Below are 1,153,433 nucleotides of genomic sequence, written 5' to 3' on the forward strand. Positions count from 1 at the left end.
GCATCATCATGATCCGTTGAAATGACACCATACAAGTTATGGTATGGGTATAAACCCTAATAGTCTTTTCTTTAAATTTTGGTCTAAGAGTTTATAACCAAAATCGGATGAATGTCTTTGTTGGTTATCCCAGAGATTTAATTGGGAATTCTTCCCACGAGACAAAGACAAAAGTTTTTGTCAATGTTTCTTATTTCCGAGAAATTGTTTCTAGTGAAATTTTTGAGTGGGAGGACAATATAATTTGATAAGGTTTATGAACCTGAGCATAATGATCAGAGTAGCGCAGCATCGGAAATTGGTTTCGGAAGCGGCCACGACGATCATGGCTCCCATGACTACAAAGTGTTTTAGCCATGGAGATCAAAGTACATATTGAACCTTGTAGGTATGGTTTACTTTGTGATCAAATAAATGATTTGTGGACAAAGGATTGTTTTTTGAACAATGATAAACCAACTACAAACAAAGAAGTTATGATGGGCCCTAACTCCGTTAAAATGGCTATACACCATGAAATCCAAAATAGATGAATACTTTTTGAAAGTAAATGGATCTATGAAATTGATGGACTTGGATGAAATATCCTTGAAGAAGCTCAATTTGTCGAAAAGTTCTTTACGACAAAGTTCAAAGAGTTGACTACGATAAGATTAGATCTTCTGTAGCAATGGTTATAGTCTATATGGATTATTCTAGTAATCACTACATATTTCTTTTATGAGATATGCTAGTAGGATGGCAAAATACACTACTTAACAGAAGTATGTATTAAAGGTGTATACAAGATACAACCAATTGTTTCGCTAAGTCCGTAGAATACTAGATAGGTATACGAACTTCAATTGGATGAAGTGAGTATCACGGAGTTGGAATCTTCACCAGATGAAATAGTCAAAGAGTTTTTGATTTCATCAGAAACGATGAAGAGGCTTGCATTTGCAAGAAATTAAGTGGGAGCGCTAAGACATATTTATAATACTTTATGTAGATGACATATAGTTGGTTATAAATGATGTAATACTTGATTAAAAGGTTTCATTGAAAATTAACTTTAATGAAAGGATATGGACTGAAACATATTTAGTGTCAAGATCTATGAAGATAGATTGAAACACATAATAAGTTTAGTCAAAGTACATAGAATGGATATTGAAGTAGTTCAATATAGAAATATTAAGAAAATGTTCTTGTCATGTGAAGGTTTAACAAGACTTGAGTGTATCTGACACTCAATGAGTAAAAACACATGAGTGATTATAGATCACAAATAATATGTACACAATCAGATGTCATGTGCTTTTAAAAATGTTATGAGCATGTACCAGAATGATTCATGTGATGATCATTGAAAAACAGTAAGAATATTCTTGAGTACTTAAGAAGAATCAAGGATATATATATATAGTTTTGTATGAAGAAATGACAAACAAATCGCTGTAAGGTGTTGCACCGATATTTATTTTGTCACATATGAAAATAAAATTTTCAATCTCAAATTAGACTAAGTGTTGTTTAAAAGATAGCACAAATAAGCTAGAAGTTGTCTATGCTAGATTTAGAAGAGTTCTAAATATTGTGACGGATTCTACAAAAGAAGGCAGAGTATGTCATTGTTTTGACAATGACAAAGGATGTTAAAGTCAAGAGGTTCTTTGAGAACTTGGTGTAGTTCCGACAGAGTCAGAACTTTGAAGCTATATTGTGTGTGATAATATTAGTGACATATTTCAGACCGCGGAATTAAGGTTCCACCAGAAAGACCAAACATGTTTAATGCCGACTCATTTGGAAATGAGTGATGCGTTGAGACGCAAATGAATTACAAAATACATACGTTTCTGAGCATGTCAGATCCGTTGACTAAAACCTCTCCCGTGAGCAAAACATGATAAAGCACCAGAAGGCCAAGGTGTTATATCTTTACAAATGTAAACTAGATTATTGACTCTAGTGCAAGTGGGAGACTGAAGGAGATATACCCAAGAGGCAATAATAAAAGTGGTTATTATATATCTTTATGTTTATGATAAATGTTTATATATCATGGTATAATTGTATTAACCGAAACATTGATACATGTGTGATATGTAAACAACAAAGAGTCCCTAGTATGCCTCTTAACTAGCTTGTTGATTAATGGATGATTAGTTTCATAATCATGAACATTGGATGTTATTAATAACAAGGTTATATCATTATATGAATGATGTAATGAACACACCCAATTAAGCGTAGCATAAGATCACGTCATTAAGTTATTTGCTATAAGCTTTCGATACATAGTTACCTAGTCCTTATGACCATGAGATCATGTAAATCACTTATACCGGAAAGGTACTTTGATTACATCAAACGCCACTGCGTAAATGGGTGGTTATAAAGGTGGGATTAAGTATCCGGAAAGTATGAGTTGAGGCATATGGATCAACAGTGGGATTTTTCCATCCCAATGACGGATAGATATACTCTGGGCCCTCTTGGTGGAATGTCGTCTAATGTCTTGCAAGCATATGAATAAGTTCATAAGAGACCACATACCACGGTACGAGTAAAGAGTACTTGTCAGGAGACGAGGTTGAACAAGGTATAGAGTGATACCGATGATCAAACCTCGGACAAGTAAAATATCGCGTGACAAAGGGAATTGGTATCGTATGTGAATGGTTCATTCGATCACTGAAGTCATCGTTGAATATGTGGGAGCCATTATGGATCTCCAGATCCCGCTATTGGTTATTGGTTGGAGAGAGTACTCAACCATGTCCACATAGTTCGCGAACCGTAGGGTGACACACTTAAGGTTTGATGTTGAAATGGTAGAACTTGAATATGGAATGGAGTTCGAAGTTTTGTTCGAAGTCCCGGATGGGATCCCGGACATCACGAGGAGTTCCGGAATGGTCCGGAGAATAAGATTCCTATATAGGAAGTCATATTCCAAGTTTGGAAATGATCCGGTGCATTTATGGTAGGTTCTAGAAGGTTCTAGAAAAGTCCGAAAGAATGATTCCTATATAGGATGTCTGTATGAACACTTTGCGCGTGCTCTCGAAAAAAGAAGAGCTCACGAATATGCACCTAAACCATGACACCGATGTTGTATGGACCTGGACTTGGAGCGGCAATGGGTCCTTCACATTCAAATCCCTTGTTGTGGCACACTACGCAGCCGCGGCACATTGTGACATGACTAACGAAATTTGAAGATCTTGGGCGCTATTACATTGCAAAATCGTTGTCTGGGTTAGAGGAAGAGTATGGACAACTAACAGACTTGCAAAACGAGGCCTTCCTCGAAATGAGCGATGCGTCATCTGCAACGGTACTGAAGAAGAGCCCCAACATATGTTCATCGGGCCGCGAAGTGGTCAACATTATAATGAACTCAGATCTTGAGTGGGATGGTTTACCCCAAGCTATGTCATTTAGTAAAGCCTTAAATTATGGTGCCAAGAAGTGACAACCAATCTTCAAAATATTGATAGGTAGAAGTTGAACACTCACCATCATAATCTCTTAGTTGATCTGGAGAGAAAGAAACAACCAAGAAGAAGATCAACAGTAATGGGCTGCCATGGGCTTTAACTGTGTGGGCCTTTTCTTATTTGAGAATTACCTAAAAATGACCAAGCATGATTTGCTCGATGCAATGTAACAGAATTGTATATACATAAAAAACCCAGAAAAGGTAAGTGAGGTGGCATGCTGATGATGTGGCATGCTTACATGTTGAGAGAAATCATGTAGTGAAGGACTCTTATATTTAGATATAGAAGACACACAACCAGTGTACACTACTCCACTAGTTCCCCTATGTAGCATTATCCATGAAGAGAGTGGACAAATGGAGGACGAGCTACATGTTGCTCCTTATTTTAAAAACAAATCATAAATTATATTTTTGAGCTTCAAAAAAATCTGATTTTTTTTTCTAGATGTAGCCAATGATGTAATCTACAAACATGCAAAATCTCAAATTTGAAATTCTTAGTAATTTAGGGTACACAAAAATGAAAAATATGTGGATCTAAGAATAGTGAATAGTGCACATTTCAAAACTATAAAACCTGTCAGATTTTGTCATTCTTGTGTAGTCTACAATAGAAAGAATTTCACATTAAGATTTTGCACGCTTGTAGATTTCATTATTGTCTATATCCTGGATTTTTTTCACATTTTTGGAAATTTAAAACTATGATTCCGATTTTTTGAAAATAAAGGGCTACAAGTGTATCTCGGCCACCGTTTGCAGTTTTCTATTCATGAATGCAATAATTGTTGACAACCAGTTAATGTTATATACTACCTCCATTTCGATGAATAAGACGCACACACATTTCAAGATAAACTTTAAGAAAAAAATTAAGCAATCAAATCTTGACCCTTTTTTCATTAGAGCCGTTAGGGTGACCGGGAGGTCGATTCTTGAAGCTCTCCTCTTCGCTGCCGGACTCCGACGAGGATGAGGCGATCCTGCTCACTGCCACTTGCAGTGGAGCCAGCATGGCCGGCCGGCCGGCAGGGTCCAGCTAGCCTGGCTCCGATGCTCCTGCTACACGCGCGTCACCGACGACGTCGCGACTTCGTACGGATTAGTTGGTTGCTGCCGCCGTACGCCGCCGCCTCCCCAACCAAACTCCTGCCGCCGTCTGAATCCGCGAAGCTGCCGCGCCACATAAACAATGGCGAACGGCCCGGCCTGACGCTCCATGTTACCCTGCCGCTGCCGTGCGCGTGAATTCTCACTGCTGCGAACGTCGCGTTTCGCCGGTGCTGTGATCTCCAATCATGTGCAGTCAACTCGCCGGCAGGTGTGGCAGTTACTGGCAGTTGCAAACGAGTGACTAAACTAACTTCAGGTGCAGGGGGTGGTTAATTCAGTCTCAAGATCGAGATGTCGAGTTTTGTAATGTCAATCGATGTCCATGCTGTTTGTTTTTGGTAGGAGTAAAATGCATTCAAGTATTCAAACTCTGGATTTTCGCTCTAAAGCCACATGCCCGTAGTTGACAAACATGTCACATGTGGAAAGGCCACACAAGTCAATAAGCTGCAACTTGCACATCTCGTAGCCGTTTACCATGTCCGGGAGAACGTCATGCTGGTATTGACGACATTAGCCGGGAGGGTAATTACATAGGTTAGGGGTGTAAACAGAGAGGGTAATTTCGCACTGAAACCGGTGCCAAATTTATTTAAGGTATCCATATCCGATTTAAAAGAATTCGGTGGATAAGGATATTCGATTTCGAAGTGGTGATACAATATATGATATATGGTATACTAAATAGCATGAGGATATGAATTATCAGAAATTTAATTAGAATAATTAAAATGTTTAAATCGAATAATCTGATTTTTGAGTCAAAAGCCAAGGCCAATCTTGCAAGGTTGGTAGTTATTGAGTTACCAAATTCCATTCGCGAGCATGCTTGGCTTTAAATTTCTATCAATGCTTCAGTTTTAGGATTTTTTTTGTTTAACTATACAAAACTGAAAGTTTAAATCTCGCTCCATCGAGAAAGAGAATTAATTAACGAATCCTAAGGCAAAAGGGCGAGAAACTCAAGGCCACTCTTCCTCCGGGTTTTCTCTGCACTAATATAGATAGTCAAATAATGAAAAAAATAACTATCTACCTATGAGATCATATATCCGACTATTTTTGTTTTCGGTTCGAGTCTGCTCCATTTCTGATTCGAAGCCGCATTCCAGTATATTCGCTTTCGAATCTAAAACCGATTAATATCCGATTCGATCCGATTCTGAAAAAAAAATATGGTAAAGGAAATGTTATGAGCAAAATCCGATCTGATCCGATTCATTTATACCCATAGATATAATGGATGATATGCGCATGGATGTAGCCACCTGTGCCCGTCTCGTGTGATCTTTTTCGGCATCTATACTCATACCTGTTAATGGTAAAAGTCTATCCTCGTATTCATCACACGGTAGGATAATGGCTACGTGTGGGTAAAATTATTTATGTTTACAACACATCAAATTGAGCAAAAAATAGTGGTAAACAACATGTAACCATAATTTATAAACAAGAACCCATTATAAACATCAACATATAGTTCAACAACACTTGCTCACCAACAACAATACATCAAAATATGATCACGACAAAAAATAGATATGGACCTACGGCCACCACGGAACAGAAGGTGAGGCCATCCTAAATAAGGACGTAATCCTAAGCAATGTACAACGATCATGGAACTCGGAAGCGTGAGGTTCGACCTAGCTATGTTGATGCCTAAATTTTTGTTCCATACCTGGTTGTTTACCTGTCAGGTACACGGTTAATGGTACCCGTTGCCATCCATGAGTACTTGCAATTTACAAGTTAGAACTTAGAAGCTAGCAACCCTTCTTGGTGAGAGACTGACAGGTAGATAGGCGCATGTTGAGACTTGACACACTTTGTACTCGGTTTAGACTTTAGCCAGCCAGGCAAGCTCCACAGCTAGCTGTGCAAGTCATGCCGGAACAAGCCACACTCGAATCAAGGTACAACAAGAACAAACCACACTCGAATGAAGGTACACTGTTTTTTTTTTCTATGCTTCTCTGGGAAAGCTAATTCGACCTTATCAAACATAGATCGCACACAGGATGCTTCCTCCCTCTTATTACAATATTATTACATGCATTATTGGCAATTTGGCAAATGTACGACTCAAGATTGCATCCAGTGTCTTTTCTGTCAGATTATCGACGTGATGTGAACACAATAGTTTTTGCTTATTCAACTCATAAACCATTCGTAAAAAGACATATATACCGGCATAAACTAGCTAGTAAACAACACTGTTTTGAGTTGTGGCTTGTGTCCTATAAATAACCCGTCCAAGTATCAAAGCACACCACCGAGTATCAAACCTTGCGTGACAAACTATCTCCGTCTCATCAAAGGGTCAAAGCAAAGGAAGAAGCTAGCTAGCTACTAGTCATGGTGAAGGCAGCGGCGAACAACGGCGGCGCGGCGGCGTGGCGGCAGCAGCTGGAAGGCGGGCATGGCAATGGCGGCAAGATGAGGACGTACAAGGGCGTGCGGATGCGGAGCTGGGGCGCGTGGGTGTCGGAGATCCGAGCGCCGGGGCAGAAGACGAGGACATGGCTCGGCTCCCACTCCACCGCCGAGGCTGCCGCGCGCGCCTATGACGCCGCCCTGCTCTGCCTCAAGGGCGCCGGCGCCGGCGCCGAGCTCAACTTCCCCGTGCGCTTCCAGTTCGACCTCCCGCCGGCCGCCATGTCGCCCAAGTCCATCCAGCGCGTCGCGGCAGCCGCAGCCGCCAGTTCCAACGCTCCCGTCGACTTCACCTGTTCCGGCAGCACCAGCCCCAGCGCTAGTGATAATTGCATCGCTCCGGACTGCAGCTCCAGCAATGCCTCGGTGGTGAGCTCCCCGGAGACGGTCGCCAGCTGCAGTGACACCGCCGACCACGACGGCTACGACATCGTAGGAGGCCTCCCGGATTACAGCGCGCTCGCGGACATCGACGCGTTCTTCCAGTCGCCCAAGTGCATGGAGTACGCCATGATGGACCCGTGCAGCTCCTTCTTCGCGCCAGCGCCGATGGAGATGGATGATGGATGCGGCTGGGAGGAGGAAGGCCACATTGCGCTTTGGAGCTTCTCCTCTTCTTTCTGAACTCTGAAGTGGAGCCGGAGCACTGAAGCAACTGACAAATTCGTTATTCAAGTGAGGACCACAATTGGTTACGCATGGCGATAACCCTACTTAATTTTATACATATGAAACTGTACATTATTTTGATTCAATGTATACAGAGACAATAAGCTAGTTAAGCATTGTGAGGGGAGCTCTCGTGCAGCTACATGTTTTAAGGCAGCTTCCATGGAGTTAACCTCCTTGCAGTAGCTTGTTACATTCATGTGTAGAAGCTGCGTTGCAATTGCAAGTATAAAATGAAGTATATAAGTATGGAATTCTATGTTAGATCTGGCTTGTTTCTTTCGAATAACCAGGGGATTTACTTCAACTTTCATGCTCATCCATAGAGATATATAGTTATGTTTGATGTAATTCCATTGGTAGGGGGTGTTCAAGGCCAGACTCCTTATGCTTATTAAAACCATAGCATTAAGACGAAGAATCCATTTGTTCTTCCAATATTCTGGTCGGTCGACAAAACCATCAAAGATCGGTATTCTACTTTAAGATCTGTGCTATGTAACTTGTATGTAACTCTTCTGAAACTCTAAAATCTCCTACCAAATAGTTCCCATTTAGTAGTGACCCATGTAAACAACCATTCAATCTACGGAGTTGTTCCCGCAGTCTTTAGTAGAGATGCAAGTGAGTCACTATTAGGATAATCTCTACCCTCTATATTTTAAAAAATCTAAATTGATGATGTCATTAGAAAATTTAGTTCATTTTTTAACAAATAGCATAGATGGTACCCTAATAACAGTGACCCATTTGCATCTCAAATCTCTCGGTTGTACTTTAATTGGTTATGGACGATGGTTTAAACTCTTTTGTTACTATATAAGTTTATATTTTGGCAAAGAAAAGCCTATCCAATAAGATACTCATTTAAAAGAAACAAGGAAACCAGATATGAGCCAAACGCCCAAACAAGCCTACTATAAGAAATGCTAGGAATGTGTTTTCTGCAGGTTGGGAGTATCTGCAAGGTGGGGCCTTTTGGCTTCTGGTACGCCAATAAGTACCTATCGGTGTACTGGACACCGGAGGGTTCCTATCGGCGTAGGAGATGCTGAGACCGTATTATTTTTTTGGAAATTTCTTAAATTATGTGCTATTTCTGAAATTTAATAAAAAAATATTATTTTAATTTTTTTAGCCTCCCTCATACCCTATTTATAAGATGTCTTTGTTTTGCATTATTAACTTTTACCATCAATTTAAAAAATAATATATGAGAAACACATTGGAAACTTTTATGATTATGAATTCAATGATATAAACTTTAGAAACACATAATCCATGTTCTGTTGGTTAGAGTTGAACCTCAGAAACGCGTATGGCATGCAGTAAGGAACAAAGTAGTAATCACAGAAGAGTGAAAATATTGTTTATATTCAAGCTCATTTGTCCTAGTAAATAAATTATTTTTTCATACATCCACAAACCTGCTGATGGGTTTTACTATCTAAACTATAATGGAATTGAGTACGACCCAACAATTCTCATGCAAACCGTAAATATAGAAAATAGTACAACTTTCATTGGGGTAACTCATGAATCTCAACCCTATCCATCGGCACGAAACGCCCTGCCCTCTCGATATTTCTTACTAAAAAAAACCTCCAGCATAAATGAGTACATTGATCAATCGAGAGATATTGCATATGCCTACCCATTTTATCTTTTATCGTGGACAATAACACTTGTTATCATTATCATTATCTAATTCTCGGATTAAAAAACCAAACGGTCCTGGTTTTTTTTTTTGAACCTGGATGAAATCCTGTTTGATAGAGAAAAGTAATTTGGCAACACCCTGTAAGGCTGTAACCGTGTTTCTCGGTGACCACGGTATTTGTGCTTACCGACATAAAATATTGATGTAATGATGTTTTACGAATTAACCCATCTTTTTACAAATATAAGCACTATTTCTGTGTTCCAAATGGCCCAATAAATGGCAGGCAGCCCAGTATTTTGAATGTTAGCAGCGAAGGTGTATGGTCAGGTAAGTACATTTCGGAAGGGTTAGATCTGTACAGTTTTTTTTTTTGTGTGTGATCAAGCTAGCTGCACATGAATCTTTGGGCTTCTCTTTCTGAAGAAATGAATTCGGGCTTCACTTTCTGAAGAAATGAATTTGGGCTTCTCGAGATGTGTCTGGAAACTCTGGATTCAAGCACACGTGCTAGCAGCGTTCAGCCCGCCATTTCTCAAACGAAAAAGGAGACGAAGAAGAAGCAAGCAGCGACGAGAACAAAGGACCGCATGATCGTCGGGCCAGAGAGCCCGGAGCTGGCATTGCCGCCGCCGTCATCAGCGCCGTCCTCCCCTTCCCTGCTCCCGCGCCGTTCAGCTCCATGCTCCCATCCTCCCACGCCCGGATCCCCCAGCATTAACAGCCACGCCAGAGGGCCCCAGCCGGCCATCAGCTGCCCCGGCGGCTCCCTCCTCTCCGCTCCTCCGTCGCCGTCGCTGCCGCCGCTGCCATCAGGAGACTCGCCGGTCGGCAGTGGCAGCTCCTGGCGGCAGACCGGGCAGGAGTTGTGGAGCCGGAGCCATGGCACGATGCAGTCGGAGTGGTAGGCGTGCTTGCACGGCAGCTCACGCGCGGTCTCCCCGAGCTCGAACTCCTCCTTGCACACGGGGCACTGCGAGCCGTCCGCCATGTGCGCCGGCGAGATGCGCACCGTCGGGAGCGAGTCGATGGCCGATGCCGGCGCCGGCGCCGGACCCGGGCGGTCGTTCTGCGTGAGCCCCTCGATGAGCGCGTTGAGGTTGGGGCCGGTGAAGAACTCTGCTGGGTTAAAGCCGGTGGCCGGTGGACCGGCATCGGCGCCGTCCAGGCCGCCGCGCGTGCCCGGGAACGGGGGTGGGGACGGGACCCGGCGACGGCGGCGTGGGCGCGGCGTGTCGCCGTCGTCGTCCTCGCCCCTGTAAATGACCCAGTGGCGAGGGGCGCCCTCGTACGTGGGCAATGGCGGCGGCGGCTGGAAGTACGTGGGCAATGGCGGCGGCGGCTGGAAGAGCTGCTCGATCGGTGAGTGCACCGGCGTCGGCAGCTCGATCTCGTGGAGGAAGCGGCCGAGGCAGCGCGGGCAGAAGACGTCGGAGGTGGGGGACGACACGGTGCGCAGGGCGCGGCGGCACACGTAGCACCAGTACAGGCGCCACCTCCGGCGCTGCCGCGGACGGGCGCCGGTCGCGCCAGGCGCTGACATGGCAGGCACCGGACAGGTAGAGGGAGAGCTGACTCGCTAGTTTCCCCCGCCGCCCTGTGGCTGCCGATCGAGGCGGTGCGCGATCACGACTTCAGGAGGATATGGTGTGTTTGAGCAGTAATGCTACACTTACGCGCAATTTACTTACGCAAAAGCAGGCCACGTTTTGTCCGTAACTCTATTCCGTAAGTTCACTCCGTAGGTGTAGGATTATTGGTGTTTGAGAGAGGGAAGGTGATCATGTATTCATGGCGGGAAGGAATGGCGTCTGCGGGGGGATAAATGCAGAATACGATTCTGGCATGAAGTGATGCACGTTTTCCTTCCCTTGGTAACTTTGTTCTCCTTCTCCACGCTTTCAGGTTGCGGGCTCCAAGCTACCGGCGGCGGCATGGAGTCTTAAAAGAAAGCTTGCTGCGTACCAGCTTACCTTGCCTTTGAGATTGTCTTCAACAAAAAAATTCAGAAGATATAAAACATGGCCTGTAATTTGTAGTGTCAAACCCACCAAGGCGGCTACCACAATGCGCTAGCACGGCCCGGGCCACGCAAGACCTGAAGGAATTCCGGCCTGGGCCACAGCTGAGCGTGGCCCACAAAAGGGCACCAGTTTTTCCTTTTTTCTTTTCTTTTTTTGTTTAAAATTTATTTTTCCTTTTTTAAATCATAAGAAGATTTATACGGAGTATTTGTGTAATGAATGAAATTAAATTGAAAACGTGTAGACTTATTTCGAATAGTGTGAACATTATTACCTTTATGAACAATTTTTGTTTGAAAAATATTGACCAAGTTTTTAAACATATCCATATAGTTAAAAAAATGACCGCGAGTTAAAAAGTTTTCTAGAGAGAAAAATACTCATACAATTGAAGAAAGTTTTCATGAGGTTAAAAAATTATCTTATTATACCATAAAAATTCATTTGACTTTTTAAAAGAAAATAAAATAAAAATGAAACAAAAATAAGAATGCGGTTGAAAATAGTAAAATATAAGGAAAATAGAGAAACTAAACAATAGGAAGAAAAAATGAAAATTCAAAAAATAAAAAAAATAAAAAAAATAAAACAAATGAAAGAAAAACATGAGGTCTAAGTGGGTTAGACCTCCACGAAGAGCTTGTGTGTCTAATTGTCTAAGGGTTTGTTCGGTTTGGGGATGGGGTGGAACGGAATGGAACCGTTCCGCACCCAGAGCCCGTTCCTGCGTTCGGTTGCAAACTGGAATGGAATGAAGTGGTTCCTCCAAATGGAATATTCCCTCTAGATTCGGAATGAAGTGGTTCCTCCGATTCGGCCGGACGAGGTGGAACGGGTGACTGTCACACGCTGATTAATTAAGTTTAGCAATAATTAACCAAGTTTAGCAATAATTAATCAAGTTTAGCACTACTTAATCAAGTTTAGCAAATAATTAATCGAGTTTAGAATAATTAATCGGTTGATTATCTCACCCATTCCATTCCATTCTCATCCCATTCCAAAACCGAACACAAGGATGGAACCGTTCCGTGATAAATTTTTTTGTCCAAACCGAACACAGGGATGGAACGGTTCCATTCCATTCCACCCCATCCCGAAACCGAACACACCCTAAAGGTGTCAAAAAGGGATTACCCATAGAGTCCCTAGGTTGAGTCCTAGCCAAAGGGTGCTCTTCTAAATGGCCCACATTTTACATGGAAAAATCTTTAAAAGTATATATTGATTTTCCAGAATATTATACATTTATTGTACATAAAACATAAATATTCACATAAGTCTATATAGATCTTGTAAGTATATGAATAAATGTTCGTATGTGTGTATCTAAAGCTTCATATGTAATTAAATAAATGTTCATGAGTTGGAAAAGCTCTTTCTATGTATAAGAAAAAGTCATACACAAAATAAAAAGAAAAGGTTCACTGCTGAACAAAATAAGGAAGATCTTTGAAATGTAAATCGTAAATTTCTTACACCGTCTTTATTGGAAATATGGCATGGACTAACATTAATATAATTCCAATTTTGTATGACAGTCTAGATGAAAAACATAGATCTAACAGATGTATACACATGAGATCGCATAGATGAAATCTAACATGCCACACATAACCGGCAAACACCTATATCACATATCCAAATTGCATACAAGCATAGATCACCAAAATGAATTCTTATGGCGGGGTTGGTGAAGACAAGATCACAATTGAGATGGACAAATCGATGGAGATTTGATGAAGTGGGTGGGTGATGAAGTCGAGGAAGACGAAGCAGCTGTGCTAAACGCTACCTAGACAATTTATCGTCCGAATCTCTCGTGCAAGACACCAATCGGCGGGAAAGTCTGGAGACTACTGGTTTCGTCGCCCCCTTACACACGATATGAAGAGGATGGATGAAGGTCTGCGGCATAGAAGAGAACTGTTTAGCGTTGTGCTTTCTCGTGTCCCCTATCTATAGGGATGTCTCTCTTTTATATACTCGATAGGATAACCCCCATGCAACATGTTCTGCCTATATTCCAGGATCCGCGCCCTGAAATATCTCTATCATGAACGAATTTATAAATGCACATAAACGTGCAAGTCTATTCCCAGTTCATCCAAGAGATAGACGCGAGTAGATAAGAACAAAAAACTGCTCGACGAAAAATTAAAAAGAGATGCATTTTCTAAAGCCACGGCCGTGGTCGCCAATACAAAGACAAAGTCACGAGTAACTAGACAAGACGAATAAATGTGAAATGTGAGCACGTGTAGAGTACACTTAGCTTAGCTGTCTTTAATGTTCACACTCAAGTGAGAACCAATCTGTGGTTAGATTGTTAGGAGGGTGTGGCACCCTAACCCACCAGGGATCACATCTTGGTTTGACGCTTTGGTATTTTGTAAAGGTGTTTCTAGTAGGAGGCAATATTCCAATCGATATTGAAGCATCTGTGGTAACTCTGTCAAGATTCAAGAGATTGGGTTTTTTAGACTCAATCTCTCAGAGGTGTTTATAGGGGTAAGGTATGCATACGTGCGTGCATAGAAATGAGGGTATGTACACATTTGTTAGTGTCTGCGTCTGCGTTGTGCTTTACAAAACAAAAATCTTCTCGGTCGTATGAGAAGCTTGAAATCTTTCGACCATAGCAGTCTTGGATTAAATCCTTGTATATTCATTGACTCTCCAATTTCTAAATTCTGCCGGCTCAAACTAATTAAAGACCCATTTCAATCGCCCAAGTAGCAGTACTGTAATGAGAAGATTGTAGTATAAACAGAGATGAAATAGGAAAAGAAAGAAAATAAGGAAACAAAGAAAACCCCCCAAAAAGAAAAAAAATAGAAAAAACACAAGAAGGAAAATCCATAGAAATCTGATGAAAACTAGAAAAAAGCTGAGAAAACCAAACCAATAGGTTCTAGAACCTTTGCAAAAAAAAAAAAGCAAAAACAGAAACACCAGGTAACATATTGGGCCGGTCCATTTGGCAAAACAATAATGGATACGTGTCAACACGCTCAGGTTTTTTTTTTTTTTTTTTTTGAGCGAGTGAACACGCTCAGGTTCAAGCGGACCCTCAAATGGGATCACCAACTCTCCGTCCATCTCTAATTTCAGGATTTTGTTGGCCCAAACTAACTAAAGGCTCATTAATTGCAACAGTAACAGAGTTCCTCCAAAAAAAAGGTACTATAACAGAGAAAATGCAGTATAAATAGCAAGCGAAACACACACCTACCCCAATCAAACAACCAGCCCCTCCACCAGCAGCAGAAGCCCGTTGCTGCTTTCAGACTATCTTCCCTATATGGACTTGGACATGGCAATGGGTATGATGAACCAAGAACAGCTCATGCACACCATCTCGCAACTAGACAGCGCCCTGGCTTACCTGGCTTCTCCATCCTCATCGCCACCACAACAGCCATCGGTTCTAGTTCCATCATGTACTGCTACAACTACTCTTCCTTCGGTAACGACGATGCCCGTGCAGCCGCCGCCGCCAGCCGTGGCTAACCCGGAGGCGCAAACGGCCACATCGCGGCTGCTTGTCGGCACAGTGGCCGCGGACGTGGAGAGGCCAAGGCGGCGCAACGGGCGCGTGTCGAGCGAGCCGCAGAGCGTGGCGGCGAGGCTGCGGCGGGAGCGCGTGAGCCAGCGGATGCGCGCGTTACAGCGGCTGGTGCCCGGCGGCGCGAGGCTGGACACGGCGTCCATGCTGGAGGAGGCCGTCCGCTACGTCAGGTTCCTCAAGAGCCACGTCGAGGCGCTCGAGCAGGCAGCAGCCGCGATGCAAGGCCGCCGCGTCGACGAAGTTGCCGGCGGCGACTTCTACCACCACTGCCCATACTATGCTTAGAAGGGAAGATGCTTACCATACATTAAGCGCGTTGTATATGGTGCGTGTAGGTGATTCTCTTGGCAGTAGCATGCTATAAATCTGTCACAAGGAGTGCAACTATGTTATGTTCTTACAGTTACATCGGGTGTAGCATTTGGAAATTACAACGTCCGTTTCATATTAATTGTTCGCACATTTGTCTACATTCTACACACTATCTGTGAATCTTAATATGAGACAGATGGAGTATTCTACTCGATCATATGAAGTTCATGTTCATCTATGTATTACACTTGATCGCTAAACGCATTCCATCCCGATTTTGCATTCACCTGTTCGTTCAATCTATAATTTGAAAAATAGACATATATATACATGCTAAACATGCACTTAATCGATCATAGTGTATACGGTGCTGCAGATCTATGTGGCTACACTTGGATCTTAGCACATGTTAGCATAGGATTCTCTCCAGAAATAGATCGATGGGTAATGCCACTAGCCAGTAACGTTCAATGCAATGCACAGTTTATCGTGCAAAGAAGCATGTATGCATTTGTCCACCTCTGCCCATTTTGAAGTTGGTACAAATGTGCAATGTACAGATTACAGAGAGCCAATCATAAATTTGCCAAGGGAGCCCACATTCCATGTGATGATAATATGCTGATGGTCCCTCCTCGTGCTACGAACTAACACGTATATAGTCAGGTAGCCATGGAAACATTGCAGTCCTCTCATCGAGTCATCGTATCATCTCATTCTCACAACTGGTAAACAACATGATGTCATGGAAATGGTGTTTTGTGTCACATGTGCATATATGATTATTTTAAAAAAATAAATTTAAAAAGTTACAAGAATTCAAAAAAGCTTGGTTGACGTCGTCGCTCGAGAGCCGAGAGTACGAATCACCATTTCTAAGGGCCTAGCAGATGGGACAAATATTGCGAGGATAAACCTTCCTTCGGCAACCATGAGAAAACATTCACAGTCGATCTTGCGAAGCAATATCTGAAGGTCGCAAATGAGATCTTGTCATCCAACAAAGGGTTGAAGAACACCTAATCTAATATGTTGAAAATCCTACTTTGTTTTTTCGTTAAAGAGTATATATCAATATCGAGGAGATATCAATTACACCTAGCCGCTGCAACAACGCATTGCTCTATTGGCAATATGGATCCACATATCCAAAAAAAATAAGAAATACAAAAAAAAGTGTCGCTACACTGATTTATTTCTTGAAACAACAACATTAACACCACCAAAACAGCACCACAACAACATAAGTCCATCTTCTCCATAAGAAATAATGCCTTCATAGATCTTAGGGTTTCACTCTAAGAAAGTCCCCACTCTCAAAAATAATGTCTTCAACAAGGCCATTGCCAGGCAGAACCAATTCAGGGCCAAACCTTGGATTTTCACCCTGAAAGGTAAGACTATGAATTTCTCCTGTGCAGTCTCCCACACTTGCATGCCACTGCTTCAAATCGGGAATCACCAAGACAACTCCACATCACTACCAAGACTCGAACCACCATTGCTAGTCCTTAGATCTCGGCTTTCATGACATTCTCGACCAGCACCATGGAACGAGAATGGGCTCCATGATATTAACAGCCAGCAGAGAGCTTTGAAGCGCTCCCTCTGAAACCAAACGGTCAGAGATAAAATATGGGTGCGCATGACCAAATCACACCAAATCAAGCAATCTCCAGACATGATTCGTCCAGAGGAATTCGCCGATAGACCCTTCCGGAACACGACAGTCCAACCAGATCGATGGGGACATGCATCTGGCAGAACATCATCTTGGCACGAGAAGGAACCCTAGGATGACCTCCATGCATATATCGGGTTCCCCACCCTTTCCAGCACCAACGAGGCTGGTTGGAAGATGGGGAACCGATCTATGGAGGAAGCGAAGGTCGAGATGGCGATGTTTTCTTAGAGGTGGCCACCGCCCACGAACGGGATACAAATTGCACAAAATACCACATAGGTTTCTGTTCATAATAATCATATATAACAAAGTATACAACTGTTCAGGATACAAATTGTTTTATTAAAAATGGAAGCATACAAAACGGGACAAAAATATTTCAATTTAAAGAATCATGGTAAAAATGAAGTCGTTGATTGAGCTTCTGAATGAACTTTGAGAATACGTGACTCAACAGATTGAACGACATACTAACTTGGACACATGGTCTCAAACGGGGGACCGGGTGTTCACGGCATCCTAAGAGCATCTCCAGCAGCCGAGTTCCCCAAATCGTTCCCAAACAGCGCCGGAGGAGTGTTTGAGGGACGTGTTTTATTTATGTCGTGTTTGGGGGATGTCGTTCCCTAGCTGCGTTCCCAAACGCCATCCCCAAATTTTTTAAAATATTAAAATACACTTTTTTGCATTTTTATTTCAATAGAAAGAAGAAACATTTCACAAACTAATACATAATTGGAAACATGGTTTACACAAACTAACATATAATTGGGAACATGATTTACACAAACTAACACATAGTTAGGCACATGGTTTTACACAAACTGATACATAGTTTGGAACATGGTTTATACAAACTAATACATAGTTCGAACCATGGTTGACACAAATTAAAATATTGCAAAATAACAAAACCTAACTAGTGTTAGCATCGCAGATTTCGTGTGTTCGCTGCCAAGAAAGAACACTCACAGGCACTCCTAGTCACCCAAACTGGAAAATCCAGCTGGTGACGGTACCCCTGTTGATTCTTTCGAGGAAGAAACAACCAGAAACCTTCGTGCCTATTTTGCTGCGAAGAAACAACACTCAATCTCCGCCCTCCTCAGTGATGTCGCCGTGGTAGTGCCGGCGGCAACACGTCTAATTGAACACCTTGACGCTCATGTCGGCCTCGCCAAGGTAAGAGAACGTGAGCATGAAACCGTCTTGGAGGTGGTTGTAGAGCGTGAACTTCTCCCGACCGGTGTGGAGGTACATCTTGCCGCGCGCGTTGAAGATCACGTCTACAATCCACCGGCATCAGCCGCAGACAGCCTCCCGCAAATGCAGCGAGGCCGGCTCGTCACCGGCGACGAAGTCGGCGAACTTGTCCGGCAGCCTCTTGATATCGAGTGGGTCGCCCTTGAGGATGACGACGAACTCGAACAACACTTGCCGCTCCTACTCCCGCAGGTACAACGATGAAGACGACGGCGTCGCATGCGATGGCTAGCGTGCAGCTCTGCCGCGGCCACGACCACGATCACGGCCGCGGCCTCGGCCTCCGCCTCTACCAGGCATGGCATCGACTCTTGAGATGGTGGCGGCTAGTGTTGGGGAGAGAGGCGCTAGGGTTCGTGTGTGAGAGGGACGATGAGAGAGCGACCCTTTTTATAGGCCGAAGGGAGGCGAGGGAGCGGTGGCGCTGATATCCCTGCTTTTGATAGAAAAATTCTATTATATAAACATTTGAGTAAGACATGCAATTCTATACAAATACATTGTTTTTATATTACTTTTGTCAAGATGACAACAATTTTCAATGTCATTTGTAGGTGTGGGCGCAAAGGCCCTATATCCATCAGAACCATCCATATTTCATCAAACCGATTCAAATTCAGATCGAATTCAGTCAAGACCTAGTGAAGTTAAAACAAGAGAGGGGGGTTTTGGGCAAGATCCCGAGAAATGTGGGGGCCAGCGTAACCAACCACTCCGGGGCTAATCTGGTGAAGATAAAAGGAGGATGAGAAGCAGGGGCACGCTCTCTCTCGCTCGCTCTCAACCACCACACCACCATCTTGTCGTGCGCGCCAAGAAGCTGAGAAGAAGGAGGACGCCAGTGGAGGAAAAAGGAGATCTAGATCCAAATCTCTCCCGGTCTTCCTCTCTGCTTCCTTTGCTGACCCGATCCGATCATCTTCGACAAGCGAGTGCCGATATCAAGGAAGAACGAACCAGAGCGCGGTGAAAAATCTGACCTTCTCCCTTTTTGTTGTTTCTTCGCTGGATAATAGAGTTCTGTGATCGTGAGATGAGAAAACTTGATGTGTGATGTCTACGCACGCTTCTATTCATGTAGACAGTGTTGGGCCTCCAAGAGCAGAGGTTTGTAGAACAGCAGCAAGTTTCCCTTAAGTGAGTCACCCAAGGTTTATCGAACTCAGGGAGGTAGAGGTCAAAGATATCCCTCTCAAGCAACCCTGCAATTACGATACAAGAAGTCTCTTGTGTCCCCAACACACCTAATACACTTGTCAGATGTATAGGTGCACTAGTTCGGCGAAGAGATAGTAAGATGCAAGTGATATGGATGAATATGAGTGGTAATAACAATCTGAAATAAATATGGCAGCAAGTAAACATGCAGTAGAACAGTAAATAAACGGTGATTCGATATTTGGAAACAAGGCCTAGGGATCCTACTTTCACTAGTGGACACTCTCAACAATGATCACATGATAAAACTACTCTACACTCTCTTGTTGGATAACAAACACCATTCATTGTGTAGGGCTATAAAAGCACACCTCAAGCCGGAGTAAACAAGCTCCACAACTTCCGGAGTTCATATTAAAGTAACCTCTAGAGTGCATAATAGACCGTTGCAATTTAGACCGAGTACTAACATAGCATACACACTGTCAACAATAGCTATGAAAGGGGGAATAGATCGCATCAATACTATCATAGTAATAGTTAACTTCATAATCTACAAGAGATTACAATCATAACCTATGCCAAGTACTACATGATGCACACACTGTCAACATTACATCATGGAGGAGGAATAGACTACTTTAATAACATCACTAGAGTAGCTCATAGATTAATAGTGATACAAAGCTCATGATCACATAAAGATCACATGGGAGAGAGATGAACCACATAGCTACCGGTAAAGCCCTCAGCCTCGGGGGAGAACTACTCCCTCCTCATCATGGGAGACAGCAACGTCGATGAAGATGGCGGTGGTGTCGATGGAGATGACTCCGGGGGCAATTCCCCGTCCCGGCAGGGTGCCGGAACAGAGAATTCTGTCCCCCGAACTTGACTTCGCGAGGGCGGTGGCTCTGGAAGGTTTTCCGTATCGTGGCTTATTGTTTTAGGGTTTTCGCGACGGAGGCTTTAAGTAGGCGGAAGGGCAACCTCGGAGGGGTCCTGGGGGACCCACACCATAGGGGGGCACCCCCCCTTGGCCGTGCCGCCATGTGGGGTGGGGCTCCCCTCTGGTCCCTCTTCGGTGCTCTGGAAGCTTCCGTGGAAAATAGGACCCTGGTCGTTGATTTCGTCCGATTCTGAGAATATTTCCTTTGTAGGATTTCTGAAACCAAAAACAGCAGAAAACAACAACTGGCTCCTCGGCATCTCGTTAATAGGTTAGTTCCGGAAAATGCATATAAATGACATAAAGTGTGTATAAAACATGTGAGTATCATCATAAAAGTAGCATGGAACATAAGAAATTATAGATACGTTTGAGACGTATCAAGCATCCCCAAGCTTAGTTCCTACTTGCCCTCGAGTAGGTAAACGATAACAAGGATAATTTCTGAAGTGACATGCTATCATAATCTTGATCAATACTATTGTAAAGCATATGAGATGAATGCAGTGACTCGAAGCAATGGTAATGACAATGATTAAACAACTGAATCATATAGCAAAGACTTTTCATGAATAGTACTTTCAAGACAAGCATCAATAAGACTTGCATAGGAGTTAACTCATAAAGCAATAGATTCTAAGTAGAAATCTTTGAAGCAACACAAAGGAAGATATAAGTTTCAGTGGTTGCTTTCAACTTCAACATGTTTATCTCATGGATAATTGTCAACACAAAGTAATATGATGAATGCAAATAAGCAAGTATGTAAGAATCAATGCACACAGTTGACACAAGTGTTTGCTTCTAAGATAGAAAGAAGTAGGTAAACTGACTCAACATAAAAGTAAAAGAAAGGCCCTTCGCAGAGGGAAGCATGGATTGCTATATTTGTGCTAGAGCTTTTATTTTGAAAACATAGAAACAATTTTGTCAACGGTAGTAATAATTCATATGTGTTATGCATAAGATATCCTATAAGTTGCAAGCCTCATGCATAGTATACCAATAATGCCCGCACCTTGTCCTAATTAGCTTGTATTTACATGGATTATCATTGCATAACATATGTTTCAACCAAGTGTCACAAAGGGGTACCTCTATGCCGCCTGTACAAAGGTCTAAGGAGAAAGCTCGCATTGGATTTCTCGCTTTTGATTATTCTCAACTTAGACATCCATACCGGGACAACATAGACAGCAGATAATGGACTCCTCTTTAATGCATAAGCATTCAACAACAGATAATATTCTCATAAGAGATTGAGGATTGTTGTCCAAACTGAAACTTCCACCATGGATCATGGCTTTAGTTAGCGGCCCAATGTTCTTCTCTAACAATATGCATACTCAAACCATTTGATCATGATAAATCACCCTTACTTCAGACAAGACGAACATGCATGGCAACTCACATGATATTCAACAATGGTGAAATAGTTGATGGCGTCCCCAGGAACATGGTTACCGCTCAACAAGCAACTTATAAGAAATAAGATACATAAGTACATATTCAATACCATAATAGTTTTTAAGCTATTTTTCCCATGAGCTATATATTGCAAAGACAAAGAATGGAATTTTAAAGGTAGCACTCAAGCAATTTACTTTGGAATGGCAGAGAAATACCACATAGTAGGTATGTATGGTGGACACAAATGGCATAGGTTTTTGCTCAAGGATTTTGGATGCACGAGAAGTAATCCCTCTCAATACAAGGCTTAGGCTAGCAAGGTTGTTTGAAGCAAACACAAGTATGAACCGGTACAGCAAAACTTACATAAGAACATATTGCAAGCATTATAAGACTCTACACTGTCTTCCTTGTTGTTCAAACCCTCACCAGAAAATATCTAGACTTTAGAGAGACCAATCATGCAAACCAAATTTCAACAAGCTCTATGGTAGTTCTTCATTAATAGGTGCAAAGTACATGATGCAAGAGCTTAAACATGATCTATTTGAGCACAACAACTACCAAGTATCAAATTATTCAAGACATTATACCAATTACCACATGAAGCATTTTCTGTTTCCAACCATATAACAATGAACGAAGCAGTTTCAACCTTCACCATGAACATTAAGAGTAAAGCTAAGAACACATGTGTTCATATGCAACAGCGGAGCGTGTCTCTCTCCCACATAAGCATGAATTTATTCAGAGAATGAAAATAACAAAACGAAAATAAAAACACACAGATGCTCCAAGTAAAGCACATAAGATGTGATGGAATAAAAATATAGTTTCACTAGAGGTGACCTGATAAGTTGTCGATGAAGAAAGGGATGCCTTGGGCATCCCCAAGCTTAGATGCTTGAGTCTTCTTGAAATATGCAGGGATGAACCACGGGGGCATCCCCAAGCTTAGAGTTTTCACTCTTCTTGATCATATTGTATCATCCTCCTCTCTTGATCCTTGAAAACTTCCTCCACACCAAACTCAAAACAAACTCATTAGAGGGTTAGTGCATAATCAAAAATTCACATATTCAGAGGTGACATAATCATTCTTAACACTTCTGGACATTGCACAAAGCTACTGAAAGTTAATGGAACAAAGAAATCCATCAAACATAGCAAAAGAGGCAATGCGAAATAAAAGGCAGAATCTGTCAAAACAGAACAGTCCGTAAAGACGAATTTTTATGGGGCACTTAACTTGCTCAGATGAAAATGCTCAAATTTAATAAAAGTTGCGTACATATCTGAGGATCACGCACGTAAATATGCAGATTTTTCTGAGTTACCTACAGATAATCCTACTCAAATTCGTGACAGCAAGAAATCTGTTTCTGCGCAGTAATCCAAATCTAGTATCAACCTTTCTATCAAAGACTTTACTTGGCACAATGACAAGGTATCAACTTGTCAATGCCTATGGATTGTAGGCTAGGGTTTAGTTGGAAGTAGAGGGCAAGTAGATCTCGAAGGTTTCAGCCGAAAAGTACTCGACGATTATGAAAACTAGGGTTTGTAGACAATGATTCGATGATTTCTGCGTCCCTCGACTCCCCCTTATATAGGAGGCGGAGCCGAGGGATTCGTGCCGTACAAGTTACAGAGTCCGGGAAGGTTTCTAACTCATCCCGCAAGATTACAAATAAAACTTTCTATTACAACTCTAGCTTTCCTTAATAATATCTTGGGCTTCCGAATCTTCTTATTCTTCGGGTAGTGGGCCTTCAGTAAACCCCGGGTACTATCTTCGGCAGGCCCATTTGGGATGCCTATGTCAGTAGCCGCCGAGATTTTGCTTGAATCGTAGGGTCAAGGAAAATCTCCACTGTTTATTTTTATTCGACAGCTTCGACTTTTCTATATTTCTTCTCATAAACATCTATATTGTACAGGGATAATGGTAGTTGGGGCTAGTTCATCTGACGGATCAGGTACTAGTTAACTGCTCTAGTGGCAATCCGCAAAAACCTACTTCAAGATCACGTCCCTGGACATGACGTCGGGATACCGGTGTAAACTTCGACAGGTGCCGCTTAAGGTCTTACCATTCTGTCGAGTCCCAGTAAAATTTATCGGGTACCTAACGCGTCCGTTAGGATTTTTCTTCGTATCTGTTGATACGGATAAAAGTAGCAGAGCGCAGTCTTCGGCGATGCCACGCCCAGCAGAACGGATCTGGGGTCTTACCTTCGCAAATTTGCGGTATTCAGAAATTGATCGCAACTTTGGCGTTCTGAGAATATATTGTCGAGTGCTTTTTCGGCTGTTGGAATGGCACATTTTATCGAGTCAAAGATGACTTATATTGCTCTCCCGATGGGAGTATATGTAGAGTTAATTATAACTCGAAATATACTCTTTTGCTCTTCTATCTTTCTTTTTCTCTTTCTTTCTTTCTTTTTTATAATTTCATCGGGCACGCGAACAGCGTTCCTGATGGGAGTAGCCCCCGAGGCTACAGCCAAGGACTTATACTTGGGTGTAGGCTCCACGCCTTATGCCGATATGTTTTCTTTTATCTCCCTAAGTTTTATAATTTCTCGGGTGCGCGAACAGCGCTCCCGATGGGAGTAGCCCCCGAGGCTATGAACAAATATTTGTATTTGGTCATAGGCTCACGCCATTTTTATTTTGTCTTTCTGGATCTTTTTTCTTTTTTCCAAAGTAGCCCCCGAGCATTTGATCAAAAACTTGTATTTGATCAAAGGCTCAGCATTATTTTTCCATGTCGCCTTTTATGAAGCTGTTGAGTCGAATTTTTTCCTCTGCCAAGGTGACGTTATTGCTGACGATAGCCACGATTGCTAGTCAAAAATTTGCGACAAGTCTTTTCTCGCTGCCATGCGGGCCCAATTAATCCACTGTCTTGACACGTCGTGCAAGTGGGGGACACACGTCCTCCGCTTTTTCTGGCGCACGCACCGTAACTTCCCCAACGTTGAATTACTTTTTTACCCTTGTTGCCACGTGGCTATCATCTGTCACACATTTTCCTTATCCAACGGTTCGTCGTTTCACCGCACCCCTATATAAGTTCGTCTTCTTCCTCCTTGAGCACTTCCGCTCGCGCCGTCCTCCTTCTCTCATCTGCAAATTCCTCCTGCGATCCACAGCCTCCTAAACTCCTCGCCTCCAAGCTGCAAACCCTGCGCCATTGTTGATGCCACCTTGTCGATTGACAAGGCACAGCACGCCGGAGTCCTCCATGGCCGCCGTGGATCTTGGGGCGGCGGAGTGGGAAAGATCAAAGATTTCCACTCAAGACATCAACATGCTCAAGAAGCTGGGGATCAGCAAGAAACCCAAGGCACTGTGCTTCCCCAAGGAGGAAAGCTACCCAACCCCTCCAATGGGGTACCGGGTAAGTTTTGTCGACCACCTCATCCGCGGTCTTTCCGCCCCCATTCATCCTTTTCTCCGTGGACTTCTTTTTATCTACGGTCTGCAACTTCACCACCTCACACCAAATTCAATCCTCCATATCTCTATTTTCATCACTCTGTGCGAGGCCTTCCTTGGCGTCCAGCCTAACTGGGCGCTATGGAAACGCATTTTCTTCTGCCGCCGTAATGGCTCGCCCAATGTCGCCTATAATATAGGCGGCGTTGTAATTTCTGTTCGGCCCACTGTCGACTACTTCGACGTCAAGCTTCCTGACTCTGTTCAAGGGTGGCGCAAGAAGTGGTTGTACATTCAGGAGGAGAACCATGGATGTGCGGAGGACAACATCCCTCCTTTTGATGGCGCTGAGAAAATCTTTCGCCGCCGCTCCTGGGACGCGGAGGCCACCGAAGAAGAAAAGGCGTCGACAGAAAGCTTGATGGCTCGTATCCACGAGTTGCAAAATACTCGCGGCAAAGAGTTATCGGGTGTCCAAATCACTGCATACTTTCTTAGGACTAGAGTGCAGCCGCCCGTGCTCGCAAATACCCTCTATGGAAATATGCTGGCGACGAGGACGTAGATCGGCTGTCGGTGAATTTGGAGGTCAAGGATTTAGAAAAACTTGTCCGAAAAATCTCGTCTCTCAGCAAAAAAGATGCTGTCCCTTCTTCTTGCCGTGTGACACCATTCAGCGCCGCCAATCCACTCCCCAAGGTAAGCTTTGTCTATTGTCTTGTTATTGCTTTGCTAACTTTTTTGTGACTTCGTTTCTGACGTCTTTCCCTGTTTTATTTTGCACAGAATCATCCAGACCTTGTCTCGCTTCCTCCTCTTCCTGAAGGTGGAGAAGTCGAAGAAAGGGCCATTGTCACTGATGACAATCAAGAAGCTCCGTCTTTTGTGAATGAACCCGTGGATTCTCGAAAATCTGCGGGATCTTCCGAAGGCACTGCGTCGGCACTATCTCCTCCTCCCGCTGTTTCTCCAAAAGGCAAAAGGAAGAGGAATGACGTCGAAGATTCCGGCACTTCCAAAGCCGAAGAAGTTGATCCTTCACGTCAGAAGGCAACTTATGATCCTTATCTTGAATCCCTCGTCAGCTCGTAAGTCATTTTTACTTCTCCTTATTTCTGTACTCGAAATTTTTGTCTTATCTTGCTTTTTATGCTGTCGATTTTTAATCACAGCGATGATGAGGAAGAAGTACCAACTTTTGACGTGGCTCCTCGGACGAGCACGTCACATACTTTACTTGCCTCGGATACGCCAGTTGAAGGAGAAGAAACCTCGCCTCCTCAACAAAACATCGTCACCACTACTCCGCCATCAAGCCCCCTTGCTCCTTCACCAAAAAGGACAAGGATTGAAACGATCATTGAGCCTGCCCCTCAATTGGGTAGCTCTTCTACTCTGCTCTTGGATGATGTAAGTGTTTTTTTTTAATTTTCTTGCCAATATCTATATTTCCTCTGTTTGCTTTTTTTTATGCCTTCATTCTTTTTTCATGCCGATGTTTCTCTTTCTTTGTTCTTCTTTGACAGCCCATGATCAAAGAGCTTATTCGCATCGGATCCCAATTCATTGGGTACCGTGAGTATGCCAGCAGAACAGAAGGTAATAACTCTTTTTTTTTGCTGTCGTTGTTTCTGACTTCTTGCTCTTATTTTTTGTCGCAATTTTGACCTTTCTTTTCTATTTTGACAGAGAAACTTCCAGAGGCCAACAAACTTGCCGACACTCTTGCTCAAAAACTGGAGCAAAGTGAAACGGCCCGCAAGAAAGCTGAACTTGTTGCTAGCGAAGCCAAAGCAGAGGCTGATGAAGCCAAGGCAAAAGCTGCTAGTGTCGAGGAGCTGCAGAAGAGGCTTGAGGATGCTGAAGCTGCATTAAATGAGCACAAAGCCGCACAAGCTGCTCGTGAAAAGGGAATCCTCAAGCGCCTGAATTCGCAAAGTTGGCGCTTCAAAGGTAATTTTATTGATCCCTTCTATTTTTTATAGGACCCGCTTTTTCTTACTTTTGACCAACGTTTATTTCTTGTGGCAGGCCAAACAAACCAAGAGTTTGATCTGGAGAATCCCGACAATGATCCTCTCCTTGACGCACTTTCTTATCTGGAGTTTCATGGATCCGAAATTCGTGAAGGCGTGGTGAATGCTGACGCAGGATTGTCAAAGCTATTCCCCTACTTCTTCCCGAAGAAAGAGGAGCCCAAGACTTTCCTTTCCCTTGCCCAGAGCTTCAATTTATCAGAGGACCTTGGGCTGAAAATGCGCCAGGAGAACATGAAGATTGCTGTCGAGAGCACTGTTGCCTTGGTCGCCGATGCCAACAACCGTTGGATCGGATGAAGGTTGGCGACACCGAGCAGATAGAGCAATCAAGATGGAGGTCGTTAATCAAGGCAGCCAAGCCCAACACGAAGAAAATCCTGGCCTATCTTGGGATCAAACCATCTTCAACTCCTAGCTCATCAAGGCCGGAGGTCTAGTTGCATGCCTCTTTGTTTTTTTGCTTTCTCTGTCTCTTTTGCCCTTGTCGCCAATTTAGCTGTGGCGACAATTATCCTGGTAGTCCTTTTGGAGAACTTCATTTGTAATGTCTATGTAAATTTTTCTAGAAATCAATGAAATTCCTTCTGGCACTATCATTGATCCTGTCGCTTTCTTTTCCAGTTAATATTTGATAACTATTCGACCAATCCTTGCTCTGCCGATGCTTCACCTGCTTCTTCCTTCTCGAAGAAAATGCTAGTTGATGACGACCCCCTTGAAGGTTCTTCGAGCAAACATTTGTCGGAGGATTTGCAAGAACTTCGACAACAACTTCAATCCATGAAGAAACAAACTTTGGCAATGATGGAACAGTCTCGGAAAGCATCCGAACAAGAAAAACTTGCTCTCCAACAAGCCAAAGAGGCTATGGCTGCCAAGGATACTGCTGTATTGGAAGCAAAGGAAGCCACTACCCGAGAAAATAGCATGCTCGAGCTAATGTTGGAAGCTAGCACAGATATGTTAGGTATGTTTTTCCAACCTCACAATGCCTCCTCTTTACTTTGTTGTGCCCCCCTTCAAATTTCTTGCCTTGTCGCTTAATAGGCTCGGTTCTTGATGCTGCCGCTGAAGATCGAAGAGTAAACGAGAGAACAAATCTTCTTGTCAATCTTTCCCTTAACCATGGCTGTTTATTCTGGGCCACCCCTGAACGAACCCAGCAAATTGTCAGGTTCCAAGATCGTGCTTGCCAAGTGCGCGAATTTCTCAATTTTTGCACGACAACATTAACCCTTGTTTACAAGACTTTGTTTCCTCGAAATGAAGTTCCCAAAACTCTTCCTGAATTGCTGGAGGTATTTAGAGATGCTCCCCGCATTCATAATTTTGTGCGAGCTCAATTGACTGCTGGAGCAAGGTTCGCCATGATTATGATAAATATTTGCCATCCAAAATTAGACCTGACGAAGATTGTTGCTGATTGCCTGGCCAAGAAATCGTGGCGAAAGAATGATATTGATACAATCAATGAGATGGTAACTCCTGTGGCCGAGTCGATGATAGATGAGCTTCTTCGGATGGACTCAGAATTCTTCGTCAAGGGGTCCTATGCTGAACATAAAACAACCAGAGGCTTATCCATAGATAGTATTTTAGGCTTTGACTGATTTGTACCATATTGGAAAACATTATGTCTGTATCTTTTTTTGATTTCCGAAGAAATTTGTTGTATCTTGTAAAATGCTCTATATTGTTGGAGCCCCCGAGCCTTCTGGCTAGAGTTTGTACTGTTTTTTCCATCTCGAAAATTTTTCCTCTTGCCGTAAGAAGATATCTTTATTTTTTCACCAAATAGGTTGCAAGCCTCCGGGTATCTTAATGTCGAAGTTCTATATTTTTGTTGCGAGGTCCTTAGACCAAAACAATAAGATTTTTGACGTGTAGACTATATTTATAATTGTTAGCTTCCGATTTTTATATTTGGCGAGGTATAACTGTACCAAGGCGAAATATTTCGGTAAGTCTAGTTTGTCTATATTGTACGTATTTTGAGACTTGAAGGCGTTGAGCCCCCGAGCGTGTCGAAGAATAAGAAATATATCTCCACTATTTTTATTATATTTGCAGCACCGCGAGCCCGCCTCATTAAAAACCTTTCCGGCCCCACTCGGTGCCCCGGAAAGGAAAAGAGTGCGTCTGAAAACTCGCGGGCGTTTCAGTACATTGTATTTTTACAGAGGAGGACTATATTTCAGCTCTAGGCGTAGAACCGCCTGAGCTGCGCCACGTTCCAGGGGTTTTTCTCGGGAGCCCCTGTCTTCTTGTCTTTGATCCTGTATGCGCCTCCTTCGATGACTTCCGTGACAACGTAGGGCCCCAACCATGGTGATTCGAGCTTCTCAGTACTTTTTTGATTTAACCGCAGGACCAAATCCCCAACTTGAAAAGATCTTGGTCTTAACCGTCGACTGTGGTAGTTTTTGAGGTCTTGCTGGTATTTGGTGACTCGTGAAAGTACTTCATCGCGAGCTTCGTCGAGTGCGTCCATATCATCCTCCCGAGCTTTTTGTGATGTTTCTTCGTCATACTCTGTTACCCTTGGAGAATCATGCTCTATTTCGATTGGTAGTACTGCTTCGGCTCCGTGGACGAGAAAAAACGGAGTTTCTTGTGTCGCCGTATTTGGTGTTGTTCGGATGCTCCACAAAACACTTGGCAATTCCTCTGGCCAAGTATGTCGAGCTTTTTCAAGCGGTCCTAGCAGGCGCTTTTTGAGGCCGTTGCAGATGATACCATCGGCTTTCTCGATTTGTCCGTTAGTTTGCGGGTGCCCAACTGACGCAAAGTGCAATTTAATGCCTACTTCTGCGCAGTATTCCTTGAATTCCTTGGATGTGAAGTTTGAACCATTATCTGTAACAATGCTATGAGGCACCCCAAACCGAAAAACGAGGCCTTTCACAAACTTTATTGCCGACGCTGCATCTGGGGAATTGATTGGCTTCGCTTCTACCCACTTGGTGAATTTGTCGACAGCGACCAGCAAGTACTCATATCCTCCAGGCGAAGCTTTGTGCAATTTGCCCACTATATCGAGTCCCCATTGGGCAAAGGGCCATGACAATGGTATTGGTGTTAATTCTGCCGCTGGAGAGTGAGGTTTTGCGGCAAACCTTTGACACGCGTCGCAAGTTCATACTATTTCCTTGGCATCCTCGATTGCTGTCAACCAATAGAATCCTGTCCGAAAAACCTTGGCTGCAATAGCTCGACTACTTGCGTGGTGGCCACATATTCCTTCATGTACATCCTTCAGAATTATTCTTCCTTCTTCGGGTGTGACACATCTTTGCAGGACGCCCGAAATGCTTCGCTTGTATAATTCCCCTTTGATCACTGTGAAAGCTTTGGATCGTCGAATAACTCGCCTTGCCTCAACTGGATCGTCGGGTATTTCTTTCCTGAGGATATATGATATATATGCTTGCATCCAAGGAATTTCTACCATCATCACAAGCTCTTGGTCCTCTTCGTCCTCCGTGGTTTCTTTGAGGGGCGCCGAAGTTTTCTCTTCTTTTGCTTTTTTCTGCACCTTTTTCGGCTTCGTGGATCTCTCCGCTATTTCTTCCCAAAATACTCCTGGCGGGATTGGGAGGCACTGTGACCCGATGTTTGCGAGAACGTCGGCTTCATCATTGCTCAATCTACTGATGTGATTTACCTCGCAACCATCAAACAGCTTCTCGAGCTCATTGTACACCTCCTTGTATGCCATCATGCTATCATTGACTGCGTCACATTGGTTCATAACTTGCTGAGCCACCAATTGTGAGTCGCCGAAGATTTTTAGTCGAGTTGCACCGCAAGCTTTCGCCATCTTCATCCAGTGTATGAGGGCTTCATATTCTGCTTCATTGTTGGATGCGTTAGGGAACGTCATCCGAAGGACGTATTTCAACTTGTCGCCTTCAGGTGATATAAGTACTACTCCTGCGCCAGCTCCTTCTACTCTCTTGGACCCATCGAAGTTCATGGTCCAAGTTCTCGACAAATCTGGGGGTCCCGTGTTTTGTAGCTCCATCCACTCTGCAATGAAATCTGGCAGAACTTGCGACTTGATTGCCTTTCTTTTTTCATACGTGATGTCCCGAGGGGAAAGTTCTATTCCCCAAAGGGAGACACGCCCTGTAGCTTCTGGATTGTTCAATATATTTGAAAGAGGTGCTTCGTTGACTACTATTATCGGGTGTGCCGAAAAATAGTGGCGCAACTTCCTTGCCGTTGCAATTACTCCATATGCTAGTTTCTGGTACTGCGGGTACCGCTGTTTGGAAGGCGATAAAACTTCACTAATGAAATATACTGGCCTTTGCACTCCATGGAGTTTTCCTTCTTCTTCTCTTTCAACAACTAGCACCGTGCTAACCACTTGGGGTGTGGCTGCAATATACAGCAGGAGAGGTTCCTTTTCCTTCGGCGCCACCAAGATTGGTGGTGTCGAGATTGTGCGCTTCAAATCCTCGAAAGCTCTGTCGGCCTCCTCGTTCCACTGGAATTTCTCTCCTTGCTTTATCAGAGCATAAAATGGCAACGCTTTTTCTCCCAACCTGGCGACGAATCTGCTCAAAGCTGCGACTCGCCCAGTTAGCTGTTGTATTTCTTTCAACTTTGTTGGCTTCCTCATAGTTACGATAGCTTGTATTTTGTCGGGATTTGCTTCAATCCCTCTTGCTGAAACTAGAAACCCCAGAAGTTCTCCTGCTGGGATGCCAAAAGAACACTTCGTCGGGTTCAGCTTGAGGCAAAAGTTGTCGAGGTTGTCGAAGGTTTCCTTGAGATCCTCGATCAGTGTTGCCCCCTTTTTTGACGTTATGACGACATCGTCGATGTATACTTGCACGTTTTTCCCAATCTGTGTCGCCAAACACTTCTGCATCATCCTCTGATATGTTGCTCCCGCGTTTTTCAGACCAAATGGCATTGTTCTGTAGCAAAACACGCCATAAGGTGTGATGAACGCTGTCTTTACTTCATCTTCTTCTTTCAATCTGATCTGGTTGTAACCAGAATATGCGTCCAGGAAGGAAAGACGTTCACATCCAGCCGTGGAGTCGATAATTTGATCGATCCTCGGGAGGGGAAAGTGATCCTTTGGACAATGTTTATTGAGACACGTAAAGTCGACACACATGCGAAGGACCTTAGTGTTTTTCTTCGGCACCAACACAGGATTTGCTACCCATGTGGCTTCTGTGTGCAACTCCTTGATAAAACCCGCTTCTCGTAGTCGATCGATTTCTGACAGCATGGCCTTGCGGTTTGGTTCCGAAAAACGCCGCAAAGGTTGTTTGATTGGTCTCGCTAGTGGATCCAAGTTTAGGTGGTGCTCGGCAAGTTCCCTGGGTACTCCTGGCATGTTAGCTGGACACCATGCAAAGATTTTCCAGTTCTCACGGAGGAACTCGACGAGCGCGCTTTCCTATGCGAGGTCCATGTCGTTTGCGATGGACGTCGTCTTTTTCGGGTCTGTCGGGTGAATCTGCACCTCCTTAGAATTTTTCTCGGTGTTGAAAGTTGATTCTTTATTTGGCCTTCCAACGTCTGGCAGCACGTCGTAGTCAGTCATACTCCTTGACGCCAGATACTCAGCTTGCATCCCGAAAGTTTCTGATATCCGATGAAAATCCTTATCGCACTTATCGGCTAAGGCGAAGCTTCCTTTGACTGTGATTGGTCCCTTCGGTCTAGGCATCCTCCACAACAGGTATGTATAGTGTGGCACCGCCATAAATCTAGCGTATGCTGGTCGTCCCAACAGAGCGTGGTACTGCGACGGAAAATCCACAACTTCAAATTCCAGCCTCTCGATTCTATAATTCTCTCGGGTTCCAAACTGAATGTCGAGATTGATCTTTCCCAATGGATAACTTGGTTTCTCCGGTGTGATACCATGGAACCTCGTGTCTGTTGGTTTCAAGTTTGCTAGGGATATGTTCATCTTCCTCAATGTATCTGCATACATAAGTTTTAAGCTGCTGCCGCCGTCTATGAACACTCGAGAGACATCAAATCCCGCAATAACTGCTGGTAAGATAAGTGCTGACTGCCCTGGTCGAGGAACTTGCTGCGGATGATCTGCTATTGTGAAGCCAATATCTTGCCCTGGCCAATTAAGATACTTGACTGTTGGTGGAGGCATTTTTTCTGCCGTGAACACCTGTCGTGAGATTACTTTCTGAGCTCTATTGGATGGCCTTCCCTTCTGAATCATCGACACCGCTCCGTTGGAGTTAGGATCAACGTAAGGTGGTGGTGGAGGTGCTACCGCTATTCTGAGCTGATGTCGATTGTCTTCTGTAATCGCGGGAGGAGGTGGCAAGTGAATCTCGCTCCTAGGTTCTCGAGGATTTCTCTGTGCTGCTCGAGCGTTAGCGTGCTCTGCCCACCTTAACATTGCCTGGAAATTGCGACAATCTTTCTGCAGATGTCCTGACTGTCTTTTTCCGTTGCTGTCGAGGAAAAAGTGCATCTGACACGGCCCGTTCATCATCTCTTCGGGAGACACGAAAGGCCTCGGGAACCTAGGCCCGCTATTTTGCCTGTTGTTTCGAGAATCGTCTCTATTATCGCTTCGCTGCTCATTGCTTCTCTGATAATCATCTCTGTTGTTTCCTCCTGTGTTTGCCCGAAAACCTGCCGAAATTTGTCCTGGAGCATCATAGTTCGGGTACTGCCGAGGAACTCGTCGCCTCGGTTGATAATTTCGACCACGGTCCTCCTCTGGCGACCTGTGCCGTTTGTTGTGGATGGCATCTTCTCCATCTGCCAATCTGTTTGCTATTTCCATTAACGCGGATACTGTCTTTGGGTTGGTCCTTCCCAAGTCTTCGACAAAATCTCCACGCCCGATTCCTGCGACAAACGCATCTATCGCTCTCTCATCAGATATATTTTCTGCCGAGTTTTTGATGATGTTCCACCTTTGGATATATTTTCTCATTGGCTCGTCCGGCTTTTGTCGACATGCTCTCAACTCCTCCAACGACGCAGGTTTTTTGCATGTGGACCGGAAGTTCTTGACGAACACGTCCTCGAAGCTTTCCCAGCTGTCGATAGATCCTGGAGGAAGTTTCTTTATCCAAGATCGTGCGGCTCCACTCAAATGCACCTGGATGCTTTGCATAGCTGTTGCCCTGGTTCCTCCTGTGAGCTTCACCGTCTCGAGATAATCAACTAGCCAGTCCTCTGGATCTTGAAGGCCGTCGAATTTCTTGAAGTTGTCGGGTAACTTGAATCCTGAAGGGACTCGTGTTTTTCGGACTCTCCTCGTGAAGCACGGCAAGCCACACATATCCTCGTTGTTAAGCTCTGGGGATTGCCGATGTTCCCTTCTGCTTTGCCGCGCTCTGTCGACCCTTGCTTGTGCTGCCGTGTCTCTTGCTCCACTTGGTCCTTCAGGGGTTGCCGCTGCTGCTGCTGCAGGTCGTGGACTATTTTGCCTTGCCGCTCCTTCGGGAGGCGTTGATACAAACGCTGTCCCCATAGCTCCAACTCCTGCTATCGCCATATTGTATAATGTTTCCCTTGGATCTCCTGGAGGTGGTTTAGATGCGAGGATAAAAGCATGTGTCGCCATATACCCAGCCTCTGGTGTCTTAGGGATGATGTTTCCTCTTGTATCTATCGACATAAAGGACATGTCGAGGTTTTGGACCAAGTGCTCTCTTTCTGCTTCGGGTACGTGTTGTAACCTTGATCTTGCTCTGTTCCGAGCCTCTCTGTGGCTATCACCCGAAGTTCTAGATTGTCGACTCAGCTCTGCTCTTCTCCTGCTGGATGCAGAAGCTGCCTCCTTTCTTCTGTTTAACTCAGCTGTCTGTTTTTCCAATTCTCTTGCAGCTCGTGCGAGCCTATATTGATATGCTTGCAATTCCTCTGGCGTGGCTGTGGTGGCCATTGGTTCTGAGCCGTCCATAGCTCTCGCGGCTCTATCCCACGCTGCTTGTGGGAGTTGAACTCTGTGTCGCGGCTGTGGCCCGACGTATTTATTGCCCAAGCCTCGTCGCAGATCGGAGGGATCGACGTATGGATTTCCCAGATCGTCGAAAGCCTCAGATGTTTCCTCTTGGTCATTGCTTGGCTCTCCAATGACATAAATCTGATGATATTTTGTGTTCAGATCTATGTTGGGTTTGGTGACACCATCATTGAGATTGGTGAAGACCTTGCCCACTGTAGTAGATTTGTCGATGAAGTCATAACTGTCGACACTGCTTGAGCCATCGCTTATATATGAGTCCGCAGATGACTCAAACGACATGTCGCTGAAGATTTTGGCGAGTTTCTCTCTTGCCCTGATGCTGATGTAGCGCGATGACGAAGTTTCTTCTTCTCCTGATTCGGTTGACGATGTATAGCTTGAAAAATCGGAATCGACCGCCGACGATCCCGACGAAATCGGAATTTCGACACGATACGATCCTTCCTTCTCGACGCGAAAGCGAAACCTTCCGATCGTCATCTCCATAGGCTCCGCCAGATACGCATATGCATCCAAACGGGAGGGTGGGTGAGGAACAAAATCGACAGGACCAGCAGCGATCTGTTTACCTCGATCCATTGCGTTGCTTGCGGTTGATGATGTCGAAGATCTTGAACGTGCCATCGAGATCAGATCCTTACGCCTCTAGTTCCCACAGAGGGCGCCAATTGACAAGGTATCAACTTGTCAATGCCTATGGATTGTAGGCTAGGGTTTAGTTGGAAGTAGAGGGCAAGTAGATCTCGAAGGTTTCAGCCGAAAAGTACTCGATGATTATGAAAACTAGGGTTTGTAGACAATGATTCGATGATTTCTGCGTCCCTCGACTCCCCCTTATATAGGAGGCGGAGCCGAGGGATTCGTGCCGTACAAGTTACAGAGTCCGGGAAGGTTTCTAACTCATCCCGCAAGATTACAAATAAAACTTTCTATTACAACTCTAGCTTTCCTTAATAATATCTTGGGCTTCCGAATCTTCTTATTCTTCGGGTAGTGGGCCTTCAGTAAACCCCGGGTACTATCTTCGGCAGGCCCATTTGGGATGCCTATGTCACACAACAATGCAATAAAATAAAGATAAGGAGAGGTTGCTACAGTAATAACAACTTCCAAGACACAACAAAACAGTAGCAAAATAAAAACATGGGTTATCTCCCAAGAAGTGCTTTCTTTATAGCCATTAAGATGGGCTGAGTAATTTTAATGATGCACTCGCAAGAAATAAGAGTTGAAGCAAAAGAGAGCATCAAAAGCAAATAAGAAACACTTTTAAGTCTAACCCACTTCCTATGAAAAGGAATCTTGTACACAAATAAATTCATGAAGAACAAAGTGACAAGCATAGGAAGATAAAACACGAGTAACTTCAAGATTCTCAACATAAAGAGGGGAAAGTTAATATTATTAAGATGCATATAACCATGTTTCCCTCTTTCATAATAACTTTCAGTAGCATCATGAACAAACTCAACAATATGACTATCACATAAAGCATTCTTATCATGAGTCTCATGCATAAAATAATTACTACTCCCAACATAACCATAGTCATTCTTATTAATTGTAGTGGGAGCAAATTCAACAAAGTAGCTATCATTATTATTATCATCACCATAATCATCAAATATAGGAGGCATAGTATAATCATAATAAACTTTATCCTCCATAGTAGGTGGCACCAAAATACCACTATCATTATAATCATCATAAATAGGAGACAAAGTATCATCAAAGTAAATTTTCTCCTCCATTCTTGGGGGACTAAAAATATCATGCTCATCAAAACCAGCTTCCCCAAGCTTAGAATTTTCCATAGCATTAGAAACAATGGTGTTCAAAGCATTCATACTAATAACATTGCCATTAGCATGCATATAAAGTTCCATAGGTTTTTTAATTTTCTCTTCAAACACCTCATGTCCTAACTCAAGATAAATTTCATAAAGATCTCTAATTTCGTTGTTGTTTTCCATTAAGCCTAACTAGTGAAAATAAAAACAAGAAACAAAAAGATGCAATTGCAGGATCTAAAGGAAATAGCTTCGAGCACTCACACACCGGCAACAGTGCTAGGAAATAGCTTAGTAGTCGAAGGATGTGAATACCTTTTACCTTACCTCCCCGGCAAGAATGACGCTTTAAAATAGCTTGATGTCTACGCACGCTTCTATTCCTGTGAGATGTTGTTGGGCCTCCAAGAGCAGAGGTTTGTAGAACAGCAGCAAGTTTCCCTTAAGTGAATCACCCAAGGTTTATCGAACTCAGGGAGGTAGAGGTCAAAGATATCCCTCTCAAGCAACCCTGCAATTACGATACAGGAAGTCTCTTGTGTCCCCAACACACCTAATACACTTGTCAGATGTATAGGTGCACTAGTCCGGCGAAGAGATAGTAAGATGCAAGTGATATGGATGAATATGAGTGGTAATAACAATCTGAAATAAATATGGCAGCAAGTAAACATGCAGTAGAACAGTAAATAAACGGTGATTCGATATTTGGAAACAAGGCCTAGGGATCCTACTTTCACTAGTGGACACTCTCAACAATGATCACATGATAAAACTACTCTACACTCTCTTATTGGATAACAAACACCATTCATTGTGTAGGGCTATAAAAGCACACCTCAAGCCGGAGTAAACAAGCTCCACAACTTCCGGAGTTCATATTAAAGTAACCTCTAGAGTGCATAATAGACCGTTGCAATTTAGACCGAGTACTAACATAGCATACACACTGTCAACAATAGCTATGAAAGGGGGAATAGATCGCATCAATACTATCATAGTAATAGTTAACTTCATAATCTACAAGAGATTACAATCATAACCTATGCCAAGTACTACATGATGCACACACTGTCAACATTACATCATGGAGGAGGAAAAGACTACTTTAATAACATCACTAGAGTAGCTCGTAGATTAATAGTGATACAAAGCTCATGATCACATAAAGATCACATGGGAGAGAGAGATGAACCACATAGCTACCGGTAGAGCCCTCAGACTCGGGGGATAACTACTCCCTCCTCATCATGGGAGACATCAACGGCGATGAAGATGGCGGTGGTGTCGATGGAGATGACTCCGAGGGCAATTCCCCGTCCCGGCAGGGTGCCGGAACAGAGACTTCTGTCCCCCGAACTTGACTTCGCGATGGCGGCGGCTCTGGAAGGTTTTCCGTATCGTGGCTTATTGTTTTAGGGTTTTCGCGACGGAGGCTTTAAGTAGGAGGAAGGGCAGCCTCGGAGGGGTCCTGGGGGACCCACACCATAGGGGGGCGCGCCCCCCCTTGGCCGCGCCGCCATGTGGGGTGGGGCCCCCCTGGCTCCCCTCTGGTCCCTCTTCGGTGCTCTGGAAGCTTCCGTGGAATATAGGACCCTGGGCGTTGATTTCGTCCGATTCCGAAAATATTTCCTTTGTAGGATTTCTGAAACCAAAAACAGCAGAAAACAACAACTGACTCCTCGGCATCTCGTTAATAGGTTAGTTCCGGAAAATGCATATAAATGACATAAAGTGTGTATAAAACATGTGAGTATCATCATAAAAGTAGCATGGAACATAAGAAATTATAGATACGTTTGAGATGTATCAATGTGCGGGTGAAATTGTTCATTGAGACCAAAACTATTATGATGGATTAGTGATCTGTGTGTGATTCCTTTTTCCCTAGTCTATTGCTTATGGTGCTAATCTGATCCTTGTCTCTCTTGCTTTTGTTATTGTGTGGTAGCGTTGATTCTTCGTTAGCCCTTTTTGCTGCTGATGTCATATCCTATAATAGAAATAGTTGCAAGGAATCTGTTCCCAGTAGAAGGAAAATCCAAAATATGTGTTAATCAAGCTGTTTGAAATTGGAAACTCAGTATTTCAATCCCTGTGGAGAATTGATATACCTCACACTATATTTGCAACAGATCAAATTTGCACCGTTGCCGGGGATTGAATATTGAAAGTTTGCAAGAGTACAATAGACTTGGTTTGTTTTCCTTTTTCTTTTAGTCACTCCGAGTCAGGGGACTTATAGAATTGAAGGTGATTTTTGGTCACTAACCTTTAACGGTTGTTGGTTGTGGTGTGATTATAGATTTATAACAGAGATTTCAGGAAACTGATGGACGCCAAACAGTGAAGTGTCATCTTTAGCTGATTTTGATCCAGAGATTGAGAGAACCTAGCTAAGGAGAAGGAGAGAGTTGACGCAGAGGGCAGCTGAGGTTACTGATAAGATGGGTGAGAAACTGTTGAGAGATTTATGGATACCAAGGGACCAAGTGGGTGGATCTGAGGTGGATTATGCCTGCCATAGCTGCAAATAATTTTGAACTGAAGCCTGCATTAATTAATATGGTGCAGTGATACGTCTCCGACGTATCGATAATTTCTTATGTTCCATGCCACATTATTGATGATATCTACATGTTTTGTGCATACTTTATGTCATATTTATGCATTTTCCAGCACTAACCTATTAACGAGATGCCGAAGAGCCAGTTGCTGTTTTCTGCTGTTTTTGGTTTCAGAAATCCTAGTAAGGAAATATTCTCGGAATTGGACGAAATCAACGCCCAAGGGCCTATTTTCACACGAAGCTTCCAGAAGACCGAAGGGAAGACGAAGTGGGGCCACGGGGTGCCGCCACACTAGGGCGGCGCGGCCCAAGGGGGGCCCGCGCGGACCTAGCGTGTGGGGCCCCCGTGACGCCTCCTGACCTGCCCTTCCGCCTACATATAGTCTTCGTCGCGAAACCCCCAGTACCGAGAGCCATGATACAGAAAACCTTCCAGAGACGCCGCCGCCGCCAATCCCATCTCGGGGGATTCAGGAGATCGCCTCCGGCACCCTGCCGGAGAGGGGAATCATCTCCCGGAGGACTCTTCACCGCCATGGTCGCCTCCGGAGTGATGAGTGAGTAGTTCACCCCTGGACTATGGGTCCATAGCAGTAGCTAGATGGTCGTCTTCTCCTCATTATGCTTCATTGTCGGGTCTTGTGAGCTGCTTAACATGATCAAGATCATCTATCTGTAATGCTATATGTTGTGTTTGTTGGGATCCGATGGATAGAGAATACTATGTTATGTTGATTATCAATCTATTACCTATGTGTTGTTTATGATCTTGCATGCTCTCCGTTATTAGTAGAGGCTCTGGCCAAGTTTTTACTCTTAACTCCAAGAGGGAGTATTTAAGCTCGATAGTGGGTTCATGCCTCCATTAAATCTGGGACAGTGACAGAAAGTTCTAAGGTTGTGGATGTGCTGTTGCCACTAGGGATAAAACATTGATGCTATGTCCGAGGATGTAGTTATTGATTACATTACGCACCATACTTAATGCAATTGTCTATTGTTTTCAACTTAATACTGGAAGGGGTTCGGATGATAACCTGAAGGTGGACTTTTTAGGCATAGATGCATGCTGGATAGCGGTCTATGTACTTTGTCGTAATGCCCAATTAAATCTCACTATACTCATCATATCATGTATGTGCATTGTCATGCCCTCTCTATTTGTCAATTGCCCAACTGTAATTTGTTCACCCAACATGCTATTTATATTATGGGAGAGACACCTCTAGTGAACGGTGGACCCCGGTCCATTCTTTTACATCGAATACAATCTACTGCAATACTTGTTCTACTGTTCTCTGCAAACAATCATCATCCACAGTATACATCTAATCCTTTGTTACAGCAAGCCGGTGAGATTGACAACCTCACTGTTTCGTTGGGGCAAAGTACTTTGGTTGTGTTGTGCAGGTTCCACGTTGGCGCCGGAATCCCTGGTGTTGCGCCGCACTACATCTCGCCGCCATCAACCTTCAACGTGCTTCTTGGCTCCTACTGGTTCGATAAACCTTGGTTTCTTACTGAGGGAAAACTTGCTGCTGTACGCATCACACCTTCCTCTTGGGGTTCCCAACGGACGCGTGCTGTACGCGTATCAAGCTCTTTTTCTGGCGCCGTTGCCGGGGAGATCAAGACACGCTGCAAGGGGAGTCTCCACATCCCAATCTCTTTACTTTGTTTTTGTCTTGCTTTGTTTTATTTACTACTTTGTTTGCTGCACTAAAACAAAACACAAAAACATTAGTTGCTAGTTTTACTTTACTTGCTATCTTGTTTGCTATATCAAAAACACAAAAAAATTAGTTACTTGCATTTACTTTATCTAGTTTGCTTTATTTATTACTGCTAAAATGAGTAATCCTGAAGTAGAAGTTCGTTCGTTTAAGAAAAAAGGGGGAGAATGTTAACAAGATGCTTGGTATAGAATTAGTGATGCCCATAATAGGTGCACTAAGAAACACTCCACCACTATCCTACTGAGGAATTTTTATGTTGGTATCTCTAGCTGGAATAGGTATGTTCTTGATTGTCTCGCGGGAGGTAACTTCCTAGGTACTCCTGCCTTAGAAGCTAGTTGCATTATTGAGAGTTTATTTGGAATACCACCTGTTAATGAAGTTAAAATTGAAACCTCTTTTGAAGATGTCATGAAAAAGTTGGAAACCATAGAGCAAAACCTTCCAAGTATTGATACTACTTTGGGAGCATTACTTGATGGCACTGATAAACTTGATAAATCTCTAGGTGGAATTAATGAGAAAATTGCCATTTTAGAATCTTGTGCTATTCATGATAATCAAACCCAAAGGATTAGTGAACTTGAAGAGGCTATGGGAACATTGGGTTCAACCTTTTCATCTATAAAGTTTAGAGAAAAAGCTTATGTGGGTAAGGAGCAAAAGTTCATGTATGTCTCTAAGGTGCCTAAACCAAAAAGTTATTATAGGCCTAAAATTGACAAAGCTCTTAATACCACTATAGATAATGGAGCATCCGATGCATCATCTCTTGATAATACTTGATACACACTTTCTGCGCCTAGTTGAAAGGTGTTAAAGAAAAGCGCTTATGGGAGACAACCCATGTTTTTACTACAGTACTTTTATTTTATATTTGAGTCTTGGAAGTTATTACTACTGTAGCAACCTCTCCTTATCTTAGTTTTGTGCATCGTTGTGCCAAGTAAAGTCGTTGATAGTAAGGTTCATACTAGATTTGGATTACTGCGCAGAAACAGATTTCTTTGCTGTCACGAATCTGGGCCTAATTCTCTGTAGGTAACTCGGAAAATTATGCCAATTTACGTGAGTGATCCTCAGATATGTACGCAACTTTCATTCAATTTGAGCATTTTCATTTGAGAAAGTCTGGTGCCTCTTATAAATTCGTCTTTACGAACTGTTCTGTTTTGACAGATTCTGCCTTTTATTTCGCATTGCCTGTTTTGCTATGCTTGATGGATTTTTCGATTCCATTAACTTTCAGTAGCTTTGTGAAATGTCCAGAAGTGTTAAGAATGATTGTGTCACCTCTGAACATGTAAGTTTTGATTGTGCACTAACCCTCTAATGAGTTGTTTTGAGTTTGGTGTGGAGGAAGTTTTCAAGGATCAAGAGAGGGAGATGATACAATATGATCAAGGAGAGTGAAAGCTCTAAGCTTGGGGATGCCCCGGTGGTTCACCCCTGCATATTTCAAGAAGACTCAAGCGTCTAAGCTTGGGGATGCCCAAGGCATCCCCTTCTTCATCAACAACATTATCAGGTTCCTCTAGTGAAACTATATTTTTATTCCATCACATCTTATGCACTTTGCTTGGAGCGTCGGTTTGTTTTTGTTTTTGTTTTGTTTGAATAATATGGATCCTATCATTCTTGTGTGGGAGAGAGACACGCTCCGCTGTTGCATATGGACAAATATGTCCTTAGGCTTTACTCATAATATTCATGGCGAAAGAATCTTCTTTGTTAATTTGTTATATGGTTGGAATCGGGAAATGATACATGTAGTAATTGCTAAAATTTCTTGGATAATGTGATACTTGGAAATTGTTGTGCTCATGTTTAAGCTCTTGCATCATATACTTTGCACCTATTAATGAAGAAATACATAGAGCTTGCTAAAATTTGGTTTGCATAATTGGTCTCTCTAAGGTCTAGATAATTTCTAGTATTGAGTTTGAACAACAAGGAAGACGGTGTAGAGTCTTATAATGTTTACAATATGTCTTTTATGTGAGTTCTGCTGCACCGGTTCATCCTTGTGTTTGTTTCAAATAACCTTTCTAGCCTAAGCCTTGTATCGAGAGGGATTACTTCTCATGCATCCAAAATCCTTGAGCCAACCACTATGCCATTTGTGTCCACCATACCTACCTACTACATGGTATTTCTCCGCCATTCCAAAGTAAATTGCTTGAGTGCTACCTTTAAATTTCTATCCTCTACCTTTGCAATATATAGCTCATGGGACAAATAGCTTAAAAACTATTGTGGTATTGAATATGTACTTATGCACTTTATCTCCTATTAAGTTGCTTGTTGAGCGATAACCATGTTCCTGGGGACGCCATCAACTACTCTTTGTTGAATATCATGTGAGTTGCTATGCATGTCCGTCTTGTCTGAAGTAAGGGAGATTTACCGCTAGAATGGTTAGAGCATGCATAATGTTAGAGAAGAACATTGGGCCGCTAACTAAAGCCATGATCCATGGTGGAAGTTTCAGTTTTGGACAAATATCCTCAATCTCATATGAGAAAATTAATAATTGTTGAATGCTTATGCATAAAAGAGGAGTCCATTATCTGTTGTCTATGTTGTCCTGGTATGGATGTCTAAGTTGAGAATAATCAATAGCGAGAAATCCGATGCGAGCTTTCTCCTTAGACCTTTGTACAGGCGGCATAGAGGTACCCCTTTGTGACACTTGGTTAAAACATATGCATTGCAATGATAATCCAGGTAATCCGAGCTAATTAGGACAAGGTGCAGGCACTATTAGTATACTATGCATGAGGCTTGCAACTTGTAAGATATAATTTACATAACACATATGCTTTATTACTACCGTTGAAAAAATTGTTTCTTGTTTTCAAAATCAAAGCTCTAGCACAAATATAGCAATCAATGCTTCCCTCTGCGAAGGGCCTTTCTTCTACTTTTATGTTGAGTCAGTTCACCTATCTCTCTCCACCTCAAGAAGCAAACACTTGTGTGAACTGTGCATTGATTCCTACATACTTGCATATTGCACTTATTATATTACTCTATGTTGACAACTATCCATGAGATATACATGTTACAAGTTGAAAGCAACCGCTGAAACTTAATCTTCCTTTGTGTTGCTTCAATACCTTTACTTTGAATTATTGCTTTATGAGTTAACTCTTATGCAAGACTTATTGATGCTTGTCTTGAAGTACTATTCATGAAAAGTCTTTGCTATATGATTCATTTGTTTACTCATGTCATTTTGTTGGGGGGATAACCCCCGGTATGCCAAAGGCATGCCAAACCGGATGGTTTGAGCCATCAAGATACCGGTTTAATGTTCTTACCGGAAGCCTAGTAGGAATCCGGGAGAGCAAGGCTAAGCCGGTATCCCCAAAGGGGTATGCCGGAACCCGGTATAGAAGATACCGGAAAGGAGAGCCTGTCGGCAGGACTGGTCAAAGATTCTCTTCAGAGCAAGAAGACAAGGATGAGCCAAGCAAAGTAACTTTATTCAGAGCCCTGGCGCCAAAGAGAGAGGTGACGTCCAAAGAAGCCGGAGGACATCAAAGAGCCCTGATAAAAGAAGGCCACGGTGTCATCTATGATTAAAGTAGCTTTGTACAGTAGCCTGTTAAAGTAGCTTTGTACAGTAACTCTGTAAAGTAGTTTGTCCAGTCAAAGATGCCATTAGGGTTTCTTGCAGTGTAAGCCACCCTCCCCCCTATATAAGGAGAGGGGGGAGCCCTTCTTCACGGGCAAGCAAGTATGTACGCGCGTGTGTAGGAAGGCAGAGCCTGTAACTTGTGTGAATCTATGAACATGGTGATCTAGAGGGAGTTCTTCCTTGTGTCTTTCTTCTTCAACCTCTGGCCTTAGCCAAGTTCTTGAGGAAACCATCCGGAACCTCTTCCCACCTGATCGCAAACCCTCCCCCGAATCCACTTGCGTCCATTCGGCCCCAATCTAAGCCATCCTATGGCATCTGCTCGTTCACCACGACGACAGTTGGCGCCCACCGTGGGGCATGAAGTGGCGCTTGATGGAGTTCACATTCGGGCGGGCGTCCTCGAGGTCTCCGGCGAGCGTACGGTGTCCGCGTTGGTGCAGAGCATCTACGCCATGGACTTCATCAACGACAACGCGGGCTGCTTCGCCAACGGCGGCGTCTTCCCCAAGAACGGCCGCATCATCGAGTTCGGCAGCCACCGCGTCTACCTCGGCACCGTCCCCGTGCGCCAGCGCCTCTCGCCGGTGCTGGTGGCACCGGACCCGCCAAGATGGCTTTGTGCTGGCCGCGCCGCCGGCAGTGTTGAGGTAATGATGACCGGTGTGGCTGGTGCAGGAAAGGAGGTTGCGGCTGAAGGTGCCGGTCGCGCGGTTTCGACCCGTGCGGCTAAGCCACCGCTGGAGCGTGGCGCAGGTGCAGCGGGAGCATCGTCCGCGCCACCGGAGACACCGCTCCAGGCGGCGATGAACGTCCTCGCCACCCCCATCGCGCAGAACATCGACCCGGCAGCGGCTCAAGCGGAGCTGGAGGCGCAGCGCCAGAAGATGCTGGAGAGCGGCAAGGACATCGTCAGGGCGCAGCGCGAGCTGAACCTAACCGTACGTGAGTACAACGCTGCCCATGGCTTTGCTTCTGTTAGCGCGCATGCTGCTAGGGTGCCGGAAAACCGGCTAAAAGCTCGCAACCTAGATCAAGATTTGCGCAAAGAGATTTTTGCCGGCAAGAGCGCCTCTGCATCTGTTAGCATCGTGGAAAAGCCTAAGTATAGCAGCCCGGATAAAACTATAAAAGCTGCTAAGGCTGCGGTAGAGCTATGTGAGTCGCTTTCCGGAGAGGCTTTGGTAAAGCAGCAAGAGCGCGTCAGAGAGCTGCTGGAAACCATAGAGCAGCAAAATGCTGAGCAGCTGGCTAAGCTGAACAAGGCAGCGGCCTCAAAATCTGCGCGTTCGACAAAGAATGCCGGTAGCAAATCCCATGGGCAAGCTTCGTCCCCCCATCCGGATAGAAGGAGAGAAAAAGAAGTGAATGCGCAGCAGATGACTGTGTACGATCCGGTTCTTGCCGGAAAGCAACAAGCCGGGCAACACGATGCCGGTAGAAAAAGCCAAGGGGCAGAGCGAGGCTACGCCAGAGGCTATGCCGGAAACAATCATGCCGGTAGATATGAGACCGGGCAAAACTATCGAGCTGCAAGGGCAGCGTACGACGAGGAGGAAATGGATCCCCCAAGGTACCGGCAGGCAAGGGCCGCGGTACCGGAATGTTACGATGAAGCCGATTCCACCAGACCGGCAGCATACCGGAACCCGTTGGGAGAACGCTTGGAAGAAAGATACTTACCGGAACGGGATGCGAGGCACCGTCTGGATAGAGTGTACTTGTCAGAAATGATCGAGGAGGAAGGTCCTCCAGGTCCAAAGTGTTTTGGCCCAAGGATCATGAAAGAAAAACCACCAGTTCGCAACTTTATGTTGCCCCGTGACACAAAAACATATGATGGCACCACAAAGCCGGAAGATTGGCTCGCGGATTACGTGACCGCGGTATACGTTGCAGGCGGTGGAGGAACCGTAGCAGGAGGAGGAAACCGGCGTTGGGCTGTGAGAATCATACCATCGTTTTTGGTTGGACCGGCAAGAATCTGGCTAAACAACTTGCCGGCAGGAAGCATAAATGGCTGGCTGGATTTTGAGGAGGCCTTTGTGAGCAATTTCAGCAGCACCTATCAGAGGCCAAACAGGCCGCAGCAACTTGCTTTGTGTGTGCAGCGTCCGAACGAAACAGACCGGGATTACCTAGCCCGGTGGAACACCACAAGGAACTCCTGTGAAGGGGTGATCGAGGCACAAGCCATTGCTTGGTTTAGCAGTGGATGCAGAAGAGGTTCACCGTTGTGGCAAAAGTTGCAGCGCAACATGCCGACAACGTTGGCAGAAATGATACGTGTGGCGGATAGCTATGCGTTGGGAGACCCAACGCAGCCGGCAAAGGCAACCGGAGCCGAACAACTGCGCCACGAACAACACCGGACAACCGGAATAACAAAAGAAGGGAAGATTTTCCGGATCGAAGGTACGGTCCGCAGCAAGTTGCTGCTGTGCAGGAAAATTTCGAGGCCAGCGACAGCCAGAGGCAAAAAACCGGATCGCAGCCATGGGCAGGTCCTAAGAAACAATGGGTGGAAAAGAAACCTTGGGTCCAGAAGAAGAACTGGCAAGAACCCGCAAAATACACCATGGAAGCTGCCATGGATCAACCTTGCCGGTGGCACACGCCGAATCCGGCACATCCGTCAAACCATCTGACAAAGGATTGTACCTGGACCAAGTACTTGATGCAAAAAGGAACAGTGAAAGATGCGCGGCCACCGCAAGACATGCCGCAGCAGCAACGATAGCTACCGCCACCACCACCACTTACCGGGGCAAACGCCTTACCGGTGCAGCCAAACCGGCAGCAGTACCAGCAAGTTAACCGGGTGGAGCAAAATGATAACCAGCCACCTCCACCGGCACCTTTAGGCCGGAATGTTTACGAAGATCCGCATCTGTGCTGTGTTGTCTTTGTCACTGAGCCAACAGACCGGCAAAGTGTACACCGGCGCTCCATGGAGGTCAATGCTGTGATGCCGGCAGTTCCCAAGTACATGATGTGGTCCAATCAGGAAATTACCTGGTCATCCAAGGATCACCCAAAGATCATGCCGAATCCGGGTGGATATGCTCTTGTTGTGGACCCGATCATGAAGGGGCCGCAAACTCGAGTGAAGTTCAGCAAGGTGCTGATAGACAATGGCAGTAGCATCAACATCATGTACAAGCACACCATGCAAACGCTGGGCATAACAGAAAACATGCTTCAACCAACGCGCACAACGTTCCATGGGATCGTTCCTGGCTTGTCCTGTGCCCCGATAGGAAAAGTTCGGGTGGACGTGGCATTTGGAGGACGTGACAATTGCCGGGTGGAAAATCTGGAGTTTGAGGTGGTGGATCTAGACAGTCCCTACCATGCATTGCTGGGGAGACCGGCATTGGCAGCCTTCATGGCCACCACTCATACGGCTTACCTCAAGATGAAGATGCCGGCACCTCGTGGGCCATTGACTGTGGTGGGAAACTATAAGATCTCGCTGGAAACTGCATCTGCCGGATCAAACCTAGCAGAATCGCTGGTGATCGCGGAGGAAAAGAAAAGAATGCAGACAGCTGTTGCGCTGGCTCAATCCTCACAAATGAGCTTAGCGGCGATGAGTGAAAACATGGGCACACCGGCATTCAAGCCAACCAATGAAACAAAGAACATTGTGCTGGATCCGGCTTACCCAGAGCGCACCGTTCGTATCGGTGCCGGCCTTGACCAAGCATAGGAAAGCGCGCTCGTCGCCTTCCTCCGTGAGAATCGGAATATCTTTGCCTGGTCAATCGATGATTTGGTAGGTGTTCCGAGGGAGCTGGCTGAGCACTCTCTAAACGTCCGGAAAGATGCCAAGCCGGTGCGGCAACCATCTGCGCCGGTTCGCTGAAGACGTAAGAAAGATCATAGGAGAAGAGGTAACCAAGCTGCTAGTTGCCGGGTTCATTGTGGAGGTCACGCTCACTGAGTGGCTGGCCAATCCGGTAATGGTTGAAAAGAAGAAAGATGAGAACCTGGAGGCAAAAGCTCCGAAGGTGTGGCGCATGTGCATCGACTACACCAACCTGAACAAGGCTTGCCCAAGAGATCCTTTTCCTTTGCCACGAATCGATCAAGTGATTGATTCAACTGCCGGTGTGAGTTGTTGTCCTTCCTGGATGCCTATTCCGGTTTCCACCAGATTCCCTTAAAAAAGGAAGATCAAATAAAAACTGCGTTCATTACCCCGCACGGGGCTTATTGCTATGTCACTATGCCTTTTGGGTTGCGCAACGCTGGTGCAACGTATCAGCGCTGTATGCAAAAATGCTTGTTTGATCAAATTGGAAAAAATGTGCAAGTCTATGTGGATGACATCGTGATAAAAACTAAGGTAAAGAACACTTTAATCGATGACATCCGGCAAACATTCGATAACCTAAGACGGTTCCGGATGAAACTCAATCCGGCAAAATGCACCTTTGGTGTCCCCGCCGCAAGCTGCTCGGTTTCCTAGTATCAAGCCGGGGCATAGAGGTTAATCCGGTAAAGATCCGGGCAATAGAAAGAATGGCTATCCCTCGAGAGTTAAAAGATGTGCAAAAGTTTACCGGAAGCTTGGCATCGCTGAGCCGGTTTGTAAGCAGGTTGGGAGAAAAAGCTCGCCACTCTATGCTCTCATGAAAAAATCCGACACGTTCGTCCTGGACCCTCAGTGCAGACGCAGCGTTTAAAGAGCTGAAAACAATGCTAGCCACAGCACCCATACTGGCTTCACCTCTAGAAAGAGAGCCTATGCTGTTATACATAGCAGCAACAAACCGGGTTGTGAGTGTAGTGGTTGTAGTTGAAAGAGAAGAGGAAGAAAACCGTCCGCAGGCCGGTATACTACTTGAGCGAGGTGCTCTCCCTCTCAAAACAAAACTACCCTCACTTCCAGAAAATGACTTATGGCGTGTACATGGCCGCCACCAAGCTCAAGCACTACTTTGAGGAGCACCCCATGAAAGTGGTGAGCGAAGCACCAATTTCCGACATCATGTGCAACCAAGATGCAGCGGCCGGATTGCGAAATGGGCAATCCAGATATCACCGTACGTACCGGTATATGAAAGAAGAGATGCCATAAAATCACAGGCTTTGGCTGACTTCCTTGTTGATTGGGCGGAGATGCAGTACAGCCGCCAGATCAGAGGATAGAATACTGGAAGATGCACTTTGATGGATCCAAGCTCAAGGAAGGTCTAGGTGCCGGTGTGGTGCTCACTTCCCCAAAAGGAGATCACCTCCGGTATGTTTTACAAGTGCATTTCAGGGCATCAAACAATGTCGCTGAATATGAAGCTTTGATCCATGGGCTTAAGGTCGCAAAAGAAATCGGTGCGCACCGGATCATTTGCTATGGAGATTCAGACCTTGTGGTACAAAGAGTGTTCCGGAGATTGGGATGCAAAAGATGCCAACATGGCCTCGTACCGGTTTCACGTGCAAAAGATTGCCGGATTCTTCGAAGGGTGTGAGTTTCACCATGTGCCGCGAGCAGAAAATGAGGCCGCGGATGCTTTGTCCAAGCTGGGCTCATCTAGGCAAGAAATTCCTCCCGGAATAGCTTTGGCTCACCTAAGAGTGCCATCGATCAAGCCGAGCCCGGAATCAGAATCAATTTTTGTACCAGAGTCACATGTAGTACCCATGGATATCGATGAAGGGAACCCGGGGACTGCTCCGGCAAGCTCGGGGACTGCTCCGCTAACCTCCGGGACTGCTGTACCCATACCGGAAGAAATGATGCTGGTGGATAGCATGGAAATAGATGCACCGGTGTTTCTGGTTCGAGAGATACCGTCATGGGTTAAACCTATTAAGGAATTCCTGATCAACGGCACCTTGCCGGCTGACGAAAATGAATCAAGGAGGATACAAAGAAGGTCCAAAGCTTACACATTCATCAATGGTGAGGTATACAAGAGAAGCGTTACCGGTGTCCTTCAAAGATGTGTGGAACCGGAGGAAGGAAAAGAAATGCTTGAGGAAATTCACCAAGGAGAATGTGGGCATCATGCTTCATCAAGGGCTTTGGTAGCAAAAGTGTTCCGGCATGGGTTCTATTGGCCCACTGCTTTGGAGAACGCTGAGGATTTGGTAAGAAAATGCAACGGCTGCCAGAGGTACGCCAAGCAAAACCATACCCCAGCATCCGGTTTAAAAACAATACCGCTAACATGGCCATTTGCTGTTTGGTGCCTGGACATGGTTGGCCCATTCAAAACTGCAAGAAGCAGCATGACTCACATCTTGGTCATGGTGGATAAGTTCACCAAATGGCTAGAAGTAAAACCTATCGCAAAGTGTGATGGGCATACAGCGGTGAAATTCCTAAAATATGTCATTTTGCGGTATGGATACCCGCACAGCATCATCACTGATAATGGAACCAACTTTGCTCAAGGTGAGTTCAAAAGGTTCTGTGAAGACAACAACATCCGGCTGGATTTGTGCTCAGTGGCACACCCACAAGGCAATGGCCAAGTGGAAAGAATGAATGCTTTGGTGCTTTCCGGTATCAAGCCTAGACTCATTGATGCGGTGGAAAAGTCACCGGGATGTTGGCTCGATGAGCTACCATCAGTACTGTGGAGTATAAGAACAACCCCAAACCGGTCTACCGGATACACTCCTTTCTTCATGGTTTATGGAGCAGAAGCGGTGATACCAACCGATATCATTCATGATTCACCAAGGGTACAGCTCTATACTGAGCAGGAGGTCAAAGAGGCCAGAGAAAACGATGTGGACTTGCTAGAAGAAGCAAGAGAGCTGGCTTTGGCAAGAACAGCCATTTACCAGCAGAACCTAAGACGCTATCATAACCGGAAGGTTAACCCAAGAGTTTTCCGGGAAGGAGATCTTGTACTTCGCCTGGTGCAGCGCACTGAAGGCCGGCATAAGCTCTTGCCACCATGGGAAGGTCCCTTCATTGTAAGCAAGGTGCTTCACAATGATGCATACTACTTGATAGATGCACAGGAGTGGAAGAAAGGAAAGGCGGACAGGTCCGGAGAGGAGAGCAAGCGTCCATGGAACGTAGCTCTGTTGCGCCCTTTCTACTCTTGAAGTGGTGGTGTAAGAAGTTCCTTTTTGTACCTTATATGCTATGAATAAAAGATGCCGGAACCTTCAATGAATCTCGGGGACTACCCCAACTTAAGTTGCATGTAACTTGTTTATTTTTTTTTCAGTTTACCGGTTGCTTATTGAATGTTTTTCTTTCCGGTTTAGTAGTGTGCTAAATCCTACCGGAGTCTTCGACTCTGCTGCTGTCCGCAAACCGGCTTCATGGCAAGCAAGATAAACCGGTAGGAGATAAGCACATGAACTGCGAAAAGGGAGAGCAGGAAAGAACAATCCGGAAAGTTTAACTAACCCCGGTTAAACCGGTTTTTTGCAAAATTTCAAAATTATTTCTAAGTTCAAGAAGATGTTTGTTTGGTGAAAGAACCTTGTGCTCATACGCCAAAGAACGCCCAGAGAAGGCAGGCAGAGCCAAGGCAAAAGAACCAAGTATGCATCAAATTGGATGCGGAAGCAATTGAGAAATCTTTGCAGTACAGGATAAAGTCAAAACCAAAAGCAAATTATGCTAAGGCAAACTCATAAATACTTAGCTACCGGTATAACTTACCGGCAGGAAATGTTGTAGCACAACCACAGGCGAACTTAAAGTTTTACATCATAGACCCCGGCATTCCGGGGCAGAATTTAACGAACATTGTTTCAAGGATAAGCAGGACCAACGAACAGATAGCAGGCAAACATTTCAAAGGGAATAATCACGCAGCAGGGGCTTCCGGAGGAGCAGCACCGGCATCAGCGTCATCCAGAAGCTCTTCTTCGGCTTCATCCTCCTCCTCGTCGAGATAGTCCGTGACGCCAGGAGGGGGAGAGATGAAGGTGCGCATGTCGGCATACTCCGCGATCCGGTACGCGCGATCCTGCCGCTTGGCGGAGAGGATCGGGTCCAGATCCGTTTCTGCGCCTTCGCGCACGCCAGTAAGGGCGTCCAGATTAAGATCCGGGTACCAGGAGCAGGCGACGCGGAGGGCGGAGTCCGCTCCAGCGCGGGCAGCAGAGCACTGCCACTCGCGGATCCTCTTGCCGGCACCTTTGAGGCGATCGCTGATGAGGGAGAAGGTGTCCGGCACCACCTCGCCAGGCCACAAAGTCCTGTATAGCTGGGTAGCTACATCAGGGATGTCCGAAAGATTGCGGTCTATGCAGCGCATATGGGACACCCGCGCGTTAAGCGCGACCAGATGGTCCTTGGGCGTCCATGGCACGGTAAGATCCGCTTGGCCCTTGTCCTTGCGCTGCGCGTCGACCTTCTTGACGGCATACCTCTGCGAGTCCGGAAAGAGGCCTGTGCAAAGAAAGAAGAAGCTTAAGAAAAAGAGACCGGAAGAAAAAGAGACCGGAGAGAAAAGAATCCGGAAGAAGAGAGACCGGACGGAAAGATAGCGGAAAGAAAAATGGGGTTGAAGGAAAAAAGGCTCGTATGCAGTAGTCAAAGTGTAAAAGAAAACAACTTACGGAGGGCAAGAGTGTCGGTCTGCAGGATCAGCTGATCGCACTCCTTGTGCCCCTCCTCCAGCCGCGCGGCCTTCTCCTCGGCACCCTTCCGGGCCTTGGCCATCTCCTCCAGCTCTGCCCGCAACACCACAGTGGCATTGCAAGCATCCTCCAGAGCCTCGTCCAACTTGGCCGCTGCGGTCACTTCAGCGGTTTTGAGGACCTTGGCGTGGTCAAGCCCCAGCTGAATCAGCTGAGACTTGAGCTCCTGGTAGCTGGTCTTGAGGGCGTTCAGCTCCTCCTGGTGCTGCCGGCTGAGCTCATCCTTCTCCCCTGTAACCGGAAAAATGAATGTTAGCAAGGTTACACTGGTAAAAATGAAAAGAAACCAAGTTCAAAGGAAGGAAAAAATAGTACGTTGGGCCTCGGCGAGCTGCTCTTTCAGAGCATCGATGGAAGCTTCCGGGATCACTGTTGAACAGAAATTGTGAATATCACAAGGAAAAAAGGCTTCCGGTAGCAAAGATGCCGGTGGAACAAAAACTTGCCTTGGCACTTGTCATGTGCCTCAGCGAGCTCCCGGTGCTCCCACAAAAGCTCCTCGAAAAGGGCCTTCCGAGTGTCAGCGGTGACCTGTTCAAGAAAAAGAAGAAATGAGTTAAGTTTTGCGTTAAAAACAAAGTACTTAACCCGAAACTCGGGGACTGGCAGTGCCGGTTTTGCGCGGTTTTAAGATAAGTTTTGCGCTAAGAACAAAGTTCTTGACCCGAAACTCGGGGACTGGCAGTGCCAGTTTTGCGCGTTTCTAAGGAAAATTATGTGTTAAGAAGAAGAGGCTTAACCCGAAACTCGGGGACTGGCAGTGCCGGTTTCACGCTAAAAACTTAAGTTAAGTTTTGCGCTAAGAGCTGCACTCTCACCACAAAACTCGGGGACTGGGAAGATAGACAAGAGAGAAACCGGCATGAAACTAAGGAAAAGATAAAGCAGAACCGGAAACAAAAAAGCCGGCAAAGGTTGAAAGTTAGTAGAACATACCGTCAAATTGTTCGTGGAGTCATACCACGCGCTGTCAAGCTCTTTTACGGCAGCCCGGAGCCGCATGAAGTGCTCCTCAGAGCTCCGATCCCCGACAGGATCAGGTGCCGGCAGCCGATCCTTGCCCATGCCGCGGGTCGCCGGAGTGATGTCCGCGGCGTTCCACTTTTGGGCATACGGCAGGAGGTGCCCCAGGTCCCGGCCTTGGCGCTGGAACTCCGTAATGCGGCCAAGGAGGCCGGTGGCCTTCATGCTGGCGCTTTTGGCAGCCTTGGAGACGTGCAGCACCAAGGGCTGCTGGCCGCCCGAAGGGGCGCTGGAGGCCGTCGCCTTCCCCTTGATGAGCTTGGAGGGCTTGGGCGGCGGCGCGGTAGAAGAGGCCCCGGAAGTCTTGGCCGGCGGCGCGCCAGGAGCGGCCTTGGAGGGCTGGGCGCGAGGAGCCTCAGGCGGAGGCATGAGGATGGTGCGTGGAGAAGGGGGAGCGCTAGGAGCGTCACCCGTCTTGGAGCCTTCCGGCGCGGAAGATTCCGGCGTGGAAGTTGTCTTTTCGAGGACGGGAGGAGCAAAAGGCTCCGCCCGCCCGGCAGCTTCTTCTTCTCCGGCGCCGGTGTTGCTGGCGCCGGTGTCTTGGTGTTCTGGGAGGAAGGAAAGATCCTCCTCCGTGCGGTGATCTGACAGTGAAGGGGCCGCACGCCCCGAATTGGTTGTGCCCCCCGAAAGGGAGGCAGAGGTGTTGCCGGCACCAGATGGTGCCGGGCTTGAACGAGGAGGAGGGGTTGAGGTCCTTGCGGATCCCTCAGAGCCCGATGGCCTTGGACCAAGCTTGAGAGCGGGGCTGAGAAAAAGAGAAAAGACAAGTGGTTGAGAAAAAGCAACCGGAAAAGGAACTTAGCAAAAAGGAGGCAAGCCGGAAAATGAAATTACCCGGAAGCGGTTGGCATCGCTTTGCGCCCGTAGCGGCGCACGCCACTTCTTTCTCCCCACGGGCTCCGTCCGGAAGCGCTTGGAGGGAGGAGCATGGCTGGAGCCGGCAGTAGATGCCGGCTGCTTGTTCTTCTGGCCCTGGGCCATGAGTTTGTCCACAAACTCAATGCCGGCCTCGGCGCGTAGGGGCGGCACGCGCTCGTGGATCTGTGAGTTGAATATGGCTAAGAAGCAATTCGCAAGAAAGCGATAATGGCAAAGTATAAGAAGCCGGAAAAGAAAATACCTCGAGCACAACCAGCTCCTCGGGGTTTCCGGTGGGCTCCGGCGGGTCCCGGCCAAGGCGCGCAGCCGGGGTCTTCCCCATCTTCAGGTCCTTCCAAAAGATGTAGGGATCCGGGTCGAAGGAGTCAAAGGCACGCTTCCGGAGAGGTCCTCGTGGCTCTACCTGGATAGAGGGGAAGCGGTCCCTGGCCTGAAACAAGGTAAAAAAGAAGGTTAGCAAAAGCAGAAACTTACCGGCAAAGACAACCCCAAGTTGCGCAATCTCTTACTTCTTGGGTCGGACGGTTAGAGGAACTGAGGGGAAGGAGGCCCCATTCCCAAGTAAAAGGCATAGCAGTTTGACAAATCTGCTTAGCCTTGAGAACAACATCTTTCTTGCTGAGAGCACGGCCGGTGATCTTGGTAGGATCGCCCGGCCATACATCTCGCTCATCCTATGTGCGCGGCGCTTAAGAGGAAGCACCCGGCGCGATATGAAAGTCCGGATGACATCGTCGGAACAGATGTTGGTCTCCTTCTTCAAAGAGGCCAAGAAGCGCACTACCCGATTGGTTTCGGCATGTTCTGTCCTCGGGTTGTAGCTCCAGTTGGCTCTGCTGGGGGGCCCCTCTTGGTATGGAGGAAGATTGATGCGATCGGCGCGGCCGGTGTTCTTCACGTAGAAGAAAGTTCCTTGCCAGGTGCGGCAAGACTCGAGGCCGGTAAACTTAAGAAAAGTGCTCCCTTGGCGGGAGCCGACGATGCAGGAGCCGCACTGCACGGGCGGCTTGGGCTTAGGAATTTCCTTGCCCTGGACGGAGTTGATCCGCAAGTTGAAGAAGCGGGCAAACGTCTCACAAGTGGGACGAATGCCGATGTAAGCCTCCATGAAGGTGGCATAACAAGAGAGGTAGAAAATGGCGTTGCCAGGAAGGTGGTGAGGTTGGAGTTCGTAGAAATCTAGGAACTCCCGGAAAAAAGTAGAGGCAGGAAGGCCGAAGCCACGCTCGAAGTGAGCAAGAAAAACAACAAACTCGTCGTCTTCCGGATCCGGTTCGATCTCGTCATCCGGAATCCGACAGGAAACTCCTTCCGGAATCCTTCGAGACTGGTACAGCCAATCAATCTCGAACTCAGTAACGTTGGAGCCCATCCAGGCTCCGCGAGTGGGTGGGGAAGGCTCCTCGCCAGAAGATTGGCTGGAGCTGCTAGAGGCTTGGCCAGAGCTGCTGGCCTCATGGCTACCGGAAGCTTGGCTAAAGCTACCGGATTCTAGGTTGCCGCCGGACTCTTGGGGGTTACCGGATTCCCGCTGGTTGCCGGAATCGGTTTCCATTGGATCTGAGGCCGTAGATTCACCGGGAGAAGGTCTACGGCGCTTAAGAGAAAGGGAAGAAGAGGATGCGGAGGAGGATTCCTCGTCGGACATCGCGAGGGTAGGTGGAGAAACAGAAATCCCAGACTCGAACCCCGCGTGAAGATCTACGAGTAAGAGGAAAACCAAAGAAAAAGGAGCAAATAAGAACACCAAAGGCTCAAGATCTGGAAAGCCAGCGAACGGCGAGTAAAGAGAAATTAGTACCAACCTTGAGCGGCGCGGTCGCTGGGGAAAGAAGTCGCTGGGGAAAGAAGTTGCTGGCGGAGAAGCGGGTCTACAGCCGCCGGCGAGCAGCGTCGACGGCGAGGCGGAGAAGCTCGTGAAGAAGCACAAATGCGGCAGACGCGAAGAAGTTGCTGCCGAAGATCTCCGCACAGCGAAGTCCGGCGGCGGCACGGCGTGAGTTCGCCGGGCACCGGAGCTCGAACGGGCGACGGCGGACGGAGAGCGGCGGAGGCGCAAAGGCGTGGAGCTCTGTGCGCGAAGGAGAAGAATGCGAAGAAGATGAAGAGGAACGGGCAGTTGCGTTTATATAAGAGAGAGAAAGTGGGCGTGGAACCGCTGGGCCGCGGCGGTTCGCCTCACGGCCCGCGACGGTTCGCGCCTTGGGCCACCACGTGGCGGAGGAATACACGCGCGAAAACGGAGGCCACACGGAGGCGCACGCGGGATCCCGAAGAGGTAGTGGGATCCGCTGCGGTGCATTAAATGCGTGCGCGGGAGTCGAAACGATGTGACAGCGGACACTGGCGCGTCAGTTACAGTGCGCATGTCACTGACAGGCGCGGGACCCGATATATTCTCGACTTCGCCGAGGAAGGAGTAAAGACACATGGTGCCGGAAAAAAGAGGTGCCGGAACAAGCCTTGCAAAGAGAAGAAAAGGAACAAGGGTAAAGGTGCCGGAACTAGGCTCAAAGGATGAGTGACTAAACCGGTATCTTAAAAAGATGAAAACCTGGCATGGTCTGTAGGACAGAATCCTCCAGACTATACCAGCTTCGGGGACTAATGTTGGGGGGATAACCCCCGGTATGCCAAAGGCATGCCAAACCGGATGGTTTGAGCCATCAAGATACCGGTTTAATGTTCTTACCGGAAGCCTAGTAGGAATCCGGGAGAGCAAGGCTAAGCCGGTATCCCCAAAGGGGTATGCCGGAACCCGGTATAGAAGATACCGGAAAGGAGAGCCTGTCGGCAGGACTGGTCAAAGATTCTCTTCAGAGCAAGAAGACAAGGATGAGCCAAGCAAAGTAACTTTATTCAGAGCCCTGGCGCCAAAGAGAGAGGTGACGTCCAAAGAAGCCGGAGGACATCAGCAGCCCTGATAAAAGAAGGCCACGGTGTCATCTATGATTAAAGTAGCTTTGTACAAAGAGCTGTTAAAGTAGCTTTGTACAGTAACTCTGTAAAGTAGTTTGTCCAGTCAAAGATGCCATTAGGGTTTCTTGCAGTGTAAGCCACCCTCCCCCCTATATAAGGAGAGGGGGGAGCCCTTCTTCACGGGCAAGCAAGTATGTACGCACGTGTGTAGGAAGGCAGAGCCTGTAACTTGTGTGAATCTATGAACATGGTGATCTAGAGGGAGTTCTTCCTTGTGTCTTTCTTCTTCAACCTCTGGCCTTAGCCAAGTTCTTGAGGAAACCATCCGGAACCTCTTCCCACCTGATCGCAAACCCTCCCCCGAATCCACTTGCGTCCATTCGGCCCCAATCTAAGCCATCCTATGGCATCTGCTCGTTCACCACGACGACACATTTACATTGTTTTGATCGCTGCATTCATTACATATGCTTACAATAGTATGATCAAGGTTATGATGGCATGTCACTCCAGAAATTATCTTTGTTATCGTTTACCTGCTCGGGACGAGCAGAAACTAAGCTTGGGGATGCTGATACGTCTCCGACGTATCGATAATTTCTTATGTTCCATGCCACATTATTGATGATATCTACATGTTTTATGCATACTTTATGTCATATTTATGCATTTTCTGGCACTAACCTATTAACAAGATGCCGAAGAGCCAGTTGCTGTTTTCTGTTGTTTTTGGTTTCAGAAATCCTAGTAAGGAAATATTCTCGGAATTGGACGAAATCAACGCCCAGGGGCCTATTTTCACACGAAGCTTCCAGAAGACCGAAGGGAAGACGAAGTGGGGCCACGGGGCGCCGCCACACTAGGGCGGCGCGGCCCAGGGGGGCCCGCGCGGCCCTAGCGTGTGGGGCCCCCGTGACGCCTCCTGACCTGCCCTTCCGCCTACATATAGTCTTCGTCGCGAAACCCCCAGTACCGAGAGCCACGATACGGAAAACCTTCCAGAGACGCCGCCGCCGCCAATCCCATCTCGGGGGATTCAGGAGATCGCCTCCGGCACCCTGCCGGAGAGGGGAATCATCTCCCGGAGGACTCTTCACCGCCATGGTCGCCTCCGGAGTGATGAGTGAGTAGTTCACCCCTGGACTATGGGTCCATAGCAGTAGCTAGATGGTCGTCTTCTCCTCATTATGCTTCATTGTCGGGTCTTGTGAGCTGCCTAACATGATCAAGATCATCTATCTGTAATGCTATATGTTGTGTTTGTTGGGATCCGATGGATAGAGAATACTATGTTATGTTGATTATCAATCTATTACCTATGTGTTGTTTATGATCTTGCATGCTCTCCGTTATTAGTAGAGGCTCTGGCCAAGTTTTTACTCTTAACTCCAAGAGGGAGTATTTATGCTCGATAGTGGGTTCATGCCTCCATTAAATCTGGGACAGTGATAGAAAGTTCTAAGGTTGTGGATGTGCTGTTGCCACTAGGGATAAAACATTGATGCTATGTCCGAGGATGTAGTTATTGATTACATTACGCACCATACTTAATGCAATTGTCTGTTGTTTTCAACTTAATACTGGAAGGGGTTCGGATGATAACCTGAAGGTGGACTTTTTAGGCATAGATGCATGCTGGATAGCGGTCTATGTACTTTGTCGTAATGCCCAATTAAATCTCACTATACTCATCATATCATGTATGTGCATTGTCATGCCCTCTCTATTTGTCAATTGCCCAACTGTAATTTGTTCACCCAACATGCTATTTATCTTATGGGAGAGACACCTCTAGTGAACTGTGGACCCCGGTCCATTTTTTACATCGAATACAATCTACTGCAATACTTGTTCTACTGTTCTCTGCAAACAATCATCATCCACACTATACATCTAATCCTTTGTTACAGCAAGCCGGTGAGATTGACAACCTCACTGTTTCGTTGGGGCAAAGTACTTTGGTTGTGTTGTGCAGGTTCCACGTTGGCGCCGGAATCCCTGGTGTTGCGCCGCACTACATCTCGCCGCCATCAACCTTCAACGTGCTTCTTGGCTCCTACTAGTTCGATAAACCTTGGTTTCTTACTGAGGGAAAACTTGCTGCTGTACGCATCACACCTTCCTCTTGGGGTTCCCAACGGACGCGTGTTGTACGCGTATCATGCAGCATCATCCTTTTAGTGGAACTGCATTAGAAAATCCTCATGAGCATATGATGACCTTCTTGGAGTACTGCAATACACTCAAACAAAATGGAGTTCCACCTGAAGCAATAAGGATGCAGTTGTTCCCATTCTCTTTGTCAGGAAATGCAAGGATGTGGTTCCATGCTCTGCCTCATCACTGCAGGGATATTTGGCAGAATATAATGCAAGCATTCTTTGAGAGGTACTTTCCACCAACAAAAGCTGCAGAATACAGAGATAGAATTACTAGATTTGTTCAGTTTAGTGGTGAGAGGTACCAAGGGTTGATAAGAATGTGTCCAAATCATGGGGAAGAACAATGGCTAATACTGCAAACCTTTTATAAGGGATTAACTGAACATACCAGATCATTTGTTGATTCAGCTGCTGGTGGTGGGATAATGAACAAGACCCTGGTAGAAGCTACTGAACTGATTGAGAGAATGGCAATTCACAATTTCTCTAGGTCAAACGAAAGGGCCATTCATCCTGTCCAACAAGGTGTGCACCAATTGTCGGGTAAAGATGCAGTAGCAGCCTATGTTGAGAGATTCACTAAGAAAATGACTCAAATGATAACATAAGGAAAATCTTGTGATGTAGTCTCAGAAGTGCAATCAACTAACATCTGCCAGATATGTGGAGAATTGGGTCACACAACACATGGATGTGGAGTCCTATTGGGTGCAGGCAGTCAAATTCAAGAAGTTAATTATGCTCAGAACCAAGGACCCTACTCACAGAATTATAACCCATCTTGGAGAAATCATTCAAATCTTTCATATAAGACAGGTGGTCAGCCAAGTTCATCAGCCCCAAGTATTTCAAGTTACAAACAACAAGCTTTGGCTTATCAACCAGCACAACAACCATTGTTTCAGACAGGAAGTGCTATTGATATTAGTGAAATGATGAAGCTTCAGAAAGAAATGTTCAGTGGCATGCAGGAAACTATGAAAATGCAGTCAAAATTGTTTATCAAGACTATGCAGCATTTGACCTTGGGAGTTTCAAATTTGCAAGTCAGCAACAATGACAACAAGTTACCCTCTCAAACAGAAACGAATCCTAAGCAATGCGGAGCAATTACATCGACTGAAGCTATTATAACAAGAAGTGGCAAGAATACTGGGCCAATCTTGACGGCTCCATATGTGGCACCTCACTTAAGGCAGCCCATGTGTGAATCTGAATCTGTTCAAAAGCCAGCAAAGGGAAAATAAGGGGAGTTAAGTGAAAATGTCCAAGAACCAATGAAGTCCACTATTGAAGTAAATGTTCAGAGAATTCCATTTCCTGAGAGATTAGAGAAAAGTAAGGAAGACAAGCAATATGCAAAGTCTCTTGAGGTGATGAAAGATGTGCAAATAACCATCCCTATCCTTGATGTTGTGACACATATTCCAGTTTATGCCAAGTTCTTGAAAGAATTAATAACCAAGAGAAGAAATTTAGATGAGCCTGAGGTAATATCCCTGACAAAGGAATGCAGTGCAGTAATACAAGACAGATTACCAGCTAAGCTAGAAGACCCAGAGAGTTTCTCTTTGCCTTGTGATGTGGGTGGAAGAAAATTTACTGCTCTATGTGATTTGGGGTCTTCAGTCAGTGTGTTGCCTTTATCAGTTAGTAAAGCTCTTGTACTTGGGGAATTAAAACCAACTCCCATTACATTGCAGTTGGCTGACAGAACTTTGAGGAAACCAGCTGGGATAATTGAATATGTACTAGTGATTGTTGGGAAATTCGAATACCCTGTTGATTTCGTGATCCTTGAAATGGAAGAGAAATGTGATGCATTAATTCTGGGAAGACCTTTCTTGGCTACTGCTGGAGAAATTATTGATGTGCAAGGAGGGAAACTTAAGCTGAGATTTGGTCAAGAAGAAGTGGAGTTTAATATGCAGCATGCGAGTAAATTACCTAAATGTCAAGATCAGTGTCAGGCTATCGATGTGATTGAACATGAAGTCACGGAATTGCTTGGAGAAAAACAGAATATAGACAACCCTGAATTAGGAGTGTTCATAACACCTGGACAAATGATAGTTTGTGAATCATGCAGCATAAGTGAGACTGGGGAGCTAGTATTAGAGGAAAAAGAATCATGGGATGCTAGGTGTATTGTGGAATTAAAGGCATTGCCACCTCACCTGAAATATGCTTTCCTTGAAAAGGCAAGGATTCATCCAGTTATCATCAGTGCCACTCTTACTACCCCTCAAGAAGAAGCTTTACTATCAACACTAAAGATGTACAAAAATGTGATTGGATACTCCATAGATGATATAAAAGGGATTGATGCTTCTATATGTTCTCATAGAATCCACCTAGAAGAAAATGCCAAGCCATCCAGAGAGGGCCAGAGGAGATTGAATCCACAATTACAAGAAGTGGTGAAGAAAGAAATACTAAAGTTACTGTCAGCTGGAATGATTTATCCAATTTCAGACAGTGAGTGGGTCAGTCCAATTCACATTGTTCCTAAGAAAGGTGGCTTTACAGTGGTTGAAAATGCTTTTAAGCAACTCATCACCATGAGACCAGTGACAGGTTGGAGAATGTGCACTGATTTCAGGAAATTAAACAAAGCAACAAGAAAGGATCATTTTCCTTTACATTTTATTGATCAAATGCTGGAGAGACTAGCAGGACAAGAATATTATTGCTATCTCGATGGATATTCTGGGTTTCTTCAAATACCCATTCACCCATCAGATCAAGAGAAGACTACATTTACTTGTCCATATGGCACATTTGCTTACAAGAGATTGCCTTTTGGATTGTGCAACGCTCCAGGGACATTTCAGAGATGCATACAATCTATTTTCACAGAATATATAGAGAAAATCATGGAGGTATTTATGGACGACTTACAGTATATGGAAAAGACTTTGAGGATTGCTTGAAAAAATCTTGCAACCATATTGCATAGATGCTCAGAACAGAACCTTATTCTCAATTGGGAGAAATGTCATTTTTTAGTCAAAGATGGGATTGTCTTGGGCCACCTTGTGTCTGCCAGGGGTATAGAAGTCGACAAGGCAAAAGTCGAAGACATTGCAAGAATGCCACCTCCCATTAATGTCAAGGGCATCAGAAGTTTTCTTGGACATGCAGGATTCTATAGGAGATTTATTCAGAATTTTTCCAAGATAGCAAAGCCTCTTACTAATCTTCTGAATAATGATGTGAAGTTTGAATTTGGGGAGGAATGTGTGCAAACATTTGATGCTTTGAAGCAGGCACTTATTACTGCCCCCATTGTCCAACCTCCAGAATGGGGGCTTCCATTCGAAGTGATGTGTGATGCTAGTGATTTTGCTGTTGGGGCTGTGTTGGGGCAGAGAAAAGGAAGAGAATTGCATGTAATTCAATATGCCAGCAAGACATTGGATGAAGCTCAGGTTAATTACACAACTACAGAAAAGGAGCTCCTTGCAGTGGTGTATGCCTATGACAAATTCAGAGTGTACCTGGTTGGTAATAAGAGCATAATCTTCACAGATCATGCTGCTATCAGATATTTGCTCAGCAAAAAGGATGCCAAACCAAGATTGATCAGATGGGTGCTTCTGTTACAGGAATTTGATATGGAGATAAGAGATAAAAAGGGAGTTTAAAATCTGGTAGCAAATCACTTATCAAGGATTGTAGTGGAGAATTCCACCCCTATAAATGATGAAATGCTAGGGGAACAGTTGATGGAAGTGAGCAACAAATCAGCTTGGTATGCAGATATTGTCAACTATATATCTGGTTTGTGAAATTGTACCCAAGGACTTCTCCTATGCCCAGAAGAAGAAGTTCTTGCATGAGGCAAAAAGATATTCATGGGATGAAACATTTCTATTCAAGCATTGTGCTGATGAAATTATGAGGAGGTGCATACCTAAAGTGGAAGTACATGATATCATTTATCATTGGCACTCTGGAAATTATGGGGGTCATTCAGGAATCATGAAAACTCAAGATAAGGTGTTGCAATCTGGTTTCTTTTGGCCAACCCTTTTCCATGATGTAAATGATTACATTAAGAAATGTGATCCATGTCAGAGAACTGGTAAAATCACAAGAAGAAATGAGATGCCACAACAGGGAATACTAGAGGTGGAGCTTTTTGATGTCTGGGGAGTCGATTTTGTTGGGCCACTTCCATCATCCAAAGGCTTCAAGCACATCTTAGTGGCATCAGACTATGTGTAAAAATGGGTAGAAGCAGTTCCAGTCACCAATGCAGATTCTAAGGCAGTGTGTAAATTGTTCAAGACAGTGATATTTCCAAGATTTGGTGTGCCCAGAGTTGTTATTAGTGATGGAGGAACTCATTTTAACAATGGAAATCTTGCATCCTTGCTGAACAAATATGGAGTACACAATCACAAAGTCACAACACCATACCATCCGCAAGCGAATGGTCAAGTGGAAGTGTCGAACAGGGAAATAAAACACATTCTGGAGAAAGTTGTGTCCAAATCAAGATCAGATTGGGCTGATAAGTTGCCAGATGCCTTATGGGCATACATAACTGGATACAAAACACCAATAGGAATGTCACATTTCAGGTTGGTGTATGGGAAAGCTTGTCATCTTCCTGTTGAATTGGAACACAAGGCACAATGGGCAATGAGAAAACTAAACATGGACCAATCAAAAGCTGGGAAACACAGAAAATTGCAGATGTGTGAATTGGAAGAGTTAAGGCACGATGCTTATGAGAGCTCAAAGATTTACAAGGAGAAAACCAAAAGGTTGCATGATAGGAATATTCAAAGGAAAAATTTCCAAGTTGGAGATGCAGTATTGGTATACGATTCTAGATTCCACTTATTCCCTGGGAAGTTTAAGTCCAGATGGTTTGGCCCATATACAATCAAGAAAGTGATAGGAAATGGAGTGTTTGAGGTACATATTCAATCGGAGGGAACCATGAAGATCAATGGGCAGAGATTGAAGCCTTATAGATTTGGTGAGAAGATGCCTGTTGAAATGGAGGAAGAGAATGAAGATGAGGAGACTGGGCAAGTTGAAGCTGGATAGTTCTTGAGGAAGCTAGGTCAAGCTAATGACCTAAAACAAGCGCTGCTCAGGAGGCAACCTAAGAAGATAATTATATATCATTTCTACTTAATTTAAAATAATATAACATTTACATATAAATATATATCTACATAGTAATTTCTGTTTTGCAATCACCTTTTTGTTCCTGTTATATTTAGATAGGTAAGATGAGTTAAATTATTCAGGAAGTGAAGGTGGATTTACATGACTTTCGATTTAAGAGAAATATCCGGTGAGCTGTTTCTTGTTCTTTTAGCTTGCTATTGCAAAATTTAAGTATAGAGGATTTTGCCGCAAACTCCCAGAATTTTGATCTCATTTTCAACTTGTGCAATGAAAACATAGATTAGTGCAAGATTCATGATTTTTCTATATAACTCTATGTTGTAGGTCTGTACTAATCATTCTCTGTTGACTATTGCCAATACAATTCATTCAGTTAACTTATGAAAAACTTCTCTGAAAGATTTAGAACAGTCTTTGCCTTGGAAATCCTGAAGTCGCTTGCTTTAATTTAGTGTTAATTATCACTAAAGCTAGTTGGACCCATGTGATCCCGGGATTGGATGTTCAAACTATGATGAAGTGATAATGGTGATGAAGTTGCTCACAAGCTAACATGCAATTAATCCCGAAACAAGTTGGACCCATGTGATCCTTGGATTGGATGTCTAACCTTGGTTAAGGATGCTAACAGATTTTCTAACCCATTTGTTTAACTTAGATTTCACTAATTCTCCTGTGCCCAGCTGGGTGTGGTGCTCCTTGGAGTGGATATTCGGTCTAGGAGATGGAGTCTAACATATTAAGACCCTTGCGCTCAGCTGGGTGTGTTTGTCTCTGGACCGATCACCTGGACTGAGAGATGGGGTATGACCTTTGTTCATTGATCATTATAAGTTTTTGTTGGCCAAAGGAAATAAGAAAATCTGAGTTATAAAAATTCTCTAAGGAGATGATAAAAGGCCAATTCAAAAAGGATCAGAAAATGCCAATTGAGTAAATCTTGTCGATTCTTTCTTGCTAACCTTCTGACTGAGTAACCTTGTTGACTACCTTTTTGCAATTTTCATGCCTGATATTTCTTTAAAACAGTGACTACATTTGTTCATGGCAAGACTGTTCTCTCTACTTCATTTTTCTTACATGAGCTAGTTGCATGATTCTCATTATTACGTCCATTTTGCATCACTATTTTATATCATAATTTATTCATTGATATATTTCATATTTAGAGGTGATACTTATGTTATTTCATCTATTTTGCATGTTTCATGATTGTTGGAGAATCGCACACCGGAGTCAGGATTCTGCTGGAAAAAGCGCCGTCAGAATGCAATATTTCGGAAGATCAACAATTGACGGAAATTATACTGAAAATCCTATTTTTCCAGAAGACGAAAGTAGCCAAAAGGAGGAGCCAAGGAGGGCCACCATGGGCACCCCCATAGGCCGGCGCGGGCCCATGCCTGGCCGCGCCACCATGTGGGGAGGGGGCCCACCGCCCCCTCTGGCCTCCTCTCCTTCGCGTACTTCTTCGTCCCGAAAACCTAAGCTCCAGATGATAGTCGCGAAGAGTCACAACCGCCTCTACGGGGTGGAAAACACCAGAGAGAAAAGCACTCTCCGGCAGGTGATGTCTACGGGTGCTTCTATTCTTGTAGACAGTGTTGGGCCTCCAAGAGCAGAGGTTTGTAGAACAGCAGCAAGTTTCCCTTAAGTGGATCACCCAAGGTTTATCGAACTCAGGGAGGAAGAGGTCAAAGATATCCCTCTCAAGCAACCCTGCAACCACAAAGCAAGAAGTCTCTTGTGTCCCCAACACACCTAATACACTTGTCAGATGTATAGGTGCACTAGTTCGGCGAAGAGATAGTGAAATATAGGTGGTATGAATATATATAAGCAGTAGTAACAGCACCAGAAAATAGTTTGATGCTACAACTGGCGTGTGGTTGATGGTGGTAATATTGCAGGCAGTACAGATGCAGTAAAACAGTAAACAAGCAGCGATAGCAGTATCTGGAAACAAGGCCTAGGGATTATACTTTCACTAGTGGACACTCTCAACATTGATCACATAACAGAATAGATAAATGCTATACTCAACACTCTCTTGTTGGATGATGAACACCACTAATTGCGTAGGATTACACGAACCCTCAATGCCGAAGTTAACAAGCTCCACAATATTCGATATTCATGTTTAAATAACCTTAGAGTGCATGATAGATCAACACAACTACACCAAGTACTAACATAGCATGCACACTGTCACCATCACACTATGAAGGAGGCATAGATCACATCAATACTATCATAGCAATAATTAACTTCATAATCTACAAGAGATCATAATCATAACCTACGCCAAGTACTACACGATGCACACACTGTCACCATTACACCGTGCAGGAGGAATAGACTACTTTAATAACATCACTAGAGTAGCACATATAATAGTAGTGATACAAAGCACATTGCAATCATAAAGGGATATAATTAAGCACTTCACTATGCTATTCATAACAGTGAATAAGTATTCTGTGAAATATAGCCTAAGAGACCCACACGGTGCACACACTGTCACCTTTACACACGTGGGACAAGGAGTCTCCGGAGATCACATAAGTAAAATTCCCTTGACTAGCATAACGACATCTAGATTACAAGCATCATCATATGGATCTCAATCATGTAAGGCAGCTCATGAGATCATTGTATTGAAGTACATAGGGAGAGAGATTAACCACATAGCTACCGGTACAGCCCTTAGCCTCGATGGAGAACTACTCCCTCCTCATGGAGACAGCAGCGGTGATGAAGATGGCGGTGGTGTTGATGGAGAAGCCTTTCGGGGGCACTTCCCCATCCCGGCGGCGTGCCGGAACAGAGACTCCTGTCCCCCAGATCTTGGCTTCGCGATGGCGGCGGCTCTGGAAGGTTTCTCGTACCGTGGCTTTTCCGTATCGAAGACTTAGGTCAGGGGCTTCTTATAGGTGAAGAGGCGGCGTCAGAAGGGGTCTGGGGCCACCATACACTAGGGCGGCGCGCCCCCCCTTGGGTTGTGCCGCCACCATGTGTGGGCCCCCTGTGGCCCCTCTCTGGCGGCTCTCGGGTGTTCTGGAAGCTTCATGCAATCCTAAGATGCTGGGCGTTGATTTCGTCCGATTCCGAGAATATTTCCTTACTAGGATTTCTGAAACCAAAAACAGCAGAAAACAGCAACTGGCCCTTCGGCATCTCGTCAATAGGTTAGTTCCGGAAAACGCATAAATATGACATAAAGTATGCATAAAACATGTAGATATCATCAATAAAGTGGCATGGAACATAAGAAATTATCGATACGTCGGAGACGTATCAGCATCCCCAAGCTTAGTTTCTGCTCGTCCCGAGCAGGTAAACGATAACAAAGATAATTTCTGGAGTGACATGCCATCATAACCTTGATCATACTATTGTAAGCACATGTAATGAATGCAGCGATCAAAGCAATGGTAAATGACATGAGTAAACAAATGAATCATATAGCAAATACTTTTCATGAATAGTACTTTCAAGACAAGCATCAATAAGTCTTGCATAAGAGTTAACTCATAAAGCAATAAATTCTAAATAAAGGCATTGAAGCAACACAACGGAAGATTAAGTTTCAGCGGTTGCTTTCAACTTGTAACATGTATATCTCATGGATATTGTCAACATAAAGTAATATAATAAGTGCAATATGCAAGTATGTAGGAATCAATGCACAGTTCACACAAGTGTTTGCTTCTTGAGGTGGAGAGAAATAGGTGAACTGACTCAACATAAAAGTAAAAGAATGGCCCTTCGCAGAGGGAAGCATTGATTGCTATATTTGTGCTAGAGCTTTGATTTTGAAAACATAAAGAGAGCATAAAAGTAGAGTTTTGAGAGGTGTTTGTTGTTGTCAACGAATGGTAGTGGGCACTCTAACCCCCTTGCCAGACAAACCTTCAAAGAGCGTCTCCCATTTTATTTTTATTTTTGTGTGGCACTCCTTCCAACCTTTCTTTCACAAACCATGGCTAACCGAATCCTCGGGTGCCTGCCAACAATCTCATACCATGAAGGAGTGCCTTTTTATTTTAGTTTTATTATGATGACACTCCTCCCCACCTTTGCTTTCTCAAGCCATGGCTAACAGAATCCTTCGGGTGCCGTCGAACAATCACATACCATGGAGGAGTGTCTATTTTGGTTAATTAATTTGGGACTGGGAATCCCATTGCCAGCTCTTTTTGCAAAATTATTGGATAAGCGGATGAAGCCATGATACGTCTCCAATGTATCCATAATTTCTGATGTTCCATGCTTGTTTTATGACAATACTTACATGTTTTGCTCGCACTTTATAATGTTTTTATGCGTTTTCCGGAACTAACCTATTAACAAGATGCCACAGTGCCAGTTCCTGTTTTCTGCTGTTTTTGGTTCCAGAAAGGCTGTTCGGGCAATATTCTCGGAATTGGACGAAATCAACGCCAAAGATCTTATTTTTCCCGGGAGGCTCCAGAATACCGAAGGGGAGTCAGAGGGGAGGCCTGGGGCCCCCACACCATAGGGCCGCGCGTGCTAGCCCCTGGCCGCGCCAGCCTATGGGGAGGGCACCCTGTTGCCCCTCCTGCGCCGCCTCTTCGCCTATATAAGCCCTTTCGACCTAAAAACTCGATACCAATTGACAAAACTCCAGAAAGACTCCAGGGGCGCCGCCGCCATCGCGAAACTCCAATTCGGGGGACAGAAGTCTCTGTTCTGGCACCCTGCCGGGACGGGGAAGTGCCCCCGGAAGCCATCTCCATCAACGCCACCGCCTCCATCATGCTCCGTGAGTAGTTCCCCCATGGACTACGGGTTCTAGCAGTAGCTAGTTGGTATTCTCTCCTCCATGTACTTCAATACAATGGTCTCATGAGCTGCCTTACATGATTGAGATCCATCTGATGTAATCGGTGTTGTGTTTGTTGGGATCTGATGGATGATACATTATGACTAGTCTATCTATAAAGTTTGTGAAGTTATTGTTGCTGCAATCTTGTTATGCTTAATGCTTGTCACTAGGGCCCGAGTGGCATGATCTTAGATTTAAGCTCTATAATTATTGCTTAGATTGTATCTACAAGTTGTATGCACATGTCGCTGTCCGGAACCAAAGGCCCCGAAGTGACAGAAATCGGGACAACCGGAGGGTAAGGCGGTGATGTGAGGATCACATGTTTTCACAGAGAGTTAATGCTTTGCTCCGGTACTCTATTAAAAGGAGTACCTTAATATCCAGTAGATTCCCTTGAGGCCCGGCTGCCACCGGCTGGTAGGACAAAAGATGTTGTGCAAGTTTCTCATTGCGAGCACGTACGACTATATATGGAAAACATGCCTACATGATTAATGAATTGATGTTCTTTCTTAATGCTTTATCAATCCTATCAATTGCCCAACTGTAATTTGTTCACCCAACACTTGTCACTTGTTATTGGAGAGTTACCACTAGTGTAGATCGCTGGGAACCCCGGTCCATCTCTCATCATCATATACTCGTTCTACATGTCATTGGAAGTAGTATCAACTATTTTCTGGTGCCATCGCCTCTGTGTTATTGCTACTGCTGCTGTGTTACTGTTACTACTGCTCTCATATTACTGCTACTTTCACATCACCCCTGTTGCTAGTGCTTTTCCAGGTGCAGCTGAATTGACAACTCAGTTGTTAAGGCTTATAAGTATTCTTTACCTCCCCTTGTGTTGAATCAATAAATTTGGGTTTTACTTCCCTCGATGACTGCTGCGATCCCCTATACTTGTGGGTTATCAAGACTGTTTTCTGGCGCCGTTGCCGGGGAGGCATAGCTCTACTCATAAGTTCACCTGGGGAGTACACTCTACCTCTCTCTCTGTTTTTATTTTATTTTACTTTGTTTTGCTTAGTTTACTTTTGTTTAGTTTATTTGTGCTTAGTTTATTTCTGTCTAGTATTATTTTTCTTAGTTTACTTTTGCTTAGTTTCTTTTTGTCTTGTTTTACTTTTCTTATATATCCAAAAATCCATAAAAATTTGAAAAACCTAAAAATTAAAAACTGCTATTATGGGAGAACCCATAACCTACTAGGAGCTTATAGAATATTATAATAATTATAGAGAATCAAGAACTGGTAAAGTAATGAGTGTTGTGATAGAAAATTGAATTCAATTGCTAAAATCTTGCTTAAACGCCATGATATAAATTGTTGCTCTCAACAGGATACTAAACATCTGAAATTTCGATGTTGCTTTAGTGAAGAAGTTTTAATTAAGAACTATAATTGGAATAGCTATATTCATCTTGGGTTCGAAGAAGTAGAACAATTTGTCATATTTATGGGAGCCTCTGAGATCGAATCCTTCATGTCTAAAAATTATGAAACTTGTGTTGTTTGTAAGGACCTTAAAGATTATGTCTCTTCTATCCTTAATTTTTGCAATGAAAGTTACATTGATAATCCTTATATCATTGATTATAAAGAGAGACTCATTAATGCACAAGAATGCACTCACAATTTGTAGGAACCTGTGAAAAAAGAAATTGATGAACCTGAAAGCTCATTGGATGAAAAAGAGGAGGAAATTGATGAACCTGAAAGCTCATTGGATGAAAAAGAAGAGGAGAGTGATGAACAAAAGGAGGAAGAATGGATTAGCTACCCATGCCAACCTTCTAATGAGAGTAACTCTTTATCTCTTACACTATTTGATTGTCCTCCATGCTTACCAAAGGAGGTTGAATGTTATGTTCCTGTGGATTCTCTTGAAATAGTACATATGAGTAATACTTGTGAGAATAATTATGCTACTGTTATTTATGATAATCCATGCTACTTTGATAAATCTTATGATAATGCTTTGTTTGTGCCTGATGTCGAAATGCATGGTACTAAAGAATTTTGCTTAGCAAATGTTTATGATAAAGCTCTAGATGATGGTCCTATGTTACTTGATAATATTAATTGTGCTACTAATGAAAATGGGATTGGAGAGTTCTTGACTTTATTTATGAGTCCCATATCTCTTGAGATTTATCAATCATCATGTTATATTATTGATAAAAGTGGATTTGAAAGTTTTGATCCTACTATTTTTGAGCGTGATAAAAATTATGTGTCTATGGATCATGAAAAGAATGCTTTATGTGATATTTATATTGTTGAGTTTGTTCATGAAGCTACTGAAAATTATTATGAGAGAGGAAAATATGGTTGTAGAAATTTGCATGGTACTAAAACACCTCTCTATACGCTGAAAATTTTGAAGTTACTCTTGTTTTATCTTCTTATGCTTGTCACTTTGTTCTTCATGAATTTATTTGTGTACAAGATTCCTATGCATAGGAAGTGGGTTAGACTTAAATGTATTTTGAATTTGCTTTTTGATGCTCTCTTTTGCTTCAACTCTTATTTCTTGCGAGTGCATCATTAAAACTGCAGAGCACATCTTAATGGCTATAAAGAAAGAACTTCTTGGGAGATAACCCATGTGTTTATTTTGCTACTGTTTTGTTGTGGTTTGGAAGTTGTTACTACTGTAGCAACCTCTCCTTATCTTTATTTTATTGCAATGTTGTGCCAAGTGAAGCCTCTAATCGAAGGTTGATGCTAGATTTGGATTTCTGCGCAGAAACAGATTTCTATCTGTCACGAATTCTGGTCAGATTCTTTGTAGGTAACTCAGACAAATCTGCCAATTTACGTGAGTGTTCCTCAGATACGTATGCAACTTTCATTAGTTTTGAGTTTTCTGATTTGAGCAACGGAAGTACCTCTTTAAAATTCGTCTTTACTGGCTGTTCTGTTTTGGCAGATTCTGTCTCTGTTTTTTTGCATTGTCTCTTGTGGACTTTAAGCAAGGCTTTCTAGACGTGGAGAGCTGTAGCTAATGTTTTATTGAGTTCTTTCAATGTGTCACTACAGGACTAAAAGTGGATTCAAGTTTTTTGAGTACTAACCCCTCTAATGAAGTTTATGAGAAGTTTGGTGTGAAGGAAGTTTTCAAGGGTCAAGAGAGGAGGATGATATATGATCAAGAAGAGTGAAAAGTCTAAGCTTGGGGATGCCCCCATGGTTCATCCCTGCATATTTCAAGAAGACTCAAGCGTCTAAGCTTGGGGATGCCCAAGGCATCCCCTTCTTCATCAACTTATCAGGTTTCTTCTATTGAAACTATATTTTTATTCGATCACATCATATGTGCTTTACTTGGAGCGTCTGTGTGCTTTTATTTTTGTTTGTGTTTGAATAAATTCGGATCCTAGCAATCCTTTTTTGGGAGTGAGACACGCTCCGCTTTTTCATATGAACACTTGTTCTTCGCTTTTACTTTTAATGTTCAATGGTAAAAGTTGGAAGCTACAATACTTATGGTTATTTGGTTGGAAACAGAAAATGCCTCATATTGTCTTGGATAATTTGACACTTGGCAATTTTTTTGAGCTCTCAAGTAGATCATGATTAAGTTCTTGCATCATGTAGTTTAAACCTATTAGTGGAGAAGTACCGTAGAGCTTGTTGAAATTGGTTTGCATGACTGGTCTCTCTTAAGGTCTAGATATTTTCTGGTAAAAGTGTTTGAGCAACAAGGAAGACAGTGTAGAGTATTATAATGCTTGCAATATGTTCTTATGTAAGTTTTGATGTACCGGTTCATACTTGTGTTTGCTTCAAATAACCTTGCTAGCCTAAGCCTTGTATCGAGAGGGAATACTTCTCATGCATCCAAAATCCTTGAACCAACCACTATGCCATTTGTGTCCACCATACCTACCTACTACATGGTATTTCTCCGCCATTCCAAAGTAAATTGCTTGAGTGCTACCTTTAAACAATTCAAAATGCTTCTCAATTTGTGTCAATGTTTTATAGCTCATAAGGAAGTATGTGGTGTTTTATCTTTCAATCTTGTTGGGCAGCTTTCACCAATGGACTAGTGGCTTCATCTGCTTATCCAATAATTTTGCAAAAAGAGCTGGCAATGGGATTCCCAGTCCCAAATTAATTAACCAAAATAGACACTCCTCCATGGTATGTGATTGTTGGACGGCACCCGAAGGATTCGGTTAGCCATGGCTTGAGAAAGCAAAGGTGGGGAGGAGTGTCATCGTAATAAAACTAAAATAAAAAGGCACTCCTTCATGGTATGAGATTGTTGGCAAGCACCCGAGGATTCGGTTAGCCATGGTTTGTGAAAGAAAGGTTGGAAGGAGTGCCATCCAAAAAAAAAAATGGGAGCCGCTCTTTGAAGGTTTGTCTGGCAAGGGGGTTAGAGTGCCCACTACCATTCGTTGACAACAACAAACACCTCTCAAAACTTTACTTTTATGCTCTCTTTATGTATTCAAAACCAAAGCTCTAGCACAAATATATCAATCAATGCTTCCCTCTGCGAAGGGCCTTTCTTTTACTTTATGTTGAGTCAGTTTACCTACTTCCTTCCATCTTAGAAGCAAACACTTGTGTCAACTGTGCATTGATTCTTACATACTTGCTTATTTGCATTCATCATATTACTTTATGTTGACAATTATCCATGAGATATGCATGTTGAAAGTTGAAAGCAACTGCTGAAACTTATATCTTCCTTTGTGTTGCTTCGATGCCCTTACTTTGAATTTATTGCTTTATGAGTTAACTCTTATGCAAGACTTCTGATACTTGTCTTGAAAGTACTATTCATGAAAAGTTTTGCTATATGTTATCTATTTGTTAGCAACTATAGATCATTGCCTTGAGTCACTTCATTCATTTCATATGCTTTGTAATAGTATGATCAAGGTTATGTAAGTAGCATGTCACTACATAAATTATTCTTTTTATCGTTTACCTACTCGAGGACGAGTAGGAACTAAGCTTGGGGATGCTAATACGTCTCCAACGTATCCATAATTTCTGATGTTCCATGCTTGTTTTATGACAATACTTACATGTTTTGCTCGCACTTTATAATGTTTTTATGCGTTTTCCGGAACTAACCTATTAACAAGATGCCACAGTGCCAGTTCCTGTTTTTCTGCTGTTTTTGGTTCCAGAAAGGCTGTTCGGGCAATATTCTCGGAATTGGACGAAATCAACGCCAAAGATCTTATTTTTCCCGGGAGGCTCCAGAACACCGAAGGGGAGTCAGAGGGGAGGCCTGGGCCCCCACACCATAGGGCCACGCGGGCCAGCCCCTGGCCGCGCCAGCCTATGGGGAGGGCACCCTGTTGCCCCTCCTGCGCTGCCTCTTCGCCTATATAAGCCCTTTCGACCTAAAAACTCGATACCAATTGACGAAACTCCAGAAAGACTCCAGGGGCGCCGCCGCCATCGCGAAACTCCATTTCGGGGGACAGAAGTCTCTGTTCCGGCACCCTGCCGGGATGGGGAACACTACAAGAAATGTTCAAATAGACAACGTCTCAAAATCGTCCGCTAAGGGGTATTTTTCGTTGCCTATGGGCCTAACCCGAAGATATGGGTTCTGTTGTCGAAACTGCGTCAGGCAAAGTCCTACCACGTATTTTTCGGTCCGTCGCGCTTGGGTGCCCTTCCGCCACGGAAAATCGGACCGTTGCAGAATTGTTTCCGGGAGCCCGTTGACTGCTGACATCATGCAAACTGCCACGTGGCAGACACCGTTAACTGGCAGTTAACGGCGTTAACCGCTGAAACCCCGTGGTAGATGGTAGGCCCACACGAGGCCTGCCACGCCTTAACCGGGCCGGCCCATTAAGTTTGCGGGCCGGGCCAGCTGACTTAGTTTGATCGGTCAACTATATAGCTGGGCTGGTCCATTAGTTACGTGGGCCGGGCCTAACCTCTAAGGTTGACTGGTCAAAACATTAATGGGCTGACCCACTAAGCATGTGGGCCGGGCCGAATGCACTCGTTTGACCGGTCAACAGGCAAAAGGGCCGGCCCACAAAACATGTGGGACCCACTTTCATGTTATCGGGCCGGCCCATTTACCAAGTGGGGTCCACCTTAAAGCAAGTGGGTCGGCCCAAGAAATTATTGGGCCGGCCCAATTAGCATGTGGGCCCCACTTTCCTGCTATCGGGCCGGCCCATTCAGTACGTGGGGTCCACATTAGATCAAATGGGCCGGCCCACCAAGCCAGTGGGCCGGGCCAAAAGCACAGGTGGGTCCCACTTTCCTGTTAACGGGCCAGCCCATTTAGTATGTGGGGTCCACCATATAGCAAGTGGGCCGGCCCAGCAAGATAGTGGGCCGGGCCAAAAGCACAGGTGGGTCCCACTTCCCAGTTAAAGGGCCGGCCCATTTAGTATGTGGGGTCCACCATATAGCAAGTGGGCCGGCCCAACACGCTAGTGGGCCGGGCCAAAACCACAGGTGGGTCCCACTTTCCTCTTAAAGGGCCGGCCCATTTAGTATGTGGGGTCCACCATGTTGCAAGTGGGCCGGCCCAACAAGATAGTGGGCCGGGCCAAAAGCAAAGGTGGGTCCCACTTTCCTGTTAAAGGGCCGGCCCATTTAGTATGTAGGGTCCACCTTATAGCAAGTGGGCTGGCCCAACAAGATAGTGGGCCGGGCCAAAAACACAGGTGGGTCCCACTTTCCTCTTAAAGGGCCGGCCCATTTAGTATGTGGGATCCACCACAAAAGCAATTGGCTGGCCCAACTAGTTAGTGGGCCGGCCCAGAATTGGGTGGGGTCCACCTTAAAGCAAGTGGGCCGGCCCAATTAGAGTGTGGGGTCCACCGTAAATCAATTGGGCTGGCCCAATAAGTAAGTGGGCCAGCCCGTTTAGTTGCTGTTTATATGCCGACATAATTGGCGCTTTAGAATTTTGCGGGCCGGCACATATGTGATTTCGGTTAATTGGGCCGTTTAAGGGATGGGAATTCGTGTTTTAGATACTGAGAATATTTACGCAGCAATGATTTCTGTCGGATAGCCTCACTTACCACAAGCAAAAAAGAAAAAATGCGCGAAAGAACTATAAAAACTAACTAAATATTACATCAGCTGCACGGCTTTGAAAAAATATTACAGAACCCAGAGAAATTGAATGGTAATTAAACCTAGCAATACAATGAAGCGATCCGGCAATCTTTTAAGTTGTCCATGCAGCACCTATATCTGAAACAAAGACATTACAAGTTAAGACAGCAACAATGGAAAGGCAAAGACACTACAATATTGTTTGCCAAAGAATTTGGAACTCATCATTTCGTCGTTATAACAAGATCATTGTAATGCGCACAATAAGCAAACAAAGAGTGCATGCCGCATACCAACAGCCAATATAACAGAGCATGTTAGAATGAAACATCAGACTTACTACTGTCGAGTCCCATGCGAACCAACATGTTCAGGGAGTACAAAATTGGCATGAACAACATAGTAGCAGGCTATAAATTTTGTAACAACGACTGAGCAAGATGAAGTTATGATGGCTACATCTACAGAGCAGGGAATGTAAACCAAAAATAGAAGTTACGATGGCAAAAGCTAAAGAGGAGGGAATGTGAACCAACATGTGCCAAGTGCAATTACTTCATTTTGGCTGTGAACTAAATAATACTCCTGAACTTATAGTGAAGGGGATGCAAATCAAGATGTTTCGGGATATAAACTTGTAATGAGTAACACATAGAGGATAGTTAATGCTGGAGCTTAGGATGGACCAGATACAGAATATAGTGGGATCACCTGTGAACTTGTATAAGAGGGAATGTAAACCAATATGTTCAGCATTCCATATGTGAGCGTCATGCCAAGTCAGAGAAACAAGTCAATAATGTAGCTTTTGAAGAACAAGATGTCACGCAAAATTATTATCTAGTAGTATGACAAGTTTATTTGTACTACAGGCTAGATAGCAGAGTGATAGCATGCCAAACTAAGTCCTTACTTTGTTAGCTTACAATGAACTAGATACAAAACAATGGCATCACCTGTAGTACAGGGAATGCAAGCCAACATGTTCATGGAGTAAAAAATTGGCGCAAACAACATAGTAGCAGGCCATAATTTTTGTAACAACGACTGAGCAAGATAAAGTTATGATGGCTAGATCTACAGAGCAGGCAATGTAAACCAAATATAGAAGTTACGATGCCAAAAGCTATAGAGCAGGGAATGCGAACCAACATGTGCAATTACTTAAAATTGGCCATGAACTAAATAATAGCAGGATGTTACTATAATACCTATAATTTTTGTAACAACGACTGAGCAAGATAGAAGTTATGATGGCTACATCTACAGAGCAGGGAATGCAAACCAAAATGTTCAATCGCTTAAATTTAGCAATGAACTAGAAAATAGCAAGGTGTTACGGTCATAGCTAGGAATGAACTAAAAGAGCTTCAGACAAACAAGCATCTGAACCCAGAACATGGCGCTAAAACAAGGGACTTACATTAGGAGAAGCACTCTGTGGGAGTCACAGCAGATCTTCCTGGGGTTGATAGATCCGGTGATGAAGTACGCAACATGTGCTACTTGGGGTTGGAGAGACGGCCATTACACTTCATGGTTACTCATCTCATCTGCAAAAACGTAACGGCGCATCGTTAGCACAAACAGGTTCCCCCAAGATTAAACAAGAACTTGCAGGCAAGCAATAGAAAAGCGACAGTAGAAGAGTTTAGATCATGCACGGCGCCGGTGAAGCAGATCCGGTTCATGCACATCGGTGTCGGTGAGCAAGATCCGATGCGGTGGACGACGGATCCGGCGAAGCGGCTCCGTTGGGGTGGACGATACCGCAGCTGAAGCGACTGCGGTCGACTGCTGGATGAACATATGGTTTCGAGGTTCGGCGGGGATGATCCGGTCCGGTTGATGACAGCATCGATGAAGCGGCTCCGGCAGGCAGCCGGATGACGAGGATCGCGAGGCCTCGGGTAGGCCAGGGAAGTCCGTCCGGCGGGGATGTTCCGGTGCGGTGGTCGTGGAGGTGGGAGAGAGGGACTTGGGAAATTCCGGTGGGTGGTCTGAGGGAAATGAATTTTTTGGGGAGGGTTTCCGGGCTAGGGAGGTGGTGATCCAAAAAATGACGGGCAGACCCCCCCACCAACTGACTTTGCTGTCATCTCCACAGGGGTAGAATGGGAATTTGGAACTGTTGTGGGTATACTTCATGGGTGTACCATCGACAGTGCCTAGATCCGGCAAGCCCGGGTGGCCCACAGACGGTGATGAGGCATGTGGCCCATCGGGCGGCCCAGTTGCTGTTGATCATGAAGGAAGAAGTCCAGCCCAGGATCAGTAAGCCGGATCCGTACCGACATAGGAGTAACCCGGATCCATGGAGGCCCATGAGGAACCCGGATCCAGTACGACGTGTATGGAAGGCGGATCCGTGACGTGCACGGCAAGATATTGTACCATAGCTAGGCTATCTGTAATCCGGCTAGGACTCTCCATGTAAACCCTAGATCCGTGCGCCTTTATAAGCCGGATCCCGGGAGCCCTAGAGGCACAACCACAACTCATTGTAACAACGCGAAAGCGCCCAGATAATTCCAGACAAGCAGCAGTAGGCCCTGTCATCGTGCAGGTGTTCCGAAGCTGGGTAACTCGCGTACCACCGTCCTGAGAGCACTCCGCCCTATGGCCCCTACTTCTTCTCCCCCTCGTGAGGATCCCTCCTCCGAGGTACCGTCGATTAGGCAACGACAGGAAGCGTGTGAATTTTTGGTATTTTGTGGGCGGGAAGTTTTGCCGCTATGAGATTTTGAATTTGGCTAAGGTCCAAGTATAATGATAAAAAATTGTGAGACCGTACTAGTACCTCTGTTCAAGGCCGAGTGCAAAATCAAATCATCATCACCTTGAATATCGGTCAGTACCATGATCATGATCTATCTCTGAAATTAGTGTATCCGCTAGATCTTGCAAAGTGTAATGATAAAAAGAATTGTGAGAACGTACTAGTACTTCTCTTCTAGGCCGAGTACAACATCAAATCATCATCACGTTGAAAATTTGTTACCAACTTACCATGATCATGATCTACCTCTGAAAATGGGCGCATCCGCTAAAACTTGCAAAGTATAATGATACAAATTTGTGAGACCGTACTAGTACTTATGTTCAAGGTCGAGTGCAACATCAAATCATCATTACATTGAAAATTGTGTTACCATGATCATGATATTTCTCTGAATTTGGCGCATCCGCTAAATCTCGCAAAGGATAATGATAAAAAAATTGTGAGATTGTACTAGTTCTTATGTTCAAGGACGAGTACAAGATCAAATCATCATCACGCTGAAATTTGTTACAATGATCATGACATATCTCTAAAATTGGTGCATCCGCTAAATCTTGCACGTGGCGCATCTCGGTGCGGAGCAACAGGTCGGTGCTATCAAGGTTGAGGCGTCGGTAGCGTCATCGGGCTCTCCTCTCTTGATAGATCTTCTACATGGCGCGGCGCACCACCCGCTGATAAGCAGTCACATGTGAGACCGAGGTGGAGACGTCCCCGGCATCCTCGAGGCGCATCCAAAAAAAATTAGTATAGCTTTTATTTCTGTTGCTTGCATTATTTTTAGTAAATGGCTACTCCTGAGAATACTAAGTTGTGTGATTTTATTAGCACCAACAACAATGATTTTATTTGCACACCCATTGCGGCCGCCCTTCTACGAGCCAGCGTCGACTCAAGGTATGAATCCATGTGGTGTCGCACCCCTTCTGCCGATGAAGTGGGTGCCTTAGATTTATTGTTCTTCTCTTATGATTATTTCGAGCCGAACATGTGTGCTCTTTCTCTGAATATATTGCTTGAAAATCTTACCAAGTTACTTAAATTCACTTCGTTCTTAATCTTGCGAGCTAATATTGTTATTTTTAATGAACGGTGGTGCGCGCAAGGAGAATTATTTGTGGGTGTGTTGAGCTGTTAGTCATAAGTCGAAATCCTCATCTAAACGAGTCCTCAGCTTAACACATAAAAAAGGTGTTCAATCTCGCCCACAATACCCTCTTCTTTCATCTCCCTTTATTGGAACTTGTTTTGCAGACAAGGAAAGTGGCACATGTAATGTGAGTAAAACCCTCTTAGCCAAAATCATCTACGAGCAAGATTTTCTATACTGTAGATGCCCCAATTGACTCTCATCCCCAAAGTGGTTTTTTATGTCAGTATAGACTTCTTTACTTGATGTATACTATCGTACATGGCATGCATTTGCCTAATGAGCAGCATTGTATTGCTATTCTAGCCAACCTGATCGATATGTCAAGCTTCATGCACGAGATGCCATGTTTAATTTACTCCCTCGCACTGATCCATATTTCTTGGTGTGAAATGAATGTGAATCGGAGGGAGTACTTTTCTTAGATAGTACTATATCATTTCAAAAAAAGTACTACTACATCACAAATGCATCAAAAGAGTACTACATCACAAGACCACCACGGTTGTACTAGTAGAGTTTAATGCTGAACTTCCAAAGGGATTAAGATTACACATATGAACTTTAAACATGACCAGGGGCATGAGGGCCAGCAGCAGGGGCGTTGACGTGGAATAAGCTAGGCAAGACATAATTCTGGAGGAAGAGGCCATATGATGCGTGCTTGGCCTTGGTTGCAGGGCGGTGCTTCCCCCGATGTAGTTAGGCCTACACCCATCGCATGTTGGATCAGGCTGCGGATGTCCTTCTGGAGAATTTTGCCACATAATGGGCAAAATAGCTCCCCGCGCATGCAGAAACGAATTTCACCACCCTTCAGCCGCTTGAGAACATAGCGGCTTTTCCGGTCCCTGCGCACCTTGTTGTTGTCCATGTCATCAGAATACTCCTATGAATTATTAAGTACTACATAATCAGGTTTTTATGACAGATCGAATAAATACTCCACTAACATAATCAAACCTTAGAAACCCTAAAATTAAATGTGTAGAACAAGTAAATGGAAGAAGAAATCGTAATAAATCATGAGAAACCCCATGAACAACCATGAACATAAGCCACAACAATTGCAAGTCCACTAAGTATGAACACATAAATTGATTATATGACTACATGGCAGATTAGTCGAAATTAAACTAGAATCTGATCTTACGAATCGTAGAATCAATTACATCTACAAGAACAAGGTAGGATATCAAATCAATCAAGAACTAGGCTTGTGCAAACCATGTGAACAGCAATATGACACAAAGAGGATTGGGACAGTTTCGATAAAAGAGTAGTACCTCCTCGTCATCACCCTCAACATCCTCCTGGAACTGAACGTTTGGGCCGAAATCGTCGAAGGGGTCGAGGTTCGCGTCCAGCACCAGGCCTAGGAAGACCTCGCCGTGGTGACCTGCAACGCCGTGCACATCTTCGGCGGGATCAACAACGTTGGTATCCACCTTCTGCTCGACGGCCAGGACGCCCGTTTCGACCGAGGTCGAAGAATCAGACAAGCAGAGGAGACGAGCGGCATGGGTGCCCGGTGAAGCCTCACCCGTCGTGACGGCCAGGACGTCCATTTCGACCGAGGTCGGAGAATCAGACAAGCAGAGGAGACGAGCGGTCTGGGTGCCCGGTGAAGCCTCACCCACCGCGACGGCCACTACCGTAGAGGCATCCTCTGCGCGGGCGGCCGCCGATTGCTCCGCCTCGTATGCAATACCTGTCTTCATGCTGCTGCGGTTGGAAACGGGGAAGTCGATGTATCAGAGGTGCGGTGAGTAGATGGGGTTTTTTCACAGTGTGGGGGAGGCAAGTTGGGGGAGTGGAGAGGACGAGCTCGCGAGAGATGATGAGGCCGATTATTTTATAGCCTCTGACTCTCTGTATCCAGTAGTGGACGCGTGAAGTCGTGCATGTACTCGACTTTCCACTTTCTGGGAAACGTGTACGAAACTTTTTTTTGGACCATTTAACTTCATGTGGGGCTCATGTACACCAATACTTCCAAACGTCATAAGTAATTCAAAATCATTCAGAATAATATGAGACCTTAACATTTTTTGTGTGTCAGATATTGTCTATGAAAAATAACATCCTTCAAAAAATAAATCCCCTATGCCAATCCGATCATGCCCGTCTACTCCAACTAGCTTCCTCAAGTAATTTGGCACCTTATATTCTTAAAATGAACCAAAAATCGGCACAGGGGTGCATCATCACATGGAAAATGATGATACCATTCTGTCTTCCCATTTTTGTTTGAATTTTTCAAAATTTTCATGCCCTAACGGAAAAAATGTACTCCTTCTAGGAAGCATGTATCAGAATGGCATTACCAAAACATAGGGGTGGGGTGGGGGTGAGGGGGCACATGGTGGTGTGATGATACATCACATTTGGACCACACAACACCATTTGGACCAACCAAAAAAAACCACCCTACACAAACCCTGGTCAAAACTAGTTTGACCAATATTACAAAAGTTGTACGGAGTACATAATTCAGAAACCGTCAGAAATATACGAAGCATTCAGGAGTCCCCCAAGTCAGTGACTTTGAGTCACTTACAATTGTGGTCCACATATCTTTTTTTTTGAGAGAGAATGGTCCACATATCGGTCACCCAAAGTCATGGCAAAGTCAGCTTGGCAAAGTCACCGACAGACAAAGCAAGCAAAGGAATGCACAACTCCGTAGCACCGAAAAGACATCTCACCGAAAAGGCTAGTACTACCTTTTCTTCCGGATAAGCAAAACTAGTTGATCGTGCACGATTTAAATGCACCAGGTCCGCAATGTACTCCAGCTATAAGTGAAGCATGCCTACCACTGAAGAGGAAATTCAAGATTCCACCAGATCCCCATATCACTCTTTTGCATAAAACACAGACATATCTTTTGCACAATTCACCACTTGTTGGTCTAATCTATCGCAGCTTCCATCAGTTGGTCATCTAACTAACAATTTAACGGATTAGAAAAATAAGCGGTGGAATTAGAAGTACTAGTAGCGAAATGTGCAAAATATACTGTCCTTCCCGAGGGGGTTTGTCCAGAAGAGGGCCGGATGACAATGTACCGGGTGCATCCAGGAAGGAGAGGGGTAGTTTCTAATACATGTAAGAAATTATTTTACAAAAAGGTACATACTAAGTAGTACAACTATTAGTACAGTACTACTATTTCGAGGGAAAATGCCATGTCGTGCGACCTCTAATCAATGAGTAGAAGTTGTAGGTGCGCATAACATGCATTGCTGAAAGCTGGTTCCGCTGGAATTTGAGCTCAGCCGGGGCGGATTCTGCGAAGTTCGCCCGACGTCACTCATGTATCCCACCAAACTGCTCATTTCTTTCAATGTCTCTTCTCTTTCACTGCAGCTCTCCAACATCAGGTGCATCAACTTATCTTGTGCCTTCTGCTTATCGAGAAGGGCAAGGATGGCGATGTCAGCATATTCAAGGATCAACTTTTGGAGCTCTACTTTATCCTGAAGAAGGATTTTGTACTCTATATCAGACTTGTCTCTTCCGAGGCACACAGTCTTGAGTATGCTGCTGGCTTCCTCCGCTGATGCAATGTTCCTCTCTTTCTGCTTAATCAGCTTGTTCTTCAACATGTCGCGCTCATTGCGAAGGCTGCAAATGAGCTCCACAAGAGTTTTCAAATTCTTCTTCTTGGCAGCCAAATCGTCTCGGAGGCGATCACACTCTAAGCTGAGCTCCTCGTTTTTTTCCATCAAGATGGCGACAGTGGTGTCGATAGTCGGCGCCGCTTCCTTCAGGGCGAAATCATCGGTAGCAAGTAAGCGCGAAGGAAGAAGAAGAAGAAGAAGATAACTACACAGTGCTTGGTGCTACCTCATTTCGCCAGGGTAGGGCCGGGTTGAAATCATCGGACGACGATGATTCCTTGGTCGTGGAAGTTGGTGCAGTACGGGCGTCGTTGGAACTTCCAACCCTTTAAGATGTATAACCATAGAGACTCTTAAAGAGCTTGAGCCCGGGAAGAAGAAACGAAAGTACATGGCGAAGGAAACTAACCCGGTGAGCACAGCACGGACGCGTTTCGGCGGCGGCGGCGGCGGCGACGGCGAGCCCACTTGGTTTCTGGAAGCGTCTCTCGAAATTTCGAGCCGGCGTTTTTTCTCCGCGTACTTGACCGCCGACGACCTGAATTTTGAAGACATTGCTGGAGGAGAGAGCGACGAACAAATGTTTGTTAGGTGGAGAGAGGAAGAAAGTGAATGGAACGAGAGAGTTTAGCGTTTTGCCCTTATAGTCATAGTCGCTAACCGTGACGCGGGAAGGTTGGTCGTCGGCGTTTAATGGTCTCCCGCGTGGAAACCGAGGCGGCCACGAGGCAGCGGCTGGCCACACGGCGTCCAGTCGCCTACGCCGCCGTAAATGAGGGTAGTTTCCTACCACCACCAGGTGACATGCACGTTTTGCATGTCAACGTGTGACATGCGGCCTAAATTCAAATTTTTTGACCGCCGATGAAGAGTTCCGTGCCATGCACTCTGGCACTCTGCGCCGTCTTGGATCAGAAAATGAGCGAAGAACAAGGACGAGGCACTAGTTCAAATTTAGGATGAAGTTTAAGTTTTATTTTGGTTTAAATTAGATTAGAGGGAGTAGTACTCTTACTTTATTATATTACTCGTACTTGTGTTGATGTAGTAGTATTATTATGGTGGTGTACTTGCGTTCATGTACTTGTTTCAGCTGTTTTGGTGAAGGAGACATGCATCACCTTTTTTGGTGATGTATCTAGTCGTCCTGTAGCCCTTGTCAAATTCCTCTGATATACTGATGGGAGGGCTTGTTCACCCCATACTGATGGGAGCCCTTGTCAAATCGTAATCATAGTTTTAAGTTTCGAAACCAATGAAAAATATCCTGCTACGTGCAAAATCTCAATGTGAAAATCTTAGTATATATTGTAGACTGCACAAAAATTAAGAAAATATGGCAGGTAAAATTATACTCCGTATTGGAATTGTGAACTACTCCCTCCGTCTCACTACTTACGGCGCATTTTTTCCCGATATTACTCGATGCTTAAGGCGCGGGTGGTTGTGGTTCAGTTATCTCCCTAATTTGCACCTGCTTTCCCGTTTCCACTAGTCAAAAGTCGAAACCTGGCCACATTAACCCAAGATCCTGAAAAACTGTTGGTCTATCCTGAGAAACGAGGAGGTTTAAGGAAACGAGGAGTCCAGCGCGTGCGGAAGGTGCTTTAATCGTGCGAGCATGCAGGGGCAAAATGAGGAAACTAGCGATTACTTTCTCTCTGCGGTCTTATACCTTAATAAATGGGCAACCGAGCACCATGTAGCTAAACCTGTTATTAATTAAGCAGCTATATTAGTCAATAAGATTGCCTTATGTTTTTCCTCAGTTTTCGCCAAGCCCTTATTTGCAACCCGAAGGAGCTCAGACGGGAGGATTCCAGTTTAGTTGACCGTTCCGTGCTGACGTGTGGGGCTAGTAGAAAGGGACCGCGTGGGATAGGACGAGACCGCGTTTGGTTGTACGTCAGCAGGAGCTGGGTTCTGTCTCTCTCGGCGCGAATTTGCATTTTTAAGAGCACCTTTTCCCCCTCTGTCTCTTTGTCTTTTTTAACCAAATTAGTATCAAATCTAGAGAAGCTTGCATTTCTGTCTTTCTTCAATTATTTGTGCCTTTTGGCCCTCGTTGTTTGCCCAATATGGCAGCAAATCTAGTACTCCCTCTGGTCCATATGTATGTAGTTAAATCTAGAAGCAAATCTCCAGGGTAATGAACGACAAATTCACAGTCATAGTAAATCAAGAAAACAAAGTAGGGCCAACAAAATATAGTAGAATAGGGATAGATAATAGGGATCCCTCCCTAGATAATAAGCTGCATACACAGCAGCCAACATAGTAACAGGTTCGAGGTTCTTCACAACACCATCATACTAACAACATAACAACAAGGGATCCCTAGCTAACAACAAAATAGAAGCTGCTTTGCAGCAGCAGCACACGTCCAGGACTCCGCCTACCCCATCAGCCTCTGCCTCCACTTGTTGCTCCCCTTGGGAGCCTTGGGCTTGAGCGGAGGCATGCGCCCGGCGGAGATCTCCACCCGCTGGACGCTGCGGAGGTGCATGCCGAGCGCCATGTGCTTGGCGCGGAAGGAGTGGGGGTTCACCGACGCGCCGACCTTGGGGTTGGTGTTGCCGATGTTCTCGGCATGCGTGAGGAGGCAGTTGAAGTCAGTGCCACCGAGTCTCCTAGTGCAGAAGGGGCACCTGTAGACACCCTTGGCGACGTCGAGGTAGGAGACGATCGGCCGACCTGCAGCCTCCGCAAGACTGGCGAGTCTTGGTGTCATGGTCCTCGTCGTCGCCGCCGACGTCGTCGCTGCCAGTACACCTGATCCATATCAAACTGGAACTTGAGTGAAGGAGTTGCAACGATGTCTAACGTGCATGATAACAAAGTAAGGAAAAACAGAGCCAGCCTCAGTTAGAGTGGAGACGATTATATGTCTACAGGGATGGTGTTAGCGAACCAAAGCTCATGCACAACAGATTTGTACACAGCAATGGTTCGCTGAACCCACTCTATAAAAATTTGTGCCCAACGATTCATCATAGGCAAAGAAACAGATTCCAGATCTAAATTTGAACAGATTCCAGATTATTTGCAAAATTAAACGGTTGATATCTTTTGATTCGTGCATAAAATAACTGATTGAGATCCCATGATTACTTGCATAAATTAACTGATTGAGAACTCATTATTACTTGCATAAATTAACCGAACGGCCGAACTCCAAATCTTCGACGAAATCAAGAAGGGGTCAAAGCAAAATGGAATAAAATCGGCGCAAATATCAACCCAATACTCATCCATCTACAGATCGGCACTAATAGTTACTAGGGAACCAGCAAAAATACGGTTCAAAGAGGAATGGGGAACAAAAAAAGGGAGCAAACCATAGTTACCTCGTTCCATGGGTCGTCCATGCAGGTGTCGTAGGGGTTCGGAGGCGGGATGTACGGCACCTCCTCATAGGGGTCCCATCCCGGCGGGATCCGACCGCCACCGACGGCGGCGACAGCCGTTGAGGGGACGGCATCGAAGAGGGAGGCGTCGTGCTTGGAGCCGACAATGTCATGGACGATGGGATTCGCATTCTCCTTGCACATCTCGCCGGCAGAGAGGGAGAGGGTTTTTCTCTTTGGAGAAGATGATGATGGGACGTGAGAGGAGGCGTTGCATGAGCTAGTGAGAGAGACAGAGAGAGTGCGAGGAGGCGTCTATAAAGGCGAGGGGTGGTTAATGCAACCCGCATCCTACGCGTCCACCATTGATCGTCTGCACGTCTTGGGCTTCTGCAACGCGACACGAGTCCACGATTGCACGTCTTCGACTTCTGCACCGCGACCCGCGTCTACGCGTCAACAATTGCACGTCTTCCACTTCTGCACCGCAACACGCGTACTCGAGTCTAACCCTGGAAATTTAGCATTTTTTGTGTGCTCAGTTTTCCCCTTGAGTACTAATACTGGCTAGTGCAATATACTCCGTACTCAGTTTCACCTCAAGTGGATGGTCAACAGATAGTCAACAAATGGGATTAACTAGTTAAATGAGTCAACAAATGGGATTATCAAGCTTACTTATTTGTTTTCACGTGTTAAACTTGTCTAAATCTTGGTCAAACCTAGGATTTGATCAACATTCAAAAGGGCAGAAAATTCCAAAAAAAAAACAGAAAAATGAAAAACCAAAGCACATAGTCTTGTTATGTCATATAGTAAGCATTACATTTGATAAACAAGGTCTAGACATATTCAAACCATACAAATCATGTATCTACCCTCTAACCCCTAAACTATGTCTTATGAAGTCAAGCATGAAGAGAAGTGGTTTTGGGTTTCAAACATGGAAATTTCAAACACCTCCCAATAACTTCATTTTAGAGTGACTAAGAAGGATACATGCTTCCCTTTTCATTTTCATGTTTTAAACTTGTTTAAATCTTGGTCAATCCTAGTATTTAACCAAGATTCAAATGGGCATCAAAATTTAAAAAAATCACAAAAATGAAAAACCAATGCACATAGTTTTTCTTATGTCATATAGTAAGCATTCAAGTTGATAAACAAGGTCTATACATATTCAAACCAGACAAATCATGTATCTATACCCCTAACCCCTAAACTCTGTCTTATGAAGTCAAGCATGAAGAGAATTGGTTTTGGGTTTCAAACATAGAAATTCAAAAACCTCCCAACAAGCTTCATTTTAGAGTGACTAAGAAGGATCCATGCTTACCTTTGCATTTTCATATTTTAAACTAGTTTAAATCATTGTCAACCCTAGGATTTGACCAACATACAAATGGGCACAAAATTAAAAAAATCAGAAAAATGAAAAACAAAAGCACATAGTCTTCTTGGGTCATATCGTAAGCATTCAAATTGATAAACAAGGTCTAGATATATCCAAACCAGACAAATCATGTATCTACCCCATGTCGATCTTATGAAGTCTAGCATGAAGAGAAGACGTTTTGGGTTTCAAACATGGAAATTTCATGAACATGTCAAAAGCTTCATTTTAGAGTGACTAAGAAGGATCAAGGCTTACCTTTTCATTTTCATGTTTTAAACTTGTTTAAATCCTGCTCAAATCAAGGATTTCACCAAGATTCATATGGACATAAAATAAAAAAATTAAAAAAATGAAAAACCAAAGCACATAGTCTTCTTATGTCATATAGTAAACATTAATGTTGATAAACAAGGTCTAGACATATTCAGACTAGACAAATCATGTATCTACCCCCTAACCCCTAAACTCTGTCTTATGAAGTCAAGCATGAAGAGAAGTGCATAGTTTGGGTTTCAAACATGGAAATTTGAAAAAACTCCCAAAAACTTCATTTTAGAGTGACTAAGAAGGATACATTCTCCCCTTTTCATTTTCATGTTTATACTTGTTTAAATCTTGGTCAAACCTAGGATTTTACAAGATTCAAATGTGCATCAAAATTCCAAAAAAAAGATAATTGAAAAACCAAAGCACATAGTTTTCTTATGTCATATAGTAAGCATTAAAGTTGATAAACAAGGCCTAGACATATTCAAACAAGAAAAATCATGTATCTACCCCTACCCCTAAACTTTGTCTTATGTAGTTAAGCATGAAGAGAAGTGGTTTTGGGTTTCAAACATGGAAATTTCAAAAACCTCCCAAAAGCTTTATTTTAGAGTGACTAAGAAGGATCCATGCTTACCTTTTCATTTTCATATTTTAAACGTATTTAAATCATTGTCAAGCCTTGGATTTGACCAAGATTCAAATGGGCATAAAATTAAAAAAGATCAGAAAAATGAAAAACAAAAGCACATAGTATTCTTATGTCATATATATAGTAAGCATTCAAAAGTTGATAAACAAGGTCTAGACATATTCAAATAATACAAATCGTGTATCTACCCCTAACCCTAAACTCTCTCTTATATATGAAGTCAAGCATGAAGACAAGTGGTTTTTGGTTTCAAACACGGAAATTTCAAAAACCTCCCACAAGCTTCATTTTAGAGTGACTAATTAAGAAGGATCCAGGCTTACCTTTTCATTTTCATGTTTTAAACTTGTTTAAATCTTGGTCAAACCTAGGATTTGACCAATATTCAAATGGGCATAAAATAAAAAATAAAAAACCAAAGCACATAGTCTTCTTATGTCATGTAGTAATCATTCAAGTTCATAAACAAGGTCTAGACATATTCAAACCAGACAAATCATGTACCCCCTAACCCTAAACTCTATCTCATATATGAAGTCAAGCATGAAGAGAAGTGTGGTTTTGGGTTTCAAACATGTAAATTTTAAAAACCTCCCAAAAGCTTCATTTTAATTAGACTTACTTTTAAATTAAGAAGGATCCGGGATTAATTACATTTTCATTGTCATGTTTTAAACTTGTTTAAATCTTGGTCAAACCTGGGATTTGACCAAGATTCAAATGGGCATAAAAATTCAGAAAAAAAATCGAAAGAATGAAAAACCAAAGCACATAGCCTTCATATGTCATATAGTAAGCATTCAAATTGATAAACAAGGTCTAGACATATTCAAACCAGAAAAATCATGTATCTACCCCTAAGGTCTAACCCTAAACTCTGTCTTATGAAGTCAAGCATGAAGAGAAGTGCTTTTGGGTTTAAACCATGGAAATTTCAAGAACATCCCAAAAGCTACATTTTAGAGTGACTAAGAAGGATCGATGCTTACCTTTTCATTGTCATGTTTTAAACTTATTTGAATCTCGGTCAAATCCTAGGTTTGACCAAGATTTAAACAAGTTTAAAACATGAAAATGAAACGGGAAGTCCGTATCCTTCTTAGTCACTCTAAAATGAAGCTTTTGGGATGTTCTTGAAATTTCCATGGTTGACTTCATAAGACGGAGTCTAGGGTTAGGGTAGACCTATACATGATTTGTCTGGTTTAATTATGTCTAGACCTTGTTTATCAACTTTAATGCTTACTATATGACATAAGAAAACTATTTGCTTTTGTTTTTCATTTTTCTACTTTTTTTAAAAATTTGATGCCCAATTGAATCTTGTCAAATCCTAGGCTTGACCAAGATAATTTAAATAAGTTTAGAACATGAAATGAAAAGGGAAGCATGTATCCTTCTTAATCACTCTAAAATGAAGTTTTTGGGAGGTTTTTGAAATTTCCATGTTTGAAACCCAAAACCACTTCTCTTCATGCTTGACTTCATAAGACAGAGTATGTGATTTGGTTTTTAATTTTTATGTTTTTTGTTCTTCCCTTTTGAATCTTGGTCAAATCCTAGGTTTGACCAAGATTTCAACAAGTTTAACACATGAAAACGAATAAGTAAGCTTGGATCCTTCTTAGTCACTCCAAAATGTACCAATTGATAGATGTGTTAACTTTGCTTCATGAAAAAATAATGTCATGTAAATGAGTTAACTTGGATTTCCTACCCTTGAATCCATAGGAAACTTTTTTGTAATGCACTATAATAATCAATCGAGTTTTTACACCAACAGGTCTGTCACTTACGTGTGGTGCCCACTTATGAGGTCCCACACTTCAGTGAGCACAAGTCACGTGCAATAGGTACGCAAACTCCCAGCCATCTTCTTTGTCAAGAGAAGACGCATCAGGATGCGTATCGGTTGTCCCTCTCACAAAAGAAAAATCCTATTAACAGAGGTTCGAGTGACGCCAAACATCCAAATCCAGATGCATCCCAACTTGCTACTATCTCCTTCCCTAATTACGATACATATATTTTTACAGCCAAGTCAAAATTCAAAAGATTGAGGAACTCTACATAAAAATATCAACATCTACAATTTAGAAGCACATACTACGAAAGTATTATTCAGAGGGGGTACTGAATAATACGTTTTTATCGAGTACAAATAATGTCAGTTGGAACTAGACTTGTAAGACACATGGCCACAAATCTTTCGTCAGAAGAGTCGAATCTGCAAATCAGTAGTTACAAAAGCGACCCAGCTTAGGGATGGATAATATGACTTAGGCAATATAAACGTTGAAATATATGTATCTTGACATATTTCAGTTGTAGATACATCCATTTTAACATCAAGTAATATGGATCGGAGGACTAGCTAAAGAATAATGAGAGTCAGTGCTTCTCTCCCCCAGCCTACCTGGCGGAGCGGCCCTCCATCAGGTCAGGTGGTGATTCCGCTTCTCTCCCTGGAACTCCTTATCCCCCAGCCTACTCGGCGACGTGCGCTCCTCAGCTACCTCCGCGAGGGCGCCTCGGTGACCTACGCAAAGGTGGCTGGACTCGGAGCACATCGACTTCCTTCTGCGGTGCCTGGATTGGATCGACCATCCCGCGCGTGTCCTCCACCATATTGTTTTTCTTCAAGATGCTGTCATCCATCATCTTCTTCACCGCATCATGTTGGGTGTTGAGGCTCCCGTTGAGAGCTTGAACGCACATGTTTGATAGCTCGACGTTTTCTTCGCGAAGAAAGCCGCACTCGATCTTAAGCATCAAATTCTCGCCCTTAAGCTTCTTGATGACAGTGTTCGTTTCCTCACTTGATGGAATGCTCACATCATGCAGCTTGCCCCGGCCGGTGACCTCGTCCTTCAAAGTATCGAGATCATCGCGAAAGTTGGAGGCGAGTTTCACAAGAGTTTTAAGCTCATCTCTGAAACACGCCGACGATGCCTGCATGGCAATATCATCAGTACCAAACAAAGTGACGAGAGGAAGACGAAAATGTCCAATCAGTGGTAACCTCTAAGCGCACGAGACACGGGTTAAAGTCGTCATGAGAAGATGGCAGGGTGCGTCGTGGGGCACTGAGATATGTATAAAAAGGAATAATACGGAATAAAGAGTTGGGACCTCCGGGCCAGGAAGAATCAAGAAACATGGCGATGGAAACTAACCAGGAATCTTCGACCGCACGACGGACGCCGTTCCGAGACGAGCGCGAAGCAGGGCCTTACTTTTCTGGCGGGTCCTTTCTCGCGGCCAGCATCTGGATAGACCGCCGGCGGGAACTCTCCGCGTCCCTGGTCAACACTAGATGGTGCTTCTTCAAGCGAGATGGTGGCCTTGACTTCGGAGGCATCGCGGGAAGTGGAAGGAGACTGGAAGTGAATCAAGAAGGGAATGGAAGAAGTACTCCCCCCTATTAAAACCAGACAGCCGTCTCCTGCCCTCGCTTCGAGCAACCTGGTCCGCCCATCCTAAATCAACGGCCGAGAGGGGGCTCCCTTGCGAACTCAGATCCAGTGACTTACCCAACAGAAGTTACCATGAACTTTACCTATACGAGCCATCAGATTAAGATCCAACGCACATGGTTGATCTAAAATTTGAAACTAAAATTTATGTTGCTCAGAAAAAAAATCCCTTTATCGAAAAAAAAAACTTTACATTAAGACGAAGTTGCATGGTGACTTCTCTTACTGGAGTCACTGGATCTCAGTCCCTGGTCAGGACTCGGGAGAAGAAGCAAATGAATCGAGAGCGGTCCGAAGTAGTACGTATGCTTCAACACAGAGACGTTCTATCCTATCCGTCCACCGTAAATCAACGGGACAGAGCGGCTACCTTCTCTTCGAAGGCTCTGGCGCGCAACCCGAGGAATGGAAATCTGTCGGCTAGTATAGAATTTTATAGCACGCCATTAATCGAGCTAGCAGCTGTACTACTGACTACTAGTACTACTCTGATGGACGTCCAAAGCTCTGAATAGTCAGTGGAAACAATGAACGCCAGGGTAGTACTATAGTAGTGAAGCAATGGGGATTATCTGGAGCAAGTACGGAGTACCGAGTACAGTACTACAAAAGTGCTGTTCGTTGTTTTCGCAGTTCATTTTAGCGTAATGTCCAGGTACAAAAATGTGGGTTTTCTGGAGCAAGTACTGCTGCGCATTGATATAGTTTGCACGTGATGTCTGGTGCCCAGCTGCATATAATATCACCATGGTACATATTTGATGGATTAAATTTAACTACTCCTACCTTATCACTTCTAAAATGATTGATATGGATTATCAAGATTTCCATATGTCATATAGTAAGCATTCAAGTTGATAAACAAGGTCTAGACATATTCTATCCTGAAAAATCATGTATCTAGCCGTAACCCCTAAACTATGTCTTATGAAGTCAAATATGAAGAGAAGTGGTTTTGGGTTTCAAACATGGAAATTTCAAAAACCTCCCAAAAGCTTCATTTTAGAGTGATTAAGAAGGATCCAGACTTACCTTTTCATTTTCATGTTTTAAACTTGTTTAAATCTTGGTCAAACCTAGGATTTGACCAAGATTCAAATGGACTTTAAAAAATCAGGAAGAATGAAAAACCAAAGAACATAGCCTTCTTATTTAATATATAGTAAGCATTCAAGTTGATAAACAAGGTCTAGACACATTCAAACCAAAAAAATCATGTATCTACACCTAACCATAAACTCTGTCTTAAGTGGTTTTGGGTTTCAAACATGGAAATTTCACAAACCTCCCAAAAGCTTCATTAAACAGTGACTAAGGAGGATCCAGGCTTACCTTTTCATTTCCATGTTTTAAACTTGTTTAAATCTTGGTCAATCCTAGGATTTGACCAAGATTCAAATGGGCATAAAAAATCAGAAAAATGAAAAACCAAATAACATAGCCTTATTATGTCATATATATAGTAAGCATTCAAGTTGATAAACAAGGTCTAGACATATTCAAACCAGAAAAAAGCATGTATCTACCCCTAACAATAAACTCTGTCTTATGAAGCCAAGCATGAAGAGAAGTGGTTTTGGGTTAATTTCAAACATTGAGATTTCAAAAACCTCCCAAGAGATTCATTTTAGAGTGACTAAGAAGGATCCATGCTCACCTTTTCATTTTCATGTTTTAAACTTGTTTAAACCTTGGTTAAACCTAGGATTTGACCAAGATTCAAATGGGCGTAAAAATTCATAAAAAATCAAAAAATGAAAAACCAAAGCACATATATAGTCTTCTTATGTCATATAGTAAGCATTCAAGTTGATAAACAAGGTCTAAACATATTCAAACCAGAAATATCATGTATCATATCTACCCCTAACCCTAAACTCTGTCTTATGAAGTCAAACATATGAAGAGAACTGAGGTTTTGGGTTTCAAACAAAAAAAAATTCAGGTACCTTCATTTTAGAGCTAGTGACTAATTAAGAAATGATTCATGCTTGCCTTTTCATTTTCATGTTTTAAACTTGTTTAAACCTTGGTCAAACCTAGGATTTGACCAAGATTTAAATGGGCATAAAAATCAAAAAAAATCAAAAAATGAAAACCCAAAGCACATATATAGCCTTCTTATGTCATATAGTAACCATTCAAGTTGATAAACAAGGTCTATACATATTCAAACCAGAAAAAGCATGTATCTACCCCTAACCCTAAACTCTGTCTTAAGTGGTTTTGGGTTTCAAACATGGAAATTTCACAAACCTCCCAAAAGCTTCATTTTACAGTGACTACTTAAACCCAGGATTTGACCAAGATTCAAATGGGCATAAAAATTAGAAAAAACAGAAAAAATGAAAAACCAAATAACATAGCCTTCTCATGTAATATAGTAAGCATTAGTTGATAAACAAGGTCTAGACATATTCAAACTAGACAAATCATGTATCTAACCCTAACACTAAACTCTGTCTTATGAAGTCAATCATGAAGAGAGAAGTGGTTTTGGGTTTCAAACATGGAAATTTCAAGAACCTCCCAAAAGATTCATTTTAGAGTGACTAAGAAGGATCCATGGTTACCTTTTCATTTTCATATTTTAAACTTGTTTAAATCTTTGTCAAACCTGGGATTTGACCAAGACTCAAATGGGCATAAAAATTCAGGAAAAAACAAAAAGAATGATAAACCAAAGCACATAGCATTATTTATGTCGTATAGTAAGGCATTAAAGTTGATAAACAAGGTCTAGACATATTCAAACCAGAAAATCATGTATATATCTGCCCCTAAACTTAAACTCTGTCTTAATTATGAAGTCAATCATGAAGAGAAGTGGTTTTGGGTTTCAAACATGAAAATTTCAAGAACATCCCAAAAGCTGCTTCATTTTAGAGTGACTAAGAAGGATCCAGGCTTACCTTTTCGTTTTCATATTTTATACTTGTTTAAATACCGGTCAAACCTAGGATTTGACCAAGATTCAAATGGGCATAAAATTCAAAAAATTAGAAGAATGAAAAACAAAAGCACATAGTCTTCTTATGTCATATAGTAAGCATTCAAGTTGATAAACAAGGTTTATACATGTGTTCAAACCAGACAAATCATGAATCTACCCCCTAACCATAAACTCGGTCGATCTTATGAAGTCTAGCATGAAGAGAAGTCGTATGGGTTTCAAACATGGAAATTTCAAGAACCTCACAAAAGCTTCATTTTAGAGTGACTGGAAAAGATCCAGGCTTGCCTTTTCATTTTCATGTTTTAAAACTGTTTAAATCTTGGTCAAACCTAGCTAGTATTTGACCAAGATTGAAATGGGCATAAAATTCAAAAAAATGAAAAAACAAAAAAACTAAAGCACATATCATTCTTATGTCATATATATATAGTAAGCCTTCAAGTTGATGAACAAGGTCTAGACATATTCAAAACAGAAAAAGCATGTATCTACCCCCTATAACCCTTAATTAACTATGTCTTATGAAGTCAAGCATGAAGAGAAGTGGTTTTGGTTTCAAACATGGAAATTTCAAAAACTTCCCAAAAGCTTAATTTTAGAGTGAGTAAGAAGGATCGAGGCTTACCTTTTCATTTTCATGTTTTAAACTTGTTTAAATCTTGGTCAAATTAACCTAGCTAGTATTTGACCAAGATTCTAATGGGCATAAAATTCAAAAAAATCAGAAAAATGAAAAACCAAAGCACATAGCCTTGTTATGTCATAAAGTAAGAATTCAAGTTGATAAACAAGGTCTAGACATATTCAAACTAGACAAATCATGTATCTACCCCTAACACTAAACTCTGTCTTATGAAGTCAATCATGAAGAGAAGCGGTTTTGGGTTTCAAACATGGAAATTTCAAGAACCTCCCAAAAGCTGCTTCATTTTAGAGTGACTAAGAAGGATCCATGCTTACCTTTTCATTTTCATATTTTATACTTGTTTAAATCCTGGTCAAACCTAGGATTTGACCAAGATTCAAATGGGCATAAAATTCAAAAAAATAGAAGAATGCAAAACAAAAGCACATAGTCTTCTTAATTATGTCATATAGTAAGCATTCAAGTTGATAAACAAGGTCTAGACATATTCAAACCTGGCAAATCATGTATCTACCCCTAACCCTAATTAAATTATGTCTTATGAAGTCAACCATGAATTAAGAGAAGTGGTTTTGGATTTCAAACATTGAGATTTCAAGAACCCCCAAAAGCTTCATTTTAGAATGACTAAGAAGGATCCATGCTTACCTTTTCATTTTCATCTGTTTTAAACTTGCTTAAATCTTGGTCAAACCTAGGATTTGACCAAGATTCAAATGGGCATAAACATTCAAAAAAAATCAAAAAATGAAAACCAAAGCACATAGCCTAGCTTCTTATGTCATATATATATACAGTACGCACTCAAGTTGATGAACAAGGTCTAGACATATTCAAAACATAAAAGCATGTATCTACCCCTAATCCTTAACTATGTCTTATGAAGTCAAGCATGAAGAGAAATGGTTTTAGGTTTCAAACATGGAAATTTCAAAAACATCCCAAAAGCTTAATTTTAGAGTGACTAAGAAGGACCCAAGCTTAATTTCAAGAACACCCCTCGCAAATCTTCATTTTAGAGTGACTAAGAAGGATCGAGGCTTATCTTTTCATTTACATGTTTTAAACTTGTTTAAATCTTGGTCAAACCTAGGATTTGACCAAGACTCAAATGGGCCTAAAAATTCAAAAAAAATCAAAAAAAAAAGAAAAATCAAAGCACATAGCCTTCTAATGTCATATATAGTAAGCAGCATTCAACTTGATGAACATGGCCGGCCTAGACATATTCATAACATAAAAAGCATGTATCTACCCCCTAACGCTTAACTCTGTCTTAATTATGAAGTCACGCATGAAGAGAAGTGGTTTTGGGTTTCAGACGTGGAAATTTCAAAAACTTCCCAAAAGCTTAATTTTAGAGGGACTAAGAAGGATCCAAGCTTACCTTTTCATTTTCATGTTTTAAGCTTGTTTAAATACTGGTCAAACATAGGATTCAAATGGGCATAAACAATTAGAAATAAACAGAAAAAAATGAGAAACCAAATAACATAGCCTTCTTATGTAATATAGTAAGCATTAGTTGATAAACAAGGTCTAGACATATTCAAACCAAGAAAAATCATGTATCTCTACCCCTAACCCTAAACTCTCGGTCTTATGAAGTCAAGCATGAAAAGAAGTGGTTTTGGGTTTCAAACATGGAAATTTCAAAAACCTCCCAAAAGCTTCATTCTAGAGTACTGTGACTAAGAAAGATCCATGATTACCTTTTCATTTTCATGTTCTAAACTTGTTTAAATCTTGGTCAAACATAGGATTTGACCAAGATTTTAATGGGCATAAAAAATTCGAAAAAAATCAAAAATGAAAAACCAAAGCACATATATAGCCTTCTTATGTCATATAGTAACCATTCAAGTTGATAAACAAGGTCTATACATATTCAAACCAAAAAAAGCATGTATCTACCCCTAACCCTAAACTCTGTCTTACGAAGTCAAGCATGAAGAGAAGTGGTTTTGGGTTTCAAACATGGAAATTTCAAAAACCTCCCGGAAGCTTAATTTTAGAGTGAGTAAGAAGGTTTATACATGTGTTCAAACCAGACAAATCATGTATCTATCCCCTAACCATGCATAAACTCGGTCGATCTTATGAAGTCTAGCATGAAGAGAAGTCGTTTTGGGTTTCAAACATGGAAATTTCAAGAACATCCCAAACGCTTCATTTTAGAGTGACTAATAAGGATACAAACTTCCCTTTTCATTTTCATGTTTTAAACTTGTTTAAATCTTGGTCAAACCGCCTAGGATTTGACCAAGATTCAAATGGGCATACAAATTCAGAAAAAAATCAAAAACCAATGCACATAGCATTCTTATGTCATATATATAGTAAGAATTAAAGTTGATAAACAAGGTCTAAACATATTCAAACCAGACAACTCATGTATATATCTACCCCTAACCCTAAACTTTGTCTTATGAAGTCAATCATGAAGAGAAGTGGTTTTGGGTTTCAAACATGGAAATTTCAAGAACCTCCCAAAAGCTTTATTTTAGAGTGACTAAGAAGGATCCATGCTTAACTTTTCATTTTCATGATTTAAACTTGTTTAAATCTTTGTCAAACCTAGGATTTGACCAAAAGATTCAAATGGGCACAAAATTCAAAAAAAGCAGAAAAATGAAAAACCAAAGTACATAGTCTTCTTATGTCATACAGTAAGCATTCAAGTTGATGCATTAACAAGGTTTGGACATATTAAAACCATACAAATCATGTATCTACCCCCTAACCGTAAGCTCTGTCTTATGAAGTCAAGCTTGAAGAGAAGTGGTTTTGGGTTTCAAACATGGAAATTTCAAAAACCTCCCAAAAACTTCATATTAGAGTGACTAATTAAGAGGGATAGAAGCTTCCCTTTTCTTTTTCATGTTTTAAACGTGTTTAAATCTTTGTAAAACCTAGAATTTGACCAAGATTCTAATATATGGGCATAAAATTCAAAAAAAAAATGAAAAACAAAGCACATAGTCTTCTTATGTCATATCGTTAGCATTAAAGTTGATGAACAAAGTTTAGACATATTCAAACCAGACAAATCATGTATCTACCCCCTAACCCTAAACTCGGTCTTGTGAAGTCTAGCATGAAGAGAAGTCGTTTGGGTTTCAAACGTTTAAGCCAAAAGCCCCTTTTTCAAATACTTCAAACTTATTCAAATTTGGTTCAAATTTGAAAGACATACAAGTTATAGCACACATAGTGCATACATATTCACACATACTGCACTAGATAGATGCTAACCCTATAGTTTGAGGCCATTTGGATGAAGTAGAAAAAAATCTTGGATTAGAATCGTGTTGTTCGAACCCCGTAGTTGGATTTTTTTGAACCTTGATCTGTAGTACTGGGCAAAACCCTAGTTTAACCTATTTAATTATAGTTTCGTATATTGATTTTTCTTCCTTTTTATTATTACTATGCAGCACATGTGTGTTTGCCCGTCTAGCTAGTGAAACTCGGAGGAAGAGGGATCACTCGGAAGGACAGAAGAAAGGGAGAGCATTATGGTGTCTCCCCTTTTTCGGGTGACGATGTTGACTATTGTGCAGGGTTTGTCAGTGAGCAGGAGGAGGTGCGAGCGAGCGAGCTAGCGAGTCGAGCGAGGCCGAGAATGAGAGAGATTTGTTTTTTTTGTGTGAGAGGGACAACCGAAGGATCCTGAAGGACCCAGAGACTTCCAATACGCATCCTGATGCGTCTTCTCTTGACAAAGAAGATGGCTGGGAGTTTGCGTACCTATTATTGCACGTGACTTGTGCCCACTGATGTGTGGGACCTCACGCGTGGGCACCACACGTAAGTGACAGACCTGTTGGTGTAAAAACTCGGTTGATTATTATAGTGCATTAGAACAAAGTTTCCTATGGATTCAAGGCTAGGAAATCCAAGTTAACTCATTTACATGAAATTATTTTTTCCATGAAGCAAAGTTAACACATCTATCAATTGGTACATTTTGGAGTGACTAAGAAGGATCCATGCTTACTTATTGGTTTTCACGTGTTAAACTTGTCTAAATCTTGGTCAAACCTAGGATTTGACCAAAAGATTCAAATGGGCATAAAATTCAAAAAAAAAACAGAAAAATGAAAAACAAAAGCATAGTCTTATTATGTCATATAGTAAGCATTCAAGTTCATGAATTAACAAGGTTTGGACATATTCAAACCATACAAATCATGTATCTACCCCCTAACCCTAAACTCTGTCTTATGAAGTCAATCATGAAGAGAAGTGGTTTTGGGTTTCAAACATGTGGAAATTTCAAGAACCTCCCAAAAGCTTTATTTTAGAGTGACTAAGAAGGATCCATGCTTACCTTTTCATTTTCATGTGTTTTAAACTTGCTTAAATCTTGGTCAAACCTAGGATTTGACCAAGATTCAAATGGGCATAAACATTCAAAAAAATCAAAAAATGAAAACCAAAGCACATAGCCTAGCTTCTTATGTCATATATATATACAGTAAGCATTCAAGTTGATGAACAAGGTCTAGACATATTCAAAACGTAAAAGCATGTATCTACCCCTAACCCTTAACTATGTCTTATGAAGTCAAGCATGAAGAGAAATGGTTTTGGGTTTCAAACATGGAAATTTCAAAAACATCCCAAAAGCTTAATTTTAGAGTGACTAAGAAGGACCCAAGCTTAATTTCAAGAACACCCCTCGCAAATCTTCATTTTAGAGTGACTAAGAAGGATCGAGGCTTATCTTTTCATTTACATGTTTTAAACTTGTTTAAATCTTGGTCAAACCTAGGATTTGACCAAGACTCAAATGGGCCTAAAAATTCAAAAAAATCAAAAAAAAGAAAAACCAAAGCACATAGCCTTCTAATGTCATATATAGTAAGCAACATTCAACTTGATGAACATGGCCGGTCTAGACATATTCATATCATAAAAAGCATGTATCTACCCCCCTAACGCTTAACTCTGTCTTAATTATGAAGTCAAGCATGAAGAGAAGTGGTTTTGGGTTTCAGACATGGAAATTTCAAAAACTTCCCAAAAGCTTAATTTTAGAGGGACTAAGAAGGATCCAAGCTTACCTTTTCATTTTCATGTTTTAAGCTTGTTTAAATATTGGTCAAACATAGGATTCAAATGGGCATAAACAATTAGAAATAAACAGAAAAATGAAAAACCAAATAACATAGCCTTCTTATGTAATATAGTAAGCATTAGTTGATAAACAAGGTCTAGACATATTCAAACCAAAAAAAAGCATGTATCTCTACCCCTAACCCTAAACTCTCGGTCTTATGAAGTCAAGCATGAAAAGAAGTGGTTTTGGGTTTCAAACATGGAAATTTCAAAAACCTCCCAAAAGCTTCATTCTAGAGTACTGTGACTAAGAAATATCCATGATTACCTTTTCATTTTCATGTTCTAAACTTGTTTAAATCTTGGTCAAACATAGGATTTGACCAAGATTTTAATGGGCATAAAAAATTTGAAAAAAATCAAAAAATGAAAAACCAAAGCACATATATAGCCTTCTTATGTCATATAGTAACCATTCAAGTTGATAAACAAGGTCTATACATATTCAAACCAGAAAAAGCATGTATCTACCCCTAACCCTAAACTCTGTCTTACAAAGTCAAGCATGAAGAGAAGTGGTTTTGGGTTTCAAACATGGAAATTTCAAAAACCTCCCGAAAGCTTAATTTTAGAGTGAGTAAGAAGGTTTATACATGTGTTCCAACCAGACAAATCATGTATCTATCCCCTAACCATGCATAAACTCGGTCGATCTTATGAAGTCTAGCATGAAGAGAAGTCCTTTTGGGTTTCAAACATGGAAATTTCAAGAACATCCCAAAAGCTTCATTTTAGAGTGACTAATAAGGATACAAACTTCCCTTTTCATTTTCATGTTTTAAACTTGTTTAAATCTTGGTCAAACTGCCTAGGATTTGACCAAGATTCAAATGGGCATACAAATTCAGAAAAAAATCAAAAACCAATGCACATAGCATTCTTATGTCATATATATAGTAAGCATTAAAGTTGATAAACAAGGTCTAAACATATTCAAACCATACAACACATGTATATATCTACCCCTAACCCTAAACTTTGTCTTATGAAGTCACTCATGAAGAGAAGTGGTTTTGGGTTTCAAACATGGAAATTTCAAGAACCTCCCAAAAGCTATATTTTAGAGTGACTGATACGTCCCCGACGTATCCATAATTTCTGTCATTCCATGCTTGTTTTATGACAATACTTACATGTTTTGCTTGCACTTTATGATGTTTTTATGCGTTTTCCGGAACTAACCTATTAACGAGATGCCACAGTGCCAGTTCCTGTTTTCTGCTATTTTTGGTTCCAGAAAGGCTGTTCGGGCAATATTCTCGGAATTGGACGAAATCAACGCCAAACCTCCTATTTTTCCCGGAAGGCTCCAGAACACCGAAGAAAAGTCGGAGAGGGGCCAGGGGGCCACCACACCACATGGCGGCGCGGGCCAGGCCTTGGCCGCGCCGGCCAAGGGTGTGGCGCCCCCAGGTGCCCCCCTGCGCCGCCTCTTCGCCTATAAAATCCCTTTCGACCTAAAAACGCAGTACCAATTAACGAAACTCCAGAAAGACTCCAGGGGCGCCGCCACCGTCGCGAAACTCCAATTCGGGGGACAGAACTCTGTCCCGGCACCCTGCCGGGACGGGGAAGTGCCACCGGAAGCCATCTCCATCAACGCCACCGCCTCCGCCATGCTCCGTGAGTAGTTCCCCCATGGACTACGGGTTCTAGCAGTAGCTATGTCGGTATACTCTCCCCCATGTACCTCAATACAATGGTCTCATGAGCTGCCTTACATGATTGAGATTCATCTGATGTAATCGGTGTTGTGTTTGTTGGGATCCGATGGATGATACATTATGATTAGTCTATCTATAAAGTTTGTGAAGTTATTGTTGCTGCAATCTTGTTATGCTTAATGCTTGTCACTAGGGCCCGAGTGGCATGATCTTAGATTTGAGCTCTATACTTATTGCTTAGATTGTATCTACAAGTTGTATGCACATGTCACTGTCTGGAACCAAAGGCCCCGAAGTGACAGAAATCGGGACAACCGGAGGGGATGGTAGTGATGTGAGGATCACATGTTTTCATGGAGTGTTAATGCTTTGCTCCGGTACTCTATTAAAAGGAGTACCTTAATATCCAGTAGTTTCCCTTGAGGCCCGGCTGCCACCGGCTGGTAGGACAAAAGATGTTGTGCAAGTTTCTCATTGCGAGCACGTACAACTATATACGGAAAACATGCCTACATAATTAATAAGCCTGATATTCTATCTTAATGCTTTGATTCCTATCAATTGCCCAACTGTAATTTGTTCACCCAACACTTGTCACTTATTGGAGAGTTACCACTAGTGTAGATCGCTGGGAACCCCGGTCCATCTTTCATCATAATATACTTGTTCTCTATGTCATTGGAAGTAGTATCAACTATTTTCCGGTGCCATTGCTCCCATATTGCTATTACTGCTGCTGTGTTACTGTTACTATTGCTCTCATATTACTGCTACTTTCACATCACCCCTGTTGCTAGTGCTTTTCCAGGTGCAGCTGAATTGACAACTCAGTTGTTAAGGCTTATAAGTATTCTTTACCTCCCCTTGTGTCGAATCAATAAATTTGGGTTTTACTTCCCTCGAAGACTATCGCGATCCCCTATACTTGTGGGTCATCAGTGACTAAGAAGGATCCATGCTTACCTTTTCATTTTCATGATTTAAACTTGTTTAAATCTTTGTCAAACCTAGGTTTTGACCAAAAGATTCAAATGGGCACAAAATTCAAAAAAAGCAGAAAAATGAAAACCAAAGTACATAGTCTTCTTATGTCATATAGTAAGCATTCAAGTTGATGCATTAACAAGGTTTGGACATATTCAAACCATACAAATCATGTATCTACCCCCTAACCGTAAGCTCTGTCTTATGAAGTCAAGCTTGAAGAGAAGTCGTTTTGGGTTTCAAACATGGAAATTTCAAAAACCTCCCAAAAACTTCATATTAGAGTGACTAATTAAGAGGGATACAAGCTTCCCTTTTCGTTTTCATGTTTTAAACATGTTTAAATCTTTGTCAAACCTAGGATTTGACCAAGATTCTAATATATGGGCATAAAATTCAAAAAAAAAATGAAAAACCAAAGCACATAGTCTTCTTATGTCATATAGTTAGCATTAAAGTTGATGAACAAAGTTTAGACATATTCAAACCAGACAAATCATGTATATACCCCCTAACTCTAAACTCGTTCTTGTGAAGTCTAGCATGAAGAGAAGTCGTTTTGGGTTTCAAACGTTTAAGCCAAAAGCCCCTTTTCAAATACTTCAAACTTATTCAAATTTGGTTCAAATTTGAAAGACATACAAGTTATAGCACACATAGTGCATACATTTTCACACATACTGCACTAGATAGATGCTAACCCTATAGTTTGAGGCCATTTGGATGAGGTAGAAAAAATTCTTGGATTAGAATCGTGTTGTTCGAACCCCGTAGTTGGATTTTTTTGAACCTTGATCTGTACTACTGGGCAAAACCCTAGTTTAACCTATTTAATTATAGATTCGTATATCGATTTTTCTACCTTTTTATTATTACTATGCAGCACATGTGTGTTTGCCCGTCTAGCTAGTGAAACTCGGAGGAAGAGGGATCACTCGGAAGGACAGAAGAAGGGAGAGCATTATGGTGTCTCCCCTTTTTCGGGTGACGATGTTGACTATTGTGCAGGGTTTGTCAGTGAGCAGGAGGAGGTGAGAGAGAGCCAGCGAGCGAGTCGAGCGAGGCCGAGAATGAGAGAGATTTGTTTTTTTTGTGTGAGAGGGACAACCGAAGGATCCTGAAGGACCCAGAGACTTCCAATACGCATCCTGATGCGTCTTCTCTTGACAAAGAAGATGGCTGGGAGTTTGTGTACCTATTATTGCACGTGACTTGTGCTCACTGATGTGTGGGACCTCACGCGTGGGCACCACACGTAAGTGACAGACCTGTTGGTGTGAAAACTCGGTTGATTATTATAGTGCATTAGAACAAAGTTTCCTATGGATTCAAGGCTAGGAAATCCAAGTTAACTCATTTACATGAAATTATTTTTTCCATGAAGCAAAGTTAACACATCTATCAATTGGTACATTTTGGAGTGACTAAGAAGGATCCATGCTTACTTATTCGTTTTCACGTGTTAAACTTGTCTAAATCTTGGTCAAACCTAGGATTTGACCAAAAGATTCAAATGGGCATAAAATTCAAAAAAAACAGAAAAATGAAAAACAAAAGCATATAGTCTTATTATGTCATATAGTAAGCATTCAAGTTGATGAATTAACAAGGTTTGGACATATTCAAACCATACAAATCATGTATCTACCCCCTAACCCTAAACTCTGTCTTATGAAGTCTAACATGAAGAGAAGTCGTTTTGGGTTTCAAACATGGAAATTTCAAGAACATCCCAAAAGCTTCATTTTAGAGTGACTAATAAGGATACAAACTTCCCTTTTCATTTTCATGTTTTAAACTTGTTTAAATCTTGGTCAAACCGCCTAGGATTTGACCAAGATTCAAATGGGCATACAAATTCAGAAAAAAATCAAAAACCAATGCACATAGCATTCTTATGTCATATATATAGTAAGCATTAAAGTTGATAAACAAGGTCTAGACATATTCAAACCAGACAACTCATGTATATATCTACCCCTAACCCTAAACTCTGTCTTATGAAGTCAATCATGAAGAGAAGTGGTTTTGGGTTTCAAACATGTGGAAATTTCAAGAACCTCCCAAAAGCTTTATTTTAGAGTGACTAATAAGGATCCATGCTTACCTTTTCATTTTCATATTTTGAACTTGTTTAAATCTTTGTCAAACCTAGGATTGACCAAAAGTTTCAAATGGGCATAAAATTCATAAAAAATCATAAAAATGAAAAACCAAAGCATATATTCTTCGTATGTCATATAACAAGCATTCAAGTTGATAAATTAATAAGGTTTGGACATATTGAAGCCATACAAATCATGTATCTACCCCTAACCCTAAACTCGGTCGATCTTATGAAGTCTAGCATGAAGAGAAGTCGTTTTGGGTTTCAAACATGGAAATTTCAAGGACACACATCCCAAAAGCTTCATTTTAGAGTGACTAAGAAGGATCCATGCTTACCTTTTCAATTCATGTTATAAACTTGTTTAAATCATGGTCAACCCTAGGATTTGACCAAGATTCAAATGGGTAGGAAAATAAAAAAAATCAGAAAAATGAAAAACCAAAGTACATATAGTCTTCTTATGTCATATATATAGTAAGCATTAAAGTTGATAAACAAGGTCTAGACATATATTCAAACCAGACAACTCGTGTATATATCTACCCCTAACCCTAAACTCTGTCTTATGAAGTCAATCATGAAGAGAAGTGGTTTTGGGTTTCAAACATGGAAATTTCAAGAACCTCCCAAAAGCTTTATTTTAGAGTGACTAAGAAGGATCCATGCTTACCTTTTCATTTTCATGTGTTTTAAACTTGCTTAAATCTTGGCCAAACCTAGGATTTGACCAAGATTCAAATGGGCATAAACTTTCAAAAAAAATCAAAAAATGAAAACCAAAGCACATAGCCTAGCTTCTTATGTCATATATATACAGTAAGCATTCAAGTTGATGAACAAGGTCTAGACATATTCAAAACATAAAAGCATGTATCTATCCCCTAACCCTTAACTATGTCTTATGAAGTCAAGCATGAAGAGAAATGGTTTTGGGTTTCAAACATGGAAATTTCAAAAACATCCCAAAAGCTTAATTTTAGAGTGACTAAGAAGGACCCAAGCTTAATTTCAAGAACACCCCTCGCAAATCTTCATTTTAGAGTGACTAAGAAGGATCGAGGCTTATCTTTTCATTTACATGTTTTAAACTTGTTTAAATCTTGGTCAAACCTAGGATTTGACCAAGACTCAAATGGGCCTAAAAGTTCAAAAAAATCAAAAAAAAAAGAAAAACCAAAGCACATAGCCTTCTAATGTCATATATAGTAAGCAGCATTCAACTTGATGAACATGGCCGGTCTAGACATATTCATAACATAAAAAGCATGTATCTACCCCCCTAACGCTTAACTCTGTCTTAATTATGAAGTCAAGCATGAAGAGAAGTGGTTTTGGGTTTCAGACATGGAAATTTCAAAAACTTCCCAAAAGCTTAATTTTAGAGGGACTAAGAAGGATCCAAGCTTACCTTTTCATTTTCATGTTTTAAGCTTGTTTAAATATTGGTCAAACATAGGATTCAAATGGGCATAAACAATTAGAAATAAACAGAAAAAATGAAAAACCAAATAACATAGCCTTCTTACGTAATATAGTAAGCATTAGTTGATAAACAAGGTCTAGACATATTCAAACCAAAAAAAAGCATGTATCTCTACCCCTAACCCTAAACTCTCGGTCTTATGAAGTCAAGCATGAAAAAGAAGTGGTTTTGGGTTTCAAACATGGAAATTTCAAAAACCTCCCAAAAGCTTCATTCTAGAGTACTGTGACTAAGAAAGATCCATGATTACCTTTTCATTTTCATGTTCTAAACTTGTTTAAATCTTGGTCAAACATAGGATTTGACCAAGATTTTAATGGGCATAAAAAATTCGAAAAAATCAAAAAATGAAAAACCAAAGCACATATATAGCCTTCTTATGTCATATAGTAACCATTCAAGTTGATAAACAAGGTCTATACATATTCAAACCAGAAAAATCATGTATCTACCCTTAACCCTAAACTCTGTCTTACGAAGTCAAGCATGAAGAGAAGTGGTTTTGGGTTTCAAACATGGAAATTTCAAAAACCTCCCGAAAGCTTAATTTTAGAGTGAGTAAGAAGGTTTATACATGGGTTCAAACCAGACAAATCATGTATCTATCCCCTAACCATGCATAAACTCGGTCGATCTTATGAAGTCTAGCATGAAGAGAAGTCGTTTTGGGTTTCAAACATGGAAATTTCAAGAACATCCCAAAAGCTTCATTTTAGAGTGACTAATAAGGATACAAACTTCCCTTTTCATTTTCATGTTTTAAACTTGTTTAAATCTTGGTCAAACCGCCTAGGATTTGACCAAGATTCAAATGGGCATACAAATTCAGAAAAAAAATCAAAAACCAATGCACATAGCATTCTTATGTCATATATATAGTAAGCATTAAAGTTGATAAACAAGGTCTAAACATATTCAAACCAGACAACTCATGTATATATCTACCCCTAACCCTAAACTTTGTCTTATGAAGTCAATCATGAAGAGAAGTTGTTTTTGGGTTTCAAACATGGAAATTTCAAGAACCTCCCAAAAGCTTTATTTTAGAGTGACTAAGAAGGATCCATGCTTACCTTTTCATTTTCATGATTTAAACTTGTTTAAATCTTTGTCAAACCTAGGATTTGACCAAAAGATTCAAATGGGCACAAAATTCAAAAAAAGCAGAAAAATGAAAAACCAAAGTACATAGTCTTCTTATGTCATATAGTAAGCATTCAAGTTGATGCATTAACAAGGTTTGGACATATTCAAACCATACAAATCTCATGTATCTACCCCCTAACCATAAGCTCTGTCTTATGAAGTCAAGCTTGAAGAGAAGTCGTTTTGGGTTTCAAACATGGAAATTTCAAAAACCTCCCAAAAACTTCATATTAGAGTGCCTAATTAAGAGGGATACAAGCTTCCCTTTTCGTTTTCATGTTTTAAACGTGTTTAAATCTTTGTCAAACCTAGGATTTGACCAAGATTTTAATATATGGGCATAAAATTCAAAAAAAAATTGAAAAACCAAAGCACATAGTCTTCTTATGTCATATAGTTAGCATTAAAGTTGATGAACAAAGTTTAGACATATTCAAACCAGACAAATCATGTATCTACCCCCTAACCCTAAACTCGGTCTTGTGATGTCTAGCATGAAGAGAAGTCGTTTGGGTTTCAAACGTTTAAGCCAAAAGCCCCTTTTTCAAATACTTCAAACTTATTCAAATTTGGTTCAAATTTGAAAGACATACAAGTTATAGCACACATAGTGCATACATTTTCACACATACTGCACTAGATAGATGCTAACCCTATAGTTTGAGGCCATTTGGATGAGGTAGAAAAAATTCTTGGATTAGAATCGTGTTGTTCGAACCTCGTAGTTGGATTTTTTTGAACATTGATCTGTAGTACTGGGCAAAACCCTAGTTTAACCTATTTAATTATAGATTCATATATCGATTTTTCTACCTTTTTATTATTACTATGCAGCACATGTGTGTTTGCCCGTCTAGCTAGTGAAACTCGGAGGAAGAGGGATCACTCGGAAGGACAGAAGAAAGGGAGAGCATTATGGTGTCTCCCCTTTTTCGGGTGACGATGTTGACTATTGTGCAGGGTTTGTCAGTGAGCAGGAGGAGGTGCGAGCGAGCGAGCGAGTCGAGCGAGGCCGAGAATGAGAGAGATTTGTTTTTTGTGTGTGAGAGGGACAACCGAAGGATCCTGAAGGACCCAGAGACTTCCAATACGCATCCTGATGCGTCTTCTCTTGACAAAGAAGATGGCTGGGAGTTTGCGTACCTATTATTGCACGTGACTTGTGCTCACTGATGTGTGGGACCTCACGCGTGGGCACCACACGTAAGTGACAGACCTGTTGGTGTAAAAACTCGGTTGATTATTATAGTGCATTAGAACAAAGTTTCCTATGGATTCAAGGGTAGGAAATCCAAGTTAACTCATTTACATGAAATTATTTTTTCCATGAAGCAAAGTTAACACATCTATCAATTGGTACATTTTGGAGTGACTAAGAAGGATCCATGCTTACTTATTCGTTTTCACGTGTTAAACTTGTTTAAATCTTGCTCAAACCTAGGATTTGACAAAGATTCAAATGGGCATGAAAATAAAAAAATAAATAATGAAATACCAATGCATATAGTCTTCTTATGTCATATATTAAGCATTCAAGATGATAAACAAGGTCTAGACATATTCAAACCAGGCAAATCATGTATCTATGCCCTAATGACCCTAAACTCCGTCTTATGAAGTAAGGCATGAAGAGAAGTGGTTTTGGGTTTCAAACATGGAAATTTCAAGAACATCCCAAAAGCTACTTCATTTTAGAGTGACTAAGAAGGATCCAGGCTTACCTTTTCGTTTTCATATTTTATACTTGTTTAAATCTTGGTCAAACCTAGCTAGTGTTTGACCAAGATTCTAATGGGCGTAAAATTCAAAAAAATTGGAAAAATGAAAAACCAAAGCACATAGCCTTCTTATGTCATAAAGTAAGAATTCAAGTTGATAAACAAGGTCTAGACATATTCAAACTAGACAAATCATGTATCTAACCCTAACACTAAACTCTGTCTTATGAAGTCAATCATGAAGAGAGAAGTGGTTTTGGGTTTCAAACATGGAAATTTCAAGAACCTCCCAAAAGATTCATTTTAGAGTGACTAAGAAGGATCCATGGTTACCTTTTCATTTTCATATTTTAAACTTGTTTAAATCTTTGTCAAACCTGGGATTTGACCAAGACTCAAATGGGCATAAAAATTTAGGAAAAAACAAAAAGAATGATAAACCAAAGCACATAGCATTATTTATGTCGTATAGTAAGGCATTAAAGTTGATAAACAAGGTCTAGACATATTCAAACCAGAAAATCATGTATATATCTGCCCCTAACCTTAAACTCTGTCTTAATTATGAAGTCAATCATGAAGAGAAGTGGTTTTGGGTTTCAAACATGAAAATTTCAAGAACATCCCAAAAGCTGCTTCGTCATTTTAGAGTGACTAAGAAGGATCCAGGCTTACCTTTTCATTTTCATATTTTATACTTGTTTAAATACGGTCAAACCTAGGATTTGGCCAAGATTCAAATGGGCATAAAATTCAAAAAATTAGAAGAATGAAAAACAAAAGCACATAGTCTTCTTATGTCATATAGTAAGCATTCAAGTTGATAAACAAGGTTTATACATGTGTTCAAACCAGACAAATCATGTATCTACCCCCTAACCATAAACTCGGTCGATCTTATGAAGTCTAGCATGAAGAGAAGTCGTATGGGTTTCAAACATGGAAATTTCAAGAACCTCACAAAAGCTTCATTTTAGAGTGTCTGGAAAAGATCCAGGCTTGCCTTTTCATTTTCATGTTTTAAAATTGTTTAAATCTTGGTCAAACCTAGCTAGTATTTGACCAAGATTCAAATGGGCATAAAATTCAAAAAAAATGAAAAAACAAAAAAAAACTAAAGCACATAGCCTTCTTATGTCATGTATATATAGTAAGCCTTCAAGTTGATGAACAAGGTCTAGACATATTCAAAACAGAAAAATCATGTATCTACCCCCTAACCCTTAACTATGTCTTATGAAGTCAAGCATGAAGAGAAGTGGTTTTGGTTTCAAACATGGAAATTTCAAAAACTTCCCAAAAGCTTAATTTTAGAGTGAGTAAGAAGGATCGAGGCTTACCTTTTCATTTTCATGTTTTAAACTTGTTTAAATCTTGGTCAAATTAACCTAGCTAGTATTTGACCAAGATTCTAATGGGCATAAAATTCAAAAAAATCAGAAAAATGAAAAACCAAAGCACATAGCCTTCTTATATCATAAAGTAAGAATTCAAGTTGATAAACAAGGTCTAGACATATTCAAACTAGACAAATCATGTATCTACCCCTAACACTAAACTCTGTCTTATGAAGTCAATCATGAAGAGAAGCGGTTTTGGGTTTCAAACATGGAAATTTCAAGAACCTCCCAAAAGATTCATTTTAGAGTGACTAAGAAGGATCCATGCTTACATTTTCATTTTCATGTTTTGAACTTGTTTAAATCTTGGTTAAACCTAGGATTTGACCAAGATTCAAATGGGCATAAAATTCAAAAAAAATCAGAAAAATGAAAAACCAAAGCACATAGCCTTCTTATGTCATAAAGTAAGAATTCAAGTTGATAAACAAGGTCTATACATATTCAAACTAGACAAATCATGTATCTAACCCTAACACTAAACTCTGTCTTATGAAGTCAATCATGAAGAGAGAAGTGGTTTTGGGTTTCAAACATGGAAATTTCAAGAACTTGTTTAAATCTTTGTCAAAACTGGGATTTGACCAAGACTCAAATGGGCATAAAAATTCAGGAAAAAACAAAAAGAATGATAAACCAAAGCACATAAAATTATTTATGTCGTATAGTAAGGCATTAAAGTTGATAAACAAGGTCTAGACATATTCAAACAAAAAAATCATGTATATATCTGCCCCTAACCTTAAACTCTATCTTAATTATGAAGTCAATCATGAAGAGAAGTGGTTTTGGGTTGCAAACATGAAAATTTCAAGAACATCCCAAAAGCTGCTTCATCATTTTAGAGTGACTAAGAAGGATCCAGGCTTACCTTTTCGTTTTCATATTTTATACTTGTTTAAATACCGGTCAAACCTAGGATTTGACCAAGATTCAAATGGGCATAAAATTCAAAAAATTAGAAGAATGAAAAACAAAAGCACATAGTCTTGTTATGTCGTATAGTAAGCATTCAAGTTGATAAACAAGGTTTATACATGTGTTCAAACCAGACAAATCATGTATCTACCCCCTAACCATAAACTCGGTCGATCTTATGAAGTCTAGCATGAAGAGAAGTCGTATGGGTTTCAAACATGGAAATTTCAAGAACCTCACAAAAGCTTCATTTTAGAGTGTCTGGAAAAGATCCAGGCTTGCCTTTTCATTTTCATGTTTTAAAATTGTTTAAATCTTGGTCAAACCTAGCTAGTATTTGACCAAGATTCAAATGGGCATAAAATTCAAAAAATATGAAAAAACAAAAAAAACTAAAGCACATAGCCTTCTTATGTCATGTATATATAGTAAGCCTTCAAGTTGATGAACAAGGTCTAGACATATTCAAAACAGAAAAATCATGTATCTACCCCCTAACCCTTAACTATGTCTTATGAAGTCAAGCATGAAGAGAAGTGGTTTTGGTTTCAAACATGGAAATTTCAAAAACTTCCCAAAAGCTTAATTTTAGAGTGAGTAAGAAGGATCGAGGCTTACCTTTTCATTTTCATGTTTTAAACTTGTTTAAATCTTGGTCAAATTAACCTAGCAAGTATTTGACCAAGATTCTAATGGGCATAAAATTCAAAAAAATCAGAAAAATGAAAAACCAAAGCACATAGCCTTCTTATGTCATAAAGTAAGAATTCAAGTTGATAAACAAGGTCTAGACATATTGAAACTAGACAAATCATGTATCTACCCCTAACACTAAACTATGTCTTATGAAGTCAATCATGAAGAGAAGCGGTTTTGGGTTTCAAACATGGAAATTTCAAGAACCTCCCAAAAGATTCATTTTAGAGTGACTAAGAAGGATCCATGCTTACCTTTTCATTTTCATGTTTTGAACTTGTTTAAATCTTGGTTAAACCTAGGATTTGACCAAGATTCAAATGGGCATAAAAATCCAGAACAAAATTAGAAAAAATGAAAAACCAAAGCACATAGTCTTCTTATGTCATATAGTAAGCATTCTAGTTGATAAACAATGTCTAGCCATATTCAAACTAGAAAAAACATGTATACCCCCTAACCCTAAACTTTGTCTTATGAAGTCAAGCTCAAGCATGAAGAGAAGTGGTTTGGGTTTTCAAACATGGAAATTTCAAAAACCTCCCAAAAGCTTCATTTCGGAGTGACTAAGAAGGATTCATGCTTAATTTTTCATTTTCATGTTTTAAACTTGTTTAAATCTTGTTCAAACCTAGGATTTGACCAAGATTCAAATGGGCATAAAAAAATTCGAAAAAATCAAAAAATGAAAAACCAAAGCACATAGTCTTCTTATGTCACATAGTAAGCCATTCAACTTGATAAACAAGTTATAGACCTATTCAAACCAGAAAAATCATGTATCTACACCCCTAACCCTAAACTCATATGTCTTATGAAGTCAAGCATGAAGAGAAGTGGTTTTGGGTTTCAAACATGGACATTTGAAAAGCCTCCCAAAAGCTTCATTTTGGAGTGACTAATAAGAAGGATCCATGCTTAATTTTTCATTTTCAAGTTTTAAACTTGTTTAAATCTTGGTTAAACCTATGATTTGACCAAAATTCGAATGGGCATAAAAATTCAAAACAAATCAAAAAAATGAAAATCCAATGCACATAGTACATCTTCTTATGTCATATACTAATTAAGCATTCAAGTTGATAAAAGCAAAGGTCTAGACATATTCAAACTAGAAAATCATGTATCTACCGGTAACCCTAAACTCGATTTGTCTTATGAAGTCAATCATGAAGAGGGTGTTTTGGGTTTCAAACATGGAAATTTCAAAAACCTTCCTAAAGCTTCATTTTGAAGTTACTAATTAAGAAGGATCCAAGCTTACTTTTTCGTTTTCATGTTTTAAATCTTGGTCAAACCTAGGATTTCACCAAGAGATACGTACAAATGGGCATAAAAATTCAAAAAATTAAAATAATGCAAAACCAAAGCACATAGTCTTCTTATGTCATATAGTAAGCATTCAGGTTGATTAACAAGGTCCACACATATATATTCATAGCAGAAAAGCATGTATCTACGTACCCCCTAACAACCCTAAACTCTGTCTTAGGAAGTCAAGGATGAAGAGAAGTGGTTTTGGGTTTCAAACATGGAAATTTCAAAAAAACCTCCCAAAAGCTTCATTTTGGAGTGACTAAAAAGGACCCATGGTTACTTTTTCATTTCCATGTTTTAAACTTTTTTAAATCTTTGTCAAATCTCGGATTTGGCCAAGATACAAATCGGCATAAAAAATCGAAAAAATAAAGAAAATGAAAAACCAAAGCACATAGTCTTCGTATGTCATATAAGTATTCAAGTTGATAAATTAAACAAGTTTTAGACATATTCAAACCACAAAAATCATGTATCTACGTACCCTAACCCTAAACTCTTTCTTATGAAGTCAAGCATGAAGGGAAGTGGTTTTGGGTTTCAAACATGGAAATTTAAAAAACCTTCCAAAAGATTCATTTTGGAGTGACTAAGAAGGATCCATGCTTACTTTTTCATTTTCATGTTTTGAACTTGTTTAAATCTTGGTCAAACCTAGGATTTGACCAAGATTCAATTGGGCATTAAAAATTCAAAAAATTAAAACCAAAGCACATAGTCTTCTTATGTCATACAATACGCATTGAAGATGATAAACAAAGTCTAGACATATTCAAATGAAAAAAATCATGTTTGGGTGGAATTAAGCTGGACGGTGTCCAACATGGTGCCAAACTACTTGAAGGGCTCTTCTCTAAAACACTAATGTGACATTCTGGTATTTTCCCTAGCTATGTACAAACTGATGAACAATCCATATTTTTCGATTGCCTTTTTGAACCACTTGTAGTTTGATTTCATATCTAGGAGAAATCACTGGGGGAGGGGGACGAATGTGTTATTTTTTGTTGCATCGCTCGTATCCTTCCCGCGTAGAAAAAGTGTTAGGCGAGTAGTAGAATGGCATGACCTACAAAGTAAAATTTTGAATATAACCAAAATATACCAATTGATTTTTTTCGAAATGGGGGAAAAATCGCCCGAGCTTCTGCATCCAAAGGATGCACACGACTTTTTTTATTATATTATTCACGAACCTTACAAGAAACAATACTGTACAAAAGATCAAACTCGAAGCAACCTTACTATACCTATAGTGGGATGAAGAGGGTGACAATTGATAGATGAGTTAACTTGGCTTCATGGGTGTGTGACCTGAGATTGAGCCATGGTACATTTTGCCAACAAAGTAGCAACTGAGTTGGCTTTCTACCTTAGCTGGCGTATACGTTGGGTACGTAGGCGTGCATTGGAAGGATGCATTATGCCGGCAAAGTTTTCAAACGTTCAAACTTTTCTGGTTTCTCATACAGTATTTGGCTCCTTGAGAATGCAAAACTTCCCCTTTCCCGTACTTGCCCGAGCACTCGACACCCCTCGTCCCATGGCGACTCCTCCAGCCTTAGCCCCATGCACCCAGGCTCCACGATCCAGGCTAAAAGCTCGCAAATATCTGTGTGCCACTGGTGTGCGATGAAGCAGGCGGCTCTGTGTCTTGCTGTGGCTAAACTCCTAGCGCCCTTTGATCTAGGAGAGGGAGAGGAGGGAGGGGGGTCCCATGAAGCGGCGGTGGCCCAGGTATCGGTGGCAGCCCAGGCAGCAGCGGCAAAGTGGGCTGGTCGGAGCAGAGGCATGCACCGGGGGCGAACCTCGCCGGGTGAGGATGCTTCCATTGTGAAGAGGCACGTGCCATCCAGGGCTTCGGGTTCGCCAACAAACTCAGCGCCTCGTTCCATGGCGATGCCGTCGTGGGGACGTCGGGGGCGTCGGCGACGTGCTGCAGCCCCAGCCTTTAGTGGGTACCAAAGTGCGACCGACCACATCACGGCGTCGGCAGCATTGGGGATGCCGATGGGCATCCACTGCCACACACAGATTTGGGAGGTTCTGGCCGGGCCGAGTTCCAAACTTCCACCATCGGAGCCGAGGGCTTGGTACTTCAAATTCCGAATCAGGCAATCCTTCGACCCCAATCAGCTTCTGCCTGTGGTCCAAATCCGAGATATTTTGGCGGCAGCTATGCTGGTTAAGCTTAGCCGGACAGCGGCAATCGACGATCTGCAAGACCTAGATGCCCTCCGAGGATTTGCAGCAGCCTTCAATGCACTCGTGGAGGCATCGCATGCTGGTAGCAGCGGCGAATGCGGGTATGTTGGTTTTAATCGCTTTGTATGCTTTTGTCATAGAAATCAATTTGCTAATTCTCATTCGATTGGAAATTAGACCCATTCACAGATACGGAGACTTGCTTCACATTTGGAATTACACAAAAAAGATCCATCAACTCTCAAACAGTGGACACTAGTAACGTGTAGAACTAGAAATTACACAATATTTCTGTACTCCTAGTACTACTACTTCGACGCTACATGTTGTTTACACGAGGAAATTGCTCAAACTACCGCTTATTGCTGCCTTCGTTGCGTAAACACTTATTTAAACTGTTATTTTTTTCGCACAAACCACCAACTATCGTGTTTACATTGGCAGTGGAGGTTCAAATTTAGGATTGAGCTGTTTAAGAGCAAATCAGATGATCGGGGATCACCAACTACTAGTTTTAATTGCAAATAGAATCGATTTTCCAAAATTATGAAACGCACTTAACGGTCGAATTACTACAATTATTTTGAAGGTTTGATATTTTCATCATTTTTGTGTGAATCTCACACCAAGTGACACAACTTTCAGACGGAATACAAAATATTTCAAACTTCATAGATTTGTTAGCTCAAATATTTTTAATTAATAGCTTTTTCAGTATTTTAGAAAGTCGAATCACTATATTTTGGCTGAATGTTAGAAAATATATTTCATGATTATCCCATATTAGTTAAGAAGTACATAAACTAGTAGTAGTAATAAAGAACAGAGGGAGTTTATGGAGATACATCCATTAAGGGCATGTTAGTGTGTGTTGGTGTATTACTTATGCCTTCTTTGGTTAATACACTTCTCAAGCAAACCCTCTATTCTTGCCTAGAATAAAAAAACTCCCCGTCACAGTATTAGTGCATTTTTTGGATGAGTATTCGAGAGGATTGGGTGAACACCAAGGATTTGCATAGGAAATTGGTAGAATTGAATCCTTGGCTGTTTGATTTGTAGGATTGTTTCCGATAGGAATTTTTCCTAAGGATTCCTTTGCACAGATTCCATAGGAAATTAAACATCTACTCATGCCTCTTTTTAAGAATCCTTTACATTTCCTATGGTGGAATCAAACAAAGTTTGGTTTCTATGAATTCCTATAGGATTGGAGTGGACATGACATTGCAATCCTACATTTTTCCTATTCCTACATCTTTCTGTAGGCATTTGCCTAGAATAAATAACCATGTGTATTAGCAATAAAATAGATGTTTATTTCTCTAAAGCATCTTGCACTGTACTACATGGCTTAAGAGACAATATTATTACGATAGTTACTACATTTTATTGGATGATGAAGTGATAGCCCTCATCAATGCATTGTTAATTATTAGGGCATGGGTCGCACGGATTGAGCTTCAGTGACTTTGCCAGCCCACAAAGTCACTGACTTTGTGTCACTTACAAGTGGGACAATGTGGGGCACATATAATGAAGGGTTCCACATTGCCCCACTTGTAAGTGACACAAAGTCAGTGACTTTGTGGGCTGGCAAAGTCACTGAAGCTCAATCCGGGTCGCACGTGATTTACGAGTGCACCGCACGATCGAGAGTCGCCGTTCCTCTTTGCTTTCTACCGATGCGGCGGAGCTCCTCCCCACACCGACGAACAACTGAAAGCCACAACTGCTGGGGAAAAGTCTTGCGCCGAGAAAATCTACAACCGTGGTTGAGTACATGTGTTTCTTAAGATACGAGTGCTCCAATGCATTTTTTCTTTCCTTTTACTAATTTACCTTGAAAATCCCGCATGTCCACTTATTTGTGGACGGAGGGAGTATCACGCCAAGAGGAAGTAGGACAATAGTGGGCGCTTGAGCATCCACAATGTATAGTATAACCCGCCTACGTGGCACTTTTGCCAGCTGTTGGCTCTTCTATTGTTCTTGCTCTGCCTTCCACAATGTAGCCGGTGCCCAATTGCTGAAAAAGCTAACACGTCACCACCGATCCCAAATAAAAGTTTTGAGGCACCGAGGTCACAACGTAGAGCATCGCTTGTCAGAAAGGAAGTGAGCCCACATTTGATAAAGAATCCATTCAGCTAACCATCGAGAGGGGATATTCCGCAACTAGTTGCGCCCGCACCCCATTTTTGGCTACACGTTATGGATGCTCTAAGAAACCCCGACTGTGAAAGGCCAAGGCGTACTTCTTTTGGTCACGCAAAATTCAAAATACTGCCATGGACATTGAATTGACATGACAACACAGAGCTTGGGATGTCCAAATTTGCACGTTAGACCAGTGACTTGTTCTTCACCTTTTCAGAGGGAACAGTGACTTTTTATTATGGGTCTATACACTTTCCAAGAAACAGGAGGAGATGCTGTAGAGTGTAGAGGAGCGAAGTCAAGCGCCCCGCCCCCACCTGCCCTATTTCGGTTCACCTCCATCGTCTACCTCTGCCCCCGCCCGCACCCACTCTCCAATCGACCACCTTCCATAGCACGCGCCAGTGCCGCCGCCATGCAGCCTTAGAATCAATTCCACTGCCCAGTTTGAGAGCCTCCGTTCTTCATCTTCCCCCCCCACCTGCCGCCATCGAACCCAAATTAAACTCCAATCAGTTGAACCCAAACCTCATAGACCCACCCCCTGCCCTGCGATGGCGGCATCGAACAAGGAAAATGATGACTCTGAACAGTTTCAGAAGGTCTTTTCCGAAGGTCCCCTTGAAGAACTCGTAACAAGATGCGACGTCATCACCGCCGCGAGCCTCATCGGTTCGTCCAAACTATTTTTCGACTCTGCAAATGATAGTGCAACTCTATCTGTTTCTCTCCCGCTTGGGCTCCCATGTGTTCTTCATTCTCACCCGACGAAGGTAGCACGGGATTGCAAGCTCACGCCGCTCGACAGGTTCTCCTGCGACGCTGTGATGCCAGACGGTACGGGTAAGCAGTGGGTAGGTGCCAATGGAGATTGGGTTGCCATGGTTGACACTGGCTTTCCTGCTTGCAAATGGAAACTTGTCAACGTCTACACTCGCCGTGAAATTCCTCTCCCTGTGCCGTTTTAAACCACCCACATTCCAAATATATACCACCACAACCTTCGTGCTATTATATTTCACAAGATATATATTTGCCAAGTTCCCACAGCTGCTGGGGGGTACACAAATTTCTCTCTTGTTGCTATTTTTGACATCAGAGTTGCCCTCCTTTACGGCGCTGATTCTGAATGGACAGTTCTTACAGAGCCCAAGTCCCACATCTTTTACGATTCTGACGATGCAATTCTCCACAATGGGATTGTGTTTGCCAGAACTCATACTGGCACTGTTCACGCATGGAAACCTCAGCAAGCTGGTAATTTTCCTCCGGACGTGGTGTATGATGAGCTTCATTATTCATGGCTGTAAAGATAATTTTAATGCACAAACTTATTAATTTTCGAACCTGACTGATCTGACTTGGGGCATATTTGCTTCGGATGAAATTTCATTGGTATTTAGACTTTTTATTCAAGATGATTACCATAGAAAAATTTGAGGATTGTATAATTAGGAGTTTTATTCTCATATTGAATTATGTTGGATTTTGACCTCTACTTGAATTTCTTGAAATGAATCCTTTGGTTTCCCATGTGATGTACTCAAATACACCAATATGCTGTATTATTGAATGGAAATGACATTATATCATCCCATCTGAATCCTAATGCGTTTTCCCAATTCTTACGTTTTCAGATTTGTGCAAACCAAACATGCCCTTCTTAACAGTAATTTCGTTTTCAAGCAGGTCCTCCGCTGATCGTAGAGCCACCATCCATTGTGTTTGAATGCCGGTGTGCACTTGATGATGCTCTTGGCCATGATCACGAGGTCGATTATGGTGTGTGGTGGTTAGCAAGATCTATAGATGGTTCTAGACTTCTTCTGATCCATACACTGGGCATTGCTGATGAAAGGGAATATTCATGTAAAGTGTGCCATACTGCTTCTGATCGTCATGTTCATCATGGTCGACCTTTGTTGGCAACTATGCTTCTGGGTTTGGCTGCCTGGTGTTCACGAAGGACACTAGTAAGTTAAATGAAGGTATTCCATGGGAAAAGATGGATGACCTTGGAGAATATTCTCTTTTCCTTGGAGTGAACTATCCGATTATGCTACCATTAGGCGGTGCAGATGTTGTCCCAGGATGTCTGACGAGAAGAAATTGTGTCTACACCTTGCCGAATGAAGCATGGCTTCGCAATTCGCAGCTGCCTGAAATATGCCGATTCAGTCTGAATCGTGATGATTGCGCCGTTGGTTTCCAAACCAACGCCTTGGAGAAAACATGCAAAACAAAAAAAGATAGGTACCTGGTAAAGACACCGCTTTGGTTCATCCCAAACTTCACCAACGCCCCGGATTGGAACAAGTGTGATGTTTAATTATGAAACAGGTCCTGCAGCCATTATAGCTACTGATAGTATGTAATTTCATAGCTAATGAACGAGGCACTTGTGGTCTACTAATTACAACTATTTTGTAAAGAGGTGGTCTATAAGTAATACCCCTCTCTTCATTGATGCATTTGTGGTCTACATGATGGTACTCTTAAATATATGGGTGTGGCTCCTCAACACATAATGTGGAGGTATTATTGTGTTAAAGTTGAAGGCTTGATCAACTATAGGTTCACTTCTCTAGTTACACTACTAGGTACTCCGGTTGGCTATGTTGTGATGAACACATTGTGTTCTGTTGTTTGGTGAAGACAAAAGTAGAACTATGGTATGCTTATGTTTAAGACCAAGCGAGGGTTTAGCTTGAGATGTTAAAAGTCAGATTTGAACTATTTTTTGATATGGAAATTTGAAATATATATGGTACTGCATATGATTATGTATAGCAACAAGTGACGAAAGGGCAGATGCTCCTATTCCTTGTCGGCGGGAGGGCTATGTGTGTGGCGACTTGAGCCAAATTAGAAGGCCATAGCTATATCGATTGGTCCTTGAAGTTGGAGGGGCTAGGATTTCGGATGAGCGGAGTGGGGGAATGTCGGGGGGAAGACCCCGGGTAGGGCAATGGACGCGGAGCAGCCGGCTGGCCACTGGCCGGCTCGCGGCAAAGGCCGGCTGAGGAGCAGCCGGCTAGCGCCGTGGCCGGCTGGTCTGGAAGCCGGCTGGCTCTAGGTCCTAGTCGGCCTGGCTACGGCCACCAATGCTGTAGCTGGGCCGGCTTCTACAAGCCATATCCGACTGGGGGTTTGTACCTCAGACCGACTCGAGGCTGGCGAGTCTTGCACTGGAAGGAACCGGGTTGGTGATCCGGGTTCCCAAAGTCCACGCTGACTTCATCCTCCGTAAAGCGCGGGGCACTGTGGAGCAATAGTGCCACGCGCCGGACAGGCCATCATGGTCTACGACGATCCGTATTGGCTACAGTGGCTGACGGCGACAGGGACACCTCCTCTCCATACCGCTGACCTTGGCAGCCGGATGGGACAGGCCATGATGCCTCAACGGCTCCTGACGTCACCGCCTCGGGAAGGAGCGGAAGCCGGAGCTGGCCAAGCCGGCCAGTAGACTATAGGGTCTTATATGTAAAGTGCCGGCGCCTATATAAGCCGCACTACCCCCTCTCGTGCAGGGGATCGATCATTCTCCCTCCACTCCACCCTTAGCGCTGCCCTGTGAGAGAGACCATCATCTCCCTTAGCCTCCCAGGAGCAGCCGGACACAGCTCTAGGAGCACCATTGTATTGTGTGATCATCATATACACTCTAGCAGGAGTAGAGGTGTTACCTCCATCGGAGGGCCTCGAACCTGGGTACGTCGCCGTGTCGCTCGTCCCCATACCCGCATCCGGATACCGCCGTGAGATCTCTCAGGAACCACTTCGATTAGCCACCCTATGGCATATGCCGTGACGATACCACGACATTTGGCGCCCACCGTGGGGCCTTCAGCATCCTCGGCCGGTGTCTTCATCCGGACGGGCCTCACCATCACCACCGGCGAGCGAGTCGCTTCAGGCTTGATCTGGAGGTTCGGCTCCCTCGACTGCGTCAGCGACAATGCTGGCTGCTTCGCCGACCGGCCCTTCCCAGCCGGCGGCAGCGTCATCTCCTTCGGTGGCCACGACGTCTACGTCGCCACCGTCGCACCGCCGCGCTACCCGCGGCAGGTGCTGCGCTGCGCAAGCCCTCCTCCGCGAGCCGGCAGCAGCGCTCCCGTCAGCCCCGCCGTCGTGCAAGTCATGATGGCTGGCGAGGAGCTCCCCGTCAAGAACCCGCGCACCCGCGGCCCCAACCTGGAGCGCAACATCGACCCCAACGCCTCCGGCTCTGGCGCGAAGGCGCCACCGCCACCGTCCCGGCTGGACGAAGTCCGGGCGAAACTGAGCACCCCGCTCACGCCTGGCGGCGACCCCACCGCCATCGAGGCGGATTTGGAGGCGCACCGCCAGCTCCTCCTCAAGCAAACAGAAGAACTGGCTGCTGCTAAGCGCCAGATGGAGATCACCCAGCGCGAGTACAACCGCGCCCACGGCCTCACCTGTGCGGCGACGAGCCAAGCCGAGCCGGCCAGATCCGCCGCAGGGGCCGCGACCTTGGCGCCGAGATCGCCCGCGACGGCGCTCCTTCGCCGGCTCCGTCCGCGGAGCTACCCGTCTACAACACCCCCGACAAGAACATGCGCGCGGCACAAGCCGCCGCAGAAGAGCTGAACCGCCTCGAAGGCGAAGAGTTACGCCGCCAGACCAAGCGGGTGACTGAGCTGCTCAACGCAGCCACCAGGCAGGCGGCCGACCCCAGGTATGTCAATGCCCCCAGAGCTTCTCACGCTCGTGGAGCTGCAGGCAACGACAGGGAAGGCACCAGGGACACGGCCGAGTCCGCCTCCCCAGTACCAAGCCGGCACCGTGACTCCCGGGCCACCCACGCAAGCTCGAGCCGGCCGAGCCACCAGCCAGGCGGCAGCAGCCGCAGCCGGCCTCCTCCAAGCCGGAACCAGGAGCAAGGCTCCGAGCCCCGCCGCCAGCACCGGCCGGCTCCAGAAGCAAGCGGCGCACGCCAGCCGGCACGCTCCCGGCTGGGCCCGCGCATCGAGCCCGCCGACGCCCGAGAATGCCTCGACCGGCTGGTCGAATCCTGCATTGCGGAAGAAGAAGCTCCAGCCGGCCCAAAGTGCTTCGGGCCCCGCATCGCCAACGAGCCCACGCTCGAGGGCTTCGTGCTCCCCCGCGACACCCCCAAGTACGACGGCACCGCCAAGCCGGAGGACTGGCTGCAGGACTACTCCACCGCAGTCGGCATCGCCAAAGGAAACAAGCGCTGGGCTGTGCGCTACTCCCCCCTCATGCTGGTCGGCTCCGCCCGCACATGGCTCAACAACCTGCCAGCCGGCAGCATAAACGGCTGGCTGGACTTCGAAGCAGCCTTCATCAGCAACTTCACCGGCACTTACCGCCGGCCCGGTCGGCCCCAACAGCTTGAGATGTGCAAGCAGGGCCCCGACGAGACGGATCGCGCGTACCTAACGCGCTGGTGCGAGATGCGCAACTCCTGCGAGGGCGTGCACGAGATCCAGGCCATCAGCTTCTTCATGGGAGGCTGTCGGCCCAACACCATGCTGTGGCACAAGTTGCGCCGCAGCGACCCCAAGTCGATGGCCGCCTTGATGGCCATCGCCGACAAGTACGCGCTGGCTGAGGAAGCCGGCAAGGCGCCGGCTGACATTTCGCCGGCCCCCGCCAGAAGGGACAACAACAAGCCGGCCGAGGGCGCCTCTCATGGCAGCCGGCGAGACAACTACCGTGGCAAGCGTCACAGCGACCAGCCGGACCGCCGGTACGGCTCCGCCCACATAGCCGCCGTAGCAGACAACGCGGCAGGCGGCAGCCGCCGCCAGAAGCAAGACCGGCAATGGAAGCCGAAGTACACCTTCGAGCAGATGCTCGACTCGCCGTGCAAGTACCACAGCGGCAAGAACCCCTCCAACCACACCACCCGCGACTGCCACTTCATGAAGCGGCTGACGAGCGGTGAACCTCTCCCGCCTCCACCCCCGCCTCCACCAGCCGGCGGGCCGGGTGGCCAAGCCGGCGCAGAGAACGCCAACCTCGAGCACCACGAGGCTAACCAATTGCACCATGGCGGCCGATATCTGGCCGAAGATGCTACCTACATCATCTTCACCTCCGAGCCCGAGGACAAGACGAGCCAGCAGAGCCGTTCCCTCGAGGTCAACGCGGTCATACCGCCGGTCCCCCAGTACCTAAACTGGTCAGAGCAGGCCATCACTTTTGATCGCCGCGACACACCGGCTGTCCTACCGAAGCCGGGCAGCTACGCCATGGTCCTCGACCCCACCATCGGCACAACCCGGCGCAGCGTGCGTTTTTCGCGCGTCCTCATCGACGGCGGCAGCAGCATCAACATCCTCTACCGCGACACCGCCCGCGAGCTGGGCATCCAGGAGGCCGAGTTGCGCCCCACTCCCACCGTCTTCCATGGCATCGTGCCAGGCCACTGCTGCCAGCCGATCGGCCGGATCACGCTGGAGGTGATGTTCGGGAAGCCGGACCACTTCCGCACCGAGAGAATCGAGTTCGAGGTGGTGGACCTCGTGAGTCCCTACCAAGTTCATGGCGGTGCCCCACTACGGGTACCTGAAGATGAAGCTGCCTGGCCCCAAGGGGGTCATCACCATAGCCGGCGACTATCGCCGCTCCATGGACTGCGCCACGCAGAGCTCCAAGATGGCCCAGACGCTGGTCATCGCCACCGAGAAGCAGCTCATCCACGACGCCGTCGCCCTCGCCAAGGCCGCGCAGACAGACATGCCGGCTGCAGGCAACCCGGCTGGGACGACTCACTTCCAGCCGGCTGACAACACCAAGAAGATCCTGCTGGACCCGGCGCAGCCGGACAAGTACGTCACCATCGGTGCCGGCTTGAGCAAGAAATAGGAAAGCGAGCTCACCAGCTTCCTCCGTGAGAATCGGGACATCTTCGCATGGACTCCAAGAGACATGCCGGGTGTGCCGAGGGAGTTGGCTGAGCACCACCTCCACGTCCGGCCTGAAGCCAAGCCGGTGAAGCAGCCTCTCAGGCGCTTCGCCGAAGAAAGAAGGAAGGCCATCGGTGAAGAAATCGCCCGGCTGCTGGCAGCCGGCTTCATCATGGAAGTGCTGCACCCGGACTGGTTGGCAAACCCAGTCCTAGTTTTGAAGAAGAACGGCTCCTGGCGCATGTGTATCGACTACACCAGCCTCAACAAGGCGTGCCCGAAGGACCCCTTCCCCCTGCCGCGCATAGATCAAGGTATAGACTCGACTGCCGGCTGTGAACTGTTGTCTTTCCTAGATGCCTATTCAGGCTACCACCAGATTCCTTTGAATCCGGCTGATCAAATAAAGACTTCGTTCATTACCCCGTATGGGGATTACTGCTACACGACTATGCCGTTCGGCTTGAAAAATGCAGGCGCCACCTACCAAAGGTGCATGCAAAAATGCTTGCAGGATCAAATCGGCAGAAACGTTCACGCATACGTGGATGATGTCGTTGTAAAGACCAAGGAGACGGTTACCCTCCTTGATGACCTGAGAGAAACCTTCACCAATCTGAGAAGATTTCGGATGAAGCTCAACCCGGCCAAGTGCACATTCGGCGTGCCATCTGGCCAGCTCCTTGGCTACCTCGTCTCTCAGCGAGGAATCGAAGCCAACCCAGAGAAGATCAGTGCCCTGGAGAAGATGGAACTGCCGTAGTGCCTCAAGGACGTCCAGAAGTTCGCTGGCTGCCTGGCTTCCTTGAGCCGCTTCGTCGGGCTGGGGAGAAGGCACTGCCCCTGTATCAATTGATGAAGAAGGCGGACAAATTCGTCTGGTCACCGCAGGCGGATGAAGCTTTCCGTGACTTGAAGCGCGTGCTCTCAACCGCGCCAATCCTTGCAACGCCGGCTTCAATGGAGCCGATGCTGCTGTACATCGCAGCCACCAATCGAGTGGTTAGCGTTGTCCTGGTGGTGGAACGCAAAGAAGACGGCAGGGAGCAGCTGGTCCAGCGCCCAGTCTATTACCTTAGCGAAGTGCTCTCCCAGTCGAAGCAAAACTACCCCCACTACCAGAAGGTCACCTACGGCGTCTACATGGCGGCCAAGAAGCTCAAGCACTACTTCCAAGAGCACCCCATCAAGGTGGTTGCCACAGCGCCCTTGGCGGAAATCATCGGCAGCAAGGATGCCAACGGCCGGGTTGCCAAGTGGGCCCTGGAGCTAGCCGCCCACACCATCCTCTACGAGCCACGCACAGCCATCAAGTCGCAGATCCTCGCGGACTTCTTCATCGACTGGGCTGAGATGCAATACCTGCCGCCTGTGCCGGATTCCACACATTGGAAGATGCACTTTGACGGCTCGAAGATGCGCAACGGCTTGGGAGCCGGCATCGTCATCACCTCTCCCAAGGGAGACCGGCTGGACTACGTCCTGCAGATCCACTTCGCCGCATCCAACAATGTGGCGGAATATGAAGCGCTCATCCATGGGCTGAAGCTGGCCAAGGAGATTGGCGTGCGTCGCATACTCTGCTTCGGCGACTCTGACTTGGTCATACAACAAGCATCTGGCGACTGGGACGCGAAGGACGCCAACATGGCCTCATACCGCTTCCATGTCCAGCAGCTATCCGGCTTCTTCGACGGCTGCGAATTCCACCACGTGCCACGGGCAAACAACGAGGCGGCTGACGCCTTGTCCAAGATTGGCTCAACCCGGCAAGCCATTCCGCCGGGCATCGCCTTGGCGGTTCTCAAGAAGCTGTCCATCATACCGTCACCCGACTCGGATTCAATATTCGTGCCGGCTGACCCGGGGGCTGCTCAGTCGAACCCGGGGGCTTCATCGCCCAAGTCGGGGGCTTCAAAGCCAAACCCGCCGGCTACCATGCCGAACCCGGGGACTTCTCAGTCCAACCCGGGGGCTTCATCGCCAAACTCGGGGGCTAGCAAGCCGAACCCGCCGGCTAGCAAGCCGAACCCGGCGACCATGCAGTCGAATCCGGAAGTTCCCATGCAGGAGGCCCTGTTGGTCAGCGTATTCGAGATAAGATGCGTACCTTCATGGGCACAAGAATTCCTCTCCTACCTCACCGACGGTGTGCTGCCTGACGATAGAGTCCAGGCCAGGCAGATTGAGAGAAGGGCCAAGGCCTACACAATCATCAACCACCAGCTGTACAAACGCAGCGTAAGTGGGGTGTTCCAGCGGTGCGTCGAGCCGGCTGAAGGGATTGAACTCCTACGGGAAATCCATCAAGGAGAGTGCGGACATCACGCCTCATCCAGAGCCATAGTGGCCAAAGCCTTCCGGCAAGGTTTCTACTGGCCGACTGCGCTCAGAGACGCAGAAGAGTTGGTGAAGAAGTGCAACGGCTGTCAGCGCTTCGCAAAAAAGAGACACCAGCCGGCTTCCGCCTTGAAAACCATCCCCATCACATGGCCATTTGCCGTATGGGGCTTGGATATGGTGGGTCCGTTCAAAACAGCGCGAGGCGGCATGACACATCTCTTGGTGATGATTGACAAATTCACCAAGTGGATCGAAGCCAAGCCAATCAAGAAGCTGGACGGCTCCACAGCCGTCACATTCCTCAAGGAAATCATTGTGAGATTCGGCTACCCCCACAGCATCATCACCGACAACGGCAGCAACTTCTCCCAAGGCATCTTCTCTCGCTATTGCGGGGAAATGGGGATCCGGATGGCCCTATCTTCTGTGGCGCACCCAGAGTCCAATGGACAAGTGGAAAAGGCTAACGGCTTAGTCCTAGCCGGCATCCGGCCCCGGCTGGTGGAGCCGCTTGAGCGAGCGGCCGGCTGCTGGATTGAAGAACTGCCCAATGTGCTGTGGAGCCTGCGCACAACGACAAACCGCTTAGTCGGCTTCACACCATTTTTCCTCGTATACAGGGCCGAAGCCGTCCTGCCGACTGATATCGAGCACGACGCGCCAAGGATCAAGCTCTACACAGAAGCCGAAGCCAAAGAAGCTCGCGAAGATGGAGTTGACCTGGTCGAAGAGGCCCGGCTGCTGGCTGCGTCTAGATCTACTATCTACCAGCAAAGCCTCCGACGCTATCACTGCCGGAAGGTCCAGCCCTTAGCATTCCGAGAAGGAGACCTAGTGCTCCTGCTGATCCAGCGGACAGCCGGACAGCACAAACTATCATCCCCATGGGAGGGTCCCTTCATCGTGAGCAAGGCAGTAGGCAACGATTCCTACTATCTCATAGATGCCCAAGAGGCTAAGAAAAACAAGCCGGACAAGGCTGACGAGGAGACTAAACGTCCCTGGAATGTCAACTTACTCCGCCCATTTTACACATGAGAGCAGGAATGTATGTATCCCTTGTATCCCTTTTGTAAGCTATGAAAAAGCACGCGCCAAGAGCGCCGTTTCCGACAAGTTTTTCGCGTACTCTACTTCGTTTCGCCAGTTGGCTTGAACCCTTTCACGCGGTTGGCTCAGTAACGTGATCCGGTTTCCGACAGCCGGCTTCCGATCCAGCTACAGACCGCAACCCGGCTGTCCGGCTGGCGGGAGTAAGGCCTAGGGAGCCGGCACGCGAAAAACGACTAAGGGAAAGAGTAAAAGTGAGTTGACTTGCAACTTTTCATAAAAGTGCCGGATTGCCGAATTCAGCTCGTTCGACCGAAATACTGTCGGCCTCACCCAGCGGCCCGCTCTTGATCCGGCGACGGATCGCAAGTCGGACGTACGACCGGCAAGAGCACAGCCAAAGAGTGGGGCGGATGGGAAAAAGCGAACGAGTCGAAAGAAAGCAACTCGGCACACAAATGATTAACAAACACATTAAAGTGTGACATAACGAAAGGACGATAATATTCATACATGTGCACCCGGCATGCCGGGGATTTAATAAATTGTCTTGCATGAGCAACAAAAGAAGCAGGTAAACTAAGCCGGAGGGGCGTCAGCGGAGCCGGCTGCCGGGTCGTCCTCGGGCGCGTCTTCCGCCTCCTCATCTTCCATATAGTCCTCATCGGATGGAGGGTTCGGGTTCGCGACGAAGACGCCCTTGTCGACGAAGTCGGCGATGGCGCTGGCTCGGGCAAGCCGGGCGGTCTTGTGTTCGGCTGGGAGCTTGTCCTCCACGCCGGCTCGCCGGAACTCGAGCTGCCCCAGGTCCACCTCGTTGTACCAAGAGAGGACGAAGGACAGCGCCATGTCGGCACCAGCGCGCGTGGCCGACTCCTTCCAGTCGAGGAAGCGATCCGGCGCCCGCTCCATCAAGGAGACGAGGTTGGACATATCTTGCGGCACCGCCTCCGCGGGCCACAGCATCGGCACCAGCTCCTCAGCCGCCTTCCGGAGCTCCCAGCCAAGCTTGGTGATGGGCTCGATGCGGGCAGCCATGGACGCCATATAGTCCTCCATGGTGAAGTACTCCGAGCTGCCCTCGCCAGTCACCCGCCTCCTGGACTCGCGCGCAACGCCAACGGCTGCTAACGCCGCATCCTGCGTTTCCGGGAAGGCTGCTGCAAGAAGAAGCAAGTCAGAAATCATCGAAGCCAAAATAAGCTGAAAAATGCAAATTTTCGAAGTCCTAAGACAAAAGGAAAAGCCTGGCGGCAGCCGGCAAGAACCGACTGCCCCTAGCCCAAAAATGGAGATAGCGAAGAAATCAGAAGTTTCTGCGTCACGCAAGCAACGAAAAGCCGGCAGCCGACAGCCGAAAGCCGGCAAAGGGAAAGGAACATAGAGATGCACTCACCCGACAAGCCGCGATCAAGCGCGCCAATCTCGTCCGTCCAGCGCTTGGCGGTAGCCGTCAGCTCCGTGGACTTGGTGGTGACCTCCTCCTGCAGCGCAAGCCGCTGCTTCTCCACCTCAGTCAGCCGTCGACTCAGATCCTCCACCTTCTCCTTCTCCGCCGTCCTAAGGGAGGCGAGCTCAGTGAGATGGTTCTGCTCCAGCAGGCGCAGCCGCACCAGCTCCCCCTCAGCCACCTTGAGCTTGGCGGCTGCAGATCGGCCCGCCTCCTCGCTCTCGGCGCACTGGGCGCGAGCAGCCCGGAGATCCGCCTCCAGCCGCGGGACCTTGGCGGCTTCAACTGCAAGACAGCCGGAAAGAAATGTCAGCCAACCAAGACTAAAAAGAAAGAAGACATCGAGTCGGGAGAAGCAAGATCTTACCCTTGACGGCCTCCAGCTCGCGAGCCAAGTCGGCGCGGTCCAGCTTGGCCTTGTGGTAGTGGGTCACGGCGCGGTTGTACAGAGTGGTGCGCCGATCCATCACAGCCTAAGGAAAAAAGAAAATCAGTCAGCTAGGCGAAACCCGGGCCGGCTCCAAGCAGCCGGCCCATGCCTCGGAGGGCTACCAGGATGATAACCAAATCAAAAAACAGATGAAGCTCACCTTGCCGGCTTCCTCCACCTTGGCGACGTTGGCCGCGGCCTCAGCAGCCCTGGCCTTGAGGTTGGCCTGCAGGCTGGAGAAGAACATCTCCACCGATGCTTGGCCGGGGTTCCCCTCCCGGCTGGTCACCTCGTAGGAGTCGGCGCGGAGCCACGCCTGCTCCATAGTGCCAGCCGAGCCAAGGCTGGAGTCGGAGGCGGACGGCACGTGCAGCAGCAGAGCACCCTTGGCCACATGCAGGCCCTGCTGCGGCGCCGATGGAGCTCCCGTCCTCACCAGCGCGCGCGAGTCGGCGCCCTCCGTGCGCGCCGGCTCATCCCTTGCCGGCTCCTGCCTGGCCGGCTCCTCTATCGTCGGCTCCGGCGGTGGCGACGCTCCGGGCGCAGCAGATGGCCCAGCCGGCGCAGCCGTCTCCGGCGCCTGAGGTGCCCCCTCCGGGCTCTCATCCAGCACCACCACGCTCGGCCTGGCTCCGGCTCCGGTCGCAGGCGGCGCAGCCTGCCGGCTCCGGCTCGGTCGCGGGCGGTGCAGCCCTACCGGCTCCGGCTCCGGTCGAAGGCGGCATGCCCCGGCCGGCCCCAGCGGCTGGGTCCGAAGACGGGTCCGGCGCGGGAACATGTCATCCAGCGTCGGCTGCCGCGTCGGCTCGGCCCGCGTGCCGCGATCAGGCGCTGAGGCCAGCGGCACGGCAAAGGAAGGCGCCCCTGAGGGAGGCGGAGTACCCGCAGGCGGCGGCGGCGTAGGTGCGCGCGAGGAAGGCTGCGGCGTCGGCTCCCTCCTTTGGCGCGGAGGCGGCGACACAACGCGCGGAGTCTGCCGGGAGCCGCCGCCCTGGGCAAACTTGATGGGGGCCCTAGCCGGAAAAACAAGGAGAAGATAAGCATATAGAGTAAGGAAAGAAAAGGAATCAAACAAGAAAGAGAAAGAGAGCTCACCCGGCCTGCTCCGGAACCTTCTTCGGCTGCTGCCGGCGGAGCTTCTTCGCCTTCGCCTCCAAGGCGGCGGTAGAGCGAGGCTCGCTGGCCCGCTTCTTCCCCTTGGGCGCCGAAGTCGCCGTGGTGCTTGGCGGCCTTGCGCGCAGAGGCACGGCGGGGATTGGCCCCGTGGCGGACGTCGCCGGCTCCTCGTCCTCCTGCTGCTCCGGTGAAGGGGGCGGATTGTGCTCCCCCTGGCCGCCTAGATCAGGCGCCTGCAGCAGGTCGTCGTCGCCGGCCTGGTCGCCGGCTTGGTCAGCCGGATCGACGTGATCCGGCGTCCACCTCCTCGTCGCCAGGTCGCCGTCCTCGGCGTTCTGGCGCTCAAAAAGCTAGAAAAACAGAAAACATGAGCAAACAACAAGCCGGAAGTCGGCCTCGCAGCCGCAAGCCGGAAGCCGGCGAAAACACAAAGCTTACCCGCTCGGGTTGGTGGTCCCTGTCGTGGGGCGCCAGCCCGTAGTACCATTCGTCCGGCATGTTCGCCTTGGTGATGTTATTCACCCGGCTGGCCACCTGGGCCTTGGAGAGCAGCGCCTTGGACGTCCGGTTCGGGTCGAACCGGCCGGACATATGCCCAATTTTGTGGGTGCGCATCTGGAGCGGCAGCACCCGGCGCTCGGCGATGGTGCAGAGGAGGTCCTCGGCGGTCAGCCCGTTCGAGACGGCCGCCCCCAGGAAGTCCCAGAGCTGATTCACTTCAGCGTCCGGGTCCGCCGTGCGGGCGTTGTAGCTCCAGTTGATCCGGCCGACTGGAGGAGCCGGGTTGAACTCCGGCAAGTTGATCCGGTCGACGAGCTGCCCCTCGTTGCGCACGTAGAAGAACGACATTTGCCAATTCTTCACCGAGTCAACGGTGGGGATTTTGGGGAAAGGCGTACCAGGCCGGGTGTAGATCGAGGCGGCGCCGTAGGCCCGCAGGCGGCCCTCGGTGGTTTGCGCCTTGAGGTAGAACAGCCGGCTCCAGAAGTCGATATCCGGCCACAAGCCGGCGTAGGCCTCCATGAATGCCACGTAGCAGCTGAGGAGGACGCAGGCGTTGGCCGGCAGGTGGTGCGGCTGCAGGCCGAAGTTGTCGAGGAACTGGCGGAAGAATGTGGAAGCCGGTAGGCCCAGCCCGCGATCGAGGTGCGCGCCGAAGACGACGCGCTCGCCGGGCTCCGGCTCGGGCTCCGTCTCCTCGCCGGGCACCCGCGTGACCACCGACCGCGGGATCTGGCGGAGGCGCACCAGCCGCTCGATGTCGTCCTCCCGCATGGACGAACCCCTCCATGATCCGCTGGCGGAGGCCATTGTCGAGGAAGAAGAAGAAGATGACCACGAGAGACGAAAGGGCGAAGAAGAGCCTTGCGACGGCGGCGGCGACGACGGCGGCTGAGGACGCTCCGTTGAAACGCGGGGCCCCGTGGCGCAGGCTCGACGGAGTAGCGGCGGCGGATCGGCGGAGATTCGCTCGCCGGAGTTCGCCAGCGGGAGGTGTTCGCCGGAGCAGCAACGGGCTCGGGCGCGAAGGAGAGAGCGAAGAGGAACGGGAGCGCGAGGAAGACGAAGTGGGGCAAGTGGCCGCCTCGGTACCCTCCCCCGCGGCATTTATAGCCGACCGCGGCGGACGGTTGGCCTCCAAGTGGCGATCGTGGCCACGTCACCCGGATCCTCTGCGCATTAACTTCCCCCACGACCGCTACTGTTACTGGAAACCGCCACACCACGTCGCCCACGACCGCATCGAATCCGGAGGGGACATTGATGTGACCAGATGAACCGACCGCAGAGCCCAGGCGTCAGACCGGTCAAGTCGGGTGCAGGACCCGAGGCGGCGGAGACTCCGGCGCGCCGCAAGCCGGAGCCGGACAATAAGTTCTACTCGGACAAAAAGCCATCCAGCAAGGCGGAGACACCACCAGAACTTGCGAGAAAGCAAAAGCTGCGTAAGTGTAAATAGCGGCCGGCTAGAAGCAGCCGGCAGGAACGAGCCGGATGAGGGCGCAGCCGGCTGAATGGAAATTCTCAGTCGGCCCCTCCAAGTGCCGTCAAGTATATTCGAGAAGCCAGGAAAACCTGCCTAGGTCCTTCTAAACGCAGGACCTTGCCAGCTTCGGGGGCTAATGTCGGGGGGAAGACCCCGGGTAGGGCAATGGACGCGGAGCAGCCGGCTGGCCACTGGCCGGCTCACGGCAAAGGCCGGCTGAGGAGCAGCCGGCTGGCGCCGTGGCCGGCTGGTCTGGAAGCCGGCTGGCTCTAGGTCCTAGTCGGCCTGGCTACGGCCACCAATGCTGTAGCTGGGCCGGCTTCTACAAGCCATATCCGACTGGGGGTTTGTACCTCAGACCGACTCGAGGCTGGCGAGTCTTGCACTGGAAGGAACCGGGTTGGTGATCTGGGTTCCCAAAGTCCACGCTGACTTCATCCTTCGTAAAGCGCGGGGCACTGTGGAGCAATAGTGCCACGCGCCGGACAGGCCATCATGGTCTACGACGATCCGTACTGGCTACAGTGGCTGACGGCGACAGGGACACCTCCTCTCCATACCGCTGACCTTGGCAGCCGGATGGGACAGGCCATGATGCCTCAACGGCTCCTGACGTCACCGCCTCGGGAGGGAGCGGAAGCCGGAGCCGGCCAAGCCGGCCAGTAGACTATAGGGTCTTATATGTAAAGTGCCGGCGCCTATATAAGCCGCACTACCCGCTCTCGTGCAGGGGATCGATCATTCTCCCTCCATTCCACCCTTAGCGCTGCCCTGTGAGAGAGACCATCGTCTCCCTTAGCCTCCCAGGAGCAGCCGGACACAGCTCTAGGAGCACCATTGTATTGTGTGATCATCATATACACTCTAGCAGGAGTAGAGGTGTTACCTCCATCGGAGGGCCTCGAACCTGGGTACGTCGCCGTGTCGCTCGTCCCCATACCCGCATCCGGATACCGCCGTGAGATCTCTCAGGAACCACTTCGATTAGCCACCCTATGGCATATGCCGTGACGATACCACGACAGGGAAGTTGTTGCTCATGGAACAAAAGTCCTTAAAATAATAATATTGGTATATACAAGGTATATACTTGTAATATTTTAGTACTATAATAAGTATATCAGGTTCATCAAAAAGAAAATTATCTCGGGTCACAACCACGTGGGGTCAAGGTGAGGGAAAGTTGGTCAATACCTCGGAATCTGTTACCACTATATCCCCGCCCCAAGTTCTAATGAGCAAGTGCAGTTATTTTTTTTACTCCGTAGAAGGGAAATAGTGGTTCCTCTCCCCCGGAAACATATGCCCCGCATCTCCACCTCCTAGTATCGTAGTACTACTGCATCTTCTCCAAAAAACCCTCTTCTGTCTCTTTCTCCCATTCACCCCTCTCTCCCTTGCATTAGATTACCGACTCCAATGAAGCAGAAGCGTAAGGTTGAGGAGATTCCTGATTGCTACCACCAGTCCATGGGGTGGGGCAACCTCCACTACCCACTGGTGGAGAACATAGCCGAGCGGGCGGATATCCTCAGCACTGGTCGCCTCGCTCGAGGCATGATCGGCATGCGGCATGCCATTCGCGGAGCGCATAAGGTTCTGTTCGGTGTACCGAGCCTGCTCCACTGCGACCCCGAGACATGGCCAGACGACCGCGACAATACTGTAAGAGTATTTATTTATTTACTCATCTCGTTTCAGGTTGTGTTTTTTCAATCAATTTTTCTTACTGCCAAACATCATGCATATATTTAGACTCAACATCATCACCTAATTTGGGAGTACTGTAAGGTTTGCTGCCTTCACTATGCACATGTACTCTTCGGAATTGCTTTATTTATCCATTGCATCTGTGCGTCAGTTCTGCACAATCCGCTCTTCATTCTGTCGAATACCTTGCATGCATAGACAATTTTAAAACAAATCCTATTTGCAGGGCATTCACGCGTTGCTGATGCCATTAGACAAGCCGACAGTTCCAGCATTTATCCATACCAAGGAGGAACTGGATGGACATGGACCCATGCACTGGGTGGGTTGTAACGGCGACTGGGTGGCATTTGTCCAGCAGGACGGGCACTTGACGATCCGCAACATATACATATCAGATACTATTATACCTCTTCCATCTCTGCAAGATGCAGGAATTTCTTTGGGCCCTACTCGTGAATGGTGGAATGCCAGCCGACCATTCATCTTCAAATACAAAATAGATAAAAGTTTGGAACTGCTCAAAGTACGGATCGTCAAGAGGCCGTACAAAGATGATCTAGCAGGGCCATGGCATTACGAGGTAATCGTTGTATTTGACTACTTGATCGCTATCCTACAAGCGCCCCTAGAAAAGGAGTGGAAGATCCTGGGAAACCCCAAATTCTTTGAAGGAACCAGCTATGTCGATGCCATGGGCATTCCTGGATATGGTACAAGTTCACACCTGCATCGTGTATACGCAGTTACATATCCGTATGGAGATGTTCTGGTTTGGGATCCATATACCTGGGGTGAGTCTTTGTTTTATGTCTTAACTAGTAAATGGCATGCTGCACATGTTGGACCAATTACGATTCACAATACTGATGTAAGTTGCGTTCTAAATGTTGTTCAAACTTTCAATACAACTAGTAATTTGGTTATACCATCAAAATAAGTGTGAGCATACAGTTTAGAAATATGAACAAAAAATTGGAACCTTTCTTAATCACTATCAAGTGGGACGTGTGATATCGGTGTGAGACTGCTCTGATTTTTCTTCATAATGGAAACATGACGGTTCTAGAAACACGTGGACACTGGTGTGGTATTTTTTTCACGCGAATACCTCTAATCCCAACCGTTAGATTTTGGACACCAACAGTTGGAATTGCTGCTACATGTCTTGTTCAAAACTGGTGCCTTATAGTAGTAGAAGATAGAAGATAGAAGATAGAAGAGAAGAGATAATTTACAGTGTAGTTCCTACTTGCTGCATTGTGGTTGATCTTTGTGCATTGCAGGGACACATGCAGCCCCGCGTCTCATTGAAGCCCCTGTCATTGAAGATGAAGAAGCAGAAGCGGCTGCAATTTTGGCTCAAATCGAGGGAGATGCTGTCATGGAAGATGATGAAAAAAATGTGGCTCAAGGCGATGGAGGTGCCAATGAAGATAATGATGCTGATGTAGAAGAATTAGAAGAAGAAGAATTAGAAGAAGACGAATTAGATGAAGAAGAATTAGATGATGAAGAATTAGATAATGATGGTGATAATCATAATGATGAAGATGAAGATGTATTTCTTGGATTTTCTGACCAGCGCACTTGGTTCCTGGCACCAATGAGAGCAGAGTCCATTACTGGTGAATCTGATCTCGCGTGGATTCAGGTTAAGGGTTATCGGCCCATCCTCGGTCCTCCAATATTACATATGGGTAACAAGCTGAGGTCTTATCCTTTGGTACGGTGCTACGTTTTCTTGAGATCTGCCCATACCTTGGACACTGTAGAAGAGGCAAGGTGGGAAAGATTGAACCATTTGAAGGGGCATTCTTTATTTCTTGGACTCAATCACCCAATTTTCATGCTACCCCCGCCAATCGACGCAGATGCTGCAGAACCAGATTTCCAATTGTTCAAACCTGACTGTGTCTTTGCTACCCACAATCGCGCCCGTGATACATGGATACGTCCAAGGCCAAATTGGTGCAGAATGCACATCAATGGAGGTCTTGCCATAGGCTCAAGATTGCAGTACAAAAAAGAGAAGATTGAACATAGAGCTGAAGCACCCATGTGGTTCGTCCCAACACTTCCACCTGTTTTTCCTTGAGAAATAAGAGACGGATGGTGACCTTATTTTATAGAGAAAACATAGTGTTCGTGAGCTTAACCTCATGAACATTCGCTGTTCGGTTTTTGGTGAAATCAAAATTTTGCAGAGATGAAGATCTTTGTTTGAATCCCGTGCTGAACATATTTTTCACAAATTAGCTACCCGTATTGTGATGAATACATGCTGGTCTGTTGTTTGGTGGAGTAGCAGACATGAAGATATTTGTCCTGAATACCACAATGGACATCTTTTTTTCTTCAAAAATTAGCTAAGCTCGCGCTATTAGGCGCAAATGCCTAAGAGATTTGGTGCTCTTGGGCACCAGTGCTCCTGCTATTTTAGAAAAAATAAAAAACATATTTATGTGTTTAAAAAAAATTAGAAAAAAAATCATGGTGTAGCTAATGAATTGTCCCATAAGCGTGCAAAATTTCAGTTTCAAATACAAAAAATTCTGGGCTACCCAAAAATAACAAACGTGTGGATCTGGGTATGCATATTTCAGATCTCCAAATTTCAACAGATTTTGTCTTCTTTGTGTAGTCTACAATATAAAGAATTTCATATTAAAATTTTACACGCTTGTAGGTTACTTTATTTATTATGTCTGCATTTATTTCCAGATTTTTTTGAAACAAATATGTATGATTTTTGATTTTTTTTAAACAGCAGGAGCACTGGTGCCCATGAGCCAAAGACACTTTTCGCAAATGCCTTCAGTAAAGGAACGGATGGTGACCTTATTTTATAGAGAAACCATAGTGTTCATGAAGTTAACGTCATGAACACACGCTGTTCGGTTTTTGGTGAAATTAAAATTTAGCAGAGATGAAGATCTTTGTTTGAATCCCGTGATGAACACATTTTTCCTAAATTAGCTACCCGTATTGTGATGAATACATACTGGTCTGTTTTTTGGTGGAGTAGCAGACATGAAGATCATTGTTTTAAATACCACGCCGGACATCTTTTTTTTCTTCAAAAATTAGCTAAGCTCGCGCTATTAGGCGCAAATGACTTCAGTAACGATCAGGGTTCCAGCGCTGCTCCATGTACCACATTTTTTTTTTGTAAGGGTACCCCTATGTACCACCTTACCAATAAAAAGTTCTCAAAAAAAACCTTACCAATAGAAAAAGGGCACGTCTAGCGAGCACACGCGTGCTCGTTGGTTAATCTTGGCACACCTTTAAATAAGGAAAATTCATGCCCCATCCTCCAAAAGATATAAAAGAAAAGATTATGTACACGGTGGTAAGTGTACCAGAAGGAAAGACGTGAAAATGTTCAAAATAGTATAATTTTGCACAAGATGTCGAAATTAAGATCCGCTTTCACTTTTGAATTTCTTGCGGTGAGCTCTTCAAAACTAGATCTCATTTCTATGTATTTTGATAAAGTTTTTTCTAAAGCAACTTCTACGTGCGACAAAGCAATTATAATGCAAGACGATGCAACTTTAGTGCGGGACGAAGCAACTTTGCTGCACAACGTAAATCTATATTCACAATGAAAGTTGCATCGCTGGATGCCAAAGTTGCTCATCCATACATCAAAATTTATTCGGTGGACACCAAAGTTGCTTTGATGGACGCCAAAATTAGACCATCACAAACCAAATTTGCTCTCTTGAGTACCAAAGTTGCTCTGCAGGACACTAAATTTGCTCGGTCGGACGCCAAAGTTGCTCTGCAAGGTTAAAAAACTACGTCGCCGGGCGCCAAAGTTGCTATGCAGGGCACTTAAGTTCCTTCGTCACACATTGAAAATGCTCCGATTGACACCAAAATTGTTGTCGGGCATCAAAGTTGTGACTTCGTGTACCCAAAAATGCATATGTTAGTTGCATATCAAAGTTGCTTTGTCACATACCAAAGTTATTTTGCTGCATAACAAAATTGCTTTGTCGCGCATCAAAGTTGCTTGTTTAAAAAATTCGTCGAAACATATGAAAATGTGGTCTAGTTTCGAAGCTCTCGTCGTGGGGATTGTAGAAGTGAAAACGGATTGTAATTCCGCCGCACGGTTTAAAAGATACATTTTTTCAGAAAACGGCACCTGATATCACATAGCTTACGCATCAGTTGTGCCCGGGACGTACGTCTGGCACGCGCCCGCCGGTTAGATTTCAGGATAGAAAAAAAGTACTCGTAATGTACGGCAATCTACATGATAATTTACGTGGGCCTACTAGCTCAGGAGATAACGGCCCAATACCTGCGTCCTCATCATTGAAATGCGGCCAGAGATCGAAAGAAAAAAAATCCAAGAAAGGAAACATTTATTCTACATAGAGGATGACATGTGGGACCTATTTTGCAGCAGTGTCCTCAACGTTGACAAGGCGGCAGGGGATCGAAAGAAACGGCAAAGTAGCCCGAAATCAAGGGTCAAATATAAATTCGAGAAAGGAAACGTTTATTCAACAGTCAGGCTGACATGTGGGACCTATCTTGCAGCCACGGCCACAACATTTATCATTCAGAGAGGATGACATGTGGGACCCACGAACCAGCATCGTTCTCGACGTTTCTCAAAGGGGGCAGGAGATCGAAAGAAAAAGGCAAGTAGCTCGAAATCAGGTGTCCAAAAAAAATCCAAGAAAGGAAAGGTTTATCGCACATAGATGCTGACATATTGGACCCAATTTGCAGCAGCGTCATCAACGTTTCAAAGGCGGTGGAGCTCGAAAGAAAAAGGCAAATAGCCAGAAATTAGGGGTCAAAAATAAATCCAGCAAAAGAAACTTTTATCGTACAAAGAGGCTGACATGTGGGACCCATGAGCCAGCAGCGTCCTCAACGTTTCTAAGGCGGCAGGCAATCGAAAAAAGGCAAATAGCCAGAAATTATGGGTCAAAAATAAAGTAGCCATAAATTAGGGGAAAAAACTCCAAGAAAAGAAAGTTTATTGTACATAGAGGATGACATGCGGGTCCCTAAGGCGGCAGCTTACTCAACGTTTCCAAGGCGGCAGGGGAACAAAAGAAAAAAGGAAATAGCCAAAAATCAGAGGGTGAAAAAAAAATCCAAGAAAAGAAACTTTTATAGTTCATAGAGGATGACATGCGGGTCCCACGAGGCAGCAGCGTCCTCAACGTTTCCAAGGCGGCACAGGACCAAAAGAAAAAGAATTTATCCCTGCTGGGGCTGCATGGCCATCTGGGCTTTCTAACCTGCTGGACGCCTTTTGACTCGTACAATTTCAGCCCACTCCAAAAACAGGAAAGTCCTATTCTTCGCAAAAACAAAACAAAAACAAGGAGATTCAACATATTAGTTTGTTTACGTAAAAATAAACAATATAATTTATCCGTTTGCAATAGCTCAGAGCGAAATACACTTTTTATTGTCTGCAAAATAAACAAGATATCACATGTTTCTTGTACGGGGAGGCTGACATCGGGACCCATGAGCCAGCAGCGTCGTCAAAGTTTTAAAAGCGGCAGGGGATCGAAAGAAAGAATAAATCAAAAATCAGTTGGTAAAAAAATCGAAGAAAAGAAACATTTATCGTTCTGAGGGGATTGACATGCGGGACCCATGTGGCAGCAGCATCCTCAACGTTTCCAAGGTGGCACGGGATCCAAAAAAAAAAGGCAAAATAGCCAGAAATTAGGGGTCAAAATAACTCCAAGAAAAGAATTGTTTATTGTTCATAGAGGCTGACATGCGGGACCCATGAGCCGGCAGCGTCCCCAACGTGTTAAAGGCGGCAGGAGATCGAAAGACAAAGGCCCAAAATCAGTTGGTAAAAAAATCCAAGAAAAGAAACATTTACCGTTCTGAGAGGCTGACATGCGGGACCCATGAGGCAGCAGCATCCTCAACGATTCCAAGGCGGCAGGGGATCAAAAGGGGTCAAAAATAAATCCATCATAGGAAACTTTTATTGTTCATAGAGGATGTGGGACCGACCAGCCAGTAGCATCCTCATCGTTTCAAAGGGGGCAGGGGATCAAAAGAAAACGGCAAATAGCCATAAATTAGGGGTAAAAAATAAATCCAATTTAGGACACTTTTATTGTTCATAGAGTATGACATGCGGGACCCATGAGCCAGTAGCTTCCTCAACGTTTCTAAGGCGGCATGAGATCGAAATGAAAAGGAAAGTGACCAAATATCAGGAGCCAAAAATAATCTAAGGAAAGAAACTTTATTGTGCATAGAGAATGACATCGGGTCCCATTTTGCAGCACCGGTCTGAAGGTTTCAAAGTCGGCATTAGATCGAAAGAAAAAGACAAGTGCCAAATATCAGGAGCGAAAAATAATCCAAGAAAAGAAACTTCTATTGTACATAGAGGATGACATGCGGGTCCCATTTTGCAGCCGCGGTCTCAATGTTTCCAAGGCGGCACATGACCAAAAGAAAAAGGAAGTAGCCAGAAATAAGGGTGTCAAAAAATCCAAGAAAAGGAATATTTCAATTGGGCTGCTTCTGGCCATCTGGGCCTTCAAACTATCCCGCTGGACGCCTTTTGATTCGTACAATTTCAGCCCATTCCAAAACAGGAAAGTCCTATGCCTCGCAAAAACAAAAAAAACAAGGAGTTCAACATATAAGTTTGTTTATGTAAAAATAAAGATTTAATTTATCCCTTTGCAATAGCTCAGAGCAAAATACACTATTTATTGTCTGCAAAATAATCAACATATCACATGTTTCTTATACGGGGAGGCTGACATCGGGGACCCATGCGCCCGGCGACGTCGTCAACGTTTTAAAGGCGGCAGGGATGGAAAGAAAAAATAAACCAAAAATCTGTTGGTACAAAATCCAAGAAAAGAAAAAATTCGTTACGAGAGGATAACATGCGGGACCCATGAGGCAGCAAGATCCTCAGCGTTTAATGTTAGAGGCTGACATGTGGGACCTGTGAGCCAGCAGCGTCCTCAACGTTTTAAAGGCGGCAGGAGATCGAAAGAAAAAATTAGCCAAAAATCATTTGCTATTCAAAATCCAAGAAAATAAACATTTACCGTTCTGAGAGGATGACATGCGGGACCCATGAGGCAGCAGCATCCTCAACGATTCCAAGGCTGCAGGGGATCAAAAGAAAAAAAGGAAATATCCAGAAATTAATTAGGGGTTCAAAATAAATCCATCAAAGGAAAGTTTTATTGTTCATAGAGGATGGCATGTGGGACCGACCTGCCAACAGCGTTCTCATCGTTTCAAAGGGGGCATGAGATCAAAAGAAAAAGGCAAGTAGCCAGAAATTAGGGGTAAAAAATAACTCCAAGAAAGGAAACTTTTATTGTTCGTAGAGGATGACATGCGGGACCCATGAGCCAGCAGCTTATTTAAAGTTTCAAAGGCGGCATGAGATCGAAAGAAAAAGGCAAGTGACAAAATATCAGGAGCCAAAGATAATCCAAGAAAAGAAACTTTATTTACATAGAGGATGACATGCGGGTCCCATTTTGCAGCAGTGGTCCCAACGTTTCAAATGTGGCTTGAGATCAAAACAAAAAGAAAGTAGCCAGAAATTAGGGGGTCAAAAAAATCCAAGAAAATAAAGTTGATGGACATAGAGGATGACATGCGGGTCCCATGAGCTAGCAGCTTACTCAACGTTTCCAAGGCGGCAGGGGATCAAAAGAAAAAGGAAATAGCCAAAAATCAGAGGGTGAAAAAAAACGCGGGTCCCATGAGCCAGCAGGTTCCTCAACGTTTCAAACGTGGCATGAGATCGAAAGAAAAAGGCAAGTGACCAAATATGAGGAGCCAAAAATAATTCAAGAAAAGAAAGTTTTATAGTACATAGAGGATGACATGCGGGTCCCATGATCCTGCAGGTTCCTCAACGTTTCAAACGTGGCATGAGATCGAAAGAAAAAGGCAAGTGACCAAATATCAGGAGCCAAAAATAATTCAAGAAAAGAAACTTGATTGTACATAGAGGATGACATGCGGGTCCCATTTAGCAGCAGCGGTATCACTGTTTGAGAGGCTGCACGGGATCGAAAGAAAAAGGCAAGTGACCAAATATCAGGAGCCAAAAAAAATCCAAGAAAAGAAATTTTATTGTACGTAGAGGATGACATGCGGGTCCCATTTTGCAGCAGCGGTCTCAACGTTTCCAAGGCGGCACAGAACCAAAAGAAAAATGAAGTAGCCAGAAATCAGGGGGTGAAAAAAATCCAAGAAGAAAGATTTCAATTGGGCTGCATCTGGACATCTGGGTCTTCAAACTATCCTGCTTGGCCTTTTGACTCGTACAATTTCAGCCCACTCCAAAACAGGAAAGTTCCGAATTTTCTAAAAAAACAGGAAAGTCCTATGCTTTGCAAAGACAAAAAAAACAAGGAGATTCAACATATAAGTTTGTTTATGTAAAAATAAAGATTTAATTTTCCGTTCGAAATAGCTCAGAGCGCAATACACTGTTTATTGTCTGCAAAATAATCAAGATATCATATGTTTCTTGTACGGGGAGGCTGACATCGGGGACCCATGAGCCTGCAGCGTCGTCAACGTTTTAAAGGCGGCAGGGGATGGAAAGAAAAAATAAACGAAAAATATGTTGGTACAAAATCCAAGAAAAGAAACATTTTCGTTCTAAGAGGATGACATGCGGGACCCATGAGGCAGCAGCATCCTCAGCGTTTATTGTTCATAGAGGCTGACATGTGGGACCCGTGAGCCAGCAGCGTCCTCAACGTTTTAAAGGCGGCAGGAGATCGAAAGAAAAATTAGCCAAAAATCATTTGGTAAACAAAATCCAAGAAAAAAAACATTTACCGTTCTGAGAGGAGGACATGCGGGACCCATGAGGCAGCAGCATCCTCAACGATTCCAAGGCGGCAGGGGATCAAAGAAAAAAAAGGAAATATCCCGAAATTAATTAGGGGTTCAAAATAAATCCATCAAAGGAAACTTTTATTGTTCACAGAGGATGACATGTGGGACCGACACGCCAATGACGTCCTCATCGTTTCAAAGGGGGCAGGAGATCAAAATAAAAAGGCAAATAGCCAGAAATTAGGGGTCAAAAATAACTCCAAGAAAGGAAACTTTTATTGTTCGTAGAGGATGACATGCGGGACCCATGAGCCAGCAGCTTACTCAACATTTCAAAGGCGGCATGAGATCGAAAGAAAAAGGCAAGTGACAAAATATCAGGAGCCAAAGATAATCCAAGAAAAAAACTTTATTGTACATAGAGGATGACATGCGGGTCCCAATTAGCAGCAGCGGTCTCAACGTTTCAAATGCGGCTTGAGATCAAAAGAAAAAGAAAGTTGATTGTACATAGAGGATGACATGCGGGTCCCATGAGTCAGCAGCTTACTCAACGTTTCCAAGGCGGCAGGGGATCAAAATGAAAAGGAAATAGCCAAAAATCAGAGGGTGAAAAAAAACACAAGAAAATAAACTTTTATAGCACATAGAGGATGACATGCGGGTCCCATGAGCCAGCAGGTTCCTCAACGTTTCAAACGTGGCATGAGATCGAAAAAAAAATGCAAGTGACCAAATATCAGGAGCCAAAAATAATTCAAGAAAAGAAACTTGAGTGTACATAGAGGATGACATGCGGGTCCCATTTAGCAGCAGCGGTATCACCGTTTGAGAAGCGGCAGGGGATCGAAAGAAAAAGGCAAGTGACCAAATATGAGGTGCCAAAAAAATCCAAGAAAAGAAAGTTTTATAGTACATAGAGGATGACATGCGGGTCCCATGAGCCTGCAGGGTCCTCAACGTGGCATGAGATCGAAAGAAAAATGCAAGTGACCAAATATCAGGAGCCAAAAATAATTCAAGAAAAGAAACTTGATTGTACAAAGAGAATGAAATGCGGGCCCCATTTAGCAGCAGCGGTATCACCGTTTGAGAGGCTGCACGGGATCGAAAGAAAAAGGCAAGTGACCAAATATGAGGTTCCAAAAAAAATCCAAGAAAAGAAAGTTTTATAGTACATAGAGGATGACATGTGGGTCCCATTTAGCAGCAGCGGTATCAACGTTTCCAAGGCGGCAAGGGATCAAAAGAAAAAGGAAGTAGCCAGAAATCAGGGTGTCAAACAAAATCCAAGAATAGAAAGAATTTTGGTTCATAGAGGATGACATGCGGGACCCATGATCCTGCATCGTAAACGGCTCGATCGGAGAGCGTTGAACGAGATGGCGCGATCGAGAAAAAAAACAATGCCAGAGAGGCTGCCATCTGGGCCCTACATCCCTCGGCGGTGCGGATTTGCGTTGACTCGGCCGGCGAACCCGAGAATTCGAGATGCACCACGTCCCGGGCCACCATACGCAATGTTTTGGCCGGTTTCGTCGGGCTAGGTGGCCTCAAAAACGAGAAAAAAAAACGTTTTGACATGCACAACGGACAGACCCAAAATCGTCGGCCATGGTACACCAACAACCACGGCGCGACTTCAACTTCGTCGGCCATGGCAACTTTTCTTGTAGTGGAAGTGCCCCTGGAAGCCATCTCCATCAACGCCACCGCCTCCATCATGCTCCGTGAGTAGTTCCCCCATGGACTACGGGTTCTAGCAGTAGCTAGTTGGTATTCTCTCCTCCATGTACTTCAATACAATGGTCTCATGAGCTGCCTTACATGATTGAGATCCATCTGATGTAATCGGTGTTGTGTTTGTTGGGATCCGATGGATGATACATTATGACTAGTCTATCTATAAAGTTTGTGAAGTTATTGTTGCTGCAATCTTGTTATGCTTAATGCTTGTCACTAGGGCCCGAGTGGCATAATCTTAGATTTATGCTCTATAATTATTGCTTAGATTGTATCTACAAGTTGTATGCACATGTCGCTGTCCGGAACCAAAGGCCCCGAAGTGACAGAAATCGGGAAAACCGGAGGGGAAGGCGGTGATGTGAGGATCACATGTTTTCACGGAGAGTTAATGCTTTGCTCCGGTACTCTATTAAAAGGAGTACCTTAATATCTAGTAGATTCCCTTGAGGCCCGGCTGCCACCGGCTGGTAGGACAAAAGATGTTGTGCAAGTTTCTCATTGCGAGCATGTATGACTATATATGGAAAACATGCCTACATGATTAATGAATTGATGTTCTTTCTTAATGCTTTATCAATCCTATCAATTGCCCAACTGTAATTTGTTCACCCAACACTTGTCACTTGTTATTGGAGAGTTACCACTAGTGTAGATCGCTGGGAACCCCGGTCCATCTCTCATCATCATATACTCGTTCTACATGTCATTGGAAGTAGTATCAACTATTTTCTGGTGCCATCGCCTCCGTGTTATTGCTACTGCTGCTGTGTTACTGTTACTACTGCTCTCATATTACTGCTACTTTCACATCACCCCTGTTGCTAGTGCTTTTCCAGGTGCAGCTGAATTGACAACTCAGTTGTTAAGGCTTATAAGTATTCTTTACCTCCCCTTGTGTCGAATCAATAAATTTGGGTTTTACTTCCCTCGAAGACTGCTGCGATCCCCTATACTTGTGGGTTATCAAGCCACTAGTCCATTGGTGAAAGTTGCCCAACAAGATTGAAAGATAAACACCACATACTTCCTCATGAGCTATAAAACATTGACACAAATCAGAGGTAATAAATTTTGAATTGTTTAAAGGTAGCACTCAAGCAATTTACTTTGGAATGGTGGAGAAATACCATGTAGTAGGTAGGTATGGTGGACACAAATGGCATAGTGGTTGGCTCAAGGATTTTGGATGCATGAGAAGTATTCCCTCTCGATACAAGGCTTAGGCTAGCAAGGCTATTTGAAACAAACACAAGTATGAAACGGTGCAGCAAAACTTACATAAAAGACATATTGTAAACATTATAAGACTCTACACCGTCTTCCTCGTTGTTCAAACACTTTACTAGAAATTATCTAGACCTTAGAGAGACCAATTATGCAAACCAAATTTTAGCAAGCTCTATGTATTTCTTCATTAATAGGTGCAAAGTATATGATGCAAGAGCTTAAACATGAGCACAACAATTTCCAAGTATCAAATTATTCAAGACATCATACCAATTACCACATGTAGCATTTTCTGTTTCCAACCATATAACAATTAACGAAGCAGTTTCAACCTTCGCCATGAAAATTAAAAGCTAAGAACACATGTGTTCATACGAACCAGCGGAGCGTGTCTCTCTCCCACACAAGCATTTATTCAAACAAAAACAAAAACAAACAGACGCTCCAAGTAAAGTACATAACATGTGACCGAATAAAAATACAGTTTCAAGGGAGGAACCTGATAATTTGTTGATGAAGAAGGGGATGCCTTGGGCATCCCCAAGCTTAGATGCTTGAGTCTTCTTGAAATATGCAGGGATGAACCACTGGGGCATCCCCAAGCTTAGAGCTTTCACTCTTCTTGATCATATTGTATCATCCTCCTCTCTTGACCCTTGAAAACTTCCTCCACACCAAACTCAAAACAAACTTATTAGAGGGTTAGTGCATAATCAAAATTCACATGTTCAGAGGTGACACAATCATTCTTAACACTTCTGGACATTGCCTAAATCTACTGGAAGTTAGTGGAACAAAGAAATCCATCCCACATAGCAAAAGAGACAATGCGAAATAAAAGGCAGAATCTGTCAAAACAGAACAGTCCGTAAAGATGAATTTCTAAGAGGCACCAGACTTGCTCAAATGAAAATGCTCAAATTGAATGAAAGTTGCGTACATATCTGAGGATCACTCACGTAAATTGGCAGAATTTTCTGAGTTACGTACAGAGAATTAGGCCCAGATTCGTTACAGAAAGAAATCTGTTTCTGTGCAGTAATCCAAATCTAGTATGAACCTTACTATCAAAGACTTACTTGGCACAACAATGCAATAAAATAAGATAAGGAGAGGTTGATACAATAGTAACAACTTCCAAGACACAAATATAAAACAAAATTACTGTAGTAAAATAAACACATGGGTTATCTCCCAAGAAGTTCTTTCTTTATAGCCATTAAGATGGGCTCAGTAATTTCAATGATGCACTCCCAAGAAATAAGAGTTGAAGCAAAAGAGAGAATCAAGAAGCAAATTCAAAACACATTTAAGTCTAACCCACTTCCTATGCAAAGGAATCTTGTACACAAATGAATTCATGAAGAACAAAGTGACAAGCATAGGAAGATAAAACACGAGTAACTTCAAGATTCTCAACATAGAGAGGGGAAACTTGATATTACTAAAATGCATATAACCATGTTTCCCTCTCTCGTAATAACTTTCAGTAGCATCATTGATGAAATCCACAATATACCCATCACTTAAAACATTCTTATCATGGTTCATATGCATAGAAGTATCATTAATTTTGGCATAAGAAGAGTTCTTCTCATTAATAGTAATTGGAGCAAGATTATTATCAAGAATTTGAACATGGTAAACAAGTTGCATATTAAGGGAATTGTTTTTGGCAATCCAATCATAACTATGACAAGTTTCATAAGGATAGTTATAACCTATATCATAGCATTCTTTATAATAATCATCAAAGATTGGAGGCATAGTGTCATCATAAGAAATAGAATAGTTATCTTTCATGGTAGGTTCATCTGTGACCATACCATCATTGTTACTAGAAGGAGATGTATCAAACACATAATGATCAGTAGCAAAAGGATTTTCAAACACCTCTTCCCCAAGCTTAGAGCTTTCTATATCATTATGGGAGGAAGCATGGATAGTACTGATACTATGCCAATTATTAACATCATCATTTTCAGAATTAGTTTCCCAGAGATTTGCAATATCAAAAGTAGTGTGCTCTTTCAAATCATGATCACTAATGTATGTAAAGGGCATAGGAAGATCATTGTATTCAGATTCATTATCATAATAATCATTAGGAGCAACATACTTACGGTTACCTAGCGTTATCTCATTCACGCGGGGATATGTCGTTACCTCTTTCTCTTTATTCTCCTTTTTCTTCTTCTTCTTCTTCTTCTCCGTTCCCTTCTTCTTCTTCTTCTTCTTCTTCTTCTTCTTCTTCTCTTCCTTCTCCTCGTTCCCTTCTTTAAGAGGAAGAGGCTTGAAGGGTGGCTTGTCCGCATAACCTGATTTACTTTCAGAAACAATAGAAGAAACTTGGGAGGATTCCTCCTTTTCATTAATTAGTTCAAAACACACAGCGGTCCTATCATATTTTGGCAAGGTGTCATCTTCTAAAATATTTTGTATGTAAGTATTTGTATGGCTATTATCAATGCAATAAGAAAAACACCCATGCAGGACGTCATCAATATCAAGATCACTCATATGTAACAAAGAGATTTTTCTTGAGAGCTCTTCACACCACAAAAATAAAGTAAGTTCATCATGCTGATTAGGAGTAATTTCATCATCACAATACCAATTTGTAGCACTCATGGGGTTCAAATTATCATTGGAGGAGCATTGAAAATTAAAATGACCCACTCCATGGCAAAGTTCACAAATAAAAGGATAGAGGGCACACACTTTTTTACCAAGATCATCTAGAGCCCTAAACCACTTTCTAGTTTTTTCATTAATATGATGGATACAATATTCATCTTTGATTTGATTAATTCCACAAGGTCTATGCATTCCACAAAAATTAACATGCTTATAGGAAATAGCATTCTTAGGAGTTTGAGCATGCTTATTGCAATCATTAACAACAATTTCATTCTTCATGCAAGCCTCTTTAAAAGGTTCATGATACTTATCAAAATTCTTCTTAGGCAATTCAAAATGAGAAGCAAAGGCTTTATAAAGATTTGCAGCAACTTGAGAGTCAAGACCATAAGTAGCACTCATATCTCGAAATTTATCAGTATCTATAAAAGCTTCAATGCATTCATAATCATAATTTATACCTGACTCTTAACCTTTGTTGTTCTCCCATCCTTCAGCGTTCTCCTCAATCCGATCAAGAAGATCCCACCTAGCTTCAACCTCCTTGCTTGTGAAAGATCCGTCCGAATAGGCATCCAGATAATCCTTGTGTTGTCCTGAAAGTCTTGCATAAAATTATTAATAATAACATTACGTGGGAGCTCATGAATGGGACATTTGAGCATTAGTGACTTCAATCTCCCCCACGCTTGAGAAATACTGTCTCCATCACGAGGATAAAAGTTATAAATATAATTCCTATCAATATGCACTTCATGAGGAGGATAAAATTTAGAATAAAAGAGTGATACAATTTCCTCCCAACCAAGAGAATGACTATTCTTCAACAATTTATACCAATGCGCCGCTTTACCAGACAGCGAAACAGAGAATAGCTTCTTCCTTACTTCATCCATAGAGATACCTGCACACTTGAATAACCCGCATAATTCATGCAAAAACAGTAAATGATCTCCAGGATGGACAGTTCCATCCCCTTCATAGCGGTTATCAATAACACGTTCAATAATTTTCATGGGTATCTTGAAAGCAGTACTTGCAGTTGGTGGATTTAAAATATCACAAGCATCATTAGAGTTATCGCATATGGGAGATAAAGCATTATCAGAGCAAATTTTCTCCCCTAAAGGTGGGAAGGTAAAAAGATCACAAAAACTAGCTTCCCCAAGCTTAGACTTCTCCATAGCATTAGCAGTGATTGCGTTCATACCAATAATATTGCTACTAGCATGCAAATGAGGTTCCATAGGTTCTTTAATTTTCGCATCACACAATTCATGTCTTAACTTAGGAAATAAATTAAAAAGCTCATAGTTGTTTTCCATTATGCCAAACTAGTGTAAAACAAGAAACAAAAAGATGCAATTGCAGGATCTAAAGGAAATAGCTTCGAGTACTTACAACGGCACCGGAAAATAGCTTAGTAGCCGAGATCCGGAGTGTGAGTACCTTTTACCTTTCCTCCCCGGCAACGGCGCCAGCAAAGTGCTTGATGTCTACGGGTGCTTCTATTCTTGTAGACAGTGTTGGGCCTCCAAGAGCAGAGGTTTGTAGAACAGCAGCAAGTTTCCCTTAAGTGGATCACCCAAGGTTTATCGAACTCAGGGAGGAAGAGGTCAAAGATATCCCTCTCAAGCAACCCTGCAACCACAAAGCAAGAAGTCTCTTGTGTCCCCAACACACCTAATACACTTGTCAGATGTATAGGTGCACTAGTTCGGCGAAGAGATAGTGAAATACAGTTGGTATGAATATATATGAGCAGTAGTAACGGCACCAGAAAATAGCTTGATGCTACAACTGGCGTGTGGTTGATGGTGGTAATATTGCAGGCAGTACAGATGCAGCAAAACAGTAAACAAGCAGCGATAGCAGTATCTGGAAACAAGGCCTAGGGATTATACTTTCACTAGTGGACACTCTCAACATTGATCACATAACAGAATAGATAAATGCTATACTCTACACTCTCTTGTTGGATGATGAACACCACTAATTGCGTAGGATTACACGAACCCTCAATGCCGGAGTTAACAAGCTCCACAATATTCGATATTCATGTTTAAATAACCTTAGAGTGCATGATAGATCAACACAACTACACCAAGTACTAACATAGCATGCACACTGTCACCATCACACTATGAAGGAGGCATAGATCACATCAATACTATCATAGCAATAATTAACTTCATAATTTACAAGAGATCATAATCATAACCTACGCCAAGTACTACACGATGCACACACTGTCACCATTACACCGTGCAGGAGGAATAGACTACTTTAATAACATCACTAGAGTAGCACATAGAATAGTAGTGATACAAAGCACATTGCAATCATAAAGGGATATAAATAAGCACTTCACTATGCTATTCATAACAGTGAATAAGTATTCTGTGAAATATAGCCTAAGAGACCCACACGATGCACATACTGTCACCTTTACACACGTGGGACAAGGAGTCTCCGGAGATCACATAAGTAAAATTCACTTGACTAGCATAACGACATCTAGATTACAAGCATCATCATATGGATCTCAATCATGTAAGGCAGCTCATGAGATCATTGTATTGAAGTACATAGGGAGAGAGATTAACCACATAGCTACCGGTACAGCCCTTAGCCTCGATGGAGAACTACTCCCTCCTCATGGAGACAACAGCGGTGATGAAGATGGCGGGGGTGTCGATGGAGAAGCCTTCCGGGGGTACTTCCCCGTCCCGGCGGCGTGCCGGAACAGAGACTCCTGTCCCCCAGATCTTGGCTTCGCGATGGCGGCGGCTCTGGAAGGTTTCTCGTACCGTGGCTTTTCCGTATCGAAGACTTAGGTCAAGGGCTTCTTATAGGCGAAGAGGCGGCGTCAGAAGGGGTCTGGGGCCACCAGACACTAGGGCGGCGCCCCCCCCCCTTGGGCCACGCCGCCACCATGTGTGGGCCCCCTGTGGCCCCTCTCTGGCGGCTCTCGGGTGTTCTGGAAGCTTCATGCAATCCTAAGATGTTGGGCGTTGATTTCGTCCGATTCCGAGAATATTTCCTTACTAGGATTTCTGAAACCAAAAACAGCAGAAAACAGCAACTGGCCCTTCGGCATCTCGTCAATAGGTTAGTTCCGGAAAACGCATAAATATGACATAAAGTATGCATAAAACATGTAGATATCATCAATAAAGTGGCATGGAACATAAGAAATTATCGATACGTCGGAGACGTATCAGCAGGCTGAAATCTGCCGGGGAAATTCCCTCCCAGAGGAGGAAATCGACGCCATTGTCACCGTCATCGAGCTGGACATCATCTCCATCATCATCACCATCATCTCCATCATCGTCACCGCCGTCTCCACCGCTGCACATCGTCACCGCTGTAACAATTAGGGTTGGATCTTGATTGTTTGATAGGGGAAACTCTCCCGGTATTGATTTCTACTTGTTATTGATGCTATTGAGTGAAACCATTGAACCAAGGTCTATGTTCAGATTGTTATTCATCATCATATCACCTCTGATCATGTTCCATATGATGTCTCGTGAGTAGTTCGTTTAGTTCTTGAGGACATGGGTGAAGTCTAAATGTTAGTAGTGAATTATGGTTGAGTAATATTCAATGTTATGATATTTAAGTTGTGGTGTTATTCTTCTAGTGGTGTCATGTGAACGTCGACTACAAGATACTTCACCTTTATGGGCCTAGGGGAATACATCTTGTACTCGTTTGCTAATTGCGGGGTTGCCGGAGTGACAGAAACCTAAACCCCCGTTGGTATATCGATGCAGGAGGGATAGCAGGATCTCAGAGTTTAAGGCTGTGGTTAGATTTATCTTAATTACTTTCTTATAGTTGCGGATGCTTGCAAGGGGTATAATCACAAGTATGTATTAGTCCTAGGAAGGGCGGTGCATTAGCATAGGTTCACCCACACAACACTCACCAAAACAATGAAGATTAATCAGCTATATGAAGCGAAAGCACTAGACTAAATTCCCATGTGTCCTCAAGAACGTTTGGTCATTATAAGTAAACAAACCGGCTTGTCCTTTGTGCTAAAAAGGATTGGGCCACTCGCTGCAATTATTTCTCTCGCATTTTACTTACTCTTACTTTATTCATCTGCTATATCAAAACCCCCTGAATACTTGTCTGTGAGCATTTACAGTGAATCCTTCATCGAAACTGCTTGTCAACACCTTCTGCTCCTCGTTGGGTTCGACACTCTTACTTATCAAAAATACTACTGTACACCCCCTATACTTGTGGGTCATCAAGAGTATTTTCTGGCGCTGTTGCCGGGGAGTGAAGCGCTATTGGTAAGTGGAATTGGTAAGGGAAACTTTTACTGTTCGTACTGATTTTATTTCTGCCTGCTGCTATAATTCATTATGGAGAGATCTTCTCTTGAATTTTTATTTGGAAAATCTACTACTACTGCAAAGGTAGTGGATGAGGCGCCAGGTGAGAAAGAGGTTCCATACAAAATACCTATGAAAATTATTGAACGTGTTGTGGATAACCGCTATGAAGGGGATGGAACTGTCCATCCTGGAGATCATTTACTATTCTTACATGAATTATGTGGTTTATTCAAGTGTGCAGGTATTGCTATGGATGAAGTTAGGAAGAAACTATTCTCTATATCGCTGTCTGGGAAAGCGGCGCATTGGTATAAATTACTGAATAATGGGGATTCTCTTGAATGGAATGATATTGTGCCCCTATTTTATTCTAAGTTCTATCCTCCAAGTGAAATTCACAAAGACCGGAACCGCATATATAATTTCTGGCCTCATGATGGAGAGAGTATTGCCCAAGCGTGGGGGAGATTGAAGTCTTTAATGCTCAAATGCCCCATTCATGAGCTTCCTGGTAATATTATCATTGATAATTTCTATGCAAGACTTTCTTTTCAAGATATGACCTTGCTGGATACTTCTTGTTCTGGATCATTTACACGCAACAAAGAAGAGTTTAAGAGGGACCTTCTTGATCGGATCCAGGAGAATACTGAAGGATGGGAGAACGACAAAGATAGAGAGTCGGGTATAAATTATGATTATAAATGCATTGAAGCTTTTATGGATACTGATAAATTTCGTAATATTAGTGCTACTTATGGTCTTGATTCTCAAGTCGTTGCAAATCTTTATAAAGCTTTTGCCTCTCATTATGAATTGCCTAAGAAGAATTTTGATAAGTATCATGAACCGTATAAAGATAAAATTGATTCATCTATAAATAAATGTGTTGTAATTGAAACTGTTGATCATGTTCTTCCTGAAGCTTATATTGAAAAAACTCCTTTCCCTGCTAAAATGAAGGAGTACTCTGTTATAAATAGTGCTGTTAATAAAAGTGAAAAGAAACCTATAGAACCTGAAGAGCAAATAAAGGTTGAACCTGCTATTTCAATAGTTAAAGATCTTGTGACTGAAAATGTTGAAGATGGTCATATTATTTTTTCTGAAGATGCTTCTAATATTGTTTCACATCCTAATAAGTCTAGGAAAACTAGTGTTCCTATGCTATCTGTTAGAATTGGTGATCATTGTTATTATGGTTTATGCGATATTGGTGCAAGTATTAGTGCTATTCCTTATGAGCTTTACACGGAGATTATGCACGAAATTCGTTCTTGTGAACTTGAAGATATTGATGTGGTTATTCGGCTAGCTAATAGAGAAACTACCTCTCCAATTGGTATTGTTCGAGATGTGGAAGTTCTATGTGGTAAGATTAAATATCCTGCTGACTTTTTAGTACTTGGTTCTGCTGCTAGTAAGTATTGTCCTATCATTTTTGGTAGACCTTTTCTAAATACTTGTGGAGCTGTTATAGATTGCAAGAAAGAGAAAATTGTGACTAAATTTGCTGGTGAATCTTATGAGTTTAATTTCTCTAAATTTGCCAAAACTCCTTATAAAGCTGATTTGCCTAATAATGATTTTAGAATTGAACAATGTGCATCTATTGCTCTTGCTCCTAATAATCCTTTGCAGCAACATTTGGAGAATAGTGAGAGTGAAGTTTTTAGGGAAGATAGAAATGAGCTTGATGAAATTTTCCTTCGTCAACCTATTCTTAAACACGATTTGCCGGTAGAAGATCTAGGAACAACACTACCACCAAAGGAAGATCCTGTTTTTGATTTAAAACCATTGCCTGATAATCTTAAATATGCTCATATAGATGATAAGAAAATATATCCTGTTATTATTAGTTCTAAGCTTTCAGAGATTGAAGAAGAAAGGTTATTGGAAATATTGAAGAAACACCGAGGAGCTATTGGCTACACTCTTGATGACTTGAAGGGGATTTCTCCCTCTATCTGCCAACATGCCATTAATAAGGAAGATGATGCAAAACCTGTTGTTGAACATCAGCGTCGTCTAATTCCTATGATGAAGGATGTGGTAAGAAATGAGGTATTAAAACTTCTTGAAGCTGGTATTATATATCCTATTGCTGATAGTAGATGGGTTAGTCCTGTGCATTGTGTCCCTAAGAAAGGAGGAATGACTGTTGTACCTAATGATAATGATGAGCTCATCCCTCAAAGAATAGTTGTAGGGTATAGAATGTGCATTGATTATCGAAAAGTTAATAAGGTTACTAAGAAAGATCATTACCCTTTACCTTTTATTGATCAAATGTTAGAAAGGTTATCTAAAAATACTTATTTTTGCTTTCTTGATGGTTATTCTGGGTTTTCACAAATTGCTGTTAAACTAAGGATCAAGAGAAAACCACTTTCACTTGTCCCTATGGAACTTATGCTTATAGACGTATGCCTTTTGGTTTATGTAATGCTCCTGCTACTTTTCAAAGATGCATGTCTGCTATTTTTCATGGCCTTTGCGAGAATATTGTAGAGGTATTCATGGTTGATTTTTCTGTCTATGGGAATTCTTTTGATAATTGCTTGCGAAACCTCGATAAAGTTTTGCAGAGATGTGAAGAAACTAACCTTGTTCTTAATTGGGAGAAATGCCACTTTATGGTTAATGAAGGAATTGTATTGGGACATAAAATTTCCGAGAGAGGTATTGAAGTTGATAGAGCTAAAGTTGAAGCAATTGAGAAGATGCCTTATCCTAGGGATGTTAAAGGTTTTCGTAGTGTTCTTGGTCATGCTGGGTTTTATAGGAGATTCATTAAAGATTTCTCCAAGATTTCAAAACCTCTTACTAATCTTCTTCAAAAATATGTACCTTTTGTTTTTGATGATGATTGTAAGGAAGCTTTTGAAACTCTAAAGAAAGCCTTAACAACTGCTCCTATAGTTGAACCTCCTGATTTGAACTTACCTTTTGAAATTATGTGTGATACTAGTGATTTTGCTGTAGGCGCTGTTCTTGGACAACGAGTAGATAAAAATTAAATGTTATTCATTATGCTAGTAAAACTCTTGATGCTGCTCAAAGAAATTATGCTACAACTGAAAAAGAATTGTTAGTTGTAGTCTTTGCTTGTGACAAGTTTAGATCCTATATTGTTGATTCAAAAGTTACAATCCATATTGATCATGCTGCAATTAGATACCTAATGCAAAAGAAAGATGCTAAGCCAAGGCTTATTAGATGGGTGCTTTTGTTGCAAGAATTTGATTTACATATTATAGATAGGAAAGGTGCCGATAATCCTGTTGCTGATAATTTGTCTAGATTGGAAAATATTGCTTATGATCATGTTCATGTTAATGATAGTTTTCCAAATGAACAATTGGCTGTAATAAAGGTGAGCTCGCGAGACAGTCCTTGGTATGCTGATTATGCTAACTTTATTGTTTCCAAGTACTTGCCTCCAACCTTTTCAAATTTCAAAGAAAGGAGAAAATTCTTTTATGACTTGAGGCATTATTTTTGGGATGACCCACACTTATATAAAGAAGGAGTGGATGGTATTATGCGAAGATGTGTTCCCGAATATGAACAACAAGAGATATTGAGTAAGTGTCATGGTAGTGCTTATGGAGGACATCACGTCGGAGACAGAACCGCGCAAAAGGTTCTGCAATCAGGTTTTTATTGGCCAACTCTCTTCAAAGATGCAAGGAAGTTTATTTTATCTTGTGATGAATGTCAAAGGGTTGGTAATATCTCCAGACGCAGTGAAATGCCTATGAATTATACTCTTGTTATTGAACCATTCGATTGTTGGGGATTTGACTTCATGGGACCTTTCCCTTCTTTAGAATGTAACACTCATATACTTGTTGCGGTTGATTATGTTACTAAATGGGTGGAAGCCATACCCACAAAAAGTGCTGATGGTGAGACCTCTTTAAGAATGCTTTTAGATATTATTTTTCCTAGATTTGGAGTTCCTAGATATATTATGACTGATGGAGGTTCTCATTTTATTCATGGTGGTTTTAGAAAAACTCTTGCTAAATATGGTGTTAATCATAGAATTGCTTCTGCTTATCATCCTCAAACTAGTGGGCAAGTAGAATTATCAAATAGAGAGATGAAATCTATCTTGCAAAAGACTGTTAATAAATCTAGAAAGAATTGGGCTAGTAATTTGAAGGAAGCACTAGGGCTTATAGAACTGCTTATAAAAATCCAATGGGGATGTCACCGTATAAAATGGTTTATGGAAAAGCTTGTCATTTACCTTTAGAACTAGAGCACAAAGCTTATTGGGCTGTAAGAGAACTAAATAAAGATCCTAAACTTGCCGGTAAGAAGGGGTTGCTACAATTGAGTTCTCTAGATGAATGGAGAAGTGAAGCTTATGAAAATGCTAAACTCTTTAAAGAGAAAGTTAAGAAATGGCATGATAGAAGAATAATCAAAAGAGAATTTAATGTTGGGGATAAAGTCCTATTGTATCGGTCTCGTCTCAGATTCTTTGCAGGGAAGTTACTCTCAAAATGGAAAGGACCATATGTCGTTGTGGAGGTGTATCGTTCAGGAGCAATTAAAATTAGTTCTCTCCAAGGCGATGCCACACAAGTGGTGAATGGACAAAGACTCAAGCATTATATCTCTGGAGATTCTTATAATGAAGATGTTGATGTTATTCGAGTGGTGACACCAGAAGCTTTCATCAAAGGTCAAATTGACAGTCCGGCAGAGTTCGACTTCGAATAGGTAACAGTACTGGTAATAAAAAGTTCGCGTTTTACTTTCCAAACAATGTTTTTGCTGTTTTTGGAAAATATGAAAAATTACGAGATCGAAACAGAGTGGAGGAGATGCACGAGGGCGTGCCCTCATAGGCCGGCGCGGGCCCCAGCCTGGCCGCGCCGCCCTATGAGGAGGGCCCCTCGTGGCCCCTCTCCGACTCTGGTTCGACCTGGTACTTTCCTTTTGTCGCAAAAATTTATTCTATATAATCCCCCGGACCCCTGGAGGTTCGTATATCGTTTTCTCGACGTGTTTTGTTTCGAGCTGTTTTCTGCCAGGATCTACTTTGGATCTAGATCCATCATGTCTTCGTCGGGAACTCCGAAGGACAGCTTCTTTGAGGACGTCATCAACCCGTACATGAACGAGCTGAAGATGCACCCCAAGTAATTGCTGCTCGTTGATGGAGAGTTGCAGATCAAAGATGTCCAGGGTCCTAAGGGAGAAGGAAGCTTGGAGGATAGGATGGAGAAGCTAGAACAAGAGGTCTTCAACTACAAGAAGATGGCGGAGCGTGAAGTGGACATCTTCCATAAGATTGTGTCTGAACTTATTGATGGACACAAGAAGGAGACTGCAAAGCTATGGGACGACATCCTCTCGCTTCACGACACCACAAACAAACTCCAAGCTCAACTCTATGATGTTCAGAATCAAAACTGTGAGTATGAAAACAGGTTTAAACACATAAGCTATGCTGCTAGTTTCAGGATTCCCAAAACCAAGATGTCGTTTGTTGATGGAGAGCCTCTTCCTTGGAAGTCTGATGATGGGAAAAATTCATCACCACCATCGCCGAAGGAGTAATTCATCATCGGTATTGGCATCCCCTTGGTTTGTTCCAAGCTTGGGGGAGTGCCGCGGTATCACATCATCACTATCTTTTACTTTTTACTATCAAGTAGTGTCATATCAAGAGTAGGGAAGTTATCATATAAGATGGGTTGCAGTGTGGAAGTATCTCTCCTTTAGTTGGTAGTCTATGTATCCCTTGGTGTGAGTTATCGTTATGGAATATTAATGAGAAGTCTTATCATTTACATATTCCACATCTTATTTTAGTATGCAATCTCTATATATGATTGATCTTGTTATTAGTATTGGTATCACCTTGGGAGCATTGAATAAATCTATTTGGTTTTGGAAAACTTAGCATTGGTCAATAGCAACAACACTTTGAGGTTTAAGTAGAAAAGAGAAATACATGTAGATATGTTATTGTCTATTTTTCTTGTTAGCTCTTAGCTTATTATTCTGAAGTTAAAATTGTTTGTGCTTACAAGGAGGATGCATGATTGTTTCTATCACATGTATATTTGTTTGTTTCCCTCAACAATTATGCTTGCTAATCAACCTTGCTAGCCAAGAACCTGTACTGAGAGGGAATGCTTCTCGTGCATCCAAACTTTAACCCAAACCTATGCCATTTGTGTCCACCATAACTGCCTACTACATGGTATTTTCTGCCATTCCAAGTAAATACTTCGTGTGCTACCTTTAAACAATTCAAAATTTATCATTCCTTATTTGTGTCAATGTTTTATAGCTCATGAGGAAGTATGTGGTGTTTTATCTTTCAATCTTGTTGGGCAACTTTCACCAATGGACTAGTGGCTTCATCCACTTATCCAATAATTTTGCATAAAGAGCTGGCAATGGGGTGCCCAGCCCCAATTAATTAACCTTCATAATTTTACAAATAGACACTCCTCCATGGTATGTGATTGTTGGAAGGCACCCGAGGATTCGGTTAGCCGTGGCTTGAGAAAGCAAAGGTGGGGAGGAGTGTCATCTAAATAAAACTAAAATAAAAAGACACTCCTTCATGGTATGAGAATGATTGGAAGGCACCCGAGGATTCGGTTAGCCATGGTTTGTGAAAGCAAAGGTTGGAAGGAGTGTCAACTAAAAATAAACTTTATGGGAGCCGCTCTTCGAGAGTTTGTCTGGCAAGGGGGTTAGAGTACCCGCTACAAGTCGTTGACAACAACAAACACCTCTCAAAATATTTACATTTATTCTCTCTACATGATTTCAAAACTGAAAAAGCTCTAGCACATGATTTAATCCCTGCTTCCCTCTGCGAAGGGCCTGTCTTTTACTTTATGTTGAGTCAGTAAACCTATTTCCCTCCACCTTAAGCAACATTTGAGTTGTTGCGATCAAATCATTTATATTGTGATCTGCTTAATCATGCCTTTTACTCTTCCTTGTTTAGTACAAGTTTTATCTGAATGAATATAGCTTTGAAAGTTATCAATGATTATAAGGAGATTATTATGATTGAGTATGCAAGTTGTGCCATATAAGCTTTAACATAAGAGCGCTGCTCGATAGATAAGTACAATCTGTTAATTGTTCTCTGACCAAGAACGAAGTTTGCCATCACCAATTATGATTTCTTATGCACCTTTATTTGTGATTACCTTCTACTTGTTTCAAGTTGAATTATATGAGGAAGTTGTTCACTAGAATGTCTTGTGTGAATTAATATGATGCTTCTTGTCCGTATTTGGTTTATCGACTCTTCACTCCATAAACATGTGGTCCTGTTTACCGAGTTCAGTTTCGCTTGGAGACAAGCGAAGTCTAAGCTTGGGGGGAGTTGATACGTCCATTTTGCATCACTATTTTATATCATAATTTACTGTTATTCATTGATATATTTCATATTTAGAGGTGCTACTTATGTTATTTTATCTATTTTGCATGTTTCATGATTGTTGGAGAATCGCGCACCGGAGTCAGGATTCTGCTGGAAAAAGCGCCGTCAGAATGCAATATTTCGGAAGATCAACAATTGACGGAAATTATACTGAAAATCCTATTTTTCCAGAAGACGGAAGTAGCCAAAAGGAGGAGCCGAGGAGGGCCACCATGGGCCCCCATAGGCCGGCACGGGCCCATGCCTGGCCACGCTGCCATGTGGGGAGGGGGCCCACAACCCCCTCTGGCCTCCTCTCCTTCGCGTACTTCTTCGTCCCGAAAACCTAAGCTCCACAGGATAGTCGCGAAGAGTCACAGCCGCCTCTACGGGGCGGAAAACACCAGAGAGAAAAGAGCTCTCCGGTAGGCTGAAATCTGCCGGGGAAATTCCCTCCCGGAGGGGGAAATCGACGCCATCGTCACCGTCACCGAGCTGGACATCATCTCCATCATCATCACTGCCGTCTCCACCGCTGCACATCGTCACCGCTGTAACAGTTAGGGTTGGATCTTGATTGTTTGATAGGGGAAACTCTCCCGGTATTGATTTCTACTTGTTATTGATGCTATTGAGTGAAACCATTGAACCAAGGTTTATGTTCAAATTGTTATTCATCATCATATCACCTCTGATCATGTTCCATATGATGTCTCGTGAGTAGTTCGTTTAGTTCTTGAGGACATGGGTGAAGTCTAAATGTTAGTAGTGAATTATGGTTGAGTAATATTCATTGTTATGATATTTAAGTTGTGGTGTTATTCTTCTAGTGGTGTCATGTGAACGTCGACTACATGATACTTCACCTTTATGGGCCTAGGGGAATACATCTTGTACTCGTTTGCTAATTGCGGGGTTGCCGGAGTGACAGAAACCTAAACCCCCGTTGGTATATCGATGCAGGAGGGATAGCAGGATCTCAGAGTTTAAGGCTGTGGTTAGATTTATCTTAATTACTTTCTTGTAGTTGCGGATGCTTGCAAGGGGAATAATCACAAGTATGTATTAGTCCTAGGAAGGGCGGTGCATTAGCATAGGTTCACCCACACAACACTCACCAAAACAATGAAGATTAATTAGCTATATGAAGCGAAAGCACTAGACTAAATTCCCGTGTGTCCTCAAGAACGTTTGGTCATTATAAGTAAACAAACCGGCTTGTCATTTGTGCTAAAAAGGATTGGGCCACTCGCTGCAATTATTTCTCTCGCATTTTACTTACTCTTACTTTATTCATCTGCTATATCAAAACCCCCTGAATACTTGTCTGTGAGCATTTACAGTGAATCCTTCATCGAAACTGCTTGTCAACACCTTCTGCTCCTCGTTGGGTTCGACACTCTTACTTATCGAAAATACTACAATACACCCCCTATACTTGTGGGTCATCACTCATCTTGCAGTAATCAACATTCTATGTCTAGCAATCCTATTCTACAGTAGAGTACAATATAGATTGCTCATGACTCGCACTGTTCATTTTCTTTTGCCGTTTCCGGTACCCAAAATTACTTGAGGACAAGTAAAGCTTTTAAGTGTGGGGGATTTTGATATCCCTTCTTTTGATACAAAAATTCTATTATATAAACATTTGAGTAAGACATGCATTTCTATACAAATACATTGTTTTTATATTACTTTTGTCAAGATGACAACACTTTTCAATGTCAATTGTAGGTGTGGGCGCAAAGGCCCTATATCCATCAGAACCATCCATATTTCATCAAACCGATTCAAATTCAGATCGAATTCAGTCAAGACCGAGTGAAGTTAAAACAAGAGAGGGGGTTTTTGGGCAAGATCCCGAGAAACGTGGGGGCCAGCGTAACCAACCACTCCGGGGCTAATCTGGTGAAGATAAAAGGAGGATGAGAAGCAGTGGCACGCTCTCTCTCTCGCTCTCAACCACCACACCACCATCTTGTCGTGCGTGCCAAGAAGCTGAGAAGAAGGAGGACGCCAGTGGAGGAAAAAGGATATCTAGATCCGAATATCTCCCGGTCTTCCTCTCTGCTTCCTTTGCTGACCCGATCCGATCATCTTCGACAAGTGAGTGCCGAGATCAAGGAAGAACGAACCAGAGCGCGGTGACAAATCTGACCTTCTCCCTTTTTGTTGTTTCTTCGCTGGATAATAGAGTTCTGTGATCGTGAGATGAGAAAACTTGATGTGCGGGTGAAATTGTTCATCAAGACCAAAACTGTTATGATGGATTAGTGATCTGTGTGTGATTCCTTTTTCCCTAGTCTATTGCTTGTGGTGTTAATCTGATCCTTGTCTCTCTTGCTTTTGTTATTGTGTGGTAGCGTTGATTCTTCCTTAGCCCTTTTTGCTGCTGCTGTCATATCCTAGAATAGAAATAGTTGCAAGGAATCTGTTCCCAGTAGAAGAAAAATCCAAAATATATGTTAATCAAGCTGTTTAAATTGGAAACTCAGTATTTCAATCCCTGTGGAGAAACGATATACCTCACACTATATTTGCAACAGATCATGCGCTCATTAACACCGGCACGCATAGCTAGGCGTGACGAGACGCTTCCCTGCGCCTTTGCGGGAATTGTACCGTTGTTGCGCACCAGTAACTTCCGTCGCGAGGTAGACGATAGTTAGGTTAAACTTCAATGTGCCGCTGACGTGTCGGTCCTGCCACTCCTTGATACCTCTCAAACGTATCTATAATTTTTGATGATGCATGCTTGTTTTACACCAATTCATATATGTTTTTCTTACACTTCGTTGCACTTTTATATGATTTCCGACACTAACCTATTAACAAGATGCCACAGTGCTAGTTCCTTGTTTTCTGCTGTTTTTGTATTTCAGAAAAGTTGTACAGAAAATATTCTCGGAATGGGATGAAACAAAAGCCGAAGTCAATATTTTACCGAAACGACGACGAAGTACAGAGGGGGGGAGGGGCGAAGAGGCGCAGCAGGTAGGCCAGACCACCCCTAGGTGCGGCCTGGACCTGGGCCGCGCCTAGGGTAGGTCTGGTCCCACTAGGCACCCAACCGACCTTAATCCTTCACCTATTTATACATCTTTTTGGGAAAACCCTGGATACCCGAGCCTCCATCGACAAAAAGTTCCGTCGCGGCCGCCATCGCCAAACCCATCCCGGGGGTTCTGAAGCTCTTCCCGGCACCCTGCCGGAGGGGGAAATCATCGCCTGAGGCATCTACATCGCCATGCCCGTCTCCGAAGTGATACGTGAGTAGTTCATCACTGGACTATGGGTCCACAGAAGTAGCTAGATGGTTGTCTTCTCCACTTTGTGCTTCATGTATCGATCTTGTGAGCTGCCCTATATGATCAAGATCATCTTTATGTAATCATATATGTTTGATTTTCTGGGATCCGATGAATATTGTATACTATGTTGAGATTGATTATATATTCATATCATATGTTATTTGTGATCTTGCATGCTCTCCGTTGCTAGTAGAAACTTTGATCAGGTGGATACTTGTGACTCTAAGAGGGGGTATTTATGCTCGATAGTAGGTTCATGTCTCTACTTTTCTGGAAGAGTGACTTTATAACTTCTAAGATTGTAGATGTGTTGTTGTTGCTACTAGGGAGAAAACAACAATGTTTTATTCGAGGGTAATTTTATTGTTTACTTTACACACATTGCTTAATACTGTTGCTTGCAACTTAATACTGAAAGGGGTTCAGACGATAACCTAAAGGTGAATTATTAGTCATAGATGCAGTTGGATTACGGTCTATGTATTATGTTGTAATGCCATATCAAATCTCATAGTAATCATCTTGTCATGTATTTACCGATATTCTATCAATTGCCTAGCTGTAATTTGTTCACTCAAGATGCTATTTCTTTATGAAGAGACACCTATAGTGAACTGTGGACCCCGGTCCTATTTTCTTTACTGATAAATTCAACTGCAATCCTGTTCTGTTTACTTTCTGCAAACATCTATTTCCATTCTATACGTCTAATCCTTTGTGTTCAGCAAACCGGTGAAATTGACAACCTCACTGCAAGTTGGGGCAAGGTACTTTGGTTGTGTTGTGTGCAGGTTTCACGTTGTTGCTGATGCCGGTAGGACGCCTGCCACTAGTCAACCAGCAACACTTTCAGAAGTCACTCCTTTCTCTTACTGGTCGATTACACCTTGGTTTCTCACTGAGGGAAATCTTGCAGCTGTGCTCATCACATCTTCCTCTTGGGATTTCCCAACCGCTTCCACAACAACTGCCAACAAGGTTGTCTGGCGCCATCATCGGAGCACCACACTACTCATCTCGCTTTTCATTGTATCCGACGTCCCCCGAGCGTCCCCTGTGTAGCGGGGATGGGCTCGGAGCGCCGAACACCATATTAGACCGCACCGGACAAAAAGAGGCTTTGAAGCACACGGCTGGAAATGTTTTTTCGTCCGGCGCATCCAAATCCCTTTGGGGGACGCGGCTGGAGATACTCTAACACCATTAGGAAGCAAAAAGAACTAAGCGAATATGATGATCAATAATTTAGCATAAAGTGAGGCATGTCAGCATACAGTACATGTGAAATTTTAAAACAGTTTAGTCTTAGACGATGTTTCGTGACAAAATTGAAGTGATCTTCCGAACTTATCCGGTAGATAAATCTGCGACATCTTTTATTTGGGACAGAGGGAGTACAAGGGGTAGATAAATTTGCGACATCTTTTATTTGGGAGACATCTTTTATTTGTGACAGAGGGAGTACAAGATGTGTGAGTCATGCGTGCGTGTATACTCCCGTGTTTCTGAAAAAACAAAACTTCTACAATAATATCCTCACAAAGGAGAAATGGATTGTGACTCTCGGATGCTACACACCTATACTTGGAAAAATAAAATAAAAAAGTTTAGAAAAGTTAAAAATTTGTTTTTTTTTGAAATCAAAGATGATCAGCTATTGTACTTGTATAAAAATATTTTACTAGGAAATTACTTTCATTGTATTCTGGGTAAAAAAAATCGAAACACCCCATAATTAGGTACTATTCACTTTATATTCGTCATAATTTTGCTTTTTTACACTCAACACCCTGGGAATCATTTCGTAGGGAAATATTTTTTTACGAGTACAATACCTGATCATCTTTGATTTCAAAAAAAAAGTTTGATTTTTTGGCTTTTTTCAAATTATGTTTTTATTTTTCTAAGTATGAGGGTGTGTAGCACCCGAGAGCCAAAAGTCCATCTCCCATCACATAGCTTTTTTTAGAATTTCCCCTCACATAGCTTAAATGATTTCAGGATTGCTTGTACGTGAGACTACATACAGAACGCTAGTTTTTTCCATGCACTGAGCCACCCCTGTATAGTCTCATAGCAGAGACGCGCGCGTCGTCAACAAGCTATGCAACAACACTAGGACCACGGCATACATTGCAGAGGATCTCTGGAGGCATGATTCGCGACCTGAACGACAGCTGGGTGACCACGCATGCATCTGTCCTAGGCGACTAGGCCAAGTGACAAACGATCGAAATGAACAAATAGTTGCGCCAAAGAGGTCACCTACATTCTCTCTACTGTACCAGAGTCCTGAAGCTTGCTTGTGCATTCCCTCCAGCATTTTCATGACCATGATCTTTTTTTTTTGCGGGCCATGACCATGATCTTACATATGTGTCTTTACTTATAGCCATGAAATATGGTTGGTACCTACAGCGTATATGCTACATACACACCCGCGTACAGTAGTGCTACATATATGTAGGGACCATTCAGAGTTCAATTCGATTTTTTTTTTGCTATAGCTAGCACAAATGTAGACATATTCACAACTTGTTGTGAACATATCACAGTCAGCTCGGGTTTGAATTGTCCGTGATTTTTTCCTTCCATGAATAAATGTATTTCTAGGTTTTGTCCTAAATTTTAAAAAATTAAATTAAATTAAATTTATCGAAAAAGTAGCAACACTTATGATACTAAATTAGTAACATTAGGCAAAAACTACAAGTGTAGCTCGGGCTACATGTAGGCCACTATTTTGAAAATATTGAAAATGATATCTTAAAGTTTTAAAATTTCTGAAAAAGGCTTGATGTTAATAATGATGTATTCTACCAGCATGTAAAATCTCAACTCCAAACACCAAATATTTGTGGCCACACAAAAATGACAAATCTAACAAGCTTTGGATGTTTCAAAGTTTGCACTATTCACCGCTTCAGATTTCCACATTTGTTATTTTTGCACTGGCTAGAATATAATGTAACACGAGCTGAATTTTGCATGATTGAAGAATACTTTATTACGGAAAACCTCAAACGGAGGCCGAGCTATGTATAGCTCTTTATTTGTAAACACTTAGAATTCGTATTTCTAAGTTTCAACAAATTCAAAACAAAATTCTAGAGATAGTCAATGATGTATACTACAATGGTGTAAAAACTCAATACAATCTGCTTCATATTCTAGGCTACACAAATATGATAAATTCTGGCAAATTTTATAGTGAATAGTGCACATTTGAATACTGTAAAATTTACAGAGTTTTTCATTTTTGTGTAGAATACATATCAGTCTGTACTGAGATTTCACACCATTGTAGCATTCATCATTGGTTACCCCTAGATTTTTGCTTCGGATTTTTTTGAACTTTGAAATACGAATTTTGAGTGTTCGAATAAAGAGCTACATGTAGCTCGGCCTCCAAAATGTCACACTCATTATTACCTACATCTAATTTTTTTGCAGGATTCTTTAAAACTTCAAAATACCATTTAGAAGTTTTTTTTTAAAACGAGCTACATGTAGCTTGGTTTACAAAACACCACACTCTAACATTAGGTCCCTTTTAAAATTGATGAAATTCAATTGTTTTTTACGCAAGACAAAAGGTAGAACCAGGCTTATTCTTATTCTTAGATGGACGGAGTAGCTAGCCCAAGATTTCCTGGTGCAACTTCATGCGCACCATTGCACGATTCGTCATAGCTATCTCTCGTGGGCTCCTGCACCCATAGCTCCAATCGCACTCGTGACGCTGATCGGTAGAACCGCGTGCTGCAATGTGCCAACACATGATTACGACCGGATTGATGTCCCTGCGCCGATGCATGCACCGGCGGCCGGAGTGGCGCCGCCTGGCCAGCCAGATAGGCAGCACGAGGCAGACCCGTCGCCGTCCGGGGTCTATGCGCGGCGGCATGTCGGGTTCTTCTTCTTCCCCGGCTGTACCGTTCAGCAGCCGGGCCTTTCTGCTCCTGATTTCGCAACATGGAAAACGATCGAGCGCTATTGGTGGTCAAATTAATGTTGGATAATACTAGGACAATGCCCGCGCGTTGCTGCGGAAGAGCAAAATATATTAACTTTAAAATAGAAAATGGACTAAGAATTCGTAGATTACACCTGAAAATATAAGTCAGATCGTGCGATCAACATGTTACATTGTGTATTAATTGGCTTTGACTCCAATGGAGCACTTATCAGAATCATTACTCCCTGAATATCGTAATACCAACATTATCTTTATGCACATCTCGCATAGATGAGGGACAGAAGAAAATCCCTCACGTGCGCGCCAGCATCACCTTTTTTTTTCGATAAAGGATGCTTTATTACTTCAAGAAGCAATTACATCCAGCCTCTGCATAACCAGGATGCACACAGCCGTTTGTTGTCTCAAGAGTCCAGAGTTACAAAAATAAATAGCCGATGTTAGCGCCACCGAGATCCTCCCCCTTCCTTGACAACAGCCACCCACGATGCCTGACTCGTGATGCTATGTACATCCTTCTCGCTCCCCGCATGAGCAGAGGGTGCTGCGGTGCTGGTCGCTGGGGCACGACGCCAGACGCGGCGGGGCAGCGGCGTGGCACGCTTAATCAAGTTGGCATGGCGATCGTGTACATCACTTACCTGTCATCTCACTATCTTAGTCCTTCCATCAGGAATGACATCTTTACACCAATGGTGTGGTCCCTATGGTGATGAGCCACGACCTCGGCTAGGGTCATGTCGCCGTTGTTGGCCGTCGACATCCCTGGAGTGCCGGGCCGTAAGAGGGAACCAGCCGGCGGCAGTCCGGTCTCGAGTATGAACACATGGTGATGTGTGATTCATGGTTGTGTTAACAGGATTCAATGGAGAAGTAGGCAGACCCTTTTGACCACGGCCATGTCCTACAGCCGACGGACCATCACTCGAGCGCTTTCTGCCTACCTCCATGAGCCACTGCCATTGATTCCTAGGGCGAGCACCATGCCCACTTGCCGTCGTCGGCCACTGTGTCATGTTTGGAGGTGGCGATGAGAGCTGGCTCCAAATATTTTGATCCAACAATACATAAACATGAACTAAAATTCTGATCCAAAATCCATAAAAAAGATACAAGATCCATGGAGAAAATTTCCATCAAAATACACATACGATATATATTCATGTGATTCAGTTTAGAAAATCCTTTGTTGTGGGGCTGTGTACGGGTGAGAAAGAGCAAAGAATTCCATTGGTTTCTGAGAAACCAGAAGCAGCTCGCGTGGCTCGGAGACTCGATGACGCCGAGTAGTCGAGATAAAGTGGTGAGTTCCACGGGCTCGGATTGAGCTGTGAGCTTGTTAAGATGGCCTTGTCAGATTCCTGATGCATAAAAGTAGTTGGTGCTTGGTGGAGCCTCGAAGCTGCATAGACTGTTGACCTGATGAAGCAGGGCTCTGCTTCCCTCCTTACGGAACTTGATGAACATGTGAGATTTATTATTACCCAGCCACCTTTATCTTCCATAAGCAAAAGAAGGAAAAAAAAGGTCTGATCCGCTGAACCGCATCCTTCGTTCAAGCCAATGTATGTCGACCACATCTCAGCTTCTATGTACTCATATATTGGTGCAATCCACATGTGCAGTTTGCTGAAAAAAACAATATTTAACATGCGTGTTTATCTCCTTGATGGCTCGAGCTCCCTTTGCCTATCTTAGTTTTCTGATAACTAACGAAGCGTTCTGTCACGCGGAATTTCTTAATTAGCGAGTACTTGATCCTGCTCCCAGTAATTGTGCCGCGACGCGCGCGCATGCCAACAAAGCCGGTAAAAATAATAATGGTGATAAGGGAAGGTACCAATCTCCCATTCGATTACCCCTCGGCCCTCGTGATAGCAAAAGCAGCAGCGCCTCGCAACCTTAATTAAGGGCAGAACAACGTCCACGACGCCACCTCCGGGCGCAGGCGGAACCAGAAGGTTGCGCGCGATGGATGTTGGAGCATGTGACTTGCGCGCGCGGCCGGAGGCTGTCCATGAGCATGACTGCATGAGTAGCTTTCACTCGAGGCGGCACTCCACCTCGTTGTGTCTATTCCCAAGGTTGGACGTCGTCTTTTTCTATACCTGTGATAATCCTCTCCCTGGCCAGCCATGGCGGACCATGATCCTTCGACATGAGGACGTGACCTCGCTGGTGCCCAGAGGGCCGTAGAGAAGATCTCGTTGCAACTTGCGAGGCTTGTCGCCGAGAACGTCTGGCGCAGGGGCAGCTCGAATATTGCCGTGATGGATGGAGCTTAAAGAGATTCGATTGAATCATCCACCTAGATGTTCTTTGTCGAGGGTTACAAGATCGATACGGAGGGGTCGTGGCGTGGTGAAAATATATATTGCTCTATGTTTTCCGGTACGATGCTACTCGGTCGAGTCCTCTTCGTACACGTTCTAGGCTCGAAAGATCATCGGGACTCTGAGTCTATGACTCGGCTAGGAAGCGCACGTGACGACGGACGAAAACATATTTTGACGGACGAAACCGTGGAAACGCTTCTCCCTTTATTATTAGGTATAGATTGGGGTTTTACATGTTATATCGAGCACGTGCACGCTACTATTCGTATAGAAGAATCCGTGAGTTTAGTCAGGGTGATGGCTAGGTAGTACATGCATGTACACAATAAAACACCATACCATTTTTTTGCGATAAACAAAACACCATACTCGCACCACCATGCTGCAGCACTATTTTCATTTTGACCTATCAGCCGTCACAGATGGACCATTCGATCGCGCCTAAATTTCACGATCGGCCTGGCATAATCGACTCTTTCACAATTACTATGGCCAACCAGGGCCTCGTATCATGGCCTGGTCCGCTACTCACAAAGGACTAGCAAGCATCCAGCGCCTCGCCTTATTCCTCCCTGGGCTAGAAAGCTGACTCAGCAATCGCGCAGACCTCTTGGATCCTTCAAGCGTGGTGACAAATATGGAGGCGCGCTTCCGAGACTATGCCAAGCCCAACAAGGAACAGGATTCATTTTCCTTTTTCATCTTTCGTTCTTTTTATTTTTTTCCCATTTGTTAAGAGCATCTCTAGCAGATACCGCAAAATGTGAAACTGCAAAACACGGATGCAATTAACCGCATCGTAGTTTTACGGAGCAAAAATCACAGCGGCATAACGGAAACCGTAAAAAAACATGAAATCCTTCGTGGGGCCTATCTATTTTCTTTTGTTTTCGCAATTTCCTTCTTTATCGTGAGCACAGGTAGATCGGCTCCCCGAGCTTGACCACGAGCGTCCAACGCCCTAGCTGTAATATCCCAGGATTTGAGGTTACAAAAATAGAGGAAACAGATATGTGCACTGCATTCATGCATAGAAAATCTGGGGTATTTTCGCTACAGAAATAAAAACAGTCCAGAATGGCGAAGTTTCACTTGACCTTGGTGGAATTGAAGTAGCTCATCAAGTCCAGTGCTATAAACCTGACTTTGCTAAAACCTTGTTTTGGGTAGACATAATTTGATCTAAAGGGTTAGATCAAATGGAATTAAAATCAACACAAGAACTTATTAATCAAGGATCAACTACTTGATCTTATTAAAGATCACAACATGGTATTCCTTGCAATAACATATGAACATCCATTTAATTGGAAATCAAGTAACAATAATTGGAGAAATTATTTTTCACTTATCTTTTCCATATCTTAAACTAATCCATGTTCCTATCATAAACCTTATGATATTCATCCTACTTTATCCTTGGAAATATGACAAGTACATCAACTCTAGAAGTATATATTCTTCTCTAGTCCAACTTATTATACATCAAACCTAGAGAAGTGAGAGTCTATATTATTAGAGAAGCCATGGTAAACCTTGAGCTAAACCTTGGATATACATCCAAGTATTCAAATCATCATCTTTAAGAGAAACTCTAGGATATTATCCAAGACAATCCCTAGAGAGAGAAACCATTTATGTTAAACATAGATATTGATGATCACATCAATCTCTATGGAGCCTAACCTCAGGTTAGTATTAAAGTCCTTCCCAAATGACAAAGACCATTCGTATTAATCCAAGCTTTACCTATTTAAGAATAAAGGACGGCCTTTGAACTAAAGTATTAGGTTGTAAACCATTTCCCTTGGAGTGGTGAGATAACCTAATATCACATGGAATAATACCATATCCATGAATTGATAAAGTAAGGAGGAGATTAATTCAACCAAGATAGCCAAGTGGAGTTTTAGACTTGATACCTATTGAGATATTGTGAGTACACCATAAACCCTAGAATAACTATTCCATTATGAAAGAGCTCAACCTATGGTGTTATACTCAAGATAGTTGAGGCAACCCTTAAATTTAAGGGGGAGAACTATCCATATACCAGATGATTATATCATCATTGTTTAAGTAGAACCCTAACAGAATATCTCAGGTATTCTCCTGGGATATAAATTATTGAGGCAACCATAGTAGTCCCATCCTAGAAAGTAAAATAGAAGTGTTATATCCTAGTTGATCAAGACAATGCTTCATCATGGAAGTGAGAACCCATTCCATGAGAGGTAACATTAAAAATTGAGTAATGATCATAAAACCTTAGAATTTGAGGTAGAAGATATTAAGAACAAGTTGATCATGCCTAAACCATGATCATGCTCTTGAGGTATGTGAGGATAAATTAAAATCCTAATAGGATTAGTAGATGTTATTCACCACATGAAAACATAGGGGGGTAACTAGTAAGCAACCATAGGCTTATATCCTAACCTTAACTTGTGAATCACTTGGTAATCATAAATAGAATCTTATCACATCTATATTCCACTTACTCCTCAATAAAAGAACATAAGAAAACCTTAGAGTCAAACTTTATACCTTATATGGTGAGAAACCATTCATCCATATAACCTAAGTTAACTATAAAAAGAACCATAACCACTTTAGTTACTTTAGGGATAAATTAAGGATATAATAGAAATCTATTGGTATAAGATAAAACCAATTCTCAAGTCCTTAGTAATTAAAGGAAAACATAAACAATTAAGCAAGTAACCATATTACCTTGGTTAGGGGAGATTAAACCCTAGCAAATGCAATATGATGTCATCCCAACCCTATAAACTAGAATTATATCTCAACCCTTGTTTATACATCACTATGGTAATCATAATATAAACCTAGGCCATAATTGAGATTCAACCCATGTGTCATTAGGTAAATAACATTTGAACCCTAATGGTTCATTAATCAAATCCTATGCTTCAATTATAAAACAAAAGAGCCACCTAATGCTAAGTCCTATAATTAAACCCATGTGTGGTTAACAACCATTTAACTTTGTAACCAAGATAGACCATGATGGAAACAATACCTACTTAGATACTTTCAAATATAATGATAGTATTACCCTTAATAAGAGGGGTTATGATAGAAACTATAAAACTCTAATAAAATTTTGCTCACATAAAATCATGTGCAATTGACCAATTCCTCCAATATGAAACCAAGTCCTAATAATAACTTCCAAAACATTTGGAATAAGAATAATCAACTCTAATTATTCGACAGGGAGTTATATCACAAATGAGAAAGGAAATTAAAATTAATACCTAAATTCTTGCCTAATTAAAAATTGCAACAAGGCCCACATATATATTAATGTTTATTCAAAAACAATGCAGTAATACAATGATCCTTGTATTAGTCCTCATGAAGGCCAAATTGATAAACAACTGCAAAATAGATAAGAATTCGAACTTGAATTAAAACGAGGATTTAAATAGAATTTGAAAACAGAAAATAGAAAAACAGAAAAAAAGGAGGAGAAAAGCCTCACATGACTTACTTGGTGTTATCACCAGATTTTGGTCAAATCAGGAGGTGGGCCGTAAGAGAGATGGGCGTGGAAGATTACACGTGGGAGATCTCTGAAGCGGCCTTGCACGAGGGGTTTGGGCTGGATTGCCCGTGTATCTTTAATTATGGTAGATTGTATCTTAGATTAAAAGTTAGAGTTTGTACCGTGCACGGTGGGGATTATTCCCACGTTAGAAAGTCCCCTGGACTATAAATATGTATCTAGGGTTTATGGAATAAACAACAACACACGTTCAACCAAACAAATCAATCTCGGCACATCGCCAACTCCTTCGTCTCGAGGGTTTCTACCGGTAAGCGACATGCTGCCTAGATCGCATCTTGCGATCTAGGCAGCACAAGCTCCACGTTGTTCATGCGTTGCTCGTACTGAAGCCTTGTTGATGGCGAGCAACGTAGTTATCATAGATGTGTTAGGGTTAGCATAGTTCTTCGCGTAACATGCTATCGTAGTGCAACCCTTGCATGTCTAGCCGCCCTCACACCTATCTTAGGTGTGGGGGTGGCACCCCGCTTGATCATTATTTAGTAGATCTGATCCGTTACGATTGCTCCTTGTTCTACAAGGATTAGTTTAATATCTGCAATAGTTAGGCCTTACAAAGGGGAGGATCCAGCGGCACGTAGGGTGTCGTTCGCTAGTCCTAAACAGGATGTTAGGGATCAACTTCGTGTTGGTTTTTAGGCCTTGTTTAGGATCGGCTTACGATCACCGTGCGTGGCCGCGAGGCCCAACCTGGAGTAGGATGATCCGATTATGCGGTGAAAACCCTAAATCGTCGTAGATCTCATTAGCTTTATCTTGATCAAGCAGGACCACCATATATTCGTGCACCCCGTACGAATCATGGGTGGATCGGCTCCTTGAGCCGATTCACGGGATAACCTGAGAGCCGATCGAGGCTCGTATTTAATGTTTACGTGTATGCCATGCAGGAAACTAAGCGAGGCATCTCCATCACCTTCCTGACCAGGTATAGGTCAGGTGGCACGCCCTTGCACTCAGCATCGGACGTGTGACCGAGAAGGCTTTGCGGGCCGTCGCTCGGAGGGACCTCGGCCAGCCGCAGCTCTAGGTTGTTCCCGGCTCTACCGTGTTGATCGTCGCTGCCCGCCGGTGGGTTTTGACAGTCAACACATTCTCGCACGCCCGGTGGGACAAGCTTCTACATCAACCACATCGCCATCTACATCCGAGATGGCGGACGGCACGCCCGATCACCTACGAGGAGCTGCCCGACGAGCTCAAGAAGAGGTATGACGAGATCAAAGTCACCCTCGAAGCCGACCTCATCGGCTCTTCTCGAGAACCCGTTCCCATGGCATCGAGATGGAAGGGGTTCTCACCGCAAGGTGCACTCGATGGGATAGACCTCTCGCCCCGTCGGAGGAACGCACCAGTCCCCGCGGTAGGAGATCAACTACTTGGTGGCTCACTCGCTACCGTCACTCGAGAACCTGGTCAACACGTTGGAGTGTGTCGCTCTTCGCGTGATCCAGGAGATCATGAGGCACCGTACTCGCCGTCGGGACCAGCCCTCGGGACGCATCAAGGAGAGTTGCCACTCCGGTCCCGTCCACCGCTGCCATATGCGTTGGCGGCACCGAGAAGTGCCGGCTACACCGGCATTCGTCGTCTACAAGATTGGTGGTGACCCTAGTGACTACCGGTTCTTGCCCGAGGCGCCTAAGGAGATCCCTCACGGGTACACGTGCACGTATGTGCCGGATTGTGGCAACCGGGCACTCACAAACCAGGCCACAACATCGGGGACTTCGGGAAAACGGGAGGAACGTCGGCCGACGAGCTTGAGAAGCAAACGTGGCTAACTAAGTACGCAACCCCGACGAACCTCCAGAGCTCAGCTCCTGCGGTTGGCTCGAGCTGGAAAAGCAAACATGGCTGGCTAAGTACGCCACCCCGGCGAATCTTCGAGTTCAACTCCTGCAGCCCGACACGGCGGATCAAATTAGTACCATCTTGAGAGACCAGTTCGGCATGGTGCCGAAAAGGAGGGCAATCGGCTATTCCAAGCCGTACCCCGACGACTACGAGATGATCCCGCTACCACCTAAATATCGGCTCTGATTTCTCCAAATTCGGTGGATCGGATGGTTCCAGCTCCATCGAGCACGTCGGCCGATATTTGGCGCAACTAGGACCGGCTTCGGTGTCGGATCAACTACGCGTGAGGCTCTTCTCACGGTCCCTCACGGGATCGGCTTTCGGATGGTATACCTCTTTGCCACCAGACTCCATCCGGACTTGGAAGCAGTTGGAAGAGCAGTTCCATATGCAGTACCATTCAGAGGCTTCCGAGTCTGGCATTGCCGATCTAGCACAACTACGTCAGAAGCGCGGAGAAACTGTGACAGAGTACATCCAGCGCTTCAGGAATCTTAGGAACCGATGTTATTCGGTTCGTATAACTGAAAAAGAAGCAGTCAAGTTGGCAGTAGCAGGCCTTGCAACACAGCTCAAGGACATGGCCTCCCAAGCAGATTATCCCTCACTGGCGCACATGGTTCGAAACCGTCGGCATATGAACAGCGCCACCCGGACCTGTACCAAGACAAGTTCAAGCGTGCAGTAGTCTGGTCGATGCGAGAGGAAGACGAAGTTCCTGCGGGAGACCAAGAGGTAGCGATGGCTGAATGGACTCGGGGAGGAACCCCGTGTCCTGCAAATGGGTAAAGCCACCAGGCCCACCTGGGGGATTTGATTTTGACGTGACCAAGACTGAGCAAATCTTCGACCTCCTGCTCAAGGAGAAGCAGTTGACGATTCCTGAAGGTCTCAAATTCCCCACGGTGCAAGAGCTGAACGGAAAGCCATACTGCAAATGGCACAACTCGCTCTCCCATGCCACCAACGACTGCAGGGTATGGCGTCAGCACATCCAAGCGGCGATAGAAAAAGGGCGTCTAATTTTCAACCAGTACGCCATGAAGGTCGACACCCAGCCCTTTCCCGCCATTAACATGGTGGAGTGCACTTACCCTGAAGGTTGCCAGCCAGGATCCTCGTTCAGCATCAACATGGTAGGACCTGGGAACCACTCTGGCAAAGATGGAGACGAGGGCAACTGCTCTCGTAGCAAGGACACAGAGGAGGCCGCTCCACGCGATCGGCTCCATCATGATGGCAAGCGCTACGTCACAGAGGGAGAAGTGAAGAACATAAGATATCAGCGACCCCTCTCTGATCACCTCCTCAACAAGTATGTAAGTCAGTATGACCAACGCCGACGGTCCAGCTATGATAATGAAGGAGATCGTCTGGCTAGAGAAGCCAGAGGATATCGTCGGCATGATCATGAGGAGGAAGAGCACGAGCGCCGTGCCACGGAAAAATCAAGGGAGCAAGATGACAGCGACAGACACTGGGACTGCCCCTTCTTCGTACACTGCTGGGATTCGGGAATGAGCCGATTGCCCACAATCGGCAATTGCCCGTAATGCAACCGAGAAAAGAAGGATGCAGCCAACGTGTCTGTGTTCAGGCGCTTAGGGCCTCTCCCGCCACAAAGCAAACGTGCTGAGTCCCCTCGGTGGGCAGATATCGAGGATTCCGAAGACGAGGGACAAGAAGAAGAAGAGGACAGGTACCACCGTCCAAGGTGGTGCCCTGACGGACTCAGCCGTTCACAAAAGCGCAGGGTTCAGCGATTGCGCGGCCTGGAGGAAGCCGAAAGGTTATACCTGCATACGCTAAGGAAGGCACGGCCTGATCTGGCTGCGAAAGTTCAGCGAACCCTGGATGAAGAAGGTCGTCCACGGAAAATGGAGTGGCGTCCCAAGCAAAAGAAAGCCGATGATGAAACATCGGCTGGCACGAACATGGTGCTCGTCCTTCCGACGGAGCTTAGTGCTCCACGATTCTATGATGCAATCAAGGCGGACGACAGCAGGCGCATCAAGTCAGAGGTTGGGTTGGTTTTATCCACCAACCTGACCGAGTAGCAAGATTAAACCAGTGAGCAAACAGGGCGAGGCTGATCCTTGTGATCGGCCCCATGAATTATGAAGGAGCATTACGGAACCTTCGATCGGCGCTCCAATGGATATGGAGGCCGATTCCAGCAATCGGCCAAAATTATCTTCACCACATGTTACGCTTGTGTTCAGCATCGATCCACCGGCAGCGGCCACGTCGGCGGATGAAAGTCAGCACGAATCCTCGCGGAGCCGACGTGCAAGCGCAGACCTGGCTAACCATAAAAGCCGATATCTGCAGTCATCTGGCAGATTCGGCTCGGGGGGCATATAGTCAGATGAACATGTGCAGATAAACATGTGTAAACATGCGTGCAGTGAAACATTGGGGGCCGATTAAGAAAAATCGGCCAAATAAAAAAAAACATTTTGCGCAAGAAGCGAAGCCGATGCGCAGCCATCGACTCTAGTACAGTTATACAAGACCAAGACCTGCTGGCTATGTGCTCAAAGTTTGCATCAACATCGACGTTCAGTAAAGAAAGCTGATCGGCGACACAGCATCCTCGCCTATATTCTCGCCTTGATTAAGGCTCGGGGGCGATTAACTTGGTAGGTGCTACGATTTGAGAGCCGATTGGAGTCACATCGGCGGCCTGTATTAGGATCTTCTCTCGAAGTAGTAAGGTGTTGCGAAGAAGACTACGAAGCTATGGAGAGGAATCGGGAAAGGAGGCCGTCGGCTTTACAGGTTTTGGACCGTCCTGTCGCTGCAAAAGGGACTGGATTCTCAAAATAGCCGATGAGTAGTCATCGGCTAAGGGATTGCGAAAAATTATGGTCAGATATCAAATCGCAGTCTGAGATTGAGAAGTGCTTGACCGACGGGCTAATCGGCATGTGAGTCCGGCTTCACGGGCGTCCAAAAGAAAAGAAAGCCGATACGTTGCTATCGGTCTTGGCATGACAGGCGGAAGGAATGAAATTGGAGTAATTGAAGGACGAATTAAAAGAACAATTTCATTAATTCAAAGGAGTGGCTTTACAAGAAAGAGCCGATGGCTCTCAAAAGAGGGATACGGTGCCTAGTGCACTGCTACTACTAGTCCTATTCTACTAGTCGTCGCTGTCCTCGCCATCACCGCCGTCGATGTCGTCGGCGCTGCTCCCAGGAAGCTCCTCGTCGCTGCTGCCCCAGCCCTTGGCCGGAGCCTCGTCCTCCTCGTCATCATCATCATCCTCGCTGTCCGCCCAGGAGCGGAAGCGCTTGGTCGGCGGGTACCCGATGGAGGAGGAGGATTCATCCTCCTCCTCTTCCTCCTCGTCATCATCTTCGTCCTCGCTGTCCGCCCACATACGGGAGCGCTTCTTCGGCGGGAGCTTGGCGGAGGGGGAGGCTTTGGCCTTCGCTACTTCTCCTTCTTTCTTCTCATTGTCGGAGGAGAGGGGGTTCACCTCGGAGTGAAGGTTGTCCTCGTTCTTCTTCTTCGGCGAGGATTGGAGGGGGAGGCCTGAGAGGGAAGAGGAAGAGGAAGACATTGCTACAGGAGGAGAGGGTTTTGTGGGTGCCGATGGCTGGAACAGAGGAAGGGGATGAAGAGAGCTAATCAATCGGCACAGTTAAATAATGAGAAGCCTGGTGGAAATTTAATGCCATTACAGTTTCCGAGGAGATAACGCCAGAGCTATCGAATTTTGCAGAGAAGCTGAGAATACAGGGCATAATGATAACGGATACTGCAACGGCTCTGCTCTGCCACGACATGACCCTTCAAAGGAAAAACAGAGTGGTTTTGGAATTATCATTGCCAAAACCAGGGGGGCATGTGTTATCACCAGATTTTGGTCAAATCAGGAGGTGGGCCGTAAGAGAGATGGGCGTGGAAGATTACACGTGGGAGATCTCTGAAGCGGCCTTGCACGAGGGGTTTGGGCTGGATTGCCCGTGTATCTTTAATTATGGTAGATTGTATCTTAGATTAAAAGTTAGAGTTTGTACCGTGCACGGTGGGGATTATTCCCACGTTAGAAAGTCCCCTGGACTATAAATATGTATCTAGGGTTTATGGAATAAACAACAACACACGTTCAACCAAACAAATCAATCTCGGCGCATCGCCAACTCCTTCGTCTCGAGGGTTTCTACCGGTAAGCGACATGCTGCCTAGATCGCATCTTGCGATCTAGGCAGCACAAGCTCCACGTTGTTCATGCGTTGCTCGTACTGAAGCCTTGTTGATGGCGAGCAACGTAGTTATCATAGATGTGTTAGGGTTAGCATAGTTCTTCGCGTAACATGCTATCGTAGTGCAACCCTTGCATGTCTAGCCGCCCTCACACCTATCTTAGGTGTGGGGGCGGCACCCCGCTTGATCATTATTTAGTAGATCTGATCCGTTACGATTGCTCCTTGTTCTACAAGGATTAGTTTAATATCTGCAATAGTTAGGCCTTACAAAGGGGGGGGAGGATCCAGCGGCACGTAGGGTGTCGTTCGCTAGTCCTAAACAGGATGTTCCGGGGATCAACTTCGTGTTGGTTTTTAGGCCTTGTTTAGGATCGGCTTACGATCACCGTGCGTGGCCGCGAGGCCCAACCTGGAGTAGGATGATCCGATTATGCGGTGAAAACCCTAAATCGTCGTAGATCTCATTAGCTTTATCTTGATCAAGCAGGACCACCATATATTCGTGCACCCCGTACGAATCATGGGTGGATCGGCTCCTTGAGCCGATTCACAGGATAACCTGAGAGCCGATCGAGGCTCGTATTTAATGTTTACGTGTATGCCATGCAGGAAACTAAGCGAGGCATCTCCATCACCTTCCTGACCAGGTATAGGTCAGGTGGCACGCCCTTGCACTCAGCATCGGACGTGTGACCAGAAGGCTTTGTGGGCCGTCGCTCGGAGGGACCTCAGCCAGCCGCAGCTCTAGGTTGTTCCCGGCTCTACCGTGTTGATCGTCGCTGCCCGCCGGTGGGTTTTGACAGTCAACACTTGGAAGGCCACCGAGCCCAGCAGCAGCCCATAGTCCAGCTCCAAGTCGCAACCCAACCAGCCCAGGGTACCTCTTCGCTCGGATAAAGACGAGACGGACGTCTTCGTCTTTGTCTCCTCCTTCACACGCACGGGAGATCGCCACCGAGCCGACCGTCGCCACGTCCCGCGGTCTCCGCCGCAGATGTTGACCACCAGCACACGCCGGTGGTGATATTAAAACGCGCGAAGCCCAATTTTCCCTCTCTCTTCTTCATTCTCCGAAAATTCCGAAACCCTAGCTCAACCGGCCACAATCACCGCCGTCGATTGGGGAAGCCCCGAGCCCCGCCGTGGCCACCATCATCCTCACCACCCTCGACATGCCCAACATGCGCAAGGAATCGAGTCAAGAAGAACTCAGACGCCGGTGGTTGCTCGTTCCCTTCCGCCGATATTTCACAGAAAAACGGGCAATGGCGTCGCCACCGTTGACAATCGCCGCCGTCGAGCCTTCCCTGAGCATCACTGTGAGCATATGCTTCTCTGGAGCCACTTATTTTGCCTTAGCATTCACCGTAGCATGCCCTGCGTCGTTCACCGCCGTGCGCTGCCGCAGTAAGAGCTCGCCGGAGCCCCTCCGGTGACCTTTTCGAGGGGGCGCCGCTACCTTATGACTCAGTGCGTCGCCCTGAGTCGAGTCAGCATACGCACGCGTCCGCGGGAACCTTGTACCGCCGGCGATCGTCGCCATCTGCCGCCGGTCACTGTGAGCTCTGCCACATCGTCGATTTTGACCATGGTCAAAGCCAATGTGGCAGCTGACGTGGTTCAGCCCCACCAGTCAGCGACTGAGTGGGTAGAGTTACTGGATAACTTTAGTAGTTTTCTGTTTTATTTCAAAATTCAATAATATCTGCAACTTCAAATAATTATAGAAAATTCATAAAAGCTCAGAAAAATAAATATAAGATATCAAAATTCTTATAAAAGTAAACTCTATCAAATAAAAATATAAAATGAAGTTTTTATTTTTAATAAAAATTCAATTATTCAATACTGGTTATTTAAGCCTTTAATTCTAATTGAAAATTCAATTAAAATTCAACAATTAGGAAAACCTTACAAATTAAACAAAAACCAGTAAACAAATAAGGAAAACATTAAAACTAAAATTTCCTTTACTAATGACTTGTTAAATCCTTATTAGGAAGATTTAAATCTAATTACTTATTTACCCTAATTATTAATTGTTTAAAAACAATAAAAGGCCAAATCCAATATTATTTTATTTCAAAGTTATTTATAACTTCAACTATAATAAATTTATTAACCTAAGAACTAAATAGTAATTATGAAACCCTAGTTCCATTATATATAACATTATGGTTTCATAATTTCATGTGAACACTAAAACCCTAATTCCATTAGGAACCCTAGCTCCACTATTTTATGTGTGAACCCTAAACTGCTTCTAAACCTAAAACCTAGGTTAAACATGTGATCATGGTACTTTGATTTTGATTCATATAACCATAATTAGCAACTAAATACTTTCCATGCCACATAATTTAATATTCCACGTATGCATACCTATTCAACCTAGTGGATCAAGTAGGATCAACCAAATCTAAACCCTAGCACCTATTCCCAAAACCATCATCCTTAATTAAGCTTGGTTAGCATCACACCATTGTGATGAACTCCAACAGCAACCATACCAATATTGTGCATCCTATTCCATACACACTAAACCCTATCAGGGTGAGATAATTATTAATCATCCTATTTAGGAAACCACCATTCCTTACTTAGTAGATCCAATAGGAAACCCTAGATACCACACCATTAATTGAAATCATTCTTATTACTTAAGAAGTATGTTCTTCAAAAGTTATTCTTTTGAAGTAAACAGAGAATCATCATCAACCTTGCCTAATAGGATCTATAAACCCTAGCCAGCTATCATCAGCAAGGTATACCAACCTTGATAGCACCGATATATAATGATTTGCTTAGATGTAATTCACTAAAACCATATGATCCCTAGCTATTGATGAATCCAACATTGTTGGGATCCATCTAATCCTTCCTCCAGAAACCAATTGGAATCATAGTAAACCATAGAAACTGATACGTCTCCGACGTATCGATAATTTCTTATGTTCCATGCTTGTTTTATAACAATACCTACATGTTTTGTTCACACTTTATGATGATTTTATGCATTTTCCGGAACTAACCTATTGACGAGATGCCGAAGTGCTAGTTCCCGTTTTCTGCTGTTTTTGGTTTCAGAAATCCTAGTAAGGAAATATTCTCGGAATTGGACGAAATCAACGCCCAAGATCTTAAAATCCCACGAAGCTTCCAGAACACCCGAGAGCCACCAGAGGAGGGCCCTGTGGGCCCCAGATGATAGGCTGGCGCGGCCAGGGTGTGGGCCGCGGCCCCCTACTATGTCGCCGCCTCATCGACCTTCCGACTCCGCCTCTTCGCCTATATAAATGTCCCTGACCTAAATCTTCGATACGGAAAAGCCACGGTATGAGAAACCTTCCAGAGCCGCCGCCATCACGAAGCCAAGATCTGGGGGACAGAACTCTCTTTTCCGGCACGCCGCCGGTACGGGGAAGTGCCCCTGGAAGGCTTCTCCATCGACACCACCGCCATCTTCATCACCGCTGCTGTCTCCCATGAGGAGGGAGTAGTTCTCCATCGAGGCTAAGGGCTATACCGGTAGCTATGTGGTTAATCTCTCTCCTATGTACTTCAATACAATGATCTCATGAGCTGCCTTACATGATTGAGATTCATATGAGTTTTGTATCACTATTCATCTATGTGCTACTCTAGTGATGTTATTAAAGTACTCTATTCCTCCTGCACGGTGTAATGGTGACAGTGTGTGCATCGTGTAGTACTTGGCTTAGGTTATGATTGTAATCTCTTGTAGATTATGAAGTTAATTATTGCTATGATAGTATTGATGTGATCTATGCCTCCTTCATAGTGTGATGGTGACAGTGTGCATGCTATGTTAGTACTTGGTGTAATTGCAATGATCTATCATGCACTCTAAGGTTATTTAAACATGAATATCGAATATTGTGAAGCTTGTTAACTCCGGCATTGAGGGTTCGTGTAATCCTACGCAATTAGTGGTGTTCATCATCCAACAAGAGAGTGTAGAGTATAGCATTTATCTATTTATTCTGTTATGTGATCAATGTTGAGAGTGTCCACTAGTGAAAGTATAATCCCTAGGCCTTGTTTCCAAATACTGAAATCGCTGCTTGTTTCTTGTTTTCTTGCATCTGTCTTGCTGCAATATTACCACCATCAACCACACGCCAGTTGTAGCATCAAGCTATTTTCTGGTGCCGTTACTACTGCTCATATATATTCATACCACCTGTATTTCACTATCTCTTCGCCAAACTAGTGCACCTATACATCTGACAAGTGTATTAGGTGTGTTGGGGACACAAGAGACTTCTTGCTTTGTGGTTGCAGGGTTGCAAGAGATGGATATCTTTGACCTCTTCCTCCCTGAGTTCGATAAACCTTGGGTGATCCACTTAAGGGAAACTTGATGCTGTTCTACAAACCTCTGCTCTTGGAGGCCCAACACTGTCTACAAGAATAGAAGCACCCGTAGACATCAAGCACTTTTCTGGCGCCGTTGCCGGGGAGGAAAGGTAAAAGGTACCCACACTCCGGATCTCGGCTACTAAGCTATTTTCCGGCGCCGTTGTAAGTACTCGAAGCTATTTCCTTTAGATCCTGCAATTGCATCTTTTTGTTTCTTGTTTTACACTAGTTTGGCATAATGGAAAGCAACATGGAGCTTTTTATTCTTTTTCCTGAGTTAAGACATGGATGGTTTGATGCGAGAATTAAAAAACCCATGGAACATATTAGTATGAACACTTTGAATACCATTGTTGCTAATGATATAGAAAATTCTAAGCTTGGGGAAGCTGGTTTTGATGAGCATGGTCTTTTTAGTCCCCCAAGCATTGAGGAGAAAATTTTCTTTGATGATACTTTGTCTCCTATATATGATGATTATAATGATAGTGGTCTTTTGGCCGCCTGTTATGGAGGATAAATTTGATTATGATTACAATATGCCTCCTATATTTGATGATAGCTACTTTGTTGAATTTGCTCCCACTACAATTAATAAGAATGACTATGCTTATGTTGGGAGTAGTAATAATTTTATGCATGAGACTCATGATAAGAATGCTTTATGTGATAGTTATATTTTTGAATTTGCTCATGATGCTACTGGACATTATTATAAGAGAGGAAAATATGGTTGTAGAAATTTTCATGTTACTAAAACACCTCTCTATATGCTAAATTTTTTGAAGCTACACTTGTTCTATCTTCCTATGCTTGTCACTTTGCTCTTCATGAACTTGTTTATTTACAAGATTCCTTTTCATAGGAAGCATGTTAGACTTAAATTTGTTTTGAATTTGCCTCTTGATGCTCTCTTTTGCTTCAAATACTATTTCTTGCGAGTGCATCATTAAAACTGCTGAGCCCATCTTAATGGCTATAAAGAAAGAACTTCTTGGGAGATAACCCATGTGTTTATTTTACTACAGAAATTTTGTTTTATATTTGAGTCTTGGAAGTTGTTACTACTGTAGCAACCTCTCCTTATCTTATTTTTATTGCATTGTTGTGCCAAGTAAAGTCTTTGATAGCAAGGTTGATACTAGATTTGGATTACTGCGCAAAAACAGATTTCTGTCTGTCACGAATCTAGATTTAATTCTCTGTAGGTAACTCAGAAAATTCCGCCAATTTACGTGAGTGATCCACAGATATGTACGCAACTTTCATTCAATTTGAGCATTTTCATTTGAGCAATTCTGGTGCATCTTAGAAATTCGTATTTACGGACTGTTCTGTTTTGACAGATTCTGCCTTTTATTTCGCATTGCCTGTTTTGCTATGCTTGATGGATTTTTCTATTCCATTAACTTTCAGTAGCTTTGTGCAATGTCCAGAAGTGTTAAGAATGATTATGTCACCTCTGAACATGTGAATTTTGATTATGCACTAACCCTCTAATGAGTTTGTTTCGAGTTTGGTGTGGAGGAAGTTTTCAAGGGTCAAGAGAGGAGGATGATACAATATGATCAAGAAGAGTGAAAGCTCTAAGCTTGGGGATGCCCCGGTGGTTCATCCCTGCATATTTCAAGAAGACTCAAGCATCTAAGCTTGGGGATGCCCAAGGCATCTCCTTCTTCATCGACAAATTATCAGGTTCCTTCTCTTGAAACTATATTTTTATTCGGTCACATCTTATGTACTTTACTTGGAGCGTCTGTTTGTTTTTTTGTTTTCGTTTTTGTTTGAATAAATGCTTGTGTGGGAGAGAGACACGCTCCGCTGGTTCATATGAACACATGTGTTCTTAGCTTTACTTTTAATGTTCATGGCGAAGGTTGAAACTGCTTCGTTCATTGTTATATGGTTGGAAACGGGAAATGCTACATGTGGTAATTGGTATAATGTCTTGAACAATGTGATACTTGGCAATTGTTGTGCTCATGATTAAGCTCTTGCATCATATACTTTGCACCTATTAGTGAAGAAATACATAGAGCTTGCTTAAAATTTGGTTTGCATGATTGGTCTCTCTAAGGTCTAGATATTTTCTAGTAAAGTGTTTGAACAACAAGGAAGACAATGTAGAGTCTTATAATGCTTGCAATATTTTTTATGTGAGTTTTGCTGTACTAGTTCATACTTGTGTTTGCTTCAAACAACCTTGCTAGCCTAAGCCTTGTATTGAGAGGGATTACTTCTCGTGCATCCAAATCCTTGAGCCAAATACTATGCCACGTGTGTCCACCATACCTACCTACTACATGGTATTTCTCCGCCATTCCAAAGTAAATTGGTTGAGTGCTATCTTTAAACACTTCAAAATTTATTACCTCTGATTTGTGTCAATGTTTTATAGCTCATGAGGAAGTATGTGGTGTTTATCTTTCAATCTTGTTGGGCAACTTTCACCAATGGACTAGTGGCTTCATCCGCTTATCCAATAATTTTGTAAAAAGAGCTGGCAATGGGATTCCCAGTCCCAAATTAACTAACCTTCGTAATTTTACAAAAAAAATAGACACTCCTCCATGGTATGTGATTGTTGGACGGCACCCGAGGATTCGGTTAGCCATGGCTTGAGAAAGCAAAGGTGGGGAGGAGTGTCATCTAAATAAAACTAAAATAAAAAGGCACTCCTTCATGGTATGAGATTGTTGGCAGGCACCCGAGGATTCGGTTAGCCATGGTTTGTGAAAGTAAAGGTTGGAAGGAGTGCCACCCAAAAATAAAAATGTTTCATGGGAGCCGCTCTTTGAAGGTTTGTCTGGCAAGGGGGTTAGAGTGCCCATTACCATTCGTTGACAACAACAAACACCTCTCAAAACTTTATTTTTATGCTCTCTTTATGTTTTCAAAATAAAAGCTCTAGCACAAATATAGCAATCGATGCTTCCCTCTTCGAAGGGCCATTCTTCTACTTTTATGTTGAGTCAGTTTACCTACTTCCTTCCATCTTAGAAGCAAACACTTGTGTGAATTGTGCATTGATTCTTACATGCTTGCTTATTGCACTTGTTATATTGCTTTGCATTGACAACTATCCATGAGATATACATGTTACAAGTTGAAAGCAACCGCTGAAACTTAATCTTCCTTTGTGTTGCTTCAATGCCTTTACTTTGAATCTATTGCTTTATGAGTTAACTCTTATGCAAGACTTATTGATGCTTGTCTTGAAAGTACTATTCATGAAAAGTCTTTGCTATATGATTCAGTTGTTTACTCATTGCATTACCATTGTCTTGAATCGCTGCATTCATCTCATATACTTTACAGTAGTGTGATCAAGATTATGTTGGTAGCATGTCACTTCAGAAATTATCTTTGTTATCGTTTACCTACTCGAGGACGAGTAGGAACTAAGCTTGGGGATGCTGATACGTCTCCGACGTATCGATAATTTCTTATGTTCCATGCTTGTTTTATGACAATACCTACATGTTTTGTTCACACTTTATGATGATTTTATGCATTTTCCGGAACTAACCTATTGACGAGATGCCGAAGTGCCAGTTCCTGTTTTCTGCTGTTTTTGGTTTCAGAAATCCTAGTAAGGAAATATTCTCGGCATTGAACGAAATCAACGCCCAAGATCTTAAAATCCCACGAAGCTTCCAGAACACCCGAGAGCCACCAGAGGAGGGCCCTGTGGGCCCCAGATGATAGGCTGGCGCGGCCAGGGTGTGGGCTGCGCCCCCCTACTATGTCGCCGCCTCGTCGACCTTCCGACTCCGCCTCTTCGCCTATATAAAGGTCCCTGACCTAAATCTTCGATACGGAAAAGCCACGGTATGAGAAACCTTCCAGAGCCGCCGCCATCGCGAAGGCAAGATCTGGGGGACAGAACTCTCTGTTCCGGCACGCCGCCGGGACGGGGAAGTGCCCCTGGAAGGCTTCTCCATCGACACCACCACCATCTTCATCACCGCTGCTGTCTCCCATGAGGAGGGAGTAGTTCTCCATCGAGGCTAAGGGCTGTACCGGTAGCTATGTGGTTAATCTCTCTCCTATGTACTTCAATACAATGATCTCATGAGCTGCCTTACATGATTGAGATTCATATGAGTTTTGTATCACTATTCATCTATGTGCTACTCTAGTGATGTTATTAAAGTACTCTATTCCTCCTGCACGGTGTAATGGTGACAGTGTGTGCATCGTGTAGTACTTGGCGTAGGTTATGATTGTAATCTCTTGTAGATTATGAAGTTAATTATTGCTATGATAGTATTGATGTGATCTATGCCTCCTTCATAGTGTGATGGTGACAGTGTGCATGCTATGTTAGTACTTGGTGTAATTGCAATGATCTATCATGCACTCTAAGGTTATTTAAACATGAATATCGAATATTGTGGAGCTTGTTAACTCCGGCATTGAGGGTTCGTGTAATCCTACGCAATTAGTGGTGTTCATCATCCAACAAGAGAGTGTAGAGTATAACATTTATCTATTTATTTTGTTATGTGATCAATGTTGAGAGTGTCCACTAGTGTAAGTATAATCCCTAGGCCTTGTTCCAAATACTGAAATCGCTGCTTGTTTCTTGTTTCTTTGCATCCGTATCGCTTTGCAATATTACCACCATCAACCACACGCCAGTTGTAGCATCAAGCTATTTTCTGGTGCCGTTACTACTGCTCATATATATTCATACCACCTGTATTTCACTATCTTTTCGCCGAACTAGTGCACCTATACATCTGACAAGTGTATTAGGTGTGTTGGGGACACAAGAGACTTCTTGCTTTGTGGTTGCAGGGTTGCAAGAGAGGGATATCTTTGACCTCTTCCTCCCTGAGTTCGATAAACCTTGGGTGATCCACTTAAGGGAAACTTGCTGCTGTTCTACAAACCTCTGCTCTTGGAGGCCCAACACTGTCTACAAGAATAGAAGCACCCGTAGACATCAGAAATCCACAAACCTAATTATCATACTTGTTCTTTACTAAAGAACATGTTCTTCAAAAGTTATTATTTTGAAGTATAGGATAAGTAATCATTAACCATATCATATAGTACCTAAACCAAAAAATGTTCTTTACATATTAACATTATGCCAACTACTTTCCCTTGTGTGCTACATTGATTACTATGCTTTAATATACCACTTGTTTATGGTTCTAAGGAAACAAAACCCTAATAAGAACCTTGTTTGTGGAATCACTCTAAAAGTGCAACACACTCTAAACCAATCATCTCAACTCACTAATCCTAAATCATCGGGGTTAGGTCGCGCTTAGAGCGACTACATCTTTTAAACATCGTCCTTACCGGACGATGATGCTATTTCAGAATTTGGAGTTATTGCGTATCGAAGACCTTGCCTGCATAATCTTGCAGTCAAGAAAGGCAAGTTCATCGCTTGCTCATGTCATTTGAATATTTTTACCAAATTACTTGCAAAGTACTATACTTATCACTCTTGCATGAAAATCAAAAGTACTATTTTCATAACTATGAATATGACTATGTGGTGGGCAATGGAACCATGGTATGTGTTGATATGGTGGAGGTTCCATTGCAAGGGTTTATATCCATCTAGGATTAATCAGAAAATGTCGTCCAGTGATTCTTGTGCCGTAAAACTCGTGTTAACCATAAGATATGGAATGGGACGGAGTAGTCCAATGTATTTCCACCTCTCGTTCATCAATGGATGCGCTTACCGTAAACACTTGATCCCGAGGGACAAGCGGTAGGGTGGGGAACCCACTCTAAATTCCCCACGGTAATGCGGTCTATGATGGGTTGCATCTACCGGCGAAGGAGTTTATGGTAGAGCCCAGAACTGTCGTCATGGTCGGGGGCCATCCTTAATTGGTATAAGAGCACCGGCGAGGACCCAGGGTCGGGGATTGCAACAAAGGGTGGGTGTGCGAGGTAGCGGAGGAATATAATTGGCTAAGACCTTATACCGGGCCTCACACCAAAGGAAGTGTGGACGAGAACTAGACTCGGTTGGCACAAAGGTTAAGATCTCTTATGGGTAAAGCAACACACCTCTGCAGAGTGTAACGAATCGTGACCTGTCACTCCCTGTTCCGGGTTTTGGAACTGCGAATGCTGCCGGAAAGGAACTTCATGAAGTTCTAGTAAACCGGTGAAGGCTGACGGACATAGTTCTTCTGAATAAAAGCAACCTTTTGAACAAATGGTTATGAAAACCTGCATTGGTGTTAGACTTTCTGGTCTAATGTTGTAGTTAGTGCATTAAACACCACTTTCCTATAATGAACTTGTTGAGTACGCTCGTACTCATCCCACTCTTAAATCCCCTGCTTAGATATGGAGGCATCGAAGGAGGATCTACAGTGCAACTCGAAGGCCGAGGAGACAACTACTTCACGGGACAGGACCCTGTCAAAAGAGTCAAACCTCACATCCAACAAGGATAAAACTTAGCTTAGCAATAGAAAGGAACTAGATCTTAAACCTAGCTCCTATTTAGCTAGAATCTATTCATAGCCTCTATAGCTAGTTAAATACTCTACAAATAGAGTTCGTGATAAGACTAGACTACGAGTCGTTCTTCTAGAGTTATTTGCAGTTTTACCTCATTGTAAAGTAGGAGGTTGCGATGATCTTATGTAACAGAGTCAATGTTGTAATTATATAAACATGCCTTGGACCCGCATATGTTTATGTTGTACCACTCTGAGCGATATAATACTAGTGGAACGATGTTTCATTGGTGTTATATCAGACTTGCATACTACACCATGCAGTGGTATGCCGGGTCACCACAGTTGGTATCAGAGCAAATGCTTTGACCCTAGGTTTAAAACCCTTTAAAGGAGACCCATAGGTTTGGTAGTGTCTATAGGAAATTGTCTTAGCTAAACCAAATACTTATTATGACTTGAGATGGATATTAACTTGAGAATAATCCTGACACACTTAAGTCAACCTTTCTTATCTATCTTTCCTAAGTCAAGTTAGTTAGATAATCCCAAATATGTAGCATACCCTTAATTACTTAAAACAATAGATGAGTACATCACAGTTGGTATACAATACATGGTAGTCCAAAGAGAGGATACAACCATAAGGGCGATATCCTATTGGAAGATGTGTACCAACAAATGTGATGGTTAAGTAAGAGGTATTCAGATCTATAATAGGAGAGATAACAAGTGATAAAGATAAGTATATCAGGAATATATCCTATTAGATGGCGTAAACCAATACAAGTAATGGGTAAGTAAATTATTCAAACTTGTAAAACAACTAATAGTAAGTAGTGAATATCAGTTATATGAGGTAGTATAAACCATGATGAGCCAATCATGGGAGAAAAGGAAGAGTGAGAGGAATGAAACATGTACACTTACATGATAGAGATAGTAATCATATATGATTCATTTGAGAATCATCATGTTAAGAATATCATAAATACTTAGGAGGAGTACAATAAGAAGCCAAAGGTTAAAAGATAGTGCAAGAATTATGTTCCAAAACCATAGGAACTGTGTCAAGCACATCAGGACCATAGTCTTATGGTAGAAACACTTGGAAGTATAGGAGCTATATCCTAATAAATATGTATTCAGAGTAAACATGTTAGAATCTAGAGGTATCATGTGATGTAGTCCTCAACAAAATGGAAGTAAAAGCTAATACTTCCAAAGGAAATTAGGCCAACCACAACCATTCTGGATCAATTTGTTTCAAGATTATCTCATTGCAAATGTGCAATTAAGGTAAAGGTGGAGACAAATAGTAGAATCCCATATTTTCGTGCTAAGTATCACGATATAAACCTATCATATGTGGTATTATATACTACACATCAGAGCCTGATGTTTAGAGATGTCTTACTCAACAATCATATCCAGGCTTATAATGGTGTGTATCATATGCACAAAGCTGAATTTTCTTGGATTTTATTGGATTTTCATTGTTTGACTAGATCCATACATGAAGTTTGAATTTGATATGCAAATGCATGTTGCAATATCAAGTTCTTACTTGATGCTATAGATCTAGAGGGTAATGGTATTCGTGTGAGGAAGTGACGAATTCTAAAGATTCTGAAGACAAGATGAAGGTTCATCAGAAGAAAGGAGTAAAGTTGTGGGAAGCAACCACAAAACCCTGAAGGAAATATCAATCAAAACTCATGCTTAGCCTCAACAGTGGAGTACTTTAGTACATAAGAAGCATGAAGGTGAGAAATATGATGATTATGGAGAAGTAGAAGTAGAACCATAGTCATTATGGAAGAGGGAATGCAAGAGAAATCACTTAGGATACTATATTCATAGTGTCAGCTAGTGGTTTTGTTGCAACAATAAACCCTCGAAAAAGGAAGATGACTTATGAAACCATAGAAAATATAAGAAGACCACAGTTGGTATCAGAAGACCACAGTGAGTACCACAACTGGTATAAGAAGATCGTAGTAGGTATAGGATCAATAATGGAAGATAAAGCAGAAGATGTCCCGACCCATTTGGTCAAAACCTATAATAGAGTACATCTCCAGATAACAAATAGCCACAAATGATATCAAGTAGTCCATAATTGGATTAATCGTACCAAAAAGTTGTGAACAAATAAAAGTTTGCCAGCCAAATAACTATGAACTATAATCATTTAGTCGAAGGATTCACATTGGATGTTCACAATTGAATGGATACACCACAGATATTCTTCGCAAGACCTTAGAAGAGTACAATCCATAAAATAGACCGAGACCAATACTCTAACCATAAGTCCAATGGTTGGAAAAAAAAGGAGTTGAAGACCATAAGAAAACTCCAAGGGGTAGAGTAAAGATTGAGATGGATGTACAATAACTCAATATTTTGAGCAAGATAGAAGAAGAAGGTCAGAACTGAGAGGAAGTTCAATCTTATTTTCATAAAATTATTGGACACTACTTTCAGAAGAATGTCAGACCAGAAGACGAGATTCATACCTCGAGAAAGTAAGAATTGGACTATAACTTGAGGAAGTGAGTAAGATTTACTCAGAAGTACGAAAGCTCAAGTAAGCTAAGCTTAATGAAGTTGGAAGAAGGAAATATAGGAGACCAAATATAGCTCAAGAAGGCCAAAGACCGAAGAAGATTGACCATACCAAAATTAAAGACTAATTGATAGATTCCTTTCATGGAACCTAAAAGAAATAAAATAGTTAGAGGTATCAACCATAATCCATGATTGGATGGACTAACTGAGTCTAATACATTATTAGGAAAATAAACCATCAAGACCATTTCCATGGTAAATACCTTACTAAGTACCATTACTATAGTTTTAGCTGGTAATGGGAAACAGAATCGACCTTAGACAAGTCTTGTAGAACCAAGTTTTTGGATATACCATTAGGAGTATGTTATCCAATTAGTCCTCAATTAAGACTATCAGTACAAGAAGAAACCCCAATCATTGAATCTTCAATGAGAAAGGAAACAAGATTATAGAGTTGGAAGAAATCAAGGAATCAAAGTTAGAAGCCGCTATGTCAGAGACAGATATTAATGGATTCCAGAAAGAACCTGGACAAGGGGTATATTCAAATATATCCAGTGAGATCACCACAGAGTTCAAGAAAAGATGTAGTCTCCACAAGTCAGATCCACATTCTGGAAATGTAAGAGAGTTCAAACTTCTAGGAAGAAGTTTAGTTTAAGGGGTAGAGACTGTAATATCCCAGGATTTGGGGTTACAAAAATAGAGGAAACAGATATGTGCATTGCATTCATGCATAGAAAATCTGGGGAATTTTCGCGTTGTAAAGTAAAACAGTCACAGTAACTGAAGTTTTACTTGAGCTTCGTGGAATTGAAGTAGCTCATCAAGTCCAGTGCTATAAATCTCAATGTGACTTTGCTAAAACCTTGTTTTGGGTAGAGATAATTTGATCTAAGGGGTTAGATCAAATGGAATTAAAATCAACACAAGAACTTATTAATCAAGGATCAACTACTTGATCTTATTAAAGATCACAACATGGTATTCCTTGCAATAACATATGAACATCCATTTAATTGGAAATCAAGTAACAATAATTGGAGAAATTATTTTTCAATTATCTTTTCCATGTCTTAAACTAATCCATGTTCCTATCATAAACCTTATGATATTCATCCTACTTTATCCTTGGAAATATGACAAGTAGATCAACTCTAGAAGTATATATTCTTATCTAGTCCAATTTATTATACATAAAACCTAGAGAAGTGAGAGTCTATATTATTAGAGAAGCCATGGTAAACCTTGAGCTAAACCTTGGATATACATCCAAGTATTCAAATCATCATCTTTAAGGGAAACCCTAGGATATTATCCAAGACAATCCCTAGAGAGAGAAACCATTTATGTTAAACATGGATATTGATGATCACATCAATCTCTATGGAGCCTAACCTCAGGTTAGTATTAAAGTCATTCCCAAATGAAAGAGACCATTCGTATTAATCCAAGCTTTACCTATTTAAGAATAAAGGATAGCCTTTGAACTAAAGTATTAGGTTGTAAACCATTTCCCTTGAAGTGGTGAGATAACCTAATATCACATGGAATAATACCATATCCATGAATTGATAAAGTAAGGAGGAGATTAATTCAACCAAGATAGCCAAGTGGAGTTTTAGACTTGATACCTATTGAGATATTGTGAGTACACCATAAACCCTAGAATAACTATTCCATTATGAAAGAGCTCAACCTATGGTGTTATAGTCAAGATAGTTGAGGCAACCCTTAAATTTAAGGGAGAGAACTATCCATATACCAGATGATTATATCATCATTGTTTAAGTAGAACCCTAACAGAATATCTCAGGTATTCTCCTGGGATATAAATTATTGACGCAACCATAGTAGTCCCATCCTAGAAAGTAAAATAGAAGTGTTATATCCTAGTTAATCAAGACAATGTTTCATCATGGAAGTGAGAACCCATTCCATGAGAGGTAACTTAGGAAGCCAAACCTTGATCATTAAAAATTGAGTAATGATCATAAAACCTTAGAATTTGAGGTAGAAGATATTAAGAACAAGTTGATCATGCCTAAACCATGATCATGCTCTTGAGGTATGTGAGGATAAATTAAAATCCTAATAGGATTAGTAGATGTTATTCACCACATGAAAACATAGGGGGGTAACTAGTAAGCAACCATAGGCTTATATCCTAACCTTAACTTGTGAATCACTTGGTAATCATAAATAGAATCTTATCACATCTATATTCCACTTACTCCTCAATAAAAGAACATAAGAAAACCTTAGAGTCAAACTTTATACCTTATATGGTGAGAAACCATTCATCCATATAACCAAAGTTAACTATAAAAAGAACCATAACCACTTTAGTTACTTTAGGGATAAATTAAGGATATAATAGAAATCAATTGGTATAAGATAAAACCAATTCTCAAGTCCTTAGTAATTAAAGGAAAACATAAACAATTAAGCAAGTAACCATATTACCTTGGTTAGGGGAGATTAAACCCTAGCAAATGCAATATGATGTCATCCCAACCCTATAAACTAGAATTATATCTCAAACCTTGTTTATACATCACTATGATAATCATAATATAAACCCAGGCCATAATTGAGATTCAACCCATGTGTCATTAGGTAAATAGCATTTGAACCCTAATGGTTCATTAATCTAATCCTATGCTTCAATTATAAAACAAAAGAGCCACCTAATGCTAAGTCCTATAATTAAACCCATGTGTGGTTAACAACCATTTAACTTTGTAACCAAGATAGGCCATGATGGAAAAAATACCTACTTAGATACTTTCAAATATAATGATAGTATTACCCTTAATAAGAGGGGTTATGATAGAAACTATAAAACTCTAATAAAATGTTGCTCACATAAAATCATGTGCAATTGACCAATTCCTCCAATATGAAACCAAGTCCTAATAATAACTTCCAAAACATTTGGAATAAGAATAATCAACTCCAATTATTCAACAGGGAGTTATATCACAAATGAGAAAGGATATTAAAATTAATACCTAAATTCTTGCCTAATTAAAAATTGCAACAAGGCCCACATATATATTAATGTTTATTCAAAAACAATGTAGTAATACAATGATCCTTGTATCAGTCCTCATGAAGGCCAAATTGATAAACAACTGCAAAATAGATAAGAATTCAAACTTGAATTAAAACTAGGATTTAAAATAGAATTTGAAAACAGAAAATAAAAAAACAGAAAAAAGGAGGAGAAAAGCCTCACCTGACTTACCTGGAAGGCCACCGAGCCTAGTAGCAGCCCATATTCCAGCTCCAAGTCGCAACCCAACCAGCCCAGGGTACCTCTTCGCTCGGATAAAGACGAGAAAAACGTCTTCGTCTTCGTCTCCTCCTTCACACGCACGGGAGCTCGCCACCGAGCCGACTGTCGCCACGTCCCGTGGTCTCCGCCGCAGATGTTGACCGCCAGCACACGCCGGTGGTGGTATAAAAACACGGGGAAGCCCAATTTTCCCTCTCTCTTCTTCATTCTCTGAAAATTCCGAAACCCTAGCTCAACCGGCCACAGTCACCGCCGTCGATTGGGGAATCCCCGAGCCCCGCCGTGGCCACCATCATCCTCACCACCCTCGACATGCCCAACATGCGCAAGGAATCGAGTCGAGAAGCTCTCAGACGCCGGTTGTTGCTCGTTCCCTTCCGCCGGTATTTCATAGAAAAATGGGCAATGGCGTCGCCACCGTCGACAATCGCCGCCATCGAGCCTTCCCTGATGATGGCGTGTATTTCACACGTTCGTTGGGCAACCCCAAGAGGAAGGTATGATGCGCACAGCAGCAAGTTTTCCCTCAGAAAGAAACCAAGGTTTATCGAACCAGGAGGAGCCAAGAAGCACGTTGAAGGTTGATGGCGGCGAGATGTAGTGCGGCGCAACACCAGGGATTCCGGCGCCAACGTGGAACCTGCACAACACAACCAAAGTACTTTGCCCCAACGAAACAGTGAGGTTGTCAATCTCACCGGCTTGCTGTAACAAAGGATTAACCGTATTGTGTGGAAGATGATTGTTTGCAGAAAACAGTAAAATAGTATTGCAGTAGATTGTATTTCAGTAAAGAGAATTGGACCGGGGTCCACAGTTCACTAGAGGTGTCTCTCCCATAAGACGAACAGCATGTTGGGTGAACAAATTACAGTTGGGCAATTGACAAATAAAGAGAGCATGACCATGCACATACATATCATGATGAGTATAGTGAGATTTAATTGGGCATTACGACAAAGTACATAGACCGTCATCCAACTGCATCTATGCCTAAAAAGTCCACCTTCAGGTTATCATCCGAACCCCCTCCAGTATTAAGTTGCAAACAACAGACAATTGCATTAAGTATGGTGCGTAATGTAACTAGTGACTACATCCTTGAACATAGCACTAATGTTTTATCCCTAGTGGCAACAGCACAACACAACCTTAGAACTTTCTCACACTTGTCCCGGTGTCAATGCGAGGCATGAACCCACTATCGAGCATAAGTACTCCCTCTTGGAGTTACAAGCATCTACTTGGCCAGAGCATCTACTAGTAACGGAGAGCATGCAAGATCATAAACAACACATAGCATAACTTTGATAATCAACATAACAAGTATTCTCTATTCATCAGATCCCAACAAACGCAACATATAGAATTACAGATAGATGATCTTGATCATGTTAGGCAGCTCACAAGATCCGACAATGATAGCACAATGGGGAGAAGACAACCATCTAGCTACTGCTATGGACCCATAGTCCAGGGGTAGACTACTCACACATCACACCGGAGGCGACCATGGCGGCGTAGAGTCCTCCGGGAGATGATTCCCCTCTCCGGCAGGGTGCCGGAGGCGATCTCTGGATCCCCGAGATGGGATCGGCGGTGGCGGCATCTCCGGGAAGGTTTTCCGTATCGTGGTTCTCGATCGGGGGTTTCGTCACGGAGACTTTTTATAGGCGGAAGGGCAGGTCAAGAGGCGGCATGGGGGCCCCACACTACAGGCCGGCGCGGCCAAGGGGGGCCGCGCCGCCCTATGGTGTGGCCCCTCCGTGGCCCCTCTTCGTCTCTCCTTCGGACTTCTGGAAGCTTCGTGAGAAAATAGGCCCCTGGGCTTTGATTTCGTCCAATTCCGAGAATATTTCCTTACTAGGATTTCTGAAACCAAAAACAGCAGAAACAAAGAATGGCACTTCGGCATCTTGTTAATAGGTTAGTTCCAGAAAATGCATGAATATGACATAAAGTGTGCATAAAACATGTAGATAACATCAATAATGTGGCATGGAACATAAGAAATTATCGATACGTCGGAGACGTATCAGCATCCCCAAGCTTAGTTCTGCTCGTCCCGAGCAGGTAAAACGATAACACAGATAATTTCTGGAGTGACATGCCATCATAATCTTGATCATACTATTTGTAAAGCATATGTAGTGAATGCAGCGATCAAAACAATGTGTATGACATGAGTAAACAAGTGAATCATATAGCAAAGACTTTTCATGAATAGCACTTCAAGACAAGCATCAATAAGTCTTGCATAAGAGTTAACTCATAAAGCAATAATTCAAAGTAAAGGCATTGAAGCAACAAAAAAGAAGATTAAGTTTCAGCGGTTGCTTTCAACTTGTAACATGTATATCTCATGGATATTGTCAACATAGAGTAATATAATAAGTGCAATAAGCAAGTATGTAGGAATGAATGCACAGTTCACACAAGTGTTTGCTTCTTGAGGTGGAGAGAGATAGGTGAACTGACTCAACATTGAAAGTAAAAGAATGGTCCTCCATAGAGGAAAAGCATCGATTGCTATATTTGTGCTAGAGCTTTGATTTTGAAAACATGAAACAATTTTGTCAACGGTAGTAATAAAGCATATGCATCATGTAAATTATATCTTATAAGTTGCAAGCCTCATGCATAGTGTACTAATAGTGCCCGCACCTTGTCCTAATTAGCTTGGACTACCGGGTCATCACAATGCATTGTTTTTACCAAGTGTCACAAAGGGGTACCTCTATGCCGCCTGTACAAAGGTCTAAGGAGAAAGCTCGCATTGGATTTCTCACTATTGATTATTCTTCAACTTAGACATCCATACCAGGACAACATAGACAACAGATAATGGACTCCTCTTTTATGCATAAGCATATACCAACAATTAATAATTTTCTCATTTGAGATTTGAGGATTGTTGTCCAAAACTGAAACTTCCACCATGGAGCATGGCTTTAGTTAGCGGCCCAATGTTCTTCTCTAACATATGCATGCTTAACCATATGGTGGTAGATCTCTCTTACTTCAGACAAGACGAACATGCATAGCAACTCACATGAAATTCAACAATGAAAAGTTGATGGCGTCCCCAGTGAACATGGTTATCGCACAACAAGCAACTTAATAAGAGATAAAGTGCATAATTACATATTCAATACCACAATAGTTTTTAAGCTATTTGTCCCATGAGCTATATATTGCAAAGGTGAATGATGGAATTTTAAAGGTAGCACTCAAGCAATTTACTTTGGAATGGCGGAAAAATACCATGTAGTATAGGTAGGTATGGTGGACACAAATGGCATAGTGGTTGGCTCAAGTATTTTGGATGCATGAGAAGTATTCCCTCTCGATACAAGGTTTAGGCTAGCAAGGCTTATTTGAAACAAACACAAGGATGAACCGGTGCAGCAAAACTCACATAAAAGACATATTGAAAACATTATAAGACTCTACACCGTCTTCCTTGTTGTTCAAACTCAATACTAGAAATTATCTAGACCTTAGAGAAACCAAATATGCAAACCAAATTTTAGCATGCTCTATGTATTTCTTCATTAATGGGTGCAAAGCATATGATGCAAGAGCTTAATCATGAGCACAACAATTGCCAAGTATCACATTACCCAAGACATTTATAGCAATTACTACATGTATCATTTTCCAATTCCAACCATATAACAATTTAACGAAGGAGAAACTTCGCCATGAATACTATGAGTAGAAACCAAGGACATACTTGTCCATATGCTACAGCGGAGCGTGTCTCTCTCCCATAAAGTGAATGCTAGGATCCATTTTATTCAAACAAAACAAAAAACAAAAACAAACCAACGCTCCAAGAAAAAGCACATAAGATGTGATGGAATAAAAATATAGTTTCAGGGGAGGAACCTGATAATGTTGTCGATGAAGAAGGGGATGCCTTGGGCATCCCCAAGCTTAGACGCTTGAGTCTTCTTGATATATGCAGGGGTGAACCACCGGGTGCATCCCCAAGCTTAGAGCTTTCACTCTCCTTGATCATGTTGCATCATACTCCTCTCTTGATCCTTGAAAACTTCCTCCACACCAAACTCGAAACAACTCATTAGAGGGTTAGTGCACAATATAAATTGACATATTCAGAGGTGACACAATCATTCTTAACACTTCTGGACATTGCATAATGCTACTGGACATTAATGGATCAAAGAAATTCATCCAACATAGCGAAAGAGGCAATGCGAAATAAAAGGCAGAATCTGTCAAAACAGAACAGTTCGTATTGACGAATTTTAAAATGGCACCAGACTTGCTCAAATGAAAATGCTCAAATTGAATGAAAGTTGCGTACATATCTGAGGATCATGCACGTAAATTGGCTTAATTTTCTGAGCTACCTACAGGGAGGTGGACCCAGATTCGTGACAGCAAAGAAATCTGGAACTGTGCAGTAATCCAAATCTAGTACTTACTTTTCTATCAACGGCTTAACTTGGCACAACAAAACACAAAACTAAGATAAGGAGAGGTTGCTACAGTAGTAAACAACTTCCAAGACACAAAATAAAAACAAAGTACTGTAGGTAAAAACATGGGTTGTCTCCCATAAGCGCTTTTCTTTAACGCCTTTCAGCTAGGCGCAGAAAGTGTGTATCAAGTATTATCGAAGGGTGATGCATTCTCAGCGGGGTGTGGAGTTTTCTCAACTAGGCATAATATATTAGATACATAAGTTTTAGCATCTCCCTTTTCATTAGTCTTAGGCGTGCTACTCTCATCAAACAAATTTTCAGGAACAAGCCAAGCATAGTTATTTTCTAGTGCATCATTCATAGCTAAGAGTTTACATGGTATTGGTGCTTTGATCTCCCCACCATCATCAATATTATTAGTGTATCTTATTCTATCCATGTCCATCTTTTCAAGGAGACTAACAAAATTAGTATGAGAACCAAGCATATTAAATTTAGCAAAGACCTTTCTAGCTTCTCTTGCTAGACCACCAAATTCTCTAAGAAGGGTTTCTAAAACAAAATCTTTCTTTTCCCCTTCTTCCATATCACCAAGTGTGAGAAACATGTGTTGGATTATAGGATTAAGATTAACAAATTTAGTTTCCAACAGGCGAACTAAATGCGCAGCAGCAATTTCATAAGTAGGCGCAAGGTCTACCAAGTGTCTATCTTCAAAATTTTCAATGGTACTAACATGATTGAAAAATTCTTCTATATTATTTCTCCCAACTATAGACCCACGTCCTACCGGTATGTCTTTCGTGGTAAAATTAAAAGGAAACATGATGAAATAAGTAAAGTAAATGCAAGTAACTAATTTTTTTGTGTTTTTGATATAGCAAACAAGATAGCAAATAAAGTAAAACTAGCAACTAATTTTTTTTGTATTTTGATTTAGTGCAGCAAACAAAGTAGTAAATAAAACTAAGCAAGACAAAAACAAAGTAAAGAGATTGAGAAGTGGAGACTCCCCTTGCAGCGTGTCTTGATCTCCCCGGCAACGGCGCCAGAAATTTAGCTTGATGGCGTGTATTTCACACGTTCGTTGGGCAACCCCAAGAGGAAGGTATGATGCGCACAGCAGCAAGTTTTCCCTCAGAAAGAAACCAAGGTTTATCGAACCAGGAGGAGCCAAGAAGCAAGTTGAAGGTTGATGGCGGCGAGATGTAGTGCGGCGCAACACCAGGGATTCCGGCGCCAACGTGGAACCTGCACAACACAACCAAAGTACTTTGCCCCAACGAAACAGTGAGGTTGTCAATCTCACCGGCTTGCTGTAACAAAGGATTAACCGTATTGTGTGGAAGATGATTGTTTGCAGAAAACAGTAAAACAGTATTGCAGTAGATTGTATTTCAGTAAAGAGAATTGGACCGGGGTCCACAGTTCACTAGAGGTGTCTCTCCCATAAGACGAACAGCATGTTGGGTGAACAAATTACAGTTGGGCAATTGACAAATAAAGAGAGCATGACCATGCACATACATATCATGATGAGTATAGTGAGATTTAATTGGGCATTACGACAAAGTACATAGACCGTCATCCAACTGCATCTATGCCTAAAAAGTCCACCTTCAGGTTATCATCCGAACCCCCTCCAGTATTAAGTTGCAAACAACAGACAATTGCATTAAGTATGGTGCGTAATGTAACTAGTGACTACATCCTTGAACATAGCACTAATGTTTTATCCCTAGTGGCAACAGCACAACACAACCTTAGAACTTTCTCACACGTCCTGTGTCAATGCGAGGCATGAACCCACTATCGAGCATAAGTACTCCCTCTTGGAGTTACAAGCATCTACTTGGCCAGAGCATCTACTAGTAACGGAGAGCATGCAAGATCATAAACAACACATAGCATAACTTTGATAATCAACATAACAAGTATTCTCTATTCATCAGATCCCAACAAACGCAACATATAGAATTACAGATAGATGATCTTGATCATGTTAGGCAGCTCACAAGATCCGACAATGATAGCACAATGGGGAGAAGACAACCATCTAGCTACTGCTATGGACCCATAGTCCAGGGGTAGACTACTCACACATCACACCGGAGGCGACCATGGCGGCGTAGAGTCCTCCGGGAGATGATTCCCCTCTCCGGCAGGGTGCCAGAGGCGATCTCCTGGATCCCCCGAGATGGGATCGGCGGCGGCGGCGTCTCTGGAAGGTTTTCCGTATCGTGGTTCTTGGTACTGGGGGTTTCGTCACGGAGACTTTTTATAGGCGGAAGGGCAGGTCAAGAGGCGGCACGGGGGCCCCACACTACAGGCCGGCGCGGCCAAGGGGGGGGCCGCGCCGCCCTATGGTGTGGCCCCTCCGTGGCCCCTCTTCGTCTCTCCTTCGGACACGGAAGCTTCGTGAGAAAATAGGCCCTGGGCTTTGATTTCGTCCAATTCCGAGAATATTTCCTTACTAGGATTTCTGAAACCAAAAACAGCAGAAAAACAAAGAATCGGCACTTCGGCATCTTGTTAATAGGTTAGTTCCAGAAAATGCACGAATATGACATAAAGTGTGCATAAAACATGTAGATAACATTAATAATGTGGCATGGAACATAAGAAATTATCGATACGTCGGAGACGTATCACCTGAGCATCACTGTGAGCATATGCTTCTCTGGAGCCACTTATTTTGCCTTAGCATTCACCTTAGCATGCCCTGCGTCGTTCACCGCCGTGCGCCGCCGCAGTAAGAGCTCGCCGGAGCCCCTCCGGTGACCTTTTCGAGGGGGCGCCGCTACCTTATGACTCAGTGCGTCGCCCTGAGTCGAGTCAGCATACGCACGCGTCCGCGGGAACCTTGTACCGCCGACGATCGTCGCCATACGCCGGTCACTGTGAGCTCTGCCACGTCGTCAATTTTGACCACGGTCAAAGCCAACGTGGCAGCTGACGTGGTTCAGCCCCACCAGTCAGAGACTGAGTGGGTAGAGTTACTGGGTAACTTTAGTAGTTTTCTCTTTTATTTCAAAATTCAATAATATCTGCAACTTCAAATAATTATAGAAAATTCATAAAAGCTCAGAAAAATAAATATAAGATATCAAAATTCTTATAAAAGTAAACTCTATCAAATAAAAATATAAAATGAAGTTTTTATTTTTAATAAAAATTCAATTATTCAATACTGGTTATTTAAGCCTTTAATTCTAATTCAAAATTCAATTAAAATTCAACAATCAGGAAAACCTGACAAATTAAACAAAAACCAGTAAACAAATAAGGAAAACATTAAAACTAAATTTTCCTTTACTAATGACTTGTTAAATCCTTATTATGAGGATTTAAATCTATTTACTTATTTACCCTAATTATTAATTGTTTAAAAACAATAAAATGCCAAATCCAATATTCTTTTATTTCAAAGTTATTTATAACTTCAACTATAATAAAGTTATTAACCTAAGAACTAAATAGTAATTATGAAACCCTAGTTCCATTATATATAACATTATGGTTTCATAATTTCATGTGAAAACTAAAACCCTAATTCCATTAGGAACCCTAGCTCCACTATTTTTATGTGTGAACCCTAAACTGCTTCTATACCTAAAACCTAGTTAAACATGTGATCATGGTACTTTAATTTTGATTCATAGAACCATAATTAGCAATTAAATACTTGCCATGCCACATAAAATGTAGGAGCCCTATTATCAATAATTTAATATTTCATGTATGCATACCTATTCAACCTAGTTGATCAAGTAGGATCAACCAAATCTAAACCCTAGCTCCTATTCCCAAAACCATCATCCTTAATTAACCTTGGTTAGCATCACACCATTGTGATGAACTCCAATAGAAACCATACCAAGATTATGCATCCTATTCCATACACACTAAACCCTATCAGGGTGAGATAATTATTAATCATCCTATTTAGGAAACCACCATTCCTTACTTAGTAGATCCAATAGGAAACCCTAGATACCACACCATTAATTGAAATACTTCTTATTACTTAAGAAGTATGTTCTTCAAAAGTTATTCTTTTCAAGTAAACAGATAATCATCATCAACCTTGCCTAATAGGATCTATAAACCCTAGCCAGCTATCATCAGCAAGGTATACCAACCTTGATAGCACCGATATATAATGATTTGCTTAGATGTACTTCACTAAAACCATATGATCCCTAGCTATTGATGAATCCAACATTGTTGGGATCCATCTAATCCTTCCTCCAGAAACCAATTGGAATCATAGTAAACCATAGAAACCCACAAACCTAATTATCATACTTGTTCTTTACTAAAGAACATGTTCTTCAAAAGTTATTCTTTTGAAGTATAGGATAAGTAATCATTAACCATATCATATAGTACCTAAACCAACAAATGTTCTTTACATATTAACATTATGCCAACTACTTTCCCTTGTGTGCTACATTGATTACTATGCTTTAATATACCACTTGTTTATGGTTCTAAGGAAACAAAACCCTAATAAGAACCTTGTTTGTGGAATCACTCTAACAGTGCAACACACTCTAAACCAATCATATCAACTCACCTAATCCTAAATCATCGGGGTTAGGTCACGCTTAGAGCGACTGCATCTCATACTTATGCATTATTTCATCCCTGCCAATCTTTTAAACATCGTCCTTACCGGACGATGATGCTATTTCAGAATTTGGAGTTATTGCGTATCGAAGACCTAGCTTGCCTGCATAATCTTGCAGTCAAGAAAGGCAAGTTCATCGCTTGCTCATTGATGACCCACAAGTATAGGGGGTGTATCGTAGTATTTTCGATAAGTAAGAATGTCGATCCCAACGAGGAGCAGAAGGTGTTGACAAGCAGTTTCGATGAAGGATTCACTGTAAATGCTCACAGACAAGTATTCAGGGGGTTTTGATGTAACAGTTGAATAAAGTACGAGTAAGCAAAGTGCGAGAGTAACAATTGCAGCGAGTGGCCCAATCCTTTTTAGCACAAAGGACAAGCCGGTTTGTTTACTTATAATGACCAAACGTTCTCGAGGACACACGGGATTTTAGTCTAGTGCTTTCGCTACATACGGCTAAATAATCTTCATTGTTATGATAAGTGTTGTGTGGGTGAACCTATGCTAATGTACCGCCCTTCCTAGGACTAATACATACTTGTGATTATACCCCTTGCAAGCATCCGCAACTACAAGAAAGTAATTAAGAATAAATCTAACCACAGCCTTAAACTCTGAGATCCTGCTATCCCTCCTGCATCGATATACCAACGGGGGTTTAGGTTTCTGTCACTCCGGCAACCCCGCAATTGGCAAACGAGTACAAGATGCATTCCCCTAGGCCCATAAAGGTGAAGTGTCATGTAGTCGACGTTCACATGACACCACTAGAAGAATAACACCACAACTTAAATATCATACCATTGAATATTACTCAACCATAGTTCACTACTAACATTTAGACTTCACCCATGTCCTCAAGAACTAAACGAACTACTCACGAGACATCATATGGAACATGATCAGAGGTGATATGATGATGAATAACAATCTGAACATAAATTTGGTTCAATGGTTTCACTCAATAGCATCAACAACAAGTAGAGATCGATACCGGGAGAGTTTCCCCTATCAAACAATCAAGATCAAACCCAAATTGCTACAGCGGTGACGAGGTGCTGCGGTGGAGACGGCGGTGATGATGGTGGAGATGATGATGATGGTGATGGAGATGATGTCCAGCTCGATGACGGTGACGATGGCGTCGATTTCCCCCTCCCGGAGGGAATTTCCCCGGCGGATTCCTGCCCGCCGGAGAGCTCTTTTCTCTCTGGTGTTCTCCGCCCCGCAGAGGCGGCTGTAACTCTTCGTGAGGTACCCTCTGTGGCTTAGGTTTTCGGGACGAAGGGTTTCGCGAAGAAAAGGAGGCGAAAGGGGCTGTGGGGCCCCCACACCACAAGGTGGCGCGGCCAGGCCATGGGCCGCGCCGCCCTATGGTCTGGGCCCACCTTGGGTCCAGCTGGCTCCTCCTTCTGGCTTCCTTCGTCATCTTGAAAAATAGGATTTTTGGTATAATTTCCTTCCACAGTTGATCTTCCGAAATATTGCGTTCTGACGGTGCTTTTTCCAGCAGAATCCTGGCTCCGGTGCTTGATCCTCCAATAATGATGAAACATGCAAAATAGATGAAATAACATAAGTATTGTATCCAAATATGAAATATATCAATGAATAACAGCAAATTATGATATAAAATAGTGATGCAAATTGGACGTATCAACTCCCCCCAAGCTTAGACTTCGCTTGTCCCCAAGCGAAATCGAACTCGATAAACAGGACCACATGTTTATGGAGTGAAGAGTCGATAAATAAAATACGGACAAGAAGCATCATATTCATTCACACAAGACATTCTAGTAAACAACTTCCTCATATAACTCAACTTGAAACAAGTATAAAGTAATCACAAATAAAGGTGCATAAGAAATCATAGTTGGTGATGGCAAACTTCGTTCTTGGTCAGAGAACAATTAACAGATTATACTTATCTCATTGAGCAGCGCTCTCATGTTAAAGTTTATATGGCACAACTTGCATACTCAATCATAATAGTCTCCTCGTAATCATTGATAACTTGCAAAGTTATATTCATTCAGATAAAACTTGTACTAAACAAAGAAGAATAAAAGACATGATGAAGCAAATCACAATATAATGGTTTGATCACAACTACTCAAATGCTTGCTTGAGATGGAGGGAAATAGGTTTACTGACTCAACGTAAAGTAAAAGACAGGCCCTTCGCAGAGGGAAGCAGGGATTAAGTCATGTGCTAGAGCTTTTTCAGTTTTGAAATCATATAAAGAGAATAAAAGTAACATTTTGAGAGGTGTTTGTTGTTGTCAACGACTGGTAGCGGGTACTCTAACCCCCTTGCCAGGCAACCTTCAAAGAGCGGCTCCCATATTATTTTCATTTTATGTGGCACTCCTTCCAACCTTTCTTTCACAAACCATGGCTAACCGAATCCTCGGGTGCCTGCCAACAATCTCATACCATGAAGGAGTGCCTTTTTATTTTAGTTTTATTATGATGATGACACTCCCCCCAACCTTTGCTTACACAAGCCATGGCTAACCGAATCCTTCGGGTGCCGTCCATCAATCACATACCATGGAGGAGTGTATATTTAGTTTAATTAATTTGGGACTGGGAATCCCATTGCCAACTCTTTTTGCAAAATTATTGGATAAGCGGATGAAGCCACTAGTCCATTGGTGAAAGTTGCCCAACAAGATTGAAAGATAAAACACCACATACTTCCTCATGAGCTATAAAACATTGACACAAATAAGAGATACTAAGTTTTGAATTGTTTAAAGGTAGAACATGAAGTATTTACTTGGAATGGCAGAAAATACCATGTAGTAGGTAGGTATGGTGGACACAAATGACATAGGTTTGGGCTAAGGTTTGGATGCACGAGAAGTATTCCCTCTCAGTACAGGTTTTTGGCTAGCAAGGTTAATTAGCAAGCATAAAAGTTGAGGGAAACAAACAAATATACATGTGATAGAAACAATCATGCATCTTCCTTGTAAGCACAAACAATTTTAACTTCAGAATAATAAGCTATGAGCTAACAAGAAAGAAAGACAATGAAACAACTACATGTATTTCTCTTTTCTACTTAAACCTCAAAGTGTTGTTGCTATTGACCAATGCTAAGTTTGCCAAGACCAAATGGATTTACTCAATGCTCCCAAAGTGATACCAATACTATCAACAAGGTAAATCATATAATAGAGATTGCAAACTAAAATAAGATGTGCAATATGTAAATGATAAGACTTCTCATTAATATTCCATAACGATAACTCACACCAAGGGATACATAGATAACCAACTAAAGGAGAGATACTTCCAAACTGCAACCCATCTTATATGATAACTTCCCTACTCATGATATGACACTACTTGACAATAAAAAGTAAAAGGTAGTGATGATGTGATACCGCGGCACTCCCCCAAGCTTGGAACAAACCAAGGGGATGCCAATACCGATGATGAGTTACTCCTGCGGAGATGGTGGTGATGAACTCCCGTCATCAAACTTCCAAGGAAGAGGCTCTCCATCAAGAAACGACATCTTCGTCTCGGGAATCCTGAAACTAGCAGCACGGCTTATGTATTTAAACCTGTTTTCATACTCACAGTTCTGATTCTGAACGTCATAGAGTTGTGCTTGGAGCTTGTTGGTGGTGTCGTGAAGTGAGAGGATGTCGCCCCAAAGCTTTGCAGTTTCCTTCTCATGTTCAGCAATGAGTTCAGACACAATCCTGTGGAAGATATCCACCTCACGCTCAGCCATCTTCTTGTATTTGAAAACCTCTTGTTCTAGCTTCTCCATCCTGTCTTCCAAGCTTCCTTCTCCTTTAGGACCATGGACATCCTTGATCTGCAGTTCTCCTTCAACGAGCAGCAACTCCTTGGGGTGCATCCTCAGCTCCTCCATGTACAAGTTGCCAACATCCTTGCAGGAGCTGTCCTTCGGAGTTTCCGACGAAGACATGATGGCTCTAGATCCGAAGCAAATCCTGGCAGAAACAGCTCGAAACAAAACACGTCGAGAAAACGATATACGGACATCCAGGGGTCCGGGGGATTATATAGCAAAGATTTTCACGACAAACGGAAAGTACCAGATCGAACCAGAGTCGGAAAGGGGCGACGAGGCGGCCAGACCATAGGTCGGTGCAGGCCCAGGTCAGGCCGCGCCGGCCTATGGTGGCACGCCCTCGTGCGTCCTTTCCACTCCGTTTCGAACTCGTAATTTTTCATATTTTCCAAAAACAGCAAAAATATTGTTCGGGAAGTAAATTGCGAACTTTTCATTACCAGTACTGTTACCTATTCAAAGTCGAGTTCTGGCGGACTGTCAATTTGTCCTTTAATGAAAGCCTCCGGTGTTTCCACTTGAATAATATCAACATCAACATTATAAGAATCACCTGAGATATAATGCTTGAGTCTTTGTCCATTCACCACTTGCGTGGCATTGCCTTGGAGAGAGCTAATTTTGATTGCTCCTGAACGATACACCTCCTCAACAACATACGGTCCTTCCCATTTCGAGAGTAATTTCCCTGCAAAGAGTCTGAGACGAGACCGATACAATAGGACTTTATCCCCAACATTAAACTCTCTTTTGATAATCCTCCCATCATGCCATTTTTTAACTTTCTCTTTAAAGAGTTTAGCATTTTCATAAGCTTCACTTCTCCATTCATCTAGAGAACTTAATTGCAACAACCTCTTGTCACCGGCAAGTTTAGGATCTTTATTTAATTCTCTAACTGCCCAATAAGCTTTGTGCTCTAGTTCTAAAGGTAAATGACAAGCTTTCCCATAAACCATTTTATAAGGTGACATTCCCATGGGATTTTTATAAGCAGTTCTATAAGCCCATAGTGCATCCTTCAATTTACTAGCCCAATTCTTTCTAGTTTTATTAACGGTCTTTCCCAAAATAGATTTAATCTCTCTATTTGATAATTCTACTTGACCACTAGTTTGAGGATGATAAGCGGAAGCAATTCTATGATTAATACCATACCTAGCAAGAGTTTTTCTAAAACCTCCATGAATAAAATGAGAACCTCCATCAGTCATAATATATCTAGGAACTTCAAATCTAGGAAAAATAATGTCTAAAAGCATTCTTAAAGAGGTCTCACCATCAGCACTTTTTGTAGGTATGGCTTCCACCCATTTAGTAACATAATCAACAGCAACAAGTATATGAGTGTTACCTTCTGAAGACGGAAAAGGTCCCATGAAGTCAAATCCCCAACAATCAAACGGTTCAATAACAAGAGTATAATTCATAGGCATTTCATTACGTCTGGAGATATTACCAACCCTTTGGCATTCATCACAAGATAAAATAAACTTTCTCGCATCCTTGAAGAGAGTTGGCCAATAAAAACCTGATTGTAGAACCTTTTGCGTGGTTCTTTCTCCGGCGTGATGTCCTCCATAAGCACTACCATGACATTTACTCAATATCTCTTGTTGTTCATATTCGGGAACACATCTTCGCATAATACCATCCACTCCTTCTTTATATAAGTGTGGGTCATCCCAGAAATAGTGCCTCAAGTCATAAAAGAATTTCCTCCTTTGCTGAGCTGAAAAGGTTGGAGGCAAGTACTTGGAAACAATAAAGTTAGCATAATCAGCATACCAAGGACTGTCTCGCGAGCTCACCTTTATTACAGCCAATTGTTCATTTGGAAAACTATCATTAACAGGAACAGGATCATAAGCAATATTTTCCAATCTAGACAAATTATCAGCGACGGGATTATCAGCACCTTTCCTATCTACAATATGTAAATCAAATTCTTGCAAAAGAAGTACCCATCTAATAAGCCTCGGCTTAGCATCTTTCTTTGTCATAAGGTATCTAATTGCAGCATGATCAGTATGAATCGTAACTTTTGAATCAACAATATAAGATCTAAATTTATCACAAGCAAAGACTACAGCTAATAATTCTTTTTCAGTTGTAGCATAATTTCTTTGAGCAGCATCAAGAGTTTTACTAGCATAATGAATAACATTCAGTTTTTTATCTACTCGCTGTCCAAGAACAGCGCCTACAGCAAAATCACTAGCATCACACATAATTTCAAATGGTAAGTTCCAATCAGGAGGTTCAACTACAGGAGCAGTTGTTAAGGCTTTCTTTAGAGTTTCAAAAGCTTCCTTACAATCATCATCAAAAACAAAAGGTACATCTTTTTGAAGAAGATTAGTAAGAGGCTTTGAAATCTTGGAGAAATCTTTAATAAATCTCCTATAAAACCCAGCATGACCAAGAACACTACGAATACCTTTAACATCCCTCGGATAGGGCATCTTCTCAATTGCTTCAACTTTAGCTCTATCAACTTCAATACCTCTCTCAGAAATTTTATGTCCCAATACAATTCCTTCATTAACCATAAAGTGGCATTCTCCCAATTAAGAACAAGGTTAGTTTCTTCACATCTCTGCAAAACTTTATCAAGGTTTCGCAAGCAACTATCAAAAGAATTCCCATAGACGGAAAAATCATCCATGAATACCTCTACAATACTTTCGCAAAAACCATGAAAAATAGCAGACATGCATCTTTGAAAAGTAGCAGGAGCATTACATAAACCAAAAGGCATACGTCTATAAGCATAAGTTCCATAGGGACAAGTAAAAGTGGTTTTCTCTTGATCTTTAGTTTTAACAGCAATTTGTGAAAACCCAGAATAACCATCAAGAAAGCAAAAATGAGTATTTTTAGACAATCTTTCTAGCATTTGATCAATAAATGGTAAAGGGTAATGATCTTTCTTAGTAACTTTATTAACTTTTCGAAAATCAATGCACATTCTATACCCTATGACTACTCTTTGAGGGATGAGCTCATCATTATCATTAGGCACAACAGTCATTCCTCCTTTCTTGGGAACGCAATGCACAGGACTAACCCATCTACTATCAGCAATAGGATATATAATACCAGCTTCAAGAAGTCTTAATACCTCATTCCTTACCACTTCCTTCATCTTCGGAATTAGACGACGCTGATGTTCAACAACAGGCTTTGCATCATCTTCCATATTAATGGCGTGTTGGCAAATAGAGGGAGAAATCCCCTTCAAATCATGAAGAGTGTAGCCAATAGCTCCTCGGTGTTTCTTCAATATTTCCAATAACCTTTCTTCTTCAAACTCTGTAAGCTTAGAACTAATAATAACAGGATATATTTTCTTATCATCAATATGAGCATATTTAAGATTATCAGGCAAAGGCTTTAAATCAAAGACAGGATCTTCCTTTGGTGGCGGTGTTGTACCCAGATCTTCCACCGGTAAATCATGCTTAAGAATAGGTTGGCGAAGAAAAATTTCCTCAAGCTCATCTCTTTCTTTCCTAAAAACTTCACTCTCGCTATCCTCCAAATGTTGCTGCAAAGGATTATTAGGAACAAGAACAATAGATGCACACTGCTCCATTTTAAAATCATCACTAGGCAAATCAGCTTTATAAGGAGTTTTGGTAAATTTAGAGAAGTTAAACTCATAAGATTCACCAGCAAATTTAGTCAAAAAAATTTCTTTCTTGCAATCTATAATAGCTCCACAAGTATTTAGAAAAGGTCTACCAAAAATAATAGGACAATAATCACTAGCAGCAGAACCAAGTACCAAAAAGTCAGCAGGATATTTAATCTTACCACATAGAACTTCCACATCTCGAACAATACCAATTGGAGAAATAGTTTCTCTATTAGCCAGCTGAATAACCACATCAATATCTTCAAGTTCACAAGAACCAATTTCGTGCATAATCTCCGTGTAAAGCTCATAAGGAATAGCACTAACACTTGCACCAATATCACATAAACCATAATAGCAATGATCACCAATTCTAACAGATAGCATAGGAACACTAGCTTGCTTGGGTTTATTAGGATGTGAAACAATATTAGAAGCATCTTCACAGAAAATAATATGACCATCCTCCACATTTTCAGTCACAAGATCTTTAACTATTGCAACAGCAGGTTCAACTTTTATTTGTTCTTCAGGTTCTACAGGTTTCTTTTCACTTTTATGAACCGCACTATTTATAACAGAGTACTCCTTCATTTTAGCAGGGAAAGGAGTTTTCTCAATATAAGCTTCAGGAATAACATGATCGGCAGTTTCAACTACAACGCATTTATTAATAGATGAATCAATTTTATCTTTATACGGTTCATGATACTTATCAAAATTCTTATTTGGCAATTCATAATGAGAGGCAAAAGCTTTATAAAGATTTGCAGCAACTTGAGAATCAAGACCATATGTAGCACTCATATCACGAAATTTATCAGTATCCATAAAAGCTTCAATGCATTTATAATCATAAATTATACCTGATTCTCTATCCTTGTCGTTCTCCCAACCTTCAGTATTTTCTTGGATCCGATCAAGAAGGTCCCTCTTAAACTCTACTTTGTTGCGTGTAAATGATCCAGAACAAGAAGTATCCAACAAGGTCTTGTCTTGAAAAGAAAGTCTTGCATAGAAATTATCAATAATAACATTACCAGGAAGCTCATGAATGGGGCATTTGAGCATTAAAGACTTCAATCTCCCCCAAGCTTGGGCAATACTCTCTCCATCATGAGGCCAAAAATTATATATGCGATTCCGATCCTTGTGAATTTCACTTGGAGGATAGAACTTAGAATAAAACCGGGGCACAATATCATTCCATTCAAGAGAATCCCCATTATCCAGTAATTTATACCAATGCGCCGCCTTACCAGACAGCGATAAAGAGAATAGTTTCTTCCTCACTTCATCCATAGCAATACCTGCACACTTGAATAAACCGCATAATTCATGCAAGAACAATAAATGATCTCCAGGGTGGACAGTTCCATCCCCTTCATAGCGGTTATCCATAACACGTTCAATAATTTTCATAGGTATTTTATATGGTATCACTTCCTCACCTGGCGCCTCATCCACTACCGTTGCAGTAGTAGTAGATTTCCCAAATAGAAATTGAAGAGAAGATCTCTCCATAATGACTTATAGCAGCAGGCAGAAATAAAATCAGCACAAACAGTAAAGGTTTTCCTTACCAATTCCACTTACCAATAGCGCTTCACTCCCCGGCAACGGCGCCAGAAAATAGTCTTGATGACCCACAAGTATAGGGGGTGTATCGTAGTATTTTCGATAAGTAAGAATGTCGATCCCAACGAGGAGCAGAAGGTGTTGACAAGCAGTTTCGATGAAGGATTCACCGTAAATGCTCATGAGACAAGTATTCAGGGGGTTTTGATGTAACAGTTGAATAAAGTACGAGTAAGCAAAGTGCGAGAGTAACAATTGCAGCGAGTGGCCCAATCCTTTTTAGCACAAAGGACAAGCCGGTTTGTTTACTTATAATGACCAAACATTCTCGAGGACACACGGGATTTTAGTCTAGTGCTTTCGCTACATACGGCTAAATAATCTTCATTGTTATGATAAGTGTTGTGTGGGTGAACCTATGCTAATGTACCGCCCTTCCTAGGACTAATACATACTTGTGATTATACCCCTTGCAAGCATCCGCAACTACAAGAAAGTAATTAAGAATAAATCTAACCACAGCCTTAAACTCTGAGATCCTGCTATCCCTCCTGCATCGATATACCAACGGGGGTTTAGGTTTCTGTCACTCCGGCAACCCCGCAATTGGCAAACGAGTACAAGATGCATTCCCCTAGGCCCATAAAGGTGAAGTGTCATGTAGTCGACGTTCACATGACACCACTAGAAGAATAACACCACAACTTAAATATCATACCATTGAATATTACTCAACCATAGTTCACTACTAACATTTAGACTTCACCCATGTCCTCAAGAACTAAACGAACTACTCACGAGACATCATATGGAACATGATCAGAGGTGATATGATGATGAATAACAATCTGAACATAAACTTGGTTCAATGGTTTCACTCAATAGCATCAACAACAAGTAGAGATTGATACCGGAAGAGTTTCCCCTATCAAACAATCAAGATCAAACCCAAATTGCTACAGCGGTGACGAGGTGCTGCGGTGGAGACGTCGGTGATGATGGTGGAGATGATGATGATGGTGTTGGAGATGATGTCCAGCTCGATGACGGTGACGATGGCGTCGATTTCCCCCTCCCGGAGGGAATTTCCCCAGCGGATTCCTGCCCGCCGGAGAGCTCTTTTCTCTCTGGTGTTCTCCGCCCCGCAGAGGCGGCTGTAACTCTTCGTGAGGTACCCTCTGTGGCTTAGGTTTTCGGGACGAAGGGTTTCGCGAAGAAAAGGAGGCGAAAGGGGCTGTGGGGCCCCCACACGACAAGGTGGCGCGGCCAGGCCATGGGCCGCGCCGCCCTATGGTCTGGGCCCACCTTGGGTCCAGCTGGCTCCTCCTTCTGGCTTCCTTCGTCATCTTGAAAAATAGGATTTTTGGTATAATTTCCTTCCACAGTTGATCTTCCGAAATATTGCGTTCTGACGGTGCTTTTTCCAACAGTAATCCCGGCTCCGGTGCTTGATCCTCCAATAATGATGAAACATGCAAAATAGATGAAATAACATAAGTATTGTATCCAAATATGAAATATATCAATGAATAACAGCAAATTATGATATAAAATAGTGATGCAAATTGGACGTATCACTCATGTCATTTGAGTATTTTTACCAAATTACTTGCAAAGTACTATACTTATCACTCTTGCATGAAAATCAAAAGTACTATTTTCATAACTATGAATATGACTATGTGGTGGGCAATGGAACCATGGTATGTGTTGATATGGTGGAGGTTCCATTGCAAGGGTTTATATCCATCTAGGATTAAACAACAAATGTCGTCCAGTGATTCTTGTGCCGTAAAACTCGTGTTAACCATAAGATTGGAATGGGACGGAGTAGTCCATTTTATTTCCACCTCTCGTTCATCAACGGATGCACTTACCGTAGACACTTGATCCCGAGGGACAAGCGGTAGGGTGGGGAACCCACTCTAAATTCCCCACGGTAATGCGGTCTATGATGGGTTGCATCTACCGGCGAAGGAGTTTATGGTAGAGCCCAGAACTGTCGTCATGGTCGGGGGCCATCCTTAATTGGTATAAGAGCACCGGCGAGGACCCAGGGTTGGGGATTGCAACAAAGGGTGCGTGTGCGAGGTAGCGGAGGAATATAATTGGCTAAGACCTTATACCGGGCCTCACACCAAAGGAAGTGTGGACGAGAACTAGACTCGGTTGGCACCAAGGTTAAGATCTCTTATGGGTAAAGCAACACACCTCTGCAGAGTGTAACGAATCGTGACCTGTCACTCCCTGTTCCGGGTTTTGGAACTGCGAACTCTGCCGGAAAGGAACTCCATGAAGTTCTAGTAAACCGACGAAGGCTGACGGACATAGTTCTTCTGAATAAAAGCAACCTTTTAAACAAATGGTTATGAAAACCTGCATTGGTGTTAGACTTTCTGGTCTAATGTTGTAGTTAGTGCATTAAACACCTCTTTCCTATAATGAACTTGTTGAGTATGCTCGTACTCATCCCACTCTTAAATCCCCTGCTTAGACATGGAGGCATCGAAGGAGGATCTACAGTGCAACTCGAAGGCCGAGGAGACAACAACTACTTCACGGGACAGGACCCTGTCAAAAGAGTCAAACCTCACATCCAACAAGGATAAAACTTAGCTTAGCAATAGAAAGGATGATATGGGGTGGCTCGATCTTCTCAGTAAGCAACGGTGGTGATGATGATCACGGGGTGATGGCAGCGGAGAAACACGACGATGTAGTGGATGATAACTTGTATGACGCAACGAGATCTCTCGATTGGTCCCTGTCGCCAATGCAACAACTCTCAACCCTGCAAGATATTCGCAACTCCACACACTTGCGCACGTAGCCGCCGACCACGAAGCGGTAAGTTGCAACCGTCTAATTCCCAATGGAACAACAGATCACACAAGACTTTTTTAGGATCTACACAATATCAAGCAATATGGTCTAGGGATTCAATAGTTTTGCTAGAGCAAACAACTAAGAACTAGGGTTTATCTTAAACGTGGTCTAAAGCAGCTAGGGGGTCGTCCAAGGCACTTATATAGGCGTCCGAGACGAGTTCTGGTCGAAAGATACAAGTAAAACCGACCCAGAATAGATCTGGTCGAGACAGACTCAGACGGATCCGGTCTGGAATCCGGTCAACCGGGCTAGGGACCGGGCCAGCTGGCGTGGCATCCGGTCAACCGGGCAGCAACCGGAAAGTTCGCAAAACTTCGTCCGGTTTGGCTCCGGTACGATGCATCCGGTTGGCGCCCGGTCAACCGGGCCAGGGACCGGGCTGGCCGGTCTGGAGGCCGGTCTAACCGGGTGCTGGACCGGCCTGGACGTCGACTTCTCCTCTCGCGCATGCCTCCCGCTCCTCCCTCGCACGTCCATGAGATATCTTCATGTCCAGCTTCACGTCCACCTTGACGTCCGTCTTCATGTCCAGCTGCTCCTCTACTCCTCGTGTGATGCTCGTCTCCTCTTGATACCTGATAATACATAAGTAATAGGACTTAGGTAGTATAAAGTTCTCATCAATCAAAGTATCGTTTAGAAACAAGTTCACCTGTTGTTTAAGTAGCTTCGCACGAGCCCTTGTCATTGGTCCAATCCAAACTTCATTGGACTTGAGCTTCACAGCAGGTTCATCATCATTTATTAGTGACGGAGGTAGTGGTGTAGTAGGGATGTCCTCATCATCTCCCCCCCTTCAAAAGGCGTCGACCTCGACGCTCCAAGGTCTTCTCCGTCATATGGTGTCAAATCAGCAACATTGAAAGAATTACTGACACCAAACTCATCAACTGGAAGATCTATCGAGTATGCATTATCATTGATCTTGGCAAGCACTTTGTAAGGACCAGCACCACGAGGCTTCAACTTAGACTTCCGCAGCGTTGGGAACCTATCCTTGCTAAAATGTACCCAGACCATATCACCAGGCTTGAACAACATCTCTTTGCGCTTCTTATTCATCCTTGCAGCATTGCTCTTGCCTTTCTTCTCTATCAACTCTTTAGTCTTCACATGGATTTTTCGCACAAAATCTGCCCTCTTGGATGCCTCCATATTAACTCTCTCATGTATAGGCAAAGGCAACAAGTCAAGTGGAGTAATGGGTTTGAAACCATACACCACCTCAAAAGGACATAGCTCCGTGGTAGAATGGACCGCCCTGTTGTAAGCAAACTCTACATGCGGCAAACACTCTTCCCACTCCTTCAGGTTCTTCTTGATCATGGATCTCAACAGTTGTGACAAGGTTCGATTCACCACCTCAGTTTGACCATCAGTTTGGGGATGACAAGTAGTACTGAACAGTAGCTTTGTCCCCAGCTTTCCCCAAAGTGTCTTCCAGAAGTAGCTCATGAACTTCACATCACGATCAGAAACAATAGTCTTCGGGACTCCATGTAGTCAAACAATCTCCCTGAAAAACAGGTTAACAATATGTGACGCATCGTCGCTTTTGTGGCAGGCAATAAAGTGTGACATTTTAGAAAATCTGTCCACTACCACAAATATAGAATCATGGCCTCGTTTAGTACGCGGCAAACCCAACAGAAAATCCATACTAATATCTTCCCAAGGTGTAGTAGGTGCCGGTAATGGAGTATACAAACCGTGAGGCTTCAGCTTGGACTTGGACTTGTTGCAAGTAATGCACCTCTTCACATACCTGTCCACATCCCGCCTCATCTTTGGCCAATAAAAGTGATCAGCGAGCATGAGTAGCGTCTTCTCACGCCCAAAGTGACCCATCAAACCTCCAGCATGTGATTCCTGCAATAAGAGCAAACGCACAGACGATTCTGGAACACATAGATTGTTAGCTCTAAACAAGAACCCATCATGTATGTGATATTTTTCCCATGCTTTACCAAGAGCACATAAGCGATATGGTTCAGCAAAATCATGATCAGTAGCATACAAATCACATAGTACTTCTAATCCAGGAATTTTAATATCAAGTTGAGTTAATAGCATAGTCTTCCTAGATAGAGCATCAGCAACAATATTATATTTTCCCTTCTTATGCTTAATAATGTATGGAAAAGACTCAATGAACTCAACCCACTTAGCAAGACGCTTATGCAAAGTAGATTGTGCTTTCAGATATTTCAAAGCTTCATGATCAGAATGTATGATAAATTCTTTTGGCCACAAGTAATGTTGCCAAACCTCAAGAACTCTAATTAAAGCATACAATTCTTTATCATAGATAGGATAGTTCAACTTAGCACCAAAAAGTTTCTCGGAAAAATATGCAATTGGGCGACCCTCTTGCATCAACACGCCACCAATTCCAATACCACTAGCATCACATTCAATCTCAAATTGCTTATTGAAATCAGGAAGTGCAAGCAACGGTGCAGAAGTTAACAATCTCTTAAGGTCATCAAAAGCATGATCTTGGGCTGCGCCCCACTCAAAAACAACACCCTTTTTAGTCAAGTCATTCAAAGGTGCAGCAATAGTACTAAAGTTGGGCACAAATCTTCTATAAAACCCAGCTAGACCATGAAAACTTCTAACTTGACTCACATTCATGGGAGTATGCCAATTTTGAATAGCTTCAATTTTAGACACATCTACTTCTACTCCATGCTTAGAGACAACATAACCCAGAAATATGACCTTATCTTTGCAAAATGTGCACTTCTCAAGATTACCATAGAGTTTATTATCACGCAACACTTGCAAAACATATCGAATATGTATAGTATGATCAGATTCGTTGCGGCTGTAGATTAATATGTCATCAAAATACACAACCACAAACTTGCCAATAAATTCACGCAAAACATGGTTCATCAGTCTCATGAAAGTGCTAGGTGCATTAGTCAAACCAAAAGGCATTACTAACCACTCATATAAACCAAATTTTTTTTAAAGGCTATTTTCCACTCATCCCCTTCTTTCATCCTAATTTGATGATAACCACTACGCAAATCAATTTTATAGAACACAGCAGCACCACTCAATTCATCTAACATATCCTCCAAACGGGGAATAGGGTGACGATATCGAATAGTGATATTGTTTATAGCTCTACAATCTACGCACATACGCCATGTACCATCTTTCTTAGGAACTAAAATAATAGGAACAACACAAGGACTAAGGCTTATGTGGATATAACCTTTGTTGAGTAGCGCTTGTACTTGCTTATGTGTCGTCGTGGTGAACGAGCAGATGCCATAGGATGGCTTAGATTGGGGCCGAATGGACGCAAGAGGATTCGGGGGAGGGTTTGCGATCAGGTGGGAAGAGATTCCGGATGGTTTCCTCAAGAACTTGGCCAAGGCCGGAAGTTGAAGAAGAAAGACACAAGGAAGAACTCCCTCTAGATCACCATGTTCATAGATTCACACAAGTTACAGGCTCTGCCTTCCTACATACACGCGTACATACTTGCCCGTGAAGATGGGCTGCCCCCTCTCCTTATATAGGGGAGAGGGTGGCTTACACTGCAAGAAACCCTAATGGCATCTTTGACTGGACAAACTACTTTACAGAGTTACTGTACAAAGCTACTTTAAGCGCTCATCGTACAAAGCTACTTTAATCATAGATGACACCGGGGCCTTCTTTTATCATAGAAGCCGACGTCCCCGGCTTCTTTCTCCGTCACCTCTCTCTTTGGCGCCGTGGCTCGAATAAAGTTACTTGGCGTAGCTCATCCTTGTCTTCTTGCTCTGAAGAGAATCTTTGACCAGTCCTGCCGACAGGCTCTCCTTTCCGGTATCTTTTATACCGGGTCCCGGCATACCCCTTTGGGGATACCGGCTTAGCCTTGCTCTCCCGGATTCCTTCTAGGCTTCCGGCAAGAACATTAAACCGGTATCTCGATGGCTCAAACCATCCGGTTTGGCATGCCTTTGGCATACCGGGGGTTATCCCCCCAACATTAGTCCCCGAAGCTGGTATAGCCTGGAGGATTTTATCCTACAGACCATGCCAGGTTTTCATCTTTCTAAGATACCGGTTTAGTCACTCATCTCTTGAGCTTAGTTCCGGCACCTTTACCCTTGGTCCTTTTCTTCTCTTTGCAAGGCTCGTTCCGGCATCTCTTTTTTCCGGCACCACGTGTCTCTGCTTCCTTCCTCGGCGAAGTCGAGAATATATCGGGCCCGCGCCTCGGTGACATGCGCCTTTGTAATCGACGCGCTGCCCGCTGTCACATCGTTTCGACTCCCGCGCACGCATTTAATGCACCGCAGCGGATCCCACTACCTCTTCGGGATCCCGCGTGCGCCTCCGTGTGGCCTCCGTTTTTCGCGCGTGTATCCGTTCGCCACGTGGCGGCCCAAGGTGCGAACCGTCGCGGGCCGCGAGGCGAACCGCCGCGGCCCAGCGGTTCGCTGCCCACTTTCTCTCTCTTATATAAGCACAACTGCCCGTTCCCCTTCATCTTCTTCGCATTCTCCTCCTTCGCGCACAGAGCTCCACGCCTCTGCGCCTCCGCCGCTCTCCGTCCGCCGTCGCCCGTTCAAGCTCCGGCGCCCGGCGAACTTACGCCGCCCCTCCGCCGAACTTCGCCGTGCGGAGTTCTTTGGCAGCACCTTCCTCGCGTCCGCCGCATTTGTGCTTCTTCGCGAGCTTTTCCGCTTCGCCATCGACGGAGCTCGCCGGCGACCGCAGAGCCGCTCCACCGCCGGCAAACACTCCCCTCAGCGTCCGCGCCGCTCAAGGTTGGTATCAATTTTGCTTTACTCGCCGTTCGCTTGCTTTCCAGATCTTGAGCCTTTGGTGTTCTTATTTGCTCCTTTTCTTTGGTTTTCTTCTTACTCGTAGATCTTCACACGGGGTTGAAGTTTGGGATTCCTGTTTCTCCGCCCATCCTTGCGATGTCTGACGAGGGATCTTCCTCTGCATCCTCTTCTTCTCTTTCTCTCAAGCGCCGTAGACCTTCTCCCGGTGAATCTACGGCCTCAGATCCAATGGAAACCGATTCCGGCAACCAGCAGGAATCCGGTGACCCCCAAGAGTCCGGCGGCCACCTAGAATCCGGTAGCTTTAGCCAAGCTTCCGGTAGCCAAGAGGCCAGTGGCTCTGGTCAAGCCTCTAGCAGCTCCAGCCAATCTTCCGGCGAGGAGCCTTCCCCAACCACCCGCGGAGCCTGGATGGGCTCCTACGTTACTGAGTTTGAGATCGATTGGCTGTACCGGTCTCGGAGGATTCCGGAAGGAGTTGCCTGCCGGATTCCGGATAACGAGATCGAACCGGATCCGGAAGACGACGAGCATGTTGTTTTTCTCGCTCACTTTGAGCGCGGCTTCGGCCTTCCTGCCTCTACTTTTTTCCGGGATTTCCTGGATTTCTACGATCTCCAACCTCACTCACCTTCCTGGCAACGCCCTTTTCTATCTTTCTTGTTATGCCACCTTCATGGAGGCTTACATCGGCATTCGTCCCACTCGTGAGACGTTTGCCCGTTTCTTCAACCTGCGGATCAACTCCGTTCAGGGCAAGGAGATCCCCAAGCCCAAGCCGCCCGTGCAGTGCGGCTCCTCGCATCGTCGGCTCCCGCCAAGGGCACTTTTCTTAAGCTTTCCGGCCTCGAGTCTTGCCGCACCTGGCAAGGAACTTTCTTTTACGTGAAGAACACCGGCCGCGCTGATCGCATCAATCTTCCTCCATATCAAGCGGGGCCCCCCAGTAGAACCAACTGGAGCTACAACCCAAGGACGGAACACGCCGAAACCAACCGGGTAGTGCGTTTCTTGGCCTCTCTGAAGAAGGAGACCAACATCTGTTCTGACGATATCATCCGGACTTTCATATCGCGCCGGGTGCTTCCTCTGAAGCGCCGCGCACATAGGATGAGCGAGATGTATGGCCCAGGCGATCCTACCAAGATCACAGGCCGCGCTCTCAGCAAGAAAGACGTTGTTCTCAAGGCCAAGCAGATTTGTCAAACTGCTATGCCTTTTGCGTGGGAATGGGGCCTCCTTCCCCTCAGTTTCTCTAACCGTCCGACCCAAGAAGTAAGAGATTGCGCAATTTGGGGTTGTCTTTGCCGGTAAGTTTCTGCTTTGCTAACCATCTTTTACCTTGTTTCAGGCCGGGGACCGCTTCCCCTCTATCCAGGCAGAGCCGCGAGGACCTCTCCGGAAGCGTGCCTTTGACTCCTTCGACCCGGATCCCTACATCTTTTGGAAGGATCTGAAGATGGGGAAGACTCCGGCTGCGCGCCTTGGCCGGGACCCGCCGGAGCCCACCGGAAATCCGGAGGAGCTGGTTGTGCTCGAGGTATTTTCTTTTCCGGCTTCTTATACTTTGCCATTATCGCTTTCTTGCGAATTGCTTCTTAGCCATATCCAACTCACAGATCCACGAGCGCGTGCCGCCCCTGCGCGCCGAGGCCGGCACTGAGTTTGTGGACAAACTCATGGCCCAGGGCCAGAAGAACAAGCAGCCGGCATCTACTGCCGGCTCCAGCCATGCTCCTCCCTCCAAGCGCTTCCGGACGGAGCCCGTGGGGGAGAAAGAAGTGGGCGTGCGCCGCTACGGGCGCAAAGCGATGCCAACCGCTTCCGGGTAATTTCATTTTCCGGCTTGCCTCCTTTTTTGCTAAGTTCTTTTTCCGGTTGCTTCTTCTCAACCACTTGTCTTTTTTCTTTTTCTCAGCCCCGCTCTCAAGCTTGGCCCAAGGCCATCGGGCTCTGAGGGATCCGCAAGGACCTCAACCCCTCCTCCTCGTTCAAGCCCGGCACCATCTGGTGCCAGAACACCTCTGCCTCCCTTTCGGGGGCACAACAACGTCGGGGCGTGCGGCCCCTTCACTGTCAGATCACCGCACGGAGGAGGATCTTTCCTTCCTCCCGGAACACCAAGACACCGGCGCCAGCAACACCGGCGCCGGAGAAGAAGAAGCTGCCGGGCGGGCGGAGCCTTTTGCTCCTCCCGTCCTCGAAAAGACAACCTCCGCGCCGGAATCTTCCGCGCCGGAAGGCTCCAAGACGGGTGACGCTCCTAGCGCTCCCCCTTCTCCACGCACCATCCTCATGCCTCCGCCTGAGGCTCCTCGCGCCCAGCCCTCCAAGGCCGCTCCTGGCGCGCCGCCGGCTAAGACTTCCGGGGCCCCTTCTACCGCGCCGCCGCCCAAGCCCTCCAAGCTCATCAAGGGGAAGGCGACGGCCTCCAGCGCCGCCTTCCCGGGCGGCCAGCAGCCCTTGGTGCTGCACGTCTCCAAGGCTGCCAAAAGCGCCAGCATGAAGGCCACCGGCCTCCTCGGCCGCATTACGGAGTTCCAGCGCCAAGGCCGGGACCTGGGGCACCTCCTGCCGTATGCCCAAAAGTGGAACGCCGCGGACATCACTCCGGCGACCCGCGGCATGGGCAAGGATCGGCTGCCGGCACCTGATCCTGTCGGGGATCGGTGTTCTGAGGAGCACTTCATGCGGCTCCGGGCTGCCGTAAAAGAGCTTGACAGCGCGTGGTACGATTCCACGAACAATCTGACGGTATGTTCTATTAACTTTCAACCTTTGCCGGTTTCTTCGTTTCCGGTTCTGCTTTATCTTTTCCTTAGTTTCATGCCGGTTTCTCTCTTGTCTATCTTCCCAGTCCCCGAGTTTTGTGGTGAGAGCGCAGCTCTTAGCGCAAAACTTAACTTAAGTTTTTAGCGCAAAACCGGCACTGCCAGTCCCCGAGTTTCGGGTTAAACATCTTCTTCTTAACACATAATTTACCTTAGAAATGCGCAAAACCGGCACTGCCAGTCCCCGAGTTTCGGGTTAAGAACTTGGTTCTTAGCACAAAATTTTACCTTATTTCTTCTTTTTCTTGAACAGGTCACCGCTGACACTCGGAAGGCCCTCTTCGAGGAGCTTTTATGGGAGCACCGGGAGCTCGCTGAGGCACATGACAAGTGCCAAGGTAAGTTTTTCGTTTCACCGGCATCTTTGCTACCGGAAACCTCTTTTCCTTGTGATATTTACAATTTCTGTTCAACAGTGATCCCGGAAGCTTCCATCGATGCTCTCAAGGAGCAGCTCGCCACGGCCCAACGTACTATTTTTTCCTTTCTCCTTTGAACTTGGTTTCTTTTCAGTTTTACTAGTGTAGCCTTGCTAACACTCATTTTTCGATAACTGGGGAGAAGGATGAGCTCAGCCGGCAGCACCGGGAGGAGCTAAACGCCCTCAAGACCAGCTACCAGGAGCTCAAGTCTCAGTTGATTCAGCTGGGGCTTGACCACGCCAAGGCCCTCAAGGCCGCTGAAGTGACTGCAGCGGCCAAGTTGGACGAGGCTCTGGAGAATGCCTGCAATGCCACTGTGGTGTTGCGGGCAGAGCTGGAGGAGATGACCAAGGCCCGGAAGGGTGCCGAGGAGAAGGCCGCGCGGCTGGAGGAGGGGCACAAGGAGTGCGATCAGCTGATCCTGCAGACCGACACACTTGCCCTCCGTAAGTTGTTTTCTTTTACACTTTGACTACTGCATACGAGCCTTTTTTCCTTCGACCCCATTTTTGTTTCCGCTATCTTTCCGTCCGGTCTCTCTTCTTCCGGATTCTTTTCTCTCCGGTCTCTTTTTCTTCCGGTCTCTTTTTCTTCCGGACTCTTTTCCTTCCGGTCTCTTTTTCTTCCGGACTCTTTTCCTTAAGCTTTTTCTTTCTTTGCACAGGCCTCTTTCCGGACTCGCAGAGGTATGCCGTCAAGAAGGTCGACGCGCAGCGCAAGGACAAAGGCCAAGCGGATCTTACCGTGCCATGGACGCCCAAGGACCATCTGGTCGCGCTTAACGCGCGGGTGTCCCATATGCGCTGCATAGACCGCAATCTTTCGGACATCCCTGATGTAGCTACCCAGCTATACAGGACTTTATGGCCTGGCGAGGAGGTGCCGGACACCTTCTCCCTCATCAACGACCGCCTGAAAGGTGCCGGCAGGAGGATCCGCGAGTGGCAGTGCTCTGCTGCCCGCGCTGGAGCGGACTCCGCCCTCCGCGTCGCCTGCTCCTGGTACCCGGAGCTCAATCTGGACGCCCTTACCGGCGTGCGCGAAGGCGCAGAAACGGATCTGGACCCGATCCTCTCCGCCAAGCGGCAGGATCGCGCGTACCGCATCGCGGAGTATGCCGACATGCGCACCTTCATCCCTCCCCCTCCTGGCGTCACGGATTATCTCGACGAGGAGGAGGGTGAAGCCGAAGAAGAGGTCCTGGGCGATGCTGGTGCCGGCGATGCTCCTCCGGAAGCCCCTGCTGCATGATGATTTCCTTTGAAGTGTTTGCTCATTATATCTGTTGGTCCTGTTGCTTTAAGACAATATCTGTTAAATTCTGCCCCGGAATGCCGGGGCTTATGATGTAAAACTTAAGTTTGCCTGTGGTTGTGCTACAACATTTCCTGCCGGTAAGTTATACCGGTAGCTAAGTACTTATGAGTTTGCCTTAACATATTTTGCTTTTGGTTCCGCTTTTATCCTGCACTGCAAAGATTTCTCAATTGCTTCCGCATCCAATTTGATGCATACTTGGTTCTTTTGCCTTGGCTCTGCCTGCCTTCTCTGGGCGTTCTTTGGCGTATGAGCACAAGGTTCTTTCACCAAACAAGCATCTTCTTGAACTTAGAAATAACTTTGAAATTTTGAAAAAACCGGTTTAACCGGGGTTAGTTAAATTTTTCAGATTGTTCTTTCCTGCTCTCCCTTTTCGCAGTTCATGTGCTTATCCCCTACCGGTTTATCTTGCTTGCCATGAAGCCGGTTTGCGGACAGCAGCAGAGTCGAAGACTCCGGTAGGATTTAGCACACTACTAAACCGGAAAGAAAAAACATTCAATAAGCAACCGGTAAACTGAAAAAATAGACAAGTTACATGCAACTTAAGTTGGGGTAGTCCCGAGATTCACTCAAGGTTCCGGCATCTTTTATTCATAGCATATAAGGTACAAAAAGGAACTTCTTACACCACCACTTCAAGAGTAGAAAGGACGCAACAGAGCTACGTTCCATGGACGCTTGCTCTCCTCGCCGGACCTGTCCGCCTTTCCTTTCTTCCATTCCTGTGCATCTATCAAGTAGTATGCATCATTGTGAAGCACCTTGCTTACAATGAAGGGACCTTCCCACGGTGGCAAAAGCTTATGCCGGCCTTCAGGCGCTGCACCGTGCGAAGTACAAGATCTCCTTCCCGGAAAACTCTTGGGTTAACCTTCCGGTTATGATAGCGTCTTAGGTTTTGCTGGTAAATGGCTGTTCTTGCCAAAGCCAGCTCTCTTGCTTCTTCTAGCAAGTCCACATCGTTTTCTCTGGCCTCTTTGACCTCTTGCTCAGTATAGAGCTGTACCCTTGGTGAATCATGGATGATATCGGTTGGTATCACCGCTTCGCTCCATAAACCATGAAGAAGGGAGTGTATCCGGTAGACCGGTTTGGAGTTGTTCTTATACTCCACAGTACTGATGGTAGCTCATCGAGCCAACATCCCGGTGACTTTTCCACCGCATCAATGAGTCTAGGCTTGATACCGGAAAGCACCAAGGCATTCATTCTTTCTACTTGGCCATTGCCCCGTGGATGTGCCATCGAGCACAAATCCAACCGGATGTTCTTTTCTTCACAGAACCTTTTGAACTCACCTTGAGCAAAGTTGGTTCCGTTATCGAGTGATGATCTTTGTGCGGGTATCCATACCGCAAAATGACATCTTTCAAGAATTTCACAGCTGTATGCCCATCACACTTTGCGATAGGTTTTACTTCCAGCCACTTGGTGAACTTATCCACCATGACCAAGATGTGAGTCATGCTGCTTCTTGCAGTTTTGAATGGTCCAACCATGTCAAGGCACCAAACAGCGAATGGCCATGTTAGCGGTATTGTCTTTAAACCGGATGCTTTGGGGTATGGTTTTGCTTGGCGTACCTCGGCAGCCGTTGCATTTTCTTACCAAATCCTCAGCGTCCTCCAAAGCGTTGGGCCAATAGAACCCATGCCGGAATACTTTTGCTACCAAAGCCCTTGATGAAGCATGATGCCCACATTCTCCTTGGTGAATTTCCTCAAGCATTTCTTTTCCTTCCTCCGGTTCCACACATCTTTGAAGGACACCGTAACGCTTCTCTTGTACACCTCACCATTGATGAATGTGTAAGCTTTGGACCTTCTTTGTATCCTCCTTGATTCATTTTCGTCAGCCGGCAAGGTGCCGCTGATCAGGAATTCCTTAATAGGTTTAACCCATGATGGTATTTCTCGAACCAAAAACACCGGTGCATCTATCTCCATGCTATCTACCAGCATCGTTTCTTCCGGTATGGGTACAGCAGTCCCCGAGCCTACCGGAGCAGTCCCCGAGCTTGCCGGAGCAGTCCCGGGTTCCCTTCATCGATATCCATGGGTACTACGTGTGACTCTGGTACAAAAATTGATTCTGATTCCGGGCTCGGCTTGATCGATGGCACTCTTAGGTGAGCCAAAGCTATTCCGGAGGAATTTCTTGCCTAGATGAGCCCAACTTGGACAAAGCATCCGCGGCTTCATTTTCTGCTCGCGGCACATGGTGAAACTCACATCCTTCGAAGAATCCGGCAATCTTTTGCACGTGAAACCGGTACGAGGCCATGTTGGCGTCTTTTGCATCCCAATCTCCTGAGCATCGCTGCACCACAAGGTCTGAATCGCCATAGCAAATGATCCGGTGTGCACCGATTTCTTTGCGACCTTAAGCCCATGGATCAAAGCTTCATATTCAGCGACATTGTTCGATGCCCTGAAATGTACTTGCAAAACATACCGGAGGTGGTCTCCTTTTGGTGAAGTAAGCACCACACCGGCACCTAGACCTTCCTTGAGCTTAGATCCATCAAAGTGCATCTTCCAGTATTCTATCCTCTGATCGGCGGTTTGTATTGCATCTCCGCCCAATCAACAAGGAAATCAGCCAAAGCCTGTGATTTTATGGCATCTCTTCTTTCATATACCGGCACGTACGGTGATATCTGGATCGCCCATTTTGCAATCCGGCCGCTGGCATCTTTGTTGCACATGATGTCGGAAATTGGTGCTTCACTCACCACCTTCATGGGGTGTTCCTCAAAGTAGTGCTTGAGTTTTGTGGCGGCCATGTACACGCCATAAGTCATTTTCTGGAAGTGAGGGTAGTTTTGTTTTGAGAGGGAGAGCACCTCGCTCAAGTAGTATACCGGCCTCTGGACGGTTTTTTCTTCCTCTTCTCTTTCAACCACAACCACTACACTCACAACCCGGTTTGTTGCTGCTATGTATAACAGCATAGGCTCCCTTTCTAGAGGTGAAGCCAGTACGGGTGCTGTGGCTAGCATCGTTTTTAGCTCCTTAAACGCTGCGTGCATCGAGGGGTCCAGACGAACGTGTCAGATTTCTTCATGAGAGCATAGAGTGGCAGAGCTTTTTCTCCCAACCTGCTTACAAACCGGCTCAGCGATGCCAAGCTTCCGGTAAACTTTTGCACATCTTTTAACTCTCGAGGGATAGCCATTCTTTCTATCGCCCGGATCTTTACCAGATTAACCTCTATGCCCCGGCTTGAAACCAGGAAACCGAGCAGCTTGCCGGCGGGGACACCAAAGGTACATTTTGCCGGATTGAGTTTCATCCGGAACCGCCTTAGGTTATCGAATGTTTGCCGGATGTCATCGATTAAAGTGTTTTTTACCTTAGTTTTTATCACGATGTCATCCACATAGACTTGCACATTTTTTCCAATTTGATCAAACAAGCATTTTTGCATACAGCTGGTACGTTGCACCAGCGTTGCGCAACCCAAAAGGCATAGTGACATAGCAATAAGCCCCGTGCGGGGTAATGAACGCAGTTTTTATTTGATCTTCCTTTTTAAGGGAATTTGGTGGAAACCGGAATAGGCATCCAGGAAGGACAACAACTCACACCCAGCAGTTGAATCAATCACTTGATCGATTCGTGGCAAAGGAAAAGGATCTCTTGGGCAAGCCTTGTTCAGGTTGGTGTAGTCGATGCACATGCGCCACACCTTCGGAGCTTTTGCCTCCAGGTTCTCATCTTTCTTCTTTTCAACCATTACCGGATTGGCCAGCCACTCGTGTGCGGGACCTCCACAATGAATCCGGCAACAAGCAGCTTGGTTACTTCTTCTCCTATGATCTTTCTTCTGTCTTCAGCGAACCGACGCAGTGGCTGCCGCACCGGCTTGGCATCTTTCCGGACGTTTAGAGAGTGCTCAGCCAGCTCCCTCGGAACACCTACCAAATCATCAGTTGACCAGGCAAAGATATTCCGATTCTCACGGAGGAAGCTGACGAGCGCGCTTTCCTATGCTTGATCAAGGCCGGCGCCGATACGAACGGTGCGCTCTGGGTAAGCCGGATCCAGCACAATGTTCTTTGTTTCATTGGTTGGCTTGAATGCCGGTGTGCCCATGTTTTCACTCATTGCCGCCAAACTCATTTGTGAGGATTGAGCCAGCGCAACAGCTGTCTGCATTCTTTTCTTTTCCTCCGCGATCACCAGCGATTCTGCTAGGTTTGATCCGGCAGATGCAGTTTCCAGTGAGATCTTATAGTTTCCCACCACAGTCAATGGCCCACGAGGTGCCGGCATCTTCATCTTGAGGTAAGCCGTATGAGTGGTGGCCATGAAAGCAGCCAACGCCGGTCTCCCCAGCAATGCATGGTAGGGACTGTCCAGATCCACCACCTCAAACTCCAGATTTTCCACCCGGCAATTGTCACGTCCTCCAAATGCCACGTCCACCCGAACTTTTCCTATCGGGGCACAGGACAAGCCAGGGACGATCCCATGGAACGTTGTGCGCGTTGGCTGAAGCATGTTTTCGGTTATGCCCAGCGTTTGCATGGTGTGCTTGTACATGATGTTGATGCTACTGCCATTGTCTATCAGCACCTTGCTGAACTTCACTCGAGTTTGCGGCCCTTTCATGATCGGGTCCACAACAAGAGCATATCCACCCGGATTCGGCATGATCTTTGGGTGATCCTTGGATGACCAGGTAATTTCTGATTGGACCACATCATGTACTTGGGAACTGCCGGCATCACAGCATTGACCTCCATGGAGCGCCGGTGTACACTTTGCCGGTCTGTTGGCTCGATGACAAAGACAACACAGCACAGATGCGGATCTTCGTAAACATTCCGGCCTAAAGGTGCCGGTGGAGGTGGCTGGTTATCATTTTGCTCCACCCGGTTAACTTGCTGGTACTGCTGCCGGTTTGGCTGCACCGGTAAGGCGTTTGCCCCGGTAAGTGGTGGTGGTGGCGGTAGCTGTTGTTGCTGCCGCGGCATGTCTTGCGGTGGCCGCGCATCTTTCACTGTTCCTTTTTGCATCAAGTACTTGGTCCAGGTACAATCCTTCGTCAGATGGTTTGACGGATGTGCCGGATTCGGCGTGTGCCACCGGCAAGGTTGATCCATGGCAGCTTCCATGGTGTATTTCGCGGGTTCTTGCCAGTTCTTCTTCTGGACCCAGGGTTTCTTTTCCACCCATTGTTTCTTAGGACCCGCCCATGGCTGCGATCCGGTTTTTTGCCTCTGGCTGTCGCTGGCCTCAAAGTTTTCCTGCACAACAGCAACTTGCTGCGGACCGTACCTTCGATCCGGAAAATCTTCCCTTCTTTTGTTATTCCGGTTGTCCCGGTGTTGTTCGTGGCGCAGCTGTTCCGGCTCCGGTTAGATCTTTGCCGGTTGCGTTGGGTCTCCCAACGCATAGCTATCCGCCACACGTATCATCTCTGCCAACGTTGTCGGCATGTTGCGCTGCAACTTTTGCCACAACGGTGAACCTCTTCTGCACCCACTGCTAAACCAAGCAATGGCTTGTGCCTCGATCACCCCCTCACAGGAGTTCCTTGTGGTGTTCCACCGGGCTAGATAATCCCGGTCTGTTTCGTTCGGGCGCTGCACGCACAGAGCAAGTTGCTGCGGCCTGTTTGGCCTCTGATAGGTGCTGCTGAAATTGCTCACAAAGGCCTCCTCAAAATCCAGCCAGCCATTTATGCTTCCTGCCGGCAAGTTGTTTAGCCAGATTCTTGCCGGTCCAACCAAAAACGATGGTATGATCCTCACGGCCCAACGCCGGTTTCCTCCTCCTGCTACGGTTCCTCCACCGCCTGCAACGTATACCGCGGTCACGTAATCCGCGAGCCAATCTTCCGGCTTCGTGGTGCCGTCATACGTCTTTGTGTCACGGGGCAACATAAAGTTGCGAACTGGTGGTTTTTCTTTCATGATCCTTGGGCCAAAACACTTTGGACCTGGAGGACCTTCCTCCTCGATCATTTCTGACAAGTATACTCTATCCAGACGGTGCCTCGCATCCCGTTCCGGTAAGTATCTCTCTCCCAGGCGTTCTCCCAATGGGTTCCGGTATGCTGCCGGTTTCGTGGAATCGGCTTCATCGTGACATTCCGGTACCGCGGCCCTTGCCTGCCGATACCTTGGGGGATCTATTTCCTCCTCCTCGTACGCTGCCCTTGCAGCTCGATAGTTTTGCCCGGTCTCATATCTACCGGCATGATTGTTTCCGGCATAGCCTCTGGCATAGCCTCGCTCTGCCCCTTGGCTTTTTCTACCGGCATCGTGTTGCCCGGCTTGTTGCTTTCCGGCAAGAACCGGATCGTACACAGTCATCTGCTGCGCATTCACTTCTTTTTCTCTCCTTCTATCCGGATGGGGGACGAAGCCTGCCCATGGGATTTGCTACCGGCATTCTTTGTTGAACGCGCGGATTTTGAGGCCGCTGCCTTGTTCAGCTTAGCCAGCTGCTCAGCATTTTGCTGCTCAATGGTTTCCAGCAGCTCTCTAACACGCTCTTGCTGCTTTACCAAAGCCTCTCCGGAAAGCGACTCGCACAGCTCTACAGCGGCCTTAGCAGCTTTTATAGTTTTATCCGGGCTGCTATACTTAGGCTTTTCCACGATGCTAACAGATGCAGAGGCGCTCTTGCCGGTAAGAATCTCTTTGCGCAAATCTTGATCTAGGTTGCGAGCTTTTAGCCGGTTTTCCGGCATCCTAGCAGCATGCGCGCTAACAGAAGCAAAGCCATGGGCAGCGTTATACTCACGTACGGTTAGGTTCAGCTCGCGCTGCTGCGCCCGACGATGTCCTTGCCGCTCTCCAGCATCTTCTGGCGCTGCGCCTCCAGCTCCGCCTGAGCCGCTGCCGGATCGATGTTCTGCGCGATGGGGGTGGCGAGGACGTTCATCGCCGCCTGGAGCGGTGTCTCCGGTGGCGCGGATGATGCTCCCGCTGCGCCTGCGCCGCGCTCCAGCGGTGGCTTAGCCGCACGGGTCGAAACCGCGCGACCGGCACCTTCAGCCGCAACCTCCTTTCCTGCACCAGCCACACCGGTCATCATTACCTCGACGCTGCCGGCGGCGCGGCCAGCACAGAGCCATCTTGGCGGGTCCGGTGCCACCAGCACCGGCGAGAGGCGCTGGCGCACGGGGACGGTGCCGAAGTAGACGCGATGGCTGCCGAACTCGATGATGCGGCCGTTCTTGGGGAAGACGCCGCCGTTGGCGAAGCAGCCCGCGTTGTCGTTGATGAAGTCCATGGCGTAGATGCTCTGCACCAACGCGGACACCGTACGTTCGCCGGAGATCTCGAGAACGCCCGCCCGAATGTGAACTCCATCAAGCGCCACTTCAGGCCCCACGGTGGGCGCCAACTGTCGTCGTGGTGAACGAGCAGATGCCATAGGATGGCTTAGATTGGGGCCGAATGGACGCAAGAGGATTCGGGGGAGGGTTTGCGATCAGGTGGGAAGAGATTCCGGATGGTTTCCTCAAGAACTTGGCCAAGGCCAGAAGTTGAAGAAGAAAGACACAAGGAAGAACTCCCTCTAGATCACCATGTTCATAGATTCACACAAGTTACAGGCTCTGCCTTCCTACATACACGCGTACATACTTGCCCGTGAAGATGGGCTGCCCCCTCTCCTTATATAGGGGAGAGGGTGGCTTACACTGCAAGAAACCCTAATGGCATCTTTGACTGGACAAACTACTTTACAGAGTTACTGTACAAAGCTACTTTAACTGGCTACTGTACAAAGCTACTTTAATCATAGATGACACCGGGGCCTTCTTTTATCATAGAAGCTGACGTCCCCCGGCTTCTTTCTCCGTCACCTCTCTCTTTGGCGCCAGGGCTCTGAATAAAGTTACTTGGCGTAGCTCATCCTTGTCTTCTTGCTCTGAAGAGAATCTTTGACCAGTCCTGCCGACAGGCTCTCCTTTCCGGTATCTTTTATACCGGGTCCCGGCATACCCCTTTGGGGATACCGGCTTAGCCTTGCTCTCCCGGATTCCTTCTAGGCTTCCGGCAAGAACATTAAACCGGTATCTCGATGGCTCAAACCATCCGGTTTGGCATGCCTTTGGCATACCGGGGGTTATCCCCCCAACATTATGTATCTCCTTCGTCTCTTCGGGGTTCGTTCTATATGGTGCCCGATTGGGTAGTGAAGCTCCGGGAATCAAGTCGATTTGATGCTCAATACCTCGCAATGGTGGAAGTCCTGCGGGTACCTCATCTAGAAACACGTCGCCAAATTCCTGCAAAACATTAGAAACACCAAGAGGAAGAGGGGTCATGTCGTTAGAAATCAAAACCGTAACCCTGTACAAGAGCACAAGAGGCATGGCTGTAGGATCCTCACGAAATTCTCTCATGTCTTCTTTGGTTGCTAATGAGACTAAATAATTCACTCTCTCACTTTTCGTTATATCACTCACAACATTACAATTCTCTCGCCTATCTAAAGAAGCATCCTCCAAGTTGACTTCAACTTTCTGACGAGACTCATTGACAATTTGCTGTGGTGTCATAGGCTGTAAATTAATTTTCTTGCCCTTGAACTCCAAGTGATATGTATTGGCACGACCATTGTGTTGCACAGAACGGTCATAGAGCCAAGGCCGACCCAATAGTAGGTGACATACCGTCATAGGAACGACATCAAAATCAATGCAATCCTTATACGGTCCAATAGCAAACTCCACACGCACCATGTGGTTTACCTTCATCTCACCATTGTCGCTCAACCACTGAATATAGTATGGATGTGGGTGTGGTAGATACTTCAACTTGAGCTTGGTACACAACTCCTTGCTTGCTAAATTGCGGCAACTCCCGTCATCAATAATGACCTTGCAAGCCTTGTCAGGACCAACTAAAGCCTTTGTTTGGAACAAATTGCAGCGCTGAGTAGATGCACTAGGCAATACATTAAGAGCACGCTGCGACATAACAATGGTGCGAGCATCAGACGGATATGCATCTTCACCATCAATGTCATAGTCATCATCTTCTGGAGCATTAGGATCAACATCATCTCCAGTCTCGTACTCATTTTCCTCATTGATAATCATGACTTTGCGGTTAGGACAATCTCTCTTGAAGTGACCCTTGCCACCACATGTATGACAAGCCATATCACGGTTACGCGCAGTAGACACATTAGAGCCACTCGTACTCGCAGCAGATTCGGACTTCTTTGTGTTAGACACATTGGAGACCGGCTTGCTAGGCGGAGTAGAGTAAGGGGCGGATTGCGTCGAAGGCGCTGGCGCCATAGATGGGGCCGCGCGGGGTGTGAAACGCCCAGCTCCTGTAGCTCGACCTTTGATCTTTGCTTCGTCAGCCAACTGTGATTCAGCTTCTCGTGCATGATGTAACAATTGATTCATATTGGTGTAGCTGTAGTGACGAAGAATGCCTTTGATATCATACTTCAAACCGTTGAGGAAACGCTGCATTGTCATCTCGAGAGACTCACGGACACGGCCACGCTGCATAAGCATCTCCATCTCCATGTAGTATTCATCCACAGTCTTCACACCTTGTCTCAATAGAGTCAACTTATCATATATATTCTGCAAGTAATTTGTAGGTACAAAGCGAGAAGTCATCGCCTCCTTCATAGCACGCCATGTGCGTATAGGTTGCTCACCATCCTCTTCTCGGTTACGAACAAAAGCATCCCACCAACGCAAAGCATAGCCATCAAATTCGGAAGAAGAAAGCTTGATCTTCCGATCTTCAGTATAATGTGGATGTAAGCTCCACAACTTCTCAATCTTGAGCTCCCAAGTGAGGTATTCTTCAACATCAGCTCCTCCTTCAAACTTGGGTATCGAAAACTTGGGCTTACCCAACCCATCTTCCTCATCTTGTCCACGACCATTGCGGCCAAGTGGAGCCCAACCGCGAGGACGATTACCACATGGCGCATCACGAGCTTTGTGTGCGTCATCTTGAAGCTCAGGATCTTCGTCATCTTCTTGTTGTTGTTGCGCGGTCAAATTCTCAACAGCTAAACGCAAATCAGCAAGACTGCGCTGTACATCCGTCATTTGATCTTGCATTGTAGTGACGGTCACATGAGTAGCATCCAGCTTTTGGGAGATCTCTTCAACCTTCCCATTAAGCACATCGTCCTGAGCGTGGAATTCACGTCGCATCTCATTACGAAGAGCCTCATACTCCCTCCATGTGATGATATCGGCAGCACTCTTGTTTTCCTGGTTAACAAGTTTATGATCACTAGCAGACATCGTTAGTAGATTAGTGCACTAAATCAAAAATATATGGTGGTACTCTCACAACTCACTCAAAACTGATAAGAAAAGGAGATCTTACCGTTCCAAAGTAAATTAGTGTTGCTTACCACTTGTAGTAACAACTAGTGCACGGATGTAGTGAAGCGAATATCAAGGGTATAAGAACAAATCACACAGCAAAGCAGGATATATGTGGGGCTGTAGGTAGGCTACCTATTTGCACCAATAACAAGCTCTAGCGCTGACCGTAGACAACCAATGATACTCACACAAGACGATATAATAGGGCAATGCAACTATCTGGAGGAAAGGTTGCAATGCACTAGAGAGACGCTAGCAAAGCTCAACGGGACAGGCACAAGATTGCTCAACTACGGGTGCAGTAAAGTAAACTTAGGCCTTTACTTGATTCAACTAGCACTTCACTTTTCTTTTTTGGAATTTTCTTTTTGTATAACACACGCAGCTATGTAGCTCTTTTTGCTTCTTTTCAATTTTCTCTTTTTTTTGATTATCTGACACAACTCCTTGATAACACGGCCAACAGAAATATGCAAAGCACCGATAACCTAACGAGCAGCCTGTCGAGCGGTAAAACTAGTCTCTTCTGGGGAAGTTCCTAGTCACTTTATATCAAAAGGCTGTGTCTATGGTTGGGAACAAGCACACTGTACGCTATGTGGACTTGGAGTAACAAAAACTGACACTAGACGACAAAGTAACACAAGATGATAGAGTAAACTCAAACCCTAAAATACTAGATGGAAAGAAAAGATACGCAAAAACAACTATGAAAAGTAACTAAAACTTGAAAGTAGTGCAATCTAAGGCTATGGCAAACCCTAACCCTAACTTTTTTTATATGGCTTTTTTCTGGATAGGAAAACACTCACAACTCAACTATGGGGTGGATTGTGGATGGCTTACCGAGGAAAACTGGAAATCTGATACCAAGATGATATGGGATGGCCCGATCTTCTCAGTAAGCAACGGTGGTGATGATGATCACGGGGTGATGGCAGCGGAGAAACACGACGATGTAGTGGATGATAACTTGTATGACGCAACGAGATCTCTCGATTGATCCCTGTCGCCAATGCAACAGCTCTCAACCCTGCAAGATATTCGCAACTCCACACACTTGCGCACGTAGCCGCCGACCACGAAGCGGTAAGTTGCAACCGTCTAATTCCCAATGGAACAGCAGATCACACAAGACTTTTTCAGGATCTACACAATATCAAGCAATATGTGTAGGGATTCAATAGTTTTGCTAGAGCAAACAACTAAGAACTAGGGTTTATCTTAAACGTGGTCTAAAGCAGCTAGGGGGTCGTCCAAGGCACTTATATAGGCGTCCGGTACGAGTCCTGGTCGAAAGATACAAGTAAAACCGACCCAGAAAAGATCTGGTCGAGACAGACTCGGACGGATCCGGTCTGGAATCCGGTCAACCGGGCCATGGACCGGGCCAGCCGGTGTGGCATCCGGTCAACCGGGCAGCAACCGGAAAGTTCGCAAAACTTCGTTCGGTTTGGCTCCGGTACGATGCATCCGGTTGGCGCCCGGTCAACCGGGCCAGGGACCGGACTGGCCGGTATGGAGGCCGGTCTAACCGGGTGCTGGACCGGTCTGGACGTCGACTTCTCCTCTCGCGCATGCCTCCCGCTCCTCCCTCGCGCGTCCATGAGATATCTTCATGTCCAGCTCCATGTCCAGCTTCACGTCCACCTTGACGTCCGTCTTCATGTCCAGTTGCTCCTCTACTCCTCGTGCGATGCTCGTCTCCTCTTGATACCTGATAATACATAAGTAATAGGACTTAGACAGTATAAAGTTCTCATCAATCAAAGTATCGTTTAGAAACAAGTTCACCTGTTGTTTAAGTAGCTTCGCACGAGCCCTTGTCATTGGTCCAATCCGAACTTCATTGGACTTGAGCTTCACAGCAGGTTCATCTTCATTTATTAGTGACAGAGGTAGTGGTGTAGTAGGGATGTCCTCATCAAAGGAACTAGTTCCTAAACCTAGCTCCTATTTAGCTAGAATCTATTCATAGCCTCTATAGCTAGTTAAATACTCTACAAATAGAGTTCGCGATAAGACTAGACTACGAGTCGTTCTTCTGGAGTTATTTGTAGTTTTACCTCATTGTAAAGTAGGAGGCTGTGATGATCTTATGTAACAGAGTCAATGTTGTAATTCTATAGACATGCCTTGGACCCGCATATGTTTCTGTTGTACCACTCTGAGCGATATAATACTAGTGGAACGGTGTTTCATTGGTGTTATATCAGACTTGCATACTACACCATGCAGTGGTATGCCGGGTCACCACACTAGCTCCGCTGTCCGCCCTGCTGTGCACCACCCTGCTGTCCGCCACCCTGTCGGGGAAGAAGCAGCCCGCCACCTCCTGCTCGCATCGGCCATGGCACGAGCCGACACTGGCTGGCCAGCCCCACCTTGCCCTGCCAACCGCTGCCACCCCCAGCATCCGTCCAGGTGCCGCCACCTCTGCCACACGCATGCCATGCCTTGGAAAACTTAGGCCCGTTGATGCATGGCACGAGCCTGCACCGTCCTACCGGACGCCCGTCGCCCGATCATCCTCCTCTCTGCCACCTCCCGCACCAGAAATTGCCTAAGGTTCACGTGAAATTGGCCGGCTTCATCGGCGGAAGGGAACCAACTTCCTGAAATTTCCCTCACGCCAACAATGCAGGGAACTGAATAGCTCGGCCCAAAATCCATGTATATGCAGCATTCCGCGGAGCAACGGGGTTTGTTGCAAAAAATATTCGGCTAGCGCATTTTTCCTGTATCTTTTTGGGACCATTTTCTGCCCGGTACCACATACTGGCGGTTATTTTGCGGGTTTCTGCCGGATAAGTATCTTATAGAGAGATGCTCTAACTTTTTCTTTTGGCCACCAGTCAAATATATGGCCGTACATTTCTGCATAAAGATCAGTGCTAAAAGCATCGGTGAGAGACTGCAACGAGCATCCTCGTCATCGATTTGTTCATCGTTTTTCCTATTTTATTTGTCGTTTTTGGTTTTTTCCACATATCGTTGGGTTTTCTCCCTTTCAAGGGTCTTCATTTTCCTTTTTTTCTCCGAGAGGACGCCACGGCGTACCATTTTTTTATAGAAGGTAGCCGTGGAAATCCGATCTTGTTAGAAAGAAACCCCTTCAAAAAAGGGATACAACTCCCTCAAATAGGGTAGCTTCTACTCCAAGTCTCTTCATTTCCATTTTCAGCCGGTCAGGGAATTTCTCCTGTCGGATAGGGAGAGAAGGGGTGGCATCAAAATCACCATTATCGGAAGGGCAAGGCAGCTCGACTCCAAGGCATGGGTCGATGTAAGGGTACACTGCCCCTATGTGTGGTTTTCGGTAATTAAGATAATCCCTATCGACTAATGTTTTCATTAAGTTACATACAAACGAATATTTCATAGGTATTGTTTGAAGACCATGTGTTGGATTTAAGTATGGATACAATGACGATAAAAATGTACCTTGAGAATTGCCATCAGGATCATCAATTCGAACAGATAAAGATGATATGATCAAGAAGAAAAACTAAGATGAAGTTGTGTGAAACTCAAATAAGTAATTGTCTAGCTTACGTGTTAAGAAATGGATGATCAAGATATTGCGAGTTCTTTTCCAAGAGAATAATTCAAGATATAACTCTATGTCGAAGTTATAATGTCTCATGAGTTGAGTCATGGTTGACCAAGACTTGGAGCATACAATAAAATGGATAATTCGTTATGTGCCTCAATATATTATGATAGAGCATTAGAAAATACAAGGTTGAGAAGAACAAGTTCAAGATGACAATCTCAAGAATATCATATACTTGAAGCTTTTTATCCGTTTGGTGATTATGGACATGTGAAGACATACCTTAATGAAGCTATCCCAGAGTGGTGTATGGGATGTAAATTATGAGTCTTCATGAAGCAACAATGACCAAGAATTAGCTTTCCAGCCCGAAATAGGCTTGAAGCATTGTCGTCACGATCAAGTGGGGTGTTCTAGACAAAGGTATGGCCTTGATAGATTTTCCTTTTCTGGATATCAAGGTGCTTGTTGGTTGACTAGGATATAGTATAGATACGCGGACTATCAAGGTGGGATTTCCGTTGGGTAACTTGATCATATTGTCTTAGGTAGGTCAATCATTTGCATACTTTTCTTCCCCTTAGCTAGGTCACAGGATAGATAGGCGCACTATCAATCAAGAGGGGCTTTTTGTTGGGTAACTTGATCACATTGTTTTAGGTAACTTGATATGATGGACATTACCCAATATGTAAGTACTGTAACGTGATCAAGTCACAAAGTTCAACGTTACGATGTTTACGAAAACGTAGTGACCTAATCCTTGGACTGTGAGATCATATCTAATCACTGTCACCAGAGGCTGCTTTGATTGCACCAACCGGCATACCGTAATAGGGTGATCATAAAGGTGTAGTTGGGTATTCCGAAGGGATGGGTTGAGGCGTATATATCAATAGCAAGATTTTTTCATCTGGGTGATGAAAAGATACACTAGGCCAACTCGGTAAGATTACATGCATAAAGCTACGCAGTATGATTAGGTCATGGGCATGGAATCACACGGAATGAGTTGATTAGCCTTGTTGGTAACGAGATCGAACTAGGCATAATGATACTGACGATCATATCTCAGACAAGTGCAGGTATCGAAGTAAAAAAAGGAACGGGACTCAACGTAATTGTTGAAACGACGAACATATATATCTTCGTTGGATACATGAGAATCATTATGGTTCTCCAGACCCCTTGATGATTATTGATCGGAGGGGCATCTCAATCATGTCTTTGTTGTTCATGAACCGTAGGGTAACACACTTAAGGGTTCAACGAAACTAAATATAATTTTGGATTCTTCGAAAAATAGAAAGAGAAAGCCGAAAAGAGTTCCGAGAGTCCGAAGGGTGTTCGGATCGAGTTTTCTGGAGGTTTCTCGGATCATTGAAAATTAAATAATATGTATTGCATATTTAATTAAGTGCATTAATATTAAATACAATTATTTAATTAATAATAAAAGGCTGCACACCCTACATGGTCCTCACCCGAAAGGGAGGCCCATGGAGGGGAGTTGCCGGCCACCCCATGGGCCAAGGGGCAACCGGCTGGGCCTTGGTAGGTGGGTGGGGGGCCAAGGAGGCCGGCCGGCCACACCACCTCCTCCGCCATCTCCTTTTTTCCCACCTTGACAAGCCATGTGCCCTACCCACTCCCTTTCCCTATATATAGTGGACACGTGGAGGGAGGAAAATACACAATTAAAATAGAGAAATCTTTCTCTCTCTAGTTTTCTCTTCCGCGCGGTTCCTTGAAGAGCTGCACCGGGAGGGAGACAACCCTACCCAACACGCGAGAGCAATGCTTGGATCAGGATCCGAAAGATCTAGTTCTGAAACTCCACTCGAACGAAACTAGGAGCATCGTTGGACACCGTACGTGTGCGAAACCTCCGAGGTGCGGCACTTGCACACTAAATGTTGGATGAGGAGATCAAACATGACCCTGAGATCGGCGGCGAGTACGAATACAACAAATTCCTAGCGGAACGTTAATGGTATACGAGGGCACGTCGCCGAAACCATCTCCTTTACAACATTGCTCTTAGATAGATCATGCACAATCGGAGTACGCTAGTTAGATTTTTTATTTTCTGCTACAAACCTCTAGAGCCGTGTGCTTGTTTGTATCAAGTCTATGTGTTCAGTGTTGTTCATGGCTTTATCTATAAAGCCTAGGCTAAGGCCTTATGTTTAAAAGCATATGGAATAAGCATGAATTACTAGGTAGAGAGACATGTAAAGGTAGTTTTTTATATAACTCAATTACTATTCAACATTATTTTAGAATATTATTCTTAGAACTAGCTAACATGATTTTTACATGTGAGGTGACCACGTTTTCATATAACTTGTCAAGCATTAATTACTACGTTACAAACATTTTGTATGATTTTTTACTAGGTTTCAAAAATTATTTACTTACATCCATTTAGTATGAATTTTCACATGTCTATCAACGACGTAACTCTCGGCAGTGAGTCATGTAAATTCACGTTTTCATATAATTTTTTGGAGATTACTTCACTACCTTACAGCCATTTAGTATGAATTTTACATTTCTAGCAATTAATGCTAGGAAGTGAGTCATTTAAGTTACTTGTTCATAAATTATTTAACAACTTACAACTAATTAGTAGTATGATTTTTACATGTCTAGCAACTACGAAATTCTTGGAAGTGCCGCATTTAAAGTTACTATTTCATACTCCCTCCGTTCCTAGATATAGGGTGTATAGTTTTTGGCACAGAAATAAAGAAATGCATATTGAAAGCAAGTTACACGAGTTTTAGGCAAGATTACCCCTGAATTATTGCTTTGAGAAAATAGAGGAGTTTGCATGAGATAAGAAAATGCAATTGAATCCGTAAAAAATATATCTAAATGAGTGGTTCTACGCAATACATCTTATATTTTGAAGTTTTTTCTCGGAAAAACTATACACCTTATATCAAGAAACGGAGGAAGTATAAGTTTTCGATATTTTTTTTTTACTTCCTTACAACCATTTAGTATGAATTTGACATGTCTAACAGCTATGTAATTCTAGGAAGAGTGTATTTTAAAGCAAGACTTTTCCTCGTCTACAAACCAGTTATAGTGAGCTTTGCATTTCTAGTGACTGCGTAAATACTAGGTGGCGAGCCATGTAAAACCTAGACAAGATACCATGTAAAATATTGTTGTAAGAGTTTTCAACTCACATGTAAAACATAGTGTAAGTCATGTAAATTTTAGTTCTGTGGGTTTTTCTTTCAAAACATTGGTTTACTATATATATTCAGTAATATGAGATGTAAAAGAGATCCAACCTTATTTTTCGAACTTACATCTATGGGTTTTTACATGCGTATTTACTATTCTAAAATATTTAAATTTACTATGTGTGGGTTTTTACATACTCATTCACCATCTAAATTGGTTATAAATGTAGGGAACATGATACGAGGTGATTTTTCGACACCTCCTCCTCAAGACCGACAAACCCTCCTCGTGGACCAATGACACGAGCTTGGGCCAAAGCTATACACCAAGAGGTGAATTCGCTCCTTTCCACGTATGCATTTGATACCTCATTGGATGACATGCTACTTCATGCAAATACCCTGTGTTCAATCAGGTACATCGATCAAGACGCAAGCCATGGAGACCAAGCCAATGGAGAGGGAGCTGAAGATGGAGAAGATGGAGACCCAACGCTCCAGCCGGAATTCCGCCCCCTAGGACCGGAACTTCCGGCCAGATACCTCCCAGATGCCGTCCAGCGCCCAGGAAAGAGGATCCAGCTGGAACTTCCACCCCCAAGGACCGGAAGTTCTGCCCGCCGGAACTTCCGCTCAAGTTCCGCTCCAGTTCTGAAAACGCGCCAAAACGCTCCGGGATGTTACTGCAAGCAAATCGGTCGTTTTCGGAACTATACCGGAAGTTGGCTGGAAGTACCGCCCCGACCGGAACTTCCGCCCCTTAGGACTAGAACTTCCGCTCGGCCGGAACTTCCTCCCCCGGGGACCGGAACTTCCGCCTGCACGAACTTCAGCCCAAAACTGCACGTTTCAGCATGTAACTTATCCCTTCGTCCCACCAACTATAAATAGCCTTGTTGGCTCAAATCTGAGATTTAGACTTGTTGTGAGAATAGACTTGAGCTTTGCTCCTCCCTATGGAAAACCCTTCTAGATCCAAATCTATGAAGTTATCAAGACTCTTCTAAGGAATTGGTCTCTTCCATTCTAGGAATTCTAATGTTTGTGGATCTTTTGCTTCTTGCAATTCTATCAATTTGCACTCTTTTCCTCTTTGGAACTCTACCAAGTGCTTGCCAGTCTTTTGTGAGAGATTCTACTCCTTGTGGGTCTTTGCCTTGCAATTCTACTGGGTTGGTATATCGGGCCAACGAAGAACGACCGATTGTGTGTGTGTTGCGTTTGTATCTTCGATCCACCCCGCTTTCCACCCGTGTTCTTCGTGTTCTTCCACCTCCCCCATGAATCCCATCCAAATCCGTGAAGATCGGGCTTCCCCTAGGGCTTAGCCCTTATCAGAATATTCCATGAAAGATAGTGGATGCTCTAAAAAGGAAATTGAAAGGTGATATTCACCACTAGGGAACAACAAAAACCAGTGCATGGGGAGTAAATGACCCTCCCTGATGATAGAAAGAACATCAACAACGAGGTGTGGGCAACGGTTGTTGCAACCAAATAGCTTGCAGATCGGCCAAGTTATCATTTTTATTGTTCCATTCTACCGGATAAAAGTTTGTTGCTACAAATGGCTAAAGATTACATTCGATGTTATCTGAAATGAAGAAAGAAGATGGATTAGGGGTGTGGTGCAAGCTTCTTTTTTGTCATGATATCTCTGCGCAGTTACTTATGTGTTTTTTTTAAATGGAGGCAAAAACTTTGCCTCATCCATTAATTAAGAAGAAGGTGTCCGATTTTTAGGAAAAAACCGGGTGAAAACCTACAACAACCGGGCCAAGCCCAGACCAACAACACACCCACATAGACCACAAGGCGACACTCAAGTGCCGCGCCGAAAAGACATGGAACGACATTGAGAGGCACCCATCAACCAACTACGGATCGAGGATATGCAATAACCAAGGTGGTGAGGAAGTCGCAAACCTCTCTAGCGATGACAGCTCCAGCCACAGTTGGCAACAGCCCAGACTTAGTGACCCCATCACCAATAAGAACCACCTGTCTGCCGGACTCAGGCGAGGGAGAGACTGCAACGGGAGAGACTGCAACGTCAACAACAGCACACTTCTCAGGTACCTGACACGGTGCAGAAGCCGCATCCGATAACTCGTGCGAACCAAACCTCACTTCCTCAACGGGGGGAGGCATAAGCACACCACCACACAACTCCAGGAGTTCAGGCATGATCTGCATAACCGGAGCCTTGATTGCCAAGCACTCCATAGCACGAGGAGAGAAACAACCAAGAAGGCCCTCTCCACTTGTGCCCACTTTGCCAACATCAAGAGGAACCAAAGGATCGACGGGAGTCTGGGAGAGCCTACCCAACACAGCTTCCTCCCGCTCCAGAAAGCCTCCAACCTCTAGCATCCAGCCGTGCAAGGAAACAACAACCTCTTGAACAGGACGAACGACCTCCTGAAAGAACTCAGCTTGCTTCTCCATAGTGGATTGCATCTCTATCGAGGCCAAAGAGTGGACAGGAGCAGAAACAACTGACTCCCAGGACCGACGATGAGGCACATCGGACGGCAGCGAGACCTCAACCTGGGCCCAGTGCGGAGCCTTCGCTTGGCAGGGCGACGAAGCGACAAGGCCTGCCAACAAGCTGAGAGGACGCCAAGTGTTACGACAATCATGTGCTCGATGAACGTTCTCAAAGCATCGAGAGCACCTCAAGGGGTCACGGCAAATCGCAGAACAGTGACCAGGGGCTAGGCACCTGCAACATCTCTACCTTTGAGCCAAGCAGGAATAGGACGTCGAGCAACTGACGGGGATGGCAGAGCCGGGCGACGGGGCGCGCGTCGCGGCATCACTTCCTGCCATCCATCAAGCGCGCTCGCCACACACTCCATCTCCCTGCCATAAACCTTGTCAACGACAACATCATCATTGAAGAACTTGGGGGCCGGCAGGGTCTGAGGAACCAACTCCTCTTCGTCGTCCTCGTCGTCGTTGTCCGAAGCGGACACCCAAGAAGCAGGCCACGACGCAACAGCGACAGGCAGCGCCCCTGCACTTGCCTCGTCGTCAACAGTAGCAGACCGCGGCGACTGGGGTGCAAGCTCTTCCTCATCCTCCTCGACGTCAGCTGCATCGGAGGTTCCGAACCAGGACGCGACGGGGGCAGCAGGCGAAGATGCAGACGGTGCGTTGAGGGCCGCAGGTGCAGCCTGCACATGTCGGCCACCAACCTGGCAAACAAGGAGGCCCAACGGAGTCGAAGAAGACATCAGAGTCTGGGGGGCCAAGACCTCTTCTTGCTCATCGTCGACAGCAGGAGCGGAAGACCAAGACGGAGCTCCATGTGGCAGCGGTATCGGCTTGCCGGGCGGCAACGAGGCAGGCGCTACAGCAAGCACGGACGGCGACGGGGCAGTTGCAGCAGCTGGCACAGACGGGAGGGGCGGCGCGCGAGAGCACAGCTCGCTCGCCTGCCCAAGCATGGAGACAGCCGCACCCGAGACAACCAGCCCGCTATTCTCCTTGTGAAACCTCCCTGCAGGAGGCAGCCGTGACGAGCGTCGAGTGGGAGCTGCACCCAGCACGGCAGCAGGGGCGGCGAGGCCGGAGAGGCGGCCGTCGCGGCCACGGAGAGGCGAAACTCCAGGAGCGACCGCGGGAACAGCAAGCCAAGCCCCTACATGGCAGACGGAGGGAAGGGAAGAGGGCTTCGAGGGAATTCCGGATCTGGTCGCAGAGCTTGGAGAGGATGCCGGAGGAGGGAGATTACGCGGCCGGCGGCGACAGGTCAGCTCTCGTCTCCATGGTCGCGGGTCGCGCTTGGTCGTTCAGGGAAAATAGTGTATTGTAATGCTAGCTGTATTTTGTTGACGGATCAGTTACTTATGTGTAATACCTACCAGGTTATCACTAAAGGTCACGTGCTACAGTCTCAACTACTTCCTATGTGTAATCCTCATGTGTGTTGTATGTTGTGTTCACTAGTGGAGAAGAGGCCTTTGGTCCCAAGCTTTAGTCCCAGTGCTGAACCAAACCGGGACCAATGGGGGGCATTGGTCCCGGTTCGTTTGGCCCAGGACGACCCCACCCGCTGGAGCCTGTCCGGTAGTGGCCTTTGGTCCCAGTTTGTACTACAAACCGGGACTAAAGGGTCCACCGCAGGGCGCGGCAGGCCGTGTCAGTCGTGGGAAACCCTTTAGTCCCGGTTTGTAATACAAAGCGGGTCCAAAGGCCCCGCCTCTGGCTATATAACCTTGCCCCTGCCCAAGTGTGAGCCACACTTGGCCATTTTTTCACTTTCTTCACAAGAGGGGTGTATTGCTCTCCTCTCTTCTTCACATGCACAAGAGGTGTTCGATGAAATGCTTAAGAGGATTTGCCACTTGAGTTTACACAAATCAAGCCACACTTAACTTGCTTTTTTATTCTTCATCGAGGTTAACAACTTTATCCTTTTCATCTGCAATTGATAAAATGCATGTGTATATATACATCGTGATGTTCTGTAATGGTTTTGATCAGCTTAATTATATCATGCAGATGAATCGGCAATGGATGTACATTGACCGACGGTTTGACGAGTTCACTGCGGGCCTGGATAATTTTATGGCCGTGGCGGAGGCAAACAAACATGGTGGCTTCATGTATTGTCCATGTGTGGACTGCAAGAATACCGTAAATTACGCTCACTCGAGTCTCATTCACAGCCACCTTCTGCGATCCGGTTTCATGCCCAGTTACTATTGTTGGACCAAGCACGGAGAAAGAGGGGTTATGATGGAAGACAATGACGAAGAGGAAGAGGATGATGACGGTTATCCCAATTTCCCTGAATACGATGATACTGCAGAAGGCAATGAAGACAATGAAGTAGAAGATCAAGAGGCACCAGATGAGCTTGCTGATGATGATCTTGGCCGGGCCATTGCTGATGCAAGGAGAGAATGTGAAACTGAAAAGGAAAGGTTGGCCTTCGACAAGATGATAGAAGATCACAACAAATTGTTATACCCAACTTGCGAAGATGGCCATAAAAAGCTAGGCAGCACACTGGAATTGTTGCAATGGAAGGCAGAGAACGGTGTCACTGACTCAGGATTTGGAAAGTTGCTGACAATAATTAAGAGGAAGCTTCCAAGGGGTAACGAATTGCCCGCCAGTACGTACGAAGCAAAGAAGATTGTCTGCCCTCTAGGATTAGATGTGCAAAAGATACATGCATGCATTAATGACTACATCCTCTACCGCGATGAGTACGAGAATTTGGATGCATGTCCGGTGTGCACTACATTGCGGTATAAGATCAGACGAGATGACCCTGGTGATGTTGAGGGCGAGCGCCCCAGGAAGAGGGTTCCTTCCAAGGTTATGTGGTATGCTCCTATAATACCACGGCTGAAACGCTTGTTTAGAAATAAAGAGCATGCTAGGTTGTTGCGATGGCACAAAGAAGACCGTAAGAAAGACGTGATGTTGAGGCACCCTGCTGATGGCTCCCAATGGAGAAAAATCGATAGAGAGTTCCCAAACTTTGCACAGGATGCAAGGAACTTACGGTTTGGTCTAAGTACAGATGGCATGAATCCTTTTGGAGAGCAGAGCTACAGCCATAGCACCTGGCCTGTGACTCTTTATATATATAACCTTCCTCCTTGGTTGTGCATGAAGCGGAAGTTCATTATGATGCCAGTGCTCATACAAGGCCCGAAGCAACCCGGGGACGACATTGAAGTGTACCTGAAGCCATTAGTTGAAGAACTTCTACAGCTGTGGTCTCTAGCAGGTGTACGTGTGTGGGACGAGCACAAGCAGGAGGAATTTGACCTAAGAGCGCTGCTTTTCGTAACCATCAATGACTGGCCTGCTCTTGGTAACATTTCAGGACAGTCAAACAAGGGATACAATGCATGCACGCACTGTTTACATGAGCTCGAAGGTGATTATTTGGAAAAATGTAAGAAGGTCGTGTACCTGGGGCATCGTCGATTTCTTAGGCTTACCCATCCCGTAAGAAAGAAAGGCAAGCATTACAACGGTGAGGCTGATCACCGGAGGAAGCCTCTCCATCGTGATGGTGTTGATATATTTGGTATGGTCAAGGATCTAGATGTAATATTTGGAAAGGGTGCTAGCGGACGGTGCATTCCGAATGACGATGCCGGACATGCGCCCATGTGGAAGAAGAAATCTATATTTTGGGATCTACCCTATTGGGAAGTCTTAGAGGTCCGCTCTTCAATCGATGTGATGCACGTGACGAAGAATCTTTGCGTGAACCTGCTAGGCTTTCTGGGCGTGTACGGGAAGACAAAAGATACACCGAAGCACGGGAGGACCAGCAACGTAGGAAAGACCCCAAAAAGCTGCATGAGAGAGTTAAAGGACGTCATTACTCCAGCTACGCTCTTACAAAAGCGAGAGAAGGAAATATTTTTGAATGTCTGAGCAGTATCAAGGTCCCGTCTGGCTTCTCCTCCAATATAAAGGGAATAATAAATATGGAGAAGAAAACATTCCAGAACCTGAAGTCTCATGACTGTCACGTGATAATGACACAGTTGCTTCCGATTGCATTGAGAGGGCTTCTACCGGAAAATGTTCGACTGCCCATTGTGAAGCTATGTGCATTCCTCAATGCAATTTCTCAGAAGGTAATAAATCCAGAAATTCTACCGAGGTTGCAGAATGATGTGGTCCAATGTCTCGTTAGTTTTGAGCTGGTGTTCCCACCATCCTTCTTCAATATTATGACACATCTCCTCGTTCACCTGGTCGATGAGATTTGCATTCTCGGTCCTGTGTTTCTACACAATATGTTCCCCTTCAAGAGGTTCATGGGAGTCTTAAAGAAATATGTTCATAACCGTGCTAGGCCAGAAGGAAGCATCTCCAAGGGCTATGGAACAGAGGAGGTCATTGAATTCTGTGTTGACTTTATTCCTGACCTTAAGCCGATTGGTGTTCCTGAATCGCGGCATGAAGGGAGACTAAGTGGAAAAGGCACGCTAGGAAGGAAATCAATGATATGTAGGGACGGGATTTCTTTGACTCAAGCACACTACACAGTTCTACAAAGTTCCACCTTGGTGGCTCCGTATATCGGTGACCCGCAGAACTTTCTACGCTCCCCGAGAACCAGGGCGTCGAACGATTGGATTAGACGTGAACACATGTCGACTTTTGGCGGTTGGTTGCAAAAACATCTCCTGAATAACAAAGATATTGAAGATCAGTTGTACTTGCTGGCCCAGACACCATCTTCGACTGTAGTGACTTTCCAAGGGTACGAGATAAATGGGAATACATTTTACACGATCGCCCAAGATAAAAGAGCACCAACCAAAACAGTGGTGTCCGGTTTGATGCAATAATGAATGAAGGCCCAAATGACACATATTATGGTTACATAGAGGATATATGGGAACTTGACTATGGACCTTCTTTTAAGGTCCCTTTGTTTAGGTGCAAATGGGTCAACAAAACAGGAGGCGGGGTTCAGGTAGACAAGTTGTATGGAATGACAACAGTGGATCTCAACAATCTTGGGTATAGAGATGAACCATTCGTCCTAGCCAAGGATGTGGCCCAGGTTTTCTATGTGAAGGATATGTCTACCAAACCAAGAAAAAGGAAACATAAGGAAACAAATACATCAAACGATGAGCCAAAGCGCCACATAGTTCTTTCTGGAAAAAGAAACATCGTGGGAGTGGAGGACAAGACAGACATGTCAGAAGATTATAATCAGTTTGATGAAATTCCACCCTTCAGAGTGAACATTGATCCAAGCATCAAGTTAAATGATGAAGATGCTCCATGGTTACGGCCGAAGAAGATTAAATGATGAAGATGCTCCATCATCAAGTTAATTGAAGAATGTTCATGGCATAAATGAGTATCTCAACATGGCAATCAATTTCCCATTTATTTTTGTGTAACCATGTAACTGTATGTAAGATATTAAAAGTGGAGATGCGCCACGGGAGATTTCCCAACCCTTTCCCCAACAAACATAGATGATATGTAGACGTTCGGGGCCTTGTCGGAAAAAATTCCAAGGCGCAGTTTCTGAAGATGCCGTAGGGCGTGTGCACCAACGACATCTTCGAGAAACTGCGCCACGGGAGATTTCCCAACCCTTTCCCCAACACTGTTAGATGAGATGTAGTCGTTCAGGGGCTTGCAGGAAAAAATTCCAAGGCGCAGTTTCTGAAGATGCCGTCGGGCGTGTGCACCAACGACATCTTCGAGAAACTGCGCCACGGGAGATTTCCCAACCCTTTCCCCAACACTGTTAGATGAAATGTAGTCGTTTAGGGGCTTGCAGGGAAAAATTCCGAGGAGCAGCTTCCGAAGATGTCGTAGGGTGTGTGCACCAACGACATCTTCGAGAAGCTGCGCCACGGGAGATTTCCCAACCCTTCCCTTCATCCATGGGAATGAAACTCTGCTTGGCTTGTTGATCTGCTTGGCAAGGCGTATCGATGCTCCTTTTATAGGCACGGCACCTCTTCTACTTTGTCTTGTTCCTTCGACAGGGCGTCGTGCGCTACATGCTTTATCTCATCGAGCAGTGCGTCCACCCATGCGTTCTTATCCTGCCGACATCTTTAGTCCCGGTTGTACCCACCAGCCGGGACTAAAGGTTACCCACACGTCCTTATCCCACCGACAGTTTTGTTAGATGACACAAAAAAGGATCTTTAGTCCCGGTTGTACCCACCAGCCGGGACTAAAGGTTACCCACACGTCCTTATCCCACCGACAGTTTTGTTAGATGACACAAAAAAGGATCTTTAGTCCCGGTTGTACCCACCAGCCGGGACTAAAGGTTACCCACACGTCCTTATCCCACCGACAGTTTTGGGCGCCACTGCATTCCCGCCTATTTTTCTTCCCGCGCTTTCCACTGCTTCCCGTCTCCGTCCTTCCGCCATTTTTTCACTACATATATGTTGGCTTGGCCTCCATTTACATATCACATCTAGACTCATATCTGCAAACCTCATCACCAGGTCACATGGCTTCCATCGTATCTCTAACCCTCTGGGAGGCGGAGGCGCTTTGCACGTCGAACTACCCCTGCCCGCCGGGCTACCGCGTCCCTACCGGCTGGTTGCTGAGCGTCGGAGGCGTACCGGTCCCTCCTGTCCCTCTAGGTGTGGCGCGCGAGATGGCCATCACGAACCACTACTACTTCGAGCTCACGCCAGAGCAGCGGAGGAATCCCCAGTGGCATCCCGACTACAGGCCGACTTGGGAAAACTTCTTCATCAATCGGCGTGAGAGGGCGCTCGCCAGGCACGAGGAGGGCGGCCCGCCTCCTTCGAACTTCAACGAGGCCGGCCGTCGGCTGTGGTGGCGCGACCGGACTCTCCAGGGCGTCATGGCCCACCATGGCCCCCGCCTGCGCTACCCTCAGTCCCAGCCCACGCGTGCTCTCCCGCCGAGGTTTGACTACCGCGACCCCGATGCCAGCGACGATGATGACGGCGACTACGACGACTACAATGGCGAGTACTATAGGGCTAGGCACGAGTATGACTGAATGACTCGAACAGTCGAATCTGGCCATGTATCTTAATTAATTTTCAGTTGAGCTAGGCACGAGTACTATAGGGCTAGGCATGAGTACTATCTGGCCATGTATCTTAATTAATTTTCAGTTGAGCTAGGCATGAGTACTATAGGGCTAGGCACGAGTACTATCTGGCCATGTATCTTAATTAATTTTCAGTTGAGCTCTGTACTTTAATTCCACATGTAATCTGGCGGGAAACTTTTCTCATCATCAGCGTCTGCCACAACGACTTTATTTAAAATACAATTAAAATAGATAATCAACTAGTCTAGTCGATCTACTCGTCGTCGGAGGTTGTCTCGGTCCAAATGTCGTCCCACCGAGGGTCGTTGTCGGCCCAAGTTGTATTCGGGTTGTCGAGCTCGAACACGGCGACGGCCCGGCGGTGGCGGCGACGGTCCTCGTCGTCGACGAGGCACGGCGTCGGCGCGAGGAACTCCGCCTCCTCTAGCGATTCGACGTCTGGGAAGTTCATGTCGCACCGTGGCCGCCGAAATCGCCATGCGGCCGCGTCGTAAGCGCGCGCCGCCAGCTCCGGGGTGTTGTACGTGCCGAGGGTGAGCCGGAAGCCACCGGCGCGCATCTCGGCGTAGAACCTACCGTTCGGACGCGCTCGGACGCCACGGAAGCCGGACGAGCCGCGACGGCGCGGCGGCATCCCGGCGACGAATGAACGGAGGCGACGGCGACGTGTGGTTCCGCGCGCACGCGGTGCTTTATAGCATACCGACGCGGCAAGTTTGGCGACAGGTGGCGCGGGGAAGTGGCGGGGCGTGGCACGTGGAAGCGGCGGCGATAGGTGGCGCGGGGAAGCAGCGGGGCGTGGCACGTGGAAGCGGCGGCGACAGGTGGCGCGGGGAAGCGGCAGGGCGTGGCACGTGGAAGCGGGATCTACACGTCGCACGGCGGTGGCGGCGGGGCGAGGCACGTGGAAGCGGCGGCGACACGTGGCACGGGGAAGGGACACGTGTGGCGGTGGCGGTGGTGGCCAGTACATGGCGGTGGCGGTGGTGGGCAGTACACGGTGGTGGCCCGTACATGGCGGTGACGGTGGTGGCCAGGCGGTGGCGGTGGCGACGGTGGCCTGTACATGGCGGTGGCGGTGGTGAGTGATACGTCTCCAACGTATCGATAATTTCTTATGTTCCATGCCACATTATTGATGTTATCTACATGTTTTATGCACACTTTATGTCATATTCGTGCATTTTCTGGAACTAACCTATTAACAAGATGCCGAAGTGTCAGTTGCTGTTTTCTGCTGTTTTTGGTTTCAGAAATCCTAGTAACGAAATATTCTCGGAATTGGACGAAATCAACGCCCAGGGTCCTATTTTGCCACGAAGCTTCCAGAAGTCCGAAGAGGAGACGAAGTGGGGCCACGAGGTGGCCACACCCTAGGGCGGCGCGGCCCCCCCTTGGACGCGCGGCCCTATGGTGTGGGCCCCTCGTGCCGCCTCTTGACCTACCCTTCCGCCTACTTAAAGCCTCCGTCGCGAAACCCCCAGTACCGAGAGCCACGATACGGAAAACCTTACTGAGACGCCGCCGACGCCGATCCCATCTCGGGGGATCCAGGAGATCGCCTCCGGCACCCTGCCGGAGAGTGGATTCATCTCCCGGAGGACTCTACGCCGCCATGGTCGCCTCCGGAGTGATGTGTGAGTAGTCTACCCCTGGACTATGGGTCCATAGCAGTAGCTAGATGGTTGTCTTCTCCCCATTGTGCTTCATTGTCGGATCTTGTGAGCTGCCTAACATGATCAAGATCATCTATCTGTAATTCTATATGTTGCGTTTGTTGGGATCCGATGAATAGAGAATACTTGTTATGTTGATTATCAAAGTTATGTCTATGTGTTGTTTATGATCTTGCATGCTCTCCGTTACTAGTAGATGCTCTGGCCAAGTAGATGCTTGTAACTCCAAGAGGGAGTATTTATGCTCGATAGTGGGTTCATGCCTCCATTGATATCTGGGACAGTGACAGAAAGTTCTAAGGTTGTGGATGTGCTGTTGCCACCAGGGATAAAACATTGGTGCTATGTTCAAGGATGTAGTTACTGATTACATTACGCGCAATACTTAATGCAATTGTCTGTTGTTAGCAACTTAATACTGGAGGGGGTTCGGATGATAACCTGAAGGTGGACTTTTTTGGCATAGATGCATGCTGGATGGCGGTCTATGTACTTTGTCGTAATGCCCAATTAAATCTCACTATACTCATCATAATATGTATGTGCATGGTCATGCCCTCTTTATTTGTCAATTGCCCAACTGTAATTTGTTCACCCAACATGCTGTTTATCTTATGGGAGAGACACCTCTAGTGAACTGTGGACCCCGGTCCAATTCTCTATCTTGAAATACAATCTCTTGCAATACTTGTTCTCTTGTTTTTACGCAAACAATCATCTTCCACACAATACGGTTAATCCTTTGTTACAGCAAGCCGGTGAGATTGACAACCTCACTGTTTCGTTGGGGCAAAGTACTTTGGTTGTGTTGTGCAGGTTCCACGTTGGCGCCGGAATCCCTGGTGTTGCGCCGCACTACATCCCGCCGCCATCAACCTTCAACGTGCTTCTTGGCTCCTCCTGGTTCGATAAACCTTGGTTTCTTTCTGAGGGAAAACTTGCTGCTGTGCGCATCATACCTTCCTCTTGGGGTTCCCAACGAACGTGTGAGTTACACGCCATCAAGCTCTTTTTCTGTCGCCGTTGCCGGGGATCGAAGAAAAGTTACACCACAAAGATTTCTATCTCCCACGTCAACTGCACGCCAGCAGCTCTTTTTCTGGCGCCGTTGCCGGGGAGATCAAGACACGCTGCAAGGGGAGTCTCCACTTCCCAATCTCTTTACTTTTTTTTTGTCTTGCTTAGTTTTATTTACTACTTTGTTTGCTGCACTAAATCAAAATACAAAAAAATTAGTTGCTAGTTTTACTTTATTTGCTATCTTGTTTGCTATATCAAAAACACAAAAAAATTAGTTACTTGCATTTACTTTATCTAGTTTGCTTTATTTACTGTCTTGCACTCTATATTAAAAATACAAAAAAATTAGTTACTTTTGTTACCATGTCTAGCTCTGAACCTGTTACTTCTTCGCCTGAAGAATTAGTCTTCACTTTTAAACAAGGGGATGAGGAGAGTTTTAAGGATGCTTGGTCTAGAATTTTTACTTCTTATCGTAAAACTGAACCTCAAATGACTCTAAGTTTGCTCCTTAGTAATTTTTATTTTGGTCTTATGATTCGCTATAGGTATGCTTTGGATACTTTAGTGGGAGGAGATTTCCTTCATTGCAATGGGGATCAAGCTTTTAATGCCATAAAGAAGTTGGTTGCATCACATGATTCAGCTAATAACTTTGATTCAGCCCTCACTAGCATTTATAATAGATTAAACAATCTCGAGATAAGTACATCTCGCTTGGATGATAACTATTGCCATGTTCGTAATCATCTTGAACAAGTTTTAGTGAACTCTAAACTTTCATTGTGGGATCCTACTGTTAAAATTGTTATCGGTGATCGAACTCTTCGTGCCAACTGTGATATTATGTCTGAATTTTGCCTTATACCTGAGAGCATTTATAAATCTTTGAAACTTTGGGGAATCGATGAAGGAGGAGAAGAAATAACTCTCATTGATAACTCTGTTATAATTCCTAAGGGAATAGCCGCAGGTGTGCATACAACCATTCTTGGAAGAACAATATCCATTGATTATCTTGTTATTGAATGCGTAGGGACAGGAAAAATCACACTCGGAAGATCCCTGCTGAAACTATTGGGAGCAGTCATTGATGTGGGAGAAGGCACCCTGGAATTCACCTCTACACCGGGAGGAAATCATATATTTCCTAAATCAAAGGGAAAGAAAAACAATAAGAAAGGTAAGGGTAAAGCCCAAGGTAAGGTTGACACACCATCTCTTGATAATACTTGATACACACTTTCTGCGCCTGGCTGAAAGGCGTTAAAGAAAAGCGCTTATGGGAGACAACCCATGTTTTTACCTACAGTACTTTGTTTTTATTTTGTGTCTTGGAAGTTGTTTACTACTGTAGCAACCTCTCCTTATCTTAGTTTAGTGTTTTGTTGTGCCAAGTAAAGTCGTTGATAGAAAAGTTCATACTAGATTTGGATTACTGCGCAGAAACAGATTTCTTTGCTGTCACGAATCTGGGCTGTTTTCTCTGTAGGTAACTCAGAAAATTATTCCAATTTACGTGAGTGATCCTCAGATATGTACGCAACTTTCATTCAATTTGAGCATTTTCATTTGAGCAAGTATGGTGCCTCGATAAAATTCGTCAATACGAACTGTTCTGTTTTGACAGATTCTGCCTTTTATTTCGCATTGCCTCTTTTGCTATGTTGGATGAATTTCTTTGATCCATTAATGTCCAGTAGCTTTATGCAATGTACAGAAGTGTTAAGAATGATTGTGTCACCTCTGAACATGTTAAATTTTATTGTCGCTAACCCTCTAATGAGTTGTTCTAAGTTTGGTGTGGAGGAAGTTTTCAAGGATCAAGAGAGGAGTATGATGCAACATGATCAAGGAGAGTGAAAGCTCTAAGCTTGGGGATGCCCCGGTGGTTCACCCCTGCATATATTAAGAAGACTCAAGCGTCTAAGCTTGGGGATGCCCAAGGCATCCCCTTCTTCATCGACAACATTATCAGGTTCCTCCCCTGAAACTATATTTTTATTCCATCACATCTTATGTGCTTTGCTTGGAGCGTCGGTTTGTTTTTGTTTTTTGTTTTGTTTGAATAAAATGGATCCTAGCATTCACTTTATGGGAGAGAGACACGCTCCGCTGTAGCATATGGACAAGTATGTCCTTAGGCTCTACTCATAGTATTCATGGCGAAGTTTCTTCTTCGTTAAATTGTTATATGGTTGGAATTGGAAAATGATACATGTAGTAATTGCTATAAATGTCTTGGGTAATGTGATACTTGGCAATTGTTGTGCTCATGATTAAGCTCTTGCATCATATGCTTTGCACCCATTAATGAAGAAATACATAGAGCATGCTAAAATTTGGTTTGCATATTTGGTTTCTCTAAGGTCTAGATAATTTCTAGTATTGAGTTTGAACAACAAGGAAGACGGTGTAGAGTCTTATAATGTTTTCAATATGTCTTTTATGTGAGTTTTGCTGCACCGGTTCATCCTTGTGTTTGTTTCAAATAAGCCTTGCTAGCCTAAACCTTGTATCGAGAGGGATTACTTCTCATGCATCCAAAATACTTGAGCCAACCACTATGCCATTTGTGTCCACCATACCTACCTACTACATGGTATTTTCCGCCATTCCAAAGTAAATTGCTTGAGTGCTACCTTTAAAATTCCATCATTCACCTTTGCAATATATAGCTCATGGGACAAATAGCTTAAAAACTATTGTGGTATTGAATATGTAATTATGCACTTTATCTCTTATTAAGTTGCTTGTTGTGCGATAACCATGTTCACTGGGGACGCCATCAACTACTCTTTGTTGAATTTCATGTGAGTTGCTATGCATGTTCGTCTTGTCTGAAGTAAGAGAGATCTACCACCTTATGGTTAAGCATGCATATTGTTAGAGAAGAACATTGGGCCGCTAACTAAAGCCATGATCCATGGTGGAAGTTTCAGTTTTGGACATATATCTTCAATCTCATATGAGAAAATTATTAATTGTTGTTACATGCTTATGCATAAAAGAGGAGTCCATTATCTGTTGTCTATGTTGTCCCGGTATGGATGTCTAAGTTGAGAATAATCAATAGCGAGAAATCCAATGCGAGCTTTCTCCTTAGACCTTTGTACAGGCGGCGTAGAGGTACCCCTTTGTGACACTTGGTTAAAACATGTGCATTGTGATGATCCGGTAGTCCAAGCTAATTAGGACAAGGTGCTGGCACTATTAGTATACTATGCATGAGGCTTGCAACTTGTAAGATATAATTTACATGATACATATGCTTTATTACTACCGTTGACAAAATTGTTTCATGTTTTCAAAATCAAAGCTCTAGCACAAATATAGCAATCGATGCTTTTCCTCTATGGAGGACCATTCTTTTACTTTCAATGTTGAGTCAGTTCACCTATTTCTCTCCACCTCAAGAAGCAAACACTTGTGTGAACTGTGCATTGATTCCTACATACTTGCTTATTGCACTTATTATATTACTCTATGTTGACAATATCCATGAGATATACATGTTATGAGTTGAAAGCAACCGCTGAAACTTAATCTTCCTTTGTGTTGCTTCAATGCTTTTACTATGAATTATTGCTTTATGAGTTAACTCTTATGCAAGACTTATTGATGCTTGTCTTGAAGTACTATTCATGAAAAGTCTTTGCTTTATGATTCACTTGTTTACTCATGTCATATACATTGTTTTGATCGCTGCATTCACTACATATGCTTTACAAATAGTATGATCAAGGTTATGATGGCATGTCACTCCAGAAATTATCTTTGTTATCGTTTTACCTTCTCGGGACGAGCAGAACTAAGCTTGGGGATGCTGATACGTCTCCAACGTATCGATAATTTCTTATGTTCCATGCCACATTATTGATGTTATCTACATGTTTTATGCACACTTTATGTCATATTCGTGCATTTTCTGGAACTAACCTATTAACAAGATGCCGAAGTGCCGATTCTTGTTTTCTGCTGTTTTTGGTTTCAGAAATCCTAGTAACGAAATATTCTCGGAATTGGACGAAATCAACGCCCAGGGTCCTATTTTGCCACGAAGCTTCCAGAAGTCCGAAGAGGAGACGAAGTGGGGCCACGAGGTGGCCACACCCTAGGGCGGCGCGGCCCCCCCTTGGCCGCGCGGCCCTGTTGTGTGGGCCCCTCGTGCCGCCTCCTGACCTACCCTTCCGCCTACTTAAAGCCTCCGTCGCGAAACCCCCAGTACCGAGAGCCACGATACGGAAAACCTTACTGAGATGCCGCCGCCGCCGATCCCATCTCGGGGGATCCAGGAGATCGCCTCCGGCACCCTGCCGGAGAGGGGATTCATCTCCCGGAGGACTCTACGCCGCCATGGTCGCCTCCGGAGTGATGTGTGAGTAGTCTACCCCTGGACTATGGGTCCATAGCAGTAGCTAGATGGTTGTCTTCTCCCCATTGTGCTTCATTGTCGGATCTTGTGAGCTGCCTAACATGATCAAGATCATCTATCTGTAATTCTATATGTTGCGTTTGTTGGGATCCGATGAATAGAGAATACTTGTTATGTTGATTATCAAAGTTATGTCTATGTGTTGTTTATGATCTTGCATGCTCTCCGTTACTAGTAGATGCTCTGGCCAAGTAGATGCTTGTAACTCCAAGAGGGAGTATTTATGCTCGATAGTGGGTTCATGCCTCCATTGATATCTCTGGGACGTGATGAGAAAAGTTCTAAAGTTGTGGATGTGCTGTTGCCACTAGGGATAAAACATTGGTGCTATGTTCAAGGATGTAGTTACTGATTACATTACGCGCAATACTTAATGCAATTGTCTGTTGTTAGCAACTTAATACTGGAGGGGGTTCGGATGATAACCTGAAGGTGGACTTTTTAGGCATAGATGCATGCTGGATGGCGGTCTATGTACTTTGTCGTAATGCCCAATTAAATCTCACTATACTCATCATAATATGTATGTGCATGGTCATGCCCTCTTTATTTGTCAATTGCCCAACTGTAATTTGTTCACCCAACATGCTGTTTATCTTATGGGAGAGACACCTCTAGTGAACTGTGGACCCCGGTCCAATTCTCTATACTGAAATACAATCTACTGCAATACTGTTCTACTGTTTTCTGCAAACAATCATCTTCCACACAATACGGTTAATCCTTTGTTACAGCAAGCCGGTGAGATTGACAACCTCACTGTTTCGTTGGGGCAAAGTACTTTGGTTGTGTTGTGCAGGTTCCACGTTGGCGCCGGAATCCCTGGTGTTGCGCCGCACTACATCCCGCCGCCATCAACCTTCAACGTGCTTCTTGGCTCCTCCTGGTTCGATAAACCTTGGTTTCTTTCTGAGGGAAAACTTGCTGCTGTGCGCATCATACCTTCCTCTTGGGGTTCCCAACGAACGTGTGAGTTACACGCCATCAGTGGGCAGTACACGGCGGTGGCCCGTACATGGCGGTGACGGTGGTGGCCAGGCGGTGGCGGTGGCGACGGTGGCCAGTACACGGCGGTGGCGATGGTGGCCAGTACACGGCGGTGGCGACGGTGGCCTGTACATGGCGGTGGCGGTGGTGGGCAGTACACGGCGGTGGCCCGTACATGGTGGTGACGGTGGTGGCCAGGCGGTGGCGGTGGCGACGGTGGCCAGTACACGGCGGTGGCGACGGTGGCCTGTACATGCATGGCGGTGGCGGCGGTGGACACGTGTGGCAGTGCGGTGGCTTTTTTTTCATTTGAAATAAGGCGGGAATGAAACTTTTTTTAAAAAGTGGCCTTTGGACCCGGTTTGTAATACAAACCGGGACTAAAGGCCTTTTTTGCGCGCGCAGCGAAAACGCAGCAAAAAAGACCTTTAGTCCCGGTTTGTATTACAAACCGGGACCAAAGGGGGGCCTTTGGTCCCGGTTTGTAACACGAACCGGTACCAACGGGGGGGGGGGTATAAGTGCAACCGCTTCGTCTCCGCGGAGATCAATCCCGCGGAGACGAAGCCGCAGACGCACAGACCGCGCCGCCAGGCTGCTGCTCTGCCGCGCGCCATCGCCGCCGCCGCCGCCGCGCGCCATCGCCGCCCTCCCATGCGCCACCGCCTCCGCCACCGCGCCCGCCGTCGCTGTCGCCACCGCGCTCGCGCCCGCGCCCGCGCCGCCGTCGCGCCGTCCAACCGCCTCCGTCTCCGCCACCGCGCGCCCGCCGTCGTCGTCGCGCTGCTGCGCCCGCCCACCGCTGCCGCCCGCGACCGCCTCCTCGCCGTCCGCCGCGCCCCCGGCCGCCACCTCCGCCGGTAAGCACCGGCCGCCGGCGCCTCCCCTTCTCCTTTTTTTTGCATTTTAGATTAGTTAGTTTGTTAGTGTTAGTTAAAAAGTTAGTGTTAAAATTACATTAGTTAGTTTGTTAGTGTTAGTGTTAGATAAAAAATTAGTTAATTAGTTTGTTAGTGTTAGTGTTAGATAAAAAATTAGTGTTAGTGTTAGATAAAAAATTAGTTAGTTTGTTAGTGTTAGTGTTAGTGAAAAAGTTAGTGTTAGATAAAAAAATTAGTTAGTTTGTTAGTGTTAGTGTTAGTGTTAGTTTGTTAGTGTTAGTGTTAGTTTGTTTGTTAGTGAAAAAATTAGTTTGTTAGTGTTAGTGTTAGATAAAAAATTAGTTAGTTTGTTAGTGTTAGTGTTAGTGAAAAAGTTAGTGTTAGTGTTAGTGAAAAAGTTAGTGTTAGTGTTAGTGAAAAAGTTAGTGTTAGTGTTAGTGTTAGTGAAAAATTAGTTAGTTAGTGTTAGTGTTAGTTAGTAAGTATGTAGTGCCACCGCGCCCCCGGCCCAAAATAAAGTATGTAGTGCCGGCGCCCCCCAAACGGTAGTGCCGGCGCCGACTAAGTAGTGAATTTATTTTTTAATTTATGTTAACGTTGGTACATATATATATGATTTGTTTTCGTAGCTACGATGCCGCGACAGCCGCCGCGCCGTGGTCTGACTCTTCTAGAGGAGATGGAGCAGATGGGGGAGGTCCGGGACTGGGCTCCGCCGGGGTGGCACTGGGAGGTCTTAGCTTCCGGGTCGCGCACCTTGGTGCGGAATCCGGGTCCCGTTGTCGACCCGGATATTCTTTGGTGGAGGTCTTATGGGCCACGGTCGTTTCAGAGGGAGTCGGCCCCGCCGGAGGAGGTAGCTCAGCGCATTGAAGCGGAGGACCAGCACGTTCGCCGTTACATGTACGCGTTAGACAACATGTATAGGACCGGATGGAGCGTTATGCGGGGATCTCATGTTAGCTATGCTCCCGTTGTTGTTCCGTGGCTTTGGGGGTACAGGCTCAGGACCCGGTCGGCGCCCTCTAGGACCCGGTCTGCGCGGTTGAGTGGTTGTAGTAGTGATTGATGTATTAGGGTTAAATAAACATGAACCCGATCTATGTATGCATGTAACTGCACTATCTGCTTTCAGCACTATATTATCGATCCTTAGTTAAGAACTACATATGTAACTCCATTTTCAGTTTTCTGCATTATCCTTAATTTGATCATATGATGGTGCCTATGTATAGCTTGCAGGTCGTTGTAGAAAGCATGGACAGAGATGAAATTCAAGAAAATTTCATGGAGAACTCATAGCAAACGGTACTCTGGATGATCGCGACGACGACGTTATTCCAGATGATGGCGGTGACGATGTCACCGCAACTTATTTGAATGACTCCGGTGAGGGAGCGGAGAATATTGAGGAAGAAGATCCTAGTGGCGCCAGTGAGGAACAAGATCATCATAATGGCTCCCGAACTGTAGTTATCACCGAGGTATATAAATTAATTAAGCCGCTGTTGATCGACTAGATGCATTAACTAATTAAATTGTACTGACTATGAATTATTTCTTTTTTAGCCCTCCGGATCGAGCACTTCTTCTGTAAAGTCGAGGAAGCGAGGCCCGGCCAAAAAGTTGGATGACGGTGTTAGGCACGACATCACCCACATCGAAAAGGATGGTAAACCGATTGCTCCAGAGAAAGGTGCAAAGGCATTTATAGCTCAATGCGGAGTGCTTGTTAGGGACCACGTCCCGATCACCGTTCGAGAATGGCACAAGCCGAAGGGACTAGTGCTGTCTGCAGAGGAAGAAGCTCAAGGTCTTTATATCGATGATGTAGCCAAAAACAGCATTCTGAACAAGCTCATGTCACATTTCAACATAGTACCCGAAGAGGGGGATGATGCTGAAAAGGCCAAGATGGAGCAGGCCCTCCGCGAGTTTGGCAAGAAGAAGATGGCCGAACTATTCAAGAACCACAAGAAAAGATTGCGCCGCCTTATCAAGATAAAGAAGACTCCGGACAGTGAGAAGGTAAAAAAATCACTGGGACGAATTCGTGAAGTACAGCACGGAGTCAGAAGAATTTAAGAAAAGGTCGGAAACAAATAAGGCAAATGCTGCGTTGAAGCTATATCACCAAATTCTGGGTCCAGGTGGATACAGGGCTAACCGTCCTAAGTGGCAGGCAGCTGAGGCGGAACTGACCAGGAAAGGGATCAGATTAGGGACACACGGTTGGATCGAATGGTGCAAGGAGTGGTTCTACGGGATTGGGGGAACGTTGCATCCAGAAACAGGGAAGTGCATCTATAAGAAAGCTCATCTGAAGTTTCCCATTGAAGCCCTGGAACAAGCACATAGGGACGTGGAGGCGGGGTTGTTCCAGCCCGAAAGAGAGAACGATGAGCTGACACGCGCCCTTGGGAACAAAGAACACACCAGACGAACACGAGGAACAGAAGGCTCCGTTCCGTGGAAGTATGGCTTTCCTGCGGAAAGGAAGAGATTTCCTGATAAAAGCCATGAGAGGAGAAAGGCAAGGGAAACAGACCGCCTAGCTAACTTAGAGGAGGGTATGAGCACCATGAAAGCCCAATTAACCATGGTAACCCAAGTACTTACATCTCAGATGGCTCAGGGGCAGGCTGTAGATCCTGCATTGCTCAATGCCCTCGCCCCGCTGCAATCTCAACCACACAGGAAAAGCAGCGTGGCTTCCTCTCAGCAGGTGGATAATGATGATGATGATGACCAGGTGGTCGAGCCTCCTCGCTACCCCCCGTGGATGATCTCACTGAGAGCCGTCCTTGTGAGCTGCATGTTAAAGTTTTCAACCTATCCTTCAAGGCGGCGGTCGGCATCCTCTTACCTACAAGGTCTTACCATTGCCGTCCGGTCCAAGACGACTTTGATGTTGTGATGGTGGATGAAGTGTTGAGAGATTATGAGGGGTTGGTGCTTGAGCACCCTGCAGGTGAAGATGGGGAAATCAAAGAACTGGGAGAAGCCCGTAGAACCACCGTGCAATGGCGGAAGGAGAACATTGTGTTTCCAGGTGAGAAGCCAACAAGCAGGCCACCTCCGCCTCCTCCGCCACCTGTGCAGTCTCCTCCGCATGATGATTCTCCTCTGCGCGATGATGATTCCCCTATGCATGACCAGTCTCCTCTGCGTGAAAATACTCCGCCGCCTCCTCCTCCTCATCAGGAGACTCCGCCGCCTCCACCTAAGCAAAAGAGGAAGCGGTCCGCGGCACCTCCTACAGCTCCGAAGAGATCATCAACTCCAATGAGGGCACAGACTCCAGAGTTGTTACCACATGAGCAGACTGAAGAGCAAAAGGCGTTTCTTGCGCCGAAGAAGATGTTTATTCCACCGCAGACAGTGAAGCACTTTGCCGAGACGAGAATGAAGAGACCTGAGCTGAGAGCTGATTATGACCGCTCTCTTGGACAGTCCTCTAGAGCGAGCAAAGAAGCAAAAAAAGTCGCCCATCTTGGACAGCAGGACATTCAAGCCGTACCCCACTTCATCGTGGAGCCCTATCATGATCCAGAGACGGCATCGATGATCGAACGGGCGGCTAGAGCTCAGGGAGCATCAGTTGAGTACGAAGATTACTATCCAACGGCTCAAGTGGTAAACAAGTATAGATACGGATCTGATCTCATCAAACCTGGCGAGCTCGCGCGTCTAGGGACTCAGATGCGAAGGTTGCATGAATGGTACTTGAAAGCCTGTCGAAGAGGTGATGCCTACCTCACGGTGTATCTTAGAGATGAGCATTACTTCCGGGGGAAAGACGAGATAAATCTTGAGTTAGAAGAACTGTTTCAGTTATTCAATCAAGACGCCCTCGACAAAGCTGTCATCAGTTGCTACTGCCTGTAAGTGATTTATTTGTGTAATTAAGTTTGTATCTCATTCATTTGCACTAACAATTATCCTCATTATATTCTTTGTGTACGCTATACATTTATGCAGAATGAAGAAGCTGGAATACAAAAGAGGCAAGCTCCTACCGCTGGGGTTCATAGACCCAAACACAGTTCATGAAGTTACGGTTCGAGACTTCGCCAAGGACACAGAGGACAACATCGTAATGTTTTTAGAGAAGCAAGCAGACAAAGAGGATATATTCTTTCCCTACAACTTCAAGTGAGTGTTATATATAACATACATTATGCTTGTGCACCTTCCACTTTATTCTCGTAATCATTGAGCTATGCTTGTGCAGATTCCACTTTATTCTCCTAATCATTGATCTTCACCTTGGAGTCGTAAAAATCATGGACTCGAAACGTAAAGAATATGCGGAATGGGCGGACATGGCTGCCATCCTCTAGAGGTAGTTTCAATCAATTTCGTATTGGCATCTTCATCTGCTCTAATTCGAAGATATCATCAACTAATCAATTACTCATTTACTCATTATTTTTTGCCGGGCAGGGCTTGGAAACGGTTCATCAATACTGTTCCGGGTAAATGGAAACCGGAGCTTACATTTGAAGATTACCCTGTAAGTAGTACTGTATATATAGCTATGTCCGTGAAACTTTATATATGATATTTACTTTCAATACGATGCTTGATTATTAGTTTGATCGAACTATTTTTTCGTAAAGTGTATGAGGCAGGAACCCGGGAATAACTTATGTGGATACTACGTCTGCACCTTCATGCGTGACATGGCCTGTCCCAAGGGTGGGGATGCCCAAATACACCACACTCGTGTACGATAACAAAATTTCACAATTAATCTTAATTAGTACCATCTATTGTATTGAGTTCCATTCATATATTGATCTCCTTTTTTAAATATAGATGACACGCCTGCGGGACACTCTCATAACGGAGGATTAAATAAAAGCAATTCAAGAGGAAATCGCGGGATTCTTTATTACCGAGGCCCTTACCCCAGGTGGAGAGCACTATCGGCAGATCGTGACGGCGGAGGATATTCGTCGAGGAGATGTTGTATTGTAAATATGCATGCATTACGTGTACTGTTGACGATGTCGTGTACTGTTGATGATGTCTATATATATTCATGAAGATTTTTTGTGGTTTGTTGAATGATATATATGCATTGCTGAAACTCTGCCGCGGCAGAGAAACGCCCTGTTTCTCTGCCGCGGCAGAGAAACGTTGGTACAGCCTAAACCTGTGTCGCGGCAGAGAAATAGCAATTCTCTGCCGCGGCAGAGAAACCTAGGCCCGGTTCATACCACGAACCGGGACCAAAGGCCTTCCACCGCGAGCTCCCTGGCCGCACCACATGTCGAGGCCTTTAGGCCCGGTTAAACTTTGAACCGGGACTAAAGGGCACCCCCTTTAGTCCCGCCTAATTGGTCCCGGTTTGGGAACCGGGACTGAAGGCCCAAATAGACCGGGCCTATTGCCCCTTTTTCTACTAGTGGTTGTGTAATTTCCAGATTAGGACATGTAATCTGTTTGCTGAATTTGTCATTTGGTTTGGATTTTTTTCATGAATCTAGTGATACTAATTTAGTGTCATAAAAGCTGCTACTTTTCTCTATAAAGCTGGTGTTTTTTAAAAAAAATTCTGACTAAGGACAAGGTTGAAACACATGTATTCGTATTCATGGACAGAGGTAGTGTATTCATTTTGTATGTTGATTTTTATTTCCGCCTCTTTTCGTTGCGTTTTTGTTTAAACTCATAAAAGTATTTTATATATTCACAAAACAATAATATTTACATGTATGATTTCCTTTTAATACTTTTTTGGAAATAATTTGTATGACAATTAGTTTTTGTATAAGTATGTGTAATGTACATGTAAGTGAACATTTATATTTACAACACATATTTTTTATATTATTAAATAGATTTATAAGAGGCACATATAATAATTAACGCTTATAATAAAAATGAAAACTATAGTACATAATAATGGGACACGCCAAATGCGGCCAATTTAGGGCATCATTATCTCCAGAAGTGTTGAATAAGAACTCCATAGGCAAGTGAACCGGGAACGCCCTGAAGGTCGGGATATAGGTACACAAGGTTAAAGGGCCACATACAATAACAAACAATGTCAAAAGAGTGAGCAAACAAAACATGGATAAGCAAATATTTTACATGGGACATATATTTCACCCCCATCAAATCATAGTAACACGAAATCAGTATCAATAGATCCATGATGAAATACATTTCCAAAGCTGTGCACGCAGCTTGCACAAACTTTAAAAGATTTGAATGAAGATAATCTATAGGCCATATAAACTGAAAGGTAGGGAGTAATTTTTTTTTAATAATTTTCTTCTATGAGATTCTTTTTGTAGGATTATGTATCGAGATGTCCTTGAGTATATATGGATGATATATGTGCATGCATATTGAAATGAAGGTAGAACAGCTTGCTGCTATCCATACTACCAAAATTGTGATTCAGTGCTACAAGTGGGATTTAGACAAATTTACTGATAGATGACTCTCTCAGATCATGTACCATGGTCTCTCGTTGGCTTATATGAAGTTCACTGGGTTATATTTTCATCTCCTAATCAACAAAAGTAGGGCTCCTATTGTAGAGTTGGAGATACATGCATTCACAACCACCAAATTTTTTTTTTGATCTTGCGACAATTTGTTATAAATTTCCCAAGAATGTTTAAGACCAATTCTAAAAACTTTTATCCATATTTTTCTTAAGGGGGCCTTACTTGACTCATATTTAACATACAAAACCATGAATTGAACTAATTAAACATCAGCACATCTAGCCCAATCTCATTAATTCGAAGTGTGTCAAGGTAGGAGGACCCATAACACGTCAAAAGTCTATGCCCTCATACCATTCACCCTCCATCAACATCTTAACTCGTTCATCGTCATACATCACCTTCATATATTTCATCAATAATGTAACTGATAACATATTTATAACAAAACTATGCATGCCAGTGGTACTAACCCACGTATAAAACACCAACCGACAACATATAATTGGAAGTTGTAAGTAAGATAAGACTTACACAAATAATAAGTGGCAAATAATCATGAATTAGAACATAACTATGATTAGCACGTGTTATTCACTTATTACCATAAAATCATAGCATAAAACCAACCCATTACATGGATTAGAATGGATTAGTACTAAAGTATCACTTATTAGGATATCACTAATTAGTGGGTAATAGTGTGATACCTTGTCCTATTAGTAGAGGGTCATGACTCATGTGGCACAAGTGGAGTTGCCTGGTGTGCTGTGCCCCTTGTCCAAAACATAAAGAAAGTTTGATCACCATATATATCATTATGCACCAAACTGTAGGGATTCGTAGCATAGAAAACAAAAATTCTACCGCAAGAAAAAATAACAAGCCAAGATCTAATCTTTTAGATGGTAGCAACGAGGTGAAGATCAACATACCCTCGAAGATCGCTAAGCGCTAACGAGATAAATCTCGTGGTGGATGTAGTCGATCACTTCCCGCTTTCAAAAGCGCGTAGAAGATCTTGACGGTGCCACAATAGGGCAGCACCTCTGCACTCGGTCACACGTACGGTGTTGATGAAGACGTCCTTCTCCCCGTTCTATCGGGCAGTGGATGTAGTAGATCCTCCTCGGAATCCCGCCAGCACGACGACGTGGTGACGGTGGTGGTGGAGATCTCCGGCAGGGCTTCACCGTAAGCACTGCGGAGAAATAGGAGGAGGGAGTAGCTAGGGTTTGGGAGAGAGGGGGCTTGGGGCGCCGGCCTGGGAGCCCCTTGGTGGTGCGGCCAACTTGTGTGTCCAGCCCCTCCCCTCTCCTCCCCTTTAAATAGGTGGAAACCCCCTAGGGTTTTCCCCAAAACCACTTTGAAGTCCAACTCCAAACTTACCAAATTTAGAAACCTAGAGGGAAAGGGATTTCTCCCTTTCCTTCTTTCTTGGCCGGCCAACTAGGTGGAGTCAACCATGGACTCCACCTTCCCACTTGGTGGGTTGGCTAGGGTTGTTGGAGTCCCTCCTGAACTCCTCCTTCCATAGTGATTTATTTCGGATGATTCTAGAAACTTCTACATCCTTCCATAAATTCACCGGGCCACTCCCAAACTTGGAATGTGACTTCCCATATATGAATCTTATTCTTCGGACCATTCCGGAACTCCTCGTGATGTCCTGGATCCTATCCGAGATTCCGAACAACATTCGAACTCCATTCCATATTCCATATCTACTTAAAACGACATCAAACCTTAAGGGTGTCACCCTACGGTTCGAGAACTATGCGAACATGATCGAGACTCTTCTCCGATCAATAACTAATAGTGGGAACTGGATATCCATAATAGCTCCCACATTTTCAACGTTGACTTCGTGATCGAAAGAACCATTTACATAAAATAACAATTCCCATTGTCTCGCGATATTTTACTTATCCGAAGTTTGATCGTCGGTATCTACATACCTAGTTCAACCTCGTTACCGATAAGTACCCTTTACTCGTACCGTGATATGATATCTCTTGTGAACCAGTCACATGCTTGCACGCTAATTGGATGTCATTCCACCGAGAGGGCCCAGAGTATATCTATCCGTCATTAGGATGGACAAATCCCACTATTGATTCACGTGCCTCAACCCTATACTTTCTGAACACTTAATGCCACCTTTATAACAACTCATTTACGCAGTAGTGTTTGGTGTCATCAAAGCATCCGGTGTAGGTGATTAACATGATCTCATGGTCTAAGGATTAAGTTGCTTGAAGCACAAAGAACTAAATGACTTGATCATATGCTACGCTTACTATGGGGTATGTCCATCACATCATTCACCTAATGATATGACCTTGTTATTAATAACATACAATATTCATGATCATGAAATTATGATCATCTATTAATCAACAAGCTAGTTTAACAAGAGGCTTACTAGGGACTCCTTTATGTTTACAAAACACACAAGTATTAATATTTTCGGTTAATACAATTATAGCATGGGATATAAACATTTATCATGAACAATAAGATATAACAATAAACGCTTTTAATATTACCTCTTAGGCATATCTCCAACACAAACATATATCATTTTATAGTTCACCCTTTTACGTGGAGGGAGTACGAAAGTGTAAGAGAGGTGCTATGTACAACTGGTCCCGCCCAATGGGTGGGGTAGGGCATTAAGCGAGTTTAGGCCAAAGTGATACAAATGTTATTCTTTTTTGCGAAATTATACAAACGGTATTCATACTAAACATGTGATGCATGGGACACATGTGTCTGCGCGCGTGTGTGCATGCAGATGAAGGACACACGACGCAAGACATGTACACGGAGATCCTAGACATCTTCTCGCTAGCGGTGTGATGCTAAGGGCGCTAGTCTTCAAAAGTGTGTGACTTGTGAGAGCATGTCTAGCAGGCCCCTCAAAACGCCCCCACCCCGTAAAGTTCCGGCGGTATACGGGGTGAGGCCAATTTGGGCCGTCTAGCAGGCCCGTATTCGGGCCGGTCCGTATTGGCGGAATATGGGGCCCGTTAAACCCACACCTCCACCCCCTACAAATACGGGATGTAGGTGCGAGTGAGGGGTTGGACCCCCACTCGCAACCCTACCTCCGCCGTGCGCCGCCGCCTACCCACACACACTCCGGCGAGAAATTCCGCGCCGCACGCCGCAGGATTAGCACCGCCGCCGGCCATGTCCGCACAAAGGAGTAGTAGCGAGTTGCCCACCTCCGGATCAAAGCGATCTCGCTCGTCGGACACGCTCGAGGAGGCGTGGCGGCGCCAGTGCAAGCTCTCCGCCGCTGGGAGTCGGCATGCGGCGTGCAGGTACGCCAGCACCCTCTACGTGCTGCCGAAGCTCCACGAGTTCGCGGAGGGCGCTACTACAAGGCCGATCCGCCGCTCAAGCCGATGAGCGGCGTCGAGTTCGACAGATGGCGTGCGGATTGGGAGCAGCAGCGCTGGTCGAAGGCGGCATGGGAGGCGCGGATTGGGAGCACCAGCGGCGGAGGAGCGCCGTCAGCCGGCGAGGAGGAAGAGGAGGCGGAGGAGGGACCCCCTCTACTTGCAGGCGGTGGCCGCATCCATGAAGGATGCCGCCGAAGCTGCTCGGGCAGAGGAAGACGAGGCGGCGCAGGCCATCGCCGCCGTGAAGGAGATGGAGGCGCGGGAGGCCGCCGCCAATGCGCCATTCGTCATCGTCGACGAGTAGATCGGTTCGTAGAAGTCGCGATCCATTAGGATCGCGCAATTTTGTAAAATCCCTATCTATTATCTATGTATGCACGTGATGAACTATCGAAGAATTTTCTCGGGGTTTGCAATTTTCAAAAATATGGGGTGAAATACGGGATCTGTTAGACGGAATGGTTCTTGCGTGAGCATTTTTTTTGATACAGGCCCCTCTACTCGCGTTTTACGGAGCAGAAAAATAGGGGGCTTGTTAGACATGCTCTGAGTGTAATACCCTGATCCATTAGTAGAGGCATGATGGCTCATTTAGAGTTGTGTGGTGGGTATAGTCTCACATGAAAAGTTTTCAGATAATTTAAAAATCATATATATCATAGTCTTGTTTATTAAAAAAGTACTTCCAGGTTATAACTCTTACATGAACCGATTGAGAAAGTGTAAAGAAGATCTAAGCACGTGCATGCTTGCCCTATGAATGGGCAGAACAACAAGCAAATTTAGGTTACAAATAGGGAGCCCCGGGCCACCCCACAATGATAAAGGTCCAAGTAGTGAATTGGGAGCCCCCTTGGATAGTTGGCCATATAGAGGGGCTAATATTTAGTGCGGATTTTGCACATATAGAGGACACAGAACCTACAAAATTTCTTACAGTACATCTTTTCTGGGAAAAAATTCAGGACTATCCACCTTAAAATATAGCTTGCAAAAATACGATCATATGTATGGTACAACAACTGATACAAATTCTTACAAACTGAGGGCGAACATGTAATATTCTGTTCACACATACAAAATTTGTGTTCTTTTGCATGGCGTATGTTTTCATATTTTAGCAGAAAAAAATATGTGCAAGTATACATGTTACATCACAATTAACGAAGCACCACTACAAGTGGCTAGTTTACCAGATAGATGTCCAAGCACTAGAATGGGAGCCCCTTTGGATAGATGACCGGCCAGATAGAGGGGCTAGTTCTTATTGGGCGCGGATTTGAGCACGCGCAGATTGGCATAGAACCTGAATTATTCCTCCTTCGCATTTCCTACTAATATTGAATCAAAATTTATTTTTTTGAAAAAGGGTTCACGGATGTTCATGCTGAATATGATATGTTAGCTTGCATACGTCTTGTGCAAAAATATGCTCTTCTGTGTCATAAAAAGAAATACAACAATATTTAGTGAGCTGTGAATAATATTCCATGCATTAACATATAAGTACGAAATTTGTATTCTTCTGCAGAGTTCATATTTTAGCACCAAATTTCGCCGGTGCACATGCTACACGTCGCAACAAACGAATAACCAATGTCAGTGGCAATGTGGCATGTATATAAAACATGTCACTTTGGCGTTTACCGGCTGCTGGGGATCTTTTTGATTTCCATATATACTGGGAGGGTCGAGTGAGCTGTTAGAGTTTTGCTCTGACCAAACACTGCCACGCGCATTAGTGCCCTAACCCTCTTGGCCATATATGATCGACCGACACTCACACTATAGCTACCTAGCCTGAGTTCCTTGTCCTTCCATAGTCACCAACCGATTCAAACATGTACAATTATACAAAGCGAACGGGGGTAGAACACGAGTTGCGTGTGGGTAACATGCGCGTTCATTTCTCAATATACAAATCGTAATGCAAAGGCCCAAAAATTGCTAGGATTGCGTCTTGTACGATGTGTCCAGTATCCACTTGGGAAGAATCAAACTGAGGAAACTGCTCGGAACGGCCCATGCACTCGGCTGACCTGGCTGCGATCGAGATTGTACACAGGTTGGGAATACTTTTGAAATGGCTAGGACAAGTGGAAAACAAGATCGACGAGGATGCGTGCCGTAGGGGCCACCGATACGCGATCACCATCACCGGGCTTGCTTTTGACCAAATACGTCCTTTTTACTACAGTATTATCGCCCAAATGGGACGAGGTTGCATGTATAGATTTTGACCATGGGCAATGTTGATTAAATCACACAAGACTTTGCTGGCCTGGTAGAAACCTGACCATTAGAAATTTTTAATAAATGAAATATGTTAATATCATGAAAATTAATTACACTCAGACTCCGCAACATCCGAAAAAAGAAGCTAAAAAGGAAAAAAAAAATCCGCTATATTGTTCCTGTCTTTATAACAACAGCAACACAAACACCACTATAATAATAACATCAAACCATTAGATACACATGTCTTTCTTTTTGTTGGGTAATTTTAATGTGAATATGTAGGAGAGACATAATGAAACTAGGATAAAATGCAGGAGTACCACACTTTCGACAATAACACAATGTTTCCTCATGCCATATCACGGTGCATGTGCGCCAAGTCAGCGTGGAATCGTTGTTCTTCTTCATTTCATTTTCAGATTATGGGTCTCGCTTTGTTCGGACTGGCGTCACGGTGGATTCTTCCTGGGACTTTGCATGGTCAAGGATTTCCATTGAAGGTTTTGACCTTATCGATCCATCAACTTGCAACGTGTGGGTTCTCTTGTCGCAGCTTGACAACCTATCTCTTGGGTGCATGTTCTGGTTACTTGGTGATCGCCATGTCAGGAATGTGAACAAGACCAATTATCTCCATGTACGTGTGTTATGGGCGGAGTGGATGTCCCTAGATTTCGGTGATTGGAGAATCGTAACATGACCATGTCATCCCAGATCAGCACGACAAACACTTCCAAAATTTGGCAATCCAAGTAGGTAGACTGACATGTCCAATGAAACACGTATGTAGGCGTAACAGTGTTTGCTTCATGTCCGCATGTCAAGACTGTGAGGTACGGTTATATATGTTGTCTCATCAAGCTGGGGTAGCAACACATTGTGTACTTCACCTGGTGGTGTTCTAGGAACACATTGTGTACTTCACCTAGTGGTGTTCTAGGAGTAATCTGGTCTCGATCTCCAGGGTGAAAATCCTAGGTCTGACCTATGTACAATGCTTGTACATAGAAATGATGATGTATGCTCGTTGTTTCCTTGTTGAAACCTTTGCTTGCAGATTGCACGGACTTCCTCTCTAGGATGAAAACCCATGAACTGGCCTCTATTGTTGGATTTAAAGACAACGACGCTAGTGTGTCGTATCCTTCCTAGAGGGGTCGTTTTGTAGAACTTTCATGTTGTCCATGTGTAGCCAATGGTGGTGTTGATATCGATGTATGTTCTTGCAGTCCTTTAATTGCTTCATCATGACTTTTAGGTTCTTTTAACAATTTGGTTGTGTGCATTCTTGATATTTTGACTATACTTATAGTGTGTTGTTGCAGAGGCCCGTGTGCTTGATGTTATATTGATATTATCATATTTTCCTTTGGTGGTGCATGTCTAAGTTAGTTTTAAAATTAAAACAAGATCTCAGAGCTTTGTATTATACTCACGAAGTAGTTCATTGGATTATTCCAAAAGATGGATCGGAGTAAAGAGGTCCCTGCCCCCATTTCATTTCCATGGAAATGACAAATAAAATACTAAGTTCCACTTTTTTTTTATTTGGCGAACTATCTGAGGGGCTCCTGATCATGTACTCCCTCCAGGCAAAATTAATAGATATTGTACTGCATTTTACAAGAACAACATTGAAAATGAAGAGTCCAGCAGATAGCTACCTACGATTGCATCAACCAACCAAAACCTATTACTCATGGCAGCACTCATTCGTCAGTATACAACCAATACGATCGCAAGAATAGTCCCAACCGTGCTTTAGATGGTGACTTGTTCAAGCTGATTTCCACTTTAAGTAGTTATGTGTTTCCAGGAAGATGTCTCATTCAAAATCACGTAGTTTTGAATAGACTAAGTAGTTTTGGGAGTTGAAGTACAGTGTCAACAAGAAAACTTCGCACGACAATCAGAGAAACCTCAGTAGCTAAATCGATGCCGTAATGCAAACAGAAAATCTGTGCACAGCCCGGAAAACCGCAGAAGAGATGAGCCATTTGCGTGCGACGAACACGAATTTGAACGCACGTGTTGAAAGGTTCAACCATTGATCTTGTCCTTAATTAACACACGGTAGCACACAAAAGTAGTTTTTACTTGGTAGTATACCTTTACCACCTAATGACCTAGTCACCATCATCTAATTCCTAGTTTGCTAACGACGACCAATACATGCGCGTTTACTAATGACATTGGCATTAGCACGCGCGCGCCTCTATCTTCTAATCAATCCTCCTATAAAATTGCTCCCTTCATGCCTGCAGAACATACACACACCTTGTGGTAGCTAGCTAGCTCTGGTTCATCGCTAAGCTCTAAGCGTGCTCTCTTGTGACATCGAACAGTTGACCGGCAATGGACGGCCGGGATGAATACTTCTGCGACTTCATGGAGCTGAAGCCGCACAAGGGCGGCGTCCGCAGCCTCCTCCACCTTCTGTGCTGCAGCGACATCACCGAGAACGACGTTGTCAAATGTCCCCCTGGCACGACCGAAGATCGGCCGTCGAAGTCGAACAGGTGGGTCATCTTCGTCTCCGTCGTGGCGCAGATGCTGCTGCTGTGGGTGAAGACGCCTTTGGCCAAGCTCGGGGAGGCCGTCGAGTACTGGATGAACTTCTTCACGGTCAACGGCGGCGGGGTGCTCAAGCTTATCAGGAACGCCATGGAAGGTAACTGATGAGATTTAGCATTATGTCGTATGGTCAAATTTTCAAAAGATTCTTCAGTAAGAACAACACTGAAATGGCCAAATTATCTCATACTAGCTGCTGAACGTATTTTGCAGGCAAAGTACGAATTCCAGACAGAGAATCTCCCAACTACCGATCGCTCATCGGGCTTCTGGACACGAGAATCGAGCTGGACGAGAAGATCAAGCCAGAGCATAGCAACTACCACGCTGCGCTCGGCATCATGGCCTCCAAAATTGCCTACGAGAACGAGGTCGTCATCAAGACCGTGGTCGAAAACCATTGGCAGATGAAATTTCTCGAGTTCTTCAACTGCTATAATGGTACGTAGGTCCAGGAAATGTGGATGCATCTCAAAAGTAAACGCATGACATGTGATGCCCATTTTCTTAATGAGCAACTAAGAAGATGTGTTCTTCGTTTCCCGGCAGAATTCCGAGGCGGACACACGACCCAAGCCTTCATGCTCGCTGACAAGGCGGTGGACGCCAACCTGGTCGTGGTGGCGTTCCGCGGCACGTCGCCATTCGACGCGGATGACTGGAGCACGGACGTGGACCTCTCCTGGTACGAGATCCCGGAGGTGGGCAGGGCACACGGCGGCTTCATGAAGGCGCTCGGGCTGCAGCCGAAGGGCTGGCCGGCGAAGATCGACGCGAGCAAGGAGCGGCCGTTCGCCTACTACGCCATCCGAGACGCGCTCAAGAAGGTCCTGGGGGCCAACCCGCGTGCCAAGTTCCTGGTCACGGGCCACAGCCTCGGCGGCGCGCTGGCGGTGCTGTTCCCGGCCATCCTCGCCCTGCCAGGCCAGCAAGACGAGAGCGACGACCTGCTGGCCAGGCTTCACGGCGTGTACACGTACGGGCAGCCCCGCGTCGGGGACCAGCGGTTCGGGGAGTTCGTGGAGCGGCTCCTGGACACGCCGGGGGCGAGGAGGAGGTACTTCCGGTTCGTGTACTCCAACGACGTGGTGCCGCGGGTGCCGTACGACGGCGGCGCGCACCTGTTCAAGCACTTCGGGCAGTGCGTCTACGTGGACGCGTTGTACAGGGCGCAGGGCATGAAGGAAGAGCCGAACAAGAACTACTTCTCGCCGGCGTTCCTGGTGCCCAAGTACGCGAACGCGGCGTGGGAGCTCGTGAGGGGGCTCGTGATCGGGCAGGTTGCAGGGTCGGAGTACGTGGAGGGGTGGGTGATGAGGATCTCCCGGGCGCTGGGGCTGCTGATCCCCGGCCTGCCGCCGCACTCGCCGCAGGACTACGTGAACGCTACCAGGCTCGGGGCCGCGTCGCTCGACCTGCTTCTCCGTGACCATTGATTTGTTCTTTAGAGGGCGTAGCCATTAATTTGTTGCTTCTCCGGGTTTTAGCTTTCAGCCCTTGTAAAATCCATCAGCTCTACAATTTTGCCCGGAAAAGAGGAAGCATCAATTTCTCCGATGATCGGCCACAAGCCCACAATGACTAGCAATACCACACGAGTTACCGGACTACCAAGGGATTCGATATTTCGATACCTCCGACAACCAGTAATGTTTGAACAGGCCTGCGACTTAATTAGGTATGTCTCTATATCCTAGTCCATTGTTTTTCAAGATCTCTTAGAGTATCTTCACCGGGCGCGCTCCATAGCGATCTCGACAGCCTTTTGGGGTTTGGTGCTGTTTTTGGACCGCACTGGCGTCCCATAGGTAGTCGGCCAGATCTCACGCGAGCAGGTGGCCACAGAGGAGGCGGGTCGCCGAGCGAAAGAGGTTGCTTGAGCTCAACGCTCAGCGCCAGGCCAAGGCGGCTGCACACGAGGAAGCAAGGCTCACCCAGAACGAGAAATCTCGCCAGTGGCGGATGGTGCTGAAAGCCCAGCGTCGCCGAGAAGCTCACGCCTATGGCGATACTGCACCGCTAGATGCGTGAAGCAAGGGGGAGACGTGGGCGCGGCTGGCGACGGCGAAGGAGAAGGACAAGAACGACGATGAGGCACACCCATCGCGCGTCCCAACCGACGGCTACTAAATTAGGTTTTATTTTAGTTTAGTTCAAATTTCATTCAAACTTTTGTAAATAATTCTAAATTGAATGAAATTTAGTTGTTTGTTTACATTTGTTTGTTCAAAAAAATAGTGGGTTTCTTATCGAGGTCGTCGCCCGTGTGCAACCTCTCCCCAAATTGTGGAGCGGATGCCGACATAGCCTTTAATGCATTGTCGGCGCTTTTTTAGAACGTGCCCGTGGCGATGCTCTTACCAGGATTATTATATGTTCCCTTGGATGCACATGTTTCCTATTAGCTCTCATGAAGTTTTCGATGGGACCCACAAAGATTCCTCCATCTCTATCTCTACTATTTTATTTATTACTAATACTAGGACAATGCACGCGCGTTGCCGCGGACGAGCAAAATACGTTCAACATTGCAACCGCGTCCCGGTTCGGTCGGCATCGACGGTTCCAACCTCAACCTGGAGCACCTCCACACGAACGCCACGCGCACTTGCCTTCTCGTCCTCATCTCTGGCGGTCCGCCACCCTCACCGATGACTCCTTCAACATCCGATGAGCACCACGGCCGTTTCCTCCGTTCACTGCTCGCTTTAGTTGACCCCCTTCTTTCCATCCGTGATGTCGGAGCTCGCCTCGCTGACTATGATCAATATTGTCATTGAGCTTTTACATGGGTAGGTTTTCCTCTCATTTTGGAGCTCCTTGTACAATCTGATGGTTACATCGATAACTTTGGTTAGTTTGTCGATCTGGTGACCGCATCGGCACCTGCATTGCACCGGTATGTGCAACCTGAGCTCGTTTATGTTGCTTTCCTGGCCACCATTATCATGCCCCTGCATGCTCCGAGAAATTGTTCATGTTCTTGCTTTACCGCCTTGTCTAGGTGGTTGTGCCACTGCTTCACGGGAACGGACCGCTTTAAGTGTGTGTTAATTTTTTTGGTAGTAGTTTTATTGTGGTAGAAGCATGAACGCTCCTGCCTTTATCTCTTCAGTATTGGCATGATGCCTTGATGCAGCATTCTGTCCTGTCCCTGCTGCCTTTGATTTCCATATTAGTTGAATCTACTATAGACCCTACCATCTCTCTTTCTTTTGTTCACGCAAGGATCAATGCCTTGCTTTACACTGAATTTTTGTACAGCTTGAACCCCTTTTGTCCTGTTGTAGTGCATTTGCATTAGTTTTGTCCTAAATCCAACGATGGAAAAAACCTTGGTGGTGTTTCTTTCTTCCTGAATGTCGCACGTTAAGCAAAGTAGTAGTAGCAAAGTTACAGATTCTACTTAAAGAAACCATGCCATGCCATCGTGCAGAAGGTAAAACTCACGTCGACTTTGTACGTGGCATGTTCTGGCAGCATGTGCTGCTCCCTTCTCCTCCCGCTAGCAGAGCTGCTCCCTCCCGTCTTAGCCACACGGGCCTCCCTGCCGACGGCCGTTCCTCATGCCGTCATGCGTGCTCGACGCCCGCACCGAGCTGATCTCCAACCCTCTGCTCGCGCACGTCCTAATCCCGCGCCGGCCTGCTGTGCTTACCTCGACCCACCTCCTTGCATGGTGCTCCGGCCGACATCCACTCTCGCGCCCTGTGCTCCCCCTGAAGCACTCGAGCCACGCCGCTCGGCTTCCGCTCATCCACTGTTAAGACCAGCCGACCACGCGTCTGGAGGATCAACGTGTGGCTTGCATCCTCGATCCAGCGCTAGGAGGAGAATTGCCCGGGGTGACGAAGACCAACAGGAAGCCATCAGGTCGATCCAGCTAGGAGGAGAGCTGCACACCTGCACGGGGAAACGAAAGCCGTGAGATCGTTCCTGAGCTAGGAGAGCTTTCCGTGGAGGAGCCCGATGGATATTGGCGGATTTGAGTTGTAAAGGCCGCGTGCGATCAGAGAGAAGCACCGGCCATCGCGTCCGCCTCTGGTGTCCTGTTGTTGAGCAGGGTATCGCTGGCGGTGGCGGAAAAAGCACGCGACACGATTGGGTTGTAGTGTCGCGGAATCGCTCGGAAGGATGTGCTTTTATGTGCGCGATTACTTTTGTTTCCCGTGCTACAGTTAGATTTCTGATTGGGATCGAGATGTATACAGATTGAATTAGGAAACTCTTCCGTTTAGAGATCGAAGGAACAACGAACCTTTTCAGCGGTCGATCCAAAGGAAAAAAAAAACGGACCAAACGAAACAGACCGAACTACGGAAACACTTTTTCCTTTTAATAGTGCGTTGTATGTGATTTGGTGGAAGAGCAAATCGGTCCAAAAAAGTGTTGGACCAAGGAAACAATCCTCCCTTTATTATTAGTTACTAGGACAAAACCCGTGCGTTGCTACGGGTCAACTCATGTGATTAAAATTCCTTATTTCAAAATGCTTTTCAGCTAGACTAAGATTTCAAAATTAACCATATCTGCTTGGTGCTTTGTGCATTCAGTTTTCTTCCCAACTAATATTGCACGGTTATGCAAAGAGCGGAGTAGAGCTACAACGACAATATGAGAGCATCAATAAGTTGGAAATTTTGAAATAAAAAATTACTTGTTGGATCATTATTTATATTATTTGCAAAGATAAAAAAATACATATTATATTGTTCGTAATATAGGAGTCAAAATAGGTAAAGTATTATAGAGATATGAACAAACATGAATACCTTAACAAACAACTGCTTTCCAGATCCTTAATTCAGTGCTGCAAGGGTGTGCTAAAAAAATCAAGTTGTGTACTTATTAAAGAATTTGTCCCCTAGCTGGAGCTTTTCTCTGTATTTTGCATGCTCTAGCTGGCTTTGTATCAACGAAAGACATGCCTGATCGCCTCATATTCACTCATTAGTCAATGGGCGTCATCGAGTTGCGGCATCCACTCTTGTGATGATCGGCGCCGGCTGCAGCATCGTCCTGCAACTACGGCGGCTATGTCAATGGCATAATCTGCACCACGTAACTCAGCATCACCCACATCTATCTTGTTTTACAGTTCACTGACTCAAGCACCAATGCCCTGGTACGTTTTCCAATGGAGTGCCCAATCCCTCCGCCGTTGTCCTTCCAGATCGTGCCTTCTCCCTTCACCGGTGACACCAATGTACTCGTTATCGATCCGAGGATGGCTCTTCGTCTCCTCTCGATCTCTTGGACGCGGGAGAGCGCAAACTTCGTCCGTGCTCAGCTGATGGTTGCGCCGGGAACATGATAGTCGGGATTGAGTGCAGTACATGTCGATATCCTCTCGATCTCTTGGACGCGGGAGGGCGCAAACTTCGTCGCCGTGCTCAGCTGATGGTTGCGCCGGAACATGACAGTCGGGATCGAGTGCAGTACATGTCGATCTCCTCTCGATCTGTTGGACGCGGGAGGGCGCAAACTTCGTCGCCGTGCTCAGCTGATGGTTGCGCCGGGAACATGATAGTCGGGAACTCGGGATCGAGTGCAGTACATGTCGATCAGCGTGGGCAAGACGTACTCGTGTGCTCCGCGGACCCTGCCCTGACTGCCACGTCGTGCGCCAGTCGGACCTCCTCCCCGTCCTGGCATCTGCGGCGGCGCCGGCCGGGCGCGTATATGCATAGCAGGTGTTGTACCAGACGATGTCCCCTGCCTAGAGATCGGTCGGGGAACTCGTCTCGTACTCTCGTATATGAGTGCCTTCCTCTTCATCAACGGGCAACGGAGTATATCGATCACGCCATGGCCGTCGGGAACAGAGTCCATATCAATGGATTCGGGTTTTAGGAATAGATCGATCGATCGGAGGAACGACGTGTGTCCGGCCGCTCCCCGTGCTGATTTTTATGACAACAACAAACATGGCGGCCTCTGAATTTCCTGTCCTTAATCCTCCGATGAATTTCTTGTCCTTAATCCCTTCTTCTTTTCTGTTGATGGAATTTGCTCTCGATACACTTTGACATGCGCGCGGTCTAGTCTGTTTCTTCGTCTTTTGCAACCTGGAGACGAAACTACCTCGCGATCCAATCTGCTTCTGTCGAACACCATAGCCTACCCGTGTATTTATAGTAGGTGATGGGCTAATACCTGATGGCAACTCGATGAGTCCTTTTACGATACGATGCGATACGGAGGGGTCCCGATGGGCGGCGGCAGGTCGGAGAGGATAAGAGACGAACAAAACGGTTCGGTGGCAAATGTGTGTATTATGCGGTTTAGTGGGAGGGTAAATCTGTCCAAAATAAAGTTGGACGAAAATTTTGGCAGAAACCTTACTTCCTTTATTATTAGGTGCGTTGCAACGGGTCCTCGAATTTCATTTCTCAATACGCATATAATTTTCAACTCACCATAAAAATTTAAAACAAATAAGGAATATCATAATATACTATAGCATGATAATACGAAACGCAATGACAAAATAACATTGTAACTCCAATGATGATAAATGCACAGGTGACGCTAACAAGCATCTTTGAAAAAAGGCAATCATCATCGACATGAGATCAAACACATGTACCTAATTTTGGCCACTTCAGATGCAAGAAGTTTGTAACAGTGGTGACACAAACAACACCGTATCAAATCACAACACCACACTGACATATGCAATCAATAGCTCTACCTTTAGGCACAACTCTATAAGAACTCAAAAGTCAAGGTACTTCCCTCCAGACTTCGTGTTCATGCCTACCGCCCTCTTGCTGTTGTTGGCGATGGCTACTAACATCATGTACTTCATGGAAGCTCTGCTTCCACGGGCCTTGGTACCTCAGGAGGCGTGCTGCAACGGATGAGAGCCCATTTCACGCCCTAAAAGAATGGATGTTGTTTTATCTCCGTCACACCCCTCTTCACACCGAGACGTTGCTCATCATCAACATGAGATCAAACACATCTACCTAATTTTGGCCACTTTAGATGCAAGAAGTTTGTAACAGTGGTGACACAAACATCACCGTATCAAATCAACACCACACCGACCTAACTCGACAGTATGCACGCAATAGCTTTGCCGCTAGGCAAAACTCTATAAGAACTCAAAAGTCAAGGTACGTCCCTCCGGACTTCGTGTTCATGCAGCTGCCGAGTCGATCTAGTATACCAATAGATTCTTTAAATTCTGGGAAATACTTTTGTGGAGATACACTTCCTTCTTGTATATCAGAATATGCAACAAAAAGAAGAATATGCAACAAAAAGAAGGAAGTGTAGGCCAACGATCTCATCATTTACACCCTGCTATATATGAAACAAACAGAAGAAAAATTTTCTCTCTTGATGTTTTCTGGACATCAATTGTAAGAGTTGGTCATTAATTTTAGCAGTCACCCTTAAGAAGATGTGAACTTTGTAAATACCAGGTATTGACGCCTTGAGCCGCTTACTCACCAGTTAGTCTGATTCTAATAACATTTAACTACTGGTGAAACTAATAGATAGGTTCCATCACTGTAATTATATTTATCCATAACTGAAAAATAATGGTCATACATTGGTTTCATCACTACACTTCAAATCCCGGTGATATGCATATTTCAATAAAAAAAACCTAAATCTTACTGAAATGTAGAAATATGCTCTAAACTTTTCTCCTTGTAAGGTTTGTTCTGCAAATTTGCTCTCCTATTTACCGTAAAACCATGGGCTTAACAACACACACCTGAATACCTCATCCAATAATTGGACAACAGAACATACAAAATGAAAAAATGATGGCATTTAGTGACCTTAATGCCGAACGAAGCTTGTTAATAATCAGCTGTCCAATGCGAGCATTCAAAAATAAATTGAAGCTTGTAGTTGTAAGGATAAATCAGAGAGCATACATATTCAGATCCTTCCATGTGTACATTTATCAAAATTGAGAATGATTTCACTATTCCACAGTAAGAGCATGAATGCAAGGGGATAGACAGAGATATCTGAACCAGGCCATCCACTGGAAAAAATTTAACCCTGGCTAGATCACCAATACTCTTTATCTGTTAAGAACACTCCGTATTATTCGGATTGAGAAGCATATGACTACTGAATTGCCGTGATAAACAGTACATTATCCAGACTGAATTAGTTTGAAGAACTTATACAATACGCACTGAGGATCCCGTTAAACCTTTTTTGGTTCAGCACTTCTCCCTGAAGAAAGTTGCGAATACCAATCCAACGAGTTAAAGCATGAAAATGTGGTTCTCACATGGAATTTTAACGCATGCATAAAAATGGTTCCAAAATTGCAGAAAATTGGAAAGAACTTCAACAGAATAGATAAACCAATATAGTGTCCAAATTGCTACAACAGTTTAACATGAAGTGAAAGGATATTTATTTTTAAGATACTCCGGTTAGAGAAAATGGGAGTTCATCTATACATAGAAACCTCCTACTCAATAAAAGTGTTCACGTGGATCAAGAGCAAAAAACACCTAGCAGCGCCTAGGAGATGGACGGAGTACTCGATGATCAGAGTGATTTCAAAGGTTTCGGGATGGATTATTAGATCTAACCTTGGGGAAATTGGCAGTTGTCATGGACAAATCAAATCGCGGCCCACCTCGCCAGGAGGCGGCAGATGCGACACTGGTTCTCCCCCTCCTCGTCTTTGTTTCAGGAATCGTCCACGACGGGGAGCGTCGTCTCCGGCATAGCGGTGGCGACAACTATTGACTCCCGCTAGTAGCCGCCCGCTTTGGGGAGGGTCGTCTCCAGTGGAGCGGCGATGTCCAGACGCCAGCCTCGCCATGAATTGACTTTTCGCTACAGCTTTGTAAGCTATGAGGAAGCAAATCGTAGATCAATCAGACTAATTGCGGCAACAAATCGCTAGCCAAAAGGAGCTGTTCCGTGAATTTGTATCAATTTGTTGGCCCAGATTTTTTATCTGGCAGGAGAGAGATGGTGCGGGAGGGGAAAGAGAAAAACAGGAGTAGGACGGGCCTTGGCCCCTCTTGCATCTCTTCTTCCTCCCCCTGCTCCTCGTCCGATCTTGATTCCGGCAGTGCATTTGAGCTCGATTTTAACTGTGGCGGCGCTGCAGCGGGTCAACCTTCGAATCCGCTCTCGGTTCCCTGGACCGGCCGTCCGCGTGCGATGCTGACGGTCTGGTGCGGGCGGCGGATGGAGCGCGCGGTGCGGTACGGGGACTGGGCCGGGCGTGGATGGGCGGAAGCGGTGGGGCGAGGTCGTGCGGGCTTTGGCAGGGCGAAGCGCGGGTGGGCAGCGGGCGGCGTTGGTGGTGTGCGCGCGGGGGTGGGTGGACCAGGCGGCGGTGGGGCGCGGAGGCGGTGGTCGGGGCTCGGCAGAGCAGTTCTCTGAAAAGACTACACGAACCGGTACGGTGGCAATGTCATGTATTATGCGATTTGGTGGGAGGGTAAAATGGTCCAATAAAAAGTTGGACGAAAATTTTGGCAGAAACCTTAGCTCCTTTATTATTAGGTATAGATTATTATTATTATTATTATATTATTATTAGGTATAGAAAAGCCCCAGAGGGGCTGATCCGGACAATCTGGGACGTACGATCACTTTATCCAACGCACCACATCGTCTCCATGTTTGATGGAGCGGAACACCTATTTCTATGCACAGACTGTGTTTTCCAATCGGTACACCCCACCCACAAACAACCAACCCACGCACGCCATGTCTAACAAAAAGAAACCACTCACGCCAACTGTCCCGATCGCTAGCACGCAGCGCTCCCGCTCGCCACCGCTCGTGCTCGCCGCAGCAGCACTCCCGCTCGCCGCCGCAGCACTCCTGCCCCCTGCCGAAGCTCTCCCGCTCGCCAGCAACCACAATCGCCGCCGCAGCACTCCCGCTGGCCAGCACTCCTGCTCGCCACCGCAGCGATCCCGCTCACCAACAACCACGATCGCCGCTGAAGCGCTCCTGCTCTCAAGCCTCCACGATCGCCGCCGAAGCAATCCAGCGTGACAACATTCCCGCTCGCCGATCGCCGTCGGAACACTTCCAGGCGCCGTGGAGACAACATTCTGCCGCACACACCTGCAATTCCTTTAGGTCAGACAACTTGAAATCTCCCTCAGTGCATGTATCTACAAGTTCATTCTTCTTCAATCAATTTCCTAGCTTTGTATACCTGTTAAGCATGGATGCCATCTAGAATCAGGAGAATCGGTTTTCACAACTGAATGTTCTCTTAACACTACAGGCAAAATAATAGGCAAAATAATAAGAATGAGTTAGAAACTATGAAAGGGAATTCTATAAGACAACTCTTCTATATATAATTGAGCAGTCAACTTCTGGTGTAATAGAATCAGTTTCATAACTGATTGCTCTCTTAGCACTGAAAGAACTGTATATATAATCGGTTTTCAGAACTAAGTGCTCTCAGTCAATATTGTCGTACTAAGAATTCAGATTCAGGAATCACCTTCAGTAGAATAGCTTCATTCGGGCTTAAACATATCAGTACTGAGTTGGCCGAGACTGTACCACATCGATTACGATTTTCACCAAACTACCATGCGCCCACGTGGATTTATAACTTTGTGAGATTTAAACAGATTTGTGGAGAAGCATTAACACTATCTTAACATGGACTACTATGTCAAAAAAAACTCCAAACACATCTAGGCCATAAGCTTAGGATGAGGATACAAATGCTGACTGCCAAAAACATACATGCCTTCCAATCACAACTCATCCACTTAGGCAAAATTTTAGAACAGGAGGACTGCAAGTTAGAGTCTATTGTCCATCAAGAAATATATGCCAAACAAATTAGTTCATCCTATGTGATGAAAAGGCATCAGAGTTCAGAAAAATGCAGAATTCACATTCGACAAATAACAAGCTTTAAATCTCACAAGTTTTAGCATGCATTTTTCACATTGAATATTTCATACTGATGTGTCCTATCCCTGCTACAATTTCATACAAATATCATGAAAGCATTGTGTAATTTTGTTAACGCAAACCAGGACTGCGCGAACTGATTACCTCAGATCAAATATTACCGGCTGAAACCAGAGAGGCCACATGGAATCTTTCTTATTTTCTACCCTGCAATGTATGGGAAAGACACATTGCGTCAGGTTCCAATATAAGTAAAAGGTAAAAAAAAAAAACTTCTGAGCATATCATGCCCTCCATGTTACAAAAAGGTAGCCTCAATCTTACTTCTTAAATGAAATGATACATAATTAAAAAATGAAATACAAAAGAGGGATGCCTTTTCAGATGAAAACGTAACGTTGTATTAAATCCAAAGCCTTTTTATTTGAAAATTGGACAGCATGGTACAGGAGTGTGTACCACGCTCAAAGCCATTCATCTAAGCAGTAGTTAAAAAAAATGTGGGAGTGCAAATAAAGACAGGCAGATAGCATACGGAGGTGCACGGTTACCATGCAAACATTACCAGAAACTATGAACCACATGACCATAAGGGGATGAATAATAAACATGCGCTGACCTGCAAACATTACCAGAAACTATGAACCACATGACCATAAGGGGATGAATAATAAACATGTTCTGACCCACCTGTATCTATACTACATGCTTAGCCCTCTTTATTGACCAGGTGAGGACCCAGAATATATACCCATTCTCAACAATCCCGACGAGAGTATTTTCACCCTTTCTACTGAATTTTTTGACTCTAACCTTCCATTAGTTGTTGCAGCCTGATAGAACGTTCAGATTTGTTACTCTTTTATCCAAAATGTATTAATGCAACTAACTCTGAAACAACCAAATGGGCTTTACGAAGGGTTTTGCAATATATGGTCATACTTTGTTTATCCTAATGATTTGCTACAATTGCAGGATAGTGCAATCAGATATCCATATGTCATCATCCAACCGCACTCCATTTCAAGATATAACCAACAAGCAAAGCCAGAGTAGGTAAAAAAAATTGCAACGGTGAGCACAAATTTATGGTGGTATACTAAAGTGTGCTCATATATTGACACACATATTTGAAGTAAATCTATTCTATCCTTTACTGATTGCACAAATTATAAGTAGGGTATCTCCCAAGTAAAATTACCATACCAAGAATAGACCGTCTCAGAAAGGTAATTAACCACAAACATCAGTTCAACAGCCTGATGACGGAAGAGTGTTAGAAATAGATACATTTATGAGAATAAAACAAAGTACATGAAAGTGCAGACAGTGGACATGCTCTTTCCGGGTTATAACAACAAATAGTAGATATCGTCTAAGTACTTTTTCTTGGTACTTGTCCTTATTTTATTAGCAGATTTATACAGATATCGTCTAAGTACTTATTTTCTTGATATCGTCTAAGTACTTATTTTCCGGGTTATAACAACAATCTAGCTAAATTTCTATAGATTCATAGCATATCCTGATTTTTTATCAAAACCAATTCACCCCACAATCTCACAAAATTACTAAGATGAGCGCACACAACAACCCAACCACAGGTACACACACAACACACTTGCACATGCTTGTGTGGATCTACACTTGCAGCCTTGCAGTTGAGAACGATTAAAGTACACACTGTCCAATTATCACAAAACTCATTCCTTGGTTTGACATGAACCAAGCACGAGAATAGACACTACAACAGCAAGTATTGTGATTATATAGCAATTTATCCAAGTAATTGGCAAGACTACAGGTCATAATGAATCATAATTAAAGGGTGAAGGACCAGTCAGAAATATATCTGCTCATCGTCGACCAGTGAGCTGCAGGGTGATCAATAGTTCAACACCATCAACTTGGAGGAGCCCTGACCATTCGCTGGAGCAAGGGTGTCGACCATTCACCGGAGAAAGCGTCCCTCCGCGATTGCTCCGGTTCATCTGCTTGTACAGCAGGAGGAGGAGGCGGGCTGTGTGGGTCAACCGAACGCATGGTGGCCGCGCAAGGTAATCTGGTGGAGAAGTGCCCGCGCCTACTCATCCATTGGTGCCTATGCTGGGTCACCCGCGAGCTTTCTGCCGAGCTCGAGCTGGCGGCGATGTTGGGGAGTGAGGACCAGACGAGCGAGGATCAGCGGGGAGAAAGGCGAGGGGACGCAGGACCACGCCGGGGCCGTGGGGAGGCAGGTGAGGGGGCGACGGTAAAATTGATGATAACCCCCCCAGTTGGCGCGCCTTTGATCATAACCCCCCTTTGTGTCGCTGACATGTGGGGTCCGGCCCCACATGTCAGTCACACAAGGGGGGGTTATGATCAAAGGCGCGCCAACTTGGGGGGGTTATCATCAAATTACCTCGCCGGGGCGATTTCGAGGCAGGTGAGGAGCGCAGGACGCCGTCGCTGGAGCGGCCTGGAGACAGTGAAGGAGACTAGGATCTCTCCGGGGCACGAAGGGCAAGATGAGGGTGAGCCGGAACTCGCCATCGCCGGAGCAGTCGGGAGACATGGGAGGTAGCTCAGGGCGTTGGTACTTGGTAGGTAGGTGAGCTGGATACGGTGATAAGTATGGTACTACCCAGTGGGGAGCGGGTTTGCATACAGATTGGTGTGTGGGGGATCTGCAAAAAAAAAAAAAAAAAAAAAGATTGGAGTGTGGGGCTTGTCTAATTTTGTGTGAGCGACCGAGGGAGATAATTGGAGTAAGGGGCGCGGGTTTGCGAATTTCTCTTCTCGGGAATTTTTTTGGAAGAGACCGGCACACATTTTTGATCGTATGCGCGTGCGTGTACTTTGAAAAACAAGGTGACATCATTTATTTTTTTATTCCGTGGAGGGCGACTTTTAAGGATTAAAAAATGTTAAGGTACGATTATTTGATGAATTTGAATCTCCTTGATGATATATGTAATGAATATTCTAAATATTTATTCATGGAGTACGTCACGTGAGATATTTGTACAATTCATACAGGGTTGTCGTTGCATTACACTTATTTGATCTATTCAATCCACAATGTAGCATTTCATACATGTGCGCGGCTCTTTACGGCTATTTGGTTTTTAATCTCATCACTCTTACATGAAGCGCCACATTTCCCAATACCCACGGCCAGCATTTTACACCATGCTCATTTGTACAAACTTTGCAGATCAAATTTTATGTCAACGTTGTACAAAGCATATGTTGGATGGTTTTGAGTCGCTGATAGTACATATTTTGAAGTGTGAAAGGAATGAAGCTATAAACAATAGACTGTATATCCCTGCCAACGAACGAAGCATTATTAATTGCATAAATAGGTGGACCTTTAAAAAAGAATTATAAAAAGTGAATAATAATGTTTGGTTGTTGATTTTAGTATTTTTTTCATTAAATTAATTTATAAAAAATTGTGCATTACGGATTTTAAGTGATGAGATGTCGAATCGTCGGTATGTTTACATCGCCGAGTCATCAAAACTATTTAAGTGGCATTGGTAAAAATACACGCCGAAAGAGAAGTAAGATTTACAAGGCATATTTGTATTGTAGATTTTTAAGACGTGCGTTGCATGTGCATCTTTACTAGTCTCAAATAAAATTGAGCAGCTAGTTCAGATCGGGTCTCTTAAGGTCTCCCGTGGCACACAAATTGTGAGGTTGTAGGGCCTGCAAGTATTACTCGTGAAACATATTCTGGAAGAATTCAGGAAAAGGAAACTGAACATCATAGACCACGTGCGTCTAGTGCACTAACTAAGCATTTACAAGGTGCGCCTTTCGGACCGTGTTTGGAGGACCGCGGATAAGAAGTGAGGGAAAAAGCTTTTCAGTTGCATCCCCTAAAGCTAAATGACGCCTCATTTTATAGAGTCTCTACCGGGGATGCTGTACACAAAAACAGCATCCACATACATGCATACTGCCCTCTAGTCCCCACATGTTATTCTCCTTTTCCATATTTTATCTCACATACTTTTCTTACATGGGGTGGTCCCCTTTATTAAAATGCATGCATCCGGATACTGAGGGGCACGATTGGGAAGGGCCTCTTTTTGTATAGATATTTGGTCTTTTTTTGTCCGACGTGGTCCCTAAACGTGTCCCAAATCATCGTGCCGGACCTTTTTTGAGGAACGCGACTGGAGATGCTCTTGGCCTTACGGACAAGGCAAAACTGACTTCTACATGGAGATGCGGTTAATGGAGAGGCAGTTAATGGATTTTCGTCGTGCCAATGGACTCTATTTCAAATGTGGGGATAAATTTTCCAAGGAACATCAGTGTAAACTCTCGAGATAACTATTAATGATTGAAGTTGGAGATTTTGGAGAAGCGTTGTCTGATGATGTTGTACATGCGTTGGACTTGCTTGAGGAATTACAGGCACCTGCTTGTTGTCATCTGTCAGTGGATGCATTAGCTGGCACAGTAGGGGAAGAAACAATCAGACTCAGAACAAGTGGGGATAATCAATTTTTTTCTATTACTCATTGATTCGGGCAGTACACACTTTGTTACAAAGAAATTCATGCTCATGTTGGATGTGTGATCTCCCCTGCCCTAGCTAGCTAATAGCTATGCTAGTCAAGGGGGGAATGGGCAGGTAATGATCTCTCATGGACATGAAAAAGGATTGAAGTGGTGGACTAAGGGCCATACCTTTGCCAGTGATATGACAATCCTACCTATTGGTGCTTATGATGCTATTTTGGGGATCAATTGGCCAAAAACAGCTATTGACTGGATTAACGAGAATCTTTTTTTCGAGTACCCATAGGAGTTGTGCGAGTTTTGTATTTAGCTTAGGAGGAGAAGGTCGAAAGGCCCATACAGTTGAAATCCACTCTTCCCAAAGACCACAGACGCCAGGGGAGATACGGCGCACGGCAAAGAAATTACAGTCCAAGGCTTTCGCGCCAAAGCAACATCAGAACTCTCTAAACTATTATTGGTACAACTTCAGAAGCGTGCAGTTAGGAAACTGCTCGGCTGCATGTGGAACCCCTCCTGTTTCGCGGACATCTTTAGGATTCTCCGTGTTCAGGTGGCGCAGTCCAAGTGGGTTCTTTGGATGGCGTGTGTCGCTCTTTGTTGGACGCTTTCGAACCTTAGGAACAAGTTTTCGATTGATGGGGTTTTCCCGTGCCAACTTGCTGATGAGTTATATAAAATGTCTATGTACTTGCAGGTGTGGAAGCCAGCGGCTAGGAGGAAGGATCACGAGGCAGTGGAGTGGACGATTGGCCGGATCCGCGCCCTCCAATCGACCATCAAGGACAGAGACTAGCAGCCCTCCCTCCTTGGTCGTGTATCTCCGGTGGTGGCTTTTGGCGGTGTTGGGAAACTAGCCTGCCATGTACTGTTTCATCTCTATATATTGGGCTGTAAAACTATGTTGTGTGTGTGTTGGAACTATGTTGTTGGTTGGTCGTGATGTACTCTGCCGTTGGGGTTTTATTAATTTAAAACAGGGCTCTGCTCGAGCCTTCTGTCTAAAAAAAGTGGATTCATGACAATGAAGTGCGGGCTCTAGCAGAACATGTAGTACCTAACTTAGTGACTTATAGTCACCGTTTCCTTAACAACGGGGTCTATTCTCTGAACCACCGGAATTGCCACCATAGCGGGTTTATCAAATGTGGCATGTAAAGATGTACACGCGAATTTTTCATTTTTCATTTTTTAATATTTCAAAATGTATCAAATGTAATTTTCAAAATAAAAATTGAGAAGGGAGAGAGAATAAAGCTGAGAGAAATGTGGTCCACACACGCTGTATATTTTTTCTGATAATGGGAATTTTATTATTCATAAAAAGTAATTACCATTACTATGTAAGAAGTCTCGAACCGATTAAATCTCGTCTAAATGTCATCTGCCATGGACATGGGGCTTAATCTCTTTTCAACCCAGCGTCTGCCTCCCCTCCCCATCCCATGCAACCCACCAGCAGGACTGCTACTCCTCACTTCCTCACATCCCCTCCCTCCGCCTCTCTCTGCCCGGGGCAGACGTGGACCTGTTGGATGGAGGGGTGAATCCGGGAGTAATGGCGCCCCCATTCCTCGGTGCTAGCGATGGATGCATTGACTCATTGGTGAGGCGGAGCGGCGGACGTGGGGGACGGAGGGGCGGCGTTGGAACAAGGGCGATGCGGTAGTTCGCGTCAAGTGGGTATACGGAGTGCGGCTTAATTTCTCAGAATCTAAGGGGCAAAATTGAAAACTATACTGCGACGTACGGACTACGACCCAATTGAAGGAGGGCCTAAGGGCATCTCCAGCGGCGCGACGCATTTCGGACGTCCAAACGGACGCGTCGTGTTCGTTTGCATCGGGCGAAATGGTCGAAAGTGTCCGGGTGTCCGTTTGCGTCGGGGGTGGCTCCAGCGGCACGACGCATAATTTTTTTTTCATTCATACGCCATAATTTACATGATAATAAAAAGGACATAAAAAAGCCAGAAATGGGTGCTAAAATAGGCGCTGTCTACTGGTCGTCGTCGCTGACGAGGTCAATCAGCTGCGGCGTCGGCCATGTAAGCGCGTACGCCGGCGGTGGAGGAGGTACCGCCGCACGGGCAGGAGGCTGTGGCCAGGGATCCCACGCTGGAGCAGCAGGCGGAGCGCGGACGTTGGAACGCGTCGGCGTGGCCGGAGGAGTCGCCGGCCTCCCCTGCGCGAGCGCTGACCCGCGGAGCTGGATTGCGAGCCCGTCCCACAAAGCGATCTCGTTGAGCTCGTCCTGCTCGCTGTTGGCTAGTGCCATGGCAATGGCCTCCTCCTTCGAAATGTCCGGCGGCTGGTTCTCCGGATCCCACGCCGGTCCGCCGTCGTCGTGGTCGTATTGCGGCATGGTCACGTCGCCGTCCTCGTCCTCGTCGCCGTCCTCGTCCGCGTCCTCGTGGTCGTTCTCTTCTTCTTCGGCGGCGATCTCGCGCTCGAAGTAGTCTACGTCGGCGAGGTAGGCAGCGCGGCGCCGCGCGTCGAACTCCCACACCCCAAAGGAAATCCAGTTGTAGGAGTTTAGCGCGTACGCCGGATCCTCCCGTAGATCCGGCGGCAACACCGCGCGGCGGCGCCGCACCTCGTCGTGCCGCTCTCGACCCGAGCGCGGCACGGGGGGGACCGGCACGCGCCGGGAGTTCAGGTACCAGCCCCCTCCCGGCAAGTTCGCGTCCGGCAATGGTACCGGCCGGTTTTCCTCCCATAGCTGCCGAGCGAGGTCAACGCGGACGTACCGGCTAACCCGTGCTTTCTTGCCGGAACGCGAGCCGCTAGCCTCCTGGTCGTTCTTCGTCTTCCGGAACGGCCAGCATTTTTTCCCCATGGCGTCGGTGTGGTGGCTACTGTGGGATTTTGCCAATGGTTTTGGTCGGGGAAAGGGGCGCCGGCAGCGTCCCTTTAAGGCTCCGACGCCATCTCGCCTTCAATGGCCTGCCAGTGCAATGCCTACTAGCTGCGCACGCTCGCGGAAGCCGAGGCACGCCATTAACGCGGCCCCTGCAAAGGCTACAACGCGCCGCCCAGAAGTAATACCGCGGAAGACGAAGCAGTTGTGCCGCTGCCAGGCGGGCCCGGTGGCAAAGCGAGCGGACACTTTGCGCGTCCGCCGAGCGTCCGCCGAGACACAAACCTGGCGCATATTTAGGCCAGGTTTGCATCTCCGCGGACAACCCGATCACTTTGCGTCGCCCCGCTGGAACAGGCCCCAGACGCATTTCCGGTCCCAGACGCGGCAGACGAAAACGGTCGCGACTGGAGATGCCCTAAATGCCAAAAATCGAGCCTAACCGAACTCAACTCTCTCCTCCGCCGCACCCGCGACCGCGCCTACCTCCCTCTCTCTCGGTTCCCCGATGCGCCACCGCCGCTTGCTGCGCCTTGCGCCCTACACCCGCGCCCCGCCGTTCCGCCCCTGGGCACGACGCTGAGGCTAACCCTAGTTGTGGGCTCGGTCGCCGCCGCGCCTCCTGGTTGTCCCCTTTGTGTCCCCGAAGCCATGCCGCCACCGCGGACCGGGCGGAAGCCTCTCCCAAAGGTATGAATCACCGTTCCCATCCTCTTTCGTGGTTGAATCAGAGTAGGCCCTCGCTCGATTGGAGCGGGCAATCGATTTTGGGGACTGCTTGAGGGGAATCAGAGGGGTCTCATTTAGGTGTGTACAGGAGGGGAAGATAGAATCCGTCCTTCTCTGAAAGCAAGTACACCATGTTGGCTAATTTATTCACCCATAATCCAAGCTACAAGCGTATCAGTAGGTGTATACAGTATTGATTACAGGGATCAACGCCAGCTGAAATTCCTAGTGAACTTTGTATCGAATCTACCCTTGGAAAGACAATTCCTTCAAGAGGCGGCCTGCCACTAAGACGACACCTTACTCTCAAGTCTGAATGCAGAAACATTGAACTAAAGAATTTCCTAATCTCCTCAAGTTCGTATGCCAGCATACAAAAAATTGGACTATACATTTCTGTTCACAGCTTTCGAGATTGGTTCCTGCATGTTTCACGACATTTACAATCTCCTGAATGCAAAATAAACTACTCTACTACTAGTGCATTCACTCCTGGATGTTGCACGGACAGTTACGTTCTGTGAAACATACAAACTTACATTCATTCAGACAGGCTTGCAAGCCGGCCAATCTCTCAACATTGACGGGATTACATCAAAATATTTTATCAATAATCGAAGTGGCATTGAACTGGCAGTTGAAACATTTCTCCCAGTTTATGTAGGGTGAGCAACTATTCTTGTCCTCGCAACGTGTATCGAAAAACATTGTTGATGTCTTATTCCACATAGTTATAAGTAATATGCCTCCTGTTTCACAGATTCCAGATCTTTTTTAATTTCTCATTATTTTTATGATTTTAAATGGAAGAAAAAGTGAGCGAGCTATGCTTGGCAGAAGATAGTCAGAAAACTCTTGAAGCCTGGAAAATAGTAGCAACTAAGAAAATAATTGTTTAACTATCATCTAAACTTTAATTTAAGCATTTAGCCTTTTACAATTATCTAGAGCTTAGTATTAAATTGTTGTTTGAATTATGTAATATTTTGCAGTGATTGCATGGATCTGAATGATATACTTGAGAGTTCTTGGAATGCAAATGAGTAGAATATATATCAGAGTTGAATGTACTTCATCAACCGATGTGAATGAACTGAATAAGTTAACTGCTCTACTCAGTAAGAAGGTACTCAGTCATTAAAAGTGCATTGTTATGTCAAAAGGCAATGGTTTAATAACCAACTCACTCTTATTGTTGAATACTGGTTTGCAAGCTATAAGTGTGTATGCATTCCTTAAGTAAAGTTCTCGAAGGAACGCGACCATTCTCCTCTTTAGAGAACCCCACTGTGTATTCTTTTCCATCACTGGAAGCCTGAAGGCACAATTTTCTTATATCTATCATCTACAACACTTCCCTATCATCGTCTGAGAGTGCAACGAACATAAGCTTCTGCCATGCAATTACTTACGTCAGGTCTCCTTCAGTATGACACCAACTCACTGAGTCCAAGCAAACCATTTGAATATGACAAGCCTCTTGCACTTGGTAATGAGGTCCCTTTTAATTCACCGTGATATCATTATTGTTATCCATCTAAGCAAAGCCTGCTATTGTATTTCATGAACTGAATGAAAGCATAATTTTCTCCAGAAAAATGTCTTTTCGATTTTGCACTTGTTACAATCCATATGAAACTTCTTAGATTTGGAATAACCATGGATCTAGTGTATCATGCTCTATTCATCATAGCTTATTATGCCTAGACAGCTACTTTCGTATCTTGCAATGCTGCTGCAATGCAATATGGTATAATGACAAGTAATGGCAAGTGTTCCATTCACTTCATATAGTGTTTACTTGGTTAAAACATGCTTTTTTGTAGTAAAATTTTCATCTCCGTTTTGTTGACTCAAATTACTACTCCCTCCGATCCGGAAAAATTGTCGGACCATCTATTTTGCAAAAACGTCCTTCATCTTTTTCTTTCATCAACCCGCACTCCACCCTTTTCCTCCGTGAGCCGCAACCTCTTCTCATCCACCACGTCATGAGCAGCGCGCGTGGAGGCCAGCTCCACCTTCAAGAGCGGCGTGCTCGTCTATGGCGGCGAGCTCGTCTGAGGTCATCAAGCGGCGAGCCCCCACCACGCCCAGATTTGCTTTCGCGGCCATGCGGGGAACCGCCGGATGGAGCACCACCCGGAGCCTGCACAGCAGGGACAAGAAGGGCCCATGGTCGACCGACCTGGGGCTGGAGGAAGGGGCGTAGCTGCTGCGCTGTGCCGGGCGGCCGGCCGGCCGGTGGCAGCTACAACCCTGCGACGGTCGTGGCTTACTAATCGGAGATCGATGGGATTGGGATCTGAGCAAGGACTGGAGTAGATTGGTTGTTCTGTACGTACTTCAGTCAATGAATATCCACTTAATTAGAAGGATTTAAATGCAAAATGTTAATTGTATTACCATCGGACACTTTTTTAGGATCGGAGGAAGTACTTCTTTCAAGGGACCATGCTGAATACTGAAGGCGATGCTGATCATTGATGCTGTACAGGAGCATATTCTTCTAAGTAGACAGGTTTGAAATTCTGAGAGATTTCCCTGCAATGACTTTTTAGCTGCTGTTTTTGCACTTCTAAAACGACGGATATTTCATTCATGTGTTTTAGGTTGGTGTGCCATCATTTGTTTGCTTCCTTAAATTCCTGTGGTTTGCAGCTTTTTTACACCCACTGAACTGTATGGTAATTTAGGACAGCCATCTACCAATGTAGAGTGAATAGCAATCACCAGCTGAACGTGCATTTGATATCTTTTACTTCGGTTTCATATGACAGAATATTGTAGAATCACAATTAGCTTATCCTGTTTTAAGTCTGCTGGTTTAACAATCGTTTTATTATAGATCTGTAGCCTATAGACTGAAACCTGGTTGCTTTGAGCGTAATGTGTGGGCGATGCATGGACCATGGTGCACCTCTTCTCAATTGTTCGTTAGACCCAGTGGCGAAGCTACAAACAAATACCTTGGCAGGCCTAACTAAAGAAGAGAAAAGAAATCACGCTCTAGCTTATAATTTGGGAAAGAAAAAGTATAAACATGCTAGTGTGTTATCTTTTCTGCAATCGAAGGGAGCTGCTCCATTAATGTGTGGGCTCGCCGCTGCTAGTCTACAACTGCAATGATCGGGCAGGGGAGTGGCAACCTGCCATTTGGATAGGATGAAGGAGGCAATGGAAACGGAAACGCCGGCGCAGCACAGCCCGAGCTGCCGCTAGCACCCCTACCACAGGCGAATACGGTGGTGTTGCTGGACAGGGGCAGGGCGTGAAGAAAGTTGGGCAGACGATTGGATTTGGTAGACAACAGCCCGTACGACAGTGGTTCACTGAAGCATGGATGCAGCTTGCTTGGATCTGGAGTTGGCTTGGGTCTCAGTGTTGCCATTGCCATGGCCCTCGGTTTCTGATTTCAGTACCTGTGTCTGACGACTTTGATGGTTTCTTAAGATTGTTCTTATTATTTCTGGGGCAATAAGCCAGCAGGGATGTGTTGTGAACTCGTGATATTCTGGTAGTACAATGTACTGCGCTTTTGTTGTTGTTCAAGTTTGTTTTTCTCCCCTGCCAACAACACATGTTGTTTTTAGTACAATATTCGTCTTCGTTTACTGAATTAAATTACTACTTCTCAGGGTACACTGCTGAAGACTGGGATCAACTGAAGGTGATGCTGTCACGTTGTGATGATGTTTGAATTGGAAACATGGTGATGATGTTCACAGAGTACATATTGAGATATTGTGCTGAACATCCACTACATACTATGTTGACACTGTGTTTACAGTGTGCAACTGATATTGGGTGATAATTACAGAATAAAGTGCACTAGATTAATGTGTTGGCACTGTGTGCTTATTCTTGTATGACAGTACATATGTTCATATTGTGTGCTTCTTCTATGCTGCCATTGTTTTTATCTGTTTATTCTTTTTGGGACTGCTCAAAGTACAACTAATTGGATTAATAAGGGGCATTTCTCGTAGTTCCACAAAATTGGTTTGAGGCATTTTTTAAGTGCCACAATTAGGTTTGGGGGCATTTTTAGAAGTGCCACAAATTTGGTTTTGGGGCATTTTTAGAAGTGCCATAAATTGGATTTAGTGGCACTTTGAGAAGTGCCCCGTGGCACTATGAGAAGTGCCCCTAATTAGATTTAGTGCTACTTTGAGAAGCGCCCCTAATTAGATTTAGTGGCACTTTGAGAAGTGCCTCTAGATAATGCCCCAAATACCTTTAGAGACGTAAGTAAATGTGGCACTTGAAAAAGTGCCCCTATAGCTAATTAGTGGCTCTTTGGTTTAAACTAGATGATTTCCCGCGCGTTACCGCGGAACATAAAGTGTGCTAAATAGCATAGGATTATCTTGCATTAGGAGGAAGAAAAAAGATACGAACATAACATCAACAAAAAAGAAGGGATCAACAAATACTGTAAATTAAATGTTATAAGTATAAGTTGAAAAATGTGTACCCTTATTAGGGTAAGGTGTGTGATCAAAGTGCACGTATACTTCCAGATGAACCCAGAGTAAATCAGGTCCGGTATTAGTAAGTAGAAGCGACCCTACAAAATTTTTATGGCTTGTGATGAAAGTAAAACAGAAAACCCTAAGCACAATTGAGTAAATTGTTAAGAAATTTTTTTGTCGCGTGGAATGTTCTGTTCTGTTGAGTAAATGTTTTAACTTCAGTTTACATCAGATTGTAGACCACGTGAGATTGCAATACGTAAGGTGAATATATTTTAAATCCATCTTAGAACGTAGAATAATAGACTAACTGTTTACGCAAGCCTTTATAGCTCACCAATATGATACCCCCTCCATCGGTTTCTTATAGCGGAACATATGAAGGCATGCATCTGCAGCGAGCCAACTTAGTGAATAATTGATCTAAAAATTAGCATGAGAAATAATATATCAAACAATTGCAAGCCGAATCACTTTATAATATGCCAACATGTGCAGTTTGTGGGATAGAAAAAAATTTATGAGAACGTAAATATATTAAAAGCAAACCAAGGCTATAGGGTTTGTTGCTTACCTAGAACCAGGAACCTGGACAATAGAAGTGAAATGAAATAGTATGAATGAAAAAAAAATGTTAATTGGATAGCATTGAAAGGAAATCACGGGAGGCTAAACTTGAGGTTCTAGAATCGTTACCATACTGAGGTGAGGAGGCAGTACTTTGAAGACTTCTTCAGAAAACAAAGGACGCGAGCCAGGTCCTGACACTTAAGATGAAGTGCATGGAACATACGTTTCTGGAAGCAAATAAAAACTGAACCATGAAGGTAAGTAAACAGGCTGGAAGGGAAAAAAATGAACCACAGTTCCTCACATCGAGTGAACCCTTACATCCAATCTATGGAAAAGACATAGACATGTTGAGTGGGAATGACCTCGTGGAATACAACATTAAGAGAAAGCGTATAAGAAGGCAAGACACTTTGGAAGGCTGCCCTGAGATGAATGCAATTCACCAGCGCAAGGAGAGTATTGGACACCAAGATGAGGCAAACGCGAAATTGATTCTGATCTTTATATAGGAGCCAAAAGAAGGCCGCTCAGCTACCTCCTTTGGCGGAGATTTTAGTGGACTCCCGTTCTTCAATTTTGGGTGCACAGTCATTAAGGTGTACTTATGGTGGAGGAGGTAAGATGGAAAGTTTAGGTGCACTTAAGCTAAAACGGACTGATCATGGCTGGGAGGTGACAGTGGAATACAGCTAATCACAAACTGATACAAATGATGTGGCATGTTTGCATGTTGAGAGATTTCAACTTAGTGGGTTGCTTCTATTTAGTTATTATAGATTAGGGGCACTTTGAAGTGCCACAACTCTTGTACCGTGATGTAGTGAGCGGCGGAGTTTTTTCTCGATCTAGATTGAGAGGGGGAGAGAGAAAAGAGAGAAAAACGAGAGAAAGATTCAGCCATTCATGGGATGGTTTGTGCCTTGATATTTATTTAAGTGAGCCAACCAGTATTCTATACGCATACAAGAATTGTTCTCTACAATCAGCAAAAGATACTAAACCAAAAAGAAAATATACGACGCTCCCAACCCCGAATCACGAGGACGAGCCAACGGCGGATGCTTCACCGGTAGTTACTGGCTCCGTTAAAAAAAAAAAGTCCCTAGGGCTCAGTAGTTAACTAAGAACTAGCTTAACTCTCAGTAGATTCGTGTCGACCGTATCAAACTGAACGGATCGATCAAATGAGAGTTGACTTATTGGCTTGCTGAAAGTTTCATGGGCTGTTGGGCAGTAGTTCTGGGCCAGGCATAGTGTAATTTAGACCTAGTCAATAATTATTGTGCTTTCCAAAAATATAGATGGTGGTAGCTCTGTAAATGGGTGTTTGCACATACAGCAGACGCGATGTTTCCCTAAATGAAAGCAGATGCAATGCACGAAGAGACAAAGTGAGCCTATCGATTAGCGATCACCCAGCGAGCGCGAGTGAGCCAGCCCAAGAACGAATCAGCTTTAAACAGCCAGCGAGCGTGAGTGAGCTAGCCCAAGAACGAATCAGCTTTAAAATCGGCAAACCAGCGCCAGCATCCAGTATAAATAAAATGGTTCACCAGAAAAGAAAGGTTTCAAAATTTTAAAATATTTACCAGGAAAAAGGTTCATAATCTAAAAGTGTTCACTACGAAAAAAAGTTCACTAGGAATAAGATTCAAAATTTAAAATTCATCACCGGGTAAAAATGTTCAAATATATCATGAGCTCTAAATCTATGACATAAGTTCCGTCTAACTATTTTATCAACAATCTTCTGATGTCCAACACTCAAATACATACTGTACATCTTTTTTGCCCTTTCTATCTAACTGTCCTTGTGCAAAATACATTCCTCCAACATAACCGTTGCTTGCTACTCCGTAGACCAACTTATGCCTCTCACCATATTATGTGTCAAACAATTGCATTTAATAGAATATAGAAACATTTATCTCTCAGTTGCAACTCCACTTGCATAACTATAACACCAATTTCAAAGCATTTGTGTCTAAAATGCAACTCCACTAGAAACTAGGAAAAAAATTAGGGTTTACGCGGATTCCGCATCATCTTTCTCTTAGCTGCAACGCCACTTGGAATTAGGACGACAAAAGTCAGTTGCAACTCCACTTGCAACTAGGAATAGAAGGTCATCTATAACCTCACATGCAACTGTGCAACAAAGGTCAATTGTGAGCCCACTTGCAACAAGAACAAAAGCGAAATTTAGGGTTAGCATGAATTCCCGAGCATTTCTCTTTCAGTTGCAACTGGCAACAGAAAGTCATTTTCAACCTCACATACAACTGGGCAACAAAGGTCAGTTGCCAGCTCACTTGCAACTAGGACAAAAGCGAAATCTAGGGTTAGCTCGGATTCCAGATTATTACTCTCTCAGTTGCAACCCCACTTAACAAAGGTCAGTTTCCACTCAACTTGAAATTGGACAACAAATATCAGTTGCGACTCCACTTGCAACTGGGACAAAGAGAAATTTGGCGTTACCATGGATTCTGGAGCATTTCGCCCTCAGTTGCAACCCCACTTGCAACTGGCCAAACTAGGGATCAGTTGCAACCCCACTTGCATCTAGGACAAAAAAAAGATGAACTATAGTTTCCCGCAGATTTTGGAGTATTGCGCTCTCACTTGCAACCCCGCTTGCAATTGGGCAACAAAGGATCAATTGCGACCTGACTTGCAACTAGAACAAAAAGGATGAAATATGGTTTAGCGCTGATTCTGAAGCATTTCGCTCTCAATTAGAACCCAATTGCAAATAGGATAAAGACAAACCGGGGTTTAGCACGGATTCTAAAGCATTTCACTCTCAGTTGCAACCTCACTTGCAAGTAGGAGGGAAAGATCAGTTGTGACCTGATACGTCTCCAACGTATCGATAATTTCTTATGTTCCATGCTTGTTTTATGACAATACCTACATGTTTTGTTCACACTTTATGATGATTTTATGCGTTTTCCGGAACTAACCTATTGACAAGATGCCGAAGTGTCAGTTCCTATTTTCTGCTGTTTTTGGTTTCAGAAATCCTAGTAAGGAAATATTCTCGGAATTGGACGAAAACAACGCCCAGCATCTTATAATTGGACGAAGCTTCCAGAACACCCAAGAGGAACCAGAGGGGAGCCACAGGGCCACCAGATGACAGGGCGGCGCGGCCCAGGGGGGGCGCGCCCCCCTAGTGTGTCACCGCCTCGTCAGCCCTCCGACTCCGCCTCTTCGCCTATATAAAGGTCCCTGACCTAAATCTTCGAGACGGAAAAGCCACGGTACGAGAAACCTTCCAGAGCCGCCGCCATCGCGAAGCCAAGATCTGAGGGACAGGAGTCTCTGTTCCGGCACGCCGCCGGGACGGGGAAGTGCCCCCGAAAGGCATCTCCATCGACACCACCGCCATCTCCATCACCGCTGCTGTCTCCCATGAGGAGGGAGTAGTTCTCCCCCGATGCTAAGGGCTGTACCGGTAGCTATGTGGTTAATCTCTCTCCCATGTACTTCAATACAATGATCTCATGAGCTCCCTTACATGATTGAGATTCATATGAGCTTTGTACCACTATTAATCTATGTGCTACTCTAGTGATGTTATTAAAGTACTCTATTCCTCCTCCATGATGTAATGTTGACAGTGTGTGCATCATGTAGTACTTGGCGTAGTTTATGATTGTGATCTCTTGTAGATTATGAAGTTAACTATTACTATGATGGTATTGATGTGATCTATTCCTCCTTTCATAGTATGATGGTGACAGTGTGCATGCTATGTTAGTACTTGGTATAGTTGTGTTGATCTATCATGCACTCTAAGGTTATTTAAATATGAATATCGAATGTTGTGGAGCTTGTTAACTCCGGCATTGAGGTGCTCTTGTAGCCCTACACAATTAGTGGTGTTCATCATCCAACAAGAGAGTGTAGAGTGGTTTTATTATGTGATTGATACGTCTCCGACGTATCGATAATTTCTTATGTTCCATGCCACATTATTGATGATATCTACATGTTATATGCACACTTTATGTCATATTCGTGCATTTTCTGGAACTAACCTACTAACAAGATGCCGAAGTGCCAGTTCCTGTTTTCTGCTGTTTTTGGTTTCAGAAATCCTAGTAACGAAATATTCTCGGAATTGGACGAAATCAACGCCCAGGTTCCTATTTTGCCCGGAAGCATCCAGAACACCCGAGAGCCGCCAGAGGGAAGCCCTGGGGGCCCCACACTACACCCTGGCGCGGCCAGAGGGGGGGCCGCGCCGCCCTATGGTGTGGTGGCCCCAGGCCCCCTCCGAGGCTGCCCTTCCGCCTATTTAAAGCCTCCGTCGCGAAAACCCTATGACGTTCGACGAAACCAGAGAAAACCTTCCAGAGCCGCCGCCATCGCGACGCCAAGATCTGGGGGACAGGAGTCTCTGTTCCGGCACGCCGCCGGAACGGGGAAGTGCCCCCGGAAGGCTCCTCCATCGACACCACCGCCATCTTCATCACCGCTGCTGTCTCCCATGAGGAGGGAGTAGTTCTCCATCGAGGCTCGGGGCTGTACCGGTAGCTATGTGGTTCATCTCTCTCCTATGTACTTCAATACAATAATCTCATGAGCTGCCTTACATGATTGAGATTCATATGATGATGCTTGTAATCTAGATGTCGTTATGCTAGTCAAGTGAATTTTACTTATGTGATCTCCGGAGACTCCTTGTCCCACGTGTGTAAAGGTGACAGTGTGTGCACCGTGTGGGTCTCTTAGGCTATATTTCACAGAATACTTATTCACTGTTATGAATGGCATAGTGAAGTGCTTATTTATATCTCTTTATGATTGCAATGTGTTTTGTATCACAATTTATCTATGTGCTACTCTAGCAATGTTATTAAAGTAGTTTTATTCCTCCTACACGGTGTAATGGTGACAGTGTGTGCATCCGTGTTAGTACTTGGCGTAGGCTATGATTATGATCTCTTGTAGATTATGAAGTTAACTATTGCTATGATAGTATTGATGTGATCTATGCCTCCTTTCTTAGCATGAAGGTGACAGTGTGCATGCTACGTTAGTACTTGGTTTAGTTGTGTTGATCTATCTTACACTCTAAGGTTATTTAAATATGAACATTGAATTGTGGAGCTTGTTAACTCCGGCATTGAGGGTTCGTGTAATCCTACGCAATGATGTTCATCATCCAACAAAAGAGTGTAGAGTATGCATTTATCTATTCTGTTATGTGATCAATGTTGAGAGTGTCCACTAGTGAAAGTATGATCCCTAGGCCTTGTTCCTAAATACTGCTATCGCTGCTTGTTCTTGTTTTATTGCGTTACTACTGCTGCGTTACTACTGCTTGTTTCTTGTCTGGGCAAAGCACTTTTCTGGTGCCGTTGCTACTGCTCATACTTATTCATACCACATGTATTTCACTATCTCTTCGCCGAACTAGTGCACCTATTAGGTGTGTTGGGGACACAAGAGACTTCTTGCTTTGTGGTTGCAGGGTTGCATGAGAGGGATATCTTTGACCTCTTCCTCCCTGAGTTCGATAAACCTTGGGTGATCCACTTAAGGGAAACTTGCTGCTGTTCTACAAACCTCTGCTCTTGGAGGCCCAACACTGTCTACAGGAAAAGGAGGGGGCGTAGACATCAAGCTATTTTCTGGCGCCGTTGCCGGGGAGGAAAGGTAAAAGGTACTCACACTCCGGATCTCGGCTACTAAGCTATTTTCGCCGTTGTAAGTACTCAAAGCTATTTCCTTTAGATCCTGCAATTGCATCTTTTAGTTTCTTGTTTACACTAGTTTGGCATAATGGACAAGAATGAGCTTCTTATGCTATTTCCTGATTTGAAACATGGATTGTTTGATGCGAAAATTTAAAAACCTATGGAATCTTATTTGCATGCTGGTAGTAATATTAGTATGAACGCTTTGAACACCGTTGTTGATAATGATATAGAAAATTCTAAGCTTGGGGAAGCTGGTTTTCATGATCTTTTTAGTCCCCCAAGCATTGAGGAGAAAATTTTCTTTGATGATACTTCGCCTCCTATTTATGATGATTATAATGATAGTAGTCTTGTGCCACCTACTATGGAGAGTAAATTTTGTTGTGATTATACTATGCCTCCTACACTTGATGAGAATAATAATGATAGCTACTTTGTTGAATTTGCTCCCACTACAACTAATAAAATTGATTATGCTTATGTGGAGAGTAATAATTTTATGCATGAGACTCATGATAAGAATGTTTCATTTGATAGTTATATTGTTGAGTTTGCTCATGTTGCTACTGAAAGTTATTATGAGAGGGGAAAATATGGTTGTAGAAATTTTCATGTTACTAAAATACCTCTCTATGTGCTGAAATTTTAAGTTACACTTGTTTTATCTTCCTATGCTTGTTACTTTGCTCTTCATGAACTTGTTTATTTACAAGATTCCTATGCATAGGAAGCATGTTAGACTTAAATGTGTTTTGAATTTGCCTTTTGATGCTCTCTTTTGCTTCAACTACTATTTCTTGCGAGTGCATCATCAAAACTGCTGAGCCCATCTTAATGGCTATAAAGAAAAGAACTTCTTGGGAGATAACCCATGTGTTATTTTGCTACAGTATTTTGTTTTTATTTTGTGTCTTGGAAGTTGTTTACTACTGTAGCAACCTCTCCTTATCTTAGTTTTGTGTTTTGTTGTGCCAAGTGAAGCCTCTAATCGAAGGTTGATACTAGATTTGGATTTCTGCGCAGAAACAGATTTCTATCTGTCACGAATCTGGGCTGTTTTCTCTGTAGAAAAATCAGAAAAATATGCCAATTTACGTGCGTGTTCCTCAGATATGTACGCAACTTTCATTAGTTTTGAGTTTTCTGATCTGAGCAACGGAAGTATTTATTAAAAATTCGTCTTTACGGACTGTTCTGTTTTGACAGATTCTGCCTTTTATTTCGCATTGCTTCTTTCGCTGTGTTGGGTGGATTTCTTTGTTCCATTACCTTCCAGTAGCTTTGAGCAATGTCCAAAAGTGTTAAGAATGATTGTGTCACCTCTGAACATGTGAGTTTCTGATTATGTACTAACCCCTCTAATGAAGTTTATGAGAAGTTTGGTGTGAAGGAAGTTTTCAAGGGTCAAGAGAGGAGGATGATATACTATGATCAAGAAGAGTGAAAGCTCTAAGCTTGGGGATGCCCCGGTGGTTCACCCCTGCATATATCAAGAAGACTCAAGCGTTTAAGCTTGGGGATGCCCAAGGCATCCCCTTCTTCATCGACAAATTATCAGGTTCCTTCTCTTGAAACTATATTTTTATTCGGTCACATCTTATGTGCTTTACTTGGAGCGTCTGTATGCTTTTATTTTTATTTGTGTTTGAATAAATTGGATTACATCATGCTTGTGTGGGAGAGAGACACGCTCCGCTGTTGCATATGAACACATGTGTTCTTAGCTTTTAGTATTCATGGCGAAGTTTCTTCTTCGTTAAATTGTTATATGGCTGGAATTGGAAAATAATACATGTAGTAATTGCTATAATGTCTTGGGTAATGTGATACTTGGCAATTGTTGTGCTCATGTTTAAGCTCTTGCATCATATACTTTGCACCCATTAATGAAGAAATACATAGAGCTTGCTAAAATTTGGTTTGCATAATTGGTCTCTCTAAGGTCTAGATAATTTCTAGTATTGAGTTTGAACAACAAGGAAGACGGTGTAGAGTCTTATAATGTTTACAATATGTCTTTTATGTGAGTTTTGCTGCACCGGTTCATCCTTGTGTTTGTTTCAAATAACCTTGCTAGCCTAAACCTTGTATCGAGAGGGAATACTTCTCATGCATCCAAAATACTTGAGCCAACCACTATGCCATTTGTGTCCACCATACCTACCTACTACATGGTATTTCTCCGCCATTCCAAAGTAAATTGCTTGAGTGCTACCTTTAAACAATTCAAAATTTATCACCTCTGATTTGTGTCAATGTTTTATAGCTCATGAGGAAGTATGTGGTGTTTATCTTTCAATCTTGTTGGGCAACTTTCACCAATGGACTAGTGGCTTCATCCGCTTATCCAATAATTTTGCAAAAAGAGCTGGCAATGGGATTCCCAGTCCCAAATTAATTAACAAAAATAGACACTCCTCCATGGTATGTGATTGTTGGACGGCACCCGAAGGATTCGGTTAGCCATGGCTTGTGTAAGCAAAGGTTGGGAGGAGTGTCATCATAATAAAACTAAAATAAAAAGGCACTCCTTCATGGTATGAGATTGTTGGCAGGCACCCGAGGATTCGGTTAGCCATGGTTTGTGAAATAAAGGTTGGAAGGAGTGCCACCCAAAATAAAATAAAATGGGAGCCGCTCTTTAAAGGTTTGTCTGGCAAGGGGGTTAGAGTACCCGCTACCATTCGTTGACAACAACATACACCTCTCAAAACTTTATTTTTATGCTCTCTTTATGTTTTCAAAATAAAAGCTCTAGCACAAATATATCAATCGATGCTTTCCTCTATGGAGGACCATTCTTTTACTTTCATTGTTGAGTCAGTTCACCTATTTCTCTCCACCTCAAGAAGCAAACACTTGTGTGAACTGTGCATCGATTCCTACATATTTGCATATTGCACTTATTATATTACTCTATGTTGACAATTATCCATGAGATATACATGTTACAAGTTGAAAGCAACCGCTGAAACTTAATCTTCCTTTATGTTGGTTCAATACCTTTTACTTCGAATTATTGCTTTATGAGTTAACTCTTATGCAAGACTTATTGATGCTTGTCTTTAAGTACTATTCATGAAAAGTCTTTGCTTTATGATTCACTTGTTTACTCACGTCATATACATTGTTTTGATCGCTGCATTCATTACATATGCTTTACAAATAGTATGATCAAGGTTATGATGGCATGTCACTCCAGAAATTATCTTTGTTATCGTTTTACCTGCTCGGGACGAGCAGAACTAAGCTTGGGGATGCTGATACGTCTCCGACGTATCGATAATTTCTTATGTTCCATGCCACATTATTGATGATATCTACATGTTATATGCACACTTTATGTCATATTCGTGCATTTTCTGGAACTAACCTACTAACAAGATGCCGAAGTGCCAGTTCCTGTTTTCTGCTGTTTTTGGTTTCAGAAATCCTAGTAACGAAATATTCTCGGAATTGGACGAAATCAACGCCCAGGTTCCTATTTTGCCCGGAAGCATCCAGAACACCCGAGAGCCACCAGAGGGAAGCCCTGGGGGCGCCACACTACACCCTGGCGCGGCCAGAGGGGGGGCCGCGCCGCCCTATGGTGTGGTGGCCCCAGGCCCCCTCCGAGGCTGCCCTTCCGCCTATTTAAAGCCTCCGTCGCGAAAACCCTATGACGTTCGACGAAACCAGAGAAAACCTTCCAGAGCCGCCGCCATCGCGACGCCAAGATCTGGGGGACAGGAGTCTCTGTTCCGGCACGCCGCCGGAACGGGGAAGTGCCCCCGGAAGGCTCCTCCATCGACACCACCGCCATCTTCATCACCGCTGCTGTCTCCCATGAGGAGGGAGTAGTTCTCCATCGAGGCTCGGGGCTGTACCGGTAGCTATGTGGTTCATCTCTCTCCTATGTACTTCAATACAATAATCTCATGAGCTGCCTTACATGATTGAGATTCATATGATGATGCTTGTAATCTAGATGTCGTTATGCTAGTCAAGTGAATTTTACTTATGTGATCTCCGGAGACTCCTTGTCCCACGTGTGTAAAGGTGACAGTGTGTGCACCGTGTGGGTCTCTTAGGCTATATTTCACAGAATACTTATTCACTGTTATGAATGGCATAGTGAAGTGCTTATTTATATCTCTTTATGATTGCAATGTGTTTTGTATCACAATTTATCTATGTGCTACTCTAGCAATGTTATTAAAGTAGTTTTATTCCTCCTACACGGTGTAATGGTGACAGTGTGTGCATCCGTGTTAGTACTTGGCGTAGGCTATGATTATGATCTCTTGTAGATTATGAAGTTAACTATTGCTATGATAGTATTGATGTGATCTATGCCTCCTTTCTTAGCATGAAGGTGACAGTGTGCATGCTACGTTAGTACTTGGTTTAGTTGTGTTGATCTATCTTACACTCTAAGGTTATTTAAATATGAACATTGAATTGTGGAGCTTGTTAACTCCGGCATTGAGGGTTCGTGTAATCCTACGCAATGATGTTCATCATCCAACAAAAGAGTGTAGAGTATGCATTTATCTATTCTGTTATGTGATCAATGTTGAGAGTGTCCACTAGTGAAAGTATGATCCCTAGGCCTTGTTCCTAAATACTGCTATCGCTGCTTGTTTACTGTTTTATTGCGTTACTACTGCTGCGTTACTACTGCTTGTTTACTGTCCTGGGCAAAGCACTTTTCTGGTGCCGTTGCTACTGCTCATACTTATTCATACCACATGTATTTCACTATCTCTTCGCCGAACTAGTGCACCTATTAGGTGTGTTGGGGACACAAGAGACTTCTTGCTTTGTGGTTGCAGGGTTGCATGAGAGGGATATCTTTGACCTCTTCCTCCCTGAGTTCGATAAACCTTGGGTGATCCACTTAAGGGAAACTTGTTGCTGTTCTACAAACCTCTGCTCTTGGAGGCCCAACACTGTCTACAGGAAAAGGAGGGGGCGTAGACATCAGTGATCAATGTTGAGAGTGTCCACTAGTGAAAGTATGATCCCTAGGCCTTGTCTCCGAATAGAAAAGTCACACCACAAAGATTCATATCTCCCACGTCAACTGCACGCCAGCAAGCATTTTCTGGCGCCGTTGTCACTGTTTGTTTACTGTTCCACTGCATGTTTACTCGCTGCCATATTTTATTCAGATTGCTATTACCACTCATATACATCCATATTACTTGCATCTCACTATCTTTTCGCCGAACTAGTGCACATATACATCTGACGAGTGTATTAGGTGTGTTGGGGACACAAGAGACTTCTTGCATTGTGATCGCAGGGTTGCTTGAGAGGGATATCTTTGACCTCTTCCTCCCTGAGTTCGATAAACCTTGGGTGATCCACTTAAGGGAAAATTTGCTGCTGTTCTACAAACCTCTGCTCTTGGAGGCCCAACACTGTCTACAGAAAAAGAAGCGTGAGTAGACATCATGACCCCACTTGCAGCTAGGACAAAAGAGTAACTATGGTTTAGCACGGATTCCGGAGCATTGCTCTCGTAGTAGAAACTTCTCTTGCAAGTGGGTAACAAAGGTTAGTTACAACCACACTTGCAACTGGGCAAAAAATGTCAATTGCGATACCACTTGCAACTTGGACAAAGAGAAATTTATTTGGGGTTTGGACGAATTCCCGAGCATTTCTCTCTCAGTTGCAACTTCACTTGCAACTGGCAACATAAGGTCATTTGCAACCTCACATGCAACTGGGCAACAAAGGTCATTTGTGAGCCCACTTGAAACTAGGAGAAAAGAGAAATTTGGGGTTAGCACGGATTCCAGATTATTACTCTCTCAGTTGCAACCCCACTTGCAACGGGGCAACAAAGCTCGGTTTCGACTCGACTTGCAACTGGACAACAAAGGTCATTTGCGACCCCAGTTGCAACTGGGACAAAGATAAATTTAGCGCTACCATGGATTCTAGAGCATTTCGCCCGTAGTTGCATCCCCACTTGCAACTGTCCAAACCAAGGACCAAGTTGCAACCCTACTTGTATCTGGGACAAAACGATGAACTACGGTTCAGATTCCAGAGCATTAATACGCTCTCACTTGCAACCCCGCTTGCAAGTGGGCAACAAAGTATCAGTTGTGACTTGACTTGCAATTGGAACAAAAAAGACGAACTATGGTTTAGCGCTGATTCCGGAGCATTTCGCTCTCAGTTACAACCCAATTGCAATTAGGACAAATACAAACTGGGGTTTAGCACGGATTCTAGAGAATTTTGCTTTCAGTTGCAACCTCACTTGCAAGTAGGCAAGAAAGGTCAATTGTGACCCCACTTGGAACTAAGAAAATAGACAAACTATGGTTTAGCATGGATTCTGGAGCATTGCTCTCTCAGTTGCAATTCCACCTGCAAGTGGGTAACAAAGGTCAGTTGCGATACCACTTGCAACTCCACCAGATTAGCACGAATACCAGAGCATTTCTCTCTTAGTTGCAACTTCGCCTTACATCTTGCAACAAAAGGTCATTTGCAACCTCATTTGCAACTGGGAAACACAAGTCAATTGCGAGCCCACTTGCAACTAGGACAAAAGAGAAACTTGGGGTTAGCATGGAGTCCAGATTATTTCTCTCTCAGTTGTAAACCCACTTGCAACTGGGAAATAATAGTCTGTTCCGACTCCACTTGCAATTGGGTAACAAAATGTCAGTTGCGACCCCACTTCCAACTGGGACAAAGAAAAATTTGGTGATACTTTCAACTTGACTTGAGAAATCTAATCTATGACTCGACTTGCAATTAGGAAAAAAATCTTAATTGCGACTTGATTTGCAAACAGCGAAAATCTCAGTTGCCACTCTACTTGCAACTGGAAAAAAAGTCTCTGTTGCAACTCGACTTGCAACTAGAAAAGTCTCGATTGCATCCACCATTTCTAGTGGAAAAAATCCCATTTGCAACCACATTTGCAACATGTTGCAACTGGAAAAGTCTCGGTTGCAACCACACTTGCAACAAGAAAAAGTCTCAGTTGCAACCATATTTGCAACTAGATAAAATCTTTGTCCCTTCTCCAGTTGCCGCTGTAAAAAAATCTCAGTCGCAACCATACTTGCAACTAGAAAGAGTCTTAGTTGTAACTCTATTTGCAACTTTAAAAAGGAAAAAAAAAACATGACGCAAATAAAACATAAACCCCATCAAACCAGGACAAACCGAAAGGCTCAAACATGATGCTGAATGGGCCAACAAAAACACCAAACTCGGAAGAAACACATATGCAAACAAAATTTTAACTTCACAAGAGTCTACTGAGCATGTGTTACGTTCTGAGTCTACTGAGAACTAAATCATAAAAATAAAAATGTACAAATAAACAGTATGATAAGAATCATTCAGAATACACTTTCATACATGATATCCAGAAGGACTTTAGTAGACAAAAAACAATATATTTATAACTTTACTACAATAATAAAAGGGATTTACCTTATAGTAAATAAAATAGTAAACTTTATACGTTGCACCGTCACATCCAGAGATGGTCTAATATTGAAAAAAAATTACAAAATATTTGACTGCGGGATAAAAAATATCAGCATATCTTGACCACCCTATAAAATACAGTCACGTCATATTGAAAATAAATAGCAATATTTTGTAGAAAGATCTCATAAGTGAAATTTTACAATATATGTAGAATTAATCATTGAGACATACCTATGCAAAGAGTTTGCAAGCTAACTACTAATGTGCATGCTAATACGCCATACATTATAAAAAATAATTACATGTACTATACATCTACGGATGCGCATGCATGGATTAGCCGGCACTGTGCCATTATTAAACGAACGCTCCTAGCTTGCTTGCTTTTACGTACATGCTGATAATGGGGTCCAACACTAGATTTTGGACTCCAACAGGCCCTAGCCGCAAATGTTCAAAAAAAAACAACGACCAGCACGGGCCAACACACACAAAAACGATTTTAATGCCACACATGATCAAACGGACTAGGATTTAACTGAGAAGTAGCAAACAAAAAAAAAAACGCATGCAGAACGCATCCCACTATAAAATAGAACACATCTGATGACAGACAATGTGTTGGTGGCTTATGAGTGTTTTCATGCACTCAAAGGGAGAAGATAGGGACAAAATGGATTTTGTGCAGTGAAACTTGATATGCAAAAGGCATATGATCGAATTGAGTGTGGCTTCGTGAGGGATATGATGAGGCGACTTGGTTTTACACAGCGATGGATAGATTTGATCATGGCTTGCGTCTCTAGTGTAAGCTACAGAATATGGTTTAATTCAGATGAGACGGAGACGATTACACCTACAAGGGGCTTGCGGCAGGGTGACCCTCTCTCGCCGTATCTATTTTTGCTTTGTGCCGAGGGACTCTCAAGCTTGTTAACACACGAGGAAGAAGCTGGGAATTTACAGGTAGTCAAGGTGTGTCGTGGGGCACCGTCGGTATCCCACTTACTCTTTGCCGACGATTCTCTGATTTTGATGAAGGCTAATGCATCTAATGCAACCACTCTTCGGAAAGTGTTGACCATGTATTGTGCCAGCTCGGGACATTTAATAAGTGAACCAAAGTCCAGTATTTTTTTCAGTCCGAATACACTGGCAGAGGATAAGGAGGCAGTGTGTAACATACTGGATATCAACGTGGAAGCACTAACCGATAAATATTTGGGGCTGCCATCTCATGTGGGAGTTGAACGGACAGATTGTTTTCAGTACCTAGTCGATCGTGTATGCCAAATCATCAATCGGTGGAACGCGAAGAATTTGTCTATGGGTGGCAAAGAAATATTACTCAAAGCCGTAGCCCAAGCAATCCCAACTTATGCAATGTCAGTTTTTAAACTTCCAAAAGGGATTTGTAAAGAAATCTCTTCAGCTATTGCTCGATATTGGTGGGGTGAAAAAGGAGGGAAAAAAAGCTATGCATTGGTATTCTTGGTGGAAAATGTGCACTCCAAAGAAGCATGGTGAGATGGGTTTTAGGGATTTGCGTTGTTTCAATCTAGCAATGTTGGCCAAACAGATTTGGAGGTTGATTGATGAACCTGAATCTTTGTGTGCTCAAGTGTTAAGAGCAAAGTACTACCCTTCTGGTGATATTTTGAGAGCTGAACTGAAGAAGGGGTCCTCGTTTACATGGCAAAGTCTGATGGCCGGCATGGGAACTTTCAAGAGAGGATATATTTGGCGTGTTGGGAGTGGCACAAGCGTCAATGTGTGGAATGATCCATGGTTGCCAAATAGTCCTACGCGGAAGGTAATTACAAGGCAAGGAGGGAGAATAATTAGCAAGGTGGAGGAGCTCATAGATCCAGTGACCGGTAACTGGGATACACAGATGTTGGTGGATAATTTTTATCCCGTGGATGTACAAAGAATACAAGCTATACCTTTGTCACCGTGGGATTCAGAGGATATAGTAGCATGGCACTACACAAAAAATGGCGTCTTTTCTGTTAAGTCGGCCTACCATTTGGAATGGCAACACCAATATGGCAGCCGAACACGAAGACGGGATGAGCCAAGTGGATCCACGTTAAACCCAGTTTGGCAGAATGTATGGAAGCTTACAGTACCGGCGAAGGTTAAATTTTTTGTTTGGAGGGCTCTGCATGGTATAATCCCGTGCATGTGCACCCTCGCAAACCGGCATATTGAAAGAAGTGGATAGTGTCCTGTATGTGCATGGGGAGCGGAAGATATTCTACATATGTCGTTCAAATGTGACCGTGCTCGTGAAGTCTGGCAAGCTCTTGGATTAGATCAACAAGTCCAATTTGCAGCACAGCTAGACCTATCGGGTAGTTCAGTATTGGAACATATGTTGAATACAAAACATGCGATACCTAGCTTGGGGTCTTTACCGGGGAAGGAGATACTAGCCACAGTTGCGTGGTTCATCTGGTGGAGGCGACGTGCGATGAAACATCAGGGGGAGGCTCCACCACCGAGCCGAATAGCTCTATCAATAAAAGCTATGGTGGCTAATGCTCTGAAAGTGAAGAAGAATAAGTCGGCCAGGATAAAAATGGGTTGGTCTAAACCACCGGCCGGGTTTATGAAGCTAAATACAGATGCAGCTGTAAACGTAGAAACTAGAAGGGCATCCACGGGATGTGTTATAAGAGATGCAAGCGGACAGTTTGTGGCAGCCTGTAGAAATGAGATCGACGGAGTGATCGATGTAACCACAGCTGAGGCGCAGGCAGTCCGTGATGGTCTACGCCTGGCTGAACGTGCAGGCTGCACCCGTATCTATGTCGAAACTGATTCCATGGTCGTAGTCGCAGCTTTTGAAGACCCAACAAGCAACAGGATAGTAGGCATGGTGTACTTGGATGAGTGTCGAACGATCATGGCAGGGTTCGCGTCGACACGATTGACCCACTGTCCGCGAGAAGCAAACCAAGCGGCAGATTTAATAGCAAAATCAGTAGATGTTTCTAATAGCAACTTTTGGCTAGAAGAGCCGCCTTTGTTTCTTGTTTCACAATTGGTGGAAGATGTAACTTTTTTTGTGTAACAATAAAGGTTACTAATTGTTTCAAAAAAAAAAAAACACATCTGATGACAAAATAAAAAAACACAAAAAAAGATATTGACTTAAAAAATAAAAATGGTACAGAAAAAATAAAATAAAAGAAAGCCTTGAAGACATATCTCACGTCATCACGTGGAAATGAAAGGAAGAAATGAAATGAATGCACGCCCCAGCCAGCAACCAGGTACTACTGCCTCACGTCATCACGTGGAACCAAGGAGAAAAACCATACGGCCATGTAAATGGGCCGAGCTCTGAATGAACCCAACATAACTAAAGCCCACATAAAAGCAATAACAGGCCAACAACGCCAACAACTTGACAGACACAAATCTTAAAGCACACTGGAAACGGACGGTTTTAAATTCTACTGGGCTCTAATTTATACTGAGAATAAGCAAAACCGTTAGAAAAATCGCTCCTGACAAATTTGCTGTCAATCTCATTTGGCCTCGGAACTATCCCTGCTGCTAGCACCTAGGCCTAGCTTCGACAAGCAACAATTGGACGCACCCAAATCCTGATCGGCTTCTAGAAATCCGACAAAGGCAACAACTGAAAATCCTAGAAAGACGCCGTCAACCACACCACCTGGCCAGTAAATCTGATTGAGAAGGAAGTCAGTCCTCAGTCGATCGAGAAATAGTGATGCCCAATAAGAAATTCACTCTAACGTTAGTGGTGACAAATTTGCTGTCAATCTCATTTGGCCTCGGTACCATCCCTGCTGCTAGCTGCTAGGCCTAGCTTCGACGAGCAACAATTGGACGCACCAAAATCCCGATCGTCTTCTACAGATCGGACAAAGGCAACAACTGAAAATCCTAGAAAGACGCCGGCAACCACACATCACCTGACCAGTGAATCTGGTGGCTGGTACCATGCCGGCACCGGCAAGGATGGCAGCAAGCATTCGTCGCATTCAGAACCCAGTCTTCTTTTAAGACAGGCCCAAAAGGCATTGCCGAACGCATCGATCAGTGCATCCCTATCTCGTACCAGTTCGAGGCAGCCGGCCATGGGTCACCAAGGAGCATCAAACGGCATGGGGGGCGACGACATCGGCAGCGCCGCTAAGGCGCACTTCGTGCTGGTCCCGCTGATGTACCAGGGCCACGTGATCCCGGCGGTGGACACCGCGATGCTGCTGGCCACACACGGCGCGCTCGCCAGCGTCGTGGCCACGCCGTACAACGCCGCGCGCATCCGCCCGACGATCGACTTCGCGCGGCGGTCCGGCCTGCCCATCCGGCTCGTCGAGCTCCCGCTCGACTGCGCCGCGGTGGGCCTGCCCGAGGGAGCCGACGACGTCGACAAGATCCCGCCGGCGCTCCACACGAACTACTTCGACGCGCTGGCGCTCCTCGCGGCGCCGCTCGAGCAACACCTCCGCGCGCACCCGCCGTACCCGACGTGCATCGTGTCCGACTTCTGCCACTCCTGGACCGTGGGTGTCGCGGCGAACCTGAACGTTCCCCGCCTCAGCTTGTACAGCATGTGCGCGTTCTGCCTCCTGTGCCAGCACAACGTGGAGAGGTTCAACTCGTACGACGGCGTGGCCGATGACAACGAGCCTGTGGTCGTGCCGGGTCTGGAGAAGAGGATCGAGGTGACGAGGGCGCAAGCCCCTGGCTTCTTCCGGGCACCCGGTTTCGACCACCTAGCCGACGCCATCGAGCGCGCGCGGGTCCAGGCCGACGGCGTCGTCATGAACTCCTTCCTGGAGATGGAGCCGGAGTACGTCGCCGGGTACGAGGCCGCCAGGAACATGAAGGTGTGGACCATCGGCCCGGTCTCGCTCTACCACCGGTACGCTGCGACGCTGGCAGCGAGAGGGAACACGACCACCGCCATCGCTGCCGACGAGTGCATCCGGTGGCTGGACGGCAAGGAGCCCAGCAGCGTTGCGTACGTCAGCTTCGGGAGTATCGTGCATGCGGACCCGAAGCAGGTCATGGAGCTGGGGCTCGGGCTGGAGGCGTCCGGCCACCCGTTCATCTGGGTCCTGAAGAACCCGGATCACTACGGCGAGGCGGTGCGCGAGTTCCTGGGGGACCTCGAGGAGCGCGTCGCCGGGCGCGGCATGCTGATCAAAGGCTGGTCGCCGCAGGTGCTGATCCTGAACCACGCGGCGGTGGGCGGCTTCGTGACGCACTGCGGCTGGAACTCCACGCTGGAGGCGATCGCGGCCGGGCTGCCGGTGGTGACGTGGCCGCACTTCTCCGACCAGTTCTTGAACGAGAAACTGGCCGTGGAGGTGCTGGGGATCGGCGTGAGCATCGGGGTCAAGGAGCCGTTGGTGTGGCGGATGGATAACAAAGAGATCGTGGTGGGGAGAGAGGTGGTGGAGGCGGCGGTCAGGAGCATCATGGATGGAGGAGATGAGGGGGAGGGCAGGAGGCGGAAGGCACTCGCGCTCTCGGAGAAGGCGAGGGCGGCCGTGCAAGAGGGCGGGTCGTCACTTGCTAATTTGCTTGATTTGATTAAGCGTTTCGAGGTGGACGCAGGAGGTTGCACGACTGAGTGAGTATCAAAGAGCGCCGAGAAAATTACAAAATACCATTATAGTTTGGGCCAGGGCTTTATAATCCCGCCATTTTACAAAACTTTATAAAAAGCCAGTGCTAGTCATCAGCCGGCTGTTAAAGAGCCACAAATCAGCCTCCGTGTGGACCGTTAGATTAAGGTAAGTGAGCGAATTCTGCACGTCCGATCGCGTGATACAAAAACAGTACGCATGTAATAACTATTTTCATAATATGTAACATCAGTCCCAATATTTTCATTTAGTCGCAAAAAATGGTACGGTTTTTTTTTCGCGAATGGTACAAAATATCCCGAATGTAACATTTCTCTTCGTGTATGTAACATTTCAAAAAAATACAGCATTATTATACATCATTCTCTGTGATGCATCTAACATTTTTGTCTAACTTATCCACCATTACACGATACATGTAACGTTGGTGTAATTTTCTGTATCGTACATAAAAAATTGCTATATCATTTTGCTCAGGTTTACACGTTTACACCACAAAACTTATACACGTATGTATCAGAATGTGGCACCATATGTAACATCGAAGGAATCTCAACAAAATCGACCTTCACAGCCACCATGGCTGATTCGAGCTTGCCAGCGCGGGACGAGCTCGAGGAGAACGCGTCTATCGCGACTGGGAGAGACAGGCCACTGGTTGGGGACACGACCGTGCGACCAGAGGGGCACACCCATAGAGATGCTTGCTAGATGGAAGCGCGGGTGACGGCACGCATCCATAGGGGAGCCACCGGAGGGAGGTGAGGTCAGAGAATATCGGCCATGAAGGCACGGGCAAAGGACATGCATCCGGAGGGGGGCCGTCGAAGGGAGGTGTGGCCGAAGTAGAGCCACCGGTGGGAGGTGCAGCCAGAGGCCCCGGTCAGGGGCAGGAAACACGATGGAGGAGGAAGGCCGGGTGGGATGGTGGTCAGCGGCGCAGTGGCGTCTGTTTTTGTCGCGGAGGAAGATCCACAAAAAATTCCGTGGGAAGAATTGCTTTCTCTCTAAACATGCGGTCCCACAGTTGGAGCGGACGTGGTTGTAAGTTGTAACCGGCTGATGCTACAACCAATGGAAGGCAAGACGGGCCCCCCCCCCCTCGCCCGCCCCCCCCCCCCCCCCCCCCCCTCCCCCCAATTAAATCTAGGCTGGCTGGCACCTCTCCCTCCCTTCTCCGGCGATAGCCGGCGTCGTGGTGGGTGAGGGTCCCTTCCTTTGTACAGCTATAGCTAGATTTTGGCGTTTTATGCTACGAGTTGGCTCTATGCCGGGGTGTCAGAGCTTGCTGCTGCCGCACTCGAGCTGCGGGTGGTGGTTTCTGGCGATGCTCTTCCTGGTCGTGGCGGCAAGGTGCTGCGAGCGGCCGGCGGGAGCAACGTCGGTGTCTCCGTTAATAAGCTCGTGTTTCGGCGGATTTGAAGGTTGCGGTCGTGTTTCAAATCCTGCTCCTTCCGCTCATCATGGAGGAGGGCAACTGGGCACATGTTGTTCGTGGCTGCTGCAGGTCGGATCCGCATCAGGGGAGAGTTGAGGCTTCTCTTTGCGGGAGTTCATCCACGGTGGCGCTGCGGTCGCCGCCGTCTACAATGGTCGAAGGGCGACCACTCCCACCACCGTCGGCGGCTTCGATTCACTCTGGCCGGCGACTGATGGCGATGTTCAACCTCCAGGCTGCCATGCCTACAAGGAGGCCCCTCTGCTCCAGTACAGCGGGCTCCCGCCACCCCGCCCCAAGTGGTTTAGTTGACTATGTTGTGTCGCGAAGCTTCGCTGGAGAAGGAGCTGGACCCGATGGCGTTTCTTTCTCTTCCTTTAGGGTCTTTAGTGCAAAAAGTGTGGACCTGATTGTACTTTTCTATTTTCTGCTGGTCCTTGTTGTTATTTGGTGCTCCACCGATGATCTGGAATGAAGCTTCTCGGTCCTACCGGACCGTTTCCCTGTTAAAAAAAAAGGAAGGCAAGACTTTTCCAACCCCACCCCCCCCCCCCCCCCCCCACACATACTCTTTTAATGGAGCACTTGCGGTAGGAACACTTCTAAAAGTAGGTCTAAAATTATCCAGCTTAGAGCACTTGTGAATAAATGCCCCAAATGTTGATCTAGGGCAATTTGTTAAAGTTCCTTATACCTTTTGTGGCACTTTTTTAAGTACCATTAAAGTTGTATACTTTATGTGGCACTTTTATCTAAGTGCCCCCAAAAAATTCTACCTTGTACCTTTTGAGACACTTCTCAAAATTCCCTAATTGATCCATAGTCACTTCATAACTATATTCAATAACACAACATACATTAATACGAAAAAGGACAACCCATATGCGGATCAAATCTATGTGAATATCACACTTTTACGGAGTGGCCGAGGGAGTGGTAACCTAGTCTCCTAGGTCTTAAATATTTCTCCGCTACTACTCCTCAATTCCAGCTCTAGCAGTAACAATATATCCAGCAGAGAATAACACCTAAATTACAGGATCTCCAGAAAGAGACACCTCAAAGAAGAAAACAGTGCACAAGCCCGTAATCCAATCAAAAGATCTTAGATTTTCACCTTGAAGATAGTTCCCGCGTAATCCAATCACAAGGTTATTGCCAGACAAAATCAGTTAAGGTCACACCTTAGATTTTCACCCTGAAAGGTAAGACTCTAAACTTCACCTGTGATGCTGTCCCATTTGCATAATGCTTCTGCGAAACCTCCAGAACACCAAGCAACTCCCTCAATAATACAGAGACTCGAACCTCCATTGCTAGTTCTCTAATCCGGCCTTCATGATATTTCCAGTGTGTGATTTCACCATGGACCAGAATGTCATCTGATGGCAACAGAGAACAGAGCTTCGCACCGCTCCCTCTAGAACCAAACGGTCGAAATAAAAGCATGTGTGCACACGACCGAATACCACCCGATCCAGCAATCGCCAGGCATAAGACGAATTGTTACATTCGCCGACGGAGCTTTCCGGAACTCATCACTCCAACCAGATCAAGACGGACATGCCCTAGACAGGTCTTCATCTTTGCATAAGAGAAACCCTAGGACCACCACCATTATTTATGTTAGTCCCAACACCGCTGACCATCCTAGGCCTGTCGAGGCATCGTGGCGAGTCGCCTTGCAGCCGACCAACCCCCCACCAGCGACAACCGGGATCACAGAGAGAATAAGGAGAAGACCTACCTAGGGCTTACACCCATCTGGCCCGTCTCACCCTGCAACTCTACCGCTGACATGTCCCGCCGCCGGAGGCCACCACCACCGTTACCAGGACGCCGCCTAGGCCGGCGCCCAGGTCGTCATCCGTCGCGCTGCCGCTGCTCCAGGCGCGTATCCTACCACTTACTATGCTGATGATGTGGGAGTCTTCACCAACCCAACAGCGGCAAAATAATCCTTTTGCAGTCTCACAGATTCCAATGCTTCAGCGAGGCGTGGTTTGAAAGTAAATGTGAACAAAACTGAAATCTAGCAAATATGTTGTGATGGCCTGAACTTGGAGAGCATCACTTATTCACTTCATCATTCCGAGCAAAGCTCGTCACCTTCTTAGGGAAGGTACCTCGTCTTAACTCTTTTTTTTTATTACATGCATGATTCACCATAACATTAAGGTGATTTGTGGATCGTTGATATCGTGCGCACGATCTCGTCTTAACTCTTCAATACCAGTGTCTAAGGAAGCTTGATTTCTACCCGCTCATTGAAAAATTTGGATCTCCAATGGGTTGTATGGAAGCGCACAGATGCTCGTTCGCTGTGTTGGACGCACCCTTGCAAAGGAATATCTGATCTGATTTGTACTGCTTTAATTGTATTTTCTTTTTTATTGAAATGAAAAATTCATACGTACATCTTCACGTGCTATGTGTTCACAAAGTCATTTCATGAAAAATAGACTTGTCGTGTGACGTGTATAAAAAGACAAAATTCAATGCCAAAAAATAAGGCTTTTCAGAAGATAAATTTTCTCATTTTACATAGACCAAAAAAAAATTGACTCCTCGCGAAACTTGATGAACATGTGTATATTGTGGAGTTGTACATGTAGAATTTTTTGTCAAAATTTTTTGACATTTCAAAACATAATTTTAATGTAGAGATATGCACCTGGGAGTTGAATTGAACTTCTAATCTATCTGCGCCTGAGCAAGCTATTTGATAAATACAGCATATGACCCCTATTTGATCAAAGATTCCAGTTTAAATTCAAACTTATCTGAATTTTTTTTGGCCGGTATGAGTGTTTCTCAGGGTAACGGATTTTCTATTTCCAGCTGGTTTCCAAATTCTCGGCCGAGGAAAAAAAAATCTTATACATGATACATCACACTTCTTTGAATAAACACACACATATAACATCACATGCAAAGGTTTATTTATTATGTGCATCCTTTCATGCATGGCAGGCAGCACACATCTACATCACACTCCTTTATAGTATAAAAATAGACACATGTAACACACACACACATGGAATGAACTCACCAATGAGCCATACATTCATCCTGGCATGCTAGACAAATTTACTACCTTCTGATGACGGATATATAGTTGGATCGGTGTTACCCCAGACTTTCTGGCAATCAGCCTTCAATTTGATTCGGCTGGAGCTGTTTTAAATGAATAAAAACTCTCTGTTTTAAATGACGGATATATAGTTGGATCGGTGTTACCCCAGACTTTCTGGCCATCAGCCTTCAAGTTGATTCGGCTGGAGCTGTTTTAAATGAATAAAAGCTCTCTGAATTCTCTGCAAAAGAAAAGTTCACCAGCGTGGCGCACTTCCAATGTACGTACGGGACGCGAAAGTACGCCCGCAGGGACTGCTCGAGAGCGCGCGGTGCACCAACTTTTCTTCGCCAAGGTCAGCCTTTTACGCAGCGATGCCCTTAATTAATCAGAAAAAGATGACACAATAAGTCAAGAAAATTAAAATAAACCAGCACAAATCTGTTTGTAGATGAGAAGAGAAGAGAGAATCTTTCTGTAGATGATCCAGCAAAAATCCACGACGGAGCATAAATTTTAACCGAAAGTAGCACATGCCATGAAAGTTGAGAGTCGAATGGGCCAGATAGAAGCTACAAACATGCCAGGAGGTCGCTACGCTAGGCGTTAGTCCCAGATAAGGGAGGTGCTATACACCACTCTGGTCGGTGCGAACCAGGTACCGCACCCCCAAGGGAGCCTGTTGGGCCGGCCCAGTCACATTTTTTTCTTCTGTTTTTCTCTTTTTCTCCTGTTTCATTTCTTTTCTTTTTTATAAATCTAAAATGCTAATGTGAATTTTTTTCGGAAAAATATTTTTTTATAATATGAACTTTCCAAAATCTGAATATTTTTAAATTCGTATATTTTCGAAAAATTGAACAAAAAATTCGAGTTTTTTTATTTTTTATATGAACAATTTTTGAATTTGAACAATTTTTGGATTTGATTTTTTTTGGATTTGAACGTTTTTCGAATTTGAACATTTTTTGGAATTTGAACAATTTTCCGATTTAAACATTTTTTATGTTTAATTTTTTTTTTCAAAATTTGAATATTTTTTTGGATTGAACATTTTTCGAAATTCGAACATTTTTTAGATTGAACATTTTTCAAAAAATTGATTTTTCCCAAAATTTGAACATTTTTATAAATGAACATATTTTAAATTTGAAAATTTTTCGATTATGAATATTTTTCGGATACGAACAATTTTTAGCTTTGAACATTTTTCGTTTTGAACACTTTTCAAATTTGAACGTTTTTCGAATTTGAACTATTTCCAATTTTGAACTTTTTCAATTTTAAACAAAAATAAAAATAAACAAAAAAGAAAAGGAAATAAAAAAGTAAACAGAAAAAGAAAGAAACGAAAAAAAGAAACAGAAACAGAAACCGGAAAAAAGAAAAAGAAAAAAGGTGAAAATGGGCCAGGCCCAGTACCCAACCAGGGTGTGCGGTGCCTGGTAGGCACCGGCCTGATCGGTGTATAGGATTTGCCCCCCAGATAACCAGTCTTTAGCGTGGGCATCAACCAGCCCACAAACTTTTACCTCTTTCCAGAAGAAGAGCCCATATATATACGGACTTGCACCGCGGGTCTGAAGTCCAAAAGGGGGGCCCGAAAGCACAATGCACAAGGCAGGCAGGCAGGCAGGCAGGCAGCTATGTAGGGAGTAGGGAGGCAGGCAAGACGCAGAAAGCAAGCAACGAATTGAGAAATGCCACAGCTCAACAAAGAAAAAATGACAGAAAACACAGACAATTCTTGTTAACTCTCCGCCCCCCATGTTGCGGTAACTTGTAAACTAGTGCAGGAATGCCTCCAGCTGTGGCGCCCGTACGTGGAGGCCTGCATGTGCCCGCCCAAATATTCTACTCCTTCGTCTTCCAGAAATTTCCCACGGCTTTTACCTACCTTCCGGTTAAGAAAAGGATATTCCCCTCTCTCCCTCTCTTCTTCCCCAATAGAAAACTCCGCAAAGCAGGGACCTGATGAAAGGCGGAAACCCACACTGGCCGCCCGCTGCTGGTCTCCAAGTGACGCAACGTTAGGTAGGTATCGACGGGGACGGAGACGAATGATCCCCTCAAGATCACGCAGCGTACGGCCGCCATTTTAATTCCATTCCAGGTCCGTGATTGTGCGGTGACCAGTGGCATCTGCGTAAACTATGTTTGCAGCTCGCTAGAAGGCGCGACGTGTAGCACGCTGCTCGTCTTGTTCCTCCCGTCGCCGCATTATTCAAACCGGGGCAGAGCTCTCAAAATGGCATGATAGGGTCCGCGCTGGCGTGGGGCGATAGGGCGCCGATGATACTATATTGAGGGGTGGTGATGCCGATGCCGCGGACAGGTCGGGCTTTCTATGGTTTGGCTTTGGCGAGACTGGATGGAGTGGCGCGGAGAGCGACCCGCTCCGACTCCGATCCCATGCAAAGCAAGCTGACGGCATGGGATGCTCCTGTGCAGGCACAAGGAAACAACGGAGAGCTGGCGAGTCTGAGGGGCGCCCATTTGGCCGTCACTCGTAGAGACATGTTTGTGGTGGAGATTGCTCAGGAATGGTGGGAAGCCCCGGCTCCTCTCCATGGCCACTGCTGCGTCAATCATGCCGTTTAGCCGCGTCTAGGAGGTGTCTTGCCAGTTTTATGCTATCCTACTCGTGCTGCATTAGAGCATCAAAAGTTCTACCTCTCTCTCCCTCAGTATAATCGCTCCGTCCGCCACTTCTTACTAAGTTACTAGATCGGTCGCTAACGAAATTCATTAGAAGCCCAACTTCTCACAAGCAAAACGAGACCTGTCGCCGGTATCACTTATAAGATAATCTACTGTGTTCGTAAATACTTCTTAATTTAGTAAAATATTGCTGGCGGATGCTCCTGGTTTTTACCTTTATTTGTTGAAGAGGGTTTTACACGCGTATGTTCTTGTTCGTAATTTTCTTGTTCGCATTTACAACACGTACGATGCACACAAAAAACTTATACCCGGTGAAAGTTCTAGCTCTCCGTAAGTATACTCCCTCCGTCCTATTTTTGGCACACTGGTATATCGCCACTGCTATACGTTATGGGCGGCATGTCATCCATCACGGCACTAGCTAGTAACTGCAACATCGACAACGTGCTAGACACCACGCCGCCGGTAGCTTATCTCAGCATATAGGGGCTCTGGAACATTGCTAACTAACGGTTTCCCGAAAATAAAACAAAAACTGCTGCTTTTGTTTAATATGACAACAATATTAAATAGCAAAATCACATCATAGTTCATACAAGCAGAGAGCTAGTCATACTTCATACAAACAACTAGCATAGAAACCCGATAGAATAGTTTCTATCTTGTTCTCTTGTTCCTCCTCGTACCTTTAGGTGCGGGTAGTGGGCGACTACTCGGACCTTTGGGAAGTGTTCTTTTAACATGAAGAGGGGTCTAGAAGGACCCCGAAAGCTGCATCAATTCATAGTCGGTGGACCTTTGGGAAGTTGAGATTTGCTTTATGGCCGAAGTGTTGCGCCGCCATAAAATCCTGGGCGTGTGCCGCCTCCTCTCTAGGCTTGGCCACGTGGCAAGGTAGCGACTCTTGTTACTGATGATGATGATCACCACCCCCTCCCCCCCCCCCCCCCCCCCACCCACCACCACGTGGTTTTTTGTATCCTTATTGTGCGCACTAGGGAACTTCCACTCCGACATGGCACGAACAACATCATGAATCAACATAATAAAAAACTAGCAATTTACACTACATTAGCAATTGACACTACACTAGCAATTTACACTACACTAACATCTAACAACTTACAACACGAGAAATGAGACTAGCTCACTTGGTGAGGAGAGTAGATGAACAGCCCGGTCACCTAGGTTCATGTCCTTAGGGATGTAGATTTGAATTCTTATTATTACAAAAAAAATGTTGTAGGGGTTTCCCCTACCATATTCATTTCCAAAAAATTACACCACAGTAACGTCAAATCTGCAACATATGGTGCACTGCCAATTTACAATACAATACACTAACATCACTAACAACTACAGTACACTAATATTTTTCACAACATAGGGGAGATGGTGGTGCAACACTCACCAAGGATGGAGGTGTGGCGAATCGACGGTGGCACAATGTGAAGGGGATGCGCGGATCCGGCCGGTTCGGGTGGCTGAGAAGTGACGTGGCGGCATGATGTATGTGGAGTGAGAGGGAGCGTGAGAGAGAGCGACGTGATGTGGGGGGATCAAATTTGCGTCGTGTGTGTGCGATGTGAGATAAGTTAAAATAAAAATCCATTGTGAATTTTAGTTTCATAACATAACAATTTAACGTCATAGAGGTTGCTACTATTTTTTATAAAGTTGGCCAAATTTAGAAATATTTGACTCAAGACAAAAGCTAGAAGTACACTCAGTACACTCATTCGTGGACGGGGGAGTACTACTTCGGTATAAATTACTCATAGCCTTATCCCATAATCCCTTCCTAGTTTCTGCTAACATGAGTACGAGGCTGCTAATAATTAAAAGTATGGCACCGCCAACTGTCGGTTGGCTGACTCAAGAGTGGGGTGACATAGGCATGCTGAATGGGCCTGCCGAATAAGGTACCTGAGGTCATCTGGAGGCCCACGACCCGAAGCTTTCAAGACCCAGAAGCCCAAAGAACCTCGATAAGGAATATAGAGTTGTATTAGGAATCACGAATCATGTAACAATACGGGAGAGACTCGGATGGCTTCTCGGAGCTTGTAACTTGTACGACACAAAATCCCTCGGCTCTTCCTCCTATATAAAGGGGAGCCGAGGGGAGAAGGAAGGATCGAATTTATTGTCAACACACACCCTAATTTCTGAGTCGAGCACCTTTTCGGCTGAACCTTCGAGATCTACTTGCCCTCTACTTTCTACGAAACCATAAGTCTACAATCCGTAGGCATTGACAAGTTAATACCTTGTCAATTGGCGCCGTATGTGGGAATTGGAGGCTGCAAGGAGGTGATCTCGATGGCATCGTCAACATCATCAACGGCAAGCAATGCGATGGATGGAGGTAACCGGATCCAACCTGATCTCGACGGTTTTGTTCATCACCCTCCCGCCCGTTTGCATGCATATGCCGATCTGGAGGAGTCGACGGAGATGACGTTCGGGAGTTTTCGCTTCCTCGTCAGGAAAGAAGGATCGCATTGTCTCGAGGCACCGATTTTTCCGGGACCGTTAGCGGCTGATTCCGATTTCTTGGGATCATCAGCATCATCAATCGAGTCAGGTGACAAGGAGGTTTCGCCACCAAGCTTCACCAAGCCTGCCGCCGGTGGGGAACTCGTCCCTAGTAGGAAAAGCCTTATAGGTGAGATCTTAGTTTTGTGGCGCACTAGCCAATTATGCGCCACAGAAAGTTTTTTTGTGGCGCACCAGGCACGGTGCGCCACAAAAATAGCTTAATTTTGTGGCGCACTACTAGACCATGCGCCACAGAAATAAGGTGGGGCCCACATCCTGCCACCACCAATAATTGGTGTCATTATTTTTGTGGTGCATAGGAGTGGGTGCGCCATAGAAATAAGTGTTTCTATGGCGCACTGGTTCTGGTGCGCCACAGAAATAAGTATTTCCGTGGCGCACGGGTGCTGGTGCGCCACAGAAATAGCGCCTTTTATATCATGTTGTACCCCCTCCCTCGCCCGTACCCCCTCTCTCCCCTCTCCCTACCGCCGCGCGCCGCCGCCTTCCATGGTGAGCGCTGCCATCGCCGTCGTCGTCGCCGCTGCCTTCCTCCGCGAGGGCCGCATGCCGCCACGCTCCACCCATCCCCGCCACCAGCAGCACAAGCCGCTGCGGCGTGGAGGAGGAGGGGCCGCCGCATCAAGGAGGATGGGCCAGCGCCGCGTCAAGGAGGAGGAGCCACCGCGTCCTCCTCCTCCTCCACCCCTACCGTCGTCGTCAACCTCCTCCTCCACCCCTGTCATCGGTGAGCACTCTCCCCTCCCCTCCCCTCCCCTCCCTCTTCCTCTCACGCGCGAGCACAAAGTGCTCGACGAAATGCTGCAGCTAGATGCATGCTTTGTTGCGTCCTCCTCCTCCACCCCTGTTGTCATTGCTTAATGTCATTGTTGCTGCAGCTATATGCATGCTCTTGCAGCTTCTCACCATTCCTAGTGAACTAATGTTGCTATTGCTTGTGTGTGCTGCAGCTGTCATTGCTTGATGTCCTATGCTATTGCTGTTGCAGCTATCATTGCTTGATGTCCTATGCTTGTGTGTGCTACAACTATCATTGCTTGATGTCCTATGCTATTGTTGTTGCATCTGTCATTGCTTGCTGTCCTATGCTATTGCTATGTCTCTGTAGCTTCTCACCATGTATTGGTGACCGCTCATGCTTGTAAAAGCATGCTGGAGAGTTTGGTGATGTGCCTGATGCTTCCATAGCATCCTGGTATGATTGTTGTTGCCTAATTCCATATCTTGGATGGAAGCCAACTAGTGTTGGGTACCCCAGCTTTGTTTTGAACTCAACTGAGTAATGATAAATTTCTATTTCTTGTTGGCTTGGATGAATTTATGGTTGATGTAACCTCATTAGTGGTTCACTGCTGCATCTGGTTGCTCCCACTGTTGTATGGCTTACTGTGGAAGGATTATTGCATACTGATGATCAATTCTCTATTACCAGTAGAATCTGATGATCCCTTTGGAGCATCTGCTCCATGCTATGTGTGTTTGAGCATGCTTATGATGAAAATAGAGATATCCACAGTAGGGGATCATGTAAATGAATGCCATTGTTGTATCCTTTGAAGAAAATGGACTGTTTCTGATGGTTTTAAAAGGCTAGGTGGTGTTAGGTGATTCAGTTGGCTACCAAGGACTTGTCTCATCTGGTTAGCTGGGATATGCTATGTGTTCTTGCTTATTTAGGCATATCTATCACTTACTGGATTTACTGGTTCTTGCTTGGCCTCTCTTTTGCCAGCATCACTTGGCTATACCAAGTGATGAATAATCCCTTTGGAGCATCTGCTCCATGCTATATATGTGTGTTTGAGCATGCTTATGATGGATTGCTTGCTTGTTTGTGTTGCTGGTTGCATCTCAAAGTTGGACATCTGGTTGGTTTTGATGAAAATAGATATATCCACAGTAGGGGATCATGTAAATGAATGCCACTGTGGTATCCTTTGAAGAAAATGGACAGTTTCTGGTGGTTTTAAAAGGCTAGGTGGTGCTAGGTGATTCAGTTGCCTACCAAGACTTGTCTCATCTGGTTAGCTGGGATATGCTATGTGTTCTTGCTTGTTTAGGCATATCTATCACTTACTGGATTTACTGGTTCTTGCTTGGCCTCTCTTTTGCCAGCATCACTTGGTCTATACCAAGTGATGAATAATCCCTTTGGAGCATCTACTCCATGCTATGTGTGTTTGAGCATCTTCACTTATGTCACCATGGTTGCTGGTTTGGTGGTGTTTTTGTACTTGCCGATGATTAGAATGTTTGGTCGATCACTACTCTCTAGGGTGGCGTGAGTGAACCTGGTGTGATGGCACAAATATCAATCTGTTGTGCATCCTACTTGGCTTCGCTTACGCCATCCCTGAATGTTAATATTTGTTTCGACCAACAAAGTATGAGGCATATGATATCTAGTTGATACCACTTGGCTCTTTCTTCCATTTTAGTGCCGATGATTAGAATGTTTGGTCACCTATACACTCCAGGGCGGCGCAAGCGAGCCTGGTGTGATGGCACAAATATCAATCTCTTGTGCATCCTACCAGCCTCGCTTACGCCGTCACGGAATGTGAATATTTGTTTCGACCAACAAAATATGATGCATATGATATCTAGTTGATACCACTTGGCTCTTTCTTCCACTTTAGTGCCGATGATTAGAATGTTTGGTCACCTATACACTTTGGTGCGGCGCAAGCGAGCCTGGTGTGATGGCACAAATATCAATCGATTGTGCACCCTACCGGCCTCACTTACGTCGTCTCGGAATGTGAATATTTTTTTCGACCAACAAAATATGAGGCATATGATATCTAGTTGATAACACTTGGCTCTTTCTTCCATTTTAGTGCTGACGATTAGAATATTTGGTCACCTATACACTCCGGGGTGGCGCAAGCAATCCTGGTGTGATGGCACAAATATCAATCTCTTGTGCATCCTACCGGCCTCGCTTACTCCGTCCCGGAATGTGAATATTTGTTTCGACCAACAAAATATGAGGCATATGATATCTAGTTGATACCACTTGGCTCTTTCTTCCATTTTAGTGCCGATGATTAGAATGTTTGGTCGCTCGTACACTCGGGGGTGGAGCAAGTGAGCCTGGTGTGATGGCACAAATATCAATCTCTTGTGCATCCTACCTGGCCTCACTTACTCCATCCATGAATGTTAATATTTGTTTGGACCAACAAAGTATGAGGCATATGCTATCTAGTTGATACCACTTGGCTCTTTCTTCCATTTTAGTGTTGATGATTAGAATATTTGGTCACCTATACACTCCGGGGTGGCGCCAGCGAGCCTGGTGTGATGGCACAAATATCAATCTCTTGTGCATCCTACCTGGCCTCACTGACACCATCCCGGAATGTTAATATTTGTTTCGACCAACAAAGTATGAGACATTCCATTTAGTTCATACTAGCTACTTGCCTCTTATTTGAGTTGGCACTTCTTAATTGCATTGGACGATGATTAGAATGTTTGGTCATTTGTACACTCTGGGGTGGGGCCAGTGAACCTAGTGTGATGGCACAAATATCAATCTCTTGTGCATCCTACTTGGCTTTGCTGACCCCATCCCTGAATGTTAATATTTGATTCGACCAAAAAAGTATGAGGCATTCCATTTAGTTCATACTAGCTACTTATCTCTTATTTGAGTTGGCACTTCATAATTGCATTAGCCTTTCTTCCGTTTTAGTGCCGATGATTAAATTTTGTGGTCACTACACACTTGGGGGAGGCGCCAGTGAGCCTGGCGCAATGACACATATATCAATCTCTTGTGCATCCTACCTGGCCTCACTGACGCCTTCCCTAAATGTTAATATTTGTTTCGACCAACAATGTATGAGGCCCTTGTCATTCCATTTGTTTTGGTATTTTCAAAATTCCGATGATTAAAATGCTTGGTCACCGTACATTCGGGGGTGGCGTAAGTGAGCCTGGTAAGATATCACAAATATCAATCTCTTGTGCATCGAACTTGGTCTCACTTACGCCATCCCTGAATGTTAATATTTGTGCTGACCAACAATGTATGAGGCATTCCATTTAGTTCATACTAGCTACTTATCTTTTATTTGAGTTGGCACTTCTTAATTTCATTGGTCTTTCTTCCATTTTAATCATAGGAGGAACCGGATGAAGACCCTGATGCAAGCGAGCCTGGCGGGTAGAGAGGAGGGAGCAAAGGAGGAACCAGATGAAGACCACTTTGTATCTCGAAATGGTGAAATTTGTATGAATTAAGAGTTGTATGTAAAACATTTGACACTTGCCACTATATATGTATCTCGATCGGGCTCTAAGTAATGTGATGATGATGTCTATATTATATATGTGCAATGTACATCTATTTATACTATATCTGCATATTTCTGTATAATATATGTATATTGATGTGTATAACCTGTATGTGTATAGCAGGCAGCACAAAATCGTGTATAATACGAGCAAATTTTGTGGCGCACTGAAAACTGTTTCTGTGGCGCACGGAGGTGCTGGTGCGCCACAGAAACCTTATTTTTGTGGCGAAGTTTCTATGGCGCACCACCCATGCGCCACAGAATAGGTATTTTGGTGTGCCACTGATACGTCTCCAACGTATCTATAATTTCTGATGTTCCATGCTTGTTTTATGACAATACCTACATGTTTTGTTCACACTTTATATCGTTTTGATGCGTTTTCCGGAACTAACCTATTGACGAGATGCCGAAGTGCCAGTTCCTGTTTTCTGTTGTTTTTGGTTTCAGAAATCCTAGTAAGGAAATATTCTCGGAATTGGACGAAATCAACGCCCAGCATCTTAGAATTCCACGAAGCTTCCAGAACACCCGAGAGGGACCAGAGGAGAGCCACAGGGGGCCCACACGTGTGCCCGGCGCGACCAAGAGGGGGGCCGCGCCCCCCTATTGTGTGGCGGCTCCGTAACCCTTCCGACTCCGCCTCTTCGCCTATAAGAAGCCCCCTGACCTAAATCTTCGATACGAATAAGCCACGGTACGAGAAACCTTCCAGAGCCGCCGCCATCGCGAAGCCAAGATCTGGGGGACAGGAGTCTCTGTTCCGGCACGCTGCCGGGACGGGGAAGTGCCCCCGGAAGGCATCTCCATTGACACCACCGCCATCTCCATCAACGTTGTTGTCTCCCATGAGGAGGGAGTAGTTCTCCATCGAGGCTAAGGGTTGTACCGGTAGCTATGTGGTTAATCTCTCTCCCATGTATTTCAATACAATGATATCATGAGCTGCCTTACATGATTGAGATTCATATGATGAGCTTTGTATCACTATTAATCTATGTGCTACTCTAGTGATGTTATTAAAGTACTCTATTCCTCCTCCATGATGTAATGGTGACAGTGTGTGCATCATGTAGTACTTGGCGTAGTTTATGATTGTGATCTCTTGTAGATTATGGAGTTAACTATTACTATGATAGTATTGATGTGATCTATTCCTCCTTTCATAGTATGATGGTGACAGTGTGCATGCTATGTTAGTACTTGGTATAATTGCGTTGGTCTATCATGCACTCTAAGGTTATTTAAATATGAACATCGAATGTTGTGGAGCTTGTTAACTCCGGCATTGAGGTGCTCTTGTAGCCCTACACAATTAGTGGTGTTCATCATCCAACAAGAGAGTGTAGAGTGGTTTTGTTATGTGATCAATGTTGAGAGTGTCCACTAGTGAAAGTATGATCCCTAGGCCTTGTTTCCAAATACTGCAATCATCGCTTATTTACTGTTCTACTGCATCTTTACTTCCTGCAATATTACCACCGTCAACTGCACGCCAGCAAGCTATTTTCTGGCGCCGTTACTACTGATCATATTCATTCATACCACTTGTATTTCACTATCTGTTCGCCGAACTAGTGCACCTATACATCTGACAAGTGTATTGGGTGTGTTGGGGACACAAGAGACTTCTTGCATTGTGATCGCAGGGTTGCTTGAGAGGGATATCTTTGACCTCTTCCTCCCTGAGTTCGATAAACCTTGGGTGATCCACTTAAGGGAAAACTTGCTGCTGTTCTACAAACCTCTGCTCTTGGAGGCCCAACACTGTCTACAGGAAAAGAAGCGTGCGTAGACATCAAGCTATTTTCTAGCGCCGTTGCCGGTGAACTAAAGGAACAAGACTCTACCTCCCTCGTCAACCACGCGCCAGTTATAGACAGTCAAGCTATTTTCTGGCGCCGTTGCCGGGGAGGAAAGGTAAAAGGTACTCACACTCCGGTCCCAGGTAACTAAGTTATTTTCTGGTCTCGTTGTAAGTGCTTGAAGCTATTTCCTTTAGATCCTGCAATTGCATCTTTTTGTTTCTTGTTTTACACTAGTTAGGCATAATGGAAAGCAACATGGAGCTTTTTAATCTATTTCTTGAGTTAAGACATGGATTGTTTGATGCGAAAATTAAAAAACCTATGGAACCTTATTTGCATGCTAGTAGCAATGATATTAGTATGAACGCTTCGAATACCATTGTTGCTAATGATATGGAAAATTCTAAGCTTGGGGAAGCTGGTTTTGATGAGCATGATATTTTTAGTCCCCCAAGCATGGAGGAGAAAATTTTCTTTGATGATACTTTGCCTCCTATTTATGATGATTATAATGATAGTGGTCTTTTGGTGCTGCCTACTATGGAGAGTAAATTTTATTATGATTATACTATGCCTCCTACACTCGATGAGAATAATAATGATAGCTACTTTGTTGAATTTGCTCCCACTATTACTAATAAAATTGATTATGCTTATGTGGAGAGTAATAATTTTATGCATGAGACTTATGATAAGAATGCTTTATGTGATAGTTATATTGTTGAGTTTGTTCATGATGCTATTGAAAATCTTTATGAGAGAGGAAAATATGGTTGTAGAAATTTTCATGTTACTAAAACACCTCTCTATATGCTTAAAATCTTGAAGTTACACTTGTTTTATCTTTCTATGCTTGTTGCATTATGCTTCATGAATTTGTTTATTTACAAGATTCCTTTTCATAGGAAGTGGGTTAGACTTAAATGTGTTTTGAATTTGCTTTTTGATGCTCTCTTTTGCTTCAACTCTTATTTCTTGCGAGTGCATCATTAAAATTGATGAGCCCATCTTAATGGCTATAAAGAAAGCACTTCTTGGGAGATAACCCATGTTTTTATTTTACTACAGTAATTTTGTTTTATATTTGTGTCTTGGAAGTTGTTACTACTGTAGCAACCTCTCCTTATCTTACTTTATTGCATTGTTGTGCCAAGTAAAGTCTTTGATAGTAGGGTTGATACTAGATTTGGATTACTGCGCAGAAACAGATTTCTGTCTGTCACGAATTTGGGCAGTGTTCTCTGTAGGTAACTCATAAAAATCTGCCAATTTACGTGCGGGATCCTCAGATATGTATGCAACTTTCATTCGATTTGAGCATTTTCATCTGAGGAAGTCCAGTGCCCCTAAAAAATTCGTCTTTACGGACTGTTCTGTTTTGACAGATTCTGCCTTTTATTTCGCATTGCCTCTTTTGCTGTGTTGGATGGATTTCTTTGTTCCATTAACTTCCAGTAGCTTTGTGCAATGTCCAGAAGTGTTAAGAATGATTGTGTCACCTCTGAACATGTGAATTTTTGATTATGCACTAACCCTCTAATGAGTTTGTTTTGAGTTTGGTGTGGAGGAATTTTCAAGGGTCAAGAGAGGAGGATGATATATGATTAAGAAGAGTGAAAAGTCTAAGCTTGGGGATGCCCCCGTGGTTCATCCCTGCATATTTCAAGAAGACTCAAGCGTCTAAGCTTGGGGATGCCCAAGGCATCCCCTTCTTCATCAACAATTTATCAGGTTTCTTCTATTGAAACTATATTTTTATTCCGTCACATCTTATGTACTTTACTTGGAGCGTATGTGTGCTTTTATTTTCGTTTTGTTATTTTCATTCTCTGAATAAATTCATGCTTGTGTGGGAGAGAGACACGCTCCGCTGGTTCATATGAACACATGTGTTCTTAGCTTTTAATGTTCATGGCGAAGGTTGAAAATGCTTCGTTCATTGTTATTCGGTTGGTTAAGGAAATGTTGCATGTGGTAGTGGTATAATGAAACACTTGCATAATCTTGTAGATCATTGAGCTTTGATAACTTGATTCTTTGCAAATGTTTTGAGGTATTTAGATGGTAAGGCTTGCTGGATAAATAAGTTAAAATTAGTAGTGGATTGTTGTCTTTAAGCTTGTGCCGTACTACAAACTCTATTTAAATAGTTGAAGGTGTAGTTGGACTTGATAGCTTTCCATGTCTGAGAGTTCATCGTAATAACTAAGTTGTGCTGAAGGTCGAGGGAGCTAGCGGGGTACTTGTGCCACCGTGAACGGCCCTCCTTGGAGTAAATTTTAATCATGCTCTTAATGTTGAACCTGCTAGATGTTTGCAATAAGCTTGTGAGTTCTTTTTGACTAATGTTAAGCTACGGTTTTTGGCACTTCCACCGTCCAAATTTGCTAGCCTCTTCGATACTGTGCATTGCCTTTTGCTCACATTGAGAATTGTGCATACTTCGCCGGTACATCCAAACCCGTGGGAGGACTTTCTCTTGTTCTCCTACACATAAGCCCATACATCTCCTCAAAACAGCCACCATACCTACCTACCACAGCATTTCCATAGCTGTTCCGAGATATATTGCCATGCAACTTCCATTTTACATTACATGCCATGTTGTCATTCATTATTTATATATTGCTTTGCATGATCATATACAGCTCATGTGTGGTTTACCCATGTTACGCTAGATCATTGCACATCCTGCTACACTGGCAGAGGCATACAGTTTTATACATCATGTCTTATTCATTATGAGTTATTTGTACCAAAAAGTGTGTTGTCATATTAGGATGTTGCCCCTAAAAGTGAAAAGAGCCATGGAGGCCATCAAAAAGAGAAAAAGAAAAGAAAGATAAAAAATAGAAAAGAAAAAGAAAAAGAAAAAGAAAAAGAAAAAAAAAGAAAAAAAAGAGAGAAAGAAAAAAAGGGGCAGCATTACTATCTTTTATCCACACTTGTGCTCATGTTTTAGCACCTGCACTATTCACAGTCATCATTTGTGCTTATGTTTAGCACCGACACTTCATATGAGAGAGTTTTCATGTTTTACTAGTATAACTATGTGGGGAATTTACACTATAGAACTTGGGTTGTATATTCCAATGATGAGCCTCCTCAAAAGTGCTCTAGGTCTTCGTGAGCAACCAAGTTGGATGCACCCCCACTAGTTCCATTGGAGAGCTTTCATACACATATAGCTCTATGTGCATCCGTTGCATGGCAATCACTACTCCTTGCATAGCTTCGATCATAAGGCTTCCTCTTGCTAATGATCACTTATAGCTTTGTAAGACTTTCTTCCATTTGGCCTTCCAAACCCCCATTAACGTTCTTTATGCCATAACATCCTGGTGCTAATACCAAATGCTTGCGCTCACCGGTTGAGTAGACTTCGAAATAGTTGATTCATGACATTCATGTTTATGTTTACTTGACTGAATCCTTCTTATGTTGTGAAAATTTACTTGATGCTTGGAATGAATGATAGAACTTCTACGCTGAATACTTAACACATCTTTAATGAACTTTGTACGGTTTCATGTCTTTGAAGCAATAGTTCATGAAAACTTCTATCTTGTTTAACTCTTGCATTATCATCTCTTATATCAATATAGACATTTGCTTTGAGTGATTTGATCTCACTTCACATGCTTTACATTATTATTGGATCAAGATTATGTTGGTAGCATGTCACTTCAGAAATTATCTTTGTTATCGTTTACCTACTCGAGGACGAGTAGGAACTAAGCTTGGGGATGCTGATACGCCTCCAACGTATCTATAATTTCTGATGTTCCATGCTTGTTTTATGACAATACCTACATGTTTTGTTCACACTTTATATCGTTTTGATGCGTTTTCCGGAACTAACCTATTGACGAGATGCCGAAGTGCCAGTTCCTGTTTTCTGCTGTTTTTGGTTTCAGAAATCCTAGTAAGGAAATATTCTCGGAATTGGACGAAATCAACGCCCAGCATCTTAGAATTCCACGAAGCTTCCAGAACACCCGAGAGGGACCAGAGGAGAGCCACAGGGGGCCCACACATGTGCTCGGCGCGGCCAAGAGGGGGGCCGCGCCCCCCTATTGTGTGGCGGCTCCGTAACCCTTACGACTCCGCCTCTTCGCCTATAAGAAGCCCCCTGACCTAAATCTTCGATACGAATAAGCCACGGTACGAGAAACCTTCCAGAGCCGCCGCCATCGCGAAGCCAAGATCTGGGGGACAGGAGTCTCTGTTCCGGCACGCTGCCGGGACGGGGAAGTGCCCCCAGAAGGCATCTCCATCGACACCACCGCCATCTCCATCAACGCTGGTGTCTCCCATGAGGAGGGAGTAGTTCTCCATCGAGGCTAAGGGCTGTACCGGTAGCTATGTGGTTAATCTCTCTCCCATGTACTTCAATACAATGATCTCATGAGCTACCTTACATGATTGAGATTCATATGATGAGCTTTGTATCATTATTAATCTATGTGCTACTCTAGTGATGTTATTAAAGTACTCTATTCCTCCTCCATGATGTAATGGTGACAGTGTGTGCATCATGTAGTACTTGGCGTAGTTTGTGATTGTGATCTCTTGTAGATTATGGAGTTAACTATTACTATGATAGTATTGATGTGATCTATTCCTCCTTTCATAGTATGATGGTGACAATGTGCATGCTATGTTAGTACTTGGTATAATTGCGTTGGTCTATCATGCACTCTAAGATTATTTAAATATGAACATCGAATGTTGTGGAGCTTGTTAACTCCGGCATTGAGGTGCTCTTGTAGCCCTACACAATTAGTGGTGTTCATCATCCAACAAGAGAGTGTAGAGTGGTTTTGTTATGTGATCAATGTTGAGAGTGTCCACTAGTGAAAGTATGATCCCTAGGCCTTGTTTCCAAATACTGCAATCATCGCTTATTTACTTTTCCACTGCATCTTTACTGTAGGATAACGTTGCATAGAAAACAAAAAAATTCCTACCGCGAACACGCAATCCAAGCCAAGATGCGATCTAGAAGACGGTAGCAACGAGGGGTTTATCGAGTCTCACCCTTGAAGAGATTCCAAAGCCTACAAGAGGAGGCTCTTGTTGCTGCGGTAGACGTTCACTTGCCGCTTGCAAAAGCGCGTAGAAGATCTTGATCACGATCCCTCCGGCGCCACGAACGGGCAGCACCTCCGTACTCGGTCACACGTTCGGTTGTTGATGAAGACGATGTCCACCTCCCGTTCCAGCGGGCAGCGGAAGTAGTAGCTCCTATTGAATCCGACAGCACGACGGCGTGGTGTCGGTGGCGGTGGAGAACTCCGGCGGAGCTTCGCTAAAGCACGCGGGAGCTATGGAGGAGAGGGGGCGGCTAGGGTTTGGGAGGGGGTGCGGCCAGGTGGTGGTCTTGAGGTGGCCGGCCCCCTCCCCTTGTCCCTCATTATATAGGTGGAAGCCCCAAGGGTTGGACTACAAGTCTCCGAATAAGACCCGAACCCAAAACCTTCCATAAGATAGGGAAACCTACCCAAGCTAGGACTCCCACTAGAGGTGGGAGTTCCACCTTCCATGGAGGGGGTGGCCGGCCCCCCTTGGGGGAGTCCACTTGGGACTCCTCCCCCACTAGGGTTGGCCGGCCATGGAGGTGGAGTCCCTCTGGGACTCCACCTTCCTTGGTGGTTTCTTCCGGACTTTTCTAGAACCTTCTAGAACCTTCCATAGAACCTTCCGCATCATTTTAATTCACATAAAATGATATCCTATATATGAATCTTATTCTCCGGACCATTCCGGAACTCCTCGTGATGTCCAGGATCTCATCCGGGACTCCGAACAAATATTCGAACTCCATTCCATATTCAAGTTCTACCATTTCAACATCCAACTTTAAGTGTGTCACCCTACGGTTAGTGAACTATGCGGACATGGTTGAGTACTCACTCCGACCAATAACCAATAGCGGGATCTGGAGATCCATAATGGCTCCCACATATTCAACGATGACTTTAGTGATCGAATGAACCATTCACATACAATACCAATTCCCTTTGTCACGCGATATTTTACTTGTCCGAGGTTTGATCTTCGGTATCACTCTATACCTTGTTCAACCTCGTCTCCTGACAAGTACTCTTTACTCGTACCGTGGTATGTGGTCTCTTATGAACTTATTCATATGCTTGCAAGACATTAGACGACATTCCACCGAGAGGGCCCAGAGTATATCTATCCGTCATCGGGATGGACAAATCCCACTGTTGATCCATATGCCTCAACTCATACTTTCCGGATACTTAATCCCACCTTTATAACCACCCATTTACGCAGTGGCGTTTGGTGTAATCAAAGTACCTTTCCAGTATAAGTGATTTACATGATCTCATGGTCATAAGGATTAGGTAATTATGTATCGAAAGCTTATAGCAAATAACTTAATGACGAGATCTTATGCTACGCTTAATTGGGTGTGTCCATTACATCATTCATACAATGACATAACCTTGTTATTAATAACATCCAATGTTCATGATTATGAAACTAATCATCCATTAATCAACAAGCTAGTTTAAGAGGCATACTAGGGACTTCTGGTTGTCTACATATCACACATGTACTAATGTTTCGGTTAATACAATTATAGCATGATATATAAACATTTATCATAAACATAAAGATATAAATAATAACCACTTTATTATTGCCTCTAGGGCATATCTCCTTCAGTCTCCCACTTGCACTAGAGTCAATAATCTAGATTACATTGTAATATACCTAACACCCATGGCATTCTGGTGTTGGTCATTGATGGCGTGTAACTCACACGTTCGTTGGGAACCCCAAGAGGAAGGTATGATGCGCACAGCAGCAAGTTTTCCCTCAGAAAGAAACCAAGGTTTATCGAACCAGGAGGAGCCAAGAAGCACGTTGAAGGTTGATGGCGGCGGGATGTAGTGCGGCGCAACACCAGGGATTCCGGCGCCAACGTGGAACCTGCACAACACAACCAAAGTACTTTGCCCCAACAAAATAGTGAGGTTGTCAATCTCACCGGCTTGCTGTAACAAAGGATTAACCGTATTGTGTGGAAGATGATTGTTTGCAGAAAACAGTAGAACAAGTATTGCAGTAGATTGTATTTCAGTAAGGAGAATTGGACCGGGGTCCACAGTTCACTAGAGGTGTCTCTCCCATAAGATAAACAACATGTTGGGTGAACAAATTATAGTTGGGCAATTAACAAATAAAGAGAGCATGACAATGCACATACATATCATGATGAGTATAGTGAGATTTAATTGGGCATTACGACAAAGTACATAGACCGCCATCCAACTGCATCTATGCCTAAAAAGTCCACCTTCAGGTTATCATCCGAACCCCCTCCAGTATTAAGTTGCAAAGCAACTGACAATTGCATTAAGTATGGTGCGTAATGTAATCAACAACTACATCCTTAGACATAGCATCAATGTTTTATCCCTAGTGGCAACAGCACAACACAACCTTAGAACTTTCTGTCACTGTCCCAGGTGTCAATGCAGGCATGAACCCACTATCGAGCATAAATACTCCCTCTTGGAGTTACAAGCATCTACTTGGCCAGTGCATCTACTAGTAACAGAGAGCATGCAAGATCATAAACAACACATAGATATAACTTTGATAATCAACATAACAAGTATTCTCTATTCATCGGATCCCAACAAACGCAACATATAGAATTACAGATAGATGATCTTGATCATGTTAGGCAGCTCACAAGATCCGACAATGATAGCACAATGGGGAGAAGACAACCATCTAGCTACTGCTATGGACCCATAGTCCAGGGGTAGACTACTCACACATCACACCGGAGGCGACCATGGCGGCGTAGAGTCCTCCGGGAGATGATTCCCCTCTCCGGCAGGGTGCCGGAGGCGATCTCCTGGATCCCCCGAGATGGGATCGGCGTTGGCGGCGTCTCTGGAAGGTTTTCCGTATCGTGGCTCTCGGTACTGGGGGTTTCGTCACGAAGGCTTTAAGTAGGCGGAAGGGTAGGTCAAGAGGCGGCGCGAGGGGCCCAGACCATAGGGCCGCGCGGCCAGGGCAGGGGCCGCGCCGTCCTATGCTCTGGCTGCCTCGTGGCCCCTCTTCGTTTCGTCTTCGGACTTCTGGAAGCTTCGTGGCAAAATAGGCCCCTGGGCGTTGATTTCGTCCAATTCCGAGAATATTTCCTTACTAGGATTTCTGAAACCAAAAACAGCAGACAAAGAATCGGCACTTCGGCATCTTGTTAATAGGTTAGTTCCAGAAAATGCACGAATATGACATAAAGTGTGCATAAAACATGTAGATAACATCAATAATGTGGCATGGAACATAAGAAATTATCGATACGTCGGAGACGTATCAGCATCCCCAAGCTTAGTTCTGCTCGTCCCGAGCAGGTAAAACGATAACACAGATAATTTCTAGAGTGACATGCCATCATAATCTTGATCATACTATTTGTAAAGCATATGTAGTGAATGCAGCGATCAAAACAATATATATGACATGAGTAAACAAGTGAATCATATAGCAAAGACTTTTCATGAATAGCACTTCAAGACAAGCATCAATAAGTCTTGCATAAGAGTTAACTCATAAAGCAATAATTCAAAGTAAAGGTATTGAAGCAACACAAAAGAAGATTAAGTTTCAGCGGTTGCTTTCAACTTGTAACATGTATATCTCATGGATATTGTCAACATAGAGTAATATAATAAATGCAATAAGCAAGTATGTAGGAATCAATGCACAGTTCACACAAGTGTTTGCTTCTTGAGTTGGAGAGAAATAGGTGAACTGACTCAACATTGAAAGTAAAAGAATGGTCCTCCATAGAGGAAAAGCATCGATTGCTATATTTGTGCTAGAGCTTTGATTTTGAAAACATGAAACAATTTTGTCAACGGTAGTAATAAAGCATATGTATCATGTAAATTATATCTTACAAGTTGCAAGCCTCATGCATAGTGTACTAATAGTGCCCACACCTTGTCCTAATTAGCTTGGACTACCGGATCATCACAATGCACTGTTTTAACCAAGTGTCACAAAGGGGTACCTCTATGCCGCCTGTACAAAGGTCTAAGGAGAAAGCTCGCATTGGATTTCTCGCTATTGATTATTCTTCAACTTAGACATCCATACCGGGACAACATAGACAACAGATAATGGACTCCTCTTTTATGCATAAGCATGTAACAACAATTAATAATTTTCTCATTTGAGATTGAGGATATATGTCCAATACTGAAACTTCCACCATGGATCATGGCTTTAGTTAGCGGCCCAATGTTCTTCTCTAACAATATGCATGCTTAACCATAAGGTGGTAGATCTCTCTTACTTCAGACAAGACGGACATGCATAGCAACTCACATGAAATTCAACAATGAATAGTTGATGGCGTCCCCAGTAAACATGGTTATCGCACAACAAGCAACTTAATAAGAGATAAAGTGCATAAGTACATATTCAATACCACAATAGTTTTTAAGCTATTTGTCCCATGAGCTATATATTGCAAAGGTAAATGGTGGAATTTTAAAGGTAGCACTCAAGCAATTTACTTTGGAATGGCGGAAAATACCATGTAGTAGGTAGGTATGGTGGACACAAATGGCATAGTGGTTGGCTCAAGTATTTTGGATGCATGAGAAGTATTCCCTCTCGATACAAGGTTTAGGCTAGCAAGGCTTATTTGAAACAAACACAAGGATGAACCGGTGCAGCAAAACTCACATAAAAGACATATTGAAAACATTATAAGACTCTACACCGCCTTCCTTGTTGTTCAAACTCAATACTAGAAATTATCTAGACCTTAGAGAGACCAAATATGCAAACCAAATTTTAGCATGCTCTATGTATTTCTTCATTAATGGGTGCAAAGCATATGATGCAAGAGCTTAATCATGAGCACAACAATTGCCAAGTATCACATTACCCAAGACATTTATAGCAATTACTACATGTATCATTTTCCAATTCCAACCATATAACAATTTAACGAAGGAGAAACTTCGCCATGAATACTATGAGTAGAAGCTAAGGACATACTTGTCCATATGCTAGAGCGGAGCGTGTCTCTCTCTCATAAAGTGAATGCTAGGATCCATTTTATTCAAACAAAACAAAAAACAAAAACAAACCGACGCTCCAAGAAAAAGCACATAAGATGTGATGGAATAAAAATATAGTTTCAGGGGAGGAACCTGATAATGTTGTCGATGAAGAAGGGGATGCCTTGGGCATCCCCAAGCTTAGACGCTTGAGTCTTCTTAATATATGCAGGGGTGAACCACCGGGGCATCCCCAAGCTTAGAGCTTTCACTCTCCTTGATCATGTTGCATCATACTCCTCTCTTGATCCTTGAAAACTTCCTCCACACCAAACTCGAAACAACTCATTAGAGGGTTAGTGCACAATAAAAATTAACATATTCAGAGGTGACACAATCATTCTTAACACTTCTGGACATTGCATAATGCTACTGGATATTAGTGGATCAAAGAAATTCATCCAACATAGCAAAAGAGGCAATGCGAAATAAAAGGCAGAATCTGTCAAAACAGAACAGTTCGTATTGACGAATTTTAAAATGGCACCAGACTTGCTCAAATTAAAATGCTCAAATTGAATGAAAGTTGCATACATATCTGAGGATCATGCACGTAAATTGGCTTAATTGTCTGAGCTACCTACAGGGAGGTGGACCCAGATTGGTGACAGCAAAGAAATCTGGAACTGTGCAGTAATCCAAATCTTGTACTTACTTTTCTATCAACGGCTTTACTTGGCACAACAAAACACAAAACTAAGATAAGGAGAGGTTGCTACAGTAGTAAACAACTTCCAAGACACAAAATAAAAACAAAGTACTGTAGGTAAAAACATGGGTTGTCTCCCATAAGCGCTTTTCTTTAACGCCTTTCAGCTAGGCGCAGAAAGTGTGTATCAAGTATTATCAAGAGATGAAGTGTCAACATCATAATTTGTTCTCATAATAGAATCAAAAGGTAACTTCATTCTCTTTCTAGGGAAGTGTTCCATACCTTTCTTGAGAGGAAACTGATATTTTATATTACCTTCCTTCATATCAATAATAGCACCAACAGTTCGAAGAAAAGGTCTTCCCAATATAATGGGACAAGATGCATTGCATTCAATATCCAAGACAACAAAATCAACGGGGACAAGGTTATTGTTAACGGTAATGCGAACATTATCAACTTTCCCCAAAGGTTTCTTTGTAGAATGATCAGCAAGATTAACATCCAAATAACAATTTTTCAGTGGTGGCAAGTCAAGCATATTATAAATTTTCTTAGGCATAACAGAAATACTTGCACCAAGATCACATAAAGCATTACAATCAAAATCTTTAACCTTCATCTTAATGATGGGCTCCCAACCATCCTCTAGCTTTTTAGGAATAGAGGCTTCGCGCTCTAGTTTCTCTTCTCTAGCTTTTATGAGAGCATTTGTAATATGATGCGTGAAAGCCAAATTTATAGCACTAGCATTAGGACTTTTAGCAAGTTTTTGCAAGAACTTTATAACTTCAGAGATGTGGCAATCATCAAAATTCAAACCATTATAATCTAAAGCAATGGGATCATCATCCCCAATGTTGGAAAAAATTTCAGCAGCTTTATCACAGACAGTTTCAGCAGTTTTAGCAGTTTCAGGCAGTTTCTCGCGCTTTGCATTAGAAGTGGAAACATTGCTAACACCAATTCTTTTATTATTATTAGTAGGAGGTGCAGCAATATGTGTAGCATTAGCATTACTAGTGGTGGTAATAGTCCAAACTTTAGCTACATTCTTCTCTTTAGCTAGTTTTTCATTTTCTTCTCTATCCCACCTAGCACGCAGTTCAGCCATTAATCTTATATTCTCATTAATTCTAACTTGGATGGCATTTGCTGTAGTAACAATTTTATTATGATGATTCTCATTAGGCAAAACTTTTGATTTCAAAAGATCAACATCAGCAGCAAGACTATCGACTTTAGAAGCAAGTATATCAATTTTCCCAAGCTTTTCTTCAACAGATTTGTTAAAAGCAGTTTGTGTACTAATAAATTCTTTAAGCATGGCTTCAAGTCCAGGGGGTGAACTCCTATTATTGTTGTAAGAATTCCCATAAGAATTACCATAGCCGTTGCCATTATTATGAGGATATGGCCTATAGTTGTTACTAGAATTGTTCCGGTAAGCATTGTTGTTGAAATTATTATTTTTAATGAAGTTTACATCAACATGTTCTTCTTGTGCAACCAATGAAGCTAATGGAACATTATTAGGATCAATATTAGTCCTATCATTCACAAGCATAGACATAATAGCATCAATCTTATCACTCAAGGAAGAGGTTTCTTCGACAGAATTTACCTTCTTACCTTGTGGAGCTCTTTCCGTGTGCCATTCAGAGTAGTTGATCATCATATTATTAAGAAGCTTTGTTGCTTCACCAAGAGTGATGGACATAAAGGTACCTCCAGCAGCTGAATCCAATAAATTCCGTGAAGAAAAATTTAGTCCTGCATAGAAGGTTTGGATGATCATCCAAGTAGTCAGTCCATGGGTTGGGCAATTTTTAACCAGAGATTTCATTCTTTCCCATGCTTGAGCAACATGTTCAGTATCTAATTGTTTAAAATTCATTATGCTACTCCTCAAAGATATAATTTTAGCAGGGGGATAATATCTACCAATAAAAGCATCCTTGCATTTAGTCCATGAATCAATACTATTCTTAGGCAGAGATAGCAACCAATCTTTAGCTCTTCCTCTTAATGAGAAAGGGAACAATTTTAGTTTAATAATATCACCATCTACATCCTTATACTTTTGCATTTCACATAATTCAACAAAATTATTAAGATGGGCAGCAGCATCATCAGAACTAACACCAGAAAATTGCTCTCGCATAACAAGATTCAGTAAAGCAGGTTTAATTTCAAAGAATTCTGCTGTAGTAGCATGTGGAGCAATAGGTGTGCATAAGAAATCATTATTATTTGTGGTTGTGAAGTCACACAACTTAGTATTTTCAGGGTTGGCCATTTTAGCAACAGTAAATAAAGCAAACTAGATAAAGTAAATGCAAGTAAACTAATTTTTTTTGTGTTTTTGATATAGTAAACTTGATAACAAATAAAGTAAAACTAGCAACTAATTTTTTTGTATTTTGATTTAGTGCAGCAAACAAAGTAGTAAATAAAACTAAGCAAGACAAAAACAAAGTAAAGAGATTGAGAAGTGGAGACTCCCCTTGCAGCGTGTCTTGATCTCCCCGGCAACGGCGCCAGAAAATATGCTTGATGGCGTGTAACTCACACGTTCGTTGGGAACCCCAAGAGGAAGGTATGATGTGCACAGCAGCAAGTTTTCCCTCAGAAAGAAACCAAGGTTTATCGAACCAGGAGGAGCCAAGAAGCACGTTGAAGGTTGATGGCGGTGGGATGTAGTGCGGCGCAACACCAGGGATTCCGGCGCCAACGTGGAACCTGCACAACACAACCAAAGTACTTTGCCCCAACGAAACAGTGAGGTTGTCAATCTCACCGGCTTGCTGTAACAAAGGATTAACCGTATTGTGTGGAAGATGATTGTTTGCAGAAAACAGTAGAACAAGTATTGCAGTAGATTGTATTTCAGTAAGGAGAATTGGACCGGGGTCCACAGTTCACTAGAGGTGTCTCTCCCATAAGATAAACAGCATGTTGGGTGAACAAATTACAGTTGGGCAATTGACAAATAAAGAGAGCATGACAATGCACATACATATCATGATGAGTATAGTGAGATTTAATTGGGCATTACGACAAAGTACATAGACCGCCATCCAACTGCATCTATGCCTAAAAAGTCCACCTTCAGGTTATCATCCGAACCCCCTCCAGTATTAAGTTGCAAAGCAACAGACAATTGCATTAAGTATGGTGTGTAATGTAATCAACAACTACATCCTTAGACATAGCATCAATGTTTTATCCCTAGTGGCAACAGCACAACACAACCTTAGAACTTTCTCACATCGTCCTGTGTGTCAATGCAGGCATGAACCCACTATCGAGCATAAATACTCCCTCTTGGAGTTACAAGCATCTACTTGGCCAGAGCATCTACTAGTAACGGAGAGCATGCAAGATCATAAACAACACATAGATATAACTTTGATAATCAACATAACAAGTATTCTCTATTCATCAGATCCCAACAAACGCAACATATAGAATTACAGATAGATGATCTTGATCATGTTAGGCAGCTCACAAGATCCGACAATGATAGCACAATGGGGAGAAGACAACCATCTAGCTACTGCTATGGACCCATAGTCCAGGGGTAGACTACTCACACATCACACCGGAGGCGACCATGGCGGCGTAGAGTCCTCCGGGAGATGATTCCCCTCTCCGGCAGGGTGCCGGAGGCGATCTCCTGGATCCCCCGAGATGGGATCGGCGTTGGCGGCATCTCTGGAAGGTTTTCCGTATCGTGGCTCTCAGTACTGGGGGTTTCGTCACGAAGGCTTTAAGTAGGCGGAAGGGTAGGTCAAGAGGCGGCGCGAGGGGCCCAGACCATAGGGCCGCGCGGCCAGGGCAGGGGCCGCGCCGCCCTATGCTCTAGCTGCCTCGTGGCCCCTCTTCGTTTCGTCTTCGGACTTCTGGAAGCTTCGTGGCAAAATAGGCCCCTGGGCGTTGATTTCGTCCAATTCCGAGAATATTTCCTTACTAGGATTTCTGAAACCAAAAATAGCAGAAAACAGCAACTGGCACTTCGGCATCTTGTTAATAGGTTAGTTCCAGAAAATGCACGAATATGACATAAAGTGTGCATAAAACATGTAGATAACATCAATAATGTGGCATGGAACATAAGAAATTATCGATACGTCGGAGACGTATCAGTCATGCTTTGCCCTAGGGAGAGCTTTAGTCAACGGATCTGCTACATTCAGATCAGTGTGTACTTTGCAAATCTTTACTTCTCCATCTTCGATGTACTCGCGAATCGAGTGGTAACGCAGCTTGATATGCTTCAGCCTCTTGTGTGACCTTGGCTCTTGTGCATTGGCGATGGCACCCATGTTATCACAGTAAATGATTAATGGGTCCAATGCACTAGGAACCACACCGAGCTCTACAATGAACCTCTTCATCCATACCGCTTCTGATGAAGCCTCTGAAGCCGCTATGTACTCTGATTCTGTTGAAGACTTCACCACCGTGCACTGCTTCGAGCTTGCCCGACCCATGCTGCAGCACCATTCAATATAAACACGTACCCAGACTGTGACTTAGAGTCATCAGGATTAGTGTTCCAACTTGCATCGGTGTAACCACTTACAACGAGCTCCTGGTCACCTCCATAACAAAGAAACATATCCTTAGTTCTTTTCAAGTACTTCAGGATATTCTTGACCGCTGTCCAGTGTTCTATTCCTGGATCACTTTGATATCTGCTAGTCAAACTAACAGCATGTGCTATATCCGGTCTAGTACATAGCATGGCATACATGATAGATCCTACTGCCGAGGCATAGGGGATATTACTCATGCTTTCTCTTTCTTCTGCCGTAGCCGGTCCTTGAGTCTTACTCAAGACCTTGCCTGGTAACATAGGTAAGAACCCTTTCTTACTTTCGTCCATTCTAAACTTTTTTAGAACCTTGTCCAGATATGTACTCTGTGATAGCCCTATTAGGCGTCTTGATTTATCTCTATAAATCTTGATGCCTAATATATACGATGCTTCACCAAGGTCTTTCATTGAAAAACTATTATTCAAATAACCTTTAACACTGCTTAATAGTTCTATATCATTCCCGATCAATAATATGTCATCTACATATAATATCAGGAATGCTACAGAGCTCCCACTCACTTTCTTGTAAATACAGGCCTCTCCATGACACTGTATAAACCCGAAGTCTTTGATCACCTTATCAAAGCGTCGGTTCCAACTTCTTGATGCTTGCTTCAGTCCATAGATTGAACGCTGAAGTTTGCATACTTTGTCAGCACTTTTAGGATCGACAAAACCTTTGGGTTGTACCATATACAACTCTTCCTCAATGTCTCCATTAAGGAACGCCGTTTTGACATCCATCTGCCAAATCTCATAATCAAAAAAAAACAGCTATTGCTAACAAAATCCTCACAGATTTTAGCTTCGCTACAGGTGAGAAAGTCTCATCGTAGTCAACTCCTTGAATTTGTCGGAAACCCTTTGCAACAAGTCGAGCTTTATAGACAGTAATATTACCATCAGCATCTGTTTTTCTCTTGAAGATCCATTTATTCTCGACAGCCTTTCGGCTATCAGGTAAGTCTACCAAAGTCCATACTTTGTTATCATACATGGATTCCATTTCGGATTTCATGGCTTCTTGCCATTTGTTGGAATCTGGGCTCATCATCGCTTCTTCATACGTCGCAGGGTCCTCATCATTGTTATCCACAATCATGACATTTAGACAAGGATCATACCAATAAGGAGTGGCACGTTCCCTTGTCGATCTGCGAGGTTCAGTAGTTTCCTCGTTCGAAGTTTCATGATCATTATCATTAGCTTCCTCTGTTGCCGGTGTAGGCGGTACAGGTACAACTTCCGTGCATCGCGCTACTCTGATCAACGAGTATAGATTCATCAATCTCATCGAGTTCTACTTTTCTTCCAGTCACTTCTTTAGTGAGAAATTCTTTCTCAAGAAAGGTTCCGTTCTTAGCAACAAAGATTTTGCCTTCGGATCTGTGATAGAAAGTGTACCCTATAGTTTCCTTAGGGTATCCTATGAAGACGCATTTCTCCGCTTTGGGTTCTAGCTTGTCCGGTTGTAACTTCTTTACATAGGCTTCGCAACCCCAAACTTTAAGGAACGACACCTTAGGTTTCTTATTAAACCATAATTCATACGGTGTCATTTCTACGAATTTAGATGGTGCTATATTTAAAGTGAATGCGGCTGTCTCTAATGCATAACTCCAAAATGATAACGGCAAATCAGTAAGAGACATCATAGAACGAACCATATCTAAGAGAGTTCGATTACGACGTTCGGACACACCGTTTCGTTGTGGTGTTCCCGGCGGTGTCAATTGTGAAAGTATTCCGCATTTCTTTAATTGCATGCCAAACTCATAACTCAGATATTCACCTCCACGATCAGATCATAGAAATTTAATCTTCTTGTTACGTTGATTTTCTACTTCACTTTGAAATTCCTTAAACTTCTCGAAAGTTTCGGATTTATGTTTCATGAAATAGATATACCCATATCTACTCAGATCATCTGTGAAGGTTAGAACATAACGATAACCACCGCGCGATGCTACACTCATTGGTCCGCACACATCGGTATGTATGATTTCCAATAAGTCAGTAGCTCGCTCCATCATATCAGAAAATGGAGTCTTAGTCATTTTACCCATTAGACATGCTTCGCATCTATCAAGTGACTCAAAGTCAAATGATTCAAGTAATCCATCAGTATGGAGTTTCTTCATGCGTTTCACTCCAATATGACCAAGACGACAGTGCCACATATAAGTAGAATTATCATTCAATTTAATTCACTTAGCATCAATGTTATGTATATGCGTATCACTACTATCGAGATCTAACAGAAATAAGCCATTCTTTTCTGGTGATCGACCATAAAAGATATTATTCATAAAAATAGAACAACCATTATTCTCAGACTTGAATGAATAACCGTCTTGCATTAAACAAGATCCAGATATAATGTTCATGCTCAACGCGGGTACAAAATAACAATTATTTAGGCTTAAAACTAATCCCGAAGGTAGATGTAGAGGAAGTGTGCTGCGGTGACCCAGCATACCACTGCATGTTGTAGTATACAAGTCGTTGATATGATCTTTGCGAAGGGACTTCTTCACAATTTGCCATATCCCTCAGAGTGGTACAACAGAAACATTGCAGGTCATAACACTCCATACTTTATTACAAACATTGTCTTAACAAGTTGGTATTCTCACAGGTCCTATGAGAACACCCTAAGATACTACTTAAGTACGATTACAACTCATAACAAATATAAATAGAGCTCAACAACTTATTTAGGTAAGTTCTACGTTGCTCGGCTCTATGATGCTAGGGTATGTCACTACTCCTCCACCTCCGTGTCATCTGATCCATAGACTATCCCATAGTCTACTCCTTCCACTCCGCCGGTAAGATCAGGTTCTTCGTAGACCAGCTCGTAACTTCCTTCTGGTGCTCCATCGTTGATGGCCTCCACTTCCGTATCACAGTCTAGCAAGGGTGTCGAAAGAAAGTGAGTACAGGGGTACTCAGCAAGTTCTAAAAGAATAAAAAGGTGTTTGATGCACTAGCTACGACCATTGATCAGGAAATCGCAGGTCAATGCATGTTTTGAAATCATTTCTTCAAAAGGTTGCTTTTATTATGAAAACTATGCCCGTCAGTCTTCACAGGTTGACTAGAACTTCGTGGAGTTCCTTTCCTGCCGCGTTCGCAGTTCCCTTCCCGGAACAGGGAGTGACAGCCACAATTTGATACACTCTGCAGAGGTGCGTTACTTTTCCCACAAGAGATCTCACCCTTTTTGCCATCCGCAGGGACTTGCCCCCGTTCACACTTCCTTTGGTGTGAGGCCAGGTATAAAGATCCAAGCCCACACCGCCTTCTCCGCGACTGCAAACCCACCCTTTTGTCCAACCGTACACCCCCAGTAGACTTCTCCCGATAATACGGCTTTACTCACGGTGTACTCCGGACAATCCTTCATAGATCGTAGAGCCATCATCACTAATGGATGGGGATTTAAAAGGCTATCCCAACCTACGGCAGTGCCTCCAACACCCCGCCGGCTCTACCAATCCGTTGGCATGCAGAAGGGAAAAGATACGACTGGCTTCCCCAGAGCCATTATAGATCTCATGGTCAACGCGATTTGTACGGCGCTAGAATCACTGGACGGCATTGGTAATTTAATCCTAGGGTGATATAACCCATTGCAATGGAACCTCCACCATATCAACACATACCATGGTTCCATTGCCAGCCACATAGTCATATTCATAGTTGGAAAGTAACATTTCATTTGTGATGCAGGAATGATAAGTATATAGCTTTGCATTAAAGTAGTAGAAAATACTCAAGTTGACATGAGCAAGGGTGAACTTGCCTGTGGACTGCGAGATAGTGCAGTTCAATGCAGTTGATGGAACCTGGACCTCGGGTTCTGTAAGAAGCATCATTGTCCGGTAAGGACAATGTTATAAAATCCAAATAATGCAATCATGGATGTATTATTTTATGTTGTATCCCTTTACCCCGCTGAGTCATATTAATTTAGGGTTGCGTTTAAGATTTATGTCTTTGACAATAATTTCCAATTGATTTAAAAGTATTAATCATTGTAATTCACACAAAGTACAACAATTCAAAGTAAAACTATTTTACTTGATGATTCCCTTAATCATTCCAAAAATAATGTGAAATTATAGAGTTACCTCTATAGTTTTTGGAATAAAAGGAATATAGTATTTTTTTCTTGGAAAAATACCTTTTTCAATAGAAATGACTTGGAATATTAGAATTTCATTTTGAAATGTCTGAAAATAAGTATTTGAACTTATTTGAGATTTTTCCTTGAATTTTTAAATACAAGGAAATAATAGTTTAAAATTCCAAGTTATTATTTAAATTCTGAAAATTCATAATTTTGAATTTGTTTCATAAATTCCATTTCATATTTTATTCTTGTTAAGGTTTATTTTTCATTCATTAATCCAATTTTTAATGGATTTTTAGAGTTGTATTTGATTTATTAAAATTTGGTAAAGTTTTGGCTTTTTATTAAATGTTAAAAGACTAAAATACCCCCCTGGATCTTATTGGGCCCAGCCCAATAACCTAAGCCCATGGGACAGCCCACTAAGGCTTGCCCCATAGCGGCTCGGTGGAGCCGAACGGCCCACCGCTCCCACTCACTCGGCCCTCTCGCTTTTCGTCTCTAACCCTAGCTTCTCTCTGCGATGCCCTGGCGATGGCGTCGCCGCCATGGCCGCCGCCTCGCTCCGGCCATCGCCGTGCTCCTCCGCCGTAACCACCTACCGATCTAGAACCGCCGCGTGCAGATCTATCGATCTGTCCGCGTAGTTTTCCCCTTCTCTTCCTCTCCTGGCGAATCGCCTCCGTGTTGAATCTCGGGAAGAATCGCCTCGACGAACTCCGGCGAGATCTCGTCCTCGCCGACGATGGGTGCGTTCCTGGGGTTGGCTTGGCGCGGGTGCTGCTCGCAGTACTCGTGTCGTCGCCTCAGGTGCATCTGCTACGGTGGTGCTGGTTCGTGTTTTTGGGTTTCGCCGGCGTAACGTCGGCGCCTTCCCTGGACTCGCAGCTGTTAGGGCCGCGCGAGCACTGCCTCGCCATGCCCTAGCTTCTGCTTCCAGGCACAAGTAAGTGTTGCATCTCCTCCTTCTCTTCTGTGCGCCTCCCCTTGTTACTGTTCTTCTTCCTCCTCATGCGCTGTTGCTCTCTGGTGATCCTGTGATCACGCAGAGCCATGCTATTGCTGTGCAATTTGCCTGTGCTTCTGTTTACTGCAAGCTCATGGCCCAATTACCATTTACTGGTACTGGCACATGCTGTTTTGCTTGCTATTTATGCTGTGCTTGCTTCTCTGCTGCTCCTAGCATGCTCTGTACTTGCCATGCTCTGCTGTGCTTGCTCAAAAGCTAGCTATGCCATGCTATGCTTGATTGTGGCTTGCTTATTCTTACTGGGATATCATACTTGCTTGTCTAGGTGTACTTGTGATGCATCAGTGACACTTGTGTGTGTGCCAGTGGTGCCTGTGATATGCTTCAGTGCTTCCTATGCAAGCCAATGATCCATTGGATCATTCCTTGCTTGTTGGCTAACCTCTCTGTGTAGCTTGGCTTGCTATAATTGATCCATTTGATCAATTCAATTATCAGTGATAGCTTACTGGCTAATACTGTGACTAAGTGATTCAATTATCTTGTGATGCTGATGCTCAAGCATCACTATGTTGTTGCTTACTTAAGCTACTGGACTTGCTCCAGTGGTTATGGTGCAGTGAGTAAATTGTGTTGCTTAATAGTGTGCTACTGTCAGTGCTAAGCATGGATATGTGATAAATTCATGCTTGTATTAATTAAATTATGATGAACTGCTTATGCAGTAATGATTTAAATGATTTGCTTGCAAATGACTTAGCTGTTCATGATTATCTGGTAAGCAATTGAATCTGAATCCATTCCTGGATAATGATGTGATATATTTGGCTTTATTTTAATTGATGCTAAGTGTGATGTGACCTCAGTAGCCTTGCTACTGATTGGTTGCTCACTTAGTTAGTTGGATTTTGTGGCTACTCAACCTTTGCTTACATATTTGGGAATCATCCTTGAGATGAATGCCAATATGCTTGCCTGATGAAGATCTAGGGTTTCTGATGGTTCATAGCTTAGGATTTACTGTGTAGTCTTAGCTGCTAATCCTTGCAATCCATCTACTGGTGCTATCTGTGCATGTGATCTGGCTATGGTGTGCATCTGTGCATATGTGCTAGTTTCTGTGTACAAGATCTGTACCTAGATGCTTTCTTTTATAGTAGCTTTTGACTGGCACTAATCCTTGGTGAAAACCAAGTGATGATCTACCCATATGAGCATCTGCTCATTCCCATGCTTATTTCATGCATATGTGATGGATCGAATCCATTGGATCTGTCCAGGAACTTGGTATACCTTGTTCCAGCTCCTAGTGTGAAATATTTGGTTGATGCAGACTTGGGGTTTCTGTACTCAGCCCTTCACCTCCAATCTCTGGTTGATCTTCTCAGGTCACCATGATTCCTGGTGGCTAAGTTGGTTGTGTTGGTTTCTGTTCTTGGTTATGAACTGGATGAACTGTGCTTGTTCTTGCTTCACCCTTACCTGGTGATTTGCATTTCTGGTCGACTGTCATGGTTCTAGGGTTTGTGTGCTATTTATATGGCCTCTACTTCTTCCCTGGCCATGACACACAGGCTCATTTACTTTATGACTCATCCTTTGCCTTGCCTTGCTGTTGCTTGCCTAGCAACAGCCTTGCTATGGTGAAACTTGAGCCCTCTGTGGCTGCTCAGGTTTGGTCTGCCTGATCCTATCCTGTGCTGTCCAGGTTTTGGACAAGCACAAGTGTACTGTGACAGTTTGCACTGTCCAAACTGAATTTCCTGTGATTTTTACTAACTGTCTAAACTGAACTTTGCTAACACTTGTATTCTGGTTAGTATCTGTTCTTTGTTTTGTTTTGCAGGTTTTGAAGTTGAGTATGACCAGAAGATGTCCTTCAAGCATTTAGTCTAGGTTTTAGTTTAGGAAAATCTTGTAATTTTCCTTTTTCATTTCTGTTTATTATTATACATCAATTCTTGTATCAAAAATATTGTAAAGACTATGTATTCTGTGTTGATGATCAATAAAGCTCAAGTTTTGGTTTATGAGCTTTGTATTATGCAATGTTTATATTCTTGATGAAATATTATTTGATATTCACTTTGAAATTCAAAGTGATTTGAATTTTATCTCTTGTGTTTGAATTCTAAATTCATTGTTTATATGGTGTGATGTTTATAGTTAATTGTTTAACACTTATCAAATGCAAACATTCCCCCAAAGTAACAAGTTACAAAAGAGATCATGTCGAAATTTCCCTAACTCACATTGCCTAACCCTAAGTGCAAAATGAGAGAGAACCTCGATCCCTCTTAGGTTTAGTTGCAATAAGGCGCGAAAATTTCCCCCGTTTTGCGATGAAATGCACATCCCATTTCTAAATCTACCCTTCGTTGTTCCTATGTTCTGGGTTATTACAGCCTCTCCCCCTTAACAGAAACTTCGTCCCGAAGTTAAGATTGGTACCTGAACATCTCGGGGTAAGACTTCCTTAATTCTTCTTCCGTCTCCCAAGTTGCTTCTCGCTCAGGATGATGTTGCCATTGAACTTTGCAGTATTTGATTGCTCTATTTCTTAACTTCTTCCACTGTACTTCTAAGATCTTTTCTGGTCTTTCCACATAAGTTAAGTCAGATTGCAATTCTATTTCTTCATATGTAATGGGATCATCTGGTGCCTTCAAACACTTTCTGAGTTGTGAAACATGAAACACATTATGAACTTGACTTAGTTGTGCCGGTAACTCCAACTCAAAAGCTGTTCCTCGATTCTGACTGAGTATCTTAAAGGGTCCAATATATCGAGGACTTAACTTTCCTTTCACTCCGAACCTCTTAAGTCCTTTCATTGGGCTAACCTTTAAATAAACCATGTCTCCCACTTTCGGTTCCCAATCTCTTCTCTTTAAGTCGGCGTAACTCTTCTGACGACTCTGAGCTATCTTGAGTCTATCCCGGATCACCTCGATGACGTCTTGTCTCTCCTTGATGTAGTCCGGTGTAAACTCCTTGTTTTCTCCGGTTTCAAACCAACAAATTGGTGATCGACACTTTCTTCCGTACAATGCTTCGTACGGTGCCATCTAGATGCTACTCTGATAACTATTGTTATATGAGAACTCCGCTAAAGGTAAATGGTCCTCCCATGAGCCTCCAAAGTTCAGAGCACAAGCTCTAAGCATGTCCTCAAGTATCTGATTGGTTCTTTCGGTTTGTCCTCCGGTTTGTGGATGATAAGCGGTACTGAAATCCAATTTGGATCCCGAAGCTTCTTGTAGTCGTTTCCAAAATGCTGATGTGAAAATTGAACCTCTATCTGAGACTATCTTCTTTGGTACTCCATGTTTACTCACAATCTCCTTCACATATATATCCACAAGCTTTTCGGCAGTATCTTTTGTGTTTACGGCTATGAAATGAGCACTCTTGGTAAGTCTGTCCACTATTACCCATATCATATCCTTCTTCTTACTAGTCATTGGTAGACCAGTAACAAAATCCATTCCGATTTCATCCCATTTCCATTCCGGTATCTCTAGTGGTTTGAGTAATCCCGCAGGACTCTGATGCTCTGCCTTCACTCGTTGACATGTATGACATTCCGAGACATATTGTGCTATTTCTCTTTTCATGTTGTTCCACCAGAACATCTCCTTCAAATCCATATACATCTTAGTACTTCCTGGATGTATTGAATAAGGGGTTTCATGTGCTTCCTTTAATATGATTGACTTCACTTCTGGATCATCCGGTACACAGATCCTTTTCTGGAAGTATAATGAATCAAAATCCCCTAGATGGAATTCCGATGGTCTTCCTTCACCAATCCTCTTGATTTCCTCTTGTATGAACAAATCATCCGCTTGCTTCCGGATAATCTCATATTTCAAATCTGAATACATCTCATCCATAATCCTCATGGTTGCTATACTTCCCTTATCATCACCTTGAATAAACAAGATCTGAGCCTCCTCTAACTCTTTCCGAAGTTCCTTTGGAATCTCCCATTCCGTAGGTTGATTCTCCGTACTCTTCCTACTTAGGGCATCTGCTACTACATTAGCTTTGCCTGGTGTATAGTTGATCTTAAGGTCGTAATCCTTAATCAACTCTAACCATCTCTTCTGCCTCATGTTTAATTCCTTCTGAGTGAAGAAATATTTCAAACTTTTGTGATCGGTGTATAACTCACACTTGGATCCATATAGAAATTGTCTCCAACTCTTCAGAGCATACACAACTGCCGCTAACTCTAGATCATGTACTGGGTAGTTGTGTTCATGGGGTTTCAACTGTCTTGATCCATAAGCTATTACCTTCCGATCTTGCATAAGAACACATCCAAGTCCATTCTTGGAAGCATCACAATACACCGTGTAATCCTTTCCCGGTTCAGGAACTGCTAACACCGGTGCTGTGGTTAACTTATCTTTGAGTGTTTGGAAGCTGGCTTCACACTCATCTGTCCACACAAATGGAGTATTTTTCTTGAGTAACTTGGTCATTGGTCCTGCAATCTTCGAAAATCCCTCTATGAATCTCCGATAATAGCCTGCCATACCAAGAAATCCTCGTATCTCCTTAGCATTTTTAGGTGATTTCCATTCCAATACGGACTGAACCTTGCTTGGATTCACCGCTATGCCTTCTTTGGTTATGACATGTCCAAGAAATTCAACACTATCTAACCAAAATTTGCACTTGCTAAACTTTGCATATAGCTGATGTTCCCTCAAAGTTTGCAGAACTATCTTCAAATGCTTGGCATGTTCTTCGTTATCTTTGGAATAGATTAGAATATCATCTATGAACACTATCACAAACTTGTCCAAGTACTTCATGAATATCTTGTTCATCAAATTCATGAAAATTGCTGGTGCATTTGTTAGTCCAAATGGTACAACCAAGTATTCATGGTGTCCATACCTTGATACGAATGCTTTTTTTGGTACATCCTCCTTCTTGATCTTGATTTGACGGTATCCTGACCTTAAATCTATCTTCGAGAAGACTCCCGCTCCTTGAACTTGATCAAAAAGGTCTTGGATTCTAGGTAAAGGATACTTGTTCTTGATAGTTACATTGTTCAAATTTCTGTAATCTCCACACATTCTCTTTCCTCCATCTCTTTTATCCACAAAAATAACTGGTGAACCCCATGGTGATACACTTTCTTGAATGAATCCCTTTTGTTCTAACTCATCAATCCAAGCCTTCAGTTCCACTAATTCCTTCGGCCCCATCTTATATGGTGGTTGTGCTATTGGTGCTGTGCCTGGAATCAGATCGATTGTGAATTCTATCTCTCTATCGGGTGGCATTCCCGGTAGTTCCTTAGGAAATACATCCTTAAACTCATTCACTACATGAATATCTTCAATTCTCACTTCCTTCAGACTATTGAGTTCCAATCCAATCTCCAACTCACTGTACTTATCTCCTTGGAACACTATTCAACCTCTGATGGAGTTGCGAAGTGATACTGTTTTGTCTCCACAGTTAATCACCGCTCCATTTTCTGTCAACCAATCCATCCCTAGGATGACTGATATGTCCTTCATGGGTATGATGAATAGGTCCGCGAAATACACACAGTCACATATGGTTAGGACTTGTGCTTCTTTCACGTGGGTTACTAAGATCGTCCCCCCCGCGGATAGAACAGTTATAGGGGTTTCTAACTTAGAACATCTAAGCCCGAATCTTTCCACAAACTCCAATGCAAGAAATGATGTGGTTGCTCCAGTATCAAATAATACTTTGCAAGGATGAGTAAGAATGCTTAGCGTACCTAAGACTGTTTGATCCGACTCTTCCGCTTGTTCCAAAGATGTGCAATTTAGCTTTCCATAAGGCTTTCCCCTCTTGTTGTTGTAGTTGTAGTTGCGGTTGTTGTTGTTGTTGTTGTTGTTGCGGTTGTTCTTGTTGTTGTTGTTGTTGTTTCCACCTCGTCCTCCAGAGCTCTGTCCGCTCCAAGACGCCTTGTTTGGACACTCCGGCTTGATGTGTCCTTCCTTCCCACAACCATAACAAATGATTCTGGGTTTCTGACAATCCTTCTGCAAATGACCCTTTAGGCCACAATTGTTGCAGATGATTTGGCTGATTGGATTCTGACTCTGACCTCCCCGGTTGTATTGATTACCAGTAGTAGGTCGGTATCGGGATTTGAAACTCCGATCAGGTGTTGGTTTACTGATTGGGTACTTCCTTGGCTCTATACAAGCCCTCTTCCTTCTGTCCTCCTGGACTTGCCTATAATCATCCTCGAAAGTGATTGCCGAGTCAATCAGTTCCTGGAATTCGGCAGTCCGTGCCAACCTCAGTTGCATCTTCATGTATGGATTCATGCCTTTCATGAACCGCTTCTTCGCTTCTCCTCTGTATCTACATCCTCAGGTGCATACCTGGATAGCCTATTGAAATCCCGAACATACTGCATAATGGGTGCAGTATTCTGTCATAATTCGTCAAACTCCCTCTTCTTCAGCTCCACCACGCTGTCCGGAACATGAGCATTCCGGAACTTCTTCTTGAACTCCTCCCAGGTGAACACCTTATCAGGAGGGTGTACTGCTAAAAGGTTCTCCCACCATGACGCTGCTGGTCCTGACAACAGATAAGTAGTATATCTGATCTTCTCCTCATCGTTGCAACCAACGGTCTTCAGCTTCCGTTCCGTATCCATAAGCCAATCCTCAGCGTCCATTGGTTCTGGAGCTGATGTGAATGGTAGTGGTCTTGCATTTTGGAAGTCCGATAGAGTTACTCCCTTGCCTTCATTACCCCTATCATTGATGACGTGGGTAAAGAAATCTTGCATATTTTTGCTCTGGCTTTCCTGGTAACGCCTCCTATCTTCCTCCATTGACCTCATATACTGTTGGAAGTCTGGGTGCATCATTGGGTGTGGTGGTGGTGGTGCATTCTCTGCTCTAGCTGCTGCATCTGCCTCCTCTTTTTCTCTTGCTTCCCGCTCTCTGCGAGCCTCTTCGGTTTCTACTAACGCCATTTTCCCCTAGTCCTGTAACAAAGAGCGATTACTCATAATTACACCATGCAAATGCTTTCTGAGCTCAACTCAATGCCCAGAACTAGTCACACAATGAAATCAAGAAGCAAATACAAAACAAACATTTATTATGCATATACTTTGTATAATACATAACACACTCACAAACTTATATTACATGTGGTACATATAAACCACTTATTTGGCTCAAAGCCCAAGCCAACGGGAATTTAAAATACGCTCTATTACAATACCACCAAGATTACTTTATTCTTCCTCGGAGCTCTACTCCTCGTCATCATAGCTCGCCTCCGCGTACATCCCTGGGGTCCATCCGGTACAGCGGTTTGTCCTCCGAACACCGTCCGGAATGAAGGTTCTTCCCGTAGGTATGTAGTCTGAATCGGACGAAGTGCCGAGACAGAGATCTGTCATGCCAAAGTAACTAGATAAAGACTCATATATATCCCCAGTGGGATACAACTCATCTTCTCCTGTCATCCATGGAGGATTCCTATTCACCTGACCCCTCATCTTCTTCTTCTTCTTTTTCTTAGTTCCAGAACTCTCACCTACGACGTACTGGGATGTTTTGGGTAACCCCATCTCCAAATCTAAAGAAATGGAGTTGGTGTCTTTCTCTTCCTGCCCAAAGCTTTGGTTAACATTCTGGTTAACCGCGCCTCCTTCATCCTCTGACTCACAAGTGATGGGTTCTCCTTCATCTCCAAATGGTTCCCCGAAACGCCAACCAGTCGAATTCTCAATTGGTGACTCCGAGCAGTTTAGGTTCCTGGAATCATCTCCCCCATATCCAGACTCGTATGATGCTGACACATGTGGATAATGTGGAACAAAGTTGGGTGTGAGTGGATCTTTATGGGATAACTGGTCACTCAAATCTACATAGCTGTCTAGGCTAAAGAAAGGTGTAGTATGTTGTGGTTGTGCCCTCAAATCACGCATCCGAGTTTGGACTTTATCAGGGTCCGTGAACTCAGCTAGCATGTGGTCAATCTCACCTCTCATCTTCATGTGTAAAAGGTACATCGTGGTCAATAAAGACTTACAGCTATCCATGTGCTGTGCTGCAGCTTCAGGACTTCTGTGTGCTAACACCAAATGATTCAGAGTGGGATCCTCATCTTCCTCGGCATGAGGTATATGAGAAAACTCTGAACATAGCAGTTCTACGGACTTATGCTGCCTTATCTCAAGGATTGCCTTGAATAGGCCCATGTGGTAGGCTGTGGTGATAGTTTTGGCTTCTCCGTATGGCATTATACGACTCATCAGCAGTTTTTCCGGTAGTTGGACCGATACTCTGCACTTGGCTAGGATTTCCCCATCATAGTAGGTATACTTGATAACAGGTATCCGTGGATCACAATGAAGTTCCTTCAGCATCCCACACAGGAGAGCTGTTATTGGTCCATCATAATCACCAAGCCATCCCTCAACCTTCCTCAAAGTCCTCTTAGGAAAAGTGTTCGCCATAATGGCTGTATACAAAAGCAGAATATTAGTAGTGATAATGTATCATAATAGCTATAATAAAGAATTATCGCACTAAAATATATGGTTTTGCTATTCTCAAGTGAATAATCACCATATTTCTAGAGAATCCTTTACTATTTCTACTAGACTCCTACAGGTTTCTTCCCTATACTAGGTTTTTCCAACCTAAGGTCGCAACATTTGCTACGATACCACTGCGGTGACCCAGCATACCACTGCATGTTGTAGTATACAAGTCGTTGATATGATCTTTGCGAAGGGACTTCTTCACAATTTGCCATATCCCTCAGAGTGGTACAACAGAAACATTGCAGGTCATAACACTCCATACTTTATTACAAACATTGTCTTAACAAGTTGGTATTCTCACAGGTCCTATGAGAACACCCTAAGATACTACTTAAGTATGATTACAACTCATAACAAATATAAAGAGAGCTCAACAACTTATTTAGGTAAGTTCTACGTTGCTCGGCTCTATGATGCTAGGGTATGTCACTACTCCTCCACCTCCGTGTCATCTGATCCATAGACTATCCCATAGTCTACTCCTTCCACTCCGCCGGTAAGATCAGGTTCTTCGTAGACCAGCTCGTAACTTCCTTCTGGTGCTCCATCGTTGATGGCCTCCACTTCCGTATCACAGTCTAGCAAGGGTGTCGAAAGAAAGTGAGTACAGGGGTACTCAGCAAGTTCTAAAAGAATAAAAAGGTGTTTGATGCACTAGCTACGACCATTGATCAGGAAATCGCAGGTCAATGCATGTTTTGAAATCATTTCTTCAAATGGTTGCTTTTATTATGAAAACTATGCCCGTCAGTCTTCACAGGTTGACTAGAACTTCGTGGAGTTCCTTTCCTGCCGCGTTCGCAGTTCCCTTCCCGGAACAGGGAGTGACAGCCACAATTTGATACACTCTGCAGAGGTGCGTTACTTTTCCCACAAGAGATCTCACCCTTTTTGCCATCCGCAGGGACTTGCCCCCGTTCACACTTCCTTTGGTGTGAGGCCAGGTATAAAGATCCAAGCCCACACCGCCTTCTCCGCGACTGCAAACCCACCCTTTTGTCCAACCGTACACCCCCAGTAGACTTCCCCCGATAATACGGCTTTACTCACGGTGTACTCCGGACAATCCTTCATAGATCGTAGAGCCATCATCACTAATGGATGGGGATTTAAAAGGCTATCCCAACCTACGGTAGTGCCTCCAACACCCCGCCGGCTCTACCAATCCATTGGCATGCAGAAGGGAAAAGATACGACTGGCTTCCCCAGAGCCATTATAGATCTCATGGTCAACGCGATTTGTACGGCGCTAGAATCACTGGACGGCATTGGTAATTTAATCCTAGGGTGATATAACCCATTGCAATGGAACCTCCACCATATCAACACATACCATGGTTCCATTGCCAGCCACATAGTCATATTCATAGTTGGAAAGTAACATTTCATTTGCGATGCAGGAATGATAAGTATATAGCTTTGCATTAAAGTAGTAGAAAATACTCAAGTTGACATGAGCAAGGGTGAACTTGCCTGTGGACTGCGAGATAGTGCAGTTCAATGCAGTTGATGGAACCTGGACCTCGGGTTCTGTAAGAAGCATCATTGTCCGGTAAGGACAATGTTATAAAATCCAAATAATGCAATCATGGATGTATTATTTTATGTTGTATCCCTTTACCCCGCTGAGTCATATTAATTTAGGGTTGCGTTTAAGATTTATGTCTTTGACAGTAATTTCCAATTGATTTAAAAGTATTAATCATTGTAATTCACACAAAGTACAACAATTCAAAGTAAAACTATTTTACTTGATGATTCCCTTAATCATTCCAAAAATAATGTGAAATTATAGAGTTACCTCTATAGTTTTTGGAATAAAAGGAATATAGTATTTTTTTCTTGGAAAAATACCTTTTTCAATAGAAATGACTTGGAATATTAGAATTTCATTTTGAAATGTCTAAAAATAAGTATTTGAACTTATTTGAGATTTTTCCTTGAATTTTTAAATACAAGGAAATAATAGTTTAAAATTCCAAGTTATTATTTAAATTCTGAAAATTCATAATTTTGAATTTGTTTCATAAATTCCATTTCATATTTTATTCTTGTTAAGGTTTATTTTTCATTCATTAATCCAATTTTTAATGGATTTTTAGAGTTGTATTTGATTTATTAAAATTTGGTAAAGTTTTGGCTTTTTATTAAATGTTAAAAGACTAAAATACCCCCTGGATCTTATTGGGCCCAGCCCAATAACCTAAGCCCATGGGACAGCCCACTAAGGCTTGCCCCATAGCGGCTCGGTGGAGCCGAACGGCCCACCGCTCTCACTCACTCGGCCCTCTCGCTTTTCGTCTCTAACCCTAGCTTCTCTCTGCGACGCCCTGGCGATGGCGTCGCCGCCATGGCCGCCGCCTCGCTCCGGCCATCGCCGTGCTCCTCCGCCGTAACCACCTACCGATCTAGAACCGCCGCGTGCAGATCTATCGATCTGTCCGCGTAGTTTTCCCCTTCTCTTCCTCTCCTGGCGAATCGCCTCCGTGTTGAATCTCGGGAAGAATCGCCTCGACGAACTCCGGCGAGATCTCGTCCTCGCCGACGATGGGTGCATTCCTGGGGTTGGCTTGGCGCGGGTGCTGCTCGCAGTACTCGTGCCGTCGCCTCAGGTGCATCTGCTACGGTGGTGCTGGTTCGTGTTTTTGGGTTTCGCCGGCGTAACGTCGGCGCCTTCCCTGGACTCGCAGCTGTTAGGGCCGCGCGAGCACTGCCTCGCCATGCCATAGCTTCTGCTTCCAGGCGCAAGTAAGTGTTGCATCTCCTCCTTCTCTTCTGTGCGCCTCCCCTTGTTACTGTTCTTCTTCCTCCTCATGCGCTGTTGCTCTCTGGTGATCCTGTGATCACGCAGAGCCATGCTATTGCTGTGCAATTTGCCTGTGCTTCTGTTTACTGCAAGCTCATGGCCCAATTACCATTTACTGGTACTGGCACATGCTGTTTTGCTTGCTATTTATGCTGTGCTTGCTTCTCTGCTGCTCCTAGCATGCTCTGTACTTGCCATGCTCTGCTGTGCTTGCTCAAAAGCTAGCTATGCCATGCTATGCTTGATTGTGGCTTGCTTATTCTTACTGGGATATCATACTTGCTTGTCTAGGTGTACTTGTGATGCATCAGTGACACTTGTGTGTGTGCCAGTGGTGCCTGTGATATGCTTCAGTGCTTCCTATGCAATCCAATGATCCATTGGATCATTCCTTGCTTGTTGGCTAACCTCTCTGTGTAGCTTGGCTTGCTATAATTGATCCATTTGATCAATTCAATTATCAGTGATAGCTTACTGGCTAATACTGTGACTAAGTGATTCAATTATCTTGTGATGCTGATGCTCAAGCATCACTATGCTGTTGCTTACTTAAGCTACTGGACTTGCTCCAGTGGTTATGGTGCAGTGAGTAAATTGTGTTGCTTAATAGTGTGCTACTGTCAGTGCTAAGCATGGATCTGTGATAAATTCATGCTTGTATTAATTAAATTATGATGAACTGCTTATGCAGTAATGATTTAAATGATTTGCTTGCAAATGACTTAGCTGTTCATGATTATCTGGTAAGCAATTGAATCTGAATCCATTCCTGGATAATGATGTGATATATTTGGCTTTATTTTAATTGATGCTAAGTGTGATGTGACCTCAGTAGCCTTGCTACTGATTGGTTGCTCACTTAGTTAGTTGGATTTTGTGGCTACTCAACCTTTGCTTGCATATTTGGGAATCATCCTTGAGATGAATGCCAATATGCTTGCCTGATGAAGATCTAGGGTTTCTGATGGTTCATAGCTTAGGATTTACTGTGTAGTCTTAGCTGCTAATCCTTGCAATCCATCTACTGGTGCTATCTGTGCATGTGATCTGGCTATGGTGTGCATCTGTGCATATGTGCTAGTTTCTGTGTACAAGATCTGTACCTAGATGCTTTCTTTTATAGTAGCTTTTGACTGGCAGTAATCCTTGGTGAAAACCAAGTGATGATCTACCCATATGAGCATCTGCTCATTCCCATGCTTATTTCGTGCATATGTGATGGATCAAATCCATTGGATCTGTCCAGGAACTTGGTATACCTTGTTCCAGCTCCTAGTGTGAAATATTTGGTTGATGCAGACTTGGGGTTTCTGTACTCAGCCCTTCACCTCCAATCTCTGGTTGATCTTCTCAGGTCACCATGATTCCTGGTGGCTAAGTTGGTTGTGTTGGTTTCTATTCTTGGTTATGAACTGGATGAACTGTGCTTGTTCTTGCTTCACCCTTACCTGGTGATTTGCATTTCTGGTCGACTGTCATGGTTCTAGGGTTTGTGTGCTATTTATATGGCCTCTACTTCTTCCCTGGCCATGACACACAGGCTCATTTACTTTATGACTCATCCTTTGCCTTGCCTTGCTGTTGCTTGCCTAGCAACAGCCTTGCTATGGTGAAACTTGAGCCCTCTGTGGCTGCTCAGGTTTGGTCTGCCTGATCCTATCCTGTGCTGTCCAGGTTTTGGACAAGCACAAGTGTGCTATGACAGTTTGCACTGTCCAAACTGAATTTCCTGTGATTTTTACTAACTGTCTAAACTGAACTTTGCTAACACTTGTATTCTGGTTAGTATCTGTTCTTTGTTTTGTTTTGCAGGTTTTGAAGTTGAGTATGACCAGAAGATGTCCTTCAAGCATTTAGTCTAGGTTTTAGTTTAGGAAAATCTTGTAATTTTCCTTTTTCATTTCTGTTTATTATTATACATCAATTCTTGTATCAAAAATATTGTAAAGACTATGTATTCTGTGTTGATGATCAATAAAGCTCAAGTTTTGGTTTATGAGCTTTGTATTTTGCAATGTTTATATTCTTGATGAAATATTATTTGATATTCACTTTGAAATTCAAAGTGATTTGAATTTTATCTCTTGTGTTTGAATTCTAAATTCATTGTTTATATGGTGTGATGTTTATAGTTAATTGTTTAACACTTATCAAATGCAAACATTCCCCCAAAGTAACAAGTTACAAAAGAGATCATGTCGAAATTTCCCTAACTCACATTGCCTAACCCTAAGTGCAAAATGAGAGAGAACCTCGATCCCTCTTAGGTTTAGTTGCAATAAGGCGCGAAAATTTCCCCCGTTTTGCGATGAAATGCACATCCCATTTCTAAATCTACCCTTCGTTGTTCCTATATTCTGGGTTATTACATGTGCCGACAGCGATCACATCGACTTTGGATCCGTTTCCAACGCGCATCGTCACTTCATCTTTCAGTAGTCTTTGTTTATTCTTTAGTTCCTGTTTCGAGTTACAAATATGAGCAACCGAACCAGTATCAAATACCCAGGTACTAGAACGAGAACCAGTGAGATAAACATCTATAACATGTATATCAGATATACCTTCTTTCTTCTTCTTGACAAGGCCGCTCTTCAGATCAGCCAGATACTTGGAGCAATTACGCTTCCAGTGTCCCTTCTCCTTGCAGTAATAGCACTCAGCATCAGGCTTAGGGCCGTTCTTAGGTTTCACAGGAGGCGTGGCAGCTTTCTTGCCACCCTTCTTGAATTTTCCCTTAGACTTGCCCTGTTTCTTAAAACTGGTGGTCTTGTTGACCATCAACACTTGGTGCTCTTTCTTGATCTCAATCTCAGCAGCTTTTAGCATGCCAAAGAGTTCAGGTAACTCCTTGTTCATGTTCTGCATATTGTAGTTCATCACAAAGTTCTTGTAACTTGGTGGCAGTGATTGAAGGACACGATTAATCCCCAGTATGTTAGGAATCACTATTCCCAAGTCACTGAGTTTCTTCGCATGCCCGGTCATGGCGAGCATGTGCTCACTAACGGAGCTGCCTTCTTCCATCATGCAGCTGAAGAATTGTTTCGATGCTTCATAGCATTCCACGGCCGCATGAGTCTCAAAAATAGCTTTCAGCTCTTTCATCAACTCATGAGGATCGTGGTGCTCAAAACGTTTTTGAAGATCGGATTTCAGACTGCACAGGATGGCACACTGAACTTGAGAGTACCGAATTTTTCGAGTCTCGTAAACAGCTTTTACTTCATCGGTTTCAGTTTCTGCAGGAGGGTCACCTGGCGGTGCATCAAGCACATATTGCAGATTTCCGCCAGAGAGGAAGATCCTCACATAACGGAACCAGTCGGTGAAGTTGCTACCGTTGCTCTTAAGTTTTTCTTTCTCTAGGAACTGGTTAAAATTGATTGGGGACGCCATCTCTACAACATATATTTGCAAAAGTTTAGACTAAGTTTATGACAAATTGAGTTCAAATTTTAATTCAACATAATTAAAAATCTAGGTGAACTCCCACTCAAAACAATATCCCTCGCATTGTCTTAGTGATCACACGAACCAAATCCACCGCCCCTAAGTCCGATCATCACGAGACAAGGTGTGATTTCAATGGCGAACACTCAAAGTGTTCATCATATCAACCATATGATTCATGCTCTACCTTTCGGTATCACGTGTTCCGAGACCATGTCTGTACATGCTAGGCTCGTCAATGCCACCTTAGTATCCGCATGTGCAAAACTATCTTGCACCCGTTGTATGCACTTGTTGATTCTATCACACCCGATCATCACGACATGCTTCGAAACGACAAGTCTTGGCAATGGTGCTACTAAGGATGAACACTTTATTATCTTGAGATTTTAGTGAGGGATCATCTTATAATGCTACCGTCGCGATCTAAGCAAAATAAGATGCATAAAAGGATTAACATCACATGCAGTTCATATGTGATATGATATGGCCCTTTTGTCTTTGCGCCTTTGATCTTCATCTCCAAAGCACGGACATGATCTCCATCATCTTCGGGCATGATCTCCATCATCGTCGGCGTAGCGTCAAGGTCAATGGCGCCATCTTCATGATTGTCCTCCATGTAGCAACTATTACAACTACTTTGAAATACTACTCAACATGAAATTTAAAGACAACCATAAGGCTCCTGCCGGTTGCCACAATACAATAATGATCATCTCATACATATTCATCATCACATTATGGCCATATCACATCACCAAACCCTGCAAAAACAAGTTAGACGTCTCTAATTTGGTTTGCATATTTTACGTGGTTTAGGGTTTTCGAGAGAGATCTAATCTACCTACGAACATGAACCACAACGTTGATACTAATGTTTTCAATAGAAGAGTAAATTGAATCTTCACTATAGTAGGAGAGACAGACACCCGCAAAGCCTCTTATGCAATACAAGTTGCATGTCGAACGAGGAACAAGTCTCATGAACGCGGTCATGTAAAGTTAGTCCGAGCCGCTTCATCCCACTATGCCACAAAGATGCAAAGTACTCAAACTAAAGATAACAAGAGCATCAACGCCCACAAAACCATTGTGTTCTACTCGTGCAACCATCTATGCATAGACACGGCTCTGATACCACTGTAGGATAACGTTGCATAGAAAACAAAAATTTTCCTACCGTGAACACGCAATCCAAGCCAAGATGCGATCTAGAAGACGGTAGCAACGAGGGGTTTATCGAGTCTCACCCTTGAAGAGATTCCAAAGCCTACAAGAGGAGGCTCTTGTTGCTGCGGTAGACGTTCACTTGCCGCTTGCAAAAGCGCGTAGAAGATCTTGATCACGATCCCTCCGGCGCCACGAACGGGCAGCACCTCCGTACTCGGTCACACGTTCGGTTGTTGATGAAGACGACGTCCACCTCCCGTTCCAGCGGGCAGCGGAAGTAGTAGCTCCTCTTGAATCTGACAGCACGACGGCGTGGTGTCGGTGGCGGTGGAGAACTCCGGCGGAGCTTCGCTAAAGCACGCGGGAGCTATGGAGGAGAGGGGGGCGGCTAGGGTTTGGGAGGGGGTGCGGCCAGGTGGTGGTCTTGAGGTGGCCGGCCCCCTCCCCTTGTCCCTCATTATATAGGTGGAAGCCCCAAGGGTTGGACTACAAGTCTCCGAATATGACCCGAACCCAAAACCTTCCATAAGATAGGGAAACCTACCCAAGCTAGGACTCCCACTAGAGGTGGGAGTTCCACCTTCCATGGAGGGGGTGGCCGGCCCCCCTTGGGGGAGTCCACTTGGGACTCCTCCCCCACTAGGGTTGGACGGCCATGGAGGTGGAGTCCCTCTGGGACTCCACCTTCCTTGGTGGTTTCTTCCGGACTTTTGTAGAACCTTCTAGAACCTTCCATAGAACCTTCCGCATCATTTTAATTCACATAAAATGATATCCTATATATGAATCTTATTCTCCGGACCATTCCGGAACTCCTCGTGATGTCCGGGATCTCATCCGGGACTCCGAACAAATATTCGAACTCCATTCCATATTCAAGTTCTACCATTTCAACATCCAACTTTAAGTGTGTCACCCTACGGTTCGTGAACTATGCGGACATGGTTGAGTACTCACTCCGACCAATAACCAATAGCGGGATCTGGAGATCCATAATGGCTCCCACATATTCAATGATGACTTTAGTGATCGAATGAACCATTCACATACAATACCAATTCCCTTTGTCACGCGATATTTTACTTGTCCGAGGTTTGATCTTCGGTATCACTCTATACCTTGTTCAACCTCGTCTCCTGACAAGTACTCTTTACTCGTACCGTGGTATGTGGTCTCTTATGAACTTATTCATATGCTTGCAAGACATTAGACGACATTCCACCGAGAGGGCCCAGAGTATATCTATCCGTCATCGGGATGGACAAATCCCACTGTTGATCCATATGCCTCAACTCATACTTTCCGGATACTTAATCCCACCTTTATAACCACCCATTTACGCGGTGGCGTTTGGTGTAATCAAAGTACCTTTCCGGTATAAGTGATTTACATGATCTCATGGTCATAAGGATTAGGTAATTATGTATCGAAAGCTTATAGCAAATAACTTAATGACGAGATCTTATGCTACGCTTAATTGGGTGTGTCCATTACATCATTCATACAATGACATAACCTTGTTATTAATAACATCCAATGTTCATGATTATGAAACTAATCATCCATTAATCAACAAGCTAGTTTAAGAGGCATACTAGGGACTTCTGGTTGTCTACATATCACACATGTACTAATGTTTCAGTTAATACAATTATAGCATGATATATAAACATTTATCATAAACATAAAGATATAAATAATAACCACTTTATTATTGCCTCTAGGGCATATCTCCTTCATTTACTTCCTGCAATATTACTACCGTCAACTGCACGCCAGCAAGATATTTTCTAGCGCCGTTACTACTGATCATATTCATTCATACCACTTGTATTTCACTATCTCATCACCGAACTAGTGCACCTTAACATCTGACAAGTGTATTGGGTGTGTTGGGGACACAAGAGACTTCTTGCATTATGATCGCAGGGTTGCTTGAGAGGGATATCTTTGACCTCTTCCTCCCTGAGTTCGATAAACCTTGGGTGATCCACTTAAGGGAAAACTTGCCGCTGTTCTACAAACCTCTGCTCTTGGAGGCCCAACACTGTCTACAGGAAAAGAAGCGTGCGTAGACATCAGCCACTAATGAGGCTTTCTCTACTAGTGTGTCGATCTTTTCGGCAACATGACTTTCGGGTTGTTCACAGATTTCGATCTAGATAGCGACTCAAAAAGCATGAAGATGATGAAAACAAAACTACAATATATCACCAAATATGCGCAATCGGGGAAGCAAGCCGCCAAGAAGACGAAGCGCGGGAGGCTTTCGATGATTTGGGAAATCCATACATCGATCCCGCAGATCTTACGTGTGAAACAGGAAACAATTACATCGGGGCGATGCCGCGAGAAAAAATACAGCTGTCGCAAGAAGCTTGGGATAGAGCTCAGAGAGCCATGAACGGTACAGAGCCGATGACTACCGCGGCTACACCGGAGGCGTTGCAAGCATATCAATATAAACTCACTCGTGCTGGACGAGAGCTAGAAAAACAAAGAAAGTTACTCGACGAAAGAAGAGATGTAGCTTCTGTGTCAAGTGTGCGCAGGGCCAACCTGAGTCGACAATCAGGAACTTTGGGAGATAGTCACAGAGACGCCCGTGCAAGAGCAAGATCTCGATTGGCAAATGTGCCCGAGCATGAACGGGAAAACCTGATCCAAAACCTCGACATGTACTTTATGTCGATAGACACGAGAGGGCACATCATCCCAAAAACTCCGGAAGCAGGATATATGGCGACACATTCCTTCATAATGGCATCTAAACCACCTCACGGAGATTCCAGGAAGCACTGTACTAGATGGCTATGGCAGGAGTCGGCGTTATGGGGGCAGCGATAGCAGGCTCGAGTACACCACAACCCAAAAGTGCTCCACGAAGAAATAGTCCAAGGCAAAATAGTCCTCGACCCACTACGGTGGCAGCGCGAGATCCTCCACGAGAAGGTGACGCGAGGAACACGGTGACCCAGGCCCGAGTCGACAGAGCGCGGGACGAGAGGAACCGCGAAAACAGAACACGAGAACGTCGACACTCACCGGAAGTTAGTGAGGAGGATTTGTGTGGAATCGCTTGCTTCACCCGACGACTTCGTAAAAGTAAAGTACCTTCTAGCTTCAAGTTACCTGACAGCTACAAAAAATTTGACGGATTGCAAGACCCTGAGGATTGGCTAGTTGATTACTTAGAGAAAGTAAAGTTGATGGGTGGAACCAGGGCAACGACCATGCAGAGGATTCAGGTCCACCTTAGCGGAGCCGCAAGATCCTGGATGAAGAAGCTACCGGAAGGATCCATCGATAGCTAGGAGACTTTCGAGGACTTGTTCGTAAGGAATTTCCGTTCCACGTTGATGACCCACAAGTATAGGGGATCACAACAGTCTTCGAGGGAAGTAAAACCCAAATTTATTGATTCGACACAAGGGGAGGTAAAGAATACTTATAAGCCTTAATAACTGAGTTGTCAATTCAGCTGCACCTGGAAAAGCACTAGCAACAGGGGTGATGTGAAAGTAGCAGTAATATGAGAGCAATAGTAACAAGAATAATAAAGCAGCAGAATAGCCATATGAGAGCGATGGCACCAGAAGATAGTTGATACTACTTCCAATGACATGTAGAACAAGTATATTATGATGAGAGATGGACCGGGGTTCCCAGCGATCTACACTAGTGGTAACTCTCCAATAACAAGTGATAAGTGTTGGGTGAACAAATTACAGTTGGGCAATTGACAGGAATCAAAGCATTAAGAAAGAACATCAGGCTTATTAATTATGTAGGCATGTTTTCCGTATATAGTCGTACGTGCTCGCAATGAGAAACTTGCACAACATCCTTTGTCCTACCAGCCGGTGGCAGCCGGGCCTCAAGGGAAACTACTGGATATTAAGGTACTCCTTTTAATAGAGTACCGGAGCAAAGCATTAACACACCGTGAAAACATGTGATACTCACATCACTACCATCCCCTCCGGTTGTCCCGATTTCTGTCACTTCGGGGCCATTGGTTCCGGACAGTGACATGTGCATACAACTTGTAGATACAATCTAAGCAACAATATAGAGCTTAAATCTAAGATCATGCCACTCGGGCCCTAGTGACAAGCATTAAGCATAACAAGATTGCAGCAACAATAACTTCACAAACTTTATAGATAGACTAATCATAATGTATCATCCATCGGATCCCAACAAACACAACACCGATTACATCAGATGAATCTCAATCATGTAAGGCAGCTCATGAGACCATTGTATTGAAGTACATGGAGGAGAGAATACCGACATAGCTACTGCTAGAACCCGTAGTCCATGGGGGAACTACTCACGGAGCATGATGGAGGCGGTGGCGTTGATGGAGATGGCTTCCGGGGGCACTTCCCCGTCCCGGCAGGGTGCCAGAACAGAGAGTTCTGTCCCCCGAATTGGAGTTTCGCGACGGTGGCGGCGCCCCTGGAGTCTTTCTGGAGTTTCGTCAATTGGTACTGCGTTTTTAGGTCGAAAGGGATTTTATAGGCGAAGAGGCGGTGCAGGGGGGTGCCTGGGGGCTCCACACCATAGGGTGGCGCGGGCCCAGGCCAGGCCGCGCCGCCTTATGGTCTAGTGGCCCTCTGGCCCCTCTCCGACTCTTCTTCGGTGTTCTGGAGCCTTCCGGGAAAAATAGGAGGTTTGGCGTTGATTTCGTCCAATTCCGAGAATATTGCCCGAACAGCCTTTCTGGAACCAAAAACAGCAGAAAAACAGAACTGCACCGTGGCATCTTGTTAATAGGTTAGTTCCGGAAAACGCATAAAAACATTATAAAGTGCAAGCAAAACATGTAAGTATTGTCATAAAACAAGCATGGAACGACAGAAATTATGGATACGTCGGGGACGTATCAGCATCCCCAAGCTTAGTTCCTGCTCGTCCCGAGCAGTTAAATGATAAAAAGAATAATTTCTATAGTGACATGCTACTTACATAACCTTGATCATACTATTACAAAGCATATGAAATGAATGAAGTGACTCAAGGCAATGATCTATAGTTGCTAACAAATAGATAACATATAGCAAAACTTTTCGTGAATAGTACTTTCAAGACAAGCATCAAAAGATTGCACAAGAGTTAACTCATAAAGCAATAGATTCAAAGTAAAGGCATCGAAGCAACACAAAGGAAGATATAAGTTTCAGCGATTGCTTTCAACTTTCAACATGCATATCTCATGGACATTGTCAACATAAAGTAATATGATGAATGCAAATATGCAAGTATGTAAGAATCAATGCACAGTTGACACAAGTGTTTGCTTCTAAGGTGGAAGGAAGTAGGTAAACTGATTCAACATAAAAGTAAAAGAATGGCCCTTCGCAGAGGGAAGCATTGATTGCTATATTTGTGCTAGAGCTTTGGTTTTGAAAACATAAAGAGAGCACAAAAGTAAAGTTTTGAGAGGTGTTTGTTGTTGTCAACGAATGGTAGTGGGCACTCTAACCCCCTTGCCAGACAAACCTTCAAAGAGCGGCTCCCATTTTATTTTTATTTTTGGGTGGCACTCCTTCCAACCTTTCTTTCACAAACCATGGCTAACCGAATCCTCGGGTGCCTGCCAACAATCTCATACCATGAAGGAGTGCCTTTTTATTTTAGTTTTATTATGATGACACTCCCCCCAACCTTTGCTTACACAAGCCATGGCTAACCGAATCCTTCGGGTGCCGTCCAACAATCACATACCATGGAGGAGTGTCTATTTAGTTTAATTAATTTGGGACTGGGAATCCCATTGCCAGCTCTTTTTGCAAAATTATTGGATAAGCGGATGAAGCCACTAGTCCATTGGTGAAAGTTGCCCAACAAGAATGAAAGATAAACACCACATACTTCCTCATGAGCTATAAAACATTAACACAAATTGAGAAGTATTTTGAATTGTTTAAAGGTAGCACTCAAGCTATTTACTTTGGAATGGCAGGAAATACCACATAGTAGGTAGGTATGGTGGACACAATTGGCATAGTGGTTGGCTCAAGGATTTTGGATGCATGAGAAGTATTCCCTCTCGATACAAGGCTTAGGCTAGCAAGGTTGTTTGAAGCAAACACAAGTATGAACCGGTACAGCAAAACTTACATAAGAACATATCGCAAGCATTATAATACTCTACACTGTCTTCCTTGTTGCTCAAACACTTTACCAGAAAATATCTAGACCTTAAGAGAGATCAATTATGCAAACCAATTTCAACAAGCTTTACGGTAGTTCTCCACTAATAGGTTTAAACCACATGAAAAAAACTTAATCTATTTGAGAGCTCAAAACAATTGCCAAGTGTCAAATTATCCAAGACATTATGAGGCATTTTCTGTTTCCAACCAAATAATAATAAGTGCTATAGCTTCCAACTTTTATCATTGAACATTAAAAGTAAAACGAAGAACAAGTGTTCATATGAAAAAGCGGAGCGTGTCTCTCTCCCAAACAAGGATTGCTAGGATCCGAATTTATTCAAACACAAACAAAAATAAAAGCACACAGACGCTCCAAGTAAAGCACATATGATGTGACCGAATAAAAATATAGTTTCAGGGGAGGAACCTGATAAGTTGATGAAGAAGGGGATGCCTTGGGCATCCCCAAGCTTAGACGCTTGAATCTTCTTAAAATATGCAGGGATGAACCACGGGGGCATCCCCAAGCTTTGACTTTTCACTCTTCTTGATCATATATCATCCTCCTCTCTTGACCCTTGAAAACTTCCTTCACACCAAACTTCTCATAAACTTCATTAGAGGGGTTAGTACTCAAAAAATTTGAATCCACCTTGGTCCTGTAGTGGCACATTGCAAGAACTCAATAAAACATTAGCTACAGCTCTCTATGTCTAGAAAAGCTCGCTTAAAATCCACAAGAGACAATGCAAAAAACAGAGACAGAATCTGCCAAAACAGAACAGCCAGTAAAGACAAATTTTAATAAAATACTTCCGTTGCTCAAATCAGAAAACTCAAAACTAATAAAAGTTGCGTACATATCTGAGGAACACGCACGTAAATTGGCATATTTTTCTGATTTCCTACAGAGAAAACAGCCCAGATTCGTGACAGATAGAAATCTGTTTCTGCGCAGAAATCCAAATCTAGTATCAACCTTCGATTAGAGGCTTCACTTGGCACAACAAAACACAAAACTAAGATAAGGAGAGGTTGCTACAGTAGTAAACAACTTCCAAGACACAAATATAAAACAAAGTACTGTAGCAAAATAACACATGGGTTATCTCTCAAGAAGTTGCTTTCTTTATAGCCATTAAGATGGGCTCAGCAGTTTTGATGATGCACTCGCAAGAAATAGTATTTGAAGCAAAAGAGAGCATCAAGAGGCAAATCCAAAACAAGTTTAAGTCTAACATGCTTCCTATGCATAGGAATCTTGTACACAAATAAATTCATGAAGAACAAAGTGACAAGCATAAGAAGATAAAACAAGAGTAGCTTCAAAATTTTAAGCATATAGAGAGGTATTTTAGTACCATGCAAATTTCTACTACCATATTTTCCTCTCTCATAATAATTTTCAGTAGCTTCATGAACAAACTCAACAATATAACTATCACATGCAGCATGCTTCTCATGATTTCCAAACACATAATTTTTATCAAGTTCAAGAATAGTGGGATAAAAACTTTCAAACTTACTTTTATTAATAATATAACAAGGTAGTTGATCAATCTCAAGAGATATGGGACTCATAGAATAAGTCAAGGACTCTCCAATCCCATTTTTATTAGTAGTACAATTAATAGTATCAAGTAACATAGGACCATCATCTAGAGCTTTATCATAAACATTTGCTAAGCAAAATTCTTTAGTACCATGCATTTCGACATCAGGCACAAACAAAGCATTATCATAAGATTTATCAAAGTAGCATGGATTATCATAAATAACAGTAGCATAATTATTCTCACAAGTTTTACTCATAGGGAATATTTCAAGAGAATCCACAAGAACATAACATTCAACCTCTTTCGGTAAGCATGGAGGACAATCAAATAGTGTAAGAGATAAAGAGTTACTCTCATTAGAAGGTTGGCATGGGTAGCTAATCCATTCTTCCTCCTTTTGTTCATCGCTCTCCTCTTCTTTTTCATCCAATGAGCATTCAGGTTCATCAATTTCCTCCTCTTTTTCATCCAATGAGCTTTGAGGTTCATCAGTTTCTTCTTCCACAGGTTCCTGCAAATTGTGAGTGCATTCTTGTGCATTAATGTGTCTCTCTTTATAATCAAGGATATAAGGATTCCTATTGTAGCATTCTATGCAAGAATTAAGGATAGTAGAGACATAATCTTTAAGGTCCTTACAAATAGCACAAGTTTCATAATTCTCAACCATGAAGGATTCTATCTCGGAGGCTCCCATAAATAAGACAAATTGTTCTACCTCTTCGAACCCATAATGAATATAGCAATTCCGATTATAGTTCTTAATTAAAAATTCCTCACTAAAGCCACATTGAAATTTAAGATGTTTATCCTGTTGAGAGCAACAGTTTATATCATGGCGTCTAAGCAAGATTTTAGCCATTGTATTCAATTTTTCTATCATAGCACTCATTATTTTACCAGTTCTTGATTCTCTATAATTATTATAACATTCTATAAGCTCCAAGTAGGTTGTTGGTTCTCCCATAACAGCAGTTTTTAATTTTTTGGTTTTTCAAATTTTTATGGATTTTTGGGTATATGAGAAAAATAAAACAAGACTGAAATAAACTAGACAAAAGTAAACTAAGCAAAGTAATACTAGACAGAAATAAACTAAGCACAAGTAAACTAGGAAAAAGTAAACTAAGCAAAACAAAATAAAACAAAATAAAAACAGAGAGAGAGGTAGAGTGTACTCCCCAGGTGAACTTATGAGTAGAGCTATGCCTCCCCGGCAACGGCGCCAGAAAATAGTCTTGATGACCCACAAGTATAGGGGATCGCAACAGTCTTCGAGGGAAGTAAAACCCAAATTTATTGATTCGACACAAGGGGAGGTAAAGAATACTTATAAGCCTTAACAACTGAGTTGTCAATTCAGCTGCACCTGGAAAAGCACTAGCAACAGGGGTGATGTGAAAGTAGCAGTAATATGAGAGCAATAGTAACAGTAACACAGCAGCAGTAATAGCAATATGAGAGCGATGGCACCAGTTGATACTACTTCCAATGACATGTAGAACAAGTATATTATGATGAGAGATGGACCGGGGTTCCCAGCGATCTACACTAGTGGTAACTCTCCAATAACAAGTGATAAGTGTTGGGTGAACAAATTACAGTTGGGCAATTGACAGGAATCAAAGCATTAAGAAAGAACATCAGGCTTATTAATTATGTAGGCATGTTTTCCGTATATAGTCGTACGTGCTCGCAATGAGAAACTTGCACAACATCTTTTGTCCTACCAGCCGGTGGCAGCCGGGCCTCAAGGGAAACTACTGGATATTAAGGTACTCCTTTTAATAGAGTACCGGAGCAAAGCATTAACACACCGTGAAAACATGTGATCCTCACATCACTACCATCCCCTCCGGTTGTCCCGATTTCTGTCACTTCGGGGCCATTGGTTCCGGACAGTGACATGTGCATACAACTTGTAGATACAATCTAAGCAACAATATAGAGCTTAAATCTAAGATCATGCCACTCGGGCCCTAGTGACAAGCATTAAGCATAACAAGATTGCAGCAACAATAACTTCACAAACTTTATAGATAGACTAATCATAATGTATCATCCATCGGATCCCAACAAACACAACACCGATTACATCAGATGAATCTCAATCATGTAAGGCAGCTCATGAGACCATTGTATTGAAGTACATGGAGGAGAGAATACCGACATAGCTACTGCTAGAACCCGTAGTCCATGGGGGAACTACTCACGGAGCATGATGGAGGCGGTGGCGTTGATGGAGATGGCTTCCGGGGGCACTTCCCCTTCCTGGCAGGGTGCCGGAACAGAGAGTTCTGTCCCCCGAATTGGAGTTTCGCGACGGTGGCGGCGCCCCTGGAGTCTTTCTGGAGTTTCGTCAATTGGTACTGCGTTTTTAGGTCGAAAGGGATTTTATAGGCGAAGAGGCGGCGCAGGGGGGTGCCTGGGGGCTCCACACCATAGGGTGGCGCGGGCCCAGGCCAGGCCGCGCCGCCTTATGGTCTGGTGGCCCTCTGGCCCCTCTCCGACTCTTCTTCGGTGTTCTGGAGCCTTCCGGGAAAAATAGGAGGTTTGGCGTTGATTTCGTCCAATTCCGAGAATATTGCCCGAACAGCCTTTCTGGAACCAAAAACAGCAGAAAACAGGAACTGGCACTGTGGCATCTTGTTAATAGGTTAGTTCCGGAAAACGCATAAAAACATTATAAAGTGCAAGCAAAACATGTAAGTATTGTCATAAAACAAGCATGGAACGACAGAAATTATGGATACGTCGGGGACGTATCACATGTGCAAGAAACCTGCATCAATAGAGCAGCTAAGGACTTGCAGGCAGAAGTCAGACGAATCAATGAGGATGTACATCCATATGTGGACCATCATAAGGCTGAGAACGTGTCCGATGAAAGAGGAATTGACGCGTTTGTTGCAGGAATCCGACGAAGAGATCTAATCGAGGAATTGGGAAGGTCCAACCCAAGAACAATAACTAACCTCATGGAGATAGCGAATCGCTGGGCTAATGGGGAAGATACCGTTCATAACAAACGGCAGAGGTCACCCGAGGAGGACCGCAACAGAAATAGCAATCAAAATAGGCGGCGATTTTGCCACTTCACAGATTATGAAGGTCCCAGTCAAGTGGTAGCTGGCTTCCGAGAAAACAGTGGAGGAAATCATAGGGATGATTACCAGCGGAACAATGACCAACACAACGATCATAAAGGTGTGCCGAGTTCTAGTAGGCAAAATAATCGGCCTAGGTTCCTAATGTCATACAACATGTCAACCGAAGATCCGTTGAACGAGCCATGCCAGATGCACTTCTACCTCGACAATGAGGGAAAGAGATAGTCGGATCATCTTCAGAAGGACTGCCGAACTTTTCAAGCTCTGTTAAGATATGCGGAAAACACCAATACGCAAGCAGCAAACAGGGGTACGTGCAGGGGCCAAGGAGTGAAATTCACCTACCACCACCCGCAATTACCAGCGCAAACCAACATCAGCTGCAACTTGCGGGACCTCTGGGAAATAACGACAACTTCATAGACACAACGGGAGCAGTGTCGATGATACAGAAAGGCAGACCCTCGAATAGAGCGTAGAAGTTAATTTCGCGACAGGTGTTCATGGCAGAAAAGTCGCCTCCACCAACCATCGAGTACCTCAATTGGTCGGGACATGCAATAGGATTCACCCAAGAGGACCACCCACCTCAAGTTTCACGACCAGTGCAGTCAGCTATGATCTTACGAGCGGTGATCGCAGGATTTGAGGTCTCCCGCATATTCATAGATGGAGGAGGCCGTTTAAATCTCATATACGCGGATACCTACAGAAGATGAATATTTCTTTGTCAAATTTGACACCAACAGATACACGTTTTCATGGCATCACACCTGAGAAGCCAAATTATCCTCTATGAAAGATTCTACTAGATGTGCAGTTTGGAACATGAGAAAACTACAGGAAGGAGAAGCTGGAGTTCGAAGTTATCGATTGGCCATCACAATATCATGCTCTCTTGGGACGACCTGCATATGCCAGATTCATGGCTGTGACGCATTATACATACTTGTTATGGAGGATTCCCGGATCCAATGGCCCAATCACAGTCAAAGGAAGTTTTGCTCTGGCAGATAAGTGCGGCAAGGACTTTCACAAGCTTTCCGAAACCTTCAGGATGCAGGCTGAGTACGAAGCATCCAAGCTCACCACCAACTACGATGTGTTACCCGACGGAGGTAGATCCTTGCAAGAGCAAGCTTTCGACACCTCCAAGAACTCTAAGGAAGTGCAGATCCACCCGATAGATCCAAAAAAAAGATGGCATCCATCGCGTCCAACTTGGACAGAACATAGGAAAGCGTGCTCGTCGAGTTCATTGATACGTCTCCAACGTATCGATAATTTCTTATGTTCCATGCTTGTTTTATGAAAATATCTACATGTTTTATACATACTTTATGTCATATTTATGCGTTTTCCGGAACTAACCTATTGACGAGATGCCGAAGTGCCAGTTCCTGTTTTCTGCTGTTTTTGGTTTCAGAAATCCTAGTAAGGAAATATTCTCGGAATTGGACGAAATCAACGCCCAGAATCTTAAAATTCCACGAAGCTTCCAGAACACCCGAGAGGGACCAGAGGAGGGCCACAGGGCCACCACACAGGGTGGCGGCGCGGCCCAAGGGGGGGGGGGGCGCCCCCCTATTGCGTGGAGCCACCGCAGCCCTTCCGACTCCGCCTCTTCGCCTATAAGAAGCCCCCTGACCTAAATCTTCGATACGGAATAAGCCACGGTACGAGAAACATTCCAGAGCCGCCGCCATCGCGAAGCCAAGATCTGGGGGACAGGAGTCTCTGTTCCGGCACGCTGCCGGGACGGGGAAGTGCCCCCGGAAGGCATCTCCATCGACACCACCGCCATCTTCATCACCCCTGTTGTCTCCCATGAGGAGGGAGTAGTTCTCCATCGAGACTAAGGGTTGTACCGGTAGCTATGTGGTTAATCTCTCTCCCATGTACTTAATTACAATGATCTCATGAGCTGCCTTACATGATTGAGATTCATATGATGAGCTTTGTATCACTATTAATCTATGTGCTACTCTAGTGATGTTATTAAAGTACTCTATTCCTCCTCCATGATGTAATGGTGACAGTGTGTGCATCATGTATTACTTGGCGTAGTTTATGATTGTGATCTCTTGTAGATTATGAAGTTAACTATTACTATGATGGTATTGATGCAATCTATTCCCCCTTTCATAGCCTGTCGGTGACAGTGTGCATGCTATGTTAGTACTCGGTATAATTGCGTTGGTCTATCATGCACTCTAAGGTTATTTAAATATGAACATTGAATGTTGTGGAGCTTGTTAACTCCGGCATTGAGGTGCTCTTGTAGCCCTACACAATTAATGGTGTTCATCATCCAACAAGAGAGTGTAGAGTAGTTTCAGTTATGTGATCAATGTTGAGAGTGTCCACTAGTGAAAGTATGATCCCTAGGCCTTGTTTCCAAATACTGCAATCATCGCTTATTTACTGTTCTACTGCATCTTTACTTCATGCAATATTACTACCATCAACTGCACGCTAGCAAGCTATTTTCTGGTGCCGTTATTACCACTCATATACATCCATATTACTTGTATTTCACTATCTCTTCGCCGAACTAGTGCACCTATACATCTGACAAGTGTATTAGGTGTGTTGGGGACACAAGAGACTTCTTGTATCGTGATTGCAGGGTTGCTTGAGAGGGATATCTTTGACCTCTTCCTCCCTGAGTTCGATAAACCTTGGGTGATCCACTTAAGGGAAAACTTGCTACTGTTCTACAAACCTCTGCTCTTGGAGGCCCAACACTGTCTACAGGAAAAGGAGTGTGCGTAGACATCATTCCTCCGTGAGCACTGAGAAATCTTTGCATGGTGTCCAGCTGACATGCTAGGAGTACCCAGGGAACTTGCCGAGCACCCCCTCAATCTAGATCCAAGAGCTAGACCAATTCGAAAACCTTTGCGGCGATTCTCCGAGCCAAACCGCAAAGCCATGTTCTCTGAGATCCGTCGGCTCAAAGAAGCAGGTTTCATCAAGCAGCTGCACATTGAGGCCACGTGGGTCGCTAACCCAGTGCTGGTCAAGAAAAACACTGAAGTCCTTCGCATGTGCGTCGATTTCACGTGTCTCGATAAACATTATCCAAAGGATCACTTCCCCCTCCCGAGGATCGACCAAATTACCGATTCCACGGCAGGTTGCAAACGTCTTTCCTTCCTTGACGCGTATTCTGGTTACAATCAGATCCGCTTGAAAGAAGAAGATGAAGTCAAAACAGCTTTCATAACCCCTTATGGTGTGTTCTGCTACGGAACAATGCCCTTCGGATTGAAAAACACGGGAGCCACGTATCAGCGGATGATGCAGAAGTGCCTTGCCACGCAGATTGGAAAAATTGTTCAAGTGTACATCGACGATGTCGTCATAAAAATAAAGCAAGGATCATCCCTGATCGATGATCTCAAGGAAACCTTCGACAACCTCGACAAGTTTCGTCTCAAGTTGAGCCCAACAAAGTGTTCCTTTGGTGTTCTTGCAGGAGAACTCCTCGGATACTTAGTGTCAGCCAGGGGAATCGAGGCCAATCCAGAGAAAATAAAGGCTATCTTGATGATGAGAAAACCAACCAAGCTCAAGGAGATACAGCAGCTGACAGTCGAGAAATAGCAGCCAAAGCTTTTCGAGCAGGATTTTATTGGCTGACAACAATAGATGATGCAAAGGACATAGTGCACACCTACGATGCTTGCCAGAGATTTGTGTCAAAACCTATTCTCCAGCAGCAGAATTAATGCCAATACCATTGGCTTGACCTTTCGCACAATGGGGGCTCGACATGGTGGGCAAATTGCACAAGTCCTGGCCAGAAGGACACGTGTATTTGCTCGTGGCTGTCGATAGATTTACCAAGTGGATCGAAGCAGTACCAGTAACTTCGGCAGATGCAACATCAGCGGTGAACTTCATCAAGGGGATAGTTTGGCGGTTCGGCGTCCCCAACAGCATAGTTACAGACAACGGCAGGAACTTTACCTCTCGAGAATTCAAGGACTACTATGAAGGTGTGGGCATCAAGCTACAGTTCGCATCGATGGCGCACCCGCAAACCAACGGCTAAGTCGAAAAAGCCAACGGTCTCATCTGCAACGGCATCAAGAAACGTCTGCTGACACCACTTGAGAAAGAACGACACACCTAGGTTGACGAGTTTCCCTACGTGTTGTGGAGCCTACGAACAACACCGAGCGCAGCAACCCAAGAAATACCGTTCTTCTTGGTCCATGGAGCTGAAGCAGTACTCCCGATAGAAATAGAACACAACTCTCCCAGAATCGTGGAATATGAAGAAGAAGTTGTACAGAAGGCGCTGGAGGATGATGTCGATGCACTCGACGAAGCAAGATACGTGGTGTTATCACGAGTAAGCGCGTACCAGCAGAACCTCAAAAATTACCACACCGACGTTTGCGGCCCAGGTCTTTCGAAGTTGGTGATCTAGTGCTTCGACTCAAGCAAGATGGACACGAGAAGTTCGAATCCCCATGGTTAGGACCATATATCGTTACTGAAGTTATTCCGGGAGGAGCCTATTTGTTTAAGGACGAGAAATCAGGCAAGGACGAACCAAATCCGTGGAACGTGGCGCAGCTACGACGCTTCTACGCTTAGAAGAAAGTCAATATAGTACCAACTACATATGTAAGCATACATTGTATCTGAAGAGCTCGCAAGTTTTCAGACGCACTCTTTTCCTTTCAGGGCACCGAGTGGGGCTGAAAGGTTTTTAATGAGGCGGGCTTGCCATGATGCAAGATAGCATGGTTGAAATAAAAACAGTGATGGCATATACTTTTTTCAAGCTAAGCTCGAGGGCTTGAACCCGAGAAATTTACAATATATTCGACTTCGAAACATCTATCAACTTACATGCCTTGGTTCCATGAAAAAACCTCGCGCACAATAAACATAGTCACGCCAGCCGAGATACTCGAGGACTCGAAGGAAAAATCATAACACAAGAATTTGTCTTGACTTTACACAAGTCTCGCGATGATAGTTACAATATAAATGACTTACAGATACGTACACACAACTCCATGTTTTGGCTCAAACCTAACGCATCTGGGAGAAAAGAAAAAGAATTCCTATATCAAGCTATCTATGTTTATGTTCTCCCCTGCAACACGAACATTTTGAGTGGAATCAGTGTATCGAAATTCCTTGAAGAAAGCAGTATCTACCCGTAGAAGTTCGTCAACCATTATCTCGGTGACAGGGGATACAATCACATCATACTTGTCAATCTTCACTCTCCTCTTCAACGCTTTGCGGTAAAAAGTGTCAATAATCGTGCCAAACTCCAACTTTGAATGGCGTATCTTCAACCAGATTAAGGAACACTTAGCACCAGCAATCATCTGAGCCTTCACAAAGTCATGGATGCTGCGCACATCCTTAAATTTACCTATAAGGTCAGGAAGATTATTGGGGTGAGGGTTTTGAGGAAACATGGCATTATATACCATGCCCAAGGTACTAGTGCAGAAGTCAAGGAAATCCCGAACTCGGGCAGCTCGATCCTGAAATTGCACAATTCAGCGAGTGCGATCTTCATCTGCCCAGAAATCAGTGTCATTCGCCCGAGCAAGTCGAACAAGGGCCTCGACCCGCGAGTTTACTCTTTGTTCTTCGGCGGCAGCATCCAGAAATGAGCCTGTGAGCAACATAAAGGAAAAAAAACAATATAGCGCAAGAAGGGATACGGAGAATATCAAGGAATCAGCAAGATAAAAGTAACGTACCAGCCATATCCTGACTTGCATCAGTCATCAAGTCAAGAATATAGCTTTCGCGTTGGGCAGATCGCCAGACATTAGCAGTCGCAGACTCCTTCAATTCAAGAGCCTCCTGCGCTTGTCGAAGAGCAGCTTGCTCGCGATCCGAAGATTTGCGAGATTGATCCATAACCGTTACAATCCGCTTCTTCATCGCTTTCAATTGTTGTCATAGATCGGCCATCTCTTGGTGAGTTGAATCTGCACACGATGTAACATCCAAGGAAATGCCGCCAGGAGCTCTCGCAGAATCAGAAGTAGCGGGTGTAGCATTGGAAGGTCCAGATCCAGTATAGTTATCAAAAAAAAATTGGAAGACAAGAAAGATCAACATCAATCATCGGGTAAGGCACATCTTTTCATTCATATTCAGCACATTTACATAAGGCGAGTCCTTATAAAATACAGCTCCTAGAGAGCCCATACAAATCGTCGGAAGAAACAAAAGGGGGCAATAGCTACAAAAAGGAAAAAAGAAAAAAGAGACGCAAGTTGGTCTACTTGACCTCCGTCCGAGTAGTGCTAGCAGAAGCGGAGGACGTTGGGTCAAGGAAGGCGATGAGTTTCTTCGAGAAAGCCTTGGCATCCTTCACCAGAACCTTCCACTTCTCCGAGTTCAAGCCCTTGGGAGTGCCAGCTTTCACCCAGTCAACTTTCTGGCCGCTGGCTGCGATAGGGGCGATGGTCCCTTCAACTCCAATCTTCAAGCTAGCTTGACGGTAGGCCAAAGCTAGATCATCCTTCATCAGGAAATTCTGGGCGAGCTAGGAGAAGATCTCCGGCTGGATATCCTTCGGGAAGAAGTGGGGGAAGATGCGCTTTAGTGCAGCCCGTGTGGAAGAAATGCACTTGCGCGCCAAGTCGCAATTTAGCTCAAGAATGTCGAGAGCGTCAATAAGATGGTCATTGGATTCTTGGTTCAAAGTATACTGCTCACCCATTTTCCCTGCTGGAGAAAAGCAGGAGTTCGTCAACACCAAAGATAATTAAAAACAAGCAAAAGCTGAAGGTAAATGAAAGCACGGCTTACTCAAAAATCTCCGGTTTTGCGTTTCGAAGTGCTCCACTATACCATTTTTGCGCTCGACTTGCTGGGCCTCTTTGTCGCTCAAAGCGTCTTCAGCGGCTTGGCGAAGACCTTCGACAGCAGCGGCATCCTTTTCAGCCTTCTTGCGAGCTGTCTCGCTGGCTTTGAGCTTGGCTTCCAGGTCATCAGCGCGTTCCTCGGCACGGCGAAGTGCATCTTAAAGGAAAAGGTTAGAGGACACAGAATCAAGATAGGAATATGTAAAATGTCAAGAGCAGCAAAGTTTTACCTCTTAAAGTGGTGGCCTCGTCACGGAACCCGATAAATCAGGAGCCCAGGTTGACCAGCTCTTTCATCAAGGGCTGCAATAAATCGACAAGACAGAAAAACAACGTCAGGGGAGGAAAAATATTTCGGGCTAAACAAAAAAGGTGACAATGAATGAAAGGAACCTTACATCCTTAAGGAGAGGACCTGAAGTAGTCCCAGCAGTAAGCTCTTGTGTGCTACCAGCCCCGGTTTTCGCTTTCTTCTGCTTCGGTGCTCGGGGGTTGGGCACTGGAGTCTGTGCTTCTGAGTTATGCTGTGGAGGAGGCGAGGCTTCTGAACCAACACGGCGTTCCTCGGAAAGAACCAGCGTATTGGAGGTGCTCGTGGGAGATGGCCCATGAGCTTCGGGTTCTTCCTCCTCTTCCTCCTCGTCAGCTCTTTCAATATAGAAGTAAAACAAAATATAAGGGAACCAAAAGAAAAAGAGATAGGAAAAAACAAGAATAACTTACGAGTTGACGTCGCCGGTCATGTTGAAGGGGTCGAAGACCTCTTGGTCATCCGGCGAAGATTCCTCGGCAGCTGAATCGGCGAGCTTGGATGCGCCGGAATCTTTGTCGTTGTTTCTCTTCCTCTTGCGCCCATCTGGAGAAGTGGCAGGAGGAGGAGACACGGAGTGGGCAGAGTCAGAACATTGCTCCGACTCTGTGTCTTTGTCAGAGGAACCCACAGATCTTTGAAACCCTGTGGGTTCACTCTCAGGAAGGGATGATTATTATTAGTCGTCGGCAACAACGACCCACTCATCCACTTCCCCACCTTCAGGTAGTGGGGGAAGAGAAGAGAGAGTTTGGTGCTTTTGCAAGGTACAAAGCAAGAGAAGACAATAAAATAAATACACAAAAGGGAAAACAACAACTATCGAAAAACAGGAAATACAACTCGAAAGAAAGCACTTACTTCGGGAAGGGCATGGCTACCACTAAATGGCTCCACGCGACAGGATGAAGGGACTTCATGGTTTTTGTTCAAAGAGGTGAAGCGGCGGACGAGTTTCTCCAAATCCTTCACAGAAACATCATCGGAAATCCGGTCGGCATCTTCAGCACCCGAATACATCCTGAGAGGATTTTTGCGAGCCTGCAGAGGCTGCACTCGAATCCGAAGGAAATATGCAATGATTTTCACACCCGAAAGTTCTGCCCCGTCGGTATTTTGAAGCTCATGGATGCGGGTAATCAGGGCGTCAGTGGCCGCTTTTTCTTCGGTTGTGGCCTCCGCGTCCCAGGACTTGCGCCTCTGAATTTCTTCGATACCGTCAAAGGGCTCAAGATCGTATTATTGGGCAGAAGAAGACTCATCCTTGATGTAAAGCCATTTCCTGCGCCAGCCTTGGACGGAGTCGGCGAACTTCACGTCGAAGTAGTCGACATCGGGACAGATGCAGATGCAAACGCCACCCATGTTGTAGATGACGTTCTTCGAGTTGTTGCGCCGGAGGAAGAAAATGCGTTTCCAGAAGCCCAGTGAGGGTGGATGCCTAGGAAACACTCACAGAGGGTGATAAAGATGGAGATATGGAGAAGGGAGTTTGGGTTCAGCTGGTGCAGCTGGATCCCGTAAGTAAAAAATTAAACCACGAAGGAATTCGTGGATAGGAACAGCTAGGCCGCGAGTGAGGAAGTCGACGAAAGTTACCCGGTATCCAATGGGAGGATGAGGAGAGCTCTCGTCTCTAGGCATTTTCATGGCCTCCTTCTTCAGCATGCCCATCTTCTTCAGAAGCTTGTGGTCTTGGGCGGAAAGCTTCGACCTTTCCCAGCCGGAGATCTTAGCTTTCTCCACGAGCTCGTCGGTGCCTGGGGCACGGTTCTTGCATTGCTTGGTGCGCGGAGCAATGGAGGGCAGTTCGGTGGAGAAAAAATGAGAAGAAGGAGAGCGTGTGCGCGAAGAGCTCGAGAAGCAACAATGGCGGAGAGAGAGAGGGGAGTTGTGCGGCGCAGCGAAGGGGATGAATGAGGAGTAAGAAGTGGATTTATAGGAAAAAGACGATGCGTCCAATCGTCGGATGAAAAGGGGGAGAGTTCCGAACCCTACGCGTGTCCAAAGGGTAAAATGGTCTTACCGCTCCAAATTTACTGAAGGGAAGTTACTTCGCGCGTGCCGGAAATTCCGGAGGACGTGTGCGCCCCACTTGCGCGACGTGTCGACGGTGCAGATTTTTGGACCCACGGCCCAGTGGGTTGACAGGAGTCGTGGCTGTCCAAGGTGGACGTACGTGGCTATCGTCAGCAGCGACGTCATTCAAGAAAGCTTCGAGTGGTATAACAAAATATAGCGACAAGAAAACTTCGAGTTCTAAAAAAGTGCATGGTTCAAAAGAAAAACTTCGAGAGCCTATGATCAAATGCAAGCGTGTGTTCATATGCTCGGGGGCTACTCTTATCAAGAGTATTGTCTATACTTCTGATAAGAGGATGAGTCAAAAGAAAATATACAGAGTTAACCAAAGTAGCAAAAGTTGAGCCTACATCCAAATGCAAACACTCGGTTGTAGCCTCGGGGCTACTCCCATCAGGAGCGCTGGTCGCGCACCCGATGATTTATGAGGAAGAAGAAATAAGAGAACGACAAGGCAATATAGAATTGCAGACGAAGTATTTTTATCGTACATCTTCGAGTTACACATAACTCGTCATGTACTCCCATCGGGAGATCAAGATATTGTCATCAGACAACTCGAAGAAATTCACAATTCCAGCAGCCGATAAAGGCACTCGACAATACATTCTCAGAGCACATCTGCCGCGGTAAAAACTCTAAATGCCGTAACTTGAAAGAGTTTACGAAGATAAGTCCCGAGGATCCGTCCTCTGTGGCATGGTATCGCACCCGAATGCGCTCCCCCACTTCATCCGTATTAACAAATGTGAAGAAAATCCTAGCAGACACGTTAGGTACTCGATAAAAAATAACTGTGATTCGATTCACGATAAGTCCTTAAGCGACGCATGTCGAATTACGCCAGTATCCCGAGTTCAAGTCCAGGAACATGAGCTTAAAGTAAGTTTATGCGGATTTGGCACAAGAGCAGTTAACTGGTACCTGATCCGTCGGATGAAACAGCCCCACCTACCAATATCCCTGTACAAAATAGATGTTAAGCAAAATATTCGACTCTATGATATATAAAGATGCGACTCAATTCTACGATGGAGATTTTACTTGATTCTATGATTCAAGCAAAATCTCGGGGCTACGGACATAGGCATGCCGAATGGGCTTGCCGAATAAGGTACCAAGGTTATCTGGAGGCCCACGACCCGAAGCTTTCATGACCCAGAAGCCTAGAGAACCTCGATAAGGAATATAGAGTTGTATTAGAAATCACGAATCATGTAACAATGCGGGAGAGACTCGTATGGATTCTCGAAGCTTGTAACTTGTACAACACGAAATCCCTCGCCTCTTCCTCCTATATAAAGGGGAGCCGAGAGGAGAAGAAAAGATCGAATCTATTGTCAACACACCCTAATTTATGAGTCGAGCACCTTTTCGGCTGAACCTTCGAGATCTACTTGCCCTCTACTTTCTACGAAACCCTAAGTCTACAATCCGTAGGCATTGACAAGTTAATACCCTGTCATGGGGGGGATCGACCGTCTTCCCGCCGTCTGATCAACCATGTAGGTCAAATCTAAGTAGTTCCGTGTTTTGCAACATATGCCCCACCCGCGCACCCAAAAAATAGTATTGCAACAAATCGTCTTAAAAAATGTTACAAAAAATATAAAAAAGCTTTGCATCATTTTGAAATAGTAATGCAATAAATTAATAGTTATGCAAGTAGTTTTTGCAACATTTTTACAAGAAGATTTAGTTACTGTGCAAAATAGTTTCACAACATTTCAAAAACTGTAATGCCACAATAAGTTGGTTACACAACAAAAAATAATTAGGAAGATATTAGAAAACCGTACGCACAAAAAATTGCAGTATTTTAATTATAGTAATGTAGCAAAACAAACATATGCATGGAGAATTTCTGAAGCACATATGCATGCATTGAATATCCAAGAAAACACAAACTTGTAGCAAAGGAATCGCGCATGTGCTTTCGCAGCAAAATGCATACGAGTATGTTAAATTTCAACGCACACACACAACATCGAAGAAACTAAAACAAATATAACCTTGTACTCGAGCACCAACCTTGCCAGATCGCCATAATCGGCAACAAAACCGACACGTCGGAATCTTCTTGGAGCTAGATCCGGTGACCTCGAACCCATTCACCTCAAGCCAACCCTTCCCCAAGCACTGCACCATGAAAATCATTTAGATCTGAGCTCCCCATTATGTCATCCATGTGAAGGAGCCGAGGAGGTTGGACCTAGATTCTAGCGGGAAGGACCGACGTGGCAGAGGAGCTTGCCCCTGAGACGCATAACAAGGAGCCTGTTCGTCGACTCACAAAGCCTCGTTGGTGATGGTGCTTTTTTGGATCTTGCAATGGTGGAGGCTCGACGTCTGTTCTTGTGTTCGTCTCGGCGACGCTGGAGTTGGGCGGCGGCCGCTAGCTATGGTGGCTGCATGAAACCCTAGGGATCGTTTTGTATTTCTCGATCTTACAAAATTTTATGTGCAAATTCAAGATAATCATTTTCCCGGTTTGTCTTTTAGTTTTCACATATGTTGCTTTATTTAACTTGATTTTCCATTGATGAAATATGTGATTGCTCTCAAAAAACAAGGAGTAGCTTGGTTGGGGCAGCAGGGGGAAGGGAGATGCTACAAATGGTAGGAGAAAGAATAAAGAGAGGAAAGTAGGAAGGGCACACACAACGAAGGCAATCCATCGACTCTGAACTTTTTTTATGAAACACAGAACAAACGTAGACGCTTACATATACTTATCCCTATGAACGCACGTACGTGCAACCTACCCTATTAGCACCATCGAGAGACTAACTCCAAAAAAATCTTTCCGACGGGTTTTAAGATAGAGAAGTCCGTTTTTCTTGGGTGAAGCTTGGCAAAACAGAACTTTGTAAATTTGTCAAAACTGACGGCGGTGCAAGCAACCAAGGCTGAAGCCTGGGCCGTTGTACTACCATTTTGGTGAGTTCGTTTTCAGGTGACCTAACAGGTAAGAAGCACTTTGTACTTTGCAGTTCGTTTCAGGTATGGGCATTTGCCCAGATAAGACGGCGCCGGAGAGAACAGCGCATGCTCCATGGCTCCATGCCGTTGCTCGAACTCTTTTCACACACGGTAGTCGCTAGCACACGACCGCGGGTGAGCTCTCCCACGTGAAACGATGGGTCTGATGATGTGATCCTGTCCGTCCGTTCGTACTGGTCCTGATGGGTCCAGCTTTCAGGCTCCTCTTGGGCGCGTTGAAAGGTCGCTAGCTCTCTGCGACCGACACGTCGCGTTATCGCCTGGTCCCCTGTAATCTGGGCCACTACTATTCTAGTTACACCAACTGAAAGCCAAGTGCACGCACCAAAAGCTACACCAAGGAACGGTTCATGAAGACAACAATGTCGCACACATAATGTAGAGCACTACTTGCCGACTTGTCTAACATGTTTACTCCCTCCTTCACAGTTTATTAGGCGCGCGCGTACCCCTAGGTCACCAATTTAACCTATATAATTTAAATTATATAATATAAAAATTATATCATTAGAAAATAGAACATCTGAACTTTCTAATGATATAATTTTTATAACATATAACTAATGCTAACTTGATCAAATTTGCAATTTAGGGGTACGTGCGTGTCTTATAAACTGTGAGAGAGGGAGTACCAAAAATAAACCTGTCTATAAATGGAAATAAACAAAAAAAGGTTCGAATAATTTGAAAAACTCTTCACAATATATGGAGTTTGGTGTGTAATATTTGACTATTGTTGTTACAAAAGATTTAACATGATTTACTCATCTAAATGTATAAACCTATAATAAAGAAAATAAAGAAGCAAAATATGTTCCATTTTACCTATTTTCTTCCTTTAGCAAAATATATGTGTATGACTGGTTGCCTCAATTGTCATACTTTCACAATTCTACCTAATATTTTCCATATAGGTGCTCATATGTTTTTCTCTATCAGCGTTGTGCATGCATATCTTCTCGTACTACGATAACACACCAGTAATTTAAAAACTTTGTTGCCCCAACTTGCCACTATGTATATAATGAGATTGAATTTAGGGGTAGATTCCGATTTTGTGTGACACCACGTTTCTACGATGATTAAGCCTCACCATGAATTTTGTGGGCAAGACTTGGATTAAATAGCCAGTTTTCTTCATGAGTTATTCATCGTAAATACATCTTTCATTATTTGATTTTGCAACTAATCATTGCTACCATATACATGTGTTTTTTACTTACAAGGATAACGATGTGAGTGTATATATGGCTCACAAGCGGATAATAGAGTTTTAATATCCTATATTGGTTTCTTACTTACATTGTTGATATTCCTATTGGTATTTCTATATCAAAGGATGAAGACGTGATTATTTTTGAAGTTTGTGGATCACACCAGTGGCTTGGTAGAACTATGATAAAGTTCTTATTTTTTTCGAAAAATATGTTGTTTTTGATTTTTAATAATTAGTCTTCACTGTAAACTTTGACTACACGCCTCATTTGATGAAGCCGTCAATCCAAGTGAAACAATCTACAAGATACATTATCAGTCTACAAGATACATTATCGCAATCTACAAGATACATTATCACGTGGGACTATCCGCCCGTTTCGGTCCACTTGCGTGACGCCAACTCGTTTGGAATGACATTGGCCAAGCCCTGTCATTTCATCCCTATCTTCCTACGCTCCCGAAGGATTGCTTACGCAACCGCTTCCGTTTGACCTTTTGCATTTTCTTGTATGCATAGCTGTAACGGACGCGACAATGCCGCCTGCCTCGACACTCAATTAAGACCGCCCACCGTATACAACTTTGCGAGGTTCTCCATGCGCCGCGCTCGAGTCTTTAATTTTGAGTCACATTAAGAGCTATTAAATTCAACCCTATAAAATATCTTTTCAGATCAATAGCAGCACAAGAAGGAATTTCATGTTATTATTCAGTTAAAAATCTATGAAAAGATCTTTTTTTTATTTATTTCTGAGACCCAAGGCTGTTGTTGTTTGTGTGTGTAGAGCGTCCGTGTGCGCGGTGCAGCGGCGTGCGCTGCCCGGCGCAGGGCAGAAATCTAATCCTCTGACCGGTTTGCTGGGCTTTGTCGTTCTCCGGCGGCACCCACTTTAATGGCCCCGAGGCGACACCTGTCCTCCCTCCCCACTCTCCCCGGCGGCGATCGTCTCCCTCAAAGCCGCACCAACTCCCTCGCTCGCTAGCTACACAGCCCCCGATGCTCCCCCGCTCCTGTTTTTCTAATCCTCCTTCTCTTTCTCCCACTAAACTAAAGATTTCACCTTGCTAATTCGGGCATAATTGGCCCAGCTAATCACACTCCACCATCAGTCGCTTCCCTTCCGCCGCTGCTGCAGTATAAGTCAAGCTCCCCCCTCCCTCCGCTGCTCGCCCTTGCTTTCTTCGTCGGTGCTGTTGGGGATAGAGACCGGCCGAGGATCTTGGTTGCCGGAATTTCGGTGAGATTTGGGGGGAATCTTTGTTTGTGCGCGAGAGATGGAGATGCCGGGAGGGAGCGGGGGCGGCGCGGCGCTGGCCAGGCAGGGGTCGATCTACTCGCTCACCTTCGACGAGTTCCAGTCCGCGCTCGGCGGCGCCGGCAAGGACTTCGGGTCCATGAACATGGACGAGCTGCTCCGCAACATCTGGACCGCCGAGGAGTCCAACGCCATAGCCGCCGCCCCTGCCGCCGCCAATGTCGACGCCCAGCCGCAGCAGCCCATCCTGCGCCAGGGCTCCATGACGCTGCCCCGCACCATCAGCCAGATGACCGTCGACGAGGTCTGGCGCGACCTCATGGGCTTCTGCGACGACGAGCCGGATGCCCCCCTGCCGCCGCAGCCGCATCCTCAGGCGCAGCCGCAGCGGCAGCCGACGCTGGGGGCCATGACGCTGGAGGAGTTCCTCGTGCGCGCCGGCGTCGTGCGGGAGGACATGGGGGGCCAGACCGTCGTGGTGCCGGCGCGGGCGCAGGCGCAGGCACAGCATCTGTTCCCTCCTCAGGCCAATGTGGTCGCCACGACCATGCAGATGGGGAACGGAGTCGTCGGGCAGGCCGCTGGCGGAGGGATGACGGTGGCGGCGCCGACCACGCCGGTCGTGCTCAACGGCTTCGGGAAGATGGAGGGCGACGATCTCTCCTCTCTCTCGCCGGTGCCGTATCCCTTCGACACTGCGATGAGGGCCAGGAAGGGGCCCACCGTCGAGAAGGTGGTCGAGAGGAGGCAGCGGCGCATGATCAAGAACCGGGAGTCGGCCGCCAGGTCCCGCCAGAGGAAGCAGGTGAAACTTATCTTCTTCTTCTACTGCACTATCCATTTGCTCATCTGCCTTTTGCTTAACTATTCTGAAATGTTATCTGAAGTAGAACTCAGGGTGTCTATATTGGGTATGCCTCTCGCTACTTTATTCCTTCGATCTGATCCGACACTCCCAGTTTAGCTGCTCATATTAATTTATGCCCTGCATATAGCAAGTTGGACTTGTTAATTGTCGTGAAACCCAAGAGGAGAAGAATCTATGTGGATCGTCATTCAAGTTGACACTCCCAGTCCCAGATTCAGGAACATAGTGGATAGCTTTTTTCATTTCGGAAATGAAGTTTAGGCATTGCAACGTTATGTGGGATATGATAAATATATAGTACTATTTGATGAATGTTATCTTAGGCTATGTAGGATAGCAGACCTCTTCTATGTGCCACTGCTACATCGGCTATAAACTTCTATGTTGCAAGCACAACAATCTCAAGCTTACTGGATAGCACTGACAGATTGTAATTGTTCCAGTTGGTTCTGTATATTGATGTATCTTAAATCATATCTCAGTTTGTATACCCTTAAGCTTGAGTCTTTTGATGTATTTCAGGCTTATATAATGGAGTTGGAAGCTGAGGTAGCAAAACTGAAGGAGACCAATGAGGAATTGCAGAAAAAACAGGTACAATTAAAATTCCCTTGATGATTGAATGCACATTCTTTATTTACTGACCTTGCAATTCATGCATTCAGTTAGTAGTGCTTGGTAATTTCTTGACTCTAAACAGTTCTAAAGTTTCTAGCCGCAGTTCTCATACTTGTCCGGTGGCTTGGTCTCATCTATATGACCTTTTACTTCTCCCCAGATGATGCTTGTTGGTGTCATGACAACCGATTGTTGTCATGATCAGAATTTGCTGAATGTCTTGTCCTAGCTGTATATGTTTTGCATGGCCTTGACTGGCTCGAGTAATCATCGGTGACCACATAAAAATATGTCCTTTTAATTTTCAATATTCTTGTGTTAAATCAATCTGATAGCATTTTTATTTTGGGCACCTTGTCTTGTAGGAGTAATACTTACCACTTACTAGTGATTTTCTGTGCACTTGACTTAACTGTTGTTATTGCCAGATTGTTGTCAGTTGATTATGAACTATACATGCACATTGTATCAGGTTTCCTGTGATTAACAGAAGTAGCCTTTTGTTTCACATGGATACCTGACATTATCTATATGTTCTTAGTATCACATTCTTCAACATTTAGTTATTATTCATGTGATTTGAGAAAAATGTACCATTTTTTATTAGTTTAACTTCAACATGCAGTTGTACACTCTAGAGTTTAGATCCACGGGTTACGTTAATTTATAGTACACTTTTTCCTTCTACATTCCTTCCTGATAAGAACTCCAAGGAGTTATATTCACTTTGGTTGCACTTTTTATTTGCAGGTGGAAATGCTACAGAAGCAAAAGAATGAGGTAATGAACTTACATTTGGTAGAAAATATTATTGCTTTGAATACATATCAAGTTCGGTCTCATTGTTGTGGAAGTTGTACCATGCAGTTCTGCTATCCACACTGTGTTTTTTGGATTTTCACTGGTGCAGTTGGTAGTTGAAGTGCAAGAGTGTAATACTCCCTCCGTTCCTAAATATAAGCCATAGTTTTCGCACGAAATTAAAGAATGCATATTTTGGAAAAATTACACCATGTTTGGCTAGGATTAACCCTAGGCAATTGCCGTGAGCTAATAGAGGACTTTGCATAAGATAAGTAAACCTAATCAAATCCCTAAAAATATTGTCCATATAAGTGGCGCAACGCAATGAACCTTATATTCTGTAATTTTTCTCAATATGGCTTATATCTAGGAACGGAGGGAGTATGTTTTTTCATAGGTTCATGGATTGTTAACCTCATGCATTGTTCATTACTAAAGGTGCACAATCGATAGCGAAGTTAGTCATGCATGCATAAGTGCATACGTTGAAGCGCTTATAGCCTTTTGTATAAAATAAATGCATGTCTGCTGAATTTTTTATTCCAAGACTTCAGGAGTCTGGTGGCTGTGAGTTGATTTTAAATACATTTTGTGTATATACTAGTTTTCGATATATTAGTTATGGCTAACTTGTATGGTCCTAACAGATACTATATGTGGCAATAGTTTCCACACTCACCTCATCCCCTGGTGCAACACCTCGTGCACAAGTAGATAGTGTTCTCGTTGGTATGGTATACACATGGACAAATGAAGATAGCTATTGAAGCCGTGAACTTCGTTAGATGTAGCTTCAGGAAATGTGGAGATTACTCATTTGATATCATTCTGGCTTTAGGATGAAATGTTTCTAACTATCTCAGGTTATATTTAAGAAATCCATTTTCGCTCAACCTAGTAGCGATTATACGGGTCATCGGCCTTGTATCCAGCCTTATACATTGTTTGAGAATAACTGGTGAAGTTACCTACTTTGAGAATATTGCGAAGTTAAGACCTGGTAAACCTAGTTTCACTATCTTGGGCGATGTAGACATGTGATTTGCCAATTCTTCTGATATTAACTACTCTCTTCGTCTCCTGAAAGTTGAGGTAGATTTATCTAAATTTGGATGTATTCGTACACTAGATAGTGTCTAGATACATCCAAATTTTGATAAATCTAATACAACCTTGATGGGACGGAGGGAGTACTACTCTTTGCCTTAGAGGTTTTGTTTAAGATTCAAATGCTCTATTACAATTATCTGGGAGTGTTACGATACTGTAGGACTTAGGTTTCGATGGAACTTTTGAAATTAACCATTATTCTAAGATGTGTGAACCTGAGCACAAAGAAGCCATGTAAGTCATGCTCGGATACAATCTAATACTCCCTCCGGACAGTTTTAATCGACACGGACACCCTACTACCTACATGCATGCATTGAGCTAGCTGTGCGTTGATTAAAACAGACCCGAGGTAGTAGCTTTTTGGCTGGGCAGCCAAAAGGATCTATCAACTGTCAACTCTTATTTGATGGCAACTCATGTCTTCAGTCCCCAACACCTGTTCAAGATAAGAAATCATCAAGTCACATTTGGAAACAGGGGTTTGCTTCTGTATCAGTACATTACGTGTAAAACACAAATTATACCATGCCAATGCTGGAGATTAAATTTTTGATAAGGGAAAATGTATTAATATCAGGAAGATATCAATTACACCTTGGGCTCTGTACCAACTCAATATCAAGAACAAGTCAAGACACTGAGGATGCACCCAGCCTAATTATTGAAGAAAAAAAAAATAGTAGCATCCAAGTGTCAAGCCAAGCTGGAGGTTAATACTAACATACGTCATATGCTCTTTTTGATTATAATAACCTCGGCTATGATCAGCCCAAACCCAGCCAAAAATGAACTATATTTCAACAGCATAGCATCGTGTGATTTTAGATGTGCACATACATGCAATTGTCAGATTTCAAAAGAAGCCAAAATAATATTTCTCTGTCCTACAGCTCTCCCAAAATGATGTTTTTAATAAGAGAAGTGACTCTCCTAAAAGAATGTATGCTCCTGTGGCATCATGCTTGTTAATAGTGAATAAAGAATTGGGTTACCGAGTCTTGTTTAAGAGTTGGTCTCTGGATATGCCACATATTCTAGGTTGATTCGTGTTTTGGAAGGAGGGTGTTGGCTACCAAAATCCCAGTGTCTCTCACCTAAGATGCTAATGGTCACTTGATCATTTGTGTAATCTGAAAGCCTACAGTTTGCAGTAGTATTGTATGCATATCAGCAAAACACTAATACCAAATTCTAGAGGTGATAGTATTGCCCCATAATAATATCTCCATGATACATTCATTTGCCAAGACTCTTCACTGAAACATTTGAGAAGTTGCATCATTTTCATTTACGCATGGCTATGTCCTTAATCTATTTGGGTGAAACTCATTTCTACATGTTTTTTTTTCTAGGTTCTATATTTATGAGTCACATATTGCGCAACTGTGGGTGTGGGGTAAAAAGTGGAATTCACTCCTTTAATTTTATTGTCAGCCAAGTTTTGATTAAAGTATGACCTCTCTAGTCAGTCAGTGATGACTGGAAGTAGAATTCTAACCCAACACAGTTTAATGCTTGTCATGGGGATCTATGGTCTGGCACAACTCTAGAGTCTATAGTTTGTCTATTCAAATCTTAACCGGGATAAGAACACATTACTCCTGGTGCCCCTCCTCCCTGAAGTTTAGATAAGTTTCTAGTTTTTATACTCCTTCCAATCCAAATTAATTGACTCAACTTTGTCTAAGATACGAATGTATATAGACACGTTTGTTGACAAGATACATCTGTCTCTAGACAAAGTTGAGTCAATATCGGAAGGAGTATTGGTCTGTACAAATGATTTGAGATTTGTGTTCATGTTTCACTTTCACCAATTGTTTTGTAGCTCTATGGTCCTCACGAATTTTACGATTTGCAGTTCAAAATGGTTTATCCTTATGCATCCGTTTGCTCATGGTAGTTTATTATAAATGTATTTGAAGTTCATGGTTTATCCTTATGCATCCTTATGCATCCTTATGCATCCGTTTGCTCACAGGTTATAGAGAGAATTGAAGAGCAACTTGGACCAAAGGCAAAGAGATTTTGCTTGCGAAGAACACTGACCGGTCCATGGTAGGCTGAAGCTCATACAACGTTGAGAGCAGTTGAGATGGCTGTCTTCCCTAGATGCAATACCAGTGTACATATCAGCTGAAGTCAGAATTCCCAGCTACCCCCTCCAGACTGCAGCTTCACTGCTACTCCTTGGGGTGATCTTTCAGTTTATTTAGTTGATTCCCCGTGGCTCTTAATTCATAGGTTTAGCTTTGCTGTTTCCAAATGAACAAAAGCAAAGTATCTAATCTCTTTAACTCCCTATCTAGCGGCATGTTCATGCATGCCATTTGTGTTGCTGGATGCAGCCGTGCAGCTGCTAGCTGTGTATGTTGTTGAGTTGCGACACCATCCTGTGGTAGTGCATCAAGTGGTAGAGCATTTGGTTTCGCTGACCTGCCTGTGATTTCAGTTTACAGTTCCCGTTTACTGGGCTATATGTGTTTGCTACTAATAAAAGGAGACGCTGACATCCTGTAATTTGAGTTCGCAGTCCACTTTGTGGGCGATGTTACTGGCCTGCGCTAGGAAGTGTGCCTAATACTCATGCTTAATAGGCACGAGGAAGTGACATTTTGGCCCAAATTTTAAGTGTGATCTCCTCGCACCAGTCAGAATCGCTCCGCACGCGATGCTAGGAGCGAACCCTAGCACCAGCCGCCCGCAGATCAGTTCACAGCCGCTGGCCTCAGCTGGGGCTTCCGTGAGCTACCATCATCTGACCCCAGGTAGGCATTTCATTTTCCGGTTTTTATCAGCGGCCTGTCCAGCATAAGGAATGTTGAGGGGTGGGCACCGAACACAACATTCTTCCATATTTCTCCTCGAAATAGGCTTTCGCCTCGCTTTATAAATAAAGCAACCACATCCATACAGAGTTCAGATACAACACAACGAGCACACACCCCACATCAATAATCTGCTGGGGCAACAGCACAACATGCCCACACGAACGAGAGAAACGATACACCACCCCACAGAAGAGGGCCACTCAGAGGCTGGACGGTGTAGATATGCGACGGGCAGCCGTAAGAAGATCCTCCAACATGCCGTCCAGACGCTCCCTGTCTCGCTGCCTACATAGCGGGTACCACTGCTGCAACAAAGCTGCTGCAATAAAGCCAAGAAAGAGTAGACAGAGTCAGAAGCGAGTCGAGGTAAGATACGCTCAATGACCAGCTTATTGCGCACAGTCAACAGAGTCCAGGTCAATGCCGCGAACAATAACCAGAAGAGGCGCCTCCTCCTACCAGTGTTGTTCGCACGGGCCTCAATGAACTCCCCGAAGGGCTGAGGCCTGCCACTCAGGCCCAGCGCCTCCTGCAGGAAGCTCCAAAGGAAACGGGTCGCGGGGACGTCGTCTCCGGGACCGCACACAATGGGCAAAGACCGTTGCCCAGCCCGTGCCTTTTCGCAACCTCCACCCCAGAGGGGAGGCGATCTCTAAGCAACTGCCATAAGAAAATCTTCGTCTTAAGCGGGATAGGCACTTTAAAAAGCGGGGCCGTCCAGGGAAGCAGAGGGGCCCTAAACATGGCCCTGTAGGCTGACCGCACGGAGAACGAGCCGGATGGCGTTAAGCGCCACGAAGGCGCATCTAATCCTCCCGGCAAAGCGTCCGGGAGGAGGTTCCGCAGCGAGGCTAGACTCAGGGCCTCTCCCTGGGTTAGACCGCGGCGGAACAAGATATCCCAGCCCCCCTCGCAACGTCGGCAACAAGGATAGGTGGGTTCGCGCAAATGGCGAAGAGGTCCGGGAAGTCAAGACAAATGGGGCGATCGCCAAGCCATGGGTCGAGCTAGACCATGGTCCCTCTACCATCGCCTATGGAGAGGGATAGTCCCGCTCTAATCTCATGCTTAATGTCCTGGAGGGCTCTCCAAAACTGATATCCCTCCCGGCGGTCACAAGCAAGGAGTGGCCGACCCTGTAGGTATTTAGCCTTAATCAGCTTAAGCCACAGGCCCCCGTCGTCAGAAAGTATCCTCCAAACCCATTTCAGCATGAGGGCCACATTCATGTGGCGAGAGGAGATAATCCCTATGCCCCCACGGTCCTTTGGGGGCGCACACATCGGTCCATTTGACCATGTGGTATTTCTGGTGGCCTGTCCTGTCTTGCCAAAAGAAGCGGGAAAGCTCTTTGTCAAAGGTAGCATGTACCCCTTCAGGAAAGATGTACAGACCCATGATATACATGGGGAGACTAGACAGACACGAATCAATGAGAACCGTCTTGCTACCCTTGGAGGTGAACCTCCCGCACCACGGTTCAGCCTTCGCTCTAACTCGTCCCATCAGGGGGGCGAGATCTGTAATAACGATCCTAGAATCCCTAACGGGTACTCCCAGGTAGTTCATAGGAAAAGATGACAACCTGCAGTTGAGGTTGTCAGCGATCCGATGTTGAGTTTCCGGAGGATACCCCAAGTGGGTGGGCCATGAAGTCTTTCCTCTTTCTTTGGTAGGGCCTGGCCTGATCCCATCATTTTTCTTTGCTTCCAACATTGTTGTTAGATGCTTCGCCCTGAAGGCTAGTTCAGAGTTAAGACCATGCACATCACTCGGACCGGACCACACTGCTGGATGCGTCTTTAGAGCATCCCCACTCGTCTCCCCGACTTGGCCCCCGAGCGTCGTTTTTCTCATCCGGACATCGAATTTTGGCCCAATCGCGCCCCCGATTCCTCGTTTTTCTCCAGATTTGGACCAAAATACATCCAGCGAGCCCACGCCATCCCCGGTCCCCCGAGGCGCGCTCGGAGACTCCGGACGAAGCGAAAGCGCGCCAAACGCCGAGATTTCTCTCCCGCGCTTTCGCTTCGGCTTCCGCGCGAGAGATGGACCCGGCCGGTCAGCGACAGACGCATCGTATTTCGCGCGGAGTAAAGGCTGCCGCCGGTCAGCTCACCGCGGACGCGTAGCATCCACGCGCGCGGCAATAAATCGCCGGTTCCTGGCTCGCCTAAATACCCCGCTCGCCGCGACGCGTCGCACCACTCTTCCTCTTCCTCCTCCTCTTCCTCTTCCTCGACCTCGACGAGATCCATGGCCTACAACGACGAAGACGGCGCCGCCAACAACGGCTTCCCTCGCCGGTCCCTCCACGCGTGGGAGGGGCACCTCCTCCACCAGGCGGGGTACCCCTGCCCGCCAGACACGAGGCCTCCCGGTGGCGGGTGGCGGCTAAGTGCGGGCAGCGTGCCAATCCCGCCGCCGCCCCAGGGACGCTACCTCGAAGCCGCCATCGAGGAGGTCCGACTAACGTTGTCGGACCAGGACCGCGCCGAGCCGCGCTACCACCCCGACAACCTGGCGGCGTGGAACTTCGCCCTCTATATAGTAAATATCATTAAAATTAGTCCAAATTCAGTCGTTTTTTGCCGTATTTCATCAAGTTTACGTTTTTCAAAATTAAATCAATGGCTACGCCTGAGGTCGCGGCTGGAAAACTGGCCCTCCCCACGCGAATTTCGGCGTGGGGAGGCCAAACGAGTGGGGATGCTCTCACGTTTTCATTATAAAGGGATGGGTGGGCGCCCGGGACCGGAGTTCGGTTCAAGTTGGCGTCACGGAATACATCGTGGTTCTTGCAAGATACGGGAATATACCATGGTCAACGTCAAGGTGGCACTGCACCATGCAGGGAACCTGTGCTCTGTTTGTGCTCGCGTGGAACAGCGATCGTACGCCTGCCATTTTCGTATTTCAGTGTGGGTGAAATATCTTTGTTGCATCGCTGATTGTTTTGCAGGAAGCTGCATTTCATTTTTTTGGTGGGACCGTGGGAGGAACTGCACTACAGATACTCGTTCCATTTTTTTGGGGGTATGGATAGAATCGATGGATCATGGCCCACCCACTTTCTCGGCCCATTTTGTTTTGGTTGGGCTAGCAAGTGTCAGAGCGCGAATGTATTAGAAAAGTTGGGCCCAATTCCTACGAAATATGTTTTCACTTTCTCCCTGCTACAGCTCATAAAAAAATCGGTTTAGCACAGCAAGAGAAAAAAAAAAGCACATCAGGAGAAACCTGCTCTCCTCGCCGGGTTTGCCGTGTCTTTTTTTTTTAAAACGAGGGATGGCTGTAGCCTCTGAATCAATTGATGCACACAACCAGCATTTTATTGCACAGTTCATGTATCAACTTATTACATCAGAAATCACAAAAAGGTTTCAAAAATCAACCATCTAAGAATAATCAACCTAAAAACTCTAGGTATATCTATCAATCTAGTAGTAACCCATCAACCACCCCGGCAGTAAAATATCATGTGGGACCGTCAGCAGACGATTGCATCAATATCCATTAAGTTCTCGTCGATCCTCCGGAAACAGAAAGGACCATCGTGGAACCCAGTTTTTAATCATATGGATAACCTCCAAAAGTTTGAGACATTAGCTTTGTTAAAAATAGTATTGTTTCTACATTTACATATCAACTAGCACAAAGCAGAAACACCAATGCGTATTTTAGCTTTAATTTTTTTTTATCGATTCTATTTAGCCAATTTCCAAACATATTTATGATAGTGGTAGGCGGTAAGAAAAACTATACGCAAATGGACATGAAAGAAAAAAGATGCACCCGTTTGTTTGACACAAAAGCAACACTTTTGATATCCATTTCATTGCCTTCTTTGTCAATTATCTTTCGTCAACAAAACTTTTTCATGGAGGAACCACATAAATATTTTTATCTTGAGCGAGATTTTTACCTTCCATAAATATTTCATACGAGAACAACTATGCCCATTTATTAAATCTTCATACATAAATTTAAATATGAAATTCCTTTAGTGGAACCAGGGGAAAAACCCTTTTTTTTATCTAATACAAAGACTGTTAGAGTTCTATTACCTGCAACATCGTCCCCACAGTCGAAATATTGTCATTAAGGACAACGAAATTTATATAAATCAGTTTTTGCCATCAAATGGTCGCCAGTTAGAAAATGGCTATTTAAACTTCTATCTAAAGAAGGGATGTGGCAAGAGTTGATAATACGTATCTTTGATTTAAAACTCTGTCACAAGTACAAGTTAAATCAGCGGATTCACCATTTGTAAAATGCCTTATGCGGGTAAAAAGAGATTTCTTTAGTAGAGGTACTTTTAAAATTGGTAACGATAAGACAACTAGATTTTGGGAGGACGTTTGGCTAGGTGAGATATCCCTGACCAATCAATATCCTTCACTATATAGTATAGATAGTATAGTCCAAGGGAAAAATGTTTCTGTCAATGTCATGATGTCTCAATACCACTAAACGTCGGCTTTAGGAGAATGCTAACAGCATCCAAATGGGTTGTGCGGCTTCTTCTCTGCCAACGGTTATGCAAGTGTTTCAAGTTTACAACATCAAGATTGCATCTAGGCCAAAGCCAACCACATAGCTTCGACAGGAAACAAAAAGGAACCCAGAATATGCAAGCAGAAATTACAATCCAAGCGCTTCATGAAGTCAGGTTTAGCGAAGTCATCACCACGCAATATGCAAAAGCTTGCCTCTGGTTCTTTCTAGGAGCAACATGTTTCTGTCCAAAAGAGAAGCGTGAGCATCCTTGTAGAGAAACCGCCATCTTCTGACGTTTGTGATTACTTTTGACAAAACAACTTCCAGCCTAGACCATGTTTTCCCATAAACAATACGTATTAGTTTTGTGGAGTCCACAAATACTAAATTGCAGAAAAACTGAAGGTATTCAACATTGCCTTTCTATCATTACTAATCCACCATCTAGAATAGATAGGAAAATCAGAGCCAATGCTTATACCAAAAATATCAGAGATCATTTTCCAAATTAATTGAGCTACAAAGCACTTAAATAAAAAAAATGATTAGACGATTTATGTTCAGGAAAACATAATCATATCCTCTGCATGGCGCCGCTTACTCAGATTATCTCTGTTGAGGATTTTGTTATTAGTAACTATGCACATGAACACATGTATGCGAGGAGGTATCAATAGTTTCCAGACAACCGGAGTATGAAAGGGAATAATTCCACCATTGTTAACCACACCATAGAAAGACGGAACTGAGTAAACCCTAGAAGGGTGGAACATCTAGATTGGTATGTCATAATTGATATTCAAATGCAGAGAACTAACCAAGTTAGTCAAATCCAGCCAACAATCATATAACGAACACTAACAATTCTCCGAGAACAAATTTTGAGTTCCTGACCATCCCAAATACTAGCAATAGTGTGGTCATGTTCATTAGCAATGACATATACATCCCAAAAAAGGACAACAAGACTATAATGGCCAACCCAAATGTCCTCCTGGAACAACATTGTACCCCTTTACTAATATTCCAACGAACCCCAACTTTAGCAGCATGTGTTGCCCAAATAACCCCTTTCCCAAAAAAGGGAGCAGTGAGAAGGGTTATCCCAAAAAAAATTTTAGCAGAAAGGTCATATTTTGATTCAACAATAGTTTTCCTGATTTTTTAATTATCCAAATGATATCTTTTAACCCATGATGCTAGCAAACAAAGGTCAAAATCTCTAAGATTATTGATACGCATAGTATGCAAGATGATATTTGTGGTTCTCAAGGGTGCAATCCTAGAAAAAAAATTAGCCATTTGGGAACTAATAGCTTTAATAGCACACTTGGGAATTTGATAATTGACAAAAGATACAAAGGTATACTAGCAACACATGTTTGCAACAAGATAAGGCAAGCTCGATAGAACAAAAGCCTACCACGCCACCCATCAATACCTTTGATAATCTTATCAATGACTGGATGAAGGTCCTCTTTTCTAAGTTTAGAGTAGGGAAGAGGAACACCCAATCATTTGGAGGGAACTCGACAAGTTGACAACATAATACTTGTGCAAGCAAGTTAATTTCCTTCGTAGGAAGGTTAATGGCCATGAGGTCACTTTTATGATAGTTAATACACATGCCTGGCATCTGCTCAAAGCAGGTCATCAACCATTTCGAATGTTAAGCCATGCTCAGGTCATTCTTCAAGAAAAGAACAATGTCATTAGCAGATTGGAGGATGATGATACCACCAGGGATAACCCTAGGAAGAAGACCTTTGATCAAACCTTGTTGCACAACTTTAAGTAACATCTTTGAAAAGACATCAACAAAAAAAATGAGAAAGAATGGGTGACAGGGGTATGCTTGTTTAAGTCCTTTTCTAGGAATGAAATAAGAACTATTTTCATCATTTATTTGAACACATAAAGAATCCTGTGCAAGATAGATTCAACCCACCTTCTCACAACTAGGCCGAACCCCCTAGACATTAACATTTTGTCAAGGAAAATCCAGCTAACTCTATCCTAGGAATTTTTATAGTCTAGTTTCAAAACGAGACCACAATCACCACTAGAATACATAGAATGAATAACTTCATGGCAGAGACAATACTCTCAAGAATGAATCTCTTCTTTATAAAAGTATTTTGATTCCAGGAAATAATTCTATGCCCAACTGGAGCCATCCTATTAGTGATTACTTTAGTGATAATTTTTAAGCTATAATTACCAAGACTGATTAGAATAAACCTTTTCACATCCTTAGCATATGATTCTTTGGGCGAATAATTGCATAGCTGAGTCTGGATACATCCAAGGAGCCTGACTCAAAATCCCTCACCAGAGCCATGAAAGCATGCTTAATCACATGCCAAAACTTCTGGCTGAACATAAAAAATAATCTATCTAGCCTTGGGACCCACATGCGTAAGAGCCCATGATGGCATTCTCAATCTCCTCTTCTGAAAAGTATTATTTATGGAGAGCCTCTCCTCATCAGCGAGGGATCACTCTCATCCTAGAAATTAAACCCCAAAATAATATTAGGATTATCCTCACATGAGAACTAATCCTGGTAGAACGAAGCAACTATATTAGGCATACTTTTAGTGTCATTAATAGGACCATCAGGACCATTTAACACATTAATCTCCTTCTTCCTACGACATTGGTTAGCTATCGCATGGAAGTAAACCGTGTTACGCCTCCTTCCACAATATAACGATCCCTAGAGCCCTACCAGGATTTTTGTTTCTTCCACAATCAAATTTAGCTCCTATTTAATTTCGCCCAACCAATTTTTATCAAGGTCAAAAAGAAGATTCTGTTCAGAAAAGACATCTAAAATGTAAAATTCGTGTAGGAGATATTTCTTCCTTTTCTTAGAAGCAGACTCTAGGTTAATACTACAACCTTTAGTTTTTTTTCCTAAACAATCCGAGGCTAAATTTCCAAATGTCAAAAAAGCAATGCATGGACAGGGGCTGACCATATTGAGAAAATTAGATCCGTAAAGTCAGGCATGACCGAGCCACGACTTCTCAAATCCGTAAAGCTTTTGAGGAGGGGGCAAATTATGGCAGTATCTAAAAGAAGGGGGATACTTAGGAAGAGCTTGAACAAAAGAGAGGGGAATGAAGTTCCCAATCAATAGTTGCAAGCACCTTACATATGTGTTCTAATGCATCTATCGTGGACAATACAGTTAACATCCCACTAGGCAAGGCATATGGGACTGGCCCACTCTTTTTGGGTGTGCAATCAATGGCGTGGGGATTATGGTAGGCTACTAGTAACTTGTTACTGGTGTTGTAATGTCGATGTTGCATGTAATAAAATTCTAACGGCCATATGAATGTATTCCCATGTGTCTATCGTGGTCAATGCTGTAGGGATTCGTTGCATAGAAAACAAAAAATTTCCTACCGCGAGAACGAAAACCAAGCCAAGATGCAATCTAGAAGACGGGAGCAACGAGGGGATGATCGAGTCTCACCCTTGAAGAATTCCAAAGCCTACAAGATGAGGCTCTTGTTGCTGCGGTAGACGATCACTTGCCGCTTGCAAAAGCGCGTAGAAGATCTTGATCACGGTGCCACAATCGGGCAGCACCTCCGTACTCGGTCACACGTTCGGTGTTGATGAAGACGACGTCCTTCTCCCCGTTCCAGCGGGCAGCGGAAGTAGTAGCTCCTCCTTGAATCCGGCAGCACGACGGCGTGGTGGCGGTGGCGATGGAGAACTCCGGCGGAGCTTCGCTAAGTGCTGACGTGGGAGTTGACGTGGGATCAACATCGCCAGAAAGTAGCTTCCTTGTGACGGTAAAGCACTCGTCCGTTGGGAACCCCAAGAGGAAGGTATGATGTGTACAGCAGCAAGTTTTCCCTCAGTAAGAAACCAAGGTTTATCGAACCAGTAGGAGTCAAGAAGCACGTTGAAGGTTGATGGTGACGGAGTGTAGTGCGGCACAACACCAGGGATTCCGGCGCCAATGTGGAACCTGCACAACACAACCAAAGTACTTTGTCCCAACGAAACAGTGAGGTTGTCAATCTCACCGGCTTGCTGTAACAAAGGATTAGATGTATAGTGTGGATGATGATTGTTTGCAGAGAACACTAAAACAAGTATTGCAGTAGATTGTATTCGATGTAAAAGAATGGACCGGGGTCCACAGTTCACTAGAGGTGTCTCTCCCATAAGATAAATAGCATGTTGGGTGAACAAATTACAGTTGGGCAATTGACAAATAGAGAGGGCATGACAATGCACATACATGATATGATGAATATTGTGAGATTCAATTGGGCATTACGACAAAGTACATAGACCGCTATCCAGCATGCATCTATGCCTAAAAAGTCCACTTTCAGGTTATCATCCGAACCCCTTCCGGTATTAAGTTGCAAGCAACAGACAATTGCATTAAGTATGGTGCGTAATGTAATCAATAACTATATCCTCGAACATAGCATCAATGTTTTATCCCTAGTGGCAACAACACATCGACAACCTTAGAACTTTCTGTCACTGTCCCAGATTTAATGGAGGCATGAACCCACTATCGAGCATAAATACTCCCTCTTGGAGTTACTAGCAAAAACTTGGCCAGAGCCTCTACTAACAACGGAGAGCATGCAAGATCATAAACAACACATAGGTAATAGATTGATAATCAACATAACATAGTATTCTCTATTCATCGGATCCCAACAAACACAACATATAGCATTACAGATAGATGATCTTGATCATGTTAGGCAGCTCACAAGATCCGACAATGAAGCACATGAGGAGAAGACAACCATCTAGCTACTGCTATGGACCCATAGTCCAGGGGTGAACTACTCACTCATCAATCCGGAGGCGACCATGGCGGTGTAGAGTCCTCCGGGAGATGATTCCCCTCTCGGCAGGTGCCGGAGGCGATCTCCTGAATCCCCCGAGATGGGATTGGCGGCGGCGGCGTCTCAGTAAGGTTTTCCGTATCGTGGCTCTCGGTACTGGGGGTTTCGCGACGGAGGCTTTAAGTAGGCGGAAGGGCAACGCGGGGGGCCACACGAGGGCCCCACACGCCAGGGCCGCGCGGCCTAGGGCTTGGCCGCGCCGCCCTGTTGTGGCGGCGCCTCGTGGCCCCACTTCCTTCCCCCTCGGTCTTCTGGAAGCTTCGCGCAAAAATAGGACCCTGGGCTTTGATTTCGTCCAATTCTGAGAATATTTCCTTACTAGGATTTCTGAAACCAAAAACAGCAGAAACAAAGAATCGGCTCTTCGGCATCTCGTTAATAGGTTAGTGCCGGAAAATGCATAATAATGACATATAATGTGTATAAAACATGTGAGTATCATCATAAAAGTAGCATGGAACATAAGAAATTATAGATACGTTTGAGACGTATCAAGCATCCCCAAGCTTAGTTCCTACTTGTCCCGAGTAGGTAAACGATAACAAAGATAATTTCTTAGTGACAATGCTACCAACATAATCTTGATCAATACTATTGTAAGCACATGTAATGAATGCAGTGATTTGAAACAATGGTAAATGACATGAGTAAACAATTGAATCATAAAGCAAAGACTTTTCATGAATAGTACTTAAAGACAAGCATCAATAAGTCTTGCATAAGAGTTAACTCATAAAGCAATAATTTAAAGTAAAGGTATTGAAGCAACACAAAGGAAGATAAAGTTTTAGCGGTTGCTTTCAACTTGTAACATGTATATCTCATAGATATTGTCAATGTAAAGTAATATAACAAGTGCAATATGCAAGTATGTAGGAATCAATGCACAGTTCACACAAGTGTTTGCTTCTTGAGGTGGAGAGAAATAGGTGAACTGACTCAACATAAAAGTAAAAGAAAGGTCCTTCAAAGAGGAAAGCATCGATTTCTATATTTGTGCTAGAGCTTTGGTTTTGAAAACAAGAAACAATTTTGTCAACGGTAGTAATAAAGCATATGTGTTATGTAAATTATATCCTACAAGTTGCAAGCCTCATGCATAGTATACTAATAGTGCCCGCACCTTGTCCTAATTATCTTGGACTATCGGGATTATCGCAATGCACATGTTTTAACCAAGTGTCACAAAGGGGTACCTCTATGCCGCCTGTACAAAGGTCTAAGGAGAAAGCTCACATTGGATTTCTCGCTATTGATTATTCTCAACTTAGACATCCATACCGGGACAACATAGACAAATGTGATAATGGACTCCTCTTTTATGCATAAGCATGTAGCAACAATTATTTTTCTCATATGAGATTGAGGATATATGTCCAAAACTGAAACTTCCACCATGGATCATGGCTTTAGTTAGCGGCCCAATGTTCTTCTCTAACAATATGCATGCTCTAACCATAAGGTGGTAGATCGCTCTTACTTCAGACAAGACGAACATGCATAGCAACTCACATGATATTCAACAAAGAGTAGTTGATGGCGTCCCCAGGAACATGGTTATCGCACAACAAGCAACTTAATAAGAGATAAAGTGCATAAGTACATATTCAATACCACAATAGTTTTTAAGCTATTTGTCCCATGAGCTATATATTGTAAAGGTAAAGAATGGAAATTTTAAAGGTAGCACTCAAGCAATTTACTTTGGAATGGCGGAGAAATACCATGTGGTAGGTAGGTATGGTGAACACAAATGGCATAGTGGTTGGCTCAAGGATTTTGGATGCATGAGAAGTATTCCCTCTCGATACAAGGTTTAGGCTAGCAAGGTTATTTGAAACAAACACAAGGATGAACCGGTACAGCAAAACTCACATAAAAGGCATATTGTAAACATTATAAGATTCTACACCGTCTTCCTTGTTGTTCAAACTCAATACTAGAAATTATCTAGACCTTAGAGAAACCAAACATGCAAATCAGATTTTAGCATGCTCTATGTATTTCTTCATTAATAAGTGCAAAGTATATGATGCAAGAGCTTAAACATGAGCACAACAATTGCCAAGTATCACATTATTCAAGATATTATACCAATTACCACATATATCATTTTCCGATTCCAACCATATAACAATTTAACGAAGAAGAAACTTTCACCACGAATACTATGAGTAAAGCCTAAGGACATATTTGTCCATATGCAACAGCGGAGCGTGTCTCTCTCACACACAATGAATGCTAGGATCCATTTTATTCAAACAAAACAAAAACAAAAACAAACCGACGCTCCAAGCAAAGTACATAAGATGTGACGGAATAAAAATATAGTTTCACTAGAGGAACCTGATAATGTTGTTGATGAAGAAGGGGATTCCTTGGGCATCCCCAAGCTTAGACGCTTGAGTCTTCTTGATATATGCAGGGGTGAACCACCGGGGCATCCCCAAGCTTAGAGCTTTCACTCTCCTTCATCATAGTGTATATCATCCTCCTCTCTTGATCCTTGAAAACTTTCTCCACACCAAACTCGAAACAAACTCATTAGAGGGTTAGTGCATAATAAAAATTCACATATTCAGAGGTGAGACAATCATTCTTTATACTTCTGAACATTGCACAAAGCTACTGAAAGTCAATGGAACAAAGAAATCCATCTAACATAGCAAAACAGGCAATGCAAAATAAAAGGCAGAATCTGTCAAAACAGAACAGTTCGTAAAGACGAATTTTTAACAAGCACCAAACTTGCTCAGATGAGCAAACTTAAAACTAATGAAAGTTGCGTACATATCTGAGGATCGCGCACGTAAATTTGCATAATTTTCTGAGTTATCTACAGAGAATTTTACCCAGATTCGTGACAGCAAAGAAAACTGTTTCTGCGCAGTAATCCAAATCTAGTATCTTACTTCTATTAGAGACTTTACTTGGCACAACAATGCAATAAAACTAAGATAAGGAGAGGTTGCTACAGTAGTAAATAACTTCCAAGACTCAAATATAAAAACAAAAATACTGTAGTAAAAACATGGGTTGTCTCCCATAAGCGCTTTTCTTTAACGCCTTTCAGCTAGGCGCAGAAAGTGTGTATCAAGTATTATCAAGAGATGAAGCATCAACATCATAATTTGTTCTAATAATAGAATCAAAAGGTAACTTCATTCTCTTTCTAGGGAAGTGTTCCATACCTTTCTTGAGAGGAAATTGATATTTAATATTACCTTCCTTCATATCAATGGTAGCACCAATAGTTTGAAGAAAAGGTCTTCCCAATATAATGGGACAAGATGCATTGCATTCAATATCCAAGACAACAAAATCAACGGGGACGAGGTTATTGTTAACGGTAATGCGAACATTATCAATTCTCCCCAAAGGTTTCTTCGTAGAATTATCAGCAAGATTAACATCCAAATAACAATTTTTCAATGGTGGCAAGTCAAGCATATCATAAATTTTCTTAGGCATAACAGAAATACTTGCACCAAGATCACATAAAGCATTACAATCAAAGTCATTGACCTTCATCTTAATGATGGGCTCCCAACCATCCTCTAGCTTCCTAGGAATAGAAGCTTCGCGATTTAGTTTCTCTTCTCTAGCTTTTATGAGAGCATTTGTAATATGTTTCGTGAAAGCCAAATTTATAGCACTAGCATTAGGACTCTTAGCAAGTTTTTGTAAGAACTTTATAACTTCAGAGATGTGGCAATCATCAAAATCTAAACCATTATGATCTAAAGCAATGGGATCATTGTTCCCAATGTTGGAAAAAATTTCAGCAGTTTTATCACAGGCAGTTTCAGTAGTTTTAGCAGTTTCAGGCAGTTTTTCGCGCTTTGCATTAGAAGTGGAAACATTGCTAACACCAATTCTTTTATTATTATTAGTAGGAGGTGCAGCAACTTTTGTAGCATTAGCATTACTAGTGGTAGTAATAGTCCAAACTTTAGCTATATTATTCTCTTTAGCTAGTTTTTCATTTTCTTCTCTTTCCCACCTAGCATGCAGTTCAGCCATTAATCTTATATTCTCATTAATTTTAACTTGGATGGCATTTGCTGTAGTAACAATTTTATTATCTATATCCTCAGGTTTAGCAGCCATTTTATTAATTAAAGAAGATTGTGACGCAGACATGTATGAGATTCGGGTTTCAGCATTTGCAAGTTTAGTTTGCAACCCAGAGATCTCCATATTCAGATTTTCAAGTTGATTTCCTATATTCTTCAACAAGGTAGATTGCTCATTCATAGTTTTAGTAAACAATTTATTTTTCTCATATTGTGATTGCATAAAGTTCTTGGTGGATCTTTCAATTTCTAACATCTTTTCCTCATTAGGTGAAGCATATCTACCATAAGAGTTACTATTAGCAGGATATGGCCTAGAATTATTATAATTGTTATTTTTAATGAAATTCACATCAACATGTTCTTTTTGAGCAACCAATGAAGCTAACGGAACATTATTAGGATCAACATTAGTCCTATCATTCACAAGCATAGACATAATAGCATCAATCTTATCACTCAAGGAAGAGGTTTCTTCGACAGAATTTACCTTCTTACCTTGTGGAGCTCTTTCCGTGTGCCATTCAGAGTAATTAATCATCATATTATCAAGAAGCTTTGTTGCTTCACCAAGAGTGATGGACATAAAGGTACCTCCAGCAGCTGAATCCAATAGGTTCCGAGAAGAAAAATTCAGTCCTGCATAAAAGGTTTGGATGATCATCCAAGTAGTCAGTCCATGGGTTGGGCAATTTTTAACCAAAGATTTCATTCTTTCCCATGCTTGTGCAACATGCTCAGTATCTAATTGTTTAAAATTCATTATGCTACTCCTCAAAGATATAATTTTAGCAGGGGGATAATATCTACCAATAAAAGCATCCTTGCATTTAGTCCATGAATCAATACTATTCTTAGGCAGAGATAGCAACCAATCTTTAGCTCTTCCTCTTAATGAGAAAGGGAACAATTTTAATTTTATTATGTCACCATCTACATCTTTATACTTTTGCATTTCACAAAGTTCAACAAAATTATTGAGATGGGCAGCAGCATCATCAGAACTAATACCAGAAAATTGCTCTCGCATAACAAGATTTAGTAAAGCAGGTTTAATTTCAAAGAATTCCGATGTAGTAGCGGGTGGAGCAATAGGTGTGCATAAGAAATCATTATTATTTGTGGTTGTGAAGTCACACAACTTAGTATTCTCAGCAGTATTCATTTTAGCAATAGTAAATAAAGTAAACTAGATAAAGTAAAAGCAAGTAACTAATTTTTTTGTGTTTTTGATATAGCAAACAAGATAGTAAATAAAGTAAAACTAGCAACTAATTTTTGTGTGTTTTGATTTAGTGCAGCAAACAAAGTAGTAAATAAAATAAAGCAAGACAAAAACAAAGTAAAGGGATTGGATTGTGAAGACTCCCCTTGCAGCGTGTCTTGATCTCCCCGGCAATGGCGCCAGAAAAAGAGCTGCTGACGTGGGAGTTGACGTGGGATCAACGTCGCCAGAAAGTAGCTTCCTTGTGACGGTAAAGCACTCGTCCGTTGGGAACCCCAAGAGGAAGGTATGATGTGTACAGCAGCAAGTTTTCCCTCAGTAAGAAACCAAGGTTTATCGAACCAGTAGGAGTCAAGAAGCACGTTGAAGGTTGATGGTGACGGAGTGTAGTGCGGCGCAACACCAGGGATTCCGGCGCCAACGTGGAACCTGCACAACACAACCAAAGTACTTTGTCCCAACGAAACAGTGAGGTTGTCAATCTCACCGGCTTGCTGTAACAAAGGATTAGATGTATAGTGTGGATGATGATTGTTTGCAGAGAACAGTAAAACAAGTATTGGCAAAGAGATTGTATTCGATGTAAAAGAATGGACCGGGGTCCACAGTTCACTAGAGGTGTCTCTCCCATAAGATAAATAGCATGTTGGGTGAACAAATTACAGTTGGGCAATTGACAAATAGAGAGGGCATGACAATGCACATACATGATATGATGAATATTGTGAGATTCAATTGGGCATTACGACAAAGTACATAGACCGCTATCCAGCATGCATCTATGCCTAAAAAGTCCACTTTCAGGTTATCATCCGAACCCCTTCCGGTATTAAGTTGCAAGCAACAGACAATTGCATTAAGTATGGTGCGTAATATAATCAATAACTATATCCTCGAACATAGCATCAATGTTTTATCCCTAGTGGCAACAGCACATCCACAACCTTAGAACTTTCTGTCACACCGTCCTGCATTTAATGGAGGCATGAACCCACTATCGAGCATAAATACTCCCTCTTGGAGTTACTAGCAAAAACTTGGCCAGAGCCTCTACTAACAACGGAGAGCATGCAAGATCATAAACAACACATAGGTAATATATTGATAATCAACATAACATAGTATTCTCTATTCATCGGATCCCAACAAACACAACATATAGCATTACAGATAGATGATCTTGATCATGTTAGGCAGCTCACAAGATCCGACAATGAAGCACATGAGGAGAAGACAACCATCTAGCTACTGCTATGGACCCATAGTCCAGGGGTGAACTACTCACTCATCAATCTGGAGGCGACCATGGCGGTGTAGAGTCCTCCGGGAGATGATTCCCCTCTCCGGCAGGGTGCCGGAGGCGATCTCCTGAATCCCCGAGATGGGATTGGCGGCGGCCGCCTCAAAGTAAGGTTTTCCGTATCGTGGCTCTCGGTACTGGGGGTTTCGCGACGGAGGCTTTAAGTAGGCGGAAGGGCAACGCGGGGGGCCACACGAGGGCCCCACACGCCAGGGCCGCGCGGCCTAGGGCTTGGCCGCGCCGCCCTGTTGTGGCGGCGCCTCGTGGCCCCACTTCCTTTCCCCCTCGGTCTTCTGAAAGCTTCGTGCAAAAATAGGACCCTGGGCTTTGATTTCGTCCAATTCCGAGAATATTTCCTTACTAGGATTTCTGAAACCAAAAACAGCAGAAAACAGCAACTGGCTCTTCGGCATCTCGTTAATAGGTTAGTGCCGGAAAATGCATAATAATGACATATAATGTGTATAAAACATGTGAGTATCATCATAAAAGTAGCATGGAACATAAGAAATTATAGATACGTTTGAGACGTATCACTAAGCTATGCGGGAGATGTGGAGGAGAGAGGGCGGCTAGGGTTTGGGAGAGGGAGAGGTGGCCGGCCACTTGAGGGGGTGCGGCCACAATGGCTTTGGTGTGGCCGGCCCCCTCCTCTTGCTCCTCATTATATAGGTGGAACCCCCAAGTGTTGGACTACAAGTCTTCGAATAAGACCCCAACCCAAAATTTCCATGTAGTAGGGAAACCTACGAGTAAAATGCATGAATAGTCCACCAACTTGTCTTCGCAACTCAGATTAGTCATCGTACATCTGGAATACCATTTTACGGTCACTAAAGACGTTCCCTATGTTTTCTACGGTCACCGGTTGTAGGAGCTGCTATGTATTTGCCCACGTGGCACATGCGAGACCCCACTTGTGTGTTTTTGCAAACAAAACTGCCAAGTAGATGGGGTTATATGCAAAAGTGTCGTTGACTTCTCGTTTCTCCCCATCAAAATCAGCTCACCCTCTGCCCCTCCGCCGCAGAGTCCAGGACGCCTCCGACGCGTGCAACCTCCCCTCCCTCCGCCTGGCCCCAGCCCGCCACCGCCGCGGAGATCTCGCCTCGCCGGGAGCAGGTAGCGTCGTGGGATTTGGAGGTCAGGAACTCGCCGGGAGAAGCGCATCGTGGTGCCCCCTTCGAGGATGGCCTCATGCCGCTCCAGATCGACCTCATGTGTGAGTGCTAGCACGCTGGCCATGAGATCTTGCTCCGCTGCGTCCTCTGCACTGGCATGACTGCTCGAAGGTGGCATCAACTTCCCTCGACGAAGTGGGAGTCGGGCGTTGGAAGTGGCAGACCGGCGGAGGGGACGCCGGCAGCGTGGTCATGTGCTGAAGGCGGGTCGGCCCTGCCTTGGCCGAGGTCCACGGGTTCGGCGTTGAGGCGGCCGCCATGCTGCTCGGTCATGGACGGCGCCAAGCTGCTCCACCTAGCGGCGGCCGGCCACCCGCGCTTCGCTCTCGTCCGCGGAAGAAGAGATGGTTCGCCTGCAGCACTGACTGCAGGGTGAGCCTGAGCGCCGGCCGGTCGGTACCACGCATAGACCCTGACGAGCTAGGGGCAGGCAGGGTGCTGGGGCGTGGCTCGGGTGTGTTGCCGCCTTAGGGTAGCTGCTCCTCACGTTGCTCAACATCCTCCCCGTCGCCGAGATCAATCTCGCCGACGACGTTGCCGACCTCGCTGCGTTCACATTCACATCGCGCCAGTACAGACGCCACGCGCCCAGGGACCAGAGGACGTGATGGAGCAGGAGATCAAAGCCAGTGTGCTAGCGCGGTGGACACCGTCGTCCTGGTCGGAGTAGGTGGACGCCGGAGTTTGCTATGAAGAATGCGGTTGTGGGGCATGAGTTGGGGTCGGGCGGCCTCGATCCAGTCGGCGGTAGGGCGCGATCGCGATGGGCAGGCAACCCCTTGATGGAGATGAGGACAAAGGAGAAAACATTGGAAAAATAACCAGATGAGTGCATGACAGGTGGGGAACCAATCTTGCAGATTTAGTAGGGGCGTTTTTTGCAAAAACCGCGGCGGAGACTAGTCAACACATTGCCATATCACCAAATACATCGTTATACCAGCGAGCAGTGACCATAGGTGCACGCTGACGCGTATTTGATGACCGTAAATAGGTATTTTCAATGTACAATGACCAAAGTGAGCCTGGTCGACAAGTTCATGGACCAACCATGCATTTTACTTGAAACCTACCCAAGGTGGGACTCCCACCCAAGTGGGATTCCCACCTTCCCATGGGGGGGAGGTGGCCGGCCACCTTAGGTGGAGTCCACCTGGGACTCCACCCCTAGGGTTGGCCGGCCATGGGTGGTGGAGTCCCTTCGGGACTCCGCCTTCCAAAGTGATTTCTTCCAGACTTTTCTAGAACCTTCTAGAACCTTCCATAAATGCACCGGATCATTTCCAAACTTGGAATATGACTTCCTATATATGAATCTTATTCTCCGGACCATTCCGGAACTCCTCGTGATGTCCGGGATCCCATCCGAGACTTCGAACAATACTTCGAACTCTATTCCATATTCAAGTTCTACCATTTCAACATCAAACCTTAAGTGTGTCACCCTACGGTTCGTGAACTATGTGGACATGGTTGAGTACTCTCTCCAACCAATAACCAATAGCGGGATCTGGAGATCCATAATGGCTCCCACATATTCAACGATGACTTTAGTGATCGAATGAACCATTCACATACGATACCAATTCCCTTTGTCACACGATATTTTACTTGTCCGAGGTTTGATCATCGGTATCACTCTATACCTTGTTCAACCTCGTTTCCTGACAAGTACTCTTTACTCGTACCGTGGTATGTGGTCTCTTATGAACTTATTCATATGCTTGCAAGACATTAGACGACGTTCCACCGAGAGGGCCCAGAGTATATCTATCCGTCATCGGGATGGACAAATCCCACTGTTGATCCATATGCCTCAACTCATACTTTCCGGATACTTAATCCCACCTTTATAACCACCCATTTACGCAGTGGCATTTGATGTAATCAAAGTACCTTTCCGGTATAAGTGATTTACATGATCTCATGGTCGAAAGGACTAGGTAACTATGTATCGAAAGCTTATAGCAAATAACTTAATGACGTGATCTTATGCTACGCTTAATTGGGTATGTCCATTACATCATTCATATAATGACATAACCTTGTTATTAATAACATCCAATGTTCATGATCACGAAACCATGATCATCTATTAATCAACAAGCTAGTTATACAAGAGGCTTACTAGGGAATCTTTGTTGTTCACATAACACACATGTATCAATGTTTCGGTTAATACAATTATAGCATGGTATGTAAACATTATCATAAACACAAAGATATATTATAATAACCATTTTATTATTGCCTCTTGGGCATATCTCCAACAGTCTCCCACTTGCACTAGAGTCAATAATCTAGTTTACATCTGTAAAGATATAACACCTTGGCCTTCCGGTGCTTTATCATGTTTTGCTCACGGGAGAAGTTTTAGTCAACGGATCTGACATGCTCAGAAAACGTATGTATTTTGCAATTCATTTGTGTCTCAACGCATTACTCATTTTCCAAATGAGTCGGCATTAAATATGTTTCGTCTTCTGGTGGAACCTTAATTCCGCGGTCTGAAATATGTCACAAATATTGTCACACACAATATAGCTTCAAAGTTCTGACACTATCGGAACTACACCAAGTTCTCAAAGAACTTCTTGACTTAACATCCTCAATCATTGTCAAAACAATGACATACTCTGCCTTCTTCTGTAGAATCCGTCACAATATGTAGAACACATCTAAATCTAGCATAGACTTATTCTAGCTCATTGTGCTACCTTTTAAACAACACTTAGCCTAATTGAGATTGAATTTTTTTTATATGTGACCAAACTAATATCGGTGCAACACATTACAGCGATTTGTTTGTCATTGCCACATACAAAATTATATATATATCCTTGGTTCTTCTAAAGTACTCAAGGATATTCTTACTGTTATCCAATGATCATCGCATGAATCATTCTGGTATATGCTCATAACTCTTTAGAGCACAGGACATCTGATTTTGTACATATTATTCGTTATCTAAAATCACTCATGTGGTTTTACTCATTGAGTGTCAAATACACTCAAGTCTTGTTAAACCTTGAAAAGAACACCTTCTTAATATTTTATATTGAACTACTTCAATATTCATTCTATGTACTTTTAATCTTAAACTTATTATGTGTTTTAATCTATCTTCATAGATCTTGACACTAAATATGTTTCAGTTCTTATCCTTTCATTGAAGTTAATTCTCAATGAAACCTTTTTAATCAATTATATAATTACATTATTTACAATCAACGATATGTCATCTACATAAAGTATTATAAATATGTCTCAGCGCTCCCACTTAATTTCTTGCAAATGCAAGCATCTTCATCGTCTCTGATGAAATCAAAAAACTCTTTGACTATTTCATCCGGTGAAGATTCCAACTCCGCGATATTTACTTCATCCAATTGAAGTTTGTATATCTATCTAGTATTCCACGGACTAGCAAAACTTTGGTTGTATCTTGTATACACCTTTAATACACCCTTCTGATAAGAAATGTATTTTGCCATCCTACTAGCATATCTCATAAAAGAAATATGTAGCGATTACTAGAATAATCCACATAGACTATAAGCATTGCTACGGAAGATCTAATCTTATCGCAGTCAACTATTTGAACTTTTGACGTAAACAACTTTTCGACAAGTCGAGCTTCTTCAAGGATATTCCATCCAAGTCTATCAATTTTATAGATCCATTTACTTTCAAAAAGTATTCATCTATCTTGGATTTCATGGCGCATAGCCATTTTAACGGAGTCCGGGCCCATCACAACTTCTTTGTTTGTAGTTGGTTTATCATTGTTCAAAATTAATCCTTTGTCCACAAATCATTTATTTGATCACAAAGTAAACCATACCTACAAGGTTCAATAAGTACTTCGATCGCCATGGCTAAAACACTTTGTAGTCATGGAAGCCATGATCGTCGTGGCCGCTTCCGAAACCAATTTCCGATGCTGCGCTACTCTGATCATTATGCTCAGGTTCATAAACCTTATCAAGTTCTATTGTCCTCCCACTCAAATACTTCGCTAGAAAACAATTTCTAGGAAATAAGCAAGTAACATTGACAAACACTTTTGTCTTTTTATTTCATAGTGGAAAGAATTCCCAATCAATTCTTTGGGATAACCAACAAAGACATTTATCCGATTTTGGTTGTAAACTCTTAGACCAAAATTTAAAGAAAGGACTATTAGGGTTTATACCCATGCCATAACTCGTATGATGTCATTTCAACGGATCATGATGATACTCTATTCAGTGTAAAAGCGATAGTCTCTAAAGCATAATCCACAAAAATATAATGGCATCATTTTATTTTTATCTCATCATTAACCCAACAAGGTTTGGATACATCTCTTGGATACTATATCACTATGATACTCCAAGAAATGTGAGTTGTAGAACAATTTCATAACTCTCTTAGATGTTTGCTAAAACTCGTAATTCAAATATTTTCCCAATGATCCAATCATAGATATTTGACTTTTCTATTACGATGATTTCCACTTCATGCTGAAATTTATTTGAATCCATTCAAATGTTTCAAACTTCTTCCTTATCGAATATATCCACATATATATACTCAATTCATTGTTGGAAGTTTTCATGAAGTAGAAGAATGTCAACACCCGGATTTTTAAGTCCGAATGCCTATTATGTCATACATCGCAATCCCAGGAATATTGTTGTTGCGAGGCATAATAGTTAAGTACCACAGTCATCATTCATTACAAACCATAAATCTTACAAATTGGAATCACATGATCCATATTACACGAATAGTTGATCTATTGATCAACGAACAAACACAAATTCATAGTTCAACATAGCGGAAGCGTAAGATACAAGGACTCTCGAGTCCACAGGCCAACGCTTGACGTCGGAAGGCGCTTAGTTGTCGTAGGCGTCCTGCTGGTCATCTCCTTGTTCATCTTCATACTCTGGCCATTTGAATAGCCAGGGACAAAGCCGTGAGTACGTTGAGTACTCGCAAACTAATACTAAGGTAAGTGCTAGACATTCTAGTAGGGTTTGCTAAGCTCTAGTTTATTTGCATAAAGCTAGTTTTAGTTCACAAAGTTTTGAGAAAAAAAAAACTTACTCAAGTGCTAACTAACTCAAGGGGGAACATTAGTGTCATTCCCACCATTCAAGTGGTGATTTCAATTCAATCCACCACAAGTCATTTCACCATCACCTTTCAACATCATTTTCAAAGATATGACATCGGAAACTGTATGGCCCTTCCAACCGTCCGTAACCGTGGACGCGGCTATTCGAATAGGTTTACACTCTGCAGAGGTTGCACACTTGTGCCACAACATTTGATTTCATCCGTCGGGATTTCCCCGAATAATCGTAACACAAAGACGCGGATCATCAACCATAACCTTTCACTTACGAACCCTAGTATGAGCACCTCTCCCCATGAGCTTGGCCTCCCGGTGAAGACCAACTGTCAACCTCGGGAACCGCACAGGCTTGGGCCGGACATTCACCTCATTTCGCATCATATCGTATCGTTTCTTTTGTGGTAGAGGCAGCTTTCGGCATAACCCCGATGACGCTTGTTTAGAGGGAACCCATACTAAGACGCATAAACTTCCAGTTAAGCCCTACCCATAATCAGGTATTGTGGGGGTACTTGAGAATTGGAAAGGTATCGCATTCAAACCAACATCATGTTTTATCAAAAATCACCATCTTCTCTTGGTCATATTCACCTTCAAAAATCATTCAATGGAATGCATCTTCATTCCAAGGTTTCAAAATCCTTCCAAAAACATGTTGTTCCCATCTAGAGTAGTCAAGTTTAGTTCATTTGCACTAGCTCTAATTCATGAGGGGTGCTACCTTGCTTTGCTTGGAAAAGACTAACTCACTACTCTACTAACCAACTTGTACTTTGACCAAAGTTAACTATAAAAGTAACTCTTTTAGAAAACAAGTACAAACTTGTAAAGTAAAACTTGGGAGGGGTTCACATAAGAAAAGGTAAGAACATGGTGCCTTGCCCAAAGGCTTTGCACGTTACAAGAATGTTAGCTTGCATAGTAATTTAGCTTGCCTTGGTAGTTCTCAAACTGTTCCTCCTCCTCCTCCTGGTAGCAACCTTCTTCTTCGGCGTACTCTCCGGTGCTACCGTCTAAATTTTGAATACGAGTATAATTACTCACTAATTCAATGGCTATTCCACACATCACAAATAAACACACAAACTACTCTATGCACACACATAAATAAACTAGGGTGCATGGGTTGTGGGATTTAAATAGAATTTGTATTCCAAAAGTAAATGATAGTTTCCTTAGGGTTCTTGAGAAATAATTTCCTCTTATTGAACTCTTCTTAAGATTTAATTTCTCCAACAATCATGGATGAACTCATCTTGACCTAAGTCAAATGTTCATCATCATCATCATTTGGGAGAATGATTTAAATGAGGTGGAACACCTCATACCATTTAAATAACACTACATTTGATTTAAATCTCAAGAATTTCATATAAGAGAGTTTGGAACCAGGGGTCCAAACATCCCATGAATTCATGTGAGACAAGTTTAAATGAAGTATAAGACTTCACACAATTTAACTTTAATAGTTTTGGATAATATCAACTAGTTAAACTAGTCAAAAATATCCATTCACAAAACCATGGCATGATCATGCAAAGTGACCACACCATTTTATTGCATAAACAATTAGTGTAAGTCAAATGTGAGCTATTAGAGTTGGAATTAACTTAATATCTATTTTGGTGGATTTTTAAGAATTATTTGAATAGGGAAAAGTCCCTGTCTTGTTATTTTTATCACATTTATTCTACAAAGAATCTGACCATGGGGCCAGTGGCATTTTGTAGAGAATTTCCGTGGCTTTCCAACAATGTCAAATTCACTAAATTTGGTTTAGCCAATTTGAAACTATGTAATTTCAAAGTTTGGGCAGTATTGGATTTAGATGGAAATGATTTAAACGAAATTTGAATAAAAGGGCCGGCGGGAAACGCTAACGGGCCGAGATGGTTTAAAACAAAGAAAACGGCCCAGCAGCGCATCCAGTGCGCGCGGGCCTGCTGACAGGGTGGGGGCCACCCGTCAGTGGGCGTTTAAACCCGAAACGGTACGGGGCGACGTGGAGCGTAGGATTAGAGGGTAGATCGACGGCTCAGAGCCATCGTCTTCTCCGGCGAGAAAGGGTTGCGGGCACGGCGGCGCTAGGGGGTGGGAGAGCTAACCAGGGCTCCCGCGGTGGCTGGCAGTGTGCGTGATGTCGATGTGGACGACGGCGAAGCTCCTGGCACCGGCGGCAACTCCTGGATCAGCTCCAATCGACGGCGGCGAGGTGCGGTACTGGCGGGCTCCGACCTTCAAATTGGAGCAACTCCGGCGACAATCGAGTGAGTGGTTGGGTGGAGGAGAAGCAGTGGAGGATGGTGAACGAGATGGTGTGCTCAACTTCGTCCAGGGAACGCTGTATTTATAGATGGCCAAGGGTGCGGCGTGGCCGTGAAGAGGTCGACCGAGGTGCGGCGGTTCCGGCGAGGTGTTGGGCTAGGCAAGGGTGCTACGGTGTTCTCCTCGTCCAGGCGAATCTGTAGGTGGCGATGGCACGGTCGGGCGGCGTCTGTGGGCGAGGCATTGCGTCCGTGTCTGCCGTGTTGGTCGCGGGATCGCGTTGTCGTCTCCGGCGACGGCGGGCACGGGTCGGGGTCGAGGGCGTGTCTGGGAGCGTTGCGGTGTCACGGTGATGCTCAACGTGCTCGCAGGGGGTCCAGGGGGTGCTCGAGGTCGTGGCGCGGCGCGTGGCCAGTGTGTGTCCGCGTCGGGCACACGCGCGACGTGAGCGGCGTCCAGGGCGTCGTGGACGCGTGCTGGTCTGGGCGTTGTCGAGCTCCTCCTCGACCAGGGCTGGGCTAGGGTGGCGTAGGAGAGGCGGTGGCACACGGTGGCGAGGTGGCCAGGGTTGGGGAAGCAAGGGGAGAGGGGGTGGTGCGGCATGGCCGGCATGTGGCCGGCATGGCCATGCCATGCTCTCTCTCTCTCCCTCCTTAGCTCCACTATGTTGCATTTAGGGTTAGAGGGGGCAGGGGAACCATTTGGTGCAAGTTGGGGTAGGTTAGTTCTAGTAGATCACTATTTGCTATAGTGTATGCATAGTGTTCAAATTTGGAAAATACAAAAATATCAAAAAGGGAAATAATTCAAAAGGTGAAAGTTTGTGATATGTGAAGGTTGAGATAAGTTGTAATTGACCAGAGATGAATTGAGGTGGTGGTGGAAAAATTATATTTCAAAATTTGGCCAAAATGGCTAAGTGAAGATTGTTGAACTTGTTATAAAGTTGCCACTTTGGATGAGCATAGCTAGTGATCAAAGATAAATTTGGCAGGGTGGTCTTCATCAAAGTTGTTCACCTTGATGTTGACTTTGAAATGGTGCAAAGAGTTAGCAAAGATTGGTTTGGGAAAATTGAATTGCAGGGGCTCAAAGTGGTGATCAGACTAAAATTGGCAGATTTGGTCATCATCACATGTGAGGGGGAAAAGTGTTGGAAATTCATTTGAATTGTGAACCCTTGATTCCAAAAGTTGTAATAAGTGTTTAACAACATTATTCAACTAATGGTGAAGACCAAATAGATCTAGGGTCAAAATTTATAAAAATGCCATAGGGCATAAGTGAGGGTTTTTAGGGTTTTGCCCCTTTTATTTGATTTTCTTCCTCTTTGATTTATTTGGTTGGTGATCTTCCTATGATCACTCTAGGGTTTTAGAGCACATCAAGATACAAGTAATAACAATCATCATGGCATATCACTCAAATGCACAAGTCCTATGCATGGTACTATATGCAAAAGAAAAGTTTTTGTTGGTTTGAAATTTTGTATTCTGGAAATCTCTACTTTCTTTTCATTGAAATTTGGGGTGTTACAAACCCTTCCCCCTTACAAAAGATCTCGTCCCGAGATCGAAAAGAAAGTTAGGTACTAAAGAGATCTGGGTACTCCTTCTTCATGAAGTCTTCGCGTTCCCATGTGGCTTCATCCTTGGTATGATTGCTCCATTGGATCTTTAGAAACTTGATGCTTCGGGTGCGGGTGGTTCTGTACGCTTCTTCTAGGATGCGAATCGGCACTTCGCGGTAAGTCAGATCCTGGTTGATATCCACCGATCGGTGATCGATGTTCTTGAACACTTCGGTCTTCTCAGGGACTTCAAGACATTTCCGGAGAAGTGAGATGTGAAAAACGTCGTGCACAGCCGACATTTCTTCAGGCAACTCCAGTTGATAAGATACTTCACCTCGGCGGCTGAGGACTTGGAAAGGTCCCACATAGCGAGGTGCAAGCTTTCCTTTCAGCTGAAACCTTTGCATCCCTTTCAAGGGGGATACTTTGAGATAGACGAAATCTCCGATCTCAAAGGTCATCTCCCGACGTCTCTTGTCGGCGTAGCTCTTCTGTCTGGATTGCGCAGTCTTGAGATACTCGCGGATCTTGTGCACCTTCTCTTCGGCTTCACGAAGAACGTCTGGGCCGAAAACTTGACTCTCTCCGACTTCTGACCAATTCAGAGGGGTACGGCACTTCCTTCCGTACAAGGCTTCAAAGGGGGCCATCTGTAGGCTGGCTTGGTAACTGTTGTTGTAGGAGAATTCTGCGTAAGGTAGGCAGTCTTCCCACTTGGATCCGTATTCCAGTACGCATGCTCTAAGCATGTCTTCCAGTATCTGGTTTACTCTCTCAGTCTGTCCGTCGGTCTGAGGGTGATAGGCGGTGCTGAAATTTAGGCGAGTGCCTAGTCCTTCATGCACCTTCTGCCAGAACCTTGAGGTGAACTGTGATCCTCTGTCTGACACTATCGATTTGGGGGTTCCGTGCAAGGTGACTATTCTGGAGATGTAGAGTTCAGCTAACTTGGGGCCTTGATAGGTGGTTTTGACGGCGATGAAATGGGCGACTTTGGTCAATCTATCGACCACTACCCATATAGAATCATTGCCTTTGCTGGATTTGGGCAGTCCGGTGATAAAGTCCATTCCTACGGAGTCCCATTTCCATTCTGGAATCTGAAGGGGTTGCAACAGTCCAGCGGGTCTTTGGTGTTCTGCCTTGACTCTCTGGCAGATGTCACACTTAGCGATATAGCTACCGATCTCTCTCTTCATTCCGTGCCACCAAAATTGTTCCTTTAGGTCCTGGTACATCTTGGTACCTCCGGGGTGGATTGAGTAAAGGGTGTCATGGGCTTCTTGCAAGATGACTTGTTTCAAGTCAGAGTCCGATGGTACGCAGAGACGTTCTTTGTACCAATAAAGACTCCGGCTTCGTCTACGGTGAATCCGGGGGCTTTTCCTTCGGCTATCTGTTTCTTGATTCCGTCAATGCTAGCGTTGTCTTTCTGGGCTTCCTTGATCTGACCAACCAAGGTGGGTTGCAGTGCTATGCTGGCTAGGAATCCTTCACTTACAAGTTCAAGTCTGAACTGTTCAAACTCTTGGTGCAAACTGGGCTGTTCGGTTGCGAGCATGGAGTTCAACTGGCACGGCAGTCGACTCAAAGCATCCGCTACCACATTGGCCTTGCCAGGGTGGTAGTGAATCTCCATGTCGTAATCCTTGATCAATTCGATCCATCGGCGTTGTCTCATGTTCAACTCTTTCTGGGTGAAAATGTATTTGAGGCTTTTGTGGTCGGAGTAGATCTCGCATCGATTACCCATGAGGTAATGACGCCAAACCTTCAGGGCTAAGACCACGGCTGCAAGTTCGAGGTCGTGGGTTGGGTAATTCTGTTCATGTTGCTTGAGTTGTCTTGAAAGATAGGACACAACCTTGCCTTCTTGCATAAGCACGCATCCAAGTCCAGTCTTGGAGGCGTCGCAATATACGTCAAAGGGCTTTGCAATATCAGGCATGATCAGGATTGGGGCTGTTGTCAGTCTACTCTTGAGCTGTTGAAAGCTCTCTTCACACTTGTCGGTCCACTCAAACTTTCTGTCCTTTTTCAGCAGTTGGGTCATTGGTCGAGCGATGCTCGAGAAACCTTCTACAAATCTGCGGTAATATCCGGCTAATCCAAGAAAAGCACGGACCTCGGTTTGTGTGGTTGGGGCTTTCCATTCCATAACAGTTTTGATTTTGGCGGGATCTACGGCAATTCCTCCTGCAGACAAGATGTGTCCGAGGAATCCCACTTCTTCCAGCCAAAACTCACACTTGCTAAACTTGGCGTACAACTGGTGCTGTCTAAGGGTTTCTAGGACAATCTCCAAATGCTGTTCATGTTCCTCTTCGGACTTGGAGTAGACCAGAATGTCATCGATGAAAACAACGACAAACTTGTCCAAGAAGTTCATGAAGATCTTATTCATGAGATTCATGAAATAAGCGGGGGCATTGGTCAATCCAAACGACATGATGTTGTACTCATACAACCCATATCTGGTGGTAAAGGCAGTTTTTGGAATGTCGGTGGCTCGGATCTTCAGTTGGTGGTATCCAGTTCTAAGATCAATCTTCGAGAAAACTCGGGATCCGGTGAGTTGGTCGAACAAGTCTTCGATCTTGGGTAGGGGGTATTTGTTTTTGATGGTGACATCGTTAAGCTTACGATAGTCTGTGCATAAACGATTTGCACCATCTTTCTTGTCGACAAACAAGACGGGGGATCTCCAGGGGGATGCACTTGGTCTAATCAAACCTTTGGCTAACATGTCATCTATTTGCTTCTTCAGCTCCATAAGCTCGGCTGCGTTCATGCTGTAGGCTCTCTGGGCGATGGGTCCAGTTCCGGGGATTAACTCGATGATAAACTCGATATCCCGGTCCGGGGGCATACCGGGTAGATCATCCGGAAACACATCAGGGTAGCGACAAACGACCCTGATTTGATCCAGAGTTGGCTTGGATACACTTTGGTTGCAGGTAAATTTTCTGGGTAGTTTTTCAGAGACGTGCTCAACTACGATACCGGTGCTGCTAGTCATGGTTATGGCTTTCTTGGCGCAGTCTATCAACCCATTGTGCTTGGACATCCAGTCCATTCCTAGGACAACTTCCAAACCTTTGGTTCCAAGTATGATGAGATTTGCAAAGAAATCTACATCATGGATTTTGATTGGCACATTTTTGCAAAATTTTCTGGCTTTGGTGGTTGATCCGGGGATTTGAACTATCATAACATGCTTCAAACTGAGGGGTTGAATTTTACTTGTTGATGCAAAATCTTCGGTGACAAAGGAATGCGATGCTCCGGAATCAAACAACACTCTAGCAGGGGTGTGGTTGACAGAAAACATACCCAGCACAACATCTGGTGCTTCCTGGGCTTCTTCGGCGTTCATGTGGTAGAGGCGGCCGTTGCGATTGTTGGGGTTGTTGGGGACGAACTTCTTGCCGGTGGAGACACGGCGTTGCTGCTGAGCAGGAGCAGCGGTGTTGCCGGCGAGCTTGGCAAGACGCTTGGGACACTCGTTGGAGTAGTGCCCCACTACACCACACTCATAACAAGTGATAGTGCTCTTGTCCTGCTTGTTCGCAACGGGAATGGCATTGCTCCCGGTTCTGGGGTTGGTGTTGGTGTTGGTGTTGGTGTTGTTGGTGTTCGGGGCTCGGGGTGGAGCGCGGTTGTAGTTGTTGTTGTTGTAGTTGTTGTTGTAGCCTCCTGGCTTGGAGTTTCCTCCACTCCGGTTCTGATAACCGGGGCGAGAGTTCTGCATCGGGGGTTTGTTGTGTCTCGGATTGAAACCTCCGCTTGAGCTAGGGCGAAACTTTTGGGGGTGGCTTGATCCACTCGACTTGCCATGCGGCGCTATGCGGTTCTCATTGGCTTGGTTTAACTTGCCCTCCATCTGGATGGCGGAGTCAACAAGGGCTTCGAGGTCGGCGAAGGGGATGTTGACGAGGACAGTCTGCATCTCATCATGCAGTCCGTTCAGGAATCTCTCCTTCCTCTTTTCAACGGTGTCAGTCTCATCAGGTGCATACCTTGACAAGGTGAGAAACTTGTCGCGGTACTCAACCACCGTCATGCGACCTTGTTTCAGTTCACGGAATTCATCCCTCATCTTCTTGATAAGACCCGGGGGTACATGGTACTTGCTGAACTTGAGTTTGAAATCCTCCCAAGTCATGAATTGACCTCCGTTCATGGCACGGGTACTTGTCCACCAAGCGCGAGCTGGTCCAGCGAGATAGTGAGTGGCGAACAACACCTTCTCGTTGGCTTCCACTCCAGCTACTTCCAGATTGTTCTCCATAGTCTGGAGCCAATCGTCGGCGTCGAGGGGCTCCTCGGTCTTGCTAAATACCGGAGGGTTGGTGTTCTGGAAGTTCTTGAGCTTGGATCCGGGATGGTCATGATTTCCATGGCCTTGGTTGGCGATGTTCTGCAGGGCGATGATGTTGGCTTGGCGCTCGGCTCTCTCGGTTTCCCGGTCTGCAAGCAAGGTTTGCAGAAGTTGCATCATCGCGTCGTTGGTGCGATTCGGAGGGGCCATCTGAAGATATAGAAGATCATGAGATAAGAGGGAACATTCTATGGTTCATTTTGGGTTAAGTTTGGAAAACATTTGAAAACCTGTAATCTTTTCATGACAAACATAACATTCATTCATTCATGCAACACATAGTACAAACTACACATACTCCAATGGTTTTAAGAACCATTCTCATGCTACGATACAAAGGACGGGATACAACTCACACCTACTATAAGTGAGACTAGTGCAACTACTCCTCATCATCTATATCGATCGGGACGTAGTCATCCTGTCCGGCCTCCAGGAACTCGTAGTCCTCCTCCTCGGTGTTCTCGTCCTCCTCAAAGTCATCGTCATCGCTCAGAAAGGCGTCTCCTCCCTGAACGTCGATGCCTTCCTCGTCCTCCTCCATGTGACGAATCTGATCCTCCTGGGCCTTGACAGTGGCCTCAAGTGACGCGATCCGGTCGCGAAGGCGGCGAATCGTAGCGTCCTTCTTGGCACGCTGCTGGCGAAGGTTCCTGCGGTCGTTGTTGAGTAGCTTGATCGCCTCACCCTGCTCGATGATGTGAGCATGGGTCTGGTTCGCGTAAGCGCGAGAGGCGTCGAGGTCCCTCTGAGTCTGGTAGAGCATGAAGTCCAAGTGATCCACATGGTGCCTCAACTGGGGGTGGAGTGGCACATCCATGGGTCTTCCGTCAGAGTTACGCCGTGCGAGATGCGCAAAGCGTTCCTCACGAAGGGCTTCGGTATTCTGTCCGCACAGACGAGCAAGTGCTTCCTGAAGAGCACGTGCAAGCCCGTCGAGCCAGTTGCTTTCCCTGAAAGAGAAAAGGATCCTCTCCGAGGTGGGAGGCTCCAGCTTGCCCCTCAAGTCGGCAGTGATAATCCACTGCAGTTCCCCTCCCGGCTGGTCGTCCACTTGAATCCCGTGAAACTCGGGGTGTGGGCGGCCAAAGTGATCCGACAGGGAGTCGAGGTCATGCTCGAAGATCAAGCTTCCTCCGTTTCCAAGCTGATAAAACTTGGTGTTGAGGGGTTCATTCGGCTCCATCTGAAAGAGAATTGGATGAGTAAGTTAGAGAGTGCAAAGTGTGGCAAAGTTTTAAGTTGATTTAAAATAAGATAGAACATGATTCATCAAATTTTGGCAAAGTCTCAAAGACAAGAGTGTAGTAAATTTTCACAAATAAGTTCTTTCATTTGATTTCAAAGTTAAATTTTTCAGAACGCCCATTCTAACTAAGGTCTTCTAAGGTCAAACAATGGCTCTGATACCAACTTGTCAACACCCGGATTTTTAAGTCCGAATGCCTATTATGTCATACATCGCAATCCCAGGAATATTGTTGTTGCGAGGCATAATAGTTAAGTACCACAGTCATCATTCATTACAAACCATAAATCTTACAAATTGGAATCACATGATCCATATTACACGAATAGTTGATCTATTGATCAACGAACAAACACAAGTTCATAGTTCAACATAGCGGAAGCGTAAGATACAAGGACTCTCGAGTCCACAGGCCAACGCTTGACGTCGGAAGGCGCTTAGTTGTCGTAGGCGTCCTGCTGGTCATCTCCTTGTTCATCTTCATACTCTGGCCATTTGAATAGCCAGGGACAAAGCCGTGAGTACGTTGAGTACTCGCAAACTAATACTAAGGTAAGTGCTAGACATTCTAGTAGGGTTTGCTAAGCTCTAGTTTATTTGCATAAAGCTAGTTTTAGTTCACAAAGTTTTGAGAAAAAAAAAACTTACTCAAGTGCTAACTAACTCAAGGGGGAACATTAGTGTCATTCCCACCATTCAAGTGGTGATTTCAATTCAATCCACCACAAGTCATTTCACCATCACCTTTCAACATCATTTTCAAAGATATGACATCGGAAACTGTATGGCCCTTCCAACCGTCCGTAACCGTGGATGCGGCTATTCGAATATGTTTACACTCTGCAGAGGTTGCACACTTGTGCCACAACATTTGATTTCATCCGTCGGGATTTCCCCGAATAATCGTAACACAGTACGCGGATCATCAACCATAACCTTTCACTTACGAACCCTAGTATGAGCACCTCTCCCCATGAGCTTGGCCTCCCAGTGAAGACCAACTGTCAACCTGGGAACTGCACAGGGCTTGGGCCGGACATTCACCTCATTTCGCATCATATCGTATCGTTTCTTTTGTGGTAGAGGCAGCTTTCGGCATAACCCCGATGACGCTTGTTTAGAGGGAACCCATACTAAGACGCATAAACTTCCAGTTAAGCCCTACCCATAATCAGGTATTGTGGGGGTACTTGAGAATTGGAAAGGTATCGCATTCAAACCAACATCATGTTTTATCAAAAATCACCATCTTCTCTTGGTCATATTCACCTTCAAAAATCATTCAATGGAATGCATCTTCATTCCAAGGTTTCAAAATCCTTTCAAAAACATGTTGTTCCCATCTAGAGTAGTCAAGTTTAGTTCATTTGCACTAGCTCTAATTCATGAGGGGTGCTACCTTGCTTTGCTTGGAAAAGACTAACTCACTACTCTACTAACCAACTTGTACTTTGACCAAAGTTAACTATAAAAGTAACTCTTTTAGAAAACAAGTAAAAACTTGTAAAGTAAAACTTGGGAGGGGTTCACATAAGAAAAGGTAAGAACATGGTGCCTTGCCCAAAGGCTTTGCACGTTACAAGAATGTTAGCTTGCATAGTAATTTAGCTTGCCTTGGTAGTTCTCAAACTGTTCCTCCTCCTCCTCCTGGTAGCAACCTTCTTCTTCGGCGTACTCTCCGGTGCTACCGTCTAAATTTTGAATACGAGTATAATTACTCACTAATTCAATGGCTATTCCACACATCACAAATAAACACACAAACTACTCTATGCACACACATAAATAAACTAGGGTGCATGGGTTGTGGGATTTAAATAGAATTTGTATTCCAAAAGTAAATGATAGTTTCCTTAGGGTTCTTGAGAAATAATTTCCTCTTATTGAACTCTTCTTAAGATTTAATTTCTCCAACAATCATGGATGAACTCATCTTGACCTAAGTCAAATGTTCATCATCATCATCATTTGGGAGAATGATTTAAATGAGGTGGAACACCTCATACCATTTAAATAACACTACATTTGATTTAAATCTCAAGAATTTCATATAAGAGAGTTTGGAACCAGGGGTCCAAACATCCCATGAATTCATGTGAGACAAGTTTAAATGAAGTATAAGACTTCACACAATTTAACTTTAATAGTTTTGGATAATATCAACTAGTTAAACTAGTCAAAAATATCCATTCACAAAACCATGGCATGATCATGCAAAGTGACCACACCATTTTATTGCATAAACAATTAGTGTAAGTCAAATGTGAGCTATTAGAGTTGGAATTAACTTAATATCTATTTTGGTGGATTTTTAAGAATTATTTGAATAGGGAAAAGTCCCTGTCTTGTTATTTTTATCACATTTATTCTACAAAGAATCTGACCATGGGGCCAGTGGCATTTTGTAGAGAATTTCCGTGGCTTTCCAACAATGTCAAATTCACTAAATTTGGTTTAGCCAATTTGAAACTATGTAATTTCAAAGTTTGGGCAGTATTGGATTTAGATGGAAATGATTTAAACGAAATTTGAATAAAAGGGCCGGCGGGAAACGCTAACGGGCCGAGATGGTTTAAAACAAAGAAAACGGCCCAGCAGCGCATCCAGTGCGCGCGGGCCTGCTGACAGGGTGGGGGCCACCCGTCAGTGGGCGTTTAAACCCGAAACGGTACGGGGCGACGTGGAGCGTAGGATTAGAGAGTAGATCGACGGCTCAGAGCCATCGTCTTCTCCGGCGAGAAAGGGTTGCGGGCACGGCGGCGCTAGGGGGTGGGAGAGCTAACCAGGGCTCCCGCGGTGGCTGGCAGTGTGCGTGATGTCGATGTGGACGACGGCGAAGCTCCTGGCACCGGCGGCAACTCCTGGATCAGCTCCAATCGACGGCGGCGAGGTGCGGTACTGGCGGGCTCCGACCTTCAAATTGGAGCAACTCCGGCGACAATCGAGTGAGTGGTTGGGTGGAGGAGAAGCAGTGGAGGATGGTGAACGAGATGGTGTGCTCAACTTCGTCCAGGGAACGCTGTATTTATAGATGGCCAAGGGTGCGGCGTGGCCGTGAAGAGGTCGACCGAGGTGCGGCGGTTCCGGCGAGGTGTTGGGCTAGGCAAGGGTGCTACGGTGTTCTCCTCGTCCAGGCGAATCTGTAGGTGGCGATGGCACGGTCGGGCGGCGTCTGTGGGCGAGGCATTGCGTCCGTGTCTGCCGTGTTGGTCGCGGGATCGCGTTGTCGTCTCCGGCGACGGCGGGCACGGGTCGGGGTCGAGGGCGTGTCTGGGAGCGTTGCGGTGTCACGGTGATGCTCAACGTGCTCGCAGGGGGTCTAGGGGGTGCTCGAGGTCGTGGCGCGGCGCGTGGCTAGTGTGTGTCCGCGTCGGGCACACGCGCGACGTGAGCGGCATCCAGGGCGTCGTGGACGCGTGCTGGTCTGGGCGTTGTCGAGCTCCTCCTCGACCAGGGCTGGGCTAGGGTGGCGTAGGAGAGGCGGTGGCACACGGTGGCGAGGTGGCCAGGGTTGGGGAAGCAAGGGGAGAGGGGGTGGTGCGGCATGGCCGGCATGTGGCCGGCATGGCCATGCCATGCTCTCTCTCTCTCCCTCCTTAGCTCCACTATGTTGCATTTAGGGTTAGAGGGGGCAGGGGAACCATTTGGTGCAAGTTGGGGTAGGTTAGTTCTAGTAGATCACTATTTGCTATAGTGTATGCATAGTGTTCAAATTTGGAAAATACAAAAATATCAAAAAGGGAAATAATTCAAAAGGTGAAAGTTTGTGATATGTGAAGGTTGAGATAAGTTGTAATTGACCAGAGATGAATTGAGGTGGTGGTGGAAAAATTATATTTCAAAATTTGGCCAAAATGGCTAAGTGAAGATTGTTGAACTTGTTATAAAGTTGCCACTTTGGATGAGCATAGCTAGTGATCAAAGATAAATTTGGCAGGGTGGTCTTCATCAAAGTTGTTCACCTTGATGTTGACTTTGAAATGGTGCAAAGAGTTAGCAAAGATTGGTTTGGGAAAATTGAATTGCAGGGGCTCAAAGTGGTGATCAGACTAAAATTGGCAGATTTGGTCATCATCACATGTGAGGGGGAAAAGTGTTGGAAATTCATTTGAATTGTGAACCCTTGATTCCAAAAGTTGTAATAAGTGTTTAACAACATTATTCAACTAATGGTGAAGACCAAATAGATCTAGGGTCAAAATTTATAAAAATGCCATAGGGCATAAGTGAGGGTTTTTAGGGTTTTGCCCCTTTTATTTGATTTTCTTCCTCTTTGATTTATTTGGTTGGTGATCTTCCTATGATCACTCTAGGGTTTTAGAGCACATAAAGATACAAGTAATAACAATCATCATGGCATATCACTCAAATGAACAAGTCCTATGCATGGTACTATATGCAAAAGAAAAGTTTTTGTTGGTTTGAAATTTTGTATTCTGGAAATCTCTACTTTCTTTTCATTGAAATTTGGGGTGTTACAAAGAATCTCCCGCACACAACTATGCCCAGTGAACCACATATATCATGTATGTTTTCACTAAGTTAGTTGCCCGTTTAACTCTTGGCCTATGAATGGTATTTTAGTCATTCTCTTTAGAAAAGATTTGCAAGCGCCAAACGATTCAAAAATAAAATGACTCCAAAAATCCATTTGCATGGAGTTTCTTCATGCGTTCCTTTCTAACATGGCCTAAATGGCGGTTCCACAAATATGTGGAATTCAAATCATTTGCCTTATGGCATTTTAGCGTCAGTATTATGTGTGTGTGTTTCACCATTAAGATTTATAATAACTTATCCATCGTACATGGAGTAATGTCATAATTTGAACAACTCGTTGTTTTCATTTGACCAGAGCAAAATAACAATTATTAAGTTCTTTATTATAAATTCTAAGGGCTAGATAGAATGCCAACGATGAACATAATAACACTTTATTTTCGTTCCAGACGTGCATTCCTATCATATTCCTTGTCAGTCACTTAGGCCATTGTATTCTTGTATTGCGTTGTTTTGTATGACACTTCATACCAACCAATATGGTACAAATACCCAAGAATTTCATTGTGTGACCAAACGAGGAATACATCCATAACATGTATATCATTTATATACACCTGAGCTAGACTTTCTAGTATTTTCTTTCTTTTTGCCAAAATATCTTTTGTAGTTTCTCTTTTAGTTTTCCTCATTATTCAGAAAACACTTCATCTTTAAAAAAATTCTAGGTTTGTTGGTCAAATACCAATAACCATGAAGTTCTTACTTTGAAGTTGATCATCATATGACAAGTGTTCCAGATTTCACTATTAGTAACTTTGTAATGTGATGAACAATTTCACTCATAATTTTATTCATCAATTCATGACGACTTTCTGAGACCATGTCTGTACATGCTAGGCTCGTAAAGTTTTAACCTTAGTATTCGCATGTGCAAATCTGGCTTGCACCCGTTGTAAGCTCACGTAGAATCTATAACACCCGATCATCACGTGATGCTTCGAAACGACGAGTCTTAGCAACGGTGCATACTAAGGACGATCACTTCATGGATATGCGAATATCGTTAGTGCCCCAATAGTTGGAGAATTGGGACGCCTTGCGTCTTCAACCTTCGTACATTCCCATAAAACTTATGAGTTTATGTAGTCTCACCAAATTATATTCTATCATCTTGCAATAAGGTCTTAGATATCACATATATCTCATACCTTGATTATTTCAGAAAACTAAATTTTCAGCTCCTTACTTTTCAAACAGATTTGAACTTCAAGTTTCACGGAGACAAGATAACTTTAGGTACTAATTGAAACCATAGTTCTTTGAATCAACAATGTGAGGTTTACTAAAAGTTTGCAATAGGACTTTAAACATTTCTTGATTCTTTAACAATACGGTACCAGTCCGTAAAGTTTCTAGTCAGATTTTAACAGTATTTCTATCTCAATAACAAGACTAGCGCTTGGTAGAAAAATGGATGCCAATACTACAAATTAATTCAACATACTACTCAGACTATGTTTATGATAATTTGTTCATGTTTTAATCTAATTACTAATGAACTCCCACTTAATACAGCATCCCTCATAGTTGTTAAGTGGTACACGATCCAAATCCACTACACCAAAACCGATCATCACGTGAGATGATGTAGCTTCAACGGTGAACATCAACATGTTGATCATATCATCCATATGACTCGTGTTCAACCTTTCGGTTTCCGTTGTCCCGAGGCCATGTCTGTACATGCTAGGCTCGTCAAGCAAACCCAAGTATTCCGCGTGTGCAACATGGCTTACACCCGTTGTATATGAACATTGAATCTATCACATCTGATCATCACGAGATGCTTCGAAACGATGAACTTTGGCAATGGTGCATACGAGGGGAGAACACTTTATTATCTTGATATTAATGTGAGGGATCATCTTATAATGCTACCATTGTGTTCTAAGCAAAATAAGATGCATAAAGGATTAACATCACATGCAATTCATATGTGATATGATATGGCCCTTTAGTCTTTGCGCCTTCGATCTTCATCTCCAAAGCACGGACATGATCTCCATCGTCAACGGGCATGATCTCCATCATCGTCGGTGTAGCATCAAGGTCCATGGCGCCGTCTTCATGGTTGTTCACCTCATGTAGCAACTATTACAACTACTTTGAAATACTACTCAGTCATGAAATTTAAAGACAACCATAAGGCTCCTGCCGGTTGCCACAATACAATAATGATCATCTCATACATATTCATCATCACATCATGGCCATATCACATCACCAAACCCTGCAAAAACAAGTTAGACGTCTCTAATTTGGTTTGCATATTTTACGTGGTTTAGGGTTTTCGAGTAAGATCCAATCTACCTACGAACATGAACCACAACGGTGATACTAGTGTTGTCAATAGAAAAAGTAAATTGAATCTTCACTATGGTGGGAGAGACAGACACCCGCAAAGCCACTTATGCAATACAAGTTGCATGTCGAACGTGGAGCAAGTCTCATGAACGCGGTCATGTAAAGTTAGCCCGAGCCGCTTCATCCCACCATGCCGCAAGATGCAAAGTACTCGAACTAAAGACAACAAAGCATCAACGCCCACAAAACAATTGTGTTCTACTCATGCAACCAATCTATGCATAGACACGGCTCTGATACCACTGTAGGGATTCGTTGCATAGAAAACAAAAAATTTCCTACCGCGAGAACGAAAACCAAGCCAAGATGCAATCTAGAAGACGGGAGCAACGAGGGGATGATCGAGTCTCACCCTTGAAGAATTCCAAAGCCTACAAGATGAGGCTCTTGTTGCTGCGGTAGACGATCACTTGCCGCTTGCAAAAGCGCGTAGAAGATCTTGATCACGGTGCCACAATCGGGCAGCACCTCCGTACTCGGTCACACGTTCGGTGTTGATGAAGACGACATCCTTCTCCCCGTTCCAGCGGGCAGCGGAAGTAGTAGCTCCTCCTTGAATCCGGCAGCACGACGGCGTGGTGGCGGTGGCGATGGAGAACTCCGGCGGAGCTTCGCTAGGCTATGCGGGAGATGTGGAGGAGAGAGGGCGGCTAGGGTTTGGGAGAGGGAGAGGTGGCCGGCCACTTGAGGGGGTGCGGCCACAATGGCTTTGGTGTGGCCGGCCCCCTCCCCTTGCTCCTCATTATATAGGTGGAACCCCCAAGTGTTGGACTACAAGTCTTCGAATAAGACCCCAACCCAAAATTTCCATGTAGTAGGGAAACCTACCCAAGGTGGGACTCCCACCCAAGTGGGATTCCCACCTTCCCATGGGGGGGAGGTGGCCGGCCACCTTAGGTGGAGTCCACCTGGGACTCCACGCCTAGGGTTGGCCGGCCATGGGTGGTGGAGTCCCTTCGGGACTCCGCCTTCCAAAGTGATTTCTTCCGGACTTTTCTAGAACCTTCTAGAACCTTCCATAAATGCACCGGATCATTTCCAAACTTGCAATATGACTTCCTATATATGAATCTTATTCTCCGGACCATTCCGGAACTCCTCGTGATGTCCGGGATCCCATCCGAGACTTCGAACAATACTTCAAACTCCATTCCATATTCAAGTTCTACCATTTCAACATCAAACCTTAAGTGTGTCACCCTACGGTTCGTGAACTATGTGGACATGGTTGAGTACTCTCTCCTGATGGGGTTCGTAGCATAGAAAACAAAAAATTTCCTACCGCAAGACGAATAAATCCAAGATCTAATCTATGGAACACCCAAGATCTAATCTACAAGATCAGAGCAACGAGATTGATATGAGACTAACCCTCGAAGATTTCCAAAGCCTACGAGATTAGATCTCGTTGTTGGTGTAGACGATCATCCCCAGTGCTGCAATCCGGCAGCACTTCCGTACTCGGTCGCGCGTACGGTGTCGATGAAGCCCTTCCTCTCCCCGTTCCAGTGGGCAGCGGAGGTGTGGTAGATCCCCTCGGAATCCCAGCAGCACGACGGCATGGTGGTGGTGGTGGAGGAGAAAAGCTGCAGGGCTTCGCCTAAGCCGGAGCAGTTTATCGGTGGGAGAGAGAGGCGGCTAGAGCACACGGGATGAAGGAAGGGCTGCGCCCCCTGCCCCCTCCCCTCTTTATATAGAGGGGGGTGCGGCCAGGGGTGCCTTGGCCCCTCCTCCAAGCTCATGGCCGGCGGCCCAAAAGGGGGAAGGGGGAAAACTTCCCCCCCAAGTTGATCCCCCCTAGGGTTTTTGGGGAAACCCTAGGGGTTGGCCGGATGGGCCTTGGGGGGGCATGTGCCCCTGGCCCATTAGGCTAGGGAGCATCCCCTCGGCCCATGCTAGGCCTCCTAGGGTCGTGGGCCCACTGGTGGGAACCCTGGAACCTTCTAGAACCTTCCCGGTCTTCCGCCGGAAAAATCCCGAACTTTTCCGAAACCTAGAAATCAACTTCCCTTATATGAATCTTATTCTCCGGACCATTCCGGACCTCCTCGTGATGTCCTGGATCCTATCCGAGACTCCGAACAAACTTCGGTCTCCATCTCATATTCCGAATCTACTTATGCGACATCGAACCTTAAGCGCGTCACCCTATGGTTCGTGAACTATGCAGACATGGTCGAGACTCCTCTCCGAGCAATAACCAATAGCGGGATCTGGAGATCCATAATGGCTCCCACATATTCAACGATGACTTAGTGATCGATTGAACCATTTACATACGATGTCGATTCCCTTTGTATCGCGATATTTTACTTGTCCGAGGTTCGATCATCGGTATCTCCATACCTTGTTCAACCTCGTTACCGACAAGTACTCTTTTCTCGTACCGTGGTATGTCATCTCTTATGATCCAATCATATGCTTGCAAGCTAATCAGACGACATTCCACCGAGAGGGCCCAGAGTATATCTATCCGTCATCAGGATGGACAAATCCCACTATTGATCCATATGCCTCAACTCACACTTTCCAAATACTTAATCCCATCTTTATAACCACCCATTTACGCAATGGCGTTTGATGTAATCAAAGTACCCTTCCGATGTAAGTGATTTACATGATCTCATGGTCGAAGGACTAGGCAACTATGTATCGAAAGCTTATAGCAATTTGAACTTAATGACTTGATCTTATGCTACGCTCATTTGGGTGTGTGTCCATTATATCATTCACCTAATGACATAACCTTGTTATTAATAACATCCAATGTTCATGATCACGAAACCATGATCATCCATTAATCAACAAGCTAGTTATACAAGAGGCTTACTAAGTACTCCTTGTTGTTTACATAACACACATGTACCAATGTTTCGGTTGATACAATTATAGCATGGGATGTAAACATTTATCATGAACACTAAGATATAACAATAACTAATTTATTATTGCCTCTTGGGCATATCTCCAACAGTCTCCCACTTGCACTAGAGTCAATAATCTAGTTTACATTTGTAAAGATATAACACCTTGGCCTTCTGGTGTTTTATCATGTTTTGCTCACGGGAGAGGTTTTAGTCAACGGTTCTGACACACTCAGAAACGTATGTATTTTGTAATTCATTCGCGTCTTCACGCATCACTCATTTTCCAAATGAGTCAGCATTAAATATGTTTGGTCTTCTGGTGGAACCTTAATTCCTCGGTCTGAAATATGTCACTAATATTGTCACACACAATATAGCTTCAAAGTTCTGACACTATCGGAACTACACCAAGTTCTCAAAGAACTTCTTGACTTAACATCCTCAATCATTATCAAAACAATGACATACTCTGCCTTCTTTTGTAGAATCGGTCACAATATTTAGAACTCTTCTAAAACTAGCATTGTGCTACCTTTTTAAACAACACTTAGCCTAATTGAGATTTGAAATTAATTTTTATATGTGACCAAACAAATATCGGTGCAACACCTTACATCGATTTCTTTGTCATTACCCCATATAAAACTATATATATATCCTTGGTTCTTCTAAAGTACTCAAGGATATTCTTTACTGTCGTCCAATGATCATCACATGAATCATTCTGGTACATGCTCATAACACTTTAGAGCACATGATATCTGATTTTGTACATATTAATCGTGATCTAAAATCACTCATGTGTTTTTACTCATTGAGTGTCAGATACACGCAAGTCTTGTTAAACCTTCATATGGAAAAGAACACCTTCTTAATATTTTTATATTGAACTACTTCAATATTCATTCTATGTACTTTGACTTAAACTTATTATGTGTTTCAATCTATCTTCATAGATCTTGACACTAAATATGTTTTAGTCCATATCCTCTCATTGAAGTTAATTCTCAATGAAACCTTTTTAATCAATTATATAATTACATTATTTATAATCAACGATATGTCATCTACATAAAGTATTACAAATATGTCTCAGCGCTCCCACTTAATTTCTTGCAATTGCAAGCATCTTCATCGTTTCTGATGAAATCAAAACTCTTTGATTATTTCATCCGGTGAAGATTCCAACTCCGCGATACTCACTTCATCCAATTGAAGTTCGTATACCTATCTAGTATTCCATGGACTAGCAAAAACTCTTGGTTGTATCTAGTATACATCTTTCATACATGCTTCTGGTAAGGAATGTATTTCTGCCATCCTACTATCATATCTCATAAAAGAAATATGTAGCGATTACTAGAATAATCCACATAGACTATAAGCATTGCCACGGAAGATCTAATCTTATCGCAGTCAACTCTTTGAACTTTGTCGTAAACAACTTTTCGATAAGTCAAGCTTCTTTAAGGATATTTCATCCAAGTCCATCTATTTCATAGATCCATTTACTCTCAATAAGCATTCATCTATCTTGGATTTCATGGCGCATAGCCATTTTAACGGAGTCAGGGCCCATCATAACTTCTTTGTATGTAGTTGGTTTATCATTGTTCAAAAACAATCATTTGTCCACAAATCATTTATTTGATCACAAAATAAACCACATATACAAGGTTCAATTAGTACTTTGATCTCCATGACTATAACACTTTGTAGACATGGGAGCCATGATCTTCGTAGCTGCTTCCGGAACCAATTCCGATGCTGCGCTACTCTGATCATCATGCTCAGGTTCATGAACCTTATCAAGTTCCATTGTCCTCCCACTCAAATAGTTCGTTAGAAACAATTTCTTTGAAATAAGTAAGAAACATCGACAAACACTTTTATCTTTGTCTCCATAGTGGAAAGAATTCCCAATCATTTCTCTGGGATAACCAACAAAGACATTCATCCGATTTTGGTTGTAAACTTATTTACTTATGCTATGCATACCAAAATTTAAGAAAGGACTATTATGGTTCATACCCATGCCATAACTCGTATGGTGTCATTTCAACGGATTATGATGATGCTCTATTTAGTGTAAAAGCGGTAGTCACTAAAGCATAATCCACAAAAATATAATGGCATCAATATTTTATCTCATCATTGACCCAACAAGGTTTGGATACATCTCTCGAATACTCTATCATCACTATGATACTCCAAGAAACGTGAGGTTGTAGAACGATTTCATAACTCTCTTAGATGTTTGCTAAAACTCGTAATTCAAATATTTCCACCATGATCCAATCATAGATATTTGACTTTTCTATTACGATGATTTCCTCTTCATGCTGAAATTTATTTGAATCCATTCAAATGTTTCAAACTTCTTCCTTATCGAATATATCCACATATATATACTCAATTCATCGTTGGATGTTTTCATGAAGTAGAAGAATCTCCCGCACACAACTATGCCTAGTGAACCACATATATCATCATGTATGTTTTCACTAAGTTAGTTGCCCATTCAAATCTTGGCCTATGAATGGTATTTAAGTCATTCTCTTTAGAAGAGATTTGCAAGCGCCAAATGATTCAAACATCATATGACTCCAAAAATCCATTCAAATGGAGTTCCTTCATGCGTTCCTTTCTAACATAACCTAAATGGCGGTTCCACTAATGAGTGGAATTCATATCATTTGCCTTATGGCATTTTAGCGTCAGTGTTATGTATGTGTGCTTCACCATTAAGATTTATAATAACTTTATCCATCGTTCATGGAGTAATGTCATAATTTGAACAACTCATTGTTTTCATTTGACCAGAGCAAAATAACAATTTATTAAGTTCTTTATTATAAATTCTAAGGGCTAGGTAGAATGCCAACGACAAACATAATGACACCTTATTATGTTCTAGACGTGCATTATTACCATATTCCTTATCAGTCACTTAGGCCATCGTATTCTTGTATTGCGTTGTATTGTATGACATCTCATACCAACCAATCTGGTACAAATACCCAAGAATTTCATTATGTGACCAAACAAGGAATACATCCATAACATGTATATCATCTATATACACCTGAGCTAGACTTTCTAGTCTTTTCTTTCTTTCTGCCAAAATATCTTTTGTAGTTTCTCTTTTAGCTTTCCTCATTCTCAGAAAACACCTTACCTTCAATAACTTCTAGGTTTGTTGGTCAAACACCAATAACCTTGAGGATCTTACCTTGAAGTTGATCATCACATGACAAGTGTTCCAGATTTCACTATTAGTAACTTTTAATGTGATGGACAATTTCACTCACAATTTTATCCATCAAATCATGACGACTTTCCGAGACCATGTCTGTACGTGCTAGGCTCGTGATGTTTAACCTCAGTATTCGCATGTGCAAATCTGGCTTGCACCCGTTGTATGCACACGTAGAATCTATAACACCCGATCATCACGTGATGCTTCGAAACGACGAATCTTAGCAACGGTGCATACTAAGGACGATCATTTCATGGATATGCGAATATCGTTAGTGCCCAACTAGTTGGAGGATTGAGACGCCGGGCGTCTTCAACCTTCGTACATTCCCATAAAACTTATGAGTTTATGTAGTCTCACTAGATTATATTCTATCATCTTGCAATAAGGTCTTAGATATCACATATATCTCATACCATGCTTATTTCTAAAAACAAAATTTCCAGCTCCTTACTTTTCAAACGGATTTGAACTTCAAGTTTCACGGAGACAAGATGATTTAAGGTACTAATTGAAACCATTGATCTTTGAATCATCAATGTGAGGTTTACTAGAAGTTTGCATTAGGACTTAATCATATCTTGATTCTTTAACAATACGGTACCAGTCCGTAAAGTTACTTGTCAGACTTAACAGTATTTCTATCTCAATTACAAGACTAGCGCATGGTAGATAACGGATGCCAATTCTACAAATTTAATCCAAAATACTATTCAGACTATGTTCATGATAATTAGTTCATGTTTTAATCTAATTACTAATGAACTCCCACTTAATACAACATCCCTCATGGTTGTTAAGTGGTACACAATCCAAATCCACTACACCAAAACCGATCATCACGTGAGATGATGTAGCTTCAACGGTGAACATCAACATGTTGATCATATCATCCATATGACTCGTGTTCAACCTTTCGGTTTCCAGTGTCCCGAGGCCATGTCTGTACATGCTAGGCTCGTCAAGCAAACCCAAGTATTCCGCGTGTGCAAACATGGCTTACACCCGTTGTATGTGAACGTAGAATCTATCACATCCGATCATCACGAGATGCTTCAAAACGACGAACTGTAGCAACGGTGCATACGAGGGGAGAACACTTTATTATTTTGATATTAATGTGAGGGATCATCTTATAATGCTACCGTCGCGATCTAAGCAAGATAAGATGCATAAAGGATTAACATCACATGCAATTCATAATATGTGATATGATATGGCCTTTCTTCTTGTGCTTTTGATCTCCATCTTCAAAGCACACGATCATGATCTCCATCATCACCAGCATTGCACCAAGGTCCATGGCGCCGCTTCATGGTTGTCCATCACTTATAGCTACTATGACAACTACTTGAAATAAAGCTATTACATGATGAATAGACACGCAGGTCTTTAACAAAAATTAAAGACAACCATTAGGCTCCTGCCGGTTGCCATAATACAACAATGAACATCTCATACATCAAATATAATCATCATCACATCATGGCCATATCACATCACAAAACCCTGCAAAAACAAGTTAGACTCCTCTAATTTGGTTTGCATATTTTACGTGGTTTAGGGTTTTCGAGTAAGATCCAATCTACCTACGAACATGTACCACAACGGTGATACTAGTGTTGACAATAGAAAGTGTAAATTGGAATCTTCACTATGGTGGGAGAGACAGACACCCGCAAAGCCACTTATGCAATACAAGTTGCATGTCAAGCGTGGAGCAAGTCTCATGAGACGCGGTCATGTAAAGTTAGCCCGGGCCGCTTCATCCCACCATCCCGCAAGATGCAAAGTACACAAACTAAAGCAACAAAAGCATCAACGCCCACAAAACCATTGTGTTCTACTCGTGCAACAGATCTATGCATAGACATGGCTCTGATACCACTGATGGGGTTCGTAGCATAGAAAACAAAAAATTTCCTACCGCAAGACGAATAAATCTAAGATCTAATCTATGGAACACCCAAGATCTAATCTACAAGATCGGAGCAACGAGATTGATATGAGACTAACCCTCGAAGATTTCCAAAGCCTACGAGATTAGATCTCGTTGTTGGTGTAGACGATCATCCCCGATCGCAATCCGTACACTTCCGTACTCGGTCGCGCGTACGGTGTCGATGAAGCCCATCCTCTCCCCGTTCTAGCGGGCAGCGGAGGTGTGGTAGATCCCCTCGGAATCCCAGCAGCATGACGGCATGGTGGTGGTGGTGGAGGAGAAAAGCTGCAGGGCTTCGCCTAAGCCGGAGCAGTTTATCGGTGGGAGAGAGAGGCGGCTAGAGCACACGGGATGAAGGAAGGGCTGCGCCCCCTGCCCCCTCCCCTCTTTATATAGAGGGGGGTGCGGCCAGGGGTGCCTTGGCCCCTCCTCCAAGCTCATGGCCGGCGGCCCAAAAGGGGGAAGGGGGAAAACTTCCCCCCCAAGTTGATCCCCCCCTAGGGTTTTTGGGGAAACCCTAGGGGTTGGCCGGCTAGGCCTTGGGGGGCATGTGCCCCTGGCCCATTAGGCTAGGGAGCATCCCCTCGTCCCATGCTAGGCCTCCTAGGGTCGTGGGCCCACTGGTGGGACCCCTGGAACCTTCTAGAACCTTCCCGGTCTTCCGCCGGAAAAATCCCAAACTTTTCCGAAACCTAGAAATCAACTTCCCTTATATGAATCTTATTCTCCGGACCATTCCGGACCTCCTCGTGATGTCCTAGATCCTATCCGAGACTCCGAACAAAATTCGGTCTCCATCTCATATTCCGAATCTACTTATGCGACATCGAACCTTAGGCGCGTCACCCTACGGTTCGTGAACTATGCAGACATGGTCGAGACTCCTCTCCGAGCAATAACCAATAGCGGGATCTGGAGATCCATAATGGCTCCCACATATTCAACGATGACTTAGTGATCGATTGAACCATTTACATACGATGTCGATTCCCTTTGTCTCGCGATATTTTACTTGTCCGAGGTTCGATCATCGGTATCTCCATACCTTGTTCAACCTCGTTACCGACAAATACTCTTTTCTCGTACCGTGGTATGTCATCTCTTATGATCCAATCATATGCTTGCAAGCTAATCAGACGACATTTCACCGAGAGGGCCCAGAGTATATCTATCTGTCATCAGGATGGACAAATCCCACTGTTGATCCATATGCCTCAACTCACACTTTCCAAATACTTAATCCCATCTTTATAACCACCCATTTACGCAATGGCGTTTGATGTAATCAAAGTACCCTTCCGATGTAAGTGATTTACATGATCTCATGGTCGAAGGACTAGGCAACTATGTATCGAAAGCTTATAGCAATTTGAACTTAATGACTTGATCTTATGCTACGCTCATTTGGGTGTGTGTCCATTATATCATTCACCTAATGACATAACCTTGTTATTAATAACATCCAATGTTCATGATCACGAAACCATGATCATCCATTAATCAACAAGCTAGTTATACAAGAGGCTTACTAGGGACTCCTTGTTGTTTACATAACACACATGTACCAATGTTTCGGTTGATACAATTATAGCATGGGATGTAAACATTTATCATGAACACTAAGATATAACAATAACTAATTTATTATTGCCTCTTGGGCATATCTCCAACATCTCCAACCAATAACTAATAGCGGGATCTGGAGATCCATAATGGCTCCCACGTATTCAACGATGACTTTAGTGATCGAATGAACCATTCACATACGATACCAATTCCCTTTGTCACGCGATATTTTATTTGTCCGAGGTTTGATCATCGGTATCAATCTATACCTTGTTCAACCTCGTCTCCTAACAAGTACTCTTTACTCGTACCGTGGTATGTGGTCTCTTATGAACTTATTCATATGCTTGCAAGACATTAGACGACATTCCACCGAGAGGGCCCAGAGTATATCTATCCGTCATCGGGATGGACAAATCCCACTGTTGATCCATATGCCTCAACTCATACTTTCCGGATACTTAATCCCACCTTTATAACCACTCATTTACGCAGTGGCGTTTGATGTAATCAAAGTTCCTTTCCGGTATAAGTGATTTACATGATCTCATGGTCGAAAGGACTAGGTAACTATGTATCGAAAGCTTATAGCAAATAACTTAATGACGTGATCTTATGCTACGCTTAATTGGGTGTGTCCATTACATCATTCATATAATGACATAACCTTGTTATTAATAACATCCAATGTTCATGATCACGAAACCATGATCATCTATTAATCAACAAGCTAGTTATACAAGAGGCTTACTAGGGAATCTTTGTTGTTCACATAACACACATGTATCAATGTTTCGGTTAATACAATTATAGCATGGTATGTAAACATTATCATAAACACAAAGATATATTATAATAACCATTTTATTATTGCCTCTTGGACATATCTCCAACAAATGCGTTCTCTACCAACGTCCTGACACCCAATGCTAGTAGTACTTGCTCCGTTCACACAAAAGAATATCTTAACTTTGGTAAAATAGGCGTGTATCTAGATTTGTTTTAGTGTGCACATAAATATAAATTTAGATAAAGTTGAGACATTCGTTAATGGACCGAGGGAGCAATATTTTCAACACGTCACTAATAAGCTTTTTGGTACGTAGTCTTATTAATAAATGACACACTCACACTCATAAAGTGTGTAGAAGAACATGATGCAATTGTCTCTTAATCTACTGTCAGCTTCTCTTCTTTTTTCTTTTATCTCCTTTAACTCAGCTTAAATATGTTATTTTAGATTTCTTATGTCACCTTATTATACTCGCTCTAAGAGGTTGATCTTTTAGTACCTTGTTTCCATTGACTTTTACTTATTTAATTAATTTCTTAAAATCGTGTTTGACATTGACCGAGTTGTAATAATTGGGTCTTTGCCCCCATAAGTATAGAGAGAAAGAGTTACGATCTCCTCTTTATATATGTGGTGTCGTCAAACCAAGGACCAAAACTAGTTGGTTTGGATACCCCGATCAGGACATTAGTTAGGTCGAGGGAATGAACGTTGGTTCACTTCCACACCTGTTAACGTTGGTTACCTCATCGCTGCTAATAATTTTCTTGGTATGCAAGCCAACTTGTAGAACGGACGAAGGTCGGTCGTCGGTGGGAGACCGTTTGTATTTTTTGTTTTGTTTAGGGCGACCGTTTGTAAACAGCGTCGTAGCGTTTCCACCGATCTTGAAAGGAGGTGTGCGGGTACTTAGTGTGCATGCGCACAACAACAATACAATTGCATTCAGATTACAGTGAGAGGTTACATATATGGAGAGAGTTGAGGCAGTAGCTGCAGATCCTAGCTACAAGGACGGGGAGAAGTGGCGCACGATCCATGCGGTGCATGGATAGACACTATGACTAAGTACAGATAAGTGCAGGACTAAGTCTAGTCTAACATCCCCCGCAGTGTCGATGGTAGCCTGTCGAACGGTGAGACTGGAACGGAAATATCTGAAGGGGCCGGAGGGCAATCCCTTGGTGAAAATATCTGGAAATTGAGAGCTCGTGGGTATGTGAAGGACATGAACTTCTCCGAGCTGTTTGTCCCTGACAAAATGAATGTCCACTTCAATGTGCTTTGTGCGGCGGTGCTGAACAGGATTGGCAGACAAATAAACTGCAGAAACATTGTCGCAATATACCACAGTAGATCTGTCGATGGGTCGGTGGAGTTCCTGCAAAATCTGACGAATCCAGCACATCTCGTCAACAACATGGGCAACAACACGGTACTCCGCTTCAGCACTTGACCTGGACACAGTTAGTTGGAGTTTGGCAGACCAAGAAATAAGATTATCACCGAGATAGACACAGAAACCGGTGGTGGATCGACGGGTATCGGGACAACCTGCCCAATCAGCGTAAGAGTAAGCGATGAGAGAGGAAGGAGGAGAAGGAACCATGTGAGTACCAAGATCAAGAGTTCCTTTAATATAGCAAATTATTCGTTTTACAAGATTAAGGTGAGTGGATGAGGGGCATGCATGAGCAGACATGCTTGATGAACATCATATGCAATTTCAGGTCGAGTTAGAGTTAGGTATTTTAAAGCACCCGTGAGAATGTGATATGAAGTGTGATTGTCGAGAATGTCACCATCATTGATGCATAATCTGGAGTTGGTGTCGATGGGTGTGGAGGCTGGGTTGCAATCAGTCATGCCATCTCGTTGAATGAGGTCAAGATCATATTGCTTTTGGGGAAGATTGAGACCAGAGGAAGATCGAGTGACAGATTCCTAAGAAATGGCTAAGTGGTCCTAGGTCAGTCATAGAAAATTCAGAAGTAAGGGTGGAGATGATGTGAGATAGAAACGCCGAAGAGGAAGCAGTGAGGACAATATCATCGACATATAAGAGTAAATATGCAGTATGTTCGGAGGAGCGATAGATAAAGAGAGAAGTATCATTTTTGGATGCGGAAAAACCCATGGCCGTGGCAAAGGTTGCAAATCTAGTGAACCAGGCTCGAGGGGCCTGTTTTAGGCCATAGAGAGATTTATTGAGGGGACAAACGAGAGAAGGATTAGATGGATCATGGAAACCAGATGGTTGTTGACAATACACCGTTTCGGAAATTGTACCGTGAAGGAACGCATTTTTGACATCGAGTTGATGAATGGGCCAGTGAGAGGAGATGGCTAGAGAGAGCACAATACGAATAGTGATGGGTTTTACGACGGGGCTAAAGGTTTCATCATAGTCGATTCCATATGCTTGTGAAAAACCCCGGACCACCCACCTAGCTTTATAGCGAGAGAGAGATCCATCAGAATTATATTTGATTCAAAAAACCCATTTTCCACTAACAATGTTGGCGCCGGGTGGAGGAGAGACGAGGGTCCACGTGCTGTTATGAACAAGGGCATCATATTCGGATTGCATGGCAGCAAGCCAATGTGGATCATTCATGGTCTGTTTGTAGGATCGAGGAAGAGATGGGGAGGTGGAGGTGACGGAGAGATCAAACGAACGACGTGGTTGGACGATGCCATCTTGGAGACGGGTGCGCATGGTGCGTGTAGGAGGCTGGAGTTGATCAGTGGAAGAGGAGGCAGACGGTGTGGGCGTCGTGGTTGCGGGGAAAGAGGATGGGGGAGATGGCGGGGTGCGCGTCAGGGAAGGTTGGGTGCACGTAGCATGGGCTGGGGAGGGTGTTTTCCAGTGGGCTGTAGAGGCCAATTGAAAGGATCATATGCCGCACCTAGAGGGGGGGGGGGGGTGAATAGGTGCTAACCAATTTTTAGTTCTTTTTCAATTTAGGCTTGACACAAAGGTAAATTCTCTAGATATGCAACTATGTGAATTTACCTATATGACAAGGTTAACAACTAAGCAACATATAGCTACGCAATATATAGGAGATAGAATAGGATAGAGGTAACCGAGAGTGGAGCACGCGGAGACACGGAGTTGATTCTCGTAGTTCCCTTCCTTTGCAAGAAGGTACGTCTACGTTTGGAGGAGTGTGGTTGCTACGAAAGCTAAACCAACGCCACGAAGGCCTAGCCCACTTCCACTAAGGGATTTTCTCGAGGCGGAAACCGGGCCTTTACAATATTCTTGGGGCACACATCCACAACCAAATTGGAGGCTCCCAAATCTGTAACAACACAACAATCAACAAGAATACATCAACAACAAACAACTAGGGATCCAAAGAGGAACACTAGCAAGATGGCCCTCAAGCATATGAGGGGGAAATGAGAATCGCTTCGGTGAGGATGTAGATCGAGGTCTTCTCCTTCGAATATCCAAAGATCAAGAGCTTTGGTTGGGTGGAGGAGGAGATCTTGCAAATCTTGTGTTCTTGAGGTGGCTCTAATGGTGGTGAAGCTTGGCAGATTTTTGTGCAATGATTGAGCAACTTGTCCCAATGGAGAAGAAAGCTATTTATATGAATGGGGCTTTCAGATCTGACCGTTGTGGAAGTTTTTGTGTAACACCGGAAGTTCCGACAAGGAGGGCCGGTAGTTCCGGCTGGATGCTTTCGCATCAGCCCAGCTGAAGACCTGAAAGAGGGCGCAACTAGGGCGGAACTTCCGGTGACCGGAAGTTCCGGCCAAGTTACGGCCAACCTCCGGAAACTCGAGAGAAAGCATACTGGACATACTGTGGCACAAACATGCAGTTTTCGGAACTTGACCGGAAGTAGGGCGGAAGTTTCGCTGACCGAAACTTCCGGCCTACTTCCGCCGAGCTCCAATGTGAGCGGCGCTGAGATTCTTCTGCCTTGAGCATCTGGGCGGAAGTTCCGCCAGCTGGGGCCAGAACTTCCGGCTGAAGTGAAAAACCAGCAACGAGAGCGGCGATGAGATACCTCTGCCGGGAGCATCTGGGCAGAAGTTCCGCCAGCTGGGGCCGGAACTTCCAGCTGGAGTGAAAACCAGCAGAGTCTTCAGAACTGACATATCATTCCACCAGCCATGTATAAATAATGAGACCATGTACCTGTCTACATCAACACACATAAATATATACCTATTGTTGACATCAAACACACAAAACCCAAAAGGGCGGGAAATGTTCTTTCAGGGGTGCGCGTAGCGTGGGCCGAAGACGATGGGTGCGCGTGGGCTGGTGACGGCTGGGTGCGCGTAGCAGAAGCCGGGCCATGCAGATCGTCGTGATCAACGTGCGCTGCTGCATGGTGATCGACGTGAGATGTCGGATGATGAAAAAAAGAGATAGAAGAGGGAGGATCGATTGGAGAGGATGGGGCGGGAGACTGAGAGGCAAATGGGAATATTGTTTCATCAAACGTAACGTGGCGAGATATGTAAACGCGCCGTGAAGTGATGTCGTAGCACCGGCATCCTTTGTGTTCGTGACCGTAGCCAATAAACACACAAGGGAGAGATCGTGGAGCAAGTTTGTCGGGTGCAGTAGAGGAAAGGTTTGGGAAACAGAGACAACCATAGACACGGAGATGATCATAGGAAGGAGGTGTGCCGTAGAGGAGTTCATGTGGGGTTAAAAGGTTTATTGGCTTAGAGGGTCTAATGTTGAGAAGGAGAGTGGCGGTATGAAGGGCTTCTGCCCAAAAACGTGATGGCATGGAGGCTTGGATTAGCAATGTTCTAATTACATCATTTGTTGTACGGATTGCGCGTTCGGCTTTGCCATTTTGGGAGGAGGTGTATGGACAAGAGAAACGGAGTTTTGTGCCGTGGGGTGTTAAGAAATTGTGGTTTAGAAGATTGTCAAATTCTTTACCATTGTCACATTGGATTGTGGCTATGACACGGTGAAAATGTGTGCGAATAAAAGCATGAAAATTAGTGATAGTGTGTACATCAGATTTAAAACGAAGAGGAAAAGTCCACATGAAGTGTGTGAAATCATCAATAATAAGTAAATAATATTTCATATCAGAGTTGCTAGAAAGGGGAGCAGTCCAAAGATCACAATGGAGTAGCTCAAATGCAGCGGAAGAATGTGTAGTAGATGGTTTAAAGGGAAGCCTAACATGTTTACCAAGTTGACAAGCTTGGCATAAATTGTCTAAATTATTACAAGGAAAATTCTTATTGAAGCTAGAGGAAACGCCGGGGTGGCCGAGGCGTCGATGCCACAAATCCTTCGACGGAGTGGTGGGCGGGAGAGCATAACTTGGTGTTGACGGTGGATAGATGGGGTACAAGTCGCCTTGGCTGTCACATCTGAGAAGAGCCGCCCTGGTCTGAAGATCCTTGATGGTGACGCCGAAAGGAACAAATTCCATGGAAAGAGAATTGTCAGTAGTGAATCGACGTACATATAAGAGATCATGAATAATTTGGGGAGCAACGAGCACATTGTTGAGATCCAGTGGTCTGCTAGATGAAATAGGTAATGATGTGTGGCCAACATGAGTAATTGGAATAGAATTTTCCATTGCCAAGAATAACCAGAGGAAAAGAGCTTGATGGAGTAGAGGTGTGCAATGTACCTTTGTTGGCCGTGAAGTGAGAGGAGGCGCCTGGGTCTGCGATCCAGCCACCTTGATTGTGCAGCGACATCTCGTGTAGTGCGTTGATCAGGGCCTGCTGCTGAAAGCTCGTGTCCGGTGGCGCGGGAACGGTTGCAGTCGGAGGAGCGCCGAAGGTGGCGGGCAGCATGTACGATGGTGGCGGCGGCGGAGGCTGCCCGTATCCAGGGGCGTTGGCGACGGAGGGAGGCGCGTAGTAGTTGGGCACGCCGCCAAATTGGGCAGGGGCGAATGCGGTGTGGGCCTACGGCAGAGGCGCCAGGCGCGGCCCAAGGATGTTGCGGATCGGCATCTGCCAGGCCTGGACCATGCTAGTCCAGGTGGGCCGCTGCTGCGTCTGATGCGGCGACGCCTGCGAGGTGGAGCCGCTGTTTGTAGCCACCATGGTTGGAGAAGCGCTTGCGCTTCTGGTTCCCTTGGTTGGGGGAGGGGGAACCAGGCGAGCCGAAGGTGCCCTGGCCGCCGTGGGTGGGGGCGGGAGCAGGCACCCGCGGCCGGTAGGAGAGGAGCGCGGTGGCCGTGGCCGGGCCAGTGGGCGCGTTCCCAGACATCTTCTCATCCATCGACAATTTGTCGACGGCGGCGGCGAAGGTGAGCGTCTCGGCGTCCTGCTGAATTAATTTGCCCACGATCTCGTGGTGCTGATGCACACCAGAGAGAAGTTGAATGAGAAGGGTGTGAGTGGAGAGGGGGTACCCAAGGTCATGTAGCTCATCCGAGATCGCCTTGAGCTCGGCGAGGTAGACGCTCAGCGGATGATCGAGCTGCTTGGTGAGGTGGAACGCCTTGGTGAGGATCATGGCCCGTGTCATCCCGTTGTTGCGGAAGATGGATTCCACGGCCAGCTAGATCGAGCGTGCCGACGCGGAGGCGGCATGGATCGTGGCTTGGAGATCGAGGGAGAGGACCTCGAGGAGCCACGACTGGATGATTGCTTCGACGGCGAGCCACTCAGGGTCGCCTGGGCGCGTGACGTCCGTGTGGACGTGATCCAGCACCTGGTAGATGGCGAGCTCGATGCAGATCGAGCTCCGGTATCTGGCCTTTGAGAGAGAAGCCAGAGAGGGTGAAGGAGTTGTGGCGCGGGGGAAGGGCGCCATGGGAAGAATTCTCGGAGGTGGTGGAGGAAGAAGTGGCATAGTTGGTGCTCGCGCTAGTGGCGGCGGTGACGGCAGTAGCGACGGTGGTGCCAGTCATGATTGGATCGAAAAAGCTGATACCATGAAAGGAGGTGTGCGGGTACTTAGTGTGCATGCGCACAACAACAATACAATTGCATTCAGATTACATTGAGAGGTTAGATATATGGAGAGAGTTGAGGCGGTAGCTGCAGATCCTAGGACGGGGAGAAGCGGCGCACGATCCATGCGGTGCATGGATAGACACTATGACTAAGTACAGATAAGTGCAAGACTAAGTCTAGTCTAACAGATCTGTCATTTAACAACTGATTCCCTGCAACGAATTGAGCAAACAAATCACACAGCCCAATGGGCCAAGTACGAAGCAGCTAGTAGCAGTGCACGGTTAACCATCACGCTAACATGGCTACTTGGAGTTTTTCTTAATCTTGGTACTTGCGTTTACTTCGTGATGATGATGCCAAGTATAGTATCATTCAGAAGGTCAATACAGCATCATCAAGTACAGAAATCTGTACCCGTCAACCTCCAAAAAAAGAAATCGATCTGTACCCGATCGAATGCAAGACGTGTATTTAATTTACATTGCAGAAACTGGTTTGTTACTGAAGTGAGAGTTCGCTCGCATTTCAAAACAAGAACGATTCAGAGACGTCCATAGCTAGGAGCCACTACAAGTGAAGTATCATCTGACGAAGCTAGCCCAAGATGAACACCGATGGCAGCAGGGGAGGGCCGGACTTGTTAGAGATTGAGGAGGCAACGTCGTTCACGGTTAAGAAGGCGAAGAAGCCGTCCATTGTCTGCGTCACACGATGGAGCTCGGTGGTGAACGCCGTGGTGGTGGCCTTGATCATGACGCTGCCACCCGTCCTCCTCATCTTCAGCGGCCACCTCGACGATCCGGCGGTATGGATCAAGTCCGCCGTGGCCGGCTTAGGAGCTCGACGAGGTAATTGCAATTGGGAGTGGTCACCGTCGGCATCCAAGCGACATTGGTTCACCTCGATCGGTGAATTAGCATGTCCTGAAATTCTGCTGCATTTCACTTGCAGAATCAAGGAAGGACGTGCTTCTGGGTGGCCTGGTCCTTCCAGGATTCGACGAACAGTCCTGCGCCAGCCGGTACCAGTCCGTGTACTACCGCAAGAACATGACGCGCTCCCCGACGCCCTATCTCATCGAGCGGCTGAGGGAGCAGGAGGCGCTGCAGCGGCGGTGCGGCCCGGGCAGTGAGCCATACATGAGAGCTTCGGAGCGGCTGAAATCTGGGGAGAAAAACGTGGACACCGTCGACGGCTGCAGCTACCTGGTGCTGCTAGCATACCGCGGCCTGGGCAACCGGATACTCGCCACCGCCTCGGCCTTCCTCTACGCCATGCTCACAAACCGCGTGCTGCTCGTCGACCGGGCCAAGACCCTGGGCGACATCTTCTGCGAGCCGTTCCCGGGGACGACATGGCTGCTCCCTCTCGACTTCCCGCTGGAGGGGTACAGCGACCTGGGCGAGGAGGCGGCGGAGAGCTACGCGAACGTGACGCTGCGCAACAACACCGGGCCGGCGTCGGAGCACCGCTTCGTGTACATCACCCTCGACCACGGCGCCAGCGCGGCCAACAGGCTCGCCTACTGCGACGACCACCGGCAGTTCCTCCACCGGGTGCAATGGGTGGTCCTGAGGACGGACTGCTACATCGCGCCCAGCCTCTTCCTCAACCCGGCGTACCAGGAGGAGCTCCACCGGATGTTCCCCAGGAAGGACGCCGTGTTCTACGTCATCTCGCGGTACCTCCTCCACCCGACGAACGACGTCTGGGGCATGGTCACGCGGTTCTACGACTCCTACCTCAAGAACGCCGACGAGACGCTGGGCATTCAGATCAGGGTATTGGACGAAGACACGCCGCCCCAAAACATCTTGGATCAGATCCTCGCGTGCACGTCGCAGGAGCACCTGCTTCCGGGCGTGGTGGTGGCGGGCGCCGGAGGAGTGCCGCCGCCGCTCCAGACCCGTGCCCGAACTAAGGCCGTCCTGGTCACAGGGCTCAGCGGGTGGCACCACGACAGAATCCGGGAGATGTACTGGCAGTCGGCGACCGCTGACGGCGAGGTGGTGAGCGTGCACCAGCCGAGCCACGAGGAATTCCAGGAGTTCTTCCTGGCCATGCACGACATGAAGGCGCTGGCCGAGATGTACCTGCTGAGCATGACCGACGCCATCGTCACCAGCGGCTGGTCGACGTTCGGTTATGTTGGCAGCGGGCTCGGCGGGCTCACGCCGTACCTCATGATGAGGCCTGTGCACCGGAAGCTGCCCGACACAAGATGCAAACGGGCCATGTCTATGGAGCCGTGCGCTCAGGGGCCAGCATACTTCGAGTGCACCAGGAGAGAATACAATATGGTCTTCCACACCAATAATATGGTGCCTCATGTCCAGGCTTGCGAAGACATGGCTTGGGGACTAAAACTCACTGAGCCCATAGCCGAGAAGGAAGTGTAGACATTTGGACCAGTACACATAGATCGCTACTTTTTTTTGCGAATCAACACCTTTCATTCATTACTCGTTGGGCTTACAATCGTTCTGAAGACAAACAACTAAGAAATTTGGAATATAATTAATCCATAAACATCTATGAGGCCTGCTTTGCACAAAGGTGTGCCGCTTCATTTGCCTCCCGCCCAATATGCTTCAGCTGGAAAAACTCCATATTAGAGCTCAAATCTTCAATTTCTTGATAATTGATGCAACTGTAGATAAATCCTTGTCTCTGTCCTTCCATGTTTGACAACTTCGCTTGCATCCGTCTCTACTTCAATACGGGAGAAACCCAGATCGTTAGCTAGTTTGACTCCATCTAGTTTGACTCCATCTCCTACAGCTAAAGCTTCCATACTAAGAACATTAGCAGCATGACCGTACAACAGGCTTGACCTCTAATCAAGACTCCATTATTGTCTTGGAGTACTATCCTGATGCACCCTCACCTGCCTCCCCTAAAAAACTTGCATCAACATTCAGCTTGAGATTTCCTGCCTCTGGATATTGCCACTTCAGATGTGCCTTGACCACGCGTTGAGACTTTTCACGACCTTTAATAGATAGGTCCATCGCCACCTCTACTGCCCACTTCACTGACTAGAGATTGATCTCGTTTGTTCTCCGTGTTTTCTTGCAATCCTCTCCGACCAGACTGGCCATGCACCACATAAAATTACAGCGGCATCTCGAGGATGTAGCAAATTACTGTCAATGATGTCCATTGACAAGGAAGTAGGATGAAGCTCTGGGATTTTCACCCCTGTGACTTCCTTAATCTCTTGCCAAAACAGCTTAGCCCAAGTACATTCAAACAAAGCATGTCTGATAGTTTTCTTGTTTCCACAGGAATGACATAAATCAATTTTTTCCATATGCCTCTCCTTAACACAGCCCGAGATGGAATAAAACCCTTCGTTACTCTCCACCAAAAGTTTCGAACCTTCAGAGGCACAATCATCTTCAACAACTTCTTCCAGTATGATTTTCATTGCCACCAGATCCCAGAATTGGGTTGTTCAACTGTCGTGCATGAACTAAAGCTCTATAGGTCAAACGAATAGAAAATAACCCATTCCTCTCTAAATTTCAGGCCCAAACATCATCATCAAGACCACCAACTGGTATCTTAAGAATAGCTTGAATATCCACCCCCGCCAATTTTGTTGCTAAGATCTCCTCATTCCATCCTCATGTGAAGGGGTTCAATAGCTCATGAACCATTGTCACACCTGAATTCTGGTATCTCACAATTGGTTTCAGACCTGGATTTGTAGGAATCCATGGGTCATCCCAAATTCTAGTGTTCCCTCCATCACCAATCCTCTTGATTAGTCCCAGATTAAGGGCCTCTCTCCCATACAAAATTGCTCTCCAAGTATGAGAAGCATTCCTTCTATTTCCAGCTGTCAGAAACTCTCCATCATGATAATACTTACCTTTCAACACACGAGCACATAGTGATTCTGGATTTGAAATCAAATGCCACCCTTGTTTCGCTAACATAGCTTTATTGAAGAGAGTGAAATCCTTGAAACCCATACCACCACAAGATTTAGGAGTGGCAAGATTATCCCACTTAACTCAATGCATCTTCCTTTTAACGTCATCTCCACCCAATTCTGTTATCATCATCAAACATCATCATCAAGTCCCAGATTTAGGAGTGGCAAGATTTAGGAGTGGCAAGATTATCCCACTGCTGTTATCTTTTTTACATAGCTTCTTAGATAACTTGAAACAACTCATAGAGTAAGTCGGAATGGCTTGACATATCGATTTTATCAATACTTCTCTTCCAGCACTGTTCAACAATTTTGGTGCCCATCCATTAACCAACTTCTTAATTGTTGCAACTATATGATCGAACTGATCATTTGAAGATCTTCCTAAGGCCGTGGGAAGCCCCAAGTACTTTTCCACCAAGGCCTCAATAGGAATATCAGTACCTTGGTGCACCACCTGCTTCATGTCCTCATCTACATTCCCACCGAAGAAAATAGCAGATACCAGTTGACCCGATCCTCTTCTGTATCTCTCTAATATTTCTTTTAGCCTATTGGCTCCATCAGATGCTGCCTGAGTAAAAACCATACAGCTGCAAATAGCAAATGAGAAATCCAGGGGCAACCACCCTTACACCACAAGATAGATGTCCAGCCTCAAAATATTTCAGCATACAAGAGAAGCCTTCCCCGCATAACAAGAATAAGTATGGGGATATCGGATCTCCCTGTCTTATACCTCTCATAGGCTTGAGTATATCTGAGTAATTGCCATTTACACGGATAGAAAAGGAAACTGTCTCCACACAGCACATGACTCAATCCACTGACTTGCAAAGCCAAGTTTGTGCATTATGGCCCTTCCCTAATATAAGCTTTTGCCATATCAAGCTTTACAACACATGCTTCTGATTTTCCTTTCTTCTTTTTCAAATAATGAATGCAGAGCAGCACATTATCCGTAATTATTCGACCCGTAACAAAAGCACTTTGTTCCTCAGAAATAATGTCGTCTAGAATTTCTCTTAACCGAAGAGCTAGAACCTTGGACGCCAATTTATATAGAACATTGCATAAAGAAATTAGTCTATACTGAGATAGATCTTGTGGTTTCTTTACTTTTGGGATAAGAACCAATACCGTTGTATTTACAATTTCTGGCATATCTCCTCCATTTAAGAATTCTCTTACCGCCGAGCAAATAGATGTTTTCAAGATATTCCAGTGCCTAATATAAAAACCAACAGTAAATCCGTTAGGTCCAGGGGACCTATCTGGGTGCATCATAAAAAGAGCTCGCTCAATTTCTTCATCAGTTATTGGAGCACACAACCCATCATTCATTCAATCAGTAACCTTGTTCACCAACCATTCAGTTACCAGGCTTGGATTCGTATCAACCTGTGTCGAGAACAGATTCTGATAGAATCCTATTGCTTCATATTCTAAACCTTCTTGGGAAGTGATGATCGAGCCATCCCCTCTCCTTAAGAGTTTAATTTTATTTCTTTGAGCTCTTTCCTTGGTTTTTGCATGAAAAAGTGAAGTGTTCCGATCACCATCTTTCAGCCAAAGGGCCCTAGACCGTTGTTTCTCTAACGATTCCTCTCTTGACATCAGCTCTGAAATTTTTGCCATTAGACTCTTCTCTTCTGCAGAAGGTCCCGCCATTAGACTGTTGAATCTAACTGATTCCAATCTATCTCTCGAAGAATTCAGTTGTTTTCTCACCGATCTAAACTCCGATCTACTGCAGCGCTTCATGCCATCTTGCACACCACCTAGCGCATCATACACCTCTTGTAAGCTAGAGCCAGCAGCCTTCCACGATTCCTCAAATGTCTGGGAATATCGATCATGCCTAGTCCATGCATTCTCAAAACGGAAGGGTTTATTTTTCATGCCCTATCCATTCCGATTTCCTCACATAAATCACCAAAGCGCAATGATCTGACTCACAACATTGAATATGATTGACAACTGTATTATCTAAGCATTCAACAAATTTATCATCCCCCAGTCCTCTATCAAGTCGCACTTTAATATTCCTCGCTCCTTGTTGTTTGTTATCCCAAGTATATGGTAGGCCAAAGAATCCTAAGTATTCAAACCTATAAGCTTCTATCATATCCCTAAAACCTTCCATCTTCCACTCTTGTCTCTCAACGCCACCAGACTGTTTCGAAGCATGGAGGATCTCGTTAAAGTCTCCTGCACACAGCCATGGGTTGTTATATTCCTTTCTCATATATTCCAGAAGTTCCCAGCACCTATTCCTCTTAGACCTCACCGGATCGCCATAAAAACCAGTGAACCTCCACTGAAGATCGCCGACGGCATCGTTCTGGATCAAAACATTGATGTGAGACTTACTGAAGGATTTCACTTGTCACCTGAGAATCATTATTCCAGTACATGCACAATCCACCACTTAAACCAACACTTTTGACTCCAAACGCATTGGAAAAGCCAAACTTCCATCTTAGATCTTGCGCTCTCTTGTCCGACATCTTGGTCTCCGAGAGAAAGACCATACCAGGGCGTTGCAATCTAATAAGATCACTGATTTCGCGAACTGTCTCAGGCCGCCCACCACCTCGACAGTTCAAACTCAGGATATTCATTGATCTAGAAAAAGAGTTACTAGCTTCCGAATTGTCCACCGCAGTACCATCCACTACCCTGAGCTTCTTCTTGTTGGCGTTCTTTTGAGGAGAATCAGCAACCTTTGGTATCTTCCCTTCATCAAAAACACCAATCATATTTGCCACATTCGATTTTCCATCAGCCAACACAATCTGACCTGCCAGGTTCTGATCATTCTCACTTCCCCCACTCAGCCCAAAGGCCATTCTTTTCCTTGCCGCATCACCTCTCAGACTATTAACATCCTCCATATTTATATCATTGCTTTTTCCAGCACCCTTATCTTGCTCTGATGTAGACATTGCAGGATTACCCTTATTAACCATAGCGTTCCATCTCTAGCTCCCCTCTTCAGAGAAATTTCCTCTTTCTTCACCTCTTATACCTCGTCCAAAGGGTACACTTCCTCTTCCCCGACCTGTGCCCCTGCCAGTACCACGTCCACTTCCCCGACTTTTCCATTCATTCGCTATTATAAAATTTCCCCACTCAAATTTGGTGGCATCATGTTCACCAGTACCGCACTCCTCATACCAGTGGCCAATTAGGCCACAATTATTACAGAAAGTAGGTATTTTTCTCATACTTAAGCTGGTACCAATCTTTTTTACCTGCTCTCGTAATTGACACAAACCTCTCCAACTTGTTTGTTTACGTCCAGATTAGCTCTTACTCTCACATAAGCACCAACATAGCCCACTGGGAGTTGAATTTGTACCTCTGATATATTCCCCATATTTCTGCACATACCTTTGATATGCCTTATCCAGGTAATTATCAGGTAATATGAGCACCCTTGCCCATACCACTACTCTACCGAGAACAATCGATCTAGGGTTTGTGAACCCGTCATACTCCTGCAATATCACAGCCTGGTTACGAAACAGCCACGGACCTTCGCTTGTGGCTGTATTCCAATCCGCTAGGCATCCAAATTGTACTGTAAAGAGATTGCTCTCAACCTGCCTCCATCTCACTTCTTTCGCGGGATTCCAAGCCGATCTCATATCAGCGTACACCGCAGACGGGCTAAAGCCCTTATCTGTATGAACCCTAGCAATTGCTAGCCACTTTGCCTGGACTTCCGGTTGGTCAACTTCTTCCTCCCAGACGAAGTCATCTCCATCATCATCATGCAGATCAAGACGACGAAGCAGATCGTCCACATCTTTCTCTTCCTTTCCTTGACCTCCTCTTTCCTCTCCTTCCTTAGCCATGATCTCACGAGCGATCGTTTATACGGATGATCGGAAGAATTACTCTTGGGGCGTTCACGCCGCCAGAGGAATAAGAAACCCTAGCTTCGCTGGGTACTAATAGTCCTCAGGTTGCTTCTAGATTGCTACTGTTTTGTCACTTGAAAATGACTTGTCTATCACTAATTGTGAAAGTCGCGCTTAATCTCTCACTCCTCCCGCCGCAGCCGGCAAAGCTCAGCCGTTTGCCGATTTTCTAAATTAATTTTTTACTAACTAGTAAATTTCGGAAATCGGCCCAGACCAGAAAACTCTAGCCGTTTTCCAGTTTTGAGTGAACAATCCCACGACAATAGCATGACTAACGGCTCTGCCCCTCCGTCGTCACCACAACAGTTGTACTCACCAGGCATCACTCGGTCTTACTCGACTTTGTAGCATCTGTCTGCGGCTCTAGCGTCACCTTCTTCGCTGTCTTCCTCACCTCACGGTGGTGGCATCCCTATTGGAATCAGTGATCAGTCTCCGCCTTCTTTCAAGCGGTCTCCACCACTGCCTACGGGGCGTCGAACGAGAGCTTGGGTATGCAGCACCATCAGCTAAAACAGGAGCAGTGGGGGTCATGTGGAAGGAAAGGAGAATTAGGTATGATTTTGGTTTATCTCACTGCTGGAGTGCTGGGGGGAGTCTAGTTGAGCGCCTGATGCAAGAAATTTTCCCGCGCAGGAAAAAAAGATAAGAAAAGACTAGGTCAATGTGCCTACTTAAGCCTTGGTATTGGAATACGGCTGAAGCCGTGCACTTGTGCACTTGGTAGTGCACTTGGATCTACCAACGGTGAACCCTAGCACCTGCTCGGATCAGTTCCTCGAGCATGAACGCAACCATTTCTCTCTAGTCCTCTCGATAAGTAGTGAGATGCTAACAATAGATGGAAAACATATAGTAATAATACACAATCGTTATACATTCAGCATCAAATCACTTCAAACGACGACATCAGTAACAATCTACACGCAGCAGATGATTACAAGAACAGGTCGGCCAACACATTCCCTATCCACATCGTACATGTTTACCTATATCAAACCCTGTAATGAATACACCCTCTATATTTGCCAACTCGTCATTTAGCTACAGTAGAGAGGAACATTCACAGGCTTGTAGAGGAATGTCTTGACGTTGTGCGAGTTCCCTGACTGTTTGTTGTATGTGAACTTGACCCCAGAGTGTGCATCGCCCCTCCTGGTGCAATGGTGGTGGAAGCTGCTGATGGGCCTTGCCAAGCATGACTCCCACCGGTCGCTCTCCGGCATCGTCTCTGCAATACTATAGATACCCTTGGAGTTTGTGAATGCCTGGTAGTTGATGACCTCACCAGATTTTGTAATGCACAGAACAGCAACTTCGGCACCTATAGCGCCACAAAGACATACATGAGCAAGAGGAGAATATGAATGATTGTCTTACAGAAACTTGGATTGCGCACAACGTAATGTGCAATCCAAAGCTAATAAACGAAAATGGGATAAGAGAAAGACTAACTAGCAGTATGGGAGATAAAGTTCAAGATATGAGGGGAGAAAGAAGCAGTGTCAGCAGTGGGATGGAGAGGCCCAGAGGGAACCAAAGAAAGCTTGACTCAACTCTAGGAAATGGACACCGGCGACTCGGTGATAACTCTAGGAATGGCCACCGGGGAGTGCTGGACCGGCGGTGTTAACAGACCAGTGGAGTAGCAAAATATAGGCATCTCAATATGTTCATACTGATACTTTATATTTTGGCTCATAGACTTTCCTTCTCGTTGGCGTTCATGCGTTTTCTGATTCATCACTCGACAGGACCAGAACAAGCAGATCTTTTCAGATTTCTTCCTAATCTAAAGATTTTTTTGTTTGATGAGCAAAGACTGAAGGCTCTCTTTAGTATATGATTTTGTGTGCATTAGGACAGGTGAAATATAACTTACACGGTAGGAGTCAGTATCCTAGCCTTGATTACTTGGTGCAGGCTATTATATAAGTCAGTACGTGATAGGAAAATGTCAAACCCTATGCAAGTTTCAGAGCCTCTAAGCTTCAGCTGGGACAATACCAACTGAAGCCTGGAGGGCCGCCTCCCCACTTTTCCTTCTGATCAGTCCCTGTTCCGAGGAGTGCCTTGAACCACCATGTCAAACCCTATGCAAGTTTCAGATCCTCTAGCTGGCACAATATCAACGGAAACCTGGAGGGCAATTATTCGCTTCCCACTTTTCCTTGTAATCACTCCCTGTTCCCAGGGTAACTTGAATCACCGCTAACCAAGTTTCAAATACCACACCATTCACATGCCATAGAAAAGGCTCCAAAAGCATCTACAATGTAGTTAAGGTATCCCCAATCTCCTTGCATCAGAAGTACTCCCTTTGTTCCAGTTCTACTGGAATTTTTTTCTCAGAAGCAGGACAAGCTCCAGATAAATTACTCACTAAAGGTACTACTTCCTCTGATCCATATTACTTGACCCTAATATAGATGTATCTAGACACATTTTGGTTGTAGATACATCCATTTTAGCATCAAGTAGTAGTAATATGGATCGGAGGGAGTATTATATTGCAGGCGGTACATTTTCATATTTAGCCATCCCTAATTCCCTACTTAGCTCAAGAGGCAAGAACTCATTTAGTTATCATAGAAATTAGAAAATTCCAAAACAGTGGAAACTGTAAATCTGGAACATGCGACCAACCGACCTAGACTAGGAAGACTCCTAAAACTTCCCAACCTTTATTTAAGGGAATTCTGCAGTAAGTTCCCTACAACCTGACCAGTTGGGAGTTAAGTTCACCTCAACTTCAAAAATGTTTTGAGTTAACTAGATGCTTCTAGTTTGATTTGTTCCGATGACCAAAAAAAAGCAGTTCATGCACCTGCGTACATTCAAAGAACCTGTACATACCAGAAGTCAAAACTTTTTTTCCTTGTTTCTTTGCGTGCCTTTTTGCTCGAAAGATCAGTACATATAACGAGCCTGCATGAGGTCCAACCAGGCCCACCAGATGCAAAATTGGGTGTTTGGTTGATTGCATGAGAGGTCGGGCTACTCCACCATGCATGGTGATGTGGTGGATTTGCTGGGCAATGATGTTCTTGAGGCTTGCATGCATACTGTGTGTGTGCCAATGATGTTGATGGTTGTATGCTTGTTGAGCATTGTTCCATGTTTGAGCACGTTTGTTTAATAAGGCTGTGATGAAAAATAGCTCATCCAATTTAATAAACTATGATATGTTTTTGTGTTTGCTATGTCATGGTAATTGATTACAAACTGACCTTAACCCAGTGGAACTGCTATCTCCATGTTGATAAATAGCTTCCACACTACTAGTACTACTCAAGATGAGCTTGCAGAGTAAGAAATGGATCAGAGTCTACATCAATTCTTCTTGGTCTTTTGGATGTCAGTAAGCTGTAAACAAATCCAAATGAACCTTCTAATAAATCCTTTTAGCCCAATTCTCTCTCACACACCCCTTCGGATGCTAATTCTCTACTGACCATCGCTTAGCAGTTTGGCAATGAAGTGACAATGTAGACATAACAACCTAGTGTTGGATAAATCCTTTTAGCCTCATTCTAATATTCCATTGCCTCTATTTTTTAGGTATTGGTGGATTATGCATGATTATTAAAATAAACAGTACACCTGACCTGAATATGGATGCTATTTGGGTGCCAAGAGACATGGTTTGAATGGGCATCTTTGTCTAGTGACCTGATTACAAAGATATTGGTTTGCTGCGAAGGGTACAATTATTTAACACGGAGGGCAAGAAATGTGCATGGTATGATGACGAGGGTATGCTTTTGTGTGAGGTGATATGTGAATTGATTATGATTGATGAATATTCATTTGAATTGCGCTTAATGGGTCTGCAAAAAAATTTAGTTGCAGAGAAGTGCCGTAGTTGACAAGCAAGGGTTTTTGGTGCTTGACTGCTCACAGCAACATCTGAGGTAAAAGCTCCTGCTTTTTAAATTGAATCTCCAATAGCTATTGCCTGCAATTTGTTGCTGCTTCTGGTTATGGACAGTAAAGCAACTATTTTATTGTTTTCTTATTAGTGACTCGTGACTGTGATGCTGTAACTAGGTGCGTCTGCTCCAAGGTTGTCAGTTGTGATTTTGGTCACTTTCAAGCAGAGAAGCATGATGAAAATTGGTATGAACCACTTTTTGGGTTTCTCTTCTAAAAATGCACTTCAGTGGTTAAGTTTCTTCAATGTTGTCTTGCTAGCCAATAAATTTGAATGCATAAAGTTGGTTTCTACTATTGAATTCTTGTTCTATAACTGCAGACTTGACATGCTAAACTTGTCTGGGGTTAAGGTAGGATTTGGGTAGCTGGGACATTCTAGTATTCTACACCAAGTGTGACAATGGCAAGCAGGATGTGTACATAGTGTGCCTTGTTTTTTTTTTTTTTTTTTTTTTTTTTTTTGACTCTTTTGGTCTTGGTTAGAACTGATGGTGGTTGCTCTCTCCTTATTTTTGTGGTAAAACCGTAAAAGCGACACTTAGCTTGGTTTAATGGTTTGATCCCCCTGGGTCATCACTGATTTTTACCTATATATTTTGTCGGTTGCTTTTTGCTTACCTTATTTACACGGAAATGAAGATGTCAATTACAATCCAGATGTGCACCATTAGACTAGAACTGATTATATGTTTACAATCCGGAAATGAGTATTAGTGATTTTGGAGGGCTGTTATAAGCATTGACGAGGCAGCTGCAAGGACAAGTGTTTGAGGGTTGGTTTGAGGGCACTGATTTGCGCCGGCTGTTTTGGGCCTTCAAAATCACAATTTCTCGGCCCTCAAACTGGTTTTGAGGGTTGCAAGTATGAGGGCACTGCTAGTGATGCTCTTAGGGAGTGGAAGTGTGTCCCTGCGGGAACAATACATGTATAGTTGCATACATATGTAAGCCTCTTGTGCGCCCGTTATATTTATGGAAGTTATTTCACTTCAACATTTTCGCTGAATTCATTTATCACCTAAGTGTGTCTTTTGCATGTGTGCAGTTGTTTCTTTGATTAAAGAGTGTGTTTACCCACTGATTTATCCATGCGAAAGGTGGACCTACAACCTAAACTCTGCTTTTCATATTCACCGTCATAAGGAGCCTGTCTTTCTATAGGGAGATGCATTAGCAGTTCTTACGAGCGCTTGAATAATAAATGGGTGGTCCACATGTCCGTGGCTCAGTTGCTTGCGGTTAACAGAGTTAGTCAGTGAATCTCAATTGCATATAGTGACATGGATAGCAAAATAAGATAAAATTATGGCTTGAATTCTGCCCATCCCACCAATGGCGCAACGGGTCTGGACCAACAGGAATAAGAGTATTCCTTCTATTATAGTTGTGTATGCAGCACCCACATTTTGCGAAACAAAAGAACAACCAAAAGGAGAAGTTGTTGAGCTGAGAGTCATGACAGCCTGTAGCATGGGAGCGGGACTTCAAGTATAGGAGTGCGACCTTTTGATTCTATCTTCTGTGTTGTATGACGTATATTACTACTGGTGATTTAACCTGGTGTACAGAAAACGCATCAATTGTATCCTCTGTGCTATGTGGGCTATTTACTATCGGTGCCTTTGCGTTTTATTTCTTGCTGAATATCACCATGTACTGATATTACTGATAAGACATATGGCTTCAATTCCAGCAACCTACGACAGACTTCACGTTCGCTTCCTATACGCCTAACAAAGGCTAACAGTTCAATCACAATTCCCCACAGGAAATTTCCACGGAACAATACCAAAGCACTCTGGGACTCACCACGCAAGAATTTCTCCACTAGAGCACAATTGGCCTGCTCAACGTTGCAACCCCTGTACCAGGTAAACCAACACCTAAATTTCGAGATACCAAACAGCTGAACCAGGTTCCGTAGGATCCAAATCTAGCTCGGTGACAAGGTGAGCTCAGAGGACGGCGATGGAAACTAGATAAATCCGAAGGAGGAAAGGTTCGTTGGGCTGACCTTCGAGGATGTGGTCCTCCGGCCCGATGGCAGAGTCGGCGCAGACGTCACAGACAACGCGGCCGCGGATCTCCCCCGTCCACGCATCGGCCGCCGGGGCCGCAGCCAAGAGGAACGCGAGGAGAGCCAGGTGGAGGAGGAACAGACACCTGTGAGGGAGAGGACACGGCGCCGTCGCCATGGATTCGGTTGGTCGTCGAGCTACTCTTTCCTGGAGCGGTAGGTGTGGAATGGAACTGTGACTACGCGGCCGGTCGGTGGCGGCTCCTAGATGAAGAGGAAGAAGAAGTAAACTTTTTGAGAATTGTGTTAGATTAGGGGCGTGTTTGGTTGTTGGCAGGATTTTATCAGACTAGAAATAAATAAACAGGCACATGACTCCTTGAACTTAGAGCATCTCCAACACGAGTACCCCAAATCAGGCACGCTCTATATTAACCGTCGATATGCAACATCGGAGGCAAAAAAAAAAAAAATGTTCCTCCAACAGACGATATAAACCATGCAGCGCTATAAAAAAATTTAGGCGCGAAACATTTTACACTATCCTGAGCGGTATAGTTTGGACGACGGCTGCAGTACGCGGCATCACTCCACCCGTGCGTGAAGAAAACCTGCCAAGAACTTTCCCTCCCGCGCGTCGCTGCCACACCGCCATATCCTCGCCTCCGCGCGGCCACCGACGCAATTCCCACCATGAGGGGCTTAGGGTTGACGGAAGGCGACGAAAGAGATTCCGGGAGCGAGAGAAGGTACGGCGTACCCAGGTTCACGTCCCCGCGGTGGAGGATCGCTACGTCCTGCTAGCAATCTACTATATGAATTCATGTATACATGGGCCGCCGTTGGCGGAATTGTTGTATCTAGTCTAGTTCTAATCTGCGGGTTGCGATGTCTAGGCGTATCGCTGGGTTGCGATGTCTAGACGTATCGCGTATATGCTTTCTGTTTTCGAATCTCATCAAAAGGGGTGCCCTGCCTGGCTTTATATATGCAACCAGACTAGGGTTTACAAGAGTCCTAGTAGAATACAAATTGGAGTCTTCTTTCTTGTAGTCCAAGTTGATATTACGTGTGGGTCCAACTTGTCGAGTCCTTGTGCTGGTCCATCTTCATAATCTGCATCGGGTATAGCAATGTCGGATATCCCAAGGGTAATGCCCACATCAGTAGCCCCCGAGTGTCTGGCCGAAGTGAAGCTTCGGGCAGGGACTAAAGTTGTCATCATCCGAATGTCTTGATCATCCGAAGAATGTTGAATCTTGTGCTTGATGTAGAGTCGAAATTGTTTTTATCGGGTACGCGAACAGCGCTCCCGATGGGAGTAGCCCCCGAGTCTATGAGCGGGTGCTTACAACCGTGCGTAGACTCAAGTTGTACTACTCGAGGATCTTGATGTTGATGTCGACGGCTTCGAATTATTCCATCATCCGATACTTTTAAATCTATCGGGTCTTCGAAAAGGTGCAAGCTTAGAGAGAAGCCGAAGAGCTAGATTGTTAGAACCTTCAGGTATGTTCTTCTTCATTGAGGATGCTTCCATCTTTTTATCGGGTGCGCGGCCAGCGCTCCCGATGGGAATAGCCCCCGAGTCTGTAGATGAATATGAAGTAGTCATGTATAGGGTGTAAAATGATGAATTGAATATCATAAACTTCTTTGAGTTCCGAGAACATTTGGATGCTTTTTACGATGTCGATGATTTTGATGATGTCACGGTGGAGTTGATGATTTTGATGATGTCATAGAGGAGTTAATGATTTTGATGATGTCTGATGCGTGTAGTTGACACGTCCGTTGGGAACCCCAAGAGGAAGGTGTCATGCGCACAGCGGCAAGTTTCCCTCAGTAAGAAACCAAGGTTTAATCGAACCAGTAGGAGTCAAGAAGCACGTTGAAGGTTGATGGCGGCGGGATGTAGTGCGGCGCAACACCAGAGATTCCGGCGCCAACGTGGAACCTGCACAACACAACCAAAGTACTTTGCCCCAACGAAACAGTGAGGTTGTCAATCTCACCGGCTTGCTGTAACAAAGGATTAACCGTATTGTGTGGAAGATGATTGTTTGCAGAAAACAGTAGAACAGTATTGCAGTAGATTGTATTTCAGTAAAGAGAATTGGACCGGGGTCCACAGTTCACTAGAGGTGTCTCTCCCATAAGATAAAAGCATGTTGGGTGAACAAATTACAGTCGGGCAATTGACAAATAGAGAGGGCATAACAATGCACATACATGTCATGATAAATATAGTGAGATTTAATTGGGCATTACGACAAAGTACATAGACCGCTATCCAGCATGCATCTATGCCTAAAAAGTCCACCTTCAGGTTATCATCCGAACCCCCTCCAGTATTAAGTTGCTAACAACAGATAATTGCATTAAGTATTGCGCGTAATGTAATCAGTAACTACATCCTCGAACATAGCACCAATGTTTTATCCCTAGTGGCAACAGCACATCCATAATCTTAGAGATTTCTGTCACTTCCCCAGATTCACGGAGACATGAACCCACTATCGAGCATAAATACTCCCTCTTGGAGTTAAGAGCAAAAACTTGGCCAGAGCCTCTACTAATAACGGAGAGCATGCAAGATCATAAACAACACATAGGTAATAACTTGATAATTAACATAACATAGTATTCTCTATCCATCGGATCCCAACAAACGCAACATATAGAATTACAGATAGATGATCTTGATCATGTTAGGCAGCTCACAAGACCCGACAATTAAGCACAATGGGGAGAAGACAACCATCTAGCTACTGCTATGGACCCATAGTCCAGGGGTGAACTACTCACTCATCACTCCGGAGGCGACCATGGCGGCGTAGAGTCCTCCGGGAGATGATTCCCCTCTCCGGCAGGGTGCCGGAGGCGATCTCCTGAATCCCCCGAGATGGGATTGGCGGCGGCGTCTCCTGGAAGGTTTTCCGTATCGTGGCTCTCAGATGCGGGGGTTTCGCGACGGAGGCTTTAAGTAGGCGGAAGGGCAGGTCAGGGGGCCACACGAGGGCCCCACACCACAGGTCGGCGCGGCCAAGGGCCAGGCCGCGCCGCCCTAGGGTTTGGCCGCCTCGTGGCCCCACTTCGTCTCCTCTTCGGTCTTCTGGAAGCTTCGTGGCAAAATAGGACCCTGGGCGTTGATTTCGTCCAATTCCGAGAATATTTCGTTACTAGGATTTCTGAAACCAAAAACAGCAGAAAACAGCAACTGGCTCTTCGGCATCTTGTTAATAGGTTAGTTCCAGAAAACCTTTTATGCAGGATTGAATTTTTCTTCGCGGAATCTATTGGATTCAGCTGCTGGAGGTACTTTTATGTCCATCACCTTAGGTGCCGCAACAAAGTTTCTTGATGATATGATGATCAACTACTCTGAATGGCACACGAAAAGGACTCCACAAGGTAAGAAGGTAAATTCTGTTGAAGAAACCTCCTCCTTGAGTGATAAGATTGATGCTATTATGTCTATGATTGTGAATGGTAGATCTAATGTTGATCCTAATAATGTTCCTTTAGCTTCATTGGTTGCTCAAGAAGAGCATGTTTATGTGAACTTCATTAAAAATAATAATTTCAACAACAATGCTTATAGGAATAATTTTGGTAACAACTATAGGCCATATCCTTCTAATAATGGTAACGGTTATGATAATTCTTATGGTAATTCTTTACAACAATAATAGGAGTGTACCCCTGGTCTTGAAGCTATGCTTAAAGAATTTATTAGTACACAAACTGCTTTTAACAAATCTGTTGAAGAAAAGCTTGGTAAAATTGATATTCTTGCTTCTAAGGTTGATAGTCTTGCCGCTGATGTTGATCTTTTGAAATTGAAATTTATGCCTAATGAAACTAAAGATATTAAGTCATTTGCTACAGCAAACGCTATCCAAGTTCGAATTAATGAAAATATTAGATTGATGGCTGAATTGCATGCTAGGTGGGAAAGAGAAGAAAAATTTGCTAAAGAGAATAATGTAGCTAAAGTTTGGACTATTACCACCACTAGTAATGTTGATGCTTCACATGTTGCTAAACCTCCTACTATCAATGGTAAAATAATTGGTGTTAGCAATTTTTCCACTCCTAATGCAAAGCGTGCAAAACTGCCTGAAACTGCTAAAACTGCTGAAACTACTTGTGATAAAACTGCTGAAATTTTTCAAAATATTGGGGACAATGATCCCATTGCTTTAGATCATAATGGTTTAGATTTTGATGATTGCCATATCTCTGAAGTTATAAAGTTCTTGCGAAAACTTGCTAGAAGTCCTAATGCTAGTGCTATAAATTTGGCCTTTACAAAACATATTACAAATGCTCTCATTAAAGCTAGAGAAGAGAAATTAAAACTTGAAACTTCTATTCCTAGGAAGTTGGAAGATGGTTGGGAGCCCATCATTAAGATGAAGGTCAATGATTTTGATTGTAATGCTTTATGTGATCTTGGTGCAAGTATTTCTGTTATGCCTAAGAAAATCTATGATATGCTTGACTTGCCACCATTAAAAAATTGTTATTTGGATGTTAATCTTGCTGATAATTCTATGAAGAAACCTTTGGGGAGGATTGATAATGTTCGCATTACGGTTAACAATAACCTTGTCCCCGTTGATTTTGTTGTCTTGGATATTGAATGCAATGCATCTTGTCCCATTATTTTGGGAAGACCTTTTCTTCGAACTGTTGGTGCTATTATTGATATGAAGGAAGGGAATATTAAGTATCAATTTCCTCTCAAGAAAGGTATGGAACACTTCCCTAGAAAGAGAATGAAGTTACCTTATGATTCTATTATTAGAACAAATTATGATGTTGATGCTTCATCTCTTGATAATACTTGATATACACTTTCTGCGCCTAACTGAAAGGCGTTAAAGAAAAGCGCTTATGGGAGACAACCCATTATTTTACTTCTGCACTTTTGTTTTATATTTGAGTCTTGGAAGTTGTTACTACTGTAGCAACCTCTCCTTATCTTTATTTTATTGCATTGTTGTGCCAAGTAAAGTCTTTGATAGTAAGGATGATACTAGATTTGGATTACTGCGCAAAAACAGATTTCTTGCTGTCACGAAATTGAGTAGCCCCCTCTGTAGGTAACTCAGAAAAATCTACCAATTTACGTGAGTGATCCTCAGATATATACGCAACTCTCATTAAATTTGAGCGTTTTCATCTGAGCAAGTTAAGTGCCGCTAAAAAAATCGTCTTTACGTACTGTTCTGTTTTGACAGATTCTGCCTTTTATTTCGCATTGTCTGTTTTGCTATGTTGGATGGATTTCTTTGTTCCATTAACTTTCAGTAGTTTTATGCAATGTCCAGAAGTGTTAAGAATGATTATGTCACCTCTGAATATGTGAATTTTTGATTATGCACTAACCCTCTAATGAGTTTGTTTTGAGTTTGGTGTGGAGGAAGTTTTCAAGGATCAAGAGAGGAGGATGATACAATATGATCAAGGAGAGTGAAAAATCTAAGCTTGGGGATGCCCCCGTGGTTCATCCCTGCATATTTCAAGAAGACTCAAGCATCTAAGCGTGGGGATGCCCAAGGCATCCCCTTCTTCATCGACAACTTATCAGGTCACCTCTAGTGAAACTATATTTTTATTCCGTCACATCTTATGTGCTTTACTTGGAGCGTCTGTATGTTTTTGTTTTTGTTTTTATTTGAATAAAATTGGATCCTAGAATTCTTTGTGTGGGAGAGAGACACGCTCCGCTGTTGCATATGAACACTGGTGTTCTTAGCTTTACTTTTAATGTTCATGGTGAAGGTTGAAAATGCTTCGTTCATTGGTATATGGTTGGAAACAGAAAATGCTTCATGTCGTAATTGGTATAATGTCTTGAATAATTTGATACTTGGCAATTGTTGTGCTCAAATAGATCATGTTTAAGCTCTTGCATCATGTACTTTGCACCTATTAATGAAGAACTACCATAGAGCTTGTTGAAATTTGGTTTGCATGATTGGTCTCTCTAAAGTCTAGATATTTTATGGTGAGGTGTTTGAACAACAAGGAAGACAGTGTAGAGTCTTATAATTCTTGCAATATGTTCTTATGTAAGTTTTGCTGTACCGGTTCATACTTGAGTTTGCTTCAAACAACCTTGCTAGCCTAAAGTCTTGTATTGAGAGGGAATACTTCTCGTGCATCCAAATCCTTGAGCCAAAAACTATGCCACTTGTGTCCACCATACCTACCTACTACATGGTATTTCTCTGCCATTCCAAAGTAAATTGCTTGAGTGCTACCTTTAAAATTTCATTCCTTGTCTTTGCAATATATAGCTCATGGGAAAATAGCTTAAAAACTATTGTGGTAAAGAATATGTCGCTTATGTATCTTATTTCTTATAAGTTGCTTGTTGAGCGGTAACCATGTTTCTGGGGACGCCATCAACTATTACACCTTTGTTGAATATCATGTGAGTTGCTATGCATGTTCGTCTTGTCTGAAGTAAGGGTGATTTATCATGATCAAATGGTTTGAGTATGCATATTGTTAGAGAAGAACATTGGGCCGCTAACTAAAGCCATGAATCATGGTGGAAGTTTCAGTTTGGACATTAATCCTCAATCTCTTATCAGAATATTATCTGTTGTTGAATGCTTATGCATTAAAGAGGAGTCCATTATCTGTTTTCTATGTTGTCCCGGTATGGATGTCCTAAGTTGAGATGTATCAAAAACGAGAAATCAAATGCGATTTATCTCCTTGGACCTTTGTACAGGCGGCATACAGGTACCCCTTTGTGACACTTGGTTGAAACATATGTTATGCAATGATAATCCATGTAAATCCAAGCTAATTAGGACAAGGTGCGAGCACTATTGGTATTCTATGTATGAGGCTTGCAACTTATAGGATGTCTTATGCATAACACATATGAATTATTACTCCTGTTGACAAAATTGTTTCTATGTTTTCAAAATAAAAGCTCTAGCACAAATATAACAATCCATGCTTCCCTCTGCGAAGGGCCATTCTTTTACTTTATGTTGAGTCAGTTTACCTACTTCTTTCCGTCTTAGAAGCAAACACTTGTGTCAACTGTGTGCATTGATTCCTACATATTTGCTTATTTGCATTCATCATATTACTTTGTGTTGACAATTATCCAAGAGATATACATGTTGAAGTTGAAAGCAACTGCTGAAACTTATATCTTCCTTTGTGTTGCTTCAAAACTTTCTACTAAGAATTTATTGCTTTATGAGTTAACTCCTATGCAAGACTTATTGATGCTTGTCTTGAAAGTACTATTCATGAAAAGTCTTTGTTATATGATTCAGTTGTTTAATCATTGTCTTTACCATTGCTTCGAATCACTTCATTCATCTCATATGCTTTACAATAGTATTGATCAAGATTATGATAGCATGTCACTTCAGAAATTATCCTTGTTATCGTTTACCTACTCGAGGGCGAGTAGGAACTAAGCTTGGGGATGCTTGATACGTCTCAAACGTATCTATAATTTCTTATGTTCCATGCTACTTTTATGACAATACTCACATGTTTTATACATACTTTACATCATTTATACGCATTTTCCGGCACTAACCTATTAACGAGATGCCGAAGAGCCAGTTGTTGTTTTCTGCTATTTTTGGTTTCAGAAATCCTACAAAGGAAATATTCTCGGAATTGGACGAAATCAATGCCCATGGTCTTATTTTTCCACGGACCTTCTAGAAGACCGAAGAGCATACGAAGTGGGGCCACGAGGTGGCCAGACCATAGGGCGGCGCGGCCAAGGAGGGGGCCGCGCCGGCCTATGGTGTGGGCCCCTGGTCAGCCCTCCGACTCTGCCCTTCCGCCTACTTAAACACTTCGTCGCGAAAACCCTATTACCGAGAGCCACGATACGGAAAAAGTTCCAGAGACGCCGCCGCCAATCCCATCTCGGGGGATTCAGGAGATCGCCTCCGGCACCCTGCCGGAGAGGGGAATCATCTCCCGGAGGACTCTACATCACCATGATCGCCTCCGGACTGATGTGTGAGTAGTTCATCCTTGGACTATGGGTCCATAGCAGTAGCTAGATGGTTGTCTTCTCCTCATTGTGCTATCATGTTAGATCTTGTGAGCTGCCTATCATGATCAAGCTCATCTATTTGTAATGCTACATGTTGTGTTTGTTGGGATCCGATGAATATCAAATACTATGTCAAGTTGATTATCAATCTATCATATGTGTTGTTTATGATCTTGCATGCTCTCCGTTGCTAGTAGAGGCTCTGGCCAAGTTGATACTTGTAACTCCAAGAGGGAGTATTTATGCTCGATAGTGGGTCCATGCCTCCATTAAATCTGGGACAGTGACAGAAAGTTCTAAGGTTGTGGATGTGCTCTTGCCACTAGGGATAAAACATCAATGCTTTGTCTAAGGATATTTGTGTTGATTACATTACGCACCATACTTAATGCAATTGTCTGTTGTTTGCAACTTAATACTGGAAGGGGTGCGGATGCTAACCTGAAGGTGGACTTTTTAGGCATATATGCATGCTGGATAGTGGTCTATGTACTTTGTCGTAATGCCCAATTAAATCTCATATTACTCATCATGATATGTATGTGCATTGTTATGCCCTCTTTATTTGTCAATTGCCCAACTGTAATTTGTTCACCCAACATGCTATTTCTTATTGGAGAGACACCACTAGTGAACTATGGACCCCGGTCCATTCTTTTGCATCTGAATACAATCTACTGCAATCATTGTTCTCTATTATTCTTCGCTAGCAAACATTATTTTCCACACCATACATTTAATCATTTGTTTACAGCAAACCGGTGAGATTGACAACCTCACTGTTAAGTTGGGGCAAAGTATTTTGATTGTGTTGTGCAGGTTCCACGTTGGCGCCGAAATCCCTGGTGTTGCGCCGCACTACACTCCGTCACCAACAACCTTCACGTGGTCCTTGACTCCTACTGGTTCGATAACCTTGGTTTCTTACTGAGGGAAAACTTGCTGCTGTACGCATCACACCTTCCTCTTGGGGTTCCCAACGGACGTGTGCTTGACGCGTCATCATGGATGCATAACCATATAGATCTGGCAAAGCGACATTGGAAGAACAAGTGTTTAATCATCTCATTGTGTTGATAAAAAACACACTGCGTACTCACATGCCAATTGCGTTTCACAAGATTATCTTTGGTTTGGATTACTCCTCGACGCAAATACCAGCAAAAAAATCTTAATTTTGAGCGGTATCTTCATATTCCAAATCTTCTTGTTTTTATCAACTGGTATTTGCGGTTGAATAATGACATTTTACAATGAACTTACAGAGAATTTTCCATTAGATTGTAAGTTCCAACGAAATTCATTTTGCCCTTCAGACAACTGGATGGATTCCAAACACAACAGTAAGGCATTCCATGCAAGAAGTCTCGGACCGATTAAATCTCGCCTAAACATCATTGTCGAAGGTGAGGTTACCATTACTAATGCAATGGTATCACTTTTGCGACAAATAGTGGTGTATAATGCTGGATATTGTTCAGAGAGAGGTCTACTCCCTAGCCATGTATCCTCCCAGAACCGTACCTGCGATCCATCCTTAATAATAAAGTACCATATCTGAAGAAACTTTCTCTGTTGCCATTAGGCCAGCCCAAAAATATGAGTCTCCCGGTTTCGAAAGGATCTAGGATAACCCTTTGTTACTGATGTACTTTGTTCTAACTATGGTCATACGCCTTCTTTGGTTAGTAGCTTAAAAAACCACTTACCGAATAAAGGCTGAGTTCTTGACTTCAAGGTCGTGAACTCCTAGCCCACCCATATCTTTAGGTCGGCATACGACAGACCACTTGACAAGTTGATTTTTTTTCACTATCCCCTTGCCAAAAAAAATCTCGATCTATAATAATCGAGCTTGTGTAATACACATTTTGGCAAAATGAAGAAGGATATCATATACAACACCATATTGATGAGTACTGAATTAATGAGACCAATCTTCCTCTAAGAGATAGCATTTTACCTTTACAACTACTAAGTCTCTTCTGAAGTCTTTTCTTGACTAGTTTCCACTCAGCCATCGTTAATCTACGATAATGAATCAGGATGCCCAGATAGTTGATAGGAATCTGGCCTTGCCACAACCAAACAATTCCGAATATTCGGCGACTGAGCCCTGAGCGTCGCCAAAACAGAACAATTCACTTTTAAGGATGTTTATTTTGAGTCCTGATAAATGCTCAAAAGTAGGCAAAATCAGCTTTAAATTTTGAGCTTTATCTGGATCATGTTTCATAAATAAAATTATATCATGGGCGTATTGAAGGATTGATAAACCTCATCTACAAGATGTGGGATCACTCCTTCAATTTGACCATCAGATTTAGCTCGTTCGATCAATATAGCGAGCATATCCGCCACAATGTTGAATAAAAGTGGTGATAGATGGTCATCTTGGCATAAACTTTTTCGAAAATGAAATGAGCAGAATATAAGTGTGTAACATTGCTCGACCTAAAAATGAGTTGATCTTGAGCGACCACTAGCTCGCTTGATTTGAGCTTGTTAGCTTGAAATAATATAATTATGTCTAATCACTAATATTTTAAAATAAATAGAATACTTGCTACCTTATATGATGTGAAAATGATACTTTCCTTCCTTCTATGTGCAACAGAATCGAAGGTTAATTTGGTGAGCAGTTAGTTTTACCCAATTTCTAATACGTGCTATAGCACTGGCTTGTCTTACACGGTGCTCACCCGTCCGCTCCGTCCGATTTAGATCCTACGGCCAGAAGCAATTTCCGACAAGTATCATGAAACCGAAGCGAATCCCCTTCCTCCCGTGATTCTCTCCGCTCGCTTCGCTTGTTTTGCTCGCTTCCGCTCTCTCCTCCGCCGTACTTCCCCGCGTCGCCCACACCAAATCAGACCTCACCGTCGACGAGTTGGTCTCCGGGAAGCCGTCTGCGAGGTCTCATGTAGCATGGGGCACTAGGGGAGAGCAGAATCGGTGGTGGGAACCAGTGGATCGGCTCGTCCTCGCCCGATTTCGGTGCATTCGAGGTGGTGTTAGGTCTGGATTTGGTGTCGTCTGCCTGATCTCTGGATTCTGCGTCTGCTTCTCATCGGTGTTCTTCGTCAAGTGCTGGTGAGTGCTTCGATTCGGCGCATTTGAGCCTCTCATGTTTCCGATTTGGACGATTTCGCGTTTTCCTGTGATGCGCGCTCGGTTTTTTTGCGGGTGGAGGTACATCCCCCATCCCCGGCTAACTCCTGATGGCAATCCTCACATATTCGCCTTAATTTCATGTCCCCCGTGAGTCCGTTCTAGTTCCCCCACCCACGAATTTTTGATTATACTGTTAGTTTCCCCACCCATGAATTGTTGATTAATGTTGTTTCTGCAATGCTTCATACATGCTATCCATGTGTGTCCGTACTTGTTTGGTATTTGTAGGTGTTGATTATGTGAACGAATAATCTCCAGAGTATATTGTTCAGCTTTTAATTCAGTTTTTGTTCAGGTTGTATTCAAATAATTTTGAGATTCATATGGCAGACTAGTCAAATGTTGTAGATCTGGTTTGTAGGTTTGATAGGTTTTTGTGATTTTTGCACTCATGTGTTTCATTGTAGCATGTATAAAACCTTGTAGCTAAGTACTTCTCTGTATTGTTAATTTTTGTTGTTGCATGGCATAGGATTTATATTTTTCATGCATGTAATGTATATTTTTAACTGTCTGTTTTTCCAGTGTATATTCATCTGCAAAATATATATTCCCAATTGTAGGATGTATATCCTTATACTTATGATGTATATCTGCGTGTGGTATTGAAGCCTTGTACTACCTTGTTTGGTTTTAGGAAAAAATTATAGAACGGAGGGAGTAGTACTTGTATATCTGAATCTAGTACAGTAACATTTCGTTCCTAGTACAGTTTCCTTTCAAGTAGCAGTTCTCCATCCCCACACAAAAAAAAGAGTAGCGGTTCTTCATGCTCGAATGTTGCTGGATATGATCAAATGTGATTGAAAGCATGGTGATAGCGCAAGTGGAGCACAAACAGGGGAGGGGGTAGCACTCCCATTTGCTGCTTCTTGATCACTCACACAAAAGTTGGTTGTCATTAGCTGTAGTAAAAGGTTTAGCTCTTGGTCACCCAGAAGTCGCACAGCCAAACCCTACAACAAACTGAACCCGCCGCCGCCACGGCGCCACCGCCTCCATCCCATCGCCATTCAACTAGTTTTTGTCTTTGCAAATGTACATCATATTTTGTGTAGATGTATATTTTGGGTAGCATGTACAATTTTTATGCTTAGGATGTACATTTTCATATTATTGCATCATGTAGGATGTATATCCTTATACTTATGATGTACATTTTATATTTATGGGTTTTGTTTTTCAAGTTTTAGCTGTCTTGCCAGTGTATATTCATCTGCAGAATGTATATTCACTTTTTATAGGATGTACATCCTTTACATAGCTGACCACAAAGTATTGAACAATGTTTATGCTTAGGATGTACATTTTCCCAACTTTCTGATTTTACTCAAGCTTTTTTAGCAAACTATTTTGTCTAAGTGCTGTATATTTCAACTGCATAGGATGTAATAATATATAGATAACTTCTGTTTTGATCTATGCAGGGTTTTTTTGGACGATTTTACGTTATTTGATCATCTAAGTTGTAATGAAACCAGTCAATCCAATTGTAAGTTCTGTTGCCTCAAAAAAAATTTCATTCAATGTTGACTAGGATGATTTAGGGGGGTGTAATACTTATGGTGCTTTGTTTTGTTTTGTTTTCTTTTCTCTTTGCAGATACGTTCTAAGACCCCAAAGAGCCGGCAGAAAAGTACCACTAAATTCAAAAGGATGAAGCAGAGGTTACAGTATAAAAATGTGTCTGCGGGTAACGAGCATGAAGAGCAATCACCATTGCAGAGTGTCCCTCCTTTGCATGATGTGCACCCAATTGCAGTTCAGCCAGCTGAAACAGTGGATTGCCCATCAGTTGAAGAAGAAATCCCTGGGGTAGAGACTACTGTTGCTTCCAAGAAACCGAAGGTACATGATAACAAACTTGCTTCTACTTACCGTTTCCTCTTTTTTTATTTGCATGCATTTGGTGGGTGTGTGATACGTCTCCGACGTATCGATAATTTCTTATGTTCCATGCCACATTATTGATGATATCTACATGTTTTATGCACACTTTATGTCATATTTATGCGTTTTTCGGAACTAACCTATTGACGAGATGCCGAAGTGCCAGTTGCTGTTTTCTGCTGTTTTTGGTTTCAGAAATCCTAGTAAAGAAATATTCTCGGAATCGGACGAAATCAACGCCCAGGTTCCTATTTTGCCCGGAAGCATCCAGAACACCCGAGAACCGCCAGAGAGGGGGCACAGGCCCACCAGACCATAGGCCGGCGCGGCCTAGGGGTGGCCCGCGCCCCCCTATAGTGTGGTCGCCCCTTCGACCTCCTGATGCCGCCTCTTCGCCTATATAAAGCCCCTGGACCTAAAACCTCGATACGAAAAAGCCACGGTACGAGAAACCTTCCAGAGCCGCCGCCATCGTGAAGCCAAGATCTGGGGGACAGGACTCTCTGTTCCGGCACGCCGCCGGGACGGGGAAGTGCCCCCGGAAGGCTCCTCCATCGACACCACCACCATCTCCATCAACGCTGCTGTCTCCCATGAGGAGGGAGTAGTTCTCCATCGAGGCTCGGGGCTGTACCTGTAGCTATGTGGTTCATCTCTCTCCTATGTACTTCAATACAATAATCTCATGAGCTGCCTTACATGATTGAGATTCATATGATGATGCTTGTAATCTAGATGTCGTTATGCTAGTCAAGTGAATTTTACTTATGTGATCTCCGGAGACTCCTTGTCCCACGTGTGTAAAGGTGACAGTGTGTGCACCGTGTGGGTCTCTTAGGCTATATTTCACAGAATACTTATTCACTGTTATGAATGGCATAGTGAAGTGCTTATTTATATCTCTTTATGATTGCAATGTGTTTTGTATCACAATTTATCCATGTGCTACTCTAGTGATGTTATTAAAGTAGTTTTATTCCTCCTGCACAGTGTAATGGTGACAGTGTGTGCATCCGTGTTAGTACTTGGCATAGGCTATGATTATGATCTCTTGTAGATTATGAAGTTAACTATTGCTATGATGGTATTGATGTGATCTATTCCTCCTACATAGTGTGAAGGTGACAGTGTGCATGCTATGTTAGTACTTGGTTTAGTCATGTTGATCTTTCATGCACTCTAAGGTTATTTAAATATGAACATCGAATATTGTGGAGCTTGTTAACTCCGGCATTGAGGGTTCGTGTAATCCTACACAGTTAGTGGTGTTCATCATCCAACAAGAGGGTGTAGAGTATGCATTTATCTATTCTGTTATGTGATCAAAGTTGAGAGTGTCCACTAGTGAAAGTCTAATCCCTAGGCCTTGTTCCTAAATACTGCTATCGCTGCTTGTTTACTGTTTTACTGCGTTACTACTGTTGCGTTGCTACTGCTCATACTTATTCATACCACCTGTATTTCACTATCTCTTCGCCGAACTAGTGCACCTATTAGGTGTGTTGGGGACACAAGAGACTTCTTGCTTTGTGGTTGCAGGGTTGCATGAGAGGGATATCTTGGACCTCTTCCTCCCTGAGTTCGATAAACCTTGGGTGATCCACTTAAGGGAAAACTTGCTGCTGTTCTACAAACCTCTGCTCTTGGAGGCCCAACACTGTCTACAGGAAAAGGAGGGGGCGTAGACATCAAGCTATTTTCTGGCGCCGTTGCCGGGGAGGAAAGGTAAAAGGCACTCATACTCCGGTTCCAGGTAACAGTACTTTTTTTTGGCGCCATTGTGTTTGTGCTCGAAGCTATTTCCTTTAGATCCTGCAATTGCATCTTTTTGTTTCTTGTTTACACTAGTTAGGCATAATGGAAAACAACAAAAATATGAGAGATCTTTATGAACTTTATCTTGAATTAGGACATGATGTGTTTGAAGAGAGAATTAAAAAACCCATGGAACTTTATATGCATGCTAATGGGAATGTTATTAATATGAATGCTTTGAACACTATTGTTGCTAATGCTATGGAAAATTCTAAGCTTGGGGAAGCTGGTTTTGATGAGCATGATCTTTTTAGTCCCCCAAGCATTGAGGAGGAAATTTACTTTGATGATACTTTACCTCCTATTTATGATGATTATAATGATAGTAGTCTTTTGTTGCCACCTGTTATGGAGGATAAATTTGATTATGATTACAATATGCCTCCTATATTTGATGATGAGAATAATAATGATAGCTACTTTGTTGAATTTGCTCCCACTATTACTAATAAAATTGATTATGCTTATGTGGAGAGTAATAATTTTATGCATGAGACTCATGATAAGAATGCTTTATGTGATAGTTATATTGTTGAGTTTGCTCATGATACTACTGAAAGTTATTATGAGAGAGGAAAATATGGTTGTAGAAATTTTCATGTTACTAAAATGCCTCTCTATGTGCTGAAATTTTTGAAACTACACTTGTTTTGTCTTCCTATGCTTGTTACTTTGCTCCTCATGAACTTGTTTATTTACAAGATTCCTTTTCATAGGAAGCATGTTAGGCTTAAATTTGTTTTGAATTTGCTTCTTGATGCTCTCTTTTGTTTCAAATACTATTTCTTGCGAGTGCATCATTAAAACTGCTGAGCCCATCTTAATGGCTATAAAGAAAGAACTTCTTGGGAGAAAACCCATGTGTTTATTTTGCTACAGTACCTTTATTTTATTTTGTGTCTTGGAAGTTGTTTACTACTGTAGCAACCTCTCCTTATCTTAGTTTTGTGTTTTGTTGTGCCAAGTAAAGTCGTTGATAGTAAAGTTCATACTAGATTTGGATTACTGCGCAGAAACAGATTTCTTTGCTGTCACGAATCTGGGCTGTTTTCTCTGTAGGTAACTCAGAAAATTATGCCAATTTACGTGAGTGATCCTCAGATATGTACGCAACTTTCATTCAATTTGAGAATTTTCATTTGAGCAAGTCTGGTGCCTCGATAAAATTCGTCAATACGAACTGTTCTGTTTTGACAGATTCTGCCTTTTATTTCGCATTGCCTGTTTTGTTATGTTCGATGGATATTTCGATTCCATTGACTTTCAGTAGCTTTGTGCAATGTCCAGAAGTGTTAAGAATGATTGTGTCACCTCTGAACATGTGAATTTTTGATTATGCACTAACCCTCTAATGAGTTTGTTTCGAGTTTGGTGTGAAGGAAGTTTTCAAGGATCAAGAGAGGGAGATGATACAACATGATCAAGGAGAGTGAAAGCTCTAAGCTTGGGGATGCCCCGGTGGTTCACCCCTGCATATTTCAAGAAGACTCAAGCATCTAAGCTTGGGGATGCCCAAGGCATCCCCTTCTTCATCGACAAATTATCAGGTTCCTTCTCTTGAAACTATATTTTTATTCGGTCACATCTTATGTACTTTTCTTGGAGCGTCTGTGTGCTTTTGTTTTTATTTTTGTTTGAATAAATGCTTGTGTGGGAGAGAGACACGCTCCGCTGGTTCGTATGAACACATGTGTTCTTAGCTTTTAATGTTCATGGCGAAGCTTGAAACTGCTTCGTTAATTGTTATATGGTTGGAATTGGAAAATGATACATATAGTAATTGCTAAAATGTCTTGGATAATGTGATACTTGGCAATTGTTGTGCTCATGTTTAAGCTCTTGCATCATATACTTTGCACCTATTAATGAAGAAATACATAGAGCATGCTAAAATTTGGTTTGCATATTTGGTCTCTCTAAAGTCTAGATAATTTCTAGTATTGAGTTTGAACAACAAGGAAGACGGTGTAGAGTCTTATAATGTTTTCAATATGTCTTTTATGTGAGTTTTGCTGCACCGGTTCATCCTTGTGTTTGTTTCAAATAAGCCTTGCTAGCCTAAACCTTGTATCGAGAGGGAATACTTCTCATGCATCCAAAATACTTGAGCCAACCACTATGCCATTTGTGTCCACCATACCTACCTACTACATGGTATTTCTCCGCCATTCCAAAGTAAATTGCTTGAGTGCTACCTTTAAATTTCCATTCTCCACCTTTACAATATATAGCTCATGGGACAAATAGCTTAAAAACTATTGTGGTATTGAATATGTACTTATGCACTTTATCTCTTATTAAGTTGCTCGTTGTGCGATAACCATGTTCACTGGGGACGCCATCAACTACTCTTTGTTGAATTTCATGTGAGTTGCTATGCATGTTCGTCTTGTCTGAAGTAAGAGCGATCTACCACCTTATGGTTAGAGCGTGCATATTGTTAGAGAAGAACATTGGGCCGCTAACTAAAGCCATGATCCATGGTGGAAGTTTCAGTTTTGGACAATATCCTCAATCTCATATGAGAAAATTAATTGTTGTTACATGCTTATGCATAAAAGAGGAGTACATTATCTGTTGTCTATGTTGTCCCGGTATGGATGTCTAAGTTAAGAATAATCAATAGCGAGAAATCCGATGCGAGCTTTCTCCTTAGACCTTTGTACAGGCGGCATAGAAGTACCCCTTTGTGACACTTGGTTAAAACATGTGCATTGCGATGATCCCGGTAGTCCAAGCTAATTAGGACAAGGTGCGGGCACTATTAGTATACTATGCATGAGGCTTGCAACTTGTAAGATATAATTTACATGATACATATGCTTTATTACTACCGTTGACAAAATTGTTTCTTGTTTTCAAAATCAAAGCTCTAGCACAAATATAGCAATCGATGCTTTCCTCTTTGAAGGACCATTCTTTTACTTTTATTGTTGAGTCAGTTCACCTATTTCTCTCCACCTCAAGAAGCAAACACTTGTGTGAACTGTGCATTGATTCCTACATACTTGCATATTGCACTTGTTATATTACTTTACATTGACAATATCCATGAGATATACATGTTACAAGTTGAAAGCAACCGCTGAAACTTCATCTTCCTTTGTGTTGCTTCAATACGTTTACTTTGAATTATTGCTTTATGAGTTAACTCTTATGCAAGACTTATTGATGCTTGTCTTGAAGTACTATTCATGAAAAGTATTTGCTATATGATTCATTTGTTTACTCATGTCATTTACATTGTTTTGATCGCTGCATTCATTACATATGCTTACAATAGTATGATCAAGGTTATGATGGCATGTCACTCCAGAAATTATCTTTGTTATCGTTTACTGCTGGACGAGCAGAAACTAAGCTTGGGGATGCTGATACGTCTCCGACGTATCGATAATTTCTTATGTTCCATGCCACATTATTGATGATATCTACATGTTTTATGCACACTTTATGTCATATTTATGCGTTTTCCGGAACTAACCTATTGACGAGATGCCGAAGTGCCAGTTGCTGTTTTCTGCTGTTTTTGGTTTCAGAAATCCTAGTAAAGAAATATTCTCGGAATCGGACGAAATCAACGCCCATGTTCCTATTTTGCCCGGAAGCATCCAGAACACCCGAGAACCGCTAGAGAGGGGGCACAGGCCCACCAGACCATAGGCCGGCGCGGCCTAGGGGTGGCCCGTGCCCCCCTATAGTGTGGTCGCCCCTTCGACCTCCTGACGCCGCCTCTTCGCCTATATAAAGCCCCTGGACCTAAAACCTCGATACGAAAAAGCCACGGTACGAGAAACCTTCCAGAGCCGCCGCCATCGCGAAGCCAAGATCTGGGGGACAGGACTCTCTGTTCCGGCACGCCGCCGGGACGGGGAAGTGCCCCCGGAAGGCTCCTCCATCGACACCACCGCCATCTCCATCAACGCTGTTGTCTCCCATGAGAAGGGAGTAGTTCTCCATCGAGGCTCGGGGCTGTACCGGTAGCTATGTGGTTCATCTCTCTCCTATGTACTTCAATACAATAATCTCATGAGCTGCCTTACATGATTGAGATTCATATGATGATGCTTGTAATCTAGATGTCGTTATGCTAGTCAAGTGAATTTTACTTATGTGATCTTCGGAGACTCCTTGTCCCACGTGTGTAAAGGTGACAGTGTGTGCACCGTGTGGGTCTCTTAGGCTATATTTCACAGAATACTTATTCACTGTTATGAATGGCATAGTGAAGTGCTTATTTATATCTCTTTATGATTGCAATGTGTTTTGTATCACAATTTATCCATGTGCTACTCTAGTGATGTTATTAAAGTAGTTTTATTCCTCCTGCACGGTGTAATGGTGACAGTGTGTGCATCCGTGTTAGTACTTGGCATAGGCTATGATTATGATCTCTTGTAGATTATGAAGTTAACTATTGCTATGATGGTATTGATGTGATCTATTCCTCCTACATAGTGTGAAGGTGACAGTGTGCATGCTATGTTAGTACTTGGTTTAGTCGTGTTGATCTTTCATGCACTCTAAGGTTATTTAAATATGAACATTGAATATTGTGGAGCTTGTTAACTCCGGCATTGAGGGTTCGTGTAATCCTACACAGTTAGTGGTGTTCATCATCCAACAAGAGGGTGTAGAGTATGCATTTATCTATTCTGTTATGTGATCAAAGTTGAGAGTGTCCACTAGTGAAAGTCTAATCCCTAGGCCTTGTTCCTAAATACTGCTATCGCTGCTTGTTTACTGTTTTACTGCGTTACTACTGTTGTGTTGCTACTGCTCATACTTATTCATACCACCTGTATTTCACTATCTCTTCGCCGAACTAGTGCACCTATTAGGTGTGTTGGGGACACAAGAGACTTCTTGCTTTGTGGTTGCAGGGTTGCATGAGAGGGATATCTTTGACCTCTTCCTCCCTGAGTTCGATAAACCTTGGGTGATCCACTTAAGGGAAAACTTGCTGCTGTTCTACAAACCTCTGCTCTTGGAGGCCCAACACTGTCTACAGGAAAAGGAGGGGGCGTAGACATCAGTGTGCTCTGATGTGAAGTTTATATTTGATGCAGGTCAATTTATTCAATTGTTCTTCTCCAATGAAGGTTGTGAGGGTTTGCAAGGGAATGACGAGCAAGCAGCGTACCTTGATCAGTGAAGCAGAATTTTCTGCCATCCTAAGCATGAAATGCTCCAAGCTAATACCTGAGTTATGCATTTTCCTGATGGAGCACTTCGATCCAGTCGCATGTGTTCTTGATTTTGGTGATAGGGGGAAGATACCTGTTGATGTCCAGTCAGTTGTCAATGTAATGGCAGTACCCATGGGTAATTTCCCTGTCCCATACAAGCAAAATATTGAAGCAACAAGTTCTGTTCTCGAGATGATGGGGATCAACAATGGCAAGCAACCAACTGTCGCAGCTGTGGAGTTGCAATTAGGGGAAACATATCCTGCTGATGCTGCTTACTTGAGGAAATTTATCATTTACCTAATCTCTTATGTGTTTGCTCCTACTACTGGAATATATGTCAGTCCAAAGTGTTACCCGACTGTTATTAACACAGAAGCAATCCCAAGGTTGAACTGGGCAAGATTTATTATTGACATCCTCATTCAGACCGCGAATGCCAAAGGAAGCAAGAATTGGTTTAAGGCTTGCATGCCATACCTCATGGTTAGTTTTTTGTGATTTTGACTGTTTTTTCTTTTTCCACACATTTCTCAATGGCTGTAGATAACACATACCGATTTGCACTTTCTAATTTGGTTTCTAGGTCCTATATGTTGATTCATTGCAAACAGATGCCGTAAAGGTACCAGTTGGTGGACCTCGCATATGTGTCTGGACAAACAAGCTCATAAAGCGTGTCGTAGAGCTGGACACTAACACGGATGGATCGTTTGGAAAATTACCGGTACTACCCCGCTTTTTCCTTATTCTGGTGAAATTTTCTTATAGCATAAGATTTTGGTGAAAAGTATCTCTCTATTTTTCGATATTTGTTTTGCCTGCATATGATGTATATTTTATACAACTTTTCTGATTTTGTAGATGTAGCTAAAAAAATGTTTCTTAAATCTATTTTGATATATTTCATTAGAAGCAAACAAATGCTTTATACATTTGATGTTTTTATTTTTGTACCTTTAACCCTATAGCTAATTTGTGTCTCTGGTTTCGATTTATATATAAGAAAGAGAATTTGATCCATATAAAACTATAGCTAATTTTTTCACCTTTTTGCTTGGTCAGAAGAATGGAAGGACAACGAGAAGATGGTTCGGTTGCTCCTGCTGGAATATTCCATTTATTTAATACTCCGACTCGCGTAACCGGATAGAGCAGATGGTCCAACTACAGAACTTCTTCTTTTTCATTACTTCCATGGTCATGCCCGTGGCACGGCAGCACCCGTACTATTGAAATGGTTCGTCAGTAGAGATGTTCCCACTGGTGGGAGAAATATACACTGAAGTTTCAAATAAGTTCCAATTGTTACCCTTTTTGCAAATTTACATATAAACTGTGCTATTCCATAGGTTTTTTACCCTCCATACGTTCCATCATATGATGATTTATAATTTTTATTGATAGCATGTATTTTTATATCACTTGCATGATCTCATTTGTTGACCATTTTTCTTTTAAATGTCCCCAACTCAAGGCTTGCTTCAGGAACAAGTGATAACCCACAAGTATAGGGGGTGTATCGTAGTATCTTCGATAAGTAAGAATGTCGATCCCAACGAGGAGCAGAAGGTGTTGACAAGCAGTTTCGATGAAGGATTCACTGTAAATGCTCACAGACAAGTATTCAGGGGGTTTTGATATAATAGATGAATAAAGTACGAGTAAGTAAAGTGCGAGAGTAACAATTGCAGCGAGTGGCCCAATCCTTTTTAGCACAAAGGACAAGCCGGTTTGTTTACTTATAATGACCAAACGTTCTCGAGGACACACGGGATTTTATTCTAGTGCTTTCGCTGCATACGGCTAAATAATCTTCATTGTTTTGATAAGTGTTGTGTGGGTGAACCTATGCTAATGTACCGCCCTTCCTAGGACTAATACATACTTGTGATTATACCCCTTGCAAGCATCCGCAACTACAAGAAAGTAATTAAGAATAAATCTAACCACAGCCTTAAACTCTGAGATCCTGCTATCCCTCCTGCATCGATATACCAACGGGGGTTTAGGTTTCTGTCACTCCGGCAACCCCGCAATTGGCAAACGAGTACAAGATGCATTCCCCTAGGCCCATAAAGGTGAAGTGTCATGTAGTCGACGTTCACATGACACCACTAGAAGAATAACACCACAACTTAAATATCATAACATTGAATATTACTCAACCATAGTTCACTACTAACATTTAGACTTCACCCATGTCCTCAAGAACTAAACGAACTACTCACGAGACATCATATGGAACATGATCAGAGGTGATATGATGGAATAACAATCTGAACATAAACCTTGGTTCAATGGTTTCACTCAATAGCATCAACAACAAGTAGAAATCGATACCGGGAGAGTTTCCCCTATCAAACAATCAAGATCAAACCCAAATTGCTACGGCGGTGACGATGTCCAGCGGTGGAGACGGCGGTGATGATGGTGGAGATGATGATGATGGTGATGGAGATGATGTCCAGCTCGATGACGGTGACGATGGCGTCGATTTCCCCCTCCCGGAGGGAATTTCCCCGGCGGATCTCAGCCCGCCGGAGAGCTCTTTTCTCTCTGGTGTTCTCCGCCCCGCAGAGGCGGCTGTAACTCTTCGTGAGGTACCCTCTGTGGCTTAGGTCTTCGGGACGAAGGGTTTCGCGAAGAAAAGGAGGCGAAAGGGGCTGTGGGGGCCCCCACACCACAAGGTGGCGCGGCCAGGCCATGGGCCGCGCCAGCCTGTGGTCTGGCCCCACCTTGGGTCTTCTCAGCTCCCCCTTCTGGCTTCCTCCGTCATCTGGAAAAATAGGATTTTTGGTATAATTTCCTTCCACAGTTGATCTTCCGAAATATTGCGTTCTGACGGTGCTTTTTCCAGCAGAATCCTGGCTCCGGTGCTCGATCCTCCAATAATGATGAAACATGCAAAATAGATGAAATAACATAAGTATTGTGTCCAAATATGAAATATATCAATGAATAACAGCAAATTATGATACAAAATAGTGATGCAAATTGGACGTATCAACTCCCCCCAAGCTTAGACTTCGCTTGTCCCCAAGCGAAGCCGAACTCGATAACGAGGACCACATGTTTATGGAGTGAAGAGTCGATAAATAAAATACGGACAAGAAGCATCATATTCATTCACACAAGACATTCTAGTAAACAACTTCCTCATATGACTCAACTTGAAACAAGTATAAGGTAATCACAAATAAAGGTGCATAAGAAATCATAGTTGGTGATGGCAAACTTCGTTCTTGGTCAGAGAACAATTAACAGGTTATACTTATCTATTGAGCAGCGCTCTCATGTTAAAGTTTGTAAGGCACAACTTGCATACTCAATCATAATAGTCTCCTCATAATCATTGATAACTTGCAAAGCTATATTCATTCAGATAAAACTTGTACTAAACAAGGAAGAATAAAAGACATGATGAAGCAGATCACAATATAATGGTTTGATCACAACTACTCAAATGCTTGCTTGAGATGGAGGGAAATAGGTTTACTGACTCAACATAAAGTAAAAGACAGGCCCTTCGCAGAGGGAAGCAGTGATTAAATCATGTGCTAGAGCTTTTTCAGTTTTGAAATCATATAGAGATAATAAAAGTAACATTTTGAGAGGTGTTTGTTGTTGTCAACGACTGGTAGTGGGTACTCTAACCCCCTTGCCAGACAACCTTCAAAGAGCGGCTCCCATTTTATTTTTATTTTGTGTGGCACTCCTTCCAACCTTTCTTTCACAAACCATGGCTAACCGAATCCTCGGGTGCCTGCCAACAATCTCATACCATGAAGGAGTGCCTTTTTATTTTGGTTTTATTATGATGATGACACTCCCCCCAACCTTTGCTTACACAAGCCATGGCTAACCGAATCCTTCGGGTGCCGTCCATCAATCACATACCATGGAGGAGTGTCTAATTAGTTTAATTAATTCGGGACTGGGAATCCCATTGCCAGCTCTTTTTGCAAAATTATTGGATAAGCGGATGAAGCCACTAGTCCATTGGTGAAAGTTGCCCAACAAGATTGAAAGATAAAACACCACATACTTCCTCATGAGCTATAAAATATTGACACAAATAAGAGATAATAAGTTTTGAATTGTTTAAAGGTAGCACATGAAGTATTTACTTGGAATGGCAGAAAATACCATGTAGTAGGTAGATATGGTGGACACAAATGGCATAGGTTTGGGTTAAGGTTTGGATGCACGAGAAGTATTCCCTCTTAGTACAGGTCTTTGGCTAGCAAGGTTAATTAGCAAGCATAAGAGTCGAGGGAAACAAACAAATATACATGTGATAGAAACAATCATGCATCTTCCTTGTAAGCACAAACAATTTTAACTTCAGAATAATAAGCTATGAGCTAACAAGAAAGAAAGACAATGAAACAACTACATGTATTTCTCTTTTCTACTTAAACCTCAAAGTGTTGTTGCTATTGACCAATGCTAAGTTTGCCAAAACCAAATAGATTTATTCAATGCTCCCAAAGTGATACCAATACTAACAACAAGGTAAATCATATAATAGAGATTGCAAACTAAAATAAGACGTGCAATATGTAAATGATAAGACTTCTCATTAATATTCCATAACGATAACTCACACCAAGGGATACATAGACAACCAACTAAAGGAGAGATACTTCCAAACTGCAACCCATCTTATATGATAACTTCCCTACTCATGATATGACACTACTTGACAGTAAAAAGTAAAAGGTAGTGATGATGTGATACCGCGGCACTCCCCCAAGCTTGGAACAAACCAAGGGGATGCCAATACCGATGATGAATTACTCCTTTGGCGATGGTGGTGATGAACTCCTCCCGCGCTTCTTACAGATCTCCTTCAGCTTCAGTTTCTCAGCTTGGCAATTCTGCACTAAGACTCGAAGAGATTCATTGTTATCTGAAGTTGGCGATGATGACCTTGTGATGTGAATCGAGTGGTATTCCAGCATTCTACGGAGACGGCAATTCTCCTCCTGGAGTATCTCCACTTCTCTTCTCAGAGCCCGATATTGATCACAAAACTCATCGGTAGTCCGTAGAGCTTCTTCCAACATAGGGAATGAGTCGAGGCTAAGAGCGGGTGGTAAGGGTCCCTGCAAGTTATGAGAAAAAGAACGTCGAGTGTCAACAGATCCCACCAAGATTTGCTTGCTCCCAACGGCTTGCTGCTCTTGTTTTGATGGCACCCTCTTCACTTCTTCCTCTGAAAGCCCCTTTCCCTTGTTGTTGGAGGCCATGGTGCTTCTAAACTGAAAACAGATCCTGGCAGAAACAGCTCGAAACAAAACACGTCGAGAAAACGATATACGGACCTCCAGGGGTCCGGGGGATTATATAGCAAAAAATTTCACGACAAAAGGAAAGTACCAGATCGAACTAGAGTCGGAAAGGGGCGACGAGGCGGCCAGACCATAGGGCGGCGCGGGCCCAGGCCAGGCCGCGCCGGCCTATGGTGGCACGCCCTCGTGCGTCTTTTCCACTCCGTTTCGATCTCGTAATTTTTCATATTTTCCAAAAACAGCAAAAATATTGTTCGGAAAGTAAATTGCGAACTTTTCATTACCAAGATCTTATTACCTATTCAAAGTCGAGTTCTGGCGAACTGTCAATTTGTCCTTTGATGAAAGCCTCCGGTGTTTCCACTCGAATAATATCAACATCAACATTATAAGAATCACCTGAGATATAATGCTTGAGTCTTTGTCCATTCACCACTTGTGTGGCATTGCCTTGGAGAGAGCTAATTTTGATTGCTCCTGAACGATACACCTCCTCGACAACATACGGTCCTTCCCATTTCGAGAGTAATTTCCCTGCAAAGAATCTGAGACGAGACCGATACAATAGGACTTTATCTCCAATATTAAATTCTCTTTTGATAATCCTTCTATCATGCCATTTTTTAACTTTCTCTTTAAAGAGTTTAGCATTTTCATAAGCTTCACTTCTCCATTCATCTAGAGAACTCAATTGCAATAACCTCTTATTACCGGCAAGTTTAGGATCTTTATTTAATTCTCTAACTGCCCAATAAGCTTTGTGCTCTAGTTCTAAAGGTAAATGACAAGCTTTCCCATAAACCATTTTATAAGGTGACATTCCCATGGGATTTTTATAAGCAGTTCTATAAGCCCAAAGTGCATCCTTCAATTTACTAGCCCAATTCTTTCTAGTTTTATTAACAGTCTTTTGCAAGATAGAATTAATCTCTCTATTTGATAATTCTACTTGCCCACTAGTTTGAGGATGATAAGCGGAAGCAATTCTATGATTAATACCATATCTAGCAAGAGTCTTTCTAAAACCACCATGAATAAAATGAGAACCTCCATCAGTTATAATATATCTAGGAACTCCAAATCTAGGAAAAATAATATCTAAAAGCATTCTTAAAGAGGTCTCACCATCAGCACTTTTTGTTGGTATGGCTTCCACCCATTTAGTAACATAATCAACAGCAACAAGTATATGAGTGTTACCTTCTGAAGAGGGAAAAGGTCCCATGAAGTCAAATCCCCAACAATCAAACGGTTCAATAACAAGAGTATAATTCATCGGCATTTCATTGCGTCTAGAGATATTACCAACCCTTTGGCACTCATCACAAGATAAAATAAACTTCCTTGCATCTTTGAAGAGAGTTGGCCAATAAAAACCTGATTGTAGAACCTTTTGCGCGGTTCTTTCTCCGGCGTGATGTCCTCCATAAGCACTACCATGGCATTTACTCAATATCTCCTGTTGTTCATATTCGGGAACACATGTTCGCATAATACCATCCACTCCTTCTTTATATAAGTGTGGGTCATCCCAGAAATAATGCCTCAAGTCATAAAAGAATTTCCTCCTTTGCTGAGCTGAAAAGGTTGGAGGCAAATACTTGGAAACAATCAAGTTAGCATAATCAGCATACCAAGGACTGTCTCGCGAACTCACCTTTATTGCAGCCAATTGTTCATTTGGAAAACTATCATTAACAGGAACAGGATCAGAAGCAATATTTTCCAATCTAGACAGATTATCAACACCTTTACTATCTACAATATGTAAATCAAATTCTTGCAACAGAAGTACCCATCTAATAAGCCTAGGCTTAGCATCTTTCTTTTGCATAAGGTATCTGATTGCAGCATGATCAGTATGAATAGTAACTTTTGAATCAACAATATAAGATCTAAACTTATCACAAGCAAAGACTACAGCTAACAATTCCTTTTCAGTAGTAGCATAATTTCTTTGAGCAGCATCAAGAGTTTTACTAGCATAATGAATAACATTAAGTTTTTTATTTACCCGCTGTCCAAGAACAGCGCCTACAGCAAAATCACTAGCATCACACATAATTTCAAATGGTAAATTCCAATCAGGGGGTTCAACTATAGGAGCAGTTGTTAAGGCTTTCTTTAGAGTTTCAAAAGCTTCCTTACAATCATCATCAAAAACAAAAGGTACATCTTTTTGAAGAAGATTAGTAAGAGGCTTTGAAATCTTGGAGAAATCTTTAATAAATCTCCTATAAAACCCAGCATGACCAAGAACACTACGAATACCTTTAACATCCCTGGGATAGGGCATCTTCTCAATTGCTTCAACTTCAGCTCTATCAACTTCAATACCTCTCTCGGAAATTTTATGTCCCAATACAATTCCTTCATTAACCATAAAGTGGCATTTCTCCCAATTAAGAACAAGGTTAGTTTCTTCACATCTCTGCAAAACTTTATCGAGGTTCCGCAAGCAATTATCAAAAGAATTCCCATAGACAGAAAAATCATCCATGAATACCTCTACAATACTCTCGCAAAAACCATGAAAAATAGCAGACATGCATCTTTGAAAAGTAGCAGGAGCATTACATAAACCAAAAGGCATACGTCTATAAGCATAAGTTCCATAGGGACAAGTGAAAGTGGTTTTCTCTTGATCTTTAGTTTTAACAGCAATTTGTGAAAATCCAGAATAACCATCAAGAAAGCAAAAATGAGTATTTTTAGATAACCTTTCTAACATTTGATCAATAAAAGGCAAAGGGTAATGATCTTTTTTAGTAACTTTATTAACTTTTCGATAATCAATGCACATTCTATACCCTACAACCACTCTTTGAGGTATGAGCTCATCATTATCATTAGGCACAACAGTCATTCCTCCTTTCTTAGGAACACAATGCACAGGACTAACCCATCTACTATCAGCAATAGGATATATAATACCAGCTTCAAGAAGTCGTAATACCTCATTTCTTACCACATCCTTCATCTTAGGAATTAGACGACGCCGAGGTTCAACAACAGGCTTCGCATCATCTTCCATATTGATGGCGTGTTGGCATATAGAGGGAGAAATCCCCTTCAAGTCATCAAGAGTGTAGCCAATAGCGCCTCGGTGTTTCTTCAATATTTCCAATAGTCTTTCTTCTTCAAACTCTGTAAGCTTAGAACTAATAATAACAGGATATATTTTCTTATCATCAATATGAGCATATTTAAGATTATCAGGCAATGGTTTTAAATCAAAGACAGGATCTTCCTTTGGTGGCGGTGTTGTACCCAGATCTTTCACCGGTAAATCATGCTTAAGAATAGGTTGGCGAAGAAAAATTTCCTCAAGCTCATCTCTTTCTTTCCTGAAAACATCACTCTCGCTATTCTCCAAATGTTGCTGCAAAGGATTATTAGGAACAAGAACAATAGATGCACACTGTTCCATTTTAAAATCATTACTAGGCAGATCAGCTTTATAAGGAGTTTTGGTAAATTTAGAGAAGTTAAACTCATAAGATTCACCAGCAAATTTAGTCAAAATTTTCTCTTTCTTGCAATCTATAATAGCTCCACAAGTATTTAGAAAAGGTCTACCAAAAATAATAGGACAATAATCACTAGCAGCAGAACCAAGTACCAAAAAGTCAGCAGGATATTTAATCTTACCACATAGAACTTCCACATCTCGAACAATACCAATAGGAGAGATAGTTTCTCTATTAGCCAGCTGAATAACCACATCAATATCTTCAAGTTCACAAGAACCAATTTTAAATTGCATAATCTCCGTATAAAGCTCATAAGGAATAGCACTAATACTTGCACCAATATCACATAAACCATAATAGCAATGATCACCAATTATAACAGATAGCATAGGAACACTAGCTTGCTTGGGTTTATTAGGATGTGAAACAATATTAGAAGCATCTTCACAGAAAATAATATGACCTTCCTCCAAATTTTCAGTCACAAGATCTTTAACTATTGCAACAATGAGTTCAACTTTTATTTGTTCTTCAGGTTCTATAGGTTTCTTTTCACTTTTATGAACCGCACTATTTATAACAGAGTACTCCTTCATTTTAGCAGGGAAAGGAGTTTTTTCAATATAAGCTTCAGGAATAGCATGATCAACAGTTTCAACTACAACGCATTTATTAATAGATGAATCAATTTTATCTTTATATGGTTCATGATACTTATCAAAATTCTTCTTAGGCAATTCATAATGAGAGGCAAAAGCTTTATAAAGATTTGCAGCAACTTGAGAATCAAGACCATATGTAGCACTCATATTACGAAATTTATCAGTATCCATAAAAGCTTCAATGCATTTGTAATCATAATTTATACCTGATTCTCGATCTTTGTTGATCTCCCATCCTTCAGTATTTTCCTGGATCCGATTAAGAAGGTCCCTTTTAAACTCTTCCTTATTGCGCGTGAATGATCCAGAACAAGAAGTATCCAGCAAGGTCTTGTCTTCAAAAGAAAGTCTTGCATAGAAATTATCAATAATAACATTACCAGGAAGCTCATGAATTGGGCATTTGAGCATTAAAGACTTCAATCTCCCCCAAGCTTGGGCAATACTCTCTCCATCATGAGGCCAAAATTATATATGCGATTCCGATCCTTATGAATTTCACTTGGAGGATAGAACTTAGAATAAAACCGGGGCACAATATCATTCCATTCAAGAGAATCCCCATTATCCAGTAATTTATACCAATGCGCCGCTTTACCAGACAGCGATATAGAGAATAGTTTCTTCCTCACTTCATCCATAGCAATACCTGCACACTTGAATAAACCGCATAATTCATGCAAGAACAATAAATGATCTCCAGGGTGGACAGTCCCATCCCCTGTATAACGGTTATTCACTACGCGTTCAATAATTTTCATAGGTATTTTGTATGGTATCTCTTCTTTACCTGGCGCCTCATCCACTATCTTTGCAGTAGTAGCGGATTTCCCAAATAAACATTCGAGAGAAGATCTCTCAATAATGAATTATGGCAGCAGGCAGAAATAAAATCAGCACAAACAGTAGATATTTCCCTTACCAATTCCACTTACCAATAGCGCTTCACTCCCCGGCAACGGCGCCAGAAAATAGTCTTGATAACCCACAAGTACAGGGGGTGTATCGTAGTATCTTCGATAAGTAAGAATGTCGATCCCAACGAGGAGCAGAAGGTGTTGACAAGCAGTTTCGATGAAGGATTCACTGTAAATGCTCACAGACAAGTATTCAGGGGGTTTTGATATAACAGATGAATAAAGTACGAGTAAGTAAAGTGCGAGAGTAACAATTGCAGCGAGTGGCCCAATCCTTTTTAGCACAAAGGACAAGCCGGTTTGTTTACTTATAATGACCAAACGTTCTCGAGGACACACGGGATTTTAGTCTAGTGCTTTCGCTGCATACGGCTAAATAATCTTCATTGTTTTGATAAGTGTTGTGTGGGTGAACCTATGCTAATGTACCGCCCTTCCTAGGACTAATACATACTTGTGATTATACCCCTTGCAAGCATCCGCAACTACAAGAAAGTAATTAAGAATAAATCTAACCACAGCCTTAAACTCTGAGATCCTGCTATCCCTCCTACATCGATATACCAACGGGGGTTTAGGTTTCTGTCACTCCGGCAACCCCGCAATTGGCAAACGAGTACAAGATGCATTCCCCTAGGCCCATAAAGGTGAAGTGTCATGTAGTCGACGTTCACATGACACCACTAGAAGAATAACACCACAACTTAAATATCATAACATTGAATATTACCCAACCATAGTTCACTACTAACATTTAGACTTCACCCATGTCCTCAAGAACTAAACGAACTACTCACGAGACATCATATGGAACATGATCAGAGGTGATATGATGATGAATAACAATCTGAACATAAACCTTGGTTCAATGGTTTCACTCAATAGCATCAACAACAAGTAGAAATCGATACCGGGAGAGTTTCCCCTATCAAACAATCAAGATCAAACCCAAATTGCTACGGCGGTGACGATGTCCAGCGGTGGAGACGGCGGTGATGATGGTGGAGATGATGATGATGGTGATGGAGATGATGTCCAGCTCGATGACGGTGACGATGGCGTCGATTTCCCCCTCCCGGAGGGAATTTCCTCGGCGGATCTCAGCCTGCCGGAGAGCTCTTTTCTCTCTGGTGTTCTCCGCCCCGCAGAGGCGGCTGTAACTCTTCGTGAGGTACCCTCTGTGGCTTAGGTCTTCGGGACGAAGGGTTTCGCGAAGAAAAGGAGGCGAAAGGGGCTGTGGGGCCCCCACACCACAAGGTGGCGCGGCCAGGCCATGGGCCGCGCCGGCCTGTGGTCTGGCCCCACCTTGGGTCTTCTCAGCTCCCCCTTCTGGCTTCCTCCGTCATCTGGAAAAATAGGATTTTTGGTATAATTTCCTTCCACAGTTGTATCTTCCGAAATATTGCGTTCTGACGGTGCTTTTTCCAGCAGAATCCTGGCTCCGGTGCTCGATCCTCCAATAATGATGAAACATGCAAAATAGATGAAATAACATAAGTATTGTGTCCAAATATGAAATATATCAATGAATAACAGCAAATTATGATACAAAATAGTGATGCAAATTGGACGTATCAACAAGCCATTTTTGTTTTCTGCTGAACCCTCTGTTGTAGACATGTTCATCAAACGACATGCACTAGTATCTCCAAATGATGAAGTAAGGCTTACCATTTTTTGTTACTTCTAGCGGCATGTTCTACTTGTTATTACAAATACACTAGATTTTTCACTATCCTTTTTTTATCTTTTCTTATGTAACATCAACTGGTAATATACAGAGAAGCTGTTTCTAGCATGTGCAATGTGTTTGAGGATGGTCTTGCAGAATTTGTGAGGTCATTTGCAGTTAATCAAGGGAAGGAAAGCTCTGAAAATCCTCACCAGGCAGAGGAAGATGTGCAGATCATTAGCAAGAAGAGACGTCGTACAAGGCAGAAGGTGACAGAAGCTAGGAATGAGGAGGAGGTGTTACTGGACCACATGGAGGTACCACAGAAGTGCAGGTTGTTCCAGAAATGGGGATTGCTGCAAAGTCTAAGAAAAGAAAGCCAGATGACAGAATTATTGCTACTGCAAGGCCTAAGAAGAAGAAGATGAGAGGCTCTGAAATTAATCCGGAAGAGCATGTTGTCATTGAAGATCATCAGGATAATTTTGGCACTAAAGTGCTGATAACCCACAAGTATAGGGGATCGCGGCAGTCTTCGAGGGAAGTAAAACCCAAATTTATTGATTCGACACAAGGGGAGGTAAAGAATACTTATAAGCCTTAACAACTGAGTTGTCAATTCAGCTGCACCTGGAAAAGCACTAGTAACAGGGGTGATGTGAAAGCAGCAGTAATATAAGAGCAATAGTAACAGTAACACAGCAGCAGTAATAGTAACACAGAGGCGATGGCACCGGAAAATAGTTGATACTACTTCCAATGACATATAGAACGAGTATATGATGATGAGAGATGGACCGGGGTTCCCAGCGATCTACACTAGTGGTAACTCTCCAATAAGTGACAAGTGTTGGGTGAACAAATTACAGTTGGGCAATTGATAGGATTGATAAAGCATTAAGATAGAACATCAATTCATTAATCATGTAGGCATGTTTTCCATATATAGTCGTACGTGCTCGCAATGAGAAACTTGCACAACATCTTTTGTCCTACCAGCCGGTGGCAGCCGGGCCTCTAGGGAATCTACTGGATATTAAGGTACTCCTTTTAATAGAGTACCGGAGCAAAGCATTAACACTTGGTGAAAACATGTGATCCTCACATCACCGCCATCCCCTCCGGTTGTCCCGATTCTTGTCACTTCGGGGCCTTTGGTTCCGGACAGCGACATGTGCATACAACTTGTAGATACAATCTAAGCAATAAGTATAGAGCTTAAATCTAAGATCATGCCACTCGGGCCCTAGTGACAAGCATTAAGCATAACAAGATTGCAGCAACAATAACTTCACAAACTTTATAGATAGACTAATCATAATGTATCATCCATCGGATCCCAACAAACGCAACACCGATTACATCAGATGAATCTCAATCATGTAAGGCAGCTCATGAGATCATTGTATTGAAGTACATGGGATAGAGAGTACCAACTAGCTACTGCTAGAACCCGTAGTCCATGGGGGAACTACTCACGGAGCATGATGGAGGCGGTGGCGTTGATGGAGATGGCTTCCGGGGGCACTTCCCCGTCCCGGCAGGGTGCCGGAACAGAGAGTTCTGTCCCCCGAATTGGAGTTTCGCGATGGCGGCGGCGCCCCTGGAGTCTTTCTGGAGTTTCGTCAATTGGTATCGATGTTTTAGGTCGGGACGACTTAAATAGGCGAAGAGTCGGAGTCGGAGGGGCCACGGGGCCTCCTCACACTAGGGCGGCGCGCCCCCTCCTGGGCCGCGCCGGCCACACGTGTGGGGCCCCCCAGGGCACCCCTCTGGTCCCCCCTCTGACTTTCTGGAAGGTTCCGGGAAAAATAAGATGTTGGGTCTTCGTTTCGTCGAATTCCGAGAATATTGCCCGAACAGCCTTTCTGGAACCAAAAACAACAGAAAACAGCAATTGGCCCTTCGGCATCTCGTTAATAGGTTAGTTCCGGAAAATGCATGAAATCATCATAAAGTGCAAGCAAAACATGTAAGTATTGTCATAAAACAAGCATGGAACATCAGAAATTATGGATACATTGGAGACGTATCAGCATCCCCAAGCTTAGTTCCTACTCGTCCTCGAGTAGGTAAACGATAAAAAGAATAATTTCTGTAGTGACATGCTACTTACATAACCTTGATCATACTATTACAAAGCATATGAAATGAATGAAGTGACTCAAGGCAATGATCTATAGTTGCTAACAAATAGATAACATATAGCAAAACTTTTCATGAAGAGTACTTTCAAGACAAGTATCAAAAGTCTTGCGCAAGAGTTAACTCATAAAGCAATAAATTCAAAGTAAAGGCATCGAAGCAACAAAAAGGAAGATATAAGTTTAAGCGGTTGCTTTCAACTTTCAACATGTATATCTCATGGATAATTGTCAACATAAAGTAATATGATGAATGCAAATATGCAAGTATGTAAGAATCAATGCACAGTTAACACAAGTGTTTGCTTCTAAGATGGAAGGAAGTGGGTAAACTGACTCAACATAAAGTAAAAGAATGGCCCTTCGCAGAGGGAAGCATTGATTGCTATATTTGTGCTAGAGCTTTGGTTTTGAAAACATAAAGAGAGCATAAAAGTAAAATTTTGAGAGGTGTTTGTTGTTGTCAATGAATGGTAGTGGGCACTCTAACCCCCTGGCCAGACAAACCTTCAAAGAGCGGCTCCCATGAATTATTTTTGTTTTTGGGTGGCACTCCTTCCAACCTTTCTTTGACAAACCATGGCTAACCGAATCCTCGGGTGCCTGCCAACAATCTCATACCATGAAGGAGTGCCTTTTTATTTTAGTTTTATTATGATGACACTCCTCCCCACCTTTGCTTTCTCAAGCCATGGCTAACCGAATCCTTCGGGTGCCGTCCAACAATCACATACCATGGAGGAGTGTCTATTTTTGTTAATTAGTTTGGGACTGGGAATCCCATTGCTAGCTCTTTTTGCAAAATTATTGGATAAGCGGATGAAGCCACTAGTCCATTGGTGAAAGTTGCCCAACAAGATTGAAAGATAAACACCACATACTTCCTCATGAGCTATAAAACATTGACACAAATCAGAGGTAATAAATTTTGAATTGTTTAAAGGTAGCACTCAAGCAATTTACTTTGGAATGGCGGAGAAATACCATGTAGTAGGTAGGTATGGTGGACACAAATGGCATAGTGGTTGGCTCAAGGATTTTGGATGCACGAGAAGCATTCCCTCTCAGTACAAGGCTTAGGCTAGCAAGGTTGTTTGAAGCAAACACAAGTATGAACCGGTACAGCAAAACTTACATAAAAACATATTGCAAGCATTATAATACTCTACACTGTCTTCCTTGTTGCTCAAACACTTTTACCAGAAAATATCTAGACCTTAAGAGAGACCAATCATGCAAACCAATTTTAACAAGCTCTACGGTAGTTCTCCACTAATAGGTTTAAACTACATGAAAAAACTTAATCATGATCTACTTGAGAGCTCAAAACAATTGCCAAGTGTCAAATTATCCAAGACATTATGAGGCATTTTCTGTTTCCCACCAAATAACAATAAGTATTGTAGCTTCCAACTTTTATCATTGAACATTAAAAGTAAAACGAAGAACAAGTGTTCATATGAAAAAGCAGAGCGTGTCTCTCTCCCACACAAGGATTGCTAGGATCCGATCTAGCTTATTCAAACAAAAACAAAAATGAAAACACACAGACGTTCCAAGTAAAGCACATATGATGTGACCGAATAAAAATATAGTTTCAATAGAAGAAACCTGATAACTTGATGAAGAAAGGGATGCCTTGGGCATCCCCAAGCTTAGACGCTTGAGTCTTCTTGAAATATGCAGGGATGAACCACGGGGGCATCCCCAAGCTTAGAATTTTCACTCTTCTTGATCATATATCATCCTCCTCTTTTGACCCTTGAAAACTTCCTTCACACCAAACTTCTCATAAACTTCATTAGAGGGGTTAGTACTCAAAAAACTTGAATCCACCTTGGTCCTGTAGTGACACATTGCAAGAACTCAATAAAACATTAGCTACAGCACTCCACGTCTAGAAAGCCTTGCTTAAAGTCCACAAGAGACAATGCAAAAAACAGAGACAAAATCTGCCAAAACAGAACAGCCAGTAAAGACGAATTTTAAAGAGGTACTTCCATTGCTCAAATCAGAAAACTCAAAACTAATGAAAGTTGCGTACATATCTGAGGAACACGCACGTAAATTGGAAGATTTTTCTGAGTTACCTACAGAAAATCATACCTAGATTCGTGACAGATAGAAATCTGTTTCTGCGCAGAAATCCAAATCTAGCATCAACCTTCGATTAGAGGCTTCACTTGGCACAACAATGCAATAAAATAAAGATAAGGAGAGGTTGCTACAGTAGTAACAACTTCCAAGACACAACAAAACAGTAACAAAATAAACACATGGGTTATCTCCCAAGAAGTGCTTTCTTTATAGCCATTAAGATGGGCTCAGCAGTTTTAATGATGCACTCGCAAGAAATAAGAGTTGAAGCAAAAGAGAGCATCAAAAAGCAAGTTCAAAACACATTTAAGTATAACCCACTTCCTATGCATAGGAATCTTGTACACAAATAAATTCATGAAGAACAAAGTGGCAAGCATAAGAAGATAAAACAAGAGTAACTTCAAAATTTTCAGCATATAGAGAGGTGTTTTAGTACCATGCAAATTTATACAACCATATTTTCCTCTCTCATAATAATTTTCAGTAGCTTCATGAACAAATTCAACAATATAACTATCACATGCAGCACGTTTTTCATGATCCATAAACTCATAATTTTTATCAAGTTCGAGAATAGTGGGATTAAAACTTTCAAACACACTTTTATCAATAATATAACAAGATGATTGATCAATCTCAAGAGATATGGGACTCATAGATAAAGTCAAAACCTCTCCAATCCCATTTTCATTAGTAGTACAATTAATATTATCAAGTAACATAGGACCATCATCTAGAGCTTTATCATAAACATTTGCTAAGCAAAATTCTTTAGTACCATGTATTTCGACATCAGGCACAAACAAAGCATTATCATAAGATTTATCAAAGTAGCATGGATTATCATAGATAACAGTAGCATAATTATTCTCACAAGTTTTACTTATAGGTAATATTTCAAGAGAATCCACAGGAACATAACATTCAACCTCTTTCGGTAAGCATGGAGGACAATCAAATAGTGTAAGAGATAAAGAGTTACTCTCATTAGAAGGTTGGCATGGGTATCTAATCCATTCTTCCTCCTTTTGTTCATCACTCTCCTCTTCTTTTTCATCCAATGAGCTTTCAAGTTCATCAATTTCCTCCTCTTTTTCATCCAAGGAGCTTTCAGGTTCATCAATTTCTTCTTCCACAGGTTCCTGCAAATTGTGAGTGCATTCTTGTGCATTAATGAGTCTGTGTTTATAATCAATGATATAAGGATTATCACTGTAACTTTCATTGCAAAAATTAAGGATAGAAAAGACATAATCTTTAAGGTCCTTACAAACAACACAAGTTTCATAGTTTTTAACTATGAAGGATTCTATCTCAGAGGCTCCCATAAATATGACAAATTGTTCAACCTCTTCGAACCCAAAATGAATATAGCTATTCCGATTATAGTTCTTAATTAAAAATTCCTCACTAAAGCCACATTGAAATTTAAGATGTTTAGTGTCCTGTTGAGAGCAACAGTTTATATCATGGCGTTTAAGCAAGATTTTAGCAATTGTTTTCAATTTTTCTATCACAGCTTTCATAACTTCACCAGCTCTTGATTTTCTATAATTATTATATAATTCTATAAGCTCCAAGTAGGTTGTTGGTTCTCCCATAACAACAGTTTTTAATTTTTAGGTTTTTCAAATTTTTATGGATTTTTGGGTATATGAGAAAAAATAAACAAGACAAAAAAGAAACTAAGCAAAATAATACTAGACAGAAATAACTAAGCACAAATAAACTAGACAAAAGTAAACTAAGCAAAACAAAACAAAATAAAATAAAAACAGAGAGAGAGGTAGAGTGTACTCTCCAGGTGAACTTATGAGTAGAGCTATGCCTCCCCGGCAACGGCGCCAGAAAACAGTCTTGATAACCCACAAGTATAGGGGATCGCGGCAGTCTTCGAGGGAAGTAAAACCCAAATTTATTGATTCAACACAAGGGGAGGTAAAGAATACTTATAAGCCTTAACAACTGAGTTGTCAATTTAGCTGCACCTGGAAAAGCACTAGTAACAGGGGTGATGTGAAAGCAGCAGTAATATAAGAGCAATAGTAACAGTAACACAGCAGCAGTAATAGTAACACAGAGGCGATGGCACCGGAAAATAGTTGATACTACTTCCAATGACATATAGAACGAGTATATGACGATGAGAGATGGACTGGGGTTCCCAGCGATCTACACTAGTGGTAACTCTCCAATAAGTGACAAGTGTTGGGTGAACAAATTACAGTTGGGCAATTGATAGGATTGATAAAGCATTAAGATAGAACATCAATTCATTAATCATGTAGGCATGTTTTCCATATATAGTCGTACGTGCTCGCAATGAGAAACTTGCACAACATCTTTTGTCCTACCAGCCGGTGGCAGCCGGGCCTCTAGGGAATCTACTGGATATTAAGGTACTCCTTTTAATAGAGTACCGGAGCAAAGCATTAACACTTGGTGAAAACATGTGATCCTCACATCACCGCCATCCCCTCCGGTTGTCCCGATTCTTGTCACTTCGGGGCCTTTGGTTCCGGACAGCGACATGTGCATACAACTTGTAGATACAATCTAAGCAATAAGTATAGAGCTTAAATCTAAGATCATGCCACTCGGGCCCTAGTGACAAGCATTAAGCATAACAAGATTGCAGCAACAATAACTTCACAAACTTTATAGATAGACTAATCATAATGTATCATCCATCGGATCCCAACAAACGCAACACCGATTACATCAGATGAATCTCAATCATGTAAGGCAGCTCATGAGATCATTGTATTGAAGTACATGGGATAGAGAGTACCAACTAGCTACTGCTAGAACCCGTAGTCCATGGGGGAACTACTCACAGAGCAGGATGGAGGCGGTGGCGTTGATGGAGATGGCTTCCGGGGGCACTTCCCCGTCCCGGCAGGGTGCCGGAACAGAGAGTTCTGTCCCCCGAATTGGAGTTTCGCGATGGCGGCGGCGCCCCTGGAGTCTTTTTGGAGTTTCGTCAATTGGTATCGATGTTTTAGGTCGGGACGACTTAAATAGGCGAAGAGTCGGAGTCGGAGGGGCCACGGGGCCTCCTCACACTAGGGCGGCGCGCCCCCCTCCTGGGCCGCGCCGGCCACACGTGTGGGGCCCCCAGGGCACCCCTCTGGTCCCCCTCTGACTTTCTGGAAGGTTCCGGGAAAAATAAGATGTTGGGTCTTCGTTTCGTCGAATTCCGAGAATATTGCCCGAACAGCCTTTCTGGAACCAAAAACAACAGAAAACAGCAACTGGCCCTTCGGCATCTCGTTAATAGGTTAGTTCCGGAAAATGCATGAAATCATCATAAAGTGCAAGCAAAACATGTAAGTATTGTCATAAAACAAGCATGGAACATCAGAAATTATGGATACGTTGGAGACGTATCAAGTGCATAAGGAGGAAGCGACTGCAAATTTGTTTGAAGAAAAGGCATTTGGTTGTCAAAATGACCACATAGTAGGAAACTCTGAACTTGCTGAAGATGAACAACAAACACGAAGCAATGTACAAATGGAAGAACCTGCAGAAGTCAACAAGGATGTGTCAGCTGTAGCTACTCAGGAGACTCAACAGACCAACATGGGTGATGCACTGAGGAATCTCCAAGTTTATGGTACAGGATCTCAATCAAGCACTGAAACTCCTCCAGCTGTTAATAATATGGAAGGAAGTAAAGGGAGCCAAGAGGAAGAGGGTAGCCAAGGTTCAGGCCAACTTAGAACAAGGAGAAAGAAACCAGATTCTTGTAGCCCGATTGGCAGGAGGCCTGTCACTAGATCAATGTCACCCATTAAGCAAGATGTTTCCGCCAGCCCGATTGGGAGGAGGCTCACAAGATTTGCTATTGCTGAAGCACGGGCCAATGCTAGCATGAACAAGGTTTACAACTCACCATCAAGCGATCAAAGTCACAACCCTATTCACGCTGCAAAGCTTGACAGAGGGAAAACCAAGGAATTGGCTGTTCAAACTGCAAATGAAACAGATTATCAGAGAAAGGTGAGAGAGCTGGCGGAACATTGCCCATCGTTTGATCTTGGTTTCAGTCAAGTGGAAGAAACACTAAATGAGCAAAAAGACAGTGAACATGGAGTAGATGCGCAAGCAGTACCTGAGAGGGCAGTAGCTGAACAAACAGTGGGTCAGCAACCAGTAGCTGAGCAAGCACTAAGTGAGCAAGCACTAACTGAGAAGACAGTAGCTGACCAAACACAAACTGAGAAGACAATAGCAGAGCAAACCATACCTCAGAAAACAGTAGCTGAGCAAGCTCTACCAGAGAAATCAGTACCTAACCAGCAAAATGTCATGGAAAGACCGGAAGAAGATTCAGAGGTTCAAGAACTTGTTGTTATTTCCAGCAATGATGATAGTGGTGACTCACTGGATAAAATATATGCTTCTATTGAGATGCCTTCCTCATCAGGGAAGGGCATTGTGTTGCAAAATGCAAGAACTTCTCCAAGGACGCCTGGTAGTACCACACCTATTCCGCAAACGAGGAGGGTAGTCAAGCTAGGTCCACATCAGAAGTCTCCATTCATTGCAAACGCAAAGAAACCGTCTGTTCCTAAGTCAGATTCTGAGTTATACGACAAGGTTTGCATGTATGGAGGGAAAACTAAAGATACATTGAACGACGAAAGGATTATTGATTATGGAGACTTCTTCATTTACCTCCGTGATTTGGCTGACTCTGTCAAGCTTGGGGGTTGGTTAAGTAACTCCACTTGCGAGATCGCGTTGCAAGCACTTTCTACAGAGATGGCCAAGCAGAAGAAGTTTGTCATGCCACTTAGGATTGCGGTTAGTGCATTACCACGCTTTTTGTTTCATTTCAATGCTTGCATTTTCCAGTACTGCCATTGGCATCAGTAGTGCCATTTGTTTCAGTAGTGCCATTTTCCAGTACTGTGATTGTGTTCTTCAATGAAGTAGTGCCATTTTGCAGTAGTTCCATTTTATCAGTAGTTTCACTTTTTTTAAACGTGTTATCCTCTTGTTTCCTTCCACATGCAGACAAAACTCAGAAGTGCTGCCACTTGTTTGACGGATAGATCAGTGAAGAAAGCATTCGAGTGTTCTCCTAATCACCGTCTTGATCACAAAGACATGGTAAGTCCCAGGTTGTTTCTTCAATTATTACTTTTCACATATAAACTGTAGTTTTAGAGGAAATAGTTTTAGAGAAAAGATGTAATTACTGTCTGGTTCACTTCGTTCTTTTTGGCGAATCTTTTGCAGTGTTTCGATGTAGTTACATATTTTATAGGCGATACAAATCTCGAATGTGTTGATGTTTTATACATTTAGGCTTTAATTAAAATTGAGTTGCAAACCTCTTGTTTAGAACAAATTGAGGTATTCATGTTTTTTCAAAACCATGCAGGTAATGTTCTCAGTTTTGCAAGACTTGACACCTGACTTGGATGTCATGACTGGGCACTACTACCTTATCGTGCTGAACTTGAAGTCCGGTAGGTTTGAAGTGATGGACTCAATGAGACGCGAGAGTGATCGTGGACTCATGAAAGATTCTCGAACAATCATCGGAAGTATAAAGCATTTGTGGGCAACGAACTACAGTGAGTCAAAAATTGATATCTCAAAATATCAAACAATACACATAAGTACGCCAATGCAAGACACTTTGTAAGTTCTAACATATGCTTTTTAATTGTTCATCTCAATGTATTCTATTACTTCTTTCTACAAGAAAGTACATTCACCTTACTAACATTCTTTTTTTTCAAGGTATGACTGTGGGTACTTCGTTCTAAAGTTCATTGAAGAATGGAATGGGAGAAAGATGCTAGCATTTAGAGGTTCAGACATGCCAGCTCTCAGGAAGCTTAACTTGAAGAAATGGGTGGACTTTCACAAGAACACAATCAACTGGGAGGAACTTCTCTTCTCATAAGAAGTTAACCAGTGGTACATTCTTCATGTATGGCTCAAAGGTACTACTTTTTGTGGAGTACAAAATGTATTTTTCATGTTTTACATGTAAATTCAGAATTGGATATATATTTTTCTCTCAATGATTTGTGATGACCAATCCAGCAAGTACAAAGCATGTATTTTTCAGCATGCAAATTCAGATTTTATGAATGTTTTTAAGCATAATCAGTGTGAATGATTGATGTCCATGATTAAGCACCGAAATTACATGAATGTAATTAATTCACAGAACTTGGATATGAGACACCAAATCATAATTCCCAGTGGAACAGATAGTTTAACATTGGGCAATGTATAAAATAAATTTTTCACAAAGAACAAATCCACCAGTACTTGATAACATGAACAAAATATGAATTCCCTTATGTGATTACACCATTTCACGGAAGAAGTCAAATTCTTTGGGCTCTGGTGCTGGTGTTATCTTATCTTTGCACATGGCCGCAGTGTGTTAATTGGACCCGCATAAGCTGCATTTGACAACTTTGGATGACTTCAAATGCAAACCAGACTGTTTTCTTTTCTCTGCTGGACGACCTTGCTTTGGAACATATACTGGATCCTGAACATGATCAAACTGCGGAAAACTATCAAGCCCACCATCATTTGCCCCTTCTCCATCTTGAGCAGTAGTAGCATTTTTTCTTTTCTTACGTTTAGCAGACTCCGAAGCTTTCATGTCTAACAATTCTTTCCCTAAAGCTTGCATGTATTTATCTGCTAGCGCCTTCCCCTTATCAGATGTTGATGAAATTTTGGCTACTTTAGTGAAATCATTGCACATAGTTCCATAACGTAGCTGCTGCCTTTCTTTGTTACTCATTTTTCTGTCTACTGGTACCTTTGGCAATTCCAGTTTCTCCTCCACGATAATTTCCTCTGGTATTCTCCACCTCTTGAGGATGTACTTCTCTGGAATTCTGTCAATGTTACCCAATTGCATCATCACTCTAAAAATATGGCAGCACAACAACCCATCCCTGCTGAACTTGCAGCACTCGCAGTTGTAATTTTCAGCTTCCAAATTAGCCTCTACCTTGTAGCTTCTACTACCATAGCCATAAACATAATTCTTGATAGGGCTAACATCGTACGTTTCATGACCAACATGTTGTACATTATAAGATGTCACTTTACGAAGCTCCGCACGAAAGCGCAAGTAAATGGGCCGTGTATACACCTGCAAGGCTTGCTCTTCAACTGGAAAATCTCCCCACGCCCTAAGAGTCTTGTCTTCATCCTTGAATTCAACTGCATCCTCCGCTACATCAATCTTTTCTTGCAACTTCATGTACTGAAGGAAGAAATGATGCAAATTGTTGTGTGGGTCAATGTAAGTTTTCAAAACAGCGTTGAACCCCTCACTACGAGCAGTAGTCTGTAGGAACGGAAAGAACCTTTCTTTGAAGTAGGTTGGCACAAAAGTGGCTCTAATATGATATAGATCATAGAGATGGGTGTTGTCCACTACATTGTGTTTGGTAATCATTTGTGCCCACCTAGTTTCGAACTCTTCAACCGACATGCTGTAATCAATTATCTCGTTCAACTCTGTCCTTAACTCCTCATGTTTTGACAAGAAGTTGCCCAAAATGGCCTGCGCATTTTGCATAATGTTCCACCTACAATTTCTGTGGCAGCAATTTGGAAATGAGACGAGAACTGCACTTCTCATTGCCGCATCTTGATCAGTTATGAAGTTATCTGGCTGCAGACCACCCATAGCCTCAAGAAACTCCTGAAACAACCAGACAAAACTCTCGATGTTCTCATTATTTAGGAACCCACATCCTAGCTGGATTGTTTGACAATACCTATTGATTCCAACGAATGGTGTGAAAGGCATATTGTACATGTTGGTCATGTAGGTGCTGTCGAATGAGAGGCAATCACTGTAATTTTTGTAAGCAGCAATCGCTGGCCCATCTACCCAGAATATGCGGTCCACTTTGTCCGCATGATCTGTATGTATGTTGAAATAGAAATCTGGGTCTTCTTTTTTATCCTTGCAAAGTGAGCTAGCAACAGGGACATGTCTTTGTGCATGTGTTCTTCATCAATTTTAGCCATGAAATTGCTCACATCCTTACTGTCATAGGGTACATTTGCGAGACCGCCATAGACCTCTCCCATAATCCTCATTACCCTGCCAGCTGATAGATTCACCTTATGCAATAGCTGAACAAAATCCTTCTGTTCCTTAGGTATACCTTTATGAGATCTCAAATACTTTTTCAAGGAAAACTTCTTCATCAAACTGTGATTGTGTTCTTCAATGAAGTATGTGACATACCACTTTGTTCCTCTCCTTTTAATCCTCAATTTTGCTTTGCATTCAGTTTTCTTGGTGATGTTTCTGTTCCTTTGCCTAACAGGTGGTGCTTCTAACTTATTGATGTCTTCATTTTTTCCACTCTTGTTGCAAACAAATAGCTGTTTGTCTCTTTGATCATCAATTTTCGAAACCTTGGATGTACTGCATTTGATGGAAAACCCAATCTTCTTAGCATATCGGTTGTACTGCATCTTCGCATCCTCCCATGAATCATAGATCTTCCCTTTGAAAGGGGTTTCAACTTCAGTTTGGCTGCATGGTGTTGACTGGACTTCACCCTCATCTTCATCACCGCCAGAATCATCAGTTGATAGTGTTTCACCAGTTTCCGGGTTTGTGTCAGCAGAAGCACCAGTGTTGCTTCCACTCACATGCTTGCTATGTTCTGAGCTTTTGGTCACATCTGGATTGCTCAAGGTCCTTTGTATGCTGCCTGTTACTTCTATTTGCAAATCATGGAACAAACTGACATCTTCGATTACCCTGTCACCTTCAATTGCTGGTTCATTTAGATCTAGTGCTCCTGTAGAACATTTTGGATCCATATCTGCAATCAAAGTTGTGTATGTCTTAGTTCACATTGTACAAAATATTTAAGTCTGCCAAAATCACTTGAGCATAGCAATTACATTTAAAAACCAGGGTTCCATAATTTCTTTTGAGCATTTTCACTTGAGCATTTTTAGATGTAAACTAACCAGCTTATTACAATCGAATACACAGGTTCTGGAGTGGTGCTGCATGGATTTTTGGAGTGCTTTTAGGGGTAAATTTCATGATGGCTTCAGAAGTGCTTCTTTTTTATGTCCTGCTCCCAACTGAAAACTTCATGGAATGATGCAAACAAGCAGATGTATAAATCATGCAAAACAGAAGTGCTATTTGGGTGTATAAACCTAGTTTCCGGATCAGTATGTTTGCTATGTTAAGTATGACACATATCTAGCTTAGTTTTCCATGTTCTTTTGTGTTCTGGATCATTACATCTGATGCATGCACTGGTATGTACATGCCAAGTTCTCTTTGGGTGTATAAAATTACTTCCAATGCAAAGGTCTGGATCAATTTGATGCTGTCTTAAGTTAGACGGGTCAGTAGCTTAGCTAACTTTGCATGCTTTTTGTTCATGTTCCTACAAAAATAACATGCTTTTCCTGAACATGAATACTTTTTCATGAATAGAAGTTTTTCCATCCGAATTCCTGATGGCTCAGTTGTTCTAGATCTTGGGCAATAGAAGTAAGAAACACATGTACTGGAAGGTTTGGGAGTTTTGGGGAGAACAGGGGGTGAGATAAGAACAATTTGTTACCTCCAGGTTCTTTGTCCCCAGAATTTTTCTTCAGATCTGCCCAGGTTTGTTCCCAGAATCCTGTTTTCTTCAGATCTTGTAGAAGTACTAGGAGGTGGATGGAGAAGTTGTGTTTCTTGATGAACTTTGGATGAGGAAGATGTATATTCCTCTATTGCTGGAAGAAGTTTGTCCTCCAGCAATGGTGGTAATCTTGGTAGAAGAGTTGGTAGAACCTCTCCTGGCAGCAATGGAGGTAAGATCTGTAGCCGTCGTGAGGAAGAAGGTAGGAGCTAGGGTTTCAGGGAGGAATTGGTCGGGGGATGTCTATTTCTCCCGTTGGCATATATATTTATTTCTGTCGTGAGGCGTTGTGTGGTCGTGGGGATGTTCTTTTTCCTGTTGACCGAGTCAAAAAAACGGCGTGCAAGTTGGCATGTGAGGCCCAGGGACCACTTTCTATTTCGGGACAGGCTGGCGGGACCACATGCTATTTTGGGAAAAAAATGATTCGGACATGGGGGCAATGTGGTAGACTATATGGTGCTATAGCACTGTGTAGCCACGTCCTTAGTTTTAGGCACTAATGGTTCGTGGCATGCCCCTATAAATAAGCTATCATAGGCCTCCCGATCAAAGTTTGACTGCATAAATTTTTATTATCTTAATTTTAATTGGAATAATATTTTCTAATGTTTTGTTATGGTGTTATTTTGTGCCTTACTAGTTAAAAATTGCATTCAAATATAGGAAATTTCCTTGTCATTTTTAGCTCGAAACTAGCTCGAGATCGACTCGACATTGTTACAAGCTGTTTATGAGCCAACTTTACGGCTCGACCTTTCGCTTGAATCAGAGTTCGTTCGATTTTTAATATGAGCTGAGTTGAGCCTAGTTGAAGCTCTCAAACTCGACTAGCTTGCAGCCCTAGCTAACCCTAGATCTCACAAGACGATAGGGCGTCCCTTGAGAGAAAAGGCTAGTCAGGGATAAGAGCAGAGGTAGCGTTGTAGGACCAGTCACTGTGAAGGGGAATCAAACAAGCCCATAAGCAATAAGAGAAACACTACATGCAAGGTGTTGCTTGATGGATGTCTCTTAGTTTCTTGGCATATCATCATAGATGTGTTCGTTGCCACTGTCAATACGTTTTTCTTTTGCCATGGGTGACTTTTTTGTCAGTGCCTTGTAGGAGTATCGTGTTGGGACCGTATGTATGTTCGTCCCTGTGATCATGTGAGATCATCTCTTGGGAGTAGGTTGCTTGTCTCTTGGGTTGTGTTTTGGTTGTCTTTCCTGACTACGTTTGTAACGGTTTTCGTCTAGTTTTCTCCAAATTAAATGGAAAATCTCTTCTTCTTAATTAATAGTCGAAGCAATTCTTTTGCCTCCGTTTTAAAAGAAGAAAAGCAATTCAGTGTTCTTTCCCTTCAATCTCAGCAGGCCCATATAACACACTGAGATGTCCGCAAAAAAAAGGTTTCACTATAGTTTGGAAATGTTATACATTGATATCATCATGATAAAATTGTCAACTAGCTCTCGCCGAATAAGATAAAATCATGAACATATCCTCAGAAAAAGAGACCAGAAGATCGACCAACATACCATGCCCAAGGGAGCTTCTATTTTCAAATATCATCTTAAATCGCTTACAGGGTGTAAAACAACACCAATATTGACCTATAAAATTATCAAAATCTTAGGAGCATGCACCAACTGGGTGCACAATACACACGTACGGCCGATCGAGATGACCTACATATTATGTATTGGAACTTTGAAATCAGCTAGCTAGCATGGCTTTATTAATTTTTTATTTCGTCTAATAGCATCTGGATGAAGCCATGGCACGTCGTCATGCACGACGTAGGTAGAACACCCTATGGGTCAAATTAGCTTCACCTGTACCTACGGCCACCGCAGGTGCCCTCCCTTTGGCAGATGAAATAGACGGCCGCTACCGGACCACCGAGGCTGTAACACTCGTCCAAGTCCCGTGTGATGAAGTTGGAGCGCCATCCTGGTGCCGAGATCGCCTGGCGCACCGCCTGCCGGAACACCACGAACGCTATACGGTGGATCCCCGCCGTCGGCTGCGGCCTCTCGTACGCCACCACTTCAGTTCCTGCGCACACAAAAACTCAATCAGAACAGTTGGGGAGGACAATTGACACATGATACATATACTCCGTAAATTGAATTCTTACCATGACGCACGTCACGTCCTTCTGGTATGTCTGTGACCAACCTAATATATGTATGTATGCAGAAGCAATTAGCTTAACTGGCTGGTATATATACATAAATTAATGAATGGTTTCGTCGCCCCAAAAGGTGGCTCGCAGTTGTGTGCAATGTGCAATTGTGCATTTCTGCATCCATGGATGAAAAACGAAAGCATAGCCAGCATGCACTTACCAATGGAGGTACTCCCTTTGGGAAGGGTTGCTTGGGGTAGGTGCATCAGGGTCTATCATCACCTAGTAACAAACATGAACAAATAAACATAGTATATTTATGCATTAATCTGTCATGAAAATTGTCAAAATATAGATGTATCTAGCTATTATACATCCAAATTTAGATGAATACTAGCATAATACCCGTGCGTTGCTACGGAACAGAAAAATCATATAAGTATCCGTAGATCGATTGTTTCCTTTTTTAGTCCAGTAAGTCAAGAAAAATACATAAACATCTTGTCATGACTAAAATTTATGACTAAAAAGCCTTATACGTATTTGTAGATTGATTGTCCCCTTTTTAGGCCCACTATGTCAAGACAAACATGTGTTGCTATGGAATTAAAAAAAGTGTCTATATGAGTAGAGCGTTTTTTTTAGGCCTAGTAAGTTCTAACAAAAATATCTTGTCATGACTAAAATTTATGACTAAGAAAACCCTATAATTATTCTTAGATCGATTGTTCAGGGTTTTTTATGCCCAGCAAGTCAAGACAAGCAAGAGTTGCTACGGAAAAAAACCCAAGTCATGAGAAACACAAAAACATCTTTTCGGTCTAAATTTATGACTTAAGAAACCCTATATGTATTCTTAAATTGATTATTTTGTTTTCTTGACGTCCGGTAAGTCAAGACAAACACATAAACATCTTGTTATGACCAGAAACCCTATAATTATTTGTAGATCGATTATTCCCTTTTTTACGCACGGCAAGTCAAGCCAAACATGAATTGGTAAAAAAATAAAAAAACTATAGAAGTATTTGTATAGCCATTGTTCCCCTTTTTAGGCCCAGTAAGTGAAAACAAACTCAAAAAATATATTATCATTACTAAAAAACTCAATAAGTATTGTTAGATCGTTGTCAAAATGCCTTTTAGTTTAATTTTGAATTTGGATTATTTATAGTGATAGTAAGTCAAGAAAAATAGAAAAACATCTTCTCATGACTAAAAAACCTATAAGTATTCTTAGATCAGCTTTTTTTGTATATTGTGTAAGTCAAAACAAACACGGAAACATCTTTTCATCACTTAAATTTATCTATTTCTCCAATTTTTTGAAGTTGTGAAAATGCTTTTTATTATGTACATCGTACAACTTAATTGTGTCTAGAATATTCTCGTAGTTTTTCAATTTAGGTTAGGACCCAAGGACCCGGATCAATTTTCTGCCCATCTAAATCTTTTAAGTACATGCGCTATATGTCTCTTCGTGCATATTGAATTGGAATCGGTCTTAGTCACATATGGACTCCATAGAGTTCAATGTAGCTTCCAGTGGAGTCTTTCATCTCTTCAACCAAGTACAGATGCAGTCTAAAATATGTTATGTCAGCACTTCAGCAAATACTGTATCAGCCGTGGGCTGCTGGATACATGGATTGCTAGGGCATGGAGACATGCAGCTGGGGGCGCGAACGGAGCTGATCGATGCACGTGACGTACCATATACTAATTAGTTGCAGATTTCTTACCACCATGGAGGGTAATCGGTACCTAAATCCCATCGAAACTTCCGCTAGACAACGAGCAATATTTTCCCTGCCGATCTCTAACGTAATCCCTGCTGGCTCTTGACCGTGCACGATAAGGCTTCGCCATGAAGCAGCTGGAAACTTGCATGCTGCGATTAACACTTTGGGCCTAGCAAGCAAAATTAGCGGGTAAGGTGTTAACTTAGGCCTGGCCCATGTGTGACACCAACCACCACCTATTGCAATTTAATAGTAAAGATATAAGATAAGTATGGAAAGGAGGGAGTAATAGTTAGTAATGATGACCACTCACGAGCGTGTAGTGTGATCCGGGCAGCCCCGTGATGTGCACCGTCGGCTGGTTCGCCACCTGCGACGGCCTCAGCTCGGACCCATTAGTGATCTCCCGGTTGCTGTACAACACCCTCAGCCGCGCCGACGCGTCGAAGTAGTCGACGACGGTGCCGACGATCCCCCCGACGATCAGCGGATCCCTCGACATATGGTCGCCACCGGTCGCGCGCCTGTTGCCTATAAGCTTACTTATTAGGTTCTAGACGTACTGCGTGGCGCTGGCTACTGCTACGTGAAAGCAAGCTTGTTGATACTCCTATTTGCAGCCGTGGACTGCTATTTATAAGCCTAGGTTCCACTACTGAGGTCCCCATTCATTTTCAATGTTGACTACTAATCAGAACTTGACAGACACTATACTGAACTTCCCAAGATACGAGACGTCTGCGTTTTCGCCATCCTGAACTAATCAGAACTTGACAGACACTATACTAAAAGTCTTGACATGCGACATCATGGAACCTGCTGACGTACGTGGCTACTACGTGAAAGCTTGGTGTGGTAATCTCATTTGCAGTGGTATACGATATACTGCGAGCCTTGGCTCCAATGAAGTCCCCATTCATTCTCAATGTTGACTACTTTACGAATGATACGACGTCTTCGTTCCTTTCCGCCGTCCTAGACTAAATCAGAACCTGTTGCCGCTCCCTGATCTCTGATCGGGCGGCTGAAGTGTTGCCGCCAGAGTATGGATTGAGATCGGACAGCTGAACTGTTGCCACTGGGCAGTTGGTACAAAGTTGGAACCGAAAATTGTTGATATATATAGTGTACTATATGATTCCTCGTGTTTTGAGGGGCATCTAGGGGCGCGTTTGGTAGGTTGCATGCAATTTCTGGCTCACTGCACCAACGAGATGGAACTCACATCTCGTTCCGGACGAGATCCGGTACACAAAATGCACTTCGTTTGATAGTATGTGTTGCATCGGGTGATACTCAAGTGACACTTTGATTGGTTGGTTGCACGCTTTTTCTAGCCTCACCTATATGGCAACACGGTGATCTTACCTCACCTATCACAAGACCACAATAGCACCGTCTTTCACAAGATTCGGCACATCGGCGATGGCACCGCCGGTCACGCCGGTAGCATCACCATGTCGCCAACCACGAAGACGAACACCACCATGGCACCATGGGTCACGCCGGTCACAAGCATGGGCACATCACCGACCACGAAAATGAAGACCACCATGGCACCATCGTTCACGCCGGTCACAAGCATCACCACGTCGCCGACCACGAAGACGTACACCACCATGACACTGCTGTTCACGTCCGTCTCAAGCATCACCATGTCGTCGACCACGAAGACGAAGACCACCAGGACACAACCGGTCACGCCGGTCACAAGCATCACCACATCGCCGACCATGAAGACAAACACCACCATGACACCGCTATTCACGCTCGTCACAAGCATAACCATATCGCCACTAACGAAGCTAAATACCACCATGACAACGTCGGTCACGCCGGTCACAAGCATCACCACGTCGCCGACCACGAAGACGAACACCACCAACCCACCACCACCATGGATTATCACCTCTCACGTCTCACACATCATCACCACATCGCCATTCATGAAGATGGCAAGCGAGAAGTTGAGCAAGAGTGCTCCAAACTATACTCACACATACATACACATTACATTATACAAGCGAGTCATTTATCTATTCGTGTATGTTCACCGAAACAAAAATCCGTCAACATGAAAGTCATGCGGAATGGTGAGGTGAACCTATTTCTCAAAGGAAATTTCAAACGGTTGAGCGTGTGCAACAAATTTGACAAAATTCGCTTAAAACTTCATACAAGAAATTGACGAATTACGGCCGACGAAACTCGAAACCGATTGTGGGAATTGATTCGTATCATCGACACACATATTTTTCGTGTACAACTTAGGATTCAGAGTATGTTTGTGTTGGTTTGAATAGAGCGTGTGTGGAGTAGTGTAAGTCAGAGTGAGCGTAAACAAGAGGACATGCAGGTGTGGCATAGCTGGAGCCCAGGAGCGCGAGAATGGGACATGTCCGATAGAAACTGCCGAACTGGGCGTTCTTCCAAAGACTATCTCAAGGATGTTTTGAGAACCGATTAATGCAAAAATACGAGTGAGCCTAGGCAACCAAACAGCCCGTTTTATTTTTCCAGCCATGCAAAAAAGGCCCACCCAACATACTAAAAAGCCCCTACTCTCAATCTAATTTTCTGTTAAGGTCTATCTGAGGCTACGCAAGACAAACAAAGCCTTTTGTGACCGAATGCATGGCCATGACAGACTCTCCCTACCGCCGCACATCAGGGAAACCAATGACCACACACATCCACTACGATTTTACGTAGGAGTACGTGAGCGGAGGTTCGTTACCGACAGAAGCCCAGACTATACCAATAATCCTAGGCCTACGGGCAAAACCTACGAAATGTACTTACGGAAAAACGTGCCTGGTTGTGGTTGGATAAGTATTGAGATGCGGTTGTTTTTAAGCAAATTAGGATCCACCACTGCTAACCACGTCAGCCCGTAAGTGTTTTACGTAACTAATTGCCCGTAAGTGTAGCATCAGACTATACAACAGGCGCGCCAGCTGATATCCATCAATCCAAGACGAACAAGCAGCTACAGCTGATGGCGACGGAGAATGATAAGATCGCCCCAGTACACAATAATTTGATCGGATAGCGCGAACAAGATCCGATAGCGGCCGCAGGGGTAAAATAAGTAGCGCTGCAATATCATCAATCTACGCATGATCGCGTGATTGGCACTTAAAGTGTGTACGCAGGTCACAGGGCATGCAGCAGCTAGCTAACAGCTCCCCCGCTTGAGCGTAATTTGCCGACGGTTTGGTCGACACGTGACCCATAGGAATATTCCGTACATGTGTCCTGGTCGCCTTGCGTGAGAATAACGGCAAATGGGTTACATTATCATAAAAAGTTCACAAGACTAAAAAACGTCGCAGGTAATAATATTGTTCAGAGTTTACATATCAACCTTTAGACAATTAAACGACTCACAAACACATGGTCCGCGCCACATTTTTTTTTTATATTTTGAGCCAGAGGCAAAAGTTTTGCCTGACCTTATTGATCAGAACAAAGTCCGGTCCCAAATATTGACCCACCCATTTTAAACCGTGCGTGCGTGTGTGTGTGTGTGTGTGTGTGTGTGTGTGTGTGTTGGGGGGGGGGGGGGGGGGTAGTGACCCAAGTAAAAATTCAGGGGGGAAATATGAGCCAAAGTGAAAAGTTTAGCATGGGGATAGATTTTGTTCTATTGTTTAAGAACTTTTAACAAGGTTCTTGTGTTGGGTCAAGAGAAAGAGTGCACCGCCACAACAAAAGCCTACTCTTGCAACATATTACAGTTAAAGTGCTTAGCACCCACTATGATTCAATGGTGGGCCTCATCTCTAATTTTCTTAACTACAGTAGTAGGTATGGCGGACAAGTTTTAGAAAACTCTCGCCTTTTTTTCGTTCCAAATTTCCACACCATGAAAATGACGAGGGATACCATTGCTTTCTTGCTATGGTCCATCGAGAGGGTGATGTGCTCCCACGAATCTTTGATGTTGGGTCATTGAATAGTGGCATTTGAAGAGGAGATGAGCCGCAGCTTTTCCCTCTCTTTTGCAAAGTTGGCAAGGACCAGTATTTGGCCAACCCCTTCTCTCTAGGCCGTGCGAAATCCAAACTCTGTTTTGGACGATCAACCACATGGAAAACTTGCACTTGGGAGGGGGCCAATTATTCCAAATCACTGGCTACATGGAAGTGGTGATTTGTGCCTAAAGCTGAATATTATAGGCCGAGAAGGACCAATATCCATGGTTGGTTGTGAGGTTCCAGGGGGTCATGTCCGGGGAGTTCTCTACTAGATTCTCAATTGGATGCTTTGAACGGTGATGCCTTCTCTAGGTATGTTTATTTTGGGCACCCATTTGTTTTCATCTGCTAATTGTTACAATGCAAGATTTAAAAGTTGATGATGTGTTTAGACTTTTTCATGGTCACCAAGATGCAACTATCATATTTAGCTGAATCTGTACACCATTTTTTGGTACCTGAGTACCTACTACTTCACTTTATCTTTTGAATTCTCCATTTATTTACTTAATTGTCACTTAAAGGAATAGAAGCATCCTTCGCTCGGTGGACAGTGAGCTGTTAGAGTGATATCCAGCTTCATAAATATAGGATACATGCAACTTCAGGCAAGCTTACTACCGTGGTCCTCTATCCAGTCGTCCAACTTCATATCTGCCAGGTGGGATCTTGCGGGATGGTTTTTGGATACCTCCTAGTTCTTGGCCTCGATGGGAGGCTTGTTGGGATAGGTATAATGGAGGAGTGTCCTTCGCGGTAGCTAGGTGGGCGGCTAGGTGTAGGTGCCTCTCTCTATCCTGGGCAACGGGCAAGGTTGGTTCTTCAAGAACTTTTAGGCGGTGGCCTTAAGTGGTGGGCCCGGAAATGTCAGGACCCATTGTCTGTTGTCGTCGTGGTGAACAGACAGATGCCATGGGATGGCTTAAGTTGGGGCCGAATGTGCGCTAGAGGATTCGGGGGAGGGTTTTGGTAAAGATGGAAAGGATTTCCGGATGAACTGCTCAAGAACAGGGCCTAGACAAGAGGAAGAAGAAGAAGAACACAAGAGCGAACTCCTCCTCAGATCTTTCTATTACTTGCTCAAACAAGGTTACAGGTTTCTCTCCTTATCTCGATCGTATCGTATCTCATCTGCCTCTCATCTACCATGCCCGCGAGGGGCCGTGCCCCCTCTCCTTATATAGGGGAGAGGGTGGCTTACAGGGGAAGAAACCCTAGGAAACCCTAATGGCATCTTTGACTAGACAAACTACTTTACAAAGTTACTTTAATCACAGGTGACGCCGGTATCTTCTTTAATCAAGGAAGCTGACGTCCTCCGGTTGCTTTTGGCGTCACCTTCCTCTTTGGCGCCAGGGCTTCGTTTAAAGCTACTTTGCTTAGCTCATCTTTGTCCTCTAGCTCTGGAGAGAATCTTTGACCAGTCTTGCCCACGTGTTACAGTGCACATCTTACCGGTCTTCCGGTGTCTTCTTAGCTTATAACGGTACACCCCTCTTTGGGATACCGGTATAGGCTTACTTAGGCCAATGCTTAACTTCAAGCTCCGGAATAAACATTAAACCGGTATCTTGATGGCTCTAAGCATCCGGTTTGGCATGCCTTTGGCATACCGGGGGTCATCCCCCCAACATTAGTCCCCGAAGCTGGTATAGTCCGGTGGATCCTATCCAACGAACCATGCCAGGTTCTATTTTCTCAAGGTACCGGTTTAACTCTTCCGGAACCCGGATCAAGTTGTTCGGCACCTTTACCTCACTTGTGCCTCTTTTCGGTTTCTCCGGTATCTCTCTTATTAAATGTCTCCTCGGTGAAGTCGAGAATTTCTCGAGTACAGTGCCTGTCAGAGACATGCGCACTGTTTCTGACGCGCCTGTGCCAGGGGTCACTTCCCTTCGGCTTCTGCGCCCGCATTTACTGCGCCACACCGGATCCCGGCTGCCGTTCCGGATCCGTGCGGCTTCCCTGTGGCATTCTATTTTTCGCGTGTGTATCATCGTGCCATGTGGCGGCCCACGAACTGAACCGCCGTGGCCCAGTGGTTGCCAGCCCACTAACTCCTTCTTCTATATAGAGGGAGTGCGGTTCCACTTCATCTCTTTTCCCCGCACTTGCCCACTTTCCAGCGCTTCGAGCTCTTCGCCTCTTGTAATCTCACCGCCGCCGGTCGCCGCCAGAGCACTGCTCCGACGAACCTGCGCCCTTGCTCTTGCTGCGCTGAAGGTCTCCGCCGCGCAGAGGTCCACCGGTGCTCCTTTGCCGCCGCTGCTTTGAGCTTTCTTCAGCGACTTTCGCCCTTCTCCGTCGCCTGCTTCCGTCGACTCTCACGAGCTCGCCGCGCCTTCGGTGACCTTCCCCCTCAGCGCCTCCGCCGCTTCAGGTTAGGCTCAATGTGCATTTGCCTCCTTCTTCTTTGCTTTTCAGATCTTGGGCCGGTAGGGTATTTATTTTGGCTTTTCTGTTGCTTTTCTCTTACTCGTAGATCTTCGCGCAAGGGTAGATCTTGGGAAACCTGTTTTTTGGGTAGAAACCGGCATCGTTCAGTCCTTATGTCTTCCGAATCCTCCTCGAGTAGCCGCCAGAGTGAAGCCTCCGACGGTCTCTCCACCGAACTCTCCCGGATGGAGTCTGACACCGGAAGAGGTCAAGAGGCCGGCAGCTCCGGCCAGGGTTCCGGGGTGGATCTTTCCGGTATCACCCGCGGAGCCTGGAAAGGCTCCGATGTGACGCAGCACGAGATAGATTGGCTATACCATTCCCGGAGGATACCGGCAGAAGTTTCCTGCCGGCTTCCACGCGACGAGATCGAACCGGTGCTCGAACCCGGTGAGTCCGTCGTTTTCCTTGCTCATTTTGAGCGTGGCTTCGGCCTTCCTGCTTCCGATTTCTTTCGCGAGTTCTTGGATTTTTATCAACTCCAGCCTCACCACCTTCCTGGCAACGCCATTTTCTACCTTTCTTGTTATGTTTCCTTCATGGAGGGCTACATCGGCCTCCGTCCCACTAAGGAAACTTTTGGTCGCTTCTTTAGCCTTCGAATCAATTCGGTCCAAGGCAAAGACATTCCTAAGCCCAAACCCCCCGTTCAATGCTGGTCTTGCATCATCGGCTCCCGCCAAGGGAGCCCCTTTTTTAAGTTTTCCGGTCTCGAGTCATGCCGGGCATGGCAAGAGACCTTTTTCTATGTGAAGAACACCGGCGTGACGGATCTTATCAATCTGCCGGCTTTCAATCCGGTGGTGCCCACGAAGGTCAATTGGAGCTTTAATCCGAAGACTAATCACATCGAGACCAACCGGATTATCCGCTTCAAGGATAATCTGATGAAGGAGACGAACATTAGTTCTGACGATATCATCCGCACCTTCATCTCTCGCCGGGTGCTTCCCCTCCAGCGTCGGGCGAACAAAATAAGTGAAATGTATGGCCCTCGCGATCCCACCAAGATCACCAGCCTCCCTCTAAGCAAGGAGGATATAGTGCTTAAGGCCAGGCAGATCTGCCAAACTGACATGCCGATGGACTGGGAGTGGGGCTTCGTGCCTCTCAGCTCCACCAACCCTCCAACTGATGAAGTAAGAGATTATGTAATCCGGGTTGTTGTACCGGTAGCTTTTGCGTTGTGGCTAACTGTCTTTCCCTTCTTTTTCAGGCCAAGGAGCGTTTTCCTCGCATCGCTGCGGAGAAACGAGGCCCTAAGCAGAGGCGGGATCTTGACGAGGTTGACCCTGATCCTTATATTCATTGGACATACCTCAAGATGGGCCGCACCCACACCTCGCGCCCCGGTAACTTTTCATCCGAAGCTCCCGGTTCCGATGATGAGGTCGCTATCCTTGAGGTAGTTTTCTCTTCCGGTTTCTCATGCTTTTTTGTTATTTCTGTTCTGTAGATGCTCCCTCAGCTAGCACCCAACCACAGGTTCATGAGCACGTGGCTCCTCTGGAGGCCGAGGCTGGCCACGAGTTCCTGGAGAAGCTCACCTCCCAGGGCAAGAAGAACAAGGCTCCGGCACCTGAGGCCGGTTCGGGCCAAAGCCCTCCTGCCAAACGCTCCCGGACCGAAGTTGTCGGAGGGAAGACGGTAGGCAAGAAGCGCTACCAAGGAAAACAGATGCCGGTCGCTTCCGGGTAAGCTTTCGTTTCTCTTTTCGCTTTGTTTTACGAACTTTTTCTTCCGGTTGCTTTTTCCGACCCCTTCTCATTTTCTTGTTCAGCCCTGCGCCCAAGCTCTCCAAGGGCGCCAGCGGCACGAGGCCGGAGAGCTCTGAGGGAACCGCAAGGACCTCATCTCCTCTTTACTCAAGCCCGGTACCATCTGATACCGGCAACGCTTCTGCCTCCCTTCTGGGAGGCACTCCAAGTGCGGGGCGCGCGGCCCTACACCTCCAGATCACCGCGCGGAGGAGGAGCACGTCTCCCCTCTAGAAACACAAGACACCGGCGCCAGCAACATCGGCGCCGATGCTGAAGCTGCCGGGAGGATGGAACCTCAGGTTCCTCCCGTCCCGAAAAGAAAGAAGAAGAAGACTACAGATTCTTCTCCCTCGAAGTCCGTGCCGGACTCTTCCGCGCCGACAAGCTCTACTCTGGGCCAGGACGCACCTGACGCCCCTTCGTCCCCCAAGACTTCTCCCGCGCCGCCACCGGAAGCTCCCACCGCTGAGCCAGCTGGGGCCACATCGACGCCGCCGCCAGAAGGCACCAAGCTCCTCAAGCCGGAACCTTTCAAGGGGAAGGCTACGGCTTCCGGCACTGCTACCTCTGGCTCGCAGCAGTTGGCGCTGCACGCCGGCCGCGCCGCTGTCGCAGCCGGAGAAACGGCCACTGGCCTGCTGGGCCAAATCACAGAGTTGACGCGCGGAGGCCACGAGCTGGGCCATTTGCGCGAGTACGCTGAAAAGTGGAATCGAGCGGATGTGTCCGCGGCTACACGCGGCTTGGGGAAGGACTGGCTTCCGGCGATTGACCCCGCTGGCCCCCGGTGTACCGAGCAGCACTTCATCCGGCTGCGGCGCGCGGTGAAGGAGCTCGACAACGCGTGGCACGATGCCACCAACAACGTGGTGGTAAGTTATACCAACTCTCTGCAATTTTTTTTCCAGCTCATGCCGGTTTCTCTTTTTCCGGATTATGCACATCCCCTCAGTCCCCGAGTTTCGTGTTCAGAGCGTAGCTCTTAGCGCGAAACTTAGTTAAGAACAAAAAGAAACTGGCTTCTTCTTATAGTCATTTTTACTTGAACAGAGCACGGCGGACGCCCGGAAGCGCCTCTTTGAGGAGCTTCTGTGGGAGCACCGGGATCTTTCCGAGGCCCACAGCCACTGCCAAGGTGAGCTCTTTTACCTCCAGCTTCTTTTCACCGGTTGGTTTTCCCTTTTCGTTACTTATAAAATTTTGCATAACAGCCATCCCGGAAGCCTCCATTGAGGCCCTCAAGACCCAGCTCCGCACCCTTCAAGGTATCTCTCCTTTTCCGGTTGACTTGCCTTTCTGCGTTTTACCAATTTTCTTTTGTTAACATTTCCTTCCCGGACTCTAGATGAAAAGGAGCAGCTCATCCAGGAGCATCGCAAAGCTCTGGACACCCAGAAGCTCGTTTCCAGTGGGCTGAAGGATCAACTCATCCAGTTTGGGCTCCGGCATGATCAGGAGCTGAAGGATACCAAAGCTGCAGCTGAGGCGAAGCTCAATGAGGTCCTGGAGGATTCTGTCAACTCCACCGCGGTGCTGCGGGCAGAGCTGGAGGAGGGAAGCAAGGCACGAAAAGCAGCCGAGGATCGGGCCGCCCACCTAGAGGCGGAGCAAAAGGAGTATGACCTACTGGTCATGCAAACCGACGCGCTCGCCCTCAGTAAATTTTTTCTTCTTTCTTTTCCGGCCTCTGCTTATAAGCTTATATCTTCCGGTAGCATGTTCTTATCTTTTTCTTTTGTCTTGCAGGGCTCTTTCCGGACTCACAGGCATATGCGCAGAAGAAAGTGGCAGAGCGCCGGGTTCAGCAAGCGTTCAAGAATCCGGATGCGCCCTGGGATCCTTATGACCACCTGATCGCGCTTTCTGCCCGGGTCTCGCACATGCGCGCGGTGGACCGGAATCTTGCCGACATTCCCGAGGTGGCGATCCAGCTCTTCAAGGTGCTATGGCCTGAGGAGCAAGTGCCGGCTAACTTGACGCTCACCTCCGAACGCCTGAAAGGTGCCGGCCGGAGGATCCGCGAGTGGCAGTGGTCAGCGGCTCGTGCCGGAGCAGACGAGGTGCTACGCACCGCCTGTTCCTGGTATGAGGACTTGGACCTGGACGCCTTCGCCACCGTGCGCCAAGATGCTCCCACCGACATGGATCCGGCCCTCACCGCCCAGTGGAAGGATCGCGCCTACCGGATAGCTGAGTATGCGGCAGTCCGCACCTTCATTCCTCCTCCTCCTGGCGTCACTGATTATCTTAGTGACTACGAAGGAGAGGAAGATGAGGATGAGGATGCCGGAGAAGATGCGCCTCCGGAAGGTCCTGACGCCGGTAATGTTCCTCCTGAAGCTCCTGCTGCTTGAATGTGCCTACTCTGCGCTTGTTGCACCCTGTTGACTTAAAACAATGCCCGTTAAATTCTACCCCGGTATGCCGGGGTTATGATGTAATATAATACTTAGCCATTCTTTTGGCTGTGCTACCATATTATCTGCCGGTATGTTTTACCGGTAGGTTATTAAGTTATGTTTGTCTTATTGACTTAGCACTTTGCTCATGGTTTGCCTTTTTTATCTCGCACTGTGAAGATTCCGAAATTGTTTCGGCATTCAATCCGATGCACACTTGGTTCTTTTGCTTTGCCTCTGCCTACCCTCTGGGTTTTTTGGCGTATGAGTCACAAAGTTCTTTTGCCAAGCAAGCACTTTCTTGAACATAGAAATAACTCAAATTTTTTCACAAAAAACCGGTATAACCGGGGTTAGTTAAACTTTCCGGATTGTTTGTTCCCATTCCCTCTTTTCGTGGTTCGCGTGCTTAATTCCTACCGGTTTATCTTGCTTGCCATGAAGCCGGGTTTCGGACAGCAGCAGAGTCGAAGACTCCGGTAGGTTTAGCACGCTACTAAACCAGAAAGAAAAGATGTTCTGCAATCAACCGGTAAACTGAAAAAATAAACACATCGCATCCAATTTCGGTAGAGGCAGTCCCCGAGATTCATTCGAGGTGCCGGCATCTTTTATTCATAGCATATAAGGTACAAAAAGAACTCCTTACAGTACAACTTCATGCATAGAAGGGACGTAAAAGAGCTATGTTCCATGGGCGCTTGGTTTCCTCTCCTGACCTGTCTGCCTTTCCTTTCTTTGCTTCCTGTGCATCAACCAAGTAATAGGCATCATTGTGTAGAGCCTTGCTCACAATGAAAGGTCCCTCCCATGGGGGTGATAGCTTATGCCGGCCTTCAGTGCGCTGCACTAGGCGCAACACCAGATCTCCTTCCCGGAATACCCTCGGGTTAACCTTCCGGCTATGATAGCGTCTCAGGTTCTGCTGGTAAATGGCTGTTCTTGCCAAGGCCAGTTCTCTTGCTTCTTCTAGCAAGTCCACATCATTTTCTCGGGCCTCTTTTACCTCTTCTTCGGTATATTGCTGAACCCTTGGTGAGTCATGTATGATATCGGTTGGAATCACGGCTTCTGCCCCGTAAACCATGAAAAATGGAGTGTATCCGGTAGACCGGTTTGGAGTCGTTCTTATGCTCCCCAGTACTGACGGTAGCTCATCGAGCCAGCACCCCGGTGTCTTTTCAAGAGGTTCAATGAGCCTGGGTTTGATACCGGAGAGCACCAAAGCATTTGTTCTTTCCACTTGGCCATTGCCTTGTGGGTGCGCGACTGAGCACAGATCCAACCGAATATTGTTATCCTCACAAAACCTTTTGAACTCACCTTAAGCAAAGTTTGTGCCATTGTCAGTGATGATGCTATGCGGGTATCCATACCGCAAGATAACATCCTTTAATAACTTTACCGCCGTATGCCCATCATATTTTGCGATAGGTTTTACCTCAAGCCACTTGGTGAACTTGTCCACCATCACTAGGATGTGGGTAAAGCTTCTTCTTGCGGTTTTGAATGGACCAACCATGTCAAGGCACCAAACGGCAAACGGCCAAGTTAGCGGTATGGTTTTTAAACTGGATGCCGGGGTATGATTTTGCTTGGCGTACCTCTGGCACCCATTGCATTTTCGTACCAGATCCTCAGCATTCTCCAAAGCAGTGGGCCAATAGAACCCATGCCGGAATACCTTTGCTACCAACGCCCTTGACGAAGCGTGGTGCCCACATTCCCCTTGGTGAATTTCCACAAGCATTTCTTTTCCCTCTTCCGGTTCCACACATCTTTGAAGGACACCGGTGACACTTCTCTTGTATACCTCGCCATTGATGATGGTGTAAGCTTTGGACCTTCTCTGGACTCTTCTTGATTCATTTTCGTCAACCGGCAAGGTGTCGTTGATCAGGAATTCCTTAATAGGTTTCACCCAAGTTGGTGCCTCTCGAACCAGAAACACCGGTACGTCTATCTCCATGTTATCCACCAGCATTGCTTCTTCTGGTATGGACGCAGCAGTCCCCGAGCTTGCCGGAACAGTCCCCGGGTTTGCCGGAGCAGTCCCCGAGTTTCCTTCATCGATATCCATTGGTACAACATGTGATTCCGGTACAAAAATAGATTCCGATTCCGGGCTCGGCTTGATCGATGGTACTCTTAAGTGTGCCAAGGCTATTCCGGGAGGAATTTCTTGCCTAGACGAGCCCAGCTTGGACAAAGCATCCGCGGCTTCATTTTCTGCTCGTGGCACATGGTGAAACTCACAGCCCTCAAAGAAGCCGGCAATCTTTTGCACGTGAAACCGGTATGAGGCCATGTTGGCATCTTTTGCGTCCCAATCTCCGGAACACTGCTGTACCACAAGATCTGAATCACCATAGCAAATGATCCGGTGCACACCGATTTCTTTTGCGACTTTGAGCCCATGGATCAGAGCTTCATAGTCAGCCACATTGTTTGATGCTCTGAAGTGCACCTGTAAAACATACCGGAGATGGTCTCCCTTTGGTGAAGTAAGTACCACACCGGCACCTAGAGCTTCCTTGAGCTTGGACCCGTCAAAGTGCATATTCCAGTATTCTATCTTTTGTTCCGGTGGCTTATATTGCATTTCCGCCCAATCAACCAAGAAATCAGCTAAAGCTTGAGATTTTATGGCATCTCTTCTTTCATATTCCGGTACGTACGGGGATATCTGAATGGCCCACTTGGCAATTCTGCCACTTGCATCTTTGTTACACATGATATCTGAAATGGGTGCCTCGCTCACCACCTTCATGGGATGTTCTTCAAAGTAGTGCTTGAGTTTTGTGGCTGCCATGAACACGCCATAAGTCATTTTTTGGAAGTGAGGGTAGTTTTGTTTTGAGAGGGAGAGCACCTCGCTCAGGTAGTATACCGGTCGCTGCACGGTTTTTCCTTCGTCTTCTCTTTCAACTACAACCACCACACTCACAACCCGGTTTGTTGCTGCTATGTACAACAACATGGGCTCCCTTTCCAAAGGTGAAGCTAGTATAGGTGCAGTGGCTAGCATTGTCTTTAGTTCTTTGAACGCTGTGTCTGCCTGAGGGGTCCAGACGAAGGTATCAGATTTTTTCATTAAAGCATAAAGGGGCAGAGCTTTTTCTCCCAACCTGCTTATAAACCGGCTTAGCGATGCCAAGCTTCCAGTAAACTTTTGCACATCTTTGAGATCGTGCGGTATGGTCATTCTTTCGATGGCCCGGATTTTTACCGGATTCACCTCTATGCCCCGGCTTGATACGAGGAAACCAAGCAACTTGCCGGCAGGGACACCAAAGGTGCATTTTGCTGGATTGAGTTTCATCCGGAACCTTCTTAGGTTATCAAACGTTTGCCTCAGATCATCGGTCATGGTTTCCTTGACCTTAGTTTTTATTACAACGTCGTCTACGTAGACTTGCACGTTTTTCCCAATTTGATCATACAAACACTTTTGCATATAGCGCTAGTACGTTGCACCAGCGTTGCGCAAACCGAAAGGCATAGTGACATAGCAATAAGCCCCGTGCGGGGTGATAAACGCAGTTTTTATTTGATCTTCCTTTTTCAAAGGGATTTGGTGGAAACCGGAATAAGCATCCAGAAAAGACAACAGTTCACAACCGGCAGTGGAATCAATCACTTGATCGATCCGGGGTAACGGGAAAGGATCTTTTGGGCAAGCCTTGTTCAGGTTGGTGTAGTCGATGCACATGCGCCACACCTTTGGAGCTTTTGCTTCAAGGTTCTCTTCTTTCTTCTTTTCGACCAGCACCGGATTGGCTAGCCACTCAGTATGCAGCACTTCCACGATGAAACCGGCAACCAAAAACTTTGTCACCTCTTCTCCAATGATCTTTCTCCTGTCTTCAGCAAACCGGCGCAGCGGCTGCCTTACCGGCTTAGCATCCTTCCGGACATTCAAAGAGTGCTCAGCCAGCTCCCTCGGAACACCTACCAAATCATCAGTAGACCAGGCAAAGATATTCCGATTCTCACGGAGGAAGCTAATGAGCGCGCTTTCCTATGCCTCACTGAGGCCAGCACCGATACGAGCGATACGCTCAGGGTAAGCCGGGTCCAGCACGATGTCTTTTGTTTCATTGGTTGGCTTGAATGCCGGTGTGCTCAAGTTTCCACTCATTGCCGCTAAACTCAACTGTGAGGATTGATCCAGCGCAACCGCAGTTTGCATTCTTTTATTTTCCTCTGCGATCACCAGCGATTCGGCCAGATTTGATCCGGCGGAAGCGGTTTCCAGTGAGACTTTGTAGTTTCCCACCACGGTCAAGGGTCCACGAGGTGCCGGCATCTTCATCTTAAGATAGGCTGTATGAGTTGACGCCATAAAAGCTGCCAGTGCCGGTCTCCCCAGCAGTGCATGGTAAGGGCTTTCTAGGTCCACTACCTCGAACAGGAGATTTTCCACCCGGCAATTATCACGTCCACCAAATGAGACATCCACCCGGACTTTTCCCATGGGCGAACAAGACAACCCCGGAACGATTCCGTGGAAAGTCGTGTGCGTCGGTTGCAGCATGTTCTCAGTTATCCCAAGCGTGCGCATAGTGTGCCGGTACATGATGTTTATGCTGCTCCCATTGTCTATCAGCACCTTGCTGAATTTGACTCGAGCTGTTGGCCCATGCATGATAGGGTCCACAACCAGAGCGTAACCACCCGGATTTGGCATTATTTTCGGGTGCTTGATGTCTACGCGCGCTTCTATTCCTGTAGACAGTGTTGGGCCTCCAAGAGCAGAGGTTTGTAGAACAGCAACAAGTTTCCCTTAAGTGGATCACCCAAGGTTTATCGAACTCAGGGAGGAAGAGGTCAAAGATATCCCTCTCAAGCAACCCTGCAATCACGATACAAGAAGTCTCTTGTGTCCCCAACACACCTAATACACTTGTCAGATGTATAGGTGCACTAGTTCGGTGAAGAGATAGTGAAATACAGGTGGTATGAATGTATATGAGCAGTAGTAACGGCACCAGAAAAGTGCTTGCTGGCGTGCAGTTGATGTGGGAGATATTGCAGGAAGTAGAGATGCAGTAAAACAGTAAACAAGCGATGTTTGCAGTATTTGGAAACAAGGCCTAGGGATCATACTTTCACTAGTGGACACTCTCAACATTGATCAGATAATAAAACCACTCTACACTCTCTTGTTGGATGATGAACACCATTAATTGTGTAGGGCTACAAGAGCACCTCAATGCCGGAGTTAACAAGCTCCACAACATTCGATGTTCATATTTAAATAACCTTAGAGTGCATGATAGACCAACGTAATTATACCAAGTACTAACATAGCATGCACACTGTCACCAACAGACTATGAAAGGAGGAATAGATCACACAATACCATCATAGTAATAGTTAACTTCATAATCTACAAGAGATCATAATCATAAACTACGCCAAGTACTACATGATGCACACACTGTCACCATTACATCATGGAGGAGGAATAGAGTACTTTAATAACATCACTAGAGTGGCACATAGATTAATAGTGATACAAAGCTCATCATATGAATCTCAATCATGTAAGGCAGCTCATGAGATCATTGTATTGAAGTACATAGGAGAGAGATTAACCACATAGCTACCGGTACAACCCTTAGCCTCGATGGAGAACTACTCCCTCCTCATGGGAGACAGCAGCGTTGATGAAGATGGCGGTGGTGTCGATGGAGATGCCTTCCGGGGGCACTTCCCCGTCCCGGCAGCGTGCCGGAACAGAGACTCCTATCCCCCAGATCTTGGCTTCGCGATGGCGGCGGCTCTGGAAGGTTTCTCGTACCGTGGCTTATTCGTCCGAAGATTTAGGTCAGGGGGCTTTATATAGGCGAAGAGGCGGAGTCGGAGGGCTGACGGGGCAGCCACACAACAGGGGGGCGCGCCCCCCTGGGCCGCGCCACCACCATGTGTGGTGGCCCTGGGCCTCTCCTCTGGCCCCTCTCTGGTGTTCTGGAAGCTTCGTGGAATTATAAGATGCTGGGCGTTGATTTCGTCCAATTCCGAGAATATTTCTTTACTAGGATTTCTGAAACCAAAAACAGCAGAAAACAGGAACTGGCACTTCGGCATCTTGTCAATAGGTTAGTTCCGGAAAATGCATAATAATGACATAAAGTGTGTATAAAACATGTGTGTATCATCATAAAAGTAGCATGGAACATAAGAAATTATAGATACGTTGGAGACGTATCAGCATCCCCAAGCTTAGTTCCTACTCGTCCTCGAGTAGGTAAACGATAACAAAGATAATTTCTTAAGTGACATGCTATCATAATCTTGATCATACTATTGTAAAGCATATGAGATGAATGAAGTGATTCAAAGCAATGGTAAAGATAATGATTAAACAACTGAATCATATAGCAAAGACTTTTCATGAATAGTACTTTCAAGACAAGCATCAATAAGTCTTGCATAAGAGTTAACTCATAAAGCAATAAATTCAAAGTAAAGACATTGAAGCAACACAAAGTAAGATTAAGTTTCAGCGGTTGCTTTCAACTTGTAACATGTATATCTCATGGATATTGTCAACATAAAGTAAAATAATAAGTGCAATAGGTAAACATGTAAGAATCAATGCACAGTTAACACAAGTGTTTGCTTCTAAGGTGGAAGGAGATAGGTAAACTGACTCAACATAAAAGTAGAAGAATGGCCCTTCGTAGAGGGAAGCATGGATTACTATTTTTGTGCTAGAGCTTTTATTTTGAAAACATAGAAGCAATTTTGTCAACGGTAGTAATAAAGCATATGTGTTATGTATAATATATCCTATAAGTTGCAAGCCTCATGCATAGATTACCAATAGTGCCCGCACCTCGTCCTAATTAGCTTGGATTTACATGGATTATCATTGCATAACATATGTTTTAACCAAGTGTCACAAAGGGGTACCTCTATGCCGCCTGTACAAAGGTCTAAGGAGAAAGTTAGCATTGGATTTCTCGCTTTTGATTATTCTCAACTTAGACATCCATACCGGGACAACATAGACAACAGATAATGGACTCCTCTTTAATGCATAAGCATTTAACAACAGATAATATTCTCATAAGAGATTGAGGTTTGTTGTCCAAACTGAAACTTCCACCATGGATCATGGCTTTAGTTAGCGGCCCAATGTTCTTCTCTAACAATATGCATACTCAAACCATTTGATCATGATAAATCACCCTTACTTCAGACAAGACGAACATGCATAGCAACTCACATGATATTCAACAAAGTGAAATAGTTGATGGCGTCCCCAGGAACATGGTTATCGCTCAACAAGCAACTTATTAAGAAATAAGATACATAAGTACATATTCAATACCACAATAGTTTTTAAGCTATTTTTCCCATGAGCTATATATTGCAAAGACAAAGAATGGAATTTTAAAGGTAGCACTCAAGAAATTTACTTTGGAATGGCGGAAAAATACCATGTAGTAGGTAGGTATGGTGGACACAAATGGCATAGTTGTTGGCTCAAGGATTTTGGATGCACGAGAAGTAATCTCTCTCAGTACAAGGCTTAGGCTAGCAAGGTTGTTTGAAGCAAACACAAGTATGAACCGGTACAGCAAAACTTACATAAGAACATATTGCAAGCATTATAAGACTCTACACTGTCTTCCTTTTTGTTCAAATCCTTACTAGAAAATATCTAGACCTTAGAGAGACCAATCATGCAAACCAAATTTTAGCAAGCTCTATGTATTTCTTCACTAATAGGTGCAAAGTATATGATGCAAGAGCTTAAACATGATCTATATGAGCACAACAATTGCCTAGTATCAAGTTATTCAAGACATCATACCAATTACCACATGTAGCATTTTCTGTTTCCAACCATATAACAATGAACGAAGCAGTTTCAACCTTCGCCATGAACATTAAAAGCTAAGAACACATGTGTTCATATGAACCAGCGGAGTGTGTCTCTCTCCCACACAAGCATTTATTCATAAAATGAAAATAACAAAAACGAAAATAAAAACACACAGACGCTCCAAGTAAAGTACATAAGATGTGACCGAATAAAAATATAGTTTCAAGAGAAGAAACCTGATAAATTGTTGATGAAGAAGGGGATGCCTTGGGCATCCCCAAGCTTAGATGTTTGAGTCTTCTTGAAATATGCAGGGATGAACCACGGGAGCATCCCCAAGCTTAGAGTTTTCACTCTCCTTGATCATATTATATCATCCTCCTCTCTTGATCCTTGAAAACTTCCTCCACACCAAACTCGAAACAAACTCATTAGAGGGTTAGTGCATAATCAAAAATTCACATGTTCAGAGGTGACACAATCATTCTTAACACTTCTGGACATTGCACAAAGCTTCTGAAAGTTAATGGAACAAAGAAATCCATCCAACATAGCAAAAGAGGCAATGCGAAATAAAAGGCAGAATCTGTCAAAACAGAACAGTCCGTAAAGACGAATTTTTATGGGGCACTAGACTAGCTCAGATGAAAATTCTCAAATTTAATGAAAGTTGCGTACATATCTGAGGATCACTCACGTAAATTGGCATATTTTTCTGAGTTACCTACAGACGGGGCGACTCAAATTCGTGACAGACAGAAATCTGTTTCTGCGCAATAATCCAAATCTAGTATCAACTCTACTATCAAAGACTTTACTTGGCACAACAATGCAATAAAATAAAGATAAGGAGAGGTTGCTACAGTAGTAACAACTTCCAAGACTCAAATATAAAACAAAATTGCTGTAGCAAAATAAAAACATGGGTTATCTCCCAAGAAGTGCTTTCTTTATAGCCATTAAGATGGGCTCAGCAATTTCAATGATGCACTCCCAAGAAATAAGAGATGAAGCAAAAGAGAACATCAAAAAGCAAATTCAAAACACATTTAAGTCTAACCCACTTCCTATGCATAGGAATCTTGTAAATAAACAAGTTATGTAGGCATAATGCAACAAGCATAGAAAAGTAACACAAGCGCAACTTCAAGATTCTCAACATAAAGAGGGGAAACTTAATATTATTAAGATGCATATAACCATGTTTCCCTCTCTCATAATAACTTTCAGTGGCATCATGAACAAACTCAACAATGTAACTATCACATAAAGCATTCTTATTCACATGCATAAAAGTATCATTACTCTCCACATAAGCATAATCGATTTTATTAATTGTAGTGGGAGCAAATTCAACAAAGTAGCTATCATTATTATTCTCATCAAGTGTAGGAGGCATAGTATAATCATAATAAAATTTACTCTCCATAGTAGGTGGCACCAAAAGACCACTATCATTATAATCATCATAAATAGGAGGCAAAGTATCATCAAAGAAAATTTTCTCCTCAATGCTTGGCGGACTAAAAATATCATGCTCATCAAAGCCAGCTTCCCCAAGCTTAGAATTTTCCATATCATTAGCAACAATGGTGTTCAAAGTATTCATACTAATAACATTGCCATTAGCATGCAAATAAGGTTCCATAGGTTTTTCAATTTTTGCAACACACCATTTATGTCTTAACTCAGGAAATAGATTAAAAAGCTCCATGTTGCTTTCCATTATGCCTAGCTAGTGAAAAACAAGAAACGAAAAGATGCAATTGCAGGATCTAAAGGAAATAGCTTCGAGCACTCACACACCGGCAACAGTGCTAGGAAATAGCTTAGTAGTCGGAGGATGTGAATACCTTTTACCTTACCTCCCCGGCAACGGCGCCAGAAAAGTGCTTGATGCCCAGGACTGGCGCGTGGTTGACGAGGGAGGAAATCTCTGTGTGTAGCTTTTCGTTCCCCGGCAACGGCGCCAGAAAAGTGCTTGATGTCTACGCGCGCTTCTATTCCTGTAGACAGTGTTGGGCCTCCAAGAGCAGAGGTTTGTAGAACAGCAGCAAGTTTCCCTTAAGTGGATCACCCAAGGTTTATCGAACTCAGGGAGGAAGAGGTCAAAGATATCCCTCTCAAGCAACCCTGCAATCACGATACAAGAAGTCTCTTGTGTCCCCAACACACCTAATACACTTGTCAGATGTATAGGTGCACTAGTTCGGCGAAGAGATAGTGAAATACAGGTGGTATGAATGTATATGAGCAGTAGTAACGACACCAGAAAAGTGCATGCTGGCGTGCACTTGATGTGGGAGATATTGCAGGAAGTAGAGATGCAGTAAAACAGTAAACAAGCGATGTTTGCAGTATTTGGAAACAAGGCCTAGGGATCATACTTTCACTAGTAGACACTCTCAACATTGATCACATAATAAAACCACTCTACACTCTCTTGTTGGATGATGAACACCATTAATTGTGTAGGGCTACAAGAGCACCTCAATGCCGGAGTTAACAAGCTCCACAACATTCGATGTTCATATTTAAATAACCTTAGAGCGCATGATAGACCAACGCAATTATACCAAGTACTAACATAGCATGCACACTGTCACCAACAGACTATGAAAGGAGGAATAGATCACATCAATACCATCATAGTAATAGTTAACTTCATAATCTCCAAGAGATCACAATCATAAACTACGCCAAGTACTACATGATGCACACACTGTCACCATTACATCATGGAGGAGGAATAGAGTACTTTAATAACATCACTAGAGTAGCACATAGATTAATAGTGATACAAAGCTCATCATATGAATCTCAATCATGTAAGGCAGCTCATGAGATCATTGTATTGAAGTACATAGGAGAGAGATTAACCACATAGCTACCGGTACAGCCCTTAGCCTCGATGGAGAACTACTCCCTCCTCATGGGAGACAGCAGCGTTGATGAAGATGGCGGTGGTGTCGATGGATATGCCTTCCGGGGGCACTTCCCCGTCCTGGCAGCGTGCCGGAACAGAGACTCCTGTCCCCCAGATCTTGGCTTCGCGATGGCGGCGGCTCTGGAAGGTTTCTCGTACCGTGGCTTATTCGTCCGAAGATTTAGGTCAGGGGGCTTTATATAGGCGAAGAGGCGGAGTCGGAGGGCTGACGGGGCAGCCACACAACAGGGGGGCGCCCCCCTGGGCCGCGCCGCCACCATGTGTGGTGGCCCTGGGCCTCTCCTCTGGCCCCTGTCTGGTGTTCTAGAAGCTTCGTGGAATTATAAGATGCTGGGCATTGATTTCGTCCAATTCCGAGAATATTTCCTTACTAGGATTTCTGAAACCAAAAACAGTAGAAAACAGGAACTGGCACTTCGGCATCTTGTCAATAGATTAGTTCCGGAAAATGCATAATAATGACATAAAGTGTGTATAAAACATGTGTGTATCATCATAAAAGTAGCATGGAACATAAGAAATTATAGATACGTTGGAGACGTATCAGTGATCCTTAAACGACCAGCTGATTTCTTGATCAGACCAGAGCATGTATTTTGGAACTGCCGGCATCACCGCGTTCACTTCCATGGAACGGCGTCGCAGGCTTTGCTTTTCTGTTGGTTCAGTAACAAACACAACACAGCACAAGTCCGGATCGTGATAAATGTTCCAGCCTAAAGGTGCCGGTGGAGGTGGTTGGCCATTGCCATCTCCCACCTGATGGACTTGTTGTGGTGGAGGCCGGTTTGGCTGAGGCTGTACCGGTATGGCATTTGGTCCGGTAAGCGGGGGTGGTGGTGGTAGTTTCCCGGCATCTTTTGCTGTGCCTTGGCCCATCAATCTTTTGGTCCAAGTACAATCTTTTGTCAAATGGTTTGCCGGCCTCCCGGGGTTTGGTGTGTGCCACCGGCATGGCTGGTCCATAGAGGATTCCATGGTGTACCTTTCATCATTTTGCCACGGCTTCTTTTCAACCCATTGTTTCTTTGGACCCGCCCATGGCTGCGATCCGGTTTTCTGCCTTTGGCTTCCGCTGGCGCCGGAATTATCCTGCACCGCGGCTACTTGCTGCGGACCATACCTTCGATCTGGAAACTCTTCCCTTCGTTTGTTTTGCCTGTTATCCCGGTATTGTTCTTGGCGTTGCTGAGGCTGGTTTGTTTGTTCCGGCTCAGCTTGTACTGCCGGTTGCATTGGGTCTCCCAATGCGTAGCTATCTGCCACACGTATCATTTCTACCAAAGTTTTTGGCATGTTTCTCTGTAGCTTTTGCCACAGAGGTGAACCTCTTCTGCACCCGTTGCAAAACCAAGCAATGGCTTGTGCCTCGATCACCCCTTCACAGGAGTTTCTTGTGGAGTTCCACCGAGTTAGGTAATCCCGGTCTGTTTCATTGGAGCGCTGCACGCATAAAGTGAGCTGCTGCGGCCTGTTTGGCCTCCGGTAGATACTGCTGAAGTTGCTTACAAAAGCTTCCTCAAAGTCCAACCAGCCATTTATACTTCCTGCCGGCAAATTGTTTAGCCAGATGCGCGCTGATCCTACCAGGAAAGATGGTACAATTCTCACGGCCCAGCGCCGGTTTCCTCCACCAGTGACGGTTCCTCCGCCACCGGCAACATATACTGCGGTCACGTAATCCGCGAGCCAGTCTTCCGGCTTGGTGGTGCCATCATAAGTTTTATTATCGCGGGGCAACGTGAAATTGCGAACCGGTGGTTCCTCTCTCATGATCCTTGGGCCAAAACACTTGGGGCCTGGAGGACCTTCCGCCTCCACTATCTCAGACAAGTACACCCTATCCAGCCTGTGCCTCGCATCCCGGTCTGGTAGGCATCTTTCGCCTAACCGGTCTCCCAATGGATTCCGGTAAGCTGCAATTCTCTCAGCTCCTGAATCAACCTCTTCATATCTTTTCGGTACCGCGGCTCTTACCTGCCGGTACCTTGGCGGAGGCATTTCCTCTTCCACATACGCTGCTCTTGCAGCGTGAAAATTTTGCCCACTTTCTTCTCTGCCGGCATAATCCCTTGCGGCGTAACCATTTCCGGCATAAACACCTGTTGCCCCTTGATTTTTTCTACCGGCCTCGTACCGCCCGGCTTGTTGTTTTCCAGCAAGTATCGGATCGTACACAGTAATTTGTTGTGCATTCGTTTTTTCTTTTCTCTTGTCTGGATGGGGGGACGATGCCTGCCCATGGGACTTGCTTCCGGCATTCTTTGTGGAACGCACAGATTTTGATGCCGCAGCCTTGTTTACTTTTGCGAGCTGCTCAGCATTTTGCTGCTCAATCATGTCAAGCAACTCCCTAACACGATCTTGTTGTTTTGCCAACGCATCTCCGGTAAGCGACTCACACAGCTCTACCGCAGCCCTAGCAGCTTTGATGGTTTTATCCGGACTGCTGTATTTTGGTCTCTCTACGATGCTCACAGATGCAGAGGCACTTTTTCCAGTAAGAATTTCCTTGCGCAAATCCTGATCTAGATTGCGAGCTCTAAGCCTGTTTTCCGGTTGCCTAGCCGGATGAGCGCTAACAGAAGCAAAGCCATGGTCAGCGTTATACTCACGTAGGGTTAGGTTTAGCTCGCGCTGCGCCCGGATGATGTCCTCGCCCTTGGAGAGGAACTTCTGGCGCTGCACCTCCAGCTCCGCCTGAGCCGCTGCCGGATCGACGTTCTGCGTGATGGGCGTGGCGAGGACGCTCATCGCCGCTTGAAGTGGAGTTTCCGGTAGCACCACGGAGGCGCCCGCAACCACTTGGTCACGTTCGGTCGGCGGCTTGGCCGTGCGCGTGGACTTCGTCGGTCCAGCGCCCTCCGCCGCAGCTCCTTTTCCAGCGTCGCCTGCGCCAACGACCAGCACCTCGACGCTGCCGGCGGCGCGACCGCTGGGAAGCGCAGATCTTGGCGGGTCCGGAGCCACCAGCACCGGCGAGAGGCACTGGCGCTCGGGGACGGTACCGTAGTAGACGCGGAAGCTCCCGAGCTCGACGGTGTGTTTCTTCTTGGGGTACTTACCGCCGCTGGCGAAGTAGCCTGTGTTGTCGTTGATGAAGTCCATGTCGAGGACGCGGTCGATGAGCGCGGTGACGACACGCTCGTCGTCGATGGTGAGGAGGCCCGCCCGAATATGAACTCCAGCAAGCGCAGCTGCTGGCCCCACGGTGGGCGCCAACTGTCGTCGTGGTGAACAGACAGATGCCATGGGATGGCTTAAGTTGGGGCCGAATGTGCGCTAGAGGATTCGGGGGAGGGTTTTGGTAAAGATGGAAAGGATTTCCGGATGAACTGCTCAAGAACACGGCCTAGACAAGAGGAAGAAGAAGAAGAACACAAGGTTACAGGTTTCTCTCCTTATCTCGATCGTAACGTATCTCATCTGCCTCTCATCTACCGTGCCCGCGAGGGGCCGTGCCCCCTCTCCTTATATAGGGGAGAGGGTGGCTTACAGGGGAAGAAACCCTAGGAAACCCTAATGGCATCTTTGACTAGACAAACTACTTTACAAAGTTACTTTAATCACAGGTGACGCCGGTATCTTCTTTAATCAAGGAAGTTGACGTCCTCCGGTTGCTTTTGGCGTCACCTTCCTCTTTGGCGCCAGGGCTTTGTTTAAAGCTACTTTGCTTAGCTCATCTTTGTCCTCTAGCTCTGGAGAGAATCTTTGACCAGTCTTGCCGACGTGTTACAGTGCACATCTTACCAGTATTCCGGTGTCTTCTTAGCTTATACCGGTACACCCCTCTTTGGGATACCGGTATAGGCTTACTTAGGCCAATGCTTAACTTCAAGCTCCAGAATAAACATTAAACCGGTATCTTGATGGCTCTAACCATCCGGTTTGGCATGCCTTTGGCATACCGGGGGTCATCCCCCCAACATCTGTGGTGTTGGATGGATATTGTGGCTGTTTGGGAGTGATGACCCATAAGTATAGGGGATTGCAACAGTCTTCGAGGGAAGTAAAACCCAAATTTATTGATTCAACACAAGGGGAGCCAAAGAATATTTATAAGTTTTAATAGATGAGTTGTCAATTCACCTGCACCTGGAAATAGACTTGCTCGCAATAGTTTATCAGGATTAACAATTTTATAGCAGTGGTAGTAGTGAAGTAATAACAATAATGAAATGAAAACAGCAGTAGCGATGATTACAATAGATAGCAGGATTAAAATATTGTAGGCATAGGGATGGATGAACGAGCGCTGCATGAATGAGATAGTTCATATAATAAGCAAGACGTGGGCATTTGCATGTAACAATGATAAAAGCATCCTAGTATAAGATAACCATAGGCATCTATTCCTATTTAGTCGTGCGTGCTCGCAATGAGAAACTTGCACGACATCTTTTGTCCTAGCAGCCCGTTGCAGCGGAGCCTCAAAGGAAACTACTGGTAATTAAGGTACTCCTTTTAATAGACTACCAGAGCAAAGCATTAACACTCCGTGAACACACGTGATCCTCACATCATAGCCACCCCCTCCGGTTATCCCAATTATTATCACTTTGGGGCCTCGGGTTCCGGACAATGATATGTGTATACTTGCAGGTATGATCAAAAAACAATAATTATCATCATGAATAAATAATATGTTCAGATCTGAGATCATGGCACTCGGGTCCAAAGTGACAAGCATTAAGCACAACAAGTTGCAACAATGTCATAAATACTAACAACTGATACTAGGCACTATGCCCATAACAATCTTATGTCTATTACATGAACAATCTCATCCAACCCCTACCATCCCCTACAGCCTACATCGGGGAATTACTGACACATGGATGGGGGAATCATGTATGGTTGATGGAGAGGCATCGGTGATGGCGATGATCTCCTCCAATTCCCCATCCCGGTAAGGTGCCAAAACGAAGTTTCTGGTGGCGACGGAGCAGCAGAACTCTTTCTGGAAAAACGTCGAATCCCCCGGTATTTTCAGGTCAAGGGCTTTATATAGTGTGAAGGAGAGGCCGAGGGAGTGGCCGAGGCGGCCAGACCAACCCTAGGCGCGGCTAAGCCTGGCCCGCGCCTAGGGCAGGTGTGGGCCCCTCGTGGCCCCCCTCCGTCTCGTATTCTGGCTCCGTGAGTCTTCGGGTGAAATATGGATTTTGCGATATTTTCCGGGAATTTTCCTAAAAGTTGGATTTCTGCAAAAAAACGACACACAAGATAGAGGACAAACAACAACAAAAATGTTCGGGAAAGTAGATACGTTTTGGACGTATCAACTCCCCCAAGCTTAGCTTATTGCTTGTCATCAAGTAATTCAGTGATAACTGAGTGCAATAAAAGAACTTTCACGAACCTATTTGCTTCATATGATGTATATATTCTCATTACATGATCAAATACTTAGGCAATTCATAATAAGAAGCATGTAGCTAAGGCTACCCAATAGTTATGCAAGCTATGGAAAGATACCAACACAATAATAAGCAACATGAAACATAAGTTTATGTAGGATTGCCATGTTCATAACGTGATATGATAAAGTAGTATCTCGCTTGCCCTTATTTGTGGGTCAAAACATAAATTCCAGGGCACCTCTGAAGTTCAAGAGAATACTAGAAGTAAAAATATCGAAAGATTCAAGCATCATAGTTATACCACAATTAATATTATTCCGGGACAAGCATATTACACTAAGAATGACAGATATGCTTTCAAGAAGGTGCTCAAAGAAAGGATGGTGACTCAACATAAAAAGTAAAAGATTGGCCCTACGCAGAGGGAAGCAAGATTACGCATGTGCTAGAGCTTTTCATTTTAAATGCAATAGGAGTGTTGAAGATATATATATTTTGAGAGGTATGCATGTTGATACGTCGTAAACGTATCTATAATTTTTGATGCAACATGCTTGTTTTACACCAATTCATATATGTTTTCCTCACACTTTGTTGCACTTTTATACATTTTCCGGCACTAACATATTAACAAGATGCCACAGTGCCAATTCCCTGTTTTCTGCTGTTTTTGTATTTCAGAAAAGTTGTACAGGAAATATTCTCGGAATTGGACAAAGCAAAAGCCAAAGTCAATATTTCTCCGTAACGAAGAATGAGTCCAAAGGGGAGTTGAAGGGGGGCAGCAGGGCGGCCACGCCAGCCCTAGGCGAGGCCTGACCCTGGCCCGCGCCTAGGGGTGGTGTGGGCCACCCTGGCCTCCACCGACATCGCCCCTCCGCCTATTTAAGCATGATCTCGGGAAAACCCTGAATACCCGAGTCTCCATCCACAAAAAGTTCCGTCGGGCCGCCATCGCAGAATCCATCTCGGGAGGGTTCTGAAGCTCTTCCCGGCACCCTACCGGAGGGGGAAATCATCGCCGGAGGCACTACATTGCCATGCCCGCCTCCGAAGTGATGCGTGAGTAGTTCATCCCTGGACTATGGGTCCATAGAAGTAGCTTGATGGTTGTCTTCTCCAATTTGTGCCTCATGTTTAGATCTTGTGAGCTGCTCTACATGATCAAGATCATCCTTATGTAATGCTACATGGTGTGTTGGCTAGGATCCGATGAATATTGTATACTATGTTGAGGTCGATTATATATTCATGTGATATGTTATTTGTGATCTTGCATGCTCTCCGTTGCTAGTAGATACTCTGGCGAAGTAGATGATTGTGACTCCAAGAGGGGGTATTTATGCTCGATAGTAGGTTCATGCCTCTAGTTTTCTGGGAGAGTGACAATAACTTCTAAGATTGTAGATGTGATGTTGCTACTAGTGTCGTCGTGGCGAACGAGCAGATGCCATAGGATGGATTAAGTTGGGGCCGGATGGACGCTAGAGGATTCGGGTGAGGGTTTGCGGTTGGATTGGACGAACTTCCGGATGCCTTCCTCAAGAACACGACCAAGGGCAGTGAAAACAAGAAGAAGAACACAAGGAAATACACCGCACCAGATCTTTCTCTTTATTGCTCTCAGCAAGATACAAGTTTTGGGTACAGCATTTCTGCTCTATTCAGCTACCAGATCCTAGTTCTTTGTTCTTCGCTCACACCTCTCTCTGCATAATGGGCTACCCCCTCTCCTTATATAGGGGAGAGGTGGCTTACAGGGCAAGAAACCCTAATGGCATCTTTGACTAGACAAACTACTTTTACAAAGCTACTTTAATCATAAATGGCGGCGCCGGCTTCTTTAATCAGGGAGGCTGACGTCCTCCGGTTGCTTTTGGCGTCACCTCCACCTTTGGCGTCAGGGCTTCGTTTAAAGTCACTTTGCTTAGCTCATCTTTGTCCTCTAGCTCCAGAGAGAATCTTTGAGCGGCCTTGCCGGTACGCTCTTCTTACCGGTAGCCCGGTGTCTTCTTTATCCGGTTCCGGTATACCCCTCTTGGGGATACCGGCTTAGCTTTACTTAGCAAAACATCTAACTTTGTCCTCCAGCTTAAATATTAAACCGGTATCTTGATGGTCCAAACCATCCGGTTTGGCATGCCTTTGGCATACCGGGGGTCATCCCCCCAACATTAGTCCCCGAAGCTGGTATAGTCTGGTGGATTCTATCCGACAGACCATGCCAGGTTCCCATATCTTAAGGTACCGGTTTAATCTTTCCAGTGGACAACGTGGATCACGGCATCTTTGCCGGATTCACGCCTTCCGTTCTTTGCAAAGTGTACTCCGGTATCTCTTTCCCCGGTATCTTAGACATTAAACCTTTCCTCGGCGAAGTCGAGAATTTCTCGGGTACAGTGCCTGTCAGTGACATGCGCACTGTACCTGACCGCGCCAGTGTCAGGGGTCACTTCCCTTCGACTCCCGCGCCCTCATTAAGTGCAGCACACCGGATCCTGGCTACCGTTACGGATCCGTGCGGCGAGCCTGTGGCCTCTTCTTTTTCGTGCGTGTATCAACGTGCCACGTGGTGGCCCACGAGGCGAACCGCCGCAGCCCGGCAGTTGCCAGCCCACTAAGCCCTCCTCCTATAAATGGGGGAGTTGCTTCTTCTTCCTCTTTTCTTCGCACTTCTCCAGTTCTTCGCGCACAGAGAGCTTTCGCCTTTTCGCGCCCTTCGCCGTTTTCGCCCTTCGTTCGAGCTCCGCCGCCCGGCGAACTCCACCGGTGCTCCGCCAAACTTCGCCAAGCCTCGCTGTGCGGAGAGCCGCCGCAGCGCATTAGTTGCGGCCTCAGCCCTCGTGCTCCGACGAGCTCTTCTCCGCCTCACCGTCGCCGGAGCTCTCCAGCGACTTCGAGCTCTCCGCTCCACCGGCGACTTTCTCCTTCTGGGCCTCCGCCGCCTCAGGTTAGGCTAGATTGGCTTTTATCCCTCTTTTCCTCACTTTCTAGATCTCGGGCCGATAGCGTATTTATTTCCCCTTTTCTTTTGCTTTTTCTCTTACTCGTAGATCTTCGCGCGAGGGTAGATCTGGGGAAAACTGTTTTCCGGTAACATTCTCATGTCTAGCGAGCAATACCTTTCCGAGTCCTCCTCCAGTAGCAAACGAACCACATCTTCCGACGGGCTGAGTGCGGAACTGGCCGGGATGGAAATAGATACCGGCATGGATCAAGAGGCCGGCAGTTCTAGCCAGGCTTCCGGACACGATCTATCCAACATCACACGCGGAGCCTGGAAAGGCTCCGACGTCACCCAACACGAGATAGACTGGCTTTACCGGTCTCGAAGGATACCGGAAGGAGTTTCTTGCCGGCTTCCTGGCGACGAAATCGAACCGGTACTCAATCCCGGTGAGTACATCGTTTTTCTTGCTCACTTTGAGCGCGGCTTCGGCCTCCCCGCCTCTCCTTTCTTCCGGAGTTTCCTTGATTTCTACAAACTCCAACCTCATCATCTTCCTGGCAACGCCATTTTCTATCTTTCTTGTTATGCCACCTTCATGGAGGCTTACATTGGCATCCGCCCCACTCGCGAGACTTTCGCTCGCTTCTTTGCTCTTCGGATTAACTCCGTTCAGGGCAAAGACATTCCTAAGCCGAAACCCCCCGTACAATGCGGGTCTTGTATCATTGGCTCCCATCAAGGGAGCCCCTTTTTTAAGTTTACCGGTCTCGAGTCATGCCGGGCATGGCAAGATACCTTCTTCTACGTGAAGAACGATGGCGCCGCGGATCTCATCGATTTGCCGGCTTTCGATCTGGCGCCGCCCAGGAGGACCAACTGGAGCTACTTCCCCGGATCCAATCTTTCCGAAACAAACCAGGTAGTACGCTTCATGGAGAAGCTAAGGAAGGAAACCAACATCAGCTCCGACGATATCATCCGCACATTCATTTCACGCCGGGTGCTTCCTCTTAAGCGCCGGGCTCACAAGATGAGCGAGATGTATGGCCCTGGCGATCCCACGAAGATCACCGGCCTTCCTCTGAGCAAAAAGGACGTGGTCCGCAAGGCTAGGCAGATCTGCAAGACTGCAATGCCACTTGATTGGGAGTGGGGCCTCCGGCCTCTTAGCTCCACCAACCCTCCGACTCAGGAAGTAAGATACTGCGCAATCCGGGTTCTTGTACCGGTAACCTTTGCGTTGTGACTAACTTGTTTTTCATTTGTTCTCAGGCCAAGGACCGCTTCCCGGGCATCGAATCGGATCGACGAGGCATTTGCCGGAAACGTCCCTTGGACCGGGTTGACCCCGACCCTTACATCCTTTGGAGTGACCTTAAGATGGGCCGAACTCATACTTCGCGTCCCGGTAAATCCTCGTCGGAAGCTCCTGGCTCCGCTGACGAACTCCCTTTGCATGAGGTAGCTTTTACTTCTCGGTGTCTTATGTTTCTTGTTACTTTTCCTCTGTAGAGGCCCCCTCAACTGGCGTGCAACCGCAGGTCCATGAGCATGTTGCGCCCCTGCGAGCCGAGGCCGGCGATGAGTTCGTGGAGAATCTTGCTCCGCGGCTCAAGAAGAACAAGGCCCCGGCACCCGATGCCGGCTCGAGCGACAGCCCTCCCAGCAAACGTTTCCGGACGGAAGTTGTCGCAGGGAAGGAGTGTGGCAAGAGGCGCCACAAGGGCAAACAGATGCCGACCGCATCCGGGTAAACCCTTGCTTCACTTTTTGCCTTGCTTTCACCAACCTTTTCCTTCCGGTTTCTTTTTCCCATATTTTCTTCTGGTTGCTTTTTTCAATCTTTAGCTTGTCTTTTGCTCAGGCCCGCGCTCAAGCTAGGCCCAAGGCCTGAGAGCTCTGAGGGAACCGTAAGGACCTCATCTCCCTCACACCCAAGCCCGGCACCATCTGGTGCCGGCAACACCTCTGCCTCCCCTCTGGGGGACACAACAAGTTCGGGGCGCGCGGCCCCTACACCTTCAGATCACCGCGCAGAGGAGGAGCAAGCCTCCCCTCTTGAGAAACAAGACACCGGCGCCAGCAACACCAGCGCCAAAACAGAAGCTTCCGGGTAGGCAGAACCTCTGGTTCCTCCTGCCCCCAAGAAGAAGAAGAAGAAGACGACAGAGCCTTCCCCCTCCATGACAATGCCGCCGCCGGAAACCCCCAGCGCCAAGCCAACCGAGGCCGCGCCGATGCCACCGCCAGAGGCCCCCAAGGTCGCCAAGGAGCAGGGCACAGCCTCCGGTAGCTCCTCCGCCAACCCGCAGCAGCTAACGCTGCACGCTGGCCGCGCCGCTATCGCTGTTGGAGGGAAACCTTCCGGCGTCCTTGGCCGGATAACCAAGCTGACGCGGGGAGGCCGCGACCTGGGGCACCTTCTCCCTTATGCTGAGAAGTGGAACGCTGCGGATATATCCGCGGCTACACGCGGCCTCGGGAAGGACCGGCTCCCGGCGCCGGACCCCTCTGGCCCTCGATGCACGGAGGAACATTTTGCGCGGCTGCGGCGCGCGGTGCGGGAGCTGGACAACGCGTGGCACGATGCCACCAACAACCTGGTGGTAAGTTTAACCAAACTTTTTAACTTCCTCAATTTTGTCGATTCATACCGGTTTCTTTCTTTTCGGATCTTATCTATCTTCCCAGTCCCCGAGTTTTGTGTTGAGAGTGCAGCTCTTAGCGCAAAACTGAAGAAACCACTTAAAAAACCGGCATGCCCAGTCCCCGAGTTTCGGGTTGAGAACGCAGTTCTTAGCGCGAAACTTAGGTAGGAGCATTGAGAACAACGACTTCTTTTTCTAACTTCTTTTCTTGAACAGAGCACCGCCGATACCCGGACGCATCTTTTCGAGGAGCTTCTTTGGGAGCACCGGGACCTTGCTGAAGCACACAGCAAGTGCCAAGGTAAATTTCCACGTTTCCGGCAACTTTTTCCGGTGAGTTTTCCTTCTTAGCTCTTACAACTCTTTGTTCAACAGCAATTCCGGAAGCTTCCATCGAAGCCCTCCAGAAGCAGGTCGCTGCGCTCCAAGGTACGGTTGCCTCTTTTCCGGTTAACTCGTCTCTTCCTTACTTTTTCAACTTCAATTTTGTTAACATTTTCTTTCCGGGCTCTAGGTGAAAAAGAGCAGCTTATCCGGCAGCACCGCGAGGCTCTGGACGCCCAGGAGACCTACGCCAGTGGGCTGAAGGAGCAGCTGATCCAGCTCGGGTTGAAGCACAGCGATGCCATGAAGGCCGCCCAAGCCGCCGCTGAAGCTAGGCTAGACGAGGCCTTGGAGGATGCCAACAACTCCACCGCAGTGCTTCATGCTGAACTGGAGGAGGGAGCCAAGGCGTGGAAAGCAGCCGAGGATGAAGCCGCGCGCCTCAAGGCGGAGCAGCAGGAGTATGACCTTTTGGTCATGCAAACTGACTCGCTTGCCCATCGTAAGTTTTTCTTTTTCTTTGCCGGTTTTGCTTATAAGCTCATCTTTCCCGGTAGCATGTACTTATCTTTGTTTTGTGTGGTGTAGACCTCTTTCCGGATTCTCAAGCCTATGCTGAAAAGAAGGTATCAGAGCGCCGGGTTGCGCAAGCCTATAAGAACTTGGGCGCCCCTTGAGACCCCTATGACCATTTGGTTGCCCTGAACGCGCGGGTCTCCCACATGCGTTCTGTGGACCACATCACCGAGGTGGCGACCCAGCTCTGCAAGGTGCTCTGGCCTGAGGAGGAGGTGCCGGTTGATCCCTTGCTCGCCAATGAACGCTTGAAGAGCGCCGGCAGGAGGATCCGGGAGTGGCAATGCTCCGCTGCCCGTGCCGGAGCGGACGCGGCGCTGCGCGTGGCCTGCTCCTGGTACCCCGACCTGGACTTGGACGCCCTCGTCGGCGTGCGCGAGGAAGCTCCCACCAATATAGATCCGGTCCTTACCGCTCAGCGCGAGGACCGAGCCTACCGGATTGCTGAGTACACCGCGATGCGCACCTTCATCCCCCCTCCTCCAGGTGTCCAAGATTATCTCAGCGACGAGGAAGACGAGGAAGATGAAGATGCCGCAGCTGTTGCCGCGCTTCCGGAGGCTCCAGATGCCGGTGCCGTCGACAGGAGGATCCGGGAGGCCCCAGATGCCGGTGCTGCTCTCCCTAAGGCTCCTTCCGCTTAAATCCTTGCTGTTCTCCGTTGCCTGTTATGCTTATCTTAAAACAATGCTCGTTAAATTCTACCCCGGTATGCTGGGGTCTATGATGTAATATAAAACTTAACCTTTTGGCTTTTGGATGTGGTACAACATTTTATGCCGGTATGCTATACCGGTATGTTATTAAATTGTGTTTGTCTAAGACTTAGCACTTTGCTTATGGTTTGCCTTTTTATCTTGCACTGTGAAGATTCCAGAATTGTTTTGACATTCAATCGGATGCACACTTGGTTCTTTTGCTTTGGCTCTACCTACCCTCTGGGTTTTTTGGCGTATGAGTCACAAAATTCTTTTGCCAAGCAAGCACTTTCTTGAACTTAGAAATAACTCGAAATTTTTCACAAAAAACCGGTATAACCGGGGTTAGTTAAACTTTCCGGATTGTTTGTTCCCATCTCCTCTCTTCGTCGTTCGCGTGCTTAGTTCCTACCAGTTTATCTTGCTTGCCATGAAGCCAGTTTTCGGACAGCAGCAGAGTCGAAGACTCCGGTAGGTTTAGCACGTTACTAAACCGAAAAGAAAAAATGTTCTGCAGCCAACCGGTAACTGAAAAAATAAACATATTACATGCAATTTCGGTATAGGCAGTCCCCGAGATTCAATCGAGGGTGCCGGCATCTTTTATTCATAGCTTATAAGGTACAAAAAGGAACTTCTTACAACACAGCCTCATGCATAGAAGGGACGCAAAAGAGCTACGTTCCATGGGCGCTTGGTTTCTTCTCCTGACCTGTCCGCCTTTCCTTTCTTAGCTTCATGCGCGTCAACCAAGTAATAGGCATCATTGTGTAGAGCCTTGCTCACAATGAAAGGTCCTTCCCATGGGGGAGACAGCTTATGCCGGCCCTCAGTGCGCTGCACTAGGCGCAACACCAGATCTCCTTCCCGGAACGTTCTCGGGTTAACCTTCCGGTTATGATAGGGTCTTAGGTTTTGCTGGTAAATGGCTGTTCTTGCCAAGGCTAGCTCTCTTGCTTATTCTAGCAAGTCCACATCATTTTCTCTTGCCTCTTTTGCCTCTTCTTCGGTATATTGTTGAACTCTTGGCGAATCATGTATGATATCGGTTGCAATCACGGCTTCAGCCCCATAAACCATGAAAAATGGAGTGTATCCGGTAGACCGGTTTGGAGTCGTTCTTATGCTCCACAACACTGACGGTAGCTCATCGAGCCAACACCCCGGTGTCTTTTCAAGAGGTTCGATTAGCCTGGGCTTGATACCGGAAAGTACCAAGGCGTTTGTTCTTTCCACTTGGCCATTGCCTTGTGGGTGCGCAACAGAGCACAAATCCAACCGGATATTGTTATCTTCACAAAATCTTTTGAACTCACCTTGAGCAAAGTTTGTGCCATTGTCAGTAATTATGCTATGCGGGTATCCATACCGCAAGATAACATCTTTCAAGAATTTTACGGCTGTATGCCCATCACATTTTGCGATAGGTTTTACTTCCAGCCATTTGGTGAACTTATCCACCATCACTAGGATTTGGGTAAAGCTGCTTCTAGCGGTTTTGAATGGACCAACCATGTCAAGGCACCAAACAGCAAACGGCCAAGTTAATGGTATTGTTTTTAAGCCGGATGCTGGGGTATGATTTTGCTTGGCGTACCTCTGGCACCCATTGCATTTTCGTACTAAATCCTCAGCATCCTCCAAAGCTGTGAGCCAATAGAAGCCGTGCCGGAATACCTTTGCAACCAGTGCCCTCGATGAAGCATGGTGCCCACATTCTCCTTGGTGAATCTCCACGAGCATTTCTTTTCCCTCTTCCGGTTCCACACATCTTTGGAGGACACCGGTAACACTTCTCTTGTATACCTCGCCATTGATAATGGTGTAAGCTTTGGACCTTCTCTGGATCCTTCTTGATTCATTTTCGTCAGTCGACAAGGTGCCGTTGATCAGGAATTCCTTAATAGGTTTAACCCAAGATGGTGCCTCTCGAACCAGGAACACCGGTACGTCTATATCCATATTATCCACCAACATTGCTTCTTTTGGTATGGACACAACAGTCCCCGAGTTTGCCGGAGCAGTCCCCGGGTTTACTTCATCAATATCCATTGGTACAACATGTGATTCCGGTATGAAAATTGATTCCGATTCCGGGCTTGGTTTGATCGATGGTTCTCTTAAGTGTGCCAAGGCTATTCCGGGTGGAATTTCTTGCCTGGATGAGCCCAGCTTGGACAAAGCATCCGCGGCTTCATTTTCTGCACGCGGCACATGGTGAAACTCACAACCCTCGAAGAAGCCGGAAATCTTTTGCACTTGAAACCGGTATGAGGCCATGTTGGCATCTTTTGCATCCCAATCGCCGGAACACTGCTGCACCACAAGGTCTGAATCACCATAGCAAATGATCCGGTGCGCACCGATTTCTTTCGCGACTTTGAGTCCATGTATTAGAGCCTCATACTCAGCCACATTGTTTGATGCTCTGAAGTGTACTTGCAAAACATACCGGAGATGATCTCCCTTAGGTGAGGTAAGTACCACACCGGCACCTAGACCCTCCTTGAGCTTGGATCCGTCAAAGTGCATCTTCCAGTATTCTATCTTTTGCTCCGGCGGCTTGTATTGCATTTCCGCCCAATCAACAAGAAAGTCAGCCAAAGCTTGCGACTTTATGGCATCTCTCCTTTCGTACTCCGGTACATACGGTGATATCTGGATTGCCCATTTTACGATCCTGCCGCTAGCATCTTTGTTACACATGATATCGGAAATGGGAGCCTCGCTCACCACTTTCATGGAGTCTTCTTCAAAGTAATGCTTAAGCTTTGTGGCGGCCATGAACACGCCATAAGTCATTTTTTGGAAGTGAGGGTAGTTTTGTTTCGAGAGGGAGAGCACCTCGCTCAGATAATATACCGGTCTTTGCACGGTTTTTCCTTCCTCTTCTCTTTCAACCACAACCACTACACTCACAACCCGGTTTGTTGCTGCTATGTACAACAACATGGGCTCCCTTTCCAAAGGTGAAGCCAATATAGGCGCAGTGGCCAGCATCTTTTTTAGTTCTTTAAACGCTGCATCTGCCTGAGGGGTCCAGACGAAAGTGTCTGATTTTTTCATCAAGGCATAGAGGGGCAGAGCTTTTTCTCCCAACCTGCTTATGAACCGGCTTAGCGACGCCAAGCTTCCGGTAAACTTTTGCACGTCTTTGAGATCGTGCGGTATGGTCATTCTTTCGATTGCCCGGATTTTTACCGGATTCACTTCTATTCCCCGGCTTGATACGAGGAAGCCAAGCAACTTGCCGGCTGGGACACCAAAGGTGCATTTTGCCGGATTAAGTTTCATCCGGAACCTTCTTAGGTTATCAAATGTTTGCCGGAGATCGTCGATTAAGGTTTCTTTTTTCTTAGTTTTTATCACGACATCGTCTACATAGACTTGCACGTTTTTACCGATTTGATCATACAAACACTTTTGTATACAGCGCTGGTACATTGCACCAGCGTTGCGCAAACCGAAAGGCATCGTGACATAGCAGTAAGCCCCGTGCGGGGTGATAAACGCAGTCTTTATTTGGTCTTCCTTTTTCAAGGGGATTTGGTGGAAACCGGAATAGGCATCCAGGAAAGACAACAGTTCACATCCAGCGGTGGAATCAATCACTTGATCGATCCGGGGTAACGGGAAAGGATCTTTTGGGCAAGCTTTGTTCAGGTTGGTGTAGTCGATGCACATGCGCCATACCTTTGGAGCTTTTGCTTCAAGGTTCTCTTCTTTCTTCTTCTCGACCATCACCGGATTGGCTAGCCACTCTGTGTGCAGCACTTCCACGATGAAACCGGCAACCAACAACTTTGTTACCTCCTCTCCAATGATCTTTCTCCTGTCTTCAGCAAACTGGCGCAGCGGCTGCCTTACCGGCTTAGCATCTTTCCGGACATTCAAACAGTGCTCAGCCAGCTCCCTCGGAACACCTACCAAGTCATCAGTAGACCAGGCAAAGATATTCCGATTCTCACGGAGGAAGCCAGTGAGCGCGCTTTCCTATGCCTCAGTGAGGCTGGCACCGATGCGAACGGTGCGCTCAGGGTGAGCCGGGTCCAGCACGATGTCCTTTGTTTCATTGGTTGGCTTGAATGCCGGTGTGCCCAAGTTTCCACTCATTGCCGCTAAACTCAACTGTGAAGATTGAGCCAGCGCAACCGCGGTCTGCATTCTTTTCTTTTCCTCTGCAATCACCAGCGATTCGGCCAGATTCGATCCGGCGGAAGCGGTTTCCAGTGAGACCTTGTAGTTTCCCACCACAGTTAAGGGTCCACGAGGTGCCGACATCTTCATCTTGAGATAGGCTGTGTGAGTTGATGCCATAAAGGCTGCCAGTGCCGGTCTCCCCAGCAGTGCATGGTAAGGACTATCCAGATCCACCACCTCGAACAGAAGGTTTTCCACCCGGCAACTATCACGACCACCGAATGAAACATCCACCCGGACTTTTCCCATGGGCGAGCAAGACAGCCCCGGAACGATCCCGTGGAAAGTTGTGTGCGTTGGCTGCAGCATATTCTCAGTTATCCCAAGTGTGCGCATGGTGTGCCGGTACATAATGTTTATGCTGCTCCCATTGTCTATCAGCACTTTGCTGAATTTGACTCGAGCGTTTGGCCCATCCATGATTGGGTCCACAACCAGAGCGTAACCACCCGGATTAGGCATTATTTTCGGGTGATCCTTGAACGACCAGCTTATTTCTTGATCAGACCAAAGCATGTACTTTGGAACTGCCGGCATCACCGCGTTCACTTCCATGGAACGGCGCCGCAGGCTTTGCTTGTCTGTTGGCTCAGTAACGAACACAACACAGCACATATCTGGGTCATAGTAAACATTCCGGCCCAAAGGTGCCGGTAGAGGTGGTTGGCCATTGGCGTCTTCCACCTGATGAACCTGTTGTGGTGGAAGCCGGTTTTGCTGAGGCTGCACCGGTATAGCATTTGGTCCGGTAAGCGGGGGTGGTGGTGGTAGTTTTCCGGCATCTTTTGCTGCACCTTGGCCCATCAACCTTCTGGTCCAAGTACAATCTTTTGTCAAGTGGTTTGCCGGCCTTCCGGAATTTGGTGTGTGCCACCGGCATGGCTGGTCCATTGCGGATTCCATGGTGTACCTTTCCTCATTGTTTTGCCACGGTTTCTTCTCAACCCATTGTTTCTTAGGACCCGCCCATGGCTGCGATCCGGTTTTTTGCCTTTGGCTTCCGCTGGCGCTGGAATTTTCCTGCACCGCGGCTACTTGTTGTGGACCATACCTTCGATCCGGAAACTCTTCCCTTCGTTTGTTATACCGGTTGTCCCGGTGTTGCTCTTGGCGTTGCTGAGGCTGGCTTGATTGTTCCAGTTCAATTTGTACAGCCGGCTGCATTGGGTCTCCCAATGCGTAGCTATCGGCTACATGTATCATTTCCGCCAAAGTCGTTGGCATGCTCCGCTGCAGCTTTTGCCACAACGGTGAACCTCTTCTGCACCCACTGCTAAACCAAACTATGGCTTGTGCCTCTATCACCCCCTCACAGGAGTTCCTTGTGGTGTTCCACCGGGCCAGGTAATCCCGGTCTGTTTCATTTGGGCGTTGCACGCACAAAGCGAGCTGCTGCGGCCTGTTTGGCCTCCGGTAGGTGCTGCTGAAATTACTCACAAAAGCTTCCTCAAAGTCCAACCAGCCGTTTATGCTTCCAGCCGGCAAATTGTTCAGCCAGATTCTTGCCGGTCCCACCAGGAACGATGGTATGATTCTCACGGCCCAGCGGCGATTTCCTCCTCCGGCTACGGTTCCTCCGCCACCAGCGATATAGACTGCGGTAACATAATCCGCGAGCCAGTCTTCCGGCTTAGTGGTGCCATCGTATGTTTTTGTGTCACGCGGCAACTGGAAGTTGCGAACTGGCGGTCCCTCTTTCATGATCCTTGGACCAAAACATTTTGGACCCGGAGGCCCTTCTTCCTCAATTATTTCAGACAGATACACCCTGTCCAGACGGTGCCTCGCATCCCATACTGGTAAGTGCCTTTCTCCCACGCGCTCTCCCAACGGGTTCCGGTACGCCATGGGTCTGTCAGCTGTTGAGTCAGCCTCATCATAAGGTTCCGGTATCGTGGCCCTTGCTTGCCGGTACCTCGGAGGAATCTCATCTTCCTCTTCATACGCAGCCCTTGCCGCTTGATAATTTTTCCCGGTTTCGTATTTACCGGCATGATTGTTTCCGGCATAGCCCCTTTTGGCGTAGCCTCGATCTGCCCCTTGGCTTTTTCTTCCGGCGTCATGTTGCCCGGCTTTTTGCTTTCCGGCAAGGACCGGATCGTACACAGTCATCTGCTGCGCATTCACCTCTTTTCCCCTTCTTTTATCCGGATGAGGGGACGATGCTTGCCCCTGAGATTTGCTACCGGCATTCTTTGTTGAACGCGCGGACTTCGAAGCCACAGCTTTGTTCAGCTTAGCCAGCTGCTCAGCGTTTTGCTGCTCGATAGTTTCAAGCAGCTCCCGGACACGCTCTTGCTGTTTTACCAGAGCATCCCCGGAGAGCGATTCACACAGCTCTACCGCAGCCTTGGCAGCTTTTATAGTTTTATCCGGGCTACTGTACTTAGGCTTCTCTATGATGCTTACAGATGCAGAGGCACTTTTACCGGCTAGAATTTCTTTACGCAGATCTTGATCTAGATTGCGAGCTTTAAGCCGGTTTTCCGGTATCCTAGCGGCATGTGCGCTAACAGAAGCAAAGCCATGGGCAGCGTTATACTCACGTAGGGTTAGGTTCAGCTCGCGCTGCGCCCGGATGATGTCCTTGCCGTTCTCGAGCAGCTTCTGGCGTTGTGCCTCCAGCTCCGCTTGAGCCGCTGCCGGGTCGATGTTCTGCGCGATGGGGGTGGTGAGGACGTTCATCGCCGCTTGGAGTGGTGCTTCCGGTAGCGCCGAAGATGCTCCCGCAACGCCAGGGTCGCGCTCTAGTGGTGGCTTGGCCGCACGGGTCGATGCCGCACGCCCAGGTTCTTCTCCCACAGCATCCTTGCCGGCAACGACCGCGCCAGCCATCATCACCTCCACGCTGCCGGCGGCGCGGCCAGCACATAGCCACCTTGGCGGATCCGGCGCCACCAGCACCGGCGAGAGGCGCTGGCGCACAGGGACAGTGCCGAAGTAGACGCGGTGGCTGCCGAACTCGATGATGCGGCCGTTCTTGGGGAAGATGCCGCCGTTGGCGAAGCAGCCCGCGTTGTCGTTGATGAAGTCCGTGGAGTAGAAGCACTGCACCAGCGCGGACACCGTGCGCTGACCAGCGACGTCGAGGAGGCCCGCCCGAATGTGAACTCCGTCAAGCGCCACTTCTTGCCCCACGGTGGGCGCCAACTGTCGTCGTGGTGAACGAGCAGATGCCATAGGATGGCTTAAGTTGGGGCCGGATGGACGCTAGAGGATCCGGGTGAGGGTTTGCGGTTGGATTGGACGAACTTCCGGATGCCTTCCTCAAGAACACGACCAAGGGCAGTGAAAACAGGAAGAAGAACACAAGGAAATACACCGCACCAGATCTTTCTCTTTATTGCTCTCAGCAAGATACAAGTTTTGGGTACAGCATTTCTGCTCTATTCAGCTACCAGTTCCTAGTTCTTGGTTCTTCGCTCACACCTCTCTCTGCATAATGGGCTACCCCCTCTCCTTATATAGGGGAGAGGTGGCTTATAGGGCAAGAAACCCTAATGGCATCTTTGACTAGACAAACTACTTTTACAAAGCTACTTTAATCATAAATGGCGGCGCCGGCTTCTTTAATCAGGGAGGCTGACGTCCTCCGGTTGCTTTTGGCGTCACCTCCACCTTTGGCGTCAGGGCTTCGTTTAAAGTCACTTTGCTTAGCTCATCTTTGTCCTCTAGCTCCAGAGAGAATCTTTGACCGGCCTTGCCGGTACGCTCTTCTTACCGGTAGCCCGGTGTCTTCTTTATCCGGTTCCGGTATACCCCTCTTGGGGATACCGGCTTAGCTTTACTTAGCAAAACATCTAACTTTGTCCTCCAGCTTAAATATTAAACCGGTATCTTGATGGTCCAAACCATCCGGTTTGGCATGCCTTTGGCATACCGGGGGTCATCCCCCCAACAACTAGGGAGAAAACAACAATGTTTTATCGAAGGGTAGTTCTATTGTTTACTTTACACACATTGGTTAATGCGATAATCTGTTGCCTGTAACTTAATACTGGAAGGGGTTTGGACAATAACCGGAAGTTGGATTAATAGTCATAGACGCAGTTGGATTACGGTCTATGTATTATGTTGTAATGCCCAAACAAATCTTATAGTAATCATATTGTCATGTATGGTCAATATTCTGTCAATTGCCCATATGTAATTTGTTCACCCATCATGTTATTTATCTTTATGGAGAGACACCTCTAGTGAAATGTGGACCCCGGTCATATTTCTTTTACACTGGTAAATTCATCCACTGCAATCCTGATCTATTTACTTTCCGCAAGCAGTATTCTCTTTAATTACTGTAAACATCTCCTTGCACTCGATACATTTAATACTTTGTGTTCAGTAAAACTGGTGAGATTGACAACCTCACTGTAAGTTGGGGCAAAGTATTTTGGTTGTTTTCTGTGCAGGTTCCACGTTGTTGCTGACGCCGGTAGTGCGCCCTACCACTAGTCAGCTAGCAACACCTTCATAAGTCACGTCTTTCTCCTAGTGGTCGATTAAACCTTGGTTTCTTACTGTGGGAAAACTTGCTGCTGTGCTCATCATATCTTCCTCTTGGGGTTCCCCAACGGTGTGCAATCTACGCTCATCAAGCTCTTTTTCTTGCGCGGTTGCCGGGGAGAAAGAGGATTTCTGCAAGGGGAGTCTCTCATCTCCAATTTCTTTACTTTGTTATAGTTTTGCCTTGTTTATTTTATTTTGTCTTGTTTGCTTTATCATATCAAAACACAAAAAATAGTTTCGTTTATAGTTGTCTTTATATCAAAAACACACAAAGAAATTAGTTTTTATTATAGCTGTTATTTCTGTTGCCTAGTTTTAATTTTCGTAAAATGTGTTCTGTTGAAAATACTAAGTTGTGTGACTTTTCTAGCACAAACAACAATGATTTTATTTGTACACCTATTGGTCCACCTGCTCCTGAAGCAGCCTTCTATGAAATTAAGCCTGCTTTGTTAAATCTTGTTATGAAAGAGCAATTTTCTGTTGTTAGTACTGAAGATGCCGCTTCCCACCTTAATAATTTTGTTGAACTTTGTGAGATGCAAAAATATAAGGATGTAGATGGTGACATTATAAAACTGAAATTGTTTTCTTTCTCTTTGAGAGATAGAGCTAAAGATTTGTTACTATCTTTTCCTAGAAATAGTATTGATTCTTGGGTTAAATGCAAAGATTCTTTTATTGGAAAATATTATCCTGCTGCTAAGATTATATCTTTGAGAAGCGACATAATAAAATTTAGACAATTTGATAATGAACATGTTGCTCAAGCTTGGGAAAGAATGAAATCTTTGGTAAAGAATTGTCCCACTCATGGACAAACTACTTGGATGATCATTCAAACTTTTTATGCAGGACTAAAATTTTCTTCAAGAAACCTTCTGGATTCAGCTGCTGGAGGTACCTTTATGTCCATTACTTTGGGGGCTGCAACAAAACTACTTGATGATACTAGTAAGCTTGCACTTGCAACACACGTTCTTTGTTGACGAAGAAAAGACATGCATGATACTAAAAATCCAAAAAATCAAAGAACATATTTATATCTTAGTAAGGTAGTAAGGTGGAACATGAACATACAAGATTTTTCATTTAGCTGTTTGTTTTACGCTTGTCGAACATCAGAACATGCATCTGCATGCAACCTCACAATCTACAAGTTATATTGAAACAACTGTGTCTTGATTGAACAAAATCTTTGTTAGAAGGATCCCGAGATAGTATAAATCCTGTAAAATTTCAATATTGAACCTTCTATGAAACAACCACATCACCAACTCACTGGGACAATAAATTCAGATAAGTACATAATTTGGGCAACCTGTTTTGAACTATAAATTTCCTGTATTACTCATGCAAGCACTTACTGACCCCTTTAACATCCCAAAACACTACCGCAGTGTAGAGCACATTTGTATCATACATGACAAGGAGGGAGCATCATACTTTTCGCAACAGATGTATAATAGAATTGCCCATGGTCCGTTGGTAGGAGCATACACTGCCTACGCGGGAACAAGTTAGAAGTGATGAGTTAAGTACTAACCTAACATACATAGAAAAACACAAAGTACCACAGAACTGGGAGTAAAAAAAATGGAGATCAAATCCACTTACACTACATCTTCTATAAAAGCAAACTGGAAAATGCACTGCCCTGTTGGCCTGGTCCCAAGAACCGCCATGACACTTGTACTGAAATAACAAAGCACCATAGTAAGTATCCAAGAATGAAATCATGTTGCATTTACAAAATAAGCCAAATGCTAGCATTCACATGTCTGTAATTTATGTGGGGATTATTTCACTTCAATTACGTTGAAGTTACTAAAACTAAATATAATAATACCAAAAATACAGGAAAAGTACATGTATGGATTGTGTGAGCGGGGTGGGGCGGTTTATGTTGCCTCTCACTTCTAAGGTGATTTCTTGAGCGACAGATATGTCATTTACTTGCTATATTCTAAATCCAGAACAACAAAAACAAACTAAATAGTGAATTTGAACGAAAGTTTGGAGAGAATCAAGAAGCACATATTTCCTCTATATATTAACCAAAAGGTAGCCAAAAATCATAGAATCATCCCATGCGTCCACTTTCAAATATTTGGGGCACCTAGGATTGCAGCAGCCCACACACACAATTCTGACAATATTTGGGGCACCTAGGATAATATAGAAAACAAAAAAACAGCTATGATCAACACATATCTGCAGCGAGTAACACTTAGAATTTTGGTACATCAATTATAACAAAATAAAATCTGAGAATATAATTTTCTTTACTACCTATATTTCCTTCTCTGGTGTATAACTGCAAATGGCAGCCAGATCTACATAGAAATGACAGAACCAGGTAATGATTTACTATGTTGATGCACCGAATATTATGTATTTGAACATAATGGACCCTAATCATTAAGCAACTGTCGTAATCCCATTAAGCTAGACTAATACTACCCCATTTCATGCTTAATCTGTGAAAGAAAACTGATTATCCAATAGCCCTTCACAAAGTTTTTGCATAAAGAAAAATCTGATGAAAACACCAGCAAATTTAACATACAGCTATCTGCCGAGTTGTCCTCAAGCTCGTCATTATATGCATGTCTTCAAGAGTGCTACAGAAAAGCTGAAAATAGCAATGCTAAATCAACCATCTAGCCTGCATGAGAAGACAATTTCTTGCTTAATCTGCGTAAGATAGCTGGGCATCCAATTAATAGCTCTTCACAAAGGCTTTGCAGGAAGACAAATCTGATGAAAAACAACAACGAACTTTACATACGCCTCTCTGCAGTGTTGTCCTCGTGCTCTCGTCATTAATTATATGCATATGACTTCAGGAGTGCAACAGAAATGTTCAATTTTGGTTTCGCTTTCAACTTTGAGCTGAAAATAGGCATCATGAGCAGGCTTTAAAATTCTTCGTTGCTAATGATGGTAAACTATTTTTCTTCCAACCTATATTTTTCCTCTCCATGTAATGTATGCAATGTTGGACAAGCTCTTGAGAGCTAGGATCGTTGTTCAACATACCATGTCTTGTGATTCTCCGATCATTGGCCATGTGTATGTGCTATTTACCGGTCATATTATCACTTTGAAAATATCATTCAAACAAATTATCCATCACTGACCTATGAGTTCAGTTTTTTAAGTATATTTTGCACTCTTTTCAATAGTCATATGAGGAGCTACGATCATGATAGTAAATAGAACATAATGGAAGACAGTGCAATATGAAAATAATTCATAAGACATAATGGTATTAAAATCTTGCAAAAATAGACATGAACATTATGGGGAGAAAAGAAGTGCTTGCAAGTTTTCTCATTGCAACAACGTCAGTCATGCTGGTGTGGCTCAACCGTCTAGCCTGCATGTCAAGACTATTTGTCAATGTGAATAATTAACCCCAGCCTGAAGGCACAAAATTCTGACCTAAAATATTTACACTTGCTCGATTGATCTGATGTTGCCAAAAAATGATGGATGAACCAATAGCTAAAAGGGATTCAATGAAAAGAATCAACACTTCAATATCAGTTTCACGCCTAATATCAACCAATCAGACAAGCCAATGTCCTATTCATAAAATCTCAACGTATTTATCTATGTGCCTGCTTGAACCCAACATTTGCAATCCCTACTGCCTGAACCCAAAATTTGCAATCCATAAAATTTGTATCATTGAGATGAGGTAAACCTGAAATACGGCTTGGGTTCCTTGCCTCAGCGATTCCATGCATCCGGGCAGTGCGTTGGCGAGGAGTGGGGCTCTCCTACTCTCCTGCATGATCCTGGTTACGATCTGGTGGTCCGGTAGAGCGGACGGCTGGGCGGCTGTACTGCAACGGGGCAAAGATGTCCAGTGATATAGGAGGAGAGGACGACATGTGATGCGGCGAGCTCAGCTCCATCCTCAGCTATGCTTGCGTCTCCATAGTAGCAGCGATGCGGGGCTGGTATTGGACGTGCCTAAGACGGCTGGTGTAACGCCCCGCTTTTGCAAACTTGTTTATTTGTCCTTATTGCAAAAATTAGGGGGAACAAAAACTTTTTCTTAAGACTAGATAGATGAATTGCCTTGATCTGTTGGTTATGATGTAATGCTTTGATCTGTTGGTTGATGTATTGTCTTGTTTTGCTTGTTGAGTTTTGTCTTGAGTTACCTCAAAGAACAACACCTCTAGTGGTCCGCCAAACAACTCACCTAATAAAACACATGTGTGACTTAGGAAAAATTGTTTTCCTTTTTACTACATCAAACTCTTCTTCTGATGGCAACATGAGTGTGCCATCTTGTTTTTTTTTTCTCTTTGTGGTACAAGATAGTTCAATCATCCTTAATTCAAAACTTGGGATCATCTACCCCTAGCTACATCCCTCTCTTATACCCACTCATCCTTGTTGGTTTTGAGGCCTTGTCGACCATCTGTGTTGACAGGCTTAAAATGTCCAGACTTGGGCAGTTAATCTCTAAGCAACCACAACTGTTATTGGTGGCCTCAAAACATGGATCTCATCTATGCAGCACCCTCTTCAACCTCCACGTCTTGCATGTCCCATTCTACCATAACAACTCTTACATTCACCCTGATCTTGTACCCTATCCAATGTTCAACACTAGATCACTTCCTCCTCTTTTATCTCTGGTATTTATTCAAGTTTAATCTTCACAAGACTAAGAGTGGGAATGATGGGTACATTTTGTAGCCACCATCTACCCTTGAGAACACTCCTCCCTAAATTAGTTTTCTTTCTCAAAAACCCTATTGTTTTCCTTCTCTAGTTTTGATCACAAAACTACTTCTAGTTTTATAAAATCTTTTCAGGATATTTCTTCAAAGAAAACACAGAACTAAAATGGGTTTTGTTTTTCATCCCATTTCTACCAAGTACTGATTTCTAAAACATTACTTTCTATTTTGTTTTCATTTTTACAAAAGGCTTGCTTATGGTACTTATAGCATTTCTTGTTTTTCTCTTGGTTATTTAAAATTGAGAAAACTCCACCTTACTTGATAAAGTAAGTAGAACATTTTGAATCCTATGTTCTACCTAACTTCTCTCAATCCTTTTCAAAGTCCTTTTTTTTAAATTAATTTTCTTCCCAATTGTCCCTAGACAATTGAGGTGTTTCGAATACCTTTCAACTGAATTCTATTTCAAATGGCAACACTTGCACATCTTATGCACATCTCTGATCCACCACATTGTATCCCCCATCATCCAATTCTTGATCGTATGGATGATCATTTGATACTTTCAAGTGGAATCCCTTCAACAAAACCCTAGACTCAGGGAGTATTTCAAACCACTCCCAATTGACCTCTTATTTGAAGCGCAACTTATATTTCATCATACCCATCTCAATCCTTTATTATTTTCCATCATCACCTTGACATCATGAATTGATGATTTATGTCACCATATTCATCCTTGTGAGTATATGGTTACTTCACTCACCATCTCTCATAGCCTTGCTCTACCATTGTCTAAATCACCATCACCACCATCATCTCTTGGACACATCTTTTATCAAGTCAAAATGTCACCACCATCTACTTTAGCACCCTTGTGCATTAGTATCACTTTGCCTAAAATTCTATATCTTTTTAGGCCACCATTTTAGTAATTTGTGAGGCACTCAACCTTGGGTGTCATGCATGTGTAGCAATTATCTCTTGTTGATCACTTGTGCATGGCTAAAAATATGTGGCCGGCCATGCCATGGCACACATGCATCATGCCTCTCCATTTCCCTCTCTCTCACATAATTACTCCACCTTGGGAAGCCTCTCCTCCTTTGTCCCTTCCCAATGCCACAAATAAATTCAGCTTGGGTCAAATATCTCTTCCCCAAACCAGCCTCCCAACTAACCCAATCAATGAAGAGGCTACCTCCCAACCAACCCAATCAATGAGGAGGCAGCCCACCCCCTCTCCCTCTATATAAAGGGGCTTGGCAGCCCACCCCATCCTCACTTGCTCTCACTTTTCCACTCCCCACTCTTTCCTCCACTCCCACACACCCTCCTCCTACCTCTCCCCACGAAATTTCTGCTCCTCCTAGCTTCATGGCCGGCCATGGCCATGAAAAGCTCTCCAAGATGAAGCTCCCCCCCTCCCTCAAGCTCCCCCTCTCCATGAGAGCATCCCTCTCCTTCTTCTCCCCAATCCTAGATGGTTTTCTCTCCTCTTCTTCTTCCTCCCTAGCTAAGTTTGGATCTTGATGCAGGTGCATGTTGGTCCAAGCATGGAGAAGCTTCACCTATCCTCAGATCTGAAGTTCTTGACCAAAATTCGTCCAAAACCTTGCAGTAATTTCTTTCATCTTGCTGTTTCAGATTCTGGTACGAACTTGTAAAATCCACCAAAACTCGTGTACAGCTCCAAATCGAGTGATCCAAAGTTCCACGGTTAGCTTATGAAAAGATCTACAACTTGGAGTTGGTTTCATCCTCAAATTCGTAGCAAATATTCCTGAGTAATTAAAGTTCTGAAAACATGCTGTTTCGCTGTTTGTTAAATTTGTTTTGTTTTACAAAACCTTTTGGAGCAAAATCAACTGGGGATGAAAGCCCTCTCCAGTAGCTTCATTTTGACGTCGGTCTCACCTCAAATAACCACCTAGAATTGAAATGGTTCACTGATCAATTTCTAGTCAGATCTGACTTTGTCTGTTTAGGCCATGAGCTTGGAGATGAATTTGCGAGTGCAACCAATTGCATTAGAACCGTATTGTCAATACCTTTCAGATGCAACTGACCTCATATTTTTAGGATTTTTCTACAATTTTTGGCATATAGATCTTTTTTTCTGTACAGTCAGATTCAAGCAAGGTCCTAAAATTGTAGGTTCAACCTTTTTGAGTGATTCCAATTGGGTTAGTCTTGTATTAGTACTGGCCATCTAGGAAAAATATTATTAGTCTCTGTTCATTAATTTTTGTTACTGTTAGTAAGGTATATGTGTGACATGCATTGTTGGACCAAAACTTGTTAGTTTATTTAAAACCCTTGACCAACTCTTTTTAGTAGAGATGGGCAACCTTTGTTTTATGCTTGCAAAACAAAACCTCTGCAACATAACATTAGCTCTGTTGTTTTGCTTAAGTTTTCAAATGATGTGGAATTTGGGTTGCTTCCTACTTTGGATGTTGTGTTATGTGAGCAAACTAAGTTAGGGAAAACTGTTTTCTACCTTTCCAAAAATGTTTGAAAATGTATTGTGAATGTTTGTGATGCCAAACTAATGCACTTGTCCTCTTTATGATGTTACCTACCAGGGGATACTTAGTTTGTGCCATGGTGATAGCTAGAGAGGCAATTTCTAAGTCGTGGCACTCTCATACCTTTACTAGGTAAATAAATTGGGTTCTCTTTTAATTGCTTTGTAGTATCTATAAGTCCTCGATACCTTAGCTTTAGTAGAGTGGTTAGTTTTTGATTGATGATTGTTGTATGTTTGTTTTGTTGGTACGATGTGATTGATTATGTTCCTTTTATATTTTCCGGCGATAGATGCGAACAATTCCGGAGAAGAAGAAGAAGAAGTGGAATCAGACAAGGATTTTATTTATGTTGTTGGGATTCTTATATTGATGGAGTTGAAGAAGTCCAGGGACAAATAAGCCAAGGCAAGCCATCTCTTGATCTCTGATTGTTGAATCACACATTGTGGTTACTTGTGTTATTCTTGTCTCTCGTTTTATCTTGTGTTGTTTCTACTTATGTTGATGGAGCATGCTCACCGTGAGCATGTTGATTCTCTTTGACACCTCACCTACAATTCCCCTTTTCGGGAATGATGATCATAACCATTACCTTGGTGTACCCTCTAAGTGTGAGGGTATGCCCACCTACCTTGAGTGTGTCGACCTCTCGACACCCTTCTTGCACCCCTTAGTGGTATGATGGTTAGTATCATGTCCTTGTGATGCCTTCTAACTCTTTTTGATGCTATACATACTTACTCCCAAGTATGTTGAATCTCTTGTTGATGCTAGGCATACTTACTCTCAAGTATGTTGAACCCATTGTTGATGTTACGCATACTTACTCTCAAGTATGTTAAAACCCTTGTTGCTTTTATGCATGCTTACCCGAAGCATGTATGCCCCCCTTGACCACCTATTTTATCTTCTTCTTCATGGTATGATGATTAACATCATGACCCTTGTCGAGCAATCCTACCTATGTTGTTCCCATGCATGCTTATCCTAAGTATGTATGATCTTCCCCCCCCCCCTTGACGCTTCAATTGTCCTCTCCTTAGTGGTATGATGTCTAGCATCGTGCCATCGATATACCTTAGCTCTTGCATAAAACTTTAGGTTGGGAACCCCTCAAGGTTTACCTTGTTGTAAAAGTTTTTGAGAAAACCTTGGGTGATTTGACCTTACCCGAGTGTATGGTTGATGAAAGGAAATGATCTGGACAAAGATGGTTGGAAAGAGGAAAGTGTGTGTGACTTGGGTTTTTGAGAAAAACGACACACGTTTCTTTGTATTCGCCCGGAACAACTAAATCGCGCAACCACATTACCCCAACATTGGCACGGGGCTTAGCCCTAGTTTGTTGAAGCTGGCATGAGACACCTTCACAACTCTCTAGGAGGGTCACGATGACCTCTGACACCGGGTTGCGCTCTGGAGGAGGCAATACACTGTCTTAACTGATAGCCGGACGATTACTGAGGGTCTTCTGTCATGGCGCCGGAGATACGCTCAAAAGGAGGTATGCTGCCGGGGTGCCAGGAAGGGGTAAGCCCGCAGGGAAGGACTCATGTCAGGGGAGATAAGCGAAAGGTTATGTCCGAGTTTCTGTCATGGCATAGTTGATATGCAGGGATGATGCCCACATGATAGACTCGCGGATCTTGTGGGGAAAGTGTGCAAACTCTGCAGAGTCAAATCTATTTGAATAGCCGCGTCCGCGGTCATGGACGGTTGGGATGGCCGTTACCAAGCTGTGTCGAGTTTTGGTTTAGAAAATGATTTCCAAAGGAAATGGGTGTGTTGGATGTACCGGAAGGATACAGAAAGGCTGGTGCCGACCATATGGAGATGGTCGAGGAAAATGAAACAAAAATTGGGTGACCCTTCCTAGTGTTTTATGTTGAAGAATTCTTTTGAAGTATCTTCTTTAACAAAGATATAGATATGTCATAGGACTTCCCTAGTATCCCCATCACCTGAGATGGCGGTATGCTAACTCTTCTTCAATAAAGATATAGATATGTCATAGCTATCTTTTGAAGTATCTTCTTCAATAAAGATATAGAGATGCCATAGTACCACTTTAGTGTCTCCATCAATTGCGATGTCGGGATGCTATATCCACAAGAGAAACCGATTCTCTTTCACATGCTATATCCACAAGAGAAACTATTCTTCCTCTGTTGTCTCTTTTAGCTAGCTCTGTTAGCATCTTTCTTGATGGTTTGCGAGTACAATTCCAAATGTACTCACGGCTTTGTCCCTGGCTATTTACTTGGCCAGACTTGGAGGAACACGACGGATGAAGAAGGAGTTGGCGACGTCTATGCGAGCTAGGAACGTCTTCCTAGTCAGTTGCATTTAGGGTTATGGCAGATGACTTGGGTACTGCGCTACTGAAGTGATGACGCTACTCTGATGTTTAGTTAGGCCCTTCGTGGCCATTATGTAAAGATTGGTCATGTGACCTTATTGTAATTTTCTTATTCCGCTTTGTAATGGATGGTGTAATTTGATATCAGTTCAGCTATGTGTTCACGGCACACTGATCATGGGAACGTGAACTGTATACATAACAGGGAATTTCGGACAGCTAGTCCGGGGTCCCCACAGCTGGCCTCGGTGGTGGCCTCCTTCAGCGAGCGGCGATGGCCGAAGAGTGGAGGAGGCATCTGCGTCCGCGCCGGAGGGACCAGATTTGCGGCGGCTAGGTTTTCTTCCTGAGGGGGAGCGTGGCATCCAGGCCTGGGTCGAACGATTGATGTGTGTGTGCGGGGCTGTTTCATTGTTTGAGGCGTGATTTTTGGATCCAATTCCAGAAGTTGCGTGTGGTTAGGTTGTTGAGTGAGGGGAGATTACACGATTGTGGACCGTGTGATCTACCTATGTGGATGGTGTAGATTCGATTTTCCTACGGCACTTTGTGCCTTTATAAGTAGTAGAGATGATGATAAATTATTCTGAATGGCACACCGAGAGAGCTCCACAAGGTTAGAAGGTAAATTCTGTCGAAGAATCTTCCTCCTTGAGTGATAAGATTGGTACTATTATGTCTATGCTTGTTAATGGTAAAGCACGTGTTGATCCAAATAATATTCCGTTAGCTTCTTTGGTTGCTCAAGAAGAGCATGTTGATGTGAATTTCATTAAAAACAATAGTTTCAACAACAATGCTTATAGGAATAATTTTGGTAGCAACAATTATAGGTCATATCCTTCTAATAATGGTAATGCTTATGACAATTCTTATGGTAATTCCTACAACAACAATAAAAGTGCACCCTCTGATCTTGAAGTCATGGTTAAGGATTTTATTAGTAACCAAACTTCTTTCAATAAAACTGTTGAGGAAAAGCTTGCCAAAATTGCTATTCTTGATTCTAAATTTGATAGCCTTGCTCATGATGTTGATTTTATTAAATTAAAGGTTATGACTCACGATGTTAAAGAAAGTAAAACTTTGAATTCCATTGAAGTTAGAATTGATGAAAATATTAGGATGTTGGCGGAATTGCATGCTAAGTGGGAAAGAGAAGATGAAATTGCCAGAATGAATAATATGAATAAATTTTATACCATCACCACCACAAGTAGCAATGAAGTATCAAATGCTAGCCATGTTCCTACTATTAATGTTAAAATAAATGGTGCAGGAAAAGTCTCCACTCCCTCTACAAAATTGCCTAGAACAACTGAAACTACTCCTGATAAGTGTGCTGAAATTTTTCGGAGTATGGGAGACAATAGTCCCTTCACCTTTGGTAAAAATGAGTTTAATTTTGATGATTGCAATATCTCTGAAGTAATTGAGTTCTTACAAAAGATTGCTAGAAGTCCTAATGCTAGTGCTATAAATTTAGCTTTTACAAAGCACATTACAAATTCTCTTATGTAAATTAGAGAAGAGAAATTAAAGCATGAAGCTTCTATTACTAAAAAGTTAGAAGATGTCTGGGAGCCCATCACTAATATGAAAATAGATGGCTTTGATTGCAATTCTTTATATGATCTTGATGCAAGTATTTCTGTTATGCATAGAAAAATCTATGATATGCTTGATTTGCCACCATTGGAACAATGTTATTTGGATGTTCATCTTGTTGATATTGCTGCAAAGAAATCTTTGGGGAGGGTTCGTAATGTTCTTATTATGTTTAAAAATAAGCTTGCCCCGTTGACTTTTTTGTTCTGGATATTGAATGCAATGCGTCTTGTCCAATTATTTTGGGAAGACCGTTCCTTAGAACTATTGGTGCTGCTATTGATATGAGAGATGGGATTATTAAATATCAATTCCCACTCAAGAAAGGTATGGAACACTTCCCTCGAAAAAGTAAGAAGTCACCTTATGACTCTATCATTAGAACAAATTATGATGTTGATGCTTCTTCATTTGATAATACTTGATGCTAGCTCTTTTTCTGCGCCTATCTGAAAGGCCTTAAAAAAAGCACTCTTGGGGAGATAACCCATGTTTATTTTCTGTAATTTTTCTTTTTTGTTGAGTCTTGGAAGTTATTACCTCTGTAACAACCTCTTCTTATCATTTTTATTTCGTTTTTGTGCCAATAATAGCCTCTAATAGGAAGAAAGTAAGATTTGGGGAAGTTCTGTCCAAAAACAGATTCTGTGTTGTTACCACAAAAACTCATATAAATAGAGAAAGTGGAATTGTGAGCTGCCATTTTTATGCATATTCCCCGGGTTATTATCTAACTTTCGTTAGTTGACCACTTTTCGAGATGAGTAACAGAAGACTTTCGAAAAAATTGTTCTTTACCTACTGTTCTGTTTTGACATATTTTTGCACTATTTGCATTTGCTTCTTAAATCTCTTTCTTTTTGAGTTTTTATCAAAGAGCTTTTTGAAGAGTTGCTACAGTAGCTAATGCTTTAATAGATGTTTTCTATATGTTATAACTGAACCCAAGTGGATTTGTCTATTTTGATTGTACTAATGCTGCTAATAGAGAATTGTGTGAAGTTTTGTATGAAGGAAGTTTTCAAATGTCGGGAGAGAAGAATGATGTTGTGAGATGAAGTATGGACAAAAGCTCAAGCTTGGGGATGCTCCTGCACCCTAAGAAATATTCAAGAGGTACAAGCGTCAAAGCTTGGGGATGCCTTGGGTATCCCCTCTTCATCAACAAAACAACATGTCATCTCTCTATGCGCTATATTTTTATTGCTTCATACGCTATGTGTTGTTCTTGGAGCATCTTTATTTTTGTTTTTTTAGTTTAGTTTAGTTTTATTTTATGTAGCATATGTTGGATCTCGGCACATCTGTATTGGAGAAAGACCCACTCCGTTTTAATTGGATAGAACACTCCAGTTTTCGCTATTATTGTTCTGCGAGTGTGATACGTCTCCAACGTATCTATAATTTCTGATGTTCCATGCTAGTTTTATGACAATACCTACATGTTTTATTCATACTTTATATCGTTTTGATGCATTTTCTGGCACTAACCTATTAACGAGATGCCAAAGTGCTAGTTCCTGTTTTCTGTTGTTTTTGGTTTCAGAAATCTTACAAAGGAAATATTCTCGGAATTGGACGAAATCAACGCCCAGGGTCCTATTTTCCACGGAAGGTTCCAGAGCACCGAAGAGGGGCCAGGGGGAGCCAAGGGGGCCCCACCCACATGGCGGCGCGGCCAAGGGGGGGGGGGCGCCCCCTATGGTGTGGGTCCCCCAGGACCCCTCCGAGGCTGCCCTTCCGCCTACTTAAAGCCTCCGCCGCGAAAACCCTAAAAACATAAGCCACGATACGAGAAAAGTTCTGCAGCCGCCGCCATCGCGAAGCCAAGATTTGGGGGACAGAAGTCTCTGTTCCGGCACACCGCCGGGACGGGGAAGTGCCCCCGGAAGGCATCTCCATCGACACCACCGCCATCTTCATCGCCGCTGCTGTCTCCTATGATGAGGAGGGAGTAGTTCTCCCCCGAGGCTGAGGGCTCTACCGGTAGCTATGTGGTTCATCTCTCTCTCCCATGTGATCTTTATGTGATCATGAGCTTTGTATCACTATTAATCTATGTGCTACTCTAGTGATGTTATTAAAGTACTCTATTCCTCCTCCATGATGTAATGTTGACAATGTGTGCATCATGTAGTACTTGGCGTAGGTTATGATTGTAATCTCTTGTAGATTATGAAGTTAACCATTACTATGATAGTATTGATGCGATCTATTCCCCCTTTCATAGCTATTGTTGACAGTGTGTATGCTATGTTAGTACTCGGTCTAAATTGCAACGGTCTATTATGCACTCTAGAGGTTACTTAAATATGAACTCCGGATGTTGTGGAGCTTGTTTACTCCGGCTTGAGGTGTGCTTTTATAGCCCTACACAATGAATGGTGTTTGTTATCCAACAAAAGAGTGTTTGAAGTAGCACAAGTGAAGAGAAGTTATTTATTTATGTGATCATTGTTGAGAGTGTCCACTAGTGAAAGTAGGATCCCTAGGCCTTGTTTCCAAATACCGAAACACCGTTTCCAACAAGTTCTGTTACATGTTCACTTGCAGCCATCTTTATTTCAGATTGTTATTACCACTCATATTCATCCATATTACTTGTATTTCACTATCTCTTCGCCGAACTAGTGCACCTATACATCTGACAAGTGTATTAGGTGTGTTGGGGACACAAGAGACTTCTTGTATCTTAATTGCAGGGTTCTTGAGAGGGATATCTTTGACCTCTACCTCCCTGAGTTCGATAAACCTTGGGTGATTCACTTAAGGGAAACTTGCTGCTGTTCTACAAACCTCTGCTCTTGGAGGCCCAACACTGTCTACAGGAATAGAAACGTGCGTAGACATCAAGCTATTTTCTGGCGCCGTTGCCGGGGAGGTAAGGTAAAAGGTATTCACATCCTCCGACTACTAAGCTATTTCCTAGCACTGTTGCCTGTGTGTGAGTGCTCGAAGCTATTTCCTTTAGATCCTGCAATTGTATCTTTTTGTTTCTTGTTTACACTAGTTAGGCTTAATGGAAAACAACAAAAAAATTAGAGATCTTTATGAACTTTATATTGAATTAGGACATGATGTGTTTGCAGAGATAATTAAAAAACCCATGGAACTTTGTTTGCAAAATAGTTGTAGCAATGTTATTAGCATGAACTCTTTGAACACTATTATTGCTAATGCTATGGAAGAATTTAAGCTTGGGGAAGCTGGTTGTGATATTTTTAGTCCCCCAAGTTTTGAGGAGAAAATTTTATTTGATGATACTTTGCCTCCCATTTATGATGATTATAATGATAGTGGTATTTTGGTGCCACCTACTATGGAGGATAAAGTTTATTATGATTATACCATGCCTATAATTTATGATGATTACAATGATGGTTGTGATAGTTTTACTCCCACTATTACTAATAAATTTGATTATGCTTATGTGGAGAGTAATGATACTTTTATGCATGTGAATAAGAATGCTTATTGTGATAGTTATATTGTTGAGTTTATTCATGATGCTATTGGAAATTATTATGAGAGAGGGAAACATGGTTCTATGCATCTTAATAATATTAAGTTTCCCCTCTTTATGCTGAAAAGTTTGAAGTTACTCGTGTTTTATCTTCCTATGCTTGTCACTTTGTTCTTCATGAATTTATTTGTGTACAAGATTCCTTTTCATAGGAAGTGGGTTAGGCTTAAATTTGTTTCATACTTGCTTTTTGGTGCTCTCTTTGCTTCAACTCTCATCCTTATGTGAGCATCATTAAAATTACTGAGCCCATCTTAATGGCTATAAAGAAAGCACTTCTTGGGAGATAACCCATGTTTTTATTTTGCTACTGTTTTGTTGTGTCTTGGAAGTTGTTACTACTGTAGTAACCTCTCCTTATCTTTATTTTATTGCATTGTTGTGCCAAGTAAAGTCTTTGATAGTAAAGATGATACTAGATTTGGATTACTGCGCAGAAACATAATTCTTACTGTCACGAAATTGAGCAGCCCCGTCTGTAGGTAACTCAGAAAAATCTGCCAATTTACGTGCGTGATCCTTAGATATGTACGCAACTTTCATTCAATTTGAGAATTTTCATCTGAACAAGTTAAGTGCCCCAGAAAAATTCGTCTTTACGTACTGTTCTGTTTTGACTGATTCTGCCTTTTATTTCACATTGCCTGTTTTGCTATGTTTGATGGATTTCTTTGTTCCATTAACTTTCAGTAGCTTTGTGCAATGTCCATAAGTGTTAACAACGATTATGTCACCTCTGAATATGTGAATTTTTGATTATGCACTAACCCTCTAATGAGTATGTTTTGAGTTTGGTGTGGAGGAAGTTTTCAAGGATCAAGAGAGGAGGATGATACAATATGATCAAGAAGAGTGAAAACTCTAAGCTTGGGGATGCCCCCGTGGTTCATCCCTGCATATTTCAAGAAGACTCAAGCATCTAAGCTTGGGGATGCCCAAGGCATCCCCTTCTTCATCGACAACTTATCAGGTCACCTCTAGTGAAACTATATTTTTATTCCGTCGCATCTTATGTGCTTTACTTGGAGCATCTGTGTGCTTTTATTTTCGTTTTGTTATTTTCATTCTCTGAATAAATTCATGCTTGTGTGGGAGAGAGACACGCTCCGCTGTTTCATATGAACACTGGTGTTCTTAGCTTTACTTTTAATGTTCATGGCGAAGGTTGAAAACTGCTTCGTTCATTGCTATTTGGTTGGAAACAGAAAATGCTTCATGTGGTAATTGGTATAATGTCTTGAATAATTTGATACTTGGCAATTGTTGTGCTCAAATAGATCATGTTTAAGCTCTTGCATCATATACTTTGCACCTATTAATGAAGAACTACCATAGAGCTTGTTGAAATTTGGTTTGCATTATTGGTCTCTCTAAAGTCTAGATATTTGCTGGTTAAGGTGTTTGAACAACAAGGAAGATAGTGTAGAGTCTTATAATGCTTGCAATATGTTCTTATGTAAGTTTTGTTGTACCGGTTCATACTTGTGTTTGCTTCAAACAACCTTGCTAGCCCAAAGCCTTGTACTGAGAGGGATTACTTCTCGTGCATCCAAATCCTTGAGCCAAAAACTATGCCATTTGTATCCACCATACCTACCTACTATGTGGTATTTCTCTGCCATTCCAAATTAAATTGCTTGAGTGCTACCTTTAAAACTTCATTCCTTGTCTTTGCAATATATAGCTCATGGGAAAAATAGCTTAAAAACTATTGTGGTATTGAATATGTCGCTTATGTATCTTATTTCTTATAAGTTGCTTGTTGAGCGATAACCATGTTCCTGGGGACGCCATCAACTATTTTACCTTTGTTGAATATCATGTGAGTTGCTATGCATGTTCGTCTTGTCTGAAGTAAGTGTGATTTATCATGATCAAATGGTTTGAGTATGCATATTGTTAGAGAAGAACATTGGGCCGCCAACTAAAGCCATGAACCATGCTGGAAGTTTCAGTTTGGACATTAATCCTCAATCTCTTATGAGAATATTATCTGTTGTTGAATGCTTATGCATTAAAGAGGAGTCCATTACCTGTTTTCTATGTTGTCCCGGTATGGATGTCCTCAAGTTGAGATCTATCAAAAACGAGAAATCAAATGCGATTTATCTCCTTGGACCTTTGTACAGGCGGCATAGAGGTACCCCTTTGTGACACTTGGTTGAAACATATGTTATGCAATGATAATCCATGTAAATCCAAGCTAATTAGGACAAGGTGCGAGCACTATTGGTATTCTATGCATGAGGCTTGCAACTTATAGGATGTCTTATGCATAACACATATGAATTATTACTACCGTTGACAAAATTGTTTCTATGTTTTCAAAATAAAAGCTCTAGCACAAATATAGCAATCCATGCTTCCCTCTGCGAAGGGCCTATCTTTTACTTTATGTTGAGTCAGTTTACCTACTTCTTTCTGTCTTAGAAGCAAACACTTGTGTCAACTGTGTGCATTGACTCCTACATACTTGCTTATTTGCACTCATCATATTACTTTGTGTTGACAATTATCCATGAGATATGCATGTTGAAAGTTGAAAGCAATTGCTGAAACTTATATCTTCCTTTGTGTTGCTTCAAAACTTTCTGCTAAGAATTTATTGCTTTATGAGTTAACTCCTATGCAAGACTTATTGATACTTGTCTTGAAAGTACTATTCATGAAAAGTATTTGCTATATGATTCAGTTGTTTAGTCATTATCTTTACCATTGCTTTGAATCACTTCATTTCATCTCATATGCTTTACAATAGTATGATCAAGATTATGTAAGTAGCATGTCACTTAAGAAATTATCCTTGTTATCGTTTACCTACTCGAGGGCGAGTAGGAACTAAGCTTGGGGATGCTTGATACGTCTCCAACGTATCTATAATTTCTGATGTTCCATGCTAGTTTTATGACAATACCTACATGTTTTATTCATACTTTATATCGTTTTGATGCATTTTCCAGCACTAACCTATTAACGAGATGCCGTAGTGCCACTTCCTGTTTTCTGCTGTTTTTGGTTTCAGAAATCTTACAAAGGAAATATTCTCGGAATTGGACGAAATCAACGCCCAGGGTCCTATTTTCCACGGAAGGTTCCAGAGCACCGAAGAGGGGCCAGAGGGGAGCCAAGGGGGGCCCACCCCACATGGCGGCGCGGCCAAGGGGTGGCGCCCCCCTATGGTGTGGGTCCCCCAGGACCCCTCCGAGGCTGCCCTTCCGCCTACTTAAAGCCTCCGTCGCGAAAACCCTAAAAACATAAGCCACAATACGAGAAAAGTTCTGCAGCCGCCGCCATCGCGAAGCCAAGATTCGGGGGACAGAAGTCTCTGTTCCGGCATGCCGCCGGGACGGGGAAGTGCCCCCGGAAGGCATCTCCATCGACACCACCGCCATCTTCATCGCCGCTGCTGTCTCCTATGATGAGGAGGGAGTAGTTCTCCCCCGAGGCTGAGGGCTCTACCGGTAGCTATGTGGTTCATCTCTCTCTCCCATGTGATCTTTATGTGATCATGAGCTTTGTATCACTATTAATCTATGTGCTACTCTAGTGATGTTATTAAAGTACTCTATTCCTCCTCCATGATGTAATGTTGACAGTGTGTGCATCATGTAGTACTTGGCGTAGGTTATGATTGTAATCTCTTGTAGATTATGAAGTTAACTATTACTATGATAGTATTGATGCGATCTATTCCCCCTTTCATAGCTATTGTTGACAGTGTGTATGCTATGTTAGTACTCGGTCTAAATTGCAACGGTCTATTATGCACTCTAGAGGTTACTTAAATATGAACTCCGGATGTTGTGGAGCTTGTTTACTCCGGCTTGAGGTGTGCTTTTATAGCCCTACACAATGAATGGTGTTTGTTATCCAACAAGAGAGTGTTTGAAGTAGCACAAGTGAAGAGAAGTTATTTATTTATGTGATCATTGTTGAGAGTGTCCACTAGTGAAAGTAGGATCCCTAGGCCTTGTTTCCAAATACCGAAACACCGTTTCCAACAAGTTCTGTTACATGTTCGCTTGCAGCCATCTTTATTTCAGATTGTTATTACCACTCATATTCATCCATATTACTTGTATTTCACTATCTCTTCACCGAACTAGTGCACCTATATATCTGACAAGTGTATTAGGTGTGTTGGGGACACAAGAGACTTCTTGTATCTTAATTGCAGGGTTGCTTGAGAGGGATATCTTTGAAATCTACCTCCTTGAGTTCGATAAACCTTGGGTGATTCACTTAAGGGAAACTTGCTGCTGTTCTACAAACCTCTGCTCTTGGAGGCCCAACACTGTCTACAGGAATAGAAGCGTGCGTAGACATCAGAGTGTTCTAGTTTTCTAGTTCCGCGTTTAGCTCTTGTTCTTTAACTTGAATTATGTTCAGAGCTCGTTAGTATTGTTTATTCATGTATGAATAGCTCTGTGGTCCATATTGTTTTTCATCTCTGAGAGTTATTTCAAATAAGTTGATTGGTGTTGGATACGAGTAAAATGTTTCATGCTATTGAAAGAAGCATGTGTGTTTTCATCATAAAAGCATAATATTGTGGTATTCTCCTTTGATGCTTTATTGGGTTGACTTGGCACATGTTTAGATCATGTTATGACTATAACCAGTCAACTAAATCCTCTATGATCATTTAATTTTTGACTTGTAATATCACTTTGTGCTTTGATTGATAATGTTTTGTCGCTATGCATGATTATGGCCATTATTGCTCTCTTAGTTGGTGATAGCGTGTATACACACGTCCGTTGGGAACCCCAAGAGGAAGGCGTGATGCGTACAGCAGCAAGTTTTCCCTCAGTAAGAAACCAAGGTTTATCGAACCAGTAGGAGCCAAGAAGCACGTTGAAGGTTGATGGCGGCGATATGTAGTGCGGCGCAACACCAGGGATTCCGGCGCCAACGTGGAACCTGCACAACACAACCAAACTACTTTGCCCCAACGAAACAGTGAGGTTGTCAATCTCACTGGCTTGCTGTAACAAAGGATTAGATGTATAGTGTGGATGATGATTGTTTGCAGAAAACAGTAGAACAAGTATTGCAGTAGATTGTATTCGATGTAAAAGAATGGACCGGGGTCCACAGTTCACTAGAGGTGTCTCTCCCATAAGATAAATAGCATGTTGGGTGAACAAATTACAGTTCGGCAATTGACAAATAAAGAGAGCATGACAATGCACATACATGATATGATGAATATTGTGAAATTCAATTGGGCATTACGACAAAGTACATAGACCGCTATCCAGCATGCATCTATGCCTAAAAAGTCCACTTTCAGGTTATCATCCAAACCCCTTCCAGTATTAAGTTGCAAACAACAGACAATTGCATTAAGTATGGTGCGTAATGTAATCAATAACTACATCCTCGGACATAGCATCAATGTTTTATCCCTAGTGGCAACAACACATCCACAACCTTAGAACTTTCTGTCACTGTCCCAGATTTAATGGAGGCATGAACCCACTATCGAGCATAAATACTCCCTCTTGGAGTTAAGAGCAAAAACTTGGCCAGAGCCTCTACTAATAACGGAGAGCATGCAAGATCATAAACAACACATAGGTAATAGATTGATAATCAAGATAACATAGTATTCTCTATCCATCGGATCCCAACAAACACAACATATAGCATTACAGATAGATGATCTTGATCATGTTAGGCAGCTCACAAGACCCGACAATGAAGCACAATGAGGAGAAGACGACCATCTAGCTACTGCTATGGACCCATAGTCCAGGGGTGAACTACTCACTCATCAATCCGGAGGCGACCATGGCAGTGAAGAGTCCTCCGGGAGATGATTCCCCTCTCCGGCAGGGTGCCGGAGGCGATCTCCTGAATCCCCCGAGATGGGATTGGCGGCAGCGGTGTCTCTGGAAGGTTTTCCGTATCGTGGCTCTCGGTACTGGGGGTTTCGCGACGAAGGCTTTAAGTAGGCGGAAGGGCAACGCGGGGGGCCACACGAGGGCCCCACACGCCAGGGCTGCGCGGCCAAGGGCCCGGCCGCGCTGCCCTGTTGTGTCGGTGCCTCGTGGCCCCACTTCCTTTCCCCCTCGATCTTCTGGAAGCTTCGTGTGAAAATAGGCCCCTGGGCGTTGATTTCGTCCAATTCCGAGAATATTTCCTTACTAGGATTTCTGAAACCAAAAACAGCAGAAAATAGCAACTGGCTCTTCGGCATCTCGTTAATAGGTTAGTGCCGGAAAATGCATAAATACGACATATAAAGTGTATAAAACATGTGAGTATCATCATAAAAGTAGCATGGAACATAAGAAATTATAGATACGTTTGAGACGTATCAAGCATCCCCAAGCTTAGTTCCTACTCGTCCCGAGTAGGTAAACGATAACAAAGATAATTTCTTAGTGACAATGCTACCAACATAATCTTGATCAATACTATTGTAAGCACATGTAATGAATGCAGCGATTTGAAACAATGGTAAATGACATGAGTAAACAATTGAATCATAAAGCAAAGACTTTTCATGAATAGTACTTCAAGACAAGCATCAATAAGTCTTGCATAAGAGTTAACTCATAAAGCAATAATTCAAAGTAAAGGTATTGAAGCAACACAAAGGAAGATGAAGTTTCAGCGGTTGCTTTCAACTTGTAACATGTATATCTCATGGATAGTTGTCAATGCAAAGTAATATAACAAATGCAATATGCAAGTATGTAGGAATCAATGCACAGTTCACACAAGTGTTTGCTTCTTGAGGTGGAGAGAGATAGGTGAACTGACTCAACAATAAAAGTAAAAGAATGGCCCTTCGCAGAGGAAAGCATTGATTGCTATATTTGTGCTAGAGCTTTGGTTTTGAAAACAAGAAACAATTTTGTCAACGGTAGTAATAAAGCATATGAGTTATGTAAATTATATCCTACAAGTTGCAAGCCTCATGCATAGTATACTAATAGTGCCCGCACCTTGTCCTAATTAGCTTGGATTACCGGGATTATCATCGCAATACACATGTTTTAACCAAGTGTCACAAAGGGGTACCTCTATGCCGCCTGTACAAAGGTCTAAGGAGAAAGTTCGCATTGGATTTCTCGCTTTTGATTATTCTCAACTTAGACATCCATACCGGGACAACATAGACAACAGATAATGGACTCCTCTTTTATGCATAAGCATGTAGCAACAATTAATTTTCTCATATGAGATCGAGGATATATGTCCAAAACTGAAACTTTCACCATGATTCATGGCTTTAGTTAGCGGCCCAATGTTCTTCTCTAACATTATGCATGCTCTAACCATTAAATGAGTGGTAAATCTCCCTTACTTCAGACAAGACGGACATGCATAGCAACTCACATGATATTCAACAAAGAGTAGTTGATGGCGTCCCCAGGAACATGGTTATCGCTCAACAAGCAACTTAATAAGAGATCAAGTGTATAAGTACATATTCAATACCACAATAGTTTTTAAGCTATTTGTCCCATGAGCTATATATTGCAAAGATAAAGAAATGGAAATTTTAAAGGTAGCACTCAAGCAATTTACTTTGGAATGGCGGAGAAATACCATGTAGTAGGTAGGTATGGTGGACACAAATGGCATAGTGGTTGGCTCAAGGATTTTGGATGCATGAGAAGTATTCCCTCTCGATACAAGGTTTAGGCTAGCAAAGTTATTTGAAACAAACACAAGGATGAAGCGGTGCAGAAAAACTCACATAAAAGACATATTGTAAACTTTATAAGACTCTATACCGTCTTCCTTGTTGTTCAAACTCAATACTAGAAATTATCTAGACCTTAGAGAGACCAAACATGCAAATCAGATTTTAGCATGCTCTATGTATTTCTTCATTAATAGGTGCAAAGTATATGATGCAAGAGCTTAAATATGAGCACAACAATTGCCAAGTATCACATTATTCAAGATATTATACCAATTACCACATATATCATTTTCCAATTCCAACCATATAACAATTTAACGAAGAAGAAACTTTCGCCATGAATACTATGAGTAAAGCCTAAGGACATATTTGTCCATATGCAACAGCGGAGCGTGTCTCTCTCCCACACAATGAATGCTAGGATCCATTTTATTCAAACAAAACAGAAACAAAAACAAACCGACGCTCCAAGCAAAGTACATAAGATGTGATGGAATAAAAATATAGTTTCAGGGGAGGAACCTGATAATGTTGTCGATGAAGAAGGGGATGCCTTGGGCATCCCCAAGCTTAGACGCTTGAGTCTTCTTGATATATTCAGGGGTGAACCACCGGGGCATCCCTAAGCTTAGAGCTTTCACTCTCCTTGATCATAGTGTATATCATCCTCCTCTCTTGATCCTCGAAAACTTCCTCCACACCAAACTCAAAACAAACTCATTAGAGGGTTAGTGCATAATCAAAATTCACATATTCAGAGGTGACACAATCATTCTTTATACTTCTGGACATTGCACAAAGCTACTGAAAGACAATGGAATCGAAAAATCCATCAAGCATGACAAAACAGGCAATGCAAAATAAAAGGCAGAATCTGTCAAAACAGAACAGTTCGTAAAGACGTATTTTTAACAGGCACCAGACTTGCTCAGATGAGAAAACTTAAAACTAATGAAAGTTGCGTACATATCTGAGGATCACTCACGTAAATTGGCATAATTTTCTGAGTTACCTACAGAGAATTAGACCTAGATTCGTGACAGCAAAGAAAACTGTTTCTGCGCAGTAATCCAAATCTAGTATCATCCTTCTATTAGAGACTTTACTTGGCACAACAATACAATAAAACTAAGATAAGGAGAGGTTGCTACAGTAGTAAACAACTTCCAAGACTCAAATATAAAACAAAATTACTGTAGTAAAAACATGGGTTGTCTCCCATAAGCGCTTTTCTTTAACGCCTTTCAGCTAGGCGCAGAAAGTGTGTATCAAGTATTATCAAGAGACGAAGTATCAACATCATAATTTGTTCTAATAATAGAATCAAAAGGTAACTTCATTCTCTTTCTAGGGAAGTGTTCCATACCTTTCTTGAGAGGAAATTGATATTTAATATTACCTTCCTTCATATCAATGATAGCACCAACAGTTCGAAGAAAAGGTCTTCCCAATATAATGGGACAAGATGCATTGCATTCAATATCCAAGATAACAAAATCAACGGGGACAAGGTTATTGTTAACCATAATACGAACATTATCAATCCTCCCCAAAGGTTTCTTTATAGCATTATCAGCAAGATTAACATCCAAATAACAATTTTTCAATGGTGGCAAGTCAAGCATATTATAGATTTTCTTAGGCATAACGGAAATACTTGCACCAAGATCACATAAAGCATTACAATCAAAGTCATTGACCTTCATCTTAATGATGGGCTCCCAACCATCTTCTAACTTCCTAGGAATAGAAGTTTCAAGTTTTAGTTTCTCTTCTCTAGCTTTTATGAGAGCATTTGTAATATGTTTTGTGAAAGCCAAATTTATAGCACTAGCATTAGGACTCTTAGCAAGTTTTTGTAAGAACTTTATAACTTCAGAGATATGACAATCATCAAAATCCAAACCATTATAATCTAAAGCAATGGGATCATTATCCCCAATGTTGGAAAAAAATTCAGCAGTTTTATCACATGCAGTTTCAGCAGTTTTAACAGTTTCAGGCAGTTTTTCGCGCTTTGCATTAGAAGTGGAAACATTGCTAACACCAATTATTTTACCATTATTAGTAGGAGGTGCAGCAACATGTGTAGCATTAGCATTGCTAGTGATAGTAATAGTCCAAACTTTAGCTATATTATTCTCTTTAGCTAGTTTTTCATTTTCTTCTTTTTCCCACCTAGCATGCAGTTCAGCCATTAATCTTATATTCTCATTAATTCTAACTTGGATGGTATTTGCTGTAGTAACAATTTTATTTTCATTATCCCTATTAGGCATAACTTTCAATTTCAAAAGATCAACATCAGCAGCAAGACTATCAACTTTAGAAGCAAGTATATCAATTTTCCCAAGCTTTTCTTCAACAGATTTGTTAAAAGCAGTTTGTGTACTAATAAATTCTTTAAGCATAGCTTCAAGTCCAGGGGGTGTGTTCCTATTATTGTTGTAGGAATTCCCATAAGAATTACCATAGCCGTTGCCATTATTATAAGGATATGGCCTATAGTTGTTACTAGAACTGTTCCGATAAGCATTGTTGTTGAAATTATTATTTTTAATGAAGTTTACATCAACATGTTCTTCTTGTGCAACCAATGAAGCTAATGGAACATTATTAGGATCAACATTTGTCCTATCATTCACAAGCATAGACATAATAGCATCAATCTTACCACTCAAGGAAGAGGTTTCTTCAACAGAATTTACCTTCTTACCTTGTGGAGCTCTTTCCGTGTGCCATTCAGAGTAATTAATCATCATATTATCAAGAAGCTTTGTTGCTTCACCAAGAGTGATGGACATAAAGGTACCTCCAGCAGCTGAATCCAATAGGTTCCGTGAAGAAAAATTCAGTCCTGCATAAAAGGTTTGGATGATCATCCAAGTAGTCAGTCCATGGGTTGGGCAATTTTTAACCAAAGATTTCATTCTTTCCCATGCTTGTGCAACATGCTCAGTATCCAATTGTTTAAAATTCATCATGCTACTCCTCAAAGATATAATTTTAGCAGGGGGATAATATCTACCAATAAAAGCATCCTTGCATTTAGTCCATGAATCAATACTATTCTTAGGCAGAGATAGCAACCAATCTTTAGCTCTTCCTCTTAGTGAGAAAGGGAACAATTTTAATTTTATTATGTCACCATCTACATATTTATACTTTTGCATTTCACAAAGTTCAACAAAATTATTGAGATGGGCAGCAGCATCATCAGAACTAACACCAGAAAATTGCTCTCGCATAACAAGATTCAGTAAAGCAGGTTTAATTTCAAAGAATTCCGCTGTAGTAGCGGGTGGAGCAATAGGTGTGCATAAGAAATCATTATTATTTGTGGTTGTGAAGTCACACAACTTAGTATTTTCAGGAGTACCCATTTTAGCAACAGTAAATAAAGTAAACTAGATAAAGTAAATGCAAGTAACTAATTTTTTTGTGTTTTTAATATAGCAAACAAGATAGCAAGTAAAGTAAAACTAGCAACTAATTTTTTTGTGTTTTGTTTTAGTGCAGCAAACAAAGTAGTAAATAAAAGTAAAGCAAGACAAAAACAAAGTAAAGAGATTGGATTGTGAAGACTCCCCTTGCAGCGTGTCTTGATCTCCCCGGCAACGGCACCAGAAAATATGCTTGATAGCGTGTATACACACGTCCGTTGGGAACCCCAAGAGGAAGGCGTGATGCGTACAGCAGCAAGTTTTCACTCAGTAAGAAACCAAGGTTTATCGAACCAGTAGGAGCCAAGAAGCACGTTGAAGGTTGATGGCGCCGAGATGTAGTGAGGCGCAACACCAGGGATTCCGGCGCCAACGTGGAACCTGCACAACACAACCAAAGTACTTTGCCCCAACGAAACAGTGAGGTTGTCAATCTCACCGGCTTGCTGTAACAAAGGATTAGATGTATAGTGTGGATGATGATTGTTTGCAGAAAACAGTAGAACAAGTATTGCAGTAGATTGTATTCGATGTAAAAGAATGGACTGGGGTCCACAGTTCACTAGAGGTGTCTCTCCCATAAGATAAATAGCATGTTGGGTGAACAAATTACAGTTGGGCAATTGACAAATAAAGAGAGCATGACAATGCACATACATGATATGATGAATATTGTGAGATTCAATTGGGCATTACGACAAAGTACATAGACCGCTATCCAGCATGCATCTATGCCTAAAAAGTCCACTTTCAGGTTATCATCCGAACCCCTTCCAGTATTAAGTTGCAAACAACAGACAATTGCATTAAGTATGGTGCGTAATGTAATCAATAACTACATCCTCGGACATAGCATCAATGTTTTATCCCTAGTGGCAACAGCACATCCACAACCTTAGAACTTTCACATCCTTGTCCCAGATTTAATGGAGGCATGAACCCACTATCGAGCATAAATACTCCCTCTTGGAGTTAAGAGCAAAAACTTGGCCAGAGCCTCTACTAATAACGGACAGCATGCAAGATCATAAACAACACATAGGTAATAGATTGATAATCAACATAACATAGTATTCTCTATCCATCGGATCCCAACAAACACAACATATAGCATTACAGATAGATGATCTTGATCATGTTAGGCAGCTCACAAGACCCGACAATGAAGCACAATGAGGAGAAGACGACCATCTAGCTACTGCTATGGACCCATAGTCCAGGGGTGAACTACTCACTCATCAATCCGGAGGCGACCATGGCGGTGAAGAGTCCTCCGGGAGATGATTCGCCTCTCCGGCAGGGTGCCGGAGGCGATCTCCTGAATCCCCCGAGATGGGATTGGCGGCGGCGGCGTCTCTGGAAGGTTTTCCGTATCGTGGCTCTCGGTACTGGGGGTTTCGCGACGAAGGCTTTAAGTAGGCGGAAGGGCAACGCGGGGGGCCACACGAGGGCCCCACACGCCAGGGCCGCGCGGCCAAGGGCCAGGCCGCGCCGCCCTGTTGTGTCGGTGCCTCGTGGCCCCACTTCCTTTCCCCCTCGGTCTTCTGGAAGCTTCGTGTGAAAATAGGCACCTGGGCGTTGATTTCGTCCAATTCCGAGAATATTTCCTTACTAGGATTTCTGAAACCAAAAACAGCAGAAAACAGCAACTGGCTCTTCGGCATCTCGTTAATAGGTTAGTGCCGGAAAATGCATAAATACGACATATAATGTGTATAAAACATGTGAGTATCATCATAAAAGTAGCATGGAACATAAGAAATTATAGATACGTTTGTGTCAACACCCGGATTTTTAAGTCCAGATGCCTGTGATGCCATACATCGCAATCCCAGGAATATTGTTGTTGCGAGACATAACAGTTGAATATCATAAGTCATCATTCATTACATATCATAGTCGTCTTACAAATAGATCACATGATCCAATATTACAATAATAGTTGAACTATTGTTTCAACACACATCACAAATACATAGCGGAAGCGTAGATAGAAGGGGACTCTATAGTCCACAGGCCAACGCTTGACGTCAGGAGTAGTCCTAGTTGTCGTAGACGCCCTGCTGTCCATCCTCTTCATACTGCTGCTCCTCTTCATAGTCTGGCCATTTGAATAGCCAGGGACACAGCCGTGAGTACTTTAAAGTACTCGCAAACTAATACTAATATAAGTACGAACATTTCTGGTAAGGGGGTGCTAAGCTCTAGTTTCTTTTGCATAAAGCCAATTTTTGTTCACAAGTATTTGAAAATCAAGACCTTTCATGTGCTAACTAACTCAAGTGGGAACATTAGTGTCATTCCCACAACATTTGTTGTAATTCCAGTCAAATTCAACATTCACCTTTCAAATACAAAATCACAAGTCATATGTCACATTTTTGAAAACGGTCTGATGACGGAACAGTATGGCCTTTCCAACCGTCCTTAACCGTGGACGCGGCTATTCGAATAGGTTTACACTCTGCAGAGGTTGTACGCTTGTGCCACAACTTTTGATTACATCCGTCAGGGGTAACCCTGAATAATCGTAACTCAGTACGCGGATCATCAACCATAACCTTTCACTTACATATCCTAGTATGGGCATCTCTCCCCATGAGCTTGGCCTCCCAGTGAAGACCAACTGTCAACCTGGGAACTGCACAGGGCTTGGGCCGGACATTCACCTCATCTTTACGTCGTTTCTTTTGTTGTGGAGGCAGCTTTCGGCATAACCCCGATGACGCTTGTTTTAGAGGGAACCCATACTAAGGCACATAAACTTCCAGTTAAGCCCTACCCATAATCAGGTATTGTGGGGGTACTTGTAAATTGGAATGGTATCGCATCCGAACCCAACCATCAGTTTTCGTAAAATTCACCAAGTCATTCACAAGTCATATTCACCTTCAAAATCTTTCAATAGAATGAATAATCATTCCAAGGTTTTCAAAGTCATTTCATTTCACAAGTTCCCATCTAGAGTAGTCAATTTTATTTGTTAGCGCTAGCACTAGTCATGAGGGGTGCTAACTTAGCTTATAGCTTTCTAGGCTAAGTTTGATGCTCTTGTAGTATTCTATCTCTAGACCAAAGTTAACTATAAAAGCAAGCTATAATCATCAAAATAAAATCTGGTAAGAATAAAACTTGGGATGGGATCATGAAGCATAAAGTAAATTGTGGTAGTGCCTTGCTCTTGTAGAGCTTTGCACTTAGCAAGAATATTATCTTGCAAGAATATTAGCTTGCCTTGGTTGGTGTATTGATCAAAATGTTCCTCCTTCTTCTCCGTAGATGTTCTCGTCGTCTCCTTCGTAGCCTTCGGCACTAGCGTCTATAAATACGAATACGGGGTATACAATCACCACACAAGTTCAAGAGATATAAAAAGCACACACATAAATCACACCAACTATTCTAGCATTATCACATTGTCATCATGTGGGTTGATATGGTTTTATTCTTAAAAATAATTTCCTCTCATTATATATGTAAATGATAGTTTCCTTTTAATTCTTGAGGAATAATTTCCTCTCATTGAATCTTCTTAAGATTTAATTTCTCAAACCATCACACATGAATTTATGTTGACCTAAGTCAACCATTCATCATCATCATTTGAGAAAATGATTTAAATGAGGTAGAGATACCTCATACCATTTAATAATGCCTATTATGGTTTAAAATCTCCAAGTATTTCATGTGAGAGTATTTGACCAGGGGTTTAAACTTCATATGAAAATACTTGGGACAAGATTTAAATGAAGTGAAACACCTCATATAATTTACACAAGTTAAATTAGCATCACACATTACTGTTAAGTGGGTAAATGTGTTGTTTTCTTATTTAGAAAAAAATAATTTCCTCTCATACTAAATAAGGTGTTTCTTTTAATTACTTAGAGAAATAATTTCCTCTCATTAACAATATATGACCTAGGTTGACCCAAGTCAACCTCTTCATACTTATTATTTGAGAAAATGATTTAAATGAGGTTCCATACCTCATGCAATTTAATACTAACAGGGTAGTGATTTAATGTCACTAAATAACTCAACATGAGATTATATAGAATAGTTATTACCTCATGTTAAATTACTTGAGAACAAGGTTTAAATGAGAGGATTACCTCTCATATGATTTAACACATAGTTGTAACTAATTTAATAGAAACTACTATTGAGGTGATTTAATATTCTCAAATAACAGGAATGATACCATGTTGACTAAGGTCAACACTTCACATTTATTATTTGAGGGAAGTGATTAAATTGAGATTCATCATCTCATGTGAATTAAATAACTAATGTAATTTAAATACTATGTTGATTTAAATTCTACAAGTGAGCAAGCATCAACCTAAGCATTTAAGGGTCAACACATTACTTCATATCACTTGTGAGAATGATTTAAATGAGGTGCTACACCTCATAGATTTAAATTCCTAAAATTTGAAATAGTTTAAATGAGCTAGTATTGACTACATAGCCAATATTCTGCTTCTAGCCCATGATCATATACAGAACATATATCATATTTTTACATAATAAATTAGAGTTTGTTAAATGTGAATTATGAGAGGTGGAATCACCTCAAAATTCAAAAGGGTTGATTTTTAATAATTATTCTAAGTCAGAAAAGTCTATGTCTTGTTTAATTTTCTACTTTAATTCTACAACAGATATTGGTTTGAATCTAGTGGCATTGGATAGAGGAAACTCTAGGCTTTCTAACAATACCCATTTCATAAATTTTGGCCCAGTAGATTTGGAGATAAAGAATTTCTAGTAATGCATCTGAAAGCAATTATCACAGAAAATAAATAAACGGATTTAAATTTAAACAATGGCGGAAACGAGATTGGGCCAGGGAGAGGTTAAATGGGCTGGCCCAGCTGAGCTGCCACGCGGGCGTGAGTGGCCTGACAGCGGGACCCGCCCATCAGTACCTATTTAACCACACCGAAGGGGTACGCGATATAAGCCGTTGGATCAAAAGGAGATCGGACGGTGGTGGTGTCGTCCTCGTCGGAGACGAGCTCCGGCGAGCTCAAACCCTAGCCGGTGGCCATGGGGGTCCAGGGAGGGTCCTTACCGGGGTCCAGAGGGGTCAGCGAGGCGGGCAAACGGCCGAGGAAGCTCCGGCGAGTCGAAGGAGGGTCGCGGCGGCTCCAGGGAGGCTCGGGAACTTCAGCTCGGTCTTCGGCGTCTCCGGCGGCCTCCGGTGGTGAAATTGGGGCGGCGTGGTAGCTAATTGGGAAGGGCGAGGGCTCTAGAAGCTTCACTGAAGAGAGGAGAAGAGGATGGAGTGCTTGGAAGAGGCTGGGAGTGGCTCTATTTATAGGGTCGACGAGGAGGGCCGTGTGGCACGGGCAGGTCGATGCTCGGGATGGCGTTCTGGGCCTCGACAGGTCAATTCGAGCATGGCATTCGATTCCTGGCATCATTGCGAGTAGCATGGAGGTCGTGGCGCAGCGAGAGGAGCTCTAGAGTACCCCTGGTTGACGTGCGCGTCCGGCGGGCATGGGCGGACTGCGGTGGCGAGAAGGGCTGCAGGAGGGCACGCGGGGAGCAGTGGAGCTGTCCTTGGGGTTCCTCTTGTCCCGGCGCTTCGAGGGGTCATCGTCGGGGACGCAGAGGGAGGCCGTGCTGGCGAGGCGCAGGGGGCGTCTGCACGCGCGCGTGCGTGCCCAGGACGATGCCCATGTCGATCCTGGCGCGCCCGGGCGTCGTGGGCATGGGCTAGATAGGACTGTGTGGTGCGTCATTTGGCAGGGGAAAGGCACTGGCAGCTTCCTGGGAGTGAGGAGGGTCTACTGGACATGGTGTGGCAGGGCTGAGGTGAGAGGAGGAGAGGATGGCATGGTGGTGACTAGGGTGATTGGCATGGGCTGGTTTTGGTCATGGTGACCAAGGTCCAGTGCTTGCAGGTGCTTGGACTGATGATGGGAGGTGTGATGGAGTTCCAGGGCCTCAGAGATGGTCAGGGTTGGACTTGGTCCAACCAAAATCCTAGCATGGGCACATATTTGGTTTGTGCACACAAGGTGTTTGTAAATATGGCCGAAAGAGAAATGTTTTCAAATTTTGGAAATTCCTTTGGTGGATCTCATTCATATAATATTTGAAGTAGATTGGTGGTGGTGGTGGTCAATTTGGTGTTGTTTTGCAAAGTTTCAAAAAGTGGGTCATCTTCTCTTTGTTTCAAAGTCTCCACTTGTCTCCTCTATTCTGGTCAACCTAGGCAGAGTCAACCCTAATGGTCAACATCAAACTTGTTCATCTTGATGAGGTCTTGGATGACATGGCAAGAGTTGGTCAAAGTTGGTTTAGGAAAACTCAAAACCAGGGGTGCAAAGTGGTGAAGAAAATTATAAATGTGACATATGACCATTATCATATGTGAGATGGTTTTGAGATTTGCTTTGATTTGATTTTGGTTTCTTTGATGCAATTGTGTTTGTTTATCATATATAAGAGTTTTACAAACAATAGATCAAGCATTGGTGGCCTTGGTTGAAGATTTGCAAATTGGGCTAAGTGTATGTGAGTGAATTTTGGGGAATTTCTCCCTATTTGATTTCTCTCCATGTGCTTTGACTTTTGTTGACTCTAATGTGATTCTTATTAGTTTAGAAACATTTTCAAACCATTGAATCCATTTCAAAAGGTCTTGATCAAAGATTTGCAAAATTGGCCATAACACATAAGAGGTGAGGTTCAAAATTTTCTATTTTTGTAAATTGTTCCCCTTGCTTCACTTGGACATGGGTTAGGGTCAATTTAGTGTTATATTAGGTTGAGAGATGGTTTCCCATCATTTGGTCAAGGTTTAAAGTCATAGGTCAAAGTTGGGTGAAATGGCTATGTGTCACATATGCCTCTATGCATATGTGGCATTTGATTTTTGATTTGAGTGTTCTTGGCCCATTTGATGTTGTTGAGTGTTGAAATGGTATATGGAAGTGATCCAACCATTCACAACAAGTCCTAGGGTCAATCTTCTCAAATTCACAAATTTGCACTTTTCTCTCATATGCCTCTATGGCATTTTTAGTTTCTTTTTAATTTCTTTGGAAACCACTTGGATTTGGTTTGATAGGTACTAGGTAAGGTGTATGAAGGTTTTCCAAACCTCTAAGCAAAGTAGAAAGGCTTAGGGTAAAGTTTTATAAATATAGCCCTAGGCACATATGCCTCTTTCTTATTTAATTTCCTTTTATTTTAATTTAACTAGGGTGGTGAAAAGAGGGGTGAGGTTTAGGGTTTAGTGGGGTTCACAATGGTTCACCACCATTTAGCATAAATAATAAAGGTAGGGTTCAAGATTTACCTATTAGGGCTATATGCCCCCATATGTCTTTTATTTTATTTTGGTTTCTCAAAATAGATCCAAATGATTTTTGGAGAAGATTAGGGTTTAAGGTTTTTCTTATTTGATTTCTTTCTCTTTTATTTTATTGGGTTGGTGACCTTCACTTGATCACTTTAGGGTTTTAGGGTTTAGCACATAAGCATAATAACACTCATCATGGCAAAACACAAGATTTAAGCAAGATCACTAAGCATCAAACTTAATTTTGATAAAAGTTTTTGTTGGTTCCAAAATTTGGAACTAGGGAAATTCATTTTGTTTGTTTTGAAATTTTTGGGTTGTTACAAACCCTTCCCCCTTAAACAAATCTCGTCCCGAGATTTTAAGAAAAGTTAGGTTCCTAAGAAAGATTGAGCAGTGAGATTAACAGGGGAACATACTTGGCATGGCCTGGGGTGCTTCCTGTGCTTCGGTGGTATTCAAGCGGTAGTAACGACCGTTGCGGTTGTTTGGGTAGTTTGGGGCAAACTTTCTTCCAGTTGCGACACAGCGCTGCTGCTGGGCAGGTGCAGCGGTATTGGCGGCAATCCTGGCAAGCTTTTTGGGGCACTCATTGGAGAAGTGACCCACAATTCCACATTCATAGCAGGTTACCGTTGACTTGTCCTTTTGGGCAATGGGTACAGCATTGCTTCCAGTCCTTGGGGCATTGTTGGCGGCTTTTATCGGGCACTTTTTAGAGTAATGACCAGTAACACCACATGCATAGCAAGTCACAGTGGACTTGTCTCTGGGGGCATGGTTGGGTAATGGGATGAGTTGCTCCAGTGATGCTATCCTCACGCGGAGGCGAGCAATGAGGTAGTCCTTCTTGGCGTGCTGATGACGAAGTGCCTTGCGCTCCATTGCAAGGATGTTGATGGTGTCAGTCATCTTGGCGTGCTTAATGTGCATCTGGTTGGCTTGGGCACGGGGGTTGTTGCGGGTAGGAGGGGCCATCTGAACAATGAGGTAGATCATAAGATAAAGGGGGAATTTCTATGGTTTGGTTGAGATAAAATTTGAAAAGTTCCAAACTTGAATAGTGTTGAGGGGGTACAACCAACAACACTTTTTCATTCATACCAAGCATCACACATTACAAATCTAACACACCGTTGGTTTGAAGAACCATTCATCGCTCTACGATACAAGGGGGATCCTGATACAACTCACACCTACTTAGGTGCTGGGGTGATACTACTCTTCCGGGTGGATTCTTCTTCTTCACGGGTGAGGTGCTTGGCGAGAGGTGAGGGCGTTGTCCAAATCCCTGCGGGTTTTGTACTGCCTGAAGTCCTGGTGTGCTACATAGTGGTTCATCTCCGTGAGCGGGGGCATGGTCATCGGTCTTCCCATGGAGTCATGTCTTGGGTAGTAGATGAAGCGAGTGTTCTTGATCTTGTCCTCATTTTGTCCACACAGACGGGAAATTGCTTCTTGCATAGCTTTGTCTAGTCCTTCCTTCCAAGTGTTTCCCGTTACAGAAAACCATATGGTTTCCCATACCGGGGCATCAAGCTTCCTTCGTAGATCAGTAGAAACGTCCCACCGAGGTGGTTCTCCTAACTGAGCTTTGAGGGGTATTCCGAAGAACTCGGGATACGGGTGTCCTAGATAGTCCACTAGTTGCTTCAACTCCTTTTCGAACCTTAGGTCGCCTCCGGAACCAAGCTGATAGGACTCCCATTGGTACTTCATCTGTGAGCAATTAGGATAAGTAAGTTAAAGAAGTAGTCAAGTGTGCAACATTTTAGGTAGGCTTGTAAAGAAGTAAAGTATAGATTTCTTATCTTTTTGATAAAGGATCTCAAGGGTAAGAGTGAGAATAAGTTTTTCACAAATATTCCCTTCTTTGGTTTTTGAAACTAAGTTTTGCAGACGTCCATTCTAACTAGGGTCTCCTAAGGTCAAACAATGGCTCTGATACCAACTTGTCAACACCCGGATTTTTAAGTCCAGATGCCTGTGATGCCATACATCGCAATCCCAGGAATATTGTTGTTGCGAGACATAACAGTTGAATATCATAAGTCATCATTCATTACATATCATAGTCGTCTTACAAATAGATCACATGATCCAATATTACAATAATAGTTGAACTATTGTTTCAACACACATCACAAATACATAGCGGAAGCGTAGATAGAAGGGGACTCTATAGTCCACAGGCCAACGCTTGACGTCAGGAGTAGTCCTAGTTGTCGTAGACGTCCTGCTGTCCATCCTCTTCATACTGCTGCTCCTCTTCATAGTCTGGCCATTTGAATAGCCAGGGACACAGCCGTGAGTACTTTAAAGTACTCGCAAACTAATACTAATATAAGTACGAACATTTCTGGTAAGGGGGTGCTAAGCTCTAGTTTCTTTTGCATAAAGCCAATTTTTGTTCACAAGTATTTGAAAATCAAGACCTTTCATGTGCTAACTAACTCAAGTGGGAACATTAGTGTCATTCCCACAACATTTGTTGTAATTCCAGTCAAATTCAACATTCACCTTTCAAATACAAAATCACAAGTCATATGTCACATTTTTGAAAACGGTCTGATGACGGAACAGTATGGCCTTTCCAACCGTCCTTAACCGTGGACGCGGCTATTCGAATAGGTTTACACTCTGCAGAGGTTGTACGCTTGTGCCACAACTTTTGATTACATCCGTCAGGGGTAACCCTGAATAATCGTAACTCAGTACGCGGATCATCAACCATAACCTTTCACTTACATATCCTAGTATGGGCATCTCTCCCCATGAGCTTGGCCTCCCAGTGAAGACCAACTGTCAACCTGGGAACTGCACAGGGCTTGGGCCGGACATTCACCTCATCTTTACGTCGTTTCTTTTGTTGTGGAGGCAGCTTTCGGCATAACCCCGATGACGCTTGTTTTAGAGGGAACCCATACTAAGGCACATAAACTTCCAGTTAAGCCCTACCCATAATCAGGTATTGTGGGGGTACTTGTAAATTGGAATGGTATCGCATCCGAACCCAACCATCAGTTTTCGTAAAATTCACCAAGTCATTCACAAGTCATATTCACCTTCAAAATCTTTCAATAGAATGAATAATCATTCCAAGGTTTTCAAAGTCATTTCATTTCACAAGTTCCCATCTAGAGTAGTCAATTTTATTTGTTAGCGCTAGCACTAGTCATGAGGGGTGCTAACTTAGCTTATAGCTTTCTAGGCTAAGTTTGATGCTCTTGTAGTATTCTATCTCTAGACCAAAGTTAACTATAAAAGCAAGCTATAATCATCAAAATAAAATCTGGTAAGAATAAAACTTGGGATGGGATCATGAAGCATAAAGTAAATTGTGGTAGTGCCTTGCTCTTGTAGAGCTTTGCACTTAGCAAGAATATTATCTTGCAAGAATATTAGCTTGCCTTGGTTGGTGTATTGATCAAAATGTTCCTCCTTCTTCTCCGTAGATGTTCTCGTCGTCTCCTTCGTAGCCTTCGGCACTAGCGTCTATAAATACGAATACGGGGTATACAATCACCACACAAGTTCAAGAGATATAAAAAGCACACACATAAATCACACCAACTATTCTAGCATTATCACATTGTCATCATGTGGGTTGATATGGTTTTATTCTTAAAAATAATTTCCTCTCATTATATATGTAAATGATAGTTTCCTTTTAATTCTTGAGGAATAATTTCCTCTCATTGAATCTTCTTAAGATTTAATTTCTCAAACCATCACACATGAATTTATGTTGACCTAAGTCAACCATTCATCATCATCATTTGAGAAAATGATTTAAATGAGGTAGAGATACCTCATACCATTTAATAATGCCTATTATGGTTTAAAATCTCCAAGTATTTCATGTGAGAGTATTTGACCAGGGTTTAAACTTCATATGAAAATACTTGGGACAAGATTTAAATGAAGTGAAACACCTCATATAATTTACACAAGTTAAATTAGCATCACACATTACTGTTAAGTGGGTAAATGTGTTGTTTTCTTATTTAGAAAAAATAATTTCCTCTCATACTAAATAAGGTGTTTCTTTTAATTACTTAGAGAAATAATTTCCTCTCATTAACAATATATGACCTAGGTTGACCCAAGTCAACCTCTTCATACTTATTATTTGAGAAAATGATTTAAATGAGGTTCCATACCTCATGCAATTTAATACTAACAGGGTAGTGATTTAATGTCACTAAATAACTCAACATGAGATTATATAGAATAGTTATTACCTCATGTTAAATTACTTGAGAACAAGGTTTAAATGAGAGGATTACCTCTCATATGATTTAACACATAGTTGTAACTAATTTAATAGAAACTACTATTGAGGTGATTTAATATTCTCAAATAACAGGAATGATACCATGTTGACTAAGGTCAACACTTCACATTTATTATTTGAGGGAAGTGATTAAATTGAGATTCATCATCTCATGTGAATTAAATAACTAATGTAATTTAAATACTATGTTGATTTAAATTCTACAAGTGAGCAAGCATCAACCTAAGCATTTAAGGGTCAACACATTACTTCATATCACTTGTGAGAATGATTTAAATGAGGTGCTACACCTCATAGATTTAAATTCCTAAAATTTGAAATAGTTTAAATGAGCTAGTATTGACTACATAGCCAATATTCTGCTTCTAGCCCATGATCATATACAGAACATATATCATATTTTTACATAATAAATTAGAGTTTGTTAAATGTGAATTATGAGAGGTGGAATCACCTCAAAATTCAAAAGGGTTGATTTTTAATAATTATTCTAAGTCAGAAAAGTCTATGTCTTGTTTAATTTTCTACTTTAATTCTACAACAGATATTGGTTTGAATCTAGTGGCATTGGATAGAGGAAACTCTAGGCTTTCTAACAATACCCATTTCATAAATTTTGGCCCAGTAGATTTGGAGATAAAGAATTTCTAGTAATGCATCTGAAAGCAATTATCACAGAAAATAAATAAACGGATTTAAATTTAAACAGCGGGCGGGAAACGAGATTGGGCCAGGGAGAGGTTAAATGGGCTGGCCCAGCTGAGCTGCCACGCGGGCGTGAGTGGCCTGACAGCGGGACCCGCCCATCAGTACCTATTTAACCACACCGAAGGGGTACGCGATATAAGCCGTTGGATCAAAAGGAGATCGGACGGTGGTGGTGTCGTCCTCGTCGGAGACGAGCTCCGGCGAGCTCAAACCCTAGCCGGTGGCCATGGGGGTCCAGGGAGGGTCCTTACCGGGGTCCAGAGGGGTCAGCGAGGCGGGCAAACGGCCGAGGAAGCTCCGGCGAGTCGAAGGAGGGTCGCGGCGGCTCCAGGGAGGCTCGGGAACTTCAGCTCGGTCTTCGGCGTCTCCGGCGGCCTCCGGTGGTGAAATTGGGGCGGCGTGGTAGCTAATTGGGAAGGGCGAGGGCTCTAGAAGCTTCACTGAAGAGAGGAGAAGAGGATGGAGTGCTTGGAAGAGGCTGGGAGTGGCTCTATTTATAGGGTCGACGAGGAGGGCCGTGTGGCACGGGCAGGTCGATGCTCGGGATGGCGTTCTGGGCCTCGACAGGTCAATTCGAGCATGGCATTCGATTCCTGGCATCATTGCGAGTAGCATGGAGGTCGTGGCGCAGCGAGAGGAGCTCTAGAGTACCCCTGGTTGACGTGCGCGTCCGGCGGGCATGGGCGGACTGCGGTGGCGAGAAGGGCTGCAGGAGGGCACGCGGGGAGCAGTGGAGCTGTCCTTGGGGTTCCTCTTGTCCCGGCGCTTCGAGGGGTCATCGTCGGGGACGCAGAGGGAGGCCGTGCTGGCGAGGCGCAGGGGGCGTCTGCACGCTCGCGTGCGTGCCCAGGACGATGCCCATGTCGATCCTGGCGCGCCCGGGCGTCGTGGGCATGGGCTAGATAGGACTGTGTGGTGCGTCATTTGGCAGGGGAAAGGCACTGGCAGCTTCCTGGGAGTGAGGAGGGTCTACTGGACATGGTGTGGCAGGGCTGAGGTGAGAGGAGGAGAGGATGGCATGGTGGTGACTAGGGTGATTGGCATGGGCTGGTTTTGGTCATGGTGACCAAGGTCCAGTGCTTGCAGGTGCTTGGACTGATGATGGGAGGTGTGATGGAGTTCCAGGGCCTCAGAGATGGTCAGGGTTGGACTTGGTCCAACCAAAATCCTAGCATGGGCACATATTTGGTTTGTGCACACAAGGTGTTTGTAAATATGGCCGAAAGAGAAATGTTTTCAAATTTTGGAAATTCCTTTGGTGGATCTCATTCATATAATATTTGAAGTAGATTGGTGGTGGTGGTGGTCAATTTGGTGTTGTTTTGCAAAGTTTCAAAAAGTGGGTCATCTTCTCTTTGTTTCAAAGTCTCCACTTGTCTCCTCTATTCTGGTCAACCTAGGCAGAGTCAACCCTAATGGTCAACATCAAACTTGTTCATCTTGATGAGGTCTTGGATGACATGGCAAGAGTTGGTCAAAGTTGGTTTAGGAAAACTCAAAACCAGGGGTGCAAAGTGGTGAAGAAAATTATAAATGTGACATATGACCATTATCATATGTGAGATGGTTTTGAGATTTGCTTTGATTTGATTTTGGTTTCTTTGATGCAATTGTGTTTGTTTATCATATATAAGAGTTTTACAAACAATAGATCAAGCATTGGTGGCCTTGGTTGAAGATTTGCAAATTGGGCTAAGTGTATGTGAGTGAATTTTGGGGAATTTCTCCCTATTTGATTTCTCTCCATGTGCTTTGACTTTTGTTGACTCTAATGTGATTCTTATTAGTTTAGAAACATTTTCAAACCATTGAATCCATTTCAAAAGGTCTTGATCAAAGATTTGCAAAATTGGCCATAACACATAAGAGGTGAGGTTCAAAATTTTCTATTTTTGTAAATTGTTCCCCTTGCTTCACTTGGACATGGGTTAGGGTCAATTTAGTGTTATATTAGGTTGAGAGATGGTTTCCCATCATTTGGTCAAGGTTTAAAGTCATAGGTCAAAGTTGGGTGAAATGGCTATGTGTCACATATGCCTCTATGCATATGTGGCATTTGATTTTTGATTTGAGTGTTCTTGGCCCATTTGATGTTGTTGAGTGTTGAAATGGTATATGGAAGTGATCCAACCATTCACAACAAGTCCTAGGGTCAATCTTCTCAAATTCACAAATTTGCACTTTTCTCTCATATGCCTCTATGGCATTTTTAGTTTCTTTTTAATTTCTTTGGAAACCACTTGGATTTGGTTTGATAGGTACTAGGTAAGGTGTATGAAGGTTTTCCAAACCTCTAAGCAAAGTAGAAAGGCTTAGGGTAAAGTTTTATAAATATAGCCCTAGGCACATATGCCTCTTTCTTATTTAATTTCCTTTTATTTTAATTTAACTAGGGTGGTGAAAAGAGGGGTGAGGTTTAGGGTTTAGTGGGGTTCACAATGGTTCACCACCATTTAGCATAAATAATAAAGGTAGGGTTCAAGATTTACCTATTAGGGCTATATGCCCCCATATGTCTTTTATTTTATTTTGGTTTCTCAAAATAGATCCAAATGATTTTTGGAGAAGATTAGGGTTTAAGGTTTTTCTTATTTGATTTCTTTCTCTTTTATTTTATTGGGTTGGTGACCTTCACTTGATCACTTTAGGGTTTTAGGGTTTAGCACATAAGCATAATAACACTCATCATGGCAAAACACAAGATTTAAGCAAGATCACTAAGCATCAAACTTAATTTTGATAAAAGTTTTTGTTGGTTCCAAAATTTGGAACTAGGGAAATTCATTTTGTTTGTTTTGAAATTTTTGGGTTGTTACAGTTTGAGACGTATCAGTTGGTCGCTCCCAGTCTTTTGCTAGCGTTCGCCTGTACTGAGTATGAGCTCTACTCGTGCATCCAACCACCATTAACAAAAGTTTGCCAATTGTGTCCACCACATCTATCAATTAGCATTATTTCTATTCCAAGTAAATTCATCATGCTTTTATTTATCTTCCAATTAAATTTTGGCATGAGAAAATTAGTTAGTAAAGCTCTCACGAACTTGATGGCACATTTACTTTCTTGTACTTAATAAACTTGATCATTGTGAGTATCTTATGAAGTTTATATGTCTGCAAATTGCAAGTTGGGAGTTAGCATTACCATGCTTTCATGGTGAACGCTTTCGACATTGCACTTATTCATATTTAGTTGATGTCATGTTCTTTTGCTTATGGATGCCTAGCGGTGCGAAATAAAATGGAAACTTGTAAGTCCATGGAATTTGTATATGAGTTAGAGAAACGCCTGGGCCGCTAATCTAATCCATGCATCATTCATGGTGGAAATTTACAGTGAACCATAGTTAGCATTCTATGAAGCATTTTCAATAAAAAGCTATACCCATAGTAAATAAAAAATTGCTGAGATACTCATTGTCTATTTGTCTTGTCATTTTGGCATGGGATTGCTCCTACAAGAGTACTTCCATATCATCGGACGAGAGGTACCCCGTTGGAGGTTCTTGATGATACATGTATACTTACACTGACAAGAACTTATTTGGGACCTAAGTTGAGTAGAATGAGGTTTAGGTACTCATATTCAAGGGGCATGAGATTTTAAACTTGTGATTTGTCAAGCATATAGCTCATATTTGCATCACATTAACTTTAACCATTCAAGATGCTTATGATAGGGGAAATTAGAGCTCAAAGCTAATAAGTACCATTCTTTTTGGAAGATTTATAAAACTTGTTAATCTTGCTTGCTCTGCAAAGAGTCTCTCTTTTACTTTTATGTTGAGTCCTCATCTTCTACTTTATGCACCAATTAAGAGAGCATAGTTGTCATTCTTAGTGCAATGTGCATAGTGCCAAAATTATTATTCATTGATTCATGGTTATGCTATTTCTTGTTCTTTAATTACTTGTATCTAGTCACCTTCTGAACTTTGAAGGTGTCCTAGAATTTATGTTTGCTATTCCATAAAGGACATGTTGAGTACCACTTTGTTATGTTTACTCTACGCTCATAAACAAACAGTTGCTTTCAATGCATTATTATTCATGATCCTTTGTTTGAGTTACTCTTCATGATATAACATAGTTGTTAAGTTCTATTGAATTATATCTATCATGCTTATGTTTAGAGTACTTTGATCCCAGCTCACAATTCTTTACAATGCTTGATCAATATTGTGTTGACTTCATGTCACCTCAAAAATTATTTTGCTATCACTTACCTACTCGAGGATGAGCAGGAGTTAAGCTTGGGGATGCTCCATGCTTGTTTTACACCAATTCATATATGTTTTGCTCACACTTCGTTGCACTTTTATATATTTTCCGGCACTAACCTATTACCAAGATTCCACAGTGCCAGTTCCCTGTTTTATGTTGTTTTTGTATTCCATAAAAGTTGTACAGGAAATATTCTCGGAATTGGACGAAACAAAAGCCGAAGTCAATATTTCTCCGTAACAAAGACTGAGTCCAGAGGGGATCGAGTTGAAGGGGAGCAGCAGGGCGGCCACGCCAGCCCTAGGTGTGGCATGATCCTAGCCCGCACCTAGGGATGGTGTGGGCCACCCTGGACCCATCGACATCACCCTCCACATAGTTAAGCACGATCTTGGGAAAACCCTGAATACCCGAGTCTCCATCAACGAAAAGTTCCACCGCGGCTGCCATCGCAGAACCCATCTCGGGAGGGTTCTGAAGCTCTTTCCGGCACCCTGCCGAAGGGGGAAATCATCGCTGGAGGCATCTACATCGCCATGCCCGCCTCTGAAGTGATGCGTGAGTAGTTCATCCCTAGACTATGGGTCCATAGCAGTAGCTAGATGGTTGTCTTCTCCAATTTGTGCCTCATGCTTAGATCTTGTGAGCTTTCCTACATGATCAAGATTATCCTTATGTAATGCTACATGTTGTGTTTGCTGGGATCCGATGAATATTGTATACTATGTTGAGGTTGATTATATATTCATGTCATATGTTATTTGTGATCTTGCATGCTCTCCGTTGCTAGTAGATACTCTCGCCAAGTAAATGCTTGTGACTCCAAGAGGGGGTATTTATATTCGATAGTAGGTTCATGCCTCTAGTTTTCTGGGAGAGTGACAATAACTTCTAAGATTGTAGATGTGTTGTTTCTACTAGGGAGAAACAACAATATTTATCCAAGGGTAATTTTATTGTTTACTTTACACACATTGCTTAATGCGATAATCTGTTGCCTGCAACTTAATAGTGGAAGGGGTTCGGACGATAATCGGAAGGTCGATTATTAGTCATAGATGCAGTTGGATTACGGTCTATGTACTATGTTGTAATGCCCAAACAAATTGTATAGTAATCTTCTTGTCATGTATGGTCGATATTCTGTCAATTGCCCAGCTGTAATTTTTTCATCCAACATGTTATTTATCTTTATGGAGAGACACCTCTAGTGAACAGTGGACCCCGATCCTATTTCCTTTACACTGATAAATTCATCCACTGCAATCTTGCTCTATTTACTTTCCGCAAACAATTAAATTACTGCAATCATCTCCTTCCACTCGATACATTTAATCCTTTGTGTTCAGCAAAACCGGTGAGATTGACAACCTCACTGTAAGTTGGGGCAAAGTATTTTGGTTGTGTTGTGTGCAGGTTCCACGTTGTTGATGACGCCGGTAGTGCGCCCTGCCACTAGTCTGCTAGCAACACCTTGAGAATTCACACCTTTCTCCTACTGGTCGATTAAACCTTGGTTTCTTACTGAGGGAAAACTTGCTGTTGTGCTCATCATACCTTCCACTTGGGGTTCCCAACGGTGTGCAATCTACGGTCATCACATGTTGTCAACGATTGGCATTAAATGATTTATCATCCCTTTATATAGTGACCTCAAGAGCGGCTCCCATGTAGTTCTCCAATGCACACCATTATTTAGGATCTCTCCAGTACATAATGTGTGGAGCAGTGTTTGTTTATTTATTCATTTAATATTTTATTTGGGATGGGTACCTGGTTGCCTAGCTCTTTTTGCAATATTATGGACCAACACTGATGAGGACATCCCTACCTCACTACTACCTCCGTCATTGCAAGTTGAAGATGAACCTGCTGTGAAGCTCAAGTCCAATGAAGTTCGGATTGGACCAATTACAAGGGCTCGTGCGAAGCTACTTAAACAACAGGTGAACTTGTTTCTAAACGATACTTTAATTGGTGAGAACTTTATACTGCCTAAGTCCTATTACTTATGTATCATCAGGTATCAAGAGGAGATGAGCATCGCACGAGAAGTAGAGGAGCAGCTGGACATGAAGATGGACGTGAAGCTGGACATGGAGCTGGACATGAAGATATCTCATGGACGCGCGAGGGAGGAGCGGGAGGCATGCGCGAGAGGAGAAGAAGAAGTCCAGGCTGGTCCACAGCCCGGTCAGACCGGTCGGCACGCCGGCCCGTCCGGTCCCTGGCCCGATCAACCGGGCGGCAGACCGGATTTTCCCCGGCGCTAATCAGGCTCGTACCGGGGTCCAACCGGACGAAGTTTTGCGACGTTTCCGGTTGGCACCCAGTCGACCGGACCCCAGACCGGCCAGCCCGGTCCCTGGCCCGGTCAACCGGGTTCTAGACCGGACCAGTCCGAGTCTGTCTCGACCAGATCTATTTCTGGGCCGGTTTTACTTGTATCTTTCGACCAGAACTCGTCCTGGACGCCTATATAAGTGCCTTGGACGACCCCCTAGCTGCTTTAGACCACGTTTAAGATAAACCCTAGTTCTTAGTTGTTTGCTCTGCAAAACTATTGAATTCCCTACACCATATTGCTTGATATTGTGTAGATCCTGAAAAAGTCTTGTGTGATCTGCTGTTCCATTGGGAATTAGAAGGTTGCAACTTACCGCTTCGTGGTCGGCGGCTACGTGCGCAAGTGTGTGGAGTTACGAATATCTTGCAGGGTTGAGAGCTGTTGCATTGGCGACAGGGACCAATCGAGAGATCTCGTTGCGTCATACAAGTTATCATCCACTACATCGTCGTGTTCCTCCGCTGCTATCACCCCGTGATCATCATCACCACCGTTGCTTACTGAGAAGATCGGGCCACCCCTTATCATCTTGGTATCAGATTTCCAGTTTTCCTCGGTAAGCCATCCACAATCCACCCCATAGTTGATTTGTGAGTGTTTTCCTATCAAGAAAAAGCCAAAAATATTAGGGTTAGGGTTTGCCATAGCCTTAGATTGCACTAATTTCGAGTTTTAGTTGCTTTTCGTAGTTGTTTTTGCGTATCTTTTCTTGCATCTAGTATTGTTAGGGTTTGAGTCTCTATTATCATCTAGTTTCAGTTTTGTTACTCCGAGTCCACATAGCGTTCAGTGTGCTTGTTTCCAACCATAGACACAGCCTATCGATATAAAGTGACTAGGAACTTCCCCAGAAGAGACTAGTTTTACCGCTCGATAGACTGCTCATTAGGGTTTTGGTGCTTTGCATATCTTGTTGGCCGTGTTATCAAGGAGTTGTGTCATATATCAAAAAAAAAAAGAAAATTGAAAAGAAACAAAAAGAGCTACATAGCTGCGTGTGTTACAAAAAGAAAAATCCAAAAAAGAAAAGTGAAGTGCTAGTTGAATCAAGTGAATGCCTAAGTTTTCTTTACTGCACCCGTAGTTGAGCAATCTTGTGTCTGTCTCGTTGAGCTTTGCTAGCGTCTCCCTAGTGCATTGCAACCTTTTCCCACATATAGTTGCATTGCCCCATTATATCGCCTTGTGTGAGTATCATTGGTTGTCTACGGTCAGCGCTAGAGCTTGTTATTGGTGCAAATAGGTAGCCTACCTACAGCCCCACATATATCCTGCTTTGCCATGTGATTTGTTCTTATACCCTTGATATTCGCTTCGCTACATCCGTGCACTAGTTGTTGCTACAAGTGGTAAGCACCACTAATTTACTTTGGAACGGTAAGATCTCCTTTTCTTATCAGTTTTTGAGTGAGTTGTGAGAGTACCACCATTTTTTTTGATTTAGTGTACTAACCTACTAACCATGTCTGCTAGTGATGAGAAAATTGTTAACCAGGAGAACAAGAACTATGCGGATTTGATGACATGGAGGGAGTATGAGGCTCTTCGTAATGAGATGCGACGTGAATTCCGCGCTCAGGATGATGAGCTTAAAGGGACGGTCCAAGAGATCTCCCAGAAGTTGGATGCTACAAGTGCGACCATCACAAGGATGCAAGATCAAACGACGGATATACAATGCAGTCTTACTGACTTGCGTTTACTTGTTGAGAATTTGACCGCACGACAACAACAAGACGATGATGAAGATCCTGAGCTTCAAGATGACGCACACAATGCTCGTGGTGCGCCTCGTGGTGATCGTGCTCGCGGTTGGGCTCCACTTGGCCGCAATGGTCGTGGACATGATGAGGAAGATGGATTGGGTAAGCCCAAATTCTCCATACCCAAGTTTGAAGAAGGTGCTGATGTTGAAGAATACCTCACTTGGGAGCTCAAGATTGAGAAGCTATGGAATCTACATCCGCACTACACTGAAGATAGGAAGATCAAGCTTGCTTCTTCCGAATTTGATGGCTATGCTTTGCGTTGGTGGGATGCATTTGTTCGTAACCGTGCTGAGGATGGTGAGCAACCTATACGCACATGGCGTGCTATGAAGGAGGCAATGAATTCTCGCTTTGTGCCTACAAATTACTTGCGGAATATATTTGATAAGTTGACACTATTGAGGCAAGGTGTGAAGTCTGTGGATGAATACTACATGGAGATGGAGATGCTTATGCAGCGTGGCCGTGTCCGTGAGTCTCTTGAGATGGCAATGCAGCGTTTTCTGAATGGTTTGAAGTATGATATCAAAGGCATTGTTCGTCACTACAGCTACACCAATATGAATCAATTGTTACATCATGCAAGAGAAGCTGAATCACAGTTGGCTGACGAAGCAAAGATCAAAGGCCGAGCTACAGGAGCTGGGCGTTTTACACCCCACGCGGCCCCATCTACGGCACCGGCGCCTTCGACGCGCTCCACCCCTTACTCTACTCCGCCTAGTAAGCCGGTCTCCAATGTGTCTAACACAAAGAAGTCCGAATCTGCTGCAAGTACGAATGGCTCTAATGTGTCTACTATGCGTAACCGTGATATGGCTTGTCACACATGTGGTGGCAAAGGTCACTTCAACAGAGATTGTCCTAACCGTAAAGTCATGATTATCAATGAGGATAATGAGTATGAGACTGGAGATGATGTTGATCCTAATGCTCTAGAAGATGATGATTATGACACTGATGGTGAAGATGCATATCCGTCTGATGCTCGAACCATTGTTGTGTCGCAGCGTGCTCTTAATGTGTTGCCTAGTGCATCTACTCAGCGCTGTAATTTGTTCCAAACAAAGGCTTTAGTTGGTCCTGACAAGGCTTGCAAGGTCATTATTGATGGCGGGAGTTGCCGCAATTTAGCAAGCAAGGAGTTGTGTACCAAGCTGAAGTTGAAGTATCTACCGCACCCGCATCCTTACTATATTCAGTGGTTGAGCGACAATGGTGAGATGAAGGTAAACCACATGGTGCGTGTTGAATTTGCTATTGGACCGTATAAGGATTGCATTGATTTTGATGTGGTTCCTATGACGGTGTGTCATTTACTATTGGGTCGGCCTTGGCTCTATGACCGTTCTGTGCAACACAATGGCCGTGCCAATACATATCACTTGGAGTTCGATCAAGCGCAAGAAAATCAAATTACATCCTATGACACCACAACAAATTGTCAATGAATCTCGTCAGAAAGTTGAAGTGAACTTGGAGGATGCTTCTTTAGATAGGCGAGAGAATTGTAATGTTGTGAGTGATATAACGAAAAGTGAGAGAGTGAATTCCTTAGTCTCATTAGCCACCAAATAAGACATGAGAGAATTTAGTGAGGATCCTACAGCCATGCCTCTTGTGCTCTTGTACAGGGGTACGGTTTTGGTTTCTAACGACATGACCCCTCTTCCTTTTGGTGTTTCTAATGTTTTGCAGGAATTTGGCGACGTGTTTCCGGATGAGGTACCCGCAGGACTTCCACCATTGCGAGGTATTGAGCATCAAATCGACTTGATTCCCGGAGCTTCGCTACCCAATCGGGCACCATATAGAACGAACCCCGAAGAAACAAAGGAGATACAGAAGCAAGTACAAGCGCTACTCGACAAAGGTTATATCCGCAGAAGCCTTAGTCCTTGTGATGTTCCTGTTATTCTAGTTCCTAAGAAAGATGGTACATGGCGTATGTGCGTAGATTGTAGAGCTATAAACAATATCACTATTCGATATCGTCACCCTATTCCCCGTTTAGAGGACATGCTAGATGAATTGAGTGGTGCTGCTGTGTTCTCTAAAATTGATTTGCGTAGTGGTTATCATCAAATTAGGATGAAAGAAGGGGATGAGTGGAAAACTGCCTTTAAAACAAAATTTGGTTTATATGAGTGGTTAGTAATGCCTTTTGGTCTAACTAATGCACCTAGCACCTCCATGAGACTGATGAACCATGTTTTGCATGAATTTATTGGCAAGTTTGTGGTTGTATACTTTGATGACATATTAATCTATAGCCGCAATGAATCTGATCATAGTATACATATTCGACATGTTTTGCAAGTGTTGCGTGATAATAAACTCTATGCTAATCTTGAGAAGTGCACATTTTGCAAAGATAAGGTCATATTTCTGGGTTATGTTGTCTCTAAGCATGGAGTAGAAGTAAATGTATCTAAAATTGAAGCTATTCAAAATTGGCCTACTCCCATGAATGTGAGTCAAGTAAGAAGTTTTCATGGTCTAGCTGGGTTTTATAGAAGATTTGTGCCCAACTTTAGTACTATTGCTGCACCTTTGAATGACTTGACTAAAAAGGGTGTTATATTTGAGTGGGACGCAGCCCAAGATCATGCTTTTGATGAACTTAAGAGATTGTTAACTTCTGCACCGTTGCTTGCACTTCCTGATTTCAATAAGCAATTTGAGATTGAATGTGATGCTAGTGGTATTGGAATTGGTGGTGTGTTGATGCAAGAGGGTCGCCCAATTGCATATTTTTCTGAGAAACTGTCTGGTGCTAAGTTGAACTATCCTATCTATGATAAAGACTTGTATGCTTTAATTAGAGTTCTTGAGGTTTGGCAACATTACTTGTGGCCAAAAGAATTTAACATACATTCTGATCATGAAGCTTCGAAATACCTGAAAGCTCAGTCTACTTTGCATAAGCGTCTTGCTAAGTGGGTTGAGTTCATTGAGTCTTTTCCATACATTATTAAGCATAAGAAGGGAAAAGATAATATTGTTGCTGATGCTCTATTGATACGTCTCCGACGTATCAATAATTTCTTATGTTCCATGCCACATTATTGATGATATCTACATGTTATATGCACATTTTATGTCATATTTATGCGTTTTCTGGAACTAACCTATTAACAAGATGCCAAAGTGCCAGTTCCTGTTTTCTGCTGTTTTTGGTTTCAGAAATCCTAGTAAAGAAATATTCTCGGAATCGGACGAAATCAACGCCCAGGTTCCTATTTTGGCCGGAAGCATCCAGAACACCCGAGAACCGCCAGAGAGGGGGCACAGGCCCACCAAACCCTAGGCCGGCGGCCAAGGGGGGGCCCGCGCCCCCCTATAGTGTGGTCGCCCCTTCGACCTTCTGACGCCGCCTCTTCGCCTATATAAAGGTCCCAGACCTAAAACCTCGAGACGAAAAAGCCACGGTACGAGAAACCATCCAGAGCCGCCGCCATCACGAAGCCAAGATCTGGGGGACAGGAGTCTCTGTTCCGGCACGCCGCCAAGACGGGGAAGTGCCCCCGGAAGGCTCCTCCATCGACACCACCGCCATCTCCATCAACGCTGCTGTCTCCCATGAGGAGGGAGTAGTTCTCCATCGAGGCTCGGGGCTGTACCGGTAGCTATGTGGTTCATCTCTCTCCTATGTACTTCAATACAATAATCTCATGAGCTGCCTTACATGATTGAGATTCATATGATGATGCTTGTAATCTAGATGTCGTTATGCTAGTCAAGTGAATTTTACTTATGTGATCTCCGGAGACTCCTTGTCCCACGTGTGTAAAGGTGACAGTGTGTGCACCGTGTGGGTCTCTTAGGCTATATTTCACAGAATACTTATTCACTGTTATGAATGGCATAGTGAAGTGCTTATTTATATCTCTTTATGATTGCAATGTGTTTTGTATCACAATTTATCTATGTGCTACTCTAGTGATGTTATTAAAGTAGTTTTATTCCTCCTGCACGGTGTAATGGTGACAGTGTGTGCATCCGTGTTAGTACTTGGCGTAGGCTATGATTATGATCTCTTGTAGATTATGAAGTTAACTATTGCTATGATGGTATTGATGTGATCTATTCCTCCTACATAGTGTGAAGGTGACAGTGTGCATGCTATGTTAGTACTTGGTTTAGTTGTGTTGATCTTTCATGCACTCTAAGGTTATTTAAATATGAACATTGAATTGTGGAGCTTGTTAACTCCGGCATTGAGGGTTCGTGTAATCCTACGCAATGGTGTTCATCATCCAACAAGAGTGTAGAGTATGCATTTATCTATTCTGTTATGTGATCAATGTTGAGAGTGTCCACTAGTGAAAGTCTGATCCCTAGGCCTTGTTCCTAAATACTGCTATCGCTGCTTGTTTACTGTTTCTTTGCGTTACTACCGCTGCGTTACTCTTGCTTGTTTACTGTCCTGGGCAAAGCACTTTTCTGGTGCCGTTGCTACTACTTCATACCACCTGTATTTCACTATCTCTTCGCCGAACTAGTGCACCTATTAGGTGTGTTGGGGACACAAGAGACTTCTTGCTTTGTGGTTGCAGGGTTGCATGAGAGGGATATCTTTGACCTCTTCCTCCCTGAGTTCGATAAACCTTGGGTGATCCACTTAAGGGAAAACTTGCTGCTGTTCTACAAACCTCTGCTCTTGGAGGCCCAACACTGTCTACAGGAAAAGGAGGGGGGCGTAGACATCAAGCTATTTTCTGGCGCCGTTGCCGGGGAGGAAAGGTAAAAGGCACTCATACTCCGGTTCCAGGTAAAGTACTTTTCTGGCGCCATTGTGTTTGTGCTCGAAGCTATTTCCTTTAGATCCTGCAATTGCATCTTTTTGTTTCTTGTTTACACTAGTTAGGCATAATGGAAAACAACAAAAATATGAGAGATCTTTATGAACTTTATCTTGAATTAGGACATGATGTGTTTGAAGAGAGAATTAAAAAACCCATGGAACTTTATATGCATGCTAATGGGAATGTTATTAATATGAATGCTTTGAACACTATTGTTGCTAATGCTATGGAAAATTCTAAGCTTGGGGAAGCTAGTTTTGATGAGCATGATCTTTTTAGTCCCCCAAGCATTGAGGAGGAAATTTACTTTGATGATACTTTACCTCCTATTTATGATGATTATAATGATAGTAGCCTTTTGGTTCCGCTTGTTATGGAGGATAAATTTGATTATGATTACAATATGCCTCCTATATTTGATGATGAGAATAATAATGATAGCTACTTTGTTGAATTTGCTCCCGCTATTACTAATAAAATTGATTATGCTTATGTGGAGAGTAATAATTTTATGCATGAGACTCATGATAAGAATGCTTTATGTGATAGTTATATTGTTGAGTTTGCTCATGATGCTACTGAAAGTTATTATGAGAGAGGAAAATATGGTTGTAGAAATTTTCATGTTACTAAAATACCTCTCTTTTTGCTGAAAATCTTGAAGCTGCACTTGTCTTATCTTTCTATGCTTGTTGCATTATGCTTCTTGAATTTGTTTATTTACAAGATTCCTTTTCATAGGAAGCATGTTAGGCTTAAATTTGTTTTGAATTTGCCTCTTGATGCTCTCTTTTGCTTCAAATGCTATTTCTTGCCAGTGCATCATTAAAACTGCTGAGCCCATCTTAACGGCTATAAAGAAAGAACTTCTTGGGAGATAACCCATGTGTTATTTTGCTACAGTACTTGGTTTTATTTTGTGTCTTGGAAGTTGTTTACTACTGTAGCAACCTCTCCTTATCTTAGTTTAGTGTTTTATTGTGCCAAGTAAAGTCGTTGATAGTAAAGTTCATACTAGATTTGGATTACTGTGCAGAAACAGATTTCTTTGCTGTCACGAATCTGGGCAAAATTCTCTGTAGGTAACTCAGAAAATTATGCCAATTTACGTGAGTGATCCTCAGATATGTACGCAACTTTCATTCAATTTGAGCATTTTCATTTGAGCAAGTCTGGTGCCCCTTTAAAATTCGTCTTTACGGACTGTTCTGTTTTGACAGATTCTGCCTTTTATTTCGCATTGCCTCTTTTGCTATGTGGGATGGATTTCTTTGTTCCATTGACTTCCAGTAGCTTTGAGCAATGTCCAGAAGTGTTAAGAATGATTGTGTCACCTCTGAACATGTGAATTTTTGATTATGCACTAACCCTCTAATGAGTTGTTCTAAGTTTGGTGTGGAGGAAGTTTTCAAGGATCAAGAGAGGAGGATGATATACTACGATCAAGAAGAGTGAAAGCTCTAAGCTTGGGAATGCCCCGGTGGTTCACCCCTGCATATTTCAAGAAGACTCAAGCATCTAAGCTTGGGGATGCCTTGGGCATCCCCTTCTTCATCGACAAATTATCAGGTTCCTTCTCTTGAAACTACATTTTTATTCGGTCACATCATATGCACTTTACTTGGAGCGTCTGTGTGTTTCTATTTTTGTTTTTGTTTGAATAAATTCATGCTTGTGTGGGAGAGAGACACGCTCCGCTGGTTCGTATGAACACATGTGTTCTTAGCTTTTAATGTTCATGGCGAAGGTTGAAACTGCTTCGTTAAATTGTTATATGGTTGGAAACGGAAAATGCTACATGTGGTAATTGGTAAAATGTCTTGGTTAATGTGATACTTGGCAATTGTTGTGCTCATGTTTAAGCTCTTGCATCATATACCTTGCACCTATTAATGAAGAAAAACATAGAGCTTGCTAAAATTTGGTTTGCATATTTGGTCTCTCTAAGGTCTAGATAATTTCTAGTATTGAGTTTGAACAACAAGGAAGACGGTGTAGAGTCTTATAATGTTTTCAATATGTCTTTTATGTGAGTTTTGCTGCACCGCTTCATCCTTGTGTTTGTTTCAAATAGCCTTGCTAGCCTAAACCTTGTATCGAGAGGGAATATCTCTCATGCATCCAAAATAGTTGAGCCAACCACTATGCCATTTGTGTCCACCATACCTACCTACTACATGGTATTTCTCCGCCATTCCAAAGTAAATTGCTTGAGTGCTACCTTTAAATTTCCATTCTCCACCTTTACAATATATAGCTCATGGGACAAATAGCCTAAAAACTATTGTGGTATTGAATATGTACTTATGCACTTTATCTCTTATTAAGTTGCTCGTTGTGCGATAACCATGTTCCTGGGGACTCCATCAACTACTCTTTGTTGAATATCATGTGAGTTGCTATGCATGTTCGTCTTGTCTGAAGTAAGGGCGATCTACCACCTTATGGTTAGAGCGTGCATATTGTTAGAGAAGAACATTGGGCCGCTAACTAAAGCCATGATCCATGGTGGAAGTTTCAGTTTTGGACATATATCCTCAATCTCAAATGAGAAAAATTAATTGTTGTTACATGCTTATGCATAAAAGAGGAGTCCATTATCTGTTGTCTATGTTGTCCCGGTATGGATGTCTAAGTTGAGAATAATCAATAGCGAGAAATCCGATGCGAGCTTTCTCCTTAGACCTTTGTACAGGCGGCATAGAGGTACCCCTTTGTGACACTTGGTTAAAACATGTGCATTGCGATAATCCCGGTAATCCAAGCTAATTAGGACAAGGTGCGGGCACTATTAGTATATTATGCATGAGGCTTGCAACTTGTAAGATATAATTTACATGATACATATGCTTTATTACTACCGTTGACAAAATTGTTTCTTGTTTTCAAAATCAAAGCTCTAGCACAAATATAGCAATCGATGCTTTCCTCTTTGAAGGACCTTTCTTTTACTTTTATTGTTGAGTCAGTTCACCTATTTCTCTCCACCTCAAGAAACAAACACTTGTGTGAACTGTGCATTGATTCCTACATACTTGCATATTGCATTTGTTATATTAATCTATGTTGACAATTATCCATGAGATATACATGTTATAAGTTGAAAGCAACCGCTGAAACTTCATCTTCCTTTGTGTTGCTTCAATACCTTTACTTTGAATTATTGCTTTATGAGTTAACTCTTATGCAAGACTTATTGATGCTTGTCTTGAAGTACTATTCATGAAAAGTCTTTGCTATATGATTCATTTGTTTACTCATGCCATTTACATTGTTTTGATCGTTGCATTCATTACATATGCTTACAATAGTATGATCAAGTTTATGATGGCATGTCACTTCAGAAATTATCTTTGTTATCGTTTACCTGCTCGGGACGAGCAGGAACTAAGCTTGGGGATGCTGATACGTCTCCGACGTATCAATAATTTCTTATGTTCCATGCCACATTATTGATGATATCTACATGTTATATGCACATTTTATGTCATATTTATGCGTTTTCTAGAACTAACCTATTAACAAGATGCCGAAGTGCCAGTTCCTGTTTTCTGCTGTTTTTGGTTTCAGAAATCCTAGTAAAGAAATATTCTCGGAATCGGACGAAATCAACGCCCAGGTTCCTATTTTGCCCGGAAGCATCCAGAACACCCGAGAACCGCCAGAGAGGGGGCACAGGCCCACCAAACCCTAGGCCGGCGCGGCCAAGGGGGGGCCCACGCCCCCCTATAGTGTGGTCGCCCCTTCGACCTTCTGACGCCGCCTCTTCGCCTATATAAAGGTTCCAGACCTAAAACCTCGAGACGAAAAAGCCACGGTATGAGAAACCATCCAGAGCCGCCGCCATCGCGAAGCCAAGATCTGGGGGACAGGAGTCTCTGTTCCGGCACGCCGCCGGGACGGGGAAGTGCCCCCGGAAGGCTCCTCCATCGACACCACCGCCATCTCCATCAACGCTGCTGTCTCCCATGAGGAGGGAGTAGTTCTCCATCGAGGCTCGGGGCTGTACCGGTAGCTATGTGGTTCATCTCTCTCCTATGTACTTCAATACAATAATCTCATGAGCTGCCTTACATGATTGAGATTCATATGATGATGCTTGTAATCTAGATGTCGTTATGCTAGTCAAGTGAATTTTACTTATGTGATCTCCGGAGACTCCTTGTCCCACGTGTGTAAAGGTGACAGTGTGTGCACCGTGTGGGTCTCTTAGGCTATATTTCACAGAATACTTATTCACTATTATGAATGGCATAGTGAAGTGCTTATTTATATCTCTTTATGATTGCAATGTGTTTTGTATCACAATTTATCTATGTGCTACTCTAGTGATGTTATTAAAGTAGTTTTATTCCTCCTGCACGGTGTAATGGTGACAGTGTGTGCATCCGTGTTAGTACTTGGCGTAGGCTATGACTATGATCTCTTGTAGATTATGAAGTTAACTATTGCTATGATGGTATTGATGTGATCTATTCCTCCTACATAGTGTGAAGGTGACAGTGTGCATGCTATGTTAGTACTTGGTTTAGTTGTGTTGATCTTTCATGCACTCTAAGGTTATTTAAATATGAACATTGAATTGTGGAGCTTGTTAACTCCGGCATTGAGGGTTCGTGTAATCCTACGCAATGGTGTTCATCATCCAACAAGAGTGTAGAGTATGCATTTATCTATTCTGTTATGTGATCAATGTTGAGAGTGTCCACTAGTGAAAGTCTGATCCCTAGGCCTTGTTCCTAAATACTGCTATCGCTGCTTGTTTACTGTTTTACTGCCTTACTACTGCTGCGTTACTACTGCTTGTTTACTGTCCTGTGCAAAGCACTTTTCTGGTGCCGTTGCTACTACTTCATACCACCTGTATTTCACTATCTCTTCGCCGAACTAGTGCACCTATTAGGTGTGTTGGGGACACAAGAGACTTCTTGCTTTGTGGTTGCAGGGTTGCATGAGAGGGATATCTTTGACCTCTTCCTCCCTGAGTTCGATAAACCTTGGGTGATCCACTTAAGGGAAAACTTGCTGCTGTTCTACAAACCTCTGGTCTTGGAGGCCCAACACTGTCTACAGGAAAAGGAGGGGGCGTAGACATCATCTATCTGGGAAGAATATGCTATCAACTCAACTTGATGTTAAAATTCCTGGATTAGAAGTACTATGTTATTTATATGCTACTGATCATGATTTTGCTGAACCATATCGCTTATGTGCTCTTGGTAAAGCATGGGAAAAATATCACATACACGATGGGTTCTTGTTTAGAGCTAACAAACTATGTGTTCCAGAATCGTCTGTGCGTTTGCTCTTATTGCATGAATCACATGCTGGAGGTTTGATGGGTCACTTTGGGCGTGAGAAGACGCTACTCATGCTAGCTGACCACTTTTATTGGCCAAAGATGAGGCGGGACGTGGACAGGTATGTGAAGGGGTGCATTACTTGCAACAAGTCCAAGTCCAAGCTGAAGCCTCATGGTTTGTATACTCCTTTACCGGCACCTACTACACCTTGGGAGGATATTAGTATGGATTTTGTGTTGGGTTTCCCGCGTACTAAGAGAGGCCATGATTCTATATTTGTGGTAGTGGACAGATTTTCTAAAATGTCACACTTTATTGCCTGCCACAAAAGCGACGATGCGTCGCATATTGCTAACCTGTTTTTCAGGGAGGTTGTACGACTACATGGAGTTCCGAAGACTATTGTTTCTGATCGTGACGTCAAGTTTATGAGCTACTTCTGGAAGACGCTGCGGAGAAAGCTAGGGACGAAGATGCTTTTCAACACTACTTGTCATCCTCAAACTGATGGACAAACTGAAGTGGTGAATAGAACATTGTCACAACTGTTGAGATCCATGATCAAGAAGAACCTGAAGGAGTGGGAAGAGTGTTTGCCACATGTGGAGTTTGCTTACAACAGGGCCGTACACTCTACCATGGAGCTGTGTCCTTTTGAGGTGGTGTATGGTTTCAAACCCATTACTCCACTTGATTTGTTGCCTTTGCCCATACATGAGAGAGTTAATATGGAGGCATCCAAGAGGGCAGATTTTGTGCGTAAGATCCATGTGGATACTAACGAGTTGATAGAGAAGAAAGGCAAGAGCAATGCTGCAAGGATGAACAAGAAGCGCAAAGAGATGTTGTTCAAGCCTGGTGATATGGTCTGGGTACATTTTCGCAAGGATAGGTTCCCGAAGCTGCGGAAGTGTAAGTTGAAGCCTCGTGGTGCTGGTCCTTACAAAGTGCTTGCCAAGATCAATGATAATGCATACTCAATAGATCTTCCAGTTGATGAGTTTGGTGTCAGTAATTCTTTCAATGTTGCTGATTTGACACCATATGACGGAGAAGACCTTGGAGCGTCGAGGTCGACGCCTTTTGAAGGGGGGGGAGATGATGAGGACATCCCTACCTCACTACTACCTCCGTCATTGCAAGTTGAAGATGAACCAGCTGTGAAGCTCAAGTCCAATAAAGTTCGGATTGGACCAATTACAAGGGGTCGTGCGAAGCTACTTAAACAACAGGTGAACTTGTTTCTAAACGATACTTTTATTGATGAGAACTTTATACTGCCTAAGTCCTATTACTTATGTATCATCAGGTATCAAGAGGAGACGAGCATCGCACGAGAAGTAGAGGAGCAGCTAGACATGAAGATGGACGTGAAGCTGGACATGGAGCTGGACATGAAGATATCTCATGGACGCGCGAGGGAGGAGCGGGAGGCATGTGCGAGAGGAGAAGAAGAAGTCCAGGCCGGTCCACAGCCCGGTCAGACCGGTCGGCACGCCGGCCCGTCCGGTCCCTGGCCCGGTCAACCGGGCGGCATACCGGATTTTCCCCGGCGCTAATCAGGCTCGTACCGGGGGCCAACCGGACGAAGTTTTACGACGTTTCCGGTTGGCGCCCGGTCGACCGGACCCCAGACCGGCCAGCCCGGTCCCTGGCCCGGTCAACCGGGTTCCAGACCGGACCTGTCCGAGTCTGTCTCGACCAGATCTATTTCTGGGTCGGTTTTACTTGTATCTTTCGACCAGAACTCGTCCCGGACGCCTATATAAGTGCCTTGGACGACCCCCTAGCTGCTTTAGACCACGTTTAAGATAAACCCTAGTTCTTAGTTGTTTGCTCTGCAAAACTATTGAATTCCCTACACCATATTGCTTGATATTGTGTAGATCCTGAAAAAGTCTTGTGTGATCTGCTGTTCCATTGGGAATTAGAAGGTTGCAACTTACCGCTTCGTGGTCGGCGGCTACGTGCGCAAGTGTGTGGAGTTGCGAATATCTTGCAGGGATGAGAGCTGTTGCATTGGCGACAGGGACCAATCGAGAGATCTCGTTGCGTCATACAAGTTATCATCCACTACATCGTCGTGTTCCTCCGCTGCTATCACCCCGTGATCATCATCACCACCGTTGCTTACTGAGAAGATCGGGCCACCCCTTATCAAGCACATTATGCATGCTAGTCACGGTATGAAGTCATGAAAGGACAATAAAGCACTTAATACTTCCTCATGAGCTAAAACAAAACACAAAACATGTGGTAATTTTGAAGGTTTAAAGGTATCACACAAGTAATTCACTTTGGAGTGGTAGTGAAATACCACATATAGGTATGTATGGTGGACACAGTTGGCACTTTGGTTTTTGGTAGTTGGATGCATGAATAGAGCTCATACTCAGTACAAGTAAAGGCTAGCAATAGACTAGGAAGCGACAATCAAGAAAGCAGTAACTGTCATAATCATGCTTGCGACAGAAGAAATTAACGGAAGCATAAAAGTAATACAAGAACTCCGAGGCAAGATAAATCATCAAGGCTTAAATGATTTTTTTAGTCTTATGCATGCTTGATCATGTGCCAAGTCGATTCAAATGAAGCATTCAGAGGAGGATACCGCAATGCCATACGTTATATGAATAAAGCAATACAAGCAAACATCTATATGACATGTTACCTACTATTAGTAAATTGGAACTAATTATGAGAGAGCATAAACTACTAAGCATCATTAACTAGAATACACCTTACACAAAAAAACTAAGCATGCCCACATAAATGACTATATGTACAAAAATGAAAACAAATAGAGTTCATACTAGCCTCTCACCACATCTCGAATTGCCGTGACCGTCATTATTGCTCTTTACTTGTTTGGATTGAATAATATGAAATGATAACCAAGCTTCAATGAAATCACGGAAGACCGTTGAACCCTGCAGCAACTATACAAAACCAAAGAAGTACAACAAATATTTTTGGGTTTCGATTTTTAATCAACACACAAAGAAAAATCTTTTTGGATTTTCGAATAGCAAACCAAAAAGAGAAAATAAGGCAAACTAAAGAAGCAATTGAAAAGAAACAACAGAAATATTTTTGATCTTTTTGTGTTTTGGAAAGTAGAAACAAAAGCAAGATCAAACAAAAAGAAAGAAAACTAAAATAGACACGCAAATGCAACGAGTGGCAGGAATCTGCCAACACATAACAGTAGGCAAAGATCGATTTTTTTGTAAATGTTCTGTAGATCAGAACGCAAAGTGCTCAGCCACTAGTAGAAAAAGAGGCTTCCGTCGACCCGCATTAGTCGCCAAAATATAGGAACCGCGACTAAAGGGGTCTTTAGTCGCGGTTCGGGAGGCGACCCGCGACTAAAGACCTGGACCCAGCGCGCTCGGTGGCCAGCTGGTGGACGGGAGGAGCTTCAGTCGCGGTTAGACAGGCCAACCGCGACTAAAGGTCCTCAGGCCTGGCCCGAAGGCCTTTAGTCGCGGTTGGCCAGGCCAACCGGGACTAAAGGTCCATCCCTATAAAAGGCAGCTCAGCTCACTTCACTTAGCCATTTGGTGCCATTTCTCTTCACAATCTTCACAAGGGGTGGTGGGTTTGCTTTTGGTTCCTCTTATGCACACAAGGTGTTCGATGAAATGCCCGAGAGCATGAAACAAATATCATATGAAGTGTCCGAGCCACACTTGAGGTTTCTCATTTATTTTTTCTCCTCGATCGCGGTTAGCAACTTGAACCTTTCATGTGTCATTGATAAAATATGCATGTGTGTAGTTCATTGTTTAATTTCTATTGTTTGTAGCTAGTTAGTTTAACAAATGCATGATGGTTAATTTTATATTTTATATTATAATAATGCAGATGAATCAGCAATGGATGTACGGTAACCGACTCTCCGGCGAGTTCATTACGGGTTTGAAAGATTTCCTCGTAGTGGCTAATGCGAACAAGCAGGGGGGTTTTGTTATCTGTCCATGTGTTGGCTGTAAGAATCAGAAGGGTTACTCTTCCTCAAGAGATGTTCACCTGCACCTGCTTCGGCAGGGTTTCATGCCAAGCTATAATTGTTGGACCAAGCATGGAGAAAGAGGGCTTATAATGGAAGAAGATGAAGAAGGGGATGATTTCATCGATGACAACTATCTTGATTATTTTTGTGATACTTTCATGGAGGATGCTGAAGGTGGGGAAGGTGAAGGGGAAGGTGAAGAAGAGGCACGTGATGAGCCCACTGATGATCTTGGTCGGACCATTGCTGATGCACGGAGAGGCTGTGAAACTGAAAAGGAGAGGAAGAATTTGGATCGCATGTTAGAGGATCACAAAAAGTCGTTGTACCCCGGATGCGATAATGGTCTTAAAAAGCTGGGCTGCACACTGGATTTGCTGAAATGGAAGGCACAGGAAGGTCTATCTGACTCGGGATTTGAAAATTTGCTGAAAATGATGAAGAATATGTTTCCAAAGAATAACGAGTTGCCCGCCAGTACGTACGAAGCAAAGAAGGTTGTCTGCCCTCTAGGTTTAGAGGTTCTGAAGATACATGAATGCATTAACGACCGCATCCTCTACCGCGGTGAATACGAGAATTTGAATGAATGCCCGGTATGCACTGCATTGCGTTATAAGATCAGAGGCGATGACCCTGGTGACGATGTTGAGGGCGAGAAACCCAGGAAGAGGGTTCCTGCCAAGGTGATGTGGTATGCTCCTATTATACCACGGTTGAAACGTCTATTCAGGAACAAAGAGCATGACAAGTTGTTGCGATGGCACAAAGAGGACCGTAAGTCGGACGGGGAGTTGAGACACCCCGCAGATGGAACGCAATGGAGAAAGATCGACAGAGAGTTCAAAGATTTTGCAGCTGATGCAAGGAACATAAGATTTGGTCTAAGTACAGATGGCATGAATCCTTTTGGTGAGCAGAGCTCCAGCCATAACACCTGGCCCGTGACTCTATGCATCTACAACCTTCCTCCTTGGTTGTGCATGAAGCAGAAGTTCATTATAATGCCAGTGCTCATCCAAGGTCCGAAGCAACCCGGCAACGACATCAATGTGTACCTAAGGCCATTAGTTGATGAACGTTTACAATTGTGGGGCAGACCTGGTGTACGTGTGTGGGATGAGCACAAAGAAGAGGAATTTTACCTACGAGCGTTGCTTTTCGTAACCATCAACGATTGGCCTGCTCTTAGTAACCTATCGGGACAGACAAATAAGGGATACAATGCATGCACGCACTTCTTACATGAGACCGAAAGTGTGTATTTGCCAAATTGTAAGAAGAACGTGTACCTGGGGCATCGTCGATTTTCTTCACCGACATCATAACGTAAGAAAGAAAGGCAAGCATTTCAACGGCAAGGCAGATCACCGGCCGAAGCCTGCGGAACGTACTGGTGCGGAGGTATTTGATATGGTCAAGGATTTGAAGGTCATCTTTGGAAAGGGTCCTGGCGGACAATCAGTTCCGCAGGGAGCTGATGGGCACGCACCCATGTGGAAGAAGAAATCTATATTTTGGGAGCTAGAATATTGGAAAGTCCTAGATGTCCGCTCTGCAATCGACGTGATGCATGTTACGAAGAATATTTGCGTGAACCTGCTAAGCTTCTTGGGCGTGTATGGGAAGACAAATGATACAAAGGAAGCACGACAGGACCAGCAATGTTTGAAAGACCCTGATGACCGGCATCCGGGATGGTTTCAAGGTCGTGCCAGCTACACTCTTACCAAAGAAGAGAAGGTTATCTTTTTTGAATGCCTGAGCAGTATGAAGGTCCCGTCTGGATTCTCGTCGAATATAAATGGAATAATACACATGGCAGACAAAAAGTTGCAAAACCTGAAGTCTCACGACTGCCACGTGATTATGACGCAATTGCTTCCGATTTCTTTGAGGGGTCTCCTACCGGAAAATGTTCGAGTAGCCATTGTGAAGCTATGTGCATTCCTCAATGCAATCTCTCAAAAGGTAATCAATCCATAAGATCTACCACGGCTACAGAACGACGTGGTCCAATGTCTTGTCAGTTTCGAGTTGGTGTTCCCGCCATCCTTCTTCAATATTATGACGCACCTCCTGGTTCACCTAGTCGAAGAGATTTCCATCCTCGGTCATGTATTTCTACACAATATGTTCCCCTTTGAGAGGTTCATGGGAGTATTAAAGAAATATGTTCGTAACCGTGCTAGGCCAGAAGGAAGCATTGCCAAGGGCCATGGAAATGAGGAGGTAATTGAGTTTTGTGTTGACTTTGTTCCTGACCTTAAGCCGATTGGTCTTCCTCGATCGCGGCACGAGGGGAGACAGAGTGGAAAAGGCACGATCGGAAGGAAATCAACGATATGTATGGACGGCCATTCTATGACTGAAGCACACCACACAGTTCTGACCAATTCCAGCTTGGTGGCTCTGTACTTTGAGAAACACAAGAATATTTTACGCTCAGACAACCCGGGGAAGCCTGGATCCTGGATTAGAAAGGCCCACATGGAGAATTTCGGCAGTTGGTTGAGAAAACATTTAATGAATGACAATGATGTTGGAGATCAACTATACATGTTGGCCAAGACACCATCTTCGACTATAACGACTTTCCAAGGGTGCGAGATAAATGGGAATACATTTTACACGATCGCCCAAGATAAAAAGAGCACCAACCAAAACAGTGGTGTCTGCTTTGATGCAGCAACCGAGAATGGGCAAAAGGTCACATATTATGGTTACATAGAGGAGATATGGGAACTTGACTATGGACCCTCCTTTAAGGTCCCTTTGTTCCGGTGCAAATGGTTCAAGCTAACAAGAGGTGGGGTAAAGGTGGACCAGCAATACGGAATGACAATGGTGGATTTCAACAATCTTGGTTACCTTGACGAACCATTCGTCCTAGCCAAAGATGTCGCTCAGGTTTTCTATGTGAAGGACATGAGTAGCAAACCGAGGAAACATAAAGATAAGAAAATGATCAGTACATCATGCGATGATCCAAAGCGCCACATTGTTCTTTCAGGGAAAAGAAACATCGTGGGAGTGGAGGACAAGACAGACATGTCAGAAGATTATAATATGTTTGGTGAAATTCTGCACTTCAAAGTGAACACCGACCCAAGAATTAAGTTAAATGATGATGATGCTCCATGGATACGGCACAATCGTCAGCAAGCAGGGACACAAGGGAAGAAATGATGTGTAATAATTTATTGTACCAAACTTTGTTGAATGGATCATGTGAATTATATTATCTGTGATGTGTTTGGTGTCCATTTTCGAATGATTCGATTGATTCGAGATACCACTGATGATACATGAAATTTGGAGTGACTTAGTCATACTCCTGCCTAGGCGTATAATATGCATACTCGTAGTCTTCATAGTCGCCGCCGTTGTACTGGTAGTCGTCGCCTTCTAAGTTGCCTCCGTCGTCGTCGCTGTCATTATCGCTGTCGTTGGGCGGCGCTCGTGGCTCGAACTGAGGGTAGCGCAGGCGGGGGATATCGCCGGCTGTGATGTAGTCCATGACGCTCTGTACAGTCCGGCCGTACCACCATAGCCGATGGCCGGCCTCGTGGAAGTTCCCAGGAGGCAGACCGTCCTCCTCATACCTGGCGAGCGCCCTGTCACGCCAATTGATGAAGAAGGCATCCCAAGTATGCTGGTTATCGGGATGCCAGCGGCGATTCATCCGCTGCTCTGGCGTGAGGTCGAGGTAGTAGTGGTTCGTGATGGCCGCCCGACGCGCAGTATCCTGAGGGACGGGAGGGACCAACACGCATCTGGCGCTTAGGCTCCAGCCGGCGGGGACGCGGTAGGCCGGTGGGCAAGGGTAGTTCGAGGCACAAAGCTCCTCCACCTGCTGGTAGGTTAGACTGGGTACGGTGGAAGCCATGAGAGAGTGATGAGAGATTGTAGAGATGTGATCATAATGTTGGCCAAGCCGGGCTACATATATGTAGTGACAAATGGCGGGAAAAATTGGAGCAGGAAGAAAGTGGCGGGAAGAAAGAGGCGGGAAGAAAGAGGCGGGAAGACAGGGAAGAAATGGCGGGAAGAAGAGGAATCCAGAGCTGGTCATCTAACCTTTAGTCCCAGCTGGTGGGTGCAACCGGGACTAAAGGTGGTTTTGTATCATCTAACAAAACTGTCGGTGGGATAAGGACGTCTGGGTAAGCTTTAGTCCCGGCTGGCAGGTGCAACCGGGACTAAATGTGGTTTTTGTGTCATCTAAGAAAACTGTCGGTGGGATAAGGACGTTTGTGTAAGCTTTAGTCCCGGCTGGAGGGTGCAACCGTGACTAAAGCTGTCGGCAGGATAAGGACACGTGGGTGGACGCACTGCTCGATGAGATAAAGCATGTAGCGCACGACGCCCTGTCGGAGGAACAAGACAAAGTAGCAGCGACGTCGTGCCTATAAAAGGAGCATCGTACGCCTTGGCAAGCAAACCAACAAGCCAACCTAGCAGGTAGGGAGAGTTTCATCCCCATGGATGGAGTAAAGGGTTGGAAAATTTCCAGTGGCGCAACTTCTCGAAGTTGTCGTCGGTGCACACACCCTACGGCATCTTCGGAAGTTGCTCCTCAGGAAATTTTTCCTGCAAGCCCGTGAAAGACTCCATCTCCTCCAAGAGTGTTGGGTAAAGGGTTCGAAAATCTCCCGTGACGCAGCTTCTCGAAGAAAATTTTCCTGCAAGCCCGTGAAAGACTCCATCTCCTCTAACAGTGTTGGGTAAAGGGTTGGAAAATCTCCCGTGGCGCAGCTTCTCGAAGATGTCGTTGGTTTACACGCCCTACGACATCTTCAGAAGTTGCGCCTCAGAATTTTTTCCTACAAGCCCATGAAAGACAGAGGCGGGAAGACAGAGGCGTGAAGAAATGGCGGGAAGACATAGGCGGGAAAGAACTGGCGGGAAGACGGGCCGAGAAGAACTTGTGGGAAGACAGAGGCGGCCGGGATGAACTGGTGGGAAGCGGGGGGCGGGAAGACAGATGAGGGAAGAAATTGGATTTTTCTGATTTTTTGATATATTGTTTGTATTTTTAACATTTTGAAATGAATTAGTTCTAATTTTCTGATTTTTTTGATATATTATTTGTATTTTTTGACATTCTGAAATGAATTAGTTCCATTTTTCTGAATTTTTTGATATTTTTTTATTTTTAACATTTTGAATTGAATTAGTTTTATTTTTCTTAATTTTTTGATATATTATTTGTATTTTTAAGATTTTGAAATGAATTAGTTTTATTTTTCTGATTTTTTTGATATATTATTTGTTTTTTTAAGATTTTGAAATGAGTTAGTTTTATTTTTCTGCATTTTTTGATATATTATTTGTATTTTTAAGATTTTGAAATGAATTAGTTTTATATTTCTGAATTTATTGATATATTATATGTATTTTTAACATTTTGAAAATGAAAAGTATTTTGAAAAAGACCTTTAGTCGCGGTTGGCCTCGCCAACCGCGACTAAAGGGTCTTTCCGCGGGAACCAAAATTCCGACTAAAGGGGTACCGCTGGAGCGCGCCACGCCGCCGTTCGTCTTCGCGCTGCCCTTCTCCGCCCTGCGCCCCTCCTCCTTCTCCGTCCTGCGCCGTCTGCCTCTCCGCGTGCTTTAGCCGAGGCCGCCGCGCGCCTGTGGCGCTCGCGCGTGCTCTCTCGAGGCCGGCCGATTACTGAGGCGCCGCCCCCTTCTCCGCCCTGCGCCGCGCCTCGCCTCCGCGCGCGCTCGGCCGGCCGCTGCCCTGCGCCGCCCTGCCCCGTTCCGCCTGCGCCGCCGTCTCCACGCCGCGCCGTTCGCCATGCATGATGGCCGGCGGCGGCGCTGCCCGCGCGCGTGTATCAGAGAGAGAGGGAGAGATCAGAGAGGAGAGAGGCCGATTTTTTTTATTTTTTTAACTAACTAAAATTGTAACTTGTATCAACATGTTACGTGCGCAAATGTTTTGAAATGTAACTTGTATTAAAATTGTAACTTGTATCCTACCACCGAAAAAATATTTTGAAATGTTCAAAAAATTCGAACAAAAAATTTCTCGCTTACGTATCAACATGTTACATGCGCACATCAAGTCTTGTGAAAAACCGACATTTCTTGTGACTTGTATGAAAAAGATAAAAAAACCAACATTTCCTGTGACTTGTATAACTAAAATTTGTAACTTAAAGTTTTTTTTGTTTTAACTTAACACAAATCGGAGAACACAAACCCCGCGCGTATACGGAGGGGGCGGTGAGGTGCGCCGCCCCCCTCGCCGCCCCCTCCGTATACGCGCGGTTTTTTTTTTGTTTTTTTAGGGGAGAGAGGAGAGACATAAACACACCAACCCCGCGTGTATACGGAGGGGCGGCGAGGGGGCGGCGCACAATTGTGCGCCGCTCCCTCGCCTCCCCCTCCGTATATGCGCGGGGTAGTCGGTGTTTCTCTCTCTGCTCTCTCTCGATCCATATGTTTTGTCGTCGGCACCGCCACGACCCTTTCGCCACCGCCGCCCCCATTTCGCCACCGGCACCGCCGCCCCCCTTTCGCCACCGTCACCGCCCACCTTCCACCGCTCCCTTTCGCCGCCGCCACCGTCCCCTTCTTTACTTAATTAATTAGTTTTTACTACATGTTTTCAGGACTGACATATGGCGGACGATAGAGCTGACCCGATTATGGTCAACTATGACCGGATGCTGAAGAACATATAATGGGCATCATAAACGGCGATGTTCCTTATGTGCCGACCGAACAAGATGAATAAGAGGATATCTCTTCTTATCTGAACCTTGACGGTGAAGATGAAGGTCGTCAGCGAGGTGATGACGAAGGAACGAACATTGTCGATGGAGGTCAACCATCGATAAACGACGATCTTCAATTGCAAGTAGCAACCACCTCCGGCGAGGTATATATATACATTGAGCCTCTAGTGATACAAACTTACTGATTTGAATAAATATGTGTACTAACGCGCGCGCGACTCTATTTCTTATTTTAGCCCTCAGCCGGATCGTCGAAACAATCGAGTACGTGTCAAAGCGTGGCGCAACCAAGATACTGAAACAAGGAGAAACATATACCATCGAGGTTGTCAGTGCAACCGGCAAGCCGCTGGAGCCTGCTTGCGTGGGAGTTGACTTGCAACGTCGCTAGAAAGTAGCTTCCTTGTGACGGTAAAGCACACGTCCGTTGGGAACCCCAAGAGGAAGGTATGATGAGCACAGCAGCAAGTTTTCCCTCAGTAAGAAACCAAGGTTTATCGAACCAGTAGGAGTCAAGGAACATGTGAAGGTTGTTGGTGGCGGAGTGTAGTGCGGCGCAACACCAGGGATTCCGGCGCCAACGTGGAACCTGCAAAACACAATCAAAATACTTTGCCCCAACTTAACAGTGAGGTTGTCAATCTCACCGGCTTGCTGTAAACAAAGGATTAAATGTATGGTGTGGAAAATGATGTTTCTATGCGAAGAACAGTAGAGAACAATGTTTGTAGTAGATTGTATTCAGATGTAAAAGAATTGGACCGGGGTCCACAGTTCACTAGTGGTGTCTCTCCAATAAGATAAATAGCATGTTGGGTGAACAAATTACAGTTGGGCAATTGACAAATAGAGAGGGCATAACAATGCACATACATATCATGATGAGTAAAGTGAGATTCAATCGGGCATTACGACAAAGTACATAGACCTCTATCCAGCATGCATCTATGCCTAAAAAGTCCACCTTCGGGTTAGCATCCGCACCCCTTCCAGTATTAAGTTGCAAACAACAGATAATCGCATTAAGTATGGTGCGTAATGTAATCAACACAAATATCCTTAGACAAAGCATTGATGTTTTATCCCTAGTGGCAACAGCACATCCACAACCTTAGAACTTTCTGTCACTGTCCCAGATTTAATGGAGGCATGAACCCACTATCGAGCATAAATACTCCATCTTGGAGTTACAAGTATCAACTTGGACAGAGCCTCTACTAGCAACGGAGAGCATGCAAGATCATAAACAACACATATATGATAGATTGATAATCAACATAACATAGTATTCCATATTCATCGGATCCCAACAAACACAACATGTAGCATTACAAATAGATGATCTTGCTCATGATAGGCAGCTCACAAGATCTAACATGATAGCACAAGAGGAGAAGACAACCATCTAGCTACTGCTATGGACCCATAGTCCAGAGGTGAACTACTCACACATCAGTCCGGAGGCGATCATGGCGATGAAGAGTCCTCCGGGAGATGATTCCCCTCTCCGGCAGGGTGCCGGAGGCGATCTCCTGAATCCCCTGAGATGGGATTGGCGACGGCGGCGCCTCAGTAAGGTTTTCTGTATCGTGGCTCTCGGTACAGGGGTTTTCGCGACGAAGGGTATAAGTAGGCGGAAGGGTAGGGTTGGAGGAGTCATGAGGGGCCCACACACTAGGGCGGCGAGGGCCCCCCTTAGGCCGCGCGGCCCTAGTGTGGCGGCGCCTCGTGGCCCCACTTCGTAACTCCTCGGTCTTCTGGAAGCTTCGTGGAAAAATAAGACCCTGGGCGTTGATTTCATCCAATTCCGAGAATATTTCCTTTGTAGGATTTCTGAAACCAAAAACAACAGAAAACAGCAACTGGCTCTTTAGCATCTCGTCAATAGGTTACTGCCGGAAAATGCATATAAATGATGTAAAGTGTGTATAAAACATGTGAGTATCATCATAAAAATAGCATGGAATATAAGAAATTATAGATACGTTTGAGACGTATCAAGCATCCCCAAGCTTAGTTCCTACTCGCCCTCGAGTAGGTAAACGATAACAAGGATAATTTCTGAAGTGACATGCTATCATAATCTTGATCAACACTATTGTAAAGCATATGAGATGAATGAAGTGATTCGAAGCAATGGTAAAGACAATGAATAAACAACTGAATCATATAGCAAAGACTTTTCATGAATAGTACTTTCAAGACAAGCATCAATAAGACTTGCATAAGAGTTAACTCATAAAGCAATTGATTCTTAGTAGAAAGTTTTGAAGCAACACAAAGGAAGATATAAGTTTCAGCAGTTGCTTTCAACTTCAACATGTTTATCTCATGGATAATTGTCAACACAAAGTAATATGATGAATGCAAATAAGCAAGTATGTAAGAATCAATGCACAGTTGACACAAGTGTTTGCTTCTAGGATAGAAAGAAGTAGGTAAACTGACTCAACATAAAAGTAAAAGGAAGGGCCCTTCGCAGAGGGAAGCATGGATTGCTATATTTGTGCTAGAGCCTATGTTGCAAGCCTATTTGTGCTAGAGCCTATTTTGAAAACATAGAAACAATTTTGTCAACGGTAGTAATAATTCCTATGTGTTATGCATAAGACATCTTATAAGTTGCAAGCCTCATGCATAGTATACCAATAGTGCCCGCACCTTGTCCTAATTAGCTTGGGTTTACATGGATTATCATTGCATAACATATGTTTCAACCAAGTGTCACAAAGGGGTACCTCTATGCCCCTATACAAAGGTCTAAGGAGAAAGTTCGCATTGGATTTCTCGCTTTTGATTATTCTCAACTTAGACATCCATACCGGGACAACATAGATAACAGATAATGGACTCCTCTTTAATGCATAAGCATTCAACAACAGATAAAATTCTCATATGAGATTGAGGATTGTTGTCCAAACTGAAACTTCCACCATGGATCATGGCTTTAGTTCGCGGCCCAATGTTCTTCTCTAACAATATGCATACTCAAACCATTTGATCATGATAAATCACCCTTACTTCAGACAAGACGAACATGCATAGCAACTCACATGATATTCAACAAAGGTGTAATAGTTGATGGCGTCCCCAGGAACATGGTTATCGCTCAACAAGCAACTTATTAAGAAATAAGATACATAAGCTACATATTCAATACCACAATAGTTTTTAAGCTATTTTTCCCATGAGCTATATATTGCAAAGACAAAGAATGGAATTTTAAAGGTAGCACTCAAGCAATTTACTTTGGAATGGCAGAGAAATACCATGTAGTACGTAGGTATGGTGGACACAAGTGGCATAGTTTTTGGCTCAAGGATTTGGATGCACGAGAATTATTCCCTCTCAATACAAGGCTTAAGCTAGCAAGGTTGTTTGAAGCAAACTCAAGTATGAACCAGTACATCAAAAATTACATAAGAACATATTGCAAGCATTATAAGACTCTACACTGTCTTCCTTGTTGTTCAAACCCTCACCAGAAAACATCTAGACTTTAGAGAGACCAATCATGCAAACCAAATTTCAACAAGCTCTATGGTAGTTCTTCATTAATAGGTGCAAAGTACATGATGCAAGAGCTTAAACATGATCTATTTGAGCACAACAATTGTCAAGTATCAAATTATTCAAGACATTATACCAATTACCACATGAAGCATTTTCTGTTTCCAACCATATAACAATGAACGAAGCAGTTTCAACCTTCGCCAAGAACATTAAGAGTAAAGCCAAGAACACATGTGTTCATATGCAACAGCGGAGCGTGTCTCTCTCCCACACAAGGAATGCTAGGATCCGATTTTATTCAAACAAAAACAAAAATAAAAACATATAGACGCTCTAAGTAAAGCACATAAGATGTGACGGAATAAAAATATAGTTTCACTAGAGGTGACCTGATAAGTTGTCGATGAAGAAGGGGATGCCTTGGGCATCCCCAAGCTTAGATGCTTGAGTCTTCTTGAAATATGCAGGGATGAACCACGGGGGCATCCCCAAGCTTAGAGTTTTCACTCTTCTTGATCATATTGTATCATCCTCCTCTCTTGATCCTTGAAAACTTCCTCCTCACCAAACTCAAAACAAATTCATTAGAGGGTGAGTGCATAATCAAAAATTCACATATTCAGAGGTGACATAATCATTCTTAACACTTCTGGACATTTCACAAAGCTACTGAAAGTTAATGGAACAAAGAAATCCATCAAACATAGCAAAACATGCAATGTGAAATAAAAGGCAGAATCTGTCAAAACAGAACAGTACGTAAAGACGAATTTTTCTGTGGCACTTAACTTTCTCAGATGAAAATGCTCAAATTGAATGAAAGTTGCGTACATATCTGAGGATCACGCACGTAAATTGGTAGATTTTTCTGAGTTACCTACATACGGGGCTGCTCAATTTCGTGACAGTAAGAATTCTGTTTCTGCGCAGTAATCCAAATCTAGTATCATCTTTACTATCAAAGACTTTACTTGGCACAACAATGCGATAAAATAAAGATAAGGAGAGTTTGCTACAGTAGTAACAACTTCCAAGACTCAAATATAAAACAAAAGTGCTGTAGTAAAATAATGGGTTGTCTCCCATAAGCGCTTTTCTTTAACGCCTTCCAGCTAGGCGCAGAAAGTGTGAATCAAGTATTATCAAGAGATGAAGCATCAACATCATAATTTCCACAACTTGTCACAATAGGTATCTTAGATGTTCCATTATCTATAGTGGCACTAAGGGCTTTGTCAATTTTAGGCCTATAATAGTTTTTTAGCTTAGGCACCTTAGAGACATACATGAACTTTTGCTCCTTACCCACATAAGCTTTCTCCTTAAACTTAAGAGAAGAAAAAGTTGAACCCAAGGTTCCCATAGCTTGTTCAAGTTCACTAATCCTATGGGTTTGATTATCATGAGTAGCACAAATTTCTAAGACGGCAGTTCTCTCATTAATTCCACCTAGAGATTTATCAAGTTTATCAGTGCTATTAAGTAATATTCCCAATTTAGTATTAATACTTGGAAGATTTTGCTCTATGGTCTCCATCTTTTTCATGACATCTTCAAGAGAGATTTACATTTTAGCTTCCTTAACAGGTGGTATTCCAACTAGACTCTCAATAATACAGCTGGCTTCTAAAGCAGGAGTGCCTAGGAAATTACCTCCTGGGAGAGTATCAAGAACATACCTATTCCAGCTAGGATAATAGTGGAGTGTTTCTTAGTGCACCTATTATGAGCATCACTAATTCTATACCAAGCATCTTTTAAACATTCTCCCCCTTGTTGCTTAAACGAACGAACTTCAACTTCGGGATTACTCATTCTAGCAATAGTAAATAAAGCAAACTAGATAAAGTAAATGCAAGTAACTAATTTTTTTGTGTTTTTAATATAGAGAACGCAAACAAGATAATAAATAAAGTAAATGCAAGTAACTAATTTTTTTTTGTGTTTTTGATATGGAGAACGCAAACAAGACAGTAAATAAAGTAAAGCAAGTAACTAATTTTTTTTGTATTTTGATATAAGAAAGCAAACAAAGCAGTAAATAAAGTAAAGTAAAGCAAGACAAAAACAAAGTAAAGAGATTGGAAGTGGGAGACTCCCCTTGCAGCGTGTCTTGATCTCCCCGGCAACGGCGCCAGAAAATGAAGGTGCTGGCGCGTAGTTGACGTGGGAGTTAGAAATCTCTGTGGTGTAATTTTCCTGTTCGATCCCCGGCAATGGCGCCAGAAAAAGAGCTGCTTGCGTGGGAGTTGACTTGCAACGTCGCCAGAAAGTAGCTTCCTTGTGACGGTAAAGCGCACGTCCGTTGGGAACCCCAAGAGGAAGGTATGATGAGCACAGCAGCAAGTTTTCCCTCAGTAAGAAACCAAGGTTTATCGAACCAGTAGGAGTCAAGGAACAGGTGAAGGTTGTTGGTGGCGGAGTGTAGTGCGGCACAACACCAGAGATTTCGGCGCCAACGTGGAACCTGCACAACACAATCAAAATACTTTGCCCCAACTTAACAGTGAGGTTGTCAATCTCACCGGCTTGCTGTAAACAAATGATTAAATGTATGGTGTGGAAAATGATGCTTGTATGCGAAGAACAGTAGAGAACAATGTTTGCAGTAGATTGTATTCAGATGTAAAAGAATTGGACCGGGGTCCACAGTTCACTAGTGGTGTCTCTCCAATAAGATAAATAGCATGTTGGGTGAACAAATTACATTTGGCAATTGACAAATAGAGAGGGCATAACAATGCACATACATATCATGATGAGTAAAGTGAGATTCAATCGGGAATTACGACAAAGTACATAGACCGCTATCCAGCATGCATCTATGCCTAAAAAGTCCACCTTTGGGTCAGCATCCGCACCCTTCCAGTATTAAGTTGCAAACAACAAACAATTGCATTAAGTATGGTGCGTAATGTAACCAACACAAATATCCTTAGACAAAGCATTGATGTTTTATCCCTAGTGGCAACAGCACATCCACAACCTTAGAACTTTCTGTCACTGTCCCAGATTTAATGGAGGCATGAACCCACTATCGAGCATAAATACTCCCTCTTGGAGTTACAAGTATCAACTTGGCCAGAGCCTCTACTAGCAACGGAGAGCATGCAAGATCATAAACAACACATATATGATAGATTGATAATCAACATAACATAGTATTCCATATTCATCGAATCCCAACAAACACAACATGTAGCATTACAAATAGATGATCTTGATCATGATAGGCAGCTCACAAGATCTAACATGATAGCACAAGAGGAGAAGACAACCATCTAGCTACTGCTATGGACCCATAGTCCAGAGGTGAACTACTCACACATCAGTCCGGAGGCGATCATGGCGTTGAAGAGTCCTCCGGGAGATGATTCCCCTCTCCGGTAGGGTGCCGGAGGCGATCTCCTGAATCCCCCGAGATGGGATTGGCGGCGGCGGCGCCTCAGTAAGGTTTTCCGTATCGTGGCTCTCGGTACAGGGGTTTTCGCGACGAAGGCTATAAGTAGGCGGAAGGGTAGGGTTGGAGGAGTCATGAGGGGCCCACACACTAGGGCGGCGTGGGCCCCCCTTAGGCCGCGCGGCCCTAGTGTGGCGGCGCCACGTGGCCCCACTTCGTAACTCCTTCGGTCTTCTGGAAGCTTCGTGGTAAAATAAGACCCTGGGCGTTGGTTTCGTCCAATTCCGAGAATATTTCCTTTGTAGGATTTCTGAAACCAAAAACAGCAGAAAACAACAACTGGCTCTTCGGCATCTCGTCAATAGGTTAGTGCCGGAAAATGCATATAAATGATGTAAAGTGTGTATAAAACATGTGAGTATCATCATAAAAGTAGCATGGAACATAAGAAATTATAGATACGTTTGAGACGTATCAGAGCCCCAAAAGCACTCCACCAAGTTTATCAACCAATGCGGAGCCGTTGTTAGAGACAACGTCCCGATCACCGTCCAGGAGTGGAATGAGCCAAGGAAGGCACGTCTTGGTTTCAGTTTTGTCGACAAGAGAACAAAAAAAGATTGCTAGAGAAAGCTTATGGACCATTTTGTTCTACCTCCGGAATACAACAAAGTCGATGAATTCGGTAACGAGATTCCGGGTGGACGTGAGAGGAGGAGGCTAGTCAAACAGTTCGCTCTTCATAAGATGGCCGACGCATTCCGGAAATTCAAGCAAAATCTAGCCCGTGACTATGTCAACAAGAACAAGACTCCGGATTTCAAAGGACAATATGAGAAAGTGAAAGATGATTGGCCAGAATTTGCGAGGCAAAAGAAATCGGAGCATTTCATTGAAATATCGAAAAAATAAGGAAAATGCGGCTAAGAAAGAGTACAATCATATTATGGGGCCAGGAGGGTATCACCTTTCGGAGCCTAAGTGGGAGAAGATGGAGAACGACCTGAGGGCGCGAGGAATTCCTCTAGGTACAGAGGGATGGGACCCAAGGGCCAAAAGCTGGTGGTACGGGCATGGGGGATCGCTAGACCCGGAGACAGGGGTGTGTGTTCACCAGAAGAAAGCGTTTAAACCCACCCAAGCCCTTATTGACGCAATGAACGCTGCTCAAGAGGGAAAGATCAAGTTCAACAGAGAGAATGATGCGCTGACAAAAGCCCTCGGGAATCCTGAACACGGAGGACGTGTACGAGGCAAAGGCGCCATTCCGTGGTCTGTCGGGTTTTCCCAGGACGATGACCCATACGGTTACAGAAGCCGTAAGAGAAAGACAGATCGGGATGCAGATTTTATGGGAAAGTTGGCATCGGAACTCCATGAGGTGAAGCAGATGGTGTATGAACTAGCAAAAGAAAGATCGGCTGCTGCAGGGCCGCATGAAGATCTCGGTAGCCAGCAGTGGAGAAGCAGTGTGGCTTCCACGGAAGTCCCGCCTGGTGCTAATGCACCCTTGCTGGCCCCGGCTGGTGCTACCTCGGCTGGTGCTAATGCACCGACGATCGAGATTCGTGTACCGGAGCCTCACTACCCCGTGGATGATGTAAAGGAGATGAAAGAATGTGATCTGCATTTTCCAGTGGGGAGCATATGTTCCACGAAGGTAGCTAGCGGCAGTGCTTTACCCTGTACACCTGGAGCACTCCACCACAACAACCCCATTGAAGATGGCTATGCTCGTGTCACGGTGGAAGAATTAGTCCAAGGGTTTGAGGAGACTTGGAGATGTCAAGCGCGAGTTCGTTCTATGGAAAAAGAAGTACATAGTGTTTCCAGGCGAGGCGCCAAGGCTAGCGAGTCCACCCCCCTCCGGTGGTGGTGGTGGCGGCGGCGGTGGTGGTGGTGGTTCACCTACACCTCCTTCACGTCAGCCGACGCCGCCCCCCAATCCACAACCTCCGACGGGTGATCAGCCGCCGCCCCCCAGTCCTCGTCCGGCGGGTACGCCACCCCCCAGTCCACCTCCAGCGAAGAAGCGGAAGCAGGCGGACAGCAAGGCAACCTCCTCCTGGACTATTAACCCGGACCCTTATGTACCTAAGACCACAAAGGTACCGGAGCCATCACTGAAGCCTCTCCTCCCAAGGCCTTGGGAACTAAGTGAAGAGCAAACCAACTTGGCCGCGGCTGCTGATTATGAGAAATGGAAGGCGGATATGAAGGCGAAAAGAGAGCCTGAGCCCAAGCCAGTATTTTCTAAGAAGGAAAAGAAGTGGGCTAAGTCATTTTTGAGCACACCGTCCCAAGCCGAGAAGAATATGCCTGACGACTATGCACGTGAACTTCGTAGGTAAGCACTCATGTTGAAGGAGAAGAAAGACTTGGCGGAGAAGAAGGAGAAAGCCTTGGAGGAGGCCGAGAAAGAATTAGAAAGTAAAAAAAGCGGGAAACGAGTTGCCCAGCTCGGGGAACAAAGTAAACAATCGACCCCCCCGCTCATAGTGAAAGCCGCCGGTCCGGATGCTGAACTAATGGACCCCACAATCATAGCAGCTGCGGCAGCACAAGGAATGACTGTAACGGGTGCCAGAGAACAAGCGGCCCAGATCGGTATGACTCTTCGTGCAGTGTTAGGCCTTGAGGAGGCGCCAATGAGTGAGGTAGCAATTACATATGTGCCGAATGGGCCTCTCGTCGAGCCTGCGCAGGAAGAGGATCTACCTCCACAAATGCAAAATCTGCTACGTTGGTACAAGGGTTACATAAAAACTAACACCGGCAAAGAATATATTTATGCGGAAGTTAGACAGGAGCATCACTTCAAACATTACTATGTAACAGTTCATCTGAGTGAATTGTTCCAGCTGTTCAATCTGCGCGAGCTCGACAAATCTATCATCAGTTGCTACGTTCTGTAAGTGATTTATTTCTATCCCATCTCGTTCATTGCCTGCACTATATATATATATTGTCCTAACTATATTGTTGTGTACGCTATTATGCAGAATGAAGATTAGGGAATGCAGAATAAGGAACATCCATGATGTTGGGTTCATTGACCCGCACATCGTTGATGGATATGTGTTAGAAAAACACCCCCGCGACATGGAGCAAGACCTATTTGATTTTCTTAGAAAGCAGCAGCTCAAAAGTGAAATTCTATTTCCTTACCATTTTGGGTGAGTGTTTCTTTCTTGAGCACATTCTCTTTTGTTTACTCCATGCATGGTATGTCTAATCGATGAGTTATGCATGACTGTGCATTGTATCGTGTCCGCAGGTTCCACTGGATTCTGCTCATAATTGAATTTCACACCTCCAGAGTTCTCGTCATCGACTCTCTGAATATGGATTCAAAGCTTTGGGTCGACATGAGAAGAATGCTGCAAAAGTAATTATTTTCATTCATTTGCGCTCTATATCGATCGGCCTCTTTCGTTCATTTCCTAATATCAAGTAACTAATAACTCTCTTGTTCATTTAATTTTCTTTGCCTCGTAGGGTTTGGAGACACGGTTCACAGATGAAACGGTCGGTGAATTCAAAAAAGAGCTAGAATTTAGAAGGTCACTGACTGGGGATATTCAGCCACCGGGGACCAATCTATGTGGATACTATGTTTGTGAGTTCATCCGGAGATACACCTCTAAGTGGAAGCCGTCGGATAACAACGTCAAGAGGAATAACTTCCGGAAGACACTTAGTCCAGAAGATCGCTTCCGACCAATTCAAGAGGAACTAGCAGGATGGTTCATGAGGGAATTCCTCCATCCTAAAGGAGAACACTATTACGAGGACGTAGAACTTCTGATGCCGTAAATTATGTATGGAAAGTTGTTCAAAATTGTATATGGTCATCCGATATTGAATATATATTGTATATTCCTCTTGAATTCTTCTTGGTTCTAATTTCAAATTTGTTTGAAATTGTACATTCATATGCATGTATATAGTACCGTAGAATATGTGTACTAAAACTTCTTCAAAATTAAAATAAACACAAAATAAAATATAAAAGAAATAAAACAATACAAACTAAAAAGAAACCAGATTTAGGGGGGGCCTTTAGTCGCGGTTGGCCAGGAGAACCGCGACTAAAGGTCCTCCGCCCCGACGGACTACTGGCGGCCACATGGACGTGCCTTTAGTCGCGGTTCGTAAGCAACCGCGACTAAAGGGGGGCTTTAGTCGCGCATAATTAGTCCCGGTTGCACAACCGGGATTAATGGCAGTTGCGAATCGGGACTAAAGCCCCTTTTTCTACCAGTGAGCTAACGAAAATTAGAAAACAGCCTGGGGCATATTCTCCAAAATTGGCAGCTCAAAATTCTGTTCTTGCTGGGAATACGAATTTTTACGGTGATAGCACAAAATATGTTTTGGGACAGAAACTTCCCCAATTCATACCTCCTTCCTATTAGAGGCTATCCTCGGTATAAAAATGAAATAAATAAGCTAAGGAGAGGTTATTACAGTAGTAACAACTTCTAAGATTCAATAAAAGAGAAACTACAGAAATAAACTAAACAAGAACAAAAGAAAATGAAACATGGATATGCAAAGTTCCGACGGAATATGATGTATAGATGAGTGAGATATCGGTATACCTCCCCCAAGCTTAGGATTTTGGCCTAAGTGGAGATCAATCCCAGGAGGACCAAGAAGTGGTATCTCCATAATACGAAGATGAAGCACCTTCGTGCCGGTATGAACTCGAGGATGTCCCGGCGTATTGCGGGGCGTAATCATTAGTGGCCGCCTCCTCCTGGTGCTGCCTGTGGAATCCAAGCAGTTACAACTGCTCGCCCAACTCTTTCTTTGAGCACGACCATGACATCCTGTAAACACTAAACAAACCAGATTGTGGTAGGGGAACCTATGGAGACTTGCAAGAGGACTAAACATGCATCAAAACAACTTATCTAAGCATAATACAAGGATGCAAGCTCACTTAGCATGTCATCTACAGTAGCAAAATACTCAAGATATACTCCACCAAAGAAAATTCTACTTGGATAGTCGAAGAAGTCATATACCAGAGAGCAAATGCTCTATATTTCAGCAGGAAAGATGGGCTGAGCAAGAAGATTGAAAATCGCGAGCACGAACAGCAAGAACATGGGTTTGAGCAATGCTGATGTGTTTTTTCGGGAGAGAGAGTCAAATGCCAGAGGAGGCAGCAAGTGGAGGGCCACGGGGGCCCACACTAGGCCTTGGCGTGGCCTGGGTGGCAACCGCGCCACCACATGGTGTGGTCGGCTGGTGGGTCCCCCTGGGATGCCCAGGTGCCTCCCTGCTCCTTTTCATGCGTAGAAGTTTTGCGTATGTTTTCTGGATTTTTTCGAGAAACTTTATTTCTGGGCAATTTTCAGAATTTGAATAATGATTCTAACACAGGAAAATAAATATGGAATGATGAAAAATAAATTCTAAACCAAATATATAGAAACTCTAAAACATTCTAATATGAAGTTAATAAGTGGAACATAGGTGAAAACATAGTTTCATTCATTCAAAATTACTTTGTTAATAAGGTTGATCAAGTCTTGCTACCAAACAATTTTATATGAAACAAAACATTGCATTTCACTAAATGATTATGTTACCTCAATCTCGACGGGCATAGTTCCAATCATGACAATATCATTCTCTTTCTTTGGCTTGGGCAAAGGAAAATGAAATTTCCCAATTTAAATGGTATCAATATTAATAATCAAATTTAGACCATATTTCTTATCAATCTTCTTGGAAAATAAAACGTACGCTCTTTGTCCGGGGGTAACCCCTGGTAGGCTAATCGGGGCTTAAGTTAGCCAGCATAAGATGAATATGTTAGGTTTAACTTGAGAATGAAACCGGGGTACGGCATAGAGTTTACCGGAATATGAGGGAACCCGGAGATCACTCATCCGAAATATCAACAGGAGATAGGGATCTTTATCTTAAAGGAACCCGGAAGTAAATCCGGCATAAGAGTACGAGATGCGGGTTACTAAAGCCCGGGATACCATAGGTATGCCGGAACTCTGATCCGGGAAGAGGCCAACGGTCCTTTGCAGGTCAAAGATTCGATCGTCCGGTGCAAAACCAAAGTGATGCATGCGGATCAGCTTTAAACGAAGCACTGAAGCCAAAGAAAGTTGATGACCCTTAAACAGCCGTAGGACAACCAAGAGGTGTCACTAGACCAATGATGCAGAAGAGAATGTCACGGCCTAAGCCAAAGGAGCTTTATAAAGTAGGCTTAGTTAGGAGCATATTCCCTTGGAGTTCCTTCCCTTGTAAGCCTCCTCTCCCCTATATAAGGAGAGGATGGGCTCCCTTATGCACGACAGACGATTGGATAGACAGAGTGGGCAAGATAAGCCGTACGTCTTCTACCTCTGGAATTTGGCTAAGTTCAAGCCTTGTAGCTCCCTGGTTGAAATCGAATACATAGAATACTTGGGGCTAGATCACCTTGTTCGTGTGCTTCTCTCCTTAATCCTCCCCTCCTCCGGATCCCCTTGCATACATCCGGCCCCAAGATAAGCCTACCCATGGCATATGTTGTCACCACGACGACACTCTTTGTCATCAACATTGAAGTTACTTTTCCTTCGTTGCAATAAAAAACAACCCCTGCAGTGTTAAGAAAAGGTCTCCAAAGAATAATAGACATATTATCATCTTCAGGCATTTCCAGCACAACAAAGTCAGTTAATATTATACAATTATGAGCAACTTAAACAGGAACATCCTCACATATACCAACAGGAATAGTAGTAGACTTATCAGCCATTTGCAAGGATATATCAGTTGGTATTAATTTTTCTAGATCAAGTCTCTTATAGAGAGAAAAAATGCATAACACTAACTCCTGCTCCCAAGTCACATAGAGCAGTTCTAACATAATCATTTTTGATGGAGCATTGAATAGTGGCTATACCTGGATCACCAAGCTTCTTTGGAACCTTACCGTTAAAAGAATAATTAGCGAGCATAGTGGATATTTCCTCATTAGGAATCTTGCTTTTATTAGAGACAATATATTTCATATACTTTGAATAAGGAGGCAGTTTAATAACATTAGTCAAAGGAATTTGCAAAAACAAAGGTTTCATCCACTCACAGAACTTGTTGTAATGTTCTTCTTCCTTTGATTTATGTTTCTTATCAGGAAAAGGCATTGTTTTTGCACCCAAGGTTCTCTCTCACTACCATGTTAAGTAGCAATAAAATCTTCCTTAGTGTACTTTGTATTCTTAGTATGCTTTTCAGGTTCCTCTTCAATTTCTTCTTTACCGGAAGCATTATTTTTATCATTACCACTTTCAGTTTCAACATCAGAGATAGATATACTATTAGGATCTTTAGCAAGTTCATAGGATTCTACAATAGTTTTATGTTTCTTCTTTTTTTTCTTAGACTTAGTCCTAGTATCATTAGCTTGTTGAGAATCTTGTTCAATTCTCTTTGGATGTCCTTCAGGATATAAAGGATCCTGAGTAGAAATACCGCTTCTAGTTCTTATTTTATAAGCATGTTTTTTCCTGGAAGCATTAACTAGCAAATCTTTTTGCACTTTAGTGAGCTGATCAATTTGAGTTTTAACCATATGGAAATGTTTAACAAGCATTTTAACACCATTAGAGGTTCTTTCCACAATATCATTCAAATTATTGATAGCTTTAGAATTTTCCATTAGGTGATTTTCCACCCTCCTATTAAAGTTATCTTGCTTAACAATATAATTATCAAATTCATCTAAGCATTGATCAGGAGGTTTAGAGTAGGGAATATATCTACTATCAAAGCGTTGGAGAGAGTGTACCTTAATAGTGGAAGAACGAGAGATTGACTTACATAATTCTTCTATAGGTGTTAGATTCTTCACATCTTCAGATTTAATACCCTTCTCCTTAAGAGATTTCTTGGCTTCCCTCATCACTTCATCATTTAATTCAATCATTCCCCTTTTCTTCGATGTTGGTGTCGGCTCGGGTGTAGTCCAATCATCATAATTTTTGCTTATTTTCGCCAATAATTCCTCAGCTTCAGTAGGAATTCTTTTCCTGAAAACACACCCATCACAACTATCCAGGTATGTCCTAGATTCAACTGTTAGTCCATAATAGAATATATAAAGGAGTTAATTTTTTTAGCTAATAGATGTTTAGGTAGTGCTCTAATTAAAGAAAAAATCTTGCCCATGATTCAGGCAATTTTTCTCCTTCTACATGCACAAAGTCAAAGATTTTTTGCAAAACAGCATGTTGAGCACAAGCAGGGAAATATTTCTGAAAGAAAGCATTAACCAAACCAATAGGACTATCAATAGATCCAGGAGAAAAATTATCATGCCAAATTTTAGCAGCTCATTTTAGAGAGAAAGGGAAAATTTTAGTGACAAAGTAAGTGTGTATCTTAATATCACCGGAGAATAAATTGCTCAAAGTAGATAGTTCATTCATATGCTTCATAGCACTTTCATTTTTAGTACCACAGAAAGGTTCTTTCTCAACAATAGATATGTAAGATAAATCCAGAGAGAAATCATAATCCTTATCTCACTACTAGAAAATGGCTATTCAGTGGCGCACCACTATTCCCCATCAGTGGCGCACTGCTGGTGCGCCACTACTATCACGCCACTGCTAACTTTTAGTAGTGGCGCACTAGTGGTGCGCCATTGCTATTTGGCTTAGCAGTGGCGCACCAGGTGGTGCGCCACTACTAGCTTCATGGTGCGCCACTCCTAAATGTCTGAGGTGCGCCACTGGACAGAAACAAGGTGCGCCACTACTAAAATTTGAAATTTCTAGATCTGGATCTGGATCTGGATCTAGATCTGGCACATTTTTTTCGAATTTTTTTTGGCTGTTATTTTTTCTCGTTTTTGTTGCTAGAATTATTTGTGCAATGTTCATTCTCATTTTTCTTAGCCTAACCGCCGGTGAGGATGGATGAGAGAGGTAGGAGAGGTGAAGAGAGGTGAGGAGATGGAGGATGTAGAAGAGGATGAACAAGAGGACGAAGGCTAGAGGTAATGGAGGCCAGAGGGTCGCCGGAGGGTCGCCGGAGGATCGTCGGAGAGTAAGGTCACCGGAGGTCACCATAGCGGAGGAGCTTGCCGGAAAGTAAGGTCACCGGAGGTCGACATAGTGAGGAGGTCGCCGGAGGTGAAGAGAGGAGGAGAGGAGAGGAGAGGAGGAGAGGAGAGGGGTAGGAGAGGTGAAGAGAGGAGGAGAGGAGAATGAGAGCAGGAGAATGTGTGGAGGAGGAGGGAGGAGGGAGGAGGGGGTAAGTGGCTGGCTCCTTCCACTTTGAATCCCGGCCATTTTGAAATTCGTGGGCGGGAAGCTTAGCTGTGGCGCACCAAGGCATGGGTGCGCCACCGCTATTTTTTTCTATTTTTTGAAATTTTTTCATCAAAATCTAAAACCTGAAAAAAGTCCTGTTTCTGTTTTCCAATTGACGAATCCATTTTTTGTCCAAACGGCCATAGGCCGTTGAATTCGAATAGGAAATTTCGAGTAGATCGATTTTGATATAAAAAAGTTTTTCATCGGAGGTCGTATGCAACCAGAAATCCCGTTTTACCGAAACATGACGCCATTTTGCATAATACATCGAAATTCAAAATTTCAAAGTTTCACTAAAACTAGATCACATATTACATGGGCATCTCGAAGGATTTTTTTTTTGAAATTTCTATCTATTTCTTTTATTTTTTCCAAACCCGAAAAGGCGGGTGCGCCACTGCTAAGTGATGCCCAAACATGTCCATCATCCCTTTTACATAGCAATGGCGCACCATGTAGAGGTGCGCCACTGCTACATAAAATAGTTGTGGCGCACCTCTACATGGTGCGCCATTGCTATGTATAAGGCTGGGTCAAACCCATGGTCAAACTTAGTGGTGGCGCACCACAGAAGAGGTGCGCTACTACTACATTTTTTATAGTGGCCCACCACTTTCCGGTGCGCCACTGCTAAGTAGTAGTGGCGCACTGCCCTCCTGGTGCGCCACTAAGACCCATATTACGGCTAGGCCTTTTCCTAGTAGTGTCTCTAATGTTCATGGGAGATGTGGCAAAATTTAGAATCAGAAGACAGTTTATATCCAACAGATCATCGTGCAAGAAGACTTTTAATAGCACTTGCATCTCTAGTAGCATGACATTCTTCAATGAAGTCATCAACAAGTTCAATATAAGTTTCATCAAGATCATAATTAGGATTCCCCCTAGCTTCAGGTGAACTAACAGCTGTAATAGTATTTTTAGCATTTTCAATTTGTTTAGCTCTAGGAATGGTAGTATCTAGGAAAGAACCTAACGAACCACTCTTATCAAGAACAGTAGAAGCATCATCATAATCATCTGGAGCATTATCAGATTCAGCAGAAGTAGCAACATGCGTAGCATATGTGGGTGTCGAGGAGTAAGAAGCTTACTCATAGCAGATGGCGAATCAAGAGCAACAGAGGTGTTCAGAGTTGTACCTCTTCTTTTAGTGAATTCTAATATAGGGAACTTCGATTCAGGAGCTTTCCTCATAATAAATAAATTGCAGCGAACAATATCACCTTCAAGTGGGCTTGTAAATAAAGCTATGTTCCCCTGCAACGGCGCCAGAAAATAGTGTTGATGACCCACAAGTATAGGAGATCGCAAGAGTCTTGGAGGGAAGTAAAACCCAAATTTATTGATTCCACACAAGGGAAGCCAAAAAATATTTATAAGCTTTAACAGATAAGTTGTCAATTCACCTGCACCTAGAAATAGATTTGCTCGCAACAGTTTATTAGTAGTAACAAGTTTATAGAGGTGGTAGTAGTGAAGTAAAAGCAGTAATAAAATGAAATCAGTAATAGTGATGATTGCAGTAGACATCAGGATTAAAATAATGTAGCTATTGGGATGGATGAACGGGCGCTGCATGAATGAGATAGTTCATATAATAAGAAAGACGTGAGCATTTGCATGTAACAATGATAAAAGCATCCTACTATAAGATAACCATAGGAGTGTGTTCCTATTTAGTCGTGCATGCTCGTAATGAGAAACTTGCACGACATCTTTTGACCTACCAGCCCATTGTAGTGGGGCCTCAAGGGAAACTATTACTACCTCCGATTCAAGGAATAAGGCATCCTCGTTTTACGTGCTTTTCGTTTGACTAAGTATTACTTCAAATATATAAAGATTGTTTGTATAAAATTAACATAATTAGAAAGTTCTTTTCAATACGAATCCAACGATACTAATACATGTAATATAACCAAGATTTTGTTGCTCAATTTTTATGATCAAAGTTCATCTTGAAATACGCGTGCGCCTTATTCCTTATGACGGAGGTAGTAGTAATTAAGGTACTCCTTTTAATAGTGTACATGAGCAAAGCATTAACACTTCGTGAACACACATGATCCTCACACCATAGCCATCCCCTCCGGTTATCCCAATTATTGTCACTTTGGGACCTCGGGTTCCGGACAATGATATGTGTATACAACTGGAAGGTATGATCAAAAAACAATAATTATCATCATGAATCAATAACATGTTCAGATATTTGATCATGGCACTCGGGCCCAAAGAGACAAGCATTAAGCACAACAAGTTGCAACAATGTCATAAATACTAACAACGGATAGTAGGCACTATTCCCATAACAATTTGATAGCTATTACATATGAACAATCTCATCCAATCCCTACCATCCCCTACAGCCTACAGCGGGGAACTACTCACACATGGATGGAGGAATCATTGATGGTTGATGGAGAGGCGTCGGTGATGGCGATGGCGATGATCTCCTCCAATTCCCCGTCCCGGCAGGGTGCCAGAACGGAGTTTCTGGTCCCGGATTGGGGTTTCTGGTGGCGGCGGAGCAACGGAACTCTTTCTGGAAAAACGTTGACCCATCCCTAGTATTTTCAGGTTAGGGGCTTTATATAGTGCGAAGAAGAGGTCGAGGTGGTGGCCGAGGAGGTCAGACCACCCCTATGTGCGCCTAGGGAAGGCGTGGGCCCCTCGTGGCCCCCTCCGTCTCGTATTCCGGCTCCGTGAGTTTTCGGGTAAAATGTGGATTTTGCGATATTTTCTGAAAATTTTCCTGAAAGTTGGATTTATGTAAAAAACGAGACACCAGAGCAATTCTGCTGAAAACAGTGTTAGTCCGTGTTAGTTAAATTCAAAACACACAAGATAGAGGGCAAACAACAGTAAAAGTGTTCGGAAAAGTAGATAAGTTTTGGACGTATCAGGGAGGCATGGTCACCACCCATCATGGGTCGGTCGTGATCGGGTGCTTCTGCTCTCATCCAAATCTACGACCTCGCCTATTATGGCCACCTTTGTCTGGCCTTGGAGACTGTATTTAGACTTCGACGTCATGCCCCTCCTTGGAGCCATCGTATTAGGTACTTGTGTTCATGTCCTTGGGTGTCAGACGAAAACCTTTGGTCTATCAACGATACTTTGGTGCCAATCCCTTATTGTACGGACCGTCTCAGGCACTTAGAGTCTACCGGTTGACTAGTGTGGTTGGTGGGCGTTTTTGGTGGTGATCTCTTCTTGTGAACTTGGTTCCGGTTGCGCAGTTTCTTACTTGTCTCTCCGATCTTGGTATTTTGGCTGTCTCCTATCCATTTTTCTAGCCAAAGCGAGGGCGCATGGGTCCCTCTTCCGGAGTGGAGGCGAATGGTGATGGGGTGACAGAATGCTATTCATGCAGTAGACGTGGAAATGACTTCTCTAGTGGCTCATATTCTCCGACATCAAGATCTTGCTTCCGATCCCCTTGGGAACATGGGACTGTTGCGACGGACAAGGCTAGAGCTTCTTTCAAGCGGCGTTTCTAATTTATCTTTTGTTTGCTTGTTTTTTTCTTTTTTGTAAGATGATTACCTCAGCACCTTGTAAAATCTAGCCATAAGAGGCTTTATTAATTTAAAGGCATGCATTTTCGCCTTTAATTCAAAATTGCATTTCTAAGCAATATATAGGAGTACTAGGGCTGAAAGATGATAGGCAAAAAATGATGGAAAAATATGGTAGAAGTGGTCTTTTGTCGTGTGTTTTCAAAATACACTTGGAAAAGCTACCTTTGCCAACTGTTTTATTTCGTAAACACACGACAAAGCTCCGGACGGGAAACTCCCCATGCACGGGAAACAAAGGGTAGGCACCTGGATGTGCGTAAAAGTGTTGATATGGGCCTAAATTTTTGCCGAGTGTTCATTAGGTGACACTTGACAAAGAGATGCTGCCATATTGGCTCTGTGAAATGCGGATACCACGGCCACATGTCCCTGGTGGCGATTTACACAGAAATAACCCAAAAGTGAAAGAAACCCTCCAACCAAACTATTTCACCTATCTAATCCTTTTGTGTGGCGCCCCTCCCATGGGCGCCACACATGCCAGTGTGGCACCCGTCCTGCCGGCGCCACTCTCCCAGCCGACGTGGCGCACTCGACGCTGAGCTGGTGCGCCAATCCGACGTGGCAGCATGTGTGGCGCCCCTCCCATCGGCGCCACACATGCATTTATAATTGCCCAAACATACTGTAGGACAAATCGCCTGGGACTTAGCCGTTTTGCGAGGCTGTTTGTGCGGCGCCGATGCCACGGGCGCCACACATCACAGTGTGGCGCCGATGCCACCGGCGCCACACGTCCACTTAAGTGTGGCGCCCGAGCCGCCCCCAGCCCGACCCAAGGCTTCCTCTCTCTCTTTGTTTGGGATCAGAGCTTAAGAGATGAGCAGCATGTCGGACCGTTGCGGCATTTCATTAAGGTACGATCACCAACTTTTGAATGTTCGCTTTTATGTTCGGGTGGCTTTGGAACCAAGACTTCCATGACGCAGAACACTGCACGAAAGATGCGGCGGTTAGCCAACTTGCTAGGTTGCCGTGACGCCGAAATTCGTACATCCTCTTTTGAAGAGGTGGAGGTATGGACTATTTTGTTGCTGTCAAACATGTGCTTACTAATTTCAACTTTTGTAATCTCATGTGTTCATGTTTGTGAAGATTCCTGAAGACGACGAAATTCTGAGTCAAAGCATACCTCGAGGCAAGAAGCAAGCCACACGGTCTGCTTACCAGTTGAAGCCAAGGGGCAATGCTCCAAACCGATACACTCCGGAGGATTATGTCAACCGAGGAAAGAAGGTTGTGATTGAGGAGGATGAGGCGCCGCCGCGGAGATCATCTTTGAGGAGGATGAGGAACGATGAGCCGTTATCTTCAGAGGAGTCAGAGGAGCAGGAGGAGCACGAGCAAGAGCAGCAGCAACAAGAGCCACGGCAGCGGACGAAAAGGATGGCTGTCTGGAAGCAGCCCGTGAGGAGGGGACGTCGAGGATAGATGGATTTGTGTTGTGAACTCTATCTTCATTGCTACGTGTTCTAAACTCTATGTCATTGCTACTTGTTGTGAACTATATGTCATTTTAAATCATGTCTATTGTTGCTACATGTTGTTTGAATCTATGTGCTTCGATGTGAGCTATGATGTGTGCTATGTGCATGATGTGTGTAAGAAATTCCTATTGAAATTGCTATTGTTGTGTTCAAAACTGTTGGAATATGGCAGGATTTTTCATGGTTTAACACAAGTCAATGTGTGGCGCCCTTCCCACTGACGCCACACTGCACTGTGTGGCGCCCGTGGCATCAGCGCCACACATGTCAACTTATATTAACTTTTGGGTCGAAAATATCCAAGGGCTCCGGACGATCAGTCCTTAGCCGTTTTGGCGAGCCTCTTTCTGTGGCGCCCGTGGCATCGGCGCCACACAAACAGGGTCGCGAAACGGCTAAGTCCCAGACGATTTGTCTTACAGTATGTTTTGGGCAACTACAAATGCATGTGTGGCGCTGATGGGAGGGGCGCCACACATGCTGCCACGTCGGATTGGCGCACCAGCTCAGCGTTGAGGGCGCCACGTCGGCGCCGGCAGGACGGCCGCCACACTGGCATGTGTGGCACCCATGGGAGGGGCGCCACACAAAAGGGTTAGATGGGTGAAATAGTTTTACCGGAGGGTTAGTTTGTGCTTTTCTTTCACTTTTGAGTTATTTCCGTGTAAATCGCCGTCTCTGGTGGTTGCCATGAGTGGCATTTTGGCATGTGTTTTCGTAGGGATTTGCAGTGAAATAGTTATTCGTCGTGTGTTTTCCGAGAACATTGCCGTGTCCCATTGTTCGCCGTGTGTTTTTCTCAATCTTTGATGTGACCGGGGACATTGCCGTGTGGTTTTGGGGCCTAACTCGGAGAAGCATGTGCTTGTCGATTTCAGATTTCGCACATCGGCAGTTTCTTCGGTAGTGCTCCCTCCCTCTCTTTATCACTCGCCTCACATATGAAAATGTGGATTTCCCCTTGACAGGAAAACAATTTTTGTTTATTTCCCCTCTGTTTTTCTTTAAAAAGAGAATGTTTATTTAATCAACTAACGAAGTCCGTCAAAGGAACGCTATAATTGACAGCTGCATGTTATGCACACACGTCACCGACTCATTAGTGATGACACCCCTGTCCTGTTTATTCTCGGCAAATCTTTATTTATTCTCGCTAGATCTTTAGAACTGTTGACGCCGACAACGTTCTTAAGCTCGCAACAAGAATGCCATTGTTGTTCCCTGTTCGACAGATGAAGCAACTACCAAAGACGGTCGAAAATCCATTTTGTCGTCAGTGCTGCATTGTACCCCGACGTATCAAATCCCCTTCAATGGTAAACATTACAAGTGGTTGTATAATCATGACATCGGTCTCTACCGTCAGCGGTGCGGAAAACACGTCCATCATTGGTAAGACATTTTCTCATAGTGAGACATCACAGGTAAAAAGAATCCATGAAAAGAAACGTTTATTGTGTAGAGAGGCTGATATCGGGGACCCATCAACCAATATCACAAACGGCTCGATCGGGGAACGTCAACCATGTCGAAATAGAGGGCGCGACAAAAAAAGCGCAAGAGATGCTGCCATCTAGGCCCCACAGTGCGCGGGGTACCGATTTTCGTTGACTTGGCCGGCGTACCCAAACCACCACATACCAGTTGACCATGCGCGACCTTTTTCCCGAACATGGTCTCAAAAACGAGATTTTTTTTTTGCGATCTACCACCGGAAGAGAAAAAATTGCAAGGGATGGATCATCATCAACCATGGTAGACACCCAGCTTCGTCGCCCGTGGCAACTTTTTTTGTAGGTTGTTTGCTCAAACAACTATACTATATCACTTCCCTTGTACTCTCTTGAATACACATGGCTAAGGTTAGTATCAATAACCTCTCTTCCTTAGGAATGACTTGAATTATAGCCTAGGGTTAGATGATGATGTGATTATCTAAACAGATGCATAGTTACCTCCCCTTCTGAAGTTTAGTGAAGATAGCTTTGGATAGAGAAGGGTAGAATAAGAAAATACTCGATGATAAGCTTCTGTGGATGTCATTGTCAGGGGTTCAAGACTTTAGTTCAACAAAAATACCATGAGAATCATGGTAAGAACAATTATTTAGTTACAGACATGGAAAAGATAAGTCAATAGTGGCTTCTTAACTTTCTTGTTCTCTTATTTGTAGTTGAATGGGTGTCCATATGTTGTGGCAAGGAATACCATATTATGCCCCATTAAAAGATCTGGTATTTAATCCTAACACAAGGTGTTGGTGTAATAGTTTTAGTTTCATTTAATCTAACCATAGATTAATCACGTCTATCTAAAATATGATTTTAGCAAAGGTCACATTGAAATGTATATGGCTTGACTTAATGATCTACTTCAGTTCGATCACTATGATAAGTTTTTTCTTGAGATCACGAAAATTCTCCAAACTTTTTTATGCGTGAATGCAATGCACATATCTATTACAAATTGATAAAAACATGTATATTTTTGGATTTTCTTTGTCATTCGTGTCATGTTGTGAGTTTCACAAGAGTTGCGATAGAGATTTTTTTGTCACCTTAAACTCAATTTATTCATTCACCTATTTGTACACCAAGGTTCATGCCTTCATTCCAAATAGAGGTTTTCATCTAACAAAAGTGGAATAAAAAAATTTAGGGGACTAGTGAGCTAAACTTGTTTCATTGATTGTGAGTAAAAATATTGAAAACTATCGGAAATTCAATTCGGCTCCTAGGTGCGTACACTCCCTATACCAAAAAATTATATTTCGAGTTGTCGAAAATTTTTGATAAAAAATTCTACATGTACAACTCCATAATATATGTGCATTCGTCAAGTTTCACGAAAAATCAATATTTTTTGTGGCCTATGTAAAAAAGAGAAAATTTATCTTGTAAAAAGCATTATTTTTAGCACTGAGTTTTGTCTTTTTTGCACACGTCACATGACAAATCTATTTTTTTCAAACAACTTTGTGAGCGTGTAGCACGTGAAGATGTACGTGCGAATTTTTCGTTTCAATTTTTTTAAAATTCAAATTATGTGTAAGATGAATTTCAAAATAGAGGGAGCATACGCGTCCATGTTCCAAAACACCACTCCCAAAAACTATCTCTTAGAAATTCAATAGTTAGATAGTAGCAATCATCCATAACCGATGCCGCAATACCGAGAAAATTGTAGTTCATCCGTTGGTAACTTTGTACTAAATCTGAGTAACTTTAGCGGCGATCAAAATCTGAGTGGTCTCCCTCTCTCCGTCCCCTTCTCTCTCGTCCATTCCAATATTTCACTGAGAGAAATGATTCACTAGATCGATGATTAGCATTTTATTGCATGCTTAAGAAAATTGCGGATTTCTCCTTGACACGAGAAGAATTACCCCTCTGTTTTGTGACATTTTTCTGAAAAAAAAAAAGAAAAATGTTGATCTAATCAACTAACTTAATCCCTCTGGGTAGATCCTCACACACCTTGATGTGCCGGGCCAGCTCCTCCTTGTCCACTGTCTTGCCCTTACACTTGACCTTGAAATTCATGAGGTGAGAACACGGCTCCATGGAGACGGCGCGTACGCAGGGCGTCTCTGGCACCGTCTGGTTGTTGGCGACCATGAGCATGGTGGAGCGCAGGCCGGCGAGGCTGCTGCTCATGTAGCCGAAGGTGGACATCCCGGTGGTGAGCAGCACGCCGGAGAAGCTGAGGAGGTAGATCTCCGCGAGCGCCTTCTGGTTGTGCGACCTCTGCGCCCTCTCCTGCCGCTCCTCGTGGCTCGGCTGGAACACCCCGACCCCGCCGCCGCCCTTTGCCCCGTGCTTGTAGTAGGTCCACCTGATCCGCTCGTAGTAGTCGGCGTGCAGCGACACGACCAAGATGGCCTTGTTAGAGCTCGCCGCGCCTTCGGAATCGACGGCGCTAGTTGTGTTGCCCGGCTCAGGCTCATGCTCGTCGTCGATCTCGGGCAGTATGCCCTCCTGCCGCGAGCACGCCAGGATCTGCATGTACATGTCGTCGGCCGGGATGGTTGCGAAGGGGAACATCCTGACCTGCACGCCGATCATCTCCTCCGCGTGGGCCAGGTACGAGCGGTGGTACCTGGTCACCATCCCCCACACGGAGTTGGACGGGTGGAAGAGGTAGCGGGCGAGGAAGTGTGAGACGCTCTCCTTGGCCGGGAACATCCTCCGCAGCTCGTCCTCGAACTCGGCGATGCCGTAGAGCAGCGGCACGAAGTAGAGGTCGTTCTGCAGCAGCAGCCATGTGACCTTGGCGAGCACGATCTGGTCGTCGTTGCAGTAGAAGAGCTGGTCCGTGACCCGGAGGCCGTGCGCCAGGTGCGCGTACACGTACGGCGGCACCGGCTGCGACGCCGCCCGGTCCAGGTGGTTGGATATCCTGCCGTGGCGAAGGAGGTTCCCGTACGAGTCGTCGGACTGCACCCCGAGCTGTGACATGTTGGCGACGGGAAAGTCCGGCGGGAGGCTCCAGGTCGTGTCCGGGAACGGCTCGCAGAAGAGGTCAGTGAAGTCGTCGGTGTTGCGGACGAGGAGGACGCGGTCGGTGAGGAGCGCGTAGAGGAAGGTGCTGAGCAGCGACAGCATGCGGTTGCCGAGGCCGTTGTAGGGGAGCCACACCAGGTACCTGCACTCCGCCGCCTCCGTGTTGCTGCTGCCGGACCGGAGGTTGTCGACGGACTTGGCGTACTGCGGCGTTCCCGGGCCGCACTTCTTGTGGCGCGCCTCGTAGTCGCGTAGCTTCTGCAGGAGGTGGGGCGATGCTGCGAAAGGGGAGTGCTTGTAGTAGCGCGGGGATTCGTACCGGCTCCGGCACGCGCGGCGGTCGTATCCCGGCGCCAGCAGACCGCCGAAGAGCTCGTCGGCGCCGGTGCCGCTTGGACGTGGACTAGAGACGTTGGCTGTTCCTGGGAGAGATTGTTAAACATGAGAACTTGAGAATTTTACTGAAACGAGATAAGATCAGACCGCGATCGAGATGATAATTCTTTTTTCACGTATCTAAATGCTATATTGTCAAGGATGGAGTCAGAAATTGGTGATTGGGGTTGGGGGGATCCTCTAACTTTGAGGAGTATGATTAAGGCTAAAATGATTTAAATTATTCTACATAATCCAAATTATATGTTATGAAGTTAGAGTAACTACATACGTACAAAATTATGATGTAATAAAATTTAGTCCAAACGTTTTATGCCCAAAACAACTATAGCGCGGCTATAGCCGGCTATCTAAAAACTTTGACACGTTTAGCCGGGCTATAGCGGGACTATAGCTCGGCTATAGCCGACTATTTTAAACAGAGGTGTCTACTAATTTGAAGTAAAAGCACAATTTAGTACTAATGCTCACAAATTATCCAATGAATAATAATTAAGAGACAATCAAAATTTCAGACGACAGACAAGTAAACAACCTTTCTTCCTTGCCGCGGCACCGTTCAACCTAACCATGCGTGCCCGTGTAGCTATCGATCACCGCCATGATCGTCAGTTTGATAGATGGATCCATCGGGATGGGCGGCGAAGGCAGCAGCCAGCGGCAGAAAGCTAGAAACGGAATAGCCTGGTTGTTGGGCCAATATTCACTATTTTCTAATAGCGGCAGCCCATGCTAGTCCCCCTTCCTCCATCCCTGGATATTGCAGTTACTTATCTGGCTCTGGATAATTTCCTAATTAATCTAATCTTGGGAGTTCAAAAACATTTTTTAGGGTGCTACTAATTCTTCAGTCGACTAAGAATTATGCCACAACATTGGTAGAGTCTTGTGCAAATGAGTCGAGGGATCCGCAACCCCATGCGGCGTCGCAGCACCCTCCGGGGGATACTGCCGCAAACCACTCTATCGTCCCTTCCCACCCTCCTCTCCTCCCTCTATCACCGCCGGAAGCATCGCTGGCCAAATGTTGCACGACGTGGCGGCAGCTGGGCGCCAGCTAGGAGCGACCTAGGGTGCGAGGCGGCACCCTCCTCATCTATGCAACCGCTATGATGTGTGGTGACGGTGGCCGGACGCAACGACAGCCAGGCTGCTGCATCATCTGGGCCCCGAGGTGGTGGCTTCGGACATGGCTGCGGTGACTCCCTCCCCAGAAGGTAGATGGCCACATTGGGATTTGGTGTGAGGGATCTTGGGAACCCACTACGATCTCCGGAAGTGAAGATCCAGTGGTTGACGAGCTTGGGTTGACGGGACAACCGTGAAAACCGTGTTCCTACCTCTGCCTTGGTGGATGATGGCGGTGTCGCTTGGCGTCGTTACTTTGTGGATGAGATCGTCTTTGCTTGTTTCTTCATTACACTTGGAAGAGGCAGATCTTGCAGGTTGACAACGGGTAGCGTGGGGGCTACTTGCTTGGCTTGAACAAAGTTGGTGGTCCTACGGTCCCTTTCATTGATGTGGCCAACACAGAGATCTGATTGATGGATGTATTCATTGATCTGGTTGAAGTGTTACGTTTCGGAAGGCTTTGCCGGCGAACCCCACTAGGTGACCCATGCATGAAGATTGCCAGATGGGGTGGGATTTGGATGCGTGCAACCTTGTTTTTCTGATCGTTTGGTTTTAGAGGGAGCGACACGAAACTCTGCAGTATGTTGCCATCGTGGAACATGTCTTTAGTTCCATGGTGATGCCAGTGGCGAAGAATGGCATGGAAGCCGATATTTGAAGACTAGTAATTGTGGTTCGAGTTCTGGTGGACATGATAGATTGACGTGGTGATTCCCGACTTGATGCAATGGCAACAACAAGTGGGGTGAGAACATAGGAGAAGTTCAGAGTCTAAACTTCAGGGTGAAAACCCAAGGTTGTGTGCATATGTCAATGACATTGTTAAAAACATTGTTTTTGAGAGCGCGGACCTCCTCCAGGGAGAAAACTTATGATTTATGATCAGGGCGACAACGATGCTTGTGCATTGTTCCCTTCTTGGAGGGTTCACTTTTGGAAAAAAAAAAGATTTTGGGTGTTGTCTTGATGGTGTTTGGCCTCCCGCTAGGTAGCAGGACTTTTCATTTTATAATTCTTTTTTTGTTGTTGTGTGCCTCCGCATTGATATTAGGGCACTGCGTTGTTGTAGAGGACCGGTGCAATTATATGTTCGCAATATTAATATATTTTGTTTATCAAAAAAGTTAACTTAGTTATCAGTTAAGAGATGTCAGCGATTTTTTTTTTTTGAGCAAGAGATGTCAGCGGTTTTAAAATGTCAACTGCAACTCGACTCGCCACGGGAAAGTTACAACAATGGTTTTGAATTGAAGTTTCGAAAGAATTTTGGCACCTACTAAAATCACCGAAATTCAACGAATTTAACTGATTTTAGTTTTCATTTCAGCCCAAGAAGCAAAATTTTGTCTCGAAATTCATGAAATTATTTAAAAATTGAAAAGTATTTGTTTTTTTTTTTGATCCACGTGTATTACTGAAATGTCTAAAATATTTCAACCGAAAAATAATTATTTTGAAGTTCACCAAAATCATTGAAATTATGTGCATTTTGTTCAAGCCTCAAGCGAACTCCGCAGCTGTAACTCGTATTGCAACTAAAAAATCTTAGTTACAACTCCACTTCCAACATAAACGTGGGATGCAAATCTATCAGGCTACAGATGCGTAACATGTGCTACACGGTTTATCAGCTAATTACAAGAGGACTAAACAGGGGTCGATGATGAGTACCTCCACACATCGCGGTTAGCTTCGCGGCGTTGTGCCACGCCGCCGGCGTGCCGGTTCTTCCGCCGAAGAAGAGCACGAGAAACAGCAGTGCCATCACGCACACCATGAGCACCACGCCCGCCCTTCCCATCTTCTCCTTCTTCTCCCTCCTCCTCGCCGCAGCGGCGGCTCTCACCGGCCACGCAACCTCCGCCACCGGATGATCGTCCGTCTTCTTGTTGTGGTCAATCATATCGCTAGCACGTACAGCTATATACATTTACATGGTCGATCGAGGCGCGAAATTCCCATGGTTTTAACAAGACCAGTAGCTTCTCATCACAGCAAAAGTACATGTTATTATGCGACGTTGGAGTGCGGTGCGGTGTACGTACGTGCTCCGTCTTTTGGCTCACTAGCTAGCTATAGTTGCGTTGCACGATCCTTGGTGTGATTCCGTTCCTTTGGATGCAACTTTGCGTACACTGACGTGCAGCTGCCGGTTGACTTTGGGTAGCTGAGCCACCATGTGGGGTAGCATCGGGATCGGAGCTAGCTAGGCATTGTGCCGTGCGGGTCGGTGTGCCTCGCGTGCATGAATGAGTTTTCTGTGGGTCAACGCGTGGAGTGCAGGACACAATGTGACGAAGGGGACTTTATTTTCTTGTCAGTTTCGCCAATTCTTTATTCTTCATAATCCTTGAAAATTTGAAATCTAGTTTACCAGTAGGAGTATCTTCTTTTTTCACTTTGTGGATCAAACGGGGTATATATTAGGACGTGTTCACACCGACAGAGATTTGGTGCACATGAGCACCAGTGATCTCACTTCAAAAAATAAATTAAAAATTATATTTCTAAGCTTCATAAAAATCTGAAAATAAATCATGATGTAGCCGGTATTGTATCCCTCAATCGTGTAAATTTTCAACTGAAAATAATGTGTATTTTAGGCTGCACAAAAATAACAAATGCATAGATCTGAGTATAGTGATTCAAATCTACAAAAAGAAAACAGATTTTGTCATTTTTGTATAGGTCAAAAAACAAAACATTTGAATTTGAGATTTTGTAGGTTAGTGGGGTACATCATTAGGTACTTTCACTAGTAGAAAAAGAGGCTTCCGTCCAGCCCCTTTAGTCGCGAAAATATAGGAACCGCGACTAATGGAGTCTTTAGTCGCGGTTCGGGAGGCGAACCGCGACCAAAGGCCTGGGCCCAGGGCGCTCGGTGGCCAGCTGGTGGACGGGAGGAGCTTTAGTCGCGGTCATGGGCGGTCCTAGAAGTTTCTAGAAGCCTGGGCAAACATGCCTACCATGCCATTTTTGAGACAAAATGCTATAGAACATCACATGATACTAGGCGTGCCGCCGCCGCCAAGCCCGGGCGACCGCCCGGGCTGGAGGGATGGTGGATCCGCCCATGGTCGCGGTTGGTCTGGCCAACCGCGACTAAAGGTGCCCGAAGGCCTTTAATCGCGGTTGGCCAGGCCAACCGCGACTAAAGCCCCACCCCTATATATACCGTTCAGCCCACTGCACTTAGCCATTTGGTGCCACTTCTCTTCACAAACTTCACAAGGGGGTGTTAGGTTTGCTTTTGGCTCCTCTTATGCACACAAAGTGTTTGATGAAATGCCCCAAGAGCATGAAACAAACATGATATGAAGTGTCGGAGCCACACTTGAGCTTCCTCATTTATTTTTTCCTCCTCGATCGCGGTTAGCAACTTGAACCTTTCATATGTGTCATTGATAAAATATGCATGTGTGTAGTTCATTGTTTAATTTCTATTGTTTGTAGCTAGTTAGTTTAACAAATGCATGATGGTTAATTATATATTTTATATTATAATAATGCAGATGAATCGGCAATGGATGTACGGTAACCGACTCTCCGGCGAGTTTACTACGGGTTTGAAAGATTTCCTCGTAGTGGCTAATGCGAACAACCAGAAGGGTTTTGTTATCTGTCCATGTGTTGACTGTAAGAATCAGAAGGGTTACTCTTCCTCAAGAGAAGTTCACCTGCACACTACTAGGGAAAGGCCCATTGGCGGCGCACCTAAAACCCCCATTGCCGGCGCACCACGAGCCCGCCGGTGCGAACGCGCCGGTGATAAACGGACACTGCCGGCGCACCAGATAGTGCGCCGGCGATATATCAGCTACTGCCGGCGCACCACCCTGCTTCGCCGGCAAAGATCTATTCCACCGGCGCACTATCAGGTGCGCCGGCAGTAGTGCTTCCAGCACTGGCGCATGCTACGTGCGCCGGCAATGTTTCATTTAGGTGCGCCGGCAATTAATTGTTGGACCAAGCATGGAGAAAGAGGGGTTATAATGGAAGAAGATGAAGAAGGGGATGATTTCATCGATGAAAACTATCTTGATCATTTCGGTGATACTTTCATGGAGGATGCTGAAGGTGAAGGGGAAGGTGAAGTAGAGGCACGTGATGAGCCCGTTGATGATCTTGGTCGGACCATTGCTGATGCACGGAGACGCAGCGAAACTGAAAAGGAGAGGGAGAATTTGGATCGCATATTAGAGGATCACAAAAAGTCGTTGTACCCAGGATGCGATAATGGTCTGGAAAAGCTGGGCTGCACACTGGATTTGCTGAAATGGAAGGCACAGGCAGGTGTAGCTGACTCGGCATTTGAAAACTTGCTGAAAATGTTGAAGAATATGTTTCCAAAGAATAACGAGTTGCCCGCCAGTACGTACGAAGCAAAGAAGGTTGTCTGCCCTCTAGGTTTAGAGGTTCTGAAGATACATGCATGCATCAACGACTGCATCCTCTACCGCGGTGAATACGAGAATTTGAATGAATGTCCGGTATGCACTGCATTGCGTTATAAGATCAGAGGCCATGACCCTGGTGACGATGTTGAGGGCGAGAAACCCAGGAAGAGGGTTCCCGCCAAGGTGATGTGGTATGCCCCTATAATACCACGGTTGAAACGTCTGTTCAGGAACAAAGAGCATGCCAAGTTGTTGCGATGGCACAAAGAGGATCGTAAGTCGGACGGGGAGTTGAGACACCCCGCAGATGGAACGCAATGGAGAAAGATCGACAGAGAGTTCAAAGATTTTGCAGCTGACGCAAGGAACATAAGATTTGGTCTAAGTACAGATTGCATGAATCCTTTTGGCGAGCAGAGCTCCAGCCATAGCACCTGGCCCGTGACTCTATGCATCTACAACCTTCCTCCTTGGTTGTGCATGAAGCGGAAGTTCACTATGATGCCAGTGCTCATCCAAGGTCCGAAGCAACCCGGCAACGACATCGATGTGTACCTAAGGCCATTAGTTGATGAACTTTTACGGTTGTGGGGCCGACCTGGTGTCCGTGTGTGGGATGAACACAAAGAAGAGGAATTTGACCTACGAGCGTTGCTTTTCGTAACCATCAACGATTGGCATGCTCTTAGTAACCTTTCGGGACTGTCAAATAAGGGATACAATGCATGCACGCACTGCTTACATGAGACTGAAAGTGTACATTTGCCAAATTGTAAGAAGAACGTGTACCTTGGGCATCGTCGATTTCTTCCGAAAATTCATCCAGTAAGAAAGAAAGGCAAGCATTACAACGGCAAGGCAGATCACCGGCCGAAGCCTGCGGAACGCACTGGTGCTGAGGTATTTGATATGGTCAAGGATTTGAAAGTCATCTTTGGAAAGGGTCCTAGCGGACAATCAGTTCCGAAGGGAGCTGACGGGCACGCACCCATGTGGAAGAAGAAATCTATATTCTGGGAGCTAGAATATTGGAAAGTCCTAGATGTCCGCTCTGCAATCGACGTGATGCATGTTACGAAGAATATTTGCGTGAACCTCCTAAGCTTCTTGGGTGTGTATGGGAAGACAAATGATACAAAGGAAGCACGGCAGGACCAGCAACGTTTGGAAGACCCTGATGACCGGCATCCGGAATGGTTTCAAGGTCGTGCCAGCTACGCTCTGACCAAAGAAAAAAAGGTCATCTTTTTTGAATGCCTGAGCAGTACGAAGGTCCCGTCTGGATTCTCGTCCAATATAAAGGGAATAATAAACATGGCGGAGAAAAAGTTCCAAAACCTGAAGTCTCACGACTGCCACGTGATTATGACGCAATTGCTTCCGATTTCTTTGAGGGGGCTCCTGCCGGAAAATGTTCGAGTAGCCATTGTGAAGCTATGTGCATTCCTCAATGCAATCTCTCAGAAGGTAATCAATCCAGAAGTTCTACCACGGTTACAGAATGATGTGGTCCAATGTCTTGTCAGTTTCGAGTTGGTGTTCCCGCCATCCTTCTTCAATATTATGACGCACCTCCTGGTTCACCTAGTCGAAGAGATTTCCATTCTCGGTCCTGTATTTCTACACAATATGTTCCCCTTCGAGAGGTTCATGGGAGTATTAAAGAAATATGTTCGTAACCGTGCTAGGCCAGAAGGAAGCATCGCCAAGGGCTATGGAAATGAGGAGGTAATTGAGTTTTGTGTTGACTTTGTTCCTGACCTTAAGCCGACTGGTCTTCCTCGATCGCGGCACGAGGGGAGACTAAGTGGAAAAGGCACGATCAGAAGGAAATCAACGATATGTATGGACGGCCATTCTTTGACTGAAGCACACCACACAGTTCTGACCAATTCCAGCTTGGTGGCTCCGTACTTTGAGAAACACAAGAATATTTTACGCTCGGACAACCCGGGGAAGCCTGAATCCTGGATTAGGAAGGCCCACATGGAGACTTTCGGCAGTTGGTTGAGAAAACATTTAATGAATGACAATGATGTTGTAGATCAGCTGTACATGTTGGCCAAGACACCATCTTCGACTATAACGACTTTCCAAGGGTACGAGATAAATGGGAATACATTTTACACGATCGCCCAAGATAAAAAGAGCACCAACCAAAACAGTGGTGTCCGCTTTGATGCAGCAACCGAGAATGGGCAAAAGGTCACATATTATGGTTACATAGAGGAGATATGGGAACTTGACTATGGACCCTCCTTTAAGGTCCCTTTGTTCCGGTGCAAATGGTTCAAGCTAACAGGAGGTGGGGTAAAGCTGGACCAGCAATACGGAATGACAATGGTGGATTTCAACAATCTTGGTTACCTTGACGAACCATTCGTCCTAGCGTAAGATGTCGCTCAGGTTTTCTATGTGAAGGACATGAGTAGCAAACCGAGGAAACGAAAAGATAAGAAAACGATCAGTACATCATGCGATAATCCAAAGCGCCACATTGTTCTTTCAGGGAAAAGAAACATCGTGGAAGTGGAGGACAAGACAGACATGTCAGAAGATTATAATATGTTTGGTGAAATTCCACCCTTCAACGTGAACACCGACCCAAGCATTAAGTTAAATGATGAGGATACTCCATGGATACGACCCAATCGTAAGCAAGCAGGGACACAAGGGAAGAAATGATGTGTAATAATTTATTGTACCAAACTTTGTTGAATGGATCATGTGAATTATATTATCCGTGATGTGTTTTGGTGTCCATTTTCGAATGATTCGATTGATTCGAGATAGCGTTGATGATACATGAAATTTGGAGTGATTTAGTCATACTCCTGCCTAGGCATATAATATGCATACTCGTAGTCTTCATAGCCGCCGCCGTTGTACTGGTAGTCGTCGCCTTCTAAGTTGCCACCGTCGTCGTCGCTGCTGTCGTCGGGCGGCGCTCGTGGCTCGAACTGAGGGTAGCGCATGCGGGGGATATCGCCGGCCGTGATGTAGTCCATGACGCTCTGTAGAGTCCGCCCGTACCACCATAGCCGACGGCCGGCCTCGTGGAAGTTCCCAGGAGGCAGACCGTCCTCCTCATACCTGGCGAGCGCCCTCTCACGCCGATTGATGAAGAAGGCGTCCCAAGTATGCTGGTTATCGGGATGCCAGCGGGGATTCATCCGCTGCTCCGGCATGAGGTCGAGGTAGTAGTGGTTCGTGATGGCCGCCCGGCGCGCAGTACCCTGAGGGACGGGAGGGACCGGCACGCCTCCGGCGCTTAGGCTCCAGCCGGTGGGGACGCGGTAGCCCGGTGGGCAAGGGTAGTTCGAGGAGCTTTGTTAGAGTGGGTACGGTGGAAGCCATGAGAGAGTAATGAGAGATTGTGGAGATGTGATAATGCTGGCCAAGCCGGGCTACATATATGTACTGAGAAATGGCGGGAAAATGGGAGCGGGAAGACACGAGGCGGGAAGAAAGTGGCGGGAAGAAAGTGGCGGGAAGAAATTGGCGGGAAGAAAGAGGCGGGAAGAAAGAGGCGGGAAGAACTGGCGGGAAGAGGGGGGCGGAAAGACAGAGGCGGGAAGAGGGGGCCGGCGGAAAGACAGAGGTGGGAAGAGGGGGCCGGCGGAAAGACAGAGGCGGGAAGAGGGGCCGGCGGAAAGACAGAGGCGGGAAGAGGGGGGCCGGCGGAAAGACAGAGGCGGCCGGGAAGAACTGGTGGGAAGAGGGAGGCGGAAAGATTTTTAAATGAATTAGGTTTATTTTTCTGAATTTTTTGATATATTATTTGTATTTTTAAGATTTTTAAATGAATTAGTTTTATTTTTCTGAATTTTTTGATATATTATTTGTATTTTTAAGATTTTTAAATGAATTAGTTTTATTTTTCTAAATTTATTGATATATTATATGTAATTTTCAGATTTTGAAATGAATTAGTTTTATTTTTCTGAATTTATTGATATATTATATGTAATTTTAGCATTTTGAAAAAGAAAAGTAATTTGAAAAATACCTTTAGTCGCGGTTGGCCCCGCCACCCGCGACTAATGGTTATTTTTCCGCGGGAAACGAAAACCCGGCGAAAAATACCCTTTGGTCGCGGTTGGGGTCGCCAACCGCGACTAAAGGTACCCCTTTAGTCGCGGTTGGGGTCCCCATCCGCGACTAAAGGGGGGGGTCCGATATATACTGGCGGGCGCGAACGGCCGCGCCAGTTCTTCTTCTTCCTCGTTTTCGCCGCGCGCCCTCGTCACTCCGTCGCCTGCAGCCGTGCGCCCTCGTCGCCGTCCTCGCCGTACGTCGCCGCGCCCGCGTCGTCGTCCTCGCCGCCGTACGTCGCCGCGCCCCCGTCGCGCCCTCGCCGTACGTCGCCGCGCCCGTCTTCCGCCGTGCACAAACATATACCGGCACCGCGCGCGTAAACAAACAACCGCCGCCGCGCCCTCGAGTCGTCGCCGTGCCCGACAGCCGCCGCCGCCGCCACTCTAACGCGCCGCGCCGCCGGTACCTCCGTCCGTAGAGGGGCGCCGCCGCCGCGCCGCCGGCCAGAGAGCGAGAAGGAGGGGGCCGGGGCGACGCGCGCGGTGAGAGAGAGAGAAGGGTGCCGTGGGCCGTTTTTTTCTTTTTTTTAGTTTTTTTTCTTGTTAATTTTAAAGCAAAAAATAACTAAAATTTGACTTAAAAATGATTGTGTAAAAAAAGAACTACAATTTGACTTAAAAAAACTAAAAATTGACTTAAAATTTTTGTCTCAGAAAGAACTACAATTTGACTTAAAAAGGATTGTGTAAAAAAAGAACTAAAATTTGACTTAAAAAAACTAAAAATTGACTTAAAAATTTTGTCTCAAAAAAGAACTACAATATGACTTAAAAAGAACTAAAATTTCACTTAAAAAAGAACTCAAATTTGACTTAACCACCGCGCGTATACGGAGGGGGCAGCGAGCCCCTCGTCGCCCCCTCCGTATACGCGCGGTGTTTGTTTTTGGGATCGAGAGGGGGCGGCGAGGGTTATGTGTGTTGTCCTCGGCACCGCCACTGCCCTTTCGCCACCGCCGCCCTTTCGCCACCGCCACCGATATCTCGGTCACGCAGTCGCTTCGAGGCGAGGGTTATGTATGTTGTCCTCGGCACCGCCACCGTCCTTTCGCCACCACCGCCCTTTCGCCACCGCCCTTTCGCCACCGCCACCGGTCTCTCGGTCACGTGGTCACTACGAGGCGAGGTCGATCGTCCGCATATACACATCTAATACGCGTCCCCCCTCTCGTCTCCCTCGTCGCCCTCTCTCTTTATATGTAGAAGAGATGTGATAATGCTGGCCAAGTCGTAGTCGGACTCCCCTTTTGCCACCGCCCTTTCGCCACCGCCACCGCGCCCCTTCTTCACTTAATTAATTTGTTTTTACTACATATTTTCAGGACTGACATATGGCGGACGATAGAGCTGACCTGATTATGGCCAACTATGATCCGGAAGCTGAAGAACATATAATGGGCCTCATAAACGGCGATATTCTTTATGTGCCGACCGAACAAGATGAAGAAGAGGATATCTCTTCTTATCTGAACCTTGACGGTCAAGATGAAGGTCGTCAGCGAGGTGATGACGAAGAAACGTCGATAAACGACGATCTTCAATTGGAAGTAGAAACCACCTCCGGCGCCGAGGTATATATATACATTGAGCCTCTGGTGATACAAACTTACTGATTTGAATAAATATGTGTGTACTAACGCAAGCGACTCTCTTTCTTATTTTAGCCCTCGGCCGGATCGTCGAAACAATCGAGTACGTCGTCAAAGCGTGGCGCAACCAAGACGCTGAAACAAGGAGAAACACATACCATCGAGGTTGTTAGTGCAACCGGCAAGCCGCTGGAGCCCCAGAAGAACGCCACCAAGTTTATCAACCAATGCGGAGCCGTTGTTAGAGACAACGTCTCGATCACCGTCCAGGAGTGGAATGAGCCAAAGAAGGCACGTCTTGGTTTCACTTTTGTCGAGAAGAGAACAAAAAAAGATTGCTTGCAAAAGCTTATGGAACATTTCGTTCTACCTCCGGAATACAACAAATTCGATGAGGAGGGTAACAAGATTGAGTAAAACAAGGAGAGGAGGAGGCTAGTCAAACAGTTCGCTCTTCAAAAGATGGCCAGTGCATTCCGGAAATTCAAGCAAAATCTAGCCCGTGACTATGTCAACCAGAACAAGACTCCGGATTTCAAAGGACAATATGAGAAACTGCAACATGATTGGCCAGAATTTGTGAGGCAAAAGAAATCGTAGCAGTTCACTGAAATATCGAAAAAAATAAGGAAAATGCGGCTAAGAAGGAGTACAATCATATTATGGGGCCAGGAGGGTATCGCCTTTGGGAGCCTAGGTGGGAGAAGATGGAGAACGAGCTGAGGGCGCGAGGAATCCGTCCAGGTACGGAGGGATGGGACCCAAGGGCCAAAAGCTGGTGGTACGGGCATGGGGGGAACGCTACACCCGGAGACAGGGGCGTGTGTTCACCGGGACAAAACGTTTAAACCCACCCAAGCCCTTATTGATGCAATGAGGGATGCTCAAGAGGGGAAGATCAAGTTCAACAGAGAGAACGACGCGCTGACAAAAGCCCTCGGGAATCCTGAACATGGAGGACGTGTACGAGGCATGGGGAACATTCCGTGGAAAATAGGGTTCTCCCAGAACGATGACCCGTACGGTTACAGAAGCCGTAAGAGAAAGATGGATCGGGATGCAGATGTTGTGGCGCGGTTAGCATCGGAATTCGATGAGATGAAGAAAACCGTGAGTATACTAGTACAAGAAAGATCGGCAGCTGGGACGCATGAAGATCATCCAGCGGATCTCGGAAGCCAGCAGCGGATGAGAAGCAGCGTGGCTTCCACGGAGGCCCCGCCGGCTACTGCTAATGCACCGACGATCGATATTACTGCACCGGAGCCTCCTCGCTACCCCGTGGACGATGTAAAGGAGATGAAATAATGTCATCTGCATTATCCAATTGGGAACATGTCCACGAAGGTAGCCATCGGCAGTGCTTTACCATGTTTACCTGGAGCACTCCACCACAACAACCCCATTCCAGATGGCTATGCTCGTGTCACGGTGGAGGACATAGTCCCAGGGTTTGAGGACCTGGAGATTGACATTGCTACACCCGAAGGGGAGAGAAGACTTGGAGGTGTCAAGCGCCAGTTTATTCTATGGAAAAAGAAGTTAATCAAGTTTCCAGGCGAGGCGCCAAGGCCAACAAGTCCACCCCTCGGGTGGTGGTGGCGGTGGCGGTGGTTGTGGTGGTGGTGGTGGTTCACCTACACCTCCTTCACGTCAGCCGACGTCGCCCCCCAGTCCACAACGTCCGGCGGGTGATCAGCCGCCGCCCCCCAGTCCTCGTCCGGCGGGTGATCAGACGCCACCCCCCAATCCACCTCCAGCAAAGAAGCAGAAGCAGTCCTGGACTATTAACCCGGACCCTTATGTACCTAAGACCACAAAGGTACCGGAGCCATCACTGAAGCCTCTCCCCACAAGGCCTTGGGAACGTAGTGCCGAGGAAACTGACGCGGCCGCGGCTGCTGATTATGAGAAATGGAAGGCGGACTGCAAGAAGAAAAGAGAGCCCGAGCCCAAGCCAGTATATTCTGACAAACAAAAGAAGTGGGCTAAGTCATTTTTGAGCACACCGTCCCAAGCCGCGAAGAATCTGCCTGACGACTATGCACGTGAACTTCGTAGGCAGGCACTCATGTTGAAGGAGAAGAAAGAGCTGGCAGAGAAGCAGGAGAAGAAAGCCTTGGATGAGGCCAAGAAAGAATTAGCAAGTAAAAAAAGCGGGAAAGGAGTTGCCCAGCTCGGGGAACAAAGTAAACAATCGATCGCCCCGCTCATAGTGAAAGCCGCCGGTCCGGATGCCCCCGATATCATAGCAGCTGCGGCAGCACATGGATTGACTGTAACGAGTGCCAGAGAACAAGTGGCCAACTTAGGTATAACTCTTCGTGCACTGTTAGGCCTTGATGAGGCGCCAGTGAAGGAGGTAGTAATTACATATGTGCGGAATGGGCCCCTCGTCGAGCCTGCGCAGGAAGAGGATCTACCTCAACAAATGAAAAATCTGCTAAATTGGTACAAGGGTTACATAAAAAATAAAAACGACAAAGAATATATTTATGCGGAAGTTAGACATGAGCATCACTTCAAACATTACTATGTAACAGTTAATCTGAGTGAATTGTTCCAGCTGTTCAATCCGCGCGAGCTCGACAAATCTATCATCAGTTGCTATGTTCTGTAAGTGATTTATTTCTACCCCATCTCGTTCATTGCCTGCACTATATATATATATATATATATATATATATATATATATATATATATATATATATATATAGGTCTGCTATTCTCGAACCGGTTCGAGAATAGCTATTCTCGAACCCTTTCTGAACTTCCCGCTTTTTTGCGTGTGAACTTCTTGACGGAACTCTGAAATTCCATGTTTTGGCGGACAATGTTTTGAGGCTGATATTCTAAGTATTTATCGGAATGATGCATATGATATACCGTTGGAAAGCTATGGAAATTTCGAAACTTTTTCGTTCAGAAACTTTTCCCAAATTCTGAACGGTATAAAAGTAATTTCAAATATACTAAACTCTGTTTCGCGGAATTCACATTTTTCGTATAGTATTTTGGCTGTCATTTCCGAACAGTTTGTCACATTCATGCATGCGATATACCGTCTAAAAGGTATGAAAAATGCGCATGTTTTTTATTCATATTGTTTTCCCAAAATTTTCTCGGTTTAAGAGCAGTTTTAGAAATACTCAAATCTGTTCTCGCGAACTTCTCCAATTCCGTACTGTTTTTGGGTGTTGTTTCCAAACTGTAAGTTGGATTCACTTGTATGATATACCGTCAGAAACGTGTGGAGAATGCGAAGGTTTTTCATGTTGTACACTTTTCCAAAAAAAATTACGGTTTAAAATTAATTTTATATATACTAAAAATTGTGATGGTCACCGGTACACAAACGGTTCAAAATTAACGCTCCTTCCGTAGTCAGGTGAGGGGGGCTAACATGTTGGGGTGAAATTAGGCTCATATTGGTGTCAACTACTCAAGGAGAAGATCGATTTCATCAATCGGCGCTCGTATGGATGAATTTAATAAGTAGGATTTCCGCCCGTGAAAAATAGGTTACGTGAACTGCCTCCTACATACACGTGAACTTTAGAGTAATTGGTGGTGAACTTCCGGTCGCGAATTATGATATAAGAATCTACGTTTTTTTTAACTCGTGTTTTTGCATAGTATTTTGAAGGGTACTTTTGAGATTGTAGGCACTGAACAAACTTCTGAAGCTGGATGTTGAATGCACTGAACTTGTAATGGTCATAAGGTGAACTTATATTTTATGTTTATACAAAACTAAATGGTGATACAAAAATGAACTTCAGGACAATGAAACATCAACTGAACTTCAGGACAATGAAACATCAACTTTTTCCAAGATACAGACTTCCAGGATTGAAAATAGTGAGCTTCTTTTTACCTTTGTGGGTGAATTGAATTACTAATGCCAAATATGTGTATAATCGCCAATAGACCATTTGAACTTTTAACAAATAAAGTGAACTCTCCTGATAATAAAACTGAACTTCAACCAAAAAATTGGTTTTCACATGATAGTAAATAAACGGATGAAGTGTCCAAAATAAACAAGCCTACCACAAAAAATAGAGCGTTAATTTCGAATAAAATATAAAGTGAACTGCAATTTGTTCGAGTATACCATCACTACAATTTCACACAAAAATTTCGAACACACTGAACTCCACTACAGAAGAAGACGAACTGCCTGAATGGAATAAGCTTTCTAGACAAAGAAGTTAAGTGTACTTTCTCAAAAATGTTGAAATGTCACAGATACACACAACTGAACCGTCCAGATACAAAAAGGTGAACTGTCCAGATGCAGAGCTGAGCTCGTCCGTTGCTGCTGGCCTGGACAAGCAAGTCTACAACCAACCGAATGCAAGAGCAGCTTGAGAAGATGCCAGCGAGAGGGATCTGGGGCAAGCAAGTTCATGGCGACGTTCGTGTAGGTTCAGAGCGGCAGTGGCGCCATCTAAACTTCCATCTCACACGAACTGAACTTCAAAAAAGGAAAACGAACTGCCCAATATTCAAAAAGGGCTCATTCTTTCTCATGTGAAATAGCATCTGATGTAGTTTGTATCTTGCATGTATGCCTGCATATAAAGTAAAAATAAAGTAACTAACTGTCATCAAAAAATAAAAGGCAAGGATAAGGAAAAACACAAGGAATCCAGTAGAAGATGTGCAACCTACTCTGAATCATCTAGTGAAACTCGCATAAATGTAAAACAAGCAATATCTATACCTCGGCAAATGATACGGAAAAGAAAGGTAGCTTATAAGTATTAATTTTGGTTTTAGCACGGTATATAAAGGCAATAAATCAAGTAATATATATGGACCAGAATTTAAATAATAGTGAAATTTTGCTTTCATGCACTGAACCGTTTAGAACAAAGAGTGAACTTTACCTATTTGAAATCGAACTTTTTGTAAATTAGGAGAGTGTCAAAATAGACAGATATATTTCCTGTGGAAATTATGCTAGACATATATATTTTTTCTTTGTAGACATAAAAGCAAATTTTAATGAAGTGGACATCGGCTTTTCAGTAAACAAACCTCTATAGCTTTGTCAAGTGGTCTTTATGTCTTCACAGTAAATCAAACTTCTTTTGCAAATCAAATCGAATTGTTTCGGCCCAAAAATTGTATAATAAAAAAGATTAGTTTCCTGGTAACATAAATCTGAACTTTCAAGTAGACAAATGTTCACTTCCAAGCAATTACAATGCAAACTTGCCAAGAAAATGGAGATTCCCTGCGCAGACAAATAGAACCATTTTTGCACAGAATTGAACTTCTGCTAATAGACAAGTCGAACTCCACACAACTCCACACAAAATAGAACCAAAACTTCCTCACTCTGTTCATTTCTTTTACTCCTCCGTAATCGATTTTGAGTGGAGGAGCAACAAACACTATCCATACCTCGGCCAAATGATTCAATAAACAAAGGTAGCTTCTAAATATCGGTAGATATGAAGTCAATCCATTAAGCAATTTTGATGCACCAGAATTAGAACAAGAGTGAAGTTCACTTTTTCATGTACTGAACCGCTCTAGAACAATAAGTGAACTTGTGTAGCAATTGCAAGAACTTTTTTGTAAATTATAGGAGCATCAACACATTCAACAATATTATTGCAAATTCTCTATGAATATTGGGCAAACTTTTCACTTACCTTCACGGGACATGGCGGGGAGGAGTTCAGAAGCGCCTCGGGGAGAGTTCGGACAAACGCTATGGGGGTGTCCAGCTATTATTCACACTTCAAGTGGTATGGACTCCCAATTGCCCCAAGGTGCAGATAAAAACTTCAAACTACAAAATTCATAAAAAGACGACACAATTATAAGTCTATTTGGTTCAGGCATTCAAGGACTACCAGATTGTAAGAATAAGGTTCCATTGACACACACCTGCAGCTGGTGAAAATCCTCTCTAGTAAGGAACTGCACAAATCAAGGAACATCACCTGACTGGATAGCTTCTTCGAAATTTTGGCATATCATTAAGAAATTATATTTTTCGATCTTATCACTGGAGTGCAACATCAACTCAAATTCACGCCTTGTTTTTGTTTAAACGGCCAAGCAGACAAAAGAGCTCCTGGAATATAAAATGTGAACTTCACATGTGAACAATATGAACTTCTTATTTTTCTGCTATATCCCAAATTATAGTACTTTTTCAAATATAAGATACCAATCACAGCAATCATCTTTTGTAAACAGAAATATGAATGGACTTCATTATTTATATAAGGCGAACTTCCAATGTGCAAAGAGAAAACTGCACCATGGCCTACGATGAACTGCACCATGGCCACTGGGTCACAGACGATACTAAGGAGAAGTGAACTAGAAGGATTAGAAGAAGTGAACTTCACCCATCATGTGCCCGTCCCGGCGAAGCCTAGGAGGAAGGTTATGAGAGAAATATGAACTTCACTTCATTGAAATGGTGGCAGTTGAGAATATTAATTAGCAGCAGTTCAGAAGTGAACTAGCTGCATTTAATAACCATTAGCAGTCCAAGACCGCTCTAGCAAAAATTCATTCATAAAAGAATCGAATTTGATTTTTTTGTGTTGCAAAAGTTAACTCCTGTACAGATGGAAGTGAACTTTCCCGTTGATATAAAGTGAAATTTTTGTCGGAGAAAAGTGAAGTTTAAAACAAAGAACAATGGAAGGTAATTTCACGGAACTACACTGCTTATGCCGTATAAATAAACTTCTCGACATTAATAGGTGAACTTATGCTCCACTGGATATCAATAAACCGTGTTGTTGCTAGCTGTTAACCGTGTTCTTACTAGCTGTGCACTCCGCCCTGGCAGAAGCTGCTTCCCGCTCTACCGGAGAGGCAAGCTATGGGTGCACACCCTACTGCCTGACCTATGCCATGTTTAACCTCCAGTTAGCTGGAACTTGGAGCATGCAGAGAACGAAAATGGACAAGGCTAACTCCCAAGAAAAAAGGAGGTGAACTTCAAGCATGATTATAAAACAAACATCAACAGATTCATATATTTTTTACCTCCAGAGATGAAAGTTCACAGCATATGTAACAAAAAAAAATTAAGACGACAGCTGCAATACACACATAGCAGTTCACTATTTCAATAAACGAGTTCGAGAGCAACTTAGCCTGGGAGTGGACTAAACTGAGAGCGAACTTGATTATTTATGTAAGGTGAACTTCCACTGTACAAACAGAGAGTTGTTTTTCTGTTTATATAAAATGGATACTTTTATAGTAAACAAAACACCAAACTTCGGCATGCTGGTCCACTGCATTTCACGATTAAAAACATATACTTTTTCGAAGAGTTGGTGTTTGCTTTTAAGGTTGAGGAAAACAATACTATGTGTGCACTTCTCAAATGCAAATAATTAACTTATATTTTCAAAGCAATCGTAATGTTCTATAATCAGTACATGAAAATGGTAAGTTGTCCTCTAAACTGTTTGCATAAGCATACATGTGTAGAGTAATACAAGGAAATAAACAAGTGAGCTTCCCCTCATAGAAGAACTGAACTTTTAGCAAACTCTTGAATGGATAAGTATTGAGAGGAGGAGGAGCTGTGGTGTAGCAGCAGTACCTGTGCTTTAGATGATACGCTCAACAACACCGGTGGCCCCTCTCTAGCCGCAATTAATCAGACATCAAAATCAATCAATAAGCTAGCCGCAATTGGCGTTGCAAGCAAGAGCGAGATGAAACTGACATGCATTTATTTTAGCACGTTGCCACTAACTGAAATTAAACAAGTAGCAGCAGCGAGAGCAACGAAGCATCGGGGAAGAGGATGTTGGCAGACCTGCTTGTGATTACCAACAGTGGGGCAGAGAAACTCCCTGATGCAGCCTCCTACATATGAAGGAAATTGCAGTGAGGTGCAGATGCTGCTCCCAGAGCAGCAGCAGCAGCAAATCATAGTTGATGATGGTGATGAGTAAATCGGAAGAGGGCCAGCGTGGTGAGAGCTGCCTCTATCTAGCAGGAATATATAAAATGAAAATAGCAGTAGATGTGAACTTCACAAATTAAGAGAAGTGAGCTTCACAGATTTGGAGAAGTGAGCTTCACGGATTAGAAGAAGTGAACTTATTGAACACCATATTCTATCTTTAATCATGGACTTATTGAATTTCCCCATAAAAATGAGTTTTTTTGTGTGAAAGGAGTGAATTTTGTGTTAACTAAAGTAGTATTGAACAAACAAAACAAACTTCTGTCAATACAAGAGCCTACAAACTGAACTTCAAGCGCCCAAGATCTGAACAATGCCAAGAAGTAAAATGAACTACAGCCAGATACATGCTAAAAAGATACAACGTGCCCAGCTGTTGATGTCTAAGGCCATCTGTGGTGCTAGTAAATTTAAATATACAAAGTGTACTATCGAAATGCTCGATTGTCATAAATTACTCTCTACTAAAAACGAAGAAACTCCCCAAAAAAATCTTTTTTTTATCCCAGCCACCCATCAACACTTTCATCCGGATGAACTGAAGTTTGTTTCTATTGAAGTAACTTCTTGAGATTTTATGAGTGAACTACCGGAGCTAGTCAATTATTCATCTGCCATACTGTCCCGAATATGAGTATATACTGTAACACTTGCTACACAATCTTACAATCACCAGAAAATTAATTTAAAGAGAAACAGAAAATAGAGATAGCAACATTTTGAGGAACCACGGCAGGCAGAAAGGTGAACTTCCATTTTTAAAGTTACCGAATCACACCATAAACAATTGATGCAAAAGGATGTCCCGTGTATAAACTAATTAGGGAGACACATAATCCTATTTGAAAGTCAAAATTATCTTTGAATAGAACGTATATCTTTGATCTGAACTGAACTTCATTAATAAACCAGGAAAAAGTTGTTTCTGCTTGTTAGTAGGTAAATGGTGCAAATAACCCGCACGGTAATGAAATTTATGATTAGCCATTTTCCAAATAAAATTTAATGAACTTCGACTGTACAGAGGGAACTTCGGGGTTGTTTGAAGTGCACTCCCTAGCAAAATAATATGAATTGCGACAAGTCCAATGTGAAACTTATGCAGTGAAATCCTAGACCAATCAAAGTAAACTTCCAAGTGAGACGAAACATGCCGCTTGTGAGCGACCCAATCAGATAGCACTTCCAACCCTGTTAACGTTTTCACTGTCAACAAAAATTACACAGAAGAATAAAAACCTTCCCAAACAGCCCAGTCTATTTCCCCAAACTGCTCAGGTTACTCTCTTTTTATTTTTACAGTGAGTACGATCACTATTATTGACAGAAAAAAAAACAGATACTGGCCAGAACTGAGCTGGGCTTTTCTCTATCACACGTTTCTAACTTTCTATGTTATCCTCACACCACCATCGCATACACTCCTCTCTCTCCATAACTGCATCTTTCTTTGTAAGCAAACTGAACTTCTACCTTTTTATATAGTCAGACACGCATCAGGACAAAAACATTATGAATGAATCCACAGTCCATATGTAGTGAACTACCCAACAATGGTTTCTTTTAACATGGTGAACTTGCACGACTCTACTTCATGCAATTTTTCCCAGTTCTATTTATCGGTCTTAGGAAATCTAACACAATTGAATTGATCTATGATATCAACTTGTGAGCTTCTATACAAGCGGAGCAAGGGAAATGAAACAGAACAGAGATGCTGCGCGAGGCCATACTGCACAACAGGACGGTAGCAAGCTTGTGGACATGGACTCTGAACTTGCAAACATATTTTTCTATGTTGCGATCGACCAAACTTTGCCAAAACAAAAGTGTGTTGCTCCGCGTCTAACTGCAGGATGCATAAGGGCTGCACAGTACAGATGAGTAGACCGAGTTTGAAGAACCAAATATTCAGAATTTCAGAGCATCACATGGTACATTAATCATCATCCTAGTTCTTACAGAAAAGAAACAACAAATGGAAGAACATTTTCAGAAGTAAACTGGTGTAATACACACACGCACCAAACTACTCTTTTTCTGGAAGTGAACGACTTTGTATTTCTTAAAATTTATGAGTCTATTACCGAAAAAGTTTCATATATGTATCACCACAAGTGCACTTCTCATAAACTAGCACTGAATATCTCTCTCTCGCTCTCGTTTTGATGAACTTCTCTAACTAAACGTCTGATGTAAACATCCAATCTAAACCTCATGGGTGCTCCTGGCAGCTTGCGTTGCTTGCTTAGCTAGAGGTCTGAATCGAGAGCATGTAATAAATGATGAAAATTAGCAAGACGTGGAGAGGAATAAGTTGAACCTGGGATGTCGCACTTTCCCATATGTGAACTTCTCCTGGAGCATGGCATCCCGTGAACGTCGGAGGAGCTAGACGGTGACTTGTTCCGTGGCGAGGTGAACAAAACTGCACTAGTGACTGAACTACATTTTCAGAATAAACATTGAAAATCAGAAAAGTAATGAACTGAACTTGGGTGAAGGCACCAATACCCGGGAACACTACTGACACAACAGAGAGCAAGCAGGCACGGAGCAGGAGAACAAGACCTTGACCACTACCGGGAGACCAGGGCCCAGCGACGCAGTTCACATGGGAGCAGGAGCAAAAAAGTTCAGACACACCATCAGTAGTTCAGTAGAAATACACCATAATCGGAAATTCGAAAATCAACCAGCAGCAGAATCAATACAGAAATGAAGTGAACTTCTAGGACGAAACCAGGGCCTTGCCACCTTGGACACATATCAAGAGAGACGGGGGCGGTACTAGCATCTGGAGGAACTGTTTAAGAAGCAATAAAAGAAACAGGGAAAAACGAAAGTGAACTTCAACCGCCGAGACGGGGCAGAGTTCGGGAGGGCAAGGCCGTCGGGGTCCTGTGCAGCAATGAGGAGTAGAACTGGGACGAGTAGGACTAGCACGGGCCCGATCGACTCCCGTGCCGGGGATTGGGAACTCCCGCGGCGGTAGAGTTTAGGGCAAGGACGCGAATCGGCCATGGCATCCTCTGCCTCGACGGCGCGGGTTGCAGCTGCGGTGTAGGGCGCCGCCGGTAGAGACGAAGTGGAGGAGCAGGGGGCGACTTTGTGCGAGCTGTAGGGGACAAGATCGGCGGCTCGAGAGCTGCAGGGGAGGGGATTTGGCGGCGCCCGAGCTTCAGGGGAGGAGATGGGCGGTGCGCAAGATGGGAGGAGGGGCTCCGCCGGGCTGGTAGGTTCGCGGGTGGCGGCGCTTGCGTGGTTGGGAGCTCCCAGCGCCGGCGGTAGGTGGGATTCGGGCGTGGGGTTGGTGGAAGATGGGGGCGGTACGGGTGGGCGCCTCGTTGTTTTGTTTGCGGGTTCGAGAACAGGAGCAGGATGCTCAGGTCTCGCTCTGATGGCGCCATGGCGGGATGCTACGGCCGTGGAAGGAGGCGGGGGTTGGGATGAGGGCTTCCGCCGGGGAAAAAGGTGGGGCGCGGATGCGATGCTGCCGCCGAAGATGCTGGAGCGGGAATTGGGGCCGGTCGCCGGGAAGAAGGCGGGGCGGGAGTTGGGGCCGGCCGCCGGGAAGAAGGCGGGGCGGGATTTGGGGCCGGCCGCCGGGAAGAAGATGGCGGAGTTCACACGCATGCGGGGTGCAGGTTGGGACCGGTGGTTTTTCTTGCGCCGGGTTAGTTCGGATGCTTTTAGTTGGTTCGGCACGGGGGTTCGAGAATAGTTATTCTAGAACCCCTCTTAAGGGGGGTTCGAGAATAGTTGGGCTCTATATATATATATATATATATATATATATATATATATATAGTCCGAACTATCTTGTTGTGTACGCTATTATGCAGAATGAAGATTAAGGAATGCAGAGTAAGGAACATCCCTTATGTTCGGTTCATTGATCTACACATCGTTAATTCATATGTGTTAGAACACCACCCCGCCGACGTGGAGGAAGACCTGTGGCGGTTTCTTACAAAACAGGAACTCAAAAGTGATATTCTATTTCCTTACCATTTTGGGTGAGTGTTTCTGTCTTGAGCACATTCTCTTTTGTTTACTCCATGCATGGTATGTGGCTAATCGATGAGTTATGCATGACTGTGCATGTATCGTGTCCGCAGGTTCCACTGGATTCTGCTAGTAATTCAATTTCACACCTCCACAGTTCTCGTCCACGACTCTCTGAATATGGATCCAAAGCTTTGGGCCGACATGAGAAAAATGATGCAGAAGTAATTATTTTCATTCATTTGCGCTCTATATCGATCGGCCTATTTCGTTCATTTCCTAATATCAAGTAACTAATTAATAACTCTCTTGTTCATTTAATTTTCTTTGCCTCGTAGGGTTTGGAGACGGTTCGCAGATGAAAAGGTCGGTGAATTCCAAAAAGAGCTACAATTTAAAAGGTCAGTGTCTGGGACTGGGGATATTCAGCCACCGGGGACCAATCTATGTGGATACTATGTTTGTGAGATGATCCGGAGATACACCTCTGAGCGGGTTCCGTGTGAGAACAATATCAAGAGGAATAACCTCCGGAAGATGCTTAGTCCAGAAGCTCGCTTCCGACCACTTGAAGAGGAACTAGCTGGATGGTTCGCGAGGGAAGTCGTCCATCCTAAAGGAGAACACTATGTAGAGGACGTAGAACTTCATATGCACTAAATTATGTATGGAAACTTGTTCAAAATTGTATATGGTCATCCGATATTGAATATATATTGTATATTCCTCTTGAATTCTCTTTGGTTCTAATTTCAAATTTGTTTGAAATTGTACATTCATATGCATGTATGTAGTACCGTAGAATATGTGAAACTCCTTCAAAATTAAAATAAAACACAAAAGAAATAAAACAATAAAAAGAAACCAGGTTTAGGGGGGGGGGGGGGCTAAAACCCTAAACCTGCGGCGGCCTTTAGTCGCGGTTGGCCAAGAGAACCGCGACTAAAGGTCCTCTGCCCCACGTGGACGTGCCTTAAGGAACCGCGACTAAAGGGGGGCCTTTAGTCGCGCTTAATTGATAGCGGTTGCGCAACCGCGACTAATGGCAGTTGCGAACCGCGACCAAAGGCCGTTTTTCTACCAGTGTTTTAGAATTTTGTTACATAATTTTTTTAAACGTATAAATATAATTTTCGAATTTTTTAATCTGGCAAGAGCACTGGTGTCCAGGATCCAATATGACTTTTCGGTGTTCACACAGGAGTATTTTAGCACCCAACGAATCTGCTCCGCAGAGGTAGATCCTCAAAACTGGGCTATTTTACCAAATATGAAGAAAAGGTTCCGCAGCCCCGCAGAATTGGAAAAGATGAAGCAGCTTATTTCTTTGGTAGCCGAGGTTTTAGCCTATTCCGAGCAAGCTCTAGGTCACTTTTGGCAAGTTGTTTGGTAGCCGATGAAAGAATCTAGTGTACTGGTTGGGCAACAAATTTCAGTTCATTTGGTGTCTTACACATAACTAGAAAAATCTCGAGGGTTAAGAACACCGTTGGGTGCACTGTCCTACAGAAACGTCAAGATGTCTCTAGCAACAAGATTTGAGGAAGGTGGTCCGCTTCAAAATTGAAAGGTATATCAAAGCAAAATCCCTTCTCTGTTCTTTCCGCTAGCACTTTAATTAATATGGCTCACGCTGTTGGTGTGGCCATTACTGATTTGGATGAGCGTGAGTTTGATGATTCTAATGCTAAATCTCTAGATATAGTAACTCTAGCACTACTGTTGCTACAAATCCCCTGATGGGGGGAAGATTATGAATCTCATTTTTCTGATGCTGTAGGCTGACTTTCAGCTAATAAAATAAGGCGGGGCAAGCACCCCATGAAAAAAGGTTTATCATGAATTGTTGCTTTTTGAATCCTAGGGGTATTCATGCCCCTGGTAAGAAGAATGCTCTAATTGATCTTTTTTATAAATCTCATGCCAACATAGTGGGGTTTATGGAAACTAAAATCGAAACTATTGCAGGTAGCTTCTTGAAATCCATAGTTGGCACGTACCTCTTCGCTCGTACCTCAGGCGATTAGGGTAATCTGCCTCCCGTCGGCGGCCGCCTCCGATCTGGCCGCCTCTGTGGCCTTCGGGCCATGGAGGTGGGGCAGATCGCGGCCCTCGTCGGCGGGAGGGCTCCGTTTCCCAGTTTTGGGAGCTTCGTTTCCCGTCTTTAGGGCTTCTGTTTGTAGGGGCGGCGCTCAGGTGGTGGTGGCGGCGCCTCGTGCAATAATATTTCCCCGGCTTCAACCCCATCTCGACGGCTACGTCGAGAAGCTTGTGGGTATGGTGTGGTCTTCGAGGATTTCGTCTGGCTGTGGGGATCTTCGGATCGTCAAGGAGCTTCATCGGCAGTTCATCCTACTTCTTCGTCTCCGGGACGGATGTGGTCTTTTCGACCCGTTCGGCGACTTCCCGTCCGCAATCAACAACGTCAGGCTAGCTCAGGGAGGAGCGGCAGCGGCGGCGCGCCGTCGACACGGTCTGGAGGTTGAAGATGAAGGGCTTCTCAAGGATCTCGTTGTAATTTTCGTTTTTCTTGAGCTGCTTTGTACTGTTCGGTGTTTCTTTTAATGCCAGTGTCCTATTCGCAAAAAAAAAAAAAGAAATCCATAGTTGGCAATAGAATTTTTGAGTGGAAATCTCGTCCTGCTATAGGCTCTGCTCGTGGCATCCTTGTAGGTGTAGATTTATACTTCTATGATATTATAAGATGGGAGGTTAAGGACTTCATATGATGAGGAGATCCCAGCAGATCCTCCTACGGTGTTTCCCGATCTTTCACAGCGAGAACCCGGGTAGACAGATACATCCAATTACGTGCGGAACGCAACCTGAAGTAGGGGATAAATCCAGCAAGCAACGTGATGGAGATCACCACGCCTCAAGATCAAAGCACGACAATCCTTGATGAACACAAGAACCTCCGCAACAACTATAATAGATAAACGGCGGCGGCGTCCCTGGAGGGATGCTTCACCAAGCACACACGCGATAGCGTCTAGACTTAACTCAAACTGGTTCTAACCTAAACCCTAGCCACACCCACCCTTATATGAGGGGGTGGCCGGACAACCCCTAGTGGGACTCTCTACCTTGGTTTGGACAGGCCCAAACCAAACTGACTCAATTCAATAAAAGCCCTAATTGGCCCACATATATGACCATAGATATAAAATACGATAACTAAGATAACTAGCTAGGTGGAGTCCAGAAATTGGGCTTCACCTTGTCCTTCATACCCGTATCATCATAGTTTCAGTGATTGTTAAGATCAGATCTAATGGCTATGTAGTTAGAGTGACCACTGTTTATGGCTCCTCTCGTGAGGAAAGACATGAGGCTTTTATTTTTGAATTACGCAACCTCTTTTTGAATTTTCATGGTCATTCTCTGACTGGAGGTGACTTCAATCTTGTTAGATTCTAGGGTAACAAAAGTAATTATATTATTGATCACAAATGGGGTGATAAATTTAATATTTGCGTAGAAATTTGGAGCCTTTTAGAAGTCAAAATCAACAACATGAGATTCTCCTGGGGTAACAACCAAGACATCCTAATCATGTCTAACATTGATAGAGTTTGTTGTAACGTTTAGTTTGATCAAAATTTTCCCCTTGCATCTATTATAGCTCTACCTAGACTTGGAAGTGACCATAGAACGATTTTGTGGGAATCTGGTGTTGATGTCATAGCCAGGTCTCCAATTTATAGGTTTGAAAAATGGTGGCTAATGAGAGCTAGCTTTAAAACCCTTGCTGAACACAATTGAATCTCCCCACTAGGGGGAGGTCTGCCATTGACAGATGGAAAGAGAAAGTTAGGAGGTTCAGAAAATGGTCCAAAGGTTGGAGTAGGAACATTCATCTGGGCTTAGAAACCTTAAAAAGGATCTCATGGAGGAGTATGATGCCCTAGACATCAAAGTTGAGTCTGAGGAGCTCTCTATGGAAGAGCAAGCCATGCTTATGTTTATTTACTATGGGATGCAAAACCACTGGCGTAAATAAGAAATTAAAGCTAAGAAGAGGTCTAGGGATAGGGATATCATGCAAGGAGACAGGAACATTGTATACTTCCATGATCTAGCTAGCCAAAGGAGAAGGAAAATGCTTGTGCATTCCCTTGATGGACCTAATGGTCCTGTCAATTATGCACCTGGCATGGTAGAGATTTCTACTAGTTTCTATCAGGATCTCTTTAGAAAAAGTGAGAGTACGGGTTGTACTCTTGCTAATGGTTTCTTTTCTCATGAGGAAAATATTCCTGATGCTTAAAGTTTGCTCCTAGAAGCTCTATTCTTTGTAGAAGAAGTTAAAGCTGCTATCTTTGGTTCCTACTCTGATGGAGCTCCTGGACCTGATGGTCTGCCTTTCTTTTTCTAACAACATTTTTTGGGAAACTATTAAACATGATATCATCGCCATGTTTGCTGAATTTTTCTCTGGAAAACTAGACATCCATAGGTTGAATTATGTTGTTGTTTCACTCATCCCTAAGGAAGATGGTGCTAGTAACATAAAAAGTTTCGGGCCTATTAGCCTAATCAACTGTTCCTTCAAATTTTTCTCCAAGTCCATGACTAATCATTTCACACTTATTATGAATGACATTATTGGTATTAATCATTATGCTTTTATCAAGGGCGGGTTTATCTTGGAAAGTGTGGTAAGTGCCCATGAAATAGTTCACTCAGTTAAACAGAGTAGTTCTAGTGGGGTTGTGTTGAAGCTTGACTATGAAAAGGCTTTTGACACGGTTGACCTAGATTTTCCCCTTGACATCATTAAGAAGAGGGGATTTGGTTGAAAAACCATTTCGCTAGTTAAATCTCTTAAACATGGTGGCTCTATTGGAGTCAAGTTAAATAATGTCATGGGAAATTTATTTTGCACTAGTAGAGGTCTTAGGCATGGGATCCTTTTTCTACTCTTATTTTTAATTTTCTGGTTTATGTCCTCACAAAAATGCTTATTAAGGCAGCCATGGCTGACTAGATCAAGGCCCTTGGCTATGAGCTAAGATCCGGTGGTGTTATCTGCTTGTATTATGCAGATGATACCATCATTTTGTCTGATAGTAGTCCATATTATGCAACTAACCTCAAGTGGGTATTAACCTGCTTTGAGAAGGTCTTTAGCATGCGCAATAAATATAGTAAAAGTGAACTCATCACAATTTCTACCGAGGATGAGGCCATCTCTATTTTTGCTAATATCCTTGGATGTGTTGTGGGAACTTTCCCCGGAAAATATCTAGCGTTACTTTAAATTTTAATAATCTTAGGAGAGTGGACATCCAGCCTCTAATTGACAAAATTCTTAAAAGAATTTCTGGTTCGAGAGGTAAGCTTCTTTCTTATGCAGCGAGGATCACCCTAATTAAAGCCTATGTAGACAGCATTCCTATTTACCTTATATCCTTCTTCAAATTTCATTAATGGGCTCTTGATTTGATCAACTCCTAGATGGCCAATTGCCTTTGGAATGATTTTGTTGACGGATAGAGGAAGCTGCATCTAGAAAATTGTAAACTTATCTCAAAGATTTTTTTTTCGGTGGACTTGGAATTCCAGACCTAGCCAATGTTAACCTCGTCGTCCTTAGTTCCTGGATCAAAAGACACACCCTTGATGAAAGGCAGCTTAGAAAAATATGGTGGATGCTAAATACAACACCAGAAACCATAAGATCTTCTGTAGCAGATCCGTAGGGGTCTCACAATTTTGGAAGGGGGATATGGGGCCATCAAAACTATTAAGATTGGTTATAGATGTAAAATTGAGGATGGTGCAAAGGTTAGGTTTTGGGAAGGACACCTGGTTTGGTACATCCCCTTTAGCTATTCAGTGTTTTGATATTTATATTCTGTGTAATGAGCATAATAAAACTGTCCAGTAGGTTTGGGATGGTTCCTAGTTAAAGCCGTATTTTAGGAGGAACTTTAACATTACCCTCATGAATATTTGGTATGAATTGGAAGCTATAGCTTAAAATTTCTTATTCCAACACTCTTGATGCTCTGATCTGGCAATATGAAAACAAAGGGGTGTACTCCAACTCTTCTTTATATTCTATTATAAATTTTGGTGGAGTTAAGCCCATTTTTATCCCTAATGTCTGACAATTACACATTCCACCCAGGGTTCACATTTTCCACTGGCTCTTGTCTCAGAACAAACTTATGACTAGAGATAACCTGAGAAAAAGACACCTAAACAAGCCTGGAGATTGTATTTCGTAGTGATAAGGAGTCCATTCACCATGTCTTATTCCAGTACATTGTAGCTAGCCAAGTTTGGCAAACCATCTCTCAACACTTTAACATTGACGTGGTAGGTGATTATATATTTGTTGCTAAATTTTGGATAGCTAACAAAAACATGCAACTCCTAATGCTCTTTGTGTTGCAATTTTATGGCATCTTTGGAAAATGCGAAATGACATGATCTTTAATGGTCAACCTTGGTTGAAAATTTGACAGGCCTCGAGAGAATGATCTTGCTTTCGATGAAAATATGGAAGCTCATCTTCAAAGCACACATGGAGCCTGAAGTGGAGCTCTTATGCGCAAAGGTTACATTGATCTTCCGATCGCTCCCACCACTGACAACATGTGGGTCAGTCCTGATCACTGTACGTCTCCCGATGCCAAGAGGTTGGTGATCTAAGGCACCTGGAGCACACCTACATGCGTGTTGGAGCCGGCGGCGCTCAACTCCCCCACTACTTCTTCAGGGAGGCGCTTTCCTTTCTTTGCTCTGTATTCGGTTGTCGTGGGTTGTAGTCGAGTATATGTAGCAAATGCTTTTGCCTTGTTCTCGTTCCTAGCCGCAGATGGTCCTAGTTGCTGCTGCTTTCCCTTGTTTCCTTTAGAAAAGACATGCTTATGTGTGATGTATGTTTTTGAACTTGCTTCTGCCAGGGTTTCGTTGAGCTCATCAATGGAACCGGGGATGAGATATCCCTGTTGTTCTAAAAAAATAACCCTATTTGGCTATGCATTTTGCGTGTGCTAATGCAAGCTATTCCTGTTTGGTTGCACACACGAGGCTACCATACTCCTAGCATGGTTCAAATACGGTGAGATTGCCATTGCATGTTACATCCTATCATAGCACGACAAATAGGAAGACGATGACGAACATATAGAAGAGGCGGTTACTGATGAGGCATTGCCAACTAATGCATTGGCAGATGAGGCATTGCATGCTGATGAATTGGATGATGATGCATTGGTTGATGAGGTATTGAAAGCATAAATTTCGAGTCGAGCGACTAATCGAGACTAGTCGACGACTAGTCTACGAGTCACAATTGAAAGGTCGACTCGATGTCTCGACTTGACTCATTTGATGAGTTGAACGACTCCTTCGACTAATCAAGGTGTTATAGTCATGCAACTGAAAAAAAAACCACCTGTCATAATATTTTCTTAATATTGCCTCCCCTTCCTAGTTTCCCCCGTGGAAACCTAAATCAAGGCTCCCAGTTCCCCCTTGAACCCAAAAACCTAGAGGAAGGTCTTGGACATTAAATTATATCACATTTTTTACATATGAGTATTAGATATGAGTCATAACTAGCCGACATGAGTCTTTTCTAGTCACGAATAGTCTCTGAGTCGCTGCCAAGAACGACTCGTCGACTCGAAATCCATGATTTGTAGATGATGCACTGACTGATGCCATATCATTATCAGCCAATAAGCTTTGGTACTCCTCTTATGCTTCTTGAAAGTGCCCTCTATAGTTGTTGTTGGGGAAACCATTAACTTGCTCTTGGCACATCCTCCGTGTATTGTAGATTCCTCGATGCCTCCCTTTTAAGACCACATACCACTAGCATGGCAGAAGAACAAGTAATGTTATTTATCTCAGGCATCAAAAAAGTCATACAAAAGCATCATAATTTTCGTACCAGATCATATCCTAAGAGGAGCAAGCATGATCATTTACCAAAAGAACATAACAAGTTCTTCCTACAACTACTATTATGGTGTCAACCCACGACCTTATCAAACAGAGGGTGTCATCCACACATAAAGTTCACCATCACATTAGTGGTTAGTATATACCACCTCATGATAATTACATGACAAAAGAAGTTTTTAAGCCCTAGCTACACCAAAATGCGGATCATCATCATCAAGTCATGAAAATCATCATCACCATCACCTCGATGCATGCCTGACCACCCCCATGGCCCCAAGGAACCACTACAGTGTAGTAGTACTTGGCTAGGTAGGTCCTGAGGCAGAGAACCATGTTTTGCGGCACCATGCCAACAAAGCTGGTGCCCTATGCCTTGTGGTCGACGAGGAGGCTGAGTGCCACTATGAGAGACTCCTCATCAAAACCAACACTATCCACGACTTCTTGGTACAAGTCAAGGGGCATATCTATGGGATTTTTGTCCCGGATGCATGGCCTCTACGATGTCCCTCACAAAGAAAATCATGTTTGTAAAGGACACGAGCTCATGTCGGCAAAGGCACCCCTCTTCCTCTTAAATGCATCAGGAGCATCATCATGCTTCTCAAGGATGCCATCGCCGGCCATCCCATCGAACTCCAAGGTGTAAACATCCTTAATTAGTTTAAGTACCAACTGGAGGTGTGCCAAGGGCCTCCCTTAACCTCATGGTGTACTGATACGTCTCAAACGTATCTATAATTTCTTATGTTCCATGCTAGTTTTATGACAATACCTACATGTTTTGTTCACACTTTATGTCATTATTATGCATTTTCCGGAACTAACCTATTGACAAGATGCCGAAGTGCCAGTTCCTGTTTTCTGCTGTTTTTGGTTTCAGAAATCCTAGTAAGGAAATATTCTCGGAATTGGACGAAATCAACGCCCAGTATCTTATTTTTCCACGAAGCTTCCAGAACACCGGAGAGAGACCAGAGGGGAGCCAGGGGCCCCACACGCCAGGGCGGCGCGGCCAATGGGTGGGGCGCGCCCCCCTAGTGAGTGGTCCCACCAGGGCCCCTCCGAGGCTGCCCTTCCGCCTACTTAAAGCCTCCGTCGCGAAAACCCTAAAAGGATAAGCCACGGGACGAGAAAAGTTACGCAGCCGCCGCCATCGCGAAGCCAAGATTCGGGGGACAGAAGTCTCAGTTCCGGCACGCCGCCGGGACAGGGAAGTGCCCCCGGAAGGCATCTCCATCGACACCACCGCCATCTCCATCGCCGCTGCTGTCTCCTATGATGAGGAGGGAGTAGTTCTCCCTCGAGGCTAAGGGCTGTACCGGTAGCTATGTGGTTAATCTCTCTTCCATGTACTTCAATACAATGATCTCATGAGCTGCTTTACATGATTGAGATTCATATGATGAGCTTTGTATCACTATTAATCTATGTGCTACTCTAGTGATGTTATTAAAGTACTCTATTCCTCCTTCATGATGTAATGGTGACAGTGTGTGCATCATGTAGTACTTGGCGTAGTTTATGATTGTAATCTCTTGTAGATTATGGAGTTAACTATTACTATGATAGTATTGATGTGATCTATTCCTCCTTTCATAGTCTGTCGGTGACGGTGTGCATGCTATGTTAGTACTCGGTATAATTGCGTTGGTCTATCATGCACTCTAAGGTTATTTAAATATGAACATCGAATGTTGTGGAGCTTGTTAACTCCGGCATTGAGGTGCTCTTGTAGCCCTACACAATTAATGGTGTTTGTCATCCAACAAGAGAGTGTAGAGTGGTTTTATTATGTGATCAATGTTGAGAGTGTCCACTAGTGAAAGTATGATCCCTAGGCCTTGTTTCCAAATACTGCAATCATCGCTTATTTACTGTTTTACTGCATGTTTACTTCCTACAATATTACTACCATCAACTACACGCCAGCAAGCTATTTTTTGGCACCGTTACTACTGCTCATATTCATTCATACCACTTGTATTTCACTATCTCTTCGCCGAACTAGTGCACCTATACATCTGACAAGTGTATTAGGTGTGTTGGGGACACAAGAGACTTCTTGTATCGTGATTGCAGGGTTGCTTGAGAGGGATATCTTTGACCTCTTCCTCCCTGAGTTCGATAAACCTTGGGTGATTCACTTAAGGGAAACTTGCTGCTGTTCTACAAACCTCTACTCTTGGAGGCCCAACACTGTCTACAGGAATAGAAGCGTGCGTAGACATCAAGCTATTTTCTGGCGCCGTTGCCGGGGAGGTAAGGTAAAAGGTATTCACATCCTCCGACTACTAAGCTATTTCCTAGCACTGTTGCCGGTGTGTGAGTGCTCGAAGCTATCTCCTTTAGATCCTGCAATTGCATCTTTTTGTTTCTTGTTTTACACTAGTAAGGCATAATGGAAAACAACTGTGAGCTTTTTAATCTATTTCCTGAGTTAAGACATGGATGGTTTGATGCGAAAATTAAAAAACCTATGGAATCTTATTTGCATGCTAGTAGCAATGATATTAGTATGAACGCTTTGAACACCATTGTTGCTAATGATATGGAAAATTCTAAGCTTGGGGAAGCTGGTTTTGATGAGCATGACATTTTTAGTCCCCCAAGCATTGAGGAGAAAATTTTCTTTGATGATACTTTGCCTCCTATTTATGATGATTACAATGATAGTGATCTTTTGGTGCCGCCTACTATGGAGAGTAAATTTTAGGGATTTCTATTTTCGTGCCCTCGGGTCCTTAGTTGTACTCAGTTTTCCCCAGCTCCTTAGTTTTTCCTCAGTTTTCCCCAAGCCCTTGTCTGTAACCCGCAGAAAGAGCTCGGACGGAAGGAATCCCGTTTAGTTGACGTTGGTTGGTGCTGGCAAGTGGGGCCGCTGTTGGTGCCCCGCAGTGGACACGTCTCCACTTATCCAGATCATCGTGGGACCCACAACTTGTCCACGTTAGCGCGCCAGACCCACAGCTTACCCAGGTGACCGTTGCAAAATGGGAGCCCGAGCCAGCCCCGCGCCCGTGCCCGTGCCATTGCTTCCCCTTTCTTTCTCCGCGCCCCATTGTTCTTCTTCTCCGCCAGCGGCAGCCCTTCTCCGGTAGGCGGGTGATGTCTAGTTTCTCTTCGACCTCCCGTTCTTCATGGCCGCAGTATGGACCCGTGCCTTTGACAAGATGCCCTTACTGCCCACGCCAGGAGCCTCTGAAGCGGTCGATCTGTAAGACGGACGAGAACGGCAACCGTGGACGTGAGTTCGTTGCATGCGAGAGCTTGCCATATAGAGAGGGGATAAGGTTAGATCTCGCTCCAATTTCTCTGTTTTCTCTCGATTTTCTTGTTATTCCCTCGAATTTGGGATTTAGGGTTCACGTTGTTGTTTTTAGATCTTGAAGAAATGCAGGCATTTTGAGTGGATCGATGTGTACGTTCAGAGGCTTCAGTTGCAGGAATCAATTGGCGCTATTGGGGGGCGCAATTTGGGAGGGGGGACTTGCTGTAGAGAATGCGGCGGAGAGAGGAGCCGTTCCGATTATGCCTAATGCTCCCAATGCAGAACTGGTGGAAGTGAAGGGAGAACTGAAGAAAATGAACAAGCAGTTAAGGCAGCTGATCGAGTTGAAGAAGCAAGCTAACCTGATGGCTGGTTTTTTTTTTTGTTGTATAATTACGATCGGATTCTTATCATTGCTCACCAGGCGCTAGAAGTTGTTACAAGGGATACCTTACAAATCCATTATTCAGTTACATGTACTTGTAGTTGTTTTCAAAGTTAGTGTGTGCATTCACCGAAATTACCAACTATATTCCCTAAAAGAAAAGGAAAGCTAAAGATAGTTGATAATTGTTAGAGGGGTGACAAATAATGCAATCACCGAAATCCGCAAATATGTATGCCTCGTGTTTATACCAAAATTATACCACTTTTAGGCCGTTTCAAAATACCAATACCATATCCCAAACTATATTCCCTAAAAGAAAAGGACAGCTAAAGATAGTTGATAATTGTTAGAGGGGTGACAAATAATGCAATCATCGAAATCCGCAAATATGTATGCCTCATGTTTATAACAAAATTATACCACTTTTAGGCCGTTTCAAAATGGGATCCCTTTCAAAATAGGGTCCCTTCAAAATACCAATACAATATCCCAAACTATATTCCCTAAAAGAAAAGGACAGCTAAAGATAGTTGATAATTGTTAGAGGGGTGACAAATAATGCAATCACCGAAATCCGCAAATATGTATGCCTCATGTTTATAACAAAATTATACCACTTTTAGGCCGTTTCAAAATACCAATACTATATCCCAAACTATATTCCCTAAAAGAAAAGGACAGCTAAAGATAGTTGATAGCAATCACCGAAATCCGCAAATATGTATGCCTCATGTTTATAACAAAATTATACCACTTTTAGGCCGTTTCAAAATACCAATACTATATCCCAAACTATATTCCCTAAAAGAAAAGGACAGCTAAAGATAGTTGATAATTGTTAGAGGGGTGACAAATAATGCAATCACCGAAATCCGCAAATATGTATGCCTCATGTGACAAGGTATCAACTTGTCAATGCCTATGGATTGTAGGCTAGGGTTTAGTTGGAAGTAGAGGGTAAGTAGATCTCGAAGGTTTCAGCCGAAAAGTACTCGACGATTATGAAAACTAGGGTTTGCAGACAATGATTCGATTGATTCTTCGTCCCTCGACTCCCCCTTTATATAGGAGGTGGAGCCGAGGGATTCGTACTATACAAGTTTACAGAGTCCGGGACGGTTTCTAACTCATCCCGCCAGATTACAAATAACACTTCCTATTACAACTCTATCTTTTCCACAAATACATCTTGGGCTCTCGAATCTTCTTATTCTTCGGGTAGTGGGCCTTCAGTAAACCCCGGGTACTATATTCGGCAGGCCCATTTGGGATGCCTATGTCAGTAGCCCCCGAGATTTTGCTTGAATCGTAGAGTCAGGGAAAATCTCCACTGTTTATTTTTACTCGAAAGCTTTAACTTTTTTATATTTCTTCACATAAAATTCTATATTGTACAGGGATACTGGTAGTTGGGGCTAGTTCATCTGACGGATCAGGTACTAGTTAACTGCTCTAGTGGCAATCCGCAAAAACCTACTTCAAAATCACGTCCCTGGACATGATCTCGGGATACTGGTGTAAACTTCGACAGGTGCCGCTTAAGGTCTTACCATTCTGTCGAGTCCCAGTCAAATTTATCGGGTACCTAACGCGTCCGTTAGGATTTTTCTTCGTATCTGTTGATACGGATAAAAGTAGCAGAGCGCAGTCTTTGGCGATGCCACGCCCAGCAGAACGGATCTGGGGTCTTACCTTCGCAAATTTGCGGCGTTCAGAAATTGATCGCAACTTCGGCGTTCTGAGAATATATTGTCGAGTGCTTTTCCGGCTGTTGGAATGGCACATTTTATCGAGTCAAATATGACTTATATTGCTCTCCCGATGGGAGTATATGTAGAGTTAATTATAACTCGAAATATACTCTCTTACTTTTCTATTTTTCATTTGATAATTTCATCGGGCACGCGAACAGCGTTCCCGATGGGAGTAGCCCCCGAGGCTACAACCAAGAACTTGTGCTTGGTTGTAGGCTCAACGTTGTAGTCCATCTTGTCGCTATATTGTCAATATTTCCCAATATGATCTCTTTCTTTCTTCTCTTCTCTTTTTTTTTATCTCTCGGGTGCGCGAACAGCGCTCCCGATGGGAGTAGCCCCCGAGGCTACAGCCAAGGACTTGTGATGACGAGGAAGAAGTACCAATTACTGACGTGGCTCCTCGGACAAGCACGTCACGTACCGTACTTGCCTCAGACACGCTAGTTGAGGGAGAAGAAACCTCGCCTCCTCAACAAAACGTCGTCACCACTACTCCACCATCAAGCCCCCTTGCTCCTTCACCAAAAAGGACAAGGGTTGAAAAGATTGTTGAACCTGCCCCTCAGTTGGGCAGTTCGTCGACTCTGCTCTTAGATGATGTAAGCTTGTCGACATCTATATTTTCCTTATTTTGTTTTTTCACACCTTTTCTCTTTTTCATGCCGATGTTTCTCTTGCTGTGTTCACCTTGAACAGCCTATGATCAAAGATCTTCTCCGCATTGGTTCCCAATTTATTGGGTACCGTGAATATGCTAATAGAGCCGAAGGTAACGACTTTTACACTTGCTGTTTTTCCTTGATTTTTTACTCCTGTTGCTTGTCGCGATTTTTGATCTTTCTTCTCTCTCTTTTCCATATCTCGACAGAGAAACTTGCAGAGGCCAACGAACGCGCCGACGCACTTGCTCGAAAACTTGAGCAAAGTGAGGCGGCTCGCAAGAAAGCCGAACTCGCTGCTAGCAAAGCCAAGGCCGAAGCTGATGAAGCCAAGGCGAAAGCTGCTGGTGTCGAGGAACTGCAGAAAAAACTTGAGGATGCTACAGCTGCCTTAGATGAGCACAAAGCTGCGCAAGCTTCTCGTGAAGAAGGAATCCTCAAGCGCCTGAAAACTCAGAGTCGCCGCACTTTCGGTAATGTTGCTGATCCCTTCTATCTTTATGAGAATCGTTGTTTCTTGTCTTTTCACTAATGCTTTGTTTCCTTGACAGTCCAAACAAACCAGGAGTTTGATCTGACGAATCCTGTCGATGACCCGCTCCTTGACGCGCTTTCCTATCTGGAGCTTCATGGGTCCGAGATTCGTGAAGGTGTGTCGAATGCTAACGCAGTATTGTCGGCGTTGTTCCCCTACTTCTTCCCGAAGAAAGAGGAGCCCGCGACTTTTCTCAACCTTGCCAAGATGTTCAATACGCCGGAAGACCTTGGACTGAAGATGCGCCAAGAGAATATGAAGGTTGCCGTTGAAAACACTGTCGCTTTGGTTGCTGAAAGTCGACAGACTATTGACTGGATGAAAGTTGGCGACACCGAGCAAATAGAGCAATCAAGGTGGAAGTCGCTGATCAAGGCAGCCAAGCCCAACACGAAGAAGATCTTGGCCTATCTCGGGATTAAGCCAGCGTCGACTCCTAGCTCGTCAAGGCCGGAGGTCTAGTTGCATGCCTCTGTTTTTCTTTCTGTTTCTTTTGCTCTTGTCGCCAAAGTAATCATTTGGCGACACGTATTTCCTTAGCTCCACTGTAATGCCCTTGTAATTATTCCGAGAGATTAAATGAAAAACTCTATCTTTGCTTGTCGTTTGATGTTGTCCTGTTTAAATTTCAGTTGATATTTGATAACTATACTCCAACTTCCGCGCCTTCCAATGTTTCGCCTTCTTCTTCTCGCGCGAGGAGAGCTTTTGCTGATACTGCACCTGTCGACGATACCTTGTCGCAAGAACTAGACGAACTTCGACAACAACTTCAGTATGCGAAGAAGCAAACACTTGTGATGATGGAGCAATCTCGTAAGTCATCTGAAGCCGAAAAAGTTGCTCTCCAGCAAGCTCGCGAGGCCGTGGCTGCTAAGGAAATTGCTGCTTCCGAGGCTGAAAAGGCGACTACTCGAGAAAATTTCATGCTCGAATTAATGAATGAAGCCAGTGCAGATATGTCGGGTATGCCTGTTTCATCCTCTGATATCTTTCATCTTTCATGCTATTGTCTCTTAAAGGTTTCCACTTCTTTGTTTTGATAGGTGCCTTTACTGATGCTGCTGCCGAGGAAGAGAGGGTAAATGCTAGGACAAACCTCCTTGTTAATCTTTCCCTGGACCATGGTTCTTTGTTTTGGGCTACCCCAGAGAGGACCCGCCAAATTGTCAGATTTCAAGATCGCACCTCTCAAACTCGCGACTTCCTTGACTTCTGTACCAAGACCTTGTCCATGGTTTACAACTCCATGTTTCCTCGGAACGTCCAACCAAAAACTCTTCCTGAATTGATGGAAAGGTTCAAGGATGCTCGCAGTATCCATGATTTTGTCAAAGCTCAACTATTAGCTGGCGCCAGATTTGCTCTTATCATGCTCCAGATCTGCCACTCGAATCTTGACCTTACCCAAGTTGTCGCGAAGGTTCACCAAAATGTAAAATGTCGGAGAGTTGGTGTTGACAGGATTAACACGAAGGTTACGCCTATAGCCGAAGAAATGATTGAGGACCTTCTTCGGATGGACGCCGACTTTTTTGCCGATGGCCATTATGCCGATTTTCTTGGTGCTGCTCCTGAAGAAAACAGAGTTACTCTTGATGACATATTGAATCAAGACTAGTTATTTTCTTCTTGTAGATATTTCTTCTTTGTAATCCATGACTATATTGTAAAGCAATCATTATATTTTTCTGTTTGTCTAGCCCCCGAGTGTTTCGGTGACTCTTTACTGTATTTGTATATTTGCGAGGTTTTGAACCAAGGCATTTATATATTTATGGTGAATATGAGCCCCCGAGCTTTTTATTGAGTACTATTTTGTATTTTTGTTGACTCACGAGGTATTTGAATACCAAGGCAAGGCTTTTCTGTTGTCGATGAACTATATTGAAATTCGTCGGAGCAAAGACTTTGATCATGTCGATAAAGAAGAAAAGTTATATTGTCACTATCTTTATTATATTGCAGCACCGCGAGCCCGCCTCATTAAAAACCTTCTCCGGCCCCACTCGGTGCCCCGAAAAAGGAAAAGAGTGCGTCTGAAAACTCGCGGGCGTTTCAGTACATTGAAGTTTTACAAGGACTATATTTCGACTCTAGGCGTAGAACCGCCTAAGTTGCGCCACGTTCCAGGGGTTTGGCTCCTCCACCCCTGTCTTCTTGTCCTTTATCCTGTATGCTCCTCCTCCGATTACTTCCGTAACAATGTAAGGGCCAAGCCATGGTGACTCGAGTTTTTCATGAATTTTGCGTGAGCCGAAGAACTAGGTCTCCCACCTGAAAAGATCTTGGCCGCAAACGTCGACTGTGGTAATTCTTCAAGTCCTGTTGATATTTGGTTACCCGAGATAATACTTCATCTCGAGCTTCATCAAGTGCGTCGACGTCGTCTTCTAGCGCTCTTCTCGACGTTTCTTCATCATATTCAGCGACACATGGAGAGTTGTGCTCTATCTCGATTGGTAGTACTGCCTCTGCTCCGTGAACCAGGAAAAACGGAGTTTCCTGCGTTGCTGTGTTTGGTGTTGTTCGGATGCTCCACAACACGCTTGGTAGTTCTTCTGGCCAGGTATGTCGAGCTTTTTCCAGTGGTCCTAACAAGCGCTTCTTGATGCCATTGCAGATGATGCCATTGGCTTTCTCGACTTGCCCATTGGTTTGAGGATGTGCAACTGACGCAAAGTTCAGCTTGATACCCACCTCTTCGCAATAATCTTTGAATTCATGGGATGTGAAGTTATCGCCGTTGTACGTGACGATCTTGTGGGGCACTCCAAATCTGAAGACAAGGCCTTTTACGAATTTTACTGCGGATGCTCCATCTGGTGAATTTATCGGCTTCGCTTCTATCCACTTTGTAAACTTATCGACAGCTACTAGCATGTACTCCTTTCCTCCTGGCCAGGATTTGTGTAACTTACCCACCATATCAAGTCCCCATTGAGCAAAGGGCCATGACAATGGTATTGGTGCTAGCTCTGCTGCTGGAGAGTGAGGTTTTGCGGCAAACCTTTGACACGCGTTGCAAGTTCTTACTATGTCCTTGGCGTCCTCGATTGCTGTCAACCAGTAGAATCCTGCCCGAAAAACCTTGGCTGCGATAGCTCGACTACTTGCGTGGTGGCCACATATTCCTTCGTGTACATCCTTCAGAATTATTCTTCCTTCTTCGGGTGTGACGCACCTTTGCAAGACGCCTGAAATACTTCGCTTATACAATTCTCCCTTGACCACCGTGAAAGCTTTGGAGCGTCGAATTACTCGCCTTGCCTCAACTGGATCGTCGGGTATTTCTTTCCTTAGGATGTATGATATGTACGGCTGCATCCACGGTATCTGTATCACCATGACCAGGTCCTGATCTTCTTCTTCGTCCTCTTGCTTTTCCTTGGTAGCCCCCGAGGGTTTTTTCTCCTTCTTTTTTGATTTTGTCGACTTAGTGGATCTATCTGTTATCTCTTCCCAAAATACACCTGGCGGGACTGCAAGGCATTGCGACCCGATGTTTGCAAGAACGTCGGCTTCGTCGTTGCTCAATCTACTAATATGATTTACTTCGCATCCATCGAACAACTTCTCGAGCTCGTTGTACACCTCCTTGTATGCCATCATGCTATCATTGACTGCGTCACATTGGTTCATAACTTGCTGTGCCACCAACTGTGAGTCGCCAAAGATTTTTAGTCGAGTTGCACCGCAAAGCTTTCGCCATCTTCATCCCGTGTATGAGAGCCTCATATTCTCGCTTCATTGTTAGATGCGTTAGGGAACGTCATCCGAAGGATGTACTTCAACTTGTCGCCTTCAGGTGATATGAGTACTACTCCTGCGCCAGCCCCTTCTAGTCTCTTGGACCCATCAAAGTTCATGGTCCAGGTTCTCGATAAGTCTGGGGGTCCTGTGTTTTGCAATTCCATCCACTCTGCGATGAAGTCCGGCAGAACTTGCGACTTTATTGCTTTTCTTTTTTCATACGTGATGTCCCAAGGGGAAAGTTCTATTCCCCAAAGGGAGACACGACCCGTAGCTTCTGGGTTATTCAATATATTTGACAAAGGAGCTTCATTGACCACTATGATCGGATGTGCCGAAAAATAGTGGCGCAATTTTCGTGCTGTCGTGAACACTCCATATGCTATCTTTTGGTACTGCGGATACCTTTGTTTTGAGGGCGATAAAACTTCGCTAACGAAGTATACTGGCCTCTGCACGCCGTGGAGCTTTCCTTCTTCTTCCCTTTCGACAACTAGCACCGTGCTCACCACTTGGGGCGTGGCTGCGATATACAGCAGGAGAGGTTCCCTTTCTTTTGGCGCCACCAAGATTGGTGGTGTCGAGATTGTACGCTTCAAATCCTCGAAAGCTCTGTCGGCTTCTTCGTTCCACTGGAATTTATCTCCTTGTTTTATCAAAGCGTAGAACGGCAGCGCTTTTTCTCCCAACCTCGCGACGAATCTGCTCAAAGCAGCAACTCGCCCAGTTAGCTGTTGTATTTCTTTCAACTTTGTTGGCTTCCTCATTGTTACGATAGCTTGTATTTTATCGGGATTTGCTTCAATCCCTCTTGCTGAGACTAGGAACCCCAGAAGTTCTCCTGCTGGGACGCCGAAAGAACACTTCGTCGGGTTCAGTTTGAGGCAGAACTTATCAAGGTTGTCGAAGGTTTCCTTGAGATCCTCGATCAGCGTTGCCCCCTTTTTTGATGTTATGACGACATCATCAATGTATACTTGCACGTTCTTCCCAATCTGTGTCGCCAAACACTTCTGCATCATCCTCTGATATGTTGCTCCCGCATTTTTTAGACCAAAGGGCATTGTTCTGTAGCAAAACACGCCGTAAGGTGTAATAAACGCAGTCTTTACTTCATCTTCTTCTTTCAATCTGATCTGGTTGTAACCAGAGTATGCATCCAGGAAGGAAAGACGTTCACATCCAGCCGTGGAGTCGATAATTTGATCGATCCTTGGGAGGGGAAAGTGATCCTTTGGACAATGTTTATTGAGACACGTAAAGTCGACGCACATGCGAAGGACCTTAGTGTTTTTCTTCGGCACCAGCACAGGATTTGCTACCCATGTGGCTTCTGTGAATATCTCTTTGATAAATCCAGCTTCTTGTAGTCGATTGATTTCTGACAGCATGGCTTTGCGGTTTGGTTCCGAAAAACGCCGCAAAGGTTGTTTGATTGGTCTCGCTAGTGGATCCAAGTTTAGGTGGTGCTCGGCAAGTTCCCTGGGTACTCCTGGCATGTCAGCTGGACACCATGCGAAGATTTTCCAGTGCTCACGGAGGAACTCGATGAGCGCGCTTTCCTATGCGATATCCATGTCGTTTGCGATAGATGTCGTCTTTTTTGGGTCTGTCGGGTGAATCTGCACCTCTTTTGAATTTTTCTCGGTACTGAAAGTTGATTCTTTGTTTGGCCTTCCAACGTCTGGCAGTACGTCGTAGTCAGTCATGCTTTTTGACGCCAAGTACTCAGCTTGCATCCCGAAAGTTTCTGACAACCGGTGGAAATCCTTGTCGCACTTATCGGCTAAGGCAAAGCTTCCTTTGACTGTGATTGGTCCCTTTGGTCCAGGCATCCTCCACAACAGGTATGTATAGTGTGGTACCGCCATAAATCTAGCATATGCTGGTCGTCCCAACAGAGCGTGATATTGCGACAGAAAATCCACGACTTCAAACTCCAGCCTCTCGATTCTATAATTTTCTCGGGTCCCAAACTGAACGTCGAGATTGATCTTTCCCAATGGATAACTTGGTTTCTCTGGTGTGATGCCGTGGAACCTTGTGTCTGTTGGTTTCAAGTTTGCTAATGATATGTTCATCTTCCTCAATGTATCTGCATACATAAGGTTTAAGCTGCTGCCGCCGTCTATGAACACTCGAGAGACATCAAATCCCGCGATAACTGCTGGCAGAATAAGTGCTGACTGCCCTGGTCGAGGAACTTGCTGCGGATGATCTGCTATTGTGAAGCCGATATCTTGTCCTGACCAATTAAGGTACTCAACTGTTGGTGGAGGCATTTTTTCTGCCATAAACACCTGTCGTGAGATTACTTTCTGAGCTCTATTGGACGGCCTTCCCTTCTGAATCATCGACACTGCTCCATTGGAGTTAGGATCAACATAAGGTGGTGGTGCAGGTGCCGCCGCTATTCTCAGCTGATGCCGATTGTCTTCTGTAATCGCTGGAGGAGGCGGTAAGTGAATCTCGCTTCTGGGTTCTCGAGGATTTCTCTGTGCTGCCCGCGCATTAGCGTTCTCTGCATACCGCAACATTGCTTGAAAATTTCGACAGTCTTTCTGCAAGTGCCCTGACTGTCTTTTACCGTTGCTGTCGAGGAAAAAATGCATCTGGCACGGTCCATTCATCATCTCTTCAGGGGACACGAAAGGTCTTGGGAACCTAGGCCCACTATTTTGCCTGTTGCGTGAATCATCCCTTTTATCACCTCGCTGTTCATTGCTTCTCTGGTAATCATCTCTGTTGCTTCCTCCTGTGTTTGTCCGAAAACCTGCCGAAATTTGTCCTGGAGCGTCGTAGTTCTGGTACGTCCGAGGAAATCTTCGCCTCGGTTGATAGTTTCGACCACGGTCCTCCTCTGGCGACCTGTGCCGTTTGTTATGGACAGCGTCTTCTCCATCTGCCCATTTATTTGCTATCTCCATTAACGCGGATACTGTCTTTGGATTGGTCCTTCCCAAGTCCTCGACAAAATCTCCACGCCTGACTCCTGCGACAAACGCATCTATTGCTCTCTCGTCAGATATATTTTCTGCCGAGTTTTTGATGATATTCCACCTCTGGATGTACTTTCTCATTGGCTCATCTGGCTTTTGTCGACACGCTCTCAACTCCTCTAACGACGCGGGTTTTTTGCACGTGGATCTGAAGTTCTTGACGAACACATCCTCGAAACTTTCCCAGCTGTCGATGGATCCTGGAGCGAGTTTCTTTATCCAAGATCGTGCGGCTCCACTCAAATGTACCTGGATGCTTTGCATGGCTGTTGCCCTGGTTCCTCCTGTGAGCTTTACCGTCTCCAGATAGTCGATTAGCCAATCCTCTGGATCTTGAAGGCCGTCGAACTTCTTGAAATTATCGGGTAACTTGAATCCTGAGGGGACTCGAGTTTTCCGGACTCTCCTTGTAAAGCATGGCAAGCCACACATATCTTCGTTGGTCAGCTCCGGAGATTGCCGATGATCCCTTCTGCTCTGCCGCGCTCTGTCGACTCTTGCTTGTGCTGCTGTGTCTCTTGCTCCACTTGGCCCTTCAGGTGCTGCCGCTGTTGCTGCTGCAGGTCGTGGACTATTTTGCCTTGCCGCTCCTTCGGGAGGCGTTGATACAAACGCTGTCCCCATAGCTCCAACTCCTGCTACCGCCATATTGTACAGTGTTTCCCTTGGATCACCTGGAGGTGGTTTAGATGCAAGGATAAAAGCATGTGTCGCCATATACCCAGCCTCTGGTGTCTTAGGGATGATGTTTCCTCTTGTATCTATCGACATAAAAGACATGTCGAGGTTTTGGACCAAGTGCTCTCTTTCTGCTTCGGGTATGTGTTGCAGCCTTGATCTTGCTCTGTTCCGCGCCTCCCTGTGGCTATCACCCGTAGTTCTAGATTGTCGACTTAGATCTGCCCTTCTCCTGCTGGATGCAGAAGCTGCCTCCTTTCTCCTGTTCAACTCAGGCATCTGTTTTTCCAATTCCACGGCAGCTCGTGCGAGCCTATATTGATATGCTTGCAATTCCTCTGGTGTGGCTGTGGTAGCCATTGGTTCTGTGCCGTTCATAGCTCTCGCGGCTCTGTCCCACGCTGCTTGTGAAAGTTGAACTCTATCTCGCGGCTCTGGCCCGACGTATTTGTTTCCCAGGCCTTGTCGCAGATTGGAGGGATCGACGTATGGATTTCCCCGGTGTCGAAAGCCTCGAATGTCTCCTCTTGATCTTCAATGGCGTAAATCTGATGATACTTTGTACTCAGATCTACGTTGGGTTTGGTGACATCATCGTTGAGATTGATGAAGACCTTGCCCACTGTGAGAGATTTGTCGATGAAGTCGTAACTGTCGACATCGCTTGAGCCATCGCTTATATATGAGTCCGCAGATGACTCAAACGACATGTCGTTGAAGATCTTGGCGAGTTTCTCTCTTGCTCTGGTGCTGACGTAGCGTGTCGCCGAGGTTTCTTCTTCTCCTGACTCGGTTGACGATGCATAGTTTGAAAAATCGGAATCGACCACCGACGATCCCGACGAAATTGGAATCTCGACACGATACGATCCTTCCTTCTCGACGTGAAAGTGAAACCTTCCGAACGTCATCTCCATGGGCTCCGCCAGATACGCATATGCATCCAAACGGGAGGGTGGGTGAGGAACAAAATCGACAAGACCAGCAGCGATCTGTTTACCTCGATCCATTGTGTTGCTTGCGGTTGACGATGTCGAAGATCTTGAGCGTGCCATCGAGATCAGCTCCTTACGCCTCTAGTTCCCACAGACGGCGCCAATTGACAAGGTATCAACTTGTCAATGCCTATGGATTGTAGGCTAGGGTTTAGTTGGAAGTAGAGGGTAAGTAGATCTCGAAGGTTTCAGCCGAAAAGTACTCGACGATTATGAAAACTAGGGTTTGCAGACAATGATTCGATTGATTCTTCGTCCCTCGACTCCCCCTTTATATAGGAGGTGGAGCCGAGGGATTCGTACTATACAAGTTTACAGAGTCCGGGACGGTTTCTAACTCATCCCGCCAGATTACAAATAACACTTCCTATTACAACTCTATCTTTTCCTCAAATACATCTTGGGCTCTCGAATCTTCTTATTCTTCGGGTAGTGGGCCTTCAGTAAACCCCGGGTACTATATTCGGCAGGCCCATTTGGGATGCCTATGTCATCATGTTTATACCAATACTATATCCCAAACTATATTAAGTGGCAAACTCGTTATTGCACATAAATAGAGGGGTGGGCATTCTCCACCGACAGAGAGAGAGGGGTGGCCACGAAGAGAGAGAGAGAGAGAGAGAGAGAGAGAGAGAGAGAGGTTGCCACGAAGAGACGGATAGGGGTATACTGCCCGTTAGATCAGTGGATCAACGGTTCATGGAGTCGATCCGTGTGACAACGGCTCAACCAATCAGGATAAGTTTGGGCTTCTCAGAGCATTTGTGACAGTACTTGAGGGCAAAACTGAGTAGTACTAAGAATCCAAGGGCACATAAATAGTAAATAGACTAAGGGATTCAAACAAAAGAATTACAAAATGAAAAATGTGTGTTTTGTACAATATAATTCATATTGGGCTACATCAAATTATTTGCAATTCAAATATACATGAGTGTGACAATTATGGCATCATTTAGACAAACTATGTTTTGGGAAAGATGTTTTGCAAAGGGGTTTGGGTGGAAAACCAATCATCTTCATAGCTACACTAGTGATTCTGAGAAGTGGCAATTTGTGGTAAAACTTGATTTATATATGTTTGTTAAGGTTTTCTAGGTGGCAGGTTGCGTAGGACGACTCCATGAGTAGTTGCCACTATGTTTTTATTTTTTTGGATTTTTTTGCGCATGAAATGACTCAATTAGCTATGTTAATCTCATTTGTTGACTCTCTATTGACCAGCTACTTGAGGGTAAAACTGAGTATATTGCACTTGCCGGTCTAAGTCCACGAGGGGAAAACTGAGTACAGATAAAATTTCTGTATAAGGCCTGAGGTTATAACTGAGTACACCAAACGTCCCAGGGTTAGACTCGTGTAGCGGTGCACGCTGCAGCCGTGCATAGCAGACGTGTGTTGCGGTACACGCCACCTTCGTCTTTATAGAGCCCCTCTTTCTCTCCCTCGACGCACGTTCTCACTGGCTCACTGCAACCGCCTCTCCTGTCCCATCATCTTCTCCACAACCGAAGAAAAAACCCCGAAGAAAACCGCCGGCGATGGAGAAGAATGAGATGCCCATTGTCGGCACATCAGCCGCCGCCCCCGTCCAGGCCCCTATCGCTGCTTCCAATGTAGCAGCCGGCGCATCGGCCGCCGCCCCCGTCCAGGCCCCTGTCGCTGCTTCCAACGTAGCAGCCGGCGGATCGGCCGCCGCCCCCGTCCAGGCCCCTGTCCCTGCTTCCAACGTAGCAGCCGGCGGATCGGCCGCCGCCCCCGTCCAGGCCCCTGTCGCTGCTTCCAACGTAGCAGCCGGTGCATCGGCCGCCGCCACCGTCCAGTCCCCCGTCGCTTGGGACCCGTACGAACCAGTGCAATACAACGCGCCGGAGAACCCCTACGACACCAGCATCGTCAACAACGAGCCGGAGGTAACCCTTTGTTCCCTTGTTCTTATCTCATTTCAATCATTTTGTGTTAGATCTAGCGTTATTACGGTTCGTCTGTTCCTAGTTCAATCCTTTTGTGTTAGATCTTGCGTTATTACTGTTCGTCTATTCCTAGTTCGATCCTTTTGTGTTAGATCTTGCGTTATTAGTGTTTGTGATTTGCTTTTGTTTAAGATTTGTGCCGATGATGATGAATATTTGGGCATAAATTGATTCAGGGTTTGGTCAGTAAACAATTGGTGTGTACAAATTTGTTGTGCATGATCTTTGGTTTGCTGACTCAAATCCTGGATATAAGTGTGTCCAATGTAACTGAGGCTACCTCTTTTTTTCGAGCCCATATTATCATGCATGATTTTTTGTTCACTCTCTGTTCCATCATCGTTGCAATTGACTCCGTTTTTTTTGCACGATCTTTGGTGCTATGTGACAAGTGCAGAGCAGCGACGTCGACAGCGACGACGAGTCCTTCCACACCAAGACTCGTGACGTCCTCAGGAGGCTGCAGTCCGGCCATTACGATGGCCCCTTTGCTCGAGGCATTTACAAGTGCCCCTTCTGCAACAGGAAGCTCCGCGCCACCGACTTCAACTCCCTGGTGAACCATGCTGAATCCATTGGCAGATGTGGCGCTAGAGTTGGAAGGACCGTGAACGTGCATGCGTACATGGCCAAACACAAAGCACTTGGGATTCACCTGCGCAACCTCCAAGCGAGTCACACGCGCTACCTGGAGGCGTTGAACGTGCCTACTGCACTCTCTGTATGTGACTGCTCTATCTGTAGAGCAGCTTAAATTCATGTAAAATGTAGCTTATGTTGGATCTATCGGTACTACTTTTGGATCTGTCCTGAATATATCTATGCTATGTTGGTTGCTGTATGCAGCTTATCCTATATTTTCTCTCTGGATTTGTGCCCTAGATTTCCTACCTGATTGGGTAAAAACGAAGGCATAAAGAAATGAATGGCGTTAAAAAACAGAAGGACAAGCTGCTCTAGATTTGCTACCAATTTGGGCTATCAAATATGAATGAGATCGAGCGAGAGAGAGGAAAAAGGTACATTGAAAACTGCTAATCTGGGCGAAAGAGACAGAAACCACTCGTGCTCCCGTCCCAGACCCACACGGCTCCACACGCTACGGCCCCACAAACATGGTCTCGTCCTGTCCCACGCGGTCCCTTCCTACCAGCCCCACACGACGCGGTCCCACACGACGCGACCCCACAAACGACACGACCCCACTCGTCAGCACGGAACGGTCAACTTAACGGATTCCTTCCGTCCGAGCTCCTTCTGCGGGTTCAGACAAGGGCTTGGGGAAAACTGAGGAAAAACTAAGGAGCTGGGGAAAACTGAGTACAACTAAGGACCCGAGGGCACGAAAATAGAAATCCCTAAATTTTATTATGATTATACTATGCCTCCTACACTTGATGAGAATAATAATGATAGCTACTTTGTTGAATTTTCTCCCACTACAACTAATAAAATTGATTATGCTTATGTGGAGAGTAATAATTTTATGCATATAGCTCATGATAAGAATGTTTCATGTGATAGTTATATTGTTGAGTTTGTTCATGATGCTACTGAAAGTTATTATGAGAGAGGGAAACATGGTTATATGCATCTTAATAATATTAAGTTTCCCCTCTTTGTGTTGAAAATCTTGAAGTTACACTTGTTTTATCTTTCTATGCTTGTTGCATTATGCTTCATGAATTTGTTTATTTACAAGATTCCTTTTCATAGGAAGTGGGTTAGGCTTAAATTTGTTTCATACTTGCTTTTTGATGCTCTCTTTTTGCTTCAACTCTCATCCTTATGTGAGCATCATTAAAATTGCTGAGCCCATCTTAATGGCTATAAAGAAAGCACTTCTTGGGAGATAACCCATGTTTTACTTTGCTACTGTTTTGTTGTGTCTTGGAAGTTGTTTATTACTGTAGCAACCTCTCCTTATCTTTATTTTATTGCATTGTTGTGCCAAGTAAAGTCTTTGATAGTAATGTTGATACTAGATTTGGATTACTGCGCAGAAACAGATTTCTTGCTGTCCCGAATTTGAGTAGAATTCTCTGTAGGTAACTCAGAAAAATCTGCCAATTTACGTGCGTGATCCTCAGATATGTATGCAACTTTCATTCAATTTGAGCTTTTTCATCTGATCAAGTTAAGTGCCCCAGAAAAATTCGTCTTTACGGACTGTTCTGTTTTGACAGATTCTGCCTTTTATTTCGCATTGCCTGTTTTGCTATGTTTGATGGATTTCTTTGTTCCATTGACTTTCAGTAGCTTTGTGCAATGTCCAGAAGTGTTAAGAATGATTATGTCACCTCTGAACATGTGAATTTTTGATTATGCACTAACCCTCTAATGAGTTTGTTTCGAGTTTGGTGTGGAGGAAGTTTTCAAGGGTCAAGAGAGGAGGATGATATACTATGATCAAGAAGAGTGAAAAGTCTAAGCTTGGGGATGCCCCCGTGGTTCATCCCTGCATATTTCAAGAAGACTCAAGCGTCTAAGCTTGGGGATGCCCAAGGCATCCCCTTCTTCATCAACAATTTATCAGGTTTCTTCTCTTAAAACTATATTTTTATTCGATCACATCTTATGTACTTTACTTGGAGCGTCTGTGTGCTTTTATTTTCGTTTTGTTATTTTCATTCTCTGAATAAATTCATGCTTGTGTGGGAGAGAGACACGCTCCGCTTTTTCATATGAACACTGGTGTTCTTAGTTCTATCTTTAATGTTCATGGCGGAGTTGAAAACTGCTTCGTTCATTGTTATATGGTTGGAAACAGGAAATGCTTCATGTGGTAATTGGTATAATGTCTTGAATAATTTGATACTTGGCAATTGTTGTGCTCATATAGATCATGTTTAAGCTCTTGCATCATGTACTTTGTACCCATTAATGAAGAACTACATAGAGCTTGTTAAAATTTGGTTTGCATGATTGGTCTCTAGAGTCTAGATATTTTCTGGTTAAGGTGTTTGAACAACAAGGAAGACGATGTAAAGTCTTATAATGCTTACAATATGTTCATATGTGAGTCTTGCTGCACCGTTTTATACTTGAGTTTGCTTCAAACAACCTTGCTAGCTAAGCCTTGTATTGAGAGGAATTCTTCTCGTGCATCCAAAACCTTGAGCCAAAACCTATGCCATTTGTGTCCACCATATCTACCTACTATGTGGTATTTTCTGCCATTCCAAGTAAATACTTCATGTGCTACCTTTAAACAATTCAAAAGCTATTATCTCTTATTTGTGTCAATTTTTTATAGCTCATGAGGAAGTATGTGGTGTTTTATCTTTCGATCTTGTCATTTACTTCGGACGGACTTTCACCAATGGACTAGTGGCATATCCGCTTATCCAATAATTTTGCAAAAAGAGCTGGCAATGGGGTTCCCAGCCCCAAATTAATTAACTTGCATTAATAATTATCTTCACATGCTTTGCCCTGATCTATCAGTAAGCAACTTAATTTTGCAAATAGACACTCATTCATGGTATGTGAATGTTGGAAGGCACCCGAGGATTCGGTTAGCCATGGCTTGTGAAAGCAAAAGGTTGGGAGGAGTGTCATCAATAATGAAACTAAAATACATGTGTAAACAAAAGAGAAGAGGGATGATCTACCTTGCTGGTAGAGATAACGTCCTTCATGGGAGCCGCTCTTGAAAGTCTGGTTGATAAGGTAGTTAGAGTACCCATTACCATTCGTTGACAACAACAAACACCTCTCAAAACTTTACTTTTATGCTCTCTATATGATTTCAAAACTTAAAAAGCTCTAGCACATGATTTAATCCCTGCTTCCCTTTGCGAAGGGCCATTCTTCTACTTTATTGTTGAGTCAGTTTACCTATTTACTTCATTCATCTCATATGCTTTACAATAGTATTGATCAAGATCATGTTGGTAGCATGTCACTTAAGAAATTATCCTTGTTATCGTTTACCTACTCGAGGGCGAGTAGGAACAAAGCTTGGGGATGCTTGATACGTCTCAAACGTATCTATAATTTCTTATGTTCCATGCTAGTTTTATGACAATACCTACATGTTTTGTTCACATTTTATGTCATTATTATGCATTTTCCGGAACTAACCTATTGACAAGATGCCGAAGTGCCAGTTCCTATTTTCTGCTGTTTTTGGTTTCAGAAATCCTAGTAAGGAAACATTCTCGGAATTGGACGAAATCAAAGCCCAGTATCTTATTTTTCCACGAAGCTTCCAGAACACCGGAGAGAGACCAGAGGGGAGCCAGGGGGCCCCACACGCCAGGGCGGCGCGGCCAAGGGGTGGGGCGCGCCCCCTAGTGTGTGGTCCCACCAGGGCCCCTCCGAGGCTGCCCTTCCGCCTACTTAAAGCCTCCGTCGCGAAAACCCTAAAAGGATAAGTGATACGTCTCAAACGTATCTATAATTTCTTATGTTCCATGCTAGTTTTATGACAATACCTACATGTTTTGTTCACACTTTATGTCATTATTATGCATTTTCCGGAACTAACCTATTGACAAGATGCCGAAGTGCCAGTTCCTGTTTTCTGCTGTTTTTGGTTTCAGAAATCCTAGTAAGAAAATATTCTTCGAATTGGACAAAATCAACGCCCAGTATCTTATAATTCCACGAAGCTTCCAGAACACCGGAGAGGGGCCAAAGGAGAGGCCCAGGGCCACCACACATGGTGGCGGCGCGGCCCAAGGGGGGGCGCCCCCTGTTGTCTGGCTGCCCCAGACCCCCTCCGAGGCTGCCCTTCCGCCTACTTAAGGACTCTGTCGCGAAAACCCTAAAAGAATAAGCCACGGTACGAGAAACCTTCCAGAGCCGCCGCCATCGCGAAGCCAAGATCTGGGGGACAGAAGTCTCTATTCCGGCACGCCGCCGGGACGGGGAAGTGCCCCCGGATGGCATCTCCATCGACACCACCGCCATCTTCATCAACGCTGCTATCTCCCATGATGAGGAGGGAGTAGTTCTCCATCGAGGCTAAGGGTTGTACCGGTAGCTATGTGGTTCATCTCTCTCTCCCATGTGATCTTTATGTGATCATGAGCTTTGTGATCTAGTTGAATATCATCTATGTGCTACTCTAGTGATGTTATTAAAGTAGTCTATTCCTCCTTCATGATGTAATGGTGACAGTGTGTGCATCATGTAGTACTTGGCGTAGGTTATGATTGTAATCTCTTGTAGATTATGGAGTTAACTATTACTATGATAGTATTGATGTGATCTATTCCCCCTTTCATAGTGTAATGGTGACAGTGTGTGCGCTATGTTAGTTCTCGGTCTAAATTGCAATGATCTATCATGCACTCTAAGGTTATTTAAATATGAACATCGAATGTTGTGGAGCTTGTTAACTCCGACATTGAGGTGCTCTTGTAGCCCTACACAATGAATGATGTTTGTCATCCAACAAGAGAGTGTAGAGAAAGTAGTATTTGTTTATTCAGTTATGTGATCAATGTTGAGAGTGTCCACTAGTGAAAGTATGATCCCTAGGCCTTGTTTACACCACAGAGAATTGCCTACCACGCCAGCAAGCTATTTTCTGGCACCATTTATTTACTGTTCTGCTACATGTTCGTTAACTGCATCTTTACTTCCTGCAATATTACCACCATCTATACCACCTGTGTTTTACTATCTCTTCGCCGAACTAGTGCACCTATACATCTGAGAAGTGTATTGGGTGTGTTGGGGACACAAGAGACTTCTTGTATCGTGATTGCAGGGTTGCTTGAGAGGGATATCTTTGACCTCTTCCTCCCTGAGTTCGATAAACCTTGGGTGATCCAGTTAAGGGAAAACTTGCTGCTGTTCTACAAACCTCTGCTCTTGGAGGCCCAACACTGTCTACAGGAAAAGAAGCGTGAGTAGATATCAATAAGCCACGGGACGAGAAAAGTTACGCAGCCGCCGCCATCGCGAAGCCAAGATTCAGGGGACAGAAGTCTCTGTTCCGGCACGCCCCCGGGACGGGGAAGTGCCCCCGGAAGGCATCTCCATCGACACCACCGCCATCTCCATCGCTGCTGCTGTCTCCTATGATGAGGAGGGAGTAGTTCTCCCTCGAGGCTAAGGGCTGTACCGGTAGCTATGTGGTTAATCTCTCTTCCATGTACTTCAATACAATGATATCATGAGCTGCCTTACATGATTGAGATTCATATGATGAGCTTTATATCACTATTAATCTATGTGCTACTCTAGTGATATTATTAAAGTACTCTATTCCTCCTTCATGATGTAATGGTGACAGTGTGTGCATCATGTAGTACTTGGCGTAGTTTATGATTGTAATCTCTTGTAGATTATGGAGTTAACTATTACTATGATAGTATTGATGTGATCTATTCCTCCTTTCATAGTCTGTCGGTGACGGTGTGCATGCTATGTTAGTACTCGGTATAATTGCGTTGGTCTATCATGCACTCTAAGGTTATTTAAATATGAACATCGAATGTTGTGGAGCTTGTTAACTCCAGCATTGAGGTGCTCTTGTAGCCCTACACAATTAATGGTGTTTGTCATCCAACAAGAGAGTGTAGAGTGGTTTTATTATGTGATCAATGTTGAGAGTGTCCACTAGTGAAAGTATGATCCCTAGGCCTTGTTTCCAAATACTGCAATCATCGCTTATTCTTGTTTCTTTGCATCTTTACTTCCTGCAATATTACTACCATCAACTGCACGCCAGCAAGCTATTTTCTGGCGCTGTTACTACTGCTCATATTCATTCATACCACTTGTATTTCACTATCTCTTCGCCGAACTAGTGCACCTATACATCTGACAAGTGTATTAGGTGTGTTGGGGACACAAGAGACTTCTTGTATCGTGATTGCAGGGTTGCTTGAGAGGGATATCTTTGACCTCTTCCTCCCTGAGTTCGATAAACCTTGGGTGATTCACTTAAGGGAAACTTGCTGCTGTCCTACAAACCTCAGCTCTTGGAGGCCCAACACTGTCTACAGGAATAGAAGCATGCGCAAACATCATGTACGTACCATTGGAGAGGCCAAAGGAGAAGATGTTATGCATATCATGTACGTACCGTTGGAGAGGCCAAAGGACATCATGTACGTACCGTTCAGAATGGGCATGTTTAGGAACCTAGCGTCCTTGGGGTGATCGTACGATGGGACGACAATGTGTTAGTGAAAGTGCATGGAGCCCCCATGTGTGGTTTTGGTAATTAATGACAATCCCTATGGACTAGTGTTTGCATTGAGTTATATTTGTAGGGGTTATCCATGGGCAATTTTTGAACCATATGTTGGCTTCAAGGTTGCAATAAGAAGAAATGAAGTGCAAGTTCAAGATGAACCAACTCGAAGAGATCTGAAGCTTGCCATTCATATGGTGTTCATGGATATGTGAAGATGCACCAAAGAAGGAGTTCTCTCATAGTGGAGTATGGGGAGCAATCTGCAAGACTTCATCAAACATTACATCTTGTTGCGGTCAATATATATCGTCATCATCGAGCTCAAGTGGAATGCGCAAGGTTAAGGTTTGCTCTTGCTAGGGTTATTTTCTTACCAGTCTCGAGGTTTAGTTGGGAGACCGGTTTATAGGATGGTGGCCGTACTATCAAGAGGGCTCTCGAGTGAGTAATTCGATCATATCGTTCGGAGAGAGCTCAAATCTTTGCATCTTTGCATCGTATTTCATGGTTGTTGTCTGGATCTTATCCATGTGGTGTTGTAGAGCTTGTGGTTATTTCCATGACAAGCTCTAGGATACTCGAAAATGGATTTCGCGTATATCACTTGTTGTGTCTTCAATATTTGAGTTTTTCTTGGTTCTCCGTGTTTAGAGGTTTCACTCTAAAAATCATAGAAAAATCTTCCTCGCTTGTTTTCAAAAAAATGATTTCATCACATTCAGAGTTCCCTAGCTCAAGTTATTGCGATTCTAGTTTGGCTCTTATTTCACTTGAAAAAGGAAAAGAAAAAGGGGACTCAGTTTTGGGCCAAGCGGTAGTACTGTTGGCAGTGTCAGCCCACTACCGCGCCCGACATCCCGCTCCCTGGAATCGGACCGGTACCAGACCGGTACTGGGCCGATAGTACCGACCCAACCCTATAGGCGGTAGTACCGCTGGGTGGGCTGGTACTACCGTGCCGGCCCAGGCTGCCTTTGCTCGCCTTGCCTGGCCCATCTCCCACCTCCACACGGCGCGTGGCGCACGCTCTCGCCCTGCTCGCCCGCGGACATGGTCTCCCGCTCATTGCGTGCCTCCTTCCTCTGTTCCCCATGTCTCTCGCTTGCTGAGATTGGCTCCCCTATTTTTACTCTCCCTTGGGTTGTCACACTCGTGGGCTAGGCGGTAGTACCGCCTCCCAGGCCGGTACTACCGGCCCAAGCTGAATCTTTCGACCCCAACGGGAAGAAATAATATTACCACTATTTAAGCGCCCATTTCTCTCTCTCTTGCTACTTCTTCCTTCCTTTGCTCTCCTCCATTGACAATATTTGAGAGCTTCCTCTCCCTCTCATCCCTCCATGATTCTTACTCATAATTGAGGAAAAAAGAGAGGAGATCTATATCTACAATCCCACCAATCAAATTCCCCTCTTTGTGAGGGAATCCTTAGATCTAGTTCTTGGAAGAGAAATTTGGTGTTCCTCATCTTATTTGTTCTTCCTCTCTTATTCTCCCAATAGCTTTTCTAGCTTTGTTGGAATTTTAGAGAGGACTTGAGCATCTTAGTGGTGTTCTTGCCATTGTATTTGGTGCATCGGTTTGAATTTTCCACGGTGATTCGTGGAAGTGAAAGTGAGAAGGTTGTTACTCTTGGGTTCTTGGAACACTATACGGCTTAGTGGTCTTAGTGGTATTCTTGGGTCCTCCAATGAAGTTGTGGAGATTCCTCAAGCTTTGTGAGGCCTTTGAAGTGAATTTCTTGGGAGCCTCCAATTAAGTTGTGGAGATTGCCCCAAGCTTTGTGCGGGTTCGATGACCACCCTCAAGGTTGCACAGTGGATCGAGGACTTCCGTTTTGGTGGGAAGGCTCGAGGAAACTATGGTGAGACCTTCATGCCTTGTGGAGTGATTTGTCCTCCACACCGCCCCAATGGATAGTAGCACTTGCAAGAGTGTGAACTTCGGGATACATTATCATCTCCGTGTCATCTTGGTTATTCCTATACCCGAGCTCTTTACTTATCCACTTTACTTTGTGATATCCTTCATGCTTGAAGTTATATATCTTGCTATCGCATAGTTGCTTGTATTGCTTAGCATAAGTTGTTGGTTCACATAGGCGAACCTTAGTTATATAGGTTTTGTGCTTGACAAATTAAACGCTAGTTTTATTCCGCATTTGTTAAGACCATATCGTAATTTTTTTAAACCGCCTATTTACCTCCCCCTCTAGGCGACATCCATGTCCTTTCAGTTAGTTGTGCAAATAAGCGAAGAATGACTAAGTGCTGCAATGGTAGAGGGTATTGTGCTAACCGCAACATGTCCGCGGTAGTTCTCAGCCTCTAGGTGGATGCATTTGCTCTCCTCGCACCATTGAGCTCCGCTTAGATCGCGGAGCTTGCTAATGGTGAGCCACCTCACCCTCCACTTCCTCATTTTGTTGTACACCTCTGTGGAGCTAACGCCGACATCGCAGTGCTCCAGGAGGGCCTTGGCCACGATAGTGAGATGGATTTCCTTGAAGCCCTTTTCAGTTCGGACGCTGTTCTAGATCAGATCGCACATCTTCTCCAGAATGAAGATGGACATGGAGGGGACCCATTTCATGTCCCCTTCTGCGTAGCCTTCCTGGCCTTCTTTGTGTCAGTGTGGTTCTTGGCCTTCGTCTTCTTGGTGGTGGCCATCCTTACCACCACCTCTGACCTTGGCCACGAGGGAATTAAGCCAGGGGACCCACGTCGGCTGACACATCTGACACCGATAGATGGGACTCAGTAATGAGCTGCAAATCCGGCGCTTATAAGGGGATCTAAGAATCCCCAATGCACACCATGGCCTGGCTGAAGTCATCACAGGATGAGTCCTACAATCACCACACAACACAGATCATTGCAAAAACTTACAGATCATATGAACATCCAATAATCTAGAATACATAAGGTGAATCAACATACCTTTCGACAGTGTGGCCCTATATTAAGCAAGCGGAGTGAAAAATTTATCCTAGAAGCACTACATTTCAATACTACCTACACTATATCACCGATTAGCAAGTTATTGTCATGTAAATCATAGATAGGTCTAGATCACGATCTAACACTAGGAAAGAAAGTTGGAGGTGAGGTTACTTACAATCATTGTTGGTGCCAAAAAAAAACTTGACGAAGAAGCCTCGCTACCGTCACCGTTTCCGATCGGAGATCTGCGCTTACCTGCTTGGGAACCGAAGGTGGACCTCGAAAATTGGGGGTGAAGGCAATATGCCCGAGAAGAAATAATAAAATGGTTATTATCATATTCCATGTTTATAATAGATGTTTATTTCTCATGCTAGAATTGTATTAACCGGAAACGTTAATACTTCTCTGTTTAACAAACAAGCAAGAGTTCGTAGTAAAGTCTCTGTTTTAGCTACCTATTTGAATTGAACAAGGTTTCCTGATCATGAACATTGGATGTTGTCAATAACGGGGTCACCTCATTAGAAGAATTGACGTGGGCATTACCCTTCGGCTAACCAATGTTGCCCTATCCTATATTTCCTAATTGGAGGCCCATGAAGGCACTCGATGGCGAGGCGGGCCGCTAGGGTGGTGTGGCGGAAGATTCCTTGAAGTACAAGACACGGAAGGAGCCGAACAAGGAAAGTCTGGAGATAGATCTACTGTAAACCTAGTCGTACTCGATTGGACCTGTTGAGACCTGGCCTCCTATATAAAGGCCAGGAGAGGGGCTGTCGAGGGACACAATCAATCTTAGCAACCTTAGCCAACAAAAACTTAAAGCTAGGTTACCCTAGTACTTAGCCATCTCGACGAGATCTCAGCCGAACTATTCGGCGCCCCATTGTAACCCATTATCATCATAATCAAGAACAGACATGCAGGACGTAAGGGTTTTACCTCATCGAGGGCCCCGAACCTGGGTAAATCGCTCTCCCCGCTTGTCTGTGAACCGATGTCTCGTGTCAGCTTGCAGGATTCCATCAACCCTAAGCCCCTATCGGAGGGCATTGCCGAGGAGCACCCTCGACAATTGGCGCCGTCTGTGGGAACCCTGTCGGCACAAGGCAGGTCATCGGCAATATCAGTCACGTCTGCAGCGTTCGTACTCGAGTCGCCAACGCCACCAGATCCAGAAGACCCGATCCGCTGCGGATCCTTCGAGTTCATACCACATCTCGAGCCGCCACATCCGATCTCTGCAGAATCGCATGACAGCATGACCACAACTTTTGGAGGCGTTCACTTCATCATCGACTCCGGAGGCTTTCTTCGCCTCCCTAGGGCAAGTACATCTGGCTCAAGAACCTCAGTCTCGGCAGGTGACGTCCCGGCGGCAACCTTGGAGATCCCGCCCAGAAACGCGCAGGAAGGCAGCCGAGGAAGTTTCGACCTTGCAACGGGACGAAGGAAAAGATGAAGGGATTCGCACCGTGGAGAGGAAGAACGAACAGCGACTTACCCTCGCCCGTCTGAACGAGGGCAGCAGGACATGCAACCGATCCACGGTCGCACCCGTTCACCATGTTTATCGGCTACAGAGCAACTGGAGGCACCATGTTACCTCCACTCCTACATTGATCCGAAAGATGGTCGAGAGAAATCCAGTCACCTACTAAGGAACTGCCGACACTTCTTGGAGATTCGACTGTTCTGCGATGATCTTAGAGCCGAAGCCATATCAAGAGTTCACATGATGGAGAAGAGGGCAAGATCTTACGGCCATCCGCCAGAACCGTATGTACCAGAGCCGTACGAACCAATGGAGAGAGAGGAGTATGTACCAGCCGAAGCATTCCCAGAGCCACGCGGACAGGTCAACATGATCCATAAAACCAGCTTTTCAAAAAGGGAAATCAAGAAATTCTCACGAGAAGTGAAGTATGCAGAAGTAGCTATGGTTGACACACCCGAATTTATCGACTGGTCGGAGCAAAGTATCTCCTTCGACAGAACAGACCACCCGAAAGCCGTCCCTAGACCAGGTCACGCAGCCCTTGACCTTGAGGCGCAGATTGGAGGGTACAACATGAGCAAGGTATTCATGGATGGAGGAAGTGGCTTGAACCTGCTATTCGCAAACACAATGAGAGCAATGGGTTTAACAGTCGACATGCTAAGAGAGTCTGACACAGGGTTCCACGGCATCATACCGACTCGACCCGCTTATTCCCTTGGTAAAACATCACTGGATGTAGTCTTTGGAGCACCCAACAATTTCAGGAAGGAGAAGATCGAGTTCGAAGTAGTCGAATGGGAGTCTCAATATCACGCCATCCTCGGCAGGCCCGCGTTTGCCAAATTCATGGCCGTACCTCACTATGCGTACCTAAAACTAAAGATGCCAGGCAACAACGGGACCCCAATAACCGTACATGGGAGCTTTGCTCGATCAGACACCAGCGATAGGGAGTTCCAGAAGATCGCTTCGAAGTTCGGTGCCAAGGAAGAACTCAATGCAGTCGACGCTGCCACAGATCATATGCAACCACCAGCCGACAATCGAAACGTAAGATCTGATGAATTCAATGCTACAAAGGAAGCCAAATAGCTGCAGGTGCATCCCACTGACCCGAAGAAAACGGTCAATACGTCGGCTGACCTTACGGTCGCATAGGAAGGCGCGCTCATCGAGTTCCTCCGTGAGCGCTGGGAGATATTTGCATGGGAACCGTCCGACATGCCAGGTATCCCCAGGGAACTCGCTGAGCACGCCCTTAATGTTGACCCGACAGCCAAACCAGTGCAGCAGTCAATGCGCCGATTTTCTGAGCCTAAGAGAAGAGCAATTGGCGAGGAAGTCAATCGACTCCGTAAAGCAGGATTCATCCGAGAGCTCAAGGAATCTGAGTGGGTGGCCAACCCCGTTATGGTGCCCAAAAAGGACACCACCGCTTTGCGTATGTGTATCGATTACACCAGCCTCAACAAACACTGCCCGAATGACCACTTCCCTCTGCCTCGCATTGATCAGATAGTCGACTCCATAGCCGGATGTGATCGCCTCTCCTTCCTTGATGCGTACTCCGGATATAATCAGATCGAGCTGAAGAAAGAAGACCAGGAGCTAACCGCGTTCATCACCCCACACGGCGTTTTCTGTTACAACGTCATGACATTCGGATTAAAAAACGCGGGAGCAACTTATCAACGTTGCATGCAGGCTTGCCTTGGAGAGCAGATCGGGAGAAACATCGAAGTCTACATTGACGATATTGTGGTGAAAACAAAGCACATTGCCACTCTCGTCGATGATTTGCGGGAAACTTTTGACAACTTAGACAAGTATAAAATCAAGTTGAATCCCAAAAAATGTTTCTTCGGAGTGCCAGGAGGGCAAGTACTAGGGTACTTCATCTCGGCCAGGGGGATTGAAGCCAACCCTTTGAAGATCAAAGCTATTCTCGATATGGAGCCGCCAAAGAATCTGCACCAAGTGCAGCAACTGGCAGGACGATTAGCAGCGCTCAGCAGGTTCATCGCCAAGCTAGGAGAAAAAGCTTTGCCCTTCTACAATTTGATGAAAAAATCAGAAAAGTTCGAGTGGACAAAGGAGGCGCAGGAATCCTTCGACAATCTGAAGAAAATCTTGTCGACATCTCCAGTCCTTGTAACCCCACGGGAGAAGGAAACACTGCTAATGTATATAGCTGCGATAGCCCAAGTCTTTAGCAGCGTCTTGGTCGTCGAGCGAGAAGAAGCAGGGAGAGTTCATGGCGTGCAAAGGCCCATTTACTACCTCAGTGAAGTGCTCACACCCGCACGACAGAGGTACCCCCATCATCAGAAGCTGGCATACGCAATATGGAGGTCAGCTCGCAAGTTACAGCACTACTTCACAGAGCACCCGATTATCATCGTGAGCGAAGCACCACTGAAGAACATAATGACCAACCCAGAAGCCACAGGTCGAGTGTCCCAATGGGCTATCGAGATAGCACCACACGATATAACCTACGTCAATCGAACAGCGATAAAATCTCAAATCCTCCCAGATTTCGTGGCAGACTGGATCCAATCACAGACACCAGCAGCACCCGACATGTCGGGATCGTGGATAATGTACTTTGACGGGTCAAAACGAAGCACAGGTGCAGGAGCAGGAGTGGTGCTGATATCACCGCAGGGAGATAAGATGAAGTACATACTACGTATGAATTTCTCACTGCCGACGAACAATGAAGCAGAATACGAAGCGCTGCTGCACGGAATGAAAATGGCAAAGGCATGTGGGGCAACTCGTCTAGAAATCTATGGAGATTCAAACTTGGTGGTGCAGCAGTCGATGAACTTGTCCGACGCGGTCAGCGATAACATGATCGCCTATCGGCAGCTGTATCAAAATATGGAAGCTAAATTCGAAGGATGTGAGCTCAAGCATATTGGCAGAGCCAGCAACGAGGAAGCCAACACTTTGGCAAACATCGGGTCCATGTGCTCCCCTATTCCAGACGGAGTGTTTTACGAAGTGATCACTCAGCGATCAATAAAAGAAAAGAAGTCGGAACCTCCAGAACCGTCGGTTGATGAATTGGAGGCAAGCTCGCAGCAAGCTGCCGAAGGATCTCCAACTCCTCCTGCCGAACAAGTCCTCCTCCTCGAGCCACTATGGACCAAGCCGTTCCTAGCGTATCTAACGAAGCAAGAGTTACCAGAGGATTCGGTAGAAGCAAGACGAATCGTTAGGCGATCGAAAGCCTTCACCATAGTAAACGGTGAACTTTACAAGCGCAGCATTTCCGGTATTTTCCAAAGGTGCATTGCCATTGACGACGGAAGAGCACTGTTGCGCGAGATACACGAAGGAACTTGCGGACATCACACAGGAAGCAGGGCCCACGTGGCGAAGGCCTTCAGAGCAGGATTTTACTGGCCAACAGCAGCGTCGGATGCTCGAGATCTGGTCATGAAGTGCGATCCCTGTCAGCGATTTTCACTGAAACCACACGCCCCTGCCATAGACCTGATGACGATACCTATGGCGTGGCCGTTCGCTCAATGGGGACTCGACCAAGTTGGACCACTGCCAAGATCATCGCCTGGAGGACACACGTACCTATTGGTGGCGGTCGACAAATTCACAAAGTGGATCGAGGCAGTACCGGTGCGAAACCAGAAAGCAAAAACAGCAGTACAATTCTTCAGGGGAATAACATGTCGATTTGGTATGCCTCACAGTATCGTCACAGACAACGGAACCAACTTTGACTCCAAAGAGTTTCGGAAATTTTGCGATGATGGAGGAATCAAACTAAAGTTTGCATCAGTGGCCCACCCACAGACAAACGGCCAGGTGGAAAGGATCAACGGTCTCATAGGGGATGGCCTCAAGAAATGCCTTACAGGTGCAGCTGGAGCTTGGGTCGAAGAGTTACCATCCGTACTTTGGAGTTTGCGTACTACGCCTAACAGGTCGACTCAATACACCCCATTCTTCCTGGTGCATGGAGCCGAGGCAGTCCTACCAGCCGACGTTCGGTTCGAAGCACCTCGGGTGACAGCATACACGGAGTCTTCTTCCAATATCGCGCTACAGGACGCTGTGGACCTCCTCGATGAGGCGCGAGACATTGCCTTGGCAAGAACGACGGTATACCAGCAGGCGCTGAGAAATTATCACAGTCGACGAATACGCAGCCGAAGCTTTAGCGTCGGGGATATGGTGCTTCGGCTGAAGCAGGAGAGACCCTTGAAACTTGAATCCCCGTGGGAAGGACCGTATATCGTCACTGAAGTGATACCAGGAGGAGCCTACCGGCTCAAAAACCCAGCTTCAGGAAAAGACGTTGAGAATCCATGGAACATCGCACATTTGCGACGGTTCTATACATAGGATACGATTGTTTTTAATTACTCGACAGCCCTTAAGGTTGCTTTTGCATTATGAATAAAAGTTCTAATCAGGTTTTCTACCTTTTTTCTTGCTCCCGGCCCTATCATCCGAACATACCGTATGAGGCCCTATCATCGGCTCTTACTCCCATCGGGAGCGCTGGCCTAAAAAATACGCTTACACAGTATCATTAATTAAATACTCTCAACGGGAGCTAAGATTAATGACGCACAAAAACAACCAATCCAAGCCTCGAGAAAATACACGAGTGCTGCAGTCGATGGTTACATTATCACAAAATAAGGCTCAAACCGGTGCACCGCGTGACGAAGCCAAGCATCTAATTCCCTCGGTTAAATCGACGGGTCTCGCTCTTACAAAATAAACATACAGGCTTCGCAATAACATTGCATAAATTCAACGAAGTCGTCGAGAGAGCAGGTTGAACTGATCACTCAGCCGCCCTCGACAATATCAATCAAACTAAACATAGCGTGCAATGTACGCAGTAAATTTATGCAAACAGTTCTATACAGGTATAAGGCTATTACATTCATGATCGGGCTCCCCGGTCCCAGTGGGCCTTCAGATCCTTTTCCAGGCATGACTCCATCCGAGAAACAATGGTGTAAGCAGGACCCCTGGCAACATCATAATATTGGCCTAAATCCCTCTCAGTATCTGCTATGGCTTTCAAGTCTAAAGACGGATGGCATGCCAATATCGAAGCAAAGGCAAGCTCAGCACCAGCCAGAAGCTCTTTCCGCACCAGCTGTCGAATCCTTTCGGGAGACTTGAATCGGGTGAACAAGGCAGATAAAGTTTCAGGAGCTTGGTCCAGAGGGAACAAGGTGTTCCAAACCATCGTGAGATGAGCGTGGAACTTATCAAAATAATAGTGCGCCTTCCCCACCCGGTACTTAAACTTCGCCATGATAACAGCCTTCGGACTATGCAGCCATAAATCGTGCTTCGGGTGCGCAACGTCAGTCATCGCCTCGACCTCTTCATGGATCTTCTTGTTCTCCTCAGTTGCATCTGAAGCTACGACTGGAAAAGGAACGAGTGTCAGTTAAAAGAACATTCAAGATATGTCAGAAATCAGAAGATGGGCTAACACTTACAGCCCAAACTTTCGGTAGCAACATGAAGACCATCGAGAGCGTACTGTTCGATAGCGGTTGCTATCTCCCCCTTTTTCTTCACCAAGGCTGCCATCGCGCGAAGTGAAGCAATGTCTTTATTTAGACAAGACACTTGGTCACGTAAGCGGCGAACAAGGTCTGATTCATCATTACTCGAAGGGTTTGGAAAAAGTTCGGCACGGGAAGAAGATGAAGGAATCTGCAGTATAATCCCCAGTTCAGGCCAGCATTAACATAAAAAACTCCCATCGGGAGCGTTGGGCATATATATTACATTCAAAAGAGCGTTTGAATTGGCAACAGAGCCGAAGTAAAACGGGTCTAAATTAATGTTCAAGTAATCCCGATTACAAATATTTAAAGCAAAAGTTCAGGGAGGCACTGATGACGACTCAGGAGCAGCTTCGGAAGTTCTGTTAGCCTGTGCTTCATCTACCAACTTCAGGAGTCGGTTGGCGCAAGTCACTGCCGATCTTTTAAAGGGTTCAAGGTCGATTACATGGTTGTTGTCATCCACAGGCAAGGCCTTAGACAAATCCTCCAAACTAGATCCCATCCCGTGGCCCATTAGAAGCTGAAAAGTAAGAACCGCCCCAAACAAGCGAGAACGGCGTTTCAATACCTCCACTGGATCGGGAGAATCGACAAGAAAAGCATCCGCCATTTCGCCAAGGGTCTTGTCCTGCTTCAGCTTTGGGAAGATCATTGAGTACAGCCTCGACATTGCTCCTCTAGTCTTTTGCAGAAGCCCGAGGACTTGGACATTTGACTCAGCAGCAAGCGACAAGGCATCGGATGTGGAGTCTACCCGAAGCTGATGGCATCGAGTAACGGTTATATCGGTGGCCTCTGAAAGAAAGAAAGATCAGCAGCTAAAAAAATGGAAATTATGTGTCATGAACCTTACCCAATAAATCTTTGACGGATTCACGGAGAACACCTTCCTTTTTATCGACTGCAGCCGCTGTCGCACGCCTGGCATCCTGCTCGTCCTTCATCTGCTTCTTCAGCTTCGTCAGCTCCTCCTTCAGCAAGGCGTTTTCCTTCTTGGCATCGGTGGCGAGCCTGTTAGCCTCCAGCACCTGATCAGCCGAAGATTTGACAGTCTTCCGAAGCTGGACGTTTTCAGCCTCTAGTCGGGTAAACTGTTCGGCGAAATCAATCACAGTATCGACTGTAGCATAAACCGGCTGCCACAAGGAAAATCAGGGAGATTCAGTCGACATGAGGAAAATTCGGTAAAAACAAGGCAAAATAAATACTTACATGATCACGACCAGCCGACGGAGTGGGAGCATCGCCAGGAGGAATAACTTTCGACACTGGAATCTTCTCTACACCCGTTCGCGACGGAGGCGTCGACTTGGCGGGAGAGGGGTTCGATTCCTTAGCCGATGTTGCTCTCCCAGAGGTTAATTTGACCCTCTTCGCAAGAGGAACTTCATCATCATCATCAGAGCTACTTAAGTGCAGTGCACTATTAGCGTACAAAATTGTAGGAAATAAATCAGGAAAAAAAGTATAGATGCTCACAGGTCCAGATCATCTTCGCCTGCGAAGAAACTTGTTGAGCTCTTCTTAGTAGGAGGTGGCGAAGCAGTTTCATCGGCATCATTATCTCCTCCGCTAGGACTTGATTCAGCCGTTGTAATGAGATCGTCGTGTATCTGCTTGCGACGCCTGCTCCTGATGAAGGCATCATCCTCGGCAGCTTCTTCCTCTTGGACATCGCTGTCCTCAAGGGCATGCTGGACGTCCTCGGTCTCCTCCGAGTCGTCATCATCATCCTCCGGTACCACGCCACTTTCGGGTGGAGGAGGGTAGCATTGAGTAACGGAGGGGGCCTGTCAAAAGAAGAAGGGTTTATAAAGCACAGTTAAAGATAGAAGCAACAATAAAAAGAAAACAACGGTGAAAAATTACCTCAGTTGGAAGATGGTGAAGATCGTAAGGAGGACGAGCCGATGTCAAGATAATGTTATCTTTCATGCTGAGGCATGTCAGACGACGGACTTCGTCTCGGAGCTCTTCAGCCGAAAGGTCGGCAGAGATAACCCTGGACTTGTCACTTTTGCCAGTGTAAAGCCATAATTGGTGGGGACGAGACATTAGTGGCTGTACTCGACGTTGCAGGAACACTGAGACTACTTCAGTGCCGCACATCGTCAAGCCCCCCGTGTTCTTCAAAACGACAACTTGGTCGAAAAGCCTGTCGGCTACCACCTTCTCTTCGGGAGAAAGGGTGTTTCGCCAGGACTTCTTCGGCTTAGCTATAAAGACATCTTCAAAAGGGGGAAGGTTTGAGCGTCGCCTAGGCACCATGGGATCACGCAGGTAAAACCACTTATTGCGCCAGCACTGGACAGACTCCTTCATTGGATAGTCGAAGTAATCAACCTCCTTCCTAACAACAAAGCCAACGCCACCGACGACGGGGGGGCCATTGCTGTCATTGTGGCGCTTCACGTAGAAGATCTTTTTCTAAAGACCCCAGTGAGGGTCAATGCCGAGGAAGGCCTCGCAAACAGTGATGAAGATAGAAAGATGGAGGATGGAATTTGGGGTCAGCTGCCAGAGTTGGATCCCGTAAAAGAAAAGAAGAGAGCGAAGGAACTCGTGGGCCGGAAGAGAAAGACCGCGGACCAGAAAGGCGACGAACATGACAGTGAAACCCTTCGGGGGCTTTGGGCGAGAAACCGCACCTGGAAGACGAATGTCATCCTCAGATACGGAGATGAAGCCGAGGGTGCGCAGTTTGTTGATGTCGCGGTTGGAAATGGCGGAGGCACTCCAATCACGGCTAACTTTGGCCGCGTCTGAGGAGCTGGCACCCTTCTTCTTGCCCAGGGCGTCTGAAGCTTTTGAGGTAAGAACAAAGGAAAACAGGAAAGGATGGGCGAAGAAGATGAGCAGTGGGAGGCGTAAAAAAGTAAAAACGAGGAAGTCCTCTATTTATGTCATGAAGAATTAGTGTGGGATCGTGGCCATAACTCCACAGACGTCGTGGGAGGTGGAGCGGATCTGGCTGTACACGTGGCGCTTGAAACGGGAAAGGAACCGGCGGCCCATTATTCCCACGTCGCGCGAAAATCGAGGAGACGCCTCGGTCACTGCGCGTGTACTGGTCAAATCCTAAAACTTGCCCGCGCAGAACTAGGGTGGGCCCGTTAGGTCAAGTCTTGTCAATCGAGCCACGGCAGCGGCGCGTCATCAATGACATCATGGGCGCTGTCAACAACAGTCGAAGGAATGAAGAAAGCGAGTTTGAGCCTATGCACAGCTTGCAAAGCATCTGCACTTAGGCTCGGGGGCTACTCCCATCGGGAGCGCTGAACGCGCACCCGACAAAATGAGGACTCGAAGAAAGTGAAAAGAAGGCCTTGCAAGCACCCGTGCCCAGACTCGGGGGCTACTCCCATCGGGAGCGCTGGACGCGCACCCGACAGAACTCTTTTCGCACTCCAGGATCATGCCCGGGGACTTGATTCTGTGTAGGGTAACGTTGTTTTGCCATCGGCAGTTAACCAGCAAAAAGTTGGGCACGTTACTCATTATCCCTTGCATGAGGAAAATATATCGGATGACCTACGAAGACTTGCAGAAAAACTTCGGCAGAGAAAAATGTTCGAGTGGTACAACTTGAGTCTATGCACGGATTGCAAGCATCCGTACCTAGACTCGGGGGCTGCTCCCATCGGGAGCGCTGACGCGCACCCGACAGAAGAAGATGATGCAAATTCAAGAAGAACAAGAACAATCAAGGAAAAGAGCATTGGGTGGAGGCATGTTTGAGTCTCTATCCGAACTACCTTCGGCTAGACACTCGGGGGCTACTGACGTGGGCATTACCCTTCGGCTAACCAATGTTGCCCTATCCTATATTTCCTAATTGGAGGCCCATGAAGGCACTCGATGGCGAGGCGGGCCGCTAGGGCGGTGCGGCGGAAGATTCCTTGAAGTACAAGACACGGAAGGAGCCGAACAAGGAAAGTCTGGAGATAGATCTACTGTAAACCTAGTCGTACTCGATTGGACCTCTTGAGACCTGGCCTCCTATATAAAGGCCAGGAGAGGGGCTGTCGAGGGACACAATCAATCTTAGCAACCTTAGCCAACAGAAACTTAAAGCTAGGTTACCCTAGTACTTAGCCATCTCGACGAGATCTCAGCTGAACTATTCGGCACCCCATTGTAACCCATTATCATCATAATCAAGAACAGACAGGCAGGACGTAAGGGTTTTACCTCATCGAGGGTCCCGAACCTGGGTAAATCGCTCTCCCCGTTTGTTTGTGAACCGATGTCTCGTGTCAGCTTGCAGGATTCCATCAACCCTAAGCCCCTATCGGAGGGCATTGCCGAGGAGCACCCTCGACAAGAATGATGTGATAAGAACACACCCAAGTAGGTGTAGCAATACGATCAAGTCATTAAATTCACATTGCTGTGTCAAACACATACGAAGTAGCTCTATTCCTAAGACCATGAGATCATGTCAATCACTAACACCGAAATAGTACTTTGATGAGATCAAACGCCACACTTTAACAGGGTGGCTATAAAGGTGGATTTGGGTAGTATGAAAGTATTAGTTGAGGATCATGGATCAAGCGAGTGCAATTTATCCATCATGATGACGGAGATATATACCCTGGGGCCTCTCGATGATATCACATTGACACTGTTTTCAAGCACGTGACTAGATCACATGAATGTCATATCACGGAACGAGTAAAGAGTACTTGTCCGTAACAGGATCGAACTAGGTATAAGTTGATATCGATGATCGGATCCCGGACAAATAAAGTATCGAGAGATAAAAGGAATTGGTCATGATGTTTATGGTTCTTGCGATCACACATTTCATCGTTGAATGAGTGGGAGTCATTTCAAAGTTGGCGATGGTAGTTCGGTGCGTTTTTTAGAAGATGTCTGGTTAGGGGATGTTCCTCTTTCACAACAATATCCCTCTCTTTATAATATTGTTCAGCATAGAGATGTTCTAGTCTCCATAGTGTTGGCTCAAACTCTGTTGAATATTACCTTCAGGAGAGGCCTAAATGATCACAAATATATTGAATGACTGCATTTGTGTCAACGACTCATTACCATCAACCTTACTGAGGAACCTGATAAGTTTGTATGAAAGCTTAGATTCGGGTTTGTTCACAGTTAAGTCTATGTACCTTGATTATATGAATGGTCATACTAGATTTCTGCGCAAATATTTGTGGAAACTCAAAGTTCCTTTAAAGATAAAAAATTTCATGTGATTTCTTACTAATAAAGTCTTACTAAGGACAATTTGGCAAAACGTAGATGGACAGGATCTCAAAAGTGTTGTTTTTGTGATGCAAATGAAACTGTTGATCATTTGTTCCTTGCATGTCCTTTTGCTACTATCATTTCGCGGATGATTTATTTTGCCTATAATATTCCGCCACCCAGAAGTATTAATAATATGTTTGGGAACTGGTTGTATGGAGTTCTGAAGAAAGATAAAAATAAAATTAGAATTTGTATATCTGCTATATGCTGGACAATATGGAATACTAGAAAAGATATGATTTTTAATAATCAGAAGGGTACTAAATTTTTGCAGGTCATTCATCGAGCAGTGCATTGGATACAGTTATGGGCTTTCTTGCTTCCGGAGGATCAGCGCAAGGATATGGATACTGGCTGCAACAAGCTGCTGGTGGTTACTCAGGATTTCTACTACCGGGCAACTAGGTGGCGACACAATAATAGGATAGAGTATGGCTAGCCTATTTAGGCGTCTTTTGTTCCGTTGGTTGATTCATGTTGCAACCATGTCGGATCCATGATTGTACCTTATTTTACTATCATACTCGTACTTGATACTTTGTGATCTTTAATAAAGGGCCGTGTACATCAATTGATGCAGAGGCTGGGGCTATTGCTCCTTTATCTAAAAATTACGAATCTCTAGATCCCGCTGATGATTATTGATCAGAGAGGTGTCTCGATCATGTCCACATTATTCACGAACCGTAGGGTGACACACGTAAGGTTTGTCGATGCGTTTTTGAGTGGATACGGAACACCGGACAAAAGTTTAGACAACATAGGGACTGTTTCGAGAATCACCAAAACTGTTTCAGGATATCAAAATAGTTAAAGGGGTTGAATGTTAGTGTTTTTTAATTAAAATAATTAACAAATATTAAGTAAAAGAATAAAAAACAATTTATTATTTTATGGGAGAAAACCCCTTCATTTTTTCCTGGAATTTTAATGGGACTTTTGAGTGGGTGTGAGTGGAGTGTCCACCACATAATGATGGAAGAGGTGCGGCCACATCTCATGGCTGGCCAACCCCCTTGGGCTTCTCCCCTCTCCTCCTGCTATATAAGATGGGTAGAGCTCCTCTTACATAGTGGCTCATCTCTTGACCCTTTTGTTGGTCCCTTCTCCCTCTTCCTGCTGATCCACCATACAAGCTATGGCTTAGGTGAAGCCCTGCTAAAATTGTTTCTCCACCAACACCACCATGCCGAAGTGCTCTTTGATTGTCCCGGTGGATACTCTACTTCCGCTGCCCCACCAGAGCGAGGGATCGAAGATCGTCATCAAGCCGAATGTGTGACGATGTACGAAAGTGTTGCCCATTGTAGTGCTTGTCTTCTTCGCGATCTTGAGATCAGCAAGTGATCAACTACATCAACCATGAGAATCGTTCTCGTTAACGCTTTGTGTCTTTAAGAGTGAGTTATTCTCAACCACGGGTTATCGGGCTTTAGAAAATAGATAGCTTACCTTCAGCTCCTCGTGGGTTCGACACTCAAATACTGATCAAATTGTACTACGGTGATCCAACTGTACTTGGGGGTTATCAGTAGCCTATCGTCAAACTTCTCCCATCCCATCACACTTAACTTTTCCGTTCCTTCCGGGTGAGCTTTCGGCAGAGGAGTTATTCTTTGTTGACAATACTACCCTATGAATCCTATTAACCCTTGGGCCATGACATCACACTTATTTATTACCTGAATTCCAAACAATTATTTGACTAAACCCTAGTGATTGTCGAAAGAGAACATGGCGACTCGGCCTAAACCCTAGTGCTTGTCGCCGGTGATCACCGGGGATCCTTGGCGATTGGATCCTTCTGATCCGATCATTGTGATCTCCTCCTTCTCCCCTCCAAGGTAACTGGTCTCTCATCTCTTTTCCACGATGTCTTCTCCTGCAAGGATCTGGAATGTGTCCTATTCGTTTGTGGACGATCTGGATAGTGGTGTTCGGAATCTGCTGGATGGTGAACTGCACATTTGGCCTGCCAAGCGATGGATTGCTTTAGTGGATGCAGAAGGATCTCCTATCATTGGCAAGTTCATGCGTAGATAGGATGATGTGTTAGAGGTTGGATCTGTGGTGGAGTTCTCGGTTTTTCATGCGTTAGTTGATCATTGTATCATCTCTCCTCCTGAAGCTAAGTTTGGGGTTGGTGCTGATCAGCAGTTTGACAATTCTAAAACCCTAGATCTGGCGAGTGACGAGGGAACACCTCGGCAATGCCTACGTATTGTAGACTAGGGTTTTCGGGAAGAGCGACGATGGAGATTCCGGGGACGAGATTAGGCACACGACGTACCCAGCTTCGGGTCCCCTCGGTGGAGGATCCCTACGTGCTGCTAGCAATCCACTATATGATCATAAGTCTGTTTTACAGGGTGCCGCCATAGGCGGAGCTATGTTGTCTATCTATATTGGCCTCCTTATTTCGGGTGCCCTGGCTAGCTTTATATATGCAACCAGCCTAGGTTTTTACAAGAGTCCTAGTCGACTACTCTTTCGGGTTGCCTTGTTGGGCCTTCTCCATATTGGGTCTTCTCCATATTGGGCCTTCTCCATATTGGGCCGAGCTAGGTATACTAATAATGGGTACCCGGAGGGTATACCCATGTCAGTAGCCCCCGAGTGTCTAGGGAAGTCGAAGACTTGCGTAGAGACTCCAAGCATAATCATCTCCAAAGGCGAGGTCCATGTCGTAGATCATGTGTAGCGTAGATGATGTCGACGATTCTTGAAATTTTCTATCGGGTGCGCGGCAGCGCTCCCGATGGGAGTAGCCCCCGAGTCTATGGGTAAGTGCTTGCACTTAGGCATAGACTCAAGTTGTACTACTCGATGAAGAACTTAACTATATTTCTGGAGGACTTGATGAAATCCATGTACTCCCGATGGGAGTAGGCTCCACTCGAGTTGTAGAATCGAGTTGAGTCTACAAACCTTGATTGTCATAAATGCTGTCGAAGTTATTTTTCTATCGGGTGCGCGACCAGCGCTCCCGATGGGAGTAGCCCCCGAGGCTACAGCCAAGTGTTTGCACTTGGGTGTAGGCTCAACTAGCTTTTAATCGACTCCACAATTTTTCCTCTTTCTTTTATCTTATCAGGAGTGTGAACAATACTCTTGATAAGAGTAGCCCCCGAGCCTATGGGCAGGTGCTTGCACCTAGGCATAGGCTCGAGTTTTACTACTCGATAAAGAACTTGGCGCAGCCCCTCTTTTTATCGACTCCAGGCCGTTGCTATTTTTATTTGACATCCATATCTATATTGTACAGGGATAATGGTAATTGGGGCCAGTTCATCTGACAGATCAGGTACTAGTTAACTGCTCTAGTGGCAATCCGCAAAAACCTACTTCAAGATCACGTCCCTGGACATGATCTCGGGACCTGGCGTAATTCGTCACGTGCTGCTTAAGGACTTACCATGATCCAAATTCCAGTAATGTTATCGGGTCCACAGTGCGTCCGCCGGGATATTTCTTCACATCTGTTGATGTGGAAAAAAGTAGCAGAGCACAGTCTTTGGCGATGCCACGCCACACAGGACGGATCCCGGGGTCTTACCTTCGCAGAGTTTTGCGGCATTCAGAGATTATTCGCGACTTTGGCGCTCTGAGAATATTTTGTCAAGTGCCTTGTTCGGCTGATGCAATGACCGATTTTGCGAGTTCTTCTATTTTTCTCTCGGTCTTGATGAGACAACCGAATATATTGGTTCTTCAATATTGTCAGGTACATCACTGATGCTCTTGCTCGGAACAATATGACCGAGTTAATGAACCCGAAGATTTGTCCACCTTTTTTTTTTTGGGTTCCTCCTTGATGAAAATTTCGTCGAGTTCCTCCTTCAGAAAAATTTCTTCGGGTCCTCTTTGAGGATAATTCTTCGGGTCCTCCCTGAGGACAATTCTTCGGGACCTCCTTGAAGATAATTTTTCGTGACCTCCTTGAGGATAATTCTTCGGGACCTCCTTGAAGATAATTTTTCGGGACCTCCTTGAAGATAATTCTTCGAGACCTCCTTGAGGATAATTCTATGAGACCTCCTTGAAGATAAATCTTCGGGACCTCCTTGAAGATAATTCTTCGGGTCCTGTTCTTTCTTGAAGACAATTTCATCGAGTTCTCCCTGTAGACAATTTCGTCGGGTTCTCTTATATACTTTGAATTTTGCTTTCTCCTGCACAAATAAACAAACTTTTTCTATCTTTCCCTTGACTCTCTTTTTCGCATGCGGTGTCAGATGCTCAGATTCGATGATATGTAAAGTGAATATATGTCGCGCAGCCCCCAACTGTCAGGTGCGACGAAAGTAAATGATAATCAACTTTGTGCAAAATAAAAGAACACTTAGCTTTTTGGACACGACGAAGTCGATGCATGATGAAGTCTTCGAGTGTAGATAAGAAATCTAGCCAAAGTAGAAACCACCAAATAGCAAAAGTGGATGCCGCGAAATTGTTGATGAAGACATAGCCGAGCCCCCGAGCATTGCTGAGGTGATGTCATGATTGTTGTGTCGCAGTCGTGACCCGAGGCGAAATCGTTGTCGAGCCCCCGAGCGTTAGGCGTGACGTTGAAATAAGTTGATGGAGTCGCGGCGTCATATTTGGTGAAGCCATTTAAGATGAAGCCATAGACAATAATATACGAAGATGAATCCCAGATGAAGTATTTTAGATGAATCCATATTGAAGATGCCATTAAATATAGAGCATATATTGAAGATAAATCCGTCGATATCATAGAAGATGAATCCATTGACCCCAAGAAAATAAATCCTGTAATGGCCATAGAAGATGAATCCATTGACCCGGAAGCTCATCAGGTAGTATTGTATAATAGTAAATTTAGTAGTATCCATATAGATGAATCCGGAAAAAATAAATTCACTGACCCGAAGAAATTAAATCCAGTAATAATCATAAATGATAAATCCATTGACCCGGAAGCTCATCGGGTAGTATTATATTAGAGGAAACCAATGATAACTTTATAAGATGAATCCGACGAAAACAAAATCCAGTAAGCCGAAGAAAATGAATCCACTGAGCCGAAGAAGGTAATTTCACTAAGCCGAAGAAAATAAATCCACTGAGCTGAAGAGAATAACTCCACTGAACCGGAGAAAATAATTCCACTGAACCGGAGAAAATATATCCAGAGCCGAAGAAAATAAATTTACCAAGTAACCGAGTATATTTGTGGTAACGAAGTAATGGCACGGCCATGAGTGTCGGGTGTATCTGCTGTAATGATGTAATGGCGCAGGCCCCGGGTATTCGGGTGTAGCAAAAGTAAATAATAATTGATTCTTGGGAAAGGAACGCTTAACTTTATTGTTGGATAAGGCGAAGTAGTCGGCATGGAGGAGAAAATCGTCGCGTTCGCGGCGGGAGAGCCCCCGGCGAGGCCAGTGCGCGTTGGCGGGCAAGCCCCCGAGCGTGGCGACTGTGCGCGGCGAAACAGTTGAAACTTGTTCCGATCTGTAATTGTATTAGGGCGCAAAAATCTGCGTGCGAATAATAGCACGAGCCAAAAATATTTGGCCAAATAAATTTTACAAGTAGTAAGTAATTGAAAACATAGCACCTGATAGTTGTTGTGTCGGATGGATGGTCAACGACAATTGATTCCCGAGCGCAGCGTATTCGTGATGATGGTCGCTGAATTTTTTCGGCTCGTTGGTCCCCTTCGAATGTAATATTACTCCATCGCTTGAAAAAAACATTCAATACAAGATAACGATTCTCGTACGTGGAGGGTTAGATTCTAGAAATTAATGCATAGAATAACCAATGAGCAAGACTATAAACTTGAATAAGAAAAACGAAAATCAGGCAAGGGGAAAAATCGTGTGGTAGATTGCAATGATGGATGACGCCTCGCGGTTATTCCTGTCTGGTAGGATGAGGACTCTTTGGAATTTGTCGGGCACGTGACAAAGTATGCTTGTTCCATATGGTTGTAGCTTCCACGCGATTTTCCTTCTTCTCTGGTTCTTTATCCAAGCACAGATTGATGTACTGTACGCGTTTGACGTGCCTTTGCTCAGCTCCGTAGAGCTTCCTTTGCTTCGAGGCGCAACTTTTTTTTTTTCCTTTTTTCGCTGATGCCGAAACTTCTGGTCCTCATGCCGAAACTTCTGATCCTCGTTCCAGTAGCTCAAGCCGATGCATAGGTCTGGTAAGAAAATTGAGTACCGCTGCTTGCTGTTGACGAATCGAGATGCAATCTGGACGAAGTCGTTGAAGACGATAGATCTCGCCCGGATAACGAAATCCAGTCGTCGCAATCCCCACGGTCGGCGCCAATTGACGAGGGAACACCTCGGCAATGCCTACGTATTGTAGACTAGGGTTTTCGGGAAGAGCGACGATGGAGATTCCGGGGACGAGATTAGGCACACGACGTACCCAGCTTCGGGTCCCCTCGGTGGAGGATCCCTATGTGCTGCTAGCAATCCACTATATGATCATAAGTCTGTTTTACAGGGTGCCGCCATAGGCGGAGCTATGTTGTCTATCTATATTGGCCTTCTTATTTCGGGTGCCCTGGCTAGCTTTATATATGCAACCAGCCTAGGGTTTTACAAGAGTCCTAGTCGACTACTCTTTCGGGTTGCCTTGTTGGGCCTTCTCCATATTGGGTCTTCTCCATATTGGGCCTTCTCCATATTGGGCCGAGCCAGGTATACTAATAATGGGTACCCGGAGGGTATACCCATGTCAGCGAGTCTGATTAAGTTATGGAAAATTACTTATTCCACGACTGAGGATTTGGATCGAGGAAGAATGAAGGCCTATGATGGCTCATTATGTCTATGCATGGATAATTATCTCAGATTATTTAATGCAAAGAGTGCTCTGATTGGATGCCAAAGGGTTTCATCTCGAGATCTGTTTCATGTTGGTGCCAAACTCAAGTTCACAGATTATGTGGTCAGAATGGGGAAATTAATCAAGTCTAATCCAGCTATTGATGATATACCTCTTGTGGGCATGACAGCAGTGATCGAATCTTGCAAAGATAAGTCTGTGATGCAACCTACCACCCCTTTGTTGGCATAACACAATTCACCTGATAAGATAGCTCCGCCTCAGCAAGTTCTGTACATGCAGCTCTCTTTATGAATTTGGATTTTTCACATGGCATTAACTTTGCTAAGGATGTTAAAGGGAAATTCCACCAGGAAGTTCACCCTTCCTCTTTTTCTGGTCATTTTACTATGGTAGTGGCTTAGATGGAAGAAGACCTGGTGGGTATTGCTTTAGAGGCTGTCACTGGTGGGTTTTGTGGACAATTGAAAGTGTCCTCGTTGCATGATCGAGTTTTCTCCTTCTCTGTCTCAAGTAAAGAGGTTGGTTTTCACATTTTAAAGCTCAGGAAATTTTCGTGTTCACAATTTAAGTGCTTTTTCTACCTCTAGGGCCGTGGAGGGCCCAACTGGAGATGGGAATTTCAAAGATGGTAGAGGGAGGTTGAGGAAGAATGGACATTGGTCAGTCCAGCCAAGAAAATCTTACAGCATGGTTTAGCAGCCCTGAAAAAGCAATTGCCTAAGCCAATATTAAATCAAGGAAATAAAGTTAACAAGAAATTGGTGTTTGCTCAGAATTTAGGTTATGAGGCGTGCATAGGATATCAAAATTCAAAGGTGTCTGTACCAGGACCAAGGGTGGAGACTGAAACGTTCGTCACCTCCTCTGAACCTAAGATTGCTTTTGCAGCTGCCAAGGCCTTTCCTTTTGTGCAACAGAAGTCGGATGAGGATATGTGTGTGCAACCCAATGCTTTGGATCATGAGGGGGTACAATCTGAATCTACAATGAGGGAAGAGGATACTTTTGTAGGATAACGTAGCATAGAAAACAAATTTTTTTTTACCGCGAACACGAAATCCAAGCCAAGATGCAATCTAGAAGACGGTAGCAACGAGGGGATTATTGAGTCTCACCCTTGAAGAGATTCCAAAGCCTACAAGATGAGGCTCTTGTTGCTGCGGTAGACGTTCACTTGCCGCTTGCAAAAGCGCGTAGAAGATCTTGATCACGGCGCCACGAACGGGCAGCACCTCCGTACTCGGTCACACGTTCGGTTGTTGATGAAGACGACGTCCACCTCCCCGTTCCAGCGGGCAGCGGAAGTAGTAGCTCCTCTTGAATCCGACAGCACGACGGCGTGGTGTCGGTGGTGGTGGAGAAATCCGGCGGAGCTTCGCTAAGCGTGCGGGATGTGGTGGAGGAGAGAGGGCCGCTAGGGTTTGGGAGAGGGGGGCGCCGGCCACTAAGGGGTGTGGCCACCTTGTGGTCTTTGGGTGGCCGGCCCCCTCCCCTTGGCCCCTCATTATATAGGTGGAAGCCCCAAGTGTTGGACTACAAGTCTCCGAATAAGACCCGTACCAAAAACCTTCCATGTGATAGAGAAACCTACCCAAGGTGGGAATCCCACTTGAGTGGGATTCCCCCCTTCCATGTGGGGGGGTGGCCGGCCCCCATAGGGGAGTCCACTTGGGACTCCTCCCCCTTAGGGTTGGCCGGCCATGGGAGGTGGAGTCCCTCCGGGACTCCGCCTTCCTTAGTGGTTTCTTCCGGACTTTTCTAGAACCTTCCATAGAACCTTCCAGATCATCTTAAATCACATAAAATGACTTCCTATATATGAATCTTATTCTCCGGACCATTCCGGAACTCCTCGTGATGTCCGAGATCTCATCCGGGACTTCGAACAAATATTCGAACTCCATTCCATATTCAAATTCTACCATTTCAACATCCAACTTTAAGTGTGTCTGTTTTACGCGAGACAAATATTTAGTAAGCTTTCTCGCGGTTGACAGTATAAAGTGCGGGCGTGCCAGTATACGATTGTATACAATTTAAATAACACAAACACAAAGATCATGCGAAGGAAACTTGTAGTTTTCATTAACTTTTTTTTGCAGATTACATACAAGTCATATTACATATCTCTGTGTAGCATCTGACATACAAGAGACGATTGTGTAGTTCTCAACTCCTAGAGCCTCGAGAGGACTTCTAGTTAATTACATCCACAGTTTATATCTATGGATAACCTCCGATTATACTGCATCAAGTGGTCATCATCATCATCAACTCTAGCTCACATCTGCCAAGGCATATGACATGCAAATATTTGACAACTTAATTCAATTGCAGCCGCATCAACAAATCATGGATGCAACGCCAAATCTGGCACCATATTCAGAAAAAAGCTTCAACGTAGATGTTCGGCCTCGTCGGTCGCGAACAATATTTGTCCCGCCTCGTCGGTCAGGATATATGTGTAGATTGTGTGTAGATTCCGGCCTCGTCGGTCGCGGAAGAAGAGTAGGCTGTACTGAATCACAGGCCTGATATGAATCGTCACTCTATAAATTGTTGATCATGGGTCTTTGCTTATTCCAATGTAGATGACCCTGCTTTTATTCAAACGTCACATGCATATGCCCTTTCCAGAAAAACTTGAGGACTATCTGACGCATGTACATGGGAGCCTCTCAAGAGACAAATACACTTGTATTTTGAAGATTCGCTCATGTAGCATTATGAATACAGGGCGGCGATGTAAATCGCGTGGAGCCATGTCACGACACCATCTTACACACCGAATCATAAAATGTATGCAGCGGCGATGTAAATCTCGTAGAGCCAAGACACTGTCCATTTTGCATATTAGATCATGAATATCATCGGCGGCGATATAAAAATCACGTAGAGCCGAGACAAAACCAGTTTTGAAGATTTTAGGGGGCGACGATATAATCGTGTAGAGCCCGGACGACATCAATTTCATGAATCGGAATGATCGGCACCCGTGGCGGTGATATAAATCACGTAGAGCCGAGACAAAACCAATTTTGAAGATTTTATGGGCGGCGACATATATCGCGTAGAGCCCGGACGACATCAATTTCATGGATCGGAATGATCGGCACCCGTGGCGGTGATATAAATCACGTAGAGCCACAAACAAAAATCAATGATTTCACCGGCGGCGACATATATCGCGTAGAGCCGGGACAACATCAATTTCGTGGATCGGAACAAGCGGCATCCGTGGCGGTGATATAAATCACGTGGAGCCACAAAACACCATGAACCTGAAATACTGAAAAAAATATAAAAATGTTGCATGCTACCTCCATGCACTATACTCACCAAGTGACGCCATTGACTTGTGACTTGAAGAAACCAGCCGGTGGAGATCGGAGATCGGCAGGGGCAAGATGTAGATGCGGGGCGTAGGGTGAACTGGAGTGTAGGTGGATCGAATCTGTGTTTATGGTGGTGGTGGCGAAATCACGTATCAGTATGTTGCAAGTGTGTCTCCAACCTCTTCTGCGCTCACATTGTGGGGCTTTTTATATTACCAGTCTACGGCCAGTCATAGATGGAGATGAAGAGATAAGTATCACCTGCGCCCCGGCCGCAGTTGTTAGCGAGAAGTTTGAACTGCTCCGCTTGGTGAGGTACTGGCCGTTTCCATCGTTCTCTCTCTGTTTAGGCGTGAGCCCAAAATTTAAATGTGTGCGTGCTCCGAACTGGCTAGCTGGCCAGCTGATACAAGTTCCTAACATCTGAATTTTCTTGCTATTAAATAAATAAATCAACCGTCCGACATATTGCATGCAGCTGCTGCCATGCATCGCATGCATATCACGGCTGATGGTTAGCCAAAATCACCTTGCTAGGACAAAACTGTCACGTGATTCCTTTGCTCCCTTTTGACCATTAAATATTTACATATATACTGCATCAACAAATTTATATTACTCTAATTTTTCTGTCAGCAGTGATGTATGTCAGATTTCATAGTACCCTATGACCAAAACACCATCAAACAAATGCCCCTCACCAAGTTAAGTTCAAACGCGGAGCAGTTTGTACTTTGCTTGGTGAAATAGATTGATTCGTATCTCACCGAAAGTGGTCGATCCCAACTGTTCAAATGACCCAGAAATATCGCTGCCGTAAAGCCAACAATCTCCTCTCTCAATCATACAGAGAACTTTTATCCTCGCGCTGCCTTATATGCAAAGTCCAATCTGTAACAACCAACAACCAGGCCGGCCGGCCGATTCCGTATCTGTTACGTACCATCGTAATCCTAACCGTCTGGCTTATAAATACAGATACGACCCAGGGTAAAAGCTTCCAAAGTCTCTGCCTCCAAGCTCTCTGCATACGCCGCCGTGAAACAGAGCTTGGCTTAACTCCATCGTAATCGTCCTGAGGTGCAGCTGATTTTCCTCTTCTTTTATTTTGTGTTTTCACTTGTATCGTCTTTCCCTTGTTAGCAGGATACATAGAGAATTCTACTGAGCCTAAAGATCATCATCATTGAGCCATGCGATGTAGATCGATCTATACCAGGGTTAACAACAGTACACGCCATTGGTGACAAAGAAAGAGTCGACCAATTTTCTTCAGTGGGCATCATGCCTGAATCATTGGTACTTGTTGTGTAGTAGTCTTCGCTAGGTACTGCTGGAGTGGAGCCTAATCATGGCAGCTTTACCGCGACCGCACCGTCAGTCTCGTCGTCAGTTGGCGCCAAGGCATGTTAAATAGTCCTGGTTAGGATAAACTCGAGCTGGGGCAGGATTTGATCATGTTTCATACTTCACGGGAGCATTACGCTTGCTCTTCACATCACCACATTCGATTATCCTATAATCTTGATCAGGTTCCAGCAACTTTCTGAATGTCAAGGCATCAGACTACCGCCAGATCGAGAAAATTGCAGCAGTATAATCTTCGCTAGGATTGATGTATTAGTTGTAGTGAAGAAGGCAAGTACAAGCTTCAGTGTTATATCGGTTAAGCATTATGGAATACAATGACATCATCTGTATGCCATGTGTAGTAGTCTTCATTAGGCTGAGTTAAAGCTGTGTTTTGGTCTTGTGGCAGCGTTGGCAACCTTTGATCATTTTTTCTTTCATGCAGCAAAGCTACGCTGCCGTCAAGTTGTTCTCATTATGATAAGAAGAGTTAACTTCAGAGAATTGTGTCCACTATCTGTTACTGTTTCAGTCACTCACTAGATACATCACGTTGCAGTATCCCTTTTATTTTCATGTTTTATGCATGTGAGTCAGTCGATGGTGGCCGAAATTCCATCCGTATTACAACTATTGATATGCTGATTAGTTCCAGTGTCGGTGCTGTAACACATACCAGGTGTCAGATTCATAACAACTTGGTGTACTGTCCACACCGCTTTGCTCGCATGCACGCGTGCGATCAAGATGTCCCTGACTTTTTTATGGAAGGGTCAAACGGTCAATTTCTCCTGCAGTTTCCTACCTATTTACAAGGTACTCGTGAGGAGACTATTGAACATTTGCAGAGGAGGCACCTGGCATATTATTTTCCAACGGGTCATCAGTTCCATTTACAACCTCTCTCTCGACGGAGCAAGTGTTCTGTTGAGTATATAAAGTGGTGCATGTCAGCATTGAGCTTCCTCACCAACGCTGATGTTATCTGTTCTGGGCAAGAGCCATTATGTGTTGTTCAAACAGACCAGGTCAAAGCTGCGTCCATGATAGGTGAGCAGCAATTTTCATTTTATTCGTCATCTGACTCAAGTAGATTGACACCAGTATGTCTTCTTCTTGTAGCCTCACATGCCCCGAAGAAAGAGAAAAAGAACTTGGCACAGACAGCTGCACCGGTTTCCATCACCAACAAAGACACTGAAACAGCTGGTGGCTCAGGTAAATGGCATTCACCCTACTATTTCTTTTGTTCCATGCTGGTTTAATATACTTCTTTTATGCAGACCCAGGTGTAACTACTGTCGGAGCTACTCTCTTACCGAAGAAATCTCAGGCTATTCCAAAAGCCAATACAAATGAAGCCTCCAAACGTGAGCTATATCACCTTTTATAAGCAAAACGAAAGTGAGTTGGCATGTGTACTGATTTTGTTTACCCTTTTTTTTTTTTTTTTTTTTTTTTTTTTGCAGCTTCTTCTGTGCCAGCGGTTACCCATTTGTCGCAAAAACAAATTCGTGTTTCCAATAAGAAGGGAAATACGACTTCTGATGAAAAGAGAGTTACGGCTTCCTCCAAATTGGGTAATAAGGAATTCCTTTTGTTGGCTCTTGACTTACTGCCCCTTACTCCTGTACATGAATACATTTGTAGTGTAAACATGAACTTCTTATATCACAGGTGCCCCGAATATCAACCCATCGGTGGGCGAAGTTTCTGTTGAAAAGAGAAGTAGTCCTAAAGAAACAGCTGCTCGATTCCTAAAGGTGTATCATTCCGTTAAAGCTGGTGGCAACAACAAAAAAAATGTGACAACCGTTGAAGCTCATGTTCCTGTCCCTGATGGCAATTTGGTCTCTTCACTAGAAGAGACCGCTGTTCTGCCAAAGAACAGGGGAAAACGTTCCTCTCCTCAACCTGTAAGAGGAGAGGGAAAGACGGACTTAGTGAAACCCGACGCCGAAGATAAAAAACTTGATGTACCGTCTGAACAGTCGGAAGACCATCCCGACAAAAGTCCAGTGAAGAAACAACGTCTGGGTCGGCCAGGTAATTAAATGAAGCAGACTTTATCTTAGTACAAAACTCCAACATAAACGTGTAGACTGCTTCTCTTCAACTTCTCTTTTTTTTGTCAGGCGATGAACAGGATTTGGAAGCGGCATTATCCAAGGCCGCGACACTGAAGTCCACCATCGATCGGACAATAGATTGCTATTTGTCAAATGTTGGTGATGACTTCACTAAGCTTAAACGTAACTCTGATCAAAGTGGGATCAACAAATATGAAGAACGTACTGGGATTGTGGTGCCCCAGTTTGCTGACCCTGGTTTAAGAAGCATGATGGGCTACGTCCAAACTGATCTTAAACGTATCCATAAGTGGATTGCCGCGCCGATTTTGGACAAGGTTGCTTTATACACCCGGATTGGAAAAATCCTGAACAACTGGAGGGCCATGTTGCGGGACAAAATCCCAAAAGAGGTACAAGAACTCATAAATGAATTAGAGCATTTGTGTGAGAACCTGAATAGTAAGGTGGAACAGGCGGTCCCTTTTAGTATTTCTCAACTGAGGGCAGATGAAGAACATGTCAAGGAGCAGCTGAGTATTGGTCAGAAGTCGCATGGATCTGTCATGTTGGGCTATAATTCACTCAAGGGCTATGGCAGCGTCTGGCGCGGCCTCAAGGATGAAGTGAAGCAGCGGAAGGAAGAGCACCTCGTGAAGATCAAGGAGCTCAATGATGCCCTAGGAATTGCCAGGGCTAAACTCTCCTTGGAGAAAGAATATGAGGAGAAAATCAATGAACTCCATAGTCAGTACGACGAAGTTTTAAACGGGGCATCCGGTGCCCTTTCTCGTTTTGAAGAAACATTGGCGCAGGGGAGTTCTTGCTTGGAGAGCATCAATAAGGCCATCGAGGAGACCGGAAGCCTAGGCGATTCTGAACTCCCCATTGGTCTGCGCGAACAGCTCAAATTTATGGAATCATGCATGATCGAAGGTGTTGAAGAAAATGACGAGTGATGCTCACCCAACTGTCCGCCCATTTTCTTCTTTAGGGTCAGAGTTTACAAAGACAAGTCTTCCATTCCTTTATTTCTTAGTTCAGAACGCCATAGTTTGCTTTGTTACTTGTTAAAGTTCTTCGTTGTAATCGGGACCATTATTCATCAATAAAGGGCGACAGTTTTGTTTCGTATCCATGCTGTACGATCTTTTATTTACTAACACTGCATATTTCTGCCTAAAACTTGTGAGATTAACCGGTCTTGAGCACTTATATTTTCAGTCATGACGTTTTGAACCTGTGTGTCCCAGCTTGAGCGCCATGAACAAACCTCCTTGCTCTATACATGCAAATTAAATTCTCGAGCAGCCTATCAAGCCACCATCAAAGTTTCTCTGTTTCGTTAGAAAGTAGTCATTGTCTTGTATTTTGGTAGTTTGTTTTATGTAGAACCTGAAACTCAAAGTCTGTGAAGCCATCCTTTATATATCGTGGAACCTAAAAACTCAAGGTATGTGAGGCTATTACAGATCAGCTCATTTCATTATTCTTTACGATTCTGGTACCGCAAGCAGTGTAGTCCACCTGATTATTTCCCATTGGTAAGATCAATATTCATCAAGATCACAGCGAAAGTCCTTGCTGTGTATAGTATACAGGATTTCATAGCGTCATTCTATACTATAAGCTGATCATATATATATTGTCCCAGGTCAGCTTACTCCTGAATTTGAATGAGCCACAGCGAAAGTCCATGCTGTGTCCATGTCATAGCACAAGAATCAATCCCACTGCGACCATGATGGTGCCAGCCATATGGGTTGCCGATGTAATGATTGGCATATAGATTCTGAGTTCTGACGAAGTACCATGTCTTCACCACAGAACTTCTCTGCGACCAAAGCTGCTCGGTGTCAACCAGAGAATTTCACGCCAAGTCATTTTTTTTTTTTTTTAAATCTTGAGACAAGGCGAAAGGACCTGCCGTTCCTCAAGAAGTTTCATCAACCCTACTGCGACTGTTATACAGTGCCAGCCAGTGGAGTTTCAAAAAAATATGTGTCAGCGGGTTATGGCGAAACATCATGCCACTTTACCCCTTCAATTTTAGTGCACATTATAGAATTCATCCAAAAATTGACAAAGGCATGAAAACAATCACAAAAAGAAGTTAAGTGAAAGATGTGATGAAGACCAAAAACAAAATCTGATATCTTTTTTTGCTTTTTTTTTTGTGGGCTCCGCCTTTAAATTGTTAGACTATGGTGTGACCCATGAGTAGTGTTGCAAGAGTTATTTGTATCTTGGACGATTGTATATGTCTCAGCATAACTCTATGCCCCTGCTCGTGGGGTTATTCGCCCATAGTTGGTCTTCAAGAGATTGCATGCTTATGATGCAGCAGTCATCATGGGATGAGAAACATATTTTGCGAGTGCTCTCGCCTTGCATGGTTTCTTGTAGAAAGTGTTTCTTCCGAGCTGTGTACCAGCACAAATCACTATTTCGCCCCACTTTGCCGAAGAGATCAAACCCGTATGCAACTATACTCATGTGCCACAGTCAAACATCGGACAAGGGGAGCCCTGTTTTTTTTATATGGGGCGGACTATGACCCTTTATTTATTTCATTTAATTTTTACAAGGAAAGAGAAAAATAATGCCATATCAGCAATGAGGATGCTGTATGGATTCAACCCTCTTTTTTTTTTTAGCTTCTAAGCAAAATACTTCTTGAGGAACTTGCCATTGATAGGTGGCATTGGGTGCTGGCCCTCTTGATCAATTAGCTGATAGGCACCGCCATCATAGACCTGTTCAATGACATATGGCCCCTCCCATTTGGGCTCTAGCTTGCCTTTACTTTTTCCCAGGAGTACAATTGGACGTCGGAGGACTAGCACTAACTCCCCTTTTCTGAACACCCGTGGCTTGACGAGTTTATCATAGGCGCGCACCATATTCTTACGATAGAGCTCAAGATTTTGAAGTGCATGTAGGCGCTCTTCTTCAACAGAGTCCAACTCCTGATACCGTAACTTGACTTGCTCATCCTCTGTGAGTTCATCATGTATCGCAACTCGGAGCGAGGGTATTTCAACCTCAAGTGGTAGAACAGCCTCACTACCAAAAACAAGAGCATATGGCGTGCTCTGTGTGGGTGTGCGAACGGTAACACGATATGCCCATAAAGCTTCAAAGAGGCGATCATGCCAATCTCTTTTATGCCTCGCCACTGTTTTCTTCAATATCTTTCCTAGGGTCTTGTTGAATGCCTCGATCAATCCATTGGCCTGTGCATAGTACCCCGTGGTAAAGTTCCACTGTATTTTATACTTTGCAGCAAACCTGTACATCTTGTGTGATTTAAAAGCTTTGCCATTATCAGAGGTGATGTGATGCGGGACTCCAAAGCGATAAATGATATTTCGCTCCAGGAAATTGATAACATTTTCGGTTTTCACCTCAGGTAACGGAACTGCTTCAGCCCACCTCGAGAAGTAATCTGTAGCTGCCAATATGAAACGATGACCCCCGGCGGATGGTGGATCAAAAGGCCCCATCACATCGATGCCCCAAGCATCAAAAGGCCAAGAAGGGACTGTAGGGTGGAGTGGTGCTGGCGGCCTATGCTTGAAGTCTCCATGAATCTGGCACATATGGCATGCCTTAGCGACATCTAAGCAATCTTTCATGATGCCTGGCCAATAGTACCCAGCTAGCCTCACGCTATGGTACATTTTCGCTCCACTTTGGTGTCCGCCACACACCCCAGAGTGCACTTCATTCAACACCATCTTGGCTTCACTCCGTGACACACAACGAAGGAGAACTCCATCAAAGGATCTTTTGTACAACACATCAGCTTTCAACCAATAGGAGGGAGCTCGTCGTAGCAGTTGTCTTCTCGTCGCGTGATCATCTGGAAGGCTGCCATGATTGAAATAATCTAAGAAAGGCTTACGCCAATCACTTTCTTCAACATTAGCGACGATGATGATATTTACCTCATATTCCTCTTGGACAAGTTCAAGGACAGCCGGGAGTAGCCATCGTTCTTCAACTCTTATTTGTACATGATCATCCCCAGGGAAAACAAGTGATGATGCTAGCTTTGCTAATGCGTCTGCAGATGAGTTCTCCCCCCGTGGAATATGATCAACCTGAATATTTTCAAATTTTCTCATTAATTTCTGGGCAGCCTGGCAGTAAGGTGCTAACTCGGGTTTGTGAACCTCATACACACCATTAACTTGTCTAACAATTAATTGGGAGTCACCAAATGCATGCAAAGTGTGTATGTTCATTGAGAGTGCTAAAAGCAAACCAAATATGAGAGCTTCGTACTCTGCCTCGTTATTAGAGCATCCCTCTTTGAGAAGGGAAAATGAATGATAGAAGGTTTGACCCATCGGACTTTTAAACACCAGCCCTGCACCAGCTCTCCTTCTAGGCGCACCATCGAGATCCTTCTCCGTGCGGGCAGCACCGTCGAAGTGCAGCTCCCACGCCTTTGAACTAACGGTGAACACCTCCTCGTCGGGGAGGTCAGTTATCAAGGGAGAATCATCAGGCACTGGATGTGCTGCAAGGAAGTCAGCTAGAGCTTGCCCCTTGACCGCCTTTTGTGGCACATACGTGATATCGAACTCCATCATCAAAACAGCCCATTTCCCAAGCCTTCCTAGGAGTGCCGGTTGGTTCAGAACATACTTCACCGGATCTGCTCTGGCAATTAGTTGGACCTCATGAGACAATGTGTAATGTCTTAGTTTCTTCAAGGAAAAGATCAATGCAAGGCATAGCTTCTCAATACCTGTATAATTTTGTTCTGCGCCCACCATGGTTCGGCTGAGGTAATAGCATGCTACCTCCTTCCCTTTCTCGTTGTGTTGTGCAAGGAGGGCGCCTAGGGAAGACTCCTGGGCTGAAATGTAAAGGATAAGTGGCTTGCCCTTAACAGGTGCTGCTAGAATAGGGGGGTTCAACAAATACCGCTTAATGTTCTCAAAGGCATTTTGGCATTGCTCGTCCCAGACGAACGGTGCGCCCTTCTTCATGAGTTTGGAAAAGGGTTGTATGCGCCCTGAAAGGTTTGATATGAACCGTCGAATGTACGCCAACTTTCCCTGCAAAGATTTCAACTCTTTCAGATTTTGAGGGGGCGGCATTTGAATAATTGCCTTAATGCTCTTTGGCTGAATCTCTATACCACGATTGTGGACAATAAAGCCCAGGAACACACCTGATTGGACGGCAAAAGCGCACTTAAGGGGGTTCATCTTCAATTGGTGCTTTCTCAATCTCTCAAACACGACACGGAGATCTTCTGGATGACCTCCTCGTTCTCTACTTTTTACCACTATGTCATCAACATAACATTCAACCGACTTGTGTATGAGACCATCAAGCACGTGCGTCATGGCCCTTTGATAGGTAGAACCAGCATTTTTCAATCCAAAAGGCATTACCGTATAATGGAAATTTCCTCTGGGTGTTCTAAAGGCTGTGTCAATGGCATCATATTCATCCATTTTAATTTGATTGTACCCTGAAAATCCATCCATGAATGATAGAGCACCGTATCCAGTGGTAGCATCAATCACCATCTCAGTCACGGGTATGGGAAAATCATCCTTGGGACAAGCACGATTGAGGTCCCGAAAATCCACACATACTCGTACTTGATTGTTCTTTTTCATGACTGGTACAATATTTGCCAACCAACGCGCATATTGCACTTCTTTTATGAAACCAGCAGCAATCAACTTGTCCACTTCCGCAATTATTTGATCCTGTAACTCGGGACGAAAACGCCTTGGCAGTTGTTTTACTGGCCTAAATTGTGGGTCAATCGCAAGTTTGTGTGTTGCGACTTGAGGGTCAAGTCCGGGCATTTCTCTATATGACCAGGCAAAACAATCCCGATATTGCATCAGAAACGTCCTGTATTCTTCTCGCTCTTCCTTGCTGAGGGCTGCGCTAACATATGTAGGCCGGGGATCATCCTCTGTCCCTAGATTGACTTCAGTTAGCTCATCGATGGTAAGTTTGACTTCATCCTCTAGCTGTTGTGGAGCCGGGGCAGCCTCAAGAACTTCCCCATGAGCTATCGGCATCGCCTCATGTATTCTGGAGAGGAGATATTGTTTATTTCTTAGCCCCTGGCATGCATTGGCTGCAGCTTCAAAAGATCGAGGTTGATGTTCAGATGGGTATATTGATACCAAACCCTCTTCATCTGAAGACTCTGCCTCTTCTAGGTCGAAATAATGTCCCTTTGTAGTTGCAGAAGTAGTGCAACTGTTAACTCGATGTTTTTCATATAGTTCTTCTTCATCGTCTAAGGGATCCACATCATGGTAACCAAGACCGTACTTTGGGCGGAATGATGTACCATTCCTAATCAATCTCTCTGCCTGCTCCCACCATTCTTCACATATAACAGGTGGCGGGGGTAATCTACTATTTCCTTGGAGGAGGATCCCTGCCTTCTTCAACAAAGGGATCAGTCTCTCTTCTACCTTCATTGTCACAAGTGCTCGGTCTACTTTATTATCCACACTTAGTTGGTGATATTCAAGATCACATGGTTTCTTTTGTGGAACCTTGTAAAATAGAGTGGGAAAAGTGCGCTCATGTACATCGTGAATAGCAAGCACATCCAATGGTGTAGTGACCGAAATGTACAACGCGGGTGGTTGTGAAAGAGTGGTTGAACTTGATGCCCCAGATACGGTGTCTGAAGATTCTATGATCTGCCCTGTTGGACGAACCGCGGGGTTTTTGCAGATTTGTGCCCTTAATAGGATAGGAGTCGTAGTTGACAATGTACTATGTCCCAGACTTTCCTTTGTTGATGAGATTTGCGCCGAGGAGGTAGGAACGTCAGCCTTCAATAAGATTGGCTTAGATGATGGTAACCCTTGTTCGAGAAGCTTGGGTGTGGATCCTCTTACCTCTAAACTATTGTGACCATAATGTGCGCCTTCTTGCTTCCTTGGCAAACTATTATTTTTTAACTGACTCTGGCAAGGTGCAATTAGGAATTTCATCTCTGTCATAGTAGGGGCAGCATCGCTTGACGGAACCATTATATCAGCATTAGGCGTTGTTCTCCCCTCATGCTTTCCTTGCTCAATACTTGGGAAGTAATACTTTGCATCGGCATGATGCACTTCTTGGATTGTATATGGAGCAGTATTTCCGGAAATACGTTGTTGTTCTCCATGGCTATCCATAAATTTCAGGCACTGATGTAACGTTGAAGGTACTACTCGATATTTGTGTATCCATGGCCGCCCCAAAAGTGCAGAATATGAGGCGTTGGCTTCTATGACGAAAAATTTCACTTTGAAGCTATATGATGACATTTGAAGCTTTAGTGTGATAACACCCAACGCTGGCTTAGCATGATTATCATACCCACAAATCACCACTTCGGTGGGGCTTAGGTCGTCCATTACATATCCCGCTCGAACCAAGCTTCGGATGGGCAAAATATTCACCGCAGAACCAGGGTCAATAAGTATCCTTCGAAGATGTGCGGCTCCAATATTTCCCTCAATGTAGAGGGGGCGATTATGATCACCATATTCCAGCATTTGATCCTCATCAGAAAATGATATTTGATTGGCATATAATAAATTTTCGAACAACCTATGTTTTGCCATCGCAGCTTGGTAATGCTCAGGTTTTTGTAGAGCCTTGATGAGAGCCTCTCGGAGTTCTGGCAGCAGTACCAATGCATCATAAACACTTAGAAGAGCTGGGATACGTTTTAGGTGAGCAATGACATTATATTCTACATCATGTTCTTTTTCAGGCTCTTCTCTCGACTTATCTTGCTGGCTTTTAGATATTATTGCCTCCCTGTTCATTGTTGGCTTATCTTTCTCTATTCTGTATTGCTTTGTTTTAATGGGCTCAGATACTTCTTTCCCCCCACGCAAGTTCATGTTTACCTCCCTCTTATCTTCACTTGGTGATGCATCGCCTTTCAACGTCTGACGTTCTTGCTCTGTGAAGATTACTTCTCCTTCCGAGTCATATGTCTCCTCATTCGAGACAACCATATTACATGAAGCATTTCTCGTACTAGATTCTGGCATATCCGATGACTCGCTCATTAAAGCCTGAGATGTTTGTTCCCAATTTTGTGGGAAAAAATGGGCTAGAGTATGCTGCGTTGGCCTTGATCGAGGGAAGGAATCGTCCCCTTCAGACCTGGGAATAAACCTTGGTGGCATACGCCGGCGACTAGGATCAGGCCTTGCCCTATATAGCAATGCAGGATGCGCTGCAGGGGGTGTGTGTGATCCAAGGAGAGAAGATGAGGCTTTACGGTGTCCATTCCCCTGATAGCGTCTATGATGCACTTGATTCCACGATTGTGTGGTGTGGTTGGACAAGATAGGGGTAAGACAAAGTCCCTCAAACTGAGACTCGACTTGAGAAAACGGCATCCAATACGTTTCTTCGGTGCTTCTGTTTCCTGATGCCTCTCTATCTCCAATTGACAACATGTTTACTTGTTGAAAATTAGGATTTACCGCCTCTGGGTCCAAGTTTAATTTCTTTTCATCAATTGCCCTTTGCAACCACTCTTTAAAGGCAACACAATCCTCAATTACATGGCCCACGTACCTATGGTATGGGCAGTATAGAGGATTTTCTGTCATCCCTGTTTGATCTGGTCGCCGCGGTTCAGGCAAGTTTAATGCCCCTTGTTGTAGCAATTGATTGAAGAAAGTTTTCACCAAATCTCTTCGAAATATGTATTGCTTTTTGAGTAATTCATGAATACTAGGGCGTGCTCTCTGTCCATGCCCCTGTTCATTCCTGCTTCCGAGGATATGCATGTTTGGACGAGGTCCTGTAGACATTCCAGACAACCTGGTAGTATTACTTTCAGCTTTTTGTACTTTAGGCTTGTTACCATTGTTAAATGGTTTGGTCGTGGACTGAAACTTCTTTGTGTAGTCTGAGGTGCCTGCATTCCTGTATAATTCCATGATATGTGGAGCCTTTTCAAACTCTAATTTAGTAGCAGCTACAGCACTACCAAGAGCGCTAAAGGTTTTTGGCTCACGCCTAGACACCTCCAATGACCAGTGTTGTTGCATTCCATGGACGCACATATCAACGGCATCTTCTGGATGCATCTCTCTAGTCAAGCGCACATAGCTGTTGCGAAATCTAACAATGTAGTCATCGATATTTTCATCTCTTCCTTGCTTCATTTGTGATAGTTCCAGCAGGGACGTGTCTTTGCTCATGCTAATGAAATGAGATTTGAAGAGATCCTTCATTGTCTGCCAGTTGCGCACCGAACCTGTGGGAAGACGGCTATACCAATGAAAAGCCGGACCCGTCAGTGATGATGAAAATTGGCGAAGTAAAAGAGAGGGTGTGTTGGCCGTGTCGCCACAAGATGCCTCGAAATATACAAGATGCTCCCTTGCATCCCCATTTCCATCAAACTGCCTGAATGCGGGCGGATGCCATCCGGCCGGGAAAGCTACTTTATCATGCCATGCTGCATATGGTTTCTCTAACTCATTCTCAAGAGCTCTAGGAGCTTGCTCTTCTGCTATGTGTTTCATTTTTCTATCGATTATCTCTTCGGCTATGTCGTGATAATCTCTTAGTGTGCCTAGCGGTGCAGGCGCCGCTGTTGTTGACTGTGTAGGCATCACTGGGGCATTGATATGTATCCCTCCCGTAGACTGAAGTTGTTCAAAACCCCCATGTGCTCGAGGAGTATGGTGAGATTGTGCCATAGCCTCTAGTTCGGCAACTTGTGGGTCTACGACTTGTGGAGGCGGATTCGTGTGTTGCACCCCATTTACTGCAAGGTTCGCGATCATACTAAATAGTTGGTCGATCTTTGAATCAATCGAATCTATTCTTCTACCATAATCTGCCCCTCGTGCTTCTGCATGTTGAGCACTTGAACTTGATTCAGGATTGTGGGAGGGTTTAACTCCTTCTTTCCCTGTCAAAACCGGTAATGTTTCTTGCGGAAGGCCATGTTGGTGCTCATTGCTGGCTCGTGCGGCAGCGCTTAGGTCGTCCTGACCAGAATGAACTTGCACCGATGCGAGATTCATAGCGCTTATTATGTCTTCGTCATCCGAAGGTTCTGAGGCCGCCAATTCCTGATGACTAGACATACCGACTACTTTTTGTGATGATGACGAGGACTCTGTGCCTGATTCTTCGTCACTTGTGTACTCATCCCTGGAACTATCGTGTGAAAATATCGTGGTTCCTTGAGCTACTTTTCTCAACCGCGTGACAGCTCCACCTCGTTCTGCAATTTGTTTAACCTGGTGTTGATCAGCGGGCAGTCGAGAACTGATACTAGCATATGGTCTGATGTACTCTCCTGTGCGCAGCAAGATTTTGTCTTCAGGAGTTTGGTCGCCTTTTGACGTCAATGGAAGGCATGACGCTGATGCTATTGCCTCTTTCCTTCCATTTGCTAGAGCACCTTGATACCCCTTTGGGTACATCGAATTTCTCATGAATAACGGAGTAGGATTTGGCAATATTTCCTCATCTGAGGAGTAGGACAATTCGTGAAGAACCACTGGCGGTTCCCACTCCGTGTCTGGATATTGCCTTGATTGTACTGATGTCATACTACATGTTGCGGTATTTACCCCTTGTACTGTCTTGCGGTCTCGCCTTGCTCTGTTCTCGTCATTCTCAGACCTGGTAAAACGGGACTCTTGCTTGGTTCCTTGAAAAGTATCCCTTCTCCTTGTTGTAATGTCATTGGTTCGTTCAGCCCTCCGGGGTTTTGGGGCTAAATTTTCTATCAGGAAATTGTATCTTTCATTAATTTCCAAGTTTGGAGAGATCTGGAGTGTCACTCGTTCATTATCTTGGTATATTCGACCGTCAGCCCGAACACGGACATGCACATGTTTCAATACCAGATCTTGTAGCTCACGATACATTGCCTCACGGGTTCTCCTGCGCCTCTCGCGCTTGCGCTGATTAATCGTCGATGCATAAGGAACCCTTGGAGGCATGCTGGCAAGTGGCGCCGCCCGCGACGGCATTGGCTGCGCCCATCGTGATGTCGGTGAAATACCATCACGCTGGTTTGATGAAGCAAACCGTCGTGACTCATGGCTTCCAGGCAAAGGGGTTTTCACTCGCCACTCGGGCTTGTATCTTCTTGTCTCAGAAGGTGGGTAGCGGCAACCTTGGTGATTTCCATGTGAGGGAGCATAAGTGCTTCTGTGATAATGATTAGATATTGTTGGTGATCTATGTCGAGGTGGCATGTTCTGACGTGCCGGTCGGGGATAGTGATCATTAAACCTCGACGTCTCTTCGCCATGATCGTGAAGCTGCCTTTGCATTCCTCTAAGTTGGTGTTGCATTTGCTCCAACTGATGTCGAAGCTCATCTGCTCTAGGTGCCGGAGCCTCATTGGCCAAAACGGCATACTGGTTGTTTTGTGAAGTGAAACTTTGTCTTCCCGAAATCTGGAAACACGGCACACATATCTGCTGGTCTGGGCTGATGGAATCCCTTAGAGAAAATGACTTCCTTCGCTCTCTGATTGTACGTCTCCAGAATTCATTCATGACAGTTTCTTTGACGAGCTCACAAGCCAATTCTTTTTGCGGAGCCCATTGCTCTGAAGAAAGAACAAAAGGTTCGTGTTTGAAATCAGCCTGTTGGCGCTCCTGGGATCGACTCGTATTGGAACCATCATATGATTCATCCGATCGAGCAGTGCGAGCACTTAGCTGCGACAACAACTTTTTTACTTGCTGTCTCTTTCTCCTGTAGTTGCGATGAGCAATCATGTTACCTACGGACCGAGCATGTGAAATATCAATGTCTAGGCGACGTTTGATCATTTTCAACCCTTGAAGGAGCTCGACTTCACCAAAATGAGACGTTAACTTCTTAGGAGCAGCTGGGAAGCTTAAAACTGATGGGTTCCATTGTCGCTCGCAAACGTCCTTAACAACTTCATTGTGCTTCAGTAGTCTTCTAGCATCACTTGTTAATGCTTGGTACTCTTCCCTAGCTCTTGCAGTTGCGTACGTACACATCTTTTTGGTAGTGTTCGGCTGAGAGGAGTGCAATGCCTGATATACATGCATGTTGGAACCAACGCTTGAAGTAACAACTGGTGGCATTGAACCAAAGTGAAGGACATATGATTCTGACTGCTTTGCAATATCCTTCGAGCCAATATTGGTGAAGCTCTCACCTGCACGAGATGTACATTGATTAGAACTTCACCGTACCAAAATTGTCAAACATACTTTGCAACTGGAAAGGAGCCGAGGAGATGGAGCATGAGCAGATTCTGACGACCGATGATGAGCAGCGAAGATGGGAGGAGAGCAGTGTCCCACCGGGCGTGCCATTTGTTTTACGCGAGACAAATATTTAGTAAGCTTTCTCGCGGTTGACAGTATAAAGTGCGGGCGTGCCAGTATACGATTGTATACAATTTAAATAACACAAACACAAAGATCATGCGAAGGAAACTTGTAGTTTTCATTAACTTTTTTTTGCAGATTACATACAAGTCATATTACATATCTCTGTGTAGCATCTGACATACAAGAGACGATTGTGTAGTTCTCAACTCCTAGAGCCTCGAGAGGACTTCTAGTTAATTACATCCACAGTTTATATCTATGGATAACCTCCGATTATACTGCATCAAGTGGTCATCATCATCATCAACTCTAGCTCACATCTGCCAAGGCATATGACATGCAAATATTTGACAACTTAATTCAATTGCAGCCGCATCAACAAATCATGGATGCAACGCCAAATCTGGCACCATATTCAGAAAAAAGCTTCAACGTAGATGTTCGGCCTCGTCGGTCGCGAACAATATTTGTCCCGCCTCGTCGGTCAGGATATATGTGTAGATTGTGTGTAGATTCCGGCCTCGTCGGTCGCGGAAGAAGAGTAGGCTGTACTGAATCACAGGCCTGATATGAATCGTCACTCTATAAATTGTTGATCATGGGTCTTTGCTTATTCCAATGTAGATGACCCTGCTTTTATTCAAACGTCACATGCATATGCCCTTTCCAGAAAAACTTGAGGACTATCTGACGCATGTACATGGGAGCCTCTCAAGAGACAAATACACTTGTATTTTGAAGATTCGCTCATGTAGCATTATGAATACAGGGCGGCGATGTAAATCGCGTGGAGCCATGTCACGACACCATCTTACACACCGAATCATAAAATGTATGCAGCGGCGATGTAAATCTCGTAGAGCCAAGACACTGTCCATTTTGCATATTAGATCATGAATATCATCGGCGGCGATATAAAAATCACGTAGAGCCGAGACAAAACCAGTTTTGAAGATTTTAGGGGGCGACGATATAATCGTGTAGAGCCCGGACGACATCAATTTCATGAATCGGAATGATCGGCACCCGTGGCGGTGATATAAATCACGTAGAGCCGAGACAAAACCAATTTTGAAGATTTTATGGGCGGCGACATATATCGCGTAGAGCCCGGACGACATCAATTTCATGGATCGGAATGATCGGCACCCGTGGCGGTGATATAAATCACGTAGAGCCACAAACAAAAATCAATGATTTCACCGGCGGCGACATATATCGCGTAGAGCCGGGACAACATCAATTTCGTGGATCGGAACAAGCGGCATCCGTGGCGGTGATATAAATCACGTGGAGCCACAAAACACCATGAACCTGAAATACTGAAAAAAATATAAAAATGTTGCATGCTACCTCCATGCACTATACTCACCAAGTGACGCCATTGACTTGTGACTTGAAGAAACCAGCCGGTGGAGATCGGAGATCGGCAGGGGCAAGATGTAGATGCGGGGCGTAGGGTGAACTGGAGTGTAGGTGGATCGAATCTGTGTTTATGGTGGTGGTGGCGAAATCACGTATCAGTATGTTGCAAGTGTGTCTCCAACCTCTTCTGCGCTCACATTGTGGGGCTTTTTATATTACCAGTCTACGGCCAGTCATAGATGGAGATGAAGAGATAAGTATCACCTGCGCCCCGGCCGCAGTTGTTAGCGAGAAGTTTGAACTGCTCCGCTTGGTGAGGTACTGGCCGTTTCCATCGTTCTCTCTCTGTTTAGGCGTGAGCCCAAAATTTAAATGTGTGCGTGCTCCGAACTGGCTAGCTGGCCAGCTGATACAAGTTCCTAACATCTGAATTTTCTTGCTATTAAATAAATAAATCAACCGTCCGACATATTGCATGCAGCTGCTGCCATGCATCGCATGCATATCACGGCTGATGGTTAGCCAAAATCACCTTGCTAGGACAAAACTGTCACGTGATTCCTTTGCTCCCTTTTGACCATTAAATATTTACATATATACTGCATCAACAAATTTATATTACTCTAATTTTTCTGTCAGCAGTGATGTATGTCAGATTTCATAGTACCCTATGACCAAAACACCATCAAACAGTGTCACCCTACGGTTAGCGAACTATGCGGACATGGTTGAGTACTCACTCCGACCAATAACCAATAGCGGGATCTGGAGATCCATAATGGCTCCCACATATTCAACGATGACTTAGTGATCGAATGAACCATTCACATACGATACCAATTCCCTTTGTCACGCGATATTTTACTTGTCCGAGGTTTGATCATCGGTATCACTCTATACCTTGTTCAAACTCGTCTCCTGACAAGTACTCTTTACTCGTACCGTGGTATGTGGTCTCTTATGAACTTATTCATATGCTTGCAATACATTAGACGACATTCCACCGAGAGGGCCCAGAGTATATCTATCCGTCAACGGGATGGACAAATCCCACTGTTGATCTATATGCCTCAACTCATACTTTCCGGATACTTAATCCCACCTTTATAACCACCCATTTACGCAGTGGCGTTTGATGTAATCAAAGTACCTTTCCAGTATAAGTGATTTATATGATCTCATGGTCATAAGGACTAGGTAACTATGTATCGAAAGCTTATAGCAAATAACTTAATGACGTGATCTTATGCTACGCTTAATTGGGTGTGTCCATTACATCATTCATATAATGATATAACCTTGTCATTAATAACATCCAATGTTCATGATTATGAAACTAATCATCTATTAATCAACAAGCTAATTAAGAGGCTTACTAGGGACTCATTTGTTTGTTTACATAACACACATGTATCAATGTTTCGGTTAATACAATTATAGCATGGTATATAAATATTTATCATAAACATAAAGATATATAATAACCACTTTTATTATTGCCTCTTGGGCATATCTCCAACAGTCTCCCACTTGCACTAGAGTCAATAATCTAGATTACATTGTAAGGTACCTAACACCCATGGCATTCTGGTGTTGGTCATGCTTTGCCCTAGGGAGAGCTTTAGTCAACGGATCTTCTACATTCAGATCAGTGTGTACTTTGCAAATCTTTACTTCTCCATCTTCGATGTACTCGCGAATCAAATGATAACGCAGCTTGATATGCTTCAGCCTCTTGTGTGACCTTGGTTCTTGTGCATTGGCGATGGCACCCATGTTGTCACAGTAGATGACTAGTGGGTCCAATGCACTAGGAACCACACCGAGCTCTATAATGAACCTCTTCATCCATACCGCTTTTGATGAAGCCTCTGAAGCCGCTATGTACTCCGATTCTGTTGAGGATTTCGCCACCGTGCACTGCTTCGAGCTTGCCCAGCCATCGCAGCACCATTCAATATAAACACGTACCCAGACTGTGACTTAGAGTCATCAGGATCAGTGTTCCAACTTGCATCGGTGTAACTTGTTACAACGAGCTCTTGGTCACCTCCATAACAAAGAAACATATCCTTAGTTCTTTTCAAGTACTTCAGGATATTCTTGACCGCTGTCCAGTGTTCTATTCCTGGATCACTTTGATATCTGCTAGTCAAACTAACAGCATGTGCTATATCCGGTCTTGTACATAGCATGGCATACATGATAGAGCCTACTGCCGAGGCATAGGGGATTTGACTCATCCTTTCTCTTTCTTCTGCCGTAGCCGGACCTTGAGTCTTACTCAAGACCTTGCCTGGTAACATAGGTAAGAATCCTTTCTTACTTTCGTCCATTCTAAACTTCTTTAGAATCTTGTCCAGATATGTACTCTGTGATAGCCCTATTAGACGTCTTGATCTATCTCTATAAATCTTGATGCCTAATATATATGATGCTTCACCAAGGTCTTTCATTGAAAAACTATTATTCAAATAACCCTTTACACTGCTTAATAGTTCTATATCATTCCCAATCAATAATATGTCATCTACATATAATATCAGGAATGCTACAGAGCTCCCACTCACTTTCTTGTAAATACAGGCCTCTCCATGACACTGTATAAACCCGAAGTCTTTGATCACCTTATCAAAACTTCGGTTCCAACTTCTCGATGCTTGCTTCAGTCCATAGATTGAACGCTGAAGTTTGCATACTTTGTCACCATTTTTAGGATCGACAAAACCTTTGGGTTGTACCATATACAACTCTTCCTCAATGTCTCCATTAAGGAACGCCGTTTTGACATCCATCTGCCAAATCTCATAATCGAAAAATGCAGCTACTGCTAACAAAATCCTCACAGATTTTAGCTTCGCTACAGGTGAGAAAGTCTCATCGTAGTCAACACCTTGAATTTGTCGGAAACCCTTTGCGACAAGTCGAGCTTTATAGACAGTAATATTACCATCAGCATCTGTTTTTCTCTTGAAGATCCATTTATTCTCGACAACCTTTCGGCTATCAGTTAAGTCTACCAAAGTCCACACTTTGTTATCATACATGGATCCCATTTCGGATTTCATGGCTTCTTGCCATTTGTTGGAATCTGGGCTCATCATTGCTTCTTCATACGTCGCAGGGTCTTCATCATTGTTGTCCACAATCATGACATTTAGACAAGGATCATACCAATCAGGAGTGGCACGCTCCCTTGTCGATCTGCGAGGTTCAGTAGCTATCTCATTTGAAATTTCATGATCATTATCATTAGCTTCCTCTGTTGCCGGTGTAGGCGGCACAGGAACTTCTTCCAGTACTGCGCTACTCTGATCAACGAGCAAAGATTCTTCAATCTCATCGAGTTCTACTTTTCTTCCAGTCACTTCTTTAGTGAGAAATTCTTTCTCAAGAAAGGTTCCGTTCTTAGCAACAAAGATCTTGCCTTCGGATCTGTGATAGAAAGTGTACCCTATAGTTTCCTTAGGATATCCTATGAAGACGCATTTCTCCGCTTTGGGTTCTAGCTTGTCCGGTTGTAACTTTTTTACATAGGCTTCGCAACCCCAAACTTTCAGGAACGATAGCTTAGGTTTCTTATTAAACCATAATTCATACTGTGTCGTTTCAACGGATTTTGATGGTGCTCTATTTAAAGTGCGGCTGTCTCTAATGCATAACTCCAAAATGATAACGGCAAATCAGTAAGAGACATCATAGAACGAACCATATCTAAAAGAGTTCGATTACGACGTTCGGACACACCGTTTCGTTGTGGTGTTCCCGGCGGTGTCAATTGTGAAAGTATTCCGCATTTCTTTAAATGCATGCCAAACTCATAACTCAGATATTCACCTCCGCGATCAGATCGTAGAAATTTAATCTTCTTGTTACGTTGATTTTCTACTTCACTTTGGAATTCCTTAAACTTCTCAAAAGTTTCGGATTTATGTTTCATGAAATAGATATACCCATATCTACTCAGATCATCTGTGAAGGTTAGAACATAACGATAACCACCGCGCGATGCTACACTCATTGGTCCACACACATCGGTATGTATGATTTCCAATAAGTCAGTAGCTCGCTCCATAATACCAGAGAATGGAGTCTTAGTCATTTTTCCCATTAGACATGCTTCGCATCTATCAAGTGACTCAAAGTCAAGTGATTCAAGTAATCCATCGGTATGGAGTTTCTTCATGCGTTTCACTCCAATATGACCAAGACGATAGTGCCACATATAAGTAGAATTATCATTCAATTTAATTCACTTAGCATCAATGTTATGTATATGTGTATCACTACTATCGAGATCTAACAGAAATAAGCCATTCTTTTCAGGTGCTCGACCATAAAAGATATTATTCATAAAAATAGAACAACCATTATTCTCAGACTTGAATGAATAACCGTCTTTCATTAAACAAGATCCAGATATAATGTTCATGCTCAACGCGGGTACAAAATAACAATTATTGAGGCTTAAAACTAATCCCGAAGGTAGATGTAGAGGAAGTGTGCCGACAGCGATCACATCGACTTTGGATCCATTTCCAACGCGCATGGTCACTTCATCCTTTAGTAGTCTTCGTTTATTCTTTAGTTCCTGTTTCTAGTTACAAATATGATCAACCAAACCAGTATCAAATACCCAGGTACTAGTACGAGAACCAGTAAGATAAACATCTATAACATGTATATCAGATATACCTTCTTTCTTCTTCTTGACAAGGCCGCTCTTCAGATCCGCCAAATACTTGGAGCAATTACGCTTCCAGTGTCCCTTCTCCTTGCAGTAATAGCACTCAGCATCAGGCTTAGGGCCAGTTTAGGTTTCACAGGAGGCGTGGCAGCTTTCTTGCCACCCTTCTTGAATTTTCCCTTAGACTTGCCCTGTTTCTTGAAACTGGTGGTTTTGTTGACCATCAACACTTGGTGCTCTTTCTTGATTTCAATCTCAGCAGATTTCAGCATGGAGAAGAGTTCAGGTAACTCTTTGTTCATGTTCTGCATATTGTAGTTCATCACAAAGTTCTTGTAACTAGGTGGCAGTGATTGAAGGACACGATTAATCCCCAGTCTGTTAGGAATCACTATTCCCAAGTCACTGAGTTTCTTCGCATGCCCGGTCATGGCGAGCATGTGCTCACTAACGGAGCTGCCTTCTTCCATCATGCAGCTGAAGAAGTGTTTCGATGCTTCATAGCATTCCATGGCCGCATGAGTTTCAAAGATAGTCTTCAACTCATTGATTAACTCATGTGGATCGTGGTGCTCAAAACGTTTTTGAAGATCGGCTTCCAGACTGCATAGGATGGCACACTGAACTTGAGAGTACCGAGTTTTCCGAGTCGCGTAAACATTCTTTACTTCATCGGTTTCAGTTTCTGCAGGAGGGTCACCTAGCGGTGCATCAAGCACATATTGCAGATTTCCGCCATTGAGGAAGATCCTCACATGACGGAACCAGTCGGTGAAGTTGCTACCGTTGCTCTTAAGCTTTTCTTTCTCTAGGAACTGGTTAAAATTGATTGAGGACGCCATATCTACAACATATTTGCAATAGTTTAGACTAATGTTTATGACAAATTGAGTTCAAATTTTAATTCAACATAATTAAAAACTAGGTGAACTCCCACTCAAAACAATATCCCTCGCATTGTCTTAGTGATCACACGAACCAAATCCACCACACCAAGTCTGATCATCACGAGACAAGATGTAACTTCAATGGCGAACACTCAAAGTGTTCATCATATCAATCATATGATTCATGCTCTACCTTTCGGTATCACGTGTTCCGAGACCATGTCTGTACATGCTAGGCTCGTCAAGGCCACCTTAGTATCCGCATGTGCAAAACTGTCTTGCACCCGTTGTATGCACTTGTTGAATCTATCACACCCGATCATCACGAGATGCTTCGAAACGACAAGTCTTGGCAACGGTGCTACTAAGGATGAACACTTTATTATCTTGATATTTTAGTGAGAGGGATCATCTTATAATGCTACCGTCGTGATCTAAGCAAAATAAGATGCATAAAAGGATTAACATCACATGCAGTTCATATGTGATATGATATGGCCCTTTTGTCTTTGCGCCTTTGATCTTCATCTCCAAAGCACGGACATGATCTCCATCAACAACGGGCATGATCTCCATCATCGTCGGCGAAGCACCAAGGTCAATGGCGCCGTCTTCATGATTGTCCTCCATGTAGCAACTATTACTACTACTTTGAAATACTACTCAACATGAAATTTAAAGACAACCATAAGACTCCTGCCGGTTGCCACAATACAATAATGATCATCTCATACATAGTCATCATCACATTATGGCCATATCACATCACCAAACCCTGCAAAAACAAGTTAGGCGTTCTCTAATTTGGTTTGCATATTTTACGTGGTTTAGGGTTTTCGAGTAAGATCCAATCTACCTACGAACATGAACCACAACGGTGATACTAGTGTTGTCAATAGAAGAGTAAATTGAATCTCCACTATAGTAGGAGAGACAGACACCCGCAAAGCCACTTATGCAATACAAGTTGCATGTCGAGCGTGGAGCAAATCTCATGAAAGCGGTCATGTAAAGTTAGCCCGAGCCGCTTCATCCCACTATGCCACAAAGATGCAAAGTACTCAAACTAAAGATAACAAAAGCATCAACGCCCACAAAACCATTGTGTTCTACTCGTGCAACCATCTATGCATAGACACGGCTCTGATACCACTGTAGAATAACGTAGCATAGAAAACAAAAAATTTCCTACCGCGAACACGAAATCCAAGCCAAGATGCAATCTAGAAGACGGTAGCAACGAGGGGATTATCGAGTCTCACCCTTGAAGAGATTCCAAAGCCTACAAGATGAGGCTCTTGTTGCTGCGGTAGACGTTCACTTGCCGCTTGCAAAAGCGCGTAGAAGATCTTGATCACGGCGCCACGAACAGGCAGCACCTCCGTACTCGGTCACACGTTCGGTTGTTGATGAAGACGACGTCCACCTCCCCGTTCCAGCGGGCAGCGGAAGTAGTAGCTCCTCTTGAATCCGACAGCACGACGGCGTGGTGTCGGTGGTGGTGGAGAAATCCGGCGGAGCTTCGCTATGCGTGCGGGATGTGGTGGAGGAGAGAGGGCCGCTAGGGTTTGGGAGAGGGGGGCGCCGGCCACTAAGGGGTGCGGCCACCTTGTGGTCTTTGGGTGGCCGGCCCCCTCCCCTTGGCCCCTCATTATATAGGTGGAAGCCCCAAGTGTTGGACTACAAGTCTCCGAATAAGACCCGAACCAAAAACCTTCCATGTGATAGGGAAACCTACCCAAGGTGGGAATCCCACTTGGGTGGGATTCCCCCCTTCCATGTGGGGGGGTGGCCGGCCCCCATAGGGGAGTCCACTTGGGACTCCTCCCCCTTAGGGTTGGCCGGCCATGGGAGGTGGAGTCCCTCCGGGACTCCGCCTTCCTTAGTGGTTTCTTCCGGACTTTTCTAGAACCTTCTAGAACCTTCCATAGAACCTTCCAGATCATTTTAAATCACATAAAATGACTTCCTATATATGAATCTTATTCTCCGGACCATTCCGGAACTCCTCGTGATGTCCGGGATCTCATCCGGGACTTCGAACAAATATTCGAACTCCATTCCATATTCAATTTCTACCATTTCAACATCCAACTTTAAGTGTGTCACCCTACGGTTCGCGAACTATGCGGACATGGTTGAGTACTCACTCCGACCAATAACCAATAGCGGGATCTGGAGATCCATAATGGCTCCCACATATTCAACGATGACTTAGTGATCGAATGAACCATTCACATACGATACCAATTCCCTTTGTCACGTGATATTTTACTTGTCCGAGGTTTGATCATCGGTATCACTCTATACCTTGTTCAACCTCGTCTCCTGACAAGTACTCTTTACTCGTACCGTGGTATGTGGTCTCTTATGAACTTATTCATATGCTTGCAAGACATTAGACGACATTCCACCGAGAGGGCCCAGAGTATATCTATCCGTCATCGGGATGGACAAATCCCACTGTTGATCTATATGCCTCAACTCATACTTTCCGGATACTTAATCCCACCTTTATAACCACCCATTTACGCATTGGCGTTTGATGTAATCAAAGTACCTTTCCAGTATAAGTGATTTATATGATCTCATGGTCATAAGGACTAGGTAACTATGTATCGAAAGCTTATAGCAAATAACTTAATGACGTGATATTATGCTACGCTTAATTGGGTGTGTCCATTACATCATTCATATAACGATATAACCTTGTCATTAATAACATCCAATGTTCATGATTATGAAACTAATCATCTATTAATCAACAAGCTAATTAAGAGGCTTACTAGGGACTCATTTGTTTGTTTACATAACACACATGTATCAATGTTTCGGTTAATACAATTATAGCATGGTATATAAACGTTTATCATAAACATAAAGATATATAATAACCACTTCTATTATTGCCTCTTGGGCATATCTCCAACAACTTTCACTTCTATGATCGATGATATGGCGTATAAGGTGTGGTCTTGTGGTCGGTGTCTAAGTATGGGACATCCTACTAAAGATTGCACCAATGACATACGTTGTTGGTCTTGTTTTAGCTATGGACATGTAAGGAAACATTGTTTAGCTGCCAAATCGAGAGGCAAAGCTTGGGTGCCAAAGAAAACTCAGTTGGCTACGACTTCGAGTACGTGTACAGATAAGGACAAGGTTATCCCTGAGGTTGTCGATTCGGCTTCTACTTCTTTTAATGCTAGTCCAGGTTCATTGCAACAGTCGATTGAGCAAATTAATTCTGTCCCTCCGCCTGTCTCGAATAGTCCGTTTTACTCCCCAGCGATGGCGGTATTTGAGATTGATCCTACTCCATGGCTTCCATGGGGGCATGAGCTCGTCGACGGCGGCCTGACACGTCTGCCGCGCACCTACTACTTCGTATCGCAGGATCCACCGCCTCGCCATCTCGTCCACTGCATTGCTTTGGTCGACTCGCCGCCGCCGCCAGCGGCGTTAGCTCTCTGGAGGGAGCAAGTTCGTGACTTCCTCGTCGGTCCGCTCCAGCGTAATGTGGTACGATCTCAGCCTAGTCTTTTTGGTGTGGGTCTCTATCAGATGAGCAGTCCGAATTCGGTGAACGCGCTCGTGCAACACGGCCAGTACCAGATTCAGAATCGACTGTTGCGGTTTGTGCATGTGGGTGAGGCGCCTCAGAATCATTGTGCAACGCTTGGATTTCGTCGTGGATGGTTGATGTTCCTTGGGGTTCACCCAGATTATCGCAATGATTTTGACATTGCGCAGGAAGTGGCGACGTTTGGTCAGTACCATACTTGGAACAGCAATGATCGGGTCACTGATAGGGTGCTGGTGTATGCATCTTTCCCCTCGCCGCAGCTGGTGCCTCGTGATGTTGTTTTTGGTAAGTTTGCTACAGTAGGTGGAGCTAGGGAGACTTGGACAGCTCCAGTATATATCCTCACCGCAGATTTTGCGGATGCATTACCAGCTGATGAGGATCAGATGACACCTGATGGGAATCCGCATCCTTTACCAGGGGAATTGCAGCCCAACAATAACTTGTTTGTCAACCCACAATACCCAGAGATTGGATGGGATGCAGTGCAGGATCTTGGACATGAGCAACAAGGAGGGCAAGCTGGTAATTTTGGGCAGCAAGGAGGATGGGGTCAGATGGACTATGGTCAGCCTGATGGCTGGGATCAGGGGGATATTGAGCAGCAGGTGCAGGGGCAAGGTGTGTTGCAGGAGATGCAGGAGTCCATGGTCATCAATTTATCTGACACCTCTAGTTCATCTGTCAATATGATGGAAGTGCAGCAACAACATCAGCAAGATGGTATGCAAATGCTGCATAATGTGCTCAACATTGGGATGGCTTGCACTATTTTTGGGCCTGCATTGCCTCCTAGGATGATGTGTGCAAAGGCTCTTGACATGGTTGTTCCTTCCCTATATAGTAGACATGTGCCTAAGACCAAGTTTGTCACCCCTTTTGCTTTTCTGAAAGAATTGTCTGGGGCAAGCTTGTCAGTGGTTAATTTCATGTTGGGAGACAAGCAGTTGAAGAATTTAACTGAGGCAACTAGTTCCCAGATTGTGCTGTCCACTAGAAGTAGTGAGAGGGGTAGCTCTGACCTGCAGCAGGGGACAAGTATTTCAAAGAATAAAAGGAAAAAATATAAAGTCTGCATCATCTCTAGTTCAGCCTACTGAAAGGAGATTCACTAGGAGTTGCCTCAAAACTGATGGGTACAGACCAGCTCCTATCCTGGCTGTGCAGCCCAAGATCAAGAAGAAAGTTAGAGCCAAGAATTTGTTATTAGATATGGAGAAGGAGGCAGATCAGCAGGAACAGGAGGAAGGGCAAGGCCAAGAGGAGCAAGAACAAGTACCAGTACCACCTATTCCATTGGCAGTGATGCATAGAGTTGGTCAGTCTTTGGGAATTGCAGTAGAGAAGTTGAGCAAGGAGCAGCTTGAGGCTCCACCTGATGATAAGAAAGGAGGAGAACCAACTGATGATTAAGGAAGTCTTGTTACTCAAGTCATGGCAGTGTGGCTGCTTTGGGTGTCATGCTTTTGGTAACCTAGGAGGGCATTTAGTTGCTTTTTTCAAGGAGAACTGTGGTGTCTATGTCACTGTGGTGGCTTTTGTTATTATATGTACTTATGTTACTATGGTGGGTTTCTTTGTCAGTGTTGTTGCTCTAATGACTGAAGTATTACACTACTGTTCCATTATAAGTATGTTTGGCATTATGTGTCAACTTGGTGATGATACATATGTGGTTCTTAATGAGTACAAACTATAAGAGAAAATGGCGTGTGTTTTGTTGGAATGTTCATGGCCTAAATTCTGACAATAGACAAAGATAAGTGAGATCAAAAATTGAGGAAATTGAGTGTGATATTATATGCTTGCAAGAAACTAAATGTGAATCTTTTGATTGGAAACTTATTAGGAAATTTTGCCCAAAGAGATTTGATCATTTTGCTTTTGCTCCATCTGTGGGTGCTTCTGGTGGTATAATTATTCTTTGGAACTCCTCTATGTTCTCTGGATTGTTGGTACAGTCAGTTAGGTATGGGGTGCAAGTGAAATTCACATCAGTTCATAATAATGAGTCCTGGAACTTGGTTTGTGTCTATGGTCCTTGTCAGGGTCAAGAAAGAGACAATTTTGTGTCTCGGTTATATAATCTGCATATTCCTGCTAAAGATAATTGGATAATTTTGGGTGATTTTAACTTTGTGAGATCACAAGATAATAGGAATAAACCTGGGGGAGATATCAATGACATGTTCTTGTTCAATGAAATAATTGGTCACTTGGGTTTGTTAGAGCTTCCTATCAAAGGTAGAGCTTACACATGGTCTAACATGCAAAAGGATCCATTGCTTGAGCAATTGGATTGGTTTTTCACCAGTGCTAACTGGATTTCTGACTACCCAAATACAATGGTGTTCCCTCTTGCAAAAATTGGATCTGATCATGTTCCTTGTGTGCTCAATGTGGATACTAATATACCCAAGGCTGCTATTTTTAGAGTTGATAATTATTGGGTTAATATGCCTGGTTTTATGGAGTGTGTTCAAAAGTCTTGGGACATGGGGTCTACAAGGACCTATAGTTCAGCTGTATTGACTGACAAGTTAAAAACCTTGAGGCATGAACTCAAAAAATGGCATGTAAGTTTGGCCAAACTAAAGCAAGTTATCAAGAGTTATAATAATGTGATCCTCTTATTAGACTCTTTGGAGGAGCAGAGGCCTTTATATACAATGGAATTTAATTTTAGGAGAATTGTGAAGATTCATCTAGATGATTTGCTTTTAGCTGAGTGTAATTATTGGAGAAACGTTGCACCATACGTTGGATCAAGCTTGGGTAAGATAACACAAAATTCTTTCATGCAATGGCCACTGAAAGGTACAGGAGAAATGCTATTGCCGTGATAAGAGATAATTATGGGAATGAAGTAACAGATCATGATAGTATGGCAGGGTTTTTTGGAGAGAATATAAAGAGAGAATGGGTAAATCAGAACCTATTTCCATGCAATTTGATTTGGATAAAATCATTTATAGAGTGGATCGATTACATGACTTGACTAGGCCTTTTGAGGAGAAGGAAATGGATGAAATCATCAAGCATATGCCAATTGATAGAGCTCCTGGACCGGATGGATTTAATGGGATGTTTTTGAGAAAGTGTTGGCCCATAATTAAGAAGGATTTCTATAAATTAGCTGCTGATTTTCATGATGAATCCATTCAACTGAGGAATATTAATGCTTCTTTCATTACCTTGGTGCCCAAGAAACCTGTGCCAGTGCAAGTGAATGATTTTAGGCCTATCTCATTAACAAGTGTGTGTGTGAAATTCCTTACCAAGTTGGCTGCAAACAGATTGCAAGACAAAATTCTATCATGCATCCACAAAAACCAGTATGGGTTCTTGAGAGGTAGATCCATCCAAGATTGTTTGGCATGGTCATTTGAGTATCTGTTTTTGTGTCAAGCCTCAAAAAAGCCAATCATAATTCTTAAGTTGGATTTTGCTAAAGCTTTTGATACTATTGAACATGAGGCAATTTTACAAGTGATGAAGCATAAAGGCTTTAATGATAAGTGGATCAGTTGGGCTAAGATTATTTGGTCCACTGGCACATCTTCTATTCTTCTGAATGGTATACCTGGGAAGCAATTTGAGTGTAAAAGAGGTGTTAGGCAAGGGGATCCAATATCTCCTCTGTTTTATCTGTTTGGTTCTGACTTGCTTCAGTCAGTTCTCAATGATTTAGTGCAGGAGGGTTTATTGTCCTTGCCCATCATTACCAATGACCCTGACTTTCCTATTGTGCAATATGCTGATGATACTTTGCTTTTTTTGCCTGCTGAAAAGGAACAATTGTTGCTGATAAAAGAGGCTTTGAGGAAATTCTCCATGTCAACTGTTCTGAAGATAAATTTTGATAAATCATAGATGCTTCCAATTAATGTGCCAGATGATTTGCTCCAACAGTTGGCTGCAGTGTTTGATTGTCAGGTTGGTAAGATGCCTTTTACCTATCTAGGTTTGCCAGTGGGAACTACCAAACCTACTATCACTGAACTGTCTCCTTTGGTTTGCCGTTTGGAAAGGAAGCTGTCATCTAGTTCTAGTTTTTTATCTCAAGGAGCACACCTACAGCTTATCAACTCTGCCCTGGCCTCCATGCCATTACATTTTCTATGCTCCTTGCAGTTGCCTGTTGGTTTGACTAATCAATTGGATAGAATATTGAGGCAGTGTTTGTGGACGGATAAGGATGGTATGCCTAAATAGTCCCTGGCAGCTTGGGATATGATATGTAAGCCTAAGCTAAAAGGATGTTTGGTTATTGTAAACTTTCAGAAGCAGAATGCAGCCTTGTTGATCAAATATTTGGACAAGTTCTATAATAAGAAGGACCTGCCTTGGGTGGACCTGCTGTGGTTTGCACACTACCAGGATAAGGTACCTCATGAGGAGAAGCTATGTGGATCTTTTTGGTGGCGTGATGTTATGAAACAGGTGGATAATTTTAGAGGAGTGGCAGCTGTAATCCATGGCACAGGAGATACTATGCTATTCTGGTCGGATAATTGGAAGGTTAATGGTTCATCTCTGCCCATGAGTCAAAGATATCCTAGGTTATTCTCCTATGCATTATTCCCTAATACTTCTTTGGTGAAGATGTTTAATGAGGAGGATTTGGATTTGATGTTCTATTGGCCACTCTCTACACAAGCACATCAGGAGTTAGTGGAGGTAAAGCAAATTATGCAGTCTAATCCATTGACACAGGCAAAGGATCAATGGGTATATGTTTGGGGTGATCAATATGCTTCTGCCAGTTTTTACAAGCACATCCATGACTATATACAAGTCCCTAGTGTGTACAGATGGCTTTGCAAGTCCTGTTGCATTATGAAACATAAGGTGTTTGCCTGGCTATTAATCTCAGATAGACTAAATACACGAGATTTGCTCAAAAGAAGACATTGGCATGTTACTGAGGATGAGCACTGTGTTCTCTGTCCAGGAAGAGTCTTTGAGGATCGTATTCATCTATTTTTTGAATGTAATTTCAGTGTGAGAATTTGGAATTATCTGCAAATTCAATGGACTGGAAATGATGATATGCAGCAAGTGTTAGCAGGGGCCAGGAAAAGTTTCTCTAAGCCTTTTTCCATGGAAGTGCTCATTTTGGCCTGTTGGAATATCTGGCTACTCAGAAATGGAAGGATCTTTAATGATGAAGTCTCCTCTTTCACTAGATGGAAGGGGAAGTTCATTCATGATATATCATTGCTGCAACATAGGATTAAAGTGAAACACAAGGATAGGTTGCTCTCCTGGATTAGGTCTCTGCCTTAGAGCCTTATTCCTGATTGTGCCTTCTATTGTACATACTTTCTTTTTTCTTTTTTCTTAAACTTTTGTACATAGACTCTATGTTTTAATATAATAAATTACTGTGGGGCTTTTGCCTCACAGTCCTGGGTTTAAAAAAAATTATTTGACTAAAGAACAATGAGTACATTAAATTTTTTTAATAATAAATTTTGAAACAATAATTAAAAAATTCATCAAAATATAAAAGCTGAAAAAGTCATATTTCTTTTTATTTTTATTTTGAGGAATCTAAAATATCAGTAAATGGCCATAGGTCGTTCAAATCGGATGTCAAATTTTGCGTAGATACATTTTCATATAAAAACATTTTCATCGGAGGTCGTATGCAACCAAAAAAGTCGTTTTACCGAAACATGACGCAATTTTGCATTATAAATCAAAATTCATGTTTGTTAATTTTCCTAACAACTAGACCACATAATACATGGCCATATAAAAAAATGTTTTCGAAATTTCTATCATTTTGTTTTTTTAAGAACTGAAAAGGCGATTCCGGGCGGGGAGGGGGGGTTGGAAAGTGAAAAAAGAGAATGACATGACTGTTGGCACAGTCTTGACGCCGTTGCGCTGTTGCCTCACCGTCAAGGCGGAGACCCATGTGCCAATGGCTTTCCTATGCCAACAGCCAAACCGGGCAAGTGCCAATGGTGGCTGTCAACACAGGTTGCCCTTTTTATGCTCGATCCATGTGCCGACGGTCCCGACAAAAAACCGTTGGCATAGATCCTGGCCGTCGGCACCTTGTTGTTTTCCCGTAGTGATCTATTAGTGCAACTCTTCTTCCAATAGTTCTACTATGCCTTCAAAAGCTTTCCATGATGCACCTTCACAATTTTCGTGAAGTTGGTCTCTGGAAGGGATACCATTCTTTCCTCCTCCAAGTTATCAAAGAATATGACGACCAAATTGCATTTTTCAATTAGTAGGTTTAACTTGGAAAGACTCATTCTCCATTTCAATTTAGCCGTTGAGATTTTAAATTTTTTGACTAAAAGATCAGAAGTAGATTCTTCATTAACTGGCCTCGGCCAGACATCCTTAATTTGACACACATAAAGAACCCCTTTTGGTGTACCCACAAAAATTTAAACCGAAAAAGTTGAGCCCTTGCGATGATAGTATCAAACTATCAATACTCACAAGGTGCGTTACATGATCTAAGGTAGGCTTAGCCATTGTAGTGACTACTGTGTGTTCGGATAGGAGGTGATCCAGTTGAAGCTAGTAAAAAACTAGTCGAGCTGTTCCAGAAGATGATCCTGCTGCATGTTCGAGATCGTTCACTTGGTCGAACATTGCCGGCGACGGGTGATCCCGCTAGCAGCAAGGCATTGTGTGTGTAGACATCGGAACAAGTGTGCTAAATATGTCTTTTGTGATTCGTAGAAAACAATTGCCCATCTTTTTGTTATTTTTTTTGGTCTTGTTTGGAGAGTTGTACATTTTACGTACTCCCTCTGTTCCAATATACATAGTTCCTCCGCTTGTATGGATAATATTTTTAGGGATTTGATTAGGTTTTCTTATCTTATGCAAAGTCCTCTATTAGCTCGCGTCAATTGCCTAGGGTGAAACCTAGCCAAACATGATGTAATTTTTTTCTAAATGTGCATTCCTTAATTTCCGTGCTAAAACTATATGGCTTATATCTAGGAACGGAGGGAGTATAATATGAAACGATGTGATATTAAACAAAGTACCAAACCAAAATTATTGCAGATTATTCATAGAGCTTCTTCACATATGGTCCTACATCTTTCCTATGGAGCATCCAGGACATATGGATATTGGATGGTATTGGCGGATAATGGTCGTTCGAGCTATCTTTAACTAGGGTAGGGTGTTTGGCTACATATCAAACGAGCTCAAGATGCATAGAGAATTTTTGAGTTCCATGTTTAGATGGCTAATTTATGCCGCCACTTTGTGCAATCCTTGAGATGTGAACTTTTTATACTATTTGCAACTTTGCAATAAAAGTCATATGTATCACATTGACGTAGAGGCTAACCTTTCATTTCCAAAAATATTTTCTCCTAACAAGCGGTATGTATGCATAATGCATATCGGTAACCAGAGGCGTATTAGAGCATCTCCAATCGCGTCCCGTAAGGGGATTTGAGACGCGCCGGACAAAAAAATGTTCCCAGCCTCGTCCCCCAAAGCCACTTTTTGTCCGACGCGGCCAGATACGGTGTCCGGCGCCCCGAACCCGTCCCCGCCCCACAGGGGACGCTCCGGGCACGTCGGACACAACGAAAAGCGAGGCGAAGCGACGCGGGCCCGACGCATCAACGACACATTGAATTTTAACCTAACTGTCGCCTACCTCGCGAAGGAAGTTATCACGCGCAGTGACACACGACGGCATCTTTGCCTTAATGGCGACGGAGGGGAAAGCGAGACGTCTCGTCGGTGCTGCGCAGCCTCCACGCGGCGCCGGCGTTCGCACGCCACCGCGCGTTCCCGCGCTTTCTTCCCGACGCCGGCATCTATAAAAGGCCCTCCCGGCTCAATGGCAGCCACCACAGCCGCCGGTACCCCTTTCTCCGCCACAAGCACAACCCTCGTCGCTCCACCTCCGTCTCCTCCACCACCAGTTCGCAATGACTGGCGATGGCCAGTTTCCTCCACCGTCGTCTTCTCCAGCACCACATCCACTATCGGATTCGCAGTTCGGCATCGACGTCGCCGCCCGTGAAGAGCGGCGGTGGCGAGGGACGGAGAATGGCGTGCACATAGTCAGGAGCGGCGGGAGGCACTCGAGCTGCTGGCCCGCCAGCAGCGTGAGGCGGCGCACGTGGCGGATGTAGCGGCGTTCTACGCCCCTAGCCCCGCAGCTGCCGAGAGCGCGGCGGCAGCAACGTGGCAGGAGGAGGCGCTGGCGGACACCATTGCGGCGCTCGACGCCTCCACGGCAGAAGAGGCGCTGCGGCGCCGGACAGAGGAGATGAGCCGACGGTGGGGTGATGAGCGCCGGCGCCGGCGCGAGGAGCGGGATGCGTAGTACCGTGAATGGCGGGTGGCGATCGAGTGCTGGCGGCTGGATTCGCTCGAGCGCCGGCGGCTGGAGTCGCTCGAGCGCCAGCAGCAGCTGGAGGCAGAGGAGCGTCAGCAGCGGGAGGCGGCGCTGGCGGCAATGGAGGCGGCCTGGGGGAGGCGGGCGGACGAGTTGGCGGCGGAGGCCGACGCGTTGGCGGCGGCGATGATGGAGGCGCCAACGGATGAGGAGGAGGCGCCAATGGAGGAGGAGGAGGCCGAGGCGGAGGAGGAGGAGACCGAGGTGGAGGACGACGACGAGTTCGAGTGGTCCGACGACGACGGGCCGTACCCGAACGAGACGGCCGATCAGCAACGCGCGCTCGTCGAGTCCTTCGAGTCGGAGAAGGAGCTCCAGGACGCCGCCCGTGCCCTCAAAGAAGCGCAGATTCACCACGCCGTCGAGCTCTCCCTCCAGGCGGCCCAGCAGGGGAGGGCAGGCGACGACGCGCTGCTGGATCAGCGGCGTCTGGCCACCGCCCTACGAATGGAGAGGCGACGTGCGCAGCAGGAGCTGCGGCGGAGGGGAGGCGACGACGGGGCATGCCCGTCGAACGCACCGTCGGGCGGTCAGTAGGCTAGGGTTTAGATGAAATGTAGCCGTTTTCATTCAAACTTTATAATATATAATCAAATTTGAATGAAAACCTTTATTTTCATGCACTAATATTTATTTGGGGATTTTGTTTGGGGGACGCGACTGGGGAGTGTGGAGCGACGTCCCCCAAACGCGGCACTAACAAAACACGTCCCCAAACGCTCCATCCGACGCGTTTTGTGGGACGTGTGCTCTTAAACTGCATGATTTATTGCCACTAGTCGGCTGTTCCGATGCCATGTAAAGTTGCAATGATGAGTCTTCAGTCTTCACAACGTGCCCAATGTTTAAAATGTCAGGCCTAGAACATGTACAGCCGTTTACTTAGTACTACTACAGTAGTAGGGTCGAGTTTTTTTTACCATCCGTGGATTCCAGTTCTGTCTTCCAACTAGTAATTGAAATCGATTACAGGAAAAATGAATTCATCGGAATCGGAATAATCTCAGAGTCAGATGGCTGTGGTTTACTACTGGATCTAGCAGTTTGACAATCACTTCAACTAGTAATTGAAAATCGATCACAGGAAAAATGAATTGATCGGAGGAAAATCTCAGAGTCAGATGGCTACTGGATCTACTCCGTAGTAGTTTGACAATCACTTCAAGGACCACGTCAACAGAAAACAAGCATGCAGCAGGAAGCGGCAGCTTCTGCGAATCCTGCAAACCGTAGGCACTGAGAGCAGCCCCAGCCGCACGGGCGTTGCGGCACGCAAGAGAGCGGCCAGCCCCAGCAGCTAGCTCACGCCGCCGCCGGCGATGACGAGGATGAAGACGACGCAGCTGGCCGCCCGTTGCAAGCGGTGGATCCCGGCGGTCAACGGCGTTCTCGTCGCCTTCGTACTGGTCGTGCCTACGCTAGTCATCCTCTTCGGTGGGCGCATTGGCGAGCAGCCAGCGGTCTGGATCAAGACGGCCGTTGGCGGCATACGGCGAGGTGAGACTGGTAGCTATGGTTTATGACTCTGCTTCCAGTTTTGTACTCTATCATGCACGTCTGGACTCTGCAATACCGGTTTATTAGTCTGCTTGGGCGAAATTGGATCAGTGGCACCAATTTCATGGCAAAAAGAATATGGGAGTTTCAAAACATGACGAAATACCTCTGCAGGTGGAGACGATGCCTTCCTGCACCGGGAGACAACACGCGACGAGGATCTTCTTGGCGGCCTCTTGGTCGAAGGATTCGACCAAGAATCCTGCCACAGCCGGTACCAGTCCGCCGTGTACCGAAGGAACCCCGGCAGGAAACCTTCGCAGTACCTCGTCTCCAAGTTACGGAACCATGAGGCCCTGCAAAGACGGTGCGGCCCGGGCACCGCCGCCTACGCCAACGCCTTGGAGGAGCTCAAGTCCGGCAAGAGCCCTACGTCGCCGGACTGCAGGTACGTGGTCTCCATCTCGTACCGCGGCCTCGGCAACCGGATCATCGCCACAGCGTCCGCCTTCCTGTACGCGGTCCTCACCGACCGCGTCTTCCTCGTCGACCCCAGCGCAGCGATGGACGACCTGTTCTGCGAGCCGTTCCCCAACACGTCATGGCTGGTGCCTCCGGGCTTCCCGGTCTGGTACCAGAGCTTCTACCTCTCCACGCCGGAGCGGTACGGTAGGATGCGGGAGGACGGAGTGCTGAGAACCGACGCGGAGAACGGCTCCGCGGCCTCGGGGGAGCTGCCGGCGTTCGCCTACATCCACCTGGACTACAACCAGACGGCCCACGACAAGCTCTTCTTCTGCGACGACGACCAGCGGCTGCTGTCCAACATCCAGTGGCTGCTCATACGGACGGACGGCTACATCGCGCCGGGCCTCTTCCTCGTGGAAGCGTTCCAGGATGAGCTCGACCGGATATTCCCGGAGCGCGACGCCGTGTTCCACCACCTCGGCAGGTACCTGTTCCACCCGACCAACCGCGTATGGGGCCTCATCACGCGCTACTACGACGCGCACTTGGCGTGGGCGCGGCGCGTGGTCGGGATCCAGGTGCGCGTGGGGTGGTCCGAGTCGCCGGAGACCCTGAAGCAGATCAAGATGTGCACGCAGAACGAGGGGCTGCTCCCGGCGGTGCTCGGCGAGAAGGACGAGGAGCCGCTGGTGGCGCCGCGCGGTGTTGGTGCCAAACCCACCGCCGTTCTGATGACCTCTCTCGGGGTCTGGTACTACGACAACATGAAGGGGATGTACTGGGAGCGCGCGACGGCGAGCGGCGAGGTGGTCGTCTTCGACCAGCCGAGCCACGAAGAGGTCCAGCGCTACGGCGTCAAGTCGCACGAGCACAAGGCCTGGGCCGAGATCTACCTGCTGAGCATGACGGACACGCTGGTCACCAGCGGCGAGTCGACCTTCGGCTACGTGGCGCAGGGGCTTGCCGGGATGAGGCCGTGGGTGCTCGACATGGGGATGGTCAACAGCACCGTGGGCTGGCCCTGCAGCAGGGACATGTCCATGGAGCCGTGCTACCACGTCCCGCCGACGTACGGCTGCAAGCGACGGGAAGACACGGGCAAGATCGTGCCGCATGTGCGACACTGCAAGGACAGGCCCACGGGGTTGAAGCTAGTAGACACAAAGGATTGGTGAAAGAGGACAAAAGGAACGTATATGCAAACATTTTTCAAATATAGTAGACTGCACCAATTTCACAGTGTAATGAGATATTGTTGTTTCACGAGATATTGTTGTTTCACATTGGAGTATCAGTGTATTTTTTTTCACACGAAACCCACCTCAGTGGGATCGACTTCCATTACTTAGCATAACGGAAGAAACATACACACGAGCATCCAGGTGCAAGAAGCAAAGTACGAAAACAAAAAAACGCCGCCTACTACTGCTAGGGTTCTGGACTTCCACCGCAAACACTTTGGAAACTAGAAGTACTTGAGCCTAGCTGACTACTGATCATAGAAGGCAAACCCCAATCGAACAAGGTGGGAGTTTGCACACAACACCAAAACATAAACTTCTTCAAGCGCAGAGGAGGATCAGTTATCATGAGTAGCACATCATCTGATGCATCTTGGTTGGGAGAGGAAGTCCCAGGACCCAGTCTAGCTCTGTCTCCAGGACGAGGAGTTGCGTCGCGCGCCGCCATGGCCACATCGGTAAGGGATTCCGCACCAGCACGAAGGGCAACCTGATATGCATAGTTATTCAAACATGCCCAGTAATTCATAAAAACAACAGAATAGAAAATTAGCTCAACAGAGGATTTGATAAGTTTTCCGTCGAAACAGGCTTTGTTGCACATCTTCCAGATCGCCCAGCAAATGGAAGCTATGCCGGCAATCTAGACGTTGCGGCTGGCAGGGACATGCCGAGGTAACCATCGAAAGAACCGAGAGAAAGAGGCAGGCCTCACTGTAACACCAATGGACCTGGCTACATGCCTCCAAACATTTTTAGTTGCATCACATGTGAAAAAAAAAGATGATGGATAGTTTCCTCTTCATTGCAAAATTGACACTTTGTATTCCCACCCAGTTTCTTTTCACCATGTTATCTTTAGTGGCAATAGCATGTGCCAAATCAGCTAGAGCCAAATTTTGATTTTTAGGGGGATTTTGGCTTTCCATAAGTGTTTAAAGGATCTATCAATCACATTGCTGCAGAGTTGTTTGTAGAGGGATCTCACAGTGAACACACCATCTTTGGTCCATCTCCACACATGCTTATCGGGAATAGAGGTGAGATGGATGGAGCACAGAATCCTATGTAAACCATCCATTTGGATCTGGAGATCAACATACAATCATCTTCTAAGAGTGAATCTCTAGTCTCTGGAAGCAGCAGCTGCAACAATCAAATCTTGCTCATTGCAAATATCAAACAAGTCATGGAATTTGTCCTTGAGGGGTGTAAATCCCCACCAGGAATCTCCCCATAAATGGTTTTTTTTTCATCCCCCACAGCCATTTTTCTGCCACTGATATATATATGCCCTTAATATGAAGCACATGAGCCCACAAGGCAGAGTCTTTTTGTTTATGATTCGCCTAAAAACACAAGAGTTGGGGAGATATTTCCTCCACATGAAATCTTGCCAGATCCCCTTTGTCATGTTCTAGTTTCCACCACCACTTGCACATCAGACTAATATTAAACGTGGAGAGATTCTTTATCCCCAGACCACCTTTACATTTTGGTTTACAGATAAGCTTCCATTTGACCAAGTGATACTTTTTTGTTCCTACCATTGCCTGCCCAGAGGAATCTTTTAATGGGTTTCTCTAAGCCTTTAATATTTGTTTTGTGTAAAAGTCTCAGTGACATTTGATACACAACACTGTTGGATAGACATGCATCTATTTTTGTAACTCTGCCACCAATTGACATGGTACTGCCCATCCAGCCATCCATGCCTTTCTTCATCTTTTATTGCATGAATTTCATCTCAGCCACGGGTGTTCTCCTGGCACACACAGGGGTGCCCAGATACTTTATGGGCCAAGAGCTTGTCTAGCAATTGAACAAGCCAACATATTGATATAATTTATCATCATCAGATTGTATCATGAGCACTTCACTCTTTTCAAAATAGATCTTCAGTCCAGACATTGACTCAAACAAATACAAAAGAAGTTTGAGATTAATGGCACTATCGATGTCATCTTGTATGAATAGAATAGTGTCATCATCATATTGCAGAATTGTAATCCCCCCATCTACCAAGTTTTCAGCAACACCTTTGATCAAATGATTCTGCTGAGCTCTATGAATCATTTTAGCAAGGCAGCTAGATTAAACAAAGAAGGAGTAAAGGGATCACCTTGTCTCTCTCCCTTGAAACTGCCAAAGTAGGGACATGTTTGATCATTTATTTTTACACTCAAAGTTTCACCATCAACTGCATTTTTTTATCCAAACCATCCAATTATCACTGAAGCCCATGTGTCTACAGCAGTCAAAGAGGATGTCCCAGTTCACCTTGTCATAGGTTTATTCAAAGTCTATTGTCAGTACAACCCCCAACTGTTTTCTGAATTTTGTTTCCCTAAGGATCTCTTGTAGCAGCATCACACCCTCAGAAATATATCTCCCTTTGATGAAGGCGTTCTGACAATTATGAACAAGCTTATGCATAACAGGATCAACTCTGATAGTCAAGGTTTTTGTACCAATTTTGAACAAAACTTGGAGCAGGCAAATAGGGCTAAATTTCCTAATCACAGAAGCATCATCACTTTTGGGGATCAGGGTAAACCCTATAGTTAATCATATCCAAGGAAATCTTATGTTGATGGAAATCAACAAAGAATCTCATCATGTCAATCTTTATGAGGTCCTAGAAATTTTGGAATAACTCAATAGGAAAACCATCAGGACCTGCAGCTTTATTCTTCTCCATCCGGAACACAACCTCTTTTATTTCTTCTTCTGTAAAAGGCTTGTCAAGCTCAATCCTGTCTTCCTCACTCAATTTATCTCTACCAGACAACATATCATATCTCAGTCTAGTTGCAGCTTGCCTGAGGTCCAAACAAGTTCTTGTAGAAAGAAGTAGCATGTTGATACGTCTCTATCATTTTTGATGCTCCATGCTTGTTTTACACCCATTCATATATGTTTTGTTTACACTTCGTTGCACTTTTACATGATTTCCAGCACTAACCTATTAACAAGATGCCACAGTGCCAGTTCCTGTTTTCTGTTGTTTTATATTTCAGAAAAGTTGTACAGGAAATATTCTCGGAATTGGACGAAACAAAAGCCGAAGTCAATATTTTACCGAAATGAAGACGAAGTCCGAACGGGAGTCGAAGAGGCGCAGCAGGTCGGCCAGACCTACCCTAGGTCCGACCTAGACCTGGCCCGCGCCTAGGGTTGGTCTGGACCCACCAGGTGCCCCACCGGCCTAATTCCTCCGCCTATTTATACATCTTTTCGGGAAAACCCTGGATACCAGAGCCTCCATCCACGAAAAGTTCCGTCGCGGCCGCCATCGCCGAACCCATCTCGGGAGGTTCTGAAGCTCTTCCCGGCACCCTGCCGGAGGGGGAAATCATCGCCGGAGGCATCTACATCGCCGTGCCCGCCTCTGAACTGATGCGTGAGTAGTTCATCCATGGACTATGGGTCCATAGCAGTAGCTATATGGTTGTCTTCTCCGCTTTGTGCTTCATGTATCGATCTTGTGAGCTGCCCTACATGATCAAGATCATCTTTATGTAATCCTATATGTTTGGTTGCTGGGATCCGATTAATATTGAATAATATGTTGAGATTGATTATATATTCATGTCATATGTTATTTGTGATCTTGCATGCTCTCCGTTGCTAGTAGAAACTCTGGCCAAGTGGACAATTGTGACTCCAAGAGGAGGTATTTATGCTCGATAGTAGGTTCATGCCTCTAGTTTTCTAGGAGAGTGGCTTTATAACTTCTAAGATTGTAGATGTGATGTTGCTACTAGGGAGAAAACAACAATGTTTTATCCAAGGGTAATTCTATTGTTTACTTTACACACATTGCTTAATGCGATAGTCTGTTGCTTGCAACTTTATACTGGAAGGGGTGCAGACGATAACCTGAAGGTGGATTATTAGTCATAGACGCAGTTGAATTAGGGTCTATGTATTATGTTGTAATGCCCAATACCAAATCTCATAGTAATCATCTTGTCATGTATGATTGATATTCTGTCAATTGCGCATCTGTAATTTGTTCACCCAACATCTTATTTCTTTATGGAGAGACACCTCTAGTGAACTGTGGACCCGATCCTATTTCCTTTACTGATAAATTCAACTTCAATCATGTTCTGTTTACTTTCTACAAACATCTCCTTCCATTCGATATGTCTAATCTGTTTTGTTTAGCAAACCGGTGAGATTAACAACCTCACTGTAAGTTGGGGCAAAGTACTTTGGTTGTGTTGTGTGCAGATTCCACGTTCTTGTTGACGCCGAAAGTGCGCCTCAGGGATGGAATTCGAGCCGAGCCGAGCCAGCTTGGCTCGACTCGCTAAAGCTCGGTCAAAAATCGAGTTAGCTCGACTCGACTCGTTTAACAATCGAGTCCAGATTTGAAACTCGGCTCGACTCGCAAAGCTCACGAGTAACACACGAGTAGCTCGTTTAAAACTATCAAATAGAACATGTAAAATGAACAATGCATTTTCCCCAAATATTTGGGCATGAATGATGAACAACAAGCATTATGATTATGGTATCAAAACAATATAAACCACAACGATCAATATATAATTAGAATAAGATTGCCAAGTTGAGAAACCACAAATATAGCTGCCCATTTTGGTGGGCTTGGGCCAACTTCATTTTTACCAAGCTAAACGAGCTACTCGCGAGTTCGATGAACTCGACTCGTTTAGCTTGAACTTGTTTAACGACAAAATATGAAATTTGGCTTGGCTCGTTATACACCGAGTTTGAGTCGAGCCGAGTCGAGTCACGAGTTACTCATTTAGCTCGCGAGTTTCGAGTTTTAATTCCAGGCCTAGCGCCCTGCCACTAGTCAACCAGCAACACCTTCAGAAGTCACACATTTCTCCTACTGGTCGATTAAACCTTGGCTGTCATCGCGCGTGTGTGTATCTCTCCCCGAGAAGAGGCGCATGGTTTCATACTGAGGGAAAACTTGCTGCTGTGCTCATCACGCCTTCGTCTTGGGGTTCCCCAACAGCGTGTCTGCGTACGACGAGCACACACCATCAAGCTGTTTTCTGGCGCCGTTGTCAGGGGGAAAGATGATTTCTGCAAGGGGAGTCTCTCATCTCCAATCTCTTTACTTTGTTATTAGTTTGCTTAGTTTACTTTATTTTTTTTTGTTTGCTTTTATCTATTATATACTAAAAGCAAAATAATGGTGTTTTTCGAAGCATCAGGTTAATCCACATATGCTAATAAAATATAAGCCGATGATATTAATCTTAACGTCTGAGATTAAAAGATGATAAGTGTTACGTACAACAACATACATGTACAAAAACTAACATGTGACACGTAACCCATAACCCATATAATTGTGGTTTAGATTTAATTGAAAACCAATCGTGAGTCGTATAGTTTTGTTTCACGTTACGGACGTTACAGTAGCTATTTGCTTCCATTTGAATTTTTTTTTTTTTTTTTGCGAAACACAGTACAATCAAAGACGCTCATACATACGCGTACACACTCACCCCTATGAACGCACACACGCACACCCTACCCCTATGAGCACCTCCAAGAGACTGCGTTGAATAACTGATCCGGCGGGTCTTGAGATTGACGAAGTCACCACAGGCGCCTCGCTGTCGACGGGAACGTCGCCTCCCACTGAAGAATATTCCGCCTTTTATGAGACACCAAAGTGTCAAATCTGGGATTTGAACTCTGGTGGGCTGGGGGTGCCACTGCCCTCCTAACCATCCAACCCGTGGTTGGTTCTCCGCTTCCATTTGAAATATAGGAAGCCATCACGAAAGAAGAAAGAGAGATGCTTTTATAGATAGGTGACAAATCACGTGAAGGACTCCTAGGGCTGTACGTCATGTATAGATATATGGAAATCAGATTCCTTTTTTTCCTTAAATAGAACGGTTAATTATTCCAAAGGAGCAGCACATGCTACATTATAGATGGAATATACGTGACCAAAACTATACTACTTAACTGTATTACTTATTGAACTATAAAAATAGTGAGACATCCAAGTGTATCCAAATTTCCTAACCGCATTTTCATGTGTTCACTCAATTTTTTTTATGATCCACTTTCAGATGTATCTATAAATAAAATGCATATTTATACTTTCGTATTTAGATAAAGTGGAGCAACTTATTTTGAAACGGAGGGAGTATGTAAGAAAAAAGTAAAGACGAAAAGATCAAAAAAGAAATCTCATATTAGAGGCACCATGTTAAGCAATATCATCCAAGTTATTTAATATTTGGATATAAATTATATGGTTAGGATTTACTGAGAGGTTATTTAGTTTTACTCCCTTTTCTCATGAAATATGTCTTAGATTTTTCTACATTTTAACTAAACACTAAATATTATCTAGAGACGGAGAGAGTACTAAAATTAACCGTGTCAAGTACCATAGCATGCACTTTATCAAGTATCATGTACGCTACTTCTTCAAACGAAAAATAAATACACGTAAACAATTTTAGAACGACAGATCATGCAACATAATCCAACTTTGCGAGACGACATATCATGTGAAAATTGAGTCCCATCTCATTCACACATTGATTCATTATACACACGCGTTACGATGGTTCCTTCCGTGGATGCGACGAACAAAAGCTCCCCAAGATGTCTTGCGCTAACCCGAGTATGATTGACGTCAGATCAAACCACATGAGCAGCACTAACCTGGTCGATCATCACTCCTAGGACTTAATCTTCAGCGGATCACCGAGCGGCCGCACCTCGTCATCTTCTTGCCATCGTCAGCCAACGCGCCAACCATGGTTAATGAAGGCGATTAAATCTTTTTATTCTAAAATATTTAATGGGTATTGGTTTTGCAATATTATATGAGCAGTTTTCTCTAGATTTAAGCAAGTCATGTCACTGACATGGATATTGATGGATATGGCACGAACATCGATAGTTGAGCCAAAAATACGTAGAAACTGTTCTAAAAAATACGTAAAAACTCAAAACAATTCATTTGAGTAAATTCATTATATAATAGGTTAGGTAGTTTTAATAAATATATAACATTACTTCTATAAAGTTAAAACACATAAAAGGTAAACCAATAGATGTATAGCTTTTAAGATGTTGCCCTCGCATTTGCGAGGGCCACCTTGCTAGTTATAACTACTGTATTAAACCTTAACAGATCCGATTTTTCTCAGATTTTTGGTTAATTTTGTTGCTTAGGCTGTTTGCTGACACGTGTGATTTAGTGCATCCAGTTGATTTCGTGTACACATATGGGGACGTCCTGCTTTTCCTTTTGGGTTTGTCTGTCTCCTTCGCGATTTCTTTCCTTTGATCCCTGTGTGCCTAAACTTTTTTATGCTGGTATTGTGGGTCCGCACTATCTCTGACCAGACCCATATATTCCTACCGCTGTTACATTGTGGGGCCACGCCATTAGGCTAGTACCAATGCACCGCCCGACTCCCGCCCCGCCACGTCAGCTTTTCTCTCACTCTCACCCCACTCTCACCCCACCTTGCCAATGCATGGGCTATAGTCCCCACTCTCACTTCTCTCTCCTCCACATCACCATTTCTTTTCCACATTAAGTTATTTCACTCGATTTTGTTTAGACATTCAAAATAATGCAAGAAATTATTTTATTCAACTTAAAATGTTACCGATTACATAATAATTAATAAAATTGCATAATAAATATTAAAAATTACATAATAAATAAAAATTCTACTCTTCTTCCTCTTCCTCTCCCTCTTCTTCCTGCTGCTCCTCCTCCTCATCATCTGCCAGACCAAGCTCTTTTTCGCACATCTTGATGGCCTTCGCATGTAAGCGCTTTTCTGCTTCGTTCATGTCGTCGGTTGATCGATCTTTCATTTTGTTCCATTGTTTGAATAGCTTAGCCTTCACTAAACCCTTCATCATGTTCCTCATGGCGAAGGATTTGCTTCCTACCTCACTGCTTGATGAGGTTGCCTTCCCCTTCCTCCTTGCAGATCGTACCGCGGCCTTGGCTCTATCGCGCCCCGGTGGACGCTCCTCCTCCGTAGTCGCGTCGCCAGGGCTGTACTCACCAGAAACTCCCAGACGGCTTCTCTTCGAAGTGGAATCGGATCCACTACCAGGACCATGTTGTCCTTTCCACTTCGCTTCATTGCGAACAGCTTGCCACCAGTGGTGCTTTCTGAATGGCTGAGTCACTCTTTTGTCATTCGCGTACCTCTCCATTGCCGACTTCATGACCATATCATCGTCTGCTCCACTCTGACGTAACCGCTCTTCTTGGATGTAGTATCCATTGAACAGGGACACCTCCTTGTTGTAGGCGTTCCAATGATCCTTCAGCTGCTTCGAGGTCCGATGACGGGCAGGATCCGAGGTAGAGTTGAAGGTTGCAGCTATCCCACCCCAAAAAGTTGTGCCGGTCTTGCAATTACCGGCAACAGAGTCCTTGGAGTTAAGAAGCCAAGCATTAACCTACCACGAAATAGATATTGTTAGTGACAAATCCAAGCAACAACCAACCCCGAAATAAATATGAGATGGGTAAGTAAAGTACCAGTTTCTCCTCTTCCTCAACAGTCCAGTCAAGCCTCTTTGGACGCGGTGGTACGATTGTTTCCGCAACATTGGACTCGGAGCTTGGAGCTTCGGAAGGTGGTGGGGGGTACGGACCATATGGCGCGTATGGATACGGAGGTGGAGGGTATGACCCGTACGAAGGTGGTGGGTACGGGGGTACAGTGCCACTCCCGCTACCTACAGGTGGAGCATTTGGAGGTGCTTGGGGGTATGGATACGGAGGCGGAGGATATGAACCATATGGCCCCGGAGGCGCCGGAGGTGGAGCGTATGGGCCATATGGCCCCGGAGGTGGTGCGCCGGGGGACCATAAAACTCGGGGAATCGGCGAAGAAGCTACATTGGTGCGACGATGTGTCGGAGAGACACCTTCGAGGTCTATTGGTGACCCGTCTTGCATCAGATCCGTGAACGTGGTGAAATCTGGTGGAGTCCAACCGGACATGGTGGAGAAGTTGAGAGAGGGAAGGTGATGAATGGAGATGAGATGGGTGTGGAGTGAGTGAAACATATGGGGGGTATTTATAGGGGTGGAGCTGAAATTTTGAACCAGCAACGGCTAGCTGACGTGGACCAATCGCGTCGCGCCACGTCAGCTAGCCGTTGGGCACTCCCGCCCCACTCCCGCCCACTCTCGCCCGCCTCTCGCCCGCATCCCGCCCGCCTCCCGCCCCACTAACGCCCGCTCTCGCCCGCCCTAGCGCCCGCCTGCCTCTCGCCCCACCCCGCCATCGCGCCGCCCCGCCTCTCGCCCCTCTCCCGCCTCCCTCTCGCCGCCAACGCGCGGGCGCCAACCGGCGGGAGCGGGCGCTACCGCCGGGCGCCCCCGCCGGCGCCCCTCCCTCTCGTCCCCCCCGCCTCCCGCCCCTCTCCCGCCCCGTCGCCGCCGTTACCGCCCCGCCACCCGCCCGCGTTGGCACCGGCCTTAGCGGTGGAGCGGTGCCGTTCCGCTGCGTGTCCTCTTCCCAGGTATTGTTCTTAACCCCTGTTTTCCTCCGTCCTCCGTCCGCCTCTTTCCTTTCTCTGAATTTCTCCTCTTCTTCTCCGCTTGGATTTTTCTGGGATGGTCCGTCCGCCGTGTCGTCCACTGGTTTGGCCTGCCAGTGGAGGGCTTGCTCATCCTTCTTCTGCCTCTGTTCGTGCTCATGGAGGGGCGGTCCATGGGGGCTGCCCGCTGTTCCTGGCCGCCGCGGTGGTCGGCCGGCTGGTCGCGGCCGACATGCCCCCCGGTTGCCACCGCGTACAGGCCGCCGTGCTACGTGCCAGCGCCAGCCTTCGTCTTCTTCTGCATCTGCTGCGCATCTGGCCTTTTGAGTACACCGGCATCCATCTTCTCCTTTGGGTGACTCGCCGGCATCACCGGCAAAACATAAGCTCTCCCCAGTACGAGCTTCCCATGGTCCGCGGCCTCCTCTCTCTATCTCTGATCTAGATCCTGGAGAGGGAGCAGAGGAGGTTGTTGGAAATCAAATTCTACAGATTGGTTAGACCATGAGGAAACCAGGCCCGCCCTTGGCCATGGAGTGCTTCACGGCGCTGACCCGACTCTGGAGCTCGATGAGGCCAACATCATATGGGGAGCGGGAGAAGCTACGGCGTCCTCGCGTCGACGCCCACCTCCAAGGCCTCTAAGCCGCGCGCCACCAGAGGCCGCCGGTGACGGTGGTGTTGGCCTCGATGCCCATGAGATCTCAGAAGGTCCAAAATCAGCCGCGGAGTACGGTGAGTAGCGCCGGTCCGGGGCGGTGGCCGTACACCACCACGGCGACGCGTACGGCTTACCTGGTGTGCGGCGACGGCGGGTGGGTGCTGCCGCAGTTCTTCTCCATGTGCGAGGGCGCGGTGCACACGCTCAAGGGCTGCAACCTCCCCTGTGTCTGCAACGCCATATTGTTGCCGCTAGCTTGGTGAGCAGGGGAAAGTGGGTCAAGCAGCCTGGAGCCAGGCGCCGCCGCGGATGGTCTGGTCATGTCCCCTTGATCTACACCACGCCTTGTACATGCGAATTTGGTGAGTTTTGTCTGAGCTCTAACTGGTAATTTATCAGCTTATGAAAAATTGTTTGGTAATTACTGATTGCAAATGTAGAGGCTGGTGTAGCTCCGCGTGGGCGGCGTGGTACACCGACGGCACGTCCCGGCTGATGACGTGCTGGCTTGCCGGTCCTCTTTCCGGTCTGCTGCTTGAAGCCGCCACTGTTTCTCCACGTGCCCGGCGTGGTAGGGCACCAGGTCGTATCTCTCGAGCCCGTGCCAGTCGTCGGTCTTGCCTGCTGGTTTGCCTCCTTCGTTCTCGTGTTTAACATGTACAGTAGCAGAATTACAATGTCTACTCTGAATTTCAAGGTTAGCTCACAGGGGCTGCAAGTATGTTCTCTCTTCAGTTTAAGGAACATGTGCGTTATTGTGATTCCAGTGACACTTACAAGATGTCAGTTAAGTAGTGCAATATTACTTCATTAGATTTCTATGTTTCGATTTGTACATGTATGTATTCTCTTTACTGTATTTATATGAGCACGTTGAAAGCTACAGTCTTTCTCCTTTCGGCTCTCTGTTTTTTATCTGTCTAAAAGTAAAGCAAGGAAAATTAATCCCTCTTCCTCTTGATTTTGCCCTGTTAGAATTGACTGAAATGGAATTTTATAAGAAGCCCGTTGTATCCACGAAGCGGAATTGGCTTTCAACTCTTATATGCTTAATTATATACTTAGGAGGTTACTGTCAACAGGTGACATTACCAGGGTTCATGCTTCTCCTTCTGTTCCTTCTACATACTCTGCTATGAGATTGCTAAACCACATATGCCATGTGGTAGGGTTCATGCTTCTCCTTACCTCTTGACAAAATTTTCCTCTACATGTGAATATAAACAACACCACAGGTTTCTCATATGAGTCTTTTATGGTGTTCACGGATGGCTAAAGCTTTTTGTAGCTATGGAATAGTGACTGTACATTCTCCAGTCTTCACTCTGGATTGTTTCTCTTTACATGAAGTGTAGATTTTCCCAGGTAGGTATGTCGCCTTCTAACCTTTAGTTGCAGCTTGTGTGTGGCATGCACATAAGCAACTCTTGAGCCTAGATGGTCCTAGACTCATTATTTCACTGTCTGCTGCTTCATAGTGTGCATGCTCTGAGTTTGATAATTGATCTTCTTTTTCTCCAGGACTACAACAAAAGTGAGTGGAGTGTTGAAGAATGTTAATACAAGTAGTGCCCTTTCAGCATCTGTTAAAATGGTGGAAAGGGGTGTTCACTAGATGATCTGATCTTTTGTAATGCAGCTCTGGCCAACAAGCAATCCATGAGGATATATGAACTATCATCCACACAATCTGGATCGACATAGTAGAAAGATGAATCGGTGCCTCGAGAACTACCTTAAGATGCAGGATGTGCACACGGTAATCTTCTTTCTTTTTTGCCCAACCCCAATCATTACTTAAGAGTTTCTTCTGTTACAAGGTAGGTTAGATCTTCATTTATATTTCAGAATTTCTTGGGCGATGTAGTTGGTGTCTAAAATATGCACAGTTGGTGCGCTATACTCATATAGTTCAATGTAAGCTAAATGGGTAAAGGAGTTTTATGTTGTGTGTCAGTGGGCTGACGGTTGCAACTACAGCAAAATTATTATTGCTACCACGTACTTTAGCCATCATTTTAAGTAGTTCTAATCGGAGATTATCTGATCTTTGGATTCATGTGTAGTAATACAAATATTTCAATGCAAGAAAATATGACCAATCTAGCATCAGTGATTAGTCTCAATAACAGTACACTGTTCTAGCGGGCTAATTAAAATGCTGACAAATGGAATGAGGCCTAAGTATTATTTGAAGGCGACGTTGACATACTGAGTAAACGATTCAGTGTTTAGATTCTAATATTATAGGTCTTCTTGAGTAATTAAGTTGCCACAAAGAGTCACAATTTACTCAACACACGCTGCTACAATATTTACATGATGTATTGGACGGTGTGTTCCTTCTGAACTAATTTCTATTTCGGTTAATATGATACATGTCACTTACATTATTACGACATGTGCATATGGGTATAACTGATTTATTTTCATGTAAGATATTTAATAGTTCATGTTTTATTAATTAATGTCCGTTTCCTTTGCTTTGTTTTGCAGTGTTTGTTTTCCACCATAATTATGTGAGTTGATTGCTCGGCATTATACGAATTGGTTCATGTATATACTCATCTTTCTCTTCTTATATATTCCACTTACATGCTATATCTGCTTCGTTCATTAATTTAATTCCTCATTCTTTTGTTTTCCAGGGTTTGTCCTCTTTGGAAAATACCAAACTTGCTCCTCACTATACTACTGTATGCCGTGCCAGGTGTTGAAATTTCTGGGTACACTATTGTTTAGGATAACTTTCTGCTTATATTCTGATGCTTTACCTATAACCAACTGTTTCTACTCGAAGTCCTTTGTGGTTGATGAGATTCTAGATGATGTGCTTTCTGATTAGGTGTTACTGAGGTGAGTTTGTATGAATTTCTTAATGCAAATTTTTTCAGTCCAAGAAGCATTAAAATCTTGCTTCCGTCCCAAGGGAACATGATGAAAGGATGTGCACCAACTAATCGTATAGATTAATTAAAGGCACAGGTAAAAAAGGTTCAGTTTACACCTTAGAAAATTCATCATTGTTGATGTGCGGAATAAATACAGAGTAGCAGATCATCCTTACAGAATCAAAATTACTCAGTGCTCAAAGGTTCAGGAAATCACTCCACAACCTGATAACCTTCCTCTATTTTCATATAATGCAACTCGATTGAGGTCCAGCAGATACGTGCAGTCGACAATAGTCCTGTCAGGTATTCACTTCACTGCACATGTGATCGAGTGCTTATATTATTTATGCTACTCAGTTATCTATTATTGTTTCTTCTTATTTTTCTACTCTGTATTTATTTCTGCTCTATTAGGTATTCACTTCAGTGCACATGCTAGATTAAATTACACACTACCATTGCGGCACACTGATCTTACTCTGTTATTTCCCCCAGCAAGCAGTTCCAACTACCCGAGACAGAGATGAAGCACTGTCGATGTCGTTTTTCGTTGTTATTTTCTTTCAGCTTTCTACTAGAAGCATTAACTTCCCTGCTCATTTTTCCGTTGGAGTTCCTCGCAGCAATAGGCTTAGGATAGCAGATACCGATACTGAAGTGCACATGCTGCTGGCCATCCTCGCTGAGCTCTGTTAAAATTCTTTTTCAGTGCAACTGTTATTTATTAAGTTTCTCATGCCGCTAAATTTGAAATGACTGATTCCGAAGTGCAAGCACTATCTGTGGTTTCAGCTGAAGTATATTGTAACTACATGTTTTATGTTTGTAAATGTTGTTGAAATGTTGAAATTCATTATTCCAGTTTGGACATGACACTTTGTTTTAGTTAAGTAGTTTTTGTTACTGAATTTATTGTCAATTCAGTGAGCTAGGCGGATCACAAACCAGTTTCAGAACATTCAAATTACTTTGTCCTGCTTCCTGCTGGCTTTACTTCTTTTGATCCCTTACTTTTTTGTTTCCTGGAATACTATGGTATAAGTTAATATGCACACACGATAATTTAGTTATAAACAACTGCATATTAAGCTAGGGAAAAAAGCTTAAGTAAATTTATAGAATTGTTAGAGCAATTATCAAACCCTATAGTTTCAGTTTCAGATTCGGAGTACTCTAGGAGTTCCCGCGCAGAAAAGATTCATTTTCAGTATATAGCCTCATAGTAGATATTTAAGAAACCCTGACATACCAAGGTCAATCCCCAATCTTCGAGGGGGTACTAGCTTGAAGCGGGCCGCACGAGCATATACGGCGACGGAGTAGAAACCATTATTATTATTATTACTCATCAACTTTGTATTTTACATAAATATGATGCTTTGTTTCAGGTTCCCATCGGACTAGTGCTAGGACTACGATTATAGCTTCCCATCGGACTAGTGCGATTGATTCCTTCTGGTACGTCTGATGGCGCAGTAAAAAACGTTGGCCCACCCCACCCTGGAGTTTCCAAAACGAAATTAATTCCATATACACCGGTTGAATTTGCTCCCGCTAACCTCTCTGGATTGCTGATTTCTAGGAAACTAATTCTGGTATTTAGAGTAATTAATTAACTGCCTTAGACCGGATGAGTTTTCATATCAGTTAGTTGCTTCCTTATATAGAAAATTTCTTTCCAGTGTTAATAATATACTACGATTCACATGCAACTGAGGTTTGTTTGAAGCCCAACGAAATTTTATGTTTGTTGAGTCAGTTAAAACTATAATATTGTTTACTTACTAATGAAGCACATTGTGCTTCCAATGCTACTCAGCTTTGCTTCCCCTGAAACTAAAATTTTGCTTCAAACGAAAAAAAATTGTTTGTGGCTAAGAATTTGCTTCCAAGGGTGTTAAAATTGCTTCGGTTTAACGAAAATTATCAATATAGTCTGCTTCTTTATTAAGCATATTTTGTTTCCAATGTCGCTGTACATTGCTTCTTACACAAATAAAGTTTGTTTGTATGAAGAAATATTATAACCGGAAATACATACGTTACATTGTTAATGTTACTTGCTTCATACATAGGGGATAAAAGTTCGCTTCTATAACCGGAAATAAAGTTGGCTTCTATGAAGAAACAATATAATCAGAAATACATACGTTACATTGTTATTATTACTTGCTTCGTACATAGGGGAGTTTTCGTATATGTCTACATTGTGGAAACAACCAAGCGACATGCTTGCGAGGAAGGTTGGCAAAGTTTGATGCTATAGCTGTCGATGGGGAGACTGCACCACGTGCGTGTATTGAAGGCCACTTGCAAAAGAATGCAATTACATCATCACAGACCAAACGAACACGGCTGCGGAGGTTTGTCCCACAGAAACCTTCACCATGCCGGAATCATTATGATAGAGTACGGTCACACATATTGGTCCACTCGTTCCATCTTCATAACGTGCTTTTGCTACACGTCCGACGTGCCCGAGATCGCCTGCTATACAAGGGAAACTTATTTGAGAAACATAGAAGCATGGCCGGCATCATATGAAGCACATCTTACGTACATTAGAAGAATATACCCCAAAAAGAAAATATTGATGAACCAATGGTTGCCGCCAAATTAACCCAATGTCTCATTGATATATAATGCTTCAGAAGCGTGGACTAATTGAATCATAAATTTCATGCTCACAGGGTATACCAAACAATATGCCTAGGATAAACATGGATGGCAAGATAATAATTCATACAATGGCACTAGTTGAAGAAAATCTAGTAGGGGAATTTGCCTTTTGTAAATTGGCATGCTTCTGGATAAATTTTAGTAACATAAATTTGTGATTCAAGTGATGCCACAGAACAACTCTATATTAGAAGCATAAGTTAGAAAATCAAAGATATGTGCTTGAAAAGAAGTGAAATTATACCTTTCGAATTGCCAAATTTGTTTGCTTGCGGCAGAGCATGCATTAGAAGCACATGTAAGGAACAAATGAAGCATTAGTAAAGTAACATGAAACAAAAAAATATCTTGTGAAGCATGTAAAAAATTGAAGCATAAATTGATGACCATACATCATTGGAAGAAGTATGTCGAAAAACTTTTTAAATCCTCAAATTAACAATGATTTCTCCAGAGATTATGTAATACATGCGAAGGATATAAGGATACTATTTAAATCTCATCCGGTCGTGTGTGCTTGAAGAAAAATTACCGAGACAGAGATTATTAGTGGAAGCAGAGCCACCTCCTTCTGTTGATCCAAGGAGGAGAGAAGGGCGACATGGTTGGCTCCAGTATACACCGCCTGCAACCCAAACAAACCGGCCCCCGTCAAGCAGGTCGGCGCCACTGACGAATCCCCGCGGCAGAAGGGCATGGCGTAGATCTTGGAGGGAAAGGGCAGGCTGGCGTGAGTGCAGGTTGCAGGCAACGGGGATGGCCAGGCCGGCGCACCGGGGAGATCAGCTGGCGGACGTGGGAGAGGAGGGTGAGAGGTGATTTGGAAACTAATACGGAACGGTTGCAGAAAATCCGGCTGGAGATAGCTTCCTGTCAGGCGTGATTAATGGGTGTGTTTTATGAACGGCGGAAACTACGAGCCTACGACTGAGAGCCGTGCGATCAAATAACGATGTACGTTGGTCGATACGTCCGATAATTTGTTTCCAATCGGGCTCTGATATGTAGTGTTTACCTTGTCTTATCCATCGCTAAGCGTACTTGGCGTGGGCTGCGGGTCCCGCGTTTCAATGATTGGTAGCACCAACGATTAGCGAAATCATTAGCGAAGTGTTGTTAGTGCTGATGTGGTTTGCTAACCCAACAGTGATGGTAACAGTGGATTGCTAGATGTGACACATGTCAACTAATGGATGCGTGCTCACGTATGCACCCGGTCACCAGGCTTCTTTTGTTTGCTAAAATGTATGCTCCTGTTACTATGTCGCCTGAGGAAATGATTTTCACTTTCAAACAAGCGAGTGAGGAGAGTTTCAAGGAAGCTTGGTCTAGAATTAATAGTTCTTATATTAAAACTGAACCGAGAATGACTTCAGGCTTGCTTCTTAGTAGCTTTTATTTTGGTCTTATTCTGCGTTATAGATATGCTTTGGACACAGTAGCTGGAGGAGATTTCATTCTTTGTGATGGAGATCAAGCTTTTAATGCCATAAAAACATTGATTGCAACATATAGCTCACCTAGTAATTTTGATTCATCCCTTGTGAGCATTTTTACTATATTAAACAATCTTGAGACAAGTACAACTAGATTGAAAGAATGTTATAGTATGCTTCGGGAGAAATATGATCAAGTTGCAATAAATTTTGAACCCACAAATTGGCTCCCTTCCGTGAAAGTTGATATAGGTGGTGAAATTTTTTATGCTTGTTGTGATATTATGTCTGAATTTTGCCTTATGCCTAGAGATATTTATGAGTCTTTAAATCTTTGGGGACTTTCTGAGGGAGGAGAAGAAATATCTCTTACCAATAATGTTTTTATATTACCCATTTGAATTGTTGAAGGAGTGCACACAAAAATCTTAGGGAGTATGGTATCTACTGATTATCTTGTCATTGAATGTGTAGTAAATAGGACAAATCACGTTTGGGCGATCGCTGCTAAAACTCCTGGGAGCAAGGATTGATGTTGGGGAAGGTATCATGATCTTCACCACCCCACAAGGTGGTTCTCATCGTTTCTCTATGAGAAATCTTAAAAAGAGGAGAGGTGTGCGCAAAGCTCCCGCCATTTATAATGTTGATGCTTAATCACTTGATAATACTTGATGCTCGTATTTTTACAGCGCCTAGCTGAAAGACGTTAAAGAAAAGCGCTTATGGGAGACAACCCATATTTTATTTACAGTATTTTTTATTTTTGTTGAGTCTTGGAAGTTACTAATACTGTAATTACCGCTCCTCATCATTTTTATTTGAAGAAAGTAATGTTTGGGAAAGTTGTTGTCCTGAAAATAGATTCTATGCTGTTACCATAAAAATTCGTAAAAATATCTAGATTGGAATTTTGAGCTGTCATTTTTTATGCATATGCCCCAGGTTATTATATAACTTTCATTAGTTGAACACTTTTCGAGATAATCAACATAGGATATTCTGAAAAATCGATTTTTACCTGTTGTTCTGCACTATTTGCATTTGCCTCTTAAATCTCTTTATTTTTGAATTCTTTTGATCAAAGAGCTTTTTGAAGGGTTGCTACAGTAGCTAATGATATAATAGATGTTTGATATATGTTAGTACTGAACACAAGTGGATTTTTTTTATTGTACTAATGCTGCTAATGAAGAATTGTGTGAAGTTTTTGTATGAAGAAAGTTTACAAGTGTAGGGAAAGAAGAATGATGTGATGAGATGAAGAATGGGCAAAATCTCAACCTTGGGGATGCCCCTGCACCCCAAGACATATTCAAGAGGTACAAGCGTCAAAGCTGGGGGATGTCAAAGCTTGGGGATGTCCAAGGCATCCCCTCTTCATCAACAAAGCAATAGGTCATCTCTCTATACGCTATATTTTTATTGCTTCATACGTTATGTGTTGTTCTTGGAGCGTCTTTATTTTTGCTTTTAGTTTTGTTCTCTGTAGCATATGTTGGATCCCGGCAAATTTGTTTTGGAGAAAGACCCGGTCCTTTTTAATTGCATAGAACGCCCTAGTTTCCGCTGTTATTGTTCTGCGAGTGTTCTAGTTTTCTGGTACTGCGTTTAGCTCTTGTTCTTTCACTTAAATTTTATTCAGAGCTTGTTAGTATTCTTTAGTTATGTATGATTAGCTCTCTGGTCCATAATGTATTTCATCTCTGAGAGCTATTTCATGTAAGTTGATTGGTGTTGGATAGGAGTAAAATATTTCATGACTATAGTGATGCAAAAGGAAGCTTGTCTAGACTGTGGCATAAACTTTGGCATGTCATGTTGAATGTTATTTTGTCATATGCTTAGTATTTTTCGTTGTATCATGACTTGTTTCAAATGGCTAAGAGTGCATAATGTGTCATTGAAAGAATCATGTGTTGTTTCTATCATAAAAGCATAGTATTGTGGTATTCTCCTTTGATGCTTTATTGGGTTGACTTCGCGCATGCTTATACCATGTTATGACTATAAGCAGTCAACTAAAGCCTCTATGATCATTTATTTTTTGATTTGTAATATTACTTTATACTTTGATTGATAATGTTTTATCGCTATGCATGATTATGTCCATTATTGCTCTCTTAGTTGGTCGCTTCTAGTCTTTTTGCTACCCTTCACCTGTACTGAGTATAAGCTCTACTCGTGCATCCAACCACCAAACACCAACGTTGCCAATTGTGTCCATCATATCTACCTATATGTGGTATTTCGCCGCCACTCCAAAGTAAATTGCTTGTGTGCTACCTTTAAACCTTCAAAAATTATCACCGGTTTTGTGTAATTTATAGCTCATGGGAAAGTGGTCTAAAAAAACTATTATGGTAGGTATTATGTCTTATGCATTTTTAGTTCTTATAAGTTGCTTGTTGTGTGATAACCATGTTGTCATGGGGAAAACCATCAATATGCTTTTGTTGAATATCATGTGAATTACTATGCATGCTCATCTTGTTTGAAGTAAGGGACATTTACCATGAGTTGCAAAGATTGGAGTATGCATATTGTTAGAGAGGAGCATTGGGCCGCCAACTAAAGCCATGTTCACATGGTGGAAGTTTCAGCTGGGCAAAAGTCCAAATATCAGTTGTCCTTGTTTTCCCGGTATGGATGTCCAAAAAGTTGAGATTCATCAAAATTGAGAAATCAAATGAGATTTATCTCCTAGGACCTTTGTACAGGAGGCAAGGAGGTACCCCTTTGTGACAATTGGTTAAAACATATGTATGTGATGAAAATCCATGGAAGTCCAAGCTAATTAGGACAAGGTGTGAGCACTATTGGTATATTATGCATGAGGCAAGAAAACTTATAGGAAGTAATCATGCATAAGCCATACTATTTATCACTACCGTTGACATGAGTTGCGTCTCTCAAAATAAATATTTTCAACACTCCTATTGCTTTCAAAATAAAAAGCTCTAGCACATGGGTAATCCATGCTTCCCTCTGCGAAGGGTCTTTCTTTTACTTTCATGTTGAGTCTTCATCTTCTACTTTATGCACCTATTAAGAGAGCATAGTTGTCATTCTTATTGCAATGTGCATAGTCCCAAAATTATTATTGATTGATTCATGATTGTGCTATTGCTTGCTCTTGAATTTGTATCTAGTCACCCTCCGAACTTACCCTCCGAACTTTGAAGGTGTCCTTGCATTTACGTTTTGCTATTCCATAAGGACACGTTGAGTACTACTTTATTATGTTTACTCTATGCTTATAAACACACAGTTGCTTTCAATGCACTATTATTCATGATCCTTTGTTTGAGTTACTCTTCGTGTTATAACATAGTTGCTAAGTTATATTGAATTATATCTATCATGCCTATGTTAGAGTACTTAGATCCCAGCTCACAATGCTTTACATGTTTGATCAAAATTGTGTTGGCTTCATGTCACCTCAAAAATTATTTTGTTATCACTTACCTACTCGAGGACGAGCACGAGTTAAGCTTGGGGATGCTGATACATCTCAAACGTATCTATAATTTTTGATGCTCCATGATGTCTACGGGTGCTTCTATTCTTGTAGACAGTGTTGGGCCTCCAAGAGCAGAGGTTTGTAGAACAGCAGCAAGTTTCCCTTAAGTAGATCACCCAAGGTTTATCGAACTCAGGGAGGAAGAGGTCAAAGATATCCCTCTCAAGCAACCCTGCAATCACGATACAAGAAGTCTCTTGTGTCCCCAACACACCTAATACACTTGTCAGATGTATAGGTGCACTAGTTCGGCGAAGAGATGGTGAAATACAAGTAGTATGGATGTATATGAGTGGTAATAACAATCTGAATAAAATATGGCAGCGAGTAAACATGCAACAGAACAGTAAATAAACGAAGATTCGATGTTTGGAAACAAGGCCTAGGGATCATACTTTCACTAGTGGACACTCTCAACATTGATCACATAATAAAACCACTCTACACTCTCTTGTTGGATGATGAACACCACTAATTGTGTAGGGCTACAAGAGCACCTCAATGCCGGAGTTAACAAGCTCCACAACATTCGATATTCATATTTAAATAACCTTAGAGTGCATGATAGATCATTGCAATTACACCAAGTACTAACATAGCACGCACACTGTCACCATCACACTATGAAGGAGGAATAGATCACATCAATACTATCATAGCAATAATTAACTTCATAATCTACAAGAGATTACAATCATAACCTACGCCAAGTACTACATGATGCACACACTGTCACCATTACACCATGGAGGAGGAATAGACTACTTTAATAACATCACTAGAGTAACACATAGATGAATAGTGATACAAAACTCATATGAGTCTCAATCATGTAAGGCAGCTCATGAGATCATTGTATTGAAGTACATAGGAGAGAGATTAACCACATAGCTACCGGTACAACCCTTAGCCTTGATGGAGAACTACTCCCTCCTCATGGGAGACAGCAGCGTTGAAGATGGCGGTGGTGTCGATGGAGAGGCCTTCCGGGGGCACTTCCCCGTCCCGGCGGCGTGCCGGAACAGAGACTCCTGTCCCCCAGATCTTGGCTTCGCGATGGCGGCGGCTCTGGAAGGTTTCTCGTACCGTGGCTTTTTCGTCTCGAAGATTTAGGTCAGGGACCTTTAAATAGGCGAAGAGGCGGAGTCGGAGGGCTGACAGGGGCTCCACACAGTAGGGGGCGCCCCCCCCCCCCTGGGCCGCGCCGCCCTATCATCTGGTGGCCCTGTGGCCCCCCTCTGGTGGCTCTCGGGTGTTCTGGAAGCTTCGTGGATTTCTAAGATGCTGGGCGTTGATTTCCTCCGATTCCGAGAATATTTCCTTACTAGGATTTCTGAAACCAAAAACAGCAGAAAACAGCAACTGGCCCTTCGGCATCTCGTCAATAGGTTAGTTCCGGAAAACGCATAAATATTACATATAAGGTGTATAAAACATGTGAGTATCATCATAAAAGTAGCATGGAACATAAGAAATTATAGATACGTTTGAGACGTATCAAGCATCCCCAAGCTTAGTTCCTACTCGCCCTCGAGTAGGTAAACGATAACAAAGATAATTTCTTAAGTGACATGCTATCATAATCTTGATCAATACTATTGTAAAGCATATGAGATGAATGCAGCGATTCGAAGCAATGGTGAAGACAATGAGTAAACAACTGAATCATATAGGAAAGACTTTTCATGAATAATACTTTCAAGACAAGCATCAATAAGTCTTGCATAAGAGTTAACTCATAAAGCAATAGATTCAAAGTAAAGGCATTGAAGCAATACAAAGGAAGATATAAGTTTCAGCGGTTGCTTTCAACTTCAACATGTATATCTCATGGATAATTGTCAACACAAAGTAATATAACAAGTGCAATAGGTAAACATGTAAGAATCAATGCACACAGTTGACACAAGTGTTTGCTTCTAAGATAGAAAGAAGTAGGTAAACTGACTCAACAATAAAGTAGAAGATTGGCCCTTCGCAGAGGGAAGCATGGATTACTATTTTTGTGCTAGAGCTTTTATTTTGAAAACATAGAAGCAATTTTGTCAACGGTAGTAATAAAGCATATGTGTTATGTATAAGACATCCTATAAGTTGCAAGCCTCATGCATAGTATACCAATAGTGCTCGCACCTTGTCCTAATTAGCTTGGATTAACACGGATTATCATTGCATAGCATATGTTTCAACCAAGTATCACAAAGGGGTACCTCTATGCCGCCTGTACAAAGGTCTAAGGAGAAAGCTCGCATTGGATTTCTCGCTTTTGATTATTCTCAACTTAGACATCCATACCGGGACAACATAGACAACAGATAATGGACTCCTCTTTAATGCATAAGCATTCAACAACAGTTAAAATTCTCATAAGAGATTGAGGATTAATTGTCCAAACTGAAACTTCCACCATGAATCATGGCTTTAGTTAGCGGCCCAATGTTCTTCTCTAACAGTATGCATACTCAAACCATTTGATCATGAAAATCTCCCTTACTTCAGACAAGACGAACATGCATAGCAACTCACATGATATTCAACAAAGGTAAAAGTTGATGGCGTCCCCAGAAACATGGTTACCGCTCAACAAGCAACTTATTAAGAAATAAGACACATAAGTACATATTCTTCACCACAATAGTTTTTAAGGCTATTTGTCCCATGAGCTATATATTGCAAAGACAAAAAATAGAGTTTTTAAAGGTAGCACTCAAGTAATGTACTTTGGAATGGCAGGGAAATACCATGTGGTAGGTAGGTATGGTGGACACAAATGGCATGGTTATTGGCTCAAGGATTTGGATGCACGAGAAGAATTCCTCTCAATACAAGGCTAGGCTAGCAAGGTTGTTTGAAGCAAACTCAAGTATAAAACGGTGCAGCAAGAATCACATATGTACATATTGTAACTATTATAAGACTTTATATTGTCTCCTTGTTGTTCAAACACCTCAACCAGAAAATATCAAGACTCTAGAGAAATTGATCATGCAAACCAAATTTTAACAAGCTCTATGTAGTTATTCATTAATGGGTACAAGGTACATGATGCAAGAGCTTAAACATGATCTATATGAGCACAACAATTGCCAAGTATCAAATTATTCAAGACATTATACCATTTACCACATGCGGCATTTTCCGTTTCCAACCATATAACAATTAACGAAGAAGTTTCAACCTTCGCCATGAACATTAAAAGTAAAGCTAAGAACACATGTGTTCATATGAACCAGCGGAGCGTGTCTCTCTCCCAAACAAGCATTTATTCAGAGAATGAAAATAACAAAACGAAAATAAAAGCACACAGACGCTCCAAGTAAAGTACATAAGATGTGACCGAATAAAAATATAGTTTCAAGAGAAGGAACCTGATAAGTTGTCGATGAAGAAGGGGATGCCTTGGGCATCCCCAAGCTTAGATGCTTGAGTCTTCTTGAAATATGCAGGGATGAACCACGGGGGCATCCCCAAGATTAGACTTTTCACTCTTCTTGATCATATTGTATCATCCTCCTCTCTTGACCCTTGAAAACTTCCTCCACACCAAACTCAAAACAAACTCATTAGAGGGTTAGTGCATAATCAAAAATTCACATGTTCAGAGGTGACACAATCATTCTTAACACTTCTGGACATTGCACAAAGCTACTGGAAGTTAATGGAACAAAGAAATCCATCCAACACAGCAAAAGAGGCAATGCGAAATAAAAGGCAGAATCTGTCAAAACAGAACAGTCCGTAAAGACGAATTTTAAAGAGGCACCAGACTTGCTCAGATGAAAATGCTCAAATTGAATGAAAGTTGCGTACATATCTGAGGATCACGCACGTAAATAGGCAGATGTTTCTGAGTTACCTACAGAGAATCATACCCAAATTCGTGACAGCAAGAAATCTGTTTCTGCGCAGTAATCCAAATCTAGTATTCACTTTACTATCAAAGACTTTACTTGGCACAACAATGCAATAAAATAAAGATAAGGAGAGGTTGCTACAGTAGTAACAACTTCCAAGACACAAATATAAAACAAAATTGCTGTAGTAAAATAAAAACATGGGTTATCTCCCAAGAAGTGCTTTCTTTATAGCCATTAAGATGGGCTCAGTAGTTTTAATGATGCACTCCCAAGAAATAAGAGTTGAAGCAAAAGAGAGCATCAAGAAGCAAATTCAAAACAAATTTAAGCCTAACCCACTTCCTATGAAAAAGAATCTTGTAAATAAACAAGTTCATGAAGCATAATGCAACAAGCATAGAAAGATAAAACAAGTGTAACTTCAAAAATTTCAGCATATAGAGAGGTGTTTTAGTAACATGAAAATTACTACAACCATATTTTCCTCTCTCATAATAACTTTCAGTAGCATCATGAGCAAACTCAACAATATAACTATCACATAAAGCATTCTTATCATGAGTCTCATGCATAAAAGTATCATTACTCTCCACATAAGCATAGTCATTCTTATTAATTGTAGTGGGAGCAAATTCAACAAAGTAACTATCATTATCATTCTTATCATCAAATATAGGAGGCATAGTATAATCATAATAAGCTTTATCCTCCATAGTAGGCAGCACCAAAAGACCACTATCATTATAATCATCATATATGGGAGGCATATCATAATCAACATAAACTTTCTCCTCAATACCCGGAGGGCTAAAGAGATCATTCTCATCAAAACCGACCTCCCCAAGCTTAGAATTTTCTATATCATTATCAACAATGGTGTTCAAAGCGTTCATACTAATATTACTACTAGCATGCAAATAAGGTTCCATAGGTTTTTTAATTTTTGCATTAAACCATTCATGTCTTGACTCAGGAAATAGTACAAAAAGCTCACATATGTTTTCCATTATGCCTTACTAGTGTTTAACAAGAAACAAAAAGATGCAATTGCAGGATCTAAAGGAAATAGCTTCGAACACTCACACAATGGCGCCAGAAAAGTACTTAGTTACCTGGGACCAGAGTATGAGTGCCTTTTACCTTTCCTCCCCGGCAACGGCGCCAGAAAAGTGCTTGATGTCTACGGGTGCTTCTATTCTTGTAGACAGTGTTGGGCCTCCAAGAGCATAGGTTTGTAGAACAGCAGCAAGTTTCCCTTAAGTGGATCACCCAAGGTTTATCGAACTCAGGGAGGAAGAGGTCAAAGATATCCCTCTCAAGCAACCCTGCAATCACGATACAAGAAGTCTCTTGTGTCCCCAACACACCTAATACACTTGTCAGATGTATAGGTGCACTAGTTCGGCGAAGAGATGGTGAAATACAAGTAGTATGGATGTATATGAGTGGTAATAACAATCTGAATAAAATATGGCAGCGAGTAAACATGCAACAAAACAGTAAATAAACGGAGATTCGATGTTTGGAAACAAGGCCTAGGGATCATACTTTCACTAGTGGACACTCTCAACATTGATCCCATAATAAAACCACTCTACACTCTCTTGTTGGATGATGAACACCACTAATTGTGTAGGGCTACAAGAGCAACTCAATGCCGGAGTTAACAAGCTCCACAACATTCGATATTCATATTTAAATAACCTTAGAGTGCATGATAGATCATTGCAATTACACCAAGTACTAACATAGCATGCACACTGTCACCATCACACTATGAAGGAGGAATAGATCACATCAATACTATCATAGCAATAATTAACTTCATAATCTACAAGAGATTACAATCATAACCTACGCCAAGTACTACATGATGCACACATTGTCACCATTACACCATGGAGGAGGAATAGACTACTTTAATAACATCACTGGAGTAACACATAGATGAATAGTGATACAAAACTCATATGAATCTCAATCATGTAAGGCAGCTCATGAGATCATTGTATTGAAGTACATAGGAGAGAGATTAACCACATAGCTACCGGTACAGCCCTTAGCCTTGATGGAGAACTACTCCCTCCTCATGGGAGACAGCAGCGTTGAAGATGGCGGTGGTGTCGATGGAGAGGCCTTCCAGGGGCACTTCCCCGTCCCGGCGGCGTGCCGGAACAGAGACTCCTGTCCCCCAGATCTTGGCTTCGCGATGGCGGCGGCTCTGGAAGGTTTCTCGTACCGTGGCTTTTTCGTCTCGAAGATTTAGGTCAGGGACCTTTAAATAGGCGAAGAGGCGGAGTCGGAGGGCTGACGGGGGCTCCACACAGTAGGGGGTGCGCCCCCCCCCCCGGGCCGCGCCGCCCTATCATCTGGTGGCCCTGTGGCCCCCCTCTGGTGGCTCTCGGGTGTTCTGGAAGCTTCGTGCATTTCTAAGATGCTGGGTGTTGATTTCGTCCGATTCCGAGAATATTTCCTTACTAGGATTTCTGAAACCAAAAACAGCAGAAAACAGCAACTGGCCCTTCGGCATCTCGTCAATAGGTTAGTTCCGGAAAACGCATAAATATGACATATAATGTGTATAAAACATGTGAGTATCAGCATAAAAGTAGCATGGAACATAAGAAATTATAGATACGTTTGAGACGTATCACTCCATGCTTATTTTACACCAATTCATATATGTTTTGTTTACACTTCGTTGCACTTTTACATGATTACCGGCACTAACCTATTAACAAGATGCCATAGTGCCAGTTTCCTATTTTATGCTATTTTTGTATTTCAGAAAAGTTGTACAGGAAATATTCTCGGAATTGGACGAAACAAAAGCCGAAGTCAATATTTTACCGAACGAAGACGAAGTCCAAAGGGGGGGTCGAAGAGGCGCAGCAGGTTGGCCAGACCTACCCTAGGCGCGGCCTGGATCTGGCCCGCGCCTAGGGGTGGTCTGGGCCCACTAGGCACCCCACCGACCTAATTCCTCCGCCTATTTATACATCTTCTCGGGAAAACCCTGGATACCCAAGCCTCCATCCATGAAAGTTTCCGTCGATGCCGCCATCACTGAACCCATCTCAGGGGGTTATGAAGCTCTTCCCGGCACCCTGCTGCAGGGGGAAATCATCGCAGGAGGCATCTACATCGCCATGCCCGCCTCCGAAGTGATGCGTGAGTATTTCATCCCTGGACTATGGGTCCATAGCAGTAGCTAGATGGTTGTATTCTCCACTTTGTGCTTCATGTATCGATCTTGTGAGCTGCCCTACATGATCAAGATCATCTTTATGTAATCTTATATGTTTGGTTTGCTGGGATCTGATGAATATTGAATATTATGTTGAGATTGATTATATATTCATGTCATATGTTATTTGTGATCTTGCATGCTCTCCGTTGCTAGTAGAAACTCTGGCCAAGTGGACACTTTGTGACTCCAAGAGGGGATATTTATGCTCGATAGTAGGTTTATGCCTCTACTTTTCTGGGAGAGTGACTTTATAACTTCTAAGATTGTAGATGTGTTGTTGCTACTAGGGATAAAACAAAAATGTTTTATCCAAGGGTAATTCTATTGGTTACTTTACACACATTGCTTAATACGATAGTCTGTTGCTTACAACTTTATACTGGAAAGGGTGCGGACGCTAACCTGAATATGGATTATTAGTCATAGACGCAGTTGCATTACGGTCTATGTATTATGTTGTAATGCCCAATACCAAATTAATCTCATAGTAATCATCTTGTCATGTATAGTCGATATTCTGTCAATTGCCCAGCTGTAATTTGTTCACCCAACATGCCATTTATTTATGGAGAGACACCTCTAGTGAACTGTGGACCCCGGTCCTATTTTCCTTACTGATAACTTCAACTGCAATCATGTTCTGTTTACTTTCTGCAAACATCTCCTTCCATTCGATACATTGAATCCATTGTGTTCAGCAAACCAGTAAGATTGATAACCTCACTGTAAGTTGGGGCAAAGTACTTTGGTTGTGTTTTGTGCAGGTTCCACGTTGTTGCTGACGCCGGTAGTGCGCCCTGCCACTAGTCAGCCAGCAACATGTTCAGAAGTCAAGCCTTTCTCCTACTAGTAAGGTTGCACGTGCCACTCACGTCTCAAATAATGCAAATATATACACTAAACAAGTCATGTTTTCTATATTTAAAGTGATAATTACTCTAATATCGCCACCTGAATTCTTGAAAAATATCTTCTTCATTTTAGATAGCAATATAAATATTTTAATCCATTACAAAGATAAATCTCATATAATGGAATAGATTTACATGGCGTATAAGAAGAATTTCACATCATGAACCAGAAACGAAAGTTGTGTGGCATACAAATAGCAAACAGTAGTAATGAAATCATATACATTTCTTACTTATATATTATGATGAATAACCCTGAAATTTACGAAACTAAGTCAGCAAGCATTGTGCGGCAAGATTACTCATACATCTTAAGACATCGAAATTCATATGAAAAAACATGTTTACAAATCCCCTAATTCGATTGGCATACATAACCATACCTGCCATCGTCATATAACTGCAATCTCTATGTCATCAAAAGGATTTTCTCGGTCTTGCAATCTGCACATGAGAGAACATATATCACTCTCTGCCAAGTTTGATACTTTTTCTCTATTAGAAACGAAGTGTATATGTATAAAATAATGGTTTGACAAACCTGCACAGTGCACACAAACATGCACTTGTTGGTGCTCAAAAGAAATAACAAAGCTAGAAGCCACAAGTGTTGTTTAAAGTGATAGACAAAGTAGCTTTATATATAAGAATAAAGAGTAACATCAGTATTGATTTTGTAAGATACCTCCCATGTCTATATACTATATAAAAGAACAAATAGTAACATCAGTCAGATTCTTTTGTGCAAAAATTCAGGATATGTTTTAGGCATGAATGGTAAATCTAATTCTTGCTCCCATTCTGAGAATAAATACTCTCTAATTATTATGAGAAGTAATTGTGCACGTGCAAACCAAATGTTAGGTAATGCAACTTAAATCATGTTACTAAAAACAAAAGAAATATAGAAGGTAAAATGTTTGCATTCATGCAGTCAACATTACTGCCACTACAAAATGAAAGTCTTTTTGCTGCCTCAAGTTCAGGTTTTTACCCCGAGTACACTCCAACCAGCAAGGAAAAAGAAACAGATCTTCAAGTTCAGTTCCTTTGAGTACCTCCTATCTCACATGTTAAAACTTTTTTGCTGCCTTGAAATGGCTATGTAGTGTCCTAGAAAGAGCAAATATTTTCTTACATCCGAAAAGAAATATATTTCCATTAAGTTGTGTTGATAATGAAAGCAACAGGAACATGGTTTCCTGTGTTCACCATGACCTCTACCAGGATTGCAAAAAAAGACCTTGCTAGACATTATATCGAACACAAGGCAGTGAGCAATGCGGAATGCATGTCTCGATTAAATACACATTATCATAATGACTGTAAGGACATAAAACAATTAAATTTGATGGATTGTTGCAGTACCTTGAGAGTACATTGGTATGACCGCCTAGGAATCCATGCTTGAAAAAAAACTTATACATGGAATAGACACAAACAGGTTTTAGTGCATTTGTAGGTCAATGGGAAGACTTGCAAATACAAGTGAAAATGATAAACTACATAAATAATTGATTTGCACCTGTCTACATGAAACATGTTACAATTGGGGTAATCCATACATCAGTTAACATTGGAACATCTGAAATAAAAGTATGCTTTCAACGAATTAGAAGGATAATCGGCATATCAGTATCTCAACCCAAATATGTGCACTTAGGTCTTGAAATGGAGTGCACAACCCATTTCTATTCATAGATGCCATATAATGTTGTGCTTCCTCTGGCCCCTTCTCCAACTCCTATTAACTTGGTGTTTACCCAACAATTGGGGTTATACTCTGGGGAATTCACCATAAGTTAAAAGGGCGAATAGTTAGCATACTACATCGATTTTTAGAAGAAAAGTACTCCCTCCATCCCAAAATGTAAGACGTGTATGGATTACTTAAAAGTTAATGTTTTCTAAGTTTGACCAAATTTATACACAAAAATATGAAAATTACAATACTGAATCAATATCAACAAATTCACCATAAAGTATATTTTCTCAATGTGGCCATTCAATATTGTAGATGTAGATATTTTGCCTAAATATTTAGTAAAAATAGAGTAAATTTTGATATTTGACTAATCCTTAGGCGCCTTATATTTGGGACGGAGGGAGTATGAGGCACATGCAGAAAAATAACAGTGGTATGTTATATTGTTGATGTAACACTAAACACTGACACAACACAAATTTAGAATTCAAATAAGTTAGATAGTGGCATTCAAATACCTTGATCGGTGAGGTTTGTGAATTCCTCCGCGTTGGAAGAACTTGCTGCATTTAGTCATTGGACTTCAGAGATGCTTCAAGATAGGAGACTTCACAAAAATTAAATAATTGGTATAAGTTTCATACCTCATAGTGACACTATCTCACAGATAATCTCGAAAAATAACTCAGAAATGAAGAAAATTGCATTTGTATCAAAATTCTAAAACATATTCATACTTCCAGGATTCAATAACTTACATCATCATCTAACATATTCAGTCTACTGGTTCTGTTGTGTGTGAGTAGACATGCTAAAATCACTTGTGTTGCACACTATTTATAGTTGGCAGTATGGAGAACTAACTGCATGTGTAAGTGTTTGAGATCATCCTTCCTCTCTAGTGTCTAGACTCTAGACACATGAACCCAGTTAATGATCTGACCGTAGTTTAGGGACTTGATGACAGTTAGCAATGTGCACCTCTAAAACAATAGATGAAATAGATAATTCAGTAGATCTATCTGAATATGATGCAACGGAGAGGTCATGTACGGGGCATACCAGGCCAGTATGAATATGATGCAACCAAGAGAATGGAGGAACGTGACTAAGAAGGATCCAGTTTCATCTTGTTGCTTCGTCAGTAGCAAAGACGGTCCGCCGCATGCGAATTTCACAGAGGACGGGCGTCACGGACGGGAGAGTACACTTGCTGATTTGCCTGACGACCGCATGCGAATTTCACAGAGGACGGGCATCACAGAGGAAAGAGTTCACTTGCTGATTGGCCGCGTGTGCTTCTTCTGGCCGCGAAGACGGGAGAGGATGTCCGCCGCTGGCAGCCTGTTCCGACTCAGGGAACATCGGCGGCGCGGGTGCGGGCGGTGTAGTGGGCGACGCTAGGAGCAGCAGACGCAGGGAGCATGGGGCACCAGCCGGCATCGAGTGAGGCGGCGGCAGAGTCATGGGAGAGGTGGCATCAAGGGGAGAGGAGGCTTCATTCTTAGGGAGGAAACATCCCAAGGGAGGCGACGGAGTCGCGTGGGAGATGGGCGTAGAGGCGAGTACTCTGGCAGGGTAGGTATGGCCGGCAGCGAGGTGTGGCCATTGAATTGGCGAGAAGGTCGAGCGAGACGTGGGCAGTTATTTGCTACCGGGGTATTAAGCGAAGACATACAGGATCAGTGCTGATCGTGGGTGCTCAACGCGTTTAGTGCTCAACATCTGAGCGAGTTAGACCGTTGGATGGACAGATTTGACGGTCGAGATTGGTTGGATCTGCCTGTCTCTCCCTTTTTAGATTAGTGGAGATTGGTCGATTAAACCTTGGTTTCGTACTGAGGGAAAACTTGCTGCTGTGCTCATCACACCTTCCTCTTGGGGTTCCCCAACAGCGTGTCTGCGTACGACGAGCACATGCTATCACATGTTTCAGGAGATCAGGAGTCCCTTGAATTGTTCTAGAACCATCTTGCTTGGAAAAAATAGTTTCCTTCCTCTTATGACCATTAGCTATTCTATGGAAATATTCAGTGTTGTTATCACCTTTTACCAGCCATGTATCTCTGGATCTTTGGTGCTAGTAATCCTCATCCTTCTCATACATATGGAGAAGATCCTCCTGGATTTTTGTTTTTCTCAGTAATTGTTCTTGAGAGAAAAAGATGTTTCCTCAAGGTTTTCTAGGTCCGACAATTCAGTAGTGAGATAGGCTCTCTTTTTTTAATCACTGCCTCTCAGATTAGCTCCCCAGCCTTTCAAATCCTTCTTGACTCTTTTTAGTTTGATTTGAATTACTTCCAAACTATCTTTAGCAATAACAGGAAGAGACCAAATTTTGGAAACTCTTACCAAGAATCCTTCCTCCTTCAGCCATCTCTTACCGAATCTGAAATCTCTATTGTTGGGGATGGAATCTTCCATGGTATCCACAATAAAAGGGTTATGATCACAAACTTCTCTCGAAAGCTTGTGGACAGTTGTGACAGGGAAAAGCAACTCCCAGCTCTTACTAACCAGGAATCTATCCAATTTCTCCAAGGTAGGAGAGGCATGATTGTTGAACCAGGTAAATTGGCCACCAAACATCTCCAGTTCTCTCAGCTCATAAGTATTAATAACTGAATTGAATAAGTCAGTCCACCTACGGCTTCCAATCGCCTTATTTTTGTCAGCAGCTCTTGTGAGGAGGTTGAAATCACCACCCACAATGAGAGGCAAGTCTTGGTTGCTGCAACCATGTCCCAGGTCAAGCAAGAATTGTTCGTTGTCACACTCCTGTGCAACACCATAAACAATAACAAAACACCATTTCTTCTAAATTTTTATATCAAAGACTATCACCTTTATGTAAAATCTACTAAAAAAGGTGTCACAAATATCAAATCTGGAGATCTTGAAGCCACCAAGGATGCCTCCTGCTCTACCAATACAGGGAGACCACTTCCAGTAAGACTGATTGAAAGGATCTATTTTTCTGAAGAAAGTTGGAGAATAATCTTTCTTGATTGTATCTTGCAAAGCCACAAAGTCCAGCATCTGGTTAATCTTGAAGGAAAACACTCATACCCTTCTTACCCACACCCCTGCAATTCAAGCTGGCACCTATCATTGATATCTTGTATTTTGTTTTCTCACTCTGGATTCAGACATAGTGCCACTCAAAGGGTGGTTATTGTGAACTTTCCCCGAGGCAGCACTTGATTTTTCATGTGCTCCTCCAGCATCAAATCTTGATCTCCTCCCTGTCAGAGATCTTGTTCTAGAAGCAACTTTCATTCTTTTTATTGATCTTTTCAAGATAACAGGAGTAAAATCTTCTTTATCAGATATTTATTCATCATTTATCTTTTCAAGATAACATGAGTATCAGTGTGTTAATTACTCACTCTGTCCATAACATGATATCTCACTTTTCTTCAATTTGTATCTATCTACACACTAAACAATGAGAACAGTGGGAGCCATACTAAATAAAATTCAGCATCCTACACTGCCTACACATGAAGTTCCACCGTGTCCTCCTTTAAAAGGGGGCCCAAAGAGATTCAAAACGGGTCTAGATGATGGCAAGAAATCCATGGAAAGTGAAACCGACACAAACAAGCTTGGATCGGTGGGCTCCTTCGGGGAATTCCACCAGGTCCAATGGGTCTTCATATATTGCATTGTCGAGGAGCAGGCAAGGCACCGACAGTCAGAGAGTACCGTGACATGGACACAAAGTTTGGCCATGAAATTCTCTGTATTTTGGTAACACAAATAATTAAAAGTAGAGCTGAAGCTTTAGCTGGTACTTTGGGTTTTGATAGAGCTTTTGAGGTGATTGTAGGAGTAGAGGTTTGGGCATGTTTTGGAATAATAATCTGGATATTAATGTTTTGGGTTCCTCTCGATATCATATTGATGTTTCAGTCCACTGAATTGGCCACAATACTTGGAGGCTTACTTCTGTGTATGGAGAGCCTAGACAGGAGGGAGATACAATACCTTGAACGTGTTGAAGAATATTGGTGGAGATAGTTCGTTCACTGCCTTGGCGATTTTAATGAGGTCCTTTGGACCAATGAACACATGGGAATTGGACACATGAGCTTATCGCAAATCCGGTTGTTTCGTGACACGATGGATGTGTGTAACTTGATTGACATTGGGTACAAGGGACACTTCTGGACTTGGGAAAGAAAGGTTGTTGGAGGTTCTTACACTAGGGTACGGTGAGACTAGATAGTGCCTTGGGCTTAGCCGAGTGGGGTGCTCAGTTCCCCCTAGCTAGTGTGAGTCATGAGGAGGGAGCTACTTCTGATCATTCTGCTCTGGTGCTTCGACTGACTGGCGAGATCCCTAGGTCGGGGGCTGGTAAGCAGTTTCCTTTTTGCAGTGCATCAATACAGAGTCAAAGCTGCTGCTCTTCAACCCTCCTTGATTGGCTTCAAGCTTGCTTCGTTTAGTTTGGTCTCTTTCTTGGGAGACCTCTTATGTTTCCTTTTTCTCTCTTCTTTGTAATTATGTGAACTCTTTGTGCCCGGGTCTTTTGGCCGCTTAAATAGAAAATTTACACCGTAGGGGTTTCCCCTACGGTCATGCCCTTCAAAAAAAAAAAGATCCCAAGGTCGGGGGCTTTTAAGCAGTTTGGATATGAAACAATGTTAGGTCGCCCTGAGAACTTAAAACCCACCGTTTGCTCAGTTTTTCTACCTATTATGAGGATACATTTCTTCACTAAGAATATTTGTTTTTCTGTAGTAAATATAATGTAAGCATCAATAGGCCATTTTTCAAGAGGATGTATAATTTTTTTTTTTGGAAAAATACAATTTTTTGTAACTTTAAATCTAATGTCGATGACAAAAGTAATCATAGTGATTTAAGATCACAACAGAAGTATTAGCTAGCTCACAAATTTATGTAGCATTGACTACGGAAACATATATTTCCTACCATATGAAACAAATATGCAAAAAATATAAAATTTAGTTCTAACCAACTTAGCACATACAGTTTGTCCAAATTTAAATATATCTAGTCATTAGTTAGTGTCTAGATATATCCGAATTTAGGTAAAGTTGAGACATCTTTTGTGGGATAGAGGGAGTAAAAAAACTCACTTGACACACACTGTCACATCTATGAAGTCACGAGTCGAAAGTTGTTCCACTCGAGAGAAAACAGAGCAATGACTGGAATGGTTAACTCATCTCAAATGCAAGAGTGTTCACAAACACACAACCATTGGGTTTTAGTTTTTAAATAATACTCCAACTACTTAGATTTTATGAAGAAAATAAACAGTTATATTTGAGTGTGGTAGTAACAAATACGTATACAAATTTAACCATATAACTAAGTGATGGCTCCCAAGTGTAGGAGATCACTTGTAGTAATTTTGAATATGAAAGGTTGTCGAACCCACGAGGGGCAGAAGGTACTGGTTAGCAGATTTAACAAGCAAACAATAATAATAAAGCAATATTTTGGTGTTTCTGGTGTATAGTTTTCAATAAAGTAAAATGCTGAAAGTAAATTGCAGTATGTAAATGCTCTGAATGAGAGAAAGCCCAATCATCTATGTAGCAAGACGACAAGCTCAAGTGTGTGTGTGTGTGCGCGTGTGCTTATATGAGACAAATTTTTCGAGGGCGGCATGGATTTACTAGCATTAGAGTTCTACACAACATGGTAAATATTTTATCAAGTTTCATCAATTAGTGGTGGAGCCTAAATTAGGTACGGCCATAGATATGAGAAAACATACCCCTTATGATGGGTCCTAGAGCCATTTTTATGAGCAAATATAGTAATCATTGAGACATAAATGTACCACCATAGCAATAAGAACATTGGTCTCTGACATAAACCCCTCTAATGCAACTCATAATATTGAAAAACGATTTTTGTTAGTCCGTACCTTCCAACACACATTCATTACATTAAAGTACAACCCTATGAGCCCATATAGGTGAAGTAATATACAGTCAACGTTCTAGCATGCTAGGTTCACCAACAAATTAAACTAATCAAAATGAATACAAAATAATTTAGCAAGAAATAGATAGCATGAGAATAACATCAAGCACAAAGGCTATCACAATATAAATATAAGTGAAGGAAATCGGGTATAGAGATAACCGAGGCATGTGGAGACGAATATATATCCCGATGTCCACTTCCTTGAAAGGAAGCTAATCACCACTAGAGAGGTGCGGGAACCATGAAGGACACCCGAATGCGCACGAAGGCCACCTTATTCTCCTTGAGCCCCCCACGAAGTAAGGTCTCCTTCACTGTGGCTATCTTTTCCTCCACCCGGAGATGGCAATCTCCACAACCAGGTCACAATCTCCACGAAAGAGAAGCCCGTGTCTCTTAAAAATCTTCCACAAAAAGATCATCCCGGCACCAAATCAACTAGGAGGTCACCCTCCAAGAGTAACAAACTCACGACCTCTCAGTCGAACCAATCAAACAAGAGAGATCAAAACATATGCAAGAATGCAAAGCAAATCCTTCTCTCTCAAATCCCACAAGAACAACACGTGCTTGGTAGATAGGAAGAACAACAGAGGGAATCAACTAATGAATCCCAGATCTAGATCTCATTGGTTCGTCTCACTGAGAGGTAGAATTGATTAGGTGGAGTTGTAGATCTAGATTTCCTCTTCCAAAGAACTTAAAAAGATGCAAGAATCATAGGAGGGAAGAGGGAGGAAGTAAGTTTTTTCAACGTAAACAGTGGGAAGAATTTCGTGCTCAAGAACCATGTAAATTTTGGGGAGGAAGACCTCCTTTTATAGTGCAACGAAAATATGCTCGTTGGAGCCTGGAAACATTATGCCCAGTCAAACCGGGTGATCCCCTGGTTATACCGGCCAGAAATTCTGGTTTGGGGACGTGTATGGATGGTCATACCGGCCTGGGTCCAGTATGACCGGCCATACAAAAACAGCAGGAACACTTGGTGCAAAAAATGCCAAGAGTTTTACATCCGAACTCCAAATGAGTTGAATCCAATTTTGTTGGAAAGATAACGAGAAGGGCTATCCAACCAAAGGTGAAAATATTAGTTACCATGAAGGGGTAAAAAACTTGATATATAAAAGTATGTATCCTCTCAAAGTTAATAACTGGTAAAACCTCCAAACTCGAAAATGCAATAGAAGATGCAAGCGCATCCCTTTTTTGTGAACTTCGGCTTGTTGAAAAGCTAGAAAAAAGTTAAAGAATGTCACACAGAGAAACACCAACCAAGAAGCAACAAGATAGGGAGATGCAAGATATGCAAATTATTGAGCGCCCTAAGACGATGTGATCAAGTTACCCAACCGGAAGCCCCTTTAATAGTGTGGCTATATATCCTATAATCCGTTCTCCCAACAAATACCTTGAGACCGGTAAAAGGAGAACCTAGCAACGACATAACTTTATCTTGTGCACCCCTCTTGATGTTGATGATGATGCTTCATGCTCCCTTCAACCATAAGAATCCCTTGATCATTGTTGCTTGATGAGTTGAATTTGGGGGAGCTGGATATTTCATCGGTACCAGCCGTTTTGCGGATCTATCTGCTATATATTTGCTCAACCGAAACTACAAATGACAGTTACTTCAGTTTTAAACTCTATTCGTGATCTACGAATAAATTACATGTATCTAAAAAGTGGAAAGGTTGTGATAACTTTGGTCCTATAGTCCCAATGCCGCTCATTTCTATTTCTATCCTCAAATGTCGCTAGACTACCTGGCCAACCGAGGCCTTCCAAGGGGCACATGAATCTTGTTCGTCCAATGAGAATAGCCGTATGAGTTCTCACCTCCGTTTTTCATAGCCACCGTTGGATGTGGTAATTTTTCTTCCACTCCATCCACTTGTCTGGATAACTCCATGACAATTGGGCCCGTGTGCGTGCGGGGCCTGTGTTTCAGCGAGCGACCCAAGTTAATCACCACGTCCGCATCGCGCCCATGTCCCATGGTGAAACCTAGATCTCGATTTGTGAAAATATCTGAGCCGGCGTCTCCTCTCCCTCTCTCGTTTCCGACTCCCCCTCCCGCTCCAAGCCGCCTCCCGCTCCAGCGCAGGGAGAGCGGCGCCCGAGGGACCGCGGCGGATGGACACGGTCCCTCGGTGGAAGGGAGCATGCTCAGCAGCGGCGGAGTCTGGATGCACCCGAGCGACGGCAGTGGCTGGACACGGGGCCGGGGCCGGCGATGGCGGGGTCTGGATGCGGCGGCGGCTGGATGCGCCCGAGCGACCGCGACGGTCGGACGCGGGACGGCGGCGGCAAGCAGCGTGGGAAACGACGGAGGTGCTTGTCACTAGACCATTGCTTCTCCTTTCCGTGGCCTCCTTCGCATGGCTCCTCTTCGCCGCTTTTTCTCGGGGCGGGCGCGGTCCCTATTTCCCTGTCACATCCTCTTCAAAATCCACCGGTGACGCTGGGCGGCATCCCTCTCTCCGCACCAACAGTAACTCCGATCTAGTGCGATGGGCTCCGTCGTCATCTTCCCGGTTGCCATCTGGTGCCATGGACGGGACAGAACCGGATGGGGCGGCGTTGGTGGCGGGAGGGAGGAGGCACTGCAAGAATAGTACCAGGTTCATGCTCATCAGCCTCGATTTTTATCAGGGCGGGGGTGGAGAAGCGGGAGAGGGAGGTGGTTGTGGAGGTGGGGTACTAGTAAGGGAGCTTGAGGGGCAGCGCTGGCCGGTTCTAGGGCCGGAGGTGGAGGAGCAAGAATGGCAAACGCCGGCTATCAACGCCTCTCTTCTCTTCTGTATTTCTTTTTTTTTTTAAATCAGACATATTAGTTTTGTGATTTCTTCTTTGTTTTTTCATCGCAGGATGTGGTTCCTTCAATGCCGCAACCATTCAGGAGACCACCAGAGAAGGTAGAGAGATGGTGCGTCCATTGTGTTTTGTGTTGGGCGTCTGCTCTGCCCCCGTTGGCAGCCGGACAAGGTCCCCATCACCGTACTGGGAGCTGCTGCTCCTCCTCCTGGTGCACACCCTTATCCCCATTGCCCTCCCCATGTACAAATTTTCTTTCTCTCCATGTACACAATGTTGTTGATTGGTTTAGGCTCCTGGGAAAGTGAGTGATGGCTGCGCGGAGGTACCTGTGGATGTTCTCGTCGATGGGGCTGGTCGTGCATAGGCGGCGCCAGGTTTGACATCACATGGCCATGGCGTGCCCAACTCTCGCCTGTGAGTAGCAACCTCGTGGCCTTCTAAATGTTTTGCGCTTAGTTAGTTAAATTTTATCACAAGAAAGATAAGCGTGCTTTTCTTCATTTAGATTAGTAAAACCTGAAGCACAATGTCGTCGTGGTGATACAACAGATGCCATGGGTAGGCTTATCTTGGGGCCGATGTGTACCGAGGGGACCGGAGGAGGGGAGGATTAAGGAAGGGAGAGCATGAACAGGAAGATTTACTCCAACATACTCTTTGTATTTGATTCTCAATAGGGTGCTACAAAGTTTGAACTTAGCCAAGGGCTAGAGGTTGAAGATGAAACGTACCATAAACTTGCCCACAGAGGTCTCTCTCGCACAAGGGGAATGCCCCCTCCTTATATAGGGGAGGGGTGGCTTACAAGGGAGGGAACCCTAGGGAATCTAAACCTAGATAAACCTACTTTATAAAGCTTATTTGCTCAGGCCGTGACATTTCTCACTGTGGCCCTTACAATTGTCTGGTGACTTCTCTTGGTCGGCCTACGGCTGTTTAATCGTCAGCTTCTTGCTTTGGTTTCAGAGCTTCGTTTAAAGCTATTCCTGCTTACATCATCTTGGTCTTGTACCGGACGACCGGATCTTTGACCTGCTTTGGACCGTTGGTCCTATGTCAGTATACCTTTGGTATCCCGGTTTGGACTGACCTGTATTCCGGATTACTCATGTCAGATTTCCTTCTTGGTGCCTTATGTCGGGAACTTCTGTCTCTTATTGTTGTCCCAGATGGGTGATCCTTGGGGTACCTGATATCACTAAGTTCTGTATGCCGTACTCCGGCTTAATCTTTATAACTCAACATAAACTTCTTATGTTGGCTTAATCATAGCCTAGGTTAGCCTACCGGGGTTTATCCCCCCAACATTAGTCCCCGAAGCTAGTGTGGTCCAGCGGTATCAGCCGTTGGGCTATGGTAGGTTCCCACTGGATTAATCATCCTGTCGTATCTCGAACTCGTGTATCTCACTTGCCGGCATAAGCCTTGCCCGGATTAACCAAGCGTCACCTTAGTAAAAATCACCGACGGCGCCCGGCATTTCCTGCGGCACTTGTCAGGGAATATCTTGGAACTTACCACTGTCAGCTTTAGCGGTAACTGTGCACTGAGCGATAGACCCGTGTGTTGTCAAATCAGCGCTGCCTCCATAATCATACGGTTTTACTGATAAACCTGTGCCTTAAATGCGGCGCACGGGATCCGTGCGACCTTCGGTGTGGCCGTGTACACAACTTAACTGCCCACAATTGGTGCGGTTACTGTTCCCTTGGCCACACCGGATCCCCGATGCACGATCTCCCCGAGGCGTATAAATAGCCCCGGCGGTCAGTTTTCCTAACATTGACCACACTTCTCCCCCTTTTCACCTTCGTCTTCCTCGAGCGATCCACCTTCATCGCCGGTGAGGATCGTGAGGAGGAGCACTGCCGCAGGCACCGCCGCCGCTTTCTTTGTAGCGGAACCGACGGAGGGTGAGCCACCGCCACCGATTTTTTCCTCGGTAGCCTGCTTCCATCACGGTATGTGCGATTTGGATCTTTCCCCTTCTCGTACTGCTAGGATTTTGCTCGCCATTTTTCTTCTCTAGAGCTTTTTACACACTGGGTTGCCTCTTTCTTCATAGCTCTTATGATTTCCTTTCGATTTCTTGTGTTTTGGTAGATCTCCTGCTCTAGTCTGTGAAAGGTAGGTCATGTACCATCTACCCCATTGCCCGAGTTCATCAACCCGATGGCCTCGGAAGAACAGATTGTCACGGTTGTTCCTCCGCTAGAGCAGCCCGAAGGGGCTGATGGAGCGGAAGGTAACGAAGACTCTGCGTCGGGGCATGGCGCGCGGCCCATGCATGTAGGTTGGGAAGGTTCTAATGTACGCCAGGTAGAAATCGATTGGTTGTACAAAACCAAGCGGGTTCCTGCCCAAGTTAGATATAGGCTCCCTAAGGGAAAATTAGAGCTAACCCCGGAGGAGGGAGAGGTCGTAGTATTCCTTGCCCACTTCGCCCACGGGTTTGGACTCCCAGCTAGCGGCTTCTTTCGGGCTTTTCTTGACAAGTTCCGGCTTCAGCCTGACCACCTCCCGGCTAATGCCTTCACACTCTTATCCTCGGTTGTGGCCTTTACCGAGGGTTATCTCGCTTTGTGGCCCAATATTTAGCTGTGGGCACGGCTTCGCAACCTTAGGACCCAATCTGTCCAGGACCCCTCTATTCCGGCTGCGAATAAGCCGATGGTAACCTGTGGTGCGGCTATGGTTACGCCGCACTGGAGCACCAAGTTCATCCGGGTGACCGGACTTGACTCATGCCGCAAGTGGCAGAAAACCTTTTTCTATGTTAAGAATACCGGCGCTGCAGACCTTATCAATCTTCCTCCTTATGTGACGGGAACACCGTGTAAACAGAACTTGACCTATAACCCGACTAACACCCATGTCGAAACCAACCAGATCTACCAACTTATCTGTGAGATGAACGAGGCCGGCCTCCCCACACCGGATGACCTTGTTCGAACATTCATCACCCGGGGGGTTTTGCCCCTTCAGCGGCGTAGCCACAAGATATGCCAGATGAGCGGCTGCTTGGATCCCACCCGTATGACCACCTTCGAGCTGGAAAAGCCAGAGGTGCTAGCGCAGGTTAAGGCCATCACACAGACTGGCATGGAGCCAGACTGGGACTGGGATCAGGAGCCATTCAGTCGCGCTAACCCGCCGCCTCAGGTAATTTCACCGAGATACTTTAAGTTAATCCGGCATTCTTTTTTTCCTTTCATGCTTATCTCATGAATTAATCATTTCCTCTTAGTTGCATTCTTTACCCCAACAGAGATTTTAACGCCAGCTGGCCGAGAATGCCACCATTGTCTTCCCGGCTGACAGGACAGATGTAGATAACGAGGATCCCAACACTGCCGCTACTGCGCCTGACCTCAATGTGGACAACGCCATTGTCGTTTCCGATACCGGTAAGGCCCCTGTCGAGCATCCTTTAAGGACTTGGGTTGATGACAATGATGAGGATGATTGCTTTATCCTGGAGGTATTAACTCTTTTCCTATCTTACTCATAAACTGTTTGGATCCTGGGTTCAACAGATCCCAATGCTTAGGTGCTGGAGAACGCTGATCCCCTTGCTGCTGGCCGTGGCAAAGTCAAGAAGACAACCACTCGGAAGCGCGCCGGCACAACCACTGGTTCCACAGCGGTTCCACCGGCTAAGCGCCTGAAAGCCAGTGGCAGCAAGCCTCCTCGCCGAGACAAGAACATCTCCCCCAAGGAACCACCTATGTCCTCCGGGTAAGCTCATCCGTGACTTCATTACTAATACCTCCATACTAAAAGCTTTCGGTTGTACTGACATCTTTTTTTGTTTTCTTTTTTCAGTCTGGCTTTGAGCATCAGCCGTACAGCCCCCGGGAGGACCCGAGAGAATGCCTATGAAACTCCCCCTGTGATGACCGTTATCCCGCCGCCGCCAGTGCGGCCGACAAAAGATGTACATCATAGTCCCTCTGGACCTGCTTCACCTCCTCCAGATCAGTTCCCACTTCCGAGTGTGGAGATCCCAGTTCCATCGTTCCGACCCGTTATTTTGGAAACCCCTGAAGAAACAACAAGCGAACCATCCGCGGATCCCAAAACTACTAAGAGCATCCCCACTCGTTGGCGCTCCCCACGCCCAAATCCGGCGAAATTTTCGTCCGGATTGGATGAAGATTTGGCGTGGGGAGCGCCGAAGTTCCAGCCGTCCCCCCGGCAGGAAACCCCCAACCTCGACCATTTGACATATTTCAAACAAATTCAACATAAAATTTAACAAGTTCGGCAAACAAAAGTACGAAAATTGCTGAAACAAATTCGGCGATAATCAGTACAATGTTTAACAAGTGCTGAAACAAATGAAGCACACAATTTCACAATTTTTCAAACAAATTAAGACAGACTAGTTGGCGTCGGCGTTGGCATTGCCTCGGAGCCTCCATATGTGCTCCACCAGATCATCTTGCAGCAGCTGATGCATTGTAGAGTCTCGAATCTCCTGGCGCATAGCAAAGAAGGCGGCCCATGATGGAGGCACCTGGTGATTAGGCTGTGCAAGAGGACCCTCTCTCTCATATGGTGCTTCTTGCTCAGCCAGAGGAACCGGATGCTTTCGCTCATCTTCAATAATCATATTGTGTAGGCACACACAGCAGTTCATCACCTCCCACATCTGATCTTTGGACCAAGTCATAGCGGGGAACCGGACGACAGCAAATCTCTGTTTGGAGGACACCAAATGCTCGCTCGACGTCTTTTCGGCAAGCTTCTTGTTTCTTGACAAACTCGCAAAGTTTGGGGGTGCCAGGGTTGGAGATAGTCTTCACAAATGTTGCCCACTTTGGATAGATACCGTCTGCAAGGTAGTATCCTTTGTTGTAGTGCCGACCATTGATCACATAGTCCACCGGAGGAGCATGACCCTCAACAAGCTTGGAAAAGACCGGGGAGCAGTTTAGGACGTTGATGTCATTGTTGGATCCAGGCATACCAAAGAAAGAGTGCCAAATCCAAAGATCATGGGTAGCCACTGCTTCAAGTATCACAGTGCAGCCTTTTTTGTGACCCTTGTACATTCCCTGCCACGCAAACGGACAGTTCTTCCATTGCCAATGCATGCAGTCAATGCTTCCAAGCATCCCTGGAAAACCCCTAGCTTCATTTGTTGCAAGGATCCTCTGAGTGTCTTCGACAGTGGGTGATCTCAAGAAATAGTCCCCGAACACTGCTATGATGGCCCTGCAGAACCGGTAGAAACAATCAAGGGCGGTGGACTCCGCCATCTGAAGATAGTCATCTGCAGTATCACCGGGAGCTCCATACGCCAGCATCCTCATAGCCACTGTGCACTTCTGCAGTGACGAAAATCCAACCAAACCAGTGCAATCCGCCTTGCATCTGAAGTAGGGATCAAAGTGGCGGATGGCATACACAATTTGCAGAAATAGCTTTCTGCTCATCCTGAAACGACGCCGGAAAACACTCTCACCGTGCAATGGATTGTCGGCGAAGTAGTCGGCGTACAACATGCAGTAGCCCTCCATTCGCTGTCTCGGCTTGCACTTCCGGCGACCTCGTGCCGACCCACCACGTCGACCAGTTGCCAGTCCGGCGTACATGCTTGCCAAGCAACCAAGGATCATCATGTGCTCATCGTCTTGGGCGGCTGCTGCCATCTCTTCCTGCATAAGCTCGACGAACATCTGCTCCTCCTCTTCGTCCGAGTCCATGGCCGGCGAGGCAAATGGACGAACACCTGACGGGCGTGGTCGAGGCAACCCGAGCCGCGAGCGACGAGGAGCAAGCAGGCCGGAAAACAGGCCGGCGGAAGAGCAGCCAGATAGGCCGTCGTCCAAAGACGGCGGAATATAGGCAGGTGGGGAAGGAGGGGCGGCAGAATCTGGGCAACAAGCCGGCGGGGTGGTGCCGGCGGCGAGAGAGATACGAGGGGTGGGGGAGATTTTGAGCGACGTGGCGGTGGGGTTCGTGCGTCGAGTCACCGACAGATCGGGCCCTTCCCCGCTTTTCACTCGTCCGGAGTCCCCGAGCGCTCCCCGGGGGGCCGGGGGTGGCGTGGGCTCGCCGGATGGATAAGGGCCAAATCCGGACGAAAACGAGGAACCGGGGGCGCGACTGGGCCGAATTACGCCGTCCGGATGGAAAAAACGCTCGCCTGGGGCCTCGACGGGGGCACGAGTGGAGATGCTCTAAGGACCGAGCTGCTGGACCTGATATACCGTCCTCCTCCAAGCCAAAGACTCCTGCACGTGATACTGGGAACGACCCAGCTCCTGATGCGCCAAAGACAGTTACTGCAACTGATGCGCCAAGACCCAAGAGCAAGAAGTTTACAGCACGTCCCAAAGCTGGTTCTGAGCCAGGCTTGGGGAGCGGTGATCAGCAGCTGACTCTGCATGCCAGCCGTGCCACAGTCGTTGCTGCGCGCCAGATGGCTCCAAGGTTTGGCAACGTGGTACCTCAGACCCGCAGTGGGGACAGCTTGGGCTCGCTAGAGCATTATGCACAAGACTGGAATTCCGCTGATACGAGCGATGTGACTTCTAGCATAAATGAAGCCCGGGAGCCAATCATTGATCCCAATAGCCCCATCTCGCTGATTAACCATCTTTTGAGAATCAATAAAGCTGTAAAGCTCATGGACAATGCCTGGTTCGACACCAACAACGCCATTTTGGTAAGCCCTTTGCCACTTCTAAGCTTCATGTTTTTCTTCCCAAAACTATGCAAATAACTTTATATTTAGTTAGCTCAGCCTGTAGCGTGTAGCAATCAAACTTGAATCATGCTTAGATATGAAAATATCTATAACCATATTCATAGTCCCTCAGTTTCGTGTTAACTGCAGAGTAGTTAGCGCGGAACTCTTCTACAAAACGCAATGCGCATAGTCCCCGAGTTTCGGGTTAAGCGCGTAGCACTTAGCGCAGAACTTGAGCCAAAAATCCAGCAAACATAGTTCCCGAGTTTCGGGTTAAGCGCGTAGCACTTAGCGCGGAACGTGAGCCGAAAATCTAGCATACATAGTCCCCGAGTTTCGGGTTAAGCACGTAGCGCTTAGCGTGGAACTTGAGCCAAAAATCCGGCATACATAGTCCCCGAGTTTCGGGTTGAGCACATAGTGCTTAGCGCGGAACTTGAGCCGAAAATCCGGCATACATAGTCCCTAAGTTTCGGGTTAAGCGTGTAGCACTTAGCGCGAAACTTGAGCCGAAAATCCGGCATACATAGTCCCCGAGTATCGGGTTAAGCGCATAGCACTTAGCACGGAACTTGAGCCGAAAATCCGGCATACATATTATTACTCTTAACCAATCATCCATGTTACTTTTTGCAGAACTCCAGCCAGAAACGGAAAGAGCTGTACCAGAATCTTCTGTGGGAGCACCGTGAGCTTACCAATGCACATAAATCGCTGCTTGTTTCCTTCAACAAAGCCAATGGTAACATCGATATTTTTGTCTCTCCATGTTGTATCTACATACTTATCTCGTATGCTGATATCCCTCTTTGGTTTACTTTCTCAGCTGACAAACAAGATCTAGCCCAAGTGGCCAAATTGGTGGAAAGGATCAACAACCTCGAGGGTAAGCCCTTGCTCTTATGCCCATTGGCTATACTCAATCGATTTTCATGTTCTTCTAAGCTCTCCTCTGGTGAAGGTGACAAGAAAAAGGTTAAAGATAAACTATCGGAGTTGAAGGATCAGCAAGATGCTGAGCTGAATGTGGAGAAAGATGAATTGGTCCGGCTTAAAGCTGAGATTGAACACCTTATGCAGCAGCACGAGATAGAGATCTCCGGCTTAACCAAAAGTTGCAAGGAAGAAGTTGCCAAGTTTGAACTCGAGAAGTCTATCGCGGTCAATGAGACCATTGCCAAGTTCGAAAAGGAAGTTGCTAGGTTGAACACCATCAATGACACTCTTTGCCAGATCAACGAGCTCCAAAAGGAACAAGTGGACTTGTTGAACGGTAAGATCAAGGATTGGGCTGCCTGCGCCGACCAATTGAACGAGGACATGGCAGGTATGCCTCTTACTTGCTTATTGTAATTTTCTCGGATTTTTTATTTTTGATCTTCTCCTTATATTGCCTGAAGCTAACTCTTTCTTTGTGGTTACAACAGTGGCTTTCCCGGAGTCCTAAAAAGGTCCCGTGAAAGCCATCAAAGAAGCCCGGAAAGGTCTGCCTGAGCGTCTTGCGCCAAGCATGACAACCATGGAGGACTATATTGTTGATATGGCTGCCCGGGTTTCCCACATGAAGATCGTTGGTGCAGACGTTCTTGAGTCCGCTCTAAAGGCATTTGATACCCTTTATCCCAGTGAGCCAAGACCGAAGGAACTTCCCGATCTCAGCGAATGGCTTAATGCCGCTGATCTTCAGCTTAACGATTGGCGTCGTTCAGTCGGGCGAGCTGGAGCAGACCAGGCTCTAAAGTTCGTCCTATCCTGGTCAGAAGATCTTGATCTTGATGCCCTGGAGACGCTAAGGATCGGCTAAGGCGCCCTTTCTGACGAAAAGAAGATTCTCAAACGCCAAGCTCGAGCCTACGACATAGCGCAGTATGCCACCGTTCACAAGTTCATCCCGGACGATGAGGATGTTCCTGAGGACGACGGCCAAGATGAAGAGGCCCTGGGTGGTGGTGAAGCCGGAAGTGATGAAGACTTAGATGAAGAGCTGGAGGTTGAAGTTACCAAGTGTGCTCCTGTTGATCCGTCGTGTTCCACCTCTATTCAGCACCGGGTGCTGGTGATGCCTGAAACTTTGTCTCTATTGGTCCCAAAAACATTAAATTCGTTAAATCCCCGGTATGCCGGGTGGCGATGTAATAACACGCTTAAGTCCTTTTGGCTTGTTGAAACCTCTTAGGTTTGGTTTGTTGCGAACTTATATGCCAAGTACTCCGGGTTCAATCTCGAGTTCAATCTAATGTTTGCTTAGTACTTTGACTTTGGCTCTGTCTATCTCTTTTGGGTGTTTTGATGTATGAGGTCCAATGTCTTTTTGCCAAACAAACAATCTCTTGAACTTAGAGAAAAAACTTCGAGTAGCTCGAAAATTTTGTAAAATATCGGTATAACCGGGGTTAGTTAAATTTTATTCCGGACTGTTTGTTTTCATTCCCTCTTTCGTTTTTCATGTGTTTAGGTCCCTCCGGATTTTCTTGCTTGCCATGAAACCGGGTTGCGGATAGCAGCTAAGTCGAAGATTCACCTTTGGGTTAAACACACTACTAAGCCGGAAAAGAAAATTTCAAACAAACCAACCGGCATATAGAAAAAATAAACATATCAAATGCAATTTTGGTAATGGCAGTCCCCGAGATTCATTCGGGATGCCAGCATTTCATTCATAGCAAATACTGAAAAGGTACAAGAACTCCTTACATCACATCTTCAGGAATAGAAAGGGCGAAGAAGAGCTACATTCAATGGGTGTTTGGTTTCCTCACCCAACCTATCTTTTCTTCCTTTCTTGGAATCATGTGCATCTATAAGATAGTAGGCATTATTGTGCAGAGCCTTGCTCACTATGAATAGTCCCTCCCATGGGGTGCGAGTTTATGCTGTCCTGCAGTGCGCTGCACTAGACGTAGCACTAGGACTCCTTCTTGGAATACTCTTGGATTTACCTTCCGGCTATCATAGCGTCTGAGGTTTTGCTGGTATATAACTGATCTGGCGAGTGCCAATTCTCTTTGTTCTTCGAGCAAGTCGACATCATTTTCTCGGGCTTCTTTGACCTCTTCCTCTGTATAGAGTTGAACTTGTGGTGAGTGATGGCGCGTAGTCGACACGTCCGTTGGGAACCCCAAGAGGAAGGTGTGATGCGCACAGCAGTAAGTTTTCCCTCAGTAAGAAACCAAGGTTATTGAACCAGTAGGAGTCAAGGAACACGTGAAGGTTGTTGGTGGCGGAGTGTAGTGCGGCGCAACACCAGGGATTCCGGCGCCAACGTGGAACCTGCACAACACAATCAAAGTACTTTGCCCCAACGTAACAGTGAGGTTGTCAATCTCACCGGCTTGCTATAAACAAAGGATTAGATGTATAGTGTGGATGATGATGATTGTTTGCGAAGAACAGTAAAGAACAATCGCAGTAGATTGTATTTCAGATGTAAAGAATTGGACCGGGGTCCACAGTTCACTAGTGGTGTCTCTCCCATAAGATAAATAGCATGTTGGGTGAACAAATTACAGTTGGGCAATTGACAAATAAAGAAGGCATAACAATGCACATACATATATCATGATGAGTACTATGAGATTTAATCGGGGCATTACAACAAAGTACATAGACCGCTATCCAGCATGCATCTATGCCTAAAAAGTCCACCTTCAGGTTATCATCCGAACCCCTTCCAGTATTAAGTTGCAAACAACAGACAAATGCATTAAGTATGGTGCGTAATGTAATCAACACAAATATCCTTAGACAAAGCATCGATGTTTTATCCCTAGTGGCAACAGCACATCCACAACCTTAGAGGTTGCTGTCACTCCCCCAGATTCAATGGAGGCATGAACCCACTATCGAGCATAAATACTCCCTCTTGGAGTCACAAGTATCTACTTGGCCAGAGCCTCTACTAGCAACAGAGAGCATGCAAGAACATAAACAACATATATGATAGATTGATAATCAACTTGACATAGTATTCAATATTCATCGGATCCCAACAAACACAACATGTAGGATTACAAATAGATGATCTTGATCATGATAGGCAGCTCACAAGATCTAACATGATAGCACAATGAGGAGAAGACAACCATCTAGCTACTGCTATGGACCCATAGTCCAGGGGTGGACTACTCATACATCGATCCGGAGACGATCATGGCGATGAAGAGACCTCCGGGAGATGATTCCCCTCTCCGGCAGGGTGCCGGAGGCGATCTCCTGAATCGCCCGAGATGGGATTGGCGGCGGCGGCGTCTCTGGAAGGTTTTCCGTATCGTGGCTCTCGGTACTGGGGTTTTCGCGACGAAGGCTTTAAGTAGGCGGAAGGGTAGGTTTAGGGGCGACACGAGGGACCCACACAACAGGGCCGCGCGGCCAGGGCCTGGGCCGCGTCGCCCTACTGTGGCGTCGCCTCGTGGCCCCACTTCGTATCTCCCTCGGTCTTCTGGAAGCTTCGTGGAAAAATAAGACCCTGGGCGTTGATTTCGTCCAATTCCGAGAATATTTCCTTACTAGGATTTCTGAAACCAAAAACAGCAAAAAAACAGCAACTGGCTCTTCGGCATCTCGTCAATAGGTTAGTGCCGGAAAATGTATAAATATGACATATAATGTGTATAAAACATGTGAGTATCATCATAAAAGTAGCATGGAACATAAGAAATTATAGATACGTTTGAGACGTATCAGTGAGTCATGGAGAATGTCGGTTGGTATGACCGCTTCTACTCCATATACCATGAAAAATGGTGTATATCCGGTTAACCGGTTTGGTGTGGACCTTATACTCCATAGAACATATGGTAATTCATCATGCCAGCATCCTGGAGTTTTCTCCAGCGGCTCAATAAGCCGGGGCTTTATTTCAGACAGCACAAGGGCATTCATCCTTTCCACTTGCCCATTGGCTTGAGGATGTGCCACTGAGGCAATGTCAAGCCGGATTTTGTTATCCTCGCAGAACCATGAAAAATCTCCTTTGGCAAAGTTTGTGCCGTTGTCGGTAATAATGTTGTGCGGGTAACCATACCGCAGGATGATGTCCTTCAGGAACTTCACTGCCGTGTGTCCATCGCATTTCAGGATTGGTTTGACCTCCACCCATTTGGTAAACTTGTCCACCATGACCAAAATGTGAGTCATGTTTCCTCGCGCCGGCCGGAATGGTCCAACCATGTCCAGGCACCAGACTGCAAATGGCCAAGTTATTAGAATTGTTTTTAAGCCGGAGGCTGGGGTGTGGTTTTGCTTGCTATATCTCTGGCATCCATTGCACTTTCGGACCATATATTCTGCATCCTCCAAAGAAGCGGGACAGTAAAATCCGTGCCGAAACACCTTTGCGACCAATGCTCTGGATGAGGCATGGTGCCCACATTCTCCTTGGTGAATGTCCTGGAACATTTCCTTTCCTTCTTCTGGCTCCACACAGCGTTATAGCACTCCTGTCACACTTCTCTTGTACATCTCACCATTGAAGATGGTGTAAGCCTTGGACCTCCTTTGGATCGTCCTTGACTCAGCTTCGTCAGCCGGTAAACCGTCGTTGACCAGGAACTCCCTGATCGGCTTTACCCATGATGGCGCTTTTCGTACAACGAAGACAGGCATATCGACCTCCATGTAGTCTACTGACATAGCTTCTTCCGGGCAGTCCCTGGGTTCACCTTGTCAATATCCATTGGAACAACATGTGATTCCGGAATAAAGATTGATTCAGATTCTGGACTTGGTTTGATTGACGACTTCCTTAGGTGGGATAAGGCTATTCCGGGAGGAACCTTTTGCCTGGATGAGCCCAGCTTAGACAAAGTGTTAGCTGCGTCGTTTTCTGCCCGCGGCACATGGTGAAACTCACACCCTTCAAAGAATCCGGCAATCTGTTGCACATAGAACCAGTATGATGCCATGTTGGCATCCTTCGCGTCCCAATCTCTGGAACACTGTTGCACCACCAGATTCGAGTCACCGTAGCATATAATCTAGCGTACTCTGACTTCTTTCACTACCTTGAGTCTGTGGACTAAAGCTTCATACTCAGCGACATTGTTTGATGCCCTGAAATGTATCTGCAGCACATATCTCAGGTTGTCCCCCTTTGGTGAGGTGAGAACTACTCCGTCTCCAAGTACTTCCTTGAGCTTTGATTCGTCAAAGTGCATTCTCCAGTATTATATTTCCAGTTTGGGCGGCTTATATTGCATCTCGGCCCAATCCACCAGGAAATCTGCTAGTTCCCGTGACTTAGTTTGCATCTCTTCTTTTGTAGAGTGGCACATAGGGTGACAATTGAATTGTCTACTTCGCTATCCTACCACTGGCATCTTTATTGCCGATGATCTCCGAGTTAGGAGCCTCGCATACCACTGTCATCGGGTGTTCCTCAAAGTAGTGCTTGAGTTTTGTGGCGGCCATGAACACGCCATAAGTCATTTTCTGGTAGTGTGGATAGTTTTGTTATGAGAGGGAGAGCACCTCGCTCAGGTAGTATACCGGCCTCTGCACGGTTTTTCCTTCCTCGTCTCTTTCCACTACAACCACAACACTTACGACCCGGTTTGTTGCTGCTATGTAAAGCATCATGGGTTCCTTTTCCAAGGGTGATGCCAATATCGGCGCGGTGGCCAACATCTTTTTTAGCTCCCTGAATGCCGCATCGGCTTGCGTAGTCCAGACAAAAGTGTCCGACTTTTTTATCAACACATATAAGGGTAAGGCTTTTTCTCCCAACCGGCTTACAAACCATCTTAAGGATGCCAAACACCCGGTAAATTTTTGCACATCGTTCAGACATTGGGGTAACTCCATTCTTTTGATTGCCTGGATTTTAACCGGATTAGCCTCTATGCCGCGGCTCGAAACCAAGAAACTGAGTAATTTTCCGGCTGGCACTCCGAATGTGCATTTTGTCGGGTTAAGTTTCATTCGGAATCTTCGCAGGTTATCCAATGTTTCACTCAGAGCATCGATCAGAGTATCTTTTACTTTTTTTATCACGACATCATCGACATACACTTGCACATTTTTACTGATTTGGTTGTGTAGGCATTTTTGCATACAACTTTGGTATGTTGCACCGGCATTTCTCAAACCAAAAGGCATGGTGACATACCAGTAAGCCCCGTGCGGGGTAATGCAAGCATTTTTTATTTGATCTTCCTTTTTCAGGGGAATCTGGTGAAAACCAGAGTAAGCATCCAGAAATGACAACAGTTCACATCCAGCAGTGGAATCGATCACTTGATCAATCCGGGGTAATGGGAACAGGTCTTTAGGACATGCCTTGTTCACGTGCGTGTAGTCAATGCACATGCGCCAAGCCTTTCGTGCCTTCGGGTCTTCTTCCTTCTTCTTCTCGACCAGCACGGGATTTATCAGCCATTCGGTATGTAGGACTTCGACAATGAAGCCGGATACCAGCAGCTTGGTGACTTCTTCACCGATGATCTTCCTCCTGTCTTCAGCAAAGCGGCGCAAGGGCTTCTTTACTGGCTTAGCGTCTTTCCGAACATTCATAGAATGCTCAGCCAACTCCCTCGGCACACCCACCAAGTCATCAGTAGACCAGGCGAAGATGTTCCGATTCTCAATGAGGAAGTTGACGAGCGCGCATTACTATGCCTCACTCAGTCCGGCACCAATGCGAACGGTGCACTCCGGGTATGCTGGGTCCAGCATGATGTCCTTCGTCTCCTTTGATGGCTTGAATGCCGTTCCTCCAAGTGGGCTGCTCAGTGCTGCTAAGTTCAGCTGGGATGATTGTGCCAGCGCGACAGCAGTTTGGATCCTCCTTTTCTCTTCTGCTATGACCAGTGACTCAGCCAAGTTTGATTCGGCTGAAGCAGTTTCCATCGAGACCTTGTAGTTGCCCACCACGGTTATTGGACCGTTGGACGCCGGTATCATCATCTTCAGGTAAGCCGTATCGGTAGAGGCCATGAACTTCGCAAATGTCGGCCTTCCTAGCAGGGCATGGTAACGGCTATCCAGATCAACCACTTCAAACAGAATGTTTTCCACGTGGCAGTTATCCCGTCCGCCAAACAGTACATCAACCCAGCCTTTGCCCATTGGGGAGCAGGACAACCCCGGAACTATGTCGTGGAATGTCGTGTGACTCGGCTCCAGCATGTTTTAAGTTATGCCGAGCGTGTGCATGGTATGCCGGTACATGATGTTGATGATGCTGCCGTTGTCCACTAGCACTTTGCTGAACCAATATAGCGATGATGGCCCATGCATGATGGGATCCACCACCAGAGCGTATCCACCCGGGTTAGGCATCACCTTCGAATGATCTTTGAAGGACCAAGTGATCTCTTGCTCTGACCACTGCATGTATCTCGGCACAGCCGGTATGACGGCATTCACTTCCATGGAACGACTGTGCACACTTTGCCGATCCATTGGTTCGGTCACGAAGATCACACAAAACATGTCCGGATCATGGTACACATTCCGGCCTTGAGGTTCTTGAGGCGCGGCATTGTTGTTATTCCCTTCAGCCACCTGATGAACTCCTTCCTGCTACTGCGGCCGGTTTGGCTGCGATTGAACCGGTTGCGCATTTGCCCCACTAAGTGGCAGTGCATCTCAGCCTTCTTTCATCAATCTGCGGGTCCTGGAGCAATCTCTTGTTAGGTGATTTGCCGGCTTTGTTGGGTTAGGAGTATGCCAGCGGCACGGCTGATCCATCGCAGACTCCATGGTGTACTTGGGCTGATCATGCCAAGGTTTCTTCTCTTCCCATTGCTTCTTCTGGCCACCCCACGGCTGACCTCTAGTTTTTTGCCATTGGCTTCCACCAGCTTTCGAGTTATCTTGCACTGCTGCCACCTGCTGCATCCCATACCTTCTATCCGGAAAATCTTCCCTTCTTTTTTGTGGTTGTTGTTGTTCTGGTAGTGGCCTTTGCGCGGCGGGTATCTTGGCAGCGGATCAGCCGCGATTGCGGATCTACCAACGCATAGCTATCTGCCACCCCGATCATTTCAGCTAAAGTAGCTGACATGTTTCTCTGCAGCCTCTGCCACAACGGTGATTCTCTTCGGCATCCGTTGCAGAACCAACTGATGGCTTGAGCTTCTATCACACCCTCACAAGAGTTTCTTGTTGAACTCCACCGGCTTAGATATTCCCGGTCGGTTTCGTTCTCGCGCTGCTATCACATGGCGAGCTGCTGCGGACGGTTTGGCCTCCTGTAGGTTCTGTAGAATTTACTAACGAATGCCTCTTCAAAGTCAATCCATCCATTTATGCTTCCTTTTGGCAAGTTATTCAGCCAACTGTGTGCCGGTCCAACTAGCATCGACGGTATGAATCTTACCACCCAACGCTGGTTTCCTCCTCCAGCGACTGTTCCACCTCCTCCAGTGACATATACCGTTGTGATGTAGTCCGCGAGCCAATCTTCCGGCTTAGTGCTACCGTCATAAGTTTTTGTGTCCCGGGGCAACTGAAAGTTACGCACCGGAGGCTCTTCCCTCATGATCCACGGACCGAAACACGGCGGACCCAGTGGTCCTTCAGCTTCAATCATTTCGGACAAGTATAATTTGTCCAATTTATGCCACGCACCTTGTTCTGGCAGGCACCTGTCTCCCACATGTTCTCCCAGAGGATTTCTGTGATAACCGGTTCTTTCCAACCCGGAATTACCCTCATCATACCGGCTTGGTGCTGCTGCATTTGCCCTTGGATATCTTGGCGGCGGCATATCTGCGCCGGCCTATGCAGCCCTTGTCGGCCGATAGTTTTTCCCAGTTTCGCCATTTTTGGCATGAGCATTTCCGGCATAGCCGTGACCTGCCCCTTGGCTTTTCCTGCCGGCATACTATTGCCTGGCTTTGTGTTTCCCGGCTAAAACCGGATCATACACCGTCATCTGTTGGGTGTTCACATCTTATTCTTTCCTTCTGTTTTGGGTGTTCACATCTTATTCTTTCCTTCTGTCGGGATGGGGGGAAGAGGCCTGCCCATGCGACTTACTTCCGGTATTTCTAGCCGAATGAACGACCTGAGATGCGTCGGCAGCTTTCTTGCTCTAGGCAACCTCTGCATTTTGCTCAGCAGCCATATCAAGTAACTCTTTAACCCGAGCCTGCTGTTTTGCGAGAGCGTCACCCGACAGAGAATCACACGCCTCTACTGCAGCTCTAGTAGCCCTAAGAGTTTTATCCGGAGTACTATACTTAGGCTTCTCTGCCGGTGAGAGTGACAATGACATAGATTTACCAGCATGAACCTCCGGGCGCAAGTCCTTATCTAGGTTACGACCTCTAAGCCGGGTAGCAGCTACTCTAGCAGGATCTGCACTAACTGAAGCAAAGTCATGTGCTGCATTGTACTCACGTAGGTTAAGTTGAGATCCTGCTGACAAGGGATTAACTTGTCAATGCCTACGGGTTGTAGACTAGGGTTTAGTTGGAAGTAGAGGGCAAGTAGATCTTGAAGGTTTCAGCCGAAAAAGTACTCGACGAATATGAAACTAGGGTTTGAGAAACAATGATGCTTTCTTTGTCCCTCGACTCCCCCTTATATAGGAGGCGGAGCCGAGGGATTCATATTGTACAAGTTACAGAGTCCGGGAAGGTTTCTAACTCCTCCCGCAAGATTACAAATAATGCTTCCTATTACAATTCTAGCTTTTCTTAACAATATCTTGGGCTTCCAAGTCTTCTTATTCTTCGGGTAGTGGGCCTTCAGTAAACCCCGGGTACTATCTTTGGTAGGCCCATTGGGGATGCCTATGTCAGTAGCCCCCGAGATTTTGCTTGAATCGTAGAGTCAGGGAAAATCTCAACTGTTTATTTTTACTCGACAACTTAAAACTTTTCTATATTTCTTCACATAAGTTTCTATATTGTACAGGGATAATGGTAGTTGGGGCTAGTTCATCTGACGGATCAGGTACTAGTTAACTGCTCTAGTGGCAATCCGCAAAAACCTACTTCAAAATCACGTCCCTGGACATGATCTCGGGATACTGGTGTAAACTTCGACAGGTGCCGCTTAAGGTCTTACCATTCTGTCGAGTCCCAGTCATATTTATCGGGTACTTAACGCGTCCGTTAGGATTTTTCTTCGTATCTGTTGATACGGATAAAAGTAGCAAACCGACGTCAGAGACGGCGCCACGCCTCACAGAACGGATCTGAGGTCTTACCTTCGCAAAGTTTTGCGGCATTCAGAAATTGATCGCAACTTTGGCGTTCTGAGAATATATTGTCGAGTGCTTGTTCGGCTGTTGGAATGGCACATTTTATTGAGTCAAAGATGACTTATATTGCTCTCCCGATGGGAGTATATGCAGAGTTATTTATAACTCGAAATATACTCTTTTGCTCTTCTATCTTTCTTCTTTTCATTCTTTCTTTCTTTCTTTTTTATAATTTCATCGGGCACGCGAACAGCGTTCCCGATGGGAGTAGCCCCCGAGGCTACAGCCAAGGACTTGTGCTTGGTTGTAGGCTCCACACCTTATGCCGCTATATTTTCTTTCTCTCCCGAAGTTTTATAATTTCTCGGGTGCGCGAACAGCGCTCCCGATGGGAGTAGCCCCCGAGGCTATGAACAAATATTTGTATTTGATCATAGGCTCATGCCATTTCTATTTTGTCTTTCTTGATCTTTTCATTTTTTCAAAGTAGCCCCCCGAGCATTTGATCAAAAACTTGTATTTGATCAAAGGCTCTCCAATATTTTTGCATGTCGCCTTTTTATGCCGCTGCTGAGTCGAATTTCTCTCTCTGACAAGGTAACATTATTGCTGACGATATCCACGATTGCGAATCCGAAAATCGCGAGAAGTTTTCTCCCGCTGCCTTGCGGGCCCAAATTATCCATTATCTTGACACGTCGTGTAGGTGGGGGACACACGTGCTCCGCTTTTCCTGGCGCACGTACCGTAACTTTTCCAGTGTTAAAATACTTTTTTACCCTTGTTTCCACGTGGTTATCATCTGCCACACACTTTTTCCATCCAACGGTCTGCCGCTTCGCCGCACCTCTATATAAGATCTCCTTCTTCTTCCTCGAGCACTTCCGCCCGCGCCGTTCTCCTGCTCTTCTCTGCAAAACCTCCTCCTGCGCCCCACAACTTCTTAAGCTCATCTTCTCCAAGCTGCATTCCTGCGCCATTGTTGATGCCACCGCGTCGGTTGATCAAGCACAGCACGCCTGAATCGTCAATGGCGGTCGCAGATCTAGGAAGCGCGGAGTGGGAAAGGTCCAAAATTTCCACCCAGGACATCAATCTCTTGAAGAAGCTGGGGATTAGCAAGAAGCCCAAGGCATTGTGCTTCCCTAGTGAAGAAAGCTACCCAACCCCTCCAATGGGGTATCGGGTAAGTTTCATCGACCATCTCATCCGCGGTCTTTCCGCCCCCATTCATCCTTTCCTCCGTGGATTGCTTTTTGTTTATGGTCTTCAACTTCACCACCTCATGCCCAACTCTATTCTCCATATCTCCATTTTCATCACCCTCTGTGAGGCCTTCCTTGGCGTCCAGCTTAACTGGGCGCTATGGAAGCGCATTTTCTTTTGTCGCTGCAATGGCTCTCCCAATGTCGCCTATAATATATGCGGCGTTGTTATTTCCGTTCGCCCCACAGTCGATTACTTCGACGTCAAACTCCCTGACTCAGTTCAAGGGTGGCGCAAGAAGTGGTTGTACATTCAGGAGGAGAACCATGGATGTGCTGAAGACAACATCCCTCCTTTCGATGGTGCCGAGAAAATCCTTCGCCGCTGCTCCTGGGATGCAGAGGCTAACGAAGAAGAAAAAATATCGACAGAGGCCTTGATGACTCGCATCCATGAGTTGCAAAATACTCGCGGCAAAGAGTTGTCGGGTATCCAAATCACAGCGTATTTTCTTAGAACCAGAGTGCAGCCTCTTCAGGCTCGCAAATACCCTCTCTGGAAGTATGCTGGCGACGAGGACACAGATCGGTTGTCAGCGGATTTGGAGGTCAAAGACTCAGAGAAGCTTGTCCGAAAAATCTCCTCTCTCAGCAAAAAAGATTCTGTCCCTTCTTCTTGTCACGTAAAACCGTACAGCGCCACCAATGCGCTTCCCAATGTAAACTTTGTCAATTGATTTGTTATTGCCATGCTACCTTTTTGTAACTCCTCTTTTGACATCTTCCCCTGTTTTTGAATAGAACCATCCAAATCTTGTCTCGCTTCCTCCCCTTCCTGAAGGTGGAGAAGTCGAGGAAAGGGCCGTTGTCACCGACGACAACCAAGATGCCCCCTCTTTTGTGAATGAACCCGCAGATTCTCAAAAATCTGCGAGGTCTTCTGAAGGCACTGCATCGGCACAATCTCCTCCTCCTGCTGTTTCTCCAAAGAACAAAAGGAAAAGGAATGATGTCGAAGATTCCGGCACCTCCAAAGCCGAAGAAGCTGTTCCTTCACGTCAGAAGGCAGCTTATGATCCATACCTCGAGGCCCTCATCAGTTCGTAAGTCACCCTCTTTTTTTTTTCCTTGTACTCGAAGAACTTTGTCTACCTTGTTTTTTTTTTTACGTTGCCAACATTTAATCGCAGTGATGATGAGGGAGAAGTACCAGCTTTTGATGTGGCTGCTCGAACGAGTACGTCACATATTCTAGTTGTTTCGGAGACGCCAGTTGAAGGAGAGGAATCCTCGCCTCCTCAACAAAACATCGGCGCTCCTACTCCTCCTTCAAGCCCCCTTGTCCCTTCACCGAAAAGGACAAGGATTGAAACAATCCCGGAGCCTACTCTCCAATTGAGTAGCTCCTCTAACCCTCTCTTGGATGATGTAAGTTCTTAATTTTCTTGTCACTGTCTATATTTCCTCTGTTTGCTTCTTTATGCCATCATATTTTTCCCATACCGACATTTTCTTTCTTTGTCCTTCTTTGACAGCCTATGATCAAAGAGCTTATTCGCATCGGTGCCCAATTCATTGGGTACCGTGAATATGCCAGTAAGACTGAAGGTAATAATTCTTTGCTGGCCCTTGTTTATAACTTCTTGCTCCTGTTTTGTTGCAACTTGACTATTTTGGCAGAAAAACTTGCGGAATCCAACAAGCTTGTCGACACGCTTGCTCAGAAATTAGAGCAAAGTGAAGCGGCTCACAAGAAGGCTGAACTTGATGCTGGCAAGGCTAAAGCGGAGGCTGATAAGTCCAAGGCAGAAGCTGCTGGTGTCAAAGATCTGCAAAAAAGAGTTGATGATGCCGAAACTGCTTTGAACGAGCACAAAGCCGCGCAGGCTACTTGTGAAAAGGCGATCATCAAACGCTTGACCGCGCAGAATCGGCGCTTTGTTGGTAATTTTGTCGATCCATTCTATTTTTCTTAGACTTGCTCTCTTTTTTTTACTTGTTGTTGACCAACATATATTTTCTGCGACAGGTAAAACAAACCAAGAATTTGAGCTTGAAGATCCCGACAACGATCCTCTTCTTGATGCGCTCTCCGTCCTTGAGTTTCATGGAACCGAGGCTCGCGAAGGCATTGAACAGGCTGACGCAGGATTGTCCCGGCTGTTCCCCTATTTCTTCCCGAAGAAAATGGAGCCCAAGACTTTCCTTGCTCTTGCCAAGGACTTCAATCCACCAGAAGATCTTGGACTGAAGATGCGCCAAGAGAACATGAAGATTGCTGTCGAAAGCACTGTTGCCTTGGTCGCTGATAGCCAACAAACTATCGACTGGGCGAAAGTAGGCAACACAGAGCAGATAGATCAGACAAAATGGAAATCGTTGATCAAGGCGGCAAAGCCCAACACGAAGAAAATCCTGTCTTATTTCGGGATCAAGCCATCTTCAACTCCTAGCTCATCAAGGCCGAAGGTCTAGTTGAATGCCCTTCTTTTTATTTTTCCTGTTTCTTTAGCTATTGTCGTCATATTGGCTTTGGCGACAATTAGCTTAGTAGTCCTTTTGAAGAACTCCCTCTGTAATATCTATGTAAATTTCTTGAAGATCAATGGAATTCTGTCTTGTGCAATCCTTTAATATTGGAATTTTCTTTTCCAGTTGATATTTGATAACTACTCTGCCAATCCTCATTCTGCCGATACTTCTCCTGCTTCCTCCTTCTCGAAGAAAACGCTATTCAACGATAACCTCATCGAAGGTTCTTCCAGACAACATTTTTCGCAAGATTTGCAAGAACTGCGCCAACAACTCCAATCCATGAAGAAACAAACCCTTGTGATGATGGAACAATCTCGGCAAGCATACGAAAGAGAGAATATTGCTCTTCAACAGGTACAAGAAGCCATTGCTGCAAAGGATGCAGCTGTTGCTGAGGCTACCGAAGCTTCTTCTCGAGAAAATTATATGCTTCAGCTAATGACTGATGCCAGCCTGGACATGACAGGTATGTTTCATGTTCATAACCATGTTGGATGTTGTTTTTTGTTATTTTTCCTTCCTTGACAGTTTACTTGCTGTACTAGGCTCATTTTTGGATACTGCTGCCGAAGATCAACGTGTTGAAGCTCGAGCCGATGTTCTGCTCAGACTGGCTGCACAACATGGTTCTAACTTCTGGGTTACTCCTGAGCGTACCCGCAAAATTGTCAGATTCCAAGATCGTGCGGCTCAGGTCCGTGACTTCCTTGACTTCTGTACAAAGACTTTATTTTTAGTTTATGGAACCATGTTCCCTCGCAACAAGATGCCAGAAACTCTTCCTGCATTAATGGAAAAATTTCGAGATGCTCCTCGAATCCATGGCTTTGTGCGGGCTCAACTCTCTGCTGGCGCGAGATTTGCTATGATGATGATAAAGATTTGCTATCCAAAGTTGCCCATGAATCAAATTGTTCCCACATGCCTGGCTAAAATGTCGAAGAGAAAAAGAAACATGGGCAAGATTGATGATCTGGTGACTCCTGTAGCTGAAGATATGATGGATGAACTTCTTCGGATGGACATCGAGTTTTTTGTGAAGGGTAGCTATGCCGAGCATAGTACTCGTCGTTCCGATGAACGAATAACCATAGACTCTGTGCTAGGTATCCATTGAGGGTTTTTTCCTTTTTCTTGCTGTAGTTTCATCATTGATACGTCTTTGTAAACATGATCTATATTGTAAACTCTGTAAATATGTATTGTTTCTATTTTTGATCGTCGAGCCCCCGAGCCTTTGGCTGGAGCTTATACTGTTTTGTTATCCCGAAGATTTTCCTCTTATTGCGAGAAGGTATATATATTTTGCTATCAATGGGCACGAGCCCCCGAGTGTCTTGGTGGTGACGTTCTATATTTTTGTTGTGAGGTTTTCATACCAAAGCAATAATATTTTGACGAGTATACTATATTTATAGTTGTTAGCTTCCGATGTTCTATTTGGCGAGGTATTCTTGTACCAAGGCGAAATATTTCGGTAAGTCTAGTTTATCTGTATTGTATATATTTTGTAACTTGAAGGCATTGAGCCCCCGAGCGTGTCGAAGAATAAGAAATATATCTCCACTATCTTTATTATATTGCAGCACCGCGAGCCCGCCTCATTAAAAACCTTTCCGGCCCCACTCGGTGCCCCGAAAAGGAAAAGAGTGCGTCTGAAAACTCGCGGGCGTTTCAGTACATTGTATTTTTACAGAGGAGGACTATATTTCAACTCTAAGCGTAGAACCGCCTGAGCTGCGCCACGTTTTAGGGGTTTTTCTCGGGAACCCCTGTCTTCTTGTCCTTGATCCTGTACGCTCCTTCGTCGATGACTTCTGTGACGACGTAAGGTCCTAACCATGGTGACTCGAGCTTTTCAGTACTTTGCTGGTTGAGCCGTAGGACCAAATCGCCGACCTGGAAAGATCTGGGCCGCAATCGTCGACTGTGGTAGTTCTTCAGGTCTTGCTGGTACTTGGTAACTCATGATAGTACTTCATCTCGAGCTTCATCAAGTGCATCCATATCATCCTCCCGAGCTTTTCGTGATGTTTCCTCGTCATACTCTGTTACTCTTGGAGAATCGTGCTCTATTTCAATTGGTAGTACTGCTTCAGCTCCGTGGACGAGGAAAAACGGAGTTTCTTGTGTCGCCGTATTTGGTGTTGTCCGGATGCTCCACAAAACACTTGGCAATTCTTCTGGCCAGGTGTGTCGAGCTTTTTCCAGCGGTCCCAGCAGACGTTTTTTAATTCCATTGCAGATGATACCATTGGCTTTTTCGACTTGACCATTGGTTTGGGGATGTGCAACTGACGCGAAGTGCAATCTAATGCCTACTTCTGCACAGTACGCCTTGAACTCCTTCGACGTAAAGTTGCTGCCATTGTCTGTGACAATGCTATGAGGCACTCCGAACCGAAAAACGAGGCCTTTCACAAACTTTATTGCCGATGCTGCATCTGGTGAATTTATTGGCTTCGCTTCTACCCACTTGGTGAATTTGTCGACAGCAACCAACAGGTACTCATATCCTCCTGGCGAAGCTTTGTGCAACTTGCCCACCATATCGAGTCCCCATTGGGCAAAGGGCCACGACAATGGTATTGGCATCAGCTCCGCCGCCGGAGAGTGGGGTTTTGCAGCGAATCTCTGGCACGCGTCGCAGGTTCGTACTATCTCTTTTGCACCCTCGATTGCTGTCAACCAGTAAAGTCCTGCCCGAAAAACCTTGGCTGCGATAGCTCGACTGCTCGCGTGGTGACCACATATTCCTTCATGCACATCCTTTAGGATTATCCTTCCTTCTTCGGGTGTGACGCACCTTTGCAGGACGCCTGAAATACTTTGCTTGTATAACTCCCCTTTGACCACTGTGAAAGCTTTGGATCGTCGAATAATTCGCCTTGCCACAACTGGATCGTCGGGTATTTCTTTCCTGAGGATATACGATATGTACGCTTGCATCCAAGGAACTTCTACTATCATCACAAGCTCTTGGTCCTCTTCGTCCTCCACGGCTTCTTTGAGGGGCGCCGAAGTTTTTTCTTCCTTTGCTTTTTTCTGCGCCTTCTTCGGCTTTGTGGACCTCTCCGCTATTTCTTCCCAAAATACGCATGGCAGGATTGGTAGGCACTACGACCCGATGTTTGCGAGAACGTCGGCTTCATCATTGCTCATCCTACTGATGTGATTTACCTCGCATCCATCAAACAGCTTCTCAAGCTCATTGTACACCTCCTTATATGCTATCATGCTATCATTGACTGCATCACATTGGTTCATAACTTGCTGAGCCACCAGTTGTGAGTCGCCAAAGATTTTTAGTCGAGTTGCGCCGCAAGCTTTCGCCATCTTCATCCCGTGTATGAGGGCTTCGTATTCTACTTCATTGTTGGATGCGTTTGGGAACGTCATTCGTAGGACATATTTTAGCTTGTCGCCTTCAGGTGATATAAGTAACACTCCTGCGCCAGCTCCTTCGACTCTCTTGGATCCGTCAAAGTTCATGGTCCAAGTTCTTGACAAATCTGGTGGTCCCGTGTTTTGCAGCTCCATCCACTCTGCAATGAAATCTGGCAAAACTTGCGACTTGATTGCCTTTCTTTTTTCATACGTGATATCCCGAGGGGAAAGTTCTATTCCCCAAAGGGAGACACGCCCTGTAGCTTCTGGATTGTTCAGTATATTTGAGAGGGGTGCTTCATTGACTACTATTATCGGGTGTGCCGAAAAATAGTGGCGCAACTTTCTTGCCGTTGTAATCACTCCATATGCTAGTTTCTGGTACTGCGGGTACCGCTGTTTGGAAGGCGATAAAACTTCACTGATGAAATATACCGGCCTTTGCACTCCATGGAGTTTTCCTTCTTCTTCTCTTTCGACAACTAGCACCGTGCTAACCACCTGGGGTGTGGCTGCAATGTATAGCAGGAGAGGTTCTTTTTCCTTCGGCGCCACCAAGACTGGTGGTGTCGAGATTGTGCGTTTCAAATCCTCAAAAGCTCTATCGGCTTCTTCGTTCCACTGGAATTTTTCCCCTTGCTTTATTAAAGCGTAGAACGGTAATGCTTTTTCTCCCAGCCTGGCAACGAATCTGCTTAAAGCTGCGACTCGCCCAGTTAATTGCTGTATTTCTTTCAACTTTGTTGGCTTCCTCATTGTTACGATGGCTTGTATTTTGTCTGGATTTGCTTCAATCCCTCTTGCTGAAACTAGGAACCCAAGAAGTTCTCCTGCTGGGACGCCGAAGGAGCACTTCGTCAGGTTCAGTTTGAGGCAGAATTTGTCGAGGTTGTCAAAAGTTTCCTTAAGATCCTCGATCAGCGTCGTCCCTTTTTTTGATGTTATGACGACATCGTCGATGTACACTTGCACATTTTTTCCAATTTGTGTCGCCAAACACTTCTGCATCATCCTCTGATATGTTGCTCCCGCGTTTTTCAAACCAAAGGGCATTGTTCTATAGCAAAACACGCCGTAAGGTGTGATGAACGCTGTTTTTACTTCATCTTCTTCTTTTAATCTAATCTGGTTATAACCAGAATATGCGTCCAGGAAGGAAAGACGTTCACATCCTGCCGTGGAGTCGATAATTTGGTCGATCCTCGGGAGGGAAAAGTGATCCTTTGGACAATGTTTATTGAGGCTGATGGCGTGTAACTCACACGTTCGTTGGGAACCCCAAGAGGAAGGTATGATGCGCACAGCAGCAAGTTTTCCCTCAGAAAGAAACCAAGGTTTATCGAACCAGGAGGAGCCAAGAAGCACGTTGAAGGTTGATGGCAGCGGGATGTAGTGCGGTGCAACACCAGGGATTCCGGCGCCAACGTGGAACCTGCACAACACAACCAAAGTACTTTGCCCCAACGAAACAGTGAGGTTGTCAATCTCACCGGCTTGGTGTAACAAAGGATTAACCGTATTGTGTGGAAGACGATTGTTTGCAGAAAATAGTAAAACAGTATTGCAGTAGATTGTATTTCAGTATAGAGAATTGGACCGGGGTCCACAGTTCACTAGAGGTGTCTCTCCCATAAGATAAACAGCATGTTGGGTGAACAAATTACAGTTGGGCAATTGACAAATAAAGAGGGCATGACCATGCACATACATATTATGATGAGTATAGTGAGATTTAATTGGGCATTACGACAAAGTACATAGACCGCCATCCAGCATGCATCTATGCCTAAAAAGTCCACCTTCAGGTTATCATCCGAACCCCCTCCAGTATTAAGTTGCTAACAACAGACAATTGCATTAAGTATTGCGCGTAATGTAATCAGTGACTATATCCTCGAACATAGCACCAATGTTTTATCCCTAGTGGCAACAGCACATCCACAACCTTAGAACTTTCATCACCTGTCCCCGAGATATCAATGGAGGCATGAACCCACTATCGAGCATAAATACTCCCTCTTGGAGTTACAAGCATCTACTTGGCCAGAGCATCTACTAGTAACGGAGAGCATGCAAGATCATAAACAACACATAGACATAACTTTGATAATCAACATAACAAGTATTCTCTATTCATCGGATCCCAACAAACGCAACATATAGGATTACAGATAGATGATCTTGATCATGTTAGGCAGCTCACAAGATCCGACAATGAAGCACAATGGGGAGAAGACAACCATCTAGCTACTGCTATGGACCCATAGTCCAGGGGTAGACTACTCACACATCACTCCGGAGGTGACCATGGCGGCGTAGAGTCCTCCGGGAGATGAATCCCCTCTCCGGCAGGGTGCCAGAGGTGATCTCCTGGATCCCCCGAGATGGGATCGGCGGCGGCGGCGTCTCTGGAAGGTTTTCCGTATCGTGGCTCTCGGTACTGGGGGTTTCGCGACGGAGGCTTTAAGTAGGCGGAAGGGCAGGTCAGGAGGCGGCACGAGGGGCCCACACCACAGGGCCGCGCGGCCAAGGGGGGCCGCGCCGCCCTAGGGTGTGGCCACCTCGTGGCCCCACTTCGTCTCCTCTTCGGTCTTCTGGAAGCTTCGTGGCAAAATAGGACCCTGGGCGTTGATTTCGTCCAATTCCGAGAATATTTCGTTACTAGGATTTCTGAAACCAAAAACAGCAGAAAACAGCAACTGGCACTTCGGCATCTTGTTAATAGGTTAGTTCCATAAAATGCACGAATATGACATAAAGTGTGCATAAAACAAGTAGATAACATCAATAATGTGGCATGGAACATAAGAAATTATCGATACGTCGGAGACGTATCAGCATCCCCAAGCTTAGTTCTGCTCGTCCCGAGCAGGTAAAACGATAACACAGATAATTTCTGGAGTGACATGCCATCATAACCTTGATCATACTATTTGTAAAGCATATGTAGTGAATGCAGCGATCAAAACAATGTATATGACATGAGTAAACAAGTGAATCATAAAGCAAAGACTTTTCATGAATAGCACTTCAAGACAAGCATCAATAAGTCTTGCATAAGAGTTAACTCATAAAGCAATAATTCAAAGTAAAGGCATTGAAGCAACACAAAGGAAGATTAAGTTTCAGCGGTTGCTTTCAGCTTGTAACATGTATATCTCATGGATATTGTCAACATAGAGTAATATAATAAGTGCAATATGCAAGTATGTAGGAATCAATGCACAGTTCACACAAGTGTTTGCTTCTTGAGGTGGAGAGAAATAGGTGAACTGACTCAACATTGAAAGTAAAAGAATTGTCCTCCATAGAGGAAAAGCATCGATTGCTATATTTGTGCTAGAGCTTTGATTTTGAAAACATGAAACAATTTTGTCAACGGTAGTAATAAAGCATATGTATCATGTAAATTATATCTTACAAGTTGCAAGCCTCATGCATAGTATACTAATAGTGCCCGCACCTTGTCCTAATTAGCTTGGACTACCGGATCATCACAATGCACATGTTTTAACCAAGTGTCACAAAGGGGTACCTCTATGCCGCCTGTACAAAGGTCTAAGGAGAAAGCTCGCATTGGATTTCTCGCTATTAATTATTCTCAACTTAGACATCCATACCGGGACAACATAGACAACAGATAATGGACTCCTCTTTTATGCATAAGCATGTAACAACAATTAATAATTTTCTCATATGAGATTGAGGATATATGTCCAAAACTGAAACTTCCACCATGGATCATGGCTTTAGTTAGCGGCCCAATGTTCTTCTCTAACAATATGCATGCTTAACCATAAGGTGGTAGATCTCTCTTACTTCAGACAAGACGAACATGCATAGCAACTCACATGAAATTCAACACAGAGTAGTTGATGGCGTCCCCAGTGAACATGGTTATCGCACAACAAGCAACTTAATAAGAGATAAAGTGCATAATTACATATTCAATACCACAATAGTTTTTAAGCTATTTGTCCCATGAGCTATATATTGCAAAGGTGAATGATGGAATTTTAAAGGTAGCACTCAAGCAATTACTTTGGAATGGCGGAAAATACCATGTAGTAGGTAGGTATGGTGGACATTAATGGCATAGTGGTTGGCTCAAGTATTTTGGATGCATGAGAAGTATTCCCTCTCGATACAAGGTTTAGGCTAGCAAGGCTTATTTGAAACAAACACAAGGATGAACCGGTGCAGCAAAACTCACACAAAAGACATATTGAAAACATTATAAGACTCTACACCGTCTTCCTTGTTGTTCAAACTCAATACTAGAAATTATCTAGACCTTAGAGAAACCAAATATGCAAACCAAATTTTAGCATGCTCTATGTATTTCTTCATTAATGGGTGCAAAGCATATGATGCAAGAGCTTAAACATGAGTACAACAATTGCAAAGTATCACATTACCCAAGACATTATAGCAATTTACTACATGTATCATTTTCCAATTCCAACCATATAACAATTTAACGAAGAAGAAACTTCGCCATGAATACTATGAGTAGAAACTAAGGACATACTTGTCCATATGCTACAGCAGAGCGTGTCTCTCTCCCACAAAGTGAATGCTAGGATCCATTTTATTCAAACAAAACAAAAACAAAAACAAACCGACGCTCCAAGCAAAGCACATAAGATGTGATGGAATAAAAATATAGTTTCAGGGGAGGAACCTGATAATATTGTCGATGAAGAAGGGGATGCCTTGGGCATCCCCAAGCTTAGACGCTTGAGTCTTCTTAGAATATGCAGGGGTGAACCACCGGGGCATCCCCAAGCTTAGAGCTTTCACTCTCCTTGATCATGTTGCATCATACTCCTCTCTTGATCCTTGAAAACTTTCTCCACACCAAACTTAGAACAACTCATTAGAGGGTAAGCGACAATAAAAATTAACTTGTTCAGAGGTGACACAATCATTCTTAACACTTCTGGACATTGCATAAAGCTACTGGACATTAATGGATCAAAGAAATTCATCCAACATAGCAAAAGAGGCAATGCGAAATAAAAGGCAGAATCTGTCAAAACAGAACAGTTCGTATTGACGAATTTTATCGAGGCACCAGACTTGCTCAAATGAAAATGCTCAAATTGAATGAAAGTTGCGTACATATCTGAGGATCACTCACGTAAATTGGCATAATTTTCTGAGTTACCTACAGAGAAAACAGCCCAGATTCGTGACAGCAAAGAAATCTGTTTCTGCGCAGTAATCCAAATCTAGTATGAACTTTTCTATCAACGACTTTACTTGGCACAACAAAACACTAAACTAAGATAAGGAGAGGTTGCTACAGTAGTAAACAACTTCCAAGACACAAAATAAAAACAAAGTACTGTAGGTAAAAACCATGGGTTGTCTCCCATAAGCGCTTTTCTTTAACGCCTTTCAGCTAGGCGCAGAAAGTGTGTATCAAGTATTATCAAGAGACGAAGTATCAACATCATAATTTGTTCTAATAATAGAATCAAAAGGTAACTTCATTCTCTTTCTAGGGAAGTGTTCCATACCTTTCTTGAGAGGAAATTGATATTTTATATTACCTTCCTTCATATCAATGATAGCACCAACAGTTCGAAGAAAAGGTCTTCCCAATATAATGGGACAAGATGCATTGCATTCAATATCCAAGACAACAAAATCAACGGGGACAAGGTTATTGTTAACGGTAATGCGAACATTATCAACTTTCCCCAAATGTTTCTTTGTAGAATGATCAGCAAGATTAACATCCAAATAACAATTTTTCAGCGGTGGCAAGTCAAGCATATTATAAATTTTCTTAGGCATAACAGAAATACTTGCACCAAGATCACATAAAGCATTACAATCAAAATCTTTAACCTTCATCTTAATGATGGGCTCCCAACCGTCCTCTAGCTTTTTAGGAATAGAGGCTTCGCGCTCTAGTTTCTCTTCTCTAGCTTTTATGAGAGCATTTGTAATATGTTGCGTGAAAGCCAAATTTATAGCACTAGCATTAGGACTTTTAGCAAGTTTTTGCAAGAACTTTATAACTTCAGAGATGTGGCAATCATCAAAATTCAAACCATTATAATCTAAAGCAATGGGATCATCATCCCCAATGTTGGAAAAAAATTCAGCAGCTTTATCACAGGCAGTTTCAGCAGTTTTAGCAGTTTCAGATAGTTTCTCGCGCTTTGCATTAGAAGTGGAAACATTGCTAACACCAATTCTTTTATTATTAATAGTAGGAGGTGCAGCAACATGTGTAGCATTAGCATTACTAGTCGTGGTAATAGTCCAAACTTTAGCTACATTCTTCTCTTTAGCTAGTTTTTCATTTTCTTCTCTATCCCACCTAGCACGCAGTTCAGCCATCAATCTTATATTCTCATTAATTCTAACTTGGATGGCATTTGCTGTAGTAGTAATTTTGTCATCTAAATCCTCAGGTTTAGCAGCCATTTTATTAATTAAAGAAGATTGTGATGCAGACATGTATGAGATTCGGTTTTCAGCATTAGCAAGTTTAGTTTGCAACCCCGAGATCTCCCTATTCAGATTTTCAAGTTGATTCCCTATATTCTTCAACAAGGTAGATTGCTCATTCATAGTTTTAGAAAACAATTTATTTTGCTCATATTGTGATTGCATAAAGCTCTTGGTGGATCTTTCAATTTCTAGCATCTTTTCTTCATTAGGTGAAACATATCTACCATAAGAGTTACCATTAGCAGGATATGGCCTAGAATCATTGTGATTGTTATTTTTAATGAAATTCACATCAACATATTCTTTTTGAGCAACCAATGACGCTAACGGAACATTATTAGAATTAACATTAGGCCTACCATTCATAAGCATAGACATAATAGCATCAATCTTATCACTCAAGGAAGAGGTTTCTTCGACAGAATTTACCTTCTTACCTTGTGGAGCTCTTTCCGTGTGCCATTCAGAGTAGTTGATCATCATATTATCAAGAAGCTTTGTTGCTTCACCAAGAGTGATGGACATAAAGGTACCTCCAGCAGCTGAATCCAATAAATTCCGCGAAGAAAAATTTAGTCCTGCATAGAAGGTTTGGATGATCATCCAAGTAGTCAGTCCATGGGTTGGGCAATTTTTAACCAGAGATTTCATTCTTTCCCAAGCTTGAGCAACATGTTCATTATCTAATTGTTTAAAATTCATTATGCTACTCCTCAAAGGTATAATTTTAGCAGGGGGATAATATCTACCAATAAAAGCATCCTTGCATTTAGTCCATGAATCAATACTATTCTTAGGCAGAGATAGCAACCAATCTTTAGCTCTTCCTCTTAATGAGAAAGGGAACAATTTTAATTTTATAATGTCACCATCTACATCTTTATATTTTTGCATTTCACATAATTCAACAAAATTATTAAGATGGGCAGCAGCATCATCAGAACTAACACCAAAAAATTGCTCTCGCATAACAAGATTCAGTAAAGCAGGATTAATTTCAAAGAATTCTGCTGTAGTAGCAGGTGGAGCAATAGGTGTGCATAAGAAATCATTATTATTTGTGGTTGTGAAGTCACACAACTTAGTATTTTCAGGGGTGGCCATTTTAGCAACAGTAAGTAAAGCAAACTAGATAAAGTAAATGCAAGTAACTAATTTTTTTGTGTTTTTGATATAGCGAACAAGATAGCAAATAAAGTAAAACTAGCAACTAATTTTTTTGTATTTTGATTTAGTGCAGCAAACAAAGTAGTAAATAAAACTAAGCAAGACAAAAACAAAGTAAAGAGATTGGGAAGTGGAGACTCCCCTTGCAACGTGTCTTGATCTCCCCGGCAACGGCGCCAGAAAAAGAGCTTGATGGCGTGTAACTCACACGTTCGTTGGGAACCCCAAGAGGAAGGTATGATGCGCACAGCAGCAAGTTTTCCCTCAGAAAGAAACCAAGGTTTATCGAACCAGGAGGAGCCAAGAAGCACGTTGAAGGTTGATGGCGGCGGGATGTAGTGCGGCGCAACACCAGGGATTCCGGCGCCAACGTGGAACCTGCACAACACAACCAAAGTACTTTGCCCCAACGAAACAGTGAGGTTGTCAATCTCACCGGCTTGCTGTAACAAAGGATTAACCGTATTGTGTGGAAGACGATTGTTTGCAGAAAATAGTAAAACAGTATTGCAGTAGATTGTATTTCAGTATAGAGAATTGGACCGGGGTCCACAGTTCACTAGAGGTGTCTCTCCCATAAGATAAACAACATGTTGGGTGAACAAATTACAGTTGGGCAATTGACAAATAAAGAGGGCATGACCATGCACATACATATTATGATGAGTATAGTGAGATTTAATTGGGCATTACGACAAAGTACATAGACCGCCATCCAGCATGCATCTATGCCTAAAAAGTCCACCTTCAGGTTATCATCCGAACCCCCTCCAGTATTAAGTTGCTAACAACAGACAATTGCATTAAGTATTGCGCGTAATGTAATCAGTGACTATATCCTCGAACATAGCACCAATGTTTTATCCCTAGTGGCAACAGCACATCCACAACCTTAGAACTTTACATCACTTGTCCCCGAGATATCAATGGAGGCATGAACCCACTATCGAGCATAAATACTCCCTCTTGGAGTTACAAGCATCTACTTGGCCAGAGCATCTACTAGTAACGGAGAGCATGCAAGATCATAAACAACACATAGACATAACTTTGATAATCAACATAACAAGTATTCTCTATTCATCGGATCCCAACAAACGCAACATATAGGATTACAGATAGATGATCTTGATCATGTTAGGCAGCTCACAAGATCCGACAATGAAGCACAATGGGGAGAAGACAACCATCTAGCTACTGCTATGGACCCATAGTCCAGGGGTAGACTACTCACACATCACTCCGGAGGCGACCATGGCGGCGTAGAGTCCTCCGGGAGATGAATCCCCGATCCGGCAGGGTGCCGGAGGCGATCTCCTGGATCCCCCGAGATGGGATCGGCGGCGGCGGCGTCTCTGGAAGGTTTTCCGTATCGTGGCTCTCGGTACTGGGGGTTTCGCGACGGAGGCTTTAAGTAGGCGGAAGGGCAGGTCAGGAGGTGGCACGAGGGGCCCACACCACAGGGCCACGCGGCCAAGGGGGGGGCCGCGCCGCCCTAGGGTGTGGCCACCTCGTGGCCCCACTTCGTCTCCTCTTCGGTCTTCTGGAAGCTTCGTGGCAAAATAGGACCCTGGGCGTTGATTTCGTCCAATTCCGAGAATATTTCGTTACTAGGATTTCTGAAACCAAAAACAGCAGAAAACAGCAACTGGCACTTCGGCATCTTGTTAATAGGTTAGTTCCAGAAAATGCACGAATATGACATAAAGTGTGCATAAAACATGTAGATAACATCAATAATGTGGCATGGAACATAAGAAATTATCGATACGTCGGAGACGTATCAGAGGCACGTAAAGTCGACGCACATGCGAAGGACTTTCGTGTTTTTCTTCGGCACCATCACTGGGTTAGCTACCCAGGTGGCCTTTGTGGATATTTCTTTAATGAAACCAGCTTCTCTGAGTCGATCAATTTCTGACAACATGGCTTTGCGGTTTGGTTCCGAAAAACGCCGCAAAGGTTGTTTGATTGGTCTCGCTATTGGATCCAAGTTTAGGTGGTGCTCAGCAAGTTCCCTGGGTACTCCTGGCATGTCAGCTGGACACCATGCGAAGATTTTCCAGTTCTCACGGAGGAACTCGACGAGCGCGCTTTCCTATGCGAGGTCCATGTCGTTTGCAATGGATGTCGTCTTTTTTGGATCCGTCGGGTGAATCTGCACCTCCTTAGAATTTTTCTCAGTGTTGAAAGTTGGTTCTTTATTTGGGCTTCCAACGTCTGGTAACACGTCGTAATCAGTCATGAGCCTGGACGCCAAATACTCAGCTTGCATCCCGAAAGTTTCTGATATTCGATGAAAATCCTTATCACATTTATCGGCTAGGGCGAAGCTTCCTTTGACTGTGATTGGTCCCTTAGGTCCAGGCATCCTCCACAACAGGTACGTATAATGTGGTACCGCCATAAATCTAGCATATGCTGGTCGTCCCAACAGAGCGTGGTACTGTAACGGGAAATCTACGACTTCAAACTCCAACTTCTCGATTCTGTAATTTTCTCGGGTCCCAAACTGAACGTCGAGATTAATCTTCCCCAGCGGATAGCTTGGCTTCTCTGGTGTGATACCGTGGAATCTCGTGTCTGTTGGCTTCAAGTTTGCTAGGGATATGTTCATCTTTCTTAATGTATCTGCGTACATAAGGTTTAAGCTGCTGCCACCATCTATAAACACGCGAGATACGTCAAATCCTGCGATGACCGCTGGTAGTATGAGTGCTGACTGCCCTGGTCGAGGAACTTGCTGTGGATGATCTGCTATAGTGAAGCCAATGTCTTGCCCTGACCAATTAAGGTACTCGACTGTTGGTGGAGGCATTTTCTCTGCCATGAACACCTGCCGCGAAATTACTTTCTGAGTTCTATTGGATGGCCTTCCCTTCTGAATCATCGAGACCGCTCCATTAGAGTTAGGATCAACGTAAGGCGGTGGTGCAGGTGCCGCCGCTATTCTGAGCTGATGTCGATTGTCGTCCGTAATCGCGGGAGGAGGTGGCAAGTGAATCTCACTTCTGGGTTCTCGAGGATTTCTTTGCGCTGCCTGAGCATTAGCATGACCTGCATACCTTAGCATTGCCTGGAAATTGTGACAATCCTTCTGCAGATGTCCCGACTGTCTTTTTCCGTTGCTGTCGAGGAAAAAATGCATCTGACACGCCCCGTTCATCATCTCTTCGGGGGATACGAAAGGCCTCTGGAACCTGATACGTCCAATTTGCATCACTATTTTATATCATAATTTGCTGTTATTCATTGATATATTTTATATTGGGACACAATACTTATGTTATTTCATCTATTTTGCATGTTCCATCATTATTGGGAGATCAAGCACCGGAGCCAGGATTCTGCTGGAAAAAGCACCGTCAGAACGCAATATTTCGGAAGATCAACTGTGGGAGGAAATTATACCAAAAATCCTATTTTTCAAGATGACGAAGGAAGCCAGAAGGAGGAGCCAGGAGGAGCCAGGGTGGGCCCACACCCTAGGGCGGCGCGGCCCAGGCCCTGGCCGCGCCGCCATGTGGTGTGGAGGGCCCACGGCCCCTTTCGCCTCCTTTTCTTCGCCAAACCCTTTGTCCCGAAGACCCAAGCCACAGAGGGTACCTCGCGAAGAGTTACAGCCGCCTCTGCGGGGCGGAGAACACCAGAGAGAAAAGAGCTCTCCGGCGGGCAGGAATCCGCCGGGGAAATTCCCTCCGGGAGGGGGAAATCGACGCCATCGTCACCGTCATCGAGCTGGACATCATCACCATCACCATCATCATCATCTCCACCATCATCACCGCCATCTCCTCCGTAGCACCTCGTCACCGCTGTAGCAATTTGGGTTTGATCTTGATTGTTTGATAGGGGAAACTCTCCCGGTATCGATCTCTACTTGTTGTTGATGCTATTGAGTGAAACCATTGAACCAAGTTTATGTTCAGATTGTTATTCATCATCATATCACCTCTGATCATGTTCCGTATGATGTCTCGTGAGTAGTTCGTTTAGTTCTTGAGGACATGGGTGAAGTCTAAATGTTAGTAGTGAACTATGGTTGAGTAATATTCAATGGTGTGATATTTAAGTTGTGGTGTTATTCTTCTAGTGGTGTCATGTGAACGTCGACTACATGACACTTCACCATTTATGGGCCTAGGGGAATGCATCTTGTATTCGTTTGCTAATTGCGGGGTTGCCGGAGTGACAGAAACCTAAACCCCCGTTGGTATATCGATGCAGGAGGGATCGCAGGATCTCAGAGTTTAAGGCTGTGGTTAGATTTAATTCTTAATTACTTTCTTGTAGTTGCGGATGCTTGCAAGGGGTATAATCACAAGTATGTATTAGTCCTAGGAAGGGCGGTACATTAGCATAGGTTCACCCACACAACACTTATCATAACAATGAAGATTATTTAGCCGTATGTAGCGAAAGCACTAGACTAAAATCCCGTGTGTCCTCGAGAACGTTTGGTCATTATAAGTAAACAAACCGGCTTGTCCTTTGTGCTAAAAAGGATTGGGCCACTCGCTGCAATTATTACTCTCGCACTTTACATACTCGTACTTTATTCAACTGTTACATCAAAACCCCCTGAATACTTGTCTGTGAGCATTTACAGTGAATCCTTCATCGAAACTGCTTGTCAACACCTTCTGCTCCTCGTTGGGATCGACATTCTTACTTATCGAAGATACTACGATACACCCCTATACTTGTGGGTCATCAAGACTATTTTACGGCGCCGTTGCCGGGGAGTGAAGCGCTATTGGTAAGTGGAATTGGTAAGGAAAACCTTCTTGTTGTGCTGATTTTATTTCTGCTGCTGCTATAAGTCATTATGGAGAGATCTTCTCTTCAATTTCTATTTGGGAAATCTACTACTACTGCAACGGTAGTGGATGAAGCGCCAGGTGAGGAAGTGATACCATATAAGATACCTACGAAAATTATTGAACGTGTTATGGATAACCGCTATGAAGGGGATGGAACTGTCCATCCCGGTGATCATTTACTGTTTTTGCATGAATTATGCGGGTTATTCAAATGTGCAGGTATTGCTATGGATGAAGTGAGGAAGAAACTATTCTCTTTATCGCTATCTGGTAAAGCGGCGCATTGGTATAAATTACTGGATAATGGGGATTCTCTTGAATGGAATGATATTGTGCCCCGGTTTTATTCTAAGTTCTATCCTCCAAGTGAAATTCATAAGGATCGGAATCGCATATATAATTTTTGGCCTCATGATGGAGAGAGTATTGCCCAAGCTTGGGGAGATTGAAGTCTTTAATGCTCAAATGCCCCATTCATGAGCTTCCTGGTAATGTTATTATTGATAATTTCTATGCAAGACTTTCTTTTCAAGACAAGACCTTGCTGGATACTTCTTGTTCTGGATCATTTACACGCAACAAAGAAGAGTTTAAAAGGGACCTTCTTGATCGGATCCAAGAAAATACTGAAGGTTGGGAGAACGACAAGGATAGAGAATCAGGTATAATTTATGATTATAAATGCATTGAAACTTTTATGGATACTGATAAATTTCGTAATATGAGTGCTACATATGGTCTTGATTCTCAAGTTGCTGTAAATCTTTATAAAGCTTTTGCCTCTCATTATGAATTGCCAAAGAAGAATTTTGATAAGTATCATGAACCGTATAAAGATAAAATTGATTCATCTATTAATAAATGCGTTGTAGTTGAAACTGCTGATCATGTTATTCCTGAAGCTTACATTGAAAAAACTCCTTTTCCTGCTAAAATGAAAGAGTACTCTGTTATAAATAGTGTGGTTCATAAAAGTGAAAAGAAACCTGTAGAGCCTGAAGAACAAATAAAAGTTGAACCTGCTGTTGCAATAATTAAAGATCTTGTGACTGAAAATGTGGAGGATGGTCATATTATTTTCTGTGAAGATGCTTCTAATATTGTTTCACATCCTAATAAACCCAAACAAGCTAGTGTTCCTATGCTATCTGTTAGAATTGGTGATCATTGCTATTATGGATTATGTGATATTGGTGCAAGTGTTAGTGCTATTCCGTATGAGCTTTACACGGAGATTATGCACGAAATTGATTCTTGTGAACTTGAAGATATTGATGTGGTTATTCAGCTGGCTAATAGAGAAACTATTTCTCCAATTGGTATTGTTCGAGATGTGGAAGTTTTATGCGGTAAGATTAAATATCCTGCTGACTTTTTGGTACTTGGTTCTGCTGCTAGTGATTATTGTCCTATTATTTTCGGTAGACCTTTTCTAAATACTTGTGGAGCTATTATAGATTGCAAGAAAGAGAAAATTTTGACTAAATTTGCTGGTGAATCTTATGAGTTTAACTTCTCTAAATTTACTAAAACTCCTTATAAAGCTGACTTGCCTAGTAATGATTTTAAAATGGAGCAATGTGCATCTATTGTTCTTGTTCCTAATAATCCTTTGCAGCAACATTTAGAGGATAGCGAGAGTGAAGTTTTTAGGAAAGAAAGAGATGAGCTTGAGGAAATTTTTCTTCGCCAACCTATTCTCAAGCATGATTTACCGGTGGAAGATTTGGGTACAACACCGCCACCAAAGGAAGATCCTATTTTTGATTTAAAGCCTTTACCTGATAATCTTAAATATGCTCATATTGATGATAAGAAAATATATCCTGTTATTATTAGTTCTAAGCTTTCAGAGATTGAGGAAGAAAGGTTATTGGAAATATTGAAGAAGCACCGAGGCGCTATTGGCTACACTCTTGATGATTTGAAAGGGATTTCTCCTTCTATTTGCCAACATGCTATTAATATGGAAGATGATGCAAAACCTGTTGTTGAACATCAGCGTCGTCTAATTCCTAAGATGAAGGAAGTGGTAAGGAATGAGGTATTACGACTTCTTGAAGCTGGTATTATATATCCTATTGCTGATAGTAGATGGGTTAGTCCTGTGCATTGCGTTCCCAAGAAAGGAGGAATGACTGTTGTGCCTAATGATAATGATGAGCTTATCCCTCAAAGAGTAGTTGTAGGGTATAGAATGTGCATTGATTTTCGAAAAGTTAATAAAGTTACTAAGAAAGATCATTACCCTTTACCATTTATTGATCAAATGCTAGAAAGATTGTCTAAAAATACTCATTTTTGCTTTCTTGATGGTTATTCTGGATTTTCACAAATTGCTGTTAAAGCTAAAGATCAAGAGAAAACCACCTTTACCTGTCCCTATGGAACTTATGCTTATAGACGTATGCCTTTTGGTTTATGTAATGCTCCTGCTACTTTTCAAAGATGCATGTCTGCTATTTTTCATGGTTTTTGTGAAAGTATTGTAGAGGTATTCATGGATGATTTTTCCGTTTATGGGAATTCTTTTGATAGCTGCTTGCGAAACCTTGATAAAGTTTTGCAGAGATGTGAAGAAACTAACCTTGTTCTTAATTGGGAGAAATGCCACTTTATGGTTAATGAAGGAATTGTATTGGGACATAAAATTTCTGAGAGAGGTATTGAAGTTGATAGAGCTAAAGTTGAAGCAATTGAGAAGATGCCCTATCCGAGGGACGTTAAAGGTATTCGTAGTGTTCTTGGTCATGCTGGGTTTTATAGGAGATTTATTAAAGATTTCTCCAAGATTTCAAAGCCTCTTACTAATCTTCTTCAAAAAGATGTACCATTTGTTTTTGATGATGATTGTAAGGAAGCTTTTGAAACTCTTAAGAAAGCCTTAACAACTGCTCCTATAGTTGAACCTCCTGATTGGAATTTACCCTTTGAAATTATGTGTGATGCTAGTGATTTTGCTGTAGGCGCTGTTCTTGGACAGCGAGTAGATAAAAAACTGAATGTTATTCATTATGCTAGTAAAACTCTTGATGCTGCTCAAAGAAATTATGCTACAACTGAAAAGGAATTATTAGCTGTAGTTTTTGCTTGTGATAAATTTAGATCCTATATTGTTGATTCAAAAGTTACTATTCATACTGATCATGCTGCAATTAGATACCTAATGACAAAGAAAGATGCTAAGCCTAGGCTTATTAGATGGGTACTTCTTTTGCAAGAATTTGATTTACATATTGTAGATAGGAAAGGTGCTGATAATCCTGTTGCTGATAATTTGTCTAGATTGGAAAATATTGCTTATGATCCTGTTCCTGTTAATGATAGTTTTCCAAATGAACAATTGGCTGTAATAAAGGTGAGCTCGCGAGACAGTCCTTGGTATGCTGATTACGCTAACTTTATTGTTTCCAAGTACTTGCCTCCAACCTTTTCAGCTCAGCAAAGGAGGAAATTCTTTTATGACTTGAGGCATTATTTCTGGGATGACCCACACTTATATAAAGAAGGAGTGGATGGTATTATGCGAAGATGTGTCCCCGAATATGAACAACAGGAGATATTGAGTAAATGTCATGGTAGTGCTTATGGAGGACATCACGCCGGAGAAAGAACCGCGCAAAAGGTTCTACAATCAGGTTTTTATTGGCCAACTCTCTTCAAGGATGCGAGAAAGTTTATTCTATCTTGTGATGAATGCCAAAGGGTTGGTAATATCTCCAGACGCAATGAAATGCCTATGAATTATACTCTTGTTATTGAACCGTTTGATTGTTGGGGATTTGACTTCATGGGACCTTTTCCGTCTTCGGAAGGTAACACTCATATACTTGTTGCTGTTGATTATGTTACTAAATGGGTGGAAGCTATACCTACAAAAAGTGCTGATGGTGAGACCTCTTTAAGAATGCTTTTAGATATTATTTTTCCTAGATTTGGAGTGCCTAGATATATTATGACTGATGGAGGTTCTCATTTTATTCATGGAGGTTTTAGAAAAACTCTTGCTAAGTATGGTATTAATCATAGAATTGCTTCCGCTTATCATCCTCAAACTAGTGGTCAAGTAGAACTATCAAATAGAGAGATTAAATCTATTTTGGGAAAGACCGTTAATAAAACTAGAAAGAATTGGGCTAGTAAATTGAAGGATGCACTTTGGGCTTATAGAACTGCTTACAAAAATCCCATGGGAATGTCACCTTATAAAATGGTTTATGGGAAAGCTTGTCATTTACCTTTAGAACTAGAGCACAAAGCCTATTGGGCTGTTAGAGAATTAAATAAAGATCCTAAACTTGCCGGTGATAAGAGGTTGTTGCAATTGAGTTCTCTAGATGAATGGAGAAGTGAAGCTTATGAAAATGCTAAACTCTTTAAAGAGAAAGTTAAAAAATGGCATGATAGGAGGATTATCAAAAGAGAATTTAATATTGGGGATAAAGTCCTATTGTATCGGTCTCGTCTCAGATTCTTTGCAGGGAAATTACTCTCGAAATGGGAAGGACCATATGTTGTCGAGGAGGTGTATCGTTCAGGAGCAATCAAAATTAGCTCTCTCCAAGGCAATGCTACGCAAGTGGTGAATGGACAAAGACTCAAGCATTATATCTCAGGTGATTCCTATAATGTTGATGTTGATATTATTCAAGTGGAAACACCGAAAGCTTTCATCAAAGGGCAAATTGACAGTCCGCCAGAACTCGACTTTGAATAGGTAACAGTACTGGTAATGAAAAGTACGCAATTTACTTTCCGAACAATATTTTCGCTGTTTTTCGAAAATATGAAAAATTACGAGTTCGAAACGGAGTGGAAAGGACGCACGAGGGCGTGGCACCATAGGCCGGCGTGGCCTGACCAGGGCCCGCGCCGCCCTATGGTTTGGCCGCCCCGTCGCCCCTTTCCGACTCTGGTTCGATCTGGTACTTTCCGTTTGTCGCGAAAATTTTTGCTATATAATCCCCCGGACCCCTGGAGGTCCGTATATCGTATTCTCGACGTGTTTTGTTTCGAGCTGTTTCTGCCAGGATCTGTTTTCAGTTTAGAAGCACCATGGTTTCCAAGAACAAGGGCAAGGAGTTTCCGGATGAAGATGATCGAGATCTTGGGTGGAAAGAGGAAGACAAGGACGTCAAGGAAGAGGATGAAGAAGAGGTGGAAGAAGATTCGCGCACACACCCGCGTGCTACTATCGCAAGCATCAAGGTGGTGGATAACCCTTTTAGTGCAAACAAGAGCGCAAGAATTCGCACTGGAGGAGGGGTTCCACGTCATTACCTAGCTCCGAAAACATCTCCATCAGGCACTCATCACCCCTTCCATAATCTAATTTTCAATAATCAAATTGAAGGGACTCCCAAGGCAGCATTGCCTAGCCAGTGGGATATAGATCGCTCTAACACTGCAGGAGAGAAGGAGCCTGAGGCTGAAGAGTGGGGAAATAACTCCAAGAGCTGGGACTCGCTGTCGGACAGACTCCTTAACCGCGTCGAGCACAATTCAGAGATGATTCGCAATCTCATATACAGGATTGACGAGCTTCAGGAGCTTATTGAGAAGCTTGTCAGGAATTCATCACCACCATCACCAAAGGAGTAATTCATCATCGGTATTGGCATCCCCTTGGTTTGTTCCAAGCTTGGGGGAGTGCCGCGGTATCACATTATCACTACCTTTTACTTTTATTGTCAAGTAGTGTCATATCATGAGTAGGGAAGTTATCATATAAGATGGGTTGCGTTTGGAAGTATCTCTCCTTTAGTTGGTTATCTATGTATCCCTTGGTGTGAGTTATCATTATGGAATATTAATGAGAAGTCTTATCATTTACATATTGCACATCTTATTCTAGTTTGCAATCTCTATTATATGATTCACCTTGTTGTTAGTATTGGTATCACTTTGGGAGCATTGAATAAATCTATTTGGTTTTGGCAAACTTAGCATTGGTCAATAGCAACAACACTTTGAGGTTTAAATAGAAAAGAGAAATACATGTAAATGTTTCATTGTCTTTCTTGTTAACTCATAGCTTATTATTCTGAAGTTAAAATTGTTTGTGCTTACAAGGAGGATGCATGATTGTTTCTATCATATGTATATTTGTTTGTTTCCCTCGACTCTTATGCTTGCTAATTAACCTTGCTAGCCAAAGACCTGTACCGAGAGGGAATACTTCTCGTGCATCCAAACCTTAACCCAAACCTATGTCATTTGTGTCCACCATACCTACCTACTACATGGTATTTTCTGCCATTCCAAGTAAATACTTCATGTGCTACCTTTAAACAATTCAAAACTTAGTATCTCTTATTTGTGTCAATGTTTCATAGCTCATGAGGAAGTATGTGGTGTTTTATCTTTCAATCTTGTTGGGCAACTTCCACCAATGGACTAGTGGCTTCATCCGCTTATCCAATAATTTTGCAAAAAGAGCTGGCAATGGGATTCCCAGTCCCAAATTAATTAAACTAAATAGACACTCCTCCATGGTATGTGATTGATGGACGGCACCCGAAGGATTCGGTTAGCCATGGCTTGTGTAAGCAAAGGTTGGGGGGAGTGTCATCATCATAATAAAGCTAAAATAAAAAGGCACTCCTTCATGGTATGAGATTGTTGGCAGGCACCCGAGGATTCGGTTAGCCATGGTTTGTGAAAGAAAGGTTGGAAGGAGTGCCACACAAAATGAAAATAATATGGGAGCCGCTCTTAGGAGGTTGTCTGGCAAGGGGGTTAGAGTACCCGCTACCAGTCGTTGACAACAACAAACACCTCTCAAAATGTTACTTTTATTATCTCTATATGATTTAAAAATTGAAAAAGCTCTAGCACATGATTTAATCCCTGCTTCCCTCTGCGAAGGGCCTGTCTTTTACTTTATGTTGAGTCAGTAAACCTATTTCTCTCCATCTCAAGCAAGCATTTGAGTAGTTGTGATCAAACCATTATATTGTGATTTGCTACATCATGTCTTTTATTCTTCCTTGTTTAGTACAAGTTTTATCTGAATGAATATAGCTTTGCGAGTTATCAATGATCATGAGAAGACCATTATGATTGAGTATGCAAGTTGTGCCTTATAAACTTTAACATGAGAGCGCTGCTCAATGAGATAAATATAATCTGTTAAATGTTCTCTGACCAAGAACGAAGTTTGCCATCACCAATTATGATTTCTCATGCACCTTTACTTGTGATTACCTTATACTTGTTTCAATATGAGTTATAAGAGGTTGTCTACTATAATGTCCTGTGTGAATGAATATGATGCTTCTTGTCCGTATTTTATTTATCGACTCTTCACTCCATAAACATGTGGTCATGTCTATCGAGTTCAGTTTCGCTTGGGGACAAGCGAAGTCTAAGCTTGGGGGGAGTTGATACGTCCAATTTGCATCACTATTTTATATCATAATTTGCTGTTATTCATTGATATATTTCATATTGGGACACAATACTTATGTTATTTCATCTATTTTGCATGTTCCATCATTATTGGGAGATCAAGCACCGGAGCCAGGATTCTGCTGGAAAAAGCACCGTCAGAACGCAATATTTCGGAAGATCAACTGTGGGAGGAAATTATACCAAAAATCCTATTTTTCAAGATGACGAAGGAAGCCAGAAGGAGGAGCCAGGAGGAGCCAGGGTGGGCCCACACCCTAGGGCGGCGCGGCCCAGGCCCTGGCCGCGCCGCCATGTGGTGTGGAGGGCCCACGGCCCCTTTCGCCTCCTTTTCTTCGCCAAACCCTTCGTCCCGAAGACCCAAGCCACAGAGGGTACCTCGCGAAGAGTTACAGCCGCCTCTGCGGGGCGGAGAACACCAGAGAGAAAAGAGCTCTCCGGCGGGCAGGAATCCGCCGGGGAAATTCCCTCCGGGAGGGGGAAATCGACGCCATCGTCACCGTCATCGAGCTGGACATCATCACCATCACCATCATCATCATCTCCACCATCATCACCGCCATCTCCTCCGCAGCACCTCGTCACCGCTGTAGCAATTTGGGTTTGATCTTGATTGTTTGATAGGGGAAACTCTCCCGGTATCGATCTCTACTTGTTGTTGATGCTATTGAGTGAAACCATTGAACCAAGTTTATGTTCAGATTGTTATTCATCATCATATCACCTCTGATCATGTTCCGTATGATGTCTTGTGAGTAGTTCGTTTAGTTCTTGAGGACATGGGTGAAGTCTAAATGTTAGTAGTGAACTATGGTTGAGTAATATTCAATGGTGTGATATTTAAGTTGTGGTGTTATTCTTCTAGTGGTGTCATGTGAACGTCGACTACATGACACTTCACCATTTATGGGCCTAGGGGAATGCATCTTGTATTCGTTTGCTAATTGCGGGGTTGCCGGAGTGACAGAAACCTAAACCCCCGTTGGTATATCGATGCAGGAGGGATCGCAGGATCTCAGAGTTTAAGGCTGTGGTTAGATTTAATTCTTAATTACTTTCTTATAGTTGCGGATGCTTGCAAGGGGTATAATCACAAGTATGTATTAGTCCTAGGAAGGGCGGTACATTAGCATAGGTTCACCCACACAACACTTATCATAACAATGAAGATTATTTAGCCGTATGTAGCGAAAGCACTAGACTAAAATCCCGTGTGTCCTCGAGAACGTTTGGTCATTATAAGTAAACAAACCGGCTTGTCCTTTGTGCTAAAAAGGATTGGGCCACTCGCTGCAATTATTACTCTCGCACTTTACATACTCGTACTTTATTCAACTGTTACATCAAAACCCCCTGAATACTTGTCTGTGAGCATTTACAGTGAATCCTTCATCGAAACTGCTTGTCAACACCTTCCGCTCCTCGTTGGGATCGACATTCTTACTTATCGAAGATACTACGATACACCCCCTATACTTGTGGGTCATCAGAACCTTGGCCCGCTATTTTGTCTATTGTTTCGAGATTCATCTCTATTGTCGCCTCGTTGCTCATTACTTCTCTGGTAATCATCTCTGTTGTTTCCTCCTGCGCTTGCTCGGAAACTAGCCGAGATTTGTCCTGGAGCATCATAGCTCGAGTACTGCCGAGGAAATCGTCACCTTGGTTGATAATTTCGACCGCGGTCTTCCTCTGGCGACCTATGCCGTTTGTTGTGGACAGCATCTTCTCCATCTGCCCATCTATTTGCTATTTCCATTAATGCTGATACTGTCTTTGGATTGGTCCTTCCTAAATCCTCGACAAAATCTCCACGCCTGATCCCTGCGACAAACGCATCTATTGCTCTCTCGTCAGATATATTTTCTGCCGAGTTTTTGATGATGTTCCACCTTTGGATATATTTTCTCATTGGCTCGTCTGGCTTTTGTCGGCACGCTCTCAACTCCTCTAGTGATGCAGGTTTCTTGCATCTGGACCGGAAGTTCTTGACGAATACGTCCTCGAAGCTTTCCCAGCTGTCGATAGATCCTGGAGGAAGTTTCTTTATCCAAGATCGTGCGGCTCCACTCAAATGCACCTGGATGCTTTGCATAGCTGTTGCTCTGGTTCCTCCTGTGAGCTTTACTGTCTCGAGATAATCAACTAACCAATCCTCGGGATCTTGGAGGCCGTCGAATTTCTTGAAGTTATCAGGTAATTTGAATCCCGACGGGACTCGAGTTTTTCGAACTCTTCTTGTGAAGCATGGTAAACCACACATATCCTCGTCATTTAGCTCTAGGGACTGCCGATCGTCCCTTCTGCTTTGTCGCGCTCTGTCGACTCTTGCTTGTGCTGCCGTGTCCCTTGCTCCACTTGGTCCTTCGGGAGCTGTTGCTGTTGCTGCCGCAGGTCGTGGACTATTTTGCCTTGCCGTTCCTTCGGGAGGTGTTGATACAAACGCCGTTCCCATGGCTCCAACTCCTACCATTGCCATGTTATATAATGCCTCCCTTGGATCTCCTGGGGGTGGCCTGGATGCAAGGATGAAAGCTTGTGTCGCCATATACCCAGCTTCTGGTGTCTTGGGGATGATGTTCCCTCTCGTGTCTATCGACATAAAAGACATGTCGAGGTTTTGAACCAAGTGTTCTCTTTCTCCTTCGGGTACGTTTTGTAACCTTGATCTTGCTCTGTTCCGAGCTTCTCTGTGGCTATCACCCAAAGTTCTAGAATGTCGACTCAGCTCTGCCCTTCGCCTACTTGATGCAGAGGCTGCCTCTTTTCTTCTGTTTAACTCGGCTGTCTGTTTTTCCAATTCCCTTGAAGCTCGTGCGAGCCTGTATTGATATGCTTGTAATTCTTCTGGCGTGGCTATGGTGGCCATTGGCTCGGAGCCATCTATAGCTCTTGCGGCTCTATCCCATGCTGCTTGTGGAAGTTGGACTCTATCTCGCGGCTGTGGCCCGATATATTTATTGCCTAGGCCTCGCCGCAAATCAGAGGGATCGACGTATGGATTTCCCAAATCGTCGAAAGCCTCAGATGTTTCCTCTTGGTCACGGCTTGGCTCTCCGATGACATAAATCTGATGATACTTTGTATTCAGATCTATGTTGGGTTTGGTGACACCATCATTAAGATTGGCGAAGACCTTGCCCCTTGTGGTAGATTTGTCTATGAAGTTGTAGCTGTCGATACTGCTTGAGCCATCGCTTATATAAGAGTCCGCAGATGACTCAAACGACATGTCGCTGAAGATCTTGGCGAGTTTTTCTCTTGCCCTGGTGCTGACGAAGCGTGACGATGAAGTTTCTTCCTCTCCTGATTCGGTTGACGATGTATAGCTTGAAAAATCGGAATCGATCGGCGACGATCCCGATGAAATCGGAATTTCGACACGATACGATCCCTCTTTCTCGACTCGAAAGTGAAATCTTCCGAACGGCATCTCCATAGGCTCCTCCAAATACGCATATGCATCCAAACGGGAGGGCGGGTGAGGAACAAAATCAACAAGACCAGTTGCGATCTGTTTACCTCGGTCCATTGCATTGCTTGTAGTTGACGAAGTCGATGATCTTGAACGTGCCATCGAGACCAGATCCTTGACGCCTCTAATTCCCACAGACGGCGCCAATTGACAAGGGATTAACTTGTCAATGCCTACAGGTTGTAGACTAGGGTTTAGTTGGAAGTAGAGGGCAAGTAGATCTCGAAGGTTTCAGCCGAAAAAGTACTCGACGAATATGAAACTAGGGTTTGAGAAACAATGATTCGATGCTTTCTTTGTCCCTCGACTCCGCCTTATATAGGAGGCGGAGCCGAGGGATTCATATTGTACAAGTTACAGAGTCCGGGAAGGTTTCTAACTCCTCCCGCAAGATTACAAATAATGCTTCCTATTACAATTCTAGCTTTTCTTAACAATATCTTGGGCTTCCAAGTCTTCTTATTCTTCGGGTAGTGGGCCTTCAGTAAACCCCGGGTACTATCTTTGGCAGGCCCATTGGGGATGCCTATGTCACCTGCTGAGCGCGGGCGATGTCGGCGGCTCCGTTAAGAAGCGTCTGCCGCTGCGCCTCCAGTTCGGCTTGAGTTGCCGCGGCATCGGCATTGGGCGCGATGGGCGTTGCCAGCACGCTCATGGCGGCTTGAAGCGGAGTTGCCATCGGCTGGACGTTGGAGGTGCCGGCGATGTTCTCGTCCCGCTCGAGCGGGTGTTTTGCCTGGCACCCGGACTTGGTGGGCGCGACGTTCTCACCAGCTGCTCCTTTGTCGGCATCTGCTGCGCCGGCCATCATCACCTCGACGCTGCCAACGGTGCGATCGGTGCGCGACCCGCAGGCAGCTGCAGGCCTTGGTGGATCTGGCGCCACCAGCACCACTGATGGGTACCGGGGCTCCGGCACAGTGCCGAGGTAGACACGGTGCGAGCCGAAGAGCATGACGCCGCTGTTCCTGGGGAACTTGGTGCCGTTGGCAAAGCTGTCGGCGTTGTCGCTGACAAAGTCCAGCAAGCCGAGTCTCTGGACGAGGCCAGAAACTACACGCTCGCCGGAGGCGGTGACAAACCCCGTCCAGATACGAACCCCCGCCGGCACAACTGCCGGCCCCATGGTGGGCACCAACTGTCGTCGTGGTGATACAATAGATGCCATGGGTAGGCTTATCTTGGAGCCGATGTGTACCGAGGGGACCGGAGCAGGGGATGATTAAGGAAGGGAGAGCACGAACAGGAAGATTTACTCCAACATACTCTTTGTATTTGATTCTCAACAGGGAGCTACAGAGTTTGAACTTAGCCAGGGGCCAGAGGTTGAAGATGAAACGTACCGTAAACTTGCCCACAGAGGTCTCTCCTGCACAAGGGGAATGCCCCCTCCTTATATAGGGGAGGGGTGGCTTACAAGGGAAGGAACCCTAGGGAATCTAAACCTAGCTAAGCCTACTTTATAAAGCTTCTTTGGCTCAGGCCGTGACGTTTCTCACCGTGGCCCTTGTCTGGTGACTTCTCTTGGTCGACCTACAGCTGTTTAATCGTCAGCTTCTTGCTTTCACTTCAGAGCTTCGTTTAAAGCTATTCCTGCTTACATCATCTTGGTCTTGTACCAGACGACCGGATCTTTGATCTGCTTTGGACTGTTGGTCCTATACCGGCATACCTTTGGTATCCCGGTTTGGACTGACCCGTATTCCGGATTACTCATGCCGGATTTCCTTCTTGGTCCCTTATGTCGGGAACTATTGTCTCTTATTGTTATCCCGGATGGGTGATCCTTGGGCTACCTGATATCACAGAGTTCGTCATGCCGTACTCCGACTTAATCTTTATAATCAAACATAAACCTCTTATGCCGGCTTAATCATAGCCTAGGTTAGCCTACCGGGGTTTATCCCCCCGACACACACGATAAGTGTGATCCACCTTAGTTTGAACACCACAATTATAAAGTAGTTTGGTTGAAAGTTTAAATTATACCAACGTGTTGCTTTCTGCCGAAGTCAGAGCTATTGTATGCTTGGATGTTTTTCAATCTTCAACACATGTCAAATTTAGCACATGTGAATGATTTTCATGGCTTCAGTCAGTTTTGCAGTATGAAAGTCACTACTTACTGTATACGAGTTTTGGCTTATTTCGTTTGTATTTAATTAACATGTAGTGCTTAGGAGGCTCACTGAATTAAAAATGAGTCCTATGTAGTTTTCAACTTATAAATCTATGTACTGAGTTTCTTTATGCATTGCAGGGGAAAACAACATCTGTTTTTTTCTGAATTTTGGTTTTTGGGTTATGTTGCTAAGGTTGGAAAATAGCAATATCGATGAAACAATACATGCTTTTTCATGGAGCGGTGGAATGGCTTGCACTTGTAAATAGATCTGCATAGATACCAATTTATTTTGATTGCTATCTTGGATCCAATTTGAATGTGGTGCATAGATACCTTTTGGAATGAAAATGTTAGGTTCAAGGCAAGGTGTCCAATTTTTCATTAATTTCAGTACCAGGCTATAGCCTTTTGGAACAAAAAAAACCTTGATGCGGACAGATTTTCTCGTGTACTAAATATGTCTTTTAGTTCAATGTTATGATATGGAATACAAAAAAACACTGTCTATGGTAGTAGTCTAGCATATGGGGAGTTCTGAGAGACATCATCTTGACAAGCAGGTTTGGCAAGGATAGGTCCAATTCCTGGTTCAGGTTTGCTAAACCAAATTCCCCGGCAGCTTGTTTAGCTGTACATGTCTTTTCAAATCTCTTGTTTCTTTTGGATTTGTTATGCGCGCATTACGTGATATAGCCACTAGATTATATAACTTCATGCGTGTGCACTTCCTGTTATTAATTCTGGCTAGCAACTGTAATATGCAGGCTGGTGGATCATTCTGGCATTGTCAGGATCGGAAGTATTTTCCGATTTCTAATTACTACTTTTTTTTCTGCGTGCTTGCCTTTTCCGCTCTTTGGATTCAATGTGTCTACTGTCCTTGTTTTCATTATTGCTGCTGGATGCCTTTCTCTCTGTTCGCCTTACTGATAATATGTTTTTGTCTCTATTATTTTTGGGTTTACTCATCCTTCTCTTCTTATCACAGATGTGTGAAAATAGCAGGCAGTCCTCATGCATTCCTCTGGTGTGTCCCTCCTGCTTGCAGCCCACAACTGGCAGAATTTTGCTCCAGTGAAGGTGCGCGTGTTCTTCTGGATCGCAAGACACGGGAACACTCGGACACGAGCGATGCTCCACCGTCATGGGTGTCTCCCCTCCCCGCGCTGTCCTTTTTGCGTTGAGGAGGAAGACCTCCTGCACCTCTTCTACAGGTGCCCCCGGCTCATGCCCGTGTTCGCGGCCTTGGGTGTGCCGGTGTTCACCTCGGTTTGCAACCTCCAGGATGTGTGTGCCGCCCTCGCCACGCCTTTCGCTGCCCATTCGCCCCTCGTCAGACACACGCTAGTGCTGTTGCTGCTCTGGATCACCTGGAAGAGCAGGAACACGATGGTGTTCGACGCGATCAGGTTATCTCCCCGCCAGACCATCTCGCTCGTCCTCAGCCACGGAGATCTCTGGCTGCATCGCCTTCCGCGACGCTCCTCGCGTCTCCCCCTGGAAACATGGCTCGCTGCTCTACGTGCGCTGTAAAAATGGCTCTGTTGCTGTTATTTTTTATCCTTGCACTTGTATAACCTTGATCCCCCGACCCCCCATGTACTTCTAATCGTACTACCAATTTTAATAAAAATTACTTCAGGTGGGTTTGCCCCACCGTTGGATCGTCAAAAAAAAAAAAGCAGGCAGTCCTGTACGTGTCCTTTTTTTCTCGCATGTGCCGCTATCGTGGAGGGGCTGACAAAGGCCCCTTAAGCATACTGTCGTGGTCTTCCCTGATAGAGATACATGTTCTCTTTTGATATGACAAAATTCTTCCTTCTTCTGGCTTTGCGTGTAACATAAATTCCTTTTTTTTTTCAAGGAAACCACTTAGACATATATGTTCAGATACCTCAACTGGCAAGTAGCCTAAAAGATTTAGTGAAAGAGGGGAAGGTCTATGCTATAAAGAAGTTGCTATGTAACCCATCAAACCCAGCTTTCAGGCTTGTAGATAGCCTGTTCCTACATGGGGACACTGCCTAAGACATCTCATGGTGAACGTTACAAATGCTTGCTTTCATGCTTCCTCTCTGCCCTGCTGCATATTGCTATTTCATTTATTGCCGGTTGCATGATTTGCTTGCAGCTAGTAGAGGGCTAAGTTGTGTAGCGCTGCCTGGTTGCTGGTACATCAACGAATGCATCCATGATGTTAATTCTTTCCATGCTAGGTTTGTTCTACAAACTGAATTTACATCCTACAGCTTGCCCGTTCTTTCCATTTGCCTTGTATATATGTTGGGTAACTGGCTGTTATAGCCTTGGAGCTAATTTGGCTCCTCTTGCAGCCTATGCTCCCACGGGGGCAAGAAGCCATTCTAGCTTGTGTGTATGAAGATCCAGGAGATAAAACTGTTCTGCTACAATATGATGTATAGATTATATTGTCGGAGAAAGGTGAAGGCAACCTGGTGGATGTTTTCTAATTACTTATGTGCTATTTTATTTCTTTACAATCTGTAGAAAGGTAGAGTTGCCGTGTGATCTCATATATATAGGCAAATACAAGGTATACAATAACTACCATAATGGCCTCAATCTCCTATGAACGGAAGGCTCAAGATATGGTGCTAAATGCTGTTGATATTCATTTAATGACACCGATATCCTAGAGATATTCGGTGGCCTAACACTCCCCCGCAGTCGCAGCGGGAGACTGACGGACGTTGAGACTGGACCAAAAATCCAGAAACAATGGCGACGCAAGTCCCTTGGTGAATATATCAGCAAATTGGCGCGATGATGGTACGTGGAGAACACGCACTTGACCAAGTGCCACTCGATCTCGAACGAAATGTAGATCAATCTCGATGTGCTTGGTGCGCTGATGCTGAACCGGATTTGTAGACATGTAGACGGCGCTAACATTGTCACAAAATACGACGGTGGCCCGAGGGAGAGGTCGATGAAGTTCCGTCAAGAGTTGGCGGAGCCAAGTAGACTCGGCGACGGCGTTGGCAACGGCACGATACTCCGCTTCAGCGCTGGAGCGGGAGACGGTATGTTGGCGCTTGGAGGACCAAGACACCAAGTTGTCGCCGAGGAAGACGCAGTAGCCCAAAGTAGAACGCCGTGTGTCGGGGCAGCCAGCCCAATCCGCATCCGTGTACGTGATCATCGAATCAGCGACGGATGGTATGAGCTGGAGGCCGTGGCCGAGGGTGCCCTTGACGTAGCGAAGAACATGCTTGATCAACGCGAGATGCTGGTCTCGCGGATCGTGCATGTGAAGACAGATTTGCTGCACGGCGTATGCGATGTCGGGACGTGTGAACGTCAAGTACTGTAAAGCACCGGCAAGGCTGCGATACTCCGTAGGATCGGCAACGGGAGAGCCAGCGGTAGAGGCGAGCTTGGGCGCGGTGTCGATGGGGGTCGATGAGGATGTGCACGCTGTCATGCCAGCGCGATCCAGAATCTCAGCAGCGTACTTCTGTTGGGAGAGGAACATCCCAGAGGAAGTACGGGTGACCGCGATGCCGAGGAAGTAGTGGAGCTCCCCCATGTCCGTCATGGCGAACTCAGAGTTGAGAGCCGTGATGATGCGCTGAAGAAGGGGCGTCGAGGAGCCCGTGAGAATGATGTCGTCGACGTATAGGAGCAGGTAGGCCGTGCCAAGTGTGCTGTGGACCACGAAGAGGGAGGTGTCAGACTTGGAGCAAGTGAAGCCGATGGTCCCGACGAAGGAGGCGAAGCGCTGGTACCACGCGCGCAGAGCCTGCTTCAAACCGTAGAGGGAGCAGTTGAGACGGCAGACATGGTTTGGGCGGGTGGCGTCGATGAAGCCCGTAGGCTGTCGACAGTAGACGGTCTCGGACAACGTTCCATGAAGGAAGGCGTTCTTGACGTCGTGCTGGCGGATGCCCCAGTTGAGGGAGAGCGCGATGGAGAGGATGGCGAGGATCGTAGCCGGTTTGACAACCGGACTGAAGGTCTCATCGAAGTCGATGCCGGGAGCCTGGGAGAAGCCACGAAGAACCCAACGTGCCTTGTACCGATCAAGGGAGCCGTCGAGGTTGAGCTTGTGGCGAAAAACCCATTTGCTGGTGACGATGTTGGCCTTGGAGGGAGGATGCACGAGATCCCACTAGTTGTTGGACATGAGTGCACCGTATTCGGCCTGCATAGCATCGAGCCAGTTGGGGTCCTTGAGAGCTGTCCGAACCGTTTTAGGGATCGGAGACAGGACGCCGGTGGCCATGGTGTTGAGGTTGAGGCGCTCTCGTGGTCTGATGACCTTGCCGGCCTGGCGCCGTGTCACCATCTGAGGAACGACGGGTGGTGGCGAGGGAGAGCGTGGCGGCGTGGCCGATGGAGAGCTCGGTGGAGAGGACGCTGATACGTCCCAAACGTATCTATAATTTCTTATGTTCCATGCCACATTATTGATGATATCTACATGTTTTATACACATTATATGTTGTATTTATGCATTTTCCGGCACTAACCTATTAACGAGAGGCCGAAGAGCCAGTTGCTGTTTTCTGCTGTTTTTTGTTTCAGAAATCCTAGTAAGGAAATATTCTCGGAATTGGACGAAATCAACGCCCAGGGGCCTATTTTTGCACGAAGCTTCCAGAAGACCGAGGGGGAAAGGAAGTGTGGCCACGAGGTGGCCAGACACCAGGGCGGCGCGGCCCAGGCCCTGGCCGCGCCGGCCTGTGGTGTGGGCCCCTCGTGACGCCCCTTTACCTGCCCTTCCGCCTACAAATAGCCTTCGTCGCGAAACCCCCAGTACCGAGAGCAACGATACGGAAAACCTTCCAGACACGCCGCCGCCGCCAATCCCATCTCGGGGGATTCAGGAGATCGCCTCCGGCACCCTGCCGGAGAGGGGAATCATCTCCCGGAGGACTCTTCACCGCCATGGTCGCCTCCGGAGTGATGAGTGAGTAGTTCACCCCTGGACTATGGGTCCATAGCAGTAGCTAGATGGTCGTCTTCTCCTTATGTGCTTCATTGTCGGATCTTGTGAGCTGCCTAACATGATCAAGATCATCTATCTGTAATGCTATATGTTGTGTTTGTCGGGATCCGATGGATAGAGAATACTATGTTATGTTGATTATCAATCTATTACCTATGTGTTGTTTATGATCTTGCATGCTCTCCGTTATTAGTAGAGGCTCTGGCCAAGTTTTTGCTCTTAACTCCAAGAGGGAGTATTTATGCTCGATAGTGGGTTCATGCCTCCATTAAATCTGAGACAGTGACAGAAAGTTCTAAGGTTGTGGATGTGCTGTTGCCACTAGGGATAAAACATTGATGCTATGTCTAAGGATGTAGTTACTGATTACATTACGCACCATACTTAATGCAATTGTCTGTTGTTTACAACTTAATACTGGAAGGGGTTCGGATGATAACCTGAAGGTGGACTTTTTAGGCATAGATGCATGCTGGATAGCGGTCTATGTACTTTGGCGTAATGCCCAATTAAATCTCACAATACTCACCATATCATGTATGTGCATGGTCATGCCATCTCTATTTGTCAATTGCCTGACTGTAATTTGTTCACCCAACATGCTATTTATCTTATGGGAGAGACACCTCTAATGAACTGTGGACCCCGGTCCATTCTTTTACATCGAATACAATCTACTGCAATACTTGTTCTACTGTTTTCTGCAAACAATCATCATCCACACTATACATCTAATCCTTTGTTACAGCAAGCCGGTGAGATTGACAACCTCACTGTTTCGTTGGGGCAAAGTACCTTGGTTGTGTTGTGCAGGTTCCACGTTGGCGCCGGAATCCCTGGTGTTGCGCCGCACTACATCCCGCCGCCATCAACCTTCAACGTGCTTCTTGGCTCCTACTGGTTCGATAAACCTTGGTTTCTTACTGAGGGAAAACTTTCCGCTGTACGCATCACACCTTCGTCTTGGGGTTCCCAACGGACGCGTGCTGTACGCGTATCAAGCTCTTTTTCTGGCGCCGTTGCCGGGGAGATCAAGACACGCTGCAAGGGGAGTCTCCACAATCCAATCTCTTTACTTTGTTTTTGTCTTGCTTTATTTTATTTACTACTTTGTTTGCTGCATTAAAACAAAACACAAAAAAAATTAGTTGCTAGCTTTACTTTATTTACTATCTTGCACTCTATATCAAAAACACACAAAAATTAGTTACTTGCATTTGCTTTACTTATTTCAACATGTTTCCTTTTAATTTTACTGCAAAAGATATACCTGTGGGACAAGGGTCTATAATTGGAAGAGATAATATAGAAGAATTTTTCACCCATGTTAGTATGCATGAAGATCTTAAAGATATACCCCTTGCAAAAGCTGTCCCTACTTATGAAGATGCCTCTGTTTGTTTGGTACGCATGATGGAAGCTAGATTTATTAGTCTCAACCCCATGATACAACACATGTTTCTTACACTTTCTGATATGGAGCGGGGAGAGAAGAGAGATTTTGTTCTAAAAGTCTTAGTGCGAGAATTTGAAGATATAGCTAAAGAAGCTAGAAAAGTTTTTATTAAGCATAAGAGGCTTGGCTTTTATACCGACTTTAAAAGAACACTTGAAAAAATGGATATGGATAGAATTAAGTACACTAATAGTGTTAATAATGGTGGGGAGATTAAAGCACCAATACCATGTAAGCTCCTAGCGATGCATGAAGCTCTAGATGATAATTATGCTTGGCTTGTTCCTGAAAATTTGTTTGATGAGAGTAGCAAGCCCAAGACTAATGAAAAGGGAGCCGCTGAAACTTATGTCTCAAAAATACTATGCATGGTTGAGAAAACTCCAAACCCCGCTGTTGATACTTCGTCTCTTGATAACACTTGATATACACTTTCTGCGCCTAGCTGAAAGGCATTAAAGAAAAGCGCTTATGGGAGACAACCCATGTTTTTACTACAGTACTTTATTTTATATTTGAGTCTTGGAAGTTGTTTACTACTGTAGCAACATCTCCTTATCTTAGTTTTATGCATTGTTGTGCCAAGTAAAGTCTTTGATAGTAAGGTTCATACTAGATTTGGATTACTGCGCAGAAACAGATTTCTTTGCTGTCACGAATTTCGACCTGCCTCTCTGTAGGTAGCTCAGAAAAATATGCCAATTTACGTGCGTGATCCTCCGATATGTACGCAACTTTCATTAAATTTGGGCATTTTCATTTGAGCAAGTCTGGTGCCACTTTAAAATTCGTCTTTACGAACTGTTCTGTTTTGACAGATTCTGCCTTTTATTTCGCATTGCCTCTTTTGCTATGTTGGATGAATTTCTTTGATCCATTAATGTCCAGTAGCTTTATGCAATGTCCAGAAGTGTTAAGAATGATTATGTCACCTCTGAACATATAAATTTTTATTGTGCACTAACCCTCTAATGAGTTGTTTCGAGTTTGGTGTGGAGGAAGTTTTCAAGGATCAAGAGAGGGAAATGATGCAATATGGTCAAGGAGAGTGAAAGCTCTAAGCTTGAGGATGCCCCGGTGGTTCACCCCTGCATATTTTAAGAAGACTCAAGCGTCTAAGCTTGGGGATGCCCAAGGCATCCCCTTCTTCATCGACAACATTATCAGGTTCCTCCCCTGAAACTATATTTTTATTCCATCATGTACTTTGCTTGGAGCGTCGGTTTGTTTTTGTTTTTGTTTTTGTTTGAATAAAATGGATCCTAGCATTCATCATGTGGGAGAGAGACACGCTCCGTTGTTGCATATGGACAAATATGTCCTTAGGCTTTACTCATAGTATTCATGGCGAAGGTTGAATCTTCTTCGTTAAATTGTTATATGGTTGGAATCGGGAAATGCTACATGTAGTAATTCTAAAATGTCTTGAATAATTTGATACTTGGCAATTGTTGTGCTCATGTTTAAGCTCTTGCATCATATACTTTGCACCCATTAATAAAGAAATACATAGAGCTTGCTAAAATTTGGTTTGCATATTTGGTCTCTCTAAAGTCTAGATAATTTCTAGTATTGAGTTTTGAACAACAAGGAAGACGGTGTAGAGTCTTATAATGTTTACAATATGTCTTTTATGTGAGTTTTGCTGCACCGGTTCATCCTTGTGTTTGTTTCAAATAACCTTGCTAGCCTAAACCTTGTATCGAGAGGGAATACTTCTCATGCATCCAAAATCCTTGAGCCAACCACTATGCCATTTGTGTCCACCATACCTACCTACTACATGGTATTTCTCCGCCATTCCAAAGTAAATTGCTTGAGTGCTACCTTTAAAATTTCCATCATTCGCCTTTGCAATATATAGCTCATGGAACAAAATAGCCTTAAAAACTATTGTGGTATTGAATATGTACTTATGCACTTTATCTCTTATTAATTTGCTTGTTGTGCGATAACCATGTTCCTGGGGACGCCATCAACTCTTTGTTGAATATCATGTGAGTTGCTATGCATGTCCGTCTTGTCTGAAGTAAGGGAGATTTACCACTCATTTAATGGTTAGAGCATGCATATTGTTAGAGAAGAACATTGGGCCGCTAACTAAAGCCATGAACCATGGTGGAAGTTTCAGTTTTGGACATATATCCTCAATCTCATATGAGAACATTAATTGTTGCTACATGCTTATGCATAAAAGAGGAGTCCATTATCTGTTGTCTATGTTGTCCCGGTATGGATGTCTAAGTTGAGAATAATCAAAAGCGAGAAATCCAATGCGAACTTTCTCCTTAGACCTTTGTACAGGCGGCATAGAGGTACCCCTTTGTGACACTTGGTTAAAACATGTGTATTGCGATGATAATCCTGGTGATCTGAGCTAATTAGGACAAGGTGCGGGCACTATTAGTATACTATGCATGAGGCTTGCAACTTGTAATATATAATTTACATGATACATATGCTTTATTACTACCGTTGACAAAATTGTTTCATGTTTTCAAAACCAAAGCTCTAGCACAAATATAGCAATCGATGCTTTCCTCTGCGAAGGGCCTATCTTTTACTTTATTGTTGAGTCAGTTTGCCTACTTCTTTCTATCCCAGAAGCAAACACTTGTATCAACTGTGTGCATTGATTCTTACATGTTTACCTATTGCACTTGTTATATTACTTTGTGTTGACAATTATCCATGAGATATACATGTTGAAGTTGAAAGCAACCGCTGAAACTTATATCTTCCTTTGTGTTGCTTCAATACCTTTACTTTGAATTTGTTGCTTTATGAGTAACTCTTATGCAAGTCTTGTTGATGCTTGTCTTGAAAGTATTATTCATGAAAAGTCTTTGCTATATGATTCATTTGTTTACTCATTGTCTTCATCATTGCTTCGAATCGCTGCATTCATCTCATATGCTTTACAATAGTATGATCAAGATTATGATAGCATGTCACTTCAGAAATTATCTTTGTTATCGTTTACCTACTCGAGGGCGAGTAGGAACTAAGCTTGGGGATGCTTGATACGTCCCAAACGTATCTATAATTTCTTATGTTCCATGCCACATTATTGATGATATCTACATGTTTTATACACATTATATGTTGTATTTATGCATTTTCTGGCACTAACCTATTAACGAGATGCCGAAGAGCCAGTTGCTGTTTTCTGCTGTTTTTGGTTTCAGAAATCCTAGTAAGGAAATATTCTCAGAATTGGACGAAATCAACGCCCAGGGGCCTATTTTTGCACGAAGCTTACAGAAGACCGAGGGGGAAAGGAAGTGGGGCCACGAGGGGGCCAGACACCAGGGCGGCACGGCCCAGGCCTTGGCCGCGCCGGCCTGTGGTGTGGGCCCCTCGTGACGCCCCTTTACCTGCCCTTCCGCCTACAAATAGCCTTCGTCGCGAAACCCCCAGTACCGAGAGCCACGATACGGAAAACCTTCCAGAGACGCCGCCGCCGCCAATCCCATCTCGGGGGATTCAGGAGATCGCCTCCGGCACCCTGCCGGAGAGGGGAATCATCTCCCGGAGGACTCTTCACCGCCATGGTCGCCTCCGGAGTGATGAGTGAGTAGTTCACCCCTGGACTATGGGTCCATAGCAGTAGCTAGATGGTCGTCTTCTCCTTATGTGCTTCATTGTCGGATCTTGTGAGCTGCCTAACATGATCAAGATCATCTATCTGTAATGCTATATGTTGTGTTTGTCGGGATCCGATGGATAGAGAATACTATGTTATGTTGATTATCAATCTATTACCTATGTGTTTTTTATGATCTTGCATGCTCTCCGTTATTAGTAGAGGCTCTGGCCAAGTTTTTGCTCTTAACTCCAAGAGGGAGTATTTATGCTCGATAGTGGGTTCATGCCTCCATTAAATCTGGGACAGTGACAGAAAGTTCTAAGGTTGTGGATGTGCTGTTGCCACTAGGGATAAAACATTGATGCTATGTCTAAGGATGTAGTTATTGATTACATTATGCACCATACTTAATGCAATTGTCTGTTGTTTACAACTTAATACTGGAAGGGGTTCGGATGATAACCGGAGGGTGGACTTTTTAGGCATAGATGCATGCTGGATAGCGGTCTATGTACTTTGTCGTAATGCCCAAATAAATCTCACAATACTCATCATATCATGTATGTGCATGGTCATGCCCTCTCTATTTGTCAATTGCCTAACTGTAATTTGTTCACCCAACATGCTATTTATCTTATGGGAGAGACACCTCTAGTGAACTGTGGACCCCAGTCCATTCTTTTACATCGAATACAATCTACTGCAATACTTGTTCTACTGTTTTCTGCAAACAATCATCATCCACACTATACATCTAATCCTTTGTTACAGCAAGCCGATGAGATTGACAACCTCACTGTTTCGTTGGGGCAAAGTACTTTGGTTGTGTTGTGCAGGTTCCACGTTGGCGCCGGAATCCCTGGTGTTGCACCGCACTACATCCCGCCACCATCAACTTTCAACGTGCTTCTTGGCTCCTATTGGTTCGATAAACCTTGGTTTCTTACTGAGGGAAAACTTGCCGCTGTACGCATCACACCTTCCTCTTGGGGTTCCCAGCGGACGCGTGCTGTACGCGTATCAGGCGCCGTGGAGGGCGTGGCCGAGATGGTCGGAGAGCGCGCAGGAGTCACAGTCGAGGGTGAGGACGACGCTGCGGGCGAGGCCGAGGGCGACGCCGCGGGTGAGGCTGCCGCGGCAGAGTAGCGGGGCGCGGCAGGCTGCCGAGGGACCGCGGCAGGCTGCCGGGGAACCACGGCAGGGGTCGGCACCACACGCTGCCGAGAGCGCGCAGGTGGCGGGACGGGGATGAATGTGTCGCTGTCATCATCCGCAGGGGCCACGATATGTTCCTGGAGGAAATCATAAGAGTGTGTAACATTCGTTTGAGCGAACGGAAAGTTAGTCTCATCAAAGACGACATGCCGAGATATGATGATACGGCGAGTCGCTATTTCCATGCATCGGTAGCCCTTGTGATTAGGCGCATAGCCAAGAAAGATGCATGGAGTAGAGCGAGGAGATAACTTATGCGGCATGGTGGATGCAATATTGGGATAACATAGATATCCAAAGACCCGAAGGTTGGAGTAGGAGGGAGGGGTAGAGTAGAGAGCCGCGAAGGGGCAGGAAGCGGAGATCGCGGTGGTAGGGAGACGGTTTAGAAGGTATGTGGCAGCATGTAAAGACTCGACCCAAAACTTAGGCGGCATGGAGGCTTGGAATAGAAGTGTGCGAAAGATGTCATTTACCGTGTGAATAACTCGTTCGGCCTTGCCGTTTTGTTGGGACGTGTAGGGGCAGGAAAAACGCACGTGGATGCCGTGAGTGGACGCAAGATCATGAAGAGATCTGTTGTCGAATTCCTTGCCATTATCACACTGTATCTATTGCAGAGTTAGTGCAAACTGAGTTTGTACATACGTACGAAAGTTAGAGAGAACACCAAAGGTTTCAGATTTGCGTCATAGTGGAAAAGTCCATAAAAAATGAGTAAAATCATCCAATATGACTAAGAAATATTTATAACCAGACATGCTTTCAACCGGAGAGGTCCAGAGATCACAGTGTACAAGTTCAAAAGGACGCAAAGTACGACTAGTAGAATCTGAAAATGGTAAACGAATGTGTCGACCAAGTTGACACGCATGACATAGACTGGACCCTTTTATTTCTTTGTGACAAGGTAGCGATGACGCGAGGCGGCGCAGCGAGTCGTGTCCTGGGTGACCGAGGCGGCGGTGCCAAAGGGTGGGGGCATCGGTGGAGGCGATCAAGGCGTGGAGAGCGACACCGGGGGCGGAGTACGGGTAGATGTCACCCGAACTATTGCACCTGAGAATTACCGCCTTGGTATAGAGGTCCTTCACAGAGAAACCAACAGGGTCAAATTCAACGGAGATACAATTATCACAAGTGAATTGTCTAACAGATATTAGATTTTTGATGATACTAGGAGTAACTAGAACATTTTAGAGATGAAGTGGACGGTTAAAAAAAGATGAACGGAGAGATGCATAGCCGGAGGAGGTGACAGGGAGAGAGGAACCATCACCAACGACTACGCTAGAAAAAGGAGCACGGGAGTTAAAATTTGTGAGGATACCGGCATCCGATGACATGTGAGCAGAGGCGCCTGTGTCCATAACCCACTCGGTAGGAGGGGGCTGAAGGCTCATGGCGTTGAGCTGGTTGATGAGGGCAGTGGCGTCCCATGATGGAGCGGTTGGGGTAGGGGCGTAGCCGTACGGTGCGGGTGTTGCAGGGGCATAGCCGTACGGGGCAGCGGTGTTGTAGTAGCCGTACGGGGCGGGCGCCGCTGCCTGCGGGGACGCCATGAAGCCGTGCACCGCGGGACGAGGAGATGCCGCGCCGGGACGCGGTCCGAGGATGCCCGTGCCCATGGGGTACATGTAGATGGACCCCGTCCACGGGTTGGACGGCGTGGGAGCAGCTGGTGCACCGCCAGGTGCTGCAGGGGCGCCGTTGACCTTCCTCCTCTTGCCCTTGGGGCGGCCGCCATTCGGGTTGAACGGCGGTGGTGCAGGGGCTGGGGGGTCGTAGGCTGGAGGGGGGCCGTAGCCCGGTGGCGGAGGATGGGGAGGTGCAAGGCCACGATACCCAGGGGCGCCGCCACCGCCAGTGTTGGTGTAGAGGGCAGCAGGGGCCGGGGCGTGGTTGCCGTGGTGCGGCTTGAGCTCCTGGAGGAGGAGCATGTTGCGCAGCTGGAGGAAGGAGGGGAACGGGGTCAGCAGCGGGACGAGTGCGGCGATGTGGTCGTAGTCGGAGTCGAGACCCTTGAGGACGTTCCAGACGAGGGCATCATCGGCGACGGGGGCGCCGACATCACCGAGGGCGTCGGCCACGGTTTTCTGCTCGAGGCAGTAGGCCGTGATAGACTTACCCTCCTGCTCGATGTTGCGGAATTTCTGGCCGAGATAGCCAGCCCGGGCCTGCTGGTTGTCGCGGAAGAGGGCGACGATGCGCAGCCAGATGGAGTAGGCCGTGGTGGGGCTCTCCATCACCATGTCGGTGACCTCGGGCGTGACGGAGCCGTAGAGCCAGCACAGAACGGTGGCGTCCATGCGCAGCCACTCGTCGTCATCGGCGGGCGGCGTGGCCGTGGTGAGGTGGTCGGCGAGGCCGTAGGTGGTGACGGCGATCTGCACCATGGTGTTCCAGCGGGTGAAGTTCGACGCCTTGAGGTCGAGGGTGACGGGGATGAGCGCCTTGACGCTCTGGATGTTGGTGGCTGCTGGCGGTTGACGTGGGAGTTAGAAATCTTTGTGGAGTAACTTTTCTTCAGGTCCCCGGCAACGGCGCCAGAAATTTAGCTTGATGACGCGTAAAGCACACGCCCGTTGGGAACCCCAAGTGGAAGGTGTGATGCGTACAGCAGCAAGTTTCCCTCAGTAAGAAACCAAGGTTTATCGAACCAGTAGGAGCCAAGAAGCACGTCGAAGGTTGATGGCAGCGGGATGTAGTGCGGCGCAACACCAGGGATTCCGGTGCCAACGTGGAACCTGCACAACACAACCAAAGTACTTTGCCCCAACGAAACAGTGAGGTTGTCAATCTCACCGGCTTGCTGTAACAAAGGATTAGATGTATAGTGTGGATGATGATTGTTTGCAGAAAACAGTAGAACAAGTATTGCAGTAGATTGTATTCAATGTAAAAGAATGGACCGGGGTCCACAGTTCACTAGAGGTGTCTCTCCCATAAGATAAATAGCATGTTGGGTGAACAAATTACAGTCGAGCAATTGACAAATAGAGAGGGCATGACCATGCACATACATGATATGATGAGTATAGTGAGATTTAATTGGGCATTACGACAAAGTACATAGACCGCTATCCAGCATACATCTATGCCTAAAAAGTCCACCTTCAGGTTATCATCTGAACCCCTTCCAGTATTAAGTTGTAAACAACAGACAATTGCATTAAGTAAGGTGCGTAATGTAATCAATAACTACATCCTTAGACATAGCATCAATGTTTTATCCCTAGTGGCAACAGCACATCCACAACCTTAGAACTTTCTGTCACTGTCCCAGATTTAATGGAGGCATGAACCCACTATCGAGCATAAATACTCCCTCTTGGAGTTAAGAGCAAAAACTTGGCCAGAGCCTCTACTAATAACGGAGAGCATGCAAGATCATAAACAACACATAGGTAATAGATTGATAATCAACATAACATAGTATTCTCTATCCATCGGATCCCGACAAACACAACATATAGCATTACAGATAGATGATCTTGATCATGTTAGGCAGCTCACAAGATCCGACAATGAAGCACAATGAGGAGAAGACAACCATCTAGCTACTGCTATGGACCCATAGTCCAGGGGTGAACTACTCACTCATCACTCCGGAGGCGACCATGGCGGTGAAGAGTCCTCCGGGAGATGATTCCCCTCTCCGGCAGGGTGCCGGAGGCGATCTCCAGAATCCCCCGAGATGGGATTGGCGGCGGCGGCGTCTCAGTAAGGTTTTTCGTATCGTGGCTCTCGGTACTGGGGGTTTCGCGACGAAGGCTATTTGTAGGTGGAAGGGCAGGCCCACACCACAGGCCGGCGCGGCCAGGGCCTAGGCCGCGCCCCCCTGGTGTCTGGCCACCTCGTGGCCCCACTTCGTCTATCCCTCGGTCTTCTGGAAGCTTCGTGCAAAAATAGGACCCTGGGCATTGATTTCGTCCAATTCCGAGAATATTTCCTTACTAGGATTTCTGAAACCAAAAACAGCAGAAAACAGCAACTGGCTCTTCGGCATCTCGTTAATAGGTTAGTGCCGGAAAATGCATAAATACGACATATAATGTGTATAAAACATGTAGATATCATCAATAATGTGGCATGGAACATAAGAAATTATCGATACGTCGGAGACGTATCAGTATCCCCAAGCTTAGTTCCTACTCGTCCCGAGCAGGTAAACGATAACAAAGATAATTTCTGGAGTGACATGCCATCATAACCTTGATCATACTATTGTAAGCATATGTAATGAATGCAGCGATCAAAACAATGGTAATGACATGAGTAAACAAATGAATCATAAAGCAAAGACTTTTCATGAATAGTACTTCAAGACAAGCATCAATAAGTCTTGCATAAGAGTTAACTCATAAAGCAATAAATCAAAGTAAAGGTATTGAAGCAACACAAAGGAAGATTAAGTTTCAGCGGTTGCTTTCAACTTATAACATGTATATCTCATGGATATTGTCAATGTAAAGTAATATAACAAGTGCAATATGCAAGTATGTAGGAATCAATGCACAGTTCACACAAGTGTTTGCTTCTTGAGGTGGAGAGATATAGGTGAACTGACTCAACATAAAAGTAAAAGAAAGGTCCTTCAAAGAGGAAAGCATCGATTGCTATATTTGTGCTAGAGCTTTGGTTTTGAAAACATGAAACAATTTTGTCAACGGTAGTAATAAAGCATATGTATCATGTAAATTATATCTTACAAGTTGCAAGCCTCATGCATAGTATACTAATAGTGCCCGCACCTTGTCCTAATTAGCTCGGATCACCAGGATTATCATTGCAATACACATGTTTTAACCAAGTGTCACAAAGGGGTACCTCTATGCCGCCTGTACAAAGGTCTAAGGAGAAAGCTCGCATTTGGATTTCTCGCTTTTGATTATTCTCAACTTAGACATCCATACCGGGACAACATAGACAACAGATAATGGACTCCTCTTTTATGCATAAGCATGTAGCAACAATTAATGTTCTCATATGAGATTGAGGATATATGTCCAAAACTGAAACTTCCACCATGATTCATGGCTTTAGTTAGCGGCCCAATGTTCTTCTCTAACAATATGCATGCTCTAACCATTAAATGAGTGGTAAATCTCCCTTACTTCAGACAAGACGGACATGCATAGCAACTCACATGATATTCAACAAAGAGTTGATGGCGTCCCCAGAAACATGGTTATCGCCCAACAAGCAACTTAATAAGAGATAAAGTGCATAAGTACATATTCAATACCACAATAGTTTTTAAGGCTATTTTGTCCCATGAGCTATATATTGCAAAGGCGAATGATGGAAATTTTAAAGATAGCACTCAAACAATTTACTTTGGAATGGTGGAGAAATACCATGTAGTAGGTAGGTATGGTGGACACAAATGGCATAGTGGTTGGCTCAAGGATTTTGGATGCATGAGAAGTATTCCCTCTCGATACAAGGTTTAGGCTAGCAAGGTTATTTGAAACAAACACAAGGATGAACGGTGCAGCAAAACTCACATAAAAGACATATTGTAAACATTATAAGACTCTACACCGTCTTCCTTGTTGTTCAAAACTCAATACTAGAAATTATCTAGACTTTAGAGAGACCAAATATGCAAACCAAATTTTAGCAAGCTCTATGTGTTTCTTCATTAATAGGTGCAAAGTATATGATGCAAGAGCTTAAACATGAGCACAACAATTGCCAAGTATCAAATTATTCAAGACATTTTAGAATTACTACATGTAGCATTTCCCGATTCCAACCATATAACAATTTAACGAAGAAGATTCAACCTTCGCCATGAATACTATGAGTAAAGCCTAAGGACATATTTGTCCATATGCAACAGCGGAGCGTGTCTCTCTCCCACACAATGAATGCTAGGATCCATTTTATTCAAACAAAAACAAAACAAAAACAAAAACAAACCGACGCTCCAAGCAAAGTACATAAGATGTGATGGAATAAAAATATAGTTTCAGGGGAGGAACTTGATAATGTTGTCGATGAAGAAGGGGATGCCTTGGGCATCCCCAAGCTTAGATGCTTGAGTCTTCTTAAAATATGCAGGGGTGAACCACCGGGGCATCCCCAAGCTTAGAGCTTTCACTCTCCTTGATCATATTGCATCATTTCCCTCTCTTGATCCTTGAAAACTTCCTCCACACCAAACTCGAAACAACTCTTTAGAGGGTTAGTGCATAATAAAAATTTATATGTTCAGAGGTGACATAATCATTCTTAACACTTCTGGACATTGCATAAAGCTACTGGACATTAATGGATCAAATAAATTCATCCAACATAGCAAAAGAGGCAATGCGAAATAAAAGGCAGAATCTGTCAAAACAGAACAGTTCGTAAAGACGAATTTTAAAATGGCACCAGACTTGCTCAAATGAAAATTCCCAAATTGAATGAAAGTTGCGTACATATCTGTGGATCACGCATGTAAATTGGCATATTTTTCTGAGCTACCTACAGAGAGGCAGGTCGAAATTCGTGACAGCAAAGAAATCTATTTCTGCGCAGTAATCCAAATCTAGTATGAACCTTTCTATCAAAGACTTTACTTGGCACAACAATGCATAAAACTAAGATAAGGAGAGGTTGCTACAGTATTAAACAACTTCCAAGACTCAAATATAAAATAAAAGTACTGTAGAAAACATGGGTTGTCTCCCATAAGCGCTTTTCTTTAACGCCTTTCAGCTAGGCGCAGAAAGTGTATATCAAGTATTATCAAGAGATGAAGCATCAACAGCGGGGTTTGGAGTTTTCTCAACTATGCATTGTATCTTATCTATGTAAGTTTCAGAGGCTCCCTTTTCATTTGTCTTAGGCTTGCTATTCTCATCAAACAAATTTTCGGGAACAAGCCAAGCATAATTATTTTCTAGTGCCTCGCACATTCCTAAGAGTTTGCACGGTATTGAGGTTTTAATATCCCCCTCATAATTAACTTGATTAGTATACTTTTGTCTATCTTTTTCCATTTTTTCAAAGGTACTGGCAAAATTGGTATAAGAGCCCAGCATATTATATTTAGTGAGGACTTTTCTAGCTTCTCTTGCTACTCCCCCAAATTCTTTAAGAAGGGTTTCTAATACAAAATCTTTCTTTTCCCTTTCTTCCATATCACCAAGTGTGAGAAACATGTGTTGGATTATAGGATTAAGATTAACAAATTTAGTTTCCAACATGTGAACTAAAGAAGCAACAGCAATTTCATAAGTAGGAGCAAGTTCTACCAAGTGTCTATCTTCAAAATCTTCAGTGGTACTAACATGAGTGAAAAAATCTTCTATATTATCTTTCCCAATTATAGACCCACGTCCTACCGGTATGTCTTTTAGAGTGTACTTAGGAGGAAACATGATGAAATAAACAGAAAGTAAATAAAGTAAATGCAAGTAACTAATTTTTTGTGTGTTTTTGATATAGAGTGCAAGACAGTAAATAAAGTAAAACTAGCAACTAATTTTTTTGTGTTTTGATATAATGCAGCAAACAAAGTAGTAAATAAAATAAAGCAAGACAAAAACAAAGTAAAGAGATTGGATTGTGAAGACTCCCCTTGCAGCGTGTCTTGATATCCCCGGCAACGGCGCCAGAAATTTACTTGCTGGCGGTTGACGTGGGAGTTAGAAATCTTTGTGGAGTAACTTTTCTTCAGGTCCCCGGCAACGGCGCCAGAAATTTAGCTTGATGACGCGTAAAGCACACGCCCGTTGGGAACCCCAAGTGGAAGGTGTGATGCGTACAGCAGCAAGTTTCCCTCAGTAAGAAACCAAGGTTTATCGAACCAGTAGGAGCCAAGAAGCACGTCGAAGGTTGATGGCAGCGGGATGTAGTGCGGCGCAACACCAGGGATTCCGGCGCCAACGTGGAACCTGCACAACACAACCAAAGTACTTTGCCCCAACGAAACAGTGAGGTTGTCAATCTCACCGGCTTGCTGTAACAAAGGATTAGATGTATAGTGTGGATGATGATTGTTTGCAGAAAACAGTAGAACAAGTATTGCAGTAGATTGTATTCAATGTAAAAGAATGGACCGGGGTCCACAATTCACTAGAGGTGTCTCTCCCATAAGATAAATAGCATGTTTGGTGAACAAATTACAGTCGAGCAATTGACAAATAGAGAGGGCATGACCATGCACATACATGATATGATGAGTATAGTGAGATTTAATTGGGCATTATGACAAAGTACATAGACCGCTATCCAGCATGCATCTATGCCTAAAAAGTCCACCTTCAGGTTATCATCCGAACCCCTTCCAGTATTAAGTTGTAAACAACAGACAATTGCATTAACTAAGGTGCGTAATGTAATCAATAACTACATCCTTAGACATAGCATCAATGTTTTATCCCTAGTGGCAACAGCACATCCACAACCTTAGAACTTTCTGTCACTGTCCCAGATTTAATGGAGGAAAGGACCCACTATCGAGCATAAATACTCCCTCTTGGAGTTAAGAGCAAAAACTTGGCCAGAGCCTCTACTAATAACGGAGAGCATGCAAGATCATAAACAACACATAGGTAATAGATTGATAATCAACATAACATAGTATTCTCTATCCATCGGATCCCGACAAACACAACATATAGCTACAGATAGATGATCTTGATCATGTTAGGCAGCTCACAAGATCCGACAATGAAGCACAATGAGGAGAAGACAACCATCTAGCTACTGCTATGGACCCATAGTCCAGGGGTGAACTATTCACTCATCACTCCGGAGGCGACCATGGCGGTGAAGAGTCCTCCGGGAGATGATTCCCCTCTCCGGCAGGGTGCTGGAGGCGATCTCCAGAATCCCCCGAGATGGGATTGGCGGCGGCGGCGTCTCAGTAAGGTTTTCCGTATCGTGGCTCTCGGTACTGGGGGTTTCGCGACGAAGGCTATTTGTAGGCGGAAGGGCAGGTCAAAGGGCGTCACGAGGGGCCCACACCACAGGCCGGCGCGGCCAGGGCCTGGGCCGCGCCGCCCTGGTGTCTGGCCACCTCGTGGCCCCACTTCGTCTATCCCTCGGTCTTCTGGAAGCTTCGTGCAAAAATAGGACCCTGGGCATTGATTTCGTCCAATTCCGAGAATATTTCCTTACTAGGATTTCTGAAACCAAAAACAGCAGAAACAAAGAAGCGGCTCTTCGGCATCTCGTTAATAGGTTAGTGCCGGAAAATGCATAAATACGACATATAATGTGTATAAAACATGTAGATATCATCAATAATGTGGCATGGAACATAAGAAATTATCGATACGTCGGAGACGTATCAGTGGCCTGGGCCCAAAGAGCGGCGAAGGGAGAGGCGCCGGCGTCGGACATGGTGGGGGAGGAGGGGCGGCGGCGTAGGGGAGGAACCCTAGCGCGGCGGCGGTAGTAGAGGAGGGCGGCGGAAGCTGAGGTTTGTTTGGCTGATACCATGTAGAAAGGTAGAATTGGATGGGATAGGTCACGATGGTGCCTTCCGTGTGATCTCATATATATAGGCAAATACAAGGTATACAATAACTACCATAATGGCCTCAATCTCCTATGAACGGAAGGCTCAAGATATGGTGCTAAATGTTGTTGATATTCAGTTAATGACACCGATATCCTAGAGATATTCGGTGGCCTTACACAATCAGATTCAATATTTATGTGCGATAGGAACTTATCTTTTATCATACATTTGTTCATGGAAGAGAATCAACAGAACTTCTAGGTAAATAGAGGCTTATATTCAGGTATGCGTATCTCATACATGTGATCTGAGATAAAGAAAGAATGTTTTTAATAGTCCCAGGTCCATGGTTTTGAGAAATGTCAGCTCCCAGCTCATATACTTATCTCATACATTGTTGGTTCTTCCGGGTGCATCGAGAGAAGCTCACGGCTGAAAAGTAACAAGAATATGTTTGGTAGGGTATGGTCATTGCCTCTCTCGGCACGCCAGGTATGTATATATATATTCCAGCACTATTCTGCAACCGGTTGCAGAATAATATTCTGAGCACCGACTTGTACTTCCCTAGACACAAGGTTGTACTTCCCGGATAACAGGGTTCAACTTTCTGTCGAACTTACCTGAACTTCCCATTTTCTTCAGAGCTACTAATTCTACTTCGTGTTTCCCAACCATTTGTCTATGCAAATGATATACCGTTGGATAGATAATGAAAAACCGCAACTTTTTCATGTTCACGCTTTTCACTGATTTTGCGTGATTTAAATTTAATTTTGAAAATACGAAAACGCTTCTTTATGGCTAGAAAACGAACTTTTAGCTCAGTTTTTGAATCGCTTATCGAAACTGTGCAAATGATATACCATTGGAAAGATAATGAAATTGCGCAACTTTTTCATGTTTTATGTTTTTTTTCAAATTCCTAACAGTTTTTGAACAATTTTGAAAATACCGAAATTCGGACATACTCAAAAAACGAGCGGACAGTAGGACAGTAATTTGGATGATTTGTTTCAACCGTATATCGGAATGATGCAAATGATATGGCGTTGGAAAGCTATGGACTAGGCGCATCTTTCTTATTCCAATTGTTTTCTCTAATTCCTTACAGTTTAATAGAATAACACGAATTACTGTGCGCTTTTTAATGTGACGAGCACCGAATGATTTTCCCCGCGATTTCCATGCGGTATATTTAAACAATGCAAATGATATACGGTTGGAAAGGTCTCAAAATGGTGCATCTTTTTCGTATCTACCATTTTTGCCAACTCCAAACGATTTGAAAGTAATTTTAGAAGTTTTGAAATCATGTTTCTAATATATTTTGCAAGATAACAACTTGAATTTGATGGATTAGATCCATTTATTTGTTGTAAAATGCAGTAGCTAATGAAATTAGACACATACTCTACCATGGAAAGGTTTTGGTGGAAACGGTTGAGGTGTTCGGTGATCAAAACGATGAGATTTGCCCAATAGATTTCCGCCCCGTAAAAACAGAGCATTGAACTTCCCTTGACATGAACTTGCACTTCTCGGAAAATGCGGTTGTACTTCTTGGCGTTGTTTCATGAAAGTCTTCAGTAAATCGACTATAATTTTCTCGTACGATGTCCGTTTGAGGTCCACAGCCACACAAAATGCTTAGCACAACCACGCGCATCTGAACTTCCCACGACATGTCTATGTGCTTCTTGGCATTTTTGGTTGTACTTCCCGGAAATCTTTTGATACTAGTGTGTTTTACAAAAACTAAGCATGTATTCTTCGGAATGATAATTTTATACTATCCCTACATTCTATTTAAGAGATTCTGCACTTCCAGGATCTTAATATATGAACTTCGCAACTTTCTACGTGAACTTATATGAGAGTATTTTCTTTGAGCACTTTTTGTTGCTGTATTACCGCCTGTACTTCTGGTAGTTTCCGCATATACTTCTCAGAACCACCGCTTGTACTTCCTCATGGATGTCAGGATTATTTTATTTTTTCTACATCTTGTACTTCCTATATTAAGTGGTTGTACAGCTCGTGTCGAATGGTTGTACTTCTCGGACTTCCTCGCGGGTGATGGGATTTTGTCGGTTTTCTTGTACTTCCTATATTAAGTGGGAGTACTTCTTGTGTTTAATGGTTGCACTTCTCATCATCAACTATTTGAACTCTTCCTCACGGATGACATGATTTTTTTGTGCATTTGGATTTTGTAGGTTTTCCTGTACTTCCTATATTAAGTGGGTGTAGTGCTCGTGTTTAATGGTTGTACTTCTCAGCCTGAAGTATTTGAAATTCCTCACGGATGATGAGATTATTTTGTTTTTTAACATTCGAGAGAGGTGTTTGTACTTCCAGGGGCCAAAATATATACTTCTCAAATTGATATCTTCTACTTCTCAGCGGAATTCTCGGATTCGGTTTTTGTACTTCTCATATATGGAATCTATGCTTCCCAGTATTAGTTTTTTGCACTTCTCAGTAGGCATTTATTTTTCTGACATAGAAAAGTGGAAAATTTGTGTACTTACTCCATAAATATTTAATGGATCATTTGTATTTGCCCGAGATTTTATTTTAAAATTCTAAAACTGGTCAGTTGTACTCATGTAGTCATCGATTTTACTTCTGGAAATAATTTCTTGTACTTCCTGTTATATAAAAAATGGATGTTTTCTCGGATGATTTCATAATTTTTATCTATTATTTAGGGATGTTTGTGTACTTACTAAACCCGTTGTATTGTACTTCCCTATGTTTACTAAGTGCACTTATTTAGGGACAGTTTATTCGCGGGTCACCAATTTGTTTTTAGACTTTTAAATTTTCCCTACACTTCTTAACTCAAACAACAAGGTGTCTACTTTGCGGTCGCAGAGATGTGGTACCTCAAGGTCGCCGTTTTGTTTTTTGCATTTTAATCATTTTTTAGAAACCTGATGAAAAATTATTTAAATTATACGGTGAAGAAGTGAACGCGAATTGACCTGCATTTTGTACGCGAATTGGACGTACTTTGAACATGCACAGCATTACTTTTTGGTTTGAATTACCAGTGTGTATTACTCAAATTTAAACGATTAAACTGCCGAGACTATAACAATTATACATCCGGAACTAAAATGATTATACTGCTGCACAGTTTTATCCGATGTTGTTTTAGTGTGATAGCTAAAGAAGGTCCGTTGCTACTTGTTTGTATTGCCGATACTATCCCCATGTACTTCCATGTTAAAAAAAAATAATATCTCATTTAATTGAACTTTTCAATACTGAAAATGTTCACTTCCTGACCTCATAAACTCATACTTACTCAAATCTAATTTGTACTTCACGTGGAGCCTACTGCTCTCTGAAATACAATCATTGTACTGAATCTACGTTTGAACTTGGCGTGTACTTTTCTTCTGAACTTACCTGTACTGCCTATCTCCAAGAAAAAATGCAGAGATTGCATTGAGCGGAGAAACAACGACTAGTCGCGCAGATAAAAAATAGAAAAGCAACAGCAGCACCATCGCGGCCGAGAGACAACAACATCTGTGGAAGGGGATTTGCGCTGGAGTGGCCACGGCTGGGCTGTGGCGTCTGCTCCCCTTAATGGCGGCGTCGCCGTAGGAACGACGTGGATGCAAGGGAAGGAGCGAGGGAGTCAGAGGTGCCAGCGCAGGAGCTTGGCCGGAGCTCCAGCTACGGTGGCAGGGGTGGCCCGTCAGACTGTGGCAGCGCGGAAATCCGTCGGGGCGGCGCGGTGGGTCGGGCGCAGCGAGCGCGCCACCAGTCGCTGCGGGGGGGAGCCACAGGTCAGGCAACGGGCGGGGGCGGGGCAGCGGTCGCCGGACATCATTGAGGCCGCGGCGGCGGTGGAATCAGGGGCGGCTACAGCGGCGGCGCGTGGGGCCCGAGATGCGGAGGAGGTCAGCCAGCGGCGTGGCCGGAGCTCAGCAGAAGGCAGCCGGAGGCTACTGGTCGCGGGCGGGGGAGGGGGTGTGGGGCGGAACTGGCCGGCGCGCGTGGGAGATGCCCATCGAGGAAGAAACTCGGGAGGAGAGGAAAACGGGGCAGGTGGGAGACAGTTGACTTTCTCGATCGTATCTCTTATAAGGGCGGGTGGTGCTCAGAATAATATTATGAGCACCAGTTTCAGAATAGTGTCACCCTATATATATATATATATATATATATGGAAAATAGCCAGCTAGCATGGTGGCTAGCTACGCATGCACATCTGACCACTCATCATCCCTATGGACGGTTTTCATGAAAATCGCATGTTAACGCCGTTAGTGATAGCCGGCCCATGAGGCCACGATCCCACCACACCCCGCAGTCCCGCACATTTGTCCCTCACCCCAACCCAATCCCCACCACAGTCCACAGCCCGGTCCCCTTCCTAGAGAGGAGAGTGCTCCACTCCGGCCCGGTGCTCCACTCCTCCACATACCCGATCTCCGGCGTGGTGCTGGGGACGAGAGTGCTGCTGCGCAAGCTCGTTCGTGGTTTTTCTTTTATCTCGAGTTGCTCCATGTTTTCTTTTTTGGATCTTGATTTGCATCCACTAGATCTCCGGCGACCCGTCCTGGCCCACCCGCCGCCACCCTACCTTGAGCTCTACACGGAAACGTGGGCGCTGCCGCCGGCCGGCAGATGCTGATGCGTATGTTTCGGCACGTCGCGTCCTAGCAAGCTAGCTACCTGCTGCTGGATCTGATGGCACGCGCGGCGGAGCTTTTCTCATGAACTTTTTCCTTGCCGCTGCTACACTGATCTTTTCCCTCTAATCTTTTTCTTGTTGCTGCTTCACTGTGATTTTTTCTTTGCTGATTATGTGCGTTTTGATATGGTGAAGAGATCCTGCTGATTTCTTTTTGGTCGTTGACTATGGAAACAAATCGTTTACTGCTCCGCCCCTCCCCACCTCTTGGCTCCGATTTCCCCACGCCCCGCCCCACGCGCGTCCGGCCCAATGCTCCGCGTGCCGCCGGCAAGATGCCCCACGCACTTCCGGTCGGGTGCCCCTCTCGCCTACGTTTTTTGTCCAGGGATTACTGCTTGTCATGGACTGGTTCGTGGCAAAGATCCAACTGGGGCTCGGTAGAGATGCCCGTCGGTGTTTGAATCGGACGAAGAGAGGTTGATAATGGAATCTGGAGGTGCCAGGGAGGTGCGCCTACGACCGTGCTCCCTGCGTGACCATGGTCTGGTTGCCGTCGACAGTGGGCCCCGCGCGCCGTCGACCGTGTGTAACGCGCGCCGTCTTCGTCCTTGCCCGGCCCTACCGCGAGCCACGAGCTCCGCCACCTGCGTCCTCGTCCATCGCCGCTCGTCAAGTTTGTCCTGGCTGGCTACAACGACCTGGAGCTGGGCTCCCATGGGCACGGTTGCTTTTTTTCTGGATAGGAAGGAGACACAGCGCCGCGTGGTTTTCTTTTGATCTGATTTTTCTTCAACCCTTCTGCGATCTGGATTCTGATGTATTCCCGTTCCAGATTTGTACATGGTTCCCGATCCAGATCCCATGTTCATTCAAAGTAGGGTGAATCTGCAGTTTCTATTTTTTTTCTAGATCCTTTCTGGCTTCTTTTTCTATATCATTTTAATGTTCGTGTTGTTTTTGCAGATACAAAGGCATTTTGTCAAAGGGATTTTGTGGTGACGATATTAGAATAATGTAATTGAAGAATTTTTTAATTTTGTGGTGACAATATGAGCACAATGAGATTTTGTGGTGACTATGATGAACTTTCATCAGCCTCAAGCATGATCTTGTATTTGTTGTAATTTTCCCTTTTTTCCATTTGATTTTTCTCCTGAGAATACTTAGTTAGCCTCTAGTTTGTGTCGTTCTTTCTCGAGTTGGTCGAGCGGTTATCGTGGTGCTGATAATAATATTTTATCCGGTGACAAAAATGCTTATTATGAGCCAGTCTACGGTGATTGATGGTTCTCGTGTTACATTAGTTGCATGTTAATTTTTCCGAAAAAGAACGAAAACAAAACTTTGTTGCACGCCACGGAGCGGGTGTCAAATATTTCCGTGGGGACCGGTGAAGTACAGTTGAACTGCCATACGTGAAAGAAAGCAATCACTGGACACAATAAAGATGCGATGAGGTAACGGCGACATATGGACGTTACATATCGGTTTACAACATATGATACCGACTGTACATAAACAACAAGAGTCCTATACATGTACAACTACATCAACGTATGTAGTTTATCATTCTCCGTCAATCTTAACTGGTTCCATAAGGTTGAGATTGCGTCGAGAAGCTTCAAATGCTGGTAACGGTAGGGGTTTTGTAAATTTATCAGCAACTTGATCCTTTGAAGATATGAACTTGATTTGTAGTTGTTTCTGAGCTACTCTTTCTCTCACAAAATGAAAATCAACTTCAATATGTTTAGTGCGAGCATGGAATACCGGATGGGAGGATAAATATGTAGCACCAATATTATCACACCACAATATGGGCATTCTGTCTACTCTACAGAAAAACCCAACTCCTTGAGTAACGACTGTACCCAAATAATCTCAGTTGTAGCATTAGCAACTGCCTTGTATTCAGACTCAGTACTGGACCGTGAAACAGTAGCTTGCTTGCGAGCATTCCAGGCGATCAGATTGCCTCCATAGAAGAGTGCATATCCCCTCGTTGATCGCCGATCATCAGAATTTCCAGCCCAATCAGCATCAGAGAACGCAGACACAAGAGTATCAGAAGTAGCACGTAATGTCAAGCCATGAGAGACAGTAACTTGACAAACCGAAGAATGCGCTTGAAAGCTATCCAATGAGTGTCTCTAGGTGTATGAAGATATTGGTAGACTTTGTTGACAGCACAGGACAAATCTGGGCGAGTAAGCGTGAGATAATGCAAGCCACCAACAACACTACGATATCGAGTGGCATCACAGCAGATAGTATGGTACCCTCATATGCAGAAAGTTTGTCAACAACAGTCATGAGGGTAGATGCAGGGGTACACTTCAACATACCAGCTCGTTGAAGTAGGTCCATAGAATATTTTCGCTGAGTGAGAATGATGGCAGAACGCTGATGATGAACTTCCACACCAAGAAAATAATGTAGCTGGCCTCCTTGACCGCGAAGGCATCACGCATTTGACGAACCAATCTGTCTGTGGCAGAAGGAGAGGAACTGACTACAATTATGTCATCAACATATACCAACAGGAACATAGTAAGATCAGCTCTCGAAAGAATAAACGGAGAAGTATCTATAGTAGAAGCTCGAAAACCAAGAGACCCAAGAACAGAGCTAAGCCGAGCATTCCAGACACGAGCGGCCTGTTTGAGACCATAGATAGCCTTCTGAAGATAACACAAATGAGAAGGATGTGTAGGATCTTCAAACCTAGGAGGTTGGCGCATAAACACTTCTTCTTCAAGAACACCATTGAGAAAAGCATTTTGTATATCAAGCTGATGTAACTTCCAACCACGGGACACAGCCATTGACAGATTAAGTCGAATGGTAGTTGGTTTCACAACAGGACTGAAGGTGTCCTCAAAATATTGGCCATACCGTTGCCAAAAACCCTTTGCCACTAGCCTGGCTTTGTAACGCTCAATGGAGCCATCCGAATTTTTATTAACCTTAAAAACCCACTTAGAGTCAACCACATTGACACGAGAACGAGATGGAACAAGCTGCCAAAAGTGTTGTTCTTGATCAACGCCGAGTATTCAGCATCCATTGCTTGTTTCCAATGAGCAGTAGCAAGAGCATCCCGTAAATCACGTGGTCAGCCGAAGCTCGTTCAACTGCATGAGACATGCACGTAGCATTCCACGCCACTGCCACGTCTGTGCGTGTCTTTGGTTGTTTGATACCATGTTGAAGCCTGGTAATAGGCCGACTCGGTGCAGCAGGCGGCCCACGCGCTGGTGGCGAAGCAGGAGCTGGCAGCGGAGAGAACTCCAATCGAATTGGAGTGATGGACTCGGCGCGAGAGGGCTGGGCCGTGCCAGGCTCACGAGACGTAGTTGATGGCATGGCCCGTTCGGAGAGTGAATCCAGAGATGGCCCCGGTCCAGCATGGGGTGCACTGGACGAGGCAGGCACGCGATCGACGTCGCGTCCAGCGTCAGTATGATCGACGTCCAAGCCATCACCATCAGAGTTGAGAAGCTCCAGACGTGCACCACGCTCTTTTCCTGCACCATGGTTAGGCAAAAGCAAGGGGTATGTGCAATATCATCAAACTGGCCATAGTGAGGTGTAGAATGATTGGTGGAATCAGTTGTATTTGTGGGTAGTTGAGAGAACGGGAAAACTCCTTCGGCGAAAACAACATCACGAGAGATATAGACCCTATTGGTAGGAACATGTAAGCACTTATAGCCTTTATGAAGCGAACTATAACCAAGGAAGACACACTTCTTGGAGCGAAAATCAAGCTTTCTATTGTTGTAAGGGCACAAATGAGGCTAACAAGCACAACCGAACACACGGAAAAATGTGTAGTCAGGAGCTTCACCGAGGAGGCGTTCCAAGGGACACTTCATATTGATGACACGGCTAGGAAGCCTAATGATAAGAAAGCATGCCGTAGAAAAAGCATCACTCCAATAGGGAAACGGAACAGAAGAATGAGCTAAAACGGTAGGACTAGTTTCAACAATGTGTCTATGTTTTCTTTCGGCAGTTCCATTTTGTTGATGTGTATGGGGGCATGAGACACGATGAGAGACACCAAGGTCACCAAAGAACTTATTAAGTTTGATATACTCGCCTCCTCAGTTAGTTTGGACATGGATAATTTTGCGATTAAGTAAACGCTCAGCATGACGTTGGAATTGAATGAACACATTGAATACTTCACTTTTACGTTTAAGAAGATACAACCATGTAAAACGACTATAGCCATCAATAAAGCTGACATAAAAGGAGTGTCCACTAACTGAGGTTTGGGCAGGACCCCATACATTGGAATAAATTATCTCAAGAGGTTCTGAAATCACATGGCTAGAATGAGAAAGGCAACTCTTGCCTTGTTGGCAAGCATCACAAACTACAGAACTTGATACATTTGACGAAGGAAGTTGTCTATGATGTAAAACATGTTGAACTATTTGTTTAGATGGATGCCCTAGACGGTAGTGCCACTTGTCGCGTGACACCCGTATTCCACTGAAGATGTATTTGAAGGGAGACTCATCAAGCTGGTACAAGCCACCATGACAACGCCCCCTAAGCAGAATGGCCCTCGTGTCCTGGTCCTTAACAAGGAAAAAATGTGGGTGAAACTCAATGAAAACTCGATTATCTAGAGTGAATCTACGAACAGATAAAAGACTGTGAGTGACTGAGGAAACATGTAGGACACTATTAAGTTATAAAGATTTTGATGGAGTAGTAAGACTGGAATGGCCAATGTGATGAATATGCGTACCATTCCCGTTTGCAGCATGGACTTGGTCGGTGTTGTTGTAGTTCTCCTTCACCGTGAGCTTGTCAAGATGATTTGTGAGGTGGTCAGTGGCGCCCGTGTCCATGTACCACCCTGAATCGGCGTTGTAGGTGGTAGTTTGGCCACCACGGCTAGAAGTAGTACCAGCTGCAACTTGACGGTCCATGTAGCGCCCGTCGTTGTTGGAGCCGAGGTAGTCAGTCTTGAACCGTTTGAAGCAGCTCGACGCCGTATGTCCTAGCTTGTCACATATCTGACATTGAGGTCGATTTCCTCCTCCATTTCCTTCACGGTACTGGCCACGATCGTCCTGGTGAGGACGATTATTCCTACCAGAGTTGTATCCACCACGGTTTGAGGGGCCTCCACCACCTCCAACGTTGTAGTTGGACCCCTGACCAGCCGGTCTGTTGAAGTAGCCCGGTCTTGCCGGCGAGCGCTGATCGGGGCGGTAATCTCTCCGATACTGAGGCTCTCCGCCTCCACCTCCTTTGGTCATGGCGTTGGCAGAGTGAAGATTCTGGCTGCCATGGAGTTCAGACTTCTTTGCCTCCACCCTCTGCTCCTTAGTGAGTAGCTGTGCAAACAATTCTCGTTCAGATATGGGTGTTGTGCGATTGGAGATCACATCAACCAGAGCCTCATAGCATCATCAAGTCCGGCCAGAAGATAGGAGGTAAATTCCTCAGGGCGCAGGGGCTGACCAATAGAGGTGAGGGTATCAGCAAGGCACTTGACTTTGTTGAAGTAAGCCGTCATGGTTGAGTCAAGTTTCTTCACTTCCTGAAGCTATCCATGGATCGCCATATATCGCGCCATAGATTGGGAAGAGTAGCTCGCAGCAATTGTAGACCACGCATCATGTGCGGTGGTGCACAAGACTATCATGTCCTGCACGGCTTCCGTGGAGGTGGACATGATGGCGGAGAGGATGGTGGCATCCTGCTGATGCCACGCCGTGTATGCTGGATTGAAGATCCGAGGCTGCTGCGTGGCGTCCGTCTTGAACGCTAGATTATTGATCTCCGCGGTGGGGCAGGAAAACTGCCATCAAGAAATCCAAGGAGAAGATGGCTGCAGAGCACCTGGGTAACTTGAGCATGCCAATAGATGTAGTTGTCGCTGCTGAGACGAACTGTGAGAAGAGGAGCAAAGTTGAAGGGGCCTGGGGACGACGAGGCCGATGGCGAACTGGCGGTGAAGTTTAGGGTAGGGTTGATCAATGGGGCAGTTCCGAAGCTGCTCTTGGAGGAGGAGACGGCGGAGCTCATGGCGGAGTCGGTCACCATTGTCGAGGTAGATCGGATCTCTGAGGTAGGCTCTGATACCATGAAAAGTAACAAGAATATGTTTGGTAGGGCATGGTCGTTGCCTCTCTCGGCATGCCAGGTATGTATATATATATATATATATATATATATATATATATATATATATATATATATATATATATATATATATATATATAGGATAAATATATATATATATAGGGACGCACTATTCTAAAACCGGTGCTCAAAATAATATTTTGAGCACCATCCAACCCTATATAGGAGACGGGCCCTGGAAAAAGAAAAAACCAACCCGCCCTATCCAATCCCGAACACACCTCTTCCCTACCCCGTGCCCCACGAGGCCACGACCTGGAATCCCGCCGGCCACCATCTCTGCCGCCTCCGGCCAGGATCCCTGCCGCCGCCAACAGGACCCCGCCACCAGAAGGAATCACCAAGCCCCCCGCTCTAGCTCTGGCCACCGTCGCCTTCCCTGCGCAGCAGCCTGGCCTCCCCACGCGCAGCCGCCGCATCGGCCTCCGATGTGCCGCCTGGAGGATCCCCGCGCCACCGACGAGCTCCGGCGCCCAGGCTCCCCTTCAGGCTCCATGCGCCCACCAGCAGAGGAGGCGCTGCTTCAGGCGGTCAAGAACCCACCCGGATCTCCACCTCCCCCACGGTACTCCCCGCCGCCGGCGGGAAATCGACCCTCCCCCAAGCGCCATCGACCGCCTGTACGACCTGCCCACTGCGCCCCACAGCTGCCGGCGGCGACCTCCCTCTGGTCCCAACCGCATCGGGCACGTGAGGTCGTTATCTGTGTGTGCGTGAACTGAAAAATGCCGGATGTGCAGGTGCTCTATTAGCACATTATAATGTTTTTGTGCTGGGCAGTACAAGTTTGATCAACGTTTCCAGTGACAAAGCTTTTCTGCAGATACATGAGGAGTGAAGACTAAAGAATAAAGCTTTTCAACGTTAATACTGATGTATGTGTATATGTGCAGCTTGTAAAAACCATCTATTTCCTAGTTCAAAATCAAATTTACCTGCAAGTCACCATGTTGGATTTCTGAAAGTGCGGTCTCCATCGCCATGGCTGCCAGCAGTACACAGTTCAGTTTAGTCGAAGTATAATCGTCTGTCAATAGGCAATGCATTGATTCAGTTATTCACTAAGACGTGGGGATTTGCTAGCTCAATCCTCACGCTCTTGCTGTCCAGATTTCTTTAAAAAGGAAGCCAACATGTTTTTGTGTTTTGATTTTGCAGGAGAGATGAAAAATTGATTACAGTATAACAGTGCAATACACTTGTATTCAACCAACATTCGGAAGCCTCCCGGTGGTACTGGTTTTGTAATCTTGATTTTAATGTCCTTCATGATTGATTTGTGAAACCTCATCTGTAAAAAAATCTCTAGAAAACTTCCTTCTCCATAAGTATAGTTGCCTCCATAAGAAAAAATGGAATGGATGTTTAAAAAATAAGACCCGAGAAGTACACCAAGGCACTATTAAAAGTATACACAAAAGTAAGCCAGCCAAAAAGTGTTGAAATAAAAAGAATTTGGTTCCGGTAAGTACATATAAGAAATGTCGTAAGTACGCAACTTACCAAGAAGTGTTCAAAAATAAATAAATCATCCAAAAATCAATTATCTTGAAGGAAGTACAAGTAGTAACGTCAAGCAGTACAACGATTATGTATTAGGAAGTGCAAGTTCGCGTGACATGCAGGACAAATTCCTAGAAGTACATGTATCCAAAATAATATAAGGAAAAAATAAAATTTTCATCCATATGAAGTACAAGAAAACCGACAAAATCCAAATGTAGTAAAAACGAAATAATCCCGTCATCCGTGAGGAAGTTTAAATAATCGACGATGAGAAGTACAACCATTCGACATGAGCACTACATACACTTAATATAGGAAGTACAAGAAAGCCGAAAAAAATCCAAATGAAGAAAAAACAAAATAATCCTATCACCTGCGAGAAATTTCAATTATTGACGAAGAGATGTACAACTATTCGACACGAGCAGTACACGCACTTATTATACGAAGTACAAGGAAACCGACAAAATCGAAATGTAGTAAAAATGAAATAATCCCGTCAGCCCCAAGGAAGTTCAAATAGTTGATGACGATAAGTACAACCATTCTACACGAGCGGTACAAGCACCTATTATAGAAAAGTACAAGAAAACCGACACAATCCAAATGTGAAAAAACGAAATAATCCCGTCACCCTAGAGGGAAGTTTAAATAGTTGACGGAGAGAAGTACAACCATTTGACAGCAGTAGTACGCCCACTTAATATAGGAAGTACAAGAAGACCGACAAAATCCAAATGTACAAAAAACAATAATAATCCCATCACCCGTAAGGAAGTTCATATACTTGACAATGAGAAGTACAAACATTCGACACGAGCAATAAACCCACTTAATATAGGAAGTACAAGAAACCCGATATAGTCCAAATTTAGAAAAAAACAAAATAATCCCATCATCTACGAGGAAGTACGAGCAGTGATTCCGAGAAGTACAGGCGGACACAACAGTAAGTACAAGCGGTAATTACATGAATTAAAAGTGTTCAAAGAAAAATACTCCTACCTAAGTTCACATAGGAAAAAACAATAATAATCCCATCACCCGTAAAGAAGTTCATATACTTGACAATGAGAAGTACAACCATTCAACACGAACAATACACCCACTTAATATAGGAAGTATAAGAAACCCGACAAAGTCCAAATGTAGAAAAACAAAATAATCCCGTCATCTGCAAGGAAAGTACGAGAAGTGATTCTGAGAAGTACAGGCGGAGACAACACTAAGTACAAGCGGAAATTATATGAAGAAAATACCCCCACATAAGTTCACATATCAACATTGTGAAGTTCAAATATTAAGATCCGGGAAGTGCAGAATCTCTTAAAATAGAATATAGGGACAATCTAACATTATCATTTTGAAGCACAAATGCTAGTTTTTGTAAAACACACTAGTATCAAAATATTTCCAGGAAGTACAACCACGAAGGCCAAGCAGTACAAGGACATGTCGTGGGAAGTTCAGATGCGCGTGATTGTGCTGAGCATTTTGTGTGGCCATGGACCTCAAACGAACACCGTATGAGAAACTTATAGTCATTTTACTGAACACTTTCGTAAAACAGCGCCGAGAAGTACAACCGCATTTCCCTAGAAGTGCAAGTTCGTGGCGAGGGAAGTTCAATGCTCTGTTTTTACGGGGCGGAAATCTATTGTTCAAATCTCATCGATTTGATCACCAATTACTTCAATCATTTTCACCAAAAGCTTTATATGTTAGAGTATATGTCTAATTTCATTACCTACAACATTTTACAACAAATAAAAGGATCTAATCTATTAAATTCAAACTGTTATCCCACAAAATATACCGGAAACATGATTTCAAAACTTCTAAAATTACTTTCAAATGGTTTGGAGTTGGCAAAAATGGTAGATACGAAAAAGATGCGCCATTTTGAGACCTTTCCAACCATATATCATTGCATTGTTTAAATATACCGCATGGAAATCGCGGGGAAAATCATTCGGTGCCCGTCACATAAAAAAGGCGGACAGTAATTCATGTTATTCTATTAAACTGTAATGAATTAGAGAAAACAATTGGAATAAGAAAGTTGCGCCTAGTCCATAGCTTTCCAACGCCATATCATTTGCATCATTCCGATATACGGTTGAAACAAATCATCCAAATTACTGTCCGCTCGTTTTTTGAGTACGTCTGAATTTCGGTATTTTCAAAATTGTTCAAAAACTGTGAGGATTTTGAAAAAACATAAAACATGAAAAAGTTGCGAAATTTCATTATCTTTCCAACGGTATATCATTTGTACAGTTTCGATAAGCGATTCAAAAATCGAACTAAAAGTTCGTTTTCTGGCCATATAGAAGTGTTTTCGTATTTTCAAAATTAAATTTAAACCGTGCAAAATCTGTGAAAAGTGTGAACATGAAAAAGTTGCGGTTTTTCATTATCTATCCAACGGTATATCATTTGCATAGTTCGGACAAATGGTTGGGAAACACGAAGTAGAATCAGTAGCTCCGAAGAAAATGGGAAGTTCAGGTAAGTTCGACAGAAAGTCCAGGGAAGTACAAGTCGGTGCACAGAATATTATTCTGCAACTGGTTGCAGAATAGTGCTGGTATATATATATATATATATATATATATATATATATATATATATATATATATATATATATATATATATATATATACATATGGGTGTGGATTTGCTGCAAAGGGTGGTAGCTACCCTCCTCATTTGGACCGTCGATTATATCTCTAAGATGTGTGCTGAGGTCGAGTGCATTTAGTTAGCTTTGACGGTATTAGTGGGCTGAGCCTTTTCTAACCGTTAAGGCATAACGGTAATTATAAACGGTGGTTGACGCGTCTCTTTTTGCCCGTTTCTTTTGCACAGAGTGTCAGGCGTGAGCTGGCCTGATACCATAACAACACTCCTCTAGTTTGAAACAGTTGCCTTCTCTTAGGATAAAGTTGTGTGCCATAACTTTCATGGCTACCCTTTGTTTAATCTGCTTTCACTTTGCCCCCGTCTCTACTGCACCACTCTCCTTTTCATCCCAAAAATCAGGATCAAATGGAATCACCTTTTCAGTGACCTTCTCTAATTTATCTGACCGTTGGAGTATCCAGAAAGTCAGGAATATCTACTTTTTGTGTGCATGGGTCCAGAGAGACTGCTGTTAAATTCTGCACTTTGTTCGACGCTTATAGTAGGCACCTCACCGGCTGAAACAAAGTTAAGTCGTCAATTTTCTGCTAGGGAAAAAGCGTAATACAAGTACAAGCCGGCGCTCGACAAAAGAAGCAATATAATCAGAGATTTTTGTATGACCGGGAAGCTAGCAATTTGGCAATTGTTGATTTGATTCGAACCGACGCTCCAATAACAAGAAAAAGTTTGTGTGCACTCTATTCGACTCATCTCGCTCCGCGCCGTTGAGCTAAGCGAACGAAACAAGCTGGCCGCGAGAGGCAGCTGAGGCAAAAGTGGCGTGTGAGACAGAGGGCAGCAAGGCACTAATGGGCGAGCTGCGCGCGTGGTACTGACTCGCCGTGGATGGAGCTCAGAGCTTACCTATTCAGCAACGCCGGTGTGCTTTCAAGCCATGGCGGGGCTGTGTCACACGGGGCTGGAAGCTATATATATGTTCTTAGCCTAGCCAGCTCGCCGGCTGCTCTGTATCGACGGAGGCGAGCTCAAAATCTAATATGGCATAGCAGAATATTTTTCCGAGACAATCAGCCCGTCAAGTGCGGCAGGTCGCGGTCCCTTTGCATTCGCCGCTCCTTATCTCGGAGAAAGAATGTTATTAGCACTATTACCGGTGTTGGCCGTGCTCGAACGTAGACGTGGCGCCCAAGGATGCAACCTCTTCCTGAGCTCATTGCCGCGCCTTCCTCTGAGCATGTCGCAGTTCTCGAGTCGATGGCGCCTTGGAGCTGCCCATGGAAGTCATGGGGGCCGACCATCTCCAGGTCGCCATCGGGGGCGGCGTAGACGTGGTAGGCGAGGTCATCCTCGGACATGGCGAGTGGCGAGGAGGCAGCTGTCAATGTACACAAGCATGGCGTTGGTGACACCGATCTCCTGCGATGCATCCACCACGTCGCAAAGCAAACTTGCACAGAAAACCGCCATGCCGCGGTGACTGTGGAGCTCGCCTAGCTACGGCCTTGGGGAAGACGGGGCAGCCGATGTCGCGCTCCTGCCTGAGCCGTGCCGTCTCCGTGAACCGGCAAACATAGGACTCGGTGTGTCTGCCGCCAGACGGCCGGCATGGAGTATGCCATCGCTGTCGAGCATACGGCGCGCGCTGGTTCGCGCAGTTGCGTACACGCTGACCAGAGCTAGCAGAACGACGCCTTGTTCCTGGCTATCTGTACGGTCAAATTGAGTGCCCAATCGTTTACCGAGGGGCCAAAACCATGCAGCATGCTTTACGAGCACATTATAAAGTTTGTTTTTGCTGAGTGTGTTTTGAACGTACGCTCTCAAAGTCCTGGACAAACTCCATCCCTAAAGACGAAAGAATCTGCCAGTGCCATGTTAAGCGTACATGGTATGAGAAAAGTTAACGACAAACCTGCCAGCGCCCGTTAAAAACTAACGGAATCGAACAGCTAAAATTATTCTTGGACCAGCTTTATGATTACATAATCTCCACTATGTTTGATTAGCGTGAATCTCTACGAAACCATCCAACGGTACCTGGAGGGTGCGTAGCTACCACCCTTTGTAGCTGGTAATTTTCGATATATATATATATATATATATATATATATATATATATATATATATATATATATATATATATATATATATATATATATATATATATATATATATATATATGTATATATCGACGCGGATTTTCTACCAAGGGTGGTAGCTGTGCATAGGGTAGCAGCCGTTGGATAGAAGGAGTTCTGATTCTACTCATGTCCAGATCAAATACCCAGGAGCACTTTCACTGAACGGCGGTTTGAGCTCCGTGATTGCATGGAGTCTAAAACAACAGGAATAAATGTTGCCACAACTTTTCCATACCTTTTTTAACACCATTCGACACATTGTGTCGGCTACGGTGGTGACCATCCGTCATGTGAAATTTTAGCCTTTTTTAGTCCTTTTGACAAATCACACCGGTGACGGTAGCCGGTAACCGTATGAAATGTGTCATTTTTACTAGTTTTCACACATTTTCGTCGACACGGTATGGTTTAATAAAAATTATGTCCTACGGAAGGCCATGGTTTCGGCAACGGTCAAGGCAACCATCCATGTGAAATTTAGGTTATTTTACACGTTTTGACACATTGCAACGGTGACGGTACCTAGAGCCATACCGTATGGAATTTGTCCTTTTTACTCTTTTTCACACATTTGAGACGGAACGGTCCAATTTAAAACAAACTACTTCGTAATTAAGGACAGCCATGGTCGTTGATAAGTGGTCATTCAATTAGCCGCGGCATTTTTTCCAATCGACATGGTATAGGTTAGCTCTTATATTTTATGTGGTTCACCTAATATAATTTTTCTTCTAACGAAGAAGCTGCGGTTTCTCGATGGCAGATACTGATCACGGCTATGGTGAAGTACAAGGATAGAAAAAGGATGTGGTCGTTGGATGCTTTTCACACGTTGGCAAGAAAAAAAAAAACCGTGACCGTGCTTTGTTTGTTGTTTTGGCGGTGTGGTTGAAATTTTGGTACGATCCATACCGTAGTATGGTTGTCGTTTTGGAATTTTTCCGTGTCCACGGTCGTTTTTCTAGGTACAAACCGTGACCATGGTCTGGTTGTGGTTTTGGTATTTAAAAAAGGTACTGTGGTGGATCGGTTGACCATGGTCTGGTTGTGCTTCTCTAACTGTGGACGATGAGGGTAAACTGAAAAAACATTACACATACATGAGCATAGTTCGTCTTCTATAGTTCGTCTTCTATAGATCTAAAATTGCCAAAGCAATCGTGTACAATCTTGATAACTTTGTTGTTGTTTACATCGCGCTCCAACTAGATCGAGATATCAAACTAGGATAATGACTGATTTCGTGTTGTTTTAAGTGTTTTCTTAAGTGTGCTTTGCACATGGCATGATGGTCTTACAAACTTTCGCTGGATTCGTGTCGACGTGCGTGGTAGCTGTTGGTCGACACACTTTACCAGTTTTAAAACAAAAAGAAGCTAAGCAATAATTTACACATCGCTGCAGCTCTTCCACCGCTTCATCAGCGCCACGCGCGACGTGCCACCGTCACTCACCGCTGCCTTCGCCGCCTGCTGAGCCCAGGAGGCCTTCTCCCGCATCTTCCGCCCTTCCTCGCCGGCGTCCATCAGCCTCCTCACCTTCCGCTCCACCGCCGCCCTCTCGACGACCGCGCCCCCGACGACCTTGACGACCATCATCCTAACACCGGCACCGATGATGTCTGTGACGTGGTATGCGTTCAGGTGCTGCTCGGCCATAATCGGCCATGCCAGCACAGGCTTCCCCGCCGCGAGGCACTCCATCACCGAGTTCCACCCGCAGTGGCTCACGAACCCTCCCACCGCACGGTGAGCCAGCACGCTTCTCTGAGGCACCCACCCGCGGACTATCCGTCCGTGCGGCCCCACCTACACCGGCGGTGACCACGCAGCGGACCGCACGGCCCAGAGGAAGGGGTGGCCGGACCGCACCAGCCCGCACGCCAGCTCGTCGAGCTGCTTGTCGGAAACGTAGGCATGCGTGTCGAACGACACGTAGATCGCTGTCTCCGACCTCACCGCCCTCTCGTCGAGCCATGGTAGATAGCCCTCGGGGTCATGCTCCTCCTCGTGCTTCGGCATGTCACCGGCGGCGAGAAACATCGGGCCGACCAGCCAGGCGCGGGCGTCTGGCTGGTAGAACGACATCAGGGCCGCCACGTAGTCCTCGTCCACCGTCGCGAAGCTGTTCACCAGCACGACCCAGCTGCGCTCGTCCGACTCGCCGAAGTGGTCGATGATGAACCGGCTCACCGGGTCCAAGATCTTCGCGATCGTGTCCGGGACCTCCGCCGACGTGATCCTCACGCGCTCCGTAATGCGGGCCACATGGAAGCTGGCGCCGTGCTCCGCGCTTGGCGGCGGTGGCGGGCTCGCGATTAGCGACTTGCACATGGCCAGGGAGAAGCACGAACACGATGCGGTGGACACCAACGTCGGCCGTGACGCCATGCGTGAACCCGAGGAAGAAGTCGGAGATGAGCACGAGCGGTGGGGATGGGAGCGACGCCATGAACTCGGCGAAGGGCTCCCGCAGCATCGCCGTCGCGTTCAGGAACGTCGGGTAGAGGGCCGGGTTTGGCAGGTTGTCCGTGGACTCGACGCCGATGCCAAATTGTTGATGTAGCCCGTGAGAAGAGCGAGACTCATGACTACGGTGTTGATGTAGCCCAATGCCAGATTGTTTATGTCGGTCATCCCTTTCGGTCCGTGAAAAGAAAAAAACCAAAACGACACATTGCTATCGGCTGCGGTGAAATACACGAATTGAAAAAGGGTGATGACGTTGGATGCTTTTCACACGTAGTCACGTTCACGGTGGCTAGCTCCATGCCGTATGGAAAAATGTGCTTTTTTTACTTGTTTTCACACATTTGTGTCGGCCACGGTCCTGGTTGTAGTACACGGGATTTAAAAAAAAGGGTGATGCCATGCTACATATCCACACGTGGTCAACTCCAAAAAAAGCCACACCGTGACCGTCGATTTATTGTTGTTTTGGCAAAATATTTGCTACGGTTCGTATGAACCGTGGTGTTGTTGAGATTTTTGGAAATTTACCGTCGGACGGTTTCTTTTCCTATGGTACAACCCGTGTCCGTGGCTGGTTGTTGTTTTGGTATGGTTAACTAACGGAGAGGATTGTTCGGAATGGGAATATAACGAAAATGTCTAACACCGTGTGCTCCTTTTGTGCTCCCTATATAAGATCTAATGGTTAGATGTGTGTGCATAGCTACCACCCTTGGTAGCCCACTATTTTCCATATATATATATATATATATATATATATATATATATATATATATATATATATATATAGATCCCAACTCCCCCACCGATAACGATTCGTGTAGGAACCGAACTCCCCACCTCCGTCTCATAAAAACATCGCGCCCCCGCCCCGCCTCGAGCGGAGATCATCCAGCTCCGCACCTCGACCTCCTACATCGTCGGCGCGGGCGAGCGGCGGCGGCGGGAGCCGACGCGAGGGAGCCCACGACGGACACGTACCTGGTCGGCGCGAGGTAGCAAGCGGCGGCGGGAGCCGACGCGAGGAAGCCCGCGCGGACGCGAAGACAATCAAGCAACCCTACCTGGTCGGCGCGGGCGAGCGAGCGGCGGCGGGAGCCGACGCGAGGGAGCCCGCGACGGAGACGAACGGCGGCGGTAGCTGACGGAAAGGAGCCAGCGGCGGAGAACGGCGAGATCCAGCCTCCTTACAGGCAGTAATGGCTCCAATTCGACGCAGATCGGCAGAGCATCCTCCAAATTCAAGCCAGCCAAGCTCCACAAGCCAGCCAAGCTCCAGAAAGAGGCCAGCAGAGGATGAGGTAACAAAAAAAACAGGAAGTTCACATGATTCACTTACTGATATTGGAAGTTCACCTCCACTGGATTTACCTATTGGAAGTTCACCTCCACTGAAGTTCACATGCAGAGTCTATTGTAGGAAAGAAGAAAACAATTCATCACTCTGTTTCCTCTTTTTTATATGTCTTTTACTAGGAAGTTCTTAAAACCAGTTTCATGGAGTTCACTTCAGTTACAAATAAATTAAAACAGCAAAATGAAAAAAAATAAGTATTCAGGTTAGCATGTATGCAGGAAGTTCATATTAAAAATGTGTGGAGGTTAACTTTACTTGTTTTAGTTTTTTGAAGACATCAGACAAAGTTTTATGTATAAAAGTTCTAGTCCCAATGTTCAAGAAGTTCACATGTTAAAAAACTTACCAGGTTCTGCTACTGCCGGGCAAAGAATCTGGAACAGGCAGTGACGACGAGATAATCAGCTGGTCAGGCCCTAAAAAGCCTCCAATGACTCCCATATGCTGTGATGAGCCAGTTTCATTTATCCAGCCAGTGTTCCGCAATCCCAAGAGAAAGACAAATGCTGTTGCCGTTGAAAGGAATTTCAATCAGAAAATCCAAGAACAAGATGACATGGATAACAGCAAAAGGAAGCGGGATACCACAACATCAACAGATGATGATGAGGATATTATGTGTTGGTCAGGTCCACCAAAAAAACCCCGTTCTCCAATAAAGTGCACTGAGGAGATATTTGCTAGTAATGCAACGTTCCGTCAGCCACGAAAACGGCAATCTACAAGTACATCTACAACAACCACAGCTGGAAGCAACGATGTGAACAGGGACAGTGGGCAAAAGTCGTCTTCTAGCAGTGATGCTTCTGAACAGCAACGCAGTTATGGGGATGGTCAAAGTGACAACATACACCAAGATCGTCGAGGCACTCAATCAAGTCATATGCCGCCTCGAGATCCACTCTGCCATGTACCAAAAGTCACACCGCCATGCCCCATAGTACCAGATGATAGAGCCACCCCTGCAGAGCTGCGAACATACACACACGTAAGTTCAATTTATATTTTGCTGATAAAAATTTCACTCTTACACACATTTATTTAGACAATTTGCATGGAAGTTCACATGCTATATCTTTAGAAAAAACAGTTGATATGATTTGGAAAGTTCGTGAACCCTATATCCATGATAAAAGTTCAGCTGATTTTTAGGAAGTTCACATGCTCGGTTTATTATATGAAATGTATAGTTGATATGTTCTCGATATTCATGTGCAACAGTTTTTCTGTGAAAAAAAGTTCAGATGACTTTAAGAAGTCCATGTTCTTATTTTTTATTAAATTTTAGGAAGTTCACTTGACCTATTTCCTGAAGTTAACATACAAATAACATATGTAAAAACAAAAAAAATAATGCAATAACAAAACCGTGGCAATTTGCAGGCTGCAGATCTTGATCCGGACCTGATACCATCCATTGGTCAAGAATTTAGCACATTCAAAGACGCATATGTATTTTACAATACATATGCAAAGCACACAGGGTTTGGGATAAGGAAAGGACAGCACAACAAGAGCAGGCGTTACTTGAGATGTGTACGAGAAGGTGCACACCGCCAAAGTGTCAACGAGGAAGACCGACAGCGTGACAAGATGACCAAAAGAACTGGGTGCAAGGCCTTTATGAGATTGAAAGAGAGGAGTGATGGTACCTGCATTGTCAAGGACATTACACTTCAGCACAACCATACCCTGCTGTTAAGCCCATCAATGCTAGTTTTCATGCGTTCTCACAAAAAGGTGGATCCAACATTGAAGGGGTTGGTAAAAGACCTTCAGTTCAGCAATATAAAACATGTAAACATAATGGGCCTGCTTACAAGGCTGCATGGTGGCCGTGATAAGATTGGCTGCCACAACAGAGACATACTAAACATGTAAGTACTCCCCCCACCCCCCTCCTTTATATATAAAATGAAAACTTACATGAAAAACAGGGGAAAGAAAAAAGCAAAACAAAAAAAGAAAAATAACAACAAATTTCTTTTTGCAGGAAAGCAGAAAACACGAGGAAGGAGTCCATGAATGAGGTGCAGAATATGTTCAAATTCTTTGAAGACATGAAGAAGGAGAATGAAAATTTCTTCTATGACTACAAGGTTGATGACGAAAACAGACTGGAAAATGTTTTCTGGTCTAATGCTAGCTCAAGGGCAGCATATGCAGATTTTGGAGATTGCATAACTTTCGATACTACTTACAAGTCGAACAAGCACCACTTGCCCCTTGCAGTATTTGTCGGCGTAAACAACCACTTGCAGTCAACAATCTTTGGTGTTGCGTTGATGGGAAACGAGTCAGAGGAGTCCTTCAAATGGGTATTCAGCAGATTCCTTGAATGCATGGGCGGTAAACAACCAATCTGCATACTTACAGGTTTGGAGAAAATCAGAATCTATCCTCCTGTTTGTACCTTCAGTTGTAGTTCATAACAAAAACACACAGAAGTTCAGATGTTTACACCCCTGCAACACGAAAAAATAAAAGATATTTAATTTGCTGAAGTTCACCTTTGTTTTGTTTTTGTGAAGTTTGCTTGCATTATACCTGATGTGTTTTTTCCTAATAATTGTTCAGATCAATGCCCAGCAATGACAAAAGCAATACCTAAAATTTTCAAACGGACTCTACATAAGTTCTGTAGATGGCACATAATGAACAAGCATAAGGACCCGCTGAAGAAGCTTTATAAACTATTCCCTGACTTGAAGGATAAGCTGACTGCAATTTTGAACCATCCCCTAATGCCATCTGAGTTTGAAGATGCGTGGAAGGCTTTGATTGAAGAGTACAATCTGCATGATATAAATGTCATGATTAACTTATGGGCTGAAAGGAAATTGTGGATATCAGCTTCTTTGGAAGGAAGTTTTCTGTGCACGCATGACTTCAACACAAAGAAGCGAGAGCATGAACTTTGTGCTGAAAAGGGGTTTTGTCACTGAACGAGACAACCTCCACATTTTTGCTAAGCAAGTTAACAACTGCATACAGGCAAGGCATGAAGCAGAGAATGCAGAGGCAAATGCATCAACGGTGAGTGCTCGATTTCCTTTTTTATATTAATGAAAAAAAATATGCTTCAATAATTTGGAAACACATAGGATGAGAACATAAAAAAAGGAAAAAGACTATGCAGATGTTATGGAAGTTCACAACTGTTTGGTCAGGGGTTCTTCTGTACACAAAAAGTGTCATCTGTTTTCGAAAAAAAAAGTATGCACATGTTATGGAAGTTCACATCTGTTTAGTTCTGGGGTTCATATATCTATATAAAAGTTATCTTACGTTTCATGTTCAAAAGCAAATGACTTTTCCACCGACAAAAATCAAAATTGCAGGGCACAAGGAAAACAGTCACCAGGTATGGCTTCGAGGCACAGGTGATGGATAAGTACACACGGGCAGTGTACTCAGTTTTCCGGGAGCGGCAATATCACAGAACAGCTTTCCGCATTAAGACTTCCCAGGATAATCCCAACATTTACCTTGTGCATCACTACAATCAGAGTAAAGAATTCGCTTGGTCAAGACATGAGTTCAGAGTGCTAGTAGATGAAGTTGAAGGTCGCTATGAATGCGAATGTAAACTGTGGGAACATAAAGGTAAAAAAAAAGCCTCATTCAGCAATTGCTTTTGGTTGTATTACACTACAGATGCATATAAAAAAGTAATTGTTGACACGAAAAAATAAAAAATTAACCGAGCTAATGTTAACTTTATGCACACACAGGGTTGTTCTGCCACCATGTCATAGCTGTCTTTGAGCACCTACGCCTGGATGAGATACCAAGCAAGTATATACTCCAGAGATACACCAAAGATGCAGTGACAAACCCTGATTTCAACCGCAGAGACTACAAGACAACAACAGATGATGGGACTTCAATTGAATACAGACGAACAATCCTTTACAGTGAAGCAGTTAAAATTATAAACAAAGGATGCACTTCGGAAGCAAAATTCCAAATAGCATTATCTGCCTTCAGAGATGCCAATACAAACCTGGACAATGAGGATGCAGAGCCGGAGAATAATGAGGATGCAGAGATGGAGAATAATGAGGATGCAGAGATGGAGAACAATGAGCAGTCATCGAACCAAGAAAACACAACACGAGAAACTGGCGAGCACAACGACATTCCTCGGGATCGAGGACAATGATCCATATGCAGATATACAGCCTCCACTACTTGCAATAACAAAAGGAAGCAAGACTACAGATGCTGCAAGGAGGAATGGAAAATGCAAACCCCCTGCACCTGCCCGTCCGGAACCAGAATTAGATGAATACGGGAGACCGAAAGGTACAAGAATATGCGGAACATGCAATAAAATTAATGGCCACAATTCCAGAACCTGCAAGGCAAGGCAGCTGGCTAAAACACTCTTGGAAACACATAAGAAGGTGTATGGGCCTATAGCATCTTCAGCAAATATCAAGGTGCGCATAAGAAACTTGCTTGCTCGCCAGCACATTCCAGAGAATGATGAAGAGGAAAAACTGGACACAGATGAGGGTGAATGCTTCGAAGATGAGACAGATGATGAAGAATATGAGCAAGAAGATGAGGATGAAGATATCACTGAGCAAGAAGATACACAGAAAACACCAGATGTGGAGAGCAAACTGCAAAACTTAAATAAAACGGGAGGACAAAGGAAATGCAGCGTGTGCAACCTAAGGCTAGGACACTACGCATCAACATGCCCCAACAGGGAAAAGATACTACAACAACAGATTGTTGAACGACAAAAAAGTGATGGTGCGACAATGAAACCAAAAGGGGTGAAAGCTTGTGGTACATGCAATAAGATAAGGGGACACAACTCTAGAACTTGCGCAAGAAGGCAGCTTGAGGAACAGCTATTACACCTGCAGTCAATAGAAAATGATAGCAACACAATGGAAGATAGAAGCAAGGAGAAGAACAAGGAGAAAACACAAACTACACCAGCAGCTATAAGAAGGAGTACCAGAAAGAGGTAGACACAAAAAAGGAAAAAAAATAGAATAGTTCATACTGAAACAATATGTAGTTGGTTACATTGTGTAGAATAAATATACTGCTGAAGTTCACTATTTGTTCATGCTACTGCCAGCGATCCAAATTGTAAAGAACAGGAATTTTCATAAATATCATTTATTTTAAACCTCTACACAGGATGTTGTGAGAATAAATATATCGTAATTCAACTGCTAGACAGTTGTTCACGTAAAATGTTGATTAAAAAAACAGTAGGAAGTTCACAGCCGATTATCCGCGAAGTTCACTATGTATGACGGTGTGAAAAAAAAGTTCGTATAAAAATTAAACAGGAACACACATGCAAGAAAAAGGGAGTTCAGATATCAACAGCTGCGAAGTTCTCACATACTATTCAGACGTGAAAGGTACTGAATTGTTAAAAAAAATGAACAGACAACATATGGGATTGCAAAAAAAAAGTAAATAGGGACATCTTCATTGTATTATAAGATGAATAAAAGGGAAGGGAAACACAAAGTAAAAAAAAACATATGATGCGAAGTTCAGATCTAGCCAACTAAGGAGTTCTCTTAAACATAAAACCTAAAAAAGAAAAATGTAGGGGAAAATAAACGATTACAATCTGATCATAGAAAATAAAAAGAAAAATGTCCCTACAAAACTAAAATCTTCACCAATCCCTGCCACGCTTCTTCTCGGGATGTTTGAATAAGGAGAAGAAGCCCCTCTCAAACAAATCCAGCCTTCGATAAACCTCGTACGTTGCATATGCATCCCGTGCAGCATATTCCAAATGCTTAGGCGGTAGAGGCGGCGGATTAGCCCACATCCTGTGCTCTGCCCTTCCAAAACCATCCTTCTGTTGACTGCCAAAACCCACCGGCGGGCAGCGGCTTGTCAACACTGTAGAGCCGGGAAGAGCCTAGAGCTGCGGCTGGCTGAGACCCCTCCGAGCGACGGCCCGCAATGCTCTTCTGGTCACACGCGGCGATGCGAAGTGCAAGGGCGTGCCACCTGACCTATACCTGGTCAGGAAGGTGATGGGGATGCCTCGCTTAGTTTCCTGCATGGCATACACGTAAACATTAAATACGAGCCTCGATCGGCTCTCAGGTTATCCTGTGAATCGGCTCAAAGAGCCGATCCACCCATGATTCGTACGGGGTGCACGAATATATGGTGATCCTGCTTGATCAAGATAAAGCTAATGAGATCTACGACGATTTAGGGTTTTCACCGCATAATCGGATCATCCTACTCCAGGTTGGGCCTCGCGGCCACGCACGGTGATCGTAAGCCGATCCTAAACAAGGCCTAAAAACCAACATGAAGTTGATCCTCGGAACATCCTGTTTAGGACTTGCAAACGCCACCCCACGTGTCGCTGGATCCTCCCCCCCTTTGTAAGGCCTAACTATTGCAGATATTAAACTAATCCTTGCAGAACAAGGAGCAATCGTAACGGATCAGATCTACTAAATAATGATCAAGCGGGGTGCCGCCCCCACACTTGAGACAGATGTGAGGGCGGCTAGACATGCAAGGGTTGCACTACGTAAACATGTTATACGAAGAGCTATGCTAACCCTAACACATCTATGATAACTACGTTGCTCGCCATCAAAGACGCTTCAGTACGAGCAACGCATGAACAACGTGGAGCTTGTGCTGCCTAGATCGCAAGATGCGATCTAGGCAGCATGTCGCTTACCTGGTAGAAACCCTCGAGACGAAGGAGTTGGCGATGCGCCGAGATTGGTTTGTTTTGGGTTGAACGTGAGTTGTTGTTTATTCCATAAACCCTAGATACATATTTATAGTCCAGCGGACTTTCTAATTCAGGCGTGCACCTAACCGTGCACGGGTAAAACTCTAACTCCTAACTTTAAGATACGATCTAATATATTACAGATAAATGGGCCATCTAGCCCAACTTTGCGTATAAGGCCGATCTTCATATTCTCTCCATATATAACCTTCAAGCTTATCTTGATCGTGGCCCACTTCCAACTTGGTCAAATTTTGGTGATAACACATGCCCCCCTGGTTTTGGAAATGATATTTCCAAAATCATTACGTTTTTCTTTCGTCGGGTCATGTCGTGGCAGAGCAGAACCATTGCAGCATTTTTCGTCATGATGCCCTATCTTCTCGACTGCTCCGCGCGATTTGACCGTTGTCTTTGGGCACTGCCTCCTCGAAAACTGTTGTGGCATTGAATTTTTTCACCGTAGCCCCCTTTTATTTAACTGCTCTGAGCAGTTCGCCACTTCACCATCCTGCTCTGTTCTGGCCATCGGCACCAAAAAACCCCCAAACTCCCACAGCCATGTCTTCCTCTTCTTCCTCTTCCTCGTCGGTCTTCCACGGCTCCTCCTCCGAGCTTTCCTACGGGTCCTCCTCCTCCCGCGAGACACCGCCGGATATCCGCGCCCCAGAAGCATGGGACCTGGAAGACCACGCCTCCTCTGTCTGGTCCGAAGACGACCAGTCCCTGACCAGCGGGGACGAAGATCTTCAGTTCCTCGCCGTCGGGGAACTGGAGTCGGAGAGCGAGGACGATCAGTTCCCCTGGGACGGCTGCCCCACCTCTGAAGAAGAGGAAGAGGAAGACGACGACGACGACGACGACTCCCTCGAGGGCTACCCGCCAGCGAAGCGCCTCCGCATGTGGTGGGACGACGACAGCAGCGACGATGAAGACGAAGATGAAGCTCCCGTAGAGGGCTATGGGAGCAGCGACGAGGAACCCATCGGCAGCAGTGCCGATGAGAGTTCCGAGGATGACGACGAAGGAAGCGATGGCCCGTAGATTAGGATCTACTAGTGTAGGCCCAGCAGTAGTAGATTGGTCAATAGACCCTTCTTTTGTTCTTCCTTCCTGAGAAATCGGCTCTTTCTTTGTAAGAAATCCCCTTATCAATGAAGAAAATCCCTTAATTAATTTCGCTCCCTTGCCGATTGTCGAATGGAGTTGTCGTACAGGGAGCCGATAGCAGAACATCGGCTCATATTGCTGTCTGAGGCCAAGCTGTTGTATAAACAGGCCTAAGTCGCGCCCAAACCATTAGACTGAATCCCTCAACAATCATTAGGAGATCTCACGTCGTGGTTAGGAAGCTGTTGTATAAACTTATTTCGCTAAAGTCGATGTCAACGTATCGGCTCTGTTTTCTGAAGTCGATGCCCGTGCATCGGCTGTACTTGCATACTGTTAATCTCCATACGTTTTCTCAAGTCGATGCCTGTGCATCGGCTGTGATTTTATATATATATATATTTTTTACTGGCCGATTCTGAAATCGGCCCCCACATCTTACTGTCCATCATCCCACATGCTTGGGAAATATTTCTTGAGGTGTTGACCATTAACAGCCACTGGGAACTTTTCGCCGCTCAACTCCTCCAGCATGTATGCATTACCCTTCAAGGCCTGGACAACTTTGTACGGACCGTGCCAATTAGGAGACCATTTGCCATATGCCTTATCCCTGGTTCCCAATGGCAACACAGCTTCCCACACAAGATCACCAACTTGGAACTCCTTTGGCCTAACCTTTTTGTTGTAAGCACGAGCCACCCTGGCTTTGTTCTCCTTAATCTTCTCCAACGACCAAAGCCTGAGTTCCGTTGCGTCCTCAATAGTGTCGCTCATCAAAGCTGCATATTCTTCAGCTGTCAGATCATTCTGAAACGTGACACGTCTTGATCCAGCCGTAATTTCCCAAGGCAATACGGCTTCCTGCCCATAGACAAGCTGGTACGGCGAAGTCTTTATAGCTCCATGGCACGACATGCGATAGGCCCATAATGCTTCTGATAACTTCTCATGCCAATCCCGAGGGTTCTCGTCAATTTTTCTCTTGATCAGCTTGATCAGACTTTGATTGGACGCCTCGGCCTGTCCGTTAGCTTGAGCATAGTACGGGGATGATCGGATCAGTTTAATCCCTAAGTCATCACAGAACTTCCTGAATTCTTTAGAAGTAAAGACCGAACCTCCATCGGTCGTGATAGTTTGGGGAATCCCAAACCTATGAATGACGTGTTCTTTCACAAACTTGATCACATCCTCTGATTTCACCTTTTTCATAGGGACGGCTTCCACCCACTTGGTGAAGTAATCTGTGATAACCAAAATCCATTCATGTTTTTTACTTGACGCCGGATGGATTTTGCCGATCATATCCATGCCCCACCCCCGAAACGGCCAAGGCTTGATGATGGGGTTCATCGCTGATGCTGGCACCATCTGAATCTTTCCAAACATCTGACACGCTTGGCACCCCTTGTAATAATTGAAGCAATCTTCAAGCATAGTTGGCCAATAAAACCACGATCGCACGATCAACCACTTCATCTTATGAGCCGACTGATGCGTTCCACAGGCGCCTTCATGCACCTCATGTAAGAGCCGATTAGACTCAGTCGGTCCTAGGCATTTGAGCAGCAACCCTTCCAATGTCCTGTAGAACATGTCGTCTCCTATAAGGACATACTTCATGGCTTTGTATCTTACCCGTTTAGGTGCCCCCCGAGCCGAATCTTTTAAATAATCGAAGATCTCGGCTCTCCAATCATTCTGTTCCAGGAATTGTATCTGAACTTCCGATCCGTCGGCTATATCTATGTAGCCTGACGCCATTTGTGCGAGATTGTTGGCATCGGTATTTTGGGATCTCGGGATCCAATTAAAGTTGATGTACCGAAACTGTGTCATCAACTCACGGCATTCCACCCAATATGGGAAAAGCGATTCACTTTCGCAATTATATTCATCCGTGAGCTGGTTAATCACCAACTTTGAGTCTCCAAAGAGCTCTACAGCTTCCGCTCCAGCTTCCAATAGCAATTCCATTCCCTTACGTATTGCCTCATATTCTGCTACGTTGTTGGTGCAAGGGGTAGATAATGTAACACCCCAAATTTCAATGAAAAGAAAGTTAGAGAATTCAGAAAGCAAAATTTCAAACCAACAAAAACTTTTCTTTTGCATATAGTACCATGCATAGGACTTGTGCATTTGAGTGATATGCCATGATGATTGTTGTTACTGGTATCTTGATGTGCTCTAAAACCCTAGAGTGATCATATGAAGATCACCAACCAAATAAATCAAAGTGGAAGAAAATTCCAATAAATACAAAACCCTAAAAACCCTCACTTATGCTCTATGGCATTTTTATAAATTCTGACCCTAGACCTATTTGGTCTTCACCATTAGTTGAATAATGTTATTAAACACTTATTACAACTTTTGGAACCAAGGTTTCACTTTTCAAATAAATTTCAAACACAATTTCCACTCACATGTGATGATGACCAAATCTGCCAATTTTAGTCTGATCACCACTTTGAGCCCCTGCAATTCAATCTTCCCAAACCAATCTTTGCTAACTCTTTGCACCATTTCAAAGTCAACATCAAGGTGAACAACTTTGATGAAGACCACCCTGCCAAATTCATCTTGGATCACTAGCTATGCTCATCCAAAGTCTTGACTTTTTAACATTGTCAACAATCTCCACTTAGCCATTTTGGCCAAATTTTGAAATCTAATTTTTCCACCACCACCTCAATTCATCTCTGGTCAATTACAACTTATCTCAACCTTCACATATCACAAACTTTCACCTTTTGAACTTTTTCCAATTTGGATAATTTTGCATTTTCCAAAATTGGGCACTATTTGCAACTATTGCAAATAGTGATCTACCTCATCCAAATTTAAACCAAAGCTATCCTACAATGCTCCCTGGTCCCCTTAAACCCTAAATAAAGCATAGTGGAGCTAAGGAGGGAGAGAGAGCAAGCATGGCATGGCCATGCCGGCCACATGCCGGCCATGCCGCACCACCCCCTCTCCCCTTGCTTCCCCAACCCCGGCCCCAGCGCCACCGTGTGCCACCACCTCTCCTACGCCACCCTAGCCCAGCCCTGGTCGAGGAGGAGCTCGACAACGCCGAGACCAGCACGCGTCCATGGCGCCCTGGACGCCGCGCACGTCGCGCGTGTGCACGCCGCGGGCACACACTGGCCACGCACCGCGCCATCACCACGAGCACGCCCTGGACTCGCTGACCAGCCGTTGAGCATCGCCGCGTCGCCACGCAGCCACCAGACATGCCCTCGACCCCGACCCGTGCCCGCCGTCGCCGGAGACGACAACGCGATCCCGCGACCAACACGGCAGACACGGAAGCAATGCGACCAGTTTAGCCACCGCCCGACCCCGCTGTCGCCGCCAATAGCGTCGCCAGGAGCCGTAGAACACTGCCACCACCTCGCCTAGCTCGATCGCTTGCCGGAGAAGCCGCGCCATGGTCGACTTCTTCACGGCCACGCCGCACCCTTGGCCAGCTATAAATACAGCGTTCCCTGGACGAAGTTGAGCACACCATCTCGTTCACCACCCTCCACTGCTTCTCCTCCACCCAACCACTCACTCGATTGTCGCCGGAGTTGCTCCAATTTGAAGATCGGAGCCCGCCAGTGCCGCACCTCGCCGCCGTCGATTGGAGCCGATCCAGGAGTCGCCGCCGGTACCAGGAGAACCGCCGTCGTCCACATCGACATCACGCACACTGCCAGCCACCGCGGGAGCCCTGGTTAGCTCTCCCACCCCCTAGGCTCGCCGCCCGAACCTCTGCTTCTCGCCGGAGAAGACGACGACCGTGCGCCGTTGGATTGCCTTCTAATCCAACGCGCCACGTCGCTCGTACCGTTTCGGGTTTTAAACGCCGCTGACATGCGGGACCCCCTGTCGGGCAGCCCACGCGGGCACGTACGCGTGGTGGGCTGAGGTGGGCCGTTTTATTTCAAATCGGCCCAGCTTCGTTTTCCCGCCGGCCTGTTTAATTCAAATTCGTTTTAAACATTTTCCAAACAATCCAATACTGCCCAAACTTTGAAATTCAACCATTTCGAATTGGCTAAACCAAATTTAGTGAATTTGACATTGTTAGAAAGCCACTGAAATTCTCTATCCAATGCCACTGGCCTCATGGTCAATCTCTTTGTAGAATTAATGTGACAAAAATAACAAGCCAGGGACTTTTCCCTATTCAAATAATTCTTAAAAATCAACCAAAATATATATTAAGTAAATTCCAACTCTAATAGCTCACATTTGACTTACACTAATTGTTTATGCAATAAAATGGTGTGGTCACTTTGCATGATCATGCCATGGTTTTGTGAATGGATATTTTGACTAGTTTAACTAGTGGATATTGTCCAAAACTATTAAAATTAAATTGTGTGAAGTATTACACTTCATTTAAACTTGTCTCACATGAATTCATGGGATGTTTGGACCCCTGGTTCCAAACTCTCTTATATGAATTTCTTGAGATTTAAATCAAATGTAGTGTTATTTAAATGGTATGAGGTGTTCCACCTCATTTAAATCATTCTACCAAATGATGATGATGATGAACTTTTGATTTAGGTCAATATGAGTTCATCCATGATTGTTGGAGAAATTAAATCTTAAGAAGATTTCAATGAGAGGAAATTATTTCTCAAGAACCCTATGGAAACTATCATCTACATTTGGAATACACATTCTACTTAAATCCCACAACCCATGCACCCTAGTTTATTTATGTGTGTGCATAGAGTAGTTTGTGTGTTTATTTGTGATGTGTGGAATAGCCATTGAATTAGTGAGTAATTATACTCGTATTCAAATTTAGACGGTAGCACCGGAGAGTACGCCGAAGAAGAAGGTTGCTACCAGGAGGAGGAAGAGGAACAGTTTGAAAACTACCAAGGCAAGCCAAATTACTATGCAAGCTAATATTCTTGCAAGGTGCAAAGCCCCTTGGGGCAAGGCACCATGTTTCTTATCTTTGATTATGAGAACCCATCCCAAGTTTTTACTCTACAAGTTTTTACTTGTTTTCTAAAAGAGTTACTTTTATAGTTAACTTTGGTCAAAATACATTTTGGATACTAGAGTAGTGAGTTAGTCTCTTCCAAGCAAGGCAGGATAGCACCCCTCATGAATTAGAGCTAGTGCTAATAAACTAAATTTGACTACTCTAGATGGGAGACTTGTGATTTTGAAAGGATTTTGAAACCTTGGAATGAAGATGCATTCCATTGAATGATTTTTGAAGGTGAATATGACCAAGAGAAGATGGTGATTTTTGATAAAACATGATGTTGGTTGGAATGCGATACCTTTCCAATTCTCAAGTACCCCCACAATACCTGATTATGGGTAGGGCTTAACTGGAAGTTTATGCGTCTTAGTATGGGTTCCCTCTAAACAAGCGTCATCGGGGTTATGCCGAAAGCTGCCTCTACCACAAAAGAAACGATACGATATGATGCGAAATGAGGTGAATGTCCGGCCCAAGCCCTGTGCAGTTCCGGGTTGACGGTTGGTCTTCACTAGGAGGCCAAGCTCATGGGGAGAGGTGCTCATACTAGGGTTCGTAAGTGAAAGGTTATGGTTGATGATCCGCGTGCGTGTTACGATTATTCGGGAAATCCCGACGGATGAAATCAAATGTTGTGGCACAAGTGTGCAACCTCTGCAGAGTGTAAACCTATTCGAATAGCCGCGTCCATGGTTACGGACGGTTGGAAAGGCCATACAGTTTCCGATGTCATATCTTTGAAAATGATGTTGAAAGGTGATGGTGAAATGACTTGTGGTGGATTGATTTGAAATCACCACTTGAATGGTGGGAATGACACTAATGTTCCCACTTGAGTTAGTTAGCACTTGAGTAAGCTTTTCTCAAAACTTTGTGAACTAAAACTAGCTTTATGCAAATAAACTAGAGCTTAGCAAACCCTACCAGAATGTCTAGCACTTCCATTAGTTTGAGTTTGCGAGTACTCAACGTACTCACGGCTTTGTCCCTGGCTATTCAAATGGCCAGAGTATGAAGATGAACAAGGAGATGACCAGCAGGATGCCTACGACAACTAAGCGCCTTCCGACGTCAAGCGTTGGCCTGTGGACTAGAGAGTCCTTGTATCTTACGCTTCCGCTATGTTGAACTATGAACTTGTGTTTGTTCGTTGATCAATAGATCAACTATTCGTGTAATATGGATCATGTGATTCCAATTTGTAAGACTTATGGTTTGTAATGAATGATGACTGTGATACTTAACTATTATGCCTCGCAACAACAATATTCCTGGGATTGCGATGTATGACATAATAGGCATTCGGACTTAAAAATCCGGGTGTTGACAAGTTGGTATCAGAGCCATTGTTTGACCTTAGAAGACCTTAGTTAGAATGGGCGTTCTGAAAAATTTAACTTTGAAATCAAAGGAAAGAACTTATTTGTGAAAACTTACTACACTCTTGTCTTGAGACTTTGCCAAAATTTGGGGAATCATGTTCTATCTTATTTGAATCAACTTAAAAATTTGCCACACTTTGCACTCTCTAACTTACTCATCCAATTCTCTTTCAGATGGAGCCGAATGAACCCCTCAACACCAAGTTTTATCAGCTTGGGAACGGAGGAAGCTTGATCTTCGAGCATGACCTCGACTCCCTGTCGGATCACCTTGGCCGCCCACACCCCGAGTTTCACGGGATTCAGGTGGACGACCAGCCGGGAGGGGAGCTGCAGTGGATTATCACTGCCGACTTGAGGGGCAAGTTGGAGCCTCCCACCTCGGAGAGGATCCTTTTCTCTTTCAGGGAAAGCAACTGGCTCGACGGGCTTGCACGTGCTCTTCAGGAAGCACTTGCTCGTCTGTGCGGACAGAATACCGAAGCCCTTCGTGAGGAACGCTTTGCGCATCTCGCACGGCGTAACTCTGACGGAAGACCCATGGATGTGCCGCTGCACCCCCAGTTGAGGCACCATGTGGATCACTTGGACTTCATGCTCTACCAGACTCAGAGGGACCTAGACGCCTCTCGCGCTTACGCGAACCAGACCCATGCTCACATCATCGAGCAGGGTGAGGCGATCAAGCTACTCAACAAAGACCGCAGAAGCCTTCGCCAGCAGCGTGCCAAGAAGGACGCTACGATTCGCCGCCTTCGCGACCGGATCGCGTCACTCGAGGCCACTGTCAAGGCCCAGGAGGATCAGATTCTTCAGCTGGAGGAGGACGATGGAGGCATCGACATCCGAGGAGGAGACGCCTTTCTGAGCGATGACGATGACTTTGAGGAGGACGAGAACACCGAGGAGGAGGACTATGAGTTCCTGGAGGCCGGACAGGATGACTACGTCCCGATCGATATCGATGATGAGGAGTAGTTGCACTAGTCTCACTTATAGTAGGTGTGAGTTGTATCCCGTCCTTTGTATCGTAGCATGAGAATGGTTCTTAAAACCATTGGAGTATGTGTAGTTTGTACTATGTGTTGCATGAATGAATGAATGTTATGTTTGTCATGAAAAGATTACCAGTTTTCAAATGTTTTTCAAACTTAACCAAAATGAACCATAGAATGTTCCCTCTTATCTCATGATCTTCTATATCTTCAGATGGCCCCTCCGAATCGCACCAACGACGCGATGATGCAACTTCTGCAAACCCTGCTTGCAGACCGGGAAACCGAGAGAGCCGAGCGACAAGCCAACATCATCGCCTTGCAGAACATCGCCAACCAAGGCCATGGAAATCATGACCACCCCGGATCCAAGCTCAAGAACTTCCAGAACACCAACCCTCCGGTGTTTAGCAAGACTGAGGAGCCCCTCGACGCCGACGATTGGCTCCAGACTATGGAGAACAATCTGGAAGTAGCTGGAGTGGAAGCCAACGAGAAGGTGTTGTTCGCCACTCACTACCTCGCTGGACCAGCTCGCGCTTGGTGGACAAGTACCCGTGCCATGAACGGAGGTCAATTCATGACTTGGGAGGATTTCAAACTCAAGTTCAGCAAGTACCATGTACCCCCGGGTCTTATCAAAAAGATGAGGGATGAGTTCCGTGAACTGAAACAAGGTCGCATGACGGTGGTTGAGTACCGCGACAAGTTTCTCACTTTGTCAAGGTATGCCCCTGATGAGACTGACACCGTTGAGAAGAGGAAGGAGAGATTCCTGAACGGACTGCATGATGAGATGCAGACTGTCCTCGTCAACATCCCCTTCGCCGACCTCGAAGCCCTTGTTGACTCCGCCATCCAGATGGAGGGCAAGTTAAACCAAGCCAATGAGAACCGCAAGCGCCGCATGGCAAATCAGAGTGGATCAAGCCACCCCCAAAAGTTTCGCTCTAGCTCAAGCGGAGGATTCCCTCCGAAACACAACAAACCCCCGATGCAGAACTCTCGCCCCGGTTATCAGAACCGGAGTGGAGGAAACCCCAAGCCAGGAGGCTACAACAACAACAACTACAACCGCGCTCCACCCCGAGCCCCGAACACCAACAACACCAACACCAACACCAACCCCAGAACCGGGAGCAATGCCATTCCCGTTGCGAACAAGCAGGACAAGAGCACTATCACTTGTTATGAGTGTGGTGTAGTGGGGCACTACTCCAACGAGTGTCCCAAGCGTCTTGCCAAGCTCGCCGGCAACACCGCTGCTCCTGCTCAGCAGCAACGCCGTGTCTCCACCGGCAAGAAGTTCGCTCCCAACAACCCCAACAACCGCAACGGCCGCCTCTACCACATGAACGCCGAAGAAGCCCAGGAAGCACCAGATGTGGTACTGGGTATGTTTTCTGTCAACCACACCCCTGCTAGAGTGTTGTTTGATTCCGGAGCATCGCATTCCTTTGTCACTGAAGATTTTGCATCAACAAGTAAAATTCAACCCCTCAGTTTGAAGCATGTTATGATAGTTCAAATCCCCGGATCAACCACCAAAGCCAGGAAATTTTGCAAAAATGTGCCTATCAAAATCCATGATGTTGATTTCTTTGCAAATCTCATCATACTTGGAACCAAAGGTTTGGAAGTTGTCCTAGGAATGGACTGGATGTCCAAGCACAATGGATTGATAGACTGCGCCAAGAAAGCCATAACCATGACTAGCAGCACCGGTATCGTAGTTGAGCACGTCTCTGAAAAACTACCCAGAAAATTTACACCGCAACCAAAGTGTATCCAAGCCAACTTCGGATCAAATCAGGGTCGTTTGTCGCTACCCTGATGTGTTCCCGGATGATCTACCCGGTATGCCCCCGGACCGGGATATCGAGTTTATCATCGAGTTAATCCCCGGAACTGGACCCATCGCCCAGAGAGCCTACAGCATGAACGCAGCCGAACTTGTGGAGCTGAAGAAGCAAATAGATGACATGTTAGCCAAAGGTTTGATTAGACCAAGTGCATCCCCCTGGAGATCCCCCGTCTTGTTTGTTGACAAGAAGGATGGTGCAAATCGTTTATGCACAGACTATCGTAAGCTTAACGATGTTACCATCAAAAACAAATACCCCTTACCCAAGATCGAAGACTTGTTTGACCAACTCACCGGATCCCGAGTCTTCTCAAAGATTGATCTTAGAACTGGATACCACCAACTGAAGATCCGAGCCACCGACATTCCAAAAACTGCCTTTACCACCAGATATGGGTTGTATGAGTACAACGTCATGTCGTTTGGATTGACCAATGCCCCCGCTTATTTCATGAATCTCATGAATAAGATCTTCATGAACTTCTTGGACAAATTTGTCGTTGTTTTCATCGACGACATTCTGGTCTACTCCAAGTCCGAAGAGGAACATGAACAGCATTTGGAAATTGTTCTAGAAACCCTTAGACAGCACCAGTTGTACGCCAAGTTTAGCAAGTGTGAGTTTTGGCTGGAAGAAGTTGGATTCCTCGGACACATCTTGTCTGCAGGAGGAGTTGCCGTAGATCCCGCCAAGATCAAAACTGTTATGGAATGGAAAGCCCCAACCACACAAACTGAGGTCCGTGCTTTTCTTGGATTAGCCGGATATTACCGCAGATTTGTAGAAGGTTTCTCGAGCATCGCTCGACCAATGACCCAACTGCTGAAAAAGGACAGAAAGTTCGAGTGGACCGACAAGTGTGAAGAGAGCTTTCAACAGCTCAAGAGTAGACTGACAACAGCCCCAATCCTGATCATGCCTGATATCGCAAAGCCCTTTGACGTATATTGCGACGCCTCCAAGACTGGACTTGGATGCGTGCTTATGCAAGAAGGAAAGGTTGTATCCTACCTTTCTAGACAACTCAAGCAACATGAGCAGAACTACCCAACCCACGACCTCGAGCTTGCAGCCGTGGTCTTAGCCTTGAAAGTTTGGCGTCATTACCTTATGGGTAATCGATGCGAGATCTACTCCGACCACAAAAGCCTCAAATACATTTTCACCCAGAAGGAGTTGAACATGAGACAACGCCGATGGATCGAATTGATCAAGGATTACGACATGGAGATTCACTACCACCCCGGCAAGGCCAATGTGGTAGCGGATGCTTGGAGTCGACTGCCGTGCCAGTTGAACTCCATGCTCGCAACCGAACAGCCCAGTTTGCACCAAGAGTTTGAACAGTTCAGACTTGAACTTGTAAGTGAAGGATTCCTAGCCAGCATCGAACTGCAACCCACCTTGATTGGTCAGATCAAGGAAGCCCAGAAGGACAACGCTAGCATTGAGGGAATCAAGAAACAGATAGCCGCAGGAAAAGCCCCCGGATTCACCATTGACGAAGCCGGAGTGCTTTGGTACAAAGAACGTCTCTGCGTACCATCGGACTCTGACTTGAAACAAGTCATCCTGCAAGAAGCCCATGACACCCTTTATTCAATCCACCCCGGAGGTACCAAGATGTACCAGGACCTGAAAGAACAATTTTGGTAGCACGGAATGAAGAGAGAGATCGGTAGCTATATCGCTAAGTGTGACATCTGTCAAAGAGTTAAGGCAGAACACCAAAGACCCGCTGGACTGTTGCAACCCCTTCAGATTCCGGAATGGAAATGGGACTCCGTAGGAATGGACTTTATCACCGGACTGCCCAAATCTAGCAAAGGCAATGATTCCATATGGGTAGTGGTCGATAGATTGACCAAAGTCGCCCATTTCATCGCCGTCAAAACCACCTATCAAGGCCCCAAGTTAGCTGAACTCTACATCTCCAGAATTGTCGCTTTGCATGGAACCCCCAAATCAATAGTGTCAGATAGAGGATCACAGTTTACCTCAAGGTTACGCGGAAGGTGCATGAAGGACTAGGCACTCGCCTAAATTTCAGCACCGCCTATCACCCGCACCGACGGACAGACCGAGAGAGTAAACCAGACATCGGAAGACATGCTTAGAGCATGCGTACTGGAATACGGATCCAAGTGGGAAGACTGCCTACCTTACGCCGAATTCTCATACAACAATAGTTACCAAGCCAGCCTGCAGATGGCCCCCTTTGAAGCCTTGTACGGAAGGAAGTGCCGTACCCCCCTGAACTGGTCGGAAGTCGGAGAGAGTCAAGTGTTCGGCCCGGATGTTCTTCGTGAAGCCGAAGAGAAGGTTCACAAGATCCGCGAGTACCTCAAGACTGCGCAATCCAGGCAGAAGAGCTACGCCGACAAGAGACGTCGTGAGATGACCTTTGAGATCGGAGATTTCGTCTATCTCAAAGTATCCCCCTTGAAAGGGATGCAAAGGTTTCAGCTGAAAGGAAAGCTTGCACCTCGCTATGTGGGACCTTTCCAAGTCCTCAGCCGCCGAGGTGAAGTATCTTATCAACTGGAGTTGCCTGAAGAAATGTCGGCTGTGCACGACGTTTTTCACATCTCACTTCTCCGGAAATGTCTTGAAGTCCCTGAGAAGACCGAAGTGTTCAAGAACATCGATCACCGATCGGTGGATATCAACCAGGATCTGACTTACCGCGAAGTGCCGATTCGCATCCTAGAAGAAGCTTACAGAACCACCCGCACCAGAAGCATCAAGTTTCTGAAGATCCAATGGAGTAATCATACCAAGGATGAAGCCACCTGGGAACGCGAAGACTTCATGAAGAAGGAGTACCCAGATCTCTTTAGTACCTAACTTTCTTTTCGATCTCGGGACGAGATCTTTTGTAAGGGGGAAGGGTTTGTAACACCCCAAATTTCAATGAAAAGAAAGTTAGAGAATTCAGAAAGCAAAATTTCAAACCAACAAAAACTTTTCTTTTGCATATAGTACCATGCATAGGACTTGTGCATTTGAGTGATATGCCATGATGATTGTTGTTACTTGTATCTTGATGTGCTCTAAAACCCTAGAGTGATCATATGAAGATCACCAACCAAATAAATCAAAGTGGAAGAAAATTCCAATAAATACAAAACCCTAAAAACCCTCACTTATGCTCTATGGCATTTTTATAAATTCTGACCCTAGACCTATTTGGTCTTCACCATTAGTTGAATAATGTTATTAAACACTTATTACAACTTTTGGAACCAAGGTTTCACTTTTCAAATAAATTTCAAACACAATTTCCACTCACATGTGATGATGACCAAATCTGCCAATTTTAGTCTGATCACCACTTTGAGCCCCTGCAATTCAATCTTCCCAAACCAATCTTTGCTAACTCTTTGCACCATTTCAAAGTCAACATCAAGGTGAACAACTTTGATGAAGACCACCCTGCCAAATTCATCTTGGATCACTAGCTATGCTCATCCAAAGTCTTGACTTTTTAATATTGTCAACAATCTCCACTTAGCCATTTTGGCCAAATTTTGAAATCTAATTTTTCCACCACCACCTCAATTCATCTCTGGTCAATTACAACTTATCTCAACCTTCACATATCACAAACTTTCACCTTTTGAACTTTTTCCAATTTGGATAATTTTGCATTTTCCAAAATTGGGCACTATTTGCAACTATTGCAAATAGTGATCTACCTCATCCAAATTTAAACCAAAGCTATCCTACAATGCTCCCTGGTCCCCTTAAACCCTAAATAAAGCATAGTGGAGCTAAGGAGGGAGAGAGAGCAAGCATGGCATGGCCATGCCGGCCACATGCCGGCCATGCCGCACCACCCCCTCTCCCCTTGCTTCCCCAACCCTGGCCCCTGCGCCACCGTGTGCCACCACCTCTCCTACGCCACCCTAGCCCAGCCCTGGTCGAGGAGGAGCTCGACAACGCCGAGACCAGCACGCGTCCATGGCGCCCTGGACGCCGCGCACGTCGCGCGTGTGCACGCCGCGGGCACACACTGGCCACGCACCGCGCCATCACCACGAGCACGCCCTGGACTCGCTGACCAGCCGTTGAGCATCGCCGCGTCGCCACGCAGCCACCAGACATGCCCTCGACCCCGACCCGTGCCCGCCGTCGCCGGAGACGACAACGCGATCCCGCGACCAACACGGCAGACACGGAAGCAATGCGACCAGTTTAGCCACCGCCCGACCCCGCTGTCGCCGCCAATAGCGTCGCCAGGAGCCGTAGAACACTGCCACCACCTCGCCTAGCTCGATCGCTTGCCGGAGAAGCCGCGCCATGGTCGACTTCTTCACGGCCACGCCGCACCCTTGGCCAGCTATAAATACAGCGTTCCCTGGACGAAGTTGAGCACACCATCTCGTTCACCACCCTCCACTGCTTCTCCTCCACCCAACCACTCACTCGATTGTCGCCGGAGTTGCTCCAATTTGAAGATCGGAGCCCGCCAGTGCCGCACCTCGCCGCCGTCGATTGGAGCCGATCCAGGAGTCGCCGCCGGTACCAGGAGAACCGCCGTCGTCCACATCGACATCACGCACACTGCCAGCCACCGCGGGAGCCCTGGTTAGCTCTCCCACCCCCTAGGCTCGCCGCCCGAACCTCTGCTTCTCGCCGGAGAAGACGACGACCGTGCGCCGTTGGATTGCCTTCTAATCCAACGCGCCACGTCGCTCGTACCGTTTCGGGTTTTAAACGCCGCTGACATGCGGGACCCCCCTGTCAGGCAGCCCACGCGGGCACAGACGCGTGGTGGGCTGAGGTGGGCCGTTTTATTTCAAATCGGCCCAGCTTCGTTTTCCCGCCGGCCTGTTTAATTCAAATTCGTTTTAAACATTTTCCAAACAATCCAATACTGCCCAAACTTTGAAATTCAACCATTTCGAATTGGCTAAACCAAATTTAGTGAATTTGACATTGTTAGAAAGCCACTGAAATTCTCTATCCAATGCCACTGGCCTCATGGTCAATCTCTTTGTAGAATTAATGTGACAAAAATAACAAGCCAGGGACTTTTCCCTATTCAAATAATTCTTAAAAATCAACCAAAATATATATTAAGTAAATTCCAACTCTAATAGCTCACATTTGACTTACACTAATTGTTTATGCAATAAAATGGTGTGGTCACTTTGCATGATCATGCCATGGTTTTGTGAATGGATATTTTGACTAGTTTAACTAGTGGATATTGTCCAAAACTATTAAAATTAAATTGTGTGAAGTATTACACTTCATTTAAACTTGTCTCACATGAATTCATGGGATGTTTGGACCCCTGGTTCCAAACTCTCTTATATGAATTTCTTGAGATTTAAATCAAATGTAGTGTTATTTAAATGGTATGAGGTGTTCCACCTCATTTAAATCATTCTACCAAATGATGATGATGATGAACTTTTGATTTAGGTCAATATGAGTTCATCCATGACTGTTGGAGAAATTAAATCTTAAGAAGATTTCAATGAGAGGAAATTATTTCTCAAGAACCCTATGGAAACTATCATCTACATTTGGAATACACATTCTACTTAAATCCCACAACCCATGCACCCTAGTTTATTTATGTGTGTGCATAGAGTAGTTTGTGTGTTTATTTGTGATGTGTGGAATAGCCATTGAATTAGTGAGTAATTATACTCGTATTCAAATTTAGACGGTAGCACCGGAGAGTACGCCGAAGAAGAAGGTTGCTACCAGGGAGGAGGAAGAGGAACAGTTTGAAAACTACCAAGGCAAGCCAAATTACTATGCAAGCTAATATTCTTGCAAGGTGCAAAGCCCCTTGGGGCAAGGCACCATGTTTCTTATCTTTGATTATGAGAACCCATCCCAAGTTTTTACTCTACAAGTTTTTACTTGTTTTCTAAAAGAGTTACTTTTATAGTTAACTTTGGTCAAAATACATTTTGGATACTAGAGTAGTGAGTTAGTCTCTTCCAAGCAAGGCAGGATAGCACCCCTCATGAATTAGAGCTAGTGCTAATAAACTAAATTTGACTACTCTAGATGGGAGACTTGTGATTTTGAAAGGATTTTGAAACCTTGGAATGAAGATGCATTCCATTGAATGATTTTTGAAGGTGAATATGACCAAGAGAAGATGGTGATTTTTGATAAAACATGATGTTGGTTGGAATGCGATACCTTTCCAATTCTCAAGTACCCCCACAATACACGATTATGGGTAGGGCTTAACCGGAAGTTTATGCGTCTTAGTATGGGTTCCCTCTAAACAAGCGTCATCGGGGTTATGCCGAAAGCTGCCTCTACCACAAAAGAAACGATACGATATGATGCGAAATGAGGTGAATGTCCGGCCCAAGCCTGTGCGGTTCCCGGGTTGACAGTTGGTCTTCACCGGGAGGCCAAGCTCATGGGGAGAGGTGCTCATACTAGGGTTCGTAAGTGAAAGGTTATGGTTGATGATCCGCGTACTGTGTTACGATTATTCGGGGAAATCCCGACGGATGAAATCAAATGTTGTGGCACAAGTGTGCAACCTCTGCAGAGTGTAAACCTATTCGAATAGCCGCGTCCACGGTTACGGACGGTTGGAAAGGCCATACAGTTTCCGATGTCATATCTTTGAAAATGATGTTGAAAGGTGATGGTGAAATGACTTGTGGTGGATTGATTTGAAATCACCACTTGAATGGTGGGAATGACACTAATGTTCCCACTTGAGTTAGTTAGCACTTGAGTAAGCTTTTCTCAAAACTTTGTGAACTAAAACTAGCTTTATGCAAATAAACTAGAGCTTAGCAAACCCTACCAGAATGTCTAGCACTTCCATTAGTTTGAGTTTGCGAGTACTCAACGTACTCACGGCTTTGTCCCTGGCTATTCAAATGGCCAGAGTATGAAGATGAACAAGGAGATGACCAGCAGGATGCCTACGACAACTAAGCGCCTTCCGACGTCAAGCGTTGGCCTGTGGACTAGAGAGTCCTTGTATCTTACGCTTCCGCTATGTTGAACTATGAACTTGTGTTTGTTCGTTGATCAATAGATCAACTATTCGTGTAATATGGATCATGTGATTCCAATTTGTAAGACTTATGGTTTGTAATGAATGATGACTGTGATACTTAACTATTATGCCTCGCAACAACAATATTCCTGGGATTGCGATGTATGACATAATAGGCATTCGGACTTAAAAATCCGGGTGTTGACAGATAATCTGATGGAGAAGGAGTATTCTGCCCCCCGAGGCGACACGAGCAGAATGCCGATGCCACAACCACCGTCACAAACCGATCCATCGAAGAACATAGCCCATGCACGTATGGATAGTGCTGCTATATTGGTACTGATCCGTTCAGCGATGAGATCGGCCAACGCTTGGCCCTTGACTGCCTTCGCAGGCTGGTACCAGAGATCAAATTCTGACAGCGCAAGCATCCATTTACCGAGTCGGCCTTTCAAAACGGGGGCCGACAACATGTGCTTGACGACGTCTGATTTACAGATGACGATGATCTCTGCCGTCAGAAGGATGTGATGAAGCTTGGTGCAGGTAAAGAACAGGCAGAGGCAAAGTTTCTCAACCTCAGGATATCTTGTCTCCGCGTCCAGCATCCTTCTGCTGAGGTAGAAAACGACTCTCTCAACGCCATCGTAAAGTTGCACCACCACCGAAGCAATGGACGTGTCAGCTACTGACAGGTAGATGTAGAATGGCCTGTCTTCTTTGGGGCGGAACTAGTACGAGCGGCGTCGTCGGATATCGCTTAATTTCATCAAACGCTTGTTTCGTTACGCCCCCGGTGAAACTCGTCGTCAGATTTAGTCTTCACCAGCGCCATGAACGGCTCGATTCGTCCTGACAGATTAGAGATGAACCGCCGGACGAAATTGATCTTGCCGATGAGGCGTTGGAGCTCCTTTTTCGTGGTTGGCGGCTGCATGGTACGCACCGCCTCCTGACTTTTCAGGCCGATCTCAATTCCCCTTTCATGGACCAGAAAACCTAGGAATTGACCAGCCGTCACGCCAAAGGCACACTTCTTCGGATTCATTCTCAGCCCGAATTTCCGAGTTCGGTCTAGGACGCGCCGTAGATCGTCCAAATGCCCCTCCATGGAGACCGATTTGACCACCACGTCGTCGATATAGATCTCCACCAACTTGCCGATCAGATCATGAAATATATAATTCATGGCTCGTTGGTATGTTGCACCAGCATTCTTCAATCCAAAGGTCATGACCACATACTCGAACAAGCCCACTGCCCCTGGCACTCTGAATGCGGTCTTGTGTATATCTTCCGGAGCCATGAAAATCTGGTTATAACAGGCGTTGCCATCCATGAAGCTCAACACCTTGTGGCCAGCAGCGGCGTTTATCAATGTTTCTGCCACGGGCATTGGATATTCGTCCTTTGGGGTGGCTCTGTTAAGATCTCGGAAATCGATGGCCACGCGCCATCGGCCGTCCTTCTTCTCCACCGGAACGATACTGGAGATCCACTCAGCATACCTGCATGGCCTGATGAATCCAGCGGCCAACATTTTCTCGATCTCCTTCTTGACTTCTTCCAGGATTTCGGCCCTCATCTGACGTGCTCGTTGTTGGAACGGCCGAAATCCTTTCTTAAGGGGGAGCCGATGCTCAATGATGCTCCTGTCCAACCCAGGCATCTCCGTGTAATCCCATGCAAAACAATCTGGGTATTCCTTCAACAGGGCTATCATCTGTCCCCTGAGCTGTGGATCTAACTTCTTGCTGATAAAAGTAGGTCGAGGCTTATCCCCAGGACCGATGTCGACTTCTTCTAGCTCATCAGCTGATGTAAATCCGTACCCTAGCTTTCCGTCACCTGTGAGGTCGATGCCACATACTGGGAGAGCAGGTGATACGGATACTACGGGCCGATCACTAGCATCGGCTTCTACCTTGATCATCACCAAGATGTTTTGGCAGTGTCGGGGCCGATCGCATGGAGCAGCCTCTTCCTTATCTTTGCTACGAGAGCAGTTGCCCTCGTCTTTATCTCCATCAAGGGGGTGTCTCAGTTCTATCATGCTGATGTTGAACGAGTGCCCTGGTTGGCACCTCCCAGGGTAAGTACCGTTAGTCCTGTCAACGGCACGCGACGGTGAATTAGGCACTCCTGGTGCCGCCGATGTGCACGACAACGGCAGACGGGGCTGGAGTGGCACCTTTCCTCGATAGGTCCCGAGGGCTGGCTCTAATAGAGAGTGCTGATTCTTCATGACCTCCTTGATCATCCGAACGGCAACATGCTCCAAAGTATTCACCAGGCTCTCGGAATGGAGATGCAACGAGTGAGCCACCATGCCACCAATCTCCTGGCGCACGGCCCTGGTACATTCCTCTGACGGGACAGATAGATCCACTTCATCGAGTGCGCCTTCCGGTGAGAACCCCTTCCGCCTGACGCCATGCGAACGGGTTCTGTGATATGAGCCGATGAGGTCGGCTTCGAGGGTGGCCTTGGTCTCGTTATATTTCTTCTTGAGCTCGTCAGGCAGCTCCTCGTAGGTGACTGGCGTGTCGTCCGCCATCTCAGATGTAGATGGCGATGTGGTTGATGTAGATGATTGTCCCACCGGGCGTGCCAGAATGTGTTGACTGCCAAAACCCACCGGCGGGCAGCGGCTTGTCAACACTGTAGAGCCGGGAAGAGCCTAGAGCTGCGGCTGGCTGAGACCCCTCCGAGCGACGGCCCGCAATGCTCTTCTGGTCACACGCGGCGATGCGAAGTGCAAGGGCGTGCCACCTGACCTATACCTGGTCAGGAAGGTGATGGGGATGCCTCGCTTAGTTTCCTGCATGGCATACACGTAAACATTAAATACGAGCCTCGATCGGCTCTCAGGTTATCCTGTGAATCGGCTCAAAGAGCCGATCCACCCATGATTCGTACGGGGTGCACGAATATATGGTGATCCTGCTTGATCAAGATAAAGCTAATGAGATCTACGACGATTTAGGGTTTTCACCGCATAATCGGATCATCCTACTCCAGGTTGGGCCTCGCGGCCACGCACGGTGATCGTAAGCCGATCCTAAACAAGGCCTAAAAACCAACATGAAGTTGATCCTCGGAACATCCTGTTTAGGACTTGCAAACGCCACCCCACGTGCCGCTGGATCCTCCCCCCCTTTGTAAGGCCTAACTATTGCAGATATTAAACTAATCCTTGCAGAACAAGGAGCAATCGTAACGGATCAGATCTACTAAATAATGATCAAGCGGGGTGCCGCCCCCACACCTGAGACAGATGTGAGGGCGGCTAGACATGCAAGGGTTGCACTACGTAAACATGTTATACGAAGAGCTATGCTAACCCTAACACATCTATGATAACTACGTTGCTCGCCATCAAAGACGCTTGATGCGAGCAACGCATGAACAACGTGGAGCTTGTGCTGCCTAGATCGCAAGATGCGATCTAGGCAGCATGTCGCTTACCTGGTAGAAACCCTCGAGACGAAGGAGTTGGCGATGCGCCGAGATTGGTTTGTTTTGGGTTGAACGTGAGTTGTTGTTTATTCCATAAACCCTAGATACATATTTATAGTCCAGCGGACTTTCTAATTCAGGCGTGCACCTAACCGTGCACGGGTAAAACTCTAACTCCTAACTTTAAGATACGATCTAATATATTACAGATAAATGGGCCATCTAGCCCAACTTTGCGTATAAGGCCGATCTTCGTATTCTCTCCATATATAACCTTCAAGCTTATCTTGATCGTGGCCCACTTCCAACTTGGTCAAATTTTGGTGATAACACCTTCATCTCAAAATAGATTGGATCTATAATAGCTCCAGCAACATCCTTCAGGCCTTGAAGTTTCTTCTTTTTGTCCGGATCTCTCCATATTTCCTGGATATCCTTCAGATTATGAACATAGAGATTTGAACGTGAGAGAACTTTGCAGTCTTCTGTGGTGCAAAAACCAGCAAAAATGTACCTAAAGCCATGAAGAAACTCAACCAAACTTTCACTCCTCTCATCAGCATGGCATATGTGGTACACAAGAACATCGGTGCCAACACATAGCTGGATCACAGCAGCTTTCTTCGGATTGAAATAGGTACCACTGAGTTTGTCATACTCAACATCAAGACCAACAATCTTCCTAGCAGAAGAATCGAGGGAAGCTTCAGCATTGGTGATGTAATAAGAATGCTTACTTATGAAGAAGTTCACATAGAGTGAGTACGAAGTTCGCTTATGAATGAAAAAACATTAGCAAGTTTATATTCACGAAAGTTCATACATAAAAAATCATTTCTGACTATACAGGAATAAAAAATAGTACAGTTTGCATTGAGAAAAACGAATGGATATGGGAATACTTTTACACACAAAACTGACAAAAAAAAAGAAGTTCACACTGTGATGACAGAGAAGTTCACTAGTAACAAAAATACAGCACAAATTTTGTACATTTCGCTGTTTTGAAAAAGAAACAACATATCCTCACTAAATAATTCTGTATCCTGAATTCAATCACATAATGAGAAGTTCAGTTCACTAGCACAACAATATAGAAATGTTGAATTTCTTATCAACTACTAATTGCGAAAAAATTGAATCAGATCATCATCATGCAGATCCCAATGATTGCTGGGTTGTCTGCGAACCTAGACCAATAAGCAGCATCAGATCTTTCAACATACTAGGCCACTCCTCCACCAGAATTTCATTCTTGGGATTAAATAGGAGCTGATACATGTACTCAGCTTTCCAATCCTCAACGCGCCGCTGGTAGACAATCAGGAATACAAAAAAAAACATAAGAAAAACAGTAAAAAAAAAGACAAAGAGCTATACAGCGGGAAAAACACAGCACTACACTTACATCCTGGTTTTTTATATTATCAGCAATCTTATCACCACCGTATGTAGCACAAATTCTTAGAGCATAGAAACCACACTCATTAACCCCTTGTGCCGGAGTCTTTGGATATGAACACCTATCAGCAACAACATCCCACTGTATATTACCATTATGTTTGTTAAATTCTGCAACACCATACACCTGTTTTATCAAGGCCACCATCCTATTAATCTGCAAAAACAAAAAAAAAGTGAATGCTTTCAGCAGTTTAAAAACAAAAAAGGAATAAAAAACTGGGAAGTTCACATAGTAATGACATATCAGTTCACACACTAATATGGATAGTTTCAGCAGTTTAAAAAACAAGGAACTTCACATTGTACTAACATATCAAATTAACACACACGGTCAGATGGTTTCAGCAGTTTAAAAAAAATATAAAAAAATAGCTAGGAAGTTCATATTGTAAAAACATATCAGTACAGACAAAAAAGTTTGAATGGTTGCAGTAGTACACATAAAAGAAAAAAGCTGGGAAGTTCACATTATATTAACAAATGAGTTCACATAAAAAAAGTAAAAATGATAGCAGTGAAAAAAGTAAATAAAGAAATGATGAAAAGAAAATCACATACGATCTCAACACGATCCTCGTGATGCCGACTCCTTGAAGTATGTGCCACACCAGTATACCTCCTAGTGTCAAGGATGTCCAACGTACCAGTGTACTTGTTCATAACATAAACAGAGTGATGATCATGCATGAAATGAGGGATGATGATCTGTTCAGCAACAACCGAAATTAACAAAAAGGAAGTACGCACGTGAAAAACAAAAAAAAAAATAGCAATTTCACTAAAGCAAATATATAAAAGAGGTTCAGATTAAAAAGCATACCAACTTTGCTTTCAGCAAATTTTCATTAGGCCGAACATAACGCTTGAACATTTTAGCAGCAGACTCCACATCAAAAGGTTGTCTCGGTAATGGATTACCATTGCTGTCCCTTAACTTGAATGGCGCAAAATCAAGCAAGTACTGCACAAACACACAAAGGAAAAACACAACCAAAAATAGAAAACTATACAAAGTAAGTATATGCATACAAAGGTATATCTGAAAAATAAATTTTCAATGTTTGAAAAAACCTACAGGGATAGTATGAGGTGACATCAAAACACGGGAGCCAGATTCAAAAATATATTTCATCCCTGGATCGTCCTTCCAGTAATTGATGATACGATCCATCATGTCGGATTCCAACATTTCACAGCGGCCAAACAGTTTATACAAGTACTTGGCATCAATTAAAACAGGATCATCAAAAGCATTGCAGAACTTCACAAGGGGGACACTGCACACACATTAAAAAAGAAAATATATATATATATATATATATAAGACTAGGGAAGTTCACTTAGCATATAAAAAAATGAAACTCTCCTAAACACAAAAAAAATAAAAGACGTAGGGAAGTTCACTTAGCACAGTATATGAAGTTCATATGCCACAAAAAAAAACTAACTAAGTAGTAAACGAAAAACATACCTTCCATGAGCTTTGATGTACTCCTTGCTTAGAATTAACTCCATCATCTGCTTGGCCTTGGATAAATGAGGAAACACATATGGTACAAAGTTTGGGACTTCTTCCCTGAACTTATTGGACAATTTAGTAGGCCTTTTATTCGAAAGAACCAGATTTTTAGCACTAGACTGCCTGGGCTTCTGAGTTTCAAAATCATCACTGCTAGTCGGAGAACAGCGCCGAACATCCTTTGTAATGGGCTTCGCAGTAAGCTTCTTACCAAGCTGAGTGACAAAGTCATCAGAATCATCATCGTCGTCGAGCAAAACTACATCAGCCTTCCCCTTCTCTGCAGTGTCAGGAACCTTATTCCTAGAAGATTTTCTGGTATTGGAATGCAGCCTCTGGATAATCTTCTTTGACTTGCTTACAAGACTATCAAAATTCTCTTCAGGAATAATCTGAACTTCTGGTGTGAATGACTGAGTCTCGAAAAGTGAGAAATTATCTTCCTCGATACCAAGAGATGGACCTGCATGAAAAGTATACAAAACCAGGAAGTTCACTTCTGAATCAAAAAACAAAAAGAAACAAAAATAGTGCAGTCCAAAAAACATGTGTTATAGAGCATAGCCAGCGATATATTTTGCGAAAAAAGTAAAAATCATACCAGGATCAACACCTAAAACATCTTTCAGGTCGATATTGAAATCTCCACCTGTCAGCCAGCTATATAACATGGTCATCCTGATGTTTAGAATATCTTTTTGACTGAACAAGCACATGCTTTCCCCATCATAAGACTGGAGGATCTGTAGCATGAAGAACCCGCAATCATGGCTGCAAAAAAAAAACAAAAAAAGAATAAGAATAAAAGAAAACAATTGTATTAGTTAAAAAAAAAAACCTGTAGTCAATGTATACAGAATAAAGAGCAAAACAAGAGAAAGGGGAAAAAACGCTTACGCAGTTGCCTGTCTTGGAGAATTAACATAGTGAAGCCTCAAGTGGTCGATGGATTTTGGATGAAAATGATCACCCTTTGAATTCCCTGCTAACGACCATAACTTCTTGATACCAGATGCCATTGTATGTAACAGCTTCTTACCATCTGGATCATTTATATCGCGTAACGAATCAAGCAATTCAAAACGCTCTTTCTCAAGGTTCAAAGCAACAACACAGAAGTGACCAGGAACGTGTGGTGCACATGGATCAGGAGGATCAAAGGTACCAAAAAGAATCTGCCATTAAAATGATAAAAATAAAAAAGGACAGGTTAGAAGTATGAAAGGTAGACTATTTCCTCAAATAAGAAATCACATTTAACTTTACTACTGAGTTATTTTAGTAACATGTACAACAGGGGAGGGAAAAAAGGTAGGAAGTCCACATGCCATAATTAGTGAAGTTCAGATGTATAGAAAAGAAGAAAAAAGACAACAGTCAGTACCACTTTCTTGTGGTCCAAACGTTCCGGAGCATCGATGCTGAAAATATTACGAACAAGCCGAGAACTCAGATTTCTTTCAAATATCTGCCTCTGCAAACATGACAATGAAACACAAAGAAGGTTAAAACATAAAGGAGGAAAAAAATAAGCACCTACATTAACAAAAAAAACTAAAAAATGATAAAAAGAACGGAGAAATAACTTACAGAACAATTGTATGGCACCACCATTTTATCAGAATTCTTGTACTTCTGACCAAGCAAGTATGTTCCAACAGAAACAGTTAGAGAACAAAGAAAACCGTTGGGTTTAAAAGCTTCAGCAATTTGTCCGACCGTGCAATCACATTGATCATTCCTGAAAAGGGTCTTCTTACTGCAGAAAAAAACACAAAAAATAGAGGACAAAACAAAAATTTAATAAAAAAAAAAACAAAAAAAAAAGCCTAAAAAACAGATAGAACCTTCTTATGGGATCTTTCCTCAACTTGCAAACGCTTTCATATACTTCTTTGATTTTAATCATCATAGGTTGAAGAGACAGTGGAGGCGTCGAACATAAACTCGAGTCTGCAAACAATAAGGAAATACAGACAAAATGTAAGAACAAAAAGGAAGTTCAGACGATGATATTCCAGAAGTTCACATATTCAAGAATGTGGTGCAGAAACTGGAATGTCCAGAAGACCCACAGTTCATCAATGAAGGCTACCATCAAAAAAATACACACACACGATATCGCTCCCCCCCGGTCAGTCATATACATGCAGAAAATGAAAACTACGACATGAACTCATGCCGCATTACATAGCATTAGAAAGTGTCTTACATGGAACATGATGCCAAACAGCGAAAAACAAAATACATATACAAAAGCACCCCACCACACCCCTCCCCCCATAAAAGAACCAAAAAAAGGGAAAAAGGTTTTAGATAGAGATATATGAGGAGTAAACATAAAGAATAAAAAGGCGGGCTAGCATTAGGGGAGGGTGTGTGGGGTAGGAGAACTGTATGTTCCCCATTCAGATATCCTTGCCTAAGTCTTGCGGGGATTCTTCAATAGAAGCGCTCAAGTCATCTGTTGATTCTTCAAAGAATGAGCTCGACTGCTCAATCGAATCAGAGGCATCGCGTCCATGGTTATCTCCAGCCTGAAACTCATTATTGTCATCATCATCAGCACCAGTGCTACGCTCTATATTGGCTTGATGCCGGCAGTTCTCCCCGTGCAGCAGCAACACCTACTTCCTCACAACCATGCGCAACAACAGACTTACAATCCATAGCAGCTGGTAATACACCAACATCATCAGCAGCCTCAGCACATGTTTCGGAAACAACTGCACCAATGCCAGGTAGTTGGGCAGCATCCTTCGCATCATTTCCATCCTGACATGTTACAAGATCTTCAGGAATTGAGAAACCTTTTCCAGTAACTGCACAATCTTCAGCATGGTGTTCAGCATCTTTGTCTCCATCAGAATGTGCAACTATCTCAGGAAATAAATTCCCCTTTCCAACAGAGTCTAACTCAGAATAATGATCAGCAACTTTGTCACAGGCACCACCAGAATTACCATCACTGTCATCTAAAGGAGGAGTTACAGGGGTTGCCGGATGGACAAAATTATGCTTGACATAATAACGATCAACAGATGAATTGTCATCACTGTCATCTGGAAGACCATCCTTCTCAACACACTTTTCATTTACCTACCAACAAAAAAAAAACAGAAGTTCAGATGGAGAAGATGGAGTAGTTCATATACACAAACAAAAACAAAACAAAAGCCCAACTATAAAAAAAAATAAAAAAAAAATTGCAAAACACAAAAAAAATACCTCAGCTAAAGGAGGTGATTTATCAAAAACTGCATCTTCAACATGATCACCAGCAAAAGCTGGAGGACATTGAGGGGTTGGCGGACGAACAAACCCATCATTCACAGGTGCATGATCACCATCTCCTGAATTCTGAGGTGCATTTTCCTCAGCAATCCTAGCATCTTCCTGCAAAAAATAAGAGGATAACAAAAAAGAAAAGGTAAGGAAGTTCACATGAAAAAACACAGAAGTTCACATATGTGTAATAGCACAAAACAAGATATAAAAAAGGAAGTTCACATAAAAAGGGATGGACATAAGTTCAAGAATGACTAATTATACCTCAGCTTCAGCAGCTGACTGACCAAAGTCCTGCATCAACATCTTCAACAGAAGAAGAAATATTCTTCTGAACATTACTTTCAACACTATTATTCCCTGATACATTTGCACGGCTCTCAAACTGCTTGCACAAAGAGTCCTGATTCATACCAAAATCAAGAAAACCTGTGCGCATTAGAGACAAAGCCCCCCTCAAGCTATCAAGGAGCGATGTTTCACGCTTTGACTGCTCATCCAGTGCTTCAACACTGGGGAAATTACCATCAGCAAGCCGACCTTGAAAATGTTTCAGACGATCAGCTGTAGTCGGAATCGTACGAGAGAGATACTCAACTTTCTGCAACAGTGATCCAATCTGATCAATAACACCAGCAGAAGGCATCCCAGCACTAGTTGAAGCAGACTGGTGCTTGTCTTTCGTGTTGACATTAGCAATTTGCGAAATTGGAATCTCGCAATGACCTCCAGCAGGATGTTCATTGGCATTACCAGCATCAGGCTCACTACAATGGGTGCCCTCATTAAGATGAACAATTACATCTTCAACACGATACCAATATGAATAAGCAATTTGGTTGCGGCCTTTCCACTGCATTGTAATACAGGAGTTCACTTAGCAGATAATATGAAGTTCAGATGGTACATAAAAGTAAAAAATATATACAAAACTAGGTAAGTTCACTTGGATATAAAAAGTAAACCTGATATGCCACATAAAACATTAAAAAAAGACCTAGGAAGTTCACTTGCGACGTAGTATGAAGATCAGATGCCACATAAAAAAAGGGTTACAGTTTGAAAAAACTAACCACAATTCTGCCAAACTTGTACTTCATCATCTCTGGTCCACCATTCTTTTGAATGTCCATTTTGTAAATAGCCTTCAGAGGTTTCTCATGCAGAAAGTTTGCGCGAGGAGTTCGAGTATGCATGACAGAATGTGGTGGTAGAAAGATGCTATCAAGATACATAACAGTGGGGACAACAGCACACCCTTCTAACCCAGCCTGAGGGATATCAGGGTCTTGATATTTAGTAGCAGCTCGTTTCAACTCATCAACAACAAGCTGGCAATAATCCATCTTTGCCATCTTAGAATAATCCATATTCACAAGCATTGCAGCTTCCCTACCGATCCGGGTAGCTGAACCAGGACATATGAGCTTGCTAAAAAGAATGGCAAAAAAGACCTTCACAGCCAAATCTACCTTCTCGGGGTCTTCAACAAGATCAGTTAACAATTGTCGCAGATCTTTAGGCTCAATACTAGCATTGCTTTCGAACCCAAACTCTTGTTTCAAAAGAGCCAATGACTCATCATGTCCAGATTCTGCAGGGAGTATGGGAGTATCACCTCCTATAGGAAAACCAAACACCTGATGAACAGTGTCTCTATTAACCTCTAGAACTCTGCCAGATCCACAAACTAACTTCATGGTAGAAGTGTCAATATTCTTCATCAAATAACACATGAGAACACGTGATATGTTACCCTCGAGGACCCAATAAAAAACACAGCCAAAACCAGCTTCCTGAACCTTCAATCTGTGATGCTCTTTTAACAATGCTGCAGCAGAACGCACTTCGCCGAGAGAACAGCGAATAGTTTGCTGAAAACGCGTCTTCTCACCATCAAGATCTTCAACTGCCTTCCTCTTCCGAGCCATAGTTTTCTTTGTCGGTCTTTTCAAAACTTTTTTCGAATCACCTTCCAACACAACAGGTTTGGAAGGACCTGGCTTCCTACCAACTTTCTTCCCCTGGTAATGAAAAAAGCATAAAAAACCAAACAGTTAAAAACCCAAAAAAATAATTGATGACAATAGGAAGTTCACACCAATATGAACACAGAAGTTCACACTAACCTTGGCAGGAGCTTCAAAATCTGATTCATCACTAACAACTTCTCTACGACTCTTCTTAGCATTGCACTACATAAAAATGAGATACATAAAAAGGGAAGAGTTCAGATTCAATAAACAAAAACAAAAAAAAGAAGTTCACAGTGGTGCAATTATGTAAAAATGAACAGACAAAAATAACCTTGCCAGCAGGAACACCATCTTCAGTGGCATCAGGGACATATGTCTCATCGACATCAATCTTACGTTTACGGTTGCCCACACGTGATTTCCCAGCAGATGAAACTCGTTTCGAAGAAACAGTGGTCTGCACAGTAGCAGCAACACGAGGACTGCGACGCACAGGATTTGTAGCCTGCACAGTAGCAGCAGATTTTTTTTAAAAAAAATAGAGAAGTTCACAATGGTACACCTATGTAAAAGTGAACAAAAAAGGAATTTAACAGAATAAACAAATAAGAACATAAAAGAAATAACCTTGTCAACAGCAACATCTTCTTGAGTGGCACCTGGGGCGTATGTCTGCTGCAAAGGATCTCTGGCCTGGGCAGCAGCAGCAGCAGCAGCTTTCCCCAGAGGTGAATTCTCTTTTATCTTCCTGCAAACACCCCTTTCTTTCCTAACTTTAGGAGAAACAGTTTCAGCACCACATTCATCACATGTGGGTTCAGCAGCCTCGCCATCACATGCAACATCATGGACAACGGCAGTACCCTTAGCAGACTTTGCTTTCGCAGGATATTTCCGGTAATATGTAGTAATTCTCTCCTGGTGCTGAGCTAATTTAGCAGCTTGTCTCTTCTTTTCTTTCGCAAGCTGTTCTTCCACCATATAATCCTGAGTAACTATTTGAGTACCAGCCACAGACTGAGATTGGGTTTCTTCCATCACAGGTGTAGCTTCAACTGTTTCAGATTCAAGAACTTGCCGCAGAGGAGTATAATCAAAAACAGGGCTGCCCATGTTACCCTTCTCAACAGCAGGAGTCCTGTCAAATACAGGGGGATCTAAGAAACGCGGTAAACTGTCAGCAGAATATGCAGCAAAATCCTGGTTCAGCAAATCCAGAGATTCTCTTATAGTCTTGTCAGCTGCATAACACAAACAAAAAACACAAAAAAGGAGTAAAATGTAATCAAGAAAGCTTGTATGGATTGCAGGAAAAGGAAGTTCACTAGAAAATGTTAGTGAGGTTCACATATGTATGTTCCTAACCTGACTCATCAGCATCATCTGTCATATTAGAAGATAGATTCCCCAAATCAGAAAACACAGCATCACCAGAATCATCAACATGATCAAATACCTTCCCTAAAAAATACAAAAAACAAAAAAATTCAATGTCAGAAACATAGGAAAAAAATTCATGTTCAGACTTATACTTCCTATGTGCAGCAAAATGTTAATTTCATGATTCACTTAAAAAAAACAGCCTGTACATGAAAATAAAAATTATACATAGGAAGAATGAACATAATTAATACAGTGAGTTCAATTAAATGACAAGTAGTTCATAACATGTGCTATACAGAAACACAGATAAATAGATAGAACCCTAAATGGTGACCACGGGAATTATAACATAGAAAAAAGCCTACAGAAAAGCAAACCCTAGAACAAAAATAAATGGGCCAGTCATAGGACAGAACAAAAACATGGATATTTCATTTTTGACAACGCAAGAATAAGCATGAATTTATGGGTAGTAAAAATACAAATCCGAAAAACAAACCTCCACCACCAGTCGAAGCATCCTTATCCATCACTCACAGAGAAATAAAAAAGAGGAACGGACTCCCAAACCAAAAATTGAAGCCGACCAGCCCGTCTGGGACGAACTAGAACCACCGCGAAGAAGAATCAGAGTAGCGCCGGAGTTCCAACCGCCGGCCGAACGGGAAAATATCGCCGGCAAACACCGAAGACGGCGAGGACGAGCAAACTGAAGCGAACCTAGGGTTTAGACCAAAGGGGAAATGGTGGATTTCGAGTAGAACGAAGGAATAACAACAGGGGACGGGGGATAGCAAACGATGCGGGGGGCAGCAGTTACCTAGAGCGCCGCCGCTATTGCAGAGAGGATGTAGCAGTTTCGGGATGTCCGCCTGCGAGTGGGGGAAGTGGGGAGTGCGAAGGCGAAGGAGCATACAAGAGGATTAAAAAGAGGAGTTGGGAAATAACTGCACCAAATTTATATTAAAAAAAAGGAGGCAACAATAAAAAAAACACTGAAACGTTACCTTTGTCAGTCAGATAGAAACAACAGGAAGTTCACATTTAACTGCGACTGCGATTCACTTTGTCTAAAAAAAAAGAAAAAATATAGGATGGGAGGGTCACACCCGCACTGTCCCCACAACCATTACGAAGTTCACTTGAAAAACACGTCAGGGGTTCACTCATCTTGAAAAAAGGTATTTGAGTATGTTTTAAAAACATTAATTGATTTCCTAATATAGCGGGTAGGAGTTCCACACCACAATTACGAAGTGCACTTCTGTAAACGCAAGGAGTTCACTAATCTTAAAAAAGGTATTATACTCTATTTTAAACATTTATTAAAAAACCTTTTATTCATTTCCTAGTATGGGGGGGGGTCCCCCCCCAACCCCCCCCCCCCCCCCCTTTAATGGTACAAGAATAAAAAAAATTAACACTGGTTAATTTATACATGGAGTTAAAGAAAAAGAATACCAGAAGTAAACTGACAGTAGTTCACGTAATAAAGTAACAGCAGTTCATTTTCAGATAAAAAAGATAAAAACATGCGTATGAATGGAAAAACAATAATACAACAAAATTGGATAGTACATTAAAGGGAAGTTCACAACTTACAAACAGAGAGATACATACATGCTCGATGTGGATTTACATGTGAAATAGAGGCCACAACTTATCTGGAAGATGAAAATCAAACATGCAATTGACAAAGTTCATGCATTCCGGTAGTTCACATCATAAAATTAAAGAAGTTCATTTGTTATAACACCAAAAAACATGCACTGCTGGTAATGAAAAATAGAGCAGAGACTTCTAAGCTACGAAAAAACCCACAGATAACAAGCATTATCTGGATTCTGTTACTACATCAAAGTGTAAGCATGAACACCACCGCGTCATCACTGCATCAACTGAGGAAAACATAACTACACAAGCATAGGCAAATACCGAACTAAGCAAAGAACATAGATCTGTGAAAACAAAATTCGTGGATAAGGATCAAGCAAACCTATCAAAACAAAAATCCTACAGGGGAGAGAGACCCAATACCATTACCGAAGACAAACAATGCGCGAGAATATAACGGCGGAGCCATCAACCTCTAGGATTTCACGTAGAAGAACGCCGAAGCTGTGCGACGGCCATCGGAAAAAACAAATCTGCAGATCAAGATAAAAAAGATAAGAACAGTGTCCGGATAGCATAGAAGAAACTGTGCCGCAGACATCGACGATCTGCGATGCACCAGTGGAGAACAAATTCGTCGATGGAGCGTCGGACACGAGCACGGAGATGAGCCGCCACCGTTGCCGAAGTTCTAAGAAACACATCGAGCAAAAGGGAGGAGCTCGGGAGCGAGCAAGGGAGGAAATCGCCAGGGAGGAGCTCGAGAGCGAGCAGGAAGGAAAATGCCAGGGAGGAGCTCGGGAGCGAGTAGGGAGGAAATCGCCATGGAAGAGCTCGGGAGCGAGCAAGGAGGGGTGGGGAGCGAGCACAGAGGAGGTGGGTAGCGAGCGGGAGGTGGGACACGTAACGGTTCGCTGTCTCGTAGGAAGTTCACACGCGCGCGGGAGCGGGACGCGAGCGGGACGTGGGACGCGAAAATATGAAGACTCACGGGAAGTTCGCATGCGATAAGTTAGGAAGTTCAGAAAGGGTTCGAGATATTCTCGAACCGGTTCGAGAATAGCATATATATATATATATATATATATATACCAGCACTATTCTGCAACCGGTTGCAGAATAATATTCTGAGCACCGACTTGTACTTTCCTGGACACAAGGTTGAACTTCCTGGATAAGAGGGTTGACCTTTTTGTCGGAACTTACTTCAACTTCTCATTTTCTTAAGAGCTATTGATTACACTACGATTTTTTCAACCATTTGTCGGAACTATGCAAATGATATACCGTTGGATAGATAATGAAAAACCGCAACTTTTTCATGTTCACACTTTTCACAGATTCAGCACGTTTAAATTTAATTTTGAAAATACGAAAATGCTTCTATATGGCCAGAAAACGAACTTTTAGCTTGATTTTCGAATCGCTTATCAGAAATGTACAAATGATATACCGTTGGATAGATAATGAAATTGCGCAACTTTTTCATGTTTTAAGTTTTTTCAAAATCTTCACAGTTTTTGAACAATTTTGAAAATACCGAAATTCGGACGTACTAAAAAACAAGCGGAGAGTAATTTGGATGAATTTTTTCAACCGTTTGTCGGAATGATGCAAATAATATGGCGTTGGAAAGCTATGAACTAGGCGCAACTTTCTTATTTCAATTGTTTTCTCTGATTCCTTACAGTTTAAAAGAACAACTTGAATTACTGTCCGCCCGTTTTATGTGATGGGCACCGAATGATTTTGCCCGCGATTTCCATCCGGTATATGGAAACAATGCAAATGATATACGGTTGGAAAGGTGTTGAAAGGGCGCATCTTTTTCGTATCTACCATTTTTGCCAAATCCAAACGGTTTAAAAGTAATTTTAGAAGTTTTGAAATCATGTTTCTGGTATACTTTGCGAGATAATGACTCGAATTCGATGGATTAGATCCATTTATTTGTTGTGAAATGTTGTAGGTAATGAAATTAGACTCATACTCTATCATATAAAGCTTTGGGTGGCAATGGTTGAGTTGGTTAGTGAATAAAACAATGAGATTTTCACAATAGATTTCCGCCTCGCAAAAAACAGAGCATTGAACTTCCGCCGACATGAGCTTGTACTGCTCGGGCAATGCGGTTGTACTTCTTGATGCTGTTTCACGAAGCTGTTCAGAAAAACTAATAAATTTTATCTGAACACTGTCTACTTCCCGTAGTTACCGCTTGTACTTCCTGCAGTCGCCGCTTGTACTTCTCGGAGTCACAGATTGTACTTCCCGCGGATGAGGATTTTTATTTTTTATTTTTGTGCATTAGGATTTTGTCGGTTTTTTGTACTTCCTGTATTAAGTGGGTGTACTTCTTGTGTCGAACGATTGTACTTCTTAGCTTTAAGTCTTTGTACGTCCTCGCGGATGACGAGATTATTTTGTATATTTGGATTTTTATCGGCTTTCTTGTAGTTCCTAAATAAGTGGTTGCACTGCCTGTGTTGAATGGTTGTACTTCTCATCATCGAGTATTCGAACTTCCTCGCGGATGATGGGATTATTTTGTTTTTGTGCATTTAGATCTTGTCGGTTTTTTTACTTACTATGTTAAGTGGTTGTACTACTCGTGTTGAATGGTAGTAATTCTCAGCGTCAAGTATTTGAACTCCCCCGCGGATGATAGGATTTTTTTCTACTTTAAATTTTCGCAATAGATTTCCGCCCCGCAAGAACAGAGCGTTGAACTTCCCTCGACATGAGCTTATACTTCCCGAGGAATACAATTGTACTTCTCGGTACGGTTTCACAAAACTGTTGATAAAAACCGATATAATTTTATTTGAGCACTTTGTACTTCCAGTAGTTAGTGCTTGTACTTCCTATATTTAGTGGGTGTACTGCTTGCATCGAAAGGTTGTACTTCTCGTCGACAAGTATTTGAATTTTTCATGTATGGCGAGATTTTTTTTTGTACATTTGGATTTTCTCAATTTTCTTGCACTTCATATATTAAGTGGGTGTACTGCCCAATTTTTTTCTTTTACCTCAAATAATCATGGTTTGTACTTGTCAAAATTTTCAAATTGAAGTTCCCCCGAATTTTATTTTCCTTTTTCTCAAAAGGTACTACCGTCGGACAACAAAGCACATGTGTGGTCGCCGTCACCACCGGAGGAGCATCGCATGGAGCCGAGGGCAGAGGGGAGGAGGACGCGTGAGGCCGAGCGATCGACAGTGGACACCAGTAGCGCAGGAGCTTTGGAGGGGGCGGTGGGAGATTGGGCGATAGTTGTAGTGGTGTGCGGTGGTGGTGGTGGTTGGGAGTTATCATCAAGTGCGTGTTGGACTCCCGGACATTGTAGAAGTGTATTTAATAGATCGGAATTTTTTTCCCTAATTTCATTCTTAGACTTTTCGGAAGCAGCATGTGTACCATCGATTGAATTTATGTGCACTGCACTTCTCTATATAATTTACTTGTACTTTTTCAAATTGAAGAGTCGTCCTCCAAAAATTATCCAATTGAACTTCCTTTATATATTTTTACAAAAGTTTTCATTTTAAATCACCCAAGAATGTCACACAATCAAATTCGCGCAAAAGAAACTAAACTGCGATCTCACTATTTGTTTACAGAAACCAAAAGGAAAATCAGTAAATAAAAAAACTTAGAACTGCATCGGCTATAGACGCATCATGGGGCTCCACAAGCATGGTCGTCCTTCCAATTCTACGCAGATGCCACACAAAAGAACAAGTGCGCTGCCTTTGAAAAATATGCGCACTCACTTGAGAAAACAAGTGCACCACTGTATTTTCTGTAAAGTGGAGATGGAGCAACCGGTTGAGGGAGGTCAGTACATCCCTTGGTGTCAGGCAGTGTATTGCCCGGTACAAAACGCGCACTGCCTGCCGTCTACAAAATGACGATTTTTTTCTTGTTGATAATTGGACTGCTCATTGCTAAGCAACTGCCATGCCGATAAATAAAGTGTGCACTGCCGAGAAATTACGATTTTGTTCTCCTAGAAAGTGAACCTGTAGATGCATATGTACTTCTATTATTATTTGCAGCTAGAAAATCAGTCACTTGAGGGGTACAGATCAGCATCAAACACGCGCATCACTGAAATTTGCAGGCAGTACAAGAGTGTTCCATTCGGCCGTTCCTCTCTGAAGTAATCACCTTGAAAAACACAACTTGCACTTCCTGCCACCGTGTGATTGAACTTTTCTCTTTAACTTACATGTACTGCCTAGCGCAATAAATAGAAAAATTCAGAGACAACACCGAGCTAGGCAGTCTCGTGGACGATGGCCGGGCCATCTGCTTCGCGCTCGACCCTGATCTCTGCAGCGCCAAGAGCATATAGAAAAATTGTGCATGTACTTAGTATGCAAATATACGTATACTGCCGAGTTTCATGTGCACAACAATATGTCCATCGGCCCTTCTCTTTTATTTTTTCCAAATTGCTGCAAATTTTTCTGCGATTTGTCTCATGCAAATTACTGAAACATGAAATCAAATATTAGTATACATAACAATTCTGCAACTCTGCAACCAATAGTATGCGACGAATAATAGTAAGATTTTCCTTCGTACTCTGAATTTCAACCACTGTATCTTTTTCTTAAAGATTGCTCCGTAGTGGTAAACACAACGCCCAAGTACCAACAAAAATAAATTGCCGGAGTATATTAATGCTGCAATGTAATTCCTAGGAAACTATGGAGTATGGACAGGGCCTTTTCTTAGTGCGCTCTAAGCACTTCCTGTTTTCAGAAACCGCACAGTATGAACTTGGTAACCCCAGTGTAAACCGTTCCTTCAGAAATCTCACACGCCTTTGAGCTCCATCTGACGTGATCAGTCTTACGTCAAGTCAATTCCGCTGATGATTAAACAACTTGACTCGGGATCTTGATTGCCTTAGGATCTTTCGACAGTATGATGATGATTTGGCCAGTACTGAAGTCTGAAAAGCCACACGGAATGTATTAGTACTTGCGTTGAAGCCTTCAGGTGTGGTGACTGAATCAAAATTTCCTCCAGGAGCATCAACGACAAAACTGAAGAAGTAATCACCTTTGGATTCCTGTCTTTGTCGAGCTCAATCGTCCAGGGCGGAGAGATGGAGAAGCAATTGCACTTCCAAGTAATAAACATACGTATGCTGTTAATGTCCAAAAAGAAAACCTGTACTGCCCGTTGGAGCTAAAGTCAGATGAGGGAGCATAGAGGACAGGGGGCTTCGCGAGACGACACTGGAGGTCGCGAGCTCCTCACCGGCGGCCTGTAGCCACACTGGCGAGAGGGCTCAAGCCAACGACCTCAAGTCGCGCTATCGGAAAAGAGCAGTGTCGGCCACGGCGAGTCGCATCGGCATCTGCAAGTCGAGATGGCGCTGGAGCTAGCAGGCGGCGCGAGGGACCCGCAGGAGCTCCACTGGTTGCCCAGGCCCGCCTCACGGGAAGTAGCAGAGCCACACCGTCGGATGCCTCGCGGGGAGCGGCCAGGTAGCGAGGCGGCGGCCATCAAGTATTGCTTCACGGGGTAGCTGGAACCGCATCGTCTGGGCCGTGCAGGGGTGGTGCCCGCTCCACTTTGTAGTGCCGCGTGCTGGTAGGGACTGCCTCGCTGGAGAAGATGGGGCCGAGGGGCGCCATTGTTGCCTTGACCGGTCCGACTAGGAAGGTCACATATGCCCTATGGTTGTGGGAGCTGAACCAAGGACTTCACAAGGGCTGCCTCGACAGGACACTGTGAGCTCGGGTCCGTTCGTACCGTCGTACCGTCAACCCCTCCTTCAAGGGTGATTTCTTGACGTTCCTTCTCCCGTATCCCTGCTCTTGTTATTTTTTTACCTCCCGTGTATGCATATGAAGCAGTGGTGTCACTAAAATTTGTAACTGAAATCTTAGTTCATATAGCAGTTTAGTTATACGGAGTAGTTACTATGCGGATGAAGGATCGATGCGGTGTCTTAGAGCATCTCCACCGGCGACCCCGATAGCGATTTGGGGGCCGGTGTCGTTTTTGGGCTCGCACCGGCGCACCCTAAATGGCGCCGGCCATTTTTTGAGCCCACTAGAATCGTCGGCGTCCCTGTGCCGGCCCCTTGGCCAAGGGCACGAATCGGGCACGCCGGCGTCTTGCGGAACGACGGTTTTCGCTTGTGGGGGCGCGGGAAGGTTGGTTATCGGCGTTTAATGGTCTTCCGCGTAGAAACCGAGGCGACCATGAGGGCAGCGACTGGCCACGCGGCGTCCAGTCACCGTAAATGTGGGTAGTTGCCACCGCTATATAGTACGTACGCCATCCACCACCACCGCCGCTCCATTCTATCCTCTCATCTCCAGCACCGCCGCTCCATTCTCTCCTCTCCACATCAAAATGGCGCGCCGTCTGAAGACCACCTACTCGATGTTGGGCCTCAATGGCCGCGCGCTGCCTCCACCACCACCGCAGCCGCAGGCCAACGCGGAGTACAGCTCCAACGAGGACGAGGACCCACGGTTCGCGGCGTGGCACGAGGCGTACGTCGCAGACGCGGAAGCGAGGCGGAGGAGGAGGCAGCGCAGTCGAGCGAGACGCCGCAGGCCCCCGCCCACCCGGAGCAGGCGGCGATCCTCGCGTCGCTGAACATGCAACGATACCAGCGGTTGAAGGAGGAGCAGCGCGAGTTCGTCAACGACGCGAACCTCGAGCACGTCCTCGAGAACTCGCGCCAGCGAGCGGCCACGGAGGAGGCGGGATGCCGCCTCATGGAGGCGGAGCGACAGAAGCTCGTAGAGCTCAACGCTCATCGCCACTACGAGGCGTTCGCCCGCCAGCAGGCGAGGAGCGCCGAGATCGAAGCTTCTCGGGAAAGGCTGGAAGCGCGGGGACAGCGCCGCCGACAAGCCCCTGCGACGCCGGCCGCCATGCTCCACCGCCAGATGCGCGAAGGAAGGGAGGAGAAGCGGGCACGGACGCATGCGGCAATAGCGAAGAACGACGACGAGGGAGGGCGTCGAGCGCCCCAACCGACGGCCAGTAGATCACGATTAAGATTAAGTTTTAGTTATGTTAAAATTCGAGCTACTTTTGTATGAATTTCGTATGAATTTGGGTTTTTGAATATCATTTTAAATTTCAAAACCTATCGGGGCTGGCGTATGGGGGCGTCGGTGTGGGAGCAGCATCCCGAGATAGAGGATGATGTGCCGGCAACCCTCATACGGTAGTGCCGATGTTCCTGCCGGCGACTATTGGGGGCTGCCGGTGGAGATGCTCTTATAAAGTTGCTCTATCGAAATCGAAAAGGTGAACTCCTCTCGCAGTGTTCTACTGCTACAGAAATTTGTGCAAGCTGCAGCAAATCTTGTCCATTTGCAGAAGCAATGCCACTCAGACTTTCAGTGTACCCATGGACGGAGGATCTCGATCTATACTCAAGTCATTAAGCATGCATGCGCTCTACGAGCTAGATGTAATCGAGTAATATTTCGGGAAACCCGCGATGACCTGCCAACCCACATAATCACGCGCATCATGCCAACGACGAGACTTGAATGTGGAACAGCTTGACGAAGAGCCAGAGCACGCCGTACGTGACGGCCATGGCGAGCCACCCGCCCGCGAGCACCCTGAACCCGGACCTCGCCATGCTGGCGCCGCCCAGGTACCCGCCGGTGGCCCCGAAGCCCGCCAGCCCGAGGGTGGTGGCCGCGCACACGGCCCCGACCCTGGCGCCCCACGGCCTCACGAATCCGCCCGCCAGCAGCGGCACGAGCGCGCCCACCGCGAACGCCAGCGCCGACGCCAGTGCGGCCCGCGCCGGGCTCGGCAGGTTCTCCTTGGCCTTGGCGCCGGGGCCGTCGTCGTCCTCGCGCTTGGCCTGGGACACCTCGATGTCGTACTGCGCGTACACGGAGACGTACTCGCCGATGGCCATGCTGCAGGCGCCCGCCACCAGCCCGGCCAGGCCCGACACGAGCATCGTCCTGCCGCCGTCGGCGCCCTTGCCGTTGGCGGCGCTGACGCCGATCATGAGGGACGCCACGGAGACGAGCCCGTCGTTGGCGCCCAGGACCGCCGCGCGGAGCCACTGCGCGCGGGCCATGTAGTCGACGCCTTTGCCACCGCCGCTCGGGTGAATGGCGTGGTCGGCGAGCTTCGTCGACGAGGGATCGGTGGCCGGCTCGACGTCGACCGCGAGCGCGACGACGACGTCGTATGATGCCTCCTTCGTCCCGCGCGCGGCGCCGGCGTGGACGTGGGAGCTGACGTGAGAGTCCATGGATCCGTGGAGCACTTGACCGAGAAGAAGCACGGGGCCGATGCCGATCGATCGGGCTGGGAATGGCGTGTGAGTGCGCAGCGGCTGAAGGATGTTGGAGTGTGGCGGCCACACGCCCAGGCGAGCGCGCCGGGGGTATTTTATAGCAGGAGCCTGCTAGGGTTCGAGGAATGGAGGGCTACGATGGCGCTCGCGTGTGGCAGCCACACGCCCTTCCGCCGACGTGTACTCCGCACATGATCTGCGGATGTTGACACTCCTGCCCCGCTCGCCGATTCTCTCGTTTAGTCCGAGTTTTACTTTTTTTTTTTTTTTGAGAAGAGTACGAGTTCGACTTGACTACCTACGTTACGGCTTGTGATTCGCACGTCTCCGTTTTACTAGTATCAAAATATAAAACAATGTATAGGTCCAATCTAATGGAAGTATACTCTACTTAAATCTTTTATTTTTAGATTCGCAAAAAAAAAATCTTTTATTTTTAGATGGAACACTCTGATTCCATTAACTTGGCTCCGCAAACTCACTGGCCACCAACTCATTTACACAATTCGGTATTGATTCAGGCCATAACAGCCGTACTTGGGTCTGGGACGAACCCATTGGCGCCAACAAATGTGCGACATTATTAGTTCTTGGAACAAAACAAAAATCCACTGAAATAAAATTAAGCTGGACAAAAGCACGAATATCGCGGTAGAGTATTCCTTCGGGCGCCAAGTCAAAAGCCATTCCCCAACCTGTTGCTGCATGTATCGCCTCTCCGCATGCCATAGCCTCTACTTGCGCTGCGCTAGATGCATGCATGATCACACCGGCGCCTGATCCCCTTGCCGTCCCATCTGCATCCCGAACCACAGAGCCCCATCCTCCCCGTCGCTCTGATTCTTGGAAAGAACCATCACAATTAGTTTTAAGGATCTCTCCAGTCGAGTCTCATCCATCTCTGTGGTTGTGATACATGGCCCGAATCTTTGTCGATTTTCCGACAAAACTGTAACGACTCTACCTAAATCTTTACAATAGCCTAGAAACCGTGCTCTTATTTTTTTTAAAAAAAATCGGTTTTGCCAACTAATTCACTCAAGTCCTACACCATTAGATTTGCATCGTGATTCGTGCACTTGCATTGCAAATTCTAATTTTTTTTTTGTTGCAAGTGAGGTTGCAACTAGGCAAAATGCATCCGGCCGAGAATAATCACACCTTTTTTTATTTGTTCTGTTTGTAGTACTGTTTGTGGTTTGTAAGCTGATTTCAAGATTCTTGTATAACCTTCATTAATTTAAAGCCAGACACTTGAGTGGCCTTTTACCTAATTTTTATTTATTTTGCAATACTCCGGTATAAGAACATTTGTACTTGAACTCCTATATTTTAAGGAAGTAAAATCCTCCCTATATATACCTTAACTTCATGTATTTGCTCGTTAAAAAAAGCAGTTTCTAGCTGGTCCCATATACTTAATTCCTTAAAAAAATTGTTACAATTCAAATCATTTGAACAAACCATAAATGGTTATAACATGAATTATTCAATGTTCAAACAAAATTATTCAATATTACAAAACAAATTAATAATTCTAAAAAATCATTTTTTTCAAAACCAAAGACACCTAGGTTCATATGAATTAAAAAGAATGATAAAAGCACAACTAAGAAGCGACGCTGATATGCCACTGATGCTAAACAACATCATCTTGGAGCTGAGCATGCATCTCCTTGTTATCAATGGTTTGGTGCATTTCGAGGAAATTCTGAATCATGTTTGCGTCATGCTCAGGCTCAACAGGGTCTCCATTTGAGATGGGCCAATAGTTCCCCTGGCATGTATCGCAGTTGTGAGGGATAGACTCTTGTGCATCTGAAACCGTCGCCGGAATTACTTCTCCGGATAGGTTGCATTGGGTTGAAATAATATCTCTTGAGCTTCGCATGCCCCTCCAATATATCCCAGTTGATGTACACATGACCGAATTGGGATCCTAGCATCAGCCGACAAAAATCCTCGTTCAAAATGATCATAGCCATTTCCAAATCTTCATGTTCTTCCTCCTCCTAGGATGAAGAGTCGTCGAAGTTCATATCCCTCAACCTCTTCATCTTAAGCCGAAGATCTATGATGAAGCCGGTTGAAAACAAAATTGAAATCACAAGAAAAAACTCACATTGTTATTTCGTCGAACACCCTGTGGACGAAGGAGGTGAGAACCACAGCCGGCAGAGTTGAACCGACACAGACGGGTAAGAAGACCGACGGGGATGCGCGAAGACATGAATATGGTGTAGAGGTTGCGGAAAAGCAGTCTAGTCAGCCGCCAGTCGATTAACAAAGTCGACGCGGCTAGATACTCCTTGTGAGAAAATAGGCTGAGGGGGCTCGGTCCCAGCGACACCTAGCTCTGCGGCGGTCGATCTACGACATCTCCATCCTCCGATGGCTTCGTTTTCGAACAAACCGGGCTCGTCGTGGTCGAAAACGACCTTGAATTAGTGGTAGGATTGAAATGGTTGTGGCGGTTTGTGGCCCGATTCCAGCGACGGCAACCACCGTCGAGCAAAGCAGAGTGGCGGAGGAGGGCCAGTGGAGGGTACTCGCTCTCGTTGGAGGCAAAATTCCCCCGTCTTCGCGAGGTCGCGGCCGAGAATCAGTCGTGTTAAGGTCCGGCTTGGATTGTTGTAATTTAGGCCAAAACCGGGGTATCTCTCGGAGCCTATTAATTTCTAGACTTCCGTTGTTTCATTTCCCATTCGATCCGTCCTGAATTCGACATGTTTCCGCCCGTAAAACGCACGGATCAATGTACGTCCGTTTCTTTACCGGGGGTTTAATTGGTGACCACTGGAACTCCCTGGTATTTTAATTTAGACGTGTATAATTTCCATGCATCCAAGCGGTGCCTAAAATGGGAAACCATCATTTATTTAGTCCGCTAAATCATTATTGTGGTTCGGCTAGAGATTTTTGTTTGAAGCTGTTCCCACTGCGGCCTATTGTTATTGATTTTTTTTTGTGTTTTATGGTGTTACAAAGGTACAAACAAGTTGCAAATCAGAGCTTGAGGAAAGCTCAAAGCAACTAACTAAAGATCTATACACAGGAAACTAATTAATGAAGTTGTTGCACCAAGATTGCATCTAGGGCGACTCCGGAGGCGCAACCGCCGCCGCCGCTAGAGCTCCAACAACACCGCCCCTTTCGCCTCGCCGCCGCCGGAGGAGGCCGCTCGACGGCGGACGGCGGCGGTGGGGCGTCCCTGCTCGTCGTTTTTTCTTTTACCCTGGCGGATCTCCCTCTCCTTGTCTCCCGGTATGGGCTGATCGCATCTGAGATCGCCGGCTCAACCGTCTCGTACAGATTCCGTCGGGGTGCCCTGGGCTGTGTGCAGCGTCGGGATCTCAAGCGGACGCACATGTGCAAACTTCCGTGGCGACGGAAGTGAGCCGGATGACCAGATCGAGATCGTGGGCAGATGGGAGTCCCTGGTGTGCATGTTCGCCAACGCCGATAGCGCGTGCATACACGGGCACTCTGAGAATCCCATCGGAAGGCGCAAGGGCTACCTCTCCATGGTTTTTACGGACTACAGTACAAGTCTACAACATCTCCATGGAGTACTACCGTCTGCTGATGCTCGTCATGGTTGCTGATCCCTGTTCCTGGCACACAACAGTGCCAAGGGAGCGTTTCGACTAGACGTGATGCTGCGGAAGCAGATCGCTGGGCAGACCAATGGCTGCCATATCTTCTGCTCAGGTTGGTAGTTAACCGGCGGCGAGGGGACCGCTAGTCTCGAATAATAGTGGCGGTCCTTGGATTTCTCTCGCGCCAAGTGAAGATCGATCGGAAGCTTCTTCCCACCGGGCTAGCTGGATTGTCGTGTTCTGGAAGGCTCTGCCGACGAAATTCATTGTGCGATCAATGCCTGAAGATTGTTGGATTGGGTGTTTTCGGTCGTTCGCACCCATGTTTTTTATCGGGCCGTTTGGTTTCAGAGGGAGCGCTTCGAAGGTCTGCTGGCTGTTAATATCATGGAGCTCATTTTCTTTCCATGGTGCTGGCGGAGAAGGTCATGAAAGCCGAGATCGGTGGAAGAGCAATGGTGGTCGGATCTTGGTGGTGAGGTGAAATTGGCTTGGTGCTTCGTGACTTCAAACAACAACTTGTATGTGGGGGCGACTACACAGGAGAAGTTCAGAGTTCTATATTTCAGGGTGAAAATCCAAGGTCTGGCCTTAATTGGTTGTGCCTGGCAATGTTCTTGTTGAAGACATTGTTTTGAGAGTGAGAACTTTCTTCATATGAAGTTGATCTTCTGGTGTTGTCTTGGTGGTGTCAGAGTTGCTGTTTCAAGTTTCCGATCTCTGTAGCGGGACTTTTTTTTGTATAATTCTTTTATATTTTTTGGCTGTGTGCATCCTTTATGCCATTAGGGCATGATATTGTTGCAGAGGCTGGATGTAATTGGTATCTCCATGATAATAATATATGCTCTTTATCGAAAAAAAGATTGCATGTCAGCATAAGACCTCCGAGAAGCCTTATGAAGAATTAAAGCCATTTCCTTCTTAAAGATGCTCCTTCCTCTGTATACACTATGGTTGCGTATGAATAAAGAAGTACGTAGCTGACCCGATCGATCAGTGCACGAGGATTTTGAAAGCATGGATGGATCGGTGTGACGCGAGAGCGGAGTGGGAGACAAAGAGGGAAATGTTCGAGGGAGACATTCAGCCGAGGAATATCGTGTGATGCGCCCACTGGCATCATATAAAACTAGATGGGCGCGTGGCTACCACGGGCAGGGCGTGTTCTTTTGCGGAGTAAAACCACGGCAAATCGACCGATGCCGGCACCACTTGCGCCATCGACGAATAAAGCGCGCAAAAAAATGGTTGTATACATATTGTATATGCAACCTGCTCCAGATGGATTTGCGCTGTCGATCGTTGGGCTGTACGTACACTCAAGCAGCTATATGATATCGTAAGCAGGTCGACCGAGAGAAGCTCGTGTGTTCGTCACTGCTTGCGCATGCACGTACCGCGGCAACAGTTTTGGTTAAAGTCGAATTCAGTTGAGCCAAGTGGAGTACGTTTCAAAACGTCACCAGGATAAGATCGCTCGGCATGCACGCGTGCGTGTGCATTTCTCTTTTCGTGAAATTTGTGGCGTGATCTCGATCCTCCGGTTACTAACTTGCTACTAATACTGCATTGCGCATCCGAGTTTTTCTCAAGGCTGCGATCTAAATGGACGCGTTGGGCCGTCGGTTTTAAGCCGTTTGGATGGCCGCGTGGATACCCGGATAGCGGCCCGCATCTGCGTATCCGTTTAAGTCGCACGCTGCGCCCAACGCGCAGACGCATCACAAATGTCAATATAAAAAGAAAATAAATCTAAAAAAGGAAAAGCAACCAAATTAAATTTAAACTAGAGTTCATTAAACTTAGCCCTATTTTGGGAAATTTTTACAAAAACCCTATATGGGCTTTAAAATAAAAAAAGAGGAAACCCTAGTCCAGGGTTTGGGACGCGGTGGTCGCCGGTGCGCCACCCTACTCCCAGTGGTACTCGTCGTCGTCGCCGTCGATGAGGACGACGCCCCCCGGCGGCGACGCGCTGTTCCGGCTGGACACGCCGGAGGGCGCCGGGGACTCCGGCCAGGACAACCACTGCGCCCTTGTTGGAGATATGCCCAAGAGGCAATAATAAAATGGTTATTATAATATATCTTCATGTTTATGATAAATGTTTACATACCATGCTATAATTGTATTAACCGAAATATTGATACATGTGTGTTATGTGAACAGCAAGGAGTCCCTAGTAAGCCTTTTGTATAACTAGCTTGTTAATTAATAGATGATCATCGTTTCATGATCATGAACATTGGATGTTATTAATAACAAGGTTATGTCATTATTTGAATGATGTAATGGACACACCCAATTAAGTGTAGCATAAGATCACGTCATTAAGTTATTTGCTATAAGCTTTCGATACATAGTTACCTAGTCCTTCGACCATGAGATCATGTAAATCACTTATACCGGAAAGGTACTTTGATTACATCAAACGTCACTGCGTAAATGGGTGGTTATAAAGGTGGGATTAAGTATCCGGAAAGTATGAGTTGAGGCATATGGATCAACAGTGGGATTTGTCCATCCCGATGACGGATAGATATACTCTGGACCCTCTCGGTGGAATGTCGTCTAATTAGCTTGCAAGCATATGAATGGTTCATAAGAGACCACATACCACGGTACGAGTAAAGAGTACTTGTCAGGAGACGAGGTTGAACAAGGTATAGAGATACCGATGATCAAACCTCGGACAAGTAAAATATCGCGTGACAAAGGGAATCGGTATCGTATGTGAATGATTCATTCGATCACTAAGTCATCGTTGAATATGTGGGAGCCATTATGGATCTCCAGATCCCGCTATTGGTTATTGGTCGGAGAGAAGTTTCAACCATGTCTGCATAGTTCGCGAACCGTAGGGTGACACACTTAAGGTTTGATATCGTTTGAGTAGATATGGAATCTGGAATGGAGTTCGAAGTTTTGTTCGGAGTCTCAGATGGGATCCAAGACATCACGAGGAGGTCTGGAATGGTCCGGAGAATAAGATTCATATATAGGAAGCGAATGAAGCCTGGTGACCGGGTGTATACGTGAGCACGTGGTGAGATACTGACACGTGTCACCAGGCTTCATTCGAATTTCCGACGGTGTTAGTTTAGCCGTTACCGTGCGAATTTTTGGCGTATGCAATGATGATTCTGGGACACCACCGCTAGCTGACCTGCACAAAGAAAGCGAAGCCGACCAAGATCCCAACTCGCCCAAGCTCGCCCTCTCCCCCTCTGCTCGACCGTGTCCAAGCTCCTGACGCGCATCCATTGATTCGACGTTGTCCACAGCCGTGCGTCGTCCGCTGGCCGGAGGACGCGGGATCTGGTCCGCCAACACGACCTGGTCCGCTCGTCGACTCGATTTGGACTGTCATGGCCAACCATCGAGCTCGCCCTTTATCCCTGTCTTCAACCGTACGCAGCGGCTCCCTCTTCCCCAGTCCCGGCCGAGGCGGTCCAGGACGGACGACGCCGCCCGTGTTTCGCGTCGCGCTGCCGTCGTGCCGCCCGGCCACACCAAATCGTCGAGCGCCGCCAGCTCTGCTGCTGCCCGCCCTCTGGCTCGCCGCCCATCTCCGACCGCGGCCCCGCGCTGTCCGGATGCGGCCGTGCCGCCCATCCGACCGCGCGCTGCTGCTCCTCTCCCCCGCCGGAGGCCTGCTCGCCCGACCACGCTCGACCGCGCGCCGCCGCCGCCCCGGCCTCCTCCGCCTTCTCGCGCCGCCTCCGGATGCCGGCGCGCCCGGCTCGCGGGATGCGTCTGCGGTGCCGTGGCGGGGCGGTGCTCTGGAGAAGGTCGTGCTGCAGCCCATCCGGGAGATCTCCGGCGCCGTGCAGCTGCCCGGCTCCAAGTCGCTCTCCAACCGGATCCTTCTCCTCTCCGCCTTGTTCGAGGTGAGAAAACAAGCAGACAAAGCCCCTCTCCCTACTTCTCCCCTTTGTGTGAATTGGGTGCCGAGATGGTTTAGGAGCACCTTATCATGCTAGGTGCTCGTGAGATCATAAGATTTTTTTCTTTTTACTTAAAACGATCTAGCCATAGGATTTAGTTCAAGGTTACTCTTCTTAGTAGCCAATTCCTATATTCGTTTATCGAATCGTTAGAATTATGTAGTTAGTTGGATCAATATTATATGTGGCCTTGGATGAGCAAAAGTCAGTTTATTCACTTTCCACTCATCGGAATATTATAGTGCAGCATGCCCTGTCAACTTATTTGCAGTACGATAAGCAATTGAAACTGCTTTGCTTCGCTGTCATCTCTTGCTGATCATTAACTGGCTTTTGCTCATCAGGGAACAACGGTCGTGGATAACCTGTTGAACAGCGAGGATGTCCACTACATGCTCGAGGCCCTGGACGCGCTTGGGCTCTCAGTGGAAGCAGACAAAGTTGCAAAAAGAGCTGTAGTCGTCGGCTGCGGCGGCAGGTTCCCGATTGAAAAGGATGCCAAGGAGGAAGTAAAGCTCTTCTTGGGCAACGCTGGAACTGCAATGCGGCCATTGACGGCAGCTGTAGTAGCTGCTGGTGGAAATGCGACGTATGTTTCAGTTATGTTCTTGATGGAGTACCAAGAATGATGGAGCGTCCTATCGGTGACTTAGGTGTCGGTTTGAAACAACTAGGTGCGAGTGTTGATTGTTTCCTCGGCACTGACTGCCCACCTGTTCGTATCAACAGCATTGGAGGGCTACCTGGTGGCAAGGTTAGCTTCATGAACTTCCATGTTATACGCTTTTGTACAAACATTTCACTTGTCTGGAGAAAAAACAAGATTACTGAGAGTAGTATGGTGCAATGCGATCACACAATAAATTTGAAATAGCCATAACCAATAGGCCCTATTTCGTATAAAACAGATATGCTGATTGTGTTGTGGTCTTAGATCACATGGGTCTATCATGAACTAGCACTTAACATTGAACCACATTCCACAGGTTAAGCTGTCACATGGCCGCGCCGGCTACCGCTGCCCGCAGGAGCCCTTGCCGGCGGGGAAATCGAGTAGGAGAAGAGCTCACTCATGCCGTCCGCCGACGCGGGCCAGCGACAGCATGGCGTCCCCATGGCCCCGCCGCCTCGTGACCCAGCCTCGTGACCCAGCCCTGGTAGCAGCGACGACAGCAATTCGGAGCAGCGCCGGGGGCCGGTAGCAGCGGAAGCGGCCGGTCGGAGCAGCACCGGCGGCCGTTCGGAGCAGAACTGGAGATCGCTCATAGCAGGGCCGGCGATCGTTGGTATCAGCGGGCGGCGGTGGTTCGGAGCAGCACCGGAGACCGCTGGTAGGAGGGTCGGCGGCTGTTGGTAGCAGCACCGGCTACCGCTGGTACCACCGACATGGCGAGGTTGGACAGGGCTGGTGGCGGTGGGTTGCGCCAGCGCAGGAGCGGCCCGGCGAGGAGCAGCTTCTGAAGGAGCGGGCCAACCTTCGCCCAGCGAGCGACCGCTTCATCGTGCCGAGATCCGGGCAGCTCAATCCGCCGCCCATTGAGCTACTGATCCCCCAAAATCGCATCTACAGTACGTTAGACAGAGCGGCAGCTCAATCCGCCGCCGCGGAGTATGGCCGGAGGTGTAATCTGCAGCAGGTTTGCCGACATTGGATTTCTCTGGAAGTGAGTTTTCTTCCATTTTCGAGCTGGGATCTCTTTGTTTCGATGGACTTTATGTGTGATTGGTCTCGGTCTCACATAATGGTCAATACAATAGAATTCAACTTTTTCCTGTGCTGAAGTGATGAACACCAAAACAGTACTGATTTTCGTCTACTAATTCATGGAGAACCGATGGAATGCATGGAGAAAATCTTCAAACACTGTGCAGTGCGTACTAGCGAAATGGATCCAGCAATTGATCCAAGCTTATTTTGTTTTAATTCATTCCTGAGCAGACAGGCTCCAAATCGAGCCAACGTAAGCTCATTTGGTTGTTGCTACTCAAGCGGGTCCCACACACGTTTGGTTGTTGCTACTCAAGCATGCATGCTAGCGACTGCTGGGCCTTACACGGAGCAAAAGTTCACAGAACCGTTAGTCGCTGTTTGTTGATAGGCTGAATCCAACGGTGATGGACCAGATCCAACGGTGATGACCGCGTGCTCACGTATACACCCGGTCACAGAATCCACTCTCATATAGGAAGTCATATTCCAAGTTTGGAAATGATTCGGTGCATTTATGGCAGGTTCTAGAAGGTTCTAGAAAAGTCCGGAAGAAAGGCACTATGGAAGGCGGAGTCCCGGAGGGACTCCACTAGCTAGGCCGGCCAACCCTAAGGGGGTAGAGTCCCAGGTGGACTCCACCATAGGTGGCCGGCCACCCCACCTAAAGGAAAGGTGGGAGTCCCACCTTGGGTAGGACTCCCCCCTTGAGTAGGTTTCCCACGTTTGGGAGGTTTTGTTGTTGGGGTCTTATTCGAAGACTTTGACTAAAACTCTTGGGGATTTCCACCTATATAATGAGGAGCATAGGGGAGGGGCCGGCTACACCTTGCCACCCTTGGCCGCAGCCCTAGTTGGCCGGCGCCCAAGCCCCCTCTCCCCAAACCCTAGCTACCTCTCCTCCACATACAACTCCCGCATACGCTTAGGCGAAGCCCTGCCGGAGTTCTCCACCACCACCGCCACCACGCCGTCGTGCTGCCGGGACTCCGAGGAGGATCTACTACTTCCGCTGCCCGTTGGAACGGGGAGAAGGACATCGTCTTCATCAACACCGTACGTGTGACCGAGTACGGAGGTGCTGCCCGATTGTGGCACCGTCAAGATCTTCTACGCGCTTTTGAAAGCGGCAAGTGATCATCTTCTGCAACAACGAGATCTAATCTCGTAGGCTTTGGAAATCTTCAAGGGTTAGTCTCGTTCATCCCCTCGTTGCTACCGTCTTCTAGATTGCATCTTGGCTTGGATTGCGTTCTCGCGGTAGGAAAATTTTTGTTTTCTATGCTATGAATCCCATCAGTGGTATCAGAGCCGTGTCTATGCATAGATTGGTTGCACGAGTAGAACACAATTGTTTGTGGGCGTTGATGCTTTGTTGTCTTTAGTTCGAGTACTTTGCATCTTTGTGGCATGGTGGGATGAAGCGGCTCGGGCTAACTTTACATGACCGCGTTCATGAGACTTGCTCCACGTTCGACATGCAACTTGTATTGCATAAGAGGCTTTGCGGGTGTCTGTCTCTCCCACCATAGTGAAGATTCAATTTACTCTTTCTATTGACAACACTAGTATCACCGTTGTGGTTCATGTTCGTAGGTAGATTGGATCTTACTCGAAAACCCTAAACCACGTAAAATATGCAAACCAAATTAGAGACGTCTAACTTGTTTTTGCAGGGTTTGGTGATGTGATATGGCCATGATGTGATGATGAATATGTATGAGATGATCATTATTGCATTGTGGCAACCGGCAGGAGCCTTATGGTTGTCTTTAAATTTCATGTTGAGTAGTATTTCAAAGTAGTTGTATAGTTGCTACATGAGGTGAACAACCATGAAGACGGCGCCATGAACCTTGACGCTACGCCGACGATGATGGAGATCATGCCCGTTGATGATGGAGATCATGTCCGTGCTTTGGAGATAAAGATCGAAGGCGCAAAGACTAAAGGGCCATATCATATCACATATGAATTGCATGTGATGTTAATCCTTTATGCATCTTATTTTGCTTAGAACGCGACGGTAGCATTATAAGATGATCCCTCACATTAATATCAAGATAATAAAGTGTTCTCCCCTCATATGCACCGTTGATATACTTCGTTGTTTTCAAAGCATCTCGTGATGATCGGATGTGATAGACTCAACGATTACATACAACGGGTGTAAGCCATGTTTGCATACGCGGAATACTTGGGTTTGCTTGACGAGCCTAGCATGTACAGACATGGCCTCGGGACAACGGAAACCGAAAGGTTGAACACGAGTCATATGGATGATATGATCAACATGTTGATGTTCACCATTGAAGCTACATCATCTCACGTGATGATCAGTTTTGGTGTAGTGGATGTGGATCGTGTACCACTTAACAACTATGAGGGATGTTGTATTAAGTGGGAGTTCATTAGTAATTAGATTAAAACATGAACTAATTATCATAAACATAGTCTGAGTAGTATTTTGAATTAATTTTGTAGTATTGGCATCCGTTTTCTACCATGCGCTAGTTTTGTAATTGAGATAGAAATACTGTTAAGTCTGACAAGAAACTTTACGGACTGGTACCGTATTATTAAAGAATCAAGAAATGATTAAGTCCTATTGCAAACTTTTAGTAAACCTCACATTGTTGATTCAAAGAGCTATGGTTTCAATTAGTACCTAAAGTCATCTTGTCTCCGTGAAACTTGAAGTTCAAATCTGTTTGAAAAGTAAGGAACTGAAAATTTTGTTTTCAGAAATAAGCGAGGTATAAGATATATGTGATATCTAAGACCTTGTTGCAAGGTGATAGAATATAATTTGGTGAGACTACATAAACTCATAAGTTTTATGGGAATGTACGAAGGTTGAAGACGCAAGGCGTCCCAATCCTCCAACTATTGGGGCACTAACGATATTCGCATATCCATGAAGTGATCGTCCTTAGTATGCACCGTTGCTAAAGACTCGTCGTTTCGAATACTAAGGTATAGATTCTACGTGTGCATACAACGGGTGCAAGCCAGATTTGCACATGCGAATACTGAGGTTAAACTTTACAAGCCTAGCATGTATAGACATGGTCTCGAAAAAGTCGTCATGATATGATGGATAAAATTATGAGTGAAATTGTTCATCATATTACAAAGTTACTAATAGTGAAATCTGAAACACTTGTCATATGATGATCAACTTCAAAGTAAGAACCTCAAGGTTATTGGTATTTGACCAACAAACCTAGAAGTTATTGAAGGTGAAGTGTTTTCTCAGAATGAGGAAAGCTAAAAGAGAAACTACAAAAGATATTTTGGCAGAAAGAAAGAAAATACTAGAAAGTCTAGTTCAGGTGTATATAAATGATATACATGTTATGGATGTATTCCTTGTTTGGTCACATAATAAAATTCTTGGGTATTTGTACCATATTGGTTGGTATGAGATGTCATACAGTACAACGCAATACATGAATACGATGGCCTAAGTGACTGATAAGGAATTGTTATCACCAGAATTTGACCAAGTCTGGAGATGGGCCGTGATTAAATGGGCTTAGAGGATATGCACGGAAGATATTCCCGAACCGGCCTTGTACAAGAAGTTTGGGCAAGATTGCCCGTGTATCTGTAAATTATAGTAGGTTACGTGTCGGTTAGAATTAAGAGATAGAGTTTAGCTCGTACACGGTTGGGTTTTTTCCCAAGTTAGAAAGTCTACGGACTATAAATATGTATCTAGGGTTATTGAGAAAGGAGGACGATCACGTTCACAACAAATCAATCTAGGCGCATCGCCACCCCTTGTTTCGAGGGTTTCTCCCGGGTAAGCATCATGCTGCCTAGATCGCATCTTGCGATCTAGGCAGTATACGTTTATTCGTTGTTGGTGTTGCTCGTGCTGAAGCCTTTTTGATGGCGAGCAACACCCTTACCGTAGATGTTTTGGGGCTGACGTCGATGCTTTCACGATGAACTTGTTTAGCTACGCTGCCCCTCGATATCTAGCTGCCCTTACACCTATTTTAGGTGTAAGGGCAGCATCTTGTTTGTTCTTTATTTAGTAGATCTAATCCGTTATAGTTGCTCCTTGTTCTTCAAGGATTAGTTTGATATCCGCATGGTTAGGCCTTATAAACGGGTTGAACGATCCGGTAGTGCGTAAGGTGTGGTTTATTAAGCCCTAGAGGGATTGTTCCGGGGATCAACTTCATGTTGGTTTTTAGGCCTCTTTAGGGTTGGTTTTCCATTATCTTACTTATCTGCTAGGCTCAACTACGCGTAGGATGTTCCGATTATGCGGCGAAAACCCCAAACTATCGTGGATTAGTTTAGCTTTATATCGATATAGCATGATCCCCATGTCACTATAAATCTAACATGAACCATGGGGCAATCGGCTCTTGGAGCCGATCCACAGAACAACTTAAGAGCCGATCGGGACTCGTATTTAATGTTTACGTGTTTGCCATGCAGGAAACTAGTCGAAGCAATCCATCACCTTCCTGGCCAGGTATAGGTCAGGTGGCACGCCCTCGCAAACGCCAGGACGTGTGCCAGAAGGCATTGCGGGCCGTCGCCCGAGGGACTGATGGCGTGTAACTCACACGTTCGTTGGGAACCCCAAGAGGAAGGTATGATGCGCACAGCAGCAAGTTTTCCCTCAGAAAGAAACCAAGGTTTATCGAACCAGGAGGAGCCAAGAAGCACGTTGAAGGTTGATGGCGGCGGGATGTAATGCGGCGCAACACCAGGGATTCCGGCGCCAACGTGGAACCTGCACAACACAACCAAAGTACTTTGCCCCAACGAAACAGTCAGGTTGTCAATCTCACCGGCTTGCTGTAACAAAGGATTAACCGTATTGTGTGGAAGATGATTGTTTGCAGAAAACAGTAGAACAAGTATTGCAGTAGATTGTATGCGATGTAAAGAATAGGACCGGGGTCCACAGTTCACTAGAGGTGTCTCTCCCATAAGATAAATAGCATGTTGGGTGAACAAATTACAGTCGGGCAATTGACAAATAGAGAGGGCATAACAATGCACATACATGATATGATAAGTATTGTGAGATTTAATTGGGCATTACGACAAAGTACATAGACCTCTATCCAGCATGCATCTATGCCTAAAAAGTCCACCTTCAGGTTATCATCCGAACCCCTTCCAGTATTAAGTTGCAAACAACAGACAATTGCATTAAGTATGGTGCGTAATGTAATCAATAACTACATCCTCGGACATAGCATCAATGTTTTATCCCTAGTGGCAACAGCACATCCACAACCTTAGAACTTTCTCACATCGTCCTGCATTTAATGGAGGCATGAACCCACTATCGAGCATAAATACTCCCTCTTGGAGTTAAGAGTAAAAACTTGGCCAGAGCCTCTACTAATAACGGAGAGCATGCAAGATCATAAACAACACATAGGTAATAGATTGATAATCAACATAACATAATATTCTCTATCCATCGGATCCCGACAAACACAACATATAGAATTACAGATAGATGATCTTGATCATGTTAGGCAGCTCACAAGATCCGACAATGAAGCACATGAAGAGAAGACAACCATCTAGCTACTGCTATGGACCCATAGTCCAGGGGTGAACTACTCACTCATCAGTCCGGAGGCGATCATGGCGGTGAAGAGTCCTCCGGGAGATGAATCCCCTCTCCAGCAGGGTGCCGGAGGCGATCTCCTGAATCCCCCGAGATGGGATTGGCGGCGGCGGCGCCTCAGTAAGGTTTTCCGTATCGTGGCTCTCGGTACTGGGGGTTTCGCGACGGAGGCTTTAAGTAGGCGGAAGGGCAACGCAGGGGGCCACACGAGGGCCCCACACGCCAGGGCCGCGCGGCCAAGGGCCAGGCCGCGCCGCCCTGTTGTGTCGGCGCCTCGTGGCCCCACTTCCTTTCCCCCTCGGTCTTCTGGAAGCTTCGTGCAAAAATAGGACCCTGGGCGTTGATTTCGTCCAATTCCGAGAATATTTCCTTACTAGGATTTCTGAAACCAAAAACAGCAGAAAACAGCAACTGGCTCTTCGGCATCTCGTTAATAGGTTAGTGCCGGAAAATGCATAAATACGACATATAATGTGTATAAAACATGTAGATATCATCAATAATGTGGCATGGAACATAAGAAATTATCGATACGTTGGAGACGTATCAGCATCCCCAAGCTTAGTTCCTGCTCGTCCCGAGCAGGTAAACGATAACAAAGATAATTTCTGGAGTGACATGCCATCATAACCTTGATCATACTATTGTAAGCATATGTAATGAATGCAGCGATCAAAATAATGGTAATGACATGAGTAAACAAATGAATCATAAAGCAAAGACTTTTCATGAATAGTACTTCAAGACAAGCATCAATAAGTCGTGCATAAGAGTTAACTCATAAAGCAATAAATTAAAGTAAAGGTATTGAAGCAACACAAAGGAAGATTAAGTTTCAGCGGTTGCTTTCAACTTATAACATGTATATCTCATGGATATTGTCAATGTAAAGTAATATAACAAGTGCAATATGCAAGTATGTAGGAATCAATGCACAGTTCACACAAGTGTTTGCTTCTTGAGGTGGAGAGATATAGGTGAACTGACTCAACATAAAAGTAAAAGAAAGGTCCTTCAAAGAGGAAAGCATCGATTGCTATATTTGTGCTAGAGCTTTTATTTTGAAAACATGAAACAATTTTGTCAACGGTAGTAATAAAGCATATGTATTATGTAAATTATATCTTACAAGTTGCAAGCCTCATGCATAGTATACTAATAGTGCCTGCACCTTGTCCTAATTAGCTTGGACTACCGGGATCATCGCAATACACATGTTTTAACCAAGTGTCACAAAGGGGTACCTCCATGCCGCCTGTACAAAGGTCTAAGGAGAAAGCTCGCATTTTGGATTTCTCGCTTTTGATTATTCTCAACTTAGACATCCATACCGGGACAACATGGACAACAGATAATGGACTCCTCTTTAATGCATAAGCATGTAGCAACAATTAGTGTTCTCATATGAGATTGAGGATATATGTCCAAAACTGAAACTTCCACCATGATTCATAGCTTTAGTTAGCGGCCCAATGTTCTTCTCTAACAATATGCATGCTCTAACCATTAAAGTGGTAGATCTCTCTTACTTCAGACAATACGGACATGCATAGCAACTCACATGATATTCAACAAAGAGTTGATGGCGTCCCCAGGAGCATGGTTATCGCACAACAAGCAACTTAATAAGAGATAAAGTGCATAAGTACATATTCAATACCACAATAGTTTTTAAGGCTATTTTGTCCCATGAGCTATATATTGCAAAGGCGAATGATGGAAATTTAAAGGTAGCACTCAAGCAATTTACTTTGGAATGGCGGAGAAATACCATGTAGTAGGTAGGTATGGTGGACACAAATGGCATAGTGGTTGGCTCAAGTATTTTGGATGCATGAGAAGTATTCCCTCTCGATACAAGGTTTAGGCTAGCAAGGTTATTTGAAACAAACACAAGGATGAACCGGTGCAGCAAAACTCACATAAAAGACATATTGAAAACATTATAAGACTCTACACCGTCTTCCTTGTTGTTCAAAACTCAATACTAGAAATTATCTAGACTTTAGAGAGACCAAATATGCAAACCAAATTTAGCAAGCTCTAGGTGTTTCTTCATTAATGGGTGCAAAGTATATGATGCAAGAGCTTAAACATGAGCACAACAATTGCCAAGTATCAAATTATTCAAGACATTTTAGAATTACTACATGTAGCATTTCGCGATTCCAACCATATAACAATTTAACGAAGAAGATTCAACCTTCGCCATGAATACTATGAGTAAAGCCTAAGGACATATTTGTCCATATGCAACAGCGGAGCGTGTCTCTCTCCCACACAATGAATGCTAGGATCCATTTTATTCAAAAAAAACAAAAACAAAAACAAACCGACGCTCCAAGCAAAGCACATAAGATGTGACTGAATAAAAATATAGTTTCAGGGGAGGAACCTGATGATGTTGTCGATGAAGAAGGGGATGCCTTGGGCATCCCCAAGCTTAGACGCTTGAGTCTTCTTAGAATATGCAGGGGTGAACCACCGGGGCATCCCCAAGCTTAGAGCTTTCACTCTCCTTGATCATATTGCATCATTTCCCTCTCTTGATCCTTGAAAACTTCCTCCACACCAAACTCGAAACAACTCATTAGAGGGTTAGTGCATAATAAAAATTAACATGTTCAGAGGTGACATAATCATTCTTAACACTTCTGCACATTGCATAAAGCTACTGGACATTAATGGATCAAAGAAATTCATCCAACATAGCAAAAGAGGCAATGCGAAATAAAAGGCAGAATCTGTCAAAACAGAACAGTTCGTAAAGACGAATTTTAAAATGGCACCAGACTTGCTCAAATGAAAATGCCCAAATTGAATGAAAGTTGCGTACATATCTGAGGATCACGCACGTAAATTGGCATATTTTTCTGAGCTACCTACAGAGAGGCAGGTCGAAATTCGTGACAGCAAAGAAATCTGTAACTGCGCAGTAATCCAAATCTAGTATGAACCTTACTATCAAAGACTTTACTTGGCACAACAAAACACAAAACTAAGATAAGGAGAGGTTGCTACAGTAGTAAACAACTTCCAAGACTCAAATATAAAACAAAAATACTGTAGTAAAAACATGGGTTGTCTCCCATAAGCGCTTTTCTTTAACGCCTTTCAGCTAGGCGCAGAAAGTGTATATCAAGTATTATCAAGAGATGAAGCATCGACATCATAATTTGTTCTAATAATAGAATCAAAAGGTAACTTCATTCTCTTTCTAGGGAAGTGTTCCATACCTTTCTTGAGAGGAAATTTATATTTAATATTACCTTCCTTCATAGCAATGGTAGCACCAACAGTTCGAAGAAAAGGTCTTCCCAATATAATGGGACAAGATGCATTGCATTCAATATCCAAGACAACAAAATAACGGGGACAAGGTTATTGTTAACCATAATACGAACATTATCAACTCTCCCCAAAGGTTTCTTTATAGCATTATCAACAAGATTAACATCCAAATAACAATTTTTCAATGGTGGCAAGTCAAGCATATCACAGACTTTCTTAGGCATAACAGAAATACTTGCACCAAGATCACATAAAGCATTACAATCAAAATCATTGACCCTCATCTTAATGATGGGCTCCCAACCATCTTCTAGCTTTCTAGGAATAGAGGTTTCAAGTTTTAGTTTCTCTTCTCTAGCTTTTATGAGAGCATTTGTAATATGTTTTGTAAAGGCCAAATTTATAGCACTAGCATTAGGACTTTTAGCAAGTTTTTGTAAGAACTTTATAACTTCAGAGATGTGGCAATCATCAAAATCTAAATCATTATGAGCTACAGCAATGGGATCATCATCCCCAATGTTGGAAAAAAATTCAGCAGTTTTATCACAGGCAGTTTCAGCAGTTTTAGCAATTTCAGGCAATTTTGTACGCTTTGCACTAGGAGTAGGAACATTGCCAACACCAATTCTTTCACCATTATTAGTAGGAGGTGCAGCAACATGTTAAGCATTAACATTACTAGTGGTGGTAATAGTCCAAACTTTAGCTACATTATTCTCTTTAGCAAGTTTTTCATTTTCTTCTCTATCCCACCTAGCACGCAATTCAGCCATTAATCTTATATTCTCATTAATTCTAACTTGGATGGCATTTGCTGTAGTAACAATTTTATTTTCAATATCCATATTAGGCATAACTTTCAATTTTAAAAGATCAACATCAGAGGCAAGTCTATCAACCTTAGAAGCGAGAATATCAATTTTATCAAGCTTTTCCTCAACAGATTTGTTAAAAGCAGTTTGTGTGCTAATAAATTCTTTAAGCATGGCTTCAAGACCAGGGGGTACACTCCTATTATTGTTGTAAGAATTCCCATAAGAATTACCATAACCATTACTATTATTATAAGGATATGGCCTATAGTTATTACTAGAATTGTTCCGATAAGCATTGTTGTTGAAATTATTATTTTTAATGAAGTTTACATCAACATGTTCTTCTTGGGCAACCAATGAAGATAATGGAACATTATTAGGATCAACATTAGTCCTATCATTCACAAGCATAGACATAATCACATCAATCTTATCACTCAAGGAGGAGGTTTCTTCGACAGAATTTACCTTCTTACCTTGTGGAGCTCTTTTCGTGTGCCATTCAGAGTAATTTATTATCATATCATCAAGAAGCTTTGTAGCCGCCCCCAAAGTGATGGACATAAAGGTACCTCCAGCAGCTGAATCCAATAGGTTCCGCGAAGAAAAATTTAGTCCTGCATAGAAGGTTTGGATGATCATCCAAGTAGTCAGTCCATGGGTTGGGCAATTCTTTACCAAAAATTTCATTCTCTCCCAAGCTTGAGCAACATGTTCATTATCTAATTGCTTAAAATTCATTATGCTACTTCTCAAAGATATAATTTTAGCGGGAGGATAATATCTACCAATAAAAGCATCCTTACATTTAGTCCATGAATCAATACTATTCTTAGGCAAAGATAGCAACCAATCTTTAGCTCTTCCTCTTAATGAGAAAGGAAACAATTTCAATTTTATAATATCACCATCTACATCCTTATACTTTTGCATTTCACATAGTTCAACAAAATTATTAAGATGGGCAGCAGCATCATCAGAACTAACACCAGAAAATTGCTCTCTCATAACAAGATTAAGTAAAGCAGGTTTAATTTCAAAGAATTCTGCTGTAGTAGCAGGTGGAGCAATAGGTGTGCATAGGAAATCATTATTATTTGTGGTTGTGAAGTCACACAACTTAGTATTTTCAGGGGTATTCATTTTAGCAACAGTAAATAAAGCAAACTAGATAAAGTAAATGCAAGTAACTAATTTTTTTTGTGTTTTTGATATAGAGAACAAGGCAGTAAATAAAGTAAAGCTAGCAACTAATTTTTTTGTGTTTTGATATAATGCAGCAAACAAGAAAGTAAATAAAATAAAGCAAGACAAAAACAAAGTAAAGAGATTGGATTGTGGAGACTCCCCTTGCAGCGTGTCTTGATCTCCCCGGCAACGGCGCCAGAAAAAGAGCTTGATGGCGTGTAACTCACACGTTCGTTGGGAACCCCAAGAGGAAGGTATGATGCGCACAGCAGCAAGTTTTCCCTCAGAAAGAAACCAAGGTTTATCGAACCAGGAGGAGCCAAGAAGCACGTTGAAGGTTGATGGCGGCGGGATGTAATGCGGCGCAACACCAGGGATTCCGGCGCCAACGTGGAACCTGCACAACACAACCAAAGTACTTTGCCCCAACGAAACAGTCAGGTTGTCAATCTCACCGGCTTGCTGTAACAAAGGATTAACCGTATTGTGTGGAAGATGATTGTTTGCAGAAAACAGTAGAACAAGTATTGCAAAGAGATTGTATGCGATGTAAAGAATAGGACCGGGGTCCACAGTTCACTAGAGGTGTCTCTCCCATAAGATAAATAGCATGTTGGGTGAACAAATTATAGTCGGGCAATTGACAAATAGAGAGGGCATAACAATGCACATACATGATATGATAAGTATTGTGAGATTTAATTGGGCATTACGACAAAGTACATAGACCGCTATCCAGCATGCATCTATGCCTAAAAAGTCCACCTTCAGGTTATCATCCGAACCCCTTCCAGTATTAAGTTGCAAACAACAGACAATTGCATTAAGTATGGTGCGTAATGTAATCAATAACTACATCCTCGGACATAGCATTAATGTTTTATCCCTAGTGGCAACAGCACATCCACAACCTTAGAACTTTCTCACATCGTCCTGCATTTAATGGAGGCATGAACCCACTATCGAGCATAAATACTCCCTCTTGGAGTTAAGAGTAAAAACTTGGCCAGAGCCTCTACTAATAACGGAGAGCATGCAAGATCATAAACAACACATAGGTAATAGATTGATAATCAACATAACATAGTATTCTCTATCCATCGGATCCCGACAAACACAACATATAGAATTACAGATAAATGATCTTGATCATGTTAGGCAGCTCACAAGATCCGACAATGAAGCACATGAAGAGAAGACAACCATCTAGCTACTGCTATGGACCCATAGTCCAGGGGTGAACTACTCACTCATCACTCCGGAGGCGATCATGGCGGTGAAGAGTCCTCCGGGAGATAAATCCCCTCTCCGCCAGGGTGCCAGAGGCGATCTCCTGAATCCCCCGAGATGGGATTGGCGGCGGCGGCGCCTCAGTAAGGTTTTCCGTATCGTGGCTCTCGGTACTGGGGGTTTCGCGACGGAGGCTTTAAGTAGGCGGAAGGGCAACGCAGGGGGCCACACGAGGGCCCCACACGCCAGGGCCGCGCGGCCAAGGGCCAGGCCGCGCCACCCTGTTGTGTCGGCGCCTCGTGGCCCCACTTCCTTTCCCCCTCGGTCTTCTGGAAGCTTCGTGCAAAAATAGGACCCTGGGCGTTGATTTCGTCCAATTCCGAGAATATTTCCTTACTAGGATTTCTGAAACCAAAAACAGCAGAAAACAGCAACTGGCTCTTCGACATCTCGTTAATAGGTTAGTGCCGGAAAATGCATAAATACAACATATAATGTGTATAAAACATGTAGATATCATCAATAATGTGGCATGGAACATAAGAAATTATCGAAACGTCGGAGACGTATCAGGGACCAGGGTCCACCACAATCCTGGGAGCCTCCCGGCTCTACAGTGTTGCCTGTCGCTACTCGCCGGTGGGTTTTTGACCGCAACACATTCTGGCACGCCCGGTGGGATGTTCTACAACAACAACAACATCGACATCTGCAGCAACCATGTCAAAAGCTACGGATGAGGTGGTTGGCGAACCAGTCACGTACGCAGATCTGCCCGAAGAGCAAAAGAAGAAGTATGATGAGATGAAAGCCATCTTGGAAGCCGATCTCATCGGCTCTTTCGTGAGGACCCGTTCACATGGCGTAAGGTGGAAGGGGTTCTCCCCTGAAGGCGTTCTTGACGGAGTGGACCTGTCTACCCCTTCGGAGGAACGTACCAGAGCTCTGCGCCAGGAAATCAATTACATGGCGGCTCATTCTCTACACTGCTATTCTGAAAGCCTGGTGAATACTCTCGAGCGCGTCGCGGTCCGTGTGGTGCAGGAAATCATGTATCATCAGTACTCCCCGTCAGGACCTACCCTAGGGGCTCACCAGGGAGAGATACCGCTCCAGATCAGACCGCCGCTACCATTTGCGTTTGCAGCACCCGAGCCGCCGGGTTCACCGGCGTACGTCGTCTACAAGGTTGGAGGCGATCCTAGCGATTGCCAATTCCTATATGAGCCGCCTAAGGAGATCCCACATGGATACATGTGCACATATGTGCCGGACTGCAATGCCTTTGCGCGCACAAGCCAGATTGCACCAACAGGGATTTCTGGAGCAGACGCTGACAAACAAGCATGGCTAGCTAAATATGCTACTGGAACGAGTCATGAGGGCTCGGTCCCTACAGCTAATACCATGGAACAGATCAGCACCATCTTGAGAGACCAGTTCGGCATCTTGCCGAAGAGGAAAACAATCGGCTATTCCAAGCCGTACCCCGACGAGTACGATCTGATCCCGCTGCCACCCAAATATCGGCTCCCTGAATTCTCAAAATTCAATGGAGCAGAAGGATCTAGCTCAATAGAGCACGTAAGCCGATATTTGGCACAGCTGGGCATGATTTCAGTGTCAGACCCGTTACGTGTGAGGTTTTTCGCACAATCTCTTACGGGATCAGCCTTTGGGTGGTACACCTCGTTGCCACCAAACTCAGTCCGCACATGGAAGCAGCTGGAGGAGCAGTTTCATGTGCAATATCACTCAGAAGCTACCGAAGCTGGCATTGCTGATCTAACGCAGGTACGACAGAAGCGGGGAGAAACAGTGGCTGAATACATCCAACGTTTCAGGACTGTCAGGAACCGATGTTATTCGGTTCGTTTATCTGAGAAAGAAGCAATCGAGCTGGCAGCATTGGGCCTCGCAACGCCGATCAAGGATCTGACTTCCCAAGCTGAGTACAGTTCACTGTCGCACATGGTGCAGAAACTCACGTTGTATGAGCAGCGGCACCCTGAATTGTACCAAGACAAGTTCAAGCGTCCGGTAGGCCTGATCGAGATGGAAGAAGCTGAAGAGCCTGCACCAGACCTGGAGGTGGCTGTAGCTGAATGGGCTCGGGGGGCAAATCCCGTGTCATGCAAATGGGTAAAACCACAAGGGCCTGCAAGAGGGTTTGACTTCGATTTGAGCAAAGCTGAGCAGATTTTCGATCTATTGCTTAAGGAAAAATAGCTGAAGTTACCCGAAGGCCATAAAATTCCCACAGCACAAGAGATGAACGGGAGGCCGTACTGCAAATGGCATCACTCGTTCACCCATACCACCAATGACTGCAAGGTGTTTCGCCAGCAGATCCAAATGGCGATAGAACAAGGCCGATTGCTCTTTGGGCAGTTTGCCATGAAAGTGGATACACATCCGTTCCCTGGCGTCAACATGGTGGAACCCAACCACTCCGCAAGGCGTCGACTGGATTTCTCGTTCGATGTTAACATGGCAGGGCCTGTGCGCCACCATGGCAAGGATAAAGAGGAAAGCAGTCACTCCCGCAACAAGGAACAGGAGGAGGCCGATCCACGCGACCGGCCCCGACATGATGACAGACGGTACCTCACCAAGGAACAAGTGAGAAGCGTGCGATACCAAAAACCACTTTCCACGCACCTCCTCAACAAATATGAATATCAGTATGACCGACGTCGGCAGTTCGACAGAAACGACGAGAGATACAATCGGTCTGATGAAGACAAAGGAAGGTACCGTCGGCATGACAGAGACGACGAGCACCACACTAAGGAGAGGTCAAGGGAGCAGGAAGATATGGATAGACACTGGGACTGTACCTTCTTTAAACACTGCTGGGATTCAGGGATGAGCCGATTGCCTACAATCGACAACTGCCCGGAGTGTAGACGCCGGAAGAAGGATGCAGGGGAAGTTTCAGTTTTCAAGCGTCTAGGACCTCTCCCGCCACAGAACAAACGAGCTGAGTCCTCTCAAGATGAAGACTTTGAGGAGTCAGAAGATGAAGAAGAGGATAGGTACCACCGCCCGAGATGGTGCCCTGATGGACTCAACCACTCCCAAAAGCGTAGGGTTCAGCGGCTACGTAGCTTGGAGCAAGCCGAAGCGCGATACTTGCACACGTTGAGGAAAGCGCGGCCCGATCTGGCCGTGAAAATTCAGCAGACTTTGGACGAAGAGACTCGTCCACCGAAGAAAGTTTGGCGTCCCAAGCGAACGAAAGCCGATGCAGATACATCGGCTGGCACAAACATGGTGTTCTTCCTTCCATCAGAATTTCGTGCCCCAGGAATTGAAGAAGTGCTGATAGCACAGTTTGACTGCGGTCCACAGCCCGTCATCTTTGAAAAGCCACGGGAGAAGGGCTACAAACACATGAAGGCCCTGTACCTAAAGGGTTACATCAATGGGCAGCCCGTCGGCAGGATGTTGGTGGACACGTGAGCGGCGGTCAATATAATGCCATATTCCATGCTACGGCGTTTGGGACGCTCCAGTGCCGATCTGATCAAGACCAATGTCACGCTAAACGACTTCAACGGCCAAGCATCAGGGACGCAAGGTGTGCTGAACGTGGATCTAACCATAGGGGCCGAAAGACGATCCCAACGACATTCTTCATCGTCGACAGCAAGAGCACCTATGCTGTCCTGCTAGGAAGGGATTGGATTCACGCCAACTGCTGCATTCCATCTACAATGCACCAATGCCTGATACAGTGGGATGGAGACGACGTGGAAGTCGGACATGCAGATGAGTCGATCGACGTCTCAATAGCCGGCATGAACATTTGGGACTCGGGAGACCAACAGCCACTCTCTGGAATTAGTTTGGACGGCTGTGATCGCATCGAGGTGACAAAAACGGGGTGAGACTGGTCTTATCCACCGGCCTGATAGAGTAGCAAGAGCAACATCCATCGACATACGTGGCAAGGCCGATCCCTGCGATCGGCCCCAAAAAATAAAAAGCAAGAATCTCACTTCAAACATGTCACGTAGTCGTAGGAGGAAGACTCCCTCCTGTAAGGGAGCACATACAAGTTGTAAACCTTCATTGAGCAATTCAATCGACAGGGAGGCCGATTCCAGCAATCGGCCAAAATTATCCTCGCCATACGTTCTGCCTGTGTTCAACGTCGAACTAACAGGCGACGGAAAGCTTGGATATGGGTTTACACCAGCTGATGAGCTAGAAGAGATCGACACTGGTCCTGGGATAAGCTACGACCAACATTCATCAGCAAGAGCCGATATCTTCAATCACTTGAAAGATTCGGCTCGGGGGGGGCACCTAATATGGAATAGTGGACAATAAAATATATAGGCTGATGCACGAAATCGGCCAGTAAAAAAAAACATACAGCCGATGCACAGACATCGACTTTAGAACTAAGAAACAAAAAGCCGATGCACATACATCGACTCTAGAGTATGATGAAGTTTCTCAGAATACACAGGGAGACTCTACTGAAGGAACATCTCAAGGGCATGGAGGGCATCAGCACGAACACGATCCACCTCGGCGATCTCGGCCTCATCATCTTCGTCTTTGCCTACCACCAGCTGCTTGTTCAAGGCGCGGATTTCGGCCAGATCAGTCTTCAGTTCGGCTTTGAGGCCTTCTGCTTCCTCGAGGGAGTGGGCGATAAGAGCTTCCTTAGCTTCAATGAGCTGTTTTGTTGCCCGAACCTTCTCTTCAAGGGCCTCCAACTCTTTGCGCAAGGTCGTCAGTTCAGCAGTGCTGTCAGAGGTGTCAGTTTTGGCGTCCAAAGCTGCCTTTTTCTCATTAAGCCGTTGGCATTTGTCTGCAATATCAGCTTTCAACGGAAGCTGGGCATGGCGCAGGTCGATTCTCTGATGAGCCAATGTCACTCTCGACCTATAGGCAGACAGAGTTACAACTGGCCAAAGTTTCACCTGCAGCGTCACCGGGAGATGAGGCTGGATGTCTTCCAGAACACTCTTCACCGCCTCGGAGTCTTCGACCAATGTCTCAATGGAAGAGGAAAGCAGGGCTCTGAGATGCTGGAGTTGACCAGGTGTAGCGCTGGGTCCCGGCTCCTCGCTTGCTTTAGCAGTAGCCGGTTCGATAGATTCAGGGTCAAAGGTTAGCAAGCTTGAGAGGTCATAACCCTGACAAATAACAAGAAAGACGTCAGGAGACAGCAAAGGAGGAGAGTAGAGCCAAGGGAAAGGATTGTACCTCTCCTGAGACCAGAGGAACAGCCGATGAAGAGGTGATCGGCTCTTGTGTTTCGGCTGTGGGTTTGGCCAAGTTGGCCACCTGGTCAGCTACACTAATAGAAGGTGCTAGGTCCAAGGTCGCGGATGGCATTGGCACCTCCTCGACTTCCCCACTGGAGGTGTCATCAGTCTGCAAAGGGAATGGTTAGCCGATGAGATCAGCAATGGTTTAGCGTGAAATATGAGCCAAGGAGAGTATGGAGGGGATTACGTTCGAAATCTCCTAGTTTGATGAAGAGGCTTGCGGTTCCTTGCGAGCTCTCTTGATGTATCGGCTCTTTGTGCGTAGACTGCCTTGCCCCGCTTTGATGGGAGTTTGGGAGACAGCAGGTTCAGGGGCTGACCTTTTCTTGGAAGCCGACGGTGGCGAGTCTGGCTGGCTCTACGTTGTGGTTTTCCCAGAGTCGCCCGAGCTCGGGCCCCTTCGGCTGGACTGTGTGTCTTCACTGGAGTTTTCTTCAGTGGAGGTCTGTAAAAGAAATACAAGCATGCTGCATAAGCCCAGAAGGATAAATGAAATCAGCCAAAGCATGGATCAACTTACATGCAAACTTTCTTGAGCTGGAGTAGGGTTTTGGCGCTTCAGAGTCTTCCTGGCAGCTACCTTCCTTACTACCGTTCTCGCCTTGACTGAGGCTCGGGGGGCAGCTGGCCTAGAGGATACTCTGTTTTTGGAAGCCGATTTTTGTGTCATAGGCTGGCCCTGCATCACAACCTTTTTCAAGGATGGTGAGTTTTTGCAGAAGAGGACCACCGGAGCTGGTGGGAGGAATCTAAAAGGGGAGCCGTCATCATCTACAGGATCTGGACCGTCTTGTTGCTGTAAGGAGACAGAGCAAGGTTATAGAAGGAAATCATTATAAGCCACTTCAAGATAATTCGTGAGTAGTGGTACCTGTTCTGCAGGGATGTCATATTCAGCATCAAGTTGTTTCAGCAACGGTCCCAGAGCTCTCCTGAAGGCATGAGTCTTCCACATTGACCACCAGGTCTCAAAACCATCGGTGGATGAGGTGAAAGAGAGGTTGTGAGGAATTGGGATGGCTAGAGCATCAAAGAAGGTATAACACCTCTGGCTGGTGAGGACATCAGGTAGATCAGCTCTGCTCTCTGTCAGGTGGTGCAGAAAGAAGTGGGGAGATACCTATCCAAGACCAAATTGCCGGGCTGCTATGACCGGCTGATAAGACTCATAACCAGGTTTGATGATCCTGTTTGAGGTGCTCATGCCAACTGGAAGGAAGCAAGGACGGATCATGATGGAATACAGTTGCCGAGTGTCAGCATCATCGGCAAAGCTATCTAACCTGAAGGAGACTGGATATTCAAAATTTTCAGACTCCGTATAAGGAAAGAAGAGAGGGTTGTCCAGGCCTTGGTAGAACGTTCTGAACCACTCTGATGCTCCCTTTAAGGTTAGTTTGCTGCCTGGGAGGCTATATAGAGCTTGGCCATAGCTAGTACATCGGATCTGCCTCCCATTAGTATCTGGGAAGGTACAAGTAGCTAAGGGTGGAAGGTTTGGGATCTGGTTTTGGAAGTACAGCTGAGCCCATAACTGAATAAACCACCAGGGACCTCCGGTTTTGACTGTCTTTTGGGAGAATAGTTTAACAGACATTAGCTGGAGATATCTATAGACCTCTCCAAGAAACAGTTTGCCGATGCCAAGCTGAGTGCCTCTGGCAAGTTCATAGGCCAGGGAAAGATAATTCTTGGTTGGAGCAAGTGAAGGACCACAAAATATGAAGTGTTCCAACAAGAAATTCAGGAAGGCCGTGTGTTCTTTTTCTGTTACGGGGCCTTGTTTTTCATGTGGCGCCGAAGGTAAGCACCCCAGTTTGTGCACTCCGTTTTGGAAGAGAGCGTGAAGGGAACCTTTGGCAGCCTAAAGGCAGATGGGCTTGGGGATGCAATGTCTAAACCAGTGATCATGGCCACATCGAGTAAGGTTTGTGTCATGGGGCCATGACCAAACATGAAGCAATTCAAAGCATCAGAGCAAAAATAGCCGATGGTTTTCAGAAGGTTTTCATGTTTCTCAAGGGGAGACAGTGATAAAGCTAAAGCATCGGCTATTCCTGCGGTTTCCCAGGTGGCTTGGTGAGTTTTGGAGATTCTATTGTACCATGAAACCTAATCTTCAGGAGGATTAGGCCAGGCTCGTAAGCAGTCGGCCCAAGAAGTCAGATCTAGATTTTGGTTCACGAAGGGAATTCTATTGGCCTCGCTGATACGTCCAATTTGCATCACTATTTTATATCATAATTTGCTGTTATTCATTGATATATTTCATATTTGTAGATGATACTTATGTTATTTCATCTATTTTGCATGTTTCATGATTATTTGGGGATCGCGCACCGGAGCCAGGATTCTGCTGGAAAAAGCACCGTCAGAATGCAATATTTCGGAAGATCAACAGTTAAAGGAAATTATACGAAAATTCCTATTTTTCCAGATGACGAAGGGAGCCAGAAGGGGGAGAAGAGGGGACCCGAGGTGGGCCCACCCCATAGGCCGGCGCGGCCCAAGGCCTGGCCGCGCCGCCCTGTGAGGAGGGGGGCCCACAGCCCCTCTCGCCTCCTTTTCTTCGCGTATGCCTTCGTCCCGAAAACCTAAGCCAGAGGGGTACGTCAAACAGAGCCACAGCCGCCTCTGCGGGGCGGAGAACACCAGAGAGAAAAGAGCTCTCCGGCGGGCAGGAATCCGCCGGGGAAATTCCTTCCCGGAGGGGGAAATCGACGCCATCGTCACCGTCATCGAGCTGGACATCATCTCCATCATCATCACCATCATCTTCATCATCATCACCGCCGTCTCCACCGCTGCACCTCGTCACCGCTGTAGCAATTTGGGTTTGATCTTAATTGTTTGATAGGGGAAACTCTCCCGGTGTTGATTTCTACTTGTTATTGATGCTATTGAGTGAAACCGTTGAACCAAGATTTATGTTCAGATTGTTATTCATTATCATATCACCTCTGATCATGTTCCATATGATGTCTCGTGAGTAGTTCGTTTAGTTCTTGAGGACATGGGTGAAGTCTAAATGTTAGTAGTGAAGTATGGTTGAGTAATATTCAATGTTATGATATTTAAGTTGTGGTGTTATTCTTCTAGTGGTGTCGTGTGAACGTCGACTACACGACACTTCACCTTTATGGGCCTAGGGGAATGCATCTTGTACTCGTTTGCCAATTGCGGGGTTGCCGGAGTGACAGAAACCTGAGCCCCCGTTGGTATATCGATGCAGGAGGGATCGCAGGGATCTCGTAGTTTAAGGCTGTGGTTAGATTTATCTTAATTACTTTCTTGTAGTTGCGGATGCTTGCAAGGGGTATAATCACAAGTATGTATTAGTCCTAGGAAGGGCGGTACATTAGCATAGGTTCACCCACACAACACTTATCAAAACAATGAAGATTAATTAGCCGTATGTAGCGAAAGCACTAGACTAAAATCCCGTGTGTCCTCGAGAACGTTTGGTTAATATAAGTAAACAAACCGGCTTGTCCTTTGTGCTAAAAAGGATTGGGCCACTCGCTGCAATTATTACTCTCGCACTTTACTTACTCGTACTTTATTCATCTGTTACATCAAAACCCCCTGAATACTTGTCTGTGAGCATTTACAGTGAATCCTTCATCGAAACTGCTTGTCAACACCTTCTGCTCCTCGTTGGGATCGACATTCTTACTTATCGAAGATACTGCGATACACCCCCTATACTTGTGGGTCATCAAGACTATTTTCTGGCGCCGTTGCCGGGGAGTGAAGCGCTATTGGTAAGTGGAATTGGTAAGGGAGATTTCTACTGTTTGTGCTGATTTTATTTCTGCCTGCTGCTATAATTCATTATGGAGAGATCTTCTCTTGAGTGTTTATTTGGGAAATCTACTACTACTGCAAAGGTAGTGGATGAGGCGCCAGGTAATTAAGGAAGAAATACCATACAAAATACCTATGAAAATTATTGAACGCGTAGTGGGTAACCGTTATACAGGGGATGGAACTGTCCACCCTGGAGATCATTTAATGTTCTTACATTCAAGTGTGCAGGTATTGCTATGGATGAAGTGAGGAAGAAACTATTCTCTGTATCGCTGTCTGGTAAAGCGGCGCATTGGTATAAATTACTGGATAATGGGGATTCTCTTGAATGGAATGATATTGTGCCCCGATTTTATTCTAAGTTCTATCCTCCAAGTGAGATTCATAAAGATCGGAATCGCATATATAATTTTTGGCCTCATGAAGGAGAGAGTATTGCCCAAGCTTGGGGGAGATTGAAGTCTTTAATGCTCAAATGCCCCATTCATGAGCTTCCTGGTAATATTATTATTGATAATTTCTATGCAAGACTTTCTTTTCAAGACAAGACCTTGCTGGATACTTCTTGTTCTGGATCATTTACACGCAACAAGGAAGAGTTTAAAAGGGACCTTCTTAATCGGATCCAAGAAAATACTGAAGGATGGGAGAACGACAAGGATAGAGAATCAGGTATAAATTATGATTATAAATGCATTGAAGCTTTTATGGATACTGATAAATTTCGTAATATGAGTGCTACTTATGGTCTTGATTCTCAAGTTGCTGCAAATCTTTATAAGGCTTTTGCTTCTCATTATGAATTGCCAAAGAAGAACTTTGATAAGTATCATGAACCGTATAAAGATAAAATTGATTCATCTATAAATAAATGTGTTGTAGTTGAAACTGTTGATCATGTTATTCCTGAAGCTTATATTGAAAAAACTCCTTTCCCTGCTAAAATGAAGGAGTACTCTGTTATAAATAGTGCGGTTCATAAAAGTGAAAAGAAACCTATAGAACCTGAAGAACAAATAAAAGTTGAACCTGCTGTTGCAATTGTTAAAGATCTTGTGACTGAAAATGTGGAAGATGGTCATATTATTTTCTGTGAAGATGCTTCTAATATTGTTTCGCATCCTAATAAGTCTAGGAAAGCTAGTGTTCCTATGCTATCTGTTAGAATTGGTGATCATTGTTATTATGGTTTATGTGATATTGGTGCAAGTATTAGTGCTATTCCTTATGAGCTTTACACGGAGATTATGCACGAAATTGGTTCTTGTGAACTTGAAGATATTGATGTGGTTATTCGGCTGGCTAATAGAGAAACTATCTCTCCAATTGGTATTATTCGAGATGTGGAAGTTTTATGTGGTAAGATTAAATATCCTGCTGACTTTTTGGTACTTGGTTCTGCTGCTAGTAAATATTGTCCTATCATTTTTGGTAGACCTTTTCTAAATACTTGTGGAGCTATTATAGATTGCAAGAAAGAGAAAATTTTGACTAAATTTGCTGGAGAATCTTATGAGTTTAACTTCTCTAAATTTACCAAAACTCCTTATAAAATTGATTCACCTAATAGTGATTTTAAAGTTGAACAGTGTGCATCTATTGCTCTTGCTCCTAGTAATCCTTTGCAGCAACATTTGGAGAATAGTGAGAGTGAAGTTTTCAGGGAAGAAAGAGATGAACTTGATGAAATTTTCCTTCGTCAACCTATTCTTAAGCAGGATTTACCGGTGGAAGATTTGGGTACAACACCACCACCAAAGGAAGATCCTGTCTTTGATTTAAAACCATTGCCTGATAATCTTAAATATGCTCATATTGATGATAAGAAAATATATCCTGTTATTATTAGTTCTAAGCTTTCAGAGTTTGAAGAAGAAAGGTTATTGGAAATATTGAAGAAACACCGAGGTGCTATTGGCTACACTCTTGATGACTTGAAGGGGATTTCTCCCTCTATTTGCCAACACGCCATTAATATGGAGGATGATGCGAAGCCTGTTGTTGAACCTCAGCGTCGTCTAATTCCTAAGATGAAGGATGTGGTAAGAAATGAGGTATTAAGACTCCTTGAAGCTGGTATTATATATCCTATTGCTGATAGTAGATGGGTTAGTCCTGTGCATTGTGTTCCTAAGAAAGGAGGAATGACTGTTGTGCCTAATGATAATGATGAGCTCATCCCTCAAAGAGTAGTTGTAGGTTATAGAATGTGCATTGATTATCGGAAAGTTAATAAGGTTACTAAGAAAGATCATTACCCTTTACCATTTATTGATCAAATGTTAGAAAGGTTATCTAAAAATACTCATTTTTTCTTTCTTGATGGTTATTCTGGGTTTTCACAAATTGCTGTTAAAACTAAAGATCAAGAGAAAACCACTTTCACTTGTCCCTATGGAACTTATGCTTATAGGCGTATGCCTTTTGGTTTATGTAATGCTCCTGCTACTTTTCAAAGATGCATGTCTGCTATTTTTCATGGCTTTTGTGAGAGTATTGTAGAGGTATTCATGGATGATTTTTCTGTCTATGGGAATTCTTTTGATAATTGCTTGCGAAACCTTGATAAAGTTTTGCAGAGATGTGAAGAAACTAACCTTGTTCTTAATTGGGAGAAATGCCACTTTATGGTTAATGAAGGAATTGTATTGGGACATAAAATTTCCGAGAGAGGTATTGAAGTTGATAGAGCTAAAGTTGAAGCCATTGAGAAGATGCCCTATCCTAGGGATGTTAAAGGTATTCGTAGTGTTCTTGGTCATGCTGGGTTTTATAGGAGATTTATTAAAGACTTCTCCAAGATTTCAAAGCCTCTTACTAATCTTCTTCAAAAAGACGTACCTTTTGTTTTTGATGATGATTGTAAGGAAGCTTTTGAAACTCTAAAGAAAGCCTTAACAACTGCTCCTATAGTTGAACCTCCTGATTGGAACTTACCATTTGAAATTATGTGCGATGCTAGTGATTTTGCTGTAGGCGCTGTTCTTGGACAGCGAGTAGATAAAAAACTGAATGTTATTCATTATGCTAGCAAAACTCTTGATGCTGCTCAAAGAAATTATGCTACAACTGAAAAAGAACTGTTAGCTGTAGTCTTTGCTTGTGATAAGTTTAGATCTTATATTGTTGATTCAAAAGTTACAATTCATACTGATCATGCTGCAATTAGATATCTTATGACAAAGAAAGATGCTAAGCCAAGGCTTATTAGATGGGTACTTCTTTTGCAAGAATTTGATTTACATATTGTAGATAGGAAAGGTGCTGATAATCCTGTTGCTGATAATTTGTCTAGATTGGAAAATATTGCTTATGACCCTGTTCCTGTTAATGATAGTTTTCCAAATGAACAATTGGCTGTAATAAAGGTGAGCTCGCGAGACAGTCCTTGGTATGCTGATTATGCTAACTTTATTGTTTCCAAGTACTTGCCTCCAACCTTTTCAGCTCAGCAAAGGAGGAAATTCTTTTATGACTTGAGGCATTATTTTTGGGATGACCCACACTTATATAAAGAAGGAGTGGATGGTATTCTGCGAAGGTGTGTTCCCGAATATGAACAACAAGAGATATTGAGTAAATGTCATGGTAGTGCTTATGGAGGACATCACGCCGGAGATAGAACCGCGCAAAAGGTTCTACAATCAGGTTTTTATTGGCCAACTCTCTTCAAAGATGCAAGGAAGTTTATTTTATCTTGTGATGAATGTCAAAGGGTTGGTAATATCTCCAGGCGCAATGAAATGCCTATGAATTATACTCTTGTTATTGAACCATTTGATTGTTGGGGATTTGACTTCATGGGACCTTTTCCCTCTTCAGAAGGTAACACTCATATACTTGTTGCTGTTGATTATGTTACTAAATGGGTGGAAGCTGATACGTCTCCGACGTATCGATAATTTCTTATGTTCCATGCCACATTATTGATGATATCTACATGTTATATGCACATTTTATGTCATATTTATGCGTTTTCTGGAACTAACCTATTGACGAGATGCCGAAGTGCCAGTTCCTGTTTTCTGCTATTTTTGGTTTCAGAAATCCTAGTAAGGAAATATTCTCGGAATTGGACGAAATCAACGCCCAGGTTCCTATTTTGCCCGGAAGCATCCAGAACACACGAGAACCGCCAGAGAGGGGGCACAGGCCCACCAGACCATAGGCCGGCGCGGCCTGGGGGTGGCCCGCGCCCTCCTATGGTGTCATCGCCTCGTTGACCTTCTGACGCTGCCCTTCCGCCTATTTAAAGCCTCCGTCGCGAAAACCCTATCACGTTCGACGAAACCCACAGAAACCTTCCAGAGCCGCCGCCATCGCGAAGCCAAGATCTGGGGGACAGGAGTCTCTGTTCCGGCACGCCGCCGGAACGGGGAAGTGCCACCGGAAGGCTTCTCCATCGACACCGCTGCCATCTCCACCGCCATCTTCATCACCGCTGCTGCTCCCATGAGGAGGGAGTAGTTCTCCATCGAGGCTCGGGGCTGTACCGGTAGCTATGTGGTTAATCTCTCTCCTATGTACTTCAATACAATGATCTCATGAGCTGCTTTACATGATTGAGATCCATATGATGAGCTTTGTATCGCTACTAGTTGTGTGCTACTCATGTGATGTTATTAAAGTAGTCTATTCCTCCTGCATGGTGTAAAGGTGACTAGTGTGTGCACCATGTGGTTCTTGTCGTAGGCTATGATCATGATCTCTTGTAGATTGTGGAGTTAATTATCATTATGATAGTATTGATGTGATCTATTCCTCCTTCATAGTGTAATGTGGACAGTGTGTGCACTATGTTAGTTCTTGGTTTATTTTGCAATGATCTATTATGCTCTAAGGTTATTTAAATATGAACATTGAATTGTGGAGCTTGTTAACTCCGGCATTGAGGGTTCGTGTAATCCTACGCAATGTGTTCATCATCCAACAAAAGAGTGTATGTAGCACATATGAGAAAGAGTTATTTATTATGCGATCAATGTTGAGAGTGTCCACTAGTGAAAGTGTAATCCCTAGGCCTTGTTCCTAAATACTGCTATCGCTACTTGTTTACTACTGCTGCGTTACTACTGCTGCGTTACTACTGCTTGTTTACTGTCCTGGGCAAAGCACTTTTCTGGTGCCGTTGCTACTGCTCATATATATTCATACCACCTGTATTTCACTATCTCTTCGCCGAACTAGTGCACCTATTTGGTGTGTTGGGGACACAAGAGACTTCTTGCTTTGTGGTTGCAGGGTTGCATGAGAGGGATATCTTTGACCTCTTCCTCCCTGAGTTCGATAAACCTTGGGTGATCCACTTAAGGGAAAACTTGCTGCTGTCCTACAAACCTCTGCTCTTGGAGGCCCAACACTGTCTACAGGAAAAGGAGGGGGCGTAGACATCAAGCTATTTTCTGGCGCCGTTGCCGGGGAGGAAAGGTAAAAGGCACTCATACTCCGGTTCCTGTGTAATGATTTTCTGGCGCCATTGTGTTTGTGCTCGAAGCTATTTCCTTTAGATCCTGCAATTGCATCTTTTTGTTTCTTGTTTACACTAGTTTGGCATAATGGACAACAATGAGCTTCTTATTCTATTTCCTGATTTAAGACATGGATGGTTTGATGCGAAAATTAAAAAACCTATGGAACATATTAGTATGAACGCTTTGAACACCATTGTTGCTAATGATATGGAAAATTCTAAGCTTGGGGAAGCTGGCTTTGATGAGCATGATATTTTTAGTCCCCCAAGCATTGAGGAGAAAATTTAATTTGATGATACTTTGCCTCCTATTTATGATGATTATAATGATACTGGTCTTTTAGTACCTCCTGTTATGGAGGATAAATTTGATTATGATTACAATATGCCTCCTATATTTGATATTGAGAATAATAATGATAGCTACTTTGTTGAATTTGCTCCCACTACAACTAATAAAATTGATTATGCTTATGTGGGTAGTAATAATTTTATGCATGAGACTCATGATAAGAATGCTTTATGTGATACTTATATTGTTGAGTTTGTTCATGATGCCTCTGAAAGTTATTATGAGAGAGGAAAATATGGTGGTAGAAATTTTCATGTTACTAAAACACCTCTCTATATGCTTAAAATCTTGAAGTTGAGCTTGTCTAGTTTTTCTATGCTTGTTGCATTATGCTTCTTGAATTTGTTTATTTACAAGATTCCTTTGCATAGGAAGCATGTTAGACTTAAATTTGTTTTGAATTTGCCTCTTGATGCTCTCTTTTGCTTCAAATACTATTTCTTGCGAGTGCATCATTAAAACTGCTGAGCCCATCTTAATGGCTATAAAGAAAGAACTTCTTGGGAGATAACCCATGTGTTATTTTGCTACAGTATTTTGTTTTATATTTGTGTCTTGGAAGTTGTTTACTACTGTAGCAACCTCTCCTTATCTTAGTTTTGTGTTTTGTTGTGCCAAGTGAAGCCTCTAATCGAAGGTTGATACTAGATTTGGATTTCTGCGCAGAAACAGATTTCTATCTGTCACGAATCTGGGCTGTTTTCTCTGTAGAAAAATCAGAAAAATATGCCAATTTACGTGCGTGTTCCTCAGATATGTACGCAACTTTCATTAGTTTTGAGTTTTCTGATCTGAGCAACGGAAGTATTTATTAAAAATTCGTTTTTACGGACTGTTCTGTTTTGACAGATTCTGCCTTTTATTTCGCATTGCTTCTTTCGCTGTGTTGGGTGGATTTCTTTGTTCAATTACCTTCCAGTAGCTTTGAGCAATGTCCAGAAGTGTTAAGAATGATTGTGTCAACTCTGAACATGTGAGTTTTTGATTATGTACTAACCCCTCTAATGAAGTTTATGAGAAGTTTGGTGTGAAGGAAGTTTTCAAGGGTCAAGAGAGGAGGATGATATACTACGATCAAGAAGAGTGAAAAGTCTAAGCTTGGGGATGCCCCGGTGGTTCATCCCTGCACATTTCAAGAAGACTCAAGCATCTAAGCTTGGGGATGCCCAAGGCATCCCCTTCTTCATCGACAACATTATCAGGTTCCTCCCCTGAAACTATATTTTTATTCCATCACATCTTATGTACTTTACTTGGAGCGTCTGTTTGTTTTTGTTTTTGTTTTTGTTTGAATAAATGATTGTGTGGGAGAGAGACACGCTCCGCTGGTTCATATGAACACATGTGTTCTTAGCTTTTAATGTTCATAGCGAAGGTTGAAACTGCTTCGTTAATTGTTATATGGTTGGAAACGGAAAATGCTACATGTAGTAATTGGTATGATGTCTTGAATAAACTTGATACTTGGCAATTGTTGTGCTCTTGTTTAAGCTCTTGCATCATATACTTTGCACCTATTAGTGAAGAAATACATAGAGCATGCTAAAATTTGGTTTGCATAATTGGTCTCTCTAAGGTCTAGATAATTTCTAGTAAGGTGTTTGAACAACAAGGAAGACGATGTATAGTCTTATAATGTTTACAATATGTCTTTTATGTGAGTTTTGCTGTACTAGTTCATACTTGTGTTTGCTTCAAACAACCTTGCTAGCCTAAACCTTGTATCGAGAGGGAATACTTCTCATGCATCCAAATCCTTGAGCCAAACAACACTATGCCATTTGTGTCCACCATACCTACCTACTACATGGTATTTCCTGCCATTCCAAAGTAAATTGCTTGAGTGCTACCTTTAAACAATTCAAAATTTATCACCTCTGATTTGTGTCAATGTTTTATAGCTCATGAGGAAGTATGTGGTGTTTATCTTTCAATCTTGTTGGGCAACTTTCACCAATGGACTAGTGGCTTCATCCGCTTATCCAATAATTTTGCAAAAAGAGCTGGCAATGGGATTCCCAGTCCCAAATTAATTAACAAAAATAGACACTCCTCCATGGTATGTGATTGTTGGACGGCACCCGAAGGATTCGGTTAGCCATGGCTTGTGTAAGCAAAGGTTGGGAGGAGTGTCATCATAATAAAACTAAAATAAAAAGGCACTCCTTCATGGTATGAGATTGTTGGCAGGCACCCGAGGATTCGGTTAGCCATGGTTTGTGAAAGAAAGGTTGGAAGGAGTGCCACCCAAAAATAAAATAAAATGGGAGCCGCTCTTTGAAGGTTTGTCTGGCAAGGGGGTTAGAGTACCCGCTACCATTCGTTGACAACAACATACACCTCTCAAAACTTTATTTTTATGCTCTCTTTATGTTTTCAAAATCAAAGCTCTAGCACAAATATAGCAATCGATGCTTTCCTCTTTGAAGGACCATTCTTTTACTTTTATTGTTAAGTCAGTTCACCTATTTCTCTCCACCTCAAGAAGCAAACACTTGTGTGAACTTTGCATTGATTCTTACATATTTGCATATTGCATTTGTTATATTGCTTTGCATTGACAATTATCCATGAGATATACATGTTATAAGTTGAAAGCAACCGCTGAAACTTCATCTTCCTTTGTGTTGCTTCAATGCCTCTACTTTGAATTATTGCTTTATGAGTTAACTCTTATGCAAGACTTATTGATGCTTGTCTTGAAAGTACTATTCATGAAAAGTCTTTGCTTTATGATTCAGTTATTTACTCATGTCATTACCATTGTTTTGATCGCTGCATTCATTACATATGTTTACAATATGATCAAGTTTATGATGGCATGCCACTCCAGAAATTATCTTTGTTATCGTTTACCTGCTCAGGACGAGCAGAAACTAAGCTTGGGGATGCTGATACTTCTCCGACGTATCGATAATTTCTTATGTTCCATGCCACATTATTGATGATATCTACATGTTATATGCACATTTTATGTCATATTTATGCGTTTTCTGGAACTAACCTATTGACGAGATGCCGAAGTGCCAGTTCCTGTTTTCTGCTGTTTTTGGTTTCAGAAATCCTAGTAAGGAAATATTCTCGAAATTGGACGAAATCAACGCACAGGTTCCTATTTTGCCCGGAAGCATCCAGAACACACGAGAACCGCCAGAGAGGGGGCACAGGCCCACCAGACCATAGGCCGGCGCGGCCTGGGGGTGGCCCGCGCCCCCCTATGGTGTCGTCGCCTCGTTGACCTTCTGACGCTGCCCTTCCGCCTATTTAAAGCCTCCGTCGCGAAAACCCTATCACGTTCGACGAAACCCACAGAAACCTTCCAGAGCCGCCGCCATCGCGAAGCCAAGATCTGGGGGACAGGAGTCTCTGTTCCGGCACGCCGCCGGAACGGGGAAGTGCCCCCGGAAGGCTTCTCCATCGACACCGCTGCCATCTCCACCGCCATCTTCATCACCGCTGCTGCTCCCATGAGGAGGGAGTAGTTCTCCATCGAGGCTCGGGGCTGTACCGGTAGCTATGTGGTTAATCTCTCTCCTATGTACTTCAATACAATGATCTCATGAGCTGCTTTACATGATTGAGATCCATATGATGAGCTTTGTATCGCTACTAGTTGTGTGCTACTCATGTGATGTTATTAAAGTAGTCTATTCCTCCTGCATGGTGTAAAGGTGACTAGTGTGTGCACCATGTGGTTCTTGTCGTAGGCTATGATCATGATCTCTTGTAGATTGTGGAGTTAATTATCATTATGATAGTATTGATGTGATCTATTCCTCCTTCATAGTGTAATGTGGACAGTGTGTGCACTATGTTAGTTCTTGGTTTATTTTGCAATGATCTATTATGCTCTAAGGTTATTTAAATATGAACATTGAATTGTGGAGCTTGTTAACTCCGGCATTGAGGGTTCGTGTAATCCTACGCAATGTGTTCATCATCCAACAAAAGAGTGTATGTAGCACATATGAGAAAGAGTTATTTATTATGCGATCAATGTTGAGAGTGTCCACTAGTGAAAGTGTAATCCCTAGGCCTTGTTCCTAAATACTGCTATCGCTACTTGTTTACTACTGCTGCGTTACTACTGCTTGTTTACTGTCCTGGGCAAAGCACTTTTCTGGTGCCGTTGCTACTGCTCATATATATTCATACCACCTGTATTTCACTATCTCTTCGCCGAACTAGTGCACCTATTTGGTGTGTTGGGGACACAAGAGACTTCTTGCTTTGTGGTTGCAGGGTTGCATGAGAGGGATATCTTTGACCTCTTCCTCCCTGAGTTCGATAAACCTTGGGTGATCCACTTAAGGGAAAACTTGCTGCTGTCCTACAAACCTCTGCTCTTGGAGGCCCAACACTATCTACAGGAAAAGGAGGGGGCGTAGACATCAGAAGCCATACCTACAAAAAGTGCTGATGGTGAGACCTCTTTAAAAATGCTTTTAGACATTATTTTTCCTAGATTTGGAGTTCCTAGATATATTATGACAGATGGAGGGTCTCATTTTATTCATGGTGGTTTTAGAAAGACTCTTGCTAAATATGGTATTAATCATAGAATTGCTTCCGCTTATCATCCTCAAACTAGTGGGCAAGTAGAACTATCAAATAGAGAAATTAAATCTATCTTGCAAAAGACTGTTAATAAAACTAGAAAGAATTGGGCTAGTAAATTGAAGGAAGCACTATGGGCTTATAGAACTGCTTATAAAAATCCCATGGGAATGTCACCTTATAAAATGGTTTATGGAAAAGCTTGTCATTTACCTTTAGAACTAGAGCATAAAGCTTATTGGGCCGTTAGAGAACTAAATAAAGATCCTAAACTAGCCGGTAATAAGAGGTTGCTGCAATTAAGTTCTCTAGATGAATGGAGAAGTGAAGCTTATGAAAATGCTAAACTCTTTAAAGAGAAAGTTAAGAAATGGCATGATAGAAGGATTATCAAAAGAGAGTTTAATATTGGGGATAAAGTCCTATTGTATCGGTCTCGTCTCAGATTCTTTGCAGGGAAATTACTCTCGAAATGGGAAGGACCATATGTTGTTGAGGAGGTGTATCGTTCAGGAGCAATTAAAATTAGCTCTCTCCAAGGCAATGCCACGCAAGTGGTGAATGGACAAAGACTCAAGCATTATATCTCAGGTGATTCTTATAATGTAGATGTTGATGTTATTCGAGTGGAAATACCGGAGGCTTTCCTCAAAGGTCAAATTGACAGTCCTGTAGGGATTCGTTGCATAGAAAACAAAAAATTTCCTACCGCGAACACGCAATCCAAGCCAAGATGCAATCTAGAAGACGGTAGCAACGAGGGGATTATCGAGTCTCACCCTTGAAGAGATTCCAAAGCCTACAAGATGAGGCTCTTGTTGCTGCGGTAGACGTTCACTTGCCGCTTGCAAAAGCGCGTAGAAGATCTTGATCACGGCGCCACGAACGGGCAGCACCTCCGTACTCGGTCACACGTTCGGTTGTTGATGAAGACGACGTCCACCTCCCCGTTCCAGCGGGCAGCGGAAGTAGTAGCTCCTCTTGAATCCGACAGCACGACGGCGTGGTGTCGGTGGTGGTGGAGAAACCCGGCGGAGCTTCGCTAAGCGTGCGGGGAAGAAGGAGGAGTGGGGCGGCTAGGGTTTGGGGAGAGGGGGGCGCCGGCCATCTAGGTGGTGCGGCCACCTTGTGGTCTTGGGGTGGCCGGCCCCCTCCCCTTGGCCCCTCATTATATAGGTGGAAGCCCCAAGTGTTGGACTACAAGTCTCCGAATAAGACCCGAACCCAAAACCTTCCATGTGATAGGGAAACCTACCCAAGGTGGGAATCCCACTTGGGGTGGGATTCCCCCCTTCCATGTGGGGGGGTGGCCGGCCCTCTTAGGGGAGTCCACTTGGGACTCCTCCCCCTTAGGGTTGGCCGGCCATGGGAGGTGGAGTCCCTCCGGGACTCCGCCTTCCTTAGTGGTTTCTTCCGGACTTTTCTAGAACCTTGTAGAACCTTCCATAGAACCTTCCGGATCATTTTAAATCTTATAAAATGACTTCCTATATATGAATCTTATTCTCCGGACCATTCCGGAACTCCTCGTGATGTCCGGGATCTTATCCGGGACTCCGAACAAATATTCGAACTCCATTCCATATTCAAGTTCTACCATTTCAACATCCAACTTTAAGTGTGTCACCCTACGGTTCGCGAACTATGAGGACATGGTTGAGTACTCACTCCGACCAATAACCAATAGCGGGATCTGGAGATCCATAATGGCTCCCACATATTCAACGATGACTTAGTGATCGAATGAACCATCCACATACGATACCAATTCCCTTTGTCACGCGATATTTTACTTGTCCGAGGTTTGATCATTGGTATCACTCTATACCTTGTTCAACCTCGTCTCCCGACAAGTACTCGTTACTCGTACCGTGGTATGTGGTCTCTTTATGAACTTATTCATATGCTTGCAAGACATTTAGACGACATTCCACCGAGAGGGCCCAGAGTATATCTATCCGTCATCGGGATGGACAAATCCCACTGTTGATCCATATGCCTCAACTCATACTTTCCGGATAATTAATCCCACCTTTATAACCACCCATTTACGCAGTGGCGTTTGATGTAATCAAAGTACCTTTCCGGTATAAATGATTTATATGATCTCATGGTCATAAGGACTAGGTAACTATGTATCGAAAGCTTATAGCAAATAACTTAATGACGTGATCTTATGCTATGCTTAATTGGGTGTGTCCATTACATCATTCATATAATGACATAATCTTGTTATTAATAACATCCAATGTTCATGATCACGAAACCATGATCATCTATTAATCAACAAGCTAGTTATACAAGAGGCTTACTAGGGACTCCTTGTTGTTCACATAACACACATGTATCAATGTTTCGGTTAATACAATTATAGCATGGTATGTAAACATTATCATAAACACAAAGATATATAATAATAACCATTTTATTATTGCCTCTTGGGCATATCTCCAACAGTCTCCCACTTGCACTAGAGTCAATAATCTAGTTTACATTTGTAAAGATATAACACCTTGGTCTTCCGGTGCTTTATCATGTTTTGCTCACAGGAGAGGTTTTAATCAACGGATCTGACTTGCTCAGAAACGTATGTATTTTGTAATTCATTTGCGTCTCAACGCATCACTCATTTCCAAATGAGTCAGCATTAAATATGTTTGGTCTTCTGGTGGAACCTTAATTTCGCGGTCTGAAATATGTCACTAATATTGTCACACACAATATAGCTTCAAAGTTCTGACTCTGTCGGAACTACACCAAGTTCTCAAAGAACCTCTTGACTTAACATCCTATGTCATTGTCAAAACAATGACATACTCTGCCTTCTTTTGTAGAATCCGTCACAATATTTAGAACTCTTCTAAATCTATCATAGACAACTTCTATCTCATTGTGCTACCTTTTTAAATAACACTTAGCCTAATTGAGATTGAAATTTATTTTTATATGTGACCAAACCAATATCGGTGCAACACCTTACAGCGATTTGTTTGTCATTACCTCAAATAAAACTATATATGTATCCTTGGTTCTTCTAAAGCACACAGGGATATTCTTACTGTTTGTCCAATGATCATCACATGAATCATTCTGGTATATGCTCCTAACATTTTAGAGCACAGGACATCTGATTGTGTACATATTAATTGTGATCTAAAATCACTCATGTGTTTTTACTCATTGAGTGTCAGATACACTCAAGTCTTGTTAAAACTTCATATGACAAGAATATTTTCTTAATATTTCTATATTGAACTATTTCAATATCTATTCTATGTACTTTGACTTAAACTTATTATGTGTTTCAATCTATCTTTATAGATCTTGACACTAAATTTGTTTCAGTCCATATCTTTTCATTGAAGTTAATTTCTCAATGAAACCTTTTTAATCAAGTATATAATTACATCATTTACAACCAACTATATGTCATCTACATAAAGTATTATAAATATGTCTCAGCGCTCCCACTTAATTTCTTGCAAATGCAAGCCTCTTCATCGTTTCTGATGAAATCAAAAACTCTTTGACTATTTCATCTGGTGAAGATTTCAACTCCTCGATACTCACTTCATCCAATAGAAGTTTGTATACCTATCTAGTATTCCACGGACTAGCAAAACTCTTGGTTGTATCTTGTATACACTTTTAATACACTCTTCTGATAAGAAATGTATTTTGCCATCCTACTAGCATATCTCATAAAAGAAATATGTAGTGATTACTAGAATAATCCACATAGACTATAAGCATTACTACGGAAGATCTAATCTTATCGTAGTCAACTCTTTGAACTTTGTCGTAAACAACTTTTCGACAAGTTGAGCTTCTTTCAAGGATATTTCATCCAAGTCCATCAATTTTATAGATCCATTTACTTTCAAAAAGTATTCATCTATCTTGGATTTCATGGTGTATAGCCATTTTAACGGAGTCAGGGCCCATCATAACTTCTTCGTTTGTAGTTGGTTTATCATTGTTCAAAATCAATCCTTTGTCCACAAATCATTTATTTGATCACAAAGTAAACCATACCTACAAGGTTCAATATGTACTTTGATCTTCATGGCTAAAACACTTTGTAGTCATGGGAGCCATGATTGTTGTGGCCGCTTCCGGAACTAATTTCCGATGCTGCGCTACTCTGATCATTATGCTCAGGTTCATAAACCTTATCAAATTATATTGTCCTCCCACTCAAATACTTCACTAGAAACAATTTCTCGGAAATAAGAAACATTGACAAACACTTTTGTCTTTGTCTCGTGGGAAGAATTCCCAATCAAATCTCTGGGATAACCAACAAAGACATTCATCCGATTTTGGTTGTAAATTTATTTACTTATGCTATGCATACCAAAATTTAAGAAAAGACTATCAGGGTTCATACCCATGCCATAACTCGTATGGTGTCATTTCAACGGATCATGATGATGCTCTATTCAGTGTAAAAGCGGTAGTCACTAAAGCATAATCCACAAAAATATAATGGCGTCAATATCTTATCTCATCATTGATCCAACAAGGTTTGGATACATCTCTTGGATACTTCATCATCACTATGATACTCCAAGAAACGTGAGTTGTAAAACAATTTCATAACTCTCTTAGATGTTCGCTAAAACTCGTAATTCAAATATTTCCACCATGATCCAATCATAGATATTTGATTTTTCTATTACGATGATTTCCACTTCATGCTGAAATTTATTTGAATCCATTCAAATGTTTCAAACTTCTTCCTTATTGAATATATCCACATATATACTCAATTCATTGTTGGAAGTTTTCATGAAGTAGAAGAATCTCCCGCACACAACTATGCCCAGTGAACCACATATATCATTATGTATGTTTTCACTAAGTTAGTTGCCCGTTCAACTCTCGGCCTATGAACGGTATTTCAGTCATTACTTTTTAGAAAAGATTTTGCAAGCGCCAAACGATTCAAAAAATCAAATGACTCCAAAAATCCATTTGCATGGAGTTCCTTCATGCGTTCCTTTCTAACATGACCTAAATGGCGGTTCCACAAATAAGTGGAATTCAAATCATTTGCCTTATGGCATTTTAGAGTCAGTATTATGTGTGTGTGTTTCACCATTAAGATTTATAATAACTTATCCATCGTACATGGAGTAATGTCATAATTTGAACAACTCATTGTTTTTATTTGACCAGAGCAAAATAACAATTTATTAAGCTCTTTATTATAAATTCTAAGGGTTAGGTAGAATGCCAACGACAAACATAATAACACTTTATTATGTTCCAGACGTTCATTATTACCATATTCCTTATCAGTCACTTAGGCCATAGTATTCTTGTATTGCGTTGTTTTTGTATGACACTTCATACCAACCAATATAGTACTAATACCCAAGAATTTCATAGTGTGACTTAACTAGGAATACAACCATAACATGTATATCATTTATATACACCTGAGCTAGACTTTCTAGTCTTTTCTTTTCTTTTTGCTAAAATATCTTTTGCAGTTTCTCTTTTATCTTTCCTCATTATTCAGAAAAACACTTCAACATCATTAACTTCTAGGTTTGTTGGTCAAATGCCATTAACTTTGAGGTTCTTACTTTGAAGTTGATCATCATATGACAAGTGTTCCAGATTTCACTATTAGTAACTTTGTAATATGATGAACAATTTCACTCATAATTTTATCCATTATATCATGACAACTTTCCGAGACCATGTCTGTACATGCTAGGCTCGTAAAGTTTAACCTCAGTATTCGCATGTGCAAATCTGGCTTGCACCCGTTGTATGCACACGTAGAATCTATAACACCCGATCATCACGTGATGCTTCGATACGACGAGTCTTAGCAACGGTGCATACTAAGGACGATTACTTCATGGATATGCGAATATTGTTAGTGCCCCAATAGTTGGAGGATTGGGACGCCTTGCGTCTTCAACCTTCGTACATTCCCATAAAACTTATGAGTTTATGTAGTCTCACCAAATTATATTCTATCATCTTGCAATAAGGTCTTAGATATCATATATATCTCATACCTTGATTATTTCTGAAAACTAAATTTTCAGCTCCTTACTTTTCAAACAGATTTGAACTTCAAGTTTCACGGAGACAAGATAACTTTAGGTACTAATTGAAACCATAGCTCTCTGAATCAACAATGTGAGGTTTACTAAAAATTTGCAATAGGACATAATCATTTCTTGATTCTTTAACAATACGGTACCAGTCCGTAAAGTTTCTTATCAGATATTAACAGTATTTCTATCTCAATTATAAAACTAGCGCATGGTAGAAAAACGGATGCCAATACTACAAAATTAATTCAAAATACTACTCAGACTATGTTTATGATAATTAGTTCATGTTTTAATCTAATTACTAATGAACTCCCACTTAATACAACATCCCTCATAGTTGTTAAGTGGTACACGATCCAAATCCACTACACCAAAACCGATCATCACGTGAGATGATGTAGCTTCAATGGTGAACATCAACATGTTGATCATATCATCCATATGACTCGTGTTCAACCTTTCGGTTTCCGTTGTCCCGAGGCCATGTCTGTACATGCTAGGCTCGTCAAGCAAACCCAAGTATTCCGTGTGTGCAACATGGCTTACACCCGTTGTAAGTGAACGTTGAGTCTATCACATCCGATCATCACGAGATGTTTCGAAACGACGAACTGTGCAACGGTGCATACGAGGGGAGAACACTTTATTATCTTGATATTAATGTGAGGGATCATCTTATAATGCTACCGTCGCGTTCTAAGCAAAATAAGATGCATAAAGGATTAACATCACATGCAGTTCATATGTGATATGATATGGCCCTTTTGTCTTTGCGCCTTTGAACTTCATCTCCAAAGCACGGACATGATCTCCATCATCAACGGGCATGATCTCCATCATCGTCGGCGTAGCGTCAAGGTCCATGGCGCCGTCTTCATGGTTGTTCACCTCATGTAGCAACTATTACAACTACTTTGAAATACTACTCAACATGAAATTTAAAGACAACCATAAGGCTCCTGCCGGTTGCCACAATACAATAATGATCATCTCATACATATTCATTATCACATCATGGCCATATCACATCACCAAACCCTGCAAAAACAAGTTAGATGTCTCTAATTTGGTTTGCATATTTTATGTGGTTTAGGGTTTTCGAGTAAGATCTAATCTACCTACGAACATGAACCACAACGGTGATACTAGTGTTGTCAATAGAAGAGTAAATTGAATCTTCACTATAGTAGGAGAGACAGACACCCGCAAAGCCACTTATGCAATACAAGTTGCATGTCGAGCGTGGAGCAAATCTCATGAACGCGGTCATGTAAAGTTAGCCCGAGCCGCTTCATCCCACTATGCCACAAAGATGCAAAGTACTCAAACTAAAGATAACAAAAGCATCAACGCCCACAAAAACATTGTGTTCTACTCGTGCAACCATCTATGCATAGACACGGCTCTGATACCACTGTAGGGATTCGTTGCATAGAAAACAAAAATTTTCCTACCGCGAACACGCAATCCAAGCCAAGATGCAATCTAGAAGACGGTAGCAACGAGGGGATTATCGAGTCTCACCCTTGAAGAGATTCCAAAGCCTACAAGATGAGGCTCTTGTTGCTGCGGTAGACGTTCACTTGCCGCTTGCAAAAGCGCGTAGAAGATCTTGATCACGGCGCCACGAACGGGCAGCACCTCCGTACTCGGTCACACGTTCGGTTGTTGATGAAGACGACGTCCACCTCCCCGTTCCAGCGGGCAGCGGAAGTAGTAGCTCCTCTTGAATCCGACAGCACGACGGCGTGGTGTCGGTGGTGGTGGAGAAACCCGGCGGAGCTTCGCTAAGCGTGCGGGGAAGAAGGAGGAGTGGGGCGGCTAGGGTTTGGGGAGAGGGGGGCGCCGGCCATCTAGGTGGTGCGGCCACCTTGTGGTCTTGGGGTGGCCGGACCCCTCCCCTTGGCCCCTCATTATATAGGTGGAAGCCCCAAGTGTTGGACTACAAGTCTCCGAATAAGACCCGAACCCAAAACCTTCCATGTGATAGGGAAACCTACCCAAGGTGGGAATCCCACTTGGGGTGGGATTCCCCCCTTCCATGTGGGGGGTGGCCGGCCCTCTTAGGGGAGTCCACTTGGGACTCCTCCCCCTTAGGGTTGGCCGGCCATGGGAGGTGGAGTCCCTCCGGGACTCCACCTTCCTTAGTGGTTTCTTCCGGACTTTTCTAGAACCTTCTAGAACCTTCCATAGAACCTTCTGGATCATTTTAAATCTTATAAAATGACTTCCTATATATGAATCTTATTCTCCGGACCATTCCGGAACTCCTCGTGATGTTCGGGATCTTATCCGGGACTCCGAACAAATATTCGAACTCCATTCCATATTCAAGTTCTACCATTTCAACATCCAACTTTAAGTGTGTCACCCTACGGTTCGCGAACTATGCGGACATGGTTGAGTACTCACTCCGACCAATAACCAATAGCGGGATCTGGAGATCCATAATGGCTCCCACATATTCAACGATGACTTAGTGATCGAATGAACCATCCACATACGATACCAATTCCTTTTGTCACGCGATATTTTACTTGTCCGAGGTTTGATCATTGGTATCACTCTATACCTTGTTCAACCTCGTCTCCTGACAAGTACTCTTTACTCGTACCGTGGTATGTGGTCTCTTTATGAACTTATTCATATGCTTGCAAGACATTTAGACGACATTCCACCGAGAGGGCCCAGAGTATATCTATCCGTCATCGGGATGGACAAATCCCACTGTTGATCCATATGCCTCAACTCATACTTTCCGGATACTTAATCCCACCTTTATAACCACCCATTTACGCAGTGGCGTTTGATGTAATCAAAGTACCTTTCTGGTATAAGTGATTTATATGATCTCATGGTCATAAGGACTAGGTAACTATGTATCGAAAGCTTATAGCAAATAACTTAATGACGTGATCTTATGCTATGCTTAATTGGGTGTGTCCATTACATCATTCATATAATGACATAATCTTGTTATTAATAACATCCAATGTTCATGATCACGAAACCATGATCATCTATTAATCAACAAGCTAGTTATACAAGAGGCTTACTAGGGACTCCTTGTTGTTCACATAACACACATGTATCAATGTTTCGGTTAATACAATTATAGCATGGTATGTAAACATTATCATAAACACAAAGATATATAATAATAACCATTTTATTATTGCCTCTTGGGCATATCTCCAACAAGTCCGCCAGAACCCGACTTTGAATAGGTAACAGTACAGGTAATAAAAAGTTCGCGATTTACTTTTCGAACAATGTTTTTGTTGTTTTTGGAAAATATGAAAAATTACGAGATCGAAACGGAGTGGAGGAGACGCACGAGGGCGTGTCCCCATAGGCCGGCGCGGGCCCCAGCCTGGCCGCGCCGCCCTATGAGGACACCGCCTCGTCGCCCCTCTCCGACTCTGGTTCGACCTGGTACTTTCCGTTTGTTGTGAATTTTTTTACTATATAATCCCCCGGACCCCTGGAGGTCCGTATATCGTTTTCTCGACGTGTTTTGTTTCGAGCTGTTTCTGCCAGGATCTATTTTCAATCTAGGAGCACCATGGCCTCCAACAACGAGGGCAAAGGGTTTCCGAAGGAAGAAGTGAAAAGGGTGTCGTCAAAACAAGAGCAACAAGCTATTGGGAGTAAGCAAATCTTGGTGGGATCTGTTGACACTCGACGTTCTTTCTCTCATAACTTGCAGGGACCCTTACCACCTGCTCTTGGCCTCGACTCTTTCCCTGTGCTGGAAGAAGCTCTACGGACTATCGATGAGTTTTGTGGTCAATACCGGGCTCTAAGAAGAGAAGTGGAGATACTCCAGGAGGAGAATTACCGACTCCGTAGAATGCTGGAATATTACTCGATACCCATCACAAGGTCGCCACCGCCAACTTCAGATAACAATGAATCTCTTCGAGTCTTAGTGCAGAATTGCCAAGCTGAGAAATTGAAGCTGAAGGAGATCTGTAAGAAGCGCGGGAGGAATTCATCACCACCACCGCCAAAGGAGTAATTCATCATCGGTATTGGCATCCCCTTGGTTTGTTCCAAGCTTGGGGGAGTGCCGCGGTATCACATCATCACTACCTTTTACTTTTTACTATCAAGTAGTGTCATATCATGAGTAGGGAAGTTATCATATAAGATGGGTTGCAGTGTGGAAGTATCTCTCCTTTAGTTGGTTGCTTATGTATCCCTTGGTGTGAGTTATCGTTATGAAATATTAATGAGAAGTCTTATCATTTACATATTGCACATCTTATTTTAGTTTGCAATTTCTAGTATATGATTGATCTTGATTTTAGTATTGGTACCACTTTGGGAGCATTGAGTAAATCTATTTGGTTTTGGCAAACTTAGCATTGGTCAATAGCAACAACACCTTGAGGTTTAAGTAGAAAAGAAATATACATATAGTTGTTTCATTGTCTTCCTTTCTTGTTAGTTCATAGCTTATTATTCTGAAGTTAAAATTGTTTGTGCTTGCAAGAAAGATGCATGATTATGTCTATCACATGTATATTTGTTTGTTTCCCTCAACTCTTATGCTTGCTAATTAACCTTGCTAGCCATAGACCTATACTGAGAGGGAATGCTTCTCGTACATCCAAACCTGAACCCAAACCTATGCCATTTGTGTCCACCATATCTACCTACTGCATGGTATTTTCTGCCATTCCAAGTAAATACTTCATGTGCTACCTTTAAACAATTCAAAATTTATTACTTCTTATTTGTGTCAATGTTTTATAGCTCATGAGGAAGTATGTGGTGTTTTATCTTTCAGTCTTGTTAGGCAGCTTCCACTAATGGACTAGTGGCTTCATCCACTTATCCTATAATTTTGCAAAAAGAGCTGGCAACGGGGTTCCCAGCCCCAATTAATCAACTCTCATTAATAATTCTCTTCACATGTTTTGCCCTGATTCATCAGTAAGCAACTTAATTTTGCAATAGACACTCCTCCATGGTATGAGATTGTTGGAAGGCACCCGAGGATTCGGTTAGCCATGGCTTGTGTAAGCAAAGGTTGGGGGGAGTGTCATCCTTAAATAAACTAAAGTACATGTGTAAAAAAAAGAGAAGAGGGATGATCTACCTTGCTGGTAGAGATAACGTCCTTCATGGGAGCCGCTCTTTGGAGGTCTGTTTGGCAAGGGGGTTAGAGTACCCGCTACCAGTCGTTGACAACAACAAACACCTCTCAAAACTTTACTTTTATTCTCTTTATATGATTTCAAAACTGAAAAAGCTCTAGCACATGATTTAATCCCTGCTTCCCTCTGTGAAGGGCCTGTCTTTTACTTTATGTTGAGTCAGTAAACCTATTTCCATCCATCTCAAGCAAGCATTTGAGTTGTTGTGATCAAACCATTATATTGTGATTTGCTTCATCATGTCTTTACTCTTCCTTGTTTAGTACAAGTTTTATCTGAATGAATATAGCTTTGCAAGTTATCAATGATCATTATGATTGAGTATGCAAGTTTACCATAAGCTTTAACATAAGAGCGCTGCTCAATAGATAAGTATAATCTGTTAACTGTTCTCTGACCAAGAACGAAGTTTGCCATCACCAACTATGATTTCTTATGCACCTTTATTTGTGATTACCTTATACTTGTTTCAAGTTGAATTATATTAGGAAGTTGTTTACTAGAATGTCTTGTGTGAATGAATATGATGCTTCTTGTCCGTATTTTATTTATCGACTCTTCACTCCATAAACATGTGGTCCTGTTCACCGAGTTCAGTTTCGCTTGGGGACAAGCGAAGTCTAAGCTTGGGGGGAGTTGATACGTCCAATTTGCATCACTATTTTATATCATAATTTGCTGTTATTCATTGATATATTTCATATTTGTAGATGATACTTATGTTATTTCATCTATTTTGCATGTTTCATGATTATTTGGGGATCGCGCACCGGAGCCAGGATTCTGCTAGAAAAAGCACCGTCAGAATGCAATATTTCGGAAGATCAACAGTTGAAGGAAATTATACGAAAATTCCTATTTTTCCAGATGACGAAGGGAGCCAGAAGGGGGAGAAGAGGGGACCCGAGGTGGGCCCACCCTATAGGCCGGCGCGGCCCAAGGCCTGGCCGCGCCGCCCTGTGAGGAGGGGGCCCACAGCCCCTCTCGCCTCCTTTTCTTCGCGTATGCCTTCGTCCCGAAAACCTAAGCCAGAGGGGTATGTCGAACAGAGCCACAGCCGCCTCTGCGGGGCGGAGAACACCAGAGAGAAAAGAGCTCTCCGGCGGGCAGGAATCCGCCGGGGAAATTCCCTCCCGGAGGGGGAAATCGACGCCATCGTCACCGTCATCGAGCTGGACATCATCTCCATCATCATCACCATCATCTTCATCATCATCACCGCCGTCTCCACCGCTGCACCTCGTCACCGCTGTAGCAATTTGGGTTTGATCTTGATTGTTTGATAGGGGAAACTCTCCCGGTGTTGATTTCTACTTGTTATCGATGCTATTGAGTGAAACCGTTGAACCAAGGTTTATGTTCAGATTGTTATTCATTATCATATCACCTCTGATCATGTTCCATATGATGTCTCGTGAGTAGTTCGTTTAGTTCTTGAGGACATGGGTGAAGTCTAAATGTTAGTAGTGAAGTATGGTTGAGTAATATTCAATGTTATGATATTTAAGTTGTGGTGTTATTCTTCTAGTGGTGTCGTGTGAACGTCGACTACACGACACTTCACCTTTATGGGCCTAGGGAAATGCATCTTGTACTCGTTTTCCAATTGAGGGGTTGCCGGAGTGACAGAAACCTGAGCCCCCGTTGGTATATCGATGCAGGAGGGATCGCAGGATCTCAGAGATTAAGGCTGTGGTTAGATTTATCTTAATTACTTTCTTGTAGTTGCGGATGCTTGCAAGGGGTATAATCACAAGTATGTATTAGTCCTAGGAAGGGCGGTACATTAGCATAGGTTCACCCACACAACACTTATCAAAACAATGAAGATTAATTAGCCGTATGTAGCGAAAGCACTAGACTAAAATCCCGTGTGTCCTCGAGAACGTTTGGTTAATATAAGTAAATAAACCGACTTGTCTTTTGTGCTAAAAAGGATTGGGCCACTCGCTGCAATTATTACTCTCGCACTTTACTTACTCGTACTTTATTCATCTGTTACATCAAAACCCCCTGAATACTTGTCTGTGAGCATTTACAGTGAATCCTTCATCGAAACTGCTTGTCAACACCTTCTGCTCCTCGTTGGGATCGACATTCTTACTTATCGAAGATACTGCGATACACCCCCTATACTTGTGGGTCATCACTCGCACGAAATCAAATGGGCAGGACTCTCGGTAGAACGAGGGCCAAGACAGAGAGAATTTGGAAGAGAAGGATGTGGCAGTAGAATGTCTGAAACCTAGAAATTAATGACGGGATGAAGCATTAATTCAGATGTTTGTTGTTAATTCTGGCACTATGTTCGGACAGCGAGGAGCGGTTGAGGATTACCTTCAGGCCGGAGACCATAGCGTTGGCGTTGGATGATTCCGCCATTGGATTCGCTGTGAGGTTGAGCTTGCACGATTGAGATCTGAGGTTCGCTTGGCCGTGAGTTGGATCTGTTCGAGCGGCGATTTGGGGATCTGAGTGTTGCTCTTTCGGATAAGTTGCAGGTTACCGTTTGAATAGGCAACAGAGTTGGCCTTACTCGCGTTTTATGGCGAAGGCCGATGCGCTGCCATCGGCTCTTGGTGCGTTGACTTGCTTGACAATCGGCAAAATTGATAGAAAGGCAAAATCGGCTTAGAAATATTTTCTTCATTAATAAAGGGGCTTTTACAGAGAAGAGCCGATTGCTCAAGGAAGAACGAACAAAAGCCGATTACTACTACTACTAGTTCTATACTAGTAGTCCCTAATCTAAGGGCCATTGCTGCCCTCGTCGTCATCATCGCTGCCGCCGGCGCTGCTGCTGGCGGGCTCCTCATCACTGCTCCCGTAGCCCTCTACGGGAGCCTCATCCTCCTCGTCGTCATCATCGTCGTCGTCGTCGTCCGACCCGGCGCGGAAGCGCTTCGCCGGCGGGTATTCATCGGAGGAATCGTCGTCCTCCTCTTCGTCCTCCTCGTCGGAGGAGGTGTAGCCGTCCCACGAGAAGCGGTCGTCCTCGCTCCCCGCCTCCAGCTCCCCGTCGACGAGGAACTGGAAGTCATCTTCTCCGTCAGTCAAGGACCTGTCGTCCTCGGACCAGACGGAGGAATCGTGGGACTCAATGTCCCACTTTTCCGGGGCGCGGAGGTCGTACGCCGCCAGCGAGTCCCACTAAGGCGTGGGCTCACGGGAAGGAGAAGATAGGTAGGAGAGACCTGATGAGGCAGAGGAGGAGGAGGAGGACATGGCTACAGAGGAAGGGGGTTTTTTGCCGATGGCTAGTACGGAGCAGGAGGATGAAGAGGCGAACTGCTCGGCGCGGTTAAATAAAAGGGATATGGGGGGAAGTTAATGTTACAGCAGTTTCCGAGGAAGTGGTGCCAAAGAACTGTCAAATCGTGCAGAGAAGTTGGCAAGGCAAGGCATCATGATGAAGGATACTGCGACGGTTCTGCTCTGCCACGACGTGACCCTACGAAGAAAAAACGGAGTGGTTTTGGAATTATCATTGCCAAAACCAGGGGGCATGTGTTATCACCAGAATTTGACCAAGTCTGGAGATGGGCCGTGATTAAATGGGCTTAGAGGATATGCACGGAAGATATTCCCGAACCAGCCTTGTACAAGAAGTTTGGGCAAGATTGCCCGTGTATCTGTAAATTATAGTAGGTTACGTGTCGGTTAGAATTAAGAGATAGAGTTTAGCTCGTACACGGTTGGGTTTATTCCCAAGTTAGAAAGTCTACGGACTATAAATATGTATCTAGGGTTATTGAGAAAGGAGGACGATCACATTCACAACAAATCAATCTAGGCGCATCGCCACCCCTTGTTTCGAGGGTTTCTCCCGGGTAAGCATCATGCTGCCTAGATCGCATCTTGCGATCTAGGCAGTATACGTTTATTCGTTGTTGGTGTTGCTCGTGTTGAAGCCTTTTTGATGGCGAGCAACACCCTTACCGTAGATGTTTTGGGGCTAACATCGATGCTTTCACGATGAACTTGTTTAGCTATGCTGCCCCTCGATATCTAGCTGCCCTTACACCTATTTTAGGTGTAAGGGCAGCATCTTGTTTGTTCTTTATTTAGTAGATCTAATCCGTTATAGTTGCTCCTTGTCTTCAAGGATTAGTTTGATATCCGCATGGTTAAGCCTTATAAACGGGTTGAACGATCCGGTAGTGCGTAAGGTGTGGTTTATTAAGCCCTAGAGGGATTGTTCCGGGGATCAACTTCATGTTGGTTTTTAGGCCTCTTTAGGGTTGGTTTTCCATTATCTTACGTATCTGCTAGGCTCAACTACGCATAGGATGTTCCGATTATGCGGTGAAAACCCCAAACTATCGTGGATTAGTTTAGCTTTATATCGATATAGCATGATCCCCATGTCACTATAAATCTAACATGAACCATGGGGCAATCGGCTCTTGGAGCCGATCCACAGAACAACTTAAGAGCCGATCGGGGATCGTATTTAATGTTTACGTGTTTGCCATGCAGGAAACTAGTCGAAGCAATCCATCACCTTCCTGACCAGGTATAAGTCAGGTGGCACGCCCTCGCAAACGCCAGGACGTGTGCCAGAAGGCATTGCGGGCCGTCGCCCGAGGAACCAGGGTCCACCGCAATCCTGGGAGCCTCCCGGCTCTACGGTGTTGCCCGTCGCTACTCGCCGGTGGGTTTTTGACCGCAACAGGAATATGGTAATAATGCACGTCTCGAACATAATAAAGTGTTATTATGTTTGTCATTGGCATTCTACCTAGCCCGTAGAATTTATAATAAAGAACTTAATAAATTGTTATTTTGCTCTGGTCAAATGAAAACAATGAGTTGTTCAAATTATGACCTTACTCCATGTACAATGGATAAGTTATTATAAATCTTAATGGTGAAACACACATACATAACACTGACGCTAATATGCCGTAAGGCAAATGATTTGAATTCCACTTATTTGTGGAACCGCCATTTAGGTCATGTTAGAGAGGAACGCATGAAGGAACTCCATGCAAATGGATTTTTGGAGTCATTTGATTTTTGAATCGTTTGGCGCTTGCAAATCTTTTCTAAAAGAGAATGACTAAAATACCGTTCATAGGCCAAGAGTTGAATGGGCAACTAACTTAGTGGAAACATACATGATGATGTATATGGTTCACTTGGCATAGTTGTGTGCGGGAGATTCTTCTACTTCATGAAAAATTCCAACAATGAATTGAGTATATATATGTGGATATATTCGATAAGGAAGAAGTTTGAAACATTTGAATGGATTCAAATAAAATTCAGCATGAAGTGGAAATCATCGTAATAGAAAAATCAAATATCTATGATTGGATCATGGTGGAAATATTTGAATTACGAGTTTTAGCAAACATCTAAGAGAGTTATGAAATTATTCTACAACTCACGTTTCTTGGAGTATCATGGTGATGATGGAGTATCCGAGAGATGTATCCAAACCTTGTTGGGTCAATGATGAGATAAAATATTGATGCCATTATATTTTTGTGAATTATGCTTTAGAGACTACCGCTTTTACACTAAATAGAGCATCATCATGATCCGTTGAAATGACACCATACAAGTTATGACATGGTTATAAACCTTAATAGTCCTTTCTTTAAATTTTGGTCTAAGAGTTTACAACCAAAATCGGATGAATGTCTTTGTTGGTTATCCCAAAGAATTGATTGGGAATTCTTTTCACTATGAAGTAAAAGACAAAAGTGTTTGTTAATGTTACTTGCTTATTTCCAAGAAATTGTTTTCTAGAGAAGTATTTGAGTGGGAGGAAAATAGAACTTGATAAGGTTTATGAACCTGAGCATAATGATCAGAATAGCGCAGCATCGGAAACTGGTTCCGGAAGCCGGGGCCACGACAATCATGGCTTCCATGACTACAAAGTGTTTTAGCCATGGAGATTGAAGTACTTATTGAACCTTGTAGGTATGGTTTACTTTCTGATCAAATAAATGATTTGTGGACAAAGGATTGATTTTGAACAATGATAAACCAACTACAAACAAAGAAGTTATGATGGGCACTGACTCCGTTAAAATGGTTATACGCCATGAAATCTAAGATAGATGAATGCTTTTTGAAAGTAAATGGATCTATAAAATTGATGGACTTGGATGGAATATCCTTGAAGAAGCTCGACTTGTCGAAAAGTAGTTTACGACAAAGTTCAAAGAATTGACTACGATAAGATTAGATCTTCCGTAGTGATACTTATAGTCTATGTGGATTATTCTAGTAATCGCTACATATTTCTTTTATGAGATATGATAGTAGGATGGCAAAATACATTACTTAACAGAAGTGTGTATTAAAGATGTATACAAGATACAACCAAGAGTTTTGCTAGTCCGTGGAATAGTAGATAGGTATACGAACTTCAATTGGATGAAGTAAGTATCGCGGAGTTGGAATCTTCACCGGATGAAATGATCAAAGAGTTATGATTTCATCAGAGACGATGAAGAGGCTTGCATTTCCAAGAAATTAAGTGGGAGCGCTGAGACATATTTGTAATACTTTATGTAGATGACATATCGTTGATTATAAATAAATTATATAATTGATTAAAAAGGTTTCATTGAGAATTAACTTCAATGAAAGGATATGAACTGAAACATATTTAGTGTCAAGATCTATGAAGATAGATAAACACATAAAAAGTTTAAGTTAAAAAGTACATAGAATGAATATTGAAGTAGTTCAATATAAAGAAGGTGTTATTTTCATGTGAAAGTTTTTACAAGACTTGAGTGATTTTAGATCATGAATAATATGTACAATATCAGATGTCCTGTGCTCTAAATGGTTAGGAGCATATACCAGAATGATTCATGTGATGATCATTGGATAAACAGTAAGAATATCCCTGAGTGCTTTAGAAGAACCAAAGATATATAGTTTTGTATGAGTAATGACAAACAAATCGATGTAAGGTGTTGCACCGATATTAGTTTGGTCACATATAAAAATAAAATTTCAATCTCAAATTAGGCTAAGTGTTGTTTAAAAGGTAGCACAATGAGCTAGAAGTTGTCTATGCTAGATTTAGATGAGTTCTAAATATTGTGACGGATTCTACAAACAAAGGCAGAGTATGTCATTGTTTTGGCAATGACTGAGGATGTTTAAGTCGAAGAGTTCTTTGAGAACTTAGTGTAGTTCCGATAGCGTCAGAATTTTGAAGCTAATATTAGTGACATATTTTAGACTGCGGAATTAAGGTTCCACCAGAAGACCAAACATATTTAATGCCGACTCATTTGGAAAATGAGTGATGCGTGAAGACGCAAATAAATTGCAAAATACATACGTTTCTGAGTGTGTCAGAACCGTTGACTAAAACCTCTCCCGTGAGCAAAACATGATAAAGCACCAGAAGGCCAAGGTGTTATATCTTTACAAATGTAAACTAGATTATTGACTCTAGTGCAAGTGGGAGACTGTTGGAGATATGCCCAAGAGGCAATAATAAAATGGTTATTATAATATATCTTCATGTTTATGATAAATGTTTACATACCATGCTATAATTGTATTAACCGAAACATTGATATATGTGTGTTATGTGAACAACAAGGAGTCCCTAGTAAGCCTTTTGTATAACTAGCTTGTTGATTAATAGATGATCATCGTTTCGTGATCATGAACATTGGATGTTATTAATAACAAGGTTATGTCATTATTTGAATGATGTAATGGACACACCCAATTAAGCGTAGCATAAGATCACGTCATTAAGTTATTTGCTATAAGCTTTCGATACATAGTTACCTAGTCCTTCGACCATGAGATCATGTAAATCACTTATACCGGAAAGGTACTTTGATTACATCAAACGCCACTGCGTAAATGGGTGGTTATAAAGGTGGGATTAAGTATCCGAAAAGTATGAGTTGAGGCATATGGATCAACAGTGGGATTTGTCCATCCCGATGACGGATAGATATACTCTGGGCCCTCTCGGTGGAATGTCGTCTAATTAGCTTGCAAGCATATGAATGGTTCATAAGAGACCACATACCACAGTACGAGTAAAGAGTACTGATAACCCACAAGTATAGGGGATCGCAACAGTCTTCGAGGGAAGTAAAACCCAATTTATTGATTCGACACAAGGGGAGCCAAAGAATATTTGTAAGCCTTAATAGCGGAGTTGTCAATTCAGATACACCTGGAAACAGACTTGCTCGCAAGAGTTTATCAGTAGTAACAGTTTTATAGCAGTAGCAGTGGTGAAATATCAGCAGCAGTGTAACAAAGACAACAGTAGTGATTATAGTAAACAACAGGATTAAAATACTGTAGGCACAGGGATGGATGAACGGGTGTTGCATGGATGAGAGAAACTCATGTAACAATCAAGGTAGGGCATTTGCAGATAGTAATAAAACGGTATCCAAGTACTAATCAATCAATAGGCATGTGTTCCATATTTAGTCGTACTTGCTCGCAATGAGAAACTTGCACAACATCTTTTGTCCTACCAGCCGGTGGCAGCCGGGCCTCTAGGGAATCTACTGGAAATTAAGGTACTCCTTTTAATAGAGCACCGGAGCAAAGCATTAACACTCCGTGAACACATGTGATCCTCATATCACCGCCTTCCCCTTCGGTTGTCCTAATTTCTGTCACTTTGGGGTCTCGGGTTCCGGACAGCAATACGTGTATACAACTTGCAGGTAAGATCATAAAGCAATGAATATCATCATGAATTGATAACATGTTCAGATCTGAGATCATGGCACTCGGGCCCTAGTGACAAGCATTAAGCATAACAAGTTGCAACAATATCATAAAAGTACCAATTACGGACACTAGGCACTATGCCCTAACAATCTTATGATATTACATGACCAATCTCATCCAATCCCTACCATCCCCTTCAGCCTACAGCGGGGGAATTACTCACACATGGATGGGGGGAAACATGGCTGGTCGATGGAGAGGCGTCAGTGGTGATGATGGCGATGATCTCCTCCAATTCCCCGTCCCGGCGGAGTGCCAGAACGGAGTTTTTGGTCCCGAGACGGAGTTTCACGATGGTGGCGGCATTCTGGATGTCTTCTGGCGATTTCGTCTAACCCCCCGTGCGTTTTTAGGTCGAAGGCGTTAAGTAGTCCAGAGGGGGGCGTCGGAAGCCGGCCGAGGGGGCCTCACCATAGGACGGCGCGCCCCCCTCCTAGGCCGCGCCGGCCCATGGTGTGGGGGCCGTGGGCCCCCCTGGCCTGCCCTTCTGGCTCCGTGAATCTTCTGGAAAAATAAAACCTTGGGCATTAATTCTGGGGATTTTCCTGAAAGTTGAATTTCTGCACAAAAATGAGGTACCAGGGCAATTCTACTGAAAACAGCGTTAGTCCGTGTTAGTTGTATTCAAAATACACAAATTAGAGGCAAAACAATAGCAAAAGTGTTCGGGAAAGTAGATACGTTTTGGACGTATCAACTCCCCCCAAGATTAGCTTATTGCTTGTCCTCAAGCAATTCAGTTAACAACTGAGTGCGATAAAAGAACTTTCACGAACACATTTGTTCATATGATGTAAATATTCTCATGATATGGCAAGTACTTAAGCAATTCATAATAAGATACATGCAAATAAAATCATCTAATAGCTATGTCAATCATGGAAAAGGTACCAACAAATTAATAATAAGCATCATGAATCATGTCTATCAGCAGGATTGCAATGTTCATAAAAGGATATGATAAAGTGGTATCTCGCTTGCCCGTATTTGTACAGCAAAACATAAATGCTCGGGCACCTTTGAAGTATATGGGAAGGCTGTAAGTAGAGATTATCAAAGATAAAAGCATCAAAGTTATACCACAGTTAATCACATTTTGGGACAAGCATATTATACTAAGAATGACAATTGTGCTCTCAAGAAAGTGCTCAAAGAAAGGATGGTGACTCAATGTAAAAGTAAAAGATTGACCCTTCGCAGAGGGAAGCAGGGATTAACATGTGCTAGAGCTTTTCATTTGTAAAACAGGAGTAAAATTATTTTGAGAGGTGTTTGTTGTTGTTAACGAATGATAGTGGGTACTCTAACTACCTCGTCAACCAGACTTTCAAGAGCGGCTCCCATGAAGGACGTTATCTCTACCAGCAAGGTAAATCATCCCTCTTCTCTTTTGTTTACACATATATTTTAGTTTCATTATGGATGACACTCCCCCCAACCTTTGCTTACACAAGCCATGGCTAACCGAATCCTCGGGTGCCTTCCATCAATCACATACCATGGAGGAGTGTCTATTTGCAATTTAAGTTGCTTACTGATAAATCAGGGCAAAACATGTGAAGAGAATTATTAATGAAAGTTGATTAATTGGGACTGGGAACCCCGTTGCCAGCTCTTTTTGCAAAATTATTGGATAAGCGGATGTGCCACTAGTCCATTATGAAAGTCTGTCAGGAGTAAATGACAAGGTTGAAAGAGAAACACCACATATTTCCTCATGAGCTATAAAACATCGACACAAATTTAGAAGTATTTTGAAGGTTTAAAGGTAGCACATGAGAATTTACTTGGAATGGTTTGAAATGCCATGCATTGGTATTTATGGTGGACACTTTGGAATAACTTGGTTTTCAGGGGTTTGGAAGCACGAGCAGCATTCCCGCTCAGTACAAGTGAAGGCTAGCAATAGACTGGGAAGCGACAATCAAGAGAGCAATAACCGTCATAATCATGCTTGCGACAAAATAAATTAACGGAGGCATAAAAGTGATACAAGAACTCTGAGGTAAAGTAAATCATCGAGGCTTAGTTGACTTTTGTTCAGTCATATGCATGCGTGAGCATGTGCCAAGTTGATTCAAGTGAATTATTCAGAGGAGGATACCACAATGTCATACCTATCTATGAATAAAGCAATGCAAGCAAATATTTATGATATGCTACTCATATTAATAAATTGGAGCTAAGCATGAGAGATCATGAACTACTAGACTTCCTTAAATGACATATACCTCACATGAACCAACTAAGCATACTCACATGGATGAGTATATGTACAAAAATGAAAACAAATAGAGTTCATACCAGCCTCTCACCACAGTCGAATTGTCGTAGATCATCATTATTGCTTTTCACTTGTGTAGCTTGAATAATATCGAATGAAAACCAAGATCCCGCCACCAAAGACCTCTGAACTCCATAATGAACTTTACAAAACCAAAGAAGAACGGCAAATATTTTTGGTGTTTTCGAATTGGAAACAAGAACAAAAGGAAACAAGCAAACCAAGCAAAATCTTTTTGGGTTTTCTTATAGCAAATCAACGATAGCAAATAAACCAAAATAAAAGCAAGAAACCAAAATAAACAAATGGTAAAGAGAAACAACAGAAATATTTTTGGTCTTTTTGTGTTTTAGGAAAGAAACAAAGCAAAAACAAGAAAATAAAAACTAAAAGAGTCACATAAACACAAAGCAGCAGAAATTCGTCAAACTTGGCAGCAGTACAGTAATCGATTTTTAAGAAATTCTTCCGCTGCTCAGCTCGAAAAGTGTTCAACTAATGAAAGTTAGATAATAACCTGGGGAACATGAACAAAAACAAGCTTCGCAAAATAACATTCTGGCTGTTTTTGAGAATTTTTTTGGTATCAGTCCAGAATCTATTTTCAATCAGCACTTCCCCAAATATCATCTCCCTCTTATTAGAAAACCACTTTAAGAAGCTAAACAAGTATGTACAAGTATCCAGCAACTATAATATGCAAAGAATGAGTGATGCCAGTATACCTCCCCCCAAGCTTAGGCTTTTGGCCTAAGTTGAGATCAATCCCAGCGAGGGTCAGGGTTCCACGCCGGTGGATCATACATGGCGTGATCATAATAAGGTCCCGGTGCAGAAGAAAAGGGTGAAGGCTCCTCATGCCCAAAATGTTGATGCGAAGAACTCGCTGCATCGGAGGACAAGTCGAGGTGTTCCTTGGCCTCCTCTGTGCCTTCCCCTGCATGATGGCCTTCCCCTTCTATGTATGCATTTAGTTCACCTTCAGTGACTGACCAATCCTTCCTGGAATCAAGATTAAACAAAGCAGGTGCAGGTAATCCTACTAGCCTTTCAGTTTTCTTAGTTGTTCTCCAAGTTTTCTTATAAAATGTTATCTTGTAAGACAGGTTACTCAAATTAGACAAATCAGAAACAAAGTCATGTTTAATCATAGAGACAATGTCAAGTTTCTCCATGGAGAGCTGAATATCAAGATGGTGAGGTTCTACACCGTGCATAGCTAATAAGCGAGAGGCGATGAGACCTCCACAAATTCTTCCCTTCTCACGGTTAGTAGCAAGTCTATAGGCTATCAAAGCACCCAAGTTATAAGTCCTATCACCTTGTAATGCAGCAGCTAGGAAAGCCAAATCCTGGATAGATAACTTACTTGCATTCTTTCTAGCAAGAACACACTTGGTGATGAAATAAGCAAAGTAGCGAATAGCTGGGAATTGAATACTACTGATTTTACCACTATCCTCTGAGAAGCTCCTTCCTTGACAAATCATCTTGTAGAGATTCAAGAGCTCCTGCGGCAGTCCCCTTATCTTCTCGCATGATCCCCATTGTGGCACTCTAATTGCTGCACAAAAATCATCGAATGGCAAGTTGACAGTTTTATTATAAATTTTGTATCGAACCATGGGGTTAGTCTGGGACCAATTGAATTCAAAATCCTGCACTACAGACATGGTTAGTTTTGCATATTGGTATGGTTCACCGACAACAAAACTTCCCAACCCTGCATTGGAAATCAGATTTTGAACATCTTGCAAGATTCCTGCACTTCTCATAAAATCAACGCACGGGTAGTAAGAGGGGTATACTCCCTCTTCGCGGTGAACTCTCATAACCTGTTGCACCTCCATGTCTTGTTGGTTGAGTTGGTGCCTATTCCACTCCATTTTCTGAAATTTTTCAACAAACATTATAAAATTTGATTTGGTGACATATAATTGAGGGAAACTACTATAGGAACTTGGTAGAGTACTAAGCATGCATCAAAAATAGTTTTTACCACTTAGAACAAGCATGCAAGCTCACTAAACATGTTACCTACAGCAGCAAAATATCCAAGATATTCTCAACCAAACAAAATTCTACTTGGATAATCGGAGGAGTCACATACCGGAGAGCAAATGTGCCAAATTTCAGACAGAAATCTGGGCTGAGCAAAGAGATCGATAAATCTTGAGCTCTTGAGCAGAAACGCGAGTGAGAGAAAGTGAGTACGAGTTTTTTCGGGAGAGATAGTGAGATGGGAGGAAGAGATGAGTAAGTGGGGTAAGGAGGGGCCCACACCACAGGGTGGCGCGCCCCCCTCCTTGGCTGCGCCGGCTGGTGGGGTGCAGCCATGTGGTGCCCCACTGGTCATCCCCAGGTGCTCCCAGATGCCTCTTCGAAAAATAAGACCAACAGTATAATTTTTGTGAATTTTTGAGAACTTTGAAAAATGCACATTTCTGGGTGTCAAAATTATTATTACAGGACAGAAAAAGATTTTCAAACCCCTAAGCAACAAAGCATCTTGCAAAATAAGTAGTGCTACAGCAAGTAAAGCAAATGGAGGAAGAAAGAAATGTTGTTTAGTTCTTCTATGCATATAAAATGTATTTGTTAACAAGGTTGATCAAGTCTTGCCACCAAATAAATTTTACATGGCATAAGAAGAAATAAACCTCAAATCAATCATGTTACCTTGTATTGAATTGATATGGAGCCAATCATAATACTTTGATATCCTTGCTTAGGCTCATATATAGGACAATCAATAGTTCCCACTTTGATGGTTCTCAAATTAGAAATTGTATTAACTCCACATACTTTATCAATCCTCTTGGGAAAATAAACGGTATGCTCCTTGTCATCGACATTGAAAGTAACTTTTCCTTTATTGCAATCAATAACAGCCCCTGCGGTGTTAAGAAAAGGTCTCCCAAGAATAATAGACATATTATCATCTTCAGGCATTTCCAACACAACAATATCAGTTAATATTAAGAAATTAGTAGTAACTTGAACAGGAACATCCTCACATATACCAACAGGAATAGCAGTAGATTTATCAGCCATTTGCAAAGATATATCAGTTGGTATCAACTTATCTAAATAAAGTCTCTTATAAAGAGAAAAAGGCATAACACTAACACCTGCTCCCAAATCACATAGAGCAGTTCTAACATAATTATTCTTGATGGAACAAGGAATAGTCGGTATACCTGGGTCGCCCAGCTTCTTTGGAACTTTGCCATTGAAAGAGTAATTAGCAAGCATAGTGGAAATCTCCTCATTAGGAATTTTCCTTTTGTTAGAGACAATATCTTTCATATACTTTGAATAAGGAGGCAATTTAATAGCATCAGTCAAAGGGATTTGCAGGAACAAAGGTTTCATCCAATCACAAAATTTATTATAGTGTTCTTCTTCCTTTGATTTTAGTTTCTTAGCAGGAAAAGGCATTTGCTTTTGAACCCAAGGTTCTCTTTCATTACCATGTTTCTTAGCAATAAAATCTTCTTTAGTATACTTTTTATTTTTAGCATGCTTTTCAGGTTCTTCTTCAACCTCTTCTTTATCAGAAGCATCATTCTTATCATTATCTTTATCATGTTCATTACCACTTTCAGTTTCAGCAGAAATAGAAATACTATTAGGATCATTAACAGGCTCAGAGGATTCTACAACAGTTTTATGTTTCTTTTTCTTTTTCTTAAAAGGAGCACTAGTTTCAGTTCGTTGAGAATCTTGTTCAACTCTTTTGGGATGTCCTTCAGGATATAGAGGATCCTGGATAGAAACACCGCCTCTAGTTGTTACTTCATAAGCATGTTTTTCTTTAGAATTATTTTTTAACAAGTCATTTTGCACTTTAGTGAGTTGATCAATTTGAGTTTGAACCATATGAAAATGTTTAACAAGCATCTTAACATCATTGGAGGTTCTCTCCACAATACCATGCAATTCACTAATAGCTCGAGAATTTTCCATTAAATGATTCTCTACTCTCATTTTGAAATTATTTTGCTTAACAATATAATTATCAAACTCATCTAAGCATTGAGCAGGAGGTTTTGAATACGGAATATCTTCCCTAGTAAAGCGTTGAAGGGAGTGCACCTCAATCATGGATGAAGGGGGAGTTATCTTGCATAAATCTTCTATGGGAGGTAAATTCTTCACTTCTTCGGATTTAATACCCTTCTCTTTAAGAGATTTCTTGGCTTCCCTCATATCTTCATCATTTAATTTAATCATACCCCTCTTCTTCAATATTGGTGTCGGGGTTGGTTCAGGTGTAGCCCAATCATCATGATTCCGGCCTATTCTAGCCAATAATTCTTCAAATATTGCCTAGAGTTCTTTTCCTGAAAACACAACCAGCACAACTATCCAGGTATGCCCTAGACTCAATGGTTAGTCCACTATAAAATATATCAAGTAAATCATGCTTTTCCAGATCATGTCCAGGCCGAGCTCTAATAAGAGAGCAAAATCTCGCCCAAGCCTCAGGCAATTTCTCTCCATCTCCCTGGTCAAAATTATAAATTCTCAGCAAAGCAATATGTTGAGCACTAGCAGGAAAGTATTTCCGAAAGAAAACATCAAGCAATTCACTTGGACTATCAATAGAATCAGGTGGCAAACTATTATACCAAGTTTTAGCATCATCCTTTAATGAGAAAGGAAAAATTTAAGCAACGAAATAAGTAAGCTTCTTAACATCATCAGAAAACAAGCTACTCAGAGTAGACAGCTCAATCATGTGTTCTACAGCACTTTCTTTTTCAGTACCACAAAAAGGTGTTTTCTCAACAATAGATATATGAGATAAATCAAGAGAAAAATCATAATCCTTATCCTTAATGTTTATAGGAGACGTGGCAAATTTAGGATCAGGAGATAGTTTATATCTAACAGCACGTTGTGCAAGAAGCTTTTTAATATTACTTGCATCAGTAGTAGCATTGCATTTATCAATGAAATCATCATCAAGTTCTACATAATCTTCATCAAGATCATCACTAGAGTATTCAACAGACTCAGGTGAATTAACAGGTGTAGCAGCATTTTCATTAGGAGTTTCAGTACTTTCAATTTGTCTAGTCCTAGCAATTGTAGCATCTAGAAAAGATCCTAATGAACCATCATTATCAAGCACAGCAGAAGCATCATCAAAATTATAAGAGGAATTTTCAGATTCAGCAGAAGTACCAGCATTTGAAGCTTGTGGTGGTGAAACAAGTTTACTTATCACAGATGGTGAATCAAGAGCAGCAGAGGTACTCAGAGTTGTACCTTTTCTTGTAGTGGATGGTAATATGGCGACTTTAGTATCGCGAGGTTTACCCATGATGGAGAATTTGTAGCGAACAATATCAATCCAAATGAACTTGCAAATAAAGCTATGCTCCCCGGCAACGGCGCCAGAAAATAGTCTTGATAACCCACAAGTATAGGGGATCGCAATAGTCTTCGAGGGAAGTAAAACCCAATTTATTGATTCGACACAAGGGGAGCCAAAGAATATTTGTAAGCCTTAACAGCGGAGTTGTCAATTCAGCTGCACCTGGAAACAGACTTGCTCGCAAGAGTTTATCAGTAGTAACAGTTTTATAGCAGTAGCAGTGGTGAAATATAAGCAGCAGTGTAACAAAGACAGCAGTAGTGATTATAGTAAACAGCAGGATTAAAATACTGTAGGCACAGGGATGGATGAACGGGCGTTGCATGGATGAGAGAAACTCATGTAACAATCAAGGTAGGGCATTTGCAGATAGTAATAAAACGGTATCCAGGTACTAATCAATCAATAGGTATGTGTTCCATATTTAGTCGTACGTGCTCGCAATGAGAAACTTGCACAACATCTTTTGTCCTACCAGCCGGTGGCAGCCGGGCCTCTAGGGAATCTACTGGAAATTTAGGTACTCCTTTTAATAGAGCACCGGAGCAAAGCATTAACACTCCGTGAACACATGTGATCCTCATATCACCGCCTTCCCCTTCGGTTGTCCCAATTTCTGTCACTTTGGGGCCTCGGGTTCCGGACAGCAATAGGTGTATACAACTTGCAGGTAAGATCATAAAGCAATGAATATCATCATGAATTGATAACATGTTCAGATCTGAGATCATGGCACTCGGGCCCTAGTGACAAGCATTAAGCATAACAAGTTGCAACAATATCGTAAAAGTACCAATTACGGACACTAGACACTATGCCCTAACAATCTTATGCTATTACATGACCAATCTCATCCAATCCCTACCATCCCCTTCAGCCTACAGCGGGGGAATTACTCACACATGGATGGGGGAAACATGGCTGGTCGATGGAGAGGCGTCGGTGGTGATGATGGCGATGATCTCCTCCAATTCCCCATCCCGGCGGAGTGCCAGAACGGAGTTTCTGGTCCCGAGACGGAGTTTCGTGATGGTGGCGGCGTTCTGGATGTCTTCTGGCAATTTCGTCTAACCCCCCGTGCGTTTTTAGGTCGAAGGCGTTAAGTAGTCCAGAGGGGGGCGTCGGAAGCCGGCCGAGGGGGCCTCACCATAGGGCGGCGCGCCCCCCTCCTAGGCCGTGCCGGCCCATGGTGTGGGGGCCGTGGGCCCCCCTGGCCTGCCCTTCTGGCTCCGTGAATCTTCTGGAAAAATAAGCCCTTGGGCATTAATTCCGGGGATTTTCCTGAAAGTTAAATTTCTGCACAAAAATGAGACACCAGGGCAATTCTGCTGAAAACAGCGTTAGTCCGTGTTAGTTGTATCCAAAATACACAAATTAGAGGCAAAACAATAGCAAAAGTGTTCGGGAAAGTAGAGACGTTTTGGACGTATCAAGTACTTGTCAGGAGACGAGGTTGAACAAGGTATAGAGATACCGATGATCAAACCTCGGACAAGTAAAATATCGCGTGACAAAGGGAATCGGTATCGTATGTGAATGGTTCATTCGATCACTAAGTCATCGTTGAATATGTGGGAGCCATTATGGATCTCCAGATCCCGCTATTGGTTATTGGTCGGAGAGAAGTTTCAACCATGTCTGCATAGTTCGCGAACCGTAGGGTGACACACTTAAGGTTTGATGTCGTTTGAGTAGATATGGAATCTGGAATGGAGTTCGAAGTTTTGTTCGGAGTCTTGGATGGGATCCGGCCAAGACATCACGAGGAGGTCCGGAATGGTCCGGAGAATAAGATTCATATATAGGAAGTCATATTCCAAGTTTGGAAATGATTCGGTGCATTTATGGCAGGTTCTAGAAGGTTCTAGAAAAGTCCGGAAGAAAGGCACTATGGAAGGCGGAGTCCCGGAGGGACTCCACTAGCTAGGCCGGCCAACCCTAAGGGGGTAGAGTCCCAGGTGGACTCCACCATAGGTGGCCGGCCACCCCACCTAAAGGAAAGGTGGGAGTCCCACCTTGGGTAGGACTCCCCCCTTGAGTAGGTTTCCCACTTTTGGGAGGTTTTGTTGTTGGGGTCTTACTCGAAGACTTGGACTACAACTCTTGGGGATTTCCACCTATATAATGAGGAGCATAGGGGAGGGGCCGGCTACACCTTGCCACCCTTGGCCGCAGCCCTAGTTGGCCGGCGCCCAAGCCCCCTCTCCCCAAACCCTAGCTACCTCTCCTCCACATACAACTCCCGCATACGCTTAGGCGAAGCCCTGCCGGAGTTCTCCACCACCAGCGCCACCACGCCGTCGTGCTGCCGGGATTCCGAGGAGGATCTACTACTTCCGCTGCCCGCTGGAACGGGGAGAAGGACGTCGTCTTCATCAACACCGTACGTGTGACCGAGTACGGAGGTGCTGCCCGATTGTGGCACCGTCAAGATCTTCTACGCGCTTTTGAAAGTGGCAAGTGATCATCTTCTGCAACAACGAGATCTAATCTCGTAGGCTTTGGAAATCTTCAAGGGTTAGTCTCGTTCATCCCCTCGTTGCTACCGTCTTCTAGATTGCATCTTGGCTTGAATTGCGTTCTCGCGGTAGGAAATTTTTTGTTTTCTATGCTACGAATCCCATCAGCCCTTTCCCAGGTGGAGTGCGGGTCCGAAGGGCTCGTCGGCCTGCGCAGGCGTGCTAGCCGCGCCGCCTCCTTCTACCGCTGCTCCGCCGCAGCGGCCTGCAGCTCCGTCTCGTGCCGGAGCGTGGTGTAACGGCCCCGGGTAGAACCCTCTATTAGATTTGTCTGTTCTTTTCTTTTTGTGCATCATCATGGCATCATGCATCATATCATCTATGTTTTACCAAATAAAATTATTTTTATAAACCCCTGGACCTTAATCCCTCTCTCATAATTCTTATTTTATAATTAAGCTTTCCAACAAATAAATTTTGAATATGAAGGTGTCTTATTTTGGTTACAAGTAAATTAATATTTTATAAGATAATTTCAAATCTCCTTCTCACCTTTGTTTCATATTCAAAATAGAACAAGATTTGAATTCAAATGTTTTAAATAAAAGGAGAAAAAGGAAAACCTCAAACCCCTAACCTCTCTGGGCCTCTCCCTCCCTCTCTGGCCCATCTCCCTTCGCTCCATCACTCTTTCCCCTTGTCGTCATCTCCCAGGATGGAGCACGAGAGAGGCGTGCTGCCTCCCTTTTTCCCCATGGCTGTGGTCCTCCACCGAGCACCCTCCTCCAACCACTCCCCCCCCCCCTCCTTTATCTGCTGGCGCCAAACCCTAGCTCGCCCCCATCTCTCCCTCCCACGCGCCGCCACCTACCTTTCCCCTCGACATTTCTTCTTCTCTGTGAGCGACCAAAACAACACCGTCACCTCCTCACCATGGTTCCGTCGAACCGGGCCTCCCCTCGCCGAGCCGAGACCACCAGAACATCCCCATCGTCTCCCTAGTCATCCTCGTGCAAGGAATCGGAGCAGGAGGCCCTCAATCGAGCGCAAACTCGCCGATTCCGTCCTCAACTCCGGCGAAGAAATTGTCAATTCCGGCCGCCCTCGTCCTCCCCCGGCCAAACCGAGCACACCACCGCCTTCCCCGCGTCGAGCCGCACCCCCGACGCCATCTCTCGCATCCTGGTTTTCCCGGAACGGCCATATCCGTCCGCGACCTCCGTCTCCGCCATGGATGAACCTGTGCAGCTCGTCTGTGAGTTTTGTGTTCTCTTCTATCGGTGCTTCCCGTCCTGGATAACAACATCAAACTAGCCCAGTGGCTGGTTCCCTCGTACTCAACCTGTTTGACCAAGGTTCAAATCCTCACACCATCACATCCACCTTTTGTTTTGTCCTTTAATCTCTATATTTCGGACGAGACTGTTCAAAACCTTGACTGCTTCCATATTTGCATATTCGAATCCTGGAGCAGATGGTTTGGTCTCCACGTGTTCAAGCAAGAGGTTCTGGGTTCAATTGCTGCCGGGCAGAACCAGTCCTTTTCGATCTGTTGCTGGGCTGGCCCGGTCGCCGCCAGAGTCAGCCCGTCGCCGGCGCGCGGCATACAGCTTCCCGCCGCCTAACTGGTACAGATCCGGGCCGTGCCAGCCCATCCCTCTGCCTGTTTTCGATTCTTTTTACAAATCTTATATAATTCATATCTTTCAAACTGTTTGTTGAAATGCAAAGTATATTATATGAAAGTTTATCAGAAAAATGCACTGAAAATGAATATGCCATCCATTCATCTGTTTGCATCTCGCATCATGACGCGCGTTGATAGTTGTGCATGTATACCTAACATATATGCGGAGTATTTCGGATATCCACCTAAGGTTTCCCCGCTCCGTTTAATATTGAAGTAGTGCACCGATGCCATGATATGCCCTGCTAATCAACACTTAAATTTGCCGGTAGAAATGCAACTTCAACCATAAATTGCGTGTCCGGGGTTCCGACTCCGATTAATATGGATAAGTTGCACCGCATCATCCTTGCCATGTCATGCATATCATCTTGAGCATGCTGGTTCTTTATCCATAGTAGTAAGATTGCATACGTTGTGTGTTCCAGCATTTGCTTCTTCCCGGATAGGATCACGAAGTGTTGATGTGAGATACGACGAGTTCTCCGACAAGTTCTTCTGCAGCTTTTCACAGGCGAGCCCACCTCCTTCACCTATTTTATATTTTGCTCTCCCTCTCACTGCTATCCTTATGTTGCGATTCTTTATCGAGTCACATGTCCTATTCCACTTGTTTACCATAATAATCCTATATGTATCATTCCTTACCCATAGCCGTTGCTTGATGTTTGAGCCTTGCGAGTCGTAGGCGTGTTTAGGCTCTGTTGTTTATCTCGATTTGTTATCGGGATATGTTGGGTTGTTGGGAGGTTATCACATGCTATATCAGTTGTTGGAGATACACATGTTTACTTAATTGTTAACAACTAAAATTGTAAGCAGAGGCATCTGTGAGCCCCTTTGCGAAAGCATCGGAACTTTGACTTGCTAATGTCCCCTAGGACCCGAGTTCTTGTTATCTGTTCCGAGATTGAGCGCTCTACCCGTACGTGGGGGAGTGGGACCCCCATCACCCACTACCTTTCCTCGAGTCTGTTTATTGGGAGCCACAACCTTGGTTTTATTTGCTCATATGCACGATATGCACGATTTACTTCCTGTTGCCTTCGGGTGTTTATTTCTGTACTGTACTCATATTGCGTGCCGACTTATCCTTGGCCGGTCGTTAGTGCCCGCCTTGGACGCCATCGCAACCTCTGGATCCGTATCGGAATACGGCCGAACTTCGTCACGGGTAGCTTAGTTGGGTGGCTCCCATTAAACTTTCTCTTGCATTGGGAACGGTCTTGATGTGAGACTCCACCTGTAGTAAGTGGGTTCGAGCATGTGTATGGTTACATTTGGGCAACCCCTGCAGGGTGTACATCTTATCGATAAGCCGTGTCCGCGGTTATGGACGAGTTGGAATTGTATGGCTTGATCATAGAACAACTTACACCGTTATCTTGTTGCTAATAATCTGTTAATAACTTGCGTAGTAATATAGCAGTACTACAACCGATACCTAATAAAACTTGTCCACCGTTGAGTGCCTTTTACATTGCCTCTTCGCTTTGTTGAAGGGGATATGTGTAATCGGCTGGGTTATGTTTCTGTAGTATTTATCTGTTACCTTGTGCGCTCTCTTATCTTCTCTGAGTAGACAGATGTTGTAGTGTGTCTCTATTGGTTATAGATTTGCTGCCGCTAAACCTACCATATAGCCCCAGGCGATATATATATATACTCGCCCGGCGAGCATAGCCATTTCTAGTCTCGCTAAGTACGTGCCGGAGTTCGTTCCTTGGTACTTACTCTCGCCTTTTCCCTTTCTCTTTTGCTTCCTCCCTTTTGTCGGCAACCGATGGCCCGACTTTGACAGGTACGAGATGACGATGTTAGCAAGGTTACCCTTCCGGCTTGGCCTGGGCAGGGTTATGGACGCTACTGGTTATCTTCAGGACTCTTAGTCCAATTTGTATCTTGTCCGTATTCGGACGCATTTGATCTTCTGTATGATTCAGATCTTTGTATTGTATATTTGTATCTTGACTCGTCGGAGTCGTTGTTGTAATATATGTTTCTTGTGGGCTCTATTGTAATCCTGTTGTAATGTTACCGCTCGTGTTAATTCCTCTGGCATCATGTGTGTGATTCGTCGCGCACGTCGTGTCAGAGGGCGTCTCTGAATCGATATCATGCGGATTTCGGCGGGATCGCTGAAATCCTCATGGTACCGGTTCCGGGGCGTCACACGTGGCCTGGCGCGTGGCCTCCTCCTGCCGGCGCGGCATGGCGAGGAACGCCCACGCCTCGGCCTCGGCGTCCTCCTGGGCCTTCTTGGCCATTTCCTCTAGCGCGGAGGCGCGCAACGCCTCGGCGAGGTGCGCCCATTTGGCCAGCTCCTCGAGGTCGTCGAGCTCGCGGGATGCCGCCAGCGCGGCTTGAAGCTCGGGGTCGTCCTCCTCCTGGGGATGGGCCTGCGGTTGCGCTAGCGCCGCCGCGGGCTCGTCGATGTAGAGGCCGCCGGGGCGCGGCCAGCCCGCCTAGCAGGCGTGCGAGGCCTCGCCGTCGCCGAGGTCAAGCACGTGCGCTGGCGCACATCGTGCTCCACCTCGAACCACAAGTCCCAGTTGGGATTTGTGTCGCCGTAGGCGGGGTCCCCCCGGAGGTCCGTCGGCAGCAGCGCGTGGCGCCGCCGGATCTCGACAATGCGGGCACGGCTGGAGACCGGGATCAGCGGCACCGGAACCCGATCTGGGCTCAGGTGCCAGCCGTGGGGGAGGTGCACGTCGCCCGCCGACACATCCCACAACATCTACGCCACCACTACGGTGACGTAGATCCGATCTCGGATGGGAGCCGACCGCCCCATGTTGAACCCCGCCGGCATGGTTTGCCGGCTGCTGTCGGCCTCGTGGTCGTTGGCGGACGGCTCGAACTCTCGCTTCGGGGCCATGGCGGCGCGGAAGGTCGAGCTCGTGCATGCGGCCGGAGTGGAGAGTGGGGACTGGATAGGGACAGTCCCGCTCCCCAGTCCACATTTAATAGGACTGGGGCACCGACAGGTGGGCCAGACACGCGGACCAGGCGGACACACGAGGATGCCGCGTGCCATCCGCAGCCACGCAAACCTTGCCCATATTTGGGCCGGGTTTGGATCGTCCCGGACACCGTGATCATCCGCATTTGCGATGCGTGACCATGTTGGGCCATGGTTTTTGTCCGATTCGACCTATCCGGACATGCGGGCGCGGGATGAGTCGCCGAGTTGGAGATGCCTTCACATCCCACTAGGCACCGGGGGACCGTGACAAAAAACAAAGGACGGACCAATGGCTTACAATACCAAGAAATCATGGGAGAAGAACCCATGTGTTAACATACATACATTAGTTGTTCACAAAATGGCTTGTAGTGGTAACATTCTAAGGGCATCTCCGACGGCTCGACGCATTTCGGAAGCCCAAATTATCGGTGTGTGTCCGTTTTCGTTGACTCATGGACGCCGAAATGGTGATTGTCTGTTTGCGTCGGGGGGCAACTCAGCATTTCGTCTGGCGAGGCCGGCATGTGAGATTTCTATTTCTCTATATGTGAAGAGCAAGAGGAAGAGATTTTTTTCCTCTAGAATGTTGCTTGATATCATTTCTATGGTAGACACGATTTACATATTCAAATTTCTAGGTAGAATCAATATTTTAAAATTAGTGCAAGCGGAAAAATAAGTTAAAACTTTTAAACTAGCTAGTTCTTCTTTGAAGGCCCCACCTCGTCATCCTCACGGAGGCGCTTCCTCCTCGTCACCTCCTGCGAAGAGGTACTGGCGGTCGACAGGTCCGACGAGCTTGAGTCCCCCTCCGACGAGTGGTCATTAGGGTCTTCGTCGTCGTCCGTGAATAGATGATGCGCCCGCTCCCTCACCCGGGCCCTTGCCTCCTTCCTTGCCGCCGCCTCCTCAGCCGCCTCCTCTGCCTCCGGCCGTGCCCACCTTGCATCTTCATCTTCTTCCTTCTCCTCCTCCTCCTCCTCCTGGCTGTCGTGGCCAACGGCGTCCCCCACCTCATCATGCCTGTCGTCTGCGACGTCATCCCCCTCCTCCTCCTCGCCGTTTGTCGGCGGGGAGCTAGAGCTGCTCGGCGTGGCAGCTTTATCCCACCAATGATGCCATCCCGGGGGCTTCCCCTCACTATCGGTGTTCGACGGCAACGATAGGTTGCTCATTGCTTCAGATGAATGGCAGGCCGATTGGAGATCCTTAGCGCAGACACAAGGGTCATATTGAGCGGGGATTAATGGCGGCGCGTATATCGAAGAGGGATGCGGTTGTTCTTCCACGGCGGTTCGGCGCTCCATTCCGGCGGTTCGCGCGTCGATCGAAGCGGTTGCCACTCCGGCGGTTGCCCTCCCAGCAGTTGTTGTGCTTACATTCGCGCCGGCTCAAGCCAGGGTCGCTGCTAGGCGGGCCCGTGGGAGAAACGAGCGGACGCTCTGCGCGATCACGCAGCGTCCGCGGAGACGCAAAGGTGCTACATATTTGCGCCTCGTTTGCGTCTTCACGGACGGACCAGACACTATGCGTCGCCCTGCTGGAGCAGGGTGTACGCCCATTTTTCGTTCGCGCGGACGTTAGCGTTGCCCCGTTGGAGATGCCCTAACGTTTTAGGCTTGTAGCCTGAAGCAAACCAAACGATACCAAAATACATCATCAACCCATGGATAGAGTAGCTCTTCTATACTTTTGGCTCTTGAAGTCAGCGAATTATATCACCATGGCTGTACCATTGTCACCTAAATGAAATTTCTTCTCTGATGCATTTCTCTTTTCTTTTGTAGAAAGAATCTATTTTATCTTGAACCATTGTCACCTAAATGAAATTCAAAAATAATAGCTGGTCATTTTTCTGTAAAATAAACACTTGAATTTGTGTTATTGTGTAGCCAAAATAAAAAAATCCAATCTCCAATCGGTATGAACATGGCATGATGCAGTCTATTGGACACTCGTGCTATTAGATACTTTCAATTGGATTCAGTCTAGGTGCTCCTGTTTGGGATTTACGTCAACACATTACACATGACAACATAGTGAACACTGAATAGGATTGAAGAAATCAAACTAAGGGAGTAAGGGGAGGCCACGGCAGGAGATTGGAGTTGCAGCCTCACCTTATGCTGCCGCAACTTTCCGCCACGACGCCACACACGCATTGGTGGTCGGGAGATCGGAGCCGCTTCTTGTGCTTCACCAATCACTTGATTCTTTAGCGTTGATGGTTGAGAGAGTGGCAGCCATGATGTCTGATTTGGAGGAAGTAACCAAGATTGAGATTGAGATGGAGAAAGAAGACCTAGAATTGGGGATTTTAGGAAGAGGGAACGAGAGCAACAAGAAGCGCGTCAGCTATACAGCGGACAGGACGCTGTCTACTCTAGTCTGGATCGACAAAATAGCTGGGCTGGTTGAGGTGGGCTACTGATTCTCAAGGCCCATATACCTAGGTAATATTTTTTTGGCATTTCGAAAGATCGGGCCAGGGCCCAGGATAGTCCCCAAATAGGAGGAGTGCTGTACACCGACCTGGTCGGTGTGTACGGGCCACCGCACACCCCATATACCTAGGTAATATTTTTTTGGCATTTTTTTGCTGTTTCTTTTTTGTTAATATTTTTCTTTTTCAGTATCTAACTTTTAAAAAATTTATTTCGGAGAACAAATTTTCAAAATCTGTTCAGATTCGAAATTTTGGAAATTTTAAAAATGTTCAGATTTTGATTTAGTAATTTTTTTCGAAATTTGAACATTTTTCGAATTTGAACATTTTTCCAAATTTGAACGCTTTTATAATTTGAACATTTTTGTATTTAAACATTTTTCAAATTTGAACGGATTTCAAATTTGAACAATTTTTTGTATTTGAACATTTTTCACATTTGAACGGATTTCAGATTTGAACATTTTTTGTATTTAAACGGTTTTCAAATTTGAACGTTTTTAAATTTTGAACAATTTTAAATTTTGAAATTTTTCCGAATTTGAAATATTTTCAAATTTGAACAAAAATAAATATAAAAAAAGAAACAAAACAAAAAAAGAAACAAAACAAAAAAAGAAACAAAAAGGAACAGAAAATAAAAAAGGAAAAGGAAAAGAAAAGAAAAAAGAAAAGAAAAGAAAGAAAGAGAAACAGAAAACAAAAAAAAAGGCGAACTGGGCCGACCAGGCCGGCCCATACCGCGCGTGGGGGGTGTGCGGCGCGCGGTAGGCACCGACCTGGTCGGTGTATATGATTTGCCCCCAAATAGTCCCGCCTGTGCCACTAGGGATGAAAATCTTCTAAGAGCAATTAAGGGTATCTCCAACCGGCTGACCCAAACGGACGCGTTGGACCGTCCGTTTTGGGCCGTTTGGGTGGCCGAGCGGACACCCGGACAGCGGCCCACGTCCGCGTGTCCGTTTGGGTCGCACGCTGCGTCCAACGCGCGGACGCACCGCATATGTAATAAAAAAACATAAATGAAAATGAAAAATAAAAACAACAAAAAATAAATTTAAACTACTGGTTAGTTAAACTTAGCCCTATTTTGGGCAATTTTTACACAAAAGAAAGCCCTATATGGGCTTTAAACTAAAAAAAACCCTAGACAGGGTTTGCGAGCACGGTGGCCGTCGGCAGTACTACCCCCAGTAGTACTCGTCGTCCTCGATGATGACGACGCCCCCCGGCGGCGACGCGCTGTTCCGGCTCGAAACGCCGGAGGGCACCGGGGACTCCGGCCAGGGCGACCACTGCGCCCTTTCCCAGGCGGAGTGCGGGTTCGGCGGGCTCGCCGGCCGCGCAGCCCGTGCCCTCCGCGCGGACTCGCCGGAGCTGCTCCTCCGCTGCGGCTCAGCCTCCGCCTCGTAGCGGAGCGTGGCCGTGCGCTCCTCCTCCGCTGTGGTGCGCGGCCGCGCTCCTCCTCCTCCCGGAGCGCCGCCGACGCGTTGCCTCCTCCGACGGCGCGCCGGCTCGAGGAAGGCCCACGCTCCGCCTCGGGCGTCCTCCCGGGCCTTCTGGCTGCCTCCTCCAGCCGCGGAGGCGCGCGGCGTCTCGGCGAGGTGCGACCATTTGGCCGGCTCGTCGAGATCGCTTCTGCTCGCGGGACACCGCGAGCGCCGCCTGCAGCTCCGGGTCGTCCTCCTCACTTTGGGGGCCGGGGCGGTGCGGGGGCCGGGGCTGCTCGCCGATGTAGAGGCCGCCGGGCGGCGCGCACCCCGCCTTGCGGGTGTGCGCGAGCTGCGCGCGAGGCCGCGCCGTCGCGGAGGTGAAGCACGTGTGCCGGCGCGCATCGTGCTCCACCTCGAACCACAAGTCCCGATTGGGACTTGCGTCGCCGTAAGCGGGGTCCTCTGGAGGTCCGCCGGCCGCGCGGCGGCGCTCCGGGATCTTCGCGACGCGGGCGGCGGAGACCGGGATGGGCGGCACCGGAACCCGATCCGGGCTCGGTGCCGCCGTGGGGAGGTGCACGTCCCCACGGCATTGGGACGCCGGCGTCCTGGAACATCCGCGCCACCGCTACGGTGACGTAGATCCGGTCGCGTCCGGGCGTCGCCGCGGGCCCATGGCGAACGGCGCCGGCGCGATCGGCGGCCGCCGGCCTCGTGGTCGTTGGCGGACGGCTCGAACTCGCGCCGGGACCATGGCGGCGCGGAAGCTTCGAGCTCGCGCGTGCGGCCGGAGTGGAGAGTGGGGACTGGATAGGGACAGTCCCCTTCCCCAGTCCACATTTAATAGGACTGGGGCACCGATAGGTGGGCCAGCCACGCGGACCAGGCGGACACGCGAGGACGCCGCGTGCCATCCGCGGCCACGCAAACCCGGCCCAGATTTGGGCCGGGTTTGCGTCGTTCCGGACTCCGCGGCCGTCCGCTTTTGCGGTACATCCCCGCGTTGGACCGGGATTTTGTCCGACTCGACCCATCCAAACGCGCGGGCGCGAGATGGGTCGCCCCGTTGGAGATGCCCTAAGAGCATCTCCAGCCGCGTCCCCCAAACCGTCCCCCAAACCGCGCCGGATCGAGCGTTTGGGGGACGTGTTTCGTTCGTGCCGCGTTTGGGGGACGTCGCTCCCCAGCCGTGTCCCCCAAACGCCGCCCCCAAACATTTAAAATAATTTTTTTGGCTTTTTTATTTCAATTTCCATAAACTAATACATAATTTGGAACGTGGTTTACACGAAAACATAATTGGGAACGTGGTTTTCCACAAACTAATACATAGTTTGAACCATCGTTGACACAAATATAAAATTTTGCAAAGAAACTAAACCTAACTAGGCCGTGCATCGAAGGTTTCCTGTGTTCGCTGCTAAGAAAGAACACTCGAGGGCACACCCAGTCACCTAAACTGGAAAATCCAGGTGGTGACGGTGCCCTTGTTGGTTCTACCGAGGAAGAACAGACAGAGACCTCCGTGCACGTATTCGCTGCGAAGAAACAACACTCACTCAGTCGTCCTCCTCGTCGGTGCTGTCGTCGTGGGAGTCCCTGTCGACGTGGTAGTCCCGGAGGCAGCGCCTCTCGTCGAAGACCTTGACGCTCATGTCCCTGTTGCCGAAGTAGGAGAACACGAGGATGAAGCCGGCTTCGAGGCTGTGGTGGCGCGCGAACTTCTCCCAGCCGATGTTGAGGTACATCTTGCCGCGCGCGTCGTAGATCGCCTTGACGATCCACCGGCAGTAGCCGCACGAATGCTCCCGCAGATGCATCGTGCGCGGGCGTACGCCGCCGACGTACTCAGCGAAGGAGTCCGGCAGCCTCTGGATGCCGCGCGGGTCGCCCTTGAGGACGTGGACGAACTCGAACAGGACGTCCGGCTCCACGTCCATCTCCGACGATGAAGACGACGGCGTGGGAGGCGACGGCGAGCGTTCAGCTATGCCACGGCCACGACCACGACCACGACCGCGGCCGCGAGGTCGGCCTCCGCCTCTACCAGACATAGCGTCGAGTCTTGTTGAGAGATGGTGGCGGCTAGGGTTTGGGAGAGAGGCGCTAGGGTTTGTGTGTGAGAGGGACGATGAGAGGCGCCCCTTTTTATAGGCCGGAGGGAGGCGGAGGAGCGGTGGCGCTCATTAACGCCGGCACGCAGAGCTAGGCGCCCTCTGCGGGAACTGCACCGTCGCTGCGCGCCAATAACTTCCGTCGCGAGGTAGGCGACGGTTAGGTTTAAATTAATTGTGCCGCTGACGGGTCGGCCCCGCCACTCCCCGCCTCGCTTTTCGTTGTGTCTGGCGTCCCCGGAGCGTCCCCTGTGGGACGGGGACGGGCTCGGGGCGCAGGACACCGTATGGGGGCGCGCCGGACAAAAAAGGGCTTTGGGGGACGCGGCTGGAACGCATTTTCTGTCAGGCGCGCCCCAAATCCCTTTGGGGGACGGTTTGGGGGACGCGACTGGAGATGCTCCCCACTCGTTGGCGCTCCCCACGCCCAAATCCGGCGAAATTTTCGTCCGGATTGGATGAAGATTTGGCGTGGGGAGCGCCGAAGTTCCAGCCGTCCCCCCGGCAGGAAACCCCCAACCTCGACCATTTGACATATTTCAAACAAATTCAACATAAAATTTAACAAGTTCGGCAAACAAGAGGACGAAAATTGCTGAAACAAATTCGGCGATAACAGTACAATGTTTAACAAGTGCTGAAACAAATGAAGCACACAAATTTCACAATTTTTCAAACAAATTAAGACAATTTCACATCTGCTCCTCCTCTTCGTCCGAGTCCATGGCCGGCGAGGCAAATGGACGAACACCTGACGGGCGTGGTCGAGGCAACCCGAGCCGCGAGCGACGATGAGCAAGCAGGCCGGAAAACAGGCCGCCGGAAGAGCAGCCAGATAGGCCGTCGTCCAAACACGGCGGAATATAGGCAGGTGGGGAAGGAGTGGCGGCGCAATCTGGGCAACAAGCCGGCGGGGTGGTTCCGGCGGCGAGAGAGATACGAGGGGTGGGGGAGATTTTGAGCGCCGTGGCGGTGGGGTGCGTGCGTCGAGTCACCGACGTATCGGGCCCTTCCCCGCTTTTCACTCGTCCGAGTCCCCGAGCGCTCGGGGGCCGGGGCGTGGGATCGCCGGATGAATTTAGGCCCAAATCCGGACGAAAACGAGGAACCGGGGGCGCGACTGGGCCGATTTACGCCGTCCGGATGGAAAAAACGCTCGCCGGGGGCCTCCTCGGGGGGACGAGTGGAGATGCTCTAAGAGCATCCCCACTCGTTGGCGCTCCCCACGCCCAAATCCGGCGAATTTTTCGTCCGGATTGGAGGAAGATTTGGCGTGGGGAGGAGTAGTTTCCCAGTCGTGTGCTCCCCAAGCGGCGTTTCTCGGGGAAAAAGAGGATGGCTCGGGGAATCCGGACGAAAGAGGAGACACGTGGGCGTGGGCGGTTGGTTTAGCTTCGTCCGGAGTCCCCGAGCGCGCCCCGGGGGGCCGGGGATGGCGTGGGCTCGCCGGATGGATGAAGGGTCAAATCCGGACGAAAACGAGGAACCGGGGGCGCGACTGGGCCGAATTTCGCCGTCCGGATGGAAAAAACGTCGCTCGGGGACCTCGTCGGGGGGACGAGTGGAGATGCTCTAAGCTCCCAGGGTTGCGAGCCTCTGTCGCTGTTCCAAGCGTCGCTGTCGTTGGTCCCACCCGCGGGCAGCTGTTACCGCTTGGCTTTCCGCCGCTGTCAACGCTTTAGTCGGTTCTTTTGGAGTTCAACATTGGGTTCGCTGCGGAGAGGAACGACCAGCAAAAATACGGCGGAGTTGAGCAACGTCCGCCTGGTTCAGTCTGCCTCTTCCAAGATCGCCCCCCATTCATCGCGGGAGGTGCCAAATCGAGCTCCACCGCCTCCGCCTTTGGTGCCGCCGGGTTCAGTCTGCCTCTTCCAAGTCCGCCCCCATTCAACGCGGGAGGTGCCAAATCGAGCTCCACCGCGTCGGACTTTGGCGCCGACGGCGGCAAGGAGCGGCACAAGGGGAGGCAGCGCAGCGAGGCACTACCTGAGTGCTCCAACGCCGAGGCAACGACCAGCGGCCGCTGGCCGTGCTGCCATTCACCCCGAAGTTGTTCTGTTCCTACTGCGGTTGCCGCATCGACGAGGGGCTCCACCACGCGGGCGTCCGTCGGCACAGCTACCTCCTCTGAATCATGGTTAGTTTTGTCTCGCCCCCCCCCCCCCCCCCCTACTGGTTGCGACCTCTTAGGAGTATGGCGAAGCTATCTCATACAATCGTGATTCTTGTTGATTAGCTACATGAGTGCTTGTTCGCTCAGTTGGATTATTTTGCCATCATCGTTGCAGGTTGAGATGTGCACTTCAAGTGTTTGTTCTAATGCCTGAAGAGAGATTGCGTATAATAAATCAGCGAGCAATACCTAAATACAAGCCAATGGGCATGTTGATAGCCATGTGTACTGGGATCCTTTCGCAGACGTATTTCGTACTCCCTCCATCACCTTCCTCATTATCCAATCTGCCGGTACACCTCCAACGTTCTTCTTTGCTGCTTGTGGGTGTGCTACCTCTGGGAACTGGTTTCACTTGTGATTTTTTGCATTTTCCGTGTTCAGATATATAATTTTGAGTTAGCAAATTTACAATCTGCCTGATTTTTTTATGTGCTCTGATTTTTGTATGAGTGCATGGAAAAACAATCCTTGTTTATAAAAAGCTGATTCTTCTCACTATTTTAGCCAACAAATTTATCATATAACTTTGGTATCCTTTGCTACAATTCAGGTCTAGAACAGATTGTGCCTCCCATTTCCATAAGATCGTTGTAAATAGATACGATTGGAGGATAATATGTAGATGGAAATGGCTCCAACATCATAGGTATACATGAATATTTTCAACCCTGCCCCTTTTTCCTTTCAGCAGGTTCTCAAGTGAATTGCTTGTGATGCTAACATGGTACAAATCTTTAATTTTCAAAGATTCTTATTTGGGTAGAACAAGTAGTATATTTCTTTTTCTTTTCTGTTAATGTTACGATGAATTCCTGTCATTTGTCTCACGATTCATTTCCTTCACGTGCCTTAGTGCCTTCGAAGAATTTATCTTTCGCTTGCTCGCAAAAAAGGTTATCTATTATGTAGTCTTGGACAAAATACATCAATTTTCTCTAGTTGTGCAAATGTAATATATGACTGATTCATAAAGGACGTACCAGTGCTGAGAGCTCCCGCACTGTGCGGGGTCTGGGGAAGGTGTTAGTGGCAAGCCTTACCCTCACGAAGTGCAATGTGAGGAGACCGTGACTCGAACCTGGGACCTCTCGGTCACAGGCGGTGAGGCTCTACCGCTGCACCAGGCCCGCCCTTCAATATATGACTGATTCATACTGAAGACAAAACATTTTAGAAACATGTAGTAACACTCGGGTTCTATCTATTTCTTAGATGAGTTTTCTTTCTTGTATCAGGTCCCAATGATAGCAGTTCATGAAAATCTTAGATTGCGTGAACCAGCGTCATTTTATCACGGAAAATAAACAAAAAAAATATAAACTACCAGTGCAACAAGCCAAATTATTAATGCCGAGTTGCTAGAGGAAGGAGGGAAGAGCAATTGTCACGTATTTTTTACCACTGTGCTCGAATAACGTCTGACGAGTGACGAACCAGTGTTCTTGCAGGCCATCGGAAACCTACTGGCTTGCAAATCGGGTGCTTATCATTTTTTAGGGGATTGAATATTCATTGGGCTAGAGGGGAGGGAATGTTTGAGAATCTTGTGATCTTGCAGTATTGAAATTTCATGCTCTTTTTTTGCTGGTTTGATCAGAACACGCATTACGGTGGAATGGACATTGATTTGAGCAAATTCCACTTGGTTCTGCTTGAGCCCCCACAATGTTGGGATGATGTGTTGTACTGGAATATGGTGTTCGTGTGTATGGAAATGCGTTTCTATTTGGTACTGCTTAATCCCCAACAATTTGGGATGATGTGTTGTACTGGAATATGTTGTTCGTGTGTATGGAAATGCGGCAGCCTCAAGCATCCGTAATTGCTCTCGCTTGAACTGATGTAGAATATTAGGCAAATTTAAGTGAAAATAATTGTCATTAAGTACATATGTTTTTATTTTGCCATTCTTTTTTTGTGAATATTTACTCTTAATTTGGAAGCACAAGATAACTAAGTTGCGTCATAAAGCAATACTGGATACACTACACTCCTTAACCAACTTTGATCAGCAGCAAATTGTGTGGTGTATGTTATGTTTTCTGTCATTTGGGGGGTCATTTCCTCCTTTCATGTGTTATTTGTTTTCTTACCCAGTTGCAGGTCTGGTGGCATTGTGGTTGTTGGTGATGGAATGATTCCAGGCCGCTTGAGGTATCATGCACACGAATCAAATGATGTTCTCATTCCTTGCTTCGTATTTTCCAGTTCCTCTATGTTGCTTTTCATTTGTTCGCCCTCCAATTCTTGGCTAGGTTCTTGCCCTCATGTCTACAGCATCGTCTTCTGTGCTGTCGTTGCCTACGTCTCCTACTAGGTTAATCCTCTTACAACATGAGTTTCTAGCTCCAATTTGTTAAAAAGGTAAGATGCACATTCACTCATCCATAGGTCCAATGAATAAATCATTGAACTGTATGGCTTCAGTTTTCCATTTTGTGTGAAATAAAAACAACTATGTCATCGGATCATTTTTTTTCTTACGTGACCGCTCTTTGGTTATTTCACGGTCATATTGTTGGTTTATTCTAAAAAATTTGTGTTCTAGATCATTGATCTGTTGGGTCTTAGTGAGTTGCCACACACCATTGGTGTTCTAAGTTAGATTTTTGCTCCAGTATAGTAATTGCATTGTGTCTCCTAGAAGTATAAACGGCTGACAAAACAGAGGTCCTGCTAAAATGATGCTCCCTCCGTTCCATATTATAAGATGTTATTATAGGACGGAGGGAGTAGAATAGAAGGTTTCTTGATGATGTAAGCACTTGATTACTTTTTTGAAGCTTTGTTCGAATGTTGAGATGGATGGTTAGTGCTGACAACAATAGTTTAGAACTTTTTGTACCGCCTATATGTTTCAGCATGGTCAAATAGTTCATTTTGTCTAAAATGATTCCATCATCATCCCTCACGATGAGTTAAGCTAGATAGCATTTTAATGTTGATGATTCTCTTGACGATTAAGTTTTGTGTAGCAAATGCAAAGATTGGACGTTTTTGTTTATCTAGATGGCTAGACCTACTGCTATATACTAGCTTATGTTAATATTTGAGGCCACAATGACTGCATTTCCTGTTGCGGGAGTTAACTTATGTGAAATTAATCTCAGATGTTTCTTGACATGTGTTTTGACCATATGCAACGTTGCTCAGCGCTTCCACAAATTATATTTTTCTTGTGCTCAGTATCTGTCCATGTTTAAGTCATCTATCTATTGCTATGTATTTGTACTAAACTACTAAGTTCAATGTTGTTCAAGGAATTTAAATATCTGATGAGCTTCACAGGCTTCAAATCCTTGCATTTTGCTATTGGTTTTTCCACTGCTCAACGGGTTGTTTTCTGGTTCGCCGTGTGATTCGTGCACTGTTGACAGTCATGTCTATGTGAAAAGGGCGCAACTGACATTGCTGGTCTGAGGCATACATGCCATAGCCATTAGGATGGTGACATGGATACTTTTGCGATATTCAGTTAAGCCTGCTTTTCTGGGATTTAAAAGCTCTATGTTATTCTAGATTATGCATTGGTTTATTTTGTAGCTTCTTTGTAGCTTCTAGAGTTTTCTGGTGTTCCCTAGGATAGACTTGACAGTAGTTTCATTGGTTTATTTTGTATGCATGGTTTCTAAGCAGTGAAAGAGCCCCACCAAAGAATATTAACTCGAAAGAAAAAAAAAATTGAGAATTTACAGCAGGAGAGTTTCCTACTGTGTACTTTATTATCAAAAAATTATTACATAAAGAGGCCTATGTACAAGGTCCACCAACGTGGAACCCAAAAATTCCTAACCTAATAGATAGGGAAACAACTTTGTGTCAACATTTATCGACTTACAAGATAGAAAAGGGAGAGTTGCTACAAAAATATATGGGCGATCAGGTCCTTGCGTGGTGATTGGACGTTTTCTTTGACTCTGCAGCCAATGATGGTCAGGTCTTGGGAAAATTATCTCTAGATATTAGTATAACTCTAGATATTGCTGCCTATGAAAAAAAAATGTTGCTTCTGCACATGATTTGAGCCCACAGGGTTAGGTGTACTATTTTCAGTACTTTGAAGTTATGTTTATTAAAAATACTCCCTCCATCTCAAAATAAATTGCTTAACTTTCTGTAGATACGGATGTCTATAACTAAAATGTGTCTATATAATTCCATATATAGACTAAGTTGTGCAAGTTATTTTGGGACGGAGGTAGTAGTTTGTTTGTCCATAGATTTGAGCTATTTTTCACATCATGGACTATTGTTTAACCTTTAAGCATTGTACCATACACTTACCATGTGTACTACTGCAATACGAGGGTATTCAAAGACATAATTGACACCGTTATGTATAATATGTTGTTAGATAAAAGAATAGCCACTCCAAATAATTAAACGTTGGTACCAGAGAACGGCGCAGCAAAAAGCGCTGGGTCCATCTAGTACGGTATGGAAACGGACCGATGTAGATATCTTCCGCAACCAAGACACCCCTTGAATCATAAAAAAAAACAAGCATTCAAGCAAATCAACAAACTCGTGCCCTAGTGACTAGTAAAGAAGGCGCGACCATGGCTGCGATGATGAAATATTGCCGTACACAGTTACACACATGGATGACATGCTTTATCTCATGAGCTTAATTATTTGCGTGGCATGCATAGCCGCCAAAATTATGTCCTTGTCTCATCGAGCCTTATTCACACCACAGTAAAAGCTCCAAACAAGTTGGTCTGAAATTTGATGACAGTTCTTTCACAAAGATGACCCGGCAATAACTCATGATTTCGCACGATGATCTTTTTCTCAAATATTTCACCGATCTATTAATAATTATGAATATCTGTACAAAGAGTATTAAAAGTAATAACATTTATAAATAGCTTATTGGACCATCTAGGGCGACTACAATCACTTGAACGAGCTAAAGGCGCGTCGGCGCTCCATCCTCGCCCCTTTACCACTGGAGCCGGGCAAAGATTGGCGTAGTAAAATTTATCATAGTAGACACACGGAAACTCGTCGTGCTAAGACCCCAAAAGAATAGTGCGCCAGAGCGGCAACTAAGGTTAATGTTGATAACTGTAGATCGAAAGAGACTAACTTGAAACGACACCAACGAACATGACAACTTCCCAATAAATCCGCCAGACACACGAGTTAGTGCGCCCTCCGCCGGCGTTAGGTGCACCACCGAAGCAAGGATAGAGCCGGAAGGACCTTATTTTTTATTTTAAGATGTTGCCACCGCCGCACCATCCTAAAGAAGGGACATAAAAAATCTAAAACATAAAAAGGTGAAGATGATATCACTTGATGAATAAGCTAATTGTCTGTCCAATGAGAATTAGGCACACACAGAAAATTACTGAGTATCGTCCTTGTGTATCTTTTCACATAACACCGACTTGTCGTCTCTCAAATCGCTCGTTCGAAACCATAAGAATTGATGAACATCATCAGCCTTTATCTTTTGCAAATGTATCGTTACAAAAATTTGATTTCCGCGAAGGCAGCAAGAGTGTAGAAATGGAGATACTATGCAGTACGAGGAACAAGTTTCAACCCCCAGCTCACGTCTTTGCAATGCTGGACATGCGGCACAATCTTCCCGGTGTCTGCACCCTGCTTGGTCCTGCAGTCGTAGAAGGGCGGCGAGTGGAAACATGGCTCCATGGACAGGTCACGGACGCACGGCGGGTCCGGCACCATGGAGGCGTTCTCCGGCCTGTACATCACCCACGGCGTCAGGCCGCCGAGGCCCTGCGCCACGTACCCGAACGTCGACCAGCCGCTGGTCACCACCACGTCGGTGAGGCTCAGCAGGTATATCTCCGCCCACGCCTTGGCGTCGTGCGACTTGGTGCCGAACTGCTGGTACTCCTCGTGGCTTGGCTGGTGCACGCCCACCGCCTCCCCGTTCGCCGTCGCGTGCTCCCAGTACATGCTCTTGATCTTGTCGTAGTACCAGGCCTTGAGGGATGTGACGAGCACGGCTGTGGACGTCCCGGCTGGCGTTGACGGAACGGCGGATGGCTCGATTCCCGCGGCGAGCACCTCCGGCAGGAGGCTCTCACTCTGCGTGCACGTGGTGATCTGCTCGAGGACCTCCGGAGATTCCGAGCCGTCGAACACGCGAATCTGGATGCCGATTCGCTGGTGCGCCGCCGCGAGGTACGCGTCGTGGTACCGCGTGACGAGGCCCCAGACGTGGTTGTTCGGGTGGAACAGGTACCGGCCGAGGTGGTGGAACACGGTGTCCGGCTCCGGGAAGAGCATGTCGAGCTCCTGCTGGAAGCCTGTGGTCAGGAACAGTCCCGGCACGATGTAGCTGTCCGTCCTCATCACCAGCCACCGTATGTCCCGGAGAACCCTCTGGTCCTCGTCGCAGAAGAACATCTTGTCTTCATCCGTGAGGTGGTTGTCGAGATGGACATACGCGAATGCCGGCAGTTGCTGCGTTGTGGTCGACGCGGCACTGCTCAGCTTCCTCTTCAGCATGTTGCCATAGCTCTCGGGGGTGTCGATGCTGAAGTTGGTGTAGCTCGTCAGCGGGAAGTCCGGCGGCAGCAGCCACGTCGTGCCGGGGAATGGCTCGCAGAACAGCTCGCCCATCTCGTTGCTGGGGTCGATGAGGAGCACGCGGTCGGTGAGCACCGCGTACAGGAACGCCGCGGCGGCGGCCAGGATCCGGTTCCCGACGCCGCGGTATGATATTGAGACCAGGTACTTGCAGTCCGGCGACCCGGTGCCGCCGTCGCGGCTATTCCCAGATCGGAGCTGCTCAGCGGCGTCGCTGTAGGAGGCGGTGCCCGGGCCGCATCGTCGTTGCAGAGCCTCGTGCTGCCGCAGCTTGGAGGCGAGGTAAGGGGACGGTTGCCTGCCGGCCTTCCGGCGGTACATGGCGGACTGGTACCTGCTGTGGCAGGACCGCTCGTCGACGCCGTCGGCCAGGAGGCCGCCGAGAAGCCTGTCGTGTCCTGTCGCTGATCCTGCCATACAGAACAGATTAAGAGACATCGTCAGGCGAAATCGTATTGTGATAAACTGCATTCATGCCTTGAATCCTGATTGCATATGTGCACTGACGAGAGACATGAATCATAAGTTACGAGTTACGACAGCTAGCCTACCTAGGCGCAAGGCTTTTGCGGCGCCGATCCAGACCGGCGGCGCGCTGGTGCTTGCGCGGAAGAGGAAGACCATCGGCGGCACGGTGACAACGACGGCTAGAAGCACGGCGTTGACTGCGCAGCGCCATTGACTGTACCTGCGGTCGGGCCTTTTCAACCGTGACGCCATGAACGCCGACGCGGCCTACTCGGCGTTCAACCAGTAGCCCGCGGCAGACCTCTGCCTCTGCTCCCTCAGTGACGCAGTGGAGCCAATGCTGTCCGTCTCACCGTCCAGTTGCAGACTCGTAGTGGACTTCGCTCAAATGTTTATTCACCGATTCACTCGCTGTGCGTGCCTGTATTTTCTTTTTAAACAGCCTGACTTCGAATTACGAAGCCATCAACTGGTTAAAAATTATAACGTACATATACGCTGGGATGCTAGCTTTACACATCAAGAACAAGGCAGCAGACGATCACAAAGGGAGGGGATACAAGAAAAACTAAAGGAAGAACTACACTAAGTCCGTGTTTGTTTAGGTTGCAGTTGAATGAGAAATAGCTAGAGCTAGTAGAGTTTGAGAAGCAGCTAGAGCTGGACAACTAACTGGTGAAAGGTAAAAATGTTGGTTGGCAACCTGCTTGTAGAAATACCCTATATGCTGAAGATGCGGAGATGTGTTGGGACGACGGACAGAGAGGAATTGGGAGGGGGGCGGAGAGGCGTGGGATGGATTCTCGGCGAGCGCAAGTGGAGAGGCTGGCGGTGGGGGAATTCCTAGCCGACTTTCCCATGTGTGCAATAACTCGGGAGGTCAACGGAAATGCGGAACGGGTGGGGATTTAAGGCTAATTTTTGAAGGGGTTTCTTTTCAGTGGCATATGGGCGCAAATAACTAGAACTTCAGGGCCACTGCCATGTACCGATTTGGTTTCTAAGTTTTAAGCCACGAGAAGCTGCAGGACATACCTGGAGACATGCTTTCCGGCTTCACATGTAAATATGTGAAGCGCGTAAAGAAGCCCACACCTAAAAGTTAGGTATTTGGTTAGGCTTATGCTTCTAAGACCCCAAAAGCAGTAGAAGCTGCAGCCCAGCCTAAATAAAAATGGCCTAAAGGGGATTGTGTAAGGGTACATTGCCCCTAACTGTATTTTTGGTAATTAATGATAATTTTCTATGGACTAATGTTTTTATTGTGTTTATATGAAGGAATATTCCATAGGTATTGCTTTTATATCATGTGTTTTATTCAAGTGTGGATGCCATGAAGATAGATATAGACACCTTTGGTATTGGCATCAAGATCATCCATTTGTAGAGATACAAGGTTGACCAAGACTAAGAGTGAAGATTGAATTCAAGTTGGTAAACACATAAAGCATAAAGAGTGTACCACTTTGGATCATATGATCTTGTGGTATGGTAAACCTTGTCATTTATACTTCATGAGCTAACCAACTACATATGTGCATTTGTGTTGTCTATGTGGGTTAGGTATCTTGCCATGGACATGCATCAAGAGTATGATCTCATATAGCCCATGTGACGATGGCATCAAGTATGGATGTCATCAAGGTTGAGAAGGGCAAGTTCTACATGTGCATATCGAGAAGATCATGCTTGAAGCTTGTCGTCCATTTGGTTATAATGGACTTGTGAAGATGTGTCCCAATGGAGCTTTCCCATACTGGTGTATGGGGAGAAATTCCGAGTCTTCACGAAGCAACAACCATCAAGTGAGGCATTCCGGCTTGAGTGGAACTTGAAGCGTTGTCATCAAGATCAAGGGAGATGAGCAAGGTAAAGGTATGACCTTGCTAGCTTTTCCTTTACCGGTATCAAGGTGGTTATTGGGAGACCGGGTTATAGGATAGATAGCCGCACTATCAAGAGGGGCTTTCGGTCGGGTAACTTGATCGCATCGTCTTAGGGAGCTCAATCCTTTGCATCCCTATATTTTGTTGCTTCTTGGTGTTTCTCGGTGTGAGGTTCTTGAGCTTGTTTTTAGCCTAAATTCATCGAAAATGGAATCTGTATGCATCTTCTATTGCGTTTTCGAGTTTGGGCGTCTTTACCGTTTCTTGATGTTGGGTGGCTTTCTCTCTAAAATCATCTAAAAATCTTCTGTGAGGAGTCTTCATATTTCCAAAAAAATTAGTTTCATCTCAATCGGAGTTCGAGAACTATACGTGAGAAGAGTTTTTAGTTCTCAAAGTAAAATGGTCATTTGAGCAGAATTGTGCAACACCGCATAGGGCCCGGCATGTCGAGTGCTGCTGTCGGGTTAGCCGACATATGGCCCAGTCCACCGGGTGTGGCACCAAGCATCCCAGCCTCCTGATCAGCCCGGCCTGTCGGGTGTTGCTGTCGGCCAGCCCGGCCCCTGGCCCGGCCTGCCGGGTGTGGTGTCGGGAGGCCCTACCGAGCTGTATGCCGGGTTGCTCGAATCTGCCTCAAACGACTAGTTTTTCTCCTTTTATTATATATTCCTTCTTCGTCCTTAAGGAGGTAAGGTCAACCATTCTATTTTCTGTCTCTCTCCTACTCCCTTGTTGAACCTCAAAAGCTTGCTTCCTCCCATGATAGTTGCATACTCTTGAGGGATTTGAAAGAGGAGTTCTAGATCTACGACTCCACCAATCCGTTCCTCCTCTTTGTGAGGGTAACTCTTGGGATCTACATCTTGGAGTCATTTGTTGATTTCCTCTATTGTTCTTCGTCTCTAATTCCTCTCTAGCACTTGTTGCTTTGGTGGGATCTGAGTGTGAGGGATTTGAACACCTTTGGTGTTCTTGCTTTTGCATCTTTGCGTAAGTGTTGAGCTCTCCATTACGATTTGTTCGAGTGAGAGACCATGAGCTTGTTACTCTTGGAGGGGTTACATTCTAGTTGGCTTGGCGGTTGGTGCTCCGGTGACCTCTTCGTGGAAGATTGTGAAGAGGCATGGGCTTCTCCTTCGTGGAGGTTGTGAAGTGGTTGTGGACCTTGCCATCTCCGGAGTGGAGGAAAAGCTAGAAATAAGGGAAAGACCTTTGGCCTTCGTTGCATTGTCTTGGAGAACAAGGTGAGCTTTCGTGGCGTTCGGGAGACCTTCGTGGTAGCCCGCATCTCTCCAACGTAACGTACCTCACCTTGTGTGAGGGAACACAGGAATACATCTTCGTCTGCGTCTGCCTTGGTTATCTCTATACCCGAGTTTACTTTCCTTGTGATAGCCATCATGCTTGAAGTACTTATATATATATATATATATATATATATATATATATATATAGGTAAATTAACTGGTGCTCCATGATGCCCGGGCACCATACGTAGATACGCGTATTTTTGCTTTGTAATACACATATCTGAGGTATGTGTAACTTGCATGTGTGCATGTGTGTATGTTAAGTATGTAAATGTTATCACTTGCATACCTAAGGTGTACGTACACTGATACGTGTATATATATGTTATGTATGTGTAACTTGCATGTGTGTATGTTAAGTATGTAAATGTTAGGTATGTGTAACTTGTATGTGTATATGCTAGGTATGTAAACCTTAGGTATGTGTAATTTAGACCCGTACACTCCAGGTATGTACGAAATACACGTTTGGTGTCCGGGCACCATGGTGCTCCAGTTAATTTACCTATATATATATAATATATATATATATATATATATATATATATATATATATATATATATATATATATATATATATATATCGTGTGCCTATTTCTAATTCCGCATTCTTACAAGCCAAATCCGTAATATTTTTTAAAATGCCATCCCCTCAAATTGCTTGATCCAACTGAAGACACACCATTTTCTGTTGCACAGAAGCATCATCGAATTTGTCTTCATCAACAGACCTCCACCACACCAACACAACCACCCACAGGGATCTACATCGGACATGCAACATAGCAGAACCGGGGACTCCAAAAAAAAGGAAATTCAAATGATGCGTTCAAGAAGAAAAACGGCACCCATGAGCGTCATGGTAGCCAGTAGAGTCCAAGGACCTACAAAGCTTTCACCATATTTCAATCTCCAACCAAAGAACTCGACCTAGTCACTGTTCAAACAACCCATGTCAATCAACGACATGAAGAACAAAAGATTGGTGTCTCCTAAGGTCCACATCACCCTCAAAACCCCCCTAGGCTGCGAGGAAAACACCAAATCTAGAAGAACAACCATGTAAAGGAAACCAAGATGACATTGCAAGGGGATAGTGACGATGGAGAGGTCATGGAGATTCCGAAAACACTGCAACAAATCACATCCACGAGCGCAATGGGAGGACAGATTCCAGCAGGGGTGAATCCTGCAGACAGGTAGGAGGCTCCACAGTGACGCCTTCGGGAAGGGAAACGGCACCCATATGTGTCGTCGTCACCGGAATTAGCCACAACCACGCAAGGGGAGGAAGATCCGAACATACGTAATCTAGAATACACCATACCCAACACGACAAACATTATAACCCTAATCATCATGAATCAAGAACAAGCATCACGTAGGGTTTTCCCTCTAGGATCTAAAGCTGGGTAAATCGCGTCTCTCGTGTTGTGTTGTTTGTATGCCGACGAATCCATATGTACATCTTCTTCCCTAAACCCAAATCTGTAACTTATGAGTATTGCCTTTGTACCCCACGTCACTCATACCATATGTATCAGTAGTGTGATAGACAAATCTGTTTGATGAACGAGCAATCCGTTGAAACATAAGAAACATGTGGAGGTAAATTTTGCCTCAAAAAATACATTCTATGTGACTACTCCTACTGGTAAGATAAATAAATAATACTTTCCGCACTCATTTATCGCCCAATGAATCGGCAGATTTTTCTATTAATCGCTAATCGCCAGGCAACCGAGTTGACACCGATAATAGGTTTCCACTGTTGGAGATATGACCAAGAGGCAATAATAAAGTGGTTATTATTATATCTTTGTGTTTATGATAAATGTTTGCATTCCATGCTATAATTGTATTACCAGGAAACATTAATACTTATGTGTTTTGTAAACATAAAAGAGTCCCTAGTAAGCCTGTTTTTAAACTAGCTTATTGATTAATAGATGATCATGGTTTCATGATCATGAACATTGGATGTTGATAATAACAAGATCATATCATTAGGAGAATGATGTGATGGACACACACTCATAGTAAGAATAGCATAAGATCAAGTCATTAAGTTCGTCTTGCTATAAGCTTTCGATACATAGTAACCTAATCCTTCGACTATGAGATTGTGTAAATCACTTGAACCAGATGGATGCTTTGATTACCTCAAACACCACTTCGTAAATGGGTGGTTATAAAGATGGGATTGAGTATTATGAAAGTATGAGTTGAAGAGCATGAATCAAGAGTGGGATTTGTCAATCTTGATGATGGATAGATATACTCTAGGCCCTCTCGGTGGAATGTCATCTAATTAGCTTGCAAGCATGTTACTAGGTCACAAGGGATGACATATCACGGTACGAGTAAAGAGTAATTATCGATAAGGAGGTTGAACTAGGTATAGAGATACTGATGATCGAACCTCGGATAAGTAAAGTATCGCGCGACAAAGGGAATCAGTATCGTATGTTAATGGTTCATTCGATCATGAAGTCATCGTTCATTATGTGGGATCCATTATGGATCTCCAGGTCCCGCTATTGGTTATTGATCGGAGAGGTGTCTCGATCATGTCTACATAATTCACGAACCATAGGGTGACACGCTTAAGGATTGATGTTGTATAGTAGATATCGAATATGAGATGGAGACCGAATATTGTTCGGAGTCTCGGATGGGATTCAGGACATCACGAGGAGGTCCGGAATGGTATGGAGAACAAGATTCATATAAGGCAAGTTATTTTTTGCGGTTCAGAAAAGTTCGCGAGGATGGATTCCAAAGGGGAGACGGAGAAGAGCCAGGAGGCGGCCACACAACCCCTAGGCATGGGCCCCCTGGCCGCGCCTAGGCATGGTGTGCCCCCCCCGGGACGCCTACCCTAGATGGGTTTTGGGAAACCCTAGTTGAACCCCCCACTATATAAAGAGGGGTGGGGTGGTCGGCTAGCCCTTCCCTACGCAACCCTAATTTGCCATCTCTCCTCCCTCCCAGTTTCTCCTGCTTCGTCTTAGGCGAATCCCTGCAGGAATTCTCCTCCACCACCACCACCACGCCGTCGTGCTGTTGGGATTCCGAGGGGATCTACTCCTCCGTTGCCCGCTGGAACGGGGGAAGAAAGGACTTCATCAACACCGTATGAATGACCGAGTACAGAAGTCCTGCCGGATTGCAGCACCGGAAGGATCGTTGGTACGTCTCCGACGTATCGATAATTTCTTATGTTCCATGCTTGTTTTATGACAATACCTACATGTTTTGTTCACACTTTATATCGTTTTTATGCGTTTTCCGGAACTAACCTATTGACGAGATGCCGAAGTGCCAGTTCCTGTTTTCTGCTGTTTTTGGTTTCAGAAATCCTAGTAAGGAAATATTCTCGGAATTGGACGAAATCAACGCCCAGAGTCTTAAAATTGGACGAAGCTTCCAGAACACCCGAGAGCCGCCAGAGGGGGGCCACAGGCCCACCAGACGATAGCCCGGCGCGGCCAGGGGGTGGGCCGCGCCCCCCTACTGTGTCGCCGCCTCGTCGACCTTCCGACTCCGCCTCTTCGCCTATATAAAGGTCCCTGACCTAAATCTTCGATACGGAAAAGCCACGGTACGAGAAACCTTCCAGAGCCTCCGCCATCGCGAAGCCAAGATCTGGGGGACAGGAGTCTCTGTTCCAGCACGCCGTCGGGACGGGGAAGTGCCCCCGGAAGGCTCCTCCATCGACACCACCGCCATCTTCATCACCGCTGTTGTCTCCCATGAGGAGGGAGTAGTTCTCCATCGAGGCTAAGGGCTGTACCGGTAGCTATGTGGTTAATCTCTCTCCTATGTACTTCAATACAATAATCTCATGAGCTGCCTTACATGATTGAGATTCATATGATGATGCTTGTAATCTAGATGTCATTATGCTAGTCAAGTGGATTTTAGTTATGTGATCTCCGGAGACTCCTTGTCCCACGTGTGTAAAGGTGACAGTGTGTGCACCGTGTGGGTCTCTTAGGCTATATTTCAAAGAATACTTATTCACTGTTATGAATAGCATAGTGAAGTGCTTATTTATATCCCTTTATGATTGCATTGTGCTTTGTATCACTATTAATCTATGTGCTACTCTAGTGATGTTATTAAAGTACTCTATTCCTCCTGCACGGTGTAATGGTGACAGTGTGTGCATCGTGTAGTACTTGGCGTAGGTTATGATTATGATCTCTTGTAGATTATGAAATTAATTATTGCTATGATAGTATTGATGTGATCTATGCCTCCTTCATAGTGTGATGGTGACAGTGTGCATGCTATGTTAGTACTTGGTGTAGTTGTGTTGATCTATCATGCACTCTAAGGTTATTTAAACATGAATATCGAATATTGTGGAGCTTGTTAACTCCGGCATTGAGGGTTCGTGTAATCCTACACAATTAGTGGTGTTCATCATCCAACAAGAGAGTGTAGAGTATAGCATTTATCTATTCTGTTATGTGATCAATGTTGAGAGTGTCCACTACTGAAAGTATAATCCCATAGGCCTTGTTCCTAAATACTGCAATCATCGCTGCTTGTTTACTGTTTTACTGCATCTGTACTGCCTGCAATATCACCACCATCAACCACACGCCAGTTGTAGCATCAAGCTATTTTCTGGTGCCGTTACTACTGCTCATATACATTCATACCACCTGTATTTCACTATCTCTTCGCCGAACTAGTGCACCTATACATCTGACAAGTGTATTAGGTGTGTTGGGGACACAAGAGACTTCTTGCTTTGTGGTTGCAGGGTTGCATGAGAGGGATATCTTTGACCTCTTCCTCCCTGAGTTCGATAAACCTTGGGTGATCCACTTAAGGGAAACTTGCTGCTGTTCTACAAACCTCTGCTCTTGGAGGCCCAACACTGTCTACAAGAATAGAAGCACCCGTAGACATCAATCGTCTACATCAACCATAAGATCTGATCTCGTTAAGGCTTTGGATTTTCGAGGGTTAGTCTCTCTTCTATCTCGTTGCTCCGATCTCATAGATTAGATCTTGGCTTTTCCGTAGATTGGATCTTGGTTTTATTCATTCTTGTGGTAATTTTTTTGTTTTACATGCAACGAACCCTACAATGGTATCAGAGCCGTGCCTATGCATACATCTGTTGCACGAGTAGAACACAATGGTTTTGTGGGCGTTGATTCTCTTGTTGTCATTTGCTTTTCGTGTACTTTGCATCTTGCGGTATGGTGGGATGAAGCGGTACGGGCTAACCTTACATGACCATGTTCATGATACTTACTCCACGCTTGACATGCAACTTGTATTGCATAAGTGGCTTTGCGGGTGTCTGTCTCTCTCACCATAGCTAAGATCCAATTTACAATCTGCACTTGACAACACTTGTATCAGCGTTGTGGTTCTTGTTCATAGGTAGATTGGATCTTACTCGAAAGCCCCAAGCCACGTAAAATATGCAAACAAAACTAGAGGCGTTTAACTTGTTTTTGCAGGGGCATGTGATGTGATATGGCCATGTGATTGTGACTATATTTGATGTATTAGATGATCAATATTGTATTGTGGCAACCGACAGGAGCCTAATGGTTGTCTTTAAATTTTTTAAGACATGCGTGTCGATTCTTCATGTAATAGCTTTATTCCAAGTTGTTGTAATAGTTGCTATTAGTGATGGACAACCATGAAGTAGCGCCACTGACCTTGACGCCATGTTGGTGATGATGGAGATCATGTCCGTTCTTTGGAGATGGAGATCAAAGGCACAAGAAGAAAGGCCATTGATACGTCTCCGACGTATCGATAATTTCTTACGTTCCATGCCACATTATTGATGATATCTACATGTTTTATGCATACTTTATGTCATATTTATGCATTTTTCGGAACTAACCTATTGACGAGATGCCGAAGTGCCAGTTCCTGTTTTCTGCTGTTTTTGGTTTCAGAAATCCTAGTAAGGAAATATTCTCGGAATTGGACGAAATCAACGCCCAGAGTCTTAGGATTGCATGAAGCTTCCAGAACACCCGAGAGCCGCCAGAGAGGGGCCACAGGGGGCCCACACATGGTGGCGACGTGGCCCAGGGGGGCGCGCTGCCCTAGTGTCTGGTGGCCCCAGACCCCTTCTGACGCCGCCTCTTCGCCTATAAGAAGCCCCTGACCTAAGTCTTCGATACGGAGAGCCACGATACGAGAAACCATCCAGAGCCGCCGCCATCGCGAAGCCAAGATCTGGGGGACAGGACTCTCTGTTCCGGCACGCCGCCGGGACGGGAAAGTGCCCCCGGAAGGCTTCTCCATCGACACCGCTGTCATCTCCACCGCCATCTTCATCACCGCTGCTGTCTCCCATGAGGAGGGAGTAGTTCTCCATCGAGGCTAAGGGGCTGTACCGGTAGCTATGTGGTTAATCTCTATCCCTATGTACTTCAATACAGTGATCTCATGAGCTGCCTTACATGATTGAGATTCATATGAGTTTTGTATCACAATTCATCTATGTGCTACTCTAGTGATGTTATTAAAGTAGTCTATTCCTCCTGCACGGTGTAATGGTGACAGTGTGTGCATCGTGTAGTACTTGGCGTAGGTTATGATTGTAATCTCTTGTAGATTATGAAGTTAACTATTGCTATGATAGTATTGATGTGATCTATGCATCCTTCATAGTGTGATGGTGACAGTGTGCATGCTATGTTAGTACTTGGTGTAGTTGTGTTGATCTATCATGCACTCTAAGGTTATTTAAACATGAATATCGAATATTGTGGAGCTTGTTAACTCCGGCATTGAGGGTTCGTGTAATCCTACACAATTAGTGGTGTTCATCATCCAACAAGAGAGTGTAGAGTATAGCATTTATCTATTCTATTATGTGATCAATGTTGAGAGTGTCCACTAGTGAAAGTATGATCCCTAGGCCTTGTTCCCAAATACTGAAATCGCTGCTTGTTTACTGTTTTACTGCATCTGTACTGCCTGCAATATTACCACCATCAACCACACGCCAGTTGTAGCATCAAGCTATTTTCTGGTGCCGTTACTACTGCTCATATACATTCATACCACCTGTATTTCACTATCTCTTCGCCGAACTAGTGCACCTATACATCTGACAAGTGTATTAGGTGTGTTGGGGACACAAGAGACTTCTTGCTTTGTGGTTGCAGGGTTGCTTGAGAGGGATATCTTTGACCTCTTCCTCCCTGAGTTCGATAAACCTTGGGTGATCCACTTAAGGGAAACTTGCTGCTGTTCTACAAACCTCTGCTCTTGGAGGCCCAACACTGTCTACAAGAATAGAAGCACCCGTAGACATCAAGCACTTTTCTGGCGCCGTTGCCGGGGAGGAAAGGTAAAAGGTACTCACACTCCGGATCTCGGCTACTAAGCTATTTTCCGGCGCCGTTGTAAGTACTCGAAGCTATTTACTTTAGATCCTGCAATTGCATCTTTTTGTTTCTTGTTTACACTAGTTAGGCATAATGGAAAACAACAAAAATATGAGAGATCTTTATGAACTTTATCTTGAATTAGGACATGATGTGTTTGAAGAGAGAATTAAAAAACCCATGGAACATATTAGTATGAATGCTTTGAACACTATTGTTGCTAATGCTATGGAAAATTCTAAGCTTGGGGAAGCTGGTTTTGATGAGCATGATATTTTTAGTCCCCCGGGCATGGAGGAGAAAATTTACTTTGATGATACTTTGCCTCCTATTTATGATGATTATAATGATAATAGTCTTTTAGTACCACCTGTTATGGAGGATAAATTTGATTATGATTACAATATGCCTCCTATATTTGATGATGAGAATAATAATGATAGCTACTTTGTTGAATTTGCTCCCACTATTACTAATAAAATTGATTATGCTTATGTGGAGAGAAATAATTTTATGCATATAGCTCATGATAAGAATGCTTTATGTGATAGTTATATTGTTGAGTTTGCTCATGTTGCTACTGAAAGTTATTATGAGAGAGGAAAATATGGTTGTAGAAATTTTCATGTTACTAAAACACCTCTCTATGTGCTGAAATTTTTGGAGCTATACTTGTTTTATCTTCCTATGCTTGTCACTTTGTTCTTCATGAACTTGTTTATTTACAAGATTCCTATGCACAGGAAGCATGTTAGGCTTAAATGTGTTTTGAATTTTCCTCTTGATGCTCTATCTTGCTTCAAATACTATTTCTTGCGAGTGCATCATTAAAACTGCTGAGCCCATCTTAATGGCTATAAAGAAAGAACTTCTTGGGAAATAACCCATGGTTTTTATTTTGCTACAGTACTTTGTTTTATATTTGAGTCTTGGAAGTTGTTACTACTGTAGAAACCTCTCCTTATCTTAGTTTTGTTGCATTGTTGTGCCAAGTAAAGTCTTTGATAGTAAGGTTCATACTAGATTTGGATTACTGTGCAGAAACAGATTTCTTGCTGTCACGAATCTGGGCCTAATTCTCTGTAGGTAACTCAGAAAATTATGCCAATTTACGTGAGCGATCCTCAGATATGTACGCAACTTTCATTCAATTTGAGAATTTTCATTTGAGCAAGTTTGGTGCCTCAATAAAATTCGTCTTTACAGACTGTTCTGTTTTGATAGATTCTGCCTTTTATTTCGCATTGCTTCTTTTGCTATGTTGAATGGATTTCGTTGTTCCATTAACTTCCAGTAGCTTTGAGAAATGTCCAGAAGTGTTAAGAATGATTGTGTCACCTCTGAACATGTGAGTTTTTGATTATGCACTAACCCTCTAATGAGTTTGTTTCGAGTTTGGTGTGGAGGAAGTTTTCAAGGGTCAAGAGAGGAGGATGATACAATATGATCAAGAAGAGTGAAAGCTCTAAGCTTGGGGATGCCCCGGTGGTTCATCCCTGCATATTTAAAGAAGACTCAAGCGTCTAAGCTTGGGGATGCCCAAGGCATCCCCTTCTTCATCGACAAATTATCAGGTTCCTTCTCTTGAAACTATATTTTTATTCGGTCACATCCTATGTACTTTACTTGGAGCGTCTGTTTGTTTTTGTTTTTGTTTTTGTTTGAATAAATGCTTGTGTGGGAGAGAGACACGCTCCGCTGGTTCGTATGAACACATGTGTTCTTAGCTTTTAATGTTCATGGTGAAGGTTGAAACTGCTTCGTTAATTGTTATATGGTTGGAAACAGAAAATGCTACATGTGGTAATTGGTATGATGTCTTGAAAAATTTGATACCTGGCAATTGTTGTGCTCATGTTTAAGCTCTTGCATCATATACTTTGCACCTATTAATGAAGAAATGCATAGAGCTTGCTAAAATTTGGTTTGCATAATTGGTCTCTCTAAGGTCTAGATAATTTCTAGTAAAGAGTTTGAACAACAAGGAAGACGGTGTAGAGTCTTATAATGTTTACAATATGTCTTTTATGTGAGTTTTGTTGTACCGCTTCATACTTGTGTTTGTTTCAAACAACCTTGCTAGCCTAAGCCTTGTATTGAGAGGGATTACTTCTCATGCATCCAAAATCCTTGAGCCAACCACTATGCCATTTGTGTCCACCATACCTACCTACTACATGGTATTTCTCCGCCATTCCAAAGTAAATTGCTTGAGTGCTATCTTTAAATAATTCAAAATTTATCACCTCTGATTTGTGTCAATGTTTTATAGCTCATGAGGAAGTATGTGGTGTTTATCTTTCAATCTTGTTGGGCAACTTTCACTAATGGACTAGTGGCTTCATCCGCTTATCCAATAATTTTGCGAAAAGAGCTGGCAATGGGATTCCCAGTCCCAAAATTAATTAACCTAAATAGACACTCCTCCATGGTATGTGATTGTTGGACGGCACCCGAAGGATTCGGTTAGCCATGGCTTGAGACAGCAAAGGTGGGGAGGAGTGTCATCATAATAAAACTAAAATAAAAAGGCACTCCTTCATGGTATGAGATTGTTGGCAGGCACCCGAGGATTCGGTTAGCCATGGTTTGTGAAAGAAAGGTTGGAAGGAGTGCCACCCAAAAATAAAAATAATTCATGGGAGCCGCTCTTTGAAGGTTTGTCTGGCAAGGGGGTTAGAGTGCCCACTACCATTCGTTGACAACAACAAACACCTCTGAAAATTTTACTTTATGCTCTCTTTATGTTTTCAAAACCAAAGCTCTAGCACAAATATAGCAATCGATGCTTCCCTCTGCGAAGGGCCTTTCTTTTACCTTTTATGTTGAGTCAGTTCACCTATTTCTCTCCATCTCAAGAAGCAAACACTTGTGTGAACTGTGCATTGATTCCTACATACTTGCATATTGCACTTGTTATACTACTTTACATTGACAATATCCATGAGATATACATGTTACAAGTTGAAAGCAACCGCTGAAACTTAATCTTCCTTTGTGTTGCTTCAATACCTTTACTTTGAATTATTGCTTTATGAGTTAACTCTTATGCAAGACTTATTGATGCTTGTCTTGAAAGTACTATTCATGAAAAGTCTTTGCTTTATGATTCATTTGTTTACTCATTTCATTTACCATTGTTTTGATCGCTACATTCATTACATGTGCTTACATTAGTATGATCAAGGTTATGATGGCATGTCACTCCAGAAATTATCTTTGTTATCGTTTACCTGCTCGGGACGAGCAGAAACTAAGCTTGGGGATGCTGATACGTCTCCGACGTATCGATAATTTCTTACGTTCCATGCCACATTATTGATGATATCTACATGTTTTATGCATACTTTATGTCATATTTATGCATTTTCCGGAACTAACCTATTGACGAGATGCCGAAGTGCCAGTTCCTGTTTTCTGCTGTTTTTGGTTTCAGAAATCCTAGTAAGGAAATATTCTTGGAATTGGACGAAATCAACGCCCAGAGTCTTAGGATTGCATGAAGCTTCCAGAACACCCGAGAGCCGCTAGAGAGGGGCCACAGGGGGCCCACACATGGTGGCGGCGCGGCCCAGGGGGGCGCGCCGCCCTAGTGTCTGGTGGCCCCAGACCCCTTCTGACGCCGCCTCTTCGCCTATAAGAAGCCCCTGACCTAAGTCTTCGATACGGAGAGCCATGATACGAGAAACCATCCAGAGCCGCCGCCATCGCGAAGCCAAGATCTGGGGGATAGGACTCTCTGTTCCGGCATGCCGCCGGGACGGGGAAGTGCCCCCGGAAGGCTTCTCCATCGACACCGCTGCCATCTCCACTGCCATCTTCATCACCGCTGCTGTCTCCCATGAGGAGGGAGTAGTTCTCCATCGAGGCTAAGGGGCTGTACCGGTAGCTATGTGGTTAATCTCTCTCCCTATGTACTTCAATACAATGATCTCATGAGCTGCCTTACATGATTGAGATTCATATGAGTTTTGTATCACAATTCATCTATGTGCTACTCTAGTGATGTTATTAAAGTAGTCTATTCCTCCTGCACGGTGTAATGGTGACAGTGTGTGCATCGTGTAGTACTTGGCGTAGGTTATGATTGTAATCTCTTGTAGATTATGAAGTTAACTATTGCTATGATAGTATTGATGTGATCTATGCCTCCTTCATAGTGTGATGGTGACAGTGTGCATGCTATGTTAGTACTTGGTGTAGTTGTGTTGATCTATCATGCACTCTAAGGTTATTTAAACATGAATATCGAATATTGGGGAGCTTGTTAACTCCGGCATTGAGGGTTCGTGTAATCCTACACAATTAGTGGTGTTCATCATCCAACAAGAGAGTGTAGAGTATAGCATTTATCTATTCTGTTATGTGATCAATGTTGAGAGTGTCCATTAGTGAAAGTATAATCCCATAGGCCTTGTTCCTAAATACTGCAATCATCGCTGCTTGTTTACTGTTTTACTGCATCTGTACTGCCTGCAATATCACCACCATCAACCACACGCCAGTTGTAGCATCAAGCTATTTTCTGGTGCCGTTACTACTGCTCATATACATTCATACCACCTGTATTTCACTATCTCTTCGCCGAACTAGTGCACATATACATCTGACAAGTGTATTAGGTGTGTTGGGGACACAAGAGACTTCTTTCTTTGTGGTTGCAGGGTTGCATGAGAGGGATATCTTTGACCTCTTCCTCCCTGAGTTCGATAAACCTTGGGTGATCCACTTAAGGGAAACTTGCTGCTATTCTACAAACCTCTGCTCTTGGAGGCCCAACACTGTCTACAAGAATAGAAGCACCCGTAGACATCAGCCATATCATGTCACATATTATGAGTTGCATGTGATGTTAATCTTTTATGCATCTTATATTGCTTAGATCGCGACGGTAGCACTATAAGATGACCCCTCTCACTAAATATCAAGATAATAAAGTGTTCGTCCATCGTATGCACCGTTGTTAAGACTCGTCGTTTTGAAGTATCACATGATGATCGGGTGTTATAGATTCTGCATGTGCATACAACGGGTGCAAGCCTGATTTTCACATGCGATTACTAAGGTTAAACTTGACGAGCCTAGCATGTACAGACATGGTCTCGGAACACAGGATACCGAAAGGTAGAGCATGAGTCATATGAATGATATGATGAACATGTTGATTGTTCGCCTTTGAAACTACATCTTCTCTCCTGAAGATCGAACTTGGTGTAGTGGATTTGGTTCGTATAATCGCTAAGGCAGCATGAGGGATGTTGTTTTGAGTGGGAGTTTACCTAGTTAATTTAAGAATTAAAATTGAACTCAATTTACCATAAACTTAGTCTTAACTCTTTGCAAATATATTGTATATCATGGTAGCCCCCACCATCAATTTTAATCAGTTCCTAGAGAAAGAAAAACTTAAGAACAATGGAGGCAACTGATGTCTACGCACGCTTCTTTTCCTGTAGACAGTGTTGGGCCTCCAAGAGCAGAGCTTTGTAGAACAGCAGCAAGTTTTCCCTTAAGTGGATCACCCAAGGTTTTATCGAACTCAGGGAGGAAGAGGTCAAAGATATCCCTCTCAAGCAACCCTGCAATCACGATACAAGAAGTCTCTTGTGTCCCGAACACACCTAGTACACTTGTCAGATGTATAGGTGCACTAGTTCGGCGAACAGATAGTGAGATGCAAGTAATATGGATGAATATGAGTGGTAATAGCAATCTGAATAAAATATGGCAGCGAGTAAACATGCAGTGGAACAGTAAACAAACAGTGACAACGGCGCCAGAAAATGCTTCCTGGCGTGCAGTTGACGTGGGAGATAGGAATCTTTGTGGTGTAGCTTTTCTATTTGGGAAACAAGGCCTAGGGATCATACTTTCACTAGTGTACACTGTCAACATTGATCACATAATAAAACCACTCTACATTCTCTTGTTGGATGATGAACACCACTAATTGTGTAGGGCTACAAGAGCACCTCAATGCCGGAGTTAACAAGCTCCACAACATTCGATGTTCATATTTAAATAACCTTAGAGTGCATGATAGACCAACGCAATTATACCAAGTACTAACATAGCATGCACACTGTCACCATCATACTATGAAAGGAGAAATAGATCACATCAATACCATCATAGTAATAGTTAACTTCATAATCTACAAGAGATCACAATCATAAACTACGCCAAGTACTACATGATGCACACACTATCACCATTACATCATGGAGGAGGAATAGAGTACTTTAATAACATCACTAGAGTAGCACATAGATTAATAGTGATACAAAGCTCATATGAATCTCAATCATGTAAGGCAGCTCATGAGATCATTGTATTGAAGTACATGGGAGAGAGATTAACCACATAGCTACCGGTACAGCCCTTAGCCTCGATGGAGAACTACTCCCTCCTCATGGGAGACAGCAGCGGTGATGAAGATGGCGGTGGTGTCGATGGAGATGCCTTCCGGGGGCAATTCCCCGTCCCGGCGGCGTGCCAGAACAGAGACTTCTGTCCTCCAGATCTTGGCTTCGCGATGGCGGCGGCTCTGGAAGGTTTCTCGTACCGTGGCTTATTCTTCTGAAGTTTTTAGGTCAGGGAGGCTTAAATAGGCGGAGAGTCGGAGTCGGAAGGGCCACGGGGTCCCCTCACAGTAGGGGGGCGCGCCTGGCTCCTTGGCCGCGCCGCCCACACGTGTGGGGCCACTAGGGCTCCCCTCTGGTGCCTCTCCGGTGTTCTGGAATCTTCGTGGAATTATAAGATGCTGGGCGTTGATTTCGTCCAATTCCGAGAATATTTCCTTACTAGGATTTCTGAAACCAAAAACAGCAGAAAACAGGAACTGGCACTTCGGCATCTCGTCAATAGGTTAGTTCCGGAAAATGCATAAATATGACATAAAGTATGTATAAAACATGTAGGTATTGTCATAAAACAAGCATGGAACATAAGAAATTATCGATACGTTGGAGACGTATCAGCATCCCCAAGCTTAGTTCCTACTCGTCCTCGAGTAGGTAAACGATAACAAAGATAATTTCTTAAGTGACATGCTATCATAATCTTGATCAATACTATTGTAAAGCATATGAGATGAATTAAGTGATTCAAAGCAATGGTAAAGATAATGACTAAACAACTGAATCATATAGCAAAGAGTTTTCATGAATAGTACTTTCAAGACAAGCATCAATAAGTCTTGCATAAGAGTTAACTCATAAAGCAATAAATTAAAAGTAAAGGCATTAGAGCAACACAAAGGAAGATATAAGTTTCAGCGGTTGCTTTCAACTTGTAACATGTATATCTCATGGATAGTTGTCAATGCAAAGTAATATGATGAATGCAAATATGCAAGTATGTAGGAATCAATGCACAGTTAACACAAGTGTTTGCTTCTAAGACAGAAAGAAGTAGGTGAACTGACTCAACATAAAAGTAAAAATGGCCCTTCGCAGAGGGAAGCATTGATTGCTATATTTGTGCTAGAGCTTTTATTTTGAAAACATAAAGAGAGCATAAAAGTAAAATTTTGAGAGGTGTTTGTTGTTGTCAACGAATGGTAGTGGGCACTCTAACCCCCTTGCCAGACAGACCTTCAAAGAGCGGCTCCCATGAAACATTTTTATTTTTGGGTGGCACTCCTTCCAACCTTGCTTTCACAAACCATGGCTAACCGAATCCTCGGGTGCCTGCCAACAATCTCATACCATGAAGGAGTGCCTTTTTATTTTAGTTTTATTTAGATGACACTCCTCCCCACCTTTGCTTTCTCAAGCCATGGCTAACCGAATCCTCGGGTGCCGTCCAACAATCACATACCATGGAGGAGTGTCTATTTTTGTAAAATTATGAAGGTTAATTAATTTGAGACTGGGAATCCCATTGCCAGCTCTTTTTGCAAAATTATTGGATAAGCGGATGAAGCCACTAGTCCATTGGTGAAAGTTGCCCAACAAGATTGAAAGATAAACACCACATACCTTCCTCATGAGCTATAAAACATTGACACAAATAAGAGATGATAAATTTTGAATTGTTTAAAGGTAGCACTCAAGCAATTTACTTTGGAATGGTAGAAAATACCATGTAGTAGGTAGGTATGGTGGACACAAATGGCATAGTTTTTGGCTCAAGGATTTGGATGGATGAGAAGTAATCCCTCTCAATACAAGGCTTAGGCTAGCAAGGTTGTTTGAAGCAAACACAAGTATGAACCGGTACAGCAAAACTTACATAAGAACATATTGCAAGCATTATCAGACTCTACACTGTCTTCCTTGTTGTTCAAACCCTTACTAGAAAATGTCTAGACCTTAGAGAGACCAATCATGCAAACCAAATTTTAGCAAGATCTATGTATTTCTTCACTAATAGGTGCAAAGTATATGATGCAAGAGCTTAAACATTAGCACAACAATTGCCAATTACCAAATTATTCAAGACCATATACCTATTACCACATGTAGCATTTTCTGTTTCCAACCAAATAACAATGAACGAAGCAGTTTCAACCTTCGCCATGAACATTAAAAGCTAAGAACACATGTGTTCATATGAACCAGCGGAGCGTGTCTCTCTCCCACACAAGCATTTATTCAGAGAATGAAAATAACAAAAATGAAAATAAAAGCACACAGACGCTCCAAGTAAAGTACATAAGATGTGACGGAATAAAAATATAGTTTCAATAGAAGAAACCTGATAAATTATTGATGAAGAAGGGGATGCCTTGGGAATCCCCAAGCTTAGATGCTTGAGTCTTCTTGAAATATGCAGGGATGAACCACGGGGGCATCCCCAAGCTTAGAGCTTTCACTCTCCTTGATCATATTGTATTATCCTCCTCTCTTGACCCTTGAAAACTTCCTCCACACCAAACTCAAAACAAACTCATTAGAGGGTTAGTGCATAATCAAAAATTCACATGTTCAGAGGTGACACAATCATTCTTAACACTTGTGGACATTGCCCAAGGCTACTGAAAGTTAATGGAACAAAGAAATCCATCCAACACAGCAAAAGAGGCAATGCGAAATAAAAGGGCAGAATCTGTCAAAACAGAACAGTCTGTAAAGACGAATTTTTTAGAGGCACTTAACTTGCTCAGATGAGAAAATTCCAAACTAATGAAAGTTGCGTACATATCTGAGGATCACGCACGTAAATTGGCAGATTTTTCTGAGTTACCTACAGAGAACCTTGCCCAAATTCGTGACAGATAGAAATCTGTTTCTGCGCAGAAATCCAAATCTAGTATCAACCTTCGATTAGAGACTTTACTTGGCACAACAATGCAATAATAAAGATAAGGAGAGGTTGCTACAGTAGTAACAACTTCCAAGACACAACAAAACAGTAGCAAAATAAACACATGGGTTATCTCCCAAGAAGTGCTTTCTTTATAGCCATTAAGATGGGCTCAACAATTTTAATGATGCACTCCCAAGAAATAAGAGTTGAAGCAAAAGACAGCATCAAAAAGCAAATATGAAATAAATTTAAGCCTAACCCACTTCCTATGAAAATGAATCCTGTAAATAAACAAGTTCATGAAGAGCAAAGTGACAAGCATAGGAAGATAAAACAAGTGTAACTTCAAAAATTTCAGCATATAGAGAGGTTTTTTAGTAACATGAAAATTTCTACAACCATATTTTCCTCTCTCATAATAACTTTCAGTAGCATCATGAACAAACTCAACAATATAACTATCACATAAAGCATTCTTATCATGAGTCTCATGCATAAAATTATTACTACTCCCAACATAAGCATAGTCATTCTTATTAATTGTAGTAGGAGAAAATTCAACAAAGTAGCTATCATTATTATTCTCATCAAGTGTAGGAGGCATAGTATAATCATAATAAAATTTACTCTCCATAGTAGGTGGTACCAAAAGACTACTATCATTATAATCATCATAAATAGGAGGCAAGGTATCATCAACGAAATTTTCTCCTCCATGCTTGGGGGACAAAAAATATCATACTCATCAAAACCAGCTTCCTCAAGCTTAGAATTTTTCATAGTATTAGCAACAATGGTGTTCAAAGCGTTCATACTAATATCATTGCTACTAGCATGCAAATAAGGTTCCATTGGTTTTTAATTTTCGCATCAAACAATCCATGTATTAACTCAGGAAATAGCTTAAAAAGCTCACTGTTACTTTCCATTATGCCTAGCTAGTGGAAAATAAAAACAAGAAACAAAAAGATGCAATTGCAGGATCTAAAGGAAATAGCTTCGAGCACTTACAACGGCGCCAGAAAATAACTTAGTTACCTGGGACTGGAGTGTGAGTGTCTTTTACCTTTCCTCCCCGGCAACGGCGCCAGAAAATAGCTTGATGTCTACGCACGCTTCTTTTTCCTGTAGACAGTGTTGGGCCTCCAAGAGCAGAGGATTGTAGAACAGCAGCAAGTTTTCCCTTAAGTGGATCACCCAAGGTTTTATCGAACTCAGGGAGGAAGAGGTCAAAGATATCCCTCTCAAGCAACCCTGCAATCACGATACAAGAAGTCTCTTGTGTCCCCAACACACCTAATACACTTGTCTGATGTATAGGTGCACTAGTTCGGCGAAGAGATAGTGAGATACAAGTAATATGGATGAATATGAGTGGTAATAGCAATCTGAATAAAATATGGCAGCGAGTAAACATGCAGTGGAACAAGAACAAACAAGGACAACGGCGCGTAAAATGCTTGTCAAGGCGTGCGCTTGACGTGGGAGATAGGAATCTTTGTGGTGTAGCTTTTCTATTTGGGAAACAAGGCCTAGGGATCATACTTTCACTAGTGGACACTCTCAACATTGATCACATAATAAAACCACTCTACACTCTCTTGTTGGATGATGAACACCACTAATTGTGTAGGGCTACAAGAGCACCTCAATGCCGGAGTTAACAAGCTCCACAACATTCGATGTTCATATTTAAATAACCTTCGAGTGCATGATCAGACCAACGCAATTATACCAATTACTAACATAGCATGCACACTTTCACCATCATACTATGAAAGGAGGAATAGATCACATCAATACCATCATACTAATAGTTAACTTCATAATCTACAAGAGATCACAATCATAAACTACGCCAAGTACTACATGATGCACACACTGTCACCATTACATCATGGAGGAGGAATAGAATACTTTAATAACATCACTAGAGTAGCACATAGATTAATAGTGATACAAAGATCATATGAATCTCAATCATGTAAGGCAGCTCATGAGATCATTGTATTGAAGTACATGGGAGAGAGATTAACCACATAGCTACCGGTACAGCCCTTAGCCTCGATGGAGAACTACTCCCTCCTCATGGGAGACAGCAGCGGTGATGAAGATGGCGGTGGTGTCGATGGAGATGCCTTCCGGGGGCAATTCCCCGTCCCGGCGGCGTGCCGGAACAGAGACTTCTGTCCCCCAGATCTTGGCTTCGCGATGGCGGCGGCTCTGGAAGGTTTCTCGTACCGTGGCTTATTCTTCTGAAGTTTTTAGGTCAGGGAGGCTTAAATAGGTGGAGAGTCGGAGTCGGAAGGGCCACGGGGCCCCCTCACAGTAGGGGGGCGCGCCTGGCTCCTTGGCCTTGCCGCCCACACATGTGGGGCCACCAGGGCTCCCCTCTGGTGCCTCTCCGGTGTTCTGGAATCTTCGTGGAATTATAAGATGCTGGGCGTTGATTTCGTCCAATTCCGAGAATATTTCCTTACAAGGATTTCTGAAACCAAAAACAGCAGAAAATAGGAACTGGCACTTCGGCATCTCGTCAATAGGTTAGTTCCGGAAAATGCATAAATATGACATAAAGTATGTATAAAACATGTAGGTATTGTCATAAAACAAGCATGGAACATAATAAATTATCGATACGTTGGAGACGTATCAGCAACTTTACGGACTGGTTCCGTAATGTGAGGATTATCCTCACTGTTGGACAACTGCTCTATGTGCTCGATGCACCGCTGGGTGCCCCACTTGCAGAAACTGATCCCGATGAGGTCAAAAATGTTTACCTCACTCAAAAAACTCATTACTCCACAGTTTAGTGTGCCATCTTGTACAGCCTAGAGGCAGAGCTTCAGAAGCGTTTTGAAAACCATGACCGTTGTGAGATAGTCCGTGAGCTCAAAGCAATATTTTAAACTCATGCGGTCGTGGAAAGCTATGAAGCCTATGAACAGTTCTTTGGCTGTAAGATGGAAGAGGGAAGCTCCACTAACGAGCGCATGCTCAAACTATCTGGGCACGCAAACAAGCTCAATGATTTGGGAATAGTGGTTCCTAATCAGTTGGGGATTCATCGTGTCCTCCAATCGCTGCCACCTAGTTATAAGAACTTCGTGATGAACTACAATATGCAGTGCACGAACAAGGAGTTACCTGAACTCTTCTCCATGCTGAAAACTGCTAAAGTGGAGGTAAAGAAAGAGCACCAAGTGTTGATGGTTAACAAGACCACCAGTTTCAAGAAGCAAGGCAAGCTTAAAGACAAGGGAAACTTCAAAAAGGGCGGAAAAAAGCTGTTGAGCCTCCTAAGAAGCCCAAGGCTGGCCCCAAGCCTGATACTGTGTGCTATTACTGCAAGGGTGATGGGCACTAGAAGTGGAACTGCTCCAAGTACCTGTCAGATCTGAAGAGCGCAACATCAAGAAGAAATGTATAATTTATATACATGTTATTGATGTGTATCTTACTAGTAATCATAGTAGTGCCTGGGTATTTGATACTGTTTCACTTGCTCACATTTGTAACTGGAAACAGGAGCTGCGGAATAAATGAAGACTAGCGATGGATGAGGTGACGATACGTGTTGAAAATGGATTCAAGATCTATGTGATCGCCGTCGGCACGGTCCCCCTTCATCTACCTTCGGGATTAGTTTTAAATCTGAATAATTGTTATTTGGTTCCTGCGTTAAGCATAAACATTATATCTGGATGTTGTTTATTGCAAAAAGGTTATTCATTCAAGTCTGAGGATAATGGTTGTTCAATTTATATGAATAATATCTTTTATGGTCATGCACTTGAGATGAATGATTTATTCTTATTAAATCTCGATAGTAGTGATACACATGTTCATAACATTAATGCTAAATGAATAAAATTAATGATAATTCTACATATATGTGACACTGTCGTCTTGGTCACATTGGAGTGAAGCGCATGAAGAAACTCTATTCCGATGGACTTCTTGAATCACTTGATTTTGAATCACTTGATAGATGTGAAGCATGTCTAATGGAAAAAATGACTAAGACTCCATTCTCTGGCATAATGGAGCGAGCTACAGACTTATTGGAAATAGTACATACCGATGTGTGTGGTCCAATGAGTGTAGCATCGCGCGGTGGTTATCGTTATGTTCTTACCTTCACGAATGATCTGAGTAGATATGGGTATATCTACTTTATGAAACATAAGTCCAAAACTTTCGAGAAGTTTAAGGAATTCCAAAGTGAAATAGAAAATCAGCGTAACAAGAATATTAAGTTCCCGCATTTTGATCGCGGAGGTGAATACTGAGTTACGAGTTTGGCATGCATTAAAATAAATGTGTAATACTTTCACGGTTGGCACCGCCGGGAACACCACTGTGCAATGGTCTGTCTGAACGTCATAATCGAACTCTCTTAGATATGGATCGGTCTACGATGTCTTGTACATACTTGCCATTATCGTTTTGGGGTTATGCATTAGAGACATCCTCATTCACTTTAAATAGGGCACCATCTAAATCCGTTCAAAATGACACCGTATGAATTGTGGTTTGGTAAGAAACCTAAGTTGTAGTTCCTTAAAGTTTGGGGCTGCGAAGCTTATGTAGAGAAGTTACAACCTGACAAGGTTGAACCCAAAGTAGAAAATGCGTCTTCATAGGATACCCTAAAGAAACAATTGGGTATACCTTCTATCACATATCCGAAGGCAAAGTTTTCGTTGCCAAGAACGGATCTTTTCTTGAGAAGGAGTTTCTCTCAAAAGAAGTGACTGGAAGGAAACTAGACCTCGACGAGGTTATTGAACTTTCTCTCGGACATAAGAGTAGCACAGTGATGTCTACTCACGCTTCTTTTCCTGTAGACAGTGTTGGACCTCCAAGAGCAGAGGTTTTTAGAACAGCGGCAAGTTTTCCCTTAAGTGGATCACCCAAGGTTTATCGAACTCAGGGAGGAAGAGGTCAAAGATATCCCTCTCAAGCAACCCTGAAACCACAAAGCAAGAAGTCTCTTGTGTCCCCAACACACCTAATACACTTGTCAGATGTATAGGTGCACTAGTTCGGCGAAGAGATAGTGAAATACAAGTGGTATGAATGAATATGAGCAGTAGTAACGGCACCAGAAAATAGCTTGCTACTACAACTGGCGTGTGGTTGATGGTGGGAATATTGCAGGCAGTACATATGCAGTAGAACAGTAAACAAGCGATGATTGCAGTATTTGGGAACAAGGCCTAGGGATTATACTTTCACTAGTGGACACTCTCAACATTGATCACATAACAGAATAAATAGATATATGCTCTACTCTACACTCTCTTGTTGGATGATGAACACCACTAATTGTGTAGGGCTACAAGAACCCTCAATGCCGGAGTTAACAAGCTCCACAATATTCGATATTCATATTTAAATAACCTTAGATTGCATGATAGATCAACACAACTATACCAAGTACTAACATAGCATGCACACTGTCATGTTCATACTATGAAAGGAGGAATAGATTACATTAATACCATCATAGTAATAGTTAACTTCATAATCTACAAGAGATCATAATCATAAACTACGCCAAGTACTACATGATGCACACACTGTCACCATTACATCATGGAGGAGGAATATAGTACTTTAATAACATCACTAGAGTAGCACATAGATTAATAGTGATACAAAGCTCATATGAATCTCAATCATGTAAGGCAGCTCATGAGATCATTGTATTGAAGTACATAGGAGAGAGATTAACCACATAGCTACCGGTACAGCCCCTTAGCCTCGAGCGAGAACTACTCCCTCCTCATGGGAGACAGCAGCGGTGATGAAGATGGCGGTGGTGTCGATGGAGATGCCTTCCGGGGGCACTTCCCCGTCCCGGCGGCGTGCCGAAACAGAGACTCCTGTCCCCCAGATCCTGGCTTCGCGATGGCGGCGGCTCTGGAAGGTTTCTCGTACCGTGGCTTTTCCGTATCGAAGATTTAGGTCAGGGACCTTTAAATAGACGAAGAGGCGGAGTCGGAAGAATGACGAGGCGGTGACACCATAGGGGGGCGCGGCCCACCCCTAGCCCGCGCCGGCCTGGTGTCTGGCGGCCCTGTGGCCCCCATCTGGTTCCTCTCGGGTGTTCTGGAAGCTTCGTGGAATTTTAAGACTCTGGGCGTTGATTTCGTCCAATTCCGAGAATATTTCCTTACTAGGATTTCTGAAACCAAAAACAGCAGAAAACAGGAACTGGCACTTCGGCATCTCGTCAATAGGTTAGTTCCGGAAAATGCATAAAATCATCATAAAGTGTGAACAAAACATGTAGGTAATGTCATAAAACAAGCATGGAACATAAGAAATTATCGATACGTTGGAGACGTATCAGCATCCCCAAGCTTAGTTCCTACTCGTCCTCGAGTAGGTAAACGATAACAAAGATAATTTCTGAAGTGACATGCTAGCAACATGATCTTAATCATACTATTGTAAAGCATATGAGATGAATGCAGCGATTCAAAGCAATGGTAAAGACAATGATTAAACAATTGAATCATATTGCAAAAACTTTTCATGAATAGTTCTTTCAAGACAAGCATCAATAAGTCTTGCATAAGAGTTAACTCATAAAGCAACAAATTCTAAATAAAGGCATTGAAGCAACACAAAGGAAGATTAAGTTTCAGCGGTTGCTTTCAACTTGTAACATGTATATCTCATGGATAGTTGTCAACATAAAGTAATATGATGAATGAAAATATGCAAGTATGTAAGAATCAATGCACAGTTAACACAAGTGTTTGCTTCTTGAGGTGGAAGGAAATGGGTAAACTGACTCAACATAAAAGTAGAAGAAAGGCCCTTCGCAGAGGGAAGCATCGATTGCTATATTTGTGCTAGAGATTTTATTTTGAAAACATAAAGAGAGCATAAAAGTAAAGTTTTGAGAGGTGTTTGTTGTTGTCAACGAATGGTAATGGGCACTCTAACCCCCTTGCCAGACAGACTTTCAAAGAGCGGCTCCCATGAAACATTTTTATTTTTGGGTGGCACTCCTTCCAACCTTTACTTTCACAAACCATGGCTAACCGAATCCTCGGGTGCCTGCCAACAATCTCATACCATGAAGGAGTGCCTTTTTATTTTAGTTTTATTTAGATGACACTCCTCCCCACCTTTGCTTTCTCAAGCCATGGCTAACCGAATCCTCGGGTGCCGTCCAACAATCACATACCATGGAGGAGTGTCTATTTTTTGTAAAATTATGAAGGTTAATTAATTTGGGACTGGGAATCCCATTGCCAGCTCTTTTTGCAAAATTATTGGATAAGCGGATGAAGCCACTAGTCCATTGGTGAAAGTTGCCCAACAAGATTGAAAGATAAACACCACATACTTCCTCATGAGCTATAAAACATTGACACAAATAAGAGGTAATAACTTTTGAAGTGTTTAAAGATAGCACTCAAGCAATTTACTTTGGAATGGCGGAGAAATACCATGTAGTAGGTAGGTATGGTGGACACAATTGGCATAGTTTTTGGCTCAAGGATTTGGATGCATGATAAGTAATCCCTCTCAATACAAGGCTTAGTCTAGCAAGGTTGTTTGAAGCAAACACAAGTATGAACCGGTACAGCAAAACTTACATAAGAACATATTGCAAGCATTATAAGACTCTACACTGTCTTCCTTGTTGCTCAAACACCTTACTAGAAAATATCTAGACCTTAGAGAGACCAATCATGCAAACCAAATTTTAGCCAGCTCTATGTATTTCTTCACTAATAGGTGCAAAGTATATGATGCAAGAGCTTAATCATGAGTACACCAATTGCCAAGTATCAAGTTATTCAAGACATCATACCAATTACTACATGTAGCATTTCCCGTTTCCAACCATATAACAATTAACGAAGCAGTTTCAACCTTCGCCATGAAAATTAAAAGTAAAGCTAAGAACGCATGTGTTCATATGAACCAGCGGAGCGTGTCTCTCTCCCACACAAGGATGCTAGGATCCAACTTTATTCAAACAAAACAAAAACAAACAGACGCTCCAAGTAAAGCACATAAGATGTGATGGAATAAAAATATAATTTCACTAGAGGAACCTGATAATGTTGTTGATGAAGAAGGGGATGTCTTGGGCATCCCCAAGCTTAGATGCTTGAGTCTTCTTGAAATATGCAGGGATGAACCACCGGGGCATCCCCAAGCTTAGAGCTTTCACTCTTCTTGATCATATTGTATCATCCTCCTCTCTTGACCCTTGAAAACTTCCTCCACACCAAACTCGAAACAAACTCATTAGAGGGTTAGTGCATAATCAAAAATTCACATGTTCAGAGGTGACACAATCATTCTTAATACTTCTGGACATTGCTCAAAGCTACTGGAAGTCAATGGAACAAAGAAATCCATCCAACATAGCAAAAGAGGCAATGCGAAATAAAAGGCAGAATCTGTCAAAACAGAACAGTCCGTAAAGACGAATTTCTAAGAGGCATCAGACTTGCTCAAATGAAAATTCTCAAATTGAATGAAAGTTGCGTACATATCTGAGGATCACTCACGTAAATTGGCAGAATTTTCTGAGTTACCTACAGAGAATTAGACCCAGATTCATGACAGCAAGAAATCTGTTTCTGCGCAGTAAACCAAATCTAGTATGAACCTTACTATCAAAGACTTTACTTGGCACAACAATGCAACAAAATTAAGATAAGGAGAGGTTGCTACAGTAGTAACAACTTCCAAGACACAAATATAAAACAAAAGTACTGTAGAAAAATAAACACATGGGTTATCTCCCAAGAAGTGCTTTCTTTATAGCCATTAAGATGGGCTCAGCAATTTTAATGATGCACTCGCAAGAAATAGTATTTGAAGCAAAAGAGAGCATCAAGAAGCAAATTCCAAACACATTTAAGTCTAACATGCTTCCTATGAAAAGGAATCTTGTAAATAAACAAGTTCATGAAGAGCAAAGTAACAAGCATAGGAAGATAGAACAAGTGTAGCTTCAAAAATTTCAGCACATAGAGAGGTGTTTTAGTAACATGAAAATTTCTACAACCATATTTTCCTCTCTCATAATAACTTTCAGTAGCAGCATGGGCAAATTCAACAATATAACTATCAAATGAAACATTCTTATCATGAGCTATATGCATAAAATTATTACTCTCCACATAAGCATAATCAATTATAGTAGTTGTAGTGGGAGCGAATTCAACAAAGTAGCTATCATTATTATTCTCATCATCAAATATAGGAGGCATATTGTAATCATAATCAAATTTATCCTCCATAACAGGCGGCACCAAAAGACTACTATCATTATAATCATCATAAATAGGAGGCAAAGTATCATCAAAGAAAATTTTCTCCTCAATGCTTGGGGGACTAAAAAGATCATGCTCATCAAAACCAGCTTCCCCAAGCTTAGAATTTTCCATATCATTAGCAACAATGGTGTTCAAAGTGTTCATACTAATATGTTCCATGAGTTTTTCAATTTTTGCAACACACCATTTATGTCTTAACTCGGGAAATAGATTAAAAAGTACATAGTTGCTTTCCATTATGCCAAACTAGTGATAAACAAGAAACAAAAAGATGCAATTGCAGGATCTAAAGGAAATAGCTTCGAGTACTTACAACGGCGCCGGAAAATAGCTTAGTAGCCGAGATCCGGAGTGTGAGTACCTTTTACCTTTCCTCCCCGGCAACGGCGCCAGAAAATAGCTTGATGTCTACTCATGCTTCTTTTCCTATAGACAGTGTTGGGCCTCCAAGAGCAGAGGTTTGTAGAACAGCAGCAAGTTTTCCCTTAAGTGGATCACCCAAGGTTTTTCGAACTCAGGGAGGAAGAGGTCAAAGATATCCCTCTCAAGCAACCCTGCAACCACAAAGCAAGAAGTCTCTTGTGTCCCCAACACACCTAATACACTTGTCAGATGTATAGGTGCACTAGTTCGGTGAAGAGATAGTGAAATACAAGTGGTATGAATGAATATGAGCAGTAGTAACAGCACCAGAAAATAGCTTGCTGCTACAACTGGCGTGTGGTTGATGGTGGGAATATTGCAGGCAGTACAGATGCAGTAGAACAGGAAACAAGCGATGATTGCAGTATTTGGGAACAAGGCCTAGGGATTATACTTTCACTAGTGGACACTCTCAACATTGATCACATAACAGAATAAATAGATATATGCTCTACTCTACACTCTCTTGTTGGATGATGAACACCACTAATTGTGTAGGGCTACAAGAACCCTCAATGCCGGAGTTAACAAGCTCCACAATATTCGATATTCATATTTAAATAACCTTAGAGTGCATGACAGATCAACACAACTATACCAAGTACTAACATAGCATGCACACTGTCACGTTCATACTATGAAAGGAGGAATAGATCACATTAATACCATCATAGTAATAGTTAACTTCATAATCTACAAGAGATCATAATCATAAACTACGCCAAGTATTACATGATGCACACACTATCACCATTACATCATGGAGGAGGAATAGAGTACTTTAATAACATCACTAGAGTAGCACATAGATTAATAGTGATACAAAGCTCATATGAATCTCAATCATGTAAGGCAGCTCATGAGATCATTGTATTGAAGTACATAGGAGAGAGATTAACCACATAGCTACCGGTACATCCCCTTAGCCTGGAGGGAGAACTACTCCCTCCTCATGGGAGACAGCAGCGGTGATGAAGATGGCGGTGGTGTCAATGGAGATGCCTTCCGGGGGCACTTCCCCGTCCCGGCGGCGTGCCGGAACAGAGACTCCTGTCCCCCAGATCTTGGCTTCGCGATGGCGGCGGCTCTGGAAGGTTTCTCGTACCGTGGCTTTTCTGTATCGAAGATTTAGGTCAGGGACCTTTAAATAGACGAAGAGGCGGAGTCGGAAGGCTGACGAGGCGGTGACACCATAGGGGGGCGCGGCCCACCCCTGGCCCGCGCCAGCCTGGTGTCTGGCGGCCATGTGGCCCCCCTCTGGTTCCTCTCGGGTGTTCTGGAAGCTTCGTGGAATTTTAAGACTCTGGGCGTTATTTTCGTCCAATTCCGAGAATATTTCCTTACTAGGATTTCTGAAACCAAAAACAGCAGAAAACAGGAACTGGCACTTCGGCATCTCGTCAATAGGTTAGTTCCGGAAAATGCATAAAATCATCATAAAGTGTGAACAAAACATGTAGGTAATGTCATAAAACAAGCATGGAACATAAGAAATTATCGATACGTTGGAGACGTATCACGCAGCACCGGAAGATGTTCTTGTGCCGCCTGCACCGATAAGAGAGGGAGCTAATGATAATGATCATAAAACTACTGAACGAAGTTACTACTGAACCTCGCAGGTCGACGAGGAATCGTACCACTCCTGATTGGTATAACCCCGCCTTAAATGTCATGTTGGTGGACAACATTGACGACCCTCCGACATATGAGGAGGCAATGATTAGCCCAGATTCTAACCAATGGAAAGAAGCCATGAAATCCGAAATGGGATCCATGTAACAAAACCAAGTACGCACTTTGGTGGTCCTACTTGATGACCGCAAGGTTGTTGAGAATAAATGGATTTTCCAAAGAAAAACAGATGCTGGTGGTAATATTACTGTCTATAAAGCTCGACTTGTCGCGAAAGGGTTCCGACAAATGCAAGGAGTTGACTACGATGAGACTTTCTCACTTGTAGCGAAGCTAAAGTCTATGAGGATTTTTTAGCAATTGCTGCATTTTTCGTTTATGAAATTTGTCAGATGGACATCAAAACTGTGTTCTTTAATTGTGGCATTGAGGAAGAGTTTTATATGGTACAACTCGAGGGTTTTGTCGATCCTAAAGATGCTGACAAGGTATGCAAACTTCAGCGCTCCATTTATGGACTGAAGCAAGCATCCCGGAGTTGGAACCGATGTTTTGATAAGGTGATCAAAGACTTTGAATTTATACAAACTTTTGGAGAAGCTTGTATTTACAAGAAAGTGAGTGAGAGCTCTGTAGCATTCCTAGTACTGTATGTCAATGCCATATTGTTGATTGGGAATGATATAGAACTTCTTGGAGTGTCAAAGGCTATTTGAATAAGTTTTTTTCAATGAAAGACCTTGGCGAAGCAGTATACATTTTAGGAATCAAGATTTATAGAGATAGATCTAGACGCTTAATAGGGCTTTCACAAAGTACATACCTAGACAAAATTCTAAGTAAGTTTAGAATGGATGAAAGCAAGAAAGGATTCTTGCCCATGTTGCCAGGTAAGACCTTGAGTAAAACTCAAAGTCCGGCTACAGCAGAAGAAAGAGAAAGGATGAACAAGATCCCCTATGCCTTGGCTGTAGGCTCTATCATGTATGCCATGATGTGTACAAGACAGGATATCGCGCATGCTATTAGTTTGACCAGCAGATATCAAAGTGATCCTGAAATGAAACACTGGACAACGGTCAAGAATATCCTGAAGTAATTGAAAAGAACTAAGGATATGTTTCTTTGTTATGGAAGTGACCAAGAGCTCGCTGTAACCAGTTACACCGATGCTGGTTGGAACACTGATCCGGATGACTCTAAGTCTTAATCTGGATATGTGTTTATTTTGAATGGTGCAGTAGCGAGCTGGATGAGTGCCAAGCAAAGCGTGGTGGCGAAGTCTTGAACTGAATCGGAATACATAGCTGCTTTGGAAGCTTCATCAAAAGTGATATGGATGAATATGTTCATTACTGAGCTTGGTGTGGTTACTAGTGCGTTGGATCCGATGACCATCTATTGCAACAACATGGGTGCCATAGCCAATGCAAAGTAGCCAAGGTCACACAAGATTTCCAAAGCTACGTTTTCATGTGATTCGCGAGTATGTGAAAGATGGTGACATAAAGATTTGCAAAGTACACACATATCTGAATGTGGCGGATCCGTTGACTAAAGCTCTCCCTAGAGCAAACATGACCTACACCAGAATGCCATGGGTTTTAGGTATATTACCATGTAATCTAGATTATTGACTCTAGTGCAAGTGTGAGACTGTTGGAGATATGCCCAAGAGGCAATAATAAAGTGGTTATTATTATATCTTTGTGTTTAAGATAAATGTTTGCATCTCATGCTATAATTGTATTAACCAGGAAACATTAATACTTGTGTATTTTGTAAACATAAATAATCCCTAGTAAACCTCTTGTTAAACTAGCTTGTTGATTAATAGATGATCATGGTTTCCTGATCATGTTATTAATAACAAGATCATATCATTGGAAGAATGATGTGATGGACACACACCCAAAGTAAGCATAGCATACGATCTAGTCATTAAGTTCGTCTTGCTATAAGTTTTCAATACATAGTAACCTAATCCTTCGACCATGAGATTGTGTAAATCACTTACACCGGATGGATGCTTTGATTACATCAAACGCCACTTTGTAAATGGGTGGTTATAAATATGAGATTGAGTATTCTGAAAGTATGAGTTGAATAGCATAAATCAAGAGTCGGATTTGTCCATCCTGATGACAAATAGATATACTCTGGGCCCTCTCGGTGGAATATCATCTAATTAGTTTGCAAGCATGTGACTGGGTCACAAGGGATAACATATCACGGTACGAGTAAAGAGTACGTATCGGTAACGAGGTTGAACTAGGTATAGATACCGATGATCAAACCTCTGATAAGTAAAGTATCACGCGACAAAGGGAATCGGTATCGTATGTTAATAGTTCATTCGATCACGAAGTCATCGTTGAATATGTGGGAGCCATTATGAATCTCCAGGTCCCGCTATTGGTTATTGATCGGAGAGGCGTCTCGATCATGTCTACATAATTCACGAACTGTAGGGTGATACGCTTAAGGTTCGATGTTGTATAGTAGATATGGAATATGAGATGGAGACCGAATATTGTTCGGAGTTTCGGATGGGATCTAGAGATCTTGGTTTTTCCATATATTGAATTTTGGTTTTATTCGTTTTTACGGCAGAATTTTTTGTTTTATATGCAACGAAACCTACATCACCAACGTTGGACACCGGTAAGAATTCTCATTCCACCATTTTTGCATTTAGTTTTGAGAGAAAAAACATTGATGAACTAATACCAACATAATTTTTCTAACTACATATATCAATATTCTATGTGCAATTAAAAATGTAAGGAGAACCCTGATGTATAAAAATGGATAGTAAATACATCTTGGCGGACGAAACATGCAAAACATTTTGAGAAATTAATTGTATCTAGAATATTTGTGCATGCATAAAACAAATAACCTACAATGTATAATTTTGATAAACAAACTACAAAAGTTTAGAAAACATACATCATGTGTATATACCAGTTACATAGAATATTCATGAGATCGTGGAATTGTTACAATCATATCAACGCTTTAAAATACTACTGTATATTATTTAAATAAAAAACATTTATCTTATGTGTGGTAAATGCTCTAACTCCATCTAGTCATGATGTAAGTATTGCCAATCTTTGACGTCCTATGATTATGCAATAACATGCACTGCATAATTATAATTTAAAACAGAAATTATAAAAAAAATCATACAGTGTGGAGGATCTACTAACTCCATAATGTCAGTGTATATTTTTGTCCATATTTGATATCCTACGTCTCTACAAAAAATATCCCTACTACATAATAATGATTTAAAACTACAAACGTGAGAAAATACATCCTGTGAGTAAAACTTACTACAACCATATGTCTACGAAATATTTACTTTTTTTCAAATGGAGGCTCTACCCCCAACCTGTGCATCAAAATGATGCACATAACTTTCTTTTATTAAAATAATTCACCGGAACTTTACAAGGAAAGTAAAAAAAATTCAAGCCGAAGCAGTCTCACTAACGATAGATGTCGTAACACGTAGAAGTTTGAATAAGGAGGTGACATTGTCGGGGCCTCATGCCCGGACCTCACCAACGCACATCATCAGAATACTGGAGTCCGCACTAAAATGCCCAACAGCGAGTCGGAAGCACAAACCGGTCGAGCAAAACCTGAATGCACTTGCACATGCTCGGAAAATTGCTAGCACTACCTTTCCCAGGCCCATCTTCAGTAAGGATGAAGGTATTGATCTTGCTAGGACTACCGCCGACACTGGCATGGCCCTGCGCGAAATTATCACAATGTGTCCTTCACCGAGGCTCTGCTACACCATGCCAAGGAGAGTCACCGTCATCGACGCGGTAGATGCACACCGCTCCACCTCAGCACCTCATCCTTCCATTGTTTGCTCCAAAAAACGATGCCCCCATCAGGGAGAATGACGCTTCGCGCCACCATCGTCCGATCCGGGAGATCCGGGTCTGGGATTTCCCCCGGAGCATCCGAGGCAAGAAGCTGCATGCTGCAGGAACGATGCCTTCGGCAAGGTAGCCACGAACAGCGTCTCCATCATCCACCATGACTGACGTCGGGGCCAACTTTCATCGGCCGACATGCCTCACCGTCTGGGACTAGATGAAGGATCACGAGATCTGCCAAAACTAGCCAGAAAACTGGCAGATCTCCTCCGATGAAAGAGGATACCAACATCGCCATGCCTAGAGAAGATGCTACATGCGCCCTCGTGAAGAGGGAGGAACCCCAGACGAGCAAATCACGCCACCATCTGCAGGCGCCCGCCCAAGGCTGTCAGACCCAGATTGGGTTGAACCGTGTCGTCATTGCATCTTGCGGTCGCCATACCCGCCGTAGCTGTCGTCCCCTCGTTACTGCGATGCTAGTATAATAGGTCACGAGCACCACTGTTCCCATCAACTCGGTGCCAAAAGGGAAGACCACCCAGTCACCACGTTGCCCTGGGTTTTCCCCGGTGATGCCCCCAACGGCGGTGGTAGGGAGGAAACACGGGAGGAGGCTGGAGAAGTGGAGGCAGCAGAAGCCCTGGCGGCGGAGCACCGCCACCGCACGGGGCCGGTTTAGGGTGGGGAGGGTCAAGGCGTTTAGGTTTGCGAGGGTCGCAAGCAAGTTCTGCTCCATGAGCGTGCAACTCATTTTGGGCAAAGCGATATATTTACTAGCTAGAAAATTCATATTATGATTATATAATAATATCGCACCGCATAATTATTATTGAAAACCATAAGAATTACAATAGAATATGTCCTATCACTACAGGAAACGACATCTTTGCCGGGTATCATAAATACCCAGTGAAGGGCTAAAAACACTCGGCGAAGGCTTCGCTGTCGTTGCCTATTCGACAATACCTCGGAGGAGGGATCCTCACGAGGGGGAGAAGAAATAGGGGCCATAGGGCGGAGAGCACTCGGGACGGTGGTACGCGATTTACCCAGCTTCGGAACACCTGCTCGAAGACAGGGCCTACTGCTGCTTGTCTGGAATTATCTGGGCGCTTTCGCGTTGTTACAATGAGTTGTGGTTGTGCCTCTAGGGCTCCCGGGATCCGGCTTATAAAGGCGCACGGATCTAGGGTTTACATGGAGAGTCCTAGCCGGATTACAGGTTGCCTAACTACGGTACAATATCTTGCCGTGTACATCAAGGATCCGCCTTCCTTCTACATCGTACTGGATCCGGGTTCCTCACGGGCCTTCACGGATCCGGCCTCCTTCGTTGGTCCGTTAGGATCCGGCTTCCCGATCCTGGGCTAGACTTCATCCTTCATGATCAACAGCAACTGGGCCATCCAATGGGCCACATGCCACATCACCGTCTGTGGGCCACCCGGGCTTGCCGGATCTAGGCACTGTCGATGGTACACCCATGAAGTATACCCACAACATTCGCCGTGTATAACACTCGGCGACGATGGCATGGCAAAGACATGGCCGGCGAAGAATCTTCGCCGGGTGTATTTTGTCGGACACACGGCAAAGTCCCTTTGCCAGGTGTCTAGCACGGAAACACAGCGGAGAAAAGTGGAACTCCATTTCACTTCCGTCTAACGGCCCACTTTTATACCGTGTCTTTTTCATGGTACACGGCAAAGAGTAGACAACGGCCACGTCATCGCTATTTCTTTGCCAGGTGTTTTATAGTGGGGTACACGGTAAAGAGCAATGAAGCCACGTCATCGCAGTTTCTTCGCCGAGTGTTTTCTGGTGGGGTACACGGCAAAGAGCAATGAAAGCCACGTCATCACAATTTCTTTGTTGAGTGTGCCTACGCCTGGGACACATGGCAAAGAGCCTAGCACAAAAAAATTTCCCCATGTTTTCTCTAATATTCCTGCATTTCACACACAATTATGCACATAATGTACAATATAGCAGAACATTGAACTCCAATACCAACAGTTAACATATAATACATTGATGTTACAAATACCACAAATAACACACATAAAGGAGTAGAAGTTGACATATATGATACAAGTTCACTTTGCCGAGTGTATTTTACCCGCTGTGCCGTGTCATATTTCTTTGCCGGGTGCTAACACTCGGCATAGTTTTCTTTGCCGCGTAGTGCTTTTTGACACCCGGCGAAGAGGGGCTTTGCCATGTAACCGATAAAATACACCCGGCAAAGGAAAATATACACGGCAAAGATATGTTTTCCGGTAGTGTATGTATAGGTTACATCCATGAGCAATTTCAATAATTTTCATAAGCATCATGCTGTATGAACATAAACTTTCTGCTGATTGAACAAAAAACCGAGTGAACCCCTAATTTGTGCCTAATGTGTATCAACACACAATAGATTGCATGATGCATAGTCTGGCTGGAAAACACATGTATGTAACTAATTGAGACAAATTACATGGATTACTACATAGTTAACCTGAACTCATAGATCCTAATTGAGACAAAACACATCTAAATAGATACTATGAACTCATAGATGATAAACTCGGTCCTCTAGACCACCTGACTACTAGACGAGCACAAACATTAGTACTAAAATGAGCACAATCCTACTATACAAGCACCAACGTAAACTGGACAAACAATCAACTCCACCGTGAATAAAAAATAAAAATCAGCATCATCGTGTACTGAGCAAATAATTGGTGGTGCGTCCAACACCGCTCATTACAAGGATTCCTGTCTATTGCAAACAAAAAAAGAAATTGCAACGGTTACCAGTTCATGGTAATAGGCTCCATATATTGCCACCGTTCCGTTTTGTCATGCTAAGTACAACTTTTGTTGCAATAGAAGACACATATTACCACAAGTTGCGTCATCGCTGTAGTATGGTAGCGATATTGCACTGCACCATGTTGCATGAATTAGTCATTTTGTTGCAATAGATACTATGTATTGCAACAAAGGAAATCTTTGTGGTAATATTCAGACATATAGTGCAACATTTATGAGATGTGACGCTAGTTATAAATACTGTTGCAAAAAATGGCTTCCTCCAAGCACGGCCACCCATCTCGAACAGGTTGATCCATGAGGCTAGTCTGTCGCCCGCCTCTGACGCGTCAACTCGCGGTGCTGCGCAGCCGAAGCTCATCATGGCCACTAGCCCTCAGATGCTTCGATCCGCTACTCGCGGTGCTTCTCCACATTTTTCTTTTTTCTTCGAGTAGTGCTGCTGTTATACTTGATACCTAATTCGGTGGAGTTGTCGATAGCAAGAGATCGTTTATAACTTTTGAAGTAGAACCGCTAACAAACAACGCCTTTTCAGGGGTGAAATAGATTCCTCTTTCCTTTACTTACGAAGGAAGTTAGACTGACACTATGTTGCACTACGAGGAGCAAGCTTCAATCCCCAGCTCATGTCTTTGCAATTCTGGACATGCGGCACAATCTTCCCGGTGTCCGCCCCTTTCTTGAGCCTGCAGTCGTAGTACGGTGGCGCGTGGAAGCACGGCTCCATGGACAGGTCCCGGCTGCATGGCGGGTCCGGCACCACGGAGCCGTTGTCGTCTGGCTTGTACATTATCAACGGTGTCAAGCCGCCGAGGCCCTGCGCCACGTACCCGAACGTCGACCAGCCGGTGGTCACCAGCACATCGGTGAGGCTCAACAGGTATATCTCCGCCCACGCCTTGGCATCGTGCGACTTGGCGCCGAACTGCTGGTGTTCCTCGTGGCTGGGCTGGTGCACCCCCACCGCCTCGCCCGTGGCCGTCGCGTGCTCCCAGTACATGCTCTTGATCTTGTCGTAGTACCAGGTCTTGAGGGATGTGACGAGCACGGCTATAGACTTGCCGCCAGGCGTTGGCGGAGCGGTGGCGGTCCCCACGGCGAGCACCTCCGGCAGCAGACCCTCCTTCTGCGTGCACGAGGTGATCTGCTCCAGGACCTCCGGTGACTCTGGTACGTTGCCGAAGACGCGCACCTGGATGCCAACTCGCTGGTTCGCCGCCGCGAGGTATGCGTCGTGGTACCGCGTGACGAGGCCCCATACGTGGTTGTTGGGGTGGAACAGGTATCGGCCGAGGTGGTGGAACACGGTGTCCGGCTCGGGGAAGAGCATGTCGAGCTCCTCCTGGAAGCCCGTGGCCAAGAACAGCCCCGGCACGATGTAGTTGTCCGTCCTCATCACCAGCCAACGAATATCACGGAGAACCCTCTGGTCCTCGTCGCAGAAGAACAGCTTGTCTTCATCCGTGTAGTCGTGGTCGAGATGGATGTACGCGAACGGCGGCAGTTGCTCCGCCCTTGTGGACGAGGCACCGATCACCTTCTTCTTAAGCATGTTCCCGTAGCTCTCGGCGGTGTCGGCGCTGAAGTTCGTGTAGCTCGTCAATGGGAAGTCCGGCGGCAGCAGCCACGTCGTGCCGGGGAAGGGTTCGCAGAATAGCTCGCCCATCTCGTTGCTGGGGTCAACAAGGAGGACACGGTCGGTGAGCACCGCGTAGAGGAACGCCGACGCGGCGGCCAGCATACGGTTCCCGAGGCCGCGGTATGATATTGAGACAAGGTACTTGCAGTCGGGTGACCCGATTACGCCGGCATTCTTCCCTGACCGGAGATGCTCAGCGGCCTCGCTGTAGGCGGCGGTCCCCGGGCCGCAGCGTTGTTGCAGAGCCTCGTGCCGCCGTAGCTTGGAGACGAGGTAAGGGGAGGGCTTCCTGCCGGCTTTCCGGCGGTACATCGCCGACTGGTACCTGCTTTGGCAGGATCGCTCGTCGACGCCGTCGGCAAGCAGGCCGCCGAGAAGCCTGTCTTGTCCGGTTGCTGATCCTGCCATACAAAACATAATAAGAAATCGTTAGACGAAACCATATTGTATTTTTGATAATATGCATCTCCCACAGTTGCATTCATGTTCTTATCCAGGCCTCCAAGGTGCTTCTAGATTCGTGCATTTTCAATAAGAAAACCCTCCAAGCATATGTATTTCCAATCAATTAGCCTTTAAAATAGCAAATGGTACACCCATGGACTAAATTTTATTCAACAAATCTGACATGGAAAGAAGAGACCCAAATTTGGTAATTCGTTTTCTTCAACACTGCATTCAATTTTTAGAATTGTAACAAATCATGAAACAATCAGTTTTAAATCTTATACAATTACCATGAACAATGAACAATAATTCTAGGATATGGGATTCCGGAAATAATAGGCTTTTGCATTGCATTTTCCATTTTTCCTAAACCAGAGGAGGTGGGTTGGAGCAAAGTAGTAAATTAGTACACAATTAGTACATAATTATTACGTACAATATTAGGACCAATTAGTACATATTGGTTTCGCCAAAAATGTCCCATAAACAAAATCATGAACTTGTTAGTTTTAGGATCAAAAAATCTTGTAAACAACCAAATTGGAACAACACGGAGTGGGGTTCGGGTCAAAAACTTGCTCGGTGACCATCGACAACAAACATCATAGAAGAATTCCAATAAAAGAGCAGAGAACAAAGATTGAAAAAAAAAAGCTACTCCTGATTTCCACGAGCAAAATTCAAGATCATAGCTCTCTGCTCCTATTGATGCCAATGAGCTGGCAAACTTCATGGGCTTTGTAAAACCGGATCATCCGGCACAGTGCCGGACCTGGACAGCTCATACTCCTCCTACTCACCGTACGCCATGGTGGTCGGGAACCGAGGGACAAATGTTTACAAATAATATTTTGCTAAAAATACTTTAGATAGTATAGAAATAATGTTTATAGAGCTAGAAAACAATTGCTCACGAGGTTGACAAAATTACATCCTTCCTTCATCCGTAAATATGTGTACTTCTAGCTTTGTTCTAAGGCAATTTTATTTGATCAACTTTATAGAAATGAGTACCAGCAAACATGATGTGAAATTGGCAGATTGAAATTATTTTAAGACATATCTAGCGAAATTAATGTAGTATCATAAAAATTGTTATGTTTTCTTATAAAGTTAGTCAAATTTTAGTACTCCCTCCGTCCGTTAATAGACGTCGAAAGGTTCGTCTAAATTCGGATGTATCTATGCACTAAAAAATGTCTAGATACATTTGAATTTAGACAAACTTTGGACATCTAAAAATAGACAGAGGTAGTACTAAGTTTGACTTAAGACAAAGCTAGAAGTACATTTGTTAGCGGACTAAGGAAGTATAACAAAAAAAAAAAGCATGTCGTTAAAAAAAATAGTCAGGACTTCTAAAATAAGTTCATGTGAGAGACAATATTGAAAGTTCAAAATAATAGTTACAAGTTAAAAATAAAGTACTGCGTTACACATCAAGTATTCATTTGATATTTTAAACAATAAACAAATGCATCAGAGGCGATCGCATGGGCGGTGTAGTTACACCCCTATGTTTCACACAATCTAGGCAATATCTATCGTAATGTATAGTATGTGCATGTAGTATGAAATATATAAGACTAGTTTGGTAGTATATATACTACTTTATAGGTAGTATGTATATTTTTATACGTCTACTCATTTTTTAGTATAAATATGCATGTATTTTGAACATATAGTGCAAACTACGTGTTCACGTCTAATTTTCACCAAACTTGATTTGAAGTATCTTAGATATAGTGTAGGAACATACTCAAACCGATAATGTGTCGTATATATTTTCGTATAGTAGTATATATATATGGAACATATTTTAAAAATAAAATAAAATAAAATAAGAAATCGCCTCGTTATTTGCGGCACCCCAGTTTTTAATATTTTCTGCACAAAATAGCACAATCGAAAAAAGGAAAATTACACATACACCACTAGTTTTGCAAGGGGGCATCCTCTCTAAAGAAGGTGTATTCTCCCTGACACGACAAGTGGTGCTGTGGGGAGCTCTCTCACCCCAAAGGTGAACCACATCATGTCAAGTTGTTGGTACACTAGTAGAAAAAATGGCTTAGTCCCGGTTTATAAGGGGTTTTAGTCCCGGTTGTGCAACCGGGACTAAATATCCGAGACTAAAGCCCAACCCGTTTAGTCCCGGTTGCCTACGAACCGGGACTAAAGGTCCATCCACGTGAGCTGCGTGCGTCTGGGCAAAAATGCCTCCATGTGAAAAAAATTATTTTATTTTTCTAATTTTTTTCCACTCTCTTTATTTTTTATTTTTTTAGAGTTTCTATTATTTCAGTTTTTTGCATAGTTTAGTCTCTAACTACACTTATCTCTAGTTAAATTACTTACTCGCGGTCAAACTTCTCGGTCGGTCACCCATCTTCCCACTACTCTAGCAGTAGCACGCTTAACTCCTGAGTTCCATCTCGTCCCGGATCCAAGTGCTTCATGCGCATATATGTGATACTAGTATCATATCAATCCTATTAACATGTTGGTCGATGTCACATTTCTTTATTGTTTGAATTTCAAATAATTTTTTTAATAAACAAAAGTAATGATGTAATAATAATATTGAATAAATAAATAAATAATAACTTTTTAATTTGCATTATTTTAAAAAATTTAAATTTTTAAAATAATTTTTTTTGCCAAACCTAAAACCTAAAAATTTGAAAATCTAAAAGTTGAGTAAAAGTAATAGTAATCTTTATGCAGGATGCAATTATTAATTTTAATTTTTTTAAAAAGTAAAAAAAATATAAATCCGTAATTTATAGCAAAAACTAAAATCTTTCTGCTTTCGTATTTTCATTTGGAATTTTGAGAATCTAAAAACTGGCTAACCGGGTAAACACTGGTGAGTTCGTATGTAACTTCTCACGATGATTTTGATATATTATACGTTTTTTTCCAACGTCGTATGCAAAAGTTAATGCGGTTTTACCATTTTTCAAACATTTTTTGCAAAAAAAGTCAAAATTCGAATTTCTTAATTTTGCCGAATAGTAGGTTGCATAACATACAAAAATCTGAAAACATTTTATTTTTTGAATTTTCTATCATTTTCTTTTGTATTTTACAAAGCAAAGAAAGACGATCCACAGAGGGGTGGTGAAGGGTGCGTGGGGAGTAAAAAACCCGAAAATACCTTTAGTCCCGGTTAGGGACACCAACCGGGACTAAAGGGTAGACCTTTAGTCCCGGTTGGGGACACCAACCGGGACTAAAGGGCTATGACAGGTTGCGGCTGGCGCATGGCTCTTTAGTCTCGGTTGGTAACGCCAACCGTGACTAAAGGTCTACCCTTTAGTCCCGGCCGGACCATTAGTCCCGGTTGGTGTTACTAACGGGACTAAAAACCCCATTAGTCCCGGGTCAAAGTATTTGGAGAAAAATGGGTTGGGATGGAAGGCCTCTTTTCTATTAGTAGTAATTACATGGTGGGTGTGGGCTAGGGATGAATTTTGCTGGGCCATTTATGTTTTTGTTGATTTGGAAGAATAAAATATTTTTTACTAAGAGTCTAGATCACAATCCGTGAATATTCACGGCCGTATTAGTCATGTCTAGCTCTATAAAACTAGATCTTTTCATGAATTTGTGTAGCCTACCTTCAATGGATAATTCCTTTTTCCTTCATTTTGTACCTTGTGTTGCTTTGGTTGTTTTTTCCTTTTTCTTTATAATTAAATACGAAATGTAAAATTCGTGTTGAACCGAGCATCGAATTCATGATCCATATTCACAACCATGTTAGCCGCGCCAAAACCAGATCACATATTAATATGATTCAACGAACCCTTTTTTTTTGTATGCCTTGAGTGCATGGTTTATGTTGCCTTCAAGTTTGCACTATATTGTCTTTCCTTGCACTATTTTCCTGAATTCATGTTACGTGATGTCCTAGGTGCATAATGGGCATGTCCTCCAATTAGATTAGCCGTTAATTATACAATGAAACGTACTGAAAAATCAAAGCATACCCAAATATGTCGTTGGCTAGTTTTTTAGCTCTCCAAACTTGAAAATTGGTGATATGAAGAAGGGCCAGTATATGTATAAAATTATGGTTTCTTAATATTTGGATATGCCTTTTTCACGTGTGTTTTATATACTTTAATATTTTAAGTATTATTAAAACTACACGCAAACCCAATTGTGGCTGTGGGAGTGGTGTTTTGGCATATGGGAGCATGTGCTTTCTTTATTGTAAAATGCATCTTAGACACATTTTGAAATGTCAAAAAAACTGAAACAAAAAATTCGCACATACACGCTCACAGAGAATCGACTTTTCGTGTGATGTGTGCAAAAAAGACAAATATTGCTGATAAAAATAAGACTTTCCACAAGATAAATTTTCTCTTTTTTACACTGACAATAAAAAAATATCTGTTTTTTTTTCACGAAACTTGAAGAACACACATATATTGTGAAGATATACCTGTAGAATTTTTGTCATAAGTTTTCAATACTTCAAAATACTCTATTAAACGGTACTGTATTATCTAGTGATAGCTGCCAGCCGCCCTTTGGTCATAGCTTAGCTCGGAGGCTCTTGTTCTCGGAAGCTCTGCTCAGCCGGTGGTGGAGGATCCTGCCCCTGCTTCAAGCCTTCTTGGAAGCCCAGCTCAGTCCGTGGTGGAGGATCTCACCCCTGCCTCATGCCCTGCCCCTGCTTCAAGCCCAGCTCCTGCTGCTGTCTCTGCCGCGGCTTCACCGACCCTCTCCTCGCTCGCCTTGGAGCGCTCGCCTGTGCGCCCCACGCGTTGGGCTGTGTCGCCTGCTGCGACTCGCCCCCCTCGCCGCTGCTCCAGGCTCGCCGGGGAAAAGGCTTACGTTTCCATCGTCGACAAGGCGGTTCGGCGCAAAAAGGCGCTCATCGAAGGCTCCTCCACTCCGGCGCCCAAGCCTCGCCGCGGTGAGCTCTTCGCTGATGACCTGCTTGCCATTGCTGTGGAAGAGGGCACCCAGCTGGCTTCTGAAGACGTCCTTGCCCTGGCCCGGGCTTGTGACCTGCCTCCCAGCAGCTTGGGTCTCCGCGCGGCCCTCCCGTCGCCGGCCAGTTCTCCATGATTGCTGCTCTTTGCTGCCGCGACGCCCCGCAGCTGCTCCGTCGCTGCTCCGGCGTCCCCCCTCGCTCGTCCCCCTTTCGGCGTTTGGGCTCTTGCTGTATCTCTTGTGGGCTCCTACCTTTCTCTTGGTGGGATTGGGCTGCCCCGGCTAACCCTCGCTCTAGGCTTTTTTGCTTCATTTTGGGCCTGTGTCTTTGCCCGTGTACTCCTTTTATTATGTGCTTTGTAGCCTGGGCTTTAGACTCCACTATGGTGATTATTCCTGTTCGCTTTGACTACTTTGACTCTCAGATGACTTCCAATCCCTATGTTAGTTAAAATCATCCTTGAATGCTGGAACGTTCGAGGCCTTGGTGGTCGGCAGAAACGTGACGACGTCAAAGCTGCTGTTGGCTGCAACCTCCCTTCTATCCTTTGTTTACAAGAGACCAAGCTCACGGATATCTCCGCTTTCACCGCTTCATCCTTCCTCCCTCCGTCTCTCAGGTCCTTCGTCTTCAAACCCTCGGTTGGCTCCTCAGGAGGTATAATTACAGCCTGGGATGACCGTCTTCTTGAACTCACTCACCACTCCATTGATGAGTTTTCCGTCTCCACCACTTTCTCGCATCGCTCCGATGACCTCTTGTTTACCATTGTCAATGTCTACGGTCCTTGCACCCACCCTGACAAGCCTATCTTCCTCTCCTCCCTCGAGCAGATCTTTCCCTCCTTCTCTGGACCTGTCGCCTTTCTGGGTGACTTCAACCTCGTTCGATCCCCTCGTGACAAGTCCAATGGGAACATCAACACCACTGAGGCCGCCTCCTTCAACGATTTCATTAATAACCTCGGTCTTCTTGAGATTCCTTTGCTGGACCGGCAGTTCACTTGGTCCAACCAACAAAGCCCTCCAACCCTCGCCCGCCTCGATAGGGTTCTCATCAATCCAGAGTGGAGCTTTGCTCTTCCAGACTCTACTCTAACCTCTTCTTCCCGCCCCACCTCGGACCATGTTCCTATCCACCTTGAAGCCTCCTCCAAGGCCCCGCGAAGTACCGTCTTCCGTATGGAAAACTCCTGGCTGTCCCATTCTGCTTTTCCCTACCTTGTCACTAGCAACTGGAATAGCGTCGGTCCAAACCACTCTCACCTCTCTCCTGTCAGTCAACTTTGCCTTCGCCTCAAACGGGTCCGGGTTGCTGCCCGCGCCTGGGCCAGGGAAAGACGGCTGCCATCCATCTACTTGCTCAACTGTCGTTCCGTCATCTCCTTTCTTGACAGGCTAGAGGAGCACCGCACCCTCTCCCCCCTCGAGCAGGACCTTCGCTCCTTGGCAAAAACCCATCTCAGCCAAAAAAACTTCGAACGTGCCACCTACTGGAGGCAGCGGGCGAAAATTAAAAACTGCACCCTCGGGGATGAGAACTCCCGCTACTTCCACCTTTGCGCATCTGGGCGCCTCCAGAAAAATCAAATTAAAAATCTTGAGGCTGACGATGGGAACCTCACCTCCTCGCACACTGCTAAAGCTACTATTCTTCACACCTTCTTCAAATCCCTTCTTGGCACCCCTCTGCCGGCCAGCGACAACCTCAACCTCCCCTCCTTAGTCCACTCAACCTCCATCACCCCCTCCCAGGCCACTTCCCTCATCCGCCCCTTCACCCTCGAAGAGATTCGGTATGCCCTCTTCTCCATGAACGACAACTCCAGCCCTGGTCCGGACGGCTTCGGCCCCGCCTTCTTTAAGCGTAATTGGGACCTTGTCAAGCACGACCTTCTTACTGCGCTATCTAGATTTCACTCCCTTTCTACAGACCTCCGCCCCATAAATAAGTCCTATATTGTCCTGCTTCCAAAAAAGGCCGGTGCAAACAAACCAGAGAACTTCCGACCCATCTCCCTCCAGAACTGTTGCCTCAAGGTCCACTCCAAATGCCTCACCCTGCGCCTCCGGGAGCTTATCCCACACCTGGTTCACCCTGACCAGACTGGTTTCATCTCTGGGCGCTCCATTGCGGAAAACTTCGTCTATGCTGCCGATATTGTTCAGGCTTGCCATAGGCGCTCCGCTCCTGCCGCTGTCTTTAAACTTGACTTCCGCAAGGCCTTCGACTCCATTAGCTGGGAGGCCCTGGACCGCATTATGCGGGCTAAAGGCCTTCCGGATCTTTGGTGCTCTTGGATTAATATGCTTAACCAAACTAGCCATACTGCCGTCCTCCTCAACGGCATTCCTGGGCGCTGGATCCAATGTCTCCGTGGTCTTAGACAAGGAGACCCTCTCTCCCCTTTCCTTTTCAACATTGTTGCTGATGTCCTCCAGCAGATGCTCCGCCTGGCCTCCCTTGCTGGCCTTCTCCTCCACCCCCTTGTCGATGACCTTCCTTGCCCCGTCCTCCAGTACGCCGACGACACCCTCATCATTATTCGAGCCATCCCGGACCATGTCGCCAACCTCAAACATATCCTAGACGACTTCTCTGCTGCCACTGGTCTGACCATAAACTTCCATAAGAGCACCTTTGTGCCCATTAAAATCGATGCCTCTATCACCACATCTATGGCTGCCACCTTCGGTTGCCCGATATCCACCTTCCCCCAAACATACCTGGGACTTCCGCTCTCCCCCTATAAACTGCGCTTTGGCGACTTCGCACCCATCATGACCAAAAGCGACATGCGCCTCTCTGGGTGGCGAGGTCGTTGCCTTCCCATAGGCGGCCGCCTGATCCTCGTCAACTCCGTCTTCACCTCTATGCTCTCTCACGCCATGTGTGCTGGGCTCCTCCCAGCTGGTGTTATTGAGGCCATTGATAAGCGACGGCGTGCCTTCCTCTGGACTGGCGAAGAATCTTGTCATGGTGGCCAGTGCAAGGTAGCCTGGGACGATGTCTGCGTCCCCAAACATCTTGGGGGTCTCGGAGTCATATCCCTCCCAGCCCAGAACTCCGCCCTTATGGCAAAATTCCTCACCAAACTTCACTCTGACACATCGGCTCCTTGGGCCTCCTGGTTCCGCCGCATGTACGGATGGCACAATTCTCGTGATCTGGGTGATCACCACTACCTCGACACCCCCATCTGGAAGGATATTGTGGCGGGGCTCCCCTCCTTTCGCTCTATCTCCAAAGTCTCTCTGGGCAACGGGGCTTCCACGGCTTTCTGGGTTGATTGTTGGCTTGGGGACCAAACCCTCCAAGAGCGTTTTCCTAACCTCTTCTCTCACTCTACCCGCCCCAACATTAACGTCGCGACCACTCTTTCCCCGGGCCTCCGCAGCTCCCTTGGACCGCGCCTCACGGCTGCCGCGGCTGATGACCTTCGAGCTTTGTCTATCGAGCTGAACTCTGTGGAGCTCCGCCCTGACGCTCCGGACACACGTGACGCTCGCCTCTCTGACAAAAAACTCTCAAACAAATGTTTCTATGTCAACTCTTTCAGGCATTTGCAGATTGATGACGTGGCGCCAACGGTTTGGCGGAGTGCTGCCCCATTAAAGTGCAAGATCTTCTGCTGGCTTGCTCGGAAAAGGCGTCTGCCCACTAACGAGCGACGGTTTCGACACCACCTTTCTACCTCTGCTACCTGTCTCTCCTGCAACCTGGATGAAGATGTGGACCACCTCCTGCTCTTCTGCCCCCAGGCAGTCGAAATCTGGGACTACTTCCTCCAAAATTTCAACCCAAGCATGTACACGGGGTTCTCTGACTTCTGCCTCAGACGGAACTGCACCTACGAGGAATCCACCATCAACACTGCCATCGCCTGGAACATCTGGAAGCGGAGAAACGCAAGGACCTTCAATGGCGTAGTTGAAAATCTTTCACTTGTATCTCGCCGTTGTATTGAGGATATTAGGCTCTGGGCCTATAGATGCACCACCCCCTCCTCTACCTCCTTTCTTAATTCTTGGTGTAATGGGTATGATCCCCCCTGAACTCTCTAGGCTAGCTCTCTCTCTGCCCCTCTGCCCCTCTCAAGCTATGTAATGAAACCCGTTCCGCAGCTTTGATATATAATTGTTCAGGCTGGCGTAAGCCCGCCGTAGCCCAGGTCAAAAAAAAAAAAAAAAAAAAAACCAGTTGCAGAGATAACGCGATCTGAAACCTCGCTGGGAGAAATTAGATTGAGGCACTGGCACCGTTGAATAACTTACGTTGATTGCGTGATTCAGCATTGAACGAAGGAGCGCCGGCGCTGCCGCTGAATGTGTGATTCGACATTGACGGAGGACTGGGAGGAGAGAAGTACCATTGATCTGTAGATTCGAGCCTAAAACATTTTTAACCGACGAGTTTGACTAGGCATTTAAGCCACGCACATGCATGCCTGCCTATTACGTCGATCGAGTGAGAAAATCGTAAACTAACCACATCAATATCACATTTTCGCATTGACGGGCTCAGTAGAGAAAACTCGAAAACCAAGGCAAGATCTGAGATTAATGATCCGGACACACCGATCAACGTACCTCTTGCCGTTACGAGCCGGAGCAGCCGGGACTCTGACGCTATCAGCACGCGGCGTTCGGCGGAGAGAAGGAGCAGCAGAAGCAGCGGCAGCGAGAGCAGCAGCAAGATGACGACCCGGCGCCATCCTCCTGGCTTGGCCATGCCGCGATGGTGGATCGTGTACGGCCCTCTCGATCGCTTCATCCAGCCCAGCCCGCGGAGAGGGTTTTGGGAGAGACAGGCAGCGGCGAATTCATAGGGAGGCGTTCCGGGAGAGGTCAACGGCGTCGTGGCGAGCACTAGCCGAGCATCTCCATGCTCCGACCTCCGAGGCATCAGAGATGCATCCATGCACGCACCCCACTATGTGCCATGACGCGCAGAAACTGATAGTTTAACGTGTTCTTGGAAGGTTTCGTTTTTTTGTACGAATAGGCGTTTTGTTTGAGCTGACAAGTGACAAGCCTGACATTATTCAGCTATCTAACTTTTTCTTGTTGAGACGCAGTTCGGTTCTCCCGATTATCATTCGGACTCTAGTCTTTATTTTTATAACAATTGTTTAATTGCTCACCACATGTACCACATGGTCGGAGTCTAGTCTTTAGCATAAAACTACTGTACCATATCTCAATTTAAATTCTGAAAATATCATTTTACGTCAGCGTGATAAAATACTACCATTCATATTTTTCGTAGTGTGCACTCAAACCAATTTTAACACGGATTGATAACGAATTTGATAGTGGGAAACACTCTTGAGGCAAACATGGCATGGAGAGACGGCATGCCATCAACGGCTTGTCTAGGGGAAAATGGTGGGACCCACCAGTTAGGAAAAGGAAAGAAAAATTTAAATTTGGAGCATTGGAGTCCATCCGCTCCCGCCCGACTGCCGCCCCGCTCGTGCAACTCCTGGTCAGCGGTTCCCCTAGTCGCGGACCTCCTCACTCGCGGTGCCGCCCCTACTCCACCCGCGTCGCCCTTAAAGATGCCATGTTTGTGGTTGGGGAGAAGAAGTGGCGCAGTTTGAGGTGGCGGTTGTTGCTTGAGAGCTTCCGTCAGGTTCCGGGTAAAGACCCGTGTGCTGGGCTCACATGCATGTGAGGAGGCGGTGGCAGTGGTTACCAGAGCGGTGTGCTGGTCGACCGGCCAGGCAAGTGGCGGGGGAGGGGGGTTGTGGAGCAGCTTGCAGAGGTGCCAGGCTGGCAGCACAACCAAGGACCGGCAGCCCCGAATGTTGCGACCCGCAAGTGGACTTCTAGCGGCACAGAGAAGCTAGGCGACGAGATGGAAAATCAAGGAAAATCAAATATCCTGGAGCCATCTCTCGACTCTAAGCCTCCTGACGACGGTCCTCGATCCGCTTGTCAGAAGTGAGACTCCTTTTATATGAATTTGGATCATAACATAGAAAACTCCACATGAAACAAATTCTATCTTGTAGCATCAACAATAGTAATTTCCTGAGCAACAAAGAAAACACTTTTAGACACTAGGGTTAAACAATTGTACCAACGAAGCTTGAGCAAAGCTTAAACTTGGCAATAAAAACTGACCTTGTCATCATATCACCAGGACTATCATGAGTCAAGTCTTTAGCATAAAACTACCACATTTCAATATAAATTCTAAAAATACCATTTTACATCAGCGTGATAAAATGCTTACCATTCATATTTTTTGCAGTGTGCACTAAAACCACGAATCTGATAGTGGGGAACACTCTCCAGGCAAACGGGGCAAAATGCTTGCCAATTTTTTTCAGATCTAGACAAAATACTCTCTCCCGAGTCGTTCCCTCTCGGGCGACTCTGGAGACACCCTCCCATCTCTAACCCCCCACCGCCTCCATCCCTGCCCCACTGGCCGCCTCCGCTGCCCTCGCCAGCGGTGGTAGCATCACCCTCCCCATCAAAGACGGTGGTTGGGATGGCGAGGTGCCGTCCGGTGAACTCCGATTGGAGCACATGGCGGCGAGGCTTTTCGGCAGAGGCCTGAGGCCCTCCGTCGGTGTGGCGGCGGCGAGGAGGTGGTGCGCCTCCAGTGAGTCTTCGACGAGCATGCGGCGTTCTCGATCATCAGGCCGAGATCTAGGCTAAGGCCGATCGCGCTAGATGGGTTCAGCCACGGCCGGGGCGACGTGGTCTAGCGGCTCCTTGGATTGCCGGCACCTGCAACCTTGCACCTGGACTGCCTCTTTCCTCTCCGACCTATCCGGCATGGAGGCGACTGGCGGCATGGGGGCCTTCGTCTGCATCATTGAATAAAGGTTGTTGTCCTAGGGTTTCTCTTGTGCGAAGATTAAGACCTACCTGTGACCGGGCTTTCTTGATCTGGCCAACGTGTTGAGTTTCAGAAGGCTCTCCGGTGAATGTAACAGTGCACCTTATGACTTGAGTTTGCTGGAATGGGTGGTATTCGATTGTGCGCTTCCATGCTTTTATTCCTACCATTTGGTTCTAGAGGGGTGCGGAGTTCTGTTTTTCCTTGCCACCAGGTGACATTTTGGTCTATGGTGAAGTCAGAGCTGGAGAATATCATGGAGGCTGGATTGAGGGACTAGACATGGAGGTTTGAGTCTCTGCGCTGTTGAGGGACTTGCTTGGTGTTCCAGATTTCACAGCAGCAATATGTAAGTGGGAACGACATCACATGTTAAGTTCAAAGTCTTATCTTTTAGGGTAAAAATCCAACGTCTGGCCTTACTTTGTTGTGTCTGACAATTGCCTTGTTGAAGGCATTGTTTTGATATCGGTGACTATCTTCAGGGTGTAAACCTAAGATCTTTAATCGAACGATGGCGCGTGTGCATTATTTCTTTTTTGGAGGCGTCGATTTTAGAGAGACTGGAGTTTAGGTGTTGTCTTTGTGGTGGTTGTATTGTTGCTACTAGGGCTGAAAATTCATAGCAGGACTTTTATTTCCTAGTTTCTTTTTCTTTTTTTCTTTGGTTGTGTGCATCCGTATTGCCATTAAAGTATTGTGTTGTTGCAGTGGTTGCGTAATTGGTATCTTTTAATATTAATATATTCACTTTATTGAAGAAAAAAATCAAACGTGGCATGGAGAGACGGCACGCCATCACCGGCTTGTTTAGGGAAAAATGGTGAGGCCCACTAGTTTGGAAAAAGAAAAAAAAGATATAAATTTGGAGCATTGGAGGTCGTCTCACCGCTCGCCGCCCGACTGCCGCCCCGCCCGAGCAACTCCTAGCCGGCAGTGCCCCTAGCCGCGGACCTCCTCACCGGCGGCGTCGCCGCAGCATGCACAACTCTTGGTCGGCTGTGCCCCTAGTCGCAGACCTCCTCACTAGCGGCGCCACCCCTCACTAGTAGGGAAAACGTTATAGGGAAACGTTCAATGGTAGCGCACCCGTCTAAACGCACGCGATCGGTATTAGTAGTCGCGTGTCAAAAATGTGCACACGACTGGTACGCGCGTAATGGCAGCGTAGCGGAGGGCAGCACACTTGTACTCGGATCGATAAAGTACCCGCAGCGCGCGCCCACGGGGGCACACAAGTGCTATATCTATACCAATCCTGTGTGCCTTTGCCCGCGGCCAATATAGTACACTGACAAGTGCGAATCAGGCAAAATACTAGTACTATCAACTTAATCTTCAGATTTGCACCCCCAAGATCGATATTGCCTTTTGAGTTTTCAAAAAAAAATAGAGAAAATGACGGAAAATTCAAAGAATAAAATATTTTGAAATGGCCATGTGCTATGTCATCTAGTTTGAAGGAAAATTAACAAACATAAATTTTAATATATTATACAAAATGGCATCATATTTCGGTAAAACAGTTTTTTCTGGTTGCATACGACCTCCGATGAAAATCTTTTTAATATAAAAATATATCTACATAAAATTTTACAATTTCAATGCCCGTACGAAAAGGAAAGTAGAGTTCTTTTCAGGTTTTAGACTTCGGTTAAAAAAAATCAAATCTAAAAAATTCCCTTTCTCTAGTTTCAAACTTTTCCCTCATCTACCCCTTCTCCACCTTATCCCCTCCGCTTCTTCCTCTTCTCCACGTTTTCCTCCTACTCTTTCAGTTCTCCACCTTCTTCTCTCCTCCTCTTCCACTTCTCCACCTTCTCCTCTCCTCCTCGTCCACCTCCTCCTCTCCCCCTCTTCCACTTCTCTCCCTTCAATCCAAAGAGAGAAAAATCGTCGGCCATGGTGCATCAACAACCACAGCGCGACGAAGACAATAGAATAAAAGGCCGCACCATAGTAAATAGCCCATATTGCAATAATATGTTTAGTTCTACTCTTTTTCTGACCATTACAGGGCATGCATGTATGCTGCATTGTTTGAGAGCTTCTGCTTGGTCAAACTGAGACAATGTATTGAGGAAGACAGAAAACCAATATGAGTATTTAACAAATAACACTTGGACCATGTTTACTCAGATGGTGTCTAAGCTAAATAGCTAATATAACTGAGGAGCTCAAGAATACATATAAATGAGGCAAAGGGGTTAAACAGAGAATTAGGGTTTGGGCATTCTAAATCCAAACCGTCCAGAAGGTAGCCCCGTCCCGACCTGCTCTCTTGCCAACTGACAGTTGCTGTCACATTAGAGCGGAGAACAGATCCATGGTCTATGGCTTTGCTTTGAGAAGATGGATCACCAAAGCTGCAAAAAAAGTAGAACTAAACATTATAATGGAGGACCTTGCATACCCTCATGGTGCTTTCTGATGTGTCAACCTACAACTCGCATGGTGCAGATCCATGGCCTATTTTCAGTTTCTAGATACACTTGCATTTACAAAAAAAAACTTCCAATTTTATTTTTATGAGACTTAATATTGAGCTACTCGAATTCAGAATATCATTGGCTCTTGCGATGTCAAATTACCCATTAGAATGGAGGACCTTGCATACTCTCATGGTGCTTTCTGATGTGTCAACCTACAACTTCAACCTATTAAAGTATTGTGGACCTGCTATATCAAGTTCTCAACATAATATATAGTGGTTCGAACCCAACGTTAAGTTCTAATCTGAAATGAGTTTCAGCGGTCAGGGATTATGGAAAGACTAACCTGATCCTTTTAAACATAAGCATTCCTTCCTATTCCTGGAACCCAGAAATCAGCAGCAGCCTTTGCTCTGGTTGTCTACAAAATAATGCAACTTCTTTCAGACTTTTTATTGAAAGGGTGTAATCCATTGATATACCTGATTTTAGACTACTGCTATGTGGCCTTTTCATAGTTCTTCACTATAAGGAATACCATCCACCAAAGTCACAAAAGCATATATTGCCTAACCTTTGACCTGAAGCATTTTTATTAGCAATTTGAAGCAGATAATACATCAATAAAAATTGTATATGGTGGGATAAAATACAATAAAAGCACGAGGAATGCTAGAGAAAGTATCATTGGAACATACCTCATGCTCAACACCACCAACAACAGCCTGTGCACACTGTGGATTTGAAACCAAAGCAGAATCAACCCCTCTTGTGCCAATTTGTCCTTCTCCGACATGTTGTACTTGTGCACCTGCACACGGATCAAGGTGAACTCCTCCCAGACTGGAACCCAGTTGTCCTCTATCACCTTGGTCTTCTTCATTAGTCCAGTGGAACACCAACAATTCCAACCTATCCATACAAATTCAGTTTAGTATTTCAGAAGAGTGGTGCTATGGCATTTTGTTTTTTGATATTACAGTGGTACTGAGTTCTGCAATGATGTTGGTAGGGTTTTTTTCCCGAAAACAATAGAAGAAGGTTGCTTGTAATATTACCCTTTTACTTTACATACCCATGTATAAAAATCTGGAGAGTATTGATCAAAGTGTGTCTGTTTGAAGTCCATCTGCCAACTATCGCTCATGTATAACTTTATACAGTACTAAAAGCAGCAGGTCATCTAGTGCTTGGCGAGGAAAGGAAACATGCTAATATTCCAATAGCATGGATGAACCGTCCAATATATATTTTATGTGTGTACAGCATAGATCACTGAAATATAAGCAAAGTAAGTGCTAGAATAAAACTAAGTAGTGCTAGAAGAAATAATAACATAAAAATGCAGGAACAAACTTGATTGTATTCACAAGAGAGACATTACCTTGTTCTCCTTCATGAAACTCTTCGGTGAGATTCTTCCACTTCTTTTCTTTGCCAGATTGGCACACATAGTAGAGAATGGACCACACACATTCACATTACTCCAAATTCTAATATCCATGGGAATGATACCAAATCAGAGGGAAACTGATCATACACGTTCACATTATTACTACAGTAATACCCCTAAGATACTGGTACATGGTTGTTTTTTGATTTGATATACAGTCAGCATCAAACGTAATGGAAACCTGACCAACACTCAGCACACCAAACTGACAGCTTACAAAATGTCAGTGCATATATTCAGATAGTTATTTAAACACAAATGATACACATAAATATATGTGGATCTTAAGCAAGATGCCTCTAAAAGTGCTTTAGTTCGAGCAGTGCTTGATTAAAAGAGTGAACTTCTCCATGAACTACAATGAAAGTTTGCATGAAGAGTTAAGAATTAAGAGACTATCTGTCAGATATATCTATGAACTTCACTAAAGTGGAGGATTAATTCTGTGATGAAAGACAAATGTTGATCTTATTTGCATACAAAAGGGCAGTTGCAATTAAAAAAAAGGGCAAAACACCTGTCAGGTCACCAAAAGTTATTTCTACTTCCCCACACACAAGACCATTGAGCAAAAATAACAAAGGTAAACCCCAACTGAGAGCACTGAATGATTTATATTATATCTGTATCACGCTTTACTTAACCAAACCGGCACCAAACCATATTAGGACTACATATCTTCATAAGTGCTTGCAGCAAGAAATAGGGAAAGTATATATATATATTCGAAGAGAGAACTATGGTAATATTACTCAAGTAGAATATGGTCGGTAAATTATCCAAGTTACATGAGAGATTCATGTCAATCTGATCTAGAGGCTATTCTGGACATCTGAGTAGCATATGATTGGTAAAGATAGGTATTAAATCGTATTTACAGGAAAGCAAGTAAAACACGGAATGCTACATCGTGTATTCGAGAAGCAAAGAGAAGCCATAGTGTAATATTGTTCCCTGCGATATTTCAGCGTTTTTGTATAGAACGTCTATGTGATGCCATGTTAGCGTTAGTACTCCACCCATCATACCTGTTTGGCATGTTGGATATTTCTAGAATGGGTAATTGACATGCCAACATCTCAAGGATGTTGTCTTGAAAGATAACATTCTTGTAGCAGCATATCAGTAGATGGACATTGTACCTAATTGGTTAACGGTGGTGAATAATAAGCAACAGCCATGCCCACAGAGTATGACAACACTATCTTCAGAACTTCTTCTGTGAAGGGAAACGACATCAAAGGGAAGTTCTCGAGCTTGACAATCTCATTGTCCAACAAGTCAATCATGTCAAATTGGTCCTGTTACAAAATAAAGCAACAGAGACCTTTAAAATAATAGCTAGAGAAAAAACCGAAGGAAATACAGGCAATTCAAAATGCAATAAAAGACAACCCTATCAGTTCAATTTCAATCACAACATTATATACTAGGTAGGAATACGCGGCTTGCCGCGCGCTTGCTCACCTACGCCGAGCAAGCATACATGAATCGAATACAAATAATTGGAATTTTCATCAAGTGAGCAAGCGACATTGTGTGGAAACTTAAAAAACCAAAGAAATTCTATAAACCTGACAAAACGCCCTCAGAAATGGTAGGGCTATCTAATTATTTGATAACCAAAGAATATAAGCGGTGAACCATGGAAATATACTGCATACAAGCATATCATTGAAACATATTACATATAAACTTAGGTAGATGGTTCTTAGATAGTACTACTCAAGTACATGGTCATGGAGGTTCAAGTCATCTAAGTAGACACACAGTTCTTCTAGTTCCTCTGCTTACATAAACCAAAGGCAGAATATTGAACAACTACCTCGTAGTGGTTATAGAAACCACTCGCCGCACATGATGTCAATGGTCCCAAGGAAGCTTATCATAGTTGTACTCATGCTCATATGCGCCACCTGGCGAAGTACTACCATAGTTACAAGGATCTACATTGTATCCATAGAATCCAGGTGAGTGCTACATGCTCTGTATTGCCAGAAATAACAAAAATAAATGTCAATGATAAGCAGAAAAAGGCAACTCTTCTGCTGAAAAAAATGTGAATCCAACAATGGCTTCGATGGCAATGCTGTATTTTGCGAAGGGACTTCTATTGGTAATGACAATGTACACTTTAAATAGCAAAACAGTACAGTCAGTGGCATAAAAGGGCATTAGAATAGTCAAACTCATGGAATTATATAACATATTTAGACCTAAGTGATGTTGTGTGTGATTCCTAGCCTGCCTTTTGGCTTGTATGCACACTTGGATAAAAAATTGATGATAATGGGCACATTTAGGACAGACAAAATTTATGCCTATATAATGTTCAGACATAAGTGATGTGTGTGGTTCCTAGCATGGCTTTAGGATTGTAAATTATCTCTACCTTTATAATATATTAAAACACAAGATTTCCATCTTCTGGGAAGCAAAAGTTAACAAAACTACTATAATCTATGTGCTAAGCAAACCCTGCTCGGAGTGAACATGAAACCCATTTTCGTCTTCCTTCAGAATTTAACTTTCTGGAATTATGGTCAAACTACGTTAATGACTGCTGTCAATTGACACAGACAGTGACTGAATTCAAGGCCACATTCCATTTAACCAGCTAGTAACATCATTAGACTAATATAGTCAAGGTGCAAATGTAGGACATGAACCCAACACCACACTTTTCAGTACCCATCCCTTATTATAAACTCTAAACACAAAACTCTTAATCCTTCTTTTCTAGTTTAACAGTTTGTAGGTAAATTTTTGTTCTACCATCTATTACACAGTGGTCAATACATGGAATAAAGAACACTTTCACAGCTCTGAACTGGGAAAATAGTATTGCAACTGTGGAATAAAGATGACTTTCAATTTCATTTTAGATAAGAAAACTTCAAGATTTTCCTAGGCATATATAACATATATGAAGATATTATCAAAGAAGCATGTACTGTACATTTATGAACTGCAGATGTTGACATCATATTCATTTCAGAAGTATGGCAATGGTATGTAAATTACCAACCATCCATCCAATATTATATAAATGAATTCCGGGAGGAAATTTTGGATAGAGACAAAGAACAAATAACTATCAGAAAATCATCCATTGATAAGACCACAGCTACGCATACAGCAAATACAAGTATAGTTCTACCAGGAGGAACCATCATAGGACCAGAATCAATATATTAATCAGGTTGCATAAAGGATGCTGCTGAAACTTAATCAGGCCCGAATTTTGATTCTGTTTCTTTCCAGAGAAACATACTGCAGTCAAATTTCAGTTAAATGTCTGAATTAAGACAGTGCTAATGAGCTATAAATAAATTATTGATGTAGCATCTAAAACTTGTGAAGTGCTCACTATGCGAGCCTAAATCCAAATTTAGTTATACATATGCAAGTTTTGAAGTGCAAGACATTTCAGGTTACAACCTTATGCAGTGTTAGAAAACCTGAAGCTATTGCAGCTTAGTTATGTAATGTAGCTAGCATACTTTTGCAGCATATACAATTAGGTTCTGCCCTTATTAGCCTTTACAGCCACCAGGGGACAAATGTTATTTACATGTAAATGAATGCATGCATCTGGAATCCGGAATGAGCACAAGCAACCTACAATCTTGATCTAAAATACTTAACATAGATCTAAACCTGGCAACAGATAAAGACAAAGGTCAATACCTGAATAAATATAAGGGAGCAGATTTCACACAAGAATCATTATTTTCACAAGGCCCAAAATTCCATGAAGAATATTGCAACCCATAGTTAACACTGCACCTTCTCATCATCCTGCCAACAACCATGAAACAAGAAAAAAAAAACATAATAGATTATAACGTTGTTTGAATGTTGCTACATGGAGAAATTGCAAGGGACGTACAAAGAGATATGGTAGAACCGGCATTCTTACCTTCTGAAATAGCCCTTGGGTTTTCTCCTATGTTTATCATGTTGCCGTTCCCTGAGTAGTACTGCTCATTGAGCATTTACACAAACAAGTGATGTGCAAACCTGCAACCTCAAAGTTAGAACAGAAATTGAGGAAAAATGTGCACAGCTGAAGCAAAGTATGCATGATAATTCTGGTTAAAAGCACTTGAATCAATTAGAGAGCCAGGAGTGGCCAAATCAAAAAGAGCTCACCTGGCCTTTGGGACTGTTTTCTTCAACTATGGAGTAGCTCTACACAGTAGCCATGTCCATGTGTGCGTGAGGGCCTATGCACACAAGATGGAGGAAGTGCATCTTGGGGGAGGGGAAAATGGCGGTCCGGATGGAGCTCTGGGAGAGGACGGTCACACAGGAGCTCGGGGCCTCGCTTCCTCTGCTGCCCTCGCGCTCCAGATCGACGCCATGGAGCTGCTGCTAAAGACCATGGCCGTGGCGCGCGCCGTCGGCAGCGGCCACTTCGTACTGCGGCCACCACGGCCGAAGCTGCGAAGGAGGAGGAGGGGCCCTTTCCCCTGCGTCCACCTGCGGCCGCCCCGACCACCCACGGCCGGAAGACGACGGAGAGGTGGTGCAGATGACGGGGGCGGCGAACCTGACCCGGACGGCGGAGGACGCGCGGTGGTGGCGGCCGGGCACGCCACCTCCCTTCCCTCCCGCGGTCGGCGGAGGACCAGCGGTGGTGGCGGGCGCCCGCGCCGCTTCCCTTACCTCCCGCGGCGGCGGAGCCCGCAATGGTGGCGGCCGTAGAGTAGCGGGAGCATGGGATCCGGTGGGGACGCAGGCGTCGGGGCGGCGGACGGTCACGGCGGCGGCGGACGGTAGCGGTGGCGGAGGGAGGTCGCCGCGGCGGCGGTCTATACCATTTATAGAGGCATAAGAGCATCTCCAAAGCGTCCCCAAACCGGACAGAGATCCAGTGCCTTGCTAGTCACAAGGCACAACTTGCCTTGCACCCCCACATCCACCCTTCGTTCAGATCCAACGGCCATCCAAAGACCAAAGCAAAAGTTCAGGAGATTGACCACAACCAGGCACGGACCCAACTTCATCCTCACGCGCGCGAGGCAACTCTCGTCGCTGCAGATCCCGTCTCCGGGCCGCGGGAAAGGACGAGAGCTCCGGCGGCCTTTCCATTCAGCACGCGGGAAGGCGAGAGGAGCAGGCCCGGCTGCTCCTCCATGGTGAGCTCTGGCAACCTCGAGGAGCGCCCACCTCCGGCTTCCCCCGTCCGTCTCCCATCAGGCGGCTGGTGCCTCCCATTGCAACCTGATGCATAAATTTTAGTGAACGGAAAATATATTTTTTGTTGTAGGTACATCCATTTTAGCATCAAGTAATATGGATCGGAGGGCTGATGCATATATTATAACCAACTGGAAAGTTGAACTGAAAATGAATTGAACAAATAGACATACTTTGTAGCACTTCACATTTAATCAACAACGGGCTCTGCTTACATAATCCTTCGAGTACATATCAAATTGAAAAGCGCATCACTGCAATCAGTAAAAAATGGAATTCTCAACAAATCACTCAACTGCATAATACATCTAAAAAAAAAGTACTGTAACAAAATAGCTGTAGGCAGTGCTGGCGACGGCTACCTACAAGAAAGAGTCAGACGGATGCAGATGAATTCGCCGGAGTGGGGCAGATGGTGTCGTCGGAGCTGGTCATTCGGCGGAGGAGCCCGTCGTAGTGGGGGCGAAGGGCCCTGCCAGCGGCGTCTTCTCTGGCTGCAGCCGCCTGAGCTCGACCTTTTTTTTCCACGGCGGGGCGGTCTTGGGCGGGATGGAGGAGCCCGTCGTAGTGGGGGCGGAGCGCACCGCCGGCGGCGTATTCTTCGGCTGCAGCGGCCTGGGCTCCCTCCCCTCCCTTTCTCTCGACGGCGCCGGCGGCAGAGCTCCGCTGGGAAGCCCGCGCAGCTTTTGCCTTCCCGCGTGGATATTTGGCTGGTCCGGTCATGCCTGGTTCTGGCCAACCTCGTGAACTTTTGCTTTGGTCTTTGGATAGCCGTTGGATCTGGACGAAGGGTGGATGTGGGGTTGCAAGGCAAGCTGTGCCTTGTGACTAGCAAGGCACTGGATCTCTGTCCCCCCAAACCGCGCCTGAGCGTTTGGGGACGTGTTTTGTTCGTGTCGTCTTTGGGGACGTCTCCAGCCGCGTCCCCCAAACGCCTCCCCCAAATATTTAAAATACTTTTTTTTTGACATAGAACCATTTATCAAATATAGCATATGAATAAAAATGTTTGCGAGGATTATTTTCAAATTAAATTACAACAAACAAGTAAACAAATATAATAAATATGGCTAGATGGTAGATCAAGGTGCCACGGTATTTCCTTTGATCCTCCACAAATGCTCAACGAGATCAGCTTGAAGTTGTTCATGAACATTGCTGTCACAGATCTCTGCGTGCATGGCGAGAAAATCAGCCGGGGCTTCGACTTCCTTCTTCCCGGCCTTATCCTCCACGGCGCGGCCTCTTCCTCTTCTCCGCCTCAACGTCAATCATGTCCTTGAGGGACGCGATGATCAGCAAATGCTCCCGCAGGTCGTCATCGAAGGCTTGCTCGTCCTCCAGCAGCAGGGCAAGCATCTCATCGTCGTTGTCCATGGCTAAAGCAAAATCAATGGTTAAAATTGCGCCGAGGTAGACGACGCAACAAACAGCGGCCAATCGCGCCTACCTGGCAAGTCGTCGAGCACCTTCTGTGCGCGGAGGTGGGGCGGATTTGACGGCGCGTTTTGGGACGCGCTGGCGAAGCGACGGCGGCGGCACGACCCGCGGGAGCACCAGCCGCGACAATGGTGCCGACTCTCAGCAGAGATCAGACGCCCAACCGGCCGGGAAATCCAGCGGTGGCGGTGGGGTGGGAGGCGCGGGAACGAAGGAGCGACGAGAAAAGAGGCGCGAACCAACGGTTTATGCAAATAGTCGCCGACATGTGGGAGCCCGCCTCGCTTTTTGGTGTGTCCGGCGTCCCCGGTGCGTCCCCTGTGGGACGGGGACGGGCTCGGGGCGCCGGACACCGTATCGGGTCGCGCCGGACAAAAATGGGCTTTGGGGGACGCGGCTGGAGATGCTCTAAAGTGAAATGCCTCTAAAGATGCCTATTTTTAGAGGCACTTTTTTCTAAATACCTCTAAATATGATATCTTTAGGGGCACTTCACTTGAAATGTCTCTAAAAATAGCATTATTAGTGGCACATTCGTCTAAATACCCCTAAAGATGATCTTTAGAGGCAGTTTTATAATGTGCCTCAACAAGAAATGCCCCTAAAAATCTACTCTTCCGTAGTGTATGACCATGCGATGCCATAAAGAAAATCCTGCAATATGACAATTATTCAGCATGTGAAAACATGATGCTCATCATGTCCACGTCCTTGTATACTTTGCACATATTGCATCCTTCTACGTCAAAACAGTGGCACAGTTTCACTCTTTGAAATCAAGCAAAAGTTTCTATTTTAGTCAACCATTATCTATCAATATCAATCCTCTTTAACTCTACAGGGGAGTGCTCTTCGATGGTCAATGCATGCTCAGGGTTTTTTTCTTCATCACATGCTTAATCCACCAATCTCAGATTCAGCAACTAGTGATGAAGAATGTCCACTAAAATTTCATGACATACTTAACGGCCCATGGATGCAGGTGGCAGACAGAATGGAACAGTAAACTAAACCAAAAATTGACATACTGGAACAGTCAACTAAATCGAAATCGAGCAATCAGGTGCCCAACAGCAGCAATAAGGGAGGAAGGGGGAAGGGAAATGCTCCCTGCGCAAATATGTATGTACACTCAAAATGGTTGAGGTTTTAGATTTAAACTGATGGATAGAGGGGAATAAGTGACTAAGGGCAATTTGTCCAAGCCCCAGCCATAGAGTAATCTTTGCCTGGACCTCTCTGGGCAAGGCTGCCTTGATTTGGTGCAATAAACTCAATGTTCCAGAAGTAGTGTACCATTGCCATAAGATGGAAACCAGTGGGAGATGCCATGTATCGTTGCAACCATAGATATCTGAGTTACTTCAACTGTAACATGGCAACGGCAATTAGACGTCCACTGAAGCAGTGACTCCTTAGCTCCAATTTCTGCAAGCATGGGCATCCTCTTGCGAGTGACAGTAGTCAATCATCAGAAACCCCAGCATTTCAAAGCAACGTAGAAGAAAGCCTTGCTGAATTCACCAACAGAGGATAGAGCTCCAGGTCTCACATAAAACTCAAACCTCTTGAGTTTGGTGCATCCTCTCAGCAAAGCAGAACCTTGTTGTGAAGGAGCAACTCAGTTATAAGAAGTTCTCTATCAAGCAGGACATGCCGAAAGTCGTTCAGGTTTTTGCTATACGTACCAATGGCTTCTAGTACTGCATTTGTAAGTCACACACATGTACCGCCTAGTACTATCAATTAGGGCAGCCTTCAGCTACAGCCACCAACCCCACATGTGTAACACTACCCTGTTCATCCTCAATACCTTCTTGGTCATTATCTCCTCTCTCTACTCTGAGTATGTGATTTTTTGCAGATATGTGCAACAACTTCTAATTCATTGTCTGTCAACATGACATCTCTCTCCTGTTTATTTTCACAATGAAAAAATTGATCAGGAGGACAAGTTTGAGTTAGTATATTCACTGTCTGATCTCCAAACATGCCCTAAAAGGTGCAGCTTACGAACAAAATGGGAGAGAACAATCTACTTTTGGACAAAAATAAATAGGATCCCGTAAACATATCAGTAGATACGTAATGCTGATAAAATATCGAGTCATTGAGAGAACAGATTTTACTACTATTATTTATACTGAAACTATTTCTCTAAAGTGTACAGACAGCCAAGCGAACATGATTGCTACCTCATCCTTTTTTGTGTGTGTCAGATAGAACTTTAATTTAATTACTTGGCTGAATGTCCAGTTGCTAATTGTTTGTTTCTTATTCCATCGTGTAGAGAATTTTTTTTCTTCTTGGAAAAATTTACAGTAAAATTTTGTAGTAGTGTTAAATGTTATGCTAAACTAAATGTCTCGCATATTGGAAATTTGTGTAGTTGAAAATTCTGACATGTTGTTAAATGTCATGCTAAACTAAATGCCTCGCGCATACAACTTCAGGTTGTACAAACGGTATCCACCAACAAATTCCCTTCTGATGATATTCGTGCATCAGATATCGCACTGAACCCATTGGATGGTGCAGTTTCTTCTCTTCATCACCAGCCAAATCATGATATATAGCATGAAGCCATATCCAGTAAATCAAGTTGAGGCACTTAAAATTAAGTTATTGCGGCTTGATAATAATATCACAGTACCTTCCCTTGATGTAGGGGATTATAAAGAATAAGTTGTGATTCCAAACTCATAACAACATTTTAGTGTGAAAAGAAAAGCTTCTAATAAGACATCTTAAATGGAATATTTACCTATCCCTGTGGTAAGCATATTGTCTGGCAGTGCTAAACCCACATTGTTGTCAAAAACATAACATGGGATAACAATGATGATGAGGAGGAGGGATTAAGTAACAACATTAACATGAGTTCCCCCTCTGGGCGCGGCTCCTCTGCAGTTATATTGTTATTGTACCCATAGAGTAGCTGAGGAGATCTACCATCCAATTTAATCAAATGGGCCTTCTTTCACCATTCGCTGCACACCAGATTAGAAACACACTTGGTGCCAAAACAGAGCATCACTCGCAGCAATACTGTTGATGGCTTCCAAGGACGGGGTGGCAGCAGCCGTCCACCGGCCCGCCGGTGAGCTTGCTCACTTGGTCACCTGTTCATTGTCAGACTTATACAAACTCCTCAATAGAATGGTGTGGCGGGGAGGATGAACAGAACCATCATCTCCAAGGCTCATTGCATGTTGTCCAATGCTGGTATGCATAGACGTTTTTGGGCTGAAACAGCCTCCACCGCTTGTTACTTGATAAAACCTTGCATTCCGCTTTATAAGAAAACTCCTATTGAGGTATGGTCTAGTTCACCTGCTGATTGTTCACAGTTGAAAGTTTTCGGTTGCACAACTTATGCACATGTTGATAATGGAAAGTTAGAGCCCAGGGCTGTTAAGTGTGTGTTTCTTGGTTATGGTTCAGGAGTTAAGGCATATAAGTTATGGAATCCTGAAACTAAGAAAGTTTTGCATAGCAGGAATGTTGTCTTTAATGAGGCTGCCATGTTTTATAAGAGTTCATCTACAAATGTTTCTGATGCTATTTATTTTTCTGATGTTTATGATGATGAGCAATAGAGGATTAGCGTGCATGTGGAGCACGTGGAGGAGAAAGAAAATGATGTTGTTGAGAATGAGAACAATGTTGTTCAGCACTCACCACCTATTTTGCAGCAAAAAAGTAGTTTCATTGCTGATGATAGACCGAGGCGTAACAAGAGTCCACGTCCTCGTTTAATTGAAGAGTGTAATCTTATCCATTATGATTTGAGTTGTGCTGAATAGGTGCAACATGATACTGAACCTGCTACATATGTTGAGGCCGTTGCATCCGTTGACCGCGTGAAGTAAATTTCTGCTATGCAAGAGGAGATGCAATCTCTTGACAAGAATGGCACATGAGATGTTGTGTGTTTGCCTAAACAAAAGAAGGATGTCCATTGTAAGTGGATATTTAAAAGAAAGGAAAGTTTGTCTCCCAATGAACCTCCGAGGTTTAAGACAAGGTTAGTAGCAAAAGGTTTCAGCTAAATTCTAGGTATTGATTATAATGATGTATTCTCTCCGGTTGTGAAGCATACTTTCATTTGTGCAGTCTTTGGTATTGTGGCTATGCATGATCTTGATCTTGAGCAGCTAGATGTAAAGATTGCTTTTCTGCATGGTGAGCTTGAGGAGGAGATATACATGGACCAACCTGGAGGTTTTGCTGTGCCTAGCGATACGTCTCAAACGTATCTATAATTTCTTATGTTCCATGCTACTTTTATGATGATACTCACATATTTTATACACACTTTATGTCATTATTACGCATTTTCTGGCACTAACCTATTGACGAGATGCCGAAGAGCTAGTTGCTGTTTTCTGCTGTTTTTGGTTTCAGAAATCCTACAAAGAAAATATTCTCAGAATTGGACGAAATCAACGCCCAGGGTCTTATTTTTCCACGAAGCTTCCAGAAGACCGAAATGGATACGAAGTGGGGCGACGAGGCGCCGCCACCATAGGGCCGCGCGGCCAGAGGGAGGCCCGCGCCGCCCTATGGTGTGGGCCCCTCGAAAGCCCCCCGACGCTGCCCTTCCGCCTACTTATAGCCTTCGTCGCGAAAACCCTTTTACCGAGAGCCACGATACGGAAAACCTTCCAGAGACGCCGCCGCCGCCAATCCCATCTCGGGGGATTCAGGAGATCGCCTCCGGCACCCTGCCGGAGAGGGGAATCATCTCCCGGAGGACTCTTCATCACCATGATCGCCTCCGGACTGATGTGTGAGTAGTTCACCCCTGGACTATGGGTCCATAGCAGTAGCTAGATGGTTGTCTTCTCCTCTTGTGCTATCATGTTAGATCTTGTGAGCTGCCTATCATGATCAAGATCATCTATTTGTAATGCTACATGTTGTGTTTGTTGGGATCCGATGAATATGGAATACTATGTCAAGTTTATTATCAATCTATCATATATGTGTTGTTTATGATCTTGCATGCTCTCCGTTGCTAGTAGAGGCTCTGGCCAAGTTGATACTTGTAACTCCAAGAGGGAGTATTTATGCTCGATAGTGGGTTCATGCCTCCATTGAATCTGGGACAGTGACAGAAAGTTCTAAGGTTGTGGATGTGCTGTTACCACTAGGGATAAAACATCAATGCTTTGTCTAAGGATATTTTTGTTGATTACATTACGCACCATACTTAATGCAATTGTCTGTTGTTTGCAACTTAATACTGGAAGGGGTGCGGATGCTAACCCGAAGGTGGACTTTTTAGGCATAGATGCATGCTGGATAGCGGTCTATGTACTTTGTCGTAATGCCCAATTGAATCTCACTCTACTCATCATGATATGTATGTGCATTGTTATGCCCTCTTTATTTGTCAATTGCCCAACTGTAATTTGTTCACCCAACATGCTATTTCTTATTGGAGAGACACCACTAGTGAACTGTGGACCCCGGTCCAATTCTTTTACATCTGAATACAATCTACTGCAAACATTGTTCTTACTGTTCTTCGCATACAAACATCATTTTCCACACCATACGATTAATCCTTTGTTTACAGCAAGCCGGTGAGATTGACAACCTCACTGTTAAGTTGGGGCAAAGTATTTTGATTGTGTTGTGCAGGTTCCACGTTGGCGCCAGAATCCCTGGTGTTGCGCCGCACTACACTCCGCCACCAACAACCTTCACGTGTTCCTTGACTCCTACTGGTTCGATAAACCTTGGTTTCTTACTGAGGGAAACTTGTTGCTGTACGCATCACACCTTCCACTTGGGGTTCCCAACGGGCGTGTGCTTTACGCGTCAACAAGCTAATTTCTGGCGCCGTTGCCGGGGAGATCAAGACACGCTGCAAGGGGAGTTTCCCACTTCCAATCTCTTTACTTTGTTTTTGTCTTGCTTTACTTTATTTTATTTACTGCTTTGTTTGCTTTCTCTATATCAAAAATACAAAAAAATTAGTTACTTGCTTTACTTTATTTACTATCTTGTTTGCGTTCTCTATATTAAAAAAACACAAAAAAATTAGTTACTTGCATATACTTTATCTAGTTTGCTTTATTTACTACTGTTAAAATGAATACTCCTGAGAATACCAAGTTGTGTGACTTCACTAGCACAAATAATAATGATTTCATATGTACACCTATTGCTCCACCTGCTACTACAGCAGAATTTTTTGAAATTAAACTTGCTTTACTAAATCTTGTTATGAGAGAGTAATTTTCTGGTGTTAGTTCTGATGATGCTGCTGCCCATCTTAATAATTTTATTGAACTTTGTGAAATGCAAAAATATAAGGATGTAGATGGTGACATTATAAAATTAAAATTGTTTCCTTTCTCCTTAAGAGAAAGAGCTAAAGATTGGTTGCTATCTTCGCCTAAGAATAGTATTGATTCATGGACTAAATGTAAGGATGCTTTCATTGGTAGATATTATCCTCCTGCTAAAATTATATCTTTGAGAAGTAGCATAATGAATTTTAAGCAATTGGATAATGAGCATGTTGCTCAAGCATGGGAAAGAATGAAATCTTTGGTCAAGAATTGCCCTACCCATGGACTGACTACTTGGATGATCATCCAAACCTTTTATGCAGGATTGAATTTTTCTTCGTGGAACCTATTGGATTCAGCTGCTGGAGGAACTTTTATGTCCATCACTCTAGGCGCCGCAACAAAGCTTCTTGATGATATGATGATAAATTACTCTGAATGGCACACGGAAAGAGCTCCACAAGGTAAGAAGGTAAATTCTGTTGAAGAAACCTCCTCCTTGAGTGATAAGATTGATGCTATTATGTCTACGCTTGTGAATGGTAGATCTAATGTTGATCCTAATAATGTTCCTTTAGCTTCATTGGTTGCTCAAGAAGAGCATGTTGATGTGAACTTCATTAAAAATAATAATTTCAACAACCATGCTTATAGGAATAATTCTGGAAACAACTATAGGCCATATCCTTCTAATAGTAGTAATGCTTATGGTAATGCTTATGGTAATTCTTACAACAATAATAGGAGTGTACCCTCTGGTCTTGAAGCCATGCTTAAAGAATTTATTAGTACACAAACTGTTTTTAACAAATCTGTTGAAGAAAAGCTTGGTAAAATTGATATTCTTGCTTCTAAGGTTGATAGTCTTGCTGCTGATGTTGATCTTTTAAAATTGAAAGTTATGCCTAATGAAGATAAAGATATTAAGTCATTTGCTACAGCAAATGCCATACAAGTTCGAATTAATGAAAATATTAGATTGATGGCGGAATTGCATGCTAGGTGGGAAAGAGAAGAAAAACTAGCTAACGAGAATAATGTAGCTAAAGTTTGGACTATTACCACCACTAGTAATGTTGATTCTTCACATGTTGCTACACCCCCTACTATCAATGGTAAAATAATTGGTGTTGGCAATGTTTCTACTCCTAATGCAAAGCGTGCAAAACTGCCTGAAACTGCTAAAACTGTTGAAACTGCTTGTGATAAAACTGCTGAAATTTTTCAAAATATTGGGGACAATAATCCCATTGCTTTAGATCATAATGGTTTAGATTTTGATGATTGTCACATCTCTGAAGTTATAAAGTTCTTACAGAAACTTGCTAGAAGTCCTAATGCTAGTGCTATAAATTTGGCCTTTACAAAACATATTACAAATGCTCTCATTAAAGCTAGAGAAGATAAATTAAAACTTGAAACTTCTATTCCTAGGAAGTTGGAAGATGGTTGGGAGCCCATCATTAAGATGAAGGTCAATGATTTTGATTGTAATGCTTTATGTGATCTTGGTGCAAGTATTTCTGTTATGTCTAAGAAAATCTATAATATGCTTGACTTGCCACCATTGAAAAATTGTTATTTGGGTGTTAATCTTGCTGATAATTCTACAAAGAAACCTTTGGGGAGGATTGATAATGTTTGCATTACGGTTAACAATAACCTTGTCCCCGTTGATTTTGTTGTCTTGGATATTGAATGCAATGCATCTTGTCCCATTATTTTGGGAAGACCTTTTCTTCGAACTGTTGGTGCTATTATTGATATGAAGGAAGGTAATATTAAATATCAATTTCCTCTCAAGAAAGGTATGGAACACTTCCCTAGAAAAAGAATGAAGTTACCTTTTGATTCTATTATTAGAACAAATTATGATGTTGATGCTTCATCTCTTGATAATATTTGATTCACACTTTCTGCGCCTAGCTGAAAGGCGTTAAAGAAAAGCGCTTATGGGAGACAACCCATTATTTTACTACAGCACTTTTGTTTTATATTTGAGACTTGGACGTTGTTACTACTGTAGCAACCTCTCCTTATCTTTATTTTATCGCATTGTTGTGCCAAGTAAAGTCTTTGATAGTAAAGATGATACTAGATTTGGGTTACTGCGCAGAAACAGATTTCTTACTGTCACGAAATTGAGCAGCCCCGTCTGTAGGTAACCCAGAAAAATCTGCCAATTTACGTGCGTAATCCTCAGATATGTACGTAACTTTCGTTCAATTTGAGCATTTTCATCTGAGCAAGTTAAGTGCCCCAGAAAAATTTGTCTTTACGTACTGTTCTGTTTTGACAGATTCTGCCTTTTATTTCGCATTGCCTGTTTTGCTATGTTTGATGGATTTCTTTGTTCTATTAACTTTCAGTAGCTTTGTGCAATGTCCAGAAGTGTTAAGAATGATTATGTCACCTCTGAATATGTGAATTTTTGATTATGCACTAACCCTCTAATGAGTTTGTTTTGAGTTTGGTGTGGAGGAAGTTTTCAAGGATCAAGAGAGGAGGATGATACAATAGGATCAAGAAGAGTGAAAACTCTAAGCTTGGGGATGCCCCCGTGGTTCATCCCTGCATATTTCAAGAAGACTCAAGCATCTAAGCTTGGGGATGCCCAAGGCATCCCCTTCTTCATCGACAACTTATCAGGTCACCTCTAGTGAAACTATATTTTTATTCCGTCACATCTTATGTGCTTTACTTGGAGCGTCCGTATGTTTTTATTTTTGTTTTTGTTTGAATAAAATCGGATCCTAGCATTCCTTGTGTGGGAGAGAGACACGCTCCGCTGTTGCATATGAACACATGTGTTCTTAGCTTTACTCTTAATGTTCATGGCGAAGGTTGAAACTGATTCGTTCATTATTATATGGTTGGAAACAGAAAATGCTTCATGTGGTAATTGGTATAATGTCTTGAATAATTTGATACTTGGCAATTGTTGTGCTCAAATAGATCATGTTTAAGCTCTTGCATCATGTACTTTGCACCTATTAATGAAAAACTACCATAGAGCTTGTTGAAATTTGGTTTGCATGATTGGTCTCTCTAAAGTCTAGATATTTTCTGGTGAGGGTTTGAGCAACAAGGAAGAAATTGTAGAGTCTTATAATGCTTGCAATATGTTCTTATGTAAGTTTTGTTGTACCGGTTCATACTTGAGTTTGCTTCAAACAACCTTGCTAGCCTAAGCCTTGTATTGAGAGGGAATTCTTCTCGTGCATCCAAAATCCTTGAGTCAAAAACCATGCCATTTGTGTCCACCATATCTACCTACTACATGGTATTTCTCTGCCATTTCAAAGTAAATTGCTTGAGTGCTACCTTTAAAATTCCATTCTTTGTCTTTGCAATATATAGCTCATGGGAAAAATAGCTTAAAAACTATTGTGGTATTGAATATGAAGCTTATGTATCTTATTTCTTAATAAGTTGCTTGTTGAGCGATAACCATGTTCCTGGGGACGCATCAACTATTTCACCTTTGTTGAATATCATGTGAGTTGCTATGCATGTTCGTCTTGTCCGAAGTAAGGGTGATTTATCATGATCAAATGGTTTGAGTATGCATATTGTTAGAGAAGAACATTGGGCCGCTAACTAAAGCCATGATCCATGGTGGAAGTTTCAGTTTGGACAACAATCCTCAATCTCATATGAGAATATTATCTGTTGTTGAATGATTATGCATTAAAGAGGAGTCCATTATCTGTTGTCTATGTTGTCCCGGTATAGATGTCTAAGTTGAGAATAATCAAAAGCGAGAAATCCAATGCGAACTTTCTCCTTAGACCTTTGTACAGGCGGCATAGAGGTATCCCTTTGTGACACTTGGTTGAAACATATGCTATGCAATGATAATCCATGTAAATCCAAGATAATTAGGACAAGGTGCGGGCACTATTGGTATACTATGCATGAGGCTTGCAACTTATAAGATTTCTTATTGAAAGATCGAGATGTCGCCTAGAGGGGGGTGAATAGGCAATTAAAAACTCTTGCGGATTTGTCTTGTAAGAATGCGGAACTAAACTATCGTTTAGTTTACAAGCACAAACCCTAAATATGCTAAGCTCAACTAAGTGTAACAATAGCAAGTAGAGCTAAGCAAGATAGGCACAAGATATATGTAGTGTAGGGATACGTTGCATAGAAAACAAAAAATTTCCTACCGCGAGAACGCAATCCAAGCCAAGATGCAATCTAGAAGATGGGAGCAACGAGGGGATGATCGAGTCTCACCCTTGAAGAGTTCCAAATCCTACAAGATGAGGCTCTTGTTGCTGCGGTAGACGATCACTTGCCGCTTGCAAAAGCGCGTAGAAGATCTTGATCTCGGTGCCACAATCGGGCAGCACCTCCGTACTCGGTCACACGTTCGGTGTTGATGAAGACGACGTCCTTCTCCCCGTTCCAGCGGGCAGCGGAAGTAGTAGCTCCTCCTTGAATCCGGCAGCACGACGGTGTGGTGGCGGTGGCGATGGAGAACTCCGGCGGAGCTTCGCTAAGCTATGAGGGAGAGGTGGAGGAGAGGGGGGCGGCTAGGGTTTGGGAGAGGGAGAGGTGGCCGGCCACTTGAGGGGGTGCGGCCACAATGGCTTTGGTGTGGACGGGCCCCTCCCCTTGCTCCTCATTATATAGGTGGAACCCCCAAGTGTTGGACTACAAGTCTTCGAATAAGACCCCAACCCAAAATTTCCATGTAGTAGGGAAACCTACCCAAGGTGGGACTCCCACCCAAGTGGGATTCCCACCTTCCCATGGGGGGAGGTGATCGGCCACCTTAGGTGGAGTCCACCTGGGACTCCACCCCTAGGGTTGGCCGGCCATGGGTGTTGGAGTCCCTTCGGGACTCCGCCTTCCAAAGTGATTTCTTTCGGACTTTTCTAGAACCTTCTAGAACCTTCCATAAATGCACCGGATCATTTCCAAACTTGGAATATGACTTCCTATATATGAATCTTATTCTCCGGACCATTCCGGAACTCCTCGTGATGTCCGGGATCCCATCTGAGACTTTGAACAATACTTCGAACTCCATTCCATATTCAAGTTCTACTATTACAACATCAAACCTTAAGTGTGTCACCCTACGGTTCGCGAACTATGTGGACATGGTTGAGAACTCTCTCCGACCAATAACCAATAGCGGGATCTGGAGATCCATAATGGCTCCCACATATTCAACGATGACTTTAGTGATCGAATGAACCATTCACATACGATACCAATTCCCTTTGTCACGCGATATTTTACTTATCCGAGGTTTGATCATTGGTATCACTCTATACCTTGTTCAACCTCGTCTCCTGACAAGTACTCTTTACTCGTACCGTGGTATGTGGTCTCTTATGAACTTATTCATATGCTTGCAAGACATTAGACGACATTCCACCGAGAGGGCCCAGAGTATATCTATCCGTCATCGGGATGGACAAATCCCACTGTTGATCCATATGCCTCAACTCATAATTTCCGGATACTTAATCCCACCTTTATAACCACCCATTTACGCAGTGGCGTTTGATGTAATCAAAGTACCTTTCCAGTATAAGTGATTTACATGATCTCATGGTCATAAGGACTAGGTAACTATGTATCGAAAGCTTATAGCAAATAACTTAATGACGTGATCTTATGCTACGCTTAATTGGGTGTGTCCATTACATCATTCATATAATGATATAACCTTGTTATTAATAACATCCAATGTTCATGATTATGAAACTAATCATCCATTAATCAACAAGCTAGTTAAGAGGCATAGTAGGGACTCTTTGTTGTTTACATATCACACATGTATCAATGTTTCGGTTAATACAATTATAGCATGGTATATAAACATTCATCATAAACATAAAGATATATAATAACCACTTTTATTATTGCCTCTTGGGCATATCTCCAATAGTCTCCCACTTGCACTAGAGTCAATAATCTAGATTACATTGTAAGGTACCTAACACCCATGGCATTCTGGTGTTGGTCATGCTTTGCCCTAGGGAGAGCTTTAGTCAACGGATCTGCTACATTCAGATCAGTGTGTACTTTGCAAATCTTTACTTCTCCATCTTCGATGTACTCGTGAATCGAGTGGTAACGTAGCTTGATATGCTTCAGCCTCTTGTGTGACCTTGGTTCTTGTGCATTGGCGATGGCACCCATGTTGTCACAGTAGATGACTAGTGGGTCCAATGCACTAGGAACCACACCGAGCTCTACAATGAACCTCTTCATCCATACCGCTTCTGATGAAGCCTCTGAAGCCGCTATGTACTCCGATTCTGTTGAAGACTTCGCCACCGTGCACTGCTTTGAGCTTGCCCAACCATCGCGGCACCATTCAATATAAACACGTACCCAGATTGAGACTTAGAGTCATCAGGATCAGTGTTCCAACTTGCATCGGTGTAACTGGTTACAACGAGCTCTTGGTCACCTCCATAACAAAGAAACATATCCTTAGTTCTTTTCAAGTACTTCAGGATATTCTTGACCGATGTCCAGTGTTCCATTCCTGGATCACTTTGATATCTGCTAGTCAAACTAACAGCATGTGCTATATCCGGTCTAGTACATAGCATGGCATACATGATAGAGCCTACTGCCGAGGCATAGGGGATCTGACTCATCCTTTCTCTTTCTTCTGCCGTAGCCGGTCCTTGAGTCTTACTCAAGACCTTGCCTGGTAACATAGGTAAGAATCCTTTCTTACTTTCGTCCATTCTAAACTTCTTTAGAATCTTGTCCAGGTATGTACTTTGTGATAGCCCTATTAGGCGTCTTGATCTATCTCTATAAATCTTGATGCCTAATATATACGATGCTTCACCAAGGTCTTCCATTGAAAAACTATTATTCAAATAACCTTTTACACTGCTTAATAGTTCTATATCATTCCCAATCAATAATATGTCATCTACATATAATATCAGGAATGCTACAGAGCTCCCACTCACTTTCTTGTAAATACAGGCCTCTCCATGACACTGTATAAACCCGAAGTCTTTGATCACCTTATCAAAGCGTCGGTTCCAACTTCTCGATGCTTGCTTCAGTCCATAAATTTAACGCTGAAGTTTGCATACTTTGTCAGCATTTTTAGGATCGACAAAACCTTTGGGTTGTACCATATACAACTCTTCCTCAATGTCTCCATTAAGGAACACCGTTTTGACATCCATCTGCCAAATCTCATAATCGAAAAATGCAGCTATTGCTAACAAAATCCTCACAGGTTTTAGCTTCGCTACAGGTGAGAAAGTCTCATCGTAGTCAACACCTTGAATTTGTCGAAAACCCTTTGCGACAAGTCGAGCTTTATAGACAGTAATATTACCATCAGCATCTGTTTTTCTCTTGAAGATCCATTTATTCTCGACAGCCTTTCGGCTATCAGGTAAGTCTACCAAAGTCCACACTTTGTTATCATACATGGATCCCATTTCGGATTTCATGGCTTCTTGCCATTTGTTGGAATCTGGGCTCATCATCGCTTCTTCATATGTCGCAGGGTCCTCATCATTGTTGTCCACAATCATGACATTTAGACAAGGATCATACCAATCAGGAGTGGCACGTTCCCTTGTCGATCTGCGAGGTGCAGTAGCTATCTCGTTTGAAGTTTCAAGATCATTATCATTAGCTTCCTCTGTTGTCGGTGTAGGCGGCACATGAACAACTTCCAGATCGCGCTACTCTGATCAACTAGTGAAGATTCATCAATCTCATCGAGTTCTACTTTTCTTCCAGTCACTTCTTTAGTGAGAAATTCTTTCTCAAGAAAGGTTCCGTTCTTAGCAACAAAGATTTTGCCTTCGGATCTGTGATAGAAAGTGTACCCTATAGTTTCCTTAGGGTATCCTATGAAGACACATTTCTCCGCTTTGGGTTCTAGCTTGTCCGGTTGTAACTTCTTTACATAGGCTTCGCAACCCCAAACTTTAAGGAACGACAGCTTAGGTTTCTTATTAAACCATAATTCATACGGTGTCGTTTCAACGGATTTTGATGGTGCTCTATTTAAAGTGAATGCGGCTGTCTCTAATGCATAACTCCAAAATGATAACGGCAAATCAGTAAGAGACATCATAGAACGAACCATATCTAAGAGAGTTCGATTACGACGTTCGGACACACTGTTTCGTTGTGGTGTTCCTGGCGGTGTCAATTGTGAAAGTATTCCGCATTTCTTTAAATGCATGCCAAACTCATAACTCAGATATTCACCTCCGCGATCAGATCGTAGAAATTTAATCTTCTTGTTACGTTGATTTTCTACTTCACTTTGAAATTCCTTAAACTTCTCAAAAGTTTCGGATTTATGTTTCATGAAATAGATCTAACCATATCTACTCAGATCATCTGTGAAGGTTAGAACATAACGATAACCACCGCGCGAGGCTACACTCATTGGTCCACACACATCGGTATATATGATTTCCAATAAGTCTGTAGCTCGCTCCATAATACCAGAGAATGGAGTCTTAGTCATTTTTCCCATTAGACATGCTTCGCATCTATCAAGTGACTCAAAGTCAAGTGATTCAAGTAATCCATCGGTATGGAGTTTCTTCATGCGTTTCACTCCAATATGACCAAGACTACAGTGCCACATATAAGTAGAATTATCATTCAATTTAATTCGCTTAGCATCAATGTTATGAATATGTGTATCACTACTATCGAGATCTAACAGAAATAAACCATTCTTTTCAGGTGCTCGACCATAAAAGATATTATTCATAAAAATAGAACAATCATTATTCTCAGACTTGAATGAATAACCGTCTTGCATTAAACAAGATCCAGATATAATGTTCATGCTCAACGCGGGTACAAAATAACAATTATTGAGGTTTAAAACTAATCCCGAAGGTAGATGTAGAGGAAGTGTGCCGACAGCGATCACATCGACTTTGGATCCATTTCCAATGCGCATCGTCACTTCATCCTTTAGTAGTCTTCGTCTATTCTTTAGTTCCTGTTTCGAGTTACAAATATGAGCAACCGAACCAGTATCAAATACCCAGGTACTAGTACGAGAACCAGTAAGATAAACATCTATAACATGTATATCAGATATACCTTCTTTCTTCTTCTTGACAAGGCCGCTCTTCAGATCCGCCAAATACTTGGAGCAATTACGCTTCCAGTGTCCCTTCTCCTTGCAGTAATAGCACTCAGCATCAGGCTTAGGGCCAGTCTTAGGTTTCACAGGAGGCGTGGCAGCTTTCTTGCCACCCTTCTTGAATTTGCCTTTAGACTTGCCCTGTTTCTTGAAACTGGTGGTCTTGTTGACCATCAACACTTGGTGCTCTTTCTTGATCTCAATCTTAGCAGCTTTAAGCATGGAGAAGAGTTCAGGTAACTCTTTGTTCATGTTCTGCATATTGTAGTTCATCACAAAGTTCTTGTAACTAGGTGGCAGTGATTGAAGGATATGATTAATCCCCAGTCTGTTAGGAATAACTATTTCCAAGTCACTGAGTTTCTTCGCATGCCCGGTCATAACGAGCATGTGCTCACTAACGGAGCTACCTTCTTCCATCATGCAACTGAAGAAGTGTTTCGATGCTTCATAGCATTCCACGGCCGCATGAGTTTCAAAAATAGTCTTCAACTCTTTTATCAACTCATGTGGATCGTGGTGCTCAAAACGTTTTTGAAGATCGACTTCCAGACTGCATAGGATGACACACTGAACTTGAGAGTACCGAGTTTTCCGAGTCGCGTAAACATTTTTAACTTCATCGGTTTCAGTTTCTGCAGGAGGGTCACCTAGCGGTGCATCAAGCACATATTGCAGATTTCCGCCAGCGAGGAAAATCCTCACATGACGGAACCAGTCGGTGAAGTTGCTACCGTTGCTCTTAAGCTTTTCTTTCTCTAGGAACTGGTTAAAATTGATTGGGGACGCCATATCTACAACATATATTTGCAATAGTTTAGACTAAGTTTATGACAAATTGAGTCCAAATTTTAATTCAACATAATTAAAAACTAGGTGAACTCCCACTCAAAACAATATCCCTCGAATTGTCTTAGTGATCACATGAACCAAATCCACCACACCTAAGTCCGATCATCACGAGACAAGATGTAATTTCAATGGCGAACACTCAAAGTGTTCATCATATCACATATGATTCATGCTCTACCTTTCGGTATCACGTATTCCGAGACCATGTCTGTACATGCTAGGCTCGTCAAGGCCACCTTAGTATCCGCATGTGCAAAACTGGATTGCACCCGTTGTATGCACTTGTTGATTCTATCACACCCGATCATCACGAGATGCTTCGAAACGACAAGTCTTGGCAATGGTGCTACTAAGGATGAACATTTTATTATCTTGATATTTTAGTGAGAGGGATCATCTTATAATGCTACCGTCGCGATCTAAGCAAAATAAGATGCATAAAAGGATTAACATCACATGCAGTTCATATGTGATATGATATGGCCCTTTTGTCTTTGTGCCTTTGATCTTCATCTCCAAAGCACGGACATGATCTCCATCATCATCGGGCATGATCTCCATCATCGTCGGCGTAGCGTCAATGTCAATGGCGCCGTCTTCATGATTGTTCTCCCATGTAGCAACTATTACAGCTTCTTTGAAATACTACTCAACATGAAATTTTAAAGACAACCATAAGGCTCCTGCCGATTGCCACAATACAATAATGATCATCTCATACATATTCATCATCACATTATGGCCATATCACATCACCAAACCCTGCAAAAACAAGTTAGATGTCTCTAATTTGGTTTGCATATTTTACGTGGTTTAGGGTTTTTCGAGAGAGATCTAATCTACCTACGAACATGAACCACAACGGTGATACTAGTGTTGTCAATAGAAGAGTAAATTGAATCTTCACTATAGTAGGAGAGACAGACACCCGCAAAGCCTCTTATGTAATACAAGTTGCATGTCGAACGAGGAGCAAGTCTCATGAACGCGGTCATGTAAAGTTAGCCCGAGCCGCTTCATCCCACTATGCCACAAAGATGCAAAGTACTCAAACTAAAGACAACATAAGCATCAACGCCCACAAACCATTGTGTTCTACTCGTGCAACCATCTATGCATAGACACGGCTCTGATACCACTGTAGGGATACGATGCATAGAAAACAAAAAATTTCCTACCGCGAGAACGCAATCCAAGCCAAGATGCAATCTAGAAGACGGGAGCAACGAGGGGATGATCAAGTCTCACCCTTGAAGAGTTCCAAAGCCTACAAGATGAGGCTCTTGTTGCTGCGGTAGACGATCACTTGCCGCTTGCAAAAGCGCGTAGAAGATCTTGATCTCGGTGCCACAATCGGGCAGCACCTCCGTACTTGGTCACACGTTCGGTGTTGATGAAGACGACGTCCTTCTCCCCGTTCCAGCGGGCAGTGGAAGTAGTAGGTCCTCCTTGAATCCGGCAGCATGACGGCGTGGTGGCGGTGGCGATGGAGAACTCCGGCGGAGCTTCGCTAAGCTATGCGGGAGAGGTGGAGGAGAGGGGGGCAGCTAGGGTTTGGGAGAGGGAGAGGTGGCCGGCCACTTGAGGGGGCGCGGCCACAATGGCTTTGGTGTGGCCAGCCCCCTCCCCTTGCTCCTCATTATATAGGTGGAACCCCCAAGTGTTGGACTACAAGTCTTCGAATAAGACCCCAACCCAAAATTTCCATGTAGTAGGGAAACCTACCCAAGGTGGGACTCCCACCCAAGTGGGATTCCCACTTTCCCATGGGGGGAGGTGGCCGGCCACCTTAGGTGGAGTCCACCTGGGACTCCACCCCTAGGGTTGGCCGGCCATGGGTGGTGGAGTCCCTTCGGGACTCCGCCTTCCAAAGTGATTTCTTCCGGACTTTTCTAGAACCTTCTAGAACCTTCCATAAATGCACCGGATCATTTCCAAACTTGGAATATGACTTTCTATATATGAATCTTATTCTCCGGACCATTCCGGAACTCCTCGTGATGTCCGGGATCCCATCCGAGACTTCGAACAATACTTCGAACTCCATTCCATATTCAAGTTCTACTATTACAACATCAAACCTTAAGTGTGTCACCCTACGGTTCGCGAACTATGTGGACATGGTTGAGAACTCTCTCCGACCAATAACCAATAGCGGGATCTGGAGATCCATAATGGCTCCCACATATTCAACGATGACTTTAGTGATCGAATGAACCATTCACATACGATACCAATTCCCTTTGTCACGCGATATTTTACTTGTTCGAGGTTTGATCATTGGTATCACTCTATACCTTGTTCAACCTCGTCTCCTGACAAGTACCCTTTACTCGTATCGTGGTATGTGGTATCTTATGAACTTATTCATATGCTTGCAAGACATTAGACGACATTCCACCCAGAGGGCCCAGAGTATATCTATCCGTCATCAGGATGGACAAATCCCACTGTTGATCCATATGCCTCAACTCATACTTTCCGGATACTTAATCCCACCTTTATAACCACCCCTTTACGCAGTGGCGTTTGATGTAATCAAAGTACCTTTCCAGTATAAGTGATTTACATGATCTCATGGTCATAAGGACTAGGTAACTATGTATCGAAAGCTTATAGAAAATAACTTAATGACGTGATCATATGCTACGCTTAATTGGGTGTGTCCATTACATCATTCATATAATGATATAACCTTGTTATTAATAACATCCAATGTTCATGATTATGAAACTAATCATCCATTAATCAACAAGCTAGTTAAGAGGCATACTAGGGACTCTTTGTTGTTTACATATCACACATGTATCAATGTTTCGGTTAATACAATTATAGCATGGTATATAAAAATTCATCATAAACATAAAGATATATAATAACCACTTTTATTATTGCCTCTTGGGCATATCTCCAACATGTAGCACAAGTGATAGCAAGATATATGTACTTCAAGCACGATGGCTATCACAAGGAAAGAGAGCTCGGGTATAGAAATAACCGAGGCACGCGGAGACGAGGATGTATTCCCGTGTTCCCTTCCTTTGCAAGAAGGTACATCACGTTTGGAGGAGTGGAGGTCCCACAAAGGATTCCCCGCGCCACGAAGGCTCACCCTATTCTCCGAACCACACCCACGAAGGATAATGGCCCTTTCCTTATGGTTAGCTTTTCCTCCGCTCCGGAGATGGCAAGCTCCACAACCACTTCACAAGCTCCACGAAGGAGAAGCCCGGGCCCCTTCACAATCTTCCACGAAGAGATCACCGGGGCACCAACCAAGCCAACTAGGAGGTCTCCCTCCAAGAGTAACAAGCTCACGGTCTCTCAATCGAACTAATCGTGGTGGAGAGCTCAACACTATGCAATGATGCAAAACAAGAACACTAGAGGTGTTTAAGTCCTTCACACTCAAATCCCACCCAAACAACAAATGCTAGGATAAGATTGGAGAGGAAGAACAATGGGGAAAGTCAACAAAAGACTCCAAGATCTAGATCCCAAGAGTTCCCCTCACTTAGAGAAGAAAAGGATTGGTGGAAGTGTAGATCTAGATCTCCTCTCTTAGATCCCTCAAGAATGAGCAAGAATCATGGAGGGAGGCAAGAGAGAGAGCAAGTTCTTCAAAGGCAACAATGGAGGTGAGAGAATAGAAGAACTAACTTAGCCCAAGGTGGAAGAAGGGCTATTTATAGCCCAAGAGCAAATATAACCGTTGGGGAAAAGTTGGGCTGAGTCAACCGTCGAGGAGGCCGGTCAACCAGGCCTGGGGCCGGGCCGTCCGGTCCAGGGCCCGGTCAGACCGGGCCACAGACCGGACCATCCGGTCCAAACCGGTCGGCCGGCGCATGGGCCGGTCCGACCGGGTCCCTGACCGGGTGAGCAGGAAAACATGTTATACAAAAACTGTGATAACTTTTGTGTCCGGACCCCGATTGACATGAAACCAATTTTGTTGGAAAGATAACGACGAATAGAACCCCAACATTTTAGATGATTTTAGAGAGGGAGTTGTCAACACCCGAATTTTTAAGTCCAGATGCCTATTATGCCCTTCATCGCAATCCCAGGAATATTGTTTTTGCGAGACATAATAGATTGATATCACAGAACATCATTCATTACAACATCGTAATTGTCTTACAACAAAGGATCACATGATCCAGTCTCATTACAATAGTAGATGATCTATTGATCAATTACAAAACACATAGCGGAAGCGAAGTAGCGTAGTAGTAGTCCATCTATTCCACAGGCAACTGTTGACGTCAGGAGTGATCCTAGTTGTCGTAGACGTCCTGCTGTCCTTCTTCCGGGTTCTGGTACTCCTCTTCATAGTCTGGCCATTTGAATAGCCAGGGACAAAGCCATGAGTACTTTAAAGTACTCGCAAACTAATACTAAGGTAAGTATTATCAACTATGGAAGGGGATGCTAAGCTCTAGTTTCATTTGCATAAAGCCAGTTTTATTTCATAAGCACTTTAGTAAACAAAGACTTTCCATTTGCCTAACTTAACTCAAGTGGGAACATTAGTGTCATTCCCACAACTCAGTTGTGATTCAAAGTCAAAGTCACCTTTCAAACTCAAGTCACAAGTCACCATTCATATTTTTGGAAAAGTTCTGATGACGGAACAGTATGGCCTTTCCAACTGTCCATAACCGCGGACGCGGCTATTCGAATAGGTTTACACTCTGCAGAGGTTGTACACTTGTGCCACAACAATTGCAATAGTCCGTCAGGGGTAACTAGCCCTGATTTATCACACTCAGTGCGCGAACTACCAATCCTAACCTTTCATTTACATATCCTAGTATAGGCACCTCTCCCCATGAGCTTGGCCTCCCCGTGAAGACAGACAACTCGGAACCGCACAGTGGCTTGGGCCGGACATTCACCTCATTTCACGTCATTTCACATCATTCCTTTTGTTGTAGAGGCAGCCTCCGCATAACCCCGATGACGCTTGTTTTAGAGGGAACACATACTAAGACACATAAATTTCCAGCTAAGCCTTACCCAGATTCAGGTATTGTGGGGGTACTTGTAAAATTGGAATGGTATCGCATCCGAACCCAACCATCAATTTTGGTAAAATTCACCAAGTCATTCACAAGTCATATTCACCTTCAAAATCTTTCAATAGAATGACTCATCATTCCAAGGTTTTCAAAGTCATTTCATTTCACAAGTTCCCAACTAGAGTAGTCACTTTTAGGGTTTAGCACTAGCATCTAAGTATGAGGGGTGCTAAGTAATTTGCTTTGCTTCTAGGCTAACCCTGATACTCTTGTACTAATCCAATACTAACCAAGTGAATCATGAATCAAAAGATACTTTGATAAAACAAAAGTAAATAAAGCTTGTAAAGTAAAACTGGGAAATAGGATCATGAACATAAATAAATGGGATGATGCCTTGCTCATGGTGAGCTTTGCACTTGGCAAGAGTATTATCTTGCCTTGGTTGAGGTGGTGGTCAAAGTTCTCTTCTCCTTCCTCTTGGTAGAAGACCTCCTCCTCCTGATAGTCTCCGGTACTAGCGTCTAAAATACGAATACGGGGTACACAATCATCATACCAAACTTATTTACTAAACTAAGCACACACATGATTCACACAACTTAAACTAGCATCACACATTACTATTAAGTTGGTGGATGTGTTTTTCTTATTTAAGAAAAATAATTTCCTCTCATACTAACTTAGGTGTTACTTTTAATTACTTAGAGAAATAATTTCCTCTCATTATCTTATTAAGATTTAATTTCTCTTATGAATAATATATGACCTAGGTTGACCAAAGTCAACCTCTTCATACTTATCATTTGAGAAAATGATTTAAATGAGGTTCCATACCTCATGCAATTTAATACTAACATGGTAGTGATTTAATGTCACCAAATAACTCAATATGAGATTATATAGACCATGGTCACTACCTCATGTTGAATTACTTGAGAACAAGATTTAAATGAGAGAAATACCTCTCATATGATTTAACACATAGTTGTAACTAATTTAAAAACTACTATTGAGGTGATTTAATATTCTCAAGAAGAATCCTATGGGGTCATGAATACTAAGGTCATTACCTCACATTGAATCACTTGGAATAAATATTTAAATGAGATGCTATACCTCATATAATTTAAATACTATTTTTGAAATGGTTTAAATGGGCTAGTTATTGACTACATAGCCAATATTTTGCTTCTAGCCCATGATCATACTTTGTGAAATGTGAATTATGAGAGGTGGAATCACCTCAAAATTCAAAAGGGTTGATTTTTAATAATTATTCTAAGTCAGAAAAGTCGATGTCTTGTTTATTTTGTTACTTTAATTCTACGACAGATATTGGTTTGAATCCAGTGGCATTGGATAGATAATTTCACAGGCTTTCCAACCATATGAAATTCACTAAAAATGTCCAAGTAGATTTGGAGATATTTGATTTCTAGCAAAGCATCTGATAGCAATTTAACTGAAAAAGAATTAAACGAAATTTGAAATCAAACGGGGGCGGGAACGGAGTTGGGCTGGCCCAGCTTCGGCCTGGGCCACGCATGCATGGCGCATGCACGTTGGGTGCAGGTGGAGCGCGCGGCGCGTCGGATCGGGATCCGACGGCGCTGGGCCGTCGTCTTCCTCCCGATGCTGCAAGCTTGCGGGGGCCATATCTCTCACCTCGGAGCTCGGATTGAGGCGGGGTTGGTTGCGTTGGAAAGGTCTTTCCAAGGGCTACAACTTTGCTGTAGGGCTCGGGGGCTATGGTGATGAAAATCTGGGCGGTTTTTGGGATCAACTATGGTAGGGTGGTGTTCAGAGGAGTGGGATGAGTCAAATTGACAAGGTGAGGGTGACCAGAGAGGGAGAAATACAAGGGTTGGCATGGTGATGTCATTTGGAGTGGCATGGCATGGCATTGGTTCTTTGTGCATACTTTTCTTGTGTACCAAGGTGCTGCAAGCTTAAGTGGGGTGAGGTGAGTCTAGTAGACATGGTGGGCAAGGTGAGAGGGGTCTAGAGTGTGCACATATGATCAAAGTCAAAAATATGTGTGGCATATGTCATGTACTTGGCATGGTTGGTGTCATGGTGGTCATGTCAATGCTAGGTGATGTCATGAGAGTTGCTGTGGTACCATTGGCACTATAGATGAGCCATGGAGAAAAAGAAGGGGGGTGGTACATAGTGGTTGGGGGTGGTTGTACCCTATTTTTACTCTATGTAACAAAATGATCACATGTAATGGTCTCCTTTGAGTTTGACTTTTGACCAACTTTCTGCATGGATAAGTTCTAAATAATGTTTGGCACTCATGGGTAGTCTTGGTTTGAAATTTGGAGGTGGTTTGTGAAAATTCCAAAAGTGGAGGGAATCTAGAATCTGTTTAAACATAGCATCTTGGCTTGACTATTTTGAGCAATGGTCAACGATCTGGTCAAAGTGGTCAACATCAAATTTGCTCATCTTGATGAGGTCTTGGTGGAGGTGCAAAGAGTTGAGGTGGTTTAGTTTAAGAATCTCTTAATAAAAGGGCTCAAAGTGGGGATGTTGTTAAAAATGGCAGATTTGACCATAATTGTATGTGAGCTCAAATTTGATTCAAATTTGATTTTATTTGAGTTTCTTTGATTCCAAAAGTGTTAATAAGTGTTTAGTATCCATTTACAACTAATGGTGCAAGCCAAAAGGGTCTAGGTTAAAGATTTCGAAAATTGGACATAGCCACATATGTGTATTGGAAAATCCTTTTACTTTCAATTTGATTTGGTTTTTCTTGACCCAATTTATGTGGTTGAGGTTTAAAAGGATATAAGAAAGTAATCCAAGCAATGGAAACAAGTTTGGTGGCCTTTTGCTCAAATTTGTATTTTTGGCCATTTCTCCTCATATGCCTCTAGGGACATTTTGAAATTTTCTTTACTTTGTTTTGTTTCAACTTGGATTGGCTTGGTTTAGTACTAGGTAAGATTTCTTAATATTTTCAAACCATCTAGCAAAGGTAGATCATGCCTTAGACCTAATTTTCAAATATAGTCTTAGGCTCATATGTGTATTTCTATTTTTATTTCCTTTTCTTTTTATTTGATCAAAGGGCATGGTGTAGGGTTCATTTAGGGTTAGATGAGGTTTAGTGTTGGTTTCAACCATTTGGGCAAGGTAGAGGTGCTTAGGTCAAGTTTTGGTAATATGGCTATGTGCCACATATGCCTCTATGCATCTTTTTATTTTATCTTAGTTTCTTCATTTTTGATCTCTTTGGTTTTGAGAAGGTTAGGGTTTAGAGTTTTGGATTTATGTTCAAAGTAATAAACAAACAATCATGGCAATAACACAACATTTGAGCATGATCACTATGCATCACACTTAATTTAATAAAAGTTTTTATTGGTTCTCATTTTTGGAAAAAGGAAATTCATTTTCTCTTTTTTTTAAATTTTGGGATGTTACAAACCCTTCCCCCTTAAACAAATCTCATCCCGAGATTTTAAGAAAAGTTAGGTTCCAAAGAGAGATTGGGCAATTGGATTAACAGGAAAACATACTTGGCATGGCCTGAGGTGCTTCATGTGCTTCTGCTGCATTCATGTGGTAGAGGCGGCCGTTGTTGTTGTTGTTCTGGTTCCTTCTTCCTGCGAAGCGGCGCTGTTGCTGAGCAGGTGCAACGGTATTGGCGGCAATCTTGGCAAGCTTCTTGGGGCACTCGTTGGAGTAGTGACCCACAACTCCACATTCATAGCAGTTCACAGTTGACTTGTCCTTCGGGGTGACGGGGGTAGCATTGCTTCCAGTCCTTGGGGCAGTATTGGTGTTGTTGTTGTTCCCATTGTTGTTGTTGCTATTGTGGTTGTTGTTGGTGTTGCCTCCGGTCTTCGGGGGTCCTCCGTTGTTGTTGGGGTAGTTGGGGCGATAACTCTGAGCAGTTGGCTTGTTGTTTCTTGGGGTAAATCCTCCAGTTGAGTTGTTGCGGTACTTCTGGGCGTTGTTGGGTCCATTCTGGTTCATCATCCTTCTCTTGCGGTTCTCGTTGGCTTGGTGGAGTTTCCCTTCCATCTGGATGGCTGAGTCCACCAGGGCTTCGAGGTCAGCGAACGGAATGTTCACTAACACAGTTTGCATCTCATCATGCAGTCCGTTCAGAAATCTTTCCTTTCTCTTCTCGTTGGTGTCGGTTTCGTCCGGGGCGTACCTTGACAGAGTTAGAAACCTGTCGCGGTATTCCACCACGGACATTCTTCCTTGTTTGAGTTCCCAGAACTCGTCTCTCATCTTCTTGATCAGTCCTTGGGGCACCTGGTATTTGCTAAACTTCAGCTTGAAGTCTTCCCAAGTCATCATCTGTCCTGTATTCATGGCACGGGTGCTGGTCCACCAAGCTCTTGCTGGTCCTGCTAAGTAGTGCGTGGCAAACAGCACTTTCTCTGCGGCTTCAACTCCCGCAACTTCGAGGTTGTTCTCCATTGTTTGGAGCCAGTCATCAGCATCTAGAGGTTCTTCAGTCTTGTTGAAAATAGGTGGGTTGGTGTTCTGAAAGTTCTTTAGCTTCGATCCAGGGTGATCGTGGTTTCCATGGCCTTGATTGTTCTGGGCTATCTGTTGCAGCGCAGCGATGTTGGCTTGGCGTTCAGCTCTTTCGACTTCTCGATCTGCCATCATTGTCTGCAGTAGTTGCATCATGGCATCCTGGGTGGCGTTGCGGGTTGGTGGGGCCATCTGAACATTGAGGTAGATGATAAGATAAGAGGGAAATTTCTATGGTTTGTTTTGTTAAATTTTAAAAAGGTTCACAATTTGAAATTTTGAGTAGTGTTGCGGGGGTAAAAACCGACAACACTTTTTTATTCATACCAAGCATCACACATTACAAATCTAACACACCGTTGGTTTGAAGAACCATTCATTCGCTCTACGATACAAGGGGAATCCTGATACAACTCACACCTACGAAAGTGCTTTAAAGATACTACTCTTCAGGGTGGATTCTTCGTATTCACGGATTATGTGCTTGGCGAGAGGCGAGGGCGTTGTCCAAATCCCTGCGGGTTCTGTACCGCCTGAAGTCCTGGTGTGCTACATAGGGGTTCATCTCCGTGTGTGGTGGCCTGGTCATCGATCTTCCCATGGAGTCATGTCTTGGGTAGTAGATGAAGCGAGTGTTCTTGATCTTGTTCTCATTTTGTCCACACAGACGGGAAATTGCTTCTTGCATAGCCCTGACTAGTCCTTCCTTCCAAGTGTTTCCCATTACAGAAAACCAGATGGTTTCCCATACCGGGGCTCCAAGCTTTCTTCGTAAATCAGTAGAAACTTCCCACCGAGGGGGTTCTCCGGAGGGGTTGTTGAGGGGTATTCCGAAGAACTCGGGATACGGGTGTCCTAGATATTCCACTAGTTGCTTCAAATCCTTTTCGAACCTCAGTTCTCCTCCGCGACCAAGCTGATAGCACTCCCATTTGTATTCCATCTATGAACCAAGAGGAGGAGTAAATTAGAGAAGTATTCCAGTGTGCAAAATTTTATGTAGGAATGGCAAGGAAAAGTAGGGCATGAATTTCTCATTTTGAAGAAGATCTCAAGGATAAGAGTGAGAATAAGTTTTTCACAAATATTTACTTCTTTGGTTTTGAAACTAAGTTTTGCAGACGTCCATTCTAACTAGGGTCTCCTAAGGTCAAACAATGGCTCTGATACCAACTTGTCAACACCCGAATTTTTAAGTCCAGATGCCTATTATGCCCTTCATCGCAATCCCAGGAATATTGTTTTTGCGAGACATAATAGATTGATATCACAGAACATCATTCATTACAACATCGTAATTGTCTTACAACAAAGGATCACATGATCCAGTCTCATTACAATAGTAGATGATCTATTGATCAATTACAAAACACATAGCGGAAGCGAAGTAGCGTAGTAGTAGTCCATCTATTCCACAGGCAACTGTTGACGTCAGGAGTGATCCTAGTTGTCGTAGACGTCCTGCTGTCCTTCTTCCGGGTTCTGGTACTCCTCTTCATAGTCTGGCCATTTGAATAGCCAGGGACAAAGCCATGAGTACTTTAAAGTACTCGCAAACTAATACTAAGGTAAGTATTATCAACTATGGAAGGGGATGCTAAGCTCTAGTTTCATTTGCATCAAGCCAGTTTTATTTCATAAGCACTTTAGTAAACAAAGACTTTTCATTTGCCTAACTTAACTCAAGTGGGAACATTAGTGTCATTCCCACAACTCAGTTGTGATTCAAAGTCAAAGTCACCTTTCAAACTCAAGTCACAAGTCACCATTCATATTTTTGGAAAAGTTCTGATGACGGAACAGTATGGCCTTTCCAACTGTCCATAACCGCGGACGCGGCTATTCGAATAGGTTTACACTCTGCAGAGGTTGTACACTTGTGCCACAACAATTGCAATAGTCCGTCAGGGGTAACTAGCCCTGATTTATCACACTCAGTGCGCGAACTACCAATCCTAACCTTTCATTTACATATCCTAGTATAGGCACCTCTCCCCATGAGCTTGGCCTCCCAGTGAAGACAGACAGTCAGCCTGGGAACTGCACAGGGCTTGGGCCGGACATTCACCTCATTTCACGTCATTTCACATCATTCCTTTTGTTGTAGAGGCAGCCTCCGGCATAACCCCGATGACGCTTGTTTTAGAGGGAACCCATACTAAGACACATAAATTTCCAGCTAAGCCTTACCCAGATTCAGGTATTGTGGGGGTACTTGTAAAATTGGAATGGTATCGCATCCGAACCCAACCATCAATTTTGGTAAAATTCACCAAGTCATTCACAAGTCATATTCACCTTCAAAATCTTTCAATAGAATGACTCATCATTCCAAGGTTTTCAAAGTCATTTCATTTCACAAGTTCCCAACTAGAGTAGTCACTTTTAGGGTTTAGCACTAGCATCTAAGTATGAGGGGTGCTAAGTAATTTGCTTTGCTTCTAGGCTAACCCTGATACTCTTCTACTAATCCAATACTAACCAAGTGAATCATGAATCAAAAGATACTTTGATAAAACAAAAGTAAATAAAGCTTGTAAAGTAAAACTGGGAAATAGGATCATGAACATAAATAAATGGGATGATGCCTTGCTCATGGTGAGCTTTGCACTTGGCAAGAGTATTATCTTGCCTTGGTTGAGGTGGTGGTCAAAGTTCTCTTCTCCTTCCTCTTGGTAGAAGACCTCCTCCTCCTGATAGTCTCCGGTACTAGCGTCTAAAATACGAATACGGGGTACACAATCATCATACCAAACTTATTTACTAAACTAAGCACACACATGATTCACACAACTTAAACTAGCATCACACATTACTATTAAGTTGGTGGATGTGTTTTTCTTATTTAAGAAAAATAATTTCCTCTCATACTAACTTAGGTGTTACTTTTAATTACTTAGAGAAATAATTTCCTCTCATTATCTTATTAAGATTTAATTTCTCTTATGAATAATATATGACCTAGGTTGACCAAAGTCAACCTCTTCATACTTATCATTTGAGAAAATGATTTAAATGAGGTTCCATACCTCATGCAATTTAATACTAACATGGTAGTGATTTAATGTCACCAAATAACTCAATATGAGATTATATAGACCATGGTCACTACCTCATGTTGAATTACTTGAGAACAAGATTTAAATGAGAGGAATACCTCTCATATGATTTAACACATAGTTGTAACTAATTTAAAAACTACTATTGAGGTGATTTAATATTCTCAAGAAGAATCCTATGGGGTCATGAATACTAAGGTCATTACCTCACATTGAATCACTTGGAATAAATATTTAAATGAGATGCTATACCTCATATAATTTAAATACTATTTTTGAAATGGTTTAAATGGGCTAGTTATTGACTACATAGCCAATATTTTGCTTCTAGCCCATGATCATACACAGTACCTATATCATATTTTTACATAAACAATTAGAGTTTGTGAAATGTGAATTATGAGAGGTGGAATCACCTCAAAATTCAAAAGGGTTGATTTTTAATAATTATTCTAAGTCAGAAAAGTCAATGTCTTGTTTATTTTGTTACTTTAATTCTACGACAGATATTGGTTTGAATCTAGTGGCATTGGATAGATAATTTCACAGGCTTTCCAACCATATGAAATTCACTAAAAATGGCCAAGTAGATTTGGAGATATTTGATTTCTAGCAAAGCATCTGATAGCAATTTAACTGAAAAAGAATTAAACGAAATTTGAAATCAAACGGGGGCGGGAACGGAGTTGGGCCGGCCCAGCTGCGGCCTGGGCCACGCATGCATGGCGCATGCACGTTGGGTGCAGGCGGAGCGCGCGGCGCGTCAGATCGGGATCCGACGGCGCTGGGCCGTCGTCTTCCTCCCGATGCTGCAAGCTTGCGGGGGCCATATCTCTCACCTCGGAGCTCGGATTGAGGCGGGGTTGGTTGCGTTGGAAAGGTCTTTCCAAGGGCTACAACTTTTCTGTAGGGCTCGGGGGCTATGGTGATGAAAATCTGGGCGGTTTTTGGGATCAACTATGGTAGGGTGGTGTTCAGAGGAGTGGGATGAGTCAAATTGACAAGGTGAGGGTGACCAGAGAGGGAGAAATACAAGGGTTGGCATGGTGATGTCATTTGGAGTGGCATGGCATGGCATTGGTTCTTTGTGCATACTTTTCTTGTGTACCAAGGTGCTGCAAGCTTAAGTGGGGTGAGGTGAGTCTAGTAGACATGGTGGGCAAGGTGAGAGGGGTCTAGAGTGTGCACATATGATCAAAGTCAAAAATATGTGTGGCATATGTCATGTACTTGGCATGGTTGGTGTCATGGTGGTCATGTCAATGCTAGGTGATGTCATGAGAGTTGCTGTGGTACCATTGGCACTATAGATGAGCCATGGAGAAAAAGAAGGGGGGTGGTACATAGTGGTTGGGGGTGGTTGTACCCTATTTTTACTCTATGTAACAAAATGATCACATGTAATGGTCTCCTTTGAGTTTGACTTTTGACCAACTTTCTGCATGGATAAGTTCTAAATAATGTTTGGCACTCATGGGTAGTCTTGGTTTGAAATTTGGAGGTGGTTTGTGAAAATTCCAAAAGTGGAGGGAATCTAGAATCTGTTTCAACATAGCATCTTGGCTTGACTATTTTGAGCAATGGTCAACGATCTGGTCAAAGTGGTCAACATCAAATTTGTTCATCTTGATGAGGTCTTCTAGGAGGTGCAAAGAGTTGAGGTGGTTTAGTTTAAGAATCTCTTAATAAAAGGGCTCAAAGTGGGGATGTTGTTAAAAATGGCAGATTTGACCATAATTGTATGTGAGCTCAAATTTGATTCAAATTTGATTTTATTTGAGTTTCTTTGATTCCAAAAGTGTTAATAAGTGTTTAGTATCCATTTACAACTAATGGTGCAAGCCAAAAGGGTCTAGGTTAAAGATTTCGAAAATTGGACATAGCCACATATGTGTATTGGAAAATCCTTTTACTTTCAATTTGATTTGGTTTTTCTTGACCCAATTTATGTGGTTGAGGTTTAAAAGGATATAAGAAAGTAATCCAAGCAATGGAAACAAGTTTGGTGGCCTTTTGCTCAAATTTGTATTTTTGGCCATTTCTCCTCATATGCCTCTATGGACATTTTGAAATTTTCTTTACTTTGTTTTGTTTCAACTTGGATTGGCTTGGTTGAGTACTAGGTAAGATTTCTTAATATTTTCAAACCATCTAGCAAAGGTAGATCATGCATTAGACCTATTTTTCAAATATAGTCTTAGGCTCATATGTGTATTTCTATTTTTATTTCCTTTTCTTTTTATTTGATCAAAGGGCATGGTGTAGGGTTCATTTAGGGTTAGATGAGGTTTAGTGTTGGTTTCAACCATTTGGGCAAGGTAGAGGTGCTTAGGTCAAGTTTTGGTAATATGGCTATGTGCCACATATGCCTCTATGCATCTTTTTATTTTATCTTAGTTTCTTCATTTTTGATCTCTTTGGTTTTGAGAAGGTTAGGGTTTAGAGTTTTGGATTTATGTTCAAAGTAATAAACAAACAATCATGGCAATAACACAACATTTGAGCATGATCACTATGCATCACACTTAATTTAATAAAAGTTTTTGTTGGTTCTCATTTTTGGAAAAAGGAAATTCATTTTCTCTTTGTTTTAAATTTTGGGATGTTACAAACCCTTCCCCCTTAAACAAATCTCGTCCCGAGATTTTAAGAAAAGTTAGGTTCCAAAGAGAGATTGGGCAATTGGATTAACAGGAAAACATACTTGGCATGGCCTGAGGTGCTTCCTGTGCTTCTGCTGCATTCATGTGGTAGAGGCGGCCGTTGTTATTATTCTGGTTCCTTCTTCCTGCGAAGCGGCGCTGTTGCTGAGCAGGTGCAGCGGTATTGGCGGCAATCTTGGCAAGCTTCTTGGGGCACTCGTTGGAGTAGTGACCCACAACTCCACATTCATAGCAGTTCACAGTTGACTTGTCCTTCGGGGTGATGGGGGTAGCATTGCTTCCAGTCCTTGGGGCAGTATTGGTGTTGTTGTTGTTCCCATTGTTGTTGTTGCTGTTGTGGTTGTTGTTGGTGTTGCCTCCGGTCTTCGGGGGTCCTCCGTTGTTGTTGGGGTAGTTGGGGCGATAACTCTGAGCAGTTGGCTTGTTGTTTCTTGGGGTAAATCCTCCAGTTGAGTTGTTGCGGTACTTCTGGGCATTGTTGGGTCCATTCTGGTTCATCATCCTTCTCTTGCGGTTCTCGTTGGCTTGGTGGAGTTTCCCTTCCATCTGGATGGCTGAGTCCACCAGGGCTTCGAGGTCAGCGAACGGAATGTTCACTAACACAGTTTGCATCTCATCATGCAGTCCGTTCAGAAATCTTTCCTTTCTCTTCTCGTTGGTGTCGGTTTCGTCCGGGGCGTACCTTGACAGAGTTAGAAACCTGTCGCGGTATTCCACCACGGACATTCTTCCTTGTTTGAGTTCCCGGAACTCATCTCTCATCTTCTTGATCAGTCCTTGGGGCACATGGTATTTGCTAAACTTCAGCTTGAAGTCTTCCCAAGTCATCATCTGTCCTGCATTCATGGCACGGGTGCTGGTCCACCAAGCTCTTGCTGGTCCTGCTAAGTAGTGCGTGGCAAACAGCACTTTCTCGGCGGCTTCAACTCCCGCAACTTCGAGGTTGTTCTCCATTGTTTGGAGCCAGTCATCAGCATCTAGAGGTTCTTCAGTCTTGTTGAAAATAGGTGGGTTGGTGTTCTGAAAGTTCTTTAGCTTCGATCCAGGGTGATCGTGGTTTCCATGGCCTTGATTGTTCTGGGCTATCTGTTGTAGCGCAGCGATGTTGGCTTAGCATTCAGCTCTTTCGACTTCTCGATCTGCCATCATTGTCTGCAGTAGTTGCATCATGGCATCCTGGGTGGTGTTGCGGGTTGGTGGGGCCATCAGAACATTGAGGTAGATGATAAGATAAGAGGGAAATTTCTATGGTTTGTTTTGTTAAATTTTAAAAAGGTTCACAATTTGAAATTTTGAGTAGTGTTGCGGGGGTAAAAACCGACAACACTTTTTTATTCATACCAAGCATCACACATTACAAATCTAACACACCGTTGGTTTGAAGAACCATTCATTCGCTCTACGATACAAGGGGAATCCTGATACAACTCACACCTACGAAAGTGCTTTAAAGATACTACTCTTCAGGGTGGATTCTTCGTCTTCACGGTTTATGTGCTTGGCGAGAGGCGAGGGCGTTGTCCAAATCCCTGCGGGTTTTGTACCGCCTGAAGTCCTGGTGTGCTACATAGGGGTTCATCTCCGTGTGTGGTGGCCTGGTCATCGATCTTCCCATGGAGTCATGTCTTGGGTAGTAGATGAAGCGAGTGTTCTTGATCTTGTTCTCATTTTGTCCACACAGACGGGAAATTGCTTCTTGCATAGCCCTGACTAGTCCTTCCTTCCAAGTGTTTCCCGTTACAGAAAACCAGATGGTTTCCTATACCGGGGCTCCAAGCTTTCTTCGTAAATCAGTAGAAACTTCCCACCGAGGGGGTTCTCCGGAGGGGTTGTTGAGGGGTATTCCGAAGAACTCGGGATACGGGTGTCCTAGATATTCCACTAGTTGCTTCAAATCCTTTTCGAACCTCAGTTCTCCTCCGCGACCAAGCTGATAGCACTCCCATTTGTATTCCATCTATGAACCAAGAGGAGGAGTAAATTAGAGAAGTATTCCAGTGTGCAAAATTTTATGTAGGAATGGCAAGGAAAAGTAGGGCATGAATTTCTCATTTTGAAGAAGATCTCAAGGATAAGAGTGAGAATAAGTTTTTCACAAATATTTACTTCTTTGGTTTTGAAACTAAGTTTTGCAGACGTCCATTCTAACTAGGGTCTCCTAAGGTCAAACAATGGCTCTGATACCAACTTGTCAACACCCGAATTTTTAAGTCCAGATGCCTATTATGCCCTTCATCGCAATCCCAGGAATATTGTTTTTGCGAGACATAATAGATTGATATCACAGAACATCGTTCATTACAACATCGTAATTGTCTTACAACAAAGGATCACATGATCCAGTCTCATTACAATAGTAGATGATCTATTGATCAATTACAAAACACATAGCAGAAGCGAAGTAGCGTAGTAGTAGTCCATCTATTCCACAGGCAACTGTTGACGTCAGGAGTGATCCTAGTTGTCGTAGACGTCCTGCTGTCCTTCTTCCAGGTTCTGGTACTCCTCTTCATAGTCTGGCCATTTGAATAGCCAGGGACAAAGCCATGAGTACTTTAAAGTACTCGCAAACTAATACTAAGGTAAGTATTATCAACTATGGAAGGGGATGCTAAGCTCTAGTTTCATTTGCATAAAGCCAGTTTTATTTCATAAGCACTTTAGTAAACAAAGACTTTTCATTTGCCTAACTTAACTCAAGTGGGAACATTAGTGTCATTCCCACAACTCAGTTGTGATTCAAAGTCAAAGTCACCTTTCAAACTCAAGTCACAAGTCACCATTCATATTTTTGGAAAAGTTATGATGACGGAACAGTATGGCCTTTCCAACTGTCCATAACCGCGGACGCGGCTATTCGAATAGGTTTACACTCTGCAGAGGTTGTACACTTGTGCCACAACAATTGCAATAGTCCGTCAGGGGTAACTGGCCCTGATTTATCACACTCAGTGCGCGAACTACCAATCCTAACCTTTCATTTACATATCCTAGTATAGGCACCTCTCCCCATGAGCTTGGCCTCCCAGTGAAGACAGACAGTCAGCCTGGGAACTGCACAGGGCTTGGGCCGGACATTCACCTCATTTCACGTCATTTCACATCATTCCTTTTGTTGTAGAGGCAGCCTCCAGCATAACCCCGATGACGCTTGTTTTAGAGGGAACCCATACTAAGACACATAAATTTCCAGCTAAGCCTTACCCAGATTCAGGTATTGTGGGGGTACTTGTAAAATTGGAATGGTATCTCATCCGAACCCAACCATCAATTTTGGTAAAATTCACCAAGTCATTCACAAGTCATATTCACCTTCAAAATCTTTCAATAGAATGACTCATCATTCCAAGGTTTTCAAAGTCATTTCATTTCACAAGTTCCCAACTAGAGTAGTCACTTTTAGGGTTTAGTACTAGCATCTAAGTATGAGGGGTGCTAAGTAATTTGCTTTGCTTCTAGGCTAACCCTGATACTATTGTACTAATCCAATACTAACCAAGTGAATCATGAATCAAAAGATACTTTGATAAAACAAAAGTAAATAAAGCTTGTAAAGTAAAACTGGGAAATAGGATCATGAACATAAATAAATGGGATGATGCCTTGCTCATGGTGAGCTTTGCACTTGGCAAGAGTATTATCTTGCCTTGGTTGAGGTGGTGGTCAAAGTTCTCTTCTCCTTCCTCTTGGTAGAAGACCTCCTCCTCCTGATAGTCTCCGGTACTAGCGTCTAAAATACGAATACGGGGTACACAATCACCATACCAAACTTATTTACTAAACTAAGCACACACATGATTCACACAACTTAAACTAGCATCACACATTACTATTAAGTTGGTGGATGTGTTTTTCTTATTTAAGAAAAATAATTTCCTCTCATACTAACTTAGGTGTTACTTTTAATTACTTAGAGAAATAATTTCCTCTCATTATCTTATTAAGATTTAATTTCTCTTATGAATAATATATGACCTAGGTTGACCAAAGTCAACCTCTTCATACTTATCATTTGAGAAAATGATTTAAATGAGGTTCCATACCTCATGCAATTTAATACTAACATGGTGTTGGCGTCCGAAACCCACCGGCGAGCAACGGCTGGCAACACGAAGAGCCGGGAACAACTCAGAGCTGCGGCTGGCCCTGGTCCCTCGCGCGACGGCCCGCAAAGACTCTGCACACACGTCCGATGCTGGTGCAAGGGCGTGCCACCTGACCTATACCACGGTCGGGAAGGTGATGGATTTGCTTCGCTTAGGTTTCCTGCATGGCATACACGTAAACATTAAATACGAGCCTCGATCGGCTCTCAGGTTTTCCCGTGAATCGGCTCAAGGAGCCGATCCACCCATGATTCGTAAAGGGTTTACGATAGCATGGTGGTCCTGCTTGATCAACATAAAGCTAAAACGATCTACAACGATTTAGGGTTTTCACCGCATAATCGGAACATCCTACTCATGATTGAGCCTAGCAGCCACGCACGGTGTCAATAAACCAACCCTAGATAAGGCCTAAAAACCAACATGAAGTTGATCCCCGGAACATCTTATCTAGGGCTAGCAAACTGCACCCTACGTGCCACCGGATCCTTCAACCCGTTTGCAAGGCCTAACTATGCAGATATTAAACTAATCCTTGAAGAACAAGGAACAATCATAACGGATCGGATCTACTAAATAATGATCAAGCCAGGTGCCGCCCTTACACCTAAGAAAGGTGTAAGGACGGCTAGACGTCTAAGGGTTGCATGAACGAAAGCATGTAGCAAGGTAAAACGATGCTAACCCTAACACATATATGATAACTACGTTGCTCGCCATCAAAAGGCTTCAAAGACGAGCAACGCATGAACAACGAATAAACGTATACTGCCTAGATCGCAAGATGCGATCTAGGCAGCATGATGCTTACCCGGAAGAAACCCTCGAAACAAGGGGTCGGCGATGCGCCAAGATTGGTTTGTGATGAACGTGATTGTTGTTTATCTCGATAACCCTAGATACATATTTATAGTCCGTAGACTTTCTAACGTGGGAATAATCCCAACCGTGCACGAGTCAAGTTCTATCTAAACGACACGTATCCTACTATATTTACAGATACATGGGCAAATTAGCCCAAACTCGTTATTCAAGGATGATTCACGTATATTCTTCGACGTATATTCTTCAAGCCCATCTTGATCGCGGCCCACCTCTGACTCGGTCAAATTCTGGTGATAACACATGCCCCCTGGTTTTGGAATTGATAATTCCAAAATCACTCTGTCTTTTCTTCGTCGGGTCATGTCGTAGCAGAGCAGAACCATCGCAGTATCCTTCATCACAATGCCTTGCCTTCTCAACTTCTCCGCGTGACTTGGCAGTTTTTTTTTTCTTTGGGCACCACTTCCTCGGAAACTGCTGTGGCATTGAATCTCCACCATATCCCCTTTATTTAACCGCTCTGAACAGTTCACTTCTTCACCCCCTTCGCATTAGCACTCCAAAAGCCCTCCTCTGCCACCATGTCTTCTTCCTCCTCTGCCTCGTCGGGTCTTTCCACCCAGTCCTCCCGCGATCCGACGCCGGAGTGGGACTCAAAGAAGGCCCACGAGGCCCACATTCGCCGCGCCATAGAAGACGGGGACGAGTCCAGTCACGACTTCTCTGTCTGGTCTGAGGACGACCAGTCCTCGACCGACGGGGAAAGTGACCTCCGCTTCCTTGCTGACGGGGAAACGGAAGAGGAGAGCGATGACAATCGCTTCTCCTGGGACGACTTCACCTCCTTCGAGGAGGAGGAGGAGGAAGAGGAGGAGGACGACGCCTCCTCCGATGAACCGCCGGCCAAGCGCTTCTGCCCCTGGCCGAGGAACCTCAGCGACTTCGACAGCGACGACGATGCTGACGAGGAGGACGAGGACAACGAGGGCCCTGCTGGCGGCCGCGGCAGCAGCGACGACGAGTCAGCCGGGAGTAGCACCGACAGCGGCGACGACGGCGACGACGAGGGCAGCGACGGCCCATAGATAGGACCCTTAGTATAGGATTAGCAGTAGTAAACGGGGCAATGTATCCCCTGGTACTTCCTTTTGAGAGCGATCAGCTTTTCATGTAAGGAATCCCGTTATCAATGAAGAATTTCCTTTAATTTGATTTTGTCGATTTCCTTTATGCTAATTTAGCCGATTTCCCCTCATACTGACTTTGCCGATTGTCAACTTAATCAATGCTCAATGAGCCGATGGTAACGCATCGGTCCCTCACAATCTATCCTTCATCTCTTCGACTGACGACTTTGAGATCTGGTGTATAAATGTGGGAGACCCATGCCTTCAGGAGAGCCCTAGGACCGTTGCTGAAACAACTTGATGCTGAAGCTGATACTTCTGCAGAACAGGTGCCACTTGCTCGCAAATCTCCTCGCGATAGTTTCCAGTGATGCTTTATAACCCTGCTCTGTTTCTTTGCAGCAACAAGATGGCCCAGATCCTGTCAATGATGATGGATCCCCTTTCAGATTCCTTTCAGCAACTCTGGTGGTCTTCTCCTGCAACAATTCACCGCTTCTGAAGAAGGTTATGATGCAGGGCCAGCCGACGACACTCCAATCGGCTCCCAAAACAGAGTGTCTACCAGATCAGCTGCCCCCCGAGCCTCAGTTAAGGCGAGAACAGCGGCGAGGACACACAGTTCAGTCGAAGGGCCTCAAACTCAGGCAATTCTGAGACAGTCACCACGCAGAGCCAGCCAGACTTGCCACCGTCGGCTTTCAAGAAAAGGTCAGCCCCTGAACCTGTCATTTCCCAAACTCCCACCAAAAAAGGGCAGGGCGGCTCCATCCTCTCCTCGGCTCATGTTGCACGCTGACCCCTTGTCGCCCTTATCGGCTAACCTCTTCCTCTGCAAACTGATGACACCTCCAGTGGGGATGTCGAGGAGGCACCCATGCCATCCGCCACTCTGGCCTTAGCAACTTCTGTGAATGTAGTTGAGAAGGTGGCCAACTTGGCCAAACCGACAGCAGAAACACCAGAGCCGATCACCTCTTCTTCCGTTGAAAGCCGATATTGCAGACGAAATACCAATGGCTTGATGAGCAAAAGGCTGCCTTGTACGCCCAAACTGACACCTCTAACAGCACTGCCGAACTGGCGACTTTGCACAAAGGGTTGGAGGTCCTCGAAGAGAAAGTTCGGGCAACAAAACAGCTCATTGAAGCTGAGGAAGCTCTCATCGTTCACTCCCTCGAGGAAGCAGAAGGCCTCGGGGCTGAACTGAAGACCGACTTGGTCGAAAATCCTCGTCTTGTCTGTGCATCGGCTGTTCATCATGAGATTTTTTTTTTACTGGTCGATTTTTCTATCGGCCCCCAATATTTCACTGCACATGAATCGCACATGTCCATCTGATTAGGTGCCCCCCCGAGCCGAATCTGCCAGGTAACTGCGGATATCGGCTCTGTAGTCAGCCAAGGCACGATAATTGAACGTCGGCTCTGTTAGGACCAATGTTGACTTCTTCCAGCTCTTCAGCCGATGTAAATCCGTTGCCCGTTAGATCGC

The 1,153,433-nt window shown here is 44.1% G+C and overlaps 20 protein-coding genes, 6 long non-coding RNA genes and 3 pseudogenes across 35 annotated transcripts; 17 read left to right on the plus strand and 12 right to left on the minus strand.

Annotated features, from left to right (window-relative positions):
• The first annotated feature begins 6,895 nt into the window (after positions 1-6,895).
• Positions 6,896-7,995, plus strand: LOC127313427 (uncharacterized). Its single transcript, XM_051343932.2, has one exon. The coding sequence runs from the start codon at positions 6,965-6,967 to the stop codon at positions 7,664-7,666; it is 702 nt and encodes a 233-aa protein (XP_051199892.1). The 5' UTR covers positions 6,896-6,964; the 3' UTR covers positions 7,667-7,995.
• A 1,589-nt stretch (positions 7,996-9,584) lies between these two features.
• LOC127313426 (E3 ubiquitin-protein ligase RING1-like) lies at positions 9,585-11,083 on the minus strand. The gene has a single exon (XM_051343931.2). It carries the CDS (start codon positions 10,912-10,914, stop codon positions 9,907-9,909), a length of 1,008 nt encoding a protein of 335 aa, XP_051199891.1. The 5' UTR covers positions 10,915-11,083; the 3' UTR covers positions 9,585-9,906.
• A 3,565-nt stretch (positions 11,084-14,648) lies between these two features.
• Positions 14,649-15,495, plus strand: LOC127313425 (basic helix-loop-helix protein 79). Its single transcript, XM_051343930.2, has one exon. The coding sequence runs from the start codon at positions 14,700-14,702 to the stop codon at positions 15,249-15,251; it is 552 nt and encodes a 183-aa protein (XP_051199890.1). The 5' UTR covers positions 14,649-14,699; the 3' UTR covers positions 15,252-15,495.
• Positions 15,496-61,838: 46,343 nt separating this feature from the next.
• Positions 61,839-862,549, plus strand: LOC127316113 (uncharacterized; annotated as a pseudogene).
• On the plus strand, positions 229,369-230,613 carry LOC127313424 (uncharacterized). Its single transcript, XM_051343929.2, has 2 exons — positions 229,369-229,623; positions 229,842-230,613. Exons 1-2 carry the CDS (start codon positions 229,521-229,523, stop codon positions 230,426-230,428), a joined length of 690 nt encoding a protein of 229 aa, XP_051199889.2. The 5' UTR covers positions 229,369-229,520; the 3' UTR covers positions 230,429-230,613.
• LOC127317765 (triacylglycerol lipase OBL1) lies at positions 280,552-282,417 on the plus strand. The gene is made up of 3 exons (XM_051348363.2): positions 280,552-280,959; positions 281,076-281,303; positions 281,412-282,417. The coding sequence occupies exons 1-3, from the start codon at positions 280,644-280,646 to the stop codon at positions 282,296-282,298; spliced, it is 1,431 nt and encodes a 476-aa protein (XP_051204323.1). The 5' UTR covers positions 280,552-280,643; the 3' UTR covers positions 282,299-282,417.
• LOC127313423 (uncharacterized) lies at positions 290,655-292,155 on the minus strand. The gene is made up of 3 exons (XR_007858982.2): positions 291,903-292,155; positions 291,037-291,102; positions 290,655-290,942 (listed from the first exon to the last, which is right to left on the minus strand). It is a non-coding gene; the product is annotated as an uncharacterized lncRNA (long non-coding RNA).
• On the plus strand, positions 299,550-303,775 carry LOC127317763 (uncharacterized). Of its 2 annotated transcripts, XR_007861449.2 has the most exons (4): positions 299,550-299,831; positions 301,870-302,207; positions 302,295-302,391; positions 303,509-303,775. It is a non-coding gene; the product is annotated as an uncharacterized lncRNA (long non-coding RNA). The 2 variants fall into 2 exon arrangements; XR_007861448.1 differs by lacking the exon at positions 301,870-302,207 and having other exon boundaries at positions 299,564-299,831.
• LOC127317762 (UDP-glycosyltransferase 73C6) lies at positions 322,001-323,970 on the plus strand. The gene has a single exon (XM_051348362.2). The coding sequence runs from the start codon at positions 322,200-322,202 to the stop codon at positions 323,706-323,708; it is 1,509 nt and encodes a 502-aa protein (XP_051204322.1). The 5' UTR covers positions 322,001-322,199; the 3' UTR covers positions 323,709-323,970.
• LOC127317761 (bZIP transcription factor 46) lies at positions 401,302-407,482 on the plus strand. Its single transcript, XM_051348361.2, has 4 exons — positions 401,302-402,454; positions 403,040-403,111; positions 403,886-403,915; positions 407,034-407,482. Exons 1-4 carry the CDS (start codon positions 401,669-401,671, stop codon positions 407,112-407,114), a joined length of 969 nt encoding a protein of 322 aa, XP_051204321.1. The 5' UTR covers positions 401,302-401,668; the 3' UTR covers positions 407,115-407,482.
• Positions 464,530-466,333, plus strand: LOC127316109 (galactoside 2-alpha-L-fucosyltransferase-like). Its single transcript, XM_071823215.1, has 2 exons — positions 464,530-464,782; positions 464,886-466,333. The coding sequence occupies exons 1-2, from the start codon at positions 464,539-464,541 to the stop codon at positions 466,331-466,333; spliced, it is 1,692 nt and encodes a 563-aa protein (XP_071679316.1). The 5' UTR covers positions 464,530-464,538.
• Positions 472,648-478,071, minus strand: LOC127317760 (uncharacterized). Its single transcript, XM_051348360.2, has 2 exons — positions 477,760-478,071; positions 472,648-473,133 (listed from the first exon to the last, which is right to left on the minus strand). The coding sequence occupies exons 1-2, from the start codon at positions 477,938-477,940 to the stop codon at positions 472,850-472,852; spliced, it is 465 nt and encodes a 154-aa protein (XP_051204320.1). The 5' UTR covers positions 477,941-478,071; the 3' UTR covers positions 472,648-472,849.
• Positions 520,398-524,078, minus strand: LOC127313421 (protein FAR1-RELATED SEQUENCE 5). The gene is made up of 2 exons (XM_051343926.1): positions 523,772-524,078; positions 520,398-523,006 (listed from the first exon to the last, which is right to left on the minus strand). Exon 2 carries the CDS (start codon positions 521,986-521,988, stop codon positions 520,576-520,578), a length of 1,413 nt encoding a protein of 470 aa, XP_051199886.1. The 5' UTR covers positions 521,989-523,006; positions 523,772-524,078; the 3' UTR covers positions 520,398-520,575.
• On the minus strand, positions 525,379-528,374 carry LOC127313420 (protein FLOWERING LOCUS T). The gene is made up of 4 exons (XM_051343925.2): positions 528,007-528,374; positions 526,172-526,233; positions 525,961-526,001; positions 525,379-525,878 (listed from the first exon to the last, which is right to left on the minus strand). The coding sequence occupies exons 1-4, from the start codon at positions 528,193-528,195 to the stop codon at positions 525,652-525,654; spliced, it is 519 nt and encodes a 172-aa protein (XP_051199885.1). The 5' UTR covers positions 528,196-528,374; the 3' UTR covers positions 525,379-525,651.
• On the plus strand, positions 576,325-577,965 carry LOC127313418 (uncharacterized). Its single transcript, XR_007858981.1, has 3 exons — positions 576,325-576,646; positions 577,615-577,689; positions 577,850-577,965. It is a non-coding gene; the product is annotated as an uncharacterized lncRNA (long non-coding RNA).
• Positions 662,363-666,994, minus strand: LOC127313416 (probable fucosyltransferase 8). 2 transcript variants are annotated; one of them, XM_051343921.2, is made up of 2 exons: positions 666,731-666,994; positions 662,363-663,945 (listed from the first exon to the last, which is right to left on the minus strand). In XM_051343921.2, the coding sequence occupies exons 1-2, from the start codon at positions 666,987-666,989 to the stop codon at positions 662,462-662,464; spliced, it is 1,743 nt and encodes a 580-aa protein (XP_051199881.1). In that variant the 5' UTR covers positions 666,990-666,994; the 3' UTR covers positions 662,363-662,461. The 2 variants fall into 2 exon arrangements, with proteins under 2 accessions (XP_051199881.1, XP_051199880.1); XM_051343920.2 differs by having other exon boundaries at positions 662,363-663,951; positions 666,731-666,993.
• On the plus strand, positions 686,512-702,204 carry LOC139833065 (uncharacterized). The gene is made up of 3 exons (XM_071823216.1): positions 686,512-686,758; positions 701,330-701,593; positions 701,672-702,204. The coding sequence occupies exons 1-3, from the start codon at positions 686,512-686,514 to the stop codon at positions 702,115-702,117; spliced, it is 957 nt and encodes a 318-aa protein (XP_071679317.1). The 3' UTR covers positions 702,118-702,204.
• LOC127317757 (galactoside 2-alpha-L-fucosyltransferase) lies at positions 780,579-782,620 on the plus strand. Its single transcript, XM_051348357.1, has 2 exons — positions 780,579-780,890; positions 781,065-782,620. The coding sequence occupies exons 1-2, from the start codon at positions 780,713-780,715 to the stop codon at positions 782,531-782,533; spliced, it is 1,647 nt and encodes a 548-aa protein (XP_051204317.1). The 5' UTR covers positions 780,579-780,712; the 3' UTR covers positions 782,534-782,620.
• Positions 862,550-873,315: 10,766 nt separating the features above from the next.
• On the plus strand, positions 873,316-873,834 carry LOC139833565 (uncharacterized). Its single transcript, XM_071823871.1, has one exon. The coding sequence runs from the start codon at positions 873,316-873,318 to the stop codon at positions 873,832-873,834; it is 519 nt and encodes a 172-aa protein (XP_071679972.1).
• Positions 873,835-883,695: 9,861 nt separating this feature from the next.
• LOC127313414 (uncharacterized) lies at positions 883,696-885,968 on the minus strand. Its single transcript, XM_051343919.2, has 2 exons — positions 884,864-885,968; positions 883,696-884,621 (listed from the first exon to the last, which is right to left on the minus strand). The coding sequence occupies exons 1-2, from the start codon at positions 885,927-885,929 to the stop codon at positions 884,584-884,586; spliced, it is 1,104 nt and encodes a 367-aa protein (XP_051199879.1). The 5' UTR covers positions 885,930-885,968; the 3' UTR covers positions 883,696-884,583.
• Positions 885,969-897,332: 11,364 nt separating this feature from the next.
• LOC127317756 (uncharacterized) lies at positions 897,333-898,943 on the plus strand. Its single transcript, XR_007861447.1, has 2 exons — positions 897,333-898,533; positions 898,623-898,943. It is a non-coding gene; the product is annotated as an uncharacterized lncRNA (long non-coding RNA).
• Positions 898,944-911,514: 12,571 nt separating this feature from the next.
• On the minus strand, positions 911,515-916,298 carry LOC127316103 (scopoletin glucosyltransferase-like; annotated as a pseudogene).
• Positions 916,299-960,300: 44,002 nt separating this feature from the next.
• Positions 960,301-960,891, minus strand: LOC127313413 (vacuolar iron transporter homolog 2-like). Its single transcript, XM_051343917.2, has one exon. It carries the CDS (start codon positions 960,871-960,873, stop codon positions 960,301-960,303), a length of 573 nt encoding a protein of 190 aa, XP_051199877.1. The 5' UTR covers positions 960,874-960,891.
• Positions 960,892-967,971: 7,080 nt separating this feature from the next.
• Positions 967,972-970,460, plus strand: LOC127313412 (uncharacterized; annotated as a pseudogene).
• A 63,100-nt stretch (positions 970,461-1,033,560) lies between these two features.
• On the plus strand, positions 1,033,561-1,035,825 carry LOC127317753 (uncharacterized). The gene is made up of 3 exons (XR_007861446.2): positions 1,033,561-1,033,729; positions 1,034,217-1,034,302; positions 1,035,590-1,035,825. It is a non-coding gene; the product is annotated as an uncharacterized lncRNA (long non-coding RNA).
• A 3,155-nt stretch (positions 1,035,826-1,038,980) lies between these two features.
• LOC127316102 (uncharacterized) lies at positions 1,038,981-1,048,997 on the plus strand. The gene is made up of 6 exons (XM_071823872.1): positions 1,038,981-1,039,175; positions 1,044,432-1,044,886; positions 1,045,038-1,045,215; positions 1,045,476-1,045,571; positions 1,047,023-1,047,079; positions 1,047,181-1,048,997. The coding sequence occupies exons 1-4, from the start codon at positions 1,038,981-1,038,983 to the stop codon at positions 1,045,479-1,045,481; spliced, it is 834 nt and encodes a 277-aa protein (XP_071679973.1). The 3' UTR covers positions 1,045,482-1,045,571; positions 1,047,023-1,047,079; positions 1,047,181-1,048,997.
• Positions 1,048,998-1,050,381: 1,384 nt separating this feature from the next.
• On the minus strand, positions 1,050,382-1,052,309 carry LOC127313411 (galactoside 2-alpha-L-fucosyltransferase-like). The gene is made up of 2 exons (XM_051343916.2): positions 1,052,047-1,052,309; positions 1,050,382-1,051,905 (listed from the first exon to the last, which is right to left on the minus strand). The coding sequence occupies exons 1-2, from the start codon at positions 1,052,213-1,052,215 to the stop codon at positions 1,050,452-1,050,454; spliced, it is 1,623 nt and encodes a 540-aa protein (XP_051199876.1). The 5' UTR covers positions 1,052,216-1,052,309; the 3' UTR covers positions 1,050,382-1,050,451.
• A 38,191-nt stretch (positions 1,052,310-1,090,500) lies between these two features.
• Positions 1,090,501-1,101,886, minus strand: LOC127317752 (fucosyltransferase 2). The gene is made up of 2 exons (XM_051348351.2): positions 1,101,547-1,101,886; positions 1,090,501-1,091,957 (listed from the first exon to the last, which is right to left on the minus strand). Exons 1-2 carry the CDS (start codon positions 1,101,875-1,101,877, stop codon positions 1,090,504-1,090,506), a joined length of 1,785 nt encoding a protein of 594 aa, XP_051204311.2. The 5' UTR covers positions 1,101,878-1,101,886; the 3' UTR covers positions 1,090,501-1,090,503.
• A 3,516-nt stretch (positions 1,101,887-1,105,402) lies between these two features.
• Positions 1,105,403-1,112,868, minus strand: LOC127317751 (uncharacterized). 8 transcript variants are annotated; one of them, XR_007861443.2, is made up of 9 exons: positions 1,111,853-1,112,868; positions 1,111,620-1,111,720; positions 1,111,388-1,111,498; positions 1,109,523-1,109,683; positions 1,107,629-1,108,998; positions 1,107,320-1,107,519; positions 1,106,591-1,107,156; positions 1,106,404-1,106,469; positions 1,105,403-1,106,178 (listed from the first exon to the last, which is right to left on the minus strand). It is a non-coding gene; the product is annotated as an uncharacterized lncRNA (long non-coding RNA). The 8 variants fall into 8 exon arrangements; XR_007861440.2 differs by lacking the exon at positions 1,106,404-1,106,469 and having other exon boundaries at positions 1,105,404-1,106,178; positions 1,106,591-1,106,825; positions 1,106,943-1,107,156; positions 1,111,853-1,112,866; XR_011748035.1 differs by lacking the exon at positions 1,106,404-1,106,469 and having other exon boundaries at positions 1,105,407-1,106,178; positions 1,107,629-1,107,737; positions 1,108,840-1,108,998; positions 1,111,853-1,112,858.
• Between the last annotated feature and the right edge of the window lie 40,565 nt (positions 1,112,869-1,153,433).

This window comes from Lolium perenne, chromosome 7 (assembly GCF_019359855.2).
Source record: "Lolium perenne isolate Kyuss_39 chromosome 7, Kyuss_2.0, whole genome shotgun sequence".
NCBI lineage: Eukaryota > Viridiplantae > Streptophyta > Magnoliopsida > Poales > Poaceae > Lolium > Lolium perenne.

Excerpts from the sequence above, each read along its gene's own strand:
- LOC127313427 (XM_051343932.2), top strand. The coding sequence starts at position 6,965 with ATGGTGAAGGCAGCGGCGAACAACGGCGGCGCGGCGGCGTGGCGGCAG.
- LOC127313426 (XM_051343931.2), bottom strand. The coding sequence starts at position 10,914 with ATGTCAGCGCCTGGCGCGACCGGCGCCCGTCCGCGGCAGCGCCGGAGG.
- LOC127313425 (XM_051343930.2), top strand. The coding sequence starts at position 14,700 with ATGGACTTGGACATGGCAATGGGTATGATGAACCAAGAACAGCTCATG.
- LOC127313424 (XM_051343929.2), top strand. The coding sequence starts at position 229,521 with ATGACCAAGGCCCGGAAGGGTGCCGAGGAGAAGGCCGCGCGGCTGGAG. Across the intron at positions 229,624-229,841 it reads GACCGACACACTTGCCCTCC|GCCTCTTTCCGGACTCGCAG; the intron begins GTAAGTTGTTTT and ends TTCTTTGCACAG.
- LOC127317765 (XM_051348363.2), top strand. The coding sequence starts at position 280,644 with ATGGACGGCCGGGATGAATACTTCTGCGACTTCATGGAGCTGAAGCCG. Across the intron at positions 280,960-281,075 it reads TATCAGGAACGCCATGGAAG|GCAAAGTACGAATTCCAGAC; the intron begins GTAACTGATGAG and ends CGTATTTTGCAG. Across the intron at positions 281,304-281,411 it reads GTTCTTCAACTGCTATAATG|AATTCCGAGGCGGACACACG; the intron begins GTACGTAGGTCC and ends GTTTCCCGGCAG.
- LOC127317762 (XM_051348362.2), top strand. The coding sequence starts at position 322,200 with ATGGGTCACCAAGGAGCATCAAACGGCATGGGGGGCGACGACATCGGC.
- LOC127317761 (XM_051348361.2), top strand. The coding sequence starts at position 401,669 with ATGGAGATGCCGGGAGGGAGCGGGGGCGGCGCGGCGCTGGCCAGGCAG. Across the intron at positions 402,455-403,039 it reads GGTCCCGCCAGAGGAAGCAG|GCTTATATAATGGAGTTGGA; the intron begins GTGAAACTTATC and ends GATGTATTTCAG. Across the intron at positions 403,112-403,885 it reads AGGAATTGCAGAAAAAACAG|GTGGAAATGCTACAGAAGCA; the intron begins GTACAATTAAAA and ends TTTTATTTGCAG.
- LOC127316109 (XM_071823215.1), top strand. The coding sequence starts at position 464,539 with ATGAACACCGATGGCAGCAGGGGAGGGCCGGACTTGTTAGAGATTGAG. Across the intron at positions 464,783-464,885 it reads CGGCTTAGGAGCTCGACGAG|AATCAAGGAAGGACGTGCTT; the intron begins GTAATTGCAATT and ends TTTCACTTGCAG.
- LOC127317760 (XM_051348360.2), bottom strand. The coding sequence starts at position 477,940 with ATGGCGACGGCGCCGTGTCCTCTCCCTCACAGGTGTCTGTTCCTCCTC. Across the intron at positions 473,134-477,759 it reads GGAGGACCACATCCTCGAAG|GTGCCGAAGTTGCTGTTCTG; the intron begins GTCAGCCCAACG and ends GTGGCGCTATAG.
- LOC127313421 (XM_051343926.1), bottom strand. The coding sequence starts at position 521,988 with ATGACCAACATGTACAATATGCCTTTCACACCATTCGTTGGAATCAAT.
- LOC127313420 (XM_051343925.2), bottom strand. The coding sequence starts at position 528,195 with ATGTCGAGGGATCCGCTGATCGTCGGGGGGATCGTCGGCACCGTCGTC. Across the intron at positions 526,234-528,006 it reads CCGGATCACACTACACGCTC|GTGATGATAGACCCTGATGC; the intron begins GTGAGTGGTCAT and ends GTTTGTTACTAG. Across the intron at positions 526,002-526,171 it reads CAAAGGGAGTACCTCCATTG|GTTGGTCACAGACATACCAG; the intron begins GTAAGTGCATGC and ends TACATATATTAG.
- LOC127313416 (XM_051343920.2), bottom strand. The coding sequence starts at position 666,989 with ATGTATATAGCTGTACGTGCTAGCGATATGATTGACCACAACAAGAAG. Across the intron at positions 663,952-666,730 it reads GCTAACCGCGATGTGTGGAG|GAACAGCCAACGTCTCTAGT; the intron begins GTACTCATCATC and ends AATCTCTCCCAG.
- LOC139833065 (XM_071823216.1), top strand. The coding sequence starts at position 686,512 with ATGGCGCCATGGCGGGATGCTACGGCCGTGGAAGGAGGCGGGGGTTGG. Across the intron at positions 686,759-701,329 it reads CACACGCATGCGGGGTGCAG|AGAAACTTGCAGAGGCCAAC; the intron begins GTTGGGACCGGT and ends ATATCTCGACAG. Across the intron at positions 701,594-701,671 it reads TCAGAGTCGCCGCACTTTCG|TCCAAACAAACCAGGAGTTT; the intron begins GTAATGTTGCTG and ends TTTCCTTGACAG.
- LOC127317757 (XM_051348357.1), top strand. The coding sequence starts at position 780,713 with ATGACGAGGATGAAGACGACGCAGCTGGCCGCCCGTTGCAAGCGGTGG. Across the intron at positions 780,891-781,064 it reads CGTTGGCGGCATACGGCGAG|GTGGAGACGATGCCTTCCTG; the intron begins GTGAGACTGGTA and ends ATACCTCTGCAG.
- LOC139833565 (XM_071823871.1), top strand. The coding sequence starts at position 873,316 with ATGCATTCCTCTGGTGTGTCCCTCCTGCTTGCAGCCCACAACTGGCAG.
- LOC127313414 (XM_051343919.2), bottom strand. The coding sequence starts at position 885,929 with ATGGTGCAGATCGCCGTCACCACCTACGGCCTCGCCGACCACCTCACC. Across the intron at positions 884,622-884,863 it reads TCACATGTCATCGGATGCCG|GACCTCTATACCAAGGCGGT; the intron begins GTATCCTCACAA and ends TTCTCTGTGAAG.
- LOC127313413 (XM_051343917.2), bottom strand. The coding sequence starts at position 960,873 with ATGGCCCGCGCGCAGTGGCTCCGCGCGGCGGTCCTGGGCGCCAACGAC.
- LOC127316102 (XM_071823872.1), top strand. The coding sequence starts at position 1,038,981 with ATGGTTGAGAGAGTGGCAGCCATGATGTCTGATTTGGAGGAAGTAACC. Across the intron at positions 1,039,176-1,044,431 it reads AAATAGCTGGGCTGGTTGAG|TCGGTTCTTTTGGAGTTCAA; the intron begins GTGGGCTACTGA and ends TCAACGCTTTAG. Across the intron at positions 1,044,887-1,045,037 it reads GCTACCTCCTCTGAATCATG|GTTGAGATGTGCACTTCAAG; the intron begins GTTAGTTTTGTC and ends TCATCGTTGCAG.
- LOC127313411 (XM_051343916.2), bottom strand. The coding sequence starts at position 1,052,215 with ATGGCGTCACGGTTGAAAAGGCCCGACCGCAGGTACAGTCAATGGCGC. Across the intron at positions 1,051,906-1,052,046 it reads CGCAAAAGCCTTGCGCCTAG|GATCAGCGACAGGACACGAC; the intron begins GTAGGCTAGCTG and ends TCTGTATGGCAG.
- LOC127317752 (XM_051348351.2), bottom strand. The coding sequence starts at position 1,101,877 with ATGGATGCATCTCTGATGCCTCGGAGGTCGGAGCATGGAGATGCTCGG. Across the intron at positions 1,091,958-1,101,546 it reads CCGGCTCGTAACGGCAAGAG|GATCAGCAACCGGACAAGAC; the intron begins GTACGTTGATCG and ends TTTGTATGGCAG.